The sequence below is a fragment of the Mustela lutreola genome, chromosome 7 (assembly GCF_030435805.1).
Source record: "Mustela lutreola isolate mMusLut2 chromosome 7, mMusLut2.pri, whole genome shotgun sequence".
Lineage (NCBI taxonomy): Eukaryota > Metazoa > Chordata > Mammalia > Carnivora > Mustelidae > Mustela > Mustela lutreola.
Window position 1 is genome coordinate 41,525,255 of NC_081296.1, and position 1,153,433 is coordinate 42,678,687.

General features: G+C 37.3%; 1 protein-coding gene, 2 non-coding genes and 2 pseudogenes across 3 annotated transcripts; 4 read left to right on the top strand and 1 right to left on the bottom strand.

Moving 5' to 3' along the window:
• Window positions 1–63,326: 63,326 nt before the first annotated feature.
• Window positions 63,327–80,224, top strand: LOC131837102 (histo-blood group ABO system transferase 2-like; annotated as a pseudogene).
• A 192,254-nt stretch (window positions 80,225–272,478) lies between these two features.
• On the top strand, window positions 272,479–846,838 carry UNC13C (unc-13 homolog C). The gene is made up of 32 exons (XM_059180554.1): window positions 272,479–275,473; window positions 382,223–382,245; window positions 382,836–382,900; window positions 470,627–470,705; window positions 471,982–471,987; window positions 473,105–473,176; window positions 491,833–492,052; window positions 502,936–503,163; window positions 504,125–504,266; window positions 541,099–541,268; window positions 544,598–544,713; window positions 546,550–546,713; window positions 564,801–564,957; window positions 575,669–575,737; window positions 577,529–577,618; window positions 582,389–582,517; window positions 636,793–636,926; window positions 655,814–655,899; window positions 711,553–711,679; window positions 725,888–725,984; window positions 726,657–726,800; window positions 734,789–734,866; window positions 739,744–739,821; window positions 756,315–756,403; window positions 761,421–761,570; window positions 766,526–766,649; window positions 774,413–774,469; window positions 779,007–779,087; window positions 794,248–794,395; window positions 839,926–840,018; window positions 841,556–841,715; window positions 844,993–846,838. Exons 1-32 carry the CDS (start codon window positions 272,482–272,484, stop codon window positions 845,276–845,278), a joined length of 6,654 nt encoding a protein of 2,217 aa, XP_059036537.1. The 5' UTR covers window positions 272,479–272,481; the 3' UTR covers window positions 845,279–846,838.
• On the bottom strand, window positions 364,975–365,082 carry LOC131837400 (U6 spliceosomal RNA). The gene has a single exon (XR_009356013.1). It is a non-coding gene; the product is annotated as a U6 spliceosomal RNA (small nuclear RNA).
• LOC131837457 (U6 spliceosomal RNA) lies at window positions 532,234–532,338 on the top strand. The gene has a single exon (XR_009356056.1). It is a non-coding gene; the product is annotated as a U6 spliceosomal RNA (small nuclear RNA).
• An 87,303-nt stretch (window positions 846,839–934,141) lies between the features above and the next one.
• LOC131837103 (elongation factor 1-alpha 1-like) lies at window positions 934,142–938,177 on the top strand (annotated as a pseudogene).
• Window positions 938,178–1,153,433: the final 215,256 nt, after the last annotated feature.

The following is a 1,153,433-nucleotide window of genomic DNA, read 5'->3' on the forward strand; positions in this document are numbered from 1 at the left end:
ACATTTATTTTTGTAATTCATGAAGAATTTGGTTGATTTCTGCAGCAGAAAAGTTGTGTAGTACAGGTTCTTTGTAGTACAAAGAACCATTAAAACTATTATTTGTCTACAGAAATCCTAACCTTCCCAATATTTTATGGATACTGTGCATTTTTTGTCATTAAAAATGCTATCATACTGAGCATATCTGATCTTCATAATGTTGTGAGTTAGAACACATTTCTAGACTCAAAATTTTAGAGTCTAGAAAACTTAGAGGTAATTTTCTAGCTCCTAACAAAGATGAGGAAAGACCTAGGTCTTTTGAGAATACAGCTAGTATTTTTAATTACACTAACTTTTTTGAAATGTGTTATGCATTTAGAAAACTTAGAGGTAATTTTCTAGCTCCTAACAAAGATGAGGAAAGACCTAGGTATTTTGAGAATACAGCTAGTATTTTTAATTACACTTTTTTGAAATGTGTTATGCATTAACTGTGTGATTTTACCTGGTTTATACTTATATTAGTCACTTAAATAACAATACAAGAAATGAAAACATTCTTCAAAGAAATACTGTTGTTATTAACTTCTTCATTGGTTTGAGAAGACCATAGATTATTCAGAAACCAGACTATGTGTGGTCATAAAAAGGACATAGATCACCTTGATTTTTAGAAAATATCACTACATCTGGCTTCCTGATCTGTATCATAAGTGACATTTAAGATGCAAAGGAAATACTAGTGTTTATTTCTGCTCTGCACCACACATTCTGACACTTGATTTTATTTTCATTGGTTTTTACCTCCAAGATTTACATATCCTCCAATGTCCTTCTATAAGATTAAAATCTTCTAGAGGACAAAAACTTGTTTTTTCTTTTAACACATTCACCATGACTTTAAGAACAAATGGTTGATGTGTAAAACTTTTAACTCATTAAATAACCAAATAAATGTAACTTTCACTTTTCTTAACAAAATTTGTGTTTAGTTTTGTTAAAAAGGTACTAGTATTGCAGAGGACAAACTTAAATGGTATTTATTTCTATGCATGAGACTTTTGCCTCAGATTAAGGAGTACTAAATGAACCCTTCTTGTGTTCTATATTGACTTTTTTTTTGGAAATTACCTATTACTGTATTATGTATGTATCTATCAGACAAAAATAAAAGCACATTTTTTAAAAATTTTGTTTCATGTTTTAAAAATTTTATTTATTTTTAAATTTCTTTTCAGTGTTCCAGAATTCATTGTTTATGTGCCACACCCAGTGCTCCATGCAATACGTGCCCTCCACAATACCCACTACCAGTCTCACCCAACCTCCCAGCCCCCTCCCCTCCCAAAACCCTCAGTTAGTTCTTCAGAGTCCACTAAATTTTATTTATTTGTTAGAGTGAGAGCAAGCAAACACAATCAGGCAGAGTGGCAGGCAGAGGCAGAAGGAGAAGCAGGCTCCCCATGGAGCAAGGAGCCCAATGAAGTACTCGATCCTGGATACTGAGATCATGACCTGAGCCGAAGGAAGCTGCTCAACTGACTGAGACACCCAGGCATCCCTAAAAACACAGTTTTGACTGCAGAGCTCTTCCATTATAGAATGATATTAGTAAAAAGTGGGTATGTGAATAGTTGGCATTATTAAAAAAAAACTTTAAAGGAAATTGATAAAATTCATTAATTCTCCAAAAAGGAAATAATTTCACTCTGCTTTCAGAGTGGATAACCATAATTTCATGGTTATCCAACAAGTTCAAACCTGTCAGTGAAAAAACATCTGCAGCCTAACTAATGTCAAATTTTGGAGATGTACGCTTTGAATACTGATATTTCTGGTTAAGAATAACAAAAGTAAGACTTGGTAGAATTTAAGAGGCAATGTATTGCCTGTTAGTTTCAAAAATATTGATCTACACTTGGAACTTTTATGTAAGTCTTCAGTGCTGCACCATTGTTACTTAAATCCATTTACAAATTACTATACCATTGCTCCATTCTAAGAGGGGGTTATTTGTTCCTACTCCCTATAATCCAAAATGTAATAGTTCACCTGAAGATTGTTGAGGGACCTCTGAGGGTTTACTCCATGCAATCTCAAAATAATCATGCTTTCAACAGCAGATGGAGACATCTATATAGAGATTCAAGTCAATTTTTTCCCCAAATTTTTCAGAATGCATAATAGATTTATGTGTATATAAATAGTTGTCCCATGAAAGGTTAACATTATGTTTTAACTACTAAAATATTCCATTGTGCTGAACAAATTGTTTTTGTTTTGTTATTTGTTTTCAGTAATTGGTTACTACAAAATTTTTCAGAATTTAAAATTAAAAAAAAAAAAAAAAACTATCATGTCCCAAATCTCCTTGTGTGTTGGCTTAACTGGCCCATGTTTTTACCTTTGATCCTAAGAGTATTGTTTTGCTCTCTCTAGAATTTAGGGATATCTGCTTGATCCTTAAAATCCAATTTAATTAAATTCAAAACTCCTATATTGAGTTAGGAACTGTGTTCAGCTCTGAGACCAAATAAGATAACAGTCCCCTATAAGTTTCCCTTGGAAGTGGACAAGAGAATATGAAAGGAGGCATAGAAACAAGTAATTATGATAAGTTAGAGATGTAACAGATTTAGGAAAATATTTGCCTTATGTGACTAAAGGATGACAGTGCTACTTCTCTACATAAGAAAGGTTTCATGTTTATGTGCTACCAGTAATCATCTGATTGTCTTATATAAAGCCATAATCTACAAACCTATATAATAGCTCCAAACTTAATTTCATTATGAGTTAAATTGTTTCCTTATTTTCTCCAAGTATTACAGCTTGAAATATATAATTTAATTTCTTAACCGATTCCTAAGAGTACAACATACTTTAATAAATGAGTCAAGAACAATTTTTATGGTCCTCTTTGAAGCCAAGACTGAGAAATGACCTCTCTTCAGTAACTCTGAAAGTTCTGAGGAAGCATTACAAATGAATCAGAAACCCCACATATATACCATAGTTTCCTGATAGATCACACTGAAAATGGAGATCAGCTGCTACATTTAATTTTGGAAAACCTCAGATAATATTGAAATTGACAAGAGTTGGAGGGGTGTGTGTGTGTGTGTGTTTATCTATATATATGGAAAACATGAGAATGAGAGCCTTAAATGATTATTCCTTATGTGGTTTATTGTGATGGTTGTTATTTGGTCTTCATAATATCTTATTTTCAAAATACCATTCTGCATCTTATTTTCTTAGCTATTAAAATATTATTTTGAGATATAATATGACTTTAGGACTATTGATTTACTGAACTAGCTATACGGTCTTGGATACATTGTTTAATTTCCCTGGCAAGATTGAAACATGTTGTCTTGTTCCTGATCATGGGGAAGGTGGTCTGTATTTCAGCATTAATTATGGTATCAGCTATAGCTTTTGGTTTCAATTTTGTTTTTGAGATTTAATATATGAGGTTACCATTATTCTTAATTTACTGAGCAATTTTATCATGAATGTATGTTGCCTTTTCTCAAGGTCATTCGCCACATCTTTTGCAGTTAGCATATAATATTTCTCCTTGAATTTTAATGGAATAAATTAAATTTGTAGAAGGTTTTCTTTATCATGTTGACAACTTTGATCGACTCTGGGATTATTTTATTCAACTAGCTTCATTAAGAATTTTTTTAAAAAGATTTTATTTATTTATTTGACAGAGAGAGAGAGAGAGATTACAAGTAGGCAGAGAGGCAGGCAGAGAGAGAGCGGGAAGCCAACCCCCCACTGAGCAGAGAGCCCAATGTCGGGCTCAATCTCAGGACCCCAAGATCATGACCTGAGCCAAAGGCAGAGGCTTAACCCACTGAGCCACCCAGGTGCCCCAAGAGCTTTTTTTTCTTTGTTAAGTAATCTCAATACCCAATATGGGGTTTGAACACAACTCACGAGTCACATGCTCTACCCACTGAGCCAGCTAGGTGTCCCTCAACTAATTTGGAAGTTTATATCCTAGATTGGACTCCCTTTTCCTTTATCTTTATTGCATTTAATGCTATAAAATCTAAGCATTGATTGGCTTATGAGACAACTTTTAAGAAGTTGTGTTTTCCTCAATTATTTTTGAGGTTTTTCATGTTCAGACCTATGATCCATTAGAAATAGATTGTATAATCTTCAAGCATGTGGAGATTTTCTAGATTTATACTACTTAGTGACTTAGAATTGGATACTACTGTAATATAGAACAAATTTTGTACAAATTCTCTTCTAACAAAATGCGATCTGTTTTGTGGCTCAGCATATGGCTTTTATCACGGAGTATTTCCAGTACGTTTGAGAGAAATGTGTATTTTACCAATATTTGGTGTGATGTTATATAAGAGTCTAAATGGTACACTCTTCCAATCTGCCATATATTCACTGACTTCCTTTGCTTAATTAAAGACTGGAAAAAGGATATTAATAAGGCCAAGTACTAATTTATGAAGAGGTTTTTTAGTTTAGATTTTGTTTTTTTGAAATTGTTGTATTTACATGTATTTATTCTTCCAGGCATTGCTATCCATTCAGAATTAGTTTTCTATATGGCACTTTTCTCTTCAGTTTAAAGAAATTCTTTTAACAGACTTTATTTAGCAGGTCTGCTGGAGATAAGTTCTTCCACATTTTGTCTGAAATATATGTATTCATTGATCTTTATCTGCTATTTACAGTTCTCTTGAAAGCCCCCCAAAATAAATCTTAATGCCTAATGTGATTTTTTTTTATTGTAGCATTTCCATTCAGTGCTTTTGAAAATTTCCATCTCTTTATTGAAAAGCATTATTTATTCCTTCATGATGCTTACTTCTCTAAATTATTTAACACATTAATCCTAGTTGCCTTAATCCATTTCTGGTAATTCCGACATCTGGACATTTCTGGGTCTGATAACATTAATACATTAGTAATATGTTTTCACATTTCTTAATATTTCATTAAATGTGAGGGACTTTATATAAAAAAAAACCGATAAAAATTTTTTTCCCATAAAAATGAGACTGTTTCATCTGCCAACTTACTCATCTGAGATCGAAGGTTAGAGGGCCTGATGCCTGTGTAAGGTTCAGCTACTTGTTAACTTTCTCCTGTGCCTCTACATACATCCTTACTCTGCCAGGCCTCTTGCTGTGCCTTGACAAGTGACCCTTACTTCTCCTGCCTCCACTCCAGGGACAGAGCGTCATTTCCCATGTTTAAATTTCAACTGTTTTCCTCATAACGTTTAGGGAGGTTTCTTCCTCCTCTCACTTCTCTGTTGAAGGTTAAGTCCACCATGGGTCTCAACTACCAGGGGACTTGTTAATTTTCTATATTCACAGGGTTCATGTTCCCAAGTCCATTTTCTAATGGTGTAAAATAACTATGATTTTGAGTATTATTTGTCTTGAAATAATTACTGGGTCTCAAGTGGCATTCTTTAGTGATACTTTACTAGCCCAGTACTATTTTAAAATGGCACTTGGAGATCTGGTCTCAAATTAGTTGCACTTGAAACTACTGTGAAAATGTATATCTGTACTTGTGCTAAAATACCCACTATGGGTATTTTAGTCATCCCTAACTGCATTCCCAAAACTTACAGTTTCCTTGAGTAAACTGTTGGGAATGAAAGAAGAAAAAGGAAAAGACCATGTAACATGTATACTGAGGAATACAGGTTTATGTTTTCTAAGGAATCAGGCAATAAGGCTTCACAACTGAGTCTAATAGACACTGCAAAAAACACAGAGTAAATAAGTTTGGGGCCACTCCATATAAACATTAATTGTTGCTATTAGAGTAAAAATGAGAACGAGTCATCTTATAGGAGGTCACTGAGTGGAAAATTCTTTTATCTTGCCAAATAGGTATTAATAGAATTATTCTGATTATATACTATGCAAATCAAAAAAAGGGACAATCACCAAAAAACAACAGCAAACAGATAAAGGACATCGGAGTGTATCTTCTTGACCAATAAAAAGACCTGTCAATCTGAAAAGAGGGAGCCAGGCCATACTTTAGAAAAAATAGTTGATTAATAATTAGAAGACAACTAATTTTGGTGAAGTCCTATTGTTTTATTTTTACTTTTGTTCCCCTTGCCTCAGGAGACATATCTAGAAAGAAGTTGCTATAACCAATGTCAGAGTTTATTTCCTGAGTTCTCCTATAGTACTTCCATATTCTGCTATGGTTTTATGCCTCACATTTACGCCTTCAACCCATTTTGAATTAATTTTTGTGCATGATATAAGAATATGGTCCACTTCCATTCTTTTGCATGTAGTTATCAAGTACTTTGTCAAAATAAAAGCTTCTGCACAGTGAAGGAAATAACAAACTAAAGGCAAATCACAGAATAGGATAAGATATTTGCAAGTGACATATATGATAAAAGGTTAGTATTCAAAATGTATAAAGAACTTAAGAAACCCCCCAAAATGAATGATTGAATTAAAAAATGGGCAAGAGACATGAATAGCTCTTCTTCCAAAGAAGACATACAAATGGCCAATAGGCACATGAAAAGATACTCAGCATCACTGATCACTAGGGATATACAAAACTACAATCAGCTATCAACTCAACCCTTCAGAATGACTGACATCAAGAACAGATGAAATAACAGGTGTTGGCAAGGATGTGGAAAAGGGAAACCCTCTTGCATTGTTGGTGGGAGTGTAAAATGTTGCAACCACTCTGGAAAACAGTATGGAGTTTGGTCAAAAAGTTAAAAATACAGCAATTTTGCTACTAAGTATTTACCCAAAGAATCCAAAAATACCAATTCAAAGGAATCCATGGAGCATTATCTACAATAGCCAAGTTATAGAAACTGTCCATCTGTCTGTCAGCTGATGAAGGGGTGGGGTGTGTGTGTGTGTGTGTGTGCGTGCGCACGCGCAATTTCATTATTTTTATGGCTGAGTAATATACTGTGAAATATTACTCAGTCATATAAAAGAATGAAATCTTGCCATTTGCAGTGACGTGGATGGAGCTAGAATACATAACGCTAAATGAAATAAGCCAGTCAGAATGAAACAAATACCATATGATTTCAGCCATGTGTAGAATTTAAAAGTCAAGTGAGCAAAAGAAAAGGAGAGAGAGAAAGACCAGGAGACAGACCTTTAACTATAGAGAAACATGGTTATGAGTGGGTTTGGGTGAAGTAGGTGATGAGGATTAAGGAAGGCACTTGGCATGACGAGCACAGAGTAGCTTACAGAAATGTTGAATCACTATACTGCACACCTGCAACAAATGTTACACTGTATGTTAACTAGCTGGAATTTAAATTAAAAAATTCACCTTTAATTTACTTTTTTAAGTTCATAGCAGAACACAAATTTATGAAATTCAAGCAAAATTTGTAAGGAAAGAGCAGAGATGAGAAGAAAAGAATGTAAAACAAGGGGTGTCTGGGCGGCTCAGTGGGTTAAGCCTCTGCCTTCAGCTCAGGCCATGATCTCAGGGTCCTGGGATCAAGCCCCAAATCAGGGTCTCTGCTCAGCAGGGAGCCTGCTTCCCTTTCTCTCTGCCTGCCTCTCTGCCTACTTATGATCTCTCTCTCTCTCTGTTAAATAAATAAATAAAATATTTTAAAAAGGAGTCTTTTAAAAATGTAAGATAAAAAGGAGTGAATAAAGAAAAATTTTAAATTATTTAGTAATAAAAGGATGTATTAATGTAGTTATTGATGAGGCTGAAATTGTCTTTTATTTAAAAAATAAAAAAGACACTAACCATTGAAAATAGGAAGAAAAACATGGCTGTCGTGGTGGTAATATTTCCAGAATGAGAGTTTTTTCAATAATTGGAACAGACAAATATAAATCATATTTTGAAATGAATGTAAGGTTTTAAGACAGTTTTTGTCTTTTTTTGTAATAATAGTCTTGCTGTATTTTAAAACATTTTTAACAACCACAGAAAGAATAAACTAAGGATTATTTTTATCATGCAGAAATAATCATGGTTTTCAAGTACAAAATTCTACAAAATTGTCACCATATCAAATTTATATTTTCAAATAGAAATTACCCTAATTTTATAATCAACATAATAAAGATTATTGTATTCACTATTCAGAATCTAAAACAAGAGCTTTGATATAGTAGTTGTTACTAAACATTTATAAACAAATAAAGTTTTTGTTTAAAGGACTATCATTTATAAAAGCAAGAAAGGAAAACACATCTGGAATCACACTGCAGCTATACTCAGTGTTAACTTTTGATCTATATCTTTTGCTTATCATAAATGTGTATGTATATTTAGAATGATACTATACCTACAATAAAATGCATATTTGGTATGATTTGAGTATATTCCTCAATCCTTCTTAACACAGTATTTCAGAGAGTCTCCAAGCTTAATCTGGGTTGAAAGAGGGGATGTTTAGCTCCAAACTGTGGAGTCCAAATACTTGAGGATCTAAACCAAAGGCATTGAATGGGCTTCCCCATCTTCCTCTGATCTTGCGCATGCTTGAAAATGAAATGTGGTGTTTCACTAATATCAAATCTTTCTCCCCCTAAAACATGAATGAGTGTCCTCCAGCATCTCTGAGTTACATATAAAAATGTTTATTTTCTTTCTTTCTGTTATTTACGTTCTTTTATTTGTTTTCTTTCAAAGTTTATCTCTTTGAAAAATGCTCTGCTTTCTATTTAGCCCATTGGTGTCATAAGAAAACTCACTTTTGGGGGTCCTGTGTGGCGCAGTGGGTTAAGCCTCTGTCTTCAGCTCAGGTCCTGATCTCAGGGTCCTGGGACTGAGCCCCGCATCAGGCTCTCTGCTCAGTGGGGAGCCTGCTTCCTCCCACCCACTGCTTCTCTGTCTACTTGTGATCTCTCTGTCAAATAAATAACTAAAATATCTTTAAAAAAACCTCACTTTTTTGGATAACAATATTTACTTTGCCTATTTTAGAAATGTGTAGAAAAATATGGTAAAATGCCCTATTTGAAAATATATTAGAATGTAATTCATTTTAGAATAATGATGATCAGTTCCAAGAAAGAATCTTTCTGAGATTCAATATAAAATATGACATATAGGGCTTCATCGGGCACAGACCTGTTTTACTGCTTTCCCAGTGAAATGACTTGGGTAGCGTTCATAAAATGTCATACTAAATATTCTTTATGCAAAAAAACGATTCTTAAGCTCCCGATCCATGTAATATGTAAAACATCTGATGACAACATAATGCCTGATTTAATCTAGTTTGAATCACGGCGTTATGATCCAACACAGTGTGGATCTCTGACAGGTGCACTACAAACGGCATTGCAATCTGAGGCCAGTAGACATTTTAGATCCTTGATTTACCTATGTACATTTTAGAGTTAGAGGATTCGTATCTTAACTCTGCTTAAATAAGGATAACCATACTGGTAGTAGTAAAAATGTGTTCCTTATTTAAGTGTAAATCAAAGCAGGAGGTAAAATGAAGTGGTAATCATTTCAGCACTTTTCTCATCACATTGTCTCTCAAGGTGATGGAAAAATGTATTGCAGGAAGTACTGGATGGTTTCATATGTAATTTATCTCAGTGTGTATTTGTTTAATCCTAGGCTGCTAAACTGATGAATGTATGCACTAGGATACAGTCCCACACCAACATGTATCTTTCTTTATGCATCTCTCCAGTAAGAGAGTGGATGAAAAGATCGAGTTGGGAAAGTATCTAGTTCCATTAATAAAGATTTGGAGTGTGCACAGAACAATAGATATTTTAATGAAGAAACATGGAAAAGTATAAACCACATGAATGCGAATTATAAACACCAATTTCAATATTGTTTACAACTGAATTTGGAAAGAAGTGTTTAACCTGTATCTATGAAACATAAACATGGGAGATAAGTCTCCTAGGATGCTCATGGAGAAAGAAACAATGTACTGGCGTTTCAAATTTAAACCTAGTTCAATAGTAGGTAATAACTTAAAACTTTTCTCTGTCAACAAAGAATGATTTGGGCTATTTCCTAGTGTCTATTTTTATAGATACCATCTAAAATTTGTTTAAAAATAGTGTAACAGGGCACGCAGTGTTTTCTCTAAATTAATGAAATAATGTGGTACCAGAGAAGTGACCTTCATCTGTTTTATTCATAAAGTATTACTTAGAGCAATTTCATTAAATACTCTCTACTCATCTTTGTAGCATTATATTTTTGGTAGACATATTCCTAGAAACCTACACTTTAATCTATTTGACCCAATAATAGTGATGTTTAAAAAAATTACGATTCTTAGTTTACTTGAAATTATTATCTGCATGTAGCAGCCTTTAGACTTTTACTTTTAAACATGAATCTGGTTGAACTCAAGATCAGTGGGTGAAGCGACTGCCTTCCACTCAGGTCATGATCTCGAAGTCCTGGGATCCAGCCCTGCATCAGGCTCCTTGCTCAGTGAGTAGACTGCTTCTCCTTCTCCCTCTCCCTCTGTGTGCTGGCTCACTTGCTCTCTCTCTCTCAAATACATACATAAATCTTTAAAAAAACAAAAAAACCCACAAGCTAATACCTTCTGTGAGTCAGTCTCATGATCCCTAAAAATGCAAGGATATAAATCTCAGATCAGGAAATCCTGAAAGCTAGTTCTTACATTCTTAGTGCTCTTACTTCATGTGTGTGTAATGTGTGTGTGTGATGCAAATTAAAATCATACAAAAATACCTGCTGTTACATAATATGTATATAAAATTATATGTACATAATATGCATGATACCTAAGTATCATGGTTAACTTTACTGGGAGATAAAAAATGAGAAAGCTCCTATATATAAAATACTTGTTGACAGGCCACATATTTAAAATTTCAGCAGTAAAATATTTTTCATTTGGGTTAAAGTGCATTTTCCAAAACTTTTGCCAAAACCAATTTACTCTGTTACCCAGGTTCCCCCAACATAGTAATATATTTATAAATAATGAAAATTACCACGGATTAATGTATTTTAATCTAGTTTTTTTTTAAAGATTGTATTTATTTATTTGACAGAGAGAGAGAAAGATCACAAGTATGCAGAGAGGCAGGCAGAGAGAGAGGAAGAAACAGGCTCCCCGCTGATGCAGGGCTCCATCCCAAGACCCTGGGATCATGACCTGAACCGAAGGCAGAGACTTTAACCCACTGAACCACCCAGGTGCCCCTTAATCTAGTTTTATTTAGCAAGTGCTTGATGGGTGAATGATATACTGTGGAAGAAAGAGTTTCTGATAAATGTGCCAAGGTCATAGTGACAGAACAAATGCTGTACTGAGAAGAAAAAAAAGGATTTCAAAGAAATGTCTATCAGGAGCTGAGATTTATACCCAAGATTTGTTTTGAGAGACAGGATGAACACACTAGGGTATACCTTCTGTCTGTACAACACACACATGTGCATGCCTATGTTCACACATGTGTTTCTGTGTGTGTACACATACTTTTGATATTTCTTAAAATCATCAAAAATTCTATACAAATGTATAAAATGTAGACCAGTTAAATTCAGGGAATACACTTTGGTATGTATTTATCAATAGATACATCTAGTCTATTAACATCCGAATTCTAATAATTTTATGGTCACAAAATGTTAATATAATAAAAAATTAAACCACTTTCTGGTGGAGGCATAATACTCCTTTTGTATATATGGACCATATCTTCTTTATCCATTCATCTGTTGAAGGGCATTTTGGCTCTTTCCACAGTTTGGCGATTGTGGCCATTGCTACTATGAACATTGGAATTCAGATGGCTTGTCTTTTCACTACATCTGTATCTTTGGGGTAAATGCCCAGTAGTGCAGTTGTCGGGTCATAGGGAAGGTCTATTTTTAATTTCTTAAGGAATCTCCACACTGTTTTCCAAAATGGCTGTACCAACTTGCATACTAACAGTGTAAGAGGGTTCCCCTTTCTCCACATCCTCTCCAACACTTCTTGTTTCCTGTCTTGTTAATTTTGATCATTCTAACTGGTATAATGTGGTATCTCAATGTGGTTTTGATTTGAATCTCCCTGGTGGCTAGTGATGATGAACATTTTTTCATGTGTCTATTAGCCATTTGTATGTCTTCATTGGAGAAGTGTCTGTTCATGTCTTCTGCCCATTTTTTTGGACATGATTATCTGTTTTGTGTGTGTTGAGTTAGAGAAGTTCTTTATAGATCTTGGATATCAGCCCTTTGTCTGTACTATCATTTGCAAATATCTTCTCCCATTCCGTGGGGTGCCTCTTTGTTTTGTTGACTGTTTCCTTTGCTGTGCAGAAGCTTTTGATCTTGATGAAGTCCCAAAAGTTCATTTTCATTTTGGTTTCCTTTGCCTTTGGAGACATATCTTGAAAGAAGTTAGTGTGACTGATGTCAAAGAGATTACTGCCTATGTTCTCTTCTAGGATTCTGATGGATTCCTGCCTCACATTGGGTTTTTATTTTCCATTTTGAATTTATCTTTGTGTATGGTGTAAGAGAATGGTCGAGTTTCATTCTTCTACACATAGTGATCCAATTTTCCCAGCACCATTTATTGAAGGGACTGGTTTTTTTTCCACTGTATATTTTTTCCTGCATTGTTGAAGATTATTTGACCATAGAGTTGAGGGCCCATATATGGGCTCTCTTCTCCATTCCACTGGTCTATGTGTCTGTTTTTGTGCCAGTACCATGTTATCTTGGTAATCACAGTTTTGTAATAAAGCTTGAAATCAGGCAACGTGATGTCCCTAGTTATGTTTTTCTTTTTCAACATTTCCTTAGAAATTCGGGGTCTCTTCTAGTTCCATACAAATTTTAGGATTGTTTGCTCCAGCTCTTTGAAAAGTGCTAGTGGAATTTTGATTGGAATGGCATTGAAACTATAGATTGCTCTAGGCAGTACAGACATTTTAACAATTTCTATTCTTCTGACCCATGAGCATGGAATGGTCTTCTATCTTGTGGCAGAGAAGTAGGAGAAGCTGTTTCAACTGGTCCTCTAAAGTAAGCTGACTATCTACCAGAACACTCTGAACACCCATGAAATCAGCCCGAGATGTAGGAATATACACTTCTGGATCTCTATGGGAGCAGAAGATGCCAGTGGAAAGGGAAAGTGGAGTGGGAACTTTGGACTGATATCAGAAGATAAACAAAAGGGGGAGGGAGCCACCAGAAGCGACCCTTTGAAAAGTAATACCACGATATGAGAGTGCCCTGTGATTGAGGCCCAGCATTAACTTGGAATCTGGTTAAAAGCACTAGAAAAGAGCAAAAGATCTTAAGGGGAAGTTAGTGGAATTAGGCAGTTATGGGCACGGGCTTAAGCCTACGGATCCAGGACAGCCACCACCGTCGTCATGCCAGAGGGAGTGTGGCATAGCATCCAGGCTGTGGTCCCCAAGCTGCCAGCAGGCACATGACAGTCTGGTGTGGATGCCAGCCAGGGCTCTACTATTGCTTGAAGTTTTAGTAACACCTGGGTACAGAGACAAATGGGAGCTCCTGCGAGCCCTGAGACTGTGGCTGGGGATGTGCTCTGCCAGTGGGAGGTGGCAGAAGGGGAGTTTATTTGCCCTGGACCACCCAGAGGGGAAAAGATTGAGGCTTCTCTCTGAGGTGGAGGTCTGGGTGCAGTTTGCTTTCCTCTAAACCTCCGAAGACGGAAGCACAGCCAAAAGCCACAAAGGGGAAAACAAAAAACCCTCCAGAGGACAAAAGCCTGAAAAACCAGTTTCCTCAGAGCCCAGCCCCTTGATAGGGGTCAGGAGGACTCAACTCTAGCAAGACTGCCTGAAAAACCACTCAGCAGGCTCCTCCCGAAGAAAGCCAGTCGAACCCCCCTCTCCCAAAACAACAACAACAATAAAAAGAACCCAAGAGGACACCCACCACAGGGTCCCCATAAAACTGTGAAACCCTAATTTCAGGGGAAAAGAAGATATTAAGCTCCTGGTTTTGTCCTAAAACCTGCATACTTCATAGATACAACTTTTATTTTTATTTTCTTCCTACTATTCTCATTCTTTTTAATTTTTTATAATTTTTAACCTATTTACCATCACAAGAGGTTCAATATAACAAATTCTATAATAACCTTTTAACTTGAACTTTTTGATACATATACCTTTGTTTTTCTTTTGCTTTTCTATTTTTTTTTATTATTCATATAGAGATAAGCTTCAAGGTAATCCTCTTTCCCCAATCAATACTATCCTTATATATAAACCAGTTTTAAAACCCCTTTATCTTGGGAAAGTTGAATCAAAAGTATTTTTGAGCTAAAACATGAGACAAACATTTAAAAAATGTCTCCATTTTTAACATCAGAGGAAACTATTTGTATGTGTATATCTTCTAGACCTCACACCCATATCTGGTCTAAAGAAAATGTTGAATAATGACTTATTTAAATATAAGAGAAAAAATATTTAAAACTCTAGGAAAAAATTCACCCCTATATAAACTTCCCTTTTCTAAACTACATCTTTTAAGTATTAAACACAGTTGTTATTCATATTAATTTTGCTTTTGGTCTCTAGAGACCTAAGAAATTAAAACCTGTAGGAAAAAAATTAAGAGAAAAAGTTAAGACTTTAGGAGAATAAAAATAGAGTGAGTCAGATTTTTCTTCCAAAAAGGTGTACTTGTGTTCTTCCTTTAAGTACACCTTTTGTTGAAGGCCCAACTGCATAGTTTGCAACACCTAACTGAAAATGAAAATGCAGAGCCTTGTGTTAAATGACTACTATTTACAAGACAAGCACAGCAGAGCATGAAACCAAGTGTGAGGTTCTCCTCAGCTTGTGGCTGTGTGTGACTGCGTAAGTTGCACACCCATGAAACCTACTACTTAGGTATTTTCCATGTAATTGCTTCAATGTTTTAAAATTTTTAATTTACATAACAAGTATACAAATTTAAAACTCTCTTCCCCACCCCATCTTACTTTTTTTTGGTAGTTCATTTTGTATAATATTCTGGTGTTATGTAACCAGTACCTTCTTGAGTCATTCTGAAAATAGGAATTTGGAATGTTTAAATTTTCTCTTGAAGCCTGCAATTCTAATTGTTTTCATTCCTTTTATGCTATTAGTTCTTCTTGGTCATTCCTTACTCTGCTGCTGATTTGCCTCATGCGTGTGGCAATAAGAAGATAATTTAGATTCTGGACCAAGCATCTACCATAGGATCTCTAATTCTTTCAGGAATTGTGTTAAATTTCTGTCGAGGTGTGTAGTTCTCCACGGACCTGGGTAAAGTCTGTGCCACTTGATCTCTGTCCTCTGTGTAATCTAAAATGGCCCAGTACAGGATACAGGACCAAGAGTGTGACTGGAGGGGTGTCACCTACTCCACTTGTTCCATATATGGACTTCCTATAAACCATATTCAATCCCTGCCCTCCCCCCCCACCTCCAAGCTTTCTGCCTGTCTTGCTTTTTTCCAGAGCTGGTTCTGGGAGCCTGTCCAGATGACCTGCCTGGCCACTTCTCTGCTTCATCAGTAAAGAAGTGTCCACTATCTCTTATGCTCCCATAAATAGATTTAATTCTGTTACCCACTGTGCTCTGCATCCCCAGCTCATTCATACATCCCCAGATTTCTTGACTGTGACAAGTACATTTAACAACCCTCATTTTTAAAAGGGTCTAAAGATGGATATGGCTTGATATATATGCTCAGACCCCTCTTCAGCAATTATCTTTGTTCTTATTTTATCCATTCTTCCTTGGAATTTTCATTTTCTATTTTTTGATGAACTTTATTATTTTGAAGCTACTGCCTATTTAGAAATGGAGCAGTAGTTTTCAATTAAATAATTTTTTTAAAAAATGTATTACTTGTTCTGTCACCATTTCTTCTTAAATCTCTTGTTTTCATTCTAGGGTTAGTTTTGTCTTGACATAAACCATGTGTAATGCTGTCTACCATATTCTCCAGTAGCAAACTTTCTTGTGCATTCTTTTTAAAAATTATTATTATTATTATTTTAATAGATTATTTATTTATTTATCTGACAGACAGAGATCACAAGTAGGCAGAGAGGCAGGCAGAGAGAGAGGAGGAAGCAGCCTCCCCGTTGAATGGAAAGCCCGATGTAGGGCTCCATCCCAGGACCCTGGGATCATGACCCAAGCCAAAGACAGAGCCTTTAACCCACTGAGCCACCCAGGTGCCGCTCTTGTGCATTCTTCTGTCTGGGAATGCTCTTTTTCCCCTTAGTCTTGAATGATACCTTAGTGGCATATGAACACCTAAATTGTTATCACTGAGCACATGGGAAATGTTCTCTAGGGTCTGGTCAGTATTGTTAACATGAATCCTGACATTGACCTAAATTTTTGTCATGTTATGTTTAGAATTACTACCCTTTCCCTCTGATTTAATAGTCTTTGCTTTAATTTTCTCCTTTCTTTACTATAATGTATAATATAATATAAGGAGTTCTCACCCGTGTGTGTGTGTGTGTGTGTGTGTGTGTATGGAGAAAGAGATACATGTATCTCCCTATCTACACATTTATGGAGAGAATAACTTAAGCTTACTTAATGTGAGGCTTCATATTTTTCAAAAGTTCTAGAAAATTATTAATTATTATTTCCTTTAATACTTCCTCTCGAAAAGTTATTTCATTTTGTTGAATTTATACTATGATTTTCCATTCTATTTTGGTGTCTCATCCCTTTTTTCCCCTATTTTTTAGAAAAGATAGTTATTAGATGTGATGGAACCACCAGCTACTGATACATTGGTGACTGTTTTGCAATATATAAATTGATAAAATATATATATATTCTTTAGTTTTGCCCTTTTTTCTAAGTATTCTGCTGAGTTTTTAACTTACAAGAGCTGTATTTTAACTTGCAGAAATACTAGTGGTTATATTACCCATCTCCTTGCCAATTTCCCTGGTGTCTAACTTTTGAATATATTTTCTTTTTTAGGTTTGTAAGCTAAGTCATGGTAGTCTTCTCAGATTTTCTGTTACTTTTTTTTTCAGTCTTCCAAGATTCATTGTTCATGCGCCACTTATTTTTTTTAAGTTTTTATTTTAATTCCAGCATAGTTAGCACAGAGTGTTAAATCAGTTTCAGGTGTACAAGACAGTGAGCAGTTCAACAATTGTATACATCACTCAATGCTCATAGTGGTAAGTGCACTCTTTAATCCCATCACCTATTTGCCCTTCCTCCACCTCCTGCCCCCCCCAACCTCCAGTCTGGTAACCATCAGTAGGCTCTGTATAGTCAAGAGTTGTTTTTTGGTTTGTCTCTTTTTTCCCCCTTGTTCATTTTGTTTTTTAAATTCTACCTGTGGGACATCTGGGTGGCTCAGTGAATTAAGCACCTGCCTTTGGCTCTGCTCCTTTTGCCTGGGTCCTGGGATTGAGTCTTACATCAGGTTCCTTGCTGAGCAGGGAGACTGCTTTTCCTTCTGCCTGCTGCCCCGACCCATACTCTCTCTCTGACAAATAAACAAAATCTTTTAAAAATAAGAAAAATAATAAAATCTACCCATTGGAAGTTCTATGGTATTGATGTTTCTCCAGCTTCTTTCACTTAGCATTATACTCTCTAGCTCCATTCATGCTGCGCACATGGCAAGATTTCATTCTTTTTATGGCTGAATAATAATCTATTGTGTGTAATATGTGCACACTCACACATATGTACACACACACACACCTTTTTTTATCCATTCATCTATCTATAGATACTGGCTGCTTCCACAACTTGGCTATTGGAAATAATGCTACAACAAACATAGGAGTGCATGTATCCCTTTGAATTAGTGTTTTTGGATTTTGGGGGTAAATACCCAACAGTGTGATTACCGAAGATAGCTCTGTCTTAAACTTAGCAAGGAAATTTCGTACTGTTTTCCACAGTGGCTGCACCACTTTGCATTCCTACCATCAGCGCACCAAGTGTCCTTTCCCTCTATATTGTCAGCAACACATGTTGTTCCTTGATTTTTGTTTTTAGTCCTTGTAACATGAGTGAGGTAGCATCTCATTGTGGTTCTGATACACATTTTCCTGGTCATGAGTGAGGTTGAGCGTATTTTCATGTGTCTGCTGGTCATTTAGATGTCTTCTTTGGAAAAATGTTCATATGTTCTGCACATTTTTTAACTGGATTATTTGGTTTGGGTGTTGAGTTGTAGAACTTTTCTTTAAATATATGTATATTATATACTAACCCTTTATCAGATCTGTCACTTGCCAATATCTTCTCCCATTTAGTAGGTCATCATGCAGTTTTGTTGATTTGTTTCCTTGGCTGTGCAGAAACTTTTTATTTGATGTGGTCCCAATAGTTTATTTTTGCTTTAATTTCTCTTGCCTCAGGAGGCATTTCTAGAAAAATATTGGTACAGCCAATGTCAGAGATCACCACCTGTACTCTCTTCTAGGATTTTAATATTCTCAGGTCTCACACCTGGGTTCTTAATTCATTTTGAGTTTATTTTTGAGTGCATTGAAACAAAGTTGTCCAGGTTCATTCTTGGGCATGCTGCTGGCCAGTTTTCCCAACACATTTGTTGAAGAGACTGTTTTGCTGCTTGTCAGATATTCATTCCTCCTTGAGAAGATTCATTGACCATGTAATTGTGGGTTTATTTCTGGGTTTCTGTTCTGTGTTGAGGTCTGTGCCTGCTTTTGTGCTACTACCAGACTCTTGATTATTATAGCTTTGTAATTGAATGTAAAGTCTGAAATCATGAGACCTCCAGTTTTTACTTTCTCAAGATTATTTTGGCTCTTTGGGGGTCTTTTTTGGTTCCATATAAATTTTAGGGTTGTATGTTCTGGTTTTGTGAGAAATGCTGTTGCTATTTTGATAGGGATTGTGTTAAATCTGTAGATTGATTTTCGTGGTATAGATATTTTAACCATAGTTTTTCTTCTAGAACACCTGCGTGGCTCAGTCTGTAAAGTGTCTGCCTTCCGCTCTGGTTAGGATCCTGGGGTCCTGGGATCCAGATCTGCATCATCGGTCTCCGTGCTCAGTGGGGAGCCTGCTTCTCCCTCTCCCTCTGCCACTACCCCTGCTTGTGTGCACTCTCTCTCTCTGTCATATAAACCCATAACATCTTTAAGAAAATTAAAAAAAAAAATACTTGTTCTTGCAACTGATGAACATAGGCTGTTTTTCCATTTCTTTGTGTTATCTTCAATTTCTTTCATCAGTGTTGTATAATTTTCAGAGTACAGTTCTTTTACCTCTTTGGTTAAATTTATTTCTAGATATGTTCTTTTTCTATTAAGTTTCTGGGTGCTGTTCTTCCTTTATGGACTGTCTTTGATACTATCTAATTGCAAATTCTTTTTTTCTAAATTTGGCTTGTAAACTGATCTTGAATGTAGATTGGTTAATTTATGGCAGTTCTCTGAAGGCTCAATTGTGGAAATACCTCTCTGTAAGCAGGTGGATTTGATCCTATTAATATTTTGGTTTGCCAGTGTAAGTTCAGACTCTGACTTTTTGGTAGTGTAGGCCAGAAGTTTGATTTTTTTCATAAGTGACAATTTATTTTGTTTTTTATTCTCCTTCCCCTCCTAGAGACCCTTGACCCTGAGTGCATATTAGCCTCCCTCATGGCTTCCTGATCAGTGGATGGAGTTCTGTCTCCTGTCTCTTGGGGCAGCTTCAGGAGAATCGGTGCAGAAATCCCTGGTATGTGCAGAGGTAAAACCTTATTTTATAATTTTCTTCCACATCATCTATCATGGTAGGATCTTTTGGCAGAAAATGATCTTACTCAGTTCACCACGCTGTCAGAGCATTCTTAAGAATAGATTACAAATTTGGGGCACCTGGGTGGCTCAGTGGGTTAAAGCCTCTGCTTTTGGCTCTGGTCATGATCCCAGGGTCCTGGGATCCAGCCCCACATCAGGCTTTCTGCTCAGCGGGGAGCCTGCTTCCCTTTCTCTCTGCCTGCCTCTTTGCCTACTTGTGATCTCTGTCTGTCAAATAAATAAAATACTAAAAAAAAAAAAAGAATAGATTACAAATTGAATTTTCTGTTTCCCCATACATTAAGATTTTTGTCTAGATTTGACTTTTTCTTTAAATGGCTAGATTACAAGTACTTTAGGCATTGTGGTTCATACAGTCTTATATTTACTCTCTAATTATAGCATAAAAGCAGCCATAAATAATACACAAGATAACTGAGTTAGGCTGTATTCCAATAAACCTTCATTTATAAAATCAGTCACTGGGCTGGATTTTTCCCATAAGTCATATTTTCTTGACCTCTGGTTAAGTGAAATTTTTATTCTGATTCTCTAAACAGAAATCAGGAATGTATGGTTCTTTATTAAAAACATATGAATTCACAAGTGTTTTTTTCAATGTGTACAAGTCCAAAATATATGCAAATATGCATAATAGTATCTGTGTGTGAGTATATGGATATGGGTGAGAGTGTGTTGGATAAGATTATATGCATGCACCTGTGATTTTTTCCTCTGGGGAAAGTCTACAACTTTTTTCAAATGTTTGAAAATCCAAGGCTCAAAAAATATTAATGATATCATGCAAATATTTCTGAATTCTGAAACTCAAGAATTCCCTGATGAGCTTTTATCTGAACACATTCCCTTTCCAGCATAAAAATAAGTCATTGTATTTTAAATGATTTTCATACTCTGGTCCCCCTTTTCACCTGAATGTAGGCAAGGAAGGGAGAGCAGGTTGGAGAGAAGCGAAAGGCAGTTGGATAGGACAAGATGAGAGCATTTTTGGATAATTTTAAAGCCATGCCATGACATTTAAAGAACTTAAGTTCAACTTATTGAATAAAATACTTTTCCTCTCACTAATTTAAAATCCTAATTTTAACCTCCTATCAGCAAAACCACATACTTGATGTTCAACTTGTGCTGCAGAGTTGAAAGCACCAATCTGGACTATTATTTTCTCCATTAATTGTTGGCTTCAAAAATAATAAAATTGTACAATCAAAGCTTTATCTTTTGAATACAGTACATGCTTCTCTTTCTTTTTTCTTCTTTCCTTCCTTCCTTCCTTCCTTCCTTCCTTTTTCTTTCTTTCTTCTCTTTCTTTTTCACTTGGGCTACAACAGATCTATTAGTAAATGCAGGTGTTTATTTCTGCTTTTATCCAAAGTTTCTCTTTAAGGTGGTTGAATTGGGTAGGTCATCACTGGCAGGTGTTTTTTGCTGAAGTTGTTTCTTATAGATTAAAAGTAAATGAAGAATGTTCTCCTAAGTTCTTTCTGATCCTCCGTTAGGATTTAATTCTCTGTGTATTCTTAGTTAATCGTTAACAATTTATAAGTAGTCTTTTACGATGTGTCTATCTACAAATCTACTTAGAAATATTAAACTAGGGGCACCTGGGAGGCTTAGTGGGTTAAGCCTCTGCCTTCAGCTCAGGTCATGATCTCAGGGTCCTGGGATCGAGCCCCGCATCGGGCTCTCTGCTCAGCAGGGAGCCTGCTTACCCCTACCCCTGCCTGCCTATCTATTTGTGATCTCTCTGTCAAATAAATACATAAAATCTTCAAAAAAGGAAATATTAAACTAATATTTGAATGCAATATATTGTTTTATTGAGTACAATATAATAATAGGTATTTATAAGGTTTAAAAATCCAACTTAAACAGTCTGAGAGTCAAAAGTAAGTTACATGTTATAATGTGAATAGTGAAAAAAAAAGAAATTTATTCTTAGAATAGTAAATTTCAGGAACATATCTTCAAGTTTTATAACAACCAAAAGTATAATATTTATACATAATAGGCCATGTAATATTTCTTCCTACACATTAAAAAAAACTAATTCTAAAATTCTGGTTCCTCTAATTTCACACAGTGGTCCTTCTAGAGTAATTACACAAAGTTGTTTATTTTTTTGTTTTGTTTTGCTCTTATCATCACTGAAAAAAACAGTATGAATATTTTAAACATACATATCTATAGGGGCACTGTGTAACACTGTTGGTTAAGCATCTGACCCTCGGTTTTGGCTCAAGTCATGATCTCGGGGCCATGAGATTGAACTCAGCATTGGGCTCCTCACTCAGCAAGGAGTCAGCTTCAGATTCTCTCTGTCCCTCTCCCTTTGCCCCTCCCCCTTGAACTTCCTCTCCCTCTCCCTAAAACAAGTAAACCTTTAAAAAATACATATTTGTACATGTGTATATGTGTGTGTGTGTGTATGTTTGTATAATCAATTACTAAATGTAACTAGACCATGTGGACCTGCTAATGATGATGTAGTTTTATTTATAGGGGGGAAAAACTCACAATTGACTAATATTAATCCCCCATAAATTTCTTCCATTTCAGACAGCTGTGAAACACATTTTTCTTTCTTTTTTTATTGTGTCATGTTATTCACCATAAAATACATTATTAGTTTTTGATACAGTGTTCCAAGATTCATTGTTTATATTTAACACCCAGTGCTCCATGTAATCCATACCCTCCTTAATACCCACCACCAGGCTTATGCTTTCCCCCACCCCTCTCCCCTCTCGAACCCTCAGTTTGTTTGTTAGAATCCGCAGTCTCTCATGGTTCATTGCCCCCTCTGATTTCCCCCAATTAACTTTTCCTTTCCTTCTCCAAATGTCCTCCATGTTATTCCTTGTGTTCCATAAGTAAGTGAAACCATATGATAATTGACTCTCTCTGCTTGACTTATTTCACTCAGCATAATCTCCTCCAGTCCCCATCCATGCTGATGCAAAAGTTGGGTATTCACCCTTTCTGATGGCCGAGTCCTTTTTTTCTTTCTATGCACCGTCACCCAGCCAAGGTTGTCTGATCACCAGCTTCAGATTTATGCGCCCCAAATAAGTATTTCATATTTATGTTTTCCTTTTAAAGCTGGATGTATTTTTCTATTTAGATAAATTTTAAAAACCTGTCATATTAGCCATTTAAGGGTCCAGATTAAAGCCATGCTTTAAGAAGTGGGTCTGGGAAGAAAGGCTCAAAGAAACAAAAGTTTTGAAAAACAAGGAAATGTTTAACCACAATCCCCCATTCTTGTTCCTGTTCACCTACTAACTAATTCATCCTGATGAATGTTTGTTTATTACTTAGGCAATGTTAGACTCTATTTCAGAAGTAAAGGTTAATAGGGTGAACAGAACAAACAAAAGTCTTTACGGTTTTGGAGCTTATATTCTAATAGAAGAAGTCAAAGAAGTCCTACAAAACATGCACGATATAGTAATATGGTCATGAATGCTGGGGAAAAATAAAAATCAGGAAGGAGGATAAGGACTTTGTGTGGGGAGGGACCGGGGAGACAGGAGAACTCTATGGGTATTAGAACAAAGGCAGTGAAGAATGTTACGGATTTGGGTTTGTGATGACCTACAGAAATAGGACTAAGGGGAAAAACAAAATTAGGCCTGAGAGTCTCAAGGCTAATAATCATGTCCAAGACACAAGGAACCCCTTTTTGTAAACAGCTGCTTGCCTGTTCATTCTATTATCTTTTCTAGTAACTTGTGAGAGTTCATTTTTTTCTTCTGTTCAACCCTGCTTTAGTAGAATTTTCATATCCTTTCTTGGCCAGTAGAGGCCCCACTGCACTACTTATTGGGAGCCATACTTTCCGTTCCTGACCTTTTCTGTATAATACACTGCTGTAAAGATTGTAGAAGGGTGTGAGATTTTGCCCTAGACGCTAACGATTTAGCTTGCCATCTACAAGATGGTGGCAGAACATACAAGGCTCCTGGGCCAGAGACAAAAAATTGCATTCCTCCTGGCCTAGCAGGAAACAACGTGATTAGCATGGGAGCCGGCAAACCTGCTTTACCTTTTCCCCAAAAGGAGACTTTATCTTCAATAACCTAGCAGAGACGTGTATCTGCCTCTACCCTGGAAAGAGACACTGTCTCTTTCTTCTAAGGCTGTTTTCTATATGAAACTTGGAAAAGATCGTTGAGAACAAAAGCTGTCAGCAGCTCTTCACAAGATGCGTGGAATCACAAAGACCTGTGGAGGACTATTTCCCCACCAGCTTCTTAACTGATCAGCAACGCAACATTCCAAGTGCCAAGACTTGCATGCTACCCTTGAGATTTGTCATCCTGACTACTTTTCTCTTAGCCATCGTGTCTTAATCTCTGACCACGTCCCTGATTCTGTGGAGCTTCCAATCCGGGATTCTGTTGTTATTTTATAATAAAATTTAATTAAAATCATATTAAAATACAACTGTCCTGCATCTTATAGAAATTTAATGAAGCAGAAGTTTTATTTAAATAGTTGAAGCTTCCCCTATAAAATTTTGGGGTAGAATATGTTTTATCTATTTTCTTGCCACAAGGAAGGGTTGTGAAAAGTAATTTATTTTAGTGTGTTAATAATTGATAATGGATTGAATTAATTACCCCTGCAAGGACATTTGTGTTTTAACAAGTTTATAGTCATAACCAAAGGAACTGTCATTATTTGTCCTAGCAATAAAGGTTAATGGAAAAGTTGTTATCTTTTCAGAAAGATAGATAAAATGGATGGATAGATGGATCAAAAGAGCTATTTGTGACCCATCTATGGGACTCCATCTAATTTAGAAAAGGACTTCATGTGAGTAGAGTACATGACCTTAGCTACCTAAAGCAGGCCTGGTGACCCGGACCTGCTTTATCCCGAGCAGCTCTGCTTTCTTTGTTATGTGGTGGATCCCTGCGAAAGATTTCTTTGAATTAAGAGCTTTCCAGCTCAAGAAAGGACAATAGCAGCAGCAGCAACAAAAAACATTTGAAGGTCGCTGGTCTAATTTATTGATGATTTGGAGCTGGCCATACCTGAATTCTTGCCTCTTCTCTTTTAAACATCCCTGAGGTGAGGAGACAGTATTTGGAACAGATTATTTCTACCTTTGTTTCCTATTAACCACAGGACTAAGTTTTTAAATCCAAACCTATCTCTTTAATATCTGGAAAAAATACATTAGTTCATGGTGATGCAGTAGCTTTACATTCTAGAGAACAAATGCTTGATGGAATGTGTAAAAACAATTAAAAATATTCAGATCACTTGGGAAAACATGTCTTTCAATTTACTTAAGAGGCTAATTTCTACTATACGTGTTCACAGAAGACACATTTTCTCTCTGTTTTATTTGGGATAAATAAAACAGACAGAATGGGATAGAATTCAGTGTCCATGAGTACTGGAAACTTGCAACAATCTAAGAATGTGACTTTGGAGTTGTAGAGTCAAGCCAAGGAGGATGTGCATAAATGGTGGAAATTTGCATTATGACTTTCCAGAAAAATTGGTTCTTCCCTCTATGATTGTATTCACAGAATACCTAATAATTTCAACTCAACGAGGTATACCAAAGACCTCTGTTCCAGTGACGCAATCATTAAAACTGCATGACGGAAAGAAACTTGATTACAAGATCCAGTAGAGTTACTATTTCTCAGAATAAAAGAAAAAATGCCATTTTTCCCCCTTGGGGTATTATTTTTCTTGTGGGGGTAAGAAAAGCATTAAAAAAAGAATAGGCTTTCCTTTTACTCTTCCTCCCCCAAGTAATCATTTTTAAAGTTTAAAGCTAATTTTAATTTTGCATTGGTTATTATCCTTAAGGAGAAAGGAACTTTTTTTTAAAGACTTTATTTATTTATTTGACAGAGAGAGAGAGAGATCACAAGTAGGCAGAGAGGCAGGCAGAGAGAGAGAGGGGGAAGCAGGCTCCCCACCAAGCAAAGAGCCCCATGAGGGACTGGATCCCAGGACCCTGAGATCATGACCTGAGCTGAAAGTAGAGGTCCAACCCACCGAGCCACCCAGGCTCCTGAGAAAGGAACTTTTAATAATTGTTTAAACAGCATCCATGTTTTTGATGTCCGTAGAAACAAAAGCAAAGTATTCCTAGTCCATAGGAAATTCTTCCTGGTCAGGCTCACCCACTGTCCCTCACCTTCGGGGCATGTTTGCCTTCACTCTGCGTGATCATTTGGAGTGATCATCTGTCTACTTTGGTTGACAGCATTGAGTCCTGTCTAGGGCTAGGCTGCCTCCCTCCAGGAGTTACATAAATTAATTCCTGTCACTTCTTCTACTGCCTACTAAACCTAGGAAATCAGTATGCCTCTCTGGGGGCGGGGGGGCTCCTGGGAAGACTTCTAAAAACCGTCCAATAAATACTGCTTGATAACTGAGCTAGTTCCAGTTTCGGGCACATGAACTTGCTATTCTGGACCACACCGTCAATGCAAAATGTTACTGCAAATTTAATGTGGATATTTAAAAGAAAAGTACATACTCACAGGAATTCTTATAGATGGGCTCAATTTTCCAAAAAAGTAAATAGCATTTTGCTTTTGTCTCATTGAGTCTTCTGACCATTTACTCTGCATAGCTCTATGATTGCTCTTCAAACAGGTGTAGTGAATTCATTTTAATTTTTTATTCCCTTTTATTGTCTGTCTTTCAGCCTTATATAGTATTGAAGTTATCAACTTTGCAACTCTTTAGTCAGTTTTGTTATTTATATCTATCTAAAATTGTCTTTTACATCTCTACTTTCAAATTTACTAGTTTAAACTTTATATATAAAAATAACTTCTTGGGGCACCTGGGTGGCTCAGTGGGTTAAGCCTCTACCTTCGGTTCAGATCATGATCTCAAGGTTCTGGGATAGAGTCCTGCATCAGGGTCTCTGCTCAGCAGGGAACCTGTCCCCCACGCCCCACCTCTCTGCCTATTTATGATCTCTCTCTGTGTCAAATAAATAAAAAATCTTAAAAAAAATTAGAAAGGATGAATACCCAACTTTTGCATCAACAGGGACTGGAGGAGATTCTGCTGAGTGAAATAAGTCAAGCAGAGGTCAATTACCATATAGTTTCACTTACTTATGGAACACAAGGAATAACATGGAGGACATTAGGAGAAGAAAAGGAAAAGAACTGGGGGAAATCAGAGAGGGAGATGAACCATGAGAGACTGTGGATTCTAAGAAAGAAACTGAGGGTTTGAAAGGAGAGAGGGGTGGGAGGAAGCATAAGCCTGGTGGTGGGTATTAAGAGGGCACGTATTGCATGGAGCACTGGGTATGGTACATAAACAATGAATTCTGGAACATTGAAAAGAAATGTAAAAAAAGAGTAAAAAAATAACTTCTCAATTTATAATGTTCTTTGGGTTTCCTATTTTTTTTTATCAGCACTTTGGCAAAGAGTTAACTGTTTTTCTTTTTTTTTTTTTTTAAATAGATACTATGGTTGATTGCTTTTTCCTAATTTACATGTTTCTGTTTTTTATTTTTCTTTAATTTTGCACTAAATAATTAATTTAAAAACTGTAACATAGTCCAGACTTGGAAGAAAACTTGTAGCTTTAAATTCATGTTAGAAAAAGTACTGAACTAAGTTAGACATCTGTTTTATAGAGAAAGCAAGCTGAAAAATTAAAGAAAATTAAAGATAAAGATGTCAATTAATGATATTGAAAACAAAAAAAGAATGGACAAGTCAATTAAAAATTGATTTTTCAAAATGACTAATAAAATTAAGAAAAACAAAACTAAAATCAAAATATTTACAAGATATGTTACTACTTATCACACATTTTTAGTGTTAATTTTTGACTTCATTATAATATTATGTTATAGAATCCACAAAATTACCTGAGATTTGATGCTTAATGACTATTTGTTAATATCTTATTCTCTTTATTTTAAAGCCATTTTAGATGAAAATCCTTCCTCAAAGGAAGTAACACTGAAATAGAAGTCTGTTATATAAATGGATAAAAATTATGCTATTCCGGGGTTCATGTTGGAAGGCATGGGCAAAAGTCAGAATCTAGAGCTTGGCTCCCGGATATGGAACACATTTTGACAATTCCATTCATGTGTTCTGTATGTTAGTAGAAATTCCAGTATTTAAATAAAAATGTATATAATAAAGTCAGTATAGGTAATAATTCACTTGGAAATAAAAATTTACACTTTTTCATGACCCCGTTAGTTTTCTGATCGTGGTAAATGACTTATTTGGCTTCGCCTTTATCAGGTGACCCTCATGGCTTTTCTTTCTTCCTTTCTTTCTTTCTTTTTTTTTTTTTTTTTTTTTTAAGATTTTATTTATTTATTTGACAGAGATTACAAGTAGGCAGAGAGGCAGGCAGAGAGAGGAGGGGAAGCAGGCTCACCCCTGAGGAGAGAGCCCCACGTGGGATCAATCCCAGGACTCTGGGATCATGATCCGAGGGGAAGACAGAGGCTTTAACCCACTGAGCCACCCAGGCGCCCCCCTCATGGCTTTTCAACCGGTTTTTAAGAAGGCCAAGTTAGCAGCTTCATTCAGGAAGAAAAAGTGACTTTTAAAATTGGAAAACCTGAACTTTCTAATATTTAATAACAAGAGGAAAGATCTTCGCTGGAAGGGGAAGTTTAATAGTCAGTTATTTGACTAAGGTGCACCCCAAACTAGCAAAACATACTAATTTGTATTCAGTTCTCAGGTTACCATCAGTAACGTTATCATTAGGAGCATAAGTATCAACCAGCTTCCTTGTTTCTGCCAAATTAGTTTCATTATGCCAGAAGAGACAAGACTGTGATCATCGTATAGAAAGAAGAGGTGAACTATTTTTAAGCATCTCTAAATATGTTGCAAAACACTAGCGTGAAATAATTCTGGCGGAGAGTTTCTAAGATTATAAAAATCGTGCCTTGCATTGAAAACTATTTTTTGTCTAGATTTTTTAAAGCTGGCTTTGCTCTTATTATTTATGTTTTCTTTATGCACTTGAGTGGCACAAGGTGTTCTAGTATAGAACACAAAGTTTGGTCAGCATTCTGGGGGGCTACAGATGATTTCCAGAACCTTTGCTATGTTACTATTTCTGCTCTCCCAACCCTGCTCTCCCACCTTATCTAAAGCAGTACTTTCTCTAGCACCAGTGGGTGTTGAAAGGTCAAGTAAAGCGTGTGAAACATACCTGTAATTTATTTCACGCTATATAAAGATATTATAAAGATATGTATATATGTTTATAATATCTTTATATATAATATATCTTTATAATATAATTTATAAATTATAAAGATATATAATATATAAATATATTATATATAAAGATATTATAAAGATATACAAATATATTATATTGTATTACATATAAAGATATATCTTTATATATAAAGATATAAAGACATATTTATTCGAAAGTAATGGTTTTCTTCTTTTTCCTGATAATTCTATTTCAATATTAGCTATTTTGAAATGCTTATCCTTGAGCTCACATTCTTAAATTTCAGAATTTCATTCTGCATGTGCGGATGGGAATTCCTAACGGGAAGAACCTTTAAAACAAGACATTGGAAATACCAGCAAACAAAAGTCTGCAATTAAATCAGCTAACGCTGCGGGTCTGAGGCATCACGTGCAGATGGGCCACCAAACAAGAGCACCAGGCTTCAGGTGACCTGCCCCCAGCAGATGATCATGCAGGAGATGCAGATATGGGTGCGAATGTATGGCCTTTAAAAATGCAGTTAAATGCATGCCTCACTCTTTTTCTTATATGAGAATTACATGGAGCAACATAAAAGGGAAGCAACCTTTTTTTCACTTATTATTTTGCTCTTTGAAAAGCTTGAAGAAAGTAAAACACCTTTTTAAAATTCCTCCATAGAGGGGCGCCTGGGTGGCTCAGTGGGTTAAAGCCTCTGCCTTCGGCTCAGGTCATGATCCCAGGGTCCTGGGATCGAGCCCCACATCGGGCTCTCTGCTCAGCAGGGAGCCTGCTTCCTCCTCTCTCTCTGCCTCTCTGCCTACTTGTGATCTCTGTCTGTCAGATAAATTTAAAAAAAAAAAAAAGTTGCTGATATAAAATTCCTCCATAGATGGAAATAGTTTTCATCTGTGGAATGATGTTTAAGCTTCACATCACCTATGTAAATTCTTCTTACTTCTCTTTTATCTGTTTCAGTATGCTTCCCTGACATTTACAGGCCAGCAAATAGACTTAGTGTCGGCTAATTTAACATCTGCAGATTGTGTTCCTTAGGGGCATAAAATCTGAATAACTCAGATGTCCTAAAATTCCTTATACTCGTTCAGAAAGCTTGGCCTCACTCTGAGACCTCTCTCCTAACCAGGAACACACAGAGTGAGGGAACTGAATGAGTGAAATAGAGTGACTGTGTGCATGTGACAGTTCCTGGGGATGAGCTCCCTAATACTTTACTGCTCTCCTTCTAGAATTAAAGATGTTTCACATGTAAAGCATTCCTCCCTTCTTCTACTTTAATCTGCCTGACTCAGTGTAGGTTCATTAAGCATTATAAATGAGCACTTAAGAAAGTCTTTTGTGTGTATGGGAGCGAACAAGGTCTTATGAGAAATAAAATGGACAGAATATTCTAGAAAGTTGATAATCCAATAGAAGTCATAAAATGTATATGCTAAACCACCATTAAAAAATTCTATGTAAGCAAGTGTATCCTATCAAGGTATAAGTGCCTGAGTATACTCTGGGTAAATGAACATCCAAAGTGAAATGGAATTACTCAAGTAAGTCTTCTTAGAGAAATCCATTCTTAAGCCAAGCATGAGAAGAAAGGGATCAGCAGATTGGGGAAGGAAATTCGGTAGCTTCTAGTCAGCCCCGATTTTGTAAGGTAAAATACCTCATTAAATGGCCTCATGGCTTCATTTATTTTGCCTTTTAAAAACCACCACATTTGGTTTCTTTTGTTTATTAAGTGATTAAGCTGCCATGGCCACTAAAACTGTAACTTTTTTTAACACAAAATTGTTGTTTTTTTGTATAAGACTGCATTCTCAGAAATTAGCATGGTCTATATCAGGAATGGCCAATTGGTAGGCTTTTGCTGAATCAGTTAATAACAGGTAGAGATGGAAACAAGGAAGTCATAAACATGGTTCACTTTATCAGGAAAAACTGCCCTTCCATTGCAAAAATATCATCTCCAAGATTTGGACTCACGGATGAGTCCTGTTCTCCAATTCATGTATATTAATGCTTCCTCCTCCCTGAGGAGTTTGAGGTAAACAGGCTGAAGTTTCTTTATCTTGATACAAATTGTTTTTGTCGTAGAAGTGAACTCAGAGAAACATCCTTGTGCCCCCAGCTCAAATTTAAAAGAAATCAGAAACCGCATTGCTGGCACCTGTCATTCCCAATGAATCCCCAACAACATAGGAACATCCCAGTTATGACAGATTCACCAGCAGACAGACTGGGTTTAAAGAAAGCAGGTGACCAGCAACAGCAAGCAAGACTGCGGAACAGGGAATCCTCCTTTCTGGTAGAAGAAGAGAGAAAACAATAGTCACAATGTTTCTAAATCAGTAATCACTATCAGATTCAAATACAGCTCTTGAGTAACTGCCAAGTGGTAATAAAACCCATGTTTGCTTTTTAAAGATACGGATGTTACTACACTGAGAGAGAATCCATTCTTTTCTACTTGGGACTTGAAACTTTTACATTTGGTGTGATACAGAGAGATAACCACAGGGTCCTCTCTGGACCTGGACGGTCACTTTGGTATTCACAGAGGTGCTGACGATTGAACCGAGTTTTAGGAAGGAGTAAGACTCAGAGTGAGGTGGAGGTGAGGTTCTGCAGACAAAAGATGAGGATGAGCAACACGTGGGTTTTCAGCAGGGTATTGACTTGATCTGTTTGAGTTATAAAGGGTTTGCTTTGACAGCAGTGGTGAGTGTTAAGAGGTCAGGAAGAGAAATTAGGATGAATTTTTACAAACTGATTATAACTGTATAAATAACACCAAAACGAAGAGAATACTAGAATACTGGCCATATCTCCTAATTACCTCTCATGTTCCCTTTTAGTCACTGATGCATTAAAGGAGAAACACAGTCCTGACTTCAAAGTTACATGTTTGTTTTGTTTTGTTTTGTTTTGCACTATATGTGAAGGAGATAAACTGTGGACTTTTTTGTTTGGGTCCTTTTTCATTCAGTTTCATTAAATTTATGGGTTTCAGCTATGTCGTTATGTGATTTAGATACTTTATCTTATTGCCATGGAATCCGTGTGACTACAGCACCATTTATTTACCTGTTTTATTGCTGAAAGGTTTTTGATTAGTTTCTGAGGGTTTGACTACTTCAAATAGTGCTATTGCTAGGGCGCCTGGATGGCTCAGTTGGTTAAGTGTCCAACTCTTTCAGCTTACGTCATGATCTCGGGGTTCGGCTGTCTCCCCACTCATGGGACATCTGCTTGAGATTTTCTCTCTCTGCTCTTTCTCCCTCTGCCACCCCCCCCAGCCCATGCACTCTTGCTCTCTCGCTCTCTCTCTCAATAAATAAATGTTTAAAAAAAACAAAAACAAATATTGCTATTATAATAACCTTCTAGTACATATTTTTGGATGGAATTTTGTGTGCATTTTTTAGGAATAATTATAGGAGTAGAAATTCAAGAGAATATGAAATGCATTTCTGGTTTTAGAAGAGATTACAAAACATAATTTCAGAGAAGTACCAACTTACACTGTCTTCAGCAATACATGAGAGTCAACATTCTCTATATTTTCTCTAAAACTTAATATTTTTGTCATGATTATTGATCTTCACAAGTCTGGTGGATTTATGGTTAGTACATCATAGTAGTTTTAACTGACATTTATCAAATGATCAAAAAAAAAAACCTCGGCAGTTTTTGTTGCATGTGGCTATACATAGTCTCTTACATGTTCTCTTTATATGTGTTTTCTCAGAAATATTGGGAATGAATATACTTCTCCAATTTATCCATTGACTTTTTCTTCTCTTAATAGTTGATAAATAAAAGTTCTTCCTTCTACTATAACCCCTTAATGGTTAACACATTTTGCATCCAATACAGAAATTTTGATCTTCTCTAGTGTCATCAAAGTGCAACTTTTGTCTCCGAAAGCTGCATTTCATGCATGCATGACATATATTTAAAATACACGGGGTTAGAGCTTGGAGTTCACTATGTTGTGTTAATGTGCCTCGTGCATAGTTTAGGAACTACAGAGAGAGAGTGTATGTGAATGCACGTTTCTTCTGTCTGCTTTAGCCAGTGTTACTTTGAAGGAGTTTGCCAGTAAATCAATTGGTGAATAAAGATATTAATGATTACTTCATATGATCTCCTCTTCAGACCTGTCCTCATAGTCCCTGTTTAATCTTGATAGTTATAGTTTGTTATTTTTCCTTTGCATCTTTTATTTTTCTTGAATAAATGATTAAGGGACTTATTTAATTAGTACATTGTACTATTTAAAAAAGTAAGGTTTGTTTTGTTTAAATTTCATATTGTACCTTTGTTTTTTAATTTTTTAAAAAATTCTCAGGCTTTTATTTTTATTTATTTATTTTTAGTACGTTCAATTAGCCAACATATAGGTCACCATTAGTTTTTTAGTACAGTGTTCAGTGATTCATTAGTTACCTATAACACCCAGTCCTCAATGCTACCTGTGATTTCTAAAATTAGGACAAAAAAATTTAAACTTCTTACTTTTAGGAATCATCAGTGGATTTCGTCGTCTATTCACATTTTATCCAAGTTTTAATTAGGTTGTTTATTTTCTTAATATGGAATTTTAGGAATTCTTTATATATTTTGGATACCATGCTTTCACCATAGGTGTTTGCACATATTTTCTACCAGTCTGTGCCTTTCATTTGCATGACATTGTCTTTTTTTTTTTTTTTTAAGATTTTAATGATTTGACAGAGAGAGAGAGAGATAGCGAGAGTGGAAACACAAGCAAGATGGAGTAGGAGTGGGAGGCAGAGAGACAAGCAGACCACCCCGCCGAGCAGGGAGCCCAATGCAGGCTTGATCCAAGGACACTGGCATCATGACCCCTGCCAAAGGCAACGCTTAACGACTTAGCCACCCAGACACCCCTGCATGACAGTCTTTCACAGAGAATACATTTTTAGTTTTAGTGAATTCCAACATGTTAATTTTTTTCATGGATCACTAATTTCAGGTTGTAACAAAAATGTATCATCAAACTCAAAATCATCTAGGTTTTTTTTTGTTTTTTTCCTGAGTTTTATACTTTAGTGTTATATGGTTTGGTCTATGATCCATTTTGAGGTAATTTTTCTGAAAGGGGCAAGATCTGGGCCTAGATTCATTTTTTGCATGTGGATGTCCAGTTTCAACTATTTGTGTTAGACTAACCTTACTTCATTAACTTGCTTCTTTGTCAAGGGTCAATTACATATATTGGCTTGAATCTATTTCTGGGCTCTCTCTTCTGTTTCGTTGGTATATTTGTTCTTTTACACACACCACACTGTCTTGGTTACTGTAGCTTTACATTAAGTGTCAAGCTGGGTAGCGTCAGTCTTCCAGATGTGTTCTTCCCTTTCCCTGTTGTGTCGGCTGTTCTGGGTCTTTTATCTCTTCATACATATTTAAGAATCATTTTGTCAATAACCATAAAAAGCTTGTTGGAATTAGGATTGTGTTGAGTCTATATATCAAGTTGGGAAGAACTGACATCCTGACAGTGTTGAGCCTTCTCAAATATGAAAATGGAACATCTTCAGATTTCTTTAGTTCTTTGATTTCATTTTTACATTTTTTGATTTGATTTCAATTTTACATTTTTCCTCATGTAGCTTTTGTACATCTTTTTTAGATTTGTATGTGTTTCACCTGGGGTATGTTAATGTAAGTGCTACTATGTTTTTAATTTCAGTACTACTTGTTCATTATTAGTAGTCCTTTTGTTTTAATTGTTATCTTTAGGAAGGATATTTTCTAACAATCTGTCTTTGATTTCATACATGTTTTCTTCTAGTCTGTTGCTAAGCCCATCTACTGAATTTTTGAAAATATATTAAAATTATCAAATTGAGAAGTCCCATTTTTTAAAAAGATTTCCTTTGAAGAGAGTCTTTTTTTAAAGACTTTATTTATTTATTTGACAGAGAGAGGGGGAGAGAGAGAGAGAGATCACAAGCAAGGGGAGTGGCAGGCAGAGGGAGAGGGAGAAGCAGACTTCTCACTGAGCAGAGAGCCCAATGTGGAGCTAGATCCAGGTCCCTGGAATCATGACCTGACCTGAGCCAAAGGCAGATGCTTAACTGACTGAGCCACCCAGGCACCCCAAGAAGTCCTATTTGTTTTTAATTTCTATTTTTTGAGATTATATGTCTGCATTTCATTCCGTATTTTAATGTGTTTATAGTAGTTTGTTTAAATTCCTTTTCTAGTGGGTACAACATCTTGATTACTTCAAGTATTGCTTTTTTTTTTTTGAGTGTAAGTCATTTTCCTGTTTGGTGATATAGTCCTCTGTTTATTTTTAATTTGAAAAATTTTAAAGATTTATTTATTTATTTTAGAAAGAGAAAGAGAGAGAGAGCACAAGCAGGAGGGGCTAAAGAAGAGGGCCAGAGAATCTCCAGTAGGGTCTATGTTGAGCCCAGAGCCTGATACAGTGCTTGATCTCATGACCCTGAGATCACGACTGCCTGTGCCACCAAGGTACCCCTTAATTTCAGATTTGGAACAATAGAGTGTGTGGTGTATATTGCACATTTTGAACAATGTTTTTAGAAGTTTGGGTCTCGGATGTCTCAGAAGAGTGATTTTCTTCTAGCGTATGGGTAATTTGAATGGACTTAAACTCCAGACTGAATTCCCCTGAAGATAATGGTAACTGAAATCTCTGATGAGAATTTTTTGGTTTCTAGATGCTGCTTTTTCTTTGTCAGACCGCACCCCCCCCCACCATCACCACCCCCTTGCCCTTCCTTGTGGCTGTACAATTTAGTGGTCAGCAAAGTATTTGGATACATTTCACATGCAGAGTTTTGGCATTTACCTCACTTGATTTCCCTCCCCCATGTTTTTCACTTAACTCTAGATTTATACTCTGCTGCAAACTCTGTGCTCTGACATACCAAGCCAGGAAGGCTGTAGCTTTCTGCCTTCCTGAGAAGCAAATAGATTCGAGACTATAACTGAACAAAGACTCACAAATTTTTTACTTTGACAATGTGGTTTCTTCTTTGGATTATAGACTCTTCTATAGTTTACTTTTGCTTGCTTTTCATTGCCTTTAACTGGACTTTTCTGAGATTTTTTTTCTTGAAACATTAACTTAAATTAACTATGTTGGGGCACCTGGGTGGCTCAGTCATTAAGTGCCTGCCTTTAGGTCAGGTCCTGGTCCCAGGGTCCTGGGACCAAGTCCCACATCAGGCTCCTTGCTCAGTGGGACCCTGCTTCTCTCTCCCACTCCCTCTGCTTGTGTTCCCTCTCTCGCTGTGTCTCTCTCTGTCAAATAAATAAATAAAATCTTAAAAAAAAATTAACTATGTTGATAGTGAAGGAGTTCACGACATGGCATCCCAGCACATGTCCCTTTGTTATAGAGATTATTTAGAGTTGAAGTCTCTCTCTGAATTCCTTCCTCCAAGGATCTCAATCATGATAAATCTCATCACTGGGTGTTTCATCACCCAGAGTAGGCTGACTGCTGTCACAGGAAGAAAATGAGAAGTTGACACCAGTTTGCACAAACTAACCTGTCTCCCATCCATTCTTCTAAGGGCCCATTCATCATTGCTCAACAGCATTGGCTGTCCCCTAAGGTGCCTACTGTCCTAGGGAACAGGGTAGTGACAGGTTTGGTAGAGAAGGTGGTCAGAGTGACTGGAAGTTTGGTTACATTGCTTCAAGTTTGTTGATTGGGCAAATAAGTCAATACATTGGGAATAGTAGGATTTACACTGAGGTAATGCACTAACAAAGGATTCACAAACATGGCAGGGGCAAAGGCCAGTTTGAACCTTGAGATTTGGGGTTAGAATTTAAAATACTCTTAGAATTTAAAATACTCTTAAGTATGAACTCTTTTCTTTTTAAATATACAACTTAATCACAATTATTCATGGATTACATATTTCAGGATTCATTGGTTGGCAAGAATTTATTTGTAACCCCCAAATCAACCTAGTCTTTTCATAGTGAATTGCAGATATGAATAGAGTCATAGAAAAAAATCAGAGTTGTCTAACTTGCATGTTGCCAACTGAGGGCAAACAAAACAATTGCTCTTCTTTTTGTTTAAATGCCCACAGTGTGAACAAATTTTGTTTTTTTAGTCTCCTTAGGGCCGTGGCTTTCACATTTCTGTACTTGGGGGTAGATTTTGTTGTATAAAATGGCTCCTCAAGCATAGTGCTGAAGGCCTGTCTAGTATTGTTTTTTAAAACAGTTTTAATTAATTAACATTAATTAATTTATTTTTACTTAAGAGAGCGAGAGAAAGGGGTAAGAGAGAGAGAGGGAGAGAGAGAATCTTAAGCAGGCTGCATGCCCAGCACAAAGTCTGAAGCAGGGCTCGATCTCACAACCCTGAGATCATGACTTGAGCCAAACTCAAGAACTGGTCACTCAACCAAATGAGCCATCCAGGTGCCCCTCCGTCTAGCATTCCTAGTACAAAGAAACTAGGATGTGCCTTACAGAAAAATACATGTTTTAGATAAGCGTTGCTCAGGTTCGACTTACCCTGTTACCATGAGTGATATGTTAATGAATTAATAATATATATTAAAAATAGGTTTTCAACCAGAAACACACAGAAAATATGGTCACATATTGTTCAGTTGACAGAAATGTGACCAGAGGCCACTAGGAAATCAACCCTATATTCATAGGGACAATGATTCAGTGTTTCCTAATTTGGAACTTGCAATGACTTCATAGAATAAAGTCTATTTTTATGTTATGAATAATGAGAATCAGAGGTGTGTGTGTGTGTTCACAGATGAGTATAGGCTTACTGATAGCCACTTAACATTATTTTTGGTTTCTAAATATCAGCTGCCCTAACAAGACTTCTTGTCCAGGATTAACTTACATCAGAAAGTGAAGACATGCTCAAATAATGATAAAGACATGTCAAAGTATATAAAAGCCTGCTTGATCGTTCTCTCACTAAGTATTATTTAGGACAATTGGGCATCAAAATAACTAAAACTATCAGATTATATCCCCATCATAAAACAGGAACTCATGAGTCCATACTGACACAAACACATAAGGTAAAAAAGAAAACTCTTTCTTTAATAAAATAACAAAATAAGAAAGTACTGTTAGGCATTAATAACTGGGAAAATAATTCTGGTGGCTGAAGCTTTGTTAAGGAACAGTATGCTGGTTTAATACTGAAATAGCGCTCTTCACAATGACGATTTTACCACAGAGAAATCGGGGTCTGGTTATGAGGAAACATCCTCCAGACCCAGGTGAGGGATCATTTCATAAGGTGAAAACTTGTGAAAGTTCAAGACTGTTAAGGATATAAAAGACAGGACAAATTAAGCAACTCTTTCAGACTGAAGATTTATGAAACATGAAAATCACAAGCAACTATTTCCTGGGCAAGTAGCTGAACCAGAAATGGAAAAGATACATTCATGTAATGACTGGCAAAGTAACAGTGATGTCTCTGAACTGGAACATAGCATTGTAGGAACATTGGTTTCCTAAATTGGAGGGTTGTATGATGGTGATGGTAGAGCAGTGTCCTGATTTTTAGAAGGTACACACTAGAGCACTTGAACAGTAGTAGGGCATTACGATAGAAGAAGACTCCCTTCCTCTCCTTCTCTCTTCCTTCCTTCCTTCCTTCCTTATTTGTATATATGTAATATATCTATATAATCTATAATAGAGAGCAACATTACTTAATCCTTTCACTCAGGGGGAATTTTTGGAGTATTTTTTAGGTTTAGCCACACAAGAAGTTATTATCTTCACATCATTTAGTAACTTAATGAGGTCACTAATTTGTAGGTATAATTTTCCAGTAATAATCTTCACTGCTGTTTTAAGGAGAGAATGCCAATTTCCTGTGGATGTGCTTATTTCAGCCAATTCATTAGCTCACTCTCTCCATGTAGTTTACCATCCCCATAAACTATATCAACATTATATCACAAAAGGTAATTGAAATTATAGTTTTTCCATGCAAAAAAAAAATGTATTCAGTTAGATTTCTTCTATACAAGTTGCTAATGAAGTAGATTAATTGCACATGATTTATTTAGCATCAGTTTCAAGGGTCCCTATTCTTCAAACTAAAGGCAAACTTCCTGGGAAGAAAAAAAAGGCTCTTAGGGAGGGAGTCAAGATGGCGAAGAAGAAGAGAAGAACAGCAACAATTCTAGAAACAGAAAATTGACCACTTTCTGAAAGGTAGGATGGTGGAGAAGTGAATCCAAAGTAACGGGGAGGTAGACCATGGGGGGAGGGGCTGGCTCCTGGCAAGCGGCAGAGCAACGGAGCACAAAGTCAGGAATTTTAAAAGTCTGCCCCACTGAGGGACATCACTCCAGAGTCTAAACCGGGGTGAAACCCACATGGAGTCAGCGTGGCCCCAGGTCCCGCAGGGTCACAGAAGGATTGGGGGTGTCTGAGTGTCGCAGAGCTTGCAGGTGTTAGAGTGGGGAAGCTGGCTACAGAGACAGAGCCAAGGAGTGAGCTCTCAGCTCGGGGTTATCTTGAACTGGTCACAGGCTGGGTGAGCTTGGAGTGCAGCCAGAGACCAGGGAGACAGGAGTGATTGAGTGCTTTTGTCTGAGAGCACACTGAGGAGTGGGGCCCTGAGCTCTCGGCTCCTCCAGGCCAGAAATTGGGAGGCCACCATTTTCATTCCCGGCCTCTGAAACTCTACGGAAAGCGTTCAGGGAACCAAAGCTCCTGAAAGTGAACCTGAGCAGATTCTTTAGCCCGGCCCCTGGTAAGGACGGTGCAATTCCGCCTGGGGCAAAGACACTTGAGAATCACTACAACAGGCCCCTACCCCAAAAGATCTATAAGAAATCCAGCCTGGACCAAGTTCACTTACCAAGGAGAACAGCAGAATTCCAGAGGAGGAGAAAGCAAAGCATGGAATTCATGGCTTTCTCCCCATGATTCCTTAGTCTTGCAGTTAATTTAATTTTTTAAATTTTATTATTTTTTCTTCTTCTAAATATTTTTTAACTTTTGCCCTTTCCTCTTTTAATTTTTCTAGCTAATTTATCTTAACAATACATTTCATAACCAGACAGTCCTCTCAATTGATGCAGAAAAAGCATTTGACAAAATCCGGCATCCATTCCTGATTAAAACGCTTCAAAGTATAGGGATAGAGGGAACATTCCTCAACTTCATAAAATCTATGAAAGACACACAGCAAATTTCATCCTCAATGGGAAAAAGATCACAGACTTCCCATTGAGATTAAGAACACAACAAGAAAACCCACTCTCACCACTCTTGATCAACATAGTATTAGAAGTCCTAACAACAGCAATCAGACAACAAAGAGAAATAAAAAATATCCAAACTGGCAATGGAGAAGTCAAACTCTCTCTCCTCGCAGATGACATGATTCTTTACGTGGAAAACCCAAAAGACTCCACCCCCAAACTACTAGAACTCGTACAGCAATTCAGTGATGTGGCAGAATACAAAGTCAATGTACAGAAATCAGTGGCTTTCTTATACACTAACAATGAAAATACAGAAAGGGAAATTAGAGAATCATTTCACTTACTATAGCACCAAGAACCATAAGACCTGGGAATAAACCTAACCAAAGAATTAAAGGATCTATACTCAAGGAACTACAGAATACTCATGAAAGAAATTGAAGAAGACACAAAAAGGTGGAAGACCATTCCATGCTCTTGGATTGGAAGAATAAACATTGTTAAAATGCCTATACTGGGCACCTGGGTGGCTCAGTGGGTTAAGCCGCTTCCTTCGGCTCAGGTCATGATCTCAGGGTCCTGGGATCGAGTCCCGCATTGGGCTCTCTCCTCAGTGGGGAGCCTGCTTCCCTCTCTCTCTCTGCCTGCCTCTCCGACTACTTGTGATTTCTCTCTGTCAAATAAATAAATAAAATCTTTAAAATAAAATAAAATAAAATAAAATGCCTATACTACCTAGAGCAATCTATACTTTTAATGCCATTCCGATCAAAATTCCACCAGTATTTTTCAAGGAGCTGGAGCAAATAATCCTAAAATTTGTATGGAATCAGAAGAGACCCCGAATTGCTAAGGAAATGTTGAAAAAGAAAAACAAAACTGGGGGCATCATGTTACCTGATTTCAAGCTTTACTACAAAGCTGTGACCACAAAGACAGCATAGTATGGCATAAAAGCAGACACATAGACCAGTGGAACAGAATAGAGATCCCAGATATGGACCCTCAACGCTATGAAAAAATAATCTTCGACAAAACAAGAAAAAAATATACAGTGAAAAAAAGACAGTGTCTTCAATAAATGGTGGTGGGAAAATTGGACAGCTATATGTAGAAGAATGAAACTCGACCATTCTCTTACACTGTACACAAAGACAAACTCAAAATGGATAAAAGACCTCAATGTAAGACAGGAATCCTTCAGTACCCTAGAGGAGAACATAGGCAGTAACCTCTTCGATATCAGCCACAGCAACTTTTTTCAAGATATGTCTCCAAAGGCAAAGGAAACAAAAGCAAAAATGAACTTTGGGACTTCATCAAGATCAAAAGCTTCTGCACAGCAAAGGAAACAGTCAACAAAACAAAGAGGCAACCCACAGAATGGGAGAAGATATTTGCAAATGACAGTACAGACAAAAGACTGATATCCAGGATCTATAAATAACTTCTCAAACTCAACACCCACAAAACAGATAATCATGTCGAAAAATGGGCAGAAGACATGAACAGACACCTCTCCAATGAAGACATAAAAATGGCTGTCAGACACATGAAAAAATGTTCATCATCACTAGCCATCAGGGAGATTCAAATTAAAACCACATTGAGATATCACCTTACACAAGTTAGAATGGCCAAAATTAGCAAGACAGGAAATAACATGTGTTGGAGGGGATGTGGAAAAAGGGGAACCCTCTTACACTATTGGTGGGAATGCAAGTTGGTGCAGCCTCTTTGGAGAACAGTGTGGAGATTCCTCATGAAATTAAAAATAGAGCTTCCCTATGACCCTGCAATTGCACTAGTGGGTATTTACCACAAAGATAGAGATGTAGTGAAAAGAAGGGCCATATGTACCCCAATGTTTATAGCAGCAATGGCCATGGTTGCCAAACTATGGAAAGAACCAAGATGCCCTTCAATGGACAAACGGATAAGGAAGATGTGGTCCATATACACTATGGAGTATTATGCCTCCATCAGAAAGGATGAATACCCAACTTTTGTAGCAACATGGACGGGACTGGAAGAGATTATGCTGAGTGAAATAAGTCAAGCAGAGAGTCAAGTATCAATGGTTTCACTTATTTGTGGAGCATAACAAACAACATGGAGGACATAGGGAGATGGAGAAGAGATGGGAGTTGAGGGAAATTGGAAGGAGAGGTGAACCATGAGAGACTATGGACTTTGAAAACCAATCTGAGGGTTTTGAAGGGGGGGGTAGTTTGGGGAGCCAGGTGGTGGGTATTAAGGAGGGCACATATTGCATGGATCACTGGGTGTGGTGCAAAAACAATGAATTCTGTTATGCGGAAAATAAATTTTAAAAAAATGAATGAATGAATAAATAAAATCTTTTAAAACAAAAAAAATACCTTTCATAAAAAATAATAATGGTCCTTTTTGAACCTTCATTATTATAGTCATATTATATCCTTCATTGTATCTAACTTTATTTTTTGTATACACATAGGGTTTTTTCTTCTAAAAAATTTGGGGTACAACTTCGAATAGATCAAAATATACCCTAAATCTATTCAAATTAAAACCACATTGAGATATCACCTTACACCAGTTAGAATGGCAAAAATTAACAAAACAGGAAACAACGTGTGTTGGAGAGGATGTGGAGAAAGGGGAACCCTCTTCCACTGTTGGTGGGAATGCAAGTTGGTGCAGCCTCTTTGGAGAACAGTGTGGAGATGCCTCAAGAAATTAAATATACAATTTCCCTACGACCCTGCCATTGCACTCCTGGGTATTTACCCCAAAGATACAGATGTCGTGAAAAGAAGGGCCATCTGTACCCCAATGTTTATAGCAGCAATGGCCACGGTCTCCAAACTGTGGAAAGAACCAAGATGCCCTTCAATGGACAAATGGATAAGGAAGATGTGGTCCATATACACTATGGAGTATTATGCCTCCATCAGAAAGGATGAATACCCAACGTTTGTAGCAACATGGACGGGACTGGAAGAGATTATGCTGAGTGAAATAAGTCAAGCAGTGAGAGTCAACTATCATATGGTTTCACTTATTTGTGGAGCATAACAAATATCATGGAGGACAAGGGGTCTTAGAGAGGAGAAGGGAGTTGGGGTAAATTGGAAGGGGTGGTGAATCATGAGACACTATGGACTCTGAAAAACAACTGAGGGGTTTGAAGTGGCAGGGGGGTGGGAGGTTGGGGTAACAGGTGGTGGGTATTATAGAGGGCACAGATTGCAAGGAACACTGGGTGTGGTGAAAAAATAATGAATACTGTTTTTCTGAAAATAAATAAATTAATTTAATTTAAAAAAAATATATATATATATACCCTAAATCTAGCTCCAGGCTTGTTCTAGTCTCCAGCCTGAGCAAAATCTCTCCACTTTATTTTTCTTTATTCTCCCAACCAACTTATTTTATCAACTCCTTTTTTAGAAATTAAAAAAAAAATTATCATCTATATAGACATATTCCATCCCTTCATTGTGCTTACCTTTATATATGTTTTTCATTCTTTAAAATTTTGGGAGGTATTTTCTTCTAAGAGACCAAAATACTCCCAAAAGTAAATGGGTGACCCTGTTCTAGTCACCAGTCTAATATATATATTTTTTCATTTTATATTTTTAAAAATTTGTTTTCTTTTTTTTTTTTTTTTAATTTTTTTCCCTGAACTTCTTTTTATTCCCTTTCTCCCCGCCATGATTTGGGGTCTCTTCTGATTTGGTTAAAGTACATTTTCCTGGGGTAATTTTATTTTATTTGCTTTAGAATTTTATTTGCTCCTTCATATATTCTTAGAATATATTTGCTTTTATTTGCAAATAAAATTTTATTATATTTGCTTTAGAATTTTATTTGCTCCCTCATATATTATACGGACAAAATGACAAGGCAGAGAAACTCACCACAAAAAAAAAGAACAAGAGGCAATAGCAAAGGCTAGAGATCTAATCAATATGGACATTGGTAATATGTCAGATCTAGAGTTCAGAATGACGATTCTCAAGGTTCAAGCTGGGCTCGAGAAAGGTATGGAAGATAAAAAAAATGGAGGCTCTTACTGCTAGGGTAAATGAGGCAGAAGAAAGAATTAGTGATATAGAAGACCAAAAGACAGAGAAGAAAAGAAGCTGAGCAAAAGAGAGACAAACAAATATTGGACCATGAGGGGAGAATTTGAGAGCTAAGTGATACCATAAGATGAAACAACATACAATAATTGGGATTCCAGAAGAAGAAGAAAGAGAGAGGGGAGCAGAAGGTATATTGGAAGGAATTACTGTAGAGAATTTCCCTAATATGGCAAAGGAAACAAGCATCAAAATTCAAGAGGAGCAGAGAACCCCCCTCAAAATCAATAAGAATAGGCCCACACCACATCAACTAATAGTAAAATTTACAAGTCTTAGTGACAAAGAGAAAATCTTGAAAGCAGCCCAGGAAAAGAAGTCTGTAACATACAATGGTAAAAAATATTAGATTGGCAGTGGACTTATCCATAGAGACCTGGCAGGCCAGAAAGAACTGGCATGATATTTTCAGAGCACTAAATGAGAAAAACATGCAGCCAAGAATACTATATCCAGCTAGGCTATCATTGAAAATAGAAGGAGAGATAAAAAGCTTCCAGGACAAACAAAAACTGAAAGAATTTGCAAACACCAAACCAGCTCTACGGGAAATATTGAAAGGGGTCCTCTAAGCAAAGAAAGACCATAAAAGTAGTAAATCAGAAAGGAATAGACAATATATAGTAACAGTCACCTTACAGGCAATACAATGGCACTAAATTCATATCTCTCAATAGTTACCCTGAATGTTAATGGGCTAAATGCCACAATCCCACAAAAAGACACAGGGTATCAGAATGGATAAAAAAACAAAACCCATCAATATGCTGCCTACAAGAAACTCATTTTAGACCCGAAGACACCTCCAGATTTAAAGTGAGGGGGTGGAAAACAATTTACCATGCTAATGGACATCAGAAGAAGGCTGGAGTGGCAATCCTTATATCAGATCAATTAGACTTTAAGCCAAAGACTATAACAAGAGATGAAGAAGGACACTATATCATACTCAAAGGGTCTGTACAACAAGAAGATCTAAAAATTTTAAATATCTATGCCCCTAACATGGGAGTAGCCAACTATATAAACCAATTAATAACAAAATCAAAGAAACACATTGACAATAATACAACAATAGTAGGGGACTTTAATGCTCCCCTCACTGAAATGGACAGATCATCCAAGCAAAAGATCAACAAGGAAATAAAGGCCTTAAACGACACACTGGACCAGATGGACATCACAGATATATTCAAAACATTCCATCCCAAAGCAATAGAATACACATTCTTCTCTAGTGCACATGGAACATTCTCCAGAATAGATCACATCTTGGGTCACAAATCAGGTCTCAACCAGTATCAAAAGATTGGGATCATTCCCTGCATATTTTCAGACCACAATGCTGTGAAGCTAGAAATCAATCACAAGAGGAAATTTGGAAAGAACCCAAATAATGGAGACTACACAGCATCCTTCTAAAGAATGAATGGATCAGCCAAGAAATTAAAGAATAATTGAAAAAAATCATGGAAACAAATGATAATGAAAACACAACTGTTCAAAATCTGTGGGACACAGCAAAGGTGGTCCTGAGAGGAAAATATATAGTGGTACAAGTCTTTCTCAAGAAACAAGAAAGGTCTCAAATACATAACCTAATCCTACACCTAAAGGAGCTAGAGAAAGAACAACAAAGAAAGACTAAACCCAGCAGGAGATGAGAAATAATAAAGATAGAGTAGAAATCAATGAAATACAGACTAAAAAAACAATAGAACAAATTAAAGAAACTAGGAGCTGGTTCTTTGAAAGAATTAATAAGACTGATAACCCACTGGCCAGACATATCAAAAAGAAAAGAGAAAGAACCCAAATAAATAAAATCACGAATTAAAGAGGAAAGATCACAACCAACACCAAAGAAATACAAACAATTATAAGAACATATTATGAACAACTCTATGCCAACAAATTTGACAATCTGGAAGAAATGGATGCATTCCTGGAGACATATAAAATACCACAACTGAACCAGGAAGAAATAGAAAACCTGAACAGACCTATAACCAGTAAGGATATTGAACAGTCATCAAAAATCTTCAAACAAACAAAAGCCCAGGACCAGATGGATTCCCAGGGGAATTCTACCAAACATTTAAAGAAGAACTAATTCGATTCTCCTGAAACTGTTCCAAAAAATAGAAATGGGAGGAAAATTTCCAAACTCATTTTATGAGACCAGTATCACCTTGATCCCAAAACCAGAAAAGGATCCCATCAAAAAAGAGAATTACAGACCAATATCCTTGATGAACACAGATGCGAAAATTCTCACCAATAGGATCCAACAATACATTAAAAAGTTTATTCATCACGACCAAGTGGGATTGATTCTGGGAATGCAAGCTTGGTTCAACATCTGCAAATTAATCAATGTGATACAACACATTAATAAAAGAAAGAACCAGAACCATATGATCCTCTCAATAGATGCTGAAAAAGCATTTGAAAAAGTACAGCATCCTTTGCTGATCAAAACTCTTCAAAGTGTAGGGATAGAGGGCACATACCTCAATATCATCAAAGCCATCTATGAAAAACCCACCGCAAATATCATTCTCAATGGAGAAAAACTGAAAGCTGTTACCCTAAGGTCAGGAACACAGCAGGGATGTCCGTTATCACCACTGCTATTCAACATAGTATTAGAAGTCCTAGCCCCAGCAATCAGGCAACAAAAAGAAATTAAAGGCATCCAAATTGGCAAGGAGGAAGTCAAACTATCACTTTTTGCAGATGATATGATACTATATGTGGAAAACCCAAATGGCTCCACTCCAAAACTGCTAGAACTTGTAATAGGAATTCAGTAAAGTGTCAGCATATAAAATCAATGCACAGAAATCGTTGCATTTCTCTACACCAACAAGACAGAAGAAAGAAAAATTAAGGAGTCAATTCCATTTATAGTTGCACCCCAAACCATAAGATACCTAGGAATAAACCTAACCAAAAAGGCACAGAATCTATACTCAGAAAACTATAAAGTACTCATGAAAGAAATTGAGGAATACACAAGGAAATGGAAAAATGTTCCATGCTCATGGATTGGAAGAATAAATATTGTGAAAATGTCTAATCTACCTAAAGCAATCTACACATTTAATGCAATCCCTATCAAAATCCCATGCATTTTTTTTCAAAGAAATGGAACAAATAATCCTAAAATTTATGTGGAACCAGAAAAGACCTCGAATAGCCAAAGGAATATTGAAAAAGAAATCAAAGTTGGGATCGGAGGAGTCAAGATGGCAGAGAAGTAGCAGGCTGAGACTACATCAGGTAGCAGGAGATCAGCTAGATAGCTTATCTAAAGATTGCAAACACCTGCAAATCCATCGGCAGATCGAAAAGAAGAAGAACAGCAATTCTGGAAACAGAAAAACAACCACTTTCTGAAAGGTAGGACCAGCGGAGAAGTGAATCCAAAGCGACGGGAAGATAGACCGCGGGGGGAGGGGCTGGCTCCCGGCAAGCGGCGGAGCAACGGAGCACAAAATCAGGACTTTTAAAAGTCTGTTCCTCTGAGGGACATCGCTCCAGAGGCTAAACCGGGGCGAAGCCCACGCGGGGTCAGCATGGCCTCAGGTCCCGCAGGGTCACAGAAGGATCAGGGGTTTCTGAGTGTTGCAGAGCTTGCGGGTATTAGAATGAGAAAGCCGGCTACAGAGACAGAGCCGACAGTAAGCTCACAGCTCAGTGTTACCTTGAACCGGTCGCAGGCTCGGTGATTTCGGAGTGCGGCCGGAGGTCAGGCAGACGGTAGTTACTGGGCGCTGGTCTCTGAGGGCGCACTGAGTAGTGGGGCCCCGAGCTCTCGGCTCCACTAGGCCGGAGACCAGGAGGCTGCCATTTGTATTCCTGTCCTCCAGAACTCTACGGAAAGCGCTCAGGGAACAAAAGCTTCTGAAAGCAAACCCGCGCAGATTACTCAGCCTGGGCCCTGGTAAGGGTGGTGCAATTCCGCCTGGAGCAAAGACACTTGAGAATCACTACACCAGGCCCCTCTCCCAGAAGATCAACAAGAAATGCAGCCAAGACCAAGTTCACCTACCAAGGACTGCGGTTTCAATACCAAGGAGAGCAGCAGAATTCCAGAGGAGGAGAAAGCAAAGCACGGAACTCAGGGCTTTCTCCCTGTGGTTTTTTTTTTTTCCCCCTGTGATTTTTTTAGTCTTGCAGTTAATTTAATTTTTTTCTTTTTCATTTTTTTCTCTTCTTCTGCTAAATTTTTTTTTAACTTTTGCCCTTTTTAAAATGTTTTTTAACTAGTTTATCTAGTATATATATTTTTTCCTTTTTATATTTTTCTTTATTCGTTTTCGTTTTTAAAATTCTTTTCTTTTTTTTTCTTTCTTTCTTTTTGAATCTCTTTTTATCCCCTTTCTCCCCCCTCACAATTTGGGATCTCTTCTGATTTGGTTAAAGCATATTTTCCTGGGGTTGTTGCCACCCTTTTAGTATTTTACTTACTCCTTCATATACTCTTATCTGGACAAAATGACAAGGCGGAAAAATTCACCACAAAAAAAAGAACAAGAGGCAGTACCGAAGGCTAGGGACCTAATCAATACAGACATTGGTAATATGTCAGATCTAGAGTTCAGAATGACAATTCTCAAGGTTCTAGCCGGGCTCGAAAAAGGCATGGAAGATATTCGAGAAACCCTCTCGGGAGATATAAAAGCCCTTTCTGGAGAAATAAAAGAACTAAAATCAAACCAAGTTGACAAAAAAAAAGGTATTAATGAGGTGCAATAAAAAATGGAGGCTCTCACTGCTAAAATAAATGAGGCAGAAGAAAGAATTAACGATATAGAAGACCAAATGACAGAGAATAAAGAAGCTGAGCAAAAGAGGGACAAACATCTACTGGACCACGAGGGGAGAATTCGAGAGGTAAGTGACACCATAAGACAAAACAACATTAGTATAATTGGGATTGCAGAATAAGAAGAAAGAGAGAGGTGAGCAGAAGGTATACTGGAAAGAATTATTGGGGAGAATTTCCCCAATATGGCAAAGGGAACGAGCATCAAAATTCAGGAGGTTCAGAGAACGCCCCTCAAAATCAATAAGAATAGGCCCACACCCCATCACCTTATAGTAAAATTTACAAGTCTTAGTGACAAAGAGAAAATCCTGAAAGCAGCCCGGGAAAAGAAGTCTGTGACATACAATGGTAAAAATATTAGATTGGCAGCTGATTTATCCACAGAGACCTGGCAGGCCAGAAAGAGCTGGCATGATATTTTCAGAGCACTAAATGAGAAAAACATGCAGCCAAGAATACTATATCCAGCTAGGCTATCATTGAAAATAGAAGGAGAGATTAAAAGCTTCCAGGACAAACAAAAACTGAAAGAATTTGCAAACACCAAACCAGCTGTACAGGAAATATTGAAAGAGGTCCTCTAAGCAAAGAGAGAGCCTACAAGTGGTAGATCAGAAAGGAACAGAGACAATATACAGTAACAGTCACCTTACAGGCAATACAATGGCACTAAATTCATATATCTCAATAGTTTCCCTGAATGTTAATGGGCTAAATGCCCCTGTCAAAAGACACAGGGTATCAGAGTGGATAAAAAAACAAAACCCATCTACATGTTGCCTCCAAGAAACTCATTTTAAGCCCGAAGACACCTCCAGATTTAAAGTGAGGGAGTGGAAACGAATTTACCATGCTAATGGACATCAGAAGAAAGCAAGAGTGGCAATCCCTATATCAGATCAATTAGATTTTAAGCCAAAGACTACAATAAGAGATGAGGAAGGACACTATATTATACTCCAAAGGGTCTGTCCAACAAGAAGATCTAACAATTTTAAATATCTATGCCCCCAACGTGGGAGCAGCCAACTATATAAACCAATTAATAACAAAATCAAGGAAACGCATCGACAATAATACAATAACAGTAGGTGACTTTAACACCCCCCTCACTGAAATGGACAGATCATCCAAGCAAAAGATCAGCAAGGAAATAAAGGCCTTAAACGACACACTGGACCCGATGGACATCACAGATATGTTCAGAACATTTCATCCCAAAGCAAAAGAATACACATTCTTCTCTACTGCACATGGAAAATTCTCCAGAATAGATCACATCTTGGGTCACAAATCAGGTCTCAACCGGTATCAAAAGATTGCGATCATTCCCTGCATATTTTCAGACCACAATGCTGTGAAGCTAGAACTCAACCACAAGAGGAAGTTTGGAAAGAACCCAAATACATGGAGACTAAACAACATCCTTTTAAAGAATGAATGGGTCAACCGGGAAATTAAAGAATAATTGAAAAAAATCATGGAAACAAATGATAATGAAAATACAACGGTTCAAAATCTGTGGGATACAACAAAGGCAGTCCTGAAAGGAAAATATATAGTGGTACAAGCCTTCCTCAAGAAACAAGAAAGGTCTCAGATACACAACCTAACCCTACACCTAAAGGAGCTGGAGAAAGAACAACAAAGAAACCCTAAGCCCAGCAGGAGAAGAGAAATCATAAAGATCAGAGCAGAAATCAATGAAATAGAAACCAAAAAAACAATAGAGCAAATCAACGAAACTAGGAGCTGGTTCTTTGAAAGAATTAATAAAATTGATAAACCTCTGGCCAGACTTATCAAAAAGAAAAGAGGAAGGACCCAAATAAATAAAATTATGAATGAAAGAGGAGAGATCACAACTAATACCAAAGACATACAAACTATTATAAGAACATACTATGAGCAACTCTATGCCAACAAATTTGACAATCTGGAAGAAATGGATGCATTCCTAGAAACATATAAACTACCAAAACTGAACCAGGAAGAAGTAGAAAGCCTGAACAGACCCATAACCAGTAAGGAGATTGAAACTGTCATTAAAAATCTCCAAACAAACAAAACCCCAGGGCCAGAGGGCTTCCTGGGGGAATTCTACCAAACATTTAAAAAAGAACTAATTCCTATTTCCCTGAAACTGTTCCAAAAAATAGAAATGGAAGGAAAACTTCCAAACTCATTTTATGAGGCCAACATCACCTTGATCCCAAAACCAGACAAGGATCCTATCAAAAAAGAGAGCTATAGACCAATATCCTTGATGAACAGAGATGCAAAAATTCTCACCAAAATACTAGCCAATAGGATTCAACAGTACATTAAAAGGATTATTCACCACGACCAGGTGGGATTTATTCCAGGGCTGCAAGGTTGGTTCAACATCCGCAAATCAGTCACCTTGATCCCAAAACCAGACAAGGATCCTATCAAAAAAGAGAGCTATAGACCAATATCCTTGATGAACAGAGATGCAAAAATTCTCACCAAAATACTAGCCAATAGGATTCAACAGTACATTAAAAGGATTATTCACCACGACCAGGTGGGATTTATTCCAGGGCTGCAAGGTTGGTTCAACATCCGCAAATCAGTCAATGTGATACAACACATCAATAAAAGAAAGAACAAGAACCATATGATACTCTCAATAGATGCCGAAAAAGCATTTGACAAAGTACAGCATCCCTTCCTGATCAAAACTCTTCAAAGTGTAGGGATAGAGGGCACATACCTCAATATCATCAAAGCCATCTATGAAAAACCGACCACAAATATCATTCTCAATGGAGAAAAACTGAAAGCTTTTCCGCTAAGGTCAGGAACACGGCAGGGATGTCCATTATCACCACTGCTATTCAACATAGTACTAGAAGTCCTAGCCTCAGCAATCAGACAACAAAAGGAAATTAAAGGCATCCAAATTGGCAAAGAAGAAGTCAAATTATCACTCTTTGCAGATGATATGATACTATATGTGGAAAACCCAAATGGCTCCACTCCAAAACTGCTAGAACTTGTAATAGGAATTCAGTAAAGTGTCAGCATATAAAATCAATGCACCGAAATCAGTTGCCTTTCTCTACACCAACAACAAGGCAGAAGAAAGAGAAATTAAGGAGTCCATCCCATTTACAATTGCACCCCAAACCATAAAATACCTAGGAATAAACCTAACCAAAGAGGCACAGAATCTATACTCAGAAAACTATAAAGTACTCATGAAAGAAATTGAGGGATACACAAGGAAATGGAAAAATGTTCCATGCTCATGGATTGGAAGAATAAATATTGTGAAAATGTCTAATCTACCTAAAGCAATCTACACATTTAATGCAATTCCTATCAAAGTACCATCCATCTTTTTCAAAGAAATGGAACAATAATTCTAAAATTTATATGGAACCAGAAAAGACCTCGAATAGCCAAAGGCATATTGAAAAAGAAAGCCAAAGTTGGTGGCATCACAATTCCAGACTTCAAGCGCTATTACAAAGCTGTCATCATCAAGACAGCATGGTACTGGCACAAAAACTGACACATAGGTCAATGGAACAGAATAGAGAGCCCAGAAATAGACCCTCAACTCCTTGGCCAACTAATCTTCAACAAAGCAGGGAAGAATGTCCAATGGAAAAAAGGCAGCCTCTTCAATAAATGGTGTTTGGAAAATTGGACAGCCACAAGCAGAAAAATGAAATTGGACCATTTACTTACACCACACACAAAAATAGACTCAAAATGAATGAAGGACCTCAATGTGAGAAAGGAATCCATCAAAATCCTTGAGAAGAACACAGGCAGCAACCTCTTCGACCTCAGTCGCAGCAACATCTTCCTAGGAACATCGCCAAAGGCAAGGGAAGCAAGGGCAAAAATGATCTATTGGGATTTCATCAAGATCAAAAGCTTTTGCACAGCAAAGGAAACAGTTAACAAAATCAAAAGACAACTGACAGAATGGGAGAAGATATTTGCAAACGACATATCAGATAAAGGACTAGTGTCCAAAATCTATAAAGAACTTAGCAAACTCAACACCCAAAGAACAAATAATCCAATCAAGAAATGTGCAGAGGACATGAACAGACATTTCTGCAAAGAAGACATCCAGATGGCCAAAAGACACATGAAAAAGTGCTCCATATCACTCGGCATCAGGGAAATACAAATGAAAACCACAATGAGATATCACCTCACACCAGTCAGAATGGCTAAAATCAACAAGTCAGGAAATGACAGATGCTGGTGAGGATGCGGAGAAAGGGGAACCCTCCTACACTGTTGGTGGGAATGCAAGCTGGTGCAGCCACTCTGGAAAACAGCATGGAGGTTCCTCAAAATGTTGAAAATAGAACTGCCCTATGACACAGCAATTGCACTACTGGGTATTTACCCTAAAGATACAAACATAGCGATCCAAAGGGGCACGTGCACCCGAATGTTTATATCAGCAATGTCCACAATAGCCAAACTATGGAAAGAACCTAGATGTCCATCAACAGATGAATGGATCAAGAAGATGTGGTATATATACACAATGGAATACTATGCAGCCATCAAAAGAAATGAAATCTTGCCATTTGTGACAACATGGATGGAACTAGAGCTTATCATGCCTAGTGAAATAAGTCAAGCAGAGAAAGACAACTATCCTATGATCTCCCTGATATGAGGAAGTGGTGATGCAACATGGGGGCTTAAGTGGGTAGGAGAAGAATCAATGAAACAAGATGGGATTGGGAGGGGGACAAACCATAAGTGACTCTTAATCTTACAAAACAAACTGAGGGTTGCTGGGGAGAGGGGGGTTGGGAGAAGGGGGGGTGGGCTTATGGACATTGGGGAGGGTATGTGCTTTGGTGAGTGCTGTGGAGTGTGTAAACCTGGCGATTCACAGACCTGTACCCCTGGGGATAAAAATACATGTTTATAAAAAATAAAAAATTAAAAAAAAAAAAGAAAAAGAAATCAAAGTTGGTGGCATCACAATTCTGGACTTCCTGCTCTATTACAAAGCTGTCATCATCAAGAAAGTATGGTACTGGCACAAAGACAGACACATAGATCAGCAGAACAGAATAGAGAGCCCAGAAATAGACTCTCAACTCTATGGTCAACTAATCTTTGACAAAGCAGGAAAGAATGTTCAATGCAAAAAAGACAGTCTCTTCAATAAATGGTGTTGGGAAAATTGGACAGCCACATGCAGAAAAATGAAATTGGACCATTTCCTTACACCACACATGAAAATAGACTCAAAATGGATGAGGGACCTCAATGTGAGAAAGGAATCCATCAAAATCCTGGAGGAGAACACAGACAGCACCCTCTTTGACTTCAGCCGCAGCAACGTCTTCCTGGGAACATTGCCAAAGGCAAGGGAAGCAAGGGCAAGAATGAACTATTGGGATTTCATCAATTTAAAAGCTTTTTCACAGCAAAGGAAACAGTTAACAAAACCAAAAGACAACTGACAGAATAGGAGAAGATATTTGCAAGCGACATATCAGATAAAGAGCTAGTATCCACAATCTAGAAAGAGCCTAGCAAACTCAACACCCAAAGAACAAAGAATCCATTTGAGAAATGGGTATACGATATGAGCAGACGGTTCTGCAAAGAAGACATCCAGATGGCCAACAGACACATGAAAAAGTGCTCCACATCACTTGGCCTCAGGGAAATACAAATCAAAACCATCATGTGATACCACCTCACACCAGTTGGAATGGCTAAAATTAACAAGTCAGGAAATGACAGATGCTGGTGAGGATGCAGAGAAAAGGGAACCCTCCTACACTGTGGGTGGGAATGCAGGCTGGTGCAACAACTCTGGAAAACAGCATGGAAAATAGAGCTACCCTATGACCCAGCAATTTCACTACTCGTTATTTACCCTAAAAATACAAATGTAGTGATCCAAAGGGGCACATGCACCCGAATGTTTATAGCAGCAATGTCCACAATAGCCAAACTATGCAAAGAACCTAGATGTCCATCAACAGATGAATGGATAAAGAAGAGTATGTATACACAATGGAATACTATGCAACCATCAAAAGAAATGAAATCTTGCCATTTGCAATGACGTGGATGGAACTAGAAGGTATCATGCTTAGTGAAATAAGTCAATCGGAGAAAGAGAACTTTCATATGATCTCCCTGATATGAGGAAGTGGAGATGCAATGTGGGGGGTTTGGGAGGTAGGAAAAGAATAAATTAAACAAGATGGGATTGGGAGGGAGACAAACCATAAGTGACTCTTAATCTCAAGAAACATAGTGAGGGTTGCTGGGGGGAGTGCGGTCAGGAGAGGTGGGTAGGATTATGGACATTGGGGAGGGTATATGCTATGGTGAGTGCTGTGAAGTGTGTAAACCTGGCAATTCACAGACCTGTATCCCTGGGGATAAAAATACATTATATGTTTATAAAAAAATAAAAAAAAATTAACAAAAGGCTCTTAGCATGAATTGACTTATCTTAAATTTAATTTTGATTCTTTGTATACATTTTTAAAATTCAGAAGATAAGTTTTAGTTTTTGTTTAATTACTGAAATAAAATCAAAGTTGATTTTCATTAATGTTCTTGACGGTGTTCTAAATTTTAACTCAGCCATAATCCAAAAGAATATGAAAGCAAATTAGTGTATGACACAGATTTATATGACTTTGAAAAAAAAAACATTCCTTATGGAGTGGTGTCACAGAAGGGAACTGTTAGGTATAGTAATTACAGAATTACTATATAAAGGCTTTATTTCCTTGAACTCCTTTTACAAGCTCATGTATGTATAAAAAGTATTTTTATGTTGGAAGTAAAGAATTGAAATTTCTTTAATGTGAAACCTGTGCCTAGTTTTTGCTGCACAAAATACTTAGTTTTCAAGCAAAATTGAGTTAAATGCAAAGGAATTTATTTTCAATTGAAATGAAATAAATTCTTGCTCAGGTTGCTTGTTCAACACTGCAGCTTGCTCACACATGAAAGAATGGAAAATAGTAGGAAAATATTCACTGCTTTCTTATGAATGGCAAGATAGTCTTAATAGGAACTGTGACGGAAATACCATGCTGGCTTAGGACAGAGCAGTCATCTCAGTGGGAGCGTCAGCAGACTGCATACCATAGCTCATTGACATTTTCTTCTTTCAACGTCACTATTCTGGCAGAGCCAAGGGTTCAGAAAAAGGGTTACACTCGCTCAGTCCAGAAAGGAAGCTAAATGTTCCTTTTGTCCTGTCGTGCTTCCCATCCTTCAGTAAGACTTGAGACTTGATTTCCTTCCGTACTCTCAAACCTAAGCACAAAACAAAAACAAAAACAAAAACAAATTTTCGAGTGGTTTTAGTTGATGTGATCTTCCATAAGATTTTGTTTCCATTTAAATCAGAGGATTTTGCCATTTGAAACCAAAAAATTTTCTCCAAGGCCTTGCAGACACTTGTTTGATTGGCTTCTGTATTAAAAATGGTCTCCTAAGGCTAATACTGTAAAAGAACTAACGTGAGTTCTTATTGGTGAGTTACAGAGAGTGACTATACCAACAGAGTTGTCAAACAAAGGATGTTTTTTGCAGCAAAGAAGATATTGGGGAAGAAGTTACAGAGCTGTGACTCCCCAGTTGGGGGGAGTGGGTTTTTTTATTTAGGGTTAAGATGAATGTCCACAAAGGGAGTGTTGTCATCGCATGTTCAGGTGGGTGTCCTGTCATGCGTGAGTGCTTAGGCAACGTGCCTGTACATGCATTCTATGTAATCTTCATGATGTTTGCATTGCTTCTTGAGTGGATATTTTATTTTTTTAAAGATTTTATTTATTTATTTGACAGACAGAAATCACAAGTAGGCAGAGAGGCAGGCAGAGAGAGAGGGGGAAGCAGGCTCCCATCTGAGCAGAGAGCCCAATGCGGGGCTCGATCCCAGGACCCTGGGATCATGACCTGAGCTGAAGGCAGAGGCTTAATCCACTGAGCCACCCAGGTGCCCCTTGAGTGGAGATTTTAACATTATAATGAAGCAGAGGTAAGATGAAGGGAAGGGGCTGTGGGCATGTTCCGAGAGACCATGTAAACTAGATGGAGCACTGGCTGAGATGAGCACTGGGTGTCGTATGTAAATGATGAATAACTAAATTTTACACCTGTAAAATATTACAATATAACTATAATATTACACTGTATGTTCGCAAACTGGAATTTAAATGAGAGGTTGACATTAAAAAAATAAGCAAAATAAAAATTAATTAATAAACTAGATGGGGTTTGGGGCTCCTTATCTCCGGTAGGGAACTCAGGGCCTCGCTTACTTATGACCCAGCATTGGGGCTTTTCTACTCATTTAGTGTCTCTGATATGGCTAGTCTCTTTCCTTGTCTGATAGACTGTTTATTTTTTGCAGTCCCTTTTTCCCCTTAAAGTCCTTAATAAGAAGGTTTTTGTTGTTGGTGGTGTTGTTGGTGTCATTGTTGTTGGTGGTGTAATTTTGACACTTTCTAGTAGTTCTGTAACACATGTGCTTGGGCAAGTAGAGTATAGATTGCAGAAAATAGCTGGCATCCTAAAATGACTTTGTGTCACAGATGCTATGTCTCCTGGGGCACCTGGGTGGCTCAGGTCATGATCCCAGGGTCCTGGGACTGAGCCCCCGCATTGGGCTCTCTGCTCAGCAGGGAGTCTGCTTCCTCCTCGTTCTCTCTCTGCCTGCTGCTCTGCCTACTTGTGATCTCTGTTTGTGAAATAAATAAATAAAATCTTTTAAATAAATAAAAATAAAATTTAAATTTAAAAAATTATTCCTCAGCCTTAATTGTATACAACATGCTATAATTATTTCACCCTAAAATTATAAGAAAAATACAAATTATAGGTTCTCCTGAGAAACTGAAGATTTTTGCCAATTCATGGACTTACCACAAATCTGCTCTCCCTTACTGTTAAAATGCCATAAAGTAACATCACTTGCAATGCTTAAACCACACTAAACAGAATATAAAATAGTTCCTTGAGAAAGACATCACTATATTTCCTCTGTTTTAAAAATTTCCATTAAATTGTAGTATATTCTGGGGCACCTGGGTGGCTCAGTGGGTTAAAGCCTCTGCTTTCGGCTCAGGTCATGATCTCAGGGTCCTGGGATTGAGCCCCACATCGGGCTCTCTGCTCAGCGGGGAGCCTGCTTCCTCCTCTCTCTCTGTCTGCCTCTCTGCCTGCTTGTGATCTCTGTCTGTCAAATAAATAAAATCTTTAAAAAAATTGTAATATATTCTATGTACTTCATTGACAAAGAGAAAGATATTTCTTATCTTTCTCTAGAAGACAAGTGGAAAGAAGGCAACAGGGCACAGTGATCTAAGAGCCAAGAGATAAAGATGTTAATTTCCATTCTGGTGCTCACTTCCTTAATAATAGTGAGACACTATATCAGCCTCAGTTTCCTCAACAGCAAAAGAGTGTAATTGGAACAGTACCACCTACTTTGGCACTGTTCAAGGGGTCAAAGGACAGGACTTATTTGACAAACCTTTGAAAATTACAGAGCACTTTGGAGAAGGATCATATCAATAAAATCACATTTCTGATCAATTTCAGCTTCTACTATCCGTGACAAAAAACTAACAAAAGAAACAACAAAGAGAACATTCTCAAACTTGCTTCAAATCTTTAAATTCTTTAGTTGACTCTTGGCTGCCTTACTTGTCATGATCTTTATCCAAGAGAGTTGCCCATTTGGTGTCCTGAGAACGGCGTGTGGGTCAGCTGATCGGACGTGGGTGTAGTGGACTAAAGGAGTAATCCCGTTGACCTTGAGAGCGGTGGGAGTGGTCAGGATCACGATGTAGGGTCCCTTCCAGCGTGGTTGAAGTGTCTGGTGTTGGTATCTCCAGACGTACACCCAGTCATCCAGCTGATATCAATTGTGGGGAGGAGGTCTGGGGGTGGCCCAGTCTCCTAGAGGGCTCTCAGCTTAGGTCATACCTTGGTAAATTGTCTGTAAGAGAGCTCTCATCTCCTGCAAGCATGACTCAGTCCTCAGTGGCTATTTTCATTATACCCATTAACCTAATCAGATTATTCCCTTCAAATCCTTTAATTTTCTGAAGTTTCCTCTTTATATCTGGGGTTGACTGACTGGCGAAAGCAAGATCATCTGAATGAGTTATTGTGCGACTTCTCTGAAGTTTACCTCAAATTGTCTAGCTTAGGTAAACAAACATTTAAAGACAATCAAATCTAGAATTTAACATCCATAAAGGTGTGTTATTAAAATATAATTTTTCTCTCTAGGATAACCCTTATTTCCAGAGATAGTTAAATCAGGACTAATTCATTTGAAAAAAAGTCCAGTTTTAACAAACTTGGCCTAATTATTTACATAAGCTCAGCAAGAACAGTAAGAGACCATATAGATCTTTTAGAATCTGCTTTGCTGGAACTTTTTATAAGGAATCCCTAGGTTGAACTTTTAGTAGCCTCTCCAGGCCAGAAGCCAGGCCATGTAGTTGCCATCAGGCATGCCTGCAATACTTGTTGATTTGGGCGAATTTCTCTTCCTGAGGTTCCCAAAGTATCCTGCCAGGAAGTGGCATTCTTTACTCACCTGGTGAGGCTGCTGGGAACTCTGTAAGCAAGGTATCAGGCCAACAGTTCCTAAGGGCTTTATGGCTCCAGGTTTTATAAAGTCAACCTTAGTTCCTTTAAGCTGTCTGGTCATATCTGAGTCTTTTCAAATATGACATTCAAGTCAAAGCCTTGGTAAAATAACCAGTGTTTCCAATGGTGTCCTGTTACAAGGAGAACAGATTCTTTTTTTTTTTTTTAAAGATTTTATTTATTTATTTGACAGACAGAGATCACAAGTAGGCAGAGAGGCAGGCAGAGAGAGAAGATAAAGCAGGCTCCCCGAGGAGCAGAGAGCCCAATGCGGGACTCGATCTCAGACCTAGAATCATGACCCCAGCCAAAGGCAGAGGCTTTAACCCACTGAGCCACCCAGGTGCCCCACAAGGAGAACAGATTCTTATTGAACTTATGCAAATGCCTGATTGCCATGGAAGAAAGAATACTTACTGAGACCTTAGGAGCTTCAGAGGATTCAGATAGAGAGAAAAGTTGAATGCTTTGATTTGTTTACAAATGAGTACTTTTACATCTCTGTAAATTAGAGATAACTTAAGAAAAAGTTTCCCTAGTCTGGAGGAGTAAACATTACAGAACCAGTAATTGTTTAAAATAAGACAAAACATCAAGAGACATAATATTACAACCTTTCAGTTCATCTAGTCCCATGTCACTAATTCTGGTTTAGTCCGATTGCAGTTTTTACTTCTGTAAATTTTTATCCATTTCAGTTCCAGGATTTTAACATATCAAAGACATGTATTTGTCCTGAAAATCTCCCATATGAATTTTCTTTAAGGCAGAATTCATCTTACAAGAGAATTAAAACAATTACAAATGACAAAAACTCAGAATAGATATGGTTAAATTACCAAGTGATGACCCTATCAAAACATTAAAACTTTAGGAAAAGTATAGAACTCTTAAAATAGTTACAGCACTTACCCAAATGTAACCCAAGGTTTATTATTGGTTTAGCAGTACTCAGTTCAGTACTTACTGAGTACTGCTAAACCAATAGTTTAGTATAACAAGGAAAAGCCTTATGAGTCAAAGAGATCTCATTTATAATTTAAATCTTGTTGACAATTGCTAAACCTTAGAAAGTTTTAAAATACATGCTTAAATATAATTAGGCATGTTAAACATCTGATTTACAACTTAAATCGTGGCAACATTTGCTAAAATCTTAGAAAGTTTTAAAACACATGCCTAAATATAATTAGGGATGTTAAACACCTGATAAAACAAAACATAGAAACTGGGTTTTCTGGGGAGGCAAAGAGAAAACCATAACAGATCAATTAACTTAAGAAAACTTTGTCTTTTTAAACAGAGAGAAAACCAGCTTTTCTATACCAGTGTCTCTCTCTCTCTTTTTTTAATTCTTAAGTATGCAGTCTTAAGATAGTCAGTTTACTAGGTTTCCCTCCCATCATGAAAGATGTCACAGACAAAGGGAGGGGGATCTTTCAGATGCTGTCCTGCCCGCGTCCCTCGTGGGAACTTAGTTAGGAGCGTCTTAGCTAAGGTCTGTCCCTATAAACCCGATCCAGGCTACTTTGTGGAATAAATGACAGTTATGCCATATGACGCCCCGCGAGACTCAGGGTAGAGCCCACTCAGACTCTGTAGCCGAAGCGGTGGAGCCATACAGACACATTCACAAAGTCAGGCACTCTTCAGATTCAAACAGGTGGGACACCCCCTCTGAGTATCCCTGGCTAATGGGAGGTGATCTGTCTCCTCCTCCACTCTATAGGAATGGATCTGGCTCAGACAGTGGCCCTGGGGCTGCTTTTCTTTTCTTTTCTTTTCTTTCCTTTCCTTTTTTTTTTTCTTTCCTTTCTTTCTTTCTTTTCTTTTCTTTTCTTTCTTTTTTTTTTTTTTTAATTCAAACAGGATCAGGCATCTGGTCTTTTTCTCCTTTTTGTTTTTTTTCTTCATCCATCCTGACCATACCCAAAATTCCTTTTCTGAAGATTTCCCTTTATAAACTTTTTACAACTTTTCTTTGCATTCAGGTTTTGTCCCAAGTCATTTTCTTTTAAGCAACTATTTCATTTAGGACAAAATTATTATTATTTTTTTACTTTTAACAAGATATATTCCTGTTTCTTATTTCTTTACTTATCTTCTACTTTTCCATATACAGAGTGGTTTTCCTTATTTTTATCAGTCTTAGTTAGACTTAGCAGAATTTTTCACTCTTAGAAACACCTTAATCTCTAGTGCAGACTAAATATAAACCAATTGTGAACTGTTACAACAGAATTCTTTAGATGGCAAATTTATCAATCAGTTAAGCACAAAACATGTTTACCAACAGATTTAAATATTCTTTTTTTTTTTTTTTTTTGCTGTAAGAAGTCAAAAGCACAAACCTACATTCAGTAATTAATGATCTAGCATTTTATCCTGTTTGGTAAAAACCTAGATGTCCATAATTTAATTCCATTTATCATCCAACCAAAACTTTCAAGTTTCAGGTTACCAAAGACTTTGAAAGCTACTTTAACAATTACCAATTAAAACGTTGAGACAGCCAATTAACCATCAGTTTAGTCATCTCTTTGCTAATAGATTTTAACAGATTTTAACAGAGATTTTAACATAAATAACACAAGCTTATTTGATCTTAAGTAAACTTTGAAGTTTCACATTTACAGTCACACTGTAACTTTAAAGACATGTTTATCTTAATTAAACCAACACACTTAACTTAGTCCAAATACTGACTTATGTTCCATTTGGGCTCACTCCACCTGAGACTTGGGTGGGTGGATCTGGAGTGGGAAATGTTAGGTCCATGGTGTGATTTTCTTGCTCCTTAACAGTGAAGAGGGAAGGAGCCATGGTGCATGATCTAGAGGCTAGACATGCAGACCGCATGCACGTTGGTGCAGAAACACGAGAAGGGGGAGACAGAAGAAACAAAGTGCTGCCAGAAGTCAGAGAAAGGATACTCGATTTTAGAGCTCATCAGCCCCAACAGAGGAGCAGACGCCATGTTTTTCTACCAGCAAGGGGGAAGGGGTTAAGCAGTCCGGTTGGGCCAGAGAAGACAGGGAATTTCTGCAAAACAAAGGGAGTTTCGGCAGCTGCTTGGGAATATTCCTTAAAGTCTCTGTCTTGAGTTAGACCAAGCCCAGTTGGCCCCAGTTATAGCCAGCCATTAACACAAGAAATGACTAAGGGAGAAGCCCCACATCTATTAGGAGGAACAGAGAGATGAAAGTCAGAGTCCCCTTACTCTCTGCTTGCCCCATTTCTTCAAACATAACAAACAACAGACAACAAAAAGAAAAGACAAAGACAACCACAGATCCAGCGGCACCCCCCCGGGCCATCCAACATTAAAGGATGGCCATTCAGACATGCGGAAAGTTCAAAACTCTCCCTTTCATACATCTGTGCTTAGGTTATGAGCTCTTTCCCTAACGTCCGAGAATTGGTCAATCATCAGAGACAGAGGGGTCTTCTGTGTCTGTCCCATCATGTCCTCAGTCCACAACAAGACAAATACACTTACGACACACTCACAAAGAAGAACGATCCAGCGTGGCCACGAAGACAAAGCTGGAAGGAAGTTAAGCCCCGACCGCAAGAGCAGCCGAGCCTCCAGACGGGAGCAAAGGGACATCTCCCAAGACTCCCGGGTTGACGGCCTGCCATGCGTCCGCTTGAGCCAGTGTCAACTTCCATACCCAGGTTTGGAATTCCTACAGGTAATAAAAGTGCAGATTGGCGCTCCCTGAAATTATGAGCGTGAACAGATTAAAAAAAAAGAGTGCACTCAACAGCCGGCATAAAACCCTCCAGGTTGGGGTCCTAAGAGTCTCCCAGATCCCGGTGGAACCTCCAAATGTTGTGCTCGAGTTTTCGCATCTGAGAGACCACCAAGGAGCCAACACTGATGTAGTCACATGAGGGTTTATTTGACAAGCTTAAGTTTGGGCCCAGGTACACCCGACACAGCGGAGTAGGGACTTGGACCCCAAACCAGACTACAGTCAGAGTTTTTAAAGGCAGAGTGGGGGTGGACTTGGTGGTGGGTGAGGACAGAGGGGGTGTTCAGAAGGGCTATCAGGGTAAAGAAGACTGTCGGGATATTGGAGGCCTGGTTACTATCAAGCCGAGGCCATTTTTCCCTCTAATGAGACACTAACATGAAGACAGTTGGGAGTTTCCTGGAGGAATGTCACATTCCTCCTATCAAGCGTCCTTGTTAGTGAGATTTAGGTTTAGAGGAAATCTAACTTTCTTTGTTGTAAATCTCTAAGACATTGTAAACTGAAGGAGACTCCAGTCTTGCAGGATTGTGATTTCTGTAAGTTAACTATTTGTTCACACATATTATCGAGGGGAGGGGAGCGGGTGGAGAGGGGGTACAAGGTGCCAGTTTTTGCTTTGTCAAGATGGCTGTACTTATGTCAGGGCTAGACTCAAGGTGGGTACAGCCTTGTTTTTCTTGGCCTCCACACTTAGATGTGAAAGCCACGGCCAACAATGTACTTCATGTTCTACCCCGTCAGCTTTAGGGACTCACGGATGCATGGGACATGAACTGGTACTGAAAGAAATCTTGTTACCGAACTTTTGCCTTACAGAAGACAGTTTAGTGATACCACCTCTCGCCCGCTTTCTCCTTTCCAGTCTGACCAATGCCCAGCCACACGGACACATGTAGCCACCCAAGGGCACAGCCGTGACATCCTTCTGGAGCACCCATGGACCCCTTCCCCCCCCACCCCGGTCTGGCCAACCCTGCACACCCCCAGTCCTCCTGAGTGTCTCCTCTCATGGCACTTGTCACACATGGCTGTCATTTGCTTTCTCTCAGTCTGTCCCTTGTGCGTGGAGTCGATCTCTCTCACAGATGCCTGGCTGCATGACAAGCAGATGAATGGGTTCAGGATCTTGGGTCCTGGACCGGCAGGCATTCCTCAAAACCCTGATGGACAGAGGGAGTCTCTGTCCCTCTGGAACCTAGTGTCCAGGACAACGGACTTGGGAGTCGTTCCAGATGAAGTTTGTTTTATGAAGGTGGCTTCTGAGATCACTCTGCAAACACATGGCATGGCTGCTCCTATGGGACAGAAAGCACGCTACTGTATTGTGTTCTCCTTGCACTCTGTGGCTACCAAAGAGGAAACACACGCTCACCCTCACACTTTCACACATACACCTCCATTTCTGAGCATCACTACCATGGAAATGATAGTAAATTCAGTGGGCTGCAGACCTGTAGACGTGCCATTCAAGGTGTCTGTAGAGGAGAATGGGGATGGTGTTCTGGCCAAAAGGAGGGAAGTCCTTGCCTCTGAGGGTGAAGACATTAGATTTGACCCAGAAGGTGCTACGTTCTACTCAAAGAAGGAACATGATCCTAGGATCTTTGGGACCAGGGATTGGCACAGACTTTTCTGAAAAGTCTTCTGTAAAGATAATCTGTGAGGCATTGCAGTCCATGTGGTGTCTCTGGCAATGACTCCACTCTTGCACTGTGGCTTGAGAGCAGCCGCAGAACGTCCATAACTAATGTTCCAACCACACTGGATGGTGAGAATCCGGAGGAAGGTCCATTTGGCCCACGGGTGGCAGTTTCCCCCACCCCAGATCTGCAACATGCTGGATAAAGGGGGAGAGGGCTCTTCTTTTCCAGTGGCAGAGTGGGAAGACACTGGGCTCTATTCTGCTTGACCCAGCCTCTGCCCATGAAAGGACAAAAAGATGATAGTGAGATTGGCCAACACTGAAGGCCTCAGAAATTCCCTCCCTACCCTACCGCATTTCCCTGTTGGCCTCAAGCTTCCCACAACACGTTTGTCTGTGGTTGAATCCCATGTAGGTATTGTTTGGCTGAGTCAGTCCCCATTGTCTGGTGGTTATCTTGTGGGTTCTATACCACACAGGTGCTTGTCTTGTTCAGGCCAAGGCCATGAGCACATTTGGGCTTCTCCTGAGTTAATGGAGGATCTGGCATGCGTGGGCTTCAGGATGAGTGTGATTCAGCCCTCAGCAATGTTATGGAGCACCTGGCTTCCTGTGCCCTCTGTGGCACTGGCACGAGCCTGGCTTAGGCCCCTCATGCCGTCGTGATGGAGAAGTCTAGTGTTTTCCATCTTTCTCCGCTGTCTGTCAGCATGTGGGTTTCCCACCAACCATGTCTTTGCAGACAGACTCTGAGATGGCCCATGGCTTGGGACACCTTTGACATCCCAGAGTCTTACTATAACAAGTGTCAGAGGTTTCTGGGGCTCTGACATGACCTTTGTTCCCAGAATATGTCCCAGGAAGAGCCCCAGGAGAGTCTGGGAGTCCAGAAAAGATCGATGGATGGTTGCAGCTCTAGCTAAAGCCACTCTGGGGATAGTACTAGAGGCCATCTCCCATCTCAGTCTGGCTCTTTCGCTGATTGCCAGTATGACCTAGGAGAGTCCCTCCATCGGGTCTTGAGGCTCATGCTTTCTAAAAGGAGGAAATGGTTTTAGATGAATTGATTCATGCAAGATGATGGAGTGAACTCCTAGGAAGTTTTAGACAGTACCCAAGATGGATTCTATCTCAGGAGTCCTGACTCCCATCGTCCCCGCTCCTATGGAGTTCCCCCATTGGGTGCAATGGCTGTTCCATGGAGACTCGCCAAGGCAACACTGTACTAGCACGTGTCTTTGGGGTGTGCCCCCAGGCCATCTGATGTGACTGAGAAGCCATGAGCAATCATTGCACACAAAAAGCAGTGACTGGGTTAGGCCTTCTCTGCAACCGCTGAGCCGGCTTCATGAGGGCCTTGCCCAGGACACTAGCCCCATGACACTGAGGGCACCGCGAAGTCAGACAAGGCGACAAGGGACTCTTCATCAGGGTAGATGATGGAAGGTATTGTTTCCCAGCAGACGGGACCCAAAACATGTAAATGACAGAATAGGAAGTAGTTCAATGTACTCTATCTGACGGCAGGAATGGGAAAAGTGAAGGATGGGGTCAGAAAGGGGAACGGGAGTTCCAAGAAGCAGGCTGGAGACATCAGGGGGTAGGGGGTGTCTCCTCCTGGAGGAAGGGACCAGGAGGCTCGTCTGGAGTTCCAACAGGGCAGCATCAGGGTGTACGCTCTGCCTGACCCACGACCCCTGGGCGCACTGAGGCATTCTAGCTCCAGAGGATCTCCAGTAATGCCAACTGGCCTGGGCAAAACCTTCCTGCTAAGTCTTCTTTGTTCCTGGGGGTGGCTCTTTCTCTGCTTCTGGAGGCTGATGATTCTGCTTTGTTTTCCTCTGAGCTGCACCATTTTGCACTCTTTGATTGGGGTGGACTCAGTGCTGTAAGTTGACACAAATTCTTCCTGAAAAGAAGTGAAATAGAAGCCATCCTTGTTTCCCAAGTAAACCTGAATAGATTCCACAGGGATAGCCCTTTCCCAGGCCCCTGGGCCCTCATATGCTCTCCAAGTCCAAGATTTCAGAAAATATTTTTTATTCTTAACAGGTTGAAAGCATTAATTGGTTTTCAAAAACTTGAGCAAGGTCACACTTTGCATCATCTATACAATGATCTGTAGACTTTGAATGAACAAGGCTTGACAGGATGGAGGAAGAATGGGCTTTGCAGTGGGGTTTGGGGCACTGTCGACTCACTGTTGCCCCCGTGTGGCCACTCTCCAGATAGCACGTGGCCGAATATGTTCCTATTTAAAGGGATTCAAGGGAGAATAAGACCAAAGAAGGTTGGTCCCTGAACTCCATAGCTCCTAAAAGCCATCCTCCAATATACGAGCAATATTCTAAGTTGAGTGTATCTTAACTAGATATTAGGGTTGGGGTCAGGGTCAAGCTACATACATTAACTATGGACAGTGTTGTGTATGTCAGTCTTACCTGCCTAAGGTGTTTTTAAAAGAATACAGTGGGAGAGGATATGGTCACCCAAGTACTGAGCACATGACCTGTCCCCGGAAATAGGTCACTCCACAGAATGATTGTTTCATCTTAGCTGAGGACCAGGAGCTGGTCCTAGAGGTACTTGGCAGGTAGCACCTGTGGCCAGCTGGCCATCTCTCCCCGACAGCCAAACCCAGCTCAGCCCATCCTCTGCTCTGCTCAAGGGCAGCAAACAGCCTGACCAGGTGCAGGTGGGCCTCCATCCTGTCAGGCATGGCTTGCTTCGGACAGGTAAAGAAGTGGGTCAGCTCACTTGCACATGACATGTTCCCTTGGTTTCTTGCTATCGGCCTTCCTTTCTGTCACCTTGATCCTGAACCATGAGCTCCTGTGAGAAGTTGGGTTTGCAGATTTATGTGGACATTTCAAAGTGTAGTTCTTGTTATGCCTGAGTTTTCACATCAGAGAGACCACCAAGGAGCCAAGCACCGATGCAATCGCACAAGGGTTTATTTGACAAGCTTAAGCTTGGGCTCAAGTACACCCAATGCAGTGGAGTAGGAACTTGGACCCTGAACCAGATTACAGTCAGAGTTTTTAAAGGCAGAGTAGGGGTGGACTCAGCAGTGGGTGAGGACAAAGGGGATTATGGATGATGTAAGTCTCCAAGGATTTTTAGAAGCAAGGTCTCCAGAACCTTGAGGGGCTAGCTATTTTTGGGAGAAAGGTTATTTATTACCAATAATAAAAATCTTCTCGTGAGACCCTTTAGATGTATATCAGTGGGCCATATACTTGGGAATGATTCTCGACACCATCTTGGAGGTTTAGATATAAAGGAATTGTTGAAGCAGACTTACAGGATTCTGGTCAGACCTGTCGGGGTAGGGGGTCGGTCAGGCTAGGACTGTCCTTAGCAAAATCTCAAGGTGAGGGGAGTTAAGTCCCCAGGGGAGAGCCACTCTGTCTGTTTCAAGGGCTTGTCAATAGGTGAGGAATTTTAATGATTTTCTTCTGCCTCTGTTTCCCACATCAGCTAAACTTGAAGTGGGATGGCCTTAATTTTCTCGGCCTCCACAGTTCTGTGTTGCCTTTGTTCTTGTCCTGGGGTTGGAGATGAAGGCAGGAAAAGTCATCCTACTCTGAAAGCAGCCAAAAGAAATATCAAGTGTGCTCTGCCTCTGGCTCCTCAGGTGTGAAAGCCACGGCCAACAACGTACTTCATGTTCTACCCCATCAGCTTTAGGGACTCATGGACGCATGGGACATGAAATGGTACTGAAAGAAATCTCATTACCGAACTTTTGCCTCGCAGAAGACAGTTTAGGGATACCACCTCTTGCCCGCGCTGTCCTTTCCAGTCTGACCAATGCCCAGCCACACAGACACGTGTAGCCACCCAAGGCCACAGCTGTGACATACTCCTGAGCTTTCCCTGTCTCCCTACCCCCACGTCTGGCCAACCCTGTACATCTTCAGTCCTCCTGAGTGTTCCTTGCAGTGTCACTTTTCAGACATAGCTGTCATTTGCTGTCTCTCAATCTGTCTTTTCTGCTTGGAGTAGCTCTCTCTCACAGATGCCTGGCTAGATGACAGTTGAATGAATGGTTTCAGGATCTTTTGTCCCGGAATAGCAGGATTCCCTGAAATCCCTGATTGGCAGGGGAAGTCAAGTTCCTCTGTGTGCCCTCAGCCTTGGTGGAACCTAGTGCCCAGAGCAAGGAACTTGGGAGTCCCTCTAGTTCAAGTTTGTTCTATGAAGGTGGCTTCCTTCTGAGATCACTCTGCAACCACATTGTGTGGCCGCTCCTGTGGGACAGAAAGTGTGCTACTCTATTGTATTCTTCTTGCACACTCTGGCTACCAAAGAGGAAACACACGCTCACCCTCATACATTCACACGTACACCTCCGTTTCTGAGCATCACTACAATGGAAATGACAGTGAATTCCTGTTGGGTTGCAGACTTGCAGACTTACCATTCAAGGCATCCATAGAGGTGGATGGAGATGGTGTTCTGGCTATAAGGATGGAAGTCCTTGCCTCTGGGGGTGAAGACATTAGATTTAACCCAGAAGATGTTGTGTTCTACTCAAAGAAGGGGCATGATACTAGGATCTCTGAGACCGGGGATCAGCACAGACTTTTTTGGGAAGTCTTCTGTAAAGATCTTCTGTGAGGCATTGCAGTCCATGTGGTGTCTCTGGCAATGATTCCACTCTTGCCTTGTGGCTTGAGAGCAGCCACAGAACGTCCATAACTAATGTTCCAGATGCACTGGATGGCGAGAATCTGGCGGGGGGTGTGTGTGTCCATTTGGCCCATGGGTGGTAGTTTCACCCACCCCAGATCTACCATACGATAGATGATGGGGGAGAGGGCTCTTCTTGTCCAGTGGCAGAGGGGGAAGACACTGGGCTCTATCTTGCCTGACCCTGGCCCCTGCCTGTGAAAGTTAAAAAAAAAAAAAAGGTGATAGTGAGATTGGCCAACAATGAAGGCCTCAGAAGTTCCCTCCCCTACCCCATTTCTCTGTCTGTCTCAAGCTTTCCACAACACGTTTGTCTGTGGTTGAATCCCATTGTAGGTATTGTTGACTGAGTCAGTTCCCATTGCCTGGTGGGTCTCTCTTGCGGGTTCTATATCACACAGGTGCTAGTCTTGTTCAGGCCAAGGCCAGGAGCACATTTAGTGTTCTCCTGAGTTAGTGGAGGGTCTGGCATGCGTGGACTTCAGGACGAGTGTGATTCAGCCCTCAGCAATGTTAGGGAGCACCTGGCTTCCTGGGCCCTCTGTGGCACTGGCATGGGCTGGTCCTAAGCCACTTGGGCAGTCACAGTGGATAAGCCCCTGGCCTGGGTGGTCCACACTATGCTTGGCTAAAGGCTGAGACTTAAAATTCCTCCCTCCTTATTGGCTGGGAAGAGGTCACATGCCCATTTATGAGCCAATCCCTGGAGCCAGGAAGTGGAGAGGTGGGGATTGCACAGGTTGTTAGGACCTTTGTTGTAATGACATTTCCAATGGCCATGGTAGCAAGATCTTTTATGATGCATCTGTTAATATAACAAATATTAATTTCTGACAGTAAGTGGTTGAAACTGGTGGCTTAGCTCCTAACACCTCAGTCCCTGCTCCTCAGGACTACTGTACTACTCTGCAGAGACAGTGGCTGGGAATGAACAGGGTGGATGGAAACTCATCTGGAGTGCACAAGGGAAGGGTATGTGTGTGTATGTGTATGTGTGTGTGTGTGTGTGTGTGTGTGTGTGTGTGTGTGTGTAGGGAGTTGGGGATAATAGCTCTGGCCAAGCTGTAGCTCCAACTTAGGTTCAAGAAGGTGAGGGGAATCCTGGTGTTTCAGCATCCATCTTTTTGCAGAGGAAGAATATGTCTTTTGCATGGAGTATGGCATGAGTATGGCAAGACTTGTTCCAAGTATTCTTTCTCTAGTTGGTATGGAAGTCAGGGAGGGTAGCACCCTCTATCTGCTAGGATAGGCATGAGAAGCGGAGTGCTCTTAAGGTGTGTGGCTTTCGCAGGGCTCACTGTGAGCCTGCACACAGGACTGACAAGGACAGTCATGGTTTTGTTCTGAGGATGGAGTATTGGAAGAATGCAGTGCCCCGTGTAATCCCTGGCAGGGAACAGACCTGGAGTCCACTGTAGAGTTACTTCGTGGGAGTGGTGGTGATCTGAAGCATCCACATCCTGAGACGTCTGTCCTTTATTGAGTTCTGGGTATGGTTTCTGTGACTGTGTCCTAATGGCTGGGATTTCCAGGGAGTAGGATTTTTTGGCTGCATAGAAAGAGTGGGCAAGTCCCATTCTGCTGCTGAGAAGTGTGTCTCTAGCCATTGGAGTGTGTATTACAAGCCTAGAGGTAAACGGTGAGGTGGTTACAGTGGTCAGCAGGCTATTGTTATTGATGACTTATAAGGCTGAATTCCATAGGATGAGATGTTAGATCTTATGGTTAGGGATCCTCATTAAGTGCCCATCAAGGGTGACTTTTCTGAGTTTCATATTTGATATCTTTTTATTGCTTCTGATAGCCCTTCTGGTACTTGGTATTCCAATGAGCAGTGCATTACAACATTGCCTGCATTTTACTCATGTGTTGATGAGGATTTGAGAAAGGAAAATATTGTCGGTGCTTCCACAAATTATGCACTGGAACAGCCAAATAATAAAATTTTATTTTTGACACAAAGTAGGATGTATCCTGCTGTGACTCTCAGTTTAAAGCAGGGGAGGGGCCCCTCTTTCAGTACTGGTAGTGAGTACCATAGGCTTTCCTAGGAAACATTATCAGATTCTATTGGAGACTTAGTCTTTGTTATTGTGGAAGAATCAGGAGTTGACTAATAACTTGTCACCTGTTTCATTTTCCATGAACAGTTCCACAGTATTTGGGTTCACACCTCTAACATTGTGAAATCACCCCAACTTTGGCAGCCACTTGCCCTTCTCTGCCAAGGGTATGTTTAAGCCAAGACCAAAATGAATTCTCAGTGACTGGGAGACCCTGGGATCAGAGTGCTGTTGGTAGGTAGTTACTGAGATCTTAAATTCTAAACGAGTTCCTAACACCCAAATGAAATGCATTTCAGATTTAGAAAGTTCAGATAGAAATTCTGTGTCCATGATGACAACTGAAGAAAATGTGTCATCTCTAAACCTAACCTTAACCCCTATCTTTAATGGTGAAACCTATCCTGACCTTAAATCCCAAACTGGAATCCTGAATCCCAAACCTGAAATTGAACCTGAAGCCTAAAATCTGAACCTGAGCCATAGATCCAAGCCCTGAACCATGAACCCAAACCCCAAACCAGAACTCTGAGCCATGAACCCTCAACCCAAATCCCAGCATGAACCCAAACCCCAAATTTGACCTTGAACTTTAATCCAGAATCCCTGAGTCTTGAACCCTAACCATAAAGCTAAAGCCTTAAACTCTAACTGCTCCCTTGCTCCTCACTCTCAATCCTCACCCTGACGCTATCCCCAAAGCCTGATCTAGAACTCTGGCTGAGACCTGAACCTGAACCCAAATTGAAACACTTCACCACACTTTGTTTATGCATTCACCACTGATGGATATTTGCAGTTTCTACCTTTTGATTCTTGTGAACACTGTTTGGGTAGGGGGCTAGGGTTAGGGTCACAGTTTAGGGTCAGAGCCAGGATTGAAAGCAAGTTCAGGTCAGAGTGTGGGTCTGCGTCAGGGCCAGGGTCAGGTTTGGTGCCACCGTTTGGGTCAGGGACTGTTGTCATTCCATACTGTTTCCAGTTCATTGTTCCTTAGCAATTTTTGGAGAAGTTGGGGGATATTGGGCTCCATGCAGCTTGAATTTCCAGAATGAAATGGCTCCAGCTGGGCCCTGGGAAGGAGCAGGTGCTTCCATGGAAGGGTGAGCTCCCCTAGTCCTGCACTGCCCTCCACCACTTGCAGAGGATGCAGGACCCCAGCTCCCGCCCCGAGCCTGGCCTGCGCAGCCACAGCTGGGACAGGAGCCAGGCCTCCTCAGGAACCCCTGTGGAGACTTCTGGAGGAGGTGGGGCCACTCCTATGCGAATAGGACAAGCTGGGGAGGATATGGGTCCACATTCACACTGACAGGACCCACTGTGGAGGACGTGGGGCCATGTCCACATTGACAGCAGTCTTATCCCTTCAGGACTGGCCGCTGGAGGAGAAGGTGAGGAGAAGCTGCCCGAGTGCAGACTGGCAAGGGGGTGCGTGGTCTCAGGACCCCATGGAGGAAGGGCATGCTGTGTAGACACTGGGGCTTCTGCAGTTTTGTGTGTGCTGACTGGCTTCCCACGGTGTTTGCGGGCTGTGGGGTCCCCCCTTTCTGGGCTCAGATGCATGCCCTGGGTCCCCCATCTGTGTTTGTGCACATGCAGATTCGGTTCCTGGGGCTCCTGAAATAGTCTGAAGTCAGGGAGCGACTGCCTGCCTCGGTGCTCGTGCTCCCCCCACCTCAGCCCTGCAGGGTTCTTACCGTGTCCATACCCACGTCAGGGTTGGTCCAGAGTCTAGAAGTTTGGGAGCAACAGCGCGGACTGTGTAGATGGCTTAGGGAAGAGAAGGCATTTTATCAGTATTGGTTCTTCCCTGAGCACAGAGTGTCTTCCCATCTCTGTGTGTCTCCCTTCCTGTCTGTCATCAGTGTCCCACGGCTGTCAGAGGACCTTGGTTCAGGGAACTCCTAGGTATCTTGTTCTTTTGGATGCAGTAGTAAATGAGATTGTTCTCCGTAGTCTCTTTCTGATGGTTCCTTCTGAGCACGTAGAAATACAATTGATTTGTGTATATTGATTTTGTTCCTTGCAAGTCTCTTGCAAGTTTCTTGAATTTATTAGTTCTGTTTGCCTTAAACTCAAGCTGCCAGATATTTGCCCAGCAGAACAGGTTTATTTGGGAAGAGCAGAGAACAGCAATCTGGGCTGAACAAGCTACGGGCACATCACAGGCAAGTGCAAGAAACAAAGGAGAGGACTGTTATTTCATGGAGAAGGAGGAAGAAGTTGGGAGGTTTGCTTGGAAGGGAAGTCCACTAGAGAAAGGCAAGGGTTTGGAGGGATGGAGGATTCTCACCAGTCAAGCTGCAGGGTTGGTGGATTTCTTGTAGGAGATGAACCCTCCAGCTTCTCCTGTAGGGCCTGGAACAGATGAATCTCTCTCATGAGGGATTGTAATATGGGGTCTCTTATGGGCACTGAGCACCAGGCGCCCTGTTCCAGCCTCCCGTTTTGGTGTCCCCAGTCCATTTAACTGAGGCTTCCCTTCATGCTTTGTCACAGTTCTAACCAGGTTGTGGTGGAGAGTTGTGGAGAATTGGAATTCCGAATCCCACTGCTTCTACTGCACCCAAGACATGGGAGCACCCGATTTAATCCTCCTATGAGTCTCTTGCTAACATGTGGCTTCCTTCAAGGGCGAGTGGCCTCTCCACCATGGGTGAACTGGATCTGGGAGGGCTTGGCCTCCATCCCCAAGTCTGATGTCCTCTCTGCTTCTGTGACGTGGTGCTAATGTGGGTGTTGGGAAGAGTCATTTACTCTGTGGTGATTTCAAATCTGCAGTAACTTATCACAGCAGCACAAACACGCTTTATCTCCACACTCAGACTCCCCAACTGTCATTTCTTTACCACATTTGCCACTTCACACAGACTACTTTGGTGCATTTTACTCCAAACAGGGAGAGTGTCCCACAGAACCACCATAATCCCAAGTGAGGAAATCATGATGGTTCCCACATTTGAACCCAGACCACAGACCCGCTTCAGCTGTCACCACCTGCCTGAGGGTCTGAAATGCCTTCTCCATTCGGATCCAGTTTTCTTCTTCTGGAACTTCTTCCAGGACTTTCCCTTATTTGGGTGACCTTGATGGACTTCAGGAGCACAGATGGCTCCCATCTGAGTAGTATTTCTGTATGGCTTATGTCGCCGGGGCTGTTTTCAGTGTCCATCCACGTTGTGACATGCATCAGTCCTTCATTCACTTTTTCACAGTGACTGAACATAAGACCATTGACCCCTTAAAACATTTCAGGTACACAATTCTCTGGCCTTAGCTGAGTTCCCACGGTTGTACATCATTCACCAGAATTTTCTCATTCTCCCTGAGGGATCCTGTATGCATCAAACACCAACTCCCCATTGTCTTTTCCCCTTGACCCGCTGTGACCACATCCAGCTTTGTGTCCCAGACACCTCATACAAGTGGGATCATACAGTATCTGTCCTGTGACTGGCTGATTTCACTCAGTGTAATGACTTCACGTTCAACCCATGTCGTAGCCTGTGTCAGAACTCCCTTTATTTATTTTTTTAAAAGATTTCTTTCTTTGTTTATTTGACAGACAGAGATTACCGGTAGGCAGAGAGAGAAGAGGAAGTAGGCTCCCTGTTGAGCAGAGAGCCCAATGCAGCGCTCGATCCCAGGACCCCAGGATCATGACCTGAGCTGAGGGCAGAGGCTTTAACCCACTGAGCCACCCAGGTGCCCCACTCCCTTCATTTTTAAGGCTGAATCATGTTCCATGGTGAATAAACCACATTTTGTTTATCCATTCATCTGTCATTAACACTTGGGTGGCTTCCACCTTTTGGCTGTTGTGAGAAATGCTGCTCTGAATATGGGTCCTTCTACTTTCAATTTTTGGGGGCATATAGGCTGCAGTGGAATTCTGTGTTTAATATTTTAAGGAACCACCATATTTTTTCCCCACAAATGAACCATTTTACTTCATTCCTTCCTAGGGCAGAACAAGATAGCCATTTATGGATCTACCTCATTTTGTTTATCCTTTTACCCATGGATGGACATTTGCATATGTCATTTGCAAAAGACCATCCTTTTCCCCGTGGATGGATATCTCTGTTTTTTGCCTGTTATAAACATGGCTGCTATGAATATTCCTATACTTTTTTGTTTGTCTGAACCAGTGTTTTCAATTTGGGGGGTATATATCTAGGAGTAGAGTTGTTGACCCCTGTGGTAATTCTGCTTGGATCTATTTGAATAAATGTCAAACTATTTTATATGTAGACTGCACCATTTTTCACAAGCAAGTTTTAAGGGTTTCAGATTCTCAACATCCTTTTGTTTTTTGTTTTCTTGATCATAGTGATTCTACTTGTGTAAAAGGACATCTAACTGGTTTAAATCTTCATTTCCATAAAGACTAATGATATTTAACATCTATTCATGTGCTTTTCACCATTTGTATGATTTCTCTGGAGAAGGTCTACCTAAGTCCTTTGTCCATTTTTAAAAATGGGGTTGTCTTTTTGTTGAGTTATAAAAGCTCTTTACATATTCTGGGCAACAGACTCATATAAGATAAATAACGTACAAATATTTCCTTCCATTCTGGGGGCTGTCTTTTCATTTTCTGGGTAGTATCTTCCGATGTACAAATATTTTAAAAATTTTTACATTTCTTTTTTAAGACTGAGTGAGACAGAGTATGCAAGTGGATAGGGGCAGACAGAGAAGGAAAGAGAATCTTAAGCAGACCCCACACTCAGTGTGGAGCCTGACGTGGGGCTCAATCTCATGACCTTGAGATTATGATCTGAACCAAAATTAGGAATCAGACGATTAGCCAACTGAGTCACCAGGCATCTGGGACAGATTTTTAATTTTGAGGATATTATTTTATCTATTTTTTTCTTTCCCTTCTTATGTTTTGGTGTCAGATCTAAAAGCATTGCTAAATCCAAGGTTATGAAGATTTATCCCCATCTGTTTCTTCTAGGGTTTATAATTTTACCTCTTACATTTAAGTCTTTAATTTATTTTGAGTTAATATGTAATGTGGTGTGAGGTAAGGGTCCAGCTCCATTCTTCCATACATGGATATCCAATTTTCTAGCACCCTTTGTTGAAAAGACCATTCTGTCTCCCCAGTATAATGTTGTCCACCCTTGGACCATAGATGAAGAGGTTTATTTCTGGACTCTTAGTTAAATCCCACTGATCTGTATGCATCCTTTTAAAAAAATGTATTTTATTTATTTAAAATATTTTTGTAAATTTAAAATCAATTAATTAACATATAATGCATTATTTGTTCCAGGTTGTATACATACCTTTATGACAGTATCACAATGTTTTATTTACTGTTGCTTTGTATTAAGATTTGAACTTTGGAAGTGTGAACTTTCACCTTTGATTTTCTTTTTCAAAGTGGTTTTGGCTATCTTGTGGTCTCTTTAAATTCCGTATGACTGATACGATTAGCTTGTTCATTTCTTCCCAAAGGTCTCTGTGAAATTTCTTGGGAGCATATTGAATTTCCACATTGCTTTGTTACTGTTGCCCTCTTATCAATAGTATGTCTTTTCATCACTATGAGGTGTCCTCAGATTTATTTAGGTTTCCCTTACTTTCTTTCAGCAATGTTTTGTAATTTTTGGTGTACAAGACATATAACTTGATTACATCTATTCCCAAGTATTTTGCCCATGTTGACATTCCCTAAAATGGAATTGTTTTCTTAAGTTCCTTTTTGGATGTTTCATTGCTAGTGTATACAGATAAGAGAGATTTTTGTGTATTGATATTTTGTCCTGTAACTTTGCGGAATTAGGGAACTGGCTGTTATCATTTTTTGTTGATTCTTTAGGAAGCTCTCTATATAAGATGATGCCATCTCTGTCTCTGAAGAGACCTAGTTCTACTGTTTCCTTTCACATGTGGATTCCTTATTTCTTGCCTTATTGTCCTGGGTAGAACTTTCAGTGCAATACTGAACAAGGACTGAAAGCCAGCATGATGGACTTGTTTGCAATTTCAGAGTAGAGCTGCCAGTCCTCAAAATCGAGGACAGTGTTTGATTAGGGTTAGGGCGGGGTTAGGGTTAGGGTTAGGGTGTCCCTGTGCTCTGCTATATAGAGCCCATTCTTCTCTGGTAACCAGCAGAGTAATCTTTTCAGAACATAACCTTTGAGCCTCTCTGTGATCTGGTCCCCAGCTGCCTGTCCTCTCCAGCCTTTCCTCTCCCACCATATCCCCCCCACCCCCATGGGCCTCCCAGGTGTGTGGTCATCCCACATGTGCCTCAGGTCTGACTCCAGGCCTTTACATTCTCTCTGCCCTCTGCCAGGAGCACTCTTCTCTCTCCTGCTTCTTGTCTGAATTATTCCCCTGTTGGCTGGAGCTGGACTTGCCCCCCAGTGATCTGACTCATGTCTGGGGGCTGTGTGTGGCCTTGTCCCTTATTTAAATGTAGTGCCCATTTTCCCTGTATGAGCGATTTACTAAACTGCCAGGTATGGGGCAGGCACTGAGAAGTAGCCTTAGTGCCTGTGTGAAAAAATCAGTTTCAGGGCACCTGGGTGGCTCAGTCATTAAACATCTGTCTTGGGTTCGGGTCGTGATCCTGGGGTCCTGGGATCAAACCCCACCATGGGCTCCCTGCTCACTGGGGAGCATGATTCTCTTTCTCCCACTCCCCCAGCCTGTGTTCCCTCTCTAGCTGTCTCTCTCTCTGTCAAACGAATAAATAAAACCTTAACAAAAAATCAGTCACAGAGGGGCTCACCACCCTTGCTGACAATGGGGGAGCTGCTGTCCCCACAGGTAGTCCCCTCAAAGAGAGGAGTTGCAACTTCTTGGAGTCCGGGAGATGGAAACCTGGACCTGGAAACTTCCATTCTTGGATTCACGGCTGGCGCCTAAGCAAATGCCCTCTTCTTCCAGCGGTCCTCTTTCCCCTTCCCTGCCCATGGGCTGGGCCTGGGAGAGTTCGAGGGGGACCACTCCCAGGAATAGCATCAGTTGACTGATGGACCTTGTCAGCAACAGACCCAGTAGCCTTCAAGGGAAGACCCTATGGGGATGGAGAGAGCTCTGTGGGGCCTGCGACAGCCCCCTCAAAGAAAAGTGGGGCAGGAGGCCCATCCTGATGATTCTAGCCAGTCTGTAGGCCATAGAAAGGAGGGCTGTGCTTGAAGGTGCTCCACTCCTGGCAGGTGGGGACAGGACCTGCAGGGGGCCGGCCAGGAAAGGGCACCTGCAGAGTTTGCCTAGGAGCTCGGCACAGGCGGAGCATTCCTGCCTCAAGCATGCTGACTGTGGGGTTGGTTTCCTGCCTCTGAAGCCTCAGGCTCCCCTTCGTATGATGGGGTGCTGATGGCCCCCATCTCTGGGAGCAGAAGGTAGGGACACCCCACAAACAGACTTGTTCAGGACAGGCTGGGAGAGTGGCTGTAGCTTAAAGCAGCCCAGGGCCTGCTCCCCCGAAGAAGGTGCACACGTCCATGGAGCCCAGTTCTGGGGTCCTGCTACCAGCTTCTAACAGTGACCCTTCTCTGCCTTGTCCCTCATCCCTATAGATAGGTGGTTGTCCTGGAGCTGTCCCTGCAGAGGGCAGAGAAGCCTACCATGGCGGGACACGGGTTCATCTACTAGGTCATCACCGACCAATGGGCTGCCAGGCCTGTGTGCCCCCCTGGGAAGGCTGGAGAGTGGTGGTCCTCAAGGTCTCCAGTGCCCCCCCCACTGGCAGGATGTGTCCATGCAGCACATGGTGATTATTGGCCACTTCCGTGAGCAACGCTTCCTCCATGAGGTGGACGACCTGCCATGTGCAGATGTGTGGACATGAAGTTCTGCGACCATGTGGGCTTGGAGATCCTCTCCTCCCTCTTTGGCACCCTGAACCCCAGTTTCTACCGGGTCCCATGAAAACTTCAGCTACCAGCACTTGCCATAGTCCCAGGTCCACATTCCCAGGGACCAGGGCGACGTTTACTACATGAGGGCCTTTTTTGGGGGGGTTGGTGGTGGAGGTTCACTGATTGACCTTAGCCTGTTATCTGGTGATGGGGGTCGACCTGGTCAATGGGATCAAGGTTGTGTGGCATGACAAGAGTCACTTGAACAGGTACCTACTGGACCACAAGCCCACCAAGGTGCTATCTCTGGAGGACCTGTGGGACCCATGGCAGCTGGGCTGTCCCCTGGAGGACCTGTGGGACCTATGGTAGCTGGGCTGTCCCCTGGAGGACCTGTGGGACCTATGGTGGCTGGGCTGCCCTCCCTGCCCTTCATGAAGATGCTGAGATTCAGTCCATGCCCAAGAATCTCCAGGACATCTGGGACTCATGAGGGGCTCTCCCCATCTCCATCAGGGGGTGCTGTCCTGAACAGAGCTGTCAGAGCAACTTCCTACTTCTGTCCCCTTGAGGGAGACCGTGGAGCACAGCCCTACCCACATGGGCATTTCTAGTGCCCCAGTGGCACCTGTACACAAGAGGCCTGCCTGGGGACACAAGGTCTTCTCTTTGCGGTCACTACAGTTTGATAACTTCTGGGTCATTTGCAGCTGTGAACAGCTCCAGTTTTATGTCGGATGATTTCTGTGTCCATGCTGAGCAACCATCTTTAAAAAGAACAATCAAGGGAAAAGGTTTTCTTCTTGGTTCTAGACAGACACTGCCTGGTGGGCTGGGAGTGGTCCTGCAGAAGTCATGAAGCCAGGATGGCCTCTGGTCAGGTCTTCCCTCCCAGTCCCTGCACCTTGCCACAGCCATGGGGATTCGGGGCAGGGGAGCACCGAGCCACTTCTCAGACCTTCAGTCCCCTGATGCCAGAGACCTTGGCTGTGGCTGCTAGCTCAGCCTCTAAGAGTATGGAGCCCTCTGAGTTATGTATGGTTTCTGCCTTGGTTTCATTTTTTCATTTTTAATTTAATTTTTACAATTTAAATTCCTTAGCCAACATATAGTACATCATTAGATTTTAATGTAGTGTTCCGTGATTCATTAGTTACCTGTAACACCCTGTGCTTATCTCAACATGTGCCCTCCTTAATACCTGTCACCCAGCTACTCCATCCCCTCACCCCCCTCCCTTCTGTCGGTGGGGCCAAGTCCCCTGGCTAGGGGTTAGGTAGCTTCCTACATGTTCCACCTGTCTCTCCCTGGCTCCCCCAAGCCATGCACAGCTCTGTGCTGCTTCCCAGCAGAGGACGGTCTTAACTAAGGTCAGAAAGATGGGATGGATTTTCCTGACTTCACCTGCCACCCCCCACTTCCCCCACCCCCCAGGGCTGCAAGAGAGGAAAGTTTACTTCAGCTCCTCTTAAGGTCCCTGGCTGGGTCTTGAAATTGACAAAGACAGATGAACAGGAGAAAGCTGATTTTTTTTTTTTTTTAATCAAAGACAGATGAACAGGAGAAAAGCTTTTTTTTTTTTTTTTCTGAGAGCCTCCCAAGAACATGGAGACCAGCATAGGCAACTGAAGCAGACATTTCTTCTACATTTTAGGCAAAGAAGCAATCAATGTGTGAAGAACTGAGAGACACAGGGGTTTGAGCTAGGGTTGATAAATGGTAAAATAGTAACTAGGACAATAAAGGTTAGTTTAACCAGGTTTGTTCATCTAGCCTTCATGGCCCTGAATTCCTTGACTCTGGTGATAAGCATGCCCACCTGCCATCTGGGGAGAAAAAGTACCACATGGGAGTATTCCGACCTGCTTCAGGGAATGGGGGCTGATGACTGGGGATCAGAGGGATCTTCCTACTTCTGCTCTATGGAAAATTCTTTCAGTTTCTATATTTAATTTGCCAAGGTGCCATATTTGGGGCAGTGTGTCCTGACTCTCACTGGCCTAGTGCTGTACTCTGTCTCCTCCTAATAACCAGAACATTCAATGTGCTGCTGTGGAGATGGCCCAGCCCTGGGGCAGCCCATTGTCCAGGGAGGCCCCTGCCTCCAGGGGAGGGTTGCCTACGACTTACCACACACCACACGGGTGCCCTGTTGCTGAGGGTGGCCACCCCTCCTCGGGCAGATTGGGTGAGAGTGTGCAGATCTTACTTTGAGAAACTGATTTCATTTCCTGCAAATGTCTGACTTCATTTCCTACAAATGATCCAGTAGTGGGATCATAGAAGAGCACTATTTTTAGTATTTGGGGGAAACTCCATACTTCTCCCAGCATGGCTGTGCCAACCAAGGCCAATTCTGGATGATTTTACCTGTAAACCAGAGATTTTTCAAGATCCTTTCCAGCAGAGAACAAGAGGAGAACATTTTCAAGGGCTTGCAAAGTATACTAACTGTAGGAATAAACCAGTAACTCAGAAACTATTGAAATGCAGAACTGGTTCTCCTTCTTCCATTTCTGGCTAGCGTGCTGGTCTGTGGCTTGATCCCACCTCAGGCAGTTGGAAGGTTGACCTCCCATATCGGCTGCCACTGAGATGGCTACTGTTTCCAGAAATTCTTTGGCGTGTGGCCGGGTTTCCCCACTTGTGCACAGATCAAGTTGGTGACCTCTGACAGTGGAGCCATGGGTCCTCCAGGCATGGTCCCTCCCCCATCCTCCAGTGGAGCCATCACACTGAGGGTTTAGGGGGACAGGAGCTGCCCCTAGGTAAAACCACCCGAAATTCCCACTGTCCCTACCCGACCTTCAGATGCTCCTCAGTTACTCCTGTGCCTCTGGTGTCTTCCTAGAACCCTGACCTGGCTGTTTTGGGACAGCTCAACCAGCAATACCCTCACTTTCTGGGAGGGGGATTTACTGGAGGCCATAGTGTATCCTGCTGCCCCACTGTTATGCCCAAGTTTTTTGTCTGAGAGACCACCAAGGAGCCAACACCGATGCAATCGCACAAGGGTTTATTTGACAAGCTTAAGCTTGGGCCCAAGTGTACCCGACACAGCAGAGTAGGGACTTGGACCCCGAACCAGATTACAGTTCGAGTTTTTAAAAAGCAGAGTAGGGGTGGACTTGGTGGTGGGTGAGGACAAAGGGGATTATGGATGATGTAAGTCTCTAAGGAATTTTGAAGGCAAGGTCTCCAGGACCTTGAGGGGCTAGCTATTGTTGGGAGAAAGGTTATTACTAGTAATAAAAATCTTCTCGTGAGACCCTTTAGATGTATATCAGTGGGCCATATGCTTGGGAATGATTCTCGACACTATCTTGGAGGTTTAGAGATAAGTTTCACATTTCTCCTATCAAGTGTCCTTGTTGGTGAGATTTAGGTTTAGAAGAAATTTAACTTTATTTCCATTTTCTTCTGCCTCAGCCTCCTTTAGTTTTATGGTGGGGAGGGTGACATTAGGGCCTGGGGAACTGAGTTATTTGCCTCTGGAAATTGGGCTATTGTTAAGATAGCTTCTTTGTTGTAAATCTCTAGGACATTTGTAAACCAAGGGAGACTCCTGTCTTGCAGGATTGTGATCTCAGCAAGTTAACTATTTGTTTTTCTTTTAGGGCAGGGAGGGGTGGCTGAGGAATGTTACAAAGGGGAGGGGAGCCGGTGGAGAGGGGGTGCAAGGTGCCAGCTTTTGCTTTGTCAAGATGGCTGTACTTACGTCAGGACTAGACTCGAGGTGGGTACAGCCTTGGTTTTCTTGGCCTCCGCACCACCTGGATTGCTTTTTGAAGGCACATAGTTTGAGCTGTCTGAGGACCAAAGACCATGGGCCTGTGGCCCGGAGGGGTTCTGAGCAGAGCTGGTGGGATGGGCGGGCTGTAAGGCACAGAGGCAGGTTTCTAGAAAGCTGTCTGGGGTCCCTGGCATTCTACCATTTTTAAAAAAGACTATTTGTTTGACAAAGAAAGATCACAAATAGGCAGAAAAGGAGGTGGGGGGTGGGGTGGTGGGGTGGGAAGCAGGCTCCCTGCTTAGCAAAGAGCCTGACCCGGGGCTCAATCTCAGGAACGTGAGATCATGACCTGAGCAGAAGGCAGAGGCTTAGCCCACTGAACCACCCAGGTGCCCCGCATTCTACCATTTTTGAATCAAAGCTCTGAGATCTTTAAAATGCTAGCAGTGTTACAGCGAGGGCCAGAAAAGCACATGTCTCTGTGCACCCAACACCACCTAAACTATTGGCCATTTCTTGCACTTGAGCTGAGTACAAAGGATTGGGAGTAGGAGCTTGAGGGGAGGTCCTGGGCCAGACTTTGTGTTTGGGGACAAAGGCCATCCAGACAAGCTTGTGCTGAGCCTCAGGAGGGGTCTGTGTGGAGACCCCAGCTGCACACACTGCTGCCCGCTGATGCCCCCTCAGTCCACCCCAATACACCTGCTGCTGGGGGAGCACCTGTCCCCTCCTCTCTACCAGAGGGCGCTCTCCTGCACCAGCCATACCCCTCCTCTGCCAGTCACTGCTATCCTGCAGCCTGGGAGGGTGGATACCCCAAGGACCTCCAGCCCTGGGGACAGATTCAGTGTGGGTGGGACGTGGTCTCCCAGCAGGCCTGAGCGCCAGGCCCCCACCCTGCTCACTCTCCTCATGGGGGCTCACTGTGCCATGTCGTCCCTCAGCTCCCTCGGCCCAAGTCCTCCTCTGCTCAGTCACCACTCTTGGCGCAGGATCCACGTGCTGGGCCTCGTGCTTCCATGCCCGTGACATGGGCACAGGCTGGCCTCACAGACTCATCAGAGGAGACCCAGTGCAGGAAGATGCAGGCCGCTTCAACAGAAAAGCCAGGTGACACCAGAGGGAAGGCACAGGCCTTGCAGAAAACATAGGGCTCATGGAGCCCAGTGTGGGATGTGGGCACCCGGCCAAGGGGCATGAGGAATCCTGGTGAGGGTGGCCCTGGTGGGGGGAGGGGAAACCACAGAAGGGTTGCAGAAAAGGCAGGAGGCGATGAAGACAACAGGACAGAGCTTCCCAAGGAGGTTGATGGAAGAATCAGAGGATCTTAAAGACCCTTGGGAAAACTTGGAGGCCCTGGAGATGTTGACTGAAATGCTGACATTTGGTCAGAAAAGTTGTGTCACAAACCCTCAGTCAACACTGGATGCTTTACTCTTCGTTGCTTCTAGGAATCAGGTCCTATGGGCCATTAGCATTCACGTTGCATGAAGTCTAGGATATATTTACTTTTCATCAATTTTTAGGACTGGATTTTTCTAGAGGAAGTGCTAAGCACGAGTCTCTCCATTCTTTTCTTTGTGCAACTGACCTCTGTTTTCAGGAGTAGATTCCTGGTGCTCATCACCACTGCTAGGTCTGAGGGCTGCCCCCTGTTTCCTCCCACAGTGGACATGACCACGTGAGTTGGGGGAGTGCTCATCGATGAAGCCCCAGTGCTCAGAACAGGGACCCCAGATCTTCAGCTGAATGAAAGAAGGCAGGAGGGAGGGAGGGTTAGGAGGGAAGGAGGGAAAAGAGGAAAGGAGGGGAAGGAGGGAGGGATGGGGGGAGGCAGGGAGGGAGTGAGGTAGGCGGGAGGGAAGGCAGGAGGATGGGAGGGAGAGAGGAGGAGGGAGGAAGGAAGGGAGGGAGGGAGTGAGGGGAAGGAGGGAGGAGGGATGGGAAGGAAGCAGGGTGATGGAGTGGGGGAGGGAGAGGAGGGGTGGGGGAAGGAGAGTGGGGGTAATGAATGAGATGGTGAATAAATGAGGTAGGGAAGGAGGGGTAAAAGAGTAGAAATCTGGTCCATACTGAGTCTGAGGCTGAGTGCTGCTAGGTGATGAGTGCACCTGCGGCCTGGGGTGGTTGCTGCTCACTGTTCTCCCAAATAGGGGTGCCCATCACCCTTCTCTCCAGGGGACCTGCATTGGACCTCTGGTGCTTCACATTCTCCCAGAGCTGCCGGTCCCCAGACCAGACACCTGCTACTCTGAGGGTGACCAGCGCTGCTTTGGTTTCTGCATCTCTGACACATGCCTATCCTCCCCCCTGGACTTGCATATATTTGGTCTCTGTCCCTGTGGAGCTCCGTGACTTGGAGCCTGGTTTGGAGCAGAGTCAGGTGAAACCTTTCTCTGGCCTTGGGTTGTGAGCGATGTCTTTGTCCTCCGTGATGTGTCTTCCAGCTTTCTGCATTTCCCTGGTTTCTGTGTGGGCCAAAGGAGGAACCAGCTCTGTCCTGTCTGGGGTCAGGCTTTGGTGTTTCAGCAGGAACAGGGTCCTGTACCCCGAGATTGTGTTCATAATTCCTAAAGGGGCTCCATGATTACATCTCATCTGCAATCCATCAGCGGTTTCAATATCGAGTAAGGGAAATTCTATGTCACATAATCACAGAAAAAAAAAAAAAAAAAACAAGCCTCCTTTGAAAATAGGTGGACAGACACAAAGGCATATATTGTGTGATTCCACATACAGAAACATCCAGAACAGGTGAATGAACAGAGAGAGAAAGCAGCTTATCAGTTGTAAGAGGCCGGGCTAGCGGAGAAATGGGCAGGGAGGGCTTTGTTTGGATTCAGGGTCTCCTTTGGGGAAGGAGATATCCTGCAGCGATGTTCTGTGGTATGGTGGCACAGCACATTGGCAATATTCTTAACACTTGTGATTACTTGTTTTCAAGTGAAAACAAAGTGATTTTATTTAAAACCAATAACAATGATGCATTAATAAAGGAAAGAACAAGAACCATATGATACTCTCAATAGATGCTGAAAAAGCATTGGACAAAGTACAGCATCCTCTGTTGATCAAAACTCTTCAAAGTGTAGGGATACAGGGCACGTACCTCAATATTATCAAAGACATCTATGAAAAACCCACCGCAAATATCATTCTCAATGGAGAAAAATGCAAAGCTTTTCTGCTAAGGTCAGGAACATGTCAGGGATGTCCATTATCACCACTGCTATTCAGCATAGTACTAGAAGTCCTAGCCTCAGCAATCAGACAACAAAAAGAAATTAAAGCCATCCAAATTTGCAAAGAAGTCAGACTATCACTCTTTGCAGGTGATATGATACTGTATATGGAAAGCCCAAAAGACTCCACCCCAAATCTGCTAGAATTTGTATAGGAATTCAGTAAAGTGTCAGGATATAAAATCAATGCACAGAAATCAGTTGCATTTCTCTACACCAACAACAAGACAGAAGAAAGAGAAATTAAGGAGTCAATCCCATTTACAATTGCACCCAAAACCATAAGATACCTAGGAATAAACCTAACTAAAGAGGCAAAGAAATTATACTCAGAAAACTATAAAATACTCATGAAAGAAACTGAGGAAGACACAAAGAAATGGAAAAAAGTTCCATGCTCCTGGATTGGAAGAATAAGTATTGAAAATGTCTATGCTACCTAAAACTACCTACAGGTTTCATGCAATCCCTATCAAAATCCCATCTTTTATTTTTTTTCCCAAAGAAATGGAATAATCCTAATCCAGACCCCCACATTCTAGAAATAGTCCCCTGTCCAGCTCATTTCATTGGAGGTCCTGGAACAAAGAACATGTTTGCATGCCTTTGCAGGGATAGAGTCCAGCCCAGGGCCTCCTAGAGAAGCTACAGCCAGGGAGGAACCCTCATCGGGATTATCTCCCCAACTACAGTCCACCTGCTGTGTCCTCTGAGCCCAGTCCTTGCTCGTGGCCCTATATCAGCCTCTGGGGTCTCCGGCCTGTGGGGCCTAGCACCGTCCCATCCCCAGACACCCATATACACCCAGTCCCAGCCTTCTCATGCTTGGGCTCAGCCTCCGTGTGCTGGACCACAGTCCAGAGTGGTACCAGCAGGGTACCACTGGGCAGTGTCAGAGGCCTTCCCAGGCAGTCCCCAGTCCCTGCTCCTGGAAAGACCCCTATAGTTACTCCCTGTGTCAGGAAGATGGAGCTGGTGTCCACCAGCCTCCTCCCTGTTTCATCATCCCTGGTGGTCTGCACGGACAGGGACAGATAGCCGGCCTGGATGCATCACAGCCCTGCCCGGCCATCTTCACTGTCCTCCTGGCCAGTCCCCCTGCTGCTCCCAGATCACACACAGACCTGTGCGTGCACAGCCCCACACCTGGGACAGGGGCCCATAGCAGGAGGACACAGGATAAACCCCAGGAAGAAGCTTACAGCCCCCCACACCCCATCCCACCCAGCCAGCTTTGACCCGGGGTGTAAACATGACCTGCCCATCGGGCATCTGACTCCTGCTTTTGAGTGGGGTAGGCGCACCTCACATGAGCCTTCTTTACACACACACACACACACACACACACACACACACACATGGGGAGGGGACCTGGAGCTGCACAGGTCAGATCAGAACATATGGGGCTGGGGGTGGCTCTCTGGGCCTCAGGGTGTCACCTTTCTGTACTTCTGGCCAGATGACCAGGGATGTGGTCTGATATGACAGTCCTCCACGAGGGAAACTGTTTGCAAGGTATGCTTTCCTCCGCCTGCAAGCCTCCAGACTTTGGGACGCAACACACAAACATGTTGTTCTTTCGAGGATCTCCAGTGAAATGAGCTGAGCGGGGGCTGTCTTTGGAATGTGGGTGCCTGGTTACCGGGGTTCCAAATTCTGTTAGGCTCTGTTGCCAGAGAAGTGAGGTCACCACTTCCTAGGGACCCCTTACCCGACTTCCTCCTCACACCAAAGCCCCCTCAGGGTTCCCCTCCCCCAGCTGCTCTATGCTCACCCTCTACCCCATGCCCCGTCCATACAGTGACACCCACACAGACCCCACAAGGCCTGGGTGTGGATGGTGTCCCCACTGTGAGGACACAGAGCTGGGTTCAGACTGGGCTCCTGCTCATGCCCAGGACTGTGCCCCTGGACAGACCCTGTGCCTCAGGTTCCCCATCTGCACAGGCATCTTCTGGCTTCTACTTCTAGGGACACCATTAGGGGTAGAATCTCTACATACATTCCTGCTATCCCAGGAGGCTTGGACACACAGATGGCAATGCAAGGATGAGTTGGGGGCTTGATGGGACATAGGACACAGCTCAGAGGGGCCTGGGACTGCTCTGGGGTCCAGGCAAAGCCACCCTCCTCCTGCCTGTCTCCTAGCCCCTGTAGGAAGGTTGCAGTGAACAGATTCTGACCTTGTCCTCTCGCGACACAGACTTCTGGGGGCTCCCATTAAGTTTAGGCCCAGTCCCGGGGCCGCCTCTGCGCCCATGTGCTGGGTAGTCCCCACAGTGGTTCCTGGCATTCCCAAATCCTGGTCACACATCCTGTGGAATTCTCTCACCTCCAGCGTGGATGGCCCATGTGACTGTGCTTTAAGGAATAGAATGGAGCAAAATGATGGGATGTTGTTTCCAACCCAATTGAAGAAAGTCTGTGACTTCTCCTGGTTCCCTCTCTTATGTTCATTCTCTGTCTTCTGTCTTCTCTGTGTGTCTCCCAGGAGCAGGACCTGGGGATTCAGGGGTGATGTGAGAAACCTCAGAGGCCTACCTTCTGTTTCCCTCTTCTGTCCTGGTGTTTGGCTCCTTCCTAAGGCCTCCTCACCCTGACCAGAGCACTGACTCTGGATCCTCTTCCAAATGGAGAGCTTGAGGCTGCAACAAGGAGGGTCCTGACCTTGGTCCCCAGACCAGTGGTCAAGTGCTCTGTGATGTTCTGCAAACCCAGGACATCAGGCCCCCAAACCCCCAGGCTGTCCTCTGCTCAGAAGGACCTTGAGGGCATACAAAGCATTTCCCCAGGACTGGGAGCATAGTGCATCAGGTATGAAACCAAGACCAAGATTTTCTATAAGCCTGTGGGACCCTAGGGAAATCCCATCTCTACAGCCCAATTGACAGAAGAGTAATCTGAGGCCTTTTGTGCTGTAGTCCCATCTGACTTGGGGGGGGTTATCTCTTCCTACTTCCAGTAGCCCAGGATGGTTATGGACACCAGACCCCAGATCCTGTCCTCTCCCAGTGCCCTGGCAATCCCCCTGGGCCCCTTGGGGACCCCCGACCATCAGCCTGGCCTGTCTCCCGACCCCATGCTAAGGATTTGGGTTCTTTCCAGGGGTCCTGATGCCCCTGCAACCATGGCCCAGCTGTCTCCAACCTCTTTCTTCTTGTCGCACACCTTGCTTCCATGGTGTCTGCCCCTTCTGATCCCGAGATGAACAGTCATAGAGGTCTGCGTGTGTGTGTGTGTAGTGTGTGTGTGGTGTGTGTGTGTGCATGTGTGTGTGCATGCACACAGGCACACATGCCTCTACTTATTTGGGGATGCCCAAGGTCATGTCCCCTCATAGCATGGGGTGCATAGCTATCCCTGAGGATCTGAGAGGCTAGCACCCCCAAGACAAACCTCATGGGAGGGTAGGGACTGGCTTGGGACTGGAAAGCAGCCCCGCTTCTTGGACTCTGTACCCCTCATTTGTCCTGGATGAGTCCCTGCCTTTCTTGACCTTAGGTTCCCAACTGTCCCTGAGGGTTGGACATGGAAATGTTTGAACTTGGCCACTCCTCCAGGGGTATGTGGAGGACAGGTGCACCAGGCACACAGGCCACCCTCCTGAGAGCAACTGGTGTGCACAGGAGACTTGCACGCAGCACCTGCACCATGACACAGTCCCGTGGTGGATGTGCACAACACCCATGGCTCTGCACCTGACCGGTCCCCCGTGTTTCCTCAACGTTGCCAAGGGCTCTGTGTCCCCAAAGTCCGCTTAGCCCCGGAACCATGCTCATCCTGGGCAGCAAGCCTCAGGGGTTGGACATCTGGGGACACAAAGGTCACTCAATACCCCCCACCCAGCTGGCTGAGAATGCAGACTGCCTCCCAGGATCCAGCTAAGTGCAGAGCTGGGCCAGAAGACCTTAAGGCAGCAGTGGAGGCCAACTCAGGGCAAGGGGAAGAGCAGTCCATCCTGTTCCCTTTCTCTTCTCCTCTCCTCTTTCTTCCTCATCTTCCTGGTAGGTCCCTGGGACAGAGGTCCAGTTTGTCCCTGGCTGCAGCCCTGGCTGGGGTCAGAGGTGTGAGAAGGAGGCCGGGGAGGAGGGGCCCACCACCAGGATGCCGGAGGGTGAGGGTGTTATTATTGTAATGAGGGACCCCATGGACATTCAGGGATTTCAGCTCTTTTTAGACATGAACAGTGGCCCCAGGACTCAGCCCTTACCCCATCCTTCACCCTCCATGAGGCCCCGCATCTCCCCCAGCCCAGTCCTTGTCTGCAGCCAGTCCTCCCACCAGCCCCAGGAAATCCAGCTGCTCCAGGGGCAGAAAATTAATTACATGCTGGAACCAAGCTAGTCCTGTGGGGCCTGGTTCTGGGTCCTGGAACAGTGAGGAGAGGTGAGGCAGGGCAGGAGAGGGGAGAGGGCAGAATGGACTCTCCCTGGAGGCCACGGCTCCCTGGTCAGCACAGACCCTGTTGTGTGCTGATCCCTAGGGCACCCAGACTCCAGCTCCCAGGCAGGCTCCGGGATGGAGACCAGAGTGTGGCTCCTGCTAGCTCATCATACATGTCTCTCTGTCCAATAGCTACAGCTTGTCCCACCAGCTGCACTCCCCCTTCTAGTCAGCCAGCAACACCCTCAGGGCCAAGAAAAACAGTCTGGCATCCAGCTCAGGGGCCAGTGTGTGGCTGGGCAGGCAGGGGAGGGCTGGCTCTGGGTTCAGGGATTCTCTGGCTGGGCTAAGGGGGGCTCAGGAGGGTTGGTTTTCCAGCCCCTCTGCTGACCAGTCCTGTGACTGGAGCCATTTGCCTCCCTTCTCTGGGCCTCAGTCTCTGCCTCTGTGCAATGAGAAGTTCTTTATATCTTGGATACCAGCACTTTATATGACATGTCATTTCCAAACATCTCCCATTCCATGGGTTGCCTCTTTGTTTTGTTGACTGTTTCCTTTGATGTGCAGAAGTGTTTTATCTTGACAAAGTCCCAATAGTTCATTTTTGCTTTTATTTCCCTTGCCTTTGGTGATGTGTCTAAGAAGAAGTTGCTGTGGCTGATGTCGAAGAGGTGACTGCCTATAATCTCCTTGAGGATTTTGATGGATTCCTGTCTCACATTGAGGTCTTCCATCCATTTTGAGTTTATCTTCATATGTGATGTAAGAGAATGGTTGAGTTTCAATCTTCTGCATATGGCTGTCCAATTTTCCCAGCACCATTAATTGGAGAGACTGTCTTTTTTCCCATCGGATATTCATTCCTGCTTTGTCAAAGATGAGTTGACCATAGAGCTGAGGGTCAGTTTCTGTGGCCTCTATTCTGTTCTATTGATCTATGTGTCTGTTTTTGTGTGAATACCATGCTGTCACAGCTTTGGAATATAGCTTGAAGTCAGACATTGTGATGCCCCCAGCTTTGGTTTTCTTTTTCAACATTTCTCTGGCTGTGTGGAGTCTTTTCTGGTTCCATACAGGTTTTAGGATTGTTTATTACAGCTCAATGAAAAATGCCAATGATATTTTAATAGGGATGGTGTTGAAAGTGTAAATTGCTCTGGGCAGCACAGATATTTTAGCCATGTTTATTCTTCTGATCCATGAGCATGGAATGATTTTCCATCTTTTTGTGTCTTCCTCCATTTCTTTCATGAGTGTTCTGTAGTTTCTAGAGTATAGATCCTTTGACTCTTTGGCTAGGTGTATTCCAAGTTCTCTTACAGTTTTTGGTGCTATTGTAAGTGGAATTGATCCCCTGATTTCTCTTTCTACAGTTGCATCGTTAGTGTATAGAAAATCAACAGATTTCTGTGCATTGATTTTATATCCTGACACATGACTGAATTGCTGTATGAGTTCTAGTAATTTGGGAGTGGAGTCTTTTGGGTTTTCCACCTAAAGTATCATGTCATCTGGGAAGAGAGAGTTTGACTTCTTTGCCAATTTGAATGCCTTTTATTTCTTTTTGTAGTCTGATTGCTGAGGTTAGGACGTCTGGTACTATGTTGAACAACAGTGGTCAGAGTGGGCATCGTTGTTGTGTTCTTGCTCTTAAGGAAAAGCCCTCAGATTTTCCCCATGGAGAATGGTATTCACTGTGGGATTTTCATAGATGGTTTTTATGAAACTGAGGAATGTCCCCTCTATGCCTACACTCCAAAGAATTTTAATCAGGAAAAGGTGCTGTATTTTGTCAAATGCTTTTTCTGCATGAATTGAGAGGATCCCATGGTTCCTGTCTTTTCTTTTATTAATGTGATCTATCATGTTGATTTGTGAAAGTTGAACCACACTTGCATCCCAGGAATAAATTCCAGCTGGTCATGATGGATAACCCTTTTAATGTACGGTTGGATCCTATTATCTAGGATCTTGTTGAGTGTTCTGGCATCCATGTTCATCAGGGATATTGCTCTGTAATTCTCCTTTTTGGTGGGGTCTTTGCCTGGTTTGGGGATCAAGGTAATACTGGCCTCACAGAACAAGTTTGGAAGTTTTCCTTCTGTTTCTATTTTTTGAACCAGCTTCAGAAGACTAGGCATTACTTCTTCTTTGAATGATAGCCTTGCTGGATAAGGGATTCTTGGCTGCATGTTCTTCTCATTTAGTATCCTGAATATGTCTTGCAAGCCCTTTCTGGCTTCCCAGGTCTCTGTGGACAGGTCTGACATTATTCTGATGTTCCTCCCTCCATACATAAGAAATATCTTCCCCCAGCCTGTTTTCCAGATTGCTTTCTCGGTTCTAAGATTTTTAAGTTTTCCATTTTTATTTCTAATGGTGTATTTATAGACTATTTTATATTTTCTATGTATACCCTCATATTACCTGTGAATAGTCACAATTATCCTCTCAATTCTTATTCTTTTTGTTTCTCTTGCCTTATAACACTTGGTAGATTCTCCAATGCAATGTTTATTAGAGTAGCATTGTCTGAAGATTTTAATACACCTTTCTCAATATCCAATAGAAAAAGCAGATGAAACATTGGTAACAAATGTGACCTAATTGACATATATGGAACATTACACATTAAGTGCAGATTACATTATTTTCAAGTGGTCCTAGGGTATTTACCCAAGTAGACGAAATGTTGGACCATGAAAAAAGTCTACACATTTTAAAGCCTGAAATTAACTAGATTATATTCTTAGAGCACAGGAGAATTGAGCCATAATCACACTGAAAAGAAAACCAGGAAGTCCCTCAATGTTTAAAAATTAAATGTAACTTTGCTACATATTTTAAGGGTCAGAGAGGGAACCACAAGGGAAATTCTCAACTTTTCCTGCATCAGGGCTTGCAGACAATGGCACTCTATCTGGTAAGAGCAGTGTAATTAGCTAGACAGGAGTTGAGCCTTAAGTCGGAGTTCTGCCTGCCCCAGTCACACCTGGCAGCCTTGGCCTTGGTGCCCCCACAGTTGCCCTTTTTGGTAGCCCTGAGCTAAGAGGGACAACATAGCCATATGGAAATGGGAACCTCCACACTCCTAGAGATGATGGTACCCCCTCCCCCAACCCAAGCTGCCCTTTCTGGTGGCCCTGAGCTAATGGGGACAACATGACCATATGGAAATGGGAAGGTCCATACCCCTAGTGATGACGGTGCTGTTGTATTGTCCTCACCAGTACAACAGCATGTTTTCTGGGTGAAATATGACACAATAACATGTTCTTGACCTTCCTTAAGGTTTGAAAATCCTTTCGTGAGTCATCTATTAGAAATACGGATTCAACATTCATTCTTTATTCTGGAAAAGAAATAGACTGCAATAGTAATCATGGTTTCCAAAGCACCTGCTCTTGAGAGCCATCACAGCGGCTCTTTGTGGAATTCTTCCTCTTAAAATTCCAAACTATGATGTAGATATTATTAGTTCCATTTTCTAGATTGTTAGACAGGGGTTCAGAGATGAATCAACTCACAGAGGATTTTAGTGTCAAATACCTAAGTGAAATCCCCAAACTGACTCCAAATTCCTTGTTATTCCATACATGGTACTATTTCCCTCTTATCTCTGGTCTTCTCAATCTGGAAATATCTCCAGTCTCAGGATTTTCTTGTGTGGTCAACTGGAATGAATTCAGCTGGCCTTTTTACCTCTGCCCATCATGATCATTAAGAGTGGAGGATCTCTGAGTATGATACTCAAAGATCCTGGGGTGCCTGGGTGTCTCAGTGGGTTAAAGCCTCTGCCTTCTGCTCAGGTTATAATACCAGGGTTCTGGGATGGAGCCCTGCTTCGGGCTCTCTGCTCAGCATGAAGCCTGCTTTTCTTCCTCTCTCTCTGCCTGCCTTTCTGCCTACTTGTGATCTCTGTCTGTCAAATAAATAAATAAAATATTTTTAAAAAAGTTACTAAAAGATCCCTAGGAATAGAGACATTATAATATTTTTCTGATAATAAAGTTACTGAAAGAACCATCTTTTTAAAATTGATTCAGGTTTTGGTATGTTCAGAGTGTACTATAAGACTGGTCTGAAAGAGTATTTAAAAACTCTTAGCTCAGCCCTTTCTACAAAGTGAGACAATGCTTATAAGGACAGGGGCAGAGCTCTCAGGGTGGTCTGCAGCCAGAGGGGTCCCCAGAAGGGACCAGATGCCTGCAGAAGGGGGGCCCTACCCATGACACACCCGTGCTTATCCTGCAGAGCCAGGTATTGGAGTGAGGAGGAGCCACCTCAGGGGGTTTGTGCCAAAGCCCAGAGGTGTGGGTGTAAGGGTGGGTGGCCGGTACCGGCAGGCACAGCATCCAATGGGCTCAGGGCACCACCCTCCCTGACTGATCAGCATATGGGGGTGGAGCTATGTCCTCTGTGGGTGGACCCAGAGCTGCCTTAGGATGCAGAGGCAGGGCAGGCAAAGGGGCACTGGGAGAGATCCTGGGAAGAGGTCCTGGCTCACTGAGTGCTGGCTGTGTGGTGGCATGGGGCCCCTGGGGGTAGGGTCCTCGAAGGGCACATGAAGTGAGTTCATTGTGGGGACTCAGATGGGTTTTCTTTTTCCCTTGAAAGTCTCTTCTGCCCAGTGTCCATCAACTGGTCCTCTCCCCCCAGAACCCTGAACTCCGGGGCGCCTGCTCACCCAAGCTTTTGTGGGATGGGTTGCGAACATTTCAGGGTTTCCCGTGTTCCCCAGGAAGAGTGCATGTAAAGACAGTACACAGTCCCCAACTTCAGTGGGGTGCCTCCCGTCCCCTGGCACAGTGCACATAATGGACCTTGAGCAGCACCCTGCATTCAGCAGGCTGCCCTCTGTTCCCCAACCCCACCCCCCACAAGTGTGGCACTAACAAGCTCCAGAACAGTTCCCCAGCTTCAGTATTTGGCACTCTGTCCACGGGGTTGGTGGTAATGACTGTCAGCTTTGTGTAGGAGGGTCCTCCAGATTCCCGCCCCCACAAGGCACAGGTGTGCACTAACAAGCCCCAAAGCCATCCCCCAGCTTTAGCACTGTGCCCTGTGTTCCCCCGGGGATGGCAGTAATGGGCTGTCAGAATCCTGCTGGAGGGTCCTCCAGGTTCCTGCCCCCTCCAAGGCACAGGTCTGGTGATAACAGCCCCTGAGCAATCCCCCAATTTTAACATTGTGCCTGTGTCTGAGGAAATGGTGGTAGTGGGCTCTCAGGAACCTTCCGAAGTGTCCTCCAGGTGGGGGCCTGGAAGCTGAAGGAAACCAGACCCCACTCAAGTTACATGAGGAACAGGTGTGTTGAGGTGTTCATCTGGAGGGATAATCTCATTTTTCAAAAAAAAAAAAAAACAAAAAACAGAGTCATTGGTCTACTTTAGAATGTTGATAATTACTGCTTAAGAAACAAGTATGTATTTCCAAAAAGAAGAAGAAGAAGAAGAAAAGGAAAAAGAAGAAGAAGAAGAAGAAGAAGAAGAAGAAGAAGAAAAGAAAAGAGAAGAGAAGAGAAGAGAAGAGAAGAGAAGAGAAGAAAAGAGAAGAAAAGAAAAGAAAAGAAAAGAAAAGAAAAGAGAAAAGAAAAGAAAAGAAAAGAAAAGAAAAGAAAAGAAAAGAAAAAAGAAAAACAAGTCTGTGTTTTCCCTTCTCTTGGGAACAGAAGCAGGTGTGCCGGCCTTAGGTCAGAGGGGCCTTCTCATCCCCACCTGACAACACTTCTCTGATCTAGCTTCATGAGACCCAGCATTTTGAACAACAGCATCTGACTCAGTCACGCAGCTTGTCACAGGACGTCAGTGTTCCGAGAAAGCAGCAGGTACATTGGGCGCAATGTCACTTACGTGTCAGGACTGGAGGTAAGACTTATATTTTTGAACCCAAAACCTCCTGGGCTTTTCTCTTCTCTAGTTGAGCCACAAAGTAAAACTGAGGTAACTGCGTTCTGGCTTTGGTGCAAGAGTTACTTAGTTTCCCTGCAGGTAGGACATCGCAGGGAATACCATTTTCTCTGTTCATTTACTGCTTACAAAATGTAATCTGCACATCACATCTGTTTCCTAGGAAATCAATTGTATTAGAGAAGGAAGATGAGATTTACTCTTTGTTTGGTTTTAACATATAATTGGATCCTTCATCTAACAGCTTTTATTCACTTGGGCCTGGGGTATGGTTGAATGGCCACCATCTGGAGTTTGGTGGCCTTTTCAACCAAATAGAGACATGGATGATGTCTTGTCATTTGTCAAAGATGATGTTTTATAACTGATTAGTGTTTTCATCTAAAGAGTTCCAATTAAGGTAGACGAAAAATTCAAAGTTATTCAAAGTAGACTTTTACCGTTTAAAAGCAAAGCTTTGACTTTCTAGTTTGACTAAACGGATCATATAGATATTTCGACGTGCTGTATTTTCTCTGTAGTTTCCTTCGTGGTGGAGTCAGAAGGAGAATCTTTGGGAATTCTCCTGGACAGAGGTACGCTGGTGGTGTCAAGGGGCTTGGTGGACTCCAGGAGCCCTGGGGTGAGTTCTGGAACTGCTTGCCTGATGCTAGGTGAGTCAGCTTATCCCACAGAGTTTGTTTCTCCTCATGAAATTGCTGGAAGGTAATATCTGTGGAAAGGCTTTTTACACAGACACTTTCAAGCTAATGAAGAGCAACTAACAATGAGGTGATTTGGGCTGTATTATTCTATAAATACTAGTTTTATAACCCCCATCATAGGCCATGGTATATTATCACACAAGGAGTCTACAATGAAAGACTCAGATCTCAGAGCACATTCATATCCCATAGATATGTGACTTACAGTTTGCCCAGGTAGGAAGGTGAGTTAAGAGAAATACGACACATTTATGAAAGGCTTGGGCCAGTGTAATTCTGACAAAAGTGGGGGATCCTGGAGCTTTGCAGCAGACAGGGCAGTTCCAGGTCTGGGGGGAGCTGACGGGGTCCTGGAGGAGAGCAGAGTGCATTCTGCAGGAGGGTGTGGGCAGGGCTGACTCTAGGGGTGGCTGTGTGTCTCCTGTGTGACAGTTGTGACAGGTCAGGGCTGTGAGCAGGTTCCTGGCTGTGGACAGGGGAGGCCCAGGTGGAGAGCTGGTAGAATCGCTTCTTGTGTGCCACTGGCTTCAGTCAACACACACGAGCTCTTCTCTCCCTGTCCCTCCAAGTCAGACTTCTCTGCGGTGCCAGGCCAAGACGTTGGTTTGCGCTGCTTTCTTTGAGTGTGTGTGGAGTTTCACAAGCTAGATGAAGAAATGACAGGTCATCAGAACATCTGTTCCTCTGGTATTTCCTGCTTTCCTCTAAGTCACCGCAGTGTGTCGTAACTGCTCGTGGAAGGGGCGATCTGTGCATTTTTATTTTTATTCCTGTTTTTAATTAAACAATGGGAAACAAATCTGAAATATTAAAAGAAGTTTTTGAGGGTGTTCATATTTTTCTCTTCCATGGGCCACATTCCAATATTAGAAAATGTTTTTTAAAGTAAAGCCCAGGCTTGGGGCTCTAACAGGGGGCAGTGACCTTTGTGAGGAGGATACAGGGAGAAAGAATGTATGTTGTTGAGTAGCTCAGGGAGGGGCTCATTGTGCTCCCAGGGAACATCTACCCTTCCCTTGGAGGAGGGGTGGCTGCTCACCTGGTGGCCCATCCTGGGCTCTGAAACCTGACACAGTGAGTCCCTTGTGACTAGAACTGAGGAATGGATGAAGAAAACATAATGAACCCTGGAGGGGGCCTGCATCCTTTGCACTCGGACAACTCCACAGAGCAAAGGAGCTCATCACCCATGAGACGCTTCGGGATCCCTGAAGGTGTGGGCTTTGCTTCCTGGGAAGAGGTTGTGTCTTCATCCTTATCTGAGCCAGAGCCATGTTGTCTGGTTATGAAGACCCAGAAATTTACGTGATCGCGTCATTATTATTCTTGTTATTTTAAGAAAACAATATAGACATTGACTTCAAGATCCAAATATCAAAAGGAAAGACACAGGCTCAAATATATTCATGAGGACTGAACTTGTGGTGCCTCTCATTAGTATGGGTGATGTCGGGCTGCCCATATGAGAAGGAATATGGAATTCTATTTGGATAGAAGTGTGCTCTGCCCATGCAGTGTTTTATTCTATCCTTTCCCTTACTTCTCTTAAGGGAAAATAGACTGGTGACAGGAGAATGGTTTCTGATTTGAAGGAATGGGAGCCAAGAGATTTGAAAGAGCAGTGTTCATGCTGACGTGGTGCTCTGTGCCCAGTGAGTGAGGGTTTGAAGCTTTGACTTTGAAACGTTGGTGTTCAGGGAGGATGTGGTCCGAGCAGGTCAGCTTGTCTGCCTAAACATACCCATTCCTGCCTTTTGAAGGGCAGCTTGAAGGTGACTTGAAACCCTAGGGCACTGGAAGAATGATCTGGAAGGGGCACCCAGTGGGCCAGTGTAGGCAAACCCAGGGAATTCCAGAGCTAATGATGAGCATGTTTCTGAGCCTGGAGTTTGCTTCTCTGTGAGCAACATTGAGCTGGGGAGGAAAGCAGTCTCTGGGTCTTAGGAGTCACTGTGTCAGTGGATGTGAGCCTGGCAGAGCAGTCAGATCAGATAGCTGGGAGACTGTGAGGCCGTGGCAGTTGGCCTTGGCTATTGATGCACAGGCCACCTTGCTCCAGGGACAGGGCCCTGCTCCCCAGCCAGCCCTCCTGCTGCAGATGTGATAGGAAACTTGCTTTCTGTTTGGTTCTGCAGCTCTCCATTCAGCAGGGGGCTTGGTGGGAAGCAGCCCACAGGCAGCATTATGGATTCTTGCAAAGTGCGCCCCTTCTTCCTCGGATGAGGCACCACAGTTGTCCTCTGCCTGGTGCCTGTGAATTCCATCAACAGAAGCACTTCTTCCAGAGCCACACCCCTAAGAAATCCTCCACTTTCCTGTGCTGTATAGAAGAGGTGAGGGTTCATTGGAACTGCCATACGGTTCCAAGGCCACATGGCACACCAGTCTCCTTGAAGCCTGACATGCGAGACTGAGACTGACCCTGGGCGGCCTGATGCTGCTGCTGCTGCTGCAGATTCCTTCCTGAAAAGTGTGCAGCAAAGCCTGGGTTGTGATGACGTCCCAGGAAAGTGGGACAGGTGCAGCATTCTGCCCCAGCACAGGAGGATGCTGGATGTCAGTCACAGGTGGCTGGTGCAGGGAAAAGAGATGTTTGTTTCACAGGACCTTGGCCAGAGGGAGATTTGGACCCTGGGATGCCTCTCTGCTCAGCTTTCTCAGATGAGCACATCAGGCATGGGGAGGACATGTGTGTGCTCACCTAGAATCGAGGAAGGTGTCTGGTTTCAGGTTTCATTTGCTAGTGGATTCCTCTTAGGGCTCATTTTCCTGATGGTCTTTAGGGTGCTGTAGGGTGACCCATTGTCCTGGGCATCCTGGCTGTGCAAGAGCTCTGGACACCTTTCCCCCCAGGGATCTGGACTAGGAAATCAGAAGGAGTTAGTGGTGAAGCCACCTGAGTAGGGCCCTGTTTCCTCTTTGCTGACATGGCTTTGTGACTGTGATAACTGCTCTGGAAGTAGAAAGCAGGAGATGGGACTGGGTGCTGAAGGGGAGGTGGTGGTGGTGCTTGATATTCACATAGGGGTCAGGTGGGACTTTGCTAGGAAGGTGATGCTTGAGTCAAGTTCTAAAGAAGGTGAGTGATATCACACCAAGAGCCTTATAAATGAAAGGGAATGCATATGCAAAGGCCCTGGGGCAGGAGCATACCATGTACATCCAGGAGCAGCAAGCCTTATGGCAACAGGAGTCAGCTTAAGACCTGACCTCAGGGAGGTGACACTAGGATTACAGAAAGCCATGGCAGGGCTGTGACCCCAAGGGACCCTGTTTCATTGGGCCACCCTGGCTACAGTGTTGAGAACAGATAACACAGTGTTGAGGATAGGGAAGGCAGGTCAATGATGAAGCTATTAAAGGAAGTCAGGCAAGAGATGTGTGGACCAGACAGGTGGCCTTAGAAGGAGGGGTTAGTGCTATTCTGCATACCCATTGAAGATGGAGTTTACAGGATTTGCCTATGGGTTCCATATTGGGAATGGGAGAAAAGAGGAACTGAGGTAACTCCAAGTTCTTGTGGGTTGCCCTAAGCGAGGCGGAGGAGGAGGTTTCTGAGGGTAAGAGTTAGTCCATGTTCCACCTGCTGAGGAAGGTGTCTTTCACAGTGGACCTCCTGATGTTTGTGTCTGGGAGAACTCTGAACTTCTATCCCCTCAGCAACTTTCAAGTACAAGTCTTCCCCACTTTTCTCAAAGTTCATGGTAAGACACTTGGCTTTTTGGAAAGTTCTATATTATTACCCAGCCCCAGTGGCAGGAAGAAGAGGATTTCTCTCCTATGAAAAAAGTCAAAAAGTGGGCATCGCGTTCAGCATCTGTTTTGTGGGAGCCACTACAGAGGCGGTGTGAACCCTAACCAGCTCCTTCCAGGGCACTGCTCTCCATGTCCAATCACCAGGGCTTTGAATTGTGTCTGTGAGCATCTGTTGTGCTTTATCTCCATTTATTTTGGGCATCCATTAGATTATTGTGTCCTGAGGCCTAAGAAGAGCCAAAGAGAAGGAACTTTTGGTGTCTGAGCATGTGCACTCATTTTTCTGTAGAAATCAATGGTCATTCCTTTTTCCATTTACACCATTTCTTTTTTTTTTTTTTTTTTGATGGTGATTTTTTTTTATTATTTTTTCTTTTTTTTTAAAAATTAAGTTCATTTATTTTCAGCATAACAGTATTCATTATTTTTTCACCACACCCAGTGCTCCATGCAATCCGTGCCCTCTATAATACCCACCACCTGGTACCCCAACCTCCCACCCCCCCGCCACTTCAAAACCCTCAGATTGTTTTTCAGAGTCCGTAGTATCCCATGGTTCACCTCCGCTTCCAACTTTCTCTAACTCCCCATGTCCTCCATGCTATTTGTTATGCTCCACAAATAAGTGGAACCAGATGATAATTGACTCTCTCTGCTTGACTTATTTCACTCAGCATAATCTCTTCGAGTCCTGTCCATGTTGCTACAAAAGTTGGGTATTTGTCCTTTCTGATGGAGGCATAATACTCTCCATAGTGTATATGGACCACATCTTCCTTATCCATTCGTCCGTTGAAGGGCTTCTTGGTTCTTTCCATAGTTTGGCGACTGTGGCCATTGCTGCATTTATACCATTTCTGCTGTGAAAGGTTTACTAGGAACACTGTACTTTCAAGTAGTGGGGGAGCCTGTATCCCATCCTGCAGGGTTAGATTTCATCTCCATGCTGCACAGAACATTCCATGACTTGTGGATTTTATCACTCAAATATGGCACCTCTGACCACCTTCACCTGTTTCCCCCCATCATCCCCAAATCTAGCAACCACCAATCTGTTCTCATTATCTATGTGGTCAGTATTTTTTCCCCCCATGTGGAATGTCCATGAGAGCCTCTGGTGTTTGTCTTCCTGTGTCTGAGTTACTTAGCGTAAGTCTCCCAAAGTTGATGTTTCCATGTCTGGTAATTGTGAATAATGCTGCCATGAACATGGGAGTGCCTCTCTCTTTTGGAGGGAGTGTTTTCATGTTCTCCAAAGAAATACTCAGTAGAACAGTTACTAGGTGGTAGTTCTATTAATTTTTTCCTGGAAACTCCACAGAATTTTTCACAGTGGCTCACCAATTTCCATTCCCACCAACAGTCCACAGGGTCCTCCTGTGTACATACCCTTGACCACACCTGGTGTCTGTCTCTGGGACGATTGCATTTCCCACAGTTGTGAGGTGATTGCTAATTGCAGTTTTGACTTCTGTTTCCCTGACAACAATTAGTAATGTTTAACAACTTTTCCAGTCTGTTGGCTACCTGTATGCCATCTTTGGAAATATCTATTTACATTTCTCCCCAGTTTTTATTCAGTTTTTGTTTGGATTTGAAGGAGTGTTTTGTATATTTTCAATATTAACCTCTTCTCACACATAGGATGTGCAGATATTTTTTCTCATTGGGGAGGTTGCCTTTTAAGGTTTCTTTTGTCATGCAGAAATTTCAGTTTGATGTCCTTCCACTTGTTTATTATTGCTTTTGTTGCTTTTGCTTTTGGTGTCTGATGACTCTTCACCAAAACCAATATTGAGAAACTTCGTACCTGGATTATGGATTCATTTCTTATGTTCAAGTCATTCATCCATTCATAATTTGTATGTGTGGTGTAAGAAAGTGATCCAGTCACATTATCCTGCATTTAGTGTCCAGTTTTCCCAGACCATTCTCTGAAGATACTGTCCTTTTCCATTGGATATTTTCTGCTGCTGCATCATAAGTTAAGACCATACATGTGTGGGTTAGTTTCTGAAGTTTCTCCTTTCATTTTTCTTTTCTTTTCTTTTCTTTTCTTTTCCTTTCTTTTTCTTTTCTTCCTTTTCTTTCCTTTTCTTCTTTCTTTCTTTCTCTGCCTTACAGTTAATTTGTTGGAAAAATATTTTTTCCCATTGGAATATATGCAGTGTGGACTTCATTGATGATGTCTTGTATATACTTTGGTAGGACTTTTCTCTGATGTCTGTCTTTTTGTAAAAATGTAGCTGGATCTATAGCTTTCAACAGGTTGAACATTTGGGCAGAACTACTTCAGTGGTATTCTATTCTTCCATCAGACACCAGATTGTGTCTGATTGTCTTCTTTTGTGATGTTCTCAGTTGTGATGATGGATGTCTATATTTCCTTTTCCGTGGTGGGTTTATGAAAGTGAATTTAACTTTTCCTAAAAGTGTGGATTCTAAATTATCCTTATTTTATAATATACATGTATATAAAGCAGCATGTTTAAAAATGCATTTATTGGTAGTAAACATTGGAACAGGACATCAATATTAAAAATTCCCATTCAGAGTTAATTATTCTATCAGATTTAAGTTTAAATATACCTTTAATATCTGAATGAATAATCTGCCAAAAGTACTATGGTTATCAGTTTCCAAGCTTTCTGTTGGGTTCCATTGTCCTGTGTGTCTGTTTTAATGCCAATACCATACTGTTTTGATGACAACAGCTTTGTAATATAGCTTGAAATTGGAGCGTGGTGACTCCAGGTGGCTTAGTCGCTTGCTTGCTTGTATTCTATCAGTGATATTATTTATTTATTTTATTTACTTTTAATAATTTACATTTGTATTCACTTCTTTTTTATTATGATCATATAATGTATTATCTGTTTCGGGGGTACAGGTGAGATCCTTCTGTTTTACACACCACATAGTGCTCTCCATAGCACATACCCTTCTCATGCCCACCACCCAGCCACCCATTCCCTCACCTTCCTCTCCTTCAGAAGCCCTCAGTTTGTTTCCTGATATTAAGTATCTCTTTGCTTTGACTCTCTGGTTTCATCTTGCTTCCTTTCTTTTTTTTTTTTTTTTTTTTTTTTGCCCCTCTTCCCCTATGATCCTCTGTCTTGTTTCTTAAATTCCACATATTAGTGAGATCTATAATAATTGTCCTTCTCTGATTGACTTATTTCACTTAGCATAATACCCTCTAGTTCCATCCATGTCATTGCAAATGGCAAGATTTCATTTTTGGATGGCTGAGTGATACTTAATGATATATATATATATATATATACACACACACACACACACACACACACACACACACTCATATAGATCATTCATCTGTCGATGGATGTCTGGGCTCTTTGCATACTCTGGCTCTTGTGAGCATTGCTGCTATAGACATTGGAGTGCAGGTGACCCTTCAGATCACTACATTTGTATTTTAGGGCAAAATACCCAGCAGTGCAATTGCAGGTTTGCAGGGTAGCTCTATTTTCAACTTCATGAGGAATCTCCACACTGTTTTCCAGTGTGACTTTACCAGCTCGTGTTCCCACCAACCATATAAAAGGGTTCCCCTTTCTCCACATCCTCACCAATACCTGTCTTTTCCTGACTTGTTCATTTTAGCCATTCTGACTGGTGTAAACTGGTGTCTTGTTATGGATTTGATTTGTATTTTCCTAATATCGGGGGATGTTGAGCACTTTTAAAAGTGTCTGTTGGCCATTTGGATGTCTTCTTTGGAGAAATGTCTGTTCATGTCTTTGGCCTTTGATTGGATTAGTTGTACTGTGAGTGTTGAGTTTGGTAAGTTCTTTCTAGATTTTGGATACAAGCCCTTTATCTGACACATCATTTGAAAATATCTTCTCTCATTCTTTTTGTTGTCTTTTGGTTTTGTTGACTGTTTCCTTTGCTGTGTGAAGCTTGTTATCTTGATGAAATCCCAACAGTTTATTTTTGCTTTGGTTTCCCTCGCCTTTGGAGACATGTGTAGCAAGAAGTTGCTGTGGCCTAGGTCAAAGAGACTGTTGCCTTTGCTCTCCTCAAGGATCTGGATGAATTCCTGTCTCACATTGTGGTCTTTCATACACTTGGAGTCTATATTTTGTGTATGATATAAGGAAATGGTCCAGTTTCATTATTCTGCGTATGGCTGTTCCGTGTTCCCAGCACCATTTATTGAAGAAACTTTTACTTTTTTTTTTTTTTTTTTCCCAATTGGATATTCTTTCCTACTTTGAGGAAGATTAGTTGATCCTAGAGTTGAGGGTCCATTTCTGGGTTCTCTATTCTGTTCCATTGATCTGTGTGTCTGATTTTGTGCCAGGACCAGACTGTCTTGATATCACAGCTTTTTAATAGAGCTTGAAGTCTGCAATTGTGTTGCCATCAGGGATGGTTTTCTTTTTCAACATCCCTTTGGCTATTCGGAGTCTCTTTGGCTTCCACACAAATTTGGGGATTATTCATTCTAGTTCTGTGAAAAATGTGAATGGTATTTTGATAGGGATTGCATTGAATCTGTGGATTGTTCTGGGTAGCATAGACATTTTCACAATATTTGTTCTTCCAATCCGTGACCATGGAACATTTTTCCATTTCTTTGTGTCTTCCTCCATTTCGTTCATGACTATAGTATGGTTTTCTGCATACAAATCCTTTGCCATTTTGGTTAGATGGAGTCCCAAGTATCTTATGGTTTGGGGTGCGATGACACATGGGATGGATTCATTAATTTCTGTTTCTTCTGTCTCATTGTTGCTGCAGACAAATGCAAGTGATTTCCATGTATTGATTTCATATCCTGCCACTTTATGGAATTCCTGGATGAGTTCTAGCAATTTTGGGTGGAGTCTTTTGGATTTTCCACAGATATTATCCTATTGTCTACAAAGGGTGAGAGTTTGACTTCTTTGCTCATTTAGATGCCTTTTCTTTTCATTGTCAGATGGCTGAGGCTTAGAATTCTAGTACTATGTTGAACAATAGTGATGAGAATGGGCATCCCTCTCATGTTCCTGACATGAAGTGAAAAGCTCTCAGTTTTTTCCCATTGGGAGTGATATTCTCTGTGGGTTTCCCATAGATGGCCTTTATGATGTGGAGGTACCATCTGTCCCTCCACAGTGAAGAGTTTTGATCAAGAAGAGATGCTTTATTTTGTCAAATGCTTTTTCTGCATCTATTGAGAGGATCCTATGGTTCTTGTTGTTTCTTCTATTAAGGTAGTGGATTCCACTGATTGATTTGCAGTTGTTCAACCACCCTTGCAGCCCAGTAATAAATTCAATTTGGTCATGGTGAATCATTCTTTTAGTGGGCTGTTGGATCCTATTGGCTAGTATGTTGGTGAGAATTTTTGCATCCATATTCATCAGGAATCATCTGTAATTCTCCTTTTGGGTGGAGTCTGTCTGATTTTGGGATCAAGGAAATGCTGGCCTTATCAAAGGGGCTTGGAAGTTACCTTTCCAGTTCTATTTTTAGGAAAAGTTTCAGAACAAGAGGTATTAAATCTTCTTTAAATGTTTGGTAGACTTCCCCTGGGAAGCCATCTAGTGCTGGGCTCTTGTTTCCTGGAGGATTTTTGATGACTGCTTCAAGTTTGCTGCTGATTATGAGTCTCCCCGATTTCCTTTACTTTGCAGTTCAGTTTTGGTTGTTTCTATGTTTCTGGGAATGCATCTATTTTTTCAAGACTGCCTGATTGGTTGACATAAAGTTGGCATCCTATGTTCTTATACTTGTTTGTGTTTCCTTGGTGTTGGGTGTGATCTGTCCTTCTTGATTCATGATTTTATTTATTTGGGTCCTTCCTGTGTTCTTTCTGAGAAATCTGAACAGCGGTGTATCAATCTTATTAATTCTTTCAAAGAAGCAGCTCCTAGATTCATTGATTTGTTCTTCTATTCTTTTGGTTTCTATTTCATTGATTTCTGCTCTGATCTTTGTTATTTCTCTTCTCCTGGATTTAGGCTTTCTATGCTCCTCTTTCTCCAGCTCCTTTTGGTGTAGGGTTAGGTTGTGGATTTGAGACCTTTCTTGGTTTTTGAGGAACAGCTGTTGTGCTATATACTTCCCTTCTAGGACTGTCTTTGCTGCATCCCAAAGAAATTGAATGGCTGTGTTTTGAGTCTCCTGTGTTTCCATGAATTTTTAAAATTAATCTTGAATTGACTAGGTGACCCATACATTCTTTAGTAGAATGCTCTCTAGCCTCCATGTATTTGAGTTCTTTCCACTTTTCCTCTTGTAATTGAGTTTCATTTTCAAAGCATTGTGGTCTGAATATATGCAGGGAATGAGCCCAATCTTTTGGGATGAGAATAAACATGGTGGCCTCCCTATCTCTGGCCCTGGAGCTGAGAGCTTGGGGCCAAACTCCTCAGTGTGCCCTCACAGAAAAGCGGTCCATCCTTCATGTCTCCCTTGTCTCTGTCGGCACTCTGTGCTCACCGGTCCTGTGACCAAGCATTTCTCTATCTGGCACACAACCCAGTTTAGAGTCTCCAAGCCCAGCAGACTCCTGCAGCATGCTCAGGCACCACTCCTCCTGGGGGAGGAAGGAGACTCTGTCCAGTTATGCCACTTCTTGAGCCCCTTCTCAAAGAATAGTGGGCAGACTGCACTATGGATCACAGTTTATGGCAACCTCCAGCTTAGAGCCCTCTCCTGGGATCACTCTTTGTAAATGTCTTCCCTGCTCCAATACATGGGAGCTCTGCTGCCCTCAAGCACCCCCTGTCTTCCTGGGACCCTGAGGATCCTGAGACCACACTGTTCCATCTAGGGTTCCACTCCCTGCCCAACTGCCAGAGTGACATCTCTCACCAGCACAGACTTCTAAAACTTCCTATTTTGTGCTCTGCTGCTCCTAGCACTTGGCAGTAGCCAGCTGACAGAGGCTCCCTCCCCCCAGGGTTTATCTTCCCACCTATCAGCTTAGACTCACTTTTCTCTACTTCCTCCCTTGTGGGAAGTGGTCATTTTTCTGTTTGTAGCATTGCTGCTCTTCTTTTCTTGGATCTGTGCTTGAATTTGCAGGTTTTCTGAATGGTTTGATAGCTAGCTAGTTAAATTCCTTGTGCCAGATGAAATGAAGGGGTCCTACTCTTCTGCCATCTTGGACTCTGTCTCTCTCTTCTTTCTCCAGATTTCTTTGGGTACAGTGGGCATGTTAACATTATTAACTCTTCTCGTTAATGACATGGCATACACTTCCATTTATTTGTGTCATCTTCAAAATCTTTGGCCCATACATTCACCCACCAACATGCACATATTTTTCCTTCCACAATGTGTTCAGTATACCAGGGCTTCCTCATTCTTGGTTACTTCTATTCCTAGATTTTTTTTTAGCTTGATGCAATTGTCAATGGCATTGCTTTCTTAATCTCTTTGTGAAAATTGGTCATCAGTAGATAAAAATACAAGTCAGGGCCCTTGGGTGGCTCTGTCGGTTAAGTATCTGCCTTCAGGTCAGGTCATGATCCTGGGGTTTTGAGAATGAATCTGGCATTGGGCTCCCTGCTCAGCAGGGTGTCTACTTTTCCCTGACTTTCTGCTGCTCCCCCTGCTTATGCTCTCTCTGTCTATGTCTCTCTCTGTGTCAAGTACGTACATTCTTTTAAAAACAAGAAATGCAACATGTCTCTTTATATTGACTTTTTATCCTGCAGCTTTACTGAATTTATTTATTTTAATTTATTCAAATTTGTTTATTTGTTAATAAAACAATTTTTTCTGGACTCCTTAGGGATTTCTACATATAGTATGTCTTCTGCAAATAGTGACCATTTTCTTTTCCTATTCAGATTTCATATCTTTTTTTTTCTCTAAATCATTTGTCAAGGGCTTTCAATGCAATGATGAATGAAAGTGATAAGAGTAGGCATCTTTATCGTGTTCTTGCTGGTAGTGGGAAAGTTTTCAGCATTTCACCTTTGAGTATAATGTCAGCTGTGGGCTTTTCACATAGGGCCTTTGTCTGGTTAAGGTATGTTCCCTCAGTACGCAGATGGTTGAGAGCGTTTATCATGAACGCATATCGAATCTTGTCAAGTGTTCTTTCTGAATCTACTGTAAAAATCCTAGGATCTTTCTTTTAATTTGTTAAGGTGGTGTGTGTTATTGGTGGATGTGCAGATGTAGAATCATCCGTGCATCCCTGGAACAAACCCCATTGGGTCGTGTCGTGTGATTCTCCTGATGGATTGTTGAATTGATGCTGTGGATAATTTGTTGAGGACATTTGCATCTGTGTTCATAAGGGACATTGGCCTTCCCTTTTCTTGTAACATCCTTGTCTTGTTTTGGTAGTAGGTTACTGTTGCCTTCATGAAAAGAGTTTGCATGTATGCCCTTCTCTCCTTTTTTATTTTTATTTTTTAAAAGATTGTATTTATTTATCAGAGAGACAGAGTACACAGAAGCAGGCAGAGGCAGAGAGAGAAGCAGGCTCCCCATTGAACAAAGAGGCCAATGCGGGACTTGATCCCAGGACCCTAGGATCATGACCTGAGCCGAAGGCAGTGACTTAATCCACTGAGCCACTCAGGCATCCCTTTTCTCTCCTTTTTAACAAACAGTTTGGAAAGGGTTGGTATTAATTCTTCTTCTACTGTCTGGTTACAGCTCCTCAGTGGGACTGTCTGGTCTTGGGCATTTGTTTCCTGGGAGGATTTGACTATTGAATCAATCTTTTTATTAGTGATCAGTCTGTTCAGAATTTTTTTCCCCTTCATGGTTCATTCTAGGTTATTGTCAGGAACTTATCCATTTCTTCTAGGTTGTCCAAGGTGTTGGCCTCTACTTGCTCAGAGTACTCTCCAATGATCCTTTGTATTTTTGTGATATTCCTTTTAATAGCTCAAATTTCTTTCTTTTTCTAAAGTTTTTCACATTTTTCATTTAAATTCAGTTAGCTAAGGTATAGTTTTTGATGTAATGGTCAATGATTCATTAGTTGCACGTAACACCCAGGGCTCATCACCACATGTCCTCTCCTTAATACCCATCACCCAAATACCCCGCCCCCCAACCTACCTCTCCTCCAGTTTGTTTCCTATGATTAAGAGTCTGTCATGGTTTGTCTCCCTCTCTGATTTTTTCCCATTCAGTTTTCCCTCCCTTCCCCTGTGGTCCTCCACACTATTCCTTGTGCCCCACATATGAGTGACACCATATGATGATTGTCGTTCTCTGCTTGATGGATTTCATTTAGCATAACCCCCTCCAGTTCCACCCATGTCAATGTAAATGGACATTTGTCCCTTCTTATGGCTGAGTAAAATTCTACAGTATGTATGTACCACATCTTCTTTATCCATTCTTCTGTTGAAGGACATCTCAGCTCCTTCCACAGGTTGGCTCTTGTGGACATTGCTGCTATGAACATTGGTGATCATGTGCCCCTTCATTTCACTGCATCTGTATCTTTGGGGTAAATACCCAGGAATGCAATTGCTGGGTGATAGGTCAGCTCTACTTTGAACCTTGTGAGGAAACTCCATGCTTTTTTCCAGAGTGACTATACCAGCTTGCATTCCCACCAACAGTGTAAGAGGATTCCCCTTTCTCTACATTTTTGCCAACAGTTGTTATTTCCTGTCCTGTTAATTTGAGCCATCCTAACTGCTGGAAAGTGGTATCTCATTGTGGTTTTGAATTCCCTGATGACTGATGTGGAGCACTTTTTCATGAACTGTTGGCCATTTGTGTGTCTTCTTTGGAGAAGTGTCTCTTCCCATCTTCTGCCCATTTCTTGAGTGGTTTCTTTGTTTCTTGGGTGTTGAGTTTGAGCAGATCTTTGTAGATCTTGGATACCAGATCTGTCCTTTATCTGTCATGCCATTTGCAAATATCTTCTCCCATTCTGTAGATTGCCTTTAGTTTTGTTAATTGTTTCCTTTGCTGTGCAGAAGCTTTTTACGTTGATGAAGTCCCAATAGTTCATTTTTGCTTTTTTCCCTGGCCTTAAGAGACATGTCTTACAAGAAGTTGCAGTGCCCAAGGTTGAAGGGATTGTTGTCTGTGTTCTTCTCTAGGACTTTGATGTGAGACAGGAATCAATCGTCTTTCTTTCCTCATTGTATTTCAGCCCTCCATCTTTCTTGGTGAGTCAAGCTAAAAGTTTGTCAGGGTGGTTTATCTTTCCAAAAATGGCATCCCATATTTTCATGGATCCTTTGTTTTTGTTGTTGTTGTTGTTTTTTTTTTAATCGCCATTGGATTTATCTCCACTTTCCTTTTTTTATTTCCTTCTGTCTACGGATTTTGGGCTTTCCCACCTGCCCCCAATTCTATCCCATGTATATTAGTTGGTTATTGGAGAACTTTCAGATGGATTGATGAGAACCTGGATTTCTATAAACTTCCCCCTTAGAGGTACTTTGGTTGCATCCCATAACTTTTCATAGGTTCTCTTTTTCATTTGTCTCAAGGTACTTTTAAATTTTCTTTTGATTTCTTATTTGACTATTGGTTGTTAACTAGCATTTGTTGAATTTCCACATATTTGTGACTGTCCCATTTTCTTCTTGTGACTGATTTCTACTTTCATACTATTATGGTTGGACAAGATTTGAACCAGAGCGTGAAGGGAGCATTCAGTTTAAAGGTTAGTTTCCTGGGGTATTTTCTGAGGGCAGACCATGACTTCCATGGGGACAGAGGAAGGTTTTGTGAAACTGGGGCAGGGGGAGGTGGTCAACCCTTGTTAGAATTATTGATTACTACCATGCCTGCTGTGTACCACTGTTCACACTGTAGCCCTGATGGACATGTATTTTTTTAGAAACATTTTCCAGGAAGTACAGGATGGCGTTCTCTAACAGACAGTTGCCAAATGTGTTCATGGCATGGTCCGAAGTCATAAACCAGGATACATGGTAAATTGGGGCATCAGAATCTGACATTCTGTTGGAAGTGACAGAAAAAGGGCATGGTGAGTTTCATGACAGTAGCCAAGGTCCCAAGTGAGCCACTGCGTGTTGGTGGTAGGTAGGGTAGTAGGACCTGTGGATCTGTCTCATCAGAATCTGTGGAATTTAGGGACCCCCTCCTGTCTGTTGAGTTGTGTGAAGACAAGTAGACAGCAGTCTCTGACCATTCACTAGGGTCACACTGGACCACCACCAGAGAGGGAGTGGGAGTGGTGGGAGTCAGTGGTGGGTGACTGTGATTCCTAGCAGCAGCATGGGGAGAGGAGGGTGGTGGTGGTGCACACTTCCTAGGGTTGTTGTGGTCAGCACTAAACTGGAGTCCACTGAAGTCAACCATGCCTGACACAGAAGGCACCCAGTCACTGTAGCTGTGGGCACTGTCCAGGTGGCGCTTACATGCCAGGGGTTCCCATGCTGCCGCCTCCTATTTTTCATCATCTTCATGTTCATGAGCCTCTGCTTTTGTCCCATGGCTCCCTGGAGTACTGCCCTCCCTCCATCTGGCCCTCATCCTCTGCCTTGTGCAAGCCGATGCCAGGGTAGCCTTCTCAAGAGGCAGCTCTGTCAGTCTCCTGAGGGCACACTTCCATTGGTCCCCTGTGAGGTGAGGATGATGCGCTGCCCTGGAAGGAGGCTGCAGGTCCCCAATCAGGAGGGCCACATCTTCCTTTTCAGCCTGGCTTGCCCTCCCCTCAGTCCTTCTCAGGGAAGCTGTCATACTTCCTCAGGTGACAGCTGTGACCTTAAAAACCAATATTGTTTTCTGTTTCTCTATGCCTTAGTTCATCTGTGGCATGTCTTTCAAACCTCTCAGTGGGTTTTCAGCAGTCCTGCAGTGCTGTCTGCTCAACGAGGGCCAGCATTCCCTGCCACCGCCCTCTGCATGTCCCTGAGCCCTGCAGCCAGCTGTCCCACTGAGTGCTGAGAGACCTGAACCAGCACATCCTGAGCCCAGGCTGTCAGCAGTGTAGACTGATGTGTGCCAGGAGCAGTGGGCAGGTGACATGGGCCAGGGGCAGGCAGTTTCTCTTCCTTATTACTCCCCACTCTTCCTCCCAGAAGAAGCTCCAAGCAGCCTCCACAACCCAAGTCACAAGATCCCTTGACCTGTGCCCCTAGCATTCAGCTGGTGAGCTTGGTGCCTTCCCGTTGCTTCTGTCTCCAATACCTGCACCCATGGCAGTTCCTAAATCAGGGTAGGGATCCTGCCCTTGTCTGTACTTGACTGTACTTCGGAAGTTGGGGGTAACCTCAGGGGGCATGCAGGTTTTTCCTGCTCTGAGGGTTTTGTGCAGCACCAAATGGCATTGCATTGTTTCCTCCTGGGGGGGGGGGTAGTGGGAGTCCTGTAGTATGGCTTCAGAGTCCCCAATTGGCAGGGTTTTGGACCCAGGTCTCTGGGGACAGAAGTCTTAAAAGTGAATCTAGGTTTAGGGTCAGGGCCTAGGGGCATGACAAGTCAGATCTGCCTCTGTTGAGGCAAGGTGCCCGTGGGCGTAGTTGAGATTGGATGTCAGGCTGTGTGTCAGGCTGCGGGCTTGTGTCCAGGGCGGTGGCCAAATGTGAGGGTGGTCTCAGGTGTACATGTAGGTTTCTCCTGCTCTGAGGGTTCTGCATAGCTCCAAATGGCACGGTTTCCTTCTGGGGGCCAGTGGAGTCCTGTGTTGTGGCTCAGGGTCCTCATACTTGAAGGCTGGGGTGCCAGATTTGGGGTTGGAATCCTGAAAACCCAACCTAAGGTTAGTTTCAGGGCCTAGGGGCATGGCAGGCCCGAACTCCTGGCACCGAGGTGGATTCCCTGGGGGCCTGAGTAGAGGGAGCTATTTGCCCACATTCCATGGTGATATGGGCCGTGTGCACGTGCACCTGGCTTTTAGAACACTTTATTGCAGGGTTTGGGCTGCGACCACTTGGGATCATGGAGCACCACAGGCGGCTCCCCTGAAGGCCCACATTACCAGAAGCAAGTTCGCCGGTGGCTTCCCACCAATTCTCACGAGTTTTCTGCCCAAATCAATATTGATCGTGAGAATTGGCCAGCGTTGTGTGTCCTTTTGGGCCGCGTGCCTGTTCTAGTGCTTTGAGGGACTTCTCGCTAGGTTTGTGTTGAGACCATCTGGGATCATAGGCCAGCCCTGGGAGGGGTGCCGAAGTGGGGTGGCCTCAGGGGAGCATGCAGGTTTCTCCCACTCTGAGGGTTCTAGCAGCTCCAAACAGCATGGCTTCCTCCTGGGTGGCAGGCAGAGTTCTGTGGTGCGGCTGAGGGGTCCCCAATCTGGAGTGCTTGAGGGCCAGGCCTCTGGGGATGGAGGCCTGAAAACCCAACCTAGAGTTATGGTTTGGGCCTAGGGGCATGGCAGGTCTGATCTGCTGGTGCTTAGGGGGGCTTGCCAGTGGGCTGAGTTGAGGGCAGGGGTCAGGTGGCACATCAGGCTCCTGGTATGTGTCTAGGGGGGCTGCCAATCATCCTCACGGGGACATGCAGATTTCTCCTGCTCCATGTGTTCTTTTTCATAGGGTAGCTCTATTTTCAACTTTTTGAGGGACCTCCATACTGTTTTCCAGAGTGGCTGCACCAGCTTGCATTCTCACCAACAGTGTAGGAGGGTTTCCATTTTCTGCATCCTTGGTAACGTGTGTTGTTTCCTGACTTGTTAATTTCAACCATTCTGACTGGTGTGAGGTGGTCTCTCACTATGGTTTTGATTTGTATTTCCCTGATGCCTGAGAGATGTTGAGCACTTTTTCATGTATGCTTTAAAAATAATAATAATAATAATAATAATAATTATTATTATTATTTTTTAGAGAGTAGGGGAGAAGGGGCAGGGATAGAAAGAGAGAGAGAGAAAGAATCTTAAGCAGGGTTTGTGATGGGGGCTCCATCTCATGAACCTGACATCATGACCTGAGCTGCAACTTAGAGTTGGCACTTAACTGACTAAACCACACAGGCACCCCTATAATTCTTTTTTAAACACAATTTACTGAGGTCAGATTCACATGATGGTATGTTTTAGGTAATGTATTTCTAAAGATTTTATTTAACATTTATTTGACAGAGAGAACAAGAGAGCACAAGCAGGCAGAGTGGCAGAGGGAGAGGAAGAAGCAGACTTGCTACTGGGTGGGGAACCTGATGCAGGGCTCGATCCCAGGACCCCAGGATCATGACCTGAACTGAAGGCAGACCCTTAACTAGTTGACCCACCCAGGGACTCCTTAAAATATGTTTGTATAATCTGAAATTTTAAAAATTTCAAAGAAGGATGTTTTGATGATCCTCTAGCAGGTAATTAAGGATAAAGGCAACCATAGTAGTCATGTTCTACCATTCCACCCATAATGTACAGTAATGATGTCTGAATTAAATGTCATCCAACCTGTATTTGGACACTTCTACTCAGGAAGACATCATTGCTATCTAAGTTATCTCATCCTGTTGTTGTAGGACCTTGTCATTGGAAATTTTTCTCTGAGAATGACCTGAAATCTGCAACTCTGTATCTTTTCTGATAATAGCCCTCCAGCTATTTGGAGACAGCTGCCAATGACCTTAGAAGGCTTTGCTTCTCTAAGTTTTCTTAGTCCTTTCAACCATTCTCTTTTCATACATGTTTTTTTGGATCTAATCTTTTAGACTGGATTTTCCTAGATAAATTAACCATTTTCAAAGTGTTTTGATTCGTATCAGCTCCTGGAGCTGTTCACCATGTTCTTAAAAAATTCTCACAAAATAGAGCATGGTTGACTATTTCTTTTGAATCAGTTGGATGAAAGTACTCCTATTAATACAGCACAAGACTGGATTAGATCTTCAAAAGTGTTCACATGAATTTTGTGAAAAAGAAAAAAAAATCCTGGGGTGCCTAGGTGGCTCAGTTGGTTGAGCAGCTACCTTTGGCTCAGATCATGATCCCAGAGTCCTGGGATCAAGCCACACATTGGGTTCCTTGCTCAGTGGGGAGCCTGCTTATCCCTCTTTCTCTACCTGCTACTCAGCCTTCTTGTGCTCTCTTTCTGTCTGTCAAATAAATAAATACAAATTCTTTAAAAAAAAAATCCTGAGATTTCATCTTTGCAGCTGAAGTAGGTTCTTTCTATCCAGTTTTTGTTTGAATTTCTGAACCAGAATGTAGGACTTCAGATTTATCTTCGTTAAAATTAACATGGCCAATACATTTTAGCATTCACTGTAAGGTGGAGATAATTTACATTATTTAAAGAAAGATCACATTAAATCTTATTTTATTATTTATAATATATATATTTTTCCATTTCCTCTTATTTGCACATTCAGCTCAGTTTTCTTAGAAAGTAAATCTGTGTCAGTGATAAACAACAAGGTGAATCTTTCAAGGACTCTGTATATTTGAGATTTCTCATCAAGTTTACACTCTGTCATTAACTCACATTAATTGGATATGATTTTCTAAAAGCCAATTAAATATATTTTATTATTTAGCCCATGTTTTATTCAAGGACATAATTGGAAACTAATTAGAAACTTTATTGCTCACTTTCTAAAAGATAATAGTATCTGAACAACCATCTCAGACATAAAATGACTGAGTTCAGGAGTTTTGCACATATTGGTTTTGTTTTCTATTAGTTCATTGGACTTTTATTTTTTTTCCTCTTAAAGTAAAAATATAGGGATGCCTGGCTGTGGTAGTTGGCGAAGCGGCTGACTCTTGGTTTTGGTTCAAGTTGTGGTTTCGTGGTCATGAGCTTGAGCCCCATATAGGGCTCCGTGCTCAGTGGGGAATCTGCTGAAGAGAGTCTCCCTACCCTGTGCACTCGCGCTCTCTCTAGTTTTCTCTGTAAATAAATAAATCTTAAAAAAAATGAAAATACAAAGCCTTTATAAGAAATGTATGTGTGAGCACTGATCTTTTAGAAAGGAGACCCCGAGGCAGCAATTAAAGTGTGGTGCAGGCATAGGTGTGGTAAGATAAGGGATATGAAAGAAGTGAGGCAAGGGAAGATTGGAACGGAGATGGCAGGCTGCTCAGTGGGCGCGTTTGCTTAATATCCAGCACTTCCCCAGAAGACTGTAAGGAGGAGTCCCACCTCAGATCAGTCCATGGAAGAGTTAAAAAGGAGGAAATATATTTGCTCTGTGCTGTCTCTTGCTTTGCATCAGTCAAGATTCGCCCACACGAACTCTCCACCTCCCACCAGCTCAGTACTTTCAGCTTCGTCCTCATCTGGTATATCTGCGCCTGCCCATACATGGTCGGGGGCATCGACTCTCAAACCTGCAATTAAGACAGATGTATTAGTCTGCTCAGGTTGCCATCACAAAATACCATAGACTGGTTGGCCTAGACAACTGATTTCTCATAGTTCTGGAGGCTGGGAAGTCCAAGACCAGAGTGCCAGCATGGTCAGGTTCTGGTGAGAGCTCTCTTGCTGGCATGCAGACAGTTACCTTCTTGCTTTGTCCTCACATGGCAGAGGGAGAGAGACAGCCAGAAAGCTCTTTGGTGTCTCTTTTCTTAGGGGTACTAATCTTGTCGTGATGATCTCACTCTCGGGGTTTCAATATATGGATTTTGATGGGACACAATTCATTCTACAGCATTCACCCCCTAAACCTTATGTCTTTCTCACATGAAAAATACATTCACTCCATCCCAACAGCCCCAATACACTTTTTAATTTTATTTTATTAAGTTTTTTTATTTGTTTATTTGAGAGAGAGTGAGAGCTAGCAAGAGAGAACATGGGGGGGGGGGGTGAATGGAGAGGGAGAAGCAGACTTTCCACTGAGCAGGAAGTTCGACTCGGGGCTTGATCCCAGGACCCCAGGATCATGACCTGAGCCAAAGGTCGAGGCTTAACTGATTGAGCCACCCAGGTACCCTAGCCCCAATACTTGTATTTCATTCTATTATCAAGTCTAAAGTCTGGAGTCCAAAGTCTTATCTAAACATCATTCAAAGCAGATTCACCGTGAGGCAAAAGTCTTTTCTAACTGTGAACCTGTGAAACCAGGCAAGTAGATGTGCTTTCAAAATACAATGGTATTCTCATTCCAAAAGGTAGAAATAGGAAGGAAGAAAGGGGTAACATGTCCCAAGCAAGTCTAAAACCTAGCAAGGTGGGGGTGCCTGGGTGGCTCAGTCAGTTAAGCATCTGCCTTCAGCTCAGGCCATGGTCCCAGGGTCCTGGGATTGAGTCCTGCATCAGGCTCCTTGCTCAGCAGAGAGCCTGCCTCTCCCTCTGCCTGCCACTCCCCCTGCTTGTGCTCTCCTGTGCTTTCTCTGTCAAATAAATAAATTAAAAATGTTAAAAAAAAAATAAGATCCAGCAAGGCAAATTATATTAGATCTTCGGGTAGGAGAAAATCCTCTGGCTTGATGTTTTGCCTTTTGCATCCACTAAGGTGGCAGTATACCCACTGCACCATCACCCCTGTGACCCTTTGGGGCAGCCCTGTCCCTTTCGGTCAATATTGGGCAGGAAACAATAGAAATAAAACACATTGTAATTGTGTAAATTGATATGATCTTTCCAGAGAGCAACTTTGTGATGCAAATCAAAAACCACAAAATTGTGCATATCTTTTGGAGTAGCGATTCCAAGTCTAGCTATTTATAAGAATAATATTTCTATGGTGGCACAAAATATTTCTATACAAGAGTATTTATCGCAATGCATCTATTATTGTTAAAAAAATATTTTATTATTTATTTAGTTGAGAGAGAGCGAGCACACACGTGTGAACAGGGGGATGGGCGGGAGAGGGAGAGAGAATCTCAGGCAGACTCCCCGCCGAGCACGGAGCCCAACACAGGACTCCATCCCATGACCATGAAATCATAACCTGAGTCAAAACCAAGAGTTGGTTGCTCAACTGTCTGGGCCACCTAGATGCCCCCACAATCCGTGCATTATCATGAACACGTGGAAACTCCAAATGTTAAGAGAGATGATGTCATTATTCAATGGCCTAATATGCAGACAAATGACTGTAACCTCAGCTTCAGACCATCTCATGTCATATAAGAAGTCCCAGGTTTGGAGCAGGTCCCCAAACAGCATGTGACTTACAGATGCTGTGTGTGCTGTGGCCATGCACCGTCGCCCTCCCTATTTCCATGTATGCTTGGATGCTGCCAGCTGCCAGCGTCTACTTCTGTTTGCCTGACGCGGGGCTTTTTTTTTTTGTCCATATGCTTAGCAGACCAGACATGGTAAATAATAATGTTCCTGGATGAGTACTCACCCAGTAATTGATGGGGTTCATATATGCATAGCCTGGGTCATTCACTCTTTCGTTGAGATGAGTAGGAGAACAGTGCTGACCCCCCAGAGTTATTGGAATTCCTCATTGGAATCAGGTCAAGGGAGCCACAACAATACTTTCCCAGATAATGTACCCTCAGTTTGGCTGCTTTCTCTTCCCTATCTCAGTTATCTACTCTCCTACCCATGTTTCCTGATGTCATCTCTCAAGTGAACTATCAGCACTTGAATCCTTGTCTCAAAGTCTTCCAGCGACACTCAACTGAAAACACCAATTCAAATAATTTCAATTAAATATATATATATATTTAATTATACATTAAATATATATAAATTTAATATATTTTTAATTTAATATATCTAATTTAATATGTTTAATTTTTAATATACTTAATTTAATAAAATAACTTATTTTATATTTAATAAAATAAAACATTTAATATATTCAATTTAATATAATTCAATAAAATATATTAAATCATATATTAAAATAAAATATATAATATATTAACATAAATATATAATATAAAATAGATAAAATAAAATATATATTATATTTATAAATATATATTATGTATAATATATATTAAAATAAATGTATAATATATACAATATATAAAATAAAAAATATATGTGTATATATGTATTAAATATTATATATATAAAACTGACTGGAAATATGTTCATTGAATTAGCAATATTGGTTATTGTTGGGGATGGTGAGATGATAGATGGACATTTTATTCCTTTTTACCTAGTTATATTATCTTTAACGAACCTGGAAGAAGTAAAAAGTAATGAAAGTTATTTTAACCAGGAAAAAACAACAAATGTTTTTTCTCTTTTTCACTCTTTCTCAATCCCATTCTCATCTCAGTCCCTTCAAAGGAAAACTACTTAATATGAGTTCCATTGATTTATGGTGCAAGGACTTATTGTGTAATTATATAATGGCTTTTAGTCACAGGCATATTAAACTAAAAGGCCTCAAGCAGTTCCTGTAACAAGTGAATTTCAATTTTAAACTTTCAGAATTCTCTCTGCCTCAGCCACATCTTTAAATATTTCAGAGCTAAGAAATTCTGTTTCTCACCAGAAGATTGACCTGTATAAATGAATAGTGTTTCAGAATTGTAAATATAGATCTTCCCGAAAACTACCCTCTTCTTATATTGTGTTATTTTAGAATAATCCCAATTCGTCTTAAATGAAAAGGTAGTGTACCTCAAGACTTCAGAAATGTTCACTTTCAAAAAAGCTTGAAGGACAGTTGTTTGCTTAACATACCATTCCATTTGTAGGGTTGGAGAGAATAGTAAATTCTTTAGACAAACCTTGAAGTCTTTGAAATGAGTAGTGCAGTGAGTGGTAAAGGGCATTCAAGCAGGAGTTGACAGACCGGAATTCATAGCCTGAGACCAGTCTGTAACCTGTTTGTCCAGCTGTGGATTTGATAAACTTCAAGCAGAGAGAAAAGAAAGAGCAAATTGAATGAGTGAGTTAATTTCTATTGGAACAGAACAGTTACTTAAGTAAAGTGATCTAATTTGGACCATTTATTTTCTATGTTTGATAAAGACATGAGTCCTGAGAAATATTTCTCTACCTAAGAAAAGCAACGGTTGCAGGGGTGACCGGTGAATAGTAAATGCACTTGCCCTCTGCTATAAAGGGCATTATGGGAACTGTGGTCCATGGGTAATTGTATTAGTTTGCTAGGGCTACCATAATAAAATATCCTCGAATGGGTGGCTTAAACAACAGAGACCATTTTCTTCCAATAGTGCAGGCTGGAGGTCCAAAATCAAGGCTTCTGCAGGTGTGTTTTTTCCTGAGGCCTCTCTCCTGGTCTGGCAGATGACTATCTTCACACTGTGTCCTCTCATGGCCTTTTCTCGGTGCACGCACTCCTGGCTTCTCTTCTTGTAAGGACACCAGTCCTTTTGGGTTAGGGCCCTACTCTAAGAGGCTCATTTGGACTTAATCATATCTTCAAAGGCCTTATCTCCAAAAAGGGCTACCCTTGGAGGTACTCGTGGTTGGGACTTCAACCCATGGATTTGGGGAGACAGTAAGACCTATAATGGTGAGGTAGGTAGGAAGGTGGATGAATGGTGAAGGCTCAGATTTTGGGACCCCTGAACTGCATAAAACTATTTTGAATCTCATGCTATATTTTTCTTATAGAGCTTTGAAAATCTGTTTCTAAAATTATATTTTTATTTATCTGTTTCTTTTATTTTGATAAATATAGAACATTGGGAAAAATGGGCTCCACTTAGAAGTAAGTTGACTATGAAACATTCACACACACAAAATTGATTACATATTAAGGCCAAAGAAAAATGTCAACAAATCCCCCAAAGTGGAAATCCTGAAACTAGTGCAATAGACCAAGAAATCAATGATCAAAATATGGTAAAAACAAAACCTACACATTAAAGGAAGATAGTAAAATAACTGCAAAGAAATCATTTTAATCAGATTTTATTTATTTATTTGAGAGAGAGGTAAAGGACATTCAGCCAGGAGTTGAGAGACCGGATGATCATCTACTGTTGTCTAACACACTACTAAAACAACACTATGGCATGCTTCAGAAATACAAAGATGGCTTAGCATTTAGAAATCTATTGAAGTGATTTGCAATATCAATAATTAAGGAGAAAGAGTATATGATAGATGCTAGAAAGGCCATTTGATGAAGATTAACATGATTGATTTTAAAAAGTTTTTTTTTTTTTAGATCAATAGTTAACAGCAGAAATCATACTCATTGAGAAACAGAGGGATTTCTGTAGATTTAGCAAAAAAAGGATGCCCACTCATTACTGTTATTTAACATCAGACTAGAGATCAAGGGATGTGAGTGGGCAGTTACAGAAGGACAATTAAATGAACACTAACAATAAACATGAGAAGACATGCTCATCTGTAGTAATAATAGGAATGAAAGCTAAAACTACAATAAAATACATTTACTTATCAGGTAACACATTAACAGTGCTTGATTTTGATACGGCTGCTCTCATTACATAAGCTGTTCTTATGTGCCTTCCTTTCTTATTTTTTTTTTTAAGATTTTTATTTATTTACTTATTTGACAGAGAGAGAGAGAGAGATCACAAGCAGGCAGAGAGGCAGGCAGAAAAAGAGGGGGAAGCAGGCTCCCCGCCGAGCAGAGAGCCCCACACGGGACTCGATCCCAGGACCCTGAGATCATGACCTGAGCTGAAGGCAGAGGCTTAACCCTCTGAGCCACTCAGGCGCCCCTGTGCCTTCCTTTCTTAATGCCCCCACTTCTCTGTGGATTAACGATAATCACTGTACAACTATTCTTTTCTAATTCCAAAACCTTAGGGCATCCACTGAAAGTCAATGACTTTCTCTTCCAACAAAACCCTGCGATCAGGAGAGCTTGTAGCTGAGGGAGGGGTGGGATGGAGTAGTGGGAGACCTTTGTCCTGTGGTTGGTGGTTGTTTTTTCTAAGTTGTCTAAGAATAAATACAGCTTGTCACTGTGAGGATTGATTTTCTTCCTGCCCATTAACATGGCTTGAATCCCTTTTCCTGTACAATTATAACCCTTACATGATTTTGCTAAGGGGCAGTCTTTTCTTCCTTGTTCAAGGTTGTATTATAAATCTTGATCACATTAATCTATGAGTAGAAAATGGCCAACTTGCTGCAATCCCCAGAAATCTCCACTGACCACCTGACTGAATTTGCAGCAGGCAGGGAAGGGTGCAGGACATTTCCATGTACTCTCATCTCACTAGCAATGGAGAAAACATTTGTATTACATGATTGCTCTGATCAACAAAAAAAATGCAGCCAGAGGACACTTGGATTGCTGGCCTACAGTTTTTAATAACAAAAGGACTAGTTTAAATGAAGAGAGGAAGTTTAAATGAAGAGTGGTCAGTTAAGCATTTGCCTTTGGCTCACGTCATGACCCTAGCATCCTGGGATCCAGTCCCGTACCAGACTCCCTGCTCAATGAGGAGTCTGCTTCTCCCTCTGCCTCTGCCTGTAGCTCCTCCTGCTTGTGCTCTCTCTCTCTGACAAATAAATAAAATCTTTAAGAAAAAAAAATGAAGAAAGGAGGTACAGTGATTCATCTAGGCCCCTGAGTTATCTTTCCTGGATCTAGAGGCTGAAGGCTGGGCTTGTCTTGCTAACTAACGGTGCTGCAGGGGTCAGAAGAAGGATGCCCAGGGAGACCTTATATATAGCCTGTGCAGCCTCCCAGCAGGGTCCTTCCCTCCGCCTAATGTACAAGGTGCTCTTGCTTAGGAAAGTGCCCTGTCCACAAAAGTCATATATCTTTTGTTGCTGAAACCACAGGCAGTTAGGATTGTTGATTTTTGCTTTTGGCCAAACCATAAAGAGCTAAAAATGACCCCTATAGTCTGGAGGGATGAAAGTTAGATAAATTCTAAGTTATGGACTCAATTCCATTACTCAGGGATGTAGAAAAAGAGAGGTTTTCTGTAGAGACTTTGCTGAGACCCAGATTTAACAGCAAGAATAATCATAAGGACAGAAAGTTAACTGATAGCCCAACAAATTGGATCAGAGATAGAGATCTTGGCTCAGAGTTTGGGAATTGAAAAGTATAAATCTTTGGGAGCAGTGGATGACCAACGGTTCCTGTAGTTACAGAGAACTATCACTTGGGGGCAGCAAACCTCTGCAATCAAGCGGTCGCCCGCTCTGCTTCTTTCCAGGTATGGGTCTCCCGTGAGTTACCACATAGGTCATGAGTTACCAAGAAGCAGTTGTTCATACACTGGTATAAACATGCATCATTTTGTTTTTGTGTGAAGATATTTCGTGAGTAGAAGAAAATCATTGATATTTCCTTCATAATGCCTTGCACTGCTTTATAAAAAAAAACAAATCCATAAAGACTTGTGAAATTACTCATTTTTATCTCAGTATTAGGATATATTTCTCCTTTCCCTGAAAACAGTTCATTAAGCATATCTGGGGGTTCCTGTAGCGTTGTTCTAAATATGTTAACTAATTCCCTCAACATCCTTGTTCCATGGAGATCAAATCTTTTGGGTTCCTCATTATCCTTACATAATACAATTTTATCCAAATTCTTCTTTCAGTAAAACATTGGAGATATTTTCTGTCTTAAGTTCACCAAGTCTCACCCACTAGGAATTATTTTTTCCTACTTTCTTCCTCACTCAAGCAGTTACTTTCTATCTTTACAACATTGCTATCCATTGAATACTGTTGGCTGCTAACCATCCCCTGAGGAATGTCCTCCCTTTTCTGTAGTGACACGACTCCTGCGTTTTAGCTGTACTGTACTTGCTCTTTCTTTCCACCTTTTTTCGCGTGAGCTGGAATGGAAGTGTCATGGGCCACGTGGTTAAGTGCATCCTCTCACTGATGGCAGAGCAACGAGGTTGAAGAGCCGTTGGCCATCCAGCTTACTTTCCGAGGACTGCTTACACCTGGACCTAAGAAAATGCACTCATCTAATTAAGTCAGTGTGATTTGGGGGTTTCTCTTACAGCAAGTGAGCCTATATCCTAACAAGCGTCTAATAGTGGAGCACATTGTGTGTGCATTATTGTGTTTAATCTTCATAACCACTCTGTAAGGCAGTTCTTACTGTTACCACCATTTTACAAATGAGTGCCTCAAGGGATAGGGACTTAAGAGGTTTGGCCAAAGTCATACAGCTAATAGGTGGGAAAACTGGCCTCTGCTCTGAACCACCACGCCTTACATCTACTCAAGGATGATTCCATCCCTTCCCTCATTTCTCACATATAATTAAGACCCAGGCCTGCAAATCACCCTGGACATTAGTCTTGAAGAAGTCTATTCCTTTCTTCCCAGCTCTACTACCACAAGCCATTCCTGTTCTCGCCAGGTGGTTTCCCAGTTGACAATCATTTTCTCCTTAATTCGTTCCCATTTAGCCTCCAAAGTTATCTGCCCCCAAGACAGATTTGACTGCTTGAATTCCTTGTCAAGGCCTTTTACAAAGGCCTTCATTTATGATAGGACTTCTGGAATGTCCTTTTTTCTTTATTTTCTTTTTTAAAAATGACTATGTCTTTTTAAAAATTTTATTTAAGTTTTACTTAGTTAACGTACAGCACAGTATTGGTTTCAGGGGTAGAACTCAGTGATTCATCACTTGCGTATAACACACAGCGTTCATCGTAACAAGTACCCTTCTTAATACCCATCAGCCATTTAACCCATCCCCCTCCCACCTCCCTCCATCAACCCTCAGTTTGTTCTCTGTTGTTAAGATTCTCTTGTGGTTTGTTTGCCTCTCTCCTCCCCTCTCCTTTCTGATATGTTCGTCTGGTTTTGTTTGTTTGTTTGTTTGTTTGTTTTTCTTAAATTCTTCATATGAGTGAAATCATACAGTATTTGTCTTTCTCTGATTGACTTATTTCACTTAGCAGAGTACATTCTAGCTCCATCCTCATTGTTACAAATGGCAAGATTTCATTCTTTTTGATGGCTGAGTCATAGTCTTAGAATGTCTTTTTGATCTCCTTATTCTTGCCCAACTTCCTGTGCCAACCCTCACTCGCTTTTTTCTCTAGTCCCTACTGATACTAATTGACTTTCCACACTCATGCCGTGTTCAGACATGTTTATTCTCCCCTGGGAGTTTTTGCATGTGCCTGGAATATTAATTCTTGATTACCCCAATTGACTCTTTCTTCTCCCTCAAGTTCAGCTTATGTCTGAATTTTGGAAAGCATTCTCTGACTCTTCCATAACAAATCGCTAATCCCTTCCATAACAACCTCTGATCATTTGTATCGGAGGTAACATTCTGCTTTTTGTCTTTGGTATATTCCTGACAGGCCTATGAGTTCCCTAAGGACCGATTGATTTTGCATATTGCTATATCCAACTGAGATCACAGGGTCTCACACAATTTGGGCCTTTAATACCTATATTCTGAATGACTGAATAAATGGATGAAATTGGGAAGTGGCAGCAGACGTCCATGAGTCTACCTATAGGTCTGAGCCTGTGGCCTTGGTTCAGGTTTGAAATTGTGAATTCTGGAAATTGAAAACGTTGATTTTGTGTGGTTTCCTCTTCACCTAGCATCTTGATTAAAGCAAGCACTTAAAATGACCTATCCCCGACATCAACATTTTAGGAGAGTGATTATTATGAAAGTGAGCGCTTATTCTTTAACTCTTCAACTTGTAATTCTGCATCCCTTTACCCCCTGAAAAAATATGTGAAGGGAAATAATCTTCAACTGCTGGTTTCAGGAGCTGGTAATGTTGGAAATGTCCATACAATGGCCATTTGGATGGTGATGTGTGTGGGTGTGTGAAGTGGATGAAGCCAAAAATATTCCAGGGACCCCACAGAGAGCAACTATTATGATGTGTTAAAATGACCTCTGATCTACGCTTCAGGAAATCTGGCTCACTGTTCATGTTTCTGGACTCACAGTCAACTGTCCTAGAGAGCCATGAATCTTTTGTATTTTTGCATCAGTACGTTCCACCAGACTACACCAGCTTCATTCTCAGAGCAGGGAGAACCAGGGGTGATGATAACAGCATATTTGGATCTTTGGGAGGAAGTTGTAGGGTAGGGAGTAAAGATTTTATGAGTTGGGAAAAAGGACTGTAGACTGCATTGATCTCTTCATATTTTCTTTTAAGATGACACCCATTGATGTTTTGTTTTGTTTTGTTTTGTTTTTCCTTTCTTTCTTTCCAATAGAAGATGGGAGGTATGTGGCAGTAGTGGACAATAGTAATCATGATCTAAGTTCAAGAACCTCAAGTTAGTTACCCTTTATTGTTACTCCCTAGATTTATACGGTTGCCAAGATCTTTAAATTCTGCATGTCAATACCATTGCTGTCTATCCCTCATAGTCCATTTCAGTAGTCACCACATGGGTATAAGTCCCAATGACTACGAGTCATCAAAATGATTGTAACAGCTCTCTCTCTCCAGGCTTCGTGTCTCAAGGCTCTGCATCTGTAATCTACTATACACACTATAGTTCAGTTAATCCTCATGAAGATCTGTACTGACCCGGTCCCAAACCTTGAATGTTCTCCATGACCAATTTATCTTCAGGATAAATTTCAAGTGCTGATAATTTGAGAGTCTTACAATCTGGCCTCAGTTTACCTTTGCAATAAAACATCGTACTGTTCCTCTAGGCTGATTATACCTATAACTGACCTTGTTGGGGGCACACACACCTTCTTGGAGGAAAAATCATATTCTTTTCTCTAGTCACTTTGTTCAGCAAGCTACAGCTCTTTAAATGACAACTTCATCAGGTTTCATGGTTTTTTGGTCCGTCTAGTTCTTTAAAAGCCTCCTCTAGTACAATTTTTAAATTCTAGTTTTATGTCCTCTCTGCCATTTAATAGGCTTCATCTGCGTCCCGAGGATCTTCAGGATGGTAGGATACTGTTTGCTATTGTCCTCCTCTTTTTCTTCCTTTCCTGGTTCTAGATCCTTTGGTGTGTTAAGGAGGAAGAAGAAAGACAGGGGGAAGTCCCTTTAACTTTTGTGGCCATTGTAATCTTGTTTCTGGGGTTGTCCCGGTTTCTCTACTGTCAACTTGTTTTCAGTGCCCTTTGTGTTTTCCTTAACAAATTGTGGCTTTTGGAGACGTTCTACAGCCACAGCCCTTCCTTATCCCCATACCTGCTTTGTCCTTTTTCTCCAGCTCAGAGTTTCAGAAGGCTAATCCTCTGGTATATACCAATATACGTCTAATCATGAGATAAGTGATCAGTTAAGTAAATCTCTTGGAGGCCACCTTACTTGGCTTTTGGGGCAGGACTGAGCACCCTCTCCCCCTTTCATGAAGAGGAGAGGGGACAATAATATAAAACTCTTGCCCTGGCAGATGACTTACATTTTTTTTTTTAAAGATTTTATTTATTTATTGGAAAGAGAGAGAGATCACAAGTAGGCAGAGAGGCAGGCAGAGAGAGTGGAAGGGAAGCAGGCTCCCCGCCGAGCAGAGAGCCTGATGTGGGGCTCGATCCCAGGACCCTGAGTTCATGACCTGAGCCGAAGGCAGAGGCTTAACCCTGTGAGCCACCCAGGCGCTCCAGATGACTTACATTTTTGACATTTCCTCTACTCCCCTCACCCCCACGATTGTACATTCCTCTGCTTGGGTAGATCAGATGGGAGAGTTCTCATGGGGTGATGGGTTTAGGGTAGATAAGGTAGCTTAGTTACCCCTAAAAAACCTTAACGGGGTGTCTGACATTTCAAGGGTTTTCAGAATGTACTTGTTGTCCACTGTTGGTCCTCAGCTTTAAGTTCTGGGAAACTAGGCAAAGTCTGGCTGAGTGTTCTTATAGATTCCTAAAGAGGCGTATTTTTTATAATAAAAATAGTCGTTAACTTTTACTGCGCATTTAAAAGGCTAGGTATTGTACAAAATACTTTGCTGTATTATCTCAATCCTCTGACAGCCTAATGGAAGATGCATTTTTAGTATTGTTCTCATTTTATAGCTGAAGCACTTGAGGTCTAAATAGGTTATATACCTTTTCTAAGGTCATACATGCAGGAAAGGGCAGTACTGGGACAAGTCCAGGTCTGTCTGATTTCTGTGCCCACACTTGTAACCTCTGTGATGTATTGTCTCCAAATACACCAAGCACAGTGCCTTTATCCATATTGTTGAAATTAGACTTTAGAGATTATACAATTAGATATTTCCACCATGCAGAGAAGAACCTTCACCTAGAAAGGATAGGTGAATTTGTTAAGGTCACACATCAGAACTTTCCTGATACTTCCTTTACTTTCCTATATATCCAAACCCTATACAGCCTTCAGTACCTAGCTCTAATCCCACTTCCCCCCACCTCCCAAAGCCTTTCCTGTCCAGCCCTGTCCTCAGGGGTCTCATCTTCCTCTGAAGCTCACACCACGTTTTGCTGGCAGCCCTTACTTCGTGCTTCCACATAGACTGTCTCGGCGTTTCTTTAATTCCATGTGACTAATTCAAAAAATCACTTCATGTGCACATGGCTTTCTCCCTCATACAGATTGTGAGTACTGTGGACAGTACTTTAAAAAATACTCTCTCAGTTTGCAGTTTCATTCCAGTTTGCTGAAAATGTGTTGAGCACCTACCCAGGTTGACACCAGGTACCTGGAGATGTAAGAAATTCTCTAATCTTAAGGAACTTTCTGCTTTTGTCAAGAACATAATTTAAGTACACACATTAGTACTTTTGAAATAACGAGTAACATAAATGCCGAAGCTATGAAACTTGAAAGGACAGGTTACATCTGGTTTGAGAGGATTTGGAAGCCTTCTTAGAAGAAGCAGATTAAAGTGCAGCCTTGAAGGTCAAGATGGGTTTATGAGCATCGAAGGCCAAGGAAAAGCAATGGGAAAGAAATGGTGCTTGGGAAAAAGCTCAATATGGCCGCCCTTGCAGTGTGGAGACCCAGAAGGTTGACTACAGACTACATACTTACTTTGTTTCAATATCTTTAGGTGGGTTATGCCTACTCTTACTCTCTGTGGTTTTCTAAGAGGTCTGCCTAGCCCCTGAAGGCTTTTGAGTGAGGAGGTACCAGGGGGATGCTGGTAAGATGGCTGGAGGGCCAATGTTATGTCAGGGTAGAGATTTTCAAACAAACAAGTCTTTTGGGGAGACTTGAGTTTTGGAGAGAAAAAGTAATGTGACTAAAACTGCACTTTGTGGGGCACCTGGTGGCTCAGTGGGTTAAGCATCTATCTAAGCATCTATCTTCAGCTCAGGTCATGATCTCAGGGTCCTGGGATTGAGCCCCACATCGGGTTCTCTGCTCAGCAGGGGACCTGCTTCCTCCTCTCTCTCTCTTTGCCTGCCTCTCTGCATACTTGCGATCTCTCTCTCTCTCTGTCAAATCAATAAAATCTTTAAAAAAATAAAACTGCACTTTGAGATAGCGAAGTGGTGTGTGAGATTGGGCAGAAAGAAGTAGGGCTCAAGAAATCAACCTTCCCTGTGTTCCCTTGCAGCCTGTGGCACACGGAGTTCTACCCCTCCAACAGTTCTTGTGGCCTGTGTCACAGTTTGGCCCTGTTCTGTGTTCCCTAATGTTTTTGCTTGCAGCATTCTTTATTCAAGCACTGGACATCCAGGGTTGTATCTTTCATCTTCTGTGTGTGACACCATACTGACCCCGGACAGGAGGTCCAGGGACAGTTGTTTGAAGACTCAGTATTACTTCTCTGGAGGTAACTACAGCAGTGAGGGAGTGACATTAACTGATATGTTATATCCATTTAAAGTATTAAAGAAGTTCTCTCAAATACCGGAGCACAGACTGTATGATCTAAAATGCTTTTGTTTTGCTCTAGTCCCCGGTAATGACCTTTTATGCTAAATAAACTTTCCTGTTCAAGATCAAATATCTTTCTTTTTCCAGTCTGACATACATGATAGGATCTGAATTATTCATGATTGTTTTGGCTCATGTTGCATTTTGAAGTCTAATATGCAGAGATATTTTGACATGATGTGGTGCTAAATTCACTCGTTAAGACATTGGCGTCTCCTAATTCAGTGGAAAGTTAAAACCAGACTTCTACTGAGTCTCTGGTAGACACCTTCTCACTTGAGTTCTTTTCAAAATCAAACCTTCCTATTTCAGTCTTGTCATTAAGAATGAAGGCTCGAAGAACTGACTCATTGGTATGTTGATCTTGGTAGGAAGACTCGACAGGACTCACAGTACAGCTGTCCCATGTTAACTACCACACCATGGAACTAGAATGTGACGCTATTAAGAAAATGCTATAGGTATGGGTTGGTTTCTTCCATCAAAAGCCTCTAGTCTCGGGGCGCCTGGGTGGCTCAGTGGGTTAAGCCGCTGCCTTCGGCTCGGGTCATGATCTCAGGGTCCTGGGATCGAGTCCCGCATTGGGCTCTCTGCTCGGCAGGGAGCCTGCTTCCCTCTCTCTCTCTCTGCCTGCCTCTCCATCTACTTGTGATTTCTCTCTGTCAAATAAATAAATAAAATCTTTAAAAAAAAAAAAAAAGCCTCGAGTCTCATAGTGCTCACACAGCACCTGTGTGAAACCAAGTAAGAAGTTCAGAAACTACCGTCAGGGCCAACAGCAGTTGTTCCACATAATCTTTATAACACTATCTGGGATAAGTCTCTACAGGTTTATGTTTTTCACAAAATATGGACAAGAAAGTTACAACTTTGTCTTCCCCTCTGTTTTATCCTAGAAGTATTTTTAGTATATCTATAGATGTTTTTGCAATTATAGAAACAATATGCTAATTGCAAGAACAAAACAACAGAGGTGAGTGGGATAGAGTAGGCTTTCCATGATTCCTGTCCCCAGAGACAACCATTGCCAACTGTTTCATTTTTTTGATGTCAAATAGGATAGGCAGCTGGATAAGTGGGAGCCATGGTGCTTAAAGCAAAAGTGTAAATAATGGTGTTTCTGTAAGTCCAACTATGGCATATTCTTTTTTTTTTTTAAAGATTTTATTTATTTATTTGACAGACAAAGATCACAAGTAGACAGAGAGGCAGGCAGAGAGAGAGGAGGAAGCAGGCTCCCCGTGGAGCAGAGAACCTGATGTGGGGCTCGATCCCAGGACCCTGAGATCATGACCTGAGCTGAAGGCAGAGGCTTTAACCCACTGAGCCACCCAGGTGCCCCCAATTATGGCATATTCTTTAGGAATCATTGAGGCAATTTATTTCATATTTGGATTTTATCTTGCTTGAAGGTCCAACAAATTCCATGGTGGATATTTCTTAACTCCATGACTGTGAAGGGGCTCAGTTGGTGAAGTGTCTGTCTTTGGCTCAGGTCATGATCCCAGCACCCTGAATTGGGCTCCCTGATTAGCAGGAAGTCTACTTCCCCTTCTCTCTCTGCCCCTTCTGCCCCTACTGTGCTCATGTGTGTGCACACTCTTTCATGCAAAAGTAAATAAATAAATTAAAATAAAAAAAAAAAAACCAACAACACTGCATCTGTTAAACTCTTCTATGCTACAATTTAAATCAGTGACTGAGTTAAGCTGGTGGATAACTTACTGGATCCTAGAGATTCTGGAAGTAGTTTTCCTCGGTAATTCAGGAAGTTGTCAAGATAAGGTCCCTATGGGATAACATAGTAATATGCCAAAAGTCCAGCTTAAAAAACTCATTTTAAGATAATTATCGAACTTGATTAGATGAATCACTCAATTATTTCAGTGGTCAATATGTAGACTGTAACAGAGCCAGAAGAGTCTCCTGTTCTCCTTTTACCTTACTCTTTCCAATGTCTCCTGTGCCATCCGTCCGTTCCATCCAGTGTAATTCTGAAATAAGTAAGCAACAACATATGTGTAAATGCCCTGTTGCACTGCTGAAAAACTACAACTATTTTATTCATGGAATCAGACAATAAATGAACCTCTGGAGCAATTAATGTGCTTATGCAAACCATATCTGGAGTAGTGATATCCTTTTGAAAATTTGTAATATTATGTTATGAGCTCTTTGACTTTCATTCTAAAATAATTTTTGCTTTTGAACAATTAAACCAAATCTGAAGATGGTTCTTGTTGAAAAGTGTCACCTCCAAACCCTATAAAGAAGACATACCTTGTACCTTTTGATTACCTTATAAAAGTATGTTGAAAAGTATGTTGAAAAGTAAAAAGAAAAGAAAAATAGTGAGGAAAATATTCCTCCATGATTTTAAATAGATTTCATTTTTCTGATTTTTAAAAATTTTTGTTAAGTTTTTAAGTCTAGTATAATTAGCACACAGGGTTAGTTTCAGGTGTACAGTATAGTGATTTACCAGTTCTGTACAGTACTCAGTGCTCATCATGAGGACTGTGCTCCCAATCCCCTTCACCTATTTCACCCATCCCCTAACCACCTCCTATCTAGTAACCATGCGTGTTCTCAGATTTAAGAATAGGTTTTTTGGGTCTCTTTTCTGTGTGTCTTTTGTTCCTTAAAATCCCATATGTGAGTGAAATCCTATGGAATTTGTCTTTCTGAGTTACTGTCCTTAGCATCAGATCCATCCATACTGTTGCAAATGGCAAGATTTCATTCTCTTTTATGGGTGAGTAATATTCTTTTGTGTATAGCTATACCACATCTTCTTAAAAGATTTTATTTATTTGACAGACAGAGATCACAAGTAGGCAGAGAGGCAGGCAGAGAGAGAGGAGGAAGCAGGCTCCCTGCTGAGCAGAGAGCTCAATGCGGGGCTCGATCTCAGGACCCTGGAATCCCAACCCGAGCCAAAGGCAGAGGCTTTAACCCACTGAGCCACCCAGGTGCCCCTACCACATCTTCTTTATCCATTCACCTATAGATGGACACTTGAGTGGCTTCCATACCTTGGTTCTTGCAATAAATATAAGGGTGCATATATCTTTTTGAATTAGAGTTTTCATTTTCTTTGGGTAAATACCCAGTAATGCAAATACTGGGTTGCAGGTAGCTCTATATTTAACTTTTGAGCAACCTCCATACTGTTTTCCACAGTGGCTGCACCAGTTTGCATTCCCACCAGCAGTGCACCAGGGTTCCTTTTTTTCTACATCCTTGTCAACACTTGTTTCTTATGTTTTTGATCATAGCTTTTCTGACAGGTGTGAGGTGATATCTCACTGTTGATTTGACTTACATTTCCCTGATGTGATCTTGAGCATCTTCTCATGTGTCTGTTGGCCATCTGGATGCCTTCTTTAGAGAAATGTCTGTTCATGTCCTCCCCCCCCCCCATTTTTAATCAGATTAATTTGTTTTAAAAGAATGTGTAGAAATAGCATTTAGGTTAATGGTTATTTATAAACTGTGAGTAAATAAGGAACTTTGTTCTTGTAGCTCTTTTACATATACATGTGGCTTTTTTGAAGCAAATCCTGAGTATTTTTAAATAAAAAAGATATATTTAGGCCATGTAATCTAATGTATAAAGTATGACAAAAATTTAAAAATTTCTTATGCTCTGTGTGTGTGTAATTTTTCTTCTACATTTGCTTTTAGACAGCACATTTTATCAAGGATGACTGGCATTTTTGCTTAAACCATGCAGTTACTCTACAAAACTCTATGTTTACTTCATAGAGTAAGTAAGTGCCCATTTTACAGATAGGAAGGTAACCCTTCAATATTGAATTGCTAGGAAGAGGTGAGGCTGGAACCAAATTTCAGCCTCCTCTGAGAGATTTTCCAGTCCTTTCCCTGCTTTACTTTTTTTTTTTGGCTTGTCTTTTTCAGTTTAGTACAGCCATGCAAGGCCATAACCAGGAGCAAAGCCAAGAACAAAAAGAGTTTGCAAATGTCATAATGAGAGCTCTGGATGAACAGCAATTTTACTCAGATGTGAGAGGTAGAAAGCTGGCTGAAAAACTGTATTAGAAAGATTGAAGAAACTAGATGGCAAATCAATATTCATTCAGAATGAACTGTACTGACCAATTACTTAAATTTCAAAGAGGTTAATTTGTGTTGTAGCAGCACCTTTGCAACTGTTTTCTGAAGAAATGAAGAAATAGCCTAATAAAGTTGGCACTGCGTGTTTGGTTTTCAGAGAGAATTGTAGGCAGTGCACACCTGCCGGTCAGCATTTTGGTGACAGCATGAAAGGGCTTTAGCTTCAGGGGACTTCTCTGAGGTCATCGGGGATCTCTCCTGGGACCAAATCCTGATCTATGATTAGGATAACCCACTCTGCTCCTGAAATGAGATTTTTAATGGGAATTAACCACAGCTGCTGCTTCCTCTCTTTAAAAGCAAGCTGCTTTGTCATCTTTCCTTTACTGAAGTCATCAGAAAAAAGGGTTTTGGGAATTTTCTGCTTATGACATTGTAGCAGACAATAGACAAAATAAGAGGTAGACAATAGCTCCCTGTTCCCCCCACCAACACCAATGCTTCTTAGTCCCCTTAGAGATTACTCAAGTGTGTTTTAGGATAACAATGGCTTAGCTTTAATGTTCATGAATAAAACAAGCAGCCTGTGAGTGAGAGTCTGAATTTGGAAGGTAATAAAGAAATGTATCAAGAGAGAAAAGAAACTTGGGGCTGAATCGGAAGCGGGATATGAAAGAAGCAGTCTTGCTTCTGTATAGCCCTGAGTAATGGTGGCCTTGTCAGATGCATCACAGCTTTTAAGTCACACTTTAGCAGAGTCTGAGGCAAAGGGAAGGAATAAGCCCATTCTTTAAGGGCAGCATTTACTTCTCTAAGCTAGTTGGGAACATTGTGTGTGTGTGTGTGTGTGTGCGTGCGCAAATTTACATCTAATTGGTTTTGTTTTGCTCTGTGAAGGGGGGACATAATACTTATTAAGTGTCTCTGTTCTTTTGAGCCTCAAAATATCCAAGCCAGTTGGAGAAATTGCTGCTTACTCAAGTTTCCATGATTAGGGAATGTTAGAATTGAAAATTGTGTTCAAGTCTGTGCCAGTGTACCCCATACCTACCCTGTTGTCAAAGTGGTTATTTTAAAATACATGAAAATTAAAAAGTTTCCTCTTATACTGGGATCATAACTTCTGACTTGAAGACATTTGAAATGAAATCCATGTAAATTTTGAAGTTTTGCTCAGCGTTCGGTCACTTTGAGCCACTTTCAGGCAGATTAACATCAATGAGAAATAATGTAGCCCCTTCGGAGGATTGACGAGGGCTACCCACTTCTTTGTGCTCTTCCCTGGTCACAGTTTAATTACCCAGTGGTGGGTATCTGACTCAAGCCACCAAATGGAGCTTTTAACCACCTGACCGGGACTTCTGTAATCAGTTTTCTCTTCATGGATATCGTGAGGTTTGATAGTTGATTTTGTCTTTTTTTTTTTTTTTTTTTGTCACTTGCGATCAAAATTCTGATCAGTACATTCCTTTGTTTGAAGAGTATTTAGAAGGCTTATGTTCTCAAAAATCTTTCAGTAGCTCCCAATAAGCAGATTATTATTCCTACATTCATTATATGAAGTCATAAAGGACCCTGTCAAAATACAAATATTATTGAGAAAAACTGCACGTCAAGCTTCTAGCCTCTGTGCTCTCTTTAACACTTATGATCTTTCTGTTACTTACGCAGCAACCTCTTTGACAAGAAGAGTAAGCCCAGGTCAGTTTCGAAGGGAAAAAAAGGCCATAAACAAACATCATAGGAGGTAGGGATAAGACACCTTTGATGAGAAGATGCCCAGAATGTGCATAATGGTAGGAAGTTAACCTCTGTAAAAGGGTATAAATAGTACTTAGCTCTAAAATTGGGATAATCCATTTTAGGATATTGACTATGGTGCCTAGTTCTTATTTTCTGTTCAGCAAATGTCACAAATTATTGCTATTATAATAAAGTACTAAAATATTTAACATAATTGAATGTTTTTAATTTATGATCTACTTCAAAGTCTTCCATTATCTCATAGCAATTTTATTTTTATTATGCAGTTCTGTATAAAAATATGGTATTATATTTCAGACTTGCAAGTCTGGAAGTTATGTTTTTCTATAGTTCTTTTGTTTATAATAGTTTTGTATATACCTAAGGTTGTCCTATTATAATTTGTTATTCCTGTGACCCAGGGTCATTACTTCTGTTTGTGTTCCTGTGTTTGTGTACAATTAAGTTTATAATATGTCAGACATATGTGTCATGACAGGGAGTCAGAATTATTCATATTGACATCCCTTTATAATTTGTAGGCCCTTGAGGAAAGGCATGTCAACACTTTTTCACACTTCTACACTTTTCCACCATTTGATAATATAACAGAGTTAATCGAGATATAATTTATATTTGTTGAAAGTAGATTTGGTGATGGTTGGCCACTCTTCTAAAATTTTGCCCAGCCAATATGTCCAAGAAACACTTTGGATTGAGAAGAGAGTGTAACATTCCTAAGGTCCTGATTTATGTGTTGGTGTCATCTTTTTAAAGTTTATTATTTATTTTTTTACTAACATATCATGTATTATTAGCCCCAGGGGTACAGGTCTGTGAACTGCCAGGTTTACACACTTCACAGAAACTCCATAGCACATACCTTCCCCAATGTCCATAGCCCCACCATCCTCTCCCTACCTCCTCCCCGAGCAAACCTCAGTTCGTTTTGTGAGATTAAGAGTCTCTAAGGTGGGATCTCCCTCCCGATCCCACCTTGTTGCATTTTTTCCTCCCCTACCTCCCAAATCCCCCACTTTGCCTCTCAGATTTCTCATATCAGGGAAATCACGTGATAATTGTCTTTCCTGATTGACTTATTTCACTCAGCCTAATACACTCTAGTTCCATCCATGTTGTTGCAAATGGCAAGATTTCATTTCTTTTGATGGCTGCATAGTATTCCATTGTATGTATATACCACATCTTTATCCATTCATCTTTTGATGGACATCTGGGTTCTGTCCATGGTTTGGCTATTGTGGACATTGCTGCTATAAACATTTGGGTACATGTTCCCCTTAGGATCACAACACTTATATCTTTAGGGTAAATACCCAGTAGTGCGATTCTTGGATCATGGGGTAGCTCTATTTTCAACTTTCTGAGGAACCTCCATGCTATTTTCCAGAATGGCTGAACCAGCTTGCATTCCCATCAGTAGTGTAGGAGAGACTCCCTTACTCTGCATCCTCACCAGCATCTGTCATTTCCTGACTTGTTAATTTTAGCCATTCTGACTGGTGTGAGATGGTATCTCATTGTGGTTTTGATTTGTATTTCCCTGATGCTGAGTGATGTGGAGCACTTTTTCATGCATCTGTTGGCCATCTGGATGTCTTTGCAGAAATGTCTGTTCATGTCCTCTGTCCATTTCTTGATTGGATTATTTGTTCTTCAGGTGTTGAGTTTGCTAAGTTCTTTATAGATTTTGGATACCAACCCTTGATTTGATATGTCGTTTGCAAATATCTTCTCCTATTTTGTCAGCTGTCTTTTGGTTTTGTTGACTGTATCTTTTGCTGTGAAAAAGTTTTGATTTTGATGAAGTCCCAGTAGTTCATTTTTGCCCTTGCTTCCCTTGCCTTTGGTGATGTTTCTAAGAAGAAGTTGCTATGGCTGAGTTTGAAGAGGTTGCTGCCCAAGTTCTCCTCAAGGATTTTGATGGATTCCATTGTCACATTGAAAGCTTTCATCAACTTTGAGTCTATTTTTATGTGTGGTGTAAGGAAATGGTCCAATTTCATTTTTCTGCATGTGGCTGTCCAATTTTCCCAACACCATTTGTTGAAGAGACTCTTTTCTCCATTGGACATTCTTTCCTACTTGTTAAAGATTAGTTGACCATAGAGCTGAGGGTCTATTTCGGGGCTCTCTATTCTGCTCCATTGATCTATGTGTCTGTCTTTGTGCCAGTACCATACTGTCTTGATGATGACAGCTTTGTAATAGAGCTTGAAGTCTGGAATTGTAATGCCACCAGCTTTGGCTTCTTATTCAACATTCCTTTGGCTATTCGAGGTCTTTTCTTTTCTTTCTTTTTTTAAACATTTTATTTATTTACTTGACAGATAGAGATCACAAGTAGGCAGAGAGACAGGCAGAGAGAGAAAGGAAGAAGCAGGCTTCTCGCTAAGCAGAGAGCCCGATGCAGGGCTCAATCCCAGGACCCTGGGATCACGACCAGAGCCGAAGGCAGAGGCTTTAACCCACTGAGCCACCCAGGTGCCCCCTCGAGCTCTTTTCTTGTTCCATATACATTTTAGGATTATTTGTTCCATTTTCCTTGGAAAAAAAAAAAGGTGGTATTTTGATAGGGATTGCATGAAACTGTAGATTGCTTTAGGTAGCATAGCCATTTTCACAATATTTGTTTTTCCAATCCATGAGCATGGAACATTTTTCCATTTGTGTCTTCCTCAATTTCTCTCATGAGTACTTTATAGTTTTCTGAGTACAGATTTTTGCCTCTTTGGTTAGGTTTATTCCTAGGTATCTTATGATTTTGGGTGCAATTGTAAATGGGATTGACTCCTTAATTTGTTTCTTCTGTCTTGTTGGTATATAGAAATGGAACTGGTTTCTGTGCATCAATTTTATATCCTGACACTTTACTGAATTCCTGTATAAGTTCTAGCTCAGTTCTAGTTCTTGTTCAGATTTGGAATGGAGTCTTTTGGGTTTTCCACATATAGTATCATATCATCTGCAAAGAGTGATAGTATGACTTCTTCTTTGCCAGTTTGGATGCCTTTAATTTCTTTTTGTTGTCTGATTGCTGAGGCTAGGACTTCTAGTACTGTGTTGAATAGCAGTGGTGATCATGGACATTCCTGCTGTGCTCCTGACCTTAGCAGAAAAGCTCTCAGTTTTTCTCCATTGAGAATGTTACTCCCTGTGGGTTTTTCATAGCCGGCTTTGATGATATTGAGGTATGTACCCTCTATCCCTATACTTTAAAGAGTTTTGATCAACAATCGATGCTGTACTTTGTCAAATGCTTTTTTAGCATCTATTGAAAGTATCATATGGTTCTTGTTCTTTCTTTTATTAATGTATTGTATCAACGATTGATTTGTGAATCAACGATTGATTTGTGAATGTTGAACCAACCTTGCAGCCCTGGAATGAATCCCACTTGGTTGTGCTGAATAATCTTTTTAATGTATTTTTGGATCCTATTGGTTAAGAATTTTTACATCTGTGTTCATCAAGGATATTGGTCTTGATTTGAGAATTGATAATTCTCAGCAAGAATTATCAAGGATAGTTCTCTTTTTTGATGGAGTCTTTGTCTGGTTTTGGGATCAAAGTAATGCTGGCCTCATAAAATGAGTTTGGAAGTTTTCCTTTTATTTCTATTTTTTGGAACAGTTTCAGAATAGGTATTAATTCTTCTTTAAATGTTTGGTAGAATTCCCCTGGGAAGACATCTGGCCATGGGCTCTTGTTTGTTGGGAGATTTTTGATGACTGCTTCAATGTCCTTACTAGTTATGGGTCTGTTCAGGTTTTCTATTTCTTCCTGGTTCAGTTTTGGTAGTTTATACGTCTCTAGGAATGCATCCATTTCTTCCAGATTGTCAAATTTGCTGGTGTACAGTTGCTCATAATATGGTCTTATAATTGTTTATATTTCTTTGGTGTTGGTTGTGATCTCTCCTCTTTCATTCATGATTTTATTAATTTGGGTTCTTTCTCTTTTCTTTTTGATGAGTCTTCTCAGGGGTTTATCAATCTTATTAATGCTTTCAAAGAACCAGTTCCTAGTTCTGCTGATTTGTTCTACTGTTTTTTTTTTTTTTTGTTTCCATTTCATTGATTTCTGCTCTGATCTTTATTATTTCTCTTCTCCTGCTGGGTTTACGCTTTCTTTGTTTTTCTTTCTCCAACTCCTTTAGATGTAGTGTTAGGTTGTGTATTTGTTTCTTTCTTGTTTCTTGAGAAAGGCTTGTATCACTATGTAACTTCCTCTCAGGACCACCTTTGCTGTGTCCCACAGATTTTGAACAGTTGTGTTTTCGTTATCATTTGTTTCCATGAATTTTTTCAATTCTTCTTTTATTTCCTGGTTGACCCATTCATTTTTCAGTAGGATGCTCTTTAGACTGCATGTATTTGGGTTCTTTCATACTTTCCTCCTGTGATTGAATTCTAGCTTCAGAGCATTATGGTCTGAAAATATGCAGGGAATGATCCCAGTCTTTGATACCAGTTGAGACCTGATTTGTGACCCAGGATGTGATCTATTCTGGAGAATGTTCCATGTGCACTAGAGAAGAATGTGTATTCTGTTGCTTTGGGATGGAATGTTCTGAATATATCTGTGATGTCCATCTGGTCCAATGTGTCATTTAAGGCCTTTATTTCCTTGTTGATCTTTTGCTTGGATGATCTGTCCATTCCAGTGAAGGGGGTGTTAAAGTCCCCTACTATTATTGTATTATTGTAAATGTGTTCTTTTATTTTGTTATTAATTGGTTTATGTAGTTGGCTGCTCCCATGTTAGGGGCACAGATATTTAAAATTGTTGGACAGACCCTTTGGGTATGATATAGTGTCCTTCCTCATCTCTTATTGCAGTCTTTGGTTTAACATCTAATTCTTCTGATATAAGGATTGCCATCCCAGCTTTCTTTGGATGTCCATTAGCATGGTAAATTGTTTTCCACTCCACTCACTTTAAATCTGGTGGTGTCTTTGGGTCTAAAATGAGTTTCTTGTAGATAGGATATTGATTTTTTTTAAGATTTTTTTTTTTAATTTGACAGAGATCACAAGTAGGAAGAGAGGCAGGCAGAGAGAGAGGGAGAAACAGGCCTCCCACTAAGCAGAGAGCCCAACATGGGGCTTGATCCCAGGACCCTGGGATCATGACCCAAGTCAAAGGCAGAGGCTTTATCCCACTAAGCCACCCAGGCACCCCATTTTTTTTTTAAATCTATTCTGATACCCTGTGTCTTTTGATTGGGGACATTTAGCCCATTTACATTCAGGGTAACTATTGAAAAATAGGAATTTGGTCCCGTTGTATTGCCTGTAAGGTGACCATTACACTATATTGTCTCTGTTCCTTTCTGGTCTGCTACTTTTAGTCTCTCTCTTTGCTTAGAAGACCCCTTTCAATATTTCCTGTAGAGCTTGGTGTTTACAAATTTTTTTAGTTTTTGTTTGTCCTGGAAGCTTTTTATCTCTCTTTCTGTTTTCAATGGTAGCCTAGCTGGATATAGTATTCTTGGCTGCATGTTTTTCTGATTTAGTGTTCTGAATACATCTTACCAGTTCTTTCTGTCCTGCCAGGACTCTGTGGATAAGTCTGCTGCCAATCTAGTATTTTTACCATTGTATGTTACAGAATTCTTTTCCTGGGCTGCTTTCAGGATTTTATCTTTGTCAGTAAGATTTGTAAGTTTTACTATTAGATGATGGGGTGTGGATCTATTTTTATCAATTTTGAGGGGGGTTCTCTGCTCCTCCTGGATTTTGATGATTATTCCCTTTGCTGTTTTAGGGAAATTCTCTACAATAATTCACTGCATTCTCAATTGGTTTCCATGAATTGTTTAAGTTCTTCTTTGATTTCCTGGCTGATCCAAATATTCTTAAGCAAGCTGGTCCACCACTGCAATGTACCTTCTGTCCTTTTCTTTCTTTCTTCTTCTTCTGGAATCCCAATTATTCTAATATTGTTTTATCTTATAGTATCACTTATCTCTCAAATTCTCCCCTTGTGGTCCTGTAGTTGTTTGTCTCTCTTTTGCTCAGCTTCTTTATTCTCCATCATTTGGTCTATATCACTAATTCTCTCTTTAACCTCATTTATCTTAGCAGTAGGAGGCTCCATTTTTTATTGTGTCTCATTAATAGCTTTTTTGGTTTCAACTTGGTTAGATTTTAGTTCTTTTATTTCTCCAGAAAGGGCTTTTATTTCTCCAGACAGGGTTTCTCTAATATCTTCCATGTCTTTTTTGAGCCCAGCTAGCACCTTAAAAATTATCATTCTGAACTCTAGATCTGACATATTACCAATGTCTGCATTGATTAGGTCCTTAGTCTTTGGTACTGCCTCTTGTTATTATTTTCATGGTGAATTTTTCTGCATTGTCATTTTATCCAGATAAGAATATATGAATGAGAGAATAAGATACTATAAGGGTAGCAAAGACCCCAGAAAAATGTACACCAACCAAATCAGTGGAGACCCCAAATCAGGGGGAGATGAGAGGGGGTGAGAAGTTTAAAAAAAATTAAAAATATATATCTATATATATTAGACTGGTGAATAGAACAGTGCCTTCTACTTGATTTTGGGTGTATTTTGGTTTCTTACAAGAAACTACCTCCCACAATTTTAAAGAAAGAAAAAAATATATATATATACACACATACATACACAAAAATAAGGGTAAACATGATGAAGGGATGGAATATGACTGTAAGGATAAAAATTTAAAAAAAAATTCTAAAAAAAGAATTGATAAGTTGGTTGGAAAAAGAAAGAAAAATAAAGTGGAGAGAATTTTCTTGGGCTGGAGACTAGACCAAAACCCTGTGCTAGATTTAAGGTATATTTTGATCCATTAGAAGAAATTGTATCCCCCAAATTTTTTAGAATGAAAAACACTATATGTATACAAAAAATAAATTTAGATACAATGAGGGATAAAATATGACTATAATAATGAAGGTTTAAGAAGATTTTTTTAGAAAGGTATTGTTATGATGAACTAGTTAAAAAAACATTAAAAGAGGAAAGAGGAAAAGTTAAAAAAATTAGAATAAGAAAAAAATAAAATTAAAAAAATTTAATTAACTTTGCAAGACTAAAGAATCATGAGGAGAAAGCCATGAATTCCATGCTTTGCTTTCCCCTCCTCTGGAATTCCACTGTTCTCTTTGAGCAGTGAGCTTGGTCTTGGCTGGGTGTTCTTGCTGATATTCTGGGGGAGGGGACCATTGGATGATTCTCAAATTTCTTTGCCTGAGGCAGAATTGAATCACCCTTGCCAGGGGCCAGGCTAAGTAATCTGCTCGGGTTTGCTCTTGGGAGCTTTTGTTCCCTGAACGTTTTCCGTAGAGTTCTGGAGGATGGGAATGAAAATGGCGGCCTCCCAATCTCTGGCCCAGAAGTGCCGAGAGCACAGGGCCCTGCTCCTCAGTGCACCCTGGGAGAAAAGCTCTCAATCACTCCTGTCTCCCTGGTCTCTGGCTGTGCTCAGAGCTCACTGGGCCTGTGACTGAGGATTCCTGTATCTGGCACACAGCCCCATTTGGAGTCTTCAAACCTGGCAGATTCCTGCCACTCTGCTGTTTTTGTGGATGAAGGTAGGTCTCCTGGATCTGCCGCTTGTGGGGTCCGTGCTCAAAGAGCAGCCTGACTGTGCCATGGATCACAGTTTAAGGTAACCCCAAGCTGAGAGCTCACTCCTCAGCTCTGTCTCTGTAGGCAGCTTCCCTGCTCTAATACCTGCGAGCTGTGCTACATTCAGACATCCCCAATTCTTCTGTGACCCTGTGGGACCTTAGATCACATTGTCCCTATGAGGGCTACACCCCCCTCTTAGCCTTTGGAGTGATGTCCCTCAGTGGAGCAGACTTTTAAAAGTTCGAATTTTGTGCTTCATTGCTCCACCACTTGCCAGGAGCCGGCCCCTCCCCCTGAGGTCTACCTTCAATCAAGAGTCAGATGTTTAACCAACTGAGCCACCCACCTTCAGATTCATTTCTCCACACGTCCTACCTTTCAGAAAGTGGTTGATTTTCTGTTTAGAATTGTTGCTACTCTTCTCTTCAATCTTTTGTTGGGTTTGTAGGTGTTCAGAATGGTTTGATAACTCTCTAGCTGAATTCCTGTGACCTGATGTCATCTCTGTCTGCTACTCCTCTGCCATATTGCTGGTATTATATTCACAAAGGTTATTAAGCATTAAATAGTTTAGATAACCTATTCTTTATTGAAGATAATATTACCTCTTTATTTTTTTATTTTTTTTAGTAGACAGCTCTGATTCTCCTTTTCCATTACCCAGAGAATCTGGGAAGAGCTGTGTGTCTTTAGAATCTTAGAAAACCTGTATTGTAGGAAAAGATATAATGGAGAGCCAGCAACTGACATTTTTTTAAACTTAAAATGATGTAAATTTATTATCTTACTATAGGTAAAGGCTGGCCTTAAAAAAGGGCAAGGCAGATGGTGGTAGATCTGGGTTGCAGGCTGTAACTTTGGGAGACTCAAAAATGAGGAATTTCTTTCTTTTCACTTCTGACATCAAATATTGTTGCTTTTTGCTTTGAAATATTTCCCCTTAGTACCAGTCATAGTCTGGTCTGACACAGGGCTGACAAGTAGAGCATATTTTTTAGTTTTTTGGGTGGAGTCAAGCAAAACTCTTAAAAGATAACTGTCTTTTTTCCATGAGACTCAAAAGTTTAATTTTCTTAAACCAAAAAGAGAGAACCAAATGTCAGTTCGATGCTGTCACATGCCTTTTCATAGAGCTGTTGGTAAAGCAATTAAATGCATAAATGACAGAAATGATAGATATTGGTTCTATTATTGCTATTTCATGCAGACAGAGTATCTCTCTCCAAGATTAGATTTCTATGACAAGATTTTTAAAGTCATAATACAGAGCTGTTATTTGTCAGAGAAGTTATATTTGTTTTTGGCTGTTGGTGAAATCCCAGAGAAAAAATTTCTAGCTTCATTTTACTTTTAAGAAGTACATAAACCTGGAGAGTAAGTTTTTTTTTTTTTTTCTTTCAAAATAGGTTTTTTTTTTTTTTTTTTTTTTTTTTTTGACTTTGAAAACCTCAGACTTCCACAGAGCATTATAGTGTTTGGAATAAGCATATAAAATATTTCAGGGTATTGGTATTTATCTTTTTTTTTCATAATTCTGGGAAAAAGTCCCAGGGAATGTCTGAGGATAGGCTTTTTCATTTTCTCTCTACTGTTTTCAGTTTTCCAAGTTGCCTCGATGCCAAGGTCTGGGGGAGATGCTGCAAGTCCTGTGCACCGCCAAGCCTAGGCACGCACAAGACCAGCTGAGATCCTCATTGTTATAGTGGTTAACACAAGAGATGCACAGAGTGCTTCAGACTGGAAGGGACTGTCCATATCAACTATATAGTCCTGTCATTTTTCAAATATGAAACGGAGGCACAGGGAAGTGAAGGGACCTGTCAAGGTCATCTGATCATCTAGTGTTAGCATTTTGATCCAGGGAGACTGACTCTCCATTTAGTAATTTCCCAGGATCTTTTTTTACTTCACTCTTGATTTGCTTCTGTTCTAGTCCATTCCAGCTGGCCCCTGATCTTGACCTGGCTGCTATCTATCTGTCCTGCCCTCTGGCTGTACTGACTGGGTACGATTTTGGCATTCTCTAAGTTGTTGGGACTTAGACTTATTTGTCCAGAGGTTTTAGTTCCTGGGGACCGGGTGAGGGACACCTTGTCCACCTGTTGGCCTTTACTGCCCCTGCTGCTGCTGTTCTGTACTACCCAGCTTATTCAGGTGCTACTTTCTGCCAGGCATTGTGCTTGGCAGTTCACAAAGCAAGTTCATGGACTCCATACAACTCTTTAAGGTGAGTATTTTATCACCTTATATAGTTGAGGGATCAAAGTTCACGAATCAAGTCATATCCCCATCATCTTCCAGCAGTCAGTGCAGCCAGAGATTAAAACCCAGCAATGTCTAAATCCCATTCTCTTTGCTCGACACTCCTCAGTTCCAGTCTGAAAGGCTTAAAGCTCAGATTTTGAGTAACAAATTGTTGTAAGTTGCCCCGCTTGGGGGACTCTAGCTCCCATTAATCTTCTCTGTAAAACATCTTTAATTATGTATAACTCAGGAGCCTTCTCTGTGCAGGCTTGTCTGATGATAGGTCTTCGCAGGTTTCTGATCTTAGAGCTCTGTTTTCCACATTCTGCCTTGTTACATGTTCTGGATGTGGGAATGGGAACAGTGTAATGTCATTTTTTGGACTGAAATGGTAACTTCCTGACTAAAACACCAGCTGTGTTCAATGTAACACTGTTGAACATTTCCACCTGCTTTCCTACCTCATACAAATTCTTTTTTTTTTTTTTTTTGGATCTTTTTTTTTTTTAATTTTTTATTTTTTATAAACATATATTTTTATCCCCAGGGGTACAGGTCTGTGAATCACCAGGTTTACACACTTCACAGCACTCACCAAATCACACAAATTCTTTTTTTAACTGTTACACAGTCACTATCATAAAGGCATCATGGTCAGAAAGGATCTGTAGCAGGATTGACTCCAACAGCTGCCAAAGGACATCAAAAGTTGCCTTAGCAAGTTGTATTTACCTGATTTGCCCTGCCTTGTTGCAGCTATTTGAATTTTTTGAAAAAGATTTTATTTATTTATTTATTTGACAGAGAGAGAGAGAGATCACAAGTAGGGAGAGGGGCAGGCAGAGGGAGAGGGGAAAGCAGGCTCCCCGCTGAGCAGAGAGCCCGATGCGGGGCTCAATCCCAGGACCCTGAGATCATGACCTGAGCCAAAGGCAGAGGCTTTAACCCACTGAGCCACCCAGGCGCTCCATCAGCAGCTACTTGAATTTGAAGATACTTAGAAAGCCCTCATGTGACAGCCTTACATTCAGTATTTCCTGGTGGGATATGTCACTGCAGGAATGGAAAGGAGGGAAAAATATTCATCGAGCGCTTATTATGTGCATAAAGGTATGTTAGAAATTTTCACATGTATTACCTCAGTTGATCCCCACCATAAGTGTATGAAATATGGAATTTGTTCTCATTGTAAAGAGATATTAAATGACTTACTTGAGATAACAATATTAGAAATGGATACTATTGGCATTTGAATCTAGGTGAGTCTGGCTTTATGTATATTATGAAGCTACATCTAATATTCCAGAAGCCTGGGGGCTCAGGTCCCCATCATCCTATCTACCATTATTCTCACCCTGTCAGGGTTAGATAGGGACCCTGGCTTGAGAAATCCTATCAAGAATCTTCACTAATCTTTGAAATTTTTATTTCCATTTATCAAAGAATGATGATTTACATTCTTACACAGAGACTAAATTATCAATCTATAGTTTTCATTTTCCCTACTTCACTCAGTGACTTGACAGTTTTTGATCACAAATAGTACTCCTCGCTGCAGCGTGCCCCTGGTAGGTATGGGAGGGTGACATTTTTTCTGTCTTGAAAAAGACCCAGCACATCTTTCCACCTGGTGGTTTGATGAAAATCAAGGTAATATTTGTTTTATCTATGTGTTGAGTCCCTAATGGAGAAAAATCCAATTGCCTTGAGTAGCTGACTAATTCTTTTTCTGAATTGACAGCTGCAAACCTAAATTGAAAAGAAAGTGAATCCATTCCTAACCATTGTACACTTGTATGCTCTTTCTCACTCCCTCCTAATCTTTCCTGCTTTTACCCCCTCCAGCTAATTCTACCCAATTCAGGGACACCTTAGCCCCACACATGGCCAGTATGCACTGACTCTTCTTTTAAAAAAAATGTTATGTTATGTAAGTTATCATTAGTTTTTGATGTAGTGTTCCATGATTCATGTTTATGTATAATGCCCAGTGCTCGACGTAATCCGTGTCTTCCTTAATACTCATCACCGGGCTAACCATCCCCCCCACCTCCCCTCCCCTCTAAAACCCTCAGTCTGTTTCCTGGAGTCCATAGTCACTCGTGGTTCATCTCTCCCTCTGACCCCCCCCCACTTCATTTTCCCTTTCCTTCCCCTAATATCCTCCATGCAATTCCTTATGTTCCACAAATAGGTGAAACCATATGATAATTGTATTTCTCTGCTTGACCTATTTCATTTAGCACAATCTCCTCCAGTCTCACCCATCTTGATGTAAATGTTGGGTATTCATCCTTTCTGATGGCTGAGTAATATTCCATTGTATATATGGACCACATCTTCTTTATCCATTCAACTGTCAAAGGGTATTTCATCTCCTTCCACAGTTTGGCTATTGTGGACATTGCAGGTATGAACATTGGAATGCATGTGGCCCTTCTTTTCACTATATCTGTATCACATTCTTTCCTGTGAAGCTGAATATAGATTATTTATTTTTATTTTATTTTTATTATTTAGGTTACCTTTCTAAATTTGAATTTCTTTTTTCCTGAAAAACAAGGAGATCAATCCAGAAATATTTTAGAATTCAGTATGTTTGTCAATCTTATTAAAATGAATGAATCTAAATGAGTATTTTTTAATTTATCCTGCATAAGATTTTAGCAATGGACCTCGCCAGCCACAGGTGACTTCCTCTGTCCAACACTGTGAGGCAGAGATATAGTGCCATTTCTCTCAGGTTCTATCAGCAGAGAGCCTCCTTTCCACCTCTCTTCATGAAATCCCATTCTCTCTACAGTACTCTTATTTGTTTCTCAGTCACCCACTAGTTCTCTCTGCCTCTTTGGTAAGCCTTAGAGCCTTAGAGGCTTACCAAAGACAGGGGTTTTGGTCCCTGAATTTCCCCTGACTCCCCAGCTAAGACAGGTCCTATCCATACTTGTTACAGATTTTATCAGACCAAGTTCAATTCAGCAAATATTTGTCTAGTGTCAATCACATGCAAGCCTATGATGGTTGCTGTTTCCATTCTAAGGATACAACCTCACCAAGGAGCAAGTTTTACAGAAAGAAAAACCTGGAGTCCCTTTTGAAAGACTTCTGTATTTTTCTCAATATTCAATTAAAAATGATTAAAAAATAAGCTTTTTTCTATATTTATAAGAATCTTGATAAGAAAAAATACATATGACATGTTACTTAAAAGGCTTCCAAAAGGGAGAAGTAATATATGTATCTACTGGGTTCTGTATCTTATACACTGTTTTCAAGAGTATCCATGTCCTACTCATGAGGATTAAAATCCTTAAAAGTGTCCACTTTGTGTTTAACTTGATAAGTAGTAGAAAAAATGGGATTAGATAATTGAGGTTACTTATGAGTTATGAAAGTATTTATTAATATATTTTTAAGTTGATTTAAATAACTCAAATAAACACAGCCTATTAAATAAAGAGAAAGTCAATAATGGTTTATATATCTTAAATTATTAGTAATGGGTGATATATCATTCCTTGCTCAAAGAAACTCATTTTAGGATTTTATCCTCCAAGTTTTAATTAGATACTTATTAGTTTATTTAGTGTTTTTGTGTATTATGTAGGCTTATCTTCCCAAATTGGTATTTGTTCTGAAAGAAATTGGAGTGGAAATGTTGACTTGTGTCTTTTAGGTCCCCACAGTGATTGCAAAACCATAGCATAATTAATGAATGAGGTGAAACAAATAAATAAAGCATCAGGGATTCTTTAGCACAGCTAAGGAAATTTTTCTCATCCCTGATAGGTTATTCCTCTTAGTTCTTTTTATGATCACTTTAGGATAAAGCACATCCTAGGGTCTCCTCTTTCAGAAGAGCTTTCTTTTTCTACTAAAAGACCCTTAAATACAAGTGTTACTTTCCCTCAGATTTCTTTATGTCTCATTGGAACGATTACAGCTTCTTCGCCCCACCAGCGAGATGTCACTTCTTGCATGAAAGCATTCTTGAACTTGAAAATTTGGAAATTTCCTTTTTGGAATCCCACTCATTCTAACTTCTGGTGCAATTACTTTGGTAGTTATCTTATTCATCTTCATTATACTGTAAGCTTGTCAAGCTCTATATTCTCTCATCTTTATTTACCCAGCAGCATCTATCAGGGATCCTGCTGAGAGTGGCTACTCAACAAACATTAGATGAAATGAATTATTGAGTTACTGTTTTGTAGCATTGTGTGAGCAGTGCAAAGTTAATATTTATTGTTCAGAAAAGAATGACCAAAGCATGCCCTTTGTCTAATGTGTGATTGTTTCTTTTCAACTTCATAATGTGTTAGATTGAACCATATTAAATTGCTGTTTTGTAGTTCAAACTTGACAAAAGTTGAAAATATCGACTATTTCATACACTTCAGTTTATAGTATTAATATTTTTCAAATGTTTCACAGGCATTAGTATAACTTTTGGACACTCAGATAGAAATCATTAATTTTTCAGGTTCCAAGGAGATTTTTACAGTATGGAATCTAATTTGTGAGGGTTCAAACCACTCTTTCTGAATACTCTCCATTTTTTTTTTTCCTTTAGCTTTTTATTTTTTTCAAATAAGCTTGATCTCTTTAAAGTGGTTAAGATAATTCTCAGAAATTCTGAAGCATTTGGAATTTTATGTGAATAGAATGAAATTTTGTTTGAATTATTTTTATTGTTTAGGAAATGATACTTGAGAAGAATGGGTTTGTTGTCATTCAGTTATGGGTTTTTCCCCTGTTTTTTTCTACAGTAGAGATTTACTTGGGAAAAATTATAGGAATATTGAATTTTTGTGTCTATTCAGTTCAATACACAATCTGTGTTAGCAATCTTAAGATTCACATGTCAAAAACTGAACTGGTGATCTCCTCCCCAAAACCTTCCTCATGTCAACTAATGGCAACTTCATCCTTCCAACTGAACAGGTCAAAAGCATAGGATCATTACTAGGTCCCCATTTTTTTCATATGCCACATTCAATTAATTAGAAACTACCTTTTGAGTCTACCTTCACTTCCACTTCTCCCATCATGACTCAGACACCATTATTTCTTACCTGCACTACTACATGGACCTCCAAAAACCACTCCTTGCTTCTGTTCTTTTTCTTCCTTTTTCTATTCTCAAAACTAGTCAAGGTAACACTTTCAAAACATGAGTCAGATCATCTTATTCATCTGCTCAAAACCTTCCTATGGCTCTCCATTTCACTCAGAGAGAAAGCCAGAATCCTTGCGATGATCTACAAGGCTCTACCTGATCTGCCTCCTCCCTCTAATACCACCCCTAGTCCTGTCCCATCACCTCTCTGACTCAGACACCTAACCTTGCTGTCACTTGAACAGGTCAGGCACTCTCGCATTTAGAGCAAAAATCCAAACAAGTGCAACACCCTTAATGCTCAATAAATATTTATTGAGTTAAATTGAACTGAAGTTAACTCACAGTTGGTAGTTATTATGGTAAGATTTAGAACATGGGATTATCATTCTTCTTTTGCTTGAGTTGTATCTCATAGCATTCACCCATACACAATTTCCTTTTCTCTTTCAAGTATCTTTTTTGCTTTTCTTTTTTCCATTTGGTAATGTGGGCTTGGGAGAATTTCCAAGGCATATTTTGGAGATAAATATGATTTGTAACAGTGTGAAGCATCTTAATTATTCAAATTATGGACAAGCATGGTGTTTGGAGACTTGATCATTGTAGGAGGGCTTTTCTAATTCTAAGAAACGATTTGGTATAGTTGTCCATGATCAAATCAGAGATTTATAAGGATGGATTTATTTACAGTTGTCTCCAGGATGTCATCTGCCTAATTTAAATTTAGTGGAGAGCGTATAAGGTATATTGTTACATAAGTACATAGCTACAAGCTTTGATTTTTGTAATTCATTATAAACATGATAGTATTGGCAAATTGAACAGTAAGACCTTTCTTTTGATCATATATTATAATACCACTTACAAAAATTTGTGAAAATTTTTCTAAGTTTTTTGAGATAACTTTTCATAGCAATAAGTAATTTTGTTTTTTAAAAGGAACTATAGAGCAAAACATCATCTTGACTTCTCTGATGGCTAATGTTTATTTTTGCCTATGCTTGCAGTACTTCACCTGGAACATCAGGTTTCTTAATTTATGAAGTTAGTGTTCCACAAGGACAATGTGAGCAATATGCAGAAATGCAATGCTTAAAAAGTTTTTATAATATTGACCAAAAATTTGTTCATAATAACTGTATTTTAGTTATTAGTATATCTTCTAATTAAGGTAAACAAATTCTTTTTTTATTAAAAACCTTCATTTATAGACTAAAAATTTTTTGTTTTTTTTTCCCACAAGATGTAGATCTTTTTTTTTTAACCATTCTTTTTTTAATTTTTAATTTTTTATAAACATGTATTTTTATCCCCAGGGGTACAGGTCTGTGAATCAGCACTCACCAAAGCACATACCCTCCCCAATGTCCATAACCCCACCCCCCCCTTCTCCCAACCCCCCTCCTCCCAGCAGCCCTCAGTTTGTTTGTTTTTTAAAAAATAATCTCTATTAGGCTGTGCAGGATTTTTATGCCTAAGTTAGGAATATCACCAGTGACTGAAATACTTGGTAAACAAATTTTGAACATATAAATAAAATTTGTCAGTAAAGACATCTAATTCTACATTTTTTTATTTTTAGAAAAGTTGGGTTTTGGGGTTTTTTTTTTGTAGGCTTTAAGAAACTGTGAGGGTCTAATCATTTTGGAGAAAAGTGAAAATATAAGCATTAATCTTATTTAAGTGTATGCCATACATGCCAAGATTTTAAAATTATATGAACAACAAAAAGTTGGCATATTAATTTAAATGTATCCCAAATAAGGCTTAAAAACCCCATTTAGGAATTGTGTTGGAAAAAGTAATGAAATTTGATAAAACTCAGAGGGTACAATGCCCTCTATCATAAGTGAATGATCAATTTCTGGTTTTAACTTTGACATATAAGAAGCTTGGAAGTCATCACTCCTTGCTCACAACAAAAAAAAAGTGGAACACAGTGAAAATAAATGACTATTCTTGGCTCCATAAGATAATTTAGTTTACAGGACAAACCACACTCTAAAATCTGTAGGTACAGCTGAAAACCAAAAATCACAGAAGCAACCAGCTTATCTGGAGCTGACGCCACTAGAACCATAAACTTGTATCTTGCCAGTTTCTCCTGGTGAAGATCCAAGAAAAATCCTTTCTTGTTTCTGGCAGAGTGAGGGAAAAAGTAACCATTTTGAAATATGCTCAGAGGTAAGAAACACTTGTAAAGGTCACAGACCAAGGACACAGGACTATTAAAATCTGAGACTGAATCATAAGATTACAGAAAACCTTTCCTCCCCAACACTGCTTCAACAGGGCTCCTATATAATAGCAGTGAATTACAGCTGACAGCTGCAAGATTCAGATGCTTTTGAAGAAGGAGTTCTTAGGGGAAACAAAATTAACAGAAGAGAAAAAAAAAATTCACTGGAGGAAACAGAGACCTCTGGGATCTATAGCAACATTAAACACAAACCAACTCCTATCCAATTTAACATGAACCATCACGGTCTTAGTCTTCTTGGGCTACCAACACAAAATACCTTAGACTGAATAGCTTAAATTTACTCACAGTTTTGGAGGCTGGGAAGTTAACAGAGCCAAGTGCCCGCATGGTCCATGGTTTGTTTCTGGTAAGAGTTCTTTTCTTGACCTGTAGAGGGCCTTATTGGGTACTCTCATATGGCCTTGCCTCTGTGTGTGCACAGAGGTGCGAGTAGGGGGAAGGAAAGAAAGAGAAGGAGGGTAAAAGAGAGAGGGAGAGGAAAAGAGAGAGAAGGAGAGAGAGAAAGATCTCATCTTTCAAGGACACCAATCGTTGTTCCTATCAGATTAAGACCTTACCCTGTGACCTCATTTAACATTAATTACCTTCTGAAAGTCCCTATTCCCAACTACAACCAGATTGAAGATTAGAGTTTCAACATCTAAATTTCAGGGGTCACATTTTTGTACACAGCAGTCATGATAAAGGCACATTTATATTATATTCTATCACCCAATGCGTTTTGTCTGATAGTCAACAACAAACTTCAAGGTATGCTAAAAATCAAGAAACCTCACAGACTGGAGGGACAAAGTAAGTATCAAAACCAAACTTTGATATGATGCAGAATTTGGAATTATTAAATAGGGAATTTGAAATAACTGATTAATATGCCAAAGCTTCTAATGGAAAAAATAAACAATACAGAAGAACAGATAGGTAATATAAGCAGAGAAAGGGGAACTTTAAGAAAGAACTGAAAGGAAATGGTAGAAATTAAAAGCTGTAAAGGAAATTCAGAATGTGTTTGATGAGCTTATCAGTAGACTGGACAAGGTCAAGGAAAAAATCAGTGAGCTTGAAGGTGTGTGAATAGAAAGCTACAGAACTAAAATGTAAAGAGAAAAGAAAAGCCCAGAACAGAATATCCAAGAACTGAGGACAAGAGACCAAATATAACAAATGATATTTCCATTGCTCTTATAGCTTAGGAAACTCCAAAGGTTTTGGAAGCTGTGATCCAGGAAAAGTGAACAAAGACCAAAATATATAAATCATAATGTCATAAAATATACAGATTGAGGAAGAAGAAATAAAACTGTTTTTGTTTACAGAAGACAAGATTGTCTGTGAAGAATGTCACACAGCTAACAAAAAGCATTCTTGAACTAAATAGAAAGTATCACAATATCACAGGAAATAAGGTTGACATACAAAAGCCAATTGCTTTTCCATATGCCAAATGAATAATAGCAAGTTAAAAATATACCATTTATATTAGCACCAAAAAAATGGACATACTTAACTATAAATCTAGTAAAACATGTAAGAGGATCCCTATGTGGAAAAAAACTCAAAATTCTGATGAAAGAAATCAAAGAAGGTCCAAGTAAATGGATAGATTTTTCACTTTCAGGTATTGGAAGACTCAATACTGTCCAGGTGTCAGTTCTTTCCAACTTGATCTATAGATTTAGCACAATCCCAATAAAAATCCCAACAAGCTATTTTGTGGCTATTGACAAACTGATATTAAAGTTTTTATGAAAAGGCAAAAGACCCTAAATACCCAACAGATGATTGAGGAAGAATGAAGTGGGAAGACTGACCAATTAATTACCTGACTTCAAGACTTACTATAGAGCTGCAGTAATCAAGACAGTGTAGTATTGGGAAAATAATAGACACAAAGAGCAATAGAAGAAAATATATGAGAAAATTTAGGTGGCCTTGAGTTTGGTGATGAGTTTTTAGATAAAACACCAGTAGCACAATCCATGAAAGAAAAATATTAATAAGTTAAACATTATTAAAATTTAAAACTTCTGCTTTCTGGAAAACCACTATTAACAAACTGAAATAATACAGACTAGGATAAAATATAGTTAATACATATATCTTATGAAGAAGTTGTATCCAAAATATACAAAAAATTTCTAAAACTCAATAATTTAAAAAACCCACATGCTTAAAGAAAGATCTAAAATAATCTCAATAGGCACATCACCAAGAAGAGACACAGATAGGAAATAAGCATATAGAAAAAAACCTATCAACATCAATTGTCATTTAGGAATATAAATTAAAATAATGAGATATCATGGAGGGCACGTATTGCATGGAGCACTAGGTGTGGTGCATAAACAATGAATTTTGGAACACTGAAAAAAATTTTAAAAATGACAAAAAGTTTCAGTTATGCAAGAAAAAAAAAATAGAGCTACCCAATGACCCTGCACTTGCACTACTTGGTATTTACCCCAAAGATACAGACGTGGTGAAAAGAAGGGCCATCTGTACCCCAATGTTCATAGCAACAATGGCCACAGTCACCAAACTGTGAAAAAGAGCCAAGATGCCCTTGAACAGATGGATGGATAAAGAAGATGTGGTCCATATATGCCATGGAATGTTATGCCTCCATCAGAAAAAATGAATACCCAACTTTTGTATCAACATGGGCAGGACTGGAGGAGATTGTGCCGAGTGAAATAGATCAAGCAGAGAGAGTCAGTTATCATACGGTTTAACTTATTTGTGGAACATAAAGAATAACATGGAGGACATGGGGAGAAGGAGAGGAGAAGTGAGTTGGAGAAAATCAAAGGGGAAGAGGAACCATGAGAGACTGTGGACTCTGAGAAACAAACTGAGGGTTTTGGAGGGGAGAGGGTGAAGGGTTGGGTGAACCTGTTGTTGGATATTAAGGAGGGTATGTATGGCATGGAGTACTGGGTGTGCTCCATAAGCAATGAATCTTGGAACACTAAAGAAACACTAAAGAAAAATAAAATTATTTAAAAAAAGATATTCAGAAAAGGAAAAAAAAAAAAAAAACAAACCTGAGATATCACTAAACACCAATAGAATGGCTAAATTCCCAAAACTTGTGCTAGCAAGGATGGAGACAAATAGGTACTCCCATTCATTGCCAGTAGAAATGCAAAAATGGTATAACTTCTTTAGAAGACAGGCGGTTTCTTACAAAGCTAAACAGTCATGCCACATGACCCAGTAATTAGTACCTAGGTACTTAGCAACTGAGTTGAAAACTTATATCCACACAAAAACCTACAGGCAAATGTTTATAGCAGCTTTATTAATAATCACCCCAAATTGGAAATAATAAGCATATCCTTCAATTAAGTAAATATATAAAGAAATTCTGCTACATCCATACAATAAAATATTATTTAGTAATAAAAATTAGTAACCTATCAAGCTATGGAAAGATGTGTATAAACCTTGAATGCAATTCTAACTGAAATATGCTAATTTTACAAGGCTATATACTATAATATTCCAATTATATGACATTCTGGAAAGGAAAAAGCTATAGAGATAAAGATCGGTGGCTGCCAAGAGTTCAGAAAGAGAGAGAGAGAGGGATGAATAACTGAAGTTAGATTTTTTTTTTTAAAACCATAAAACTATTCACATGTGACGCTGTAATAGTGGAGTCAGGAGATTATGCACCTGTCAAAACCCATAGACCTTTATAACACAAAAAGTGCACCTTAATGTATAAACAAATTATTTTTATTAAAAAATAATTTAGAAGGTGATGAGATTTTAGGAAGCCATGTGGACAGTGAGAAAAGAATAGAAATTTGCCTTAAATGTATGAAACAGTATCTTTGATGGGGATGAGGGAAAAGGTGCTGAGACAAGTAAATTTGGAAATTAGTGAAGTCTAACACCAAAGGCACAAGGAAAAACACAATAACTGTAGTCTCACTGACCGAGGTTTTTCCCATCTAATGCAGGTTAACAAACATGATACTGTTCTACCTGTACACTGGAACTGAATGATAATGTGAATGATGGGTGGGGGGGCAAATTTCTCACTGCTGGGTTTCCAATTTATTGATAATTAAGAAAAGGATCCATATGGTAATGGAGAAGAGTTGGAGGCATTAGTAAGAATTCGTGTTTAGGTGGTTATGTATGGAGATATTTCTAGATCTGTATATATATATATATATATATGTGTGTGTGTGTGTGTGTGTGTGTGTGTGTGTGTGTATTTATCTGCTTGCTCTGTCAGCAGAGTCTAAAAACAGAAAAGATACCCTAGTACTAACTAGTATATCTAACATCCAATCTTGATTTCTAATACCATTCAGGTAGAAATAATTGATATTTTCTAATACTAAAGTTCCATAGGAATTAGCTATTTCTAGGGGAAACACATATTCAAGATGAGCTTGGAGCTCATCTTTGTAGTTCCAGAAAGTTAGGGAGTGCTCAAAACACACAGACAAACAGAAAATAACAAACCCAAACCCCCATTGGTAAGGGCATGGTAAAGGGGCACAGGAGTCAACTGAATGAGCTCCTAATCACCAAAGCTAGAAAACATTGACAACAAAGTATAGTAACATTTGATTATAGTCTGAAGTATAAAGCAAGTATCTATGAGTTTATACTGATATAAGCAAATATTAAATAAGTTAATAAGCGGGAGGAAAAGGCAAGTCTCTCATACAGAAATTTTATAAATAATTTACGAAGATACTCCATTCTAAAGGAGAGACAGTGTAATCCTCTATTTCTTAAGTATGGCTGTGCATAGTAGTCACATTCTCTCCAAGAATACAGTATCTTAAAAAGTGAAGGGGAGTGACCTTACAGTAGAGAAAACTAATAAACACTATTTGAACCTGATGATCAAGGTCAACATCACCAGTGATAAATCAGGTTGATAGTATGTACTGTTGCTATGATGTGATGAAAATGACACTGTACCTCAGATTTTCCTCCCTAAACCCACAACTCTAGTCCAATCATGAGAAAAATGTGAGACAAATTGCAATTTGGGAACTCTGTACTATTCTCAATTGTCTAAATTCTAAAACTGTTCTAAAAAATAAAGTTTATTTAAAACTTAGCTACATAAAAAAATGCTCAATACTATCTACATCCTTATAATTCTTTCCTCTTTAATATGTTTTTCATTCTTTTCTGCATAGCATTATATTAGCAATGATAAAGCATCCAAATTAAATATATATAATTATCCAGTGAAACATTTCATGAATAATTTTTTTTCTCTTCTCTTTCTCTCTCTCTTCTTTAAGAGAGAGAAGGGGGGGGGAAGAAGAGAGAGAATCTTAAGCAGGCTCCACACCCAGCATGGGCTGTCACAGGGTTCATTCTTAGGACCTTGAAATCATGATCTGAGCTAAAACCAAGAGTTGGATGCTTAACCATCTGAGCCACCCAGGCACCCCAAAGCTTTATTCTGTTATTAGGATTATTTCTTTAAGGTATTTTCTTAGAAATTAAATGATCAAATCAAGAGGTAATCATCTTTGTCTTTTGAAATATAAATTGTAGAAGATTTAGGCTTTATTTGACACCATTTAAGTCTTAGATGAAGTAATTGAGTATTCATAAAATGACAAAATAAAAACATTTTCTGCAAAATGTATTTTAGAATGCTTCTGTAAACATAATCAAAATATATCACAGCCTAAGTAAACTGAGTATCTAACTAGTAATACCTATAATCCCTAGTAGATGAGTTTTGAATTCTCCAGCTGCCTGTGAGATTAGAATGTGTACAAACAGCTGAAGAACGAATACTGCTCTTTGTGTTTTTCAGGAGTTTCATAGGAGTTACAGATGAGAAGGATTTACCCATCTCTGGATTCATTATACCATTAATATTCCAACTAGTTTTATAATGTTACTCCAAAATCCTAAGAGATTTGAGAAATCACTGTTCTTTGATGAGCAGTGAAAGCATAAACTAAAACTATGTTAATCCATTGTTTAATCTTAATGTTTAACAAAGATATGCTTCTTATAAGATGCAAAGACAGAATATCTGAGTCTGACGGTGAGATTGAAGCCATTTAGTTGTGTTTTTCAACTTTCAGCATTTCTCAGAGGTTCTTGCAGACATCTTTTGCAAATATTTGATATTTACTTAAAAACACATCTGAAACAAATTAAAATGAGAATAAGTAATAAAATAACCACATGAACCTGTGTTAATTCACATGTCACATGTCAATGTCACATTAGTGACCATCAAGTTAATTTGAGCTGCCAATGTAATATATTTATGTGGAGTTGCAAGAACAATACCCCATTAATCTATAGGAATATAGTGGAGCATCTTATAAAGTTATAGATTGAAGGGCATATTATCATTGTTTCATTTCATGTTTGATTTTTAATTTACTTGTGATAAAAGTGGGAAATATACTGCTAGAACCCATATGTACCAAACCTAATTAAGGGAGTCTAAATCTACCAGGGAATTGTGTTTTAATCTTTCATTGTAGTTTCAACACTTACTCTTAAGTTGCCTGCTACTTTGCTCTTCTGGTTTGGTTTAGTAGGTTTCTCTGACATTTCATGGATTGTTTTTCAAAGGTATCACTTATAAATACTTTTATATGAATCAGCATTTTACTCTTAATGCTGGATGCCAGTATGAATATTATTATTGCAATATTCCTATTATTATTATTATTATTATTATTGGAGTTTGGATGCTGAAGTAGACATACATTTGTCCTCTAAACATTATGGTATCTTAATTGCTTAGTCAATTTCTACTCAGTCCTTCCTTAAATGAACCAGGTCAGAACAACTGAATATTTTTCAGCAGAGACAATCAGCTGAAAAATATTCATGTTTCCCAGCCTTGCTAAAGATGCAAGGGGTTTCTTCTGGGAATTTCTAGGGAAGTCACTTTCTTAATGCAGATACTATTCTGTATTCTGTCTTCTTTCTTTGCTGTGCCTGGAATATGAATGTGAGACAACTCCTTTGCATGAGTGGCCATGAGCATAAAAACTACACCCTAAGGACAGTGAGTAGAAAACTGGAAGTACCCAGAACCCTAGTGGCATCCTTAAACTACTCCACCATTCCTAAATTGCCTACCTCCTGTCTTCTTGTTAAATGAGAAAAAGAAATTTTATTTGGGAGAGCCATATAGTTAATTTGTTTGGGTGTTTTTCACATGTAACTACTTAAAAACTATGAAAATTACTGGTGAAATCTAGCTTCCTCCTTTTGTAGGGAAAGTAACTAAGTCTTACTCTCCTCCATCACTTTGTAATATCTTATCCAAATTTGTTCTTCATGTTATCTAAAATCAGCCAAAATTATGTATTTATTTCTTTACTGCCTGTCTTCTATACTAGAATGTAAGTTCCATGAGGTTAAGGACTACATCTTTCTTGTTCATTGCTATATCCCTAGCACCTAGAACCAGGTTTCATACAGCAGAGATATTCAGTGTTCACTGAATAAATGAGTGAATCAATGAGACCTCAGAGAGGTTCAGTGACTAGATCAAGAAGATGACTAGGGGCACCTGGGTGGCTCAGTGGGTTAAGCCTCTGCCTTAGGCTCAGGTCATGATCTCAGTGTCCTGGGATCAAACCCCACATCAGGCTCTCTGCCACTGGGAAGCCTGCTCCCCCCCCCCACCTGCCTCTCTGCCTACTTATGATCTCTCCCTCTGTCAAATAAATAATTTTTTAAAAAAATGACTAGCGTAGGTATTAAAAGCCAAGCTCCTGATAACCAGGTAAGTAATTCCTCATTATACTACTTAATGCTGTGGGTGCTCTTTTAAGTCCTTGGATAGCAAGGATTATTCAGAATAAAAATTTAAAAAGCAACACATTACAATTCAATTGAATCTACACTTCATGTCATCAAACTCTTGTAACATCATCTCTTCAGACTTGTTTCTCATATAATGCAATTATTGCCACTTTTCTGGAATAGCCTACACTAGAAGCTACCTCTTAAAGGGCTCTATACATAGATCCCTTTCTTGGAAAATCACAAAGAATACTAGCATATTAAAGATTCTGATATTTACTATAATAAAAAAAAGTCCACATAACTTTACCTTAACACTTTCCAAATTTATTTTCTCTCTGAATGCCCTATCTTCACTTTGTGGATAACTCCTACTAAAATTTCAAGGAATTAATGCTACATTTTAAAAAAACTGTGGTCTCGATCACTGTATTTCTAGCTGGGTATTTTATGTCCTTCAGTTGCTTATGGTGAAAACCTTGATGAGCATTGGTATCTAAGGATAAAACCTCCCATTCTATACAAGTGTTTTCTTATTGGGCTAATTCTTTCAACTGTAGGATTCGTGCAAGTCAGTTCAATGTAAGAACTTCTAGATCACTTTCTCCTGCTGCTGGTAAGAGTACTAAAAATATACCTATTTTGCTCTTACACAAAGATGATGACCACCATCACCACCACCATCATCATCATCTAGAATATTTAAGTTGGAGGGCGCCTGGGTGGCTCAGTTGGTTGGGCATCTGCCTTCTGCTTGAGTCATGATCCCAGGGTCCTGGGATCTTGGGCACCAGGGTCCTGGGGTCTTGGGCATCAGGCTTTGGCTCCTGAGCAGGGAACCTGCTTCTCCCTCTCCCTTGGTGCTCTCTCTCTCAAGTAAATGAATTTTGAAAAAGATAAAAAGAGAAAATTAATATTAAAGTTGGGATTACATTGTTATTTTTAAACCAGTCATATTTATCTTTTAAACATGATCCTGATAAAATGATTTAATAACTATAAGGTTATTAAATGAAGTTTTTCTTGACCTAACTGATTCTAAAAGTCTATTTAAATTCTTGTTCATAGACCCAAATACCCATACACACAGACGTATATTTTTTTTCCCCTGACAGTCAAAAAAAATTTTTTTTCCTAACTAGCTTGCTCCATGGCAGCCTAAAAAGGAAAGTCACTGTGGCAGTTGTTTGTAGGCCAATGATGAGTTGTTAGAGAGTATTGTTGATCTTTAGATCAGCGGTCAGGTGAGACTCTCGAAAGAGTTGTTTTCCAGGATATTCTTAAAAGGCTCTGATTTAATCAGACCCATAAGAGTTTTAATCCACCAGTCTCCCAAATGTAAAATGTTGAGTTATCTTGGGGCACCTGGGTGGCTCAGTCGGTTGAACATCCTACGCTTAGTTTCCTCTCAGGTCATGAACTCATGAGATTGAGCCCTCTGTCAGGTTCCACCCTCAGTGGGGAGTCTGCTGTAAGATTCTATTCCTCTGCCCCTCCCCCCACTCATATGCTCTCTGTCTCTCCCTCTCTCTCAAATATATAAATATATCTTTTAAAAAAATTGTTGAATTATCTCAGGACTTAATTTTTGGCTTTTCTTTGTTCTGGTGATCTTGTCCCGAACCATGAATTTAAATACCACCTGATTACTTCTAAGAGCGCATCTCCCGCTGTGCACATCTGCTGAGCTCCAGACTTCTATATCAAAGTGCTTTTGTACATACACCTCTCTTTGGATATATAATGCACATGTCAAGCTCAAGATTTTCTAAATAGAAATCTTAATTTCTATGTGCTGCCCCACCACTGTATTCCTTTGTTTTCATTATTTTAGGAATGGCCAAACTCAGTTGCTCAGGAACCCCAGCCAGTCAAACTTCAAATTCCCCTTTCTTTTTATATTGTACCTCCAATCTATTAATAAGTCCCATGAATACTTCTTCCAAAATATATTGAAACCTGACAACTTGAAACCATCTGGCCTGATAAACCCCGATCTAAGCCACTTTTACTTCTTTTCTGGATGGTTGCCTATTGCCCTTCTTAGGGTCTCCTGGGTCCATTATTGTTCTCTCATGGTCCATTCTTCATATAGCCAAAGTAGTCTTTCCAAAGAGTAATCTTGCTGCTCAGAGCTCTTTGGTGGCTTCATAGGTCAAAGAGAAGAACATTCAGGTCCTTACCATGGCTAGGCAGTCCCTACATAATCTGGTTCCTCTGATCACATCTCCTATCCTAATGTAATTACTGACTACATTTCTGAAAACTTGTTTGTTTGTTTGTTTGTTTTTGTGGGGTTTTTTTTGGTCTCTTAAACACACAATGCTCATTTCCTCTTTGTGCTTCTTATTTCCTCTGACAATTATGTTTGGTCTCATAGTCATCACTGAAGACTCAAGTCCATGCCACTTCTTGGAGAAGTGTCCTCTGATCACATTAACTCTAGTAGGATCCTGTGCTCACAAATCACTCTATTCTGTTGTACTGCTATACTTATTTATACACATGTTCACTATCTGTGTATGTCCACTGGGATATATATTCGAGGTCAAGGAATTTGATTATTGTGTATTCCCCGTGCCTAATGGAGGGCCTCTCACAGTAAGTGTTCTATAAGAACCTGTTGACTATGAATAAATAAGGATTGTTACAAACAGTTGTCATGTTTGTCTCTAATTTCTTCCTTCAAATAAACTTTCTTCCAAATTAAACTTCTTGAAACATTGACTTCTTGTGTTCAAGAGCACGAATAGTTTCCTCAAAAAATAAAGTTCCAAATTCCTCTTCCTGAATTTCAAGATACTAATTTTCTTAGCCCACTTTTCTTATATGAACTTTTTAGTTACTCTTTCCTAAAATAAACCCTGGCCTTAACATTAACTCCTCTGTGCCTGAGAAAGTCTCTTTCCAGTATCTCAACTTTGCTATTCCTCTCCCAATAGGAATTCTCACCCAATTCCACATGGTTCAATTCCCCTTCTTCAGCCAGGCATTACTCCAGCCTATAGAAAGCTCTTTCTTTTCTGCTGTGTTTACCCTATATTTCATCTTGTCATGAGTTTGGTATAATATATCCGTATCCTATTTTATTTATGTGTGGCTAATCCCTTGAAAGTAAAGACTGAATTCTAATATTAAATTGTCCCCTTCATCAACTAGCACAATGTTCCACAGATAGTGCATGTATTTGACTCCAGTTTCACTAGACATGGTGACAGAAAAACATTTATTTGCTGTAAACACTTAACTTGCTATGAAATATATATATATATATATATATATATATATATATATATATATATATATGCAAGGGTGATGAACAAAAGGCAACTGCCACTTAATCTCATTGTCAGGAAAACAAGGGCATATTGTGGTGAGGATAATGGATAACTGCAGTCACATAATTCACCTGAGGAGGGCAGCCATACCACATGTCCAGGGGCCTATTACTGTTTAAAATGGAGTCTGTCTCAGTGTCTGCTGAATTTTTTAACATTGAACATTTTACTCTTTTTCAAGATGAACCAGAAATGCATATCTTTTATGTTAAATCATGTAATTTTTAAATGCTCAACATATCTGAGGCCCAATTCTGCAATCTTTTTTTGTCCTTTTGCAATGCTGACTCAGAAAATGCCCAATGTTGTTAATTAATTGAGTTCCAGGAGTTTGTACTTTATGTTACCCATTTTGCCTTTTTTTATTTTCACGTAGAAACTATTCCTTTTTCCTTCTCTCCAATACTAATCTTAGCAATTTACCAAAGATTTTTTAAAAATATTTGATATGTACTTTCTGATTATGAAAGTAAATATCTTTGTAGAAAACTTGGAAAATACTGAAAAATACTTGCAAAATGTAAGAATAATTCTGTATATTGCTATCATCTTATTCATTTTCTTTTTATATTTAGTTTATGACATTTAATTAACATAATAAAGTCATTGGATTTATTTTTCATGAAAAGAAATTCTCCATGAAATTAAAAATTCTTGGTAAGCACTTTTTTTTTTTTAAAGATTTTATTTATTTATTTGACAGAGAGAGAGATCACAAGTAGGCAGAGAGGCAGGCAGAGAGAGAGGAGGAAGCAGGCTCCCCGCCTAGCAGAGAGCCTGATGCAGGGCTCAATCCCAGGACCCTGGGATCATGACCTGAGCCGAAGGCAGAGGCTTAACCCACTGAGCCACGCAGGCACCCTAATTCTTGATAAGCATCAATTAAATGTCTACATAGATTTGTATTGCTTGGACATGTCAAATTAATTAATTAATGATTAATTTGATTATTTATAATTAGTTAATTATAACTAATTTGTTTTCTTATACAGTCACATCTCTATCACTGGACAATTAGGTTGTTTCCAGTTTTTTCCCCCTAATGAGTAATTTTGCAGTGAACACTTTGGTACATAAACTGTCTATATTTTGAATTATTTTATTATTTTATTAGAAATGCAGTCAATAGATTCAAATATATGAATACTTTTTAGGTCAACTATACTTCATAAACATTTTTCCAGTGCTGCCAGTAATTTGAGAATATATATTTACTGTGTTCAGAACATTTGGATAATCTCATTAAGAAAAAAAATAGGGACACCTGGGTGGCTCAGTGGGTTGAGCTGCGGCCTTTGGCTCAGTTCATAATTCCAGGGTCCTGGGTTTGAGTACTGCATCGGGCTCCTTGTCCAGCAGGGAGCCTGCTTCTCTCTCTGCCTCTGCCTGCCACTCTGCCTACTTGTGCTCTTTCTCTCTGACAAATAAATAAATAAAATTTTTTAAAAAATAGTAAAACACATACACACACTATAACCCCCCCCCAAATTAAGGTAATTGATGATTCTGTCTCTACTCTCTCCTTAGTTTTTCTCTTTTACTACTGACTTATTTCAGCAGATGACCTTTATTCCTATTTAAAAAGAAAACTGGGTGGGGGGGGGGTGCCTGGGTGGCTCAGTGTGTTAAGCCTCTGCCTTCGGCGTGGGTCATAATCTCAGGGTCCTGGGATCAAACTCCACATCAGGGACTTTCTGCACAGCAGGGGGCCTGCTCCCCACCCCCCCACCCCGCCTGCCTCTCTGCCTACTTGTGATGTCTGTCTGTCAAATAAATAAAATCTTAAAAAAAAAAAAAAAAGAAAAAGAAAACTGAGGTTTTTTATCCCTCTATCTACAGTTACCCATACTTAATCTTATTCCTTTCCACTTGCCTCAATGAAAGAAATTCCTTTTCTTTCAGGCTAATACTTCCACTTGTGCCTTAGCACTCATGTCTTCCCATGTCCTGCAAGACCAGACCTTCACAGCCATGCCTCTGCCTTCAGTGTTTTCAATATCTTCCTCTCTTGGATTCTTTCCTCATAATTTATAACAATACTTGACTTTGTTTTATTTAAAAAGCATTTCTTCATCCTGGTTTCTACTTCCAGTTGCACTCTTATTTCTCTTCTTTCTTTTACAGCCAAGTTTCTTTGCTTGATCTTAACTCCCTACCTTTAATTTCTTCACTTCTAAGATTTTCCTGAACAACAGTGTCCTTACTTTTCTGGAACAAGTCTTGCTCAGATCACTGGTGATCTGAGTGATCCACTATATGTAAATCCCAATTAGGTGTACTTTTCTAGAGCGAAGAGACAGACAGATTGAAGGAAGTTGCAGCTGAATTTCGACCTCAACAGGATGGCTATGAGTGTCTAAGATTAGCAGAAATGGGAGAGAAAGAAGACTGTTCTGGTCGGAAAGTGCACTGAAGAAAGTAATAATGTTATCAGCTACTGACTGTGGAACACAAAAACCTAACATGAGTAGTATGGGGCAACAGACATCTAACATAGTAGCAGAAAGTCTAATTAAGGATAGAGGAGACCACTGCAGTGATAGATAGGGGACAAGAAAATAGCTGAGATTAACAAGTCTGATTTAGCTATTCATTCATTTACTTAACTAACTCATATTAAGTACTTCATACATGCTAAGAACAGGGAATACAGTGTCTCAAGGGGGTAGATAATTCATTGTCAATATCAGCAGAAGCAAGAAATTTGATGTTCTAGAAGCCAGTACAGAAACAGTTTGGTCAGGGGTCTTCAGGGGACTTAGTCACAGCATGGTGACTGTGGCATAAATGAATCCCAGTTTTATCAGCAACAGAGAAGGGAACTGAAACTCATTTTGGAATAATATTAGGTATGGAGGAAGGAAATAATGATGTTAAAGGAAATAAGGGATTATAGGAAAGATAGAGGGGAAAACAGAAGCCGTGGATATCTCAAAGATAGTAGTGATAGGTTGGAATGCTGAGCCATTTATTCCAATAAAAGTTCCTTTGGAGGGATTCCTGGGTGGCTCAGTGTGTTAAAGCCTCTGCTTTCAGCTCAGGTCATGATCTCAGGGTCCTGGGATCGAGCCCCGCAACGGGCTATCTGCTTGGCGGGGAGCCTGCTTCCCCCTCTCTCTCTGCCTGCCTCTCTGCCTACTTGTGATCTCTGTCTGTCAAATAAATAAATAAAATCTTAAAAAAAAAAAAAAAAAAGCTCCTTTGGAAAATGCCAGAGGAAATGAACAGTCAATCTGAAGTTTTATTCTGTTAGACATAAAGACAAGATAATGCCAATACAATCATTTGTTTGCTTTAGAAGTATTATTTTAATACAAGGGATAAAATCTTCATAAAGTATTCAAATAAGTTTTGTTGATAGATATTAGTTTTCATTTTGGAGCTGTAAAACTAATGCAGACTGCATGACATGAGATCAACTCAGATTTCAAGATTTCTTTGACCCCAACAGATGTAACACATTAGAATATTCTAAAGTGTAAATAAGAGTCCAGACATATTGTTCTACATCAGAGGATTTCTTGATAGAACCTATCGAAATAAATCAAAAGCATATCCATCAAATGTCACTTGAAATATTTCAGGGTATAATCTCTCAAGAGAAAATAATTTCCATTCTAATTAATTTTCCTGAATTTGAAATCCAGCCAGAGCAAGACAAATCTGATCAGAGTCTTCTCTGTTAATATGCAATTGTAATATTTCCAAGTGGAACTGGATGGCTGCAAGGCTGACCAGATAATTTTGCCTTCTTCAGTTCTATTGCCCCCACCTAAATCAACTGAGGGGCAACTCCCACCAATGTCCAAGCTATCCACAATGATCAGACCAGGTACACTGCTGTCTGATAACTTTGTTCTATAGCCTGAGAGCAGGCTTAGGGAAGCATGTAGGCATGATCTGGTATTGGCAAACTGAAAGTTGAGGGGTTGTGTTGAAGTCTAGGGCAAGCAGGAAGTCATATGAGCAGCCTAATTGTCTGTGAATGAGAAGGGATTTAGTACTGAAGACCTCTCTGAGAGCTGCTTTGGTGGTTGTGGGGTAGTGAAAAAAGGTAATGAGGTTACATTCTGAGCTAGGGAATGCTTAGTATTTAGACCTTGAAAGCACATAAGAAAGGAACGATAATGTGAAGTAGAGATGACCTTGTACAATGACATAGTCAAAAAACCCCTGCAACCCAGTGGGACTTTAACGTGAATATCCACATGCCTAATAATTTTTTTTAAAGATTTTATATATTTATTTATTTGACAGACAGAGATCACAAGTAGACAGAGAGGAAGGCAGAGAGAGGAGGAAGCAGGTTCCCCACTGAGCAGAGAGTCTGACCTGGGGCTGGATCCCAGAACCCTGGGATCATGACCTGAGCCGAAGACAGAGGCTTTAACCCACTGAGCCAGATGCCCCTAATTTTTAATTGATTAGCTAACTGATTGATTGGTTTGCTTGGCCAAATTCAAGCCTTAGAGTTATTTTAAATCTTGAAGGTTGAATAGGAAGACCTTTGTATGGAGCAAACCAAACTTTTCCTGCTAAGCAGGTAGACCATGCTTGGTTCTGTTTTCAGTTTGAAATAGTGCCATAACTATCAGATAACACTTTCAGGTATCATTTAAGGAATTTATGGGATTTTCACTTTTATTTATAAATGATGAAACATTTAATATATCCAAAATAACTTCTACAAATAAGCGCACATTATAAAGCATAGTAATTTGGGATACAGATACAATGAAAAATCTCATTTTAATTTTTATCTGTACCAACTGTCATCTTACAAAGTATAAATGCAAGAATATATCCTCATGTAGTTATTTTCCATAAAAATGAACAAAACCACCTTTTTAGTGTTTGCTGGATTAACTCTAATAACTCTAAATTATTTTATTTGCCTTCAGGTCATTAGAGACATTGCCATATTACTTTCACAAAACAACATTCTGTTTTGCAGACTTGAAAATGTATTTACCCAATAGGTTGCTCTCAGCTTTATAGGAGAATCTTAAAATCTTGAAATCTCGGGTTCTTATTTCTTCTTATTATTTTTTATTTTTTTACTTATTTTATTTAAATTTAATTAGTTAACATATAGTACATCATTAGTTTCAGATGTAGAGTTCAGTACTTTATCAGTTGCTTGTAATTCCCAGTATTTATTATATCATGTGCCCTCTTTAATGCCTATCACCAAGTTACAACACCATCCCCCCACCACCCCTCCAGCAATGCTCAATTGTTTTCTATAGTTAAGAGTCTTGTATGGGTTGTCTCCCTCTCTGATTTCAAATTATTTTATATTTCCCTCCCTTCTCCTATGATCCTCCGTTTTGTTTCTTAAATTCCATATGTAAGTGATCATATGATAGTTGTGCTTCTATGACTGACTTCTTTTGCTCAGCTTAATTCCCTCCAGTTCTATCCATGTCAATGTAAATAGTAAGATCTCATCCTTTTGATGGCTGAGTAATATTCCATTGCATATGTGAACCACATCTCTATCCATTCATCTGTTGATGGACATCTGGGCCCTTTCTGTAGTTTGGCTGCTATAAACATTGGGTTGCAGGTGACCCTTGAGATCACTACATTTGTATCTTTGGGGTAAATAACCAGTAGGGTAATTGGTGGGCCACAGGGTAGCTCTACTTTCAGCTTTTTGAGGAACCTCCGTATTGTTTTACAGAGTGGCTGTACCAGCTTGCTTTCCCACCAACAGTGTAAGAGCATTCCCCTTTCTCACACTCTAGCCAACATTTATTGTTTCCTTACTTGTTTATTTTAGCCGTTCTGACAGGTGTGAGGCAGTGTCTCATTGTGGTTTTGATTTGTATTTCCCTGATGCCAGGTGATGTAGAGCCTTTTTTTCAAATGTCTGTTGCCATTTGTAGGTCTTCTTTGGAGAAATGTATGTTCATGTCTTCTGCCCATTTCTTGACTGGATTTTTTGTTTCTTTGGTGTTTAGTTTGGTAAGTTCTTTATAGATCTTGGATACCAGCCAAGTATCTGACATATCTGATACATCATTTGCAAATATCTTCTCCTATTCCATAGGTTGCCCTTTAATTTTGTTGACTGTTTCCTTTGCTGGTGAAGAAGCTTTTTATCTTGATGAAGTTCCAACAGTTCATTTTTGCTTTAGTTTCTCTTTCTTTTGGAGACATGTCTAGCAAGAAGTTGCTGTGTCTGAGGTGAAAGTGGTTGCTGTCTGCACTCTCCTCTAAGGTTTTGATGGAATGCTATCTCACATTTAGGTCTTTTGTCCATTTTGAGTTTATCTTTGTTTGTGGTGTAAGAGAATGGTCCAGTTTCATTCTGCATGTAGCTGTCCAATTTTCTCAGCACCATTTATTAAAAAGACTGTCTTTTTCCCATGAGATATTCCTTCCTGCTTTGTCGAAGATTAGTTGACCATAGAGTTGAGGGTCTATTTCTGGGTTTCCTATTCTGTTCATTGATTTTTGTGTCTGTTTTTGTCCAGTATCATGTTGCCTTGATGATCACAGCTTTGTAATATAACTTGAAGTCAGGCATTGTAATTCTCCCAGCTTTGGTTTTCCTTCTCAACATTCCCCCAGCTATTTGGGGGTCTTTTCTGGTTCCATACATAATTTGGATTGTTTGTTCCAGCTCTGTGAAAAATGTTGATGGTATTTTGATAGGTATTGCATTGAATGTGTAGACTACTGTGGGCAGCATAGACAATTTAACAATATTTATTCTTCCAATCCATGAGTATGGAATTTTTTCCATCTCTTTATGTCTTCCCCAATTTCTTTCGTGTTACATAGCTTTTAGAGTATAGGTCCTTTACATTTTTGGTTAGGTTTATTCCTGGGTGTCCTATGGTTTTTGGTGCAATGGTAAATGGGACCGATTCCTTGATTTCTCTTTCTTCTGTCTCATTGTTAGTTTATAGAAATGCAACTGATATCTGTGCATTGATTCTGTATCCTGTCACATTGCTGAATTGCTGTGTGAATTCTAACAGGTTCAGGGCTGGAGTCCTTTGGGTTTTCCACATAGAGTATCATGTCATCTGCAAAGAGTGAGAATTTGACTTATTCATTGCCAATTTAAATGCCTTTTATTTCTTTTTGTTGTCTGATTGCTGAGACTAAGAGTTCTAGTACTATGTTGAACAACAGTGGTAAAAGTGGGCATCCCTGTTGTGTTCCTGACTTTGGGGGAAGAGTTCTTGGTTTTTCCCTATTGAGAATGATATTCACTACAGGCTTTTTGTATATGGCTTTTGTGATATTGAGGTATTTTCCCTCTATCCCCACACTATGGAGAGTTTTAATCAAGAAAGGATGCTGTATTTTGTCAAATGCTTTTTCTGCATCAGTTGAGAGGATCATATTTCTTGTCCTTTCTTCTATTAATGTGATCTATCATGTTGATTGATTTATAAATATTGAGCCATTGGTGCGTCCCAGGAATAAATCCCATTTAGTCATGGTGAATAATCCTTTTAATGTACTGTTGGATTCTATTGGCTAGTATCTTGGTGTGTATTTTGACATCCATATTCATCAGGGATATTGGTCTGAAATTCTCCTTTTTGATGAGGTCTTTGCCTGGTTTTGGGATCAAGGTAATGCTGGCTTCATAGAACAAGTTTGGAAGTTTTCCTTCCAGTTCTATTTTTTGAAATAGCATTAGTAGAATAGGAATCGTTTCTTCTTTAAATGTTTGGAAGAATTCCTCTGGGAAGTCATCTTGTCCAGGATTCTTATTTTGTGGGTGGTTTTTTATTACTGCTTTAATTTCCTTGCTGATTATTGGTCTGTTCAGGTTTTATGTTTCTTCCTCTTTCACTTTTGGCAGTTAATACATTTCTAGGAATCCATTCATTTCTTCCAGATTGCCTAATGTGTTGGCATATAGTTGCTCATAATAAGTTCTTAACATTGTTTGTATTTCTTGGGTGTTGGTCATGCTCTCTCCCCTTTCATTGATTATTTTATTAATTTGGGCCCTTTCTCTTTTCTTTTGGATAAGTCTGGCTAGAGCTTTATCTATCTTATTAATTCTTTCAAAGAACAAGCTTCTAGTTTCTTTGATTTGTCCTACTGTTTTTCTGGTTTCAGTTTCACTGATTTCTGCTCTAATCTTTATTATTTCTCTTCTGCTGCTTGCTTAGGCTTTATTTGTGTTCTTTCTCCTCCTCTTTTAGGTGTAAGGTTAGCTTTTTGTATTTGAGATTTTTCTAATTTTTTGAGAGAGGCTTTAATTACAATGTACCTCCCTCTCAGGACTGCCTTTGCTATATCCCAAAGCTTTTGAACAGGCACTTTTCATTCTCATTAGTTCCCATTTTTTTTTTTAAGTCTTCTTTAATTTTCTGGTTGACCCATTCACTCTTTAGTAGGATGCTTTTTAACCTCCAATTGTTTGCATTCTTTCCCAATTTCCTGTCATGATTCAGGTCAAGTTTCAAAGCATTGTGGTCGGAAAATATGTAGGGAATGATCCCAGTCTTTTCGTACTGGTTGAGACCTGATTTGTGACCCAGTATGTGATCTATTCTGTGGAATGTTCTATGTGCACTTGAGAAGACTGTGTATTCTGTTGTGTTAGGATGGAATGCTCTTAACATATCTGTGAAGTCCATCTGTTCAGTGTGTCATTTGAACTCCTTGTTTCCTTGTTGGTCTTCTGCTTAGATTATCTGTCCATTGCTGTGAGTAGGGTATTACAGTCCCTCTACTATTATTGTATTATTGTCAATGTGTTTGCTTAATTTTGTTACTAATTGGCTTATATAACTGCCTGATCCCAAGATAGGGGCATAAACATTTATGTTTATTAGATCTTCTTGTTGGATAGACACTTTAAGCATGATATAGTGTCTCTCTTCATCTCTTGTTACAGTCTTTGGTTTAAAATCTAATCTGTCTGATTTAAGGATTGCCACTTCAGCTTTCTTTTGATGTCCACTCACCACAGCTTATTGAAGGGTGTGCAATCTTTCTGACTTTCTCTCTCTTCCTGATTTTGCTCCCTGAACTGGGCTTTCCCCCTTCCTGGCCTTGTGGCCCCCCAGTCCCCAATTCAGGGTTCTGAACCTTGCTTCTGCCAAATTCACTTGGTTCAAATGTGTGGATTGTTTCTGTACTCCTCTGATCCTTTTTCTGCTTGTTCAAAATAGTTGAAGGTTGATCTAGTTGTACTCAAAGGATGAGGCAAGTTCACGGTCCCCCTACTTTTCTGCCATCTTGGAACTTCCTCAAAGTGTTTTCTCAGGTTCTTATTCTTAAAGCAAATGTTCTTCTCACCTACTTCAAATCAGATCATTGAGATAAGATCCTATGTTTTCATGATTATGAGCACCAACTTGGAGTTAGTTTATAATCTGGTTTATACTCTAGTTCTACTACTCATTTTTATGATATCTTGGGCACATTACTTAACCTTAATGATATCTCATTTTGTTCAGGTGAAGAGTAGTTTTATAATAGTGCTTCCAACTTATAAGTGTTCCTGTGAGGATTAATGACATCAGGAAAACATTAAAACAGTACCTTGCATAGTAAAGATTAGATATTCTAATAAAAATTTCTTTAAGGTAAATAGATATCCCAAAGGCCTTAGAATTGAGGTATGGCCATAGTGGACATCACAAGAGAAATAGTTCTTATTTGTTGGCCAATGAATGTATGGCACATGGAACTCCCTGTTTCAGGGTAGAGGTATTAAAAATAGGGGGCATGTTACTACCCTTGACTCATTAAGCAGATTGAACCTGCTAGTATTCTAATACATGTAACTATTCACTGTCCTAAGCTCTTGCTAGAGTGAAATGTTTAGAGGCTGAGAGAGTCCTGGGGATCACTGAAAGTCTCTATGATGGAGTTATATAAACAGCCCTGTTACTGCTCCAGGTCTGTCAATCTGATACAGACTGTGTACCTTGCTGCATCTGAATTTCCCACAAAACTGTAATGTTTCACATTCACTTTAACAACATCTGTCTAGGGGGCAACTGATGATTCTTCTGGCAAATATTCTCCATTCTTCTAGTAATAACCTCCTCCCTCTTGCTTGGCATGTAGATGGACTAGTTAGTCAAGATGTACCATTCTTCTCTCACCAAGAGATCAACCAGGACCCCCTGGAACAAGATGTATTTCTGATTTAGTTATGGATAAAAACCTAGAGCATAAAGTTAGAGCCCTCTGGAATTTTGCCATGGTTCTCAGACCTGAATGAAAGAAGTTGCTGCCACAATTACTAGCATTGTGCTGGCTAGTACAAAGGAGAGGGATTCCTCCTCCCTCCTCTCTAGACCCACCTCATGGTTGTTCCCCAGTGTGCCAACCTCAGATGGGGTTGGGTCGAAGGGAGTAGCATTAGAGACTACCCAGAGTCCAGACCAACTCTGCTGAAGGCTGTTCAGGTCTGGGCTTGAGTCTTGGGGCCCGGGTCATTAATCAGTATTCCAGCGGCCCTTTTCACAGAAAAAAAATCTATCTACTTAGGCAACATATTTTACAAGCTGAAAAATCTGTGGAGATGTTGCTTTTTCAGACACATTGGGGAGAAAATCAGTGTGTGTGTGTGTGTGTGTGTGTGTGTGTGTGTGTGTGTGTGTGTTTTAACACCTTGGAGGCCAAATCAACTCACCCATGACCTATGTCATAAGTTCTGTCTGAAAGCCCTGTCTATCCACTTCTCACAATATAGGCATCCTTCTTGATGGGGACTTTTCTGAGTATCTTTAGCAAAACACCACTTAAATTTACATATAACTGTGAATTTAGAGTTATGCCATCATTCTGTTAGAACACCATTAGTACTTCAGTTTATCAGATTTAGAATTTAAAACATTGAAAATATTTAATAAAGCCAATAGATCATTACTTTCTATTTATTCTGTAAATATAATTTTGAACACATTCTTGGTATCGGTCTCTGTGCTGAAATTAGGGCAGGCAGAGTAGCTGGGCAGTGTGTGAGCGATTAATATAATAGAGCTTCTACTCCAAGGAGCTCATACTCAAGCAGGGAGTCCAACCCGTGCATGATTAGCTATAATACAGAGGACACCCTTTAATGCTTGCTTAATCCTACTGGGCTTTAAGACAGAAATACAATAACCCTGCTGTAGAGAAGACAGTGTCTTGAGTATTAAAAAGGCCTAAGGAGAAACTGTGAGATGAATGCAAACCGCACTCCAAATTCCAGTAGATTAAATGAAAATTACAGAAAAACAACTGTATATTTATCAAACATCTGTAGAGGAAATAATTTTTTTATGTCAAGTGAAAGAAAAAAGCAGATCATAAATGAAAACATTTACAAATCGAAGTACTTAACATGATTTTAAAAAAATATTTCAAATATATGAAAAATTTTATTTTTATTTTTTTGAGATTTTATTAATTTGAGGGAGAGAGAGAGAGACTGCATGAGCAGTGGGAAGGGGCAGAGGTAAAGGGAGAAGAAGGACTCCCCGCTAAGCAGAGAGCCCCAATGCAGACTCAATCCCAGTACCCCTGGATTATGACCTGAGGCTAAGGCAGACCCTTAACCAACTAAGACACCCAGATGCCCTTTTTTAAGTTTTTTTTTTTTTTTTGAAGATTTTATTTATTTATTTGAGAGAGAACAGATGTGAAAATTTTTAAACCACCAAAATAAAACTATAGACTCCAGACTGAGAAAATAATGTAGCAATTATGATCAACAAAATAATTAACAATTTTAATTTTTTATGATATTTATTTATTTATTTGAGAGAGGAGAATGAATGAGAGAGAGAGAGGAGGAGCAGGAGTAGGGGCAGAGGGAGAGGGAGAAGCAGACTCCCTGCTGAGCAGGAAGCCTGATACAGGGCTCAATCCTGGGACTCCAGGATCCTGGCCTGAGCTGAAGGCAGATGCTTAACTGAAGGAACCACCCAGGGGCCCCAACAATTTTTATATATAAAGTGTTCATAAGCAAAAAGTCACAAAGTCCTCAAAAGACAAATGGACAAAGGATTAAGTGGATATTCAATAAATAATGGAAAATAATGAATAAACAACCATTTGAAAGTTATGTTCAGCTTCACTAGCAATCAAAATAAAAATTAAAATTGTATAAATAAAAAATTAAAAATTAAAAAATCAAAGTTGTATCACATTTTTCTTATATCAGCAAAAGTTTTAAAAGAATATAAACCAGTAGTGTGACACAGTAGTATATTAAATATTTGTTAATGCATAAATAAAGAGATAAATTAGTGAATTGGGGGAAATATAAGATACAAGTTGTTTTATATTGTGATTGACATCTATCCATGTGAATAAAGGTACATATTTGAAATGAAATACGTTTCATTTGAAATGAATGAATATGAAATAAAATGAAATACAAGTGAATAAATAAATAAAATGCTATTCATTGTTCTTTATCCCAGTTTTCTAATTTGTAAGATGGAGAAAAAAAGAGTGTATTTATTTTGATATTCTTTCCTTATTTGATTTAGTTTTCCAACTTTTCTCTTTTCCTCAAATTTCTGTTATGTTATTGCTTATGCTTTTGAAATGCAAATCTATAAAGTAAGACTTCAAAGTAAATAAAACAAAAACCAAGTTATATTAAACAAGATTATTATAGAAGAGGGGACAGTGTAGCAGGGAAGTGAGATCAGGACTAGTCACAGTTCAGGGAATGATAATAGCGGAGCTGGCTGCCCAGGGCAGGGACCTGTAAGTAGTCAATACAACTTAAGGCATTGACTGTGCCTGGGCTTAGGGGGCAGACTAGGGGGAGCTAGCTCTAAGAATGTGACCCAAGTCAGGGCTGGTGGCAAGGCATTCAGGTCGGTTGAAGGTGCTACATCATGATTTATCTGAGAAGGACATCCCGAACAATGAGATTCCTACTTGTGATTTATCTGTATCATAGCCGCATTTTCCATGAAATATTTTGAATCCCCAATGAAGTTTCTTTCTGCATTTGAATCTAAAGCGTAGGCTGTACAAGAATGGGGGTACGGTCCCACTGGGGAAGGCACCACAGACAGCAAAGGAAAGGCCAAGACGTATAGGATAAAACTAGGCCTATCAGTAGTTAAAGAGCTGGGGAGGAGAGCCGGCTGCCTTGCATCATACTCAGAAACTATGCAGTGTCATGAACAGTGTGCTCCTACTTCAGAATTAATTGGAGTTGCTTTCTAAAAATGCAGATTGCTCTGGTCCCAATAGTTTATTTTTGCTTTTGTTTCCTTTGCCTCAGGACACATATGTAGAAAAATGTTGCTATGGCTGCTGTCAAAGAAATTACTGCTTATGTTAACATTTTCATAAATGGAGTTTGTGGTTTTAGGTCTCACATTTAGGTCTAAATCCATTTTGGGTTTATTTCTGTATATGGTTTAAGAAAGTGGTCTAGTTTCATTCTTTTGCATGTTGCTGTCCAGTTTCCCCAGCACCATTTATTGAAGAGACTGTCTTTTCCTCATTGTATATTCTTGTCTCCTTTGTCATAGATTAATTGACCCTATAAGTGTGGAGAATAAGGAACCCTCATGCTCTGTTGGTACAGCCACTGTGGAAAACAGTATGGAGGTTCCTCAAAAAATTAAAATTAAATGCTCTATGATCCAGTCATTCCACTGCTGGGTATTTACCCAAAGAAAACAAAAATGCTATTTAGAAAAGATAATGCACCCCTCTCTTCATTGTAGCATTATTTACAACAGCCAAGACATGGAAGGAAACCAAATGTCCATCTATAGATGAATGGATAAAGAAGAAGTGATAATCTCTGTCTACTATATATTTTTTACTTTGAAGCAATATACATATATATGTATACACAATGTGTATATATATATATATATACATATATGTGTGTGCATATATGCATATATATACATATATATATATACATAATATTACTCAGCCATATAAAAGGATGAGATCTTCCCATTTGTCTCAAAATGGGTAGACCTAGAGAGTGTTATGCTAAGTGAAAGAAGTTAGACAAAAAGAATGCTATAAGATTTTGCTTATATGTGGATTCTAAAAAAACAAAACCAATAAACAGAAAAGCAGAATATGACCTATAAATACACAAAACAAACTGATGATTGCTAGAAGGGATGAGGTTGGGTGGTTGGGCATAGGTGAAGGGGAGTGGGAGATACAGGCTTGCAGATATGGAATGAATAAGTCACGGGAATAAAAGGTACAGCACAGGAACTATAATCAATGGTATTTTAATGGCATTGAATGGTGACAGATGGTAGCTCCATTGTGGTGAGCATAGCAGAAGGTATAGATGTTGAATCACTATGTTAGACACCTGAAACTAATGTAAGATTTGTGTGTCAACTGTACTCAAGAAACAGGAAGAAAAAAAAATGGAAAAAAATCTAAATAAGCTTAAAAAAATATAAAAGCTGATTGGGAACCTTATCCAAAACCACGGACTCCCAGTCCAAAGATTTGCATTTTATGCATATTCTCAACATGATCTCAAACACTTTAAAGTTTGAGAACTTCAAATATCAGCGTGTTTAAGAATCATCAGGAAGCTTATAAAGAAAGTATGCATTGCTGGATCCCATCCTAGCAATTCTGAGGCATTGCGCCTGGGGTACTACCAAGGTGTCTGCATTTTTAGCAAGCATCTTAGGGCTTAGAGACAGGAGGCTCACATATTGGATTTAGGGAAACAATGTTACAGGTTCTTTGAACAAAGTTAAAAACTGGCAGGGGGATAAAAAGGAGCACGTGACCTCAATCTGATAGATACTAAGCTCAGCATCAGAATGGCATCCATTCCCTTCTCATTTGTTTCCTTGGTTGATACTCTAGTCCTGGTGAATTCAGTATTTCAATAAACACGGAAAACTTATGGAAACTTGGTGAGAGAATCTTGCCCTTTCTTATTCCCGCACCGTCATTACTGGTTATCATGTAGGTTGTGAACATGTAAAGAAGTGATTTTTTGCGCTCGCTTCTTGGATGCGAGAAGAGATTTCATCCAACTGAGCCTCCCAGAACTCTTCCACCACTGGCTGCGCTGATGCCTGAGTCAAAATGCCCAGGCCCGTGGTGTCGGACATCCACCTTCCATCTGGCTATGCCTGTAGGACTGGAAATCAGAGCAAAGTGGGAGGGCACTAGTCTCCCAGAGATGTCAATAAATACAAAGAGGAAGGAAAAGAAGAAAGAAGAAACAAAGGTGAGTTCTCTCACGTCTCCGGAGGGAACTTGTACGAGTGAGTAAACCAGTTCTTAGATATAAGTAGACCTCGGCTGTCATTTGTTTGAAGGCAGGCTTGATGTTGCTAGAGATTCAGGGCAACCAGCATCCCGAGACTCTCACAGGGAAAACTGTGGATTTCAAGAAAGGTAACAAAGTGGTAAATCAAACCATGGACAGAAATTTGACCCAGGAGGTCTGCACTTCTCAACACCTATGCAAGTTCATACACATTTTAGTCATTCTGCTTTGCTTTCTCTAGAAGACTGGAAAGCAGGCCAGGCAGGATAGATCCAAAACAGAAACTTTTCTGCATGGGACAATAGAATGTGGGACTATGGAAGCTTTTTGGCTAGTTTCACGGATTTTGTTTGAGAAATTTTATTTTTAAATTATTTGTTAGCTACTTTTATTGATTTTGCTTGTGAAATAGTTTTGTTCTGTTTAGTCTTCAGTTCGATTACCATCTCCTTTTTGGGCGCTTCCTAAATTTTTAGTATCTTAAAACACTTAGAGGGAAGAGAAGAATGGTGGTGTTTTTGTAAAACAGTGTTTAGTTTTACGTGTTCCAGGGGAGTGAGAGCTTCGAGGGGCTTGGGTGTACTGGTAGCCATAGGATCAAAAGAGGAGAAGCCAGAAGGGGAAGTGAGACTAGGAGGAAAAGTTGCAGACGCTTTTTCTAAGAAATGTTCCCTCTGCCTCCAGTAAGAGTTTCCTGCCAGAATTTTATTTGCTGAAACCTTGGATGGCTTCTAAATTCTTTTTAATAAGGTTGATTATTTATATGCTTTCAATCCCAATTCATTGTTTTTACACTGGTTTTTTATTTGTTTTTGCTTAATAAAGCCACTCAATTGCTGCCTAAGCCAATAGGGACTCAAATCCTTGGTGTGTTGAGGCCTGGTTTGTGCTGCCCTCCCTCCCCAGGTTGCAACTGCGGGAGGGAGCAGGTATCTGGCCTCAGGCCCAGCTGCTTTTCTTCTGTTGTCAACAACTGTTTACTTCTCTCCTAAGGTGATTTTCTTTTCTTAGCCTGTTGTCTGGAGTCACACTAATTAACAGTCTTTTTGGTTGAGGCCAAGGTCCAAGTAGTCTCTCCACCTTCAGCCTTTCATAGTTCGTAAATGATCTTCCCTCTCCCTCAGAGGAGCATCCGTCTGTGACATTGGTATTTTTGTCCCTGTCTAGTGAGGCTTTTCTGTGTCTGTTCCCTGCTGTGACAGCCAAGTCAATGCTGAGCACAGGGACCGTCTCAGTCCTCGCAGCTGGTATTACCGGCTGTCTGGGGCTTCTAGAGACAGCACAGTCCCATTGCCTGGTGACGGCTGGACCCACAGGGACTCAAAAACTGGCTGTTTTCCAAACCAAAGACTTGTAGTAAAGTAAGGATCGTCAGCCAGATGCTTCTTCCTGCAAGTGCCTGTCATCGGAGAGCCTCTAGCCCACATACCATGGAATTTATCTGGTAGTATAAATTATGCGCTTGTGAATTGGGGGCATTATGTAATGCTTTAGAGAACTTTTTAGAATGATGGGGACACGAGGGACTTTCCTACAGTCACAGTATATGAGCTTCCCCGAGTCTGTAGGACGGAGAAGTGAACAATGGCACGTCTTTTCTTCTCCAACCTTAGCTTGTTTCTTATCATATGGGGAGGTATAAGCAGTTCTAGAATTCATGGGAATTTAATAATATAGGATTGAAGCAAGCATGTTCTAACTTGACATTTTTTCCCTTAAAATTTTGCAGCTTTCTCATTTTCATGGTAGCATAGTGGAATGGTTAAACGTGTGGGCTCTGGGTTCAGTTCCTGGCTTGGACACTTACTGGCTCTGTGTACTTGAATAGGATATGTAAGCATTATGGTGTCTCAATTCCTTTTGTTAAAAAGTGGGGGTTAGTAATAATGACTGATCTGCAGAGTTGTGAAGATAAAATGGAGTGGAACGGTTGGCATGCTCAGAGATCTGTCTGGCGCATCACAAACAAACATTCTGGCATCCTATTAGAAGAGCCTGTTTTCCTAGGAGACGGTGCATGCCTCAGTGAATCAGTGCTCTTAGGGTACAAGCTCCCAGGTTGGATAATGAATTAACTCCCTGACTGGAATCAAAGAGGGTTTCTCAAGGGATGGATCCTTGTAGCTGCTTGGGTGCTGATTTCTAAACAAAATGTAAATGAGCTTTCATCTACATTCCAGGCCCGCAGGTGCCCATCTCCAATACCATCATGTGATTGGAGGCTCACTGTAATATTCCAAGAAGCTCACATGATCTTCTGTTGAAACCATGTTAATTTCAGATTCTAGCCAAGTATACTCAATAATGATAAATCCCTGAGTTTCCAAGAGTAAGACTACATGTCTGTGGATACTCAGTCTTTATTCAAAGGCATAACCCACTTGTCCTTTATACTGGGAAATATGCCACCTATAACAGGACACAGTGTTCTCAAGTATCTAAAGTTTTGGTGAGAAATAGTCTACAGCCAGCCTCTGAGTATTACTAATGCATAATTTTAAATGATTATCTTGATGTAAGTAATATGCAAAGAATAAAACTATTCATTATACTCTTAAATGCCCGTATCTTATTAATGGTTCTAGGATTATATGACACTCTCATATCACATTGCTTTTCTTCTCTATGTTCTTTTTTAATCTTTATACATATACATAGACTTTGTATATTAGAATATAATGTATAATTTTGTATTTCATTCTTACTCATTTAGCCCTGTTGAGCATTTTCTCCTTTTCTTACAAAATTCTTATAATTATTCATTTTAATGTATAGATAGCATTCTGATGGATAAGTGTATTGTGTTTTACCATTATCTTCTGTGGGTAGACTAAGGTTATTTTTGTATTATTGTTAACATAACTCTAAAGCATATTACTTTGTGCATACCTCCCTCCTTTTTTCTGGGATTTTGTTTCTCTAGCCCTCAATTTACAAAGTAATAATATAGACATGATTATTTGCTAGGTTGTCTTATTCTTATAAACTATTAGCTTCCTCATGTATAAGGTTCTTTCAGAATAGATCCCAGACATTGAGTTGAAGGAGGATATGAAGCATGAAGACTAAGTGTGGATAACGCCTTCTCCAGGAAACCCATTTGTTGTTTATCCAAAAAAGAAAAAAAGAAGTATTTTACATATTCCAGGCAGACACTCTCTTAGGCCTGAGGATATTTTGAGCAAAAAGACATGGTCTTTGTCCTCTTAGAGATTAAATCTAGTGAGGGAATCGTCTTTAATTAAATAATTGCTTAAATAAATAACAGATCACACTGCTAACAATAGTTGCAACAATAAAATGTGTATAAGCTGTGAGGGTTTTATTATGGCAAAGACTAAGGGTAATTTCCGGAAGAAGTGATATTTGAGCTTTGTTGTAAAAGATGAATAGAAATTAAATTGGTGGCCAGGGCGTTTTCTGGGTAGTGGGTAGAGCATTTGAACCAGCGCTGTGGCAGGAGAGAAAAGGATCACTAGATATAGGAAAGGTTATCTGAGGGTAGCTGGAACACAGGTACTGAGGTGTCCTCTCTTTCCTGGGACAAGAAGCTGCATTGCTCTAGAGTATTTACTCTGAGAATGGGGGAAAGGATGGATTGCTCTTATTATTTTTTTATTCTGCAAACTTCCCATTGCTGCTATAAAAACTGGTTCTAATATTGGTAAAAGCCTTCAAAATTGCTTGGTGATTTCTATAAGCTTATTAAATTAATAATATATGTATTTAATTTAATGTTATATTTAATTTAATAATATAATTATATAATAAATGATATCATATGTATAATCTATAAGAAAAAGTTGTCATTTATATAGCTCCTTTTAAGAAAGAAAATTTACATCTGTGACTTCATGTTAATGAAAAGCATTTCATTTCAAGTTGACTTCTGAGCCAAGGAAAGCAAATATAAATATTCCGGTTGACATTAAAGTTAGACAAATCTCTGTAGAGATTATATATTGCATATGAAAGGAAGTTAAATTGCTTAAATATCTATTTATTATTCTCACAGCTTCCCAATCTAATAACTTCTTCAGTGGTGTATCAACTTTCTAAATGTCAGCACAAATTATGGCTATTTATGACTTAATCTTTCTCTGGGCTATAAAAGACTCAAAATGCCTGTACTTTCACTCCGGCATGTAGGCAGTGATGGGTGGAATTTATAGTGCTTTGGGTCTGTTACAGATGGATAGACATGCATAATGGTCTGCTGTGGCCAGCTTCCGTCTTCATAGCACTTTACATCTTTTCTAAAGCATTTTAATATCTCTTCCTCTATTAAAAATCCAGTTTCAGAACTAGAATCGCCTTTAAGATTTGGTCTAAAGGTATTTTTAACAAAAAGCAGTGGGCTTACAGAACTGTGTTCAAACTGAAGCTCTGTAGATCTACCAGATAAGTGCCTTTGGGCAAGTCACATCGACACTGTAACAGTCTCCTCATGTCTGCCCTGGGGTTAACTGGTACCCAATGTGCATGAATGGCTTGAGTGATAATTGAGGTCATAAGTGAGAAATGTTCCCAGGAGATATTTTACCTATATGAATACGTTTAGCAATACAACACGTGGTCACACACAAACTAATATAGGCAAACATCGAAGTATACAGTTCCCAGCCAAGCACTACTGGCTCAGTTTTACAGGTGATGAAATGGAATTAGAGGAGACAAGCTCTTTATTCAAGACAACTTATCAAGAATGAATCACGACCAAATACAGGTCTCCTGACTCTTGTTCTATCATATTTACCTCTCTTCTCCTTCACCTTTGGAGTTTCTTTCCTAGCTCCATATTTTCTTCTTTGGGGATTTATTCCTTTTCATATTAGGCAGAAAATAAATAGCAACATCAATGGATTTTATTAACATGACCCTCTGACCTCAAACTACCACTGTTATGTCCTACAAAAGATGTCTCGGACCATAAAATAATGACTTACAATAATAGAGAATCCAATATTGCAGAAAGAAATTAAGCTGAACATTGCAGTGACTAGCTCTATGATTTTTATTTTTTATTTATTTTATATTATTTATTTATTTATTTAAAGAATTTGTTTATTTACTTGACAGGGATCACAAGTAGGCGCAGAGGCAGGCAGAGAGAGAGGTAGAAGCAGGCTCCCCGCTGAGCAGAGATGCGGGGCTCAATCCCAGGACCCTGGGATCATGACCTGAGCTGAAGGCAGAGGCTTGAACCCACTGAGCTACCCAGGCACCCCTAGCTGTATGATTTTTAGATAAGACACTTAACCTTTCAATGCCTTATCAAAAAAAAAATGATACTGGATTGGGATATAGCTATGAACTTTTCTGCCTTTAATATTTTGAGTGTCTGTGCATAGAAGTAATAATTAAAGTACCCATTACTTACCAGAACAGTTACTACAGTGAAACATTGAGGTGCATTTCTGTAATTAGTATTTCCTAAGCCATTCTTTTTTTTTTTTTTTTAAGATGTAGCAGTTACTACAGTGAAACATTGAGGTGCATTTCTGTAATTAGTATTTCCTAAGCCATTCTTTTTTTTTTTTTTTTAAGATTTTATTTATTTATTCAACAGAGAGAGATCACAAATAAGCAGAGAGGCAGGCTCCCCGACAAGCAGAGAGCCCAATGTGGGACTCAATCCCAGGCCCCCTAGATCATGACCCGAGCCAAAGGCAGAGGCTTAACCCACTGAGTTACCCAGGCTCCCTTCCTAAGCCATTCTATACATTGTTCTAGAGGTTTCTTCTATTAAAATATTTCAACACGAAATTGGTAGGAACTTCCCGTGGGAATTGATGTATTTGTCTTATATGTATACGTTTGTGAACCATAGCAGGAATAAAACTGTACCTTTTCTATTCCTTGTTTACTGAACTACTACTTAGCCTACCAGCATGAGAACAAATGACATAATTTTTGTGAGGCCTGCCCATTTGCCCAAGTGGAAACAATCACACTCAAAGTGCACAGTTATACCATCCATCAGGAAGCAGTGTGATCATTTGTTTATCTGTCTCCTGTGTGAGACTCACATTTATTTATTTATTTATTTATTTATTTAAGATCTTATTAACCCATTTGACAGAGAGAGAGATCACAAGTAGGCAGAGAGGCAGGCAGAGAGAGGGGGGAAGCAGGCTCCCTGCTGAGCAAAGAGCCTGATGCAGGGCTTGATCCCAGGACCCTGAGATCATGACCTGAGCTGTAGGCAGAGGCTTAACTCACTGAGCCTCCCAGGCGCCCCGTGACGTGTATTTTTAGAATCTAGTCTAGAGCCTGGCATATAATAAATGCTCAATAATTATTTACCAGATGGTAGAAGACTGAAAAAATTGAGTAAGTCTCCATGTGTCCATCATTGAGTGTGCTAAACAGAACAAGTTTCAGATTATTCTAGGATCCTCTTCATTGCACATTTGATCCTCTGTGGTATTTATGGTGAAAGCAATAATGAAGAGGGATGTGACAACTCAAGTAACCAACACCCCTCAGGACTGCCCGTGACCCTTGACTGATACTCAAAAGTGACTGTGGGACACTATGTGTCACATCTTTCTTTGGTATCAGCTGTCCTTCTAGAGCTCACATTGTTTGTTTTCTGGTGGACCTGCAGAGAATAGGATGTGGTTAGAAAGAGATGAGCACACAGAATGCCTGGGGCATACCGAAGGAGAGTGTGGTTCTTCCTTCGAGTGGAAATACCACCCTGAAAGTCTTCTCTTGGTTTCTAACGACTCCACAGCCACTTTTCAGGAACACTCCAGCCATGGCTACCAGACCTGTAGAACTAGCAGTAGAGTTAATTTACAGCAGACTGGCAATCCGTTGTAGTTTGGCTGCTGAACAGATTATTCCAGGTAACAGTCAAGTTCATCTAGGAGAGGTAGCATGGCATACTTCAGTGCCAATAGACTGGATTTGTTTCCAAGACTGTCATTGACCAGCTGGATGACCGTGCAGAAGCCATGTCATCTGAGACCCAGCTTCTCATTTGTCAAAGGGATTGATGACCCTTTTCCTACTCTTTCATGGAATTGTTGTAAGACTCAGTTTAGAAAATAAATAAATAAGTGTTTGGGTAATGTAAGATGTTATTATTTACCTCTTCAGTTTATATTTCACTTTCATGAATTAGGAAAATAATGACAGACTGCACTAGATTATTAGCGTGTGGTTAGGGATAAATTTTAGCTTGGGATAATTTGGGCAATCACACTGGTTTATAATCTTGTGCAAATTTAGAAAGCTTGGCGTGCCATGCATATAGGTTTTTAGTCAGAAAAATTAAAAAGCAAAAGATCTTTTTTCCAAATCTCAAAGAAAGGCTTTGTTTTTTTTTACTAAATCATAGGCTTTGAATCCTGAATCATCTTGAATATACCCCAATCTAAATATGATGTCCTTAAGCACAAATAGATTCTGTTGATTTCAAAAATTAATGTTTCCCTTGAAGATGGAATGTTTATAAACTGTGTGATAGTATATGGCTATATGTGTTTGCAAGCCTGCTTATAACTAAGAATCCCAAGGTGAGATGGGAATTAGCTATCAGGAGAAATCTGTACTTTAACAGCTGTTCTAGGCCAAATATTGAATCAGAGTATTATTTCAGTCAGTGGTTTTTATAAAGAGAAAGTAACACTTCGTTTCATGGAGAATGTCCCAAAACAAAGAGAATTTGTTGGCATTATTCTGCTTTTTCAGTGGAAGGGATAAATGTCGCTCAGTGATTTGATTAGGTATTCATAGGCTTTTATAGCAATCACGTCAGATTCTTATTTCGGATAGTTTCTCAAAGGATAGAATTTTTTTTCTGAGAAGATAATATAAGCCACATCATATTACGTCTTTAATTTTTTGTAACATGAAAATATTGTAAATTTATGAAGAGGAGAAAAAAAACAAGATATTTTTGTTTGGGGCCTGTCAAGATTTCAAACCCCAAGGGGTGGGTGTGTGGCAATACAGCATCTCCTCCCCAAGGGAGAGGCGTGCTTTCTCTGTGGCAATTAGCATTTGCCACACACCTGAAACTGGAAGGACTTCTGAGGTGAGGAAAAAGTCCTGTTAGAGCTTTGGTATAAAGCTCCTTAGTCAAGCAGGACAGAAGGGTTTTGCATTTTATTTTTTTTATTTTTTTTTAAATTTTTTTATTTTTTATAAACATATATTTTTATCCCCAGGGGTACAGGTCTGTGAATCACCAGGTTTACACACTTCACAGCACTCACCAAATCACATGCCCTCCCCAATGTCCATAATCCCAACCCCTTCTCCCAAACCCCCTCCCCCCGGCAACCCTCAGTTTGTTTTGTGAGATTAAGAGTCACTTATGGTTTGTCTCCCTCCCAATCCCATCTTGTTTCATTTATTCTTCTTCTACCCACTTAAGCCTCCATGTTGCATCACCACTTCCTCATATCAGGGAGATCATATGATAGTTGTCTTTCTCTGCTTGACTTATTTCGCTAAGCATGATACGCTCTAGTTCCATCCATGTTGTTGCAAATGGCAAGATTTCATTTCTTTTGATGGCTGCATAGTATTCCATTGTGTATATATACCACATCTTCTTGATCCATTCATCTGTTGATGGACATCTAGGTTCTTTCCATAGTTTGGCTATTGTGGACATTGCTGCTATAAACATTCGGGTGCATGTGCCCCTTTGGATCACTACATTTGTATCTTTAGGGTAAATACCCAATAGTGCAATTGCTGGGTCATAGGGCAGTTCTATTTTCAACATTTTGAGGAACCTCCATGCTGTTTTCCAGAGTGGCTGCACCAGCTTGCATTCCCACCAACAGTGTAGGAGGGTTCCCCTTTCTCCGCATCCTCGCCAGCATCTGTCATTTCCTGACTTGTTGATTTTAGCCATTCTGACTGGTGTGAGGTGATATCTCATTGTGGTTTTGATTTGTATTTCCCTGATGCCGAGTGATATGGAGCACTTTTTCATGTGTCTGTTCGCCATCTGGATGTCTTCTTTGCAGAAATGTCTGTTCATGTCCTCTGCCCATTTCTTGATTGGATTATTTGTTCTTTGGGTGTTGAGTTTGCTAAGTTCTTTATAGATTCTGGACACTAGTCCTTTATCTGATATGTCGTTTGCAAATATCTTCTCCCATTCTGTCAGTTGTCTTTTGATTTTGTTAACTGTTTCCTTTGCTGTGCAAAAGCTTTTGATCTTGATGAAATCCCAGTAGTTCATTTTTTCACTTGCTTCCCTTGCCTTTTGCGTTGTTCCTAGGAAGATGTTGCTGCGGCAGAGGTCGAAGAGGTTGCTGCCCGTGTTCTCCTCAAGGATTTTGATGGATTCCTTTCGTACATTGAGGTCCTTCATCCATTTTGAGTCTATTTTTGTGTGTGGTGTAAGGAAATGGTCCAATTTCATTTTTCTGCATGTGGCTGTCCAATTTTCCCAGCACCATTTATTGAAAAGGCTGTCTTTTTTCCATTGGACATTCTTTCCTGCTTTGTCGAAGATTAGTTGACCATAGATTTGAGGGTCTATTTCTGGGCTCTCTATTCTGTTCCACTGATCTATGTGTCTGTTTTTGTGCCAGTACCATGCTGTCTTGATGATGACAGCTTTGTAATAGAGCTTGAAGTCCGGAATTGTGATGCCACCAACGTTGGCTTTCTTTTTCAATATCCCTTTGGCTATTCGAGGTCTTTTCTGGTTCCATATAAATTTTAGCATTATTTGTTCCATTTCTTTGAAAAAGATGGATGGTACTTTGATAGGAATTGCATTAAATGTGTAGATTGCTTTAGGTAGCATAGACATTTTCACAATATTTATTCTTCCAATCCAGGAGCATGGAACATTTTTCCATTTCTTTGTGTCTTCCTCAATTTCTTTCATGAGTACTTTATAGTTTTCTGAGTATAGATTCTGTGTCTCTTTGGTTAGGTTTATTCCTAGGTATCTTATGGTTTTGGATGCAATTTTAAATGCTGGCTTTTCTTAAACTCCTTGGAAAGGTAGACTAGCCCTTTTGTTTAGATTTTAAACATGCAGCTCTCCTGGTAAAATTTCAGGCTCTGGGAGCATGGCTGCCTCATTTAATTTGTAGTGTCAGGAGAAACAATCCCCAGTGAAAATGTAATCACCAGACTATTATTTACCAGTGGCACTGGCTCTGAGCCTAATCTTCAGGTGTCCCCAAAGCTGTTTTTTAAGAAAGATCTTCCTTGTTTAGATCTGATGAAAAATTTCCATGCCTGGCCAGATGCTTTGTTTTGGGGACCGTTCCTGCCTGGGTTTGTAATATATGAAATGACACTGCACAGCGGGGCCTGCTTATCTGGCTTCAAGGACTCAGTGCCCTTGGATAAGAACCATGGATTTTTGTATCCTCCTCTTGTGAACACAATTTATTTTATTTTATTTTATTTTATTTATTTATTTGACAGAGAAAGACACAGAGAGAGAGGGAACACAAGTAGGGGGAGTGGGAGAGAAAGAAGCAGGCTTCCTACTGAGCAGGGAGCCCAATGTCGGCCTCGATTCCAGAACCCTGGGATCATGACCTGAGCAGAAGACAGCCACTTAAAGGCTGAGCCACCCAGGCGCCCCAACACAATGTATTTTAAATGAAACCCATCTAGTAATTTATAAGACATAGTTGTGAAAAATGAATGCAATTGACCAGGAACAATATTATTCTTGTTGATTAAAACAAGAGAGTTTAGGGGCACCTGGGTGGCTCAGTGGGTTAAGCCTCTGCCTTCAGCTCAGGTCATGATCTGAGGGTCCGGGATCGAGCCCTGCATCGGGCTCTCTGCTCAGCAAGGAGCCTGTTTCCCCTTCTCTCTCTGCCTGCTTGTGATCTCTGTCTGTCAAATAAATAAATAAAAATCTTAAAAAAAAAAAAAAGTAAAACAAGATAGTTTAGGTGTCTCTTTTTGATGGGAGGATGTGAATCTCACGTTAAAGCAGAGGTATTTTGTGAAGCAGGTAGAGGGGACACTATCATTAATTTCCCAGTGTAACTAGTACAAAATGATTATCTAGAAGGTAGAGTCCGATTGTAAGTTGTGTGTGGGGGGACACGTGAGATTTGGCATTGTAATTCCTGGATAAATAATGGCTGCAAGATCCCAGGCAACCCACATAACTCCTGAGACCTCAGTTTTATCAGCGGATCAGCAGTCAAGTAGGGATATAGAAATAAATATATTTGCATATATTTTGTATTTTATTCTGTGGATCAAAATGATATAATGTGTTTCAAAGTGTTCCATGACTATTAGAGTGGTAAGATATTATTACTACTAGTATACTGTGACTACTACTACTACTACTATTAATTCTGTTTAAACCCCAAATTCAGTTGAGTAAACTTGAGTATCTAATTGGCTTTATTAAATGATTGGGCAGCATCCCATCTAGCAAGTAGAGGGGAACTCCCAGGAATTGTGCAAAAAGGGAGGTTTTTATAGGAAGAAGGGCGGGGCAAGAACTTTATTAGCAAAAGAAAAAGCTACTTTCCCTTAGGGGGAAGAGAAAGGGTCTTACCATGCAGATTACCTCATTTTTCTTTGGTAGATGGAGAGGGCTCCTGTGGAAGATTACTTTACTTACACTTCTGGGGGAGATTAAAACCCCAGTTAGACTACATGTTAAGCCTCTCTTTGCTAACTCTGCCTCAGTGGTTCTATTTCGGCCTGTGGTTTTCTGCTGCTATTCCCACCCCCCCCCTTTTTTTCCTTGTTTACATCAAACAAACTGACTCCACAGAGTCACTCTTAACATATAGTAGATGCTCACTAAACTCAGTCCCTGTGGATGACATTGTACTGGGAAAGTATTCTCAGAAGCAGTGAATCTATGTCTAGATTATCAACACGTTGTGGGCAGGAGCCGTCTAGTCTTCCTCTATCTTAAACCATACCTATTTTTATGATCCTTGCACAAAGCAGGGATGCCACATCCTTTTGTTTTTTTACACATTTTTTTAGTATTTCATTTTTATTTTTTGTTGACTTGTAATTACCATTCAGTGTTATATTAATTTCAACTATACAATATAATGATTTGTAATTCTATACATTACTCAGTGCTGACCATCATTAAGTATAGTCTTCTGTCACCATTGATTATTAGAATATTATTGATCATATTCCCTATCGTGCACATGTCATCTCTGATTCATTTCTTTCATGACTAGAATTTTGTATCTCTCAATACCATTTATCTGTTTCACCCATGTGCCATCCCCCTCCTTTGGCAACCATCAATTTGTTCTTTGTATTCAAGAGCCTGTTTCTTTGGTTTTGTTGTTTTTTTTTTAGATTCCACATATAAGTGAAGTCACGTGGTATCTGTCTTTCTCTGACTTATTTTACTTTGTATAATACCCTCCAGATCCACCTATGTTGCTGCAAATGGTAGATCTCATTCTTTTTTATGGTTGAGTAATGTTCCATTATATATACATACTGTATTTTCTTTATTCATTCATCTATCAGTGGTCACATAGGTTGTTTCCATATTGTGGCTATTGTAAATAATACCGCAGTAAACATAGGGGTGCATGTAACTTTTCAGATTAGGGTTTTGATTTTATTTGGGTAATACCTAGTAATAGAATTACTGGATTGTATGGTGTTTCTGCTTTTAACTTTTTAAGTAACTTCCATACTGTTTTCCACAGTGGTTGCACCAATTTACATTCCTACCAACAGTGAACCAGAGTTGCCTTTTCTCCACATGCTCAGTAACACTTGTTATTTCTTGTCTTTTTGATTTTAGTCATGCTGACAGGTGTAAGGTGATATCTCATTGTGCTTTTGATTTGCATTTCCCTGATGATTAGTGATGTTGAGCCTCTTTTCCTGTGTCTGTTGGCTATCTGTATGTCTTCTTTGGAAAAATGTCTATTTTGGTCCTTGCCTATTTTTAATCAGATTGTTTTTATTTTATTTTGTTTTGTTTTGTCTGGTGTTAGGTTGTATAAGTTCTTTATATATTTTATGTATGATCCCTTTTTCAGATACATCACTTGCAAATATCTTCTACTGTTTAGTAGGTCCTCTGTTTGTTTTGATGATGGTTTCCTTTACTGTGTAAAAGATTTTCTTTTGGGTGTAGTCCCAATAGTTTATTTTTGCCTTTGTTTCCCTTGCCTGAGGAGACATACCTAAGACATTGCTCAGGGCAATGTCAAGAGATTACCACCTTTGTTTTCTTTGAGGAGTTTTATGGTTTTAGGTGTCACATTTTGGTTTTTAATCCATTTTGAGTTTATTTTTGTGTGTGGTCTAGGAAAGTGGTCCAGTTTAATTCTTTTGCATGTAGCTGTCCAGTTACCCCAGCAGTGTGGTTTTCTTTTTAACAATGCTTAGGTGACAAGGGAGAGAGCCTAAGCAAATGAATACAAACATTCGTTTTATCCTATGTTCTTTAATAGATATTGTGCTATTCATTACAGACATAAGAACACAAGATACAGTCTTTGACCTGAAAGTGCATGACTGGTGGGGGAAGTAAGTTTGTTAAAAATGTAATTGCAAGGCAGTGTAGTAAATGAAATAGTAGAGACAGCTACTGGATCCCAGAATGGAATTAACTGAAGTGAGTGGTTTGGCTTGACTGAGTTTGGAAGATCTTCCGAAGGAAAAGGACATGCAGTCCTTTGATGCCACTAGGATTGCTAGGAGTTTACTCTCCTGCCATGGAGAAGAGGGCACTCCAGAATGAAGGGTATGGAGGAATAAAATAGCCGGGCAAGTTCAGGGATCTGCCAGTAACTTGCTCTGCCTGGCATTCTGCTCTTATGTAGGTTTTCAGTGGATAAGTGGTATCCATTTATTTAATGAATACTTATATTGCACTCTTCTAAAAGCTTTATAAATGTACATTCATTTCATCTTCATAACAATCAGGTGAAGTAGATGTCTTTACTTCCATTTAACTTCCAGGGAAAGAGACGTATAATCAGGTTAAGTAACATTCCCAAGATGATACAGCTAGTACATGATGGAAGCAAGTCCACCCAGCTTCTTGGGTCCACATTTTTGACCACTCCACTCTGCTACCCCTCAGGATTAGTTACATGTTTTAGAAAGATCATTCTGGCTACTGGGCAGGGAATGGATTGGGGAGGAGCTAGGGCTATAGGTATTGAGACCAGTTGGGTATGGATGAAAAGTCCAGGCAAGAAATGGGGTATTCATGAAGTAAAAGGGAGGAAATGGATGGGTTCAAAGGGTGTGTTTGAAAGTAGACTTGGTTGTAATTATTCTGGGCTGACTGTGAGGTATAAAAAAGTTAAGGATCTCAGGCTTGGGGTTAGGTAGTAATTAAGTCTAAAAGACAGGAAGTACTAGATTAAGAATGTATTTTCGTATGCATTTTTCATCAGCTGTGGAATATGCAGGTGGTCATGTATAGAAAGCAGATGGTTATATAGAGCTAGAATTCAAGTGAAAGTTAAGTCTGAAATTTAGATTTAGAAGTCATCATTGGAAACTGTAAGTATACATATGATTTCCCAGGGAAATTATAAACAGATCCTTCTTGATTTGATAAGGCTTGGAGATGTAGATATTTAAGTTTGCCCTTTTTGGCATGAAGTGAGAAGAGCAAAGCATTTGGAACAGAAGTCTAGGTAGAGCCAGCCATCATGAGCTCTTTAAGAATGATTGAATGGGAGATGCCTGGGTGGCTCAGTGGGTTAAAGCCTCTGCCTTCAGCCTGGGTCATGATCTCAGGGTCCTGGGATGGAGCCCCTCATTAGGCTCTCTGCTCAGCAGGGAGCCTGCTTCTCCCCTCTCTCTGCATGTCTCTCTGCCTTCTTGTGATCTCTCTCATTCTGTCAAATAAATAAATAAAATCTTTTAAAAAATTCAAAAAAAATGATTGAATGAGCCAAATCATATTAGTATATTCTGCCAGCTATTAGTTGAAATAGGCATTTATAACTGCTCAAATAGAGTTTAACAACTACAGAAATAATTTATTAAAAAAAAAAAGTAGGAATGAAACATGTCTACATTCTGAACATTTCAGCACAGAGAATATCTGATTATTCAAACGGACTCTGTTTAGATTCCCTTGGGAAGACACTTGATTATATCTGCTTTTATGTTTGTTGGGAGAAAGTGTCACTGTAGGCTTTTGCAGTTGGGATATATAATGTAGGGTGGTTTATGGAGACTAGCTTTCCAGAGGCTGCCTTGGAAACACTCCCGGAGGCACTGCTGCTTTCAGAGTACTGGGAGGTCTGATTTACTATTTTACCCATTGTATAACTAATCTTAATGTACAAAAGATAATTCATGACAGTGGAAGAGCCAATTTCAGGAACGGGCCATGCCTTTTATTTTCTCTTTGGGAAGACTTTTTACTGACCTTCAGCCAAAAGAAAGGGATGAAGATTACATCATGGCAGGAGTCATTGAAGAAAAGGATCATACTTAGTGTTCACTAAGATGTTTTATAGAGAATTTACCTCATTGTGCTGTGTTATTTTGAAATGCCATTAAGTAAAAATGATGTTGCTAGAGACTTAATGAATGTATCCACCCTAAATAGTTTTAAAGCACTTGATATTGAAATTTAGAGTGATTAGAAAAAAATGTGATATTTAGATATGTAGTTAACTATATAAAGGATCAGCTAAGACCTAAAGGATTTTTTTTAGGTGCATGTACTGGGGACAGGCTACATTAAATCTGGGCTTTCTCTTGGGCTGACTACTTAAATATAAGCAGAATTTTAAGAGTAAAACTTATGATCATTTGAATATTTCAAGTTGAGTGAATTTGATTATAAACGCTTCAGGTACAGACTGTCTGCATTATAATAAAAGTCCCATTATCTGGCACTGTACCCACTGGAAAGTTAAAGAAACCAGCATTTTCCAAGTATGGCTTTTTATTCTAGAAAACGGTTTCAACACTGTCATTAAAGGAAACAGAGTAGAATTTCTATGAGAACAGTATCAACAAGAAACAAAAATTGAGATGCTAATGGGGACTGAAAGGGAGGACTGTAATGTCACTGGTTTTAGTTATCTCATACTATGGAACAAGCCGCCCCAAACGGGGAATTAAAACAACAACAGTTTCTTTAAGATTTGGTAAAATTTTTTGTTTTTTTACGATTTTATTTATTTATTTGTCAGAGAGAGCATACACAAGCATTGGGAGCAGCAGGCAGATGGAGCAGCAGGCTCCTCTCTCTGCAGGGAACCCGATGCAGGACTCTATCCCAGGAGCCTGGAATCATGACCTGAACTGAAGGCAGACACCTAACCAACTGAGCCACCCAGGTGTCCCAGGATTTGGTAACATTCTCCAGTGAAACCATATGGGTGGGTCTGGAGTGTTTTTCTAGGAACTGAGATAGTTTGTTAAAGTTGTCAAATTCAGGGGCACCTGGTGGCTCAGTTGGTTAAGGATCTGCCTTCACCTTGGGTCGTGATATCAGGGTCCTGGGATAAGCCCTACATGGGGGGCTCCCTTCTCAGTGGGGGGCCTGCTCCTCCCTCTCCTCTCTTGTGCTCTCTCTCTCTCTCAGATAAATAAAAATAAAATTAAAAAAAATCTTTTAAAATGTTGTCAAATTTGTGGTAAAAAGTTGTTCATAGTATACTCTAATTCCTTTTTTGATGTCTATAGAGTCTAGGATGACATCCCCTGTTTTGATCCTAATGCTAGTAATTTGTGTCTTCTCTTTTTTAGTTTGTAAGTCTTGCTTGAGGTTTGTCAATTTTACTGCGATTTTTAAAGAACAAACACTCATTTCACTGATTTTGTTCTATTCCTGTTTTCAATGTTTTGATTCTACTCTTCTCTCTACTATGTCCATCTTTCTTCTGGCTTTGGGTTTTGTTCTTTTTATTCTTGGTTCATGAAGTGAGAGCTTAAATTATTGATTTGAGCCTTCTTTTTGATTGTATGTGTTTAGTGCTTTAAATTCCTTTCTCAACACTACTCCAGTGTTTTTACTCAGTTCAATATACTTTTTAAATTTCTTTTGAGATCTCTTCTTTGACCCACTAACTATTTAGAAACATGTGGTTTAGTCTCCAAGTGTTTGGGAATTTTCTTGTTATCTTTCTGTTATTGATTTCTACCTTTGATTCATTGTGGTTGGAAAATACATAGAAATGATTTCAAGTCTTTTAAATTTGTTGAGGTTTACTCTACAGCCCATAAGATAGCCAATTTTGGTATATGTTCTGTGGATGCTTGAAAGAAAATGTATTTTCTACTGTTATTGGGAGGATTGTTCTATAAATGTCAACTAAGTTCTGTTGATTGATACTATTTTGAATTCTTCTGTATCTTTGCTAATATTTTACCTAGTTGCTCTATCCATTGTAGATAGAGGGTTGATGAAAGTTTGCAACTATAAATACAAAATTGTCTACTTCTGCTTTTAATTTTATGAGTTGTGTGACATATTATGCAGATCTGTAGCTGGTATAAGCCCATTTAGTATTGGTATATCTTCCCTTGGTAAATTGGCCCTTTTACCTTTATGTAATGTCCCTTTTTGTGTCTGATAATTTTCATTGCTCTAAAGTCAATAGTCTTATCTGATATTAATATAGCCATTCCTACTTTATTTTAGTTAATCTGTATGCATTATCTTTGTTTATCCTTTTTTTCAACATTGCCTATATTGTTGTACTTGAAGCGAATTTCTTATAGACAGCATGTAATAGAATCATGCTTTACAACATTCTGTCAATACCTGTCTTCTAATTGACATGCTTAGATGATTTACATTTAATATTATACAAATAATACAAATAGCTATTTGTATTTATTTGTATTTAAATAAAATAAATATGAAATGGCTTATCCAAAGATGGCTCCAGGCTTCCTAACTGTTGTTGTTTCTTAAAGTTCAAAAATGAAAAATTTATTTTACTATTTTAATAATAATTTATTTGGCTCATTTTGAAAAAGATTTTATTTATTTATTTGACAAAAGGAGACCTAGCGAGAGGGGAAACACAAGCAGGGGGAGTGGGAGAGGGAGAAGCAGACCTCCCGCCAAGCACAAGCAGGGAGCGGGATGCAGAGCTGGATCGCAGCACCCTGGGATCATGACCTGAGCCGAAGGCAGACGCCTAACGACTGAACCACCCAGGTGCCCCTGTTTGGCTCAGTTTTTGAAAAGTCATGAGCACAGAGCTTAGCAGGTTGTAATAAAAGTTCTAACTTGGTATATTCAGATTGTGGGCAAATAAATGGAAGAGCAATCTTCTCCTTTATTCCCTGTATTTGCAAATGTAAATAGAAAAATTGGCCCCAACCCTCCAGTGATAACTTATGTGCAGTCAATCAACAACAGTCTGTATGCCCCGCTGTGGAAACTTTAATTTAGGCTCTGATGAGTTCTGGGACTGTACACTACCTTACACTTGCAAAAAAAAAAAAAAAATAGTAATGGGATAGATAGAGGATTTTAAACTCTTAAGTTCCATTAAGGTAGAGTTGAATCTTTTTTTTTTTTTTCCACTTTTTATTTAAAGCAGAGCATAGGATGTGCCATAGAAAACATTTAGTTAATATTTGTCAAATGAATAAATTGACAAATGAAATAGAGAACTGATTTACAAATCCTCAGCTCAAGAACAGTCCATAGTTGTTAGAATATCCTTTCTTGAGTTTTATTTTTTTAAATTTCATTTTAATTCCTGTAGAGTTACCATACATGTTATATTATTTTCAGGTATACAATGTAGCGATCAACAATTTTATGCATTATTTAGCACTCATCAAGAACAGTGTATTCTTTTTTTTTTTTTTATTCATTGGACAGACAGAGATCACAAGTAGGCAGAGAAGCAGGCAGAGAGAGAAGGAAGCAGGCCTCCCGCTGAGCAGAGAGCCTGATGCGGGGCTCGATCCCAGGACCCTGGGATCATGACCCGAGCCGAAGGCAGAGGCTTAACCCACTGAGCCACCCAGGCGCCCCAAGAACAGTGTATTCTTAATACCCTTTACCTACTTCACTGTGTCTTCACCCTCTATCTTCACCTCCCCACTGGTAACCATCAGCTTATTCCCTATCGTTGAGTGTCTTTTTTGTTTTGGTTTGTCTCATATTTTCTTTGTTCATTTGTTTTGTTTCTTAATTTCACATTTGAATGAGATCATATGGTATTTGTCTTTCTCCGGCTGGCTTATTTGAGTTCACGTAGTACCCTCTAGATTCATCCATGTTGTTGCAAATAAAAAGAATTCATTCTTTCTTATGACTGAATAATATTCTATTATAGATATGTATACTACACCTTCTTTATCCATTTAACTATCAATGACATTTGGGTTGTTTCCATAATTTGACTGTTGTATACAATGCTGCAAGTGAGCATAAGGGTACATATATCTTTTCAAATTAGTGTTTTCCTATTATCCCAGAGTGGAATTACTGGATCATATGGTAATTCTATTTTTTATTTTTTGAGGAAACTCCATATTGTTTTCTACAATGGCTGCACCAACAGTGCACAGGGGTTCATTTTTCTCCATATCCTTACCAACACTTGATTCTTGAATTTTTTATTTTAGCTATTCTGACAAGTGTGATATACCCTTTATTGGGCATATCATTTTCAAAAATCTATCCAGCAGATTGTCTTTTAGTTTTGATGATTGTTTCCCTAACTATGCAGATACTTTTTATTTTGATGTAGTCTCAATAAATTATTTGCCTTTATTTCCATTGCCTCAGGAAACATATCTAGAAAAATGTTGCTATAGCTGATGTCAGAGAAATTATTGCCTATGTTTTCTTATGGGATGTTTATGGTTTTAGGTCCCACATTTAGGTCTTTAATCCATGTTGAGCTTATTTTTGTGTATGGTATAAGAAAGTGGTTTGGTTAAAAAAAAAAAAGTGGTATGGTTTCATTCATTTTGGATGTAGCTTTCCAGCTTTCCTAACACCATTTATTGAAAAGATGCTCTTTTTCCCATTGCATATTCTTGTCTCCTTTGTTGAAGATTAATTGACCATATAATTATGGGTTTATTTCTGGGTTTTCATTCTGTTCTATTGATCGGTGTGTCTATTTTTGTGTCAGACCATACTGTTTTGATTACTATGCTTTTGTAGTATATCTTGATATCTGGGACTGTGATGCCTCCAGTTTTTTAAAAATTTATTTTTATTTAAATTCAATTAATTAACATACAATGTATTATTGGTTTCAGAGGTAGAGGTCAGTGATTTGTTAGTCTTATATAAGACCCAGTGCTCATTTCATCACGTGCCTTCCTTAATGTCCATCAACCAGTTACCCCATCCTCCTGACCCCCACTGGCCTCCCCTCCAGCAACCCTCAGTTTGTCTGCTATGATTAAGAGTCTCTGATGGTTTGTCTCCCTCTCTGGCTTTGTCTTGTTTTATTTTTTCCTTTCTTCCCCAATGTTCCTCTGTTTTGTTTCTTAAATTCCACATATGAGTGGGTAGAATGCCTCCAGTTTTGTTCTTCTTTTTCAAGAATTCTTTGGCTATTTGGAGTCTCTAGTGGTTCCATACAAATTTTAGGATAGTTTGTTCTAGTTCTGTGAAAAACACTGTTGGTATTTTGATAGGGATTGCATTAAAATCTGTATATTGCTTTGGGTAGCATGGGAATTTTAAAAATATTTGTTCTTTCACTCCTTGAGCATGAAATAGCTTTCCATTTGTGTTGTCTTCAATTTCTTTCATCAGTGTTTTATAGTTTTCAGGTATAGGTCTTTCACCTTCTTAGTTAAGTTTATTCCTAGGTATTGTATTATTTTTGGTGCAATTGTAAATGGGACTGTTTCTTAATTTTTATTTCTGGTACTTCATTATTAGTATATACAAATGCAACAGATTGCTGTATATTGGTTTTGCATCCTACAATCTTACTGAATTCATTTATCTGTTCTAGTAGATTTTTTAAAGTTACTTTTAAAATTTATTTTATTTTTTTTTCAAGATTTTATTTATTTATTTGAGAGAGAGAGCATGCACAAGTGGGGGTAGAGGCAGAGGGAGAGAGAGGGAGAAGAAGACTCACATGGGACTCAATGCTAGGACCCTGGGATCATGACCTGAGCCAAAGGAAGACACTTAACTGATTGAGCCACCCAGATGTCCTGTTCTAGTAGTTTTTTTGGTGAAGTTTTAGTGTACTGTCATCTCCAAAAAGTGAAAGTTTTACTTCTTCTGTAATAATTTGGATGCCTGGGTGGCTCAGTTGGTTGGGCAGCTGCCTTCGGCTCAGGTCATGATCCCAGCGTCCTGGGATCGAGTCCCACATCGGGCTCCTTGCTCCGCAGGGAGCCTGCTTCTCCCTCTGACTCTGCCTTCCACTCTGTCTGCCTGTGCTTGCTCTCACTCTCTCTCTCTCTTACAAATAAATAAATAAAATCTTTAAAAAAAAAAAAAAAAAAAAAAAAAAAAAAAAAAATAATTTGGATGCCTTTTATTTCTTTTTATTATCTGTATTGCAATGGCTAGGATTTTTCAAATTTTGTTGAATAAAAATGGTGAGGGTGGACATTTTTTGTCTTATTCCTAATCTTAGGGGAACAGTTCCTATTGAGGATGATGTTAGCTGTGGGTTTTCACATATGAGCTTTATTATGTTATGTTCCCTTTAACCTACTTTGTTGATGGTTTTTATTGTGAAAGATGTTTTACTTTATCAAATGCTTTTTCTGTACCTATTGAAAGATCATATGTTTTTTATCCGTATTGATGTGATGTATCACACTGATTGAATTGCAAATTTTGAACCACATTACATCCCAGAAATAAATCCCATTTGATTGTAGTGATTTTTTTAAAGGGTATTGTTAGATTTAGTTTGCAAATATTTTATTGAGGATTTTTGCATCTATGTTCATCATTCTCTTCTGGTATGCAAAATTTCTTCTGAAAAGTCAGCTGATAGCTTTATGGTGTTTCCCTTGTATGTAACAGTTTTCTTTTCTTTTCTTTTGCTGCTTTTAAACTCTATCTTTATCATTACTTTTCTTTTTTTGCCATTTTAATTACTATATGTCTTTGTGTGGAGTTCCTTGTGTTGATTTTGTTGGGGCTGTCTGTGCCTCCTGGATCTGGATTTCTGTTTCCTTCTCCCGATATGAACATTTTTCAGTTATTATTTCTTCAAATAAATTTTAGGCCCCCCTTTCTTCTTCTTTTTTAATGCAAATTTTATTATACTTAGTGATGTCATAGAGTGCCCTATGTCTATTTTCATTTTTATTACTATTTTTTTCTCTCTCCCTTTTGCTTGTTTGCTTTTCATTACTTCTGGGTCAGTGATCTGTTCTTTTGTTTCCTCTAGCTTATTATTTATTTCATTTAGTATATGTTTAATTTCAGTTTTGAGTTATTGTTTTTTTTTTTTTTTTTTTTTTTTGATCTCTGGTTCTTTTTTGTGTTTTGTTTGTTTGTTTGTTTGTTTTTGTTGAGAATCTCATTGAGTTCTGCCACTCTATTCTCACTATCCAGTGAGTATCTTTATGCCCATTACTTTAAGATCTCTCTCAGGCATATTACTTCTCTACATTTTGTTTAGCTCCCTTACTGTGATTTTCCTGTTCTTCCATTTGGGACATAGTCTTCTGTCTTCTCATTTTATCTAATTCTATGTTTCTATGTGTTAAGAAAGTCAGCTATGTCTCCTGTTCCTGAAAGTAGTGCCTTATGGAGAAAAGATTCTGTAGGGCTCTGCACTGCAGTGTACCATTTCACCAGGCCCTAGTGATTCAGAAGTGTCTTCTATGTGTGTTGTGTGCGCCCTACTGTTATGGCTGAGCCATTTTTGCCTTCGGTCATATGCAATGGCTCTCTTTGTCAGTCATGAGCAGGATTTTGTCCCTGTGTTGCCACTGGGCCAGTCTGGGGCCTCTTGGGCTTGAATTAAGTCAGACCAGGCATTTGCCAGAGATGCAGTAGTTCTAATTACAGGGTGCTTTCCCTTAGTTGTCCCCTGAGACACTTTTGTCGGTGGATGGGGCCTGCAGTCAGACCAGATGTCAGGCCCAGCTCAGTGCTAGAGCTGCAGTTGTGTTGGTGTGTGTGGTTATCTTCCCCTCTCCCCAGGGCAGGAGTCACTTTGGAGTGGTGCTAGTCCCTGCAGGGGCTGCTTGCACACTGACTGTCTTGTAGCACTGCTTTGGATGGGCTCTGGCCAAGAGCATATTGGAGAGTTGGCTGCAGGAGACCCCAGGAATGGATGCACAATGCCAACAAAATCCCTGCTATTCTACTTTGAGAGGAGACCTGTAGCCATCTGAGAAAACTCCTGCAGAGGACTGGCAGAATTGGAGGGGTTGGATTTGCAGAACTGTATGGGGGTGGGGCACATTGTTAGCAAGCTAGTGGAGAGTGTTGGTGTTGATCTGGTTCCCACTCAAGTTTGTATTTCTGTGCTGGGGAACATAGGAGGGAAATGGCACCGGCCAGCGCTTTTGTTTTTAGAGGTGTCTCCTGAAGAATCTTGCTCCTCCAGCATGCACTCTGAGATTACTAAAGAAATCTCCTTCCCATATATCCTAGACATTTTTCAAACTGATGCTTCTATGTTGTATCTCAATAGGGCTGTTTATTGTGCTGTCTTCTTTAAGTATTGGGACTCTACTCTCCCATTTCTCCCAGAGCTGAGTCCACTGATTTTTAAAGTTCCATGTGTCACATCTCAGTGAATTTTAGGACACTTTGGTTTTCAAAGCCAAAGTTGTATGGAGTCATCCTCCTCATGCGGGTTCTCTGTGCGTGAGGTGCCTGGTAGGTTTTGCTGCTCTCCTCTCTCTGCGCTCCTGGGTCCTTTCCTCTCATGGACAGTCTCTTGGGTCTTTTGGGCTCTGGACTGCATCTTTGTCTCTCCTACTCTCTTTGATGTGGTCTCTTCTCTACATTTAGCTGTGGAGAGTCTCTTCTCCCAGTGTTCAGGTCATTTTCTGGGTTATTTGTATTGATATGGGTGTTATCTAGTTGTGTCCAAAGGACAAAGTGAGTTTAGGATCCTTCAATTCTGCCATCTTCCCTGGAAGTCTAGAATATCCCTTCTTGCCTCTTCTGTCCACACCCAATTCCTGTTCTCCAAGACATAGCCTAAAGTCTAAGTCCTTCACATTTTCTGAATCCTCTTTCCAATAGAAGCAGTCTGTCCCTTTCTTTAAATTCTACAGTCCTTTATATTGACACTGATCACTTTCTGCCTCTTTTTCAGAGATATTTACTCACATGACTTAATCTCTTTGTAGCTCTCTTTATTTCCTGAAAGGGGCATCTGTGTCTTCTCAATCTTGTCACTACAGCCCATAATACAATGTTTTGAACGCACCAGAGGCCCTTGTTGAATGTCTCCTGCCGAAGACTGAGTACATGAGGTGGTTGCTACTATTGTATGGGAGGCCTTCCATGATGATGGTAAAGGACTGACAAGGTTGGAAGGTGACCCTTCAGTTTCACTGCAGAGAAACAAATGGGCAAAAAAACCCCATCTAGAATGAAAATTCACACATGGTGTCAAAATGGGTTTTTTAGAACCAAATTTTTACATAAGTTTTGAAAAGTGACCATATTCTGAATAAAAAGTTTAACTTTGTCAGCAGTATTGATTTGCTGTGTAATTCAGTAGTGAAAATAGGTGACTACATTCTAAAGGTTAATGATTAAGAATTGAAAGAAGAAAAAGAGTAGGCTAGGGGGGTCTGGGTGGCTTAGTGGGTTAAGCCTCTGCCTTCAGCTCAGGTCATGATCTCAGTGTCCTGGGATTGAGCCCTGCATTGGGCTCTCTGCTCAGCAGGGAGCCTGCTTCCTCTCCTCTCTCTGTCTGCCTCTCTGCCTACATGTGATCTCTCTCTCTGCCAAATAAATAAAATCTTTAAAAGAAAGAAAGAGCAGGCTAAGGTTATAGCTCAAAATCAAGATCTTGATTTAAAACATTCTCCATCTTAAAAACTGTCCAGATAAGAACTACTTAGAGTTTCTAGCTTAATAATTTTTGTTTAATCTTTTTAATTTTTAAAGTTCCAGTTTACTAAATATTATGTTTTGAAGGTGGTTCTCATGGACACAGAAGGAAACAAAAAAGATAAAAAAGGATAATGAAAAGGAAAAAAAAGATACTACTTTCAGAAGAAAATACTCTATTGAGAAATCTTTACCACAGGAAGAGCTTTCATAAGTGCCAAAGACTAACAGAAATGTATTTATTACATTCTAGCAGCCTAGGACCAGCATCCTTATATTTTTTTGAGACCTTAATTAAAAATAAAGGACGTGGGGCACCTGGGTGGCTCAGTGGGTTAAAGCCTCTGCCTTTGGCTCAGGTCATGATTTCAGGGTCCTGGGATCGAGTCCCACATTGGGCTCTCTGCTCAGCAGGGAGCCTGCTTCCTCCTCTCTCTCTGCCTGCCCCTCTGCCTACTTGTGATCTCTGTCAAATAAATAAATAAAATCTTAAAAAAATGTGAAAAAAATAAAGGAGGCAAACTGGAGAAAACTCTAGGAGGATACATAGGAATTAGCCAGGAGGGAAAAAAAAAAAAAAAGACTTTCAAGTAGAGGAAATGGGGGTAGTGAAGCCACATTGTGGATTCAGAGTATGATGTCGAAGGAGCTTAGAATGAAGTAAATGGCAGGGATATAGTAAGAGATAAGACTAGACATAGTCAGAGCCTTAGATATTATGCTTAAAGAGCTTGGAATTTATTCTTTCTGTGTCATAAACTGCTAAAGGTATTTCCCATTAATCCATTCACAACTATTTATCATACTAGGCACTATTTTAAGCATTAGGGTGATGGCATTGGACAAGACACAGTGCCTTTCCTCAAGGGATTTATAGTTGAGGGGTGAAGAGAAATTGATAGGCAATTATAATGTAATAAATGTTTTATCTTTGTCTGCAGTAGGGAGGCTTGGCACCTTTTAAGGAGTTAAGGATATTTTAGATTGCTTACTCTTGGTGGCATTTGGAGATGGCTTTAGGCTGACAAAAAGTGAGATACTTACCTTATTTAGGTAAAGTACCACTGCTATTAGCAGATACATAGTTAATGTCCTAAATCCTAGGCCACTTCCTACTTATTGGAAGGGAGTTGGCTTATGTTTTTTTAAAAAAATGCACTTGATAGGAATTTTTCATTGAGGTATCAGGAAATTCATACTTTTTTTTTTTAAATGCTGTATTTGTCTATTGTTTTAAGAGAGGAATAAGAAAGAAAGTTGCAGATCATTTAAAGTAATTTGTGAAGAATAATTTCTCAAATGTGTGTCTAATTATGATCTGGAGTACACAGTGGTTTTATTTCTCTTTCCCCATAGTACTTTGTATAGACCTTCATTAGTATTTATTACAGTACAATACTGTGCAGTACTATATTATTCTACAGTACTCTAATACATCTTCTGGATGTATCCCAGGATTGGAAGTTTGTGAGCATTCCATGAGTCCTAAACGGATCACCAGCAATGTCAAAGAGATGCTTTCCTCAAAGCATTGTCCCCAGGATCATTTGAGCAGCATGAAAAGATGCAGATTCCTAGAGTGCTACTCCAGACTTACTTAATCAAATTTTATTAGGAGGGTTTGGGGATTCACATTTTAAATATAGTTCTTAGAAGATTCTTAGGCATGCTGAAGTCTGAGAATCATTTAATAAAGACAATAAAATGTTGATTGTTGAGCTGATATTCAAGCACTTACTCTTTTTGAGAGAAGAAGGTATCTTATAATAAATTTGGGTTTAACTAAGATTATGTTTCATCTTAAAAATCTCCACTATCTGTTTTTGTTCTTTTTCATATTTTTGGAGCTGCTGTCCTCAATGTCAGAAACACATGTAAGAAAAAGATAAATGTTAATACACAGAAATTTTTCTAAAAAAAAAATGTATCTGTGGCACTCTTACATCAGTATATTATATCAGTACCTATTTGGGGGAAAAATCATATTAATCCCATTTAGGCAACTGAAAATCATCTCCATGGCAGCTTCTGAACTTAAAATATAAAGAAGGTCTGATGATCCGGTGTTGAGAGAACACCATGTGCACATACCTTATATTTATGAATTTGTTTTTCACAACAGCCATGTAAAGTAGACAATTTTATTTCCATGTTTTAGCCAGGAAATTGACACTTCAGAGGTCAAGTAATTTTTCTAGATAATATCTTTTTTTTTTAAATTTAATTTTATTAAATAAGTTGTGATTTTTCCATTTAACTTTTTTCCCTTTGCCTGTTTAAAAAGTATCACCAATGACAAAAGTAGAAGCTAACAAATATTTTTGACTCTATAGAATTTGATACTTAAGAACTAATTTTAGGCTAGCTTTTTCTGATAAAAATCTGTAGTATCCTAATTTTGTAGTACTTTCTCATCTTTGACACTAGAAGACAATAGTTGGGAAATCAAAGATTTCAGCTGATACTCTCAGTTTTTATGTTTAAATCTGGATTACAGTCAATAGGTCTGTTTCTAGCATCTGTCCATATTGGTCCAAATGCTTCTGTAAGATAGGAAACTGTTTGGAGAGGGTCACATCTCATTCTCTACTTGGGACCCAACACAGCAACCAAATAGCAGCCAGTGATTATGTAATTTTCTCTTAGGTGAGAGAGCAAGCTCAGGGTTAGCATTAGGCTACAACACTTTTCATGCTTGGTGAGGCATGTTTATGTTTGAAGGGGCTTTTAGGAAAACAGCAAAATCAAAAATATTCCCTTCATAAACATATTCCCACAAGTTTTAGATCTTTATATAACAACATTTTTGATATATTGCAAAGAGAAGTATAATAATCGGATGGAAAGACCCCTGGGATTTACTCCATTTTCTAATACTCATTGTGAGAGGGTTATAGGAAGCTTTTGCTCTGAATCTCTTTGCTCGACTGTAAAATACGGGCAGCGGATTGGAGAATTTCTAAAGTTTCTTTTATGGAACTCTATATATTAATGGTTTACATATGTCTGTAGCAACGTGAAGATTTATTATTTTCTCTTAATCCCAGTTCAACTCAATGTAACTCAATAAACTGACATTAATGGATAGCTTGGAACAAGAAATGCCCTGCTACAGAGTCAACATACAAGCTGAATTGGGAGGACTGTATTCCAACTTGACTCAAGTCGATGTTTTACCCTGATTTCACGTGCCTTATTTATAAAAGCTTTCTATGATATTTAACACAATAATGTGAATAATCAAGCCATTTTTGTGATGCCCACTAATTGGGTTGACCATATATCCAGGTTTGACAGGGACAGACTTTATTTAAATATATTACAAATTCGTTAAAACCTATTAATTATTGCAGTGACCCCTTTTCACTTTTAAAATTATCCTGGTTTGAGCGATAAATTATGTGGTCACTTTTTTCCTCACAACATCTTTTTAAAAGTCTGTATTGGTCTCCTAATCTGACAGATCAGGAACTGGTAGCTGGCTTTGAGAGATTAAGCAATTTGCTTAAAATAGCAAGTAATAAACTCAAGATGAAAATCAGTTCTGTCTGATGCCAAAACCAATGTTCTTTTTTTGCTTTTTAAAGATTTTATTTATTTATTTATTTATTTATTTATTTATTTATTTATTTATTTGACAGAGATCACAAGTAGGCAGAGAGGCAGGCAGAGAGAGAGGGGGAAGCACCAGGCTCCCCTCTGAGCAGAGAGCCCAATGCAGAGTTTGATCCCAGGACCCTGAGATCATGACCTAAACTGAAGGCAGAGGCTTAACCCACTGAGTCACCCAAGTGCCCCCAAAACCAATGTTCTTAACCACTATTGTTCAAGGATTACTTTTCCCACCAAATGCTAGGGGAAATTGCTTAAAATATAATGCCGAAAAGGGTGCTACATCCCTTTTTTTTTAATTTCTTTAAGTGCAAATAACCTTCACTCCTGGGACTTTTTTCCTTATGCTAAATCCATCTTGTTGCAAGTTCAAGTGATCCCTTTGGCTCTGTCCCAGAAGTTCTGTAGAGCAGCTGGACATGAGATTTTGTCTTTGTTCAGGTGTATTTATCCCTCGAGCCTCAACAAATGGAAAACTTTGGCTGCAGAGAATAAAGGATAGAGGTCACACAGGATGATATGCCTCTTTAGGTCTCATATCTGCTGTTGGACCATTTAGGAGCTTGGGCAACGTTGAGGCTTATACTGTTAGGCTAAGGTAATGTTCTGAAGGCAAATGATAAGAGTAAACCATTCTTTGAGTAGTCATTGTCCTGAGAAGAGAAGAATAATCTTTTCTAGAGAGTAGGAATTCTGAAGACCTTGGACACATGGACTGCAAAAGCATGGTCATTGCCCTAAAGTTGTGCAGATTTGAGCCAAAGCAGGAGGTTCATAAGATAGTTAAGAAGTGAATTATTTAATGTTGGTGAAGATGATGAAGATGATGGTGTTACTTGTTAAAACATATTATTATTTTGATTTTATGAAAAAGGAAATAAGTTGTATGAATTTATGACTTACTTGCCCAATGTCGCACAGAAATAAATAAGCTAGAAGTCAGTACTTCTTTTTTTTTTTTTTTTTAAGATTTTATTTATCTATTTGATAGAGAAAGAGATCACAAGTAGACAGAGAGGCAGGCAGAGACAGAGGGGGTGAGCAGTTTCCCTGAAGAGCAGAGAGCCCAATGAGGGGCTTGATCCCAAGACCCTGAGATCATGACCTGAGCTGAAGGCAGAGGCCTAACTCACTGAGGTACCCAGGCACCCCTAGAAGTCAGTACTTCTAATTAAGTCATTCTTCCATTCATTTTCTCTTCCCACATCAATCCACCTTCCCAACCATCAATTTATTTATAGGATCAGTTATTATCAAACACTTGTTGAATACCAACTGTGTGCTAGGCTTGTGGTAGGCTAGTGTTTCTAAATGTTGATGCCTATTTAACATCTTGGGATCTTTCAAAAAATACTGATTTCTGCCTGGCTGCCAACCTAGACATTCTGATTTAATTGGTAGGCTGTACCCTGGGCATCAGGATTGTTAAAAGCTTCTCAGATAATTCTAATGTGCAACCAAATTAGGAATCCATTGTACAAGGCAGTTGGTTAGGAGCTAGGAATAAAAGATGACCTAGGCAAACTGATCCCCTTTAAAAATGTGATGAAATAAGAGATTCAAAGCCTATTCTTACTCCACATTTACAGAGAAGCCAATAAAGCACAGGGATCAATGATGTTCTTAATATTCAAAGCATATATAATAAAATTTGTGAAATTTTTACAATCTCTTAGAAGCTCTGGCTTTGTTTTTGTCTTAAGAGTTTTGGCGAAGAACATAGCAAAGTGAAAATCAGCAGAAGTGCCTCGTATTTATGTGAAGTGCAAAATGTGAAATATGTTACTTCTATGTTTAAAACATTAAGTAAAATAGACATGAATAGAGCAAATTGTTACTGAATTAACACCTCACAGCAGCTTCTCTCAAGGGGTAATTTAGGCTTCTTTTTATATTGTGCTTCAGCCTTTGATGTGATGAGAGAATTTTGAAATGCATTTTGAGAATTCTTCTTTTCCTCAGGTTCACATGGTTAAATGATCAGAGATTACAGTTTATTTCTATGTGGAAAGCCTCTATTAATTTGATGCAAAGCAGGCGCTCTTGAATCCTGAGGGAAATGAGAAATTGATGGCTTTCCTTCTAAGAGCATGACGGGTAGTCAAGAGCTAGCCTGTGCGTGCTCCAAGGGCTTCCCTTAGGAGGACCCCAGAATTCAAGGCACATTAGCAATGAATCTCCAGCTTCTGTCCAGATCAACCCTGAGGAATCTTTAGACCCTGGCAAATTTCTGGAATAGCAGTATGATGGTGTGTCACCCAGGAGTATCACAGAACAAGCAAAATAAAGATTGTCCTTTTTGAACTTAGCTAAAGCTTAAGAAGTTTGCTCTAAAAATGGATGCATTACAAATTGGGGGCAGTTGCTCTGTGGTAGGAACTGGAGGCAAGGACTCAGAGTCAGGACAGACACACAGAGATAACCTATATGTCCCAAAGCATTTGTGATTGCACTTGCTAACACTTTAGATATTGAGTTTGCTTGTGGAATCACAAGAATAAAAGGGATGTGGAATGAACTTAGGGTTTTCTGCTTTCCTGCCAAATTGCCTTGAAGCCATCAAGGAATGATAGATTTCCCCATCACAAATCTCTCTTTGCTCTTCTATCCCCTGGAAGCAGTGTCAGAGCAGAATCCAGAGCTCTTGTTAACTAGCCCACAGCTGCCATATGTAGTTGGGTATGAACAGACACATGCTGTGACCCAAATAGACACACAACAGCCAGGAAGATACTCATGACTCTGAGCTTCAAATAGAAGAGGCAACTTTTCTTTTGCCCACCATTGTCTTCTTTATTTCTCATTCATCATTTCTTTCCAATTTTTTTTTAAAAAGAGCCTAAATTTCTTGTAGTAATGGGTTATAGGAAGAATGACAACTATGTGCCTGTCCTTTTATATATGCCATCTTATTGAACTCAAATAACCTGTTAGAAGCTGTCATCATCATCATCCCCTTCACCAGTCTGGGTAAGGTGCTTCTCTGCTACATTCCCTTACTATACTTTATGTCTAAATCTATTTTGACACAATGTTTTAATTGTATATTTGTCTCAATAGACTATGTGCTTCTTGGAGGTAGAGGCAGTGTTTCTCTTTGAAATATAGCTGCTTAGCATAGTGATTTTGAATAATAGGTCTTTAGATAACTATCAATTTATTTTAAATTAGTGATTGATATTTGCGAAGGAAATATTGATTGAAATGAATAAAGAAAACTGAAGTCCACAAAGGTTCAAAAGTTTGCACAATGTTACACACAGTTGTAAATTGATCAACTTGGGATTAAGACCCCAAAGCTTCAACTTTAGGGAAGGGCTTTTCCTGCTATCATAGGTCTTTTTAGATGAAGATACAAAATCCAAAATCAGGTGTCACCATACATTTTCACAACTTGCTACTCATTGAGGCTTCTGGGTATTGTCTTCTAGCTTCAGTGAAATGAAAGTTTTGCTTCAAATGGAAGTTATGAATTTCATTTGTTACAGAAATATAACCTTATTTTATTTATTTTTTAAATTTATGTTGGGGAGAGAGACAGAGACAGAGACGACAGAGAAAGCATGAGCAGGAGGAGGGACAGAGGGAGAGGGAGAGAAGCAGACTCTCCACTGAGCATAGAGCCCAACATGGGGCTTGATCTCAGGACCCTGAGATCTTGACCTGAGCCAAAATCAAGAGACAGCCACTTAACCTACTGAGCTGCACAGGAGGCCCCAGAAATATAACTTTAAATGGCTCCTGGGACAGGCTTATGAAAGAATAGTTAGATTTCTACTCAATGTTTTGGTTTATGTTTAAGGGATAAGGTATTCTCACTTTTTCAAAACTATGGGAGAAAATTCCTAAAAATTACAGAACGCTATGGCTTACTTTTTATTTCAAAAAATTGTAGTAAGTGACCTCCTCTATCCTTACATGGAGTGTCAGTGTACTATCATTTTGTTACTTGAAGGCTCACATAATTTATGGTGATACCAAAGTCAAGGTGGAAGGTCAGTGCTATGGTCAAACAGATCAAGAAATCAGCATTTTTTCCACACTCCATTTATAGTACTAAGATGAGCTGGCTAGGACATTTTGAAGTTCAGCTTCTTGATTCTACTTTTGATATTTTGGCAAATTTATGCAGAGAATTGGAGCATTTTTGTACAGTCACAGAAGCAACAAAATATGGTACCATTAAATGCAAGATAATTTCAGGTAGATATATATTTTGAGTGTTAATTATCTAGATAATGTCTTCAAGTACCTACAGTATTTCTCCTGTGTAGACAGAGATTTTCAACTGCTCTCTGAAGACTTCTTTTTATACAATGGAACCAAAGTTACATTTTTTTTTTTTTCCTAAGAGTCCTATATATCAAACCTAGGGAAAAAGTCATTATGGAGAAAGAGAACGTTAGAAATAATCTTTAATACTGAACATGCTGAATTAAGGAATACAAAATTATAAGAGACAAGGTTACTAAGATAAATGATTTTTCAGTTGCTGTATTCCTGTTATTTCATTAGAATGAAAGGAACTAGCAAATGAGAAAATTCGAAACTGCTCCAGCTAAAATGATGTAGGTAATTAGAGCAATCTACATTTGGCTGAAATACAATCAAAGTGACAGGGCTGCTGAAATTCCCTCTCCAAAACATTAAAATACAGTTAGAGTATTCACTGCAGAAATTAGGGGGCAGTCATGATGTGGTGGGGTAGAAGTAGGTGGTGGTAGAAACACTCAAAAATACATGGAAAATATAGGGCATGGAGAGAGAGAGAGAGAGAGAAGCAGTTGGTGCTAAAAATCCCAAGGCTTTATACATGCACAGTCAGCTAGGGGGTCTGGCAATATCATAACCATCTATCTACCTGCCTCATCCTGTTATACTTGTGCTGGTCATTTTAACCAGATTTCTTCTATTTAAGAGTATTAAGGGATGGAGTGAATAAGTATTTATTGTCTACAACATGGGCAGTAGGTGAGGTGCTCAGTATGCTCAGTGATCAAAGACAGAATTATACCATCTTGCTCCAGGTTCCCATTCTTAGCTATCATGAGATCCTGTCTCAGATGGGGTTTGGCTACAAGACGAAACAAAATAGAGGGCAAAGAAGTTGAGGGTATTAGTAGGGATGTTATTGAAATGATAGGTCTTGGAGTTTAAGCTGCTTAGGTTGACAATTGATAAAAAAGGGGGGGAAGCTAGTGGATTGGGATAAAATTGGGGGTTCAAAGGGATGGATAGCTCACTGAGTTTGCACCCAGGGCAAAGTTGAACAAGAAAGTTAACCAAAACTTTGAGCTGAGAATGGTTGATGTAGTTAGAGGAGGTATAAGCGATGACAATGTCTAATGTAGAAGTAGAATGGAGGAAAAGGTCATCGGAGCTGAGCAGGTCATGAAACAAGAGGCAACATCGTTGGCTGGGTTATTCATAGGACTGGTTAAGTTACATTGCGTAGCATGCTTGTGTGCATGTGTGTATGTGTGCGTGTGTAAAACATGGACACCCTTCACCTCTATAAAGTTTAGGAGCTGCCATAAGGCTCAAAACACTGCCTTCACAGGAATATTTTATCATTAGGATAAGTGCCAAAGTATATATACTATTAATACATGTATATTAATTATGACAATACTTACTCTGAAATTCTACGATATGCAAGGTGGGAATTTACAAAAATAGGCATGTTCTCAAAGTTGTGTTTTTAAAGTGAGTAGTTCCTGTCTTTGTGAATACTTTGTTTATTAAACTTTAGCTATAATACAGACAAATCTTCACAGCACTGTGAATGTACTAAATGTAGTTAATTGTAATTTTTGTTATGTGTATTGCACCACAATTAAAAAAAAATCCTTTCCACTCCTAGCAAATCATTTTATTTTACAGCCCAGTGATTCTGACTAGCTTGATATAAATACCAATTCCTTTCTGTGGTTATTGTTCAACATTCAATTATAGCATATTAAATGAGTAATGAGAAAAGAGGAATTTGGCCTTATTTTAAATTTGGCTCAAGTCCGCACACATGTATTGAACTTCCTAGTAGATGCCAGAAACAGTGCTACGCCTTGTGCGGAAGGCAGCAGCAAACACCCAGTAGTCCCTGGAGCACATAGTCTAGTGGGAAAGAAAGAAGCGTCAATAAACAGATCTCATAGGAAAAAAAAAAAAAAAACTATGGTCAAAGATTACAACACAGGCTCAGTTTGTTTTGGCGGGTGGAGGAGGAGGAGACTGTGGGTGATCTTGTTTCTTATTTCCAGAGCATTTACAAAGCTGTAGTAGGGCAGTGCTAAGTTAGGTTTCCAAAATAAGTTGGAACATGAAGATTTACAGAGCCGCTGCTTAAAGAGAGCTGATGTGCTGTGTAGAATTTTTGCACAAGGCTTGTCATCCAGTCCTCTTTCATCACCCTAGTAATAACAATGTTTAATGGATTGGGGTTAAATTTCTAGAATCAGAACCCCCTCAAACTTGGACAGTTGTTAGAAACAACATTGCAGTGTCCTTTCTCCCCAAAAGTTCACTCTAAATTTCAAATTCACTCAGCCTCAGGGTTCCACAAGACAGCCTCATTTGGGGAATTTTTTCTTTGTCTCCTTGTTTCCTTTGCTGTCAAGATCAGAGTGAAATGAATGCCCGTGTTCAATGTTCTCATGTGGTCTCGAAGCCTTTGTGCTGTCTTACTTTGAGAGACTGAGTTCTTGATCCAGGAAATCAGAATGCATCTAATGCAGATGCCTCCACTTACTGATGAGAAAACCGAGCTCCTGACTTGCTCCAACTTTCGATGAGTAAGAAGACTGACCTTTTGATCGCGATCACAGTCTCCTCCTGATGCCCCTGCCCTGTGTCTACTTTCTTACCCTGTTGGTTTTCATGCTGGTGGCCATCTTCCTTTCATCCGCCTTACCGACTAGCTTCCCCACAGTTTTGTAAGGCTAAGGGTATACCTTTGGATTTGAGGGCTCAAACAAAGGCTTTCTAACCTAGCGTGATAGATTATCACATGCTATTGTTACTTTGGAGAGATTTCATGGCAAGGCGTTGTGGCTTAAGTCTCACAACAGAAAACAGACCAAGCTGCAATATTGAGGTAGAAACTCAGTATGTTGTCCCTGATCCATGTTGATCAGAATAAATCTGACAACCCAGTTTTTCATAAAGTGACTTTCTATTTACATTTTCTATAGACTTTATTGCAACATCTGAGCTGGATATCACTGTGTAAAATAAGTTGATCTTTACAGATCATGTGTTAGAAGAGAAAGAAGTATGACATTTTAATAAACTTAGTGAAGTGACTAGATGGCAGCGTTTAAAACTCCCTGGAAAAGCACCATCTACCCCACAACCCACCTTTTTAATTTTTTACCTCTCATACTTACAAAGAACATTGAGATCACTCCCTTACCCTAATTAACTGCAGGCACTAAGGAGATGATAAGTAGCTGTGCCATTTGGTACCCTTTTCCTGCAGTTCCAACTCACCATTTGCATTTGAGTAGAATTAGATCTGGGTTGAGATCCCCACTCTGCTATTTGCATCTTAGGCAGATAAACTACCTATGTCTTAGTTTCTTTATCTGTGTAATATGGTAAAAACTTAGAAAGTGACCGTGAAAACTGTGTTAGCTCCTGTAGTATACAACCATGGATGGGGCCCACCACATTATATCTCTTCCTTCTAAATGGTGGCTTGGATTTTATGGGTTTTTCAAGATGCAGGAATGGCACCAGAGTGTCCATATTCTTTCATGTTCAAAGTTTGACCATTTAAGAAAAGATTTTCTACATAAGAGGCCTGAGGGCTATACACTGGATGTAAAAATAAACTGTGACAAAAAAGCAACTCTTATTTGAAATAACCACGACTCTGTATCCATTCAGTGTGAAGGAAGGATGTGGTTTGGAAATAGCTCAATAGTAATTAGCCATGCATACAATTTAGGTCCGGAGTGGATTATTTTTGAACGGTGACACATAATTTGTTCAATTTCACATAATTTGTTCAACAGATTAAAATTTGTTCATTTTAATAGTCAACCCTTTCATAGCTGTTTTAACTAATCCTAATGGCAAATCAAGTTTGTCTAAATTCCATCTGATACCCATTCTCACCCTTTGTCCAGCCAACTATTCATCCCAACTTTGCACAGACTATTTTTCTTCCCCCACATCTCCTGGGTTTCTGTTTGTGTCTTCAGTGTGTTCTTTCCAGTTTTAGTGAGATATTACATATAACACATGTAAGTTTAAGGTTTACAGCATGAGAATTTGATACTATATTTAGTATCTCTATTAGTATTATATATTATACTATATATAGATGTAATGAAAACCTTACTACCACAATAAGGTGGTTAACACTTCTGTCTTCTTACATAATTACCATTTGCATGTATGTGTGTGTGTGTGCACGTGTGTGTGTGTGGTGATGGCATTTAAGATCTACTCTCTTAACAGTCTTCTGTTATGTAATACAGTATTGTTCATTAGAGTCACCAGAACTTAATCATCTTATAGTTGGAAGTTTGTACCCTTTGACCAGTATCTCCCCATTTTCCTGACCTCTAGGCCCCAGCAACCACCATTCTATTTCTGAGGTTAGCTGTTTTGGTTTCCACATCTAAGTGTTATTTCCTAGTTTTACATATTATATAACAGGCAAAGAAAACAATGCAGTTGTTTTCAATTATCCTTAGTGATGGGTAAATTACAATTACAGCAAAAAGTTAAAAAGTGTGTGTGTTTGTGTGTCCTTTACCTAAAGGCAAAGATGATTTCACCATGAATTCACCAGAATTCGCCATGTGAGTGACTGCCTGCTTTCTGGCTGCCCTCTGGTCTTCTGCCCTCCCCTTTTCATTATCCCTGAGGTGGTGTTGTAGCCAACAGTTACTAAACAATTCCCTGGAGCTCTTTGGAACACTCCAGACAAAGGAGCCCGGCTCAGCAGAGGGATACCTGTCTCTGCCAAATCCTGCCCACTCACGCAGCGCCTGGCCCTGAATCTCCTGAGGCTTTGGTGCTATTCCTCCTCCCCCAGAGGAGTCTCCTCCAGCAGGCTGTGCCTCTGAATCATTTGTCCTCAGTGAATTGAACTGTTTGCTAAGAGTCACTACAGTTCTAGCTCTTTTATCTGAGAAACAGGGCCCTAACTTCTTTATAAGGAAGGTTGAATACATAAATGAACATGGGGATGCTTTTATCATTGGGGCCTCAGGGAAATAGCACACAGTTGTTAAGAGCAAGCTTAGAGACTGCATTTGAATCCTGATTTTGATACTGTGTGACATGTCTAAGACTTCATTTCCCTAATAGTGAAACAGAGAAAAAATGAGGTTATTGGAAATCCTAAATTGGTTAATGTATGTAAGTGCCCAACCCAGGGAACCATAATTGGGTAATGTTACTGTTGTAACAAAACAGGTGTCCCTGAAAACCTTGTAACTGGCATCCTATTCACTACAAACATATGAGATAATGTTCCTTATACAAAGAGGAAGCAGAGCAGAATAAACTGTATTTCCAACGATGCATCAGCTAGAGGAACTACAAATCAACCCCAAAGTGTTAAGCGTTTGGGGATAAGCAAGAAGGCATAGAAATTACAAACTCCCCTCCTCTTCTTCATTTTCTCCTCATTGTTATTTTCAATGCCTTACTTATTTCTTCATTTCTGTTTTTATTATCAGACTTGAGGAGAAATCTCTGATTCCTGCTTGTATTTTGTCTGAATTCTGGTATCTAGCTAATACCTCACAATACTAAACATTTTGTTGGATTAAGGAATATTATTCTCCATAGTAACAACTTCAATAAGGAGATCAGACAAATAAATGTGTGGATCATTATAAGAGAAATTAAACAGGGGGCACAGATTAAAAGCTACTAATTTGCTAATGCTTTTTAGATACTGCTCATTAAAAATAGACTTACCATATTTGAGCAAATATTTGGTTATAGTCACCATTTCATTATGAATAGGGTTTATTTCGAGTGTGTGATTTGATTTTTTTTTTTTTTTATTTTATTTGACAGAGAGAGAGATCACAAGTAGGCAGAGAGGCAGGCAGAGACAGAGGGGGAAGCAGGCTCCCTGCTGAGCAGAGAGCCCGATGCGGGGCTCGATCCCAGGACCCTGAGATCATAACCTGAGCCGAAGGCAGCGGCTTAATCCACTGAGCCACCCAGGCGCCCCTGATTTGATATTTTTAATTTTATTTTCTGGTGTAAGTGTGTGTTTGAGTGTGAGTTGATTACCTTCTGAGCCCATTGCAGTTTTTTGTAGAGTACGTGTCTGATGGGTTCTCTTAGCTCCAATGGAGACCTTAGCAGACTCAGTAACCCTTATCTGCCTCAAGAAGCACACAAACCTGTAAGATGCTGACTGCTCTATTTCTGTGCTTCAGCATTCATCAGGTACCTGGCTGCAAAGAAAGAATACTGCATTATTAAAGAGAGAAGAGAGGAATGGATTGGAGCAAGGTTTTTAGTGTCTTTTTTTTTTTTTCCTCCAGACATAAAATGGAATCACAAAGGTGAGCTTCTGCTCTAATTAATTCTTCCCGTAGTTAGAATATCAGCCCTTTTCTTCTCTACCGCCCTCATCGCAACCACCTGAAGAGAATAACTTATAAGAGTTCCTCTGCCATCCTTTGTAAATGACAAAGTTCTGACTGCCTAGAAATCACAGGAAGCAAGTTATCACTATCTGCAAAAAAGTCATCATAAAGCCTTCTGTATAGCTCTTTCTGTCACATGATTGATCACATTGGCCTATGGAGATCAGAAGGCTGATGTTGCCGTCCTAATTCTAAATTGACAGAAGGCAGGTTCTGTTTTAATGACCTCAGGGAAGGGTTCTAGTGCGGCCGAGAATGCTTTTGAAACACAAATTAGATACGCCAGCAGGGGGCAACCATTAGCCATGAGAAAGGCTCAGATTCGCCTCTGTTTTATAGAGACAAACACACACTCCCTTACATGCCCTGGGATGCCTGTACTTAATTATTTGGGGGAATTTAAAAAATTTCAAAATTTAAATTTTATTTCCTCTATTCTATGAAGACCCTCACCTGCTGTCTTTGTAGTTTACCAAAGTTATACGAGACTTTTGTTGTACAAATGCTTCCCGTTTGGGGGAAGATAGCCCAGCCGGGCAGAACAAGATGCACCAAGCTTAGAGTTCAATCAAACCTGTTTATGTTTGAACCTCTGGGAGCTGCGTGACCGGAAGCCAATTCTGTGACTTCCTTGAGCTTCAGTTTCCTCCTTAGAGAAATGGGGATGATAAAGGCATTTACCTCCTTTGTTGCTGAGATACATGTATGAAATAATACCTGTGAAGGATTTAGCTCTATCAGCTTTGGGGTAAAAGCCTGGTCTTGTGTATCGCTAGCAATGAGTGCAGATTCTGGGAAAGAGTAGACACCCCAAAATAGGATTAATACCCATTAAGAAGCCCTGCCTAGAGTAGATTTGGAAAGGCTTAATACAGGATGAGTAGGCAGAACTGAAGGACGGACCAAATGCTCAAGGGAGTCTGATGTATATTTCAGTGAGCAGAGGTGAATCTACAGGAGAGTACAGAGTCAATGACTGAAGTTCACGGTTCACAAACCTAAAATGACTAAGAAATTGTCAGGGGAATGGAGTGCTGCACATGGAAATGGAAATAAAACAGCCTGGATGGTTTTATACCCAGAAGCATAATTTATAGTTAAGCAATTGTGTCAGGACAGAGGGATTTTCTGCATCTATTTTAACACCCTAGCCCTTTCTGGCAGGATTCGGGGAAGAACATATCTTTTGGAGTTTGGCAAATCACAAACAGGCCCATCTGTTGTGGAAGGAAATAGTCTTTACCCATTGCTCTTTTATAGTTTGGAGTCTTGACAGATGAAAGATGTGAGCTTGGGAACCAAAAATGGGTTACAATTGCAAGAAATAAAATCAGAAAGGATCAACATGTTTATGGAGTCCAATGAGCAGCGAGGCATCTCCCGGGAAACCCTGTATCTACCTCTTCTTCCTGAATTACGTATGCAGGGGACCACTACACCAACAGCTTGATAAAAAGAGTTTGGAAACAAATTGACAATTTTGCAGAGACGTTCATCTCCTCCCGGAAAAGAGAGATTGAAAAGGGTTGATCTGTCTTGCTGAATCTTGAACACTCTGTGGAAGTAGTATTTTAAGTCTAAGAATTATATTTAGTGCAAACACTGTATTTTTACAGCTCCTTTACAGAGCTGTCCCAATGGTATCTATGAAAAGTAGATAAAAATGATCTTTCTTCAAATAATTGCTGAGTATCATCCCATATTTTTCTACACCCCGAGACATGTAATGCCTTTCACTCAGGTGAAATAAATTCTGAAGTGATGCTTAGGTATTCTTCTGAGGTTTTGAAATATACATCTAAATATAAAGGCCTGAGGACTTACTGGAGCTAGAAATTACAGATGATATATATATATATGAAATGTCATATTTTTCTAAAACTCTTATGTGACAGAAATAGCACCTCATTTAGGGTCAGCATCTGGTGAAGATTTAACAAGCAACAGACAAATTTACCACCCTTTGGGTCCTCGGGGGCTCTAACCGCAGCCAGTATCACTGATGGGCACTTAAAGACCATGTTGTTGGCCACCATCATACACGTGTGTTACATGCTAAGGTGACTTGTGGATTTCCATACTTTCTATGAAGGTAGCACCTTGGAAAAAGACATTACCCGCCCCCAGTGGTGGAGGAACAATTGTCATTTATGAGTACTGTTGTTATCGAGACTTTTAAAATAATGCTTCAGGATCCTCCAAAGTCATGTTTCACAGTGTTTAGATGTGGTCTGTGACTTTCTTAAGGCAGAAATGATCTTGATTGTGTTCAGCCTCCAGATGCACATCTTTTAAGCCAGAAAATGTGATTGTGCAAAAGAGGAATGCTAATGATTTTATATATTTTCTCTCTAAGTATGCCAATAAACTCCAAGTAATTTTGATTTATAAAGATATAGGGATTTTTGGAACATTATACTCCTACAGGCAAAATGGACCCCAAAGAAACTTGTTCTTTTGCAATCTGATCACTAGGCATAAGATGGCTAATACTATGTTTTATTATATAAAATTTTAAATGTGATAAGTAGGCAGATTATACTGAACTCCCATATGCCTGCCAACTGACTTCAGTGATTATTAACTTAAGACCAATTTCTCATCTATACCCCATCCATTCCTTCTCAGCCTAATTTGAAGCAAACTTCAGATATTATATCATTTCACCCTTAAATATTTCAGGATACATCTTTAAAATATTTAAACCCTTTTTAACACAGCTTTCCATACCATTGCTTTATGAATTAGAAAGAATTCTCTAACATTATTGACTACTCATTTGAATATTTAAATTCTCAAATATCTCAAAGGTTTTGCCTTCCCTCCTCTTTTCCCTTCTTCTCTCTTCCTTCTTCTCCCTATTAATTAGAATCCAACTAAAATCTAAATTTTGAATTTATTTGTTGTCTTTTAAATGGGCTTTAACCTATATATAGGTTCTCTATCTCTTTTTTCTTCTCCCCCTTTTTCTTTTCTTATGAAATTTGTTGGTTGAAGAAACTGTTGAGGGTTACTTGTTTAATAGAGTATTAATCCACATTCTGGATTTTGTTGCTCAGATCCCTGTGGCATAGTTTACACATTCTATGATATATCTTTTCTATAAATCAGTAGTTGAATCTACTGGCTTGATTAGGCTCAAGTTCAACTGCCTTTGCTAGGATTATTTCATAAGTGGTTGTATATGCCTTTCCATAAGAAGACCCATGATATCTGATTATCTCTCTTTTGCGATGGTAACAATTGATGCTCAATACCAACAATTTCTTATGCCATGTCCCCCTTCATTTTGATTGTCTAAAAGTTCTTTTTATAGTGTATTTCTCAAGGTAAGATCACAAGAAAAATATTCCTTGAGTTTTTGCATGTTTAAAGAACTTTGTACTTAAAAAAATATAGTATTATAATAGTTTCAGGTGTATAATATAGTGCTTCAGCAGTTCTATACATTACCCAGGGCTCATCATAATAAATGTATTTACCTCCCTTTTAACCTCTTTCATCCACTCTCCCACCCACCTCCCCGCTGGTAACCACCGGTTTGTTTTCTGTATTCAAGAATCTGTTTTTTTGTCTCTTTTCTTTGTTCATTTGTTTCTTAAATTCCACATATGAGTGAAATCATACAGTATTTGTCTTTCTCTGAATTATTGCACTTATAACATTATATCCTCTAGATCCATCCATGTTGTTGCAAATGGCAAAATTACATTCTTTTTTATGGGTCAGTGATATTCCATTATCTGTGTGTTTAAACACACACATCCTGTGTGGATACATACACCACCTCTTCTGTATCCATTTATCTATCGGTGGACACTTGGATTGCTTCCATAATTTGGCTATAGTAAATAATGCTGTAATAAACATAGGAGTGCACGTGTCTTTTTGAAATAGTATTTTCGTATTCCTTGAGTAAATAGTCAGTGGTGGAATTACTGGACCATATGATGATTATATTCTTAATTTTCTGAGGAACCTCCATCCTGTTTTCCACAGTGGCTGCATCAGCTCTCATTCCCACCAACAATCACAACAGTTCCTTTTGCTCCACATCCTCACCAGTGCTTTTTGTTTCTTGTTTTTGATTTTAGCCACTCTGATAGATGTGAGGTGTTATCTCATTGTGAATTTGATTTGCATTTCCTTGATCATTGGTGATACTGACCATCTTTTCATGAACCTCGGGCCATCTGGATGTTTTCTTTGGAGAAATGTCTATTCATGACTTCTGTTCATTTTTAATTGGATTCTTTGTTTTTGTGTGTTGAGTTGTATAAATTCTTTATATATATTGGATATTAACCCCTTATTTTCTTTCATTTGGTAGGATGTCCTTTTTGTTCATTTTTAAAAATTTTCCTGTGCAAAAGCTTTTTATTGTGGCATAGTCCCAATAGTTAAATTTTGCTTTTGCTTCCTGTGGCAAAGAAGACCTATCTAAAAAAACGATTCTGTGGCTAATGTCAAAAAGATTATTACTGGGATGCCTGGGTGGCTCAGTCAGTTAAGTGTCTGCTTTCAGCTCTGGTCATGATCCTAGGGTCCTAGGATCGAGTCCCACATTGGGCTCCTTGCTTGGCAGGGAGCCTGCTTCTCCATCTGCCTGCTCTGCCTGCTCTTCCTCCTGCTTGTGCACTCTCTGTCTCTCTGTTAAATAAATAAATAAAACCTTAAAAAAAAAAGGATTACTACTTATGTTTTCTTCTAGGAACTTTATGGATTTCAAGTCTCACATTTAGATCTTTAATCAATTTTGAGTTTATTTTCTGTATGGTATAAGAAAATGGTTCTGCTTCATTCTTTTGCATGTAGCTGTTCAGTTTCCCCAGTATCATTTGTTGAAGAGACTGTCTTTTTCCATATGTGTATGCAAATTCCCAAGAATTTGCCTCCTTTGTTGTAGATTAACTGACTATCTAAGTGTGGGTGTATTTCTGGGCTCTCTATTTTGTTCTATTGATCTATGTGTCTATTTTTGTGCCAGTACCCCAGTGTTTTTTATCACTACAGATTTGTGGTATATCTCGAAATCTGGGATTGTGATACCTCCAATTCTGTCTTTTTCAAGATGGCTTTGGCTATTCAGGGACTTATGTGGTTCCATACAAATTTTAGGATTATTAGTTCTAGTTCTGTGAAAAATGCTTTTGGTATTTGGATGGGGAGTGTATTAAATCTATTGATTGCTTTGGGTAGCAGCATGACATTTTAAAGATTTTATTTATTTATTTATTTGACAGAGACAGTGAGAGAGAAATCTAGCTCTCACAAGCAGGGGGAGCAGCAGAGGAGGAGGGAGAAGCAGGCTCTCCACTGAGCAAGCAGCCTGATGTGGGGCTCCATCCCAGGACGCTGGTATCACCATCTGAGCCAAAGGCAGATGCTTAACCAACTGAGCACCAAGGTGCCCCAGTAGATGATACTTTAACAGTATATTTTTTCTCCCAACTGCTGAGCATGGAATATCTCTCCCTTTGTTTATGCTGTCTCCAATTGCTTTTATCTAGAACTTTGTACTCCTTCCCCTTCAAAGTCATTTTATCTGAATATCAAATTCGTGGCTTTTCTTTTCTTACGTATTTTAATTTTGTTAGTCCATTGCTTTCTGACAAATGTATCAAAAAATTTGAAAACAATCTTTTTTTTTTCCTTATGAATAACTTGGTCTTTTTCTCTGGATATGCAAATTATTTGCTAAAATATCTGCTGATTTTGATTTTTATGGATTAATTTTTCCAGGTATGCAATATGCCATCTTAAAACAACATATTTTAATTTTTTTTGTTGTTTTAAATTTTAAGAAAATTTCCTTCATTTACATTTTTGTCTTTTTTTTCTTCAGATCCTCCTATTACATGTATATTAGAGTTTCTTTGCCTAGCTTTTATAGTTTTAATTTTATCTTGCCTTGTTTTTACTGTTTTATATATTTTTTACTTAGAATAAGTAAAACTTATATTTCTCTTAAAGTAATATCAATTGTGTTTATTTCACTTGGTGTCCTTTCATTTCTGAAATAATTTTGCTTTATTCTAACTTTTTCTGACTTCTGTAACCTAATTCGGTTAACTTAATTTCTAATTAAATTTATGTTACTCTTTCACATCTTATTTCATTATCTTAAATTTTTTTAGCTCCTTTGAAATGTTAGCTTACTACTTTTTTATTTTTTAATTTTTATTTATTTGTAGGTTACTTTTAAAAAAGTCTTTTTTGTGGGGTTGTTTTTATGTCTTACTTTCTGGAGGGATGTTATTCTGCTTCATATAAACATTTTTCTTTTAATTATTTTTTGTAACAACGTTTGGAATTATATTCCTTTTCTACTAATTTTTTCAAAAAATTAGTTTTCAGGAACACAGATTTTTATAGTCATTGCGAGCTGAAGTATGCCGTGGCTATTCTCAAATGGCTGACTGCTTTCAAGTGAGTGCCTTTGTTCTTTTTGGTTTCTTCTGTTCTCAAGTCTTTTATATTTCTTGTTGCCTCCTTCTCTTTCCTCTCATACAAAAGTTGATACCAGGAGCGTCTTAGAGCTGTTTAACATTTGGGGATGAATATATTTTGTCAGCTGTTTCTGTTTGTTGGTTATTTGTTGGATTTTGGTCTTGCTATCTAGTTACTCTGTTTTCAGTGCTATTTCCTTGAACTAGTCTTAAAGGGCAGCTCATCATGAAGATTAAGGTGGAGGTAGGAGGGAAAGGAGAAACATAAATTATATTAAATTCATTTACTTTAATGAAATATTTGCCTTTCTTGAAGATAAGTAACTATTTTTGGCACAAGCCAGTCTGTTGAAATTGGTGTTGTGGTTTCATGTAGATAGTAATATATGGAATGGTATCCATTGTGATGAGTTATTTAAAAAGGATCTATCAGTAGCTTAGTAGATTCTATGAAGTCTTTGTTCTTAGATAGCTAGCTTCATTTTCTTTTTCCTGTGACCTCTATACCTCAACATATTTTGCATATTTAACTTGGAGAAACTTCTGGGAACTAATAAACATACGGATTTTGATCTGTACATGCATTCTCTGCACAATGGGAAATGTCTCTGATGGTAAAATAGAATTGTTTTCATGCCTTTGGAAACTTGGCTTTGGATACTAAGAGGAAAAATATCCTTGCATTCTGGGCCAGAGAGGAATGTGGCCAACTCACTGCAAAGCAGAGGGTTATTTAGAGACGAGTTAAGAGACCGTTTTCTACCATGTTATAAAAGCTCATTTCTCTAGGCAGCCCCAGTGGGTTCTGCTTATTCCTGTGTGAACTGGTTCCTCACCTAATTTTAAAATTTAGCTCATAGTTGCCTTTAGTGAATTAGGCAGGGGCCCTTGATACTGGAAGGCTTCTATCAACCTAAGAGTAAAATACCAGTAAGAAGAGGAAACTTAGAAGGTATCAAGCACTTATCAGGATAAGGAAGAACCTAAGGAAAACAGTATGAGGAAGCAGAGACAAGTCAGGACATTGAGTGACAAAGGAAAGAAAGTCAGTATAGTCGCTGAAACTCTCTGGGAGGAGCTTTTGCCTATCAACTAACAATAGCTTGTGGAAGCCATCCATAGCAAGAAGAACCAGAAACCATAGTGGGCTAAGGAAAGATTTTTAAGTCCCGAGGTCTTAGAAGGTCCCATATTTGAATTTCTCTGTAAGAAAAAGAGGAGTCAATCTTGTTTTCTGGCATAATCTGGAATTGAAAGAAGATCTGAATTTTTTATCTCTTTGACCTTTCTAGCAAGAATCAAAAACTGGGGCCAGGTAGGCAAAAACACCCATAGTATTTTTGTTTTATTTTGTTTTACGTTTTGTTTTTACATGAAGGTTATTTTTAAAATTGCAAGAATTTACACAAAGTTCCAGATTTCTGGCCTATTTTGAAAAATAAGCAGATTTCATTGTTCGGTGCTCCTGTCATTAGGCAGCTATCCCTATCCCTTTTATAAAAGCCTTGTACTTTGTGGTGTCCTGTAGTTATAGTCTATAGTTATAGTCCTATAGATATAGTCCCTGTATCTATGAATTTTATCACACTCAACTGACTCAAACATTGACATGACCTTCTTGACTATTAGAAGTATTTGTATTTGTAACCTATGTCTTGCAGGAGAAAGAGAATAATTATATTCCTTGGATTGAATTTGCCATCCAGAAACCCTGGAGTTGTAGAGATCTCACTCAGATCCACATATTACTAGAGTAGAAGGAACAGCCATGGGAAAAATGTCTGCAAGGTGGTAAAGAAGAGTCAGAGCTGAATAACTGATCATTGGAAACTTCCAGAAGGGTCAGAGCAGAGTAGCTGATCATTGGAAACAAGCCTAAATGAGACAACACCAGGGAGGGAAAGCACCTGAGAAATCTAGCCCCCAAGCATGATTACAAGGAGTTTGAGTTAGAGGCAGGTCCAACATTCTGTTCTTTACTTTGGGCAAGAACTTGATAAACTATTTTCTGAATGTTAATATATTGTTTTACATAATACCCCCTTCACATAACAGTATTTTTAAAAATTGCAAAAACCCATAACATAAAGATTATCAGCTTAATCATTTTTAATTACATAGTTCAGTAGTGTTAAATATATTCTTATTGTCATACAACAGATATTTAGAACTTTATTTCGCAAAATTCAAACTCTATACCCATTGTACAACTTCTCACTTCTCTTCCTCCAGCCCTTAACCATCACCATTCTAATATTTTACAATTTTTCAAAGTAATTTGACTACTTTAGGCATCTCATAAAATTGGCATCTTAGTCTTTTTATGTCTTTTTATGACTTGCTTATTTCACTCAGCATAATGTCTGCTAGGTTTATCCATGTTGTACCATGTGTCAGGATTTCCTTACTTTTTAAGGTTGAATGTTAGTCCATTGTATATGTATACTACATTTCCTTTATCTGTTCATCCATTGGTGGGCTTTTGGGTTGCTTCTACCTCTGGGCTATTACGAATAATACTGCAGTGGACACAGGTGTATAAGTATATCTTTGAGATCTTGCTTTCAATAGTTTTGGATTTCTGTCCAAATATTGGGTTGATGGGTTATATGGTGATTCTATTTTCAATTTTTTGAGGAAACTCTCTACTGGTTTTGAGGAAACTGCAGAGTGGCTGCACCATCCTACATTACCATCAATGGTGCAGACAAGTTACAATTTCTCCATATCCTTGTTAACGTTTTTATTTTATTTTATTTATTTATTTTTTGGATAGTGGCCATTCTAGTAAATGTGAGGTGATGTCTCATAGTGATTTTGCTTTGCATTTCTCTAATAATTAGTGACATTGAGAAATATCTATTAACATCCTTTGCCCATTTTTAAATTAAGTTATTTCTTTTTGGTTGCTGAGTTGTAGGAGTTCTTTATATATTCTAATATTAGCCCTTTATCAAATAAAGACATATACCAATGGAATAGAATAGAGCAGTTGGAAGTAAACTTACATATATGGTCAAATGATCTTTGACAACAGTGCCAAGACAACAAGAGAAACAACAGTCTCTTCAGCAAATGGTGTTGAGAAAACTAGATATCCACATGTAAAAGAATGAAATTGGACTTTTACCTTACACCATATACAAACATTAACTTAAAGTGAATTAAAGACCTTAAATATGAAATCTGAAATTACAAAACTTCCAGAAGAAAACATAGGGGAAAAATTCAGGACATTGGATTTGGCAATGCTTTCTTGGATATGACACCTAAAGCACAAGCAACAAAAGCAAAAATAGACTACTGAAATTACATCAGAATTAAAAATATCTGCACATCAAAATAAATAAAGGTAAAAAAGCAATATACAGAATGGGAGACAATATTTGCAAGTAGCTATAGTTTTAATATAGGTTGAAATATTAGTGCAGAGTCTCTACTAGCTTCCAGAATTATAGGTGTTAAGAGGAGAATGTTTTTAAGTGGAATGTCTTTCTGGAATTCTTCAAAAATGCTTATTTTTCTTTCAAGGTATATACTTGGGAACTGGCAAAAATTCATCTGATGAACAAAACTTTTATTATATCCCTTTTAATTTTTTTAAAAGGTTTTATTTATTTATTTGACACAGAGACACAGCAAGAAAGGAACACAAGCAGGGGGAGTGGGAGAGGGAGAAGCAGGCTTCCCTCTGAGCAGGGAGCCTGATGCAGGACTCTATCCCAGGACCCTGGGATCATGACCTGAGCTGAAGGCAGATGCTTAATTCCTGAGCCACCCAGGCATCCCTCCCTTTTAATTCTTATATGATGCTATCAGATACTGTTTCCTTCTACCACTTCCAGAGGTTTAACATTTCCTCCTTCAAACATCCATAAAAAATGAATAGTGATAATGATAACAGTAGCATCTATTATTCTGTCAAGCCCTTTATATTTTTCATGTAATTAATCTTTAAAACAAACAAATGACTGGATAGGTGGTCTTTATTTCACCTCATTTTACAGATGTCCTATAAATCAATATTATCAACTGTACCTAAGTGCTATGATGTCAAAGTTATCCTAAAAAGACTATGGGTTCATTGTTTTCACTTTCTCTTCCTCCAAGTGACATACTTGATTGATTTACAACATAACCTTGGTTTTTTACAGAGTCTTTTCTCAATAGAATAGCCAAAGTAACCAAAAAGTTGCTGAAGAAGAAATTTAAAAAAGGGCAAAGACATGGAAAGTGAGAGACTCTCAAGACAAACTTTATGTAGTTCCTGGCTGACCTAGAATCAACGCTTCTTAGGAGGTTACCAGCGGGTCTTTCTCCCTGGCTACAAACCGTAAAGCAGGGTTTTGTTTTTTCCTTTTCCCTTCCAGGCTCTGCAGAGTGTGTAGATGTGTTCTCCGGAGAAAAACAACTAGGAAACTAAGCAGAATATGAAATGCCATGAAAAAGAAGGATATGATGTCCACTCATATTAAATAAAATGCTCTAAGTCAATTTATTTTTGTTACAAGAATTTTAGACCATTTCAAAGAAATAAGTTGCTGACTTCATGGTTTGTATATACCCTAGACAATTATTAATATAGGTGGAAACGATTATTAATGTGAATCATAAATCATTGCTTATAACCAGAAACTAGGTAATTAAAATCACTTTAATATCAAATATGGTTCTAAGACTATCAGACAAAGGGCCTATCTTCATGAATTTTGAATCTGTGCAGTTTCTGGTCAATGATTCTTATCCAATCATCATGGAGCTTCTATTAAGTTCATTTTAATTGCCTGGGAAACATCAGCACATATTGAATAACCTTAAAGTACTGGCAAGTAATATTATGACTCATTATAATATTAGTTAATATTCACAAATCATTGCTGTTCTTAGAAGGAATTCAAAAATCATTTATCACTGTGTATATAAATATTTTATCTGAGACATTTCTTTTAATATTGGGCAAGATAGTTTAATTTATATATGAACTTTATTGCCAAGCATATAAAATGTCTAGTGAGCATAAAACATTTAGTAAGCAAATATAAACTATTAAAATAATTTTTGGTTTTGTGAAACCAAGTTGAAATACGCATTTCAGAATCTTAGAAAGAGGAAGGAAAAATGGGACATAATGATTGAATACATAGTACATACAGACACAGGAAACTGAGGCCCAGGGAGTTTACATAAATGCTATATGACCACACAGAGAGAAAGCAGCAGAGCTATGAATCAAAGATAGTGTCTTTGGCATTATTTGGTATTGATATCTTTAAAAAAAAAAATCTTATTAAAGGGGCACCTGGGTGGCTCAGTGAGTTAAACTCTCTGCCTTCAGCTCTGGTCATGATTCCAGGGTCCTGGGATCGAGTCCCACATTGGGCTCTCTGCTCAGCAGGGAGCCTGTTTCCTTCCCTCTCTCTCTGCCGGACTTTCTGCCTACTTGTGATCTCTGTCTGTCAAATAAATAAATAAAATCTTAAAAAATATAAATAAAAATTCTTATTAAAAATAAGAATTCCCCTGAAAAGTTACCACAATGAATAGGGGTCAGGTTAGTAATAGCAGAAAATAATGACAATGATATCTGGTGAGAAGTTTGGTAATATATTAATTATTACTAGATAGTGATTATTGAGTACCTACTACATGTCAGATATAGACTAAATTGCTTTACACAGACTTTGTCATTTGTCTCATCAGCAAGAGGATAAATAGGAATTATTTTTATACCATTTTACAGATGAAGTAACTAAGGCTTAGAGCATTAAGAAATTTTACGAAGACAGAAAGATAATTCATGCTGGGACAAAGCTTGGAAACCAGGGGCATCTTGTTTCCTGAGGCTAGGCTTTTCAGTGCTGGATTGTATCATTAAATCATAGTTTCCTGAATGAACAAAAGTTGAAGGAATAAGGGAATGGAATTCATTTTACTTGATATTGTCCAAATGCCATGTCTTTCTAGCAGTTAGAACCCCCTTAAAAAACAAGCAAATAAACAAAGCCTTCATCTGATGGTGTGAGCACAGTATTGACATGAATCTTACAGAAGCAAAGAAGAGGGTAACAGAATGGGGCTTCATAGATGCCCCCTGCAAAGAGCATTCAGCATCGCGGGATGGTTACCCAAAGTCTACCCAGGTAGACATATTCTAAAAGAGCATCTCCTTAAGTAATTCACTCTTTATTAAAATTTTTAAAAGAGTACACATTTTACCATTGGTTATGGTGTTTAAATAAAGACTTGTCAGCTATGTGGTAGAACCAATTTTGAAATAGAAGTTGAATGCCAGATTTCTAGCCTGGTCTCCACCACTTACTACTTCTGTATAGTCAAGTAAGTTGACAGCCATTGGAGTCTCTCTTTCATGATTTTAGTAGGGGGCAATCACAAGACCATTATAATATCTTGCAGGTTTTTAAAGGTAAGTATCAAGTGAGAAAAGATATGTAAGGACCTTTTGTAAGAGCATTAAACTTCAGACGTTATTATTGTGTTCCTGGCTTGCCACTGTTGGAATATGTAGTTAGGTGGGGTGTTCTGGCACACATTTGTGAGACAGGTGGTGAGAACCAAGGGTGCCATTTGGACCAGAAAAGGAACAAAGCTAATTGGCTACACAGGAACTCAACCCATATCCTTAGCCTCCTTAGCTCTGTGCTCTACTAACTAAACACACTGCTGTTCACTTCACCTACCTTCCTTTATTTATTTATTTATTTATTTGAGAGAGAGAGAATAAGCATGAGAAGGGGGAGGGTCAGAGGGAGAAGCAGACTCCCTGCCAAGCAGGGAGCCAGATGCGGGACTTGATCCCGGGACTCCAGGAGCATGACCTGAGCGAAAAGCAGTCACTCGACCAACTGAGCCACCCAAGTGCCCCTCACTCCACCTACCCTTCATGAGTCTGGCTTTCAGCTGGGTTTTGGTAATATAAAGGAGAATGAACCATGGTCTCAGTCCTCAAGGACTATCACAGTCTAGCACAGAAAGGTTTAGGTAAATGAGTAAATTAATAATTAACATATCTTCTATTAAACTAGTACTGCCATAGGGGTTTATAAAAGTGCTCAGATCACACAGAGAGCTGCCGGTGATGACCAGGAAAGTGTGACATTCTCCTCTTGTTCCTGAACTTGTTGAACCTAAAACTTCTACATCTTTTTTTTTTTTTTAAGTTTTATTTTAATTCTGGTTAGTTAACGTATAGTGTGACATTAGTTTCAGGTATACAATATACTGATTTGACAATTCCACACATCACGCAGAGCTTATCAGGACAGGTGTGCTCCTTAATTCCCATCACCTATTTCCTCCCTCCCTCTACGCACCTCCCCTCTGGTCGCTATTATTTTCTCTACAGTTAAGAGTCTGTTTCTTGGTTTGCCTCTCTTTTTTTCTCCCTTTGCTAGTTTGTTTGTTTCTTAAATTCCACGAGTGAAATCAAATGGTGTTTGTCTCTCTCTATTTTTGCTTAGCATTATACTCTCTAGCTCCTTCCATATCATCACAAATGGCAAGATTTTATACTTTTTCTAAGAATGAATAATGTCCCATTTTGTGTATGTGTGTGTATGTGTCTGTGTGTGTGTATGTCAGATCTTCATATATATACGTCAGATCTTCTTTATCTCTTCATCAATCACAAGATACTTGGTGGGGCACGTGGGTGGCTCAGTGGGTTAAAGCCTCTGCCTTCCGCTCGAGTCATGATCCCAGGGTCCTGGAATCGAGCCCCGCATCGGGCTCTCTGCTCCACGGGGAGCCTGCTTCCTCCTCTGTCTGCCTCTCTGCCTACTACTTGTGATCTCTGTCTGTGAAATAATTGGATAAAATCTTAAAAAAAAAAAAAAAAAAAACAACCAAAACCCAAGATACTTGGGCTGCTTCCATAAGCTGGCTACTGTAAATAATGCTGCTATAAACATATGAGTGCATGTACCCCTTTGAATGAGTAAAACATTACATCATAAGACACTTAAGTGCCCCCTAATCCACAAATTGAAGATTAGTCAATCTAATTTCTCATTTGGAAATTTTAATGGCATATTTCTTTCTTTTTTAATTTTTCTTTCTTTTCTTCTCCTTCTCCTCCTTCTCCTTCTTCTTCTTCTTCTAAACAACAAACATGTCTTATTAGCTGGGTGTTTGTGCTCCAGGGTTTCTCAGGTGGTTTCACTCAGCAGGGCTTGTCATCCTTTCAGACCTTGAATGTGGGTAGAAGGTCAGCTTCTAACATGGCTTTTTCACATGACTGTTGGGAGGAAGTCTCAGTTCCTATCTGGCTCTGGGCAGGGGACCTTAGTTGCTTGTTCTGGGGGTTCCTTCTAGATGGCTTGAGTGTCCTTGTGACATGGCAGCTAACTTTTCTCAGAGTGAGCAAACCAAAAGAGAGTGAGCAAAGAGGAAGCTGTAGGCCCTTGCATGACCTGGTCTCCAAAGTTATACATGGTGATTTCCTTTCAAAGGTACATTTTTTACGTAACTCCATTTAATGGAAAACTTCAAAAATAGAGCTTAGTATCTGCTTTGCTATCACAAAATCAACATTTTGTCAAATTTCCAAATTCCATATGATACTTTATTTCCAAATACTTGTTCCCCTATACATTATTCAGTTATACAAAGCTAGAAACAACAACTTGCTCTTTTTGATGTCATTATGTTTTTGTCTTTGATTATCTTGACAATCATCCATTTCATTAATACATTTAAATGGGTACAGGGAGCCCCTGACTGTTCAGTTTTTCTTTTTTCTTTTCTAAATAGTGAGGTCCAGTGACTGGTTACCTGTTGCCTAAAATAAAGAGCAAAGTTTTCTAGAAAGCTGAAAATACAATTCACTACATATAAGGTTAATTTCTGCGTTTTTGAGAATTCTTCTATTGCTGAAAGCCAAATGCACAGACAGTAACAGAATTATACAAGAACAGTCCTTTTACTTGATATTTTTGGTTTAGTTAGACTTTACTACTGAGAAAAAATGACCAGTGACCCAGACACTTGGTCTTCTCCCACCTGAACCAATGAGACAAATGATCTGTCCCACCTTATGTCTTGGGATATGGGAGATGAACGGTACCCTAGAGGTCTATTCCTCCTGAAAGCACTGCTTGAAGATTTAAAGGAGAAGTTATCTTCCTGTCTTAATGAATCTGTGAGTAAGGCTTAGGGCAGGTACATACTTCTAGAGATGAAAGTGTATAAATGGAAATCACTGACTTCTTATCCTGTGTTGTTATATGTTGCTAATTCAAGAATGTGAAAAGTTCTTTGCGAAAATGGAATGTGTCTTATTGATAAGAAGGTGTAGAATGCTAATCTATTGCTGTCTTCGTATGATTATGATCATCCATTATTCAAATCAGGTACTTAGCAGGTGGAAATTCTGTTAGGGATTTTGGTGTCCCTGCAGGTCAATGAAATCATAAAGCTCTGTCACTCTCTCTAGTAGTGACATACTTTATTAGCAGCTGGTGTCCCTCAGATCCATGATTTCTGCCACTTTCGGAGATGCAAATAGTTTCTATTTTAAAATACATAACCAGGGATACCTGGGTGCCTTAGTGGGTTAAGCCTCTGCCTTCGGCTCAGGTCATAATCTCAGGGTCCTGGGATCAAGTCCCGCATCAGGCTCTCTGCTGGGCAGGGAGCCTGCTTCCCCTCTCTCTCTGCCTGCCTCTCTGCCTACTTGTAATCTGTCAAATAAATAAATAAAAATCTAAAAAAATAAAATACATAACCAGAACCCTGATGAATATAGCTAAACAGTGCATTTATCAGAACACACACTGACTTTGGAGCCTTCATGAAACATTTCTTCTTAAAAACAGAGACTGTTGATCACCACCCCTGTTATTTCCTCAATGAGAGTATTTGAATTAGAGCAATACTAACACATCTCTTTTCATCACAATACACACACATTCTGAGAATCACACAGGAATAGAATCATCTTACTTGGATTTCCTTCTATAGATAGACTTTAACATTTAAACCACTGACATTGTATCCTAATTTACTGAGGATGTACCTCCATTGCCCTGGTCTGGGTGCTGGGAGCTCTCAGCTGAGCATAGCTCCAGCACTTTGTTCTGGGCATCGCACACTAAAAAAAGAAGCAGTAGCCTCTGTAAATAGGTGTTCTTCCCTCTGTGTTTTGAAGGCATTCTTCAAAACCATGTACTGGCTAGCCTGAATTTTTCTGTATAAAAACATCCAGTTTTCTTGTGTCATCTACTTTTAGGTCTGTCAGTTTCCCTTGTGCTACTCTTGAGTGCTTACAGCCGGGGGCAGCAGAGCTTTGTCCTGCTCACTGCTCTGGTGCTATTGAAGGCAGGGTTCGCCCTGCCCCACTGTGAGCCCCAGATGCAGCTCATTAGACCTTGAGCAGCTGCTCAAGTCCATTAACAGTCACTTGAGCAGCAGGTTGAGGAAGCTGTGCTGCTGTGAGCTAAAGGTGGGGCTGAGAGCTGGGAATGGATGGTGGTGGTGGTGGGGGGGTGCTCAGCGGTTGGCACCTGGTCCATAGATTGTGTTAAATAGGGGAGAATTATTTTTATTCACAGAGATAACTATTTATTGGTTGTCACAGGATAGTGGGTGGAATGTGTTTCGCTGCAAGTTTTTGCCAAAAATGCTCTATCAGGCTTAGCTGTTCATTTTGCTGTCCGTTATTATATATTAAATATTTAGGTAAGGTAGAGTCAATTCTAAAGTTGGTCACGGCATAGTCATCCTTAAATGTACTGAAAAATGCCACACAAATCCACGTGTATGTTTCTTCTCCTGTTCGATCTCAACTAATAATAGTTGACTCTTTTTCAGTCCTGGAAACATCCATCTATTTTCTTAAAGACAGGGAAAAGGAGACAGAAGAGAGCCAACAGACCAGATGCAGCCTAAAATCTGTAAATTATTCTAGGACCTGAGCTTCTTTAAGCCTCTATTTAAAGATCCAGTACTTTTTTTTGTTTGTTTGTTTCAACAGGAGGGTTAGAGGATAGAAAATGCTTTATTGATGGAAAGTGGGAGCTGTTACTCCCTCCACCTCCTCGACTCAGCAAAACTAAAGAAGAAAGCAAGCCCATCCAACTCCTAGCCAGATCTTTAGAACATTAACATCAAATGGGAAGGCGTTATTTCTAAGTGAGAAGCAAACCCTTTGCATCACAGTAAGTTTTCCATTTCCCACTTTGTGTATGTGTCTTTAATTCACATTTTTTTTTTTTTTCCCAAGAATCACCTTCAAATGGCTTTTGACAGGTTAAAAAGGAGAAAACCATCTGGGATGAGATACCAGTTTCTCCGCTCTCCAAACACAGGGTCCTGCTAGCTGCCTCTCAGTAGCTTTTTGGGAATTATACTGTGTGCAGTGTACTTTTCATGATTCCGAGCACAGCCAGCTACGTCCAAACCGGTAATTATTAAATTATCCATGTTATCAAAGAGGCTGCACACAGGGCTAGCGGAACTGGCCGTACAATTGTCTCCTAGGTCATCACTCCGAGATTAAAAAAAAAAAAAAAAAGGCTGAGGAGTTCAGGCGTCCAGGCGTTTTCCCCAGCGATGAAGCTGCACCCCCCACAGTTAGCTGTCAGTGCGGTGGTGACGCCGCCACACCTGGCAGCGCCAACGATGCATCTCCCGTGAGCAGGGGCTGGTGTGGCTCAGCCGGGAGGAGCTGCTCTGTGCGGCAGCAGGGGCGGCAGCAGAGGGAGTCCAGGCGCTCTGGGCAGAGGAGGCTGGGGGATCGCAGCGTCTGTGCTGCATTCCCCAAAGCAGCCGCCGCCGGGGCTGCGCTGTGCGAAGTTCCCTGCACGCACTTAGCCGTGATGCCTCTTCGTCTCAATTGTTGATGAACCTTGGCGCTCCTCAAGGCACGGGAGACTGCCCGTTTTGCTTTCTTAGAGACAGGGGTGAGGAACGAGCTGCCGAAGGAATTTGGCAATGAGGAGAGTGAAAGGCAGTTCTATGCCAGCAGCTAAGTTGTAAAATTGCTTTGGAGGCTGCCGCCCGGGAGCACGGTAGAATTAACAAGAACAGACACCGTTGCAGACCAAAGGCACGCCTGATTGCACTTGATCGCAGGGATACAGCCTCCTCTCCTGCTCTAAGCATTGGTGGCTGAATAAAGGAAAGCAGACTGGAAACAGGATTCCAAGTGTTCTTCCTGAAAGGAAAACATATACACTCCGAAAGGAGGGGAGAAACAGCCCAGCTGGTGTGGACCATTTTTTTTTTTTTTTTTAAAGGAGAATCCCTCAGGTATGCTCTCTTCTCCCTGTATGCGCTGCCTCATCTGCATGTAAATCTGTGTCTGTATTTTCTTGTTTATTTTTGTTTGCACTTTGAATCACAACCTTGGGGGTTCTCCTAGTGTAGTAGATGCATTTGTACATGTTCAGCTCTTCAATGTTTCTAATATGGGTGGCTCAGTGTGGGATCACGAACTTCTCAATCGCTGCTTTATTTTAAATGCAGAATGATGAATGATTGCTTAGTTTCCACTCAACTTTCAGAGGAATATTGGCTCACGGACAAACAGGGCTGGGGTAAAAGGCTGGGATATTTCCTAATCCCCTGGCTTTGGAGATACAATTAGAGCCAAACAGAAAAGTTGAGGGCTTCTAAGAAGGGGTTAAAAGCCAAAATGCCATGGACTAGCACGATGTCCCTGAAGTGTTTTTCCAGCTCAGCATCAGTCTGGAGCAAATTGAGCTTAACTAGTGGTTCTGCATTTCCAGCTCTTGATCAAGATGAAGATCCTGCAGATTTGCTTTCAAGAGATGAATTGCTTAAATTGTATACTTGGTTCCGTTTCACAATTGTTCTATGGGGCTGAAAGAGGCAGTCTAAAAAAATCCTTGTGCTCCAACACCTCGAGGAAACCCTAACTTCTGCAATTACATCATCGATATACTTGTATAATAAAGAGAAAGACAGATATGGCAACAATAGTAATGTTGGCTGCCTTTAGTACCTTAGGCTGAAATGACAAAGCTTAAAGTCAATTTTCCTTATTAGGCTTTAAAGAGAAACAGGAAAGAGGTGGGTGGATAACACACATAAAAATGAGTTTTTGGAAATATTCTGTATTTCTTTAAAAAGCTAAGAATGTAAGTTTATCTCATTTCTGAATTAATAGTATGCCTTAAAAAATCTTGCTGTCTTTTACACTTCAGTACATTATTTTCATAAAATTGGGTACAACTGGCAATAAATTAAACATACATGTATTTAAATTCAATGAGTTTTACTGGAGGGGAGAAATAAGAGAATGAGAAAGTTTGTTAACGTTTCTGTATATATCAAAATGTAGATTTTTAAGTGTTAATAACAAAGAGTTAATGCCAAAGCTCTAGAACCTGACTTAAAATTATTGTTGGTGTTATTTTCTTAGGACTTGAAAGTCAAAATAAAGTAGAAATAATGAAATTTAAATTGTAATTTATGCATACTGCAAAGTAAATCATATCCTGCTCTTTTAAAACCAAAACCTCATTTTTGCCAAATGTTAGTGATCCAGAGTACTAAATTGGGCCATACAAAAAAAAAAAAAAAAAGAGAGAGAGAGAGAGAAATGGGTAAATCAGGTGTTTCAAAACTCCACACATTATTAAAATAACAATAATACCAAAGTATGGTAAGTAACTATAAGGAATTCCTGGGCAACAAGAGTGATTTGAAAGGTGGGTAAAGGTTGAGTTGGCATTCATTAGTATTTTGACATCATCTATGAAAAGTATTAAAATATCTGTAGATGAAACACTATAGCAATGATGCTACAGTTATTTTACTAAATCCATCAAATGGTCACTTTTCAAACTACTGAATAAACTGAGATGAGATTCTTTAAAAGACTAGTTGGAACTCTCAGAATCAAAGCTGCCCATTGAGACCACAAGAGAATTCTGTAACGAGTGTAACTTCAGTAGAATTGTGAACATGGTTTTGATGGTGAATTAGCAGGTATGGGCTTATTTCCTAGCATGATTGTTTATTGTCAGGTTTCCATTATAGAGATTTGGGAAGCTCTTCTGGAAATTGTGATCACCATGTGCTATGTAAAATGTAGAGAATTTACTCACCATGTGCTTATCGTTAACAAGGTAAACTGTTTCCCTTCCTTGGCCATCTAACATCCCTCTGTGGTTGCCAGTCTTTAAATATGGAGCAGTGAAGTATGTGGTACCCAGACTTACTTAAGAGTCCATGGAAATGACAACTGTGATGATTCCCCTTTGGAAGACAAATTATACAAAGTGTGTGTGTGTGTGTGTGTGTGTGTGTGTGTGTGAGTGTGTGTGTGTGAGAGAGAGAGAGACTTGAGAATAGAATGGCCTTTGTGTCTTTGCTGATACAGGGCAAATCTGTGATTTTGAATATCAGTGAACTTTTGGTACGATAATATCTTTTTCCCAGTGCTCCATGCACTTTCATCTTTTGATCTATTCAGCTAATGCAATGTGACGTCCCTACCATCAGTTTTCTGAGACATTATGCCACCTGTACACTGTCTTCCAGTTTTAATACCATCAGCTTCTGTTCTGTCCTTCAATCTTTCCATCCTGAGCATAGTCTTTATCAGGGAAGGGCTTTCCCCTGGACTTTTGAAACGTGGGAATTATGTTCCCACCTGAGAAAAATGTGCCTGCTTTTCAGCTGGAAATTTTTGGAACTTTAAATACACACCAAAATTGTTTCTAATACACAGTCTTACAGATAAGCCACTTTCTGAATGTCTTATGGCTTATATGCAATACCAGTGTATCTGATAATACCTTTAAGATAATTCCAGTCAAGCAATAATTGCAAAGTCAAGAAATTAAATTTACATCATTTGTTGTGATTTTTTTTTTATCACTGCGAATCCTTTTTGGATCGTAAGTGTTCTGTGCTTGTGTGGCTAAGCTCCAGTTCCCTTCCAGCTCAAAGAAGGGGGGTATTTATTAATAGCCCTCTCAATTTGTGAAGCTTTTGAGTGTGCGGAAGACAGAGGGCTCAGTTCTATGATATCTGTAGAGCCATGATATCTGATGGCTCAGCAGTGGTTTGTTCTACTTGTAGGATTTGAAGGCATAGTTAGGAACTCAGGTGGTCTTCTAATCTCTTGCTCAAAAGTCCTTCAGAGGAGAAGTAGAAATGAAAACACATGGAATCATTTCTCCTTCTCTTGTGAAAATGGTTGTGATCCAAGAAGCATAAATGTTTCCTGTGTCTTGCATATCCTTATTCCATAGTTTAGCCTCAACATATAGAAAATATAATCTCGATGGGGGAAATGTTTTATATTATTTTTCCTGCATACTGAGTTAAAGTATTTTGCAGAGATAAATACTGGTTATCAAGCTATAAACTCAACATTATGAATAATACTCAGGGCTTTCAAAGTAGTTTTAAAAAGTGACCAGAGAAGGTGGGTATTCTGAATTATTTTCCTGTCTTCCTTAGACTTTTACAACTTTCCTTCAGCCTGTCTCTATTCTCAACAGCCAGTCTTCCTTGGTCTAAAACCTATGTTCAAGGTAAAATAGACTCTTCTTTTGAGCATTCTGGCTTTTGAGAATCTAAGTGCAGTACATACATTCTTGTTAGACAGAAAAAATATTTTGAATGAAAATATGTTGCTTCATGTGTTTCATAAATTGAAATAAGGTACTCCAGAAGTAGCTTTTCTAGGCACGTTAGAACTAAAGGGGGGAAAAAAAAAGCAAAAGAGTAGCTTTCAGATAGGGATGATGATTTCTGTCTTATAGACAGAAGAACTGATGACTTGGGCACAATCATTGAGGTGTGATTCTGAGGGGGGTGCTGTTGATCTGCTTCTAGAAACACTGGAGAAAGAATAGCCATGTTTAAAATCATGTCATTATTAAGTGGCTCGTAATTAGAAAAAAAAATTAAAATAAAAAAAACCCTAAATGATTGCTTTATTAGAACCATTTAGTAAAAATTGCCAATCAGATGAAAATAAAGAATTAATGCATGCATTCCAACCAGAGTCCCATGCTTTTGGCTCTCTAGTAGAAAATACTATAGTTAGTCGAATTTTGGTTCATTTTCCAACTGACTGGGTAAACTGGGGCTGTCATTTTCTAAGCACTGATTTTCTCATCTGTAAAAGACTTTGATGCTCATGACGACCCAGTTCTCAGACTCAGAAATTCTATAAAATCTACATAATGCAGATTGCATGGAGTTGACTGTGCTTGACAGGTAACTACAGAATTACTTGATTCTAGTTTGCTTCCTTCAAGGGTAGAGGTTTATAAATCTCAACTCCTGCCTGACAAGCTGAAGAAGCAGTGTTAATCCTGTTAGGATTCTTACAGAATTTATCAACTTGCTTTCCTTCACGTAATGGGGCAATGATAAGTATTGGCTTAATCATATTCCATGAAACTGCATATTTTATATACAGCCTTATAGTTGTGAGTCATAAAATATTGGCTGCAACTTTGATAGATGGGAAGTGCTGTCATTTCGTTACAAGAAACAAATAGTATTCAGGTACTTATCTGCTCACTTTATTAGCGTTATTCATAGTACAATTTTATTGAATGCTTTTAAAATCAGAGGGCATGTGCATGCTCAGTCATTTGAGTGAGTTTGTTGTCTCTTCTTTCAGCTGGCTTCCCCTTTGGATGGGCACACTTGTAAGAGCATGCTAGAAGGGGATTGCAGGGCTCTCTCATTTCCTTTCTGATTACAAAAAAGGTTGATTGACAGGAGGCCAAATATGTGGATTAACTTCCAATATGTAAGAATTTAATTCTGGTTGCTTCTTGGAAAGTAATTGACAGGATTAGAAGATAGTGCTAAATACACAATAAATTATTACAATGTTACTGGACAGTAGGTGTAGAACATCTTTTTTTTTTTTTTTAATAGTAAATAAGAGGGGTACCTGGGTGGCTCAGTGGGTTAAGCCTCTGCCTTCAGCTAAGGTCATGATCCCGGGGTCCTGGGATTGAGCCTTGCATTGGGTTCTCTTCTCAACGGGGAGCCTGTGTCCCCCTCTCTTTCTGTCTGTCTCTCTGCCTACTTGTAATTGCTGTCTCTCAAATAAATAAATAATAAATAGTAAATAAAACATAAATAAAACCTGATAAATAAATACAAAAAGTTATAATAAATGCATACATCAGTTGCTGTTTCCCTCTAGCCTTGAGTAGGGGCATTCTTTTGATCCTCTGTCTGCTCTTTGTTCTGGTGAACTGAATTTTTTTAGTGGCCTATAATACCGCATTAAGGGGATTTGCAGTCTATGTCTCACCAAAGCGAGGAGATTCAAACCCAGTTTTCCCCAAACCACTTCTTTTCCTGCTTGCCTATCTCCCGGACTCAAATCTTCAGTCATTTGCACTGCCTCGTTCTTCCTCATGACCTATATTCAATGACCAATCTTGTTTTCTCTTTGGTACATCATTCCTAGCCATGTCTTCTTTCCTCCTTCCACCTTAATTCAAGTTCTTATGTCTTTATGAGTAAAAAACTATGTCGATCTTACAATTGTTCCATCTTTATGAGCCTCTCCTCTGAGCATCTGTTCTGCAAACTACTGCCAGATTCATTGTCCTAAAAAATGCCTTGATCATGGCATGTGTCACTCTCTGTTCAAGAACTTTCAAGGATACCACATTGTATATAAAATCCTAAAGTACTTAGATTTGAAAAAAAGAAAGAAAGAAACAAAACATAAAACCTCTTTTACAACCAGATACCAGACTGCTTTTCCAGCTTTATTCTCTTTCGGTTCCTTACTGAGTCTCTGACCTGATTAAACAGACCACGCACAGTTCCCAAATACTGAAATTTTATACAATTCTATAGTATCAAGATATTTGCAAAATTCATTTGCTAATGCATCATATACTTTCTTATGAGATTTCTCTTTTGGTCTTAACGTATAATAATTTAGACATTTATTATTCCATGTAATGTTAAAAAATGTTTTAGCAATCCTATAAACCAATCACGTACTTGATCTGAGTAAACTTTGGCAAGTTACTCAAAATTTCTGTTTTAACTCCTCAATCAGAAAATAAGGGCACCATAAAGAGCATTGCTTCAAAGAGTTTTTAAGAGAATTAAATAAAATCATAGAAAGTGCCTAAAGAATACTAGCTATCATTAATTGTAGTTATGTTCATATTCCTCACTACTTTATGTATAGAAAGTGGGCACTCAGTAAATCTCTTTATTTCTATATTTAATGTGAACTCTATAATGATATTAGAGGAGAGACTAGAAAGGGAAGGAGAGAGACTAGTATACAAAGTAAGAAATAGCCAAAAGAAAAAATTTCAGAAGGAAAAATATAAGCCTCTACTGTGACCTAAGATAATAATTACCTTAGCAACTACATTTAGAACAAATGGCAATAGCTTTGAACACCTATTTTTTATGAAATTCAAGGCTCTGAAATTCCAATATTCTTATGTATGGTTTTCATAGAATTACAAAGCAGTTAAGTCTTAATGACTTTCAGTATTACAGCTGATAGAGATTTTGTGAAGAGTCTACCACTTCAAAATGCTTCTGGAAGTAAACAAAGAGATTAGAGTATGACCGGTGACCTCTGATTTATCCTCATTCTTCAGGAGGCCCTCTATAGCTCTACAGCAGATGTCAGGATCAAGTGCCCATGTAGTTCATGAACAGAACCACTAAAAGGCAGTAGTGTACCTTTAAGAGAGGTGGGAGATGAATGATTAATATCAGGGGAGATGCCTGCCAGACTTCACGTAGGTCAGAACCGTGTCACATTATAGATCCATGTCAATTTGATCTGTTGTATGTCTTCCCACTCTTTGATGTCTCTAGTAATAATACTTCCCTTGTTAACTCTGGGTCCCATATCTTTCCTTCTTTTGATCTAAATCTTCCCTGATAATCTAGAATGTGGTCTGTGGCTCCTTGCTTACTACTGTAGCACATCCAACTTGTGTCCACTTTATTGGTTTTTATCGTCCTGGTTCCTGCTTTGTGTTCTAGATTCCAAAAATTCAGCAATAGACACAATTGTGGAATGAAACCCACAGAATTTCCAAAGGTGTTTTTTTAGTTTTTGAAAGGAATTCATAGGACATCTGTTAATTCTGACATTGGAAACAATATGGTTAATTACAGACAGGTACTTTTATTTGCAATATTTCATTTTGGAGGAAAATTTCCCCAAAAAAGAGTGAATGGGGGTCCTGAGCAAAAATCTGCCCTCATTCCTTGGTTGAGCTTGAAATCTTTAAATTCTCAGTAATGATGGTAAGGAAAGAGGCTGCCTATTAGGGGGAAAGTATGGTGAACTCTAGAACCAACTGAAAGAAAACTTGAGCCTAACTTTGTAAGTGTTCTTTGTGAGTTTCAATGTTCCTTGTTAACTTTCTCTTAATGTACTTGACACTTTAAGCCTTGATGAATTTCTTTTAGTTGGTTCCAGTTGCCTACGCTTCAGATACTATTTGCTGAATGTTTGAAAGATACTAAAAGATACTGTTTGCTGATTGCTGTGTTTGGAATACAGAGCTTCCTTCTGTGAGAATGAAGATGTTTCTTAGAATGAGGAAAATTTGAAAAAGTTCACAAGATGTGAAACAAATTTCAAATGTCAAATTAGAATTATAAAACTCTAGATAGGGTTTTAAAGAAATTATAGGAACACCAAGAAGATACATGTCATAGTAGTTATAGTTTCTGGGTGGCTGTTTTTCAACTATTTCTCAGTTAATCCACAAATTGTCTCCATTTTTATCATGAACTGAGCCTTTTAGTTTGGTTATCTGAAACTTGTAGAAGATAATTTACAGTACTACTTAATACCACTTGGAAATGGACCAAAAAGTAAAGCTTGTTTACATTTTTATGCAAAGAAATTTACTATATGTCTGTAAATATTAATGAATGAAAAAACCAAGCAATTTGAAATCTCATGGAGAGATATTGTAAACTCTTATTTATGAAGAATTAAAACATTAGTGAACATAATTAGTTTATGCCAGTAACTTTGGAACAAGAATAAATGGAATAAATAGATATTTGTAGGTGACGATACTACTTAAAGATTAAGATGTCATCTTATGTCTGTAATACTGTACAATGATATATATTCATTATGACAGCTTGGAAGATTTCCAAGGCTTCCCCTTAGCACTTTTCATGTTATAAAATATTAAGTTATGTTTATCATAATTGGTCTTTATTTAATATTTTCTAATTATTTGGTAAGTAGATATTTTAGATAAGTAGGCATTTCATATTTAGTTAAATAACACAATGTTAATGATGAGAGGTGGATGGGTAATTATAATGCTAATTTGTTTTGAGACATAGTAGAAATAACCTTTGGAAAGTAAGTTAACTCTTATATAGATTGATTATTAGTGTTATGGAAAATATTCCATATCAAGATCACAGACTGGTTCTCAGCATGTCATATTGTAAGAGGAAACAGTTGGTCTAAAGAGGAATGGAAAAGGAATTAATGTTATGCAAAATCCATCTTTTTTTCTCAGAAAGCAATTCAAAGCCAGAATTCTACTGGATGGAAACTTGAATATCAGCTCTATGCATGAAAGCAGTACATTTTTAATACTTCTGAATATTAGCAGGTTTATAATAATAATATTTTGTTTAGATCACTATCACTACTGAAATTTGTCTGAGAGTCCTGAAACCTTAGCAAATGGATACAAAAGTTAGGGCCAAAGTGTCACAAACAATAGGAGAAAATTAAGTTTGGATTTGAAACATGTCTGCAAAATTCATGTTTCAGAAATCCCAGCATGCCAGAATGACTGTGTTTATATTTTCTGTTCTTGCTGTATGCCTTAGGCAGCCTGAGGGACAGCTCCTGTACCATTCTGACTGGGAGGTATATATCCTGTTTCTTGAGCTGCTGCCTTTGTCCTAATTAGATGAGCTATAAAACATTTGGAGTCTAGGGGATTCCTTCTGGGTTAGTTACAGAGCTGTAAGCAACTTTTGCAGAGGTGAAGCAAGTTCAGTTTTAGACAAGATGTGTCTGTGTGGCTTTAATGTGTGGTTGCCTGTGCAGAGGCTAAAAGTTTGGCTTTCTTGACTTTTGTCTCCCTCACTGTCTAGTCTGGTCTTAACTGGTAATGTCTGTACCTATCTTCTTTTCTATTCTTCACTGGATTGCGACTTCTGTGAGAGCAAGACATGTGCCATCATTCTTACTGCCAAACTGGTGGAATACTTACATATATTAGTTGAAGAGAAAAAAAAAAAAAAAGACCTGGTGAATGAAAATGATTCTGATGGATACAATGCAACAAATACCTGTGTTGGACATCATTAATAACAAAACATAATGCCTAAAAGAGTTTTTATTGATATTTTAAAGAAGATGGGGTGGTAGAGACTATGATTATTGGTCAGAGAGAATATTCCAGTCAGAGGGAATCCTTGTGGGGCAAAAGGACATAAAGTTGTGAATGGAGATCAGAAAGCTGTTTTTGTTGATATCTAAGAAGCTTTTGGGGACTTGGCTAGGCCCTATAGGAAGAATGAGGAAATGAATAAAAAAGGGCACTTGCCATCCAAAGCTCTTACATCTATTGTGAGAGGTAAAGGTGAACACAAATTGTTATATAAGAAGTGGATTAAGGGGGGCTGCCAAAGTAGTGAATGTGGGCTAAATATGAGCTATAAATGGGAGCAGTGAATTAGAAGGTTCCACACTGAAACAGTGATGGTCTGGGGAAGAGGAAGTGAAAGTACATTCTCTTCAAGCAAAGAGGTAAAGACATGTCTTGAGAGAGCAGAGAATATATAGTGAGAAGGAGGGCTCTTGATAGGTCTGAATTTTACAGGGTATGCAGCAAGGAGCCGCTTTTTGATGGAAATAATTAGAAGGAAAATACTATTACTTATTGAAATTGCTTGCTTAAATAACTTTCTCCATTTCTATTGATCTTACAGAGGGAAGAAACTATAGTATCCCCTAAACCTAGTATAAGTCACCTACCTGGTGTTCAATAAATATTATTGGGTGAATGAAGAAAATACTGATAAATCCATACTGTCAATATTTTTTTAAAGTTTTTTTAATTGAAATTCAAATGTATAGTGAGTTAGATTCCTCATGAATATATTTTTCATTTCAACTTCACCAGTAACCTATTCTGTGTAGATCACTGTGGAGGTAACAGGGTTATGCAGGACTGTCAAAGGTGAGACTTACAGCCTTATTGGGGAGGGGAGACATAGAAACATAACACGCTTGGTGTAAATGAGAACCTTACAGAGTACTTGAGCTGTTTCTCTAATGTAAGCATATGGTTCAATATTCTGGGTGTTAAATAAATACATCCCTTCTAAATTATGATCAGATATTTCCCACCTGAACACTGTGACTCAATTTGCATTTATCAATGAAGGCAAGGTTATGTAACCTCAATTACAATCTTGGAAAATTGTCAACAAATTCTGATTAATAAGTATTGCTTAATTGTTAAAAAAAATATTAAGCCATCTCTCTTGGTTTCTGTCTGAAATAACAGCCTCATAGAGAATTCAGAGATAAAAATAGAAAAAAACAAAAACAAAAACAAAAAACAAAGAAACAAAACATTAGTTCAAACAATTCCTAAAGACATCAAGGCAGGACAAAGGCCTTAAATTAAAACTGTAATTCCTAGGGGTGCCTGGGTGGCTCTGTGGGTTAAGCCTCTGCCTTCAGCTCAGGTCATGACCCCAGGGTCCTGGGATCAAGCCTGGGATCAAGCCTGGGATCAAGCCCCACATCAGGCTCTCTGCTCAGCAGGCAGCTTTCTTCCCCAGTCTCTCTGTCTTCCTCTCTGCCTACTTGTGATCTCTGTCAAATAAACAAAATCTTTAAAAAAAACTGTAATTTCTTATGCCATTAAATCGATAGGTTTCTTCTTTGGCTAATATAGGATCTTATGTTTCACTTACTCTGCCATGTAGAAACTGTTGGTTGGTTTTTTTTTTTTTTTTTCTTTACTATTACAAATACAGCCAAATAAAAACCAAAGGGAAGATTATTTCTGATTATGTGTTCAGGTATTTCTTAATTTATACACCATCTGTGTTTCCAAAATATCTGCAAGGTAATATCAATGTTAAATTCTCTAGAGAACTGGCTTTTTATTTTCTGGAAAAGTTGCTAACTATTTTTGTAAAGTAAGTATCACTCCATTGAGTTACCTATTTTTTGAATGTAAACTTGCTTATACTGATTCATAATTGATTTTTTTTTTAAATGGACAAGGTGGTCATTTTGTCTTCCGTGGTTAAAAAGACCTGTCGTAGGTGCTGAAATGTAACACTGCCATAGCCCTGCATCTCAGTTGAGGCAGAGCTCTTTGGCACTGTCATAATGTCATAATATCAGAGGAAGAATTGGGCTGAAAAGCCTAAGATTATATTACCATTTCTTTCAGTGATCTTGTCTACTATCCCTAAGCAGGATAATGAGGTACAGATTTCGTCAATATGGGAGAACTCATAAAGGGAGAATAGGCCAACTTGCCCAAAAGGTAAATAAGCCAGGACTACTATGAGTATTTGATTCCTTACCTTAACCCAGTTTACCATCCTGAAGTGTGTGTGTGTGTGTGTGTGTGTGTAGATTCTTCTCCCTATTAAAACATACCTGTTTTGTGTCTCATATCCTTACTTATTTGGAACTCTTTAGATTATTCCAAACATGCAAATAATTATCCCACATATCCACAATATCATCTATGAAAGAGAGACCATAAATAAAGAATAAACAACTATAATACTTTTAAGAGAATGCAGCAAATGATTAGGAAGGTTCAGTGTAGAACAGGAGTGTAGGGTACTGTCTTACTCTTCACTGGCCAAAAAACTGGTGACACAATTCAAGCTTCAGCTGCTTTATTCATATCTATTATAAAGGACATAGTAGAAGGGCACCTGGGTGGCTCATTAGGTATCTGCCTTTGGCTTGGGTCATGTTCCCAGGGTCCTGGGATCGAGGCTCATGTTGGGCTCTCTGCTCAGTGGGAAAACTGCATCTCCTTCTCCCACTCCCCCTGCTTGTGTTCCCTCTCTCGCTGTATCTTTTTCTATCAAATAAATAAATAAAACCTTAAAAAAATAAAGTATGCAGTAGAATCATACCTGTGTTATATGATAAAATTTTTCAATCTTTTTTTTTTAAAGATTTTGAGTAACAGTAGATGCAAACATTCTTCCTACCTCATACTCCCTTCTAAAATTATACATTTTCTTTGCAGTTTCATTTATTGTGTAAGTAGATTTAATTTTTACTACTAGTAAAGTTTGAACCGGTAGAGAATGAAAAAAATAAAGAAAAATAAACTTGGTGTGTTAGGAGTAGGAAAGAAGTTTTATTTGGAAATATTTCAGGGCCAAGGAGTTCTCATGTTTGGAAATAAAAACAAAATAACTATTTTTATCCCCCCAGAATATGGATTTAGTTTGCTAATATTTTGTTGAGATTTGTGCATCTATGTTTATCAGGGATATCATCCTATAAATTTTTGTGTGTGATGTCCTTCTCTGCTATTTTAAAAATTTAATTTAATTTTTTTTCAGTACTCCAAAAGTCATGTTTATGCACCACACCCAGTGCTCCATGCAATATGTGCCCTCCGTAATACCCACCACCAGGCTCACCCAACCCCCCTCCCAACTCCTCTCCAAACCCTCAGTTTATCTCTTGGAATCCACAGTCTCTCATGGTTTGTCTCCCCCTCCGATTTCCCCCAAATCCTTTCTCCTCTCCATCTCCCAATGTTTTCCATGTTATTCTTTATGCTCCACAAGTAAGTGAAACCATATGATACTTGACTCTCTCCATTATATATGTGGACCGTATCTTGTCTGCTTTTGATATTAGAGTAATGCTGGCCTTATAAAATGAGTTTGACTGTGTTCCCTCCAATTTTTTGGAATTTTGAGAAGGATAGATATTAAAGTGTTCAGTAGAATTCACTGGTAAAGCCGTTCAGTCTCCTTACTAGTATTGGTCTATTTAAACTTTTTATTTCTTCCTGATTGTCTTAGAATATTATATGATTATAAGAATGTATGTATTTCTTCTAGGATGTCCAATTTTTTGGCATATAATTATTGATTGTCTCTTAAATGATCCTTTGCATTTCTGTGGTATCATTTGTAACTTCTCTTTCATTTCTGCTTTTTTTTTTTTTTTTTGAGCCCTTTCTCTCTTTTTTTTTTCTTGGTGAGACTAAAGGTTTGTCAATTTTATCTTTTTGAAGAACCAATTCTTAGTTTTATGGATCTTTTCTATTTTATTTTATTTATTTCTACCTTGTTCTTCATTAATTATTTCCTTCTACTTTTTTTTTTTGATTCTTTTTTTCTAGTTCCCTAGGTGTAAAGTTAGACTGTTTGAGATCTTTTCTTTCTCTCTTTCTTTCTTTCATTCTTTCAAGTAGGCCTGTATTGTTATGAACTTCCCTCTTAGACCCTTTTTTGTTGCATTCTGTAGATTTTGGTATGTTTTATTTCCATTTTAATTTGTCTCTAGATATTGTTAACAATTTTTCCTTTGATTTCTTTATTGACTCAATGGGTTGTTCAATAGCATGTTGTTTAACATCCACATATTTGTGATATTTCGAGTTTTCTTCCTGTAATTGACTCCAAACTTCATACCTTTATGGCCAGGAAACATGCTTGGTATGATTTCAGTCTTCTTAAAATTTACTGAAACTTGTTTTGTGCTTAATATGTGATCTATCCTAGAGAATATTTCATGGGCATTTGAGAAGAACATGTATTCTGCTGCTTTTGGAGGAAATCTTCTGTACACTATCTATTACATGTACCTTGTCTAATGTGTTAAGGCTGATATTTCTTTATTGATTTTTTGTCTGGATAATCTATCCATTGATGTGAGTGGGGTGTTAAAATCCCTCGCTGTTATTGTATTGCTGTTATTTTCTCTCTTTAGAGATATTTGTTGATATTTGCTTTATATACTTAGGTGTTTTTATGTTGCATGTTTTATGTTAGGTGTTTTTATGCCATATATATTTACAAATGTTGCATCTTCTTGTTGGTTTGACTTTTGTATAATTATGTAATGCCCAATGCCCATCTTTGTCTCTTACTACAATCTTTGTTTTAAATACTATTTTGTCTAATGTGAGTATAGCTACACCACATTTCTTTTAATTTCTATTGGCATGGAATATCTTTTTCTATTCCTTTTCACTTTCAGTCAGTGTGTGAGTCTCTATAGATAGCATCTAAATGAACTTAAAAAAAATCCTTTCAGCTATTCTGTGTCTTTTGATTGGAGACTTCAGTACATTTACATTGAAAGTGATAGTTGATAGGTTGTATTTATTGTCATTGTATTGTTTTCTGGCTTTTTGTAGTTTATTTCTGTTCCTTTTTTCTTCTCTTAAAGTTTGATGATTTTCTTTAGCATTAGTTTAGATTCCTTTCTCATTTTCTGTTGTGAACCTACTATAGGTTTTTGCCTTGTGGTTACCTTGAGGTTCAAATACAACATCCTATATGTATAACAGTTGATTTTAAGTTGATTGCAACTTGAGTTTGAACTTATTCCAAACTCTCCACTTTTAATCCCCTTCCCGCAGCTTATGTTTTTGATGTCACATTCAATGTCTTTTATTTTGTGTATCCCTTAAATAATTATTGTTGCTTTAGTTAATTGTATTACTTTTATCTTTGAATCTTCATGCTAGCTTTATAAATGATTAGTTCACTACCTTTACTATCAGTTTATCTTTACGAGTGAGATTTTTACTTTCCTATGTTTTCTTGTCATTAATTAGTGCCATTTCTTTAGCTTAAAGAAGACACTTCAACACTTCTATTAAGGCCAGCTTCATGTAATAAATTCCTTTAGCTTTTGTTTGTCTGGGAAACTGTTTTCCTTTTAATTTTGAATGAAAGTCTTGCTGATTAGAGTATTCTTAGTTGGCAGGGCTCTTTTTTCTTTCCCCTTACCCCTTTCAGCCCTTTACATTTATTGTGCAAAGTTTCTGCTGGAAATTCTGCTGATGGTCTTTTGGGGTTTTCTTCATATATAACAAAAATTGTTCCCCCTCTTGTTCTTTTAATAATTTCTCCTTGTCTTTAACTCTTGACATGTTAATTATAATGCGTAATGTTGTGTGTCTCTGTTTTCTCTCATTTGCAACTCTCTGGGCTTCCTGGATCTGGATGTCTTATTTTCTTCCCCAGGTTAGGGATGTTTTCAGCCAATTATTTCTTCAAATAAGATTTCTATCCCTTTTGCTCTGTCTTCCTCTGGGAGTCATATATGAGAATATTAGTCTATTTGATGTTTTATGTTTCTTAAGCTATCTTCACTTTTTTAAAATTCTTTTTGTTGTTGTTGTTGTTGTTTTTCTGATCTGATTGTGTGAGTTCCACTGTGCCCTCTTTGAGCTGTCTTATCCTTTCTTCTCCTTCCTCTAATCTACTGTAGAACCCTTCTAGTGTGTTTTCAGTATAGTCATTATTCTTCAGCTCTGGGAATTCTGTTTGGTACTTTCTTGTATTTTGTATGACTTTGTTGAAGTTTTTACTGTGTTTACCCATTCTGTTCCCTAGTTTGGCAAGCATTTTTTTTTTTTTTTTATTACCAGTGTCTTGAATCCTTTATCAAGTAGATTACTTCTCTATATTTTATCAAGATCTTTTTCTGAGCTTTTATCATTTTTGTTTGTTTGATTAGAACATATAGCTGTATTTCTTCAGTTTGCTTGGCTCTGTGTTTCTTTGTATTAGCAAAACAGCTACCTCAAGAACAATTTCTAAGTTCAGTACAATATACCTACATAGGGCCTTTTCAATAGAATGTTTGTTATATTTATATTTAGTATATCCAGTAACATATTTAAGTGGATATTCTGACAGTTTAAATTCAAATTATTTTTCTTCTGATATAAGTATGTACTTTTTATATTTTGCAGATTGTGTGTATGATGTAGAGACATAAGATGAAGGCTTTGATATTTCATATCCTGCATTCAAAATGTAGGCACTTCCTGGAATTACAGTGTTAAGAATGGTACTTAATTGTGCCATAGTTCTCTCCTAACTAGGATGGGATAGTATAATCCATTTTTTTTTGGATGATTAAATTAGATAATTAAAAAAAATATTCAGCATAGTGCTGGGACAAAGAGCTGGCAAATACTAAATGGTAGCTACTATAATTATTCTGTTAGCCATTAGCTATCTCTGCTACTTATGATGCATTGTGAAAATAAAAATAAAATATTTTGTAGATGTTGATTCACTTAAGCTAAAGGTCAAAACTAGAGTATTTTCAGGGACAGTATGGAAAGGCTATGAACTGGTATTTCATAAATATTCCCTGTGGTTGAGGGTCATTCCCAGAAGTTGCCTCAGGAGGCTAAGTAGCTTGGTCCTGAAGGTATCATGTGCTGGTATCCTTTATAGTCTGCTCTGTGTGTCATTCAAGTCCACTCGCTTCATATGGCAAGTTAACACCACCTGGAAGAGTTGGCTTATCTCTTTTCATGGAGAAACTTATGTGAAGGTGATTGGAATAACTAGAGCGCTTTTATTTATAGCTACTCTCAAGACCTCAACACATTATCTCTCTTATGTACCTTCCATTATGGATATCATCTTCCCATACCTAGCACCTCTGTTTATCTAGTCTAGGTGGTTTAACTGGTAGAGTGACTCAGATTATGATCCCTAAAGGGTCTGAGCCCTTTGTCATTTTGCCATGCTTATTCATTTGCCTTCAAATTGGGCAAGGAGTAAAGAAGAATTTCCTTAGTGGCTTATCTGGGTGCCATACATATTCTTCCTTATCCCCATAGTGTAATTTCAGTCCTACACTCTCCTAATGATCAGAGTTAGCTCTTCCTGCCATGAGTTAAAGTGACCAGATGGCAACCATATTTTAAGATTTCATGGCACTTTCACTGTGTCCTCATAGAAGCAGGAAGAAGCAGGTTTCCTCTGGGAACCAGGTGCTCTGTAATCACAGAAAATAAAATTTTAGCAACAGGAAGTACAGATACTCCAAGTGGGAAATTGAGAGTGATAATAAGTAGGGCAACTACACAGTTCCAAGACACATGTATTCTGTCTACTGGGGACAAAATACCATAGGATGATCATGGATCTAAAATGTATACTACTTTCTGAGCTATGGTGTCCCATCATACTCTCTAAGATATCATTTCTAAGATGGCACTTCAAATATTTCTTCAAAGACCATTTTAAAGTTGTATCAGTCTAGGAGCTTCTAGACTTTGATGTCGTCATAGGACCAGTGAGATGCATAGTCATGAGCCCACTGCTGCATATCTTCTTGGTTCATGATGAAATTATGTGGATGGGAAGGGCAAATTAATATCCGGGATTGTGTTGATTTCAGTTAAAATGAAACATTGTCCTTTAAAGAATAGACATTCAATGTAATCAATTATTACCAAGTTGCTAGTTGATCTTGAAAATTGTATCAGGTGCTTGGCACTATTCTCTGTTGTTGGCACGTTGAACATTCAGCAGCAGCAGTACCTAGATCAGCCTTGGTGAATAAGTGAATCACAGCCCATACTGTTGAGTCTGTGCATTATCTCCATCTCAGCCACATTTGGCCAAATCATTCTGTTTACTTGGTTATTTATTGCTTCTTTTATGGCAGAGGCTCTCTGGAGGGCATCAATGTACAAAAGTTTTCACATTTTGTGTTTTTTTCTTTAAATCTATCTGCATGTTTCTTTCCTGGCTCTTTTTTACTTTGATATTCCAATTTTTCTTTTTACAGGCTCCTGAGAAATTATCCAAGTGATATTCACCATTGCTCATGAGTCTGCTTATATTCTTACCATGGGTCACTTCTTTTTCCACACAAAGTGGATGATCAGGTAACCTACCACAAATTCTGCCCATTGGGAGGATTTCCCTTCACTGATATCACTCAGTGCCATGTTAAAGTGGTCTGTGTAGCAGTAGTCCATTTTCATGGACTTCCCACATATTGAATCCCCCACCCCCAACATGCAGAGACTAAGCTCAGATTGTTTTCTTCTTCCCATAGTTGCCCTTATGGGATGTCTTCATTTTTTTTTTAAGATTTTATTTATTTATTTGACAGAGATCACAAGTAGGCAGAGAGTTAGGCAGAGTTAGGCAGAGAGAAAGGTGGAAACAGGCCCCCTGTGAGCAGAGAGCCCGACATGGGGCTTGATCCCAGCACCCTGGGATCATGACCTGAGTTGAAGGCAGAGACTTTAACCCACTGAGCCACCCAGGCACCCATGGGATATCTTCCAATAAGGATATGTCTGTATGTGTCATGTGCTTGTATACATGTGTACATACATACACACACACATACTCTGAGGAAGAGGCATTGGTACAATAATAGTGGATGGCAACCATCTCTATTGCATATTTGTTCAGGTTACTAGTGTCCTGTGGCACTGTTAATGCCTGAGAATGCCAGGTATACCATTTCCATTTTATTGTGAATTGCTATTGGGCCCATCCAATTCTAGGATTTGGTGAGTCAAAGAGAACCAAATTCACAATGAGTAGTTCTGGTAACATGGTCAGTTAATGCAACATATTCAAGGGCTCTGCATGTATTTGAGCCCAATTGAAGATTGGGAAATATCTTTCTGAATAGTACATAGGTCTCCACTGCAGATATCATGAACTTTCTCCAGATTCAGGGAGTCAATATTGTGATTCTTTTATTGAGCCTGACCATAATTCCACAAAGTAAATTTAAAAAATTTTTATTTTATTTTACTTTACTTTACTTATTTTATCTTATTTATTTTAACCACAGATGTCTCTGTCCACAAGGTATGAAACATGGCAGCCTCTTATATTACCAGTATATGGACTACAGGCATATTCCCAAGTATGGTTTATGTTATCTCCAGAATCCACAGAGGCTACTACATTTTTGAGGCAATGATTTATTTATTTTTTTTATTTTGGAGAGGATAACCTGTCATGCTCTAGACCACTTTCTCTGAAAAGCTACACTGTTGTAGAATTCTGAATCATCATGATTAATTTTACTCTGCAGCTCATATGTCTTATTAACATCTTATTCACCTTCTTGCCAGTTTTCACTCACTGATCCAATTAGCAGGATATCAATGTAGTGGTCAAATGTTCTTCTGAATACTCAGATGGTCTAGGTCCCAGTGGGAGAATTAACATAGTTCCAGGACAAGGCTGTATATTCTTGTCTGCCCCTCTTGAATGTGATTTGTTTCTAAGCTAGTTTCCTTTTAAGTATAGAAAAGTGTAAATTTTCCAGTTTGATGATCATATACCATGTATCTAAGGTTACATTAATCTGTTCTAGCAAAGATATCACATCTGTGAACCAACTTCAATTGGGATGACTACCTCATTGAATTTATGGTAGTCCACTTTCATCTTCTAGTATCTATTTGGCTTTTATAGGGGCACATCTGGTAAACTAAAGGAGATGAATTAAATATGAATATGATGGAGACCACGACCCTGCCTCACTTAAATCTTTATGTGTAGTACTGATCTCTGCATTCCCCAGAGTGTGATAATGCTTTTTATTTACTTTCTTGGCCTTCTACACTATGATATCTCCTATCCCACAGGCCAAGGAATCAATGTGGAGGTTCTACCAACTACCACATATATTCATTCCAATTATACGTTTAAAGACTGAAGAAATTATTGGTGGGTGAGTCCACAGACTCACTGGATCATTGAGAGTTGTATCTGAGCTAGGACTACATTTGATATCTGTTCTCATATGCCCCTACCTTAAAAGAATGTTATAATGGTGTTCAAGTCACGAAGTAGTGTCAACTCAGACTTATGTCTCACAAGCCTCAGAATGTTTGGATAGTCTCTTCCCTAGAATCTGGTTATATAAGTAGGTCCCTTGGTGAAGGTCTATAGGAATCATTACCATAGCCATTTGTTATGATGTACTGAGATCCAAACCTTGTTGGGACCTGGCCTCTCCTTTACTCAATAGGTTCTGGATTTGAGTATTGACTCAGGTCCAGAAACAGGGTAGGAGATTATCTTTTTATTGTCAAGGCTGTCTCAATCTCCTGATGATCTAGCCATGGTTTCTTTGGCTTTTATATATTAAACATTATCTGTGGAGGAGTGTGCATCTATTTTGACCTCTAGGAACTGCATTCTAACCATTCTTTAGCTCTAGGTTGCCTCATGGCTGCCATTCCAACATTGCAGCTTATTATGATAATTGTACTGATTATGTTTCTGATAGTTAAATGCTACTCCCTAATTCATTTGTTCTATGATCTTGTCAATGCTATTGTTATAAGAGCCTAGTTCTGTAACATTTCTAGCCTATAGAGGGTAGCCACTGCTGAGATGTTCAATGATTCCACTGAGACACTATTAAATGACATGTCCTCCCATGGAACATTGGGTTGATGGGTTTTTTGGCTCTATGCAGTATAGACATTCTAGAACATCCCTTTCTCTGACACTATGATCCCTCTCTCTACTGTTTGCCATATTATTTCTACTTAGTGCAGACTATAATTTTTTTCCAAGTTTACAAGAACCACTCTACTTCTGTGTTATACTGTCTTCTGTAGTCCCTGCCAGGCGAGGAATTCAGTATCATAGGAGGATGCTTCCATAGCAATACATTCTTCCCTATATAACTTCCTCTACCTCTGCATTGATCCAGGACTGACAGATTCCAGCTAATAAGTACTGTCTCAATTCCTGTGAGTGCATATGAGTGCATATATATTGGCGAGGTCCTAAAGTTTCTTCAACATGTAATCTCTTTCCTCTCTTGGCAGACCTCACATTTACTCAGCTGGATTATGTCATGGCTTTACCCTAGTTATTGATCTGAAAGCTCATGGAAGTGTCTGTGGTAGGTCTTTGGGAAGAATGTACAGATTTCCTGCAAGTTAGAGTCCTCTGCCTTGTGTTCAAGCAAGGATGGAATACTAGCTGCTCATGGGCCACTTTTGCAGTCTCAGAATGTTCAGGGGAATATGAAGATTCAGGAGTTTCTAGTGAATTAACCCAGATGTCCCCATCTCATGACTCATAGTCCCATTTTTTTTATTTTTTCCCCAATTAAGGCCGTGACCTTGAAATAGCCAACCTGCCTTGGTTGAGAATCAAAACTTCTCTGGAGCTCTGCCACTCTTATGATTTATTCCTGAGTCTGGTGCTCAGCTTTTTCTGCATCTGCTGCAAGAGGTAAGAATTTATTTATCTGGTGACATGAACATCCATTGCATTTATACTTAGCCTTAAATTGGTGATTAATCACGTTTAGTCTTTGATTATCTTTCTTCACTGCATCTGGAGGCCCCAACATCTGCTATTCTATTCCATAGTGATAACTGCCTCCTCTTCTCAGCCTCTCAAATACACTGAGATATTGCACACATGAGTTCATTTCCTTCTACTGATATCACACCTCAGTCCACCAATGGTAAATATTTTAACAATTGCATTGCTTCAGTATACCACAGGTGATCAGTTTTGCATACAGCATTAGTAATTAGGTTCTCATTGCCAGTCCCAACAGAGAAAAATCCAAATAAAATATGTCAGTTTAGAATCACTTCCTCAGTGCTTCCTTGGTACCAACTTTCATTCATCAGCTTCCCTGGGAAATAAACTATGAAAGACTAGATAAGTCCTTTTGAATTTGGTAGAGGGAAAAGCTGAACTGTAACAGATTTGTGATGGAAGCGTTAGCTAATCCTGCAGGAAGCTCTGATGCTGGGCTGGCCCATGCAATACAGCATAGGAGGTAGGTATCTGAACACTCATATTGATTAGTCATTGGCTATGGGTTACCCTAGAGGAGAGGCAATAAACCCTTGGCCATGGGCCATTTTCAAAGAGTGACTTAATCACATGCCTTTGGCAATGAACACAACACTCTTGGCAGTTGAAAGAATGAGTGATTTAGTCCTGAAAGGGTATCTCTGTGGTGCCCTCACAATACTGCTGCACTTATCTTTTCATTAGTTCTGAAAGTAGATTCAGACAGGAGGCTGGAGTGCAAATATTATGACTGAGATTACATTGATTTTAATTTCAAAGGTATACAGAGAGTATATGTTCTCTGGGATACCTTTTTAAATGTCTTTCTTTTGCTGAAAGCATAGAAGTTTACTCAGAAGGTTTTTCTCACTGATTATTTTTTGTTGTTTTTCTCATTTATATTTCTAAAATGTTTTTTTAAAAAATAAGACATAGTGATTCCTGGGTATAAAAAATAGTCTAATTTCACAGAGCATTCTTCTAGGTCATTGCTTTCTAGTTGTCATCAAAACCTAAATGAAGGATATGGACTGAGTCAGGGGGAGCAGACAAGCACAGGTACCATCAGAGCCTGAATGTTAAGGTGGTTTTGTGGGAAGGCGGAAGGACTTACTTTCCTTTGTGAGAGGGGGGCTTTGGAACACTTGAATTTGGATAGATAGACATTGTATATTTTAACTCCTGTGGTTATTAGAGATGTATTTTTGTATTGCCTTTTTAATTTCTTTAATTTCTTTCTATTTTCTTATTTCAATTTATACCAGCATCTAGACTTGCCGTAGATCAAGTTACCAACTGCTTTCATTGTGATTATTTATTCCCAGCTGCTGTTTGAGGTAAGACCTGGTTGATGCTAAGTATGTTTTAGTTTTAAACCAAAGAGACTTGACATGCATAATTTAGTAATCCATAATAAAAAGTTTCAGACATTTTTAAAGAACTGCCTTGATATTTTGAGCTCTTTATTGGTGGCATGTATTATCTATTATTATATGGAACATGCTCTATCTTTGCTGAAAAAGCTAAAACATGTGCTTCTCTTTTGAATTTTGAAATAAGTTCTTTACAGCTTTTCTCAAAAGTACCATGTGATACAGAAAAAAGGAAATTGCAGGTCTGTTTAGCAAGAAACTGATTTTAATTTTAGTTATAAGTGCCACACCCATTTTGCTTGCGTGCTTTGAAGCATAAGTAATTGACTTTCACCAGAGAGTTAGAATCAAATGAAGTTCCTTTGTGTGAAGAGAATTGTGCTGCATCTAATACTCTAAAGTGGAAAGAAGCAAGGATACTAATTATGAAAGCATGTAAGTTTTGGTCTATTGCCATGTTGTATAACATTATTAAAATTTAAAATTCTCACTTTAGCTACAGAACAAGGATGCATCTAGAGTTATGCACAACTGGGGAGGTGAGAACAGGTAGGAAGTCCTATCAATAGTCACGTATAATAGTCTCTGGTGAGGAGTAAATGAATTTATGTTTTCTAATGACTGGAATATATTAGGGCCTATAAAAAAATGCTTATGTTTTTGTGAGTTTTCTAAAAGAAGATACTGACCTAAAGTGAACACGGATGAGGGTCTGCCAAGATGCTGGCTCTGGCATGTGGAAAGGAGGTATGGGGAATGACAGAAATTATAAAGTGAAGGACCATAAGATTTAGAACTGGCTAGAAGTTTGGGACAATAAAAGAGAGGAATCAAAGGTTCTGAAGTTCCAGTCTGTATAAGTAGGGGAATGTTGATTTTGTTAATTAGTACTGTATCAGAAATGTAGATAATATAGGTTATGGATGAAGAGGAGTTGAAGAATATTCAGTTTGAGATGTTAATGGTCATTCAGATCAAACTGGCCAACACACGACTAGGAATTAATACAAAAAGGAGAAGCTAAATGCAGATGTATTAATTTTGTAGAAGAAAAAGGGATAAAAATCTGAAAAGAGAGAAAGAAGGCAGTGAAGGAGCTCATGAGGGCTTCTTTGTAAAGGAGAACACTTACTGAAACTGGTATCTCCTCATACCTTAGACAAAACTCATAATGGCCCCAGACCTAGGCCTAGAGAAGAGTCAGAAACAAAGGCATTTCCTCCTTCTGTGGCCATATATTCTCTCATTATTGCATGCTTTTGTTTTCTTGAAAACAAGTCTTCACTGCGCATTTTTTACAAAGTTCAAATGTTGATACCTCAAGTCACAACTCTATGTCAATTCTTTGTTCAAATGACTGAAAAGAGCTGACAAACCCCGTGTTCCAATTCTTGATTCCCGAGAGAGGCCCTGATTGACCTAATTCTTATCACATGATGACTCTGGTGCAAGTAGCTGCGTCCAGAGAGAGACTCTGGTAGACCTTGATGTCATGTAGGTATATAGAATGATTTAAAGAAAGGCCAAGTGGTTAATGGCTTCAGGTGCAGAAGATAGTTGTGGAAGATTTGCGTTTTGTACAAACTTTATTCATGCCCAATAGAAAAGGAATTTTAGTAGCATTCTGGGGCTGGAACCAGATAGCAAGAAGTTGAAGAATGGACTCATGAGGAAGTAGAGACCATAGGTGTCCTCTGTGCTTTGGAAGACTTTGGTGGAATTGCAGTAGCCTGAGGCGATAAAAGCAATTATTCTAGTCTTTTAAAATTTGAGATATTTTTGTCTGTGTAAAATGGTATCTCATTTTGTTTTTTAATTTGGATTTTTCTGATAATTAATGCTGTAGAACAAATTCCATATGCTTATTGGCTAGTTAGAAATCAGTCTGATGTGGTCACTAATTACTAATCCATTATATTACTCTTAAGGATGTATCTTGGCATTGGAATGAATTTTTGGATAGGTCAGAAGTAATAAAACTGAGCAAAATGAGCTAGCATCACCTAATCATCTATGAAAACTACCTTGTGAACAGATTTTTATTGAGACACTAAAGATCTAGAGATCTTTAGATTTCATTAATTAGATATGTGGACATCTAATCAATGTACCAGTTAGCATCAGACATATTTTTGGCTGAAAAACTTAATTGTATAGACAGTTCTTTTAGAAATACAACAATATCTTCCAAATTTGGACCTTATTTTTTCAGAATGTGTGATAATGACTTCATCTAGGAAAGTATTAAATTTAAATTAAGAACAGGATAACTCCTTTCCTTTTCCAACCTACTAACATTTAGGTTGGCTTCTGTTTATGGTTGAACAAGTTAATGATAATAAATTAGTTTATTCATTACTTTTATTTCCAATGAAAATAATTAAACAGCTATTAAATATCAGGTGCTTTGATAAACTTCATTAGGGAAAACATGCAGAAATGGGGGATTATATTACCTTCAGATGCGGGCTTAGTACATGTAATGCAGTTTAGTAAGGGTGTGCATATACTTCAGAGAGCGTATCCATGTTTTCCAAATGAGTTCATGACACAGATGGAAGAATGCATTAACTCTGTCTGGGCCATCAAGGAGACCTCTATCTACAGGGAGGTAATGCCTGGCCTGGACATAGAATTTAACTACCTAAGTAAGAAATTCAAGACACTCTAGCTATGTTCATGAGTTTCAGCTTAAGTAACATTTTGTTGGAGTAAAAGAGGGAGTGATAAGGAATAAAAGGGATATTACTGAAACCAAACAATGTGTCCCACCAAGAAATATGATTGATGTGTTATTATCAGTTTATCTTACACATCTTGCAAACATTCCAGTGAAATAGGTCATATCATTTGTGGTCCATAGATGAGAAACACAAAGTTTCTGTGGCCCCAATCTTTGTTTCAGAAATGTTAAAATGTAAAAATGTATGTCTTAGAATCAATAAAATGCAATAAAACCATTGTGAGTTTCTTATCTCCTCCTTTAGAGTACATAACATTTTAAAAGAATTACCTTTGAGCTAGACAGAATAGTGCAAGTGGAAAAAATGCTCTGATGGAAATCTTATTTTTGCTTATTAATAACACTAACATTTTGAATATATCTGATATTCCAAGAACTGCTCCAATTTTTCTTTAGTCCTTACAGGAACGTGAGGAAGTGGTACCATTATCTCATTTGTCAGACACAGGAAGTGAGGAACAGAGAGGTTAAACTCTGTGCTCACTATGCCCAGCTGGTGTGTGGCAGAGCCATGATTCAAAGCAGGCTGTCCGATTATAAGCCTCCACCCGGTGCTCTTCCTCTAAAGTAATGAATGGTGTGTATTGGAGCTCAGCTGTGCACCAAGTAAAATACACCTCTTGCTCACTAAGGATGGAGGTGTTCTTTGATAGAACTGATGGCATCCTGCTTGAACAATGTGTTGTATGGTTTGGGACCATGCAAAAATTGTTCAGATTCTAGCCCTATTGCTTGAATAAATGTTGAGTAAATTGCTTAGGATCTCTGGGTCTTGGTTTTCTTGTTTTTAAAATGAGAGTAATATTTTACCTGGAGGTTGTTTTGAGGACAAAGTATTTTAACATACTGAAGACCAAGTAGACATGGCCCATTAGGATAGAGATACCGAAAAGTGTTTGGGAAGCACAGGTGTGTGTGTGTGTGTGTGTGTGTGTCTGTGTGTGTGTGTGAGGTGGTTTGCCTTGCAGAAATCTGAGACCCTACGTTGTCATAGGACACTAGACTGGTAATGTGTCCATCCAATGTGGTGGGACAGAGATGTGAAAAACATTAGAAGTAGCAATGGCTTTTTTCCAGAATAGGTGTTCTTACTCAATGGCCTTACTAAAGTACAGCTAAATTTCTAGTAAAAATTCCAACCATGTCAAAATTGCTCACAAGATTTTCTTTTAGAAATCCCTTTTAACATCAAAGGATTTCCAGTTCCAGAAAATTATAGACATTGACTGTAGAAATCAAGGTAAATGTCAAATTATTTAGGATAGAGTTAGATTATCATATCATATTGGAGAACACTGGGCACAGTAGGAAGTGCCAAACCCTTGGGTTAGATTGCTTTAGAGGGAGGCAGCACAGCGAAGGGAGAAAAACAAACAAAAATCCTCAGTGAAGTCAGTGCAGGTGACCTGCATTTTCTTTCTAGTTCTGCCATGTGAACTCGGGCTAGTGTTTTAACCTTTCTGGGTTTTCACTGATGCTGTGTCCAATTTGAGGATTAGTTCTCTCTGGATTCCCCAAACCCTAGGATCCTGTAGAGGCTATATGGGCTGTAGCTCACATGGAAGCAGCAGGTAACATGGGACTCTGGCTGTATTCCCTTAAGTCAGCCCAAGGAGCTCTGGCTTTGTTAATTGTATCATTGAGTTTCCACATCTGACTTTGTTTGGAAAAACAAAAAAAGGATGGATTTTAAGGATAAAACAAACAAAAAACACATAACTTGGCTCTGGGACAATAGCGTTCCAAGTTGCTTATCTGTGCTGTACCCTGTTCTCTGTGTATGTAAGTGGGCAGAAGATGCAAAGTGTGAAATAGACAGTTTTTACCCTTGAGTAGTGTAGCTAGGAATAGGGCAAGGCCATGCTCAAGATAGTGAGTTGCCAAAGCTTATTATAAGTTTCTCAGTCTCTCCTTTCTGACCTACCCTCCTACTTGTCTCCTTTGGTAGTGGATTCTTCCTATCCTCAAGCTTCTTTGTGTTCTCTGTCTTCGTGATCACTCTTCTATGCTTAGGGAACATTCTCATAGGCCCTTTTACCAAGATACAGAATGTCTGATAAGCATTAAAACATAGGGTCCCCTTGGGGTGCCTGGGTGACTCAGTGGGTTAAGCCTCTGCCTTCGGCTCAGGTCATGATCCCAGGGTCCTGGGATCGAGCCCCACATGGGGCTCTCTCCTTAGCGGGGAGCCTGCTTCTCCCTCTCTCTCTGCCTGCCTCTCTGCCTACTTGTGATCTCTCTGTCTCTCTCTGTCAAATAAACAAATAAAATCTTTAAAAACAAAAAACATGAAAAATATAAAAAAATGAAAATGAGATTTTCATTTCAGCAAGGACCAAAATCTTAAATAAAGGGAGTAAAGCTCTAATAGTAGAAACTGGTATAGATTCTTCTTGAAGAGGCAGTTCTTCTTCAACCATAGTACGTAGGAAACCACCTTTTTCTCTAGGGTTGGTCTTTATGGGCTTAATAGTAGAGCATGGTATTGAATAATAAGGATTCCGAAGTCAGTTTGGTTTAAATTCTACCTACATAACTTCCTAGCTGTGTGGCTTTGGGCTAGCTACCTAGGTTCCCAATTTCTCAGTTTCTTGATCTGTAAAATGGGGATTAACAACAATACCTATTGCAGAGCTTACAATAAAACATTAATGTAGTAACAAAGCACTCAAGACAAAGTATGACCTAAAATAAGCATTAAAAATGGAAAATGGGCCCTGGGTGTTATACGCAACTGATGAATTGTTGAGCGCTGACTACATAAGAAACTAAAGATGTACTGTATAGTTGTCTAATTGAACATGATTTAAAAAAAATGGAAAATGTGTAAAAGAGCTATGTGATGAGTAGAAGATAATTAAGGACTAAATATCATGGTCCAGGTTATAAAAGTTATATGAAAAGGAGAAGATAACAGAATAATTAAAGAAACTTTAGTGGAAAAGATTAGTCTTTTTTTTTTTTTTTTGGGATTCAAGCCCCTGTAGTGTGGACCTGTGTTTTATTGTTTTTGTTTTTGTTTGTTTGTTTGTTTTTTAAATTTTTTATAAACATATATTTTTAGCAGCCATCAAAAGAAATGAAATCTTGCCATTTGCGACAAGATTAGTCTTGATCTATCCTTTAAATGATTGAGATCAGTATAGCTGGAGGGTATTCTAGGCAGGGTAAGAGCAAGAATAAAAGAAACAATGAAAGAATAAGTGCATCCATGGAACCAGAAAGCAGCCCAGTGTAGAGGGTACGCAATAGTATTTAGTAGGAGATTAAAAAGAAAAAAAAAAGTATGTAGGGAAATTTAGGTAGAAATCAGTTCTTGGCATGGTTTAGAATGGTGGGGAATATTATTTGAGGTTATTAAGATATTAGAGTATTACTTGTTTAAGGAGAATGTACATTATTACTATAGTGTATGAGTCAAGTTTTGGAGTTAGGATTCCCAGGCAATTACTTTAGCAATTCAGAAACTTACCATCGTTAACCATGAACTGCAAATAATAACTTCACTAGGTTACCCTGCAGAACATAGGAGTTGATAAACACAAAAGTACTTTGTAGATTCCAAAGCTCTTATAGCCATATCAGTACTTGATATGATTATTTACTCCTGAAGTAGCAGCAGGGGGGGGTGAGTAAAAAATGTAGATGGACTATAGTTGGATAAAGAAATTCACATAATATCTACTTACCGAAAATAAAAAGACACAGTTCATTTAACCTTCATTCTTGGGGAAATGAGTCTTTCTGTTTATTTTTTTTAAGAATAATTTATGAGCTTAGGATCAACCTCTTAATCAGTTTCAGGTTTGATCATTTTTGTTAAAAGAATTTTGATACATAAATACCCAGTTCACCTACTTTAGTGCATTTGGTAAGAAACATAAAATTGTTTATTGATCTGACAATACTTTAAATTAATTCTGGTAAGGATTTAGCAATAAGTTACTGTTTAAAGGTTCATTAGCTCTTTTAGCTCAGTAGGGCACCCAGCTTTATAGTCATATTAAATAGCTCTCTTACAAAATGAATTTAACATACCTATGAAATGTATTTTACCTCCCATTCAAGCTTAGTATGTTTTTCAGAGCTAATAAACTTGCAGTCTGAATCTGGGGTTGGAGTCAGGTTGTGTTTCTTGTTAATTACATGACCTAAGTCAAATTTTCTAAAAACTTGAAATTGCAGCTACTTTATCTGGAAAATAATAATACATAGCTTACACAGTTATGGGAATTAAGTGAGATGAAGTAAATTTTAGAAAACTAGACACACATGGTGCTTGGCACATAGTAACAATGAAATACTATTACCAGCCTTTCCGTAAGAACCTCGTCTAATATTTTAATCTCTCTCAAAGGTCTTCTCAAACTCTTTAATCTTACCCCCCAAACTTTATTAACAAAATTTGTGTGAGGCTGTGTTAATAAAGGTAATACAACTGGGGCGGGGGAGTGTAAGATTTTGCATACAGGTAGTTGAGAATCATATGATGATATCCTGGTCTCTCCCCATCTCCTTAACCCCCTTTCCTCATAAAGGGAACTTCTCAACCTAAGTTTCAATACTTATCACATTCTGTTACCATTTTGCCCATCCAGGCATCTCTCCCTGTGGTCCCCATCTTTCTCCAAGGTAGATACTTCTCCCTCTTTGGACAGGACATGATGTTTATGATATATGCATTTTGCTCAGACTACATCTCTTTCTCTGAATTTTTAAAGTCAAGCACAGCTATCTCAGGCTTCTTGGATCTCCATTGTTTATCTATTAACTCATGGACTTACTATTTGTCTATTCATTCACTTATATAGTCACTCATTTGTACAACAAACATCATGAGTTTACTATGTAATTTGCGATATGGATATTTAAAGTTAAAAAGAACATGACCTTAGCTTTCCAAGAGTTGACAGTCCTATTTGAGAGATAGAGACATAGATAGCATATTTTACATAAATAATTACTGTCAGAGTTACCATAAAAAAGGTACACTGAAGACATTGTGGGAGCCCACAGTAAGGAGTGCTGACTCTGAGGAGGTCAAACAGGTTGATGTTGATCCCTGCTGGGTCTAGGATATATAGATATTGTAGAGATGTTCATGAGAGATACATGTGGAGGTAAAGGAAAGGATAAGTTATTGGTTGCAGAAGGAACAGCATGGAAAAAGGCACACTGGTGAGGCAACAGTATGGTAATCAGGAAATGTTACACCTCAGTGTGGCTGGGGCCGATGTGCTAGTGGGAATGACAGAGAATGCATTTGCTGAAACTGGCAAAGTTTTAAGTAGGAAGACTTACATCTTTGATTAAGTTTAGAGAGGAGATTTGAAAGAAGGGCCAGGTTAGAGTTGGGAAGACCACAGAGAGTACAATGATAATAGTTCAGATGAGAAATTGTGGAGTTCAGAACTAAGGCATTACTAGCAGGATGAGGCGACATATTCATATCAGTTTGGACCCAGGATGGATCATATGGAAGCTGGAATGACTCCTGGGTATATGTCCTGAGGAATTAGACAACTATAATAATAATTATCTATAATCATGAGATTAATAATTCACAAAAATGACTAGGTTGGATGGAGTTTAATTTGGGGCAACCAGATGAAGATATTTAGTAAGTGGCTGAAGTGGAGGTCAATTCTTTTTTCTTTAAAATTAGTTTAAAAAAATATACACCTGTGAAACCATCACCACAGTCCATGCCACAAACATATCCATCATCTCCAAAAGTTTCCACCCGCCCTTTTTTAAATTACTATTTTGTGATATGAACGCTTAACGTAAGATCAACCCTCTTGGGGCGCCTGGGTGGCTCAGTGGGTTAAGCCGCTGCCTTCGGCTCAGGTCATGATCCCAGGGTCCTGGGATCGAGCCCCGAATCGGGCTCTCTGCTCAGCAGGGAGCCTGCTTCCTCCTCTCTCTCTGCCTGCCTCTCTGCCTGCTTGTGATCTCTCTCTGTCAAATAAATAAATAAAATCTTTAAAAAAAAAAAGATCAACCCTCTTGGCAAACATTTTATGTATATAATACAACATTATTAACTCTTAGCACTATGCTATACAGCTGATCTCTAGGCTTTATTTCTCTTATATAACCGGAACTTTGTACCCTGAGGCCAATTATTCAGTAAACATTTATTGAGAGCTTATCATGCATGCTGAGACAAGTTATAGTTTTTATCCTTAAAGAGGACATCATGAGTGGAGAAAGAAAGAAGACTGTAACACAGAAAAGTTCTAATTGGGAGAGTGTGGCAGAGAGGACAGCTCAATGTGGGTGGCTGGTGAAGTGTTCACAGGACAAATGATTCTGGAGTTTAAATACAATTTTTATAGACAGGATGGGCAAGATACAAATGATATTCTAGGTAGGGAACAGAAAAGTTACTGAGGCGTGAAGGAGCATAGAGCCCTTAGCGAATAACAAGTCACTTTGTGTGGCTGGAATGCAGAGCAAGTGAGTTTGTAGGTGCAACAGTGGACATGGGCCCTTGGTTTCTTTCTTTCTTTCTTTCTTTCTTTCTTTCTTTCTTCTTTTCTTTCTTTCTGTTTTTTGTTTTGTTTTGTTTTGTTTTGTTTTTGAGGCAGGACTTCAATTCAGTTTGAACTTTCCTGCTCAAAATTTTGCCAACAATTATTGCCTAGAACAATAGTTGTGAGCAAATAATGCAGGTCAGGAAATGCATAGCAATTTCATGAAACATCAGAGGCATTGACAAAATTGTTGCTCTAATTCAAACAAGAAGTACTTTTTTAAAAAGATTTTATTTATTATTTATTTGACATAGATCACAAGTAGGCAGAGAGGCAGGCAGAGAGGAAGGGAAGCAGGCTCCCTGCTGAGCAGAGAGCCTGATGTGGGGCTCCATCCCAGGACCCTGAGATCATGACCTGAGCCAAAGGCAGAGGCTTTAAACCACTGAGCCACCCAGGTGCCCCAAACAAGAAGTATTTGTTTTAAGGTTTGATAGACTCAGAATCTTGGGTTGAATGATTAGTAGAATAGTTTAATGTGTGAAAGTTGGTTTTAAAATAATTTCCTTTCCTTCCTCTCACTTAAATTTCCAAAGTCTTCTCTCCACAAGGAAAGGTTGTCTAGGGGTACAATAAGTATTTTTAAAATTTAATTCAAGAGTCAATTTCTTGACATTTTTATTAGCAGAAAACAGGTCCTGACTTGAAATTATGAATGAATATCAAATTGTTTTAGACAAGAGGAATTAGACTCTTTAACTGTTCATGAAACCCCAAAGACAAGGACTTCTTTAGAATCTCTTTCTCTCCTCCATCTTTATGCTTCCCTTTCTCACTTACGTTGCTCTGTTTCTTGTGAAACTTGGCTCCTGGCCAGAACATGTTTTCCCCCTGAGTCCCTGAAGAATGCAAGTGAAGTAAACATGGCAGATTTTCAAGCAGAGGGAGCTTATAAAGAGTCAGCCAGCTCCTAAAACCATATGCAGTTTATGATGTATTCTTTAAAGAATTACATCAATTCTTTGCCTACCCAAATATGTAGTTCAATGTTAGCAAAGGCTTTTGGCTGTTACCATTACTCTATGGTATCTTTCAACTGTAAAATAGTTAAGTTTAGTCCCACCAAATTTTATTTGAATACTACCACATACAAGGCATGGTACTGGTGAGCCAGGAAATTGAATGTAAACTTTGTTCTCTTCCTTCTCCCTTTGCTTCTTCTTCTACTTCATGTAATTCAAGAAACTAACCATGATAAAGATTAGTTGCTGGTGTGGTCACATGCATTATAAAATACTGAATCATTGGATGAATTATATATGACCAGTTTTTGGTTATCCATGGGCACATCTAATTTGTGGCACAATTTCCTTTTGTAATTTGGTACTTGATCTCCTGTCAGAGTTCTAACCTAGGGTTGGGTTCCCCAGCATCTGCCATAAGGCTGTGCCAGTTGATTGGGATGGCTCAACTCTTCCAAGTCATGTCCTCTCAAAATTTGGATATATTATCTATGTTTTCAAATGTATTTCCTCTTGGTATTTATTTCATCATATGAAATATTTCTCACTTGGGTTACTTTATTATTTAAGAAATTCCCAGTCATTGAATACCTAGAAAAAGAAAATGTTATTTGAATAAGAAAAGGTCTTACATACATAAATAATATTAATTTGATGAATTTTGAATGTCTAGGATAGGGAGAACATTAAATTTTGAATGCTTATGCTTATGTTTGTGTAAGTTAATGTACTTTTAAGAAAGGAAATAAAGTGGAAATGATAATGTCATGTAGTCAATATAGCTTTTAAAATTTGCTTATTTTCTTACATAGTCTTTCCTAAATAGCCATTGTTACCTTTTATTACTATGTCTGCTCATTTATTCAGTTCAGTTGTGTCCACCCATAAGTGTTAGGAAGAAAAATATGACTTAAACATAGTTATTGGTAAGGATTTGCTTTACAATTATTTTAAAAGTAAATGCGTACTGAAATTCAGATATTCCCCTGCTTCCTCACCCCGGCAACTTTTCACACACTGTGTATCATGAATACTTCTGGAAAAATGTTAGAAATGGGCTAAATCTAGAATTGAATTCTGATATTCATTTTAACCTTCCTTTCTTTCAGACACTCTATGAAGTTATGTGGAAATGAGAGAGAGTCATGAAACCCTTTTGCCTGGAGAGAATGTCCTTCATAAATGGAGCTTTGTTTCTGGTTTTCACGGGACTGTGACACGGCGGCGGAGCCATGGCTGCCCTGCCTGCTATTTTCAATAATTCACAGAACATCTGAACAGAGATGCTTGCCTTGAATTTACAGATTTCCATCCCGGTACCTTGTTTACTTCTTTGGGGCAGAAAAGCTTGCACTAATTGCTCTCCATGGTGGCTAATCTTTTCAAGACCCTGATTTTACCTTATATACATAAGCTTTGCAAAGGAATGTTTACAAAGAAATTGGGAAATACAACCAAAAAAAAAGAGAATCATCCGCAGAAAAAGGATCAAGACTTTCCCACTCCTGGCCAGACCAAACCCCCCAAATTTTCTAATACCTTAAAAAGCACTGTAAAGAAGATTGCAAAGTGTTCATCTACTCGCAACTTATCCACCGAAGAGGAGGGGGTTAATAAAGAGTTTTCCCTCTCGCCAACATTCAGTTACCGAGTAGCAATTGCCAATGGCCTCCGAAAGAACATTAATGTAACCAACGGTGATAATGAGGATCAGCTTCAAGAGTTATCTTCAATTGAGAGTTCCTATTCAGAATCACTCAATGAACTAAGGAGTAGTACAGAAAACCAGGCGCAGCCAACACTCACAATGCCAGTTAGACGCAATAGAAAGAGTTCAAGCAGCCTGGCCCCCTCTGAGGGCAGCTCCGATGGAGAACGCACTCTACATAGCTTGAAACTAGGAGCGTTACGCAAACTGAGAAAATGGAAGAAGAGTCAGGAGTGTGTCTCGTCAGATTCAGAGTTGAGCACAATGAAGAAAACCTGGGGAATAAGAAGTAAATCTTTGGACAGAACGGCGCGAAACCCAAAGACAAATCCCCTGGAACCAGGTTTCAGTTCCTCTGGGTGCATTAGCCAGACACACGATGTCATGGAAATGATCTTCAAGGAACTTCAGGGTATAAGTCAGATCGAAACAGAACTTTCTGAACTACGAGGGCATGTCAATGCTCTCAAGCATTCCATTGATGAGATCTCCAGCAGTGTGGAGGTTGTACAAAGTGAAATCGAACAGCTACGTACAGGGTTTGTCCAGTCTCGGAGAGAAACCAGAGACATCCATGATTATATTAAACATTTAGGTCATATGGGTAGCAAGGCAAGCCTGAGATTTCTAAATGTGCCTGAAGAAAGATATGAATACGTTGAAAGTGTGGTATATCAAATTCTAATAGATAAAATGGGTTTCTCAGATGCACCAAATGCTATTAAAATTGAATTTGCTCAAAGGATAGGGCACCAGAGGGACTGCCCAAATGCAAAGCCTCGACCCATACTTGTGTACTTCGAAACCCCGCAGCAAAGGGATTCCGTCTTAAAAAAATCCTACAAACTCAAAGGGACAGGAATTGGAATCTCAACAGATATTCTTACTCATGATATAAGAGAAAGAAAAGAGAGAGGGATACCGTCCTCCCAGACATATGAGAGCATGGATATAAAACTGTCTACTCCAGAGCCCAAAAGCAAGAAGAACAATTGGCAGTCACCTGATGACAGTGATGGAGAGCTGGAACCTGACCTCAATAGAAACAGTTACGCTGTGCTTTCCAAGTCAGAGTTTCCAACAAAAGGAAGTACTTCCAAGTCAAGTTCAAAATCACACAACGCTAGAGCCAAGAATAAAACTGTGAGTAGCAGCAGAATTTCAAATAAATCTGATTATGATAAAATTTCCTCACAATTGCCAGAATCAGATAATTTGGAAAAACAAACTGCAACCCGTTATGCAGATGCTACACCCCTCTGGCACTCACAGAGCGATTTTTTCACTGCTAAACTTAGTCGTTCTGAATCAGATTTTTCCAAACTGTGTCAGTCTTACTCAGAGGATTTTTCAGAAAACCAGTTTTTTACTAGAGCTAATGGAAGCTCCCTCCTGTCATCGTCAGACCGGGAACTTTGGCAGAGGAAACAGGAGGGCACACCTACCTTGTATGACAGTCTGCAGGATCAGCGTTTGAATGGGGCCATGGAAGGAGTCCAAGGGCAGAGTAAAATCGGGAACACAGAAACTGTGGATAGTGGAATGAGTAATGGCATGGTGTGTGCATCTGGAGACCAAAGTCATTACAGTGATTCTCAGTTCTCTTTGCAGGAGGATCTTTCTCCTTGGAAGGAATGGAATCAAGCAGAGCAAGGAGCTGACTTAGGTTTGGATTCATCCACCCAGGAAGCTCTTGACTATGACACAAACAGTCTATCTGATCAACAGCTAGAGGTTTATAATAAAGACCTAGAAGACTTGGGAAAGTGCCACAGTGATGTTCAGGATGACTCTGAGAGCTATGATTTCACCCAAGATGACAACTCATCTCCGTGCCCCGGGTTGGATAATGAACCACGAGGCCAGTGGGTTGGCCAGTATGATTCTTACCAGGAAGCTAATTCTAATGAGCTGTACCAAAATCAAAACCAATTGCCCATGATGTATGGAAGTCAAAGTGAATTGCAAAGTGATGACTCAGAGGATGCCCCACCCAAATCGTGGCACAGTCGATTAAGCATTGACCTTTCTGATAAGGCTTTCAGCTTTCCAAAATTTGGATCTACATTACAGAGGGCTAAATCAGCCTTGGAGGTGGTATGGAACAAAAGCACCCAGAGTCTCAGTGGGTATGAAGACAGTGGCTCTTCCCTAATGGGAAGATTTCGGACATTATCCCAATCAACTGCAAATGAATCAAGTACCACCCTTGACTCTGACATCTACACAGAGCCTTTTTACTACAAAGCAGAGGATGAGGAGGACTATAGTGAACCAGTGGCTGATAACGAGACAGATTATGTTGAAGTGATGGAACAAGTCCTTGCTAAGCTAGAAAATAGGACTAGTATGACTGAAACAGATGAGCAAATGCAGGTATATGATCACCCTTCGTATGAAACACCCTATGAAACTCCACAAGATGAGGGTTATGATGGGCAGGGAGATGATGTGGTTAGTGAAGAGGGATTGGAACCCTTAAATGAAACATCAGCTGAAATGGAAATAAAAGAAGATGAAAACCAAAACATCCCTGAACAGCCAGTGGAAATCACAAAGCCAAAGAGAATCCGCCCCTCTTTCAAAGAAGCAGCTTTAAAAGCTTATAAGAAGCAAATGGCAGAACTGGAAGAGAAGATCCTGGCTGGAGGTACTCATGTTTATGTGCTACGTTTTGAGCTAGTTGTATTTTAACATTGGGTGGTTGGTGCTTCTTTAGAGTATGTTCTATGTTTACTCTTTGGAAAAGAATGTATTTGCAAGAAATTTGCATGTTTATTTTGAAAAGGGTATTATTTTATTCTGCTCCCCCAACAGGCTGGGCTTGATGACTTAAAATCAAAGTGTTTCCAAGTAGTTCATACTAAAATGAGCCCTACTGTCTGTGGATCAAGATTTCTCTGTTAGCATTGGTACAAACCCCATTTCATATTGAATAACCTTGTGGCATCAGTCATGAAAAAGAGTGTGAGTAAAATCAAAGAGCAGCCTGGGATTATTCTTTGGTTCGATAGGTTTATAGGGATGAGGAGAATGATGTAGTTAAAGAATTAGGAAAATAAGAACTTTTTTTTTTTACTTTTAATTTCATTTAAACTTCACCCACACTTACCCAACCCCTTACTATTTATTTTATTTGCATGCTCATCACTTTATATCTTTATAAATTATATATTGGACCTCCAGGATAATCACTCCCTTTCCCATCAAATCTATAGTTTGGGGCCTGCCAGTAGGAAGAGGTGGGTTTGCACAGCCAACCCTGACCAGCCCCATGGAGGACCGCTGTCTCCCTCACTGTTTATTGATGCAGTTGAAGGAGCACAATAGAGGTAAAACCCTAGGCCATGCCTGAATGGTCATGAGTCACTCTTGAGTAGGAGTCAATATTGAGTAGAGTCAAGTTCCCCTCTAAGGAGTGGATTGGAAATCTCTCCACACTTACGGAAATGAAAAGAGTACCTACCTTATTTAACAATTTTACTTGATTTTCTGGGGAAACAATTTTGGATCACACACGTGAAAATTAGCCACTTAGAAATAATAACTTTTTTTTTTACTTTTTACTTTCATTTAAACTTCACCCACACTTACCCAATCCCTTACTATTTATTTTATTTGCATGCTTATCACTTTATATCTCTGGGATAGTTTGATTATCTCAGTTGTAATGAATTATATGTTTTAAAATTTTCATTATTTATGGTATTATAATCTTTAACTGAAATATTTACATAATATTTCACAAAGATATATATTTATGTGATTAACTGGTACTTGCCATTATGAGGTAATATAACAATTTCTGCTGCTAGTAGCTGATTATAGCATCCTTGTCTTGAACAAAATTGTGATCAGACACTCTTCCAAACTGGTCATTTTCTCATTGATATGGGTGGATTCTTGAATAATCAGAAAATTTTATTGTTCAACTGTTTTAGGCCCTAAGGTAATTGAAATAACAATTAAGATTATGTGCTCTAAACAAATATGTTTATATAAAACAACACACCCTATTAATATAAGTACAACATAAGTCAAAGGGATCTTGGGTACATTGGCTGTGACTTTGCTGTTGTTTTCAGGAAGTAATTCTCAACTATATTTAAAAGCACTTTGAAGGTAGGGAATAGTCAAAATTTTGTGCAAATAACAATTCATAACTCTCTTATTTAAGAGTGATATTTAATAGTTAGATATCCTTATGACTGAAACTCAGTTTATAGTTTCTTGGGATAAAGGCCAGCAGTTTGCCATTGTATTTTATTTGCTGTGGGTTCAGAGAAGTCTACTCAAGAGCGTATTAAGACTAACCAGTGTGTGTGCATGTGTGTCATGTTGTGATATAATCAATGTTTTAATGCCAAGTGGTTAAAATATTTGAAATACTAGGCAGTATTATAAAAATTACAAAACTACATGTTTCAGAAAAAAAAGATCTTCATTAATTTTGAAAAACTTCAAATTAGCAAGCATCTATAAAATAGATTGCTATGGGGATTGCCCCTTCAAGTAGTTAACAACCTTAATCATCCAGGTGCACTTAATCTTAGAGAACAAAAATTCACTTAGTTAGCTATACATCACCAATTTAAGAATCTTCAAATAGGTAAGACAACATTGAACCATAGAGCTGACTCACTAATGAGTGAGTAGTGAGGCTACTCACTGGCTACTGGGGACCTAGACCCCCCTCCACCATCTTGGAGCTTGGCTTGTTATCCTTGAGCCAGCTTTAAATGGAATCTGTTGGGAATCATCTGTCCTAGAGGAAATCAGACACACATCCTTAAGATGCTCTTTGGTCGCTTGAAAGGCACCAGATTGACTACCCAGGAGGCTGCAGTAGCCTAGATTTTAAAGGCCATCTTTTCTCCCTTTGGCAGGAGTCAGGCAGTTGTCCCCCTCCTGTGCCACCAATATGCCTCAGGAGAAAAGGCAGCCAAAGAAGGGCATTTTTCAGGCCCCTTCACTGCTCCAAGCATCCCAATGAGGTGCCAATCGTCATGATGGACTTTGTGCCCAAGGCCATCTGCTTACTGGGCTTTGGGCAGATGCCAACAGATTTTTCTCTTCATGACTACCTAGTCATCATTGGGTAGCAGTGCTGTCTTTTTTCCATTACTAATCTGGCAAGATTAGACTGTAGAGCTCTTGCTGTAAAACTCCATGGGATGCTGTTCCCCTGATAGAGCTTTATGGAATTATAAGCTCATAATTGTGAATTATTTCAACTTTTGTCTATAGGGTCCTGGTAAAGGGGAATTCTAAAGACCCCAGTATTTATACATATGGATATTTGGTCATATTGTTTTTGAGAGCCTTCACCTTGAATAGCATGCCAATGGGAAAGAGATTTTGGACTATGTGTAGCCAGAAACTCCATGAGGTCATCTTCTTCCCCTATTGCTGAACCCTGCTGAGTGGTGCCTTTTGTGTAGCTGGCCTAAACCCTATACCATGATAGTGACTCAGATCTCCACTTCCAGCCCTGTATCACCCATCAAGTGGAATTAACTATTGTCTTTTCTGAATTCCCAGATACTTGCCTACTTGTACTGGCTTCTACCTTCCATAATGACAGTTTGTGCCCATTTCTCATTTGCTCTTCTAAAGTAATCTAGAGATGAGAGGTTTGTCTTCTTCTTCTACTTCTTCTTTTTTTTTTTTTTTCATTTGCACTGTGCCTAAATGAGCGCTTTATACAGAGTTGGCACTGAGTTAATATGTGTTGGATTAAAGCCTGAATCAATTGGAACAGAATACTAAATTAAAAAAATACAACAAGCTTCAAAGTCACATCAAAATCTAAAGTGTGGCCTTAATTTCTAAGATTATGACTTTATTTTTTGAGAATTCAGGAGTATGATTAGAAATGGAAGATTATCCTTATTAAATAGTAAATTTTTAAATTTGAGTATACTTGACATACAATCTTATATTAGTTTCAGTGTACAACATAATGGTTTGACAACTTCTACATTATGCTGTGCTCACCACAAGTGTCGCAACCATCTGTCACCATGCAATGCTCTTACAGTACCATTGACTTTGTTCCCTATGCTGTGCCTTTTATTTCCATGATGTATTCATTCCGTAACTGAAAGCTGATATCTCCCCCACTCCCTATCACTGATTTTGTCTATTCCTCTGTCCCTCTCTGGTCTGGTGAACATCAGTTTGTTCTCTGTGTTTGTAGGTCTGGTTCTGCTTTTTGTTTGTTTGTTTGTTTATTTATTTTTTTGTTAGAGTCTCCTGATGAGTGGAATCCTATGTATTTGTCTTACTCAGTCTGACTTATTTCACTTAGTATAATACTCTCTAGGTCTGTCCTCATTGTCACAAATGGCGAGATCTCATCCTTTTTTTTTTTAAATAGCTGCATAATATTTGCGTGTGCATGCACCAACACCCCCCCCCCCACATCTTCCTTGCCCATTAATCAATCGATGGACCCTTAGATTGCTGGCTTTATTGACTATTATAATAATGCTACAATAAACAGAAGGGGTGCATTTATCTTTTTGAACTAGTAAGAGCTAGTTCAAACTAGAACTAATGAGTATTATTGAATACTACTATGTATCAGATATTTTCCAGTCAGTTTCTCTGTTTTTATTTTTACTTCTTACAATACCACAATGAATTCGATTCCATGGTTATTCCATTTTACAAGTGAGGAAACTGAGGTGCTGAAAACGTACATGACTTACCCGATGTCTTACAGATAGTAAGGGGTGGATCTAGAGTTAAAGAGATGGTTATTTTAGTTATTTAAAGAGCCATATCCTTACTTTATTCACTTTTTAAGGTGGAAAAACATGCTGGGAAAGGGACAGCACTAGCTGCAGGTTTGTTGCAACTAAAGGATTTTCTTTAAAAAGCAGTAATAATATGAAAGGCACTGGGGTTTTGATATAAAATAGTTCATTCACAGTTTTTCTGCCTCAAGTCCCTGGTACATCTTATAAATCTTGTAGAGACTTGTAGAGCCCAATAAATACAGTACAATAGCAGCTCAAAGGATGATGTATTTGACGTCTGGGTATACTTGACCTGGAATTAGAGTCTAACATGAGTTGAAGTAAATTTTCTTTAGCAGAACAAAAATCTTGTTTTGTTTTGAAATGCCATTCCCAGGCTGTCTGTAGATTCTGAAAGAGACTGTGACACTTGTAATTAACATAATTGATGATATTTTTACCATGGTGTGCCTTTTGTTTTCTAGTAGTTGTAGAAATATTGTAGAAATATGTAGAAATAAGTAGTTGTGGAAATATTTTGGCTCCAACAAAGATATGAAATTGGATGTAGAATGTTTCCCTGAAGTTCAGACTTCATTATATTAGACTAGTGGTTCCTAATCTAGCTGATTGTTGGAATCATCTGGAGAGCTTTTGTAGTACTTGTTGTTCCCAAGAGTTGTTGTAAAATTATTAATTATATATATTAGGATTATATATAATATTAATTATATATATTAGGATTAATTAATATATATGTATATGTATACATATTAGGATCCTGTCACTAAATGTTTTGATTTTGTGGTTCTGTATTGGGGCCCATGGATCTTTATCCAAAACTGTACGTGTTATTGATGAATTACATGTGTCCTTGTAAATAACACACACATACACACAAAAAAATCCAGAAAATCCCAAAGTAAAAAGTAAAATTAAAAATTTCTATTCTTCAGAGAAAGATAATTTATTTCTGGCACTGTATAAGCACACATACACTTCTCTTCTTTTTGAATTTACCATAAATAGTATATTACATTTCATATATTCATGTTGTTCTGCACCTTGCTTTTTTCACATAATATGTATTTGTAAGATCTTATTATATGATTACTACTGTATTATTTTTAGTGACACAGAGATTTCCACTATAGTTATTCCATAATTTATTGACTCAGTGCCCTACCATGAACAGTGAGGTTTCTTACAAACTCAAAAGCAATGCAGACCTATTCGCTGCATTTGTGCCAATGAAATAAGAGGTATAAATTCCTAGATGTGAAAATTACTCAGTTAATGGATGTCCTCCAGCTTTGGAGAGTTAGGATCTTAGGAAGTCTACATCAATTCATAACACCTATCATAACTGTAAATTTATATTTATGTATATAAGTATTTGGTTATTGTAGATCTCTGCTACTAGACTGGTACTAGCTACTAGCTGGTAGTGTCAATGAGTGAATTTTTCTTTCTGTTACTATTCTAATGCTAGAGCTTAGGTCAGTGGCATAGAGTAAGTACTCAAAATTTTTTTTTAAAGATTTTATTCATTTATTTGACAGAGAGAGGTCACAAGTAGACAGAGAGGCAGGCAGAGAGAGAGAGAGGAGGAAGCAGGCTCCCTGCCCAGCAGAGAGCCCGATGCGGGACTCGATCCCAGGACCCTGAGATCATGACCTGAGCCGAAGGCAGAGGCTTAACCCACTGAGCCACCCAGGTGCCCTTCAATAAGTTTTTGTTGACTAGATAAATACATGCTAGGCTACTTGTTATGTTGCTGGACTACCTCGTTCCACATATGGTGGAGAACTCATAAAATTAAAATACATTCTGGTTGTTTTTCTTTCAATCAAAAGGACATTTGAAAACTATACGTATTTCCACATAATACAATAAGTAAAACATTGAGAATGAGAGCATGACTTTTCCTTCTTTGGCTCAATCACATTTGTGAGAAGGCTAGCTATTCTCTCTATGATGGTGTAACCTGTACGTCTACAAAACCTTAGTTGAATTTACTTAAATTCCAGGCTTAATGTTTAAAATGAATAAAATTTTCAACTTAGTTTTGGGGTTTTACTGGCCCAATTCTATCAACAGGTGCCTCTCAAACTTTAGGGTCCAGGTCAGGAGGGATGGGGTCTGTCTTTTTTCATATGTGCTGTGGGTGTTTCTGATGCCAGTGATCATCAGAACACATTTAAAGAGTGCTACTCAATACTGTGTAGCAAATATTTCACCTGCCTACATAGAGTTGTTTTTAGCTTTTCTTTTCAAACTAGAAGAGATAGAATCATTGTAAAGAAACACAGGAATAATTTTCACCCTTAAAAACAAGTACAGAATGACTTCCTAGTTCTCCAGAATAGAAGGTTATTACATTTATGAAAAGATTTTGATAATATCTGTACATTAAATCATAGAAAGTAATAGATGTATTCCTTGAAAGGTGTGTGTAAACTGAAAATTTTAAAAATTATCTATTTCAAAATTTCTAGGAGATTTTGCTGTAGAAACCTTTCAATGCTTATTTTGTCTACAAATAAATTCCCACCATCCTACATATCCCACATTTTATCTGTTTTTGCAAGTTTGAGGTTTGATTCATTATTATTGTTAGCAGTAATAGTAGTAGTAGTAATAGTAGTAGTACATTTTTACTCAAAGTAAGTGTAATGATACTGGTTACAGTAGAAGACAAGCCATTTGTCAGTGTTCCATTAAAGCACAATGCATGGGGCGCCTGGGTGGCTCAGTGGGTTAAGCCACTGCCTTCGGCTCAGGTCATGATCTCAGGGTCCTGGGATCGAGTCCCGCATCGGGCTCTCTGCTCAGCAGGGAGCCTGCTTCCTCCTCTCTCTCTCTGCCTGCCTTTCTGCCTACTTGTGATCTCGCTCTGTCAAATAAATAAATAAAATCTTTAAAAAAAAAAGCGCAATGCATAGCAATAAACTTTTTGTTTTTAATTCTTTAGAATTACCTTATAATGTAAAGTGATTGTTTCAGTTTTTGAAATAAACTGTGATCTAGAAAGGAGACCTATGAGAATGAAGTGGCCGAGGGCCCCTACAGGCAGTAGACACAGCTGACATCTCTACTTCTTGTTCGACATAAAACCCCAATGCACAGGGAATAATTCTTCTCTGTCCTTCTAGGGTACAAGATTGGAACTCAAAGAACATTTGAGAAGAGAGACAGATAATAATGGTGGTGTATATAAGGAGATTAGTTCCAAGTGGAGCCAAAAGTTTTCTTCTGTTTCTTTTCCTGGCTTACTTGTTTCTCTCTCTCTCTCTCTCTCTCTCTTTCTTTCTTTCTTTCTCCCCTTCTCTTCCCTTCCCTTCCCTTTCTTTCTTTCTTTCTTCTTTCTTTCTTTCCTTCCTTCCTTCCTTCCTTCCTTCTTTTCTCTTTGGTTTTATTTTTATTTTTTTAAAGTGAAACCAAAGGTTTCAAAGTATATTCTGGTGTGAGATAGAGCAAAGAGAAAGAGTAGAAAACCAATACGTATTTAATGCCTTCCTAAAGATTCAGTTCTAGAAATTTTAAGGACATACTTAATTCTCACTATAATCTTGGGAAGATATCACAGATATTCACACACACACACACACACACACACACACACACACACAATCTCCACACTTTAAATATGAGATGACTGAGACTGAGACTCAGAGAAGCAAAAGCAGGTTCAGGTCATACAGCTGTTGATGGAATCTGATATACATCTGACAGAATCCAAAGCTTGATGCTATTTCTGTGACATCTCATTGCAAGTTGTGGGTAAGTCTTATCATGAAAGGGTTTGGCCTATGTGCTTCAAGGTCAGCCAGTATTGTGTTAATTGCTGTAGTCGTGATCTCTGTCAACACAAAATGAGTAATAATGATTTGGGCTAAGAGGTAGTATCACATTTTTAGGCAGTTTAGAAACTTGGAAGGGGGACATTTGTCACATTAAAAGACTATTAGGAGTGAAGAGGTGCTAATAACAGTAGTTTTTGAGGCTTGAAACCATTCTATAGAAGGGAGGGAAGAAATTCACAAGGATACAAAAATGCCATCTATTAACAGTAACAATAAAAATGTAGAGTTCAAAGACTTTATCTATTTATAATTATTAATGGCTCCCAAACTATGTACCTGGAACACTTATCTTTGTAGAAAAGTTAAAAACAAAACCCATTTTTCAAGAAAATATGAACTGATAATGAAATGTGGTGATTTCCAGATAGTATAAGGAGACTGCAGTGCAAATTTCCAAATTCTAGAGTTTCAAGAATATTATGTCAAAATCTCACATAAATAGGTTTCTCTGTGTTTCTGCTATCATTATCCATATTCTTCCTGCAAGTTCAAAAAGAGAGATATATTCTATAGAAACTGTGACTCATTTGTGAACTTTCTGCGTGGAATGAGATAAACTCTGAACCTGATGTAAGATATGGTAAAGGATAGCTTAATCAGTTGTTACTGATTAGATTAAAATGGGAGATGCTAGGACCTGGACTAGTAGATGTACCCATTGGGGTAATTCAGGATCCGAAGTTCAGGAGCGAGAGAGGGGAGGATGTCCGAAGTGGCAAGAAAATCTGCCACCTGGAGATAATATTTTGAATAATGGGTGACTACTAAACCATCTACTAGTCTACCTCTGGATGTCAGTTGAGGAGGTGGGGAACTTCTGGGAGCAGAGAGGATTGAGAACTGAGGTGAGCAGGAAGCTGCTTTTTGCTGATAGGACCTTGGTTACCTGGTGAGGGACTAGGGAGTAGGGAAGCCTCTAAACATCCCAGAATGTTCCCCAGAGGGCGTGGGAGTGGTATACTAGACAAGTTATCAGGAAGTGACCTAGTTACCTGTGCTAGGGTTCAAGATCGGGATTGAGTCCCTAAAACAGGTTAAAAAAAAAAAAAAAAAAAAGCCTGATTGTTCTGCTGGCATCCAAAGCCATTTGCAGGCAGAAGGACTTGAGGCTGAGACCCAGGTTGCTGGGATACCCTGACCCAAATAGAACTACTCATGGTTAAGCTATTAGCTTGGATTACCTTTGTAGACTACAAGACCAGCTAGAACTAAGTACATTAATGGACTTTTCTTTTCTTTTTAAGATTTTATTTATTTATTTAACAGACAGAGATCACAAGTAGGCAGAGAGAGAGAGGAAGAGAAACAGGCTTCCCGCTGAGAAGAGAGAGCCCGATGTAGGGCTCAGTCCCAGGACCCTGAGATCATGACCTGAGCTGAAGACAGAGGCTTTAACCCACTGAGCCACCGAAGTGCTCCTGGACTTTTTTTTTTTTTTTCTCTTATTATATCTTATTTCAACTTATTGTATGCTGTTACTTCTCCTTTTAAAGGAAAGCATGCTATAGAATCTTGTCAACTACTTCATTATCAAACTTGGTTCATGCTGGCTCTTAGCTAATCCCCCAAATAAAAGAAGTCTTCAGAGGATAAAGTGCCTACCATTCAGCAGGTTCAAACTGTGCTATGACTCTGTGGGCAATCCCAAAGGGTCCTAAAAATATATTGAGCAACATGATTTTATTTAGAATAAATGTATCGCTCCCTACTCCTTTTAACAATCCTCACTGTCCTAACTTACCCCTCTCTTTTTCCCCAGTTCAAGAATAGTCACTACTTTAAAAAGGAGAGTGCTTATTTTGAAGTATGAAATTTGATGTTTGTGTGGGCATATTTTTAAAATGTAGTATTGATATATTTTCTTAAGAGCCCTATAAGGTAGGTAGCTTGATAATAGATAATATTTATTGAGTCCTTTGTTGTGTGCCAGACACAATTCTAAATATTTTACACTGTAGTCATATAATCCTCAAAATAACCCTATTACCTGGGTGCTGTTATCTCTATTTTGTAAATGAGAAGCAGAAACAGGGTGACTTAATTAAGGAGAGGAAAAAAAAATTTAAGTGGCAGAACCAGGATGTAGAATTAGGTGTTTTTCTTCCAGATTCTATGTGCTTACCTACTGCCAGCCCAGTTTAGGATTTTGGAAATTAAATGTTGATATTCAACCGTATATGATGGAGACCTGAGGTGGCAAAATGTTGATTTACCTGACAGCACTGAACTGTCAGCAGACCTATAATTACAAACTATTCTCTGAAATCATAGGCTAGCATTCAAGCTATCAGATCATTCTCCTATTTCACATAATATTATTATAGGCAACATGATTATCCAGGTGTCATTTCTGTGTAACTTGTGATAAAATAAATTTTTGACTGCATGTAACAGTGGTGACAATAAATGGCAGATTGAATATGATCTTTTTTCTGAGAGATGTAGGTTAAATTGCCTCTTTTTTTAATGTCTTTTGTGAAGCTTAGTGATGTCTTGGGGAAAGCCCATGGTTTTAGTCATCTCTTTCTATTCTTTAGTGATTGTAGTGAAAGATACATACACTCTCATGGACAGCCACACACATAGAAAATATGAATTCACTGAATGCTTGACATGGTATTTACTTTCTGAGGGAAACCAATAGGATATTCCCGAGTTGGTCAACATTCCTTTTGCATTTTCTAGACACATAAAGCAATTTTAATATTTTAAAAATACAACTATTGCATATATTTAATCTTTATAAAACATCAATGAGATAGACTATGACCAACCTCCTCAAGTCTCTTACCTCAAGTAATTAGCAGTAATTATATAGATGGTAGAATCAGCAAGTGATGGGGACAGGTATCAACCCAGGACTTCTGTATCCTACTTTGGTACTCTGTGCAACAACACTATCTTAGCTACTTGCACACATTTGTGCTTCTTTCTCCTGGACATAGAACATCTAGTCTGCAAAAGCTTCTGGGGGCTATGTCAAGGCATTTCTCCACTGGTTCCTAAAGTTAGTTGTTCTCAGATTTTAGAATACATAAAAATCACCAGGAAGTGCTTGGTTAAAAATATAAGTTTCTAAGTTTCTTGGTCTAATCTCCATTTGGTCCCAATGCAGGATGACCCATGAATCACATAAAGAAATACTTAATGGCTAATAGTTAATAGATCCTCAATGCTCTTCTGCTTTCATTCTTCCTTGAGTGATTTCATTTGCTCCTATGGCTTGAGTTCCCATCTGTGTGTTGATGTTTTTGTTTTTTTTTTTTAAGATTTTATTTATTTATTTGATACAGAGAGAGACATCACAAGTAGGCAGAGAGGCAGACAGAGAGGGGGGGGCAATCAGGCTCCCTGCTGAGCAGAGAGCCCAATGTGGGACTTGATCCTAGGACCCTGAGATGGTGACCTGAGCCAAAGGCAGAGGCTTAACCCACTGAGCCACCCAGGTGCCCCTGTGCTGATGGTTCTAAATCAGTGTCTGTGGACCAACTCTCCCAGCCTATATACATTTATATGCATTTATTCTTTCTATCACTAATCCACCCACTAGTGAACTCATTCTTCAGCAAATATTGAATTTCCTGGCTGGGCACTGGGATAAAGTGGTGACAAATCTTATCTGGTCTTTGTTAAGTGGGTGAGATGAATTTAAATTTAAAAATTACACAAATGTATCATTTTCTTAAGAGAACATATTCTAGTTTGGAAGTTAAAGAAGACTTCCTATTGTCTATGATATTTGAGGGGAGATTCGAAGACTAAAAGTGCTGAACTAAGCTAAGAGGAAGGAAAAAGAGCATTCCAGGCAGGGGAAATGGCATGAACCAGGGTCCTAAGGTCAAAAATGGCTTGCCATATTTGAGGAACCTAAAGAAAGCCAGGTGTGACTGACGTACCTCAAGCAAGGCAGACAGTGGTGTGACACAAATCTAGTATAGTGATCAGAGGCCAGATTTTTCTGAGTCTTGTGCATCATTTAGGGATTTTTTTTTTTCTCTTTAGTAACTGTGGAAATTCATGAAAAGGATTACTATAATGAGTTGTAGGACTTCCGTTAAAGAGTATATCTCTCAAGCCTCATGCCTAGCACTGAACTCTTTTCTTCCTCTGTCTCCTAATCCTGCTTCTCCTCCTGGATTTTGTCTCATGATACCATGGTCCTCCTGTTTGCTCGTGGCTCCTTCCTTGTCACACTATAGTCAGTATTTGCTCCTTTTCTGGGCACCCATAATCTGAAGTCCTTTCTTATTGGTGTTCGTGGGTGTGTGAGCCCTTGGTCAGTAAAGAGTACCCTGTATCTTAATGGAGAAGCTGAAGGGAGCTGGAACTTCCTTCTCCCCATGCCTTGGCTTGAGAACATGACTCAGAACTGGCTGATGGGAAGCTTCTGCCAAGTACTTTGTGAATCCATCATTTCACAAGCCCTGATATTTTGGCCACATAATTATTTCTCAAATACAGTTCTTTTGGTCTCCATTATTTCCACCCTCGTCTAGCAACTGCCATCTCGTCTGTGGACTATATTAGAGGTTCCTAACTAGTCTTCCCATCACTTTGTCCTGTTACCCCTGCCCCTTCTTCTAAAATATCCTCTCTCTGCATCCAGAGAGACATACAAATCTACAAAACTATAAAGAGAAATCATCGTAGTTGCTTTTAGGACAAAGTCCAAACAATCAGTGAACCCATTGTGTTGAAGATGCCTGTTGGCTTACTGTCCCCCTAATACGAGGACATAAGCTTAAAGGAAGCAGGGGCTGTGCCATGTACCCTGGCATGTCCTAGGGCACCCACTGTGACCAGCCGTGAGACAGTGGAACATTGCGGTTAGGACCATGAACTCTAGAGTCAGCCTGCAATTGTGCAGTCTCAAGCATGTTGTTTCATCTCTCCGTGACTCACTTTCATCACTGAGAACATAAAGTGATCATAAGAATATCTCCATGTGATAATAAAACAAAAATAAGACAGACTTTCTGCTGAACCAGTAGGTTATCAGTAGGGAGCCAAGCTACCTAAAGACTTCTTCCTCTGATCTTAAATAATTTCTGAGAAACATGAGCCAGAAGCCAAATGCTACAGTTACCTTCTTACGTACTTTTTAACTGAGCTAAAGTACCATCCAGAATGCATTTTGGGAAGTGATCAATTATGTGATTATTTTTGTGGTTGGAATCCTTGAAAGACTCTGGGCACAAGCTGCTCCACGCAGTATTAATAGTTAGTTATTGATGTTTTCATGAAATACAAAGATATGCAACTGCCTGAACTCCCTGGCTCCTTAACTGCTTTGCCTTGGGGCAGCTTCAACACACAGAAGCGAGTAAGTCCATCAACATTTATTGAGTGCTTAGAAGTGTGATGAGCTCAAGATTAGGGCACCAGGAAGAGAGAAAACACAAGATGCAAAGACATAGAATCTTTCCTTGATGAGGTTACAGTTTCATTCCAGTCAATTCAAAATTATTTCTTAAGCTAGCTGTTGTGAGAAACGTGATGGCTTATGACCAAATATTATGATCCTATAGTTTATTTAGAAAGTACTGATTAGCAGGCACCTGAATGTATACTGTGCCAGGCATCATAGAAGAGTAGACACAGAAAAAGTAATGTATAACGAAATGACTAAGGACAATTACTTCTTAGTAATTATTATTTAATTCATCGCTATTCGTTATCACTACTAAGCTTAGAAGATTAAAAAGGAGTCTTAACATTAAAAATTATAACTGACATTTATTCAACCCAAAGTGTATATTAGAGGTAAGCACTTTGGGTGCACTTCTTCAATTGAAGTCTCCACCCACACATACTTCAGAGGCACAGAAGATGTCTCTGGAACTCTGAGTCTCCCTCCTGATCCTTCCCTTGATTTCAGCCGTGGCTGTGGTGGACCACCCTGTGGAAGCTCAGCCTCCTTTTCCACTGGTAACCTCCCACCTCAGCAGTGAATTCATTCTTTCTGATTTCTGCCTCAAGGTCTCTCTGACGTTCAGGGATTCCCTCAGCAACCCTCCACAAAGGTGTTCAGTTGTTCTTAGGTAAAGGTCTCAGACTTCCACTCTGTAGGAGACCACACCTCTGAAGGTCCTGACTGAGTCAAGCCCCTCTTGTCTGCAGTGGCAGCCTCAGGAATGCACCCTCCTCCTCTGGGTCATTCTCCCTGTTCCTCATTCCCGCTTCCAGAGCACCTCCCAAAGAAACTTCCTATCCTCATGTCTTTGCTTCAGCCTCTGCTGGGGGAGCCCAAGCCAAAACCTGACATCAAGACTATTTATGTCTTCGTTTTATCAATGGGAGGACAGAGCTTTGGCCCCTTGAGCTGAGTGTCCCTTACTTAGCTGACTCACCAGCAGAACCAGGGTTTGAATACCTGCTCTTCATTACTACCCAACCTCTTGTGAACAATATAAAGGTCTTTGTGAAAAAGGCCTAACTAATCACAATAAGAATGCCTAGGTTTGAGGGGCCTTAAAACTGGTCTGGCGGGGGGTGGCACTTGGGTGGCTCAGTGGGTTAAGCTTCTGTCTTCAGCTTGGGTTGTGGTCTCGGGGTCCTGGGACTTGGGGTCCTCTCTGTCTACTTGTGATCTCTGTCTGTCAAATAGATAAATAAAATCTAAAAAACAACAACAACAACAACAAAAAAAAAAACAAACCAAACCAAACCAAAACAACCAAAACTGCTCTCAGGATAGTGAGGGCAATTGGGTTAGAAATTTTCATTAGTGACAATAGTACGTGAGCAAAAACACTTCTGAGTCATTGAAAAACATCAGGGCAAAACCGTGTGGAAATCAGCAGCTTTTCCATCATCTGCTTTTCCCCCTGGCTCCCTGCCTTCCTGCCCCAGTCTCCTGGGCTGGCAGTGCTGTGTCTTCTGATGAGTAAGTGTCCTGTGGCCACCTGCTCTCTGCTTCATCCTCTCCTGCCCTTCTCAACATTCCTTTGTACAGTGACTCTGATATTTATTGTTACTGATTTTCAGTTAATAAGCTACATCTCCTGGGAGTGGTTGCATTTTTAAGCCTTTTCTGTTACCCAGTGGCAGGTTTTTCTGCTGACAAAGGCATTTTAGGCAGTGGCAAACAGTTTTTGGATAGCAGAGCTTGTCCAGATATCCTGAAATCACACCGTTTTAGCAACCGAACACACATAAGGCTGGGCTTGAATGAAATCATCCTTGAACGATTCAAAGGTTCTATCTGCATTTGAGGTGGAAGGACTGATCAGAGGGAAAGAAACAGCATTCTTTCTGGCCACTTCCTCTGGAGGGACACAGGTGTGTGCATTTACCTGTGTGAATGTGCATGAGTGCGTAATGTCCTAACTGTATAGGTCTCTGGGCAAATGGTGTTTATTGATGACTTTTATAGGCAATAAGGGTCAAATACAGTAAAGTTCTGTTCTGGCTGCATAAAATTAACCATGTTCACAGGCAAATGTTCTCTGCCTTCTCTCGTCACATCTTTTTTTTTTTTTTTTTTAAACAAAACTAAATGTATATTATTCATGAACTTTGTCCTAAATTTGCCTGTTACAACACTATTACATGGGTGCTTGATCCTTGTGACCTGCTGTTTGGGTAACTCATTTTCTGCCCATCACCTAAGCAATACTTAATGAAGTATTAATTAGAAGGATTTCCTTTTCTTATGGAAAAGACTCTCTATGTCTTAAAGCCTGAGGAAAAGTTACATCAAATTTACGGTCCAGGGTCAGATGATTGCTTTGTCCTGAGTAGTATTATTGAGTTATGAATGTATTTATTTCTGTAATTTGATTCTCTTGGTGGCTTTGATTTCTCTGGCATTGTTCAAGTGAGTATAAACGATTTAGAAAGAAAAGTAGTTTGTGGGGAAAGGAGTCATTTCCATGTCAGGGTAAATCAAATCACATTGATAAGAGAACAGTTTGATTACAAGACGGAATAAACATGAGGAATGCTTGGACAAGCCTGGAAGAGGACTCTTCGGAGAAACTCTGTCCATCCTGTTGTCCTTCCCCATCGCATTGGGGGACGATGACTCAGGTGTGAAGTGTAAATAACTTTTAGAGAACTATTTGTCATATTCCCTGTGGCACAAGGTATCTGAGATTTTGGCAGCTCAGACTCACTCTTTTAAAGTTCAGCAGCAGAAGATAAATGAAGACATGTGGATTTGATGTGACATTTCTTAGACTCATGGGGTTCTAGGCTATCAGGAAACCTTTAAATCATTTAGGCCTATTGTGTCATTTAACAGTTAAGAGGAATGCAGGTCTAGAGGTCAAGTGAGTTTGGTTTTTTGTTTGTTTGTTTGTCTTTTGGTCTCAGATCATGCAGGTATTGTGCTCAAGATGGTCGGTTATAAAACTACACACTGAATTGCAATAGAAGGATGCCACTAGTCAAACAGCTATCCCTCATTGATAGCATAGATGCTATGAATGACCGATGGCCTCAGATCCCACTACTTTATTTCTAGAAATAAAATGCAAAAATGCTCAATGTACTTCTGTTTGTCGATATTAGAATGAAAATCTGAAGATACAAAAAATAAAAGTTGAAGGAAATGTTAAAACATTTTTGAATGAGATTAGAGAAACATTGTTACTTTTAACATATCTTCATTCCTAATTTTCTCTATTGGGTGAGAAGAATGATTCTTATGATCATCGTTCTAAATTCATGTCATTGTCACTGAATTTTGGGGCTGGAATGGCTAGACTGGGTCTTCCAGATTTTGAGTACAGTTGTTCCCAAGCCCAGGTGTGTGCTAACATGACCTGGGCATATTTTACATACAAAGTTTCCAGGATCTTACTCCTGAGGATTCTGATTTATGGGTCTAGGGAAGGACCTGGGCATTTGTATTGCCACTAGGATTCCCTAAGTTTCTGAAGACCAGCCAGCTTAGAAAACTAATCCAATCCCCTTGTTTCACAGATGAGAAAACTTAAAACCCAGATATTACATGCCTGGGTCTTTGGGGGCAGGAGCGGGGGTGGGGGGGTGGGGAGGGTGGCGGCAAATCAGCACATTGAATGACGGGACGGGAGCCAGCATCTTTAGGAAGTTGATCCAAACTTCAACTTCATGAAAGCTCTCAAACTGCGCTGCTTCAACACATGTAACCGATATGTCCTCTTACTATTTCTTTTTGTGGGCTAGAAAAGCATCTAACAGGAATGAGCTCTCTAGTAAAATCCCCCATTTTATACAGTGCAGTGTTATCATGGGGCCATTGAATTAGTTCCACTCCCTGGGGAGAGTGAGAGCGAGCAGGGAGGGAGGGAGGGAGGGAGGGAGAGAGAGAGATTTCAATAGTGCCAGTAATGCTTTTTGCCAATTCATTCAAAGAGATTTGCCCCTGAGTGGACGTCTCTGGCTTGCTCTCTGCCCCAGGAGGCTGACCTATGTCTACTGCATCCAGTCTCTTTTGCCAACAGACTTCTGGTCAGGTTTGCAGGAGGTCAGATGGAGGAAGGGAAAGGAGGTCAGTGCATCTCTTTGCACTTTCTCCTTTGGAGCCTTGGCTCTGGCTCCTGGTGTCTCTCTGGTTCATGGCTATGTCAGCCACCACACCAGCTCCCCCCCACCCCCAGCACTGAGCACACTGTTTCCTCCCCTTTGTCCTTAATTAAGCCCTAGGCACAGTAACCATTTCCCACAATATCTAGACTCTAGGACCTTACCCTCCCCTTTATGTTCCCACAACCCAGCTCTCATTCTGTAATCGGTCCTTTTCTTCTTCATTTGAACCACTGGCATTAATTTTGTTTCCTGCAGGCACTTAGATTAATACAAGAGGGAAACAGAATTATTTAGTCATTCTAAAGTTCCTGTATACTGCCAGTATCTCCTTGAACCAAAAATGATTTATCTTTAAGAAAACAATGATGTGAAATTCTTCTTTGCACAGTTCCTTGATTTGCATTGTGCATTACATTTTATCATTTTGAATACATATTTTAAAAAAGATTTTATTTATTTGGCAGAGAGAGAGAGAGAGAAAGTGATCACGAGTTGGGGGCAGGAGAGACAAAGGGAGAGGGAGAAGCAGACACCCCACTGAGCAGAGAGGCTGACATGGGGCTTGATCCAAGGACCCTGGGATCAGGACCTAAGTGGAAGGCAGATGCTTCACTGACTGAGCCACACAGGTGCCTCTTGAATACACAAATTTGTTGACACAAAAGTATATATACTGTACTCTGTGAACTGTTTAACATATTTTCAAAGGTGATTTGACTGCAGAGGCTTTCCTCCTTAGACACTGACTTCAGAACCTACTTCCATGAGTGAGTGCAATTTCACTGTACATATCATAACAAAATTTAAAACTGGGAGGGAGATCATAGAGCAAGAGAACAAAGTAGAAAAAAATTCAACTGATCTAACTCCATAATCTACACTTCACTGTGTTCCAGAAGTCTATAACAAACTCTTCAAAGTACCCCGCAGAAGAGTATAAATTCGTACAACCACTTTCAAGGACAATTTGGCAATATCTACCAATGTTTTAAATACATGTATCCTTTCTTTCATTGTTTTTTCCTTTTATGAATGATGCTTCAGATATACACATGGAAGACTTTGTCTCCACATTGTCCTGTGTAACATAGTATACAGCCCAAACATCCACCATCATATGTAACTTAGTGTATAACTTAAACATTCAGTGTCATATGAAACACAGTACACAGTATATAGGTTAAAGATGCATCCGAGAAGACTTGTTTAAAATGTATAATGTATTCAGACAATGGATTGCTCTTCTCACCTTGTAAAGAATGAGAAATATCTAGATGCTTGAGATATATTAAGTTGAAAAACTCCAAGAGGCAGACAGCATGTTATGTCATCGTTTGTGAAATATATCCCTACTTTTCTTTTTTAAAATCATAAACATATTATTTGTATAATAAAATAAACCATATGCCATGGTGATGACAGTGAGAACATAGAGACACTTACTGCTAATTAACTGATTTCATAGGAACTTATTACCTCCAATTAAGAGACACCTCTATGTGGAGCCCCCTTCAAAACCTACCCCCTTAATCCAAACACTTTACATCTATAACCCATTGCTGAGTATGTGCCCTTTGTCACTAGGGAGGGGACTCAAGCTCTGACTTCATTTACAGAGAAATTCCTGTGTGTCCTGTCACTTGGGAATGTGGAAGCTCATTTTTGCAGGTAATGGGAAAGTTTTCATGATCCAAAATGTCAGCAACACAAAGGAGAGCTTAGTACAGTGTTTTGCCAGGAAGTGGGGAGAGTTCAGGAAAACAGGACAAGACTCCAAAAGTTGGAGCAACTCACAGAGAGGTTTCACACAGAGGAAAGGTATTAAAGAGAACAGGGTTTACATTTTTAGATGAAGCCATTGACTGCCAGAAAGAGACTGAAAAGATAAATAGATGGTCATAAATTCCTCTATCTTAAAAGGCAGTTTGGGTAGTAATACTTCAGCGATTTTGTAGGCTGGCCATCTGGGACCTGAGGTTGTGAAGAGTTATTGCCATGCTAGGGGCTTGCAAGCCAAGTTGAGAGGTTTGTCTCCAGACCGCAACCCCTTTCCTTTGCAGGGACACTTGCCTCTACTTACCTTATTCAGTCTCTTATTCATTCCCGAAGAAACTTTAAACCCTAATGATTTGTCTCTAAAAGCTAAGTGAATAGTGTTAGAACATTTACAGGGGAAGTCACAGGAATGTCTTGTATAAATTAGAAGCTATCCTACATCCAAAGACAGTCTAAGTTAATTTCTAATGTTAGAAATCAGGTTAGTGGTTACTCTATCAAATAGATAATCTGCTACTATATTTCAAATGTATATAGATGGTAGCATGATTAATAAATTATAAACACATTTCAATGTATACTTGAATTAAAAGTTGTTATTACTACAATCAATTGATGTTTTAATAGCAAAATAACTGGTGACGATTTCTGATTGTTTACCCATTGGCAAGCATTGTCATTATCCTTTTGGATGTGTGTGTGTGTGTGTATAATATATGTATTATATAAAAATAAATATACGTATTTTTTTTAAAGATTTTATTTATTTATTTGACAGAGAGAGATCACAGTAGACAGAGAGGCAGGCAGAGAGAGAGGAGGAAGCAGGCTCCCCGCTGAGCAGAGAGCTCGATGCAGGACTCGATCCCAGGACCCTGAGATCATGACCTGAGCCGAAGGCAGCGGCTTAACCCACTGAGCCACCCAGGCGCCCAATAAATATACGTATTTTTTTGCACAATGATCAAATGAGGAGAATACCATTGTTACCTTCATTTTTTTTTTTTTTAATTTTAATAAATTTTTTTATTTTTTATAAACATATATTTTTATCCCCAGGGGTACAGGTCTGTGAATCACCAGGTTTACACACTTCACAGCACTCACCAAAACACATACCCTCCCCAATGTCCATAATACCACCCCCTTCTCCCAAACCCCCTCCCCCCAACAACCCTCAGTTTGTTTTGTGAGATTAAGAGTCACTTATGGTTTGTCTCCCTCCCAATCCCATCTTCTTTCATTTATTCTTCTTGTACCCACTTAAGCCCCCATGTTGCATCACCACTTCCTCATATCAGGGAGATCATATGATAGTTGTCTTTCTCCGCCTGACTTATTTCATTTATAGCTGAGGAATGCAGGGAATAAGGAGTTTGAACTACTTGCCTAGAGCGTATTATGAAGACAGAGTAGAACACCTTGATCTTTTTAACTATAAAACATTTTTATCCACTTCACTTCAGTGTCTAAAAGTACAACTACTATTGAAAGGCAAACCTGAAAAATTATGGGAATGCTAAGGAGAGCCACCAGTACTCAAAATAGCTGGAAAAGGTGATGTTAAACTTGAGCCAGCGATTTCTCTTTCAAGAAGCATTCCAGCTTAGGATGCTTTTAAATGGAAAGCACAGAGAGTACTAGGACAGGTCTCTGCTGAATGCTAGCTCCTTCGGTTAGCCCAAGCAATATAAAATACATTACATTCAGTCTTCACTTTGGGCTCAACTTTTTGGCAGTTCTGCCTTTCAAGGAGGTGGAGTGGTCTGCTTCTGGTGACCTAAGCAAAGTAAGGGCAGAAAGTTCATTAGCTTAGTGATTCTCTTTACTGTACCCAGGATCCTGAGTCATTGGAGTGTTTCCAAGTTTGTGTGATTATAGGAATTCAGAGGTAAATGAACTTTGGAAGTTCTTCACTTTGTTCTGGTCTTCTAACACCTCACATCACCACTTGCAAAAGTATTTTGGGGGAGTACATCCAGCAATTTGTTTCACTGGTGGGGTTTTTTGTGTCCTATTAATTTTTTCCCCTAAAAACCTCATATACATTTATTGTATAAAATGTGACAAATGTAAGAGAATCTCTATTTTTTTACCAAAAAAATGGGAGTTATAAAAGTGAGCCTATTGTGTGTGTGTGTGTGTGTGTGTGTGTGTGTGTCTGAGGACAACTTTTGAGCAAGAAAATTCTATTTACATGTATTGTTTTAAAACTAATATTCAATTAGTTAAAATTTTTAAAAAATTTTCTTGTGCTTTTGTGTTCAATCTGCATATCTTATTCTATTTATAGATATACTAAAACTTTAAAAATCACTTGTTAAAATGAAGGAGGTTTTGAATTAATGCTATCTTCCATTTACATATAAGATTATATAATTGTAAATGTTTAAAATTTCATTTATACATTTAAAATATTTAGCTTTCTCTTTGAGCATTTTTTTTCATTTATTTATTTTCAGCATAACAGTATCATTATTTTTTCACCACACCCAGTGCTCCATGCAATCCGTGCCCTCTATAATACCCACCACCTGGTACCCCAACCTCCCCCCTCCGCCACTTCAAACCCTCAGATTGTTTTTCAGAGTCCATAGACTCTCATGATTCACCTCCCCTTCCAATTTACTCCAACCCCCTTCTCTCTAACTCCCCATGTCCTTCATTCTTTTTGTTATGCTCCACAAATAAGTGAAACCATATGATAATTGACTCTCTCTGCTTGACTTATTTCACTCAGCATAATCTCTTCCAGTCCCATCCATGTTGCTACAAAAGTTGGGTATTCATCCTTTCTGGTGGAGGCATAATACTCCATAGTGTATATGGACCACATCTTCCTTATCCATTCATCTGTTGAAGGGCATCTTGGTTCTTTCCACAGTTTGACGACCGTGGCCATTGCTGCTATAAACATTGGGGTACAGATGGCCCTTCTTTTCACTACATCTGTATCTTTGGGGTAAATACCCAGGAGTGCAATGGCTGGGTCATAGGGAAGTTCTATTTTTAATTATTTGAGGAATCTCCACACTGTTCTCCAAAGAGGCTGCATCAACTTGCATTCCCATCAACAGTGTAAGAGGGTTCCCATTTCTCCACATCCTCTCCAACACACATTGTTTCCTGTCTTGCTAATTTTGGCCATTCTAACTGGTGTAAGGTGATATCTCAATGTAGTTTTAATTTGAATCTCCTTGATGGCTAGTGGTGATGAACATTTTTTCATGTGTCTGATAGCCATTTATATGTCTTTATTGGAGAAGTGTCTGTCCATATCTTCTGCCCATTTTTTTATATGATTGTCTGTTTTGTGTGTGTTGAGTTTGAGGAGTTTGTTATAGATACTGGATATCAACCTTTTGTCTGTACTGTCATTTGCAAATATCTTCTCCCATTCCGTGGGTTGCCTCTTTGTTTTCTTGATTGTTTCCTTTGCTGTGCAGAAGCTTTTGACTTGAGCATTTTAATTGACTGATAAACAGAACCTTCCCAAGTGATTAAGTAGTTCTTTAAAAGAATTAAGTTGAACTCATAAATAAGGTGAATATTAAGTTCTTTTATACATCCCAACAATATCTAGAAACTTAACTAATTCTTGGAGCATCCGGATGGCTCAATTGGTTAAGTATCTGATTCTTGGTTTCTGCTGAGATCCTGATCTCGGGGTCCTGGGATGGAGTGCCTGTTCTGGCTCTGAGCTCAGCGGGGAGTTTGCCTGTCCCTCTTCCTACGTTCCTCCCCTGGGTCACACTCTCTTACTCTCTGTGTATCTTTCTGAAGTAAACAAATAAACATCTTTAAAAAAAAAAGGAAACTTAACTAAATTTGCTTTGGATAGCTAAGACCACAATTTCAAAATCAATTAATTTAGGATCCTGAGGCTTATATGTTAGCTTAATAAATGGCTTTAAATATTTCTAATAGTTTACTAAACACAGACAGTTTCCATTTTTACAAAAGCAATGTCCTAAACTTAACACATTTTTTCTAATTATGGATTTGATTTATCATCTCCATGCTAAATTCTAAACATTCCTGTTTAAGGCCAGTTGAGATTGCAAATCAGTGGGCAATCTGAGGTCTGGATGCAGTATTTGATTCTCCCTGTGTCCTTTACCTACACACTGACCTGCTTGTTATAGTTACTATAACAACAGAGACACTGTGTCCTTTAGAGGACATTGTCATTCCTGGGTTCAGACTATCGTTATATAATATTTCTATCTACCCCTGTTGAGCGCCTTTATAATTTTCTTCATGGCTTGCTTCAGTTTCACACTTGCTTGATTCTCTTAATGCATTTTAATGTTTTCCCATCTAGCCCAAAACACTTTTTCTTTGCATGCCATCGACTATTTCACACACATGTGTAATATGTTTGAAATCTCATTTAACTTTATTGCTCTTTTGTATTGTTGAAATTCTGTATTCTCTCCAATATTGTTCCCGACTGGCAAAGCCATAATGAGCTAGAATGGCATGACATTGGATACTGTATGTCCCTCCACAGATATTACACTGAAGTCAAGCTAATGACAGTAAGAAAAAAATAATCACCACCTAAGATCCCAAAGAGCACATTACCTTCCAGGATTCCTATGGTTAAAATGTTTTAGGGCTAAGTTCTTGGACTCTTTTCCTTTCTTCTTCCCCCCCCTCAGCTCCTCCTCCCCCTCCCTCCCCCCCCCCCGCTCCTCCTTCCCCTCCCCCTCCTTCTCCTTCTCCTCCTCCTCCTACTAATCTTCATCATCTTCTTCTTCTTCTTCCTCTTCTTCTTCACTTACACTTGCTTTTTAAGCATCCCATTCAGTTCACTGATTTTAAATGCCACATATATGCTGCTGACAACCTCTTTTATATCTGCAACTACAGACCTCTTTCCCAAACTCTAGACTATTATGATCCTTCTAACTACTAGAATCTAACTAGAATTTAGTCTAGAATCTAACTGCTTCTCACATAGTCATTGCTAGCCATCCTTCTCCCTGTGTGCCTGGGTGCTACCGTGTGCCTCCCTCATCTCTGCCCTGGGTTACTGCAGTGGCCTCCAAGCTGACCTCATTTATTCTGCCTTTGACCTTACTAGTGGCCAGGATGAGGCTTTTAATCTTAGAGAACATCGTACCATCTTCTGCTAAAAACTTTGCATGGTCCCCTGTTTTTACTCTGGGTCAGAGCCAGTATCCCTACAGGGGCCCTGTGCATCTTTCTTCAAACTCTTTCCCTGCTGCTGAGCACCTCCCTCGCTCTGTGTCAGCCACACTGGATTCCTCCTCTAGTTCACCCGTGGTACTCCTGCCTCTGGGTATGGTATGGGCTTGTCTTCCCACACCTGGAGACAAAGTGAATGCAAAGAGTTTATTTTAAAAGTGAGGCCAGGTTAACACCCTGTGGAAGAGAGGAAATGCATCAGAAATGGGAAAGAAGCCGATAAGGGTTGTGCCACTGCTGGGGTCAAATGGATCTGCCCCTCTGAATAACTTTAGAACCTCACTACTTACTGCGTGGGATATGAACCAGCAGCGCTGGCATCACCCAGGAGTTTGTTAAAATGAGGACATCAGACTCTACTCCAGACCTACTGGTTCAGAATCTGCATTTGAGCAAGGACTCCTGACTGATGTCTGAGAAACAAGGCTCTAGAAACAGATGTAGAACATGTGTCAGAATTATCCCACTGAAGGGCAGGGAGTCTGGGGGTGTGTGTACCTCAGCTCCTTGATTGTCAGTGGTTGAGTCATTGTCATTCATTTCCAGATTGTCTCATGTACTGATGGAGCATGGTACAGAGGCTTTGTGCTAGCCGTCTTGTAGCCTGAAAGGCTCTTTCTTCAGGGATTCATGTGGCTAACTCTTCTACATCCTCTAAGTCTTTGCTCAAAGCTTACTCTTCAATGAGGGTTTCCTTTATTAATTTTGTGACTTGCAGGCAGCAACCTGGAATTCTCATTTTTCCATTGTTCTTTTCTTCCCTTTAAAAAAATAATTCCAAAAAATCCAATGGTACTTATCCTTCTAATTCACTGTATCATACATTTCCTTGCTATGTTCAATGTTTGTCTGCTCTAGGAGAAAGTTAGCATCATCACAGCAGGAAATTTTGTCTCTTTTGCTTGATTAATTGAGTAAATACGTTTCTTTCTTTCTTTTTTTTTTTTTTAAAGATTTTTTTGTTTATTTGACAGACAGAGATCACAAGTAGGCAGAGAGGCAGACAGAGAGAGAGGAGGAAGCAGGCTCCTTGCTGAGCAGAGAGCCCGATGCGGGGCTCGATCCCAGGATCCTGGGATCATGACCTGAGCTGAAGGCAGAGGCTTTAACCCACCGAGCCCAACCAGGCACCCCTGAGTAAATAAGTTTCTGTATTTTTAAGTATAAAGAAGAGAGTAGTAGACATAAAATTTTATGTTTTGCATTTTTTTGGGCATTATAAACATTTATCACATCATGAAAACCCTTAGTAAATATCATTTTTATTGGCTGTCAAATACTACATTGCTTCTATTATGCTTTTATTTAAACAGTCTTATAATGTTTGGCATTTAGGTTGTTTCCTATTTTTTGGAGGATGATTATAAATAATGTTGTCATTAGCTTCTCATGCATAAATCTGTTTCATTAGAAATCTTATTTCTTGGGGCATCTGGGTGGCTCAGGCATTAAGCATTCACCTTTGGCTCAGGTGATGATCCTAGGGTTTTGGGATGGAGCCCCGCATTAGCGGGGAGCCTGCTTCTCCCTCACCCACTCCCCCTGCTTGTGCTCCCTCTTTAACTGTCTCTCTCTGTCCAATAAATTAATAAAATCTTGAAAAAAAAAACATTTCTTTGGAACAGATTCTTAGAGGTCAGAATATTGAGACAAAGACAAAAATAATTGTGACGGCTTTTGATAAAATACATACAAAATTTCTTAACCTGTAACCAGCCAGGAACATATACACATGAATCGCCATACCGTTTCCATCAACCTGAGGCAGCCCGGAATAGTGTTAGGAGCCCATTTCTGGAGATAAACTGGCTTGGCTTGAATATCAGCCATAAGTCAGTTGTCTGACTTATGAGTTGTGTGACTTTGGACAACTTACTTATCTGTGCTTCACTTTCTCTGTTTGTAAAGTGGGAATGATGAAAACAAGATTACTTACCAAATAGGATTGCTGTGACGATGAAAGGACTTCGTGAAGCTAACATACTTAGATGAGTAGCTGCGACAGGATAATCACATGTAGCCGCTCTAGCTAGCATAGTATCAACCCCTTTGTAAATTGGGCAAGTGAGTGAAAGGCACCTTGCTTTTCTCTTATTTGTGTTTTGAACTTGCATCCTGAAGAAGGTGACAATTTCTCTTTATACTTGGCGTTTATATTTTCTCTTTTGAGAATTTTATGTTCTACTGTTTTCTTACTGGTTTGCATAGAAAAGATATTATTCTGCTATATTGGGGCAAATATTTCCCTAACTAACTATTTGCTGTTCAGTTGTTTATGTTTGATATCTATAAATTGTATATGTTATACAGTAATATGTTAATATTTTCCATTATCATATCTTCATTTTTAAGTGTAGAAGATTTTCCTTATTCAGAAACCAGAGAGATGATTGCCTACATTTTAGATTTTATTGGTACCGTTATTGGTTTACTTTCTGAATATTTTCCTAAAATGCCTTTCAGTCTTTTTTAGGGACTAAATTCTAACTTGACTTTTATTTCAAAATTAGTCTACTACTTCTTTTGAGTAAAAACGGAGAAGAAATCAGCTAATTCTCTAATGCTGGCACAAGAAGCTATGGTGACTTGAACTTTCATAGGAAGTCTCTTTTCCAACATTTTCATGAGTCCCTCCATGCCTTCCGGAGTTGCTGTGCACAATTTCCCATAACATTGCTAACTGGCAAGGGGGATTAACTTTGACTTTCCCATAGTTGGAAGTTTTAACTTGAGGCCACATTCTGCAAGAGTCTGTGGAACAAGTGTTCTCCAATGCACACAAAATGTCTGGATTCCTATGAGTAATTTGATGCCATCAGTCAAAGGAGGCTGTTGCTGGGCACAATTCTGGGTTTTGGAATGTTTCTAGCATTTCATCCCTAGTGAAGCTTGTCTGTCCAGGGAGTATAGTGCTGTCACTGGTGAAAGTGATTATTTCATAAGATTTGTGGAGACTTTAATGTTTCAAAACCTGGTTCTGTACTTTCCCATTTAGCATGACAGAATTGGGACTTGTCCTCACAAGAAATCACTATACTACAGACTCAGGCTTTTAAACCCTAGATCTAAATAATTGCTAGAAAATTTTTCTCATTTTCTAAAACTTTCACTGTTAATAGTAAAAGTTGAATTAAAAAACACATTGGAATTTATTAATAAATGATGACCTTATCATTGAAAATGCAGGTCTGTAGGTGAAACTTTAACCATGATTTTTCACTGGTGACATATAAGGATACTCATTTTGTTGGAGCCTTGCCATCAGGGTATGCTGTCAAGCTTAGTTTTTGCCAATCCACATAGATGGCTTATTTTATTGTCATTTATTTGCATTTCAATGCCATTTAAATTTTCATTTCTCTTATTGTGAATAAACATATATAAAAGTTATTTGTATGTCTGTTTTTATAAACTGCCTATTCATAATCTTTGTCTTTTTTCTTAAAATTTTAAGAGTATTACTTATGTTGACTTTTAATTCTTTAGTTGTGATATATGTTGTAAATATTTTCTCTCAGTGTTTTACTTTTCTTTATTTTGCTTATTGTGCTTTTTTATGTCAGAATTTCATACTTATTCACATTTATCAGTCTTTTATTGCCTGCGGATTCCAACCATGGTTAGAAAAAACCCAGGTTCTCAAGAAATAGATTCATGTTTTCTTCTGGTAGTTTTAAGATTTCATGCATTTCATTTATATTTTGGATCCATTTAGTGTTTATTTTGGTGTGTGGTATAAGCACATGGTCCAATGTCATCATTTTTCAAATTGCTCGTCAGTGTCCCAATACTAATTATTTAAGAGTGTCTATGTATTTTCTACTTAGTGGCTTGAGTTGACATCTTTATAGTATACAATATGAAAGTTTTATATGTATTGGGAATCCCCACCCCCACTGTTTAGTCTACGTGCTGTTTCACAGTCTGTTAATCATAGAGGCTTTGGTTTATGTTTCAGTATTTGGAAAGGTTTGTTGCGGACCAGGTAGCTGTGTACTCCATGGTCAAATTTTTGCTGGCTTTCTATTCTATTTCTACATGTTCTGTAATGCTTTTCATAAGAACTTTAAAGCCAGCTTGTTGACTGATTGACAACAGATACTGAGAGATGATAAATGATGTGTTAATGGTGGTGTGAGGTACTATCCAAAAAGAAGGGATGCTTTTCTGTTTGTTAACGTCTATCTTAAATTTTGATATTTAACTGTTTACATGCTAAAGTTGACTTTATGGGTCCTTTCCTTTCTTGGATTGTGAAGGTTATCTTCAGCCGCCCGCCCTCCATCCCTCGCTCTCTTCCTTCCTTCCCTCTTTCCTTTCTATTTGCTTTCACTTACCATCCAGGATAATGTCTTCAGCATAATTGCTTATTCAATGTTGTACTTATCCAGTGATAGAAACAGGATCTTCAGTGAAGTGGTTACTGCCTAAAGAAAAGGATACAGAAAATGAAATTTTGGAATCCATTTGATTCTTAATACTCTTCTCATGCTTAGGCTGGACTGTGCTTTAGAAATTTCTGACTGGGGCGCCTGGGTAGCTCAGTGGGTTAAGCCTTTGCCTTCAGCTCAAGTCATGATCTCAGGGTCCTGGGATGGAGCCCCACATCCGGCTCCCTGCTTAGTAGGGAGCCTGCTTCCCCCTCTCCCTCTGCCTGCCTTTCTGCTTCGTTCTGAGATCACAATCTCTCTCTCTCTCTGTGTCAAAATAAATTAAAAAAAAAAAAAAGAAAGAAAGAAATTTCTGACTGATTGGTACAAATATGCAAATATGAACCCCACAGGAACCTTGAACTTGAGTGTCACATTCTTTATTAAGCTTTCAGAAACATGTACATTCTTGTCCACCTATGATTTGATGGCTCCCTTCTCTGCCCCTCCACTTACCTAATTGATACTTCCCTCAGAGTACCCACCCACTCTTTTACTCTTGTCAGTCCCTTCCTCTTAAACTATAAGCTTGTGGATGCCAATGACCATGACAGATTTGTCTCTGTATTTGCCTATCCCAATGCTCATCTCAGGACTGGACCTCTTATGCCTTTAATTGTGTGATTTGGTGTAAAGTTTTGTGAATAGCTTTACACATTATGAATCTAAGACTTTGTATTTTAAAAGTAATTATACTCTTGCAGAATCAAGAAGCTAAGTCATTAAACTGGATATTCAGCATCTACTCACTCTTTATAATTTAAATATGGAGGCATGATCCAAATTGGACCGATTTTCTTTGCTCCTTATTAATGTTCCATTTACTCTGCCAGTTCTACAGTGTTCTAAGTAAACTATCTTCAATCATAAAGGCACATCACAATATCAATTATTTACTTCAAATGTGTATTTTCCTTTTATATGCTGCCAACTAGATGAGAGTCCACATGAGATTTTCATGAAGATATTTATTTTTTGGTTTTTATTTTATCTTGCTGGATCTTGATGAATACTAGCCATAAACTCAATTTACTTTTGCACATTTCCCTTTTATTTTCCTTTAATGCTCATGATATCTGCTGCCCAGTGATTTGGATCAACTATTGCAACATCTGAACCAACTGGCCTATATTGTTTGAGCAAAATCACTGAGTTGTTTTATTTATTTTCTTGCTTTATATTTACAGTCTATAGATAAACAGGAACTATTTTAGAAGCAGAACTTGGTTTTGCTATATGCTACATTACAAGAATCACTCTACTTACAAAGGCAAATTGACTTGGTTGAATTCATTAAAATAGGATATCATCTCATTAATCTATTATAACAAAATATTCATCCCTTGCCTCTAAGTTGCTTAGAACACATCATCGGCCGTGTGTGAACAAAAGACAAGAAGTCACATTTCTGTATATTTGGGTTTCCTCGAACACTAAATTGGCTTCTTAGGAGATGGTCCTTATCAACTTGATTATTATGTGTTGTCCTTTTAAATATATTCTATTTCTTCAGATTTTCTTTTTTGTGTATGCTGCTTTTGATATGTACTGCTACAAAACAAACAAGTAAGTACTATTGTATTGATGATGGATTTATTTGGTGCTTCAAGCTGATCAACTGAGGTATTTTAGTCTGTAACCATGTCTAGACAAAATGCAAATGTGGGCATTTGATTTTTTTTTTTTTTCCTACTGTCAGTAAACATTTGGAAAGTGCTAAGCATACTTCTCTGAGTTAATTGTTTTATAGAATTAATTTTCAAGGCTGTTAAGACATCTTTGTATTAGGCGGTGCTTGATTTTTCAGAATCAACTTATTCCTACAAACATTGTATAGGAAACATTGATAAAGTCAACCTAATAACAGGATGGAACAGAATTAAGGTGACACTAATAAAAACTGAAAGGATACGAAACTGAAATATTTTCTTTGCTTCCAGTAAGTACAATGTATAACGGACACCAAGGAATTTTAGGACAACTAAAGGACAGAAGAGGTGAAATGTGTGGGATAACTGTAGGAGATCTGTGGGTGCTCTCCTTCCCCGACCCTGCACTGGATGCCTTTCATCAGCTTCTGTGAGCCTCTCTGTGATTTCTTTGGTTGAAGGAGCACACACGGTCCATCTGAGAACAAACTAGAAATGTCAGGGAGTTCACATCTTGGGAGTAGCCCTTAACTAATGACTAGAAGGAGTCGGCAAATATATCCCCCTACTTCGGTGCACCATAGTGGGACAACTCTGTGGTGCACTCCATACCAAGGCCTGGAGCTCCCAGCAGGAAGGAAGCCCAGTTCCCTCTGGGGCAAGCTCTTCTGTGCTGGCTTTCTTCCTTTCCCTTTCTCACTGTCCCAACCCTCCGCCACTGCTTTCTAGGACTGCCTCCTGAATAAACTGCTGGCACTTACAGCCTGCTTCACGGTCTGATTTTGAGAGAACTCAATCCAGATTGGTGACTGATGACTGTGTTCCCCCGAATGCAGGTTGCTGGAAGAAAAATAATGCTCTACCAAGTACACTTTGGTTGTATAAATAGAGAAAACACTTTCTTTTGCTTATTTAAGAACATTGCTTACATTTATCCTAGACAAGAGATTTTTTTTTTTTTCCCCACTAATTGGACTACTGCCGAATTTCCCTTAATGGTATATCTCTCTCTGGCAAAGCTGGGTTGAAGTGGAAAGACCAGCCTAAGGCCTCAAGGGAAGTATAGAGTCTTCTAGATCTAAGTCCAGATCTTGCAATCTTACCTCCCTTATTAGCAGAATGATACAGAAAGCCCCTGAGGCATGCATAAATGTGGAAAAAACAAGGGGAGCAAGATAGTGAAGAAAAGAGTGTATGAGTGCCCCCACATGGGGACAAGAAAATGTAGAAGAATTTCATTTCACAAAACTTTTCATGTACAATGGCCTTGCTCAGTATAAATACAGACCAAGTATGATTCTAGAATGTCTTGGAGGCAGGAGGTATCAAGAGGAAAGGAAGAAGGGTGTGGGAAGTGAATGAGGCAGAGACCTTCTCATCCTTTCCTTCTACCACAGGTGTCAGTGAAATCAGAGTCATGAATATAAATTAACACACACATACACACACACACACACACACGTATGTATATTTCAGAATTTAGAGGACATTTATTTTATAGTAACTTGATTTTTAGTTTATGTCAAGATGGGGAATGACTCACAATGACTCTATACACCTTTTCAGCAGTTTCCATTCTTGTGCTACTCTCCTAAGAACTTAGAGGTCCCATGATTCTGAAACAATATGGCTCTTCACTCCCAGCCCTCAACTCCCTTTTCTTTCTACTTTACCTGAAGCCCAATCTCCAGAGAAAGCGAAATGCCACTATTTCAAAGGATTCATGCTTTTTCGCACCTCTATGCTGTTGAATATGTCCTTCCTCCTTTTGGACTATTCTTTCCCTCCCATGTGGAAGGGAAGGTGGTGGTTCTTAACATGCTGTCCTGGGACAATCAGCATCACCAGGGAGCCTGTAAGAAATACAAAATTGTGGCCCTACCCGAACATACTGAATTAGAGATGCTGGCAATCTGTGTTTTCTGTTTTTTGTTTGTTTGTTTGTTTGTTTTCAAATCTGTGTTTTAACAAGCCCTTCAGGTGATTCTGATCTACCATAAAATTTGAGAACTACTTTTATGATTATTGGCAACTACAAATATTGGGAACTGAGGGAGGTCCTGCTGTAGTTTGTTATAAGGTTAGACATCCCAATGGTTTTACCCCAACCTTCTTTAAAAAAGACAAAATTATGATTAGGAAATCTCACTGGTATTGATTCAGGAAGTTGGTGAGAAGGAGAGAAGGAATACACACACACACACATGTGCGCACACACACACACACACACACACACACATATTTATTCCTATCATGGAGATGCATGGGGAATTGTGGTGGGGATGGTTTAAGAGAAAATCTGAAGTTTTTGGTTTTCCCCTTCCTGGAAAAGAGAAGATGGCTTTTTCTCTCAACATATCTCCTCCACAGTGACTGAAATGTCATCAATTAGAGTTAATGAGAAGACATTTCTGAGTAGGTTAAAGAGTATATGGGGAAATGATTAGGCATCAACTTAATGTGAATTAGCTTCATTAGCTTTCATTCTAACCTGGCTGAGAGGCCTAAAGAAAATGAGAGTTTTGATTTCTGGGAAAGGTAATTTCAAAACAAGACATACAGAAGGGTGAGTAGGAAGTGTGAGCCTTCCTAAGGGAGAGTAGAGGGGATGGGGAAAGGTTTTAAGCAGTTGTAGGCCTTGATGATTTTGCACAGGGCAGCCAGGGGGAGGAGGGAAGAACAGAAGGTAAACGGCAGAGCAAATCCTGTCTGACGCTCACTTTTAGTTTAGATTCCTTCTAGAAGCCATCCGCTCCCAGTCAAGGCGAGGTGCTTTATTGTCTGTTCTTTGTTTGGCTTTTTTAAAACACCCCTACTTACTTTGCCATCACTTGTTTTCATGTTCCTGGATTCAGAATCTTGGAGTGTGTGGAAGCAAACTCATATTTTTTTCTGGCAGGAGCATAGATGGAAAAACATCCAAGAGGAATCTCTCACGAATGAATTTTAGGCACCTAGTAAATGCTGTAAGAATCACTTGACCTTTGCAAAATGACCACTCTTTGTATTAAGTATCTGGAAGAAAGTCCATGCTTCTCTTGAGTTCCACACAGATTGTGCATGTGTGTGTGTGTGTGTGTGTGTGTGTGTGTGTGTGTGTGTGTGTTCACGCATGCGCACACACAGAAAAATGCTCATGGAAACCGCCACAGATAACACAAATACCAAGACACAGGGCAGCCTCTCTTTTCTGTGTCACCGAGGAGCCGGGGAAAGGAGCGGCAGAAAAATAACTACTACAACCTGAAAATAAGGGATTTTATGGGGAGCAAAGGTCAGGAGGAGTTTAATTGTTGTCGTCCATAAATTTCTGAGATCCAGTCCAGAGCCAGGTGCAAAAGGACCTGGATTGAGAGGGCCGGATGGCTCTTATGTCTAGCTTCTCGCCATCTCCCTGCCTCAGTTTCCCTCCTTCCTTTCGATTCTTAAGATAAATGACGTTTTGTGTCTAATGTTTGGCGAAATTGTTCTCACAATAGCCTACAAAGATGCAGGACAGAGAATTATTTAGAGATGCTCTCTCAAGGTCACGGGGCTATTTTGTGGTGACAGAGATCCATGGGTCCACAGTGTCACCATAATTTCATTTCTGTTATTTCCATCTATAAGTAGACCTCCTGGCTCTACATAAATGTGGCCAATTTGTTGCTAACAAGATTTTAAAGAAATAGTCACAACCTTGAAGCTTCAATAAAAATGTCTGTAGCTCATTGAAGGAGACCGTGGTGAGTCTTCTCCTCTCTGTAGAGCTTAGTGTAGGGAGTTGGCAAGTCTACACCTCAAATTTCCATTGTGCTCTGCCTGGTTTGGATCAACAGAGAATGGATTAGTATTGAGACTGCACAGTATCATTCAATATGCAGGTAGGAACTGTGAAACAAATTCAGTGTGGCTGATTTCCCACGAGATGATGCTGACATGAACCAGAAGCTCATTCAGAGGCATTAAATGGAAATCTTCCAAATACATATTTACTTACATCCTTCATTCCCCTCTTTTATTTTCTGGGCTTCTCGCTCCTCTGCACTCAGTCTATCAGCAGGACTACAGCCTAAAAATCTTGTTAGGAGTAGTTAAATAGGAACAACCAGAGGTACCTTTTAGTTTACCTTCAGGAAAAAGGCTATCACCGAAGAGTCCCCATCTCTGGATGTGCTCGCCAGAACCCTGACGGGTTTTAATTTGCCATTGTAGACCATCACTGGGCTAAAAAAGCTTTCATTGAAGACAGTCTTGTATTTAGTTCTCAAATTTGGAAAAGGGTGACAATGTTTGAGAAGTGAAATATACAAATAAATAAGTTCATTCTGCAGGGATGTCTAGCTACCTAATACCACTTGTATTATAGAAAACAACCAGGGCTTGTGACTCATTCACTCCAAGTTCATAGTACTTTTGGAATTCTGAGCTAATATTTAGGTCTTTAAGTTAGATGTGAAAGCCACAGTGTCTTTCTCTAAGGTCTGGACTGACTGCAGTATGCACGTCGATTGGCCTGTCTGTACAGGAGCTCACCTTCTAGCCTGAATCAGAGAGCTCAACACCAGGTACAGGCAGGAAATCCATGGGGGGCTCTCCTCCCCATAGGTGGCCTACCTAAGAAGGAAACAAGATGCAAGATATGTTCTCCAGTTCTCCCAAGTCCTCTGCTGTTTCTGCCTTTGATTTTTTCAACAGTCTTGGCTTCCCTAGGTTCCAACATCACTCTCTGTTTTGCTTTTTCTGCATTACATGATTTATGGCGCCAACCCTCACTGTTCACCATTTCTCCACGGCTCCCTTTTAAATCTAAGACTGTTCTTCTGTAAGGAGGAGTCATGCTAGGCTGACTCAGAATATTGGGTTTGAGGGAGCCCCTTCCTCCACGCCCAGGTCATGCTGGTAAGCTGCTATAACAAATGGTGCCAGCATTTCAGTGCCTTTATGTAAAGGTTTTTTTTTCCTTTCTTTTCTTTTCTTTTTTTAAGATTTTATTTATTTATTTGACAGGGAGAGAGAGACCACAAGTAGGCATAGAGGCAGGCAGAGAGAGAGAGGGAAGCAGGCTCCCCGCTGAGCAGAGAACCTGATGTGGGGCTCGATCCCAGGACCCTGACCTGAGCCGAAGGCAGAGGCTTAACCCGTTAAGCCACCCGGACGCCCCTAGAAGTTTTTTTCTTGTTCACATGACAGCCCAGTACAGATCAACTTCTTCCAAGTTGAACACAGGCATCTGGGCATTTTCTTTAGCATTTACCATCTTGGATTCCTTTGCTTCCAATAACTGAGAGAAAGTCAAGAGCTTTTAGGAGGAACTTTTAGGACCCAGTCCGTTCATTGGTCAGAGCTAATCCCAAGGCTCCAATCTAATTGCAAATGAGATTAGGAAATGTGCTCTTCCTCTGGGCCTAGGGAAAAAGAAATCAGTCAACATCAACAATTCTCTTCCACACCTGTCACTGAATGATTTATTGACTTATAAGAGAAGTCATATTAAGTGATTATAATACAAGGGAGGAAAAGCAAACATGGTTTGAAATTAATTATTTTCTCTTGAATGAGTAATTAACCATACCCACAAATTTTACTCTCTATTTGTATGAACACCCATGGTAAAATTCTGAAGATCTGAATTTGCTTATCTCTAATTATAATTTTAATGCTACTTAAATCAGTCTCAAACACATAGGAAAAAAGGCTTAAAAACCGGCCTTCACTCAATCAGCAAAATAGCTTTGGGAATAGTTTTTTACTTTTTTTTTTTTTTAGTTAGTGTCAATAAAAGATACTCACAGGTCATATAATTTAATAAGAAAGTAGTTGTGGATTTATTAAGATTCTGTGTAAGGATTTCCTATCTCCTGTCACCATGGACAACAGCCTAGTACATAGCAGATACTAGATAAAAGCTGATTTCTTTCCCTTCCTCTGACAACTTAATGAATCTGAGTTAGTCTTTTATAATCTTTTCCTAGTAGCATTGGGACTTAATGTTTGTTTAGAACCAGCTCATCTTGTACTAAGTCTTCAAATATTTTTTTCTGGGCTTGGAAGTTCCTGGTCAAAGACAATGTTATCTGCACACTTATTAGATTCAGTAGCCACAGAGAGAAGAGCTGTGAGCCAAGGACCTCATTCAGCCTCTGACTTCAGACCCACCCCAGAGCCCTCAGCAGAAACAGAGGCCCACTGCACTAGATTTGATATATGGAGGGTATGTCGCTGTCTATACCTTCATTTTCAGGAAGTGAATGACCAAATCGACAGGTCCTTTCTTTCCTCTAAGAAGTGGAAACCAGAAATGAGGCCAGTGGCGGTTATTCAAACACTCAAAATTAAGGAATGGAAAAAGAAGCCCTAGACCTGGTAGGGTCAGAACATCCAATACTGTCCAGCACAGTAGTCCAGAAGGCAGAGCCTCTCCCATAGACATCTAAATTTAACCTCTGAAAACTATGCATTAATGTTGAAGAGGAATATAGTACTTTGCATTCAGTTATTTTAAATCCAGAAGAATAGATTTTGCTATGCTAATTCAAAGTGTTACCGTACTCACTCCCTTTAATGCTTGCTCCTGTTGGCAGTCTTTTTTTATTATTACTTTCAGATATAGAATTTAGCGATTTATCAGTTGCATGTAACACCCAGTGCTCATTACTTCGAGTTGCCCCGCTTAATGCCCGTTACCCAGTTATTCCTTAGCCCCAACCACCTCCCCTCTAGCAACCCTTGTTTTGTTTCCTAGAATTCAGCATCTCTTATGGTTTACCTCCCTCTCAGTTTTCATCTTATTTTACTTTGCCTTGCCTTCCCTTATGTTCATCTGTTTTGTTTCTATAATTCCACGTGTGAGTGACATCATTGGTATTTGTCTTTCTCTCCCTGACTTATTTTGCTTGACATAATACCCTCTAGTTCTATCCATGTCATTTTCAAAGGCAAGATTTCATTCTTTTGGTGACTGAGTAATATTTCCATACACACACATACTCACACACACACACACCCAACACACACCTTCTTTATCCATTCATCTGTCAGTGGACATCTGGGCTTTTTCCATAGTTTGGCGATTGTAGATATTGCTGCAATAAGTGCTGGGGTACATGTGAGATTTCAGATCACTATGTTTGGATCCATTGAATAAAAATACCTTGTTGTACAATTGCTAGATTGGAGGGCAGCTCTATTTTTAACTTTTTGAGGAACCTCCATGTTGTTCTCCAGAGCAGCTGTACCAGCTTGCATTCCCACCAACAGTGTAGGAGGGTTCCCCTTTCTCCACATCCTCACCAACATCTGTTGTTTCCCAACTTGTTCATTATAGCCATTCTGACTGCTGTGAGGTGTATCTTACTGTGGTTTTGATTTATATCTGATGTTGAGTGATAGTGAGCATTTTTTCATGTGACTGTTGGCCGTTTGTAGGTATTCTTTGGAGAAATGTCTGTTCATGTCTTCTACTCATTTCTTGACTGGATTTTTTTTTGGGGGGGTGGGTTGAGTTTGATAAGTTCTTTATAGATCTTAGATACTAGCCCTTTATCTGGTAAGACATTTGTAAATATCTTCTCCCATTCTTTTGGCTTTTAGTTTTATTGATTGTTTCCTTTGCTGTGAAAGAGCTTTTAAGCTTGATGAAGTCCTAATAGTTCATTTTTACTTCTGTTTCTCTTGCCTTTGGAGACATATCTTGCAAGAAGTTGCTGCAGCCAACTTCTGCAGCCGAGGTGAAAGAGGTTGCTGTCTGCATTCTCCTCTAGGATGGAATGTTATGTCTTTAGGTCTTTCATCCATTTTGAGTTTATTTCTATGTATGATATAAGAAAGTGGTCCAGTCTCATGCATGTGGCTGTCTAATTTTCCCAACACCATTTGTTGAAGAGACTGTCTTTTTCCCATTTGGACATTCTTTCCTACTTTGTCGAAGATAAGTTGACCATAGAGTTGAAGGTCCATTTCTGCATTCTCTATTCTGTACCACTGATCTCTGTCTATTATTCTACCAGTACCATACGATATTGATGATTAAAACTTTGTAATATGGCTTTAAGTCTGAAATTGTGATGCTTTGGTTTTGTAGCTTTGGTTTTCTTTTTCAACATTGATTTGGCTACTTGAGGTCTTTTCTGTTGCCATACAAATTTTAAGATTTTTTTAATTCCAGCTCTATGAAAAAAAGTTGAAGGTATTTTGATAGGGATTGCATTGAACGTGTAGATTGTTTTGAGTAGTATAGACATTTTCACAATATTTATTCTTTCAATCCATGAGCATGGAACTTTTTCCATTTCTTTGTGTCTTCCTCAATTTCTTACATGAGTACTTTATAGTTTTCTGAGTACAGATTTTCCTCTTTGATTAAATCTTTTCCTAGGTATTTATGGTTTTTGGTGTAATAATAAATAGGACTGATTCCTTGATTTCTTTCTTCCGCCTCATTGTTAGTTTACAGAAATGCAACTGATTTCTGTGGATTGATTTTATATTCTGCCACTTTGCTGAATCCCTGTATCATTTCTAGCAATTTTTTGTTGGAGTCTTTTGGGTTTTCTACATAGAGTATTATGTCATCTGTAAAGATGAAAGTTTGACTTCTTTGCTAATTTGGATTCCTTTTGTTTCTTTATGATGTCTGATTCCTGAGGCTAGGACTTATAGTACTATGTCAAACAACAGTGGTGAAGTGGACATCCTTGTTGTGTTCCTGACGTTAGTGGAATAGCTCTCAGTTTTTCCCAGTTGAGGCTGATATTTGCTATGGGTTTGTCACATATGGGTTTTATGATACTGAGGAATGTTCCGTCTATCCCCACAGTGTGTAGAGTTTTTATCAAGAAAGGATGCTATATTTTGTCAAAGGCTTTTTCTACACCTATTGAGAGCATCTTGTGGTTCTTGTCCTTTATTTTATTAATGTATTGTATCACATTGATTGATTTGTGGATGTTAAACTAGACTTGCATCCCAGGAATAAATTCCACTTGGTCATGGTGAATAATCCTTTTAATGTACCATTTGATCCTATTAGCTAATATCTTGGTGAGAATTTTTACATCCATGTTCATCAGGGATATTGGTTTATAATTTTTATTTTTGGTGGGGTCTTTCATTTTGGGATCAAAGTAATGCAGGCCTCATAGAATGAATTTGGAAGTTTCCTTCCATTTCTATTTTTTGAAACGATTTTGGAGGAACAGGTATTAGTTATTCTTAAAATGTTTGGTAGAATTCCACTGGATGACCATTCAGACCAGGACTCTTGTTTTTTGGGCAATTTTTGATTACTGATTCAATTTCATTTCGGTTGTGTGTCTGTTCAGGTTTTCTACTTCTTCTTGTTTCAGTTTTGGCAGTTTATATATTCTGGGAATTTATCCATTTCTTCCAGATGGTCTAATTTGCTGGCATATATTTGTTAGCTTATAATAGTCTCTTATAATTTTTTCTATTTCTTTGGTGGTATTGTGATCTCTCCTCTTTCATTTGTGATTTTAATTAATTTTATTTATTTATTTATTTTACTTATATGGGTTCTTTCTCTTTTCCTTTTTTAAAATTCTGATTAATGTTTTATCAATCTTACTAATTCTTTCAAAGAGCCAGCTCCTAGTTTTGTTGATCTTTTCCATTTTTTTATTTCTATATCATTTATTTCTGCTCTAATAGTTAACATTTCTCTTCTCCTGATGGATTTAGGCTTTATTTGCTTTTCTTTTTTCTAGCTTCTTTAGGTATAAGGTTAGCTATTTGAGGCTTTTCTTATTTTTTGAGAAATTGCTACTTCCCCCTTAGTTCTCACCTCTGCTGTGTCCCAAAGGTTCTGAACTGTTGTGTTTTCATTTCATTTGCTTCCATGTATTTTTTTTAATTCTTCTGTAATTTCCTGGTTGACCCATTCATTCTTTAGTAGGATACTCTTTAACCTCAATGAATTTATGTTCCTTCCAATTTTTCTCTTGTGATTGAGTTCAAGTTTTAAAACATTGTAGTTTGAAAATGTGCATGGTATAATCTCAGTCTTTTTGTACTGGTTGAGACCTGATTGGTGACCCAGTATTTGATCTATTCTGGAGAACATTCCATATGCTCTTGAGAAGAATGTGTATTCTGTTACTATAAATGCTCTGAATATATCTGTTAAGTCTATCTGGTCCAGTGTGTCATTCAAAGCCCTTGTTTTCTTACTGATCTTCTGCTTAGATGATCAGTCCTTTTCTATGAGAAGGCTGTTAAAGTCACCTACTATTATTGTATTATTACCAATGTTTCTTTAATTTTGTTATTAATTGGTCTATATATTTGGCTGCTCCCCAGGTAGGAGCATAATTATTTGCAGTTGTTAGATCTTGAAGGATAGACCATTTTATTTTGATATAGTGTCCTTCTTCATCTCTTATTACAGTCTTTGGTTTAAAATCTAGTTTGTCTGGTATAAGGATTTCTACTCCAGCTTTCTTTTGATGTCCTTTGGAATGATAAATGATTTTCCACCTACTCATTTTCAATCTGAGTAGGGGTCTAAAATGTGTCTCTTGGAGACAGCCTATCGATGGGTCTTTTTTTTTTTTAATCCAATTTGATACACTGTGTATTTTGATTGGAGCATTTAGTCCATTTACATTAGAGTAATTATCAAAAGATATGAATTTAGTGCTATTGTATCACCTGTAAAGTCACTGTTTTTGTAAATTGTCTCTGTTCCTTTCTAGTCTTTGTTACTTTGGGGCTCCAAAGATCCCCTTTAATATTTCTCTCAGGATTGGCATAGTGTTCACAAATTCTTTTATGTTTTGTTTGTCTTTGAAACTCTATCTCTCCTTCTATTTGAATGACATCCTTGCTTGATAAAGTATTCTGGCTATATATTTTTCCCATTTAGTGCCCTGAATATATCATGCCAGTCCTTTCTGGCCTGTCAGGTCTCTATGGGCAGGTCTGCTGCCAGCCTTATGTTTCTACACTTGTAGATTAAGGACCTCTTGTCCTGAGCATCTCTCAGGGTTTTCTCTTTATCTCTAAAATCTGCAGGCTTTGTTATTATATGTCCAAGCGTTGACCTATTTTTATTGATTTTGTGGGGAGTTTTCTGTGCCTCCTGGACTTGAATGCCTGTTAGGGAAGTAATCAACTATAATTTGTTCAAATAAACCTTCTGCTTAGCCCCCATCTTCTTGGACCCCTATTATTGGATGTTATTTAGCTTTATGGAATTGCTGAGCTCTCAAAGTGTTCCTTTCTGATCTAGCAGTTGTTTTTCCTCTCTTCTTTTCAGCTTCCTTATTTTCCATCATTTTGTCTTCTCTATCACTGACTCTATCTTCTGCCTCATTTATCCTCACTGTTAGAGCTTCCATTTGTGTAACTCAGTTAACAGCATTTTTCAATTTGGTCTGATTAGATTTTATTTTTTTATTTCTACACTAAGAGATTCTCTAGTGTGTTCTATGGTTTTTTCAAACCCAGCTAGTAACTTTATATACTTTGTTTTAAAGTCTAGTTCAGACATCTTACTACATCTGTAGTGATTAAATCCCTGGCAGTGAGTACTACCTCTTGTTCTTTCTTATAGGGTGAAATTCTCTGTCTCATCATTATGTTCAGAAAAGAATAGAAGAGAGAGAAAAGACAATAGTAACAACAGCAACAACAACAGGGGAAAACGAAAAGCAGAAGGAAACAAAAGCAAAACAAAATAATAAAAAGTCAAACAAGAAACAAAATAGAACAAAACAGAAAACTAGATCCTGAGTGTATTTTGGTCTGCTTGTTAAAAGAAACTAAGTCCCAAAAATAGAAAAGAAGGAAAAACTCACATATATACAAAAACAAAAATAAAATAATACTCTATGAAAGAAAACCAAATATGTATACAAAAAGTAATCTATAATTTTAAAAAAAATTGAAAAAATAAGAAAGTAGCTGGAAAAAAAAACCCTGAAAGACTAAAGAATAATTTTTAAAAATCTCACAAATGCTACATAAAGCTTTGCTGTTTTCTCTCATTGGTAAACTTGGTGCTAGACAGTTGTTTCTGCTTGTCTTCTGGGAGAGGGTCCTGATTCTCAGGTGTCTTTGAACTTGTGGAAATATGCCTCCTTTCCCAGGGGTCCCAGTTCAGGGTAAGCTCCCTGAAGTCTTTAAGCACAGAAGGGTGGGATGAAAATTGTGCTGCCCTGCACTTTAGCCTCAGAGCTGAAATTTTGCACCCCCTACTCATCAGTGAGCCCTCAAAAAAGCAGTTGATCACCCTGTCTCCTTTGATTCAGTATGAACTTTATGTTCAGCCAGCCTTTGACCAAGTATTTTTATCTCAGACTTGTGACTGAGTTTCAAGTGTCCAGATTTTACGGACTCCTGCAGTGTGGACCCAAGCTGTTCCTCCTGGGTGGGAAGGAGGTCTCCCAGTGTTTCTGCCTTTTGCTGGACTCCTGCTCAGAGAATGGTTGCCACACAGGGCAGCAGTTTGCAGTTTATAGCAACACTGAGCACAAAGCTGAGCCCTAGACTCACTGTTTTTAGCTGGCTTCCCTGCTTCAATGCCTGGGAACTCTGCTGCACTTAGGCACCCCTCTTCTTGTGACTCTGGGGATCCTGAGACCACATTGTCTCACCTGGGATTCCACCTTGCTTTGCCACTGAGCACCTTTAAGCCAAGGATCCCCCCCACTGTGGCAGAGTTCTTAAAAATTCTGATTTTGCACTCTGCTGCTTATACTTCGAGGTAGATTCCTTTAGCCAGCTCCCTCCCTGCTGCCAAAGCCTCTGATCTATTGCCCCAGATTTAAGTTTCTATACATCCTACCTATCAAGAAGTAGTCACTTTTCTATTTGTAGAACTGCAGCATTTCTTTTCTCAGTTCTCTGGTTGATTTTGCAGGTATTCAGAATGATTTGATAACTAACTGAATTCCAGGGACCAGGCGAACTTAGGGCCCCTACTCCTCCATCTTTTATTTTTTTGAGATTTATTTACTTATTTGAGAGAGAGAAAGGGAGATTGGGGAGGGGCAGAGAGAGAGGGAGAAAATCTCAAGCAGACTCCCCGCTGAGTGTGGAGCCCCACACAAGGCTTGATTCTACAATACGTGAGATTGTGGCCTGAGCTGAAATCACGAGTCAGATACTTCATTGACTGAGCCACCCAGGCACCCCTCTTTTGACAGTCTTTTTAAGTTTCTAACCCAGGCTGATACTGATATTTCTCAAGGTAAATGAGTTTCTAAGATTATTAAGACAGTAATTCTTCCCCATATCCCTATTTAATTCAATTTGATGACTATTCTCTTAATCGTGGCTTAGTATTCCTAAAAGTGATATTGACTCAAGTAATTACTTTTACCTCAAGGAATATTGGATTGTTTTCATATAAACATTATTGAATATTTATATCAATGCCATATTTAAAATGCCTTTCCATCACTTACTTTATCTTCTGAGAGAACAAGTGTATATTAAGTTGTCTTTTAGGGCAACACACTCCACACCTAATTTTGGATTTTCTATTCTCAGATTTAATTAGTGTGTTATAAAAACTGTTAAATATTTGACTTTCTTCATTTGATTAAAAAAATTGTCCTTTCTCCCAGAGAAGGAGAATTCATTATTTCAGTCAATAAGTCATGCTGTGACAAATGAAGTTTGGCCCAATGAGGACTCATTTGAATATTGTATTAGGAAATACCCATAAACCATGTACACAAAATGAGACAAAGGAGAAACTGAAGTTTTTTTACTTTTGACAGGTATGTCTTTATGAAATTGGATACTAATTTTGCAATGAATTCAATGTTTGTGTGTGTGTGTGTGCATCTGAAGTTACTAGGGGAAAGTCAGACTGATCTGTTGTTAACCCTCTGAGCTTGGGTAATTCATAAGTCCTTTTTTTTTTTTTTTTTAAAAAAGATTTCATTTATTTATTTGACAGATGGAGATCACAAGCAAGCAGAGAGAGACGGAGAAGCAGGCTCCCTGCTGAGCAGAGAGCCCAATGCAGACTCGATCCCAGGACCTGGGATCATGACCTGAGCCAAAGGCAGAGGTTTTAACCCACTGAGCCACCCAGGTGTCCCATAAGTCCTTTTACCTCTGCTTTTTCTTGATAAGAATGACGACAGTGCTCCCTGCGCTCAACATGCAGAGTGCTGTGAGACATAATAAAATCAATACATGTAAGAATATATCCGTCCAACTACTATAGTCTATAGTCTGACTCCTTTCTCGAAGGAATTGGAGTGAGGTTGCCATGTGAAATGCAGGATGTTCAGTTAAATTGCACATAAAGAACACACAATCAATGCTTGCTAATTCTGCTCTCCCTAGATTGATGTTCTTGTGAAGCTGCAAGAGGCAGTGTCTGTTATTTTCCAAGGGGAAGAGAAATTTCCTATCACATCCTGTTACCTACATTGGTGACTGATATTCTGAGAGAAGGCCTTCAGGAGCTCATTTAGGCAGTCTTTTTTTTTTTTTTTTTTTTTTTTTTTTTTTTATTTGTCAGAGAGAAAGAGCACAAGTAGGGGGACCAGCAGACAGAGGGAGAAACAGCCTCCCTGCTAAGCAAGGAGCCCAACACAGAACTTGTTCCAAGGACCCTGGATCATGACCTGAGCTGAAGGCAGACACTTAACCAACTGAGCCACCTAGGGGCCCCTCATTTAGTCAATCTTAAGGAAGCCTTGATAAACCACTTTGAATGTAGTTGCTATGCAACCTGAATAATTCAGTAGCCACAACTATTTGAGAGATTTTGATGAATGGCTCATAGATATTTTGAAATTGAAGCTCAACTAAAAATCATCAAATGTGCTCCATTTAGAGATAAAGTCTCAAGCCCAATGTGGTGAAGTGATTGCTCACCTTCGTCTGGTAGCCAGAGGAAGGACCACAGCTAAAACTCTCTTCTCTTGATTCCTGGGCTAGTGTTCTTCCCACTCAGACACGCTGTAGCTAGGGGCTAAATGCAGGCACCTATCTGTTTTTGTGAATAAAGCTTTATTTGGAACACAGATACAACCGGTTATTTCCATATTGTTTGTGGCTTCTTTTGTTCTATGATGACAGAATTGAGTCACTGTGACAGAGACCGTATGGCCCACAAAGCCTGCAATATTTATTATCTGGCTCTTGACAAGAAGTCTATTGAAAGCCGCTGGAGAAAGTGTTGTCTTCATCTCGTGGTTGTAAGGCATAACTGGGTTTACTCTTCCAATTACCGCAGGCTGACCATACCCAATGTATAATTTTCTTTTCAGAAATGATAAAGCATAAGTTGTACATAACCATGAACGAATACCTGAGTTTCTATATTCCAGAATAATCACTGAATTTCAGTAAGGTGCTCTAGAATTACCAGAACTGAATTTTTTCCCCCCTAGACTTTCGATCCCATAATTCATGGACAAATGGTTAGTGAATGATAACATGGAGAGATCATTTGGCACAAGGCATTAGGTCTGTTGTAGGCCTTCTAAAGTAAGGCATACCACATGAGTTTTGCCATCAAGATGGCAGCATGTAAAAAATGGTACTAGACTTTCTCCATACTATCCAGTACATCATAAATAATTCCTGGAACCCATTGAGAGATACAGTGTATATGCAAGCAAAGGTGGATGCTTAGACATTAAATTATCCTGTGTATCTATAAGACCAGACGAGGGGACAACAGGAAGGAGCTCTAAGGAAGCCCTTCTTGTCTCAGCTGTATTCCACTCGATAGGACAAGGGTTATCATGGGAAGAGCAAGTTCCCTGTCAGGTTACAAGCATGTAAGCAGCTCCAGGATGACCCTCAAGATATAAGGGCTGGGAGAGGTGGCTAGTAAAGTCCTTTTCTATGTTGAGAGTCTGTCGTTAACAGCCTATGACATTTTAGAAGTCCTGTTCACAGTCCTTTTTATCAGTTACTAGTAATCTGTTCATGCAACCCACGTGGGTAGAAATTAATAATATCACAAGTGTATCTATGAATACTGAACCACAGCACATATTTTCCTCATGGACTGTTTATTTTACAGATTTATTGCTTACTGCAAAAATAATGCCGGGGACCACATCCTTGATTAAAGTGTCTGATGCATTTATTGAAAATCACATGCAACTTTGTGCTTTGCCAATTTTGCCTCAAAACTTTTTTTTTTGAAACTGTGAATATTGGGGCTCCTGGGTAGCTCAGTCATTAAGTGGCTGCCTTTGGCTCAGGTCATGATCCCAGGGTCCTAGGATCGAGCCCTGCCTCGGGTTCCCTGCTCAGCCAGAAGCCTGCTTCTCCCTTTCTCACTCCTGCTGCTTGTGCTCTCTCTCTTGCAGTCTCTCTCTCTCTCTCTGTTAAATAAATAAAATAAAAAATCTTTAAAAGGAAAAGAAACTGTGAGTATCTTCTTGTCACAGGCTTTGCACTTGCAGAGGTATTTTTATTGTTTTGATAGAAAATAATGATTTTTCAAGGCAACGTAGGAAAGCATTGCTGATTTGAAATCACAGATGATACTGTGAAGCTAGATCACACCTTGAGCTACCGTGAGGTGTACTTAACTCTTGGGGATTCCACAGCAATTGTTGGACTTGATCCTCTATTGATGATGAAGAGCCCTATGAGGAGGGGTCTTCAATCTTCTGGAAGAATCTTTTCTTTCCTTGGCCACATAAGCAAATATGAGAATTAATAGTTACCGACATCTGTTCCACGCTGCGTACTTTATACATTATTTCATTGAACCCACAGAAGTGTCATTAACCTTCCAACTTACAAATGAGGAAATTGATTCTCAGAGAAATGGTGTGATAAGCTCAAGGTCAGATAGCTTGAAGCAAAGATGCTGGCATTCTGGCTTAGGGTGGCTCGGTTCCAAAGCCCCTGTTAGGTGATTTTACTGGTGTCTCCCACCAGCCGCGGGGAATCCAAGTAACTCGGACTTGGGGCCGTTCTGATTTAGCCTTAGCTATTTATAGCCTGTTCTAACATCAATTCAAATGTTTTCATTAAGCCCTTGCTGTGTTCAAGGCACTGTGCCAGTTATTACAGAAATTCAAGATACATTGCCCCCCTCAAGGACCCTCAAGGATCTTATAATCTAGTCAAGGATAAAAGACATGACAGTAGGAAACTATGACTGAAAATGGAAGGCAACCCACGCCAACCACTGACTGAGGGGAATGTGTAAGTTGCTGCAGGGTTAGAGACGGGCGGTCCCTTCAGGCTGCACGTAAAAGCACAAGGGAAAGGACTAGGAGCATCAGTGGAGGAAAAGGCATTATTACAGCTCCTCCATCCCTTGAGGCTTGCAGCATGGACATCACATTTAACTGACAGATCTGTTTTGTTGGCCTGCATATATTTTTCTCATTTGAAGTCAGTTCACTTAGAAATCTGGTTTGGGTGTCTTCTCGAAAGAAATGTTAAGAAGACCTGAGTCACACATATTCTCATAGCAAAGGTCAGAGTCTGTATTTCCCAGTTTTCTGGAGGTTTGCCCTCCCAGGAACAACTGCCACCCTGCTTTGCCCGCAGCTTGTCTTGCCTGGCCTGATAGCACCTGAGCTGGTAACTGCTAGTCAGGGTGAGAAAAATGAGGCCCAGGAAGGGTGATGTAAATTTCCTAAGCTCCCAAGTATGTAGTAGTAACAGGACTGATGAGTCTCAAAGACTCCGAACTATGAATCTAGTTTTCTGTTTACTAGACCACACTACCCTTGAAGAGGATCCGTTCATACTTTCATGGAGAATATGGGCTTAAAACAGGAGGACCATTCAGCATCAGACATCTGTGGGCCACATATATTTGGAAAATCAGAATTGTTTGAACCTCCAGGAGCAACTTCAGCTGGGTCTGAGGCCACAGCCTAAATTAAAGTAGTATTTCTGCTGTGAAATGTGTAAATGTTAACCTCCAGTGGGAGAAATAATGACTTTGCAGAACTACGTGTCAGTTCAGGTCAGGCTTTGCTATCAGATCAGTTCAGGTCATGTTTTACAATACTTTATTTTTTTATTTTTTTTTATTGTTGTCTATTTCTAAACACTTAGGGTTTTAGAATTACAGAAAAAAGCCTATGGATAGCAGTAGTTTTCTTAATACTCTTATGTTTACTGTATCACCTTTCCTATTTATAAAATGAGGATAATAATAATTCCTACTTTATGATGGATTTAACATACGTAAGGAGAAGTGCTTGGAATGTAGTAAGATACATGTAAGTAATGGTTATTACTATTATTTTTATCAGTATTTTTGCTTAAAAAAATTTTTTTTCATTAATCAGACTCTTGATAACTGTGCACTTTTAAGCATATGAAAACACTTAGTGTTGTCAATTCTGAATTATTTACCCTGAATAGGAAGAAGTGACCCATGGGCCGGATGTGGCCTGTTGCCTCTTTGTAGGGCCCATGACTGAAAAATGTTTTTTTACATTTTAAAATGGATGAAAACAGGGGCACCTTGGTGGCTCAGTATTTTTTTTTTGTTTGTTTTTTGTTTTTTTTAGATTTTATTTATTTATTTGACAGAGAGAGATCACAAGTAGGCAGAGAGGCAGACAGAGAGAGAGAGGAGGAAGCAGGCTCCCTGCAGAGCAGAGAGCCCGATGCGGGACTCGATCCCAGGACCCTGAGATCATGACCCGAGCCGAAGGCAACAGCTTAACCCACTGAGCCACCCAGGTGCCCCCCTTTTTTTCCTTTTTTTTTTTTTTTTTTTGACAGGGGAAAAAATGTTTTTTAATTACGTACTCAATCCATTTGGTGTACTTCCAAAGGCACAATACTTTTCTTCATTTATCAGTGAAAGAAGAAATTAACTTCAAAAAAAATCAGCAAATGGCAAACAAATTTCCTTGAAAGTCACAGTCACATATAGAGTGTGCATCCTAGAAGAGAAGAGGGGCAAGACATGTTCCACCAACTTTCGTGAGTTTCATCAAATACTGGACCTACTCAAGGGTAGAGAGAAAAGGCAACTTTCAAAAAGGAGTGGGTTGTGGTTTTTTTTTTTTTAATAGAGATCACAAGTAGGCGCACGCAGAGAGAGAGAGAGAAAGGGAAGCAGGCTCCCCGCCCCCCCAGCAGAGAGCCCACTTCAGGGCTCGATGTGGGGCTTGATCCCAGGACTCTGAGATCATGACCTGAACCGAAGGCAGAGGCTTTAACCCACTGAGCCACCTAGGCAGCTCCTGGTTTGGGCTCAGGTCTGATCTGAAGGTCATGGGATTGAACCACACATTGGGCTCTGCGCTGAGCATGGAGTCTGCTTGTGTTTCTCTCTTCCTCTCCCTTTGCCTCTCCCCACTGCATGTTCTCTCTCTCTCTTTCTAAAATGAATCAATCTTTAAAAAAAAAAAATGTTAAAAACAGGGGCTCTTGGGTGGCTCAGTCAGTTAAGCATCTTCCTCTTGGTTTTAGCTTAGGTCATGAACTCAGAGTCAGGAGATCCAGCCCTGCATCAGGCTCGACACTCAGTGCAGAATCTGCTTGAGATTCTCTCTATCCCTCTCCCTACCCCCACTTTTGTCCTTTCTCTAAAATAAATAAATGAATCTTAAAAAATTAAAATAAGGGGCACCTGGGTGGTTCAGTTGGTTAATCATCGGTCTTCAGTTCAAGTCATGATCTCAGGGTCCTGGGATCGATCCCTGCTTCAGGCTTCCTGCTGAGCGGGGAGCCTGTTTCTCCCTCTTCCACTCCCCCTGCTTGTGTTCCCTCTCTTGCTTTCCCTCTTGCTGTCAAATAAATAAATAAAATCTTTAAAAAATAAAATGGATAAACATAAAAATCGAGAAAGGAGCAATATTTTATAACATGTGAAAATTATATAAAACTCAAATTTCAGTGTACTTGCATAAAATTTAATAGAAACACAGCCAAACTCATTTATTTTCATGTTTTTATAATAGCTGTTTTAATGGCAGAGTTGAGTAGTTGCATCAGAGACCATATGTCCTGCAAAGCCTAAAATATTTATTATATTACAGATTACAGAAAAAGTTTACCAACCTTTGCTCTGACCTATTCCTGGTCACACAGAGAATTCTGTTGCTTGTAGTTTCTCTGGCTCCTGACTCAGTTGCCCGTCTCTGCCCACATCTTGCCTTGCCAAACAAACCCATTTCCCTGTACCTGCTTACATAAAAAGACCGAGGTCTTGCTTTTATTATGATTTGGCATATCTTTCTTCCCTTTTACAGAATTTGACCCTCACCTTTCTTCTGTTATCCCTTCTAACATGGACTGTAGACTCCCCTGCTTTCCCTGTTCTAGGAGTGGAAACCAGGAGCCTGACCTGACCAGGAGCCTGGCTGATTTCTGACTGATCTGTGGAAGTAGAGGGTGAGGTACATTTGCTCTGAGATAATGTGGTCTGCAATCTCAGTTGTTGTTTCAAGCATGTCAAAATCCAAGCCCAGAAAACGCCTGGTGGGTCCCTTTTTGAAGATCTGTACTCCCCACACTTCAGGTAATTTGCCCCCTCATCCATCTGTAGAAAAAAATGTTGATGGTAAACCCAAATCCAGGGCAACCTGAAGTCTCCATCAACATGTCTAGAAAAATCCTTGATAACACTTGAGGTGGCATCTCGCACCCATCTCTTCAGTGGAGTCAGGAGAGCATGAGAAGGGGAACATTGTGCCCGTCACCCAGTTTGGGTGTTTGCCATGTCACTGTTACATGGGTCTTGATTTGCATAGACAACACAAGGTCTTTTTATTCTCCCCGTCTTTCGAGCCAATATATTTTCTTTTTTCATACCGCAGTGATTTTTATTGAAAGTTCAGCTTGGGGTAGGCCCAGGTAAACTGAGAAGGGATTTGAATTATCTAGGAACTCTTAACAAGAGAGTTTTGTCCTCATTTCTCTTGGGTAATGTGCGCTTTCGAGTCTTTCAGGCTGATCTATGTAAAAGGACGTTCTACTACTTGTAGGTGTAATTATATAACTGAATAATGAATTGACTAACCAAACCTTGAGAGCTTGCCAACAATTTAAACTGTGGTCGGTCCACAGCCTCTTCCTATTCACAGTCCTTTAAGAATCGGTCACCTGAAAGGTCTGTCCTGTTGGATGTAAGTTTTTAGCGTCACCAGTATGATGTGGTTGGAGTCGAGCAGACCTCTGCTCCAACATTTATTAGGGGCTGGAGACTCAGTTTCCTCATCTGTCAAAGTCTTCTTAAATTTTTTAAATTTTTATTATGTTCAGTTGGTTACTGTATAGTACATCATTAGTTTTGATGTAGTGTTTGGTGATTCAGTAGTTGTGTTTAACACCCAGTGCTCATCACAACATGTGCCCTCCTTAGTGCCCATCACCCTGTTGCCCCCTCCCCCCACCTTCCTCCCCTTCTAAACCCCCAGTCTATTTCCTAGGGTTCATAGTCTCTCATGGTTCATGAGATTTCCCTCCCTTCCCCTATGGTCCTCTGTGCTATTGCTTATGTTGCACATATGTGTGAAACCATATAATTGTCTTTCCCTGCTTGACTTACTTCACTTAGTATAAGCCCCTCCAGTTCCATCCATGTCAACACAAACGTTGGGTATTCATCCTTTCTGATGGCTGAGGAATATTCCATGTATATGTGAACCACATCTTCTTTATCCATTCATCTGTTGAAGGGCATCTCAGCTCCTTCCACAGTTTGGCTATTTGGATATTGCTGCTATGAACATTGGGGTGCATGTGGCCCTTCTTTTCACCACATCTGTATCTTTGGGATAAATACCTAGTAGTGCAATTGCTGGGTCATAGGGCAGCTCTATGTCAGTGTCTTAATGCCACTCACAGAGTAATGAAAGGGTTGTGAGTAGTCAGCTTTCCATAAATGATGGATAATACTATTGGGAGTGTTGTACAGCCAGACTTGGCCAACTGTACCATAATTTAACTGTACCATAATTTCAACTCAGGTCATGATTTCAGGGTCCTGGAGTTGAGCCCTGCATCAGGCTCTCTGCTCAGTGGGGAGCCTGCTTCCCCCTCTCTCTCTGCCTACTTATGATCTCTCTCTCTGTCAAAAAAAATAAATGAAATCTTAAACAACAACAACAACAACTGAAGAGGCACTTAGAAACCATTTAGTTAAGTCTGCATATTATAGATAAGGATGCCTAGTAATTTTCTCAAAGTCACATGTCTAGTTCATAGCAGAGCCTGGTTGGGAGTATGGTCTTTTCAAGTTCTAAGGCACTTCTTTCCACTTTCTCACTCAGATTCTTGCACTTAATTTCATTTCCTTTTAAATGCTTCCTCTTATTTCATTTATGAATGTAGAATATTTTTTTCAATGTTTACACTTCCCTGGAAAATACCACATTTACTGAGTCATAGAAATAGAAGTAGTTCAGTTTTCTACCAGGTGCCCAGGACGCTGCCAGCAGTGAAGGGAAAGTATCTATTTTTAATTCATAATGAGTTTGCTTCAATATTAGGAAACTAGGAATTAAAATTGTTGTCATTACCTCCCACTTGAACACATACACAAGTGCCTACATAACTATAACTTCACTACCACGTTCTGTTTTAGGTCAAATCTGTGTGAGGATATTTTTTGCTGTGAAGTAGGGATGGAGGGGAAGAAGGTGGTTGCTGCTGAACAAATGTTTCTACTGGCTTTCTTTCTATGAACATTGAACTTATGATCAGACTGATTTAGATGGGTGATTATACAAACTTACTTTGCATCGTGATCTTTACAAATTATTTTAATACATGTTTCTAATGTGTAGAATGGACATTTTATCCATATATGTATGCATAAAACAACATCTGAGAGATGATTTTTCAAGGTCATGTGCCTAGTTGAGGTTAAACTTGGTCTCAGATTTTTGTTTTTAGCCAATAAGTCCAGGGTCATTCTGCAAAAACCACAAGTCTTTTTCTTCCTATATTCACGCATCTTAACCTTGGTGGTAAAGGGAAAGAAAGAAGAGGAAAGATTGCCCAGCATGCAGAGGCTATTTCTTGCTGAATATCTTGCTTAGGAGATGTGAAATATGCATTCTTAAGATACATTATTTAATGTTTTCTTTCTTATGGTGTGTTTTTAATGCATATTCTTACTTGGAAAATATATTTCTTCAGTAAGACTTAATCTCGAAACACCCATTCAGTAATTAGCACAAATGTTACTGCTTTATTGGTTCTAGAGTATCTTATTACAGTTAATAGCAATAATTACAAGTCAAATTACCAAATAAGAAATCATTACCTAAATTAGCCTTGTAATTTTTTTCCCTCATCACCTTTTTTTCTTTGTTTATATAGTCTGTGTATTCCATTATTCTATTCCACTTAGTCAGATGGATCTGAGTTCCTCATATGTAGCAGAATGATTGGGCTTTCCATCTCTCAAAGATCCCCTTAGCCATCACATTTGGTGGGTTCCTGGATTGTCTTTTTAACTCGGAAGCGATAAATGTGGATGGAGGCGCTCCCATTTTCCTTTTTTTCCTAAATTAAATATTTCATTTTAACTCTTGATTTCTGGCTTCACAGATTCCCAGTTTCATGTCTAGATTATTTTCTACCTAATTTTTTACCTTCAGGGGTCCTGGGTCTGAATCTGTCCTCTCTACTGCCATTGTCATCTTTTCGGCATGTGACCTTGGGTGGGTTATTTGACTTCTCTGAACTTTAGTTTTCTCATTAGTTAAAGAGTGGTACTATTTGCCTACGTCAGGGGCACCTGGAAGGCTCAGTCAGTTGAAAATCCAGCTCAGGTCATTATATCAGGGTCATGAGACAGAGCCCTGCCTCTGGCTTCCCTCTTCTTCCCCCCCCCACCCCCCGCCACATGCCCTCTCTCTCAAATAAATAAATAAATCTTTGAAAACATCTACTTCAATATATATAATGTATATTTAATAAGATAGTATTCATAACAATATGTAGCACATTCAGGCCATAGACTAAGGAATCTATTATCTTCTCTTTTGGAAGAAATCTTCTCCCCTTATAAACATGAGACATCAGGTCTTTGGGTTTCAATATCATATTTTCAAGAATTAAGAAAAGATGATGCTTTATTTTATATCTAAAAATAGTGGTATTTTTGAATAACAGCAGACATGATTATTATTTAGAGTTAATTTTGATATGTGGGAGGCATATTCCTTTTATAGATAAATTTATTAAAAATTGATTTATTTCTTATGAAGCTAAACAGTTCAGTTTGCCTAAATTATTGTTATAAGTAGACATTTGGGTATCAGTTATGGAGATTTCTGCTACTCTTATTGGTGGATTAGTAATTTGGATTACTTCTCCCTCTGAGCACAAATAGAAAGTCTGGGAAAAAAGTGTTTAAAGACATTAGAGAACTAAGCAGGTAGTGGAGATTTACAGGGCTAAGATCCCAAGGGAGACAAAAATCCACAGAAATGTGCCCGAAATTTGGAGCCATTTTCTCATGGTACATTTGCTTATTTCAGAAGATCAGCCCAAGGTAAAGTTTAACTCCACTTTTGCCAGGCTTCCAAAGCTAGGGATACATAAATTGGAGTTGAATGTTTTATAAGGAGCAATACCCACATAGGTCCTCAGACTTCTAGGTAGGGATCCTTCAGAATTTGGCTCAGGACAGCCTTCTAAGGGACTATATCTATGCTTTCAATCACCTCAATAACTGAATTTGGATTAAGAAGATTCTGGATTGCCAATGCCCAGATACCTAGCAAAAACAAAAATATTCTCTAAAAGAAGATACACCATCCTTGGTCTCAAATTCTTTCTTTTTTTTCTTTTTTAAAGATTTTATTTATTTATTTGACAGAGAGAGAGATCACAAGTAGGCATAGAGGCAGAGAGTGGGGGAGGGGGCGAGAAGCAGGCTCCCTGCTGAGTGGAGACCCTGATGTGGGGCTCAATTCCAGGACCCTGAGATCATGATTTGAGATGAAGACAGGCACTTAATCATCCGACCTCAAATTATTTTTACATTTTTTTAAAAAAATGTTTAGCACACAATAAAAAATAACCAGGTACATAAGGAAACAAGACAATAAGAACCAATAGGTGAAAAAAAATTCAGCAAAATAAAACCTACTCACTGTAATTTTGGATGTTGGAGTTATTAGAATAGATTATATTTAGATATGTTTTTATGTTCAAGAAAATAAAAGGCAAGATTGAGAACTGGAGACTATAACAAAGTAACATAATATTAGAAAAGGGACCAAATGGAAAATCTAGAATTAAAAAAAAATAATATATGAAATTATTATATAATATATAATATATGAAGTATAATAGGTGAAATTAGGCTTAATCTATCAAAGTTAAAATACTTATACTCTGTGACTTCATCATTCTGCTGTTAGATATGCCTAAGTACACTTAAAGGCATAGACATGAATAAGAATATTCAGAACAATATTATTTGTAATAGCTTCAAACTGGAAACAACCCAATGCTCACCAACAGTAGAATGGATAAATTATGGTACAGTCATACAGTGAAATATTGTACGGCAGTGGTTCTTCAACAGGGTGTAGTTTGGACCCCCAGAGGATATTTAGCAATGTCCAGAGATGTTTTTGGTTGTCACAACCAAGTATGGGGGAATGCCATTGGTACTCAGTGAATAGAGGCCAGGGTTGCTGCTAATTATCCCACAATACACAGAATAGTCCCTCATAAAATGAAACATCTGGCCCAAGATGTCAGTCATGCCAAGGTTAAGAAATCTTGCTCAATAGTAATGAAAATGAATGAAAAACAACTATACAAACTAGGATAAAGTTCATAAACATGGTTTTTAGAGGAAAAAAATCCCAATCTCAAAAGAATACATACTGTTTGATCTCATTTATAGGAGTTCAAAAAAGAGTCTAAATTATAGGATTTAGGATTAACAGCTCTTGTAATAAAGAAAAAAGAAAAGAAAGTGATTAACATAGAAGTCTGGATGCTAATTACCTTTGAGTTAGTGATTTAAAGGAGGCATAAGATGAGTTTCAAGAGTGCTGACAATATTCTATTTCCTGACCAGTGTGAAGGATACGAGGGTATTCAGGTCATGACAATTTGTCAATTGCATATTTTATTTCATGCAGTTCACTTTTCTGTATGCATAATTAAAAATGCTTAAAAAGAAATATTATGAAACTATTGTTGGAGATCTCTGAAGGGTAGTTTAGTGTTTTCTTTCTCTCTCTCTTTTGTTTTTGTTTTTGCATCCCAAACAAAAAGATTTTGCACAGCAGAGGGAACCATTAACAAAACAAGAAGGCAACTGACTGAATGGGAGAAAATATTTGCAAATAATAAACTTGATAAGGAGTTTAATATCCAAAATATTCGAAGAGCTTACATAACTCAGCATCAGCAAGAGCAAGTAATCAAATTTAAAAAATGGGCAGAGGATCTGAATAAACATTTTTCCGTAAAAGACATATAGGTGGCTAAAAGATATGTGAGAAGATGCTCACCATCATTAATCGTCAGGGAAACGCAAATCACAACCACAATGGGATGTCACCTTGCACTTGTCACAATGGCTAGAAACAAAAAGAAAAGAAATAAGTGTTGGTGAAGAGGTGCAGAAAAGGGAACCTTTGTGCACTGTTCGTTCAAATAATATTTGAGATCTGGGGCACCTGGGTGGCTCAGTGGGTTAAAGCCTCTGCCTTGGGCTCAGGTCATGATCCCAGGACCTGGGATCTAGCCCTGCATCGGGCTCTCTGCTCAGCAGGGAGCCTGCTTCCCCCTCTCTCTCTACCTGCCTACTTGTGATCTCTGTCTGTCAAATAAATAAAATCTTTGAAAAAATATTTGAGATCTGCATGAAGGAAGTTTTGTAGATAGAATGGAACATCAAAACCTCACATTTTTGAAAAGATTCATGTTTAAGATTCTCAGAAATAGCACTTGTCTCCTTAAGGGTCACATAGCATAACCAAAAATTTATAAATGATAAATGATAAAATCAACGTTGCTAGACCACTCAAAATAATAACCAAAGGGCCTGGAGATGAGATGGGTTTGCTACGCCTCTATCAAAAGAATATAAATCTCTTTTCAGCTGTTGTGTTTGTTTTGTAACCTCCCTAAAATGAGAGTTTAAAGGAGAGAAAATGAGGTTAAAAAGGCGCAAAAAGGAACCAAATCTGTTTAATGCAGCAGTATGCTGCCGTGGCCATTGTCTTCTTTGTTGTAGATCTGAAACATTACCATTGACTTCACATGTAACATAGGAGCTCTGATTTTCTGTCTCAGCACTTGTCAGTTGCTAGAAGCACTATTTCCTTTTCTCCTAGCAACGTAAATTGAACTTACCTGATTCAGACAAGTGTCATTCACCTCTGATATATTTTTCTTTTCGCTCCCATTTCAAGCACTATTTTTATTAATTCTGCTCCAGACAGTAGAACAGGCTTAACGTCTGGTTGTCTCTGTGCTAAATATTGTAATGTTAATTCTAACTTCTGGAGGTGGATCATTTGTCTTAACATGTGCTCTGCTTTGGGGAAAGAGGAACAAATCATATTTTTTTAATAGAATCAAAGAATCTTACAGTTTAGAGAGCCGATGGAAATCCTCTAGTTCATCAGATATGACAGATAGATTTTTAGCCTGTAGTTGAACACTACTGGTGTCAAGGAGCTCATTATCTTATGATACTCTCCACATTTTTGCAAAACTCTATTTATGAGATAGTTATCTTCTGTATTAAGTTGAAATATGCAACCATGAATTTTCCATGCCATGCTTATTCCCTTTGTTCTATCCTTGTAATATTTGTGATAATTTTTATTTCCATACTTCTTTGACATAAGCATATGCTAAACTGGTGTTTGCAGATTGTCGGAAGGGTCCCTCAAGTCTATAGCTGTGCAGACCACAGACTTAAATTCATTTGATGACTCTTAACACCACAAGTGAATTTCCTGTGCCTATGTGCTTCACTTACCACTGAGAGATGCCTATGGAGCAGTTGCTGTAGGCAAAGCCCTGTCTAGGCACAAGGGAGTATTATTATAGATTAGTGTCTGCACCCAAGAAGCTGAATTAAAAAGAACTTTCTGTATCATATTCTTCAAGTTCATTTTCTCAAGGGCCAAAATCCTTTGTTTGTACCAGGGTCTTCCCTGACTGGGGAAGTTATTAAATAACTTCTGACTAAATTAATTCTGGAACTTGGATATTGAGAAGGAAGGAGCTTAGAGATAATTTCCAATGGTATTTATCACAAAACTAGTCAAAATGTAGATAAAATGGAAAGAATGTAATTTCATTGACTTAAAATTGCATCCAATATTTAAAAATACATCTGTTGTTCTAAAGACCCTACCAAAATGTATACAGATAAACCCCATGTAGCTTTGGAATCCAGAATATTATATCTTTTGATTTTAAAATGGCCCTAGGGGCCCCTGGATGGTTCAGTGGGTTAAAGCCTCTGCCTTCAGCTCAGGTCATGATCCCAGGGTCCTGGGATCGAGACCCACATCGAGCTCACTGCTCGACAGGGAGCCTACTTCCTCTTCTCTCTGCCTGCCTCTCTGCCTACTTGTGATCTGTCTGTCAAATAAATAAATAAAATCTTTTTTAAAAAATAAATAAATAAAATGGCCTTAAATGAGTTTCTACTGAATTGTCTGTAACACGTGCGCGTGCGCGTGCATTATTGTAGAACTAGATGCAAGGTTTTTTCTTGTTTTCTTTATTCAATTGCTAAAACCCTCTTCTCTCCCATCCCGAATTCTTAGGATGTGGGCCCAGGGCTCACCTCCAACCCTTATCATTACCTGTTTCTTATACCTTCAGTTTGAGGGAACTCAGTCTTTCACTTGTTGGAAAAGTTGGGCAGAGAAAAAGTGGGACATGTGGTCCTGACTGTGGAGGGAGGGTAGCATTCTTAGATGGTGCCGGTGAAAATGTGACTGTGACTGTGGATGTGGCTCCAAACAATAAATGCTTTTAAATGGATAGGATGTTGAGCTGATTCATTGGAATTTGATTTTCTTTTCTCAAAAAACCCTATTTTTGTTGTTTTGAGCTGTTTTTGATCTTGTGGTTGTTTAAGTTAGATCTCAACTATAAGAGGTGTAAATACCCCTGGACTTTATCTCATACCAGTGCATGCTACTTCCTTTCTCCAAAATATTCTTTTAAGTTTAAATTTGACAGAAGTGTTAGAATCACAGGTTGAGAGTGAATACATTCCCTCAATTTCTCTTCTACTCTTTTTTAGAAAAGATTTATTTTGGGGAGAGAGAGAGAGCACACATGCATGCACATATGGGGAAGGAGAGAGAGAGGGAGAGAGAGAAACCTTAAACAGACTCTGTGCTGAGTGCGGAGCCTGTCACGGTGCTTGATTCCAGGACCCATGAAACCATGACCTGAACCAGAACCAAGAGTCAGAGGCTTAACCAACTGAGTCACCCAGGCACTCTTCTCTTTTACTCTTTAATTTCTGAGCATATAGAGAGTGGAGACAATGTCATGTACAGTTTGACAACACCCTTATCGAAGGTAATAAATGAGGATTTAAACATTTTCTGCTTTTTTCACGAGTAATGTACTTATCCTTCCTCCAGTGCTGAGGAGAAGGGAAGAAGGAACTTATTTCATACTAACGAAAAAGAGAAAATTCAAGATTGACCCCACCTGTCTTTGGCGCATAGCTAAGGAGAAAAGCATCATGGAAGTTCCAGAAAGCCGATGCTGGGCTTGGCAGTATGGTTGGATCGTGTACCACACCTCAGTGTCCTCGAACATTCTCAGCTGCATTGTTCTACCCTTCTGCTATGCTGCATTAGAATGCCTGCCACTCCTACATCTTTTCTATTCCTGTGGGAGTGAGGTTATCATAGGCAGTAAGACTCCTAAATGCAGTGCTTTAGTCCGGTAGACGCAGGAGAGAGTGCCGTGGAGCACAGCAGAGCTCTGACCCGTATTACTGGGAAGGGCTTTGGCCCAGACGCAAACAGCCTAGGGCTCACATGTGTTTCCTTTGCGGATGTACAGAAGTCTGACATTGGTTAAAGTTCTTTCTCTGAGGATATGTATCTCCTGCAAATGTCAAGTGATAATTCTGTGCTAGCCAAAGCAAAATCAGCTCCCTGAAAATAGAAACAACTCAAGATTGCAGGACAAGAATACATTCTAGATGGGCCTTCTCTTGGGGCCTTGTAGGCCATTCTGAAAGATTTCTTTAGATACTGTTTTGAAAAAAATGATTTGTCATTTATCATTTTTCAGTTAGGATGATGCTGTTTCTGTAGAAAAAGCACTGTTGTCTAAAAGGCTTATGGAGGAAGGTACTAAAAGTTCCATCTACCCAATACTAAGTGCCCTATTTAAAATGAGCAAGTGCTTTTACAGGACTTTATACAATATGCATGCTTCTAAATGCTTTTTTGTGTTTGCTTATGATCCTTATAACATTCTTACAAGATATTAACCCCAGTTTACCCAAGATAGGCTTAGAGAAATGGTGACCTTCTGTGTTTAGAAAATTGTTGAGTTGGGATTCAAACCCATACCCCCTGGCTCATGTCCACGCTCTTAACAAGTTGGTCTATATGTGGCCAGTCATCAGGAAGCTTATTCTGCACACTTCCAAATATCGAAATGCTTGAAAAAAATCAGAAGGGTCGGAGTTACAGCCTCCTTTTTTCCCATCTGGATATTGATAGTCCATAGAGATGGCAGGTCACATAGCTTTTGGTGGCTCCTTGTGGAGAGGGTTTCAGACTGGAAGCCCTCATCATGGGGCCGAGCTGCCTGGGACTTAGGGGGATGCACTAGCTCTGGGAAGCATCAGGATGGTTGTGGCCCTCCATGATGGAGAGTGTGTGATGTAACTGACACATGTGGGGGAGAGGCCTGGTGCATATTGGAGTGTAGACTGGTAGGTCCACAGTACAGGGCTGTGAGAATGCTGCCGATGCCCGCTTAGCCTCAGTTCTGTCAGCTCTAACAGTTATCCCCAGATGCCTGGGAATCATGCAGCTTCCATGAAGGCCAGGAGGCCTTGCCCCAGAAGCCTCCCATAGCCCTTCTCACTCTTCTGACTTCCTCTGACTCACTCTCAACTCCTGCTTTGTGCTTCTGGTTTGAGCCCACCTCTGTATTTCAGTTTAGAATGTGCACTTGTCCCTCGTGCACTTAGAATTGCCCTTTTCCCCTAACTGACCCTCCCATGATGTGTTTTCCAGCTCTTTTTATTTAACTGTCTCAGATAAAATCTCTCCCTAGTTCTGTCCTTGTGCAGCCTTGATACCATTTTTTTTTTCTTCACTGTTTTTTCCCATGTGTTCTTCCAGATGAATTTTAGAATCTTTTTTATAGGTTTTAAATAATCCATTGCAATTTATATTGGAGCTGCTTTAAACTTATGGATTAATTTGGGAAGAGTTGATGTATTTATAATGGTTAATCCTCTCATCTCTACCATTCTGTATTTTTACATTTATTTGAGGTTTATTTTCTATCTCTATATAAATCTTTGTAGATTTTAAATGTAGTTCTCTATTGCTATGTTTATTTCTGTAAGTTTTATATTTTTATCACTCTTTTAAATGGGGATTTTTTTTTTCCAGTATCTTTTCTAGTACCTTCAGTATTTTTTTTTTTTTTTTCTGGATATTGCTAGTATGTAGGGAAACCATCAATGTTTGGATATTTGTAACTTGTCCCCTTTCTGAAGCCCTTATTTATCTTAAACTTTTTTAGTGGATGGACTTTTCAGGAGGCACAATTTTATTGTTTTTTGATGCAAAGAACTTAAGATGTTCCATTTGCCTTGGTTTCATCTACTAGCATTTCCTGTTGAGATTGTTCCTTAATTTCTAGTATTCTCATCATTGGCAAGCCTTGCCATGTTTCTTTCCTTGGCCATCAGAGATTTGGTGTCAATCTTGGCATATCTTGGATGCAAACATACTGTCCCTTTGAGATTCAGGAATTTGGATATGGAGCCTCTCTCTTAGAAGCTGGGGAAGGGGGAAGGTTGCTGTGTCTTTTAAATTTCTTCTTTCCACATTGCCACCCTTTGAAGCCTTGGCTGGGATTTGCTTGCCTCACTGGCAGGACCTGAGATTCCAGAAAGCCCTTCCCTGAGGCTGTCTGGTTTAAGATGCTTCTGAAGAAACGATTGAGGGATGACAGGGTCTGGTAACATGGATTCAAGTATATAGCGTCATTTATGCTGATTGTAAACCTCTATAATTTTTAAAATTAGGAACTATTACTGGGTTGATGGGGGTCACAAAACATTCATTCAAAAAATATTTATAGAGTGCTTCCTGTGGTTAAAAAATGTGATAATCATAGTGATAAACTGTTAACATTTTTAAATAGCTGTATCTGGGATGCCTGGGTGGCTCAGTCTATTAAGCTGCTGCCTTCAGCTCAGGTTGTGATCCAGGGTCCTGGGATCGAGTCCTACATCGGGCTTCTTGCTTAGCCAGGAGCCTGCTTCTCTCTCCACCTCTGCCTGCCACTCTGCCTGCTTGTGTGCACCCATGCCCTGTGATAAATAAATACAATCTTAAAAAAAAAAAGTAAAATAAAATAACTGTATCTGGTACTACCTAAATCCTTACACACATTATTCCATTTATGCTCACACAAACACAGTGAGGAAGTATTATAATCCCTTTTATAAACTGCATCTTGAAGAAGTTTACAAACTTGCTCAAGGAAACACATTTAGTGTTGAGACTAACATCTGAACCTAGAAAAATCCTTCCTCTTATTTACCAAGGGCACTGCTAGTTGCTGATGATGTGAAGAAGTTGACAAGAAGTGCTGAACTCCTTCAATATATTTAGAAGTCTATTGGGAAGGGGTGATTGGGTGGCTCAGACAGTTAAGCGTCCTCTTGGTTTTGGATCAGGTCATGATCTCAGGGTTGTGGGATCGAGCCCTGGGTCAGGCTCCATGCTCAGTAGGGAGTCTGCTTAAGAGTCTCTCTCTCCATTTCCTTCTGCCCCTCCCCCTTGTGCTCTCACTCTCTAAAATAAATAAATCTTTTGAAAAATAAAAGAAGACTATTGGGGATACATATTTAACTAATACATAACATTTAAAATATAAATATACTGCAACAGAAGTATATATAAGATGTAATGTGATCCAATGAACACTGGGTGTTATACGCAACTAATGAATCATCAGAAACTAATGGTGGACTACATGTTAGCTAATTGAATTTAAATGAAAAAGAAAGATATAATGGGATTATGGGGGGGTATTTGCCTATAGTATCATCACAGATTTGTTTATTAATACAGATTTTGATATTACTTCGCTGGAAACTTCAATGACAGCAGTTTTAAAATTTCCAGTTATTGTATGAGAAACACAGGAAAATATTTTCTATGCTTAGAGAATAAGGGCCTGACAATGTCTTCCTCTCTGAGAAAGAGGAAGTGATCTTCTACGATTGAAGTGTCCCAGTTCCTTTTCCCTTCTACTCATTCATGCCGTGTGACACTAGGTTCCTTAGGATTTTGTTCTTATTTGGCATCTAATCTTGATTACCAGTTGTACTCCTACTTATATTTATGCTGCTATTACTCATCCCTAAAGCTATGTTTACAGGATGCTAAAAATTGTGAGTAAAATGTTTTTTCAAAAGATGTCAATCTTGGCTATTTTGACAATACAATCAAAGGCAGTTTCCAAACAAATAGTTGAGTCAGTAAAATGTGTTTAAATTATTTATTTCTTATTGCATGGATAAAAGGAATTAATTTTTCACTTTCCCCAGAGCCTTTTAGTTTTATATCCATTCAACAGATATGGCTAAAGGGTTATACTTTGCTTTGAATCAGTTTTCTTGCTTTTTTGTTTGTTTGTTTGTTTGTTTGTTTTTATGTGAAGGTGTAATTTGGTGATTAGCAACCAATAAAAAGCCTGGGTAGTAACCTTTGTCAAGCTGGATATTAATGATGCTCACTCAAAGTACAGTTTAATGAGAACATTATTTGTTTTTAAATGAGTTTCTATATTGAGATATTGCTCATATCAGTAAATAATTACCAAATGCTACAGCAGTTACTGCACTGACACAACTCAGCACGGTCTGAGAGTCCTTGGAAATCCATATTCAGATTATTCCTGATATAATCTAGATATATTCTGTACTCAATGTGACTTCTTCTTGCTGCTGTTGAATATATGTCCATATTAATAAAACCTTTTCAATTCTGATGAAGAAAAGTGGTCACATTCAGCTTTATAAATACATTGTCCAAGAGTAGTTCAATAACACCTTCTGAAAATATGATATTATGAGCCATGGTTCATTTTCAGGTTGCTGTTTTCTCATTTCAAGTTCTCATGGCAAAAACAAATAAATAAATTAAAAATCTGCATAACTACTTTGGAAGTTATAAGACTACACCTCCAGGATCTCTGACTGTGAGGAGCATAACTGACCTATAGTCCCAGCTTCTGTGCTCTGGAATTCATGACTGCGTTTCTGCTGAGGCCATGCTTCCTGTTGGCTATGCCAACCAATGCCAGGGCAGGGCAGGGAAGCAAAGGCAGACCTTTCGTGACATTGGACTCCTCTGACAGGTGACTTTGACATAAGGACTCTCCAAAGTCTCTGCCAAGTTCTCAGAGCCACAGTGCTGTGTAAGACACTGCCAGTGAAACTTCCTTTCTCTCTCTTTCACCTATGGCCAGGGTCAGTTTGCATCTCCATCTGGCAGCTCTCAACTTCTCCTGTTTCCCTCTTTATTTTCCCCCAACAAATGTTGCTCCTAATAAATCTTTATGTAGCTAATCAATCTCATCATGACATCTGTTTCTTGGGGGACCTGCTTAACACCATCACCTTTCAAGTGAAGGTAGTATCACTGGCTTAATTTTAAGGCCAACGGAACTCATAAGCTTGCATTTTGTATCAAGCTTTGAGGTGGCTATGTAAGTACGTCCTCCAAATCCCACCTGTGACCACGCTAAACTTTCTGGCACCCCAAAGGGACATTTTCTGCTCCATGCTACTAAACTAGTGTCAAACAACCTTCTCTGATTTGCGGGTCCCACCATGGAATGTGCAAATAGTTGGCACCGATTCAGTAGACTGAAGTTCAAAGGGTGGTGTAAATATCATTTGCATCCTCATGTGTGGGCTTGTATGAATGCTGAATCTCGAATCCCAACTCCAGCCGACTGAATCAGAATCTGCATATAAAACTGATCCCCAGGGGATTTATATTTCCAGGAACTTTTGAGAGGCACTAGACTAGACTACTCAGCTGAAACAGTTTTACCGTTCTGTTACAACTGCAGTTATTATGTATTCAACAAATATTTATTGACCTCTGTTAGGTACAGGACATATTAAAAAAGGCTTAATTAGAGTCCTGGAAGGAAGATGGAACATACTTATACATACAATGGAAAGAATAAATTAACATGCTAAGGGGGGATAAGAGGACCGATTACATTTTGTTTAGAGATTCTGAAATGAAATCAGTTGACCTGAGCCTTGAAAGATACAAAGGCCACATGGAGTTGAGACATTGGTCTTTTTATGTGGAGGAATTAGAGTAAATAAAGGCACAGAGGGGCAAATCCTAGGCAAAGGCATGGAGAGTAGCCACATTTGAGTGGAAGAGGGGTATAGGAAAGCAATATTGGGACCACACTAAGGAAGATAGATGGGGGCCTTGAATGCTGATTTGGAGTTTATACTTCATTTAGAAATGAAGTGAAGGGGTTACTCTTGTGGTCTATGAAATGATTTTCCATAGCTGCTACTCTCTTTAGCAGCTACTAGTGATTTGGAGGAATAGCTTACAGCTTTAATTCAGTTCCACACATCAATCAATCCTGTGCAACACTATCTGAGCATCCTATAATTCAATTAAGTTCTCACACAGCAGATCCCACAGGCTAAGTAAGGGCTCAGTCCTACAAGATCGATCCCACTTCAGATACCATTCAAAAGCCGTCACCTACACTTCGGATAGGTCAGCTATAAATTGAGGTGTCCACACCCCTTCCTTGAGTTCAATAACTTGCTAAAATGGCTCACAGAATTAGGGAAACATGTTTACTGGTTTATATAATAAAGGATATGAATGAACACTCTGATGTCCCAAGCAGGGATAATTGGACCTTCTTCTTCTATGTCCTCATACTAGTTTGGTTTTGGCTCTAGCCTAGTATTGCATTTATTCTACAAATGTTTATGAAAGACCCAATAAACATGTAGCTTGCTAAGATAGTTACTGCCCCTTCCCTGAAGATGATCACTTTGCATAATTGATCTTAGTGTCCATTTCTCTTTTAAAATGATCTATTTTACCATGTATACTATTTGTTAGTTTGCTTTTTTTTTAATTTTAACAATATAGTTCAAAGTTATAGGGGATATAGATTTATCTTATTTTTACCAAAATGTAAGAATTTTTTTTGTTTGTTTGTTTTAACGGGGAACTTGGGAAAAATCTTTTTAAGAGATTTTGAGATGCTGACAAAGTACTATGAGTGATGTTTTGTTTAGTTTGTTGACTTTCAGACATTTTTCATTTATTCCTTCTATAACTTGTAAAGGAATCTTGGGCCCAATGTAATGCATTCCTTTCTAGGCAGAAAATCTTGGAGGCCCAGGAATTTAAATAGCTCACTTATTCTTATAGCAAATTCTAGGGGTATGCCCAGTCAGTGCTGTGGCCTCAAGTCTATCTACAGCTTATCCAATAGTTGATCTACTTGTCCATTCTTCTTGGTCTACAAAGGATTTAAAATACTTGTGTCTAGCAATGAGACTGGTAGTTGTAGATTCCTGATAAACCAGCTCTAAGAAGAATTCATCAAAATAACATTGAGATCATTGTTGGAAGAACTTGCTTGCAAAATGAGGGTTAAGGTAAGACCAACATTTATGTTGAGACACAGGAATTTTAAGGAAAAATAAGTCTCTCTCCTATAGAGCCTCTTTTCATATATGCTAAATGGCTAAGAAGGTTTTTCTGCCATATTTCAGATGTAGGTTTAAATTTGAACTGTTATAGAACAATACAGGTGAGTGTGTTTTTACCAGTACAGAGGTCAGTAATGAGTCACAACAAATTCAGTGCTCTAGATGGAGCCAGGTAGAGCAGATTGGGAAGGTCCTTCTAGGGATAATTCTCTATTTTTTTAAACTTATAGAGGGATAACATAAAATGGAAACCCAATTTTCTTTTTTTCATATGTTTAGAGTTATCTCAACATAATTTATTCAATCTTCCATTCTTTCTCCACTGATTCATGGTACTATCTCTGTCTTGTACCATATATGTTTATGCAGGGTCTACTGGATGCTCTGCTGTTCTATTGGGGTATTTATCTCTAAACCAAATTCACAATCTTAATTACTTTAACTATCACATGAAATAATATTTATTATAACTCTGGTTTTTTGTTGGATATTTTTAGCCCTTTGCTCTTTTGTGGAAATGTAAGAATCTGCTCAAATTTAGTGAAAAGCACCATGGATATTTTGATTGTCATATTATTTCCATCGCTCTATATTACCCTTTTGCACAATAAAACTCTTCATTCTCTTTATTCTTTCTATAATTTATGAAAATACGATTTTGATCTCTTTGTGGAGGTCCATTTTGGATCCAGATTTGTATTTGTGTGTATATGTGTGTGTATTTGTTGGGGGGGAGGGTGGTAAGGTACCCAATAAGTGATAAGGCTACTGATATTTGCTTTGGAGCAGGGTGTGAGTGTCAGAATTTAGGTAACTAAAAATGACAATTCCCATCAGCATTTTAGAATTAACTAAAAAGCCAAAGACATAATTACACTTCAGTGGGTAAATGTCAGAAGGTTAAGTTACATCCTAAGACTGATTATCCTTTTAGCATCGTTCAACTCTTTGCTACTGTAGCACACAGCAGGATGCTGTTGAAAGAACACTGACTTTATAATTACTTGCACCTTCTCAGACACAGACTTTACAGCTTATGGGGTTGATGCGGAATCACTTACTTGAGCTTGTGTTTCCCATCTGTAAATGAAGGTAATGATACGCAGCTTACAAGGTCTGGGTAAAAATAAATGAGATAGTAAATGTGAAATGCTGTCTTCTATGTCGTAGGTGTATAATAAAACATTAATTTCCTTCTCCTTTAGAAGAACTAAATTCAGGATATTGTACCCAAATTTTTGCTGAGAAGCAAGAAGAAACATTTGCAGGTGATTTGACTACTTGAACTAATGACAGAAGTGGTTCAATTAATTTTCAGTGGCTAGAACGATGATTTCTTTTACAGTATGTAAAAATGTTCAGTGAAATAAGAAAGGCTTTGGAATAAGACATTCCTTTCTTAGAATCCGGACATCACTCTTTACTGCTTATGTGATCTCAGGAGAAGTCAGGTTTCTTATTAAGGCTATTGAGATAATTCCTTTAAGGTCTTTATAAAAATTAAAGACATTTAAAAAAGTAGATTCAACCTTGCACTGCACTTCTAGAGAGAACGTGCTTAATAATTAGTAGCTGCTATTTTTACTATTTTATAAGACCAAGCTTTCAAATGCATTGGCATAGAGGAGGAACTTCTAAATCGTCTTACCTGCTTGAGAACAATTTCACTGATATATGTACCAGTAAATAATTACTCATTTTTTGCTCTGTAATAAATTGAGCCCTAACATCTGAAATTTTTCATGGTACCTTTCACAGTCATCATTCAATAAGTACACATAGAATAAATGGGATAATGGAAAATTGATATTTGTTCATTTTAATTACTGGTGTCAGAGGTATGGTTTACAAACTACAATCTTATCAGGACACCTGAAAAAACTTGCAAATAAATCATTAATAAAACACTTTCAACTAAGTGATTCTAACGGCACAGAACAAAGGAAAAGGGATCCTGGGCTTCCTCAGGGTTAAGCTGGAGGAAAATTCTGATGAACAAAGAGCCATCAAAAGAAATTCAAGAAAGGAGATGGGCACATTTCATAATCTCTTCTACAAAGAAGCAGCAAATTGCTCCACACAAATGAGAACGTTTTGTAAGTTAATTTTATTATATTTTGTATTTAATAGAGTACTTGGTGATTGGGGAAGACTATAAACATTATAACTGGTAGTGGTTTTCTAGCCCAAACCCAGCTTTTAGATCCTTCTTCCTTCTCTGTTAGGTATTGCAGGACCCGTAAATATTGCCAACAGCTTTCTCCCCTGGGGGCTGATGCGCGCCCGATCCCCTCCCGCGCGCACAAGCGTGCACACCTGCAGCCGGTTGTTTGTCCGATGACTGGGGCTCCCACTCCCAGTTATCCCTGGGCCAGGCCAGATCTCAGTTCGCTGGCTCCGCCCTGAGACCCTTCCGGTGCCTCCCCTTGCCAGGTCGCCCGCACGGTAGCATCCAGGTGCTGGCGGGCTAGAGCTGCGGCCCTCCAGCCCGGCCCCTGCGGATTAACTGCGCCACTGAGGAAAACCCTAGAAATGCACGAGGAAGCGTGAGTGGGTGGAGAAACTTAAACAGGCCGTAGGTCGGGCCCTGAGGAGGGAGGTGAGAACAGGTTCCGAGAACTTGGGGGAAGTTTTGGGGGAGAGGAAGTGGAGGCTGAGCCAAGGAGCCTCGCAGAGCACAGGGAGGGTGAAGGGGGCAGGCGGCCCAACCGGGAGAGCAGCGGAGCCCAGAGCCCGCGTTGTCGCAAGAGCTACTTGGACGAAGCCTTGGCCACTCCGGGAGGGGAAGCGGGTAAGGCAGCAAGCTCTAGAGGGAAGCATGAAAGCTCCCCCTACCCACGGACCCCAGATGACCCTCAAGTAGGTGAGCGGCTACATCGGGTTTCCTCTGGGGACCTGCCTCCCCCGCAGGCGTGGTGAGGCTCGAGGGCCATCAGACATGTCCCCCCACACCCATTTGCTGATGTCTGAAATGATCTTAATACCAAGTAAGACCTTCCACTTCCCTACTTAGAAGACTGAAACGACAACCCAAAGGACGAACGATTCCTGACCCCAAATGAATGCGTAGTAGCACATAAGTGACTGAAACCAGACCTGTCCCAACGCTGACAGAGGTGGGGAAAAGGGACACCTCCCCTAGTTTGGAAAAGCGTCCTGAAATGAGACCTTGTGGTCCTAAAAGACCCTTATCCCCAGTCTCATCCATTTCTCCGGGGCAGTTTACCTGAAATCAATCTCAGACCCAGAGAAAAGGAGGGGGCAGAGCTCCTAGGCCCTGGTGGTGGTGTTAGCCCAGTGTGGGCCACTCAGTTATTTCACCTGCCTGAGATTTCACTTGAGACTTTGGTGTAGACTTATTTCCCAGATCTCTGTGCTGCAAAACACTTCCAAGTACTGAGTTCCTCATAAGATCGTGTTCGTGGGCATGAACTCAAATAGGTCCAAAAAGGGATAAACATAAGCATGAAGTCTTTCATTATATTGGTTCTGTAGTTAAATATAAGACACTGTTTTTCTGTGTCTTCAGAATCTTTTCCAGAATGACACTTTTTCCTTTTGACATACCCTCTTCATCTTCTTGGCCTTCCCTGCCAGCATCGTGGGGATGACCTCATTCCAAAGTCTGCCCAGTTTTATGGGGGCTTGGAAGTCTCTTCAGCTAGTGGAACACAGATGTTTTTTCCAGCCCTTTAAAATGGTCTAACATACATACAACTGTGGTCAGAGTGGTGACTCAGCCATTGAAAATATTTCTGATGTGTGACAAATGTGGTTGAAAGCTATGTAATTGTTCCCTCTCTTTCTAATTAGGAGGCACTGGCAAGTGCTGGGAAACAGTGTACCAACCCACTCTGGGTTCCCTTATCTTTTCAGTGCTTTTTATTCTCTTTAATGTATTTTCATGTTAATAATCTCTCTTTATGCAATGCTGGTAGAGTAGGTAGCACAGGTGTCCTTTTCATCCTTTTCATTTGACAGATCAAAAAGATAAACCAAGGCACAGCAAAGGTTTGTCTTTGGTCACAGCCTAAGTTAGGCACAGACTTGGATCCAGAAGGGAGGTCAGCCTCTTCTGGTGGTCCCCTTATCCAAAATACATACAATTTCAGAACTTTGCTTGAATCTCACTATGCCTGACCTACAGGTGAGGTTTGAAGGCTCTCCTTGGCCCATTAGGGGTATCAGGCAGAACCAGTAGAATGGAGGTAGATGGACATGCTGGTCTGTCCCAGAACCAGGGGCTAATGGGCAGTAGGAACCAACCAGATTTGCATTTTTTTCATATAACCATTTTAGGTTCTCAATCTGGTACTTGTAGTACACAATATTTTTGAAATAACTGAAGTATCAGCAATGGAGAAAATTTTTTAAATATTACAATTAATTGGAAATCTAATGTATCGAGATGCTTTGGCTTCACTTACCCAGGGAGCTTGCTGAAGATCTTGCAGCAAGGGTGGCTGTGCTGTCTTCCTTCTGTCCCTCAGATCGACCTTGTTCTGTGTCTTGATCAATTTTTCTTGTCATCCTCTGTACTCTCTGTATGTGTGTGAGAGCAAAGAGTGGGCGTATATGTGTAAATTTTTTTCAGTACATCTATGTGTCTTGTTATTCCATTACAATGGCTACAAAACTTACTTTTTTTCTTCTCCACTCTGTCCTGAAGGGTTTTTATTTCAGACCATTTACTTCACTGCTTGTATCAGCCTCCCACTCCCCTCTTCAAGAAGAGAGAAGCTATTTCTCTTTCAAGAAATTCTATAGTTTATGTGGGAAAGATCTGGCTCCCTACAGAGCCCTGAAAGGAAGGTCCAAGAAAGAAATGATTCTGTGTTTCTGGCATTTTCTCACTGCCCAAAGCATTGCTCTATAGCTGACATTGATAAAATTTCATCAGAGGCCTTGGTTAATTAGGCTATAGGGTTTTTTAAAAGTATAGAAGTTATATTAGCATTTAAGATACTGGTCTTTTTTTCCACGTAGAATGTGGTGTGTTATCTCTGTTTTGCATTTATATTACTAAAAACTCTTATAGTCCCTAAGATGATTGAAAATAAATTTTAGAATGTAGTTTGATGCAGACACAGAAGCATTTTTCAACAAAAAAGCATTTTGAATAAAAAGACACCTCCCATTCTTGCATAGGGTGACTCAAAATTATAAAGATTTCACTTTCCTTGTTAATACATTGAATTTTTATTTTCAAAAAAATTTGAGATCTTATTGATATACAGCACTGTATAAGTGGGATAGCATAATAACTTGGCTTTTATATAGTGTGAAATGATTACCATAATTAGTTGATATCCAGTATTTCATATATGTACAAAAAAAGAACTCAGGATTTCCTCTTGAAGACTTTCATATATACCATACAGTGGTGATAACTGTAGCCCTCATACTATATGTTACATCCCTTATGTGTGTTAAAACTGAGTTTGTACCTTTTGACCACCTTCATCCCATGTCCTTTCTGATAACCACAAATCTGATCTCTTTTTCTGTGAGTTTGGGTTTGTTTTTTTAGGTTCCACATATAAGTGACATCACAGAGTATTTGTTTTCTTCTGACTTCAATGACTTTTAGTACAGGGTCCATCTGTGTTGTCACAAGTGACAGGATTTCCTTTTATATGGCTAAATGGTACTCTATTGTGTGTATATAAGCACCACAACTTATCTGTTAATCTTTCAGTGGGCACTTGGGTTGTTTCCATATCTTGACTATTGGTAGTAATGCTGCTGTGAACGTGGGGGTGTGGATACCTTTCAACATGGTCTTCCTATTTCCTTTGGATATATTCCCAGCAGTGGAATTGCTGGGTCATATGGTAGTTGTATTTTTATTTTTTGAGTAACCTAGATCTTTTTTCCATAGTGGCTGCACCAATTTACGTTCCTACCAACAGTGCATAAGGTCTCTTTTTCCTCCCTGTCCTCACCAGGATTAGCTATCTTCTATCTCTTTGATAACCATTCTAACAGATGTGAGGTTATATCAATATTTCTTTATGATTTGGATTTGCATTTCCGTGATGGTTAGCAATGTTGAACACCTCTTCAATGTACTTGTTAGACATTTGTATATCTTGTTTGGAACAGTATCTGTTCAGATCCTTTACTCTTTATTTATTTTTTGAAGTGTAGTTGACATACAATACTTTATTTCAGGTGTGCAACACAGAGATTCAACATTTATATACATTATGAAGTGATCACCAGTGTAAACATAACACCCATCTGTCAACATACAAAATTGTTACAATTAACTAAATTCCTTATGTTGCATCTTGTATCCCCATGTCTTATTTATTTTACAATTGGGAGTTTGTACCTTGTAATTCCTTTATCCTATTTGCTCATACCTCCACCACCATCCCCCTTGGCAACCATGAGATTACTCTTTGTATTTATAAGTACATTTCTCTTTTGTTTTATTTTGTAGGTTCCACGTACAAGTCAAATCATAAGACTTTTGTCTGGATCTGACTTATTTTACTAAACACAATACCATGTTGTTAATAGCAAGAGTTTATTCTTTTTAATGGCTGAGTAATATTCCACATATGTGTGTATACAATGTCACTTTCCTGGATCATATAGTAGTTGTACTTTTTTTTAAAAGATTTTATTTATTATTTGACAGAGAGACACAGCAAGAGAGGGAACACAAGCAGAGGGAGTGAGAAAGGGAGAAGCAGGTTTCCTGCTGAGCAGGAAGCCAGATGCAGGGCTCAATCCCAGGACCCTGAGATCATGACCTGAGCCACCCAGGTGCCCCAGTAGTTGAACTTTTTAATTTTTTGAGGAACATCCATACTGTTTTCCACAGTGGCTGCACCATTTTTCAGTCCTGCCAACAGTGCTTGAGGGTTCCCTTTCCTCCACAGCACTTCCCTTTTCTCTCACCAATGTAGTAATTTACTGTCATTTTGATAATAGTCATCGTGACAGGTGTGTGGTCATACCTCACTGCGGTTTTGACTTGCATTTCCCTGGTGATTAGTGATGGTGAGGATCTTTTCATGTGTCTTTGGCTATCTGTTGCTTTTTAAAGAAATGATTATTCAAATCTTCTGCCCAATTTTAACTAGGTAGTTTGTGGGGGTGAGGGTGGGTTGCTATTATGGTGTGTGAGTTCTTCGTATCCCTTTATGGTCTCCCTTTGTCAAAGATTAATAGACCATATAAGCATGGGTTTCTTTCTGGGCTTTATGTTTTGTTCTGTTGGTCTATACATCTATTTTTGTGCCACTACCATACTATTTTGATTACTGTATTTTATTGTTTGAAATCAGGGAGTGACACTCTCAGCTCTGTTCTTTGTCAAGAATGCTTTGCCCTTTAGGGCTTGTTGCGGTTTTATACAAATCTTAGGATTATTCTAGTTCTGTGAAAAATGCCATTGGTATTTTGATAGGGAATGTATGAATCTGTAAATTGCTTTAGATAGTACAGACATCTTAATGATATTCCAATTCATGAACCTGGTATATCCTATTATTTGTTGGTGTTATTTTCAGTGTCTTTCATCAATGTTTCATAATTTTCAGACCGCAGGTCTTTTGTCTCCTTAATTTCTTTCTGGGTATTTTGATGCAATGTAAATAAGATTTTTCTCTTAATTTCTCTTCCACTTCATTGTTGATGAAATTGTCACAAATCTCTATGTGTTGATTTTGTATCCTAAAATTCCACTGAGTTCATTTATTCTAAATTTTTTTTAATGGAATCTTTAGGTTTTCTATATCTAGTAACATGCCATCTACAAATAGTGATAGTTTTACTTTTTTCGCTCAATTTGGATGCCTTTTCTTTTTGTTGTCTGATTGCTGTGACTAGGACTTCTATTACTATGTTGAACAACAGTGGTAAGAGTGGACATCCCTGTCTTGTTCTTGGTCTCAGAGAAAAAGCTTTCAGCTTTTTGCTGTTGGTTATGATATTAGCAATAGCATTGTAATATATAGCCTCTATTGTGTTGAAGTGTGTTCCCTCTATGCAATTTTGTTGAGAGCTTTTATCATAAATGGATGTTAAATTTTATCAAGTTCATATTTTTTTTTTTGCATCTGTCGACCTGGTTGATAATTTTACTCTTCTTTGTTAATGTAGTATATTATGTTGATTAATTTGCAGTAGTGAACTATCCTTGTATCCCTGGGATAAATCTCACTTGATTGTGGTATATGATCTTTTTAATGTATCTTTCAATTTGGTTTGCTAATATCTTGGTGAGGATTTTTACCTCTGTGTTCATCAGGGATATTGGCCTATAATTTTCTTCCTTTTCTTCCTTTTTCCTCCCTCCCTCCCTTCCTTATTTCCTGGTGTCTTTGTCTGGTTTTGGTATCAGGGTCATGCTGATCTCACAGAATGAGTTTGGAAGCGTTACTTCCTCTTGAGTTTTTTGAAATAGTTTAAGAAGTACATGTATTAACTTTTTCAATGTTTAAAATTTATCTATGAAGCCATCTGGTCTTGGGACTTCTGGGAATTTTTGGATTACTGATTTAATTTCATTACTAATCATTCTGTTCAGATTTTCTATTCTTGATTAAGTCTTGGAAGACTGTATGTTTCTAGGAATTCATTTCTAAGTCGTGTCATTGGTTGACATAGTTGTAGTAGTATCTTACTACCCCTTGTATTTCTCTGGTATCATTGTTTTTTTCTTTTTTTGATTCTGTTTATGTGGGCCCTGTCTTACTTTGAGTCTGGCTAAAAGTTTGTCACTTTTGTTTGTTTTCAGAAAAAAAGAACTGCTTTTAGTTTCACTGATCATTTTTAAGTTATTCATTTTTGCTCTAATCTTTATTATCTTCTAACTTTGGAACTTGTTTATTCTTTTGTTCCTTTAGGTGTACTGATAAATGGAGATTTTTCTTATTTCTTTAGGTAGTCCTGTATAACCCTGTAACCATTAGAGCTACTTTTGCTGTGTTCCACAGTTTTTGAACTGTTTTTGTTTTCATTTGTCCCAAAGTATTTTTGATCTCATGTTTGATTTCTTTAACTTACTAGTTGTGTAATAGTATGTTTATCCTTCATGGTTTTGTTGTCGTAGTTTTGTTTCCTAGTTTATTTTTTTCCTCTTGTAATAGACTCCTAGTTTCATACCATTGTAGTCAGAAAAGATGCTTGATGTGATTTCAGCCTTCTCCAATTTATTGAGAACTGTTATGTGGCTTAACATGTGATTTGTCCTGGAGAATTCCCCATGCGCACTTGAAAGAATGTGTTCTGTTTTCAGATGGAATGTTATGTATATATTAAGTCCATCTAGTCTGTGTCATTTAAGTCCACTGTTTTCTTACTGATTTTCTGCCTGGGTGAATTATCCACTGATGGAAGTGGGGTGTTAACATCCCCTGGTATTTTATATTGTCTGTTTATCTTTATGCCAATATTTTCTTTATATATTTAGATGCCTCTATGTTGTGTATATAGATAATTATAAGTGTTAAATCTTCTTGATTTATCATTAGGTAATGCCCTTCTTTTTTTTCTTGTTAGTCTTTATTTTAAAGTCTATTCTGTCATGTGTATAACCCTCAGCTAGCTTTCGGTTTCTATGTTTTTCCTATTCCTTTATTTTCTTTCTTTAGATCTGAAGTGAGTCTCTTGTTAACAGCATATAAGTGGGTTTTTAAAAAATTCAACCACCCTGTGTTTCTTGATGGGAGCATTTAGTCCATTTCCATTTTAAGTAGTTATTGACAGATACATACTTCCCACCATTTTGTCGTGTTCTGATTGTTTTTGTAGTTCTGTTTCTTTCTTGCTCTCTTCCCTGATGATTTGGTGTCTTAGTGTTATTCCTTTCTGTTTATTTTTTGTGTATCTATTTCCAGTATTTGGTTTGTGGTCATCATGAGGTTTACAAATAGTACCTTACATATAGCAGCATATTTTAAATTGGTGGTTGCTTGAGTCCAAGTGCATTCTAAAAGCACCAAGATTTTACTCCCCCATCATCTTTATATTTTTGATGTCATATTTTAGACATTTATTTGACATATATATTATTTATTATTATTAATTATTAGACATATTTAGACAGTTATTTGGTGTATTCCTTAAGTAATTATTATGTGTCTAGATAATTTTTGCTACTTTTGTCTTCTAACCTTCATAGTTGCTATGTAGCAGATTGGTCTACTACATTTACTATATGTTTATATTTAGTAGTGAGAATTCTTTTTCTAATAATTTTTAAATATCTAATTTTGGCATTTTCATTCCCATTTACAGGAGTACATTTAACATTTATTAAGGCTGATTTGATGTTGATGAACCTGTAGCTTTTGTTTGAGAAGCTTTCATCACTCTTTTAATTCTGAGTGATAATCTTGCCAGATTTAGTACTTTCGGTTGAAAATTTCCTTTCTTGTGCTTGTGCTATTGCTCTCTAGCATTTTTCACTTTAAAAAAATATATTTTATTATTTGAGAGAGCAAGAGAGTGAGCAGTAGGAGTGACGGAAGGATAAGCAGGCTCCCCACTGAGTAATGAGCCTGCTGCTGGGCTCAGTCCCAGGACCCTGAGGTCATAACCTGGGCTACAGTCAGATACTTAACTGACTGAGCTACCCAGGTGACCCAGAACTTTGTACTTTTAATATATCTTGCCACTCCCTTCTGGCCTATGAAGTTTCTACTAAAATATCACCTGATAATCTTGTGGGAGATGGCTTGTATAAGTAGTTTGGTTTGTTTTTGTTTTGTTTTCTAGTTGCTTTTAATATTTTTCTTTAATTCTTGGCACACTGATTATAATGTGTCTTGCTACAGGTCCCTTTGGATTCGTCTTATTCTGGACTCGGTGCTCCCTAGGCTTGGGTATCTCATTCCTTCATCAGGTTAGGGAATTTGTCGGCTCTTTTTTCAGATAGGTTTTTGACCTCTTTCTCTTTATCATCCCTTTTTGAAAGCTCTATAATGTTAATGCTCCTATATTTGATGTTATCCAGAGTTCCCTTAAAGTATCCTCATAAAATTTTTAGCTGTTCTGTGTGATTAATTTCTACTATGTTGTCTTGTAGATAGCTAATCAAATCTGCTATTGATTCCCTCTAGGGTATTTTTCAGTTACTGTCTTTCACAGCTTTTATTGATTCTTTTTAGAATTTTTCCATCTTCGTTGAAGTTCTTACTATGTTCATACATTCTTGAGTTCATTGAACTTCTTTATGACCGTTACTTTGAACGGTTTGTCTGGTATTGTTCATCTCCATTTCACTTAGTTCTTTTCCTGAGATTTTTGTCTTATTCTTTTATTTGGGCATATTCCTCATTTTGCTAAGTCTGTTTCTGTGATTTAGGTAGATTGATTAGCTCTCCCAGTCTTAAAGGATTAGCTTTGTGCAGAAGGTGTCCTGCGGGGCCCAGTAGCACAAATCCACCTGGTTACCTGAGCTAGGTACCCCAAGATTATCCCCTGTGTGGCTTGTGTACACTATTCTATTGTGGCTGGTTCACAACTGGTGTGGAATCTGGTGTGCAGAGCTCTTCCCTGGCATGGCTTTCTGCAAGGTCTAGCCACAACTGTTATGGCCAGGCTGGTGAGTAGAACTGATCACTGGCCCATCTAGCTGAGAGCCTGGCTGCAGCTGTTTTAGGCATTGTGCATGGCTTGCCATGAGGTCTGGCTGTGGCTAGTTACAGGTGTTCTAGAGCGTGGTGCTGGCCCCCCACGACAATCGTGCTTGGAATGGGTTCTGGTGGCAGACAAGGCTATCTACCAGGAGCACTAGGGTGGGAGCCTCCCAATAGCCCTGGGGTAGGGAGCTGTTTGGGAGGGGCTCTGGTGCTGAGTAAGCAGTACTAGCACAGTAGATTGAGAGTGTCAGAAATGGTGCTCAATGGTGCTGGGCCAGCTAGGTAAAAGACATGTGGGATGGGGGAAGGTGGTACATGCCAGTGCTTTTGTCCTCGAAGACTCTTCCAAAAGATACCTCTTCGTCTGGCACATACCCTAAAATTAGTCAATGAATCTCCTTTAGATAGAGCCTGGGTACTTTTCAAAATGGTGCCTGTGCCCTGGGACTTAGAGCAAGTGAGATTGTAGGCACACTTCTAAGAATAGAATCTCCATTTCCTACTGCTCTCTAGCTCTCCTGACCAAACCTTATAGGTGTCTTCCCCATGCCTGTCCCCAGGGACTTGAAGACCAGTTTTGAGCTTGGGACTCCTCTTTCTTAACCCTCCTGCATGTGTGTTGTCACACCACAGGTGTGGGTATTGACAAAACTGTCTCTGCCCCTTCTACCAGCCAGCTTTTTCTTTATACCATTAATTGGTTTTAATCTGTTCCTCTGTAGTTTGTTCTCAGAGATAGCTCTATATGTAACTGTAGGTTTTCTTATGTCCCTGTGAGCTCAGGACCTTCCCACTCAACCATCTTGATTCCATTTACCCAGTTTTAAATTGGATTGGATTTTGCTGTTGAGTTGCAGGAGTTCTTTATGTGTTTTGGATATTAACGCCTTATGAGATAAATTGTTTGCAAATATTTTTCACATCCCTTTGGTTGTCTTTTCATTTTGTTGATAGGTTTTTCCTAAACACAAGCTTTTTAGTTTGATATACTTGCCCTTGTTTGTTACATTTTGTTACTTGTGCTTTGGGTGTTATATCCAAAAAAAGTCTTTCCAAGCCCCATGTCAAGGAGTGTTTTTTTTTTTTTTTTTCAGTTTTTTTCTAGAAGTTTTATGGTTTCTTGTCTTGTATTTAAGTCTCTAATCCATTTTGAGTTAATTTTTGTGGGTGGTATAAGGGTCTAGTTTAATTATTTTAGATGTGAATATCCTATTTTCCCAGCACTATTTATGAAGAGACTATCTTTTCTGCATTAAATATGCTTGGCTTTCTTCTCATATATGGAAAACTAATATTAACCATATATGCATGGGTTTATTTCTGGGCTTTTCATTCTGTTCTGTTCATCTATTTGTCTGTTTTTATGCTAGTACCATACAATTTTGATTACTTGAGATTTATAATAATAGCTTGAAGTCTTCTTCCCCAGGATTCTGCTGGTTATTTGGGATCTTTTATGGTTATATACAAATTTGATTTTTTTTTGCCAAAATATAAAAAAGAAACAAACTTAAAAGCAGCTAGAGCATAAAAGACATTAGCTGATCTCAATCCAAGAAATGTTAAAAGAAATCTTTGAGGAAGCAGCAAAGTCATATTAGAGAGAAATAGAAATCCACACAAATGACTGAGGAATGCTGGAATTAACAACTAAACATGTAAGATGTTGTCTGTACTTATAAAGGGTTTAAGTAAAAATTTTGGTTGAAGGACTTATAATTCAACAAAATTGACCTAATTCATCATTAAAATTTACATATTCAGAGAACTTACTGTTTTATTTATTTATTTATTTATTTTCTGCAGTGTCAGTTTTGTTCCTCTGGCTGAGAGAACCAGAGGTAACTTGAGGTTTACTTTTTCTTTCTTTCTTTCTTTCTTTTCTTTCTTTTTTTTTTTTAGTTCTTCCATCAGGAGCTTTTATAATGCCATTATAAATGCCTTTGCCATTATAAAATGGCTGCAAATTATTTGACTCTTACTTATAAAATTTTAGTTTTATAGTAGCAGTTAGGCAAAGCACTCTCTTTGCTTTTTTTTTTTTTTTTTTCTCTCTCTTGCATATGGTCCTATACTGTATAATGAAAGATGATGTTGCAGTCCTGGAAAAATAAATTCTTCATGTGTATGTGACACATGCTCATGAAAAAATACATGTAAGCAAAAAGAACTCATATCACACAGAAATAAGCACCTAAGTGTCTGATATATGTATGTATGTATACATACACCATTTGGGATTTAATCCTACATATGTGAACTGACACCAAATATACTGCTTTGCAACCTGTTACATTTTACTTTACAATATAGAATGAATATATTTTCATACATATGTGCATGAAACTTTCCAACTGAAAAACAAAGCTGGAAAATGGGTCAAAATACAAAATCTGCTGAGATTCTAGTACCAAGGAAACTAAAGGAAATTTAGCAAAACAGAATCTCACCGGATGAGTAAAAGTCAAATAAAGGTCAAAGATACAGCAGAAAATGTTAACAGAAAGAAACCAAGAGCCAGATATTAATATCAAACTCCCCCCTCAAAAAAAAAAAAAAAAAAGAAAGAAAAAGAAAGAAAAGAGCCTGAAGGACACAAGATAAGGATGACAGCATGAATGTCTTTGCTTCCAGTGAATCATCACTAACTTGTTTATTCTTCTTTCTCCCCTAAGCCTTTCCAACACCTCTGCACCTCTTATTTTAAGGTCCAGATGCCTCATGGGAATGTCCTTATTAAATCCCCAGTCAGGTCAAGTCAGCTGTCCTCTAAGATTTCCTTTGTTTCCTGGCTTCTTTAGAAGGTTGAGGATTTCTTTCTGCCTCCTGTGGTACATCTTCCAAAGGGTAGTCGGCCTCGGCTCTTAGCACATTTGGCGGTTTTCCTCAATTTTCTTCAAAGGACTTTTACATGTTGAGTAGTTTTATGTTGTTGTTGTTTTCTAATAAATTAATCCTATTGGGATCCAGGGGAATTTCCTCCTCCATCCCTCGCTTTTCTTTTTCCAGCAATAAGGAGCTCAAGAATGTATTGTATTAATCCTTGAAATAAAAGATATTTAATGGAATTAGAGTAGGCCTTTCTTCTATGTCTCTCTCTCTCTCTCTCTTTTTTAAAGAACTTTATTTCACAATAGCCTCTCAAAAGTATCTTGGCTTCCATATATCAAAATAATGGCTTATATTGCTGGCCCTTGATTCTCAATAACTAGTAGATTTAATAGTAGATATGCATTAAACTCAACATATTTCTCCTCTCCTCACCCTCCCATTGCTCTCTATTTCACATTTCTCATTTATGTTTACCATGATACGAATATAGCTTTTACTTTAAACTGAAGAGAATTCTTCTGTTAAATTTACTTGAACATCTTTCATTTTACCTAGAATTATCAATTTACTTGTTCATTCATTTGCTTAATTTCCATGACCCAATCATTTTTTCCATATATGGACCATCATACCCTATCAGACAACTAGCAATATTATTGGCTCATTGATCTGGATCCCTCCTTCATCACTCTTCCTGGGATGTCCATTGAGAACCATCCTGGGAATTGCTTTTATTGTTCTCATATGCTTCCTTGACTCTATTTCTTTTTGTAGTTAGCTCTTTGTAATTGTGGAGGTCAATAACTTTCTGAGAAGGAATCCATAGGACTTCAAAAAAAAATTGGGGGGTATTGGAGGTATCATATTCATATTTGGAGATGGTTTTGTCCATAGTAGATTTTTTCCCCCTTAAGTCCTTGAGTTGATTTGTTTTCCACAAATTTCTTTGTTCTCTGTGGAATTGTTTTAACTTGAGAGTGGATATCCATGATTTGTCTCTAAATTTATTTTTCATTGCTTATTTCTTCTTGTTCTGACTTTTTTTTAAAAAAAGATTTTATTTATTTATTTGAGAGGCAGAGATCACAAGCAGGCAGAGAGGCAGGCAGAGAGAGAGGAGGAAGCAGGTTCTCTACTGAGCAGAGCCCGATGGGGGACTTGATCCCAGGACCCTGAGGTTATGACCTGAGCCGAAGGCAGAGGCTTTAACCCACTGAGCCACCCAGGTGCCCCTTCTTGTTCTGACTTTTGAGAAATTTTTCTCACCTATATTTCTCAACACTTTATTTTTTTTTAAATTTATTTCTTTTCAGTGTAACAGTATTCATTGTTTTTGCACCACTCCCAGTGCTCCATGCAATCCGTGCCCTCCCTAAAATCCACCAGCTGGTTCCCCCAACCTCCCACCCCCGGCCCTTCAAAACTTTAATTGAACAGTTTTGAAAAAGCATTTCCCTGCTTTTGTGGCTCTGGAAGTAGATTGAGCAAGGAGTCTGATAGTTCAGTAGTTCATATAAAGGATTTTATTTAATTTTGCTGTTTTTATCTCATTCTCATCATTTACCTGCAGTTTTGGGGTCCATACTTCTCAGTTTTTCTATGAGAATAAACCTGGAGTTCCCTTCCTGGGGCAGGGACAGCTTGACTGTACCTGGTGGAGAACAGGACCTGAGGCTCCGAATACTGTATTCAGATAGTAAATCATTCTCTTGCTTTCAGCTCCTTTCTCTTGATCTATATTCTTTACTGCCCCCCCCCCCCAATCCCAACACTTTATAGTCTGGAATCTGTGAAGCGTTCTTTGGAATAAGTTTACACTTCAGGTTCTTTAATGTTGCTTCTTTGATTCTAAAGTTTTTATATGTTTAATCTTACTATCACTTAAGTGACAAAAGGGAGAAGATATACATGTTTTTGGCCAATTCACTGTTAAACAAAAGTTTAGTGTCCTATCATAAAGCAGTCATATGGGAAAGGGATAGAACGCTTGAAATCAAACAACACCCTCTACTACAATGACAAAAAGACATTTCTGGTTTGTGACAGAAGTACAGGAGCAGGAAAATCATACTGTTTCAGAAATCAAGAAAATATGAACTATGGTAGTGATAGGATTGGGTGGAAGAGTGTGAGTAACTGAGAGGTTTAGGAGATGGTACAACCAAATTTAATGACTAGCTGAATTTGGGGGTGAATGGAATGAATGGAATAGAAAATTGAAGGTGATTTCAAGGCTTTGACTTCATGACAAGATGGAAGCCTTGCCATCCTTTACACAAAGAGAATATGGGAGTAAGATTAGCAGAACAGTACAGGAGTTCAGTTTTTAAACTTAACTGCATTTGAGATGCCTGGGTTTCACCCAAGTAGGGATGGTCACCAGCTAGATATTTTGTTCTTAAATCCAATGACTGCAACATGTACTAGAGTCATCCTTCATGGTGTCGGTGTAATGAGCTACAATAATTCTATTTGTTGGTATAGCAGTATTTTCAGATCCCTTGACTCAGTAGATATAAGTAATGTAATGAATCTATTCCAGAAGCATTTGCCTTCATTTGGAATGAGAAAGAATTATAAGACCTCTGAGATTCACATTTATAGCATTAAGAGATGATGCATAGAGAGCAGGATCTGAAGCCTAGAATTTGGGTTATCAGGGTGGATAATTTCCTTTCTTATAAAAATGAATTATTTGTCCTCCAGTCATCTGGAAGTGAATAAATATTAAAACAAGAACTCAAAATACCCTAAGGACCACCTAAAGTCTTCTAACCCTTAAAAAATAAATCAAGTAAAACTATTTTCAGGTTTGCTGCTGAAGTGTTTAAGTTTTGAAAGCTTAACAGCTTGTGATGGGCTTGCTTAGAATAAAAGTAGCTTGGAAGCATCATGTCACACACATTTTTTTTCTCTTATTTTCTTTAGTTGCAACAGGAAAGTCATCCTTTCAATAAAGTGAATCCTTTCTGTTTCATAGGTCTTATTTTTTTTTTTAACCAACAAGTTTCTTTTTCCAGTCATTCTTTTCTTCCATTCATCCTCTGAGAAGATATCTAATAGATAACTACCATATGACTCAGGGTTAGACTGGCCAGAATGTCAAATCGGTGGTTGTGTTGTTGGTTTGCAACCCTCTTAGATGCTTTCCAGATCTGAAATTTGCTCCTATACTCAGGACTGGGAGAGGCTAAAGAAAGAGTCTGACCGTTCCACTTTGGCGGGTGGGAGCTTGAATAAGGCTCCACATGAGCCTTGTCTTGTGTGGCAGCAAAGCAAATGGATCCCCATGCCACCCTCCAATTCTTAAAAGTTCATAAAGAGGCCCTAAAGTTTTGTTCAGTCATGTATACTGCGCAGGTATTTTCAACACCACATCACCATCTCAAGACTATGACCCTGAAATAGCCTCTGGGAACAGGAAGGTAAATGGAACCCACATTCTAAGGATAGGGAAGAGGGTGAGGAGGCTCCAAATGCCCTGGTCCAGCTCACAAATCGAGTAGCCTTTGTCTTTTTGATGATCTTCCCCAACACGTGTTTAATGGCCATTAGATAGCAGTGAAAGTTGCATCAAGGGTGGTACTGATAGTAGCAGTTAGGCAAAATGGAGAAGACAGAAAAAGCACACTCCTTGCTTCCCCCCTTCCTATATGGTCCTATACTGTATAATGAAAGATACTTTTAGAATGATGTTGCAGTCCTAGAAAAATAAATTCTCCAAAGTAGCTCACAGTTTAGTAAACAGTAGACATCAACTGATGATGTTGAAATGAAATATATTTTTGGAAAAACAATATCAGAAAGTTAGCCAATATATCACTTAAGTACTTGTTTTCATTGATACAAACAAAACAAAACAAAACAAAAAAACTTGTGACTGGTATTTTTGATGGTTTTCTTTATTTGAAATATTTCCCATGTAAAAATTAAATACCTAAGTCACGGCCTGGCTTTCTGATTTTTTTTTTCCAAATATTTATTTGTTTTGGAGAGAGAGAAAAAATGAGTCAGGGTAGGGGCAGAATCTCAAGGAGACACCCGGCTTAAGCATGGAGCTTAACACAGGTCACCACCCTACAATCCTGAGATCATGACCTGAGCCAAAATCAAGAGTTGAAAGCTTAACCTACTGAGCCACCCAGGTGCCCCTGACTTTTTTGTTTTTTTAATATACCAATAATTGAACAGAATAAGGCTGAAAATAAAGACTACTTGGTACAAGGGTATGGGAAAGGTTATAACAAAAGAAAACTTGTATTGTAAATGATAATCATTCAAAAATCAATACAGACATTTCCAAGCCTGTCTAACGTAGTGTCTGACACACTTGTATTGCTTGATGTATACAAGTATGTGCTAGGCATGGAATTAAAATATAGAACTTGTTATAAAGATGATCACCTGGCTCCCGTTTTTAGAAGGAGCTCACAATCTGCAGAGAGGCAGTAAAATAAGGCAGTCTTTAAAATTTGTGGTATTAACCCAACTTTGGAACCCAACTGAGTACTGGAGGAGAATTGGCTTTCAATGACACTGCTTTCCTACAGAATGAAAACTCAGCTATTAGTTTAAAAGGTATTAGAGTGATAGACAACACGTACAGGAAATAGTTTTCTCTCAAACTTTTATATTAAATAGCATTATTCCCTTTACTTCCACATGGTTTTGCTGTCTACATTTAAGGAAACGTGAGATTAGATTAGACCATCTCTTAAGCCCTCTTTATTTTCATTCTAGGATTATATAAAAAGAGCAAAACATCGTTTGAAATGAAAGTTCTCATTAGAGGATTTGAGTTGAATCTTGAGGGAATTGAAATTTTAATCCTTTATACTGAGTTACTGAGAACTGTTATGAGCAAAAGAGAGAATGATGGTTTCTGTGACTGTGTGCTACCACACCTTGCAAAACAGTAAAACGTGCTTCAGATAGATTTTTTCAAGCCTCTTTTGTTTTTGATTCTGTAGCAGATTTTTGAAGATAATGGCTCGACAATAGTTTTTCTGCTACTTCCACAAAAATGTATTTTAGCAAACCCTTTAAATTAAAATCACAATGTAGGTGAAGAAAAAATTATCAAGTATGTAGTAGTCTCCAAGTGTACCAGATTTCCTCTCCACCCTGCCATAGAATGTAGATTTACCTCCAAACCTAGGTAAGAATTATTGGTGATCAAAGGAGAGGGGCTTGTCTTTCATTTAGTTGTGACTTTATGTTTTCTCTCCATTTCTATTATTTTGATGGAAAACTTGGCAGTAGATTAAAGAGGTAAAAATGTACAGTCAGCTGGATTTTTCTTCATGGTTCGACTCCGTGATTACGGGAGAATGAGTCTGCTATGGGGAATACTACAGATTCCAACAAGGCTATACACAGAGGCACTCCTCAGCAAATTCAAAAGAGGGAGCATTCCATGTGGCTGTTCGATCTTGGGGTTGTTTTCTTTTATACATTCATCTGGGAGGAAATCTGGTTTATGGAATGAGAGTCAGAACCTGGAATGTGGGTGCAGACTTCCAATTCATCTACCTAGAGTGTGATTCCTGTCCTCTCCACCTTTTATGAGGATAACCCACTACCTTTTTTATTTTCTGCACCCCTGCATTGATGGATGTTTCCTCGGATCTTTTCCATGTGTGGCTGTGTTAGCCTCCAACTAAAGGTTTACAAAACCCAGAGCTAAAGATCTGAGGTTCTTTGCCAGCAGAGGAAAAATTTGGACAAACTATATTTTCCGACTGATAGAAATACTTTTGCTTTTAATCTTCAGAATAATTTGTGCAGGCATTCCTTGATAAGAGGTAGAATCCTGAAATAGTGCGGATTATAAATTGCAGGGGTGGGGCCGGAGATACTATGAGTGAATAATCCCTTGCTTTCTGCCAAATCTGTTCAGACGGATTATGAAAAACATTCCCTATCAAAGTCCCTCTGTTTTGTGGCGACACCATCTTCCTTAGGCATTAGCCGTCAAGAAGAGGTCTGTTCTAAACATCCTAAGTATGGTTGCAGGCCTTCTGTTAAAAGTAGAAATATTAATAGATAGATTTGAATCTGGGAAATTCTTCAAGAGACAAATAATACTTGACAAAAATCTGTGCCAGGAGGGGTAGAAAAAAGTGTCATTATTTTGTTTGTTAGGTCGAATGAGATCTGAATGCAAAACCAACTTTTGTGTTTTCAGTGTATATCCTTGGAAGTGAAATTCCTGTCTATGTTTTGAAGACTTGTAGTGAAGAGATTACAAGAATAAAATAATGAGTTTCGTGGTAACTGGTTTCAAAATGATTAAAAGAGGCTTTCACTCATCAGAAGAAAAATGTAATTGAATATTATTTGAACATTATAGCTCTAGCCATATGACATCTTTTGTGAAAATTAATGATTATTAGTTTTATGGACCATTAAGCAGAGCCTGGAGCAAAGATCAGAGTTGTTTTGTTGTGAATTTTCTTCCTCATGAACTTTGGCGTCTAATATAATTACTTACCCCCCCCCTTTTCTTTAAAGTGATTTCCTTGCAGAGAACTTATTAGCTTCATGAATGACTTCCATTAGAGATTACATAGCTAACAGGCAAGGATGGAAAGCTTGATGACTTAGTTCTTCTTCAGGCAACTTCATATTAAACAGTTGCCTTCCAAAAGCTCACACCCCATTGCACTTTCTTTAACACATAATGCTTATTTACAGGGTTATCGCTAGGATAAATGAATCAAAGAGTTCTGCCTGTATGAGTTGATGATGACTTTTACTCTTCCTGGTGAGAGAGCAGAGAGTGATGCACACTAAAATTTGATGGAGCGAGCACGACCTTCTCCTTTCTCCCTGAATTTATACCAGAATTGCTGCATTGGTAAATGGAGCATAATTATCATTTCATTTTGACCTGTTTCTATGATATGATGAGGTAGATGTTAGGAACCTAGGGCTCCTACATACCTTCCTTAACAGTTCCCTGTTGCACCGGAAGTTCCGTAAACGTCAAATCAGTTAAACATAGAAGAGTTACGTGATCTTGCAAGAAAAGGACTTTATTATGTTCTTATAAGAAAGTAGAGTCGATGCCTAAACTCCAGGGGTTTTTGTTCTCCTTTTTAAGAGCACTGACCCAGTTATAAAGCAGATAGTCAGAACTGCTCTGCTTCAATTCGGGGTCGTGGGTGCGAGTCCTAGGTGCCAAGCCTTTCCTCGCCCAGTGAAGCTCTTCAGGAGCTCAGGGCTTCTCAGAACACAATTTGAAGCCCACTAGGCAACATGACGTCTAAAACAAACAAAGAAACAAAACAAAAACAAAGAAAACCACAAAGCAAAAAAACCTTTTTGGTTCTGAGATAACAAAGATTCCAGCAAGCAATTTTTGTTCGCATGTTATTTTCTCTGTACTCTGCTTTGCCCCATGTGTCAGTGATCGGGTATCTTGGTAAATGGAAAAGCCAAAGAATACTTGAGGGCACCAGGAGCCAGTCATGGGAGGCCGGGAAGAATGGAATGGGTTGTTGGTAGTAAATAGGGAGATAGGAAAGGAGCTGCAGCTCGACTTTAAAGGCTAGTTCACTTTCTAGTCTTTCCTTCCTTTCCTAGGGACAGTCGCCATAAAAAAATCACAAGTATATTCTTCCAGAATGTATTATAATTTTACTGTCCATAAATATAGAAATGATGCCTTGCTAGATAATTCTGTCATCCTTGCGCAAGGTCCATGCTAATCTTCTCTATATCATTCCAATTTTAGTATATGTGCTGCCGAAATGAGCATTCCAGACTCGATAATTCCGGAACTTGCTTTTTAAACTCAGTGTTATGTTAGAAACCACTTGTTGTGGATCCTGGGAAACAAACTGAGGGTTGTGGAGGAGGGGGAGGGGAGGGGAATGGGTGAGCCTGGTGGTGGGTATTAAGGAGGGCATGTGTTGGATGGAACACTGGGTGTGGTATATAAACAATGAATGTTGGAACATGAAAATAATTAAGATGTTAAAATGTTTTAAAAAACTACATTCATGCCGATGGGTCTCATTAATTCATTCAAATGTATTTTACCACATAAGTGCTTCAAAATTATTCCTTGTTAATAGGAAAAATCTGGTATTCCATATTCCATATTCCAATGAGAAATAATGTTGTAGTAAAGGTCTTTTTATTTGTAATCTGTTAAGTAAGTATAAGATTATCTTCATGTTACATACCTAACAAAGTTGTTGGGCAATTGGGTGAGCAAATTTCAACCTTCCTAAAAACTGTGATTTCAATTTCAGAAGTGTTCAGATGCATTTTTAACAGTACTTCATGGACGTTTCCATCCATAACAACTTGACAGCCTGAGATATTTTCATTTTCTTTTCTGTCCGGTGGTAGTGAAATAAGATATGAGTACTTAATGTTAACTTACACAGTCCTCATAACTGAACAGTTTGAGTACCTTTTCCTATGTTAATTTCCTCTTGGGAAATGCATTTCAACATGAAATTTATTTTTCTACCTGTTTTTCAAATTCTTTTACAGAGGCAAAGCTAATCCTCTGTTGTATGTTGCAAATACATTTTCTTGCTCTGTTGTTTCTTCTCTTGTGACACATTTTTCATTATTATTTGTGATCATTTATGCTTTCTGTGTCTTATGGCAATTTACACAGAACATATACCTATATATAAATGCATATAGCTACAACATATATTCTATATATAAAATTTGTCCATATTTAGGTTTTAATGTACCACGTATAAATAACTAATAAATAAAATTTGTCCACATTTAGGTTTTAATGTACTGTGTTTAAATTATTTTCAGGGTGAATTTTTAAATTTTTTATTTAAATTCAATTTAATTAACATATATTATTTTCAGAGGTAGAATTTAGTGATTTATCAGTTGCATGCAACACCTATGCTCATTACTTCAAGTGCTCTCCTTAATGCCCATAACCCAATTACCCCTTCTCCCCATGCACCTCCCCTCAAGCCTCTATTTGTTTCCTATAGTTACAAGTTTCCTGTGATTTGCCTCCTTTGTCTTATTTTACCTTGCTCTCTCCTATGTTCACCTGTTTTGTTTTTAAATTCTGCATATGAATGAAATCATAGGATATTTATCTTTCTCTGACTTATTTTGCTTGGCATAATACCCTCTAATTCCCGCAAATGGCAAGATTTCAGGTTTTTGATGGCTAAATAATATTCCTCTGTGTGTGTATGTGTGTGTGTGTGTGTGTGTGTGTGTGTGTGTTTATAAAATCACATCTGCTTTATCCATTCATCTGTCAATGAACATTTGGGCTCTTTCCATATTTTGGTACTATGTTTAAATTTTTTTTAAAGATTTTATTTATCTGACAGACAGAGATCACAAGTAGGCAGAGAGGCAGGCAAAGAGAGAAGAGGAAGCAGGTTCCTTGCTGAGCAGAGAGCCCGATGCGGGCTTGATCCCAGGACCCTGAGATCATGACCTGAACTGAAGGCAGAGGTTTTAACCCACTGAGCCACCCAGGTGCCCCCATGTTTAAATTTTTAAGAAATAACTACCTGTTTTCCCGTGTGATTATAGGGTAAACAAGTTTGAGTTGCTTCACATACTTACCAACATTGTTATTGTTATTCTTTAATTTTAGCCATTCTACAGGATATGTCATGGTATCTAATTGTGGTTTTAAATTTTATTTCCCCAGTGACTAATGATGACAGTAATAATTTTCGTGCTTTATGGCCACTCATGCATTTTCTTTTGTGAGGTGTCTGTTCAAATTTTTTGTCCAACTGCTAAATTAAAAAATAATAGGTTAATGGACTATTGAAAAGATAGTATAGAGATCACATATAACTTTTACTCTGTTTCCCTCAATATTTACATGTTGTGTAATTGGAGTACAATATAAAGATCAGGAATTTGACATTAGTATAATGTATGTAAATATGTCATTTTATCATATATGTAGATCATAAAACTATAACAATCTAAATACAGAACTACTCCATCATGCTGGTGATATTGCTGTGTAGTCTCTCTCATCCACCCCTCCCCATGTTTAACCTTGCATAACCCCTGGCAGCTAATCTGTTTTCCATCTGTAGAATTATATATAAATAGACTCATGTAGTATCTGTCATCTGGATTTTTCTTCAACATAATGCCCTTGAGATCTAAGTTGCTATGTGTATCAGTTTATTTTTATTGGTAAGTGGTATTTAAGGAATACTAATGTAACCCTGGGATGTATCACAGTTTAACTTTCACTTGTTGAGGGATATTTTGGTTGTTTCCAGTTTGAAGCTATTAAAATAAAGCTGTTATGGTCATTTGTAAGATTTGTGTGAATGTTTAATTTTTCCAGGATAAAGGCCAAAGAGTTCAGTTGCTGCCTGTACTGTGAACGTATAGTTAATTTTATAAGAAATGGTCAAATTATTTGAGAGTTATTTTATCTTACATTGTCAATGTATAAAAGACCCAGTTTCACTGCATCCTTTCTAGAATTTGGCATTGTCAATGTTTTTGTTATTTAACTGTACTAATACATAGAAGCATTTCATCATGGCTCCAATTTGAAGTTCCTGAATATCTAGTGATACTGATCATCTTTTCATATGCTTGTTTGTCATTCATATGTCCTCTTCAGTGAAATGTTCTACGTCTTTTGTCCATTTTCTAATTGTGTGTGTATGGTTGGTGTTTGCTGTTGAGTTTTGAGAGTTTTTTATGTATTGTAGGTACTAGTTCTTTGTTTAGTATATGGTTTGCAAATGTTTTCTTCCAATGTATAGCTTTTCTTTAAATCCTTTTTACATGGTATTTCCAAGAGTAAAATTTTTAAGACCAACTTATTGACTTCTCTATTTTTGTATCGTATTTTTGATGTCATGGTTAAGAACTTTTCCAGTTTTATGTCTTGAAGACTTTTTCCTGATTTAAGGTTTTTAAAAATTTTTATATTAAACTTAAATATGATTCATTTCAAGATAATTTTCACATTAAGATAGGAGGTTTAGGTTGAGGGTGGTGTTTTTGCTTATAAATATCCAGTTGCTTGAGCACCAGTTATTTAAAAGTCTATCTTCACTGAGTTGCTTTTGCATCCTTATAAAAAATGATCTGTGGAGTGCCTGGGTGGTTTAGTCATTAAACGTCTTTCTTCGGCTCAGATCATGATCCCAGGATCCTGGAACTGAGCGCTGCATCGGGCTCCCTGCTCAGCAGGAAGCCTACTTCTCCCTCTGCCATTCCTCTGGCTTGTCTTCCCTCTTTCTCTGTCTCTTTCTGTCAAATAAAAATCATAAAAAGATTTGTATGGGTCTCTGTCGAGGTTCTCTGCTCTGTTACATTGATCAATGTTTAATTCATTCTACTGGTATCACACAGTCTTGGTTACTATGATTTTAAGTCATGAAAAAATAATTTATATATTATATACACACATACATATAGTATGTATATTTTTACATATGTATATGTATTATAGTGTGTGTTTGTGTGTGTGTGTATGAATAAAATCTGGAGACAGTTTGCAACTTGTATCTTAGGGGTTTCAATTCATGAATATGGTATACCTTTTCATGTATTAATATTTTCATTGATTATTCTCATCAGAGTAGGGTGGGGATTTAAGTGACTGACAGTTGTGGATTTGTCTACGTTTAAGTTATATCAGCTTTTGTTTCACATGCTTTGCAGCTCTGCATTTGGTTCATATTCATTTTGGATTGTTGTCTTCCTGGTGGATTTACCTTTATCTCATTATACATATGAGTCTCTCTCAGTTTTCTTTTGCTTTAAAGTCTACATTATCAGATATTAGGTTAGCTACTATATCCTTTTGATTGTACAGTGTAACTTTTTCTATTTGTTTACTTTTAGCCTGTCTATATCATTATATTTGAGTTCCTGAGCATATAGTTAGGTAATAATGTTTTTTAATCTATCCCATTAAGCTTTTTTCTATTTGATATATTTATTGTGTTTTTAAATTTTTTTATTCTTTTCAGTGTAGCAGAATTAATTGTTTATGCACCACACCCAGCTCCATGCCATATGTGCCCTCCATAATACCCACCACCAGGCTCCCCCAACCTCTCACCTCCCACCCTTCACAACCCTCAGATTGTTTTTCAGAGTCCATAGTCTTTCATGGTTCATCTCCCCTTCCAATTTCCCTCAACTCCCTTCTCCTCTCCATCTTCCTATGTCCTCCATGTTATTTGTTATGCTCCACAAATAAGTGAAACCATATGATAATTGACTCTCTCTGCTTGACTTTTTTCACTCAGCATAATCTCTTCCAGTCCCATCCATGTTGCTACAAAAGTTGGGTATTCATCCTTTCTGATGGAGCCATAATACTCCATAGTATATATGAACCACATCTTCCTTATCCATTCGTCCATTGAAGGGCATCTTGGTTCTTTCCATAGTTTGGCGACTGTGGCCATTGTTGCTATAAACATTGGGGTACAGATGGCCCTTCTTTTCATGACAACTGTATCTTTGGGGTAAATACCCAGTAGTGCAATTGCAGGGTCATAAGGAAGCTCTATTTTTAATTTCCTGAGGAATCTCCACACTGTTCTCCAAAATGGATGCACCAACTTGCATTCCCACCAACAGTGTAAGAGGGTTCCCCTTTCTCCACATCCTCTCCAACACACGTTGTTTCCTGTCTTGCTAATTTTGGCCATTCTAACTGGTATAAGGTGGTATCTCAATGTTTTAATTTGAATCTCCCTGATGGCTAGTGATGATGAACATTTTTTCATGTGTTTGATAGCCATTTGTATGTCTTCATTGGAGAAGTGTCTGTTCATATCTTCTGCCCATTTTTTAATATGATTGTCTGTTTTGTGTGTGTTGAGTTTGATATATTTAGACCATTTATATTTAGTGCAATTATTGATAAGGCTTAAATCTGCTACTTTATTCTTTGTCTTCTGTTTTCTCTGGTTTTCATTGTCTGCATTTTCTACATTTCTATAGATTGCTTGTACACTTTGAGTTTTTCAGTGTATCTCTTTGTATAACATTTTGAGTAACAATTCTAGGTATAGTATTATGAATAAGTTTTTTATTGCTTCCTTGAAATTTGCCACAAACTACAACACAAATTTTTATCTTAGAATCCTGAAGGTGGCAGGTCTGTTATAGCTACACTGGACTAAAATCAAAGTGTCAGCACTGCTGTATTCCTTTCTAAAGCCTTAGGGAAGAATCTGTTTCAATGATTTTTCCAGCTTTTAGATGGTACTTATATTTTTTGGCTCATAAACATTTTCCTCTATCTTCAAAACCAGCAACTGTATGTTGAGCAGTTTTTGAAAGGTTTATTTATTATTTGAGGAGGGGAGGGACAGAGGAAAATGGAAAGAATTCCCACTAGACTCCCTGATGAGCACAGAGTCAGACACATAACTCAATTCCATGACCCTGAAATCATGACCTGAACTGAAACCCAGAGTTGGACAATCAACCAACTCTGTGTGTTGAGCTTTTTAATATTGCATCACTCTGAATTCATTAATCTACCTTCCTCTTCCACTTCTAGTGTCATTCTGATTACATTGGATCCACTAGATAACCCTGGATAATATTCCAATATTAAGATTGGGTGATTATGAAACTTAGTTCTGTCTGCAACTTTAATTTCCCTTTTAAATGTAAATAAATTATTCAGGTTCCAAGAATTATTAACACAGCTGTCTCTGGGGGCCATTAATTTGCCTACTACACATTATGTATACATAATTTGTCAAAGTTGGCTGGTGAATACATTTTACCAGTTGTAGGGAAGTGAAAAAACCTTATCTACCGCCATATTACTTTATTCTTTCACATTTAAAGTAAAATTTCTTAAATATTTCCTCTGTATACATTAAGAACCACATTAGATAGTGTTAAACTTTTTGTTTCAACCATTAAACATAATCAAGAACACTCAAGAGGAAAAGGAAAGCATACTAGATATACCTATAGTTTTGTTTTTATTCTTCACTCTCCTTTCTGGATGTTTCAAGACTCCTTCCTTTCTGTTCGGAAAATTTTCTTCAGCCATTCATTTAAAGTAAGTTGGCTGGTTATAAAGTCTCAGTTTTATTTCATCTGAGAATGTCTTGATTGCCTCTTCATTCCTGAGGATATGTTTTCACTGAATATGTAATCTTAGGTTGATCATTTTCTTCAGCACTTGAAAAGTGTTATGCCATTCCTTTCTGCCTCTATGGTTTCTGATAGAAAATCCATTCTCATTCAAATTTTTTCTCCCCTATAGATAGTGTGCCATTTCTTTTCCTACTGTCAACATTTTTTCTTTGCTTTTAGTTTTCAGACGTTTGTGATCTGTCTTGACAGGAATTTTTCAGTTTTCCCGTGTGTGGTTTATTAGCTTGTTCTGCGGACTTGTGTTTTGTTTAGCATTTGCAAAACTTGAATTTTTCGGGCATTTTTTATTGAACACACTTCCAGCTCTGTTATGAACGCGTCCTCCCAAAATGCAGATGAGGAAGCCCGAATTCCTACTTAATTGTATTTGAAAATAGGGCCTGAGGTTTAGATGAGGTTATATGAGGGTAGGGCTCAATGGTTGGATCAGTGTTATCAGAATAGAGAGATCAAAGCTCACTCTTTCACAGGAGCATACAATGAGAAGATGGACCTCTGTAAGCAAGGAAGAGAGACCTTACCAAGAATCAAATCTGATAGCACCTTGATCTTGGACTTTGCAGTCTCCAGGACTATGCAAAGTAAATGTTGCTTAAGCTACTCAGTCTGATATATTGTTAAAGCAAAAGTTGAGTAGACTCAGAATTCTATTCTTCTTTTTCCTGTCTTTCTCGGACTTTGGTGAGATGAATATTTTAACATTTTTTAATCATAATCCCAAGTGTCCCTAACACTTGTTTTCAGGCTCTGTAGTTCAGACTGTGTAATTTCTACTGTTTTATATTCAAGTTCACTGATTTTTCTTTCATGTAGCTGTTGAGTCCATCCACTTAGTAATATTTCAGTTGCTGTATTTTTTATTTCTAAAATTTCCATTTGTTTTTCATATCTTCAATTTCTTTGAGACTGTCTATTCCTTCAATAAAACTTTCTATTCACTGGTTCCAGACATATTTATAACTATTATTGAAACATTTTTAATTGGCTGTGTTAAAAGCCTAATTCAGATCCTTTTAACATCTGGATTATCACATGGTAACTGTTGTCTTTTCTCATTCAGTTTGAGGTCCCTGGTATGGCAAATGATTTTAATATGGACATTTGGAGGATTCTGTCATAAGACTTTGGGTTTTACTTAAGTCATGCATTTTATCTTGTCTGACAGTGCTCCAGTACTTGAATGAGAACTGACTCCTTTCTTCCAGGTGGAGATGGAAATTTAGGTCTGTTTGTTTTGTTTGTTTGTTTGTTTGTTTTTTCTAGGTGTTCATAGACACCCAGCAGGAGGAACTTTTTATTACTGTGGTGGGCATGACTGGGAGTTGAGCCTTCCCACTGTTACACTGGGTCTCTGTTTATACTACCCTAGCTTAAAAGGGAACAGGTGCCTAATTGCTGCTTCCTGTGTAGACACCACTGATACTGAGGGGGTGATTTTTGTTATGGCTGAGCTTTTTGTTATGAAAGTTCTTACCTTCTAGTAGGCCTCTTTAAATAAAACTCGAGTGAGGAGGGAAAGGATTTCTCATTACTACTTTTGTATAGGAGAAGTTCAGGCTGTCTGTGATTTCCAACTCCCTGTGTGGTCTTCTCTGACAGCACTCAAGTCAGTATGGAGGCTTGGAGTACTCATTACAGTCCAACAAAGGTAGAAGTCTAGGTACTCCTTTTGACTTTCACTGACACGAGTGGAAATGGGGGCCACAGGATTTTTTGTGTGTGATGTTTGCCTGGAGTGGGTTAATTATCATCTGAATGTTTCTGAGTGTCCTGTTCCTCTTGGTTCCTCTGCTAAAGAGAGTAAGTTTTCCCTGGAGCCTTTCTTGTCTGCGCCATTGATATCTCTGGGTTGTAATGTTCAGTTTGGGATATTGGAGGCAAACAGAAAAGCCATAAAACTCATCAGTGTATTATACTTTGAGTCAAAAGTCACAGTCACTGGTCACTGTACCATCTCCAACTTTCAGAGCTTTGTATGTGTTTATTTTGTATATTATGTCCAAAGTTTTTAGTTTTATTTAGTGGGAGTAAGAGGGACGGTAAGTCTATCTGTTTTCTTTTCTTTCTTTTTTTTTTTTTTTTTTTTTCTGGAAGCAAAAGTCTGATAGATTTTTATATTTTTAAAGTACTATTTTATTTTGGGGATAAATCCAATTTGGGTAAATATGTACACTCATGTTGGATCAAATACAAAAGTTTTATTTAGAATTTTGCTTATGAGTTCTCCTATATGATACTGTTATAGAATATTAGTTTGTACCATTTTTTCCTGATTTTAATAGCAAGCTATACTAGTCTCAGGAAATACACTTTTCTTTCTGTTTCCATTCTATGTGTTCACTTTACTTCTATAGTCAAATTTGTATTACAGTGGTATTATCTGTTTAATATAGACTTCATAAAACTTTTAAAAAACCATCTCGTGTTCTGTCTTGGGGAGATTTTCCTACTGAATAAAAATTCCTTATTAATAGTTTTAGTTTCCTGTGTTTTTGAATAAATGTTAGTAATTCTTTTTATTTTTATTTTATTTTTTCAGTGCTCCAAGATTCATTGTTTATGTATTACACCCAGTGCTTTTGCAATACATGCCCTCTTATATTTTTGTTAGTGTTTAGAAAATTACCTTAAGTCTTTGTATTGACATAAAGATGTTCGTAGCACACTTTGAACTTTTAAAAAAATTTCCACTGCATCTTCAGTTATATCCTTTTTACATAATGATATCATTCATACATGTTCTCTTTGTAACCCGTCTTGATAAAAAAATGTAATTTTATTTAATGCTTTAAAGAAGCAATTTTTCTTTCATAACTTTTGGAGTATGGTTCACAACTTTACATCGGTTTCAAGTATACAACATAGTGATCGAACAACTCTTATACTATGCTCACCACAAGGATAAGGATAGCTGCCATTTGTCACCATACAACATTATTACAATATGATAGAATATATTCCCTATGCCATAGCTTTTATTCCTGTAACTTATTCTTTCCATAACTGGAACCCTGTATCTCCTCCCCCTCAGCCATTTTGCCCATGCCCTCACCCTCCTACCTTCTGGAGTAAAGTTCACCTTCCTCAGTTCTCTGTATTTATAGATTTGATTCTGCTTTTCATTTGTTCTGCTTTATGGATTCTACATATGAGTGAAATTGTACCTACATTTTCTTATAGATTTGAGGTTTTCTTTATCCTGGGTAGATTTTTTTTCCATTGATGTTTCCAGGTAGATGGAAAGGTTCCTTATTGTTTCTCCACACTGTTTTTATCTCATGCATGTGTGTGTGGGTGCGTGTGTGTATGCATATTTATAATAAATATTTATTATTTTAGAGCAAGCTAAAGTGCATGAGTGAGCATGGGGGTGGGGGGGTTGGAGCCCAGAGGAGGAGAATCTTAAGCAGACTTCCTGCTAAGTGCAGAGCCCATCCTATCTCAGAGCTTGATCTCAGCAAAATAGAGCTGGGATTATGACCGGAGTGAAATCAATCAAGAGTCAGTCACTTAACTGACTGAGCCACCCAGGCACCCCTAAGCTTGGATAGGTTTTAAAGTTTTATAATAATTTGAGTATAGGTGACACAAAATGTTAGATTATTTTCGGGTATACAACATATTAAAAGTTGTTACTTACTTGGGGAGCCTGGCTGGTTCAGTTGATGGAACATGGGACTCTTGATCTCAGGTTCATGATTTCATGGCCCATGCTGAGCCTGAGCTTACAAATAAATGAATAAATGAATAAATAAATAAATAATCTAGCAGTTAGTTGTGCATGGGTGTAGAGTAGTGATTTAAGTGGGGCAGAGAGCAGAATCTTTGTATGTCATCTTATTCTGCCTCATTGTCCAGAGGACTGGCCTTGATTTTTTAAAAACAAAATAAAACTCTGATCATGTGACGCATCATGGTCTTGCTTGAAAACAGTCTGTGGTTCTACATTACAATTAGAGTATAATTTAAATTCCTTAATAGAATCTATCAAGATTTTTATGCAATAAACCCTGTTCATCAACCTTTCATTTCTTAAAGTTCTTTACTATCACACTCTCGTGTTTCAGTTCCTAATACTCTATACTCTTTCAAGCTTCAGTGCCTTTGCAAATTCTTTCCCTCTAAGAATGGTTTCATTGAACTGATAAACGCCCATTCAAAAATCATTGCCCCCATGAATCGTTTACAAACCCAGTGTCCTTTCTGGCAGCAGAGTTAGGAGATACTTCCTCTGTGTTCCCCCACCAACTTACTCATATCTTTCATATATCTTTACCATATTGTATTGTTATTGTCTCTCATTTTTCAGATTAACCCCCCCAAGTCCATAACTGAACAAAAAAGTGTATGAGATATGAGCATTAATATCTCACTCAGTACCCACCCCATTATATCCAGAATTATAACAGAAATGTGAGCCAGGCCAAAGGGTTTCCTCTGCCTTGGCAAGATCTAATGAATATTGATGGCCTCACAGAACAATTGATGCGATTCAATAAAAGAGCAGATAAGGTGCTGTGCAAAATGTCTAACACATAGGAGGTACTCTGTAAAGGTCAATGGAAATTGAATAATTTTCTGGTTACAATATAGGCTCTTCTCTGGATGGTTTTCAGCTCCCATCTTGTGATTTTCAGGGATAATATACAGGTCTTAAAAGTCCTATGTATTTTGATATGCTTGGAAAGAAAGCAAACCTGTTTCCAAAGTGGGTAGTGAACAGTGTCACTAGTGAGAGCTTTGCATTATCCTTGAAGGATTGGAGAGCAAGGAAGGGCATTAGAGGAAAAAAGTTTAAGGAAATTCCTAAGCTAGAATGGCATCCAGAACTCAGATTCTTTATAAGCTTTCAGATCTCTTCCACCTAATTTTCTTCAAAATACCAAGAAAGGAAACACAACACAATTTTTACCTTTATCTTAAATTGTGAAATAATTGTATCTCAAATTTAGGTAGTAGATATTAATATTTTGAGGGGTAACTGGTGAGTAAATAGTTGTTACACTGAAAATTATATCTAGAGAAACAAAAATCATAGAATCTAGAGCTAGAAGTTTTAGATACACGCTGGCCAAATCCTCTTATTTCACTGACATGTGAGGGAAAACTGAGTGCTCAGGAGGTCACATGTTGCCTTAAATCACATTCATAGTTCTTTCTTGAGGATGTTCACACGAGAAACATTGAGTTCAGTACTCAGGAGACACACTTAGATCACATATATTCTTAAAAGTTTAATAGCTTTAAAGTTCTTACACAGTGTGATTAAACAATGATATTCACTTAGTAAATATTTTGTAAGCTTAAAAAAAATAAATACCCAGCTTATGGAATTCCAAGACATTATGAAAATGTATGGTCCCTGGAACTTCACTTTAATCCTGTTTATAGAGGAGGTTTCGCTATAAAGTAGAGGGACGCATTGTGGTCTGACATTAACAACATAAAGTCACTGAACTGCAAGACGACCTTGTGCAATGATAGGAGTTTTGAGACAAGGAGCATCCAGACTAACATCCATACTAACTAGTGTATATCCATACTAACCGAGGGTTGGTTGGTGGGTTGGTCTTTTGGTAATTACAGGGGTTTAGTCAGAATTTGACTAGGCAAAACAACTGCCTGTAGAACAAAAGGCAGTTTGTCAGGGAACAAAGCCATTGTGAATGAGTGTGTGTGTGTGTGTGTATTGATTATATATATGTGTGTGTGTATGTGTATAAAATGTAATAGATACATGTATAATGTATATTAAACCTTTATTACATATGTTAATATGTATATATACATAAACATTTTTTTACATTTTTAGATGGTATTTTAAATGTTTATTTTAATGGTCACAAATGGGGCATCTGAGTGGCTCCTTGGGTTAAATCCTCTGCCTTTGGCTCAGGTCATGGTCCTAGGGTCCTGGGATTGAGCCCTGCATCGGGCTCTTTGCTCAGTGGGCAGCCTGCTTCCTCCTCTCTCTCTCTCTGCCTGCCTCTCTGCCTACTTGAGATCTCTGTCAAGTAAATAAATAAAATCTTAAAAAAAAAATTGTTAATGGTCACAAATTGTTGAATCAAGATCATAGAACAGATTTTATTTATCTTTTAGAGAAAGAACATGAGCTAGGGGAGCAGCAGGCAGAGGGAGAAGCACTCCACACTAAGCAGGGAGCCTGATGTGGGACTCAATCCCAGGACCCTGGGGTCATGACCTCAGCTGAAGACGGGAACTTAATCAGCTGAACCACCCGGACATCCCTAGAACATAACTTTCAACCCATATTTCTATAGTTGATTATGCATCCATCTCCAGGTTTCTTTTTGTAAATAATGAAAGTGCAAATATTTACACATTACTTTTTTTTTCATGACTTAAAATTGTGATAGTTTGCCATGGATGATAAAACGAAGTACCATAAACTGAGTGACTTAGAGAACAGAAACTTCTTGTCTCACAGTTCTGGAAGCTAAGTGTCTGAGATGAAGGTATGCTGAAAGGGCGGTGCTCCCTCCAAAAATGTTAGGGAAGGATCTGTCCAGGCCTCTCTTCTACTATCTGGTAGATATCTTTGGCCTGTGGCTGCAGAGCTGCAATCTTCAGATGGTGTTTTTCTTGTCTGTGCATCTGTCTCCCCAGAGACACCAGTCATATTGGATTGGGAATCACCATATGCAAGAATGACCTTATCTTAATTAACTATACCTGCAACAGCTCTATTTCCAACTAAGTCTACAGTCTGAGGTGCTGTGGGTTAGAACCTCAACATGTGAATTTTGGGGGACATAATTCAATCTGTAACAAAAATAACTTCCTTAGCATCAAGTTCAAAAAATTTTTCTCATTAAAACAGTCTACTACTAGACAACACTGAAAATTTTCTAAAAATTTTATTACTGTTTTCAGTGTCATTAATGATGCATCAGTGTCAGATTAATGACCTCTTTAACAGCCTTAAATATTACTTTTAATACCATTAACATATCATTACTCTGATTTTTACTGATTTTATGATCTGATGAGGCATAGTTTTAATTAATTATATCATTTTTCATGATGATTTACCATTGTTGCATTCTAATTTGTGAATTATCTGGTAATCTTCTTGACCAATTTTGGAGGGTAGTGTCATTTTTTTTTTTTTTTCAGAGACCTGTAAGAGTTCTTTATATACTGAGCATACCAACATACGTGTTTTTAGCAAGTGTGTTTCATTTTCTTTTTTATATACTAAAGTGCTAAATGGGCATAACAGACTTAATGAATTTTACCTCTAACAGTAAATGTATCTCCTTATTCCAAAGAGTTCACAAGTATTTCTTTCTATTTTTACTTATTTTCTCTTATTTGATATTTAATTAATGCATCCGTAACTTCATGGACATTGTTTAAGATGATATAAATAAGCATTATGGATACTTGACCTATGTGTTAGGCAGTCTTTTTTTTTTTTTTTTCTTTAAAGACTTTATTTGACACACAGAGAGGGAGATCACAAGTAGGCAGAGAGGCAGGCAGAGAGAGGGGGAGAAGCAGGCTCCCTGCTGAGCAGAGAGCCCGATGTGGGGCTTGATCCCAGGACCCTGGGATCATGACCTGAGCCGAAGGAAGAGGCTTTAACCCACTGAGTCACCCAGGCGCCCCAAGCAGCCTTTTTTGGCCAGTTACTTGTCTTCGATAACAATCCACCCTTCCTTATTTGTCAAATTCTTAAGTACAAGGGTTTATTATTTAGCTAATTTTGTTGAATTTATCTCTAAATCTATTTTGCCGGGACAGTAATATTTGGTTAGTACAGATTTTTAAAATCCTTACAGACTTTCCTCATAATTCTCCTTTTAAAAGGTTATCGATGTTTTTGACTTACTAATCCAGTTACACTTGAACTGTTCTTAACCCTACAACAACTTGCCATTATGATTTTAACAACTAAATCTATAAATGTGTTATAAAACAATTTATCTTCCTACACGGGAAGATGAAATAAGTTTTATTTGCATTTTTTAGATACTTCCATAAAGTGTGGTAGCTTATTTAAGGTTGTTCACTCAGTGTTTAGCAAACATTTGTTGGTCATCTATTATATTTCAGAAATGTACTAGAAATTAGAAGGAGGAGGCAAAACGCACTTTTATCTAGGAGGACTGCAGGTGGAGAAACTGACAAAAGATGAGGAAGGCAACGCGCAGTGCTCCTGCACAAAAGCTGTGAATCCCTGATACGTTACTAGTTTCCAGGACAGAAGGTTATGCTTGAACTGAGTTTTGGAGGCTGACAGCTAGATGAGGAAGGGGAGTGCTTGTTTCAAAAGAAGGAAACTGGAAATGCAAAGGCATGCAGATTTCAAAGAGCGTGGCATGAAGATGAAATGGCAAGAACTTAATAGCGGCCAAAGTGTGGGATGTGATGAGGGCTCATGAGCCTGCCTTAGATACATGTCTGTTCTCTCTGCTCTAGGTACCGGGTGGCCGGGAAGTGGTGTCATTTTAACTGTTTAGAAAGCTTTCAAGGAAGACAGGATAGCAGGTAGATGAGAAAGGAGTAGGAGTGAACAAAATATATTTGTTGGCAATTAATAAAAATACATATTCAGTGAAGGAATGAGGGAAACATTGAATAATGAATAAAAAAGTTGAAATGTTTTAGATATAGCAGTTGAAAGATAATTGACTTTAGGATTACCTTTACTCGTTGGAATGGTTGATATAGAATCCAGTTATTAATAGGAGACCATGTCAAAGTAATGGATATTTGAAATCAGATCTCATGTCATTGTTTTTCAAGCTAGTTATTGTGGGTTTGTAGGAAATAACTGTTCTTATTTATGTTCATGTTGCTACCTATTTTATGAACCCTAACAGTTTTCCAGGTGACTTGTCTTATGGGCTTGAAATGAAAATAACAATTTTGTGTTTGTTCTGCTGTTCTGCCTTCTAACATCTGTATTGTTTGTTTTTGCTTTAATTGGTCTGCTTTAATATATTATCAGAATTTCAAGAAATACATTAAAATGATGGTTGTGGACATTTTCATTTTGCTTGGAATTATGGGAATACCCTAATACTTTACACTTAGATTTATTTCTCTGGAAGTAACTTTCTTTTTTTTTTCATATTAAGCTCAAGATTCATTCAAATCAACTTTCAATATGTTTAAAAATTATTTAGATGGTTTTGTTTTGAAATTTTATCAAATAGCTTTTTGGTACCTGTTGAAAAGCAGGTGCATATTTACTGACCAGTTACCTCATATTAAATTATTTTATGATTTTATATTATGTTTGTGACAGTTTTCATGGAGGTATTGTTATTTAATGCTTAACTTTCTATATTGAATACAGTATCTTAATTATTTTATGGCCAGAAATAAGATCTGTTTTTATTACTTGTGCTTTTATCCTATTTTATATTCAAAGACCTAATTCTGAGATACTGTGAAATATCTAAACTACAGCCAAAAATCTTGCCAAGTAATTAATCAAGCCATACTTAATGAGTTAAGAAAACAAATACATCTCATATTTTTTATCAATAAAAGTTGTCAGAGAGCTACATGGCCTCGATAAATCTTTATATTCCTGGGGCTCATCCATAAAAATGAAAGGTTTTGACTCCATGAACTCCAAAGTCATTTTAGCTCTAGCTTTCTGCCAACTTGAATTCATAGAGATGTTCCTCCAGCTTTATACTAATAAGCAAAACTGAATTAATAAATTTAAGAGCAATGCTACTATGTAAAGTAAAAAATGGACCATGCTAGGAGGACCTTGGTAGATTCAGATTTGAGTTAAAAAAAAAATTATTTCGGGCAACTTCTTTGGGTCTACTCCCTCTTTGGGAGCTTCATACTATCACTTTGTTCTTGCTCAATAAACCTTGCTTTGCTACCCACAAAAAAAAAAAAAAAAAAAAAAAAAAAAAAAAGGCCCATCATTTACCATTGTTCATTGGGCCCAAGGGAAGTTGCAACTGAGAAACGTTTACCCTGTGATGTATCTTAAACTGGGCTGGAAAACTGTGCACCAGCACCCCTGTCTCTCTGCTTTGTTCAACTTACCTGAAAAATGGGATCTATAGGGCAGCAGCTAGGGCATCAGGAGCCCTGGGTTTGTGTCCCATTTCTGCCATTCACTAGCTTTTTGATCTTAAGTCACTGAAGTGCTTTCAGACATCAGTTGTTTTTTGTTTGTTTGTTTGTTTGTTTTGCAGAGTGGAGTATATTTGATTAATTTCTTAGTACTTGAGTCTCTATGACAAGCCATAAATAAATAATCCCTTAATAAAATGTGCTTGATTTGTGTAGTCACCTGGGGTTTACTTTGACATATATTCATCTCAGTTGATTCTCTGAACAATGTTTGGATGCCAATAAGCACAATATTCGTATCTTTTTTGCAGAGTTGGGTCTAGATTCCAGACTCCAGAGAATTTGGTAGTTTGCCCCATGTGCTTAATAAGTAGCAGAACCCCATATGGGGCTTAGGACTTCTGATTCTTCAACTGTGTTCTTTTCCTTTACATGACACATTGTCTTCCATTAAACCCTTTAATCACCTTTTGATATTTTGCAAGTATTTGGACACATTTTCCAGCTCTTTAAATGATGAAGGCCAAATATCTCTCTCCCCTTGGGGGTTCAGCCTTGAAATTCTGTTTATTTATGATTTTAAGCAATGTAAACTAGTAACATTTTATTCATGTATATGTTTAAATGACTTCTTAAAGCACTCCATCTAACATTTATTCCTTCTTTTCCTGATTCTCTTTCAGATAGCAGTTCTTTGGATGAAAAGGTTTTAAATCATACTTTTTTCTTCTCTCCTGAGGGACCTTGTCTTTTGTACATGTTTGTTTGTGACATATTAGACCTGTTTTGGTTCCTCTGTTTTAGTTGTGAGATATGCATGATATCCCAGCTTTCTATTCTTTGGTTGTCCTTTCAGTGTGCCCCCCGATATGTTGCATTTATGAAGAGGTTACACCTTGCCAGCTGCGCTTACTTTAGCTTACACTTGCCAGCCTCGGGGTCTGCTACGGTCAAACTCAGCATCTGTTCTTAAGTCTGGCTAATCATGATCTCCTTGACTGATTCATGATGTTCACTGCACCAAGCAAGTTTTAAGGGCAAGTGTTACTGGGAATATGATATATTTTCCTGGACTGTGCCAGTGCTTTTGTTTAAATGCTGACAGCTAATTGTGAAACCTCCACTCACAAAAACATAGTAGCTTTGACTTGGAGCTGACCCTGCTTAGCATCTGTCATACTAGGTGTTACATGTCTAGTGCAGTTTGACTAGTGTCCCAAATTCATGAATTTGCAGCTTTGGTATGCTAAAAGCCTGTTTGTTTTTCTTTTGTTTTTTTCTTGTTTTTGATTTAAGGCTCGAATAGTAAGTGGCAGTGATTTGGATGCTTGCAAATTCTCTGGACTCCAGGTGATTGGTGGGTGAGTACATTCATAATTTTTTTAATCCATTGCGTTCACCAGTGGTAACTGGCTGTGCTCTCACCATATGCATTTTGAATGCAGAATACTGCATGATGGTATAATCAACTAGACTTACGGTTGCTTTCTTTTTTCACAAAGTGGCTTTTAGAGTTTTGTTTTTTTTTTAATAATGTACAGTTTGTGTGTGTGTGTAAGTGTATATATATATGTATATATATATATATATAATCTTACATGTGTTTTATACAAAGAAGAAAGTCAAAATCACGTAAATGGATTAGTTGTTAAGGTAATCATTGTATACACAAATACATATAATTTTACATAAATGAGTTCATATTGATACAATTAATACTCTTTTGATCTGCTTATTAGCAATTAATGAAATGTGCAGGAATGTCTTTCTATGTCAATAAGTCAATGAATGTAAACTTCACTGTTATTTAATGGTTGAATGAAAGTGTTTAAAATTTAACACAAAGTGACATATGAAGTATATTTTGCATGTATAATACTCAAAAAGCAAAGAATCTCATTTAATACCCACAGTTACACTTTGGTATCAAATTGATACCTCAATTTAGTAGCCTTTTTTCTGTCGCTTGACTACGTCTATGTTCCTGTAGAATAAGTAATTCTGCCATAAACTAGGCCATTCTAGAAACAAATTAGCACTGATTTAGTAATGACATTGTAGCAAGTACTGTTTTAATTGTTTCTTACATAATGTCTGATCTGATCCTTAAAATGGCCCTGTGAGGTAAGTACTCATTTGACCTTCATTTTACAAATTAGGAAACTGTTGTATGAAAAAGTTTTAAAAAAACAAAAACAAAAACAAAACTTTTCCTCCATATAGCTAATAAGTGGCCAAATCAGTATTTAAACCCATCCAGTCTGATTCTAGGGTCTGTGACCTAGACGCAGGTAGGCTATCCTGCGTCTCCAGCTTTGGGATTTTTCCTGTTCTCTTTGTCATTTAACAACATGCCTTGGAAAACTTTCTACTTCATTATTTCAAAGTGATGCAAATATTTCAAGACATTTATTTCTTGGATTTTCAAGAATACTTCTAGGTGCCAGTATTGCAAATGATACTAGAGCAAAATGTAATAAATTTTTAAAGTGAAATTATCAACCAAACCTTATGTACAGTATAGACATATAGAAAGGTTAGTTTTATACATGTTGACATTTAAATACATGTGTGTATAATATATAGAGAAGCAACACTTAAGTTTGTGTATTGTGTTTTTTAGGCAAAGACATAGCTTTACATTTATGCTTATAATACTCTCACCCTTTGAAAATCTTCTGTTAGATACGTCCACATGTTACTTTAAGTGAAATACATAGAATTTCAAATTTTAAATATGGAGCTCCTGGAAAATAACATAGACCATTGTTAGCTTGATATACGTCAAATAGAAGTTTGATTTTTGTCAAATAGCAAGTCATCTTCATTACTTTTATGTCTATAAACTCTTCAATGTTTCTAAATATGTAAAGAACTACTCACATTCCCATTACAAAGTCACAATGCTTTAAATGTATTAGGAAACTAGCTGTGATAAAAAAGCATTATGTAATTCATAGAAAATTTAATCAGCAGATTACTCACTTTCCTACCTCCTACAGACTGTGTCTTTAAGTTTACTAGAAAATGAACGTTTCTTAGAAAATAATTAGGTTGAATTCCAGTTTGATTATGAAAACATGTTTGTCCTGATCTTGGAGACTTACCTGAGTCTATGGCCTCAGGTTTCCTGCAACACCTCCCTTTGGCATCCAGTACTTCATAACATCTTGCTTTCCTAACTCTTGTCTGAATATGAAGTTTATCAGTGTTAAAGCAGCAGAGTTAATCTACACCCTTGTTTTAAGTGCAAGATGTGTAAGTGGTTAGCTAAAATGATTATCTTTGCATATTGAACAGACCCCTTCCACTTTTACAGAAACTTCTTTTCAAAGACGTGCCAAGAGATTTTAGAGTTGTGATGGTATTGGAAAGGGGTGATAATTTTCAGTCATCAAGAGAGTTTGCCCTTATCTTGAAGAACCTGAAGAGTTCCTTTAACCTAACCTTCAATCACAACCTCTTTCAGCAAGATTTAATTGTTTTGCTTTTTCTATAAATACTTTAAAATATATTTTTTGTAGGATGAATCACTATTGAGAAGATTCACTTTATATCTTCCAAATATTATTACTTCTGTTGCCCTGGAAAAGAACCTGTAGCCTACTTTCAGAGTGGAGTCCCCACTTCTTCATGACAATTCTCCGTCCCTCGCTCCTCTACCTTCAACATTCCTAAGCAGTTTAGAACCAGACCACATTGATCCTTCCCTCAACCCCTTCTCAAGTGTCAGTGAAGGAATAATCTATAGACACTGGAGCCAGATAATAGAGTTAATAGTGCTGCTCTGATTTCTGCTCATCTCTTTATACATCTCTTGTAAGTGTTGCTAGAAAAGATGTAGCAAACTTTTCTTTTTCCCATTTGTCAAAAAAGAAAAAAAAAATCAGGCAGGCTCTGGAAGAGGAATCGGGAGAAAGAAGAATCAAAAGATAGGAAAAGAAAAACCTGGAAAAATGCATGTTTCAGTGATAACATTAGTATTTAACATCATACTTCTCCCAGTTGTTTTAGGGGAATTTGGTAATTTTTCTCATATTCATAAGCTAAGAGTCCTACCAGAAGCACACAGCAAGATATTAGAAGTATAAGAGCTTTGGGGGAGGGAAACATCTGAGATAAGTGGAGAGGCACCTAGAGTAGATGAGAGAAACCTTTGGACCATAATATGGGTCTGACATCTATGAGAGGAGAGGGGAAAGGAAGGAGAAAAACTTGACCAGTGAGGCTAGAGAAAAGTGTCAGACCAATGAGGAGTCCTAGATAAGATTATGGTTGAGAGTCCCACGTTGTGCATATGTGGCCAGCTCTATGACCTCCGTCCATCATGTTCAGTCATTGGTTTGAATCAGCTTAATGAGTATGGCCTTTGGATGAATGCTATAGCGGATTCTGGAAGCGTGGTGGCTGAAGGCTGTCATCCAACTACACTTTTCTCAGAAGATTTATTCTGAGGGATTTTGAATGACACATGCCCATAGCTACCCAGCCTCAAATAAGTCAATTGATGAAACTACTTTAATAAATGATAGTGAATGAAGTCACACAAGTACATTCTCCAAATATGAATCACTTTTTATTTTTTATTTTTTTTAAATTTTTTATTAACATATAATGTATCATTATCCCTAGGGGTACAAGTCTGTGAATCACCAGGTTTACACACTTCACAGCACTCACCATAGCACATACTTTCCCCGATGTCCATAACCCCACCACCCTCTCCCTACCCACCTCTTCCCCCCGCAGCAAACCTTAGTTTGTTCTGCAAGATTAAGAGTCTCTTAGGGTTTGTCTCCCTCCTGATCCTATCTTGTTTCATTTTTTCCTTCTCTCCCCCCCAAAGCCCCCCCTTGCCTCTCAACTTCTTCATATCAGGGAGAGCATATGAAAATTGTCTTTCTCTGTTTGACTTATTTTGCTCTGCATAATACCCTCTAGTTCCAATCATGTCGTTGCAAATGGCAAGATTTCATTTCTTTTGATGACTGCATAGTATTCCATTGTATATATGTATTGTTTCTGTGTGTGTGTGTGTGTGTGTGTGTGTATCACATCTTCTTTATCCATTCATCTGTTGATGGGCATCAAGGTTCTTTCCATAGTTTGACTACTGTAGACATTGCTATAAACATCCAGGTGCACGTGCCCCTTTGGATCACTACATTTGTATCATTAGGGTAAATACCCACTAGTGTGGTTGCTGGGTCGTAGGGTAGCTTTATTTTAAACTTTTTAAGGAACCTCCATGCTATTTTCCAGAGTGGCTGCACCAGCTTGCATTCCCACCAACAGTGTAAGAGGGTTCCCCTTTCTCTGCATCCTCTCCAGCATCTGTCATTTCCTGACTTGTTAATTTTAGCCATTCTGATTGGAGTGAGGTGGTATCTCATTGTGGTTTTGATTTGTATTTCCCTGATGCTGAGTGATGTGGAGCACTTTTTCACATGTCTGTTGGCTACCTGGATGTCTTCTTTGCAGAAATGTCTGTTCATGCCTTCTGCCCATTTCTTGATTGGATTCTTTGTTCTTTGGGTGTTGAGTATGGTAAGTTCTTTATAGATTTTGGATACTAGCCCTTTATCTGATATGTCATTTGCAAATATCTTCTCCCATTCTGTCAGTTGTCTTGTGGTTTTGTAGACTCTTTCCTTTGTAGACTCTTTCCTTTTTTTTTTTTTAATATTTTATTTATTTATTTGGCAGAGATCACAAGTAGGCAGAGAGGCAGGCAGAGAGAGAGGAGGAAGCATTCTCCCTGCTGAGCAGAGAGCTGATGCGGGGCTTATTCCCAGGACCTTGGGATCGACCTGATCCGAAGACAGAGGCTTTAACCCACTGAGCTACCAAGGTGCCCCTGTGCAAAAGCTTTTGATCTTGATGAAGTCCCAATAGTTCATTTTTGCTCTTGCCTCCCTTGCCTTTCGCGATGCTTCTAGGAAGAAGTTGCTGTGGCTGAGGTCGAAGAGGTTGCTGCCTTAAGGATTTTTATGGATTCCATTCTCACATTGAGGTCCTTCATCCATTTGAAGTCTAGTTTTGTTTGTGGTATAAGGAAATTTTCCGGTTTCAATTTTCTTCATGTGGCTGTCCAATTTTCCCAACACCATTTGTTGAAGAGACTTCCTTTTTTCCGTTGACATTCTTTCCTGCTTTGTTGAAGATTCGTTGACTGTAGAGTTGAGGGTCTATTTCTGGGCTCTTTATTCTGTTCCACTGATCTTTGTGTCTGTTTTTGGGCCAGTACCATACTGTCTTGATGATGACAGCTTTGTAATAATACTTGAAGTCTGGAATTGTGATGCCACCAACTTTGGCTTTCTTTTTTAACATTTCTCTGGCTATTCGAGGTCTTCTGGTTCCATATACATTTTAGGATTATTTGGTCCATTTCTTTGGAACAAATAGATGGTATTTTGATAGGGATTGCATGAAACGTGTAGATTGCTTTCAGTAGCATAGCCATTTTCACAATATTTGTTCTAATCCATGAGCATGGAACATTTTTCCATTTCTTTGTGTCTTCCTCAGTTTCTTTCATGAGTATTTTGCCTCTTTGGTTAGGTTTATTCTTAGGTATCTTATGGTTTGGGGTGCAATTGTAAATGGGACTGACTCCTTAATTTCTCTTTCTTCTGTCTTGTTATTGGTGTATAGAAATAGAACTGATTTCTGTGCATTGATTTTATATCCTGACACTTCACTGAATTCCTGTATGACTTCTAGCAGATTTGGAGTGGAGTCTTTTGGGTTTTCCACATGAAGTATTATATCATCTGCAAAGAGTGATAGCATGACTTCTTTGCTGATTTGGATGCCTTTAATCTCTTTTTGTTGTCTGATTGCTGAGGCTAGGACTTCTAGTACTATGTTGAATAGAAGTGGTGATTATGGACATCCCTGCTGTGTTCCTGACCTTAGCAGAAAAGCTCTCATTTTTTTCTCCATTGAGAATGATATTCTCTGTGGGTTTTTCATAGATGGCTTTGATGATATTGAGGTATATACCCTTTATTCCTACACTTTGAAGAGTTTTGATCCAGAAAGGATGCTATGTTTTCAGTATCTTTTGTTTCCATGATTTTTTTCACTTCTTAATTTCTTGGTTGACCCTTCCTTCTTTAGAAGGATGCTCTTTAGTCTCCATGTATTTGGTCTTTTCCAAATTCCCTCTTGTGATTGAGTTCTAGCTTCAGAGCATTGTGGTCTAAAAATATGCAGGGAATGATCCTAATCTTTTGATACTGGTTGAGACCTGATTTATGACCCAGGATGTGATCTATTCTGGAGAATGTTTCATGTGCACCAGAGAGGAATGTGTATTCTGTTGCTTTGGGATGGAATGTTCTGAATATATTTGTGATGTCCATCTGGTCCAGTGTATCATTTAAGGCCTTTATTTCCTTGTTGATCTTTTGCTTGGATGATCTGTCCATTTCAGTGAGTGGGGTGTTAAAGTCCCCTACTATTATTGTATTATTGTCGATGTATTTCTTTGATTTTGTTATTAATTGGTTTATGTAGTTGGCTGCTCCCATGTTAGGGGCATAGATATTTAAAATGGTTAGATCTTCTTGTTGGACAGACCCTTTGAGTATGATATAGTGTCCTTCCTCATCTCTTATTATAGTCTTTGGCTTAAAATAGAATTGATCTGATATAGGGATTGCCACCCCAGCTTTCTTCTGATGTCCATTAGCATGGTAAATTGTTTTCCATCCCCTCACTTTCAATCTGATGGTGTCTTTGAGTCTAAAATGGGTTTCTTGTAGACAGCATATTGATGGTGTTGTTGTTGTTGTTGTTTTATCCATTTTGATACCTTGTGTCTTTTGATTGGGGCATTTAGCCCATTTACGTTCTGGGAAACTATCGAAAGATATGAATTTAGTGCCATTGTATTGCCTGTAAGGTGACTGTTACTGTGTATTATCTCTGTTCCTTTCTGGTCTGCTACTTTTAGGCTCTTTCTTTGCTTAGAGGACCCCTTTCAGTATTTCTTGTCTAGTTTGTTTGGTGTTTACAAACTCTTTTAGTTTTTGTTTGTCCTGGAAGCTTTTTATCTCTACTTCTATTTTCAATGATAACCTAGCTGGATATAGTATTCTTGGCTGCATGTTTTTCTCATTTAGTGCTCTGAATATATCATGCCAGTTCTATCTGGCTTGCCAGGTCTCTGTGGATAAGTCTGCTGTCAGTCTAATAGTTTTACCATTGTATGTTACAGACTTCTTGTCCTGTGCTGCTTTCAGGATTTTCTCTTTGTCAGTAAGACTTGAAAGTTTTACTATGATGATGGACCTATTCTTATTAATTTTGAGGGGGGTTCTCTGTTCCTCCTGGATTTTGATGCTTATTCCCTTTGCCATATTAGGGAAATTCTCTACAGTAATTTGCTCCAATATACCTTCTGGCCCCCTCTCTCTTTCTTCTTCTGGAATCCAATTATTCTAATATTGTTTTGTCTTATGGTATCACTTATCTCTCAAATTCTCCCCTCATGGTCCAGTAATTATATGTCCCTCTTTTGCTCAGCTTCTTTATTCTCCATCATTTGGTCTTCTGTATCACTAATTCTCTCTTCTGCCTCATTTATCCTAGCAGTAAGAGACTCCATTTTTTATTGCACCTCCTTAATAGTTTTTTTTTTTTTATTTCAGCTTGGTTAAATTTAGTTCTTTTATTTCTCCAGAAAGGGCTTTTATTTCTCCAGACAGGGTTTCTCTAATATCTTCCATGCCTTTTTTGAGCCCAGCTAGCACCTTCAGGATCATCATTCTGAACTGTAGATCTGACATATTACTAATGTCTGTATTGATTAGCTCCCTAGTCTTCCACATTGCCTCTTGTTTTTTGATTTTTTGGGGGGTTTTTTAAAGATTTTATTTATTTGTCAGAGAGAGAGAGAAGGAGAGCGAGCGAGCACAGGCAGACGGAATGTCAGGCAGAGGCAGAGGGAGAAGCAGGCTTCCTGCCGAGCAAGGAGCCCGATGTGGGACTTGATCCCAGGACGCTGGGATCATGACCTGAGCCGAAGGCAGCTGCTTAACCAACTGAGCCACTCAGGCGTCCCTGGTTTTTTTTTTTTTTTTTTTGTGGTGAGTTTTTCTGCCTTGTCATTTATCATTTTATTCAGATAAGAATATATGAACGAGAGAATAAAACACTATAAGGGTGGCAAAGACCCCAGAAAAATGTGCATTAACCAAATCAGAATAGACCCCAAATCATGAAGAGTAGAAAGAGGGTAAAAAGAAGTTTAAGAAAAATAAATTTAAAAAAAAAAGAAAAAAGAAAATATATATATTAGACTGGTGAATAGAACAGAGCCACCCACTTTATTCTGGGAGTATTTTGGACTCTTAGAAGAAACTACCTTCCAAAATTTTAAAGAAAGAAACATATATGTATGTATGTGTACACACACACACACACACACTCAAATAAGGATAAACATGATGAAGGGATGAAATATGACTGTAAGGATGAAAATTTAAAAAAATATTCTAAAAAAAGAGTTGACAAGTTGGTTGGGAAAAGAAAGAAAAAGAAAGTGGAGAGAATTTGCTCAGGCTGGAAACTAGAACAAACCCTGTGCTAGATTTAGGGTATATTTTGATATATTAGAATAAGTTGAATCCCAAAATTTTTTAGAAGAAAAAAACCCTATGTGTATACAGAAGATAAAATTAGATACAATGAAGGGTAAAATATGACTATAATAATAAAGGTTCAAAAAGATTATTTTTAAGAAAGGTATTGTTAAGATAAATGAGTTAAAAAACTTTAAAAGGGGAAAGAGTAAAAGTTAAAAAAATTAGAATAAGAAAAAAAATGTTTTTTAATTAATTAACCTTGCAAGACTAGAGAATCATGGGAGGAAGCCATGAATTCTATGCATTGCTTTGGAATTCCACTGTTCTTGATCAGTGAGCTTGGTCTTGGATGGATTTCTTGCTGATCTTCTGGTGGTGGGGCTTATTGTTGTGATTCTCAAGTTTCTTTGCCTGAGGCGGAATTGCACTGTCCTTGCCAGGGGCCAGGCTAAGTAATCTGTTCCAGTTCTCTTGGGAGCTTTTGTTGCCTGAATGCTTTCCACAGAACTGTGGAGGACAGGAATGAAAATGGCGGCCTCCCAATCTCCAGCCCGGAGATACTGAGAGCTTGGGGCCCCACTCCTCAGTGTGCCTTCAGAGAAAAATGCTCAATCACTCTTATCTCCCTGGTCTCAGGCTGCACTCTAACTAAGCTCGCGCAGCCTGTGACTAAGTATTTCTGTCTCTGGCACACAGCCCCGCCTGGAGTCTCTAAACCCCACAGATCCCTGCCGCTCTTCCAGGGGGGTCTCCCTGGATCTATCACTTGTGGAAACCCTGCTCTAAAGAGCAGTGGTCTGACTGTGCCACGGATCACAGTTTAAGGTAACCCCGAGCTGAGTGCTCACTCCTCAGCTCTCTCTGTAGCCAGCTTCCCTGCTCTAATACCTGCAAGCTCTGTGACACTCAGACACCCCTGATCCTTCTGTGACCCTGTGGGACCTGAGACAATGCTGTCCCTGCCTCTGAGCAATGTCTATCAGTGGAGCAGACTTTTAAAAGTTCTGGTTTTGTGCTCCATTGCTCCGCCGCTTGCTAGGAGCCGGCTCCTCCCCACTGCCGTCTATCTTCCCATCGCTTTGGATTCACTTCTCCATAGGTCCTACCTTTCAGAAAGTGGTCAATTTTCTGCTTCTAGAACTGCTGCTGTTCTTATCTTTGATATCCTGTTGGATTTGTAGGTGTTTGGAATGGTTTGATAACTATCTAGCTGAACTCCTGCAACCTGATGTCATCCCACCCTGCTACTCCCCCTCCATCTTGACTTCTCCTCTGAATCACTTTTTAAAATTAGAATGGCAATTCTTTGGTTCTTTTTTTTATTATCTATTTTTTATTTATTTTCTGCATAACAGTATTCATTATTTTTGCACCACACCCAGTGCTCCATGCAATCCGTGCCTTCTCTAATACCCACCACCTGGTTCCCCCAACCTCCCCACCTCCGCTACTTCAAACCCTCAGATTTTGGAAAGGGAGGTGAACCATGAGAGACTATGGACTCTGAAAAACAATCTTTGGTTCTTTATATATAAATTAAGTTCCCCCTTCACTGTAGTCAGGGTTTCATTGGTTGCATAATGAGGAAAATTACAAGGCATCTATATAATGTCTTTCTAGTCTTATGGTCCTAGCATTGTCTGTACTAGAATCCAAAGAAGTCCACAGAACAATGGTGAGAACAAGTAGAAGATAGTTGGGGAGAAGAAATTCTGACCTTCTTTGTTCTTTTTCTCTAGTTTTCCAAATTCTCTTCAAGATAGCTCTCTCGGTGCTAAGTTCCTCAATCATATGTGAAAGGAAGGTTTGTTTCCTCTCATGGTTCTGACCTGGGCTATAGATCTGCTTTCCTGATCCCAGGAACCTGGTGGTGACTTTTCAACCACTACTAGGAATATTGAACCTTGGTAGAAAAGAGGTGTATGTTGAGAGAGGTGAGGAAAAGGGATTGTTGAAGAGCAGGACATTAAGAGATTGCCAAATAGAAAAAGAGAAGCTTCCATTTTTATTTCACTCTCAAATAGATACAATTGCAAGAAAAAAAAAAAGTGTGTGTATTTGTATGCATGTGTTTATACATATGTACATATGTAAAAATATTGCCCAAATTACACAAATTTTCAAGATTGTTTGATTATTGCCATGAATGAGTAATGTGATAAACGTGAGCAAGCAATTATCAGCCAAATTTCTGAATAATTCCTTTGCTTTTAAATTTACCTTGATTAAAATAGTGATTTTTTTGGTTATTGTTACTGTTATAACACCTCAAATGAGTTAGGTTGCACAGTATGTGGATGTAAGTGGTTTAATATATTCCTGATACTTGCCATGGTTCTGACATGGCTTTTGTATTTCTCTCTAGAGTTGAAAAGCTTACATAATGTCCTCATGCCCTATTTCCCCACTCCTGGTCTTGACATTCACATTTGGCCAGTGCCTAAAATCATTTAAGATGTCAGCTAAGGTGGTTCTTATTCTCCAGAGGCTCTTAACTCATCTTTTCTCATAGTAGTCTCCTCTTAGGTAGCTGAGAATAATCCATTTCATTTTTTTCCTACCTAGTCTATAAATGAAGTTCTCCCTCATCCCTTCATTTAACTTTCTTATTTTGGAGGAAAAGCCCAGAAATTCTCCTGTCTAGACAATGGCTGTTTCCACTTCTATAATCCTTTCCTTGGGTCACTGGTTCATACTACACAAATACCCCTGCATGCTCTGAACAAAATGAGCCAACTATTAAGAAAATGACAGCCCACATGTAAGTTTGCTTCAGTCACAGTGGCAGGTTACTCTTTGGAGAGAAAGGGAAACCTTTGTCTTTCTTTTACTTCTCAGTTATCTGTTCAGGTATATAAGTAGGTAATAGCTTCAGTATGTAAGTTTTCTTTTTTTAAAGATTTTATTTATTTATTTGACAGAGAAAGATCACAAGTAGGCAGAGAGGCAGACAGAGAGAGAGGGGGAAGCAGGCTCCCTGCTGAGCAGAGAGCCCAATGTGGGGCTTGATCCCATGACCCTGGGATCATGACCTGAGCCGAAGGCAGAGGCTTTAACCCACTGAGATACCCAGGGGCCCCAGTATGTAAGTTTTTATGTAAGAGTTCCTTTCCCTTCAGGGTGTTAGGTATAGAAGGAGGTCACTATAGATTTAGGTAAAAATGAATTCAAATTAGAGCTTATTAACTATTATAAGAGCTAGCAGACACAGATAGCTCTGCATTCCTAATTCATTATTGGATAGCAATTCAGATCACCATGCCCATAATTTTCAACTTATTTTTATTTGTATTTCCATTAATCTAATTTTAATCTTCAATACCTTTTACCTAGGTGAATGCAAACTGATATTCCTTCATTAATTCCTCCACATTAAATTCAGTCTATACACTATTAAAGATTAATCTCCTTAAAGTACAGTCATTTTTACTTAAATGTATTTAATGGTTCCTCATTTCTGCAGTGTAAAGTATAGATCTTTCTATATGGTTTTGAATATCTTGATTTCTATTTCCCTTTACAAAATAAGGAATCATCTCCATTTTATGTTCCTCTTTGTGTCATTCCGATAGCATGTGTGAATTCAAGTTGCATGAATTAACACATATTTGTATCTTCCAACCTGATTTTAAATTCTTTAAAGGACTAAAGTTGATCTTTTTCACTTATATTGTCCTCCATAAAGCTTATGAGAATGTCTTGCCCCTATGAGGACCTCACTTACATATTAACCTTGTTTTGGATTTGGCAGTCTCTTAGATGAGTTAGTTAGTTAGAATTATTTCATAAAAGATTCAGGCCTACTGCATTTTAGGAAGAAAATAATCCTGAAGCAATCATGCATTCATGATAAGACCTAAATGAGAAGTACTGGGAGCATTAAAAACATCTGGCTCTGGGGCGCCTGAGTGGCTTAGTGGGTTAAGCCTCTGCCTTCGGCTCAGGTCATGATCTCAGGGTCCTGGGATCGAGCCCCACATTGGGCTCTCAGTTCAGCGGGGAGCCTGCTTCCCCCTCTCTCTGTCTGCTGCTCTGCCTACTTGTGATCTCTCTCTCTCTGTCATAAATAAAATCTTAAAAAAAAAAAAATCTGGCTCCTCCTCTCCCCCTAAATTCAGTGTCACTAAATCCCTACAAGGAAAAAAGAAATCAAGGGACTTTTCTCACACTAGATTTAACCTCAGTTGATCAGAAGGCTTTTGAGCTTGAATCCCCGTTTCTCTACTTAGGCGAAACTTGTGAAGTTTGGGTGGAACAAATCCATGAAAATATTACTCTAATTATGCCTAGATATAAATTTTGCCCTTTTCTTCTCCCATCTGAAAACCTTCACACTTTAGAACATCTTAGATATAAATTCATACCATATTAAAATTTTCTTTAATCAGTTCCATTATTACTCCAAGGAGGAGAGCTTTTATAGTTAATAATTGAATGACTCTTGTCACCTTGCTCTTTGCAAAAGTAATAAAGGAAGTTTTCTTGCTTAATCCATTAAAGGTTGAATAAGACCTGGCATCTCTTGGCTAATGTCAGATATAGTCATGCCACAGGGTAGTTAGATCAGCCAGAAAAGAATCTCATGCAAAGCTAGGGGAAATCCCAACCTTACCATAAACTCTCCATACTTCCTAGTCCCTAGAATTCTGCCTACAGTCCTCCTACTGGGCAGATACATTATATCCTATAGACCAAGGTTTGACCTAGACAAAGAATCTCTTAATTTGGAAAGCCAACAGCAATAAGGCCACCAACACTCTAAAACCCATATATTAAGAGCTGGTTGCTAAGCTGCCGTTCTCTTCCTATGCTCTCCTCTCCCTTCACTACCCACCAAAAAACCTGCTTATCTAATTTTGGCTTACTACTGCCAATCAGTTCTCTAATTCAAGATCAGCTGAATGCTTCCCAAGGCTCTCTTGGAAACTAATCAGGAAGCACTTGATACTTTCTTTATTTAGAAAATCATGGGGTCATTAGAGTATATCTTGATACTAGCCACAGAAGCCAGCCACACCTTCGATGTATGGACCTACAAGACCCCAAGACTACAACCATGACCCCTTTGGGAACCATGGAAAGTACATTTTGACATGGAATCTAGATCACAGTCACTACCATCTAAATCAGCCTTATAAGCTTCATAGTGTTTGTGGAGTGGATTATAAACCATTTCCTTTAGGCATATTGTTTTCCTACACAGCCAATGGCAAAGAACTTACTGAGTAAGTACTCAGTCAAAGGGCTAAGAAAATGAAGCTATTAAGCTCAAGCAACTAATAGCCTATAGTTGACAATATTAGAGACTGACATCTTTTTATCCTCTCATGTTCAGGTCTGAGTTTATAGCTTAACATTCTGTCTTAGTAATAGACAACAGACACAGAAGAGACATGTGAATATTATCCACAGTCAACCCAGGGATACTGTATAAGATCATCCCCCGCCAGCTCCAATCCTCAGTGATACTGTTGAACAGGTTCTTCCAGGTTTACATATCCACAAGAAATCTGATTTCTACCATCATAGAAGCCTTTTTCTGTGCTGAGATGGCTGGCCATAGAAAATTCTTCCAAATCCATTTTTTACTATTACTACTTAATACTTAGGATAAAAAAATCTTCAGGATCATCCTGGGTTGCAGGCAAAGGGCAACCCTCAATTTTATTCATTGTACAAAGGCCACTCTTTTATTCTTAGAGATAGGTTAATATTTTAGATTCAAAGAATGCACACAACCCCTCTTCTGTATCAGCCCAAGATACAGATAATGTCTTCATTTCAGGGAAGGAAACCATGGCCACCATCAACTCTGACAACTTTCCTTTAGCTAGTTCCTTGCACTGGAGCCTTCCATAATTGTGCACCATGCTGGTTGGCTCCCCAAAAAGGGCTTGTGTTTCCTTTCATCCTTAGGTGACTGCCCGTTGAAACTCCACCCAGCCAGGGGTCTGCCTTCCTTAGTTTCTCAAATCACTACCTCCACTTCATAGTACTTGAGGCATAATTTAAAGGAATCTCAAATCATATATTTTCCAAAGATCAGTATTTATTAAGGTCAGCTCAGTTTTGATGGTGGAAGTTGTATCATACGCCCAGACCCCGAGACCACATGTTTTCTCAATTGGAAAAGTAAGGAAACCAATGTAAGCTTAAGGGTGGTGCTACTTCTACCTTCTCAACTTTGCAACTCTTACTCAAGTTTTCTTCCACTGCTCTTGCTCCGTCTCAAAAGAAAAAAACAAAACAAAACAATAAAAAACATCTCTCAAGCTATCACCTGTTATAATTTCTTTGGATTCTGAACATCATGGAAGGACACATGTAATTAATCCAGCAGCTACTAGGGACAATCCAGTCTCATAAAAATAAGCTTGCTAGTTAAGAAACTTAAGAGCAAATCTGTTGGGTGGGGGCTTTGTAGAAGCACATTTTACTAAAGCCTTCTCTGTGTTCAGTTTGCTTATTGACTATATGCATGTTATTCATTTCCTGTTTTTTTAAAACCTCTTTAATTATGACATGTAAGTCTAACTTGGCTTAAATTTATTAGGAAATCTATCAATCTTTTGAGATATATAATATAGAATCAAGTTTAATTCTCTAAGGCCTTCCAGATAGGACTGGCAAATTAAAATCATTGATAGATCCTTTATAAAGATAATATTCAAGTAGTCAGTCTTTTAAATTAGTGTCAGTTCAGTATAACTGTGGAAAATATATGTTTTACTGAGCAGAATAATCACTTATGTTGGAAAAGTTAGATGACTTGTGTCATCACCAGTTTTAGTCAAAAAATATTTAAAATAACTCTAGTAAATAAGTTGGCAATTATAATGAGTATCATGGTTCTTAAGCCTGCTGGTTCTTTCCAAAATGTAATTGATATGTCTGTTGAGTGTACCTAACATACATGAAACATCTTAGGAAAAGAGGAGCACTGAACTTGATTATTCTTTTTCCTAATACACCATATATCAAATGTGTTTTAAGTATCTTTTGATAAATGAATACCATATACCATAAAGATAAATGGTGTTTTCTCTTATAGGCAAACTATAGTGCAATAGAACCATAAAATAATCACTGCCAGCAAATTAGTATTTTTCCATAACCCTGTAACTACTTTTACTGAAAGTAACAGTTTTTTTTTTTTTTCATTTCATTTCTTTTCAGTGTTCCAGGATTCATTGTTTATGTACCACACCCAGTGCTCTATGCAATATGTGCCCTCCTTAACATCCACCACCAGGTTTACCCTTCCCCCACCACCCTCCCCTCCAAAACCCTCAGTTTGATTCTCAGAGTCTCCAGTCTCTCATGGTTTGTCTCCCCCTCCAATTTTCTCCAACTCACTTCTCTTCATCTCCCAATGTTCTCCGTGTTATTCCTTATGAAGGTTTTAAGGGCATCTGGGTGGCTCCAGCATTTAAGCATCTGACTCTTGATTTCAACTCAGTCATGAGATCCAGCCCTGCCTCAGGCTCCTGCTGGGTGTGAAGCCTACTTAAGATTCTCTCTCCCCTTGTCCCTCTGCCCCTCCCTGCCCTCCAATCCCCCCTTTTGTTATTTTATTTTATTTATTTTTTTTTAGATACGTGGTTCTTAATTAAATGCGCAGTGTCTTGCTGTTAGAACTCTGCCTCAATTCTGTTACTTTTAGTCTTCCTTAGCATTTAGAAACAGTATGAAGTAGAAAAAAAAGAAACATTTTCAATGTCATTTTAAAATGGGATACTACCAAATCTTTATATATTAAGTAAAGGTTTATTTGTCACTCATGCTAAAATTTTAGTGCATATAGATACAGGGGAAGAAGATGCACTTTCCTCTTCATTATTGCTTGGGGTATCAGGCTGGCAGAGGTTTTCTCCAACCTATGCTTTCATGATTGCACTGCAGAGAAATTAGAATGCAGCAACCAGGGCTCAGACCCTTAAAACTTAACACACAGGTGTGACATACCTCCCTTCCGCTGATATGGCAGTGAGCAAAGCAGATAACAAGGCAGTGACTATGTTTAAAGGGAAGGTTGAAGTGCAATTCCATCATGTGTCTGAGAGGAGAAAAACACTGGAATGTTCTTAGGTTCTATAGAAGAGAGGAGAATACTTAATGTCAACACATGAAAAGATTAAAACAGTCATCACATCTGGTGATGGATCAAGTAAGATTGTGGTGACAGCGGATGGGCTGGCAAGGCAAGCAGCCTTAGGGTGCACCAAGGACCAGGTCCACAGAGGAGGCGAGTAGCTCTGCGGCCAGTGGATCCCTGCTGCTTCCCGGGACGTCTGTACTTGGTTCAGGGCACAACAGTTAAACAGATGTAGAAAGAGGAGACAGCTTGCAGATCAAACATGCAAGCTGGAAAGGGATCTCAAATCAGACCATACGAAAAACCACCTGAGAACCGGGCAAGCTGAATCTGGAAAAGAGAGGAGGTTAGAGGTCTTCAAATATTGACAAGAGGAGGTGTGGAAGAGCAGTTAAATTGTCCCGAGCTTCCCACAGGGCAAAATATAGTCTGCAGACTTCTGCTCAATATGAGGAGAAATTTCCAAAGTAGAGCTGTCTTTGTGAAAACTAGGTTCCCCATTTCTAGAGTTATTTAAATAGCTTATGTGTGATGTGTTAGAAGTGTTGCGAAGGGAAATTTAAATATCAGATGCTTGAGTGTTTAAAGCTTCTTCCCATCTGAAGATTCTGTTACATCTTATACTAATAGTATATCCTGATATGATCACACTAACCACCCTAGAACTCAGTGGTTTAAAATAATGACTCCAGGGATTTGTCTGCATTCCCTTACACATGTATGGTCAGTATGGTCTGCGGGTATCTGGCTATTGTTTGGGCAACAGAGGGGATTGGACTATGTGGTACTTGTTGTCTAGCTGGTCAGACCAAGTTTGTTTGTATTGGCAGTGACAGAATTCTAAGGAAACAAATAGAAGCATGCAAGGTCATTTGAAGCCAAGAGTGGAACTGACAACCATCATTTTAGCTACTTTTTTTTTTTTTTTTTTTTTGTCCAAAGCAAGTCATAAATCCATATTCAAGGGACATGGACATAGACCCTGACTCCATGGGAAGAGTAAAGAACCAAGGCCATTTTTATGATCCAACTATAAGCATGCATACCTACAATTAAATGTTCTTCGGAATTACCTGTGTCTCATAAGTTGAAGAATATAGAATGTTAGTTCATCATATATTTACCTCCACTTATAATATGACATCCTCTGTAAGTAGAATAATAAGATAGCAATTGCTATAGAAACATCAGAATCTCATTTGGGGTATTTACCCAATTAGCTATGGTTCAGGGAGATTTGCTTGATAATGGGTAATAGCTCTGAAAATTTAAGGAAGATATTCCTGATTTGGAGTTACCAAGGCACACTTCATGGAGAAGAGGACATTGTATTTAATTTTAAAGTTTGGATAGAATTTTGATTTTTTAAAGATATTGTTTGTTTATTTGACAGAGATAGAGAACAGAAGTAGACAGAGTGGCAGGGAGAGGGAGAAGCAGGCTCCCTGCAGAGCAGGGAACCCAATACAGGACGAAATCCCAGGACCTCAGGATCATGACCCAAGCTGAAGGCAGTTGCTTAACCAACTGAGCCACCCAGCCACCCCAAGAATTTTGATATTTGCATATGGAAAAGAAAAGACAGAGCAGGAAGCAGTATAAAAACTTGAATAGTTTCACAGGCAAGAAAATATATCCGAGAATAACATGTCAGAGTATATTAAGGAGAGCAGTGGAAGGTGTATTTGGACAAGCTGAAACTTTGATTTCCTGACTGAAGATATTAAATATATTAATCTTTTGAATCCTATATCTATAATTTTGAATACCTGTGTCTTGTGAAAATGATTCAGGTGTTCTGGGAACATAGTGGTTGAGCCAATACCGCTAAATAATGACAATGAGAAGAAAGAATCTGTGAATTTCTCTTCAAAAGATAGTATACTTTTCATTAACTAGAGCAGAGTCATCTGCCAAAAGTACAAGAAACTTAATTTTTAGATAGAAATTAGTCTCCATAAGCAAGTGCATTCAAGCAGAGCAGACATGGCTTTTGCTCTGAGTATTTCTCCGATAACTCTGTCAACCATGACAAACATCACTATATCTTGTGCTCATTATCTTGATGTTCAAACTCTAAGGTCAGAGGTAGGAAAGGCCAAAGCAGGAGTCTGGGGGAAGCCATCACCGCTAAAAACAATTTGAATAAAATTTTTTTCAAATAAGAGGACACCATCTGCCACATAATATTTACATATAAAGATGTGCTCAGGAAACAATACTTGAAGTAGTTATTCCAGAGTCAGAGTGACAACTACAGAAAGTCATGTTTTTGAAGATTTCTTAATTTTTGCAACAAGATACATTTATTTTTTTATCAAGTATGGGAAGTACCCAAGCTATAGATTAAATGAAACCATGGATTGGCATACTACAGAGTACCCTATCTGGGTTGGAGTTGAGGCTCAGATTTGTCCAATGTGATGAGATCTGTGAAAACTTTTCTCAGCGTGTATATTTATTTGTTTCCAGTTTATGCAGAATCTGAAGAGAGTACTTGGACAATATCACAATTAAGGTTTGGATTAAGACCTATTTTATGGAAGACTGGGTTAGCAGTCAGGAAATTGATGGGTCACAGAATTCAGGAAGGACAGCGGGGTTCCTGTCTTATAAGGGAACAAAGAACCTGATAGGGCAATTCAGATTCGTCAGTAAGACCTTGAACATCAGGGGAAAGGAGTTATTCTGGGGGGTGTGTGTGTGTGTGTGTGTGTATTTATATTGTATTGTATAAGTAACTTCTAAGGAGAAACAAAAAGCTATGTGACATTGAGCTGTTTCTTTGGAAAACAGTTCTGAAATCCCCTCTTGCCAATGGGGTGCAAACAATTCAAAGGATACAAATTACAAATAAAACAGTAAGTGAGAGCAGATAATAACTTTATTTCTTCCATTCGGTCAGTGGGACCTAAAGAGGGGACTGTTCTGTATCATCTCTGAGGAAAAGACAGACAGACAATATGTTATAATGGCAAATATACAGAATTTGGAATAGAAGGCCTAGTTTTAAGTCGATTCCGTCATTTATTAGCTGGGTGAGGTTGGACAAGTCATTTAATCTGTGAATCATAATGCCTCATTTGAACTATGGATTATAATTGTAATGAGCTCACAGGATTATTTAGTGCATCTCATCTTTTGTAGTTAGCACATAAAAAAAAATCTTATGATACATTATAGAAAAAGTAAAAGCTTTGCTCATGGTGGTCAACATTAGGCTTTCCTGTGATTGAGTTTTTCAGGACACAGGACCTTCCATGCTAAACCTGGGAAAATCCTGAGCAAACCAGGATTAGCTGGCCACCTGAGGGAATCTAGGGGACTCTAGCTGCCCCAGGTGACCACTGAGAAGGTTTTTCTCTGGGATGATTCCCACACTTATAACATAGGTAGGTCATATATTCTCTTGTAGAGATTTTAAATTAGGCAATGTGCAATCTGCCTATGAAGCTCTACTTCTTAGGGCTTCTGCCTGAGAAAATGCATCGATTCAAGCTTGAAAATGTAATCATTTATACCAGCTTCCTGCTTGGCAAATTTCACTGGACTTTATTATTTGCCTCTAGAAAACCTATCTCAAGAAAGATAGAACCCATCTCCAGAAAGACAAAGGAACCTGAAAGAGAGAGGCCTTGGGGCACCTGGGTGGTTCAGTGGGTTAAGCTTCTGCCTTCAGCTCAGGTCTTGATCCCAGGTTCCTGGGATGGGAGCCCCCCATCGGGCTCTCTGCTCAGCAGGGAGCCTGCTTCCCCCCTCTCTCTCTGCCTGCCTCTATGCCTACTTGTGATCTCTGTCTGTCGAATAAATAAATAAAATTTTAAAAAGAGAGAGAGAGAGAGAGACCTTAAGAGATAGAATGAAGAGTCCATTTCTGAATTGAACAGTGAGGAGAAACTTGAGCAGAAATCTATTCTATTGACTCTTGGAGGAAACCTAAGTAAATAAAACTCAGTAGGACTGTCTCCTTTAAAAAAAAAAAAAAAAAAAAAAAAAAAGATTGACATTTGAGTGAAGACATAACAGATATTGACAAACTTCTTCCATTTCATTGTGTCTCAAAGTGCAGTTTTCTGCTTTTGTTAGCTAGATATTCATCTCAATGAGGTAAGACTTTTCCTTGTTATTGTCCAGGCTGGGGCATAAGCAGGGTTTATTCCACTATGTTGGCAGGAAAGGCCAACTTCTTGGAGTCAAAGTTGAAAACTGATCTTACCATTGCTTAGAAGCTTGTCATTTCCTGCATCACACCATTAATCATCTCCCTAATGACAATGCATCTTACTTCTACTTCAGCCATTTCATGTTCACTGTTGAACAGGCTGCAGTACAGCAGTCTTGTAGACATGCAGGTAAAATAATGGCCAAGTTTCTCTAGCATCCCAATTCTATGGAGACTACTGGACCAGGTAGAATGAACACAGTAAAAATCTGACACACACACACCATATACGTATACATATGTATATACATACATACATACATATATACATACATATGTATATACATATATATGTATATACATATATATGCATACATACGTATATACATATATGTATATGCATATACATATATATATATATATATATATATATATATATATATATATATTAGTGTCAATGTACTTGAATAGAGAGGGAAAACGAAAGGAACGGAACTGCAAAATTATTTCAAAATCAGGTCAGCACATTTACTGAGGGCACACCGAGTACAAAGGCACTGTTTATTCCATGACTCTTTCCAATGGGAGGATGCAGAAGCATGAGGCCATCTCTCTCCTCATGCATGTTGTATTGTGATGAGAAGATCTTTGAGCGGATAAGACAGGCATGTGAATTAAGAGATCATAGGAAACCAGAAAAACCAGGTGGTCTTGAGGCAAAATGTATATTAATGATTTCTTGTTACTTAAGGCTCTACTGGCACAGACAATGATTTGGAGATGGGGATTAGGATCTAGTATGGTAGATGAACAAGGTTCACAAGGGGTTTTGTTGGGATCTAAAAAGTTTTGAAGATAGGCTAGTGCCAGATTGGAGAGGGACTTAAATATTGGCTAAGAAGTATGGATTTTGTTTTGTTTTGTTTCCTAATCTACTTTTATAACTCCAAATGCCTGAAGAATATATTGGCTTACCATTGTGGCAGTGGCATACTGGAGAAAGCATCTGAATCTTGTGAATGAAGAAGAGCCATATGTACCTTCCTCTTCCTTGGGATATTATATCATTTATGTAATTTATCCTTTCTTGAGTTCTTGAGTAAAACACCAGTTTTAAGGAAATCAGGAGCCAGGGGAGACATCTGAATAGGAAATTAAAAATAAATATATTTTTTACATAATGAAGTTATATATCCTATATAGGTAAAAGTTATTTGTAATATATACCAGAAGCCAGACCATTGAAAGACTTTTGGAGTATTATTGACAAGAAGAGAGCAGAGGGACTACTTCAGAATAATTAATGTCTTTAGCTTTAAGCATCTTCAACTTGGAGAAAATATAAAATGGATGGTCAAACAGAAATGTTGGGTGGCCCACTAGGAGTGAGGGGCTAGACCCTGTGGGACAGTTTCACACTGGCATAGAGTTTGGATAGTGTCTTCCATCAGAGTGCTAGCTAGGTGGAAATGACACAGAAAGAGAGACTGTAGAAACCTGGGTTAAATTCCAAGAAGATAGAATGTTGCTAAACCCTCATAACAATGCATACAACTTCTTTCTTCCTTTTATCAAGGAACAAAAGCTTATGGCATGTGTTTGTGTCTCAAAAACTATGGTAAGCTATTGATCACTCCAGGATATCCTTAACTTGTTTATACATACTTGTGTTCCAAGACTAACTTAAAAAGATCTAGAGTCACCCATCCTCTTTTTTTACTCAGAAATGGAATTCCTGAGCTTTAAATCTGGCATAAGATTCTGCAGTCTAGAATTAAAGTTCAAGCTAAATAACTATTCAGCAGTATACCCACAGGCAAGTTACCCAATTTCTGTAAAACCATTCTTCACCAGTACCAGAGTATAAGCCCAATTTTTACCTCATTCTGTTGTATTAAATGAATCAACATAGGGAGACATTTCACACAACGTATGGCTCATAAACAATGTTCATTACAAGCTGGTCACAGATAATACCATGTTTTCAAATATGCGTCTCGAACTATATCTGACAGTTTTTTAATAGTTTAGATTTTAAATACCAAGCATGTAATTTAATGAGAATTTAAATAGTCACATAGGGAAAATCCTTTGTAATGTGAAAAGTACGCACATCTGCACATTCAGATTGGACTAGGATATATGAGTCTAAGGTGGGCTAGGAAAAGCCAATGGGGGTAACAGGACAACCCCACAATTAAAAGGCTCAGCTGGTCCAGACTCTGTGGGTTGTTATAAATAGTTCTTTGGTCTATGTTTAATCTCCATGTCATTCCATAAATCGAATAATAAACAAGAATAAATAAGCTGGCCAGTTTGGGCCCAGGATGGAGGTCTCGACTAGTATCACTCATAAAGCCTTAATTTGCTACCTGGCCGTTGTGCCTAGTTGGGCAGTGGTACAAGGCTTTCTGGGGTCAATGGTTTTGTCTAGGGAAACTGCAAGTGGCTGATTTAATTACTTATGACTATTTTGGTGAACTGGGAGAATAAATAACAGTGCCACAATTTCTCTTAAAATGGTACTGAACCTCTCAATATTTTTGTAAGTTCAGAGTTTTCTTTTGTTTCGGTATTTTTATGTTTTGTTTTATATTAGATAGAGCAGGCATTTTGTGAATTAGCAAGCAAATTGCTTTTTCTAAGCAGCTCCATGTCCCTGCTGTAGATGGATTTGTGATTTTGCTAAAGCACAGATTTTATGTTGGCCATCTGAAATCCCCATTTCCCTTCTGCCTTGCCCTCTAGTTATTAGGAAATGACCTATGATAGTCATTTTACTATATGTAAATCTCTATGTGTGAGCGTATGTGTGAGAGAGAAATACAAGTGTCTGTTGCTCAAGGGGTGGTTGTTTTGTTGTTTTATTTTTTTCTTTGTTTTTTTTTCTTTGTTGTTGTTGTTTTGTTTTTTTACTCCTATATAGCAGATTACAGCCTATGACTCCAAAAGGGCTGAGGTGACCCCAGACAAGTGGCTTGAATATAATCCCTATTAATTTCATTAGAAAGGTAAAGACACAACCATTTCCCTATTTGGCTCAATAGAGGCGTCATCCCCTGTAATGACATAATTCAGGGAACCAACTCCTTTGGCTTGTGCCATTATGAAATAATAGATGAAAGACCCAAAAGACATCTGGAGACGTTACCTGGGCCCGCCTTTGCGATCAGAGATACATGAACTGTTTGAACTGTTGTCCTCCATTAGATCATATTCTGATATTTGATCAGCTTTGCTCTCTGATTAAGGGTCTTTTTGTTAAAACCAGAGTCCTGCTTTTAAATCAATTTATCTCATTATGTTCTCTACCTTTTATTATTTTTTCAATTTTACTTAAAGAATGTATTTATTTATTAGAGAGAGAGTATGAATGAGCCTGGATGGGGAAGGGAAGAAGGGAGAGGCTAAGGGGAGAAGCAGGCTCCCCAATAAGCAAGGAGCCCAATCCCAGGACCCTGGGATCATGGCCTGAGCTGAAGGCAGACATTTAACTGACTGAGCCACCAGATGCCCCCTCCCGCCCCGACCTTTTAGACAAGTTCCAGAAAACTCACCTTTCCCTGACTATTAGTGAGAAATTTCTCTTGGGGTCTCTGGACTCAAGGACCTCCCCCCATGCCTTTCCTTTGTATTTAAAACAAACCAGTTTACATTCTGTTTAACATGGGGGTTTTTTTGTTTTGTTTTGTTTTTAGTTTCCACTTAATTTATCAGCTCTCTAATCTTCTATAGAGCTGTGTTTTAAAAAAAATTCTGAGTTTAAAATAATCCCCTAAATAATCCCTTTTTAAATTCTACCAGATAAAGCATGAGGGAGAAATCTAAAAAAAACACATGTTGAGCAATCCTAATCACTGAGTTTAGTTTTAACTTTCCACACTGCGTTCCCCAAGCAGGTGACAGAAGAGACTTCTAGATAAAGTAAAATTATGCCATCTTGTCTTTCTCTGTCTCCCTGTGCAAATATTATAGCATATATATTTATATATATGATACTACATTATATATGTAATCATTATAATGTATTCATACATATAATCATTATATATGATTTATATCATAACTATATATAATGTTATATATAATATAACATATGCTATATATTATATGTGTGCTATATATTATATATAATATATTATTATAGTTATATATATATATCATAGATATAACATATAGTTATAATGTAATTTATATATAATGACAGCCCTGCAAATATCTCCACATCTTAATTCCTGAAACCTGTGAATATATTACTTGGGCAGAAGGAATACTGTGAATATGATTAAATTCAGGGTCTTGAAATGGGGACATTATTCTGGGTTATCTATAACTCTGTCATTATAAGGGTTTTTATAAGAGAAGCAGAAGGGTTAGAGAAAGATGTGATGACACAGGAGGCAGAGGTCTGAGTGATGGAGCTAAGGGGGCCACAAGCCAAGGGACATGGGCAGTTTCAGCTCCTAGAAGCTGGAAAAGGTAAGGAAATGGATTTTCCCCCAAAGCCACAGTAGGAACACAGCCCTGCTGACACCTTGATTTTAGGACTTCTTACCAGAATAGTAAGATAATAAACTACTGTTATTTTAAGCCACTCAATTTGTGGTACTTAGTTATAGCAGCCAATAGGAAACGAACACCCTCTATATATACTTCAATGGGTCTAAATCATCTTTAAACCTTGCCACCAGAGCATTTTGCATCTTCTGAAATACCTACTGTTCTTTTCAGTCTGTCATTTCCTTACTCTATGACCTTGGACTCAATGCTATCCCCTCAATTTCCTCATCTGTAAGGTAGTAATACCTGATACAGTGAAAATTAAGTGAGACAGTGGGATTAAAAAATAGCAATATCTGGCACATAGTGCTTATTTTAGTTTAGTTTTTAATAGCCTTCCAGAAATATTCTAAATATATGCAAAGAATTGTTGCTACACATTTAAGTGCAGATAATTTTTAAATATTACACTAAACATGATTGCATTCTTGTTAAAAATCTTATTAATACAGATGCTTCCCTATTTAAGTGTTTTCAACTTCTAACTTTCATGTCCTCTATAACACAAGTGTACCACTGCCCATATTAACATCAGATGGAGGGAATTTTTGCCCACAGTCCTTTTGTTCTTAGACAGCTCAGGCTATGGCTTGCTTTCAGCATTTGATCATTTTTGAGATAGCTTATGAATACTGTAACCCCAACATGTTTATTAAATTCAACAGCAATGAGAGTACCAAAACATGAAGAACTTCAGAAAGTAGAGTTCTAGGAAGAAATTGAAAATGAAAGTAATATTTAAAAAAAAAAGAAAAGAAAATTAAAATATTATACATGCACATGAAATAAATTGGCAAGCCAAACATTTAAAGGATGTGAATAAATCTTAAAACACACAGCAAGTGCCCATATGCAATCAGCATTGATCGAGAATAAATAAAAGTGACTCGTGAAATGGAAAATTATTAAAGACATGGCTAGAACATTTATATCAATTTGGTCACCCATTAACTGAGTATTAATTCAGAAGGTGAAGCATAGTGGAGTCCTTCTTGAAGCAAATGTTGGCCACAGGTTGGAGAGGCTAAGGGCCCATTCAGAGAGGCACAACATCAAAATGAAAGGTGACAAGGAAGGTGTTGCAGGTAACTTCGCCATTGAACCTGGCAGAGACCATCAAAGGGAGTGGGCAGTTGCTTAAAACTTTTTGACGTAAATGAAAATTGTACCTTTAAAAAAGCCTGAGAAAATATTTAGAAGCGTGTGTCTGGTTAAATACATTTATTTTTCATTTATTTTCCAGTCTAGTTCGCATACAGTGTCCTCTTAGTTAGTTTCAGGTGCACAAAATAGTGATTCAGCAGTTGTGTACTTTGCTCAGTGCACATGGTGGTAAATGTACTCTTAATCCCCAGCACCTATTTCACCCATCCCCCACCCACCTCCTTTCTGGCAACTATCAGCTTGTTCTCTAGAGCTGATTCTTTTTTTTTTTTTTTTTTTTTTTTTTGGTCTTTGTTGTTGTTTGTATGTTTTCTCCTTAAATTCCACATATGCATGAAATCATATGATATTGGTCTTTCTCTGATTGACTTACTGCACTTAGCATTAAACAGCTTTGATGGATTAATTCACAAGCCCATTTGGTGAAAATACACGGCATGGACACAAGCTTAAATTTCTCTCAGTCATTTTGCATTCATGCTAATGGAATTATGAACAGCTTTTCAGAACCCAGCCTCTTCCTAAGTAAGGGATTTTTCTCTGTGTAGAAAAGCTCTTGTTTTTTTTTTTTTTTTTTTTTTTTTTTTTTTAGCATTTTACATATTACTGGCCACCTTACTAAACTTTCCTATCAATTTTGATAGTTGGTGCAACTGACTACTGGTGTTTCCAGGGTCCTTCTCTGTAAATAACGGAATTCCATTCCACTTAAAGTTTAAATGCTGAATGTGAGCTAGACAGCCCAGGCTAACCCCTCTTCTCTCCCTTTACTCTACTGCCCAGCATTCTGGCTGGTTTTGTTTCCTTGAGTGTGATGATTCTACTTTCCAGCGTTGGAGCTTTAAGCTTGCTGTTCTCATTACCTGGAGTGCTCTTGGGCACATATCTATACCTCTCCTCACAACTCCTGTCCATGCCTTATATCTCTGCTTTGGGAACCATTCTTCCAAGAAGCATTCCCCTGCCCTACAGTTTATATAGATCACCCTGTTCTCTTTCGTAGTGGCATTGCTTTTCCTTCAAGGAACATTTCACTGTTTATGAATCTCTCTTTTATGAGATGTGTTTGATGTCTGTCTCCATTCCCACAAGGTTGTAAGCTTCATATCAGCAAAGATGGTATCTTTTTTTTTTTTTTTTTTTTTTGGCCATTCAGTATACTCCTTTGCCTAGAAGAGTGCTTGTTAGATAATGGGAGCTCTATAAATACCGTTAAAAATTGAATGCTATCAGAATAAGTTCCTGTTTCTTTTAGATAAGACCTTGCTCTCACCTATCATTTAGAAAGAAAGAAGAGCTTGTCGCTAACATAATACACGTGTCTGATAGTGACTTAATAGATTTGCACTTGAGAAGCATTTGTATTTGAGAAGTATACAACGTGTTAATGGAGAGTTTTTCTAATGATAGAATTCTCAGACATAAAGCTACATCCTGCCAAAAGAAGAAAAATGGGGAAAAACAATCATTTTAGCTCATAGCCACACAGGTGACTGTTAATTCCAAGTTCATAACTGGCAAAAGGTAAGATCTCCTAATATATAAATGGTATAGAGGGAGTACATAAATATATGAGAGAATATGATGTATATACTTTGGGGGATTTCAGAATAATTATATTATCATATATGGTACTGAGAGACTGTATTTAAGATTAAATACAATATTTAAGATTAAAGGCAATCTTTAATTGCCTTTTTCCTTACAATGTCATATTTTTCTGAGGAAGATGGAGCCATTTCATTTGAAGAAGTTATAGAATTTTATGTGTTGTAATATACATCCAGTACATTAAGTTCTTTGGACTTTAGAGGTGATGCATGGAAGGTTCAGTACTCCGTTAGAGCTCTGCAAACAGTACTCCACAGGTGAGCCCTTTTCCCTAGGCTTTATTTTTTCCCCCCACAAGAAGACACTTCAACAATCCCCCATCTTTCACAAATACCTAGTGACTAAATTGGCCTAAAGGTATAAGCCACTATTTCAGTCAGGGACTGGGCAGGAAACAGATAGGATTACAAAACAGGAGAATCCAAGAGGTTTGTTTGCAAAAGGGACTGCATACAAAGTGTGGATATAGGGGCACCTGGGTGGCTCAGTGGGTTAAGCCTCTGCCTCCGGCTCAGGTCATGATCTCAGGGTCCTGGGATCAAACTCCACATCAGGGACTTTCTGCACAGCAGGGAGCCTGCTTCCCTCCCCACCTGCCTCTCTGCCTACTTGTGATCTTTCTCTGTCGAATAAATGAATAAAATCTTAAAAAAATAAAATAAAAAAAAACCAAAGTGTGGATATAGGAAAACCGCAAGGATGGGCTTATACATTATACACAGTGGGACGAACCCATTTTAAGTGTGTAGTTCAGTGAGTTTTGTCAAATGGGCACACACTTATTTAACCAACTCAATAAAAATGTAGAATATTTCCATCATTGCAAAACACTCTCACTTGTCCCTTCACAATCAATCCCTAACCCTAGGCTGTGGGCAATCAACAACTTTCAATCACTATGGATGAATTGCACCTGTTATTGGCTTTTTGTATGGAATAATCCAGTAAGTACTCTTGGAATCTAACTTCTTTGGCTCTGCATAATGTTGCTGACTCTATCAGTGGTCATTTCTTTTTGTTGCTGAGTAGTATTTTTTTATTCTAGGTCCTTTGAATTTCCATATAAATTTCTACAAGTTCTGCTACAAAATGTCTGCTGTAATTATGCTGGTTAAAACATTAAATCTCTTGATCAACTTCTGGTTGGCTGTCATCTTAAAAATAATGAGCATTCTCATCAAAGAACATGAAATATCTCTCCATTTGGGTTTTCTTTGATTTCTCCTTGCATTTATTTATTTTTTGTAGTTTGTAATGTATGATTTTTGCAAGTATTTGTTAAATTCATTTCTGAGTGTTTCATGGTTTTGAATGCTGTTGTAAATTGTACTTTAGAAAATTTTTCTTGCCAGGTTTTTGTTTCTCAGAATTAGAGTTGGAATTTATTTTTGAAATATTAACCTTATATTCTGCAGCCTTGCCCAAATCATTAGTTTTTCTACCTACAGCTTGCTTAGCATTTTCTATATTTACAATCCTGGTGTTTAATAGATAGTTTTTATTCTTCCTTTCCATATATGGCTGTTGCATAGAGGGTGAGGAAATACTGTTTCTACTTCTGTGAATTTATTTTAGATATTTGGGCTATTACACTTAAAAATAATAAGAAAGTAAATGATTGCAGCACAGAATAGAATTTTCTTTTATACAAATTCCATCTTCTCCAGGAATATAGGAGTTTCTACTACTAGTGAGCTGGCTTATTTACATAATCAACTCATTAATTTTGTATAGATAATTCATGGAAATGCCTTGTTTTTAATTTTTAATCATACTCTTGCTATCTTAATTCTTATCAAAATTGAGCAAGTGCTTTGGTTCAGGTGCACTATAATCGTATTCTCTAATATGTAACACCAAGAAATAAAACTAAAACACAAGGATTAAAACCAACTTGCGTTTACAACAAACCAGTTTCTTAGATAAACTATGATTCTACCTTAGTCTCAAATTCTTAAAGCAGAGTGAGGCCCAAAGCACACATTAATTCCATAATTATTTTTGGACCTTGGCCTCCAAGAGCTAATAGGCTATTAGGGACGATGGACTCAAAAACAACTAATGAAAATAAGAGCTTTAATAAAAGAGTGCGCCTAAGCAGAGGGGCAGGGGAGAGAGCTCCATTCAGAAAGTGGTAATAGATATGTGTTCTTGTGAGTCGGGTCTAGAGAAATGAATAGAGATCTCCACACAGACTAGAAGGGAAAATGTTCAATGCCAGGAACATAGGATTTTTAAGAGATGAGGTATAGGCTGAGACTGTGAATTTCAGCTAGTGGAATTTCAGCATGGACATAGTAAAGGGAAACTGATGGAAATCAGTGGAATTTCAGCATGGAGATAATAAAGCTAATGTGTACCTGCACAAAGCCAGGGAGAGGGTGTAGCCAAGGTCTCCATCGTGAAGGGTATGCTATGCTGAGGCGCGTGGGTTTTATACAGAAAGCTTTTTAAAAACTCGTGTGGGATTTTAAACAATAGAACTGACCCAGTATATTGAACTCAGCTTATAAGCATGAAGAGAGAGAAACCAGTTAGAATACTATTGTAAAAAAAAACAAAAAAAAAAACAAAAAAAACTAAACTGGGTGAAAGGAAACCCAAAATGAGGATCTAAAAAAAAAAAAAAAAAGAAAGAAATAGCAGTAAAAATAGGATAAATTCTCTAACTTATTTAGGTGGTAAAATTCAAAAGACTTGTGATGAACTAGATGTGTTGGAGGGACGTGGCATTGAGAGAGGGACAAAAAGTTAGGTTTAGATTCCATGTGGCAGTGGATGAAGAATAGAAGAGAACAATTACCATACATTTGGAAGGTATCAGCCACTAATGTCAAAGTCGTATACCCTGGAACTCCATGCTTACTCAAGGCCAGTGGATCAGAATCAAGATTTAAATATAGAGATCAATACAACAGCAGAAAAGAGAGCTAGGCAGGAGTCCATGCATACTACCTGCCACAGTGCCTGTAACGCATCAGTCCTGTGAGACCAGTATCATTACTAAAAAGGAGTTTAAAAGGAGTTTCTAGAAGAGATTAGTTATCTACCCAAAGTCACTCAGCTAGTAGATAGCAGAACCCAAATGAGAACCCAAGTTTGCTGAAATCCATGTAATTCACAGGATTCAAAAAGAGATAAAAGTGATATGAGAATTGAGTGCAGGGAGGAAATAGCAACTGTGCTGGGCTTATGATGTTCAAGATAAAATGATGCCTTGGGATCATCTGATTTGGGGTTCTGTCCTCTGATATTTCTCATAAGTATAATATGTCACCTCAAATTAGATCTAGAATCTTGTTATGAAGTCAGTAGTATAAACTTTTATTCCTAAAGGTTATCTCTAAAAGGAACAACTTGTGCATTGCATGATATATATGAAGGTTTATAAGGAGGCCATATGTAAGACTGATGAGGGAAATTATTTTTTTTTAAAGATTTTATTTATTTATTTGACAGAGAGAAATCACAAGTAGGCAGAGAGGCAGGCAGAGAGAGAGAGGAGGAAGCAGGCTCCCTGCTGAGCAGAGAGCCCGATGCGGGACTCGATCCAAGGACCCTGAGATCATGACCTGAGCCGAAGGCAGTGGCTTAACCACTGAGCCACCCAGGCGCCCTGATGAGGGAAATTATTAACTAGTATGATTTGTACATAGTGATAGTATATTCCATTCACTCTCAGAAGAATTTCCAATTTAGGTGCTATATTTTATAGTTATCTTAAAAGATTTATTTCTAAGACTTAGAAATTCAATTGTCCATCATTGTTCGATAATGTGACTTGCGGTAAGAGGTTTAACATAGATTTCCTTGAGGTGGTCTGATTTTTAAGGGAAGTCAGGCTGTTTCCCCAAATTTAAGAATTAGTATAATTTTCCATAAGCATATACCTTACAGCTAATCAACTTACTCCTGTGGTACAACTAAATTATTGAATGAAAGCAAAATTGATAAATCTCCTTAGACTTCAGGGTACAGTTTAAGATACATTTACTTTTAATAACATAGTTCCAACAAGTATTCATTGAGGAGTTTGGCTGTATCGGGCTAAGACATCACATACTGGTAATATTTTGAGGGATTTCAATTGTGCAGAATTGTTCTTGCCACTTTGTAAGTTTGTAAAGGTAAAGTGAGCTTATTCAGGGAAGCTTAGTTCCTATGATAACTGGACCATGGTATATAAATTTATTTGAAACTGATTTATCCTAGAAAATTGGAGTATATACTTTTAATTAAACTACTTAGGTCATCTACTTTCTCACATCGTAGGATACGGAATACTGAGTCAATAGATTATAAAATAGATTATAATCAACGGATTATGGAACATGGAATGAGTACAATGAGGTGGATGATTTGGATCCTGTTGTCAAATACAATAGTCACGAGCCATGAATGAGTATTAAGCACTTGAAATGTTGCTAGTCCAGATAGCGATGTACTGTAAGCATAAATACACATTGAATTTCAAATAATTGTTATGATAAGATATAAACTATCTTAATTCTAGATTGATTATGTGTTAAATATTTTAAATACATTGGATTAACTAAAATACACTTTACTTTATTAATACAGCTACATTGTATTTCTGTTGGACAACACTGAGATCTCATTAGCTTTTGTTAAAGCCTGATTAAGGATCTCTGCGAAGTGAGGGGTAGAGGTGAAATTTTAATGATTTCTGAGGATGAAGGAATGGTGTAATCCTTCCTTGCCAACCACCCCTCCTCTATTTACAAGATTAAAACAATAAATAAGAATTAGATGTTAGTGTAGAAAGAACTTCCGGGTACCCAGAAAACCCCAATGCAGACCTTTTAGTGAAAAGCTCAATTAGGGAACATTGCTTAGGCCCTGATCCAAAAGTGAAACTATATAACAACAATGATGATTAACATTTGTAGGAGGATTGTCCTAGAAACTTGAAATGTATCAGATCATTTTTTTCAGCCTCACAATAACCTTACAAGAGAAGTACTATGAGTATCCCCATATTGTAGCTGTATAAAATAAGGCACAGGAAGGTTAAGTAAATTGCCCAGACTTACTAAGTAGGGTCAGAGTTAGGGATAGGAATCCAGACAGCCTGACTCCAGAATCTAGTCTCTTAACCTGTATACTGCATTTCTCCTGAAGGCCAAGTATGAAATTTTCAGGCTACAGCCAGACTTCAAGGAATCCAATGAAAAGAACAGGAGGAATCCTACTATTTGTTCTAGGAGGCTGGAAATAGCTGAATTAATTCAGCAAGTTGCATGTCAGAGCATTGGAAAGTTATTAGAATATGGATTCTCAGCCTTTTAGTACACATCAGATATGGCCATTGGTATATATGGGCAAATAAATGTCTTAAACTTTACCAGTTTAATGAGATTAGTAATAGCTCCTCCCAAAGTGAAATGGTGGATGTGGCCTTGGGGAAGTATGTAACAAGAAATACCCTGATGTCCTCAAGGGGGAAAACAGTCTCCTTTCCCTACACACTTCCACTTTTTTTTTTCTCTTAATCCTATGGGATGAAGTCTAAATTTATAGTTAGGGTATCTAGCTCTCACATTAATAAGGCTATTTCCCCAAAATATATCCTGGTTCTGCTACATCCTAATAAACCAGTGTGATTGGTTATCCTGAGTTAACTTCATAGCCATTCTGTAGTATAGACCTTCAATTCATTCATATTAATAATTCCCAACTGTGTTATCTGACTATGTCTTTAGCAGACAGGTTGGGCATTCAAGTGAAGAGAGGAGGGTAGCACCACTTGGGCAGGACTTGAGTTTATCAAGTGACCAACTTTCATGAAGTAGAAATTTGGGGGAGAGCAGGGGAGCCAGAGGCAGGATGAGAAGGGAAGGGAGAATAAGATCATTGCCTAAGTATGTGACCACTACATGGAAGCCATATTTGAGTATGGAATGATCCTATGCTCTTATGCAGAGTGCCAACCTGACATCTGGAACTTGACCAATCAGAATAAAATTACTTGCTCTTGTGAGGAAATAGGATAGCATTGAATAGAGAGGAGGTCAGAGGAAAATAGGCAAACCCTGTTGTGGTCCAAGCACACTTACCATTCCACAAGATGTACGGAGGCTGAGAGTAAGGGTTTAGAAAGTGCTGTAGTAATTTGACATAACTGCAGCAGCCAAATCCATCATCAGTGGACTCGTGTGATTAAATAGGAGTAGGAATCGTGTGGTGTGAGCTGCATACTAGTTATGAGAAGTAAGACCACATAGGGGTCGACCATAGACAGGAACTTTTTCAAGTGAAGTCTTGAAATCTCATAATCTAAAGCAAATCAAAAAACAAATCGTAATTTGTTTGAGAAGCACTACTACAGACCATACCTTTAGTGCCTAAAACAATGTCTGTCATGTGGAGGGTTTCTCTTCCCCCACCTCTGAGACAAACATCTGCCCAAACAACCTACAGTCAGCATAGATGTCTAATCTGCACTTAAATTTGTATAATATCTTTTTTCATTTCAACCTCATAGAATCATAGATCAGTCCTGTCATAAATCAATCCTAGATCATCGTGAAGAGAATCTGAAAGGACAGGCAGGCCAGAATTCTTTTTCAGCCACAATCTTCAAAGCTGTAGATTATTTTCCTCTTTTAAATTTTATGATGGTGTTTCCAATGATGTATAAAAAAGTGCTCCCCACTTTTTAGTAGATTTCTAAATCTTTCAGTGGAACAGTGTCTTCTGGAAGATATGAGCCAATTCCAGAGAAGGTATTGGAGTTATTACCTTTCATTAAAGAAACTATACACTATTTCACTTGGATTGTCTGTTCTGGATTTCTGCCTCCATCTAAGTTTTGAGATCTGACTTACTTTGGTCTATAACCTATAATTACCTTTTTATAGTATCTCCTTAACACCTATTTAGCTTTTATGATAATATTTCTATAAATACTATATATCAAAAATGCTGTTGGATCAGTTGTTTGAAAAGCTTAAGCCCTTCAAAAAGTTCTTGGGGATAAAATTAAAATTATAATAATTCACATCCGTGATAAGACCAGAGAGAATTAAAAAAAAGTTAAGCCTATAGAGCTATCTTTCATAAGAGTTTAACATTGAATGATAGATTTAATTTAAATAGATTTAATTTTTAATACTCAAATAGTACTTTAGAAGCACAAATATGGGTTTAATATTTGAGGACTTTGATATCAAATCTAAAATTAAATTTTTGATTCACCATGCAGTCATGATTTCTACCTTGCTCTATGGAGCAAGAAGATGGAAGGTTTGTAGGAGATGTCTTACAGTGCTATAAAAGAATAAATGCTATTGATAACAAAATCTTCAAGCTAAGGTGAAGAGAGGTTAAATATTCTTTATCAAGTGAATACCAGTAGCATTGAGACGGATAATACCAAACTATCTTTAAGCTGGCAGGTTGGATATGTGATTGAGTTGCCTCTCACCTCCCAAATGAATGCTCTTCTCTGGTTGTAGCCTAGAAATCGGAAAACCTAAAATACCTCAAAGGCATTCTGAAGGATGAGCTTAAAAATCATCTAGATCTAGTAATATGGACATATATTTTAGGATCAAGCTACTCGCATGTCTAAGGATTAACACAGAGAATTGATTCTATAAAGTCACTATTCTAGAACATGCTGCCACTACTAGCCCAATCACCAACAGTAATAAAAAATGATAGTGATATTAATAGTTACCGGAGGTAACTACAGTATGTGTAGACTGGGATAATGACTTACATCAATCTATTGGGTTCTCCTTTAAAACACAAAGAGGCTCTTTACAATTCAGGGTTTCATAAGTGTGTGTCCCCTGCCATATACCCACACGAATGGGCTAAGGCAACTTCTTGTACTTTGGGAAAGGACTGCAAGCTGCTACTTGTATTAATATAAGAAGATATGTAGTAATGAAGTAAATACAGATAAAACTAGATTTTAGTTATGGCATAGGCCAACAGTCTGTCCTCACAAAGAGGTCAAAGAAAGATCATACACAAATTCAGAGGAAAAGCAGAACAAGTACTGATTAACAGACAACCAGACTCTTACTTTCCCACTTTTGTTCCAGTACATACTATTTTCTATGGATTTGTTTCCTGGCAAATTAACTTAGAAGTTTTTATTTAAGCATTGTGTATAAACTCTGACAAGGTAAATTATTAAGCAAGTCTTGGAAATAGAGCGGTGGACAGCCCTACACCACACAGTTGCCTGGAGTCATGGGTTATTTTCTTGGCCAGAGATCCTGGGTAGAGTTCACTTAGGGGTTCTTATACTTCCGTTTTGTTTGTTTAATTTTCAGCATAACAGTATTCATTATTTTTTCACCACACCCAGTGCTTCATGCAATCTGTGCCCTCTATAATACCCACCATCTGGTACCCCAACCTCCCCCCACCCCGCCACTTCAAATCCCTCAGATTGTTTTTCAGAGTCCATAGTCTCTCATGATTCACCTCCCCTTCCAATTTCCCTCAACTCCCTTCTCGTATTTTAGGACTCTTGACATAAAGGTAGCAAAAGTGGACGTTTCTCCTTTAGGAAGGCTTAAAGACCATTTACATATCTCAGGAACCTGTGAAGGTACAAATGCCCTGTTCCTCTGAAAACACTTCCCTTTTATCTTGCATAGTTCAGATTTGCGGAAGCATTTTTATAGTCAGGATAAATTCATATTTTATTTATTTATTTAAAAGTTTATTTATTTATTTATTTGACAGAGAGATCACAAGTAGACAAAGGCAGGCAGAGAGAGAGGGGGAAGCAGGGTCCCTGCTGAGCAGAGAGCCCGATGCGGTGCTCGATCCCAGGACCCTGAGGTCATGACCTGAGCCAAAGGCAGAGGCTTTAACCCACTGAGCCACCCAGGTGCCCCATAAATTTATATTTTAAACTTGCACATTATAGAGTTGATTATATGACAAAAATTATGCAAACAATATCCATTTTTTATTAGAATCTCTCAAAGAAAATTCAAGTGCTATATATTCATCCTCTTCTTGAGTTAGTAAAGTACAATAGCTGCTATTTCATTCCCAAGAAAATAATTTATTATAACAGATAAAATCCTGTTTCACTCATTATTTGTAGGTAGCATTATTAAACATACTTTCTCTCTCTTTTTGTCCTTTTTTTTTTTTTTTAATAGTTGATGGTCTGTGATCCTACAGAAATTTATTCTGAAATTTATTCTGAAAATTTTGCCATTTTTCTTTTTTGCAGTATGTTTTGGCAAAATACATATACTTTTCTCCTCTGCTAACTTCTACCATATTTTTAAAAAAGATTTATTTATTTTAGAGAGAGGGAGGGAGAAAGCAGGTTGGCGGGAGGAGGGGCTGGTAGAGAGGGAAAGAGAATCCCAAGGAGACTTATGCTGAGCATGGAGCCCTATGTAGGTCTTGATATCACAACCCTGAGATCATGATCTGAGCTGAAATCAAGAGTTGGACACTCAACCAACTAAGCCACCCAAGTGCTGCACTGTATTTTTTTTTTTAAGCAGAAAAAATTGTATTGATTTTCAGCCATGGCAAACCACTTATTTGGTCATTGGGCATGGTTTTCAAGCTATAGAATTCTGTATTAAATGACTCATTGGATATAAATTGAATTAGCAAATCCATGTAAAATAGGTCTATTTTGTTTGATATAGGATTTAGAAACTCCCTTTAGGGAGTTTAGGGACTTCTTTCTCACCATGGTTTTTTCCTGCCCAAGTCAGGATAACCTGGACAAGCATATAAAGCAACTCAGGAATAGATTAGAAGTTGCTGGATTTGAGGAATCCCCAAGTTTCAAAACAGAAGGTATCTGCAAATACAGAGGAGAATAATAGAGACTTAAATCCCCCATGTTTAATAAGTAGTTCCTAAAAAGAGAGATTTGTGGAAAGAAAGAGGATTAAAGGAACAAAAAATCCAAGAGAGATGGACAAGCCTGGTGGTTCAAGGTGGAAGATTGAGCACCTGTTATTTTCTTCCTGGGTGTAATTACCAGTTCTCAGTATGAGTTAAAGATGAGGCTATGCTCACACAGAGAGAGCAAATGAGCAAATTCTATGTTGAATTTGAACAACATGTTAAAAACTATAAAGACCCTAAAATTCTACCTGTTTTTCCTATGGCCTATTGACTGAATTTAGGGTCACGTTGAAGGGTAGGAAGCTTTATAGGGGTGTCTGATATTTTCCCATAGTTTGACAAAATTGAGGAAACAATGTCCCACTTGAGGAATAGGTCTGCCTCAAACATACTTTGTCTTCTTAAGATGTTTACCAAATTTGAAAGTAGCATGGACTGGAAGGCCAAACAGTCAAACTCAAAACCTACATAGGCTGACTGAATCTTCCTTAGTCATTGAGAGATTAGGTTGTAGAAACCTGTTTCTAGCCTGGGCTGGACCTGAAGAAAAAGAATTAGAAATGAACCATTTTAAAACCGCAACCTAGCCCATAACCCATCTCAGTGCATGATTGAGTGGAAGTGATTAACCATCCCCCCAACCCTATCTCCCTTACAAAAGAAAAGGGGAACTCTGTCCAGGGCAAAACACACACACAGCAACAACCACCATGACCAGCAAAGACTTTATGCTTTCTTTTTGTGTAATATAGACATATAATAAAAATTTAATAGAAATGTGAATGGGCAGGAAGCTGTGACCCATAACAAGAACAAAAAATAAGTAGACCAAAAAATAATTCAATATCAGATTGAGTAAATACAGATTTAAAATAACTACTTTTAATATATTAAAGAACAGAAGAAAAGGTACAGTAAATATGGGACTAGATGGCAGATTTCATTAGAGAACTGAAATATCTAAAAATGAAACAAGTTGACATTTTAGAGATATATAGCGTAATATATTAAGAAATCATTGGCTGGATCTAACAAATGGAGAGGCATGGAGAAGATGCTATTATAAATGTAGTCAAGACAAACCAATTGGAAAGGTCTAAATGAAACTCTGAGGGGAAAAAAAATAAAACTGTAAGAAAAATACAAGCTACAATGAGAAGTTCAAGTATATTTGCAATTGGAATCCCAGAAAGAGAGAGATGTTCAACCAGTGGAAAATCAATACTGAAAAAATAAATAACCACAGTATTTCCAAAAAATGATAAATGACATCAAATCACAAAATCCAAAAGCACCAAGGTAGGTTAGATAAAAAAAATTTCACCAAGGTACATTTTAGTCCACTTGTTCAATACCAAAGAAAAGGATAATTTTTTAAAGCAATTATATATATTATTTTAAAAAAGCAAAAGATTTACAGTTGATTTTACAACAGAAACCCTGGACACTAGAGGAAATTAAAATGACATTTTTAAGTGCTACAGTTGTTTTAAATGTCAACTTAGAATTCTATATAACTTTATAACCAAGGAAAATACCCTCAAAAATAAAAACTGAAAGAATTCGGCAGCATAACTTTATTTTAACAAATACGAAGTCTAAAGAAGAACTTTAGAAGGAAGGAAGGTAATTCCAAATCAAAGCATGGAACCTTAGGAAAGACAAGAAAGTGCCAGAAAGAGAAAATATGTACATAGATATAAAAGGTAAATAAAATAGTGTTTGGTCTACAACATATGTAATAATAAATAACTACATATACTATGTAAGTAGGGTCAAAATATTATCTTTCTCTTATTCAAGATATAAAATTACTTATCTGAGGTTGACCTTAAAAAAGATACAATTTTAAGATCTAGAATAACTACTAAAATAAGATACAACAAAGGAGGTAATGGGAAGAACAATGGAATAAAAAAGAAAAAATGTTTTATCCAAGAGAAGGTAAAGAAGGTAGAATAAAGGAACAAAAGAGATAGGACAATGAGTATCACATATTAATACATATTATAAAATATTTATATCAATATAAAGTTTATTTTACAAATACATTTAAATAAAAAGTAAGTTTGATTTAAAGCAAAATATTAAAAAGTGGTACAGCGGTGCCTAGGGACCTCAGTCAATTAAGTATCTGACTTAATCATGACTCAGGTCATGATCCAGGGGAGTCCTGGGATCAAGCTGGAGTCAGGCTCCCTGCTGAGCAGGGAACTTGCTTGGCCCTCTCCCCTCCCCCATTCATTTTTTCTGTTTTTTCTCCTATCTCTCAAATAAATAAAATCTTTTTTAAAAGCGGTACTAATTGTATGTAGAGGATAGAAATCTGGAAAACACTAACATTAAGTATTATAGAGAACTAGGGAGAATACTTTCTGAATTTAGTCAAACTGGGCCCAGTAATATGTTATTAACTATTTGTATAGCCAGGGGATAGAAAGTTGTCTCTACAAAGCAAAACATAATTTTTAAAAACTTTTTTTAATACCTGTGATTCTTTTTTTTTTTTTTTATTTTTTATTTTTTATAAACATATATTTTTTATATACATATATTTTTATCCCCAGGTCTGTGAATCACCAGGTTTACACACTTCACAGCACTCACCAAATCACATACCCTCCCCAATGTCCATAATCCCACCCCCTTCTCCCCAACATGGAGGCTTAAGTGGGTAGAAGAATAAATGAAACAAGATGGGATTGGGAGGGAGACAAACCATAAGTGACTCTTAATCTCACAAAATACCTGTGATTCTTAAATCATCTTTTTCCTGAGGAAATAAGTAGTACTATGCATACCTATGTATTACTTGCATACCTGTGTACATATGAAATGACAAGGTTATTGAGGGACAATATATGTGCTAAAAATCAGAAAGAAATTTATCAACAGAGAGGATTTATGAAGTTGAGGGAATGAATTATTGAAAAGACAATCTAGAAAATACAAGAAATGGACCATGACTTGAAATTCAGTCATTTGTGCGATGAGTATTTACTGAGCACATAATATATGCTAGTTTTTATCATAGGCACAAGACATAGTGAGGTAGAAAAGCATTTCAGTCTTTCTGGTGGAGACCCATCACTGCAGACAGTGATAAGTATGGGAGAACAAGTGTCCCACTCTGAGCAGGGACACGAAGAGAAGAACTTATTTTGTTGGAGCAAGATATGGAAGTCACAAAGGACCAGGCACATTAGCTGTTTCTTAAATTAATTGAGGTCAGTGGAGGAAGGGGTATTTTTAACTAGTTTTGGCAAAAAGTTGCAGGTAGGCTCATAACTTATAAAAAAGTATAAAAATAATCTTAAAAAGTATGACAGTTTTTCAGCATCATAGTCTATGAAATAGTGTGTTTTTCCATCACAAAGTGTGACATCTGACTTAGTTGGTTTCTTTTGTCTAGTTTCTTAAGTAAAAATGCTAATAAGAACATTAACAAGAAAACAAGTCAAGGTGTTTTCCTATGGTGGATTTGAAAACAATTTCTGTATTTTATTCAGTATGCATTTGCTTTGTGTTTTAAATTTCTTTCACTGAAAGTAGATGGAGAAAATAAAATAAATTCTGGTATATACTTGACACTTGAAAAATGATGTCTTAAGCCGCAGAATAATTGTGTGGGAACAGTCGAGTAGAGTAGTACTAAAATATTCTCTGCTCAATTATACCCTGTATTTTAGGATTCTAAAAAAATATATCTTTTAATTTTGTGTTATAGAATATAATTTTCTCAAGGTAAATAACTTACATTATGATTTTTACATTATAACAGAACAAATTCACACCCACTGTGGGGAAAACATTTTCATTATGAATTGATAGTAAGGATGAATCAATACCATCACAATATAAGAACCACTTACTATCTTTGGGCTTTCAGAGACGGTCTCTTATTATGTAGTTGAGAAAAGAGTTTGTGTCTTTGACTTAATTACTTAATGTACAATACCCTTAATCACTAAAGTATTATAACCTATAGCACACACAAAAAACCATAGCTGGTATGATATTTATGAATTTAAAGTATGTATGTAAGAGGATACATATCTTTTTTTTTTAATTTCTGCTTTGTGATTTTTTTTAAATTAATTTTTTATTTTTTATAAACATATATTTTTATCCCCAGGGGTACAGGTCTGTGAATCACCAGGTTTACACACTTCACAGCACTCACCAAAGCACATACCCTCCCCAATGTCCATAATCCCACCCCCTTCTCCCAAACCCCCCTCCCCCCAGCAACCCTCAGTTTGTTTTGTGAGATTGATAGTGTTCAAATTAAAGAAAACTTCTAATTATCTTCTAAATCTGTTTTTCTCCATCACCGCTCCCCTGCTCTCACCTAGACTTCTGTCAGGGTCCTCTGTGGGGCACTCCTGCACCCATTCCGGCCCCGTGCTCAGATCTTTCCCTTACCATGGCTTGAGTGGACTATTTCAAAACGCCATTGTAAACAGGCCATCCTACTCTTTAAAATTCCTTACAGACTCGCCATTGCTCTTGAAGATCAAAACCATCTATGAAATGGTTTTACACTTCACCATAAGCCTATAGTCCTGCTCTGCATTCTAGTCACACCAAATTTTCAGTTTCTAAAATGTGTCTAGCTCCCTCTACTTCTGGTCCTTTGTATCGAATGCCCCCTCTGGTTACAGTAGTTGACCTGTTTTTTCTCTTTGCACAGTTAATTCCTATTCACCCCTCAAATCTCAGTCAGCATGTCCTCTAGGAGAGCCTTTGTGACCTCTGGCATAAGATTTTCTTCAATAATAATTTCCAAAAGCACCATGTATGTCTCTACTATATCATTCAGCCAGCTGTATTTGTCCCTGTATCAGTGCAGTGGTTTTCTCTCCACGACACAGTGATGGCCCTGGAGATGCAAACTGTGTGTTTTTATCTTCCACTGATTCTCCAGGTCCTGGTCAGAGTGCTTGGCACATAGTAGGACTCAGTAAACAAGTGTTTAATGTTTTTACATTATTTAAACCAAGTGGAAACTCATTGAAACTTAAGTCAATTCCAATACCATAAAAAGGCATAATGACTTTGGTTTTTGGATAAAATCCAAATTTAAGTAAATTTCCAGTCGTGGTGTATATTAAAATAAAATACTTAACAAAGATTTTATCTCACTTATGTACTAGAAAAGGGAAAATAGGAGTTATAGAAGAAGGGATTTTTCTCATTGTCAAAAACTATGTAATTTTAATAGAATTTAATAAAATGATTTTATGATGACAGAGTACAGTAAACCACATTTATTTTGAGTTTATTATGTGGGTGGAATCTGCTGAACAGTTTTTAAGCATTTGTTCACTTCTCACAAGTCAAACTGAATGAATCAGATTGCCTGACTCCATGGCCTATGCTCTTAATTATACTTCTGCTTTGCTGTGGCAATTTTATATGTACTCTATTATCCACCTTTTGTTATGCATCTGTTTTTCTTTTTTTTTTTTAACTTTTAAAAAGTTTTATTTTTTAAAATTTACTTTTATGTCTTTTTATATTATGTTATTCCCCATACAGCATCTGTTATGTGTCAGGCACTCTGCTAAGGGCTTTATGTGATGCCACTTGAGCCTCATTGCTAGATAAGTATGAATTATTATCTCTATTTATTAGATGCCCTCTTTGTGTAGTTACATCTATTGGAAATTTAAAATTGACTACACCCAATAGGGGAAATCACTAAAGCTTAAGTATTACTGGCTTTTCCAAATAGGAGTTTTTATCGGGAAGCAATGGAAGTTCACTCTTCCATTGTTACAGTTTACATATTTTTTAGCAGCAAAGCATATGCTTGCATAATATTACTTTGATAAAAAACTGTCTTAAAGATCAGGAGTGCTGTTGATTGGGAAGTTGGTGTTGGCCAAGTGATATTCCAAAAAAGTCAGTCATTGCTAGAAAAGTTTATATGATACACACACATATATAATATATATATATAATACACTGTGGGAAATAAATTTCTGTTGCTTACATATATCAGGGACATCCCATTGGCTTGTATGAGTACTCGTCATCTGTTCTTTATATATGAACCTCCCCCCCTTTTTTTTTGGCCTATAGGCCAGTGTGTGGAATCAGGGTAGAATGTATAAAAGTGACTCAGGAAAATTTCTTTTCTCCTCACCCAGAAAATAAACATTCCCTCAGCACACAAGGGAGAAAAGAGCTGGAAGACGTGGGTGTTCAGCTTGGCTGTTCATATTCTATTTAGGATTTCTTTTTTTATAAAGTAAGTTCTTTGATGTTACTGTTTTTAAAAATTCAATTTATTTTAATAGCAATTTCAAGAAAAACAGTGCTTTTATAGCACCAGTTGCCTACTGAATCTTTTATAACTATTAGGAAAATGAGCTCCATAAGGAGTGACTGCTTCAAGAGAAGTTATTAGCAGATTTTAAGTATCTTAGGGTATGGAGCTAAGTCAACGGAGGCAGAATGAAGAAGGCAGTTGAAGCAATTTTCTAGATATTTTGAGCAAATAGCAAGATAATTAAGAGAACATTGAATTATTGAACTCAAGGGGCTTCTTGGTCATGAGTCAATATTAGTTGCAGCAGAGTTTATGAGCACACGTGCAGTTGGCCACCCACAGCCCCTGTTATGTCCTCTTTATTCTCTGGAGCCGCTAGATACACATTTCAGTTAAGAAAAATCCTATTTAGGAAAGAAAATGCTGCTATAAAGAAAGAAGTGATTAGTTTGGAAAAAAAAATAAATGTGATGTAACACTTCAGACAAATGCTATTTGTTATCATTGTTAATGTTTTTGCATTTCTAAGAAGGCTTTAGGGGACATGACTGATTCTACAGAATTCTCTAAAAATGTCCTGTGTGGCATCCACCTTTCCTCCTTAAGGTTGTAGCAGATTTTGTAAGGTCAATAAGATTAAAGTTGCTAGTATTCTGGTCCCTGCAGTTGGCTAAAACAACTACATTTATGAATATATATTTATATAAATAGAGATACATTAACCGACCATATGCATTAATACTATGATGTTCTGCTATAGAATGAAGGTTTGTGTCTCCCTATTCCTCCAAATTCATATGCTGAAACCTAATCTCCCTAATCCCTACTTTGGAAGTAGGGATTTCGGGAGGGGATTAGATCAGCCCTCATGAATGCCATTAGTGCCCTTAAAGAAGATACCCCAAAGAGAGCCCCCACCTTGTGGGTTTGCAGCAACAACATAGCTGCCTATGAACTCAAAATCTTCCGGTTTGACGTTTGCTTGATCCTGGACTTAGCAAGCTACAGAACAGGGAGAAATAAGTTTCTGTTGTTCAGAAACTACCCAGTGTGTGTTACATTGGCATAGCCACCCAAGCTCACTAAGACACCTCCACTGCAACGATGAACTATGGCACAGCATGTTGAGTGCCCGAGCCAAGACTCCAGCTCAAAACTTACCAACCTGAAAGATTTTTCTTCAAAAAGAAAACAAAAGTCTTAAAAAATAGCCAGTGCACATACACAAAAATTCAAAAGGCACCAAAAGCACATAGCAGTAAAGTCTCTCTCTCTTTTTTTTTTTTTAACATTTCTTTATTTGAGAGAGAGAGATAGATCACAAGTCGGCAGAGAGGCAGGCAGAGAGAGAGGGGGGAAGCAGGCTCCCCACTGAGCAGAGAAACCCATGCAGGGCTCAATCCCAGGACCCTGAGATCATGACCCGAGCCGAAGGCAGAGGCTTTAACCCACTGAGCCACCCAGGCGCCCCAGTAATAAAGTCTCTTAAAGCCCTACTTCTGGCCACTTGTTCCTTTTCCTTAGAGACAAAGACATTACTAATTTATTTATCTATCCTTCTGGTGATCTTTGTACTGTAAGCAATTTTATGTATGCTATTATGTGTGTAAAAATTATGGCAGAATACCACATAAGTTATCCTCTATATTTTTTAACTTCACATATCCTACTAGAGATTCTTTCATACTAATAGATAAAGAGCTGCCTTATATTATCTAGAAGCTATACAGTCTTCCATTCTATAATGTATTATATCCATGAGGAATGTTTAGCTTTGTTTTATTACAAATGCTAAAAATGCTAAAAAGACTTATTTTTATATATTCCATTTAGTAACTTTGTTTTAGGTATATCTTTATGCGCGCAGTAGAGTTGAATTCTACTTTCTTGACTAAGTGCTACAATATTGAAACCATTTACATTTAATGATATGTGACTTAGTTTTATGTTTATCATTTTATGGATTCTCTGTTACCTATGATTTCGTTCTGTTGGCAGTCTGTTTATATATTTCTTTAGTAATCTGTTAAGTTTATCTTTTTTTTTAGTATAGTTGACACATAATGTTACATTAGTTTCAGGTGTATAGCTTAGTGATTTGACAGGTTTATACGTGATGCTAAAAGCTGCCATCTGTCTCATTACATCATTATTACAATGTCATTGACTGTATTCCTTATTCTGTTTTTATTCCTGTGACTTACTTATTGTATAAGTAGAGGCCTGGATCTACCAGTCCTCTTCATCTATTGGTTTGTTCTCTATTTTAATAGCTCTGATTCTACTTTTCCTTATACATTTTTTTAGATTCCATTTATGAGTGGAATCCTTTCATATTTGTCTTTCTCTGTCTGACTTACTTTATGTGGTGTAATAGCCTCTAGATTCATCCCTGTTGTCTCAAATGACACAATATCATCTTTTCTATGTGTATAGATAGATACATAGATAGAATATGTATATATATAAAATATATACACACACACACACACACACACACACACACACTACATTATGTATTCCATTATGGCACAATATCAAATGGCACATCATCTTTTCTATGTGTGTGTGTATATAGATAAATAAATATAGATAGATAGAATATATATATATATAATGTGGTATATACCACATTATATATTCCATTGTGTGTGTGTATATATACATACACATTATGTATATTCTATCTGTCTATATCTATCTATCTATCTATATAAATATATATACACACAATGGAATATATAATGTGGTATATATATACCCATATGTATGGTGTATATATATATATATATATATATATATATATATATATGCACACACACCACATTTTCCCTATCCATTTGTCTATCAGTGGACACTTAGTTTGGTTCCAAGTCTCGGCTACTATAAATAATGCTGCAGTAAACATAGAGGTACATCTCTCTTTTCAAGTTAGTGTTTTCATTTTCTCTGGATAAAGACCTAGGAGTGGAATTATTGGCTCATACGGTGTTGCTATTTTTAATTTTTTGAGGAACCTCTACATGACTTTCCACAGTGGCTGCACCAATCACATTCCTACCAGCAGTGCCTGAAGATTCCTTTTTCTCCACAACCTTGCTGATATTTGTTATTTCTTATAAGGTTATCCTTTTAATCTGGAATTGGTCTTTCAGTTTTTGAGACATCATTATCTATTTTCTTATGATAAACAATGATAGAATAGTTTAGACTCCATTAATTTAAACCTTCAGTTTTCTCTTCACTACCACCCAAATGTAATTTATTATTTATTTCTCTTAAATATAACTTCTGAACTTGTACTTTAAATGTTAGCCTTGCCCATGGTTAATGGATAATGAGTTCAGCTCATGGATAATGAGTTCAGCTAATTTAAACCACTTCTCTCCTTCTAGTTCCCTTCCCCTTGCAACTTCTGTCAGTTATATCCATTTTGCATCATCAGGGCTTATATTTACATTCTTTTTTGCAAGTTCAATGTTTATGCCTATTATTGTTGACCTTGTATAACAGTTAAAATGACTCAACGTTCCTTCTAACTCCTTTTGCCATAGTTTTTCCATTTACCTTTTGGTTAGTTAAGATTCATCTTCTGCTGTTTCCATGAAGAGCTCATGGTTAACTGTGTATTCTGAATTCTCAACATTTAACAAAAGTTAGGTTATTGTCTTTATAATTGAGCCATAATTTATTATGGTTTATTAATCTGGTTTATTAATCTGGTTTATTAATCAGAACTCAGTGCATGAAACAAAAGCCATCATGAGTATTGTAAATGTCCTTCAGAAATGACTTTTTAAATTTTTTAAAAATTTATTTGAGAGAGAGAGAGAGGAAAAGCACAAGCAGAGGGAGAGGCAGAGGGAAAAGTGGGCTCCCTGCTTGGGACCCTGAGATCATGACCTGAGCTGAAGGCAGATGCTTAACAACTGAACCACCCAGGTGCCCTCCACCTTCATAAATGTCCTGCAAACAATTCAGAATTCATTCAACAGCGCAGTTATCACCTCTGAGGCAACCACAGCAAACACTGAATTCAATCCGTAAGCCTGTAGCTGTCACTGAGGGTTGAGGAAGCCATAATTAAGAAGTTGCCACTGTTGGGGCATCTGATGGCTCAGTCAGTTAAGCACCCAACTCTTGGTTTCAGCTCAGGTCATGATTTCAGGGTTTTGAGATCCAGTTCTGGTTTAGACTTCACGTTCCATGGGGAGTCTGCTTGAGGATTCTCCTCCTCTCCCTCTGCCCTTCCCCCCATTCATGTACTTCTCTATCTCTAAAATAAATAAATCTTAAAAAAAAAAAGAGAAGTTGCTACTGCTGCTGATATCATCCCACCTCCCACTGAACCTGGAAACCTGGAGAATGAAAAGTGTAATGTTACGCAGAAAAACCTGTTACCATGCTTGTTTCAAAGAAGCCCGGAATGAACCTTGCAGCACTTCTGCCTTCCAAATCTTACTTGACTGCATAGAATTGATGGATGCTAATTTAATGGTCATCTCTGCTTGTGAATCTGGGAAAGGAGTTTTTATCCCCCTCATTAATAATCCTGGAATATATACTAAACAAAAGATAATATGGAGATCAAATTAACCAACAATCTCAAACAGTTCCCAATATCTGGGTAATAAAATACATTGGGGTCATATTTTCTTTTCTTAAGGAACTTATAAACACTTCTCTGTTCTGCATGTTGCTGTGAAGGAATCTAAGGATAACTCCTTTTCCCCCTTTATTGGTAACGTAGTATCTTTGCCTATTTACTTGAAGTATTCTTTAAAGTTTGGTAATTTAAATAAGATATATCTTAACATTTATCATTCTGAGGTTTTTTTTTTTTTTCAGAGATTTTACTTAATTGTCAGAGAGAGAAACAGAACACAAACAGAGGGAGCAGCAGGCAGAGGGAGAAACAGGGTCCCTGCTGAGCAAGGAGCCCAATGTGGGGCTCAATCCCAGGACCCTGAGATCATGACTTGAGCTGAAGGCAGATGCTTAACTGACTGAGCCACCCAGGTGTCCCTATTCTGAGGTTTTTAAAAATGGTAACATAATGTACTTTCAATATATTTTGAACCTTCACTTATTTTTGAAATATTTTATCTTAAAATGTATAATTAGTGTTATTATTTAATCCTTTACATTTGGAGAATTGAGTATGCATGGATGGGATCTCCTCTTTTGTTCCTCTTTCTATTTATAATTTTTTTTAAAGATTTTATTTATTTATTTGAGAAAAAGGGAAGAATGAGCAGAAGGGAGAGAGAATCGAAAGCAGACTTTGCACTGAACACAGAACCCAGCACAGGATTTGATCCCATGATCCCAAGATCATGACCTGAGCTGAAACCAAGAAACACTTAACTGATTGAGCCACCTATATGCCCCTCTTTTTATAATTTTTTATGCTGAATTTATTTCCACCATAATTTGGTCACATCTTACCCTCCATGTCTCTGTCTTTGCAGTGGTGTCTATTCTGTTTTTGCTCTAGTTCTTCGTTTCTGTAATGTTTTTTCTTTACTTCCATTTTTAGTTCTCTCTTCCAATGATTTGTCTGTAGATGCTATCTAAGTGTATACTCTCTGAGCTTGTATGTTTCCTGTGACCTTTCATTTTACAGAGCCAATTGTTTCATTTCATTCCTCAAATTAATTCTTATATGCCAGATTGTGTGTTTATCTCCAATTTTCATTTCTTCAAGGGAAATCTTGTATACTTGGTAGTATTCTTTCCTAGCATTTTATTTTCCTGTTCTTTTTCACCTTCATTTTTATAGTATCTGTGTGTCAATCATTTGTTTTCTGTTATTGTTCTTATTCAGTTATTTTTATATTTTAATTTAAACTCAATTAACTAACATGTAGTACATCATTATTTTTTCATATACTGTTTAACAATTCATTAGTTGTGTATAACACCCAGTTATTTTCAAAAAGAGCTGAGTTCAAGGGCTCCTGGGTGGCTCAGTCTGCCTTCGGCTCAGATCATGATCCTGGGGTCCTAGGATGGATCCCTGAATCAGGCTTTGTGCTTAGAGGAAGCCCACTTCTTTTCCCACTCCCCCTGCTTGTGTTCCCTCTCTCTGTGTCTCTCTCCATCAAATAAATAAATAAAAAAATCTTAAAGGAAAAAAAAAAAAAAGCTGAGCTGTTCTTGAATCCTCTGCCAGTAGACGAGTGTCCTAGGGGGAATAAAATGGATTGTGTATGACTGAGAGGAGTATCTGGTGACACAGAACTGTGTATACATGAGTTCTTTAAGCTCTGACCTCTTTCCCAACAATTGAGACTGAGGGCGTCCAGGCTATTCACAAAGCAGCCGTCTTCTCCAACACTTTATTTCTCATTACTACATCTGGATAATTCTTCTTTTTATTGGTTCTTCCTTGATTTACTTTACCACCACACAGCATCTAGGGCATATTTTTTTTTTTCACCATTACAGTGGATTATTTGCTTTGTTATTTGGAGTGGGATATCTGTTTTTGCTCATTGTAATCTGTTAGCTCTCTCTGAGAGCTGTAACCTTAGGACAACTCTCGCAGCGCCTTCCTGGACCTTGTTTGACCTTTGTTGCATTTGGCAGCCCTTTCTCGGATCTTGTGGTCTGGATTACAGATATCTTCTGATTTTATCTAAGGTCAAATTTGCTTCTCCTTCGTCCTCTCATTAATTCCAGAGGAAAGGGGTGAAGAGGCAGTGCTATTTATTTTTTATCCATTTTCAAAACAGAAACCTGTGTAACTCAAAGCTCATCCTCTCAATTACTTTGCTACACTACATGCCCCACAACTATTTCCCAAAGTACTCGACCACCTTACGTTTATGATCATTAAAGTTGGGGTTCCAGGTACTTACACATTTTTTTTCTACTTTTAATTTTTTTTTTATGATTTTATTTATTTATTCAACAAACAGAGATCACAAATAAGCAGAGAGCAGGCAGGTGGGGGCGGGAAGCAGGCTCCCTGCTGAGCGGAGAGCCCGATGCAGGGCTCAGTCCCAGGACCCTGAGATCACGACCTGAGCCAAAGGCAGAGGCCTAACCCACTGAGCCACCCAGATGGCCCTCTTCTTTTTAAAGTATTAAATGAGGTACTAGTTAATATGCAGCAAATGAGAAACACGTTAAGGTTTGAGGCTTGTAGGAAAAAAATTCTTTCTAGAAAAGTTCTTATCAGAGTCTTCACATAACTCCTTGGGAATCAAAAATTTAGTTTGAAACTCCCAGATCACTAATGACCATATGATATGTTTGTCATGATCACCTACCCTTCATGCCTCCATTCTTGAAGAAGCCCAAGTATTTAAGGCACACATTTCCTACCATTACTCAGTACAAGTTGACAACTCCTCATTGAGGTAATCACTGCTTTCTTTCAAAAGCTTACCCTTTTTATTTTTTCCTGCAGCCCATCACTTCTCACTACTTTCTTATCCCCTCTCCCCTTTCCCCATCTACTTCTATCCTAGAAGCTTCCATCTATGTTGAGGTGACTTTTTAATGCTTCCTTCTGTTCCAACTACCAAAAATCCCTGTACTCACATCCTGGGGCCTTTAGATCTACACTGCCATTTCCGTTTTACCCTTTACAAATAAAAAGTTGAAAAGCTAGGCAGTCTAGTGGTGTCTACCTTTATCTCCATTTTAGTGATAAGGGAACTAAAGCAGGAAGTGGTAAAGTGGAGGGGCAGAGGGAAAGGCAGAGACTCTGTGCTGAACACAGCACAGTATGGGGCTCAGTCTCATGACCCTGAGATCATGACCTGAACAGAAACCAGGAGTTGGACACTTAACTGACTCAGCCACCCAGGCACCCCTCAATAGAGCTTTATCTTAAGAAAAATTCATCTTCCCAGGAGGATTTCTCTATTACCTGTATAATATCAATTCCTAAATGTACATATGTAGATTTGATTTTTCCTTTCCACTTAGGTTGCCTTTATTTTTAGTGAATTAAAGAGGTGTTTTGTTTTGTTAAGATTTTATTTATTTATTTAGAGAGAGCACATGAGCAGGGGAGGGGCAAAAGGGAGAGGGGAAGAGAGAGGGAGAGATAATCTCAAGCAGACTCAGCACTGAGCACAGAGCTGGACACGGGGCTCAGTCTCATGACCCTAAGATCATGACCTGAGCCAAAATCAAGAGTTAGATGCTTAACTGACTGAGCCACCCAGGTGCTCCAAAAGCGACTCTTTTATACAAATGAAAATTAAATATTTAAAAATACATTAATTTTTCTTCTTTATTTCCATATAGGAAATATTTTTTACAGTTTTCTCTAGCAGTTATAATCCTGCTTATCTGTTTTCTAAGGGTTAAAACCCTGATAATACTGTTAAACACTTCCACCTTTCTCTGTGTGGTCTGTCTTCATTTAAATCCAGTTTAATAATGTAATTCACCACAGGTTTCTACTAGCCATCATAATTTGAATCTCTGCTAAGTCTAAACATATTTTTACACGAGTGCTCTGTATGTGTGAATAATGTATCTGTTCCTTGCTCAGAAGTTGCTCTTGTTCTCTACAAAACATTGGAGAATATTCTTTAATTCATTCAACAAATAATTATTTACCTCCTACAATGTTTCACACGTGGTTTTAGGCTCTAGTGTAGCTGTCAGAAGACAAGATCTCGTGTTGATGGAACTAAAATTCTAATGTACAGGGAGAATTAAGTAGATAAACCACGAATTATCCGATAATGTTAAATGCCATGGAGAAAATAAAGCAAGATAATGTGGTAGGGAGTGCCAATGTAACCTACTGCATGGCTTTTCAAAATAATATATGCATTAATACCTGGATAATGAAATCTAGAGCCAAAAAGGCCCTTGCAACGGGAACAGAGGTGAGAAGAGCCTAGGCAAATAGGGAAACAGAACAAAGACTAATGTGGGCCAAATATAGTAAACCAAGCAGAAGAATGGTTGAAGAGGAGTATGGAAAGGCAGACTAGAATACTGAGAGCTAGACTAGAACATATAGGGTGTGGGATTTATTCTAGGTTTAGTGTGAAGCATTAAGGGGATTTTAATTAGTGATTCTGATACGGGTAGTAATCGCTCTGGAAGCTCTGTTAGAACAGTCAAGAGACTGTGCAATAATCCACACTAGAGGGAATGATGATTTGGGCTAGAGCCGTGATAGATGTAAATTATCATATTCTGAAGGTTCTTTAAGATTTTTAGTCAAACCCTGCTTTATGAAGCTTCATGTTTTCTCTGACATGCTCTTAATTTTCATCTTTATGCAGAGGGATGGTTTCATTCTTATGATAGTGACATCATCTTTCATTAGTTGAGTATTTTATTTTTTTATTTTTCAAAGTTCTTTGGCATCTTTTGTGGCAAGAATAATTTTGACCCGTGATTTAGTCATAACATTTTTAATTTTAAGAGATAGAAGCTTTAAAATTAAAGCTTTTAGATTATCATTTGTAATGAAGAGTGCAGCTGTAATGTACATTTCTACATTAAGTGTCATGTAAGAATTCTATAATTTTGTTTAGTTCTATGGATTAAAGCAAAATGATGAAAAACTCCTTTGAATTCAAATAGTTTGAAAGCTCATTTGTGAAATTACAATGTGAAGCCTGGGTAAAATGTTATGAGGTGCCTTCACCCTCTTGGGAGAGAGTCAAATATAGGGTGTGGGGTTGGATACTGCCTGGGAACAGAAGGCATCTATACACTCCCATATTTTGGAGAAAGGCCATTCCTGTTTAGTAAACCCCAAATCAGCCCCATAGACATGCTTGTGTGCACAGATACAGGTAAGGGCCTCTGAGTTGGTTTTCTGTTCTTGAGATTAGATAAAAAATAAAATTAAATTAAACAAAATTAAATTAAATTAAATTAAAATATACTTGTAAAGTAACTTCAGACACTGAACACATTTATGAAGAAAAAAGATGAAAAAAGAAACCATCAAATAAGAATCATCAATGAAAGACAAACAGGAAATGATGATAGAGTTCATAATTTAAAGCTGCTCTGCATGTAATCTGTTATCCTTAATCCAAAAATTACAATTTACTACTGGCATTCCATGTATATGATATTCGGTTCAGTTAGCCTATCAGGACAAGAAAGAGTTTTATATATGTGTTTATGATTTTTTGATTCTTCCCTCAAGATCTCTGATACTGAACATATAAAGAAAGTAGAATTTCCATTTTGAGTGTTCTCCAGTTGTTAAACAACCCTGCTGGATAAGGAAAAAGTCTGTGCCCCCAGAAGGAGGCAAGTTTATATTCTACATTATTCTTTCAGTAGAAGCCTGGCTGGCAGAAAAAAAAAATGTAGGTGGAGAGAATAATCATTCGATAATTTCAACAATGCAAACACCACCATTCCAGGCTGTAGCTTTGGTATTGAACCAGCATATAATAGAAGACAATGATTTTGAAGAGGGCCATGGGTGTAGTAATTCATTTGATGAATATTACTGAGTAGCCAACTTTGCACTTCTTGATCGAAGAATATTGGGAGGAAGACAGACATAGTCCTTGGGTACTACAGATAGATTAGCAGATAGAGCATTAATATCATGAAGATTCACAGGTACAAAGTGAGTCAAACTTTACATAACCGAGACTCCTCTGATTACTCAAAATCCTCTACTACTTGCTCTTCAGTCTCCCTACTCATAGCAAATCAATTTCATCATCAGTCTATTTGTACTTTCTTCCCAGGGATGTTTATCAGTGTTGTTTTATGAAGGTTTCAGGAAAGTAAAGCCAGAGGATATAATGCTGATGATCACAGAGAGAAACTTGTTGCATTTGTTAAAATTGCTCAAAGAGGCCTCTTGCTCTATAATAAACTGAAGTTGATTTTTTTTCTTTTAAAGAAGATATCACTTAGCTATATTAAAGTATAGTCAATGACGTCCTCTAGGATCCATTTCATATCACATTCTGAAATTTCTCCCCTACTCTTTACTCCCCAAAACATTATAAAGGACTGTCCAGAATTCCCAGCCCATAAAAACTTTGATTTGAATATATAGGCATTTTTGCCTCAAAGAGTGAAAGGAAATAAAATGGGGGAAATGGGGTCTCTTCAATAAATAGTGCTGGGGACACCTGGGTGGCTCAGTGGGTTAAAGCCCTGGTCATAATCCCAGGGTCCTGGGATCAAACCCCACATTGGGCTCTCTGCTCAGCAGGGAGCCTGCTTCCCCCTCTCTCTCTGCCTGCCTCTCTTCCTACTTGTGATCTCTGTCTGTCAAATAAATAAATAAAATCTTAAATAAATAAATGAATAAAGAGTGCTGGAAAAACTGGACGGCCACCTGCAAAAGAGTGAAACTGGACCACCACCTTTTACCATACACACAAATAAGCTCAGTGGATTCAGGGCCTAAATGTGAGACCTGAAACCATAAAACTCCTGAAGACACCATAGGCAGTAATATCTTGGAACATCAGCCTTAACAATGTTTTTCTAGCTATGTCTCCTAAGGCTAGAGAAACAAAAGCAAAAATAAACTATTGGGACTATATCAAAATAAAAGGCTTCTGCAGAGCAAAGGAAACCAATAACAAAACACAAAGGCAACCTACTGAATAGAAGATATTTGCAAATGACATATCTGATAAAGGCTTAATATCCAAAATACATGAACGCCTGCAATTCAACACCAAAAGATTATCAATCAAAAAATAGGTAGACCTTTAAAAGGGGGGGGGGGGCACCTGGGTGGCTCAGTGTGTTGGGCTCTTTGCCTTCAGCTTGGGTCGTGATCCCAGGGTCCTGGGATCAAGCCTTACACTGGGCTCTCTGCTCAGCAAGCCTGCTTCCCTTCCCCTCTCTCTCTCTGCCTGCCTCTCTGCCTACTTGTGATCTCTGTCTGTCAAATAAATAACAAAATATTTTTTAAAAATAGGCAGAGGACATGAATAAATATTTTTCCAAAGAGGTCATATAAATGGTCAATCAGATACATTAAAAAATGCTCAACACAACTAAGTGAAACCATATGATAACTGACTCTCTCTGCTTGACTTATTTCACTCAGCATAATCTCTTCCAGTCCCATCCATGTTAATACAAAAGTTGGGTATTCATCCTTTCTGATGGAGGCATAATACTACCATCGTATATTAGACCATATCTTCTTTATCTTTTCATCTGTTGAAGGGCATCTTGGTTCTTTCCACAGTTTGGCGACTGTGGCCATTACTGCTATGAACATTGGGATACAGATGGCCCTTCTTTTCACTACATCTGTATCTTTGGGGTAAATACCTCATAGTGCAATGGCAGGATCATAGGGTAGCTCTGTTTTTAATTTTTTAAGAGATCTCCACACTGTTTTCCAAAGTGGCTGCACCAACTTGCATTCCCACCAACAGTGTAAGATTTCCCTTTCTCCATATCCTCTCCAACACTTGTTGTTTACTCTCTTGTTAATTTTGGCCATTCTAACTGGTCTAAGGTGGTATCTCAATGTGGTTTTGATTTGAATCTCCCCAATGGCTAATGATGATGAACATTTTTTCATGTATCTGTTAGTCATTTGTATGTCTTCTTTGGAGAAGTGTCTCTTCATGTGGGCTCTGAGAAACAAACTGAGGGTTTTGGATGGGAGGGAGGTGGGGGGTTGGGTGAGCCTGATGGTGGGTATTAAGAAGGGCACATATTGCATGGAGCACTGGGTGTGCTGCATAAACAGTGAATTTTGGAACACTGAAAAAATTTAATTAAATAAAAATAAAAATACTGTACGAGTACAACAAAACAAAACAACAGCAACAGAAAAGATCTCAACATCACTCATCATCAAGGAAGTGCAAATCAAAACCACAAGATATCATCACCTCACCCTGTCAGAATAGCTAGAATCAAAAGACGAGAAATAACAAGGCTTAGTGAGAATGTGGAGAAAAAGGAACCTTCAAGCACTGTTGGTGGGAATGCAAATCGGCACAGCCTCTGTGGAAAACAGTGTGGATGTTCTTCAAAATATTACAAATAGAAGTGCCATATGATCCAGTAATTCCACAACTTGGTATTTACTCAAGGAAAACAAAAACAGTCACTCAAAGAGAGATATACAGTCCTGTGTTTTTTGCAGCATTATTTACATTAGCCAAGTCCATTGATAGATAGATTTAAAAGATGTGATATATATACACACAATACAATATTATTTAGCCATAATAATGAAATTTTGCCATTTACAACAATGTGGGTGGCCCTAGAGAATATTATGCCAAATAAAATAAGTCAGAAGCTGAATTAATTTTAAATAAGCTCTAGAGCCTGCTGTACCACAGCTGTGTCTTATTTTACCTAATTACTGCCACCTTGCAAATATACACACGTTCTCCCTCTCTCACACAGTACTGTATGGGCATGGCCGTCTTTGTTTTATCCCACATTCTCCAATTCTATGATTATGTCCCTATAGTCATTCAAGCAAATTAAGTTTTAAGGTTAGAAGGGTCTCCTATAAATGGGGCAAGGTTTATATTTCTCTCCACTAAAATTATGATACGCACTTACTTCCTAAATAAAACATTAAAGTCCACCTCTTAAATGTATGGCTGAGTTTACAAGGAAGTAAGGGAAATCCTCATAATGACCTGGGAGTGCAAATCCGGGGAAGCAAAGTATCACCTGTCCTGGAGGCACCTGCTAATCTCAGACTAGATTTTTAACTTTAGCAGTATGCAGGCCACAAGAGAAAGGGGCCAGGGACCTCCAAAAATGAGTTTTTCTCGTGGAGTTTCCTACATAAAGCAGACCCAAGGAAGGCCCTTCCTGTAGTCATTTTTAAAAGAGGATAGAAAAACAGTCTCCAGTTTATTGAGGGAACAAGAATAATCTTGATAGCCGATTCAGACCAAATAGGAAGCAAGAAAGTTACAGGTCATGCTCACACTTATGTATGTTGATTGAAATCACTAAAGACAATATTAAATAGCATCCAGGAGTGTATAGAAGGATGATATATCATGACCGACTTAGGTTTATCCCAGGAATGCAAGTCTGATTTAACAGCAGGTAATCTATTTTATCTGAGTTGATTAAAAGAGAAAAATTATATGACCATTTCATCAGATGGTAAAAAATCACTCAGTAAGATTGAAAACCCGTTAGTGGTTTTTGAAAAAAAAAAAAAAAATCCTAGTGAAGTAGGGGGAAAAAAGTCTTAACCTGAGGAATTTATATAACAAAAGCCTATAGGAAATGTCATTCCTAATAGTAAAAATAAAATTCACTTTAAGACTGGGAATAGAAAACATCTGTTCTCACTACCTCTATGCAGCATTGTTTTGGAGATTCTAAACAGCCTCATGAGAAAAGCAGAAGAAATAAGAGTGAAAACATTTGGACAGGGAAAACCAAACCTTCATTATTTGCAGATTATATAGTGCTCTAAATAGAAAACAAAAATTTCAAACAAATTACTAGTTTTAATAAACCCGCTAGAATACTGGGTAGGCTTACTATAAAAAATTGCATTTCTCTATATTGGCAACAAAAAGTTAGAAATACAACTTTGGAAGAATTGACCATGTTAATAAGAGTGTAAGAACTATAGGACCCCTCCAGTGGATATTTGTGCTGCTTTTAGAAAAATACAAAACTTGAGATAGACCACCTTTATGGATAGGTTGACCCAAAGTAAAGATAATGAACTCTTAGTAAATGAATCTATAGATTCAACATAGTTAAAATCTCAGTAGGTTTTTAAATTTAATTGAAAAGTTGATCTAAAACATTTATGGAAGACAAAGGGAATAATAGCTAATGCAGTTTTTTAAGAAAATAAACAAGGCAGAGGCACTTACCATACCAGATAACTAACTTATTTTTAATCTCTAGTAATTAAAATAATAGTGTTGAGGAAAGCAAGGGAATTAACTTCTAAAAATTCAAGATAATGTCCTCTGGAGAAGGAGAGTAAAACTGAGGAGAGCTGAATAATATCAGAAATATTTTTTGAACTGAGTAATAAATATAAGTGTTATATATTTGTCCCTTACATTATTATGTAGATAAGTAATTTCATCCTAAAACAGCTTAAGTGACATATTAAAATAACTTTAATTCTAAAATAGACCTTATTTTACTGTTTTCTTTGAAACTTCTTAAATCTTAGACCCAGGAGATATTAAAGTGATTCCTAATTCTGATTCATCAGAGTACTGAAGGATTATTTTTTAAGACCCAGCTGTCATTGTTCTCTGTAGATTGATCTCTCTCTCTCTCTCTCTCTCTCTCTCTCTCGTTACAAAGGCATTCAGTTTATTCTCATCAGTATTCATAGATCTCTTTAATCAGAACCTTGCTAAAGCAGATCTTGGGTCAGGAGAATACGGTAATAGAAGTGTTGGTTGGTAATGTGATACTCTTTAAAAAAACAAACACCTACTTCTATTTTTTTTTTTTTTAACTCTGTAGATTATGGTGATGACCAGCCAATTAAGAGAACTATTAGTTTTCTCATTCCTCCTTCCCCGCCAAAGTAAGATTTATTTTCTACACTGTCATACTAGATAGTCAGAAAGTCTCAGTTTGTATATTTCCATTGGCAAGGAACTCATTAAAGTAATTCTTCCAAGAACATTAGGTCCTCATTTTTCAAAAGCATTAATGAGAAACCAGTGAGATAACTTTTGCATAGCTCTTAGCATCGTGCTTCATACCTAACATACAGTGAAGACTTTATAAATATTGGTTGTTTCCAAGTTTATTGTAGTTATAGTTATCGGTGATGATTCACTTTCTGATTGCCTGTTATTTCCCCCAATTTGTCCTAGTTCTGATTTCTATAGTAATTGAAGGCAGGTCCTCTTTTGTCTGCCATAGTACTTGTTCTTGAAACATTTAAAATGTCTTGTCATGTCCTCTTTGATTTTCTCTATGTTTTGCAAATTATCTGTAGTTCTTACTGTCAGAAACTTAGCTGAGCTGGGAGAGAGAGCCGAGCTGCCAGGTGCTCAGAACATCCGATTAAAATAGCAAGCCAAAAATGAAAGAGTTAAGCCTTTAATCACCTACTGTTAGGGTATAAACAAGAGTCTAAAACCAGAGGAAGTGCCAGCTCCTAATCAATTTTCCCCCATGGATCAGGGATAGAGGGCCAGAGGAATCAGTGCAGACTTATGAGTCCTTCTCACTGTTTAGTAAGCCCAGAACAAAGGGCTCCAGAAGTTTTAGTGATCCTCGGGTGGGTGTTTTAGGTGGGAAGAGGGAAGGATTAGGAGTAGAAAAGCACTGAGTACTGGGTCAGTGTGGGGAGAAATGTCTTCCAGGTTTGCCTCTCCAGGCCCTCTAGGGAGACCTAAAGAGCCACCTATAGACCTCAGATAAAGAGGCCTAGGAGTGAAGGCACCAGATCCAGGAATGAAAATACGTGAAAGAACATGTCCAGCCAGGTGGGTCTGAGCCTGTGACTGTACCTCCCTCCAGAGCTATGCACCAAATTGGGTTAAGGAAGGCAGGTGAATTACTTCCATGAAGCCTGCCATGTAGATCCTTCATAATTGCTTATGGTCCAGCCTAAGAATTCACACATAGGATTCTAACCAGTAGCCAGGCTCCTAACTTGCAACCATGATCTGGCATAGATACCCTTCACCTTTCTGTGCCCACTCCTCTGAGTATGCTGTGGGGTACAGCAACACAGGGAGACAGTGTAATGCAGAATCCCCAAAATGGGGTCACTGGTGAGGAGACAGGGAAGTAATTAAGTTAGTTGAAATTACAACTGTGATTCTGAGAATTTATGACTGATATAGGATTAAACTATGCATATCTAAGGATACACTTTTCTAGCAGAACTATTAAGTTCTTCGTTTGATGAATTCTGGGAGAATTAAATTTTAAATCAAGCAATGCTATCATGTAAGATAACAAAATATAAAACCAAGGATACTAAAGTATTAATGTGTAGCAAATTGGATTTGTATTAAATAATCAATTTTAAGAGTACTATTATTCCTGATGTCCTCTCTACAAATTTTTTTTTTAAATATCACCTTTCTAAAACTATTTATAGATGGTGATTTTCCTATTTGTTGTTGTTGTTTGTTTTGTTTTGTTTGGGTCCTGTAATAGTCTCTGTCCTCTTGGCACTGTTCATTTGCCAACCACTTGCCCTGCGGAATCAATTTTCATAAGGTTCCTACTCCTCCTCCTCTAATCAACTTAAATACTCATTTACATGAATAGAAATTAGTTTCATAATAGCAAAAAAGGATTTTTTTTTCTGTGGAAAAATTATTCTGAACTCCGCTCTGCCTTCTTCAAACAGTTCAGTGCCGTGTAGCATTCCTTTTTTGCCTCCACGTTTTTATTTAAATCCCAGTTAATTAACATAGATGGCAAAATTGGTCTCAGGTGTAGAATTTAGTGATTCATCACTTCCGTGTACCACCCAATGCTCATCACATGAGGAGCCCTCCTTAATGTCCATGATACTTTCAGCCCATCCCCTGCCCACCTCCCTTCATCACCGTCCTAACAGAAAATGGTTAACAAATGAGAAGACTGCCTCTGCTTAGACATTTAAATGCTTGACAGCTAGTGAAGGATGGGCCATGAATCAATGCCCACAGGATTTAAGGACTCTATTACTTTGCTTCTACTTCCTAGGGTAAAGAGGATCATCCTCACAGTTGGGCACCAAATGTGGAGCAGGTGAAGGAAATGCCTGTCAGATACGATTCTGTCTAGATCAGACAGTAAATTGTGTTAAAGGTACTTGTGGCACTTTTTAGCAAGTGTAATGTAAAAATGGGAACCACGTGGTGCTTCTCCTAGATGAAGTAAATGGATCTAAGCCATCACCTCTTAGTGTGGGCAGACGATCACAATCTGGAAAATTACGACAATGTGAAACTGCAGGGGAAGGGCTCTTGGCTTATGAAATTGCTCTGGCAAGAACACAATTCATGAATTTCAGAAGTCTATAATGCGGAGACCTCCAGTTACGTTTATAAGTCCCAATACGAAAGCATTGTGCTGGGGTTGTTAAAATACAACCCACTTCCAGTGGGAAATAAAACTTAAGGCCTCTGAAGTAGGGAGAATAATGGGGGCTTTCATTGGAAGTTTTTTGGTTTTTGTTATTGATTGATTGATTGATTTGATAGAGATCATAGGTAGAGAGGCAGGCAGAGAAAAAGGAGGGAGCAGGCTCTCTGCTCGATGCGGGGCTCGATCCCAGAACCCTGAGATCATGATCTGAGCCAAAGGCAGAGTCTTAACCCACTGAGCCACCCACGTGCCCCTCAATGGAAGTTTTGCATGAAATTCTGCATTGCACCATATCAGAGGAAGCATTCTCATGCAATGCAATGAGTCAATTTATGAGAGCAGTGACACTTTGGTAGTGATGATGATGGCGATGATAATGATCAAGTATGAGAGAAGATGAAGGACAGGAGTGGAAGAAGAAAGAAAAGGATTAGGGGAAGGAGAGAGGGGAAGAAACTATGGAAACAGAAAAACATCCCATTGGAAAATTCTACTATTAACCAAATATTTGAGGGAATGGGGTAACACATATAAAATATTTAGATAACCTAAATAATATTTTAAAATTTAAATTTAAAATAATATTTTATTACAGCAATTTTGATTAAGTTTCTTTCTAAAAAGTATTACATACCATTTCTACCTTCTTAAAACATTGAGAACATATTTGTCTTTTCTTGAAATGGCTCAGGTCATTATAATGAATATTAATTGCTCTTGAGGTGGTTAGGAAGTTTGGCTTTGAAACTAGACTTCCTGAGTTTAACTCAGTTCTACGATTTTTGGTAGTATGCTTTGGAAGCAAGATTCTTAACATCCCTGTATTTCAGTTTGTTAACTTCTAAAATAAGAATAATAGTAGTTGCATCTTACAGATTTATTGTACAGATTAAATGAGTTAATGTGTGAAAAGCAGCTGTAACAACAGTGTCTGGCACATAGCAAGAGCTCAGAAGGTAACCTTGAACAGTTAATGGTTGTTTACTAATTTATTCCCATAATATATATTGAGCAATTATGTTCTAAGCATCTTTAAAACTATATGGAAACAAAAGAAAGATTTGTTTTCTTTGTAGAGTTGGAATTCTAGTAGGGATGACAGATAATACTAAATACAACTAAACTATATAATGTGTAAGATGGTCATAAGAACTATGACAGTAGAAAAAAAGTAGAGCAGCATGAAGGAGATGGGGAATTCTGAAGTGGGGGTGAGGTTTGGGGAGAGAGTAGGGGAAGTAGGCAGATTGCCATCTCCATTAGTGTGGTAGAGTGGTAAGGTTAAATAAGTCTCATTGGAAGATGAGATTTAAACACAAAAATTATATGTAATAGTTCTAAACTAGTATTTTTGAGTTCTGGTATATTTTTTTCAAGGAAAAGGTAAAATCACTTTTTGATTCTTGTATATTATTTTGATCCTTATATATTAATGGTTACCAGTGTTTCTCTACATGGTCAACCCAAAATGGAGGGACAACTCTTCTTTGTGTTATTCAAGGTTCTCCAAGAGAGAAGGAGATTCTTTATTCAAGGGGGATCCACAGTTAACTAGGCAAGTCACCGGACCTTGAACAACTTGACCTTGTGTTCCTTATGGCTCAGGGTTCCTGTGCTGAAAGCAAGTGTCCATTGGTCTTCAGCCTTTGTCTTCAACCCCTCTGCCTTGCCCCATTCTGTTCTGAATGTTAAATGTATGGAGAAATAAGTGCCTGAGAAGGAATGGCTTCAGGGTTGAATTAGAGATATAGTGGGGCAAATGTTTCAGAAACAACTGGGACCCTCAATTCTATCCTTCAATTATAAATATGCTAAATGCTCCAGAGGGAGAATATAGGATCTGGCATACGTTAATATGTTTGTTTTATTAGAAGTATATATATGACATTGTGTTTCCTAACTACCTGACTAATATTTGGATACAATCTCTTGCTATTTAGTAGCTGTATTTATTTTGAATAAATTAACATCTCTGAACCACAATTTCCTCTTCTACAAAATAGAAATAGCAATTTCTATTTGACAAGTTACTGTTTTATAAAGAATATTTATAAAGAGCCTAATGGGAGTGCCTGGGTGGCTCAGATGGTTAAGCATCTGCCTTCAGCTCAGGTCATGATCCCAGGGTCCTGGGATCGAACCCCACATAGGGCTTCCTGCTGGGCAGGGAGCCTGCTTCTCCTTTTTTTTCTACTGCTCCCCCTGCTTGTGCTCTCTCACTCACTCTCTGTCAAATGAATAAATAAAATCTTAAAGAAAAAATAAAAACATAAAGAGCTAGTATACTACCTAACTTACAGTTGATACTCAAAACACTGATGAAATATTTGATATTGTTTATTTTATTAAGCAATAAAAACTAAACTTTTTTTTAATCTAGCAGAATAAAAGTTAATTTTTCTAATCAGTGATTTGTTGAAAGTCATTTAGATCTTGGTTCTTCAAATTAGTTGTTTTGTCACTAATTAAATGATTAATGCTCTTATCTAACATCATGAGTAAGGGTTGTGTGGCATAAAATGCTTATTTTTTTTATGATGAAATGCAATGCTGTATCATAAATTTCATGATGAGAAGTTCAAACATGTATGGTACAAATATTTTCCTTTTTAATAACAATAGGTAAGCATTATATATTTTGGCTATATGCAGTTCAGTGCTTTATAATTACATGTATTCATACATTGTCACATAGCTCAGTAAGCTTATATGTATCTTTAAGAGCAAGAATAAACTTATTATTTCCTCCATGTTGGAAACTGTGAGGTATCTAATATTTTACCCTCCTTACTAACTGATATGATAGCCTCGCTCAATTTCATAGATGCTGGCAGAAGACGTGAATTCTTGTCTGGATTATGCTGTGTGACTGTGTTGTTAGGCTTGTTCAGAGGTCCTGGATAATTGCAAGTGCTGTGAGCTCATCTATTTGCCTTTATTTCTGAAGTGTTTCAGATTGTCCACTTCTCTTTTTTAGAGTACTGAACTGATATGTGTGTTTATTTAGTCCACTAGATCAGACACTGAACACTATTACTCAAGACAGAGTGCATAGTATGAGCTTTATGTCTGCATCCATTTCCATTGTCTTTTTTAAGATTTTATTTATTTAGTTGACAGACAGAGATCACAAGTAGGCAGAGAGGCAGGCAAAGAGAGAGAGAGGAGGAAGCAGGCTCCCTGATCAGCGGGGCTCAATTCCAAGACCCTGGGACCATGACCTGAGCCAAAGGCAGCGAGGCTTTAACCCACTGAGCCACCCAGGTGACTCTGCATTGTCTTTTAGACCCCAGGTAGACAATGTGGACGTGGGTATAGGAAGACGCAAGATGCACAGTGGGTTTGCATCAGTTTTTGAGCACAGGAAACCCCAATCTTTTAAAAGCAAACCAATTCAAATTTTGCCCTAGAGGGAGACATTATATTTACTTTACTAGCTAGTGCATGGATCTGCTCTTTACTCCAGAGGAGGACACTATTTCTGTGTGCACTCTATGTACCTCTGTGAAGAGTTAGTCTAGAACCAAAGTTAGTGCCTCCACTCACAAGGTGTGCAGAAAAGCAAGAGACCCATGAACAATTGTCCCTCAATACTGCATGGTGGTTAGTAGTCCAGATATGTAGTAGGAACTCAATAAATGTTAGGGTGAATGAATTTGACCAGAGAATCCTAAAGCCATTTTTGTAAATTCCGTGACTCTTTTTTATATGCATTCTATACTGACTTCCTGTCAGTTGAGTTTCTGAGGAAGATATTAAGAACTTAAGCATTTGTACAGAGATGATAGAGGAAGATACTAAGGGTCTATGTCAACCAAAACTAGAGATGAATGGGAACAAGGAGTTCAGGTAGAGAAGTGACAAATTTTAGGAGTTTCTTACTGGGAATATTAGCAAGAGTTGTGATTAGTGATATGTTGGTAAATGTTTTACAACTGGCTCTCCATTAAAAATAACAAGAACAACAACAACAACAAAAAAACCCACAATACTAATTTATAGGGTCTGCCTCTTATCCTGGTCTAAGTTACTCTACTATGGCCAGTTACAAGCTATTCACATGACATCTCTAAATGTGGAATTCAGGAAAGATGTGCACAGTCTGCTTTCCAGAATCATGAGACTATCTCTAGGGCACCACTAGTTACATTGGACAAAATGGAAGTAATTGTACCAAATGCCCATTCCTCCAACTTCCAGTCTTTGTCTTAGTTTCCTCTCTCAATTTACAAAGGGTAATAAGTACAATTATAGTGAGAATTCTTGGGATATGCATGTTTGACCTAACTAGTCTTAGATGATTTTATTAGAGAAAATGAAAGGCAATGAGTTTGCACGACAGCTGCCCAGCCTATAAGCAAGCAAGACTCGGTTCGGGATGCAGACTTAGCCCCAGCCCCTACAACACTATTACGAACTGTGGCAAAATTCTGTTCTTCCCTCATATATTACCACCAAGTTATAAGTTAAGAAGCAGTCGATTACTACCCATTTATTTTATATGGGGTCCTAACTGTCATTGGCTCAAGTGCTTTATGTTGCCTAGGGTGCCAAAATGATCAACTTAAGATAACAGGAACTAATACAGTCTATGACTAGCACTTGGTAACTGGTAGAAGGTTGCTACCTTGGTTACGTTATCAAATTGCTTGCATTTTATAAACAAACTTGCCATGTACTCTCTTTTCCTCATTTTCCATGATGAAACAATCACAATAAGGTAAGTAGCTCAACTCCCACGGTACCAAATAGCAGAAGAGAGCTCCACATGATGGACAGATGCCAGGCAGGTGTGCACCCAAAGGAAAAATTCAGGTAGATCTTTGTATAATTTTTGTATTAGTGACCATATCAGAAACATACCTGTTTTCAAGTAATTATACTTCTGAGCCACTGGCCAGGTGATTCTTGCCCCAATCCAGAGAATCATACAGTCACTGAAATCCAGTTCTAATATCACCATGTATTGAGAGACTGCTGATTATCCAGGAAAGGGTCCTCCTAGCTGTCAGGCAGAATATAAACGGACTTTTCCTCCTCCCTCCTCCCGTTCAGTATAGTCAGATCCCCCAAATCTGCCTAGTTTGGTTCTTACCCCCTCCCCTCCATTTTAATTAGATTTATGTTTGTTTGTTTTAAATACTGTGTTTGAGAAGAGTTTCTAGAAAACTGGTTTGACAGTCTGCTCGCAGAATGGCTTGCACATTAAGCTAATCATAGATGGATTTGTCTTTGTCTCAACAGCTGTGATTACCTTTTGGTTGGGTGTGTGTGTTTTAAAGCTCCATTTCAATGCCAATAACTGTACCTGAAATGGCAAGACATGTTCCCCAGGAACAAACAATACTTATTCTCTGTTTAACCCCTGATTGCATTGAGTTGACAAAAAGTCCCTATGCTAAGAACCATAAGAACATTTTGGATTACACAAATGATGAATTGATTTGTTCTTCAGTTTTCAGAGAAGCATACTTGTTAGAAGAATCATCTTCGTTCCAAATCCTGGAGCAGATGAAAAACCTAGAACAGTTTTAAAATTCCTAATGACTCAATTCTAATTGTGTATGTTTAATTGCCTTCGCAAGGAGTGCCTAGAAATTAACTGAAAGGAGTTCTTCCAATCATTAATTTTCCTTTTATGTACTAAGCAATATGTTAACCAATACTAGTAAGTGTTAAGTCCTACACTAAATACTGGAGATTAAAATAAATTGTATATATGTCCTCCTTTGAGAATTCCATAATCTAGGTGAAAATCAGATAGATGGGCAAGTAATCATAATGTGCATCATAAATAAAATAGAGTATGATGATAGCATGGTCAAATTGGTTGTCGGCTGTTCAATTGTTATTTAAGACCAAGGAGTTGAGTTAAAAACTTTGTAAGCTTCTGATTACTTGCACAACCCTGGGCAGTCACTTGTTTGAGCATCCTCATAGGTTGCAGAGCAATGATTTGCAGCAGATGGACAGATGAGGGAAGCCACTTCTTAACTTGCCCAGCATAGCTGGTAGTTGTCCTTAAAATTTTCAGAGGTATGACAATGTTCTCTAGTTCAGTGGTACCAGAAGTCCGCCTGCCATAAGACTTGAGTTCATATATCCAGGAAATCAGAGCACAGGTGGAATTACAGAGAGAAGGAAGTAATGGACTGGAAATTGGTGAGAAAAACATTTCCTTAAAAATTATAATTGCTTGGGGAGCCTGGGTAGCTCAGTAGGTTAAAGCCTCTGCCTTTAGCTCAGGTTATGATCTCAGGGTCCTGGGATCGAACCCTACATCGGGCTCTCTGCTCAGCAGGGAGCCTGTTTCACCACCACCCCCCACCTCTCTCTCTGCCTGCTTATGATCTCTCTCTGTCAAATAAATAAAATCTTTAAAAAATATATAATTGCTATTACAGTATTATTCTATTCTATACCTACATGTTTGAAGCAGTCGGAATCCCTTTAACAATTACCCCCTTGTTTGGCGATTCATCAAAAACAGTACCTGGTGTATATTTATTGTTTTTCTGAAATTAGGTTTTAATTCTACTTTAAAAATTCCATAAATTCCTGAAAATAACAGGACAACCATGGGATAACATACAACCAGGGCTTTGACTCAGTTGTTCTGTCAGTGACTGGAGTATTTCCCGAGATGCATAGTTTTCTTCTCCCTCTGTCATTCTTTATCATTTGAGGTGAGCAGTGTTTCAGGGCGTTTCTTGGTATCAAATCTGGACCACTGGGTTGAATGTGTGTTTATTCTCAGTTAAAGTCTGGGTCATGCTTTGTGTTTCTGTTAGCATTGTGCAGGGAAATAGTAAAAAAAGGACACAGACTAGATTGTCAATGATAAGAGGGGCCTGGGCCAATGAAAGGCAAACAGCAAATGACATTAGTCTCTGACAGTAGGAACTACCAGTTTTCATTAGTGATAGGAGAAGGATTGAGAAAAATTTCAGGGGATTAACTATGTAGCCTATGTATAAAGAACAGTATAATTAAAAGGAATCTAGGATTTCAACTTTGATAAATGTAGCTTCTTTGCTATTGGATGTTTGATTCTATGTAATGGCATTTAAGGAAAGCATATTAAGAAATTGGTCTTTCATTAGTTTATGAATAACTAGCTTAGAAACTATGTATAAATGGATGCAGAGATTTTCCACAGAGAGATTACTAAGAAAATAAGTTTCAAAACAAGGAGCATTAATACACACAATGTAATACTTGTAGCAGCTTTGAGCCACAGAAGCATGGTTTAGGAGTTTAAAAACTACCACTTTAAATGGAGACCCTTCATAGCCTGAATTCTAATTAAATGGAAATTTTTCCCAACAATAATGGGTGCTGAACTATGAGAAAGTTTAGGCTGAATTTTGTATTTTCTGTTCTATAGCCTGTCATAATGTCTGAGGTTAATTTAGCTATAGACAGTGTTATGGAAGAAGAAAGGTTTTTGTTACAGGGAATTGCAAGCCCCGGGAAAGGCTATATTGTCCACTTGATAAACAATTTGTTAAGAAAATGAGCCCTACTATTGGGATTTTATCAAGATCAAAAGCTTTTGCACGGCAAAGGAAACAGTTAACAAAACTAAAAGACAACTGACAGAATGGGAGAAGATATTTGCAAATGACATATCAGATAAAGGACTAGTGTCCAAAATCTATAAAGAACTTAGCAAACTCAACACCCAAAGAACAAATAATCCAATCAAGAAATGGGCAGAGGACATGAACAGACATTTCTGCAAAGAAGACATCCAGATGGCCAACAGACACATGAAAAAGTGCTCCATATAACTTGGCATCAGGGAAATACAAATCAAAACCACAATGCGATATCACCTCACACCAGTCAGAATGGCTAATATTAACAAGTCAGGAAATGACAGATGCTGGCGAGGATGCGGAGAAAGGGGAACCCTCCTACACTGTTGGTGGAAATGCAAGCTCGTGCAACCACTCTGGAAAACAGCATGGAGGTTCCTCAAAATGTTGAAAATAGAGCTGCCCTATGACCCAGCAATTGCACTATTGGGTATTTACCCTAAAGATACAAACGTAGTGATCTGAAGGGGCACGTGCACCCGAATGTTTATAGCAGCAATGTCCACAATAGCCAAACTATGGAAAGAACCTAGATGCCCATCGACAGATGAATAGATAAAGAAGATGTGGTATATATACACAATGGAATACTATGCAGCCATCAAAAGAAATGAAATCTTGCCATTTGCGACAATGTGGATGGAACTAGAGCGTATCATGCTTAGCGAAATAAGTCTAGCGGAGAAAGACAACTATCATATGATCTCCCTGATATGAGGAAGTGGTGATGCAACATGGGGGTTTAAGGGGGTAGGAGAATAATAAATAAAACAAGATGGGATTGAGAGGGAGACAAACCATAAGTGACTCTTAATCTCACAAAACAAACTGAGGGTTGATGGGGGGAGGGAGGTTGGGAGAAGGGGGTGGGATTATGGACATTGGGGAGGGTTTGTGCTTTGGGTGAGTGCTGTGAAGTGTGTAAACCTGGCGATTCACAGACCTGTACCCCTGGGGATAAAAATATATGTTTATAAAAAATAAAAAATTTAAAAAAAAAGAAAATGAGCCCTAAAAGGTACATACTGTAATTGAGTTGTTAGAAGTTAGTCCCCAACACCTGACATTGTTCCCTCAAGCCTAACATTGAGAAAACCTTCAGGGGAATGTTTTAAGAGCTGTATTTTACATTTTCACTTCTGCAACTCGTCGTAATAAACCTAGGACCATTTGGTTGTTTCCGCTATAAAAAAAATATTTTTAATCACTGGAAGTACAAAATGTTACACCAGCATAGTAAATCCTTCACATTCCCTTTATTTCTTTAAAAAATTAAAAATGACATTAGTTTAAAAAAATAATATAAATAATGAGGTAGTCAGCACTTCTGAAACCTTGTTTCAAAGGAACAAGGGTTTGAAAGAAAGAGCCTGCTTAAAGTGTTAAAGAGCATTATGGAGCATTAAGAGGTCAAATGCCCAGGAAAGGAGAAAGTAATTTAGTGGATACAAAGACTCTCCTTGACAATGAGGCCATTTGTACTTTAAAATATTATAGTGGTTTGAATTGGGAATTCTACCAGAGTTCATAAAGCAGAATGAAGGGGTTGGAAAAGAAAATGGTGAAACCACTTAAGTCAAGACCCTCATTAAGGAATCCATTAAAGAGCCTAGGGTTAATTCAACCATCTTTTTAGACCATCTGTCTCCTTTACCCTCCTCTAATCCCCCATGAGCCGCACTGCCAGACTGGTCTTCTTCGAACATCCTTTGGTCATGTTAGTCTTGTGGGCATGAACTACAGGAAGGTGGAAGCAGCAGTTTTGTTCAAGATGAATGGAAGATGGGAGAGAATGCAGATGGGGAGACTGATCATTACAAGGTCCACGAAAAGAATTCTCGGCCTCGGGGCATCTGGGTGGCTGAGAGGGTTAAAGCCCCTGCCTTTGGCTCAGGTCATCATCCAGGGGTCCTGGGATCGAGTCCCACATCAGGCTCTCTGCTCCACGGGGAGCCTGCTTCCTCCTCCTCTCTCTCTCTGCTTGTCTCTCTGCCTACTTGTGGTCTCTGTCTGTCAAATAAATAATAAAATCTTAAAAAAAAAAAAAATTCTCGGCCTAACAATAAGACTTATGACCAAATTGGGGTGATCCAAATATAAAGGAAGGTGTAATTGAGGAGAGGATCTGAGGATGACAGAAGAGAGACTGGGCTGAGAAAGAAAATGGACAAATACTAACAAAGATCGATGCCTCTTGTATATTAGAAGCAGAGAAGGAAGGATCGCAGTGATGATCTGGAGCCCTAAGTATTTCTAGCTTTCTGCCAGTCAGCTGCAGCTCAGTTTCAATAGCCCTAAAATACAAGAATGTGGGAACATTCCATTTCTTACGTCGCTTGAGGCTTACAACTCAGATTAGCTGTTATTTAGGATTTTAAACCTCTGGGACCAGCCAAATGGTGATAGTATTAAAAATCGTGAAATAAAAATGAGACATCCAAAAGAATTTGCAGAGAAAATAATTGATCCTAAAATGGATGTCTTGGCTTAAAACTGCTGACAGGTTTGTGGAAATATTCAAGAACATTTAATTGATACCCACTGTGTTCCAGGCACTCAGCAGAATAAACATGCCTCTTGCCTACTTCAGTAAAATAACTTTGTATACAAATTTACTGCCTGAATTCGAGAAAGAGCAAAGGAGGGAAAGCAAGCCAGTGGAAGAAAAACCGCTTAAAAATGATGGGCACTTCAACATGTCAGTTCACTGTTTTATTTTTATTTATTTATTTATTTTTTATACTTTTTTTATTTTTTATAAACATATATTTTTATCCCCAGGGGTACAGGTCTGTGAATCACCAGGTTTACACACTTCACAGCACTCACCAAATCACATGCCCTCCCCAATGTCCATAATCCCAACCCCTTCTCCCAAATCCCCTCCCCTCGGCAACCCTCAGTTTGTTTTGTGAGATTAAGAGTCACTTATGGTTTGTCTCCCTCCCAATCCCATCTTGTTTCATTTATTCTTCTTCTACCCACTTAAGCCTCCATGTTGCATCACCACTTCCTCATATCAGGGAGATCATATGATAGTTGTCTTTCTCTGCTTGACTTATTTCGCTAAGCATGATACGCTCTAGTTCCATCCATGTTGTTGCAAATGGCAAGATTTCATTTCTTTTGATGGCTGCATAGTATTCCATTGTGTATATATACCACATCTTCTTGATCCATTCATCTGTTGATGGACATCTAGGTTCTTTCCATAGTTTGGCTATTGTGGACATTGCTGCTATAAACATTCGGGTGCATGTGCTCCTTTGGATCACTACATTTGTATCTTTAGGGTAAATACCCAATAGTGCAATTGCTGGGTCATAGGGCAGTTCTATTTTCAACATTTTGAGGAACCTCCATGCTGTTTTCCAGAGTGGCTGCACCAGCTTGCATTCCCACCAACAGTGTAGGAGGGTTCCCCTTTCTCCGCATCCTCGCCAGCATCTGTCATTTCCTGACTTGTTGATTTTAGCCATTCTGACTGGTGTGAGGTGATATCTCATTGTGGTTTTGATTTGTATTTCCCTGATGCCGAGTGATATGGAGCACTTTTTCATGTGTCTGTTCGCCATCTGGATGTCTTCTTTGCAGAAATGTCTGTTCATGTCTTCTGCCCATTTCTTGATTGGATTATTTGTTCTTTGGGTGTTGAGTTTGCTAAGTTCTTTATAGATTCTGGACACTAGTCCTTTATCTGATATGTCGTTTGCAAATATCTTCTCCCATTCTGTCAGTTGTCTTTTGATTTTGTTAACTGTTTCCTTTGCTGTGCAAAAGCTTTTGATCTTGATGAAATCCCAGTAGTTCATTTTTTCTCTTGCTTCCCTTGCCTTTTGCGTTGTTCCTAGGAAGATGTTGCTGTGGCAGAGGTCGAAGAGGTTGCTGCCCGTGTTCTCCTCAAGGATTTTGATGGATTCCTTTCGTACATTGAGGTCCTTCATCCATTTTGAGTCTATTTTTGTGTGTGGTGTAAGGAAATGGTCCAATTTCATTTTTCTGCATGTGGCTGTCCAATTTTCCAGCACCATTTATTGAAAAGGCTGTCTTTTTTCCATTGGACATTCTTTCCTGCTTTGTCGAAGATTAGTTGACCATAGATTTGAGGGTCTATTTCTGGGCTCTCTATTCTGTTCCATTGATCTATGTGTCTGTTTTTGTGCCAGTACCATGCTGTCTTGATGATGACAGCTTTGTAATAGAGCCTGAAGTCCGGAATTGTGATGCCACCAACGTTGGCTTTCTTTTTCAATATCCCTTTGGCTATTCGAGGTCTTTTCTGGTTCCATATAAATTTTAGCATTATTTGTTCCATTTCTTTGAAAAAGATGGATGGTACTTTGATAGGAATTGCATTAAATGTGTAAATTGCTTTAGGTAGCATAGACATTTTCACAATATTTATTCTTCCAATCCAGGAGCATGGCACATTTTTCCATTTCTTTGTGTCTTCCTCAATTTCTTTCATGAGTACTTTATAGTTTTCTGAGTATAGATTCTGTGCCTCTTTGGTTAGGTTTATTCCTAGGTATCTTATGGTTTTGGATGCAATTGTAAATGGGATTGACTCCTTAATATCTCTTTCTTCTGTCTTGCTGTTGGTGTAGAGAAATGCAACTGATTTCTGTGCATTGATTTTATATCCTGACACTTTACTGAATTCCTGTATAAGTTCTAGCAGTTTTGGAGTGGAGTCTTTTGGGTTTTCCACATATAGTATCATATCATCTGCGAAGAGTGATAATTTGACTTCTTCTTTGCCGATTTGGATGCCTTTAATTTCCTTTTGTTGTCTGATTGCTGAGGCTAGGACCTCTAGTATGATGTTGAATAGCAGTGGTGATAATGGACATCCCTGGCGTGTTCCTGACCTTAGCGGAAAAGCTTTCAGTTTTTCTCCATTGAGAATGATATTTGCGGTGGGTTTTTCATAGATGGCTTTGATGATATTGAGGTATGCGCCCTCTATCCCTACACTTTGAAGAGTTTTGATCAGGAAGGGATGTTGTACTTTGTCAAATGCTTTTTCAGCATCTATTGAGAGTATCATATGGTTCTTGTTCTTTCTTTTATTGATGTGTTGTATCACATTGACTGATTTGCGGATGTTGAACCAACCTTGCAGCCCTGGAATAAATCCCACTTGGTCGTGGTGAATAATCTTTTTAATGTACTGTTGAATCCTATTGGCTAGTATTTTGTTGAGTATTTTCGCATCTGTGTTCATCAAGGATATCGGTCTATAGCTCTCTTTTTTGGTGGGATCCTTGTCTGGTTTTGGGATCAAGGTGATGCTGGCCTCATAAAATGAGTTTGGAAGTTTTCCTTCCATTTCTATTTTTTGGAACAGTTTCAGGAGAATAGGAATTAGTTCTTCTTTAAATGTTTGGTAGAATTCCCCTGGGAAGCCGTCTGGCCCTGGGCTTTTGTTTGTTTGGAGATTTTTAATGACTGTTTCAATCTCCTTATTAGTTATGGGTCTGTTCAGGCTTTCTATTTCTTCCTGGTTCAGTTGTGGTAGTTTATATGTTTCTAGGAATGCATCCATTTCTTCCAGATTGTCAAATTTATTGCCGTAGAGTTACTCATAGTATGTTCTTATAATAGTTTGTATTTCTTTGGTGTTAGTTGTGATCTCTCCTCTTTCATTCATGATTTTATTTATTTGGGTCCTTTCTCTTTTCTTTTTGATAAGTCGGGCCAGGGGTTTATCAATTTTATTAATTCTTTCAAAGAACCAGCTCCTAGTTTCGTTGATTTGTTCTATTGTTTTTTTTGGTTTCTATTTCATTGATTTCTGCTCTGATCTTTATGATTTCTCTTCTCCTGCTGGGCTTAGGGTTTCTTTCTTGTTCTTTCTCCAGCTCCTTTAGGTGTAGGGTTAGGTTGTGTACCTGAGACCTTTCTTGTTTCTTGAGAAAGGCTTGTACTGCTATATATTTTCCTCTCAGGACTGCCTTTGTTGTGTCCCACAGATTTTGAACCGTTGTATTTTCATTATCATTTGTTTCCATGATTTTTTTCAATTCTTCTTTAATTTCCCGGTTGACCCATTCATTCTTTAGAAGGATACTGTTTAGTCTCCATGTATTTGGGTTCTTTCCAAACTTCCTTTTGTGGTTGAGTTCTAGCTTTAGAGCATTGTGGTCTGAAAATATGCAGGGAATGATCCCAATCTTTTGATACCGGTTGAGTCCTGATTTAGGACCGAGGATGTGATCTATTCTGGAGAATGTTCCATGTGCACTAGAGAAGAATGTGTATTCTGTTGCTTTGGGATGAAATGTTCTGAATATATCTGTGATGTCCATCTGGTCCAGTGTGTCGTTTAAGGCCTTTATTTCCTTGCTGATCTTTTGCTTGGATGACCTGTCCATTTCAGTGAGGGGAGTGTTAAAGTCCCCTACTATTATTGTATTATTGTTGATGTGTTTCTTTGATTTTGTTATTAATTGGTTTATATAGTTGGCTGCTCCCACATTGGGGGCATAGATATTTAAAATTGTTAAATCTTCTTGTTGGACAGACCCTTTGAGTATGATATAGTGTCCTTCCTCATCTCTTATTATAGTCTTTGGCTTAAAATCTAATTGATCTGATATAAGGATTGCCACTCCTGCTTTCTTCTGATGTCCATTAGCATGGTAAATTCTTTTCCACCCCCTCACTTTAAATCTGGAGGTGTCTTCGGGCTTAAAATGTGTTTCTTGGAGGCAACATATAGATGGGCTTTGTTTTTTTATCCATTCTGATACCCTGTGTCTTTTGACAGGGGCATTTAGCCCATTCACATTCAGGGTAACTATTGAGAGATATGAATTTAGTGCCATTGTATTGCCTGTAAGGTGACTGTTACTGTATATGGTCTCTGTTCCTTTCTGATCTACCACTTGTAGGCTCTCTCTTTGCTTAGAGGACCCCTTTCAAGATTTCCTGTAGAGCTGGTTTGGTATTTGCAAATTCTTTCAGTTGTTGTTTGTCCTGGAAGCTTTTAATCTCTCCTTCTATTTTCAATGATAGCCTAGCTGGATATAGTATTCTTGGCTGCATGTTTTTCTCGTTTAGTGCTCTGAAAATATCATGCCAGCTCTTTCTGGCCTGCCAGGTCTCTGTGGATAAGTCAGCTGCCAATCTAATATTTTTTCCATTGTATGTTACAGACTTCTTTTCCCGGGCTGCTTTCAGGATTTTCTCTTTGTCATTGAGACTTGTAAATTTTACTATTAGGTGACGGGGTGTGGGCCTATTCTTATTGATTTTGAGGGGCGTTCTCTGAACCTCCTGAATTTTGATGCTCGTTCCCTTTGCCATATTGGGGAAATTCTCCCCAATAATTCTCTCCAGTATACCTTCTGCTCCCCTCTCACTTTCTTCTTCTTCTGGAATCCCAATTATTCTAATGTTGTTTCGTCTTATGGTGTCACTTATCTCTCGAATTCTCCCCTCGTGGTCCAGTAGCTGTTTGTCCCTCTTTTGCTCAGCTTCTTTATTCTCTGTCATTTGGTCTTCTATATCACTAATTCTTTCTTCTGCCTCATTTATCCTAGCAGTTAGAGCCTCCATTTTTGATTGCACCTCATTAATAGCTTTTTTGATTTCACCTTGGTTAGATTTTAGTTCTTTTATTTCTCCAGAAAGGGCTTTTATATCTCTCGAGAGGGTTTCTCTAATATCTTCCATGCCTTTTTCGAGCCCGGCTAGAACCTTGAGAATTGTCATTCTGAACTCTAGATCTGACATATTACCGATGTCTGTATTGATTAGGTCCCTAGCCTTCGGTACTGCCTCTTGTTCTTTTTTTTGTGTTGAATTTTTATGTCTTGTCATTTTGTCCAGATAAGAGTAAATGAAGGGGCAAGTAAAATACTAAAAGGGTGGCAACAACCCCAGGAAAATATGCTTTAACCAAATTAGAAGAGATCCAAAATCGTGAGTGGGGAGAAAGGGGATAAAAAGAGGTTCAAAAAGGAAGAAAGAAAAAAAAAAAACAAAAATAAAAGAAAAAAAAAAGAAAAGAAAAGAAAAGAATTTTTAAAAAAAGAAAACACCTAAGAAAAATGTAAAAAAGAAAAAATATATATATTAGATAAACTAGTAAAAAATCGTTAAAAAAGAAAAAGGTAGCAGTTAAAAAAAAAATTTTACCCGAAGGCGAGAAAAAAAAAAAAAAATGAAAAAGAAAAAATCAAATTAACTGCAAGACTAAAAAAAATCCCAGGAAAAAAGCCATGAGTTCCGTGTTTGGCTTTCTCCTCCTCTGGAATTCTGCTGCTCTCCTTGGTATTGAAACCGCACTCCTTGGTAGGTGAACTTGGTCTCGGCTGGATTTCTTGTTGATCTTCTGGGGGAGGGGCCTGGTGTAGTGATTCTCAAGTGTCTTTGCCCCAGGCGGAATTACACCGCCCTTACCCGGGGCCGGGGTGAGTAATCCGCTCGGGTTTGCTTTCAGGAGCTTTTGTTACCTGAGCGCTTTCCGTAGAGTTCCGGAGGACGGGAATACAAATGGCGGCCTCCTGGTCTCCGGCCCGGAGGAGCCGAGAGCCTAGGGCCCCACTCCTCAGTGCGCCCTCAGAGAACAGCGCCCAGTTACTCCCGTCTGTCTGACCTCCGGCCGCGCTCCGAGCTCACCGAGCCTGCGACCGGTTCAAGGTAACACCGAGCTGCGAGCTTACTGTCGGCTCTGTCTCTGTAGCCGGCTTTCCCGTTCCAATACCCGCAAGCTCTGCGACACTCAGACACCCCCGATCCTTCTGTGACCCTGTGGGACCTGAGGCCACGCTGACCCCCCGTGGGTTTCGCCCCGGTTTAGCCTCTGGAGCGATGTCCCTCAGCGGAACAGACTTTTAAAAGTCCTGATTTTGTGCACGGTTGCTCCGCTGCTTGCCGGGAGCCGGCCCCTCCCCCCGGGGTCTATCTTCCCGTCGCTTTGGATTCACTTCTCTGCCGGTCCTACCTTTCAGAAAGTGGTTGTTTTTCTGTTTCCAGAATTGCTGTTCTTCTTCTCTTCGATCTGCCGATGGATTTTCAGGTGTTTGCAATCTTTAGATAAGCTATCTAGCTGATCTCCGGCTAGCTGAAGCAGTCTCAGCTTGCTACTTCTCCGCCATCTTGACTCCTCCCAGTTCACTGTTTTATTAATGCATGCCAGGGAGAGGGAGAGAAAGAAGATATGAATATTCTGTACTCTGTTTACATCTCATTTTCCTCTTCTCAGATGTTAACAGGATTGTCCCACTGTACAAAACTTTATATATTTGTCATACAGCCATATCCTCTGAACTCAAGCCAATTATTTCATCTCTTGCTCAACAAGAGAGTTAGTGATCACTGCAAGGCAAAAGGAACTATGGCTGTAGTGGTTTTATGGAGATAGAGCATGTTGGTGTCTAACAGAGTTTCCGCCAAAGGATCCATCAAGGGTAGTGTAGAGGACTCTCTGTGATTCCCATAAAGACAAACATTCTACATTACGGCCACAGTTAAGAGAATCCAGGAGGTAATGAAGAGAAGATGGAGGAGACTGGAATGATTAGTACTGAGGAGGAGCTTTGTGCTTTGAGTTTTATTTCCATTTTGAGATAAGGCTTAGAAAATTGAGAAGATAAAAGTAGTGTTTTTCAAAGATTAGAATTAATAGGGAAAAAAGCGACTTGGTTGGGGCATCTGTGAGACCCTTGTCTGATAGGAAGTTGACTAGCTGGGACCAGGATTGTAGATGAGTGTGGGACAAGGAATGATCTCTGCCAACAACCATCATCACCAGAGCTGAGGTGCTACACAAAAGGGATTGGCAGAGGAAAGAAGTCTAGACCAAAACTGAGTCCAAAGAGAATGTTAATAGAGCTCAGAGCAGAATGTAGAGTATAATCACAGCTTTCATTTTTGCCCTTCTTTTTCTTTAATTCTTCAAGTAGATAGCTACCTATAATGTCCTGAGTGCCAGAAACTCTGCTACAAATTTATTCCTTAGTTTGGAGGAATATAGACAGACCCAGGGGAGCAGTGAGGCAGGATATGTTTGGTCAATTTCAATAATGTCCCTGCCGACACTAGTCTATAATAATTACTACCAATAATAGATAACCTACTTTAATATAATATCTCAGTGCTCCCCAGAATGCTACAGATGCCGTCATTATTCCATTTTCCATATAAGATAACTGGGATTCATAAAAGTTAAAACAATATTTACTGGTCTAGTAACAAGACTCCTTGTCTTCTTTTTTTTTTTTTTTTAAGATTTTATTTATTTATTTGACAGACAGAGATCACAAGTAGGCAGAGAGGCAGGCAGAGAGAGAGGAGGAAGCAGGCTCCCCGCTGAGCAGAGAGCCTGATCCGGGGCTCGACCCCAGGACCCTGGGATCATGACCTGAGCTGAGGGCAGAGGCTTTAACCCACTGAGCCCCCCACGGGCCCAGACTCCTATCTTCTTCCAATGAGAAAACTCTTGCCAGCTAACTCACTTCAGTGTGAGGTCACTGACTTTCTCTTTGGTCCTCAGGCTTTGGTCTTGCTTTTTTCAGGTACTCTTTCAAAGATAGGAATCTTAGTTTTTAAGTCAAGATGATGGTTTATTTAATAGCCAATCTCTCTGGTGTCAAGGCCTGTTCGCTTGAACCTCTACCTTTTATTCTTCCTGCTCCATGTCGGAGTTAGCCCCAGGGCAGTAAAGATGACTAAGATTTGTCATTTTTTTGAAACATATGTTCTAGTGGGGACATCCATGCAAACAAACAGAAAGTAGTTTTACAGAGGTTATAACAGAAGACTTAGAACAATTATTCTCAAAGGTTTTTCTGTTTCACCCCTACAATGGCTGAATTACGGAAGCAGCCAAAGTGTCCATTGATAGATGAATGGATAAAGAAGATGCAGTGTGTACACACACACACACACACACACACACGAATATCATCTAGGCCTAAAGAATGGAATCTCGCCATTTGCAACAACAGGGATGGAGCTAGAGAGTACAGCCAGCGAAATCGGCCAGTTAGAGAAAGACAAATACAATATGATCTCACTAATATTGGAATTCAAGAAACTAAAGAAATAAAGGGGAGGAAAGGTGGGTGGGAGACAAGCCAAAAACAACCTGAGTCCTAACCGTAGAGAACAAACTCGTGGTTACCAGAGAGGAGTGGGGTGTGTGAAGGGGACGAAGAGTGCATTTATCATAATAAGCGCTGAGTCATGGATGGGACTAGATTACTGTGTTGTACACCCGAAGCTAATGTAACACTGTACCTTAACTATACTGGAATTAAAAATTAAAAAGCATTTCTGCTCCAGTTCACCTAAAAAGTATGCCTTCCTCTATTAGCAATAAATATTTGTCTTTGAATCCACACAGCTGCTGAGAAGCCCATGTAGAGGCCAGCAGTTATGGTTTGCCCCTCGCCTCGTCCACCCATGACCCAGTCCCTCCCACTGAGAATTCCCGATGTTGTGCTTATAGAGAGGCACAGTTAATTGAGATGGGGAGGAGGTACCTTAAAATTACATTCAAATTTTATTTAAGAGAGGTAAGTGTGAGCCTGTGCCACTCACAAGGAGGCCAGTAGCAGCAGAGGAAATTGTGGAGTGAAAACAGGCAAGGGGAAAGAGTATGCGGAATCTGGGGATCTACAAAGGCATTCAGGATGAGTGGAACAAGAAAGTAGAGGGAGAACTCAGAGGAGAGGACACTGGAGGGGCAGTCCTACCTTGCTGAAGTGAAAAGGAATTTGTTCTCTATCTTGGAAGCAGTAAGGGATGTTGAATATGAAAAAGATATCTTTAGATTTGTATTCTGGAAAAGAGCTGTTGGCAATTAAAAAAAATGAGCTGACAAAAAAAAAAAAATCTAAGAGATGAGCTAAAATAGTAAGGCCCGAAATAGAGCTCTATCAGTGTGGGGGTTCAGGAGGGAGATATTTTATCAATCCTACAACATACATTTTTATACCTTGTAAAATATCAAGATGCACCTAATCGATGGTATCTTAAAAGCATTGGTAATGCTTACAATTACAAGAGTTTCATTGTCTGTACGTTTATAAGTGTAGTTAAAAGTGTCCTGGGAGAGCATTGTGATTTTGTTCTTGCAGATGGTATGGGCTGGATAATTGCATTTTCTTAATGTTTTAGTCCAGAGAAAACTCAGGATGATTTGAGGAAGACTGGGAGAACTCTTGATCTCCTTCGAAGATCTAGGTGAGATTGAGAGCCTACCAAAATCAGTATCTGCAACAGAGCTGCCCACTTCTTGGAATAAAAGAAATAATAACGAAGGGCCATTTTATAAAATGCTACATTGCCATTGCTCTTGATGGCTTACAAGACCATAATTTGGACACAGACCAAGACATTGACAATTCTGTGTTGAAGAGTCATTTTAAGCAGCTGGACTCTGACTGAGAAACTTAAGGAATAATCATTTATTTTGTTTATATTTTTATTTTCATGTATAGAGAAATGATAATATGACACATCTGTGCCATGGATGAAGTCAATTTAAGAGGGTCCTTTGAATAAATACACAATTTAAATTCTACTCACTAAGAAAACACAGTGTCAAAGATTAATTTGATTTTCCTCAACATATAAATATATAATGCTGCATCTTATGACAGATGGTGTGTTAATTGTGATGAAATATAGTATCAAAAAATCTTTAGAAACTGGTGATTAATTGGATGTGGGGAGTGAAACATCCAATTACACAGACACAAATACTCACTCAGTGTTGACAATAATAAAAATAAAAAGGTGAAAAAAGGAGAACAGAGAATATCCTGAATAATGGATTCTAATACGGAGAGGTAAATACAGTTCATAATGATCATGAGGCTAATTGTTAAAATGTATGTAACATATATGACTGTAATAAAAAAAGTTACTGTATGTCTACCATTAAGTAACTAAATAAATCCAAAGATTTGTTTACTAAAAGTCTGAAAGAGGAGAGCTGTATTACAGGAGAGGGATTTAGAGTGATTCATTATTAATCTTTTACATTGCCTTAGTGTTCCATAATGCTAAAAAAGATTAATTACATAGCCCTGCTCAATAATTGTCTTGGAAACACAGAAATAAACAGAAGCACTGTGATCTGTTTGTATTTTACTTCTTTCTTAGGCTTATGGTCTTCAATTAATTTAATAACTCCTTTGCATATAAAGAGAGTCTACTAATTTTCTGATTTCTAATGGCTATTAGATAGTCTATGAATATTGCCAATTAACCAACTAAACCATCAGCTACACACTTATGGAAACAGCACACTTCTCAGAGTTCTTTTCCAATCAATGTATAGTCAGTGTATTATCACTAATTTTGGATTAATTATTAATATATTAAAATAAACCTTACGTCTTCTACCTTAGATATCAGATTGTTTAACAGTTATAGATTATATATCTTTTAGGTAATTTGTGTTGTGTTTGTTCTATAACAAGATAGTTAGCTGAAGAGTCAAAGTAAATCTTCAATTTTATTAAACTCAGCAAACTTAATTATCCAAAGAACTAAGAAATAAAAGTATGAAAAATATGAACTATGTAATATAAGACATAATGAACTAGAATATATCACAATTTATGAAATTGTATCCATTTTTCATTCTTTAAATTTTACCCTGTTTGTTTATTTATTTATTTATTTAAAGTGCACTTCCCTTAAAATAGGCATAGAGCCTAACATAGGACGTGAACTCACAGCCTGGAGATCAAGACCTGAGTCAGATGCTTAACTAACTTAGCCTCCGAGGCATCCATTTTCTCGGTTTGATTTGATGATTGACTTTCCAAATATTTCTGTAGATCTGATGTTTTCATCTGATTTGTAATGCCTATGGTCTAGGGAGAACTCTTTTTCCCTAGGGAGAACTCTTAAATAGTTGAAGAGGAACTGCTTGGGGAGGATTGGGACTATTTTATTCAATGATACAGTGTTTCTGATATGAAGATAATAGTGTCTTGGAATACAGTGAAAGCATTTCAAATAATGGTAACAGCTCTAGAGTAACTGGGATAAACATTTTATATCTTCCTAAAAAAGGAAAAATGTATGTATGTGTGCCTGTTACATGTGTGTTTAGACATGCATATATGTTACACACATGCATATGAACATACATACATATACACACATCTGTACACATATACACACACATAATAGGCACACATACATACATTTTTCCTTTTTTAGGAGGAATGCACGAAACATGAGGTTTCAGGTAACACTGTCTTTCAGTGCAAATCAAGCCCTGCCATAGTTGCTTTTGTTTCATTAAAAGTAAAATAGGAAGGATTAGTTTTAATCCTCGGTTCATATTATTGTTCTAAATATGAAATGATCTAAGTGTATAAGCAGTAGGATATGATAAGCCCTAGAGTTTGGGTTCAAATCCAGACACTGCTATCTGTGATTTAGACTAATTATAAGAATGATTCTAAACAATTCATTCATCCATTTCCTCCTTGAATAATTATGCCTCTACTTTACTGATTTTTTTTTTTTTTGAGAATAAAATGAGGACTATATGTAAAGTTTGATTCTATTTGTTAGCATTACATCTGGCTCCTGGTAAGTACCAAATAAATATTGATTGTTAGCTAGTTTGCTGCGGGTGGTTAGCAATGGCTTTTAATCAAATCACTTATACCAAAAAGGACTGAAATCAGACCACTTCTTCCCTAGAATCAGATCTCACCCCTGGAGTTTTTTGTCTGGTGTTGCCTGTCTTGATGACTCTCCCTGAGCTCTTCATCCCTGAGCCTAGCTAGTTTCTTCTAGATTTTAACTGATTTCCTTGAACTTGACTTTTTGCTTAGAAGGTCAAAGACTTATTTATCTATTGATACTTCCGGTCTTCACTATTTTTTAATTTAATTTCTCCCAGATGTCTCTTGGTTAGGAACACTTTCAATAATATTTACAAAATGTTTTGCAGTTGTATGGACCTCTATAGTATTAACCAAGCACTTCTCCACTCTTGAGGTAAGGCCATTAGGGAAACCATTTCTAAAGCTCAGATCTGCAATGAAAGTTTTACTATTACTTGAGGAATAAACAAATGAAAGTATATGTTTATACAGATGCCTTATAGTAATAATGAAAAGGAAAAGTATAAGGAAACACAACATGATTTTGAGTATTTTTAAGGCTGTGAAGACTAAGAGAATAATTTTATTGCATAGCAATTTTACAATTACAAAATATGGGTTTGATGAAATTAATGACAGACTCAGGACAGAGATAAATTTTAGATACAGGTCTTCTAACTTGGGGTCATTATTCTATAATGCTCAGGTTTTGCCTGGGTCCATGGCTATCTCTGTTCTGATGAAGCAAGCTAAGGAGTAAGTGTAAGACCCAAGAAAATACATGTGTGTAATGGATTCCTGAATTAGTGAGTGTGTAAGTTTGCTCAAAATTCTAGGTGCTCTTAGGAATTTGAATTAAGTTTGTGAGAGGGAAAACAAATCATTAAAGAAAGTGACCCATCTATATATTACATTTTGTAGTTTATAAATCACCTTGTTAACCATTACCACAATTGACTATTGTTTTTTTTTTACATAGTTATTAAAGTCACATTATTTAGCAGTCAAAACATTTCAGAAAATTCAAAGGCAGCTAGTTAGTATGATTGCCATGTAGTGGCGGAAAGACATTTATTAATTACACTTTATGTCATTATTAATTTTCTTCATAAGAAACCACTTGGAATCAGAGCCTTATATTGGAGCAAATGAAACTCAAAAGGTCCTTCTAGAAACCCACTAGCATAGCCCTTTTCCCATGAATGTGATGTTTGGGATGCAGCAGAATCAAGCATGAACTGGCAGGGAGAGGGAAAAACTATGGAAAGAGAATAAGAGGAAAGCAAGAAGTTACACTGTTGGAGTAGCTGGCTCACATTCTTAAAATGGGTGTTGAAAAAAAAGAGTTTCCCTTTTCCCCTACTTGATGGTGGTATTTCTTATAGTTCCTAAGGGCATACTGCTAATGATTGTTTTTGTGATCTCAGTCTTGATATTTGACTGTCATGACTACCACTGTCACTGGCCCAGAGAGTGTCAGTTGGCTTTATTCGGGATAATGATGGAAGCTGTGTGAACTTTTGTAGAGTCCGTGGTAGACGGGATCTCAAGTGCCGTCTGTACCACACATATTTGCACCCATGCTATCTCCCCTCCCGGTTTCTTCTGTTGCTCTTCTCTCATCTGTCTTGATCTCTGCCCCACTGTTTTTGGGTTTTGTTTGTTTGTTTGTTTGTTTGTTTTTAAGATTTTATTTATTTGTTTGACACAGAGAGAGAGAGAGAGAAAGAGATATCACAAGGAGGCAGAGAGGCAGGCAGAAAGGGGGAAGCAGGCTTCCTGCTGAGCAGACAGTCTGATGTGGGGCTTGATCCTAGGACCCTGGGACCACGACCTGCCAAAGGCAGAGGCTTAACCCACTGAGCAACCCAGGCACCCCTCTCTGCCCCACTGTTACCCTTTTCCTGTGTTCTATGAGCCAACCTAAAGATAACTTCTTGTTAAAATTCATGAACTGAAGTATAATTTGTTCACCATTGACATCCTTCTTACACATGTGCGGTGGTTTTCCTTGCTCACATGTATTACTGGATTTGATCTTCCCTTTGAGTCATGCATGTTATAACATTACTATTTATTATCATTCTATCCTTATTAATACTTCTATTATTTCACATGAGTTGTATTATAATTTAGTGAATTATCCAATATCATCAAGCTAGTGACCGATGCAACTAGAAGTATTAGAGTTAAGACCATGGCTGCTAAGAAAAATCCAATAAGGCAAAACTTCTCCTGAATTAAGCTAAGCAGCAGGAGCAAAGGGACCATCTCTGTGTCACAGAAAAACTGGACTGTGAGATGCTGTTGTGGCCTGTTACAGTAGCAGAGCTGTCTACCTAATACCCCAGACTTTCAGTTGTGTGTTCCTAGTGAAAACAGTTGACCCTAAGCCAGAGTTAAGCAGGAGTTTTGTAGGTCAGATAAGCATAGGAGAAGCTGTTCATAAGTGACTTGAGCTCCTTTTTGGTGATAGGAAATGACTAGCTCAGATCCAGCAAAAATCAAATTCAATGTATTGAACTCATTTTAATAAACAAAGATAAATATATTTTAAGATTATTTTAAATTGCAGAAATGGCAATGCTTAGTAGAAAAACGTTGGCTATTACTGAATTTATAACGTAATGAGACTCCTCCCCCCTTTTTTTTTCCCACCAAGTATCAGTCCACAAAGGTAATTCTGGTTATATTCGATTTAATGAATATCATTCTATATATTTTCTGTACATATGTAAATGCACACAGTATTCTATTAAATTTACTAATAGGCAAACTTGGTTTGTTGGTATTTTTTTTTCATTTAACATACTGTGAATATTTTTCATTTATACACATATATATTTAACTCATTTACTTTGATTATTACGTTCCTTCCATTGGATAATATAATTCATTCAAGAAATATTTAGGTTACCCAACTTTTATTGCTATTACAAAAATAAATGTCACAGTGGATATCCTTATACAATAAATCAATCTCTTATTGGCATTTTTCCGTGGGATAAATTCAAGTAAGTGAAAATTCTGGTAACCACCACATATATTTTACATGCAGCTATGGTTCTTTGAGGTACCACTTTGGGGTTTAATCTGTGAAGATGTAAAATATCAAAAAAGAATGATACTTTTACAAATACAGGTAACTATTTTACTATTGAGGACCAAACTTACGCCTTACACTGACCATGGTTTTGTTCTATCTCTTCTTGGAGATACAAAGTTTCATATAAGAAACCATTTTTTAAAATGTTCTCTGTGATATTGACAGAATGTCTTGGTTTTTATATCAATCCAAGCCAAGGATATTTTAAAGTTTTAATGTACAGAACTATCCAAGAATACAAGTGAGCACTTTGGTAGCTGGAGTCTTTCTCCTTTTCCCTGGGTGAAGTCTTAGAGGCTGAATCGTTCTTATTTTGTGAACCAATTGAAAAGCATGGTATACATTTCATCTTTTTCACAGCCTTTTTACCATGAATGGGGGATTTTTTTTTTTTTTTCCTTAAATGAAGTATGTTTCCCATTGGAATCATTCCTGTTTTTCCTTTCAGGGCTGGCCGAGGACTTTATGGCATTGACAGTATGCCAGATCTCCGCAGGAAAAAAACTTTGCCTATTGTGCGAGATGTGGTAAGTCACTCCTGTTTCATTCTCTGATTGCATGTGTCCCCATTTTCTTCATTAGCTGTCATTTTGGCCTTCTCATTAAGTGCCTTGCCTGTATTTCATAGAATAAAATATATAAGATGCTGGATTCTACCAAGTATTGCATTTATCATTTCTTTAAAATCTTTTAGATGAATGAGATAACTCCAACCTTCTGACAGCTTTTTTTTTTTTTTAAGCTTTCCTTCCCACCCATCCACACCCCCAGTGTGGGACTTGAACTTATGACCCCAAAATCAAGAGTTGCATGCTCTACCTACAGAGCCAGACAGATGTGCCTTGACAGTTTTTTATATTGGTTGAAATTACAAACTGAGTTAAAATGACACTGTAATTGAGCAGAAAGTCACACAGCATGCCAAGTGAGCTGCTGCAGCTGGGCTTTGATATGTACAATGTTGCAGCAGATAACATTAACCAATTCTTTATTTTCTTAAAATCTAGTCACATTAATAAGTGATTCCACTGTCTAAGGAAATCTATGGCTCCCAAGTTATTTAAAACTTTATAAAGCCAGAACATAACTTTCAATGACTCAAACTCTCCTATAACAAAATACACAGGGACCACATGAAGATGCAAAGAATATAATGGTGTGCATTAGATTCTAAAAACAAATCACCTACCAGCATGTTTTTTATTATCTCAGTTGTCTTCACATTTTTTTCTGGAAGCATATTCTTAGTAGTTTATGACATAAAAATTTGTTTTATCCAAGAGAAATAGAAATTTCCCTTTTGCAACATTGTATACAATTTCTTTTTTTTTTTTTTTTTTTTTTTAAAGATTTTATTTATTTATTTGACAGAGAGAGATTACAAGTAGTCAGAGAGGCAGGCAGAGAGAGAGAGGAGGAAGCAGGCTCCCTGCCGAGCAGAGAGCCCGATGCGGGACTCGATCCCAGGACCCTGAGATCATGACCTGAGCCAAAGGCAGCGGCTTAACCCACTGAGCCACCCAGGCACCCCCATGTATACAATTTCTTATATCAGCAATTTTTAATTTTGCTATGAAAACCATCATGTGAAAACCATCACTTTGGCTTTAAATTAGGAAAGGTAAAATCTTGATTGGAAAGATACTGAAAAGCATGATGTGTCTGTATAGCTCATATTTCTGTCACTATAGTGCAAACATTATTTTAAAGTGTTAAGTTTATTTTAACATCATTATGCTCTTCTCACATTTCTTATTTCTAATTTTTTTATGCTTTGTTTCTTCTGACACTTGGAATATTCAGGCTATGGTAAGTGATTTTCAATTTAATATTTTTCATACTTAATATACACTGCACTTATTCTTGGGATAAAAGAGGACAAGATGGGGAAATAAAAAAAAAAAGAGAGAGATAGGAATAAGAAATTTAGTTTCTCCAAGTATTTAACCTCTAGTTCAATTCTGAAAGATACACCAAATTATATATCCAACAGGTGTCAAAACAGACTAAAATAGAATACAGACATAATTTTAAAGATAATAGTTGTCAGAGTTGGAAGATCATCTTGGGTAAGTCATTGGAGAGGTAATCCCTATATAGGTTTACATAGTCAGGGTGGAGATGAGTGGACAGTGACTTTCTCACTCAGCACTGTACTGAAGTTTTATCTAAGTTTATGGCTTTGTCCTCCATGGAGATAGATTTAAGACTGGGTACAGAATACCATTATGACTTCCATTTGCTCCAGTGGAATAACATACTGAACATTCCCATGTAAAACTTCTGACTCTAAAGTTCTTGACAGCACTGCTGAGTGCATTATATCACACACATTTCAGGTAAGAGCAACATAATGGTTCTATTTTATGGTGGGGGAACTAAAGGGACTTTTAATTAAAATCACTGTATTTAGCAGCATTGCATTAAGAAAACCAATCTGGGTATAATGCTTTTCAGTTGATAAAGTGAACACTTAGAAAAAATATCCTGGTTAGAGATGAAAGAATGTTCTGGGGGATTGTGAACAATTCAAGAATCATCTAACCTCAGTGTTGTGCTTCATGGCCATGACACAGAGCCTGCGGCCATGTTTTATGAAGGAATGTGATCATGATCACCTTGGGAAAACCAAAGTTACAGAAGCCTCCTGTTAGCCTGGAAACTTGGAGCTGCCTTTCTGGGCCTCAGTTTTGTCATCTGCAAAGTGTAGAGGTTGGGTTCAACAATAGAAAGGGACCTTTTCAGCTTTGATGTTCCACGATTCCATATTCTGGATGAACTTGCCGACTCTTCAAAATGGCAGGTCCCTATTGGCTAAAACATGAGCAATGATCATCTGTATTCTTAACTTTTTCACATGCTGCTGAGCTGTGTGTTCATGGCAGCCACATCGTGTGCCAATAACTCCTAATTCTGTTTATTTTAGACTCTGGCTGCCCGGAAATCTGGACTCTCCCTGGCTATGGTGATTAGGACATCACTAAACAATGAGGAACTGGTAGGTGCAGAGTCAATTACTATGTATTGATCATAGTCCAGTGGAGAGTGATTCTAATCAAGCCACTCAGTCGTGATGTTGATCCCCAAATTCCAGAAATAACTGGGAACATGGGGAAAGTCTGACCTTAAACAAATTTCCTCAGGACCTCAGCTTCACTATTGTACAGATGATCCTCTGCTGATGCAATATCCGTGTGCCTATCCATCTTTACAAATGCTAGTCCATCCTCACACATTTTATCTGTAATTCTCCCCCTGAGAAAAGTCCTACTATGTGTTCATAAGGTTCAAGTTTTGCCTCCTTTCCGGGGCTGACCCCAGATGTCTTCCTCCTCTTCTGACTGAATTTTAAGTTTCTTCCTCTGTGCTCTTCTAGCCTTTTATCATGACCTCCATCGTGTAGTATGACATGAATGAAGGTTGCTTGGGGCGAGTCCCATCTGTACAGTTAAAACTAGCATTGTTCTACTTGACAAATTTTCTAATTTCTCTGAATCTGATTTCTCTCATCTGTCTAGTGAGGTCATAGACAAATTATGAAGGGAGGGGAAATGTGTTTAACACCGGCATAGCTTAGAGTATAGTAGAAAAGAATAAATGCAAGGTGCTGGTTTTATTATTTTTGTAAGCAGTCAATTTTGTTATTTTGCATAAACCTTTCCTTTAGAGGCTGATATTCTTAAGTGTAACACCATATCTTGTTTGTTTTTCTTCGTAAATACTTTGATCCCTCTGCTTAGTCTGATGTGAGGTAGATACTTTGAAAGAACCAACATGATTAGAAAATACAAGTAGGCTGCAGATATCTAGGTCAGGGATTCTTAAATTTGGTTCATTACAATCACCTGTGAGAGCTCTAAACCATGCAGATGCCTGGGTCTCACTCCTAGTGATTATGATTTAATTGGCTTCAGATGTAGTCTGGGTACAAGGGTTTAAAAAAAAAAAGTTATCAGGCAATTCTAATATGCAGTGGATATTGTGCCCTGGTAACTCCTTCCTTCCCAGCCACTCTACTGGGCTACAAATAGAGACAAGTTATGTGTCCTCCCTTAGGAGAACTCATATATACTCTACCTCTCCCAATTTTAGTGGCTTTATCTTTCCTGTAGAATAAAAATTTGCCAGTAATAATACTTGCATTAAATTTCCATACATTTGGCATTTAACACCATTATTTATATGTATGTTTCATATTTTCTTCTTCGTGTCATTGTCTTCTTCCACCCAAAACCAAACCTTTCCTAGGTCTCTGTTAGCAAATTCCCCCAACTCCTCATGCACATCCATGCTACAGTATATGCCCATCTGAATGTCTAGGTGCTACAGCAAGTTAAAACTTTTCCTGTTGTACCCAAGGATTAAAAAATGTGGCTTCTTTCCCAAGGGTCTTATCCTTATCTAGTAGCTTTACGATGCTATGTACTATTTGAGTAAAGCTTGGATACAAGAGAAATTAAACATCCTCTGGCGTGTGAGAAACCCCCATAATGCTTGCCTATTCTTGAAGTATTTCGTCTTTTCTTTTGAGGGAGTAATCAAGGTTGAGGGTTTTTATGATTAAACTCCTCTACTACTCCTTTTGAAAAAAAAAAAATTAAAATCGGTGTTTGGTCTGAGCCACAAATACTCATTCCACTGAAAAGTTAATAGGAACAAGATGGAAAGAAGAATGCTACTCCATTTTCTGAGGCCCTGAACAGGGAGCATACTCTTTCTTTATGGTTAAATTAGTTATCGATCTACTTTTCATCCACTTAAAAATACATAGTATTTCTTTAGTTTCAGAAGACCTGTGTAAGACTTTTCTGTGTGGGTGTTGGGTGGATAAATGGAGTTTCAATTCCCTCTAAAACTCATAAAGCCCATTTCTCCAGGGCCCATGTTCAAAAAGTAAACGAAAGATGACTTCTGCACAACGGGCATATTAAATGTCACTGTTGACAAGCGGTCACATTAAGTCATTACATGGACAACTACGCAAATGCTGAAGCAAATAATGTCCACTTTTCCATGCTGGAAGTCTTCCCAGGCACCCTCAATGTGAAAGCATGAAATGTGTGTCTTTATATGAAGGAAAACGGCTTGGTCATGTGGAAAATATCAAATGGTAGCAGATCTATTTTAATTAAAGAGATATATGGTAAAATGTCCAGTCAGCTCTTGCACAGCAGGGCAGGGCTCTAAAGTCTGATGTAAGGTGACCGTGGGCTAGCAGACACCGCCTCCAATGATGCTCTGTGAGCAGTGGGGGAAGCATGCCAGGTAGCCCAGACATCACCACTTTCACCTCACCCACCGGGAGCTACTGGGGCTGATTGGAAATCTCAGTCTAAAGAGCCCCTAAGGACCATAGTTTCTGAACATTTCTATCTGGCCTAATAGCTCAGGAAGGGGTAATGATCTAGTCCCCATATAATAGTAGTCTTCCTGACACTGTACTACCCAGCTTTGGGCTTGTTGTCACAGAGTGATAGTTTCCTACGTGTAGCCCCCAACAGAGGGGGCAATCCAAGTAGAACTGTTTAGTAAGTCAGATATAAACTAAGTGTGTACTGTGTCAGGCATTGTTTCAGATTCTGGAAATGAGACCTTGAACAACCCTGCTATAAATCCCTGCCATCATGAAGCTTGTAATATGGTCATAGGGGAGCTGAGCTAATGTTTTGCATGCCGTATTGTTACAGGTCGTAATGGAAGCTTCTAATGTGGGAGTATTTAAACTGACAGTGTCAGATGAAGGTTATGGGAAACTCCAGTAGAGTGAGGAATGCAAATCACCAAGACTGAAAGGGATTCTAGAACCCCATTTATTCTATATAGTTAATTTATATGTAACTACCACGAGGGGCTGGTCTAAGGGCTTGCTTCCAGGAAGTGTCAATTCTCAATCAAGTTTAGTTTGTCAAGCAGAGTAGAGGTCCTCCTTCCAGTAACGAGATCAGGATCAGGCCTGATGAAAGGGACTTACAAGAACTATGTAGGGGAATCATTAGATCAGACCTGGGCCCTGTTCCTAGCATAATCCTAGAAAGGTGATCTGGAAATAGGAAGCAGGTCAGCACACCTGTCTTGTGCCTGGGGTTCGGTCAGGAAGCTGCAGGCTCACAATATGCAGGTAGTCTGGACGTCTCATCAGGAGCGAGAACTATGTCAAACCACATAACTGAAAGTTAAAGTGATAAGGGCCTGAATCTGAATTTTGGCTCTACCTCTTACTACCTTTGAGAAGTCATTTCCTTTCAATACTTTTTGCATCCCCGAGACTTGTCCATCTCATCTGTAAAATGAAAGTAATAATGCTTATCTCAGTCTGTGAGAATCAAAAAGGAATGTGTCTCCCCAAACAGAGCAGGTAGTAGTCGAGAGAAGTTGGGGGAGGGAGTCGCAATGGGGTATCCAGAGTGGGGACTGAGTCCAGGGCCTCCCTGCCCTCTTCACCGCTGAGGGTCAGCTTCCAGTGTGTACTGGTGGGGGATCCTTCTATCCACACATTTAAATACTGTTGTCTTGCTTGCGAGTATTGTTCTTGGTCCTGTTTCTATCCTCCTTCAAGAGCACAGTCTGTCTCTTGAGATAGATGTAGGCCCAGCTTCACTGTTGACTAGTTATGGGAACTTGGGCAAGTTACTGAAACTCTTGGCCTTGTAATTATGTAAGATTTTGAACCCCTGGCCTATGGTTTCCTGTGTCTTTGAGCAATTTTGGCATCAGTTAACTAGTTAAAATAAGTTGGGAAACTTTACTTTTTATCACTTCACTGGAACAATTTGTGTAAAATAAATTGTTGCTATGCCTTGAAAGATGAGTAAACTTACCTCGAAAACCATCTTGTAATTTTTTTGAGGGTGTTTATTTGGCTACCCTCAAATAATTCAATGATCCCATACATGTTCTTTAAACATTTGTTTTTGAGTCAATTTTGATCATTTGTATTTTTTCCAGAACATTGTTTTCTTTTCCTAAAATTTCAAATTCCAACAAATTGTTCATGATTTAAGAGTTTGTGCTGTTTTCATCTTATTTGTCTGTTGGTCTTTCTTTCTTTCTCTCTTCTGGTCAGTACTCCAAGAGATGTCTCTGGTGTTTGTTGACTCCATATTGTTTTCTATTTTATTTCTTTTCTTATTTATATTCATCTTCTGTTCTCTTTGTATTTACCCTGAAGATACTTTTCTAATATACTGAGTTGAATATATAGTTCACTAATGTTTATTAATTATTGCATATACACAAAAGAATATTTTACAACATAAGAAACAATGCATATACCTGTGTATCTGTAACAGCTTTTCCTCTTTGAAAGAGGAAAATAATGATTTAATAAATTTTGCAATTATTATTTTGACTCCTCAATTTAGAGTGTTTATTCTCCCAAAGACAAACCATGTGACCTTTATTGTTGTTCCTACCTTGTATTCAAAGCACATAGACTGTATATTCAGTGATTAGCATTTAATTGACCATTTTATGGCTTCCATAATCAGTTTTGTAGATATACTATAGGAGCATTTTTTGTTGGGTACATAAGTTTTGGGACTTCTATATTCCCAATAAATTTTTTCTTTCAACTTTGCTAATAATTTCATTAATTTCTTAAATGGCTTTTTTTTAAACTTTTTTTTTTTTAAGATTTTATCTATTTATTTGACAGAGATCACAAGTAGGCAGAGAGGCAGGCAGAGAGAGAGGAAGGGAAGCAGGCTCCCTGCTGAGCAGAGAGCGGGACTCTATCCCAGGACCCTGGGATCATGACCTGAGTTGAAGGCAGAGCCTTTAACCCACTGAGCCACGCAGGTGCCCTTAAATGGTTTTTCTTTAAAATATTTTCTCTATGTTACTAATACTGCTCTACCAAATTAATAAGGTCAATGTTTCCTTGATAGAACTTTCTCTGGCCCCTTCTTTAATTCTTAATGTGTTTTATGTGTATCTTACATAGCTTTTTTTTTTTTTTCTTCTCCCCAGAGAGGGAGAGGAGGTGAAAATGGGAGAGGGAGAGAAAAATCCCAAGCAGGCTCCATGCCCAGTACAGAGCCCAACCTGGACCTAGATCTCACAGCCCTGAGATCTTGACCTGAGCCAAAATCAAGAGTCACCCACTTCACAAACCAAACCACCCTGACACCCTGTGTATCTCACATAGTTTAACTTTATTTATTTTTTAATATTTTACTTATTTATTTGAGAGAGATGTGAGAGCAACCAAGCACGAGCAGGGGGAGGTGCAGAGGCAGAGGGAGAAACAGACTTGGAGCAGGACCTGGGGATAATGACCTGAGCCCAAGGCAGACGCTCAACCCACTGAACCACCCAGGCATCCCTCTCATATAGCTTAATTTCACATTCAGTCTGAGAATTTGCCTTTTTACATGTGAATTCAATCAATTTATACTTCCCAAAATGCATTTGAGCTTAGTTCTCTTACTTTTTAAAAGTCCTTCTTCCTTTCTTTTACAAGGTTCATTCATGCAGATTGAGTTTTATGTTCCCTCTTCTTCAACAAATGGATTAAACTGATCCATACTGTTGATTTTAATGTGGATGTTCCCTAAATGTTTACTGAAAATACACCTTCTTTTACCGAAGTATAATTAACATCGTTATATTAGTTTCAGGTGTCTAGCACGGATTTGATAATTCTATGCATTATTCAGTACTTACCATGCTAAGTGCAGTCTCCATCTGTTCCCAAACATGTTATTGCAATTTATTGAATATATTCCCTATGCTATATTTTTTTAAATCTCTGATATATTTATTGTAAACTGGAAGTTTGTATTTCTTAATACCCTTAATCTGTTTCACCCATCCCTCCACTCACTTCCACTCTAGCAGTCACCATTTTATTCTCTTTAAGGGTCTTGTTTGTTTGAATGTTTATTTGTTTTTCATTATTGTTTTTTTTTTTTTAAGTTTCTGTTTAAATTCCAGTTAACTTGCAGTATGACTTTGGTTTCAGGTGTACAATACAACGATTTAACACGTCCATGCAACACCCACTGCTCATTGCAGCAGCTGCCCTCCTTAATCCCTGTCACCTGTTTCCTCCTTCCCCTGCACCCCCCACCCCCACCCTCTGGTAACTATCAGTTTGTTCTCTATGGTCAATATTCTGTCTCTTGGTTTGTCTCTCTTTGTTTGTTCCTCTGCTTGCTTATTCTACATATGAGTGAAATTGTATGCTATTTGTCTTTCTTCAACTTATTTCACTTAGCATAATGATGTTTAAGTCCTTTCTTTTGTCACAGTTGGCTAGATCTCATTCTTTTTTATGGACAAGTAATATTCCATTGTGTGTGTGTGTGTGTGTGTACCACTCCTTCTTTGTCCAGTCATCTATGGACGGACACATGGGTTGCTTTCATATCTTGACTATTTAAATAATGCTACAATAAGTATAAGGATGCATATATCTTTTCCCAATTAGCGTTCTCACTTTCTTTGTGTAAGCACTCAATAGTGGAATGACTGGATTGTATGGTACTCTTATTTTTAATTTTTTGAGGAAATTCCATACTGTGTGCACAGTAGCTGCACCAACTTACATTTCTACTAATAGCGAATGAATAATGGTTCCCTTTCCCCAGATCCTTACCAGCACTTGTTATTTCTTGTTTTTGATACTAGCCATTTTGACTGGTGGAAGTGATATCTCAATGTAGTTTAGATTAGTATTCCCTGATGGCTTGCGATGTTGGACATCTTTTCATGTGTCTCTTGGCCATCTATCTATATGTCTTTGGGAAAAAAATGTCTATTTAGATTCTTGGCTTATTAAATTTTATTTTATTAAAATTTTTATTTTATTTATTAAATTTTGTTTTATTATTTTTTAAAGATTTTATTTATTTATTTGACAGAGATCACAAATAGGGAAAGAGGCAGGCAGAGAGAGAGGTGGAAACAGGTTCCCTGCTGAGCAGAGAGCCCAATACAGGACTCGATTCCAGACCCCAGGATCATGACCTGAGCTGAAGGCAGAGGCTTTAACCTACTGAGCCACCCAGGTGTCCCTAGTGTTGACATTTTAACAATATTCTTCTAACAGAGCATGATATACCTTTCCATACCTTGCATCACCTTCAATTTCTTTCAACAACATCTTAACAGTTTTCAGAATATAGGCTTTTCACCTTCTTGGTTAAATTTATTCTTAGGTATTTTATTATTTCTGGTACAGTTGTTTTCTTAGTTGTTTTCTTGGTATTGTTTTCTTAGTTTCTCTTTTTGCTACTTCATTATTAGTGTATAGAAACATAGCAAAGTTCTGTTTATTAATTTTGTATCCTGTAACTTTTGCCAAATGATCAGTGCTAATAGTTTTGTGGTGGAGATGTTAGGGTTTTCTATATGCAGTATCATGGTATCTATAAACAGTGACAGTCTTATTTCTTCCTTACCAATCTGGATGCTTTTTATTTCTTTCTTTTCTTTTGTCTGATTGCTGCAGCTAAACCTTCCCGTACTATGTTGAATAAATGTGGCAAGAGTGGACCTCCTTGTTTTGTTCCTGATTTTAGAGGAAATGCTTTCAGTTTTCCACCATGGAGTATTATGTTAGCTGTGGGTTTTTCATATATGGCCTTTATTATATTGAGGTATGTTAAACCCACTTTGTTGAGAGTTTTTATCGTGAATGGATTTTATATTTTGTCAAATGCTTTTTATGCATCTGTTAAAATGATTACATGTATTTTTATTATTCCTCTTGTTAATGGGATGTATCACATTGATTTGTGAATATTAAACAACCCTTGCATCCCTGGAGTAAATCATACTTGACCACTTGACCATGGGGCATGATTTTTAAAGACTGTATGTTGAATTCAGTTCACTAAGATTTTGTTGAGGCCTTTATGTTCATGGGAGATACTGACCTGCAATGCCCTTTTTTTAAAACTTTAGAGTTAATAATTCTGTCCTGAAGGAGAAAAACATGATCTAAAAATGCCCACATCAAGTAAAAGGCAAATCTAAATATCATGTCTGAAAATGGTTTCAAAACGTCAAGTTTGTAGCCCATGGAGTCTAACTGGATCCCAAACACAACCTTTGGGTGTCCACAGAATCAGCTTTCACAATTCGGGCAGTAAGTTCCTTTTCATCCCACAGGCACCTGGAGAATCTGTTCCTTTTGGGCTCTTTTACCTATTAAAATTTTTTTCAATACTTCTGTAGTAGACTATATCAACTTAGTCTGCTGTGTTGCCAGATCAGATTTCCAACATGTAAAATAAATATATTAGTACTGCAAGAGTACTCTTGGTGGGATCAGTGAGATAAGAAATGGAAAGCAATTCAACCATTTTTGACACATAATTATGTAATAAATATTATTGTTTTTATTATTAACTACATCTACTACAACTTTCCATGTCTCCATGACTGGCTTTGCTTTGTTACACAAGAGGACAGTGAAGAGGACAGTGAGGGATAGTCACCCCCTTCCCTCTCTTACTTTTACAGAATCCTAACCCTTCTTTCTAATCTTTCATGACCTTTCTCAGATTTGTAAAAACTCTAACTTGACCCTAAGTGGTAAAATAAACAAACAAACTTTTCACATGAAAATGACAGAAGTTTCCTTTCAGTGAAAGAATTCATATTATTTTTGGTCTCTTATATTTAATAAATTATTCAAATCCTACCTCCATTATTTACATATACTTTTTTACTGAAGTATAATTGATATATAACATCTAAGTTTCAGGTGTTCAATATAAAGATTCAATATTTGTATATATGATGAGATAATCATCACAGGAAGTCTAGTTAATGTCCATCACCATACATGGTTATGTGTTTTTTCTTTCTTGTGATGAGAACTTTTAGGATCGCCACATTTCAAATGTGTAATACAGTGTTATTAACTATAGTCACCATAAGTATATTATAATCCCATAGCTTACTTATTTTACAACTGAAAGTTTGTACCTTTTGACCTCCTTCACGAATTTTCCTCACCCACCATCCCCTACCTCTGGCTACCACCAGTCCGTTCTCTGGATCGATGAGCTTCATGTTTTGTTTTTGTTTTTGTTTTTGCTTTTGTTTTTGTTTTTTGTTTTTTGTTTTTTGTTTTTCCCAGATTCTCCATGTAAATAAGATCATACATTATTTGTCTTCCTCTGACTTAGTTCACTTAGCATTATGCTCTCAAGATCCATCCATATTATTGCATCTGGAAAGATTGTATTCTTTTACAGCCAAATAATGTTGTATTACACACACACACACACACACACACAAACACACACACACCACATTTTTTTGTATCCATTGAACAACATTGAGGTTGTTTCTATGTCTTGACTATTATAAATAATGGTACTGTGAACATGGAAGTATAAGTCATTTTCCAAATTAATGTTTTTGTTTTCTTTGGATAAATACTCAGAAGTGGAATTTCTGGGTGATTTGGTAGTGAGGTTTTTAATTTTTTGAAGTGACTCCATATTGTTTTCCATTTACATTCCCACCAACATTGTAGAAGTTTTCCCTTTTCTCCACATCCTTGCCAACACTTATTATTGTTATGGTTTTGATGATAGCCCTTCTGACAGTTGTGAGGAGTGATCACTTGGTTTTGATTTGCATTTCTCTGATGATGGATTATGGTGAACAGCTTTTCATGTGCCTTGTAGCCACACCTATAACTTTTTTTCGGACAATGTCTACACAGATCCTCTGCCCATTTTTAAATCATGTTGTTTGTTTTCTAGCTATAGAGTTCTAAGAATTCTTGATATATTTTAGGTAGTAGTCTCTTGCCAGATATATGGTTGGCAAATATATTCTTTCACTCAGCACGCTAGCTTTTCATTTTGTTGGTTCATTTTACTGTGCAGAAGTTTTGTTTGGTTTGGTTTGGTTTTTTAAGGATTTTATTTGTTTATTTGACAGAGATCACAAGTAGGCAGAGAGGCAGGCAGAGAGAGAGGTGGAAGCAGGCTCTCCACTGAGCAGAGAGCCTGATGCGAGGCTCGATCCCAGGACCCTGAGACCATGACCTGAGCTGAAGACAGAGGTTTAACCCACTGAGTCACCCAGGCACCCAACTGTGCAGAAGTTTTTTAGTTGGATGTAGTCCCACTTATTTATTTTTTGTTTTCATTTCTTTTGCTTTTTGTGACAAATCTAAAAAAAATCATCACCAAGACCCATCTCAAGGACCTTACCACCTAGGTTTTCTTCTAGGAGTCTATGGTTTCAGTTCTTATATTCAAGCCTTTAGTTAATTTCTTATTAATTTTTTTTTGTGTGGTAAAAGATCATGGTCTAGTGTGATTCCTTTGCATGTAGCTGTTCATTTTCCCCTAACACAAGAAGAGAGACTCTTTTCCCCCATTGTATCTTGTTGGCTCCTTTATCATAAATCAATATGTGTGATTTTGTTTCTGGACTCTGTTTTGTTCTGATGCTCTAGTGTCTTTTTTTATGCCATACAATACTGTTGAGATTCTTATATCTTTGTAATATCGTTTGAAATCAGGGAATGTGATGCCTGCAGTTTTCGTCCACAAGATTGCTTTGTCTATTTGGAATTTTGTGGTTCCACATGAATTTTAAGGTTGCTCCTTCTATTTCTGTGAAAATTGATATTGGAATTTTCATAAGGAATGAACTGAATCTAGATACCGCTTTGGAGAGTATGAATATTTTAATGATACTCCTCTGAACCATGAGCATGGCATAACTTTCATTTATTTGTGTCTTCTCCAATTTCTTTCATTAATATCTTAAACTTTTCAGAGTATGGATCCTCATCTAATTGACTAAATTTATTCCTAGATATTTTATTCTTTTTTAAAGATTTTATTTATTCATTAGAAAGAGAGAGAGAGAGCAAGAGCAGGGAAAAGGCAGAGGCAGAGGGGGAGCGAGAAGCAGGCTCCCCTGAGCCAGGAGCCTGACATGGGACTCTATCCCAGGACCCTGGGATCATGACCTGAGCTGAAGGCAGACCCTTAACCATCTAAGCCACCCAGGCACACCCCCCTATTTTATCCTTTTTGATACAAGTTTAAATTAAATTTCTTAATTTCTCCGATAATTTGTTATTTATGTATTGAAATGTACCACATCTTTGTGTATTGATTTTGTATCCCACAAATTTACTGAGTTAATTTTTTTATTGTTTTTTTTTTTTTGGTGGAGTCTTTAGAAATTTATATACACATTTTCTTTTTTTTTAAATATTTTATTTATTTGTTTGACAGAGAGACAGAGGTCACAAGTAGGCAGAGAGGCAGGCAGAGAGAGGGGGGGGGAAGCAGGCTCCCTGCTGAGCAGAGAGCCAGATCTGGGCCTCAGTCCCAGGACCCTGAGATCATGACCTGGGCCAAAGGCAGAGGCTTTAACCCACTGAGCCACCCAGGCGCCCTATATACACATTTTCATTTAAAGTTTGAATTGGAGAACAAGTGTCACATACAGTACATGATAAATCTATCCTAATTTGTTTCCAGAACATGTTTTCTATCCTAACAAGCATACTCTATATTGCACTCTTCTTGAATTACTGAATCATCTTCTTTACCATTATTCACTCTCTCTATTTGGACTTACTGAGCAAGTTACTTAGGTCAGTAATAATTTGTGCTTGTTAACAAACTGTATAAGTAAAAACAAAGTACTCAGGCTCTTCCAAAGATAGGCAAATAATTTTTGGTCTCTGTTTACGTTTTCAGATACAATATTTTACCTGAATAACTTTAGCTTTTACAGTCTTATGTGATGATTACTCTCATGAGCAAATTGGACCTGAAATTAAGCTCTTTTTTTTTTAAGATTTATATATTTATTTTAGAGAGCACTCAAGTGGGGGCAGGGGGAGGAGGAGAGGAAGACAGGTAAAGGTTGGGGAGAGAGATGCAGACTCACTGCTGAGTGGGTAGCCTGATGTGGCGCTTGATCTCACAAGATCGTGACCTGACCTGAAATCAGGAGTTGGGTGTTCATCTCACTGAGCCACTCCGGTGCCCCAAACTCAAACTGTTTTATACTCAAGGACTTATTATACCATTGCTCTGTCTTGGTGTTTGTAACAAATTTCAAAGGTCACATTCTACCCAATCTTTGTTCTGCAGATCTTTCTGATGCTTTTGTCCAGAAATAATGCAAAATGATACCTACAGGATGGTAAAGAGATTTTTTTAAACAGATATTATTTATTTATTTATCTATCTGTTGAGTGTGTGAGCATGGGAAGAGGCACAGGGAGAGGGAGAGAGAATCTCAAGCAAGCTCCCTGCTGAGCTCAGAGCCTGACACAGGCCTTGATCTCATGGCCCTGAGATCATGACCTGATGCTGAACCAGCTGAGCCCCCCAGATACTCCTAGGTTCTTTGTTTGTTTTTTCTAAAAAGTGCATGTCAAGGTACATGAAAAATGCTTCAAAACAAGAAGCATGTTTTTTTCTTGTTATCAAAATATGTGTGTGTGTGTGTGTGTGTGTGTGTGTGTTTTTTTTAGTATGGGAAAGTCATAGTTCACATAATCCCACCAGGAAAAATCAGAGGATGATGAGAAAAATGCAGCTTCATTAGTTGTGCACTGGTTAACATAGTAGAGGAAAAATAGAAAAGATATATGGCAAATGGAGGTAAACATGCTTTGTTCCTGTTGTATTAAGAGTTAGTTGATTAGGGGCACCTGGGTGGCTCAGAGTTAAGACTCTGCCCTCAGCTCCAGTCATGATCTCAGGGTCCTGGGATTGAGCCGTGCATCAGGCTCTCTGCTCCTCGGGGAGCCTGCTTCCTCCTCTATCTCTGCCTGCCTCTCTGCCTACTTGTGATCTCTCTGTCAAATAAATAAATAAATAAATAAAATATTTAAAAAAAAAAGAGTTGATTGGAATATTGATGGTCTAAAAATACTAGTCATCACCTTTGGCAAGAAGCCTTGTTGTTTTATTTTGGGGACTCATTTTAATTTTCTTATATAGTTATGAACAGAAAAGGCATTCACTTTTTTTCCTGTGTCCTTATTGTTCAAAAAGTAACATATTAGAACTTTTCAGCTTAGATTCCAGTTTCTTAGAAGAGAAATTATTAACAAAATGTTCAGAATATGAGCATCTTACCTTTTGTAATCTATAAGCTGTACTTTGCTAAAGAGGCTTATCAGAGTCAAAGCATTCCTTAACCTCATTTCTACAGATAAAAGTGTCTCCACAAAATAAAATTTGACTTCTTTTTTCTGCAATCACTTCAGTAATGTAAAACTGATGTTTTATCAGTTTTATTCCTAATTGTGTTGTCTTATATTCTGTTCATAAATAAACAAAAATCACAAAAGAACCATGGCTAACTTTGAGAAATTAAATTGAGTAATTTTATAAAAATTTTAGTGCAATTTTTGTTGTATAAATTAATTTTACAGTGAGCATGCATTTTATTATAATTAGAAAATACATAATAGAGAGGAAAATGACATATGAAATTTTTGTTTGCTTTGTTTTGTTCTCATTTTGAGTGGGAAAAAGACAAGATTATTTTTTGCCAATAAGAATTATTTCATTTTGCAAGTCACTTCCGTGAAGTGTTGAGCATGATTTACAAAATCTTTGTGATTCTTAAAAGAGGGGGGGGGAGATAGAATGTATATACACTAAAATACCAATATCATTTAGAAACAAGAGACTCCTATATGATGTAAAATGCAGCTTGATCTATAATTATTGAAAGGATAATAAAAGAAATGAAAATTATTTTAGAAAGTATAAATGTTTATTGTGAAGATTGGAGAATTTTAGAAACCTTTAAAGTAGATTATAGTAATTCTCCCATATTGCTGAATTCATTATGTTCTTGAGTCCAAATCCCAGTAGCTGAAGGCTCTGCTTGTTCTTGGGACCACCATCTCTACACACCTGTCTTCTGTTTTACCTAGGCCAGAGACATTCTCTAGATTACATACCCAGTCCCATCCTTTCGTGTCAGCTAGGATCCTACTAACTGCAACTAGTATTCTTTCTAGTAAAAAGCACTACATTAAAAAAAAAAATCTCTTTGCTTTCAATCCAACTCCTAATGGTGTTAGATTCTCATTTTCTATGGTCTGTGGCTAATTTTGGAGTTTCCCCTTGATTTCTTCCCCTTTGTTTTATTCAGTGCTCCTTACCCTATCTTTTTTGATTTATTCCACAAAACTCTCTCACTCTTGGTCCTTGCTTATAATCTGGTTTGATCTAGCCTTATTTTAATTCTGGGAAAGTACCTCATTACCTCAGGATGCAGTATTTTCCTGAGAGTAAGAATCCCTTCTTATGAGATAGATTTGTACATGCTTTCGTAACTACTCACTTCCTGAGTTTCTAAAGTGCCATCTTTGCATCTTATACTTCGCTTCAGTAGGAAATGTTACCATATGTTGTTTTTTAAAAAAAGGTTTACTTGTTTGAGAGATAGCGTGCACAAATGCGATGGGAGCCAGAGGGGAGAATCCTCAAGCACACTCTCCCCACTGAGTGCAGAGCCCAGTGCTGGGCTGGATGGATCTCATGAGCCATGAGATCACAGCCTGAACCAAAACTAAGAGTCAGACACTTAACTGACTGAGCCAACCCGACGTCCCTCCATGTGTCATTTATTTTAGAGTAATTTTCAGCTTTGATAGACAACACTAATATCCCAAAAATCACAAATAAAAAAGATGCATATTTTCATTTCTTTAAGACTGGGGATATATACCCTCTAGTGAGCTATCCAGTATTTTCTCTGGTGTCTGTAGCTTTTAAATGTTAGATTTATTTTAATGTCCCATTCAATTGATTTTCATTATGCTGTCTAGTAAATTTTCCCTATTTCCTTTTTTTTTTTTTTTAATTAGCTTCTCTCTCTTTATGAAGTAGATCATGGTTCTTAAATCCAAAAACAACAAAACATTTCAATGAAAACTTCTCAGCTGTCTATTCAGAACTCCCTTGTTTTTTCTCTATCATGCTTAATTTTTTAGGAACTATTTCTTATATTTATTACACCTAAGGAGGCCAACTACATATTCCTTGAATTCAATAAAAAGAAAATACACACATAGGGACCTGGAGAAAATGTATGAATCATTTACTTATTCTGAAATATATGGATAAGTTCACGTTCAGAACAACCTGTTAGCTAACCCTAACCCTGCTTTCTAAATTCGTATATATTTTACTTTTCTTGGGTTCATTAGCAGACTATTCCCCCCGGTGTTCTATTGGGTTAAAATTATTTCTCCCTACTAAGACAAATGACAAATTACCTGATGTGATTGCAAATATAACTAAGTTTCCTACTTATTTTTTTAACCTAAACTAAAAATGCTACATTACACATACATACCCCCTCAGCTCAGTTAGAACAGGAAGCTGTCTGTGGATTGAAAATCTATTATGGCGAGAATTGTTCAATTCACTTTAATGATATTGAAGATACCCACTCCGCTAAGCGTTACAATGGAAGCAACCATGAATAATACATAGTTTCAGTTCTGAAAGAACTCTGAACAATTTTTTTGCAAGATAAGACGTCTTCCTTATGAAAGAAAGCTGAAAGATTTACTTGGCTTAGGCTGTATTTATTGAAAAGAATAGATCCAGTTGTATTATAAACCTTAATATGGGGGTCTCCCACTCCCATATTAGGTCATACTGTTGCTCTGTAGATTCTCGGGAAATATTGCAAGTCTTGACCTGAAACTCATGTAATAGCAAGGCTGGATCTTGCTGTTTAAAAGTTAGAAAAAGTTTCAGTGAAGCTTAACTCCCTGCAGGGAGTCTCCCAGTACCATGACCAAACATATTCTGGGAAAACATACAGTGAGGGGAATGTACTAAGAAAGGGGAATATGCTTTTACTATACTGCGGAATTGAAAAATTGTGGAAAATTGGTCATTTCCACACTGTGAAGATACTCTGAAATGAGGTTTAAGATATTTTGAAATTAGATTTAAGGATTATTAAAGCAAAATTTATTATTTTTTTGCATTAATTTATTAATGCAAAATTGTTTCTTGTAAATGCTAGGGTCCTGCAGGATTTATATAAATATTCATTCATTATGCATGAGGCAGTTGTGTGAAATTACCTGTAAATCTAACTTCAGAGAGTGATAGTCTTTCTTTCAGGAAGTCATCTGTAGGCATTCCTGGGTGGCTCAGTAGGTTAAGCATCTGACTTCAGGTCACTTCATGATCTCAGAGTCCTTGGATTGAGCCCCATGAGGACTCAGCTCAACAGTGAGTCTGCCCTTTGCACTCTACCTCTACCTCTCCCCCCAGCTCATTCTTTCTTTCTCTGTCAAATAAATAAACCCTTTTTTATTTATTTTTATTTTAATGTCCTTTATTTTTTTTTTAAGTCATCTACATGGTTAGAAATGAAAAGCACAGAAAAGGACTCATCCAGACAAGTCTCTTTCCTTTCAACCTATGGTGGTTTCTGGAAAATCCACTATGAGTACTAACAGTTGGTATTTATTTAGTATTTTGAAATCTGTATAATATGTAGCTTACCATCATACAATTTGATCTTCAAAATAATACTGCAGGTAGGTAGATATGTAGGGAAAGAAAGTAAGCCTTAGAGACCTAAGTCTATCTGTGAATTATAAGATTCCTAAGTGGCAGAACATTCACTCCACAAAATATGTGTTGTCTCCCAAGTATGTGGCAGGGACAATGATAACCACTGTTAGACACTAAGAAAAGAAATTTGGAAGACTGGTCGTAAATATGGCCTGAAAAAACCCATGTGAAATGTCATGTGATTGGCCCTATGCCAGGGAACCCAGGTCGCCTGGCTACTCATGCAGTGAGTTTTTCTACTGCACGAGTGGCTTATCATTGAAAGTCCTTCGATATGCTATAAAAAGTTATGACCCTACCCTTCGGTACTGCCTCTTGTGTTTTTATTTATTTATTTATTTATTTTTGTGGTGAGTTTTTCTGCCTTGTCACTTTATCCAGAAAGGAATATATGAACGAGAGAATAAAGTACTAAAAGGGTGACAAAGACTCCAGAAAACTGTCTGCTAGCCAAATCAGAAGAGACCCTAAATTGGGGGGAGAAGAAAGGGGGTAAAAAGAAATTTTAAAAATCTTTAAAAAAACAAAAAATATATATTAGACTGGTGAATAGAACAGAGCCACACACTTGATTTTGGGTGTACTTTGGTCTCTTAGAAGATACTATCTCCCAAAAATTTTCAAGATATATATATACACACATACACACACACATACATACATACATACATATATATGTAAACTTATAAAATATAAAACTTATAAAGTACTTATAGATAATATATATATATGGATGGGTACCCTTATAAAATAAGGGTAAACACAAGGGATGGAATATGACTGTAAAGATGAAAAATTTTTTTAAAAAGTCTTAAAAAGGAATTGATAAGATAAGTTGGCTGGAAAAAAGAAAGAAAAATAAGGTGGAGAGAATTTGCTCAGGCTGGAGACTAGAATAATGCCCTGTGCTAGATTTAGGGCATATTTTGATCTATTAGAAGAAATTGTAGCTCAAAATTTTTTAGAAGAAAAAACCCTATATGTATACAACAAATAAAGTTGGAATACTATGCAGCCATCAAAAGAAATGAAATTTTGCCATTTGCAATGACATGGATGGAACGAGAGTGTGTTACGCTGAGTGAAATAAGTTAATCAGAGAAAGACAAATATATGATATCACTGATATGAGGAATTTGAGAGGCAAAGTGGGGGTTTGGGGGGTAGGGAAGGAAAAAAATGAAACAAGATGGGATCAGAAGGGGGACAGACCATAAGAGACTCTTAATCTCACAAAACAAACTGAAGGTTGCTGGGGGGTGGAGGGTATGGAGGGGGTGGTTGGGTTATGGACATTGGGGAGGGTATGTGCTATGGTGAGTGCTGTGAAGTATGTAAGCCTGAAGATTCACAGACCTGTACCCCTGGGACAAATCATACATTTCATGTTAACTAAAAAAATTTTAATTAAAAAAAGGTTACCTCCCTTTAAAATATTACCATTGCCATGGGAGAGTGCCACTTTTAGCCTTTACCTACTGCTAATGGTCTCCTATGAATTAGTTGATGAGTTCCTTCCAAAAGGATAGGCAATGAAAGCAGTCCCCTACAAAAGGAATTATAGAATGAGCATACTTCGGGGCTGGGAAGGGTAGAAGTGTTGGGGAGAATACAGAGTCAGGAATGAGAGGCCGTAGTAGAATATGAAAGAGGGGTGGTATGTTTCTGGAGGGTTAGTGTCAGCATTGAGAATCTACTTCCCATCTACTTCACAATTTTGTCAACAACCAGTTTAGCCCAAGGAGATCTATATCATCCTTGGACTCATGGAGTTCACAATGTAGCAGGACTTGGACATTATCAAGTAATTAGAGCTTCTTGCTGCTATGAAAGAAGTTGCACAACAGTGGAACCCAGTCCAACCTGGGAGATTAGGGAGTTCTTTGTGTTCAAATGACTATCTTGGGCCCTAGAATGCTGAGAGAAGAATAAGTGAGGAGAATTACTATGCTTACTATCATGACTTGTCAATAACTAAGAGGCTCTTTCAAAATAGTATTTTCAGGGAGAAGTGATAAAATAATTTTATGCTGAAATTCTCCAAATCCACTGACTTGGCTGGCATTATAACTTATCTTTACAGAAAATACATGTCTTCAAGAAGACTTTGCAGGCACTGATCTACCCCATGTCCTCCACTACCCCCCACAACTTCGAAGTCTGGACGGCAACTACACCCACCTACTGTTACGAGTGTGAAGGGCTCCTGTGGGGCATTGCTCGTCAAGGCATGAAGTGTTTGGAGTGTGGAGTGAAGTGCCACGAAAAGTGTCAGGACCTCCTAAATGCTGACTGTTTGCAGAGTGAGTACCTGGTTAGGGGTGAGATATATATGCAGAGCCTGCCTCATCCTCCATGTTTTCAGATTAGACCTCTTCAGCTCTTGCTGCTTTTCAGTAATTCCAACCCCCACCGCTCCTATCACACAAAGATTCACAAACCACCCATCAAGTCATATCCTTGACGATCTGTTCCCATAGTGCTGAGCGCTAACTTAGATACCTTAAAACAATGGCACACCTGCCCAGTAGAAAACTTGAAAGCAACTTCTGATCTGTTTGGTCACTTCCATCTCCTAATAGCCCTGTGTGGAAAGTGGGACCCTGTGAAGTCATTTTCCTCAGACAAGGGCTAAGGCACACCCTTGTGATTACAGCAATCTAAACTCCTTCCCAAGCCTCTTTGGAGTTAGCCTGAAGCAGTCATATTCTTGGAATTGGGAGGTTTTGTGTTTGAATATCGAAGACACATCTAACCATATATATGACCTTGGGCAAGTTTTTTAGCTTCTCATGGCTACATTTTTCTCCACCAAATGAACAAGAATAATAAAATTTACCTCAGAGGGTTACGGGGATGACTAAATGAAGTGGTCTCTGCTAAGAGTCTGGCACATAGTAGATACTCAATGAATATTAATGGCTTCCCCCATCCTTTTACACTTCTGAATAGGTACATGTCACTTCAACCTTTATGACAAGTTATCTTAAATTTTCCATTTCCAGAAAAAATTCTTTGTACTGCTGCTTTAGATTAGGTCCAGAAATGACAAAACATCACTATCTAAAATACATATTACTGTCTTTTCAGTGCTGCATTGATTTGGTTGTGGCTACAACCCTTAAATTACTACAGAAAACAAAACCAAAAAACAAAACAAAACAAAAATACTGCCAATGAAATCTACTTAAACAGGGACTTTAATTTGTAAACCTTTCTTCATGTGTAAACATTGTCCCCTCTGTTTATTGTTCATATGAATACAGTGAATGTGTATCATATCACATGTTACAGTGAATGTGTAACATCCATGGGTTGCCTAAAATTGAGGAGGATCAGAGGAAAATGCCAAAATAAAGATTGAATCATAAATGCTGTCACAGCTGGTTTTGTAGTAAGTCATGCACATTCTACAGTTTTCTCTACTTTATTAGTATTCTCCCTACATTGTCAGATCACATGGAGGCTACTAATGGTAATGAGCGTTTTGTTTTGTTTTTCCAAAATGGGTAGTGTCTCTTTGAAAAATTAAAAAGTATATTTAGGAATAACTGCTTAAAAGGAAAGGGGATTGATTCAATACTACAGAGCTAACTTGCAAAATCTCATAATCCGATTAGAATTCTACGTATTTAAAAAATGAATTGTAAACAGGCATTTTAAGAAATTAGTGTATTAGGGCAGTGACATTTAAAAAAACAGAAAAATATTGCCATCTAGAAACAAATGGCTTGAATCCATTAAGGAAAAAAATGATGTAGATTATACTTCAGAAATGAGCTGATTCTTCTTTGAGTGTTTTAGAGAATAAAGATGTCACACATTCATCAGACTTTGGAAACATTTTTATATTCTGTTTCTTAAGATACATTGATGGATCTTAGCTAAATTAGGCAACATTTTCTTTGAGGTTATTCATTAAAATGCACATATAAATTGAAAGAATCAAAAATAGTTGAGAAAAATGAGGGTAGGTGTGAGTGCCCCAGGAAGAGAGTATTTTCTTTAGTAATGCCTTTCTACTGTTCTCCTAAAATCCACCCTTGCATTGAACAGAAAGAGGCTTTGCAAGTATATGAATTCAACTACACCATTTTGTACAGTAACTATCAGTAAAATTTGAAATTGACTCAGAATCAATAATACTTTAAGAAATTTCTCTTTTCATTGCTTTAAGTGAGAAATTTTTAATCTTGACACCCCTTGTGTAAAAGACTTCCACATATGTCTACAATGGAAGAAAAGGAGAGAATAAGCAAGTGGGAAATCAGTGTGGGAAGTCTAGCTAATGTAGCCAGCCTCCTGCAAAAATGAGGAGGTTCTATGATTTCTTTCTCAATATGGTCAGTCTGTTTGAACACTTCTAAGAAAAATGTAGACCTTGTCAGGGGCTTAATTCATCATTAGAAAATTGCAATGTGTAAATTAACAGCTTGAACAAAGCTCCACTTCCTAGTAACTTCTATTCTTTAAACTTCTATCCTTTAATCTTATCACTAGAAAAAATATTTAATACATGAACTTCCTATGACAATTTTTTCAAATACTTGTCTTTTTCAAATCAGTCTTCAGGTTTTAAGAACGTTTATTATTTTGCTAATCTTTTCCTGAAGACCTTGCAGTCTGTAAACACAGACATACACAAACACACACACTCAGAATAAAAACAAGAATTGTTCTCTTTATTTCTCCAGAATTTAGCACATGTTGTAGCATAATTGGATGCTTAATAAATGTTGGTTAAGCAACAAATGAGGGCATGAGAACTGCAGTTTAAAATAACATGTAGTGGTTTAAATGCCATTCTTTTGTAAAATCACAGATTTTTTTAAAATTTTTTAAAGATCTTATTTATTTATTTATTTGACAGAGAGAGACCAAGCAGGCAGAGAGGCAGGCAGAGAGAGAGAGGGGAGGAAGCAGGCTCCCCACCAAGCAGAGAGCCCAATGTGGGACTCCATCCCAGGACCCTGAGATCATGACCTGAGCCAAAGGCAAAGGCTTAACCCACTGAGCCGCCCAGGTACCCATAAAATAACAGATTTTTACGGGAGCCTTTGAGTTCAGTGGATTGGAGAACCCAATCTACTGATTTTACTGAGTTCACATAATCCAGTTTCTTGTCAAAAGGAATCAGATATCTTACATAAAGTTAGATCCCATATCTCTGAACACCCAGCCTAGTGTTCTGTCCTATTTGTAAAGAAATATGCAAAGCTTATATTAGGGGAAAAAAAAGCAATTTCAGGAATTTTATTTATGGTGCTTTCCCACTCTCCCATGCAGTACCCCTGACTTTTAGGCAAATTATGCTGCCCAGATGTTGGCCTCACATGATGATGATGACTCAAGTCCCGTCCTCTGTGGCCAACCCACCGAGCAAAAGTATATCTCTATCACAATATACCTACTACATTGACTTTTCAACAACATTAAGGAGAAGATCATCTAATAAGTTAATTTGGGTAAAAATGGAATCAATAGTTGAGTTATTGTAATACAATGGTCATTTTCTTAATCTTAAGGAATAAACAAACAAACTAATAATAAATCTTCAGGTTTAGGGTAGGCTGCTGTAGAGGGACAAAAATGATGATTATGTCATACATGACATCATTCAGGTACTCAACATCAGTAAGCAATGGGTACCTTTATATCCATATCTAGATTTCATAGTCCTCAGTTACTTGAGAAAGATCTGGTTGCTAATCCTGCTGCTACTGGAATTTTTCAAAACCTTTCTTTTCTTTTAATATTTTAATGCCCCTTAGCTAAAGACCACTGAAAACACGTTTGTAGTATTTTATTTTATTATTTCATTTAATTTGAATTTAATTAATTAACATTAGTATATTACTAGTTTCAGACGTAGAGTTCCATGATTCGTCAGTTGTCTGTAACCCCCAGGGCTCATCACATCATGTGCCCTTCTTAATGCCCATCACCCCATTACCCCATCCCCTATCTACCTCCCCTCCACCAACCTCATTTGTTCCCTGTGATTAAGAGTCTGTTAGGGTTTTTCTCCCTCTCTGATTTTGTCTTATTTTATTTTCCCTCCCTTCACTATGATCCTTTGTTTTGTTTCTTAAATTCCACATATGGGTGAAACCATATAATAATTGGCTTTCTCTGATTGACTTATCTCCCTTAGCATTATACCCTCTAGTCCTTGCAAATCCTTGCAAATGGCAAGATTTAATTTTTTTAATGGCTGAATAATAGTCCATTGTATATATAAACCACATCTTCTTTATTCATTCATCTGTCGATGGACATCTGGACTCTTTCCATAGTTTGGCTATTGTGGACATTTGCTGCTATAAGCATTGGGGTACAGGTGCCCCTTCGATCACTATATTTGTATCTTTTGGATAAATAACCAGTAGTGCAATTACTGGGTCATAATTTAGCTCTATTTTTAACTTTTTGAGGAACCTCCATACTGTTTTCCAGAGTGGCTGCACCAGCTTGCATTCCCACCAGCAGTAAAAGAGGATTCCCCTTTCTCCACATCTTCACCAACACTTGTTATTTCCTGTGTTGTTAACTTTAGCCATTCTGACCAGAGTGAGGTAACGCATCTGTAGTTTTATAAGTTCAGTTTATTATCTATTGCTACAAAGGAGAATATACAGCAGTATAAACCATGGGGCATCTCAGTAAGATGGTGTTAGAAAGCAGAGGTTGGTCTGAAAGTGAGGAAAATTTATGATTGTGTAGGTTAAAGAAATTCTTATCCACCAGGAGGAAGGACAAGAGTGAGGCAAGTAGCTGTACTTAGCAAAGAAACAATGGTCACTCATTAGTTAGGAAAGGGGTTGTTTGGTATTTTATGGTTTGTCTTCATTTGTGGTTAAACAAACTTGTAAGATGACCTTGTTTGTCTCATATCAACATGGTCATGGTCACACCGATCATGTGAAGCTGGTGTCCTTTGAGTTTGCTCACGTCCAGTAGGAGAACAGTGTTGCCTGTTGCCAGGCTAGCTTTCAATAACACTGTGAACTAGTCGTGTCAGACAACTTCCATTCAGAAGCTGGTTAAGAAAAGAGAAATAGAAAAAAATCTTGTGCTTAAAATTTTATTTTCTTTTATCTTGTTAAAAAAAAAAAAACTTGTTGTGAAAAGTGATAAGAACCAAAAAGATCTTTCTTCTTTCCATCTCTCTTTTGATTTATTTCCTTACATAGTAAAAATACTTTTGAAATCAAGCACTCTTTTTTCTTTTGTTAAAATTAGTTTTCCCCTCATCTATACAATTTTTGACTCTGAAATAATTGAGACATTTCAAGGAAGTTAGTATCTAATTTTAGTATATCTGCTGCTGAAGGGAGCACGGAAGTTAGTTTCTAAAGAATGCTGTAACTTTGACAAACAATTTTGAGAATACATTCCTGGTTTCATCATCTTTTAATATGCAAATATTTCTGAACTTGTTCTCAAAGTTTGCATTTACCAATAATGGGATGATTGAATATGGTAGAGGTGGGCAGTGAAGAAAGGTTGACTTTTGGTTTTGGACCCAAGCTCAACAAAAGTAAAATTACTTTAGAGAAGGTGGCAGTTCCTTGTAAGGGGGTTCCCTGCGCACATTCTCCTACTGTCAGTGATGGGGACACCTACGAGAATAGGAGGTGATGCTATGCTAGGACGGTGACCCTCCAATTATCCTTCTTTTAAATGTCAGTTCTTTGTTGTGTTCCAGAAATTGTGTGGAATGTGTACCTTGATTGTATAAGACAAAGGAGACAGGTGATTTGAAGATGGGAGCTGTAGCTCTGCTCCTGGGAAAGACTGAAGGCATGTTAGAAGGGGAGGGTTAAGATGATCTTGGCTGTAAAGCAACTAAAGGGAAAAGGTAAAAAATGCCAGCTACATACCCACCTACATGATGTCATGAGAAAGAAAAACAGAGGCACCAGGAGCAGGACCACCTATAGGATTTTATGTGGAAAGGAAAGAAAAGCAATAAAGTTTCTTAGGCTAGAGACTCCTACAGGGAGAAAGCCTTAATATCATACCTTTCCATGCATATCCACTACTTACCTCCTCTGGCTTCACCAGCCTCAAATGCATTTATGGATATGAAAAATTAAAATACTGTAATAACAATTTCTTCTGGTTTCTTTGAACTAGTTTTTTAAAGATTTTATTTATTTATTTGATAGAGGGGAGAGAGAGTGAGAGAGAAATAAAGAGGACAAGCAGGAAGCCCGATGGGGCTTGATCTCAGAACCATGGGATCAAGACTTGGGCTAAAGGCAAATCCTTAACCAACTGAGCCACCCTGCCACCCTTGGATTTTATTTTCTTAAATCTTCAAATACTTCATTGGCTCCCATTGCAAGTAGTTCTAGAACATTAAGCACGTGGCAGATATCGGGTGTGGTATTTTCCATGGGGAGGGCTTTTAAGGAGTTGCTTTAAAAAAAAAAAAGATTTTATTTATTTATTTGACAGAGAGATCACAAGCAGGCAAAGAGGCAGGCAGAGAGATGGGGGAAGCAGGCTCGCTGCTGATTAGAGAGCCCAAATGTCGGGCTCAATTCCAGGATCCTGAGATCATGACCTGAGCCAAAGGCAGAGGCTTAATCCATTGAGCCAACCAGGGTCCCAAGGAGTTGCTTTACAGGTCAAGTAAAGTAATCCTTTTTTTTTTTTTTTTTTTTTTTTTAACATATAATGTATTATTAGCTCCAGGGGTACAGGTCTGTGAATCACCAGGTTTACACACTTCACAGCACTCAACAGGTCAAGTAATCTTAAAGCTAAAATCCCTAAATTCCATACGAATGTAAAATTCTTTAGTAAACGCTTGTTTCTTCACCTTGTGACATCTAGACCTTATACTTGCTCAATTACTAATATTGAAACTTTTACACGTTATCTCATTTAATCCTTAAAATGACTCTGTTAAGAAAAAGCTGCTATTATTTCCTTTGGTTTTTCATATGAGAAAACTAAGGTTTATAGAGATAAAGTAGCCCAATTTCAGATGGTTAGTAAGTGGCAAAGTTAAGAGTCACAGAGGACTGTCACCTTCTAGTATTTGCAAAGCATCATGAACCACTATGCTCCTTTGCCTTATTGAAAAGTTATTTTCTTGATGTATTTCTTGCATTTCATATTTGGTCTTACGTTCTTGTTTTATGCTGACTCTAAGTACATGATGTATGTAAACCAACCAGCTTCTGCTTTCTAATGATGGGCATAGCCTTTGTTTTCTGAAAATTCCAAACCTGTGCCCAGTATATATTATCTTTTTTTTTTCTTTTTTCCTTTGAGAGTTTCATTTATTTGGCACAGAGAGAAACAGTGTGAGAGGTAACACAGCAGGGGAAGTGGAGGTGGGAGAGGGAAAAGCAGGCTTTCCAAAAAGCAGGGAGCCCCACACAGGGCTCGAACCCTGGACCCTGGGATCATGACCTGAGCCGAAGGCAGACGCTTAATGACTGAGTCACACAGGTGCCCCTATTTTGTCTTTTCATAAGACTCCACAATGTGTGTATCATTTTACACTGAATTTATTTTCATTTTTTTCCTGGATTGTGGCCTTAGGGTGAGAGCATACACAAAGTTCCTAAGACATAAAATTGAACCCAGAGCCAAATTAAATATTCAAATACGGCAATAATCTTGTTTTAGGTTTCCCAGGAAAAATTTTATCTTCTCTTTTTGTTGAATGTATCCTGTTTCTAAAGAGCATGCTTGAGACTTGGAATACACATTTAGTTGAGGTTGGCCTTACAGGCTCGTGGTTAAGGTACATGGATTTACAGGTGTCTGAGCCAGTGGTGATTGATAAATGTTTAAGAATTTGCAAGGCAGTTGCTTGAAATAAGCCATATTAGGAATATTTTATACCATGGAAATCTGCTAATATTTCAGGTAAGGTTTGGTTTTGTTGTTGTTACTATTTGGTCTTGCTTGTTTGTCTTCTTCCATAAGGGAGGGGAGAAAATGTGCCAGTGAGTTAGGGAACCTCTATCCTTATTAAGGAAGAGATACGATCATACGCTGAGAATGGAGGTTAATGAGGTGAGGCAAGTGACTTGAAAAAAATAGAAATTTTTGGAATTGCTTTTGAGAAAAACAATTTCAGATAATAATCTGAAACACTAGAATCATAAATTGCCATGCAAAGGTGGTGAAATTGTGAATTTCACATGAAATTTATGTTTTGGGTAAAAAAAATAAAAATTATAAAGAAAGTGAGGGTTCCAATTTAGTGGTCTTCCCATTAAATTATGTAGAAAGGGACCATGTTAGCTGTTTGCCTCTGTTTACAGATGAATTCTCTTGTATCTCTTAGAAGGATGAATTTTGTTGTGCATAAATGTATCCTCTGATCTGTCAATTAAGCGTTTTTAAAAGTAACAGTGATACATTCCATTTGGATAATGTATTACATTTTACAAAGTGCTTTCAGGGTACATTATCTCTTTTGATCCCTTTATTGCTGATCCTTGATTGACATATTACTCACTGTATTTCAGTGAAGCTACTAGACCTTCTGCCGTACACTTTGAAGGAAGAGTCATATAAATCCAAAGTTAAGTTTATCTCTGGTGACTTTGAGATAAACAGACCAAACCTGAAGGAAAATAACAAACCCAAAGGGTTGGAAATTCATGGCAAATTGCAGCCATCTCAGAAATAGTTTCATTAGGAAAATCAGGTTCGATAAACAATAGGCAGTGGAAAGTGCTTGTAGATCAGTGACAAAAATTAATTACAGATTTTTCTTTATCTCCAAACTAAACAGATTTAAGTGAAATCATTTCCCTCAGATCAAAACATGTAAAAGTAGAACTTTTAAAATGCCACATCTCTTTTTCTAGAAATAACAGACGAGAGGTTTAAATATGAGCCTCTGTTAACCTGCTTTCCCCAGAATAGTGGTTTTGCAGGGGGTTTTCCTGTTGTCCACAAATTAAGAGTTTTCTACTCCAACATCAAGGGCATTGGTGAATGATTTCACAGCTAATAGTCACGCTTTCTTAATTAACTCATTCAAAAAATTCAGGATGCTGTTGTTAAGTACAGAGATTGGATTCCTTTAGGTAAAAAAATTGTTAGTGTATTCTACCTTTAGTATATTCTACCTGAATTTGATAGTGATTACTTGAATGAGACTTATTATGTGGGTGGACATCTGCTAGCTCTTCCTGAATTTAGAAAAATAATCCAAAGGACTTTAACTCTCAAGGCCTTTTTTTTTTTCCCTGTAGCCTTTGAGAGCACTAAGAGCTCAAACAGTAGTAGTTACTTAGAAATTTGGGGGAGAGTTACATCTTATGGCACTTCTCACCTTTTGAACATTCATTCTTAGAATGGCTGTCACATACTCAAGTTTTGGGGCACTTTGAATCTTGCAATAATTTTTTCAAGGCGACACTGCTCTATTTAATGACTATTTCAGTACTTTAAGTAAAATATGCCTATTGGCTAGCTGGGGATTATTCAATGTAGCCTAAGCTAGTTTTACTGTATAAGAATTAAGGATGTGCAGTCAAACCGTTGACGCTAAATTATAAACATGCTGAATTGTTTAAGGATATGTAATTTACAAATGCGTAGCTTTTCTATGGCCTATTTTAACAGAAGACTAGGGCATTTGGAATGTACTTTCAAGTTATCTTAAATGTAATGCATTCATTCTTTGTATTCTTTTCTTTTTTTTTTTTTAATGTGGTTTAAGTTCTGAAAGTTTTTTTTTTCTTGCTTTTGTTTTGTTGTTGTTTTAAGATAAAGACAGGGAATCTGCTCTTTATACCATTAGAATATTCATACCTTTAACTTTCTTTAATTACACCTTGGTTATTATGGATGTGTTTTTTCCACTTCAGGAAACAAATGTCATACTTTCAAATATATCAAGATTTTCACTTAAGTATTGCTGTTAAATATGAATTTATTACAAGGAAAGCCAACAGCTGACCTTTTCCTCTTTGTCTTAGCTTCCGTGCTTCCATTAGGCTTAACATTCAAAGACTTAGACTCAAAGAACATTAATAAGGCTATCCTTTGTGGTAGAAATCATGCAGACAAATTCTCTCATTTAACCTCTAAACATTCTACCAGACATTAATGTGGTTATTTCAGAGATATATTTCAAAAAATTATAAGTTGGGTGATACAGTCATGTAGATGAACATTGGATCTGTTACTGAGTGTCGTTTTTTATTCTTTTCATTACATCACCTTTGTTTGGCACCCAAAAATATTGGGTATCAGCAGTGGCTGCTCCTGCAACGCTGGTCCTTGGGGTTTTGCTTTCTCATCTCAAGCTCACTAAGGAACTATGAGAGTTGGAATCATGGTTCATTGTTAACTTGTCATGGATTGTTGCACAACCCAGAGGCCACACACAGCCTTGAAAATACCTGGCAGGTGGCTGGGAAAAGTGAGGGATCCAAGAATGGACTTTTGGAAATCTTTCATTGCCAAAAAGATTAGTGTTAAAAACAAAAATACCTGGAAAGTTGAGACCAATCATGAACAAACAAACAAACAAAACATCCTGGACATCAAAAAGGGTTTTGAGTAGAAAGAATTTAGCCTATTGAAAAACAATGGCCATATCACAAAATGAGAGTTTGGGCCTGTGATCTGTCATGTACTTACATGGTTTCCAAATCCTTTTTAAACAGCACAATCTCTGTAATTCCAAGTAAAATCTTAACAATGGTACTATTTATTTTACAAGAAGAATTTAACCACTTAATCATGATGAATTCCATCATTAGAAATAATTAAACACTTTGAACACAAGGATTTGAAATACTGAATTTGGGGAAACATTTGCCCTCTGTATCCTGTTTTTCAGTTTTGTCTGGCATGTCGTATATACCGTATTTGACTTGTGCCTTCTTTTTGCTCTTTGCAAATTCAAACCACACATTTGTTCAAGCCCTGATTTAAGCAAATAATACAACTGAAAAAGCTGGGAATGATGGAAGTCCATTTACTTGCCACTAACGCAAAGGCTGGTTCTGAATCTCAGCCTAGATATTTTCTCCAGCAGCATTTATCTTGTTCTGCTGTTCCATGAAGTAGGTACCCTGACTCCTCAGAATGAAACCATTTATTCATTCTCCTGTTTCTTCTTTCTGTCCCTCTCTCGGGCCATCCAGAAGTAACTTTATGTGCATTTATGTCACAATTGATTTTTCCATTATAGGAGCAGCAGAAAAGAGTTCTAAGCATGGTGCTGAAGACAAGACTCAGACCATTATTATGGCTATGAAAGAAAGAATGAAGATTAGGGAGAAAAACAGGCCAGAGGTGTTTGAAGTCATTCAGGAAATGTTTCAGATTTCTAAAGAAGATTTTGTGCAGTATACAAAAGCGGCCAAGCAGAGTGTACTAGATGGGACATCTAAGTGGTCAGCTAAAATTACCATTACAGGTAAAAAGTTTCCTTTAAAATTTTTATTCCGCATTGAGATTTTCATATGTTTTAGAAATCACTGCTAATGAAAATTATAGGTAAAATAAGTAGAATTTTCCAGTCTTGTCAATATTGATAAGAAGTATAGTCTATATTTGAAATTTCTAAAGTATGTCCTAGATAATTGAAGTAATTGCAGTCTGTTGTTTTAATCAAAAGCTCTTCTAGAGGAAGAAGTTTCTCTTTTACAATATACTCATCAATAACCTGCAATTTACAAGAGATTAGCTTTGTAGCTGCCTGCCACTGATAAATTACAAGAGTAGCTAAAAATCTCTTTAGCCAGTTTTTCTTAATGAGAAAACACAGATCATTTCACTTAATTCTTGATCAGTAGCCCTCAAACATTTGATCCTCGAGTCAAGGCAATTTGAGCTTAGTGATGTCTGGTAATATGAACTTCTGAAGTTGCCTATAACTAGATAAACATTAACCAAGCCTCTTAACTTACTCATATGGTACTTGCAAGATAAAATAAAGATGCCATTTTTTTTTTTTTAACTAGGTTGAGTTCAGTAGTGACAGCAAACTCGCAATTAGAAATACATTTTAAATCACAGACCTTTGAATTATGTTGGATAACTTTGGGCATATTGTATGTGCATCTTTATTTCTCTATACATACATATAGTAATGTGTAGGTAATTATATAGCTGGTGTGAATAGGGCAGTATATATGTATAGCTGCTACTCATTACAGGCAAAAGAAAATATTTATTCAAGGAAGGATTTAATACTCAGTGTTTTCATTCTTTCATTAAATATTTTTAAAGTCCTAATGTTCATGACAATAAAAGCAGTGGGAATGTATCCACAAACCCAGCGTGCAAAGTGTTAGAAGAGCTGCCCTTCGTTACCATTTTTGTTTGTTTGTTTGAGGAAATCTTTATATTAAAATGTTTATTTTTATTTATTTCAGTGGTTTCGGCACAAGGCTTACAGGCAAAAGACAAAACAGGGTCGAGTGACCCATATGTTACTGTTCAAGTGGGAAAGAACAAAAGAAGAACCAAAACCATTTTTGGAAATTTGAATCCAGTATGGGATGAGAAGTTTTATTTGTAAGTATATCATGTGAAACTATTACAAGTATTGATATATTTGGGAATAAATTTAATACAGGCATGCAAAATATAGAAGCAATAATTATCTCATATTTAATACTAAGCAGAAATTATCAAAAGTGAAATTAATATCATGAAGTCACTTAATACTCACATTTATTAATCTTTATCTTTGGAAGAAAGTGAATAAAAAGAATTTTTCAAACAAAGGTGGCATGGTTGGGATGACTGTATAGGAGAAAAAAAGATTAAGATATGATCTATAACTTGGGTTGACCTAACATAACTTCGAATTTACTGGCTTGATTCAGCAATATCCTGACATCCGATGATTTAGGACTTAAGGGCAGGAGAAGGATTTGGGGCATCACCTGACCCATCATACCTACACCATGATGAAATGGTTGATGATAACTTTTATAGCCTCTCATTTTCTAAGAGGTCATTTATTTTTAAAGCCTCTTATATTTGTACCAAAAGGTAAGAAATTATTTTTCTGGCATAAGTTCTTTTCTTTCTAAAGACAAAAGATGACTTTCCAATTGTCATTTGATAGAAATGAAAATTCCAAACCCTGAGTCCTTTCTTTTTCTTCCCTCCTTTCTATGCTGATGGCATAAACAAGGGTGTTATTAACATACCAAGTGAGCAAACCCAAAACATAGAGCTTGTTTGGAGATGTAGGCAATAGTGAATAAGAAATAGAGCGCTTTGGTTTGTATGGGCTGATGAAGAGTGTGTTCAGAAATAGGTTTGGAAAATCAGTTGGGACCAAATAACGGGATACCATAAAATGAGTTTGGATAGTTCCTCCCTTTTCACTGATGGAAGAAACTATTTTAGCCTCCATTTGTTTGTTAACCGAAGACAAGAAATCCATTGGTAGTCATAAATCCAAATCTCTAAACCAGTGAAATAAATGAATCAAGCAGGGTAAGGACAACAAAGAAAGGACCAGACTATGGCAAACATCAAGCAAGCAACTTGGAAAAATACAGCTTCAATGGCCGCGTATTCATGCAGATGTAATGAAGCTAGAGCCCACAGATTCTCAGGAGAAGCTGTAAGTTTGAAAACTTAAAATCAGGTGTATGGAAGTAAAATTGGCAAAATGTAAGTCTACATATTTAAAGTGTACTGTTTGTTAAGTTTTGACTTGCATATACCTCAATGAAGCCATCACCACAGACAATATAATGAACATATATCTCGTCCCATATTCATGCCCCAGGAAAACTGTCTCTCCTTAACTCCCTCCATGGCAAGGCAATCCCTGATCTCCTTTATGAGGCTATAGAATGCTCTGCATTTTGCATTTTGTGACTTTTATATAGAGCATACATTATGCATTCTTCTTTTGTAGGGTTTGATTGACTCAGTGTAATTATTTTGAAACCCATCAATGTTGTAGGATTCAGCAAGAGATCATTTCTTTTTCTTGCTGCATAGCATTTCATTGTTATAAAATATCAAAGTTTATTTATGCATTCACCTTTTGAGGGGCATTTGGTTTGTTTCTAGTTTTTAGCTATTAAAAACAAAGCCCTTTGGGAAAAAAATAAAGCTGTTTGGAAACTTGTAAACTATGTCTATACAAATATTTATATGCATTTCTCTTGAATAAATACCTAGAATTGAATAGATGAGACATCTATTATGAATATAGGTAATTTTTAAGATAATTTTTCCAAGTGGTTATACCATTTTAAATTTCCATCACCAATGTATGGGAGCTCCAGGCGTTACACCCTTCTAATACTTTGTAAGGTCAGTCTTTTAGATTTTTGCAATCCTTCTATATGTGTAGTGTAGTGGTATCTTATGGTGGTTGTATTTTGCACTTCTCTGATGACTAGTGGTTTCAAGTATCTTTCATGTGCTATCCATGTATCATTTTTAGTTAAGTTTTTAGTTTGCTCATTTTTACTGTTTTTCTATTTTGTATTTGTGCAAGTTTTTTTTTAAATAGTTTTATATTTTACATTTAGGTCCATCATACATTTTTTAGGTAATTTTCTAATGTGGTAGAAGTTATAGACCTAAATTCATTATTTTGCATATGGATATCCAGTGGTTCCTGGACCATTTTTTGAAAGTACCATCATTTCTTTACTAAATGGCTTTTGCACCTTTAATAAAATTCACCCATCCCTGGATGTGCTGATCTGTTTCTAGATTGTTCTGTACTATTTACCTGCTTATCCATCTGTATGCCAGTACCATACAGTCTAGATTACTGCAGTTTTACTTTAAAATCAGTCTTAAAATCAGTGTTAGTCCTCCATTTTTAATTTTTTTAGTTATCTATCTTAGAGCCTTTGAATTATTTCCAAATGAGTTTTAGAATCTGCTAGCCTTCTTCACACAAAAAGAAACCTGATACAATTTTGATTGCCTTATTGCTCTGGCTAAGATTTTAGATATCATACCAAGGAGAAGTGACACAAGTGCATCTCCGGGCCTTGATCTCAGTCTCCAGCAGAACACGTTGTTTTTTTTTTTTTTTTTTTTTTTTTGATTAACAATGAGCTTAGCTTTAGGCTCTTTGTAGATGCCCTTTATGCAATTGAGGCAGTCATCTTCTGTTTCTGATATGCGGAGAGTTTTGATCAGAAACAGATGTTGTAGTTTGTCTAATGCTTTTACTGCATTTTTGGGTTGCTCATAGGATTCTGAATGCCATTTAAAAAAAAAAAAAAACTTAGAAGATATTTTTCCATCATCTTCGTGTTTACATGCTTTTCTTTTTCTTGGTGAGAAAGCCATTGTTGCCCTCATCTTTGCTCCTCTGTGCATGTCTTTTTCCTCCTGAGTTGCTATTAAAAGACCACGTTTTCTTTACTCAGTTGCACAATATGGTAGTGTTGTACCATGGTGTGGTTTTCTTTATATTTCTGGTGCATGGGGTTTATTAAATCAATTGGGACTGTGAGTCTGCAGTTTTCTTCAACTTGCAAACATTTTGGTTATTTCTGTAAACATTTTTTCTCCCTCTACCTTTTGGAGATTCCCCTTATAAAATATATTAGGCCTTTTGAAGTTGTCCTACAACTACTGATGGAAAGTTTATCTTTTTCTCTCTCTCTTTCCTTTTATTCTGCGTTTCACTTTGGATTATTTTTATTGCTATGTGTTTACATTGCTCACCTTTTCTTTGGACATATCCTATTTATTATTAATCCAAGCCACTTTCTTTTTCTTTTTTTTAATTTTTATTTATTTTTTTAATGTCTTTTCAGTGTTCCAGAATTCATTGTTTATGTACCACACCCAGTGTCCCATGCAATACGTGCCCTCCATAATACCCACCACCAGGCTTCACCCAACCCCCCGTCCCCCTCCCCTCCAAAACCCTCAGACTGTTTTTCAGAGTCCATAGTCTTTCATGGTTTGTCTCCCCCTCCGATTTCCCACAACTCCCTTCTCCTATCCATCTCCCCAAGTCCTCCATATTATTTCTTATACTCCACAAATAAGTGAAACCATATGATAATTGACTCTCTGCTTGACTTATTTCACTCAGCATAATCTCTTCCAGTCCCATCCATGTTGATACAGATTTGGCTATTCATCCTTTCTGATGGAGGCATAAAACTCCATTATGTATATGGACCGCATCTTCTTTATGCATTCGTCTGTTGAAGAGGATCTTGGTTCTTTCCACAGTTTGGCGACTGTGGCCATTGCTGCTATGAACATTGGGGGTACAGATGGCCCTTCTTTTCACTACATTTGTATCTTTGGGGTAAATACCCAGTGCCACGGTATTTTTCATCTCAGATATTTCGGTTTTTTTCTCAGGAAATTTAAGTTGGGGTTTTTATATCTTCCATGGCTCTACTTAACTTTTTTAGGTAAGACTTTATTTTCTCAGAGAAGTTTTAAGTTCACAGAGAAATTGAGGGGAGGATACAGTGATTTTCCACGTATCTTCTGCCCCCACGTATCCATTGCCTCCCCTTATTACTAACACTCCCCCATCCACCAAAGTGGTATATTTTTTTACAATTGGCAAACCAACATTGACACATCATTATCACCCAAAGACCACATTTACATTATGGTTCACTGCTGGTGGTTTATATTTTATGGGTTTGGACAAATACATCATGATGTGTGTCCATCATCATGGTATCATACAGAGTGCTTTGCCTTAAAAATCCCATGTTCCACCTTTCATCCCTGCCTCCTGAATTTCTTTTTACTCTCTGTATAGTTTTTTGGTTTTTTTTGTTTTTTTTTTTTGAAGAAGGTCCTAGGGTTGGAATCATACAGTGTATGACCTTTACATGTTGGCTTTTTTCACTTAGTAATATGCAGTTAAGCTTACTCTGTGTCTTTTATGTGGCTGGATAGTTCATTTATTTTTTGCACTGAATAATAATCCATTGCCCAGATGTGTCACAGTTTGTTTATCCATTGACCTACCAAAGAATATCTTGGTTGCTTCCAAGTTTTGGCATTTATGAATAAAGCTGTTATAAACATCCATATGCAAGTTTTTGTGTGAACATAAGTTATCAATTTCTTTGGGTCAATGCCAAGAGATGTTATTGCTGAATTGTATGGTAAGAGTGTATTTTGTTTTGTAGGAAACAGTCAAGCTGTCTTTTAAAGTGACTGTACCAGTTTGCATTCCCACCAGCAATGAATGAAAGTTCCCGTGGCTCTGAATCCTCCGTAGCATTTGGTGTTGTCTGTGTTCAAGAGTTTGGCCATTCCAGAATGTGGATAGTGGGATATTGTTGTTTTAATTGATAGTTCCCTGATGACATCTAAGTAGCATCTTTTCAAATGCTTACTCACCATCTGTCTATCTTCTTTGGCAAGATTTTAAGAAGGATTTTTTAAAGTTTTTTTTTTTTTTTAATTTTGAATTTTAAAAGTCTTTTAACTGTTTTGCATACTAGTTCTTGATCACCTGTGCCTTTTGAAAATATTTTCTCCCCATCTGTGACTTGTCTTCTTATTCCCTTGACACTTTCTCTACTTTCCTTTTTGAACACATGCAAAACATACCACTCTTTTGATGTCCTTGACTTCCAATTCTCCATCAGTGTCAGGTTTGACTGATTAGTTTTTTCTTTGTTATGTGTCATATTTTTCTGCTACTTCAGATGCCTGGTAATTTATACTGAGTGTGAGACACTAAATATTATCTCGCTGGGTGATGGATATTATTGGCATCCTATAAATACTACTGAACTTTACTTTGAGACATAGTTAAGTCACACAGAAACAGTTTGGTTTTTTGGATGTTGCTTTTAGAATCTGTTAAGTGGAAATGAAATACTGCTCAGCTTTCGGCTAATTATTCCTCAATTCTGAAGCAAGACTCTGCCAAGAACTCTGCCTACAGACTCATGAAATGATCAATTTTTTCAAGGCTCCCAGGTAGAAACAAGCGCTATTCTGGTGTGGGTGAGTGCAGCACACTGTTTGAGCTCATCCCTTTGATGCACCTTTTTTTTTTTTTTTTTTAAAGATTTTATTTATTTATTTATTTGAGAGAGAATGTGAGAGAGAAAGAGAGCACACAAGACATGGGAGGGTTAGAGAGAGAAGCAGGCTCCCCACTGAGTAGGGAGACAGATGCAGGACTTGATCCTGGGAGCCCGGGATCATGACCTGAGCTGAAGACAGTTGCTTAACCAACTGAGCCACCCAGGCACCCCCTTTCATGCGTCGTAACCAGGCCTTGGGTAGTTTCAGTGTGTGCAGTTACCATGACTCACTGGATTACTCAAAGGGAACCTTCTGCAGATTGTCAAAGTTTTCCTTCTGTTCAGTTCTCTTCTTTTTCGCATGCCTGTGGCCTTTAGCTGCCTTGGTGTTCCCAGACTGTTGGCTCAGAGAATCTAGTAGACTCCACTTGAGTTCTTTCTCCTTGTACAGTGACCGGAAAACGATCTCCACGCAGTCAGCTGAAGTCATCATAAGACTCACCTTGTTTGTTTTTTGTTTCCTTGGGATCACTGTCCTTCTTTGACAGATCTCCAATATATTGAAAAGCTTAAACTTTGTTCACTTTTTGATTTTTCATGTGGGAAAGTATCTCTAGTCTGTTATTCCCTCTTGACTATAATTAGAAAGTCTGAAAATCTCAATTTAATTGATAAGCAAAGTGAAATAGTATAAAAACCAACACAAAGCATGTCACACAGCATCTGAATTCTAGACATATTTGATCCACAGGTTGTCAGTTACATGTGTGAAATAAAGCATTCATCCAAAGGAACACAGTAGCGGAAATACTTATTCTAATATTTTAATCCTGAAGAAGGTTCCCTTGAGAAATCAGCTGAATAATGATAAATACAGGGATGTGGGGAAACTACCCAAGAATAAGGTAATCGTCACCAAAAGACAGAGGTATAACCGTGTCCGGTGCTCATCAAGGTCAGGAATGGTGTTTGTTCCCACTAAACAAAGTAGAAGGCCTCATAACTGATGGGGCAAGTACACAGAAGAGGATACTGGAATGGGTGCTTAAGATAGGAATTATCTATGTTTGGGGGCAGTTTTCCTATAATGTACTGTATGCCTTATTTTTGAGAGGAAGCATTATCTACAATGGCTATACCAATATATCTATGCTTAAAGCAACACTCTTTTCAAGGAAGAAGAAATTCAAATTCAAACCAATTCCACCCTGCTGTTCATGTAATATGTATATAATGTGCACAGTTTTTTTTCACAATTTTTTTTAGTTTACTGACAAAATATGTGTGAGTGTTAAGTTACACTCACACATATTTTCTATTTGTCCCCTCTAGAATACCAAAAACAAATGCCTAAATTTTCAACAGTGGCTCTTTTTGTTGCCAGTTTCTAGAACTCTACAATTCCGTTCTTAATACTGAGGTTCTACATCACGGTTTCCAAAAACGCTGTTTTGGATCTGCCTGTGCAAACTTCCATTTTACCATGAAATGGCATGAGAATTGCACATTTATCTTCTTGTGTAAGGTTTTTTGTTGTTGTTGCTGTTTTGGGGGTAGCAGGTGAAAATGAGGTCATAGTGAATTTATGTGCAGATTTTGAAAAATGCATACATATCATAGATGAGCTCCTCCATGCCTCCCACCACACTGCCCTGTGAGCTGGAGTATAAAATGGTATCCTGGCATTCTGAAAATAAGGTATCTTATTAATAGTATGACTAATGTTTGCATTGGGGGGAATTAAATTCTGAAGGTTTGGTTTTTCCAATATGAAAAATTGAGATTGTTAAATTGAGATAATGTATATAGGTATACATTAGATATCTATACATATAATGTATATAATATAATGTAATATAACAGGATTGCTATATTGAGATAGTGTATATAGATTTCATGGCATTGGTAAGCATTAAAAATGGCAGTGTTTTTGGGCACCTGGATGGCTCTGTCTTCGGCTCGGGTCATGATCCCAGGATCCTGGGGTCGAGCCCCACATTGGGCTCTCTGCTCAGCAGGGAGCTTGCTTCCTCCTCTCCTGCCTCCCTCTCTGCCTACTTGTGATCTCTGTCAAATAAATAAAATCTTTTTAAAAATGGCAGTATTAGCGACAATTATTATTATTAGCATTTGTAACATGATGACATTGTTTGTGGTAAGATTCAGGACTTCACAGCAAAGATGACAGAAGTGTTTGCTTTTAAAAAAAAAAAGTTCTAATCTGACTAGTGAGGCTGAGAAAAGACTAATAAACAGGGTGCTGTAAAAGGAAAGTATTGCCGAAATAAGAATTACAGAACTGAAATTGGTGCAGGATCTGAGAGACTATTTTATTCAATTCCCTCATTTTACTGGTGACACTTGAATCTCACAGGCAGGTTATAGTAGAGCCACGACTACAAAGCAGTTCCCTGTTCTGAAGCCACCAAGAAGATGCAAGTAAAAATAAGGATTTTTTTCCAGCACCTAAACTATTGTCTTAGCAAAACGGCTTTGACCTGAAAAAAACAAAAAAACAAAAACAAATACAAAAAAACAAACCAGACAGTTCCAAAGATGGTAAAATGAAAATGCAAATGAAGAAATTTTTGTAAAGTTTTTTGAAAGCTTAATAATTCCCCCATTAATGGCAATTTGATACCCTCCAGAGATTAATGCTGAGTCATTTCACTTTTAGTTTTACCTCTCTTACCATGAGTTGAAAAAAGAAGTTTGAAATTTTTATCTTAAAAAGACCAAGATGTTGTATGATTTTAAGAATGAGACACTGTAGAGAGTGTTAGCCCAGAACGGAGGCATGACTATTTGCTTTCTGGCAGAAATATGGGTTAGGAGGAGTTGTAAACACACATAATTTTTAAAGCATCATATGGGTATGTATTAAGGTATATGAAAGTGCTTTGAAGTGATAAAGTATGACATAAATCAAAGGCACTGGTTATCTTTGTTCTTTGTTCCTGGTAAGTTGTATATTTGATCATTTCATAATTATGACATTTGATTTTATTTGCCTATACAATAGTTAATGAAATGTTTTATGCTTGTCATAAATCATTGCCTCAGGAAGAAAAGGAGTAAGTTTTTTCCAGTGGGTTTTAGAGAGAAAATGCCAGTATGGTTTATTTGAATAAGAAATTTTGGAGTTAGGAGGCTTGCATTTATGTTACATAGATACTGTCCTTTCCAGAAGACTCTATAGTTGATGGTTGGTGCTTTGTTTTTGCTAACTTATGAAATAAAACTTCATGCTGATTCCCTCTTTGAGGGAAGCTGGCAGGCATGCATTTTTTTTTAATATCTATTATTTATTTTTTTGAGTTTTTACTTAAATTCCAATTAATGTACAATATAATATTAGTTTCAAAATAGTGTGCAGTATAGTGATTCAACACTTCCATAAAACACCTAGTGCTCACGATAGCAAGTGTCCTCCCTAATCCCCATCACCCATTCCGCCCATCCCTCCATCCACTTCCCCTCTGGTCACCATCACTGTGTTCCCTGTCGTTAAAAGTCTGTTTCTTAGATTGTCTGTCTGTCTGTCTCTCTCTCTTCATTTGTTCATTTGTTTCTTAAATTCTACCTATGTGTAGAATCATATGGTATTCATCTTTTTCTGACTGACTTATTTTGCTTACCATATTACTTATGAGCTCTATCCATGTCTTTGCAAATGGCAAGAGTTCATTCTTTTTTATGGCTGAATAATATTCTTCTTTGTGTATATGTGTGTGTGTGTGTGTGTGTGTGTGTGTGTGTACATGTTTATCCATTCACCAATTGGGGAACACTTGGGCTATTTCCATAATTGGAGATTGTAGACAATGCTCCTGTAAACATCAGGGTCCATGACCCTTTTGAATTAGTATTTTTGTAGTCTTTTGGTAAATACCTAGAAGTACAGTTGCCGGATCATAGGGTAGCTCTATTTTTAACTTCTTGAGGAAACTCTGTACTATTTTTGAGAGTGGCTGTACCAGGGTGCATTCCCACCAACACTGCAAGACAGTTCCCCTTGTTAGTTATATTTTTAATTTGTATTAAAGAATTATTTTAAAAACAAGGTCTAGTCAACACAATGCCTGTGGTAGGAATAGGCACAGCAGTGGTGTTTAGACACCTTACCTAAATGACTGCACAATCCCCTCCACTTGTTCAGTGGGTATCAGTTAAATTCTATCCACATTTCCTGAGTCCCCATTTCATACAAATCGCTGTACTTACAAGGTCCATAGAAATACTGACTTGAAAAGTGACTCCACGTTATTACCAAAGAGCTGTTGACCTACTAGTTTATAGACTTAAGTTCCAAAAATTTTCTGGATTAACATGCTCCTTGACCTCAAGAAAACCCTTTAGCCCCTGTAAATCTGTCTCACAGTGGGCAGTGTGGGGAAAAAAAAAAAATTACTTCCCACCTTGACACAATAATATTTTTGACAAGAGGCAATGAACACGCAAACTCTTAAGATGTGAGCATTAGAAACTCCTAAAGCTGTTGTTTATAGAAGCATCATTGCCTTGGCTATCTACAAGAATGTCAGCCGTGTTTAATTCACAATCAACCACATGTGTGGCACACAGAGTGCCTTAGGCTCGTGGCTCTCCACTGTGCCCTGTGCCGCTCCGCTGAGGACCGAGCAGGAATTAAGCATAAAGTAAGCTCTATAGGAGATAGCTTATTTAAATACTGCAGTTAAATACAAATAGCTCCATAGCACAGCCGATTAATAGTTTAAAATGACAGCCTGAATATAATCAGTGATTTGATTTATTGCCTAGATTACTAGCATGGGCCATTTCAGGGCTACACGGGAAGGGAGCATTTCTTCAGTTGTCTGAGCTAGCTTACAACGATGGTATTAACATCAGGAAGTCATTTGTCAGGAAGATTGTTCCACAGTTGTCTCAAGGAAGGAGTTTAGTCACACTTTATGGGCTTGGAAATTTGTTTACTAATCATTGTCTACATTGCGAATATGCCTGGCAATGGGGAGACATGACAACCAGAACTGCCTTTCACGTAGTAAATGAGATTGAGCCATTACCCATCCACACACAACAGAGTCAATAGAATACATTTATGCTATCACTGCTTCACTGCAGAAACAAAGGGATTTGTAGTAAGGAGAGGAAAGGTATGTGGAAAGAGATCTGAGCTGAATTCACTCAACTTAGAGTCCCCAAAGAGAACTTCTTGCCAGGCAACAAACCGTAAGCTTTCAGATCAGGACAGATCCTTGGAGATGGCTTGTGATGTTCCACTGACCAAGAAACAGAAGGCCTTGTACTTCGTTTCAAATGGAGGATTAAATAGAATCCAAACACAATCCCCCAAATCTTGAGGAAGCAGTTGGGTTACGAACAACAAACCATTGGGGGCAATGAGGACTATTCTGTAAGGATGCTTCGTGGTGGGAAGAAAAAAAAAAAACCCTCACACTTAAATTGGACCATGGAAAAGGGATTTTTACTTGGACACAGAATGCCCTTGCAGGAAAACAGGAAAAAGCAAGTTGGAACTACAAAATGGCAGAAATTATATGTCCGTTGATTCCTCTCTATTTTTCTCTGACAGTTTGTTCATCTGTATCTGTTTTTCTCTATCTCTACTTCCTTTTTTTTTTTTTAAGAGTTTACTTATTTATTTGACAGGCAGAGATCACAAGTAGGCAGAGAGGCAGGCAGAGAGAGGGGGAAGCAGGCTCCCTGCTGAGCAGAGAGCCCCATGTGGGGCTCAATCCCAGGACCCTGAGATCATGACCTGAGCCGAAGGCAGAGGCTTTAACCCACTGAGCCACTCAGGTGCCCCTCTCTATCTCTACTTCTTACTTCTCCTCCCTCTCTTTCTTCTATCACTTGGTCCCTCCTGCCCTCAACCCATGGCTCTTTCTTCTTCCCACTTTCCTCTGTACTCTGGTTTGATTGCTGGTCACTACTCAGTAGCTGTTCATATCACCAGCATCCGTTTGTTCCATAATAACCTCGGTCCTGTGACCATATGTCTTTCAACTCTAGCATTCACAGATTTCTGCCAGGAAGGTTCTTTGCATTTTAACCAGTTAATCCAATTCATTTTTATGAAATACCAGGCTGTGGTAAGAGCACCTTACATCCATCAGTTGTGCTTTATATGAGGAACAGAGAGGAGGAAAATCCTAGTGGTGTGTTGGTAACTGATTTGGCCCCGTAGGTCCAAGCAGTTACCCCTGAGTGGAATATATCTAGTTAAGGCACTGTAACGATCTGGATCTGTCAAGGGTTTTCAAGACCCAAATACAATTCTAATCAACCTCTGTTTAGCTCATCCTTCTACCTCTAGGTCATACCCCATGTGTGGACCAACCATTTTGAAGGCAGGAAAAGGAGAGCAACATGCTAGTCCTATATATAGCCAGACTGAAAGTTGGCAGATCTCCCTTGGCCCAGAAAAATGAAGTGTAAAATCTAATTTTCTGGGTGTTTTTTTTTTCCCCCTGTACCAACGCTGATAATCTTTAGAGAAATAATTCATTCATGAGGCACTCTTGTAGGTTCTCCAGACACTGAGGTAAATATGAAAGATGATAGCTCCCCATTACACAATTTGTTTGGTTTTCTTGTTTCCTAATTGGGGTGGAGATGGTGCTAAGGCTTCTATCATCAGCTGGGGGGGAGGAGCCAATCCCCAGATGTTAGGGGAAATGGGCAATTCTGCCTGGTGCTTTCATTGTGGCTGGGCTCGACAATAGGATAGTTAGTTATTTCTAAGTAAAGTTTTGTTTGTTTTTTTTTTAATTTATCTATTTGAAAGAGCACAAGCAGAGGGAGCAGCAGGCAGAAGAAGCAGGCTGTCCAATGAGCATGGAGCCCGATGGGGGACTCAATCCCAGGACCCTGGGATCATGACCAGAACTGAAGGCAGATGCTTAATACAGTGACCACCGGGGCACCCCACAAATAAAGGGTGTTTAAAGCATGTTAATATTTGATGGCTGAGTGAAAGAAATTCTAGCTAGGGAAGTGCCTTGTTGAAGAAATATAAATGTCTAGGAAGGAAAGTCTAAAACTCAAATCATTGCAAATCTCATAGGCACTGAAATTTGTGTAGCTATTTACAGTAACTGAATTTCCCATCACAGGTATAATACTCCATAGTGCTTTACAAAGCATTGTTGTTGTCATTTACAGATGAGAAAGCTAAAGCTCAGGGAGGTCGATAGAATGTTTCTGAAGAATTCTTCCAATAAGTGAAATAAAAGAAGCAGGATTCATTTTCTTCTTTTACCACAGTGAAGTCCTTTCCACACTATTTCATGCACCCACTATTGCCATGTGTTAAACCAGCCACCCAAAGAGAACCATGGAGAAGTCCGTACAAAAACCCCACACGAGTAAAAGGTTAAATGAAGAGATATGGAAGCTATTGGGGGAAAAAGAAAAAAGCTGAAACTGAACTTCTAGAAGTGAAACATACAATATGTAAAATGAAAAGCACATTGATTATGAATGACAGATTGGATATCACAGAAGAAAAGATTAATAAAGATATAATAATAGAAAAATATGGAACACAGACAATTTTTTAAAAATAGATCAATGAGACCACTTCAGGCACCCCAAACCAAGTAATTGAAGTCTTCTAAAGGACAAAAGGGAAGAATGGGTACAGAAAAAAATATAAAATATTTGAGTAGATAATAGCCAATTTTTTTCAAGTTCAATCAAAATTGGCAGCACATAGACTCAAGAAGCTTAACCTCAGGCATAAGAAAATGAAAAAAAAATTACACCCAGGTACATCATCACATTGTTCAAAACCAGGGAAGAAGAGAAAATCTTGAAAGCTTCCAGAGAAAAAAGACACACACTAATACAGAGTAAGAAAAATAAAGATGGCCGCCAGCTTTTCATAAGAAATGATACTAGCGATAAGAAAGAGGACAACATCTTTAAATTATTGAAACAAAAACTGTCAAACTCGAATTCTATACCCAGGGAAAATGCTTTTCAAAATTAAAGGCTACAAAATAATTTTTTCAAAAGATTTTATTTATTTGACAGAGATCACAAGTAGGCAGAGAGGCAGGCAGAGAGAGGAAGGAAAGCAGGCTCCCTGCTGAGCAGAGAGCCCCATGTGGGGCTTGATCCCAGGACCTTGGAATCATGACCTGAGCCAAAGGCAAAGGCCTTAACCCACTGAGCCACCCAGGTGCCCCTACAAAATAATTTTTTAACAAAATAATTTTAAGCCAAAATAAAGGGTATTTAAGAAAGACATAAGCTAAAAGAATTCCTTTCCTTCCAACCTGTACTATAAGAAATGCTAATGAAAGTCCTTTACACAGAGGAAAAGTAATACCAGATTAAAAATGTAGTTTATATAAATGCATAAAAAGAAATGAAGAACATTGGCAGTACTAACTGCGTTGACAAATATAATGAACAATTAAGTTATTTTGATTTATTTGAAAGATTACCCAATATTTAAACACAATAACAAATAGTCCTTGCTAATGTAATAATCAAAACAAAATGATTGCAGAAAGGTCTGGAGGACACAACTAGAAACATGCTATTGTAAGATTCTTATACTGTACATAAAAGTATATCATATTGTTTGTAGATTATGGTAATTTAAAGATGTTTACTATAAAAGATATGTACTATAAACTCTAACCAGTAAAAAGAAAACAAAAATATTATAGCTAATACTTCACCAAAATAGATCAATTTCAATTAAAAAATAATAATAAATCCAAAATAGAAAAAAATAAAAAGGGAAAGGAGTGTTTAAAAAAAATGGGGAAATTAAAAAAAATAGTAAAGATGTTAGACAGAAACCTCAATATGTCAGTGATCACATTCATTGTAAAAAATCTAAACACCAGGTTTAAAAGACAGAGATTATAATACTGAACCAAAAAACCCCCAAAGACCAACAATATCTAACCTGTGAGAAATACATTTTATTTTATTCTATTTATTTATTTTTTACTTTTATTTATTTATTTGACAGACAGAGCTCACCAGCAGGCAGAGAGACAGGCCAAGAGAGAGGAGGAAGCAGGCTCCCTGCTGAGCAGAGAGCTTGATGTGGGGCTCGATCCCAGGACCCTGAGATCATGACCTGAGCTGAAGGCAGAGGCTTTAACCCCCTGAGCCACCCAGGCACTCCAAGAAATACATTTTAAATATAAGAAGATACAAATACGTTTATTGCTTGTAGGTCTGCTACTTAGAACACTTCACCCCGAAACAACAGAGTATATATTAATTTGAAATTCACAGAACATTTACATGGATAGCTAAGTAACATATGAAAATATGTTCAATATCATTAATCATTCAGGAAGGCAAAACTACAATGAAACACCATTCCATAATTAGTAGAAGGATGAGTTGTCTCTTTTTTGTTCTCTGCATTTATTTCTTGGACCAATCAACTATTACAATTACATCTGATTTACTTTGAGTTGTATCTCATTTTGTTATTTTAGTAGTAGCTTTAGGGTGTATAGTATATATCTTTAAATTACCACGGTGAACTTAGCATGATATTGTACTTCACACACAGTATAAAAACTTTATAATAGTATACTTTCAGTTGTCTCCCTTAGACCTTTATGCTTTTGTTGCTAGTTCTTGGCAGGGAACTCTATGGCAGGTGAGAATATAAGACGGTACAACCGCTTGAGTAAACCACTGGTTTCTTAAAAAGAAAATGTACTTGTATGAAGATTTATACACACAGGTATTTATAGCAGTTTGCTTTGTAATAGGTAAAGACTAAACACCCAAATGCTGTGACATTTGATAGGCAAATTGTGACACATGCAGAATACTAAAAGCAAATGGTGTACACAACATGAATAGATCTCAAGCTAACTAAGTGAAGGGTTTAAAGTGTACAATTTGATTCCATTTATATAAAATTATAGAAAAACCAATAGTGAACTAAAATGTAAGACGTCGGATCTGCGGCTGCCTGGGGAGTAGGACAGGGAAAGGATTAAGAGAAAGTGATTACAAGAAGTCCAAGAAAACATCTGGAGGTGATGGATATGTTAATTATACAGATTGTGGTGGTGGTTACATGGGTGAATATGTGTGCTCAGACCTGGTAAATTGCACAGTTTAAATATATACAGATAATTGTATGCTGGTTATACTTCAATTAACTAAGTAAAAAGTCACTGACAAACATTAATCTCATCACTCTACTAACAGTACTACATTAATGATGCATTTACACACTACAAATTCATGATACAAAACTGTTCTTCTAGGAGGAGGAGTTTGGTGGTGGTGATGAGGACCACAAGGGTGATGTCCATGACCTCTGTCACTGTCACCCTCGCGATCTGGCAGTTTATCATTCAAGTGTTCTACACATCTCACAGCATTTAAGTTCTAGAAGAAATTCAGTGTCATCTGCAGTTGTATCTTTCCATTTACAGCTAAAAAAAAAGGAGTCTCAGACTTTCCTGAAGTTTCAGGTTCTGCAGCCAAAACCCCAGGGTCTGCCACCTTCTCTAAGTACTTGACACTCTCACTAGAGGTTTCTGGAGGGGCCAATTAGTACATGATACCATTGTAAATGTTTCAGAGCTTATTGATTGCTATATAGTAAGTCATTACTCAAAAGAATGTGACATCTTAGGCACATCTACTTCCACCGATTTTTTTCCCCCAGTAGTTATACAGCGTTTTAGATCACTTTTGTTTTGGTCCATAATGATTTTCATGTCTTTAATGTACATTAGGGTTGTCTTCCCACCTAAGTTTTGAGCTATTTGAGGGAGAGACCCTCCTAAAATAATGTCAGGTACAAAATAAGCCTAAAAATATACAGAATTATTTTCAAATGATAATTTCCAAGGTTAATTGCTTACCTATGAAAGTGTCTTTTACAAACGTTATTTTTCATTTCCAGTATTGATTAACACTGATTTCTCCCTTCTTGCTATTCTTTCAATGCCATTTTTTTCCCCATAAGAATTCCAAAGAACTTTCTTCTCTGTGTATGCCGCTTGAGCATCATTTGGTGAACTCGAACATTTAGTGCTTTATTAGCTTCTGTGGTGTCTGTTTTCCTGCCTAATTAAAATTCTACAAATGACTTTAATCTTCATGATAGGCTTTTTTTTTTTTTTTCGGTTATGTCTCCACCTGACCAACTTTGCTACTTTTGATTAGAGTCGGACTTGAAGGAAGGAAAAGGACAAAAGGTGTTTTGATTTGGTTAAAGCACTGAAATAAGCAGTGAAAGTAACCCTTGAGCTTTTACTATGACTAGATCGTGTCATCCTTTTTCATTCTGTCCACACAGAACGAAAGATAAAACACAGGTCAGATCAGTCAAATTTAGTAAATCTTGAAGATCTCCATGGGTTTCTCAACTTCACTGTTAAACTACTTGGTACTTAATCTCTTTTTAAGGTTTTATTTATTTATTTATTTATTTATTATTTATTTTGAGAGGGAGAGAGATAGCATGGGAGAAATAGAACAATGGAGAGGAGAGGGAAAAGCAGGGTCCCCAATGAGCAGGGAGCTGATGTGGAGCTTGAATCCAGGACCCTGAGATCATGACCTGAGCCGAAAGCAGATGCTTAATGGACTGAGCCACCCAGGCATCCCCCAAATGGAATTTCTTGTTCATGCCAGTATAAACTAGGATACAAACAAAACTTTATTATGAAAAGCTGGTTATTACTAGGTTGAGTCATATGAAATTGTTGATATTCAACTCTGATGACCTAGAGAAATGACAACTTCATATGATTCAATTTAAAGTAATATCCTCTATTAAAATTTCATCTGAATAAACAGTCTTAACTTTTTATCTGGTTGGTAGTGGGGTTTTTTGCACTTTTTCTGTTAACTTAAACTGTGTGTGTACAGTTTTATATTTATTACTCAAATTTTTGGAAGTTTGGCTAAATTTTTCTTCTAGCTGTTCCTAATTACATAGATTCAACTTAAAGTTTCAAGACACTTGGTTTTCATTTTAGTGATAAGGGTTAGCTCATGTAGATGCCAAAATATTCATAGATGCTGTCAAGTGTTTTGTTTGTGCAGTGGCTTTTTTTTTCCCCTTTTTAGATTCTGTCTCTTTCTCCCTCTCTCTCTTTTTAATATATATTATATATATTTATATACACTAATATATAAATATATATATATATATATATTTTTAAGATTTTATTTATTTATTTGTCAGAGAGAGAGAGAGAGAGAGAGAATGCACAAGCAGGCAGAGGCAGGGAGAGAAGCAGGCTTCCTGCTGAGCAGGGAGCCAGATGTGGGACTCAATTCCAGGACACTGGGATCATGACCTGAGCCGAAGGCAGCAGCTTAACCAACTGAGCCATCCAAGCATCCCTGGATTCCGTCTCTTGGCATTTTCTGTATTAGCCAGCTCTGAAGGGTTCCAGAGAGGACTAAAGTATAACCCATGTTACTATATATGGGTCCTTAAATGAAGTTATTCCTTTCCGATAATTGATTAAAGCTTAGGTTTAAGTGGAAAAGCTAGTTAGTGTAAGATTTCTTAACATTTCTTCTCTTCTTTAGCAATTCATTGGTGATGACTGCAGAAGTCTTCTATAAGCTGTCCTGTGTTGCTCATATTTGGAATGAGAAGGCTGTTCGTTAATAGCTTTTACCTTTGTGGTTGTTGCTTCTGCCAAGTGTGGTGTTCAGATAAAGTCTGATCAGGCAGTTGTTGAAACTGTAGCTTGTTACTGACATTTCCATCATTGCTTTAAAGTTTCTTGGGAGTTTAGCAGCTCTTCTTTTCTAACAAAGAGTGGGGGCAAATTAGGTGCCATAGAAACTAATGGTGACTAATTCTGTTCTCTTCCCAGAGATAAATTCTGGCTATTTAGTTGAACCATTTTTCTGTGGCCAGAAGTAGTCAGAAGCTCTTGAAAGATCTCTTTGACATGCGGGGGCGGGGGGGGGGGCAGGCGGGCAGGAGAAGGGGAAAGTGGGGTGGAAAAAGGTACTATTTTTAGTTTTTGTTTTCTTTCTTTTTTTTCCTCCTTTTCAGGTGGACTAGTATGGGAAGGAGGAATATATTGCACATATATTATATATACACATTTCATTTAATGTATAACAAGTATGTCCCCTAAACTTAACATAATATGAAAAGTAGATTTCACCTATCTGATTAGCAAAGATTTAAATGTGCTAATACTCAGTATTTGTGAGAGGATAGAGAGTTACAGGGGTAAGCACGTGCATGCTTTCTGGAGGATATTTCAGTAATGCAGATGTGATTTATGTTTGCTATATGCAGATGTGTATGTGATTAATACAGATGCCTTCCAAACTAGAAAATCCACTTTTAATAATTTGTCAAACTGAAGTAGTTTGTACATACAAGGTGTTCTGTGTAGTGCTGTAACAATAAATGGAAACTACCCAATGCCCATCTACTGTCTCCGGTAGGGGGAGCATAAACTGAATAATTTAGGGCACATCCGTATAATACAGTATGTCATGTCATTTACAAGAATGTAATCGTGTGTATGTCTGCCTGTACATGATATATTAAATTTAAAAGTCCAAGTTTTATGTATAGTATAATCCTGCATTTGTAACATTTCAAATTAGATACACTTATATGGAGAAAATAATGTGTCAAATCTTTCAGAAGTAAATACTAATAGTAAACAATGTTTGCATTATAATATTGACAATGACATTGAATAAGGAATGCACTGAATACAAATATATAATAACATGAATTGCATTCATTGCAGTGAAAATTGATAAAGGGGTGCTCAATCTTAAAGTCTGTAAAACATCTGTCTACTTGTGAAGAAGACTGTAGAACATTAGTGATAATGAAATGGTTACATTTATAAAGCTCTATTATTTTTTTCTAAAGCATTTTTGTACCATAATTTTCTTTGCAAACCACTCACGCTACCTCGTACAAAAATGTTTATTATTTATCAGTTCTTTTCTTGAAGTAAAATTAGAAAAAATGCTTTTAGCCCAGGAGTTTTATCTCTCAAGATGCAAATGCTAAGTCCTCTCAGGGAATGTCAAAGAAATGCTGAAAGGAATAAGAATGAGAACCACTGAAGTACTTCTAGCTAAGTATATAGTTTTACATATCTCTCTAGGGCACTTTGGCTTAAGTGCCAGCCTGTTTGCTCTTCCATTTAGTCCCTGAAGTTTCTGCAGTGTGCTCTGCATCTCAAGGAACTAAATTCCGAAAGTTACATTTCCCAAATTTTCTTGCTCAGTAGGTTTAGTTGTGAGGAGACCCTTGGATATAAGGTCAGAGGTGGTAGGCCAGGGAAACCATAGTGTTTCTTTACTTCTCTCTCGGCTTGCACAGCACCACCCTTGTCTGAGTCTCCTCCACAATTCAAGCTCCAGTTGGATGGGATTCCCTCTCTGTGGTCCAAGTTCCTATCTATCTTGTCTCATCGTTAGACTTGGCACTCTTGTCTGTGAATCTTTGAACACAGTTGGTGGGAATGTAAAACAGGGCAGCCATTATGGAAAACAGTATGGAATTTTCATAACAAATTGAGAATAAAACTATCATATGATCTCAAAAATCCCACTTCTGGGTGTTTCCCTTAAAAAAAAATTGAAATCAGACTCTCAAAGACCTATTAGTATTCCCATGTTCATTGCAGCATTATTGGTAGTAGCCAAGATGTGGAAACTACAGATATGTCCATCAATAGATGAATGAATAAAGATGTGCTATATAGATACGATGGAATATTATCCAGTCTTACAAAAGAAGGAAATTCTGCAGTATGCACCGACATGGATGAACTTTGAAGGCATATATACAAAGTGAAATAAGTCAGTCACAGAAAGACAAACTTTGCATGATTCCACTTAAATGAAGTATCGAAAAGAGTCCTATCTGTAGAATCACACCCTGGAATGGTGGTTTCCAGGTGCTGGGGAGAGGTTGAATTGGCAAGATACTAATCAGCAGGCACAAAGTTTCAATTAAGCAAGAGAAGTAAGTTCTACACATCTGCTCCACAACATCATACCTCTAGTCAACAGCAATATACCATATGCTCAGACATTTGTAAAACAAGACCAAAAAAAACTACAAAGCTACAGTAAGGAAAATGGTATGACATTTTCATAAAGGCAGTCATATGGATTAATGGAACAGAATAGAGAACCCCCAAATAAACCCTCACCTCAAATGGTATTTTTAATAACTGATTGAGATTTTATCGCATTAGTATTCATCAATTATTTAATCTATTTCCTGTTTTGATAACTAGAATAATTAAAATTTTTCCTATTTCTTATATCTTCAGTAACTTATTCTTTACTGTTAAGGGCAAATGATATGTGTATGTTTGAGTGATAGAATTAACTACATTAGTTAGCTATAATTAAAAACCTACTAAGTACCCAGTACCCTTCTAAGTGTTACATATGTAAATATCTTTAAATGATAATTATTGGGGCACCTGAGTGGCTCAGTGGGATAAGCGGCTGCCTTCACCTCAGGTCATGATTCCAGGGTCCTGGGAATCCTGCTTAGAAGAGAGCCTGTTTCTCTCTTACCCTCTGCCTGCCGCTCTGCTTACTTGTGCTCTCTCTCTATCTCTCTGTCAAATAAATAAAATCTTTTAAAAAATGATAATTATTGATATTCTAATTTTATAGAATAGACATGGAGACTCAATGTAACTGCATAATTTGCCCAAAGTCATGCTGCTAGTAAGTGGCTCAAATGAAATTTGAATCAGTCAGATGTTTTTCCAAGCCTGTTGTATTACTCCATCAGACCTCATACAACTTGCTTTTGAAAGTAAAATGAAAATGGCATAACTTCGGGGCTCCTCGGTGGCTCAGTGCATTAAATATCCGCCTGATTGAGCCCAGCATCTGGCTCCCTGCTTAGCAGGCAGTCATCTTCTCCCTCTTTCTCTGCCCCCTCACCCCATTTGTGTTCTCTCTCTCTCAAATAAATGAAATATTTTTTTTTTTTTAAAGAAAATGGGGCAGGGCACCTGGGTGGTTCAGTGGGTTAAAGCCTCTGCCTTTGGCTCAGGTCATGATCTCAGGGTCCTGGGATTGAGTCCCCATCCAGCTCCTTGCTCAGCGGGGAGTCTGCTTCCCTTCCTCTCTCTCTGCTTGCCTCTCTGCCTACTTGTGATCTCTGTCTTTCAAACAAATAAATAAAATCTTTTTTTAAAAAATGGCATAACTTCAGTAAATCACATCTAGGAATATCGTCCTACAATAGGACCACTGTAAACCTTGGCAACATGCAGTGTTCCAGGCTCTTTATAGTTAAATTTTACTTTAGAGGTCATTGGCATACAGCTTCTTTATTTCATGGATCAACAAGTAAGTTTAAGAAAAAAAAAAAAAAAAAAAAAAAAACGCATGTTACCACTGAGAGTCAGACTTAGGAAGATAATGTCTTTATTCAAATGTCAAATAACTGCCAAACACATATCCAAAGTAGAGTTTATTTCTGATTTCAAACAAATGGTTTAATTTCAGGTACCTCATTATGTCACTAATTAGAACATGTGTAATTGTAATATTTAATGAGCAACAAAAAAAGAAGAGTATGATTATTCTTACTGTAATATTTATTTTTATTTTGTTTATTTAAGGATAGTTGACATACAATGTTACATTAATTTCAGGTATACATCATAGTGATTCAACAACTGTATATATTACGCTATGCTCACCAGAAGTATGGCTACCATGTGTCACTGTACAATGCTATTATAATATTATTAACTCTATTTCCTGTCCTGTACCTTTTATTCCTATGGCTTAGGCTTATTCATTCTGTAACTCCTCCTCATCATTTGCCTATCTTTCCACACTCCTTTCCTTTAGCAGCCATCATATAAATCATCTGTATTTATATGCCTGATTCTTACTGTTTATTCTTTGTTTTTTAGATTCTACATATGCTAAAAACACAAGGTATTTGTCTTCCTTAGTCTGATTTATTTCACTTAGCATAATAACCTCTACATCCATCCATGTTGCCTCCAATGGCATGATCTCATCCTTCTATAGGACTATGTAATATTCTGTGTATGTACATGTATGTCTTCTTTATCCATTCATCTATCAGTGGACACTTAGGCTGCTTCCATATCTTGGCTATTACAAATAATACTTAAGTAAACACAGTGGGGGCATATATCTTTTTGAATTTGCATTTGTTTTCTTTGTGTACATACCCAGTAGGAGAATTATTGGATCATATGGTATTTCTGTTTTTGATTTTCTGAGGAACCTCCGTATTGTTTTCCACAGAGCTGTACTGATTTACATTCCCACCAACAGTACACAAGGGTTCCTTTTTCCTCCACATCCTTGCCAACACAAAATAGAAAGCTTTTGCATAGCAAAGGAAATAATCGACAAAAGCAACCTACTTAATGGGAGAAGATATTTGCAAATGATGTATCTGATAATGGGTTAATATGCAAAATAAAGAATTTATAAAACTCAATACCAAAATATCCCCACTAATAGTTATGTTAAAAAAAATAGGCAGAGTACATGAATGGGCATTTTTTTCCCAAAGAAGTTATACAAATGGCCAACAGACACACAAAAAAGGTGCTTAGCAACACTAATCACCAGGAAATGTAAATCAAAACTACAATACGCAACTGATAGATTACTAAATACTATATCTGAAACTAATGATATACTATATGTTGGCTAATTGAACTTAAAAATTTATATTTATATATATATACACATACACACACACACACACACACACACATATATATGTATATGCCTTCAAAAGGAAAAAAAACCCACAATGAACAATGAGATATATCTTGCACCTGTCAAAATGACAAATAAAAAGATAAGAAATAAATGTTGTTGAGAAGGTGGAACAAAAGGAACCCTGTGATTTTTTTTTTTTTTTTTTTTTTTAGTAAGCAATTTTGAATATCTATTTGCTCTACAGGGATAGGGATTGAAACATGAGAAACAATAAAAACAAAAACAAAGCAGGGGAGTTTTATTCAGACTTGATATTTTCTCTGGGTCTTGAAACATAGGGAAGTGTTCATCAAATAGAGAAAGAGAGAAAAGAAATCCGTATCCTAAGAAAGACAATGAACAACGTGTCTGCATTGGAAAAATACATGGTGACCAAAGAAATGGTGATTAGAAACCACGCCCATCGCGTCTAATACATGCTCTTACACAGCTCATGCTCTTACACATGAGAGAGCCATTTGGTCCTCCAGTTTTCTACCTGCTATTTTTACTCGAAATCTATTTGAGGTATAGCATTATAGGAATTAGGCGTTAATGCGATACATTTATATATTGTAATATTATAGCAATAGTGCCTCTTATGTGTCACATAATTATTTCTTTGTTTGTGGTGGGAATAATTAAGATCCAGTCTCTCAGCGTATTAGATGATTATTATAATGTTATCTGTTTCTGAAGTGCTGTGCGTTTAGCACTCCAGGGTTTCTATATCTACTAACAGCAGGTGTGTACCCTTAAATAGAATCTCTCTCATTCTCCCAATCCCAGCTCCAGATAGTCACCATTTTACTTTCTTTTTACTAGTTTGTTCTTTCAGACTCCATATATAAGTGATAGCATATAGATCTTCTAATCTCTGTCTTCATAAGTGGCCTCTCTCTTCACAGCAAGATGGACACCAAAGTATTTGTCTAAAGGTTTTTTACCTCTGTTATCTTAACATTAATCAATTCTGATTAATGCTAATATTTTAATAGCATTTAAAAAATTCTTAAGACAGGGGCGCCTGGGTGGCTCAGTGGGTTAAGCCGCTGCCTTCGGCTCAGGTCATGATCTCAGGATCCTGGGATCGAGTCCCGCATTGGGCTCTCTGCTCAGCAGGGAGCCTGCTTCCTCCTCTCTCTCTCTCTGCCTGCCTCTCTGCCTACTTGTAATCTCTCTCTGTCAAATAAATAAATAAAATCTTAAAAAAAAAATTTAAAAAAAATTAAAAAAATTTAAAAAAAAATAAAAATTCTTAAGACAGCTATTAAAATCATTTTATTCTGCAACATTAGCATCTGTGAAGATAATACTAGATAACAAAGATAGAATATAAATCTTTGAGGTATTCATGATCTCACGGTGGGGCTCAAAGTTGGGGCAAACAATTGGGTCTATCTTATAAGGTATTACTTTGCCCTTTGGTTCTGTGATCTGTTACACTACAAGGGCTTCTTTCAGCCAGGGCATGAATGACTCTCCGCCTCCTGCCCTTCTTCTAAAGTGCTACTAATAACGAGTGAACCTGGTGGTAGGTATTAAGGAGCACACATATTGCATGGAGCACTGGGTATGGTGCATAAACAATGAATCTTGGAACACTGAAAAAAATAAAACTAAAAAAAAAAAAAAGGAGGGGCACCTGGGTGGCTCAGTGGGTTAAGCCGCTGCCTTCGGCTCAGGTCATGATCTCAGGGTCCTGGGATCGAGTCCCACATCGGGCTCTCTGCTCAGCAGGGCGCCTGCTTCTCTCTCTCTGACTGCCTCTCCATCTACTTGTGATCTCTCTCTGTCAAATAAATAAATAAAATCTTAAAAAAAAAAAAAAAAGGAAAGAAAGAAATTAGAATAAGAAAAAAAAGGGCTGCTAATAATATAATTGATTTCTTGTTCTTTTTTGTATCATCTTCTTTGTGATCGGCTTACAGGATGCATCTACAATGCCCAATTACTAAAAAAGAAAAACCTCAGGAAAACTTAAAAGTGAAATATTGGCGACTGTTTTTTGATCCTGATACCCATAACTAAATTGTCCTTGATAATGCAGGTGGGAATAGTTGCTGTGCACTGTCCCTGGGTTTTGAACTTAGAGTCTGTTCATCTACTGTAATAGAATTCAAAGGTAATAGGGTTGGGATCTTAATTCAGGAACAAATGAGACATCAATATGGCAATGGAAGTGGGTTATGTAATTCATAATAAATCACTAAAAGGAAATGTGAACACTGAGTGTCTCACAGTATTTCCATTTGGTGGGTCAGAGATTAAAGAATTAAGCTGTAACTAGAGAATTTAATTACTGTTTAAAAGCTGCTGCTGCTTTGCCTCAGGATGGCTCTTACTGGTTTCTGGTTGCTGATTTTCTCCATATTTTTCCTTGAAGCCCGAGTTGAAGTGGAATTATTTATAATTACTAGATATTTTAAAATACACTTTTGTTGATTGTACCAGATAAATATGAAGAATAAATTACAAATGTTTACTAATTCTGCCACCTACATTTCGATACATACCCTTACAGCTTGTTTCAATGGAAACACACACACACACACACACACATTTATTCATATGTAATCTCCCTTATTAATGTTTCTGTTAACCAAACCTGGTATAATACCATTTAAAATATAGAATTCTCATTTGCTGCACTTAAAATGTGTGGCTGTAATTTTATATAATTTTAATATACGTGATTTTTAATGTGACATCACTTCCCATTGGCTTTTTTCCTGACAGAGTTGCCAGGCAGAGAATATTTTACTCACTTCGTTAGATCTAGCGCCACTCCAGGTGCAGTTTTCATTCTTCAGACCACTGTTTGTTAATGCCCTGCATTAGTGAGGACTTCTCATCACAGTGTGATTGCTTGGTCAAGGGCTTCCTTCTTCCCATCAAATTCAGGCTTTATGGTCTCTATGAAATTCATGGACATCTCTCAATGTAAAGCAACTTTTCTCAGAATGGGTTAAATTCTGATAACTTGGGGAAGGGCTGGGTTTTATTTTTGTTTTGTTGTGTTGGTTTTGGCTTTAATCATTGGAGATAGGTATTGTTGAGCCTTCTCCAGGAAACTCTAAATCTAAAAATACTTGCATTGAGACAATTTGCAAAGTTGAAATAAATAATTACAAAGAAATTAGTCATTTGGATGGCTGCCAATAAAGAAAATTTGGCCAAATAGTGATGGCTCGATAGAGATACAGTACCTGCAAATTAAAACCAAAACACAGACACACACAAAAATCCTGAGTCTAGAGGGGGAAATGTGTTCCTTTAATTTGGGAAGAAATAAAATATCTTATTCCTGTGGAAACAAAACCAGTCTTCAATAATTATAAAAATGTAAAAGTAGACATATGAATCATTCCTTAAGAAGGGAATTATTTTTAGTTAAAGGAAAACTACAAAGCAAATGGCTCTAACAATATTTATTTTATTTATCAAGTGTTTATGTAGTAAAATATTTATTCTCTACTGATTTAGAAAAAAAAAAAAAGCCAAATTCACAAACTGGTAAACTAAACCAGAAATCTTCGCTAGCTAATAAACCTGGTTGGATATGGTCTAGTAGAGGAGGATTTAATGGGACTATGTTTTTTGCTTTTCTATTAAATGTGACAGATTATTTTTTTCTTACATGAAAGGATATTTCTCTTGCTGCCAGATTCTGTTTCCTATGTGAGCCTATCTTTTCCCACCTGAAATGAAACACTTGGTATTTTCATAAAAGTCAGAGTTTATGAGTCACATATTAAATAGTTGAGAAGTATATTTGCTTGTATAAGATCAAGAAAAATGAACTTTGTAGTTTATTATTTTCCTACTTGATTTTATTAGAATTTCATTCCCTGTCACATTATGCCACAGTTCTAGATTAATAAAAAGCTGTTTCATTCAATAAGAATTACAGATATAGGCATTTGAGGTCTAGCAGAGTAACTAAATTATTCCACCAAATTATTCCATTTTCCTATTTTAACATCTATAATGAAAGCTGTTCTATATGCACATATTCAGTAAAAGAAGAAAACATAAGAGAGAAGACCAGAAGACTTTAGCATATATCTGATTGTCAGAACTATGTTAAGTGGTCATCTCTGGTTAAAAGGAAGGGTGAGATACTGCATAAAAGTGGAAAAGGAAAAGGAGAGGTTGAAAGGTTGTTGAGTAAATATATTTATAATGTCAGCTGCCTCCCACCTCACTGATTACTCAATGTTTATATACAATCATTCTATCTCTAATATAAATAAAAAGAATTCATCCTCTCTCTTGCAAGGTAGACAGTCCCAAAATTTTATCCAGTTACTGCATTTAACCTGAAGTCTGTGATCTTTGGGTAGTCTCTGCCTCAGCTCCATGTTTGGTTCCTTGTGACCCTGGGACTTATGTCATTTTCCTCCAAAATGCCCAGTGTGTTATTGTAATGAGAGAAGAAGATAGGGTAACGGCAATTTTAAAGTCTCATTCAGTAATTAGGAAAGTGGGAAAGACATGACCACTTTTGGTACATTAGCAAAGACAGACTCCTTCTAGACAGGTACACTGAGGACTTTCTGACCCTGGTAGCAGGAGTAGTTACTTGGCTAACCAATCTGGCAGGCCCTTGTGCTTTCCAGATGAATTTCTTTTATCCATTTTTCCTCCAGGTCCTTGGTTCTCCATCTGGGGAGACCTTCCTTGCCCAATTTGTCAGTGCCTACGCTATAAGCAGGTACTCTGGAAAGCAAAAGCAGATGTAAGAGGGCTATAAAAATAATCAAAAGGGACTCACTTTGCAGGACCTCTATTCATTTCAGAAAAATGCAGAGGAGATTAGCATGGCCCCAGTATGAGGTAACAAACAAATTAGTGAAGCATTCCTTATTTGATGAGAAGGATAAGCAGCAGCATAAGACTAAGGCATTTGCAGGGGACCTGCACTAACTAACTAACCACACTAACCTGTGTCGTTAGTTAAGCACCTGACTTGATTTTGGCTCATGATCTCAGTGTTGTCGGATCAAGGCCCACATGGGTTTCACACATTGGACCTGGAACCTGCTTGGGATTCTCTCTCTCCCTTTCTCTCTCAATTAAAAAAAAAAAAAGAAAGAAAGAAAGAAAAAAAGCATTTATTTTAAGTATTTTAAGTACAACTGTAGCCAGCCTGAGGCATATTGGACAATACTGTTCCCTGGAAAATTTACCAAGATTCCAGGAGATGGGTTTTAAGACAATTTTACGAGTAACCACATAAACCTTTAACTCTTTAGCCACCAAACTTTAACTCTTCACTGGCTGCTCCTCTGCTCTTCTTTCTTTCTTTTGACCTGATGGTTGCTGTCTCAACTTCTGCAAAATAGTAAGCATGCCAAGGTGAGAATGAATGCAACACCACCGATTTTATCTTTGGCGCAGAATTCCCTTCATTGTCACTCAGATTTCCTGAAAGAAACCATTTGAAAAGCCCAACGGCTACAATTTTCTTTTTGAAGTGGCACTTAGAAACCCTTGCTTGTTACATGTAAATTACACTTTTCTTTTTTTTTTTTTTAATATACAGAAGCAGCTGGTTCTTCTTGAACTTGTAGGGTTCCAAATTATTATATTCTCAGTCAATTTATATTGCAGGACATAAGCAGGGTGAGCCTCTTTGGGCATAGCTGTGCTCCCTTGCATCTCTGCTTACAGACTGTCTGGATTTAGTCTGAGTACATCTCCCCTGTAGTGCATTTTTGAAAGTAGCCAAACTTAATAAACATGTGGCAACATTCTAAATTTTATTCAAACCATTCACATCATAGAAAAGCTTTGCTTGGCATGTGCTCAGAGTTGCAAGGTATAACAAGCAACAGTTTGACCAGCTGTTCTGCTATTGTACTTGGCAATGAATTGGCTTTGCAGACAAAGGTTGTGAAATCTTTACTGGCTGCTCCCATCTTGTCTTCCAGTCAGTTCCAAGTATAACAATATCCTGTTATTAAAGCCCCCTTCATTGTTTCAAAGTTGCTACATTCATCAGTATTCTTAGTTGCAAATGAACTAGGGTTTGTTCTAATTAGTCTCAGATAGAAAAAGATTATTTACTGTTAGGTTGCTCAAGACTTTTTGGAGAGGTCAGAGTACCTGCCTTTGAAGCTGCTGTAGAGAAACAATATCCAATTATATCACAGGGTTGTTGTTTCTCCTCCTCCTCCTCTTCCTCCTCCTCCTCCTTCTTCTTCTTCAGATTTTGTTTATTTATTTATTAGGCAGAGAGCACAAGCAGGAAGAGCAACAGGCAGAGTGAGAGGGACAGGCAGGCTTCCTCCTAAGCAGGGAATCCGATGCGGAACTCGATCCCAGGACCCTGGGATCATGACCTGAGCTGAAGGCAGGCCCTTAACTGACTGAGACCCCCCAGGCCCCCATCATAGGGTTTCTTTGGAGAAAACCACATTTCCTTCATTAATATTTTTGATCCTCAAGACTAAATACCAGAAACTTTCATCAAAATACTAAAGGCTCCACCACCACTATGGTCAAATGAGCAAATTCTCAGAATAAAACCACTGCTTCACTTGGTTTAATTTTGGGTTCAGATCTTGCTTGAATGTAGGTCAGATATCTGAGCCGTCACTACAAAGGAATCTAGGAATGAGAGTTATCTAGCTTCAGTCTTGGGAAGTTGAGGAATATAAGGAGGCCTATAGCCAAAATGGAAGGGGAGTGTTCAGAGAGGCTGAGCGTCTATATGTGATGATTCTCTACTGCACTACCATGAACTAAATTTCCTGTGCATTTCTGTTTTTGTTTTTTTAAGATTTTATGTATTTATTTGACAGAGATCACAAGTAGGCCGAGAGGCAGGTGGGGGAGCGGGGAGCAGGTTTCCTGCTGAGCAGAGAGCCTGATGCGGGGCTCTATCCCAGGACCCTGAGATCATGACCGGAGCTGAAGGTAGAGGCTTAATCCAATGAGTTACCCAGGCGCCCTAAATCTCCTGTTTTATATGCATTGCAAAATCCTCATGTCATTTTCAGTATTCACAAGAGCAGTCCCACAATTGTCCTTACAGAGATGAAAAAATGTAAGTTTCTGACAGCTTAAACTTGAAACATAATAGCAAACATTGTTTATTTTTAAGTATTATTTACAAAAAGCTCTTTGGGAAAGATAAAGTAGGAACTGGCATGTCCTTATGAGAAAAAAACAAAAAACAAAAAAACAAAACCCAGAACCCATGTTAGTAATAGAAGATGTTAATAATAGAGAAATCTAGCTGGGGGACATATGGGGACTCTCTGTATTCTCTTTACAGCTTTTCTCTAAATATGTAATTATTCTAAATTTAAAATTTTAATTAAGAAATGAAAAAGAATCAATGAGAAATAGAGATATTCAAATTTCTTTCAGCAAAATCACAAGAACTAGGGCATGTCATTGATTATGTTTGTTCTGAATCCATTAATATCACATGCAGTTTATTTTGACATTAAAGAAGGAAGACTATGGTCGGTTGAATTATCTAACCAAAGACTCGACCGTGTCTGCACATTAATAGGTGCCCCCAAAGTAACTATGTGAGTGGATGAGCAGAAGGGTTTATGGGTGAGGGAATGGTGAACTCTTGATGGTACAATAACAAAAAGTACAAACCAAATTAATGAAGAAAATAATGGAAATGTGAACAGGTATTTGGAAGGTGTGCTTCCATCTGGTACAGAGAAATTATTTCTAATAGGAATTTGAAAAGAGATATTGCAGTATTACCTCTCTATTTGATATATGCACATACAGAAACACACAATGTGTATATATGCATATACAGTTATGAATTATGTACAAGAAAAAGTTAGAATACATGTATGTATATCTTATATATAGTAATAATGTTTTATATGGATTATTATTTACTGTTTGTGGGTGTATATGCACATGTGTGTGTGTGTGTGTGTGTGTGTCTTTGTGTAAAGCTAGAAATCTTTACCTTAAATTCATGACAAAAACTTGGGCCTCAAATACTTATTCTTAAAAATGAAACAGGATATTTTGAATTTGGTAAATAATAGATGCTAGAAATATTTACCAATCTTTGTTATCTAGAGTTTGCTATTTATTGCACCTGTTATTGTCAGGTAAAATTTTTTTACATGTCTGTCTCCCAGGATGTACATGAACTCTGATGATTTATTTTATCAAAAGGTGACAAAAAGGATTTATTTCTGCTTTTGTAATATTTTGCATTTTGAGTTTATGGCAATGATAACAATTTTGATTGATATTCTAGGTTTTCTTTCACTTTTCTAAGAATGGCACAAATGAGCTGAGAGCTAGGTTTTTGTTTCTATGTTGATTTTTAAATTTTTGATAGCAAAGAAATTAAAATCAGAGCTATTTTTAATATAAATTTTGGGTTAATGCCAAAAATTTCTCTATCTCAATATTCTCACCACTATAACTTCAGGTATGTTATCTTTGGAATTCTGAATTAAATAGGAGACAGCTGTGCTGTCATCTATTCTAACCATGGTCCTTGGCAGGAAATGGTTTCTTTTGCTGTAATGGATACAGTATCATTGACTAGTCATTTTTCCTTCCCTACTATTTCCACCACATTTTAATAGTAAACTAGCTATCAAGATTGGAGAATTTCTCTAATATACATGGTATTTCTAGAATGACATTATTTTTCCTTCAAATATAATAAAGGGAATTTTTGAGGTAAAACTTTGCAGATTTCTTAATGAACACTTTGTGAATGTGAAATGCATGACAGAAACTATGTTAAGAATAGAGATATTAGGGGCGCCTGGGTGGCTCAGTGGGTTAAGCCGCTGCCTTCGGCTCAGGTCATGATCTCAGGGTCCTGGGATCAAGTCCCGCATCGGGCTCTCTGCTCAGCGGGGAGCCTGCTTCCTCCTCTCTCTCTGCCAGCCTCTCTGCCTACTTGTGATCTCTGTCAAATAAATAAATAAAATATTAAAAAAAAAGAATAGAGATATTAATAAACCTAGATCCTACCTTCAAAAATAACTTATGAAATGAGGACATTATATTAATGACTACTATAGATCAAATACTTAAGTGTCTGTCACTGTACTAGCTGCTGTAAGATATTATTTCAGTTAATTTCTATAAATATCTTTTAAGACTGGTATCATTAACCCCATTTTATAAACAGATTCATAGAGATGAAGTCAGGTAGAAGTAGTTAGTAGTTCTCAAACCCTATTAGACCTAATGACCCCTTTTATATAAAGTAATTCATGATGACTTTTTTATGCTGAAACAAAATAAAATGAAAACAAAACAAAAGAAAAAAATGTTTAATATAATCTATTCTAATATGTATTTTAGCATATAAGAGTAAAATACAACTACCCTGGAATACATAATTTAGTAGTTACGTGCTTTCATATGTTGGCATATTTGTGACTATCTCAAGTACAGACTGATACAAATACTTTGATCCAGATACTTCGAGCGATTTGGACATTGGTAATATAATTCCTCAAAGTGGAAAATGGCTCTTGGTATAGTTCTGAGCAGCAACAACAAAATTTTTCTTTGATTAGTGCTTTAGACTCTAGCTGTTTTCTAAGAAATCTCTATGTCTTAAAATAAGCAAAAGAGTCAGTGTTTATATGTAAAAAAAAGTAAGTCCCAAACTGAGGTGATTTTCAATTCATTTAGCATCTTTATTAATGTCTTTGCATCATTTCAAATCATGCAAGCTGTCTAGTAGATGGTAAGGTATCCAAATCCTGGGCCTTCCCCAACCTAAGGCCACTAGTGCGCCTAAATGTTTATAGCAAAAAAACCCAAAAAACAAAAAACAAAAACCCAGCATTTGCCAAAATGTTCTATGTAGAAAGCTCTAGAAATAGTGGGGCTTATTTTTCACATCGCCATGTCATACGGCAAGTTTTATTCTTAAATGTGCTGTATGATCTTGCCTATAGGTTAATGGGAGAGAGAGAACTCTGTCAATAGTTCTTAAGTACTTTTTTAAAAGATTTATTTATTTATTTGACAGAGAGCACAAGTAGGCAGAGAGGCAGGCAGAGAGAGAGGAGGAAGCAGGCTCTCTGCTGAGCAGAGAGCCCAATGTGGGGCTCTATCCCAGGACCCTGGGATCATGACCCGAGCTGAAGGCAGAGGCTTTAACCCACTGAGCCACCCAGGCACCCCAGTTCTTAAGTATTTTTTATGCCATGAATCCATTTGGCAATCTGGTGAGAATGATGGATGCTTTTCAAAATCATTTATTTGTAAATTTCTAACATAAATTACATAGAATTGGGGAGAAAATAAGTTACTTTGAAGAATACTTTCGGTACAGTAAATGATAGTTACAAATAATATTACAAATTTCTTAACAATGATAATGTTACATGTAAATATCTTGGTTTTATTGGTGACAAAATTTTTCAGGTGCTCATAGTATAGCTGTGGTTTATTGTTTATGTTCATAATTGAAGGAAAATAAAGGTGAAATTACTTTATTATTTTTTCTTCTTTCAAGTTGTATAAATTCCAGTTAGTTAATATATCGTGTAATATTAGTTTCAGCAGTCGAGGTTGTGATTCATCACTTATACAATGTTCAGTGCTCCTGGCAAGTGCTCTCCTAAATACGCTCCCCCATAGCCCATTTAGCCCATTCCGGACTCTCCTCTCCTCCCCTCCAGCAAACCTTAGTTGTTCTCTATAGTTAAGAGTTTATTTTCTGATTTGCCTCTTTCCCCCCTATATTTATCTATTTTGTTCCTTAAATTCCACATATGAGTGAAATCATATAGTATTTGTCTTTCTCTGTCTGACTTATTTTGCTTAGCATGATAACTCCAGCTCAATCCCCATTGTTGAAAATTTCAGTCTTTTTAAATGGCTGAGAAATATTCCATTATATATATGTGTCACATCATCTTTATCCATTCATCAGCCGATGGACATGTGGGCTCTTTCCATAATTTGGCTATTGTTGATAATGCTGCTGTATGCATTGGAGTGCTGTGCTCCTTTGAATCAGCATTTTTGTATCCTTTGGGTAAATACCTAGTAGTGTAGCTGCTGGATCATCTGGTAGTCCACTGTTTTTTGTTTTTGTTTTAATTTTTTAATTCAAATTCAATTTAATTTACATATAGTGTAGTATTAGTTTCAGGGACAGAATTTAGTGAGTCATCAGTACATATAACACTCAGTGCTCATTATATCAAGTGCCCTCCTTAATGCCCATCATCTGATTACACCATCCGCCTACCTACCTCCCCTCTAGCAACCCTCAGTTTCTTCTCTATAGTTAAAAGGGTCTTATGGTTTGCCTCCCTCCCTATTTTTTTAATCTTACTTCATTATTCATTCCCTTCCCCTATGTTCTTCTGTTTTGCTTCTTAAATTTCACGTACGAGTGAAATCACATGATATTTGTCTTTCTCTGACTTATGTTGTTTATCATAATACCCTCTAGTTCCAGCCACATCATTGCAAATGGTAAGATTTCATTCTTATTGATGGCTAAGTAATATTCCATTATCATATCTTCTTTATCCATTATCTGATGATGAATATCTAGGCTTTTTCCATCTTTTGGTTATTGTAGACCTTGCTGCTATAAACACTGGGGGGCGTGTGCCCCTTTGAATCACTGTTTGTATCCTTTAGCTAAATACCTAGTAGTGTAATCATTGGGTCATAGGCTATTTCTGTTTTCCAGAGTGGGTGCAATTTAATTTCCCACCAACACTGTAAAAGGGTTCCCATTTCTCTACATCCTCATCAACATCTATTGTTTCCTGATTTGTTAATTTGAGCCTTTTGACTGGTGAGAGGTGGTATCTCATTGTGGTTTTGATTCATATTTCCCTGATGTAAGTGACACTGAGGATTTTTTCATGTGTCTTTTGGCCATTTGGATATTGTCTTTGGAGAAATTTCTATTTATGTTTTCTGCCCATCTCTTAACTGTATTTATTTTGGGGAGTGGTGTTGAGTTTGAGAAGTTCTTTATAAATTTTGGATACTAGCCCTTTATCTGATATTTCATTTGTGAATATCTTCTCCCATTCTGTGTAGGTTGCCTTTTACTTTTGTTGATTATTTCCTTTACTGTGCAACAAGCTTTTTAGCCTAATGAAGTCCCAGTAGTTCATTTTTGCTTTTGTTTCCCTTGCCTCTGGAGACACTGTCTAACAAGAAGTTGCTATGGCTGAGGTCAAAGTAGTTGCTATCTCTGTTCTTCTCTAATTGGATGGATGGATTCCTGTCTCACATTCAGGTCTTTCATCCATTTCAAATTTATTTTTCTGTATGGTGTAAGAGAGTGGTCCAATTTAGTTCCATTCTTCTGCAAGTGCAGTTGCTGGATCGAAGATAGTTCTACTTTTAACTTCCTGAGGAACCTTCGTACTCTTTTCCAGAGTGACTGCACCAGCTTGCATTCCCACCAACAGTGTAAGAGGATTCCCCTTTTACCACATCCTCACCAACATCTGTTGTTTCCTGGGGTGTTAATTTTAGCCATTCTGACTGGTGTGAGGTGACAACTATATGATCATAGTTTTTATTTGTATTTCCTTGATGATGAGTGATGTTGAACATCTTTTCATGTGTCTGTTAGCCTTTTATAGGTCTTCTTTGGAAAAATGTCCATTCGTGTCTTCTGCCTATTGTTTAGCTAGATTATTTGGGTTTTCTTGGGGGTATTCAGTTTTATAAGTTCTTTATATGGTTTCGATGTTCCTTATCATTATCTGATGATGAACATCTAGGCTGACCCTATTTCATCCACTTTCTCCACTGACCCCATGTTGGAGATCCTTATGCTAGAATAAATGCATGTGCAGAGCAAATTGGAACTCATCATTGATCATCCTAACTACTACAAAAAAAGAACTAGCTACTATCCTAACTAGCTACAAAAAAAGAAAGAAAGAAAGAAAGAAAGAAAGAAAGAAAGAAAGAAAAGGCGATGACCCAATGCTTAAAGAATGATTGGTTGGCAGGTAGAGAAGCATAGGAAGAGTGTATACAGTGTATAGGGTCAGGAAACACCATAATATGTGTGGGCAATAATAACATCATACATGTGGGTTCAACAAGAGTAGGTGGAAGAAACCTTGAAATGAAAAATGGATTCAAGTGTGCAGTTTATTCTTAAAAACAGAAGGGTTTTTCTCTAACTCTAATTGATTTAACAGTCTTATACTTACTGGGATTTATAGTTTACTAAGTATAAGCACATAACTGTATTGTCATTTATAATCTGTTACATCCATAGAAGTAACATTAACTTTACATGGATGGTACAGGGTTTTCTGAGAATGGCTGTGTTTTTCTAGAAAACCATTGCAAATAAGAAATATATCAAAGAGAAAATACACTAAATATTTTTGACCCATATTTGATTGCATTTGGTTCAGTTAAAGGAGATATGTTTGAATAGGGTATTACCCCTTAGGAACATTGCTTAACTAATGCAACATTTTTTGATGTCCCTGACACCTGTAACATCCTCTAGATGGAAATGGGTCAGTGGGAAATCTCATTTCTTAGATAATCTACTACACCTTTCTGGATTAGACAGATTTAAAAGGAGTTGCTAACATCAAATGCCACTTAGAGCAGTTACCAATGGTTGTTAACGTATCCACATTTATTTTCAGTGAGTGCCATAACTCCACAGATCGAATCAAAGTCAGAGTGTGGGATGAAGATGATGACATTAAATCCAGAGTCAAGCAACATTTCAAAAAGGAGTCAGATGATTTTTTGGGACAAACAATTGTAGAAGTGAGGACCCTGAGTGGAGAGATGGATGTCTGGTACAACTTAGGTGACTATTTTTAAATTTACTTAAAAAACAGTTAAATAAAATTTGAGTCTCTGTGGCCTATGTTATATTCCCATATAAGTCAAAATAAGCAGCGTCTTTCTACAACATTCTGCTGAAATATTTATTCAAATTCAGTATTATTGTAAGATGTTGGTAAATTTGAGATGAAATGAGAGAGCCTTTCAAAAAATCAACTGGTTGTCTTTTAGTAGAAAAATATCCCATTCCTAATTTTAAATTCATAAATATAGCTTCAAAAACTTTGCTAAATGGATAGGAAACAACATATGACTTTATGCTGTTTGACTTATTTCCTTTTGGTCCCTTAATGACATTTTAGCAATAAAGGAAAAGTGTATTTTGGATATCTTTGAATGATCATATAAAAGTAGGGTTTAGTTAGCCAACCCATATAAATGTGGACTTACGTTTACCCTGTTGATAAAAATATTGAGAATATATTTAGTTGGCATGACTTTTTAAATGAAATTTTATTACAGAACTGAGAATTAAATAAAGCTTTATTTTGACTTTTACAGTAATTGAATAATAACCTAGAATCTTCAGTGCTTATTTAATAATAGTAAAAAATATATGGATCAGCTCAGTTTCTATAGAGGACATGATCCAAAATATCTTTTCTTTTTTTAATGTATTTGCTCATAGTTGATACAAAATGTTCCATTAGCTTCAGGTGTACAACACAGTGATTCAACTCTATATGTTACGCTATGCTCACACAAGGGTAGTACTGGCCATCACCATTCAACACTGTTACAGTATTATTGATTGTATTCCCTGTGCTGTAACTTTTATTCCCATGATTTACTCATTCCATGACTGGAAGCTTGTTTCTCCCACGCCCCTTCACCTATTTTGCCCGTTCTCCCAACCCCAGTTCACTTATATGTAGAATCTAAAAGACAAAACAAATGAATAACCAAAAACCAGAATCAGATCTATCAATATGGAGAACAAACTGATGATTGCCAGATCCACATTTTTTTAGTCATATCATTTGAAATGTCTTAATTAAATTTTTAAGGGCTGGTTAAATCAAGGAAGTGTTTATACAGTCCCAGGATTACAAAGAGTTTCCATTTAGGATATCAATATATTGTAGTAAATTTAAGAGTACTTTTGGCTTTTTGAAAAACACACATACTTCAAATAATGTAATATTTGACAAGGCATAGCGGTAAAGTCATAGAATTGATGAAACTCTAACACAATAATTTTAAAGAAGGAAAGATATATATCTTATCTGGATACAAATGATTCAAGCTAGAATAAGAACCCAATATGAAAATATATTTTAAAGAAATCTTAAAGAAAATTGGTGCTTTGACATTACTGTTAAAATTTTTAGTTCGGTTATAGTGATCATCCTCCTGTATCTAGTTTCTATGTAAGACAACTTTCTATATGAAAACGGAGATGTTAGGTAAGAGTAAACTTCAGGCCATTAACTCGGTGTAACCAGTACTCACAAATTGTGTTACAAAATGGTTTACCCATACACAGACTGTTTTTTCTTTTTCTTTTTTCTTTTTTTTTAAATATTTTTTATTTATTTATTTGAGAGACAGTGAGAGAGAGCATGAGAGGCGAGAAGGTCAGAAAGAGAAGCAGACTCCCCATGGAGCTGGGAGCCCGATGCAGGACTCGATCCCGGGACCCCGGGACTATGACCTGAGCCAAAGGTGGTTGCTTAACCAACTGAGCCACCCAGGTGCCCACACAGACTGTTTTTTCTGTAGTAAGTTAGCATGTCCTTGAATTGAGGCATTTAGAATTCCAAACAGAAATTCCTTAAATCATTCTTTTGACAAAAGAACAATTCTTTTGATGTTCTTTGCCTCCTGTCCCATGTTTTTTGATGTGGATAAATTCACTTTGCCAAGGAGCTTGAATGAGATCTTAGTAAAATCAGTAAATTAGTAAAAATTGGCTATTCAGCTCTTACGCTGAAATGGTCCTTCCATGAACAGGGAGGAAAATAGGATGCGGCAGGATAGGGAAATCTTGGCCTGCTCACCATCAGTTTTTGTGTTTGTGCCCTCTTTTGCTGATTTTGGGAGTTTTAGAGGGGGAGAGAAGGAGGCTGTGAAGGACAGGTTTTAGATTTGTATATAATCCCTCGGTAGGTTCAATCCCCAAAAGTATCATATGTCTACTCTTTGTATCATGTTCATCACATAGAATTCATTCCGCCCTGCAGAGGAGGACTTGGCCAAAGCCCTGAGCATCTAAGCAGAACCTGTGTCCCATAGGTCTCTGGGGCTGACGGTAGTTAAACTCAAAGAACCAGTAATGTTCCCTGAGACTTTGGACAAAGGTCTGTGACAAAAAGATTCTAGCACAGGCATTTCTTTCGGCTCCAGCAGAAAATTTTAATATTTGTTGAGAATCAACTATTTCCCTGCCATTAGGAGAAACTCTCATGATCCTGGCCCTCCTCAGGGAAGAATATTCATAACACAATGATTATCAAATATTAGCAATGAAGAGTCAGCAGACATTCCACAAGACAAAGGCAGACTTCATGATTTAACCATATCTTTTATGACTCTAAATACAGTTATGCTTAGAAAGAAGGTCAGTGAGTCTTTGCCACTTTTTCTGTCACTCTGCCTCCTTGTGTTTTATTTGTAAAATGGGTCAGCTTGCCTCTTTTATTTCATCTGTGAAGTACATATCAAATGTTGGTCCCCTATGTACGAACTCTAGGAATTCTGTGATTATGCTCTTCTTTTTTTCTCTTAAAGCTACAGATCAGGTCATATTCATACACATTATTTGACTGAATTGACTAAATATTGATTGCATCTAAATAAACAGTTAATCCAACACATTAATAAGCAAAGGCCATAGACTGTAGGTCTTTATGAATCACTAATAAAGAAAACTGTGAACAGATGTTTTTGTTAGAGCTTTGACTTACCTTTTCAAGCATAGAAAGAGAGGCAAACGCTTTTACGTGAAATAGTTTTCTGATTAATTATATTTTTAAGTTATCTTGCTTTTAATTGTCCAAACAATTAATTTCATTGTAGAAACTAATCAAATACACAGAAATTTGTATCAGAATGTCAGGATCTTCTGATTAAGCTTTTTGTTTGAATTACCTGTAATGTGGTTTGACAATTAGTCACACAATAGGCACATTACTTTAAATTATGTTTACCAGAATCATAATGGCTAATTAATAATCAAACCTAATCTAGAAAATTCCCTCTTAGCCATGTAAGCCTTTTAAAAGCTTTTGAAAAATTCTATGAGAAATACAGTATTTTTAAAAATGACCAGTTACTGTTTTCTTTTATCAGAGAAACGGACAGATAAATCAGCTGTGTCTGGGGCCATTCGATTGAAAATCAATGTGGAAATAAAAGGAGAGGAGAAGGTTGCCCCATATCATATACAATATACGTGTTTACATGAGGTAAGTGAATTGAATTGCATTAATGATAAAACCTAGAAAATAGGTCTTTATGGATTATACAACAAGATATTTGTCTCTAAAGTATAATTGAATTAGGTTTGTGCAGTTGTTCCTAGAGTCCTTACCCTGTACTATGTACTATAGCATGTAATGTGCTAGGGAATCACATAGCCTATGTCTTGCTCTCTGAAGAGTGGGCACATGTCCTCCACTGAGAGTCATAACAAACGCATGAGGCAGGTATTAACAAACAAGACAGTAAGATGATGTTGACCAAGGAGGAAGAAAAATATCAAACACATTTGTTAAAATAAGTCATGACAAATATTTTGGAAGCTTTAAACATGTGATACTTTAGTAAAGCAGGAGAAGTTCCAAATATAATTATTTTTGAAAACTCTGAGTTAGTGTTCAGATTTTACTAAAGGTTTAGTTGGGAGTATTAGAAATAGAAAAATGTTGATATTGCTCAGTGGTTTTTGGTAGCCAGTGTAATAAGCAGTGATTTTCTTTTTCTAGAATGACAAAGAACTTCATACATGTTGAACCAACCTCCATCTTAATTACTGATTCCACAAACATGTTGGGAATGAGAAGGACCAAAATGTCCTTACCATCCAAGGATAGCAGAGAATATACCCATCCTAAAAGTAGGCCTTGGTTGTCTTAGACGTTAGACTATCGAATTTGAATCCAAAGGGCAGATTTCCCTCAGTGTAGATATACAAACACATAATCTGTGCTTCTACTGAATGCTTTGCATCTGAGAGCTTAGAGTTGTGCCCAGTGCCTTTCTCTGATACAAATGACTCTTGATTCATGTATCAGAAAATAAGAGGTGAAGCTGAAGAATGAACCTTTCCCCATGTTCAGAGAGGTGGAGGAAAAAAATACCTTCCTAAGGTAGAAAAAGGTAACAGAGAATCCTTGCCTTTTGCTTACAATTTTCTTAAATATATCTATGAAAACGTATATGTAGAATTATTTGCACTTCCATTTTACTAAAGAAGGAGTGGGAAACAGTATTTAAATCAATTACACCTTACACATAATGAGATGTAGGACCCAAGCTTAATTTCCAGACCCCAATCTGGCCAGTATTATTATTCCTTTAAGAAAGGTGGTTTAGTTTTTCAAATCAATAAAGAGAAATTCCTGAGCTGACAGGATGGAGAGCCAACTCTGGCCTTATAGTTTGGACAGAGAACATTTGGGTCAGAGGAACAGCATTATTCTTTGCTTTTCAGAGTCCTTTTCTGCTAATCCAGGAACCAAAAAGAATTAAATCCAAGAAAGGAAGGATCTTTTAGTGACCCAGGTGCATCCATGTAGCAGTTGCCAAACTTATCAGAAACATAAAGAAATTGTTCATCGTGATTTTTCTTTCATTACAAATTTCTAAAACATTCATTTTTAACCTCAGCTCGTAGCTCTGACTCTTATCATTTCACAAAGCTCTTTACATACTAAAAGTCTGTATTAACATAGCCCCAATTACAGTATTCTTCAGGGCCCTATAATTTACTCAGAGCCCATGAGCACAAAATATGTTCTAGCATGTAGAAATGTTTCCATGCAAAAATGTTTACTTCCTTTACAATGAATCGGTAGGGATGAAACATTGAAATGGTTGATTCTTTGTAGACCTAGGCAGAAATAAAACCAATTTGTGTAAGTAGGAGGTGAGTTAGCATAAAAATCCAATGTATTCCTATTGCTTCTATATGCTAATGAAACATTAGATGCCTTCAAAATGCAAATATAAATTACTGAGAGTTACATAGTTGTGGCCTATTCTGAGCAATTACTCAACGACTGAAAACCACTTGCTTTTAGAATCTGTTCCATTACTTGACTGAAGTGAAGTCTAATGGTGGAGTGAAAATCCCAGAGGTCAAAGGGGAGGAAGCCTGGAAGGTTTTCTTTGATGATGCTTCCCAAGAAATAGTCGATGAATTTGCCATGCGTTATGGGATTGAGTCCATTTATCAAGCTATGACGTAAGTACTCTAGAACACAGGCAATGTTCAAAAGTCTCTGCTGAAATCTAAAGAAAAAGAAAGAAAAGCATTTATCGCCTTCTAATTCAAACGAAATTTGATTGCAAGGTCATTTGCACCTTTTACACATTTGAATGTGCACTTTGGATGCCAGATCATCCCTCTCCCAGCTATAAAGCGTTAAGGATCTGCTAATTCACTACCACCATCTTCCCAAACCTTATTTTGTTCTCAGAGGGTTCTCCATGGAGACACGGAGCCTTTACAATGCCTGGGAACTTGTACCTTCTCCACCCTACCCCAAACCTACTGAATCAGAAACTCACAAAGTGGGGCCCAGTGATCTGTGTTTTATTTCATTTTTTAAAAGATTTTATTTATTTGACAGAGATCACAAGTAGGAAGAAACGCAGGTGAGGGGGGTGAAGCAGGCTCCCTGCTGAGCAGAGAGCCCAATGCAGGGCTCAATCCCAGGACCCTGAGATCATGACCTGAGCTGCAGGCAGAGGCTTAACCCACTGAGCCACCCAGGTGCCTGATCTGTGTTTTCATAAGCCCTCTGGATGCTTCTCATAAACACCAAAATTTGAGAACCAATGCCTTATTTGTTATCTGAGGATACTAAAGCCTGATGATTGAAGTGCATTGTCAAACTTTACAGAGTCTGTTAATGTCAGAGAGATACACATCTGGAGCCATAACAGTGTCTTGACCCAAACAATAAGCTGCATATTCTTCCTTCCTGTATTTATACCAGTGTCCCTAATTCAGCAAACCCAAAATTTACTGAAAATGCACATACTGCAGTAAATGTGGTTCCATGAGAGTGACCCATATAGACCTTTACTGAGGAGTTTCCATAAGGGTTTAGAACTGGGTTATCCCTTGCCTACAGTTTACCTTTTGAAACCTGGTCTAAAAGTATAAATGCATCTTGTTCAGATATATATGATATATAATGCTTAAACTCTTTATGTGCATATATTAGAAAACTGTACTTTCATTTTAAGGATGAAAATTTTCATGTCAACCAAATAGATGCCAGCACGATAATGGGTCCTTTTGAACCATCTGAGTGATTGATGTGGATTGGACAAAGATCAATGCGCTACTTCAAAGGTTTACTGTTCTTAGCATTTAATTACCAGACATAATTCCAGAAGAGCATATGCAAGACTACACTTAAAATTTTCTTGACCAATTGTATGGTTTTTTTAGTTGACAGAATGTTCTAAGTCTAAATAGTAAGACTTACAGATTATGGAGATGAAAAGGCACTTAGGGGCCATAGAGTTGAACATCTCTCCGGATGAGAAGCCCTGTTGCTGCGTCCATTACTGATGGCCTTCATCCCTCTGCCTGTTCACACACGGCAATAGCGCGTTCCTTTTAAGGCAACCTATTTTGTGACTGGGCAGCCATAATGGAGTCCCTTGAGCTTGTCATCCACTCTGTCCCACGTCATTGGTTATAACTCAGGATACCTCCTATCAAATTAAGCACAAATAAAAATGCAACTATGATTAAGAGTCTAAAATACTGTTCTGTTGAAAAGGAGCTATGTTAAAAAAGACAACAGTAAAACAACAGCAATGAGAAGGAAAAATTATCAGTAAAAGAAATGATCAAGGTAAATTCATTCCAAAATATCTCTGTGAGCTGATATCCTGTTACTTCTTTGCTATATTTCCGATGTTCTAAGAAGCATAATCACGTTAACGTAGAAAAAGGTTAAAAGCTGAAAAGAGGAAGATCATCCTTTATTCATTTTATCACTTGTATTTTTTTTCCTTATCTTTAACCTCAGTAAAGAGTAACAAGAAAATACTTGTGGCTACTTTTGTACTGAGTGACCTGCATGTGAGCCCATAATGATGAAGGGCTGTTGTCACAACTGCATCACCTCTGTTGTCACAACTGCATCACTGCACTCTAAGTGCAAAGGCAGCCATAGATATTAAATAAACAAAATTGGCATGGCCATGTACTGTTTTTAAAACTTTATTTTAAAAACAAAAACTATGGGCTGGGTTTGGCTGTGGCCTAAAGATTGCCAACTGCTGGTCTAAGAGTGAAAGCAGGGTAGATAGGCATAAGGGGAAAAAATGTCTTCTTTTTTTGGTAATAATTTGAGCAATACTCTTTGATGATAATAAAATACAGTAGTTAACCCTTGAACACCAAGGGTTTGGACTGTTGTGGGTCAACTTACAGATTGTAGATTTTTTACAGTAGTGCAAATGTATTTTTCTCTTCCTTATGATTTTCTTAATGCTTTCTCTTCTCTATCTTATTCTAAGAATACATACCGGCAAAATACATGTTTATGACTATTTATGTGACTGGTAAATAATATATATGTCACAATCAATATATTGTTAAGATTTGGGGGAGCCCAAAGTTATATGTGGATTTTTGACTGTGTAGGGGTCAGTGACTTTAACCCCTGTATTATTCAAGGATCAACTCTATCTACTTCTGGTTATGCATTTGATTTGACATTGATATTTCCATGTATTTATCTTTTACTCCTTTGACTGGGAGATAGAGACAGAGCAGAGCATGGAGAGAGACAGAAGGAGGAGAAGCAGATTTCCTGCTGAGCAGGGAACCCAGTGTGGGGCTCGATCTCAGCACCTGGAGATCATGACCTGAGGCAAAGGCAGATGCTTAACCATCTGAGACACCTAGGTGCCCCTCATAATGATATTTTTATTTATTATATGTAACTTTAAGCTTTGAGCACGGACCATTAACATTTCCCTTAACTTGATAAAACTTTAGACAGATTTGTAACTTGCCCCTAGGCTCCTGTCCTCCCTCTCACACTAGGCCCTTACAAAATCCAGAAGGCTTAAACCCAGAGGTCCCTGACTTCCCTTTTTTTTTTTTTTTTAACACCATTTACTTTAGAAAACTTATAATGGTAAATTCTTTGAATTGTAATTTTTTGAAAGCCTCCTGCCAGTTTTAACCAAGGAGTAGCTTTCTCAAGGACCCGGCAGGTATCCCTCTCAAATGCAGTCATCAAGCGGTATAGAAACGTGTCTCCCAGTCTCTGTTGGAGGGTAGGAGCCTAATTTGGATGGGTGCCTTGATCCAAGTTGTAAATACTGTCTTGGATCATGAGTATAAGAGAAAGTTTATCTTTTTGGGGGGGGATAATGCCAACTAGCAAACACAGGTGACTGTGATTCCCCCAACTCCAGGTCGTAAAACCTTCCATCCATTCCCCTTCCAATTCAAAAATGTCCCCATCGGTTATTTCAGCAGAGCTGAGTTCGGACTGAGTTCTGATTTATCTTCCCTACTGCACACCCTTGAATAAAATTTTACTGGCCTATTTCATTATGTCCGTGCAATTTTGCTTTGGCAGTACAAATTTTATATTCTCACCAGAATAAAAAATATTCCTGTTGTTTGACAGTCTAACTCCTAAAAAGTTTGGCTACCAGTATGAATATGATCTCTTCATTTACTCTTCATGGATGATCATTAGTTGTTGAAATAGTTTTTATAGAAAAATACACCTGTAACCATTTTATATCAATATGTTAATATTATAATTACTTGTGTAATCTAGTTTGAGAGATGGCAGAATGGTGTCACGGGCATGTGAGCTTTGTTCAAAGATTTACAAACTCATATCTTGAATCCATCGGCCATAAGTTTTATTACTGCCTTCTAAAAAATTCTGGGTGCATGATAGAAACTCAGTACATATTTTTAATTGAATGCATCAGAAGCAGAAACTATTTATTCTCAACTTCCCATGGCATATTTCATCATGACAGAAGTTCACAGTTGCCAGGGCTCCTGGGTGGCTCCGTCACTTAAGTGTCCTACTCTTGGTTTTGGCTCAGGTCAGGGTCTCTGGGTCTTGAGATCCAGCCCAGCATAGGACTCCACGCTCCGTGGGGAGTCTGCTTGGGATTCTCTCTCTCCCTCTCCCCCAACTCATGTATATTCTCTCTCAGTCTCTCTCTTTCAGATAAATAAATCTTTAAAAAAAAAAAGTTCTCACTTGTCAAAAGCATGCAAAATGAAACTTGAAAGATTGAGCTAGTATTGGTATCTATTTTACCTTATAAGTGTTTTAGAGCATATCATATTGATTGATAATTTATGATAACTTGGAGAAATATCAGAGTACTGACATTCTTCTGTTAGCCGTTGAAATGTAGTTTCAGGGATTTTTCCCCCCTCCCCATAGCACATACCCTCCCCAATATCCATCACTCAGTTATCCCATCTCTCCACCCCTCTCCCCCAGCAACCCTGTTTGTTTCCTGAGATTAAGAGTCTCTTATGGTTTGTCTCCTTCTCTGGTTTCCTCTTGTTTCATTTTTCCCTCCCTTCCCCTATGATCCTCTGTCTTGTTTCCCAGATTCCTCATATCAGTGAGATCATCTAGGGATATATATATTTTTTACCATATTTTCCAAGTGATACTCCTTGGAGTATCACTCCAGCTAAATTATAAATTGATTCCTAACCAATTGTTGGCCAATGAATAACAACACATTTTTTAAAAAGGAATTTATAAGTAACCAACTATATCTTCAAATTTAAATTGGTTGCCTGTTGGATCAGTAGTATTTTCCTGTTGTCATGAAACTTGGCTTTCGGGGATCCAGAAAACCAATCAACTAACAACAGCAAAACCTCGAATGAAGTATGTCAAACTTACCTCAGAAGTATTTCCCTTAATTTTAAAAACACAAAGTTGGGGAACTCAGCTTCAAGGAAGAAACAGACGTCCTGTCTACATAGGAAGGGCATTTACAAAATTAGGAAAGGACAAAACGGCTTAATTTTTGTGGGCTTTCCTAGATATGATTTGATCAGAAAAAAAAGTCAAAACTCAGTTTCTTTTGATATTTAAAGCCTACTTATGCTTAGCCAAATCCCCAAGTAACCTCATACTCTTCCTGTTTTTAGTAGAGATTGCCTGGTTCCTTTTTTTTTTTTTTTTTTTTTTGCCTGGTTCCTTTTAAGCATACTCCCATTTCTTTGAAGATGGATTTGGAGCAGAAATAAAGGGGAAGTGAGTATTAAGCCAGAGAGTCTGGTTGTACATTATTACGTTTTCCTCTTGTGTATTTCTCCTCATAAGAAGGAGGCTGAATCTATTTTGCTGATAAATAATTTGAACATTAATACTGAACTTCCCAGTCCTCTAAGGTACCTCTTGCTTACTGTAAATCTCTCTCCTTTTACCACAAAACATTTTCTATAAGGGCACAATTTATTGGCCCAATTTGTTGCATAAAAATGACTCTTTGTTTTGGGACATTCATGAGGGAGGAGAAAAAGGATTACAATTTTCCTGTTTGGACAGCTGATTGATCAAGGACCAGGAGGATTTGTTCCCACATAGTAAATCCATCTTAAAAAAAAAAAAAAAGCAATCTTCCAATATATGATAGCAAGAATGAAAGTCTGTTTCCTTTCCAAAGAAGCACACCATTATACATATTTTGCACCATGATGCTGGGCATGGTTTTCTTCATGAGAATTTTGGGAGTCCTTCATGCTTTTCATCTATCAATGCAAACATAAATGCTCTTGCAAACATTCTGACAGACTTGCGATTCACCCCTGAATACATGCAGGGATTCCATGTCAGCATCAGAGATGAAATTGTCCTCTAGAGGTGATTTCTGTCTAACAAACACATTTTAACTGAGTATTTAATGAGTCTTAAATTTATTGTAAAATGAAGCCTCGGGCATCTCACAGAATCTGAGATTTCCTTAGACTATGGACATGCAACTCTACTACCAAGTGAGAAAGAAATTTTGTCAGTGTTTTTCACCTTGATGTCCTTAAAAAATAACCTTGACTTTGGTACTGGCCCTCTTAATTGAATTTACATTTGAACTGGAACTATTGGGATATAGTTTATTTTAAAGGCACTGGTCTATTTTAGCTGCTTGAGCCATCAGCCTGCTTTCTAAAAAAGTGCTGCTTCATTGATGAGTGAATCACTCATTCCTGTAAGAAATATTTATTGAGGGCATACCATGTGCCAAGAAGTTTTTTAGGCACTAAGAATACACCAGCAAACAAGAAGTCAAGATCCAGTCTCTGGTGGAGTCCCCATTCCAGAAAATACGATTCCTTTATTTGATAGACATTCTGAGCATTTAAGTATGAGGACTGACACAGGACATGGGGATACAGCAGTAAAAGATCTCTCTTGCTTCAGTGAGCGCCTAATCTAGAGCAAAGAGGAAGAAGAAATTTAATAGCAAGACCGTGTAATAGAGGTATACATGGGTCCTGTAAGAACCTAGGCATGAAGGGACCAAATCCAGGCACAGATGTGGAGAGGTGTCAGAGAAAGCTGATGGTAAACTGGGGGTCCTAGCCTTACTGACTCTTTAGCTACCCCCACGCCGCCAAACCCTACGCATTTCATTGCCTTCCTGTCTCCCACCACTGCCCTCATACTCCCAACCTCTGTAGTTGAGTTCCAGCAATCCATAGGATGTGTGAAAAGTTATGATGCTTTTCACCAGAAGAGAAGTGGATCCTGAAGTGTTTGACCCCCTCTTTAGTGTCAAGTGTAAGGGCCTCTTTAGCCAGAGCGATTCCATTCAGTTAAACAATGACTTTGTTTATGCAGTAAAACTTAAACTGTCCCCGCACCCCCCCACACCCTCCCCCCACCCGCCCAGGGGACTTACTTAAAAACAAGTCCCAGGTAAAGCCCAAATACAAGGGCAGGTCAGGTCCGGTGGAGATAATGGCTCGAATGCAGGGATGAGTCGGGTCAGGTGGAGACATCCAATCAGTAAAGCGCTCATATGGTCTCCCTAGTTACCAAGGAGTGTGGGCCCCACCTTTTGGGCGCCAGTTCTGACCAAGGTGATACGCTAGTTCGAATAGCTACTCTAGGGTAAATTGTAATTCAATTGGCCACCCGTGTGTGACTTAGCATGACTGTGCAGCTTTCTCTGTGTGTTACAATCTCATTGGCCACCTGTGTGTGGCCAGGCCCAACCACAGGGCCTTTGCTCTATAAAAGTCTGTAAGGCAGAGAGAGGTCGCCTCTTTGCAAGAGGCGGCCTGGCCCATCAGTTTGATTCTCAATGCTTGGAGAGAAATAAAGCTTTGCTTGACTTTTGTTTTGTATCAGTCTCGCTCCTTTGATCACAGACCCATTATTGGGGGACCTTTCACAAGCATGTATGCAATCGCTGAAATGCATGCAAATTTGACTTTTAGGGAGCAAATGTGATAAATAATGTTTTAGTATATTTCTGACGTTAGAATACAGATAGTCTTTCCCTTCACCTTATATTGTTTCTCTGAAATCCCCGAAGGATCTAGAAATTACTGTTGTCTTTATAGTGCTCCCTTCCAATCATCCTGCTTGTATTTATATTAAAAAAAAAAAAAAAGAAAGAAAGAAAGAACGAAAGAAAGAAAGAAAAACAAAAAAGCAACAACTGTTCTTTAAATCTTTTGAATTAAAGGCATTTGGACCCCTTGAAAACCACAAAAGGATGTGACTAGGGACAATTGTCCCTGAAAAGGCATGAGTTAGATGATTATCCTTCCCTGTCCCCAGCCCCATTGTGATACCTACAAAACAATAACAAGTGACCTGAATCTGGATGTATAATTTGAAATACACATGACTTCTCAACATTTTGCCAATAATATTTGAGAATTAATGCTTGATTATGTTATAGCAATTGCGTTAGCTAAAAACATGCCAGTAACTATCTTCCCACTGCCAGTTTAAGCATCATCATTTTGAATTTGTTACTCTAACTTTTGGCATGAAGCTGAAATTCCATTTGTTAAATTGGTTTGACACTAACGCCATTTTCTTCAAAAAGGCAAAGTCAGGGGATTCAAACATTATTGATCCATTGTTTTCAGTTGTACCCTTGTTGGGAAATGTTAGCATTTTCCAAGATCACAATAGTACTTGAGGGCTTCTTTTGTTTGAAGGTGTTCTTTTGGAAGGGGTGGTTTGCTGTAAGGTACTCTTTAGTCCTTTTAAATTGCTAATTGTACTTTAAATCCCGTTTTCCCTCTGGGTCCTACAACAATGTAAGTAGCAGTGAAACTATTGAAACTACAGCCTTTAAAAGGAATTGATTTGCAAGGAGATGCTTAGAAGCAAGAAACTTCACATTGGCAATAACCACACATAAAGAAGAGACACACATAAAGTCAGAAGAATGTGCTTTGCAAATTGAAGACTATGTAGAAGTCTGTTAGCTGGTGACTACCAAGGAGCGAAGGATGCCTGCCAATGGCTCCCTTGTCCCCTGCTTTCTGGCTATCCTTATTAACCAGGGGCTCGGATAGAATCAGATGTTGATGGTGGGAGGAAGTAATGTTTATGGCTGGACACAACCAATTATCTGTGTTCAGAGATGCATAGCATGCTAAAGCTTGGAAGGATTAGATCTTTTCACTTCAAAGATGGAGAAACTGAATCTAAGAGTGAAAGAGTTACTTTTCTAAGAGCTAGGATTAGAGGGAATCATGCCTATGCCATAGTACCTAGAGCACTAAATTAACCACCCAGAATCCCTCTTTCTGCCCCACACACCAAAAAAGCAAATTGCTGACTGTTTTTTCAAGGTTTTCAAGAAGTGTTGGGGTGCCTGGGTGGCTCAGTGGGTTAAAGCCTCTGTATTCAGCTCAGGTCATGATCCCAGGGGCCTGGGATTGAGCCCTGCATTGGGCTCTCTGCTCAACAGGGAACCTGCTTCCTCCTTTCTCTCTGCCTGTCTCTCTGCCTGCTTGTGATCTCTTTCTGTCAAATAAATAAATAAAATCTTAAAAAAAAAAAAAAAAAAAAAGAAGTGTCTTCACTAACCCTGATTAATACTTAGCCTTCTTCAAAATTTAAGTCTCTTTTTCTCTTTTTTTTTCTTTCCATCATCTGAGAAATGTGTACTTTGATGCATACTATTTTCTTGATTATATTGACTGCCTCATCATTTACCATTTATGTTAAAAGGGAATGTGAAATGGCAAGTTCAATGTAGACTACTACTTGGTACCAAGATATACCAGCTGTGATTTACTATTATCCTCATCACAGTTTCTAGAAAAGGACAGGCTTGCCTAGATGGCTCAGTCGGTTAAGGGCCAGACTCTTGATTTCAGTTCAGGTCATGATGTCAGGGTTGTGAGATTGAGCCCCTCATCTGGCTCTGTGCCAGGTGTGGAGCTTGCTTAAGATTCTCTCTCTCCCTGTCTCTCCCCACTCTCAAAAAAAAAAAAAAAAAAAAAAAAAGAGAGAGAGAGAGAGAGAAATAAAAAAAGACAGGTATTTTTTACTAGCCAGGGAAAAGGTTATATTCATAAGAGTGACTTGGAAATTCTGAATTTTAATGTTTTATTTGAAAAGTTACTATCAAATGCTTAAACTGTTTTTTTTTTTTTTTTTCAAATGCTTTAACTTTTAATATTAGTATTTCAACTCCCAGTTAACTCTGGAGTCACTAGTTTTAGGAAGAACATTTTAATGTAAGTGCTAAAGAGTGACAACTTTATCTTTAATTTTTAGATATATTGAGACATGTTCAATTTAATTCCAACCAAATTAAGGAGGACCATATTTATGACTTTAATCTATTTACCTTCTTCCTTTTACCAGACAATGAAAATTTTATTGCTTATAATTTTAATTAGCTCACAAGAAAAACACCATTGTGAGGCTAATTTGATGTTTACACTGATGTAAAGTTCTAATGGAATGAAAAGTAGCATTAAATGAAATAGTGAGTTTTTCTCATTGTTCTCCTTTGACTTTCACATCGCTATTCTCGTTCCTGTATTTTGCTTTAGGAAGTTATGAGTGAAAAATAATTCCATTAATATCTTCAAAATTAAGTCTCAATATATTTTACTTAGTGAAATCAGAGTGGTATCTATTTTATAGTAATTTTATAGTAATTTTTTTGCATCTACACAATAACCAGAAACTGGTAAGGTCTATGATAAACTTTGAAAGAAAAAACATTTTACGTGTGCTATGTTATTGACTTCTTCTGTAAAAATCTTGTTTAATAGTATTTTAAAGAATAATATGGATTATATACTTTTTTTTACACTTTTATATGTTAAAATAATATGTAAAGATGTTTATCTTTCTTATATGGCAACTTACAGGTTCCTTTGAATCCGTATTTTTTTGACCACCTAGGTATGGTCAGCATTCACCTAAAGACCTTAAACTGGAAGCCAAGTCTCTAAAAATATTCCACCATTACCCATGACTTTATTTAAATGCAGCTCTCATTTAGACTGGGAAAAGATACTTACCTGTTCTTTTTGGTGGATTCTCCATCTGTAAAAACTGGATTTTCTCCCCACCCCCGGATAAATCTAAACAAGCTGTGAACTCTTTCTTACTGGAAGTAAAACATTAAAGATTATGTATAATCCCCAGGATATACCATTCCCAGTGTTCTTCTGGGCCTTTTTTCTAACAAGCTTCAAATCCTATTGCCTAGCTCCTATTACACAAGCTGTACTGCAATCTTGGGATTTGTATATTCTTTAACGGATATAGAGTGAGTAGGTGTGAGAAACAAGAGATAGTTCTTTACAGACTTGAGAAGCCATTAGCATGGAATAGGGAGTGATTGCCAGGCTGCTGGCCAGCAGTCTCAGCCCCAGTCTTAGATACGGGGTTGACAGTGTATGATTGCTAGAAATATCCTCCCATTTCCTCTCTAGTCAGGTTAATATTTTAGGAGTTTAGACATACCAGTCAGCCACTGAACATCTCTCAACCTAGCCAGCTGCCGTAAACTTAGGCAAAGTCTACTTAGGAAAGGTATCTTTTCCTAATCTAAAGATACCAGGCAATCTTTGATTGGTACCCTAATGTCTAGTGCTTTTATGACTTGGCATTCTTTTTTTGTTTTCCTTTGTTTTTCATGGGAAGTTTCAAGGGGTGAATCACATATAGCTAGCTACTTCCAATCATACCCCAGAAATTATCTCCGTTAAATTAAAATCAGAAAGCAAAGTATTTCTGTCTATCCTCTAAGATGAATATATGCCTAATGCTCTGGAAAATTTAAAATATATAGCAGTTATAAGCAGAATGCTATTAACCTTCAAAGTTATTGTCATCATTACTAATAACTGTTATGTACTTCAACAAATATTTATAAAGCAATTATCTGTTTTGATAAACTGTTGTACTCAAGGTAACAAACCACATGTCCTCTACACTCTAATTCTACAAAAATACATTTGGCTCACATTGTTTTTGTTTTCATTAATAAACATCGGTCATCTCCCTTGTACAAGAAAACACTATGCTAGAGGCAGGCTGAATAAGATGAGATAACAAAGCATGTACTAGACACATGCTGAAAGGACCAGATACATGTGCAAGTAATATACAACATTGAAGAGATGAGGAGGAGGATAAATTAAGAGAAAGATACCTAGTAGCTAAGAGAGATGGTTTTAAACTTATATTGCCTGAGCTCCAATCCTGAATCACGTTACTTGTTCTGTGACCTTAGGAAGGAAAAAAAAAATTAGAGGGGCGCCTGGGCGGACAAGTTGGTTAAACATCTGACACTTGGTTTCAACTCATGCCGTGATCTTGGGTTCATGAGACTGAGCCCCACATGGGGCTCTGCACTCAAAGGGGAGCCTGCTTGGGATTCTCCCTCTCTTTCTGCCACTGTCCCTGTCCCCCATGCACACTCTCTCTCAATCAAAGAAATGAATCTTCAAAAAAGAAGAAAATTAGAAAAGGAAAATAAATATTTAATTACCCCAAAGACAGGGAGAGAGTCAGACTTCATAAACACTGGCAAAACAGAGCAAAAACATAGCCTACCCAAAGTTATGTATTTTGCATGGAATTCCTGTGCTATTCTTGGTGGGGCACCAAGCTGGGGTCCATATTTTCAGAGGTCATTATAAATTTTCAGATATAACGAGTAAAAGCAAGTTCAAAATTGTTTTGTTAGAAACTTTAGGTTTCAGAGAAATATTCACGGTTTTATATCTTGGAGGTCAGAAACCATGTGATTCTGTGAGTTCTAGATTACCTCAAGATTATTTTGTTCCAAAATGATCATTTTGGACAGAAGTATCATTTTTACTCTATATCTTCCTAAATTCTTCTTATTCTGCTTCCAGTACCTTCTCATTTCAATCTATCTTTACAACACTCTGGAGTCATCTTTCCAAATTTGTCTGATAATGTCAGTTGCCTCTGCAAAAATCTCCACCAACTCCAAATAATCCACATGAGATGTGAAAAACCCTTAGCAGGAAACCAGCAGAATGTGGCCTTGACCTTGGTCACCCCCAGCACTTACCCACTTTTCATCCTATTTACTCTTACTGCAAACTCCTGTCATTCCACTAGCATTGATCTTGTTAAATCACAATAAAGTATATTTGTCAAGTCCAATAGTCTATTTTCTGTCCTTAAAAGACTTTCTCACTGTACCTAACAGCATCATTTATTCTTTACCTGAGAATCTCCCATTATCATGGTTTCCCTGGTCCCATCTGTTCCCGCCCCCCCCCCCCCGGCTTTGGCCCCAATCATGGAATCCTCCCCCCCCTTTTATTTCCTTTCAATAGTCTCTTATATATTGGTGTTTTCCAGGCTCTAAATCCTGGTATTTCTCTCATCATGCTACATAATCTTCCAGGATGATCTTATTGTTTCTCATGGTTTTGACTGATGCTGACATTTTGGTGACCCCCTCCACCCCGATCCAAGTGTCCAGTTCAGGTGTCCAGTAACCTGGTAGACATTCCTATGTGAAAGCCCTTTAAGTTCCTTAAGCTTAAACTCAACTGAACATCTAATCCCCACCTTACAATTTCTTTCTCCTTTTTAATTCCTAGTTCACTTGGCAGAGGTACCAGTAACCCAAACTGAAACCTTGGAACCAAACCATCTCTCTCTCTCTCTCTCTCTTTTTTTAAAAGATTTTATTTATTCACTTGAGAGAGAGAGAAAGAAAGAGAGAGAGAGCACACATAAGCAGGGGAAGAGAGAGAAGCAGACTCTCTGCTGAGCTGGGAGTCCAGCATGGGGCTCTATCTCAGGCCTGGAAATCATGACCTGAGCCAAAAGCAGATGATTAACTATCTGAGCCACCCAGAAGCCCCAAGCAGCTTAACCATTTCTCTTCCCTACTTCTCTACTTCTCAGTCCCCATCAGTCACCAAGTCCTGACAGTTTTTCTTCCCTCAGTGTTTTCACATTCATTCCTCCTTCATATTTCATAGCTATTACCAGAGTTCAGATACCCTCCGTCTCTTTCCTATATATCCTCTTGACTGGACTCTTCAGTATCACCTTCTTTATTTTTTATTTTTTTTAAATACTTTATTTGTTAAGAGAGAGAGTAGGAGAGAGAGAGCAAGAGCAAGGGGGAGGGTCCTAGGGAGAGGGAGAAACAGACTCCCCACTGAGCAAGGAACTCGATGTAGGACTCCATCCCAGGACCTTGGGATCATGACCTGAGCCGAAGGCAGTTGCCTAACTGACTGAGCCACCCAGGTGCCCCTGTCTCACCTTCTTTAAACCCATTCTCCTAAAGTCTCCTTCCTACCATTACTCTGTTTAAATTCAACTCTCATGATGGTACTTTCTATCCATGTAAAAAGCTAGAGTTCCTTGGAGATACTGTTTTTACTTAAACTCACTCTAAGACTCTGAATTTTGTGTGAAAAAGTCCTTTGGTCTAGAAAATAGGTCCAACTTCCCTAACTTATTTCACGAGACTCTCCTACATACCCCCAACATTATCTCTGGTAAGACCAAGGGTAGGGTATTCTCTGGGAAATTTGGGCTCTACCAACCTAAAATTGCTAGGGTTCATTGCACACAATATCTTCTCTCCATTGTGCCTTGGTTTTTACTCCTGTATTCCTCTGAAATACATCTTTTACGTACCAGTGACAGCAAGCACTATGCTGGGTTTGGCTGTCTCTGAGTCATGCATTAACTCTTAGCCCAGTCTCAGTTTGAGACCCACCAGGGCACAATATGCACACTCCAGTTTACTCTTCTAGCACTCTGTTTGGCTTTTCTTTTTCATAACATTTGCATAATTGTTTTACATTTCCTGTGTGACTAATTCTCCCATTTGTCTGTAAGTGGATTCCTTAATATATATCCAATGTCTAACACAGTATCTCACACTTAGAATAAATATTTATTAGACCAAAGTGACTGCACCAGCTTGCATTCCCACTAACAGTATAAGGGGGATCCCCTTTCTCCACATTCTCTATAACACTTGTTTACTGTCTTGTTGATTTTGGCCATTCTCACTGGTCTAAGGTGGTATCTCAATGTGGTTTTGATTTGAATCTCCCTGATGGCTAATGATGATGAACATTTTTTCATGTGTCTGTTAGCCATTTGTATGTCTTCTTTGGAGAAGTGTCTGTTCATGTCTTCTCCCCATTTTTTGACGTAATTTTCTTTTTTTTGAGTGTTGAGTTTGAGGAGTTCTTTATAGATCTTGGATATCAGCCCTTTGTCTGTAGTGTCATTTGCGAATATCTTCTCCCATTCCGTAGGTTGCCTCTTTGTTTTCTTGACTGTTTCCTCTGCTGTTCAGAAGCTTATGATCTTGATGAACTCCCAAAAGTTCATTTTTGCTTTTGTTTCCTTTGCCTTTGGAGACATGTCTTGAAAGAAGTTGCTGTGGCTGATGTCGAAGAGATTACTGCCTATGTTCTCCTCTAGGATTTTGATAGATTCCTGCCTCGCATTGAGGTCTTTCATCCATTTGAGTTTATTTTTGTGTATGGTGTGAGAGAATGGTCTAGTTTCATTCTTCTATACATAGCTATCCAATTTTCCCAGATGCAGCCATCAGAAAGGATGAATACCCAACTTTTGTATCAACGTGGAAGGGACTGGAAGAGATTATGCTGAGTGAAATAAATCAAGCAGAGAAAGTCGATTATCATATGGTTTCACTTATTTGTGGAGCATAAGGAATAACATGGAGGGCATTGGGAAAAGGAAAGAAAAAGTGAATTTGGGGAAATGGGAGGGGGAGATGAAACATGAGAGACTGTGGACTCTGAGAAACAAACTGAGGGTTTTGGCAGGGAGGGAGATGGGAGGTTGGGTGAGCCTGGTGGTGGGTATTAAGGAGGGCACGTATTGCATGGAGCACTGGGTGTGGTGCGTAAGCAATTAATCTTGGAACACTGAAAAAAATAAAATTAAATTAAAATATTAAAAATATATATTTATTAGACCAAATTCTAGGGACACTAAACTCTTTACTCTTCTGTAAAGCCATTACATGAATTTTAATCCTCAAGACCTTGACTCAGACATTTCCCTCTGATGTCTCCACTGCTTACCACCAGTGGGCTCCAATCAGCCGTTGAACCTGCGTCCTCCATCTCTGGGCCTCCAGACTTCCTCTATCCAATGGATACTTCTGTAATAGCATGAAAACTTTTACATAATTCTGTAATAGCACTTTCTCTTGCATGGGAAAACTAGTCTTTCATGTGTGTCCTCTTGATTAGGGTATACATATTTTACTCCAGGAGCATGTTTTAAACAACTTTAGATTCCTGTCATGAAAAATAGTTCCAGAAAGATAGTAAATGTGTAGCTATTGAAGGGAGAGGACTCTGGCCAGATGCCTTTGATTAAAAAAATGAACAAACAAAAAAATGAAAAGTTAAAGAATAGAAAAATACTAAGGTCAATTCTAATTCTATTTCTAATCAGTTCTAATAGGAGAAAGTATTATAATCCTACCATTTAGCTATAAATTGAATTATTTTTTTGAAGAAATCTTTAAAGTATGAAAACCAGTGTATTTTTTACTGCTTTTCTGATTTTATATGTATTAACATAATGATAAGTACATAGCAAAGATTGTGTTACACTAGGTAAGTCAAAATTACATCTCTCAAAGCCCCCAAAGCCACAATTTTGTAGGGCATTTTCATCATTTAAACGTTAAAACATTCATCATTAAAACACTAAGCTTACCAACTCAAAGTATAAAAGAGACAAAGCTTGCTTGTTTATATCCCTGGTCTCCCCATATTATGCTCATTTTCCCTCTCAGATGCCTTATAAGCAATGAACGTTGTTCAATAATTGTGTCATCTTCCTTATAAGATTTTCAATTTCACCTATAGAATTCAGGCTAGAAGCGCCTTCAGAATATTTATTATGTTTGTCCATTATTTCTGCTTAAAGTCCCTGCTACACTGTTATTGATTGCATGGGCACCAAAAATCAGAAGGTGGCAGCTACCAGATTTAAATACTTTGTAACACTTGGCTGCATCAAGGAGACATGGATACCTTTTTTTATAAACCAAAAGCAAGATTGTTCATCCTGGTGACCTCCAGTATCCCTTTAAATATATCAAGGATGTTCAGGATAATAAACTTCTTGTGTTTGAGTTTCTTACCAATTTATTTTGACAACCGATGTTTCTATAACTCTTGTTCCCCCTAGGGATGCTTATTTTCCTTGTGCCATCCCCCATACCATTACATTTAGATCTTGCATATTCCATGACTCTTAACCTCTAACTTGGGTTTAACAAATTTTATTACTGTGAATTGCTCAAAAAAAAAGATACATAGTGTTAAGAGATTTTGCTTTCTATTTTTTAATATCTTTATATTACTTGTGATATTCTTAACAGATATAATTAATTTAGTATATAGTAAAGTCAAAGTAGGTATCATTTACCTAAAGGAAGCAATCAGTGATAATGTATTTCTAGGGTTAAATAGCAAAACATCATGCAACTCCCACGTCAGGCTTTGTTATTCATAATGCTCAAAGATCCGTGTTTAAACTTTAACCTATTTTTATCAGCTAGTATTGCAACAAGCTGCATGAGTGACATAGCTAAAACCTAAGAGAAGCCACCATTTCCAGGACCATCATCCATTTTTTCTGAGGTGTTATTCAGGGCATTTACTTATGTTTGTTCATTCTGTGATTGAGTTCAGTAATACGGAATTCAGAGATGCCTAAGTGAAGGAAAAATTACTGACATAGGAGAACAAAATAGCATCAGATCGCATAGTGAAAATTTCTTTCCTCCGTATTTTATCTTCTCACTTTTATCATAAGCTGTGCTTTCAATTTTCAACTCTTTTGTTATAGTTCAAATGAAACAGGTTTTCTTGAGAGAAGTAACAGAACTGAGCACTGGATGCTTCTGATGTCTGTGAATGATACTATTATTCAGGGTTTAAAAGAAATGGTCTTTAAGCATTGAGCTGGCATAATTCAATCTGTCTTCACTATTCATCCGTTTGCCTTATTAAATCCTGGTTGCAGCAAAATGCCAGGAAAGCCGAACTGCTTCTGGAAGGTATTCTGATGACAAAATTCCAGAAACTGTACTCAAGTCAGATTTTTAAGTTCACTTGTTCAGTAGACTTGCAAAGAAAGGAGAGCCTTGGGGTGCCTGGGTGGCTCAGTGGGTTAAAGCCTCTGCTTTCAGCTCAGGTCATGATCCCAGGGTCCTGAGATTGAGCCCCACATCAGGCTCTCTGTTCAACGGGGAGACTGCTTCCCCCTATCTCTCTGCCTGCGTCTCTGCCTACTTGTGATCTCTGTCTGTCATATAAATAATTAAAATCTTAAAAAAAAAAAGAAAAGAGAGAGAGCCTTTTGGTTCATCAAGGTGATAGGAATACAAGAATGAAAGGGCATTCTGGTTGAAATAGAGCATGTCGGGACCTGAAGTAAGTGACGGCATAGTTGCTGGAGAACGGGAGACTCCCGTGGAATTGCTTTCGGTTGGTGCTGGATTCCATCGGAAATTGCACTTTGGATGTGTACACACAACATTCCCACAGTTGAATTATGCAGTCATCCCTGGGACAAATCACATTCTAATTAAGCCTCCTCCCCTTTATGAATAAGACATTTTTAAAAGCTGAAATTGCTTTCTCTTTCAGGTAGTGGAGATGGTGGGAGTTTCTGCTCTTCTTCGTAGATGTAGTTAAGGAAGTAATCACTGGCATTAGAGGGTGCGCTGTTACATGAATTAATTGGTTTGTGTTTTAAGAGTGCTTAATGTTTCTGTCTTGTAGGCACTTCTCATGTCTGTCTTCTAAATACATGTGCCCTGGCGTCCCTGCTGTCATGAGTACCTTGTTGGCAAATATAAACGCTTTCTACGCTCACACGACAGTTTCAACGAACGTGCAAGTTTCCGCCTCAGATCGATTTGCTGCTACCAACTTTGGTGTAAGTATTTTTGGATTTTCAGATTCCTACTCGCTTATGGGAGTTACATTTCCAACAGACGTTGGATTCCAGATATTCTTGGACTCTCACGGCAGGAGGCACTTCTTAGGGAATGTCTTACAGTATAATGGGCGAAGGCTAAAAGTTCATGGGAAACATACCCTGTAAAAGAACTTGGGTCTTCAGTAGGCATCTTCATGGAATGAAGTGACCCTATCTGGAATGATCTTTTCCCCAATGAGGACACATCATTTTTCTAAAAGAGTACTGGGACTTTATAGGACTTTCTCCATATATGCAAAGTTAGGATTCACCCTTTCAGATGCTCCCTGGTAAAAGTGAGTTTGGTTGACTTCTCTCAAGATTGTTAGCCTCCATTTTTACCTCTGATTGGTTTTTACTATTATTGGTAGATATTGGCACATCGAAGTAAAATGTAGTAGGTGTTTAAAGGGTCTTAAGAACTCTCTATACCCAATGAAGACTATCGACCTGAAGTAGTCACATGCATCAAAGATGCATTGAAAAGTAGGAATGCAGGTATCTCAAGGAAACTCAAGTATTTAGTGGTTGTAACTGTCACTGGAACTCATTCTCTATAAACCTCATTAAACTGAAATTGGTAAGACTGGAAACAGGATATAATTTATAGTAAGGGCAGGAGCATGGTACAGATCTAAACTAAGACAAACTTAGTGAAGTTGGAGGAGAAAAGGCAAATTACAGAGCTACTCGTGGCATAGAGTCAACAGGACGTGGTGTCTTTGGGGATGAAGACAGGGAAGGAAAGGAAAGCTGTCTGGAGAGAACGCTATCTTCACTTACATAATTTGACTAGGCACGTACGTGTTCAGCACTAGCTCGGTTCAATAACCATATGAAACAAGTATTTTTACTTTCGTGTGTGTGTATACATGAAACTGAGATCCATTGTAGAAAAATGATTTTCATGACAACATAGTTACTTTTTACACTGTACTTCAGAATTGGTTCACTGAATAGATTTTTGTTATTATGTTGGTAGAAACTAAATTTTGAGGTATGTGTCATAGAGTAGAAACAAATGAGTCTCGGCAAATAAAAGTGTGTGAAGTCAGTAGGGGGAAAATGTGCTGCTGTGTGTACAGTTTTTCTGTCCTTTTTATCTGAAAGAAAATACGTATGAGGCATGTGAGATGAGTTGGAATGAATCAAAGGAAAAAGTAATTGTTATTTAATGACAAATCAAATTAAGTACTAGTAGATGAAAATACTATCTGGGTTAGGAGTCATGGGATTTGAGTTTGTGTTCAAATTTAGCAAGCCAAGCCAGTCGTTCTAGCCTGAATTTCTCAATCTGCTCAATGAAAATAACAACTACATTTCTTTTTTTTTCTAAAGATTTATTTATTTATTTGACAGAGATCACAAGCAGGCAGAGAGGCAAGCAGAGAGAAAGAAAGGGAAGCAGGCTCCCTGCTGAGCAGAGAGCCCAATGTGGGGCTCGATCCCAGGACCCTGAGATCATGACCTGGGCCGAAGGCAGAGGTTTTAACCCACTGAGCCACCCAGGTGCCCCATAACAACTACATTTCTAATGTGTTTCTCAAATTGAAGATGAAAGCAAATGAGGTACAATATGATAATCCAGTTTGTAAAAGTTGAAAATGCTCTATAGATATCAGGTGTGAGGATTTCATCTCTCCTGCTCTACCTACAGTATAAACAGCATACCATCAGTTACTTCTGTTAGAAGTAAGTCTTGTAAGAGCTAGGACCAAAGAACCTTCCCTGACCAACTCAACAAAATACTATTATAACCGCTAACAGATCATCAGAATAGTTTTGCTATAAAAACCTCATCTTGATAATAAGATCGTCTTGAGATTTTACTTGTAACATCAAGCACACAGTGTTATGAAATTGTTTTGCTTTTAATATTCTGCCTGGGTGCCTTGTAGAGAATAAGCCAGTGTTGTGGAACACTGAGCCTTTGTAGTTCTGAAAAAGAAGACATGTCTATATGATTAATATCTGTCATAAAAGCTACCTGGAGGAAAATGAGATAGAACTTCCTGCTGACCCAAAGAAGAAAAACCAAATTGATTTCACTACTTTTCAGTGACAACATGATTATAAAAAACTGTATTTTACAAATCAAATAACTTATTGTAGAAGAGGGCCAAAAAACTTTTTTCCTCAAGCTACAGTTTGATAAATTGATGATTTGGTATATAAATGTGAGTGTATTTTTCTCTGCCTACTGAAAATAATGCTACTTGCTCAGTCAGAGATATCTAAGTATAACGTTTCCCACATTGGCCAATTTATGGCCAAAGGTTCTTTTTTACCTGAATTCTGAATCTGATCTGTTTCTTCTGATTCAAGAACACCATTATAATGGTCCTTTTTCATCCTTCTCAAAGGTATAACCCAGACATTTTGAGTATCTAAATAATAAGCCAGTAGAAAAAGCTTTTCTTACATTTTTTTCTTACCTTTTTTTTTTTTTTAAGATTTTATTTATTTATTTGACAGAGACCACAAGTAGGCAGAAAGGAAGGGAAGCAGGCTCCCTGCTGAACAGAGAGCCCTATGTGGGGCTCGATCCTAGGACCCTGAGATCATGACTTGAGCCAAAGGCAGAGACTTTAACCCACTGAGCCACCCAGGCACCTAGATGACCCCTTCTAACCTGAGACCCACTGAGCCACCTAGGCACGCTAGATGACCCCTTCTAACCTGAGACCCACTGAGCCACCTAGGCACCCTAGATGACCCCTTCTAACCTGAGACGCCTACTCTTCTTTGCCCTCTGTCGGTAAGGGTTAGTAGCTTATCTCATAGGCAAGGACCAAATCCCGTCAGTCTGATTTACGCATACATACACACTCTGATAAAAGTAGAAATACAGTAGGACTGAAAGATGAAAAACTGCTCTCCTAGCATAATTAATATTCATTGGTGCCTATATATAATGTAAATATTTCTTTGTTTAAAATGAGATGGGCAGAGACTCTTTTGTTAACGAACTGGAATGAAAAGGGAAAGATTGGTCAAGGGAAGATTTTGTCATGAAAAAGATTTTATTTTTACTGGCTGGGTTGGGTAAGGATTATTTTTTTAATTTAATAAGGTAAATTGAAACATGTTTATAGGTTATCAGGAAAGGAACAAGTTATGACAATGAAGTTGCAGATTTATCAGATGGAGAACATGTGATGCAGCGACATTGCAGAAGAGAAAGAAAAATAGGTAGTTGAGGGTACAAAAGGAGGTACATTATTTGGAATGAGAAAGGACAAGTTCCTTTCTGAAATTTCAGGAATAATGTAAGTATCCTTGTAGACAACTGTGACCTTTTGATACTGGAGTGAAAAGTTGGGTTTTCATACCCCATTAACGTTAATTTTCTCTGTGGTTGTCTGCAGGAACAGAAAATGCTCACCTATAAGACAGGAGCTATGATAGGTTTAGATAAATTATCAGAAGGAATAGAAAGGGGAATGCTTCAGGGCCATGTCAGAGGAATTCCTAGAAAAGTTGAAGGTCTCATTTGATGTTGAGAAGCATAAGTCACATTGTCACAACAATGCATATGGCTGTCAGATTTTCTCAGGATTTTGCAGCATTCTGTTGTTCATGTAATGTACACAGCAGAAGATTGGATTGACTCCAGATAGAAATTTTGTAGAAAAGAGACAATGGAAGGGTGAGTGAATTAGTACATAGATTTCACCATGGGGTTTAGGTTTGAGAAGTTGCACCATGAGAGACAGAGACAAAAGATTTATGTAGGAACATAATACATTTCAATTAAAATTCCAAAGGGAAAGTCTTGGGTCCAAGATGTAGCTCTGGAAGTAGATTGTTGAAAATTGAATATAAGACCGTTATAATTTAGTTAAACCTGCTCACAGGCCATGACCGCTGAATTTTCAGGAATACTGCAAGATAATTGCTGAACATAGCAGTCCTTGAAACCAGAAGTACTGAGAATACTAACATCATGAAAATTGGCAAATGCTAAAAATCAAGGCATTTTTCTTTTGAAGAGATGATTTAATAGCACACCATCGATTGTAAAGCTTGGAGTCAGGAAAATTAAAGAAATTCTTTTGGATAAAACATCCCTGTGGTTTTGGAAAACACCATGGGTAGATCAAGGGTTGGAAAGGAAGAAAACCCCGTGACTTGGGGTTTAATATCTCAACTATAAAGAAAAGTCTTTAGAAAATTTATTTAGTGAGTTATCTTAAAATACAATGAATTATTAGTAAAATTGATGTTTATCTAGTTCATTTTTTTTTCTAACATATATATTCTCTTTGACCCAGCCAGTGTTGGGCAAAAATAAATAAGCAAATGCTAATAAATATTTCTTTGCCATTACATATGTTCTTCTATTTGTCCACTTTTTCATTTATATGTATTCATGTGATACCTCATGTAAGGCACTACAGCAGGTAATGAAGGGACTGAAAGATAAAAGGTGACTTCTAATTTCTTAAATTAATGGGGTAGTCATATAACCATATGTAGTGATAATCGTAAGTCATTTCCAAAATATGTTTAGTGTCAAAGGAGGTTATATTAACAAATTTGCTTTGAGATTTAAGAGGAAAAAATGACTGATTCTTTTCAGGAGCTCATAAAAGTTTGATAAAATGAACAGGGCTTTTAGGGATGAGTAGTACTTCCCAAGTTCCAGGTAGTAGAAGAAGAAGCTGTACAACTGGGTTGATAATAGATTGTTGAGGGCCTCTTAAGCCTACTGAGATATTTGGACATTATTCTCAAAGCTTAGGGTGTAATCTAATAGAACCTTTGATTTAGAAAGTTAACTGTGTAGAAGAGATGTTGTAGAAGGGAGAGAGAGAGTGTGTATCAGACACAGTTCAGGTGCAGTAATAGAAACCATCCTAGAAATTTTAAATAGAAAGGGATTTGGCACAGGGGATTGGGTGCTTATAATATCATAGGAAGTCCTGGCAGAAGATTCTTCTAGAATAATCCTCAAAATATCACAGTGAAACTGATTTGCAAGAGAAGTTGTGAGCTTACTTATAGTCAGGAAGGTGACGAATCAGAAGGTGGCTTCTGCTAATGCAGCTATCTTTTGGAAATCACAATCCTAGTGACCAGAGACTGGGAAATGCATGTCTCTAGGACTTGACTTAGCAGCAGAAGTAAACCAAGAAGCAGGAGGTGGACCTCCATCTGCTCCTGTCGACTTTACAAATGTAGAGTCCACATGCTTCTAGAAGGCAGAAACTAACACAATTGCATACACTTGCAAAGGAGTTTGGCAAATATGGTGCTGAGTTTTCTAGTCTCAGAACTCCAGAAAGCCACACTGAGGAAGGAGGAATGATTAAACCAGCTCCGGTATTGAATACAGGAGGACAAGATGGCAATTAGTGATAGGGCTGATGTGCGCACAGGTGGATCTAAGTTTTGTGCTGCTTAAACCTTATGTCATTTGATGAGACTCTTTTTCAGAAGAATACACATTGTCAATAAAAGTGGCTCAGTGGGTTAAGCCGCTGCCTTTGGCTCAGGTCATGATCTCAGGGTCCTGGGATCGAGTCCCGCGTCGGGCTCTCTGCTCAGCGGGGAGCCTGCTTCCCTCTCTCTCTCTCTGCCTGCTTCTCTGTCTACTTGTGATTTCTCTCTGTCAAATAAATAAATAAAATCTTTAAAAAAAAAAAAATGAATCCTGATGAATTTTAAATCACTGTAGTGGGATACCACAAACATTACAAATTCCAGAAAAACAACATGATATTTTCATTAGCTTCCTGATACATCTCTTTAAAAGTTTTTCTAGAGTTCTTGAGGGCAAATTCTTTGATCACTTCTTCATATAATGAAAATCCTGCAATATAATTTTTTATTAAAAAAAGATAATGCAGTCTTTACAAGAGTTGATCAAAGTTTTTTTTTTTTTTTTGAGCTGATCAAACGTTTTTATTTGATGTTTTTAGGAAAGTTTCTCTTAACTTCAAAATTCATTGATAATCTGACACACATGTTATTGACTTACATCAAGTTTGGGAAAACATTTATTAGGTTTCTTTCATATGTGATATCAAAGCAAAAAATGTGCCTGAGAGAGTTAAATAGACAATGAAAACAATGTGAGGCTATTTATTGCCCTAGCGGGAGAGGCTAGGGCTCCCTCTGAACTTAGCTATACTAAAACAAAAGATAGAGTTTTTAAGAGCTAGAATAAGCTGGAGAAAAAAATACCTGAAGGTATTGAGGGGAAATTTGATCAGTGGCATGTGTCCAGCTCATTAACTTATTCTTGGGTGTGCAAGTGTCTTTTTCTGTGATGAGGCTGTTTGTGTTTGCTACTTGGTACCTACCAAAATTAGTCTCTTACCCTCCCCACAGAGGCTGAGAGTTGCAGATACTATCCCTTAGCTAGAGGCTTTTAAAAAGATTTACATTTCTAAGGAGCAGAGAAAAAAATTACAATTGTAAGTTTTTTAAAGAGAATGCTCTAAAAGAAAGAGAGAGAGAGAGAGAGAGAGAGAGAGAGATAAGGGTCTAGAGTCAGGAAGAAACCTGTCTAAAGTTTAGTCAGACTGAGGGAGATGTTGGGGCTCTCTAGGTCCATGAGGAGCACCGTCTCAGGACTTTCCCAGTGCCTATGAAGTGACTCCTTAAATACTCTTTGAATTGATCACATTTATTAGTCTGTCACTGATGCCATCATTTTATAATTTTATGGTATCTGTTGATAGCAGTATTAACCTCAAATCAGTAAGAAATGTAAGCCTATTTTCCATATGTTCCCGTGATTAACTAAATTATCAAAAAATATCAAAATAGGCTATGTATAATTTCTACTTGAAATGTTCTGTTCTTCTTAACGAATTACTGCTTTTGATATGATCTGGTAAAAAAAGTTCTTCCAATTAGCTGGTCCACATCAGAATACTTCTTATCCTACTTTTTCCAAAGTTTACGGAAAGCTGAGGTCATGTGAACACCTAGCTAGGGATCTTCTCAGGGAAGCTGAAGTCAGTGAGGGCTCCCAACACTGAAGCAGCATCAGTTTCAAGTGAAATCCACCTCTGCTTCTGGATTGAGATACTGAGAAACAAAGAAATGGAACAGAGAAGCTGAGGTTGATGCAGAGGTGTTTACACACCTTCCTTATAAAGACTTTCCTTTCTCCAGTTCCCAGGATCCGAGGGCAACTTGTTGACATTTCGTGTTGATTTGAATGCACTTGTGGGGTAACAATGCCTTCCCCCCTACTCAAAATTCCTCCAGTCCTCTGGGGCCAAAATCAGCCCACCAGCTGGTTTCATATGGAGATAAGAATAAATTCCACATTTTAAAGGGTTAAAAAAATATCAAGAGGACTACCATTTTACAACACTTGAGAATTACATGAAGTTCAGATTTCACTGTCCAAGAAACAACACTTCAGTGGCAGAGTTTAATAGTTGCGACTGGCAACAAAGCTGAAAACATTTACTACCTGGCTCTTTCCAGACAGTTTTTTGACCCTTGGCCTAGAGTTCTTTCTTTTTTTTTTTTTTTTTTTTAATTTTAATTTTAATTTTTTTATTTTTTTTTTAAGATTTTTAAATTCATTTTATTTATTTGAAAGCAAGAGATAGAGATAGAGAGCATAGGCAGGGAGAAGCAGACTCCCCCGAGCAGGTAGCCTGATGTGGTACTCAATCTCAGGATCCCAGGATCATGACCTGGGCCAAAGGCACATGCTTAACCGAGGAAGCCGCCCAGGCATCCCTAAAGTTATTCTTATCAACTAATGAAACATATGTTTTTGATAACTGATAGCAGTGTTTTGATTAATGTGGTCACTACCAAATCCCAGGCCTGTATAGACCTTCCCTGGCAGAAAAATCAGGACGACAGGATGGTGTTAGATGTTGTGGGCATGCCCCTCGGGAGAATCTTTTTTTGTTTTTTTAAGATTTTATTTATTTATTTGACAGAGATCACAAGTAAGGAAAGAGGCAGGCAGAGAGAGAGGAGGAAGCAGACTCCCCCCTGAGCAGAGAGCCAATGTGGGGCTCAGTCCCAGGGTCTGAGATCATGACCTGAGCCGAAGGCAGCGGCTTAACCCACTGAGAATCACTTCTTAATCACCCAGCCTTTTGTTATTCCTCCAGTCACACCATGCAAGAAATAGGCCTCCTTAGTTCTTGCAAAGGCAATCTCTACTTAAATCGAAAAGTGATAAATTAAATTTCAAGCTGTCCTGCTGTTTAAAGAATCTCTATGAAAATTCAATCAGTAGCATACTTTTAATTTCCCATCATCTGATATTGTCTGGGATTTAGAGACAACAAGCTAGGCAGTTTTCTTCACATTTCTGTGTTCCTTGAATGTAAAATTTCCAGCTGGGCACAGAAGACTTGGGTAAGAAGACCACATGTGTGATCTATATCAGTCACCGTTCTGTTCGACTGCATGAAACAAACTCAACTAAACAGACTTAATAAGATTTTTTCCCCCATGGAACCCAAGTCCAAAGGTAGTAAGGAATTCAGGGCTAGTGTAGCTGCTCAGGATTGTCATTTTTTGGAAGGGTAGGCAGACAGGGCTAAGAGGCAGAATGAGGGCTCTCAGCTTCCTGCTCCACCAGGCCTAATCTCTTGTTTAGCTTTTCATCTGGTGGTCCCACATCTGTTATGCCTTCTTGTGTCTAGTCTGAGTTTCATATGGGGGAAGGAAAGAAACCCACGGCAGATGGAGAATAGCCCGATAAAGAATTATATAGCAGACACCAATATGATAGTGTTTGCCAAACTCTTCTAGAATCCTTTAAAATAATAATTCAACTGGCAATATACTAGCTGAGTCCATCCTGTTTAATAAACTATATGTATCTCATTAGCCAAAATCCTACTGCATGGCCATTGCTAGAGGAAAAGAGGTCTGGGAAGGTAGGTATTTCATAATGGACACATATGACTCACAATGTCATGAGGTTCTCTTAGTAAGGAAGAATGAAAAAATGGATATCAAGCAGACAACCAGAACAGTCAGTCCCAGTGGAAGTAAGAGGCCCAATGATTTGGGCATTAGCACGGATGACTGGAGTGTCCTGATGATTTGTACCACCCACAGAGGTCAGATCAAGCATCTTAAGGCATGACATGAATGATTGAATGATTAACTTTGCTGTGGCCTAAACTGGTGATGGCCATGGTTCTTCCATTTTTCTATTTTGATTGAGAGCTACTGATCTAGGTGGTTGTGGATGGGGGTTAATAAAAGGGCAGTATGGTTCACCTCTTCCCTTGGAAAGGTATGATGAAGAGTAGGAAAGAAATACCCAAGACCTTCGACTCATCTGTGTATTTCATGGAGAGTTTTGCTGGAGAGTCTTCTCTGCCTAACAAGATGGCAAGCAAGTTGAAGGCAAGGTTCATTTCTTGGACTCCTTCATTGACTCCACAGGGGGTTAACACAGAGGAGATATCAAGCTTTATTGCCTGATAGATAAACCTGATTAAGGCAGTTATTCAGAAAATAGAGGAGTTTCAACTTAAGAATGATTCATCAACTCCTGTTAATATTCAGCTCACTTCATCAAAATCGGTGACTTCAAGGGAAGAGTTATAACCCCATAAATCCACCTCATACGTGAAAGTATTAGGAAAGTTTCTACTTCTTCCAAAGTGCAATTTGTTATTTACAGAATAGTAATGTAGGCTGAGGCATTTAATGTTACTTACTTACACTCCCATATCTTTTTTTCATTTTTGATTAGATGTCTAAGACTCAGAATGGGAGATTGCCTATCCTATAAAGTTTGTGTGATTTTGATGTTTTTACCTTATCTAACTTATTTACTTTATTTAATCAACACAACTTCATCCTTATAAGCAGATTCCCTATTCTTATCTTCACATTCTATGATGAGGTCAGTTCAACTGCCTCAGAGGGAGGCATCAATAATTTTTTTGGTTTGATATTTTGTGCTTTTTTAAAAAAAAACACTAAATCATAAACATACTTTAAAAGGTGATCGATAGGGACGCCTGGGTGGCTCAGTTGGTTGGACGACTGCCTTCGGCTCAGGTCATGATCCTGGATTCCTGGGATCGAGTCCCGCATCAGGCTCCCAGCTCCATGGGGAGTCTGCTTCTCTCTCTGACCTTCTCCTCACTCATGTTCTCTCTCACTGTCTCTCTCTCAAATAAATAAATAAAATATTTAAAAAAAAAAAAAAAAAAAAAAGTGATCGATACTTTCAGATTATGAAGTTTGTACTTGTCACCAAAAGGAAAATGCTTTTTGAAATTGTTCTTGATGAGAACAATAGCTATCTCACTTCAATAGTTAGGAGAAATTTTAAAAAACAATCATTTCTTTCTGGAGTGGTGTGTGGGGATGGGATGTGTGTTCTTCTTGCTGACTCAAAGTGTTGTGAATTAGTACAGGGGCAATTCAGTTGTCTGGACTCTTTCTGAAGTACACAACTTTCTGGATACTTCCTTATTCATCACAGAGAGGCCCTGTGGCTAATTGGCAAGAGCCTGGATTTGGTGTGAAAGAGGTGTGCATCTGAAGCATTGTTATGTCATATAGCCGAGCTATCAACTCAGATAATCGTTGACATCTTTGAACCTTCCTTTCTGTAGAAGGAGGACAATAACTAAAAGAGTTGTTGTGAGGACTGCATTTAGAATGACCCTTTATTTCCATTCTCCTCTTTTGTGTTTGCTTTGTACAGAGGGAAAAATTCATAAAACTACTGGACCAATTGCATAACTCTTTAAGGATTGACCTGTCAAAGTATAGGGTACGTACAAAAGTATCTGCCTGAAGGTAAAATATCATGTTTGGCTGAGATGCTTTCTTGTCGTACTGTGAAAAATCATGCACTGTGTAGTGGGAAAGTAAAAATACTGGTGTTGGGATCTGAGGTTCTGTCACACTGGACAGCTAAGTTCCTAAGTAAGCAAGCTGGTGTCTCTTGTTCAGGGACCTTGCCCCACATAAGCCTACAATAGTAACGTGTGTATGTAATTTTACTTTTATAATTATAATAGCTGTCCGATTGAGGGGCAGCTAATCCATGAGGTAGACACGTGGCAGAGTCCTCATCCTAAAAGCGCACCCCTTGTTAATGAAGATATCCTGCTACTATTTCCCCAGCTTTTAAGATGCCTCTTAGACTCATTGCTTAATTTACTCTTCCTAAATCAGTACAATGTGCTCTTTTGAAGCTGTCCAGAGTTCTTGTCAGCTCTTCTGCATTTCACCTCCCGGTGAAACACACACAAATATACACACAAAAAATATATTCATGTATGTGTGTGCAAATGTACATATGATGTTATTTAAAAAAAAACTTAGTTACAAAACATTTGGTTATCAGTTTTATTTATAGAAAAAAGCTGTAGTAATAACTGTTGTATTCTTTATTTAATAATGTATTTCAAACATAATTCCATCATCTACACAATGTAGACCCTCTGCATTCATATTTTAGTTCATGATGGATGGGTATCTTAATTGCATATTTCTGGAAATTATAAAACTACATTTTGTCAAATTTACCCTTCCTGTTGGAAATGGGGCCAATACTAGTAGGAGACAAGTGCTATACAGGCAATTAAAAAAGTATTTGGGGGCCCAAAGGGTCTGAAGCCCACCTCATTTCTCATCATTTGGACACTGTAACTCTGTATGAGTTCATGAATATCTAAAAATTACCTGTGGTTTTTCTGATTGCTATTTATTATTTATTTATTTTTGATTTTTATTTATTTATTTTTTTTAATTTGAGAGAGAAAGAGCATGAGAGTGGGGGAGAAGGTCGCAGGAAGTCTGATGAGGGGCTTGATCCCGGGACTCCAGGATCATGACCTGAGCCAAAGGCAGTCGCTTAACCAACTGAGTCACCCAGGCACCCTCTGATTGCTCTTTAAAAAGCCAATCTGAAAGCATGTTAAAATGAGAAATTTCTCAATGCAAAAATTGTTCTTTAGATCAAACATTTTCATAATTATACCTTCCCTCTACATCAAAGCTCTGAACATTTTTATTTTTTATATCACATCTCCACCAAATCGCATTAATCAACTTGTTGAAACCCATAGTACTTCCAGGAAAGACACTGCCATGTGGTCTGATTTTTCTTTTAGCTTTTAAAAGTTTCTTTGTAACTCATGGTAAATGCAGCACATGTAAAATTCCCAAGGTATTTTTGGAGAAAAATTGCCTGTCTTCAGAAAATTATTAAAAAAGTTTCCAACTACATGCTGTCCCCTCCACTTCTAGTAGCAAAACTATTATATGAATATAAAACTATGATATGAACAAGATTAATGATAACACAGCATGAATGATACTATTTTGAAAATAAATAGAAGGTTGTGATTTTCTAAGACTAAGAAGAGAATATTTCCAAATTGTTTACTCTTTATGTTTTATGATACAATATTTTCAGAATAATATAGGTATATTTTTATAATTTTTACATAACTCCCTTCCCATTTCTTCCCCAGAAAGTTGATTTTAGTTTGTTTTCCCATCACAAGCTCTTAAGGCTGATAATTTACCCATTTTCTATTTCTTAATGAACCAGGAAAACTTTCCTGCCAGCAATGCTGAACGGCTGCAAGACCTGAAATCAACTGTTGACCTGCTGACAAGTATCACCTTTTTTAGGATGAAGGTACCTTATTTTATTTGTGGCTATCTGGTGTGGCATACCACATTCATTGCCCATTGAAGTCTGGTTTTTCTGCATCTCTTGATCACTACTGTTCAACCCCAGCGATTATGCTGTGATGACTTTCCAGTGCTAAGTGAATCCTCCAGTCTAAGGTGTGTTGAAAAGGGATTTTCCTAAACACCTAAATATTCCGATACCTTTGGCTCAAATATAGTTTTAAGTTAAATCCATCTTAAATAAAGATGGCACCTACTAAAGAAAAAAAATTCCCTGAGAATGCTAAATGGAAATGAGTCGACTTTTTCAAGTTGACTTCTTCTTTTACTTTTAACTCAGAAGTCTTGCTGACTTTTTCATCCCAAGAGAGTAGCTGATTCTTTTAAGTTTGCCCCAGTTGTGGCAACTCTTGTTTTCAGCCCTGGAAATGTCTACATAGGAATAGATTTGATTGCTTAAATCATTAGTATAACTCTCATCTACCAAACTATGCAGGCATTTCTTTTTAGATCCGTCCCCTCTGCTTTAACAGCAAATTCTTTGCAATCATAATTTGGCTAACAGGACAATTCATGGAAAGTGTTTCCTAAAACTACTTGTCAGGCTATGCGCTAAAAAAGTTTTGCTCTTCTATGATGTTTATTCAGAAAACTCCTGTACAGGAAAAAAAAGAAAGAAAGAAAAAAAACAAAACAAAACAGTTTTCAGCGGCCCATGCTTGTTTTCACTAGAAGCACTAAAAATGGTACTGTATAATAGGAGATACAGAAAACCAAACCATACTCTATCAGCAGTCTCTTAGATTGTTTAAAGTTCAGATAAAATTCATTTGGCTTAAAATCACAGTTAAACTGGGTGACTGGGATAACTAGAATTTATATCCATCTGACCTCCTGGCAGCAGCTGCCAGAACAGTGAGTAGAGAAGGATGGTAAGCCTCCAGCCAGGCTCAGAGGGAAGTGTTACTTTATTGACAGGTGATGCCCGCCATCAACATTGTGGCCTTGGGGAAATAGGAGTGAGGGTAGGGGGTGCCTAACCTGTGCTATGTATCTGCCATTCCTCAGTCACTAGCCTTGTGTTTGGAAACAAAGTCTCAAACGGACAGCACCCTCCTCTACCATCTTCACTACCAGTTGAGGACCTTGCTTCCTATTTCCCTGCAGAAAAACAGGAGCAAAGTCTGGAGAGCTTCCTCAAGCTCAGACCACATGCTCCACCCACCCACCCCATCTCTCTACACACCTGCATCCGTATCCATCTACTCTTCCTTCTTTTTTTATTACTATTGATTAGCTGTCTGTTCTCCTAGAAAAGGCCATCTCTTCCACCTGTGCAATCGATTTCATCCCCTCTGGAGCACTAAAGCCTTGGTGCAGCTGTCCCCCCCACTCTCTTCAGTGCTTGACTCCACTTCCTTCTCCAGCGGCTCTACCCTAATTCCTCTTTTCCTGTAATACCCAAACTCCTCAGAATCATCCTCTTTGTTGGCTTCCCAGTTTCTAATATCCCAGTATCTTTTGAGCAAATTTCAACCTCCCATTTTCTTCCCTCACTACAGACAGTAAAATTCCTTCCTTCGTTGTATGGATCTATGAGTTTTGGTGGGGTTGTATAACCTCCGCTTCAGTCAACGTATAAAACAGTCCCATAGTCCTCCGAAATTCCCTCAGGCTGCTCCTTTAGACTCAACCCCTCTCCCAGCCCTTGGTGACCACCGATCTGTTGTCTCCCTACAGTTCTTTTCCAAAACATTGTGTAAATAAAATTCTCCGCTACATAACATGACACACTGGCTTTTCATCGGTCTTGAGTGTAGAAGCTGTTTATTCCTTTTGATTGCTGAGTAGAATCCTTGTTTAGGTATACACTACAGGCATTTGAGTTGTTCCTAGTTTGGGTTATTAATAAGACTGTTAAAAATATTTATGTACATATTACTAGTGTAAACCGAAGCTTTCACTTGCATTGAAGCAAGGTTCCTGGGTCATCTCATACATGTATGATTAACTTTACGAAAAATGACAAGTTGTTTTTTCAAAGCATTTGTACAGTTTTGCATTCCCAGCAGCAATGTTTGGGAATTCCAGTTGCTCTGCATCTTCTGGTGAAGCTCTTGGTATTTTCCGTGGTTGTAATTTTTATTACTATTTTTTAGCCATTCTGATAGTGAAGTTGTATCTTACTGTCTTAATTTTATTTCTCTATTAATAATGTTGATCATCATTTCTTGGGCTGGTTTGTCATCTGAATTTCATTTATGAACAATCTGTTGAAATAGTTTGCTCATTTCTCTTAGTGTTTTGTTTGGGTTTCTTTGGTTTGTTTCTGTTTGTTTTGGTTTTGAGTATTAAGAGTTCTTTGGGGTCCCCAGCGGGCTCAGTTGGAAGAGCATGCCCCTCTTGATCTCTGGTGTCATGAGTTCAATCCCCACGTTTTAGAGATTATGAAAAATAATTTTTAAAAAACTTCAAAAAAAGAGTCCTTTATATAGTCTGGATACAAGACTTTTTTAGGTATTTTATTTGTTAGAATTGTCTTCCTGCCTGCTTTGTCTTTTCATTCTCTAACAGTACCTTTTGTACAGCAAAAAGTATTTAATTTTAATGAAGTTTACTTCATCAGTTTTTCGATTTACAGGTAGTGTAAAGAGTAAATAGTGGCTAAATTAAAGTCTTCAAGAGATTTTACTGTGTGTCTTCTAAAAGTTTTATTTTACCCTATATGTTTAGTCTTGTGTTTTGAGAGGTTTCTTTTTCTTAAATATGATACAAGGTATCATGTCCTTTTTTTGCATACCACATGTTCAATCATTCTACCACCATTTATTTGAAGTATTATCCTTTATGCATTAGATTGCCTTTGCATCATTATAAAAAATCAATTGTCCATTTTGCTTGAGTCTGTTCCTGGGCTCTATACCGTTCAGTTGTCTATATTTTCACCTTTACCATATTGTCATGATTACTATAGCCTAATAGCAAGTCTTAAAGTCAGATATTGTGAGTCCTATATCTTTTTTCTTCTTTTTCAGAATTGCTTAGTTGGTATTAGTTCTTGTCGGGATATTGTTTGGGATTGGATTAAATCTACAGATTAATCTGGAGAGAACTGAAATTTTAACAATAATAAATCTTCAAAATCACCCTTATTTTTGAACTCACTCCAATCAGACTTCTACTCCATCATTTCACCAAAAATGATCTAGTCAAAATTACTAAGGACCACTGTCAAATCTAGTGGTCAGTTATTGATCCTTATCCTACAATGTTCAGTATTATTATATGTCATCAATCTTTCCTCCAGGAAACCCTTTCTTCCCAAGATTTTTCTTCTTGCTTAGTTTTCCTCCTATCTCATTGGCTGCTTTTTCCCCAGTTTCCACTGCTTTCTTCTTTGTCATTTGCCTGATGGCTAGAATTATCTAGGGTTTTTGTTGTTGTTGTTTCTTAGACTTCTCTTTTATATACATACTCATCTGGTCCTGTTTCTTTAAATTCTTCTTTAAGCTAATAATTTCTAAATTCGTATCTCTAGCCCCAGACATTTTCATGAGTCTAGACTAATATGCCCAAATGTCTACTTGAAATCTACTTCTGTGCATAACAACCTGTTCATTCTTTCTTTTCTTTTTTTTTTTTTTTAAGATTTTATTTATTTATTTGACAGAGATTACAAGTAGGAGAGATGCAGGCAGAGAGAGAGAGGAGGAAGCAGGCTCCCTGCCGAAGCAGAGAGCCCAATGAGGAAATCCATCCCAGGACCCTGAGATCATGACCTGAGCTGAAAGCAGAGGCTTTAACCCAGTGAGCCACCCAGGCGCCCCCAACCTGTTCATTCTTAACTTGTCTGAAACCAAGTCCCTGATTTCCTGTGCATAGCTTTGCCCATCTAAGTTGAGCCGCCTCCATTGTCAGTTTCTTAGACTGAAACTATGGGGTCCCGACTGCTCTCTCTCTCACACCGATCATCCGGTCTGTCAACAGATCCTGTTAGTTCTTCTTTCCCAAATTAACCAGAAAATGATTTATTCTAAACGTGATTTCCCCTACCTTAACACCAGAGTGCAAGCACATATTGACTGAATTATTGTGCTTTCCTCATTACTGGTATCTCTACTTTTTCCATAGCCCACCTTAGGCAGCCTAAGGGAACCTTTTAAAAGATGGTTCAGTTAGGTCATTTTGCTCTTCTGCTGAAATGTCAAATTGCTTCCCACCTTACTCAAAGCTAAGGTTTGTAAAAATGATCTAGATACAGATGTTCCTCCTAGTCTCATCCTTTTACTTCTCTGAACTCACCTAATATTGTATCCTCTGTTTTTATTCTGTTTCACTAAAACACTTTCCATTCCCTCTTCTCTGCTTTATTTTTCTTTTCAGTGTGCATCATCTATTTTATTGATTAATTTTGCTATCTACTAGAATTTAGCTCCATGAGGAAAGGGATTTTTATTTCTTTTGTTCATTGCAATATAACCATTGTCACGCATACAGTAGATGATAAATAATTATTGAATTATTGCAAATTATAGGTGGATGAGTAATGTGATTAGTCAATCTAAGAGTTTCTAGCTGAATATTTACAACTGTGATCATTTTCACTGAATTGTATCAGGAAGTTAAAGTAAGTATTTACACATTCAAAACATTGTTAAGACCACATTTTTCCTGAACATAGAAAAATCAACTAAAAACAGTTATTGAGGTTAAGTTGTTTATATTGGATTGCGATCTTCTATTTTTGAATTTAAGGAAAAAATTTGTCTGTCAGGTTCTGGAGCTGCAAAGCCCCCCAAAGGCCAGCATGGTGGTGAAGGACTGTGTTAGAGCGTGCCTGGATTCTACGTACAAATATATTTTTGACAATTGCCATGAACTCTATTCTCAGCTAATAGACCCGGTAAGAAAAGACACCTGTCTCCTTTCTGTTTCTAATGTCTGATTTCACATTAACTGTGGGCTTTGAGAAGTCCCAATATCTTTTCTTTACATATGAACATCATTTTCATTTACATGAAATAATTCACCCCTTAACATAACTTTATGTAGTAGAGATAGATATTGGTTTTCTTTTTGTTTTGTTTTTAAGTTTTTCAGATGAGGAATCAGTTTCAGAACAATTAAGTGATTTGCTTAGGATCACATAGTGGTCAAGTGGCAGATCTGGAACTAGAATTTAGGACTCCAGCTCAACTCTTATGTTCTTCCCCTAAGTCATAACTGCCTTCCTTATCATGTTACCTCATAAAACTGATAGATGTGGAAATATTTATATAATGGATGGTAAAATCATCATACATGTAAATTTATTAAAGAATATTTCAAAAATACACAAGAAAATAGAGAAAGAAAGCCAAACATATATATGATTGCCACCAATATCACCAAATGTCAGCATTTAGTAATATTTGCTCTGTTCTTTGTTATCTGAAGGCAGTAAATGTTACACACAAAGCAGCCTTCCCCTTTGTGCCTTTTCCAAATGGAATCTTCCTCCCTCCTCTTTCTTCAGAGATAAATACTCATATTAGTCCGTTTGAACATATTTTCACATATGCACAATAAACACTTTAGTTTTATTTTCTGTGAATTGCCTATTAATCCTCTGCTGATTTTTCTGTGGGTTTGTCTTTTATTTATTAAGTTGTAAGCAAATTCTAAAATAGATTCTGAATACGAATCCTTTGTTGGTTATGTGATTTCATAAACATTACTTCCCTCTTTATATGTGATACATTGTTTATGACATTTAAGTTCTCTAATGCACTCTATGATTTATGCATTGCTATCACTTCACACACTTCTAGTGTTTGGGGATGGCTTCTTAATATGTATTTATTGCCTATCCACTTTCCTGAAGAAAGCCGTCACTCCATTTGATATTGAAAACCTCACAATTGCCTCTGGAACTTCTTGGTTACTTGAGTGGGGCCGGAACTAGATAGCATACAGTGGATGAAAGCAAGTGAGTGTCTTTTAAGCTAGGTTTCAAGCCGGGTATTAAAACTTTCTGACTTCCTAAGCTTAGTAGGAGAAAAAACTTAAATGGAGTTTATTATTTTATATGAAAGCAATGTATAACCACATAATTATTCATAGCTTTAGCTTATTTTTCCTGCTAGATGTGCTATAGTTTAGAAACTTAGTTCTCTTGGATTTCTAATGATCAAATTGTCTCTCAACTGTGCTTTTCCATTGGGTGGCTTTCTAATGGCTTACTTTATCCATTTTCTACAAACTTCCTCCCATAAGGCTCTTTTAGTTCTTTTACATTTTCAACCTCATTGTCTTTATTTTTTATTATTTTTTTTATTTTTTAAAGATTTTATTTATTTGAGAGAGAGGCTGAGAGAAAGAGCATGAGAGGAGGGAGGATAAGAGGAAGAAACACACGCCCCACTGAATGGGGCATCCTGTGTGGGGTGTCCTGTGTGGGACTCAGTCCTGGGATTCCAGGATCCTGACCTGAGCCAGAGGCAGTTGCTTAACCAACTGAGCCACCCAGGCGTCCTCACTGTCTTTATTTTAACTAAAAGCTAAAATTGAAACTTAACTGTTATACCAGGTATGTTATTGATACGTAACATCGTAATCATCTTACCAAACCTTGTTGGCCTCAATTTCTTACTCCTTATAACTCCAAATCCACTGTCCCCTCTCATGAGCTCTGAAGTCTGTTATTTTCATGAGTTGGCCATCCTGTTTTATATCCATGCATTTATTTGTCATGTACATCTCAATGTTCCCCCATTCTCTGCCTTCATCAAATTCAACTTAAATATGATCTGCTGTTCTACTAATTCCCATCCAGTGGATGAACTGAATCACTAACATGGCATACCTTATTTATTGTCTTTCTACTCTCCTACTACTATTAATAAATAGCATGAAGAGTTTTATTTTTATAAAATATATAGAAATATGGACAGGTCCCAGAAAGGAAACATGTCCCTAACAGAAAGTAAATGAGGTGTCACATCAAAATGAATCAAGCTTAGCTTAATATTTGCCGACTTGGCTTTAAAAACAAAGACATTTATGTAGTTCGCCAACCAGTTAGTTTTCTTTTTAGGTAGAGAGATCTATACAGATTGTATAAGAAATCCTGTGAGTATGGGAAAATGGAGTATTTGGAGCTAAACTTTCCATCTAAGAAAAAGACCTTTCCATAAATAACATTATCATTTGAAATTCTAAAGGAAGCATCTATTGGATCTGAATAATTTAGGAAACTAATTCTCTCTAGAGCCCTTCTGAAGCCATCTCAGCAAAGTTTTAATGATAAAGGTTCATCTCCCCTCAGTGGACTGCAATGTTCTTCTCTTGGGAGTGCAAGATCTTTTTTCCTCACACCACATATCTAAATTGTCCTGTAATTCTGATGACTTTATTTTCAAACGAAATACCTTATCTTCACAATACATCCAAAATCTGACCGCTTTTCACCAGCTCCATGCTTCCATCCTGTTCTGAGCCACCACCATTGCTCACTTGGATTACTCCACAGTTTATTAATAGAGATCACTACTTGCACCCTACCATTCTATGTCTATTCTCAGTAGAGCAGCAAGAATGATCCTTTATTTTTTTTTCATTGTTGTCATTTTTAAAAATTTATTTTTAAATTATTTTTTATAAACATAATGTATTTTTATCCCCAGGGGTACAAGTCTGTGAATCGCCAGGTTTACACACTGCACAGCACTCACCATAGCACATACCCTCCCCAATGTCCATAACCCCACCCCCTTCCTCACAACCCTCCTCCCCCAGCAACCCTCAGTTGGTTTTGTGAGATTAAGAGTCACTTATGGTTTGTCTCCCTCCCAATACCATCTTGTTTCATTTATTCTTCTCCCACCCCCTTAACCCCCAATGTTGCATCACCACTTCCTCATATCAGGGAGATCATATGATAGTTGTCTTTCTCCGATTGACTTATTAAGAATGATCCTTTAAAAAGTAAGTTGGATCATATTCCTCTGTTGCACAGAATGTTCTAAAGTCTCTTCTTTTCAATCAAATTCAGAGTCCTCATGATTGCCTATAAGATGCAGGATCTGGCCCATATCACACCTTTCACTCCATTAACTCTGTTACTCTGTCCTTTGCGCATATTGTCGTGGAAATGGAGAGTTAAGTAAGAGTTTACCCACAGGAATAGTGTTGGACCCCTTGATTTTTATGTGAATGCCTGGATCATAGTAAGTACTCTAGAAAGCCTTTGTTGAATGAATTGAATAAATGAACAAACAATGATTCTTCTCACACAATACAATAACAAGTTATAGGTATATTTGGTTTATCATAAGAGATGGTCTGTCATAAGAGAAAGGAGTGTTCTATTCTATAGTAGACACTCAAGTGCTTGCCTAAAGCTTCTTGAGCTGTGCTGCGTCATGCTGCCGGTTCCTAGAAGATGAGATACGGGAGAAGTCAATGAACACCACATCCTGTTTCAGTGCTTGAAAACATCCCACAATATCCTGCAGCCCTCTCTCCTCTGCTGCAGTAACCTCGAAGTACACACACTCTAGATGGTATAGCTACCAGGTGGAAGAGTGCTCTCTAGCCTTGGATATTTAAGAAGTAATCCATTATCGCATTATCTCATTGAGATTTGTAGATTTATTTGTTACCACAGCACAGCTTAGCTTATTTTGACTAACAGACCTTCAAATCAGTTTCTAACCTGCTACCCAAACTCTATTTAAAATATATCCAGGTATTTGTGACTTGCCTATCTTTAACTCTATAATCACTATAGGATTAAATTCACTTATAGGATTAAATTCAGTTTGCCATTATCCTTTCCTTATTTCAACCTCATTTCCACCTTGCGTTCTATGAGTCAAAGCACTAAACTCCTGATGCCTTCGTCTGCGTTGTCTTTACTTGCCTGGATTTGTTTCACTTTCCCCCTTCATGGCTAACTCTAGCTCATCTGGCTGTTTCTTCAGAAAATTTTTAGGGCCTTTCCTAGCTTAATTAGGTGCTCCTGCTCTCTGGTCTCATAATACCCTGACATGTTCTCACTAGGGCACTTATCGTGCTGAACTGAGGAGGCACAAAATAGTATAATAACTGCTTAGCCTGTCTTCTCCACTAAGCTGTGAGTTTCATCTTTGTAGCCCCAGTGTTCAGTGCTGTGCCTGACAAAGAGTAGGGTTGATAAAATAATAAATTAATAAACAAAATTTGTAAAAGCACACTATATTAGCAATTTAGAGTCCCTTTCAGTGACTCCACTTCATAATCTGTGGTCAAGAACATGGTCTCTGATGTCAGAACACTTGAGTTCAAATCCTGGCTTTCCTGATTATTATTTTTGTAGCCTTGGATGCACTACTGAGTCTCTTCATGTCCTAGTTTCTTCATCAAGATGTATTTTTAATATTCATGCTACTTCTCTTTTATCTGAGTTCTCTTCAGATGAAGTAATGCCAGAAACTAAAAAACCAAGAATTTCAGGGTTGTTAGACACAGTATAATTCTGATTATTTAAATGTGGAAGCATACTTTCTCCAAAGGGGTTTTTGAAGAATCATGTAAAAGCAGTGCTTGGAAATAAAAATGGAAAATAGGTTTAAGGGAAAAGTCAAAGTAGCTGCACACTCAAGGAACAGCCTTCACCTTGGCTGAGTCATCTAGCTCTGTTTGTCCTTGAGTTTAGCAGAACTAAGAACTCCAGTGTGGCCATGTGGACATAGGTGATTGATCTCCTGCATAAAGACACATGAGATAATCTGTAAACTCGTCCAGCATTCTAATTATATTTCTTTAATTAATAATGAGTTTAAGAATCCTCTCATAACTATATTAGTTTTTTGAGTGACCATTTTTATAAATTATCTGTTTATATCTTGTGCCTATTTTTAAAAATAGAATTTTTGTCTTTTCTTGGTTAATATCTTGAGTTTCTTAGTCCTTTGTCAGCTTTTGACATTGCAAAGATTTTTCACAAACTGTGGTCTTTATCTTTGTCACAGTGTACACTTAAAAAAATTCTCAATTTTAATATACTCAGGTGGGTTTTATTCTGTTTAAATTTGAGGTTTGGAGTTTTAAAGAGTCTGTTCTACCCATCCCACAAATAGAGTGCCTCCTTCTGTGGATGTTAATAAAATGGATGTTTTCTTGGTTGATGATAGTATTATTAAGATCATTAAGTTATTTTTCCCTTTCTATTCCATGCTCCTAAGGCAAACTTCAGATTACAAATTGTCTTTTTATTTTTCCATTTTATTTTATTTCTTTTCAGTGCCCCAAATTCATTGTTTATGCACCACACCCAGTGCTCCATGCAATGCATGCCCTCCACAGATTGTCTTTTTATAAAGATGTTCTTCTAGGAACAAGCCAAAAATTCTCAAGTCTGAAAAAAATACTTGTCAAGTTTGATTGAACTGTTTATATTTTATTTTAGAAAGCTATCATTTGTTCCCTGCAGTGAGTTTACACTTACATTAATGCCTGATATATAATAGTGCTGAATGAACAGCCACCTGCTTGCCTGCCTGCCGGTCTACCTACCACCTAATACGTACCTACTTATTTATGGAAAAATCACATACAGATGGTCTCCAACTTAGGATGGTTCACCTTACAATTTCTTGATTTTACAATGATGTGAAAGTGATAGACATTCAGGAGAAACCATATTTGAAATTTTGAATTTTGATCTTTTTGTGAACTACTGATATGTGGTATCATCCTTTCCCATGATGCTGGGCAGCAAGAGTAAGCCATAGCAATTTCACCCCCAGGATCAAAAGGGTAAACATCTGATTCAGCTGCTCTGTACCCACACAACCATTCTGTTTTTCACTTCCAGGACATTATTTGATAAATTTCTTGAGACCTTCAATTCTTTATTATAAAATAGTCTTTGTGTTAGATGCTTTAGCCTCACTGGAGGCTAATGTAAGTATTTTGAGCGTATTTAAGATAGGCTACACTAAGATGAGATGTATGGCTGGTTGGGTTTATCAAGTGCATTTTTGACTTACAGCATTTTCAATTTATGATGGGTTCATTGGGACATAATCCTATTATAAATTGATGAGAAAAAATATATATATTTATATATGCCTAGAGTTTCTTTGTTTCCCTCCCAAATCAAATTACCCTGCCTCTTGCTTCTCAGGCAATCTCTGTTACAAATTTGATATTAGCTTTCTGATTCACTTTGTGTACAATTAATATACATGTCTATTATCTATTTCTGGTACTATCTATATCTCAACCAGTCTAGGAACAGTTTCTTGGTTTTTTTTTGCTTGTTCATTTTGTTTTTGTTTTCGTTTTTGTTTTTACAGCTACCTATCTTATAAATGTACCACGACGTATGTATCAATTTTAACATTGCACTTTTACAAGTAATACACAATGAATAATTCTGTGGTAGAAACTATGTTTGCAACTTCCAGTCTGTGGTCTTAAAGAACAGCAGCAGGCCCTTCTTTCCTCTTCTTTCCCAGTTTTACTAGAAATAATGTAAACTTCATTGTAACCCATTTAGTACCATGTGATCAAAAGCATGCCCTTTTTTTTCCCCCACATGTGTTAAAATGTCCTTTTACTTGTCTAACTCCCATAGTACATGCTGAGTTTAATGAGAATAAAACTCTCTTATTTAGTATTGAATTTACATCACATAACACTATGTATCATATGGAGTAGCAGAAATCAGCAAATACTTATTTAATGGAAATTCCATACAAAAACATCTGTTTGTATGTATGTAGCATGTGATAGGTATCCTGATGTTTATTTAAAACTTGACCAAGTTATATTTTGAAAAGTTCTTGGGACAGAAAATACCCTCCAAGAATATATATATATATATATATATATATATATTAAAGATTTTATTTATTTATTTGACAGAGATCCCAAGTAGGCAGAGGCAGGCAGGGCGTGGGAGAAGCAGGCTCCCTGCTGAGCAGAGATTTCCCCATGCCAGGCTCAATCCTAGAACCCTGGGATCATGACCTGAGCCGAAGGCAGAGGCTTTAACCCACTGAGCCACCCACGTGCCCCCCTCCAAGAATATTTTAAATGGGCAACTTACATGAATTCTAGGGTATCAAATTTTGAAAAGTCTAACCTTGAGCCACAGGTGTGTACTTCTATTAGTTTAGCCAAAGCAGTATCTAGTTTTGTTCTTTTGCTTTTGTTTTTGCTCTAGCTAATTCTACATAACTCAGTAATAAAAGGAAAGTTAAAAATAAGATATGATTTTGAAATTACAAATTCTTTACAAATTTAATTCTTTAACTTTTGAGATATTATTTAAATAGTGATTATTAAGGTACTGGCTAGAAAGTATCCCTGACTTAAGTTTTTTGATGATGATGATGATGATGGTGATTATTATTATTAATTTTTAAATCAGTGGGCTTTCTTTTGCAATCAGTAGCATTAGTTTAGGGAATGGTGTTCATTCTGCACATAAAGTACTTTTTCACTATCTCACGAGATTATTGTATTAGCACTGAATCTAAGTAAATACAGACATATTTAAAATTTAATTCTCCTTTAAAGTTTGTTGTAAAATGTGTAGGAGAAAGCTTATGAATATGAAATTTCTTCTTAAAATACCAGCTTCATAAGTGATACATAAATTCTTATAAAAAGAAATTGCTCAAAATGAGACGTGTATTGACTAATGTACTGATGAAGAAAAAACATGAAAATTCAAAGCCTAAAACATTATTAGACCTTTGTTTTCATCAATGTGTATTTGAGTTTTTCTAACAAAGTAAAATTAAAAGTCACAAATGAAAGCTTTTGAAAACAAAAATAAAAATTCTAAAGTAACAAAAGAGTATATTGTATCAGTGAAACTAGGAAACTCTTGCTTCTAAAAATGGATTATGACAATGAATGCAAAGAAAGTAAGAAATCCATAGTGTTTCATAAACACTGATGAAACATTTTCAAAATAGACTATCAAATGACATATTTAAAATATAAGTGGACCAAGAATTTTTACACCAGAAATGCAAGGATGGTTCAACATTAGAAAAATCTATCGATAGTTATATTGAGAGATATTATAATTCACTTTAGTACTTAACTAAAAGAAAATATATATTTATTCAACATAAGTATAAAAAAATATGTTGAAATTTGATGCCTCCTTATGATTAAAAAAGAAACTCAGAAAACTAGGATGGAACATAATTTTTTTTTTAATTTAGTTAAAGTTACATTAAAAAGTATCTATGGGTAGCATTTAAAGTTAAACTGATGAAGTTTAAGAAATATAATTCAGAAATATTTCAGAAATATAATTATCCTATTAATACTGTTATATAATGTAATATTTGAAGAAATAGAATAAGTATTAGGAAAAGAAAAATCTTTTATAACTTATATGATGATATGACTATATACATACAAAACTCAGAATCTACCTGAGCTAATGTTTCACATAAGAACAAATCTCATTAAACAAGTACAAAACCAGGAATTTTTTACACCAGAAATTGTGCACATATTATTAGGGAAGGGAACAGTAGTTTAGAGTGTTAAGAAAATTATATGGAATCTCATCATATGGAGATAAGGGAAAAACAGAACTGGATTCTTGCCTAACACTATATACAGTGTAAACTCAAAAGAATGAAAGAGCTGAGTATAAGTAGTAAAAATAATGGTAGTATAGGAGAATACCTTTCTTGTGCAGGATAAGAAATACTTCATAAAACTCCAAAGCACAAATTGTAGGTATGTATGTATGTACATATATATGTGTGTATAACTAACATACAGTCTTATATTAGTTTCAGGTATACAACATTTAATTCAACAATTCAGTATATTATTTGGTACTCAGAATAATAAGTGTACTCATCATCTACCACCGTAAAATGTTATTACAATATTATTGACTATATTCCCCATGCTATGCTTTCGTTTCTTTGACTTATTTTATAACTGGAAATTTGTACTTTTTAATAAGCTGAATTTTGCTTATCCCCCCACCCACCTCCCCTCTGGAAACCACCATTTTGTTTTGTGCATTTGAGTCTTTCTGTTGGCTTTGTTTTGTTTAGATATGACGTATAAATAAAATCATACGGTCTTTGTCTTTCTCTGTCTGACTTACCATACTTAGCCTAATGTCCTCTAGGAACATCCATGTCAAAAATGACAAGACATCCTTCATTTTTCATGATTATTCCACCAAATATATGTACCGCATCATCTTTATCTATTCTTTTATCAGTGGATGTTTGTATTGCTTTCATATCTTACCTATTGTAAGTAAATCTATAATAAACACAGGAGTACATATATCTTTTCAAAGTAGTGTTTCTAATTTGCAGGGCATAAATATGCAATAGTGGAATTACTGATCATTTTGATTTTTTGAGGAACCCCCATACTGTTTTCCACAGTGGTTGCCCCAATTTATATTCCTACAAAGACAAACCAAGTTCACAGGGGTTTCCTTTTCTCCACATCTTGTCATCCCCTGTTATTTCTTGTCTTTTTGATGCTAACCATTGTCACTGTGTAAGGTGGTATCTCATTGTGCTTTTGATTTGCATTTCTCTGATGATCAGTGATGTCATGTGTCTGTTAGCATCTGCATATCCTCTTTGGAAAAATGACTCCTTAAGTCCTTGCCCATTTTTTAATTGGATTTTTATGTTCTTTAGGTGTTGGGTTTATAAGCTCCTCATATATTTTGGATATTAACCCCTTATCAGATATGTCATTTGCAAATATCTTCTCCCATTCAGTTTGTTAACTTTTTGTTTTGTAGATGGTTTCCTTCATTGTAAAAAAGCTTTTTATTTTGGTGTAGTCTCAATAGTTTATTTTTTGCTTTTGTTTCCCTTACCTCAGGAGACATATCCATAAATATGTTGCTGAGGCTGATGTTCACGAGATTACTGCCAATGTTTTATTTGAGGACTTTTATGTTTTCAAGTCTCATATTTAGGTCTTTAATTCATTTTGATTTTATTTTCTTAACAGTCTAAGAAGTGGTGCAATTTCTTTCTTTTGCATGTAATTGTCTAGTTTTTCCATCACCATTTACTGAAGAGACTGTCTTTTCCTCGTTATGTATTCTTTCCTCCTTTTTCATAAATTGACCATAAATGTGTGTTTATTTTGGGGCTCTCTGTCCAGTTCCATTGATCTATGTGTCTGTGTGCCAAGACTATATTATGTTGATTACTATAGCTTTTGTGTATATCCTGATCTCTGGAATTGTGATACTTCCAGCTTTATTCTTCTTTCTTAAGATCCTTTACTATTTCAGGTCCCTTGTGATTCTATACCAATTTTAGTATTATTTGTTCTAGTTCTGTGAAAAATGCTTTTGGTATTTAGATAGAGATTGCATTAAATTTAAAGATTGCTTTGAGTATGGACATTTTAACAATATGAACATGGAATATCTTTAAATATGTGTCATCTTCAATTTCTCTCACTGTCTTTTACTTTATAGTGTATAGGTCTTTCACCTCCATGGTTAAATTTGTCCCTAGTATTTTATTTTTGGGGGACAATTATAAATGAGATCGTTCTCTTAATTTCTATTTTTGCTACTTTATTATTAGTGTATAGAAATGCATCCAATTTCTGTATATTGATTTTATATCCTGAAACTTTACTGAATTCATTTACCATTTCTTATAGTTTTTTTGGTGGAGTCTCTAGGGCTTTCTATATATAGTATTATGTCATCTGAAAATAATGAAAATTTTTTCTTCGCTACCAATTTTGATGCATTTTATTTCTTTTTCTTGTCTGATTGCTGCAGCTAGGACTTCCAGTACTGTGTTGAATAAAAGTGGTAAGAGTGGACATGATTGTCTTATTCCTGATATTTAGAGGAAAAGCTTTCATTTTTTTACTATAGAATATGATATTGGCTCTGGGTTTTTCATATATGGCCTTTATTGACTTAATATATGTACTCCTAAATCTACTTTGTCGAGAGTATTTTCATGAGTGAATGTTGTATCTTGTCAAATGTTTTTGTGCATCTCTTGAGATGATTATACCTTTTTAAATTATTCATCTTATAAATGTGTTATATTACATTGATATGCAAATATTAAACTACTTCTGCATCCTAGGAATAAATTCCACTTGATTTTGGTGAATGATTTTTTAAATATATTGTTGGATTTTGTTTGCTAATGTTTTTGAGGATTTTTGCTTCTATATTCATCAGAGAAATTGGATTGTAGTTTTCTTTCTTTTTTTCTTCTTTTGTAGTGTCTTTGTTTGGTTTTGGTATCAGGGTAATGCTGGCCTCATATGAATTTGGATGTTTGTCTTCCTCTTCTATTTTTTCGAATAGTTTGAGACTAATAATTTGAGAAGAAATAATATTAAGTCTTCATCAAATGTTTAATATAAATCATTGGAGCCCTGTAATCCTGAACTTTGGTTTGGGGGGGTTTTTTGATTACTAATTGAATTTTTGATTACTACTAATTTTTGATTACTAATTAATTGTATGATTCTAGGAATTTACCTTTTCATGTGTCTGTTGACTCTCTGTATGTCTTCATTGGAGAAACATCTGTTCATGTCTTCCGTCCTTTTTTAATTGGATTATTTGGGGGGTTTTGGTGTGGATTATATTCATTATATATTTCGGATAATACTGCTTTATCAGGTATGTCATCTGTAAATATCTTCTTCCATTCAGTGGGTTGTTTTTTAGCTTTATTGATGGTTTCCTTTGCTGTGCAGAAACCTTTTGTTTTGATACACTCTCAATAGTTTATTTTTCTGATTTATTTCCTTTTCCTCAGAAGACATATCTAGAAAAATGTTGTTACTGCTAATGTCAGAGAAATTATTGCTTGTCCTCCCTTCTAGGATTTTCAGTTTCAGGTCTCATATTTTGGTCTTTAATTCATTTAGGATTGTAGTGGGGGCACATAAGAAAGTGGTCCAGTTTCCTTCTTTTGCATGTAGCTGTCTAATTTTCCCACTACCATCTGTTGAAGAAACAGTCCTTTTCCCATTGGATATTCTTTCCTGCTTTGTCAAAGATTCATTGACCATATAACCATGTGTTTGTTTCTGGGCTTTTTATCATGTTCTATTGATCTTCTTATTTGTTTCTGCATCAGTACCATGCTGTTCTGATTACACAGCTTTGCAATATAACTTGAAATGTGGAATTATGGTTTTTTTCTATTGGCTTTTTTAATTTTTCTTTCTTTGTTACTTGTTTTTTCTATACCAATATTTTTTTAACTATTCAGTGTCTTTCGTAGTTGCATACGAATTTGAGGATTATTTGTTCTAGTTCTGTGAAAAATGCTTTTGGTATTTTGATAAGATTGCATTAAATCTGTAGTTTGCTATAAGTAGTATGGACATTTTAACAATATTTGTTCTTCCAATACATGAACATAGAATATCTTTTCATTTATTTGTATCATCTTCACTTTCTTTCACTAATGTTTTAGAGTGTTCAGAGTACAGATCTTTCACCTCCTTGGTTAAGTATGTTCCTTGGCATTTTATATTTTTGGTGTAATTTTAAATGATATTGCTTTCTTAATTTCTCTTTCTGTTGTTTCATCATTAGTGTATAGAAATGCAATGGACTTCTGTATATTGATTTTGTATTCTGTGACCTTAGTTAATTCATTTATCAGTTCTAGTGCTTTTTGGTAGAATCTTTAGGGTTTTTTTTTTTTATATATAGTATCTTATCATCTGTTATTGGTGAAAGTTTCACTTCTTCCCTACCAATCTGGATGTATTTTATTCCTTTTTGTTTTCTGATTGCTGTGGCTAGGACTTCCAATACTATGTTGAATAAAAGTTGTAAGGGTGGACACCTTATTTTGTTCTTCTCTTATGGGGAAAGCTGTCAACTTTTTACCTTTAAATATGATGTTAACTGTGGATTTCTTTATATATGGTCTTTATTATGTTGAGGTATAGTCCCTCTAAACCTACTTTGTTAAGGTTTTTTTTGTTTTTGTTTTTTTTGTTTTTTTTTTTTTAAATCAGGAATGGATGTTGTATGTTGTCACATACTTTTTCTTTATCTATTGAAATGATCATAAGGTTTTTATCCTTTCTTTGATTGATGTGATGTATCAGATTGATTGATTTACAAATATTAAACCACTTTTGCATCCTAGGTATGAATTCCATTTGATCATGGTGAATGATTTTTTAATATATTGCTGGATTCAGTTTGCCAATATTTTGTTGAAGATTTTTACATCTATGTTCATCAGAGATATTGGCTTGTAGTTCTCTCTCTCTCTTTTTTTTTTTTTTTTTTTTTTTTTTTTTTTTTTTTTGTAGTTTCTTTATCTGGTTTTGACATTGGGGTAATATAGGCCTCAGAGAATGAATTCAGAAGCTTTCCTTCCTTCTGTTTTTGAATAATTTGAGAAGAATTAGTATTAACCGTTCTTTAAATATTTGGTAGAATTCTCCTGGTGAAGCCATCTGGTCCTGAACTTTTATTTGTTGGGAGTTTTTGATGACTAACTCAATTTCATTGCTGGTAATTTGTCTGTTCAAATTTTCTGTTTCTCCCTGATTCAGTTTTAGTAGATTATATGTTCCTGGGAATTTTTCCATTCATTATAGTTTGTCTAATTTATTGGGATGTCATTTTTCACAATATTATTTTGTAATCCTGTGTATTTCTATGGTTTTGGTTGTTATTTCTCCTCTTTCATTTCTGAGTTTATTTGAGCTCTTTCTTTCTCTTTCTTTTTAAGTATGGCTAAAGATTTTCCAATTTTGTTGATCTTTTATAAGAAGCTGCTCCTGGTTTCACTGGTCTCTCCTACTGTTTTTTAGTGTCTATTTCATTTATTTCTGATCTAATCTTTATTATTTCCATCCTTTTCATGTGTTTGAAAAGGATGTTTCAGGTTTTTTGAGGTTTTTCTGGCTTCTTGAGGCAGGCCTATATTGTGCTTTCTTAGAACCATTTTTGCATCATCTCAAAGATTTGGACCAACGTGTTTCCATTTTCCTTTGTCTCCACGTAGTTTTTTATTTTTTCTTTGGTGTCTTGGTTTACTCATTGGTTGTTTAGTGTTAAGACTCCATGTGTCAGTGTTTTTCCTAGCTTTTTCTTAAAATTGATTTCTAGTTCCATACTGTTGTAATCAGAAAAAATTCTTGATATCATATCAATCATACTAACTTTATTGAGACTTTTTTGGCAGCTTTAAGTGATCTGTGATGGAGAATGTTCCATATGTACTTGAAAAGATTGTATATTTTATTTTTGAATGGAATGTTCAACATATATCTCTTAGTTCTGTCTTGTCTAATATTTCACTCAAAGCCACTGTTTCCTTGTTGATTTTCTGTCTGGATAATCTATCTATTGATATAAATGGGGTATTAAAGTACCCTATTATTATTGTATTTATTTCACTTTCTCCCTTCAGTATTGCCTTGCTTAGGTGCTCTAATATTGAGTGCACATATATTTACAATTGTTATATCCTCTTGTTGGACTGATCCCTTTATCATTATGTTATGCACACCTTTGTCTCTTGTTATAGTCTTTGTTTTAAAGTCTATTTTGTTTAATGTAAGTTTACAGCCTTAGGCTTTTTCCTTCTCTTTTCTTTTTTCTTTTTTTTCCCCCAAGTCCATGTTCAGGGTATATCTTTTTCAAAATCCCTTCATTTTCAGTCCATATGTGCCTTGAGTCTAAGGTGAGTGTTGTAGGCAGAATATAAATAGGTCTTTTTTTTTTTTTAATTCATTCAGTCATCCTTTGTTTTTTGATTGAAGCGTGTAGTCCATTTATATTTAAAGCAGTTATTGATAGAAATGTACTTATTGCCATTTTGTCATTTGTTTTTTTTTTTAATAGTTCTTCCTTATTCTTTCCTTCTTTTCTTGCTTTCTTTCCTTATGACTTGATGCCTTTTTTTAATTTTTATTTTTTAAGATTTTATTTATTTATTTGACAGATAGAGAGATAACACAAGTAGGCAGAGAGGCAGGCAGAGAGAGAGGGGGAAGCAGGCTCCCTGCCTAGCAGAGAGCCTGACATGGGCGATCCCAGGACCCTGGGATCATGACCTGAGCTGAAGGCAGAGGCTTTAACCTACTGAGCCACCCAGGTGTCCCTGATGCCTTTTTTTAGTAATATACTTGGATTACTTTCTCTCTCTCTCTCTTTTTTTTTGTTTTTCTTTGTATCTTTCATAGGTTTTTCATTTGTGGTTACATTAGGTTCATATATAGCTTCTTATGTGTATAGCAGTCTCAATTAAGTTGATGGTTACTTAAATTTGAACACATTCTGAAAGCACTATATTTTTACTCCCTGCTCTGTGTTTTATGTACATGTCATATTTTATATATTTTTATTTTGTTTATCCTTCGCTAATTTTTGTTGAAATTGATTTTACTAGTTTTGTGTTTTAACCCCCATACTGGCTTTATTTTATTTTATTTTTAAGATTTATTCATTTATTAGAAAGAGGGTACACAGATAGGAAGAAGGGCCAAGGGAGGGCAAGAGGGATTCTCAAGAAGACCTCCTGTTAAACACAGAGCCTGATGCCAGGTTCAATCTCACAACTCTGAGATCATGACCTGGGCCAAAATCAAAAGTTGTATGCTTAACTGTCCAAGCCACCCAGGTGCCACCATATCGGCTTTGTAAGTGATTAATCTACTACTTTTGTTATAGGTTTGCTTTTACCTGTGTAATTTTTTTTCATAATTTTATTTCTAGTAATTATTCCCCCCTCTTAAGTAATTTAACATTTCTTGTAAGGCTAGTTTAGCAGTGATGAACTCCTTTAGCTTTTATTTTTTTGAGAAACTCATCTCTAATGTTCTGAGTAATAACTTTGCTAGGTATTTAAGGTTGTAGATTTTTTCCATTCAGCACTTTGAAAATATCTTGTCACTCCCTTTGGGCCTCTAGAATTTATTTTGAAAAATGAGCTGATTACCTTATGGGCTTTACCTTATATGTTAATGTTTTTTTTGTTGTTGTTTTGTTTTGTTTTTGCTTTTAACTTGCTGCCTTTTAAAATTCTCTCTTTATCATTGCATTTTTCTACTTTAATTCTTATGTGTCTTGGCATGGATCTCCTCGGGTAAATCTTACTAGAATCTCTCTGTGCTTTCAGAACCTAGGTGTCTGTTTCCTTTCCCTGATTAGGAAAGTTTTCAGCTATTATTTCTTCAAATAAATTTTCTGCCCCCCTTCTCTCTCTCCCCTCCTTTTGGATCCTTATAATGCAAAACTGTTGCACTTGATGATGTCACTGAGTGTCCTTAATCTATTCTCCTTTATTCTTTTATCTTAATTCTTTATTCTATTCTTATATTTCTTATATATTCTTATATTTATTCTATTCTTATTATTCTACTCTTCATTGTTCAGCTTGGTTGCTTTTCATTGCTTGTCTTCCAGATCACTATTTCTTCTGTATCTTCAAATCTCTTCATTTTCTTGAAATTATTTCTTATCTTAGCTGTTGAATTCTTCAGCTCTCATTGGTTCTTTTTCTGTTTTCAGTCTCTTCCTTGAAGTTCCCAAAGAGTTCATTTATTGTTTTCTCAAGTTCAGTGAGTATCTTTATGACAATTACTTTGAATTCGTATCAGGGATATTGCTTATTTTTATTTGATTTAGCTCATTTACTATGATTTTGTCTTGTTTCATTCAGGACACATTTCTCTGTCTTCTTTTGTCTAACTGTCTGTGTTTCCATGCATTAGATATGACAGCTACATCGCATGGTCTTGAAAATAGTGGCTTTGTATAGAAAAGTTTCTGTGGGGACGCCTGGGTGGCTCAGTTGGTTAAGCAGCTGCCTTCGGCTCAGGTCATGATCCCGGTGTCCTGGGATCGAGTCCCACATCGGGCTCCTTGCTCCATGGGGAGCCTGCTTCTCCCTCTGACTCTGCCTGCCACTCTGTCTGCCTGTGCTCGCTCTCGCTCTCTCTCTCTGACTAAATAAATTAAAAAAAAAAAAAATTAAAAAGAAAAGAAAAGAAAAGAAAAGTTTCTGTGATGCCCTCTATCACAATCTCCCAAATTTTAGTTCCTTTAGTTTACTTCCCACTGGTTTCAAAGGTAGCTGTAACAGGGATTCATCTTCCCAGTGTGGGTCCCCAGTGCCAGGTGTGCCTATTTGTGGTCTGATCCCCTTACTTCCACTTGCTTGTGGTGTTTCTCCCATTTGTGATTAGTCATTCTGAGGGTTTATTGTTTTGTTTTGTTTTGTTTTTTTCCCAACTGAGTCTCTGGCCCTCTTTTATCAGTGTGGTTCTTTTGCTATTACAAGGTGTAGAACATCCATTCTCCCTGTCTTTAGGTCATTTTTAGAGTTAGTAACATCAATGTAGCTGTTACCTTGGTGTGTTTGGGTCAGAGTGAGCTTAGGATGCTCCTACTCTGCCATCTTCCCTGAGTCCCTCCTGTTTTTCTAATCTTTTTTGTTTGTTTTTTTTTGTTTTTCCTTTTTGGGAAATATCAAGGTAAAATATGAGAGAGCAATAAGGTATGTAAGAAATCTGCTTAAGGGCCATACTTGCCTTATAGTCTATATTTTATTTCATGGCTTAGCTTCCTCTTTCCCAGCTTCCCAGAATTTATAGAAGTCTTAATATTCATATTTTAGAGAAAATTAAGTATGTATTAGTGATATTACTGAATCACTAGTAAAATAATAAAAACAAGATCGTAGAGGAGACAATATAGTGGAACAAATTGTAAGCCCATTAGAGTAGAAATTTTGTCTCTCTTGCTCACCAATGAGTTCTTCATATGTGGTATAACATTCAAACACAATAGGCAATCCACTGGTAATTACTGTGTAATTATCTCAGCAAAAGAGGTAAAATAAATATACCTCAGTTGTGCTTCAGTTACCCACCTTTATGTAACTATCTTAACTAGATCATGAGTTACTTAGATTTTGCCTAAACAAATTATCTGTTCTCTTGCCTCATTTTACTCTACCTCTCAGTAGCTTATGTAACTGTTGACCACTTTGTCTTTACTGAAACAATTTTATTCTACAAGTATTTGCCATCTTTATTTGGTGTTCTCCAACTTTGCTGGCTGCTCCCTTTTGGACTTCTTTGTCAACACTTCTCCCCTACCAGACCTTTCAATGTTGGAGTTTCTAGGGCTCTGTCCTCTGTTCTTATTATTATTCTCCATTTTCTTATTTCTTGTTCTTATTCTCCAGTGCTTCAACCACAAGGCAGTCTCCTAAAACTCCTGGGGGGACATCAACCTATTGGAAAACAGGTGGAATCTGGGCCAGGTGAAGGAGCTAGATCCTTTTTTTTCTTTTTTCATTTTGGGAAACTGCCCTCACAAGTTCTAAAGAAGAATAAGTAGTCCTGCCTGCTTCATACCAACAAAAAATATGTTCCATTTTGGTAAGCAGTTGACATGTCTTAAGAAAAGATTAAGTTTTGAAGTCAGACACACTTGGATTTAAATAGACCAGCCCCAGTCCAACCCATCAGCACCACCAGTCAACTAGAAAGATGTTGAGTCTTGGGTAAATTGTTTTCCTAAGCTTCAATTTGGTAAAAGGGAATAAGAAGAATTACCTAATAGAATTGCTGTGCAAATTAAATTAGTTCATATTTGTGAATCAACTTACTTATATTCAGAACATCCTTTTCTTTAACATTTGGCTTGTCTTGTGCTAAATTCACTGATGGATAGGAGTTTGTGCTATAGGACCATGCACTAAAACATATTATTTTCATTTAGTGCTTCTTAAAGTAAGTGTGACCATTAGCCCAATAAGGTAAGAAGAGATTGTAATACACAAATATACAGTTTTTTTAAACCATTAGGCTAACTCTGATATGTCTATACTGTTTCTCTTCTACTGTTCACAGAGCACCTTCCAGGTATTTGGAAACACTGGAATATGCTCTGTAGTTAAATTTAGCATTGAAACCCCATCAAAATTTCTACTGCTGGAAATGTATTTCACTATCCTTTCCTTCTTTTGGTGTCAAAGCTGCTGATACAGGTTTCTCTCAGAGCTGGTTATAGGATCAAAGTTATACAAGTCAAAGAAGCATTCTCAACTCAAGGAAAATCCCAGCTCTGCTGTTGTTCAGGGAGAACAACTAAAAGATCAGTAACCAAATTTTCTGTATAAGTTGTAACTCAGAATAAAAAAAAAATATGAGAATTGTTATTCAGCTATCAAAGGGAGGCAACAATTGAAATTATTTTAGGGGCACCTGGGTGGCTCAGTTGGTTAAGCAACATACTCTTGGTTTTGGCTCAGTTGATGATCTCAGGTTCCTGGGATAGAGACTTGGGTGGGGCTCTGCCCTCAACATGGAGGCTGATTGAGATTCTCTCTCTCCCCCTTCCTCTGCCTCTCCTCCCCACCTTTCTCTCTCTAAAAATAAATACATCTTTACAAAATTATTTTCATCATCATGCAATCAAAGAATCATGTTTGATTATCTCTGAATTGATGTTGATTTCTGATTTCTTTTTGCTTTTCATCTAAATTGTATTTATTTTTATTTAGCAATAATAAATTCATTGGCTACATAATTGAAAAGGTATTTTTTAAAAAGTATATAGAAAAACACTCTTTCTCACCCTGTCCCAAGTACTCAGTTCCCCATTTCACCTCCCTAGAAGTAAACGATATCATCACTTTGTTATTTATCCTTTCAAGGATACTATATTCATATACAAACATATATACTTGACAGACATATCATTATCCATGTATATATACAGGTACACACATACACATATATATGCATCATCCACTTTTTTACACATATACTAGCATGCTGTACTATTCTGTACTTTTACTGAACAGTGTTATCTTTGAGATGGCTTTATAGCAATGCATAGAATACATTTTTTTATGTTTTCCCAGAGTTCCGTTGAATGGGTATTTCATAATTTATTTAATCTGCCCCAGTGATGAAAGTTTTGGGTTTTTTCTAATGTTATATTATTACAAACAATCCTAGAAAAGAAGCTTATACATATCATTTTGTAATTTGTGAAAGTATATCTGTTGGATAAAAGTTCAAGAGGTGTAATTGACAGAACAAGAGACATACAGATTTATAATTTTAGTAGATACTGGAAGATTATCCTCCAAAGAGGTTTTATTAACTTCTACTTTCTCTAGCAATATATAAAAGTACCTTTCCCCCACATCTCAATAATACACTGTCCTAATAAAGTTGTTTTTTTCCTTTTATTTCCTGATTTGATAAATAACAAAAAATTATTACTAAAGGGTTTCCATTTAAATTTCTCTTATTAATGATGAGTTTAAACACTTTTCATATGTTAAAAAAATGAATTCACTTCCTGATCAAAGCTTTACTCGTTTCTTTTATTGGGTTGTGGAATTTTGATCTATAAGATATCTATTCTATCTTAGGGAAATTGGATCTTTGTCCTCATAAAGGTTGCAAACATAATTTTTGTCCTATTATTTTGTTTTTGGTTTTGTTTATAGCTGTTTTCTTCTGGGTGAATTTTTTAAAAAATTACATTGTCAATTGTTTCTGTTTGTATCATATTTATAACATATTGAGAAATACCTTCTCAGGTTACTTTAAAAATCTAAGCCTGTGTTTTTATCTAGCACTTTTATAATTTCTTCATGCTTAAACTTGTGTCTCACTGGAATTTGTTTTGATGTTAGGTGTTATGAAAGCATTTTTTTAAGATTTTATTTATTTGACAGAGATCACAAGTAGGCAAAGAGGCAGGCAGAGAGAGAGAGAGTGGGAAGCAGGCTTCCTGCTGAGCAGGGAGCCTGATACAGGGCTCAATCCCAGGACCTTGGATCTTGACCTGAGCCAAAGGCAGAGGCTTTAACCCACTGAGCCACCCAGGCACCCCAAAAGCATTGTTTTAAAGTAATGTTTTTACCCCAACTTGGAAATAAAAGTTAAGTATAAATTATAACAAGAATCAAATCAATAATGTTTTGCTGTGTATTCCATTTCTTTCTAAAATACAGCCTGGAGTACTATTAAAAAAAAACCAAAAAACAAAAAACTTGTTTTCTCTTAGTATCTAACAGGTCTCTCTGTAAATTGTTTTTGTGAATAGTGTTATGCCCCACTAATGGGTCCATGATTAAAGAAGTAAGACTGATATAAAGCGAAAAATCAAGCAAAGCTTTATTTCGCGCCAAGCATCAAGAATCTAACCGAACATTCGGGGACGCACCTCTTACAAGAGAGGATGACCCTTCTCTGTTTCGACTAACTTTTAAGGGCAAAGGCCATGCGGTTGGGCCTGGCCATGCACAGGTGGCCTATGAGATTGTAACACACACAGGAAACTCCACAGTGATGCCAGGTGACCAATTGAGTTACAATTTACCCTAGTAGACATTTGAACCAGCCTATTACACCTTGATTGGGATTGACGCCCAAAGGGCAGGGCCCATACTCCTTGGTAACCAGGGAGACAGTAGGCATCCCCCCCCCCCCCACTGATGGGATATCTTCACCTGGCCTGACCCACCTTTGTATCTGGGCTTTGTTACCGGAAGCTGGTTTCCGGGACTTGTCTCCAAGTAAATCCCCTGGGGGAAGGGGAGCAGGGACAGTTTCTAAATAGGTCCTTACATTCCCCCCTTTTCTTTGGAGACTAGTCAAATCTTTGACATTTGAGCCAGTTCTATACCCTCCTTTTAACGGCTGCTAGACTGTTTTAATGACTCCAGTGTGATTTACCCAGCAACAGTATTTCTCTCCTAAGGTTATGCAGAGCCCCCCTCCTCCTTTTATCAGAAGCAGTAAGTTAAGGCCCCCCTTTTTTATTCGCAATTGCTTATACCTCCCGCCTATATCTTAACAACAGGGCAAACAATGAATTTAATGAACTCATTGTTTTTTGAGTCTTAGTTTTAGTCCAGGATTGGCAGGGTCTATTGGCAGCGGCATCCACCTCTGGGGGGCGTTCTTGTCCTCGGCTGGTTTGATGTGACCTGCATGAATCCAGGCCCTGATGCATTCTACTTTTATTGCCATGGGGTGGTCAGGATGACAGTAAACAGTCCCTTCCAGTGAGGCTCCAAGCCTCCCACTAGGCAGCAGCGCATCCAAACTAAGTCCCTGGGTTGGCGAGGATGTGGCTCCACCTCCGATTCTGTTCCAGTGTGGGCAGTCCGGATACCTTATGGGCTCTTTTAAGACAGACTGTAATGCCTGCAGTGACTGGAGTACAGACTGAGCAGTCATTTCTGCTATAGCAACCTCTTTCTCGTTTCCCTCTTCCCATTCTAGTTCTTTCCTAATTACTGCCTGACATTGAACACATCTATCAACCATATTTTGAGCCATATGCCATAATTTAGAAACCTGAAACTGCTTGCCTGTAAGCTCTTAAACTTGCGTATCCCCAAATGATTGCCCTGATGTATTTGGTTTACTAATTTTCTTCTCATCTTAGCCCAATCTCCTTTATAGTCTAATTTAGTCCACTTCTGTAAATATACTTGCATCCTTGACCAGGAAGGCTGTGGCAGCAATTATGCGGAGGCAAGGGGGAACCCAGCCACTACTGGATCTAGTTTCTTGCTAAGATAGGCTGTTGGCCTTTGCCAAGGCCCCAGAGTCTGAGTCAAAACTCCTTCAGTCACCCCTGCCTTTCCATCCACATACAAGTGGAAGGGCTTGGTAACATCTGGGATGGCCAGTGCTGGGGCACTCAGTAAGGCTGTGTGTAATTCCCGAAATGCTCCTTCTGCCTCAGCTGTCCACTCTGTCATAGTGAGTCCTCCCTTAGTTTGTAGAGGGGTCGCGCCATCTCTGTGAACCGCGGTATCCACAGCCTGCAGTAGCCCAATGTCCCAAGAAACTCCCTCATGGAGACCAAAGCCTAAGTAAGTGGCGTGGCTCTTACAAAGTTGTGTTTTCATTGCTGACACCTGATACCTTTTTCCCTGCAGAGTCTGTAAGAGAGCTCTCTTCCCCTGCAAGCAAGACCCATAGTCCTCAGAGGCTATTTCTACTATTCCCACTAACTCAGTCAGATTGTTCCTTTCAAATTCCTCAATTTTCTGAAGGTTCCTCCTCATGTCTGGGGCTGACTGACTGGCAAAAGCAAGATCGTTTACACGAGTTATCGTGCAACTTCTCTGAAGTTTACCTTATGTTGTCTAGCTTAGGTAAACAAACATTTAATAACAATCTAATCTAGAATTTAACACCCATAAAGCCATGTCATTAAAACATAATTTTTCTCTCTAAAATAACCCTCATTTCCAGAGATAGCCAAATTGGGACTAACTCGTTTGAAAAACAAGTCCAGTTTTAACAAACTTGGCCTAATTATTTACATAAGCTCAGCAAGAACAGTGAGTGATCATATAGATCTTTTAGAATCTGCTTTGCTGGAACTTTTTATAAGGAGTCTCTAGGTTGAACTTTTAGTAGCCTCTCCGGGCCAGAAGCTAAGCCACTTACTTGCCATCAGACATGCCTGCAATACCTGTTGACTTGGGCAAATTCCTCCCCCTGAGGTACTGAAAGTATCTTGAGGCCCCTGCTCCTACCAGGGAGTGACATTCTTTACTCACCTGGTGAGACTGCTGGGAACTCTGTAAGCAAGGTATCAGGCCAACAGTTCCAAAGGGCTTTACGGCTCCAGATTTTGTAAAGTCAACCTTAGTTCCTTTAAGCTTTCTGGTCGTATCTGAGTCTTTTCAAATATGATATTCCAGTCAAAGCCTTGGTAAAATAACCAGTGTCCAATGCTGTCCTGTTACAAGGAGAACAGATTCTTATTGAACTTATGCAAATGACTGATTGCCAAGGAAGAACTTATTGAGCCCTTTTGGTTTCAGAGGGTTCAGAAAGAGAGAAAAGTTGAATGCCTTGATTTATTTACAAATGAACACCTTTACATCTCTATAAGTTACAGGTAACTTAAGAAAAAGTTTCCCTAGTCTAGGGGAGCAAACATTACAGAACCAGTAATGCTTAAAACATTTAAGAGACACAACATTATAATCTTTCAGTTCATCTAGTCCCATGTTACTCATTCTGGTTTAGTCTGAATGTAGCCCTTACTTCTGTAAATCTTTACCCATTTCAGTTCCCAGGATTTTAACATATCAAAATCTTCCCATATGAATTTCCTTTAAAGCAGAATTCATTTTACAAGAGAATTAAAACAATTACAAATGACAAAAATTCAGAATAGATATGGTTAAAAATCAAGTGATGACTCGTATCAAAACATTAACTCTAGGAACTGTATAGAACTTCTAGAGTAGCTACAAAATGTAACCCAAGGTTTATCATTGGTTTACCAGTACTCCGTGGGTAACTTAGCATATCAAGGAAGCCTTATGAGCCAAAGAGATCTCATTTACAACTCTGGGCAGGCAAAGAGAAAATCATTTACATTTCAATTAACCAAAGAAAACTTTGCCCTTTTAAACAGAGAGAAAACCAGCTTTTCTATACCAGTGTCTTTCCTTTTTTTTTTTTTTTTAATTTTTAAGCGTGCAGTCTTAAGATATGAGTTTTCTGGGTTTCCCTCCCATCATGAACGATGTCGCAGACAAAAGGAGGGGGATCTTTCAGATGCTGTCCTGCTCGCATCCCTCGTGGGGAACTTAGAAGCATCTTAGCTAAGGTCTGTCTGTCTCAACCCCGGATCAGGCTACTCCGTGGAGTAGATGACCGTTATGCCATATGACGCCCCGTGAGACTCAGGGTGCAGCCCACTCAGACTCCATAGCCGAAGCCGTGAAACCATACAGACACATTCACACGGTCAGGCACTCTTCAGATTTAAACAGGTTGGACACTTCCTCCCATGGGGTCTCCCCTTCCGTTCTTTAGGAATGGATCTAGCTCAGACAGTGGCCCCAGGCCTGTTTTTCTTTCTTATTCAAACAGGATCAGGTATCCGGTATTTTTCTCTCCTTTTTACATATTTCCTACTTTTCTACAGAGTTATTTCCCTTATTTCCATCAGTCTTAATTACACTTAGCAGAATTTTGTACTCTTAGAAATACTTTAACCTCTACTGAAGATTAAATATAAACCAATTGTGCACTGTTATGACAGAATTCTTTAGATGGCAAATTTATCAATCAGTTAAGTGCAAAACATGTTTACCAGCAGATTTCAAAAGCACAAACCCAGTTCCAGCAACCAGTGCTCTAGCATTTTATCCCATTTGGTTTAAAGTTTCAGGTTACCAAAGACTTTGGTACCCAATTACCCAATAGAACTTTGAGATGGACAATTAACCATCAGTTTAGTCATCTCTTTGCTAACAGATTTCAACAGCTTTTCATAAATAACACGAGCTTACTTGACTTTAAGTAAAAACTCTGAAGTTTCACATTTACTACTGTTAACTCAAAAGACATGTTCATCCTAATTAACCCAACAAACTTAACTTAGTTCAAATACTGATTTACGTTCCACCTGGGCCCATTCCACTTCAAATGTTTACCAGTGGGAAGATCGGGAGTGGGGGGGTGTTAGGTCCAGGGGGTGCTCTTCTTGTTTCCCAACAGTGAAGAACAGAACAAAGTGCCACCAGAAGGCAGAGAAAGGGTTCCCATTTCTAGGGCTCATCAACTCCAAGAGAGGAGCACACACCATGCTTTCCCTCCAGCAAGGGGGAGGGGCTAGGCAGTCTCCGTTGGGCCAGAGAGGGCAAGGAATGTCCCCGAAACAAAAGTTGTTTTGGCAGCTGCTTGAGAATATTCCCTAAAGTCTCTGTCTCGAGTTAGACTACCCACAGTTGGCTCCAGTTATAGCCATTAAGAGTCAGAGTACCCTTACTCGCTGTTTGCCCCATTCCTTCAAACACAACAAACAGCACAGCAGACTACAAAAAGACAAGACCAAGACAGCCGCAGGCCCAGCAGTTCTTACCCGGAACCTGCCACTGGCAGGGACTTTTTGATCTTCTGGACATCCAGGGGGACTCGAACCCCCTGACTGCCTTGGGGGACTCAAACCCCCTAACTGCCTAGGTAACTGCCTATGGGGACTCGAACCCCCTGGCGATTTACCAGTGAAGGGAAGGGGCATCCCCGCATCCTCTCCAGCCCTGGGGAGCATGGCCACGTCCGGCTTCACCCTGGTGGGCTATACCCGGAACTCCACCCAGACAGACTGATCAATCTCACAGAGCACCTGGAGATCGGCAGATCCCACAGAGTAAAATCTGTGAGATCTTACCTCAAGACTTTTCCCAGAAATTCTGATGCTGGCTCAGTTCTCGTCATTTAATCCCAGACGAGCCCCCATGTTATGCCCCAATAATGGGTCCATGGTTAAAGGAGTGAGACTGGTATAAAGCGAAGGCCAAGCAAAGCCTTATATCATGCCAAGCATCAAGAATCTAACCGAACGTTTGGGGCCGCACCTCTTACAAGAGAGGGCGACACTTCTCTGTTTCATAGACTAGCTTTTAAGGGCAAAGGCCATGCCGTTGGGCCTGGCCACGCATAGGTGGCCTATGAGATTGTAACATACACAGGAAACTCCACAGTGATGCTAGGTGACCAATTGAGTTATAATTTACCCTAGTAGACATTTGAACCAGCCTATTACACCTTGATTGGGATTGGCACCCAAAAGGCTCCCAAAGGGTGGGGCCCTTACTCCTTGGTAACCAGGGAGATAGTATGCAACCCCCCCACTGATCGGATGTCTCCACCTGGCCTGACCCACCTTTGTATCTGGGCTTTGTTACCTGAAGCTGGTTTCCAGGACTTGATTCCAAGTAAATCCCCTGGGGAAAAGGTAGCAGGGACAGTTTCTAAATAGGTCCTTACAAATAGTAAATGTGAAAAAAGTTTTAAAATTCAGCTGTAGGAATAAAATTATTTTCAATTCCATGCTAACCTCATTATGATGTTCTAAAAGAAAAAAAAAACCTAATATTTACTAATTTTTAATTATTACATAATTCTTCATAGCTTTTTTAACATTACTAAATATTTCAAAAGACAAAGCAGAAATTAAAAGAGGATTCCTCAAGTTCCTATGGTTTTAAAAAATTTGAAGCCTCCAAAGTTATGTTAAAAATAGATAAGTTATGGGGCACCTGGGTGGCTCAGTGGGTTAAAGCCTCTGCCTTTGGCTCAGGTCATGGTCTCAGGGTCCTGGGATCAAGCCCTCTCTGCTCAGAAGGGAGCCTGCTTCCTCCTCTCTCTCTGCCTGCCTCTCTGCCTGCTTGTGATCTCTGTCTGTCAAATGAATAAGTAAAATCTTAAAAAAAATAGATAAGTTAGCAGATGTAACTTTTTTTTAAAGGTCTTATTTATTTATCTAGAGAGAGCAGGAGAGAGCATGAGCCAGGGGAGGGGCAGGGAGAGGCACTGAGAGAGGAGGAGGGGGGAGTGGCAGAAGCAGACTCCTTCCTGAGCAGGGAACCCCAGAAGGCTCAACCCCAGGACCCTGGGATTATGACCTGAGCCAAGGGCAGATGCTTAATGGACTGAGCCACCCAGACGTCCCTGCAGAGTAAACTTTTTGGAAGAAAATGACTTAGGGAGTAACAGAAATCTGGGTAGGAGGCCTTAGGGGGAGGAATACAAACAAACACAAACAAATCCTTTAATCTCTTCAGTAAACTATTCTGTGGTTTTCCATATAAAATACACTTGTTCTTAGAATAGCCCTTGCTTAAACACACAGACACACACACACACACACACACACACATTCTGTCTTTTTAAAAATAATTTGAGTTTTTTCTCAGCTATTATCAAAAGCAATGTAGGATTGGCTGTGCTAATTATGGTTTTGCTCAAAGATACCTCTTTTAATTAAAAAATCGAGGGATTCTGTGTTTAATCAATATGCATTCTAGGTTATTCTCATAATTAATTTAGATGTTGAAAATTTGACCATGTGAAAACATAGCGGCAAATGTTGAAATACTAGGAAATCTGGTGAATGTTGAGCTGGGGAAGCCCCAAAGGTAAATATTTTACCATTATCTCTATATGTAAGGTGATTTGAACCCTCTAAAGTTTCCAATCCATGCAATAAAAACTTGGGTATAAGGCATTAGAACAGACACTAGGTATGCCAAGATAAAGAACTCAAAGCCTTGCTTTCAAAGTTTCTTTCTTTCTTTCTTTCTTGATTTGAGAGAGTAGAGAAAGTGAGCCTCAAGTAGGGTTAGAGATATAGAGGGAAAGAAAGAGAGAATCTTAAGACATGGGGCTTGATCTCACAACCCTGAGATTATGACCTGAGCTGAAATCAAGTCACTTAACCTATGGAGCCACCCAGGCGCCCCTCAAAGTTTATTTTCTACAGTATAGTTAACAAAGTATAGTCATATTCCTGTAACATCAACATTACCCTGGCATGTAGAAATGCACATTGGAGCCCTCCCCCACCCACCCACACAAAGGAGCTACTGAACCAAAAAAACTCAAGGGGTGAGGTATAGCAATCTGCAGTTTAATCTGCAGGTGATTCTGTTAGATACCCGGGTTTGAGAATCACTGCTCTACTTCAAAACTTGAAGTAAAGTGTAATTAAGATACAGTGTGGGGGCGCCTGGGTGACTCATTGGGTTAAAGCCTCTGCCTTCTACTCAGGTCATGATCCCAGGATGCCGGCATTGGGCTCTCTGCTCAGCAGGGAGCCTGCTTCCCCCTCTCTCTCTGCCTGCCTCTCTGCTTACTTGTGATCTCTGTCTGTCAAGTGAATAAATAAAATCTTAAAAAAAAAAAAAAGAGAGATGGTGTGGAAAGTACTCAGAGGAAGAAAAAGATGGGGCATTTTGTGAACACAAAGGAGGCTCAATAGTACTCTGCGGGGAGTAAGAAGGGATCAAGGGAGGCTTTTATGAAGAAGTGACTTCAAAGAATATGCATAAAGAGTAAGAAAGACTATAAAGATTAAGTAAAAGTCAAACAGAGTGTATTAGAAAAAGAAGGCTGGGGTATGGTGAGGGACAAAGGCAAGAGAGATCATTATAAAATGAAGGAGGGCCCCACCTATGCAAAACCTCAGAGGCTTATGAGGGTTCGATCCCTCCCAGAACTGAAGGCTGGAGCAACTGCTACCAGCCGCAGTGCCAAGCTGGTCATGAGGCTTCATCATAAATCTTTTAGTACTAATAATAGTGAAAGCAGGACTGGTGAAATCAGCTAAGACTGAAGAGAAAAGCAGATGCTTTGTAAGCTAAGTTAAGGAATTTGGAAATGTAGTGCTTCTGTGAATATTAAGTAGAAACGTGGCACAATCAGACTTGTGTTTTCTAAAGATGGATCTGGCTGCAGAATAGGGAATTAATTAGAGGGGTGGGCCTGGAAGCAAGTAGAGCTGCTAATAGGCTATTTGGGTGATCTAGCTGAGTTAATTTCCCAATAGAACCTGACTTGTTGTTGCTAATATAATTTATTTTCAAAAATGCACCCTAAGTCTTCAGTGTATATCGATTAAGAATACCTATGGGAAGATTAAAGTCTTATCTTCTAGATAAGGACTTCCGATTTGAAGATTCCAGATAATTGTAGGGGGTTATAAAAGGTAAAGGGAAGTTATGCTGATGAAGTCCTAGAACCTAAGTCAGGTTCAGTAGGGTGAGGAGGTTCGGAGCCGACGACTAAAGAAAGAATTCTTAAGACGTCGTTGGTGCAAAATGGTGGTTTATTAAAGCATGGAGACAGGACCCGTGGGCAGGAAGAGCTTCTGCCCCGGGTTGTGAGGGTGGGCATGTTATATACCCCACGGTTGGGGGGGAGGTGGTAAAGGAATGGGAGGTTTCAACAGAGTTCTCACATGTTAGGGAGGGCCTACAAGGTGCTGGGGGGAGGCCTTGCCCTTATGGCCTGATCAATGTCCTCTTTAGGTCAGGCACTACATCAAGATAGTTGGGAGATTCTTGGTGGGGTGTTATGATCCTGCTATCATTTACATTCCTTTCTACTCCAGTCTCCTCCAGTTTATGGTGGGAGGGGGACATTAGGGCTTCAGGAACCAAGAGTTATTTGCCTCTGGAAATTTGTGCTATTGATAAGGTAACCTCCCTGTTTAGGTCTCTAGGACATCTGTAGAGCAAGGGAGATTCCTGTTCTGCAGGATTGCGATCCCTGCAAGTTAACTATTTATCATTTTATGGCAGTCAGGGGTGCCTGAGGAATACTACACATATGGAGGGGAGCGGGTGAAGAGGGGGTGCAAGGCGCCAGCTTTTGCTTTGTCCTCAGCCAGCCTCCTGCTCCCTCATCAATGCACATTTTCAGTGTGTGAAGAAGCCTGGCAGGAATCATATATTTGTGTAAAGGCAAATTAAAAATTTATGCTTCTTCCATTTTGGCTGTAGTGAGGTCAACTTGGTGTAGGTGCTCTGGTCCCTAAATGTTAATTAGAAACTCCAGCTTGATCTTTGCATATCACTGGAGAGAACAAAAACAAGAGAAAACCTTTTTGCTTAACTGATGTAGTGTGAAAGAAGAAGTGATAGGATCCATGGGAGAAAATGAAATACATGTATCTTGATATTTAAAGATTATAAACCCTGACATTACCCATTTGATACAGCTGGACCCAAGTGAATTAGGTGGCTTCTCGAGTGTTAAGACAGAAAATAGACCTGAAATAACAAGAAAATAAAAATTAAGTTGCATGAAAACAGTTCAGTTTTTGAGATAAAAATCATCTTTTGTTTGTAAGTAATTATACTCAGAGACTCTGTGAGAGGGAAAGGCATCAGCTTCCATGAGAGCCCTGTGCTCCTGGTATTTGAGTGGGTCCAACTCAGTGTTGGTGTCACTCAAGCACAGGGAGCCTGCTGTGGTTCAATGCCATTGGGTTCCCCTTCAGATTCAGTTCCTCTCATCTCCTGAGTGGCAGGTGCCTTTGTAATCCGATGGAGCTGATGACAGTTTGTACCTTTCGTGAGGGACAGTATCAATTGCATTTAGTAACTTCTTTTATGGGAACAAACTGACACGAATCTAAATTAAAAAGTCAAAATTTTTATGGAAACCAGAAGTCCCAGATCCAACTCACCTCAAGGCATTAGAAATGTAATGCGGTACTGATTGTACTTTGTGTGTTCCTCATTAAATGACTTAATGGACCTTATTTAATGTAATTTGTGTCTAGAAAGTGCTGGTAACACACTTATCTAGTGATTGAATCTCACTGGTCAGTAGTTGTGTGCACTAAGAAGCCATAAATGATTGTAAGAGTAGCGTACTAGAACCGCTTTGGGCTGGACTTAAGAACCATCAGATGAGGTCCTAACCGCTGTGCAGACTAGGACCTTTCCACCTGCTCTTGCTTATTGCTGACATGAGCGCCACGTCTGGAGCAGTAGCTGTGATTGAATTGCCAAGAATCTAGCTACTGACATGGGGCAGCCCCTTCCTCAGAAATTCCACAGGCATTTCTTTGTCGTCCAGCAGAGGAAATCCCATCCAGAGAGTTAAACAGTTTGCTGTTGGAGCTGCAGAACCAGCCAGCAGCCCTGGGCTGTTTTCAGGACCCTCCCAGTCCTTCCCTGCCCCCGCTCTGTTCCTGACCTCACTGAATGCAGCAACCTCACGGAACTCCTTCCCTCTGCACCCTTCTTCCCCTTCTGGGTGGTTCACCTCCAGAGGTTAAGCTCACTGTGACCACCAGAAGTCTCTGCATCGGTTTCATAATAACCTTGGGGGAAGGGCACTTCTCTGGGCACTGCTCATGGGCCCTGCATGGAAGTAGTTTTTTCATTTCTATCTTCCCAAAATTTGTTTCTTACATTTGTAAGATTCCCTTTGCATTACGTAGGTCTTTGGGATAACATAGGGGTCCACAGTGATTTACAGTTCTACATGTATCAGCTATGAGTGCTGGGAGACTCAGGCTTTAGGACTGAAGAGAGTCTCTGTGGTCAGTCCTCCTGTGATTTCTTAGGCTCCCATCTGTCCCATTGCTCACGTTTGACTCCAGAAGCTGCCCCATCATTGCGAACACTCTGAAATAGTCTCCAGAACTTCTGTTACAGCATGTTTTCTGAATGCTTAGGACTTGGACTACTCCTCTTATTCAGGTGTAAAAATATCATAGATTATTATTTTAAAAATGTACCAGTTTTAGTTCTGCATTTTGAAGACATCTAGGATTATGTGAACTTTTCTGATCTTTGAAACCTAGGTAAAAGTGTCCTAGGAGGATTTGATTAGTTGTGCCATAGAAGAAAAGCAGTTAAGACATTGCCTGTGTACATTATTTTATTTCCTATTTTTATCAATGGCTTCCTCTAACATCAAACATTTCTCCCTCAGACACAAATGCCTTATTTTTATTTTGTTTATTTTTATTGTGTTCAGTTAGCCACTGTATAGGACATCATTAGTGTTTGGTATAGCTTTCAGTGATTCTTTAGTTGCATATAACACCCAGTACTCAACACAACATGTGCCTTCCTTAGTACCCATCACCCTGTTACCCCCTCCCCCCACTCCCTTCTCCCTCAATTTGTTTCCCAGGGTCCATAGTGTCTCATGGTTCATCTTCCTCTCTGATTTCTCCCCTTTCAGATTTCCCTCCCTTCCCCTATGGTCCTCTGTGCTACTGCTTGTGTTCCACATATGAGTGAAACTCTATGATAATTGTCTTTCTCTGCTTGATGTAATTCACTTACCATAATCCCCTCCGGTTCCGTCCATGTTGATGCAAATAGCAGGTATTCATCCTTTCTGATAGCTGAGTGATATTCCATTGTATATATGTACCACATTTTGTCTATCCATTCATCTGTTGAAGGATATATCAGCTCCTTCCACGGTTTGGCTATTGAGGACATTGCTGCTATGAACACCGGGCTGCATGTGCCCCTTCTTTTCACTACAACTGTATCTTTGAGGTAGAATCCTAGAAGTGCAATTGCTGGGTCATGAGGTAGCTCTGTTTTTAACATCTTGAGAAACCTCCATGCCATTTTCCAGACTGGCTGTACCGGCTTGCATTCCCACCAACAGTGTAAGAGGGTTCCCCTTTCTCTACATCCTTGCCAACATTTGTTGTTTCCTGTTTTGTTAATTTTTGCCATTCTAACTGTTGCAAGGTGGTATCTCATTGTGGTTTTGATTTGTATTTCCCTGATGGCTAGTAATGTTGAACATTTTTTTCATGCGAAAGACCCTGTTTTTATTTTAAAGCATCTTTTAAGTATGATTTACCCTATTAATGAGAATGAATTACTAATGTTTCATCTACATATAACTGTGTTGATGCATTTTCTACCTACTATTCAACAGATTTATTCTGTAACATGGCAAAATGTTATAAAGAAGCTGGAAGCTTAGGGTACTTATGTTTAGCCCTTCCAGATTTCCCTTATGGCTTTACAGATGTGGATTTTAATCCAGCTTTGTATTTTCCCTGAGATTTATTCCCCAGTCCAAAGTTAGATCCCTAGAATATAAAGCACTCTTGTCTGAAAACATTTCATTATAATTTACTTATGTGCACGTGCGCGCGCGCGCACACACACACACACACAGAGCTCTACCTGGTACCTGTAGTATTTTATTATTCTTTTTGATATCTTGGTTTCACATGGTTTGTATTGGCTAGAATGATAAATATTATCTGGTAATTGGTTTGAAAATGATGAACTGTTTGATCCAGGATACTGGCAGTAATTCTATTCCCAGTTAGCTGGAAGAAAGAAGTTAGACACATTGATAAGAAGAGGAAGTCTCTCTGTGATATCTCTGTTAAACATCGTCCTGAAAACAGATGGTGTTTTATTGTGACTTTGTGCCTGAGCACTCACAAGTATTTTACAGAAAATCCATAGAAGATATTTATCTTCATTTTTCTGAAAAATGGCTACCCTGTCTTTAAGGCATGTTTGGACAGCCCTCTATTGTATGTGTATAATACACTCAGTTATCCAAGGTCTATAAGGCACTGAAGTCACCATAAAACAGAGCAGGATGCTATTCTGTAGGACCCACATAGATCAAGAATCACTTCATTCCAGCACTGCTATTTTTTCATGGGAATGAAACTCAGGAGCTAAAAATGACCTTACAGTTCATGAAATTTAATGATGCATGAGATCAGCTATTAATAACATAAAAATTACTCATTCGTTTAAACCTATTGATAGTGACTATTTAAGTTATTTTTTAGAGTTACCAGTAAACACAGAGAATACCAACTCTGTAACACCTTACATTCAAAACAAACCAAACAGATCCTGGTATATATGGTCACATTTTCTTTTCTCAGCTTTTGAAGATAGAGCTTTCCTGCTGTGCCATATATGTATACATGTATACACACACACACACACACACATACACATATTCACACTAGTTTTACCTATCCCTATATTCTGATTTTAAATGCTACCTTTTCTATAAAGATTTCTGATAGGTCCCACAGTAAGTAATTTCACCTCAGTCTAAATTCCTATTTGAGAATTTGTTCCACTTCCTATGATTGTTTTATTTTCTTTTGTTTTTTTTTTTTTTTTGTTTTTTTTTTTGCAAATTTTAGCTCACCTATTATACCATAGGCCATTTGAAGGAAGGATTTGCATCTGATTCATCTCTGAGAATTCCTTTCTTCCCCTTCCCCTGCCTATACACAGTGCCTCATAGTTGTTATGGGCTCAATAAATATTGGTAGAATGAATGAATTCAAAATAAATATTTAAAAGTTTGCAGAGAGAAAATGCGAATGATTCAACAAATTATAGCTATTTTGGCTAGAGCAATTGAGGAACCAAATTTTAATTTTATTTAAATTGAAATAGCCTCATTTGGTGTGGCTTTCACGTTGCAAAACACAGCTCTGGAACTTAGAGCAACCATTGATATTCACACTGTTCACAACACTTCATTTGGGTCAAGACTGGGGTTCACTAGGCTAAGATTCCCTGGATTGTGCAAATGTAGGGCCAACTTTTAAGTTTACACTTAAGGCTTGTCTCACCTTAGTACTAAACATGCATTTCAATGACTATTAACAAGAGTTTCTTACCATGGACATATTGCCTTATATTGTCAAAACCCCATTAAGTCACAGATGGCACTGGGGCACCATTAACTTGAAACTTTGATTACTTGAAACTCATTATTCAAGAATGGTATCATCTGTAAAATAGATTATTCACAGGTCTGAGAAATGCCCTTCCTGCTGTTGTGGGAATCAAGATATGTTGGCTTTTACCCTGCCCCTGTCCCTTGGTAGCTTCTTCACTCTCAGATCTTCTTTATATAATCACATCAAATGTAATCTCTTCTGTAAACTGATACTTTGTGCTTTGTGTATTTACATCTCCCGATAAAATTAGATCTGAACAATGGGTAAGCAGTGTTACCTAAACAAGTTATTTAACTTTCCCAAGCCTCAATTCCTCTCCCAGCACCTGCCCTCAAAATATGATCATGCTAATAACTGATTCATATTATTTTCTTAAAAATTCTTTAATGACTGCTTGCTGTGTCCTTGGTATTTGCATTCAATATAGCTAATTCTTGTGGCAAGATGGTCTGGATTTTCCTTATGCAAAATAGATCTAGGTCAATAATTACATAAGCAATTGCAATAAATGCCTATCATGACTGCACAACTCCTGTTTTAGAATCTGAAACAGAGCAGGCAAACAGGGGCATTTGTTAAACAGTACTTTTTAATATTATTCTATTAGTATCAAGACTGAGAGTCCAGAGAACAAATGAGTTACCATAGCATCACAGTGCTTAACAGCTGCAGATTTATTTCACGATAGTTTGTTGATTAAAAAGCAAAAACATGGGGCGCCTGGGTGGCTCAGTGGGTTAAACCGCTGCCTTCGGCTCAGGTCAGGATCTCAGGGTCCTGGGATCGAGTCCCGCATCGGGCTCTCTGCTCAACAGGGAGCCTGCTTCCCTCTCTCTCTTACTCTGCCTGTCTCTCCATCTGCTTGTGGTCTCTGTCTGTCAAATAAATAAATAAAATCTTAAAAAAAATAAAAAATAAAAACAAGCAAAAACATAACTCGAATCCTCTCCTCCATTTGCCATTAGAATCATCTCCTTCATGAAATAATGATTTGCTCAGATAGGCCTTGTAAGGCCCCACCAGAGCTACAAATGAAGAATAAATGAGTTTTGTCTAATCACAAGTGATAAAGTTATAAACCATTGTGTTTTTACATCCGCAAGTAAATAGCATAAATAGACTGTGTGGGTTAAAGGATTGTTAACCAAAGAAAAGTTGAATTGTGAATATTGGTGTCTACCAGCTGAATAGTAGGATATCACCTTTTTATTTCATTTTAATGTTGGTAGTTTTGAACTGCAATAATTTGGGGCAAGGTTAATATGGCGATTTTTCCGCCCTTGACAGAAATAATGACTTTTCTGAACCCCTGTCCTTTCTTTACTTGCTTATTGCAATCCAGCGTAACAGCCACTTTTACAATTAAATTGGTAATTGACTATTTGGATCACTGTTCCCTATGCAACAGTAAATTCATAAGTAATGATTCAGGAATTAATAAGAAGCCACATAATTTTAAAAACGCACCACCAATTTTATGTTTACCCAATGAATTGATAAATCCAGAAGGAAATACTAGATGGGTGCCATCAGCTGTAAAATTAAAGATAGGATATGAAGAAAGTTTAGCATCCTTTTGGTTATTTGCAGACGAGTTACCTAGTTTGAAAGATACTTAAATTTCCCTTTTCTATTTTTTGTTTATGAACATTTCACTGATTGATTTATCCACTACTGGGTGGACCCTCAGATCCATCAACTTGCATGCCTAAAAGGAGAGATAAAGAGGAGTACCAAAAGGATGTTAGGACATCTATTCTCTTCTAGTTATGTAACTTAACATTTTCTGCTATTTTTAAGAAAAATGGGCTTTGGCTCTATTGGAATCTCTGATTAGTCAGAGATCCTCAGCATTGACTATATACTCTCCTTGTGTTTTTAAGGGTGATAAGAAATAATAAACAACATTTGTTTTCTTAAAAACTCATTGCTTGTACCGAATATCATGGTTGAGTTTTTCTATGCCATTATTACTGGTGTATTCTGGCGCTGTTATAAAGCTAACACTTGACATTTCTATAAACTTAGTATTTATTTAGTGCTTTCATTAACTTTGCTTATCTCCTTCCATGCACAGATGGGAAAAAAAAAAAAACCAGTAGGAGATGGAAGTCAACTGATATCCTATCTTTTTACTGACCCCATTTAGCATGGCTATTAAACATTGAGAAATAATCAACTTTAGAGAAGCAACACCCCAGCGACTGTCTGTTTTTGCTAAGTCTGACATAAATTTTGGAAATTTGAATTACCCTCAAGCAATTTAGTTCATGACATATAATCAATAAATTCCTTTTAAGGAAATAGGGGCATTTAGGCCTATAGATAAAGCTGGCTTACTAAAAAAGAGAAAAAAATAGCTCAGAGCAAAAAATAGCACTTGAAATCTTTAAGACTCCTTGCAACTCTGTAACTCTGGGAGCAGTCTGACAGTTTACATTATATCCTGACAACATCTGCAGTTACCTGCGTGCTAATTCTCCTCGAATTACCCCTGCCTGCATCTTGACTTTCTGCCTACGTTTCACAAAACAGGAATTGGGTATTTTCTAGTTGATCATTCTGATCTCTAAACTGACATCTTGTCATCTTTTTATTTATAGATTTCAGTTTACAAGCCAAGACTTCAAAGACTATTTACAGCTTCCTGGCTTTCGGTCTATAGTCAGTCTTTTACCTTCATCGCTGGCTAAGGTAGAAGAATCTAAATTTCTCCTGAGAAGCATAAGAAATCTAAAAAAAAAATTAAACCCCACTGATAGTAGCTTTAAAAAGCAAAATATCAATCCTTGTTAAAATGTAAATTTTCACTAATCATTAGCATTTTTTTAAATTTGGAGTGATGATCAAGCATTTGCAGGAAGTATATGGAATAGATGTTCTTCTTAGGTCCCGTGAGACCCACACACTGCTCACTCTCCATTCTTGTCATCAACAAGGCATCCTGTTAAGTTCCCAAGTTGCAGAAACATATCCAATTCATTTCAAAACTTTTTGGATGGTCTGAGGCTTATCAGTAGTTCTTAGCTAATCTGTTATGGATAAGACTACCTTATAGAAAGTTTTAATATGACATTTTTAAATTGTAGGTTTGCTTGATGTCTCTAATCTTATTTCCATGGTCAATTATTGGATGCTCAGGGTTTACCTATGATTTTTACTACAGCTTTATTCAAAATAAAAGACTCCTGAATAATGATAATATGTCATATTAGTGGAGTTTATCTTACTTATACTGGTTGTCTATTAATATTAGCCTCCTTTTTTTAGGGCCCAGATTACTTTTTTTTTTTTTTTAACTGTTAAGAATTTTTTAATTCCATTTGAGAGAAAGAGAGAGAGAGAGTGAACACAATTTGGGGGGCTTGGGAAAGGTGGGCAGAGGAACAATAGACTCCCAGTTGAGCAGGGACCCCTAGGCAGCACTGGATTCCAGGACCAGAGATCATGACCTGAGCCAAAGGCAGACATGTAACTCACTGAGCCACCCAGGCACCCCTCCCCAGATTACTTTTTAAGTTCTTAGTTTGAAAAATGTCCTAAGTAAAAAATAGTAAATGCTTATATTTTAAAAATAATAATACTAAAATGAACACCTGAGTATTTGTAACCCAGATTTAAAAGGCAGCATCTGTTTCCTCAGAAATAACCACTCTAATGAAGCTTATTCTAATGATCCTTTTGCTTTTCATTATAGTTTTACTACATAAAATATTTACTTCAATCAGTTACTATTTAATTTAATTCATTTTTTAATTGATATAAGTGGAACCATGCTGGATATACTCTTTTGTGTCTTGATTTTTTTCCCTCAGCATTATGTTTTTGAAATTGGTATGTGCTGCTGTAGGTCACAGTTTGTTTTAGGCTGGGTCCTCTGGAAACAGATCCTGAAGTGGAGAATTGCATGCAGAAGTGTCCCCAGGGGCACCTGGGTGGCTCAGTGGGTTAAAGCCTCTGCCTTCGGATCAGGTCATGATCCCAGGGTCCTAGGATCGAGCCCCGCATCCAGCTCTCTGCTCAGCGGAGAGCCAACTTCCCTTCCTCTCTCTCTGCCTGCCTCCCTGCCTACTTGTGATCTCTCTCTGTCAAATAAGTAAATAAAATCTTAAAAAAAAAAATGTCTCCATAAGAGTTCTCTGAACAGTGGACTGTGTAATAGAACTTTGTGTAATAGTGAATGTGTTCTGTCTATACTATCTTATATAGTGGCCATTGCCACTAGCCACATACAGCTATTGGATACTTGAATTAATTTAAATATAAATTTAAATTAAATTTAAATTTTTAATTTTAAAATTAAATTTAATTTAAATTAAAAATATAAAATTAAATAAAATATAAAATTAAAAATTATAAAAATATAAATTTAAATCCAGTAGCCAGTGGGCTAGTGTTTTTGACATCTCAGCTCTGGAGAGACCTATCTGTAAGGAAGTGGGAAAGGGAAGATCAGGCAGAGAGGCTGACTTGGGATATATCAGAGCATGCAGCTGATCCTACAGGCAACAGGGGAAAGACTACTCTTTAGAGATGTCCCCCGTTGACGCAAAGCAACTGAGCTTTGTAACACAGCATAAGCTGTGCTTTTATGTCATTAGTATTTTCTCTTAGAAGAGGGAATAATTTAGGTGAATCAGTTCCTTGCCTCGGATTGCCACTCCCAGCGAAGAACACAACTCCGATCCTTTCGCAACCTCTATTACCAGTGGCGAGGGGGCTGTGCTTGGCCCTGAAGAGGGAACTGGAGCAGAGCTCTGCAGTATCTACTACACAGCTGGCCATTCGCTTTCAGTACACTGTGGAAATTCCATCACATAAATAAATCACAATTTATATATTCTACAGATGATAGAGTTGGGTTACTTCCACTTTGGGGAACTGTGCTATGGTGAAAATGTTTCTCTAAGCATTTCTGTATATGTCTCTTGGTGAATGAATGGGAAAGTGTCTCTAGGATATATATGTCTAAGTGACATTATAGAGAGTTAGAATATGTGTATAATTGCCTTCATGTAATAATGTCAATCTGTGTTCTAAAATGGTTGTATATTTTGTAAATTACAACTCTTCATTCAATATCTCAGCTGTGTCAACTGTGAGAGGCTTACTGAGAATATGTGCTCAACCACTCAGCAAGACAAACTTGGGTTTTTAACATTTTCTTCCACCCCACCCCTTGGGTAAGTGTTAAAAATAACTTCTCCTTGGGCGCCTGGGTGGCTCAGTGGGTTAAGCCGCTGCCTTCGGCTCAGGTCATGATCTCAGGGTCCTGGGATCGAGTCCCACATCGGGCTCTCTGCTCAGCAGGGAGCCTGCTTCCCTTCCTCTCTCTCTGCCTGCCTCTCTGCCTACTTGTGATCTCTGTCAAATAAATAAATAAAATCTTAAAAAAAAAAAAAAAAAACTTCTCCTACCCTGCAGTGGTTAGCAGAATTCTGAGACCACTCTCAGTGAATCATGCTCCTATATAATGCTTTCCCTAAAGTGTGGGGGGAAACTTAGACTTGCTTCTAGCCAACAGAAAATGGCAAAAAAAAAAAAAAAAAGAGAGAGAGAGAGAGAGAGAAAAGAAAAAAAGAAAACATAAACCTAAAGCAAAGTTTAAACCTGCAATTAGATTATGCTATACAGTAAAGGCAAAGGACTTTTCCTGATTAAGGTCTCTAATCAGTTTGGCTATGATTTAATGAAAAGAGAGATTAAACTAGGTGGGCCTGACTTAATCAGATGACCCCTAAAAAGGACACTTGAACCTTTTCTGAGGTCAGAGAGATGTCCTGACCTTGAAACTTGAAAAATCAAGTTTCTCTCTGTTCTCTAGATACAAGGAAATTAATTCTGCCAGCAACCACATAGACTTGCCTTAGATAAGATCCCATTTCTGGCTAATATCTTGATTACAGCCTGGTGGAGCACTGAGCAAAGTACCCAGTTATGCCAAGCCTGGATGCCTGACCCATAGTAGCTGTGAGACAGTACATGTCTGCAATTTAAAACTGCTAAAGTTGTGGTAATTTGTCACAAAGCAACAGAAAGTAAATACACCCGCTTCACAGCAAAGTTTGTTGATTTCGATGACAACATCTTATTTTCTCTATCAATTTCATTTTCATCTCATTGGGTTTTTCATATTTGGAGCAAAAGACTTTATTGTTTTTTTCTTTAAGAGAATTTCTAATCCATTGAAAAGAGACACTGAGTGTACTTCAAATTGTTGCACTATAGTATCCAAGAGTAACTGCTTCCTTTAAAAAACTACATTCCTTTTTTTGAGAGAAATTATTTATTAATTTTAAGGATAAAATATCTAATAACTACTTTCCTGAAACATCTAAGAATAGCTAAGCTTAAGAAGATAAAATGTACAGATTTTCACAGTGCTTCAAGATTCCATTAAGGACAAAAATGGTTTTAGAAGCTAATGACAGAAACAAAAGGAAAATGTGGATGACACTGAAAACATAGCCAGAAAAAGCCTACAGAGAGTTCACATTTTATAAAGAACAATGGCGTTTATATTATTTCAGATCAAACCATCTGCTTAGACAAGCTCAAATATGAGTCATGTTTTATTCTTACTCGTGTAATGTCTATAAAAATGGATGCTCCTGGTACACAAGTGGTTCTTCCTGTCATACTTGGGGTTCTTTGAAAGCAGAGACTAAAAAAAGGAACTTGTCAGTAGTTTGAGACATGACCCCAGAAAGAGAAGTATAATAGGTAGAGAAAATGAGATATGGAAGTCAGAAAAGCAAGGAAGAATACTAGAATGAGCTTCTTGTTTCTGTTGTCACCTAAGCTCTGTTCCTTTGGGAGCCCGCTGGGAAAACCCATAGAGCACACACCTCAGAATTGTTCCAATGAAGGATGGGGAATGTAATGGGTTGAATGGTCTATCCAGATAGTACACCCAGAACCTCAGAATATGACCTTATATTGAGTAAGACTTTTGCAGATCTAGAGATTAGGTAATGTCCTAAATCCAAATACAGATATTTTTACAAGAGACTAGAAAAGAAGACACAGATGCACAGAGAAAAAAAATGAACACAAGAAATGTAAAGGCAGAGATTGGAGTTCTCCATTCATAGACCAAAGACTCTCAAGGGTTGCCCAGTCATCAAAAGTGAGGAAAAAGACATGGGAGGAATTCAGAGTCTCTAAAAAGAAACCACCTGGCCAGCACTTTGATTTTGGACTTCTCACCTCCAGAACTGTGAAGGAATGCATTTTTGTTTTTAGCTACCAAATTTTTGGTAATTTGTTATGGTAGGACTAGGAAGCTAATACAGGGAAGCTGAGCTGTTGAGCCTTTCACTCTTCTGGGACATACTTGAAGGCAGTCAGAATGGCTGCCTCTGACTTTTTAAGAAACCCCAAGCAGCAAAGCAGAGAGAGGCTGCAGCAAGTGCTTGATGTGGGTGGGACTCAGCCAACATACACGGAATTATTCACCAGAGATGCACTGATGTCAGGTGAGCTGAAGGGATGCGACAGTGTATCCACAAGCAACTACTTCACATCTCCAGCCATGATTTGGAGAACCAAGTCCCTTCCTTGTGAGTCTGCCATCTTAGACTTGGTACTAAAGGCTGTGCTTTTGCATAGCAAATAGTAGAGTAGAAAAGAGCATAGTAGATTAGATACAGACAGTTAGTAGGCTGTAGTACTTCTGCTCCCATTCTACTGGCTAGAACTCAGATTTCCACAACTAACTGCAAAGGAAGCTAGGAAATAGAATTGTTTTGCTTATCTACTGCTATTTAACAAAAGATACCAAATCTCAGTGACTAAAAAAATTGCTCATTAATCCATCCTGCAATTTGGACAGAGCTGATTGGGATGACTTGTCTCTGTTCCAGACAGCATTAACCAAAGTGGCTCAACTAGGGCTGAGGGAGTCCACTTTCAAGAGTACTTACACACATGGCTAGAAAGTTGGTAATGACTTTCATGTGCTGAAAGGTTTCCTGGAACTTGACTTTATTTCCAGGTGGACCTCTCCAAAGATTCGTAACATTTGTTGCAAGTGCATATTGCACTCACTCCCAACACCTTACAAAATTCTTATGCTGTTATAGTTTCGAGCTCATGCTTCAGGCTCAGAATCCCTCTACATCATGTCCAGATGGAGATGAAGCTCCTTGGGTCCCATTTCTGAAGGATGGTTCCTCTTCACCTAAATGTTTGGAAACTACAGAGCCTGGTTGTTGGCTTCTCACATGCCCAAGGTATAGTGGTGAGATAGAAATAATATAATTGATACAGATATTTCTGTTCAAAAAAAGGAGACACGTGACGCTCACTTGTCCATAAAAATTCAGATATCTAGCTGGGAACATGCTGTCAGTTCTTAATTGCAGCTCAGTCCCGCTGTCTGGGAATTATTCTCCGTGACTCTTGGCTCCATTTGCTGGGTTTGTAGCCTTGCCCTTGGGTCATTTATCCTGCTCCATAAGGAACAGCTCATGGTTACGACTGAGTAGCCTTCTTCAGCTTCCTGCCCATAGATGATTCAAAATCATCTTTTCATTTTGTGCTGACTTAATTTTTTTCTGTCCAAACTGATATAACTTATTTTAAGTATCTGTGGACATTGCATTAGACAAAAATGGCTCTCGTGTTTCTTTTGAGACAGACCTTCTTAATGTGAATGGAAAATCTTGGGCTAAGATTGAACAATGCACTTAAGAATCTTGGAAGTCTTCTGTCTAGTTGAAAGGAACTACAAAGCACAAGAAACTATGAGATTCTTACAAGTCATTTTCTTCTAGTGGAAAAATTCCAAGAAGAAATTCCTTAAGATTCTTAGAAACTGTACTAGATATATCTTAAATATTCATAAAGCTCTCAGAACACTTCTTTGGACCTAGACATTTTGACTGTAAAGTCATTCACGTAAGGTGCCTTGGATTTGATGTGTTCCCTGAAGATATTTCGCACATTGAAAGCCATAGCTTCTGGAAAGATTAAGGATGAGAAAGTTTTACTTTGAACCCAGGAAGTACACTTCTGTTTTTGTTTTTGTTCTGTTTTGCTTTGTCTAGTTTAGCTCCCCTCTCTCTAGCTATATCGTATTCTACATGGCTATAAGAAACCACTTGGCATGTTCATTATTCTGCTAAATCCATCAGCTCACATTCTATTTTCTATTTTCTATATTTATTGTAGATGACAATGTTGACAAATTTTCCCCACTAGATAGTAGGAGTCCTCTTTTACCTGACTTGAAATAATTTTTTCACTGTCTTTCTATTTCTCCCTGACAAGTCCTCTGATATCATTAATTACCTTCTTGAAACCCTTCTAGCTTCTGCCTGCCACCACTCAGTCCCAAATCATTGCCACATGTTTTAATTTTGTGCTACGTTAAGGGCCCACTTTCAGTGTCAAATTCTGTTCTGCTTATCTGTTAAATAAAGAACTACCCTAAAACATAATGGTTTAAGATAGTAATAGTAGCTTACTTTGCTTACATAAATGCAATTTAAGCAGGGCTGAGTGATAACATCTCCACTCTGTTCTTTGTGGTTTCAGCTGATATGGTTTGACCAGAGAGGAAGTTCCACTTTGGACATGCTTATTCATATGGCTAACAATGTGGTGCTGTCAGTAGGAACTGTGTACCAAATGTGTTGGTTGGTTCTTTTCTTTTTTTAAGATTTTATTTATTTATTTGACAGAGATCACAGTAGGTAGAAAGGCAGGCAGAGAGAGAGGGGAAGCAGGTTCCCTGCTGAGCAAAGAGCCCAATGTGGGGCTCGATCCCAGGACCCTGAGATGATGACCTGAGCTGAAGGCAGAGGCTTAACCCACTGAGCAACCCAGGTGCCCCTGGTTGGTTCTTTTCCACATGGACCTCTCCACAGGACTACTTGGGCAATTTCAGTTTAGTGGCTGGATTTTAAGAGAGATGGTCCAAGGTCCAAGAGACAGGACTTGGGAATAGCCAGTTTCTTAAAACCTCAGCCTGAAAACTGACATAGGTCACGTCTGTCATATTCTGTTGGTGAAAGTCACCCATATTCAAGGAAAGGAAATAGAAACATACATTTTAATGGAAAGATTATCAAAGAATTTAATCTTATTTAATCTTCCACAGTAATGTAGATGTGCACTCAAGGAAAAGGGAAAACTGATTTGGGGAACAGCTATCCACTTTCTGCCACAATTAATTCCAGCCATTTAAAATAGTATCTATGTAACATCTGAGAGGCTCAGTTGGTTAAGCATTGGGCTCTTGATTTCGGCTCAGGTCATGATCTCAGGCTCCTGATATCAAGCCCTGCATCAGGCCTCATGCTCAGCAGGGAGTCTGCTTGAAGATTTCTCTCCCCCTGCCCCTCTCCCCAACTCAGGTATGCGTATTCACCTTTTCTCTCTCAAATAAATCATTTAAAAAATTAAAGCTTAAAATAAAAAATGATTAAAATCAAACAGTACCCATATGTTCAGGGGTATGAAGTTATAGTTAGGGAAGACAAATTAAGTTCTAAATATCTGCTGTACACTGTAGTACCAACAATTAACAACACAGTGTACATTTAAAAATTCATTGAGAGTAGATCTCATGTTAAGCATCTTGTCATAAGTGGGGCAAGGGAAAAAAGCAAAGAGATATAAGGGCATTGGGGGGGAGGTGACAGATAGGTTTATTACCTTGTTTTGGTGATGGTATCATGGATGTATGCATATGTCCAAACTTATCAAACAGTATACATCAAACATATGCAGTTTTTGTCTATTAATTATACCTCAATAAAACTGTTAAAAATAGTAACCATATACTTTTAAATCAACATATCAAGGGCATAAAACTTAGGGGTTATGTTTTCTTCTCTGTAAATTTAATTACAGGTATAATCGTAGAAAATATATTAAAAAGAGACTCAGCATGTGGTCAGTTTTTAGGTACAATGTAGACAAGGGACTTCCTATATGCCTCATAATACTTAACATCTGGGAGTTAAAATATTTGGAGAGATCTGATATTTAGGAAGTTTTTCTTTACACTATACTAAAATCTTCTGTATTGAAAATTTTATTCATAGATAACTAGTTTTCTTCTTGACCACACAAGACAGATCTAATTTATCTTTTATTCTCTTCCTATATGACAGTCTATCATGTATTTGAAGTCCACTATCATGCTACTCCTGAGTTTGGTCTAAGCGCTGCTAGTTCTTTTAAAGGTGTAGTATCTTCAATGGAAAATAAATGCCAGCTACCTGTGACCGGTTGCGTTTTTCCTTTTGGATGTAAGTTTAATTTATATAAAGAGAAAAGGACAAAAACTATTAGTTTACCCACTGGAATCATTTTATATTTAAGGTCTGCTCTTTTGCATCTCTCTTGGGATTCAGATAAGAGAATTATCCGTTAGGTAGACCATATATCATATGCCATTAAATTAATTAAAGGCAAGTATTCACCTGTTACATTAATAAATGTCCTCTTATTGAAGATTTTCTGTTGTGCCCGAGTTTTCGCGTCTGAGAGACCACCAAGGAGCCAAGCACGACGCAATCACACAAGGGTTTATTTGGCAAGCTTAAGCTTGGGCCCAAGTATACCCGACACAGTGGAGTAGGAACTTGGACCTTGAGCCAGATTACAGTCAGAGTTTTTAAAAGCAGAGTAGGGGTGGACTCAGTGGTGGGTGAGGACAAAGGGGGTGTTCAGAAGGGCTATCAGGGTCAAGAAGACTGTCAGGATATTGAAGGCCTGGTTACTATCAAGCCAAGGCCGTTTTCCCCTTTAATGAGGCACTAGGATAAAGACAATTGGGAGTTTCCTGGTGGAATGTCACATTCTTGTATCAAGCGTCCTTGTTAGTGAGATTTGGGTTTAGATGAAATTTAACTTTATTTACTTTTCCTTCTACCTCAGCCTCCTTCAGTTTTGTTTATGGAAAGGATGGTGACATTAGGGCTTAAGGAACTGTTATTTGTCTCTGGAAATTGGGCTAGACTCAAGGTGGGTACAGCCTTGTTTTTCTTGGCCTCCACATTTCTACCAATATACTTGCTCAAATTATCAGAAACAGGATTGGCTATATAATAATCCTATTTTAATAGAAGAAATTTGAAGTTGAAAAATGAAATCCTGTTCCAAATTGTACACATTCTTGTTAAGCTGAGAACAAAATACAAGTTTCTGATTTTATGTTCAATTATTACTTTTTCAATTATACCATGCTGTTAAGTAATTTGTATATTTAAATCTAAATTCAGAGTTATGACACTTTATGGTTGTGTATAGATAGCTTACCCAGGTACAGTCCATTCAAAATCAAGGAACCATTAAATGCTGTTAAAAGCCACTGAGAGTAAATACCCAGTAGTGAAAAAAAAAAAGCCACTGAGAATGTCCAAACACTTTGAAATGCAGTTTTGGCAATTTAAATGTCAAGATACATTGGATTTACTGAAGCTGAAAGGACCTAGTAAATATTTTGCTAGAGTAAAAGTGAATTATTCTAATATATGCATTTTTTTCTAACTCGATTTGCATAGTTTTAATTTTCAGTAATTAGTCCTATTTAAGGCCACTAGTTGCTCAATTTTTATTCTCAGTTAGCAACATCTATTAAGTTATTTGAGTAGAACAGTAATTTCCCAATGACTATTAATTTAAAAAAGTAATGTTTTACAGAGGGATCTAGCATAGGAGTTTATCAGTGCTTGGCCATATAAATATCCAGAAAGCTATTCCATTTCCTCTTAAAATTAGGGAACTGCATGTAGTTGGAAATTTCTCAGATGTAAAGTGAAACAAGCCTTTTGTTATACTGACAAAATGCAAATTCCAGCAAATTTATGACAGATACTAGTTTTTAGGAGGAACAATAGCACTCTTCTTCCTTAAAAAACAAACAAAAACCTTCTTTTACCTGATTTAATTATAGTCTGACTCTTCTTGTGAACATGAGGATTTCAGAAGAGCAGAGCTGTATGTGTTAAGTCCAGATTCCCAAGCCATACCTCCATCTAAGCTGATTTTGTGTCTGCAACAGAGGCTTTAAAGTCAAATGTATTTCTCATAAGCAACCGGGTGATTCTGATGTACACCTATGGACCCAGACTTAGAAAAACACTGCTCAGTGGCTGCTTTGAATATAGTCTCAAATTTCACTCCTTAGTATATGTTCCTTTGAGATTCTCATTGTTGCAATACACATTGCCATAGGCACTTTTGCTATGAATTTTAAAACCCAGTTAAAGAACAGTACTTGCATTAAAGAACAATAGTGGAAAAAAAAACTTTTTTTAAAGATTTTATTTATTTATTTGACAGAGAGAAATCACAAGTAGGCAGAGAGGCAGGCAGAGAGAGAGAGGAGGAAGCAGGCTCCCCGCTGAGCAGAGAGCCTGATGCGGGACTCGATCCTAGGACCCTGAGATCATGACCTGAGCCGAAGGCAGCGGCTTAACCCACTGAGCCACCCAGGCGCCCCGGAAAAAAAACTTTTGAAGCAGGTAGATGAAAGGTCATGAACTTGTAAATGGTCTAAGTAAGTGGTGAGTGGAACTTTGCCAGAAGCAAAAAAGAAAAAAAAACAGTAGTAGGAAATGTTGATACCACCTTCAAAAGGATGTTCCATTTATTTATATATATATGGAGATTTAGGTCATCAATTAAATTTATTAATGTTCCCATTTACAGTGGCTCTCAAACTTTTTAATTAAGGGAGTTGTCATAAACTCTGTTAATCAGCCTTAATTTGTTCCTTTATGAGTTAGCAAACAAAATCCAACTCTGTTTTCTATTTAACCTGAATAATTTTTAACTTGAGGAGAATGGAAGGTAGAACAAAGGACATTCCCTTGAGAACATGAAATTTTCAAGGTCTGGGTGTTCTGACTTTTAGGACGTTATGTGACCTTAGATGGACCACTTTAAACTAGGTCAGCCTTTGTTTTCTCTTCTGTAGAACACAGGAATTACCATAATTATTTGTAGCCTTTTCAGCACTATAAGGTGATTACAGAACAAAGAAAAGAGGTATAGTGATGTGAGGGGCAGGGTGTCTATGAGCTCTTGGCCAAAGTTGAAAAGATGTGAGATAAAAAAAGATTTGCATTTCCTTGTGCCTTTGTGTTTCTCTTCTTCCTTCCTCTGGACCAAAATAAATATTTGTTCCAGCACTTCAACCACTCAAGTCAAACATTTAAATCTCTTTCTCTTTTCCTATTTTTACTATACCTCAGTAGCAAATCCAATGCCCTTGACTTCTAAATCCAGAAGAGCCATGATTATCCTGAGTAGTGACACTGTAAGTTCAGGGCCCCACTCTCAACAAAGCTCCCAACCTAACCGGCGGTGCCACCATGGGTTCCAGGGACACCGTGGGTCCAGTTCAGGGTCTCTGCCATTCCTTGTGGAGACTGTTTCAAATCTTTACTATTTATTCCTCCTCTTCTCTCAGGATAGAAATTCTTAGCTATTCTTTCTCACCATGAATAAGACTTACCTGCAAGACTATCTTCTGACTGGAAGAAGTCATGTTTTTCAGTTGTTTGAGGCTAGTTCTTCCACATACACTCTGGATCCTGTCTTTCCCATTTCAGCTCACTCCCCCACCTATATCTCTCATTCATAATATTGTATTATTTTCCTTATTCGTATTTTTCTCCAAGGTCTTTCCTCTGGTCATATATTCTCCCTCTCTCGGAGTAATCTTATTTACTCCATAATTTCAGCTACCACATACACCCTGGAATTCTTCTAGCTATGTCAGCAGTCTAGGATGTTACTTGAAAATCCAGACGTATCTACCCAGGGGCCTTCTGGGTAGTCCCACTTGATTTTCCCTCTCTCTCTTCCTTTTCACCACTTAGGCAATGAATTTGATCAGCGTCACTTAATAACCATTTCATAAATATTTTCATGAGTCTATCAGTTTTCCTCATTAACTATTTCATTAGTTTAATTTCAATTAAACTTCCTGCTACTGACAACTCATTTAAAACAAAATGTAATTAAACAAAATGTAACAAAATGTAATTAAACAGTTCCATGTTTGACATCTTCTACTGGTCTTCCTCAAGTAGGGTTTAAATGTTAATTCCTTGGGGCGCCTGGGTGGCTCAGTGGGTTAAGCCCCTGCCTTCGGCTCAGGTCATGGTCTCAGGGTCCTGAGAGTGAGCCCTGCATGGGGCTCCCTGATGCGCAGGGAGCCTTCTTCTCCACCCCCTACCCCTGCTCCGCCCACCTGCCTCTCTGCCTGCTTGTGATCTCTGTCAAATAAATAAAATCTTTAAAATATAAAATATAAAATAAATAAAATAAAATAATAAATAAATAAATAAATGGATAAATAAATGTTAATTCCTTGACCTGACACACAGGTCCTAAAGGATTTGACCATTGTAACTATCTTTGTAGTCTTTTGTTTCCCCAAGTAAGTTCAGGGGAAGGTCATTCTGAGAGAAGTTGTGCAAGAATGAGATATGGGGAAGAGGAGGGGGTGGAGGGTTTTGTCAAGTTCAAATACACTTGAGGAACTAATGCTCCATTTTTAGCTCTCAGAGTAGTAGTTTTCAAACTAGTCTGAGTTAGTAATACAAGCAATTCTAGGAACTTTATTATATATGCAAATTTTCAGGCCTCACCTTGGATCTGCTGAGTCAACAACTCTGGGGTGAGGACAGCCCGTCTGTGATTGAGCAAGCTTTTCTAACAGTGCTGCTGAATGCTAAAGTTGGAGAACCACCATCTTAGAGAATCACAGGGCACAGTAGCATGTTACTCCAAAAATCCAGAAAACATTGATTTAACTTTGTTTTAAGCAAGCATTTTCTCACTTGCTTTGAGCATGGTCTATGTGTGTGTGTGTATAAATAATGCTGATATCCACTAGAACCAATGATAGAGAAAGACAGTCTGTCAAAAGGCTAATATCCTTGTATCCTAACATTGCTAGTAATTCTGCAATTATGTATCTGTCATGTACTTGTGCATTTCAGTATCACCTTACTTTACTAAATATCTTCCCCCAACCCTTGTGTAGCCAACTCCTTAGAGGAGGGGTTTCAAAATTATATATTTATTAAGCAAATACATGGAATGCCCCATATTTTATAACCAATTTGATATGTTGTGTAAGTCCCACATTAACATGAAGATGGTATCTATTATTTTGATACTTTTTTCCTCACATGTAATAGTTCTTTCTATATGGAAATCTATCTTCATATTTTCTCATTTGACATATTATAGTGTATATCTTTTCAGCCTGTCTGGTAAAGCTTTTCTGTATTGAAATATCCTTTATAAACATGACCATTAGAAACTTTCTTTAACTGATTCTATACTCTGGCAACTTTTCCACATCATGAATTTTCTTCTCTTATACTCTCACAGCTTTTCTCATCCCTTTTACTTAATAGTCTATTAAGAAAATAAGGTTTAGTCACTGTAATTCTAATAGTCATAATCAAAATCAATCTACTAAGTTATAGTTTTACGAACTAACTATATTTCCCATTTTTTCCCTTGGCATTAATGGGTTTATCATTATTTATTATATGGAGTATATATAAGATACATTTTTCTTATGATAAATATTAATTTTCAAGGGTTTCAGTAAATATTAATGCACTTATTACTAGCTTCCTAAATTTCTGTTACCATTGTCTTATTTTTTCTGACCATAAGATCAAATGCCATGATAGACCTCTAGGATATTAATAAAGTATTGCTTAGGAAAAAATTAATCTTTAAGAAATCTGGTAAATATTTCAACATACAGGATTGCATCCCATCCTTTTAAACATGCAGGCTGTTAAAGTACACTATTAAATTAGGGATAGCTTGATTTATTTTAATGTTATGGGATATGTAAAAACTTAATGATTCAACATCCAGATTGGTTTATTCTGGGGCAACATACAGAATTTGATGAAAAAATGGTACCATCTATAATACTCTAAAGTCATAAAAAGTATAATGAGAGTAGGATTTGTGACAGCTAAGTCATTTTGAAATTAATACATATTCAACTACTTTATTGTCTCCTTCTTTCTTTATTACTCTTTGAAGAATTACAATAAGTAATTGTGATGTTAGACATGTCATCTAGAGTCATTTGCTTTCATTTAATCATATTACTTGAAATAACCTAGACATATAGTTTGGCTGTATACATATCAGGACGATTAATGACAGTATTAATCAAGGTCAGATGCCTTTGTGAAACAAATGCTATGGCCATCAGAACTAATTTTATTTACAACCTTTATAATCTACCAGGTTCCCTTGATTTTTAAATTCATAGAGGAGGAACTCTATTGAACTTAATCTAATGAGTAAATAATTACATTATTGTGATAATAATAAAATCTTATTCATCAAAGAAAGATAAATTTAAAAAGAAACTATAACTTGGAAGTAGGCAAAGCTGAATATTTGCAAGCCTGTATTGCTGCCTAATTTTCTTCTTGAAGATCTTCCAATGTGCCTTGATGTACCTTAGGAATTGAAAGAGGAAGCCTGCCAAGAAGTTTCAAGTGGTTCTCCAGGACCACAGATACAAGGTTCATAAAAACCTTTTGAGAGTACTTATAGTTCATTCTGGCAATCTGAAGTAATTTGTGCCAGTCACTGATTTTTGGACTAATGTAGCTCTCCAACATTTAATATCTGTTGCATTTTGAGCATAAAGGTAAGTCAGCAGCACTTAGAAGCACCTTAGGAAAATACATGTCCCTAAAGATAAATTGTATTTTCCTAAAGGTACATTATAGTGTATGGAGGTCTTTACTAGTAAGTGGATTCAACATATCTTAGCTTAAGTGAGAAGAGTAATGTGGTGCTGACTCACTCAGGTCGGGTTACGTGTCTTAGGCAGCCATTCAGCAGAGAACAGCTGATCTTTGGATGAAACATAATTGGAAATGGCAATAATTTGGGCCCCAAAAATCTAATCCACCTTTTCTACCAGAGAACCCATGAATTTCCTGAGCCACAAATTGAAGTTTTCAGATATCCTGGACCTATAAGCTTGTAAATCATTTGGCAAAAATAATTACAGAGGGGGGAGCCACATGCTTCCTACTTATTTGTATACTTGAGTGAAAATTGGCTCTGCCTTTATCTTTTTTGCCTCATTATTTAAGTAAGTAGATGTAAATGTAAATGTAAGTAATGTAATTTTTTTAAAGATTTTATTTATTTATTTGACAGACACAGAGAGAGAGAGATCACAAGTAGGCAGAGAGGCAGGCAGAGAGAGAGAGGAGGAAACAGAGAGCCCAATGCAGGACTCGATCCCAGGACCCTGGGATCAGGACCTGAGCCGAAGGCAGAGGCTTTAACCCACTGAGCCACCCGGGCGCCCCAAGTAATGTAATTTTAAGTAAGTTGTAAGTAATGTAAGTAAATGTAAAAGAAGTTCTCTAAGAAGATTACCCACCAAAGAAAACAATTGTATGTGTTGAGTATGATGTTGATATGTGAAACATACAAGATTGTTACTGTACTCTGTTCATCTCATTATAAACTTAGATCATCCAGCGTAACACTCTGAGAGGTGAGAGCTGGAGAATTCAGTAAGCATGATAAATCAAGGATTCAAATATGATTTAAATATGCACACACACACAAGAAAGATACATAACTTTTAGTTGACGAGGCACATTTGTGGGTGGAAGTAGAGTGGTCCATGCCATTCAGAGAACACTTATATACTGTAGAATTTAATGGTACTGGCTTTGTAACCAGGCAGCCCTGAGTTATGCACACTTACCACCAATGTGACTGTGGACAAAATATTTAGAAAGGATATATTATACACACACACACACACACACACACACACCCCTTTGTACACACAAAATTCAAACTCTCTCCTTGGAAGAAGCCACTTTAAAGGGATGATTTTTACAATAATAATGAACTGCAATTTAGAAAGTACAACCTCCAATTCAAAACTAAAGATGTAGAAATGCAAGCCTGGCCTGGCTGTTGTGACTGTATCCTATGGGAAACCTGAATTTAATAGTTTTGGCTCACATAACCTAAGAATTTGTCCAGAGCCACTTTTTCTCTAATCCTTCCATTTGACAGTGACAAACTAAAGTCATATCATTTACTCTTTTCTTTTACATGTTGTGTGACCTTGTGAGCAGAGTAAGAAACAGGACATTCCTCGGGAAGATCAAGGACCGACCACCAAGAATTTGGATTTTTGGCCCCAGCTGATTACACTGATGGTCACTATTATTGATGAGGATAAAACTGCGTACACACCTGTCCTAAATCAGTAAGTACCTTGTCTTGGAAATGAATGGATTTAATTTCTCTGAAGTTATGAAAACATAAAATATGGGAAGATGGTTTGTATTCATGATTTATACTCTCATTGGAAAATTTTGTTTTCCAAAATTGTTTTCCAAAATTAAGCTATATAAAGCAGGATATTTGTATGTTTAGCAGTAAATATCAATTTGGTGATATGATGAGTTTTTAGTTCAAGCCCCATCGAGTGAGATTCTTTGGATATAGAGACAAAGAGTTCCCAAAATTTATTTTTATTTGATGTAGAAAAGTTTCTTCATTTGTTCCCTTCTTAATTACCTCCTTGTCTCAAAAAGAACAGCAACAACAACAAAACCCACAAAACTATCCCATCGCACTTCCCCTAAAGCTAAAATGTTGAAAAGTTGGTAGTAAACATATTTCATTGTGACTTTGTAATAATAAAGATTTGTCAAAAGAACACCTGCTTTCAAAGTCGTTCTGTCCCATGGATGTATTACAGTGTGTAACAGAATAAGTCCATTTTCTCAAGTAACAGTGTTAAGCCTATGCCTCCCTGCATAGAATTTGCAAATTATGAGCAGAGAGACAAGCAGATGACTTGAAATTCATGGTCATTGTAGAATAACAGATTCTAGAAGAGTCTAAAATTATTAATTTATCAAAATGTCACTTGCTATGAGAACTTGGACAAATTATCTAATTACCGTGAGTCTCAGTTTCCTCATATATTATTAGATAATATCGAAGTTCCAGTCCTAAACAGGCAACCTCAGTATTGCCTGTTTAGGATTTATCGTATTGCCTACATGTCGATGGCTATATAGCAAAAGCAAAATAACAGCTCAGTCTACAAAACTAGGCACTTGCAATGTGATTAATGGAGAGGATGTCCTGACTTACTGGTAAGACCTGAAATGCTCTGGGCAGCAAGGATAGCAATAGACAAACCATGAAGTAGAACATGAAATAGATTCAGACTTATTATAGAGAACTTGTTTTATTGTTTCTCTATAATGGTCAAGGCAGTGTCAAAAAGCTTGTGTTGAATTCAACTGAAATTTCAGGTACAGAAGGAATAAATTTAAGTGTCCCAATTTTCCTCCTTTGCTTGTTCCATAACTGTCGATTTTCACCTGCCCCCAGTTCCTAACTGTGAAGAAACTGATCCTTTTTGATATGCAACCATGATAACGTCATTAGTTTGCCTTTATATGTTCTTCTCCCTTGCCCTGTTAAACTCACCTTTTCTGCCTAAAGACCAGAGTACCTACCTCTCTGACCCTCTATAGAGACTGTGGTTTTACTTTCTTCTGATAGGTTAGGACTGTATCTTCTCTTTTCTTTTTTATTTTTTTAAAGTATTTAATGTATGTATGTATGTATGTAGAGGGGGAGAGAAGGAGCATGAATATGGGGAGGGGCAGTAGGAGAGGGAGAGAAAATCTCAAGCAGACTCTGTGCTGAGTGTGCAGAGCCGCACGGGCGGGCACAATCCTATGACCCTGAGATCACAAACGGAGCTGAAGTTAAGACTTGGATGCTTAACTGACTGAGCCACCCAGGTGCCTTTCTCTTTTAATATATGACATGTCATCCACTCATCTTGGGCAGCTTTATGGAACAGATATGTTTTCTCCTTCATCCTTTGGACCTTCTTTGAGACAGGGTAGATTTCCTGAAGATAGGGAGATCAATACATGTTTTATGCCCTTGATCTGGTATAGGCCATTTGGTAAAATCACTCTTGAATGAAAATAGCGATCTTCTCAGAAATGCTAATTAAAAGTTACGTGAAAAAGATTTTCCTTCTAATCAGGGAAATTCTTTACATTTACCAAATACTAGAAATCCAGGTATGACTAGTAAAAGATATATCATAAAATCATGGAATCAAAGTTTCCCAGAATTATTTTTAATCATATACTATGAAATATATACAAAGATTTTATTTGACTTTTTGGAACTATATAAAAAGAAGTGGAGGAAATACATTCAGTTATGGCAAAAATTCAAATTATGACCTAAGTTAAGTCTACTAAGTATAAAAAGAGGTAATGAGACAAGAAAGAGATATCTTTGTTTTGCTTTTTATTTTTGTTTTTAATTTAATGTCAGTGTTTAGAGTCACTTTTTTTTCCTGTGAGCACCTAGCCCTAAAAAAACTTGAATGCCTTCCTGGTATTTGGAATCTATGTTTCATGATCTTATTTGCTCAGATTCTGAGGCTATTTTAAAGACTTATTCAAATTTTATGACAATTTATAATAATTATAGAATGGACACTTGAGAAAAGAGTTTTGTTTTGCTTTTTTAATATTAGTATATATCCAGGCATTTATATTGGTTGAATGAATAAAGAAATTAAAGTAAAGCTTATATGTAGTTAACATCTCTTCTTTCTGTTCCTACTTCATTATTAATAGGTATATAAACAATGAATCTTAGAACACTGAAAAAAAGTTACCAAAAAAAGAAAAAAATAGGTACAATAGAGTATTTGAGCAATATTTATTCACATTTTCAAAATTTATTAAGGAGCTTTCTAGATGCTCATAAAAATTTCACTATTTTATTAAAATTGAAAACCATTAATCATTTTCAGATAGTAAGGTGTGGTTCTCCCTCTCCCTTGTTAACATTTATTGAAGTATAATTCAATACAGTAAAATAGCACATTTGAATTATATAATTTGACTAGTTTTGGCATATATATCTAGTCACAAAACTCTCACCACAATCAAGATAATTAATATATTTGTCTCCCTAATAAGTTTCCATGTGCCTTTTGTACTCACTCCAAGCAACCACTAGACTGACTTCTGATACTATAAATTAGTTTAGAAATTTTACCCTTTTATGTAAAAGAATCATATGTACATTTTTTGGGTCTACTTCTTTCCCTCGTCACAACTATTTTGAGATTCAAACAGGTTGTTTTGTGTAGCAATACTTTGTATTATTTAATTTTTTATACTTTTTATTTCTGAGTAATATTCCACTATAAGATATACCCCCAAATGTTCCTCCATTCCTCTTTTAGGATTAGGGTAAAAAATTGTTGTTTTTTTGCCCCCAGGTTAGGTTGCTATGAATATTTGTTTACAAGTTTCTGCATAGACATATTCTTTCTTTTCTTTTGGGTCACATGGTAGGTACATGATTTGTATTCTTAAAATAGCTGAACTTCTTTCCAAAGTGGTTGTACATTGCCAAAACTCAATATGGTTAGGATTTTTTTTAGTCATTCAGATAGGTGTATAGTGGCATCTTACTTTTTATTTATTTAAAAAAAATTTTTTTAAAAGATTTTATTTATTTATTTGACAGAGAGAGATTACAAGTAGGCAGAGAGGCAGGCAGAGAGAGAGGAAGGGAAGCAGGCTCCCTGCTGAGCAGAGAGCCCGATGTGGGACTCGATCCTGGGACCCTGAGATCATGACCTGAGCCAAAGGCAGTGGCTTAACCCACTGAGCCACCCAGGCGCCCCTTACTCTGGTTTTAATTTGCATTTTCCTAAATACTGATATTGACCATCATTTCATAGTTTATTGCAATCTATATATCTTTGATGAAGTATCTGTTCAAAAGCTTTTTACCATTTCCAAATTGGGTGTTTATCATTTTATTATTGAGTTATAATTGTTCTTTATATACACCAAATAAGAGTCTGTTGTCAGATAAAATGTTGCATTGTTTTCTCCTAATTTGTGACTTTTTTCCGTTGTCTTACTAGTATCTTTTGAAGAACTTTTTAAAATTTTTGATGGAGTAGTCCAATTTATTAATTTATAATTTGAGCTTTTTGTGTCCTATTTAAGAAATCTTTGCAACACCCACAAAACAACTTTTAATATCACAGTTTTCTTCTAGATGTCTTACATTGAGATCTATGATTCATTTCAAGTTATATTTTTGTACGTGGTATAATATAGATTTTAAGATTCTTCGGGATTTTCTTTTTCATGCTTATCTTTTTAATTCCACTTGTTAGAAGAATTATCCTTTCTCCATTGAATTAATTTGGCAACTTTGTCAAAAATCAGTTGGCTATACTTGTGAGAGTAACTCTGTATTCTTTGTTCCATTGATTTATTGATCCATATGTCTATCAGTTTAGTGATGAGGAAATTCTTCGGCTTTTGTTTACCTGGAAAAATTCTTTACCTCTTTTAATTCTGAAGGACAATTTTGCCAGCTAGAGTATTCTTGGTTGGCAGTTATTGTTTTTCCTTTCAGCCTTTTGAATATATCATCTCATTCTCTCCTGGTCTGCAGTTTCCTCTGAAAGTCCACTGATCACCTATGGAAATCTCCTGTGAATAGCAAGTCGTTTTCCTCTTCCTGCTTTTAAGATTCTCTCTTTGCCTTCTATTTTTTCTCTTTGTTGAAGTTCTCACTTTGTTCATGCATTGATCTCATGACCTCAGTGAGCATCTTTACAACCATTATTTTGAGATCTCAATTGGGTAAATCACTTACCTCCGTTTCACTAAAATCAGTTTCTGGTGATGTAACTTGGTTTTTGTTTGTTTGTTACATAGTCCCCTGTTTCTTCATTTTCCTTGACTGTTTTGGTTTCTGCACTTTAGAAAAAACAGCCACCTCTCCCAGTCTTGACAGTGGGTCTCATCAGTCACCCCAGCCTGAGTTCCAGGTTGTCTCTCAAGCATTTATGATTATCCAGGCCACAGGGTTTTTTGTTTTGTTTTGTTTTGTTTTGTTTTGTTTTGTTTTAGTCTCCCATAGTTGAGCATTTGTCAAGACTTGTCAGTGCCCCCAAAGGGGGATGGGGATAGCAGTCAGCATGTAGATGCAGGCTAATTCGAAGCCAGACCCTGAGGCAACCACTGGAAAAATATGTAGTTAAGCCCCTTCCAGGGAGAAACTTGGAAAATGGACATTTTTGCGTATTCCTTCTGCACTGGGCCCTGGGGGGGGGGGGGGGATTCTCCTATATGTGTTGAAAAGCTGCTGCTTTGTTTGCTATAGTCCTGTGGGACTCGTGAATGCAAGACCCACTGACTTTCAGATGTAGGTGATGTGGGGTCCCATCCCTTAGAAGCCATAAGTTGGGGCACCAAATGTGCAGACAACCTCCTTTCAGGGAGGTACTTGTAATTTGGTTTTGTTGTTGGAGCAATCCAGAGGGATACTGTCTGTAATTTCTTTTAGCTTCCTTCAAAAGATACATATAGTAAAGTTTCAGTTTTTCTCTCTGAATTATATAGATCAGGACCAATGCGTTGAGTAGGAAACGGACCAGTTTTCAAAGATCTATTTGATATGCAATGATAAAGTATGCTGCTTTTATGTTCTCAAGGTGTGGGATGAACCAGAGCATTATGTCCAAATCATTAAAAAACAAAACAAAACAAAAACAAACAAACAAAAAACCAGAATATTTTATTTGTTGCTTGAGGAGATTGGATTTAAGATACTTTAAACAGGGACCTCTATCTTGTTCTTTCTATTTTGGAGCTAATGCTGTTCAAAGTATTAAAAGCTGTTGATTTGTTTAAACTGTGGCTTCCATTTGCAACAATGTGAATGAACCTTGTGGGTATTATGCTAAGTGAAGTAAGGCAGACTAAGGAAAACAAATAACATTCAATTCCAAGCATAAGAAGAATCTAAAAAAAAAAAAGAAGAAGAAACAAAAAGCAGAGTCAGATATAAATACAGAGAATAAACTGGTGTTTGCTGGATAGGAGGGTGATGGAAATGGGCAAAATTGCTGAAGAGAGCAGGAAGCATAAGCTTCTAGTTTCAGATGAAAAAGTCATGGGAATAAAAGACACAGCAAAGAGAATATAGTCAACAATATTTTAATAGCATTGTATGGTGACAGGTGGTAGCTACACTTGTAAACATAGTATAACATATAGAGATGTTGAATCACTGTGTTGTATGCCTAAAATTACTGTAACATTGTGTGTTACATATAGTAATTATGTGTGTGTAACGTGTGTAAGTACAGTAAAAAATTAATTTTTTAAATTGTCTTTTTAGTGAAGTGACTTCTTTTTGTTTTAAGATGTTATTTATTTATTTATTGGTCCAACAGAGAGAGGGAGCATAAGCAGGGGAAATGGCAGGCAGAGGGAGAGGCAGGCTCGCTGCTGATCAAGGAGCCCGATGCCAGACTCAGTCCTGGGACCCTAGCATCATGACCTGAGCCAAAGGCAGCTGCTTAACTGACTGAGCCACCCAGGCATCCCTCAAAAACAAAACAAAACCAAAAAAAACCTGTAAACACTAAAATTTAAAATGTCTTACAAAACTGTTTATCATTCTAAAAAATAGAGCATCTGTATAATGCATCCTTATATCCATCACTCACATTCAACAATTACCAAGATTTTGTCATATTTTCCTCATATATACTTTGAGCTTTTTTTTCTTTGCTGAGTTTTCTTGAGCAAAACTCAGACATCGTATCATTTCATCCCTACATGCTTCATTATTCATGTCAAAAACTGATGACTATTTTGTTGCCTATCACAATTAATAACATCGCCGGTAATGCCATGGTATTGTGTTTTCTGTTCCACAGTTAAATACTGCTGTTTTTCCTTAAAAATGCCTTTTTATGTTTGTTTGTTTTTAAAGATTCTGTTCATTTACTTGACAGAGATCACAAGCAGGCAGAGAAGCAGGCAGAGAGGGGAGGAAGCAGGCTCCCTGCTGAGTCAGATGCAGGGCTCCACCCCAGGACCACGAGATCATGACTTGAGCCAAAGGCAGAGGCTTTAACCCACTGGGCCACCCAGGCGCCCCTTACATTTGTTTTAATCAGGATCCAAATAAGGCTCACATCCTACATTTGGCAACTATGTAGCCCAACTCTCTTATTCTATCTCCGGTCCCTTCCCTTTTCTTTTCTCCATGCCATGGACTTCTTATGGAGGCCATATTCATTGCCCTTTAGAATGTTGTGCTTTCTGGATCACTAATTTTTTGGACCTCTTTTTTATATTTAACTTGTTCCTCCATTTATGATACTCCCCAGATTTGAATATTAACGTTAGAAGCTCTTTCAGGTTCCTTTAGCGATCTTTTTCAAGATACTGAACAGATAATCCTGTGTACTTCCTACTCCTTCATGTCAAGGGTCACATTAAGTCTGACTGTTTCCCCTGTGGTGATGCTAAGATGAGTCTGTGCTTGCAGCCTGATCCCTGCACTCTAGAATTCTCTGTTGACTTCTCCTCTGATGCTTTTGATTATTTATAATCAGTTCAAAAACCATTTATTCCAATAGGGACTGCAAAATTGTGGTTCTGTAATATTTTTCCTTCAATATTTGTTAGTTAGAATTTTTTCTGTAATGAAGAGCTTCCCTTTATTGACTAGGCTTACTTACTTGATTACCCTGAAATAGAATAAGGACAGGAAAGATAGGGCAAATGCTTAATTTTTTTCTCTTAGCTGAAAGACTTTTATTCCATTTTTTATTTCCTGCTCTATTTACTTTTATCATTTTTCATTAACATTCTCATTTAAATTGAACAAATACATATTGAATACTCAATATATGTCAGGCACTAAGCAAAGTCGGAGACCCAAAGATTTAGTTGGAAAAGAGATATGTACAAAATTAAATATTGGTCTTCAATTGCTCAATCACTGTGTCTGCCACATCACAAGTCATTCTGGAATTCAATTCTTTCCCTCATAGTCCCTTGTTGAGGTAACCTAATGGGGAAAAACTTGGTTTGCTCTCTGGTTTAGACTGAGAAATCCAGAGAATGAGACAGTGGACAAGGAGAATAGACACTGAAAGGTTATAGGTTTGGAGATACGTATAGTAAGTGATCTCACATTAAGAATACATCAGGGATGCCTGGGGGGCTCACTTGGTTAAGTGTCTGCCTTTGGCTCAGGTCATATCCCAGGGTCCTGGGGTTAAGTCCGTCATCTGACTCCTTGCTCAATGAGGAGCCCGCTTCCCCCTCTGCCTGCCATTCCCCCTGCTTGTGCTTGCTCTCTCTGACAAATAAATAAGTAAAATCTTTTTAAAAAATTAAGAATACAGGAATATAAGAATTAAGAATAAAAGAATAAATGAATTATAAGCAGAAGATGGGAAATAAACAGCATGGAAGGGGAATGAGGCAGTTGTCAGTCAAAGAAGAAAAAGGCTACCTGGAAGGGAAAGCAGAAATGGTGAGAGTATCAGAGTCATGGTATTGCTGGAGTTCTTGAGTGAGGATTCCATCTATATGGCTGTGTGCTGCACTCCCCTGACTGCTGTCAACTGTGAAAGCTTCTTGTCCATGGTTCTGTGAAGCCTGACTCTACTGGTCATTGCTCCATCTGTTAAATGGAATTCAGCTTTCCTTGGGTTTTCATATAATATGCAAAGCAGTTTAGTCTTATTTCTCCATTATGCAAATTATGCTTACAGAAATTACCTGTTAATTATTTGTAGTTAAAACTTGAGTCTATGATTCTTATAACCAAAGTAGCATGACTAACCCAGTGTGCTATTTCATGGAACAACTCATGTCTTCCACTGGAAGCACAGTTAGGCTAATGTTAAAGTGTAAAGGAATCTTTCAGTTTGAATTGTTGGAATATGAGCAAACAATTTGCTTCCTACATGTGATCGGTTGTACAGAGCTGGGGTTTACAGTAGGGAGAATGGATATCAGAAAACCAAAAAATCTGAGATAAAACTATCTGTCTAGAGGTACAAAAGAAAAGATGCTGTTTTGAAAGTTTTTACTCATGTTAATTACAGCGTTTGAATTCTTAAAAACAGATAAGGTGTTTCTCTGAAAATTCCCAGAACAGTACATTATCTGAAAAGATTAAGGATACTTTTCTAAAAGCACTCTTATAAAAATGCATACTAAGAGTTGAACTAACTCAATCATTTGTGAAGATTGCAGTTTTCTACCTCTCTGTGTACATATCATAAAGGAAGGAAAAGCTTCATCTTGAATTTTCAAGGGTTCTTTCTTGCCAGATAATTTAGGCACAACTAGATACCTAGATGTTCTAAATATTGATCATTATCGTGGAGGGAACTATAGTGAATTAACTGGAGCCAGGTGTTGTGCTAAGCACTTACACAGTTTAATGATTGAATTAATGCTAAACTTAATTCTAATGACATCAGTACTATTATCATCCCCAAATTGCAGATGATGAAACTGAAGCCCGCAGAGGCTAAGTAACTATCTAGATCATACACCCAGCAAGTGGCAGAACCAGAACCTCAGCATCTCTCTGAAGATAACAGGATTAATCGTAAATTAAACAAAAGGATTAATTGTAAATTAAAAATCCCATGAGTAAAACAATGAGTGTTAATCCTTCAGTCCAACCCAAACATTTTTGATGTTTTCCTGATTAGTCTGGATCTGGTCACGATAAACCTATAACAGTAATGACTCACAAAAAAATTTAAAGTGCACAAGATATGCCAAATGGTACCAATTGCAGTTTTATATAAGCCAATCAAAAAATACATGCAATTTGTTATTTGTCAGAAGAAAAATATTAATAAACAGTATATACTTACTGGCATCCTCAGGAGAAACCATGAATTTTTTTTCCCCCTCAATTTACTGCTTAAAAGAACTTTGCTTCCTAAATAATTGAGATAGATAAAAATGATCAATTTTTCACTGTGGGTTAGGTGCCAGGAATGTCAGGACGGAGGTCCACATTTAATAACTCTATGGAATCTAACAGCACACATTTCTATGTCTAATCTCATTTTATTTTTATAGCCTCATTTTTCCTTTAGTTTCTCTACTTTCAAGGCAAATCTCATTTTATTATAGTAATTTTGTAAATAACCTTAATATTTTTGAATAAGATGAATGCATAAGTAATAAGTAAAAATAAAGAAAAATGACTGTGTTTTAAGTATTTAGAGGGAAAGGTGACTTGAGTGGTTTAGTGATCTAATATTTCTAAGTGAGACAGACGGGCCAGGAGAACTTAGAAAAGTTTTGCAATGTCTTTCAGGGTGACTTCCACATTTAAAAATTTGGAAGGTACCACTTAAGACATAGGACCATTATCAGGATTCCAGAAGATAATGCATGGAAAGTAGTTAGCACAGAGCCTGGCATTGCCTAGACCCTCTATAGGTGTGAATTCCCATCTCTTTTCTGCTGCCTCAAGCTTCCTGCCCCACATGGTGGATATGAGGACTTGCTTCCTTCCAGGTCTCTGACCTGGAGGTACTTGGTGAGCTTGAGAAACAATGATCTGAATTCAATAAATTCCATTTATTATTTCCCCCATGCACATAGCGCAAGGTTGTAGGCCATTTCTGCCCATCTTCTCCTCTCTGCTGCTGGGTGGCATTTACACGGCCTTATAAAATATTAAGTATAATGGTTAACCTAGATCCATCTCCAATTTTACCTTTCATGTTTAAGTTAAATATCTATTTAAACATTTGAGTTCATTAAAATAATGCCTTAGGTTGTAAATAAAGAGAAAACAAAAAGATAAAAGGGTAATTGGGTTTAAATGGTGTTGGCGATCTACTTGGTTTAGGAGCAGGAGAATTTCAGTACAAAAAGAAAAATTATCACCAAAGGAAATGTTCCATTAGATGAATTAGCACTCTGAATATTTAAGCTAACTTTGATACTCAACTGCAATGTTCTAGTATGTCTTAGTTTCCCTTTAATACAGCTTTAACTTGTAAGGCTAGTGTATAATTTACTAGCAGAGTCTTGCTCAATTAAGTTCATTCTTCTTAGCTGTTCCTTCTCCTCATGATGATGGCAGTTAATTGCACTAATGTGTGTCAAATGTTCTTAAATGGAGAACATATTAACAAAAGGTGATTTTTTTTAAGAATGTGAGAAGAGCACAGATAACTAAATGTCTCCTGGATTCTGACCAATGAAGTTCTTGTTGCCTGCGAGACATGTGGTAACAGAACCATTGCTTACTCATTTGTAACAAAGAATACTTTCTTCAAAGACAGACTTTGCATATCAAAATAATACTTCACATTTAATGGATTCTAATCTTATCTGTTGTGACTAATGAATCAGTATTATCAAATTTGGCAGTAGTTAGATTGTTTTTCTTATTTCACAAAGATTTGCAGATAATGGGGTTATTAAATTATTGTGTCTCATGGGATTCAAGATTTAAAACATTTATGCTTTGTATTAATTGCTACAAATTAAAAACAGGAGACATTCTAACAGTGTTGGAATAGATGGGTTATTTCATTAAACCTCCTTTTATAAATGATAGACTAAGTTAAGCACCAATACAATTACAAACTCCTGATATTAAGTGAGCTGTGATGCAGTTTATAGTCTTGGTATCCTTTTCTTTGCCCTTATCCTTCACAGCTAAGAAATCATGGCTAATTCTGCCTTGAGTGCAACAGAGGACTTTGGAGAGAGGTCATACGAGCTGTGCTTTGAAGGAAGAGGCAGTTAGGGTCAAATGGAAAATCAGGAGGAAAGAGAATAGATGGGGAAAATAATGAGAAGATATGGGACATCAGATATGTTGAGACATTATAAGTAAGCTCGGTAGGTAGAGCATCAAAGTTTTAGAGAGTAGAGATACAAGTTAAAGTCAGGATGAGATCTTCATTGGCCAAGAAAGTAACATTAATGATTTGATACTTTTCTATGCTAATGAATATGTTATAAGCAGTTGATGGTTTTGAAGCTGTAGTGTAAAATACTGTGGCCTAAAAAACTAAAAAAATTAAAAAAATAAATAAAAATTTTTAAAAATTAAAAATAAATGTGTTGAAATAGTATGTCCTGTGTTTTTAAAAGGTAATTTCCATGGTAATATGGAAGTGTACTGGAGGAGAGAGAAATGGAGGCAAATAGATAACGGAGTGCAAGTCTTGAGGCAAACGAAGGTTAAGGCTTGGATAAGGGAAGCGGTGGGTGGAAGAGGGGAGGGACACAGGTTTCATAGTCTTGATAATGGAAGGATCCACAAAATTGTGGAAAGGAGAAGATGCTGTGCATTGTGGCAGAGGTTGATGACTCCATTTACTCTCTAGTTCAGGGTTAAATAGTGATGTTTTTTATTTAACTAGATTATTTGTAAGAAAGAGCCCAAGAAATATTTTTAAATGCACCAAAAATACCATAGAGAAGTAGCAAAGTAAAAGTATAGATTTCAGAAGACCCTCTGTAACTATTATATAACTAAACGTGCTTTGAGTTCTTTTTTTTCTAGCAGGGGTTGTCCATTATCTCCATCGGTAATGATAAGTGCAACCAAATTTGGAATAAGCATATCATAATACACTATCAGCAAAACTTCTATGACAGATCACAAAAACATCTCAAGCTCCAAAGATGTCTCCTGCATAGTAGTAGAGCTTAGCAAGTAGTAGACTGAGAGTTTTTTTTTTTTAATTTTTTATTTTTTATAAACATATATTTTTATCCCCAGGAGTACAGGTCTGTGAATCACCAGGTTTACACACCTAAGTGACTCAGTCAGTTAAGTGTCCACCTTCAGCTTAAATCATGATCCCAGGGTCCTGGGATGGAGCCCCCCATTGGGCTCTCTGCTCAGTGGGGAGCCTGCTTCTATTTCTGCCTACTGCTCCTCCTGCTTGTGTCCTCTCTCTTTCTCTCACACACAAATAAATAAGTAAATAAATCTTTTTAAAAAATAAATAATTAAAAAATGACCATTCCATTAACCATTTTTTTCTAATACTCATCTTTTTTCCTATAGATTTATGACAGTTCCTTTTATATTAATATTATTCCTTTGGTTTTTATATATAGTGTGTGTTTTTCTATGTGTTGTTTTTATTTTAAATGGTGGCTTGGTTTGGTGTAGGTTTGCCATGTTGAGGATTTAATACTAGTGATGAGACCTTTTAACCCACAGTTTCTCAATGATGAAAATCACACTTGACATTGATTGATTATGTAATTGAGAAAATCCTGAGATAAACGGCTAATTTTTAGGTTCCTTGTTTTGAAATTATCTCACTAAGGCTTCCATATTATAGGAAAAAAAGTATTTTAGAAGTCACTTTTAGAGTCTTTTCTTATGGTAATTACAACTATTAATTGGGGTGCACAGTTTACCTCTTCCATCAATTGTTATTTTCTTTTAAAGATTTAATTTATTTGCCAGAGAGAAAGAGAGCACAGGCAGGGGCAGCTACAGACAGAGAGAGAAGCTGGCTCACTGACAAGCAAGAGCCCAATGCAGAACATGATCCCCAGGTCCTGGGATCATGACCACAGTCAAAGGTAAACACTAGATGCTTAACTGACTGAGCCACCCAAGCGTCCCAGTCAATATAAATTTATTTATTTATCTCCTTGAATTTCTTATGATTTACACATGCATTTACCAGAAAACTGTGTTGGGTATGTGATGGCTCTCTTCCCTAGAAGCCTTAACTGATTTAGCTAGAGACAAAGACTGAGAGCCTGAGAAGCTCGACAGAAAGTAGCAGCTGAAAAACTGAGAAAGCTGAACACAGCAATAGGAGCATAAGTGAAATTCAGGCCCTGTGAAGTAGTGGGTCCACGTGAACATCCCAAGCGTACAACCTGGGTTACGAAGGGATACCTGCTAGGAGTATGAGTAAAATACAGACCTACTTTGAATAAACTCGGTCCCTAAATGGATAAAGGTCATCTGTCTCAAACCCTAAAACACTTTGCCAGAATAAAAATAAATTCTTTCTGAAGAATACTAACGTCCTACAGATACCTAAATTGAATATACATTTTCCACAAAAAGTCTTTCATTCAATAAAAAACAGTAGACATTATAAGAGATTAGTACAACAGAATTTAGACACTCAGATGTTATCATTGTAATTAATATATATTTAAGAAATTAACAACAAGGAAATATTTAGTTATGCACTTGAAAGTAAATTCTAGAACTGAGAACTACAACAAATGAAAATAATACTGGATTTACCAGCACGTTAGACACAAATGAAGAGAAAATTAATGTGAAGATAGTACAGAAAAAATAACCAAAACTATGTTCAAGAAAAGAAAAAATGTAAAATAAAGATTATTTATCAAAGTTAACTACATGGTGGCGTGTAAAGGAAATCTCAACAAATTTCAAAAGATCAAAATCCTTCAAAATATGTTCTTTGACTATAAGCTAAGGAGAAAACAGCAACAAAAAGAGCCGAAGTTAAGAAATCAATCTAAGATTAGACAAATAACATACGATTTCACTTATGTATGGGATCTAAAAAACAAAGTGAATGAATAAGCAAACAAAAAGCAGAAACCTATAAATAAAGAGAACAACAAACTGATGGTTCCCAGAAGGAAGGGGTTTGGGCATGGACAAAATGGGTGAGGGAGATTGGGAGATACAGGCTTCAAGTTATGGAATAAGTAATCATGGGAATGAAAGATACAGCATAGGGAATATAATCAATGTTATGTAATAGCCTTGTCTTGTGAAAGATGGTGTAGTGAGCAAAGCACAGTATAATAGAGATACTGAATCACTATGTGGTACACCTGAAATTAATGTAACATTATGTGTCAATTATACTTCAGTTAAAAAAAAATTAGGACAGTAAAATTGGAGACTTCTCAAAGTAGAAAAATACCAAAATTAAAATTTTAAAATAGTCTGACTGGATTAATATGTATATCCAACAAAATATTTTTTAAGATACAGCTAAATGTAGTTCCTATAAGAAATTTATGCCTTACATACACATAACAATAGAAGAAAGTTCCCAAATTAATTACCTAAAAAACTTTCTTAAGAATTCAGAAAAGAAACATCATATTAAACTCAAAGAAAATGAGGAGATAATGAAGAGCAGAAACTGATGAAATAAAAAACAAACACATAGTCTTGTAATTACCAACATTAAGATATCAAATATATTTATCATCCCAAAAGTTTCTCCACATTCTTTTATAGTCAACCCTTCTTCACCAAGCCACTGGCAACCACTGATACATTTTCTCTTTCTATCTTTCTGATACTGTATTGGAATCATGGTATATAAGCTTTTTTTTTTTTTTTTTTAAGATTTTATTTATTTATTTGACAGAGAGAAATCACAAGTAGATGGAGAGGCAGGCAGAGAGAGAGAGAGAGGGAAGCAGGCTCCCTGCCGAGCAGAGAGCCTGATGCGGGACTCGATCCCACGACCCTGAGATCATGACCTCAGCCGAAGGCAGTGGCTTAACCCACTGAGCCATCCAGGTGCCCCGTATATAAGCTTTTGAACCCAGCTTCTCTCATTCAGCATAATTCATTTGGTACTCATCTGCATTATTACATGTATTGGTATTTTATTCCTTTTTATTATTTAGTAAATTCCATCCTGTGAATCTATCACTGCTGATTTATCCATTCATCAGTTGAAGGACACTAATGTTTGCAGTTTTTGGTGATTAAGAATTAAGCAACATGTACAGTGTTTGCTATAAATATAGTTTCATTTCTCTCCTACCTGGAGAGGGACTGCTGGTTAAATGTATATTTAGCTTTATAAGAAATTACCAAATTGCTTCCCAATCTGAATCTAACATTCTTTTTTTTTTTGTCAGCTAAAATAGATCAGCGTTCTAGCTCCTCTGCAACCTTGCTAGCCATGGTATTGGCAGATTTTGTTTTACTTTGTTTCATTTTGTTTTTAAGCTGTTCTAGCAGACATATAATGGTACCACCTTATAGTTTTATTTTGAAAGTACCTAATGGAACTGTTGAACATATTTTCATGAGCTTAATTTTCATTAATTATCTTCCTTGCTGAAGTGTCATTCAAATCCTTTGCCCATTTTTTTGATTGGGTAACTTTTTTATTATTGAGATTGGAGAGTAATCTATGTATTTTGGATAAAATTCCTTTATCAATTACATGTTTTACAAACTGTTTTCTCCTATACTGTTGCTGTGTTTTCATTTTCTCAGTAGTACTTTTTGAAGAACAACTTTAATTTTCATAGTATAATTCATCAATATTTTATTTTATGATTTGAACTTTTTGCATCACATCTAAGTAACCATTGCCTAGTGCAAAGTCAGAAAGATTTTCTATGTTTTGTTTTAGAAGTTTTATAGTTTAAGGTTTTATATTTAGGTATGTGATCCATTTTGAGTTAATTTTTTATATGTTATAAAGTATGGGTAAAGGTCTTTCTTTTTTTGCATATGGATATCCAGTTACTCTAGGACCACTTACTGAAGACTCATTTCCCCACTGAATCACTAGAACATTTATTGGAAAATAATTAACCTTGTATTTGAAAATGCAGTGTCTTAATTACTGTATTTCATAGTAAACTATGAAGACAGGTGTAACTGCTTCAGCTTTTTTTAACATTACTTTTTGTTCTTTCTGGTCTTTTGCCTTAGCATGTAAATTTTAGAATCACTTTGTCAGTTTCCAAAAAAAAATATCCTGCTGGAATTCTCATTGAGATTGATTGAATCTATAAATTAATTTGGGAAAATTTGACATCCTAACAATATTAGATATATCTATCCACAAGTACAATATATTTCTCCATTTAGGTTTTATTTGGTGTCTCTCCTCAACACTCTGTAGTCTTCTTCATTTAAATTTTGTACATATTTTCATAGATTTATACCTAAGTATTTCATAACTTTTGGTGACATTATGATTGATACTGTTATTTAAATTTCAATCTCCAATGGTTGAATGCTAATGTATAAAAATACAATGATTTGGATATTGACTTTATATTCCATGAGGCTGCTGGACCATTAGTGACTTTTTCTCTAGTGGTTGTTTTTTTGTTTGTTTGTTTTGTTTTTAATTCTCTGCATAGATAATCATGTCTGAAAATAGAATTTTATTTCTTCCTTTGCTATCGATATGCCCCTTTTCTTTCTTTTTTTTTTTAAGCTTTTATTTATTTGAGAGAGAGAGCAGGCATGCACAAGCAGCAGGGAGGGGCAGAGGGAATGGGAGAAACAGACTCCCTGCTAAGCAGGGAACCAGACATGGGGCTCAATCCTAGGACCCTGAGATCATGACCTGAGCTGAAGGTGGATGCTCAATCAACTGAGCCACCCAGGGACTCTATATATCCCTTTTCTTATTTCTTTTCCTTGTTTTTTTTTTTTTTTAAACTTTAGGAATGCCAGTATACTGTTTAATATGAGTAGAGATGTAAATATCACTGCTTTGATTTCAGTATTAGTATGAAACCATTAAGTATAATGTTTGTTGTAGGTTTTTGTACATTCTTTTTATAATGTTGTATTCCCTCTAATTCCTAGTTTTCAGAATTTTATTTGTTCGTTGAATAAATATTAAGCTTTGTCAGATAAGTTTTTCTACTTAGTCAATTAATACAATAAATTATATTGATTCATTTTTTAATGTTGAACAACATTGCATTTTGGGTATAAACCTCTCTTGATCATGATGTATTATCCTTTTTATTTATGGCAGGATCAAATATGCCATGTTTTACTGAAGAATTTTGCAACTGTTCTTATGAGAGATGGTGTTTTATGGTTTTCTTTTTGTACATTTTTTTAATATCAGAGCATTATAAAGTGAATTAATATGTTCTTCATTCTTGATTCAAAAAGTTAAAATAATTTCCTCCTTTTATGAGCTTAAAGTACTCTCATTATGTTATCACTTACAATTTTGTTGCTACATAATTATTACATAAAAAATAATACACTAAAAATTATGTGATGTTAGTGGCTATCCATAAATGAAAACTTTTGAAATAAATTACATGCCTAAGTTTATTTTATATCCATAGGATAAAATTTAATGTTGAAACTAATTTGCGTATATTCAAGTTCTGTAAATTTTTTTGATCATAGCAAGTGTCCTAAGTTTGAATAGTTGATAAATGTATAGATTCTGCACATAATTGTTAAAATATCAATTGACATTATTAGACAAATTGATAGATGGCAGTTGGTAAGGGATATGTGATGAAATGAAACACAGCTTCTTTTGGTGCAAAGTTGGGCTAGAATAGTTTTATGTAGTGTCAGTTTTTTTATTTTTTTTATTTGAGGTCATATTGAGGTCATGTTAACTTAGGTAACACTTTCTTTGCCATTCAGCATTGATAATACTCCTTTTTATTTAAACTCAAAAATATAAATGAATGTGAGAGTTATTTTTATTCCTTACCGTATTTTTTCTTTCTTAGTATATGTTATTTTTTGTATTTATGTATATATTAAATATTTATTAGAACAGAAAATACTTTCAGTCTTAATATATTGGCATGTCATGTTTTCAATATAATGAAAAGAGTCATTCTATTCATTGGGCTTATATTACTGGGAGCCTTATCATAAGATTGAAAGGACGTACAAAGGAATGCATATTCTGCAACACTAGAAATGTTAATCCTGAAGTTTATTTGATCTAAAACACAGACACACTTGGGAATTCTGGAGTCTTGAGGAATGGGTCCCCTGTGGGCCATTTTACTAGAGAAGTAGGGAGTCTTTCTGAAATAATTTATTTTAAGCAAATAAAGAATGGAAGGACTCAAGCGTGCTTTAAGGAACATGACTAACAGATGAATGTAAGGTGTTGTTTTGGCTATTACATACTCAGAGTCTTTTGCTCTCGGTTCAAAATTGAGATACAATGAAAAGGGCTCTTTAGAACAAACACACACGTAGCCTAAGACATCCCTCAGGAGCTCCAGGCACCATAACCTTGGACTAACGTTACGGAGTCTATTTTTCCAGCACCAAATAACTGTGTTTATTTCTACACTCTGGTATGTAGTTTTGCCCCTGCCTATGAAAGTTTTTAACGAAAAATCTCATAAATAAAAGTATTTATGAACCAGACATCAGTTACTGTGGCATATATGTCAAGTGAGGTGTTTCATTTTTTAGACAGATTTCTCTTTCTGATGTACTCATATATGTGTTTGGTTTTAGGTTTCCTCAAGAACTGAACATGGGAAAAATAAGTGCTGAAATTATGTGGACCCTTTTCGCTCAAGATATGAAATACGCACTAGAAGGTAATTACAAATATTTATACTTCTTATAATACATGTTTTAGGTAAATTGTGATTTTGTGTTCTTGATTTTAAATGTAAAGAATTGAAGCATTAAAATGTTGTGATTAGTTCTAAAACTTATTTCCACATTGTAGGAAAATAAAGGTCTCCAAGTCTTTCAAAGCCCTCAAAAACATATATTTTTTAATCAAATCATCGAAGCCTCAGGATCATACTAAGTATCTCACTCATAGGCTCATGCTCAGATACAGGGTTACCTTACAGAGGTTCATTTACCAGGGCAGACCATATTGAAGGCGTGAGTAGGTACAAATATTTGTCAAGATGGATTTGGAAATTGCGTCCATGGTTATGAAAGTTAAAATCTGACCAAAGTCTTCAAAAAGACAGTGGCAGGGCTCTTTCCCTGATATACTGTTCTCAATAAGTCCAAATCTTACAAGGGAAATAGAGCTCTTTAAAATAGAACTTTAAGGGCACCCGGGTGGCTTAGTAGGTTGAACTTCTGACTTTTGGTTTCGGCTCTGGCCATAGGATCCAGCCCCTGATCTTAGTTCTGCACTCAGCATGGGTCAGCTTGGGATTTTTCCCCCTCCCTCTCCCTGCCTCTCTGTTCTTCTCCCTGTCTCTCTCTCTTTCCTTGTCTATATATATATGTGTGTATATATAGATATATATACATATGTATGTGTGTATGTATATATGTGTGTGTATATATACCTATATACACACATATGTATATATAATATATATGATGTATAGATAATATATATCTTTCTGAAATATATATTGTATGTATTATATAATATCTATCTATCTATATATATCTTAAAAAAAACAAACAAACCGAACTCTTAAGTCAAAAAATTCTATCAATATCCTCACACAATGCTTAGTTAAAAAACCAGAAACCAGTCCAGGTTTCCTGTCCTCTAGTAACTTATAGTCTAGAAGAAAATTTTCTTTGTATTTGTTCAATGGTATATTTTGAGCCCCTAGAAGCTAAGTGCCCACAAATATACTCAGTGTGGGGGTTAGAGCAGTGGACACGACCACCATGGTCCCTGCCCTCAACAAAATTATGGAGGGTAGTCACAAGTAATATGAGGTGATTAAGGTTAATGATGATAGAATGTCTGGAGGTAAAGCATCTAAATCAGATTTGGGACAAGGGAACAAGGCAGCCTTTCTAGAAGAACTTCCTCTGTGCAAGTGTTATATGACAAAGACCTGAAGAATAAGTAGGAGTTAGTTCTGGGAAGAGATGAGCAGGAATCCTCTGTCTTGTCCTGGTAGAGGACACAGCATTGGCAATGAGAGTGAGCACAAGGCACATTTGAGGAAAGCACACTCAGCAGGTCCTATGAGCAAGAGGTAGCAAGAAGAAAGGCTGGAGACATTGACAGGGACTGGCATATAGGAGCTGGTGGACCATGGAGACGAGTTTAACACAAGATGGTGAAGGGATTTCAGAGGATCATGTGTTTAGATTTGCAACTTCAAAAAAGCATTTTGACTGTAACATGAAAAATAGATTAATAGGGTAAGAGTGGTTCAGAGTTCATTCTCATTGTATCACTGTTTTTGTTTTTGTTTTCATTAGTTTTTTTTTTTTTTTTTTTTGGCATTGCTAAAACGTAAACATGATGCTGGGGGACACGGTGGAAACATACAGACATTTTCATTCCTTGAAAGAGGCACACACAGTAGATTTTAATATCTGATTTTCTGGTAAAGTCTGGGTCTCCCACCCACAAATACAGAGGTTTTCTATCTTTAATGTTCAACCAGACTCTTTGGAGGCAGAAATTCCTTATTTTGCAGTTAGATATTTGTTCTCCATTGTATCAGCCGGGCGCGTTCTCTCTGCCTCTGCCTCTGCCTCCCGCCAACCACATCCTTCCATGCCACTCTGCTGCAAATCTAGGATCTCCTTAGGTCAAATGGGAAGCACCAATACATTCGGCTGGTAAGTTTCTCCAGTTAGCATGTGCTCCCTTAGTCCCATCCCTCATATTTCCCCATCCTCCTCAAATGTCTTTCAGGCATCTCAGCTTTCTAACATCAACAAAGAATTCCTGATCTCCCCTGTCAAAACCTGCTTCTTCCTCCTGCACATCCTGCAATACTGGCAGGACCACTCATCCAGTTACTCAAGTCAAACACATAGGGGTTTCGTGGATTCCTTTCTTTTCCTTAGCACATTCTAAGTTCAAGTTTTTCCAACCTGCTACTATTTCCTTGACTTCTCTTCCCACCAGTCTTCGTAAGCAGTGATGTGGGCCTCATTTTAATGTCATCCTTTCGGGATCCAAAGTCACTGCCAGGGATAACCTTATTTTAATCAGCTATCTAGCAACTAATCAGTATCTTTGATTTGTGTATTTATGTGTATGCATTTGATTGCTTCTTAACCAGCTGTAGTAATGTAAGGGTCTTGTCTGGAGTGATGCCTACAAAATAGAAGCTACGCAGTAACTACTTGCTGAATAAACAAAGACTTCACTGGATAATCCCAATTTAGTGGAGGAGTGAGCAGAGGAAGAGACTTCCACTGGTGATCTTCTTGGGACATTCCAAGAGGTCAACACCTTTGTGCATTATCATTCTCACCTGTAACGTGAAAGGTTTACACTGGATCAGAGGGTTGGGCCATGGGCAAGGGGGCTTCTGCCCACATTTTGGAAGAATGTGATTAATTAAAACAATCCCATGGTGGCACTGTTTGCCAGTACACATTTTCTTTAGGCCAGGCCTCTCTTTTCTTATGTAATAACATTTGTGTAACTGTTGGTGTTTTACATTACATTTACTTTTAAAATAAGTAGTTATTTTAGAGGATTAAGCATGCTATTTCTGTTAAGGAATTTAATCTCAAAAATTTAATATTCGTTGGAAACTGCAATGAAGATAGAAATGCTACAAGCAAAGTGTATGTAACTTTGCTTAGATGGGTACTGCTTATAGATTAATAACTGTTATTAATAACAGAGTTATTAATCTATAAGCAGTACCCAAAATGCTGAGACTGCAGCATCAAAAATCAGGTCTAAGATCAAGAGTAAATAATTTTGTAGTTATCTTAGCTTTTTTGAGGTAAAAATCTCCTTTTTAAAAAGAATTTTTATCTGACTTTTTAAAATAGTTTTAGTGAGAGGTAATTCACATACCATACAGTTCAATCAACTTAAAGTGTACAATTCGGTACTTATTCTGTTTGCACATTCACACACATTTTCAAGAAGTCATGGTAACTATATTAAGGGAGCAATTTGGATTACAGTTTATGATTTATGCATCTTCTTTTCCACCAGAAGAGAAGACTTTTTGGAGCAAAGATTGTTTTTTTCATCTTTGTATTTATTGAACTGTAATAAAAACGCTCCATGTGTTTGTTTACTTGAAATGAATTGCAAATGGGATAATCCTATAAAAACAATCTTAGAGACAAGAACAGGTTACCTGCATGGTCAAACTAAACATTTGTGGTATTGCAAGCCAGGAGGCAGCAGGGGATCTGAGTCCAGGAAACCCAACTTCAGAAAGCTTTATCACTCATGGGCTATGGAACCTTGGGCAATCAAACCTTGATTTTTTTTTTCTTTCTTAAAAGCCATAACTGAACTGAGGAACCATTGGATATTATATCAAAAACCATACTATACCTTAGCTAAATGAATTTACATTAAAAAAAAAAAGCCATAGGGAGTCTCCAGGTTGGTGTGAGGATTGCATGATATTGTTAAATGCACTTTGCAAACTGGAAAGCACTATGCTAATGGGATGGGACTATGATGATGATGATGATTTTTAAATAATAGCACTCACTCTTTTTTTTTTTTTTTAAGATTTTACTTATTTGTTTGACAGACAGAGATCACAAGTAGGCAGAGAGGCAGGCAGAGAGAAAGAAGCAGACTCCCTGCTGAGCAGAGAGCCCAATGCAGGGCTCAATCCTAGGACCCTGAGATCATGACCTAAGCTGAAGGCAGAGGCTTACACCACTGAGCCACCCAGGCATCCCATGATTACTTTTATATAAACGGGGAAAGTTCTGTCAAAGTCTCAAAGCAGTCTCCTTCAAGGGCCATTCAAGGTTTAATCCCCTGGAAGAGTGTTCACAAATGCATGTGAATCTGATCACTTTCTCTCTCTTCTTCCTTTTCACTATTTCAGTCTAATAGGTTGCTTCAAGAAGTGTACTACACCTTTTTTTAAAATGTGACATGCATAATAATTACTAGAGAAAATGAGGACTTAGAGTACCTCACAGAGTAGAGGGCATACAATTAAAAACATTCATCTGGCAGGCTCTTGTGCATACTGATAGTGATTTTTCTGACTCTTCCTACTTGCCTTCTAAAATGTTGTTAAAATTAATTGATTATGGAGTAGTGTTTTGGATTGTTGACCTGGAAAGACTCTGTGTTGTTACGTAGTTTGGGCTCCATAGTTCGTCTTGTGACTAAAGCAGCAGACCCCAACTTGTGAGCAAGCTGTGCTAGAGTCCGGTCAATAGAGAGAAAGGAACCAGCTAGAACTTCCAGACTTGTAGCTGTTGGCAGCTATTTGCTTTACTTCATGAACTCATCAACTGCTGTAAAATAAATAATCTAATTTAAAATCAAAGAACTTTTTCCCAACTTTACTCAGTGTGTATGAGCCAACTTATTTTGTTTTTTAACATCTGACATTGCCCACCTTGCTAGTGTAAAAGACAGTAATTCATCTGATCACTATGGTGATAACTTACTGAATAAAGCCAGGATAAATTATTTTGTTGATTAAAAAAAAAAAGATGTACTTTCTGTGAAAAAGAAAGCATAGGAAGGGAGAAAATTGTGAAACAAACTTGGTTTTGTGGAATTTTTTCTAAATAATTTATTCTAAAAACTCTTGTAGTCTTTACCCTGGCAGGTGCAAATGTAGGTTTAACAATAATTTGGACATAGGTCTGAATTCAGGCTCTGCTACTTTCCATAAACTTCTTAGCTCTTATTCTGTATAGTTTATTAAACTCAGCAAGCATTACTTCCCACATTGTAAACAAGGGACAGAAATACCTAGCCTATAAATTATTATAAGGAGAAATAAGAAAACCAGGAGAGACAAGAATGAGGGAGAGTGGTTTCCTAGCACATAATAAATATTCAATAATTGCTAGCCATTATGACAAACTTGAGGACTATAATTTAGTAAGCAACAAGTTGGAAATGATTTATACCACCACCAAAATATCTAGATGCCTGTAAGTGACTGAAATGTTTAATTGGTAATTCCGGTTGACTGCAGACATTGTGTTGTCATCTTGATATCCACATAATTTGGTTCCCTGCCAATTGTTAAATCAGAACAGTCCTGTTCAGGGCATTGATTGTGTAACATATGTCTGTGTCTTCAAAGTCTTTATTAAGAACAAACCCTGCCAGGCCCCAAGATAACAGCCAGATGGTAGATGGGGTCCACAAGGATTCAGGTGGTTTCTAATTAATAGTTCTGTAAAAAGAGTATTTGGGATGCTTTTAAACACTGATTCTTAAATGGGGACTTGTGGCTGGTCTTCAGATCATATCCTGAAATTGTATCGACATTTAGGAAGTGGTGGGATGGGAGAGAGGTGTTTCAGGCCTTTGTCCCATTTTCAGATGAATCTTTGAATAGAAAAACAAAGTCACTGAAAATAAATTGGTTAAAATAATATCTTAGGCTAAGATAAAGATAAAATTACAATTTGGGACACCCAATTGTCTTTCACCTGGCATTAGTAAAGTCGCCCATATCAGTGCTCCTCAAACTTTAGTTTTCCACTTGTCTCCTAGGAATCTTGTGAAGCACAGGTTTTGAGTGGGTTGACCTTTGAAGGAGGTGGGATTCTCTTGATTTCTAACAAAATCTGAGATGATGCCAGCCAGCTGGTTGGTGTACCACACGCTGAGTATGACAAGGCTTCAGTGCTGTTAATGTAAGTGATAGTTCTGGACCGCCTGCCTTCTTATTGCTGAGCTTTGTTGACTGCTATTGAGTTACCACGTTGGACTTCAATAGAAGAAGATTCTCAGACTGCTTTTGTAGTTTTTGAGCACATCATCATCCTAGTAAGCACAGCGAGTACCATTAATTTTTCTTCACACTGCTCCTGCACTCTCTTAACTTACAAATTCAAATATTTGCCTACTGAACACCTTCTGAGAGTTCTTTACTCTCTACATATTTATTGTGAATGCCTTCTCTCAAAAAAGTATGATCTTCTAAAAAATGCTCTTTGCCCAAATACACATGTCAGGCCACCCTGACATTTAAGAACATTGACCTTGACATCTTTACTGGTCTTTTGGCTACCTTTAGTATATCAGAACTAACTTGTTGCCCCATAAATGTCGTTAGCCTCACTTAAAGTATTCTTATATTTAATATCTTTTTGGTCTACCTCCTACTTGGTCTACCTCAAACTATTATTTCATACTTGTCATCTTTCTGGTCTACTTCTCATCCATTTTCTGCTGATTTTCAAGTGTACCCTCACAAATCACTGGTTGTCAATTTATGTCGGTCCTCAGTTTTTAGTAGACAAGAATGGTTTCTTACTAGTTTCTACAGTGAATAAAATCTCCCTAGAAACAACTGATTTCTTTCTTCTCCTATTTCCCACTTTTAGTCTTTCTTGATGTTACTTGAATGAGGAGATTAAACCTATACCTATGTACATTTCAGAGACTCTGGATGGAACAGAGATTGAAAGCACTTTGTAAAGAGGATCTCTCTGGCCTCCTTTTCTTAAGGCAATAATAATCAACCTATTTTTTTTCCTCCCATTTTCCAGCATTACTCAGAGGTGCAGGAACTCCCACGAGTAACAGGAATGTGGGCGTTTCTTAACACAGAGAGATGGCAGGTGGCTTTCCTTCATCCCATTGAGTCCTATTGAGAATTATCGTTATTACTGTTGTCCAGAAATGGACAACTTTTCAGTTATTCAAAGCAATAGCACAGCACGTATTTGTAACGGTATCAGTTTTTAATGGGTAATGTTTTGTACCTGAAAATAAAAATTCTGTTTTCATATAACTGATAAGTCATTTTCTTATTCTAAAAGCCATTTGTTAAGATTTCAGGACTTTGGCAACACCTACCAAGATACCACAGAGACATTTAAACATGACTTGAGGATACTTCCACTTTCCTGTTGTTATAAAATAGCTTAATAATCATTCCAGGTGCCTAAGCTAGAAATTGAGAAGTCATGGTTGACTTCTTTCTTTCTTCAGCATCTAATTAGCAAATATATATTATAAGCTCTATATCTAAATTCTCCTCCATGATTTTCTTTTCTACGCTTCTTACCATTGTCCTTGTTTAGACACATGTTTCCTGCTTCCACGTTCATGGGTCAGGTTCTTCCTTTGTAGCTGCCTGCCTGACCACTGGATAAAGTTGAAACTCCTTAGCAGAGCCTAGACCAGTACCTGACTCTCTGTACCTGACTGTAGCCCTAGTGGTTTTTTTTTTTTTTTAATTTTTTATTTTTTATAAACATATATTTTTATCCCCAAGGGTACAGGTCTGTGAATCACCAGGTTTACACACTTCACAGCACTCACCAAAGCACATACCCTCCCCAATGTCCATAATCCCACCCCCTTCTCCCAAGCCCCCTCCCCCCAGCAACCCTAGTGTTTAATGCCTCCCCCATACATAGACTATATGTTCTAGCTGCATCCAGATATTTGACATTTTCTGAAAACTTCTTTTAAGTTTCCCTCACCCTGCCCAAGCTTTTTCCTACTTGGCATCTCAAAGACTCACGTATTCTTCAAAGTTAATTCAGAAGTTACTTCTTACATAGTCTTCCCTGAGATTCTCAGAGAGAATTCTCCTATAATACTTCCTACTATAACGTTTGTTCTTGTGTTGTGCTTCACAAACACATGACTTGCTATACTCTGAGCTCCTACTCTTCTTTGTTCAAATCTCCCTACTCTCTCCTTTCTCTGACACTTAATAGAAATGCTCTGAACCAATGAATGCACACATGAATAGACACCTATGTTTAAAAACAGGCAAAAACATAGCTTGTTTTATTCCTAAATGATCATTTCCAGCCACAACTCAGTACAATCACTCAGGCCTGATGTAATCTACACATACTCATTCAAAGGAGAACATTTCCCAACAATTATTTTCACCATGTGTTATGGTTGTAGTAATTCTAGGAGGTGTTTAATAATCACAGATGTGTGGGAATGCAAGCTGGTGCAACCACTCTGGAAAACAGCATGGAGATTCCTCAAAAAATTGAAAATAGAGGTACCCAATGACCCAGCAATTGCACCACTGGGTATTTATCCCAAAGACAGAAACATAGTGATCCACAGAGGCACATGCACCCGAATGTTTATACCAACAATGTCCACAATAGCCAAACTATGGAAAGAACAAGATGTCCAGCAACAGATGAACGGATAAAGAAGATGTAGTGTATATCTATACAATGGAATACTATTCAGCCACCAAAAGAAATGAAATATTGCCATTTGCGATGATGTGGATGGAACCTAGAGAATATTATGCTTAGCAAAATAAGTCAATCAGAGAAACACAACTATCATATGATCTCCCTGATATGAGGAAGTGGAAGTAGGAAAATAATAAATGAAACAAGATGGGATCAGGAGGGAGACAAACCATAAGAGATTCTTAATCTCGCAGAACAAACAGAGGTTTGCTGGGGGTGGGAGGTCAGGCGAGGGTGGTGGGGTTATGGACGTTGTGGGGGGTGTGTGTGCTGTGGTGAGTGTTGTGAAGTGTGTAAGCCTGGCGATTCATAGACCTGTACCCCTGGGACTAAAAATACATTATATGTTTATAAAAAAAATTTAAATAAGATGGGAAAAAAATATTCATAGATGTGAAAAAAAAAATCCTAAATACTTTTCATTTACCCACGAAGTGTGCATGCGTGTGTGTGTGTGGTAAGAGAAGATGGTATGTTTACAGTGATGTTCAAGCTGTATTTCCTTGGTAAATTATAAACTATTCTTTCCAGTCATACCCTGATTATCAGCCCCACCTTCATTTTTGTGACATCTTGCTAATTTGTATTAACCTATCTTCACATGGAATTTCATATCTAGATTAATGGACAATAAATGAAAACAAAATTACAACAAATGATCCCTAATTCTTGATGCTCATTACTACAAAAAGACAGCTCTATTCATCTAAATTTTCAGTGATTGTTCACAAGAATCACCCAAAAACTGAAATAGGATTTCTGGACTAATTTATCAGTTTAGATGGGATAAGTTTATTTGAGAGATCATATATTATACTTGCCCCTCAGTCCCTCCAAATAATGATAACAAAATATATTATGTGCTACATTTGTCCCCACCACCCTAAAATAAAGGCAAGAGCAAAGTATATTTATTGATATTTAAGTTTTCTGGATTCACTGGGCCAATGGTTCTCAAAATATGGGGTGTAGCAGTCTGTTTTTTAAATAAGACCTCTAGGTGATTCTGATGCATGCTACAGTTTGAGACTATCATATATTTTTTTTAAATTTATAAGAGATAGAAGAATAGAAGAAAAATCACAATTAAAAGGAGAAAAGAACTAAAAAATAAGTCTCAAGGAAATGAAAGGAGAAAGGCTGAGTTAAGTCCATTAGCATGAAACTCATCTGGAGGAAAATGACAAGGAAGATATTAATAACTCAGCCAAGAAGGCTTACACTCTTATGTCAAAAAAAGTCTGTAGAGTATTCAGTAATGTAAAGGAAAATGAACCTCTGTTAAAAATGAATGAAAAACCTGCTTATTTTGTTAAGTCTTCTATTCAAAAGAAAAATAGAAATACATATTGGATTCATGTTAAGCCATTTTTCATTTTTTTTCCTTGGAGTCATATTCCAATGGAAGCAAATAAATTTCCTCTAGTATTTACATCTTTTTGTTAAACTTTATTTATCATTTTTTGTAGAACAAAATGCAATCTATTTTGAAACAGTTGGTGCTTTTTTGTACCATAATGCTACAAAGCGAAATGTCATAGAAGGTGGATGACTAGCTTTACCATTTGCATATGTTTTATTGATCTTATGGTGGGACTTTAACTGGTGATTTTGGTAAAAATTTGCCTGTATTTTATTTAACTGTTCAGTGTGTTTCAATATATGTTTTACAGAGTAAACCTTTTCATGGTTTTTAAGTAGAATGCATGGTCTTACTAATGACATTCTCAATTATATGACATTATGAACTCTGGGGTAAAGGACTATATGGACCGTATTTAATCTTTTACATAAGCCTGGCAGTTATAGGTGCTTAATAAATAATCATTGAATGAAAATCCAAGGCGGATGAAAACTGTGTATATATATGCATGCGGTGTAGGTTAACTACATAGTTCAGAAAGATTTTTGTCCTGATTAGAACCAGGGATTGTACTTGCTAAAACTTTCTGTATGGTTTCAGGAACATTCTATTGAAATATATTCCTCATCAGTTTAATTGTCCTTATTGATGTTTGGAAAATAGCATAGTAGAGCTTCAGTCCATAAGGATGGCTTTCATTAGATAAGCCTTTGAGATTCAAGTGTCAACTAAATAACACAGACAGTGATCTAATACATAATGATCTGTTTTACATTAGCAAGCACAGCTCACAAAACATATGGTAAAACTGAGAGGGAGCCAGATTTTAGCCATCAAATAGATTTTCACAGGCCAGTTAATAAAAACCAACTGTCAAGCTCTATAATCTGAAGTCTAAAAACATTCCATTAGATCCCCCCCCCATGGCATTTAATGAGGAACTAGAGATCATTGAGAGTAAGTGCTGAAAACCAGGGAGAGACCAAGGTAGAGGAACGTTTTTCATCCCCACCTCCCTCTGCTTGCTCTTCTCCCTCTGCTCTTTCCTTCCTCCTCCTACCGGCCCCTGCCCCTTCTTTATCATCTTCTTGAAGATATTGATACATTCGGGGTACACTTAGGACTTTCCAGCAGATTGACTTGACTAAGGTGTTTGGGACATCTTCGATGACCCTTCCAAAAGATCTGAAATCAAAATAAGAAAGGAAATATATTAAAATTAAAAATTGGGAGGGATGGGGATAGGAAATAAATCCTGCTTACAAGGTGAGCTGGGAATGGCCATCAAATGAGAACTAGAAATGAAGCTTGTGAACACTTTGCTTTTTACTTTCTTAACATAGTATTTCTCAGACATTTCGGGGAACTCGCTCATCAGTGTTAGTTCACATGACCTCAACTGGGAGGCAAGGAGCCTCTTTCACACTTACAGTAAACGAATTTCACAGTTTCCTCCTCTCTGGTAGCACCCCTCTCCCCCTACACCAACAATTAAGTTAAAACTACATGTTTTGTATTTCCAGTAAAGATTGAGAGTATAAATTGTGTCTGCAATTAATCTAGAACATGCTGACTTAAACACTTAGCTTCAAAATAACAAGGAAAGAAAAATAGGCATTCAGGAGTGGTTGGAATACCATTATTCATTTTAACCTTTAACTGTCTACTAACTCACCCTGTAATCTATTTCAGTAGAAGATAATTAAAATATGTTCACCTGAGTAATATACTGCGTTCCTTTGATAGAAATGAGTGTATTAGAGTAAAACCTAATTAAATGGTCTGCCGTTTTCTCTGGGCTCCCCAATCTCCAACTCACAACGTAATCACACAGCAAAAACAGGGCTAAACTGACTTAGACTGTGGATGTGGCCTCACTAGCCACACAAGGAGATCCGTTTGTCAGACACACCCCGTGTGTGTCCTAAAATTAAGTTCAGTGATTTTTTTTTTGAGGTTGAAAAAGTTTAATTTTAATATTCATAATTTAGAATCTATACTTTATTTTCTGTATATTATTTTTAATTTTTAATTTTTATAAACATATATTTTTATCCCCAGGGGTACAGGTCTGTAAATCGCCAGGTTCACACACTTCACAGCACCAGTGATTTTTAATTCTATCTTTTAACTTTAGCAAAATCCCAGAGAAATAGAAATGAGTCCCCCCAAAGCTCAGGGACTGGTTTTTTTTTTAGAACAAAGAGATGGAGCATCACCAGTTCAGGTATTTTAAATTCTTACATAGCCATATGTAAGTAGCAATAAAACTCTTTCTGTCTACCCAGACTTGGGCTCTTGTAAGAAAATTCTTGTAGTATTTCACGTAATCTGGTAATTTATTTGATGTTTAAATAAAGAACACTCATGTACACCAGCAATCCAAGGAGTCAGATAAGCAACCAGGCCGTCTGAGCTCCTAAAAAACACCGAGCTTTGTCACATTTTTCTTTTACCACTGTATTTGAATTTAAATATTTTGTTGACTCAATTCAGTGTCTCTGTTTTCATGAGCACAACTGGCCTCTAACTCTTGAGATTGGTACAGGTCAAGAGTCTTGTGATTTTTTTTTTTTTTTTCCCCTGTCTGAATGTGAGTCCTCAGGAAAATATAAGGCAAGAGACTGGGTTCTCCTTCTCTCCTTCATATGATGTGCCCACTTCACTAGCTAATAATTTCTTTATATCCTAAGTGGGAGTAAAGAATAAAATGTTCTCATCACCTGCAGTAGCACCAAAATAACAAAAGAGAAACTCGGGCAATTGTCTAAAAAATATAAAGTTTGGGATTAGTACATCAGTTATCTATTGCTGTGTAACAAATTGTCCAAAACCCTTGTGTATTAAGCCAAAAATGAATACAGAGTATCTCTCATGGTTTCTGTGGGAGAGGAGGCTCTAGGGTGGGTTTCCTGTGAGGTTACAGTTAGGATGCTGACTGGGGCAGAGTGGCTGAAGGCTTGCTGGACTGAAGAATGTTTAGCCAGTGGTTCACTCACATGACTACCAAGTCCTTGTAGGCTCTTGGTGGAAGGCCTCAGTTATTCTCAGTGTGGAGCTCTTCACAAACTGCTTGACTGCCCTCACTGGCAGCAGCTCACTTCTTCCAGAGTGAGTGCCGTAAGTGAAGAGGTAGGAACTGCAGTGTCTTTTCTGACTGAGCCTGGGAAGTTAGGCTCCCGTCCCTCGCACCACAATTTCTTGGTCACACAGTTCAGCTTAGTGTGGGAGGAAGTGGACAAGGGCATAAACTCCAAGAAGCAAGGATGACTGGTATCCTCTTGAAGCCTGGCAGGCACATTTAGTGTGTACTTCTTTGATCACTTCTTTATATTAGTATGGTCTTCTATTAGGATACTTTTTTTTTTTAATTTTTTTTTTTATAAACATGTATTTTTATCCCCGGGGGTACAGGTCTGTGAATCGCCAGGTTTACACACTTCACAGCACTCACCAAAGCACATACCCTCCCCAATGTCCATAACCCCACCCCCTTCTCCCAACCCCCCTCCCCCCAGCAACCCTCAGTTTGTTTTGTGAGATTAAGAGTCACTTATGGTTTGTCTCCCTCCCAATCCCATCTTGTTTCATTGATTCTTCTAGGACACTTTTATATTATAACTATTTTTGTTTAATGAATTTTGGCAACTTTTTGCACATTACAGAAAACAAATTTTTAATTAACATGTAATGTATTATTTGTTTCAGGGATGTAGGTCTGCGATTCATCAGTCTTACACAATTCTCAGCCTTACCAAAGCACATACCCTCCCCAATGTCCATAACCCAACCATCCCTCCCACCCCACTCCCTTTCAGCAACCCTCAGTTTGTTTCCTGAGAATCTCTTAAGGTTTGTCTCCCGCTCTGGTTTCGTCCTGTTTCATTTTTCCCTCCCTTCCCTTGTGATCTTCTGTCTTATTTCTGAAATTCAGCGAAATCTTATGATAATTGTCCCTCTCTGATTGACTAATTTCCTTTGGCATAATACCCTCTAGTTCCATCCATGTTGTGGCAAATGGCAAGATTTCAGGTTTTTTGATGGCTGCATGATATTCTGTTTTATATACACATATACCACATCTTCTTTATCCATTCATCTGTTGATGGACATGTAGGCTCTTTTCTTGGTTTGGCTACTGTGGACATTGCTGCTATAAACATTAAGGTGCGCATTCCCCCTTCAGATCAGTACATGTGTATCTTTGGGGTAAATACCCAGTAGTGCTGGGTTGTAGGGTAGGACACGCTTTTATGATTTGTTTGCTCTTAAACAAAACTGACAATCAACATAGATAAAACCAATGTTCTTCCTTCTCCTTCCCTTCAGCCCCGTTCACTACCACAAGAAAGAAAGACAGCATGCTGTCTTTTTACAGTAAGCAAATTTTACGAAGCTAAATTCATTTCCAAGATGCTAGGGCTCTTGTTCGCCCTCTCTCATTTCTTAGCTAAGCAGCTCCTTTGGGAAGGGGAGCTAAATTCACGGAGAGGAAATTAACCCCACACTCTGAAGAAAGACAGTTGTTTATCTCCCTGTTTGCTTTCTCCTCATTCCACAGCAGTGGTTTTCAACTCTTCATGAGCATTAGAACCACTGGAGTTGGAACCTAACTTTTGAAAAACAATTCCAGGATTTTAATCTTATGTAGCAACCACTTATTTAGTACTTTTTAGGTACATCTCTGAATGATGGGCACTATTAATTTACTTGAATTTCAATAACAGTACCTATGTGATAGGTACTATTATTGTCCCCATTTTATGAATGGAGAAATTGAGACACAAAGAGGTTAAATATTTTGCCTAAAGTCAAACATCAATGGACTGGAAGAGCTAGGACTCCAGAAAGTTTTAATATATATCCATGATTGAGTCCCACTGCTCTTAATGTAAATTAAATTTTGAAGCCCTTTGAGAATCTGACGAAATAGGCAGGCACTATTACCAAAAAAATGCACGTAGCATATACCTCAAAAATGTGCATACTTCCTTCCAGGAAAGTGTATATGGTGTATATGAGTACTTTACAGTCCATTTGTAGACTTCTTTCAGAAACCCGTGAACATTTGTTTTGCTAGAGCACTGGTTTTCCTTGTATCAGCATCACTGCCTTCACCAGGAAGTTGTTAAAAATGGAAACTCTCAGGCCCCACCCTAGATCTACTAAATCAGAAACTCTAAGAATAGGGTTCAGCAATCCCATTTTTAACAAGATCTCTCACAATGAAACCAATATGTGCTAAAGTGTGAGACCCACTACTCTAGAAGGCTGTTGCATAGAAGCATGTGACAAACTAGAGACTGATGCTAGTGTCATAGTTCTGAGTAGATATCTCATTGTTCTTGCCTTACCATTATGTTAGTAGAAATTCTCTTCTGTTAAAACTTAATTTCTGTGAAGAAAAATAATCACTAAAAGAAACTTGATCACTAATATTCATTCGGGGGTTCATTAATACCAAAGCATCTGTAGTTTATGCAGTGGATATTCCCTGAATGCTTGTTTGTGTCAGGCATGCATGGCTTGATGCAACACACAAAATAAGCAGGAGTTGTGAGCACTGCCTCAAGGAACTTTTACAGTAAGAAAATGATTATCCAAATAAATATATAATTAGAAAATATGATCAATGCTATGAATGAAAAATGTGTCTATGAGGCATCTTGAACATACATGTTAAAAATAAACATCTAGAACTAAAACCTTCCTACCCAAATCCTATTCCCACCCTGGCCTTTCTTGTTTCAGTAGAAGATGCCACCACTGGGTAATGTTTGGACATCATCTTGGATACCTTTATTTCTCTTACTCTCCCACTATCTCCAGACAAACAGCACACACAAATCCATAAATAAATGATAGCTGTACTACCTCTAAAACCTATCCACCTCTGCACCGTTTTCTTCATCTCTACTACCTCCAACTAATTGCAGCCACACACACCTCCTTTGCTTTGATAGCCATAATAGCCCCCTCCATGATTTGTAGTCTTTTCATTATGCTCATAGCTTCAAGATTGACCTGCACAAACTAAAATTAGATCAAGGCATTCTCTGGCATATAAAGCTTCCAAAATCTGCCCCTTTCAATAGAACAAAGTCCTTTTTAAAAATTTTTTTTTTAATTTTTAAATTTTTTTATTTTTACTATGGCTTCTAATGTGCTATGAGGTCTACCCTTCCCTTCAACTTCCTTTATTCACATTCCTCTCACTTATCTCTAGCCCTGCTCTTCTCAGGCCTGTACTTCAACGGGGCCCAAATCTGTTCCCACACCAGGACATTCAGACTTCTTCTTCCACCTATAAAGCTCTTCTTTACTCTCTAGATGGCAGGCACTTTCCTATCCTACAGATCTCATTTTCTGTAACATCTCTTTCCATAACCTGTCCTGACCATCCCATCTCTCACTGTTCTTCCACAAACCACCCCATTTCCCCTCCAACACGTACTGTATCCGACTCATTTAGCCTATTATTTATTCACATGTTTACTAATTTTTGTTTTACAGCACTGTTTGTAAGAGTTTGGGTCACAATCCAAAGTAAAAACTATTTTTGCAATGACACAGTACACACACACACACACACACACAGTACACACAGATACACACAAAACCAAAACAAAAATTTCGTGAAACACAGATTCTTGACAAGGATAGAGGTGATAAACTCTGAAAATTTCTCATTCTATTTTATCAATTCCATGTATATATCTCATATATATTTTATATATTTCAATCATATATTTATTTTATATAATATATATAATATATAATATATTATATAAAATATTAAAAATATAAAACTATAAAATAAATATAGGCTATATTTTATATAATATATAAAATAAATATATAATATATAAATATATCTATGTTTATATGTATATTATATAAAATATATTACTATATTAATAAAGATATGAAATGTTTTATTAATATACTAATAAATATTTATATATATATATTTGAATTCTAGATATAAATCTCTAAACTGATTTTATGACCCACTGAGGAGTTGGGGACAACAGTTTAACAACACTGTATTTAAATTTAAAAATAAGCTTCAAGGAGTCACTTTTTAATCCCATTTGCATGTGTACCCTCATTCCTAGGCCATGGTAGATAGTCAAATAATAATAATATTTCAATCATTTAATAATACCCTGTACAGTAAACCTTAAGTCTCATAAAAGAACATTAGACAGATTTCCTAATTCATGAATTTTCAATTACCAATAAAGTATATATGTTATCTCCCCTGTACCATTTGGGACTATGACACAACCTGGGTCTGATTTTTGTGTACTGAGTTCTCATAAATATCTATAATGAGAATGATATATTTAGGCATAAACTCTTTTTCCCCCTTAAGGCTAATTAAAATAGGGATGCCTGGGTGGCTCAGTTGGTTAAGCAGCTGCCTTCAGCTCAGGTCATGATCCCAGTGTCCTGGGATCAAGTCCCACATTGGGCTCCTTGCTCGGCGGGAAACCTGTTTCTCCCTCTGCCTCTGCTTGCCATTCTGTCTGCCTGTGCTCGCTCTCTCTCCCTCTCTCTCTCTGAAAAATAAATTTTAAAAAAATCTTTTAAAAAAAAAAGACTGATTAAAATATTCCTAACCAATTATCACATCTTTTGGGCAAACTATTTGAATGGAATATTTGAATGTGGAACTCTGTGGTAGGTTATAATTATCAGGAGGAAAAGGTAGTAAGGGTACAATCAGGAAAATAAAGCTGGCATTTGCTGAAAACAAAGGAATGCGTTTGTATATGTCAATATCATAACATAATAAATTACCTACTTTTATGAAAAATCCATGTTTAGTCTTAATTTTTGTCTTCCTAGTATAAATCTTTCAGCTCTATCTCATCTGGGGGAGGGGGAAAAAAGAAAAGCAAAGAAGTGATAAAATCTTGATTAAATTTTTCTTCCTTATTAGTAGCATTTGATAAAAAAGGTTTAGAGAAATAAAAGAAATAATTAAAATTTAGAAAAATCCAATTCAAACAGGAAATATAAATATTTAAACAGCATGGCCTTAGATACCGATTTCTGCCTTGCTGCTCCTGGTAGCTATTAAAGAAGACAAAATGATTTAAGAGTGAATGAACATTATCTAAACTGCTTGACTTCAACTGTATACATTGTAAATTTAATCTTCTAATTAAATCAAATCAAATCAATCACAAGTGCAGCCATGCATGCACATATACAGATGGAACCAAAGAATGCAAGTATCCGTGACTTTTTTGGTAATATTTTGGCCAGGAATCTGTCTTGTTTGGAGACTGCCAATACTCAGTAAGTGAAAATGTTTGGCAACGAAGAAAATCTGGAAAGTAGATGATAATTGGTATAAAAGCAGAAACTTTCCTAATAAGGAGTCCTGAAAACCCTGCTTTTGCCATGTTTTTATTCAGAGAACTTCCAGAGAAATCTCTGAAGACATGACCTCCCATGGGCATTTTGGGGGTGATTGCCAATCATGTAGACTATAAATGATATGTAGAGATGTGACCTGGTTATAACTCCAGGAGAAGAGGAAAGGCTCTGGCTAAAATCCTTTTATTCTTTTTTTTTTTTCTAAGGTTTTTAAAATTTATTTTGAGAGAGTGTGTGGATGTGCATGCATGTGTGAGTGAGGGGAGGGGCAGAGAGAGAGGGAGAGGGATCCTCAAGTGACTCACTGAGCACAGAGCCCCCCTGGGACTCCGTCCTACGACCCATGAGATCATGACCTAAGCGGGAAGCAAGAGTTGGATCTTCAACTGACTGAGCCACTCAGGCAGCCCACACCCTTTTGTTCTTTAAACCAGAGCTTTGCAAGCATGTCAGACAACATGTAAAATATTTTACCCTATTAAGATTCTATCAGTGGGTGGCTTGATGGTGGTATAAACTCAGACGCATTTCAGTCCCATAACAATATTCAAGATGGCAAAAGAGATGAATTAGGGGGCAAAAAGAGGGCATTTTTAGAAGCTTAGTTTAGTAGCAGAGGAAGACAGAGGTTATACCTGATGGCAGTCTGATGCTGGAGAAACAGAGCAGGTTGGAGCTTGTGGGCAGTTTGGAGAGGATCCCTGATGGGGAACGTGTGCATTCTGTTGCGTTGTATGGTAATTCTCCCGAGAGACTAAAGCGTGCTGTAAACTGCTTGTCATTGGAAGGGTTCTTGAGGAATTCTCCAAAATGCTAATCCTCACTTCAGAATAGGTTTGACTAGAGCTGAGTCTAATGAGCTACACATAAATGCCGTGTGCTACAGGAAACCGCAGCCTTTTCTATCCCAGTGTTGACCACTTTAGCATACAACAGAGTGTGAGTTTTATTATACATGAACATATACATTATTTCAGTATGATAATAATATAATATTTAAAATCAGATTTTTAAAATAAAAAGTACAGAAGCTTCAGTACCATCTACCACCACTGCAATGAACAAAAGCTCCATTGTGGCGTCTTGACTACTCATTGTGTAGACAGTGGGACGCCATAGCACCGTGGCCAAAATCCACTGCTCTGGCTTAGAAGAATACGAAGGCAGAAAGTTAAAAGAAAGAAAAGGAAAAAGAAAAGAAAAGAAAGCTGAGCACAAGGGGATAGGGAGGAGGTATGTGTGAAGGCTCTGCAGACACAAAGACGACAACCAGTGGTGAACAGTTTGCAAGCAGGAGAACTCCCAGCACAGGAGGATGGTGATTCGAGTATGACCCTCACGAACCATCCCATGCTCCACAGAGGAAAAACTTGCAGGTACAACCAGGCATGAGAGATTGGCATTGATAGACCCAAAGGCAAACAAGGCCTGGAATACTTGTTTATTCTTTATTCAGTGACTGTAATCCCTCTTACTGATACTGTTGAAAGGAGTTTCTCCGTCTCTTGGGAAGTTAGTGTAGATCGGTTGCCTTCACATTTGCTCTATAGGACACTAGGTTGAAACATCAGGGACTACTTTAGCGGTATGTGAAATGTTTATAAAGACTCCAAAGCAGCTACTTTTTTCCTCTATGTGACAAAATATGTTTATTATTTATCTGTTTCTATATCAAATCATCCCCTGAGTTAGTGCTTAAAGCAATGCAGTTTATTGTATTAGGCCGTTCTGTAGGTCAGAAGTCTGATGTAAGTCTCTGGGCAAAATCAAGGTATTGGCAGAACTGCCTTTCTTTCTGGAGGCTCTAGGGAAGAATCCATTTCCTTGCCTTTTAGAAGCTTCCCACATTTTTGGGCTAATGGCCACCTTCCATCTTGCAAGCCAGCCATATTTTTTTTAATAATTTTTTAATTTTTTTATTAACATATAATGTATTTTTAGCCCCAGGGATACAGGTCTGTGAATCGCCAGGTTTACACACTTCACAGCACTCGCCACAGCATACCTCCCCCGCAGAATGTCCATAATCCCACCACCCTCTCCCTATCCCCTCCCTCTGGCAACACTCAGTTTGTTTTGTGAGATTAAGTCTCTTGTGATTTGTCTCCCTCCCGATCCCGTCTTGTTTCATTTATTCTTTTCCTATCCCCTAAACCCCTCACGTTGCCTCTCAACTTCCTCTTATCAGGGAGATTGTATGATAATTATCTTTCTCTGATTGACTTATTTTGCTAAGCATAATACCCTCTAGTTCCATCCACATCATCACAAATGGCAAGATTTAATTTCTTTTGATGGCTGCATAGTATTCCATTGTATATATATGTGTGTGTGTGTGTGTGTGTGTATACACACACATCTTCTTTATCTATTCATCTGTTGATTGGTGTCTAGGTTCTTTCCATGGTTTGACATATTGTGGACATTGCTGCTATAAATATTCGGGTGCATGTGCCCCTTCGGGTCACTACATTTGTATCTTTAGGGTAAATACCCAGTAGTACGATTGCTGGGTCATAGGGTGGCTCTATTTTCAACTTTTTGGGGAATCTCTATGCTGTTTTCCAGAGTGGTTGCACCAGCTTACATTCCCACTAACAGTGTAGGAGGGTTCCCCTTTCTCTGCATCCTCACCAGCATCTGTCATTTCCTGACTTGTTAATTTTAGCCATTCTGACTGGTGGAAGGTGATATCTCATTGTGGTTTTGATTTATATTTCCCTGATGCTGAGTCAGCCATATTTATTCAAGTTTGTCTCACACTGAATCACTGACACTGACTCTTCTGCTTCTCTTTTCCACATTTAAGTACCTGGCAATTACATTAGGCCCATCTTAAATCCAAGATAACTTCTCTACCTTAAGGTCAGCTTATTAACAAACCGAATTCTAACTACAGACTTAATTTTTGTTTGCCATGTAACAGAAAATACAGGCCTTGAGGATTAGAATATGAACATTTTCCCCCTTGGGGAGCACGTGGCATTATTTTGACGAACACAGTGATCGGGGCATTGCTCAACTGGGTCCTCTAGCTTAGGGTCTCTTAGGAGGCTGATATCAAGGTATCATCCATGACTGTGGTCTTATTGGAAGCCTCAACTCTGCTTCCATGCTCTCTCTTGTGGCAGTTGACAGAATTTAGTTTTTCAAAAGTTGTTGTGCTGATGGCCTAACTTCTTTCTTGGCAGTTGGCCAGTGACCATTCTTCATTCCTGGGCAGGTGGGCCTCTCCAACATGACCTTTTTTCTTCATCAAAGTGTGGAAAGCAATAGAGAGAGTCTGTTAGCAGTTGGAATTTATAATCTCTTTTAACCCAATCACAAAAGTGATATCTCCTAACTTTCATTGTATTCTACTTACTGAGGAAGTCACTAAGTCCAGCCTAGAGTGAGGGGAAGTGATTACCCAATGGTATGAAGACCAGAAAGTGCGGATAATTTTGGGATTGTTTTAGAAGATGTCTTCCACAGAGTGCTTAATAACAAAGAATACTGGCTTTCCTTGGCCAGTATTTTTACTTTTATTTTATATTTACTTGGACAGGCTGAATACAAAAACTGTCACCACTACTTACTGTCCATATGACATTGAATAATTGTCATGTCAACTCTATACTTCAGCTTCTTTATCTGAGAAATTATATTGTGTGAAGTTTAAATGAAATAAGCAAACTGGATAGATAGTTGCTTTGCATCTATAAATAAGTTCTTGGTGAATATTAGCTTTAGTGATGATTATTTAAGTCTTCATTTAATAAAGGGTTCAGTGTGAAAAGATGAGTTGTTTAGATATATTTTAAAGCCTTAGGTAAATTAAGAATCTTTGTATTTCATCAATGATATAAAAACTCATTTTTTCTCCTATTAAAATATATAGAAAATATGGAACATAACACTTTATTTAACACCAGAGGGTATTGCAAAATGATTTATTCTTTCTCTGTTGAAAAATTATACAATTATTTTTGCCTGAAAAAAGCAATTATGGGAAATGTGGAAGATATAAAAAAACACAGAAAAGAGCATTAAAATCACCCAGTCTTATTATTCAGAAATTATGTATATAAACACATATATAAAATACATATTTTGTATATATTTTCACAAATTTGTCATACACTTTTATACCTTTAATTTTTACAACTAACCAAAATACTTTTTTTTTAAAGGTTTTATTTATTATTTGACAGAGAGAGAGAGATCACAAGTAGACAGAGAGGCAGGCAGATAGAGAGGGGAAGCAGGCTCCCTGCTGAGCACAGAGCCTGATGTGGGTCTCGATCCAGGACCCTGAGATCATGACCTGAGCCAAAGGTAGAGACTTAACCCACTGAGCCACCCAGGTGCCCCCCAAAATACTTTTTATGTGAAAATATCCTACTATTGCTTTATTTAAAAAATTTTTTTACATATCATCCTTGATCTTAATTTAGTTATTTGTCCAGCATATATCTGCAAGTCTTAGTAGAAAGTGTACATGATTATATTTTATAAGCCCCTACATGTCTGAAAATATCTCTATGTTGAGCTTGAATGATAACTTCACTGAAGTGTGAATTATTGGGTCATACTTGTTTTCTTTCAGAATTCTGTAGACATTTCTCTATTAATTCATGGTGTTCAGGGTTATAGTAAAGGAATATGAGACCAGAATTTTCTTTTTTTCCTTGCAAATGATCTGTTTCGTTGTAGCCTAGGATTTTTTTTTTTTCTAAGATTTATTTATTTATTTGACAGACAGAGATCACAAGTAAGCAGAGAGGCAGGCAGAGAGAGAGAGGGGAGGAAGCAGGCTCCCCACTGAGCAGAGAACCCGATGTGGGATTCGATCCCAGGACCCTGAGATCAGGATCTGAGCCAAAAGCAGAGGCTTTAACCCACTGAGGCACCCAGGCACCCCACTTATTGGATTTTAAACATTTATTTCAAAGTTTGAAAAAATATTAAAGGATTGCTTTCCTTATTAATTTTGCCTGGTAGTCAATGGGATCTGAAGATTTCTTTACTTGGTTATTTCTTCAATTCTGAAAATATCTTTTTGTTGTTTCTTTGCTTTGAACTGACAAAAACACATCACTCTTTGACTCATAACCCTCATCGCACTCAGAATGAAATCCCAAGTCTTTACTCTGGACCATAAGGCTCTGCTCACTTGCTGGTGTCTTCCCTTGAATTCATCTCCTTCCCCATTCAGCTCGTCTCTTCTCTTCAGCTACTCGGACTACCTTGCTCTTCCCCATCATATGAAGTACATCTCTCCCGCAGGTTCTCCACACATCTGTTCCCCCTGCCTTACAGTGCTTTTGTCCTAGGTATCCACTTCAGGTATCTGATAAGAAAGTCCTTGCCACCTTATAAAACAGGAGAACAGAACTGCCTCCAGTCTATCACGGCTTCCTCTGTGGAATATAAGCTCCATGAGAGCAAGGGCTTTTCTGTTTTGTTTGCTTCTGTACATCCAGCATCTACAAAACACCTTGACACCTGGGTGCTAGGTGCTTAACAAATGAATGTTCTTGAACGACTTCCTCAATTTAGGTTCCTGGCATTCTGTCTATGCCAGCTCTACAGTGGCCATGAGCAAGCAAAGCTGCAGCTTCCCAGGCAGCGTACTATTTAACTCTTTCTGTGGTTCCCAGAAGGTTGATGGATTCCAAGTACACTCCATGGGGCTCTTGCCTCCTGCCCCAGCTCTTCTGGGATGTGTGGTTCATCAAAAACTAATGGATTGTTGCCTCTTTGTTAACATTTTTTTCCTCATATGCCTCCTTTCTTTCTCTTGGTTCCATATTCCTCAAGTCTTGTATAATTTCTTAAGATTTCTGGCACACGAGTACCATCCTTTGCTGGGTCTTGGCCCTTAGAGGCTTTCCAAGGCATGGAATGAAATAATGCTCAAAATGTTTCAGTATTTATTTACCGTGGTGTGCAAACATCCTCATAACCTAAATTTAGAACATTTTCATCATTGCAAAAACAAAGCTTATGCTGTTAGCAGTGATTTACTTTCCCCCCACCCACTTTGAAATGTACACATTAAATAGATGAACTTTGTGCTATGGGAATTATATCTCAATAAAGTTGCATTAAAAATTGATTTACATTTTTCCATTTCTTTGTGTCTTCCTCAATTTCTTTCATGAGTACTTTATAGTTTTCTGAGTATAGATTCTGTGCCTCTTTGGTTAGGTTTATTCCTAGGTATCTTATGGTTTTGGGTGCAACTGTAAATGGGATTGACTCCTTAATTTCTCTTTCTTCTGTCTTGCTGTTGGTGTAGAGAAATGCAACTGATTTCTGTGCATTGATTTTATATCCTGACACTTTACTCAATTCCTGTATAAGTTCTAGCAGTTTTGGAGTGGAGTTTTTTGGGTTTTCCACATACAGTATCATATCATCTGCGAAGAGTGATAATTTGACTTCTTCTTTGCCGATTTGGATGCCTTTAATTTCCTTTTGTTGTCTGATTGCTGAGGCTAGGACCTCTAGTACTATGTTGAATAGCAGTGTTCCATGCTCCTGGATTGGAAGAATAAATATTGTGAAAATGTCTATGTTACCTAAAGCAATCTACACATTTAATGCAATTCCTATCAAAGTACCATCCATCTTTTTCAAAGAAATGGAACAAATAATTCTAAAATTTATATGGAACCAGAAAAGACCTCGAATAGCCAAAGGGATATTGAAAAAGAAAGCCAACGTTGGTGGCATCACAATCCCGGACTTCAAGCTCTATTACAAAGCTGTCATCATCAAGACTGCATGGTACTGGCACAAAAACAGACACATAGATCAATGGAACAGAATAGAGAGCCCAGAAATAGACCCTCAACTCTATGGTCAACTAATCTTCGACAAAGCAGGAAAGAATGTCCAATGGAAAAAAGACAGCCTCTTCAATAAGTGGTGCTGGGAAAATTGGACAGCCACATGCAGAAAAATGAAATTGGATCATTTCCTTACACCACACACAAAAATAGACTCAAAATGGATGAAGGACCTCAATGTGCAAAAGAATCCATCAAAATCCTTGAGGAGAACACAGGCAGCAACCTCTTCGACCTCGGCCGCAGCAACATCTTCCTAGGAACATCGCCAAAGGCAAGGGAAGCAAGGGCAAAAATGAACTATTGGGATTTCATCAAGATCAAAAGCTTTTGCACAGCAAAGGAAACAGTTAACAAAATCAAAAGACAACTGACAGAATGGGAGAAGATATTTGCAAACGACATATCAGATAAAGGACTAGTGTCCAGAATCTATAAAGAACTTAGCAAACTCAGCACCCAAAGAACAAATAATCCAATCAAGAAATGGGCAGAGGACATGAACAGACATTTCTGCAAAGAAGACATCCAGATGGCCAACAGACACATGAAAAAGTGCTCCATATCACTCGGCATCAGGGAAATACAAATCAAAACCACAATGAGATATCACCTCACACCAGTCAGAATGGCTAAAATCAACAAGTCAGGAAATGACAGATGCTGGCGAGGATGCGGAGAAAGGGGAACCCTCCTACACTGTTGGTGGGAATGCAAGCTGGTGCAACCTCTCTGGAAAACAGCATGGAGGTTCCTCAAAATGTTGAAAATAGAACTGCCCTATGACCCAGCAATTGCACTATTGGGTATTTACCCTAAAGATACAAACGTAGTGATCCAAAGAGGCACATGCACCCGAATGTTTATAGCAGCAATGTCCACAATAGCCAAACTATGGAAAGAACCTAGATGTCCATCAACAGATGAATGGATCAAGAAGATGTGGTATATATACACAATGGAATACTATGCAGCCATGAGAAGAAATGAAATCTTGCCATTTGCGACAACATGGATGGAACTAGAGCGTATCATGCTTAGCGAAATAAGTCAAGCAGAGAAAGACAACTATCATATGATCTTCCTGAGATGAGGAAGTGGTGATGCAACATGGGGGCTTAAGTGGGTAAGAGAAGAATAAATGAAACAAGATGGGATTGGGAGGGAGACAAACCATAAGTGACTCTTAATCTCACAAAACAAACTGAGGGTTGCTGGGGGAAGGGGGTTTGGGAGAAGGGGGTGGGATTATGTACATTGGGGAGGGTATGTGTTTTGGTGAGTGCTGTGAAGTGTGTAAACCTGGTGATTCACAGACCTGTACCCCTGGGGATAAAAATATATGTTTATAAAAAATAAAAAATTAAAAATAAATAAATAAATAAAATTTTTTTAAAAAGTGATTTATAAACAAGAGTGTTAGGTAAACATTTTCAATTCTGATGATGAAAACAGGCACAGGGAAGCCTCTGAGGGTAACTTGCTAAAGCATTATTCTTTTACAAACTTCCTATGTATTCCAACCTTTCCCCTTAAAAAAAAAAAAAAAATCAGTGGTGTATAATTTTAACACATTTTCCATTATTTGTCTCAAATGATAACACTTATTTCTTATTCACCTTAATCAGTGGTTCTATGTAAGTAAGTTTGGAAACATACAGTAATTATTAGACTTAGTAACTCTCACTAGTAATTTTTCCATTATTTTTTCTTAAATTCATTCACATAGAGGTATAAATTCCTTTGCTAATAGTTATTAGTATTATTTATGAATATTTATTCACTTGTAATTCATTAGTTTTTTTCCCGAGTTGGATTTTACCCAAGCTCATTAATTTCAGATTTTATCATCTACCAAGTATTATACTTTATGGAAAACTGATATTGAAACTTTGAAGTCAGTGTACTGACAGTGTTGACTTTTTGCTATTCCTTTAATTTATTTCTATTTGCCTGAGGAGAAATATGTCATGTGACTTTAAAAGTAAGGATCAGAAAATGGAGACTAATTAAGTTCTAAATAAAATTTATGAGATTTGATTTAGATAGTAAAAATTGAATTTTAATGGCATTTTATCTTTTATAGTTAAAACCAAAAGATATACTGAGATGTATACTTGTCACTAAAATACTTTATTATAATAAGGCAATTTGAGAGTATGAACTTATGAACAAACATATAATTGACTACCACTTTACTTTTCAGAGTGTAGTTCATTTTCAGGCATATCTTTAACCATAAAACAGTCTCTCATGGTATTTTGAAATACTTGATAAGTGGAAGTCTCAGATTCCATACTCACATGTCTTGTGAGCAAGGAAAAATAAACTACCTATTTACCCTCTTAAGTTACAATTTCTCAATTCTTATTCCACTTAACTTACGGTGAGAAAACATTATTCCATTTAATTTTAGACTCTTCAAATTATGGTAATTTATATGTTTTGGTTGCTACTTGATAACCAAATCCAACTGGCATCAGCTACCATTTGTGGTAAAGTATGAAGTGATATTAAAATTATATTATTATTAGTCTTTGCATGCTTCTTTCCTATTGAATTCTGCATTTCATTTATAAGTTTCAACACTTTTAAAATGTACTCTTAAGAGTGTTATCTTTTTAACCTTTGTACTAACTGAGTAAGATTGTTTGCATGGGAATTTGGATCCCATTTTTTCTCCACTACATGGAAGAGGGATCTCGAGAGATACTGATAACTGCACTGCATACTATCTCGGGAAATTTCAAGAAGCAGAATGAGCCTGCTGGGTAATGGAGTTCTTTCATTCATGTATTCCTCTGAGAGGTCTGGAATTTGGCAACTATGTTCAAAAACTGATGTAACCAAGGGAACAGTTGGTATGTGGGCTTGGGCAGATTCTGCCTATTTTGTGAACTGTCTTCCTCTGGGAAATTTCAGAGATCATGAACCATGTTGCAGATTCTCTTAGAAAAAAACCTGGACAGGAGATAATAACACCCAAAGCAGTGACATTAACATTTTATTTTTTCCCACTGCTCTTGCAAACAAAATAATTTGTTAACTCACTGCTAGGGGGAACATTCAGAATAATTATTGCTATCAGAGTACTGGATTTGAGGATTTATGTTGGTGAATGTTTGGTTTTGCTAAATTACATATTCAAGAAAAGTAATGTATAAAGCTGATTACAATATGAGAATTTTCTGGGATAATTAAAATTTTAAAATCTGAAATCTCAGATGTTATGTCTTCATACTGAGAAATCACCTCTGCCAGTCGAACTTCTCTGAATCACAAGACTGTGTCCTACCTAGGGATTGAATATTTTTCCTCTGTCTTTATCGTGGTCTCAGAACTTATCCCCTCTTTCCATCATGTCTGTTTCAAATGTGTAATAGAGCATCGAATATGCAATGTCACATCTCATAGGCACATGCCATGATATTAAAATGCACATCCATCTGGCTTTGTTTATTTTAAACTTGAAAGTTTGAGGAAATGAATTTTGATTGTTTCACCATTCTTGTAAGATTCACATTCTGTAAAACACATCTACTTAAAACATGTGCTGTAATCTTCTGTAATATGAATTGATTGCAACTGAGCAAGTATTTGCTGAAGACTGTTGGCTTTATGCAAATTTCTTTCTTAGCATTTTGTGGAATTCAGAAAAATACCCTATAGTTATGTTGATTATTTCCTCTAGCCAAAATAACAAGATGCATGGTCTGACAAGTAAGAGAGTATTTTCATACAATGTAGAACAACATATTTGAACTGGAACAATCTCATAGGACCCAGACTATTTGATCTCCATAGCTATAATACAGAGAGTATCAAGTAGTCATTCTGTAAGGTCATTTAAAAAAAATCTACTGAAAAATATTCTTAAGGTGTGAGTTGATCTATCATTTGTATTTAAATCCATTCCATGATCCACAAAAAAAAGTTACTTGACCACTTTATAAGCTAATATTTAAATATCTCTTCTATGTCAGGCACTGTGTTAGGTATTTGGGATGGAAAAGACAGAGTCTCTGCCCTTCTGGAGCTCATAATCTTGTCAAGAAGATAGGTATTTGTCAAATGTTCATGCTTCTTTAACTAAAAGTAACTGTGATATCTTCTCTAAAGGAGAAGTATATTGTGCTATAAGAACATCTGAGAAGGGCACTTTATTTTATGAGGTGATTCAGAACCGTGGTCCCTAAGGAAGTGATTTTCACACCGAATTCTCAAAAACAAGTAGGAGTTAACAGGCTGAAAAGGGATGGGAAGATCTGTTGTAATGTAAAACTTTTAAGCCAGTAAATGTATGGCAAAATATTTTCCTCCAAAATACTGTTTATAAATCCCATCACTGACCCTGTAAGTGGATGATAGCTTCTGAAATTTAAAATTTACATTTCTCTGTTGACTGCCTGAAGCAGGAGTACTTGCTTTATGCGCATATACATTCACCAATTTGTCATGTCTGGTAACAAATCTGCTTCTTCCCATTGTAAAATTAGCCCCCCCTTGGGTAATTGCTCTCATTGGTTACCACTTAGCCTCAGCTACTTTTTTTTTTTTTTTTTTTTTTTTTTTTTGTGCTGGCAAGTCCCCAGAAAGCTCCCAAGGAGGAAATGTATGTCCATCTTTAGCTATTTGATTATGTGTATGGTATTTTAGTCACGAAATAATTTCCAGCTGGCAAGCCCGGCTTACATATTCAACAGCAAGCATCTAAATATTGTTGTTACATCTATTACATAAGCTGCAAAGAAACTCAACAGATGGTCCAAAATTTATAAAAACTTGTAATTTTCAAAACATTTGGTGTTTCTATCATAAAGTCTGAGTCTTATCTATGATTGATCTGATTGTTCACATTACAATCCTTCCCTTTCCTGAATCTAGACAGTTTGTTTCTTTTCTGGGCTCTCATGTGTTCTCTTTCTTCAGAATTAGGCCATCGTCCCAGAAGTCAGGCCAAGAGGGAAGTTGAGTGATAGGGAAGCTTTTATGAAGAGAATCATACCAGTTGGAATTTAAGACACCACAGAGGGACGTCAGTCAGTGCAACTCTGCTCTCTTACAAACAGGAACACTAGTCACAAGGAACATCAAGTGATTGCTCAAGGTCACACAGGTGGCTAGAACACAGCTGAGGGCTCCGAGTTCCATTCTCCAGCATCTGTCTAGTACAGTTTGTATGACACATTCTGTAGGCTAATGTTTAAAATGAACTTTTGAAATGCATGAAATTAAAAATAGTTTTTGACTAAGCTACTTATAGGCAGCTCAAAGCACTGCTACATTTTTGGCTATATATGATGCAAGTAAGTACTCCTGTGTCCTTACATTTCTTATATTTGTTGACTATCTAAAATTATGTAAATTGATCTAGTTAGCAGAGGTGTGTCCATAAGTTGAAATACCATATACTAAATTTTAAGCAATCACAAACAAAATACTTCATGGGGTTTAGTCTTAAGGAAGGCCTATAGACATTTCTGGTGGGGGGTGGGGGCGGCGGGAAGCCCACATTACAGGCTCAGCCCAGGTCAGTTTTTCAGGTCACATCACCCAGTCAGCAGCTCGGTGAATTCAAAGTTGAATTCTAAGCTATATAGAGTTTGTGACTAAATCCTTACAAATGCAAATGATTTCCCAAAGTGTGTCTTTTAATGCTTATGGTTCTTCAAACTGAAAGATGAATGGAAGGGGACGACAGTAAAAAGATACTCATTCCTTTGCTTCTCTTCTAGTAGAAAATGTCCTATCTACAAAGCAGTTGTATTTTGAAATTTCAGTTCCTTGGTTTCCACGGGTTTGTGTTCAGTTATAAGCATAAACATTGTTAAAATGTTAAGTTTAACGTGATTGACCTCTCTAGTCAGCATAAGGAGTCGTATTTCTAAGTTCCTGGTTTCATATAATCAGAATCTTCTCAACTCTAAAGTGATCAAGAAAATGTATGTAAATGTTTATGCCCTTGCCATAAAGGCACACAATCTCAGATTTGATATCTAGGTACAATCTCTGTCTTTTCAGCTGTCTTGATCTATATATCTCTGAGTTACAATTAGACTCTTTAGGGGGCTGCTGGTAAGGAATATCTTTAAAATCCCCAAAGCACAATAAGAATTTATCCTTTTTCCACTATTGTTCTTCCTGCATTCCCTATTGTACTTGACAAGATCCTTCTGAGCCCAATACCACAAGTCATAGCCTCAGGTCAGACTAGGTTCTCCATCTCTCTTACTCTACCCTTGGATAGTCAAAGCTTTGTCACCTCTCTCTGTAAATATCTTCTTTCCCTCTTTCATCAAACACCCACCAATAGCTGCACTAGTCCAGGACAACATCATTTTCCCCATAGAGTTCTTTCTAGGTACTTGGGTCTCAAACCGCCTCTCTCTTGCTACATGAGATCTTTCTCATTTTATACATGTTTATGTATATATGTATATATATATGTATATATTTTTTGCCTGAGTATAGTTAACACAGAATGTTATATTAGTTTCTGGTGTACAACATAGTGATTCAATAAGTTTATACATTATGTTCTGCTCACCACAAATATAGCTATCATCTGTCTCATTACATTACTATTAAAATATCTTTGACTATATTCCTTATGTTGTATCTTTTATTACCTTGACTTATTCATTCTATAACTAGAAGCCTGGATCTCTCTCTCTCCTTTACCCATTTTTGCCCAAATTCCTAACCCTCTTCCCTCTGGCAGCCATTAGTTTGTTCTCGATATTTATAGGTCTGATTCTACTTTTGTTGTTGTTGTTTATTGATTTGTTGTTGCTGCTTAGATTCCACTTAGAAATGAAATCATATGACATTTGTCTTTCTCTGACTTATTTCACTTAGCACAGTACCCTTTATATTCATGAATGCTGTCTCAAATGATATGGTCATATCCTTTTTTATGGCTGTCTGATGGTCCTCTGTGTGTGTGTGTGTGGGTGGGTGTGGGTGTGTGTGCATATATATGTATGCACACACCACATTTTCCTTGTCCATCTATTGATGGACACTTGGGTTGCTTCCATAATGTGGCTAGTGTAAATAATACTGCAATCAATATAAGGATACATATATTTTTTCAAATTAGTGCTTTCATTTACTTTTTAAAAATGTTTATTAAAATTCTAGTTAGTTAATATATAGTGTGATACTGGTTTTACAAGTAGAATTTAGTGATTCATCACTTACATATAGTATCCAGTGCTTAACACAGTAAGTGCTCTTCTTAATACACATCACACATTTAGCCCATCCCCCTTCCATCTTCCATCCAGCAACGCTCAGTTTGTTCTCTATAATTAAGAGTTCCTTATGGTTAGCTCCCCTCTTTCTCCCCCCCCTCCCCTGTGTCCATCAGTTTTTTTCCTTAAATTCCACATATGAGTGAAGTCATATGGTATTTATCTTTCTCTGACTTATTTCACTTAGCATAATACTTTCTAGCTCTATCCACATCATTGCAAATGGCAAGATTTCATTCTTTTTTATGGTTAAGTGATATTCCATTGTATGTGTATGTGTATCTCACATCTTTATCCATTCATTAGTTGTTGGACATTTGTGCTCTTTCCATAATTTGGCTATTGTTGATAATCTGCTATAAAGCTAGGGTGCACATATCCTTTCAAAATCAATATTTGATATCCTTTGAGCAAATACCTAGTAGTGCAATTGCTGGGTCATAGAGTAGTCCTATTTTTAACTTTTTTTTTTTTTTTAAAGATTTTATTTATTTGACAGAGAGAGAGAAATCACAAGTAGGCAGAGAGGCAGGCAGAGAGAGGGGAAGAAGCAGGCACCCTGCGGAGCAGAGAGCCCCACATGGGGCTCAATCCCAGGACCCTGGGATCACGACCTGAGCCACCCAGGCTCCCCCTATTTTTAACTTTTTGAGAAACCTCCATACTTTTCCCAGAGTGGCTGCCCAGTTTGCATTCCCACCAACAGTAAAATAGGGTTACCCTTTCTCCACATCCTCACCAACATCTCTTGTTTTATACGTTGTTAATTTAGCCATTCTGTCAGGTGTGAGGTGGTATCTCATTGTGGTTTTAAGGGTGTTCAGTTGATAAGGTTTTTTATAGAGTTAGGATAGTAACCCTTTATCAAATATGTCATTTGCAAATATCTTCTATTTCATAGGCTGCCTTTTAGTTTTGTTGTTTCCTTACTTTAATACCCAATAGTAGAATTATTGGATCATATGGTATTTCCATTTTTAAGTTTTAAGGAACCTCCATACTGTTTTCCGCAGTGACTGTTCCAATTTACATTTTCACCAACATTGCATGAGGGTTCCCTTTTCTCTGCATCCTTACCAGCAGTTACTACTACTTATCTTTTTGCTACTAGTCATCTCTGACTGCTGTAGGTGATATGTCATTATGGTTTCGATTTGTATTTCCATGATGATTAGTAACGTTGAGCATATTTTCATATGTCTGTCAGCCATCTGACATAGCAAAAATGTCTACGTAGGTTCTCTGTCCACTTTTTAATGAGATTGTGTGTGTGTGTGTGTGTTATTTAAGTTCTTTATATATTTTGGATAGTAACCCCTTACCAGGTATATCATTTGCAAATACGTTCTCCCATTAAGTAGGTTGCCTTTTTGTTTTGTTGATCATTACCTTTGCTATGCAAAACCTTTTTATTTTGGTATGGTTCTAATAGTTTATTTTTCATTTACGTTTAGGTCTTTACTTTGATTTATTTTTGTGTATGGTATGAGAAAGAGGTCTAGTTTCATTATTTTGTCCCAACACATTTACTGAAGAGATTATCTTTTTCTGATTGTATATTCCTTCTTCCTTTGCCATAGATTAATTGACCATCTAAGAACAGGTTTATTTCCAAACTCTCTACTCTGTTACATTTATCTTTGTGTCTGTTTTTGTGCCGGTATCATGCTGTTTTGATTAATCCAGCTTTGTGCAGTATATCTTAAAATCTGGGATTGTGATACCTTCAGCTTTGCTATTCTTTTTCTTTTTAAAGATTTTATTTATTTATCAGAGAGAGAGAGAGGGGGACAGAGCGAGCACAGGCAGACAGAATGGCAGGCAGAGGCAGAGGGAGAAGCAGGCTCCCTGCTGAGCAAAGAGCCCATGTGGGACTCGACCCCAGGACGCTGGGATCATGACCTGAGCCGAAGGCAGCCATTTAACCAACTGAGCCACCCAGGCGTCCCAGCTTTGCTATTCTTGATTCTCAAGACTGTTTTTGCTATTTGGGTTTTTTTGTTCCTTAAAAATTTTAGTATTATTTGTTGTAGTTCTGTGAAAAATGCTATTGGTGTTTTAATAGGAATTGCACTGAAGGTGTGAATTGCTTTGGGGAATATAGACATTTTAATAATATTAATTATTCCAGTCTATGCACACAGTATATCTTTCCATTTGTTTGTGTTGTCTTCAAATTTGTTCATCAGCGTTTTGTATTTTTGAGAGTATAGGTCTTTCACCTCCTTGGTTAAATGTATTCTTAGGTATTTTCTTCTTTTTTGGTGCAACTGTAAATGGTATTGTTTTCTTAAATTCTCTTTCTGCTACTTTGTTATTAGTGTATAGAAATTTCTGATAAAGGTACAACATAGGTAAGTAGTTGTGTCTATGCCAGTTAGGCCTTTGCCAGTGGAGTATGACAAAGACAAGGAGAGGCAAGTAGTTGAGAATGTGTGTAAAAGAGAAATTATAATCATGAACCATCAATTCTCAATTAGATAAGGAGAAAGTAAAGTTATGAAGGAGGTCATCTGTAGAGGAAATGTGGAGCTCAATGGATTTAAGATGGAGTAAGATGAGGTAGTAGTCAGAGTAGGATGCTTTTGTAAGAGAAAAGTGCTTGAAGTTGAGATTTTGGAGGGAATGTCCTTGTTGGTAATGACATGACCTAGGGGAAGGCCATGGAAAGGGATGGCTGTGGTATAGGGAGGACAAGCCCAGTAGAGAAGTGGAGCTCAGAGGCTGAGATCCAGGGCACTCAATAGTTTATCTAAATCATTATTAAGATCATGAAAAATGATGGCAGGAGTGACAGTGAGGGGGAAAGAAGCGGTGGGCTAAGGGATGTAAGTCCAATGTTGATAGTAATTTTCAATAACTTTATATTGTTAAAGGTTCCCGTTAATGGTATTTAATAGTGCTTGTAAACACCATCTCTTGTCAACACCAGTATGAGAAATATCCTTAATCTTTATCAATCAGTCTTGAAATTGGATTGTCCTTGTCTAATGATGAATAAAATTGATCATCTTTTTCCATATAGTCATTTGTATTTCCTTTTCCATCCGTGACCTTTGCCCATTCTTCTAAGCTATTATTATTATTTTTTTTAGCTATTTGAAAGAGATCTTTCTGTACCAGAGGAACTCTCTGAGTTATCAACTGCCTTACAAGTGTTTTCCAATTATTTTTAAATTGATATTTTAGTATTAATAATTTTTTCATTCTCAAAAATAAATATTATAATTAATGTATTTACTAATTAACTTCTGGTAGATAAAGCATCAGGTTGAGATATTTATTTGGATTTCATTTTTTTTCCTTCTAAAGGATGAAAACTCATTGTAAATGAGTAAAACATAGTTTTGAAAACTCTATAGGGTGTATTCATCACAAGGGAATGGACATGTCATAAGTTGAAAGGCCTTTTAATCAAAATTTGATTTTACTAGCTTAGGTTCTCAATAGCAAACATAAACACATTATTAAGTTAGTACTGCTTCAGATAAACTTGTTGGATTTTTCAGTATAAAATAAAAGTAAATCAGTGTATCGCTAAGAGTAATACAACTTTATTGACTATTTTCCTGAGTGATGAAAAGATATTAAGGATTCACAGATAGAGCTCTTTTTATAAATAAATAATTTCAGAGGTATTCACACATTGATTTTCTCTTATTTTGGAACATCTGCAATAACATGCTTTACAAAATTTTTATTTATTGTCTGGCTCCAAGAATAATGGAAGCTGACTTGCCATACAGAAGTTTTCTGTGTATTAAATTGATAATATATTCTGGTGGCAGCATTCAGTATCATGTAATTTCAATATGCATTGATGCTGTTGTTATCTGCTTTTGTGATTTGTTTGTGAAGTACTTCAACTTGAAAGGAGCAATACATGAACCAAAAGGAGACAATTAATGAGATAATAAAGATAATAAGGTAAATTCTCACATTTCAAAGGAATTCTACTATTTTATGACTCCGTTCATCTTTGAATTATCCCATATATTCTGTCACCAAGATTACATCAGAAGATAATTCAGTCTCTGTTGTGATTTACATATCCTTTGGTCCTTGAATGATGAATTCTGATTCATTTATTCAAAGTTGTTTGAACTCCTACTCTTTCTTTTTTGTTTTTTTTTTTTTAACTCCTACTCTTTCAAACACTGTTGTACACATTGTTGACATGATCAAAAGAGGGTTCTTAGCATTATAGCTTGTTTATGGTAAGAGTTAATGAGAAAATACAAGAAGCCATTAGTATGATTCCCCAGATGAGTAAGAGGTCATTACGAAATAGTACTAGCAAGCAATAACCTCTAATATGTATAATTGACATCCCTGAAAAAGAGACAATAAAACAAAGAAATAGAACTTACATTTAAAACTTTAATTAAAAAAAAAAAAAAACTTTACGGAAACAAAAAAAGACTTCCGGATATGTATTGACAAGGCCTACTTGATAACTAGAAAAATCAACCTGCAGTGGTCAACTCTGAAACAGCTCCTGGTAAAATTATTTTAAGAATAAAGAAAATATCCAGAGGGGGTCTATGCACAAAGAATAAATGAAAGGAAAAAAAAAATCTGATGTCTCTAGAAATATATAAGTATGGCAACATTAATAAGGCAGTGTGTTGAAGAATCTCAAGGGAAAAAACTATAAAACCAAGGATTTTATATCCAGGAGCCCTTTCTGAGTAATCTGTTAGTAAAAGAGCTTTATCCCTCAAGAGATGATAGGAGAAACTCCAACTAAAGAATTTATGGGGAGCACTTAATTGATTTAATTGTAGAGCTAAGACTGAAACTAAGATGAGCAAAGTAACACCAAGGGGAAAAACAATATACCAGTATTATATATTCTGACAGAGAAAAATATACAACTGATATATATGTGATCACAGATCACAAAAAAAGCAATTAGAAAGTTCATATGGTAGAAATATGATAAAATACTCTGATCAAAATGCAGGAACTAGAAATTAATAACAAAGAAAGGTCCTAACTGAAAATTAAACAAAAATTCTCTATCCTTGGATGAAAGAAGAAATAAAAACTCAAATTACAGAATTTAGAAAAAAATAATGATAAAAAATACTACATGGATTTATAGGCTATATTTTCAGCATGGATCATAAGAAAATACCTTGTTCTAACCACTTAGAGCAATAAAAACATAAAATTGAAAATAAGAGTTATATTCTCAACTTGAAAATTTAGAAGGAAAAGTAACAAAGTAAACCAAAAGAATTAATAAGGAGGAAGATAATGAAGATAAAAATAGGAATATATGAGGTAGAGAATAAAAAGGTAATAAATAAAAATCCTAGTTTTTGAAAAATTAAATTAGAATAGCTTTTAGCTAAAAAAGCACAAATATATAAAATAAGAAATTATAAGTGAAAAATAGCCACTGAAAATTTCTGTATAAAGAGATTTTAAAAATTTAGAAAAGACTATTGTACAAAATTATACACAAAGAAATTTGAAAAAATTAATGAAATTGATAATTTTCTGGAATAGTGAATCAGATTCGATATATTGATGCAAAAACATTAAATACTAGTAAACAAAATCCAAAGTCATATTGCAAAAATGACTTCAGTCCAAAGATGAAAGATGCTATGGTCTGAATGTTTGTGTCCCTCAAATTTCATATGTTTAAACCTCATGCCTAGTGTGATGGCATTTGGAGGTGGGGCTTTGATGTGATAATTAGGTCATGAGGGTGGAGTCCTAGTGAATGTGATCATTACCCTTATTAAACACAACAACAATAACGACAACATTTAGGATACCCACCTCCTCCTTCAAAACTTCAAGAATACAAAAAATCAGCAGTTTGCAAACTGCAAACTTCATCAGAACATCACCATGTTGGTGCCTTAATCTTGGGTTTCTAGCCTCCAGAACTGTGAGAAATGTTTGTTGTTCATCAGCCACCTAATCTATGATATTTTGTTCTAGAAGCCGGAGTAGACCAAAACAAAGGGCTAGTTTAATATTGGGAAACCTATTAATATCATATAACATATTAATAGGCATAGGAAGTAAAAGCATAAGATAATCTCCACAGATGCTAAAACAGAATATGACAAAATTCATTATACATTGTTGAAAAAACTTTCACAAAAATTGAAATTAATGGATATTTTCTGAGCATATTTCATAAAATTATATATGTTTGTATATCTATGTATGTGTGCATATATGAAATATATGCAATATATGATATAAATGAGAAATAGAGACAATGCAAATTTGGCAAAGTATTAATCACTGTTGGGTCTGAGTAAAAAATATATGAGAGTCTATTGTACTATTTATAAACTTTCTGTAATTTTTATATTATATCAAAGTAATATATTATAAATTTCATTATTTCTGAATAATGGAGATAAAGAATGGACTAAACAATGTCATTTCCTGCCACCATTATATCTAGTTCATGCTTTTGATCTCTTTTAACCAAGTTAATGTAATACCCTTCTCACATGGCAGTGGTTTTTACAACTAGTACTGCCATTTATAAAGTGTATTTCAATTTTGGCATTTATATAATGTTATATAACTGGATTTCCTCTTTCCCCTTCCCCGTAAAAAACAAGCAAGGAAACAAAAAACTTCAAAACTGAAAGGAAGCTATAGTTATGGTCCTGTTTTATGTAAAAGGGAACTGAGACTTTTAGGAGCAAAATGGCTTGCCCAAACTGACAAAGCCAATAATTGATACAGGCAAGACTGACATTCATGTCTTCCGGCTCCCTTGCTCTCGGTAGTCTGTCCTGTAATGTATCCATTCAACCCAAAGGACAGAGTAGTCGTTCTACACCCTTTTGTTTAAATGTGGGGACTCTGCTCAAGGCTTCCTTTGTATCCACACAGCATGTAGAACAGTAGTTATCACATAAGAATCAGTAGTACTTGAATCAGTAGTACTTGCTGAATTGAATTAAATTACAATGTAGTATGAATAAATAGAAGGAAAAAGAAGAAAGAAGAAAAGCCTGTGCTTCATTATTTCTCTTGATATATTAATTCTATTTACTCGAACTTTCACCTAAGGAGTAAAATTTGTTGGCTGACACAATGACAAAGTTAGATAAATGAATACAGGTGGAAGAGTAATTATAAAAGTAGTGTTTAAAATGTTGGGCGCCTGGGTGGCTCAGTGGGTTAAGCCGCTGCCTTCGGCTCAGGTCATGATCTCAGAGTCCTGAGATCGAGTCCCACATCGGGCTCCCTGCTCAGCGGGGAGCCTGCTTCCCTCTCTCTCTCTCTCTCTGCCTGCCTCTCCATCTACTTGTGATTTCTCTCTGTCAAATAAATAAATAAAATCTTTTAAAAAAAATGTAATTAAAAGAAACAGAATATACCTTTCTACAAAAAAAAAAAATTTAAAAAACGATACAAAATATTTTACCAGTATTTTTTTCCCCTTATTGGTCATCCTTTATTGGATGTTAATTCTCAATAAGGATTTGAAAGGATTCAAGGGTGCCAGGCAAAGGTCATGGTCAAGAATGCAGAATGTGCCTCCACACTGGGCCCTCCTCAGTGGTACTTGCATAGAAGCTCCTGTTTGAGTTCCTTGTAACTGTGACAGTAGTTGAGGGGTGCCTGAGCAGCTCAGTTGGTTAAGCCTCAGACTCTTGGTTTTGGCTCAGGTCATGATCTTGCAATCTGGAGATGGAGTCCCGTCTCTGCTTTGAGCTAAGTGCTAAGCATGGAGCCTGGATATTCTCTCTCTCTCCCTCTGCCCATCCCTCCCTCATTGCTCCCCCCCCCCAAAAAAAACACAATGAAAGTAGTTGAAAAGCACATAAAAATCCAAGCACCGTACAGATCCCAGGACATCCCCTTCCTCCACACTGAAACTTGTAATACCAGTAGTACCTCTTTGAAATGCTCCAGGCATGCCTTCAGGAGTGAAATCCTACATCACCATCCAACTTGGCAGCTTTCTTAGTTTGACGCCATAAGCTTCTCCTTGTCCAATCCGGAGGACGCCATCCTGGAGTCCTGAGTGTCCATTATGCTGGGTCATGCGAGCACTCTATATTAGAATTTTTAACTTTCAGGTGGTAATTCTGTTGATGTTAAGTTCTAAATAGGGGAACTATGCCAAGGCATTTATGTCTTTCACACTGTCCAGTTTGACTGTCTAGACAGTGCAGTTGACATCATGCAAACTCAATGTTCATAAAGCTTCAACTACATGAAGTACTTTGAATTACTGACCATTGCCTAAAGGGTGGAGTATATTTTTATTAAGTAAACATTTTATTGAACTATAAGATACATAAAGTACACAAAATATAGGTGTTCTGCTAGATAAATTTTCACACACCGAATTTACTTGTCACAAGAACCAAAGAAGCCTTATCATTTCTTTTCTAGTCAAAACCTAATTCTTTGAATACAGTTACTCACTACGTCAACTTCTAACACCATATAATAGGTTGGCATGCTCTGAAACTTCATTAGGTCAAATCATAGGGCACATTCTGTTTTGTGCATTAAGCATTATTTTGGGGGGAGATTTTACACATAAAATGATGCATATAATTTCATCCAATTATAGGTCATTATTGTTATTCTATTCCAATGAACAAATATGCAGTGATTTATGTATTTTACTTCTAAGGTATATTTGTATAGCTTCTTATTTTAGGCTATTAATAATTGTGCTACTGTGAATGTTTCTTTCAGCACATATCTGTCATGGCTCTAACCAAGGAGTAAACTTACTAGGTCATAGGTATGCATATGTTCAGTTTATTAGATATTGCAAAATAGTTTTCCAAAGTGATTATGCTAACTACTAATTATATTAATTAGTGTATTAAAGTTCTAATTATTCCACATCTTTACCAACTTGGTATTGTCTTTTTCTTTCCAAACATTTTAGTAGGTCTATAATGGTAGTTAATTAAAATTAAGTAACCAAAGTAAACCACAATTAATTAAAATTGTGGTTTAATTTCTACTTTCCTGAGAAGTAATAAAGTGAATCATCTTTTTATAGGCTTATTGACCATTTGGATATTTTTTATGAACTAAGTTTTCAGTATTTTGCCCCATGTTTTCACTAAGTTGTCTGACATTTTCTTAATACTTAATTTTTTTTAATGTATTGTAGGATTTAGCCTTTTGTTAGGTATTTGGATTGCAAATATTTTCTCTCAGTCTGTGGCTTTTTTACTTTTTTTTTTTTAAGATTTTATTTATTTATTTGACAGACAGATATCATAAGCAGGCAGAGGCAGGCAGAGAGAGGAGGAAGCAGGCTCCCTGCTGAGCAGAGAGCCCGATGTGGGGCTTGATCCCAGGACTCTGGGATCATGACCTGAGCCAAAGGCAGAGGCTTTAACCCACTGAGCCACCCAGGTGCCCCCTTTTTTATTCTTTTAATGTCTTTAGATAAATAGAAATTCTCAATTGTAACCACAATTTATTGATAACTCCCTTTCTTGCTAGTGCTATTTTTGTCTTATTAACATCTTTTCTACCTAAAATTGTGAAAAATAATCTCCCATGTTTTCTTCTAAAAGCTTATTGCTTTATCATAAAATTTTAGATTTACAGTCCATCTGAAACTCATTGTGTGTGTGTGTGTGTGTGTGTGTGTGTGTGTGTGTGTTTGTGTACAAAACCACCCTTGACATAATGGTAAGAGCTTAGACCCTAAAGTCAGATAGATCTAAAAAATAATAGCAGTTATATGTAAAGTGCATGCCCAAGAATAGACAAAGCGTAGTTTCTTAGAAATAATTTTAAATGATGATGCAAGTCTAGTTTTATTGGCATGGAAAATGTTGAGTGAAAGGCATGGGTTATATAACAAAGTATTTATACAAATTGTATGTGTGTATATGTATATTTATGTAGATCTATTATATTTTATGTATTTATACTTATGTATGTATAATGTATAAATATATATTTAAAAATATATATTTATAGTTACACAAATGTATAAATATATATTTAAAAATATATATTTATAGCTACATAATTCATAGAGCATTATCTGGAAGGGTATTCAATCATAGTTAAATGGCCAATCTGAGAATCATGGTATTTCCGCTACTCTTTATATCTTCTGTGAACTTCCCTATATTGTTTGATTTTTTTTTTTTAAAGATTATTTATTTATTTATTTGACAGAGAGAGATCACAAGCAGGTAGAGAGGCAGGCAGAGAGAGAGAGAGGAGGAAGCAGGCTCCCTGCTGAGCAGAGAGCCCGATGCAGGACTCAATCCCAGGACCCTGAGATCATGACCTAAGCCGAAGGCAGCGGCTTTAACACACTGAGCCAACCAGGCGCCCTTGTTTGAATTTTTTTCAATGAACATGTATCTTTATTTCCAAAATAAACATGAAAATTGTTCTTATTAAAATACAAAAAAAAAATACAAACAAGTATTTACAGGAAGAGAATCATCCAGAGATAACCACAATAACCTTTTGGATCTGTCCATTCTACATTTTCCTTGGCAAAGAGAGGTGGTAGCTTTTTCATCCTTTAATAAAAATTGTAATTCCTATTTAATTAGACTTCTGAATCTGGTATAAGTCTAAGCTGAGAGAGAGGCTTTAAATAGGAACTCCTTGCGTTCAATAAAGAGATTTAATTTCTATAACGGAAGATAATGATTCATGATAAAATGTATTTATCCTCATGTTGTTGGGAAAGAAGGAACCAGTCCCTCCACATCTATGTATGTTTATTGATGGAACCAGGCAATTTAGCTGTATGTGCTTTGCCTCCCTGTCAGAAATAAGATTGAATATTTAGTCCTAACAGGTTTTCTTCTCATGACTCTATAGATGTTGTTATCACATAGCTTCTACTGAATGGAAGAGACAGCCTGTTTAATTGTATATGTTTGTTTTTCTGTTTAGAAGCCTGTAAGGTTTTTTCAAATTTACTTTGTCCTTCTTACATTTTGGCAAAGGTGTCTATTCACTAATATTCACTAATCTTAGATGTGAGTATCTTTTCACTAGTGGAAAATTCCTTAACTTTTACTCGCTTTCCTTTCTCCCTTTCCCACTGCAAGATAGTTTTCTTTAACTGTGACTTTTATTATTCTGTTCCATTTGTTTGACTTTTTTTCTATTATGTTGGGTCTCTAGTATTAGCAGTGGTCTAGATTTCCATGTCAATCATTCATTCCCTAATTTTCTACTTGAAGAATTATCCCTGAATTCTGGAAGATTTTGTTAAATTATTCTTCAAAGTACTGATTTGTTTTCCTAAATTTTCTATTCTGCTCTTTACTATCTCTACTTGTATATTTTAAACCATACATTTACATGGTTGAAACAATCAGTATAAAAGAATATTCAGAGAAGAGGTCCTTATCGTCAAGGATAAGAACCTATGTGAGCTGGCCTTGGTTTTTCTCTAAAATCAGCTCTCACCATTCTCACTCAATCACTCTGCTGTAGTCACACTAGCTTCCTTGCCTCTCATTGAACCTGCCAACCACACTCTTTGTTGCGTGTTTCTGCCTGAAATGTTCTTTCAGGAAATAGATTCCTGGTTTGCTCTCTGACTTCATTCAGGTCTGTTGGCATGTCACCTCATTAGCTGTCTTCCCTGAACACCTTATTGAAAGAGGCACTCTCAGCTCATGTGCTCCCTTGCCTTGCATTATTTTTTTACAGACCATGATACTTCAAATTATATGGAATATTTTTTATTGTCTGCCTTTCCTCACTATATTATAAATTTCAAGATGGCAGAAACACTGTTTTCATTGCTATACTCTCAGTATGTGGAATAGTAGCTGCTTCATAGTAGATAATTAATAAATACATGTTGCATAAATAAATGAAAACTACATTTCAGATCTCAGCTCTAACTCTCATGGAAACACGCTATACTAAATTTCTTGCTGGGACTAGGTAAAAATATGATATAAATAAAGCTTGTTTTTGTTCCTTTTTTTATGCCCTTGCTCCACGACTTTTCAACTCCAATAGCTTTTTGGGGTCCCCAAAATTTTATCATTATGTTCCAGCCTTTTGGCCATCTCTGATTTTGAATACTTTTTCTCATCTCATTCCATTTTTTTTTTTCTTACAACTACCCATCTCTAGTTCACTACCATCAGATTATGTGGTCTTGCCTTCATACTGCTTCCTGATTTTCCAAGGTCATGAAATGGTATGTTCATCCTTCTAGGTGTTATGGAAGAGTAGCTCCACATTCTGAGTTGGTTACAAAACACTTCACAGATGTAGAAATTGGTGTCATGGATGGAGACTATAGAGGAAGTGTTAAGGTTGTGCTATTTAAATTTGGCAAAGAAATTTTAAAGTAAAAGAAGGCGATCGAATTGCACAGCTCATTTGTGAATGAATGTTTTATCCTGAAATAGAGGAATTTCAAATTTGGATGACATTGATACAAGTTCAGGAGATTTGGGTCCCATTAGAAAGAACGTGTCCTATTCTAGGTACGTGGGTTGATCTATGTCTAAACTCTAACCAGATGTGGCAAAGAGTGTGTTTATGAAGTATGTCTGAGTCTACATCATTCCTGGTTTAATGAACCCAGAGGGCCTAGATTCATTCTGGGATTCTGCCAAGAGATTGGTTGCGTTTATGGGTAGGACTGTTAGCTTCTGCTCCCAACGGTAAGATTGCTCCTAGTATTGATTGCAGTTCATGGAGTAAGGCAACATTTTACTAGTTTTATTGGCTTTTTGTTTTCCTAGTGTTTTCTAAGGCTGGGTTATCAGAAATGTGTCATGAAAAAAACCAGTATTTTCTCTTACCCTGCAAAAATTTATATTTGTTCCGATATAGTCACTGAATCTAAGAAAGTCGATTACAAGAATTTACTGTTGTGCATAATCTCTCTTCTTTTGTTAGCTGATTTTCCTCCCTGGAAGCTTCACATTGGTCCAAATTACTTTTTTGCTAACATGTTATATATATTTTTTTCATTTTTATTTTATTAGTCCAAGCTTTATAGCTTCATAATACCATAGCTTATTTTGGTAGCCAGAATTTTAGATGATTTCTTAACCCAAAGATGCGCTGATACTAAAAGACCTTTACAGAGCTGCTTTAAAGTAGAAAACTATAACTTGTATTTTCTTTTTCTTTTTTTAAATTTCTAATTACATGGCTTGGCATTCTCATGCATAAAAAGGAGCACATTATCCTTATCCATTGGTTATTAATGTGAACTTATGGTGATCTTTGATTTTTTTTAAAAAAGATTTTATTTATTTATCAGAGAGAGAGGGAGAGAGAGCAAGCACAGGTAAACAGAATGGCAGGAAGAGACAGAGGGAGAAGCGATGTGGGACTCGATCTCAGCATGCTGGGATCATGACCTGAGCTGAAGGCAGCTGCTTAACCAACTGAGCCACCCAGGTGTCCTGATCTTTGATGTTTATATGTATCTATGATACATAGAAGTTTGATACATATTTATTTTTAGAACGTGTGGTGTTAGATTTCTGAGCACAGTATATCACAAAACATCATGTCATTGGGCCCCTAACACTGGTTTATTATTTGAAATTACTTCCATAGTTTCCATATCATCACCTCTTTTTTGTTTTTAAAGATTTTATTTGTTTATTTGACACAGAGAAAGCAAGCATAAGGAGGGGAAGTAGCAGGCAGAGGGAGAGGGAGAAGTAGGCTGCTCACTGAGCAAGGAACCTGATTCAGGGCTCAACGCCAGGACACTTGGATCCTAACCTGAGCCAAAGGCAGATGCTTAATGACTAAGCGCCCCTGATATCATCCCCTCTTAAAGCAGAGTGTCACACATTCAGAGAGATGTTTAGGATGGTTCTAAAAAAATGCACACTACCAACTACAGGACAACACAGCTTTTATTCAATAAAATTTTGTCTCAAATTAAGAACTAGAAAATAACACTGTGATGGTTGATGGCAGCACATTTGCTTTTGGCATTAGAATAGGTTGAGCATATACTGCCCCATCCTATGAACTAATACAAATTGTACATTTCTGTCTTATACATAAAATCTCATGCATAAACAATAACTTTCAGAAAAAAAATACGTTCTTTTCAAGTAAGGGCTAGTAAATACCATCTAAAGGAGAAGAGTCATATACTTCCAAATTTCCAAGTTTTTTTTTTTTTTTTTTTTTTTAAAGTAGGCTCCATGCCCCAGTGTGGGGCCCAGTGTGGAGCCCAGTATGGAGCCCAGTGTGGGGCTTGAACTCATGACTCTGAGATCAAGAGTCGGATGCTTCACTGACTGAGCTGCCCAGGCACTCTGCCAAGCTTTTTCTTTGTACAATTTTAGCAAAGCATTTTTATACTGGTAGTAAAATATTCATATTTATCATTGAAATTCAAAGATTAAATTTTGTACAAAATTATTGCACTGCAGTTTGGAAAACTAATTAAATGTTTACTTTGTAAATGTAATGAGCTGGTTAAATCTTTGTTGCCAAAATTAAAAATGTAGGAGGACGATGGCTAAATAAATTCTAAGAGTCATTTATATTGTATGAGATAAATGCACCTTTGTCAATGTGGTCTACCACTAAGTCGAGGATAATTTGAGTAGAATTAAAGATAATTTGAAGAATAGTTTTTGAATTTGATATAATCTCTTAACATTGATATTTGGTAGGTGGTAGTTAAGATGTAATTGTAGTTTATTTGAAATGTCTCATATATAATTACACATTATGGGAGGAATATATAAATACACAGGAAAAACAGGCATAGATTTTGGAACAGTAACAGTTCACTTTTTATAGAATCATTTAAGTGGTAATAATAACTATTCAAAATATAGCTGAGAGCCCACAAGTATGAAGTAAAGCTGACAGAAAAATAAAAAGTGGTATTAGTCTATCCACAAAGTCTATGTATTTTACTTCTATGATTTTTCCTCTCCCAGAACCTATTTATCATTTTCTTAACATAAACTTTACAAGTATGATTATATGATTTGCTGTGTCATGGTGGGTCAACTCATAGTGGGGTCTGTGAGAGGTAGTTTTGCTGACATGGTTCCACAAAGCAAGGGGATAACCTGAATACACATATTCATATACATATATATATATATATATATATATATGTATATGAATGAAACAGGAATTTAGAAAGCAGAGTAATTTGGAGGTTAATTAGCAAGTGGGTCTCAATCTTTGAATACCTTTTAGTGATGCTACTGAATATAATCCATGTAGCTTAACTCTATTTCACAAAGTATCAGTTTTTTATTTCTTACTTGCATAAATCAAAGCAGGTGTTTCTGATTGGGCAATTTTCTCCTGAGAATTGGCTCAGGAACCCAGACTTCTACCCTTTAGTGGCTCCATGATTCCCCTAGAGCCTTAAAATCCTTGACTGGATCTTCTGCATCTGACCAGCAAATGAAAGAAAAGAGAATTATTTCACAGTAGGTATTTTAGGGCTAGACTAGAAATGACATACATTGCTTTAGTACAAAATTTAGTCATAAGGTGAGGCTATTGCAATAAAGGTTGGGACATGTGGCACCTGGTTGTGTGCCTGGGATGAAAAGGGCATGGCTTGGTAACCAATTAGCTAAATCCACCACAAATAGTGAGGTTTATGATCATTACAAATCACTGCTAAAAAAAGTTTAGATTATAATTAATATTTGTAACTTAAAAACAAACATCACAGGTGGGCTTTATTATATAGTTGCATAGCCTTTTGTTTGGATTTTCCTCAAGATCAAACCTACATCACCAACCAACTCAATAAACTGGAAACCTCTTCCTGTATCAGCTGAAGTGCATAATGTATGTAAAGATGTCAATTATTCTTGTTGAATTGGCAGAATATGAAAACAGATGGGACTGGTCTCCTGTTTTTGTCCACACATAGCAGTAAATATCAGTTGATAGTGCATGAGAAATATGTAACTTCAGGGGATGGAAACACATTCAAATGGGTGTGAAAGCAATTCTATCACAATGAAACGAATAGTGATCTTCTAAGTTTATTTTCTGCAAAGAAGCTGGTAACACCCTGATAGTTTGAGCTTTCCTATCAGGAGTATTCTTAGGAACTAGAATCAGAGGTCTCTGGATTAGAGCAATACCAGATTTCATTTTGCCAAAGGATAATGGGCATCTTTCCTGTCTCCTCTCCCATACTGATCCACAATGGAAAGACTTGGGCATCAGGGAAGAAGGAAAAGGAGGAGTCTGGCTACTGTGTGGCTACAGAAAATTAGACATAGAGGTGATTCTTTTCTGCACTGTGGGAACACCAGGAATGAGGGGGTGTAGGCATGCAGGAAGCTTGCAGAGTCAAAGAGAATGAGTTTAAGGTGATCCGTGTGTCTGAGCAGAGTATCTAACTTGGGAGAAAACACTTTTGTAATCATGGGGAAGTGACGTGCACATGGATTTTGCAAATAAAATGAAAGGTTTACCTGAAACACTGACTGGGACACTGCCCACAGCTGGCTTTTACCTGCTTTCTGAAGTAGAGAGATGACTTCATTGTAAGGAGCAAAGATTGGTAAACTTTTTCCCTTTGTGGTACGACATAAACTTAAGGTTCACTCAAACTCACTACCAAAACATGAGAAAACAGGAGTAGAGGGGAAAAAAAAAAAAAAAGCTAAAAGTCTTTTTTTTTTAAATTCAATTAGCCAACACTTAGTACATCATCAGTTTCAGATATAGTGTTCAGCAACTCATCAGTTGCATATAACTCCCAGAGCTCATCACATCCTATGCAGTCCTTAATACACATCATGCAGTTATCCCTCCCCCCCACTCACATCCAGTAGCCCTGGGTTGTTTTAGATAATTAAGAGTCATGGTTGGTCTCCATCTCTGATTTCTTCCCATTCAGTTTGCCCATTTCTTCCCATTCAGTTTTTATTCTCTTCCCTTATGATTCTCTACACTGTTTCTTATATTCCACATATGAGTGAAACCATGTGATAATTGTCTTTCTCCCATTTATTTATTTTGCTTATCATAGTACCCTCCAGTTCCATCCATGTTGATGTAATTGGTAAGTATTCATCATTTTGGATGGCTAATATTCCACTTATACACACACACAAAACACATCTTCTTTAGCCATTCAGCTGTCAAAGGACATTCCAGCTCCTTCCACAGTTTAGCTATTGTGGACATCGCTTCCATGAACATTGGGGTGCAGGTGCTCCTTCATTTCACTATATCTGTATCTTTGTGGTAAATACCTAATAGTACAATTGCTGAGTCATAGAATATCTCTATTTTTAACATCTTGAGGAACCTCCATATTGTTTTCCAGAGTGGCTGTACAAGCTTGGATTCCCACCAACAGTGTAAGAGGGTTCCTCTTTCTCCACATCCTTGCCAGCATTCGTTGTTTCCTGCTTTGTTAATTTTTGCTATTCTGACTGGTGTAAGGTGGTATCTCATTGTGGTTTTGATTTGTATTTCCCTGATGCTGAGTGATGTGGAGCCCTTTTTCATGTGTCTGTTGGCCATCTGTATGTCTTCTTTGGAGAAATGTCTGTTCATGTCTTCTGCCCCTTTCTTGACTGGATTATTTATGTTTGGGTGTTGAGTTTGATAAGTTCTTTATAGATCTTGGATACTAGCCTTTTGTCTATTATGTCATTAGCAAATATCATCTCTCATTCTGTAGGTTGCTTTCTTAGTTTTTTTGACTCTTTCCTTTGCACAGAAGCTTGTATCTTGATGGAGTTCCAGTAGTTCATTTTTTTTTAAGATTTTATTCATTTATTTGACAGAGAGAGAGATCACAAGTAGGCAGAGAGGCAGGCAGAGACAGAGAGGAGGAAGGAGGCTCCCCACTGAGCAGAGAGCCCGATGCTGGGCTCGATCCCAGGACCCTGAGATCATGACCTGAGCTGAAGGCAGAGGCCTTAACCCACTGAGCCACCCAGGCGCCCCCCCTGAGTAGTTCATTTTTGCTTTTGTTTCCCTTGCCTTTGGAAACATGTCTTGAAAGAAGTTATTGCAGCTGAGGTCAAAGAGTCTGCTGCCTATGTTCTCCTCTGGGATTTTGATGGATTCTCACATTTAGGTCTTTCATCTATTTTGAGTTTATCTTTGTGTGTGATGTAAGAGAATGGTTGAGTTTCAATCTTCTGCATGTGGCTATCCAATTTTCCCAGCACCATTAATTGGAGAGACTACCTTTTTTCCATTGGGTATTCATTCCTGCTTTGTGAAAGATGAGTTGAGCATAGAGTTGAGGGTCCATTTCTAGGATCTCTATCCTATTCATTGATCTGTGTGTCTGCTTATATGTTCGTACCATGCTGTCTTGATGATCACAGCTTTGTAATATAGTTTGAAGTCAGGCATTGTGATACCATGTGCATTGGCTTTCTTTTTCAACATCCCTCTGGCTATTTGGGGTCTTTTGTGATTCCATATGAATTTTAGAATTATTTGTTACAGCTCTTTGAAAAATGTTGATGGCATTTTGATAGGGATTGCATTGAATGTGTAGATTGCTCTCGGTAGCATAAACATTTTAAAAATATTCTTCCATCCATGAGCATTGAATGTTATTCCATCTCTTTGTGTCTTCCTCAGTTTTTTTTCATAAGTGCTCTGTAGTTTTTAGAGTACAGATCCTTTACACCTTTGGTTAGGTTTATTCCTAGGTATCTTGTGTTTTTTGGTGCAATTATAAATGGGATCAATTCCTTAATTTCTCTTTCTTCTGTCTCCTTGTTAGTATATAGAAATGCAGAAAGCATCATATCATCTGTGAAGGATGAGAGTTTGGTTTCTTCTTTGCTAATTTGAATGCCATTTATTTCTTTTCATTGTCTGATTGCTGAGGCTAGGACTTCTAGTATAGTACTATGTTGAGCAACAGCGGTGAGAGTGGACATCCCTGTCATGTTCCTGGCCTTAGGGGAAAGCTCTTAGATTTTCCCCCATTGAGAATGATATTCACTGTAGGCTTTTAATATATGGCTTTTATGATATTGAGGTATGTTCTCTCTACCCCTGCTCTTTGGAGAGTTTTAATCAAGAACTGATGCTGTATTTTGTCATATGATTTTTCTGCATCAATTGAGAGGATCATATGGATGTTGTTCTTTTCTTTTATTAATTTCCCCTCTCATGTTTGATTTGTAATGTCAAACCACTCTTGTATCCCAGGAATAAATCCCACTTGATCATGATGAATCATTCTTTTAATGTACTGTTGGATCCTATTGGCTGGTATCTTGGTGAGTATTTTGACATCCATGTTCACCAAGGATATTGGTCTGTAATTCTCCTTTTTGCTGGGTTCTCTGTCTGGTTTTGGGATCAAGGTAATGCTGGCCTCATAGAAAGAGTTTGAAAGTTTTCTTCCCATTTCTATTTTTTGAAACAGTTTCATTAGAATAGGTATTATTTCTTCTTCAAATGTTTGGTAGAATCTCCCTGGGAAGCCATCTGGCACTGAGCTCTTGTTTTTTGGCAGGTTTTTGATAATTGCTTCACTTTCCTTGCTGGTTATGGGTCTATTCAGATTTACTATTTCTTCCTGTTTCAGTTTTGGGAGTTTATAAGTTTCTAGGAATGCATTCATTCCTTCTAGATTGCCTTATTTTTTGGCATATTGTTATAATATACTCTTAAAATTGTTTTTATTTCCTTGGTGCTGGTCATGATCTTTTTTCTTTCATTCATGATTTTATTAATTTGGATCCCTTCTCTCTCTCTCTCTCTCTCTCTCTCCTTTTTATTATTTTATTGACAGAGGGAGACACAGTGAGAGAGAGAACACAAGCAGGGGGAAATGGGAAAGGGAGAAGCAGACTTACTGCTGAGCAGGGAGCCCAATGTGGGGCTCGATCCCAGGACCCTGGGATCATAAACTGAGCCGAAGGCAGGTGCTTAATGATGGAATCACCCAGGTGCCCCAAGGGTCCTTTCTTTTTTCTTTTTGATAAGTCTGGCCAGGGGATTAATCAATCTTATTAATTCTTTCAAAGAACCAGCTCTTAGTTTCATTGATTTGTTCTACTGTTCTCTTGGTTTCTATTTCATTGATTTCTGCTCTGATGTTTATTGTTTCTCTTCTGCTGGATTTAGGCTTTATTTGCTGTTCTTTCTCTAGCTCCTTTACGGGTAAGGTTAGCTGGTGTATTTGAGATTTTTTTTCATTTTTTGAGAGAGGCTTGTATTGCAATTTATTTCCTTCAGGACTGACTTTGCTGTGTTCCAAAGATTTTGAACAGTTGCATTTTCATTAGTTTCCGTGAATTTTTTAAATTCTTTAATTTCCTGATTAACCCATTCATTCATTAGTAGGATGCTCTTTAACAAACTCCATGTGTTTGAGTTCCTTCCAAATTTCCTCTTGTGATTGAGTTCAAGTTTCAAAGCATTGTGGTCTGAATATATGTAGGGAATAATCCCAGTCTTTGGGTTTTGGTTGAGAATTGATTTGTGACCTAGTATGTGATTTAGTCTGGAGGAAGTTCCATGTGCACTGGAGAAGAATGTGTATTCTGTTGAAAAGCCCAGAGTCTTCACTGGAGACATAGTTTTACATTGTCATGAATGCGACACATATTTTAAATAGTATTTCTTAAAGTAAAAAGTCTTATTTTATATAATATGTGTCCTTTGACTAAAATTCATCTTTGTGCAGTGAACCACTGCTCACAAATAATTTCTGTCTTGTTCATCTAACACACAAAATTTGGGCTAAATTCATTTCCTCCAAGAAACAGCATCCTCCTGTGCAAATCATGACACTAGCCATGTTGTATTAAATGTACTGTTTTATGTCAACCTCCCTGAGCTTTGCATACTCAATCTTTATATCTGCAGTGCCTCCCACATAACTTAGTGCAAGATAAATGCTCAATAAACATTTTTGGTATTAGCTGGAACTGGGTTACCCTTACCTCCAGGTTTCTGTTAATGTACAAACACTCTTGGAACAGGTAGCACATTACATCAGACTCACCCTAACACTTGCAGAATCAGGTCACACGATGTCTGCCGTCTTTAATTTTTACCTGACTTAAAAAATTTAAATATACCTTGCCATTGAACTCTTTTCTATTTCTTTTCAGCCAGTTTTTTTCTTTTCTGAGGTCCACTTATAGTTTATGCACATTCTTAATAGTTAAAGGATTAAAAAAATGTATTCAAAATTCACATTATTTGAATACAGATGTAATTTAAACTATAAATACAAAATTTTAAAATTATTTCCATGTGTGTTTTCTAATATGGTTCACATATGGTTGGCAGAAAGTTACTTTCTTCTAAGATATTTAAAAATATTTATTAAGATGAGGACAAAATGCAATTATCATCTCATATACATTTTTAGGTAAATCATTTGAATAAACAAAAATCATTGCATTAGAACTCATAAATCTAAATTTCAAAAATAAAACTATTAATAAGTCTGGAATTCAGTAGATAACTGGTTGGCAAGGAGTTTGAGGCTTCATGTATATTACATCTAGAACTACACATAACTTTGAGAGTAATATGAATCATTTAGTATTCAAAATATTCCCCAGCCAGCAAGTGCACCTGTTTTGCCTGTTGCATTGATTCATGAGTGCCCTCCAATGCATAAATTGAAACCAATGAAAATGGGTGCTTATTAAAACTTTAAAATAATATTTTGTTGTGAAATGACCTATTACATTTATGCCATCCAGGGAAAGAATCTGGTGAGTTAGTTCACCCTTTCTCTTACTTGAATGCATCCATAGCTTGAATTCCTCCCTGTACTCCAAAGCAGTATCTATTTCTGTCATCAGCAATGGCAGTCTGTAAACTGGACATAGTCAGTCACCTTTTTTTTTTTTTTTTCAGGATATAAAACAAAAGATGGTCCAAAGGTGTTTCTGTGGGGTTTACAAGGTGTTAATTATAAGAACAGGTGGTGTTAGTCACAAGAGCAGATGTTTTGGGTTCTGGCTTACTCTGCCCACACCAAGTGTGAGATCCCAAGTGACAGAGGAATCCACAATCTATTTAATTTTTGAGTTTCTATTTGTGATGAGTAGAGCCCTTTTGGTGTATGAGTCTTAGGGCAAGGTTCTTCTCCTGTCTAGGTTTCAAGGTAGTATTGAATTAAATCCTTACCAACGAGTATATCAAATAAATGTCTTACCCTTAAGATGTAGAGGGATACTATTCATGTGAGGAGAGGGATAGGAGAGAACTCACGTTAAAAGAAAGAATGAAGGGAATAAATTTGGAGGGAGCTGAAGCAAAGTATCACCTCGCTTATAATTTTGTTCCTGAGTTTAGTCTACAAGTATTATTTATTCTTGTTTCTGTGTATATATGTGTGTTTCTCTCTTTTCTACAAGTTGTCTTAAGTTAATCATTGTTTAGATATTTTGAAAATGTTTGATTTGGGGCTGTGTTCCCTCTTGTGTTTATCATTGGGATTGAAGTCCCTCTATAGTGAGGTTTTGGAAAGCAAGGATGTCCTCAATTTGTTTGTAACAATTCAATTGCTTCAATTGGTATTTTCAGTCTGGAATGTAAAGTAAAGGATGTTTCTACCATAAATCAAAGCCCTTGGCTTAAAAAAAGATCCATAGACCTCAACCAGAACTTCTTAGAGGACACTTAAATGTCAATATAGTCTGGGATATTTGGGCTTTGCTTATGTCTATACTTATGGCTGGAATTGGCAAAGATATTAATATTGGGGGTAGGCGAGGAGCAGAGATAAACATGTTCAGTAGTATTATTACTTGTCTCTGTTTCCCAGTACTATATATCCAGATTAGATTAAAACAAAACAAAACAAAACAAAACAAAAAACAAACAAAAAAACGGTTTTAAGCTACACTTTCTAAGCTAGAGAGAAGAAAATGTCACATTTTAGGAAATCCTGCTAAAGAAATGTCAAAAAAAGCCACAGGGTACAAAATAATCTTAGTTTGATTCATGTTTTATCCATGCTTAGAGTTTTAATTCTTTCTGGAATTTTGTTTGCAATAAGCTTAAAGTAGTCAAAATATGAAAGCTTGCAAACAAACAGAAAATTTTTGGTGTGTTACCACTCTAGACATCAGAATTCTTACCTTTTTCATGAAGGCGCATTAGAACATTCAAGTTACTACTCATTACTAGTTGATCTATTCTACATGGCATCTGTGGTACTTTTGGATTTTGTAAAATTTCAAGTCTGTCTTTGACAGTTCCCTTTGCTTTTACCTCAAATATACGATTCTCTTCCTTTTTAAAATACTACTATTAACAGTAGATTGGAATACAGCAGCATTGTTGGCAAACCAAACTTCATTAAATGTTCGATTTTATCTATTACAGAACATGAGAAGCAGCGGTTATGCAAGAGCACCGATTATATGAATTTGCATTTCAAAGTGAAATGGTTTTATAATGAGTATGTGCGGGAGCTTCCTGCCTTCAAGGATGCCGTTCCTGAATACTCTTTGTAAGTGGTGATTTTCACCCTCAAGTTCTCAATTCATAGTCCTGTAAAAATTATACCTGAATTATGCTGTCTTAAAAATCTCTTTTCATAGTCTTTGCTTGAATGCAGACATTTCTATTATAAAATTAATATTAAATGATTTGTGTTTCTTTGGGACCATATTTAATTGAATTGTTTTCATTTTTCAACTACGCCTTCCTCAGATATTCAACTCAAAGAAAAAGAAATGCAAAACAGGATATGGCTTCCACGATAAGGTTATCTTCTGTGAAAGTGTTCAAACTCAGATTTTATTGGGAAAATGAGGGTATTTGTATACTGAGCTTTAGAATCAGATTTTGTCTTTAATTCAAAGAAATACCTTAGGTATTAGTATTTCTAAAATAGAAGTTCTAAATAAACAGGTAACATTTTTCATAAACATACCTGTATCAGATACATTTCTAAGTATACAGACTTGTAATACTCTGCATCTGATACTTTCCAGAATTCTATTTAACTCTGTTGAGGAGGGTCTTCTGCACACCAGGCACTGAGCCAAGTGCTGTAGGACAGTAGTGAATAAGATAAAGACCTCGCCCTGAAAGAAGCTTATACTTGATGAGAGACTGATAAGTATAAAAATCATGATAAACCAAGGCACAATTAAATAAGTACTAATTCAAAGAGGACAAGCAAAGTGCAATGGGTTCTCAAAGAAGAGAGATATTACCCCTATTTGGAGGAATCTACATAATCTTTATGGATGGGGTAACATTGATGTAGGTTTTGAAAAGTAGGTCAGTTGATGGCAAGAAAAGCATTTAGATTGAAAGGAAAATTAAGGGCATTATTAAGTGAGTAGGAATATATGGGCTATTGTCCATGGGAAATGTCATTATATATGTTTACAAAATGAGTAGGTAGAAAAAGTAGTTTTGAACTAGATTATTGTAAGTAAATGCTTTGAAGCTTGTGCCGTAATCACGAGGCCTTGTGGGCATCGGGAGAGGCAATGACTGGGCAACAGGAAAGAGATTTGGAAGATAGTGAATAATGTAACGATGAGATTAGAACTTCCCTTTATGACTTTCCCGTAGAAGTTTATAAGATACTGTGGGTTACTGGGAAAAGTTAAAATCTATATACATTGGAGTGATTGTAGTAAGAACATATAGGATGAGTATGTGTGGGAGAGAGATTTCAAAGATAGAGTTTACATCATTTGTCAGCTAAGACATATGAAGATGAAAGAAATAGGGAAGAATTGCAGATGAATTATATGTGCCTAAGCAGCTGGTGATACTGACTTGGAATAGGGAAGTAAAAAGACGATGCCATTAGCCAGAGACCTCTGCTTTGACTCTGTCTAAACTAACTACACTACTAAAATCAGACTGACATGACCACTGAACACCGGCATAAAAGCTGAATAAAATTAAACAGCATCAGAGAGCAATCAAGGCAACCAGGAAGTGAGAAACTACTGTCCCTGAGAAAAGAGAAATGCATTGAAGTGAATCCTGTATTTGCTGCCGGTTTTTTTTCCCCCTCTGTCCTGTCCTCCCTGCTCCTATGAATTTGCTAATTTGCAATGACATTTTTACAATGTCATTGTGACCGAACAGAGAATAGTAACCCAGCTTATAGCAATGTCCATGGGGTAGAGAATTAAACGTTGGTGTTTAGGACTAGGAAGGTTGTTTGGACCTGTAGGACCAAACTCCCAGAGAAATGCAAACCACAGAAAAGTAAGCATTGTTCCTTGCACACAGTTTTCTCCCTGAGGTATTTTCTCATTCTTTATCTGCTCAGGTATTGGGACTGAGGCAGAAATCAGCAGGTATAGAAAGAAGGCACTGAGAAATTAAAATTTAAGTAGAGACTTGAGCATCCTCACAATGCTAGGGAGATAAAAGTTAGTGAAGATTTCCTAAGAAACAAGACTTCCCAGACTTTCAGGTGAGATCCCCGAGCGCTCTGCCCTAGAAATAAGAGCTAGAAATAGCCCAGCCTAAAACTCAGCCTTGTCTACTTTATGACTCTCTCCCTGCAAATATAAGGAAAAATTTAGATTTTTCTCTGGAGGAAATGACCAAAGTTTCCATATTTTTTCCATAGACCATGTATAATATTCAACAAAAAAAATTAAAGACTGCTAGGCAACAGGACCAAATGAATAAGATTCAAGAGAAAATAGATATTAACTTACCAGATATAGACTTTGATCTAAACTTCAAAATGTGAGAAAACTTCCACAGAAAAATAGGATCTATAAGAAGAATAAAATAAAAACTACAGAAATGAAAAGGGATGAAATTAAGAATAAATTAGTATTAAATGGTCTATATAAATTATTACTATACAAATTAGTAATAAATGGGCTTAATAGCAGATTATACATAGCAGAAGAGTGGATAAAAGAAATGGAAGAAAGAAATATAGAAGAGAGAAACACACAAGGGACATATGGGATAAATTGTAAAGGTCTAATATGCAAAGAATTGAGTCCCAGAGAAGGAAAAGAGAGAAGGAGTAGTACAAGAGCAATGTTTAATAAGATAGTAGATGTGTATTTTGCAAAATGGTTGGAAAACATGGAGCTATAGCTGAGGAATTTCTATAAATCCTAGGCAGGATATTCAAATGCAAGGAAAACTACTGGTCATTACATCATACAAAGTTGCTTAAAACCAGAAAAGCATAAAAAAATCTTCCCATTTATTGGAGTCAAGGAAGGTAAGATACTTTACCTTCAAAGGAGCTGTAATAATACTCATGGATGATTGTTCAGTTGGAGGGACTGAAACCAGAGTACACTACAATATGTTTTAAGCGCTGAAAGAAAACAGCTAACAACTTCGAATTCTATAAGCATCAAAAATATCCTTCTAAAACAAGGTGCAATAAGTATATTTATATAACTGAGAAGCTAAAAGAACCCATTTCCAATAGACCTTCACCAAAATATATAAACCAGGCTTAAGGTAGAAGGAAAATGACTGAAGATAAAAATGCAGGAATGCATTAGATCATAAAAAGCATTAGAATAGATAAGCAAAAAAGGACACTTAAAAATACATCAACTATTTAAAATAAAAAATCTGGCAAGATTTCATTTCTTTTGATGGCTGCATAGTATTCCATTGTGTATATATACCACATCTTCTTGATCCATTCATCTGTTGATGGACATCTAGGTTCTTTCCATAGTTTGGCTATTGTGGACATTGCTGCTATAAACATTCGGGTGCATGTGCCCCTTTGGATCACTACATTTGTATCTTTAGGGTAAATACCCAATAGTGCAATTGCTGGGTCATAGGGCAGTTCTATTTTCAACATTTTGAGGAACCTCCATGCTGTTTTCCAGAGTGGCTGCACCAGCTTGCATTCCCACCAACAGTGTAGGAGGGTTCCCCTTTCTCCGCATCCTCGCCAGCATCTGTCATTTCCTGACTTGTTGATTTTAGCCATTCTGACTGGTGTGAGGTGATATCTCATTGTGGTTTTGATTTGTATTTCCCTGATGCCGAGTGATATGGAGCACTTTTTCATGTGTCTGTTGGCCATCTGGATGTCTTCTTTGCAGAAATGTCTGTTCATGTCCTCTGCCCATTTCTTGATTGGATTATTTGTTCTTTGGGTGTTGAGTTTGCTAAGTTCTTTATAGATTCTGGACACTAGTCCTTTATCTGATATGTCGTTTGCAAATATCTTCTCCCATTCTGTCAGTTGTCTTTTGATTTTGTTAACTGTTTCCTTTGCTGTGCAAAAGCTTTTGATCTTGATGAAATCCCAGTAATTCATTTTTTCCCTTGCCATTTGCAACAACATGGATGGAACTAGAGCGTATCATGCTTAGCGAAATAAGTCAAGCAGAGAAAGACAACTATCATATGATCTCCCTGATATGAGGAAGTGGTGATGCAACATGGAGGCTTAAGTGGGTAGAAGAAGAATCAATGAAACAAGATGGGATTGGGAGGGAGACAAACCATAAGTGACTCTTAATCTCACAAAACAAACTGAGGGTTGCCGGGGGGAGGGGGTTTGGGAGAAGGGGTTGGGATTATGGACATTGGGGAGGGCATGTGATTTGGTGAGTGCTGTGAAGTGTGTAAACCTGGTGATTCACAGACCTGTACCCCTGGGGATAAAAATATATGTTTATAAAAAATTAAAAAAAAAAAAGAAATTAAGATCAAAAAAAAAAAATAAAAAATCTGTAGAAGAAAATATACATAGAATTAAAATACAAGACAACAGTAGCATAAAAAGGTAGAAGAGCAGTAAATGGAGTTAATATGGTATAAGATCCTTGAATTGTTTAGAAAGTGTAAAATACTCAATTTAAAAATCCTCTAATATGTAATGGGTGGGTGTTATAATTTACAGTGTAACCCCGTAAGTACTATGCACCCATAAAACAATAGGGTTAAGGGAGAGTACAACGAACATATCTAAGGAAAGGAGAAAGGAAAGGAGATTGCAAAAAATAAAGAGAGGGCAGGAAATTTAGGAGGGATGGGGAAGCAAGATGACATTTTAAAAATTGTTATTTATCAGAAAATTAAGTGTAATCATTAAACATAAACAGATTAAGGTTCTAGTCGACAAATATCATCCTACAGATAAAATAGTAAATCCCAAACTATCACTTATAATTGATTCACCTAAAACGTAAGCATCTAGACAGGTTAAGTAAAAGAATGAAAACAATAATTGAGATCAAATTTTCATGGCTATACTAATATTAAAAAAATAGAATTCAAAATAAGAAATAAAACAAAACAATTTTGAGAGAGAAATATTTCATGATTGAAGGAGCAATTCAAAAAACATCAGTTATAAATGTATGTCATAACATGTAAACAAAATATATAAAGCAAAAATTGTCAGAAAAGGAAAAATCATCAACTCAGCAATTCTACTTGGAGATTACAGCAACTCAAGAAACAGACAAAGTCAGTTAAAATATAGAAGTTTCAGGGCACCTGGATGGCTCAGTGGGTTAGGCCTCTGCCTTTGGCTCTGCCTATCAGCTCAGGTCATGGTCTCAGGGTGCTGGGATCGAGCCCTGCATCGGGAGTCTCTGCACTGCGAGGAGCCTGCTTCCCCCCGTCTCTCAGTCAGCTGCTCTGCCTACTTGTGATCTCTCTCTCTGTGTTAAATAAATACATAAAATCTTTAAAAAAAATAGAAGTTTTAAAACATGAATAATACACTTAAAGATATTTATCTATCTGTATCTGGTCACATACAGGTTTCACAGTTTTCCATGGGAATTATTTACACACACACACACATCTCTATCTACAACTGATGACCACCAGTGACAAAACACAGGTTATTATCACATGCACATGGTGCATTTACCAAAACAGACTCTTCACAGGTCTAATGTATTTTAAAAGAATGAAATATATACTGTATAGTGTTGGACCACTGTGGAATTAAGCCAGATATCAACTCCAAGAAGGTAACTAGAAAATGACCAGATACCCAAATTAAGCAGAACTCTCTAAAACCTGAGTACAAAAGAAATTAGTGTAAATTACGAAATATTTTGAACTAGGTGATAGTGAAATATGGCATGTTGAAACTTGTGGATTGCAGCCAAAATAGGAAATAGAAGAAAGTGTGTATCTTCTAATTCTATAGAGACAAAAAGGGAGAAAGGTATAAAATCAATAGTGTAAGACTAATTTAAAAAACAAATTCAGTCAAAAGAAAGTAAAAGGAAAAAATGATCAATAAGACCTGGAACAAAATAAATTTTAAAATAGAAAAAATTACACAGCCAAAAGTTTGTTTTTGAAAAACATGATAAAAATAAAAAATGGAGGAAAAAAGGAAAAGCAGATATCACAAATTACCATTGCCAGAAAAGGACATCACTAAAGATCCAAAAATATAAAACATAGCAAGACATTATTTTTGTCAGTACATTTAAAAGTTAGGCAAAAATGTACCAATTATCCTCAACTACTCAAACCTATTGAGAATATGACATACAATTAAAGAACAATTTCTCTCTGAAAATATATTTTAAAAGTAAAATAAAATAAAATATTAGCCAATAGAATCCAGCCGTTTATAAGAAGAATAATATAACATGACCAAAGGGTATTTATTTCTGAAATATAAAACTAGTTTAACATTTTAAAAGCAATGAATACAATTCACCACATTCAAGGAATGGAAGAGAAAATCCCTACAGTCATTACACTAGGCACAGAACAATAATTTAATAAAATACAATATCAATTTATTATAACAATCTCTTAGAAGTTAAGAATAGAATGAAACTATCTTAATCTAATAAAAGACAATTCTTTCTTTTTTTCTTTTTTTAAGATTTTATTTATTTATTTGACAGACAGAGATCACAAGTAGGCAGAGAGGCAGGCAGAGAGAGAGGAGGGGAAGCAGGCTCCCCGCTGAGCAGAGAACCTGATGCAGGGTTTGATCCCAGGAGCCTGGGATCATGACCTGAGCTGAAGGCAGAGGCTTTAACCCAGTGAACCACCCAGGTGCCCCAAAGACACACTCTTTCAAAAAAGAAACAACAATAAAACCAGTATGCCTCTTTTTAAATTGAAATGTAGTTAGCATAAAATATTATTTTAGTTTCAGGAGTACAACATAATCATTCAGCATTTACAAACATTATAAACTGATCACCACCTTACATCTAGCTACTATCTGTCACCATACAAAATTATTATAATATCAATTTCCTATACTATCCATTGTATCTCCATGCCTTATTTATTTCATAACTGAAAGTTTGTATCTTTAATTCCCCTTACTCTATTTTACCCATCCCTTTGCTCTCCTAGCCCCTAGCAACCACCTGTTTTCTCTCTGTATCAGTGAATCTGTTTATGTTTTGCATGGGTTTTTGTTTTGTTTTGTTTTGTTTTTTTTGTTTGTTTGTTTTAGATTCCATACGTAAGTGAAATCATATGCATCTTTCACTGACTTATTTCACTTAGTGTAATATCCTCTAGCTCTACTCAGGTTGTCACAAATGGCAAGAATGCATTTTTTTTATGGTTGAGTAATATTCCATTGTATATCTGTACCACAGCTTTATCCTTTCATCTATTGTAAGATGGACACTTAGATTGTTTCCATATCTTGGCTACTATAACCAATGGTGTAATGAATATATAATGCTATATATGTCTTTTTGAATTACTGTTTTCATTTTCTTAGGTGAATTCCCAGAAGTGGAATTACTGGATCATATGATATTTCTGTTTTTAATTTTTTGAGGAACCACCATAAATTTTTCCATAATGGCTGCACAATTTTGAATTTCCACCAACAGTTCATGAGGATTCCCTTCTTCACATCCTCAACAATACTTGTTATTTCTTGTTTTGTTTTTTATATAGTCATTCTTTCAACTGTGAAGCAATATCTTGTGCTTTTGGTTTGCATATCACTGATGATAAGTGAACTTGAGCATCTTTTGGTGTGTCTGTTGGCCATTTGTATGTCTTCTTTACAGCAGTATCTATTAAGGTCTTCTGCCTAATTTTTAAATGGATATGTTTACATAGAGTTTGCTGAATTTTTTTATGTTTCAGGCATTGACTGCTTATGGGTCATATCATTTGTAAATATTTTTTCCATTCAGTATGTTACCTTTTGTTTTGTTGATGGTTTTCTTTGTTGTGCAAAATGTTTTTAGTATGGTGTAGTCCCAGGTGTTTATTTTTGCTTTTGTTGCCCTTGCTTGAGGAGATGAATCCACACACACAAAAATACATATATATATATATATATAATATATATAATATATATATAATATATATTATATAATATATATATAATATATATAATATAATATATATATAAAATATATATATAAATATATATACACACATACATATAAATATATATAACATATATATATTTATATATAACATATATAACATATATACACACACATATGTATATATGTATACACACACACGTATAGCTAAGATGCCCAAGAGCTCATGTATATGATTTCTTCTAGGAATTTTATGGTTTCAAGTCTTACATTTAAGTCTAATATATTTTCAGTTTATTTTTGTGTGTGTCTATAATGTTTTTTTCTAGAGAAAGTACATCATCTGCAAATAATGACAGTTTTACTTCTTTTCCAATTTGGATATCTTTGATTTCTTTTTCTCATCTGATTGCTGTGGCTAGGATTTCCAATAGTGAATAGAAAACAAGTGCCAAGACTGGGCATCCTTGTGTAGTTCCTAGTCTGAAAGGAAAAAACCCTCAATTTTTCACCATTAAGTATGATATTAGCCATGGGTTTGTTATATATGGCCTTTATTACGTTGACACATATTCTCTGTATACTTATTTTTTGAGAGTTGTTATCATAAGTAGATGTGGAATTTTATCAAATGTTTTTTATGCATCTATTGATATGATTATTTGATTTTTTTCTTTCTTTTTTGGCTGTTGCTAATGTGGTACTACATTGATTTATTTGTAGATAATGAACCATCCTTTCATCCCTGGAATAAATCCTACTTGATCACAACATATGATCCTTTAAATATATTTTTAAATTCAGTTTGCTAATACTCTGTTGAGGATTTTTGCCTCTATGTTCATTTGGGATATTGACCTGTAACTGTATTATTTTATCTTTGTCTAATTTTGGCATCAGAGTAACACTGAGAATATAGAATGAGTTTGGAGCATTCCTTCTTTAATTTTTGGTATAGTTTGAGAATAGGTATTAACTCCTCTTTAAATATTTGTACAGGGACGCCTGGGTGGCTCAGTCCTTTAGCATCTGCCTTTGGCTCAGGTACTGGGATTGATCCCCACATCGGGCTTCCTGCTCGGCAGGAAGCCTGCTTCTCCCTCTCCCATTCCCCCTGCTTGTGTTCCCTCTCTCGGGGTCTCTTTCTTTGTTAAATAAATAAGATCTTTAAAAAAAAAATTTTTTTTTTTTTTTGGTAGAATTTGGCAGTGAAGCCATCTGGTCCTGGGCTTTTCTTCTTTGGGGAGTTTTTTAAATTTATTATTATTATTGATTGAATTTTATTGCTAATAATTGGTCTACTCATATTTCCAATTTTCTCTTGAGTCAGTCTTAGAAGATCATGTATTTCTGGGAATTTATCCATTTCTTCCCATTTGTTGGTACATAATTAGTTTTTAAATGATCCTTTGTACTTCTGTGGCATAAGTTGTAACTTTTTTTTTTCATTTCTGATTTTATTTATTTGGGCCTCTTTTTTTTTTTTTCTTCATAGCTAAAGATTTACCAATTTCGTTTATGTTTGCAAAGAACTACTCTTAGTTTCATTATTTCTATTGTTTTTGTGGTCTCTATCTTATTTATTTTTGCTCTTTATTATTCCCTTTCTTCTACTAACCCTGATCTTTGTTCTTTTTTCTTTTCTTTTAGTATAAGATTAGATTTTTTTTTTCTTGTTTCTTGAGGTAGGCCTGTATCACTATTCACCTCTCTTCTAAAACTGTGTTTTCTGCATCCCATAGATTTTGGACTCTTTGTTTCCATTTTCATTTATCTCAAGGATTTTTCTTTGTTTCTTTGATTACTTCACTGACTTACTGGTTTATAATGGTGTCGTTCAGTTTTCACATGTTTGTGTTTTGTCCACTTTTCTTTTTGTAATTGGTTTCTAGTTTCATGCCATTGTGGTCAGAAAAGATGCTTGATGTGATTTTAGTCTTTTTTAACTTACCGAGACTTGTTTTGTAGCCCAACATGTGGTGTATACTGAAAAATGTTCTATGTGTTCTTAAAAAGAATGGGTATTCTTCTGCTTTCGGATGGAGTGTTGTGTACACATTAAGTCCATTTGGTCTACTGTGTTGTTCAAGGCCAATGTTTCCTTACTGATTTTCTCCCTATATGATCATTCTATTGTTTGGAGTGTTAAAGTCCCCTACTATTGCTGTATTACCATGAATTTCTCCCTTGTCTAGTAACATTTCTTTTATGTATTTAGGAGTTCCTATGTTGGGCACATAGATATTTACAAGTGTTATATCCCTTTGTTGGATTGAACCCTTTATCATAATGTAATGCCCCATTCTGTCTCTTGTTACATCCTTTCTTTTAAAGTCTATTTTGTCTGATATAAGTATTGCTACGACAGCCTTCTTTTTGTTTCTATTTGCAAGGAATAGATTTTTCCATCCCTTCACTTTTAGTTTGTCTGTCTTTAGATCTGAAGTGAATCTATCATAGCATATATAGAAGTCTTGTTTTTGTTTTTGTTTTTTATCTGCTTAGCCACCCTATATCTTTTGATTTAATCTATTTACATTTAAGGTAACCCTTGATAGATATGTACTTCTTACCATTTTATGATTATTTTCTTTTTCAACCATTTTATGGTTGCTTTTGTAGTTTTTTTGTTGTTGTTGTTTGTTTTTCTGTTTCTTTCTCTCTTACTCTCTTCTCATGGGATTTGGTGACATTCCTTAGTGTTATGTTTGTATTTCTTTCTCTTTAATTTTTGTGTATCTGTTATAAGTATTTGGGGCTGTGGTTATCACAAAGTTCATATGTATTATCCTGAATGTCCATTCTACCTTAAGTTGTTTTGGTTCGGCATGTTCCAAAAGCACTACATTTTTACTCTTCCCCTATTTTTTTGTTTTTGATGTCATATTTTACATGTAAGTATTTTGTGTGTCCTTTGACCAATTATTGTAGTTCTAGATGATTTTACTGTTGTCTTTCAACCTTCATACTAGCTGTGTTGATGGTTGAAGCACTACCTTTACTATGTATTCACCTCTACCACTGAGATTTTTTTATTATTATTTTTTGTTTTGTTTTTTAGCTATGGCCTTTTCTTTTATGTTTAAAGAAGTTCTTTTCACATTTCTTGGAAGGCCAGTTTGTTGTTGATGAACTCCTTTCACTCTTGCTTTCCTGGAAAATTCTTTATGCTTCCTTCAATTCTGAGTGATAATTTTGCCAGGGAGATTATTATTGGTTGTCCTTGTTTTTCTTTCAGCATTTTGAATATATTGTGCCACTATTTCTGGCCTGTAAATCTTCTGCTGAAAAATCAGCTAATAGTCTTATTGAGGTTTACTTGTACATAAATAATTGTTTTCTCTTGCTCCTTTAAGAATCTCTCTTTATCTTTAACTGTGGACACTTGGATTATAATGTGTCTTGGTGTGGGTCTCTTTAGATTCATCTTTTTGGAGATTCTGTGTGATTCCTGGACTTGGATGTCTGCTTCCTTCACCAGTTTAGAGATATTTTTAGCCATTATTTCTGCAAATTGGTTTTCTGTCCCATTTTCTATCTTCTATTTCTGGGACCACTACACAATGAATGTTAGTATGCTTGAGGTCCTAGAGGGCCCTTAAATTATCCTTATTTTTTACTTATTTTTAAAGATAGATTTATTTATTTATTTAAGAGAGAGAAAGAGAGAGCATGAGCAGGGGGAGGAGTAGAGAGAGAGGGTGAGAGAGAACCTCAAGTAGACTACAAACTGAGCACAGAGCCTGATATGGGGCTTGATCTCACAACCCTGAGATCATGATCTGAGTCGAAACCAAGTATCAGATGCTTACTCAACTGAGCCACCCAAGTGCCCCAACTATCCTCATTTTTTAATTCCTTTTTATTTTTGCTGTCCAGTTTGGGTGATTTCCACTAGCTTGTCTTCCAGATTGCTGATCCATTCTGCTGCATTATCTAATGTTCTATTGATTTTCTGTAGTACAGTTTTCATTTCAGTTATTGTAGTCTTCAGTTATGATTGGTTCTTTTTAATATTTTCTGTCCTTGTTGAACTTCTCATGGCATTTATTCATTCTTCTCCTGGGTTTAGTAGACATCTTTACAACCATTACTTTGAACTATTTATCTGGTAAGTCACTTCATTTCACTTAGTTCTTTTGTGGGGGGGGGGGGTGTCTTGTTCTTTCTGTCATATTTTTTGACATATTGTTCTGTCTTCTCATTATGCTTCTTTGTGTTTAGATCAGCTAATTCTCCTGGTCTTCAAGGAGGAGCTTTAATGTGGAAGGTGTGCTATGGGACCCAGTATCATAAATTTCCCTGGTCTCCTGCCAGCTGTCCCAGGGGTGTCTTCTGTGTGGTTCATATGTACCCTCCTGTTATGGCTGGAGGTTGTTGTTGTTGGGTTTTTAGTGCATAATTGCTTGTGTGGGGGCCTGGCCCCTGGCACAAATGTCTGCTAGGCCCCACTAAAACTGCTGTGGGCATGCTGGTGAGTGGAGCTTGACCCTGACCTGTATGGCTGAGGGACCAGACTATAACTGCTTTAGGGGTGCAAGTGTGCAGTGTTGGCCCTGGTGTGACTAGTTGCAAAGGTCAACTAGTGGATGACTGTGATTGAGTGGAGTTTCTGTTTTCTGCTGCTTTCTGGCTCTCCTGAATATGGGTGTTCATCTTCCCGGTGCAGGTTCTCTGAGCTTTGGAGCCTTAGACTTCCTTATTCTTCAGGAAAGGCCTCTATACCAGTGGATCTCACTGTAGGTACTGGTCCTGACTGGACCACCTCTCCTTGTCTTAACTGTCTCCATGGGACATTTTATTTATATCTTTAGTTGTAAAAAATCTGTTCTATTAATCTTTACTTCATTCTCTGAGATGGTTCTATATGCAATTGTAGATTTTGGTGTGTTGGTGTGAGGATAGAAGCTCAGGATCTTCCTACTCTGCCATCTTATCTCCTCTCTAAACATTATGCTTATGAATAAAATTTTGAAAGCTTCTGCCTGAAATCAGGAATGAGACTGACATCTGATAACATCACCTTTATTTAACAATTTACTAGAAGGCCTATGCAATACAATAAGGGGTAGAAAAGTATAATGATTATAAAAGTATATGTTGATGTTGTTAATATTTGTCTATGACATAATAGTACATCTAGAAAACCCAAAAGAAACTATAGGATAACTAATAGAATATAAAACGTGGCTCCTGGGTGGGTTTGTAGGTTAAGTGTCTGACTCTTGATTTTGGCTCAGGTCATGATCTCAGGGTAGTGACATCAAGCCCTGGGTAGAGCTCCATGATGAGCGTGAAGCCTGCTTAAGATTCTCTCTTTGCCCCTCCCCTCATGCTCATACACTCTTTCTCTCTCAAAAAAAAAGTGATTATAATAAGTCTATATAAAAGCTAATTAAATTTCTATATAGTAGCCACAACCTGTTAGAAAATTACATATTAAACAATACCATTTAAATAGCATTAAAACCATGAGAAACAAATGGTGATGAAAGATGTGCAAGCCCTCTACTCTAACAACTATAAAATGTTACTAAGAGAAATTTAAGATGAACTGAAATAAAAGTGTTCCTAAAAAGATGCATTATTGTAATGAGAGCAATGCTACTCCATCGACTTAGAGATTTAATGCAATCCCGTAAAAATTTCAGCAGGTATTTTTGTGCAAATTGACAGATTCACTCAAAAAATGTATAAAGAAATACAGAAGACTAAGAATCATGAAGGCAGTGTCGAAGAGGAAGGAAAAAAACCCTAGAGAGCTGTTATCAGTTATCAAGACTTATTAAAAGGGTGTGGTGTTAGTTCATGACAAAGAGACCGATAGGACAAACTCGTCTGGAGACAAACCCATATATGCCATTGCCTAATTTATACCCAAGATGGCAATTCAAGGCAATGGGGGAAAGAATGGTTTTCTGAATAAGAGGTGTTATGCAATTATACCTCCACATGAAAAAAAAAAAGAACTCTGAACCTTTGACTGTTCACAAAACACAACTGCAGGTGGATTGTACATCATAACAAGCCAGAGATGGGCACCCAGGATCAGTTACAGGAAACAAGTAGGTATGGATGAAAGGAAGCCCATCAGTAAAGTACTAAAAGGTGAGAGAATGGCACGATAGGGGACAGCACACAAGATGTACATTGTATACGACTTTGAATTGTGAAGGACACTGTGTGTAGGAATTAGGAACTAAGCATATTTAAAGTACCACGGGAGGAGCCAAGAAAGAGATAGACATTGAAAGTAAATAAACAGGGATGTGTTTGATGAAGTAAAAGCTAACAGTCTCTGAGAAAACAGAAGTGCAAAACAGGGAATAAAAAGAAATTTTTGGTCCTGAATTACTCTCATTTAAGAAAAGAGCAATATTCAGTGTTAATTATGTGCAAGTGATATCTTTTATGGTATGTGACATTATTAATTTCTCTAGGTGGTTTGAGCCTTTTGTCATGCAGTGGCTGGATGAAAATGAAGATGTGTCAATGGAGTTTCTTCATGGAGCACTAGGAAGAGACAAAAAAGACGGAGTGAGTTTAAATTACTTTAAGACTGCTTATTGTCAAGATTCATTCACGTGACTCATTTTTAAGATAATGGGAATTGTTAGGCTCGTTGTTATTATTTAAGGTTTATTTTAATCCTCTAATGATCAAAATAAGTGTAAAACACAACTATAAAGGGCTGGTAGGAACCTTAGGGAATTGTTTAAATTAAAAAAAGAAAATCAATCCCCCTTTTGCTCCACGATTCTTTTACCTCCTGAATTGCAGTTTAAAACTTCAGTAGGGTTATACAAACTTCCTTGTCCTGAAACCTTTCCAGGATTTTAAGATTGGGAGCAGACACCCTCCAAACCCCTCTGGAACAACTTAAGTGTTGAGCCACAATATCTTTCTAAACCATTCTCATATCTATGGGGAACAAGAAATAAAAAGAACCAGTCCCTCAGTATCGCAATGGAGAAACCAATTAATAGCAGCCTGCCCCGTGATACGAGTTCTAATACATTTTCCAGAAAAGGACATGAATGATTTTGAAATGGGTAAGTATCTTATTAAATAGGAAAAGAAGGCGCGTGAAATGAAGGCACATGATACAGGAGACCAAGTTATTTATGTAAAGTGATTCGCCTCTGGCCACACTCCCTCTAATGTGCTTATTGGGATGGTCTCATCTGGTTTCTTCTTCTCTCCCCTCAGTTCCAGCAGACATCGGATCATGCCCTCTTCTCTTGTTCTGTGGTTGATGTCTTCGCCCAGCTTAATCAGAGCTTCGAGATTATTAAGAAACTGGAATGCCCTAATCCTGAAGCATTATCTCACTTAATGAGAAGATTTGCGAAGGTTGGTTAAAGAGAACGAATGCTTTCTTTTCTGAGACTGCGGGATGTTATTTTCTTGCACAGAACCTGAAGGATGTTGCAGTTTGTAGTCTTCTCTGACTCTAGTACCCCAATTTCATTTCTAATTCTAGTACCTATTGGTTTGGTTTCCAGGTTTGTCATCTGACTTTCTTTCTGTCCCTTCTTGTTTCTTTTTTTTTTTTTCTTTTCTCTCTCTCTCTCTCTTTTTAAGATTTGATTTGTTTATTTGACAAAGAGAGAGAGCACAGGCAAGCAGAGTGGCAGGGTGAGACAGAGGGAGAAGCAGGCTCCCTGCTGAGCAGAGAGCCCGATGTGGGACTGGATCCCAGGACCCTGGGATCACGACCTGAGCTGAAGGCAGCTGCTTAACCGACTGAGCCACACAGGCGTTCCTGTCCTTCTTGTTTCTTAAAATGGATTTATTATTCTTTAAAAATCTATTTGTCATTCACATTAGTGACTCAGTCATTTGTAACTGAAGAGACTGTGAGGAATGGCAAAATTATTTATTTTAGTTATAGTGCTTCTTAGCTGAAAGTACGCCTTGGCATTCCATATTTAAGTTGCAAGTATTCTTAACACACAGTGTACTACAGTGAAAAGTATATTAGACTTGGAATCATGAAAATGATTTCAAATCAGCCATTAACTACAGTATGAGTCTGAATAGTTTATTTCATTTTTTTAAAGATTTTTATTATTATTTATTTGTCAGAGAAAGGCAGAAAATACAAGCAAGGGAAGTGGCAGACAGAGGGAGAAGCAGGCTCCCCAGTGAGCAGGGAGCCCAATGTGGGATTAAGTCCCAGGACCCCGGGATCATGACCTGAGCTGAAGGCAGAGCCCAACCTACTGAGCCATCCTGGTGCCCCCCAGTTCATTTCATTTTTTATTATTTTTTTATTTTTTATAAACATATAATGTATTTTTATCCCCAGGGGTACAGGTCTATGAATCGCCAGGTTTACACACTTCACAGCACTCACCAAAGCACATACCCTCCCCAATGTCCATAACCCCACCCCTCTCTCCTAACCCCCCTCCCCCCAGCAACCCTCAGTTTGTTTTGTGAGATTAAGAGTCACTTATGGTTTGTCTCCCTCCCGATCCCATCTTGTTTCATTTATTCTTCTCCTACCCCCTTAACCCCCCATGTTGCATCTCCACTTCCTCATATCAGGGAGATAGTATGATAGTTGTCTTTCTCCGATTGACTTATTTCGCTAAGCATGATACCCTCTAGTTCCACACTTCATTTTTATAAAATGTAGTTTTCTTAGATGACAGACTAAGTGGGAAAGTGAAGATGGGTCTAAATCTTGCAGAATGTTGCTGTCCAGATTATGAAGTTTAAAGTTAATCTTAACTGAACAACCCAAGTAACACTGCCATGTGGGGAATTTTAAGCAGGGTAGTGACATGACGGAGAGTGATGTAGGGGAATGACCTACGTGGTGCTATGTCTGACTGCCCTTCAGTTTGGATGATAGACAGAGGTCTCCACTGTTCATCCAACTAGCGTTTACTTGTTACCTCACTTGAGCACTTTACGAGTCACTTTGAGAGACGAAGCCATGAATAAGCAATATCTCTGGCCACAAAAAAATCTTATAATGTGAGTGCCGAATCTATGGTAAAGTCAAATGCTATAGTCAGGGCATCTCAGAGGTTAAAAGACCATATGTGTGTGTGTGTGTATGTATGCTTTCTTATATATACGTATATATGTGTATATGTATATATATTTTATGTATTTATATATAAATATATATGTATTTTATATATAAATACATAAAATATATATGTATATATGTTTTCTTTTATATATATTTTATTTATAATAAAATATTCATAAATAATAAATATAATATGTATTAAATATATATAAATATAATAAAAATATATTTATAAATATAAAATAAATATTTATTTATATTTATAAAACATGTTTTCTTTTATATATATTTTATTTTAATATATTTATATATAATATATAAATATTATAATACATTTAAAATTATATATTATATATAAATACTATAACTATAGATAAATATAAATTTTATATATAAATATTATAAAAGATATATAAATATATAAATATTTATATATAAATATATAAAATAAAATATATATGTATATACATTTATATTTAAATATTTATAAATATATACCTTTGACATGTTAAAAAATAAGAAAATACCAAAACTCAGTTAACTTGTAAAATATTTAAAGTGTATTACTCTTCTTGGAAAAGTACTTTTTGACAGCTTGGGAGAGGTTTGAGACCCAGGTTTTAGCAGATTTGGTTTCTCCTCAGGCTTCCCACCTTGGCTTAGGGATGGCAACCTTCCTACTGGATTTTCACATGGTTCTTCCTCTTGTGTGTATGCTCCCCTGGTATTTCTATGCATGCCCAAATTTACTTTTCTTATAAAGACACTAGTTAGTTTCCTCAGGTAGGCACTTCAAGGGGATCTGGGATCATTCCGGGGAGGAAGCCCTGAACTGTTAGAAGATGTTAACTGTTTTGATCAAGTCTTTCTGTGAGAGAGAGAGAGAGCACAAGCAGGGGAGAGGGAGAAGCAGACCACGGGCTGAGCAGGGAGCCCAATGCAGGGTTCTGTTCCCAGGACTCTCGGATCATGATCTGAGCTTAAGCCACAGGCTTAACCAACTGAGCCACCCAGGTGGCCCAGTTTTGTTCAAGTCTTGATAGGCTAAGGTTGAGGCCTGATTGAGAGACACCTGGAGGTAGCCTGGCCAGAGTTTGGTCAAGGAGAGAGTCTTTGTCACCCTCCTCCATTCTGTGACTCAGGTTCTTCCCTGACAAGTATGAGAGATCTCAAAGAAAAGAAAGTGTAGGATTAGTACAGAGCTGATGGAATTGTACCATTGGACATTTAGGTCCTCTTTATAAGGAGTCTGGAAGAACAGGCAAAGTGGAAACATCTTTAGTAGAAAACTGGGATCCTTGTATCAGAATATTGAAATCACATAATTTAAAAAAATCAAAAGGCTGAAAAGAAAATGAGAAGCCTATGAAGGCCTTTAGGTAAGTAAGCTATCAGCCTAAACCATATTATATTATTTATTTACCATCAAGTAACCATCAAGTATTGTTAACATTTGAACTCTAGTCTTTATAAGTTAATTAGATAGACAAAAGTAACCTCCTGCTTTTAAAGATAACAGGTAAAAATCCTTTACTTTGATCCTTTCCAGAGGGGCCTTTCTTGGTAGCCACTGATTTCAGTTTCCCAGTGTGGTAAAACCTGCAGGTAAGCTCTGCAGGAGAATTATTCTGGGGAAAAAAAAAAAAAAATCACTGTCTTTTCTTGACAAGCAGCCGCATTTTGGGTGACTGCCAAGAGAAGAATGAAATGGGGTCATTAGGGATACTGTTGAAAAAAGTATGTCACATACTATTCTTGGAACTCCGTGGGACTCATGGAAGCAGAGTCGTATGGAGCATTTAATAATCTCAGAGTTAATATATTTAGTGACATACTATTAAGTGGTGCACAATATTAGAAAAGTAACTAGAATTCACCCTCAGAGTAGTCAGGAAGCAGGTTATGTAAGGTGGAGGTGTGGAAGCAGGGAGAGAGAGCAGGAGGAAGAGGGCTCGCGGGCTCACGCTGCTGGGCTCCAGACCACCCTCCCCTCCTTCGTACCTTTGGCCTTTCTGTAGCTGTGAGGTTGCTCGCAGCCACGTGTAAACAAGTGGGCTACACGAAAGTGTAAAGCAGTGGGAGGTCACAAAGAGGGTTATGTTAGAATCCACACGGGAAAATGCCTTCTTTGAAGCGAGGAGAAAAGAACTAGGCTCCTTGTGTCACTGACTAAATGTGAATTTTTATTGGCACAATAAAAATTTTTTTTAGGGGCGCCTGGGTGGCTTAGTGGGTTAAAGCCTCCGCCTTCGGCTCAGGTCATGATCCCAGGGTCCTGGGATCGAGTCCAGCATCGGGCTCTCTGCTCAGCAAGGAGCCTGCTTCCTCCTCTCTCTCTCTCTGCCTGCCTCTCTGCCTACTTGTGATCTCTCTGTCAAATAAATAAATAAAATCTTTAAAAAAATTTTTTTAAACACTTAAAATATTCTTAATCCATGTAAATTCAATACTACCAATTATCATTCCATGGAAATCATGTAAGGAAAAAAGCCCCATTTACTGGGAAAGCAGAAATTGGTAATTTTCATTGAAAGATAAATTCTATTGGAATGATTTTAAAAAATCATAAAAATGAAGATAGGACTTTGTGGTTAATATAATTAGCTATTTCACAGTAACTTCAGACTGTTAGAATTCGTTTTGTTTCATCATTTGGGACCTTTGGTCTTGAAAACCCTATCCTTTTTGGAATTGGGATCCTTGTATCAGAATATTGAAATCACATTCTCTTCCTAGGACTTATATTGATTTAAACTATCTCTCAGAGAAAAGACATAATTAATGATATCTACAAACAGTTAGGAAGATTTGGCATTGTAAAATGGGGCTTGAAAGGATAATTTGTCCTTACTAAAGCATATATAAGACTCAATAAACCAATCAAGTGCTTCACATTTCATAACTGTGACGAGAGGCGAAGAATGTACACAGGCCATGGATATTTCTATGGCTTTACTGCTTCTCTCTCTCTCTCTCTCTTATTTATTTATTTATTTATTTATTCATTTATTTATTTTTTGAGTGCTCAGGGACACTGGAGATACAATGCTGAATGAGATGCATGTATTTCTTGTTCTTTGGGAACACAATCCTAATTTTCTAAAGTAATGATGATAATTAATTGAACATTGCTATGTGCTAATAATCTCTTAATTATTCTTCACTACAACCCCGTGACCATAGTACTGTGATTTTTCCTAATTATTCAAATGATGAAATAAGTTTAGAAATTTAAGTAACTCAAACAAGCACCCAACCAGAAATGGCAGGGTTCGTGAAATGCTTTTAACCACTAAGCCATACTACCTTCCCAGTCTGGTGTCATCACGAATCAACTGGTGAGTTGGAGAGCAGAATCTCAACATTTCTTTTTATGCTCTGGGCCAAGCCTAGGCAGTCGGGGGGGCGGATTCTGCGTTATGCTGCGTGTGTTAAAATGCAGTGCTAGAAAGCACCGATGTGACTTTCTAATGTCACTGAACAGATACTACATCTCTTGTCTTCCCTGCGTTGCTCTAATACTAAACGCCCCCTGAAAAGATGGATTTTGAACGAGGGTTCTTAATTGCAAGAGTCATACCCTAGAGGGACCGACTGGTGGTGTTGACAAGATATTTAGCCCACTTCTAACACATGTCATTAGTTCAGGAGATCCTACTAACTGACTGACAGCTACCCCCTCAGTGACAGAACTAGCTGCCATCTAATGGGAGCAGAGTGAGGATGGAGATATTTTAGTCCTCCTGCTTGATCTGTAAAAGCAGAGCATCCCTGGCTTCACCACCGTAATCCTGTTAGAATGTCACTATTTAATCTGGAGTTCTTTGAATGATAGTTCCTTTGTGCACCCATAAAAGAATCATCCATACTTTTGACTCTCTCTCCATTGTAAACTCTACTTTCTTTCAGAACATGATGCAAACAGCTTCTGTTAGGCTCTTGCCTCTCGCTCTATGCTGCCCTATTTCTGAAGCCCAAGAGTCCCACAGAGAGAAGTCATTATTAGCCAAGTCCACGTACTCTGGAAGAAGTTCTGTCTTCCAGGCTTTGCTAGGTACCCCTTCCATCAACAGATTCTTTCTGAAGAGTTATCCTCCACCTTGCTATGCATTCAGTAGGACTGAGATTTTCAAACTTTAGCTTGCATCAGAATCGTCTTGGGGGCTTCTTAACGCACACTAGAATTGCTGACTCAGTAACCCAGGAGAGGACCAGAGACCTGGAACTTCCACAAGTTCCTAAGTGATGCTTATGAGGCAGCAGGAGATGTCTTAGGTCAGTATGTCTCAAGTAACTTCTTACGGACATTAAAGAAATAACGTCTGAAATGGTTTTACTTCGTTGAATAAATTAGAGTGAAATTGGAGTTGCCCCTAAAATGTGTGTGAGCACTTTTATCAAGTGTACTTTGTACATTAGTAAAGAAATGGATGTTCTCGTTGCCAGTGTATCCACAACTCCCACAGGCACAAGGCTTTACACCATATCCTACATGGCTGAGCTCTCCTCCTCAGCCCACAACTCATCCCGGATTGCTAACAACCATCGGTGTTTGTAGGCTAGTGGATGTGAGATCCTAGGATCATTTCCTTGTCCCCACGAGGGAACTGAGCAGACCAGGATTTTCTTGCAGAGTCAGGTGCTGGGCTGTGGGAGATACCTTGACAATAATCAGAAATGAGTGTCTGGATTCTGCTCTCCACACTTTCTCTGGAGCTAGTTAGAATTTCTGAGTCACAACAAGCTCCTCGAGTCTGATTTGTCTTCCTTTTTGTTTCTACCACATAATGAAATGTTTCTAAAGAGTTTACACTGTCATTAGAACCTGTACGTTGAAAGCAGTACTTCTATGTATGAGTGAATTGGTACTTCACAGGTAAGTTCCAAAGTGAATTTCAGTATTGTATCTGAAGGGATTTGAACAGCTGCATTTGGACGATACTTCAGTCTGATCAGCCATCTGTTTTTCTAGACGTACTGCTTGATAAGATTTTATATTTTCCAAGGCCACTTTCTATTTAAACTGATGCATATTACCATGATACTTTGTACTTCCACAAAATATCAATTTTCTTTCTCCATTTTATCCCTATTTCCAGGTGTTCACCATGATCTTAAATGCCCATAAAACAAGTTCATAGTTCTGTTTGGTGAATTCAGGCTTGTCGAGTAAGAGATTAAGCTAAAGGAGAGATGTTTAGAGTGTCTCCTGAATTGACCTGAGCCACAAAGAAAATTCAGATGAATACGTCATACAAAAAAGGAAACAAGGTTTTTTGTCCTTGGTTTTCTGTGAAAAGAGATAATCTTTATCTATAGTTAGTGTTGCTTTCTCTCTTCTAAGAAAACCATGTCCGCATTTGGTTTGTGATCATTCAAGCTATATAAGTAAAACTGGTAGGATACAAATTCATCAATGTATCTTGAAGTAATTGAAATAGAATTTAACTAACATATGTATTTGTTTTTTCCTTATTTTGCATAACTAGTGGAACAGAGGGCATCCTTCAGCTCACAAATAGTTATTAAATGGAGAAGGTAAATGCAAAATTAGGATGAAGAGGATAGAACAAAGGCAAAAATTAGGCAACATTTTTAGGAAATAATGCACCAATAACTAATTGAGTAAATTAAAGGTAAATGTATTGAAATAGTGTGATACAACAAAAGTCTTCAGAGGTGGTCTTTGATATTAATAAGGTTCCTTATCATAGGAAATTACTGAAAATATTCATTACTAAGGGGCATGTACAGGAATGCTCTGACAACACTTATAATTGTATAAGGTATTTAGGAACATTGTAGAAAGTTGAGAAAATTACCACAACAGTTTTGGCATGCTAAATGTATGTGTGGTAGGGATGAGAGAGGGGTGTAGGAACTGGAAACCAAGAGGAAGGAGTCAAAGAAAAGTTCAGTTATTAAGGAGGGGACAAAAAGAGCATTCGGGTCACTAGGTAGTAAGCATCCAAGCATAAAATCATGTCTCTTCTGCGTACTTAGTAAAGTTAGAAATAAAGAATTTCAGGATGGAGCAGATTATGTTAAAATGGAATGAATTAATGAGCTCATGTAGAATACCTTTCACATGTACTCAGAAATATTACAAATTGTTATCTAAGCATGGTAGTTTGAGATCCTTTTTTGGGCAAGGGTATACATTTAATCACTGCATCTGTCCCTCTCTCTTAGCTGAAAAAGACGTGAAAAGTTTGCGTGGATAGCATTAAGCTGGCTAGTGCGTGTATAACTGGATACATTTAACCAGGTACATTTCCTGCTTTTCCTCTAGACTATCAATAAAGTACTGCTTCAGTATGCTGCGATCCTATCAAATGACTTCAGTTCATATTGTGATAAGGAAAATGTGGTAAGTAAACCTGTGTCTACTTTCACGTATTCCTCAGTTGAGATCCATTTTTTTAAAAAACAAATGAGTAAGCAAGAGATTTTTTTTTCTTTCTTTCTGTTTTCAAGGGTGATAGGGAATAGGGATCTCAAGAAATTGTTTGAATACTTCTCTCGGAGTCCTGCCTGATCTGGCTACAGTATAGCAATCAGGGGAAGGTTGAGAGCATCTCAATGCCAAGCCAACTTGTGGTTTTCCATGGCAATAGGGAGAAGACTCACATAAACAATTAAAAACCCACATAATCATGAAACAATGAAGCAGAGAACTAGGAATTAAAAACTTGTTTATGTTGATACCAGTCACATAGTTTGGACACTGGTACAATTTAATTGAGTACAATTTTTCTTTCAGCTTTCAAATAAATTGAGAAAGATAGTTCGTGTAAGAAGTAATGCTGGTTTCTCCTCTAAATCATTAACTTAGCCTTTTCTTTTCTAGATGATTAAGAAAATCTTGGAACACTGGAAAAAAATTAAATTAACAAAATGAAAGAAAATCTTTATAAAATTGAAACCAGCACTGCAACTTAATAAAAGGCACCAAGAGATAAACTAAAGCAAGATAAACTTAAGTGATATAGAGTATAATCAGTGGTAGTCTGTGGTAGAAAGTGAAATCTTTCCTATTCACCAAATGTCATTTTAGGAGAATTATATTGGTAACATAATAGAAATGTTTTTAAAACACAAAAAAAAATTTTAAAGAGGATTTTTAAAGAGGAAAATCAGTTTTGTTTTGTTTTGTTTTTTAAAACAGGATTTTAAGGGAGGAATATCAGTTTTTTGCTCCTCAAAAAATTAGTTCCTACTATCAGGCAAGTTTAAAAGAGAATTCTCAGTGAAACTTCATTGACCTCTGGCTGACAGCTCATTAATATAAGTCAGTCTTAATGGTTCTCGAGGGTCCCAGAAGATGCTTCTTTCTCTAAAATTAATATGCTGCCCAGAAATTTTATTAAAACTCACAGATATCTCAGCAGTGATTTCTAACTTCTATAGGTTTATACTCTAATAGACAAGACAGGATATTTATTTACTGAACCTATATATTTGCAATTAAATTCATAATAACATTTGAAAAGTAATATGTTGAAAATCAAAAGAGTGCCAGATAATTTCAGGAAAAATTCTGATTATATCAGGATAGCCAACTTGAAATTTTTAAAAGGTAGCTATGAATTACCAGGGATAGTTCTTGTCATTCAGAAAAGAAAAACAACCTTAAAGACAGCAGACTTTTCGCTGTATTATGAGTTAACATTCTGTAGTTTATTTTTTAAAACATGGGAGAAAAATCATATATCAATGTTTATTATTCTTTGTATTTTTCTGTATGTTTTATACTTTTATTTTTTTTATTTTTTTATTTTTTTAAAAAGATTTTATTTATTTATTTGACAGAGAAATCACAAGTAGATGGAGAGGCAGACAGAGAGAGAGAGAGAGGGAAGCAGGCTCCCCGCTGAGCAGAGAGCCCGATGCGGGACTCAATCCCAGGACTCTGAGATCATGACCTGAGCCGAAGGCAGCGGCTTAACCCACTGAGCCACCCAGGCGCCCCTGATTTATACTTTTAAAATCAAGTATTTATAAAGAAAGAAAACACCCTTGCAAATATTACAACACAGGAACTTTTCCTCAGTGCTTTTCTTTCCTAGTTCCTGATACGTTAATGAGTCCTAGACTCTCATTCAAATACCAAGCATCATTTCAGTATCTCCATGAAAGAATAGCAATAGCTTAGTGTATGCTTTCAGCTGAGATAAATTGAAGAAATTCTCTTGTAGATTCGTGCATGTACATATAACTATTTCTTTCAGTATCAAGAACATTAAAATTATTTTTTTCTCAGTATATTTATGGGCATATGCCTATAACATCTGCAAATTGATCTAGAAACTTTTTTTTTTAAAGATTTTTTTTTTTATTTACTTGAGAGAGAGACAGTGAGAGAGAGCATGAACGAGGAGAAGGTCAGAGAGAGAAGCAGACTCCCCATGGAGCTGGGAGCCCAATGCGGGACTTGATCCCGGAACTCCAGGATCATGACCTGAGCCGAAGGCAGTCGTCCAACCAACTGAGCCACCCAGGCATCCCTTGACCTAGAAACTTTTAAAGAGAGATATCCCCCTTAACATTTGCTTTCCCAGGGTTCAGAATTAAAGATGACAGTTAGAATCTCTGTAATAGAATATATATTTTCTCTAGCTATGATGTTTCACCTTGAAAATGGATCACAAGTTTTTTAATCCATTTTCTCATACTCCAAAAGTAGTGCTGCAACACATATAAATCAGAATTATTTGATTTTGAATATTTTAAAAAAACCTTTTTCAACTCACAAACATACTTTGGTCATAGAGAAATGGCCCTAGTCCCAACACAAATTTCATATTCATTATAGTTTAGGTTCCTAACTTTGTTACAGATTTAGATCAGATGAAATGCATTATGATATTTTTATGGGAAAAGCCAAACTGTATACAAATAAAAAGATGATAACTTCAACATAGGTTATTTTATCTAATTAAACTCATCAACAAATGATACTTCTGAATTAAGTTACTATTCTCTTTACTGTGTATGTTTTCTGTTTTGTTTTCAGTACCTACAGAGGTGCTTAAAATAAAAGCGGTTTCTAGATTAGTTTTAAGGCAGATTTGTGTAATTCAGTCCTCAGTAGTGATTTGATAAATTGATTCCATAAAATTGATATTTCAACATTTCAAAGTCAGAGAAATCTTAATGAAAGAGAAGAGTCTCATATTTATTTTTCTCTCTCTCTAGATGACTGCATCTTTTTTCTATATGTAGCCTTACCTGGGGTCAGTAGCAATCCATGCATATTATTTATTATGTTTCTTGGTTGCTCTTTTCCATTGGAAATTGTCATATTAAGTGAGCCTATAGTTCATTTTGCTTCTTGGTTGTTCTTGTCCATTGGAAATAGTCATATTAAAAAGACTTGGAGGTTGGTTTTTATTTATACAACCAGGGCACTAAAGTACTAAAGTACTGTTTTGGGTACTAACGTACTATTACATGTGCCAAAAAAAGATAAACTTAATATCTAATAATCATAGAAGAGTCTTCCTAGCTAACTTAGATCCATGGGGAGCAGAGTGATACAACATTTACCCATGCACTCTTCCTGGTTCTCATTAAGAGTCCTGGTCTTTCTTTGAGCTTCATTTCCTCCTCGTCAAATTCAAGCCAAACCTTCCTCTTCTGCAATGAAAGGGAAGAGAGAGAGAGAGAGAGAGAGAGAGAGAGAGAGAGAGAGAAAGAAAGAAAGAAAATAAATCTTAATGACTCCATCCCCTAGTGGGGGTTCACTTTGCCTTTGGGTCAGGATGCTGAATCCCTGAAAGTTCTGGCCATGCATACTGCAGAAAGTTTAAGCCTAGAGCAAGTGGCTCTCAGTCACAGCTGGGGACCAGAGTCATTTGTGGAATATTGTGGTTCAGCTTACTGAACAGAATCTATGGCAGATAAATCTTAGATATTTGTGTTAGAGAAATAAAATATTTATATGACCGGAATCAAAGGAACAGAATCAAAGTTTAAAATTGTTTTCATAAATCGAAGTTAGGATGTGGTCACTTTAAGAATCAAGTAGAAAGTTTTTCAAAGGTCAGTAATGTGGTTGAAGCAATAATAAAATCTTTCCACTGATGTGTGCTAACACCTCCCTGTTGTCCTTTAAGTCCTTTCTATGCCTCTCTAATTCCTTATTGGCTCATTTCCCAGAAACTCTGAAGATATATCCATTTTCTTTTCTTTCATTCTTTTCCTCCCCCAAATCAACTGGCTTTTTGAATCAGAATGCAAGAAATAGAAATTATTCTGTAACTATTCTCAATTCCATTTTCCGGTGATAAATTAATTCCCATTATTCTAAGTCCGTATGTAGTCCTGTCCCAAAGCTTTCCACCTGCATGTTATTGTTCTATTTCCACCTTTTTGGAAACACAGCATCAAACAACATTTTTAAACATGTATTCTGTGGAAAGCTCTGTGAGGACTCTGGGATCAAGAAAAAGCAGAAGACATAGCAGCATGCATGGTGCATTTAAGGTCAGTAGGTGAGACAGTGAAAAGCAATATAAATGTAAAGTCAAATAAAACAAATGTCAAGTGAGTGACAAAGGGATATAGTCTGGGAAAGAGAAAGCTCAAACCTGGAATGATGGATGTGATTCAGATAGGCAGTGAGGTTCAGGTGAAGAGGCCACTGCCAAGCCAGGTCAGAGTCTAGAAAGCACAGGTGTTTTGGGGGGAATAAGCTGCTTAAAGGTGAAAGTTATTCATATTTCAGTATACAGAGTTGGGAAGGAAAAACTAGTTTGGAGCCAGATAATTAAGGGCCTTGAGTACTAATGTGCAGGCTTTATCTATAGCCAAAGAGAGTCTATTAAATGTGTCTTTTTTTTCCCCCTCCGCTGGATTTTTAAAATTCAGATGGTGTTTTGGTTTTTTAAATGTGAAATACTGGCAAAATTAAACTATTACCTTTTTCTTAAAGTAAGTAAATTTCTAAAAACAGAATTCGGCTCAATGTTAATAATAAAAGAAATAGTAGTAGTAAGTCCCCTATGGTTTATTGTCTGGGGTGTATTATTGAATTGCATTCCCCAAAATGGTAACATTTCCCCCTTCCATTCTTAACTTTTAAAAAGTAAAATGAAAATAGAAGGATTATTGCCAAATATAATAGGACATCAGTGATAGTTGTATACTTAAATCACATTTAAGGTAAACTTATTCAATAATTCAATTCAATAATTGTATGAAGGATTCTCACACCACTTTTTTTTTTTTTTGCTTTATTTATAGCCCTGTATATTGATGAACAATATTCAGCAACTGCGGGTCCAGCTGGAAAAAATGTTTGAATCCATGGGAGGGAAAGAGGTGGGTATATTTTTATGCCTGTATTTGCCAGATATCTACTTAGAGATCATCAGCAGTGTATCTCTTTGCTATGGAAAGTGTCAGTCAAGTTTTTTACATGAGTTAACTAAAGACAGGATATGATAATACTCTAAAACACCATTAACAACTGAAGTGATCATTAACCACAACAGAATACGGAACGTAAATGCTTTAGAAGTGTGAATTGCAGGAGGGAGATGGCCTGTAGCCTTCTGTAGTGTCTATGTGTAGATGTAGTTGTATGTACACAAATATGGACATATATGCTAATGATGGGTACAGTTCTACAAACTACAGATTTTTTTTTCACCGTATTGCGCAATATCAAGTTGGTATCAGACTTTATGTTCTGAGATGCGTTTTGTGGTGCTAGCAATTTTTGATGTATCAGTGGTTTATTGTTCACATCTAAAAGTCTCTGTCAAAATCTGCTGTGTGCTGTGTCTGTAATGTGTCATGTCTTTGTCCAACATCTTTGACTTGCCATTCCCTGAGCAGAAGAAGGAAGGAGAAAGATTCTTTTATAAGGTTTGTGATAGTAAGCATCTTATCCTTTACCTGGCTGTTTCCCCTAAACCTAAAGACCATTGCACTTCTGATTTGTTCTCATTTGCTTGTTTGGATCAGGCAGACAGTGAAATGTTAGCTGTGCACCTGCCACCTCCTGCTGTTGCCACAGTTTTTCACAAACCACCACGAGCGTCCAGGGACTTGGGGACTGGAGTTGGTGCCAAGAGGGAAGGTCATGGGGTTGGCATTGTCCCACCCCAACCCCTCCCTAAAACAACCCCAAGGGCAGCTAGAATGTAGAAATATTTCTGTTTCAGATTTCAATTACCGTGTTCCTTATTGTGGTAAGTGTACAACACGTATGTGAAGCGAGGTTGGATTTCGAAGCAAAGATCCCTTTTCCTTCTAAATTTACAAGGCTGAAAATGCTTCTTTTAAGAGCGGGCTTCTTCACGTGTGATGTTGCCGTTAATCCCAAGGACCCATTTGTCCATTTCCCTCTCTTAAAGCCTCAGTCTTTTGAAACTGAACTTGCCATTTAGGGTGCTACAAACGAGAAGTGCTAGGATCTGTGTGTGAAGAAGGTACAGAACTTCAAAAATGAACTTTCATGGGTTATGCTTCTGCTTCAGTGTCTGTTTATTACAGCTCCATTTCCTCACAGTGTGTTAGTGGTTTCTGCAGTGTGAGGGCATGAGCCTCATTTTTAAATTCTTTTGCTGACTTAGGTGAGCACAAACAACTGGGGATCATAGTTGGAGAGCCCCTTTTTAATTGGAGTGATGTTTTATATTCAGACTTTAAGTCCACTTTCTGTTTGAAGAGCCATGAAGAGATCAGTGATTTCTTGTGGGAAATTCTGCCTCTTACTGAATTTTAAAGACCATAAACTGTGGAAGGATAAAGTTATATTTAAAATGCCACACTTCCAGAAATTTCTCCTAATGCTACTTCTGCTTCCTTACTCTCTTCCATTGTTGGACTCTAATGTGACTAATACCCAGCTGAGCTGAGTATTAATAAGACAAAGCAAACCTGTCCTTACAGGAAGCTGTGTGGGCCACGCTGCTCACTAACCAAAAATGTTGTGGGGCAGTTTAGCTTATTCACCAAACACGAATGGCTACTTTACCTAGCATAAAATGGCCAGTTGGCAGTTATGTGGGTTTCACATGAAAAATTTAGATACAACTCTATAGCTAAATCATAGGACTCTTCTTATTGGAGAAAATAATGAAGAAAGAAATCCTGGGGTTCATGCCTTCTACCCTCATGACTCTTGCAAGGTCAGTTGCTAAATTCCTCATACATAATTTAAAGGGAAAATGCAATTCAGTGAATGAAATAATTGTCCAGTTTCTAACACTGTAATTTGTTAGGAGGCAGCAAGGACCCTAGCTCCTTTCTTTTCCTGCATTTAAATCTTATACATTCCTTCCCTTCCTCTCTCCATCATCTTTTGATGTTCTGTCTCCTTTCTACACACAGTTTCTTTTATCTTATGTTTTCTACTTTCACCTCATCATCTGTTACTGGAAAAAGCTTTCAGCACTCCCAGTCAGCACTGGCATGGGGACTGATGGAATGTCAGGAGGAAGAAAGACCTGAACTCAAGTCTGGGTGTCACATTGAACCTCCCATGAGAAAGAACTGTGATTGACACAGATTTATGTTAGAGTTGCTCTTTGCTACACTCGACCTCCTCAGGGCACCAGAATCTCAAAATAACAATCAGTTACCTGTAGATGGCAGGATGGACTTGGGTTGCTTAACTGGGGGCTTTTATAAGGATGGAAAAGGATTTTATGGAGAATGACACAACTGACCCTTTGATATGAGAGGTTTATATGGAACTTATTGCGGACATGCTCTGCTCGGTGGCCTTGAGAGGGAGCGCAGCGTGTCCTGACGCCGGTTCTCCTCTCACCCTGGAACTCCTTATAAAACCTTGACTGGTGGTGTTGGGGGAAGCTTCCCTGCCTCCTCCTTTTCCTTTTAGGAGTTTCTTAGCTTTTGTCCCCTACCACTTGTGCTAGGATGTGCACTTCTTGCTGCAGAAGTCTAATTAACAAATGATGAATTGCTTACGTACTTGCTCAGTATCGTTTTGGATGCCACGTGTGTCTCCGCTGGCCCCTAACAGCAGCATGGCTCGCCTGTCCCACCCCTGCCAAGTGCTCACCCCTCGCAGGCCCAGTTGCTTGATGCCATCGCTCTCTGCTGCTTGAACCTCCACTGTTGGGGTAGCTCTTCTCTCCTAATAGGATCAGCCTCTCTTCCCTCTGGAAACAAATATGTTGAAAACTTTTTTTTTTTTTTTTTTCCCTTAAGGCGGGGAAAAAACCAAACAAACAAAACAAAACCCTCTTTTTCTGGGTGAGGCTGTTTCCTGTCGGAGGCTTCCAGGCAATCCTAACCAGATTCTATTACCACCTGCATGCATGATATCCTGGACGTCATGTGGGCACACTTTTTTCTTTTCTTTTTTTTTTTTTTTATCTAGCGCCCTACTTAAAAGAGTAAAACAAACCGCTAAATTTCTTTTCCTCTATTTTGACTTTCCCACACGCTTTCTTGTGTAAAAACGAGGAGCATGTTTTGACATGACAACTCTGATCATTGTAAAGAATAAAAAAAACATAATAAGTCACATGGGCCATGAAGCGAGTATAATCTTAGAAATGAGGCCTGGAGTCGTGTGTGTGTGTGTGTGTGTGTGTGTGTGTGTGCACGCGCGTTTCTTTAATAAAGCATCTCATGTGATTTTTCATGTGTATATTGTTTTGGGACACATTAACTAAACCAGATGAAGTAGCCAAGCCCCGGTATTGTGCTGGAAGTTAAATTATGTGCCCCACAATCGCCCTGCTTCATTATCAGTCTTTTTAAGACATAGTAATGGCAAAAATATTGTTGGGATGCCAGGTAGTAATTTTCATTACTAGTGAATGATCGTTTTATCATTCTCACATAGCTCAAATACCTCAAAAGTAAAATGGATGTACTTTGGTTTACATTATTTTAATAGCTTATTAAACTCAGTATAACTTAGTATAATTGAGTGTAGAGCAACTGCAAATAAATATACAACTTGTATTCATTTTTTCTTAAAAATAATATAGCTACAGCCTATGAAAAGGACTTTTTTGCATTTCCTTGATCTGCAATCTAATTTGTATAAGTACATGAGAAAGAAAATCAGATAATCCAAAATTTAATTTCATTTCAGGAAGTCGTAGGTATTTGTTATGGAGCTCTGGAGAACTCGTAGTAATTGACTTAGAAGAATTATGACCACGCTCTGTAAGCGGAAGAGGCATTACTCCTTCACAATATTGTATTGGCACAATCATCTGAACGATAGAATTCATAATTGTCCATAACCCTGCTAACTTCCTGACAGTATTTCAAATGCTAGAAGTTAGTCATCATTAAGACATTTAGGGGTAATAAGGGCATTTGTTCACTTACCTAAATTCTCTTAATTCTGTTGGCCACAAAGCAAACTAATTAGGCACAGTGGCAATATTATTTTCATTGCTGTGTCTCAAAAACATAATGAATTTCTTGATGCATTTCACCATGGTAGACTTTGCTGAACAGTGCTATGGAATCTGGAACATAACACCACCTATCCTAAACATGTGTATATTTTCATGAGCAATTTAACTACACTTTTGTTTCAAAAAAGCATTGTCTATATGCTTTTTCATTTTTTTAATGTTGAATTTGAAGAGTTAGAAACTGCATCTGACGGAAAAGTGTATGCATGTAGCTGATTGAAATTCACTGTAAAACCTGTTAGCTGTAAGGACTTCGTCTTCAGCTAAGCAAATCCCCACTGGAGAGGACAGAAATGAACACCCATCATATTTTTCTGAGCATTATCCTTTTAACTTTATACTTGCTGGCAACAGGGGGGTTGAAAGAGCACTGTTTTAAAGGAAATAATACTTTACGCTGATAGTTCTTGAACTTCAGTATACATCAGAACTGCCTGGGTTACTGATTAAAACACACATTGCTGAGTTCCATCCCTGGACTTTTTGATTCTGTAGGTTGGGCGGGGCCTGATTATGTACTTTCCTAACAAATTCCCAGCTGATGCTGTTCTACTGCTCAGAGAATTACTTCTCTTTGTTTTCAGAACAGCTATCCAATAATTAGGAAATGGCTCTGAGTGCCCCTTTGCCTAATATGGGCAACATATTTGACTGATCTACTTAATGCTTTGAATCTTGAGGACACAAATGATACCATATGTTTGAATTGGCCTTGAGACAGCATGCAGTCATACAGGCAAATATCCTGTTGTATTAGGGCATGCAGTAATCCATAAGTATAGGTGACCAATTAGTAGTGATAAATTAATATTCAGAATTTTTCTTTAACATTTTAGACTTTATGCTTACATTTCACACATAATCTTATCAAAAGGTGGTGACATTGTATGGAGGCTAAGCTTTATGTTCAAGTTTCTGATCTGTCTCACCTTTTCTTCTTAATGTAAATAGTGATATGACTCACTAGTTAATACATTAATGAGAATCTACTATTTTCATCTTTTCCAGCAATTACAAAGCAAATTACAACATATGCATCAGATGTCTTAGATAAGAAAATAGACAATGTAAACTAGTTGTAGCTCCCTTTTAGATCTCAAATTGTTTCCTAAAACAGTTTGCAAAGTTTTTTTTTTTTCCTATTTTATAGAAGAATCTGTTGTTGCCAGTTATATTTACCGAATCTATAGGGCAGCAGGAGTTGAGATGGGAGTTTATTAATGGAGTCAGAACAATTAAAGTAATAAAGTTTGGGAGTTGGAGACCCCCTCACCTCCCCCCACCGCCCCCCAGCCCAACACTTTCTAAATTTAAAAATACCTTTTAAATGAAAGTTGTAACTGTTATATCTCGCCCTGCAACAATTCGAAAACTAAACTGAAACCTCTAACCTCTTAATGTGTACACAGAGTGCAAAGGTGGGCTGTCCTCTGGCTGAATTCAGTAAAAGCGAGCAGCTATTTTTAGATTTATGATGGCAGATAACAAGGAGAAGTGAGCGTTTGAGGCTGTGGCCTTTCATTCCAGCAGCATTCAGCTCTTGCGGGGTTTCTCTCTCCTCAGAGTCATCTCTACAATTATGGTTAACAAATCGGACTTAATAGAAAATTAAAAGAATAATGAGGGCCAGAAGGGCAAATCACATAGAGGTGATTAATAAATATGATTAAGAATGTAGTGCCTCTACCATGGAAAGTTCAGCTAGGTGCTACGCTTGTGAAATTAAGGCAAGGCGCTATCTAGGACGTTTCTGGAAGAGTTTCTGGGCGAGTGACCCAGGTCACGATGAAGTACAGATTGAAGCAGGTGCTTCTGGTCACCCTCATTCCCCAGAGCATTCCCGGGAGAGCACAGGGTCACTCTTGTGCCATCGGGCCTCTTTTGAAACTCGCCTGTCTCTGAACCTTAATAAAATTTGAAAGAGAATTCAAGCCACAGCCAGGAGGGAAGGAAAAAAAAAATTTTAACTGCCATTTTCTATAATAGGCCTATTTTATTGTCTTGTGATGCTCTTCTACTGTGATTGTCTGCCTTCACAAACCATTGATCCATGCAAACGAGACAAGCTCACCTCCCTAACCCAGCCAGTTCCCGTTCTCTTCTCGTGGTTGCTTGGGGGACCCTCCGGCACCTCATGCAAATGGCTGAGGGAATTGTGCCCCTACTGATTAATGCTCAACAGGTACTCAGTCCAGTTCACTGAACAGACCACATTCACATCACCTAACAGCAGATGGACACAGTAATCCGGACAGCAGAACAGGGAAGCCAGAGCGAGACAGGGTATAAAGGCGGCTTTTAACAGAATAATTCCTGAACATCAGTTCTGTGTCTTGTTTCTTCTACCCCTGACTGAATCCTACTCTGTCTGGTTTCATGGTTAGTCAGCCAATAGATGGAGCTAAAAAGCCCAAAGTTCCTTCTCCGTCCAGTTATTATACTTATTTTTTTTTAATGAGGGTTTTCAGGAGAGACTGCCTTTAAAAAAAAAAAAAAATGGCTTCTTAGTCTTCTGCTTCTCAATCCTCATGTGTCCCCAGATACGTCAGAGAGCATGGCACGTTGCCTCAGTTTTCCCGCTTGTAAAAACGAGCTGGGGTGGTACTGTATGGTTTCTGAAATTCATTCTAATTCTAAAATTCTGCGTTTGTAAGGACAATCTTGTTAGCAATCCAAAGAGTTGAGGCATAGTCTATAGGTAAGACAGAAAAAAAAAAAAAAAAAACTTCCAGTTAAGAGAAACTAATGTCATGTTACTCACACAAGGTTTGAAGGTATCATTTTTTCCCAAGTACAGAGAAAAAGGAAAGGCATTTTTTCCCCCTTCAATTGTCTAGGCTGAAGAACCTACCTTAACATATCTCAAAGGCATTTAGTTGATTTGAAGCTCTGTGACAGTTGGATTTACCGCATACTCGCTTTAATTAGGATGAGAGACAGCTACTGACATTCAACTTTTGAAACCAGAAGTTAGAAGCATTAATTTATATAACTGATACTCTACCACAACAGTTCGTGCAAACCTGAATGGCATAAAGAAAATGTCAGAGTCTGTTTCTTAAAATGGTCTTATTTTGTAAGTTGTTGGGGGAGAGTCTCTTCTAGGAGGAATCAAAAAGGAAAAAAAAAAAAAAAAGAAAAAAAGACCCCAGGGTAGCATGGGTGGAGCTAGGACACATATTTTTTTTTTTTTTTTTTTAATACAGAAGACCACGTACGTTTTTAAATTTCAGACAACGTACCATAGGCCCCATGCTGAATGCCATACCTCTACAAAGTGATTTAGGACATTCCAAGGAGAGCAATTTCCTGCTGGATTCACTAGGGAATGTTCAGTGATTCCTCAATCATATATTGTAAGTTGAGCTGACCATTTTAGGATGGATAAAGTCTGATCACATAGAAGTGTTGGAGAGAAGTTATATTAAAAAAAAAAAAAAAAAGCACACCCCAGATAAGATTATAATAAATTGTTTGAAGCACTTCCTTTGTTGAAAGCCAACTGGTGAGGTAGCAGGGTTACCCTTCATTAAAACAACTCTAGGTATAGTTAGGAGGATAGAATAAAAAAGGAAACAAGAACACAATTTTGAGATAATTGCATTATAATCTAGATGAGAAAAAATTCTGCATCAGAAATTGAAGAGGAGAGGACAGATAAAGTATTTCATAGATATCATCATATTTGGTATCCAAATGAATGTGGAAGGTAGAAGGCAAAGAGGAATCAAAGATGATTTTCAGATTTCTGCCTTAAATAACTGTATGCTATCGATCAAGTCAGAGACATAAGTTAAGGATGGACAGGTAATAAGTTCACTTTTTGATATGTTGACATTTAGGTCATCCATGTAGAAAAGGTGGATAGGCATGGGAGAATATAGACATGATGCTCAGACCCCTGTTAAAGCTGTAGATATAGATTCAGGGGTGCTAACACAGGGGTGGGAGTTAAAAGACATAGGCATGGGTATGATTGCTCAAGAAGAGAGCATAGAGTAAAAAAAAAGAGTAAGTGAGGAAGGGAAAATATTGATATCTAAGGAGTACAGAGAAGAATGAAAGTCAGAGACAAATGATAGGCAGAAAATAGAGCTAGGAGAAGGTAGTCTCTACAGAAACAAGGAATAAAAAGCTTGAGAAAGCAAAAGTGAATGCAGCATGAATGGGCTGAATAAAGTCACTGGAAATCACAATTAAGAGATCACTGGTGATCTATATGTGAAAATTTCAGTGTTGTACTCAGTAGAAACTATACTAGCATAGTTAAATATTTAAGAAATAAGGAAACTGAACAATTTGGTCAAGAGAAGAAAAAAATTACTAATAAGATGTTGATGAGAAGAGAGTACAAAATAAGTTGGGGTTTTATTTTTTAAATTGTTCTTTTTTTTTTTTTTTACTTTAACAAAATACTGTTTGAGCACACTTAACAGGTTGTGGTCATAGAGGTAAAGATAGAGGGATGGAAAATAGAAGGGGATATTTGATGGGATAAAATCCAACAGGAAGAACCAAGAGCTCAAGTTGAACAGTGTTTTCCTTGGAAATGAGACTTTCTTTTTCATAGAAAGAGTTATGAAATTTGCATTTATTAAAGGATTTTTCTGCAAAAATCTTCAGAGTGGAAAATCCATCAGTCTGATGATCCAATTTTAGACCCTGTGTAGATGAGGCTCAGGGAGTAATTAGTCTCCCTGCTCTGTACTGGTTTCGGGAAGCAAATAAGGTAACTCGAACACTGATGAGCTGAACAGGAGGGAAAATAACCTAGTAAACTGTAAACAACAGAAAGGAAATGAGATAGCAATGAAAAATGGAGAAAAGGAATCAAATTCACACAAAATATCTTCCTTCCCACAAAGATTTTATTTTTCAAGAGTTTGTGTTGAGCTTTCAAAAGAGTTTAAATGCCTCTTTCCAACTGACTAGTTACATCTCTAGCAAGAGTTTGATGGTTGGATATACAGTTGCTATTTTAAGAGGGTGAAACATTTACTCCCTTTACGTCCCTTAGGGAGAGACTTCATGCTGGTAAAAAATGAACAAACAAAACATGCAGAGTGGATATGGTAATAATATTTTTAGAACCAGCTGAGTATCAAGACATAATCTGACTTGGTCTGACAATGAGACAAAAATTTGATATCAGGACTGAGTTTGTAACTCCAGAATATATGGTTGCTAAGGAATGAAACATTTCAAACACAAAAGTATTCTATTAATAGTCAATGCAAATTATGACTCCAAGAAGGAGCACTCTGGATATCAGGATTTCCGTTGAGGGAAAATTTTCATGCTTCTTTCGGCCCTCACCTACTTCCTCAAATATTTGGTGAATGCCTGGGCATCCTGGGACGGACACCCAGGATGGACAGTTAAGGAAGATAGATTTCAGTGGAAGAGATTAATCAGAGAACAATTAAAAGAGAGTCGTATAAAACATTGTAGTCGACAGCACAGTTGGTGCAGAAGTTAGAGCTCCTAACTGCGTGGGGCCAGAAACACGGGGAGGAGGGAGAATTGAGGTGATAGGTAAATTGTCTTTTAAAGGAAAAAAAGTAGGTCTTAAGGAAAAAGAACTTAAAAGATAACTTGCATGCTGGCTATCTCTTCCAGACAAGTAATTTTTATTATCACAGCTCAGTGGTGTTACCTGCATGTTACCAGCCTTGATTTTGCGATTCTAAAACCCTTCATGGAAAGTGGTTAAGATCTGTTTTGAAAGCTTTACTGTAAATTCACATTTTAACTTCGTATTCTTAAATTTTCAATGTGGAGCCATTTATTGTTTATTTTTTGCCAGGGAAGTTGTTTAGGTACACATGGTAATTCAGTTTCTCATTAGAATAAATTTAATAACTGTTACTTTTGTTTTGTTTTTACTTTTTAAAAATTGTTTATGCACCACACCCAGTGCTCCATGCAATATGTGCCCTCCTTAATACCCACCACCAGGCTCACCCAACCCCCACCCCCCCTTCCAAAACCCTCAGTTTTTCTCAGAGTTCACAGTCTCTCATGTTTCATCTCCCCCTCCGATTTCCCCTGACTCACTTCTCCTCTCCATCTCCCCATGCCCTCCGTGTTATTCTTTATACTCCACAAGTAAGTGAAACCATATGATAATTGACTCTCTCTGCTTATTTCACTCAGCATAATCTCCTCCAGTCCCATCCAGGTTGATAAAAAATTTGGGTATTCATCCTTTCTGATCTCTATCACCACACTCTGATATATATACATATATAATACATACTACTCCATTGTAAACATGGACCATATCTTCTTTATCCATTTGTCTGTTGAAGACCATTTTGGCTCTTTCCATAGTTTGGTGACTGTGGCCTTTGCTGCCATGAACATTGGGGTACAAATGGCCTTTATTTTCACTACATCTGTATCTTTGGGGTAAATACCCTGTAGTCAATGGCAGGGTCATATGGTAGCTCTATTTTTAATTTCTTAAGGAATCTCCACACTATTTTCCAAAGTAGCTGCACCAACTTGCATTCCCACCAACAGTGTAAGAGGGTTCCCCTTTCTTCACATCCTCTCCAACACTTGTTGTTTACTGTCTTTTGATTTTGGCAATTCTGACTGGTGTAATGTGGTACCTCAATGTGGTTTTAATTTGAATCTCCCTGATGGCTAATGATGATGAACATTTTTTCATGTGTCTGTTAGCCACTTGTATGTCTTCTTTGCAGAAGTGTCTGTTCATGTCTTCTGCCCATTTTTTGATGTGATAATCTGTGGAGTGTTATCAGCCCTTTTTCTGTACTGTCATTTGCAAATATCATCTCCCATTCCATGGGTTGCCTCTTTGTTTCCTTTGCTGTGCAAAAGCTTTTGATCTTGATGAAGTTCCAAAAGTTCATTTTCACTTTTGTTTCCTTTGCCTTTGGAGAGATGTGTCTTGAAAGAAGTTGCTGCAGCCAAAGTCAAAGAGATTACTGCCTATGTTCTCCTCTAAGATTTTGATAGATTCCTGCCTCATGTTGAGATCTTTTATCCATTTTGAGCTTATCTTTACGTATGGTGTAAGAGAATGGTCGAGTTTTGTTCTTCTATATGTAGCTGTCCAATTTTCTCTTTATTGAAGAGACTCTCTTTTTTCCCACTGTATATTTTTTCCTGCTTTGTCGAGGATTAGTTGACCATAAAGTTGTCAGTCCATATCTGGGCTCTCTACTCTGTTCCACTGGTCTACGTGTCTGTTTTTGTGTCAGTACCATGCTGTCTTGGTGATCACAGCTTTGTAGTAAAGCTTGAAATCAGGCAACATCGTGCCTCCAGTTTTGTTTTTCTTTCTCAACATTTCCTTAGCAATTGGGGGGTCTCTTTTAGTTCCATACAGATTTTAGGATTGTTTGTTCCAGCTCTTTGAAAAATATTGGTGAAATTTTAATCGGGATGGCATTGAAAGTATAGATTGTTCTAGGCAGTGTAGACATTTTAACAATGTTTATTCTTCCAATTCATAAGCATGGAATGCTCTTCCATCTTTTTTGGGTCTTCTTCAATTTCTTTCATGAGTGTTCTGTAGTTCCTTGAGTACAGATCTTTTACCTCTTTGGTTAGGTTTTTTCCCGGGTATCTTATGGTTCTTGGTGCTATATTAAATGGAATTGATTCTCTAATTTCCCTTTCTGGGAAGCATTAATCATGTTTAATGCATGCTTTTGATGACTACTTCAATCTCATTACTAGATATTTGTCCATTCAGATTGTCAGTTTCTTCCTGATTCAATTTTGGAAGTTTATAGGTTTCCAGAAATGCATCCATTTTTTTTTTGAGGTTGCTTAACTTATTGACATATAACTGTTGATAATAATTTCTGATGATTGTTTCTATTTCCTTAGCATTAGTCATAATCTCTCCCTTTTCATTCATAATTTTATTAATTTGGATCCTCTCTCTTTTCTTTTGGATTAGTTTGGCCAGTGGTTTATCAATCTGATTGATTCTTTCAAAAACCAACTTCTAGTTTCATTGATGTGTTCTACTATATCTCTAGTTTCTAACTCATGGATCTCTGCTCTAATCTTGAGTATTCCCCTTCTTGTGTGTGGGGTTGGCTTAATTTGTTATTGACTTTCTAGTTCTTTAAGGTGTAAAGAGAGCTGGTGTATTTTGGACTTTTCAATTTTTTTGAGGGAGGCTTGGATGGCTATGTATTTTCCCCTTAGGACTGCCTTTGCCATATCCCATAGGTTTTGGACTGATGAGTCTTCATTCTCATTGGTTTCCATGAATTGTTTAAGTTCTTCTTTGATTTCTTGGTTGACCCAAACATTCTTAAGCGGGGTGTTCTTTAGCTTCCAAGTGTTTGAATTACTTCCAAACTTTTTATTGTGGCTGAGTTCCAGTTTCAAAGCATTCTGGTCTGAGAATATGCAGGGAATAATCTCAATCTTTTGGTATTGGAGCTGTGGTTTGTGACCCAGTATGTGGTCTATTCAGGAGAAAGTTCCATGTATGCTCAAGAAGAATGAGTATTCTGCTGTTTTAGGATGGAATGTTCTGTATATATCTATAAGGTCCATCTGGTCCAATGTGTCATTCAATGTTCCATTTTAATTATTGATTTTCTGCTTGGATGATCTATTACTGATAGTGGTGTGTTAAAATCCCCTACTATTAATGTATTCATATCAATCGGACTCCTTATCTTGATTAACAGTTGGCTTATGCAGTTGGCTGCTCCCATATTGGGAGCATAAATATTTATAATTGTTAGATCTTCTTGGTGGATAGACTCTTTAAGAATGATGTAGTGTCCTTCCTTATTTCTGACTATAGTCTTTAGTTTGAAATTTAATTTATCTGATATGAGAATCACTACCCCAGCTTTCTTTTGAGGCCTGTTGGCATGAAAGATACTTCATTCTTTACTTTCAGTCTGGATGTATCTTTAGGTTCCAAATAGTTCTTTTGTAGACAGCATATGGATGGGTCCTATCTTTTCATTCAGTATGCAATCCTGTATCATTTTATGGGAGCATTTAGGCCATTCACATTGAGAGTGACTATTGGAAAATATGTTTTTATTGACATCATGTTGCCTGTGAAGCCCTTGTTTCTATAGTTTGTCTCCATAGATTACTGTTCTATGTCACTCTTGCCTTCTTTCTTCTTTTATAAACCAACTCCCCCCCCTTAATATTTCTTGTAGTGACAGTTTGGTGGTCACATTCTCTTTTAAGCCTGGCTGGTCTTGGAGATCTTTATTTCTCCATCCATTTTGAATGTCAGCCTTGCAGGATAAAGTATTCTTTGCTGCATGTTCTTCTCATTTAGTGTCCTGAATATGTTTTGCCGCCCTTTCTGTCTTGCCAGGTTTCTGTGGACAGTAAATAACTGTTACTTTGAATGCTTGGTTTCTTTGTTGTTGTTGTTGTTTTTTTCATGTTTGTGTGTGTGTGTGTGTGTGTGTGTGTGTGTGCTTTTAATAACTAAACAACACTACAAAAATGCAAGTTAATTTTGTTATTTGATACCATATTACAGTTAGAACCTAGCTAAGTTTTAAATCTTGGAGGAAATAAAAATCAGGTAGTCTTTTACCTTTTCAAAGTAGCCAATAATTTCTAAAACAAGCTGTGTGTAATTTAGGTAATAAAGCCTGACAGCCCAAGTTATTATTCTTCACAAACTTTAGGAAGTTTGTAGTAGCAAGGAAAATTTTTCCAATACAGGTACATAAAGAAATGCAGAATTCAAAAATTGGTTACTTTTCTGCCTAAAGAGATTATTTTATAACTAGATGAGTATGTTATTTATAACAGTTATTATTACAAAAGACCTTCAATTTAGCTTCATAATACTGAATACTGTTTCAGTGGTTTAATGGTATGATTTGGATCAGATAAACATCAAGTACTTAACTAAAACTTTCCTTTTTTTTTTTAGACTGGGTTACATGACAGAGGTGTTTGTCTCCACCCACTTAGAAACTTAAGCTTCTCTTAGGAAATGGAAACTGTCATCCAATATTGAAATTGCTATAGATTTGACAGTTTCAGATTTTCAAGCAACGGCCAATTATTTGATAAGAAATTTCCATTCACAAAATACCAAAGTGGACTAAAATAATTTATGGGAAAATAGCATAATCTCATCCAACTGACCTACCTCTTTTTTGTGTTTATGACTTTAAAGTCATTATCTTAACAAGTGAAAAAACCATCAATATATATCAAACTAATAGGAAAACTAAGCGCACATTTTTAAATAAGAAGTAACCCCATTTCCTAAAGAAAACTCTACTCTCATAGCCATTTCCTTGGAGACGGCAGATGTGTTAGTGGGGAACTACCATCTGTCACCCCAAGTGGCTTACCAAAGAGTGGGGAGCCTGAAGAAAATGATGGAAGGACTTCTCTCTCATTCTTATTCCCTCACAATCTTACCCAAATGAAATCAGGTTAAAATTGCTATTAGGTCAATGGCAAGACAATAAAATAAAATAAAAATAAAAACCCAGGCTGCATGGTTCCCTAGGATTAGGAGAGGAAATCCACAAATGTCTTCCTGGTTGAAGTTCGAGGAGTTAAGTTTTATTAGGCTATTTGTGTTTTAAATGCCTGTAAATGTCTTTTTAAAGTACATACCTTCTAATTGTCTTCCTGAATCACTGCCTTACAACCAGTTATAGCTTAATGGAACTCTCAGAAAGTATGAGACTCAAGGATATTCCAATTTTCCAACTCCTAGAGAAATTAATATTTGTTATACTGGCTTGTGTGCTGTGGGTAAGTGCTGAGACCCTGTCTATTGACAGGGACAGAAAAAGATAAAGTCCAGAAGAATCACATCAGCTCTATAAGGGCAGAGAAACTAACCAATGTGGAAACCACCTGATTTTGAGTCAAAGCTGACATCAAGGATTGGTCTGATATAATCAACAGTTAGATGCCAAATGGAGTTTTTTATTTCCATTCAAGTGTTTTTACTTGTGTTAATACAAGCTTGTTGAGATATATAAATATTACTTCTTCCTAACATTTTCTTAGTACTAGAAAACACTCCTGGAGGATTACAGTACTTAATGACCAGTGTATACTGGGACATTAATTGGTCCTAGGCTTGCTCCCAGGAGTTTAAATTGCTATTGGGTCCTGCATTTTTACTGTCCTTCTTAGGTTCTCCTGTTTATACTAAGTCCTCCTTTAATTTGTTCTACTCCCAAAAATTGGCTTTATCCTATCCCTACTTTTCAATAGTAGATCAGCTTATATAAGAATTATATATATTTTCCTTAGCAGGAAAATAATTTCTAAAGATTCAAAGGAAGGATGACTTAAATTTCAAAGAATATTCTAGATTGCTTTACATAAATTCCTATCAACTTGAGACAATGCGTCTCTTACAAGTCATTCTTTTTTTTTGACAACTAGTTTGCAAAAACACACTTAATGAATGGAATAAGTTTCTAAAGTGCTAGTAGAGTTTTGGTTGATCCTGAACTTTAATTACAAAAAAAATTCTGTCAGTTAATAGACTGATGTATTTGTTTATGTTTATGCATAGTACAGGTTTTTTTTGTAATCATTAACATTATTTTAAGAACTAAAACCAAGTAAAAAGAATAGGTGCCTTTTAAAAATTTGCATTGGAAAAATAAGCTTCAGATATGTTATCTTGATTTCATTATTTTTTTCTTTTGACCCTAAATTTGCTCAAAAGTTTAACTTCAAACTATAAATATTTGAATTCTTAAAGAAAAATGAAAACAAAATGAGAAACACTGGATCTTGAATTCTGAACTGCAAATTGGCATTGAGGAAGAAAAGTCAGGCCTATCACCTCAGAGAAACATTAGAGGACTTGGATCATTTATTTTTCCTATTCTTTTAATTTCATAGTTACACAGGATAATTAGACAACTATGAAGTTGTCTTCATAGTTGAAGGCATATATAAAAATGCCTTAAAATAAGCTACAATGGAATACTCAAAAATTATTTTTTCTTACTGTTTTTTAAATTTGTAATGGGCCTGTGTATTTACAGGGATATTAAGGATTGAAATACATTTTGAAGCAACATGTGTATTTGACTAATGTATTATATGATATATTTTCAAAGTTATGAAATCACTGTGTTCCAGAGATTATCTTGCCATGCCTTGCATCCCATTGCTGTAACCAACAAAGGCTTTGTTATGTAGTTCTTATTTCTAAGCATGCCATGCATTTCGATCAATTTTTTTTCATATATATCAAGAATTTCCTAATTTTTTCACTTGAATTCAAAGATCGAAAAAGGAACGGAAAGAAGGTATATATGTTCTGTTGTTTGAAGTTTGCCTTGTAACAAGCAAAACACTTGTAGGAGAAACAAAAGCATGCTTTCTCAGAACTCCAGATTAATACTGTTTATGGTCTCTCTGCAGCTAGATCCTGAAGCTAGTACTATTCTGAAAGAACTTCAGGTTAAACTCAGTGGGGTTCTGGATGAGCTAAGCATCACTTATGGTGAAAGGTAAGTTGACCTGAGTAGTTACTAACCAACTGTGTTCGGTTTCAGCTAATAGTAATCATGCTTTCAATGCTGTTTCTCTCCTTTGGCGGGTAAATCCATTTAACTTCAAGAATCTATCCAGGCATTAGCTCATCTGACCAATCTTTCACAACTGCACAATAACCTGATGTCTTGCTACATGTTCCCCAGAACTCGGTGTAATCCTTCAGTTGGGTAGCACATACAACACTATGCTTCAAATTCTGGTTTACTTGCCTGTCTCCCTGACTTTACTGGTATACTTCTTAAGGGCAAAAACCATGAGCCTCATTCCTACATGAAATTCTAGTATTTAGAGCTTAGCAATTGGCTGTTGAAAGAAAGGGAGGGAGGGAAAAAGGCACGGAGAAAACCTTTACATACAAAAGAAGACTGACCTGCCTTTAAGCCATTTATATCAATGTAGTTGAACTTCCAAATAACTGAATCCAACCCCATAACCTAATTAAGTCAGGGTTCTAGGTTTTAGGGCTTAGGAATCTTAATGTAATTACCTCATGGGAGAGTACTGGCAAATTCTTTTTTCATTTTTTTAAAAAATTAACTTTGTTTGTCTATAGTGTGGCTCTAAGGAAGGAACAATTCATCATCTGAGATAAACTTCACTTTGGTCCTATATGAAAAGGTCATTATATCATCATCAAATGTTAGAATAGACAGAAAAGCAAATACATCTTTGGAGAGGTTTATTTCATATAGAATTTGCTTTAAATATTAGTTCAATAAATGTTGACTTACTGTGTTCAGTTCTCAAGTGACACTAGAAAAATTGCTCTAATGGTGAAGGCTAGCTATCTCTTTGAACACCACTCATCATTTATTAATGAATTTTGGAAAGATACATGCGTAATAAACATTTATTGATTAGATACGCTACATTTATATCAGAAAGACTGAAAAGAAAAAGACACTAAAAGCCTCATGTAGATTTTTTCAAATATAGCAATGATGCAAAGTAAAAAAAAAAAATCCCATACTGGCCTTTTCTTTATTATCAGGGGGATGTTCATTGTCTTTATACAGCCCACCTTCATAGGTGACGAGCCAGAGATAGCCTTATGCATTGAGTTCAGGGTGACTGCTCTGCCTTCTGTTTCATGTTTTTAGCTGAACTGGATGAGTCTGCTTACTTGGCCTAGATGTTAATAAGCAATTTGAAGGTTCTGTTTACCTGGAGGTGGAAATGTAGACATTGTCCCAGAGACATGGGAGCTCTTTGGCTCTGACTCAAGTGACACTTAGTTGATGAGGCGTTTGGTCAGCCAGTTCAGCCTTACCTCTCTTTATTGTAGTTGTGAATTAATATGTGGTTAGCAAAAGACTGTTGCCTTCAGCTGGAAAGGCAAAAATAGAGGTTATTTAGCAAAGTCAGGGAAAATAAAAAGGTGTCGGGGAGAGCAAGGGGTGTTCAGAACCTCCTGGGAAATAAGATGACTAAACAGAATAGTAATCAGAATAGAAATAGAAAAAGCATATTCAAATTACTTTCTGTAAATAGTCAAGTCATCCTTAGGAAAAAATCGTTTTTTTAAAAAGATTTTGTTTTGTTCTGTTTTGTTTAATGAAAGGGAGTTCAGGTTATAAAGGCTGAAATAGGAATTATGATTTTAAAAATTTACGCAAACTTCAGTTATGAAATAAGGAATGGTGCTCTTAGAAGGGCACTGGAGGTATTTTGCTCCTGTGAAGCCAGCCGTTTTAAACTAGATATGAAACTCCTCATTACCCTGTACTATGGCTTCATTATTTTTTAAAATATAGGAACAAATTTAATATTTTGTGAAATTAGGGCTAGGATTATTGGAATAAACAACTGACATGTCCTGCTTTTCTTATAAAAAGAATGATTATTATATATCTGTTGGTATCAATTTATTTCTCCCACAACTACCCAGATCTACATCACACACACACACAGGGTGGGGAGCAAGTCTGTAATGCTCAGGGTGACCATGCTGTGAAATCAAACCGGATCATTTTAGTCTGAATCTACCCTCTTTAGAGTCTTAATTAGCAGCTTAGAGCTTTAAAATTAAGTGCATAATTAATTGTCCCAAACCTATTTTATCTGGTGTTCTTAAAACCCACAATTAAATAATCCTAGCGTGTGTTGCTGGGAGGATAATTGCACATCACAGGACAGCCAGCGCAGACCCAAACCACACATCTGAAACCTGGGTTTCTGGGTTCTTGACACACCACGGAGTACCCACTTGTGACTGAAACTAAGTGATGTCATTTCAGTGATATCTTAAAGATGTTCGTACATTTTTCAAAACTGGTGCCACTTCAGTTTTTGCTTACACTTTGGACTTTGGCTTTTGGTTTACTACATTTCTTTTAATGATGCCTTTGGTACCAGGGGCTAGCTGGGTTATATAATTCAGGAACATTTCCTAGGAATATTCCCTTTAGTATTTGGTTTCATGAGTGCTCACAAAATCCATCAATATTTACTGGTACCACTTTTATTCAAGCTGATTACTAAAGACCTCTCCAACTAAGAAGTGGATAGAAAAAAAGTATTTTGGACAAATTTACCAAAAATTGATTCACCCTGAATTAATGCTAAGATAAAATGTCATTATCTCTGATACACTGATAACCCTTCCTCTACATACATGATCTCACACACACAGAGCTGGCTTCCAGTGGGAGTTCACCTGTTGGAGGAGAACTCATTTAAACATCCTTGTAACATGACTGTCATACCTTCTGTTCAGTCTATCCTCCACCCTAATACACTGATTTGACAATCAGTGCAAAAGAAAGTAGCTATTTCAAAGGTTATTATTACTATAGTCAGCAGGATCATTGATGACCCAGTGGGAATCAAACTAGTATAGATTTTCCAACATTATGTACCTTTCTTTTCTATTGTCCCAAGTAGTTACCACCTCAGTCCTCAATAAATACACACACTACCGCTTAAATTTCTCACCTTCTCCACCATGCCCAACACTACCTTCCTCCATAACCACTGCCTGACAAAAATCCAAAGGCAGGCCTAGCCAGATCAAAGCCAAATGTTCACACATTTGGATTCCTTTGGACCTGAATCTGAAAGAGACACATAGTATTTTTAAATATTTGTAGAAGGCATGCATGCATTGATAAATATTTATATTCTTTCTATTTAATAATGGAAACACTATATAGTGAAAATTCCTAAACTTCTATATAAAATTTTAGAAATTTGTACAGTTGGATACTTGTCAAATAATATGAACCCTATAACCTTTGTGTGTGGAGAAAGGACAGACTTGATTGCAGTACTTCATAAGATGGACTCTTCCCTTCTAATTATCAACATTCTAGTGACAGAACTGTTTCCCAGGCTTTCATTTATCCCCATTCTCCTAAATGTTTTTTTTTTTTTTTCCTGCCTGCCTGTATATCTGTTATAATTACTCCTCTTGTTGGAAATATGAAGGTGACCGACAAAATAGAGGAATGGTGGCAATGATGAGTCTCCATTACTTAACCCACTGAATCAACCAGGCACCCCAAGTCTCCATTATTTAAATTGCTTACTTTGTGCCAGTTACTTTTGCAAGGGATATAAAGGCTGAAAAAGAACACTAAAGATTACTCTTCACAGAATTATTTAGATTCTCAGAGTGGTGAGGTAATAAAAGTGGGTGGAAGGAGGAGAGTCCTTCATACATTCAGCCATTTTTTTCTTGAGCAACCTCTTTGTTCATCTTGTTCCATGGTGTGGCTATACAGCACTAAAAGAAGTTAAAAAAAAAAAAAAAGTCCCTGCCCTCATGAAGTTTACATTCTATTTGGGCAACAGGCAATGAACAAATAAAGAATAAAGAATATGCAATGTGTCAAATAATTACTATACACACACACACACACACACATACACACACACATATGTATGTATGCAATTAAGAAAAAAAAAAAGAACTGCAAGGGAATGGTGAATGATAGAAATGTCATTTCAGACTGAGTTCAAAAAGACCTCTCTAAGGACCTCACATTGGGCATATGCCTGAAATAATTGAGGTCAAGAGACCCATAAGAAATTTCATGGAGGAGGGGACATAATAGTGGCCATGAAGTAAGAATGTCCTCAGAGATTTCTAAGAACACTAAGATTTAGGATACTTTATAATGATTTGCTAGTGGATACTGGGTATGAGAGAAATTCATTAAACTTCTAAGTGGAAAGCTTTTGTAGGCATGGAGCTCACATTAGAAGTCAGGTCTGCTGATGTATTTTGGAATTACCAGTATATTGATGGTGTGAAAGCCATGAAACTAGATACAATTGCAAAAAAAAAAAAAAAAAAAAACCTCTATTTGATGGAGAAATGGAGTAATCCAATTATCCAGCATAGAGGGTTATAGTGTAGGGTTGCCAGATGAAATACAGGATATACACAATTAAATCTGAATATCAGATAAACGGTGGACATATTTAGTATACATATGTCTGAAACATTGCTTGGGAAATACCTGTACTAAAGAATAATTCATTATCTGAAATTCAAATTACCTGGGTATCCTGACTTTTCATTTGCTAAGTCAGGCCACCAAGTCCAGTTGTTAGAGGTCAAGTAATAGAGAAAGAAGCATAGCCAATGAAGTTAGAGGAAAGCCAAGAGGGTATGGAGTCCCAGATACCAAGTGAAGAATGTGTACCTACATGCCGAGAATCTTTCAAGACCAGTCATTTTCCCAAACAGTGCTCAGAGGAACATCTCAACTATTACTGTGAGAGATGGGGGCCGCATGAACCCCCACTCAAATTAATTCAACCCAAAGAGCATTCCTTTTATCTGCTTTATATATATGGATCCCAAGTAAGATTTCCTCCTTCAGACCAGAAGTCTGAAGACTAAGCAGCAAGGGAATTCACACCATTTGGAGCCAATCAGACTCCTCAGAGTTGAATTAAACTGACACAGACAAAGAAGTAATAAATGCTTGCCTTGATTTCAGAATTTATATTCCTTATTTTTAGTTTCCAGCTTATCATTGAAGAGTGTATAAAACAGATGAGTTTTGAACTAAACCAAATGAGAACAAATGGAAATGCTGCCTCAAATAAGAACAGTGCAGCAATGAATGCAGAAATTGTATTAAGACCCCTCATGGACTTCTTGGACAAAACGTAAGTCTTCCACCTGGTTTTCTCTTTAACCACTACCCTCAATTTGATTGATATGGAGTTAAGGAAAAAGTTGTTTTCCTCTACATAAGATAGTTTTAAAAAGTTTTCTACAGAAATATAATAATTCATTAAAAAGGAAAAGACTTCTAGTTCATTACCTGATGGGAAAAAAGTAGGAATGACTTCGTGCAGGAAAGGAAAAAAATGGAGAGGAAATAAATACTGGTGACCAACGAGTATGGTGTTCTGAGGGGAAGGAGCGTTAGGATTTGATGCTTCTCAGATAAGACATTGTTTTGCATCCTCTTGGACATCAAAAAAGACTGGGGTAAGTCCAGAATGTCGGATTTCATGTCGCAAACCTGAAGAAGAGAATAGCACAAATACGAGTAGAATTAATTCAGCTCAGAGACAAGTTGAGTGCCTGACTCAACCTTCAGTAATTTATTAAGTACTTGTCTTTATCAAATTTTATTCTAGGCCCTAGGTAGTGATGAAAAAGAGAGTCAAAGTCCCTGAGTGATGGAAATGATGGTCTCATAGCAGTGGAAAAGCAGACCTTTGTGACCAACTAAGACAGTGTTCTTAACCAAAAATTCTTGTTTTTTAATGCTTCCACTAAGTCCCTACTCTTAGTAGCTCTAATTTTATAAGTTTGGAATAGGGTCTAGGCACATATATTTTAAAATGTGTCCACAATTGGGAACCAATGATGTAAAACAACCAGAGACATGTTTTCTTTCTTTTTTTTTTTAAGATTTTTTAAAATTTAATTTTTTCAGAGTTCCAAAACTCATTGTTTATGCACCACACCCCGTGCTCCATGCAATCCGTGCCCTCCTTAATACCCGCCACCAGACTCACCCAACTTCCCATCCCCTCCCCTCCAAAATCCTCAGTTTGTTTCTCAGAGTCCACAGGAGACACGTTTTCTTAAAGTGATACTTAGCACCAAACTGAGGTAGAAAAGTAAAAAAAAAAAATTCAAAAACCTACCAAGGGACCAGTGTGACACATGGTAGTTTGCACATGTTAGTTACCTCATTTAATATTGTTGCAGCAAATTAATTCATACCAAAGGGACCACGATAAATAAGGATACAGTACCTTTCTTTAAAGAAAAAGACAACAAAGAATTATTAAGGAGGACATATTCTATAACTTACATTTTAATTCCATTTCCCTTTCCTTATAGTGTTTACTGCATAAGCAAGACTAATGTTCTTATGACTTTAATTTTAATATTTGGTAGACAAATTAAGTTTTCTGTTCTTTATGAGAAAATATCTCGGAGGTAGCTTAGCAGAAGGGAGGTAGGCAAGTGATGTAGAAGGAAGGACAGAAACTCAGAAAACCTTCCTCACTTCCTTAGTTTCTTGATGTATACTTTTACCGTCTGATTTCCTACACAATCCGGTCATGTTTTTATTGTATTAGATGGCTCTTTTCTCTGGCCAATATGGAATCAAATCATATACCACCATTTTGTCAGGAGTGTGATAGTGAATGAAGAGCAGGACAAAATAGTGCCAATTCTCTTAAAACTCCTACTGGAAAGGGGCGCCTGGATGGCTCAGTGGGTGAAGCCACTGCCTTCAGCTCAGGTCATGATCTCAGGGTCCTGGGATTGAGCCCCGCATTGGGCTCTCTGCTCAGTGGGGAGCCTGCTTCCCCCACTCTCTCTGCCTGCCTCTGCCTACTTGTGATCTCTCTCTCTCTCTCTGTCAAATAAATAAATAAATAAAATCTTTAAAAACAAAACAAAACACATAAAAACCCAAAAAACTCCTACTGGAAGAATGCCTTCTGGTTTTTTGACCTCCAGCCAGCAGTTTGGAGACATGTCATTTATCATTAGCAAAACTACATATGTTTGTATATATTGTAGCCAAACATTATAGAACATACAGGAAGTTCTGACTTATCCTAATTCTGTCAACTCCTAGCTGAGAGACCTTGAATTCATTATACCATCTGTAAAATGGGGCTAATACATAAAGTCAGTGGATCTTTTTTTTTCAGTGTATTTAAATTATTTTAATTTCTGTTTCTATTTTATTTCTATTTCTATTTTTATTTTTCTACTTAGAATTATACATCATTACATCATCTTCTATATAACTTTTTCTAATTCATAGGAGAAAGGGACAGTATATAAAGATACAAAAAAACCTTTGAGCTTTAAAAATTTGTGAAAGATTAAAATTTTTGGAAAGAGGAGGCATAAAGAGTTGCAGAAATTCTTAGAGCTAATAAAAAATGTGTAAACTTAAAGCCATTTGTTAGGGGAGATTTTTAAAAGTCAGATATTAGTTCTGTTCTCAGGGAACCAACAAGTTAGACAGGAAAAGTAAACACAATGAGGTGTAAGTTTTAATTCCTTGTTCAGATCATTGACAGGTATTCCATTTGGTTGGATCTTTCCAGGTGGATAGGACTTAGAGGCATGGACATGAGGGACAGGGATTGATATGGTTTTCATAAAAATCTGATCAACTATATGACAACAAATTCCTATTGCCAGCTGGTATACACAGCATTTGAAAATTGTCTGGTTGATTGGTCTGTGGTCAACCAACCTAGATAACTCTGTTTCCAAAATATAGGCTTTTCAGCTTGCCTTATGCTGTTGGTTAACTCTGACTAAATTAAGGAAGCAGTTCTCCTTAAGGAAGCTAGATCTCCTGTTCGTTCATTTAAAATGAATAATAAAGGGCTGGGTGTCTTCAGGGTAGCTTTGAGAAAAATCTTCTTAGAAATCATGCTATGTTACAAATGTACAGGTTCTCTAAATATAACATCTTATTTCTTTATGTTTCCATTTCTTCACCAAGACCTCCCCACTCTATAAAGCAAGCTGTAAACTCTTTGACCAGCTGGCAGAAATCCCATGCAGAGCTGCAAACAGGTCAAGGATTTTATACCTGTTCGTTCAATTCCAGTCTCAGCCGAGTTAGCTGGCATGCCAAGTATATGAGCGGACCATAAAAACAAGGTCAATTCTTAAACTCAGACCTTTTGAAAATGGAAATGACATGTCTGCTACAAAACTGGCAGATTCGTTTTGTCTCAAATTACCATAGGGATGTCTCCGAGATTAGGTCCTGTCGTTGGGCTATGATCCATCTGCTGGTTTCTATCCTACGTCCGTATCGTGGCTGCTGCCCTCCAACAGTTTTATGCAAAAGAGTGGGGCTACATGTTCCATAGCTGTGCACAGGGGCCTCGTCTTCCCTCTTCATCCAAAGGGGGCTCTTCTGCCTTTTCATATACTAGGGAATCTGCATATAGAGGTGTCAAGTAATTCTACATAAATGTGTATTTGGGAAATCTTTCCCTTTGCCTCTCACATGTCACATGCCTTTATATATTAATCACATGCACTTAAAATAATAAATTCTGTCTCTATCAGAAACCAGAATTCAAGTTATAATTTCTGAGTCCAAAAGCCTACAGAGTACTCGGCAGCACTATAGGGAGTTTATGAGGCTATCCTGACGCTCTCTGCGAAACAGGTTTGATTAGCTTTTATTAAAGGCGCCTCAAAGAGTTCCGTGTCCTATTACAGCACATTCAGTAAATGTCTGTGCAGCTCTGGGACTTTACAGACCACTGGTTCATCATACAGTAACGTATTTGTCCAGGGCAGCAGGGGGGCATTGGACAACATCCTGGATTTGGAGGATGTTTCAGCCCTCACTTACTAGCTTCACTTCCTTGGACAAGTACCCTAACTTCTCAGAACCTGTTTTTGGATTATAAAATGGGTATAGTAATAAACAACAAAAAAAGATCTGCCAGAAGAGGTTTTTAAACTAAGGCGTTACATCAAAATAGGTGATGTTATCGTCATTCTCATGCTGAGAAGAATTTGTAAGAAACATAAATTTAAACTGATTAAAGCTGGTAAATGTGGAATCTTCAAAACTGAACTTAGAGAAACAGAACAGATTAGTAGTTGCCAGAGGTGGGGGTGGGGGGGTGGGGAGAATGGCTAAAAGTAGTCAAATTTAGGAACTTCTAGTTAGAAGATACGTAAGTCATAGGAATGTAATGTAGAGCACCATTACTATATTAACAACTTTTTATAGTATATTTAACAATTGCCGAAGGTAGGAAGATCTTCCAAGAACTGATAACTGTCTGAGGTCATGGATGTTAACTACATTTACTGTGGTAATCATTTTACACTATATATGCATGTCAAATCATTACGTTACACACCTAAACTTACAAAATGTTCTATGTTCATTGTCTATCCATAAAACTGCAACATCAGTAAAGCTGGTAAGTTTTGCCTCTTGAGTAAAATTACATGCATCTTTTTTATGTTGGAGCAGTGTCAGGTAGTGAAGAAAACATGTTTCTTTGGTGTTTGGCCTGTATCATGAATATGGGGTATCTAGTAAATAGAAGTTAGAAATGTGGATGAAAATCATATACGTTGGGGGCCTTGATGTCAATTTAGGAAACAATTTAAGCGGAGAGAGACCCTGAATTCATTTTCTACCAAATAGCAAATTGTCAAATATATGTGTTGAAACATATCTTTAATATTATGTATTTTGTTCAATAAATGAAATTTACCATTTGAAAATTATAAAGGCCTATTCATATATTTAAATCTCAGTATTGAGGGGCACCTGGGTGGCTTGGGTGGTCAGCGAAGTGACTGCCCTCTGCTCAGGTCATGATCCCAGGGTATCCTGGGGTCAAGCACGCACTGGGTTCCCTGCTCAGCGGGGAGCCTGCTTCTCCCCCTCCCTGTTCCTGCTGCTCGGCCTACTTGTGCTCTCTCTCTGTCAAATAAATAAAATCTAAGTCAAACAATCAATCAATCTCAGTATTGAAAAACTTGAATTTCTGATCAATAAAATAAGTTGATACTCTCCTAGGAGGCTTTTAAATGATTAAAAGTTTTATTTTAAGTGATTATATGTTTTGCTTTATTTCAGATTAAGTCTCTCAGCAAAAATCTGTGAGAAAACAGTCCTGAAGCGAGTTCTGAAGGAGTTATGGAAGCTAGTTCTTAACAAAATAGAAAAACAGATTGTTCTCCCTCCTCTGACAGATCAAACAGTAAGTATTTAAAATCAAGATTCAATTAAGCTTATTGTTCTAATTTTTATTTTTTATTATTGAAGCATAGTTGACATACAATGTTACATTAGTTTCAAGTGAACAACAGTGATCTGATAATTCTATATTCAAAGCTCACACAATAAATGTAGTCCTCATCTATCAATATATAAACAGGTTATTAAAATATTATTGACTGTTCCCTATACTGTACTTTTCATCTCGATTATTTATTTATGTTATAATGACGTTTGTACCTCTTAATCCCCTTCACATATTTTGCCCATTTTCCCACACACCTCCTCTCTGGCAGATACCACTCTGTGTTCTGTATTTATGAGTCTGTTTCTGTTTTTTTTGTTCATGTATTTGGTCTTGTTTTTAGATTGCAGGTATAAGTGAAATCATATGGTATTTGTCCCTCTCTGTCTGACTTAGTTCACTTGGCATAACACCCAGTGGGTCCATCCATGTTGTCACAAATAGCAAGATCTCTTTCTTTTTATGACTGAATAATATTCCATTATGTGTGTATATGTACACACAAACACACACACCATATCTTCTTTATCCATTCACCTGTTGGATGGACATTTAGGCTTGCTTCCATATCTTGGCTCTTGGAAATAATGCTGCAATAAATATAGAGGTGCATATATCTTTTTGAATTAGTGCTTTCATATTCTTTGGGTAAATAGCAGTAAAATTACTGAATCATATGTTATATCTACTTTTAATTTTTTGAAAAACCTCCATACTGTTTTCCATAGTGGTTCCCCCAAATTACATTCCTATCAAGCCAAATCAAGTGCATGTGGATTCCCTTTTCTCCCCCTCCTCACCAATAGTTCTTATTTCTTGTCTTTTAGATTCTAGTCGTTGTGACTAGGGTGAGGTGATATTTCGTTCTGGTTTTAATTTGCCTTTCCCTGATGATTAGTGATGTAGTTCATGTGTCTCTTGGTTATGTGTGTGTCCTCTTTGGAAAAATGTCTATTCAGGTCCTCTGACCATTTATAATCAAATTACTTAGGGTTATTTTGTGGTTGTTTTGAGGTTTTTCAGTGTTAAGCTTTGTAAGTTCTTCACATGTTTTGGGTATTACCCCCTTAACAGATAATATCATTTTCAAATATATCTTTGGATTCATTAGGCTGCCTTTGCATTTTGTTGATTCACATTGCTTTTCAAGATCTTTTTATTATAGTAATATAGACCTAGTAGTTTTTTGTTGTTGTTATTTCCCTTCCCTAAAGAGAAAGACCCATAAATATGTTGCTAAGGCCACTTCTCAAGAGATCACTGCCTGTTATCTTTTAGGGGTTTTATGGATTTAGGTCTTACATTTAATGTTTAATCCATTTTGAGTTTATCTTTGTTTATGGCATAAGAGAGCAGCCCGATTTCATTCTTTTGCATGTGGCTGTCCAGTTTGTCCAACACCATTTATTGAAGAGACTGTCTTTTCCCCAGTGTACACTGTTGTCTTTCTTGTTGTAAATTAATTGACCGTATAAGCATGGACTTATTTCTGGATAAATAGCATGGATTTATTTCATGGATTGCCATTCTGTTCTATTTATCTATGTGTCTGTTTTTGTGCCAGTGCCATACTGTTTTGATTACTATGACTTGGTAGTATATCTTAAAATCTGGGATTGTGATACCTCAAACTTTGTTCTTTCTCAAGATTCCTTTGACTGTTCAAGTTTTCCATACAAGTTTTGGGATTATGTGTTCTAGTTTCGTGAAAGATGTCATTAGTATTTTGATACGGATTTCATATAGACTTCCTTGGGTAGTACGGACATTATAATGATATTATTTCTTCACATCCATGAGCATGGTGTATTTTTTCATTTGTTATACCATCTTCAGAATATAAGCATTTCCCCTCTTTGGTTAAATTTATTCCTAGGTATTCTATTCATTCCTCTGGTGCAATTGTAAATGGAATTATTTTCTTGATTTTTCTTGTTGCTACTTCATTATTAGTGTATAGAACTATAACAGATTTCTGTATATTAATTTTTTTATCCTATAAGTTTACTGCATTCTAATAGTTGGTGGTGTGTGTGTGTGCGTGCTTTTTGTGTGTGTATGTGGAGTCCTTAGGTTTTTCTATATATATAGTATCACGTTATCCTCAAAAAGTAAGTTTTACTTCTTCCTCACCAATTTGGATGTCTTTTCTTTCTTTTTCTTATCCAGTAGTGAAGCCAGTCCTCCAGTGCTGTATTGAACAAAAATGGTGAGAATAGACATTCTCATCTTATTCCTGATCGTAAAGGAAAAGCTTTTTTTTTCATCTACTGAGGATATTAGCTGTGGTTTTTTCATATATGCCCTTTATTATGTTGTATTTTGTCAAATGCTTTTTCTCTATCTATTGAGATGATTCTCTTTTTATTTTTTGGAGTGTCTTTATCTGGTTTTGGTATCAGGGTAATACTACTTTGGTATGAAAAGATGCTTAATAATGATACCAATCTTCTTAAATTTATTGATATTTGTTTTGTGGCCTACCATGTCATCTATCAGTCCTGGAGAATATTCCATGTGCACTTGAAAAAAAATGTGTATTCTGCTGTTTTGAGATGGAATATTCAGTATATATCTGTTAAATTCATCTGGTCTAATGGATTCTTCAAAGCCACTGTGTCCTTTGATTTGCTGTCTGGATGATTTATTTATTGATGTAAGTGAGCTGTTGCTGTCCCCTACTATTATTGCATTACTGTTAGTTTCTTTCTTTATGACTATTAGTGTTTGCTTTATGCATTTCCATGCTCCTGTGTTAGTGCATGGATATTTACCAGTGTTATATCCCCTTGTTGGACTGATCCTTTTGTCTTTATGGGATGCCCTCCTTTGACTCTTGCTGTGTAGACTTTGTTTAAAAGTCCACTCTGATATAAGTCCTGCTACTCTAGCTCCCTTTTTGCTTCCAGTTGCATGGAATATCTTTTTCCATCCCTTCTCTTTCAGTCTTTACATGTCCTTAGGTCTGAAGTGAGTTTCTTGTAGGCAGCATATACATGGGTCTTTTTTATTTTTTATTCCATTGAGTTGTCTTGGAGCATTTAGTCAACTTACTTTTTAAAGTACTTACTGATAGGTATGTACTTACTGCCAATTTGTTGTTTTCTGGTTGTTTTTGTAGTTTTGTCCTTTTCTTCTTTTGTTCTCTGTGATTCAATGGCTTTCTTTAGTGTTACCCTTGAATTTCTTTTTATTTACTGTATATCTTAGAGGTTTTGATTTGTGGTTACCATTGAGTGTATATAAATACCAAATGTTAAGTTGGTGGTCACTCAAGTTTGAACACATTCTAAAAACACTAAATTTTTGTTCCCCTCTACATTTTGTTATTAATGTTATATTTTAAGTATTTTTATTTTGTATATCCCTTGACCTATTTTGGGTAAATAGAATTGATTTTGCTATTTTTATGTTTTAATCTCCATACTGGTTTTATAGGTGATTAATGTACTACCTTTACTACAGTTTTACTTTTATCTGTGAATTTTTTTTCCTTTCATAGTTTTCCTATACTTAAGCCTTTTATGTCTACTTAAATAATTTAACATTTCTTCAACACTTCAACATTTCTTATGAGACTGGTTATGTGGTGATAAACTCCTTTTTTGCTGGGAAACTATCTTTTTTTCATTCTGAATGATAACCTTATCTGGTAGAATATTTTTCACTGTAGATTTTTTCCTCTCAGCACTCTGGCCTGCCGTTTCTGTTGAAAATTCAGCTGGTAGCCTTACAGTGTTTCCCTTGATGTGACTATTTTCTTTTCTCATGATGCCTTATCTCTCCTTAGCATTACATTTTGCCATTTTAATTATCATGCGTCTTGTTGTGTACTTCCTTGGTTTCATCTTGTTAGGTAAGGGCTTTCTGTTCTTCCTGGGCCTGGATGTCTGTTGCCTTCCCCGGATTAGGAAATTTTTGAACCCCCTTCCCTCTCTCTTCTCCTTCTGGGATGCCTAAAATTCAAATGTTATTACTCTTGATGGTGTTATTCTTGGGTTTCACTTGATGCTGTTCAGCTTGATGCTTTCCGTGACCCTGTCTTCCAGATTGCTAATCCATTCTTCTAGTGTATGTTTCACCTCAGTTATTGTATTCTTCAGCTCTGACTCTTTTTTATATCTTTTATCTCCTTTTTGAAATCCTCATTACATTCATTGACTCTTCTCTTAAATCTGTTGAGAATCTTTATGACCATTACTTTGAAACCTTTATTAGGCACACTGAATAGTTCTGTTTAGATCTTTTCTGTGACTTTTGTCTTATTCTTTCATTTGGGACATATTTTTCTGTCTCCGCAGGTGTTTGTTTTTATGTATTAAGTAGGTCACTGCCATTTCCTGGTTGTGACAGTTGTGGCCTTGTAGAGATGTCCCATGGTCCCTTGTAGCACAGTCTCTTCTGGTCACTCGAACCAGCTGTAGGGTTGTTGCCCTGCGTGGGCTGTGTGTACCCTTCTGTTGTGGCGGAGCTGTGACTGCTGTGAGCTCACTGTTGGGTGGGTGGGGCCAGCACGCATCCTAGATATATCTATATTGGACTCTGACAGCTTCTTGCACAGCAAAGGGCAGTGCTTGCTCCCTGTGCAGCCATTTAGAGGTCCAGCTGCAGGAACTATGGACATGCTCATGTGTGGTGGTTATCTCCCATTCCAAGAGCAAGAGCCAATCTAGAGGGGCACTGGGCCAGGGCATGTTTGCTGGCAAGGTAGATAGAGTTTTAATACTGACTCCCACAAGTGTCTGGCTATTCTGGCTGGGGAGGACAAGAAAATTTGCACCTGCCACTTTTATTTCCAGAGAAATCTGCAGATGGCTGACCCTCTGCCACATACCCTAAAATTAGTCAATCAGCCCTCCTGTATACCCTGGGCACTTTTTCAAGCTACTGCTTCTGTGGTCCTGACCAAGTTATTTAGCTTGCTCTCTCTGTAGGAGCAGGACTTGGTTACCTATCACCTTCCAGGGCTTCCAGAGTTAAGCCTTGTTAATTTTCAAAGCCAGATGTTATGTGGACTTCTCTGCCCTCTCTGGGTCCCCAGGGCTAGGGGTGCCCAGTGTGGGGTCTGATCTCCTCACTTCTCTGACCTGTGACATCTCTCCAATTTGTAGTGAATCACCCCAGTTGTTTGATTCCTGATTGTGTCTCTGCCCCTCCTACCCTTTCCGATAGGGACTTTTCTCTATGACCAGCTTTGGAAGATCTGTTCTGCCAGTCTTCCGGCTTTTACAGAGTTAGTTATATAGAGGTACTCGTTTCCTTGGTGTGTCCGGGAGGAAGCGATCCTTCTGTTCCATCTTGTTCCTCTCTCCCTTGGTTACACTTTTAGTAACCCATCTAATTGTACTTTAGTGAATGATTTTCATCCAGCTAAAATAACGATTAAATCCATTTTGGGAAAAAGTCTTCAGCAAACAGTAGCTAAACAACGATCATTCAGATGACATTTTCCTATACAAATCAATTTTAAATAGTAGCAGTCAAATTTCACAATTCCTTGACATTCAGAACTTCATTTTGGGGGGATAAAAAAGTATGAAAGTTTAACTTACAGCCTTATCTGGTCTATACACATAATTTTTAAACTTAATTTTACTGTGAAACCCCAGGGAAATAAATTTAGGATAGAATACCCCCACTGTGCTTTTTTCTAAAACATTATAGTTTAAGAAGATAAATCCAACACTGCTCTAGGGAATATTTTTCTCCTTTCCATTTTACTTTCATCTATTACCTTTCCAGTTGGAGGTTAATAGAGGAGACACCTTTTTCTGGGTTCAAAGAACATGATTGTATCATACATAGTGAAATAAGAAGGAACCAGAAAGCTCATTTGGCGGCAAAGTTAGACAGTGGTCAAATGGATGCACGCAGTACCAGGTATCTCTCAGTTCACATATCCTGAATCAAACAACAAAAAAGAAATAACCCTAGCATGCACATGTTAAGTATTTTATTTCTGTGACTGAGAAATATAAGTTGATGCAAATACTGAGTAATTATACGCTAAACTCAAATGTTCTGACACCATTAGTCGTGTAGACTAAGTCCATATTTCATGAAATTCTATAGGAATTGTTTTCTTATAAAGTGTTCAAAGATGCAAAGATTCATGTTTTTGTTGATTTCCTGCCAGCAAGTGATAAAATCTGTTATAGCCTACCACATATGGAAAGCCAAATTACATATATACGCATACATGCACCCTTGATTCTGCTACATTTCTGTAATACCAGTTAGCTCTAATGGAATTGGGAACAGCAGGAATGGTGTCAGTACAATCTGGAAGTTGAGTTGGTTTATGTATAAATTTTCCTAGGTGGGAGGCTCTGCAATATAATAGAAGACCTATAAATTCAGCAGAAAAGGAAAGGACACTCAGCTAAGCTACTACATGGCGGTGGAAGGCACAGTTAGACATGGTTCTTCTACCCAAACAGATGAAGCTTGTATGGCTCTCACACAGGGAAGGCGACCCCCTCCCTGCTGAGAGTTCCAGTTGTATGAGTATTGCTCCAGCCCACATTTGTACTCCTTTGTGTGGATTATTTACTATTTTGCATTTCTACTACCCCGCTGTGGCAGCCATCAGCTCCCTGTGTGCCATACAAGATCTCTCCCAAAGTAGCACTTCCTGTTTTTGATCACTCATTGGTAATAAAATTGCATAAGTTTTGACTATGCTGCCCATTGCTATTTTGCCCATGAGCCCTATTATTTCTAGAGCACAGTTTTGTAGAACGAGATTTTTCAAAAATACATACATCATGCTATAGTAGAAAGTATATGACATATGACATACCATTTTTTCTATAAGGCCTTCCCTAGGATAGCTTACCATCACCTCAATTTTCTCTAGCATTGAGTTCTCAAAGCATGAAGCAATATCTGTCACTCATTCATTCACTATGTGTTCTCAGAGCTCTGGTGTGTGCTGGGCACCGTGGTGGGGATGAAAATAGGAGCAAAATTAGATGCGGTTGCTGTTCTCGTAAACTTTGTAGTCCTTCATTTCCTAATCAATTCACAGGATCCACTAAAAAATGAAGAGTGTTATTCCAGAATAGCTGATTTTCCCTTCTGAGAAAATATCCTAGGGACTTAGAATGAACTTAGTACCAAATTTACTTTTTTCCTGCCACTTTTGCCAACGGACATACCTCTAGTTTTTCATTCTAGTAATGTTGTGGATGGTTTAGTCCTCTGTTCTTCAAGCTTTTCCTAGGATGTTGGCATTCTAGGAAGAGCCTCTGGCTGAGGGGAGAGTTAAGAGGGCAGGTCTCTGATAGACTGGACAGCATTGGAGGAGCAGCAGCTTCACCTGCCTCAACTCTGTATCTTGAAAGTTTGCATAGATCTATTTGGGGCCAAGTGGAGTGAGGGAGCTACCTCTACTAAAAATAAATAAACATTAAAGATCATGGATTAAATCCATGTGCTACCTTAAACCAGCTATGTTAGTCGTAATCTGTTTGTTAACTCAGACTTAAAATTCTCGGAAATGGGATGCCTGTGAGGACAATTATATTGCTAGCAGTACTAGATATCTTTGACCCAATCTGTAAAACCAGTTAAGTGTATATGGCATAAAAGTCACAAGTATAAGAAGGGACACAAGTATAAGAAGGGAAATTTAATTTTCCATTGACTACATTTCTATTGTTACTGAAGATCTTAAGACTGACTGAGTCTTCTCTCTCCTTTTCTATGTGTGTCTCTAGGGACCACAGATGATTTTCATCGCAGCTAAAGATCTTGGACAATTATCCAAACTGAAGGTAATAAGAATAAAGGGATTATCAGTTGTCTGTGAAAGATAATAAGCTAATTACAGCTGTACAAGAAACTATCCTCCTACTAGTAATGGTATCCAGCACTGCAGGACTAAGATGCATGTCTGTGAAATCACAGTCAAAGCCAGAGTCTGGATCAAGTCACAAGCTAGAGTCTGAACTTTATGGTTTTCCTTTTTTCCCCAAAGATTTCTGATACTTTCCAATTGGTAGGGCAACTGGGAGATTTTGGCTTTAAGTTAGATCATGTTTTCTTTCATATATGAAACAGGCTCTGTATGAATAAAGGCAAAATGGAGCACTTCGTAGAAATCTAGTAAAGTCTAGAAAAATCTTAAAGGCAAGAAAGCTAGGGTGGAAAAATGAAACTCCTCAAAGCACACCTTGAACTTGTCAGTATATTCAAGCACATTGTAAATGAGGATTTGCTGACTTAATAACTCTGCCCTTTCTTATTGCTGAGATTCACAGGACTGTGCAGTTATGCAGGGAACATCAGCTTCTGTCCTTCTAGAATAGGAACTCGAGTGATTAAAATATATATTGTGCTTCTTTAACTGGCTTTTTCACTTCGAATAATGTCTTCTAGGTTCTTCCATTTTGTTGCATTTGGGTAGATTTCCTCCTTCTTAAGGGCCAAATAAGATTACCACATTTTCTTCATCCGTTCATTCATCAATGGATGACATACAGGCCAACACTGTGCCTATCGTAGAAGTATGTGTTGCTTTAGATCCATTTTTTTCTCTTAGAATATAGTTCCAGACGCAGACCACCTTAGTTCAAATTCTACCTCAGCTGTTTCCAACACATTGACAAATGACATTGTCATCGCCATGTGTCCATGACACATGGACATTTGACATTGGCCAAAGTATTTAAACTTTTTAATCTTCAGATTTGACATTTATAAACTGCAGAACATTTTCATACTTGCTTTATAGGATTTTTGTGAGGATAAATGAGATAATGCATACATTATCTTTGCATGGTAATTGCCAAGATTCTGCCACCACCCACTCACAGAGGCTGGCAGCTCAGAGTCAGGTCTCACTGGGATTGTTTTATGTGTATGACACAGGGGAAGAATAATCCATTTAATTGCATGATTACTTACTGAGATGAAATAGGTGTCCTATAGTTTTAGTACCCTATATTACTCCCTTGCTCAATAAAAAAAAATGAAAGTCAATAATCCATTTAAAAGACATCACCTAAAATTTCTTACAGGTGCTCAGTTAGATGGTTTAGAGGAAAGGTCAAAGGTAGATGTTACTCCCACACTATTGCTTTGGATCTTAGATCTTGATCCCTTCCTTTATCCCTCTTATTATCTTCCTGGGATTTATATTCCCTACTTTGAGAAATGGATTTATACAGGGTTGAAATTCCTCATATAAAACCATGAAGGTGAGGGCGCCTGGGTGGCTCAGTGGGTTAAGCCGCTGCCTTCAGCTCAGGTCATGATCTCAGGGTCCTGAGATCGAGTCCCACATTGGGCTCTCTGCTCAGCAGGGAGCCTGCCCTCTCTTTCTCTCTCTCTGGCTGCCTCTCTGCCTACTTGTGATCTCTCTCTGTCAAATAAATAAATAAAATCTTTTAAAAAACAAAACAAAAACAAACAAACAAACAAAACCATGAAGGTGAAACAGCATAGTATCTCATTGCAAAAGAAATGGCCCTAGACATGCTTCTAGCATCTGTGTGATGTTAGAAAACATACTCCATCTCCCACAGCTTCAGTTTCCTTAGTTGGAAGTCTTATCAGCCAGAACTTATCAGTTCTGTCTTATCAGAACTATCAGTCAGTCTTATCAGCTCCAAGTGCTAGAAAGCAAGACTAACATAAACAAGGAAGGATTTATTGCTACATGAAATTTTATAGTCCTAGATAATTTTACTTTCCATCACTGCTTGATTAGGAACTCAAAGAATGTTATGGAACCTGGTTAGTATCTCTCGACTCTGTTCTTTCCTTGTATGATGTATGGCTGTAACAAACCTACCTTCTTATTTGTAAGATGGTTGCCTCTGCTCTAAATCTAACATCCTTTGAACTTGAAATGTTGTAGAAAAGAACACCAAGCTTGATGTGAGGAATTCCAACAAATCCCACCAGAACATCCTGGTCTCCGATAGTGTTATCACCACTCCAAAGCCAACCATTGTGACACAGGCTTAACTGACATACCAGCTATGAGCTGGAGGTGTGGTCAGCTCTGTCTGCATCTGATGAACTCTGAGTGGGGTGGAGATAGCTCCCCAGAGTGCATAAATATGCTAGGTGGGGAAAAGAACACATTAGGTCCCTTTGCAACTTCCAAACTTCTTCAAGACTGTAACAAACTAAAAACAATAAAATGTCCTAAAAGGGTAACTATTATTCAAATTACAGAATAAGGCATCTACAGTATTTTGCAAAATTAAAACTCTGACCATAATAAAGAATTTCAAATTTTCCAAACCATTTTCCCTTATTTTACCAAAGTGTCACCAAAGTGTCATTTCCATTTTAAATACTTGGTCTTCGCAATATTTGTATGTTAGTTTGAAAGCAGGTTAAGATAAATCCAGAAATCCTATATGGAAATATTAACAATTATCTAACTTACTTGAAGAAATACAGAGTCAAGGAAAATAGAACAATGAAGGAAATTGTTTTTCTGCATTTGACTACCATTTAGGATTAATCCATTAAAGAAGTATTTATTCAGCCATTTGACACATTACTTTATGCTCTGGAACTTCATAATGTAGATATATTATGTATGCCTAACTTATTACTATTTAATGAGATTAGATTTATTTGGCATAAATTTTGAAAAAATAACTATTTTTAGATAGGTGATATAATATTAAAACCAATTACTACATCAGAGACTGTAAATTTACTGCAAGCATGCAGTAACTCATTGCCAGCCTCTTTCAGAGACTCCCTTATTTTAATGAGCTATTTTTAGATCTCTGAAATTATTTCTTGCTAAAATTATATTTTTCTATAACAAAGATTTGAAGCCAGACTGGTTGTACTTACTTGCCCTTAAACATTTCCACCTACAATTTAGTAAACATTTCCCATTACTGTTTGAGTCTCAATGGGTAGTTAATATTCCTATTTTTAAAATATTAAAAGGATACATATGTTTGTGTTGAAAATCCTGTATCAGACAAACATGTAGTGAGATGTCATGGACTCAAGGGGCATTGTATACTTTTTTTTTTTTTTTTTTTTTCAAAAATCTTCAAAGGAGTATGATTTCATTTAAGGGTATTGAACCCTACAACACTATACTTGAAAGAAGTACAATTCATTTACCAAAAATATATTGAATTCCTAGCAGGTTATAATTGCCAAGATAGGTACTGAAAGACTGCAGACTTGAGTAAGATGTAGATCAAGATTATCTTGAGAAAGTCATGTCATCTACCAAATAACAATAAAAAAGGGGCTGGGATAGGGTGAGGCACTGGGGATTGGAAAATCTGAGCTTTGCATACAAGTGCCTGACCACTTTTGTGCAATGACCACTGAAAGAGAGCCCTTGCTCCACCTGCCAAGCCATACATGTTGATGTAGAGCTGTGCCCTGCAGAAGAGGCACGGTTCTTAAGAAGGAAAGGCAGTGATTGAACCATTAGTCAAGCCATGCATTCTCAGAGCTGTGTCTGTTCATGTGGGCTTTCCTCTAATTCACATAAGACACCTATACTAGTTTGCAGTTAAGCTTCGGGAGGACAAAAGCCTTTCTTTGAATGAACAACATATCACAATTACCTGGGATGGCAGAGGCATATAATAAGCACTCAATAAATATCTGCTGAATATTGTTGACTAGAATAGTGGCACCTCTGGGTAGACTCAGTTTTGGTGGGCGGGTGGGGAGTGTCAGGAATTTTAAAAATTTTCTCTTAGGTTTCTTTTTCCTTTGTGGTTGTCTTCAACTTTCTACCATCATTTCCCTATGGAAGTTTGAATGATGGGTTGAGAGTGTCCATAATGAACAATGAGGAAAACCCACCAGAAATGTGAAAACCAGCTCTAAAATTTTGGAAAAAAAAGATTTTAATGAAAATATGCAGAGCCAAAAATTCAGTTAATTCTTGGGGGCTTTTCTTAGTAATGACTAAGCATTAAGGGGAATCAAGAAAGAGAAGGAATTGGGGCCATTATATTTAAAGAAGACTTTATCATAGTAATTGAAAGAAGCTAAAATTCACCTCCTAACACTCTGTCATGATCGATTTTCCTCAAAGTAACAGATAAGGTGAAAAAGCTTTGACACATATTTCCACATTGCTGCTCTCTTTTTTTTCCCCAAACATTAACGTGCAAGTGAAAAGTAAAACCACATACAAATCAAAGTTCAGCATTTCTTCTTTTGGAAAAGGGGATATTTATTGAATATATGACAAAATCATCCTCTCAGGTGTGTCCGCGTGGGGATTATGCAGAGTCTGTTTGAAAACAGTTGTTGAATGGATTAATTGGTTAATGCATAAGTAATTGCTAACTTGTTCTTTAGGAGCACATGATTCGGGAGGATGCCAAGGGTCTGACACCAAGACAGTGTGCTATAATGGAGGTAGTCTTGGCTACCATCAAGGTAAGCTTACAGTACTCCTGAATTGTACATCCCCAGTCCTCTATTAGCCCTCAGAGAAAAGTATCCCACATGCATATGTAGAGCTGTGCCACCCATAGACACAGAAGATGGTTGTCTGAGTATGTCAGATTGAGCCTGTACTCTCGCCACATTATCCGTGTTCCTCTGCCCTTATCCTTGTTCCTTTGTCTCTGGAAGAAAATGTGCGTGAAACTTATGTTATAACATGTGTTTTCAAAGAAAGGCATGTACGTACAGCTCCGCCCCCCAAGTTCAATTAAATAGATGCTTCAGGAGGTGTGGGGTTAACAGAATTTCTTTTCATGTTTTCTACGCTTGTTGAAATGAGTTTTAAAAGATCAATATTCTCCTCTCTCTTAGTAAGTGCAATAATTTAATTTTCTGCTGGAAACCCAAAGGTATTGTGCTGTGTGCATCAATTTTTTCACAGCCCGAGGTTGACCAGAAGTTATTGTGGTAGGGGCTAAAAATGGACAGACCTCCAAATGTAACTTAGAAGTTGTTTCCATATAATTCTTTTTATATTTTTATACATGTTTCATATTTACATATATGCATTTTATATTCTTATGTGAAAGCTTATTTAAGAGTGAATTAACTAATTTATTGTCTGAATTTAAACCATGTCCATTGTCTCCACGTGTCACTGGGGGAAGCATCTCCTATCCAGCATGCGTGAACAGCATAGCAAAATCTGCTAGCTACCATGAGCCATTTTCCAAGCACAGAATTGTACAGGATACAAACAGACCTTATGATGCTGTTCATTAAAATAGACGTGCAACAGTTGGGCACCTCCAGAAAATTCTTACCTCCCAGCTTTGGTTTTATCGTTTCAGCATTTAATAAGAGACCATCTTTTCCTGCTTCTGTGTAAAATGAAAAAATGAAATATAAATTGAAAGTCGTGAGGTGGGAATTTTGTGACACCTGGTGAAAAGTGGAGAGGGATTTAGGCAGTGAGACTATAGCAATGGATTTTCTAAAGCTGCAGCTAGAGTGTTATCTGGAGTCTGGAAATTTTGCACAATCATTTTGAGGGGAAAAATGGAAAACTTGAAAAAGAAGCAGAAAAAAATGCAAAACAAGCTCTTTCTAAAAAATTGTTTTCAGAAAAGTGAATAAGAAATGACTGACCTTTGGAGTTATAGTAGAACTAATGGCCACAAATCAGGAAGTGCTAGTAGAAAAAATAAGAACTTTGAAGTATACCATGAAGAGAAGAAAAGTAAAATTTTTAGATTCTGAATTTAGTCCTTTTTGAATTTTATTAAGTCAATGCATGACTTCAAGAGAGGAAGAAAAATGTGTCCCATGAAAAGAAATGGCATTCAGACCTGGCTTCTGTCCCCACCACCAGCATTTCTTCTGTTCCTCTTGGTTGGGGCACATGATCGCCATCTAGTTATACCCAAAGTCTGGGACATTCCTGATCTTCAAACAGGTTCCCCCTTCTACATTTTGACAGCTCAACTATCCCATCTTCCTCTCTAGGTCATCTGGGATGATCTTTTAATTCAGTCTTAAATACTTCCACTAGCTGGTGTCTAAGATCCAGTAAATGGATTTATGCCATTATCTTGTTCCTCTAGGGCCTGACTCTGGTCCTCCTGAACGTCAGATCCTGAGGTCAGGTCTCTACCTCCTATCCCTATTATGAGACTTTCATCCCTCTGGTTTGCCCATCTGCCAAGGCATACACCTGGGCATTCATTTCTATGGCTCTGTCATCAGTTTGCCACAACTGGAACTCCCTTTATCTTGTCCGATTCTGAGATTTGCCCCAACTGAATGTCCTACCAAGCCCTAATTCTGATGTTACTACAAAGGAATTCAGGTAAAAGAGGAATAACTACTTAAAGGAATTATAGCCTACCAGCTAGTGATGGAAGGTCTTCTCAGAGCCCAGCAGAGGGAACCCTATAAGGTAAGTGGAAACTTCATGAGAAAGATGTTCATATGCAAAAGCAGCAGTTGCTACCCAAGCTACCTCACAAAGGCTGCCAAAGGCCTAATCCTACTTCCTCTGGAACTCAGTTTAGGCAAACGGGGTGGAAATAAAAAGTGAACAAGGAGAATGGTATGGAGTTTGTTGACTATGGACTGAAATAGCGTTTTACATTTTTCCAGATATCTTCCATGTATGTACATTGTCTTGCCTGATCTTTAAAACATCTGGCTGTTAGGTGTGTCGAGAGTGATCATTCACATTTTATAGATTAAACAACGGAGGCTGAGCAGGTTTAAATTACTGACAAAGGTCAGAGAGCTGCTAGGAATTGGCAGCGCTGAGAAAGGACCCCAAACCTGAAGATCACTGTCCTTGCTTCTACATCATTATTTCACCAACAACCAACAACCAACAAAGGGGTGGTGAAATACAGTAGACCAAAATGAATAACATTTCTTCAGAGAGATTAGTTATTTCTAGATTAAAATGCCAGATTTCAATATTTAGATGGTTTTCTAAAGACGCTTTAAAATCTTTCAACTCCTCAAAGGTATTGATGAAAATACTCTCTTAAAGACTAAAATTTTAGCTGGACTAGAGTATTTTGTCATAGTGGTCTCATGTAGTTTCAATTGTAAGTCACAAGTGGGGGGACTGTGGCACAAGTATCAGAAATTACAGTGATCTGTTACAGCTCGTGCGAGTGGGCTGTGACACATTTTATTTATTCACCTGCCAACGAGCAACCAAATCAGTAGTATTTGAAAGTGAAAGGATAACCGCTGTTATAGTGGTGATATAGATATAGCCATATAGCCAACAATTTAATCAGTATGTATGAGCTAAAAAGCCAATAGGAAGACTTGGGACTGCTGTGGGGTTCCCTGAAATGTGGATTTCTTTCAAAGAAAAGCAGGAGACCTTTTTCCAACAATAGATACTCTTGACCTGAGCATGAATCCCAAGAGCCTAAGGAAATTCTTAAGTCTTGAACAATCCTCAGGTTACTTTCTGATGAAGTTTGAAAATGGAAAAACCTGGGAAAAAAGCTGGCTGGTTTCATTTTTTGCCCGGCCTTCCAAATTACCCTGGAACACTTGTTCTTGGACCCAAACAGGACACTCCACCATGTGTGTTGCAGATGTCTGACATCATGTAGGGACTACACAGAGATTTCCCTAAAAACAAGAACCATGTGAATGAGGGCCTTCTAGAAATCTGAATTGCTTGGTATAAAGGAGAAAATTTGGAGTAGGTATGAGTATCTATTCAAATATAGCTTTGGAATTTACTTCTTATTTAATCCTGTACAGCACCATTTCTGATCATTTAGATTCCAGACAAATGGCAGAATACGTGATGTTGTGCTTCTGAGGCTCTTACTCCTGACTGAGGCCCATCCCCATCCTGCCATCCATTATTCATGAGGCAATTTTGGTGGCTGCTTCTTAGCATCTTTTTTATCATTATAAGTATAGTTTTTGCATTATTTAAATTTCAGCTGCTCATGAGAAGAGCAAAATACCTCGTTTGGATTATTGCATTTCAAAAATCATTACTTGCAGGCTTACGTGTGCAGAGAAAATATGGTGGGCAATGAGGAGATGGCTGAAGAGGGGCCTTGCTCTATCTAGACTTGGGAACCTAGACCTCTACAATAAAATAAGAGGTGTGGACAAAGTGCTGCAGAGTGCAGAGAGGGTAATATAGTGTCTGTGAGTGTCTGGGGGGAGCTTCATGGAGAGGGAAGTTTGGGGATTTATAAAGGGGATGGAATGGGGAAAAGCAAGGGAGAAAGTCATTGTAGGCTTAGAGAAAACCTTGAGTGAATTGCAAGAAGGAGTAGGTCAGTCTGAAAACTTCAAGTAGTCTAGTGCAGAGGAACAGATCAGGACAGCTTGAGTATTGTAGGAAATAAAAGAGGAACATTGAATTAGAGCCAAATGTTGACACTTGCACCAAGGTCAAAGAGACACAGTAGCATATTCAGATCTGATATATGTAAAAAGAGGACTCCAGCTGTGGTAGAAATAGTTTCTAAAATATTTTTCAAGTAATTCCTAAAAAAAAGAAAAAGAAAAAGAAAAAAGAAGTAAACCTTAGTTGTTAAGGGCAAATGATAATTTTTTCTAAGTTTGCAAAATCAACTGTCTGCATGGATTTTCCAAAAATACGATATAGATATTGGAAGGAAAAAAAATATGTGATGATGGGAAATTGCTACCAAAATAGTGTATGAAACCAAAAAGAAAATTCTTCTTGCAAACTTGTAAAGAAACATTAGCATGTTCCCATCAGTTAGTAAAAATAGATTATAAAAGTTCTTCAAATATATGACAAATTTAAAGAATTAAAGGAATTTGGAATTTTTATTGGGATTATAAAAAGAATGGCTTGCTAAGCATGCAGACAGTATTTATCCTGATTTTTACTTTAACAAAACTCTTTCTCTTTCACAGATCACAACCAGGTCTGAAGTGCTTTAATTTTTGTAGTTTTATGAAGAATATAATAAACAGAACAAAATCTGATGCTTTTTTAAAGAAAGAAAATGATACTTATACAAGGTCTTTCAATCTCTGTTCAGATGTAATAACAACATTCCTCATCACCCACGCTTACGTTACTAAATCCAGTGTATCACTGTATTAGGGTGGAAGCCTTTGCAAATATCAGAATATGAATGTTAATGCAAATATAAATAAAATATTGGGAACCACATGGGGAATTATATCACTGACAATGACCAGAGTATCAGGGTGTAAGTGATTAAGAAGAAGGAAACTAGAGTGTGTAAATCGCTGTCCACTCCTATGGGAATAACAGGGCTTCAGGAATTATTGTCAGAAAATTAAATGAGTTATCACATGTTAAACAATTAAAACAGTTCCTATCTTACAGAAAGCTCTCTACACATGTAACTATTCAATCACCTGAAAACTAGTTTATTTTGGATGAGCCCCTTTCTACTGTTAAACCCAAGATCCTACCTATTCAACTGCAATTAGGTTTTAGTTTGGTTTAGTTTAGTTTAGTTTGGTTTACCACCTTCCCTAATCCCTTCATTTTCTCTCAGTAAGGTTAATTAGTAAATCTGAGTCTGCTCCAAGAAATAGTGTAAATCCTTCTGGCCTTGCCCTCTGGGCTTTTGGTTTTCTGTGCTCAATATCCTTTCTCTATAAGGACATAGACTCCATAGGATTCTTGAGTGTTTCCTGAGACTCTCTTCTGGGAAGCAGAGCTGTTTTGCTTTGTTTTTGTTTTTCCAAGGAGTTTCTAATCCATATAGAAAAATGAAAAAGGCACATTAAAAATTAAATGATCCATGTTAACTTATAAGACACCAATGTGAGATATGTAACAGGTGATACAGACGCCAATTAAGTGGGACAGATAAAAAGTGGTCAGGATTCAGAAGAGGGAGCGACCAGTGGGAGCTCAGGGAATCAGGGTAAGCTAGAGTAGTGATCTTCAAGGGCAGATGGAAGTTCACAGGCTGGATAGGAAAGACCCTAGTTTCTCTTGGAGAAAGATTCACGACTTGGTTAATAAACCAGGGGGAAAAGGATTTCGTCATAGAAAGGCGCAAGGCCAGAGGGCTGGGAGTCAGTGACAAAACTACTCAATGGGCTGGTCTGGATTTGACTAGAGGTTTGGGTAGTGAAGCCATGTAAAATGACATTTCAGGAAATCTTCGGGGTGAAAGTACAGAGATCCTTTTACATCCTCAGTGTTTTCTATAAAAGAAGACCCGTTGATGATCTTATAAACCCGTGGCATACTCAATGTGCCATTTTAGCGATGGAAATCCTACAGAAATGTACAAAATGCATGGGGTAGTTGAAGATTTAGTCAAGAGATTAGTTACAGTTATTTAATGCACGAGGTGATGAGGGCAGTCATGAGGAGGGTGGCTAGAGGAATAGAAGTGGAAGACAGATGTGGACGACAGGAAGGAGAGAGTCACTGGAACTTGGCAACCCAAACTGGAGCAAGGGTGAGGTGACTCGGAGGTTTTAACCGAAAGGATGGAAAAGCATGGTTCCCCCGAGAAAAATGACGAATCCGGCAGGAGGCTGTTTTTCTACTGGCTGAAGTTAGATACGGTGGCAGGACCATCGAAATAAATAGCTGGTACATGGCTGGAGACAGCGGCCACTGCTGAGGGAACAAAGCAGGACTGAAGTTTGGGCAGTCTTTCTGCCAATTAAGCATATTTTCTCACAAGTAGAAAGAACGTCACAGTTCACAGAGCTCTTCCAGAAGGAATAATTCATCTCATCACTACAGTACCAGAGTCAGGCAGGGGGGACGTCTCTGCCCCCACCCTTCCAATGAAGGGACTGATCCTCTCTCAGGTGACATAACCCAAGCACACATCGCATTGCATAGAGGAAGGAGGGTGAATTTACATTTCCTCCCACATTTTAAAGTAGAAAAACAAAGAGTCAAAGAGGCAAAAAAGATTCTAAAATCTCAGAATTGGAAACAACCCAATAGCTTCCCTTTCCTGTTCAGACGGGCATGTCATCTATAGCATTGTTGGCCTATAGACAAATGGCCACCATTTAATAATGGCCAGTGACGGGACCTCACTGACTCTCAGGGAGCAGCTTCAATTTTTAAGTTGCTCTTTATTACCAGAAAGTTCATCTTTTTTTTTTTAAGATTTTATTTATTTATTTGACAGAGATCACTAGCAGGCAGAGAGGTAGGCAGAGAGAGGGAGAAGCAGACTCCCTGCTGAGTAGAGAGCCTGATGCAGTGCTTGATCCCAGGAGACGGGGGCTCCAACCCACTGAGCCATCCAGGCGCCCCCTGAAAGGTCATCTTTATTCAAACCAGTATCTGTTTCCCTGGTACTTTCAGTGCTATCTTTGTCCTTCTGTCCTTTGAAAAATAATTCTACTTCCTTTTCCACATGATAGCCTTTCATACATTGAAGAAAGCTATCATGCCTCCCCAATTTATCTGCAGCCATTTATTGAATGAATAAGGTCCCTTCTAGACCTTACAATATCCTGGCCCCCTACCTTTGGATGCCCTCCACTTTTTCATATTTCTTATAAATCATGAAGCCTGGGAATAAATTTATAATGACCCTAATATTTCAGATGTGTTCTAATCAGCAGAGAATGTATTTGCTCCATCAAACCCTTCATCTTGACCCGTCTATGTATATTAATGCATGATCAGAATTCATTATCTTTGATAGCTTCCCCATCACTTTATTAAATCATGTGAAACATGAGAAAAAAAATGCAGCTTTATGGCTTTTGAGATTTTACTGACATTAATCGAGGTCACCCCCATTCCATACTCTGAAATAAACTTTTTATCATGAATATAGTCTTTTTCCTTCTTTTTTTTTTTTTTTTTTTTGTCATGCTGTCCTGTAATGTTGACCCATGATTCCAGGCTGCCAAGACCTTTTCTGAAGCCACATTCTGTCATTCAAAGTAATAACGTCAAGCCTTGGCTCAACCCTACATTTTAAAAACATGCTTTCTGCCTTTGTCCAAATCCATTATGAAAATATCAGCCAGGACAGCGCCAAGGATGGAGAGAATGACATCCAGCTGACATCCTTATCCTTCACAGCTGTGAACAGCCAACTTGCTCACAGTTCCCTGATTAAAAATCCCTTTCTTGGAAGAAAATGGCTAGTGCTAACTTATTTTGCCAATTGTTTTCTGCTATTTTGTATTAATCTAAGTAAACAGAATAGATTAAATGGGAGGTTCTTGGTTTACACAGCTGGTTGCAGAGAAACAACATGAAACTGAGTCCCATTTTTGTTTGTTTAGAACCAATGGGGAAAAATCCACTTTTACATGCATAAGGGAAACATCTAGAAGGCTTCAAAATCCCATGTACACAAATTATTCTCTAGGATATAATCTCCCTCCCAATGCTTACTATAATGGAGAGCAACTAAGCTGTACTGAACTATGGAGAGTGGGGTCTGTTTAATAGCTAAGACATTCACTCCCACACATCAGCCTCCAGTTTATATCCTTCAGACATAAGCCTCAGCAAAAGACAAATTCCACCCTCCTGCTTGTCTCTTACAAAATCAAAACAATGTGAAATCTCCGAATGCCAAGGTATATGTGTCTTTGCAGCCCTCTTTCGTATTATCTGTGCCAGTGAGAGAAACAGACCCATGTTCTCAGGAGCGGTCACCCAGGTTCTGAACGCTGTGTGAAAGGTTTCCATTAAAGTAATGTTTTCATCCAGTTTGCATTTGCATAATCATAGAAGTCCTCTCTTCCTCTCTCTGAGTTACTTATCTCTGGGTTACTTACCTGTGCTCACTCACTGAATGGAAGCTTTTGCTCTTAGGATCTTGCAACCTGTTTTTTTCCTCCGGAAATTGCTACCTTCTGTCCAGGGTTTGTCTTACAACATTTCCTATTATACAATGCACTTAAGAGACAAAAGTATCATTTCTGTCCTTGCACAGCATCTTCTACTGTTCACTTAGGATCCTGCTAGTGCCTTTAGAAGAATGACTCATGATACCCTCCGGCTACAAAGTCAGTTTAGTATCATAACCAAAAACTCTAGGGGGACCCTTAGGTTTTACCCAGGAACAAACTCATTCCCTGTTTATGTTTTCACTTCATAGTTGTTCCCCGTCTCTCAGAGGTCTATAAACTAGTGTCTTGGTAGTAAAAACATGTTCTCCTATTACAATTAAGAGGTTCAAAAACAAATACACAGTCTAGGTCTTCAGAGCCCGACTCGAGTTCTCTTCTTCTATGAAGCCTTCTCCACCCTTAGAAATATCTCCATTCTATAAAGTCTAGTCTTCTTATTTCTTCTAGGGTTTCCTAAATCTAGCCCATGGAACACTTCTGTGCCCCATAGTGTCAATAGATATTGTATGGGATATGTGTCCTGAAGCCAAATAATTATAAGAAGCAGGTATGTTACTGAAAGGTTAAGCAGATTTCTTAACCACAGTGGGTCTCAGAGCCTTTCACATGTCAACAAGTCTTGTGAATCTTTAGGGGTACAAAGCCATCTCAACTTCTTTAGGCCCTCTACTGCCTAGAGGCAACTGGTGTCTCCCTGGCCACCACTCCCAGGTTTAGTGATGAGAACAGAATAACAGTAGCAAACAGTATATTTTAAGCTATACCTAAGAACTATATTATGAGAACTACCACTTCAATTCTTCTTAAGTAGAGCTGGACTGCTAGTTTCCCTTGATTACCTAAGTGGGATTGTCCTGTTTCTCTTTTCCACTGCAGCAAATGATCTAGTGGCTGCTGAATTTAAAAATGGCAGTGCTATAGATCCTGGATATCAACCTTTTGTCTTTACTGTCATTTGCAAATATCTTCTCCATCCCGTGGGTTGCCTCTTTGTTTTGTTGACTGTTTCCTTTGCTGTGCAGAAGCTTTTGATCTTGATGAAGTCCCAAAAGTTCACTTTCACTTTTGTTTCCTTTGCCTTTGGAGACATATCTTAAAAGAAGTTGCTGTGGCTGATGTCGAAGAGGTTACTGCCTATGTTCTCCTCCAGGATTCTGATGGATTCCTGTCTCACGTTGAGGTCTTTTATCCATTTTGAGTTTATCTTTGTGTACGGTGTAAGAGAATGATCGAGTTTCATTTTTCTACATATAGCTGTCCAATTTTCCAAGCACAATTTATTGAAGAGACTGTCTTTTTTCCACTGTATATTTTTTCCTGTTTTGTCGAAGATTATTTGACCGTAGAGTTGAGGGTCCATATCTGGACTCTGTACTCTGTTCCACTGGTCTATGTGTCTGTTTTTTTGCCAGTGCCACGCTGTCTTGGTGATCACAGCTTTGTAGTAAAGCTTGAAATCAGGTAACGTGATGCCTCCAGTTTTGTTTTTGTTTTTCAACATTTCCTTAGCGATTCAGGGTCTCTTCTGGTTCCATACAAATTTTAGGATTATTTGCTCCAGCTCTTTGAAAAACACCGGTGGAATTTTGATCGGAATGGCATTAAAAGTATAGATTGCTCTAGGCAGTATAGACATTTTAACAATGTTTATTCTTCTGATCCAAGAGCATGGAATGGTCTTCCATCTTTTTCTGTCTTCTTCAATTTCTTTCATAAGAGTTCTGTAGTTCCTCAAGTACAGATCCTTTACCTCTTTGGTTAGGTTTAGTCCCAGGTATCTTATGGTTCTTGGTGCTATAGTAAATGGAATCGATTCTCTAATTTCCCTTTCTATATTTTCATTGTTAGTGTATAAGAAAACCACTGATTTCTGTACATTGACTTTGTATCCTGCCACATTACTGAGTTGCTGTATGAGTTCTAGTAGTTTGGGGTGGAGTCTTTTGGGTTTTCCATATAAAGAATCATGTCATCTGCGAAGAGAGAGAGTTTGACTTCTTCATTGCCAATTTGGATACCTTTTATTTCTCTTTGTTGTCTGATTGCTGTTGCTAGGACTTCTAATACTATGCTGAACAAGAGTGGTGAGAAAGCAGAGAGACGCAGTTATCATATGGTTTCACTTATTTGTGGAGCATAACAAATAACATGGAGGACATGGGCAGATGGAGAGGAGAAGGGAGTTGAGGGAAATTGGAAGGGAGATGAACCATGAGATACTATGGACTCTGAAAAACAACCTGAGGGTTTTGAAGGGGTGGGGGGTGGGAGGTTAGGGGAAACAGGTAGTGGGTATTAGGGAGGGCACGGATTGCATGGAATACTGGGTGTGGTGCAAAAACAGTGAACACTGTTATGCTGAAAAGAAATTTAAAAAAATACATATTTCACACACACACACACACACACACACACACACAAAATGGCAGTGCTAAAAAAAAAATGATAAATACCAAAGATGACACCTCTTTGGAAGGCTTTACGGACCCTTCCCTAATAGAAATGTTCGCCAACCCCATGATCTGTATTTTCCAATTGTTTCTCTTACACCTGCAACATTATTGGAGTCATTCATTGATATCTTGGTGACATTTCCTACTAGATTGTAATCCCTTTGAGAAGAGCCTGTACACCTCTTAGGCTTCATATCCTTGGCATTCAGCACAAGGTCTTCTTTACAATACAAGTTTAATAAACATTTGTTAAGGGACAGAGGCAGAGAGAACAGGCAGGAAGACAGACCCCACCATTCACAGTGTCAGTGTGAGCCCATAGTTCTAGCCTCACAAACCACAGTGAAAACTGTGCCCATCCTTGTGAATGCTGTCACCATGCTGCCTTATGCATACCATGAAAGAACAGTTTTTGAAGCGGAGTAGAATTGTGACATGCATGCAGTTGTAAAACGTGTCAAAAATGTTATTTAACTCATCAGTTAATGAGGGCACCAGTAAGATCTTAGAACTAGCTTATAGGAGAATTCCAAGAATAACACAAAAGAATATGCAAAAAGGAAAGCTGAAATCAGTTTACAAATAGAAGCAAAAAGGATCTATTCACAGAACAATAATCAGTTGCATCCCACCAGAAATAATTAATTTACATTTCTATGAACAAGAATCATTTACATGATTATCCATTTTCTATCATTTACAGAGTTTTAAATAGCTCAGAGACAATGAAAAGAAAGATAACCCAGCCAGGCAGGCTAAGCAGAATGCCACTAATCTTTTTTGGTCCATTTCAAAATCTTTGGGAGTTTTTCCTGACAATCTCTATCGTCCCAAGAAAGGGCAAAACATCCTCTTAGGTGCTGCTCCTGGTTTCTCTTGCATTGTTTTTTATCCTAATTTTCTAGCAATTTTGCTCAGTTTGGTAAGAATGGAGCTTGTCTGAAAAAATTTGAGAAGCAGAACATGTTCCCAAACGTGCCCAGAGATCATGCCTATTCCTGTTGGGTGTATGCCACACTATATAATGAGCGTGAGCTATTTCATCTGATGGTTCCTTGGTTCATTATATAAATAGATCTCCAGAGGGGGGACACCCCTCCATTCCTCTAGGGAAAGAGTCAAGTCCCACGTGAACCTATCCCCCTCAATATATCCATTTAATGTTTTCTACCTTAATTATCATATCATGTTTCCTGAACTGAGGAGGTATCATACTTTTTGAATCATTAAGGCTCCTGAAACAATTCTGGACTCATACTCCTCAATATGTACTTTCTGCCTGTGAAAGTATTTTAACTTTCTTTTTTCTTTCTTTCTTTCTTTCTTTTTTTTTTTTTTTTGGAAGATCAAGGTGTAGGGAAAATTTTAAGTGTTTTATCTCATCATCTCTCAAAAGGAACAGGCTTTTGCCATTTTTCTGTGCCTCCTTTCCATAAACATATATTGCTTTTGGCACAGCTTGTGTTTTCACAATGCACCCAGCTAGAATCAGTACAGGCATTTTTAAGTGCTAGAGGTTTTTCTCCTTGGGGAGGGTGTCTGGAGTGGTAGCAGTTCTTCTGCAGATTCTATCTCCATTGTCTATTTGCTCTGGCTTATGCCCTGAATCTTCTCTACTTTACACTCTTTGAAAGTGCACTCAACTGCCTACAAATGCCCAGAATATTTTTCTGCATCTCCTCTTGACTAGGGGAAAAAATTAAGATATTATGAGTTTTCAATTCATGGAATTCTTTTACTCAGAAATTTTAATGAGTGGGATAAGGGATGGTACATACCTCGTTAGGAGCCATCTATACATTCATTGTTATTCTGATCAAAATTCCACCAGCATTTTTCAAAGAGCTGGAGCAAATAATCCTAAAACTTGTATGGAACTAGAAGAGACCCCAAATTGCTAAGGAAATGTTGAAAAAGATAAAACTGGAGGCATCACATTGCCTGATTTCAAGCTTTACCTCAAAGCTGTGATCACCAAGATAGCATGGCACTGGCAGAAAAACAGACCCATAGACCAGTGGAACAGAGTAGAGAGCCCAGATATGGACCCTCAACTTTATGATCAACTAATCTTCAACAAAGCAGGAAAAAAATATAGTCTCTTCAATAAATGGTTATGGGAAAACTGGACAGCTAGGTATAGGAGAATCAAACTTGACCATTCTCTTACATACATAAAGATAAACTTGAAATGGATAAAGGACCTCAACATGAGACAAGAATCTATCAAAATCCTAGAGGAGAACATAGGCAGTAACCTCTTCGACATCAGCCATAGCAACTTCTTTCAAGACACATCACGAAAGGCAAAGGAAACAAAAGCGAAAGTGAACTTTTGGGACTTCATCAAGATCAAAAGCTTCTGCACAGCAAAGGAAACAGTCAACAAAACAAAGAGGCAACCCACCACCGAATGGGAGAAGATATTTCCAAATCACACTACAAAGGGCTGATATCCAAGATCTATAAAGAACTCCTCAAACTCAACACTCTAAAAACAGATAATGACATCAACAATGAGCAGAAGTCATGAACAGACACTTCTCCAAAGACGACATAGAAATGGCTAACAGACAAATGAAAAAATGTTCATCATCATTAGCCATCAGAGAGTTTCAAATCAAAACCACATTAAGGTACCACCTTAAACCAGTTAGAATAACCAAAATCAAAAGACAGTAAACAACAAGTGTTGGAGAGGATGTTCAGAAAGAAGAACCCTCTTACACTGTTGTTAGGAGTACAAGCTGGTGCAGTCACTTTGGAAAACAGTATGGAGATTCCTTAAGAAATTAAAAATAGAGCTACCCTATGACACTGCAATTGCACTACTGGGTATTTACCCCCAAAATACAGATGTAGTGAAAAGAAGGGTCATCTATATCCAATGTTCATAGCGACAATGGACATAGTTGACAAACTGGAAAGAGCCAAGATGCCCTTCAACAGATGAATGGATAAAGAAGATATGGTCCATATATACTATGGAATATTATGCCTCCATCAGAAAGGATGAATACCCAACTTTGGATGGGACTGGAAGAGTGAAATAAGTGAAGCAGAGAGAGTCAATTATCATATGGTTTTGCTTATTTGTGGAGCATAAGGAATAACATGGAGGACATGGGGAGATGCAGAGGAGAAGTAGTTGGGGGAAATCAGAGGAGGAAGACAAACCATGGGAGACTATGGACTCTGAGAAACAAACTCAGGGTTTTGGAAGGGGGAGTGGGGGGGGTTCAGTGAGCCTGGTGATAGGTGTTTGGGAGGGCATGTATTGCATGGAGCACTGGGTGTCATGCATAAACAGTGAATTTTGGAACACTGAAAAAAATTAAATTAGAAAAAAATACATCATTCTGTGAGAATCAGATCAAAGCAAGTCAGGTTGCAGTGAGTGTATAGTACTGTATATTACATATATTACATATATATTACAGGGAGAGAGTGAGAACTATTTATCTAACTCTAACAGTACACTATAAAGATGTTACCATCTATAAATGGTTGGGAAAAAATATCCGTAGTCTGTCACAATTTGTATATAATTGCTTTCTAGGTGACATCTGCACATAATACTTTCAGCATGAAAAATGCTAATGTCCCTCAATGACTATATTTATTATTAAAGAGCATATATCTTCTCTAGTATCTTAGCCGCAGATATTTTAATGTTTTGAGTATTGGGTAATAATATAAAAAAAAATCCCTATGTTTCATTACATTCATCAGACATGAGGTGCAGGAGATGTTGGATTTCCAACAACTACTCTGCCTTCTCAGGTTGGTCTATATCTGCCCTACTGTGTGCTTAGAGCAAGGGAAAATGGAGCAGCAGCCACCTGGCCTAGAATCACAAACTGGACAATATGTGATGCAGGTACTACAATCTTTGTGAAATATTGACAACCCTGGAAAGAAAAGAAAAGAAAAAAAGAAAGAAAGAAATATATATATACATATATATGTATATATATATATTCATGTTCTAGAAACAAGCCAATAACCAAGTCAACAATTGTCATCTAAACCTGTCATTCTATAAATAGACTTTTTACCGCTGCATCTTCACGATCCCATATACTTAAGTTTTGAATGAAAGGAAAAACCTTAAGCTTCAAGGATCTGGGGTCTGTGATGTAAAGCATCAGTTCAGAGATAGTGAGGGGACCTGAATGACAGGCTTATCACCTAGTAATGGGAAAGCGTCAGGACTGTCCTTTTGTCACAATTTCACATTGATTATATTGTATTATTCCATTTGAGCATCACTATTATGGCAATAAAATCCTTCCTACTATACTTCCTTCTAAATCCTTCTGCTTACATTATTATTTTATTTTTCTCTTCAGCAATACTTTCATGCGGGAGGAAATGGCCTGAAAAAGAATTTCTTGGAGAAAAGCCCAGATCTTCAGTCTCTGAGATATGCTCTCAGTCTTTATACCCAAACTACTGATGCCTTGATAAAGAAATTCATAGACACTCAGACCTCACAGAGTAAGTAACACATTGGATGTGAGAATAGAGTAAACTGAATACAACTAAAATTCAACAGAAGAATTATTATAAATACTATTAATAATTTTTACTATAATAACTTAAACCATCAATTAGAATTGAAGATTATGTTTAATAGAAAATGATCAATAATTCTCAGCCCTCCTCAATTACAGTTTTGGAAATAATTTCAGTAACATGAGGATCAGCTTAATACTAAAACTATATGGAGTGGTTGACTCTTGGTGATTCTAACGTCATTAAATTTAGTAAAACCTACTTTTGAATATCCACAGCCATGGCAGTCTCTTCAATTCAGTGTAAGGGTGGAGTGTTTGCTCTTCTTGGTAATTTCCAAAATATTATAATTCCCCAGATCTTAACTTAAATTGTAAAATCTCTGCAATTTCCAGAAGAGAAATCTCATTTTACTCTAATTTTACATGAAAGAAATTTTAAATTTTACTTTGAAATGGATCAAGAAGCAAGCACACTATTGGACAGTTGGATTTGTTTCATGTGGCAAACTTTCCACCTCATAAGCTTATAGGATATTACTAGTAAGAAGCCTCTCTTTCAAGTTCCTTTGTGATTTATCATATTTTGGTAATTGTATGCATTTAAGATTTGGCATTTCTGAGAGATTATTAAAAGTGTCAATATGAGTCACAAAGAGCCAAATGCAGGATCAAACTTAGAACATAATAAATCATGCCATAGAAATAATAAAAATGAATATGAGGACACTATCTTCATCCATGAGGAATCCTCGGGAAAGAAAGTATACAGATTTTTTTGTTCCCATGATGAAAATTCTCCAAACTTGTGTTTCTTCATGGATATTTGAACTTTTCTAACTACATCACAGGTAGGTGCTTTGCCTGTAATATCAAGGCATGTGCTAGGTACGACCTTCACCTGTCTTTAACAGTGTAGTTTCTGAGAGTGCCCAATAAAATGCTACAAATATTACTTTCCATGTGCTACACAAACCCAAGTTACATCTTGGGATAATTTGAGAAAGGGAAAAATAGTTGAGCTCAAGAGGGGTTGTCTAGAGTCACAGAAATATTCAAAACATTGCTCCCTTCAATCCATCATCCCTCAAGATGTTCCAAACTTTATAAATATACACTAGAATGTAATTCCAATGTATCATATAGAGTTGCAGTTTTATTTCCAGAAAATTTGTGTATGAAACCTTTGCTTTGCTTTTATAGGTATACATATGTACATATGTATATGTGTGTATAAATATGTACACACATGTATATACATACATATACATATGTACATAGGTATACACATGTATACCTATGTACACATATGTGTACACACTCATGCACCCACATGCACATAGCCCATTTTCTAGCATAGATGTCACAGCACACAAAACTACATTATGTGTCTCAGTTTTGGTATAAGGATAAATAGGAAAAGAGTTTGGTATTATTTATTAAAGTTGAAGATTTGCCTTCCCTATAACCTAGGAATTCAACTCCTAAGTGCGAATCCAAAAGAAATGTGTGTGTATGTGCACCAGAAGACGTGCGTAAGAAAGTTTACTAGGAAAACAAATGTCCATTAACAGTTGAACAAATATTGTAGCATATTCGTACAATAAGATCCTATAGAACTATAAACCTTTGTGATAGGTAACTAACAACATTTAGCTCTGTGTATGCTTAAAAACTGTTACAGAAATAGAAGGGGCTAAAAAAAAAAAGAAAATGGTGTCAAAATCAAAACCAAAATTGCTTATTTTAATTCAGCTTTGTCATAAATGGATCTTATAAGTATAGAAGAACCTATTATATCTTGTTCACTTCTTTTCCTCCTCCTCCTCTCTCTCTCTTTCTTTCCCTTTTGCTCCTTTCTCTCCCATTTTCACCTTGATTTCCTTCTTCTTTGTTTTGGAATAAATGTCGACATCCTCTTTCTCTAGTGATAAAAAAAGAAAAAACTGCTAAGGATCGAGTCCCATTAGAAATTTATGAACCACAGAGTTCAAGTGAGAACTATCAGTTTGGAAAAACACTGTCTTCTCTTTCTATTCCAAATATTGGGAAATAAGCCAATCCAAAATGGATATAGAAGTATTAAGTCCTCAAGTGAAACTGATAGTTCATTTGATAAGAATGTTTATTATTCTAGCAATGAACTGCAGTAAGAAAGCACCGTCTTATTCTGCATTCACTTTATAAATATTTACTGAGTATCACCTCTGAATGCAGTTTCATACATTGAGGGATATATTCAAAACTGAACATGACATTATATATACCAGTGTCTCTAATATGGCAGTTCTCCAGCTGGGGTGATTTGGTTCACTAAGGATATTTGACAATATCTGGAGAGTTTTGGTGGTTGTATCTGGGAGTGGTGGTCATGTTACTGGTATCTAATGAGTGGAGACCAGGGACATTGCTAATTATCTGTGGTGCAAAAAAAGCTTCCCACAACAAAAATTTATCTGGCTCAAAATGTCAGCAATGCCGAGATCAGGCCACCCTGCTCTTATTACTAGAGTGAAGTGAGAAGTGTTGTAACATAGGTCACGTCAGAAGAGGAAAAATTTTAACTTGAGAAGACAGGAAAGGCAGAAAGTCCAGTGGGTAAACTGAGTCATGAGGTGGTAGAAAGAGGAAGGCATTCTGGATACAGAAACTGTCCAGGAAACTGTATCTACTACTCTTAATTTTAGAATCCCACTATGTGAAGACCATCCATGGTTAATTTTTGTTATGAAAAATTATTTTGCTTTTAAAACAAAATTCTCCTCACCACCAATTTTTGATCAGTAGATATATTTTAAAGTACCTTAGATTTCTCTGCACCATTAAAATATACAGAAATACTGTTTTAGGTTTTGTGTAATAATATTAGCAATTACTTTAATATTTGTAAAATTATCACCTATTCTTCCTCTTATAGTTGATCCAATGGCTCAGATTGGGTAGTTAGCTTAAAAAATTATACTTTTGTTTTTGTTGTTTTTCAGGGATCTATTACTTACAGTTTTAGAAACTGCTACAAAATTATTTTCTTGCATCTTGATTACAATATTCATTATAAAAAACTTTTCAAAGAGCTATTTCATTATATCAAGGGCTCTTTGAATATTTCATGCAGTAGCAGACAGTGAAAAATGTATAAAAGTTTAACATATTAAGTAGAATTTTTTTCAATGTATAACACAATTTGGAATGAGGCAGAGAATGATTAATTGCTGAGCTACTCTCTGTCATATTGTTTCCTTATCTAAGCTTTTATAAGAGCTTGAGGAACCTGAATCTTAAAAGCTTTACAGACAAAGGGATATTTATGGCTATATTACAACTGGCTCATAAAAAAATTAAATTTAATGACTATGTGATTTAAAATACATGAGATAAGAGCAAATGTTTTATTCCATGATCTGTCCTCCTGTTAACTTTATATCATCTTTGAGTCCCTGCTTATTTAAAAAATCAGATCCTTTTGGTCATTTTAATGACCTGTTTCCTGCTAAAGTAGAGTATAAACTATTTAAATTTGAAACAAATCAGATAGCTACTGATTCACATTTGGAATCTGTGAATATGTTCCAATGTATACATTATGTATAAGGCATTAATTATCTCTAATTAGCTTCCTCCAGCTATGGGAGTCATGTCCATAAGCAGAAAAGAAACCCTTCTGAAATGGCTCACTGAAGAAAGGATCTGTTCTTATCAGAAATGTAGGAGAATTTAACATTGATAATATTTACTTCACTAAAGAACTGGTTTCAGAATAAAGAAATGACCTACGGGATGTCACCTATGGGCAAAAACACCAAGAAATATCCTCAGCTAACATAGGGGAAGTAATATTAAAATCCACTTGGCCATCTTCAGTTTACTACTGATTGGACAGCACAGTCAGAAATGGTTTCTCATTTTAGCTGATAAGCCTTACACAGGTAACCAGAGATCTGGAATCCCATCCAAAGGATTTCATGTCACAGTTTTATCCCTGGGCCAGTGGAATTCAACTAGCTAGCACTGCCTTCTAAGAGGAGATGTTAGTAGGTTTCAGTAGCACAGGGGGAAAATTGAGAATTTATGACATTTGGTTCTTCAAAAGTTGCAGTTGGTCTGAAAACAAAGCTGGATGAGGCTCTTCAGTCCAGACAAAAAGGGATATACAAACAACTTTACTAGGAGTGGCGATGTGATATGCTTCAGAATATGCTGAATCCTTTTCCAAAGTAGAAATGGTAAGTGTCGATAAGGTTACTGTACTGCTGAGCATTACTATATAGCAAGTCAGTTGTCTACCTCTATGCGGTGCATTCCAATAATCCTCGGAGGCTGGTATCTTTATCCATACTTCTCAGATTAAGAAATGGCATCAGAAATAGATTAAGATACATGCTGAAGTCATGTAGAGAAGTGGCAGAAACAATGTACTTCCCACCAGTTCATACTTATTTTAACCAGAAATCAGAATATATATTACTTTGTATAGCTCATGATTTCTTCTTTTTTTTTTTTCACTTTTTTAAAAGATTTTTTTTTTATTTGACAAGGAGAGAAAGATCACAAGCAGGCAGAGAGGCAGACAGAGGGAGTGGGGGAAGCAGGCTTTCCGCTGGGCAGGGACCCCAATGCAGGGCTTGATCCCAGGACCCTGACTGAGATCATGACCTGAGCTGAAGGGAGAGGCTTAACCCACTGAGCTGGGTACCCTACTTCTTTCTTGTTTTGAATAACCGAGTTTGCTTCAGGCTCCTTACTTTTCATTTTAGTATGACTTAATCTCCCTTCTCTGCAGGAAATAATCTTTTAATTTTCTTTTCATGTCAGCAACAAACTGTATCCCCAAACTTCTTCCTTTGCTTTCCCGTTTCTCCTCATTCTAGTTGCTGTTACGGGGCATGCTTAGTGTCCAGGACACTAAATATTAATTAGAAGTAATTGCATTGGAAAAATTCCAGTTGAAGAAAAGAAAATCCATACTGCTTTCAGAAAGCCCTTTCTAACATAGCCTGATTTCATTCCTCTAGAATCTACTGTATAGGATATTGTGGCTTTAGACTACCTTGCCTATCCTAATCTTCACTGCTCTTGTCCCCCACCAGCAGAAACATAATTTTGTAACACCTCCGAGCACATTGACTCATTTTATGATTGCTAGTTTATATTTCTCTCCTATCTCAATGTAAGCCGTAGGAGGAAAGAGACCTTGCTTACTCATCCCTGAAATCTATGTGCTTAGAACAATGCTAGATACGAAAAACGTGCTCATTGATTTTTAGAACTAATGAGTGGTAGAAAATTAAATATAGGAAATTAAAAATTATGTAATATGACATAGTTCTCATATTTGAATTCATAAAATTACAAACCTTTCAACAAACCTTTACTGAAAGTATGCCCATAGCCCTATGCTAGACATTGTACAACACCTGAAGTGTGTGTGTGTGTTTGTGTATGTGTCCCCACTGAGGAAAAAAGCTTACAGTTTGATGGTGATACTGTTCAGTAGTTCTCAGACAAGGTAGAAGGCACTAAGTGCCTAAGAGAGATAATTTTTATTAAACTATTGAAATCATGTTTTATTTAATCTGTTACATAAAACTCAAAAGCAACCAGAAAAAAAAAATGAAATACATGACTGTTTTCAGTTTTGGCCACGGGCAGATTCATATAAACTTTCAACAGACTCACATTTAGGAGGATTCACCATGTGTCAGCCTTTGTGCCAGATATGCTGCAACCAAAAGGTTAGGCAAAATGTTTTCAATGCACCCGTCCAAATACACCCTTCTTCTCTCCAGAAAGCTGAGTTCTATGGATGACGGCTACGGACTCGCTCACTCCTCGTTTCCCATTGGGTCAGCCCCTAGGGGGCTCCTCTGAAACTCCATGGGAGGAAAGAGTAAGTCAAGTATTCATTCTCCAGGCCCTCTCTGGGCATGGTCCATTCAGGCTGACTGTGTCCTTTCAAAGTACCTTTCCCTATAGTACTCTTTCCTTCTAGAGCCCAGAAGCTACTTCTGTCCTTCGTATTTTATTGACCATGGGTGTTAACAGTTCCACTATTCCTTCTGTTTTCCCTAGATCCCTACCTAAACTTTCATAAACAGTCACTTTCTTAAACCATCCAAAATTAATTGTTTGCTATTGATATCCTGGCTGATACAAAGGCAGGTCTTCATGGCTTTGCTAAGTTTTTCTTTCATGCTGACTCTCCTTTGCATCATCAAAAATTAATACATAAAAATAAGAGAGTCAGGTGTTAGAATAATTCTCTTTGGAGTGAGATAAAACATCACATTTTTATGACTGAGCTGTCCAGAATGAAAAAACAAAAAGAAGTATATTAGTTTTCCATTCTCAGGAATATTTCCATTACACTCTGGCCAGGGCATCAAAATCTCAGATCTCCATTTCTCATAATATAATTTATCTTACCCAGCATCTCATCTTCTCTGGAAACCTGATGGCAACTTGAGACAACTGAGAGTCATTGGTAAAATCATTTGCAAAATAAGACAGTCCTTTTGGCACAGATTAAGCAGGTGTTACTTGTGGACCCCGCAATGGGGAAATTATTATTTCTAGAGCACTAAGCTAAGTATATGTATTTGTAGGTCAGAACTGATATACTTTCATTGCTTTTTTGTTTTTCTAAGATGAATAGTTGAAAGACTTTATCCTAATACTACCCATATAAAATCAACGTGTGTGTGTGTGTGTGTGTGTGTGTGTGTGTTGTCCATCTTTTCATTTCTCAGTTGAGTGAGGACCAGATCTCATTCCAAGGTCATGAAGAAGATCAGTGCAATTAGAACCTTGTTTTCTAAGATTAAGTTGTTCTGTTACTTGCCTCTCAAAGGCTAATCTTATGAAAATAAATCTGAATGTAATGTATATTTGTCTAAAATTAAAATTTTTGTTTTGTTATTAGAAACAAAACACTTGGCATTTAGCATTACAATTCAAAGATCTAAATAATAAGTACCCACACTTGGAGTTGACTTTTTAGGCATCCTCAAATATCTTTTTCTCACTTAATTCTCAGAACAGCCCTGTAAATTCAGACAGAGGTCTTCAAGTTATACGTCTGATATTCCACACTGCCTCTGGGTGTTCTTGTGAGATAATCATTTCACCCAAGAGCAAGAGATGACATGGAAGTGATTTCAGCAAGGGGGCAATGTGAAAAAGTAGAATGTTTCTCTGACATCTCAAAAAAAGAGTGCAAAGTAGATAAGAAGGAAGCAGGCAGACAATTTGGAAGCTAGGCTTCCATATCTCTCCAGAGATGGAGAAATATGGGGAAATTCACAGTTTAGTTCAGCAGTACAATAGGCATGGGCTAGTGAAATAAATCTTGTTAAATTAGTAAAGATCTAGGATAATAAATTTCTTTCACAAGATTCTAAAATAAAGCAACATTTACTTCTGTGTGGTAAAATTATGGTGGATTTTCTTTTCTACGTGCTTATAATTTTCTGCACTTTCAAATTATCTGAAAATTTGTCCCAGCATTTCTTTTTCAATAATATAAAGAACTTATAAAACTCAACACCAAAAAACAAGCCAATTTAAAAATGGGCAGAAAACATGAATAGACATTTTCCTAAAGAAGACCTACAGACAGCTCTCAGATATATGAAAAGATGCTCAATATTACACATCATCAGGAAATGCAAATCAAAACTGCAGTGAGATACCAACTCACACCTATCAGAATGGCTAAAATCAATAACACAAGGAACAATGTTGTCGGCAAACAAGATGTTGGCAAGGATGTGGATAAAGGGGAACTCACTTGCACTATTGGTGGGAATGCAACCTGGGGCAGCCACTCTGAAAAACAGTATGGAGTTTCCTCGAAAAGTTAAAAATAGAACTACCCTTTGACCCAGCAATCACACTACTAGGTATTTGCTCAAAGAAAATAAAAAATACTAATTCAAAGAGATACATGCATCCTGATGTTTATCACAGTATTATCTACAATAGCCAATTATGGAAATAGCCCAAGTGCCCATCAATTGATGAATGGATAAAGAAGATGTGGTATATATGTGTGTGTACACACACACACACTGGAATGTTACTCAGCCACAAAAAAGGAATGAAATCTTTCTATTTGCAGTGACATGAATGGAGCTAAAGAGCTTTATGCTATGGGAAATGTCAGTCAGAGAAAGGAAAATACCATATGATTTCATTCATAAGTGGAATTTAAGAAACAAAACAAACAAGCAAAGGGAAAAAACACAGAGGGAGGCAAACCAAGAAACAGACTCTTAACTCTAAAGAACAAACCGATGGTTACCCCAGGCAAGGTGGGTGGGGGATGGGTGAAATAGGTGATGAGGATTAAGGAATGCACTTGGGATGAGCACCAGGTGTTGTATGGAAGTGTCGAATTACTATATTGTACACCCAAAACTAAGATTACACTGTATGTTAACTGGAATTTAAATAAAAAATAAAGAAATATGAAGAACATTTCTGTCAAAAGTAAATTAGTTTAATTGGATTCCAAAATATAATCAACCCAAAGTGGTAGATTTTGAAGTCTTTTCAGGGCCTTAGATTTAAATCTGTAGGCTCGAATAAATAGTCCAATTCAGCTTCCTCCTTAGGTTGAAAAGATCTAAAAATTGCTCTGGGGGTAGGAGAATTATCTGGGAAATATACACACACACACAGTCACCTTATATTTACATACATATGTACATTATATGTGTATATGTAATTGATAACTTATAAATCTTATTTAATGAGAAAATTTACCAGAGTAATTATGTATTGCATTGGTTAAAATTAAGCATTTGCTAAGTCAATGATAAAACAGGTATTTTCAAAATCATATAATACTTTCTTATTGTAAGTAACTATGATTTTTTTAAATGTTTTTGTTATTGTTATTTTTGTTTTAGATCTGATTGGAAAGTAAAACCAAGGTCAGAATCAGTTGTTTGGTAAATTTATGGAAATGCTGACAAACTGAGATGTCAGAAAAAACATTTTACAAATCACTGAGTCAAGAAAGCAAAATGCAATATAATATCTCTGTACCTACCGAACCATCACATCTGTTTTTTATTCACTGAGAACAGGTTTTGTGACCAATGGGGTCAGTGGTATTAATTGAAAAACCACAGACTATTGCCTTACAAGTTCCATATGCCCTTTATAACTAACCTCTGAGAAAAGACAGGGGACATTTTCTTCTTCAATCACCTCTTAGCACTAGAAATTAAGCCTGTTATTAGGTATTTGATTTTGCTTAGAAAAAGATACATGAACTGTGTTATGTGGCATGGAAATATTGACTAAATCTATAAAGGTTAAAAGGCAAGATTGTAATCTCTGACATAAAGTGCTCTCAGTTATGGAGAAAAGGGACAAGGAACTAATAGGTTGGTTAAGACAGGGGAATGGGTAACCATTAAGTCATGACCCAAGCATCTCCTCTCCCTCTGCCTGGCTATATGACCTTGAGATCAATCACCTAACCTCTCTAAGCCTCAGTTTTCCCACCTGGCAAATGGCTAGCATAGTAAATCCTAAGTTAATTAGGTTGCTGGGGGGGATCACACATGTTAATTTATGTGAAACACTTAGTGCACAGCAAACTCTCAATAAATGTCAATTCATATTGCATCATCATCATTACCATTAGATGTACTTTCGAGAAAATACCCCTTTCAGGGCACCTGGGTGGCTCAGTGGGTTAAGCTGCTGCCTTCGGCTCAGGTCATGATCTCGTGTCCCGGGATCGAGTCCCGCATCGGGCTCTCTGCTCAGCAGGGAGCCTGCTTCCTCCTCTCTCTCTCTCTGCCTGCCTCTCTGCCTACTTATGATCTCTCTCTGTCAAATAAATAAATAAAATCTTTAAAAAAAAAAAAGAAAATACCCCTTTCTTCTATAAACATGAACAAAAAACTTTTCAAATGCAGCCAAGCAAGAAAATCAACAAGCACATTTCCCTGTGAATGTAACTTTGCATTGCCAAGAGGCTGGCAGAGTGGTAGAGAAACCTAGGAAATGGACACCTGAAGGAATCACACCAACAGTTCCTGTGAACTTCTCCATACATGCCATGCTCATCAAAGATTAACATGCCACACTCCGCGCCATCACAAAGCACTGTGCTCGGTATGAGACATGGGAAAAAGTTTCTACTCTGAGGAGCTTACAGTGAAGCTAGAACAACTACACAGAGGAAAAAATAACCATACAAGGTAATTTATGCTAAATATCAGATGGATCTAAAGATAGAATATTAGGGATTTTCAGAGGAAAGAAGTTACTGTGGGGCAGAAGAGCTGGGAGGCTTCGTAGAAGAAGTGTGGCCTGAGGTGGGCTTTGAAGGATGCATGAGGTTTGGGTAAGGGGAGAAAAGAGAAGCATATCAGCAAGACACAGAAACCAGGTTGACAAGGAGACCATCAGGAGGACGGGAGAAGCGCTTCTCAGAATCTAGTCCCTGGGACAGCAGCATCAGGATCTCCTGGTGTGTCAGTAAGCTCAGACCCAGACCGCTAGAACAGACGACAGTAGACTAGGTAGCATAAACAACAGAAATTTACTTTTTTTACAGTTCTGGAAGCTGGAGGTACTGACTGATTTCAGTTTCTGGTGAGAACCTTCTTCCTACCTTACAGATGGCTGCCATCTCATGGTGTCCTCACATGACAGAGAGAAAGAGAAGTCTCTGGTGGCTGTTCTTATAAGGACACATCCTATTGGGTCAGGACCCCACTCTTATGACCTCATTTGACTTTATTTCCTCAGAGGCCCTGTCTCCAAATAGGGTCACATTGGAGGTTAAGGTTTCAATAATGAAAATCGGAGGAGGGAAAGGCATATGCAATTTGTCCATTAATACTTGAGAACTTATTGATAATGCAAAGTCTTGGGTCTTACCCCAATACCTACTGGGTTAGAAACTCCAAGAGTATGGTCTAAAAATCTGTGTTTTAACCAGTTCTCTAGGTGATGTTAAGAACCATCAGAGTTAAGAGTCTGTAGGGAGGAATGAATGAAAGAGAGATGAAAGAAGTTGGTTGTGGTTAGAACTTGGAGAGCTTTGAATGTCAGGCCAAGGAGTGTGGAGATTGATCTGCAGTCAGTGGGAGGTACAAAAGGAGGGGAGGTCAGACAGGTTAATTTAAAATACTCATGCTGTGCTATCTGTTTTACATAGAAAAGAAGGAACAGGAAAAGAAAGGAAGGGAGGGAGGGAAGAAATCTTTAGAAAAACAGTTTTGCATTTTAAATACTTGGAATCTAAATATAGCAGTAGCAGAAATAGATGAAGAGTGGGAATGAGAAACATCATGAAGGAAGAATCTGTAAGTCATTATAAGATAAAGCAAACAAAGGACAGAGTGGTATCTTAGGTAATGCAGATCTGTGCCACCTACCACAGACCAAAGTGTGGAAGTGTAGATGTTTTGAGGCATATGATAAATTCAGCTGTATTTATTTCTATAGGTATTAATAATAGGACATAAGGTGACTATATTCACTGGAAAGATGGAAGATATGGTCAAGAGAGCAGTCAGTTCTAACTACATTCAGGAGGTAATTATTGAATCCTGGGGAGCGGGTGTAAGCTCTGAGAAAAGATAGACCTCAAGGGAGAATGAGTAAACTCATGGTGTAAGCCATCGTTCAAAAGAAAGGAAGGGCCTGGAAATACAGGGTGAATATCAGAGCAGGGTAAATAGCAATACCATCTAAACACTTTGGCTACTAGCTCCCCAAAAGTTCTTTTGAGTCTGAGTACTTCCGAAGGGATATGTTTGTAACTCAGTGTGAGTCCTCTCAGTCAGCATGCTTGCGAATGCAGCCAGCTAGGAAAAATGTCAATTATAGGTGTCACTGGTATTAGTCTGACACATTGTTAAACAGGATAATGGCCAATGGCACCATCTGAAAGACCTAAGGGTGTTAGCCATTTATATGTACTTAAGAAAATGTCCCATCATAAAAGGTTTTCACTGTGAAAACTTAAGACACTGATGAAGGAAATTGAAGATGACATTCATAAATGGAAGGGTATCTCATGTTCATGCATTGGAAGAATATTGTTAAAGTACCAATACTACCGGGGCACCTGGGTAGCTCAGTGGGCTAAGGCCTCTGCCTTCAGCTCAAGTCATGATCCCAGGGTCCTGGGATCAAGCCCTACATTGGGCTCTCTGCTCAGCAGGGAGCCTGTTTCCCCAGCTTTCTCTCTGCCTGCCTTTCTGCCTACTTGTGATCTCTGTCTGTCAAATAAATAATAAAATCTTAAAAAAAAAAAAATACCAAACTACCAAAAGCCATCTTAAGACTCAATCCAATCTCAATCAAGATTCCAGTAGCATTTTTTATAGAAGTATAAAAAACACTCCTAAAATTTATGTGGAACCACAAAAGATTCTGAATAGCCAGAGGAATCCTGAGCAAGAACTAAACAGAAGACATCGCGCTTCCTGATTTCAATCTTATACTATAAAGCTATATTAATCAAAACAGTAGGCACTGGCATAAAAATAGACATGCAGACCAATGCAACAGAATTAAGAGCCCAGAAATGAATCCAAGCATATAGAGTCAATTAATATTGGACAAGACAGCCAAAAATACTCAATAGAGAAAAGACAGTCTTTTCAATAAATGATGATAGGATAACTGGATATTCACATATAAGAAAGTGAAAATGGATCCCTTTCTCACAAAAAATAAAAAATTAACTCAAAATGTATTAAAGACTTAAATGTAAAACCTGAAACCATGAAACACCTAGAAGAAAACATAGGGATAAAACTTGATATGATACCCAAAGCACAAGCAACAAAATAAAAAATAAGTGGGACTATATCAAACTAGACAGCTTCTGTTCAGCAAAAGAAACCATCAACCAAATGAAAAGACAACCTATGGCATGGGCAAAAAGTATTTGCAAACCATTTAAGAGGTTAATATCTGAAATACATAAAGAACTCATACAATTCAAAACCACACTGAAATAGAAGCTCACACCAGTCAGAATGGCTAAAATTAACAAGTTAGGAAATGACAGATGTTGGCAAGGATTCAGAGAAAGGGGAACCTTCCTACCCATTGGTGGGAATACAAGTGGTGCAGCCACTCTGGAAAACAGTATGGAGGTTCCTCAGAAAGTTGAAAATAGAGCTACCCTATGACCCAGCAATTGCATACTAGAGATTTGCCCCAAAGATACAAATGTAGTGATATGAAGGGGCACGTGCACCCAAATGTTTATAGCAGCAATGTCCACAATAGCCAAACTATGGAAAAACCTCAGATGTCCAAGGACAGATAATGAATAAAGAAGATTTGGTATATATACAATGGAATACTACTCAATCATCATAAAAAGAAATCTTGTCATTTGCAACAACGTGGATGGAACTAGTGGGTATTATGCTAAGTGAAATAAGTCAGAGAAAGACAATTATCATATGATCTCACTTATATGTGGAATTCAAGAAAAAAAAAACAGGATCATAAGGGAAGGAAGGGGAAAGTAAGATGAAATCAGAGAGGGAGACAAACCATTAGAGACTCTTAAGCATAGGAAACAAACTGAGGGTTGCTGGAGGGGAGTGGTGCAGGGCAGTGGGGTAACTGGGTGATGGACATTAAGGAGGGCATGTGATATAATGAGCACAGGGTGCTATATAGGACTGATGAATCACTGAACTCTACCTCTGAAGCTAATAATGTGTTAATTAATTGAATTTAAATAAAAAAAATAATTTAAAAAATGATTACAGATGCTTAGGTAGGAGATAATGGCCTAGTTTGTTGCCAGTAAGTATGGAAAACACAGAAAGTTTTGAGAAGTATTTAGAAAGTAACATTGGCAGTCATGGTTAACTATACATGGACTGCCTGGCAGTAATTTCAGAAAAGAAGGATATCATTCTCATCATGCCTGAGAGACAGTAGGTTAAAATGGCAAAAGCCTGGGTTATGGATGGAAAAATATATTTAGTTTTTAGCTCTGCTGCTTATTAGCTGTGTGGGCTTGGACTTGCTACAAAACTCTCAAGCTTGAGTTTGTTTGCAAGTAACCCATGTTAATGTCACTCTATAATCTGAGGTGTGTGAGGAAGAAAAAAAAACTCATACAATTAAATAACAAAATGAAAACTAGGGAAATTAAATAAAAAAAAAAAAAAATTAAAACTAGGACCTGAATAAACATTTTTTTCCAAAGACATTAAGGCCAACAGATACATGAAAAAGATACTCAATATCACTAGGGAAATTCAAATTCAAAGCACAATGAATATTAGAATGGCCATCATCAGAAATACAAAAGGCAACAAATGCCAACGTAGATGTGGAGAAAAGAGAAACTTTGTGTACTCTTGGTGGGAAGGTAAGGTGCTACAGTCACTATAGAAAGCAGTGGGGAGGATCCTCAAAAAAAATTAAAAATAGAAATACCATGCGATCCAATGATCCCACTTCTGGGAATATATCCAAAGAAAACAAAACCATTTAGCTGAAAAGATATAACCCCCCACCATGTTCATAGCCCCCTTATTTATAATAGGCAAGGCATGGAAACAGCCTATGTGTCTATCCATGGGTGGATGGGTAAAGAACTTGTGAACACAATGGGATGGATGTTATTCAGCCACAAAAAACAAAACAAAACAAAACAAAACCACGAAATACTACCATTCACAACAATATGGATGGACCTTGAAGGTATTATGCTAAGTGAAAGAAGTCAGAGAAAGACAAATACTATATGATCTACTTACATGCAGAATTTAAAACAAATAAAACTTAGAAAAAGAGCTCAGGCTTCTGGTTACCAGAGGCTGGTGGGGGAAACTGAAGAAGGGAGTCAAAGGCACAAAATTCCTGTTATAAGATAAATACTAGGGAGGCAATGAGCAGTATGATGACTGTGGCTAACACTGCTATAGGATATATAGGTAAGGTGTTAAGAGAGTAGATCCTAAGAGTTCTCATCACAAAGAAAAACTTCCATTTTTTTCTTCTGTACATTGTATCTGTATGAGATGATGAACATTAGCTGAACCAATTATAGTATCATTTCACAAGATATATAAATCAAGCCATCATGCTGTACACCTTAAACTTACACATATTATGTGTTAAGTATCTCTCAATTAAAGCGGGAAATGTGTCACCTCACTTAGGGTTTCCACAACCACAAACCTGTGGTTCTTAAACTTTAATGCACATCAGAATTATCTGCAGACCCTGCTCAGAGTTGCTCATTCGTTAGGCCTGGGGGGTATGGAGTCTCAGAATTTACTCGGCAAGTTCTTAGGAGCTGCCAGTGCGGCTGGTCCAGGAGCCACACTTTGAGAACCACAGTTAAATCTTAACCAGGGACATTCCCTACAGTGAGAGCTACCAGTAGCTAATTCACAGTGTTGACTATAACTAATAATTTCAGGCGTGTGTGTGTGTGTGTGTGTGTGTGTATAATTATATATGTGTGTGTGTGTGTGTGTGTGTGTGTGTGTGTGTGTGTGTGTGTGTTTATTTATTTATTTATTTATTTTGGTACTATGTTTCCAGGCTGAAACCTCTAGATAAAAGGAATACTTGAAAAGCATTAGAGCAAAGTGCGGAGTCAATAAAACTGTTCCTTTCCAAATGAAAGCATGTGCTTTACAGCCTTATAGGAAGATCTTCGTGTAGACGGCAAACCAAACAAAACTGAAAGCTAAAATAGAGGAAGCCCTTTAAGAGAGAAAAACAAGAGCTTCATTGTTTGCCAAAGGTGATATTTGTGTCTATGTATTTCTCTCAGGTTTTTCCCATATTTTAGCTTTCAGTTAAAATGACATTTTACATATAAAAGAAAGACCTAAAGGGGTGCCTGGGTGGCTCAGTGGGTTAAAACCTCTGCCTTGTCCTCAGGTCATGATCCCAGGGTCCTGGTGGGATCGAGCCCCACATTTGGCTCTCTGCTCAGCAGGGAGCTTGCTTCTCCCTCTCTCTCTTTCTGCCTGCTTCTCTGCCTACTTGTAATCTTTGTTTGTCAAATAAATAAATTTAAAAAATCTTTTTTTAAAAAAAGACCTAAAAATTTGATTCCTGCCTGCTATTCCACACAAAAGGGGTTATTTTCAATTCCTTTCAGTTTAGCTTTTGTTCACCAATAGTATTCTGTAAGTGATTTAAAGCCAGTTTCTGTAGGAAGGCTTAGGTGTTTACATGTATGTTTACAATGTACAATTTTACAATTCTGAACACATAGGGTCCATTTTAGCTCTAAACTGCATTGCTAACTTGTAGTATATGCAGTTACGCCTCGTTTCGTTTTATTTTCCGCTTGAAGTCACTTCATTCCCTTGGTTTACAAACACCTTAAAATCTCTTTAACGGAAAAGGCAAGGTAACTTGATAGAGTATCCTCCCCAGCAATAAAGCCCCCAAGGTAGAACCAAATTAAACAGAGCAAAACTATAAGCAACATGTCCTACATCATTAAAGAAAGGAAAGAAAATGCTTTTGTGGAAAGGCTGCGAAGAAATTCAGGAGAAGGGAAGAATAGCCAGCTGTACCGGGTTTGAGAAAGGAAGTCAGTTTTTGTTTTTGTTTTTTTTTTCTTTTGGAGTAAGTCAATTTGGAAATGAGCAGGTTAATTTTACAGCTATTTAGATGAAAAGGGTAGTGAATTCTAGGCAAACATGGTCTACATGTGCATTATACAAAGCACACTTGTGTATCCTACTTGATCTATCAATAGGAGGATACAACAATACACCCATTTTCCAATGAGGAGAGAGGTTTCCAGATGATATTGGTGACTTACAAGAGTCACATTGATGAGGTTGGAACTGGGTTCAAATCTAAATTCTTCCAAGTATAAACAGAGGACATTGTCCACTAACCAACGCTTAGAGAAAACTAATTTTGTAAATACTTAGAGCGATTCTGTGGACATGTGAGTTAAGTCAGTGTTGGTCTACAGTCAGTATTCTTTCTCCTCAGCCTTGCCACTGGCTATCCCGTAGGAGTAGTCGAATTAAGATAGAATAAATTCTAATAGAACCTCTTATTCTCTGTGTGAACACAATAGTAACAGAGATAGGAAACTAAGGATATTAATTCATCAGTTGTTTATGTATTGATTAGTGTTTGCTCTCACATTGAGAGATGTTTGGAAAAATATAGCTGAAAATAGCATTTCCTCCAATCTTTGGGAAGAGAGAAGCTACAAAAGTGAATGTATAAAAGTAGAATTACAGAGATGACTCAAAAGATATAACTAGGTTGTTCAAACTATTCAGGACATGGATAATAGTTTACCTGCAGCCATTTATTCCTTAATCTCGCTCAACACTTAGTGATTCTAGATGCGTTTCACACACCAGCACGGCTAGAAACTGCCCAGATAATATATTTCCTTCCAGAAATCATTTACTACCAGTATAGATTTTATAAAATTACTGATTGAGACCCACATTTGGACTTCAATTTCAGACTGCTGTGTCGTATTGATTTAGCACAAATATCTAGGAAGTGACATGACAGAATATCAGGTGGCAGACTTCAACCAATACAATTCAGAATCCCATGAAACATTTGTATGGCCTGAAGCTTCCTCCATGCTCAGAGTCTACTATGGGAAACAGGGTTTTCTATAGCCCTTCCTAATTCCTAAAAACAACCCCCAAGCAATTAATACAACTCGCTCAAAATGGTATAAAAGGCAATCCGGACAGAGTATGAATTTCCAACACTTTTAAAGATTATGTCGTTTTACAACTTCCACATTTAAATAGTAACCTGACAACTAAGGCGTTGGGCATCAGTCTTCTAGGCCTCTGTGCCACCCCTTTTCTCAGTTTATAGGCATCTCTGGTATGGTGGGGTTCATCCTACCCTGCCTCTGCCCTCAGACAATCAAGCTGAGTGGGATGGTAAGTAAAGGCAAGATGATACTAAGCCTCCTCCATAAAACTTCCTGTTTTCTACTTCTCTATTTCATACAACCCCCGTACATATAATGGAAAGCATCTTTTTTTTTTTTTTTTTTTGGTCAGGTAAAAAAGTAAACCACATCATGTATAATCTTGGAGGAGAGTCCAATTGGATGCATTTTCATGATTGAGTTACCATTTTTTTAAGGAAAAGAAGATAATTCATTGTGCATTTGTTATTCTAAGTTTCAGAAGATAATAAAATTGGTCCTGGCACCAACTAGGGAGTGACACACTTTAGTCTCAGAAGGATGGATTTTATACCAATTCCTGGATCAGGCAGAATCAAAGGGTAGAAAGTAGAGTTCCCTAGGTGTGACAGTTTATCAAGCACCCCCCGGATCCAAAAAGTTATCTGCTCAAATACAAAGGAAATTCTAATATAGTTTAAATTTGTTTATTTTCTCAAACAAATTGAACTTTCATTTGTAAATAAGCTCATATTATTGATTTCCTCAAATCTTGATTCAGCCACTTATTAACTATGTAATATTGGGTAAGTTATTTATATCTCTATGCATTAACTCCCTCATCTATAAAATAAAGATAATAGTATTCCCAAGTATGTATGGGGAAAAGATTAATTAAATATATATAAAGCTCTTAAAACATTGCCTGGTGCCTAGTAAGTACTTTATAACCAGACTCTTAATTATGAAACTAATGATATTTTATTGTTTTTACTTACATTAACTAAGGTAACTACTTTACACCTCTTATTTTGCTATGAAAACTATATGGAAATGTATTTTCAATCCTTAAATCTAAGAGTGGTTTTAGTGAGTAAACATGTAACATTTTTCTCCAGAAATAATTTAAAATTCTTGGACAGCTTCAATTTGATTCATTCTTTGGCTGATTTGAATAGCATCACTTTTGAATGATTTACTTTGTATTGTACAGAAATGTAGCCAAATAATTAAGAAATAATCTCTTACTCATTTTATTAATCACCCAACCTCTTAAAAAATAAAGCTAAATGAAGTACCTGATTTCCTAATAGTGTAATAAATGCGAAATATGAAAATGACTAAAAACCTTCAATGAAAAGAATTCCTTCACTAGCAGTTAGAACTTTGTTTAGGATTTGGTTTGAATGTTTTGACTGAACAAGTAATCTTAGTCAAACATCCAACAGGACTAAGTCTAACTGAATTGGACAGGATTTAAGCTGCTCATTCTAAAAGTTAAAATTTAAAAAATACATGTCAGTTCTATTTCACAGACTCTATTTACCAAAAAGCTGTGTTTTTTAATGGCATATGATATACTGGCTGGAGGACAAACCCTCCCCTACCTTAGGCCCCCCAGGTTCCTCTGGTAGAAAGATAACTCCACAGTACCTCCAGGCCACAGCTGCTGCTTAGTAAGGCTGTCTACACTAATAGGGTTTGTGTTAGCCCAGGGTTTGGGGTCCTCTGTTTATGAATCCCACAGATGAATCTGGGGGAAGACATATGGAAGGGGAGGGAGAGTTGATCATCTCATCCCTGGGGCATTGTACAAGAGGGCAAGAGAGCCCCACCTGTATGAAATGTAATAATTACAACAAGAAATTGACTTTGATCTTCTCAGCACTGAAACCTATTACCTAACACAATACTCAAAATATTATTTGATTAAATAAATTAGTATATAAAGTATTAAGACAATGTATCACAGATTTCACAAGGAGATACTAGCATTAATAACATTAATGATGATTTCAGGCCTTTTGGCTAAAATCAAGTGAAGTGTTAGAAAAGCAAATATATATTTTTTATTCTGACTATATAAAAACACTGTTAAGTTCAGCTAATAATATAAGTCATTTTCCACTAGATCTAATTTTCATGGAGCACAATGATGTAAAAAGAAAAAAAAATTGATTTATCATCTGTATTCCAGAGAGAGAGAGGTTGGATTAAGGGCAGAAAAGGTACTAATAGTTGGAGCTATCCCATAAAGGAATGAGATGCCTTTTAGATAGTGATGTCTACCTTGTAGAAAGTAGTTAAGCTAAGATTGGTCTAGACTTTCCAGGCTTGTTGGAGAAAGGATTCCTACAATGAGTGGAAAATTTTAACTTAAGGTCCTTTTTAATTCTAAGAGCCTATGACATTGTGTTGGGATTTTAGAAATTCAGAGTAAAAAAAAAAAAAAATAATAACCATGCAGGTCCTGAGTATAGTCCTATAGTTTTATTCTATCTGGAGATACGTCCATGCACAATATGGATGATTTGAGTGGATTCAAGTTCCACTGAATCAAGAGGAAGAAAGCAGCATTAGGAAAGTTTTACTAAGGTTTTCTTAAAAGACTTTATGCTGATTAGGCCAAGAACTGTAAAGTTCAAATACTAAAGATTGAGTCCATTTCTGTTGACATAATTTTTACTAAATGTCCTAAAATTTCCCCTCCATTTTTAGAAAGATTTGGCTGCTTCCATATCAGACACTACTTTAATCATCAAGATTCAGCTCCTAAAGTTTATGTCAGAACATTCATACATATAGCATTTGTCATGAAGCAGGCACTCAGTAAAGGTTTTCTTTTTGGTAGTGAGGCCAACCTTTGACAGGATGCACATATGTGCTTAGGTTAGTAGGCTGTTAGGCTAAATAGAACAGTGGAGTCATTCTACTTAAGCATTACCAAGTAAACTGTTTCCCAGTTGTTCTTGTGGGTGATAGAAAGATATAAGGGAAAAAATACAGAACCAAAATATAGACTATGGTCAAATTCATTTAGGGAACTTGGGCTTAAATTTGGAAGGAAAACACAGTTTCCTCTAATTTTTAATTTTCTTATGTGGCTTGGGAGGGGAGCATTAGGTACGATATTTCTGCATATATTTGTTTATGGAAATCTCTTATTTATAAAGCCCTTTTGGTATAGGTGATTCATAATGTCATTTATAAGTATTGGTTTGTCTAAAACATATGAATGTACACATGAATTTGAAGTAAGAGTTTGTTTTTCTTCAAAAATGGCAGTAAGGGCATTTGCCTGTTTTGTTAATTTCTATACTCTTGGTTCCTGGTGCTCAATCAATAATTAATGAATCCGTAATTGTGGTATTACAAAAACAAAACACAAAATACTCTCTTCTATGGCTGTCACCTTCCCACTTCTTCCTGATCAACCCCTTCGTAATGATCATCAGACCTTACAGTAATAGCAAATTTAGAGTTTATCAAATCTATCTTCTTCATCTTACTTTATCCTCACAGAAACACAGGTAGAGAAATATTATCATTCCTATCTAATCAGAAAGGTTAAAGGCTCACTCAAAGTCACATGTAACTAACCAGGACACAAATCCCTGTTTCAAGATTCCACGTACAGGACTTTCTCTACTAAACATGAGCATTTACGCCAGCTTCAGAGGCGCAATCAAGAAAAGATAAAGCTTGAGCAGTTTCTACTGCATTTGACTTCTTTTGCTTTGAATTTGCATCTTGTATAAATCTGTGAAGTAATTTATATTTTCTCAGTATCTCCTTAAAAGTATTGTTACTATTTTTATCTATAATAGTATAAAAGATAAGAATCTTTTCTCCAATTCTGATAACTGTCCAAGTTTTGACCACTGTGGATCCAGGATCCTGGAAAAACTTCATAAAAGCAATTTTCCTATGGTAGTCAAATGTTTAAACCACCCAAAACACATGATTGTCTCCTTTTTGAAACATCCTTCAGGTGGTCAGTATTTAATCACTGGTATGTTAAGGACTTCTTCCCACATCTAGTGAAAATATGGTCTTCCTCTGATTCTTCTTTCTTTATTTCTCTTTCTTTTCTTTTCTTTCTTTCATTCCTTCCTTCCTTTTCTTTCTTTCCTGCCTCTCCCCAACCATTGCACGTAAACCTGGAGAGAACAATAATTATCTATACTATTTAAGTTGAAAAGATTAACTTTCTCTTCTGCCTTTAACATGATTATTTTTGTTTTTAGAAAGGGATTTCATAGATGTAACTTAGGAAGCATATCATCATTTACTAAGCCCTTATTCTATGAAGTGCTTTAGCCAAAAAGAATAATGGGTACCAGTCCTACTCCAAAGTAGTATTGATCTAATTCACCAGAGCATAATAGGTAAGCATGGGACTATAAGAATGTAATTTCAAAGCAGCACATATTAGTGTGGGAACATAGCATGCCCTGGACTGTTCCTTGATCTCCTTAAGGTGAGACCTCTATGAATTCCAAAAGAATAGAGCTGTTTTCCATGGAATACTGTATAAAGCAAAATCTAGAAAGGGATATTCATGGAGGCCTATGATTCACAGAAGTAAAAGGGATCTTCTATGAAAACAAAATGGTACCACCAAAGGTAAAGAGGTAGAAACAAGCAGGCTATGTTCAGGGCAAGAGGCAGTACACCAGACAGACTGGAACAAAAGGTCTACTTTGAGAACAAGATGAGCTCAGGTAGAAGAGATTAGATTTCAGGAGGCCTTTTATGTTTCTCTTTCCATACAGTACTTTCATATTGCTAAAGGCATAGTAAATGTAACATCTGAATACTCACTACAGTTCACTTTTTTGGTGCCTTACCTTTCAGGTGCTTATTGATAAACAACATTTCTGAGTTATGAAACATACTACTCACCTAATGGGGCCTTTATTTCTTCTTATTATACAAAAGCAGTATTTGTTTCTCTTAAAAAATTATCTGTTCTATACCTTAAGAGTTTCCATAGTTTGATCATTTATTCATTCTTGGGACTAATGTAAGCTAAGTGTTTATTATGAACCATGCACTGCACTAGAGATACTGGTGACACACAATTAAATTAAAGACTTCAGCCCCTCCTCTCAGGTAGTCCATGGGCTAATGGCTTAGGTTAGATTAGAAAGAACTACTGCTCTCTTCCTAGCAAGTAATTCTTCAATTCCAAAGAACATTTGGCATGTCATGCAATGGATAGGAGTAACAAAATCTATCAAATAAATGATTTCTATGTGAGGAACCCTGCTAAATGCTACAGGGAATCTAAAGCACAATGTAACAGGGTTTCTAACACCAAGGAGAAGAAAACTTCCTGGGGAATTGGCCACAAACAATATTGCTAGACAGTCCACAGGAGGCCTATCAAAGCCTCACAGGACAGGAAGGAAAGAAAAACAAAAAGCAGGCAAAGTAGTGTAGCAACTGTGTGATTTACATCAGTGTCTTCTGCAGGCAGCTCATAAAAAGTAACTCTGACTTCCATTGGCTAGGTCAACAGGAAAAGGTATTGAAGTTTTGGAGATCACAGAGAGAATGAGATCCCCCCGGATCATTACCAGTATGCTCCTTCATTCTAGGGGCATGGTTGAACAATCCAGACATTCAGCTCATTTCCCTCCAACTCCACACCCTAAAGGAGTGTTGTGGGTTCTGTTGAATTTAACAATAGACAAGAGGAAATAAAAGCAGCCAGATATCAACTTTCGGCCTCCAGTATTCATCGAAGGCCCTGATTCCCCTTAACATGGAGAAGTGGAAGTAGAAAAAGGCAAGCAAAGAGTGAGGTGAGAATGGCCTGGTCCTTACAGTCTACTGCAGTGACTTCTAGCCCTCCCCTCCCACGGCCCCGTGTGAGAACACGAGGACTGACTTGCACACTCCTCCCACCTCACTCCTGGGGTTCCATAGCCGGCCCCTCAGTCTGTTCTTTCTGCCCTCCTCACTAGCACCTTCCTTCACTGGTTCACCCTGGCTTATCGTCAACAGGAAACCCTTTTTCCATCAGTTAACAGCTATGGAGAAGAGATCGGCTTCTTACTGCCCTCAGAGGACCAAGAAAGCCTCCAAAGGAAGCAAAGCTATAAATGGTTTCCATGGAGATTTGCAATCTGATGGTAGGGGCGATAACTTTACTTCTGAAACACCTTAATTATCACAGTAGCCCTTTAACACCCTATTCAGAGTAATAAACGCAATTGTTTCTAGCTTTTGAGGAAGAGATTAATTTCACTGGGCCAAAAGGGAGGTTAAAAAGCAAGTTAAGAGTAGGAAGAAAGGGGGCGCCTGGGTGGCTCAGTGGGTTAAACCTCTGCTTTCAGCTCAGGCCATGATCCCAGGGTCCTAGGATCGAGACCCACATCGGGCTCTCTGCTTAGCGGGAAGCCTGCTCCCTCCTCTCTCTCCCCGCCTGCCTCTTTGCCTACGTGTGATCTCTGTCTGTCAAATAAATAAATAAAATACTTTTAAAAAAAGAAAAAAGAGGAGGACAAGAGTAGGACACCCCTAGCCAACCTCACAGAAATGAGACAGCACCATTCTAACTCAAATAGGTATTTTAATATTTTATTTTTAGATTTATTATCAATAGATATTAATGTTTTTTCAGTATTTTTTACCTTCTTACTGTAAAATAGCTACAGAAAACAGCATTAAAAAATGTAAGGACAAAATGAAGGTCAACAAAGAGAATTTGCCGGCCACTGCAGATGCTTCTCCATGTGCCCTGTCTGTTACACCCCCATGCTCCTTCCAGAGGTAACCACTCCCCTCACTTTTAAAATCCCTCCTTGTAATGCTTTATAGTTGTATACCCAAGAGTATCTTTAGACACCAGAGTTTCATCTTGTCATTCTTTTTAAGTTGATGGCTTTTAAGTCCCTTTAATTTATAAGTTCCTCCTCCATCTCTTTGTTGTCTACAGTTTATCTTGAAGAACATGGATTGCAAGACTATAGAATATCCCAGTCTGGATTTTCTTAATGGAGGATATAGACTGGGATTCAGCATATCCTTCTATGTTCCTGCAAATTGGCCACTGGCTCCAGAGGCTTGACTGAGCTTGAGTTCCATTCCTTAGGCCAAAGGATGGGTAGAATCTGGGTGCATAGGGAGAGTGCATGGGGACTAGGTTGCTCCTGCCCTTTGGTCCCTACTCTGTTCCTCATGCACTCACCTGTTCTTGGATTTGGCATATCCCCTCCCAATTCCAGCTCCTATCTCAAGCTGGCTCTCAGGACCCTCCCATAAGAATCTGTTGACTGTGTTGGGGTTCTCTGGTTCTTATATCTGTCATATGTTCCCATGCTTCTCCAGTTACACAATGGCCTCACGGCTGTTGGTGATGTCTCCTGCATCCATCTTTATGTTTAGGGGTTCATAGGGCTACCTTGGCACCTGTTACATGGTAGATGTTTTACTTAGGTGTTTGGTTTCAGCCCTTTGGTCTTCTGTGGATTTAGGAAGACCCCAAAACTAGGATGCCACTTTCTCAACAACCTTCCCAGAATTCTGTTACTGATTTTTTTTCATCATATATTTTTGAATGAATAGATTCTTGAATTTTAATATTTTATTTATGTATTTTACACAGAGAGGGAGATCACAAGTAGGCAGAGAGGCAGGCCGAGACAGAGGGGGAAGCAGGCTCCCTGCCAAGCAGAAAGCCCAATGTGGGGCTCAATCCCAGGACCCTGAGACCATGACCTAAGCTGAAGGCAGTGGCTTAACCCACTGAGCCACCCAGGTGTCCCAGATTCTTGAATTTTAATAAGAAAAATATCTCATGTTTAGAAAGTCACTTTACTGGCAACTTGGAAAGAACATGCCTGTTCTATATATCGAAAGATGCTTATCTGGCTGTTTATCATTCCACAGTCAAATTGATAACCAGAAGCTTTTGTAGCCTTGCACTCTCTCTTAGCCATACACAGAATATCAAATACCTTCCTACATGGATGGTAAAGATACAAAGAACCTTTCTGTTTAAATAGACCTTTTTGAAAGTTCACACCTAAGCATGACTTTTCTCTACCTGACTTCCTGAACATAACATTTCCAATGTCTTTACTACCAAATCTAAGTGCTCAAACATACTTATTCTAAACTTTGATGTCCTCTCATTCCAGAGCTTCATACCCAAGTTTTCAGACCTTTGATCTACTTTCAATGCTTTAACCTTTAGCTTATTGATCAGAGACATGGAACCCTGCCCATCTCTTTATGGAGTTGGCTTTTTCTAATCTTACACTGGACAGGCTGGCCCCCATTATGGTCAGTGTCCTGGCATTGTGTACACCATATTGTACATTATAGTGTTGTCTGATTTATTCCTAATAACCTTATATAGCACCTTTAAGCATCATTAAACATCTCTAAAAGTCTAAGTCTTAAAGAAATGCAATTTCCCACCATACAGATAGGCTACACTGTATTTAACCATGGATCTACTACTTGTAGTAGGATATTTTCAGTTATTTTTCAAGAAAAGCAACCACAAGTTTGAAATTGCATTAATTATTGAAAAAATTAATGTAGTCATGGTGACAGTACCTCCAAGTTTAGGTGCAGATTTGCTCATACACACTTTATTTTGACTAGAACAGTATAAGTCTTTGGTATCACTACTATCTCTTATCCTTAAGGTGTTCCCCTGACTCTCCAATTCTGTAGAAGCAGCTTTTGTTCTAAATCTTGATTCCAGAAAATAAGAAGTCACTCCTGTCAGAGCAGACTTCTCTCTGATCTTTCATCTCTAAGGTCCTTCTTAGACCATGTTATTTCTGGTGAGATAATATTCTCATCCAACACCTCCTTCATTGCCAATACAAGGCAGTCCTATGGCAGCAGTGTCCTGGAGGACACGGAGTTGCTGCATATGGATGCTGTTATTTTGAGAGGTCATTGAAGAGAAAGGTCATAATAGCACGAGAAATATCCAACAAAATGGGCCCTTCTTAGACCTTAAGAAAAAGTAGAGGCTAAAGCCTAATAAATGATCCAAACCTAAGGCCTACCTAAATCTGAAAAATCTTTGTTCTCTGAGTTGATGGGTAATCTCCTCATCTCCTAAAGGGGCTGCATCAGGAGGGAAACTTGTCAGGGGTTTGTTCCCAGCTGTGGTTAGGACTCACTGCCTGAGACGCAGGCCACAGCACCTGCTGGGTAGCAAACCTGGAGGGCGAGGCCATCAGTGGGAAACTCAGAGACACAAGTCAACATTCGTTCCCGAGGAAGGGTCAAACAGTTTGCATTCAGTCCTGTCAGCAAGGCAGCATCTTCCACCCCCACTCTGGATCAGATGACTGAAATCTAACAAGGTCCACTCTTATGAAAATGTCAGCTAAATGGTGCAGAATAAGAGCACTAAAGTTGGGCTTTGATATTCAACTTCTGAGCCAGGTACTAGATGAAGGTTTCCCTCTTTGAGCCGGTTCACCCTTAGTCGCAGTTAAGTGTCCTCTTATGTGCTCCCCAAGTCCCCTATCTTTCCTAACATCACAAAAATCCCACTAGTTTGTGAGAGCCCATCTACTTTGCTACCTCTCCTTGAGCCTATGAGCTCTTACAAAAGTTTGTGTTTCTTACTTGGGAGCTGCTTTATCTGTAGTTCCCAAACTTGGCAGAACCAAAACCACCTACAGAACTTTTAAAAAATGTAAATGCTGGAGCTCCACCAGAGATTCTACTGGCTTGGAATGGAGTCCACATGTATGGTTTTAAAAGATCCCAGATGTTTCTAATATAGAACACCTATGTGTGGGAATCATGGACTTCAACTACTTTTAGTGCCTGAGATATATATTTGATGGATGCCTAAATGAATGAATAAATGAGTGACTCAGTGCTAGTTTCAATCAATTAAGATGGAGCTAGAGTAGGAACTGGTCAGACCCATGTAAACTCCAAGGCTTAAATACTTTCCAAGCAACATGTTCCTTCTCTTTTTCCTTTGATGAAGAGGCAAAATTCAGGAACATTTCTGCTGAGTGTAAACATTATTCCTGGACACTAGGTCAATGTTGCCTGAAACTCCTGATAATAAGTTTTTTGCAGATAGGGAGAATAAGCCAGAGCCGGGTGCTGGACCCTGAGCAGAGTGTGTTCTCTTTCATCTTTGGGAAGCATAGGTTATCTGTCTGCAAGACCCCTGAATGTCATGGCTGGGCTACCTCTCTCCCCTGTTGTGAATTTTTTTTTAAATTTTACTATAGAACCTAAGTATGACTGATTAATCAAATATATTCCATTGTTATTTAGTATTATAACAGAAATTGTGGACTCCCTAGACCACAGATTACATTTCTCTGATTGACCACATGTTGAATCACCTTATTTTTCAGTACAAATCTGAGCAAGAACCTAAGGCTTAAGAGTTTTATTCAGAATGAGAATATTATACAATGAACCTTATAAAGTTTTGCAAGTGTTCACAAGAGACATTATGATTTGAAAGTTTGTTGACAAATTTAGGAATGCATGTGTCCCATATTTGGTCAGTAGATCGTATCAAAGGTTGTTTGTCACTCAAATACTACCATAGGAATTACCATAGTGTATACTGTAAGAATCATATGAACCATTTGTGGGCTCCTCGGGGGAACCTAGGGGGTCAAACTTTGTCATTTTGTCAGCTTTGAGTTAAAAAAAAAAAAAAAGGTAAACTTTAGCTACTCAAATGCCTTACCTAGCCCCAGAGTTCTGAATGCAAATGCTTTTGAGGAGACTGTACTTTAGAGAAAATGTTAGCCACTAGCGTTTACTGAGCATTTATTATGAGCTAGGCACTCCACAAAGTATTTAATACTGTTCAGTCTTCATAATGACACTATTAAGTAACTACTGTTATTATCCCATTTTTTTCGGATGAAGAACTAAGGATAGAGAGATTGAGAAGCTTCTCAAAATCATACCCTAAGTTAGAAGTTGGATTATTCTGGCATCTGACCTCAGAGCCTGCATTCTTGTACTTTCTCTGTATTCCATTACTGAGCCCTTACCAAGTTTGTGGCACTGGGGAAGGCATAACAGTTATACACAGGAATGTATTAAAATCCCTTGTCCTTAGGAAGTTTATAGTTTACTGAATTGGAAATATGAGCAGTCTGTATTCCAATAACTATAATAAAAGTAAAAACTATTAAGAGCTTTGAAAGAATGATAAATGAAATTGTATCAGAGGAGAAACTTTCCTGGTAGAGTGGTCAAGGAGGGCTTCATGAAGACGACATTTGACTTTAGCTTCAGATGATGGATGGATGGATGGATGGACGGATGGATGGATGGATTTTTAGGGCAGTGGTGTCCAGTTTTATGCCAAATTTTGCATTAAGAAGGCAACCAGTGGTTGGCTCTGAAAAACGCATAATCCTAAATAGTTTAAACAAAAATGGGAGTGAATCATAAGAATGCTAGCAAGTCTCAGTTTAGAACCAAGCCACAGGACACAGAGAGGCACTGGGCCATGGAAATTACTAGAAGCCAGTATTTAAATTCCTTCAGAACACAGTCTCTTATCTGTGTTTCTCCATTTATTAGAGTCAAACTTAATGTTTTCTTTATAAAGAAAAATAATTTTTAGTGTTGTACCCAACCTGAGAGTTCCTCAACATTGTTTGAACTTACAGAGTCTTTACAGTGATACAGTTGTAAAGAATACAGTTTGGGGGAATCATTTCTGAGGCTCTTTCCTTTGTTCCTGTTGGCTTCAACAAACAGTTGATTTTATATTTTTATGTGTGTTTACTTCAAAACTTAAAGTCCCCTTAAAAATAGATATTCTCTCTTCATTCTTTAGGAAAAAAAAATCTCTTTACTTGTCAGATGACGTTCAGAGTTTTTGGAAGAAATATGCACTATCAAAGAGTAGATGTTTAAATAATTCTGCTTAAATCTAAAGCTAAAATCATATTGATGTAATCCAAATATTTGTCTTTAAAACAACTTTTTTTGCTCTAAATATGAGTTTTTAAAACAAAAAGTAAATAGATCATTTTACCCAATTTAAAGAACATAAAGGAATTAACACTTATAAGCACCTAATATGTGTTAAACAGCGAGTTCAGTCAGTGTTATCTCATTTTTAATTTATTTATAAACAAATATTAGTTTATTTCAGTTCCAGATGTAAAGAAAATGAGTCTCAGCGATGGTAAAATAATTGCCAAGGCCACAGCTAGTAAATGCCAGGAGTAGGATTCAAACCCAAATCTTTCAGATTACAAAAATAGTATCTTCAAATACAGTTTATTTTTTTTAATATTTTATTTGTTTATTTGAGAGAGAGAAAGAGAGAGCACAAGCAGCAAGGAGTGGCAGGCAGAGGAAGAGAGAGAAGCAAAATCCTCACTGAGCAGGGATCCTGATGTGGGACTCGATCATAAGACCCTGGGGAATAATGACCTGAGCAGAAGGCAGATGCTTAACTGACTGAGCTACCCAGGCTCCCCTCAAATACAGTTATTTAAGTATATATTTTATTTTGTTTATCTGAAGGTAGGGAATGTAATGCATTCATTTCATGGACTGTTCCCCCCACAGCACCTCCAGAGTGGGAGATTTTATAAATTAATTACCAAATGAAGAAATTGTTTATTTTTTAAAATCTGTAAGGTGACTCGGTTTTTACACATTCCAGATTTTGAAGTTCAAAGTCTTATTCAGTACTGTAGAATGATTAATAAGCCAAAAAAAAAAAAAGCAAGAAGGCGAAGAAAAAGAATTGCAGCAGTGGGGGTAGGGGTCGGGTTCTTTCATTAAGTTCCTTGTGTTCCCTCTGTTGGGAAGTAGAACCGTAACTATTCTCTTTTTTCTATTCTGACAAATACTACTTAGTCTGTCTGTTACAGTTTCTTCCATCTTGTTGTCCACACTGCTTACATTAGATTAGACCAGTTCCTGATGAAAAGGTCAGAGCCTTGCATTACTAAGTCTGTTGCCTTCTCTGCAAAGGAGTTAATATGTGTATACCCGCCTCCTGCAGGGTAGCTGCTCCAAACTGATGGGGAAGTTCCATTTTACTGTTTCAACAAGAGTCTCTATTTCTTCATGGTTTTGGCCTGCAATAAAGTCTTTTTTATTAAATGAATACTCAGACCTACTATTGGTAACTATGGTTATCTCTGGGATCTTTCTATTATCCCTAGCAAAACTGATTTTTAATGATTTTTACTGCTGCTTGAGAATATTCTGCCTGCCGAGCATTCCTTACTGATTACCCTAAGGAAGTGAGCTCTGTCTTCTGCTGTCATCCAGGTATCTATTACTGGATCACTGCGGACATGGGTCCATCAACCCATCAATGCATATTACTAATTTTCCTCTCAACACTGTTCAATTACTTGCTCACATGCTGCATTCAGCAATTTGTTCATGATATCTGCTCGGCAGGGTGGATAACATCCTGGTCAAAATGACAGCCACATCAGTAAAGCGTGTACTCTCATTGTTAGGTAAAGCAGAGGATTCTAAGTCAATGAACTGAACTCATCACCTTCATTTTCCTACCCTAAATTTCTTTTTGTATATGGAAACATTTTAATTAACAAGTGATAGATGCTCACTAAAATCAAATCAGGTGATATGAAAGTGTTTCATATGTAAGAGCTAATACACTTTGCTGATTCTATCTATTTATTCTCCCAGACTTTTGGTCATACACAATATAAAACTTAAATTCATCTTTCTTTACCCACCTTAGTTGGATAATGTGCATACTTTTAGGCTATTTGATTTTTCATACTTATCTTTTCATAATTTATATACAGATTTTTCAATTTTTAAATGCACATTCATATTTCATAATGAAATATGGTTATATTTCCTAATGTTACTACTTATAAACTATATAGGTTGTATCTAATTTTTTGGTTGTATCTAATTTTTTGACCATTGTAAAAATGTTTCCATTAATATCTTTAGTCAGTCATGTCTTTGTATATTTATGCAAGTATTTCTGTATAACAGATTCATGGAAGATGATAAATTGAAGATTTCCTCAATAGAAAAAAGGAAATTTCTATGTCAAAGGAGAGGACTGGTGTAATATTTTAAGAAACAACCACAATTATAAGAAAGACTTCCTATAAGCCACATATATTTGTTAAGTCCCTTACAGGTTACGTCTTTAATCTTTGTAACATATTAATGGGGCAAGTACTACTATTATTTCTGTTTTTAAAAATGAGGTAATTAAGCCACAGAGAGACTACACAACTTGTCCAAGGTCACCCAGCTAATATAAGGTGGAGCCTGCATTCAAATCCAGGTAATACGGTCCAGAACTGACCTCTTACCTTCTCTGCACTGTGTCATAGCAACTTTGTATCTCCAGAACTTACTTCCCAACTGACACTTTTTAACATTAAAAATCCAACCTGCTTTGTCAATAGCAGATATTGTCAAACATTTTAGACAGTATAGTTTTTTTTTTAATTTAACATTGAAACTATTTTAATATTGTTGTAATTTCTAATGCAATAATGTTTGGTAGGAGAGAAAATAGGAATACATGATAAGGTAGAATATTTTCAATTGCCAAAATGAGTGGTATTGAATAAGAATGTAGAAGTGGCTCCAAATGACAGTAAATAACATAGACTGGAGTGACTGGGAAAGCCAAAGAAGGGTGGCAAAGCTTAGAGAGGAGCAGGATATGAATGTGGAATAAAGGTTTGTGAAAAGGGACACTGCTGAGTGTAGTGAGAGAGAAATTTGATTCTAATTAATGGAGGGAGAATTTCGAAAGCCATGAGTTACTTAGGGGAATTTGGAATTTTCCATCAAAGCAACAGGCGCCCTTGGGAAGCTTAGTCCTGCTAAGTTCTATAAAATACAACAGAAATACATGAAAGCAAGGTGATTTCTTGGAAGGTGATGTAGCCATCTAGATGTGGTGAAAAGGTCCTAAACTAAAAGAGTAGCATGGTGAAGCAGAGATTGAATTAAATACACTATGTAAAGAGTAACAGACAAAATTTGGTTGTTAGGATCAGTAAACAAAGCAGAGGGAAAGTCCCATGGGGTTTTCAATGATTTGAGCTTGGATGGCAGGAAGAATGGTGTTATCAAGGTTGGAAAAGGGGAAGGTGCCAACTGGAGGAGGTGTGAGAACATCGTTACGTTAACTCTGGGGGAACTTGTAGGGATCCTGATTCAGCTATTTATAATCTCTATCAAACTCTTCTATAAAAATAGATGGATGTATTATTTCAAACCTCTATAACTGGGAGTTTAAAATTCCTATTTATTGACAAACTTTGTGTTTTAAACAATATTAAATCAAACTCCCTTGATAAGAGTTTTTAGACTTGTTTTAACTACCTTTATTTTATTTTGATTATAAAGGTAACATATGCTGGGCTGCCTGGGTGGCTCAGTGGGTAAGCCTCTGCCTTCGGCTCAGGTCATGGTCTCAGGGTCCTGGAATCGAGCCCCACATCATACTCTCTGCTCAGCAGGGATCCTACTTCTCCCCCTTTCTCTGCCTGCTTCTGCCTAATTGTGATCTCTCTGTCAAATAAATAAATAAAATCTTAAAGAAACTATTCAACTTTTGATATTCATATTTGTTAGAAATACTTCAGGAGCTTTATATGCAACCGTGTATTTTCCATATAGTATTTCAAGCTAAGTATTTTACGTGGTATTATCTGCTCTTTATCAATATGTTATACTTATATCCAATCACATAGATGATATTTCATAATTAGCTTATTCCCAAAATACTTAAATTTTTCAATTTTCAATTAATATTATAAACATTTCCATGTAAATTCTTTTATGTATTTAGAATTATATTTTGAATAGACTTCCACTATGAAAATCCTAAACTCAAAGTTGTGAATATCTAGAAAACATGTAATACTCAAGTATTTTTCCAACAAAAGCTTGTTCCAACTTTCATTACCATCAAAAACAGATTAGAATTTTAGATTTTCCACTAAATCCCTAGCATTTTTAATATTAAGTAGTTGAATTTCTCTTTGTGAATTGTCTGGTTATGACCTATATTCAGTTATTTATTGGCATCCTAGAGTTTATCAATTTGTATGATTGTTTTATAAATTAAGGAGAGTAACTCTCTGTAATGTGTAAACATATTCTTGGTTGATTACTTGCCTATGATATCTTTTTTTTTTTTTTTTTTAAGATTTTACTTATTTATTTGTCAGGCAGAGAGGCAGGGAAGCAGGCTCCCCGCTGCGCAGGGAGCCCATGTGGGGCTCAATCCCAGGACCCTGGGATCACGACCCGAGCTTAAGGCAGAGGCTCCAACCCACTGAGCCACCCAGGCGCCCAGCCTATGATATCTTTTGACCTACAAATGTTTTCAATGTGCTTTCATCTGTGATTTATTTCTGTAAGTCCAAGGAGTCTTTCCACATACAAATATCGAATAAAAATTTGTCTATATTATATTCTTCTTTTAGTTTGATTTTTCAATTTTAACTTTTTTAAAAAGTATATCAGAATTTATCTTTGGTATATGATGTATGGTGAGGATGTAAATTAAACATTTTTCCCCCCGGTATTACCCAATTCTTCCACCAATATGAAGTCATCTTCCCCTTTCCCACCAATGGTCCCTTTGTCACTGATATCTTAATTATACTGGAATTCTGTTTCTGGAACTCTTACCCTATTCTGTCTACTTACAGTCCAGAATTAGACCAATTTAATTACTGTGGCTTAATAAGATGCTTTAATATTTTATAAGAATAAGTCTTAATTTTTCCTTTTAAATATGTTTTTAGGTACTTTCTTGAAGAAGTTGTGATAAGATCTTAGTTCCCTTTAGTTCTGTTTTTAATAAGTTCTTAGTTTCTATTAGAAATGCATTTCCAAATGGGCTTTGGAGTCTGTAAGAAAATATATATTTTAAAAGCCTTTGGGAATCTGATTAGAATTACAGTAAATCTATAACTAAATATGAAAATAAGTGACCATCCTTAATGTATTTTATCTTTATGTTAGAGATATATTTTTCTTTTATTAATAATTATCCTTTTATGTCTGAGTCAAATTTCATGGTTTTATCACATTTTTAATTAGGTTAATTTCAGGGTATACACACACACACACACACAAATTTCTCTTTGTGAGAAATTCATATACACACACACATACAAACACACATTTATTTTGCTGCTTTGAGAATGATATATATTGTGATTCAAAATCATATAACTATTCGTTTCTTATGGTTTTTATCTCATCGAGTTAATTCAAGAGACTCTCTTAAAGAAAAAACATTAGGGTTTTGTTTTTTTTTTTAAACAAACATAGGGTTGCAAAAAATTGTTGCCATTTCTAGGACCCAAACAATACTTTCTATTTTTTAAATCATTGGTTTCATATAAATTTTCAGAACATTGTATTTATTCTCTTTTTGCTCTGAATTTTAAAAGAAGATTTCTAATAATTAACATGTGGGTATGATATTGGTTATTGTTTTAAAAGGAATATTCTTTATCACATTTAGAAACCATGCCTAAAATCTGAATTATGTCAGTTTTTGTTATGAATGGGCACTAAAATTTATCAAATTTTTTTCAGAATTTGGGAATTTTTTAGTTATACTTATTATGATTATAGTTTAAACAAACCTTTTCTAGTTAAAATAAGCTGTATTTGGTGAATGGATTGTATTCTATCTGTATTTCATTTAGCTTTTATAGTTATATGTACAAACTAGTTTCATGAGTTTCCCTTTACATACTGTCCATGTTAAGTTTTTATCTCAAGGTTACAGACACATTAAATTCTCTACTCAAAAACAGAATTGAAAAAGAGAAAAAAACTTAAAAACAGATGTTATTTACATAGAAGTCATAAGAAAATCTGTAAACTATTAGAATAAAAAGTTTTAACAAGATCCTTCCTTACAAAATCAACATAAAACCTCAACAGCATTCCTTTGCTCATGAGTGGCCAATTAGAATATGAAATTTAAAAATCATTTAAAACAATAAAACAATTAAAATACCTACAAGTAAATTTGGCAAAATATGTATAAGACCTCTAGGAAAAAACCTGAAATTTTATTCAAGGTAAGATGTAAGAATATAAGTAAATGAACAGAGTGAAGTACTGTGCTCATGTCCTATACAACAATATCATCAAGGTCCCCAACAATCTACAAGTTCAGTGCAATGCTGATCAAAATCTTAATAGGAGACATAATAAAAAATGGCTATTGAAACTGTGTTGCTATTTTGTTGCTTCATTTGCTATATAGCAAAATACTGGAAACAACTTGAATAATCATTAATAGGGGAATATGTGAACAAATAATGATCTATTCATAAAATAATAGAGGTTGTAAATGAATGAACTATAGCAACATTTAATAAACCTCTAAAACCAATAAATAAATAAATGAAATCATACCCACAACCATTTATAAATATTTTTAAATGTATTGAATAATATAATTATAAATGCATAATATTTATAATCAATAAAAGTATAAAACATTTAAGGCATAAGCTCTGAATCCACTAATGGAGAATGGGGACAGGAAGAAGTATTCTTGGAATCTCAACTGTTTCTCTAATATATTATCTCTTTTTTAAAATCTGCAAATCAAAATAGAAAGGTAGATCACAATAAAACTCCCAAGTCATAAAACCAGTTTATCATTTATAATTATTCTTTAGAACTTCAAACTTGAACTTTAAGCATTATTCTTAACCTTTCTTTAAAATTTTATAACTATGTGTATTCAGCAAAAATTTATTGAGTGCGTCCTGTGTATTGGGCATTGTGTTACTCACTAAAGATCTGTGACCAAGGCAAAGATAATTTGCTCACAGAGCTTATATTTTGGTAAGCAAGACAGACTGAAAGCACATAAATAATGTAATGCAACATTAAAGAAATGCTGTTAAAGTTAAAAAAAAAAGTGAAAACAACATCACAATTTCCTAGTGTTCCAGTTATTTTAACAATGAAAGCAGCTCCCCAGGGAGACTTGGTGGGGAGTGGTTATTGACTAATTATCAATTAGTAACGTGGTGCATATATACAATGGATTCTTACTCGGCCATTAAAAATGAAAAGAAATCTTGCCATTCACAACACTGTGGAGAGAATTAGAGTTTAGGGGCACCTGGGTGGCTCAGTGGGTTAAAGCCTCTGCCTTTGGCTCAGGTCATGATCCCAGGGTTCTGGGATAGAGCCCCACATCAGGCTCTCTGCCCGGCAGGGAGCCTACTTCCTCCTCTTTCTCTCTGCCTACTTGTGATCTGTCTGTCAAATAAATAAATAAAATCTTTTTTTTTTAATATTTTATTTATTTATTTGACAGAGAGAGAGAGATAACAAATAGGCAGAGAGACAGACAGAGAGAGAGATGAGGAGAAGCAGGCTCCCTGCTGAGCAGAGAGCCCAATGCGGGACTTGATCCCAGGCCCCTGGGATCATGACCTGAGCCGAAGGCAGAGGCTTAACCCACTGAGCCACCCAGGCGTCCCATAAATAAATAAAATCTTAAAAAAAAAACAAAAAGAATTAGAGTGTATTTTGCTAAGCCAAATAAGTCAGGGAAAGAGAAATATCATATGATTTCATTCATATGTGGAATTTAAAATAAGATAAAAACAGAGGGAGGCAAACCATAAGAGACTCTTAATTTATAGAGAACAAACTGAAGGTTGCTGGAGGGAAGGTGGGGAGTGGCGAATATGCTAAATGTGAGATGGATATTAAGGAAGACACTTGTTGAGATGAGCACTAGGTATTATATGTAAATGATGAATCACTATAGTTTATTCCTGTAACCAATACTACACTCTACATTAAATAAGTAGAACTCAGAAAATTTCAAGAAAAGAAAAAAAAAACATTTCAATTAGTAGTAACTTTAAGGATAAAGCACAGAAATCTAAGAAACCATATTGTTCCAAGAAGCAAAATTAATTTAAATGCATATTTGAATGATAACTGGAATTTGATAGGTAAAATACTGTGGAATTTAATATAAAAAGTTGCAAATGCAAGCTTAATGTTATCACATAAAAACACATAATCATAAGATATCCAGATGCTATCTGTCTATATAGTGTGACGTTTATCTTTGATTTCACATCTTTTCTACATTTTAGTTCAGCAAGACTTTAAATGCCATAAAACAAAACACCAAGACAGAGTTTGCTTTTTCCTCTTTGATGTATAAAAGGGTAAGTGCTGGAAGAAAAGTAGTGTTTAATGAACATCACAGCACCATATACACCGGGCCCTTTAAACCAGAGATCTGAGACCAAACCCCAGATTGCCCATTTAGTGACTTGGACAGGTAACATCTAGGACCCAGTTTCACCATCTGTAAAATGTACCTATCATCTTTAATATCAAAGCAAGATCTTATAACTAAAGCACTTAACACAATGCCTGCCACACATAAGTGGTCAAAAATTATAGCCATGCATGATTACCATGAATTCCTTCAAATATATTTAAATACTGTGGAGGTAATGAGAAAAGAACAGGAAAGAAACAGAGGAAGGCAAAAGAAGGGTTGACAGAAGAAAAGGAGTTCAAGTTAATAAAGCACTTCTGTGGTTTATTTGACCTTACCGTCTTCAAGGTTGTCTAACAACTTAAGAGAACTTAATGGAGGTAGGTTACTCCCACCTTGAATTGTAGACCTGTCAGCTCTGATACTCAACGGTGACATTGCCAGAATGGTTGTTCCTCATGAACTCCCCATGCCTTCCCTTTGAGCGTCCCAGCAAAGAGCTCTGAGAATAGATTCAAGCCCCCTTTCAGAGGCTTAGCTAGTTTGGATAAAATGGAGTGGTCACTTGAGCAGTTGTAGTATTTTTCATCTGACATTTTACAGAATGCTTATTGAGGACCTGGAGTTAATTATCACATGAATAATCATTACTAAATGTTTATAATATTTAGTCCCTCACAGTGTGTGCTAAAATTATGAAAGATGGGAGACTAACTCTATTAGCATGCTTATATATTAGTGTATCATAATCTGATAGTACTCAGTATCTTTTATCCTCAAAAGCTGTTCTTAAAAGGACTTCAGATAAAGCAGTCCTACACCATTTGCCAATGTTTATTCACATAAGCAGTTTTCATTCCTGAAGGGGAAGTCTGAGCTACTAACATCAGTGACAAAGGACACATTCCAGAGGCCCAGGTGTTGATCTGAGACACAAGTGTTTAATTCCTATGGATTTTGTATAGACAAGATTATGTAACAGGCATAGCCTCAGATTAAGTTTTCATTCAATTCTCATAAAAACTGTTAATAAAAAGCAGAATATTAGGTGATTTTCATATTCCATTCCATGGGAAATGGAATCTCTTATATGTTATCTTTCTCTTTGGGGGAAATCTCTTATATGTTATCTTTCTCTTTGGAGGAAATAACTACCTGATCAATGTATATTTTCTTCAAATGCTTTTGCCCAATTTTTTTTTTAATCCTGGGATAGAAAATCAACAGATTTCACCATGTACATGGATAATCAGATTCAAGTCTATAGCACACCTACCAGATAGGAGGAACAGTACCTTGCCCGTATAACACACCTGTAACTCACATCTGACTTAAGTAAGCAGCTTCCATAGTTTAAGCACCTGCAAAAGTAGTTAATAAGTCAACTCAGATATATGTACACAGTGATGACTTTGCACACTGATGCAGGACTGTAAAAATAATTGTGTAAACTGTATCTGTGCAAACTGTATCTGTGCAAAGCACTTTTGCTAATTAACATGAAAAATTAGGATTCTAATCCTAATCTTGCAAACATTGTCAGAAGAAACAAGATTTTTTACTGTCAGTTATAAATGTACAGGCAAATGAAAAAATAGTACAACACTCAATACATTGTAATTGGAAATACTGGTAACATTGAGAATTAAAGTGTTTCATTTCTTGTTAAAATCTTTATCAAAAGTAGTTTTAAAAATATATGTTTATGAAAAATAAAAAATTAAAAATTTAAAAAAAAAAGTAGTTTGCCTAGTACTTGCATTTTCTCATCATGTTACTATAAAGAGCAAACATCTTTTGTATACCTTGATGGAATGTCATATTCCTTCTGAAGTTTGGGTCAATTACTGACAATATATCTTTTCTACTTCAAAATCGTAACATCTCTCAGAGTTCCTTAAATGTAAAGATTTTCCCCCAGTGTGTCTTCCACTAGTACATCTTCATCTTCTGCCTCATCTACTGCCAGTAAATTCACTTTCACTGAGTTCCCTCTCTGTTTCTCTAGTGTCTCTGTTAGTGGTAGTATCAACATTCCCAAGTTCAATAACCTTGTCCATTAGTTCATTTACATTCTATGCCACTTTCACTCCAGCCTCATCACTCTTTAGTTCTTTTCTGTCCTTTCATCTTTGCTGGTCAGTCCCTTCTTCTGATTGTCCATGTTTGTAAAACGTCACATGGGTTCCTCACTGGGAAGGCAGCATCACAACTACATCCTTGCTGTATGTGTAAACTGAACAGGTAAATACTAGCAGACTGTGAAAGAAACAATGTAATTGATCACTGATGACATCTCTGTTATTTATGTAGTGATCTGTGAACTAAAATCTAGAAGCAAAGTTTATACTTTGTGCAATGATACACATTTACTATACCATGATAAGTGAAATCTGAACCTGTTTGTAGGGACAGGGTGTTATTTTACTAAACTATGGGAGCAGGAATCTAGGCCTATCACACCATGTAAAGTGAGGACTGCTGGTAGGTTTAATCAATGAATTGGCTCTTTAGTATCTATCAAAATAACATCATAAGTTTATTATATAATTGGAGATAAAATGTGTGAATTATTAATATTAATAGAATCTCCCTGCCATTATGGAATATAGTTAGGAAGAAAAAACCACTGCATAATTTACTACAATACCAAGCATTAGCATGGCTTCTAGGGGGTGGTATAAGCAGCTGGCCACGAAAGCAGGACCTGGAGTCCTAAAGTGACAGTCGTGCACAGCATGGCCATTAAAGCAATAACGGCAATCAATGATAAACGCTTTTAAACTACTTCTTAACTCCACTTGTTTAGGGTTGTGACACATTAAGAAGTCAGTTCTCAAGCCTACGTTTGACTTGATTGAGCAGTAAATTTCACATTTTGTGTTAGAAAGGAAAATGTGCATTTTTAGAGTCTGGTATAAATGACTCTACCCAGGCAGTTTCACAGAAGTGTTCATTCACTGCTGAGTACATACGTATGACTTTTAATGTTTTTCTCTTCCCAATGCAACTGTCTGTATCTCTTTAGGGAACACACACACACAAACACACACACACACACACACACACACAGCAGTTACATGTAGAAGATGGAAGAAAAGCAATTGTAAAAAGGTAAAACTTGTATCTGTGCATTTAAACAGCACATTTTAAAAGGTTTTGAGCAAGTCTCATAAGCTGCTCCTTGTTTTAAAACAGTATAAAATTTCTCCTCCAAAATAAAGGCCGCAAACAGAAACCCAAGTTCCCTAATTAGAACTTTAATATTCCCTGCTATAAAAATCTCTCAAATTCTGTAACACAATTAAAGACTTTAAATTACACTCAAATGAAGAAATGACGCCTCCTGGCAAGTGTCCCGATGGAAGGCTTTCCTCAGTTATAAACACATTCAATCAATAACTTGCCTAACGACCATTTCATGATGTTTACTCTGGGCAGAATCCAGCCACTGCTGTATCATCGCTCAAAGAATACATACAAGACAAGCCATACCTATTTTAACCACAAACCCAAGCACTGAGCAAGCTCAGATCTTTAGTAAAACAATGAAAATATGCAAACTAGATGCATGCATTTTCACTGTCGCTTAGAGACATTTTACCATCACCTGTGATTTCAGCAATAGCTACAAAAATCAATCAAAAGAAAACTCATCTCACCAGATTCTTGGTTAATAAGTGGTCTTACATTTTAAGGAAGTCTTCCTTATTAGACATTTGAGGGCTCTAAAAATCTGCCATCTCTATTCTACTCAACCCAGGAAGTCTGAGGGAAGGAAGTAGAATTCCAAGGTTGCTAGGCAGACTGTCCATCATTCTGGAGTTATCTTCTTACAGTCTTTGATCTAGATAACCATAATGTCTATATTTTTTTCATAATTTCTATATGTGGACATTATGCCTGAATCTTAAAAGATTTAATAATTTTGAAATATTCCCTTATTAAGAATTGAATTATTGTCATAATAAACTTGGAAGCATTTCCTAGCAGCTGTTAAATGCAAGGCTCAAAATATTCTATGTATTCTTTAATTATCTCTTTTTAGCCTCACCACAGTGTTGCCAGGTAGGTGGTTTTATACCCACTTTAAAAACAAGAAAATGAAAGTTCATGGAGTTTTAATTATCCATTAGTGAGTGAGTGAGACCATCTGCATAATCAAAGCAGTATGATTCCACGGCCCAGGATTTTTAGCATTTGAAGGAATCAAGAACAAAATTGCAGATTGTTTGTGGGATAAAGAAATGAACATATTTTTATAGTAGAGCTGTTTGGATAGGGTTTCATAGGATAACAGAGAAAGGATGTCCACAACATGTGGTTTGTCTTGGTGAAAACATGAAGAAAGTTTTCAAGAATTGACTAATGTGAACAGCACAGACCTACGACATGGATCAAGTAGAAGGTCATCAAGAGCATCCTAGGAAAGAGTTAGGTTTTAGGACTGGATTCATGGTACAGTGAGACGCAATGGTCTTTCCAGAAGAGAATGGAGTGATCCATCTCTTACGCACATGAGAGGAATTATTTCTAGAAATAAATCGGACTACGCCTCTTAGAGCCAAAAACTTCAGAGACTTCTCAGCAGCTCTGAGATAATATCTCCACACTTCTAAACGGCATTCAGGGTACCACCGTGTTGTTAAAGCTTTCCTCTGGCTACTACTCCCTCATCTGTGCTCCATCCATACTAAGCTGCTCGCAGTTTCCAGGAGGCGCCATTCTGACTGATGCATGTGCTCTCATGCTATTTCCTTGACTTTGTCTAAGAGATGAACTCCAACTCAGCCTTGAGGAGCCTCCTTAAGGATTTTCTCCTCTGGGAGTAATATTTCCTAAGAAATTAGTGTCTATTTTTAGCCTGTTCCTCCCTTCAAAAACTGTCTCATTGTTCCACGAAGGAGTATTGGGAAAATACTCGAAAATACTCGAAGTATTTTCATTAAAGTTATGAGCAAATCAAAAACATTAACTCTGTTAACCAAAGTCCCAACAGTTGGCACACCCCAATTAAGATTATTTGGAAAGGATTTAATAAACTACATAGAAAGGTATGGGCAGGGGATATAAAGAAACCAGAAGGAATAGTGAACTATTAAACTACTCTTTGCGTTAACAGTAACAAGGGAGGAGGAAGCAACACTTGCAAAAATATTGTCACCTAGTGAGGGCTGCTTGAAGGAAATTATGATGTTTGGTTACAGGATTCAGCCAGCACAAGGTAAGCCCACAGGAAGGTGACCAAAGAAATAAATATCTGATGTGACTCTCTTTCCTGCTTCTAATCTCTTGCCAGGGCTTCCCTTTGGCCAGACCCAAATAGACACTAGAGTAGAGAAGACATCACTAAAATTGTCAGACAGCCTCTGAGGACAGAAGGCAGAGTGGAAAAGTATGGGAAATGAATTTGGAGAGCCAAATGGAGGATAACAGCATATCTACTTTAAATACTATCATGTAATATAATAGAAGTACACGCCAATAAAATTAGCATAAGAGGCATAAAAACTAGAAAGGAAAAGTGAAATGTTTCACTGATTAAAGATACTTGATTATATATGTGTAACACTCAAAAGAATTAAGGGCACATTTTTCATTAAAAAGTTCAGATGGGGGGGCACCTGGATGGCTCCATCGGTTAAGCATCAGGCTCTTGATTTCGGCTTGGGTCATGATCAGGGTTGTGGGATCGAGCCCCTCTTTGGGCTCTGCCCTGCGCATGGAGTCTGCTTCAGATTCTCTCTCTCCTTTTCCCTCTGCCCCCTCCTTTCTCTCACTCATTCTCTTTCAAATAAATATTTTTTTTAAAAAAGCCTTTAAAAATATGTACCATTCACACAAAGAAAAATGTAAAACTATAAAACATAATTGAAGTACACAGAAGAAGACTTGAATAATAGGAAGTCATATTCTATTCTTGAAGAGGAGGACCTCATTTCATAAGGTTATCACCAACTTAGGGATAACGTAAAACTATCCTATATATCACCAACCTGGTGGTGGATCACGAACATGGATGGATCTAGAGGGTATAATATTAAGCGAAATAAGTCAGTCAGAGAAAGGCAAACACCATATGATTTTACTCATATGTGGAATTTAGAAAACAAAATGAATGACAAAAAAAAAAAAAAAAACAAACTGAAAAACCAACTTTTATCTACAGAGAACAAAATGATGGATAGTGGGGAGGGGCGGGCGAAACAGGTGAAAGAGATAAAGAGTCCACTTATGATGAGCACTGAGTAGTGTCATAGTATTGTTGAAGCACTGTAGTATATACCTGAAACTAATATAATTTCTATGTTAATTACATTGGAATTTTTAAAATTTTAAATAAATAAGAATTTGCTTTAAAAAATCTCTATGGGACAAAATTAGAGTTCACCTACTCTGACAAGTAAATTTCACTTATAGAAATTACACTATATAATTTAAAAAAAAAAAAAAAAGTTCAAAGAAATTACACTATAAACTTGTAAATATGAATAATACTTATTATAGTTTGTTCCTGACAGCAAAAGATCGGAGAACAAGATATGGTTAAATAAATTGTAGTATATTCACATAATGGAGTAAAGGCCAAACATTATTTTAAATGTTTTAAATGTTTCCATGTTTTAATTATTTGTAAACATTTCAGTGATTCATTTTCACGCAACTACTCATTGAACATTTACTTTGTAGTTAGCGCTGTGCTATTCCAGGCTCTCGAGGGATAACTTTATACATATTGAAATGGAATAATCTATGAAGTTTTAGGTGGAAAGATAAAGGTAAGGTAAAGGATAGTTAGAACATATGCTCCTATTTGTGGAAAAATATGTATGTTCATAGATGTTAATACATGTGTGTATATTAAGAGGTTGGTGTTATTATTTTTATTTTACAAATAAGAAAACCAAATTGAGAATATGGCAAAATCTGATCAGGGAGCCAGTAGTGGTATAACTATAATTCGAATTTAAATTTATCTGACCCCAAATCACAGGGACTTTCCAATATAGCATGTTAACTCTTGAGTAAACTTTATGAGGGGAGAATGAACTACTCCTTTTTATACCATCAGCAGACCTTGCAAATATACATTATAAAACTTGTACTGTACTGCAGCAATGTATTCATAGGTTGGTCTCTCCTGGTCTACTGTGGGCTTCATGAAAGTAGAAGCTCTACAGAGCCATCTTTGTGGCCCTACTGCTTTGGTAGCGCACATTGTAGAAAAGGTCTTTCAGGCATGAAAGTCAATAACACACCTTTGCACATAAACAATGAAGAGAGCTTAATTGGGCCTAGTGAGGCAAGTGCGAGTTCTTTTAACCATACGAGTACTAACACAGTGTCTTATAATATCTGAGGATCATATGAAATCTTAGCTCAGTGGGCTACATATGTTTATACCAAAGCTTCAACCCCAAAGAGCAAATTTAACTGTGAACATTTGTGGATACCTATTGTGTGCTATTAATCAAAAGAACCATTCATTTCCATGAACTCACTTTAAAGTCCCTTATGCAGAAAATGTACCTATCTATTATTAAAGTAGCCTGAAAGTTTGAGGCAGTAAATGTCTGCTCATTTGCAGGTCGCCCCTCCAAAGATTCAGTGGGTCAGATATCTGTGCATGTGGACATCACCGCAACCCCAGGAACTGGAGAGCATAAAGTCACTGTAAAAGGTATGTATCATGTCCAGATGGACCAAATAGCCTAGTAGACTTTAACCTTTACAATAATATGAAAAATGTAATTTTTTCTTAGATCTATTTTTAAAAACATGTAATGATTTCAGGGCATGCTCATAGCCTTTTCATGAAACCAGAACTTTTGATCTAAAAATCAACGGCACAGATATTTAGCCTATATTATCTGAAGTATCTAAATGGTTTAAATACATTGGAGATTACATTTCAAACTGGCATACATTGAACATTTTCTCTTGTTGATGCTAGGATGTACATTCAACATTAGGGCTATGGTCAGCTCCATAACCTGTCAAACCTTTATGTTGGGTCACTATGTTCTTACCATTCACATTATCTACCTATATACTTGTTTTTCTATGTGATTTTCAATAACAGACTTGATTTTTTTCTTTTTAATGACTAGTTCAATCTATTGGTTTTAGATTGCAAAAATATAATCTGAATGCGGCAGATATTTCAAAGGTGAAATTTAAATGTTAATTTTGCTCAATAAAGCCATATTCTGTTTTATACTATTATAGAGTTAGTCACCATATCTACCTTATTAAAAACCATGGCCTTCTGACACATTTTAAATTTGCATCGCCTGATGTATAGCTTGCATTATAAAAGTAACAGTTATAGTCTATAATGGATTATGTACTGTGTTGGTAAATGGACATGCTTACACTTGCCAGTGTCTTTAAATATTTTACAAAAATATTTTGACACTACATATCAAATACTCAAAGTTGTGAACTTTTACAATAAGTATTTTAATTATAATATATTTTTAAACGTTTTTCAAAGGATGACAAAAGTATACACAGAAGAATGCACATTTAAGAATTATTTATGATGCCTAAAATTAGGAAAGAGCCATAACAGTAACTTATTCATTAAACATAGGATGGAATATCCATATAGTTGACTATTTGCAATTTGAAAATATATAATGAATTAGAAAGATATCCACAATAGACTTTAAAAATATAGCTGACTCATAAGACTACAAGTGCTCCCATTCTACATATAAATATTGAAAGCATACATACCAAAATATTACATCATTGCCCCTTACTGATAAAATTACAGACTTTATTTTCATCTATTCCTTATTTTCTGTATATTTTTTAGGTGTTTTATGATGAACATATCTTCACTTTTGATATGAAAAAATCACATTTTTAGTTAAACAAGAATGATAACTTTTCATTAGTAAAAAAAATGTCATTTCAATTTTAGCTAAATTTTCACTACACCAATACCACACAGTTTAGAACTGAAAGCTCAGTCAAGTGTGCATTCAGAAGAGTAAATTGCTTTATGTGTGTGTGTGGGGGGGGGGTGTGGGTGTGCGTGCATGTTTATCAGTAGGGTTACCACACTATCAAGGGCAAGTTATGGCTTCATACATCATTAAAAAGAAATTAATTCTAAAAAAAAATTAACTCTAAGGACCGAAGAGGAGGCTAAGATTCCACACATTTGTTTGCTAACACTTTGCATTCCTTTCCTTTATGGTTTTCAGTGATTGCTATTAATGACCTAAACTGGCAGACCACTGCAATGTTCCGGCCCTTTGTGGAAGTCTGTATACTGGGACCTAACCTTGGGGACAAGAAGAGAAAACAAGGCACGAAGACAAAAAGCAACACATGGTCACCAAAGTACAATGAAACATTTCAATTGTAAGTTGGGACCCCACTCACCTACTCAGCCAGGCAATAGCCATTATACAGCTTAAACTTACTGAGGGGATTAGGGTGGGAACGACACTGGGCTTTGCTAAGGAAAGGGAAACCTATAGGTTTAGTCCAGGCAAGAGAGAATACTGACTCACAGTTGGTAGAACCTATAGGTTCATGTATTCCTGCTCTTCCCTGATCCCAGCAAATTCAGACAGCTGAATTAAGTTTTTAGTTCCCTTCCATTGCTCAGTAGCTGTCCAGTGCCTACCATGCTTTAAGCACTATTGGAGGAATTTGGTATATATAACAAAAGGTCTCTGCTCTCACTGAAGTTACTTTCTGGAAATGAGGAACATCATGGATGAGAAACATCAAAATCACAAATAAGCAAAAATCTATCATAGGATAATACTATACAGAGAATTAAAACAGGCTGATATCATAGGTTGGTTGATTGGCTGCTTAGAGTGGGTGTTCAGAGAAGCCCCAATCTGAAGACTTTTCAGATATGAATGTGAATGATCTGATTTATATATTTAAGTGATTATTCTGTTTGCTGTAGAAAAAAAAAATGATAGGAAAACAAGAGCAAACATGGAGAGATGAGTTAGAAGGCTGTTGCAGTCGTCCAGGCAAGAGAGGATACTGACTCACAGTTGGTAGAGCTGGTAGGAGGGAAATGGAAGTGGGTAGTAGAGAGAGAGAAGGAAGTGGAAACTGGTGGTTATGTATTAGAATGGAACTTGCAGTCGACTGGAAGTAGCCCATGAAGGAAGGGGTATATAAGCTAGGCTTCTGCAAACACTTAATTTAGGATATTCCATCAAAACAGCCTTATTTACAAAGGAATCTACCAGGCTGTGAGAATTGAAGGACTGTAAGCCATAGTGATATAAACTGGGTCAAGCAGGGGTCAGGCTACTTTCCCTACTGTGCATGTAGGAGATAAAGATTGGTTACTAAAACTGGGGTGTCGGGGGGGGGGGGGACTTCATGTGTCATCAACCACCTCAAAAGGAGCAGTGGCCTTCCTTGGAGTACCCTAGAGGCAGCATCACACATGAGGGGCCAGGGAAATAGACTCTGACCTCCCCCTATTACTTCTGATATCCTGAAGGAGCTTCCTGTTGGTTTTAACCAAAAGGAAGCCACAGTATGAAGAAACTATTGATACAGTCCTTACAGGTCAGCATTCTTTTGTAAAGTACATGAAGGATGGAAAGTGTATCTGGCTGAGGCAAATAGAAGTTATCTGGCTCTGAGTGAAATCAAAGATGACCTCTAGGTTTGGGGCATAAGCAGTTGCATAGATAATGATTTCCTGAGGTGGGAGAATCGGGACAAGAGGTGAGATCAAAGGTTGTTTTAAATGGATTGATTTGGAGATGCCTAAGGGACATTCCAGATGGGCTATCAAATAGATAGTTGGATCTAACTTGAGAATTAACTGTGTATAGATATAATTTCATAAATCGAGATGAACCTATCAGGGATAGAGAAGAGAAGAGGACCAAGCCCTTGGGGTTTACACGTGCACACATGCTTAGCTTACCTAAATACTTTATCACTGGTTTGATTCTTTGTTTGTTTTGCATCCCTAGTTTCCCAGAGATTTTTCAGCACAGTAAATTCTGAATATTAAACTCTGTTACCACTCATCAGAACTTAACCATCCCACCACATCTCTTAAAATGGCTGTAATAGATTAACCATATTCAAAATCCCTGCTAATAAACCAGCTCACATCCATGTATGTACTCCTCTAAATCACACACACACACACACACACACAAATTGATTCAGTTAAAATGTCTTCTACAAGTTTCTAGGAATTACTTGAACCATGCAAAATTCGGATATAACACTGTGAGGTTGTAAAACCATGCATAATTCTGGGGAAAGGCAGCCTTTTGGAGCATTTTAATTCATAAGAAGATCTAGCTCCCATCAGATTTTGCTCTTCTGTTCTTACCCATCAGGCCTCCATTTTCTTTCACATTATTTCAGGTTGTCTCTAAAAGAGGTACACACTTCAGTTATCAGCGTTGCCCAGAAACAAAAGTTGGTCTCTGCAAAATGTTTGATCTAAGAAAGTCACTTAGAAAAGGAAGGGATTTGGAAGCTCCTACTGCTGAGGAACAGATGTGCCTTCATTAGAAAGTGAAGGAGATCTGAGGATGCAGTAAAATAAGGGGCAGGGGAGGATTACTCTCAGCGTATTACCTCACAGCCTTCTTCATTATGCTCAGTTCTGCGCTGCCAAGTTGTTATTAGTCCAGACCATCCTCAGCCCCACACTTGACAGGTGTCTAACTGTTGCCATCCGAAAGAACCAGCACGGAAGCACCACGCTCTGCTGGAATTGATTTACTCTGGAGATTTGGATCTAATTTGGCATCTTGTGAATAGTCTTGTTGTCTGTGGTAGCTTGATAGTCTAGGTTGTATATTCCCCTGAGAAAAGCCTCCTAGATATAATAGCATGGCCAGGAGTCTGAGGTAAAGAAAAGAGAACAGAACTTCTATTCTGAAAAGTTCTATGAAAAGGATAGAGCTTCTGGCAAGAGCTACCGCTTTCCTTGGTCTACCCTCCACGACCCTTCCCCACCCCGTCCTACTCCTGTGTCAGTGAGAACACCACACTTCCAAGAATTAAGTATAGCGTATTTTAGTATTAAATTATCTATTAATCTTTATCTATTATCTAATATTTATCTGTTAAATATCTAATAAATACCTCATCTATCTAATCTAATAAATATCTAATATTTATTATTATCTATTAATATGTTTAATATCAAGACAGAAAAGCATATTCAGATTGATTTCCTATTTCTATATAGGCAAAAAAGTACTTAATTTAGATTGCTAAGTAATATCTATGTAAAGACAATCTAAAATGGAAATGATATTTGCATCAGAGTTAAAGTACATGATAATCAGGGGAGGGAGAGAAACCCTAAGAGACTCTGAATCTCAGGAAACAAATGAGGGTTACTTGGGAGGGGAGGGATAGGAGGTCTGGGTGATGGACACTGGGGAGGGTATGTGCTATGGTGAGTGCTATGAATCGTGTAAGACTGATGATTCACAGACCTCTACCCTGAAACAAATAATACATTATATGTTAACAAAAAAATAAATACATGATACTGCATTTTGCCAAATAAATGGCTGAGGAATGGAGAAAACTTAATTTTAACAGTATTTTAGAACCACATGGAGCCCTAGGTGAAGTCAAGCTTTTGCTCAAAATTCTTATTTTTAATTCACAACAGCATTCTGGGTAATGAAAACCGGCCAGGAGCCTATGAACTTCATCTGTCAGTCAAAGATTACTGCTTTGCCAGAGAAGATCGAATTATCGGAATGACGGTAATTCAACTACAGAACATAGCAGAAAAGGGAAGCTATGGGGCATGGTATCCCCTTCTGAAAAATGTCTCTATGGATGAAACTGGTTTGACTATCCTTAGAATACTCTCTCAGAGGACCAGCGATGATGTGGCTAAAGAATTTGTAAGACTGAAATCCGAAACCAGATCAGCTGAAGAGAGTGCTTGAAACAAATACTGCAAGATATCATCTTTGAGAATCCACAAACTCTGACTACTGCATGCATGTGCAAATACATGGGAATGTTTAGTTCACTACGTTTCAGTGTTTGCCAGTACTCAAGTACAATGTCTACAAAGTATGTGGAAAACCTACTGAACTTTTATATTATAACAGTTCTGGTCTTTGGAAAATAAATGTTCCATGAAGTGCCAAAATTACAATGTTAAGTGAAAATCCAGAATATCTTTTAAAATGTTTCATTTCATTACCAATTTCTCATCCTTTAAACATACTAAAAACAAACAAACAAACAAAAAAACCTCATTTTTTCAGTTTGTCCACTGTCTTTTGTTAAATTCGCTTATATTTCTCATAGATCAGAAAGCATTTGTTACCAAATTTTGTTTTATTTAGACTTACCTCATTGTAGATGTCATACAAGTTAACTTTTTCTATCATAACTAGAAATACAGTCACTTCTAGAAAGTGTTTGTAATTTTATAGTTGCAGATCTATTGTGATGATTTTTGCATACAAATTAAAATAGAAAAGGTGGGAAATATTTTATGCCGACAAGTTTCCAACCTTTCTGAAATATCACTGTGAAGAAAAGCTATTAAAGCAAACTTATACAAAGCAATGCTAAATAGTTTGTTAACAATGTTTGATATATTGACAAAACTTTGTTCTTTTAAACTGCCAAGGTCACATCACATTTGTTTAAAAAAAAAAAAAAGGTAAGTTGATACATTTACCATTTAGCATTATGTCTTGGTTTCACCAAATGTCATTCCTTACAAAGTCATAGGATTAAGGGTTTAGAGATGCAGTGGAAGGTTTGTTTCTTCAAATTATCTATAATAATTAACTATACTGTTAGTGTTTTGCCTCTGACAGTTATGACTATCTCCTTATTTACATAGCATTCTAATCAAGTTACATGTTTTCTTTAAAAAAAATATTCAACAATTTATACTGAATGCAGCATTCCTATATATTGCACTGGAGCAAAAAGACACGTCTTCATCTATTTAGTGAAAAATGTAAAATAAGATCTGAAGAAACTGCTTATAATTTTATAATTTATGTTATTTACAAGCCCAGAATGCATCAGATACAATAGGAAAACAACTCAATACAGCTTGGTACATTAAAATATAACTAGGTTGGATTTTGAATATGAAATAGTTTATGAATATTTGCATTTTCTGTCTTTTTATGGTTTGACTTTTTAGAGTCTGTATCTAAATACTTGGCCGTAGAACAGTTCCTGTAATTGTAACTTCGGGTCATAACTGTTAGTGGACAACATACACATGCAGAAACAAGAACCTGTTACAATGATTATGTTTTGTGAACAAGCTGGTCTGCTATGTTAAGGACAGAAATGACTGGTATCATGACTCTCAGAACATTTTGCTACTGGGTGTGTAAACAACAGACCAGTGAGATCCACTAATTCATGTTAAATTGTTAGGCAATTGCTTTGTTGATGACTTCTCCAAATGCATAGTACAGTGCTGTCCTCTGGCATATGCATTAATAAATGGATGTATATGGAACACATGCAACGCTATTGTATTTTCTGCCTTTTTATTTCATTTATGCAGCATAATTCTTAAGAATAAAAACCCCAGACTCTCTTTACTGGCTAGAACACTTTTCACATTTTTTGGTTCTAATGTCCCATTAAAATTTGAGAAAATTGGGGTGCCTGGGTGGCTCAGTGGGTTAAGCCTCTGCCTTCGGCTCAGGTCATGATCTCAGGGTCCAGGGATCCAGCCCTGCATCAGGCTCTCTGCTCAGCGGGGAGCCTGCTTTGCCCCCTCTCTCTGCCTGCCTCTGCCTACTTGTGATCTCTCTGTCAAATAAATAAATAAAATCTTTAAAAAATTTTTTGAGGAAATTCTTCCAGGTGTTATGTTCATGGAAACAGCTCCCCATTATAGATAATGACACTGAACATAAGGAAGAACAAAGATATCCACCTGTAGGTCTCTGAATACTGTTAAGCCCCAAGAGGAAAATTCAACATTTAACATATGAATAAGCAACATTCTTAAATAAAAACTTATGTTACAGAAGATTTTGTTATTTGATTGCATGATTAATTCTAGGCTCATCTTACAATGATTTTACAGAACACGAACTTGAGCTCTTTAAGGAGCATGTTGTCATAAAGCATGACACACTCAAAGAAATGGCAGTTTGGGTTCTCATGGATCACTTAAAAATTTTTTGAGCTAAGTATTTTTTTCCCAGTATTTAATTGAATGTAGACATTGTCTTTTTTATATACAGTTGTATACAATATATATAAAATGCTAATGGTTGCATTGTGAATTGAGTCTATTTATTAATATCACAAAACACAGGTAATCATTTAGAAATGGTTCTAAATTCTGTAGGCTTTGTTGTTTTCTCCCTAAGTAGTAATCACTTGAGGTTCACAGTGATCACTGTCAAATGTAAAGATCTATTACAGTGTGTGGTAATTTATCTTATCTAGATAAGATACGCCAAGATAAAGCTCTGTTATTCATCTACAGATAAACCTCACATTAGAAGTTCTTAAAGAAGCCCATGAAAATAAAATTCCACCAAAATGAAGTACTGAAAACCATAGTGGAACACTTACTATTTAAAGGAACTCTGAAGAATGATCATTTAAGTAATCAGATCTCCCTCTATTTCTAGGATAATTTATATATTGAATTTCCCTTAAACGAGGCACATTTACAAATGACAATTTTAGCCTCATGTTTTTCACTTGGCTTTAAAAATAAAATGTTTGGAGTGAGCTTTATGGTCTCCTTTTAATTTCTCTAATTTATATAAAGGTATGCTACATGACCTTTTTCATGAAGCAATAGTTTCAAATCTTTATACTTAAATAATCATTTATACAGGAGTCAGAAACTCTCTGTGGATGGATGTCTGATTCCCACATTACCATATGCAGAATTCTTGGACACACAGGGAGGAGGAGACTGCCTTTCCTGGCAGTACCTTGTGTGTATATTCTCTCCAGTCCTTTGAAACAGCTTGCTCTTGCTCCTGAACTTTAGCCCTTCACAGGCTGCTGATCTCTCTACTTGACACTTCTGGTGTTTTGTTGTTGTTGTTGTTATTTGTTTTGTTTTGTTTAAATCCAAAATGAGAATATATCTCTTAAGGGAGGATAAATTCCAATTTATGCATATCACATTAGATATATTCTTAATTATTTTTTCACATTATGACAGCTTTGAAATCAGGATGTATTTTATAAACATTGGCACATCATAGTTTGATGTTTCCTTAATAATATATAAAAATAGGTCATATTTCAATGAATAACTTCTTGGAAATAGTAAGTATATTTATGAAGGTTTATATACATAGGAAAAGAAAGTGATGGTTAGTTATCAATTTAACACATCATATATATTTTAAATTGCATATACTCTTTGGCTATACATTCGTGTTTTGACAGATTCATAGAATCACGTTTGGTGAATATTTTTGCACCTATATTCAGGAGCTATATTGACCCCTAGTTATCTTCTCTTGTTATGTTTATGTCTTATTTTGTCACCACGATATCCTCCTAAAATGAACTGGGAATTGTTTCCCCATTTCTACTTTCTGGAAGAGATTATATGGAAATGATTTAAGTGTTCCCTTAATATTTGGTAAAATTCAACACTGAAAATATGTGGACCTAGATTTCTTCTTTATTGAGAGGTTTGAAACATCAAATTCAACTACCTTAATGAATATAAAACTATTAAAGCTATCTATTTCTCCTTGAGTTTAAATTTATTTGTGTCTCTTCTAAGGAACTGCTCCCTTTCACTTACTTGATCAAATTTATGAATATCAAGTTTCTGTAGTACTCTTTAATTATTTTTTTTTACCTATAGGATCTACACTGATTTTCCCTCTTAATTTTTATATTGATATGTTAGTATCTTGAGTCTTTATTTCTTGTTCAATATAAGGACTTAACTTATTTTATTCATCTTTTAAAAGAACCAGCTTTGATTCCACTGATTTTCCTATTTTTTTCTGCTTTGAATTTCAACATTTTCTGTTCATTATTTTCTTACATCTGTTCATTATTTTCTTACATTCTGCTTCTAATTCATTAAAGTGGGACCTTCAATTATTGATTTGATATCTTTTGTCTTTTAAAATCTAAGTACCAATGACACAAATTTTCTTTTTTTAAGAAACTTATTTTATCATTTTTTTTTATTATGTTATGTTAGTCACCATACAGTACATCATTAGCTTTTGGTGTGGTGTTCCATGATTCATTGCTTGTTTATATTTTTCATATATTTATGAAATATATGCCCTCCCTAATATCTATTACCAGGCTCACCAATCCCTCCAACCTCTCCCACTCTAAAACCCTCAGTTGGTTTCTCAGTGTCCATAGTCTCTCCTGGTTTGTGTCCCTCTCCAACTTCCCCCCCTTGATTTTTACCTTCCTTCTCCTAATGTCCTCCATGCTTTTCCATGTGTTCCACATACAAGTGAAACCATATGATAAGTGGTTCTCTCTGCTTGGACTTATTTCACTTAGCATAATCTCTTCCAGTCCCATCCATGTTGATACAAAAGTTGGGTATTCCTCCTTTCTGATGGAGGCATAATACTCCATTGTATGTATGGACCATATCTTCTTTATCCATTCATCTGTTGAAGGGCATCTTGGCTCTTTCCACAGTTTGGCAACTGTGTCCATTGCTGCTATGAACATTGGGGTACAGATGACCCTTCTTTTCACCACATCTGTATCTTTGGATCTGTATCTGTAAATACCCAGTAGTGCAATTGCTGGGTCATAGGGTAGCTCTATTTTTAATTTTTTGAGGAACCTCACACTGTTTTCAGAAGTGGCCGTACTAATTTGCATTCCCACTAACAGTGTAAGAGGGTACCTCTTTCTTCACAGCCTCCTCAACATTTGTTGTTTCTTGCCTTGTCAATTTGTTTTGCCATTCTAACTGGTGTAAGGTCTCAATGTGGTTTTGATTTGACTTTCCCTGATGGCTAAAAAAAATGATGAACATTTTTTCATGCATCTATCAGCTATTTGTGTATCTTCTTTGGAGAAGTGCCTGTTCATGTCTTCTGCCCATTTTTGGACTTAATTATTTGTTTTGTGGGTGTTGAGTTTGATAAGTTCTTTATAGATCTTGGCTATCAGTTCTTTGTAGTGCATTTGCAAATATCTTCTCCCATTCCATGGGTTGCCTTTGTTTTGTTGACTGTTTCCTTTGCTGTATAGAAGCTTTTTATCTTGATGAAGTCCCAAAAGTTCATTTTCATTTTTGTTTCCTTTTGGAGACGTGTCTTGAAAGAAGTTGCTGTGGCCGATGTCAAAGAGGTTACCGCCTATGTTCTCCTAGTGGATTTTAGTGGATTCCTGTCTCACGTTGAGGTCTTTAATCCATTTTGAATTTTTCTTTGTGTATAGTGTAAGAGAATGGTCCAGTTTCACTCTTCTGTACATAGCTGTCCAATTTTCCCAGCACCATTTATTGAAGAGACTCTCTTTTTCCATTGGATATTTTCCCCTGCTTTGTCAAAGATTAGTTGACCATAGAGTTGAGGGTTCATATCTGGTCTCTCTATTCTGTTCCCTGATCTATGTGTCTGTTTTTGTGCCAGTACCATGTTGTCTTGCTGATCACAGTTTTGTAATATAGCTTGAAATCAGGCAATGTGATGGCCCCAGCTTTGTTTCTCTTTCTCAACATTTCCTTGGTGATTCAGGATCTTTTCTAGCTCCATACAAATTTTAAGAGCATTTGTTCCAGCACTTTTTAAAATGCCCTTAATATTTTGATCAGTATGGAATTGAAAGTATGGAATGTCCTGGCAGCATAGACATTTTAACAATGTTTATTCTTCTGATCCATGCAATGTTTTTCCATCTTTTTGTGTCTTCTTTGATATTTTTTCATGAATTTTCTGAAGTTCCCAGAGTATATATCCTTTACCTCTTTGATTAGGTTTATTCCAAGGCATCTTGTGGTTTTTGGTGTTACAAGAAATTAGAGAATCAATTCCATTTGTAAATGTTCTACTGTTACATTGTTAGTATATAAGAAAGCAACTAATTTCTGTGCATTGATTTTTTATCCTGCCACATTACTGAATTGCTGTATGGGTTCTAGTAATTTGGGGGTGGAGTCTTTTGGGTTTTCCACATAACATATTATGTCATCTGTGAAAAGAGAGTTAGTTTGACTTCTTCTTTGCCAATTTGAATACCTTTTCTTTCTGTTGTCTGATTGCTGTTGCTAGGACTTCTAGTACTATGTTGAACAACAGTAGAGAGTTGGTATCCTTGATACTACTAGAGAGTAGGTATCCTTGTTGCGTTCCTGATCTCAATGTCAGCTTTTCCCCATTGAGAATGGTATTTGCAGTGCGTTTTTCAGAGACAGATTTTATGAAATTAAGGGATGTTCCCTCTATCCCTATATTCTGAAGAGTTTTAATATGGAAAGGATGTTATATTTTGTCAAATGCTTTTTCTGCATCAATTGAAAGGCCCATGTGGCTCTTCTCTCTTATTGATTTGTTCTAACACATTGATTGATTTGTGAATGTTGAATCACCCTTGCATCCCAGGGATAAATCCCACCTGGTCATGGTGGATAATCCTCTTAATATTGTTGGATCCTATTAGCTAGGATTTTGTTGAGAATTTTGGCATCTGTATTCATCAGGGATATTAGTCTGAAATTCTTCTTTTTGAAAGGGTCTTTGCCCAGTTTTGGGATGAAGGTAATGCAGGTCTCACAGAAAAGATTCTGGATGTTTTCCTTCTGTTTCTACTTTTTGAAACAGCTTCAGGAGAACAGGTACTATTTCTTCTTTGAATGTTTGGTAGAATTCCCCCAGGGAATCCATCAGGTTCTATACTCTTGTTTTTTCAGAAGTTTTTGATCATTGGTTCAATCCTGTTACTGGTTATTGGTCTATTCATGTTGTCAGTTTCTTCCTGTTTCAGTCTTGGTAGTTTATAGGTTTCTAGGGATGCCTCTATTTCTTCTCGGTTGCTTAACTTATTGTGTATAGCTGTTGATAATAATTTCTGATGATTTTTTTCTATTTCCTTGTTGTTAGTCATGATCTCCCCCCTTCATTCATGATTTTATTAATTTGGGTAATTTCCCTTTTCTTTTGGATAAATCTAGCCAGTTGTTTACTGATCTTATTTCTTTCAAAGAACCAGCTTCTAGTTTCATTGATGTGTTCTACTATATATCTGGTTTCTAATTCATTGATCTCTACTCTAATTTTAATTATTTCCCTTCTTATGCGTGGGTTAGGTTTAATTTGTTGTTGATTCTCCAGTTCTTTGAGGTATAGCGATAATTTATGTATTCATAATTTTTCTATTTTTTTGAGTGAGCCTTGGATGCTATGTACTTCTCCATTAGGACCCATAGGTTTTGGAGCAACGTGTTTTCATTCTCATCGGTTTCCATGAAATGTTTAAGTTATTCTTTGTTTTTTGATTTTCTGGTTGACCCAAACATTCTTGAGCAGGATGATCTTTAGTTTCCAAGTGTTCAAATTTCTTCTAAATTTTTCCTCTGATTAAATTCCAGTTTCAAAGCATTGTGGTCTGAGACTATGCAGGGAATAATCTCAATCTTTTGGAATCAGTTGAGACCTGATCTGTGACCCAATGTGTGGTCTATTCTGGAGAAAGTTCCATGTATGCTTGAAAGGAATGACTTTCTGGTTGTTTTAGGGTGGAATGTTCTATATATATATCTATGAGGTCCATCTGGATCAGTGTGTCATTCAAAGCTCTTGTTTCTTTGTTCTTTTTCGGCTTAGATGATCCATTGAGAGAGTGGAGTGTTGAAGTCTACTACTATTAATGTATTATTATTAATATGTCTCTTTATTTTGGTTAACAGTTGGCTTATGTAGTTGGCTGCTCGTGGGGGAATAGATATATATAATTGTTAGACCCTTAAAATTGTTGGATAGACCCTTTAAGCATGATATAGTATCCTTCTGTATTTCCAACTACAGTCTTTAGCTTAAAATCTAATTTGTCTGATATGAGAATTGCTATCCCAGCTTTATTTTGAGGTCCGTTGGCAAGACAGACTGTTCTCCATCCTTCACTTTCAGTCTGGATGTATCTTTAGGTTAAAAATCGGTCTCTTGTAGGCAGCATATGGATGGGTCTTGTCTCTTTATCCAACATGGAGCCCTGTGCCATTTTATGGGAACATTTAGGCCATTCACGTTGAGAGTGATTATTGAAAGACACAATTTCTTTGTCATCATGTTGCCTATGAAGTCCTTGTTTCTATAAATTTTCTTTGTAAATCTCTGTTCTATATCATTCTTGGTCTTTCTCCTTTTATAGAATCCCCTGTTAGTATTTCTTGCAGGGCCAGTTAGGTGATCACACATTCTTTCAGTTTTTGCTGGTCTTGGAAGCTTTTTATCTCTCCACCCCTTCTAATGACAGTCTTGCTGGATAAAGTGTTTTTGGCTGCATGTTCTTCTCATTTAGTACTCTTAATATGTCTTGCCAGCCCTTTCTGGTTTTCCAGTCTTTGTAGACAGATCTGATGTTTTCTGATGTTCCTCCCTCTGTACATAAGAAATCTTTTGCCCCTAACTGCCCATAAGATTGTGTCCTTTGTTCTAAGATCTGCAAATTTTACTATTACATGCCTAGAAGTTGGTCTATTCCCCTTAATCTTGGGAGGGGTCCTCTCTGCCTCTAGGATACACATGTTTGTTCCATTCCCCAGATTATGGAAGTTCTCAGCTATGATTTGCTCAAATATACCTTCTAGCTCTCTCTCTCCACCCCCTCAGGAATCTCAATAATTTTGACATTGAATTGTTTCATAGTGTCATTTATCTCTCTGTTCTCAGATTTTAAGCTTTTTGTTCCAGGGCTCTTCCTGTACCTTCTTTTCTATCAATTTGTCTTCTTGATCACTAATTTGTTCTTTTGCCTCATTTTCCCTAGTTTCTGAATTTTGCTTTTATTCATATCCATTAGTTCTGTGGCAAAGGTCAGAGTCTCTGAAATTTTCCTGGGTTGTGTGTCATTCTGTTGGGAGGTGGTTGAGGGAATGTGCAGAGTCCAAATTATTGACAACAACCCAAGCAAGATGCACCATTTTATAGGGTCCTTAGGATTGTCAGTTGCTTGTTCTTCTAGCCTGTCTTCCAGGGGAAGGGCCTGCCGTGCTATTACTCAGGCAACCCTGTTTGTGCAGAGTTACCCTGCCCCTTGTGGGGAGGATGGCCTCAGTGAAAACCATTTTTGGGGGGGGGGGGGGCTTTTGTTCTCTGACAGATTTCTGTGTCTCTTCTGAGAGTGAGAGCAGAGTGACTATATGCAAACTTCTGACTCAGAACAGAGAGATAGCAGTCTGCTCTCCAGTGAACTCTCCAGGCCACACAGTCTCTGTTTCAATCTGTTCTGCTAAAAACTGCAGCATCCTGGGATGTGCACCCCACAGCAGCACTCTCAGCACTTGCTTCCTGGTCTAGGCACATCTCTTCCTTTTGTACTTCTAAAACCACTAGCTGCCCTCAGTTTGTACATGTGCGCCCACAGCTCCAGGTTTCAGTCTGGGGGACTGTCCTAAAGTCCTGTCCCTTCCCCTACTGGTCTGTAAGTCTGTGCCTGGTCCCCAGCATGGGAGGCTTTTGCACTCCAGTGGTGCAGGATCTCAGATACTCCTTCCCCCTCTGTTTATCTTTTTTGCTTTTGTTTCCCTTATCTCAGAAGCCATATCTGAAAAACGTTGCTATGGCTAATGTCAGAGGAATTACTACCTACATTCTAAGAGTTTTATTGTTTCAAGTCTCACAGGTCTTTAATTCATTTTGGGTTTTTTTTTTTTTTTTTTTTTTTTGTGTGTGTGTGTGTATGGTATAAGAAAGCTGTCTAGTTTCATTCTTTTTGTATGCAGCTATACAGTTTTTCCAGCACCATTTGAAAATACTGTCTTTCCCTAATGCATATCCTTGCCTGCTTTGTCATAGATTAATTGACATGCATGGGTTTTCTCTGGACCCTCTATTTTTTCCATTGATATCTGAGTCTATTTTTGTCCCAGTGCCATATTGTTTTGATTACTACAGCTTTGTAATATATCTTAAAATCTGGAATTTGGAAACCTCTGTCTTTATTCTTCTGTCAAAGAAAATGAAAACACTAATTTGAAAAGATACATTCACCCCTATGTTTATTGCAACATTACTTACAATAGCCAAGATATCGAAGCAGCCCAGTGTCCATTGATAGAAAAATGGATAAAGAAGATGTGGTGTACACACACACACACCATAAAAAAGAACGATACCTTGCTATTTGTGACAACACAGATAGATCTAGATTATATTATGGTAAATGAAATATGTCAGATAGATGAAATTGTATGGTCTTGTCTACCTCAATGTATGGAATCTAAAATACAAAACAAATGAATAAACAAAAAGTAGATTCAGACCTATAAATGGAGAGAACAAACAGAGGGTTGTCAGAGAGAAGAGGGATGAGGGAATGGGGAAAATGGGTGAAGCGGAGCCAGAGACACAGGTTTCCAGTTATGGAATGAATAAGTCATGGGAATAAAAGGTACAGCACAGGGAATATAGTCAATGGTACTGGAATAGCTTTGGTGACAAATAGCAGCTATACTTGTGGTCAGTGTAGCATAACATACAAAGTTACTGAATCATTATGTTATATACCTGAAACTAATATAACATTTTGTATCATCTATACTAAAAAAAAAAAAAAAAAATAGCATTGTATGAAGAAAAGTTTAAAAATATTAATAGATAAATTCTAAAGACTCATTCTGTAAAACATGTTTAATCTCAGCTTTATATATGAGGAAACTGAGCTTTGAAGAATTTAAATGATTTGGCCAGATTCATACACATTCTTATTTGCTTACACTCACATAAAGATGGATGGACATGTTCATAACCAGTTAGATAATCTATTAAAGGAAAAAATATCTTATTCTTATTATGAAAAACATCTTATTCATATCAGAAGAAAATTTTAAGAAACCACGAAAGAAATCTAACAAGGCATATAAATTTTTAGGCAAATAAAAGATAACACAAAAAAGAAAAACCAAGTTTTCTTTATAGATGACAAAGCTTGATATAATGATGGCAATTTTCTCCAGATTAATCTAAAAGTTTCATTACCATCCAATAAGAAACTCAACGTATTTTCTTGATAATATACTATAAGCTCATATAAAAATTAATAAATGTGCAATAGCCAAAGCAAATTTGAAAAATGATCAAGCATTCCACCAGTTGCACATCTCTTCTAATTATCAAGGTTTGTCATAAGGCTGTAAGAAATACAATAGTGTAGAGTTTACATGGAAAAAGATAGAAAGTGAAATAAAATAGGTTCTTTAGAAATATATCTATGGATATGTGAGAACTTGGTACCATGTGAGACTTTTAATAACTGCAGATATTTTAATATACATTTTTATACTATACATTTAGTAAAAATATATATTCTATGTCATATAGAAATAGATACAATCAAATCTCAATGCACAATACAACAAAAACAAAATAAAATTGAGATGGATTTCACATCTAATAATTAAAGTCAAATAGTGATATTTTAGAAGAAAAGAGGATCTTCACAAAATGAGACTTAGAAACAATTTCTTCAGGAGGAATTAGCCTAAAAGAAGAATGCTTAATGAATTTGAACATATTAAATGTTAAAACTTTCTTATGATGGAAGGAAAAAAGTTCAATGAATAGTCATACAGAAAATATCTATTTTCATATGATTAATCAATAAGGAATTCAACTACATTTTGGCTCAAATTTATACAAATCATTTAAAATTCCAATAGAAAAATGGTGGAGATTATCAATGAGCAATCAATAGAAGAAAAACCACCAATGATGAGAAATAGATTTAGAAATGCTTGCTCTCAGTACAAATAATAGGAATGCAAAATATTTCTCACTCATCAAACTGACAAAAAAGTCAAAAATTTGATTCAAGAATCAACATAATATTTTGCACAATGCTTCATCAATGTCATTAAACAAGACCCAAGAGGACAGTGTATATATGAATTTTATGAGCCAAAACCAAAATAAATATTCATGAGATACAATAAATAGCACACATTTTAATTATGATGCCAAGAAAGTGAGAGAAAATATTACATTAGGAGCAGGATAATCCTTACTTGCAAAGAGTTGTCCTGTGCATTGTGGGACATTTAGCTGCTTCAGTGGCTTCTACCCTAGGTCAATGTAATTATGATCTTCACCTTAGAAACTGGTAAGGACCACCCAGTGCCATGAAAGCACTGTTAAACCAGGTGGAAGCAGGTTGGCTGCATGACCGACCTGTCACGACTAAGTCTCTCTGTCCTCCACCCTTCTAAACTCCCAGGGCCTAAAAATTGCAACTTAAGCAAACTGTGTCCCTCCAGTGTTACTTCTTTTGAGAGTTCAGAGATAAACCTCTGACAGCCAGATATTTTCTAGTGGGGCAGTGCCCATGGTGACAGTGTCTCTTTAATGCCAAAGACTCTGTCCTGTGGCTCATTTCTCCCTTCTTTAACATTCAGGGAGGCCTTGACTATGTTTTTCTAGAGTTTATCTTCTACAATAATTTGCAAGAAAAATACGCCATTTAAAGTTCTACTAGTGATTAATTTATAGTTTTCTTCACAAATATTCATTTATATTCATTATTTTTATATACACAAAAATATTTTTATCTTATACCTACTATTCAAAAAATTTAACACATTTATTTCTTGGAGATTTTTTTTTTTTTCTCCTTGGTTGGTTTGATTTTTTTTTTTTTTTTTCAGTTTACTGACCTTTCTTAGACTGCTTTTTTTCCCCTGGGGTAATTCATCCTATTATTTAAAACATGAATATTTTCAAGATCAAAATATTTTTATACCTATCATTACAATCCTATTTAATCAAATACTTATATTTGCTGTGTCAACATTTCTCCCACAAGTGGTTCACTATTTCATTCAATTTTCTTTTGGGCTTTATGGTCTCAATACTTAATAACTAATCATTGCTATTAGTTGTGTTAGAATATGCCAGCTACTATTCTAAATGCTTTAAGTGCATCAGTTTATTTAATCTTCACAATGTCATTATGAGGTTGTTATTATAATAATCATTGTAAAGATAAGAAAATTGTGGCTTAGATAGATTAAATGAATTGTCCTATGTCATGAAGCTATTCAGGAAATCAAGATTTAAACTCAGTCCATTTCCAATTTTAAATTAAAGGCAAAAGAAAATACCTAAGAACAAAAAGAGACAATGATATAACTATCATGAACAGTCAATATATCAAAATATATTTAATCAACAACATATAAATCAAGAAAAAAAGAGAAAACAGACAGTACAGCTTGAGAACTTAGTATGATAACACCTCGGAAATTCATAAGGCCCTCCAAGAGTCTTAGACATCAATGATCTCAACAATTAATGAGTCTTTGCTATTAAATATATAGGGAGAATTCTATATTTACAAGTGGGAAATATCAATTGCCCTTCAGCAGGAGCAGAACATATGGTAAAATAGCTAATAGGTTACAAAAGCAAACTCAATACCTTCCAAAGGATCAATAACACACTGACTATGTTCATTAACCATAAAAACAAAGGTATAAATTAGTAACAAAAGGAGAGCTAAAAACTGTATGTTTGAAAACTAGTGTATCATCAAATAACCTCTGGATTATGAAAGAAATAAGAAATATTTGAAGCTGAATTATATTAAAAATGTGTCAAAGTGTGTGTGAAAGCAATATAGAGCAATTCTATCACCTTATATGCATTTATTTTAAAAATAAGAAATGATTGAAAATATAAATATCCAACTCAAGATGTTGGTATACAAATAGGAGAATATTCCAAAGATACAACAAAAAATTAAATACTAAAATTAAGGTTAAAATAAATGAGACCTTGGAGGTATCCCACAAAAGAAAATCCATATAGTTTAACAAAATCAAAATCTATTTTTCTGAGAAGTTTTGTAAGATAGATAAATCTTTGACAAGACTAACCAAGGAAAACAAGAGAGAAAATGTTACTGTGTGGAACACAGAATGAGAAGGGCAAATAGGATACACAGGAAATATAGTAATAATAAAGGGAATAACAATAATCTAATGGATAGATGAAATGAATAAATTCCTAGAAAAAAATATAAAATGCCCAAACTGACTGAAACCTATATAAAACTTCAAACTCTTAAGCATTTAAAAATTTTGAAAATGTATTGATAAATTCATCTCCCCAAAATGCTAGTGGTGTGTGAACTGGTACAGCCACTTGGAAAGCAATATGGCAGCACTCAGTGGTCCCACTCCATAGGCTTTATATTCCAAAGAAGTGCTCACACAGGCCTAAATATTTGAGACTAATTATATGAACATGCAGCACAGGGATAGAGCTTAAAACACATCATGGTTTTTTGAAAGTATGAAATGACAAAATCAAGAGCTTGTTATTTAATCAAAAAATACAGTTCATGAAAAATACATATTTTAAAAACAAATATCATGAGATGGTTGCAATCCATGGGACTGAGGTCCATAATGGGAATGGGGACAAGGGATTAAGAAAACATTTTAAAATCTTTTAGAAAGTAAACACATTTGGGAAAAATTTTTATAAGATCTTTCTAACCATCTATTTCTACTTGAATCAAAATAAATACCCTAGATATGACATCTCCACTAAAAGAAAAATCAAATTATACTAGTGTTTCAATTTTAGGATTAATGTTCTTGAAAAATGCTTGAATTTTGGTAAAATGCTTTTACTCTTATATCTGCAAATAGTTTTGTTCTCAGTCATTAATCAATTCTAAGCAACATAAATGTTAATGGCTTCCTTAAACACACTTTCATTATTTTGGAAAATCTTCAAATGTCAGGAAAGTTTATTATTGGAGTTCATAATTTCCTCAAGTATTTCCACTGTTCCTCTTCTGTGGACCCCTCCTTTGCAATGTAGAAAAGCCTAGGCACATAATTAGATCATTGCTATTACTGCAGTTCTTATTGTAAGCTTAGCCAGCATGAGTCAAATGTCACTAAAGAAACTGGGTATTGTTATTGTTGTTTGTTCATGTAAGAACAATACACTCAATTTGAATAAAATATTTTTCTTCTAGTCTCTATTTCATTTATTTCCACTGTGATCTTTGGTTCTTTCCTTCCACTAACTTTGGATTTAGCCAAAGCAATTATGAGAAAGAATAAAGCTAAAAGCATGATACTTCATGATTTCAAACTGTACTACCAGAGGATAGCAATTAAAACAGTATGGTAGTACAAAAATCATCACATCAATCAATGGAATAGAATAGAGAGTTAGAGTTGTACATGTATGGTCAACTAATAATTGACAAGAAAGCCAAGAACATCCAATATAGAAAAAAACTGTCTCTTAAACATGGTTGTTGAAAAATTGAAGAAACCCATACAGAAAAATGACATAAGACCCATATATTACACCACTTAGAAAAATAAACTTGCAATGGATCAAAGACCAAAGCATAAACCTGATACCATAAAATTCCTAGAAGAAAACATAGGAAGAAGTTCCTTGAAACTGGTCTCAAGACTGATTTTTTGGGTATGATCCCAAAACGCAAATCAACAAAAGTAAAAATCAACAAATAGGACTGTATCAACTGTAAAAGATTCTTCACTGCAAATCATCATCACCATCATCATCATCATCATCATCATGAACAAAAACAAAATAAAAAAGCCCACCTACTGAATGGGAGAAAGTATTTGCAAATCATATATCAGATAAGGGGTTAACATCTAAAATATATAAAGTATTTGTACAACTAAATAAAAAAGAAAAAAATCCAATTAAAAAATATGTGGAAAATTAAACATTTTTCCAATGAGAGGTCCAAACAGCCAAGAGATATATAAAAAATGTGTTCGGTATTACTAATTATCAGGGAAGTATAAATCAAAACCACAATGAGGTAACAACCACACACTGCTTAGAATGGCTATCCTCAATAAGACAAGCAATAGTGTTGGCAAGGATGTGGAGAAAAGGGAATCCTTGTGAATTATTAATGTAATTAGTACAGCCACTACGACACCCCCCAACACACATGCAATGGTGTATGATTCAACCATGAGTGAGAAGGAATTCCTGCCATTTGCAACAACATGGAGGACATTATTCTAAGTGAGATAAGTCCGAAAAAAACATACTGTATGATACCAATTATACTTGATGCAGAATCTAATACAAGCTAAACTCATAAAAATATAGAGCAAAATGCTCAACAGGAGCTGGAGAAAAGGGGAATAGGAGAAACGTTGTTTAAGGGTACAAACTTAAAACTAATAGGTAAATAAACCCTGCAAATTTAATGCACGTATAATGATTGTAGACAGTACTATATTATAAACATCACACTTCTTGAGAGACTAGATCTTAATTATTCCCACGACAAGAAGAATTGATAATTATATGGTAGAGGTACTAATGTTACAATGACAATCATGCTGCAATATATGGATGTTTCAAAGCAATATGTTGTACACCTTAAACTTATATGATGTTATCTCACATATCTATCTCATTAAAATTTTTTTTGAATAAATATTAGAGCCAAGAGTAAGGACTAAAAGCAAACACTAGTTGAAATTTAAAAAGATACTGACACACCAAGTAAAATGGAAAATATATAACCAGTTGAATGCTATCCTTAACTAGCAAGAATTGCTAAGTCACTCTTAAAAATCTGCAAATATTATAAACAGTACACATATTTTCTTAAGCTTTTATAGAATGTTTAAAAATATTAGCCAAATATTCTGCTACAAAGGAAATATAATTAAACAGGTAGGAAGGGAGGGAGGGAGGAGAAAGAGTATAGGTCATACTAGACTCACACTAAAAGGTAGTAAAACAAATAATAAAGTTAACTCAACTTTATCAAAGTAAAAGATAAAAATACAGGCAAAATAGGGACTGAAAGAGGTACTTAAAAAAAATAAAATACCATAAAGACAAAATTTTAAGAAATGTATAAGCCCATGCTATTAAAATTAAAGTATGAATAAAATGCCCACTTCTCCAGCAAACTCATTTACTAAATGTATTAGTCAGTAATTAATGGTAGCTTCTGCAGCAAGAAATGTCAGTGCTTCAAAACAATAAAGGTTTATTTCTTACTCACTGCAAACACATATGTGTTGCTTGACTCCTGGGCAGTTTTTCTTTAAGCAGTAACTTTGACATTATTCCTCTACTTCAACCATCTAGATGAAAGAGAAGATAACCATGGAAGTCATATGGACCATTTTAAGGCAGCCATGGAGGTTGCATACATCGTTTCCATAGACACATTACACTGATCTCAGTGCAAGGCTACCTAACTGCAAAGGAGGATGAGAAAGGGAGACTAAGGCATCCTGTGTTGCCTGAAAAAAACCCAATATTACTAGGCATGAAGCCAATTCTTGCCATATCAATACTGATTCATAATAAAACAGCAAGTATGGTTGAACTGTAACTATGAATCACATTGAAATTATTGTAAGAGAATCTTCTCCCCTTAAGCTCTGGAGCAATTTGGTTTTATTTGTGAGTTCACTGAAATATTTAAGAAGCAGTCCATCTCTGTACCTTACACAATTTATGAAGTATTCAAAAAGGAAACTACTTGAAAAAAGTTTTTTGGAAACCAATTTAATTTATGAAGCCAATTTAACACTGATTTCCACTGTGAGAGAAATACTGTCTCATCTATCTCGTCTGTGAAGTAGGGATAACAATACTCCCAATGTTGAAGTTATTGAGAGTATTAAATGAATTATGTAAAATGGCCCAGAGTACAAAAAAATAATGTATGCTATTATTATGCTACAAGTAAATAATATATCAATCTCCATTTTAAATAAAATCTCATTTGTAAATAAAATTATTTCAAACTGCATTCAATAGCATTGCAAGAAAATTATCAGAGTAAGTTTATTCTAGGAGTACAATATCTAACATCAGGAAATCCATGAATAAGTTGTTTCATCAATACATAAAATCATCTCATTTAACACTATAAACTGTGAAATTTAACAAATATGCTAGATAAAAGTTTAGAGACAATATGGAGTACATCAATAGCTCTCATCACAAGAAACTACCCTTTTAAAATGAGGGAAAGGACAAGTTTTCTTTGTAGCATTACTCAATATTTTTCTAGAATTTTAGAATAATTCAATAATGCATGAATCAAAGAAAAAGCAAGCTCTCTGCTTCACTCGTAAAAATTATTAAAAGGAAGGGCAAAAATGAACTATTGGGATTTCATCAAGATCAAAAGCTTTTGCACAGCAAAGGAAACAGTTAACAAAACCAAAAGACAACTGACAGAATGGGAGAAGATATTTGCAAATGACATATTAGATAAAGGGCTAGTGTCCAAAATCTATAAAGAACTTAACAAACTCAACACCCAAAGAACAAATAATCCAATCAAGAAATGGGCAGAAAACATGAACAGACATTTCTGCAAAGACGATATCCAGATGGCCAACAGACACATGAAAAAGTGCTCCACATCACTCAGCATCAGGGAAATACAAATCAAAACCACAATGAGATATCACTTAACACCAGTAAGAATGGCTAAAATTAACAAGTCAGGAAGTGACAGATGCTGGCGAGGATGAGGAAAAAGGGAAACCCTCCTACACTGTTGGTGGGAATACAAGCTGGTGCAACCACTATGGAAAACAGCATGGAGGTTCCTCAAAATGTTGAAAATAGAACTGCCCTATGACCTAGAAATTGCACTACTGGATATTTACCCTAAAGACACAAACATAGTGATCCAAAGGGGCACGTGCACCCGAATGTTTATAGCAGCAATGTCTACAATAGTCAAACTATGGTAAGAACCTAGATGTCCATCCACAGATGAATGGATCAAGAAGATGTGGTATATATACACAATGGAATACTATGCAGCCATCAAAAGAAATGAAATCTTGCCATTTGCAACAACATGGATGGAACTAGAGGATATCATGCTTAGCGAAATAAGTCAAGCAGAGAAAGACAACTATCATATGATCTCCCTGATATGAGAAAGTGGAGATGCAACATGGAGGGTTTAAGAGGGTAAGAAAAGAATAAATGAAACAAGATGGGATTGGGAGGGAGACAAACCATAAGTGACTCTTAATCTCACAAAACAAATTGAGGGTTGCTGGGGGGAGGGGCTTTGGGAGAATAGGGGTGGGGATATGGACATTGGGGAGGGTATGTGCTATGGTGAGTGCTGTGAAGTGTATAAACCTGGTGATTCACAGACCTGTACCCTTGGGGATAAAAATATATTATATGTTTACAAAAACAAAAAATTTAAAAAAATAATTAAAAGGGCAGATATACAAAATAATATTTTTGTTGTTTTATACAGCCACTAAAATTGATGGCTAGGAGTATTATATGAAAACATGGGACAATTTCTAGAATCTAATATTAATAGGAAAACAAGATACAAAATTATATTTCAGTAGAACAATAGAAAAGGAATACTCATACATTTAAAAGAATAACTTTTATTTCTAGAGCCATAATTTTGAAACCCAGGTAGTTTTTCAATATTTATAACAAAAGCTGAACTACTTTTCAAGTACCCACACAGCTAATCACTTTGGAATTAATAACAATAGCTAACACTGCATAACATTTCCGAAACACCTTTTTCACTTACAGTATACCATTTATTCTTCAGAGAGGATTTTTTTTAAGTTTTCATTTAAAATCCTATTAGTTAACATACATTGTAATATTGGTTTCAGTTATAGAATTTAGTGACTCATTACTCATTCCTCACAGAGGGGTTTTTAAAGGTAACAAAGCCCATTAACTGTGAGGCTTGCAGTCAGACTCCATCTCCACATGTTCTATGGCAGAGAGCTCTAGTTAACTGCCCATATTCTGTTTCCGTTTCTTCCTCACTAACAGAGAGACAAGACATTATTTCAGGTGGTAAAGTGCCCTGTTAAAACAGGAGATTTCGGGCGCCTGGGTGGCTCAGTGGGTTAAGCCGCTGCCTTTGGCTCAGGTCATGATCTCAGGGTCCTGGGATCGAGTCCCACATCGGGCTCTCTGCTCAGCAGGGAGCCTGCTTCCTCCTCTCTCTCTGCCTGCCTCTCTGCCTACTTGTGATCTCTGTCTGTCAAATAAATAAATAAAATCTTAAAAAAAAAAATTAAAAAAAAAAAAAACAGTAGATTTCTTAGTTTCTCTTGTAGCTGTAGGTAAACAATGCCTTTCTATTCTGCTTTGTATTTGCTTCTGGAAGAGAGGTTTAATGATTAGAGATGTAGCAGCCATCTTGGATCATGAGGCAACCTTTGGGTCCTAACACATGTTCTAAGCCTGGAATCCTGATGACAGTGTAACCAATACACTGGTTCCCAGACAGCAATCTTTGACTCCTTTGACATGAAGAAAAATAGTTTCTTGGGTGTTTAAGTTACTGTTCATATAGAGTAGAACCTAATTCTAATGGATACATGCTATTTTCTCTATACCACAGGAGAGGTAATGAAATTTTAGCATAGGACATAAGTATTTTAAAACCTTTAAAGTGACCTTAATCAACTTAGTCCTTTACCCAACCTTCAGTGTTTGAAGAGTTTTATCTCTTCAAAACACCTATGGGAAAAATTTAAACTGCATCTAATCATAAGCTGATGAGACATTCTTCTTTTGGCACATCACTTTAAGTGAGGAATTAACTTTATAAAATAATGAAGAAAATCCCAGTGGTGCACATTCAACCATACACATAACTTCAATTACCATTTGGCCCTAAATTACCAAATACATTTTATCAGTATAGACCCTGTAGATCCTGAACATCCTACCCAACTGCCTGCTGATATTTCAATATAAAAGTCTGAAGCACTAAATTAAACATTACCAAAGCTGATTTCAGAAGCATCCCTTCAAACCTGGCTACCTTAACTCTTTCCTATCACAGTGATTATCTTCTGCTGAGTTAAGCCAGCCATAACTTAGGGGTCAACTTAAGGGGATCTCCCTAACTTCCCTCACCAAACTTATGAGCAAGTATTATCTGTTTAAGTTCCCAGGTATCTCTCAAGTTTGCCAATTTTTCTTGTTCTCACTGCACCCAGGTCTATGCCTCTGTCATATCTCTTATTTTCTATCACCAAAACCTCCAAACCGTTCTACCTTAACCCATTTTGGCCTCTCCTTGAGGAGAGACCTTGAATCTCTTTGGAACCAGTGTGACTTTTTTAAAAGTTGATCTCATCATGCTAGTCCTTTGCTTAAAACAATATAATGGTTTCCCATTGTCTTCATGATCAAGATCAAAATTAATTATAATCTAAAAGAAACTATTGTCTGGCCTCTGGTACTTCTTCAACATCAGATACTATACTCAAGGTTCTCTGAACTTCTTTTATTTCATTTATAATTTAAATATAGTTAACATGTATTAGTTTCAGATGTGTAGAATACTGATTTGACAATTCTATACATTATTCAATGCTCACCACAATAAGTGTAAACACCATCTGTCAGCATATATTATTATAATACTATTGACTAAATTCCCTATGCTGTACTTTTCATCGCTATAACTTATTTTATAACTGTAAGATTGTCCCTCTTAAGTCCCTTCACCCATTCTCCTGCCCACCTCCTCTCTGGCAACCAGTGTGTTCTCTGTGTTTATGAATCTGTTTCTGTTTTTTGTTAGTTCATTTGCTTTTAAGATTCCACAGACAGGTGATAGTAAATGGTCTTTCTCTACATTCCCACCAACAATGCACAAGGGTTCCTTTTCTCTACATCCTCACTAACACCTGGTATTTCTTGTTTCTTGATACTAGCAGTTGTGGCTAGTCTGAAATGATAGCTCATTGTGATTTTGATTAGTGATTAGTGATGTTGAGCATCTTTTCATGTGTCTGTTGGCCATCTGTAAGTCTTCAGAAAAATGTCTACTCAGGTCGTCTCCCCTTTTTAAAATCAGACTGTGGCTTTTTGGTATTGAGTTGTATGTATGTATTCTTTACAGATTTGGGACATTAACCCTTATCAGATTTATTACTTGGAAGTATGTTCTCTCATTCAGTAGGTTTATTTTTCATTTACCAATGAGATAAAAGACCTACACTCTGAAAACTATAACACAATGATGTAAGACATTGAAGATGACACCAACAAATGGAAAGACATACCATACTTATGGATTGGAAGAATATTGTTAGAATGTTCATACTATCCAAAGCAGTCTCCATATTCAGTAAAATCCCTATTAAAGTACTAATAGTATTTTTCACACAACAAAAAAATTCTAAAGTTTGTGTTGAACAACAAAAGACTCCAAATAACCAATGTCAACTTTAGAAAAAGGAACAAAACTGGAGATATGACAATTGCAGATTTCACCATACAGTATAGTACTCAAAACAATATGGTATTGGCACAAAAATATACATATAGATCAAGAGAATAGAATTGAGAACCCAGGAATAAACTCCTGGTTATATGGCCCATTAGTCTATGACAAAATTGGCAAAAATATACAATAGGGAAAAGACAGTCTCTCCAATAAATGATGTTGGGGAAAGTGCACAGCTAGATGCAAAAGAATAAAACTGGGCTACTTTCTTACGCCATACAAACACAAAAAAATCTCAAAATGGATTAAAGACCTAAATGTAATACCTGAAACTATACAACTTCTAAAATAAAACAAAGGCAGTAATCTCTTGAACATTAATCTTAGCAATATATTTTTGGATATTTGTCCCTGAGCAAAGACAACACAAACAAAAACAATTAGGGGCACCCGGGTGGCTCAGTGGTTTAAGCCTCTGCCTTCAGTTCGGGTCATGGTCTCAGGGTCCTGGGATCGAGCCCCACATCGGGCTCTCTGTTCTGCAGGGAGCCTGCCTCCCCCCACCTCTCTACCTGCCTCTCTGCCTACTTGTGATCTCTGTCTGATAAATAAATAAAATCTTTTAAAAAAAATTGGATTGCACCAAACTAAAAAGCTTTCACACAGCAAAAGAAACTCTCAAAAAAACAGAAAGGGAATCTACTGAATGGGACAAGATATTTGAAAATGACATATCCAATAAGAGATTAATACTTGATCTTCTTTATGTTCACCAAATATACCCTGTGTTCCCCCTCAGAGTCTTGGCTCTTTCCTTTGCCTGGAATTTCTTTCCCTGCTTCTCTCTTACTCCACATTTCTTCCCTATTTCTTATTTCCTACTCAGCCTTAAGATCTTTTCTAAAATTTTCTTTACTGAAGAACTTAATCCAATAAGGTAGTTTCTTTATATTTCATTGTGTCATTTATTTTTTTTTATTTCTGATTATCTGATAATTTTATCTATGGTGTCTCAGGTCATATACTTTTCTCCACACCACTAAATCAGTGGCAATTATATATTTGTGTGATTATTTGGTTATTATTTATCCCCTCTCTCAAAACTGTGAAAGCATAGGTTATCTTTGTTTTACTAATTATTGCATTCCTATGCAGTACCTGACACTGCGTAGGTACTGATATAGATGTATATATGGAGGGATATAGAGTTTGATAAAATGGATACAATAAATTAATATGTAAATATTCAAAATATTAGTAAATATTCAAAAATATTAGTAATGGGAAATAGGGTTACAATATTTTCCTCTTATGTCTCTCCTTTCCTACAACTAGTATTAATAATTTTTAAGGATACTTTATTTTCCCTTTAATCTTAAAAAATAGCTAATTCAGTTCTGTGAGGTAGGTAAGAGTTCTTAATTAAACCAAGGACACATTTTTCCTTGATAGTAGTGGGTTTTGCAAAGGCTAAAGCTTTCACAGAGTAGTTGACCAGAAAATTCCATAAAAACGTATATTTCCAGAATAATAAACATCTACTAGCCTAGTCCTGAGCTAGAAATAGAGAACTCCAATATTTCTTAAGCAAAACATCCAGTATCTACACATCCCATAAATTCATCTTCATCCAACAACACTGTAAAAAAAAAAAAAAATGAAGAAGTGGGGTGCCTGGGTGGCTCAGTGGGTGAAAGCCTCTGCCTTTGGCTCATCATGGTCCCAGGGTCCTGGGATAGAGTCCCACATGGGGAATCTCTGCTCAGCGGGGAGCCTGCCACCCCCACCACCCCCACTGCTTGCCTCTCTACCTACTTGTAATCTCTATCAAATAAATAAATAAAATCTTTTTAAAAAATGAAGAAAAGAAAAAGACTCTCAGAAATAAGAGAACCACACAATGCTTTACCACTGGTACTTTACCACAGTACTAGTGAGATTTCAACACCCTTTCTGAATATAAAGTTTAATGCTCCCTTATTTAACCCTTTCTCAGGCAACTTGTTTTACATGAAACTTTTGCTTTTTTTTTTTTTTTTGGTTTAAATTAAATTAGCCAACATATAGTACATCATTAGTTTTTTGATGTAGTGTTCAATAATTCATTAGTTGCATATAACACCCAGTGCTCATCACTTAAAGTCAAATAACCTGTCTTTTTTCATATATGGGGCTCCTGTGCTAAGATTTTGTTGCTGATTTTTTCTTTGCTTTTCTATTCTGATCCTTCATCTTACTAACTGCAGTGTGTTCTTGCCATAAAAAATATCTATCTTAGATACTCAGTAAATGCTTTTTAAACACTTATTAACACAATGTTTACTCATTCCTTTAAAGGGGGGGGCATCAAGCAAGAATGGTTAGTTTTCCTATGTGTTCAGAACCACTTTGAGGATTTTCACCATTTGTGATTCTTATTAAACATGATGTGAGTTAGAAGAAATGTCAAAATGTCTAGTAATACATAAATCCTGGTGAAGAAAACTAATTGATTCAAATACCCTCTCCCTTTTTTTATTTTGTGTGGGGTTGTGGTTTAATAATTTTTTTTTTGTTTCTAAAATTAGATAAAGTCCTATCATTTGTTGGTATTTTAAAAACTGGACAAAACATCTCAAATCCCATACCTTGTCAGAAGGGATGAGGATTTATGTTAGGCTGGGTTTTTGTTGTCATTTTGTGTTTCATTTTAACTATTTTGAGGTGTTAGATACTAAGCTGTTTCTTGAAACATCAATACATATTAGCACTTCTCTTTGCTTTTAGAGAGTCTGTGACACCTTAATGTTTTGGGATTCCCTCCTATTGACAGAATTTAAGAGAATGGGCAAGAACTTGGCAACATGCAGGTTCACCGGGTGATTGAAGAGATCTACAGGAAGCACTCTGTAAGCCCTTCCTCCCACTTCAGGAAAAGTCCTCCATCACTATTAATGAACCTAATGATTTTTCAGATTCACCAATTCCTCCAATTTCCTGGAGGGTATAGTCATACTAAGTGTTTCAAGGAGCTCTTCTCCTTCAGGCAGTTTCTGGCACTGCCAGCTGTCACCTAAAGCCACAACTCCCATATATATATATATATTTTAAGATTTTATTTATTTGAAAGAGATCAAAGTAGGCAGAGAGGCAGGCAGAGAGAGAGGGTGAAGGGAAGCAGGCTCCCTGCTGAGCGGAGAGCCCGATGTGGGGCTTCATCCCAGGACCCTGAGATCATGACCTGAGCCAAAGGCACAGGCTTTAATCCACTGAGCCACCCAGGTGCCCCTCCCATATTTTTGAATGAAAACAAAAGAGAGCTTTCAGGGAACAAATGCCTTTCAAATACTGATGATAATGTAAACATCTCTCTGAACTGATAAAACAAAATGTCCTCTGCCTAGAATGTCCTTGCCTTCATTCTTTCTCTCCGGGCTAGATCCTTCAAGCCTTTCTTTCACGAAAGTCCAGAAGTCACATTTTAATGATGATGTATCCCTCTTTATGTCCATCTTCCCACCTAACACACAGGTACCCCCTCCTATCCTATGCACCTGTTTACTTACCTCTTTCCACAAGAAAACCTTTATTTGTGCATCCTGAAAGCTTGAAAGTCTGAAGCTTTAAATGTATGAGGAAACAAATTATCAAATGAACAAACCAGAAACTCTGTTCACCTACATCTGCACAGAGGACAGGACTCAGAAAGCCCCAGAGATTCACACTCGCCTTTGTCTGAGGAGAGTATCCAGAGGTGACCCAACAAATGTTCTCTCCCTAAAAAACGTCTTAAGGTTATTTGGCAGTCAGCTACACAAAACTCTAATATGAGTCATATGTTTCAACTATTATCTCTTTATTACATCTGTGGTTCTTTAGCCAAGTCTAGTTCATTCAAATCCCCCACTGCCAATTTAGTAACATTTTGATTCCAAGTGTGTGACCTATAGTCCTTGAAGATGATTTGTCTCCTCAGAGTGACAAGTCTGAGAGGTAAGGAGACCTTTGGAATCTGAAGTCCAGCTGAAGTGAGGGAATAAGTCGTGCGATAAAGAAAAACTTGCTTACCTTCCTTCCTTCTTGAATGTAGCCTGCCTGTCCGTGGTCTCTGTCAGGTATAACCACGCATCCGCCATGGACTAGCCACTTTCCCAATAACAGCTTATCATATTGGTATTTAATCTTCAAATCACTATAAGAAATATCTTATTGATAGGCAAATCTAACCAATAAATACAGTGGGGGAACCATTCATATTATGACTTTGGTAATATATGAACTATTGTTTCTTCTTTTTATTAATGGCTTTGGTGTGTGCTTTTCTTCTCAAGTCACATTCTCATTACTTCTAGCTTAGAATATGATAAAGGTACTACAGTGGTCTCCATATATGATTTCCATTTCATCTTGAGACACCACCTACAACTCCATATTGAAACTCTTCGTTTACAGTTCAATGATGGCAGAAATCTGACACTACCATGGTTGTAAGTCCATTTTTTTTTTTCTATTTATTGTTCGCTTTAACCAGGCTGATCTCATTGTTCTCCCCACTATCTATAAGTCATGACACAGAAGCCTACCTCTAAGCCTATATTCAAAGTGCTGCCTTCGCTGGTAGCATCATCTGTTTATCTGGATCAAGTGCCCACATACCTGGCTTACCCTGAACCAGCCATGTTCAAGCTATGTGTACGAATTCCATAGTGGTGATAACTAGGATAAAGTTAGAACATTAGGAGAAGCTGTAACAGAGCCCAGAAGACTCTGTGTCACAAAGGACTGTGCACAAAGGACTTTGGTAGGCTTGCCTGTCTGTTTGGAAACTCATTTTGGCATTCAAAGGAAGAAGTCAAACTTATTCTGTCACACAACACTTTCAATCTATACTCTGCATTCTCAGTCAAAGGGCACAATTCCTACAGAGGGAAAATACTCAATGTCTAAAACAAAGGCAGAACAGATACTACAAATCCAGATAGCCTGAAAGAAATGGGTATGAGAGGACTAGACACAATGTCATTAGGACAGGTGGGTACCACAAATGTATGAGGTGCTCTTGCTTTTGTGAACCAGCAACTGCCATCCATGTAGTCAGATTCAAGCCAAGGGAGCCCACCTTTCCCAGGGAAAAATGTCCAGAAAACCCCATTCGGTTGATTAATGTAATGTTCTCTACCCAAGAAATGATATATTATTTGGCACCTAATTTCATTTATAAATCTAGTAAGAGTCAGAAATCTCGAGGATCTTACTTCTTTATTATGTCAGTGACATTTTTGTAGCAGCTGTGCTTCTTAGAAGCTATATACCTTGGACAAAGAAAGTAAATACTTTCTCTCTGCATCAATTTCACTTCTACCTCTGAATTGAAACATGTGGTAATATACAGTTCCCTCAGGGGATAGAGTCAGTTATTGTCACCTCAGGGGCAAAAATGTTATTCCTTCGCTCTTAGGTTGTTACATTAACCAACATCAACTCTATGAAATCTCATACAGTCACAAATCATGGTTGAAGCTCCCTACATGTCATACCTTTCCAGAAGCTCTCTCAATCACCTGGAAAGACTGACAAAGTTAACTAGTCCACCTCGTAAAGATCTTCCATAATATTTCACTTTAACTCACTATAAAGACATGATCTTAACATTATGTTCATATATAAAATACAATACATCACCTTAGTCTTATTTTTTTAGGAGAAATAGCTAACATTTTAAAAGTATTATCTTTTTTTGTGGTAAACCATCCTAACTACCTTAACCTCCTCACAAAGACAAACAAACAAACAAACAAACAAAAAAGAAAGAAAAGAAAAGAAAAAAATTGCCTGATGAGATTTTTTACTCTTTCCAATACAATAGTTGTTGTTCTGAAATTCAATGTTTATGTTGTCTCTAAAGCTCTTAAGCCTACATCTTAATTTTCTATTTTGGAAAATCACCATTCCAGTAATTTTCAAAATTAAAGGTGGAAAGTACTGAGTTCATTTCTGAATTATGAGAGGTGGGTAAATCCTAGCAATTTGCATTTTTTTTTTCAAAAGAACCTTTATTTCCTTATCCACAGAGACTTTTCAAAGCCATGAACAAACAATGGTAGGTATCTAAGGTCATGCTCAGGTCTGTCTAGATTTCTACCTTCTATCTCAAAAAACAAAAGCATAAGTATATAAAATATATGTAGAAAGAGGTTTGGCACAGCATAGTTTGTGATAGAAAAGACCAAAACAAATCAAATGCTCATTAATGGGCAAATATTTAAATTGTGGTTCATGCATACTGTAAAATATTCTGTATCCATGAGAAACAATTATACATAACCATGTACACACACATACACTTTAGGAAGATGTTCACTTCATACTGTTAAATAAAAAAAGTTGCAGAATACTACACAAAGCATGATTACCTATTAACCTACTATAAGGACAACTTATGTATATGTTTGTTTCTATAACAGAGGAAAGAATACATAGTAAACCATTAATGGTGTTTACTTTATTAAGGGAAAGAAGAAGGGGAAAACTATCATTTTTAAAATTTACATACTTATTTCTTTTTTTTAAATTTGATTTGTTTTTTTTTCAGTGTTCCAAAATTCATTGTTTTTGCACCACACCCAGTGCTCCATGCAATACGTGCCATCCTTAATACCCACCACCAACTCCCCCAACCGCCCTGCCACCTCCCAAACCCCCAGTTTGTCTCTCAGAGTCCACAGTTAATTATAAAAGCACACATCATTCTTGTAGTAAAAACAGATAATGAATGATTCTGCAAAAAAAAAAAAATGTTTAAAATATGGATGTGAAAACAACTGCATCACAGGAAAATGCTTTTAGTAGGGTGATTTTGAGTGGCATAGATAGATACAGAAAGAGTCTTAAATCATGGGCGAGAGGCACAAATGCTAACTAAAAGATTTCAGACATCAGGAACATAAGAGCAAAGAAGACAAGATAACTAGTCTGTAATGCCCATAGATATCTTATGGAGGAGCTCCACCTTGTTATTTAAAGTTATTTGCATCTCTTCCCATCACAAAAATATGCCTAGCTTTTTTACTGTTCAGTAGCCCCTTAAAAAAAAATAAAAGCTATACTACAACTAAATTTTAAGGTAAATTTAGTTAATTAGCAAAATCCATCATGGCTACAAAAAGTGTATTTTCTTGGAAGTGTAAAGCGTTTTTTAGTTTAAAAGAAAAATGTGTGTTTCAGCATAGTGTGACTTGTTCCATAGACATTTTCAGGGTACAGTATGATGAGTTTTAACAAATGTACACAATCACGTAACCAAGACCACAATAAAAATATCAAATACATCCATCCACCCCAAAAGTTACCTTTTACCCCCTACCCCTTGTGAATCCTGCCATTCCTGCCTCTTGTCCCAAGTCCATTTATATGCTCTATTGTCTTATCAATTAGATGTGTTTGCTAGAATTTTTAAAAAGTGGAATATAGAGTATGTAATTTTTGTGTTGACTGTTTTCATTCAACTCAGTATTTCTTACATTATTCCACATTTCTTAATGTATCAGTGTTTTGCTCATTTTCATGACTGAGTAGTAATTCCACCAAATGGAACTTATTTGTCCTTATACTTGCTGATACACTAAAATTACCTCTAGTTTTTGGCTACTGTAAGTCACGCTGCCACGAATAAGAAGGCCCACATTTTGCAGAGTTACATATTTTCCTCTCTCTTGAATAAATTCTCTGAAAGTGGAATTACTAGAATTTATTATAAATGTACATTCATTTAATTGTACTAAAATATCCAGAATCTTTTCTAAAACGAGTGCTTCCTTTGGAATTTTTAAACATAGTGCATGAGCACGCCAGTTGTCCCGTATCTCTTCCAACTTTTATTAGTATCAGCATTTCTAATTTTAATCATTCTAAAGGGATACCATATGAAGTCATATGGTATTGAAGATTTGATTTGCCTTTCCCTAATGATAAGTGATAGTGAGCAAACTCACATGTGTATATTAGCCATTTGGATACCCCAATCTGTGAAAGATCTATTCAAATATGTTTCTCATTTTTTACTGGGTTGTCTTATACATGGGTGGCGTGTACATACACATACAGGTATACACATATACCTAATTTCATTCTAGTCTTCTGTGCCATGCCTATTCATTTTCTCAAGGTTACCTTTTCACGAGAAGTTTTAAATTTCAAACTAGTTCAATTATCACCTTTTTCTTTCATAATTCATGCTCTTTGCATCCTGACAGCTCTTCTATGCCAAGGTTAAAAGGATTTTATTGTTTTTTATCTTATGCTTTCTTTGAGAAGTTTTAGAATTTTAACTTTTATGCTTAAGACTTCGATACATTTTGGGTTAATCTTTATATATAGTTTAAGGTAAGAATTGAAGTTCTTTTTAAATGAGTCTATCTGTTTCTGGACTTTGTATTCTGTTTCTGATAAAATAGGCTGTTAGCCAGATATGAGCAGGGAGCAGGTAATTTTCCGACAGCTAAGAAGGGCAGAAACCACGTTTCAAACAGCCAGGAAAAACTCTGGAGAACAAGTCTGTGTTCTGCTCTGTATATTCTGCCCTACTGTAAAGTATAGCTTCATAACAGTACAATTACATTGTGGTTTTGACTCTCCTTTCAGGGGACGGCTGCCCTGCCAGTTCTGATGAGGATCATGCAAACCCCAAATCTCCCCTTCTCACCCTGTAGGAGGAGACCTTTAGATGATGGGAGGCACCCCCATTCAGAAACCACTCTGGTTATGACTCACACTCCTTGCACACAGAAAATGCAAAGATGACCCTGACCCTCTGTGCAGTTGGCACCTCTGGGCCTGTCCCCTCTCCCACATTAAGAGTGTACTTTCACTTTAACTGCTTTTAAAGTCTTGCTTACTTATGAGTTTGCTCTGACATCTTCCTCCACTGAACTCAAAAAACGGAGACTGTGGTGAGGGGGAGGGAGAGGAGGGACATGCTGACATTTCTATTTTGTTTTGTTTCTTTTCATCCTAACTCTACAGTGTCTTGATGACCATATAACTAAATAAATCCCTAAAATCAGGTCTATGTCTTCCAACTTTCCTTTTATTTTTAGAAATGATTTAGAATATTCTAATTCCCTTATATTATCTCCTTATATTTTCATGTAAGTTTCAGAGGCGGCTCCATTTCTACCAAAACAAAACAAAAGTTTACAAGTGCTCTAATGGGCATTTTGAATCTGTATCTTAAGGAGGAGAACTAACATTTTAATAGTACTGAATCATCTGATTTATGAACATTTATGTAAGTCTTTAAATTTCTCTCCACAATGTTTTGAAGCTTTCAAGATATAGGTCACACAAATGTTGTATTAAATGTATCCCTAATTATTTCTTGGTTTTGTTGATACTTTAAATGGTAATATTTAAGTTTTATTTTCCAATTGTTCTTTGCTAAAATATAGGCATATGATGGATTTTTATATATTAAACTTGCATCCTGCATTAAGCTTGCATCATAAGTTTTATGTTCTGTTTTCATTTTAATTCAGTTCAAAATATTTCCAATTTCCATCATGTTTTCTTTCTTATCCCCACGGGTTATTCAGAAATGTAGTAATTTCCAAATATGTATTATCTTTCTCCAGTCTACACTTTGGACACTGCCAGATACTTGAGGGCTCAATCCCCTCAGGCTGTGAGCCAATAGTTAAGGATATATAGAGGCTGAGGTTACTAAATTCCAATTTCTGACAGCATTTACTAAAAGCTGCTAGAAATCCAGGGTTTCACTGAACCACCCTTTCTTCCATCTTTAGCTCCTTGAGAAACTATGTCACAGCAGGCAACAGCCCACTCAAAAGGGATGACTTCAGGAAATTGAATAAAGGGACTGTTCACATAGGTAGACACAGGTAAGGGAAACCACAAAGGACAGGGAGGCATCTTGGGGCAAGCAACAGTGGAAAGCACACAAAGGGAATGGTTACTGGAAACCACAGAAAGTTCTAAGAAAGGGACATCCAACAGGAATTGCAGGGTCAAGTAGAAAGATACAGGCAGGGACCAAAGAAAAACACTCCAACCTCTTTTTCTCCCCATACTCCAATCTCCTTTTGATTCCTCCCATGAGCCATTCCAACCAAAAGCAGAAAGGCAAGAGAGCCCGGTTTAGACAAAACTTGGAGGTCGGAGTCCTGGTTCACAAAGCAAGATACAGCTAGAGAATGAAACCTGAGGCAAAGTGAGAATTTTCAGGAAAGAAAGCACACTACGATTTCCCATACACCAAGTTCCAATTTTTATCAGTGAAGTCACCAGCAAAGTAAGTTCACTTCCACAGATAGGTCATTTTCACTATAACAGGACCCGCTAACAAAAGATACTGTTTCCCCCAGGACTAAAAATACATCTATTTCTGCTGTCCAGCTTTGTTCTTGGGGCCCTACTGAACCTGAGTGATTGATGTGCAGATTTGAAATGTAATCCTAAATGACATTTACTTTTCTTCTCAAAGCTGCCTAGCTCTGGTCTGTAGGGCTATGAGCTCACTCCAGGTTCACCACAGAAACAAATGCCAGATGAAAGCTAGAATTCTGAAAACAGTTGCATGACTATATCCAGGTGTTTTTCAGGACATCAGGAAGCTACAATTAAGTATATTCATGGATTCAGCCTTTAGTATAGCTTTCTAGATGTGCCAAATAGAGAATTTTCAGGAAGTTGCGAGTACATACTCAGCAAGTACTGGTCTGCGGTCACAGCAACTCCTTTAAGATCATCTGACCATCAACTAGTCTAGTGTTATGTCTAATCCATTTGACTATTGACAATTAAATACCTTTCTGGGAGCCACTGAGCAATTGTGCAGTGAGAAGTGTATTTACTGTAAATCAAGCTTTTTTCCCAGTAATGGGTGATGATCAACCCTAACTTTTCTTTAAGATGTGTGAGTATTAATTGACTACCAGGAGTCAATCTTGCTATACCCTGGGACACCCCTTTTAAAATATTTTACTTCCCTTATTGACTTTAGCAATTTTTGAAAAAATAAGCATTTGGGATTTGGGAGGTATTTTCTTTCTAGCCATCAACATCATTCGATGGAAATGATGGGATGGAAAACTGTGTGTGATTATTTTACAAGCTACTGTAAACACAGAGCCTGGGGATCTTTTAGAAGACTGAGATATTTTCTTGTCCTAACAATAATTGCTCCTTTTTAAAAAATTTTTATTTATTTATTTGACTGAGAGAGAGAGAGAGATCACAAGTAGGCAGAAAGGCAGGCTGAGGGAGAGGTGGAGGCAGGCTCCCTGATGAGCAGAGAGCCCAATGTGGGGCTCCATCCCAGGACCCTGAGATCATAACCTGAGCTGAAGGCAGATCTTAACCCACTGAGCCACCGAGGTGCCCCAATAATTGCTCCTGTTTAAGGAACACCTACTATATGCCAGAAAATGTGCTTAGTTTTTAAGTGCTTTACATTACGAACTCTCTTAACAGATGCAAGAAACAAATAGCGTTATCATCTTTCATTAGATGAGACTCAGAGATTTGTAACTTGTCCATGGCCACACGTCCAATAAGTGGGAGAACTGGATGGGGTTAAGATGTAGGTCATCATGGTTCTGACACCCATATTCCTTCCTGCCCTGATATTTGTTTACCTAACAACACATCTGAGAGAGCACCAATGTCTTAGCCTCACAGGCCGGCTTAGCTGTGCATATGGAATGTAACTGTGTATTTCGGTGGTAACCTACCAGCCATATATGAGGTGTGATTATTCTCTCTTTATGGAAAAGCCTTAATTAGCTTTTTGTATGTCCCAAACAGCTGTCAGCCCCTTAGCTGGGGGAGATAGGAGGGGGGTTTGCTCATGGTGCAGAGAGATGACACTACAGCATGTTTCTCTCAGTACATTTCCTTTTAGTAAGAAATACTAAAGGACAAGGAAAGTCAGTTTTTAAGTGGCTGATTAAACGTTTGCTTTAAAAGCATGGAGTTCAGAATAAAGTTAAATTGTAATGATAATTTTAGAGCAGAGCTATTTACAATGAGAGTAAGAAACTAGTGGTATCAGACACTGTTAATTAGTACTGAGATCCTCAGAGATCTCAGGACCTAATATGAGCAAACTAACAAAGCATCATTGAAACAATGGTCATGTAAATTTAGACACTATGTGTTGTTATAATTCTATATGCCTCAAAGAATGTAGTATTAATTTCTGAATATCATTTCAAAATTAATTTAAAAATCACTCTGTATTTCATGTGACATTTCAATGTTAAAGAATCATCCTAGAAGCCAGTAGCTTTCCAGAAATATCTGGGTGAGAATACTCCAGAGTTCACATCGGAGAGCACTGATTGGATAACAAGATCAAGAGGTGGCAGGGAGAAGAGAATGATGGCCAATCCATCATCTCAGTTCAAAGACATAAAAAGCATACTCAAAAAGATGGACAGATTTCCACTCTTTCAGAAATTCTGTAGGAAAGCATCCTTCATGTCAGAGCTAGCTTCCCTGCCACTGACAAACTTGAATAAGTTGGAATCCCCCCAAAGAATGTTCTCTGGCTATCTCGCAGATGCCAGTAAAGGTGCCAGTAGAAGTCTCCTTTAAGACAAACATTAAGGAAATACACTTCATAAGGGCTAAGACCCGCAGTGCTGTCTGAGAAACAGAGATGAGAAGCAGCCCAGGACACAGGGTAGAGATCAACAGGGCCAGGTTACCAGAACGGGACTAATACAATGCTTCAAATGTCTCCACGATATTCTGTCATTAACATCTAATATAACACAAGGGTAAATACATTACTTTTTAAAGTCTGGACTTGGGGAGTTACAGACTACTCAGTGCCTTCCCCAGACTATCAATAACAGCAAAGAGAGCTTGACCTTTTTCAGTCTGTTTCACACATATTAGATTTTGTCCCTCATCCTAAACAAAAAAGTAAACCTTCAAATGGTAGAGCTAGAATTCACACACTGTTTGATTCCAAAATCTAAGCTATTAAGTATCACGCTCGGTTGCTTCCAGTAAGTCTTAACATACCGTTATTGAGTTTATTGGAAATGCATGGGCTTGGTATAACTTTGAGTTGTCTTATTTCCAAGTCTGTTCTAGAATTCTTTTTTTTTTTTTTTTTAAGATTTTATTTATTTATTTGACAGACAGAGATCACAAGTAGGCAGAGAGAGAGGAAGGGAAGCAGGCTCCCTGCCAAGCAGAGAGCCTGATGCAGGCCTTGATCCCAGGACCCTGGGATCATGATCCAAGCCAAAGGCAGAGGCTTTAACCCACTGAGCCACCCAGGCGCCCCTGTTCTATAATTCTTAATATGACTTTAATTTGACTTGTTTCCAGTTTAGCCGACATGTCAGTAAATAAATACAAATTAATGTTTAAAGCCTCATTTATATTCTAAAGAATTATAAAAACTTAATTTTATCTTAAATGGGTACGTATATTTCATAGCAGAATAAAGGAATTTTAGGTCTAGAAGTCACATCTCTAGAAGACAGAGATGTATCAACGATTCAAGGGCCCGTGACTGCAATGTCCAAATATTAATTATGAATTCAAGTGTTATAATAAAATCAGAATACACTCAAACAGAAAAACTTTGAGTTTGACCCTTAGCCTATTCAATACTTGGTATCTGATTTTATATTCTCTAAGCATGATAGATTTGACAGGGCAAATATTTGCTGACAGCTTTTCAATAGTGCCTGTTAATTGATATAGAACACCATGGCAACCCAACCTTTCCTGAGCCTATGACAGCCCTTTGTGCACAGAAGTGCAGCTAGAACAAGGTCCTATATGACTTGTAAAACTTAAGTTGGGACTTAAAAAAAAAATGGTATTTATCCACTTGAGAGAGATAGAAAGCATGACCTGGGGGTTGGGGGGATGGGAAGGGGGAGAGGCAGAGGGAGAAACATACTTCATGCTGCACAGGGACCCTGAAGCGGGACTCTATCCCAGAACTCCCAGACCATGATTTGAGCCAAAGGCAGACTCCACCAAATGAGGCACCCAGGCACCCCCTAAATTGGGATTTTTGATGCTTGACATAAATGCATAGTAGTCTAAGATCTATTTAGTTAAGTCATAAGTCATGCAGTATCAAAGAAGATATAGCTCTGAAGAAAAATAGGCATCAGGATTTTTTTTACCCTTTGCAGAATGGTTAAAATGGAAATGTGAAAGGGATCCACTTGAGAAACAAGAAATATTATATTATTGCACTTTTAAGATTATCATTCAATTTCTCCTTTCTCAGATAAGCTTGTATAGTCTGATTCCCACTGCATGGTAAGAGTTATATATGAGAAAGCAAACAATCAATATACTTTAACTATTCTTCTTCTAAGATGCTGTCCCCAAACCCAAAGGTCAACTGGTTAAAGGAAGAATGGGTTCTCCTAATACATACAACCCAAGCCTGTTATTTACAAATGAAGCTGGGAATCAGAGATGAATTGTTATACTGTTAATGACAGGAACAGAATAGAAATCCTAAACTTTGAATTCTGAATCACATTTACAAGCTGTATCTTTCCAAAGAGAGCTCTTTTGGCATTTAATTTATTTCATAGATGAAACTATTAATTTAAGAAATAATTATTGGGTGGCTCAGTGGGTTAAGCCTCTGCCTTCGGCTCAGGTCATTGTCCCAGGGTCTTGAGATCAAGCCCCGCATCTGGCTCTCTGCTCAGTGGGGAGCCTGCTTCCCCTACTCTCTCTGGCTGCCTCTCTGATTACTTGTGATCTCTCTCTCTCTCTCTCTCAAATAAATAAAACCTTAAAAAAGAAAGAAAAGAAAGAAAGAATTATTAAGCATTTACTGTGTGTGAGGCACCATCCTAAATACTGGGAATACAAGAGAACAAAACACACCATCCCTGCCCTTATGGTTCCATGACACTAATGAGAGAACAATTTAAAATAATTTTTTAAGGGGCACCAGCATGGCTCAGTTGGTTAAATATCTGCCTTTGGCTCAGGTCATCATCTCAGGATCAAGACCCAAACCAGGCTTTCTACCCAGGGGGCAGTCTGCTTCTGCCGCTCCCCTCTGCTTGTGCAAACTTGCTCTCTCTCTTTCTGTCAAATAAATAAATTAAAAACCTTTAAAAAATATTAAAAAAAAAACCTTCCAAAAATATACATAACCATATGAGAAGTGCTATAAAGAAAGATAAGACTTAATACAAATGAGTAGCAAGGCCAGAGGGAGAATTCTAGTTACAATTTAGATAAAGTGGTCAGAGAAAAAAAATTTCTGTAATTATGCCATCTAAACAGAAATACAAATAATACATAGTCTTCTTAGCACATCTGCTTTAAGTATTTTTCTCTAATGCAAAGCGTTGGCAGTAAAGCCCTCCAAATTGCATAGGGGAAAAGTCCATTTTTCCAGAGTTTGTGGGAAAATACAGGAGACTGATAACATATGGCTATGTAGGATATTAGAGAGAAATTGGATTTTGGAGCAAAAGGGTGGTTTAGTCAGTTAAGCCTCTGCCTTCAGCTCAGGTCATGACCTCAGGGTCATGGAATCAAGCCCAGTGTCCAGCTCCCTGATTAGTGGGGAGTCTGCTTCTCTCTTTCTCCCTCTCCTCTCTCAAATGAACAAATAAATAAATCTTTTTTCTTAAAGTTTATTTGAAATATAGAAATTAGATTTTATTCTAAGTACAATGATAATCTCTTCCAGTCCTGTCCATGTTGCTACAAAAGTTGGGTATTCATCCTTTCTCATGGAGACATAATATTCCATAGTGTATATGGACCACATCTTCCTAAGTATGATGATAAATCATCAAAGAGGAATAACATGAATAAGAAAATTATATATTTTTTAAAGATTTTATTTATTTATTTGACAGACAGAGATCACAAGTAGGCAGAGAGGCAGGCAGAGAGAGTGGAGGAAGCAGGCTCCTGCTGAGCAGAGAGTCTGATGTGGGGCTCGATCCCAGGACCCTGGGACCATGACCTGAGCTGAAGGCAGAGGCTTTAACCCACTGAGCCACCCAGGTGCCCCATGAATAGGAAAATTATTTAAGATATATTAATACATTTGCTAAGCTTTTTTATAAGATCAATATGGAAAACATTTCTAGACAGTAACAAAGAGTAATTAGGAAAAAAAAAGATGATTTTTTAGGGGAAGATACTGAGTTTCAAGTCTGTAAGTGGCAATCTCAGTTAGTAGATGAAACGTCTTGCTGAGAACAATTAGAAACCTGGGGCGATGTGTTATAAGAATGATGTTTAACGGCATTAGAAAGCTCCAAGTTAGTGAGGAATCATAAGACCTGGGAGAGTAGGTAATCAGGGAGGTGAGGCAGCATTTGCAGCAGTTTTTCTTCTCAAGGTCATTGTTGATTGATGAAGCATCAGCTTCCATGCTAGGGACAGAGCTTACAGATTTCCTGGACTGTGTGGATAAAGACTGAATATCCCATAAGGGTAAGCTCCAAAAGTTCCCCAAGAGTATACTTTAGTGTAATGAGGGTGAATTCCCCTCATATCAGAATCATTTTATCCCCTGATTGGATTGTGATACTTAATCTCTAGCTGCCTCCAAGAAACCAAAGTGACTCCATATTACAAGAAGATTAACCAGGGCTTCAAATTAGTTTGATAATTTTTCCTAAACAATGTTCAGCACACAATAAAAAGTAAATAAGCCTATGAAAAATGAGGCAATCTAAAAAAAGCAAAACCAATAGAAGACTAAAGGGGAATTAAGGCAATGATATTATTAAGATTCAAATTTTTTTAATTTAATTTTTTCAGTGTTCCAAGATTCATTGTTTATGCACCACACCCAGTACTCTGTGCAATACGTGCATGCCCTCCTTAAGAACCACCACCAGGCTCAACCAACCCCCCAGCCCCCTCCCCTTCAAAACCTTCAGTTGGTTTCTAAGAGTCCACAGTCTCTCATGGTCGTCTCCCCCTCCGATTTCCCCCAATTCATTTTTCCTTTCCTTCTTCTGATGTCCTCCAATATTCAAATTTTAAATAACAAGGACTATTATTTTCAAGGAATTATATGACCAAATTGAGATTTTCTTACAGAAATGCAAACTACAAAAAAATCAAATAAAAATTCTAGAAATGAAAGATACAACTAATGAAAGAAAAATAACTGAATGAATGAGATATTGTTAGAAGATAAATATTGAATGGAACGTAAAATTGAAGATGTTAAGACTAAAGAGGCAACAGAATGAGAAAAATAGAAAATAAGATATACATTCAATGATTTTAAAAACCCAGTTTTATCATTTTAAGTTGGAATCTCAGAAGGAAAGAAAAAAGACTGAAGAAAGTAATATTTGGAGAAATATTGCCTAAGAATTTTCTGAAACTAATGAATGGCACCAAGCCACAGATTCAAGAAGTACTATGACCCTCAATAAGGATAAAGAGAAAGAAATCCACATCTTAGTAAACCTGCAAAAAATAATGAACAAGTTTTGGGGTTTTGTTTATTTGTTTTTTAATTTTAAATAAGCTTCATACCCAACATGGAGTTTGAACTCACACCCCTAAGATAAAAAGTTACATGCTCTACCAGGTGAGCCATGATTTCTTAAAGACAGTAAGATAAAAGGGAGATAATCTTAAAAAAACAAACAAAACATAAACAGAAAGACAGAAAAAAATAGAAGAGACTTACTGACTTCCAATAGAAAAAATGGAAGCCAGAAAGCAATCTGTTGATTTAAAAAGAAAATGTTGAAAAAAATTACTATCAAACTATACATCTTATTCAGCAAAAATTCCATTCAACAATGAAGATAAAATTAAAGATGTTTTCCAAAAAATAAAAGAATATCTCAACTGTAGATTTGAATTAAAAGGAGTGACACTGAGTATAAAGAAAATCAACTAAATGAAAGGCCAGATACTCAGGATAGAAAAATAATGAAGAGAATAAGTACTGATTATGAGAAAACAAAAACAATGATGTTAATGTCCAGTGTGGATATTTAATAAAAATTAAAATGTCCACACAAAAATTTTTCATGTTACATTTTAATAAAATAATGATGCCAGGTAACTACTGAAAAAATAGAAAACAATCATCTGGCTAATAGATAAGGGGAAATGCATTTTTGTAAAGGAATAAAAAAAAACCAAGAAGGTAATGAGAACTTTATGTGGCCATTATGATATTAAATATAAATGAAGTAAATGTGTTCCAATGAAATTTTTTCTAAAACTTATTTCCAGGTTTCTAATTGTTGCCTGAGGCAGAGGATGAAGGAAAGGAACACAGGGGTACATTTGGGTGTTATGGAACTTGTTCTATATCTTGATGGCTATACAGATGTATACATTCGTCAGAATTTTTGAATATGTACTTAAAATGCATACCACTGTTACAGTAATCTGTTTATATATTTTTTTAAGATTTTATTTATTTATTTGACAGACAGAGATCACAAATAGGCAAAGAGACAGGGAGAGAGAGAGGAAGGGAAGCAGACTCCCTGCTGAGCAGAGAGCCGGATGTGAGGCTCCATCCCAGGACCCTGGAATCATGACCTCAGCCAAAGGCAAAGGCTTTAATTTACTGAGCCACCCAAGCACCCCTATATTTTTTTAAAAAAGTAAAAAGGATAGTGAAGTCAACTTGAATGGATTCCCATTGGACAAATATGTAACGGTTTGAGCACCAAAGAAATAATGATGATAATTATAATAATAAATAATAGTAATAATAATGGATTACAGCATACTGTTAAAATGGAAATCTCTAAGTTCATATTATATAAATAAATGAATAAATAAACAGAATAAAGGAGATCTCTTCCTTAGGCCAAAATATTAAATAAAGTTAAGAAGGAATAATACAAATAGAAAATCACTCTTCACAGCCAATACAGTGGTTGCTAATTCAGTTAAGAATCATCTATAAACACTATGGTTAATGGGTGGATATTTGATAGGAACCAGATACTGATGCAGTCCCAGAGCATTTACCCACAAATTACTGGTCAATTACAAAGCTAAAATAGTGGCATCATTGTGAAGATTCCTGGCAGACACAAATATGGCCCCGTGATCAAGGTTAACACTGTAGTGTTGAGACACATGTCTCTGGACCTGATATACTTGAAAGGAGCCCAGCATAGTTTCTTATTATAGTTCTGCTAATAACATATGACCTGAGAATGCTCATGAAGAAAACTGCCTTCCTTCTTTGACTGACATCTTACAGACTAAGAGACCAGTGTTCTCTAAAATTCTCAAGTCATGACAAACAAATAGCAAGGAACCATTCAAAAGAAATTTAAGTAACATGAGAACTAAAATCTATGCAGGATACTGGATTGGATCAAGGATCAGACAGAAAAAAAGAAACACTGTTGGGGCAGTTGGTGTGATTTTAGTGCGGTTTGCGAGTTGGATGCTAGTCATGTATTAATGTTGATTTCCTATTTGGAAAATTGTATAGTGCTTATAAGAAAGCATAGGGGAAATAGAAAATGGAATTTTCTGGGGTGATGGGGCACACCTGCAATTTGCTTTTGAGTGGGTCAGAAAATAACTGATTATGAGCATAAAACATTATATGCATGTACACTGTATGGAGAGAGGGAGAAAGGGATTATGGCTGATGAAGTATAAGTGGTCAAGTAACAGGGAGGGCATCTGTGTGAAGGGAATATAAGAGCATGAGAGTTTGCTTTTGGTTTTGGGTTTGTTGGTGTTGTTGTGGTTTTGTTTTTGTTTTTGTTTTACCATTATTGCAACTATAATCTAGGTTTGAAGATATTTCAAGATAAATTGTGAAAAATGTAGTGAGGATTATCTCTATACACTGATAAAGAGTTGTCTTCAGGATACAGTTAAGTGAAAAACAATGTGCATTATTATTAGGACAAATAATATTGTTATTTTGTAATTATTATATGTACAATACAGAATAAGGGAAATCATAATGCTAATGTTATTAGGAACTAAGATTATCAATTTAAAAGAAAAGCAGATAAACTTATTTTTTTTTAAGATTTTATTTATTTGACAGAGATCACAATAGGCAGAGAGACAGGCAGAGAGAGGAGGAAGCAGGGTCCCCACTAAGCAGAGAGCCCGATGCAGGGCTTGATCCCAGGACCCTGGGATCATTACCTGAGCTAAAGGCAGAGACTTTAACCCACAGAGCCACCCAGGTGCCCCAATAAACTTATTTTTTAAATTAAGTTAAAAATAAAACCCTTGCATTTTTACTCCTGAAGTATTATATCAACATTAACTCATAATTTATCTCTTAAAAAATGTATTTTCTAGTACTGTCCACTGAAATAGCCTAGAAATAATGACAACCCAGTAGCAATAAACAGCAGAATTGCCCAGATTATAGTCTCTAAAAAACAACCCACTAGAACCAAGGATCCTTGGAAAAACTGCTAAGTCCAGATCTTTGGCCAGGAAATATACAAAAATAAATGTGGTCCATATTTTTATGAAAGAAAGAAAGAAAAATCCCTAAGAGTACTTACTAGGCTAGTGTCAAAAGGACACCAAAACCATCTTGAAAAAACACAGTGGCTAAAAGAAAAATTAAACATCAGAAAGAATAAGGACTACAATTGATTGAAACAGCACATATATTTGTTAAAATCCAGGATTTTATAATGATACTTAAAAAAAATAAAACTATTAGTCCTCCTTAGAGGTTTCCAGGATACAGAAAATTCTAAAAGCTGGAAAGTTCAAGGGCAAAATTAAACACTGATTCTGCCTTTCCGTATGAACTGTATTTAAGGTTAAAAAATTCTTGATTTTCAACAAGTCAGGAAATGACAGATGCTGGCGAGGATGCGGAGAAAGGGGAACCCTCCTACACTGTTGGTGGGAATGCAAGCTGGTGCAACCTCTCTGGAAAACAGCATGGAGGTTCCTCAAAATGTTGAAAATAGAACTACCCTATGACCCAGCCATTGCACTATTGGGTATTTACCCTAAAGATAGAAATGTAGTGATCCAAAGGGGCACGTGCACCCAAATGTTTATAGCAGCAATGTCCACAATAGCCAAACTATGGAAAGAACCTAGATGTCCATCCACAGATGAATGGATCAAGAAGATGTGGTATATATACACAATGGAATACTATGCAGCCATCAAAAGAAATGAAATCTTGCCATTTGCAACAACATGGATGGAACTAGAGCGTATCATGCTTAGCGAAATAAGTCAAGCAGAGAAAGACAACTATCATATGATCTCCCTGATATGAGGAAGTGGTGATGCAACATGGGGGCTTAAGTTGGTACGAGAAGAATAAATGAAACAAGATGGGATTGGGAGGGAGACAAACCATAAGTGACTCTTAATCTCACAAAACAAACTGAGGGTTGCTGGGGGGAGGGGGTTTGGGAGAAGGGGGTGGGATTATGGACATTGGGGAGGGTATGTGCTTTGGTGAGTGCTGTGAAGTGTGTAAACCTGGTGATTCACAGACCTGTACCCCTGGGGATAAAAATATATGTTTATAAAAAATAAAAAAGTAAAAAAAAAAAAATTCTTCCATTACTACCCTGTGTAACCTGCATTAAGTTTCCTTCTCTCTGAGCCTTGTTATCTATCAATGACGACAATAATGCCCACCTCAGTGTTATTAAGAGCATTAATTAATAGTTAATATATGCAAAGCATTAGTCCAGAGGATAATCTTCTCTGTAAAGAGATTTTTAAAATAATTAACCTTTTATAAACTTCTTCTGTATTTGATAGTTCATTAGTTTATCATTAAACTTTATCTGCTCAAGGGCCCACTACAAATCAAGGACTGTGACAGAGTTGAAATATGAAGATCAAGACATGCTCCCTGACCTCAGAGGACTTTTAATCTAGTAAAACAATGACCAAAAAGATAGTCAAGCCTCAACAGAAATGTTCAGACTGGTTTAGATTTTAGGAGCCTGTAGGTGGTTCCTTACCACCCATGCTTACTGTACTATAAAAATAAAAGAGGGGAACAGCAGAAATCTCAGTGCTAAATTACCAAAAAGATAGTAACAGAAGAGCTATAGTATTAACAAAGCTATAAAAATAAGAGGTTTAGTATTACTTAGATGTATAGGTAACCGTGCTTAGAGGGTATATCTGTATTTCTGTTTTAGCTGGCTGGACAACACACAGGCACCAGTAAGCTATTCAGGTCACGTTAACTGTACAGGACAAATTGGGGCAAGAGTGAAGACTAATGAAGACAAATAGCATTTGAAATGGCAGGATCTGATTCTAGGTAAGCTGTCCTAGAGATGACAGCTGAAATTCGCTCATACCCCGAAAGTACACCCAAAAACAATTCATTATTTGCATGAAATGAGTTGAGAATCAATGACCCAGAGTGTATGCATGCCTACTGGGAATCTTCTAGAAGCAGGTGAGAAGATGCATGCAAAATCTATTCCACCCCGGGTAGAAAGATTTCTGTTGTTTAAAAAAAAGAAAGAAAGAAAACACACACACACAAACTATGGTAGCACCCACTGAGGAATCCTGTGTAATGGCAATAGGAAATTATTCCTTGGTTTAGTGTTACCTGTTATAACCAGTTGTGGATTAATTTTGAAATAATACCTTTTCTGCAAGTATTACCAATAAACATTGGAAAGAAAGCAAAACAGAAGAAAGAAATAAGAGTGAACGTATGAACTTGCAGTAAAAAAAAAACACAAAAAACAAATGTGAAATGTGTTCATTAAATTATTAATTGTTGTAGTGTTTGTGCAGCAAAATCTGAGGCCACGTCTATAGTGACAAAATTAATTTAAAAACAATTTCTTAGACCAGGGCTTCCTTATATTAGGGAAAGACACATCACAAGACGCCCAGGAAATGGGAATGTGTGTACAGAATTAGACTACTGGAGGCAGTTAACCAGATTGTTAACTGCATGTTGTCTGCATCCTGCCCAGCTGACCAAGAACTAGGGTGATAAATGTCCAGGGGCCTCTTTTTTTAAGATTTTATTTATTTGAAAGAGAGAGAGAGAGATCCACAAATAAGCAGAGGGGTAGGCAGGGAAAGGGGCAAGCAGATTCCCTGTTGAGCAGAGAGCCCGACATGGAGCTCCATCCCAGGATGCAGGGATCATGACCCGAGATGAAGGTAGAGGCTTAACCCACTGAGCCACCCAGGTGCCCTAGGAGTCTTCTTAATGTATTCATGATACACCTTGTGCCTAGGCTAAGGGTTCTCAAACATTACAGCAGGCAGCCATCTGGGTTCTGAGATGAGGACTGAGGGATCCTGTAGGTAGATCCCCACATTCTAACCCCACAGCTGCTCCCCTTTTTCCTGCTAGGTTAAAGAAAAAATTCCATGAGGGAAAAAATAAGTCATTTGGAAAATTACTCCTTTGGTTCTAGAGCCACTGAAACTGAATTGAAAAATACAAGTGAGCTTGGAAGCTAGATAGCTCATCATAGCAAAGCTTTTTTTTAACCCTGTATGTACATTAGAATCACCAGAAGAGGTTTTAAAAAAGACAGAGGCTTGACCCCTACCCTCAGTGATTCTAAATCATTCATGATATGGGCATTGGGCATTTAGAATTGTTTAAAACCTCCCCCAGGGCTTCTCACGTTTAGCCAAATTTGAGAAACATTGAATTACAACTAGTGGCCAGTCAGAAAAGGTCTCGTAATAAGATTCAGTTGAAACCCAGATATGCTTGTCAGATGTAAGAACCTTGTGTGAGTCCTAATTTTCTTATTTAGAAGACAATAGCGGTCACACTTGCAAGTTGTTGTGAGTTTTCCAAACTGAGTTTTACCTGGGAAAAAGCCAAAGTAGGCAGTGATGAGAAGTGTCTGGAGGCAAAAGTGGGGGAAAAGAGCCTTGACTTTTCTTTCTTAAGGAGATAGAAAAACTGAGTGCAACAAGAAAAAAAAATATGTTGAGAATTGGATGTTCTGAGACTCATTACCTGTTCCTTCTTCCCATTCTCTCAGACACCCATTAGTGAAAGTCAAGGAATCAGGGTCAGTCAAAAATGGAAACTGAGAGAAAAGAGTAAAAAGCTGGAGACCTTAAAAAGAAAAAGAGAAAATGGAAGTCAAAGAGAGCCATGGAAGAGAAAATCTGCAACCAAGATGTGGTTTTTCATTGTTTCCTAGAAACCTAAAATTTATGAGAAACACACACACACACACACACACACATAATCAAAGTGACAAAGAGAAAGAAAATCTGTAAAACTTCTGAAAGAGGAAAAAAACTAGCTCTGACACTAGGTACAAAAGATACATGGTCACGGCAGTTTTGCACTTGGAAAGCATCTGAATCATGCACTGGCTGAAATCATAATACCAACCATTTAATGAATACTTTTTATGGACCAAGATGTTGTATTAGATGTATCACATACATTATATGCACTATGTGTATGTGTTTATCATCCTTTACATATACAATCTTAGAGTTTTATTATTTCGGTATCCTGAAAAGTATATTTTGCATTATACAAAGGAAGAAATTGATGGATGAGGAAACTAGATATCAAGGCCACATAATCAGAACACAGAATGGAAGTTATTTGAAGTACATTCTGTCTGCTTTCAAGATCTGATGTCTTTCCACAACACCCAAGGATGTTTGGGAATTAAAGCTTTTGGGTCAGTGTTAAACACACCTATCATTTTGGAAACTGTGGCAATAAGAAGAAAAGACCCCCAAAATTTCTTTTTTTAAAAATTCTCTTTGAAACAGAGTTTATCGTAAAAGCAACAACAACAACAACAACAAAAATGATGTAAGAAAAATCTGAGTAAAGTCTGTCAGGCTTGAATCTAGGAAAACAAAGATGGAATAAAATTGTGGCAATCACAGAAAGGATAGGCCCTACCAGATAGCTTTCACTTAGGGTGAGATAAAAAGTCACATTTTATGAATCCAGAAATTAACTGAATATAATATACAGTAAATAAAAACATCATAAAAACAAAAAAAAAAATCACAGATCTTTTTAGGGGAGAAAAACAGGGATAATTTTGTGTAATTCATGTTTTAGAAAAGTACTAATCTGTTCAAGTTGCCAAAAACTATGCAACAAAAACTACTGGGAGCAAGGTATGCATGTTCAGAGCCAAGAACACAGGATGGGAAAGAACAAACAGAGCAGGTGAAATTTGCCCCAATAAATTCAGGATCGTCTTCTGTGAGAAAGGAAAATCTCAAGAGGAGAATTTGGAAAGAGCTGGGAGAAATTAAAAAATGGTGGTTGGTTTATGATATTGAACTGAGGAAAAGGAAGAGGAAGGTAGGTCATTTTAGCAGGAAAATGAAAGTTGTCTGGTGCAGAAAGAGAGATTAGTTTCAGAGGAAAAGAGGAACCAATACTTCCTTTAGAAAAAAAAAAAAAAACAAGCAAACTGACCCTCCAATAGGCAGTACAAGGGAACTTTCTGAGAGCAATGGAAATGTTTTTTTCTCACAAATGTTGTGGTGGCTATAAGACTGTATATATGCCAAACTTATAATTAGAGAATTTTAATTTATGAAATTTTAATATAGAGAATTTTGATATATGGAAACTCTAGAAAGCAGACAGTAAAATCAAGTAAGAGTGAAAGTAGATGGAAAATATTCAGCAGAAAATCCTGAAGCATGAGAAAAACAGACCATTGCCTCTCTGTGGCAAGATACATAAGAACAATATTCAGGATAAAATCAAGAAACAGAAGATGAGGCCGTACAGGTGGAATGAGAAGAGAAGATTTACAGAAAACCTCGTAGGACTAAAATCATCACAAAGGGGGATGATACGGATGCCTGGGTGGCTCAGATGGTGAAGCACCTGCCTTGATCTCAGGGTCATGAAATGGAACCCCATGTCAGGCTCCCAGCTCAGCCAAAAGTCTGCTTCTCCCTCTCCCTCTGCCTCTGCCTCTTCCCCTGCTTGTTCTGTCTTGTCCTCTCCCTCTTTCAAATGAATTTTAAAAGGGGAGGGGTAGATAGGCAGAGTGATTTTTCTCTTTTCCACCAAGAAGTCCTGTTATCCTAATACATGGGCTGTGCTACATATCAGCTGGCAAACACAGCAAGCCATCGGGAGCATTCACACTGGGGCCCGCAGAAAGACGATGGTAAAGCATAATTTTTCACACTGTTGATTTTCAGTGAAGAAACACCAAATAAAGGATACCTAGGTTAGAAGGTTATTATTTAATTCTTACAAAAAAGAAAAAAACTTGATTTAAAGATATAATATCTTCCTACCTAGTACAAGAAATATTGTAGTTGGAGCAGGGGGAGGGTTCAAAAAAGAAGAAAAGATAGCAGTAACCATGTGGGAATCCAAATCTTACAAATATTTATATCAATTCAAAGAAATGGAACATATTTACTCAAAAACAAAGTGACCCAATAATTCTGAGGATATGAGAATAAGCATGGGCTAAGGAAAAAAAATAGATGAGAAAAATACTATTTTTCTTTTTTTTCAGTTTTTAAAATACTACTTTTCTCAACATGCAATGGAAATGGCTTTTTTTTTCTCCCCCAAAGTTGAGAAATTATACAAAGAGGTATACAATACACACTAAACAAATTTCCATGCCTGGAGAAAAATTTAAACCATGAAGAATAAAAAGCTAAGAAAAAAATAAATTAAAGGAGAAAACCCAGAGGCTTTACGGAACCAGACAGATATTAAAAAACCCCACTCATTTAACAGAATACACACACAGAATTTAAAAAGTGGAAAATTAGAGAAGATGAACATTATTAATAAATAGAGTCACGGCAAGTAAAGGAATGCAAGGGGACAAAACTACAGTGACAATGGGTGAAGGTGCTATGAAGGGATAGAAAATAGTTGATTGTTTGAGCTTTAGGAAAAAGTATCATAGAACACAAAGGAGGAAAGTATAAAGAACATATTTAAAAGTAATCAATCTAGACGACTTCCTTTTGAAGATTTTGCAAAATAACCTTCACCTAAAAAAGGGCTGTGGATGTTGTGATATGACAGCTTCCCTATGTATCCCTAAGTTGGATATGGGAAGAAGGAAAAAAATCCCAACATGAGAATAAATAGGTTGCTCCATTAGTCCCTTGAAGTCCATTGAAATTCATAGAATTTCAAGCTCATTTCTTAGGAAACACTTAGGAAAATCGAGAACAATATAAATATGCATAATAAATGGGGACATCCAAGTGCTTCCAATCCATTCATGGCGTGTACAGTGGATGTTTCTCTAGAAATAACCAAAAGATATAAGAAGTCTGTTAGAGAGATCAGCCAAGAAATTTAAGGGTAAGACTCAAAACTATAAAAACTATAAAAGTGGGCAAAAAGTAAATACAACTAAATTGAAGAAATAAAATCAGTGGAGGAGGCCAAAAACATTATTGATTGTCCCATGTAACAGGAAAGAATTGGAAATAAGAGGTATTAAGTGAAGTACTTCAGCTAGTAAATGAGTAATTTACTAGCTGACAGAAAATGACAATATGGTCTTGGTAAATATTTATTCTTCTCTACCGATTGTTGAAAGTGCCTGCCAATAGGGTCCCTGATAACCCTATGAAAATACAAGATGTGCCTGACTAGAGGTGTTTGTGTATCTGTAAGTACAGAAAGGCAAGTTAAGCAAAATATCAGTGCAGAGGTGTTCAATGTTTCTGCATGGGGAAAAAAAGAAAAAAAGCAGAGGATGTTACCAGTTGTAGATCTTGCTCCAAATCCAGATTCTACTTAGCAAGACTGAAAGACTAGTAGAATGATCTTTCCCACAAGAGGAACCATCTTAACATAAAAACAATGTAACACACAAAAGTGAAAAAGGTGACATGGTTGAGGATACAGCCTGAGGAATTAGACAGCAAAGATCATACAAAGAAATCTCGAGGAGTGACATTACTAAGATGGTAACACCCGTCATTCCTGTTTCCATTTCTCCTCATAACAGGAGCAACTAACCAGTACTCATGAGGAAGACCCCATTGATAGAATCCCAGAATATGGAGGTGATGGGAAAGCACCTCTGTGCTTCAAAGACCAAAACAGACTGCATTAGAAGAGTAATTGCAGCAGTCACACACTGACTGATTGTCCCTCATCCACACCAAGGCACAGAGCTCTTTCCTGAGCCTCTGGTTCCTCCAGTGAGAAAGGACAACCTAAAAGAAACAGCCTTCTCCTCCCCCCAGCACTGTGGGTCACTTTGAAGTAATCTCCACTTGGATTGCACCCCACAGGGACTTCAGAGGAGTCTGCAGGGCCCAGCCACTCAGAATCTGTGACAGAGTAGGGAGGAGGGGCTTGTTTGCAACAAAGAGCACATGGGTCTTGGCAGACTGAGTTCACACCAGCAGTGCTCAAGGAGAAATCCCAACCAGCATGTTTGCTCATCAGCACAACCAAGCTGGGCATGTACTTGGACCACAGAACTTGGCAGATGGCATATCTACCTGATTTGGATCCCCAAATGAAGAATTTTGTGGCTCTAGAGCCTGGCTAGCCCACACCCAGCTGAGGAGCTAAGCCAGAGCCCCAATGGCTGTGGAGAGTGTCTCCTGGTCACGCCTGACTAGTGGGCTGGCAAGAACACCTGGAAACAGTGCTTCCCAGCAGTATTCAGAGGAGCATGGGAGTGGAGCTGATCACTCCCAGAACAAAACCAGGACAAAGCATGGAGAACCTGTATGCTAAGCACACACTAGGGGATTAATCCTCAGCCAAGGATAAGGGTAGCTCCCAAACCCTCCCAACTGGAAAGCCTGTTTGGGAAGTTGAGAGTTACCTGTAATAGCACCTCTCATTGCCACCTAGGCAAGGGACTGAGACATAGCCCTATGCACTGTGGTTCCTGCACCCATCTGACCAGAAGGGCTGGCAAGAACACCCGGAAGCTGGGCAGCCCACTGGCGTGTGGGCCAAGACAGGTGCAGGCAGAGATGAGAGTTGGCAGAACAGACAGAGACTTGTTTGGCCAGAGAACTTGAGGTGTGGGTCACCTTGAAAAAAGACAACAAAGCTTTACTGGCTTTAGAGCTGCTTCTCCCACTCTACCCAGGCAAAGAAACCAATTCATAGCTCTACTTATCGCTGAAGATAGCCTCCTGTTTGCCCAACCAGCAGACCCAACCAGATCACATGGAAAGATACAGAGCTCATCTAACAAGCCTGCTAACAGTGACAACTAAACAGAAAACACAACCTGTGATTTTCCCTATCTGCAGAGCAAAACTGATGGCCTCCCCTGACCAAGGAATTCAGGGCACAGATTTGCCTTATTTGGGTTCCCAAACAGCAATCTGTATAGGTTCTCTCCTGTTGTCCTACCAGGGCAGGTAAGCTAATTCAGAGGCACATCTACTACCTAGTCCTGATTGTCTAGAGAATCCAGGCCGTTGTGATGACATCCTATAGCCTCACTTAGGCAGGGGAATCAAGCCAGCAATTATATTCAGCTCTTCTCAGCCAGTGGAAAAACCACCTACCCCCAACCTCAGGGCTTGAACAGTTACCTCACCCCAAGATAGACCACAGCAGCAGGCAACACCTGCTTAAGACAATTATCAGAAGACAGAGCCAGAAACCCAAACGGAGCTGATCGGTGAAGATCTTATTCTATCAAAGGAAACCTGTGAAGTCTGGGGGAGAAATTATATTACCTAAATATGTAGATACCAATGTAAGGAATCAAGAACCACAGGAAAACAAGAAAACATGACACCAAAGAAAACTAATAAACCTCCAATAACTGATCCTAAGGACATGTCGATCCATGTGCTGTCAGACAAAGAATTCAGAGTAATTGTCTTAAGTTTAGTGAAATAAAGAAAACACAGAGAGTTCAACAAAATTAGGAGAAGTTCAGCAGGGAAATAGCAACTACCAAAAAAAAAATACATAAATACATAAAAGAGTAAAGTCTTGAGGTGAATAGTATAATAACTAAACTGAAGAATTCAACAGAGCTTCAAAACTAGACAAGAAAAATCTCAAGTAAACAATGTAACTTTATATCTAAAGGAACTAGAATAAGAAACAAAGCCTAAAACAAGTAGAAGGAAGAAATAATAAAAATTAGAACAGAAATAAATGAAATAGAGACTAAATAGATAATAGAACAGATCCATGATGCCAGGAGTAGCTGTTTATTTGAAAAAATTGACAAAATTGATAAACTTTTTTTTATTTTTTATTTTTTATAAGCATATATTTTATCCCCATGGGTACAGGTCTGTGAATTGCCAGGTTTACACACTTCACAGCACTCACCATAGCACATAACCTCCCCAATATTCATAACCCCACCCCCCTTCTCCCAACCCCCCTCCCCCCAGCAACCCTCAGTTTGTTTTGTGAGATTAAGAGTCACTTATGGTTTATCTCCCTCCCAATCCCATCTTGTTTCATTTATTCTTCTCCTACCCCCTTAACCCCCCATGTTGCATCTCCACTGCCTCATATCAGGGAGATCATATGATAGTTGTCCTTCTCCAATTGACTTATTTTGCTAAGCATGATACCTTCTAGACCTGGATGGAACTGGAGGATAAACTTTTTTTTAATGTTGAGTTAGCCACTGTATCGTACATCATTAGTTCTTGAGGTAGTGTTCAGTGATTCATTAGTTGCGTGTAACACACAGTGCTCATCACAACACCTGCCCTCCTCAATACCTATCACCCGGGTACACAATCCCCCCATTCCTCTCCCCTCTGAAGCCCCCAGTTTATCTCCCAGACAGACCATGGACTCTGGGAAACAAGACTGATAAAATTCTAAGACAGCTTCATCAAAATGAGAAAGTAAGGGAACTGAAATAAAATGGAAATGAAATAGGATAGGTAACAACTGACACCACAGAAACACAAAGGATTATAAGAGAATGCTATGAAAAATTATATACCAACAAACTGGACAGCCTAGAAGGAATGGATAGCTCCTAGAAACATATAACCTCCCAAGACTGAATCAGAAAAAAATATAGAACATTTATACAGACCATTTATTAGCAATACAGTGAAATCAATAATTAAAAATTTCCAACACACAAAAGTCCAAAACAAGAAAGCTTCAGGTCAATGCTGCCAATTATTTAAAGAATAGTTAAGACCTATTCTTCCCAAACTACAAAAAAAATAAAAAATAAAAAAGAAGAAGAAGAAGAGAAAGGAAAGCTTCCAAATTCATTCTCTGAGGACAGCATTACCCTGATATGAAAACCGGGGAAAGACACGACATAAAAAGAAAACCACAGGCCAATATCTGATGAACATAGATGTAAAAATCCTCAACAAAAGAGCAAACCAAATCCAACAGTACATTAAAAAAAAATAATTCACCATGATCAAGTAGGATTTGTTCCTAAGATGTAAGAGTAGTTCAGTATTTGCCAATCAATCATTGTGATACATCACATCAACTAGAGAAAAAACAAAAACCATATGATTTTTTAATTGATGTAGAAAAAGCATTTGGCAAAGTACAACACCTATTCATGATAAAAATCCTCAACAAATATATTTAAAGGGAACATGCCTTAACTGAATAAAGGATTTATGTGAAAAACCCACATCCTAAATGCAGAAATACAGACATTTTCTCTACAGTCAGGAAAGACCAGGATGTCCACTCTCACAACTTCTACTTTATGTAGTACTGGAGTTCTTAGCCATAGAAATCAGAAAACAAAAAGATTAAAAGGTATCCAGATCAGCAAGGAAGAAGTTAAACTTTCATTAATTGCAAATGACATGATACTATATGTAGAAAGCCCTAAAGACTTCACCAAAAAATGTACTAGACAAATAGACTAGTTACATAGCATTGCAATGTCTACAGTTACAACGTCTAATTACATAGACAAATTCAGTAATACCACAGCACACAAAATCAATGTACAGAAATCAGTTGCATTTCTATAGACTAATAATGAAAGACCAGAGAAATTAAGAAAACAATTCCATTTTCACCAAAAATAATAAGATATCTAGTAATAAATCTAACCAAAGAGGTAAAAGTTGTCCTCTGTGAAAACTGTAAAACACTAATAAAAGAAATTAAAGATGACACAAAGATATGGAAAAACATTTCATGCTCATGTATTAGAAGAACAAATATTGTTAAAATGTCTATACTAACTAAAGCTATCCACACATTTAATGCAATCTCTATCCAAATACCAACAGCATTTTTCACAGAACTAGAACAGACAATCTTAATATTTATATAGAACTACAGAAGACCCCAAATAGCCAAAGCAAACCTTGAAAAAGAAAAGCAAAGCAGGAGACATCACAATTCCACACTTCAAGTTATATTGAAAAGCTGTAGTCATCAAAGCAGTATGGTATTGGCACAAAAATAGACACACAGATTAATGGAACAGAATAAAAAAACTCAGAAATGAACCCAAAACTATATGGTCAATTCAACTTCAACAAAGCAGGAAAGAATATCCAATGAGAAAAAGACTGTCTCTTCAACAAATGGTGTCGGAAAAACTGACAGCAACATGCAAAAGAATGAAACTGGACAGCTTTCTTATTCCATCTATAAATATAAACTCAGATAAAGACTTAAATGGATAAAGATCTAAATGGTGACTTGAAACCATAAAAATCCTAGAAGAGAACACAGGCAGTAACTTCTTTGACCTTAGCCATAGCAACATTTTTCTAGATATGTCTCCTGAGGCAAGGAAACCAAAAACAAAAATAAACTATTGGGAGTACATCCAAATAAAAAAGCTTCCACACAATGAAGGAAACAATCAATAAAGCCCAAAGGCAACCTATGGAATGAGAAAAGGTTTGCAAATGACCTGTCTGATAAAGAGTTAGTATCCAAAAAAATATAAAGAACTTACAAAACTCAACACCATCAAAACAAATAATCCAAATAAAAAATTGTTGGAGGACATAAATAGACATTTTCCCTAAGAAGACATACAGATGGCTAAGAGACATGTGAAAAGATCCTCAATATTACTGATCATCCGGGAAATGCAAATTAATATTATGAAATATCACCTCACACCTGTCAGAATAGGTATAATCAACACTACAAGGAACAAGAGATGTTGGCAAGGATGCGGAGAAAGGGGAACCCTCTTGCACTTTGGTGGGAGAGCAAACTAGTGCAGCCAGTATGGAAAACAGCATGGAGTTTTCTCAAAAAGTTAAAAATAGAACTACCTTACAGTCCAGCAATCACACTACTGGTATTTACCCAAAGAATACAAGAATACTAATTGCATCCTGATGTTTATAGAGCATTATCTACAATAGTCAAATATCGAAAAAGCCCAAGTGTCCATTGACTGATGAATGGATAAAGAAGATGTGGTATATATATTCAATGAACTACTATTCAGCCATAAAAATGAATGAAACCTTGCTATTTACAACAACATGGTTGGAGCCAGACAGTATTATGGTAAGGGAATTAAGTCAGTAGGAAAAAGACAGATACCAGATGATTTCACTCACATAGAGAATTTAGGAAACGAAACAAATGAGAAAAGGGACAAAAAGAGAGAGAGAGAGGCAAACGAAGAACCAGATTCTTAATTATAGAGAAGAAGTTGATGGTTCCCAGAAGGAAAGTGGGTAGGGGAGTGGATTAAATAGCAATGGGGATGAAGGAGTGCACCTGTGATGATGCTAGGTGTTGTATGCAAATGTTGAATCACTATATTGTACACCAGAAAATAATATCACAGTGTATGTTAACTGGAATTTAAATCTAAAAAAAGAGTAGCTAGGAACACACTACACCAAAGAGCTGAAAATTCTTTACTCTGTAAACTGCAAGACACTGATGAAAGAAATCAAAGAAGATATACATAAATGGAAAGGTATCTGTCTGCATTTCATTGGAAGAATATTGTTAAAATGTCAATACTACCAAAAACCATCTCTACATTCAAGGTGATCTCTATAAAGGTTTCAATGGCATTTTTTATAGTAGAAAAAAAACACTCATAAAATTTATATGGAAAAACAAAAGACCCCAAATAGCCAAAGAATTCCTCAGAAAAAAGTAAAAAAGTAGGCGGCATCACACTTCCTGATTTTGAGCTACTATACATCTGTAATGATCAAAACAATCTGGTACTGGCAAAAACGAAACAAAACAAAACAACAAAACAAAACAAAAAACACAGATGGACAATTGAAACAGAATCAAGAACCCAGAAATAAATATCAGCAGATAGGGTCAACTAATATTTAACAAGGGAGTCAAAAATACTCAATGGAGAAAAGACAGTTTTAAAAAATGGTGCTAGCATCATTGGATATTTCATGTAGAAGCAGGTTGGACTCCTATCCTACACTGCTCACAGAAATTAACTTAAAATATATCAAAAACTTAAATGTATGACCTGAAACCATAGAAGTTCTAGAAGAAAACATAAGAATAAAATACTTAACATGGGTCTTAGTAATGATTTTTTTTTTCTATATGACCCTAAAGCACCAAAAAATATCAGAAATAAACAAATGGGACTACATCAAACTGAAAAGCTTCTGTACAACAAAAGAAACAATCAACAAAGTAAAAAGACAACCTATAGAAGGGGAAAAATATTTGCAAATGATATATCTGATAAAGGGCTAATATCCAAAATATATAAAGAACTCACACAATTTAAGAGCAAAAGAACAAGGAGTTCACCTAAGAACTGGGCAGACAGACATTTTTTCAAAGGCCTTTTCTTTTCCATAAAAGGGCAATAGGTCCATGAAAAGTTGTTCAATATCACTCGTCATTAGGTAAATGTAAATTAAAACTGCAATGAGGTGTTAATTCCCATCTTTGGAATGTCAATTATCAAAAAGATAAAAGATAACAAATGATGGAATGAATGTAGAGAAAAGGGAACTCTCGTGCACTATTGATGGGATTGTAAATCAGTACAGCCACTATGAAAAACAGTATACGAACAGCATATGATCAGCAATTCTACTTCTGGGAATATACTCAAAGCAAGCAGAAATACTAAAAGCAAACAAAATTCTGACAAAAAGATCTGTACCATCACGTTCATCGCAGCATTATTTCCAACAGCCAAGGCATGGAAACAACTTAAGTGTCCATTAATGGATAAAGAAATTGTGATACACATGCTCACGAATATAATCCAGACATTAAAAACGAGGAAATTTACCATTTGTAACAACATAGTCAGACCCTGGAGGCCTTATACTAAGTGAATCAAGTCAGACTGAAAAAGACACCACATGATATAATTTATATGTGGAATGAAAAACAAAAACAAAACCAACTCATAGAAAAAGAGATCAGACTTGCGATTACCAGAGGCTGAAGGAAAATTGGGGAAGGTGGTCAAAGGTACAAACTTCCAGTTATTAGATAAGTAAGTCTTAGGGATATCATGTACAACATGATAACTATAGTTAATACTTCTGACAAGAAAAAAATTTGGCAAGAAAAGATGTCCTTCTAAGATTTATATGAATAATGCCTAGGATAGATGATTTTTTTAGGATAGATTATTTTTATACAAAGATAAATCTGTTTTTTAAAATGCACTTTTCTCTACCCAATTCTTCAAATAGTGAAAAATGAATATACCATGCTTTCCTAAAAAATATTATTCTTCTTAGACTGAAATATGCATTGTTGTTCAAGGAAAGCTACTATCTAACATATTAGAAAGATAATATCTAAAATTATGAAAAATTAAAAGTACATTTCTGCGATATTATATTTTCTTTATGTCTATTATTACTTTAGTATTGTTAAGATATAGAAATTAATAATAAAATTGATGCCCTTTAAAAAAAAACTCCAAATTGGAGTTATATGGAAAAGAGAGTAAATCCTAAGAGTTCTCATCACAAGGAGAAAAGCTTTTTTTCTTTTATTTTTATTTGATTTATATGATAATGGATGTCAGCTGAACATATTGTCATAATCATTTGACAAGATATGTAAATCAAGCCATCGTGCTGTAGATCTTAAATTTATATGGTAATATACTGTTTCTCAATAAAACTGGAAAAAACAATCTTATAAGAGGTTTTCACCACTCCTAAAATAGATATTGATTTCTATGACACTGACCATGAAAACATTTTTCTACTTACATCTTCTCTGGCAAAGGAGACAGAAGCAAAATTAAACTATTGGGACTACACCAAAATAAAAAGGTCTGCACAGTGAAGAAAACTGTCAACAAAACTAAACAACAACCAACTGGATAGAAGATATTGCAAAAACAAAGGGCTAATATCCAAAATACATGAAGTACTTCTACAATTCACAGAAACAAATAATCAAATTACAAAATGGGCAGAGGACCTGAATAGAAATTTTCCCAAAGAAGACATACAGATGGCCAATAGACCCATGAAAGATGCTCAACATCACCAATTACCAGAAAAATACATTTCAAAACCACAATCAAGTTGTCACCTCACACTGATCAGAAAGGCTAAAATCTAAAACACAAGAGGTAACAAGCTTTGGTGAGGATGTGGAGAAAAAGTGCACTGTTAGTAAGAATGCAGCTGGTTCAGCCACTGTGGAAAACAGTATGGAAGCTCCTCAAAAAACTGAAAAATAGAATTACCATATGATCCAGTAATTCCTCTATGGAGTTTACTCCATGAATTTGAAAACTCCTATTCAAAAGGATGTATGCATTCCTGTGTTTTTTGCAGCATTATTTACAATAGCCAAGCTATGGAAGCAACCAAAGCATCCATCCACAGCTGAATGGATAAAGAAGATGTGGTATATGTATGCCTTATGTATATATGCATATATATGTGTGTGTATATGTGTGTCTGTATATATGTGTGCATATGTCTGTAGGTATACACACACACACACACAAACACACACACACACACACGGTAGAATATTACTCAGCCACAAGAATAAAGTGTTGCCATTTGCAACAACATAGATGGACCTCGATGGTATAATGCCAGTGAAATAAGTGAGAGAAAGACAAATGCCTTATGATTTCACTAAACAAAACAAATGAATGAACAAAGAAAAAAAAGCAACAAATTAGAAAACAGACTCTTAAAAACAGAGAACAAACTGGTGGTTGCCAGAGGGGAGGTGGGGGGGGGGATGGGTGGAACATGTGAAGCATTAAAAGCACACTTATCTTGATGAGCACTGAGAAATTTATACAACTGTTTCATTATTATAAAAATAGGTATTATATAAAATTAGATATGCATTACAGTGTTCTTAGGAACTAAAGAAAATTTGATAGTTCAGAGCGGATACATCAAATGGAGTACATTGCTTTGAAAATTCTAGTTAAACCAAGAACAAAGTTCTGATTTTCTAAGATGAGGAGAGCACCTAGAAGAGAACAAGTAGGAGAGATGGAGCACCAAAGCACTAAGACTCTGAAGACATCAGACTTTCAGGTGAATCTGCTGATACTCCAGGAAGGAAAAAAGGTACCCAATTCTTAACAATGATAAAAAGCATATGGGAGGTTCTAACTTTAGTGTAGTTGATATTTATGATATAACAATAATTAAAATCCCATCAAATTTTCAAATTTCAAATTTTAAAATCTTCAAAATTTCAAAAATATTCAAAAATCAAATTTTCAGAATTTCTCACTCTTAACCTTCAAGAAAATTGAATAGGACCTGTATAAAGTTTGAGGTCATCAACAAGTCAACAGATGAACACGTGTGGTCAGGTGTCAGAACATCTGGTTTATGAAACTTTATTTTGTTCACTGTTCCACCTTTAGAGTCTAGGTAAACACCTCACTCTGAATAAGTATTTATTAAATGAATGAATAAATGAAGTTGCCTTTTCTGGGAGTGTGTTAGTAACAAAAGATGTTATGTTCTTTAACAACAAAAAATCACTGTGTTGACAGGTTAGCAATAGAAATGAGAAAGAATAGAAATACGAAAAATTTATCAGAGAAGAAACCATGAGGGTTCAAAACATTACCCAAAAGATGATAAAGTAACTGAAGGAAAACATCAGCATTTTGAGAGCAGTGAATTGATTAGAATCCAATAGTTGGCAATGTTTATGAATACTTTGAGACAGGAAATTAAAAGGAATGTGTGCATGTGTAGAACTGTAAAATAATCAATCCAAGGTTCAGTGGATTCTCTGGAATGACCAGAGAAGTTTATCCAGCAAATGATGAGCTGGTGAGATGTGGCTAGACAAGAGAGGAGAAGCAGTTTTGGAATTTAACAGGTTGTTAGGTGACTCTTTGTGCCTTCCAGGCTTGATTCTACGTTTCTCTTCTGAAATGTAAATATACTCTTTTTTATTAAAACAGAAAACAAAAAGGTTATAGAGAAAATGAATTTGAGACCTCTCTGTGATGTGCTAAGTCGATTTCTATCAAAAAGAAAGTTGATGTTTACTTGTTTTAAGGCTAAGGCTTTCTAAAGAGAATGAAAGAAGAGTGGGTAGGGTGACTACATGTGAATAAACAATGCTGAATGTATCATGTTTAGTCACAATACAGACTGAGGACAGAAAATTTGAAAATTCAAGGTACCTTTGCTCAAAGGTAGCTTTACTCATTGTGCATCAGCTTTAAGTATGAGTTATACCAAAATGTTTTGGTTAGCTGATTTTGTCCCAAAGGCAGATACCCCTGTAGGAATGTGTTCATATGGACTACAGCATAGCAGTTAAAAAGCCTATTAGCTCTTCATCTCTTATTTTTATTTCAATTCCTAATTAACATTATCTTTGATGGGGATGATATGAAAGATATCTGGTATCTGCAAAGATATTGGTATCTGCAAAGTATAGCCAAAGAGCACTTGAAGGAAAGCAGTAATTAAAGGAGTTCGGACATCAGAACACAAACTTTACCACTGAGATTTTGCCTAGAATTTCAGTTGCAACCAGCATATAGGTGAGTACGGACATTAGGACCAGTTTGGAGGACAAAATTCTTAGATTCCTAAATTTCACATAGTGTCTTTGCAATTTAGACTTACCCACATTCACAATTCCAGAGGAGTGTATCACCACCTCCCCCTTCTTTTTTTTCTGGTCCTTCATGTATTTAGGGTAGGACAGACTCCTCTATGGAGATGAGTAATAATAATTTAGAACTAACATTTCTTAAATAACCACTCTTTGTCAGTTTGGGGGATAGAGTCATGCATAGGCACAACTTTTTTTAACCTGGCCTGACAAACCCTACATAATCTGGCTCCTCCTCCTGTTGCTAACTATTCCATTCCACTTGCTTTCCTCCCACTTCACTGCAGCCTGTGGCTTTCCTACTGCTCAAAATCTAAGCCCATTCCACTTCAGCACCTCCCACTTGCTGCTACCTGTGCCTAGAATGCTCTTCTCCCCTCTTGACCTTCTTAAGGACTAATCTATTTTTTTCTTTACTGTCATTCAGTTTCCAGTGAAAAGTTACCTACTCTTACATGCTGACTGCCCAATGCAATACAGATCCCCCTTGACCCATTAGTCTCTGTTCTTGTCCTGCTTTATTTTTCTTCAAGACAATTATAACTACCTGAACTTATTTTTTTTTCTTACATGTTTAGAGCATGTCTAATAAAATGCAAGCCTTATAAGGACAAGGGATTGCCTCTCTAATGTCATCCCTGTGTCCCAACCATCTTCAATGTAAGTATGAGTTATAAAATGACATCTTCAATGACATCTGATGACCTGGAGATGCCAAAAGAAATGTTTAATAAACAATATAGTCTAGTCTTCATAATAGTACAAAGATATGCCATTTTTCTTATGCTACAAAGTAATTACTGCTCAAAGTGATTAAGTTTTCTAATGCCACCTGATAGTGGCAAAACTAGTACTTGGTTTCCACCTAGTATTGTCTGGCTACAAGTGCAAGCTTTTAAATTCACTGTAACACCCAGTCACATTACAGCTTCTGGCTCATGTTTCTTTTTTAAGTAAATGAGAATATGCTTAAGGGCTAAAAGTACCCAAATCGAGACTATTCATTCCACTATTACTTCATAAATACATAGAACCAGGAATAAGGAAAATTAAATAGCGATGCTTTCTTCTTTTCAATTATGAATAGACCAGAGGTTTCTACTACCACTAATAGAAAACTGCAAGAAACATAACTATTACCTAATAACAACAAAGACCTGAAAACTCTCCAGAATCAATTTTCTTGAGCCTATCGCAGAACTGAGGTTTCAGAACAATTTGTTGGAATGAGTTCCAGAGGAGAGATAAGACACTATTTCACCTTTGAACTATTTCACCTATGATAAAACACAGTCAAGAAAGAGGCAACTGCCATCAAAGATCATAAGAAACGAGCAAGGTAACTTCAGTTGATTTCTGATCAAAACAAATTTGAAATCCAACAGGTCCACTTATACATGGATATTTTTCAAGGAATATGCTGGAAAATTTTTTGGAGATTTTCAAGAATTTGAAAAACTTTCAGATAAACAACATAACCTCTAAACACTAAAAAATTAAGAAAAATGTATTACTATAAGAACACAGTATATAATACATAAAACAAAGATAAGTATTAATCAGCTTTATGTTATTGGTAAGGCCTTAAGGCAACAGTAGGCTACTAGTAGTTAAGTTTTGGGGAAGTCCAAAGTTACACATGGAGTTTTAACTATGGGGAGGTCAGTGCCCTTTACCCCCATGTTATTCAAGGGTCAACTGTAATTAATTCTTCAAGGCTATGTATTAGTGTGATGGTTTGTGATCCTGGGTATGTAGACACAACAGAAGCCTGAATTCACTCACAAGCTCTTTTCCTAAGTCTCCACCAAGTGCTCACAAAAAAAAAAAAAAAAAAAAAAAAAGGGATCAGAGCAGGAGATCCAAATGAGTCCCTTCAGTGCTACACAGAGATAATCGTGTCCATTCTCTGAACCATTCTTCTGTGAAACAAAAGCCTTAAGCCACAGGAGATGATTAGGAAATCTTACTGTCCTTAGCAGAGAGAGAGGAGGGTAGTGGCAAAAGTTCTTTGCGGCTGAGGGAGAAGCAGAGTGTAGGGAAAGATACCCAAAACAGCCCAGGTATGCAAAGTGGAGCAGGAACATTGAGAAAAACTTTCTGCCCTGCCCCCCAACACCTAGGCCATATGCAGATAGCAGTAGCCCCTGCTAGAAGACCGTGGTTCATTAAATCCAAGTACAACAACAACAAAAGCTAAACCCAGCTCATCAATGGACTAGATATACTCAACTCCCTACATTAATGATCTGATGAAGAAGAGGTGGGCCCATTTTCAGGCATAAATACTATTTACCTCAGTCTCTACCATTGTTTTACACCATGTTTGGCATTCAAGTGAAAAGTAGAAGACCCCGAAGAAGGCTAAGATAAAAGCAACCCAATGACCTGTGAAAAAGTAGTCAATGGAACTAGATCTAGAGTGAGCTGATGCTGGAACTTTCAGATAAAAAACTGAAAATATCTATGATAAATATGCTAAACTAATTCAAAAGGGCAGGCAGTACTCATGAACAAGTGGGAAATCTCATCAAAGAAACAAAACAGTCAAATGAAATGCTAAAATGTGAACAGACTTTAATTTTACTAACCTGTTTCTCATTCTTTTAATGAAGCAGGGATCTGTTGATATTTTGTCAAATTTATGTATCTTAAGAATATTCTACTTAATTTCCAAAACAACAGGAGTTAGAGGAGTGGTTTGGTTGACTTTTACTAACCTGTTTCTCATTTTTTAATTTTTTAAAAGATTTTATTTATTTGACAGAGAAAGAGAGAGATCACAGTAGGCAGGCAGAGAGAGCCGGAAGCAGTCTCCCCGCTGAGCAGAGACCCCAATGTGGGGCTCAATCCCAGGAGCCTGAGATCATGACCTGAGCCAAAGCAGAAGCTTAACCCACTGAACCACCCAGGCACCCCTGTCATTTTTTTTATTAACATATAATGTATTATCTGTTTTAGGGGTACAGGTCTATGAATCAGCAGTCTTACATCATTCCTTTCATGAAATGTAAACAGAGTCTACAGCTATAGTATGTGTTACTTTTCAATTTTCTTTGGCAAACGAAATTATAATGTTATATATGTATATTTCAGTTTTTACATATCTTTAAATATACAGAATAAATATCATGTCCTAAATTTAGACTTAATGAACTTTTTAAAAACCAATGCATTCCTATCTGATATTGCTGTTTATCTCAGCCACTACCAGAAATCCGAGCCCTTCCAACTCTCCCATTATGTGGATTCTAACCCTGTCAATATTTTACGCATCATGGGAAGACTCGTATCTCCTCCATACTCCTTCTCTTGAGACTGAAACAGAACAGGCCTTGGCTCAGCTATTTACTGTTTGTGGATTTGAACAAGGTCATGTGCCTTTATGGGCTTAAATTTGTAAAATGAAAAACTTCATTACCAGTTCACAAGTTGAAAGGATTATAAATACTACATGATATCCAGGTAGTGTATAGAAGACACCCAATGAATGGTGGCTATCATTACTCTAATTGAGTGTTTGTGTTTGTATTTCTCATATACATGGAGGTGAGGGCTTACTTGCCCAAGTGTCTGTAGAGGGCTTGGTCACCTGTCAGTGAAACAAAACAGTTTTTCATGAAAATCAGAACCAGATTCTTCTTTATCCATGTCAACATAATCAGAAAAGTCATATCAGGTCCAAGTTTCCTCAAGTATAAAATGGCCAAGCCAGATCATCTCCAAGGTCTCTTGACATCCTAAAATTCTATGATTCCAAGACAAGGTGAGATCTGAAATTGTGATTTTTGGATGAGGTTAAGGAGGTTTATTTTTCTTTACAAATCAAACAAAATGTTATCTTCACCATGACTTAATATATAGTATGATCAGGAGATAGGCTAAAATTTGCCATCAATCTGTAGAATAAATGAATAAGTGATACAAATTTGTAAACATGTAGGATTCAGGTACACCCACTTTATCTAATAGCAGACAACTATATTTTCTTCTGTCTTTTCTGCTCAAATACATATTTCTGTGTATTTGATTTTTTTTTGTCATGTGAATTTGTATTTTGTACTTTATAAAAGCATATAAAGAACTGTGGTCATTGTCCAATATAATCATTACCTAATACATCCCTGAATCCCCACTAAAGATTTTCAGCCATAAAACTATTTTTCTAGACTAAACAAAATAATTCTGTAGCATCTGGCTTTATTCTTGGAATTACATGTGGCAAGATTAATGAAACCGAAGTAAATCACACATTGGATTAGCATGAAACATTTGGTGTTGCCATCAAGAAGTTTTGATGATTATTATAAATCTACAAATTACTGTAAGCAAAATATTCCAAAGAGGGTTGGTGTCAGAACATTCAGGTTTTTTTGTTTTTTGTTTTTTATAAAGCTGCAGCATTATGGCTTCCCCAAATCCTAACATCCCTCTGGATTTCATGATAATTGTAGAAAAAGGTAACATAGAAAAGGTTAAAAATTAATTTGCCATGAAGACTTTCTTTTCAGTTAAAAAACAATCAATATATTTGGAAATAATTGGATTTCAGGCTAAAATTTTTTAATTTTATTCAAATGTCACATAAACGCAGTTTTACCAAGGAAAACAATCTGATATTAAAATAAGACAATAAACATTCGGGTGCACGTGCCCCTTCGGATCACTACCTTTGTATCTTTAGGGTAAATACCCAGTAGTGCAATTGCTGGGTCATAGGGCAGTTATAGCAGCAATGTCCACAATAGCCAAACTATGGAAAGAACCTAGATGTCCATCAACAGATGAATGGATAAAGAAGATGTGGTATATATACACAATGGAATACTATGCAGCCATCAAAAGAAATGAAATCTTGCCATTTGCGACAACATGGATGGAACTAGAACGTATCATGCTTAGCGAAATAAGTCAAGCGGAGAAAGGCAACTATCATATGATCTCCCTGATATGAGGAAGTGGTGATGCAACATAGGGGCTTAAGTAGGTAGGAAAAGAATCAATGAAACAAGATGGGATTGGGAGGGAGATAAACCATAAGTGACTCTTAATCTCACAAAACAAACTGAGGGTTGCTGGGGGGAGGGGGGTTGGGAGAAGGGGGTGGGGTTATGGACATTGGGGAGGGTATGTGCTTTGGTGAGTGCTGTGAAGTGTGTAAACCTGGCAATTCACAGACCTGTACCCCTGGGGATAAAAATATATGTTTATATAAAAAAATAAAAAAATATATTAAAAAAAATAAGACAATAAAACTGCCTCCTACTCAAAAAAGTTCTAAGCCCCAGTGATTTTTAAAATACAGCAAACTATTTTGTAAAGTGGAAAAGAAGGTCAAGGAACATTTATTTGAAAGTCGAATAACTTGAAAGTGAGGGGAGGGTTTGGGGTTTTTCAAAAGAAAGTATTTCAGGCCATTTTCCTCTCGGTTTAGGGGAACTAATATACAATGTAATGACATCCAATTTATACCTCACAGGACATTATGATCAAGATGCTAAATAATTCCAGACATGTAATGAGAGATCACATAAATTAAAAGACATTATGTTTTTCACAGGCTACAAAATTTTAGAATGTAGTTTTAAGAGCCAAAGACCCATTTTCCTCTCATGGTTTACCAAAAATAATTCCTTAAAAATAATAGAATAATATGCTGAGCTATTTTTTTAAATAGTGATTCCTACTTACATAAGTAGAGAACAGACAGGCTCTTAGGGAATCAAAGGGAAACAAGAAGGACTGCAGTCACACATGTCCCTGTAGAAGGGGACCAGAAGTGTCCTGACACAAGACGAATCAGTAGATGGACAGGAGCAACAACTGAGGTGACATCCAAGGTCAATAGTAAGTTCTAGAAGATCCAGAGGCCTCTTGAACAGTCCTATAGTCCACATTGTGGTTCTAGAGTTAACAGAATTAACTTCCCTAAATTAACAGAGGAGTTATGGCGTAACGGTCCACAATCTAAAATTTCTGAGAATACAAATGATTGTCACTAATCTTTCAAAATGGAGTTCAGTATTTCAAAAAAGCCTAACAGAAATAGTGTCAGACAAATTATGATGTATGCTTGGTAGACAAAAAAAAAAAAACATTCATGGATTCCTGTTGTGAGAAACACTAAAATCTGCCATTGATAGTAAGATATTAATATTCTGAGAAATGGAGAAAATATCTGGACAAGGAAATGAGGGTCAAAAAAATACAGGATTTTTTTTTACCTTCCTTTTTCTCTTTCCTTTAATTTTTTTTATCCTTTATTATCTCTTTCCTTTAATTTTCATGTTTTCTGTCATCTTTTCTTTCCCTCCTTTCTTTTTTCCTTACTTCTTCTATTCTCCTTGCATTACCCCTTCCTCTCTAGCTTTCCTCGCTAGAAATCAACCACCCATTTTGGATCACTGGTGGACCCTGAAGGAAAACTGTTCCTTGAATCTCTTACTACTAGCAACACCAATAGCCAGTTGCTCTGCTTCTTATCGGCCACAGGGACACACAGCAGACCCAAAGCAAAGAATGGTGTTTTCACTTGCAGGCTCATTTTCTGTTATAGATTTTTATGGCTTAAACAAACAAACGAGTCTTCCAAAAAAAAAAAAAAAAAAATGCCTCTAGTGGCTTGATCCATTTCTATACAGCCTCATAACCTGCATGAAAGTCCTTCAGTTAGACTTTGCAAGAATGCAGCCCTACATTTAACTAAAACCAACTAGAGTCACCCAATAGGCTAATGGGAAACAAAGGAGCAACCACGAACAACAACAAAGCTCAGAGCTCCTCAATTATTGTATTCTTTTATGACCAGCTTGCCCATGGTTAAGTTCAGCTCCTGGGTGTCACCACATGGTCCTACTATGTGTCCATCTTTCACTGCCCTTACAGCTTATTAAAATGCACCAGTCATGGCACGATGTTACGGCATCCCCCAAAGAACTACATAGTATTTACCTATCAGAGGAGTTCCCTTCTAGATCTAGGAAGGGATTAGTGTGGCAAAATGCAGCTCTTACGATAAGAGTTTTGCTCAATTTCTTCAGATTATTCTTAAATAGGCTTAGGTCTGCTCAGAAAAGGACTCAGACCTTTCCTCCTGGGCCTGAAAAAGATACCCTGGTACTTTGCTAGGAGATTGGCCGTCCCTCCCAAATAGTTCAAAGTTTCACCATCTGTTGAATATGTATTAAAAGCATACATGAAAACTGATACACTGAAAGACAGTGGTCTTACTTTGGGTAATTCTGAGGCATTCTGGAAATTCACTGTTTTAAATTACCCAGTCTCATTAAGTGAGGCTACCTTAATTTTTAGATAGTAAGGGACAGCCATTTTTTGCAAGCTAGTTGTTCATCTTATCTCAATTTCCAATTTCTTTTGACCATGTTTTTCTGTGCAGCTTCTTGGCTAAGGTTTTGCTCACCCAATCCAAGTAGAATGTATCACAGCACATTTTTTTTTTTTTGAAATAAGGTTTCATTGTTCAAATTCAATTTATGTGACTTCAGCAGATAGTTCTAATAGGCCAATACGAGTCAGTAATCGATATAAATTAGAAAGCTTTCCCACGCAATTCTAATTTCAGAGAACAAAATTATCAGCATGAATCCTGAGTACTCTGTATTTTTCCCTCTTATTAACTTTGCCCTTGGCTCTCCCATATATTCTCATTTTGACCACTAATGTTTTGTCACTTTGTTGCTCACAAAGCACATTTGTCTTACCCTGTTCTTCTTACAAAACTGCCCGTGTTTACTCAAAGCAATAAATGTGAAAATGCAAAGGGTAACAAAAAGTACATCATCTTTGTTAGTAATAATTTATGGAAACATTTAAACCCATGATTTTTCAAACTTTCCAACTCTAATGTGTCATCCAGCACTTAGCATCGAGACTTGCTCATCTCGCTCTTCTGTTTTCACATGTTACAAGATAAATTGTCTGTCTCCTTTCATGGCCTCATTCCTCATCACTGAAGTCTGTGCTTGTACATGTGGAGTCTTAGCACATACCCAGCCCCTGGCTGTAGGATGCCTAAGCAAGTATGGAATAATTGGGAACAAGCACTTCTAGAATTCAGATGCATCAAGGACAAAGGAGTCTCATGGGGGGGGGGGGAATCAATGCTAAGAAAGGAAAGCTGATGTATAGACATTTAATCAAATACAGTGAACCAAATGGAGGAAATTCTGATTACCCTACTATTTCAATCACGATCTTTCAAAAACCAAATACAATGATGCAATTAAACACGCTTTGGTCTCTAGACTCCTGAAGCTTATGTGGTAGGTAGTTATAGAGCTAGAGGGTAAACAATTAATTATAATTTTAATTATAACAATTAATTATGATTATAATTAATTATAACAATTAATTATAATTTTGCCAAGTTTTGCGAATAGAGTCATGAGCTCCTTAAAACCTGTAATTTCATTTCATAAGGTTCATTTATTTCCTCAAGAATTATTTTGTGAGCACCTACTTATGTTCCGATGTTGTGTTGCTATAGTCCTCAAGCAAATTGCTTGATGCCAAAACATGACCACTTTCTCTTCGTTTATCTTTTGCGGTCTCTGTGATAATACCAGCAAGTAGAAACAGCTGCAATGGCAATGCTCTTTGCAGTGAGAATATGCTCTCTGTGTCCTCATTTTACACACCAGCTCTCTGGAAGCTGGGGACAGACAACCTTGGCTCACAGATAACAGAACTAACTACTTTAGGCTTTGATAACAGTGCTTTGGAAGGGCATCAGTGTCATGGAGGAAGTGTCACTGTGAAAGCGAAGAAACCAGGAAATAAGGAAAATGGCTATGATTAGGAAGTAGCCATGAAGCTTCACTTTCTAGAGGCTATCCAATTTTTTTTTTTTTTTTTTAAGGAAGAGCCAGTCTTGGGGTTGCCCGGGTGGCTCTCAGTCATTAAGTGGCTGCCTTCAGCTCAGGTTGTGATCCCAGGGTCCTGGGACTGAGCCCCGCATCAGGCTCGCTGCCTGGCCAGAAGCCTGCTTCTCCCTCTCCCACTTCCCCTGCTTGTGTTCCCTCTCTCACTGTGTCTCTCTGTCAAAGAAATAAATAAAATCTTAAAAAGAGAGAGAAGAGCCAATCTTATGCTAATTATGTGGGCCCAAGTAGAAAATATACAGTTTTTATAAATGGCTTCATTTTTATACCCTGCCTGGCCTGACAGAGGCAATAGAAGACATAGAAAATATCCACACATGGATATAAAAATAGAGTCAGTAATATAAATTTGATTTTGTTTAGGGGTTGATTCCTATGCACTGAAAGAAACATGCCTCCTGCAGATGGAAAGAAAGATCTACCAAATCCTCACAGCCAAAATGACAGATCTTGGGATAATGGATTCCCTACAAATTACACACTCTCCTCTTCTTAAAGAATACTCTTAACTGGCAACAAATACATTGTTATTTGTCTTGTATGGGGTCTATGCCTTGAAGAGTATGTAGGTTCATTATCAAACTGTATGATCTATATGGAATAATAAAAAATGAACTCCTAGAAAAACAGAAATCAGATAGGCAGTAACTTTAGGCAGGAGGTGGGGTTGAACGAATGGTTGAAGGGGGTCCAAAGAGATCAACTGCTAGTTATTACAAACAGAAATTTGGGGGATTGAACATGGAGCATGGTGACTACAGTTAACAATTTTGTATATTTGAAAGTTGCTAAGAAAATAGATTCTGAAAGTTCTCATCTCAAGAAAAAAAATTTAACCACACAAGTTGATGGTATTTAACATTGTGATAATCATTTCACATATATGTACCCATATATCATTACATTGTACAACTTATAAAACATTATGTCAATTTTACCTCAGTAAAACGGGGGAAAAGAGGAGTTTATTACGAAAAGTAAGGGGAGAGTAGAGAGAGGGTGGCTGAGTTATGGACTTTGGGGAGGGTATGGGCTGTGGTGAGTGCTGTGAAATGTGTAAGCCTGACGATTCACAGACCTGTACCCCTGGGGCATGTATTATATATTAATTATATGTTAATTTTTAAAAAGTAAACAAACAAAATGATGACCAAACCAAACAGCCTTAGGAACTTCAAGATTCAGAAGCAGACTCACTGGAGTTCAATGCATTTGCTGCTGGTCTTTCCCAAAACAAACTGTCCAGACCAGGCATATACAAAACTGGGTTATCTCATACGCTACAGGATAGAAAAGAATCCACTGGAGCATAAGAAATATTGGAATTTTAATTTTTTACAGTTATAGTTTTATTTGTATAAAAATAACACAAATTTTGTTTGACATATGAACCAATACCACATCTGTGTGTCAGACAGTATATTCCCAGCATCGTGCCACCCTGAAGCAGAAGGGGAACTTCCTCCACAGAGTAGATGAGAGTGTACCTTTACTCACGCACTAGCTTATAACGTATTACATTACATGAAAGTTGGTTAAATGGATTTTCAGTTTATATTGTCATTATTTGTCCAACTAACCCTGACCAAAAAAAAAAAAAAAAAAAAAAAAAGCAACTTTAAAAAATTTCTGGAAAAAAAAATCATTTGAGCAACAAACAAAAGCAGAACCAATGTTTTTGAGATCTTTGTCAGCTTTGAGATTAAAAATATGAAATCACATCCTCCCAGAAGTAGGCCCCAGAAACTTGGATTAATCAAGATTTTAAATACATATCTACATATACATCCACCATTGATACTGGAGAACCTCATCTTAAGTATTTATTGTGTCTTGAGATAGGACCTCATGATGGATGAAGCCAACATTACACCAAAAAGTAAATCATCTTGACTCTGGATACAAATATATGCAATATTATAGCAAGTCATTGGTTCTTAATCCATGACATGACAAATTTTATAAAATATAACAATAAGATTTTAAAAGCATCTTTTGAAATTTCTTATTTCACATTACAAGCCAAAAAAAAACAAAAAACAAAAAAAAAGGAAGGAAGGGGGCATGGCTTTGGGGCAGCATTTGATCTATCTGAAGCAGTAAAAGTAGCCAAAATAACACACTGAGTATAATATATTAACTGAAATACATTTCTAGCCAATAATGTTTTCAGAGAAAACTGAAATTTTGAAGAAATAAGCATTAGAGGAAATTACCTATTATGGGAGGTTTGTTACACAGTTGGATGAAGGAATAGATGTTTCTAACATCTCAGCATATGATATTTGCTGGGTTCCATCTCAGGAGTTCATCAAGAACTATTTTTCTTTCCATGAAACACTAAATGAAAGAATGCACACACATTCTCTCAATAGTGTGTGTGTGTGTGTGTATATATATATATATATATATATATATATATATTCTTTAATTTAATAAATACAAGTTTCTAAGAAGAAAACACACAAGTAGAATTTCTGATGGAGTTGTACTTTGACCAAAATCTTTAAATGATATAGAAAATTCAGATTCATTCCATTATTCATCTATTGATTTATTCCAAGGCAATATGATATTCTTTTACTGCATACACAAGTAAATACACCAACAAGGTACGGGCTTAAAAGATGGACAGATGGAGTATTATGCCTCCATCAGAAAGGACGAATACCCAACTTTTGTAGCAACATGGGCAGGACTGGAAGAGATTATGCTGAGTGAAATAAGTCAAGCAGAGAGAGTCAATTATCATATGGTTTCACTTATTTGTGGAGCATAACAAATAGCATGGAGGACATAGGAAGATAGAGAGGAGAAGGGAGTTGAGGGAAATTGGAAGGGGAGATGAACCATAAGGGACTATGGACTCTGAAAAACAATCTGAGGAGTTTGAAGGGGTGGGGGGTGGGAGGTTGGGGTACCAGGTGGTGGGTATTATGGAGGGCATGGATTGCATGGAGCAATGGGTGTGGTGCATAAACAATGAATTCTGTTACACTGAAAAGAAATTTTAAAAAATGGACAGAGTACTAAAGGATGAAATGATGTTGCTAGAATTTTAGAATACAGTTGGATCTTTAAAATACCTGGTGAGATGAAGAGAAAACATTTCAGTTTTATATACACAAAGTTTTGCCCATGACAAAGCACTTAGAAGATCTGCAAAACTTAGAAATGAGTCACACATTCTTCTTTCAGAGAGAATTTGTAGTCCTTAAACCTTTTTATGATCAGTTGCTCCCAAGCAGATTTTTAAAAGTACAGATACATTTAATTTAGTCCTTCAAGATAATATTTTAATCAGTGAGAAAAGAAGTACCTTTTATTTTTGTTGTTTAAAGAAGATCATATTTCAGCAAGAATATTTTAGGAACCGATGTTTGGAAAATGTTCTAGGATCATGTCATTTTGATGCAAAACCTAATCTAACTGTGATAACTTTTTTTGAAATTTGTCATATCTACTCACTTTAAAAATTCAGAAACAAAATACTCTAAACTGATTTAAAAATTTTTCAGAAAGCTTCAGTGGATTCTAGGCTACCTTGTTAAAAAAAATAAAAAGGAAGCACTTTCTGATTACTTGGTTATAGTAACTGATTGTCAGAGGACAAGATAGAAACTTTATACCTAAGTTGGGAAAAAATTGCACAATTATAATCCAAAGTTGAAATATGGAGGTTCATGGTTAAAAGATCTTTTCTATCACTGTGCAGTGAAAATTCTGAAGACTGCTGACCTGTAGAAATAAATGGTTACTTATTTTTTCTTACTTCTGTCTTTCTCGGGAATGATCACCATCATTGCATTTAGTTTGCTTTCCTGTTCTGACCTTCCATTTCATTAAATGTTATTACTATTTATTTTATCTAAGTGGTACTACTGATATAATAACCTTTGTACCTCATTCTCCCATACAAAAAAGAAAAATGATTTCCACCATAGTTAAATCACAGAATTCTTCTAAGAATCAAGTAATATTATGGATATGAAATGCCTGTGTACATGGTAAAGTTTGATACACATATTTCATAGGCTGCCCTTGTCTATTTATCTTAAATTGGTTTAACTGTGTCTCCCAATACCATGAGGCATGGAGATTTCTTATCTATTCCTTGTTTTTTGTTTGTGTGTTTTTGTTTTGTTTTGTTTCGTTCTCCTTAAAACAAGTATCTACTCCTAGAAAGTAGGCTCTTACTGATCTCCCTTGATCACAGAAGTTAGTATAAGAAGTAGGTAAGGATCCTGGAAGTTTTTAGGTCCTTGAAAAATCACACTCACTTACTAAAAATCTTACTCACTTACTCAAAATCTTCACCAGTGTAATACAAATAATGTTGCTTCTCCAGTAATATTTAACAAGACAAGATACTCAATTTATACTCAACTACAAACCTGAAAGTGCTTGGATAAATTACCTAACAAATAATCAAATGTAATGGGTATAAATCCCAACTCCACAATGGCACAGTGGAAAACAAGATTTGTCCCGTAGTATCGTGTTACACATCCAGTCATCACAACCACATGACTGCATGATTGTTGGCAAATCATCTAACTCTACTACAATGCCCAGCACTTGATACACTTTAAAAAGAGGTTACCTATTAGTGTTTCTGCTACAACAGTGATAAAAACCTCTCAACTTCAGTTTCACCATATTGGAAAAAAAGGGGGGTGGGATAATTCCTGCTACATCCAGCTCCCAGAACATTTCCAAGAGCCAAATAAAATTGTGCATATGAAATTTCCTTGAGACATTAATAGACTACATAAAACTAAATACTCCTGGCTGATTGTTTTTACATTGTAAACTAAAACAGAACAATTATAACTTTATCAACTTGGCTACAAGGAACTTTATGCAAGTTAATGTACTTACACATCCACTAAATATATACAGTCTCAAAATACTGGATGAGATAGGTAGGACAATTTTAAAAGAGTTTTTACCCCCAAATGTATTGATGGATAAATTGAAGCCATGAGCAGATAGCAGGTACACAAAGAGAAACCAGTTCTCTGATCCTAGTGCAAAGTGTCCCCTCCTCTATCACACTAACTTCCACAAAGGTTTTATAACTACTTACCTGCAGATTTATAACAACCCATTAAGACTATGTAAGTGTGCATAATTCAGAAGATACATTTGCTTAATTCTCTACCCATAATTACAGTAGATGAAACTTCTTCCCCTAGCTCATTTAAGTTATGATTCATGAGGCCTGTTGTAAGGCTGACCATTTAGGTATAAAATGTTTTAAAACACATCATTAGCAATAAGAAATTCCCATTAATAGTGAAGCCATAGGAAAATTTCAAGTGACTGGGGAATATGTGCATTTTATATGCCATATTTTTACATAATGTGATGAATTCATGGATATTTTTTATTCACTTTGAAACGTAAAATATATGGCTATGTTTCCTTATATCTGCTCATCATTTTTCTCTCATTTTTAAGTTGTATGGATCAAGTAAAATTATGTCTAGTATCATTTTTTCCCAATAATCATCCATGAATAAAATTGAAAATATATTTACATGTAGTGAAATTGTCTGAATAAATTTAAAAATCCAAATGTTTTTCTTCTGATACTATGTGATTCTTATCAATAAATTTAGACAATATTGAAAAAAACAAATCCTATTATAGTCCTATACACAAACAAAAAATCCATAAAGTTTGTTCTAACATAGGGGAAGGGAAGGAAAAATAAAATAAGATAAAAATCAGGGCGCCTGGGTGGCTCAGTGGCTTAAAGCCTCTGCCTTTGGCTCAGGTCGTGATCCCAGCATCCTGGGATCGAGCCCCACATTGGGGTCTCTGGGGGAGCCTACTTCCCTCCCTCTCTCTCTGCCTGCCTCTCTGCCTACCTGTGATCTCTGTCTGTCAAATAAATAAATAAAATCTTAAAAAAAATAAGATGACAATCGAAAGGGAGGCAAATTATAAGAGACACTAAACTCTAGGGAACAAACTGAAGGTTGCTGAAGGCAATGTGAGGGTGGGGGAAGTGATAATGGGGTGATGGGCACTTGATGTAATAATCACCATTACATGCTACTGATAAATCATTAAATTCTACCCATGCAACTAATAAAAAGTAAGTTATTATATATCCTCTCATTACTTTACATAATTTTACTTTTTTATTCAAAATCAAATTATTAATAGAAGAATGCTGAAAATTATATTAACATAGTTTTTACAAGTTTGGAATACAAAGCCCAAATTCAAGCACAAAACAAAATTTGTACCAGTAAAAATAACACTATTTTGAGCGGTCCTTAGAAAATAAAGGCACGGGGGTGGGGGAGGCGGAGGTTATTTGTGGCACTAATACTCTTATTTGACACAAGTGCAGTAGATACAGCTGGCCTTCAGGAAGATTGAATCATCACTTAGAAAGTATTGAGAGGGGCTCCTGGGAGGTTCAGTGGGTTAAGCCTCTGCCTTCGGCTCAGATCATGATCTCAGGGTCCCAGGATCAAGCCCTGCATCCTGCTCTCTGCTCGGCAGAGAGCCTGTTTCTGCCTCTCTCTCTCTCTCTCTGCCTGCCTCTGCCTACTTGTGATCTCTTTCTGTCATATAAGTAAATAAAATCTTTAGAAAAAAAAGAAAGAAAGAAAGTATGGAGAGCCCAGGTGACCTTCACCTTCCATCTTTTGTCTCTGTATATCTGATTCATTATTCTCTTACAATACCAACTTTCTCTCTTTATAGGTTCATTTATATAGTGTAAGGTGATTCCATAACAACTGAATTTTCACATAAACTATATTTAAGACATCAAATCTGGGATCGAGGACTGAAACTTAGTCCTAATTCCAAATGAACAGAGAAACACTCTGTATCAGTCAGTGTCCCAACAGAAAACAGAAGGCTTACTCAGCTGTTATTTTTTAGCAGAATTTAATTAAAGGCATATTCACAGTGGTGAGGGGAAAAAAGAACTGATAAAGGAGCAGAAGACACCCAAGATCTGACAAAAGGAGGAGGTATTTATCATACTGAGACTTGAGGGAACAAGGAAAGGGAGATTAAGGGGGTTGGCATTTCCCCAAAAGAGCCATAGTTAAAGACAGATGCACGCACTTTAAGAACCATAGTGAATAAGGGAAGAAATATTCAGACTTTCCTCCATACTCCAAATCCAACTGGAAGCCAGAAAGCAAAGGATCCCTAATAATACAGTCTGCAGGGGCTAGCCACATGGGCACAGAACAGGGCAGATGATAAAGAAGAAAGGAATTATGGGGTGGGGGGAATAAGAGATGCGGGAAAGGCAAAAGAAAAAAGGCTAACATACACTCTAATCCACCTGACTTGGATTGCTTACTTTCTCATTAAATTAACTATGACCAAGGGGTTTAATCATTGAAGAGTGACTTAAGAATATCCTTCTAACATCCTGTACTCATTCTTTGTATGTATACATTTCTGTTAATACTTTTTAGTGTCTGCATCTCATTATGTAATTCCTGTAGGGCAGTTACCATATTCTTTCTTTTCATTACAGTATCTCCCCTAAGTTTAGTCAGCCAACCTTTAGCGAGCTGTCAACAAATATTTGGAAACGGATGCATGAATACATGAAAATGTGTGACAAAATTGTTCCTTTTTTGTAACACACTCAATTCAATTCATTCAATTATTTTTTTGTAAGTTTTTAACTTTCTATTTGGAAGTAATTTCGAAATATAGAGAAGTTACAAGAATAAGGCATAAATAATTCCTGTATACCCATTTTTTTTTGGTATTTTTAAAAAATCTTTTTTTTTCATTTATTTATTTTCAGCATAACAGTATCATTATTTTTGCACCACACCCAGTGCTCCATGCAATCCGTGCCCTCTATAATACCCACCACCTGGTACCCCAACCTTCCACCCCTCCGCCACTTCAAACCCCTCAGATTGTTTTTCAGAGTTCATAGTCTCTCATCATTCACCTCCCCTTCCAATTTACCCCAACCCCCTTCTCTCTAACTCCCCATGTCCTCCATGCTTTTTGTTATGCTCCACAAATAAGTGAAGCCATATGATAATTGACTCTCTCTGCTTGACTTATTTCACTCAGCATAATCTCTTCCAGTCCTGTCCATGTTGCTACAAAAGTTGGGTATTCGTCCTTTCTGATGGAGGCATAATACTCCATAGTGTATATGGACAACATCTTCCTTATTCATTCATCCTGTATACCCTTTACACAGATTTACCTAATGATAACATTTTGTTGCATTTGTTTCACTCTTTGTGCATTTGTGCTCTGGGTATATCTATATTTTTTTTACTGAACCATGTGACATTAAGTTACATGTACTGGAGCCACTTACCTGTAAATAATTACGCATACATTTCCTAAGAATAGGGATTTTACATAGCCACATCACAGTTAATGTTCTTAGGATAATTTATAGTCCAGATTCCAGTTTTGACTTTTGACACATCCCGCCCCCAGTAGAGGATGTAGTCTAGGGTCAGGCATCGCCTTCAGTTTTCATGCTGCAGCCTTCACTAGTCTGAAACGATTCCATAGCCACTATTTTTTCTTCCTGTCTTTTACGATGATGACATTTTAATGGGCTGCCTTTTAATGGGAAGTTCCTAATTACAAGTTTGGCAGATGTTCTCCCATGAATATATTCAGATTAGGAATTCTAAATCAGAACACTATATAGGTGATATTTTGTCCTTTTCAAGGTACTACAAACTTGAGGTTCAGAATGTCCATTTGCTCTTTATTAATGAGATTTTTTTTATTATCAGTTTTGTATATAAGCTTCCAGAGAAGCTTACTACTGCCCTTACTACTGCCCTAGTCTTTTCTCTGAGACTTTAATTTCACATATATTGTAACTTTATATTATTTATGTCTCTCTTTTTTTTTGTATTTTGCATGGCTGGATAAAAACATTTATAGTTTTTCTTTTGATTTAACTTTTTTATTATGTTAATTAGCCAACATGTAGTATATATTTTTTTATGTAGTGTTCAGTGATTCATTAGTCGCATATAACACACAGTGCTGATCACCACACATGCCCCCGTTAATACTCATCACCAGGTTATCCCATTCCCCCCAGCCCCCTCCCTTCTATAACCCTCAGTTCTGTTCCTGGAGTCCAGAGTCTCTCATGGTTTGTCTCCCTCTCTGATTTCTTCCCATTCAGGTTTCCTTCCCTTCCCTGTGGTCTTCCATGCTATTCCTTATGTTCCAAATATGAGTGAAACCATATGATAAATGTCTTTCTCAGCTTGATTTATTTCAGTTGCATCTGATCTATATTTAAATCCATTAAATTATTACTTTCAGTGATATTTTCAGTTCTAAAATTTTTATTTGTTCATCTTCTTTGATTTTATACAAACTGTTCACCTAAATTCTTCATTTTTTAGTTTCTTGAACATATTAAAATAATTTTCAAGTTTGTGTCTGAAGACATTATCTAGAGTCTGTTTTAATTACCAATTTTGACTCATAGATTTCAATAATTTCTTGTCTGATTTTTGAAAAGATTTTATTTGAGAGAGAGAATTAGCAAGAGAGAGTGAGCGAGCTTGGAGGTGGGAGACGGGCAGAGGGAGAGGAAGAATCTGAGCAGGAATCCCAGTGTGGGGCTTGATCCCAGGACCCCAGGGATCACGACCAGAGCCAAAGGCAGATGCTTAACTGACTGAGCCACCCAGGTGCCCTGGAAATAGAATAACTCTTAATATTTACTTTGCATGCTGAGGAAAAAAAGTCAATTATGAATCTACTGTTCATAACATAAGAGGTGTCAGAGGTAGTATTTAGAAACTTTTTTACTACGATGTAAGAATAAGGACCAGTTAGCTATATATAAAATTCTTTTCAATATCTTAACTGACAATGTGCAATTTCATAACTGAAAAGTTGGTTGTTGTTTTTTTTTTTATTTAAATCTTTTACTTGAACAATCATCAGGGACAGAAGATAATCATCAGGGACACAGAAAAGTTTTGCTTATTTTTCTCTTGCTATTGTTTTTTCTGTACTTAATTGAACTAAAAATCATTAAAACTGGGAAAGGAATTGTTGTTATTATTGCCTTAATTATTATAATTACATTCTTCATCATCATCAATCCAGAGAATTTTAAATACACAGCACTATCTGGCCATTAGATTATGTAAGCAAAATATATTTTTTTAAAAAATCAGACACAGTATAAAAACTAATTGCAGCTTACATGATTCATTTAACATAGCACCCAAATCACTGTCTTAAGTGCTAATATGAAGTTAATTCATGGCATTCAATTCGTTCAACAAATAGTTATTAGGCACTTACTATGTGCCAAGAATAGTTCTATGCACCAAGTATATTTTCAACATTTTGAGGAACCTCCATGCTGTTTTCCAGAGTGGCTGCAGCAGCTTGCATTCCCACCAACAGTGTAGGAGGGTTCCCCTTTCTCCGCATCCTCGCCAGCATCTGTCATTTCCTGACTTGTTGATTTTAGCCATTCTGACTGGTGTGAGGTGATATCTCATTGTGGTTTTGATTTGTATTTCCCTGATGCCGAGTGATATGGAGCACTTTTTCATGTGTCTGTTCGCCATCTGGATGTCTTCTTTGCAGAAATGTCTGTTCATGTCCTCTGCCCATTTCTTGATTGGATTATTTGTTCTTTGGGTGTTGAGTTTGCTAAGTTCTTTATAGATTCTGGACACTAGTCCTTTATCTGATATGTCGTTTGCAAATATCTTCTCCCATTCTGTCAGTTGTCTTTTGATTTTGTTAACTGTTTCCTTTGCTGTGCAAAAGCTTTTGATCTTGATGAAATCCCAGTAGTTCATTTTTTCCCTTGCTTCCCTTGCCTTTTGCGTTGTTCCTAGGAAGATGTTGCTGCGGCAGAGGTCGAAGAGGTTGCTGCCCGTGTTCTCCTCAAGGATTTTGATGGATTCTTTTCGTACATTGAGGTCCTTCATCCATTTTGAGTCTATTTTTGTGTGTGGTGTAAGGGAATGGTCCAATTTCATTTTTCTGCATGTGGCTGTCCAATTTTCCCAGCACCATTTATTGAAAAGGCTGTCTTTTTTCCATTGGACATTCTTTCCTGCTTTGTCGAAGATTAGTTGACCATAGATTTGAGGGTCTATTTCTGGGCTCTCTATTCTGTTCCATTGATCTAGGTGTCTGTTTTTGTGCCAGTACCATGCTGTCTTGATGATGACAGCTTTGTAATAGAGCCTGAAGTCCGGAATTGTGATGCCACCAACGTTGGCTTTCTTTTTCAATATCCCTTTGGCTATTCGAGGTCTTTTCTGGTTCCATATAAATTTTAGCATTATACTCAGAAAACTATAAAGTACTCATGAAAGAAATTGAGGAAGACACAAAGAAATGGAAAAATGTTCCATGCTCCTGGATTGGAAGAATAAATATTGTGAAAATGTCTATGCTACCTAAAGCAATCTACACATTTAATGCAATTCCTATCAAAGTACCATCCATCTTTTTCAAAGATATGCACCGAGTATAAAGCGAGGAACCCAAATTTGTAGGCCTTACAGAATCTACATTCTAGGTAGGAGAGGCATACAATAATAAATACAAAGGTAGATATAAAATACATTTTATCAGATGCTAAAATGACGAGAAAATAAAATGACAATGGAGAAAAATAAGGTAAAGGGAATTCAGAAGAATGGGCAAGGAGAGATTCTGTCTCATTGTCAGGATGATAAAATGACATTTGAAAAGGACCTGAAAGGATTAAGAGAGCTAGGCAGATATCTCAAAGAAGAACATTCAAAGCAGAGAAAAGGCAAGTGCAAAGGTCCTGAGGTAGAAGCATACCTGGCATAATAAGGGAACAGATTGGAAGCCAGAATACATATGATCTAAATAAGATTAGAGTGGAAATAGAGTACAGCCATAATGTTTAGGGTCTTAGGGGCTATTATAAAGTCATGGAGTTTTACTCTGAAGTATGGAAGTCACCAAGGAATTTCAAGCCGAGAAGTGACATGATCTAACTTATGTTGCTAAAGGACCACTCAGATTTACATGTCAAAAATAAATAGCAGGGTGAGGAGAAGGAAGCCAGGAAACCTGTTATGAGGCTACTGCAACAGTCCAGCTAATAAATGATGGTTCTTGAATTGGGGTTTTGACCTAATAATGGTAAGATGTGGACAGATTCAAAATATTTTCCAAAGATAGAGTAACAGCTTTTGTTGACAAATGGAACATGGGGATGATGGATAACTTCACAGGTTTTGCCTTCGGCAGGTGGAAGGATGAAAATGTTATCAACTGAGATGTGAGAAACGGGGCAGAATAAAGCTAGATATGGTGTGGCTGAGTTTGTATTTAGACATGATAAATTCTAATAGCTATTACACATCTGCAGAGAGATGTTGAGGATATCATAAAATATATGAATCTGTATTTGGGGAAAAAGGAGAGATATAAATCTAGAACTTGTCAGCTCAATGATAGTAATTAAAGTCTTAATAGAAAAGTGCACCAAGTTAGTGAGTATGAAAACAACAAGAGCAGCAGTTTGAAAACTGAACCCTGGAATATCCCAATATCCAGAGGTCTTATAAGTGAGAAAAGTGAACTGAAAATTAACTGCCAATGACATAAGAAAACCAGAGATTGGTATCCAGAAAACCAAGTGATAGAAGAGTTTTAAAAGAGAATGAAGTGATCAGTGATCAAATCATGCTGATAAATTAGTTAAGACAAGGACTAGAAAATGATCATTGGGTTTAACAGCATAGTAATAACTTAAGACTTTTTATAGAGTGGTAGAGATAAGTCCTGATTAAAGTGAATTCAAGCAAGAATGGAAACAAGACTATACATATTGAAACATCAAGTACAAGCAATGCTATTGAGGAAATTTGCTGAAAAGAAGCTCAGAGAAATAGAATAGGAACTGGGGAGGAATTTGAGGTTGAGCAAATTTTATGTTTAATTGAGAATATGACTCCTTACCTGAATAAAGCAGTGAAGGGGGGAAAACTGATAATGCAAGACAGAGGGGCAGGACAATTACAGCAGCCATGTCCTTGAAAGGAAATGGAACCAGTGTAAAAAAGGTGTTGGCCTTCAACAGAGGCACAGACATTTCGCTAGTAACGAGAACGAAAGTAGTGTATGTGGAAATAGTAGTCAACATTGTTTCAGTTATGTGGAGGAGAAATAATTGAACACAGCCAAGCTTGAGAATATTCTAGAAACATACAATGTAGGAAGAAAGAGGCCATGAAAATATGTACTAGGGTTGATTAGAGTGACAGGCCATAAACTCTATGTGAAAGTCAAAGACATGAGGACATGCAGCATGTGGAAATACCATAGAAGTAGTAAAATGAGTGTCTTATAGATCCTAGTAGGGTTCAAGATTTGACCTCAGGACACTAGAAGGAGTGAACAGGAAAAGAGGAATGGTAGTTGACAAGTATAATATTTAACATTAAGATTATGGGGGAGTGAACTAGGTTATGACCATAGATATGAGTACCTGACTGAGGAGGGAGACAAACCATGAGAGACTCTTAATCTCAGGAAACAAACTGAGGGTTACTGGAGGGGGGAAAGAGGGATAGGGTGGCTGGGTTATGGGCATTGGGGAGGGTATGTGCTATGGTGAGTGCTGTGCATTGTGAAAGACCAATGATTCACAGACCTGTACCTCTGAAACAAATAATGTATTATATGTTAATTTTTAAAAAAGAAAGAAAAGAGTCAGAGTAAAGGATAAAATCAGTGGAGGACAGGAGGTCAAGGAACTGAGATGGCAGAGAAGTATATTATAAAAGTGTTGAAATTATATTTATATATAAAATTCATTCTATCTCTCTTATACAAATTACATAATTATATATACCTAGAAAATTCATTCATATATATTCATTCATATAAAACATTGACATATTTTATATATAACTTATATATGTGTGTGTGTATATATATATATATATAGAGAGAGAGAGAGAGAGAGAGAAGGGGAGAAAAAGAAGGAAGGAGAAAGAAAGAATGAATTTGCCAGATAATGAGAGTTTGAAGAAATGTGTGTGAGAAAAAGACCTGGGGTCAACAGATGCTTGCACCAGCATGGAGTAATGAATGGAATAATCTAGTTATTTGAACTTCAGACTAGGTACTTTTTTTTTTTTTTAAAGATTTTATTTATTTATTTGACAGAGAGAGATGACAAGCAGGCAGAGAGGCAGGCAGAGAGAGAGGAGGAAGCAGGCTCCCTGCTGAGCAGAGAGCCCGATTTGGGGCTCCATCCCAGGACCCTGGGATCATGACCCAAGCCAAAGACAGTGGCTTAACCCACTGAGCCACACAGACTAGGTACTTTTAAGGAGAGTAATGGGAACGGACTGAAATGTACCAAGGGAATCTACCTATCTCTAGGTCCAGTGGCAGAAAAGCGCAGAAGGAAAAACATCTCCCTCTTCACAGGAGTCACAGGAAGCTGATTCTTTAGGAAGAATTGAGCATCAGAGAGTAAGGAGGTTAAAAAAAAAAAAAAAATGTTTGCAAAGAGTTTAAGAATTCAGAGATTTTTTGCTCATAACAGACACTGGGTCCCAGAGTCCTCAATGGAGGATTTGGGGAATTAAGAAAGGAGAAAGATCACAGACCTGTACCCCTGGGGATAAAAATATATGTTTATAAAAAATAAAAAATTAATCATAAAAAAAAAAAAGAAAGGAGAAAGATTTTTACAAGTAAAGAGACTTAATGAGATGATAGATGAATGCAGATGATGGACGAGGACATGGAAATGTGGCTCACAGGGTAAGTGACAGAGACAAGAGTGAGGGGCACAATGTGGTTAGTCCTGGGTCCTTAAGCAGGATATGGTGGGGAGGAAGTGAGTGTTGTTGAGAAGGGAACAGAAGATCTTAGCAAGAATATGTAAAGCCCAAGATCCACTCTTCACTCCCACTGATGACAATGTGAAGGCCTGAAGAGACTCTACATCTGGTGGAATCATCGAGAACATACACAGAAAAAAAAACTTGATTTATCTTGTAACTGCTAAGGGACTTACACAATTGGTCTTGAGACGAAATACTGTAGGGTCAGTGGAAAAGCTAGTATTAAAATTTTAGTAAACAGACCTGTACCCCTGGGGATAAAAATATATGTTTATAAAAAATAAAAAATTAATAAAAAAAAAATTTAGTTAAAAAATAAGAAAGATACAATAGGTAGTTTGCTGTCTCTGGCATGTAAAAAATAAATCAGCTTCAATTTTCATTGCATTGCCAGATTCTCCACCTGTTGGTTGGGTGCCGAAATCTTAGACTTATTTTCTTTTTTTTTTCTTTTTTAAAGATTGTTATTTATTTATTTATTTGACAGAGAGATCACAGGAGACAGAGAGGCAGGCAGAGAGAGAGAGAGGGAAGCAGGCTCTCTGCCAAGCAGAGAGCCTGATGCAGGACTCCATCCCAGGACCCTGAGATCATGACCTGAGCCAAAGGCAGCGGCTTAACCCACTGAGCCACCCAGGCGCCCTTAGACTTATTTTCAATCACTGACATAAAATATCCACACTGCAGATACACACACACCAACTTTAAATTGAAGAGAATTATTAAAAACATTTACAGTTATAGATCACTCACCAGTACAGGTACCATGTTTAAACCCCTTGCTTAAACCCTTTCTCTCAAGTAATAATTGCAATAGCCTTGTGATGGGTTATCCCCATGTTTTCAGAGGTAGAAACTGAGACATAGAGAAATAAATTTGTCCTAGGTCATACAGTGAGTAAATGTTTGATACATGGTATATCTGAGTTGAGATCACTATCTGAAAACACAGTATCAGGATTCTATAGTAAGTACTACTCAGAGTACAATCCCTGGACCTGTGAATTTGTAGGAAATACTAATTTTAGTACCCTATCCCAAACCTATTTAATCAGAAACTCTGGGGTTAGTGTCCAGAAATCTGTCTTTTAACAAGTCCTCCATGTGATTCCATTGTAAGCTCAAGTCTGAGAACCCCTGTTCTAAAATAAGTAGGGATGGAGTATCAGAGTATTGAGAACATGATAAAAGACAGATAACTACCTATCCCTCCAGAGTCTTTAAATCCTGACTCCTATGACATTGTGAGTGCGTATATGTGTTTCCATGTGTATTTAGGTACATGAGTAGCTGGTGAGTATGAGTATGTCAATGCAGGAATGTAGTACTAGCTAATCTCCCTCCCTCATTCTAAATACTTTGAGAATTATTAAATTCAGGATTTACTGAAGACAGCTAGGATTTAGATATTAGCACAACTGTCATCCTTATGTTATAGCCTATTAAATATATGAAGAAACAACTCTTACTGTCTGAAACATTAAAGTTTTCATTTTCATGATAAAATATATAACTTATAGGTGTTTTGCACATTTTGAGCCTCTCAATTTTATTAGAAGCCAGACTTTGCTGAACATGACAGTAACAATGTGGGGCTTTAAGACAAGAAAACTGTCATGACATTAATCTCTGACTCTATTTAGGGAACACCTTGTTATAAAAGACGTTCTTACTGCCACAGAGCTGTTGCTAGGGGCAGTTAAATCGCTGACAAAACCGGTTAATCTCTTCTTCTTCAGTGAATAGAGAATATGAAAAAGACTGCAACTGATTTTTTTTTTGTATTATATAAATAACTGAATTTCATTAAAAGATTTTCCAAAAATTGTAGCAGAATTTCTCTCAGCTATCTTCACACTTTGCAATAAAAATAGGGACCATTACAAAGCCATTTATCAGGACAATACTTTCCCTCTAGTCCTAAGGGCATGACAAAAAACTAAATTTACTAGGAAAGAGGATGTTTGAAGGGAAAATTTTGCATCCATTACTCAATTTGTGAAGTAGGTATGGTGAAAGGCAATGGTGGTCAGAAGCAGTTCAAGTCTTGTATTTCTCTGCTTCTGCTTTTTTTCCCCAGCCACTTTACAACTGTGATATCATATGCATTATCATCAGAGAAAAATTTGGAAAGGTATAACATCTCTACTTTATAGAGGAAAAAACCCATGAAAGTTTAATAAATAGGCATGGATAATGCTATATGTTGGTTTAAAACTTATAACTCAGTCGATTGATTGTTACCTCTCTGACACTGCTCCAGTTCTCACCTAAACTTCTGTGTGTGTCTAGATATAGTACATGACACTTCCACTCAATAGGTGACTCTTAATCTCACAAAACAAACTGAGGGTTGCTGGGGGGAGGGGGGTTGGGAGAAGGGGGTGGGATTATGGACATTGGGGAGGGTATGTGCTTTGGTGAGTGCTGTGAAGTGTGTAAACCTGGTGATTCACAGACCTGTACCCCTGGGGATAAAAATATATGTTATAAAAAATAAAAAATTAAAAAAAAAAAGGTGATGATCTAGACCAGAGTTTTCAAACAATTCAAGGACAACACTAAGATGCTATTAGTCTCTCTTACTTGCATTCATTCATTTGTGCACAGTGAGGTTCTCCAGAGTTCCATGATATATGACGCGGCAACCGACTGAATATAGAAGCAGATAGGAAAATCTGGCTTTTTTCTATTAAGTTGTCATTAAAGAGATCTGTAAATTGTATAAGTTAGTAAGTAAATAATAAATAAATAAAATAGCCTCTCTTTTGACCTAAATAGTTTCTGAAATTTTCAAGAAACTGTTTTAACATATAATAGTGTCATCACTGTTTCAAAATGAATAAACTAAACATCTCAGTATAGTTTCTAATACAATAAATATAATCTACATTTTAAAAAGTTCTTTGTGAAGAAGGATGGTCCAAGAAAGGTCCAGAGAGACCCTGAACTCAATTCCTGCCACAGATATATTAAACTTACACCTATATATAGAGCAATTCCTTCTGAAGAGCTGAGGGCTGACTGAACAGCTTCTACACAACTGATGCTAGAGGTACCACAAAGAGAAGGGAAGGAGAGATGGAGATTTGGTGATATTAGGAAGCTCACCCTCAAATTTGTGGCTTGAAGTAGGGAGGGCTATCACTATAGGGCCCATTGCACAGGCTCACCCACCATGGATTATAGTTAAAAACAAAACAGCAGTTTCAAGGGCAATTAGATTGTATATGAAGGAAATCTGTATATGTATATATACATATATATGTATATGTATATATGTATAGTTCCTTCAATATATGAAGGAACTAAACCTAGCAAGCCCACCAAACAAGCAGGGAACTACTAGAATGCTCTTCAGGGTTGGAGACACTAGTGACTACCTTTTTTTTATGTTCACTCTACACCCTGATGTATGGACAGAAGCATGGTCTAGGCACTCTAGCTGACATCCTAGGACTATCCAGTGGACCCTGGCCCCCATCCCATGCCAGCTCTGGTTGTTTCTGCAAGGTACCCCTAGCAAAATGTGCTCCAGGATTCCCTGGGCTATGCCTACACCAATTCCAGCCCTACCATCAAGGTAGCCCCAGTGCACCATGACCCAGGATATTCCTGCCGGAATACACTCCCATTTCAGCCAAGATGGGCCCAACACAGCACAGCCAGGGACCACCTGGCCTATGGCTGCTGCAGCCAGCCTGCCAAAGCTGCCAGGCAGATACATTTTATGTAAAAGATTCTCCTACACAAGGTCAGTCCTTGAGACCAGATGAGGTAGCTGTTCTGCTTGCTTCATAGAAGCAAACACAGAAAAGTCAAACAAAATTAGAAGACAAAGGAATAGGATCCAAAGGAAGGAACATAAAACCCAAGGGCAAAGAAACCCTAATGTAACAGAAATAAGTAACTTACCAGATAAAAAGGCCAAAGTAATACTCATGAAAAAGATTCATTAAAAAATAATATTCATTAATGTGGGAGAAGAATGAAGGAACACAGGGAGAACTTCAAAAAAGTCTTAGAAAATATAAGCAAAAAAATGCAATAATTGAAACGAAAAAACATACTACAGGAAAGAAGCAGTGAATTAAATGATACAGAAGAGCAAATCAGCTACCTGGAAGGTAGAACAGTAGAAAACACCCAATCCAAACAATAAAAAGAAAAAAGAATAAAAAAGAACTTTAAAACAATGAAGACAGTTTAGGAGACTTCTGGAACAATATCAAGCATACTAACTTTCTAATAAATGGATCCCAAAATAGATGTACACAAAATGATCCATGCTGATGCATATTAATTAAAATGGCAAAATTTAAAGATAAAGAGTGATACTGAAGGCAGCAAGAGAAAAACAGTCATATACAAGAAAAACTCCGTATGATTGTCAGCTAATTTTTCAGCAGAAGATTTACAGGTTAGGAGCAAGTGAATATATATTTAAAGTGTTGGAAAGAAAAAATTATAACCAAGAATATACCACTGTAGGGTGGGATTCAGAATTGAAGGAGAGAGATTTTCCTAGACATGCAAAAACATAATGACTAAAATAGGCTTACAGGAAATATTAAATGGTCACTTTTAAGTGATGAAAGGAATATAAATAAAAGAAAACATATGGAAGAAAAATCTCATTACTAAAGGTAAATATATAATGCAGGCAGTGAACTGGACACTTAAAAAGTGATCAAAAAGGCTGAAAAGCAAAAATAGTGAATCAAATAATTATGATACGTAGCTTACACAAAATAAAAGAATGTAAAATATGACATCAAAAACTTAAAACATTGGTGGGGGATAAAAATGTAGTACATTTAGACGTCATTGGAACTAAAGTAACTATCAGCTTAAAATGGACTATTATATGTAGAGATTGATAAATATAATCTACATGGTAATAAAAAACCCCAAAACCTATAATAGATACACGGAAAAGAAAGGGAAATGAATACAAATATAACACTAAAGAAAATCCTAAGACCATGAGGAAAGAAACCAAAAGAAAAGAATAGAGAATAACAACAACAACAACAACAACAACAACAACAAAGAAAGCAATTAACAAAACTGTAATAAGTATGTATTTATTGATAATTATTATAAATATAAATGGATGAAATGCTCCATCAAAAAATACAGGATGGCTGAATGGATGAGACAAACAAGACCCACCTATATCCTTCCCAGAAAATACCACATTCAGATCTAGAGACACATTCACACTAAAAGTGAAGAGAGAGAAAAACTTTTTAAGGAAATGGAAACAAAAAGAAAGTTGGAGTAGAAATAATCCTATCAGACCAAATAGACACTAAAATACTAACAGAAAACAAGGAAGAGCACTACATAATGTTCAAGGAGGAGTCAACAAAGAAGATGGTTTAATATTTGTAAATATTTATGCATCCAAAGTAAAAAAAGCTAAATATATAAAGCAAACACTAACAGACATAAATGGAGAAATTGATACCAATACAAGAATACTAGGAAACTTTAATACCCTACTTTTATCAATGGACAGATCATTCAATCAAAATCAAAAAGGAAATATTGCCCCTAAATGACACATCAGACAAGTTGGACTCTAAAGATATCTACCTACCCTTTTAACATTCCATCCCAAAACAGAAGACAAACTTTTTTCAAGTGCACATGGAACATTCTCTAAAATAGATCACATGTTATACCCCAAAACAAGTCTCAATAAATTAAAGAAGAATGAAATCATATCAAGTATCTTTTCCAACTACAATGCTATGAAACTAGAAATCAATTACAAGAAAACTGGAAAAAACACAAAGACATGGAGACTAGACTCTGTGTTACTAAACAACCAATGGTTCAACAAGAAGTTGAAGAGAAAACCAAAGACAAAAATGAAAACAAATGAAATGGAAATACAAAAGCTAAAGTCCATGGGACACAGCAAAAGCAGTTCTGAGAGGGAAGTTCATGGATAAAGACCTACCTCAAGAAACAAGAAAAATTTCAAATAAATAAGTGAACTGTACACATAAAGGAACTCAAAAACATAGCCCAAAGTTAGTAAGCAGAAAAAAAAAAATAGCTAAGAGCAGAAATCAGAGAAATAGTGATTTAAAAAGTAGAAAAGATTAGAGATGGATGTATGAAAAGATAAAATCAACAAATCAACAAACTCAACAAGACCTAAGGAGAAAAAGCCAAGTTAAAAAAAAATAATACACACACACACACACACACGCACACACACACACATACACACATAGGAGAGAAATTACAATTGACAGCACAGAAAGACAAAAGATTATAAGAGATTACTATAATTTTATGCCAATAAATTGGAAAACCTAGAAAATTTAAATTCCTAGAAACACACAACATTCTAAGACACAGTCAAGCAATAGAAAATGTTCTCTTTCACGATGGGTTTGTCACCAGAACACAGGTCTAATGAAAACCACTGCCAAACCTAAACCAAAGTGGGAAAGGAAAAGACTCATATCAACATCATCACTGGACACATAGATTTAGACTAGTCTCCACTACTGGTCCTCTGATCTGCAAATGTAGTGACAAAAGGAACTATCAAAAAATTTGGGAAGAAGACTGCTGAGATGGGAAAAAATTCCTTCAAGTATGCCTGGGTCTTGAATAAACTGAAAGCTGAATGTGAACATAGTATCACCATTGATATCTCGCTGTGGAAATTTGAGATCAACAAGTTATGTGACCATCACTGATGCTTCATCAATGATGGGATTTCATCAAAACATGATTACAGGTGCATATCAGGCTGACTGTGCTATCTTGATTGTTGCTGCTGTGTTAGTGAACTGGAAGCGGGTATCTGCAAGAATGGGCAGACGCATGAGCATGCACTCTAGCTTACATACTGGGTGTGAAACAACAAAGTTTTGGTGTTAACAAAATGGATTCCACTGAGCCATGGCCAGAAAAGATACGAGGAAATCATTAAGAAAGACAGTACCTACATTTAGAAAATTGGTTATAACCCTGACACAGTAGCATTTGTGCCAATTTCTGGTTGGAATGGTGACAACATGCTGGAGCCAAGTGCTAACAAGCCTTGGTTCAAAGGATGGAAAGTCACCCATAAAGATGACAATGGAAGTGGAACCACATTGCTTGAAGCCTTGGACTGAATTCTACCACCAACTCATCAGACTGATGATTCTTGTGTCTGCCCCTCCAGGACATCTAAAAATTAGTGGCACTGGTACTGTCCCTGTGGGTCGAGTGGAGACGGACATTCTTTAAACCTGGCATGGTGGTCACATTTGCTCTGGCCAATGTTACAACTGAAGTAAAGTCTATTGAAATGCACCATCAAGTTTTAATTGAGGATCTGTCAAAATGTTCGCTGTGGCAATGTGTGGTGACAGCAAAAATGGCCCACCAATGGAAGCAGCTAGCTTCATGGCTCATTACCCTGAACCATCCAGGCCAAATCAGTGCTGGATGTGAACCTGTGCTGAAATGTCACACAGCTCACAATGCTTACAGCTTTGCTAAGCTGAAGGAGAAGATTGATTGCTCTCCTGGGAAATGGCTAGAAGATGGCCCTAAGATCTTGAAATCTCATGAGACCACCATCATTGATATGGTTCTTGACAAGCCTATGTCTGTCGAGAACTTCTCTACCCTCTTCTGTTCTATTTCACTGTTCATGACATGAGACAGATAGTTGCAGTGGATGTCATCAAAGCACTGGCCAAGAAGACAGTTGAAGCTGGCAATGTCACTGAGTTTGACCAGAAAGCTCAAAAGTCTAAATGATTGCAATCCCTAACACTTGCCACCCCAGTCTTAATCAGTTGTGGAAGAAGAGTCTCTGAAATATTTTTGTCCATTGGCCATTTGAATTTAATAATAAAATATTCGTTAATTATAATGATACATTGCCAAAACCTTCAAGGAAAAGAGAGGATTTTGTGGACCATTTGGTGTGTGTGAGTGTATGCATGTGTGTGTGTAGCAGTTCTAAGTTATTAGTTTTAAACTCAGTACTCTTTAATGGAACCAACTTGACAAAAATCTTTCACAGAATTTTGGGATTAAGGAAAACAAAAGTTTTGGGTGCCTCGGTGGCTCAATCAATTAAGCGTCTGCCTTTGGCTCATGTCATGATCCCAGATTTCTGGAATCAAGCCCCAAGTCAGGCTTGTTCATCGGGAGTCTTCTTCTTCCTTTGCCCTTCCTTTACCCAACTCATGCTCTCTCTCTGTTTCCCTCTCTCTCGGCCTCAAATAAATAAAATCATTTAATTTTTTTAATTAAAAAATAAAAACAAAATTTTAATGAGAAAAAAAGAAATATAAAATGTGAATAAATTACAAATAATGAAATAAGTAATTTTAAAACTCCCCCCAAAAAGATCCAGGACCAGACAGCTTCACAGGTGAATTCTACCAAACATTCAAAACTTTAGTACCTATCTTTCTCAAATTAGTACAAAAAATTGAAGAGGAAGAAATGATTCTAAACTTTTTACAAGGCCAATATACCCTAATCCTAAAACCACACAAAGACATCACAAAAAAAGAAAATTACAGGTCAATATCCCTGATGAACATGGATGCAAGAATTTTCAACAAAACATTAGCAAACTGAATTCAACAATATATTTTAAAGATTATATACTATGATCAAGTGGGATTTACTCCAGGGATGTAAGGATGGTTCAATATCTCCATATCAAATAACATGCTATACCATATTAACAAAATAAAAGATAAAAATCATAAAATCACCTCAAGAGATACAGATAAAGCATTTGACAAAATTCAACATCCATTTATGATAAAAATTCTCAAGAAAGTAGGTATACAGGAAACATACCTCAACATAATAGAAACTATTTATGACAAACCCACAGCTAACATACTCAATAATGATAAGTTGTAAGCTTTTCCTCTCAGATCCGGAATAAGAAAAGGATACCCGCTCTTGCCACTTTTACTTAAGATAGTATTCGAAGTACTAGCCACAACAACTGGGCAAGGAAAAGAAAAGGCATCCAAACTGTAAAGCAAGAATTAAAACTCTAACTATTTGCAGATGGTAATACTATACATTAGTATAGTACAAAGAACTCTCAAAATGCCCCCCCACACACACCCCAGAGCTACAGGATACAGAAGATACAGAAATTAGTTACATTTTTATATACTAATAATGAGCTATCATAAAGAAATTAAGAAAATAATTGCACCAAAAAGAATAAGATACCCAGGAATAAATTAAACTTAAGGAGGTAAAACACTTTTACTCTGAAAGCTATAAGACACTGATCAAAGAAGTTGAAAATGACAAGAAAAATAAAAATACACCATACTGGGGTGCCTGGGTGGCTCAGTCGGTTAAAGCCTCTGCCTTCGGCTCGGGTCAGATCCCAGGGTCCTGGGATCGAGCCCCACGTCGGGCTCGGGGAGCCTGCTTCCTCCTCTGTCTCTCTCTGCCTGCCACTTGTGATTTCTCTCTCTCTCTGTCAAATAAATAAAATCTTTAAAAAAAAATACACCATACTTATAGAAGAACCAATATCCTTAAAATAGCCACACTTCTTAAAGCAATCTATAAATCTAACACAATCCCCATCAAAAAAGCAATGGCATCTTAACTGCTGTAATTGACAAGACAAGAAATAACAATTGTTGGAGATGCTGTGGAGAAAGAAGAACCCTCTTACACTCTCGGTGGAAATGCAAGATGGTATAGTAACTCTGGAAAACACTGTGGAGGTTCTTCAAGAAGTAAAAATTGAGCTACCCTATGACCCAACAATTGCACTACTAGGTATTTACCCCAAAGATACAGATGTAGTGAGAAGAAGGGCCATACGTACCCCAATGTTCACAGCAGCAAGATCCCCAATAGCCAAATTATGGAAAGAGCCAAGATGCCTTTCAACAAACAAATGGATAAAGAGGATGGTGTCCATATATATAATGGAATACGTAGCCATAGGAAAGGATGAATATTCACCATTTGCACCAATATGGATGGGACTGGAGGGGATATGTTAAGTGAAATAAGTCAAACGGAGAAAGACAATCATTATATGGTTTAACCTATTTGTGGAACATAATTAATAACATGGAGGACATAAGGAGAAGGAAGGAAAAATGAAGGAGGAAAATCGAGGGGGAGACGAACCCTGGGAGAATAGGGACTCTGGAAATCAAACGGAGGGTTTTAGAGGGGAGGGGGGTAAGGGTATGGTCTACCCAGTGATGGGATTAAGGAGGGCACATATGGCAATGAACACTGGGTGTTAAACACAAACAATGAATCATGGAATACTACATCTAAAACTAATGATGCACTGCATGGTGACAAACATCATAAAAAAATGACAACATGGGGGGTTAAGGGGGTAGGAGAAGAATAAATAAAACAAGATGGGATTGGGAGGGAGACAAACCATAAACCACTCTTAATCTCACAAAACAAACTGAGGGTTGCTGGGGGGAGGGGGTTTGGAAGAAGTGGGGTGGGGTTATGGACATTGGGGAGGGTATGTGCTATGGTGAGTGCTGTGAAGTGTGTAAACCTGGCGATTCACAGACCTGTACCCCTGGGGATAAAAATATATTATATGTTCATAAAAAATTAAAAAAAAATCAAGAGAAAATGTAAATTAAAAAAATGATAATAAAAAATGCAATGGCATCTTTCATAGAACTAGAATAAATAATCCTAAAATTTATATTGAACCACAAAAGCTACTAAATAGCCAAAGCAATTTTAAGAAAGTACAAAGCTAGAGGTTTTATGCTCTGCCTTCAAACTATACTACAAAGCCAAAGTAATTAAAACTGTATTGTATTGGCAAAGAAACAGATACATAAACCAATTGAATAGAATAGGGAGCCCAGATATAAACATGCACGTATATGGTCAAATAACCTATGGCAAAGGAGGTAAGAATATACAATGGGGTAAAAGAAAGTTTTTTCAATAGTAGGACTGGGAAAACTGGACAGTGACATGCAAAAGAATGAAACTAGACTACTATTTTACACCATACACAAAAATAAACATTAAGACCTGAAATCATCAAACTTCTTAAAGAAAACATGGGTATAAGCTCTTTGACATCGATCTTAGCAATCTGTCTTTCCTCCAGTCACCTCAGGCAAGGAGAAAAAAGGCTAAAACAAACAAATGGGATTAGATCAAAGTAAAATGCTTTCTTTTGCATAGCAAAAGAGAAAATTACATAACAAAAGGTAACCTACTGGATAAGAGAAAATATTTGCAAATCATATACCCAATAATAGGATAATATCCAAAGTATATGACAAAACTTTCACATCTTAGTAAAAATAAAACAAATGTTTCAATTAAAAAAAGTGTAGACGATACAAACAGACTTTTTTTTTCCCCAAAGAAGATGCACAGCTGTACATTAAAAGATCCTGAGCATAACTGGTCATCAGAGAAATGGAAAATCACAATGAGGTATCACTTTACACATACCAGGTTGGGTATCATCAAAATGACAAACAAAATGTACTGATGAGGATATGAAGAAAAGAGAACCCTTGTACAGCAGTAAATTGCTGCAGGCACCATGAAAAGCCAGATGGAGTTTCCCCAAAAAAAATTTAAAAAAAAAAGAAAGAAAGAAAGAAATACTATACCATTCAACAATTTTGCTTCTGAGTCTACATCTACAGAAAATGAAAAACCAATTTGAAAGGATATATGCACCACTATGTTCACTGCAGCATTTATTACAATATCCAAAATACAGAAGCAAATTAAGTGTTCATCAATAGGTGAATGGGTAAAGATGTGGTATATAAATACAATGAAATATTACTCAGCCATAAAAAATAAAATTTTGGCATTTATGACAACATGGATGGACCTAGAGGACATTATTGCTAATTGAAATAAGTCAGAGAAAGACAAATACTGTATTGTTTCAATTACATATGGAGTCTAAAAAACAAAATAAATGAACAATCAAGACAAAGCAGAAACAGACTCCTAAGTACAGGAAACCAACTGTTGGCTCCCGAAGTGAAGAGGGATTGGGAGGTGGGAGAAATAGGTAAAGGAGTTTAGGAGGTACAAACATACAATTATAGGATAAGTAAGTCATGTGTATATAATGTACAGCATGGGAAATAGAGTCAATATTGTAGTAATTTTGACAGGTGGTAACTGGACTTATTATCAGCATTATTTCATAATGTATAAAATATCAAATCACTAGGATATTCACCTGAAACTAAGAGGATACTGTATGTCCATTTTGCTTCAATAAAAATTCATAAAATAAACATTTATTTGGGGTCCTCAATTATTTTTAAGAATGCAAAGGAGGTCTAAGAACAAAAAATTTGAGAACTGTGGGGCTAGGCTAAAGAAAACCTGACCCACAAATAAATCCCAATGTTTCAATCATGTTCTTTATTCACTCTAATTTTCATTCTGTCTTCATTCTTCATTCATTCATCTTCTAAATCCAATAATTATTTCTTGAGCTCTGTTTTGTGCAAAACCAGTTACATAATGATGAACAAAGTAACTTTCATTATTCCTAGTAGATGTAGAAACCTAGTAGATGTAGAAAATGACAAACATAGTGCATGTTTATTGCAAACTTTGATACATTGTTTTAAAGAAAAAGAATAAGATGCTAGGAGGTAGAATAAAGGATGAAGGAACAGATTAGAGAGGTTGTATAGAAGGATAAAGAAAAATCACCATAAAATAAATGAGAGAAAAGAGATCTGACAGAGGAAACATGTTTTTAAGATCCTAAGGTAGTCAAAAGAATGTACGCCAGGAACTTAAGTATGAGCAGGTAGCTAGAGTGTAACAAGCCAAGGAGAGGCTGGAAAGGAAGACATTGGAAACAGGCGGGGGGCATAATTTACAGACCACTGTATACCATGACAAAAACTTTAGGTATTGGGACACCTGGGTGGCTCGGTGGGTTGGGGCCTCTGCCTTGGGCTCGGGTCATGATCTCAGGGTCCTGGGATCAAGCCCCGCATCGGGCTCTCTGCTCAGCGGGGAGCCTGCCTCCCCCTCTCTCTCTGCCTGCCTCTCTGCCTACTTGTGATTTCTGTCAGATAAATAAATTAAAAAAAAAAAACTTAAAAAAAAAAACTTTAGGTATTATTCTATGTGCAGTAGGAAGTTTTTTAAATGTCAGACAGTGGAGTGACACAACCTACGTTCAAAAGGCAATACTAATTAAAATGTAAACCTATTAGATTGGAAAAGGACATTTATCTAAGTTAACCAACAGAAATAGAATGAGAAAAACTAGTAAACCCAGGGGAAAAGCTATACAGTAGTCCTACTCTTATCTATAAGGAATATGTTTCTAGACCCTCAGTGGATGCCTGAATTCATGGGTAGCACCAAACAATATATATCCCATGTTGTTTATATATATGATAAAGTTTAATTTAGAAGTTAGGCACATTAAGAGATTAACAATAATAATGGCATAAACCAATTATAATATACTATAATAAAAGTTACGTGAACATTCGCTCTCCCCCCCCCCACTTTAAAATATCCTATTGTACTGTATTCACCCTTCTGATGTGAGATGTTAAAATGCCTACATGATGAGATGAAGTGAGGTAAAAGACACAGACACTGCGACATAGCACTGGGCTGTCAGCTTCTGAGGATACATCAGAACAACAGTCATTTGTTTCCAGACAATAGTTGACCATGTACAACTGAAACCATACTAATCACAACTGCAGACAAGGGGATACTACCGTGTAACACTAAAACCTTACAGAGAAACAGGCAAACTATCTGTGGCCTTGTATGAGAATAAATTTAACACTTATTGCTTAGTCTATTCTCTCTGCCCTTACTCTCACCCAGGAAAATTGTACCTGCTTATACATTTATACTTAAATACTATATTTAAAAGTTCACTTCAAACTGTTACATGAGAACAGAATGGGGCTAAGGGAGCAAAGCTGGAGAGATTCATTCAGAGGATATTATAGTTGTCAAAGATAAAGATGATGGTAAGCTGGATAAAATGGTGATGGCGAAAATGGAGGGTATGTAACTGTGAGAAAGGAAATAGATTTTAAAAATTAATGATTTTTTTTGGTGCAACCTATTGTGAAGGTTGAAGAAAGGTAGAGATAAAATAGAACTTGCAGATTACTGGTTTGTGCAGCTGAGAAAAGGTTGATTTGATTTACTGAGTTAAGAAAAACAACAAAAATGTGCTGAATAGGAGAGAAAGAAATTAAGTCTTTGGGACACATTAGGTTTAACTTGTTTATGAGACATCTCTGGCAAATGTCATGGAGGCAGTTGGGTAAAAAAGTATGGAATATATAGGTAAGTTTTAGAATGAAATACATGGTTAGGAATAATTGGTATGTATATGATAACACATTATTTATTTATAAAAGATTTTATTTACTTATTTGACAGACAGAGATCACAAGTAGGCAGAGAGGCAGGCAGAGAGGAGGAAGTAGGCTCCTCATGGAGCAGAGAACCCATGCGGGGCTCGATCCCAGGACCCTGGGATCATGACCTGAGCCAAAGGCAGAGGCTTTAACCCACTGAGCCACCCAGGCACCCCTGATGACACATTTTTTAAAATGAGGTTCCACACCCAGCATGAAGCCCAACATATGGCTTGAACTCATGATCCTGAGAGTAAGACATGAACTGAGATCAAGAGTCAGATGCTTAAATGACTGAGCCACTTAGGCACCCCTGTAACACTTACAATTTTATGTACTCCCTTAATATCTTTGAGCCTTATAGCCTCCAAAGGCCTAAGCATGAATTTTCCTGCTCTCACCAGATAGGGTCCCCACCCAGAAGTAGGCTTCTCAACCAGCTAATTCCCCCATCCCCTGCACGAGCTGCACCTCACCTGATATTCCACCCCAATTTTTTGCTTCTCTGACAGCATGTAGAATTATTCAAACAAGTCAATCACACCCACTTATGGGAAGCCTGGAGTACCCAACTTTCCTCTTATCACAGAGTCTGCCTCCCACAACCCCTGCTGGTTCACTCCATTCCTTTGTGCAACACCCATGTGGCCCTTCATGACCTCCAGGATCTTTGTTCACCGAAGTGTAAATATACTTGACTAATAAACAGTTGCCAATCTCATCTGTCCAGTGATGGGTGTCACATGTTCAACCACCATAGCACTTAGGGCAAGGGATCCCTTCTTCAGTACAGAGTGAATAGAGGGTAATGAGAACAAGACATAAAAGTCATTTAAAACTACTGAGATTAGATTAAGTCATGCAGGCAGAAAGTTTCAAGACAATGGTGCCTAGCAATAAGATACAGTGATGATCCACCAAGAGTAGCAGATAAGTAGGTTGAGAGATGAGAAGAAAACCAGTAAAACACGGAGTCCTGAAAACCAAAGACAGAATATTTCTAGAAGAGGACAAAAAATTACTTTTAACCCTAGTATAAAAGTTAGAGGATAAAAATACATTAATGGATATACAATATTAAAAATAAGCAAACACTACAAGAACACAAAATGTTAGTGTACTAAGTGGAATAAAAGTGGAGAGGTTCTATGTGTGGTTAAAGTTAAGTTGATATCTACTTAAAATAGATGGTTATAACTCCAAGATATTTCATGCAAACCTCAAGCTAACTACAAAGAAAAAACCTTTATAGGCACAGAAAAGAACAATAGAAAAGAATCAAAGCAAGTAACTAAGAAACTCTAAAATAATGAAAGAAGACAGCAATAGAGGAAGGGAAAAAAATAAGGACATCACAACAGATCATGTATATATATAGTTTTGAGAAAAGATAAACAAGACTAACAAGACTGACAAAACTTTAGCTTGCCTAAGTAAAAAAAAAAGTCTCAAATAAGATCATAAATGAAATAGAAGACACCACAACAGCTGTCTAATAAATAAAGGTGAGACTATTATGAACAATTATGGGCCACTAAATTTAATAACCTAGAAAAAATGAACAAATTACTAAAAAGATACAACCTACCAAAACTGAATTAAGGGGAAATAGAAAACCTGAACAGACTAATAATAAGTAAGGAGATTGACTCAGTAATCAAAAACTTCTCAAGAAGGACAAGCTCAGAGCCAAATGGCTTCATGGGTAAATTCTACCAAACATTCAAAGAAGAATATTTATTTTTTTGTAAACACTTCCAAAAAATCATTCTACTCATTGTATAAGGCCCAAATTAACTTGATATGAAAGCCAGAAAAAGACATCAAAAGAAAACAAAGGGGCACCTGGGTAGCTCAGTGGGTTGAGCCGCTGCCTTCGGCTCAGGTCATGATCTCAGGGTCCTGGGGTTGAGCCCCACATCGGGCTCTCTGCTCAGTGGGGAGCCTGCTTCCCTCTCTCTCTCTCTGCCTGCCTCTCTGCCTACTTGTGATCTCTACCTGTCAAAATGAATAAATAAAATCTTAAAAAAAAAAAAGAAAACTACAGGATATTAACTCTGATAAATATAGGTGTCAAAATGCTCATTTAAATACTAACAAAATTCACCACCAAATTAAAAGGATCAACTATCACAACCAAGTGGGATTTATTCTAGGAATGGAAGGATCATTCAGCATATACAAATCAATGTGATACACCATGTGAACAAAATTAAAGAAATCACAGAATTCTCAATAGATGCTAAAAACAGCATTTGACAAATTTCACCATCCATTCATAATAAAAAGTATAAAAAAACAGGCATAAAGGAATTTAACACAATGAAGCATTTATGAAAAGCCCACAGCCAACATCACAATCAATAGGAAACAACTGCCAGCTTTCCCTCTGGTACAACTCTTGCTACTGTATTCTACTAGTATTAGAAGGATTACCCAGAACAATTAGAAAAAAATATAAAACATCCAGATCAGAATAAAAAAAGTAAAATTATATTTCTGCAAATGATCTAACCATATCTGTAGAAAACACTAAACTGAATTAGAATAGACTAATTGAGTAAAATTGAAGGATGCAAAATCAACATCCAAAATTTAATAACATTTCTATACACAAACAGTAAATTAAGAAAATTAAGAAAATAATTCCATTCATAATAGCAACAAAAACAATGAATACTAGGAATAAACTTAGCCAAATAAAAAAAAGACTTGTACCTCAACAGTTAAAAAGTTTGATGAAGGAAATTAAAGAACACACAGATACATGGAATGACATTCCATACTCAAAAACTGGAAGATTTTTTTTAAAAGATTTTATTTATTTATCTGACAGACAGAGATTACAAGTAGACAGAGAGGCAGGCAGAGAGCAAGGAAGGGAAGCAGGCTCCCAGCTGAGCAGAGAGCCTGATGTGGAGCTCGATCCCAGGACCCTGGGATCATGACCTGAGCCGAAGGCAGAGGCTTTAACCCACTGAGCCACTCAGGTGCCCCACATAAACTGGAAGAATATTTAAATGCCCATTCTCTCCAAAGTTATCAACAGACTCAATGCAATTCACATCAAAACTCCAATGGTATTACTTACATAAATAGTAAAAGTAATCCTAAATTCATATGTAACTACATGGACCTCCAAAAGCCAAAGCCATATTAATAATGAACAAACCTAGGGGCCTCATACTTTCTGATTACCAAAGATGCTGCAACCAAAACAGTATAATACTAGCATAAGACAGATACATAGACAAAGAACAGAATAAAGAGCCCAGAAATAAATCCAGGCATATATAAGCAACTTGTCTTTGACAAGGTGTCAATATAAAATACAGAAAGGATATTTTCCTCAATAAACGGTGCTAGGCAATCTGGATATTCCCATGAAGAATGAAACTAGGCCCTTATCTCATTCCATATTCAAAAACTCATGCACAATAGATCCAAGACTTAAATATAAGACCTAAAATTGTAAAATTACAAGAGACAAAAACAGGAAGGAAGCTTCTTGACATTGTTCTGGGCAACATTTTTTTTTTCGGCAAATCACTTTTAATGTGTATTATTTTTTAATTTAAGTGTAAGTAGCATACATTATTAGTGTCAGGTGTACAACATACTGATCCAAAGATTCTAAACATTACCCAGTACTTATTGTATGCATTAAGTCATCATCTGTCACCATACAATATTTTTACAATATTTTTACTATATTCCCTCTGCTGTACTTTTCTTCTCCATAACTTATTTATTTTACAACCAAAATCTGTAGTTCTTAATCCCATTCACCTATTTTACCCATCTCCCAATTCACCCCCTCTCTGGCAACCACTAGTTTCTGCTCTGCATTTAGAGTCAGGTTTGTTTATTTGCTTTGTCTTTCAGATTCTTCATATAAGTGAAGTTATATGCTATTTGTCTTTCTCTGACTTCCTTCACTTAGCATAATATCCTCTGTCCACCTATGTTGTCACAAATGGCAAAACCTCAGTCTTTCTCATGGCTGAATATTATTCCACATTGTGTATGTGTGTGCGTGTGCATGCGCGCACGTGTGTGTGTATACACATCTTCTTGATATGGAGATAGCACCTCACACCAGTCAGAATGGCTAGTATCAAAAAGACAAGAAACAACAAGTGCTGGTGAGGATATGGAGGAGATAAAAAAACAAAGCAAAACACTTATGCACCGTTGGTGTGAGTGTACATTAGTGTAAACACTTTGGAAAATAGTACAGAGGTTCCTCAAAAAAAAAATTAAAAATTAAAGTACCATATGGTCCAGCAGTTCCACTACTGAGGATTTACCTCCCCAAGTCCACAAAAACAGTAATTCAAAAAAATTTATGCAACCCCTATGTTAATTGCATCATCATTGACAATAGTCAAGATATGAAAGCAACTCAAGTGTCTATCATTAGATGAGCAATAATTTTTTTTAACACAACACCGAGAACACAAACAGTAAAAGCAAAAACAGGCCAGTGGGATTGTATCAAACTAAGAACCTTCTACACAACAACAATAACAAAACAATCAACAAAATGAAAAGGAAACCTATGTGGGGCACCTGGATGGCTCAGTTAATTAAGCATTCAACTTTTCATTTCAACTCAGGTCATGATCTCGGGGTTGTGAGATGCAGCGCTTTGCTGGAAATCTGCTTCTCTCCTTCTCCCTTTCCTTATATTCCATATATATATATCTTTCAAATAAATAAATAAATCTTTTTTTAAAAAAAGGTAATGTATGCAAGAGAAAAGCCTATTTACAAATCTTTTATCTGTTAAGTGGTTAATATCCAAATACATAAGAAAATCATAGAACTCAATAGCAAAACAGAAAAAAAAGTTCATTTTAAAAGTGGGTAAAGGACCTGCATAGACATTTCTTAGAGAAAGACATACAAATGGCCAAAAGTATATGAAAAGGTGTTCAACATCATAAATCGTTAGGGAAATGCAAATGATATCAAAGAATTTATCACTTTGTTTCTATTAGTATGGCTATTATCAAAAAGTAAAAAGTAGGTATTGGCAAGGATGTAGAGAAAAGGAACCCTGTGTACAGTACTGATGGCCTATAATTTTTTACAGCCATTGTGAAAAACAATATAGAGGTTGCTCTGTAAATTAAAAACAGAACTACCTTATAATTCAGAAATAGCATTCCTGGGTATATATTCAAAGGAAATGAAATCACCGTCTCAGAGAAATATCTTCACTTCTTTGTTCATTGCAACATTGCTCACAAAATCCAAGACACTGAAACAACTTCAATGTCCATCAGTGAATAAATGGATAAAGACAACGTGATACACACACACACACACACACACAGATGGAGGAATATTTTTCAACCTTCACAAAGAAATAAACCCAGCCACAAATGAACCTGGAGGACATTATGCTAAGGGAAGTAAGCTAGATATAGAAAGAAAATGCAGGATGATCTCACATATAGAATCTAAAATAGTCAAATAGTAATAGAAGAAGGGAGTAGAACAGTGATTGCTAGGGGCTAAGGTAAAGATAATTGGGAGATATTGGGAAAGGCATACAAAGTTTTAGCTATCCAAAAAGAATAAATTCCAAAGCTCTAATGTACAGTAAAGTGACTATAATTAGCAATATCATACTATATACTTGAAATTTGCTAAGAGGGTAGATGTTAAAAGTTCTCACCAGAAACTAAAAAAGTAACTATGTGAGGTGACGTATGTTAATTAGCATGACTGTGGAGATGATTTCAGTGTATACATGCATCAAAACATAGTTATCTACCTTAGGTAGATATAGTTTTTTTAAACAAAAAAACCATTGACTCAGCTATGTTTGGTAATATGGAAGTCATTGCTGAATAAGAAATCTGGAATACATGAAAAGAGCTTGTTTGAATTCTAGTAGGAATAACCCAATAAGGAAAAATTTTGATGATTCTAGAGAAAACAAGGACAGTAAAGAGAGTTCCTTAAAAGGCAGGGTGGGGTAGAGCACAACTTCCTTCTTTGGAAGGAGTAAGAACTCATCATCCTCATGACTGTAATAAATAAAAAACTGAATGTAGATACTGATATTTTCAAAACTTGGTATTAGAAGAAAGAGTTCTTTTCTAGTGCTTCTGTTTTCTCACTGAAGTATGGGCCAAGCATCATTGCAAATAAGGATAGGAATTTGAGGAGATAAACAGTATAAAGTAGTTAATGTGGAGAGCAGAGACAGTCTACTTGAAAATCATGGTAGAATTCTGATAGTTTGTAATTCCCAATTAAATCAGTTCTCAATTGTATGTAAATCATAAACATGACAATAATTGCTACAATTTTATAAACACCTATCATTTCATATGCACCATCTTTTTAATTTAAACCTTAGGACAATCTTATGATGCTGAAATCATTTTCCCACTTTATATTGAAGGAATTGCAGCTCATAAAGCTGCTGTAATTCATCAGTCTAGTAAGTGACCGGGTGCTAAAATGAATTAAATTTTTTTCCCATCTAAGTTATATCCAATGTACTGCATCAGTTTTTCTCAAACTTGGGTAGTGCAGACATACTTTACAAGGAAACAATTCTCATAGACTCCTAGCATTAATTGCAATTAGTTTTCATTTTTTAAAAATATAACAAACATAAAGAAACAAGAAAACAATTCTCATGAACTCCTAGCATTAACTGCAATTTGTTTTCATTTTTTTAAATATTATAAACATAAAAATTAGAATAAACCCTATACTTACAGCTCTTATACAACTAGAAAATCATACAAAATCTACATATTGGCAACAAAACTATAAGGCCAGTAAAATTCCAAATACCATTATTTTAAAATGGTATTTGTTAAAACAGATTATTTTTAATAGATTAAAAAGTGGTATTTTTGTGTAATATGTTTCACTTTGGTTTATATCTTTATTTTAAACATATAATAAGGTATCATTTGAATTGCCATCATTATTTTTTTCTTACAATGGACACATTTCTAACCACCAATCATTTTTATAGTGCACTTAAAATACAACACTGAAAAATATTAAGGAAAATATCTTCATTGTGTGTTTACTATGCTTACAGCTAACACACATTTTAAGATGACACTTATAAAGGTTGTATGTCTTTACAGTTTTTAGGCATGTTTCTGACACTTGAGTGGAGCCATACCTGAGGTATAACTTCATGAACTAATTATCCAGTTCAAATAGCACAGTAATTACAGTTACTGTGCTATGAAGTCACTTGTCTACCCTTCACACCAGAATATTTACAAACTGAAATACAAATAAATGCAGGAATTAAAATTCTGTGACAATATCATTTATAAGGTAGTTATTCAAAAGATCTAAAATTTGAGATATTAATCCATTTCTCTCAACCCTGCTCAACTCTGTAATCCTACCCCTACCAACACAATCACCACACCTCTTTTAAGTAGGTGGTCAGCTCCGTGCTTGTTACTGTTTAAAAAAAAAAAAAAAAAAAAAAAAGCAATGAACATTCTCAATTGGAAGAATACAGGGTTCCTATGGAATAATAACAACGTCTTACATCTAATTGCCTTATCCATCATCCCACCACAATGGAAAGAAAGAACAAACTAAGTAACCCATAAACCATGTCGAATATATGCTGGGAGAGATCAAGAATACAACACAATTCAATATACACATAAGTAAGGCAAATATATGAAAGTAGATGACACAGCTTTGATCCCCATACAGGAGTAGACAGTCAGGTAGAGACTGCACAGAATGGAGGATAGAGTAATAGGGCCTAACTGTGGGGAGATTCTGATAAAACCAGCAACTGAGGAGTCAAACGTTGAATGGGGAAAATCACTGAAAGCAAGTCTGTGGCTGTGGATCAGAGCACTAGCTCCTAAGGAAACCAAAAGGACAGGAATTCAACCTGTGGGGCTGATAGTAGAAATCTTAGGGAGGAGTGTTTAAGGCTTGTGAGGAGGAAATAACCAGTAGAAATATGGGACATAAAGGAATAAAGAGAATCACAGTATCAGAAGATATATCACTCCCTTTTTTCCTCGCTTCACCCCAAAAACCTACTAAAAGTTGTTCAGCCTGAACAGATGCCTCTTAACCAAGGCATCTTGGCTAAGAATCACCCAAATTTCAGAGTAATAGAATCATCTGTTACTGCTAATCCAAGAAAATACAAACATTTAAAATAAATGACAAATGAAAAACAATCTGAGGGTTGTTTTGGGGGGAGGTTGGGTGAGCCTGGTGGGTGGGTATTATGGAGAGCATGTATTGCATGGAGCACAGGCTGTGGTGCATAAACAATGAAATCTGGAACACTGAAAAGAAATTTAAAAAATAAAATAAAAACAACAAACAAACAAACAATTAGCCTGGATAAATGAGCTCAGTGAGTTTGCAGGACTAGCAACAAACAATCCAAAAATGAAAATGGATCCAAACAATGGACCAAACAATCCAAAAATGAAAATGGATCCAAACAATCCAAAAATGAAAATGTAGAAAACAATTCCATATACAATATCATCAGCATATCACTTAGGAATACATGTACCAAAGGAAGTGCAAAACCATAAACCATTGTTGAAAGAAATGAAAGAACTAAATAAGCAGAAAGATATCCCAGGTTCCTGGATTGAAAGACCTAATATTGTTCCAATGGCAACACATTCCAAATTGATCTACTTATGTAATCAGTTCAATCCTTACCGGACAGAGTGGAACACCAAAAAGTAGCTAAGTGGAGATAAAGGGAGAGAAGGAAAGTCCCAGCTGGACTGAAAAAGAAGCAACTTCATAATCACACAGAGCAAAAGACAATAAGCAATTTAAGAACTGGAAATTAAAATTCATAACCATTACATATAATCTATTGCAACCTGAACAATAAACAATAAACAATATGTACAATTCTCATTCAAAAAAATAAAATAAAATAAATGACAAATGGTAGATGCCATCCTACAAAACTATTATAAGAAAAAAAAAATTACAACAAAAACATTTTAGCTGATGAATAAATAAATAAATAAATAAGTAAATACAAAGCAGAGAAAGGTTGAAATGCAGTGTCTTAAGCTCAATTAAGTAACTTTAGATAAGAATTTACAGATATTAAAAAAAATATTCTTATCAAGTATTTAAATCTCTCAATGTAAACGGACAAAAAAGAAAGCTATGGAATAAGAACCAGAAAAGAAACTGAAAACAAAAAACATCTCAAAAATGAAGACTAAATTTAAATAACGTGCTCAAGAGAGTGAGTATAACTTAAAATAAGGAGAATTGTGAAGAGAAAAATATCCCAAAAAGTGCAAGAAAAAAAAAAAAGAGTATTGCAATACTGATATGGTATATCAGCAAAGCTCCAACAAATTATTGAGGTTCTTGAAAGAAAAAAATAAAAAAGAATACTTAAAAATCCAAGAACTTTGCTCATATAAAGAAAATCCAAATGTATATATTACATGCATCTTTAAAATTGAATTTTTCCCAACTCTATTAAGACATAATTGACAAATAACATTGTATAAGTTTAAGGTGCACAAGGTGTTGATTTGATACCTTTCTATCTTACAATATGATTACCACCACAATATTAACTAATACTTCCATCAATGTCACATAATTACCATTTTTTTGTGGTGAAAATATTTAAGATCTTGTATCTTAGCAACTTCTAACTATATAATACAATATTGTTATCTATAATCACAATGATGTGCATTAGATCCCCAGAATATCCCTCATTTTCTAGTTGCTAAGAGTGTATGTTTTGAGCTACATCTTCCCGTTTCCCTCACCCATCAGTCTACCCAACCATTCTTTGTTTCTATTTTGTACCTACGAGTTCCCCTTTTTTAGATGCCATGCCTAATTGTTCTCATACATTGTCTTTCTGTATCTGACTTACTTCACTTATTTTCTAGTACCAGCCATATTGTTGCAAATGGAAGGATTTCCTTGTTTCTTATGGCTGAACAATATTACATTGTATGTATATAAAGTGCATCATCTATATCCATTTATTTATCTGTCCATTGCAAGACAAGACTGTTTCCATACCTTGACTATTATGAAGGAGTACAGATATCTCTTTTAGATTCTATTTTAACTTCATCAGATATATATACCTGGAAGTGAGATGGATTACAAAATCATATGATATTCCTCTTTTTAATTTTTTGAGGAACCTCCATACTATCTTCCATAGTGGTTGCAGCAATTTACACTCCCACCAACAGTGCACAATGGTTCCCTTTTCTCCATATCCTTGCCAACACTTGTTCTGTCTTGTCATTTTGATGACAGCCATTCTATCAGTTGTGATATCTCATTGTGGTTTTGATTTGCGTATCTCAGAAGACTAATGATGTCAAACACTTTTTAACATACCTGTTGGCCACTTGGGTATCTTCCTTGGAAAAACATCTGTGCAGGTCCTCTGTCCCTTGCCCAAATTGTTTAAGACTAATTTGTATGAGGCCTTAATATATTTTGGATATTAATCCCTTATCCAATAAATGGTTTGCAAATATTTTCTCTCATTTGGTAGGCTGTCCTTTTACATTGTTGGTTTCTTTTGCTGTGCAGAATCTTTTAAGTTTGATGTTGTCCCACTTATTTTTGTCTTTATTGCTTGTGTTTTGGGGGGCCTATCCAAAAAATTGTTGCCAAGACTTATATCAAGGAGCTTTTTCCCTATGTTTTCTTCTAGGAGTGTTACAGTATCAGGGCTTATGTTTAAGTCTTCAATTCATTTCTAATTAATTTTTGTAAGCGGTATATGATAAGGGGCCCAATTTAATTCAGCATGTGGATATCCAGTTTTCCAATTAAAGAAACTATCTTTACCCCATTATGAGTATTTGTTGATCCCATGTCAAATATGGTGTTTTTTTCTGGGCTCTCAGTTCTGTTCCATTGGCCAAGGTATGTATTTTTATCCCAGTGTCATACTTTTTTTAAAAATTTTTATTTAAATTCAATTTAATTAACATACAATGTATTATTAGTTTCAGAGGTAAAACTCAATGATTCATCAGTTGCATATAACACCCAGTGCTTATTACATCCTGTGTCCTCCTTAATGCCCATCACCCAATTACCCCATCCCCCAATCCACCTCCCCTCTAGCAACCCCCAGTTTGTTTCCTGTAGTTATGGCTGTTTTGACTACTAAAGCTTTGTAATAGGTCTGAAATCAAGTATCATGTCTCCTGCTCTGTCCTTCTTTTTCAGGATTGTTTTAGATATCTTGGGTCTTTTATAATTCCATATCAATTTTAGGCTTAATTTTTCTATTTCTCTGAAAAATAACATAGGAATTTTAATGGTGACTGTACTGAATCTGTATTTGTTTTGAGTAGTATGAACATTTTAGTATTTGTTCTCCCAAACCATAAGCATGAGATTTTTTTTTTTCATTTGCTTGTGTCTCCTTCTATTTTTTAAAACCAGAGTTTTAGTTTTTAGTATAAATTTTTTACCTCACTGGTTAAATATATTTCTAAGTATTTTATTATTTTTAATGCTATTGTAAATAGGGTTGTTTTGTCTTTTTACAAATTTTTTGTCAGTATATAAAAATTAAAATGATTTTGAATTTATATCCTGCAACTTTACTGGATTCATTGATTAGGTTCAAGAGTTTTTTTGTGGGGCACTTGAGTGGCTCAGTGGGGTAAGCCTCTGTCTTCGGCTCAGGTCATGATCTCAGGGTCCTGGGATTGAGCCCCGCATCAGGCTCTCTGCTCAGCGGGGAGCCTGCTTCCTCCTCTCTCTCTCTGTCTGCCTCTCTGCCTACTTGTGATCTCTGTCAAATAAATAAATATAATCTTAAAAGAATTTAAGAAAAAGAAATAAAAAAAGAAATACATTTAAAAAAAGTTTTTTTGCTTTAGTCTTTAGGGTTTTCTATATAAAATATGACATAATCTACAAATAAATATAATTTTACTTTTCCCTTCAGATTTGGATACCTTTTATTGCTTGTTTCTTACATGATTACTCTAGCTAGAATTTGCTGTATTATGCTGAATAAGAGTGGTGAGAGTGAGCATCCTGTCTTTTTCCTGGTCATAGAGGAAAAGCTTTCCAAATTTTACCATTGAATAAAAAAAATTAGCCTAGGCCAGTCATATATGGCCTGTATTATGTTGAGATACTTTCCCTCTATACAAAGTTTGTTGAGAGTTCTAATTATGAAAATATGGTGTACTTGGTCAAATGTTTTTATGCATTTTTAATATAATCATATGGATTTTTAGCTTTTGTTCTTTTAATGTGATGTATCACATTGGTTGATTTTTATATATTGAAACATAATTATATCCCGGGGATAAATCCCACTTGATCATGGTATATGATCTTTCTAATACGCTATTGAATTTGGTTTGTTGCATTTTGTCAAGAACCAAATTTTTATATAAAGTTTATATAAAGCTTCATTTAAATAAGTATAACCTGATACCTACCTTAAAAGACAGTACCAAAAAAGAAGTACAGACGAATCACAAGAATATCATTTCAAAATCCTGTATGAAGCAATAGCATATGGAATCCAGTAGCAAATTTTATAAGGATGAACATTCTAGTAATGTCAGAGTGGTTTTTTAATAAAAAATAATGCATTATTATAATTCATCATATCAAGTTCTAAAGAGAAAAATCTTATTTTGTAACAGATGCTGAAAAGACCTTTAACAAAATCAACACCTATTGTGAATTTAAAATAAAAATTGTTTTTCTATATTAATTATAGAGGGGTTTTGTTTGTTTAATATCTTGTATGATCAGTCTCCCCAATTGGGAGGGAGGGAAGGAGAAGAGGGAGGGATGAAGGAAGGGAGACATAAGGCGGGGGTGAGTTATATTTTAATAATTTCATTTATTTTTTTAAAATTTATTTGACAGACAGAGATCACAAGTAGGCAGAGAGGCAGGCAGAGAGAGAGGAGGAAGCAGGCTCCCTGCTGAGCAGAAAGCCCAATGCGGGAGGGAGGAGTCAAGATGGCGGAGAAGTAGCAGGCTGAGACTACTTCAGCTAGCCGGAGATCAGCTAGATAGCTTATCTAAAGATTGCAAACACCTGAAAATCCATCGGCAGATTGAAGAGAAGAAGAACAGCAATTCTGGAAACAGAAAAACAACCACTTTCTGAAAGGTGTTTTCTTTTTTTTTAATTCTTTTTTTTTTCTTTTTTCTTTTTTTTTCTTTCTTCCTTTTTGAACCTCTTTTTATCCCCTTTCTCCCCCTTCAAGATTTTGAATCTCTTCTAATTTGGTTAGAGCATATTTTCCTGGGGTTGTTGCCACCTTTTTAGTATCTTACTTGCCCCTTCATATACTCTTATCTGGACAAAATGACAAGACGGAAAAATTCAACACAAAAAAAAGAACAAGAGGCAGTACCGAAGGCTAGGGACCTAATCAATACAGACATTGGTAATATGTCAGACCTAGAGTTCAGAATGACAATTCTCAAGGTTCTAGCCGGGCTCGAAAAAGGCATGGAAGATATTAGAGAAACCCTCTCGAGAGATATAAGAAAGCCCAATGCGGGACTCGATCCCAGGACCCTGGGATCATGACCTGAGCCAAAGGCAGAGGCTTAACCCACTGAGCCACCCAGGCACCAGAGCTATATTTTAAGGGGTTTAGAAACATAGTAAGAAAATCCAATATAGGATATCTTGCATAAAGAATATTTGGGAACAACTGGAATTATTTAGACTGTTCTGTTATAAAATATTAATTATCAATGGAAAATGTCTTTCCTGTGATTATTGTTGTGATATATACTATGTCCTTGAAAACAGTGTTTTCAAGAGAAACAGCTCAAGTACTTTGGGGCATAGTGTCCTAATGTTCACAACTTACTTTCAAATAGCGCAGCCCACTGAAGAGTGTGTGTGTTGTGTGTCTGTATGTATGTGTGTAGGGAAAGAGAGAAAAAGACAGAAATCAAATACCAGAAGATGTTAGCCATTAGTGAACATAGGTAAGGGGATCTATGTATCCTTATCATACTGCCTCTTGAACTTTTCTGTTAGTTCAAATTTACATTAAAAATTGGGCAATCTGAAAAGGCATTTGTTTCTTTAAATTAAACATGTCTTCAAATATATCTGCTGCAATTTGTTTTTCTGTAGTTTTTCAATTCTTTCATACCATCTGATTGTCTTTTGACTAAACTAAGCTCACACACACGTGCTATCCATGTAAACACAAAAGCTGAACAGTTTTTCCATTCAACGGAAGAAGACCCGCCATCACCAGACTTAGTGATTTTCTTTTAAATTGTTACTCTTATTGCAATTCAACAGAAGAAGCCCCACCATCACTAAACTTACAGTGATTTTCTTTCAAATTGTTACTCTCTTAATGCAATTAACGAATTATTGCCTTGTGTCAGCATCTACTCACAGGAAGAGAAACAAAGAACTTATGGCCAATTACACTATGGAAAATTTTTGTACTCTAAGAATACATCAAACATTAATAAGATATAGGATGTCCATCTGGTCCAGTGTGTCGTTTAAGGCCTTTATTTCCTTGCTGATCTTTTGCTTGGATGACCTGTCCATTTCAGTGAGGGGAGTGTTAAAGTCCCCTACTATTATTGTATTATTGTTGATGTGTTTCTTTGATTTTGTTATTAATTGTTGTAGTGATCCAAAGGGGCACATGCACCCGAATGTTTATAGCAGCAATGTCCACAATAGCCAAACTATGGAAAGAACCTAGATGCCCATCAACAGATGAATGGATCAAGAAGATGTGGTATATATACACAATGGAATACTATGCAGCCATCAAAAGAAATGAAATCTTGCCATTTGCAACAACATGGATGGAACTAGAGCGTATCATGCTTAGCGAAATAAGTCAAGCAGAGAAAGACAACTATCATATGATCTCCCTGATATGAGGAAGTGGTGATACAACATGGAGGCTTAAGTGGGTAGAAGAAGAATAAATGAAACAAGATGGGATTGGGAGGGAGACAAACCATAAGTGACTCTTAATCTCACAAAACAAACTGAGGGTTGCCGGGGGGAGGGGGTTTGGGAGAAGGGGGTGGGATTATGGACATTGGGGAGGGTATGTGATTTGGTGAGTGCTGTGAAGTGTGTAAACCTGGTGATTCACAGACCTGTACCCCTGGGGATAAAAATATATGTTTATAAAAAATAAAAAATTTAAAAAAAAAATAAATAAAAAAATAAGATATAGGAGGTATTTTTTCATGATTTGCAGGACAGGAAATCACAGTATCTCCTTCTATTACATGATTAAATATCACAGGAAACATACATTCAGGTTTATAGTTCTAAAAGACAAGTATAAAAGGTATATAAACAGTCTCATCATTATAGCCAACCCAAGCTGAAAGGAGCAAAAAAATGACATACAGAAAGGGATGCTGGCCTTACAGACAAAAGATCAATGTTATAGTGTTAGCTCTGCTTCTAAATTGCTCTATAATTTTTGGTAAATTACTTCTGAGTTTCTGTTTTATCCATAAAATGAGGCACCTGAACGGAATAAGTTTGTTGTAACTGTATAACCAAGAGCTGTTTATTCTTTAAGGACCAGGGAAAGAGGAGGCAACATAAAATAATCATTTTATAGGAAGTAAAAACTCAAGCTGATATAGATATTTTTCATTAGAACCCAAAGGGACAGAGAAGGGAGGAGGCCAGTATATATATAAAACTGATTAGCCTGAAGAGTCAGTCACTCCCTTCTAAGACTATGTGACTGTTCTGCATGAAGAAGTTCCTTTGGCCAGAAGCCCAGCCTATAGAAGTGTTGAATGGGCGATGACCCCAGAAGAAGTATGATAATTAGATTGGGACAGCAAGCCAGCCACTGACTGCTTATTATCTGATGTAACCTTTCTACTCAAAGCCACAACAATCCTTATATATTTAGTGTGATTAGATTTTTTTTTTTTATTCTGAATTCTAGAAAAAAACATCATCTGGTACAACAAGGTAGCAACAGTAATTGTCAAGTCATGGGGTGCCTGGGTGGCTCAGTGGGTTGAGCCTATACCTTCAGCTCAGGTCATGATTTCAGGATCCTGGGATCAAGCCCCTCACTGGGCTCTCTGCTCAGTGGGGAGCATGCTTCCCTCTTTGTCTCTGCCTGTCTCTCTGCCTGCTTGTGACCTCTCTGTCAAATAAATAAATAAAATCTTTAAAAAAAAAAAAAAAAGAAAAAAAAAGAAATTGTCAAGTCCTACACAAAGGGAAGATGAGTAAGCTCTGAGGAAGTCAAGTCAGAAATGCCTAATACTGTGAAATTGGAGTTTTAAGGAAAATTTTCCTGAACTTCTAAGGACATGGATGCTCCCAGCTGAAGTATGGATTAATTCTAACACAGTAAGACCATGGGTGGGTAGACTGCTCGAAAATTTGATTATCTGATTAACTGCAAGTTAATTTGGAAAACTGTCAGTCTCAACCTCTGCACTACTCAAAGTGTTGTGTTTTTTTTAAGCACTTTCCTAAATAGAAACAATCTCTGAACATTACTGAATCTTCCTTGGATGAATATAGGCCCTGTGGTACCTCCAAGTCATTATTTTAAACATCATTATTACCACTGCCTAGGATTGAGAATATGGATGTGCCCCCATTGGACTGAAACAGTGTAGGATTCATGCACCCTGAAAGATGATTTTTTTAGAGGGACATGAACCTTAAATAGGACCATTTCTTATTGTTTGCCTCTTCTACATGAAATTCATGGTGGGGGTGGGGGGCAAAAGTTAACTGAGGGTTCTGATTAGTTTAGGTTCATGGGTTTATTTAATCATACTCTTACTGGATTTTCCCCTAAATCAAAGTGAATCAAATTAAGATTCACATCCCATGTACTAAGACTTCATTCTTTCAGCAAGTGAATATAGCAACATATCTTTGCCCATACATTTTTCAAGGAAGTTCCTGAAGCTTGTAACTGACAGGTCATTCTTTAAAGTAAAAGAATTTGGAAACAAATTCAACTCACAACTTAACTTCTTGAGTTGGCACACAGAGTGTTTTAAATTCTAATTCTACCACAAGGCAAACCTAGATTGAAAAGTTTAAGACTGATAAAGTGCATTATTTGCACCAGGAAATTACATCCATCAACTGAGTTTTTGATACACAAAGGCAGGTTTTGATTAAGATATTTATGCTTCCAGGAGCTATTTCTAGCTTCCCTCCATTGGATTATTTGTACACTGAGCAGTGTCCACAAACTCTGAACATCGGTATCAATTCAAGTAATGAAAAAAATATCTAAACATAAAAACATTAACAGGGTGAGGATAAATTATTTTTATATTAGTATGAGACTTTGAGTCTTTGACTGAAAGATGTCTAATTACTCAAATTCTTTGTTTAAAAAAAATGGAAATAGCATAATAATGGGTGACTGCAAAGAACAGAACCTATGTCCCTGAGATGGCTTATAGAAACCCTACCCATGGGGATTCTGGACCAGCATTCTTTTTTTTTTTTTTTTAAGATTTTTATTTATTTATTTGAAATAGAGAGAGAGATCACAAGTAGGCAGAGAGGCAGGCAGAGAGAGGGAAAAGCAGACTCCCCGCTGAGCAGAGAGACCTATGTGGGCCTTGATCCCAGGACCCTAAGATCATGACCTGAGTCCTGAGCCGAAGGCAGAGGCTTAACCCACTGAGCCACCCAGGTGCCCTGGACCAGCATTCTTAAAGCAGGAAAGTGTTTCAGATTTCTTAAGATTATGCTTTGATGCAATTAACAAAAGAAATTTAAACCTTTGACTTTCTTTAAAAAAAAAAAAAAATCCTGTGTACTCAAGATAGGCCTGTTGGGGAGAAAAACAAACAAACAAACAAACAAACAAAAGCAAAAACAAAAAACCAGACAGACCTGTTGGTATTATGGAAGGAATGAAGGTAGGCATGAATCAAATTGCATGTAATTTCATCAACAAGGAATATCTGGAAACGCTACTGCCAAATGACATGTCAAACAGCAATAATGAGCCCTCTCATAGTGCTACCCCACAGATAACAGTTGGCCACTTGGTGGTCAGCTAGCTGAACAGGACTCAGTCTGCCCCAGAAGCCATTCTAATTAATTTTAACAAGAGTTACTACACATTCCAGATAAAGCTTTGTAAGTACCACTATCAAAGGGCTTACAGAACATTTGATCCGCTGGCAGGCACCCCCTACACACTCAACTCAGACCAAGAAACTCACTTTAAACCAAAGGAAATAAGGCAGTGGGTACATGACCACAGGTCCTTCCTTCACTACCCAGAAGGTCTTGGCCTAATAGTGCAGCAAAACTTTGCAGCAAAGCCGTAGGTGGTGTTGAGGCCTCAGATTAGAGACAGTGTCCTGCCAGCATGGGACACCAACATGCAGGACACTACATCAGTGTGTGTAAGACACACTGTCTCCCAGAGCAAGAATATATGTGTTTCAGAATAAAGGCACAGAAACAACCCCTTTTACCATCCCCACCAGGGACCCACCCAGAAAATGTATGCCTCCCATTCCCAAAACTCTGGGTTTTGCAGATTTAGAGAGAACCCTTCCACCAACAGATATAGCAAAAGACCCATTGGACATTTGATATGGCTGTCACTTGGGCACCTGGTGTCCAGGGCTAGCAAAACAACAACAACAACAACAAAACACAAAAAATATAACAAAACAAAAAAACAGAAGGATCACCATCCTGACCAGGGTAGGTGACCTCATAATGAGGAGGAGGTAGAGCTGCTGTTATACGCTGGAGAAGAGAGGAACATGTTGGCACTTGGGTAACTGACCTAACTGACTACTCCTTCCAACCCACAATTTGGATAAGAAACCCATTATTGGCACAGCCACAGTCTAAGCAGGGTATGGTAAACAGAGACTGGACCCCTTAAGAATAAAGGTCTGGATCACCCACAAAAAAGCCTCCTCTACCAACAGAAGAAACAACCCAGGGTAAGTGATATAGAATGGACCATAAAGGAATCTTGTCTCAAGCCTTTAGCAGTAGTGGCTACATTTCCCCTAGTAGCCTTTCTCTTTCAAGATTTCCCTCTGGACAAGGCCCACCAGAGTCCTGAAGGAGATGCTCCCCAGACTTACATGACAAGTAGACCTGAGGACAAGAGACACACGGCCCAAATCTTCTTTCCCCTGTGCTCCCTTCAGGACTAAAGAACTTATTTTCCCAGCAGAGTAGGGCCTCAGCGGAGAGTCCCCCTCCCTTCCCAGAGAGCCTCTACCCAATGACGGACTGACACCAGGGCACAAAACCCAGCCCCACTCCTCAAAAGAAGGAACTCTGAAGGGGTTAAACCAGCTTCATAGCTGAGTCCTTGCCTTGAAAGCATTAACAGCCCAATTTCTTTCTATGCCCTAATCCTGCTTCCTTTCCTTCTCTCTACAGCTGTAGTTCTGAGACTACTCCCCAACCAACTTGTGCACACTTACTTCCATCTGAGAGTCTTGGGTAAACAGTCTGCAACAGTAACTTTTCCTGGGAAAACTCATGTCTCCCTGTCAGACTAAAATAAGAAAGTTAATCTATTTTACACAGACTACCTTTTACATAGACTTTCGGTATCCTTGCAGTATGGCTTTCTTTTTCTTCTTAAGGGCTTTCAAAAAGCAAAGCAAAATTTCCCCTCAAATATATTTATTTTCCAACAAAAGCTGCGTTATCTGAGATTACTTTTAAAATAATTCTTGATTCCACCAAGAGAGAAACATACTTAAGATAGCTAAAGAAAGATGATGACTAGGACAAAAGAATCTAATTATGACATAGAACATTTGAGTCTTTGTGGCAAAGAAATTCCTGGCATATTTGTTGTGCATAATTGGCAGGTAACCTTAAATTGATCCAAAATATCAGAAACGAAGTGGCTTTTTATACTAGTAGCAGATTGTGATGTCATTTGCAAGCCCTACTCTCATTTTTTCCTGTCTTTTCTCATCTCTCCATCTCTGAAATGTGTTTCAAGCCCGGAATCCCAGTAATGTGTTCTTCCCCTTGTCATTGTTTATCACTGAAACCTGTTTATCACCCAGGACCTGACAGACTCCTCCTATTATCTACTGACAGGAAGCACCCACTGCCTAGAGCTGCACCATTCAGTAGTGCCTAGTGTCTACCTTAGCACCTTGTCCTGGCCAAATAGATCTCTTAATTATAACACAGAGGGGTCACAGCTTACTCCTGGCTTAGGTTCTAAATCAATCTATAAGACAAGAATGTACCATCAACATTACCCTTGAAAATCAAATAACAATTTAAAAAACTCAATAAATTCATCACTACTATTTTTAATTCTAGCACTTGAGCCAATCACACTGAAGTGTTTGGTTTTCATTTAAAAGGAGACATTGTCCCTTTAAAATAATAATGTGTTTAAATACTAAAGTTCCACTCAGCTTAGAAAGGTGTTAACACTTTCTTAAAAAAATTTTATTTATTTATTTGACAGAGAGAGAGCATGCAGTGGGGAGCTGTAGCAGAAGGAGAAAGAGGCTCTCCACTGAGCAAGGTGACGACCCAGGACCCTGGGATCATGACCTGAGCAGCAGGGGGATGCTTAACCAATGGAGCCACCCAGGCATCCTGAAAGATGCTAACACTTTAACAGGCATAGACACTTGAGACCCACTGAAGGAAAAGCCATTCCTGTTCCTGGAGAGAAATCACATTCATCTACAAAATGTAGATACTTACTTTTCCTCACTCTATTTTTCTTTGCTGGTTCATTTGTTTCTATCATTATGTATATACTTCTATTCTTGTAAATTAAATGCATGCATACAATATGACTCAATGGATTTGACAAGGATAGAAATATAATGAAATCAACTCACCCTAGCAGTTGTCACCTATGCAAATGCACTCTGCTGCTGAAACTCTGTCTCTGACCTTGTTTCACACGACTTTCATATTTTCCAGATTGTTTCAATTTACATATGTTCAACCACTAATTTCTACCCATGTAATTTCAGTCTAACTTCAATCCATAGTGGGTGTCTAGTTTTGCTATTGTGCATGAACTTTTGAACCTCAAAGGAGCATCAAACCTATTTAGCTACTGGATTATTACACAGAAGAGAAAAATGAACACTGAATTCATAAACCCATTAGCTTTTTTACAAATCAGAGCAACCCTGGTGGTAAAGCCTCACCATCCACCTCTTGGTTCATTCATGTTATAAGCAAGTCTGTCCCTTGGGCAGACTCTAAACATGAGAATCAGTAACTTATAACATGAGGAAAAGGATTGGCAAACCACCTTTTAATTTACTGGGTTCCTCTAACACTACTTATGTGATATTTTAAATTTTTTTCACTAATTAATCTGGGTAAGATGGTTTTAATAAATTCTAATCAAAAATACTATGGTACCATCTGGGGCACCTGGGTGGCTCAGTGGGTTAAGCCTCTGCCTTCGGCTCAGGTCATGATCCCAGGGTCCTGGGATCGAGCCCCACATCAGGCTCTCTGCGCTGCAGGGAGCCTGCTTCCTCCTCTCTCTCTGCCTGCCTCTCTGCCTACTTGTGATCTCTGTCAGATAAATAAAGAAAAAATCTTTAAAAAAAAAAAATACTATGGTACCATCTTTTTCTCTCAGCAGTAGTTTTTTCCTATCCTATTTGACAATTGTAAAAACATCTCCTGAGGTCAAGTATTTTCATGCCCTCCAAATCTACCAAGCTATGTCAGGGTCTTTAAGTCATAATTGTTCAGTATGTTACCAAATGAAACAACGAGTTACACAATAAACAACAGGGTTTCTGAAAACTACTGTGTTCGTGAATTTCATGTATGCTTCGAAGTTGCAATAAATGGAGAGTAAAGAGAAGTTACCTCAAAGCAGATTAAATTCTGGAGCTCTGTTGAATAATTTCAGGAGCTATACAGTACTAACAATGCAAAATCATTTTACATTTGTAGAAAATTAAAAGTAAAGGCCCTAATAGGATTAAAGATTCAAAAGGAAGGAGTTTTTTGTCTTTTGTTTTCCTCTGTCATTTGTTTTATGGCAGGTCTCAGTTCAGTTTTTGTCTGGCTATTTTTAAACAACAGTTCTAATGAGAAATCTAGCTTTAGAAGACATTCGATCCTTTGACATTCTTAAGACTTGGTTCTAACAAATTGGAGGTTTAAGGAGGAAGGCATGTAAGTCTTATAAACCACCAGGCTGCTTGTTTAAAAAAAAGAAATCTTACACTGTTTTTGCTCATTATAAAGTACTCCCACGTGGGACAACCTATCTGATCACTTAAAGTTAATCAGGATGACATTATCCTAATTTTATAGTTGAGAAAATAAATACTAGATAGGTTTGGACTTGATGTTACTGGAAAGCTTCCAATGTTCTCTTCAGTTTTTGTAACATCACACTTTTGCAACAATTGGAAATGAAGAGAGCATATTCTGTTTATGTTTTCATCAGTGGGGCACAGAGCGGATAGCCAGCAGTTTAATGTATTTTTGATAAATGAATGATGGGTGACATGGCCCGCTGCTGAGTTATCCTCAGGCTGTATGTGTAAAGGATGACATGGCTACTCTTTGACAGGGAACGGATGCTTTCAGCTCACTACAGTGGCACTCAAGCTCCCAAGGTCTGATCAACTTTAAGTGAGTACCAAGACATGAACACCTAAAGATCCAGTTGTAAGCCACTTAAAAAATATCTGTCCGATTCTACTGAGAAATCTATAGGGAATGTATCCTAGAGGTCCAGGTAAAATTAAGAGAAAAACAACTCCTGTCATTTGGGTGGACATGACGTCCAAGTCAAAAAATTATCTGCTATGGGGCGCCTGGGTGGCTCAGTGGGTTAAAGCCTCTGCCTTTGGCTCAGGTCATGCTTCCAGGGTCGAGCCCCTCATTGGGCTCTCTGCTCAGTGAAGAGCCTGATTCCTCCTCTCTCTCTCTCTCTCTGCCTACCTCTCTGCCTACTTGTGATCTCTGTCTGTCAAATAAGTAAATTCATTAAAAGAAAATTATCTGCCTATGAATCAACCACTTCAGTGTCTAGCATTCCCATAAATAAGCCACTGGGTATCAATTGTACTCAAAACCAATTTTTGGAGAATAAAACAAAAATAAGCCACTAAACAACCCAAACCTGGAACTGAATTGAAATTTGATCCATTCGGATGTATTGTTTTTGTTCATTAGTAACTGCAGAAATGTTCTCCTACAGTGCATTCAATAGTATGGATCGCATTAAAATTTTTCCAAATTTTTCTACACATGTATTCACTAAAATATAATATGCAAACACTCAGTAATTCAGTAGAAACACTTTTCTCTAGTTACTGTGAATTTGAGTGAGATTTTAAATGCTGTCTAAGAAGGCAGAGCGGGGCTGCCTGCCAGCCGCCTGCTTCAGGACATGCATCACAACTCATGTGCTTATAGATCAGAGAGACATCTCTTCCTTCCTGCGAACTTCTGTAGCATGCACTTTAGTTTACTACTGCGAACCAGGAATGAGTAGAGAGAAGGTGTAATGGACTAAAAACTCAAAAAACAAAGCACAGCTAAGGTAGATGGCCAGAAGAGTTGAGGTTATGAAATTGCATGTTTTCTGTCAGAGCCTAGGTACCTTTTCTTTCTCATCAATTTCAGCCTGTTTTCCTCACAGGTGGAGGAGGGCCTTTGGGGGTAAAATCACACATGGGTTAGTATAGGAAAAATAAGATAGCATTCGAGAGAATAAAATGGAAGGAAGATCCATCATGGCAAAGACCACATATGCAATAATGAATACCTATCAATGTCCTCATCACTACCTAGTCAGCTTGTTACCCTGTACCAACAATAGGTTTAAGTACTTTGGACTCACCCTCAGAAGATCTCTATGAGCCGGGTATTCTTATGACCTTGATTTCACAAATGAGAAAATCAGGACCTGAAGAAGTTTTAAGTAAGTGGCCCAAGATTACTTTACTGGTAACATCAGAGGTTCCTCTTGTTCCCCAGCCCAGTCTTCTCAAATGGACAGAGTAGAAAAGTGAGTACCCTTGAAATGAGGACTTGAGTAGAATTTGGATAAGGGGATAGAATGGTAGGGGAGTAAAGAAAAAGAACAGAGGAACAAAAAGAGAAAAAATAAGCCAGATCTGTAGTATAATTAGAAGACCAACAGGTCAGTGGAGCATTTGTATTGAGTAATGCTGAGAGGCAAGCTGAACATAGATTGGGGACAAATTAGTCAAAAGTACTTATTTATTTATTAAATATTTTATTTATTTATTTGACAGACAAAGATCAAAAGTAGGCAGAGAGAGAGGAGGAAGCAGGCTCCCCACTGAACAGAGAGACCAATGTGGGGCTTGATCCCAGGACCCTGAGATCATGACCCGAGCCGAAGGCAGAGGCTTTAACCCACTGAGCCACCCAGGCACCCCATCAAAGGTATTTAAATACAAAGCTAAACCTGGGGCAGTTAAAAGCCATTGACCATTTTTGATAAGAGAGTCCAATGCTTGGTTAAATAATCCTGTGTTTTAGGGAAAGAAATCATGCAGGCTCACTAAAATTTAGACCCAAAATGAATCTTAGAGATCATTTGCTTAAACACCTTTAATTTAGGAATTAGACACTGAGAAGTGATCTGAGAATCCCTGCTATCTGCTTCCAGAATTAATTTAAAAATCAAGATAAGTGAACTCTTTGTATGTAGCTGAGTAAAGAAATAACCAATAGCTACATTTTGAACATTATCTTCTTAATCACTATTAAAACATTTTGTTCCCTGTGGATCTGTAATTCTAAAATATGTCCCTAACCTTTTGGTGGGAAATTTATAAATAACTACATTCAATGAGAAGCAATTACTTTAAGTGATATCAACCAGAAAAAATATGAAAGGGAAAGGAAAAGGGATAGTCATGCCCGCCCCCATACACACACCATGACCCTCCTGTGCCCCCAAGACACCCAGAAGGCTACTTTTCCACCTCTTCTTGTTGACATTCTGTGGCTTTCAGGCTAATACCACAAAGCTTTTTGGACAAGGAGCACAGAGAATACAGACAAGAACATAACAAGTCACTTTCCACAGGGAACTAGTTCCCTTCATGGACTTTCTCTGACTATGTGTTTTCTCAGTAATCAGTTACAACCTATCACCCTACCCCTTCTAGTTTCTGACCACTGACTTCTAGAATTTCCAGGGAAATGATACTGCAATAGGCACTTACTAGTGGAGGCTGCCCAAAACATTGCCCACAGGGCTGTGCTCCACATCTGAGAACTGAATTTTGGCCTCATGTACTGTTTGATACTTACACTGGGGAAGTAAATGCATCCTTGAAAAATCCACTAAGTCTTCCCATCTTCCAGGAAGACTTCTCCTGCACACTCCTTCAAACATAGAAATTTTATTTTTAAAAAAGGCCAAAAATGGGAAAACCATGATTGACAAGTTTTCCTACACAGTAGTTCAGAAAAGAGTAAACGATAAAAATGGCATTGAATGCATGCATCACACATGCAAGACTAGTAGATAATAGATACATAAATAAGAATTCTGAAGGCTATCCAATTTTAAAACAAAATAGACTGATTTTACTTTCTCTTTGCTGTATTCCTCTTCCCAAATTACCTTCAGACCTTTATGTGCAGGAGACATGAACAGACACGTCTCCAAAGAAGACATACAAATGGCTAATAGACACATGAAAAAATGTTCATCATCATTACCATCAAGGAGATTCAAATCAAAACCACATTGAGGTACCACCTTATACCAGTTAGAATGGCCAAGATTAACAAGACAGTAAACAACAAGTGTTGGAGAGGATGTGGAGAAAGGGGAACCCTCTTGCACTGTTGGTGGGAATGCAAGTTGGTGCAGCCACTTTGGAAAAATGTGGAGATTCCTCAAGAAATTAAAAAAATAGAGCTAGTCTATGACCCTGCAATTGCGCTACTGGGTATTTACCCCAAAGATACAGATGTAGTGAAAAGAAGGGCCATCTGTACCCCAATGTTCATAGCAGCAATGGCCACAGTCGCCAAACTGTGGAAAAATTAAGATGCCCTGCAACAGACAAATGGATAAAGAAGATATCATCCACATATATTATGGAGTATTATGCCTCCATCAGAAAGGATGAATACCCAACTTTTGTAACAACATGGATGGGACTGGAAGAGATTATGCTGAGTGAAATAAGTCAAGCAGAGAGAGTCAAGTATCATATGGTTTTACTTGCTTGTGGAGCATAAGGAGTAACACAGAGGACATTGGGAAATGGAGTGGAGAAGTGAGTTGGGGGATACTGGAGTGGGTGGTGAACCATGAGAGACTGTTACATGTTGTGCTCACACACACTCTGAGAAACAAACTGAGGGTTTTAGAGGGGAGGGGACAGGGGGTTGGGTGAGCCAGGTGGTGGGTATTATAGAGGGCATGTATTGCAAGGAACATTGGGTGTGATGCATAAAAAATGAATGCTGGAACACTAAAAAGAAATAAAATATAATAAAATGGAAAAAACTCAAAAGAAAAAAGGAAAAAAAAAAGAAATACTGCAAAAAAGAAAAAAAATTTTAGAACATATCTCCTAAGATATGTTCTCCAGACTAACTTTGGTTCTTTTTGCAAGACATTTGAACCAATTGCTTAGTGGCTTTTAGTTAAAACTGCTGTATTGTATATTTGCAAGTTCCTAGGAGTATATCCTCAAAGTTCTCATCACAAGAAAAAGAATGCAATTATGTGGTGATGAATGTTTAAGACTAGACTTAGTCTGCTGATCATCTCATGATATATACAAATGTCAAGTCATTATTGGGTACACTTGCAACTAGTGCTATATACCCATTATCTTTCAAATAAATATTCTTTTGCATGAGCATTTTCTCTTCTTTCGAGTCACATATAGTCACCAAAAAAATGCTGCTGTTGTCATCACTATTTGATTTCTTCATGAGTTAACTTGGTGCCTCAGGTTATGTTCTGCTGCTTTGCATCCATACATGGAATGGGGAGACATTTCTCTGTGGGCCACTCCACAGAACGAGTGTGCAGGGCTAAAGGATGGCTGTTACATGTTGTGCTCACACACACTCGGATAAACAAAGCTTATGTAAAACAGAGCACAGATGTTTTGTTTATTTAAAAAAAAACAAGATTAGAGAAGAATTATTATAGCCAACTCCACCCTCATCTCTCTGGTCATTTACCCCCTACCTTCCTTCTAGTACATCAGTGTTGAACACCTGTGTCTCATGGTTTATCATTTCTTTTCAGTTCCTCATATAAACTAATTTCTTCTTTTCTAAGATTTTATTTATTTGAGAGTGCATGAGAGGGAGAGAGAAAGCAAGCATGAGGTGGGGAGGGGCATAACAGGGAGAAGCAAACTCCCTGGTTGAACAGGGAGCCTGATGTGAGACTCGATCCCAGAACTCTAGGATCATGATCTGCACTTATGGCAGGCACTTAAAAGACAGAGCCAACCAGGTACCCTACTAATTTCTTCTTTTTTTAAGTGTTTATCTTAGAATCACTCTCTCCCCACAAATGAAATTTCTCACAGCCTTACATAAGGGCTACCTTGACTTAGTGACTTTTTGCACTTTAATTTTCTTGGTTTCTTATTTAATTCTTAAAAAAACGTCTATTTTTTAAAGGTTTTTTTTTTTTTTTAAGATTTTATTTATTTATTTGACAGACCAAGATCACAAGTAGGCAAAGAGGCAGGCAGAGAGAGCGGGGGAAGCAGGCTCCCTGCTGTGCAGAAAGCCCAATGCCAGGCTCAATCCCTGGGAACATGACCTGAGCTGAAGGCAGAGGCTCAACCCACTGAGCCACCCAGGCACCCCTTAAAAAACTTTTAAAAAGAACTTGAAGCCAAATAATTTAATCTGGGAACATACAACAATATGTTCACAATCTTTGATCAAATCCAATCTTAGAAATTTATCCCAAGAATCAAAAGATATGTGTTATTTTTAGGCATTAAGTATTAATAACACCAACTTTTGGAAGGACCACAATGTCCAGTAATTGGTTAAATAAGTTCTAAAATATCTGTATGAGGTAGTACTGCATACAATGCTCATGACAAAGGAAAGGCATAAAGCTATGTTCAAGATAATGTAAACTTGAATATATTTATATGTGGGTATGTATACCAAATGGCTAAATGTTTATCACTAAATGATGGGCATATACATTCCTTTTATTTTTATCTTTATCCTTCTCCTTTTAAGTGAGAGATACATGCCTGTATACACATATATACACATACTTATGTGGATACATATACATGTGCATATGTGTATACAGACATAATTTGTACCAGAGTACTCACTAAAATTTTACTTATAAAGCAAGAAAAATAGAACTTATATGGCTATTTACATAAGTCCCAGCAATTCCACTCCTAGATGTGTGTCTGAGAAATAAAAACACATCTACAGAAAAACTTATACACAAATAGTTGTAGCAGTATTATTCAAATGACCAAAAGGGGGGAAATAACCCACACGTCGATCTGATAAATGAATCAGCAAAATGGGGTATCCATACAATGGAATGTTTTCTGGCCAAAGGAGGAATGCAGTGCTGATATATGCCACTGTGGAGGTCAAGAAAAACAGGGCTGTACCCACCTCGAGTCTAGCCCTGACATAAGTACAGCCATCTTAGCAAAGCAAAAGCTGGCACCTTGTACCCCCTCTCCACCTGCTCCTCTCCCCTCAGCAGTATGTGTGACATTCCTCAGCCACCTCTAACTGCCCTAAAAGGAAAACAAATAGTTAACTTGCAGAGATCACAATCCTGCAAAACAGGAGTCTCCCTTGGTTTAGGCAAATAACTCAGTTCCTCAAGCCCTAAATAAAGTTAAATTTCTTCTAAACCCAAATCTCACTAACAAGGACACTTGATAGCAAGAATGTGACATTCCACCAGGAAACTCCCAATTGTCTTCATGCTAGTGCCTCATTAAAGGGAAAAACGGCCTTGGCTTGATAGTAACCAGGCCTTCAATATCCTGACAGTCTTTTTTACCCTGATAACCCTTCTGAACACCCTCTTTGTCCTCACCCACCACTGAGTCCACCCCTACTCTGCCTTTAAAAACTCTGACTATAATCTGGCTCGGGGTCCAAGCCCCTACTCCGCTGTGTCGGGTATACTTGGGCCCAAGCTTAAGCTTGTCAAATAAACCCTCATGTGATTGCATAGGTGCTTGGCTCCTTGGTGGTCTCTCGGATGCAAAAACTCGGGCACAACACCACAACATGGATGGACCATGAGAGAGGAGCCACTAGTCACAAACACCATGATTTATTCTACCTATATTAAATATCAAGAACATGCTCATTTATAGAGACAGAAAGTATATTAGTGGCTGCTTGGGGTTAGGAGGGACAGAGACTGAGGGACAGCGAGAGATATGGGTTCTTTCTGAGGTGACAAAAACTAAAATTGATGGTAGTGACAGATGCCTATACCCATAATTACACTAAAAATTATTGTATTATACATTTTAAATGAGTGGGTTATATGGTATGTAAATTAGCTCTTCAAATGGTTTTAGAAAAGAAAAATAGTACTTGCACAATTAACAGCTCTGTTTCCTTTGCTCATTTCTGTCTATCTTCAGAGGAGCATTTTAGAAAAAAAATATGATCACAAAACTAAGCACTTAATTGATACAAAACAAGTACACAACCCCTTGATTTATGGAAACTTTGGAATCCCAACAAATCTCAAAACAGATGCTGCAGGCTGATATATTATGTATTCTGTATGTGAATATAAAAGGAATATGTTTATGTTAGCAGCATTTGCCTGTCGAAATTTGGATCCCCTTTTCCCCTAACAAATATGTTTATAGTTTGAGCTGTTGGTATTCCACACTAAGCCATTTCCAGCTACATAGTCCAACCTTTGAGCACTAGATTGGCAACAGGGTGAGTGTTTCCTGGGCCCAGAAGGATAATCACACCATTATAGGTAGGGTGTGAGTTTCTTGTCAAACATCCAATACCATGAAATTAGTAAGTCTTCCTTAGACAAAAGGAGAGGGCACCTACTTCACTCTCTAGCGTCCAGGAATTATGCTTCTGAGTATCCATGGTATAAGACGGTAGATGGCTGGCCACAGAGCAGCCCTCCAGGAGCTAGGCAAGAACCCTGGAGTTGGGTTTGTGTCCGAGTGCTAAGAGAAACTAGTGCTAACAGCAGCGAAACACACTCCCCCTACTTTGCTCTAGGTACCAACAATCATTCACTAAAATTTTATGACATACGATAGACTCAGCAAACAGAATTTGGAGAAATTAATGGATTCCTGTTCATCCTGTGAGTGCATTGATTAAGAGTAATATAGGCCAGAAAAGCCATTGGAGACAGTAAAAGGTGACCAGGTAATTCTAGAGATTTGGATTAAAAATAGGACACAAAACAGTAAAATAATTTCCAAATATAACAAGAGTAGATTTGCAGTACATATTCTGTACATGTTTTGGGAATTTCCAGAGATTTCTTGGATAGAGGAATGGACTCCTCCTGTGACCCAAAGGAAAAGGTCTGACATCACTGTAACATAGGCATTTAAAAAGAAGTGATCAAATATTAAATTTATAACACAGAAACAAATTTCCTTTACTTAGGAAAAAACCTACACAGAAATAACAAAATATTAATTATGACTATATGTGAATTGTAAAGTAAGATTTTTTTCTTATGCTCTCCAAGTTTTTCAGTATGAATTTCTATAAAAGCATACATTGTCCTTATGAGACAGGTATATTTTAAAACAATTTATATCTTTATACAACATGATTACATATACATGGTAAAATGATTACTACAATAAGGCTAATAAACATTTTCATCACTTCATACAGTTACCATTCTTGGAGAACTAGTGTGATAAGGGACCCCCGAGATCTACTTTCTCATCAAACTTCCAATAGGCAATCCATTGTTTTTAACTATATTCAACGTGCCATACATTAGATTTCTAGACTTACTAATTCTACCTAACGGCAGCTTCATACCCCTTGAACATCTTCCCATTTCACCTACGTCCTTGCCCCTGGTAACCACCATTGTACTCTTTGCCTTTATGTATTTAACTGTTCTAAACTTCACCAGTCAGTGAGATTATGCAATATTTTTCTTTCAATGCCAGGATTATTTCACTTAACACAACGTCTCCAGTTTCATTCACATTGTTGCAAATGGAAGGAACTTTTTTATTTTTATTTCTTTTTTAAAGATTTATTTATTTATTTGACAGAAATCACAAGTAGGCAGACAGAGAGAGAGGTGGAAGCAGGCTCCCTGCTGAGCAGAGAGCCCGATGTGGGGCTCGATCCCAGGACCCTGGGATCATGACCCAAGCTGAAGGCAGAGGCTTTAACTCACTGAGCCACCCAGGCGCCCCTGAAGGAACTTTTTTAAAGGCTGAATAATATTCCAGAGAGGGAGAAAGAGAGAGAGTGTCTGTACAAACCCATGTATTTTTTCATCCATTCATCCATCAACAGACACCTAGATTGCTTTCCTATCTTGGCTATTGTGAATAATACAGTAAGTACAGAATGCAAATATCTATTGGAGGCACTGATTTTATTTCCTGTCAGCATATACCTAGAAGAGAGACTCCGAGATCATATGGTAGCTCTGTTTTTAATTTTTTGAGAAACCTCCATACTGTTTTTCCCAACAGCTGCACCAGTTTGCATTCCTACCAACAGGGCACAGGATTGGTTCCCTTAACTCCACACCCTGACCAACACTTCTCTTTCTGATAGTAATAATCTCAACAAGTATGATGTTATACTTAAAAGTCATATACTTCTGTTATATATAACATGTTATAGATATTAAATTTTAATATATAATTATCCCTCAGGTTAGAGAATAAAGTACCTCACTTAAATTTTGGTAAGGTTTGGGGTACCTGGATGGCTCAGTGGGTTAAAGCCTCTGCCTTCAGTTCAGGTCATGATCTCCAGGTCCTGGGATCGAGTCCCACACCAGGCTCTCTGCTCAGTGGGGAGCCTGCTTCCTCCTCTCTCTCTGCCTCCCTCTCTGCCTACTTGTGATCTCTGTCTGTCAAATAAATAAATAAAATCTTTTAAATAAATAAATAAATAGATTTTGGTAAGGTTTAACATTTGGAAGATTCATGTTTATATTAAGAATAAATCTGTCCAGGGCGCCTGGGTGGCTCAGTCGTTAAGTGTCTGCCTTTGGCTCACGTCATGATTCCAGCGTCCTGGGATTAAGCCCCGCATCGGGCTCCCTGCTCAACAGGAGGCCTGCTTCTCTCTCTGCCTGCTGCTCCCCCTACTTGTGTGTGTGCTCTCTCTCTTTCTCACTATGAAACAAATAAAAAAAAAAAAAAAAAAAGAATAAATCTGTCCTAGGTCTATATCTGTAATCTACAGTTTATCTCGAACTAGTCAATAAGCCCTATTGCATCTGACAACAAAACATCCTTCTTAAACCTGGTCTACTTTGAAGTAATACTTCATTTCTTTCAGATACTCCTCAGATGATACAGGTTAGAGTTCCTTTATTCCAAAGTGATAGTGAAATTATTTAACATAGTACATCATGGATACTGACCAATCAAAACTGAAAGCCAGTTAATCAGAAAATATGCAGCTCAATCAGAACACATGCCAAGCAATCAGAATGGACAGAGGTGAGGCTGTTAACAGGGTCCTGGAAGTCTCCCTCCTCTACCAAGCATAACCTCATCAATTGTCATATCCAGAAGGGGCAGGATGCCTGCGGTAGCAACTAATAACCAATGTGTGGGAAAGGACTGGAGTATTTGAACTTGGATAACCATAACAATGCACATGGCTGATTATCAGTCCTGCCTTCACTAGACTTCCTTCTGATGTCTTCTAGGGGTTGTAGGTCCTTTTTTAAACATTGTAACAAATAAGCAAACAATAAATAAACACTGTAACAACAGAGTTATGATTAAAGTGATAGCTAACTCTGCAGAAAGAAGTGGCTGTTAAAGAAGATTCAGTGAGAAATATGCTGAGTACCTTTTACAACCCTGGAAAGTATCAGACTTTGGAGACATCCAGTGTCTCTGAAGGTGGGAAGTGGGGGAGGCACAACTGTGAAAACGAGGAATTATTTGGCAGTCTGTCCAAGAGCTGTTGGGTTCTGTCTCTCCCTCCCTGCTCCCATGCAACCAAATGATTTAATTTTTGGTTCAGACCCACCCTGAAGAGGACTTATTTGTTCTCTGGGGAAAGAGAGTCTGAGAATCTTAGAATCTAGTGAGGCACAGTAAATATTAGGGTGAGGTACTGTACTAGAAACAGGAAGATTTAAAAGGAAATTTAATCTAATACTTCCACACATAATCACATTCTAAAATAGAGATCGGCCTTTAGAAGGTGAGGCTCTAGAGAAAATGTTGGCAGGAATATAGAATGTTACTACTATTTTATAAAATTACTTGGTAATCTCTTAAGAAAATCAATATTTATCGGGGCACCTGGTGGCTCAGTGGGTTAAGCCTCTGCCTTCGGCCTCTGCCTTCGGTCATGATCTCAGGGTCCTGGGATCGAGCCCCACATCGGGCTCTCTGCTCATCTGGGATCCTGCTTCCCTCTCTCTCTCTCTGCCTGCCTCTCTGCCTACTTGTGATCTCTGTCAAATAAATAAAAAGACAAAAACAAAAACAAAAACAAAAAAACTTAATTAAAAAAAGAAAGAAAATCAATATTTATTTATATACATTTATTTATATGCTAACATTTATATATTTATTTATGTATGACACATATATTTAATATTTAAATATATTTATACATTATATATTATATTATATAGTATTATATGTTATTGTAATAAATACATTAATATAATAGATGAAATATGATCATACATAATAATTATTATTATAGTAAATGTAATACATTATAAATATATATATATACTTTATACATTTATCTATATATTAATAAATATTTATTTGATCCAGCCATTCTATTCCTGGGTGCCCAAAGAAAAGCAGCATGTGTTCATACAGTCTCCTATGTGAACGTTCATAGCAACTTTATTTGTATTAGCCAAAAACTAGTAACACCGTGGATGTCCATCAAGAAGGGAACAGAGTAACTGTAGCATATCTATACAATGGACGTGGCAACAGTAAGAAATGAACTACTGGTATGTGCAACACAGCTGAATATCAATAATTATGCTGGGTGGAAAAATAAGCTACACAAAAAAAGGAGTACATTCTATGCCCGCTTTGGCAGCACAGAATACTAAAACGGGAACAAAAAAGGAATACATTCTGTACATATGTGGTATGTGGGCGGGGACCAAGGGAGAGCAGAAGCCTAGGGATTGCAGAAGGGCATGAATAAACTTTGGAAGGTGACAGGTATGTTCACTATCTTTGTTATGCCAATATCATAAGTGTGTATATATCTAAAAGATTAAACTGTGCATTTTAAATAGACACATATATCTTCTATTTTAAGTACACACAGTATTGTGTATCAGTTGGAACTCAAATAACAGAGCTCAAATAAGTAAGTGTGAAAAGATAGGAGTCCCCCTAGACCTTTACATCTTTAAAATTTAGATGATTCTTTTTAATCATCATAGACCTAATTGCTAGTGAATAAGATGATGATCTTGAGGTCATTGACATTGTTATTTTTCAATTTAATTATTACAGAAGTAATTTTTGTAGTTACGTTATTATGTATGCTTTGGCTAAAGTAAAACTTTCTCCACAATGGACACCGGTAGGCAACAACAAACTACAAGTTTTTAATGTAATTTTTAAAAAATAAACATTGAGACATCAAAATATAAAATTTGCAAGTGCAAAAATGATAGTTCTGCCTTTATTATGTAGATAACTGCAAAGCATGCTAATGATTATGTCTAAAAGTGTTTACCTTCATTTAAATGTTTTGATTCCTTTTATGAAAAGGGTATCTAAATTTGATGTATTTGTTTTGTGTCTGATTTAAAGTAAACACAGGTGTTTAGTATTTGATATACTAGTTAATCATTTCTGCTGGAGGATGTGAAGATAATTTTTATATATTCATTTGGAGAAGGTTGAAAACATCCCTGTGGATGCAGCATAATTCAGTTCCTTTACCACTTTATCAATTTCCTTTTGAATAATTTATCATTGTTTGAATTTGTATATCATTTTTACCATATGCCTGGTATGCCTCTATTTTTACATTACCCCAGGCTTCTTTTTCATACGCTCTCTAGAGTCATTATTTAACCGGGAGTTTAGTGCTAGTTGCATATTACAATCACCTATTAAAACAGCAATACCCAGACTTATTTGCAGACATTCTTATTTAATTGTCTCCAGCAAGGCCCTGGTATAGCTAATTTTTTTTATAAAACACCACAGGTAACTCTAACGTGCAGCCAGTGCCAAGACCAACTGACTTAACTTTCTTACACCAGTGTTCCTTAAACTTGTTTGAATACAACAACATTCAAATGAGGTATTTTTTTTTCTTTAAATTAACATATTATGTGTTGTTGGTTTCAGAGGTAGAGGTTAGTGATTGATCAGTCTTATATAATACCCAGTGCTGATTACATCATATGCTCTCCTTAATGCTCTTTGTCCAGTTACCACTCCCTCCCCTCTAACAACCCTCAATTTGTTTCCTATACTTGAGAGTCTCCATACAAAGTTCATCTTATTCTATTTTGATCTCTCTTCCCCTATGATCCTCTCGTTTCTTAAATTCCACATATCAGTGAGATAATACAATTGTCTTTCTCTGATTAACTTACTTCCCTTAACATAACGCCTTCTAGCTCCTTCCACATCACTGTCAATGTCAAGATTTTTTTTTTTTTTTTGATGGCTGAAGAGTATTCGTGTGTGTGTGTGTGTGTGTGTGTGTGTACACATACACCACATCTTCTTTATCCATTCTTCTGTTGATGGACATCTGGGCCTTTCCCATAGTTTGGCTATTGTGGACATTGCTGCTATAAACATTGGGGTAAAAGTGCCCCTTCAGATCACTACATTTGCATCTTTGGGGTAAATACCCAGTAGTGCAATTGCTGGATCATAAGGTAGCTCTATTTTCAACTTTTGAAGAACCTCCATACTGTTTTCCAGAGGGGCTGCACCAGCTTGTGTTCCCACCAACCACGTAGGAGGGTTCCCCTTTCTCTGTATCCTCACCAATATTTGTCATTTCCTGACTTGTTAATTTTAACTTTCTGACTGACGTGAGGTGGTATCTCCTTGTGGTTTTGATTTCTATTTCCCTGATGCCGAGTGATATGGAGCACTTTTTCATGTGCCTGTTGGCCACCTGGATGTCTTCTTTGCAGAAATGTCTGTTCATGTCTTCTGCCCATTTCTTGTTTGGATTCTTTGTTCTTTGGGTGTTGAGTTTGGTAAGTTCTTTATAGATTTTGGACACTAGCCCTTTATCTGATATGTCATTTTCAAATATCTTCTCCCATTCTGTCCGTTGTCTTTTGGTTTTGTTGATTGTTTCCTTTGCTATGCAAAAATTTTCATCCTGATAAAGTCCCAATAGTTCATTTTTGCCTTTGATTCCCTTGCCTTTGGAGATGTGTCTAGCAAGAAGTTGCTGTGGCTGAGGTCGAAGAGGTTGCGGTCTGTGTTCTCCTCTAGGATTTTGATGGATTCCTGTCTCATATGTCTTTCATCCATTTTGAGTTTATCTTTGAGTATGGTATAAGAGAATGGTCCAGTTTCATTCTTTTGCATGTGGCTGTCCAGTTTTCCCAGCACCATTTACTGAAGAGATGTTCTTTTTCTTTTGAATATCCTTTACTGCTTTGTCAAAAATTAGTTGACCATAGAGTGGTGGATCCATTTCTTGGCTTTCTATTCTATTCCATTGATCTATGTGTCTGTTTTTGTACCAGTACCATGCTGCCTTGATGATCGCAGTTTATAGTATAGCTTGAAGTCAGGATCGTGATGCCACCAGCATCACCAGCATTGGCTTTCTTTTTCAACATTTCTCTGGTTATTTAGGGTCTTTTCTTATATCACAGACATTTTAGGATTATTTTTCCAGCTCTGTGAAAAATGTAGATGGCATTTTGATAGAAATTACACTGAATGTGTAGATTGCTCTGGGAAGCACAGATTTTTTTTTTTTTTTAGCATAGACATTTTTAACAATATTTATTCTAATCCATGAACATGGAATGTTTTCCCATCCCTTTATGTCTTCCTCAATTTCTTTCATAAGTGTAGTGTTCTGTAGCTTTTAGAGTCAGATACTTTATCCCTTTGCTTAGATTTATTCCTAGGTATCTTATGGTTTTGGGTGCAATTGTAAATGGGATTAACTCCTTAATTTCTCTTTCTTCTGTCTCATTATTAGTGCATAGAAATGCAACTGTTACCTGTGCATCAATTTTATATCCTGCCACTTTTATGAATTCTTGTATGAGTTCTAGCAATTTTTTGGTGGAGTCTTTTGTGTTTTCTACATAAAGCGTCATGTCATCTGCAAAGAGTGACAGTTTGACTTCTTAGTCCATTTGGATGCCTTTTAGGTATTATTGATTACTGCTTCAATTTCCTTGCTGGTTGTGAGTCTGTTCAGGTTTTGTATTCCTTCCTGGTTCAGTTTTGGCAGTTAAAACATCTCTAGGAATGCATTCATTTCTTCCAGATTCCCTAATTTGTTGGCATATAGTTGCTTATAATATGTCCTTATAATTGTTTATATTTCTTTAGTGTTATGATCTCTCTTCTTCCATTTATGATTTCATTTCCTTGGGTCCTTCCTCTTTTCTTTTTGATAAGTCTGGTCAAATCAATCCTGTTAATTCTTTCAAGGAAACAGGTCCTACTTTTGTTGATCCATTCTGCTGTTCTTTTGGTTTCTATTTCATTGATTTCTGTTCTAATTTTTATTATTCTCTTCTCCTGCTTGGTTTAGGCTTTATTTGCTGTTCTTTCTCCAGCTCCTATAGGTATCAGGTTAGCTTTTGTATTCAAGACCTTTCTTGTTTCTTGAGAAAGGGTTGTATTGCTATATACTTCCCTCGTAGGACCATCGTTGCTCCATCCCAAAGGCTTCGAATGGTTGTGTTTTCATTTTTTATTTGTTTCCATGAATTTTTAAAATTCTTTAATTTCCTTGTTGACCCATTCATTCTTTAGTAGGATGCTCTTTAGCCTCCATGTATTTGAGTTCATTCCAAATTTCCTTTTGTGACTGAATTCATGTTTCAAAACACTGTGGTCCAAAAATATGCAGGGAATGATCCCAGTCTTTTGGTACTGGTTGAGACCTGATTTGTGAGCCAGGATATGATCTATTCTGGAGGATGTTCCATGTACACTCAAGAAGAATGTGGATTCTGTTGTTATATGATGGAATACTCGTAATATATCTATGAAATCCATCTTATCCAGTGTGTCATTCAAAGCCCCTCTTGCTTTGTTGATCTGCTTAGATGATCTGTCCATTGCAGTGAATGGGGTGTTAAAAATCCCCTATTACTATATTATTTATGTGTTTAATTTTGTGATTAATTGGTTTCTATAACTGGCTGCTCTCATGTTAGGAGCATAAATATTTACAATTATTAAATCTTCTTGTTGGATAGACCCTTTAATTATAATATAGTGTCCTTCCTCATTGTTTACTACAGTCTTTGGCTTCAAATCTAATCTGCCTGATGTATGAATTGCTACCTCAGCTTTATTTTGATGTCCATTAGCATGATACATGGCTTTCCACCCCTCACTTTCTATCTGGAAGTGTCTTTGCATGTAAAATGAGTCTCTTACAGACAGTTTATTGATAGGTCTTGATACTCCATGTCTTTTGATTGGAGCATTTAGCTAATTTACATTCAGAGTAACTATTGAAAATATGAATTTAGTGCCATTGTATTATCTGTAAAGTCTCTGTTTCTGTAGATTGTCTCATCTCAGTTCTTTCTGGTCTATGCTACTTTTGGGCTCTCTCTTCTCTTAAAGGATCTCTTTTTAATATTTATTGTAGGGCTGGTTTGGTGATCATAAATTCTTTTAGTTTGTCCAAGAAGATTTGTATCTCTCCTTTTATTTTCAATGACATCCTAGCTGGATAAAATATTCTTGACTGCATATTTTTCTCATTTAGCACCCTGAATGTATCATACCAGTCCCTTCTGACCTACTAGGTCTCTGCAGATAGGTCTGCTGCTGATCTAATGTTTCTACCCTTGTAGGTGACAGACCTCTTGTCCTGAGCTGCTTTCAAGATTTTCTCTTTGTCTCTGAAATTTGCAAGCTTCACTATTATATGTAGCAGTGTTAACCTATTTTTACTGATTTTGATGGGGGATTCTCTGTGCCTCCTGGACTTGGATGCCTATTTCCTCCACCAGATTAGGGAAGATCTCAGCTATAATTTGCTCTGATATACCTTCTGCCCCTATCTTTCTTTCTTCTTTTTCTGGGATATCAATTATTCTAATTGTTTCCCTTTATGGTATCACTTCTCTCTCAAATTCTCCTCTCATGGTCCAGTAGTTGTTTATCTCTCTTTTTCTCAGCTTCTTAATTTTCCATCATTTTGTCTTCTGTATCACTTATTCTCTCTTCTGCCTTATTTATTCTAGCAGTTAGAGCCTCCATGTTTTATCATCTCATTAATAGCCTTTATTTCAACTTGATTCAATTTTTGAGCTTTTATTTCTCCAAAAAGGGATTCTCTTCTGTCTTCTATTCTTTTTTCAAGCCCAGATAGTATCTTTATAATCATTTATTGTTTCCTGGTTAGTAACCCCAAGCTGAGAGCCAACTCCTGGGATCACTGATTGCAGCTGGCTTCTCCACTCCAGTGCCTGGGAGCTCTGCCACACTGTTACCCCCAGTCTTCTTATGACTCTGAGGATTCTGAGACCACACTGTCCCACATATGATTCTACCCTCATTTAGCTGTCTGAGTGCCTTTCAGGCCGTGATGTCCCCCACAAAGCAGACTTCTGAAAGTTCCTCTTTTGTGCTCCACTGCTCTATCACTCTCTGGTGGCCAGCTCAGGGAGGCTCCCTCCACACTTAGTTTGTCTTTCCATATATTGCCTCATATTCACTCCTCTGCACCTCCTACCTTGCAGAAAGTGGTCACTTTTCTATTTGTAGAGTTGCAGCTATTCTTTTCTTAGATCTCTGGTTGAGTTCACAGGTGTTCAGAATGTTTTGATAGGTATCTAGTTAAATTTCCTGGGAACAGACAAAACTAAGTTCTACCCCTCTGCCATTTTGGACAGGAACCTATGGAAAGAACTCAAATTTCAATAAGAAAAACAACCCAGTTAAAAATAGGCCAAGGATTTTAAGGATCTTAACAGATGCCTCACCAAAGGTATACAGATGGTAAGTAAGCATATGAAAAGATGTTCCACATCAGTATCTTCAGGGAAGCCCACATTAAAACAACGAGATAGGGGTGCTGGGTGGCTCAGTGGGTTAAAGCCTCTGCCTTTGGCTCAGGTCATAATCCCAGGATCCTGGGATTGAGTCCCACATTAGGCTCTCTGCTCAGTGGGAAGCCTACTTTCTCCTCTCTCTGCCTGCCTCTCTGCCTACTTGTGATCTCTGTCAAAAAAAAAAAAAAAAAAAAAAAAAAAAAAAAAAAAAACACCTTAAAAAAATAAATAAATAAAACAATGAGATACAATTACAAACCTATTAGAATGGCCAGCATCTAGAACTCTGTCAACATCAAATATTTGTGAGGATGTGGAGCAATAGGACCTCTTATTGCTGGTGAATGCAAAATTGGCACAACTACTTACTAAGACATTTTGGTGGTTTCTTATAAAACTTAACATATATTTAGCATAGGATCCAACCATTACAAGTCAAAAACTTACATCCACACAAAAATCTGCACACAATATGACATTCCAGAGAAAGCAAAACTATGGAAAGAGTTAAAAGTGCTGTGGTTGCCAAGAGGGATGGAGGAGAGAGAGATGAATAAGAAGAGCACAGAGGATTTTTAGGGCACTGAAGTTATGGTGCTATTAAAACAATAGATAAGTGTCATCATACATTTTTTTTTCAAACCCCTAGAATGCACAAGAGTGAACTGTAATGTCAACTACAGGTTTTGAGTAATAAATAAATAAAATCTTAAAAAATATTTCACTATTTGGCAGAGAGATCTCAAGTAGGCAGAAAGAGGGGGGAAGCAAGCTCCCCACTGAGCAAAGAGCCTGATTCGGGGCTTGATCCCAGGACCCTGGGATCATGACCTGAGCCAAAGGCAGAGGCTTTAACCCACTGAGCCACCCAGGTACCCCATAGTAGTACAATATTAATGTAGGTTTCTTAGCTGTAATAAATGTACTACAGTGGGGACTGCTGATAATAAGGAAGGCTGTGTGTGTTCTGGGGCAGGGGGCATAAAGGAAATGCCTGTACCTTCCACTCAGTTTGCTGTGTATCTAAAACTGATCCAATAATGATAATTATAATAATAATAGTTTATTTTTTTTAAAACAACACAATTTCTAAGTTTCAAAGTCTCAAGCCCATCCTCCAGAATCAATTTTTCAGGGAAGAAAAAAGGATGAAGAGGCCCAGAATGAGAAACACTATTTCACAAGATTCAAATCTTAAAATTTTTGAGTCATTGAAAAAAAAGTAAATAAATGTGCATTGGGGTCATTGAATCTCCTAACTCCTCTTCCTCAATTCCAACATATCACTCAGTTTGTAATTCTATTTCCTAAGTATCTTTTGAAATATCTATACTTACTTCTATCACTCCTCATTGCCACTTCAGTCCAACCTCCTAACATCAAGAGTCACTGCTACTATGACAGCCTCTCATGGGGATTTTGGCTTCCACTCTTGCCTTCCTCCAACTTTAGAGCCAAAGTTATTGCTTGGAACAACATGATCATGTCACTCAGGTCTTACAATATTTCCCACAGCTTCTGGGATAAACACAAACCTTTAAAACAGCCTCAAACCTTTTGTGGTCTGACTTCCACCTTCTTTTTCAGACTCACTCTAGACTTACTCTCCCATTTACTTCTTTACCTCTAACCAGAAGTAGCATTCTTTCAAGTCTTTCCATACTGGGTAAGTCCCCTTTTGTCACAGGCCACTCACAGAGGCTGAACCCTCTGTCTGAAGTGCTTTTCTACTCTGACTTTATCTAATTAATTCCTATGCATTTGTCAGATTCCTGGTAATAGCCAAGTCCTAGCATTCTCTAAACTGAGGCTAATTTCTCAACTTCATTAGCATCATACAGAGCTCCTTCCTAGCTCTTACCATAATTGTAACATCATATCTATATGCTCACTTCATTTTTTCCCCCACCTCTCTAACACTCATTTGACAATGAACTCAACAGGGATGAGACATTAGTTTTGCTCTCGGAGACCAGACTACCTGGGTTCAAACTTTGGCTCACTAACTTTTTTTTAAGATTTTATTTATTTATTTGAGAGAGATAAGGAGAGCACAAACAGGAGGAGTGGCAGAGGAAGAGGGAGAAGCAGGCTCCCCAGAACAGGGAGCCTGACATAGGACTCAATCCCAGGACCATGGGACCATGACCTCAGTTGAGGGCAGATGCCTAATTGAGCTGAGTCACCCAGATGCCCATTAACTCACTTCACTGATTTGGTGACTTTAGGCAAGTTATTTGTCCTTTCATATCTCAGTTTATTCGTCTGCAAAATAAGACCCATACTAGTACCTTTCTCAATGGGTTGGTTTAATTGTTAAATTTACACTCAGAATACTTAGGAACAGGGCTTATTTTTTTTCCACCTTATTTCACACATCTCTTAGCACAATACCTGGTTGTGGTAGACAGAACAGTGGGCCCTCATCTTAGGCACCTGTGAATATATTACTTTACAGAAGGTAGAGCAGGTAGAGGGGACTTCTGATGTGATTCATTTCAAGACTTTCAGAGGGGAAGATTATTTTGGATTATCCAGGTGGGCCCAGTCTAATTGCATGACTCATTAAAAGCAGAGGAGTAAATCAGTGAAGTCACATGAGGGAAGGAGGAGAGATTCAATGTTTGAGAGGGACATTGCTGCCTTTGAAGATGGAAGAAAGGGGTCATAAACCAAGGATTACAGGTGTACAGGTGGCTTTTAGAAGCTGGGGTCAGCCTCCAGATGATACCCAGCAAAGAAATAAAAACTCAGTCCAATAACTGCAAATAAATGAATTCTGAAAACAACCTAAATGAACAGAGAATGGAGTCTTCCCTAGAACTTGCAGAAAGGAACACAGCCTGCTGTTATCTTGATTTTAGCCCATGAGACCATCAGACTTCTCACCTACAAAACTAAGATAATGTTTCTGTTTGAAGGCACTAAGTTTGCAATAATTTGTAATGGTATCAATAGAAAACTAACAGGCACACAGTAGATAGTAAGAATAAGATTTTAAAAAAATCCTACCTATACTGAAATACTGGAAATGTAAAATGTTTTACATTTTATTTCATTTAATTCTCAGATAGTTTGTGAATTTGATGTTAATTTCTCCATCTTAAAAAAAAATTGATTTATTTAAGAGAGAACACGTGCAAGCAGGGGAGAGGGGCAAAAGGAGAAGAAGACTCTAACAAACTCCTCGCTGAGCGAGGAGCCCCAAGTGGAACTTAATCCCAGGACCCTGAGATCATGACCTGAGGCAAAACTGAAAGTCGGATGTCCAACCAAATGAGCCACCAGATGCCCCAATTTCTCCATTTTTGAGAAGATAGGACTAAGGCTAAATGTATTTTTATCAAAAGTCACCCAGTTTTTATCCTGATTTGTCTGAGTCCAAAGCTAAAATTTTCCTCTATCACACTGTATCTCTACTACTAAAAATATCAACTTATATACTGCTTGTGAATTTGCAAATCATTTTGTATTTAAATTATCTCCTTAGTCCATCTCCTTGTTAATCTAAAATCACCTAGCCTTGTAGAATGAAGGAAAATATATTTTATAAAATATGTGTTACAAAGCTAAAAGTAGCTTGCATAACAACAAAAGGTAAAATTCATTAAACACTTACTATGTTCCTGGTACCATTCTAAATACCCTATGCATGTTAATGCATTTAGCCCCTATATCAGTTTAACAGTAATTACTCTGATTTATTCCCCACTGTCATTTTGTTGCTTAAGGGCAGTTTGTTTCTTCATAATTTTAGAATCATGTTAAGCTAAACCTTTGAGATCATTATGGAAAAATTGGTCAAATATTTGTATTGTTATTAAGCTTTTCAGATCAGCAATATAACATACATAACAAAAAGTTAGCAGGCTGTTTCATATCTGATATCTTTTCCATTCTGAGAATTGTGTTTTTTAAAAATCCAAGTTATATTTGAATAATAAAGTGAGATATGTTTAAATGGCAACAGATGTCTATAGAAGAGATATGTTGTCCAGATGCATGGCTCCTTGGAAAGACATTAAACCTGTTAATGTTTAATCACAACTTAAGGTGTTAATTGGTACAGCAAAGAATTCTTTCAAGCAAAAGTTTTTTTATTGCTTTGCACTTGTATATTAAAATAGCAATTAGATAGCATAGAAAATGAACACATGATTTTATTGGTATGAATTTAAACTATACCAAATTGTAAAAGTTCTTTTAATATTTTCATACTGCTGACCTTTGACTTTGTTATTTTTAACATACTATCTATAAACTTACAAGCATTTTTATCATTAAATTTGAAATTCATTATTTCCACATGTGTGCATATAGATAATCACTCTAAAAATTTGCCCATGTAGAGTGGAGACCAGAGTTATCAACATTGACTATCAAAAAAAAAAAAAAGTGCTTTACCTCAAGTATTTTCTGTCAATATTCTTTCTTGCAATTATTCTACATTCAGTAGCACTCATTTCCTCCTCTTTTTCACACAACTTTTTTTGCTCCCAGCTTCCTTTACCTAACTTGACTGTTCTTTTCTCTACTTGACAAACCAAGATCTCAGTATTCTTGATCCAGCTTGAATACTACACTGTAGGGGAAAATGTCCAGACATTTACCACATTTATCTGCTTATATGTCTCCACCAAGTGAGCATCTGGAAGTCAGCGACCAAGAGTCAGTCATTTCTGAATCCTTAGAATCTGTAGTTTCTTGTGCATATTCAGTATATACTTAACACAAATATTGGTCAAGTAAGTGCTTTGTGGAAGAATTACAGTATAAATGCATTTATTCATTCATACTTTTATTGGTTCAACAGAAATGTACCAAGGGCTTCTCAGATGCCAACCAATTCATGGTTTACTCAAAATACCACAAAGAGAATGGCACAGCCTTGACCTTAGGAGGTGATCAGTCTTAGGAAATCCTAAGAAGTCATCACACAGTGTGACAGGTTTCTTAATGAAGGCTTACTAGTGTTTCTTGGGAAAAAGAATTTATTTAAATCAAATTGACTCTTTCCTATTAGAAATCCTGGGGTAGGTGCTTGTCTCTCCATCTCAGGTTTTTACCTATGTCAAAAAGAAGTAAGACCATATATATATATATATATCAGGTTTTATGTACTTCTCATTTAATCATCTATATATGTGACTCATTTAATCACATACACACACACGCGCACACACACACACACAACTTAACTAAAACTGGAAACTTAAAATGCTTTACTTTAAAGATTCAATGAAACACAAAAAGGGGCATTGTAGGATGAACAAGAGTGACCACCTCTACCTTTTTTCACATGTGCAGGATATGAAGACCTACTCCAACCACCTGCAACATTTTTCCACCAGGCTTGCAAGTTAGTAGGGCTTGGGAGTTATTCTTAATAGCAGGCAGGGCTGTGAATTAACTCCTCTGCCTGGGCATAGCAGGGGAACATTTATGCCTGAACTAGCTTTGCCCTATGGGCAATCATCTCTGTCTGCTTGATGATCTTATTGAGGATTATTGGGCTACACAGTTTCCAAGTGCTCTCACCATCCTTTTTTTGGCCATACATACTAGTTTTAGCAAATTCCAAAAGACTGAAATTTTATGAAGTATCTTCTGACCACAATGATATGAAACTAGAAATTACTAACAAGAGGAAAACTAGAAAATTTATGAATACATAGAAACCAAACATTCTCCTGAAGAACCAATGGATCAAAAAAGAAATTAAAGAAGAAATAAAGTTTAAGACAAATATGGATATACATATACAAGAACTTATCAGATACAGTTCTAAAAGGGACGTTTATAGTCATAAATACCTACCTTAAGAATAAAGAAAGATCCCAAATGTTTAACTCCATAACTTAAGAGACTAGAAAAAGAATGAATCAACTGAAAGTCAGCACAAGAAAGGAAATCATATAGAGAAGAAACAAATGAAAATACCAGAAAAACAAAAAACATTAACCCACCTGAAAGTTGCTCTTTTGAAAAGCTAAAATTGACAAACCTTTGCTAGACTAACCAAAGGAAAAAAGGAATAGACTCAAATCAATAAAATTTTAAAAGAAAAAAGAGACATTACAACTGAAACTACAGAAATACAAAGGATAAGAGGCTACTGTGAACAACTATACAGCAACAAACTGGATAATATAAAAGAAATGGAAAAATTCTTAGAGACATGCAAACTACTAAGACAATCACGAAGAAATAGAAAATCTGAACAGACCAATCACTAGTGATGAATTAGTAATCAGTAATCTCTCGACAAAGACAAGCCCAGGAACAGATGGTTTCATGGCTGAATTTTATCACACATTTTAAGAAGAATTAATGTCAATCCTTTTCAAAGCCTTCCAAAAGATCAAAGAGAAAGAAAATACCTCAAAATGGTTTTAACCCTGATATCAAAGTCAGAAAAGGACACTACCAGAGAAGAAAATCTATAGGTTAATAACCCTGATGAACACAAATGCTAAAGTTTTTTTTTTTTTTTTTAAATACTGGCAAATCAAATTCAATAGCACATTAAAGGGATTATTTATCACAACCAAATGGGATTTCTTCCTGGAATGAAATAAAGACAGTCTAATAGTCACAAATCAATCACTGTGATGCATGACATTAAGAGAATGAAAGAAAAAATCATGATCTAAATAGATGCAGAAAGGCATGTGACATATTTCAACATTTTTTATTTTTATTTTTTATACTCTGATTTTATTAAATATTTTTTATTAAAAATTTTTAATATTTTATTATTTAAAACTCTTGGGGCACCTGGGTGGCTCAGTGGGTTAAGCCTCTGCCTTCAGTTCAGGCTATGGTCTCAGGGTCCTGGGATTGATCCCCACATCGGGCTCTCTGCTCAGTAGGGAGCCTGATTCCCTCTTTCTCTCTTCCTGACTCTCTGCCTACTTGTGATCTATCTCTGTGTCAAACAAATAAATAAAATCTTGTAAAAATAAATAAATAAATAAATAAACCTCTTAACAAATTAGATATAGAAGGAATGTACGTTAACATAATAAAGGCCATCTATAACAAACCCACAGATAACATCAAACTCAAATAAGACAAATATGCAAGGTTAAGAGATCTTTCTTCCAAGATCAAGAATAAAATAAAGGTGCCCCTTCTCACTATTCCTTTTCAACATAAAAAAGAATACCTCACTTTATCAGGCTTACTGTACTGCACTTTGCAGATGTTGCTTTTTTACAAATTGAAGGTTTGTGGTAACCCTGTGTCAAGCATATCAATGTCCTTTTGCCAATAGCATTTGCTCACATTAGACATAATGCTATTGTGCACCTAATAGGCTACAGTATTCTGCAAACTTTTCTGTGTACTGGGAAACAAAACTCACTTTGACTCACTTTATTACAATACTCCCTTTATTGTAGTAGACGAACTAAACGCACAGTATCTGATATATGCCTGTAGTGGAAGTCCTTGACAGGGCAATCAGTAAAGAAAAAGAAATAAAAGTTATCAGTATTGGAAAGGAAGAAATAAAACTGTCTCTAGTTGATGATGACATGATTTTATATAGAGACAATCCTGAAGATGTCACCAAAATATGTTAAATCTAATCAAAGAATTCAGTAAAGTTATACAATTGAAAATTGACATACAAAAATCAGTCATATTTCCATTCACTAATGACTAGTTATCTGAAAAAAGATATAAGAAAAACAATCTCATTTACAATTCAATCAAAAACAATACTTAGGAGGGCCTGGGTGGTTCAGTGAGTTAAAGCCTCTGCCTTCTGCTCAGGTCATGATCTCAGGATCCGGGTATTGAGCCCCGCATCGCATCGGGCTCTCTGCTCAGTGGAGAGCCTGCTAACCTTCCTCTCTCTCTGCCTGTCTCTCTGCCTACTTGTGATCTGTCTGTTGAATAAATAAATAAAATCTTTTTAAAAAATTAAAAAAAAAAATGCCAAAAGCATGAGAAGCCAACCACAGATACAATGAAATTCCTACCAAATTTCCAAAAACATCTACAGAAACAAAAAAAAATCCTAAAATGGATATGGAACCACCTAAAACCCCAATAGCCAAAGCAATCTGGAAGAGCAGGAGGCATCACAATTCCTGATGTCAATGTGTACTATGAAATTATAGTAATCAAAATTGTATGGTTTTGGTATAAAATAAACCAGTGGAAAAGGATTAAAAGCCCAGAGATAAACCCAAGCATATATGTCGAACTAATGTTTGATAAGAGAACCAAGAATACTCAATAGAGAAAAAACTAATCTCTTCAATAAATGGTACTGGACAAATTAGATATTCACATGCTGCAGAATAAAAATAGACCCCTATCTTAAACCACTCAAAAATTGACTTAACATGGATTAAGGTCTTAAATGTAATGACTGAAGCCATAAAACTCCTAGGAAAAAAAATGGGAAAAATTTCTTTGATATGGGTCTCAGTAATGATTTTGTGGGTATGACACCAATGGCACAAACGACAAAATGAAAAATAAAACAGTGGAACTACAACTAAAAGCTTTCTGCACAGCAAAAGATACAATCAACAAAATTAAGAAAAGAAACCTAAAGAATGAGAAAATATTTTGCAAGCTATATAGCTGATAAAGGGTTGATATAAAAAATATACAGGGAACTCACACAACTTAATAGCAAAAATTTTAAAAAGTGACATTTTTCCAAAGAAGATGTATGAATGGCCAAAAGTACCTAAAAATATCATCGACATCACCAATAATTAGGTAAATGCAAATCAAAAATACTTTATCTCCTCACACCTGTAAGAATCAAAAATACAAGAGATAACAAAAGATGTGGACAAGAGGGAAATCTTGTGCACTCTTGGTGGAATTGTTAATTGGTACAGCCACTGGGGAAAACATTATGGAGGATCCTCAAAAAATTAAAAATGGAACTACAACCTGAACCAGTAATTCTGTTTCTGGCAATCTATCTGAAGATAACAAAAACATTATGTCAAAGAGATATCTGCACCCCCGTGTTCATAACAGCATTATTCACAATAGCCAGGATGTGGACTAAGTGTCCATCGATGGGTAAACAGAGAATATGTGTTTTATATATACAATGGAATATTATTCAGACATACAACTTGATGAAATACTATTTGCAACAACACGGAGGGAATTTGAGGGTACTATTCTAAGGGAAATAAGCCAGACAAAGACAAACACCGATCTCACTTAAATATGCATAACAAAACAAAAAACTCATTGAAAAAGAGATGAGATTGTGCTTACCAAAGGGGAGGATAAGGGGGAGGGGGAATTGGATGAAAGTGGTCAAAGGTACAAACTCCCAGTTTTAAGATAAATGAGTACTAGGGATATAATGTACAACATAATCACTATGGCTAACACTGATGTATGATATACAGGAAAGTCATAGACAATAGACCTAGAGTTCTTTTCACAAAGAAAAAGACATATATATATGTATGTGTATATATATGTATGTATATATATGTATGTATGTATATATGTATGTGTATATATGTATGTATACATCATATATGTATACATATACACACATACATACATATATAAAAATATATATATGCCATGCAATGATGGATGTTAACTAATGATTATCATTTCTCAACCTATGTAAGACAAATATTATACTCTACAACACAGTTATACGATGTTGTACATCAATTATACCTCAGTAAAACTGGTGGTGAAGGGTGCCTGGGTGGCTCAGTGGGTTAAAGCCTCTGCTCAGGGTCCTGGGATCAAGCCCAGCATCAGGCTCCCTGCTTCCCGTCCCCCCCCCCCCCCCCGCCACCGCCCCGACCCCCTGCCTGCCTCTCTGCCTACTTGTGATCTCTGTCTGTCAAATAAATAAATAAAATCTTAAAAAAAAAAAAAAAGAACAACTGGTGGTGAAAAGAATGTCTTTTTATCCTTAGCAACTGAAATTTCACAAATAAGAACAGTGATTGGACTGGGAATTTGCTGGACTTTTGCAATGTGAAAACTCTTGTCCTTTTGTTCTGGAAAATATCTACCATTATTTCTTTGATATCTTCATTCCCAACACTTCCTTTGATCTTCCTTTCTGAAACTCATTAGGTAGCTATCCAGCTGCCTCATAAACAAATTTCCTATTTTTTACCTATTAATCACACCGTTTTACATCCACCTAGCCAGAAGACACACCAAGTATTCTCTCACATGTCCCACTGAATTTTTATATTTTAGAGCTTATATTTTTGAATTTTCAAAAGCCCTTTCTGGTTCTCTTACTATTCCTTTTAATTAGGATAGTGCTCATATCATCGAAGAAAAGACACTCTTTCAGTGTAATTATATGATTTAATGTTTTTTGCCTGAGCTTTTTTCCTTTTTTTTTTCTATATTGTTTTTTGCCCCTCTACTATTTACTTAATGTGATTTCTTTCTTTCAGATTAAAGGCTTGTCTAATATGCCAAGGGTTAAAAAGTTGATTGGAATTCTACATTGGGGTGGGCAGAACTTTTTGACGACTTTTTACATATGGGACAATGGCGATTCTTACTGGATATATATATACAAATATCAATTTAAGTGTTTTCTCTAGGAAAGGATTGCTGGAGAAGAATCCATCCAGTCCCCTGTAAGAGGAAGGGATGAGGAGGGGAGGCAGTCAGTTAAAATAATTAAAAGCCCCTATATCTCAGGAACCAATGAAAACAGCCACCAGCCAGGAGGGCTGGAGCAGCTTCTGCAGCTGTGCCAGCTGTTATCCCTTTAGCTGCCCCAGAAGAGGAAAGGAGTGACATCACTAAGATTGGGGAAGTAAGATCATACCAGTGTCGCCGCTGAATAACTAAGGAAGAGACAGGAAACAAATATGACTGCTGGAATTCTGGAGATGGGTAGAAGAAATGGTCTCAGGGTTTCCCAATCAGTATGCAGTCCCAAACCTCCTATTTATAGCATGTCATCTAGTTGCCTCTCCTCTGTCGCCAGTATTTCAAGGCTTTGTGACTCCATGTCTTAGAAAATCAATCTCCAATCTCCCATGGGAGTTGAAGGATGGATAGGTAACTATGTGGGTTGGAGGGTAGGGTTATGTAACCTTCTGTGTCCTCACACAGATTTTCTTGTGATGCCCATAGCTCATCTTCACATTCCTGAGAGTAAACCGTCTTGCTTCTGGTCAGCATGTTCACGATATCAACCCTACAGGAATTTATAATTGACTTTCCTCATCTCTGTCTTCATTTACTATGGTGCAAGCTTATAGGTATCAGTCTATTTCCATCAGAGTCAGTATTTTTTCTTCTGTTTATTATTCTGTTTGGAATGATTTTTAAGCAAATAAGAGAGGAAGACACTACTTTACTCCACTCTTAAAACAAGTATGCCCCCATCTGAGCATCCTAAATCAACCCTGTCATAGCACTTTGCTTTCTTTACCTGGCTTAGTTTAGGCATATGTCTTCTTTCTATTACTAGATCTCATGTTTCCGAGAGGAGGCTATCTGCCTTTCCTTCCACACCTAACACAGTGACTTACGTACCAGGCTCTCACTGTTTGTGGACTACTTGAGCATAATTAGGGAATCAGAAGAGGGTTTTTTTTTTTTTTTTAATTTCCCTTAATTTCCTTTTTTCTGTAAATTCTGTAAGGTATACAGGCTTAACTCTTTCAAACTTTTCAAACTCTTTCAAACTAATTTCACTCGTTTGATTGTATCATGAGAATCCAGGGGGGGGGGGGAAAGAGAAAGAGAGAGAGAGAGAGAACTGAGTGAAAGCACTATCAGTTCCCTCAAGGAAATAATGATCCTAAAGGAGTTATAAGGTTCACAATTATATAACTAGAGAAGACTAGAAAACAGTATTTAGTGAAGCATTACATATTTTACAATAACATAAATGCAAAGATAGAGGGGCCAGACTTAGGATTCAGTAAGAGATTCATAGTTTCATTTGTCTGCCTCTTTATCATAGACCCACTACCTCTGCAAAGTAATTCAAACATTTTCCAGTACTGGCTGCCCATGTACAATTTTCCAATAAAGATATTTAGGAGTTAATTCTTCTGAGCAAAACAAGATACCTTTTCACTCTTTACTCTTCAGAACAAACACCATCATCTGGTTGACATCTTCGTTAGTTGGCATTATTTATGACTTTATAAATGCTTCCCCCTATTCCAAATGTTTCTAAATTACCATCATTAATACATCAATAAATCATGTCTATAACTCAGAAAGTCTCCACAGGTATTCATTAATGGCAAGTAATTTGTGAAAGAACCAAAAATTCAGAAATTCAGATAGTCTTGGAAGATTTGTTTTCCTAAGGCTTTGAGAAAGTTACTAGGTTGGTATCTTCCAGATTCAAGTTCCTGTGATTAGATAGATATGTACACACACACACACACACTCATTACATATTTGTTTTATGTATATTACATGTATGTATTACATGTGACATGAGTATTGTGTTACATATGTATATGTATTACATAGATGAATGATGGTTATTATACTTTTGATATATTTATATTCTTTGTAATAATTTCAGTGTCAGTAGCACTATCAATGTTCAAAATGTCTGATATTCAAATAAATGATCTCCTTTTATTGAAATGAGTGATAATTTATAGAGAAACTACAGATGGACATCAATAGACAAATTGATTAAATCCTAATGCATAAGCTCTTGGCCTCTGGAAACAGACCTGAAGTAGAATCTCAGCCCTATTGCTAAGTATATAACATTAGAAAAATTACTTCCTGTTCCTAAGCTTTAATATTCCCATCTGTAAAGTGGCATGGTAACATTTGCCATCAAAAGGTGCCATATTATATTAGATAATGCGTATTAAGTACAATTCTGGTACAGTAAGTACTCAGTAAATGTTATCTCCTTACTTTAATCAAAACTGTCAAATGTTCTAAAATCTAAATCTTTATGCAAGTATATGATACCTGGGGCATGGAGAGCCTTTTATCCTCTGTGGATCACTGATGTAAAGGTCTAAGAATATGTCAAATATTTTTATCAGATAGAAAATGGTCTGAACTATCTGTAAGATAATCTCCTATTTCTCTCCCACTAACTCTAAATTCTGCCAGTCTTCCCCAAATATGTCACTCTGTGCGGTGCTTTGAGATCTTTGTAAGTGTCCTTTTTTTTTTTTTTAAGATTTTTATTTATTTATTTGAGAGACAGAGAGCGAGCTAGAGAGCACACATAGGGCAGAAGGAGAAACAGGCTCTCCCCAGACAGGGAGCCTGATGAGGTGCTCCATCCCAGGACCCAAGGATCATGACCTGAGCCAAAGGCAGAAACTTAACTGAGCTACCCAAGCACCCCTTTATAAATGTTCTGACAAAAATGTACCTTCCTCCTTTCTACCTGTAGAACTGAAATCTTTCAAGAGATGGCTCAGGCACTTCTATCTCTGTTAACCCTTCTTCTCATCTAAAAAGCAGAACAGATCACTTTCTCTCTGCTTCCACCAAAGCACTTGTAAATCACTTCAATTACTCTGTTTCAGAGTTCTTTGTTCACATGTTAGTCTCCCTGGCTGGTCCTTGAGCTTGCCAAAGGTAGGTACTTGGTCTAGTTTTCTCTGCATTACTGGTACAGAGCATAGAATCTGACATCAAATGTGAAATGAGGAATTACTGAATTAATGACTGAACAGAATATAGTATATTCTAAAATAATTCAACTTCATAGATCAAAATGGTGTCAGGGAAGCCATATGATAATGTCATATCACTAGACAGATATGCCAATTAAGAATAGATTCAATGTCATGTGACAGAAAACCCAAAATAACAGTGGTTCAAAAAATTTGGAAGTGCTTAAGATACAAGTCCAGAGTTAGGCACTCTAGTGCCAATGTGGCAATCATTGTCATCAAAACAGATTCCTTTAAACTCTCAGCTGTACTACCCCTAGAATGTGACTCTTGTGTTCTTGATTTAGAATGGAAGCTAGTGTTCTAGTCATCACTTTGATGTTCTATCATATTCCAGCAGTGGAATGAAAACAAAGAGGAAGGCCATCCTGTTCTTAAGACAACATTTCAGAAATACTACACAGCACTTTGGCTTATTTGTTAGAATTTAGTCACATGACCACATTTCCTAAGGTGTTTGTCAATAGTGAAAAGGTAGTCAGTCATTTCCCATCTGGCTTTTGTCACCAAAGAATATTCAGTGAATGCATATTAGGGGCATTCAACAGTCTCTATCCTCAGTAATCAGAGAACATCTCAACCACTTCTCTGCATGTTAGTTTATTATAGCATGAAGAGGTTGCAGCAGCAGATCTCTAAGATGCCTTATAAGTCTCTCCTATTTGTCTATTTTTGTGCAAAAAATTTTTAGATCTACATATGGAAAATATCAAGTGTAATACAATTAGCCTATGACTTTGTAATTATTCCCTAAATCTGTGTCTAAAAGGGTTCCAGCACCAAAAGAACAAGAAAACATTAACAGTGGAGGTAAATCTGGGTTTCAGATGAAGAAAATATATTTCAAGCAAAACCTTCAAGGACAGTCTTGTAAAATTAAAGATATGTCTAAGTCTGTATCAGCAATGGGTATTTTGGGGAGCCCCCTCATTATCTCCAATCACCTCAAGACTACCAAATTAGGGTGGGGGGTCGGGGTACCAGGTGGTAGGTGTTATAGAGGGCACAGATTGCATGGAGCACTGGGTGTGGTGCAAAAATAATGAATACTGTTATGCTGAAAATTTTAAAAAAAATTTAAAAAAAGAGAATACCTAATTAAATACATTACTGATATAGACCACTGGGATTTCCTCAATCCTATACTAAGCATGAATAAAAATTAGGTATTTATTTTTATTTATCTGTAGCATAAAAACAGTCTGCTTGGAGGCACCTGGGTGACTCAGTGGGTTAAGCAGCTGCTTTTGGTTCAGGTCATGATCCCAAGGTCCTTGGATCAAGCCCAGCCTTCTCAGAAGGGATCCTGCTGCCTGCTTCTGCCCCAACCCTGCTGGTCTTAAATAAATCAAATCTTTTTTTTTTTTTAAATAAATAAAAGCAGTTTGCTTATGAAACACAGGTTCAGAAAAAGCCCCCCCACCTTCCTGCAACTCCATCACTGTCATTGCCACCCTTCTTAAGAGCTAAAACCCTCCCCCCATAGAAATTCTGAGGAGCAGGAAACTTATAGCCATTGCCAAAAATCAAGTTATTACATAAGAAAGGATTTTTATAACTGTCATGTACTAAAATCTTTATTAATTCTTTAATTATAGTCATCTTCAGCCTCTTAAAAGATGTTGCCAATCCAACAATGAATGGACTCTTCCCATCTCCAAACTTAAACACTGGTCAAAACATCAATCTGAAGTGTTTCCCTAAAACCATGCACCCATGCCAGTATACTCTTTGAGCTAATATCTCCTATTTCCTAATGTCAACTTTACTGTCCCCCAAAAAAGTGAACCCCTGTGAGACCATTATTTTTGTCTTATCTACTTACATGTTATCCATTTCAGAGCAATCCTATTTAATTTCAAGTTTTGTCACATGACCACATATCAGAAAATACTGAGCTGCTTTCATAATTAATATGCTTTCCATACTGCTGTCCTTATAACTATTGAGTGATGAAAATTTTTCTGGGTCAGCATTTAGATTGAAGACAACACACTACTTTAGTACAACTAATTCAGTCTCATGCCATGTCCCTGGGAACTGAAAAACTATTCCTATTCCTATGTCCCTAAGGGAAAGAGAGGTCATAAAGTGGCCTATTCCACACCTCAGAAAGGATTTCAGCCTAAAATGGGGTAAAATAGCCCAAAATCCTGTTGTTTTGAAAGTAGGTAAACCATCAAAAAGATTGGGACTGTTTTGAGTGTTGGTCTAATGCTAACATAATGAAAAATAAATAGATCATACTTATGTAGCAAGTGCCAAATCATAATGGAACGAACTGCCTCTATTGTCCCTTGGAGGTTGCCATCAGTGCATTTTCCTGCCATTCTGGAAACCAGTAGCTCACTCTACCTTCAACTAGCATGCTTTCTTTTATAGTGAGGAAACTTTAATCACTACAACTTCTGTTACCCCCAGATTCTCATAAACCTCCTTTCAGACTACAATCTTGTCTAAAATACTACATTTTTCATAGAAAATTATTCACAACATTCCAATAATCTATTGAATCAAATACAAAATTTTCATTCATTATGCCCGTTTTTTGTACTTTGTGTTTAGCACCTACATAAAAGATTAAATACCATTTAAATGCATTGCTGAGCCCTTCAAAAAGAAAAATTTCCAAAGGACAAAAATACAAAGAAAAACAGGGCTCTAAAATGAGAATGCTAAGTAACCTCAGACATGAGGCCTGTCTTGGAACAGTGCTGATGCTGAAAAACTAGAGCTCTAGGAATCATCTCACACATGTCAGAATGGCTAAAATTAACAAGACAGGAAACAACAGGTGTTGGTGAGGATGCAGAGTAAGGGAAATCCTCTTACACTGTTGGTGGGAATGCAATGGGCGCACTCACTCTGGAAAACAGTGTGGAGTTTTCTCAGAAGGTGAAAAATAGAGCTACCCTACAATCCAGTAGTTTACACAAAGGATACAAAAATACTGTTTACACAAAGGATACAAAAATACTGATTCAAAAGTATACATGCACCCTGATGTTTATAACAGCATTATTAACAATAGCCAAATTATGAAAAGAGCCTGAATGCCCAACGACTGATAAATGGATAAAGAAGATGTGGTATTTTTATGCAATGGAATATTGCTTAGGCATAAAAAAAGAATGAAATCCTGCCATTTACAATGATGTGGATGGAGCTACAGAGTATAATGCTAAGAGAATTGAATGAGAGAAAGACAAATACCATATGATTTCACTTATATGGAATTTAAGAAACAAAACACATTAACAAAGGGAGGGAAAAAAGACCAAACCATAAAACAGACCCTTAACTATCAAGAACAAACTGAAGGTTGCTAGAGGGGAGATGGACAAGTGATGTAAGGGAAGAATAACTAAATTCTACACCTGAAACTAATTACACTGTATGTTAACTAACTGCAGTTTAAATAAAACTTGAAAAATAAGAGAGAGAGAACAGGAAATTAGGCACGGGTTTGTCAAAGTATATGTATACATGGGGGAAAGGTACTGAAATCTGAGACCCACACCAAGAGTCAAGACTCTAAAAAGGGCATCACCATCAAGGAGGGATAGAAAAAAATCCACCTGCCTGCAGTAATGGGAAACATATTTTTCTCTCCTAACATTTTGTGTGTAAAGTAACAGCAATAAAGTGGTATCTCCTGGGTCTCCTGGGTGGCTCAGCCATTAAGCAGCCAACACTTGGCTTCAGCTCAAGTCGTGATCTCAGGGTCTTGAGATCAAGCCCTGCATAGGGCTCCCCACTCAGTGGGGAGTCTGCTTCTGCTCTCCTTTTTTCTCTGTACCTCTCTGCCCCACAACATTCTCGCTCTAAAATAAATAAATCTTTTTTTTTTTTTTCTTTAAAGTGGTACCCCTGACAATTTGTAAATAGAAACTTCCCTTCACATTGATATGCAATCCAAATATACAATATCTACACAGGAGGGAGAGGATTTATTTTAAAAATTAAAGTGATCCCAAGAATGTCTTTGAAGGTGTCAGAGAAAAAAAAAAATCAGATAACCTACAAGGAACTATAATTAGATTGACTGCAAACTTCACAAAATTGAGCAAAAATTGTCCTGTGCAAAATAAAGGAAGACTTTACCCCAAGACAACTGAAATGGAGAAAAACACAGATCATCATTAGAATGCACTCCATACTCAACTCTGTTGAAGCAAAGATGTGGGAGAATTTTTGGAACTGTGCAGGAGATTTATAGGCCATCTGTCAAGGGAAATAAACTTTATATGTTATCTTTAATATAGGAGGCAGTTCTGTAGCTTGGAGGAAAGTACCCTTGAAATCAGGTTCCTACCCTTGCAGAGGGCAGCTTTATAGCCTTTTTTTTTTTTTAAATTTATTGTTGACACATGATGTTACATTATTTTCAGGTATACACCATAGGGATTCAACTTCTCTATACATTATGCTATGCTGACAAGTGTAGCTACATCTGTCACCATATGATACTATTACAATATCATTCACTATATTCCCTATGCTGTGCTTTTTATTCTCATAACTTATTCATTCCATAAGTGGAAGCCTGTATCTCACACTTCTCTACACCCCTTCCTTCTGGCAACCATCAGTTTGCTCTCTGTATTTATAGGTCTGTTTTTTTTTTTTTTAATTTGTTTACTCTTTTTTTTTTCTTTTTGATTACACATAGGAGTGAAATCCAATGGTATTTATCTCAGTCTGACTTATTTCACTCAGCATTATACTCTCTAGGTCCATCCATGTTGTCATGAATAGTAAGAGCTCATCCTTTTTTGGGACTGTATAATATTCTACTACATCTTTCTTAGTCATTCATCTATCGAGGATTAAATTGTTTCCAAATCTTGGTGATTGTATTTTAAAGGAATGGTTCCCAGGTACTTGAGAAAGATACCCTCCTTTGTAAAACTAGCAAAAGGCTTTTAAAAGATTTCTATCTGAAAAAGGAAGAGAAAGAATTGACATTTACAATTGACCCTTGAACAGCATGGGTCCTCTTCTATGCAGATTTTTTCAATCAATATATAGGAAGCCTTTTTGGAGATTTCAGACAATTAAAAAAAAACTTGCATACAAACAGCATAGCCCTGAAATATCCAAAACTTTTAGAGAAGTTAGATATGTCATTAATGCAAAAAATATATATAGTCTATTTAATCATTAACTATCATAAATATATAAATCTATTACACAAAGTTAAAATTTATCAAAACTTATATAAATACAAACCATGCATGCCATTATTTGAAGCCAAAAGAAATGTTAATAAATGTAAAGATGCAGTATTAAATTAAAACTGCATAAAACTGTACCATTGATCATTGAACAACAAGGTTTGAACTACATGTGTCCACTTATATGCAGATTTCTTGCAGTACTATAAATGTATTTTGTTATAATTTTAATAATCTCTTCTCTAGGTTACTTTAAGAATAAGGTATGTAGTACATATTACATACAAAATATGAGTTAATTGGCTGTTTATGTTAGCAGTAATGCTTCTAGTCAACAGTAAGCTATTAGTGATTAAGTTTGGGGTGGGGAGATTCAAAAGTTATACATAGATTTCAAGTGCATGGGAATTGGTGTCTCAACCCCCATGTTGTTCATGTTATCAACTGCACAAGTTTTCTAAAATAAATGTTCTAAGGAAAAACTGGTCAGGGATCTAGAGTTACAAAAAATCCTGCGTGAAGTTTGGTGAAACTGAAGCCCTCTTAGCCAAGGATTATAGATAAAACCGGTAAATCTACTTTCATTGTGTGAGATTTTACATCTCTGATAGATCAAAGAGGCAAATATGAAATGTAACTAATCTAAGCAAGACAGTCAGTATTTTGATTTATTGACACAATAATTAGAGAAGGCACATTTTTTATAAAGACACATAGTTCATACAGATTACATAGTAGACTGTAAAGCAAGAAATTTCAAAGCCCATATTATCCAAATTGCTTTCATAAAGCAATTATATTAGAAAACTAAATTTTTATTGTTTGGGATAACAATACTTTTGAGAATCTATTATTTTTCAATCTCTTCTTATTTGTCAAGCCTCTTCTTGGGAAGAGGAGACGGGAGATTTGGTAATGATGCTGCTATTTCTATTAAATAACTGAATGAATAGGGACCAATTAACCCAGACTCCTTTATTCATTTAAGAATTTGTATTTTAGGGGCGCCTGGGTGACTCAGTTAAGCGTCTGCCTTCGGCTCAGGTCATGATCTCAGGGTCCTGGGTCGAGCCCCACGTGCAGCCCCCTGCTCAGCAGGTTATCTGTTTTTCTCTGTCCTTCCACCAGCTTCTGCTCCCTCTCTCTCCCTCAAACAAATAAAATCTTAAAAAAAAAAAAAAAAGTTTTATTGTAGTCCTCTACTGTTCCTAGTGGATGACATTCAGAGACTTTCTAAACTGTTATGTTAGCCTTATCTTTCCAACCAAACCCTTGAAATAAAACCAATCCCTATTTTACACTACACAAGTAATTGGTTCTTAATGAAGGTACCCACCTCTTAACTTCCAACCTCAGCTCACCATCAGAGATAGGTAGAATTATTTTCCTTCACCAAGGTATGCCAATTGGGTTCCTCAATTTTCACAAAAATACTTGAAATTAAAATGATCTGGATCTTGCTTCAATTACTAGCACACCATGTCCACACTAAATTACTGTCAAATGCAAAAATCCGTTCCCTTATTGTCCTGGGTCCCAGCTAGACTGCATTTCTGAACCTCCCTTCAAGTTACCAGTAGCCAGATGACTAAGTGTGACACAATGAAATGCATTCAGATGTGATGAAAACTTGATATGGTCCACAACTCAGCTACAAATTCTCCTTCCCTTTCCACCCACCCCCAGGTAAATTTGAAAGGATCAGGAGAAAGAAATTTAAGGATCAGGAGAAAGCCGAGCCACATTTCGTCCTAGTATTACTACCAAATACATTGTGCACTATGTTCCATGATGGCTATAACATGCCAGTTTAGAATTAAAGAGCAGACATCATTTCTCATCTAAAGAATTAGTATACGCCATCCATCAGACCAACTCTCATATTTACCTTTCCTTCTTTTATTACCAGGAAATTCAGAGACAAATGTAAGGTGGATTTTTTAATGTTACCTAACCTTTTAACATTATTTTAAGCTGTACTAATAGTTTTTTTTTTTTTTAAATGTGCCTTAATTCCTTTTGGAATCAGAATAAGATAGAATATTATGAATGGTAAGAATACTATTCAGAAATGAAACAAGATGGGATCGGGAGGGAGACAACCACAAGAGATTCTTAATGTCACAAAACAAACTGAGGGTTGCTGGGGGGAGCGAGGTAGGGAGAGGGTAGTGGGGTTATGGACATTGGGGAGGGTATGTGCTATGGTGAGTACTGTGAAGTGTGTAAACCTGGCGATTCACAGACCTGTACCCCTGGGGCGAATAATACTTTATATGTTAATAGAAAGAAAGAAAGACAGAGTTACATAAAAAAATTTTTATTGGAGCATAGAAGAAATGCTTAAGTCGTAAGAGTAATACTGAATTTTATTTTATTTTTTTTAATTTTATTTTTTTTTAAGATTTTATTTATTTATTTGTGGGGCAGAGATTATAGGCTGAGAGGCAGGCAGAGAGAAAGGAGGAAGCAGGCTCCCTGCTGAGCAAAGAGCCCGATGCGATGCGGGGCTCAATCCCAGGACCCTGGGATCATGACCTGAGCCGAAGGCAGAGGCTTTAACCCACTGAGCCACCCAGGTGCTCCAGTAATACTGAATTTTAAATAAAGTTTAAGCAAAGAAAAAAAAGAATACTATTCAGTTTATGCCTTTGTTTATGTAGTTCCCCACAATTGAAATGTCTTTTTCCCTCTCTATTTGTTGAGTCCTACTCAATCTTATGGACTTAAATACCACTGCTTTTATAAAGCTCTCCCCCATGGCAACAGTTTGCTTTGTCCTCCTTCCTTTCTGATCTCTTAATGCATTTTCTGTCTGTAAAATGTGTTACTGGCTATACTAATGTTTCCCTACAGCCCCATTTAAGGTAAATAATCACAATCTCACCTTCCATAGTAGCAGTTGTGCTTCCAGAATTCCATAAAAAATAAACAATCCTATGAGTATGTATATTGCACCATTTTCTCTACCAGGCATCCATAAACCACAAGAGGAACCACAAGTTTGCCACACAGTTTAGTCAGCTGACAGACCATTTTCCTCCTCTCTGCCTGTTACATTCTAATTCTCAGATTCAAAAGAAAAAAACTAGAGATCTAGTGCCAAGTGCTATGCAATTGTTATGTCTTTCCAAGCTCCTAGGTAAAATGCTGGGCATAATAAGTTCTCCAACAGCTGACAGTAATTCATAGACTGAGACATAAACTGGCCTAGGCAGAGTACCTCAGGAGTGGGTAAAACCAAAGCCCCAGAAATTTAATTCCTATCCAGGAATCACTGTGCCCCAAGCCCTAAAACTGTAAAATCTGGCTCAACTTCCTTCCCTTTCATCTCAGAAGCTCTTCATCGCAGAAAGCAAGGCACAGTAAAAGAGAATGAGCTCTGGAGCCTTGTCAGAAAAACTTCTGCATTTTGGCTTATTTGGCTCTCTGATACTGGTTATGCTCCCTAATCTCTTGTAACCTTAGCTTCTCTAAGTTAGGAACGATAGTCCTTAACCTAAAAAAATTTTATGAGAAGCAAGTAAGATATTACCTGCAAAACACATTGCACAATGCCTTGCACTGAATCATTCAATAATATTCTCCCTTGTCCCTTCTAGAGAAATCTACTTCCCTTTATCTTCATCGTCTGCTCTACTCTTTTACTCCCGTGTCTATACACACTTAAATGTAGTTACAACACTTTGGGGCTAAATGTCCTATCATTATCCACTTGAAATTAGACTCTCATAGACCAAGAACCCTTACAATTTGAAAACTTACAACATATCAAATCAGATTTTTATCATCCTTCAAGATTTTTAATTGTTATGAAAATGAGGAAATGACAAGAAATATTTCCTTGAATGTAACCAAGATAGGTCTGTATCTGTTCCTGTCTCAGACACAACTAACTGGAGAACAGGCAAAAATCAAGATCCTTTGTGAGACCTCAAAGCTCTCCAGTTTAGTGGGAATTTCTTACCTTCATTCCAAAACCTACAGCAAAATCAAAAGGAGAGGATATATAGCCATGGAAATAAATCTAATAAAACAATTATTAGGGGTGCTATGATTTATCAGTTGTCATTTGTTGATCAAGCCATCTATGACATGGGATCACTAATTCCTTGCACTCTCTCTCAGAATGATGGTTTGAAGTTTCTTGCCTCTAATAACAATTTAATATACACCTTGAACATTAATATTTAAAAATACTGATGTTCACTATGATTTCTGACTATTGTTTTTTGTTCTCAAATTCAACATTTTACACATACATTTCCAAATATATAATTATTTTATTTCCTAAATTATTTTAAGGGCTATCAACCTGTATGAAATATTTCTGTGTTAAGTGGGCTGGATACAGACTCCAAAGGAGCTGATATAAGTTAAAATCCAATGTTTATTTGTGTTTTTAAAATTAGAAGTACATTTTAAAAATCTATAGATACATACTTCTTGAAAGTATTACTGATAAATGATGAAAGGTTTATACAAATACTACATTTAAGGTATCTTTTTGTGATGCATGTTTCCCATGTTTCAAATCCATTTTTAATGAACTACACTGAGCCTTCACACATGTAATTTTACTGAGTCAAAAGAAATATGCACAGTGTAAGGACATCCAGGCCCAAACAGGACTTGACAGTTGAGACAGTATTAACCACTATTAATGAAATGGAAGATCAGAGTGGGCTACTTAAGTACACAAAATATCAAATGACAAAAATCAGCCTTTGTATATCCATTTAATCAGGAGACATTTTGGCTTCCAAGAAGAAAAAGCAAAAAGGTAAGAATTTGAGTCATGAAAAGGATAAGAGCAATGAGTAAGACAAATATGATAACTGGAGAACAGAAGGTTATGCACTTGAGTGCTTAAAAATCTCTAGTCTGTTCTAGACTTAAGGCTGGTCCCCAGGCCACTCCCACATCCTTATCTCTTTAAACTTACTGTCAAGGTGTGTCCATTTCTCTAAGGCTCTGCTTAGTAGTTTCCTCTCTCTCTGTCTCTCTCCTATGCATGCTAGCCTTTCTGACTATTGCTTGTCTTCCTTCACAAGCAGGCAATGTTTGTCAGCAAAACCCTACTTGCGTTTCTCCTGTTAAGATGTGGGCAGCTGGGGCACCTGGGTGGCTCAGCCTCTGCCTTCGGCTCAGGTCATGATCCCAGGTCCTGGGATCGAGTCCCGCACCGGGCTCTCTGCTCAGCAGGGAGCCTGCTTCCTCCTCTCACTCTGCCTGCCTCCTCTCTGCCTGTCAAATAAATAAAAATAAAAATCTTTAAAAAAAAACAAAAACAAAACAAAACAAACAAACAAACAAACAAAAAACGATGTGGGCAGCTGGCTCAAGACCCAAACCTGCTCCCAAGGATGAACAGGCTCACTAAATAGGTATGAAGACTCTCAAGAGTAAAAATTAGTAGCCTGGGAATAGAATATATGGGAACTCTCAGTACTTTGCTCAATTTTACCATGAACCCAAAACTGCTCTAAAAAAATGTCTATCAAAAAATTAATAGGATTCCAAGTAACTTTCCAGAGCAACTCTAAAAGTTCTAACCTGTAAAGAGAATCTCACTTGTTCAGATTTGAGCAAAGAAACAATATTTCGGTGGCTGTAGTCATGAGTAGTGCCTCACAGCTTATAGCAGCATAGTCCTATGTATCTTGTACGCTCTAAAACCAAGTGTAACATGATAGACTATATTTTCTCCTGTCGCTAGTGACTCATCATTTGCAGTATTTCTACCTATGCCTTAGTTTCCATGTAACATATGGAGGCAAGGATATGTGGTGATTCTGAATAACTAATGGTCAAAAAAGAATTTAAAAAGGAAATAAAAAATATCTGGATACAAATTAAAATGGAAACAACATACTTAAATTTTATGAGATAAAGCAAAAGTAGTTCTATAGTTAAGTATATAACATCTATATCAAGAAAAGAGAAATATATCAAATAAATAAATTTAACTTTCTACCTCCAAGAACTATAAAAAAACAACAAACTAAACCCAAATTAAGAAATAAAGAAGGAAATGAATATCAGAACAGAAATAAAGAGAGATTAGAAATATAATGGAAAAGATCAATGAAACTAAAAGGTGTTTTTTAAAGATACACAAAATTGACCAATCTTTAGCTGAACAAGTAAATATTCAACATCAGAAATAAAAAAGAAACATTACAAACAATAACAAAATTATACTAGGGATCATAAGAAACTAATGTAAGCTATTATATGCCAATAAATGGGACAACCTGGAAGAAATGAATAAATTGCTAGAAATATACGGCCTACCAAGACTATATCATGAAGAGAAAATATGAACATACAAATTACAAGTAAAGAAGCCAAGTAATCAAAAATTTCCCCACAAATTATAGGACCAGATGGCTTCATTAGTGAATTTTACCAAATATTTAAATATGAATGAACACCAATCCTTAAACTTAAAAAACTGTGAAGTACTGAGAATACTTTCCAACTCATTTAACAAGGCCAGCATTACGCTGATACCAAAGCCAGAAAAGAACACTAGAAGAAAAGAAAATTATATGCCAATATCCTTGATGAACACACATGCAAAAGTCTCAACAAAACATTAGCAAACGGTATTCAACAACACATTAAAAGGATTATACACTATCACCAAAATACACAAAATCAATGTGACACACCAGTTTCAACATACAACTATCAGGGTGATACAGCACATTAACAAAGCAAAGGATAAAACCCTTTAATAAATCATTTCAGTAGGTGCAGAAAAAGCACTTGGCAAAATTCAGCATCCTTTCATGCTAAAAACTCTCAATAAGTTAGATATAGATGGAATGTACCTCAGCATACTGAAATCCATATATGACAAGTCTATAGCTAACATGACCCTCAACAATGAAAAGTTGAAAGCTTTTACATTAAGAACAGGAACAAAACAAGGATGCCCACTCTTACCATTTTTATTCAATTATAAATCCTAGCCAGAGTAATCAGGCAAATGTAAAATTCATCCACACTGGAAAGAAATAAGTAAAATTCTCTAATTGCAGATCGCATGATTTTATAAATGTCTATCAATAGATAAATGGAAAAAGATGTGGCATACAAACACAACAGACTATTACACAGACATAAAAAAGGATGAGAGCTTACCTTTTGTGACATCATAGATGGATGTCATCACTCAATATGTGGAATCTAAAAAATAAAACAAAATGAATAAATGAATAAACAAGTAAGCAGCATCAGCCTATAAATACAGAGAATAAACTGACAATTGCCAGAAGGAATGGGCTTAAGAGATAGTGAAATGGGTGAAAGGGAGTGGGAGATACAGCTTTCATTTATGGAATAAATTAGTCATGGGAATAATAGATATCATAGCAAATATAGTCAATGATACTGTATAGCATTGTATAATGACAGGTGTTAGCTAGTGGAATCATTGTTATACACCTGAAACTAATGTAACATTGTGAATCAACTATACTCAACTAAAAAATTTTTTAAAACTCTCAAGATTCTACCAAGTAAATAATAAATGAAATTTAGTAAAGTTACAGAGTACAAAACTAAAATACAAAAATAAATTATTTCTGTACACCAGTAACAAATTATTAGAAAGAAATTAAGAAAAAAAGAACCACTTACAATAGCATCAGAAAAAATAAATTACCTTGGAATAAATTTCATCAAAGAATAAAAAGACCTGTATACTGAAAACTGTAAGACATTAATGAGAGAATTTGAAGATAAAAATAAATGGAAAAATATTCCATGGTGGAAGAATCAAGATTGTTAAGAAGTCCATACTATCCAACGCAACCTATAGATTTAGTGCAATTTCTATCAAAACTCCAATGGCATTTTTTAAAGAAATAAAAGAAATAATCCTAAATTTTGTATAGAATCACAAAAGGCCCCAAATATCCAAAGCAATCTTAAGAAAGATCTAAAGAAGAATTATACTGCCTAATTTCAAACTATATTGCAAAACTATATGGTTTTGGTATTGGCATGGTATTGGCATAAAAATAGACACATAACTCAATGGAGAAGAGAGAACCCAGAAACAAACCCAAGCATATATAGTCAATTACTTTTCAACCAAGTCACCAAAAATATACAATGGGAATAAAATAATCTCTTCAATAAATGGTACTGGTAAAATAAGGATATACACATGCAGAAGAATAAAACTGGACCCCTATGTTACACCATACACAAAAATCAACATGAAATGGATTAAAGACTTTAAGACCTGAAACCATAAAAGTTCTACAAGAAAACAGGAGATAAGCTCCTTGACATCAGTCTCAGTGATGATTTTTTGTGTTGGTCACTAAAAGTAAAAACAGCAAAAGCCAAAATAAACAGGTGGTGCTATATTAAACTAAAAAGCTTCCACACAGCAAAGAAAACCAACACTAAAAAAAAAAAAGATGTACCAAATGACAGAAGGTATTTGCAAATGACCTATCTGAAAAAGGGTTAGTATCCAAAATGTATAAAGAACTTACACTACTCCACACCAAATAATAGTAATAATAATCCAATTTAAAAAATGAGAAGACATAAAGAGACATTTATTTCTCCAAAAAGGATATAAAATCACCACCAGACGCGAAAAGATGCTTAACATCACTCATCAGCAGGGAAATGCAAATCAAAACTACAAAGAGGTATCACTTCACATCTGTCAGAATGACTAAGAAGAAACAACAGGTGTTGGTAATGATGTGATTTAAAAAAAAAAAAAAAAAGGAACCTTGGTGGGAATGTAACCGGGTCAGCCACTGTGGAAGACAGTATGGAGGGGCCTCAAAAAATTTAAACGTAAAATTACCACATGACCCACTACCGGATATTTTACCCAAAGAATATGAAAACACTAATTCAAAAAGATATATGCACCCCTATGTTTACTGCAGCACTATTTACAATAGCTAAATTATGGAAGCAGCCCAAGTGTCCATCTATAGATGAGTGGATAAAAAAAGCAATGGGGTGTGTGTGTGTGTGTGTGTGTGTGTGTGTGCCATAAAGAATGAAATCCTGTCATTTGTAACAATCTGAATCAATCTAGAGGGTATAATGCTAAGTGAAGTAAGTCAGAGGAAGACAAATACCATATTATTTCACTCATATGTGGAATTTAAGAAATAAAGAAAAAAGAGAAACAAACAAAAGACTCCTCTATAGAGGACAAATTGATTGTTACGGGGAGTGGGGGAGGTTAGAACAGGTGAAATAGGAGAAGAGGATTAAGTGTACACTTATCATGATGCTTTGAATACTTCCCCTTGGAAGTCTGAATACTTCCCTTTGGAATTTTCTTTGATTTCTCTACGTGCTTGGGATACTACACACGTCCAAATGGAGTCTACTGTGCCAACCATTCCATTTTAGAATGATGCCCACTGAGGCCGCTCTTTTCCCCCACAGGCTATTATTCCCTAAGCCATAAAAGAGAGAATTTCCCAAGGCCACAGAAAGCAGGTTCCCCCCTCATTTTCACTGCCCTTACTAACAGCCCATGTTTGCTAACCTCACTTTGCCAAAATTTTCTTCCTGTCAGGACGGAGCTTGCCAAGTGCAGTCCTTATGCAGACCCTAAACCCAACCTGCAGCTGAGGGGGCTTCCTGCTCACTGAATAAGAACAATGTAGCACCAGGGGAGAAATAACTTTTCTTGACATAAACTACTGAGATTTGGAGACTATTGATGACTACAACATAATTTATTCTGTTCTAGCTGATGCAGCAGGATTTGAATATGTGGCAGCAGAGAGAGACTGCAGATAAAGAGGGGAGAATTCTGAAACTCTGCAAATATTTATGAAAAAGAGCAATAGCTCAAAACTTATCACTTAAGGTGTATAAAAATAAAGTGAAGCCTTCTGTGTTTGAACCTACATTTCAACAAAATTTGCAAGTTCTTATGCCCAGCGATATCTATTCCAAGCTCAAGTAATTTTTTTTCCTCAAATTTTCTTTGATTTCTCTACCTGCTTTTATTTAATCTAGCACAAAAAATTGACTCAATATTATTCCCTCATCTCCAGGTGACATTTAAAGATTGAATTAAATCTAGCAAACTGTGATTTATGTGGCTCTGATAAACCATGACATTTCCCAAATGAGTCTATAAAAAATGCATAGGTGATAGATTCTACTAATGCTCTAGGGGTATGATGACAATTTCTGCATTAAAGAAATACATAAATTCTGCCTTTTAAATTGTCATTATATACTTATGTCTTCTTGATTTAGAGAATGAAATGAATTTATTATAAGAGAAGTGCTGCTCTTTGAAATGTATAAACTTTTCTCTGATCTGGTAAGACAACTTTGGACAAGTAACCAGCCGCTCATAGCCATTTTCTCATCTTGTAATGGAAATACATGAAACTTACAATTATTTTATGATAGTTTTATTGGAATGGAATGGCCACATATAGCCTAAAGCTTACATTCACCTTTGCTTTATAATAAATAAAATATATCTTTCATCTACATAGACTGTTACTAGCCACAAAGGGCTTTCACATACATAAGTTCATTTAATTCTATTAACAACTCAGAATAGCATCATCATACTTAGTTTACAAATGAGGATATTGAGTTTCAGAGAAGTTGAGATTTTCCTATGAATTGTATTTACGACAAATATAAGTTACAGAATTATACATAGTAGAGCTAGAACTTCAACCTCATAATTCTGGCTCCAAGTTTTCTTGTCGGCTTAGTACCTTTCCTATTTCACCTTGAGCCCTCTTCCACCATGGATAAACTCACAGGCATCATATTAAGTGCTCCCTTCCTCTCTCCAGCTGTGTTTTCTGCTAGCGTCTGTCTGTACCTCCACCTTTGGTCTTGCTCCCAGTTGCAGAACCTTCACTGTGCATTGTAAGATCTGGGCTTTAACATCTCATAACTTCTCCTTGGCTCCTGAGCTCCTGTTTTTCATCCTTCTCAGGCAACATCAAGCCTGGCTTCTTCTCTCCTCACTCCTAGCCTTGGTTTCTCAGGTGACCTAAATCCCCAAATGCTACTCTTTGCAAAGAATTCAGCATCTTTGTGCTTTTACCATTTTATGTATTCTTTTCATGCATGTATGTGTATTGTGGGCTCTTACACAAAACTATTCTATCATACATTTCTAATACTTTATCACGTTCTATGAAACTAATTCACACTTTAAATTCCAGCCAAGACTCCTAAGATGTTTTTGATATATATTCTTCCCATCTAAATGCACTGAGATTTCTATCGTTTCTAAGCCACACGTACTTGGTCACAGCAACACCCTGCAGTCAACAACCACCTGTACTTACAGAAAAGTCCCAGCTCAACAGCAAGTGTCAACAGACGTCAACAACTGTAAACATCCCCTACAGTCAAAAAATAAATCACAATTCAGGAACAACTTGCATGAGGGCACATCAATATAGTTTCCCTAACAAATGTAATTCTTGACTAGATATATATCCCAGGCAGTACAAAGGTCAAAAGATTTGCTACAATTTATGTGGTAAACTGAGAAAACCACATGGCAATGTAGCAATTCACTTTTTCCTACTTAAGTTTAGTCACTATCCCTGGCCCTAATCTAGGGATTAATAAGAAAATTATTTTTAAGTGGTTACAATGCTCTGTAAATCTGGTGGGAAAATTCAGACTGAGATGATCTGGCAAAAATGAACCTGAAGCTTTCCCAACTTGTGAAATATTACAAGGGCCAGTGCCTTCTGCTGTATTAGAGAACTTTTTGTTGTTGCTGCTCAAATATATAATTCTAAGATGACCAAGATCATGACTGCGACTGCACTTCTCTCATTCTCACAGGATCATCCACAAAGCCAAATGCTTAGATCATGGTATGCTGAAAGACTCCCGGATTGGAAATCGAACCATATACTTTCTGTTCCTGTCCCTGCCTTCCCCAGAAACTGTTTCATTTTTGTTTTTCTTAATTTCTCCCAGTCTCTGCTTGCTCATCTGTGGCATGAGGAGAATTGGTCCAGGTGACCTTTGCCCACTTTAACGTGTTGGGCTCTCCTGATTTCTTTCAACCCATGCCTGTTGATAGTAATACATTTATGCAAATAATGTTCTCTCATCTTGAAACTATAGGGCTGATAGAGTTCTGTTGGACAAATTTGGTACTAGAATTCTCAGCTGGACAGAAATAACTTACAAAAGTAAAATAACTGAAGACTTGAAAATGAGAATTATATCTCTGTTGGAGCCAGCAGGTTAAGCTGGGGAATTGCTCCTTGCAACAACAACAACAACAAAAAAAAAAAAAAAAAAAAAAAAAAAAAAAAAAAAAAAAAAAGGGAAAAATGAAGATGAAACAAATTGAAAAGAAAATTAGAACTGTTATTACTAGGGGCTACTAGTTTGTTTTTTTAATCAAATCATAACAAGCCTCTTGACTCTGATTCTCCCAATCTCAGAAACATTTACTGTGAGAGGTTCAGCAGCCTACCTAACAGTGAAAACCTGGTTGGTTTTGTGAATGTCCATTAGACAGTATACACCACCTTTGAGCCAAGAAATCGTGACTGCAGATCATGTGGTTCTCTTGCTAATTTCTATTGCATTCCTCATCTCTAGAAAGGAAAAAAAATCTGCCTGACACTATCATCCATATGCAAAGCTGTACTCTCCTCACAGAATTCCCATGAAGTTATTAACCCCGGCTCTCAATTATCTTTATAAGCTATTAAAGAAATGTTAAATTAAGAAGCCAGAACAGGGGGCACCTGAGTGGCTCAGGTCATGATCCCTGGGTCCTGGGATCAAGCTCCACATCAGGCTCCCTGCTCCATGGGGAGCCTGCTTCTCCTTCTGCCTGCTCCGCTTGTGTTCATTCTCTCTTCAAATGAATAAATATATCTTTAAAAAAAAAGAAGTTAGAACATTTTTCTACCAATCAGGTAGAAGGTCCCACCAGTCCCGACAAAGTCTGCTATTCCTTTCAATGCCACTGCCATTGTTCAGTTACTAAGGTGTAAAGGCTTTGCATTATTACGGAATTTTCACTTCCCTAGCCCCCAAAATATACTCAGTTGACCCAATCTCTTAGCTGCATTCCAACATGTTTTTCAAATTCTCCCTTTCCCACTTTTGTTATCATTCTTCTACTTATCCCATAATTCATCTTGCTGAGATCACTGAAATAAAGTCCTATTTTTTCTCCCAACTTAATCTCTCCTTCCTTCAATCCATCTTTATTTGGAATAATCTTCTCCAAGTACAAGTCACAGCTCTGCTCAAAGCTTAGAATTCTTCTTTACTTAGAATAAATGAACTACTGGGATTTCATCAAGATCAAAAGCTTTTGCACAGCAAAGGAAACAGTTAACAAAATCAAAAGACAACTGACAGAATGGGAGAAGATATTTGCAAACAACATATCAGATAAAGGACTAGTGTCCAGAATCTATAAAGAACTTAGCAAACTCAACACCCAAAGAACAAATAATCCAATCAAGAAATGGGCAGAGGACATGAACAGACATTTCTGCAAAGAAGACATCCAGATGGCGAACAGACACATGAAAAAGTGCTCCATATCACTCGGCATCAGGGAAATACAAATCAAAACCACAATGAGATATCACCTCACACCAGTCAGAATGGCTAAAATCAACAAGTCAGGAAATGACAGATGCTGGCGAGGATGCGGAGAAAGGGGAACCCTCCTACACTGTTGGTGGGAATGCAAGCTGGTGCAGCCACTCTGGAAAACAGCATGGAGGTTCCTCAAAATGTTGAAAATAGAACTGCCCTATGACCCAGCAATTGCACTATTGGGTATTTACCCTAAAGATACAAATGTAGTGATCCAAAGGGGCACATGCACCCGAATGTTTATAGCAGCAATGTCCACAATAGCCAAACTATGGAAAGAACCTAGATGTCCATCAACAGATGAATGGATCAAGAAGATGTGGTATATATACACAATGGAATACTATGCAGCCATCAAAAGAAATGAAATCTTGCCATTTGCAACAACATGGATGGAACTAGAGCGTATCATGCTTAGCGAAATAAGTCAAGCAGAGAAAGACAACTATCATATGATCTCCCTGATATGAGGAAGTGGTGATGCAACATGGAGGCTTAAGTGGGTAGAAGAAGAATAAATGAAACAAGATGGGATTGGGAGGGAGACAAACCATAAGTGACTCTTAATCTCACAAAACAAACTGAGGGTTGCCGGGGGGAGGGGGTTTGGGAGAAGGGGTTGGGATTATGGACATTGGGGAGGGCATGTGATTTGGTGAGTGCTGTGAAGTGTGTAAACCTGGTGATTCACAGACCTGTACCCCTGGGGATAAAAATATATGTTTATAAAAAATAAAAAAAAAAAATAAAATAAAATAAAATAAAATAAAAAAAAGAATAAATTCCCTCAGCCTAACATTAGAGTGCCACTGGCATATATTTCTAAATTATGCATCCCATAAAATACTATTTTGTAAGGTTAATTAACTATAGTGGTTAATTTTGTTACCTTGGCTAGCCACTGTTCCCAGATATTTGGTCAAACATTATTCTAGAGGTTTCAGTGAAGATATATTTTTAGAGGACATTAACATTTAAATTAGTAGACTTGCAGTCAGATACATTATCTTATTTTTTTGAGTTATTTACTTCAGAGAGAGAGAGAGATCAAGTGGGAGGGGCAAGACGAACGAGAGAGAATGTCAAGTAACTGCCACTTAGTACAGACTCCCACTGAGGTTGATCTCACAACCTCAAGATCATGATCCATGCCAAAACCAAGAATTGGTGCTTAACTAACTGGGCCACCCAGGAACCCCAAGTACATCATTTTTTATAATGTGAGTGGGTCTTATTCAATCAGTTAAAGGCCTTAAGAGAGTAAAGGCTGACCTCCCTAGAAGAAATTCTGTGAGCAGACTGCTTTTGGACCTCAACTGCAATAGCAGCTCCTGCCTGAGTCCCCAGCCTGCCAGCATACCCTATATATTTTGAACTTGGCAGCCTCCACAGTTGTGTGAGGCAATTCCTTAAAATCTCTCTCTGCATCCCCCACTACCACCCCCTAACACAGTGGTTCTGTTTCTCCAAGGAACCCTAATCGATATATCAGTTTAATGTAGAAACCAAAAACAGAATAAAACAAAGTTTCAGTGGACAAATACTTTCAGAAATGCCAGTTGAAATAAGATACATGTTTTTTTTCATAGTTTTCTAAAATCTAATATTTTATATGCATTCCAAAATACCAAGTCATCTTAGTTTGTGACCCCAAAATGTGTATGAAGAAAAAAGTTGTCAACAATAAGATGGCTGTAATTTAAGCCAGCTGGGAAATAAGGATAGCAGAACACCCTAAGGGAGAGAAACTCTACTTTATTTATGTAATTGTTTGGTTATAAATGGTGAGGCCACCACTTATAAGCATAGTTCAGATGTGGGAAATTTAGACAATGAGTTACATTTTTCTACATATTAATTGCAAATGTGGAATTGTGTTTTGTTATCTAAATGAGAGGTCTGAGAACCTTCATACCTGTTTGCCTAAATGAACACAGCAATGGCAGACCTATGATTAGAATAAGACTCAGGGGGTGCCGGGGTGGTTCAGTGGGTTAAGCCTCTGCCTTTGGCTCAGGTCATGATCTCAGGGTCCTGGGATCAAGCCCCACATCAGGCTCTCTGCTTGGCGGGGAGCCTGCTTCCTCCTCTCTCTGCCTACTTGCCTACCTGTGATCTCTGTCAAATAAATAAAATCTTTAAAAAAAAAAAAAGAATAAGACTCAGAAAGCATGAATACCCAACTTTTGTATCAACATGGATGGGACTGGAAGAGATTATGCTGAGTGAAATAAGTCAAGCAGAGAGAGTCAATTATCATATGGTTTTACTTAATTGTGGAGCATAACAAATAACATGGAGGACATAGGGAGACAGAGAGAAGAAGGGAGTTGAGGGAAACTGGAGGGGAGATGAACTATGAGAGACTATGGACTCTGAAAAACATTTTGAGGGTTTTAAAGGGGTGGGGGGTAGGAGGCTGGGGGAGCCAGGTGGTGGGTATTATGGAGGGCATGTATTCCATGGAACACTGGGTATGGTGCATAAACAATGAATTCTGTTATGCTGAAAAGAATTTAAAAAAAAAAAAAAAAGAATCCTATGCCACACTGAACTCAAAGTTGAGGATCAGACTAAACATGGAAGAAGAGGTGAAGTCTCAAGTGAAAATAAAGAGTGGAGGTGAAAAACAAAGCTGGACAAAGCAGAGTCTTGGAAAAGGGAATTAACTGCAACGTGCAAAAATTCACTCTGGAATAGAAGGGGAAGTCAATCCCTCTGAGATGGAGAAGGAAGTCAGAGGTGGAAAGGAAAACAGCATGCTGAAACATTTTGAGGTAGAGAGAAAGGAAGTTAAAGCAGCCATGTTAAATTGCTTCATCTTCTCAGGAAAGTGGAAGTCTTTGAGTGTGGAAGAAGTAGTCTTCAGATTCAGAATCTTGATGTAAAACCCAGCTCTACCATTTGTCATTTGTACAACTGAGACAACTTTCTTCACTGTAGTGAACCAAAATCCAGCATGTAGAAATAAATCAATGAAATTTTATTACCATTGGTGGTGTTGCAATGAAGCTCTAGTCTGACTCATTTATTTAATAGACCATTTACATAATGCGTTCTATGCACCACACACAATTCAACAAGCTTTACAAATATGATCCTACTGAACCACCATAGCAACTCTGTCAAGTAGGTACGATTATTATATCCCATTTTACTAATGAGTTCACTAGGGCCAGAAAGGTCAAGAATCCTTCTGAAGGTAATAGGTGGTATATGAATTAAATAAAGAGGTTTTTCACTAGACATGCTGGAGGCCACCTATATTTATCCTCAACTGACACTTATAAGAGTTAGGCAGTTAAATGTTCATTCCTTGGTAAGTAAATTGAGGTTGTAGAGATCAAATATCTTTGTTAGCAAAAAGGAACAAAATTAAAGATATTAAATAAAATTATTATAATATTGTTTCTAACATGCTCTCCAGAAGTCCAAACATATGGAGGGATGTTATTTTTTCAGCATTCTGTGAAGAAAAATAGACTTATACTAGTAATTCTATTGTTTAATCTTTAACAGTAATTTCCATTTCTAGAAATTTACAATAAGTAAAAATAGAGGTCCTATGTTGTGTTGACACATAAAAGAATGAAATATTTTAGGACAAAGTATCTGTTCAAAATATCTGCCAAGTGTGATACCAATGTATAATTTACATATACATAAATTGACATATGCAGGGATATGAAAAGTTTTAGTTTGGTATTTACATCTGTAGTGATTATAGAGCCTGATTTTTTTTTTATTCCACTTTAAATGATACAAGTACTTTCACATACACACCTTCTCTCTCAGTCATCCCACGATTAGAGCAGCCATGAGACATAGTAGGAAGGGAACAACTTTGTGATCAGGGAAATTGGGTTTTAGGTTTCCTCTCCCTGGTGCTGGTTTGCTTGTAATGTTGAGAAAATTTGGTACTTCATGGCTAAATTTTCTGAACTCTAACAATGAGGAAAAACAACTACACCAGATTCTGTACAATTATAATAATGTGTAAAAATCTCCAGCATCATGCCTGGCTTGTTTTAGGGAAAGGGGTAAACCACAATCTACTGGGAGCTGAATTCTCCTGGTCAACTTTACTTTGTGTCTAGAATTTTAAAGCATTAACTGACTCAATAAAAATATGCCCAACAGAACACCCAGTGATAATAAACCATTCATATTGTTTTGTTGTGATAGAAATATTGTGATCTGATAGTTTTACTACTCATGAAAAAGTGTCCATTTCACACTGACTTTCTTGTGTATCATGTCTTGACATCTCTAAACATCTCTACTTCAGAATGGGACTAAAATTCAGTTTTATTCAGAAAAAGAGCTGGGGGAGATAGTGGAATAGAAGGATCCTGAGCTCACGTCATCCCACAGACACACTGATGCAATAACTACTACATCTATTCAACCAGCTCTGAAAACAACCTGAAGACTGGCAGAACAGATCTTCTATAGTTGTAGAAAGAAAGCACAATTAAAAAGTGTAGGAGAGGCAGAGATGCAGCTGCAAAACAACCCTCCCAGTATGACTCACCACAAATAAGAAGGTCATCACAAGTACAGAGGAATGAGGGAATCAGATCCCACACTGAGCAACCTCAACCCTGGGAACCCATACAGGGAAGATGAGTGCCCACAATGTCTAGTTTTGAAAATTAGTGGGACTTTTCTCTGGGAGGTTTCATCTCTAGGAGAGTTTGAGTGGGTATAGGAAACCAAGTTTCCATCTTTAAAGCTCCATCAAGCTCAATAATTCAGTCCAAAGCATAGCATAGAAGCAGCAGTTTGAAAAGTACCTGGGGCATAAATTAAGGAGATATATTGACTAATATTAGAACATATGCTGGCAGACCAAGGATCTCCAAGAGATTTCTCCAGGGACAAAAGGACTGAAGGGTGTCATTCTGTCTGCCCCTCCCCAGCTTAGATAAAGGGATACTTGCAGGAGCCCTCCATCAACCTTGCTAGCACCACACACCCAAACCCAATATTCTCTTGCATACTCAATGGCACTCAAACTGTCTTCCTTAATAGGAATCCTTCCAGAATGGCTTCCACCTTGCCTAACACAGCCCCGGCTGGTGCTGGCAGTACTCCAAAGTTACTCCTGTCCTGGGGAGGTGGAGGGAGTTAACACCACACACCAGCACACTCACACTTCCTACAGCTAGACTTCTTAGGGAGACAGGCCTACTGAAAGAAACAAGAAAAATCTTAAACAATTTAACCTTATACCTAAAAACACTCGAAAAGGAGCAACTACAACTCAAGGTTAGAAGAAAGGAAATAAAGGTTAGAGAACAAATAAAATAGATACTAAAAGAACAGTAGAAAAGATCAATGAGATGAAGAGCTAATTCTTTGAAAAGATCAACAAAACTGATCAACCTTTAGCCAGGCTCATAAAGAAAAAAGAGAATTCAAATAAATAATATCAGAAATGAAGGAGAAGAAATAACAACCAACCGCACAGAAAGACAAAGGATCATAAAAGAATACTATAGAAAATATAATGCCATATTGGACAACCTAGGAGAAATAGATAAATCCTAGAAGCATAAAATCTTCCAAAAATAAATTAGGAAGAAATAAAATTCTGAACAGAATAATCACTCATAACAAAACTAAACAATTTAAAAAAAAACAAAAAACAAACAAATGAACAAACAAACAAACAAAAAAAAACCCTTCCAATAAACAAAAAGTCCAGACCAGATGTCTTCTCAGATGAATTCTAACAATGCTTTAACTATCAATATCTATTATTCTCAAACTATTACCTACACCTAAAACAAAACAAAACAAAAACAAAATCAAAAACAAAAAAACAGAAAAAAAAAAAGGTTCCAAATTCATTCTATTAGGCCAGCATTACCCTGATGACAAAACCAGTTAAAGACACTGCAAGAAAATTACAGGCCAGTATCTCTAATGAACATAGACACAAAAGTCCTCCACAAAATATAAGGAAATTAAATCCAACAACACTAAAAAGATTATTCACCGTGATCAAGGGTGATTTATTCCAGGTATCTAGAGTGGTTCACTATCTGAAAATCAATATGACATATCACATTAGCAAGACAAAGGATAAAAATTATATGATCATCTCAATATGTACAGAAAAGACATTTGGCAAAGTACAGCCACCACTCATAATAAAAACTCTCATGATAAAGTGGTGAAGCAAAATGGGGGCTTAAGTGGGTAGGAGAAGAATCAATTAAACAAGATGGGATTGGGAGGGAGACAAGCCATAAGTGACTCTTAATCTCACAAAACAAACTGAGGGTTGCTGGGGTGAGGGGGGTTGTGAGAAGGGGGGTGGGGTTATGGACATTGGGGAGGGTATGTGCTTTGGTGAGTGCTGTGAAGTGTGTAAACCTGGTGATTCACAGACCTGTACCCCTGGGGATAAAAATATATGTTTATGAAAAATAAAAAATTTAAAGAAAAAAGAAAAATAACAAAAACTCTCAACAGAATAGGTTTCAAGAAAACATACCTCAACATAAGAAGGGCCATATAGGAAAAACCCACAGCTAACAACATAATCAATGATGACAAAATTGAGAACTTTCCCCTAAAATCAGGAACAAAACAAGGATGTCCACTCTTACCGTTTTTATTCAACATATTACTGGAAGTCCTAGCCACAGCAATCAGACAACAAAAATAAAAGCATCTGAATTGGCAAGGAAGATCTAAAATTTTCACTATTTGTAGATGACATGATACTATATGAAAGAATTCATAAAGACATCACCAGAAAACTACCAGAACTGATGAATAAATCCAGTAATATTGCAGGATATTTGCAGGTCCAAAAACCTGTTGCATTTCTACCCACTAATCATAAAGTAGCAGAAAGAAAAATTAAGAAAACAATCCCATTTATACTTGTACCAAAAGTAAAATATCTAGTAATGAACTTAACCAAGGAGGTAAAAGACTTAAACTCTGAAAACTGTAAAACATTGGTTAAAAAAAAATGGAAACTGAAGATAACACAAACAGAAATATTCTATGCTTATGGATTGGGAGAATCAATACTGTTAAAAAGTCCATACTACCTAAAGCAATCTACATGTTTAAGGTGATCCCTATCAATACACCAACATGTTTTTTCACAGAACTAGAACAAATAATCACCAAATTCATATAGAACCATCAGAGACTCCAAATACCCAAAGCAATCTTGAAAAAGAAAAATAACCCTAGAAGCATCACAATTCCTGATTTTATTTTTTTAATTATTTATTTTTTAAATTTCTTTTCAGAGTTCCACAATTCATTGTTTACGCACTACACCCAGTGCTCCATGCAATACATGCCCTCCATAATACCCACCACCAGACTCATCCAACCTCACACTCCCCGTACCTCCAAAACCCTCAGATTGTTTTTCAGCATCCACAGTCTCTCATGGTTCATCTCGCCCTCCAATTTCCTCCAACTCCCTTCTCTCCATCTCCCCATGTCCTCCATGTTATTCCTTATGCTCCACAAATAATCAAAACCATATGATAATTGACTCTCTCTGCTTGACTTTTTTCACTCAGCATCATCTCTTCCAGTCTCGTCCATATTGCTACAAAAGTTGGGTTTTCATCCTTTCTGATGGAGGCATAATACTCCATAGTGTATATGGACCACATCTTCTTTATCCATTCATCTGTTGAAGGGCACCTTGGTTCTTTCCATAGTTTGGTGACTGTAGCCATTGCTGCTATGAACATTGGGGTACAGATGGCCCTTCTTTTCACTACATCTCTATCTTTGGGGTAAATAGCAAGTACTGCAATTGCAGGGTCATAGGGAAGTTCTGTTTTTAATTTCTTAAGGAATCTCCACACTGTTTTCCAAAGTGGCTGCACAAACTTGCATTCCATTTTGAATTTAAGGATTCATCCAGACTAAAAGCAAAGGGATAGAGAAGCATTTTTCATGCCAATGAGCCTCAAAAGAAGGCTAGGGTAGCAATTCTCATATCAGATAAATATATTTTAAACTAAACACTGAAGTCAGAGATACAGAAGGACACTACATCATTCTTAAAGGGTCTATCCACCAAGAAGATCTAACAATTATAAATATTTATGCCCCCAATATGGGAGCAGCCAACTACATAAGACAACTGTTAATTAAAATAAAGGGTCATATTGATATGAATACATTAACAGTAGGGGATCTTAACATGCCACTATCAGTAATAGATCATCCAAGCAGAAAATCAATAAAGAAACAAGAGCTTTGAATGACACATCAGATCAGATGGCCCTCATAGATATATACAGAACATTCCACCCTAAAACAATAGAATACTCATTCTTCTCAAGTGCACATGGAACCTTCTTCAGAATAGACCACATACTGGGTCACAAATCAGGGCTCAACCAGTACCAAAAGACTGAGATTATACCCTGGATATTCTCAGATCATAATGCTTTGACACTGGAGCTCAACCACAAGAAAAAGCTCGGAAGCAATTCAAACATCTGGATGCTAAAGACCATCTTGCTTAAGAATGCTTGGATCAACCAGGAGATCAAAGAAGAACTTAAACAATTCATGGAAACCAATGAGAATGAAGATGTATCCATCTAAAACCTATGGGATACAGCAAAGGCAGTTGTAAGGGGGAAATACATAGCTACCGAAGCCTCCCTCAAAAAAATTGAAAAATCCAGAATACACCAGCTGTCCTTACACCTCAAAGAACTGGAGAATCAATAACAAATTAAGCCAATTCCACACACAAGAAGGGAAATAATCAAGATTAGAGCAGAGATCAATGAGATAGTCCTAGAGATACAGTAGAATGCATCAATGAAACTAGAAGCTGTTTTTTTGAAAGACTCAATAAGATCAATAAACCATTTTCCAAGCTAATCCAAATAAAAAAGAGAAGACCCAAATAATAAAATTATGGATGATAAGGGAGAGATCTCAACTAACACCAAGGAAATAGATACAATCATCAGAAATTATCATCAACAGTTATATGCCAATAAGTTAAGCAACCTCAAAGAAATGGATGCATTCCTAAAAACCCATAAACTTCCAAGACTGAATCAGGAAGAAATAGACAACCTGAATAAACCAATATCTAGTAATGAGATTGAAGCAGTGATCAAAAACCTCCCAAAAAGCAAGAGCCCAGGACCTGATGGATTCCCTGAGGAATTCTACCAAACTTTCAAAGAAGAAATAATACCTATTATTCTGAAGCTATTTCAAAAAATTGAAGCAGAAGGAAAACTTCAAGACTCTTTTTATGAAGCCAGCATTATTCTGATCTCCAAACCAGGCAAAGACCCCACCGAAAAGGAGAATTTCAGACCAATATCTCTGAAGAATATGGATGCTAAGATTCTCAACAAGATCATAGCTAAGATTATCCACGATGACCAGGTGGGCTTTATCCCTGGGTTGCAAGAGTGGTTCAACGTGATAGAACAAATCAATAAGAGAAGAGAAAAGAACCATATGGCTTCACATTGAGAGCTTTTATCCATTTTGAGTTTATCTTTGTGTACGGTGTAAGAGAATGGTTGAGTTTCATTCTTCTACACATAGCTGTCCAATTTTCCTAGCACCATTTATTGAAGAGACTGTCTTTTTTCCCACTGTATGTTTTTTCCTGCTTGTCGAAGTTTATTTGATGCAACATGGGGGCTTAAGTGGGTAGAAGAAGAATCAATGAAACAAGATGGGATTGGGAGGGAGACAAACCATAAGTGACTCTAAATCTCACAAAACAAACTGAGGGTTGCTGGGGAGAGGGGGGTTGTGAGAAGGGGGGTGGGGTTATGGACATTGGGGAGGGTATGTGCTTTGGTGAATGCTGTGAAGTGTGTAAACCTGGCGATTCACAGACCTGTACCCCTGGGGATAAAAATATATGTTTATAAAAAATTAAAAATTAAAAAAAAAGATATGTCTCTAAAGGCAAAGGAAAGAAAAGTGAAAATGCATTTTTGGGACTTCATCAAGATCAAAAGCTTCTGCACAGCAAGGGAAACAGTCAACAAAACAAAGAGGCAATCCAGGGAATGGGAGAAGATATTCACAAATGACAATACAGACAAAAGGCTGATATCCAGGATCTATAAAGAACTCCTCAAACTCAACACTCACAAAACAGATAATCATGTCAAAAAATGAGAAGACATGAACAGACACTTCTCTAATTAATATGTATAAATGGCTGACAGACACATGAAAAAATGTTCATCATCACTAGCCATCAGGGAGATTCGAATCAAAACTATGTTGAGATACCACCTTACACCAGTTAGAATGGCCAAAATTAACAAGACAGTAAACAGCGTGTGTTGCAGAGGATGTAGACAATTCCCGATTTTAAGATAAACTACAAAGCTGTAATAATCATAACAGTATGGTAGTGGCACAAAAAAAGCATGGATCAATGGAACAGAACAGAAAGCCCAGAAATAAACCTATGTTTATATGGTCAATTAATGCTCACCAAAGGAAGTAAGAATATGCAAGGAAGAAAAGATAGTCTCTTCAACAAACAGTTCTGGGAAAACAGGATATCTATATGCAAAGGAATGAATCAGTACCACTTTCCTACACCATACACAAAAATAAACTATTAAAATCCTAAATTTGAGACCTAAAACCATAAAAATCCTAGAAAAGAACACAAGCAGTAATTTCTCTGACGTCAGCCATAGCAACATTTTTCTTGTTATGTCTCCTAAACAAGGGATACAGAAGCAAAAATAAAGTATTAGGACTACATCAAAATAAAAAGCACAGCAAAGGAAACAATCACCAAACAAAAAGATAGCCTAAGGAATAGGAGAAGATATTTTCAATTGACATCTGGTAAAAGGTTAGTATCCAAAATGCATAAAGACCTTATACAACTCAACACCCCCCCAAAAAAGAAAAGAAAAACCCTCATTCAATTAAAAAATTATAAAATGAGCCAACAATGTGAACAGAGATTTCTCTGAAGAAGAAATACACATGACCAAAAGAAACCTGAAAAGATGCTCAACCTTACACATCAGGGAAATAAAAATCAAAACCACAGTGAGATACCACATCACACTTGTCAGAATGGCTAAAATTAAAAAAAAACACACACACACACACACACACAAGAAGCAAAAAGTGTTGGCAAGGATGCACAGAAGAAAGAATCCTGGTGTACTGCTGGTGGAAATGCAAACTGGTGTAGCCACTCTGGAAAACAAGATGGAGGTTTCCCAAAAATTAAAGATAGGGGGCACCTGGGTGGCTCAATTGGTTAAGCTTTGGATGAGGTTATGACCTCATGGTTGTGGGATCATGCCCCAAGCTGGGCCCTGCACTCAGCATGGAGTCTACTTTAGCTTTTCTGTCCCTCTCCTTCTGCCCCTCCCACTCATGCTGTCATTTTCTCATGCTCTCTCTCTCTCTGAAATACATAATAAATAAATAAATAAATAAATAAATAAATAAATAAATAAAATTAATGATAGAATTACCTTATGATCCAGTAATTCCACTACTGAGTATTTACCCAGAGAATACAAAAACACTAATTACTAATTTATAAAGATATATGCACCCCCATGTTTATCACAGTATTACTTAAAATAGCCAGATTATGGAAGCAACCCGTGTCTACTGATAGATGAATGGATAAAGACATACACATAGAAGACATATACACATAGAAGAATATGACTGAGCCATGAAAAAGAATTAAATCTTGCCATTTGCAACAACATTGCTGGATCTGGTGGGTATAATGCTAAGTGAAATAAATGAAAGAAAGACAAATACTCTATGATTTCATTCATATGTAGAATTTAGTAGAACAAATATACAATGGAAAAAAAGAGAAACAAAAAATAGACTCTAAGTACAAAGAACAAACGTAGTTGCCAGAAGGAAGGCAGGTAGGGGAATGGGTGTGACAAAGGGGATTAAGGGTATACTTATCTTGATGAGTACTAAGAAATGGATAGAATTGTTGAACCACAACCTTGTACACCTGAAACTAATACAACATTCTATGTTAATTATACTGGAATTAAAATAAAACTTTTAGATTTTTAAAGATTAAAAAAATAATGCATTGGAATATTATTAAAATGCCCATTCCACCAAAAACAATGTACAGAGTCAATGTAATCCCTACCAAAATGTCAACAGTATTTTTCACAGAAAAGTATAAATCAGGCCAAAATTCGTATGGAACCACAGAAGATGTCAAATAATCAAAGCAATCCTGAGTAAGAAGAATAATGCTAGAGGTATCACAATCCCAGATTGCATGATATACTATAAAGCTAAAGTAATCAAGAATTATGGTACTGGAACAAAAACAGACACACAGATCAATGGCACAGAATAGAGAGTTCACAAATAAGTCCACACTTATATGGTCAATTAATCTACAACAAAGGAGGCCAGAATTAACAATGAAGGAAAGACAACCTTTTCAATAAATGATTTTTGGTAAAACTGGATTGGTACCTGCAAAAGAATGAAAATAAACCAGTTTCCTATATTAAACTCCTGAAAGAAAACATAGGCAGTAATCTACCCCACTGATCTTAGTGATGTTTTTGTGGATGTGACTCCAAAGGCATGGGAAGCAAAAACAAAAATAAACATGATTACAACAAACTAAAAAACTTCTGCATAAAAAAGAAAAACTCACCAAAACCAGAAGGGATTCTACCAAAGAAGATATTTGCAAATCATACATCCATAAGGGTTAATACTCCAAATACATAAAGAATTCATACAACTTAACAACAACAACAAAACCACAAATAATCCAATTAAAAACGGGCAGAGGATCTGAATAGACATTTCTCCAAAGAAGACAGAAGGAAACAGGCACATAAAAAGATGATCATCAACACTAATTATTAGGGAAATGCACATCAGAACCACAATGAGATATCATCTAATGCCTGTTAGAATGGCTATTATAAAAAAGACAAGAAATAATAAGCACTGGAAAAGATGGAGAAAATAGAACACTCATACACCATTGGTGAGATTATTAATTGGTACAGCCACTATGGAAAACAATATGGAGATTCCTTAAAAAACTAAAAATAGAACTACATTAAGACCCAGCATACTTCTGGGTGTTTATCTGAAGAATATGAAAGCACTAATTTAAAATATATATGTACTCTTTGTTTCTTGAAGCATTATTTACAATAGCCAAGATATGGAAATAAACTAACCATCCATCAATAGATAAAGAAAATGTGGTATAATTTATATAATGGAATACCTGTCATTCATTAAAAAAAAAAGTCTTGCCTTTTGTGAGAACATGGATGGAGCTTAAGGGTATTATGCTAAGTGAAATATATCAGATAGAGAAAGACAAATACTGTATGATATCAGTGATGTGTGGAATCTAAGAGAGAACAAAACAAAAATGAAACAAACTATAAATACAGAGAACAGACTTGTGGTTACCAGAGAGAAAAAGGGTTGGGAGATGGGAGAAATGGGGTTAACTTTACAGCGACGGATGATGGCTAGACTAGTGGTGGTGATAGCTTTCTAATGTATATAGATGTCAAATTACAAATGTGTGCACCTGAAACTTAACATAATTTTAAAAAGAAGCCTCTAAATCTTGTTTTTATCTCAAACATCAAAAATGCTTTTGTTCCTGTGGTCACGGTGGGACTTGTATCAACAACTGCCGCAAAATAAATTCTTTGAATAATTAAAACAGACCGTTTTAAAAACACCTGAGTTGCATATTATTTACAGCAATACTAACTGAGCTTATAAGCACCTTAATGAATTCCAAAAAAATTTTAGCAAGCAAGGAAGAGCAAACAGAATTTGACCGCACATTAGCCATTATCACTAAATTGAGACATGTAAAGAAACATCATTTCTTTTTGCTATTTTAATTGTTTTAATTTAGTAAACTCGTAAGACCAGATTGATAGGGGTTTTCATAAGGTTGTTCATCACTTGGACCTGACCTTATTTTTCCCTAATTCCTGCAGTCTTTCTAACCAGCTCTTCTCTGACCAAAACAGCAGTTTTCAATAGAACCCACAGGGGTAGGGCCATGGTTGCACTTAAACAGATTCCTGAATTTTAACTAATGCAATGCCGTTTTTAATCTTAAAATTTTTCTAAATTCTTTTTAATTCTGTAGACAAAGAACCTTTACCAGGGTCCCCTAGGTACATTATACATCCCACTCTTCTTGAAGAATAAAGTTTAAAAAACTATACTAGAATTCCTTCCAATTTTTGGTTGCCCACAATTTCAAATCCAGGGTTCTTTCACCAACAAAGTGGTTCTGGCTTGATAAATGGAAGACAGGACATGTAGTCTTATGATCTAGGCTCAAAACTTTTTTTTTTTTTTTTTTTTTTTTTTTTTTTAAATTTTTTATTTTTTATAAACATATATTTTTTATAAACATATATTTTTATCCCCAGGTCTGTGAATCACCAGGTTTACACACTTCACAGCACTCACCAAATCACATACCCTCCCCAATGTCCATAATCCCACCCCCTTCTCCCCAACCCCCTCCCCCCGGCAACCCTCAGTTTGTTTTGTGAGATTAAGAGTCACTTATGGTTTGTCTCCATCAAAACTTTTTTTTAGCTGTGTGAATTCAGGCACATTCAAGATTTCTTCAACTGTTTTGTTTTTTTTTTTTTTAAGTAGTTTTCTTCGAATCAAATATAGAATATTAAAACCTAGTACATGTGACAATTATATGAATTGTCATATACATATATGACTGGAGATGTTAGATAAATGAAATGTGGGTCCCCTCCAATCTCTACTCCCAAAATCTGAACAGGCTGAAGAATGAAAAAAAGCAGTGAATCTAGGAGAATTCAAGAGGAAATAAAGTGGAAACATAGATAAAGGAGGCTACTCTCTTTTCCTTCCTTCCACTTATATTTAAATCACAAGCTTGAAGGCAGGAGGTGTTTAAGGGGTTAAGGAATGTGGAGAGCTTAGAGTAGGTGGGTGGCTTTTATTCACTCCCCTTCTCACTCATGAGTCTCCACACCTATCTCCCACAACCCTCTGCCCACTACCTAGGCTTCCTCTCATCTCTTCCTTTCCTTCCGTTCCCTTCTCTTTGGACAGAGGCGGTCTTCTCTTTTAGCTATTTATCTTTGGAGAAGATTCAGGGCTGGGGTCAGATGAAGGAAAGGAAGGAGCTTGCTGACCGGAGCCTACCCCAGGCTGCAGGGAGAGGTAAAGATGACCTCTGAATCAGTGAAGGCTCAGCTGGACTTCTAACATGACCAGGATTTAACACAGTGAAATCAGTCACTGATAAATTTTTCCAAGTCCTGCAGAAACATAAGTTAGGGAAGTAAGGTCACTTTGCCCAGAAATCAGGAAATTGCAAGAAACTTCAGCTAAAACACAGTTGTCCAAAGCCCCCAAACCAGAGGCACACAGCAAGTCACGGAGCCTAAGGAAGCCATTGCCACCATGATGGCAGGTACCCTCTCTGGTCTGCATCCACCACAGCCAGAGGAGAAATATCTACCTCCTTTGTGTCTTCCAAACATCATACCAGTCTCTTTCCTTACAAAGTTGCAAATGAAGTTTTCAGGCTTGCCACGCTGTGACAGAGGAGAAACCACAGAAGGAACAGCATGATACTAAGGGCCAAGAAACAGTGGACATGACCCCACATTTCACTATCATTCTAGTATAGTGTTAGTATAGTATAGTGTTAGTCTAGTCTAGTGTAGTACAGTGTTGATATAGTGTTGATATATACTAGTATAGTATATACTAGTCTAGTATAGTATAGTGTTGATTTTTTTTTCATTTTTTTACCTTACCCAATAAGGTAATGAAGAAGTCAGAAAATCAATGCAAGAAAAAAAAAAATCTATAGCTTAGCTGGAGTGTCCCTCTATCATGTATCTCAGGAACCTGCACATAGTGGACAGAGTACAGGAAGACCTAAGCCTTGCTATACACCATTGTCAAGGATTCAACATCACGTAACAGTTTAGTTCCATTCCTGTGTGGCTAATAAGAAAGCTCGTTGTCAATGGCATTGCTCTTGAGGAAAACAAAAGGGTATACTCCACTTTGTCTTAATTAGCTTTGAATCCCTAATGCCTATCATAGTTCTTGCAACCTAGTAACTGTACAATGCTTCCTGATTAAGCTTCAGGAATATGGTCCACTGGAGCTTTGAAGTAACAACTTATCACTGAATACAGTGCCTAACATTTAATGAAGTAGCCCATCATCATATAGCCTCTAAGTTAAAATATCGTACTCACCTGTCTCTTCCACTATTCAGTGCCAGAGTGATCCTTTTACAGTATTAGTCATATTCTCCCTCCTAACAGCTCTCCAGTGACTCCCCATCTCTCTCAGAGTAAGGTTCTAAGTCTTTAAAATGGTTCCCCTGTTACCTCTGGCGCATCTATTTTTTCCAGGTGCTCACAACCCTCTAACCATATTGGCTTCTTACTGTTTTGTTTTTGTTTTTCTTTAGGATTTTATTTATTTGACAGAGAGAGAGGGCATGAGCATGGGGGAGGGCCCGGGAGAGAGGGAGAAGCAGGCTCCCCACCGAGCAGGAAGTGTGAAGCAGGACTGGATCCCAGGAACCTGGAATAATGACCTGAGCCAAAAGCAGACACCCAATGACCGAGCCACCCAGGCACCCCTCTAGCCATTCTTTGAACATGTGTTAGCTTTCTAGATGTACCAACTTGATAAGACTATAGTCCCCAGTTATTCAGTCAGATGCCAATCTAGGTGCTGTTGTGAAAGGACTTTGCAGGCACAGTTAAAAATTCCAATTCCTGGACCTTAAAAAAGAACAATTATCTTGGGTAATCTGGTTAGCCTGATTTAATCAGAAGGATTTACAAAAAATCAGATGGCTTTCCTGAATGAAAAGAAATTCTACCTGTGTACAAAAGCACAGCACCCTGTGTACAAAAGCCCAATGTCCCTAGTCTTCCGTTATGTTCATAGTCTTCCCTTCCTCACTGCTTGCTCTACACTTTCGTTCTTGCTTAGATTCCTTGTAATAAATCTCTCTCTCTGCGTGTGTGTGTGTGTGTATGTGTGTGTGTGTGTGTGTATTTGCTTGCCTCTTATTAGTTCTGCTTCTCTAGTTGAACCCTCACTGATACCGACAGCAACCACTCTCTCAACTCAAAATCCTTTACTGCTTCCCTCTGAAACCCTCTTACTCTATATGGACCCATGACTCACTCCCTCTCTTCCTTCCAATCTTTCCTCAAGTGCTACTTTCTCAGAAAGATTCTTTCAGTCTACTATTTAAAATTTTAACACCTGTACCTTGATATACCTTATCCCCATTCCTTTCTTTTTTTTTTTTTTTTTAGATTATTTATTTACTTGAAGAAGACAGGAAGAGAGAGAGCATGTGTGCCTACAAGCAAGGGGGGAGGGGCAGAGGCAGAGGGAGAAACAGACTCCCAGCTGAGCAAGGAGCTCCATGTGGGACTCAAACCCTGGGATCATCTACCTTCATGAGCTGAAGGTAGATGCTTAACTGACTGAGCCACCCAGGTACTTCCTATCCCCAATTCCTAGCTCTATTTTCTCCATAGAAGTATGTGACATAGTCTTTATTTTACTATTTATCTTCCCCTAGTAGAATCTAAGCTCCACAGAGACAGATTTCTATTTTTACTGCTATTCCCGATACCTGAGATAAAGTAGATACTCAGCAAATATTTATTAAATGAACAGTGAATGAGCTTACAACTGTTGATTATTCCAGTTAATAGAAATGATCCTTTGCCTTCACTTTCCAATTAGCTCTATAATTCCTTCGATAGAAGTGAAGTCCAGCCCTGAACCCCAGCCTAGTTTTTTGGGACCTCTCCACTCTGCCATTTGTGAATGCCCTACCCAAGGGATGTCTCCTACTTCTCATATGCCAAATACGGTTTTGGATCCTTTCACCAGTGGGTAGATTCTCCACAACAATGTCGCCACACATTTCCACCACTTCTGAGTTCATTTACCTACTGGACTTTCCTCATGACAATGTTTGGCCAAACAATTCCTAAATTTTCTGATCACTGGGTTGTTGTGGGCCACAGATCTATCTCTTCTAGAGACAGATAATTTTATCTTCCCCATGTTATGCTAGTTATTACTTCTCACTGATCTCTGAGAAATAAACATGCTTTAGTTTTAAGTCCACTCCCCAAATGACTGCTATTTTTAGGATTTTTTCAATTGTCATATATATATGTATGTATATATATACATACATAAATATATTAGTATTTTAATTATTACAATATACAATATACATATCATTATACAATTAATATATAATATTAGTATTTTAAATATACATTTATTTTGACCCAGAAATTCTACTCTTTATTATCTATATATTTGGATATTTTCACTTAGAGTCCTCATATATATATACATATATATGTATATATATAGAGAGAGAGACAGAGAGAGAGAAGGAGGGAGGAATGGAGACCTTTCCTGTATCACAGTTTTTAATTCACTTTTTAAAAACTAACTATAGTCTAGTTAGTTTTGTTCCCATCCATACTGACAGAGGATGGAAAATATTATTTGCCTTTTATCCTATGGTTATGTAGCTTTCAACAGGGAGACAATTCAGCATTGGTACCTTATGTTTAGGTCAAACTTCTTCTAGAACATCTGGAAATGATTTATCCCCTTTACTGATTAATATACAAACAGAAAACCAACCAGTTGAAGATACCTAAAAGAAAGAAGCTCACAGCCACTAATATTTAAAGAAATATCAAATTCTTATGCATCTCTCTAGAATTCTCTTACTCAATAGTTGTTTAAAAGTAGGTCAAATCATCATTGAGATTCATCAATTCAACTCACTAATACAAAGACATTTAATTATTTCTTAGAGACAGATGGATAATATTGTTGATAACTCTATGTCTTCTTCCCTCACATTCTATTTTATTTTTATATGTGCTAATAGAAATTCACAGGAATTCTACTTATTTAAAACTGGGTTGAACTATTCAGATTTGTTTCCAATTCCCTGTAAAAATGGTGAATATGGTCATATTAATAAATACATATAAGGGAAGACAGAGGTTTCTTAAACATATCCCAGAATAAAAGAACCATAATGGAAGATATCAATGAATTTTATTATATCAAAATAGAAAGTTTCAGAATCCACTATAAATTTTTCAAAATGAGAAATTTCTCAAAATAAGAAATTTTTTTAAATTCCTCATTTTCAAAGTAAGAAATTGGAAGAAGTTTTATATAACATGGATAATATACAAACTACTTCAATCATGAGTTTTAAAAACACTGCAAGTTAAAAAACACAGATAACTAAATATTAAAAATGGGCAAAAGACAAAATCAAGAAATTTACATAAGAGCTCAAATGACTAACGAACATGTGAAAATATGCTCCACATCACTAATATGTAGAAAAATGAAACGTAAATAAGGCGATTCTAAATTTGTCCTTCAGTTTAGCAGAAATTACCGAGATTGGTAATATTGAGGCCTGGCAAAAATTCAAAGGCATTTTATCTTTTTTTTTTTTTTAAGGGAGAGTTAATGGGAACATTTTAGAAAGCATCTGCCCGTATATATTAGTATTTTAAATATACATTTATTTCGACCCAGAAATTCTACTCTTTATTATCGATATATTTGGATATTTTCACTTAGAGTCTTCATGTAAGTATTCTTTGTAATTACTAAGAAAAAAATATCTATCATTAGGGGAATGGTTAAATAAACAACCATACCCATGTCCTATGCACTTACAGTATGTAGCATTAAAAAGATTTAGATTACATTTTTAAAAAAAGCAAATTGCAGAGCAATCTATATGTGACAATTCCATTTTTATTTAAATACACAAAATGGTATTTGTTTTTATATGCTTTAAAATAAATGTAAAAAAGACACAGAAATTGAGGATGGAGATGATAAAAGGGATATTCATATTACCTATTCTAGTTTAAATGTGCACCATGACTTAATAGTCATTCACCACTTTTCTACTTAAAAACTTTCTACAAGTCATTAAGGAAATAATAAAAACACACAAAAACTATTTTTACACTAACCAGTTAGAAAAATTCTTCTGATTCTCTTAGTCTACTCCCTCAGTACCCAACTATCTTGTAATTAATAGCTCAGCTTATGGGTAATTTCATTTACAAAGCCTTTTCTGACTGATCCCTAAGCAGTGGTATTTTGTTCTCAAAGCCATTTTCATCCCTGTCATATAACTTTTAACCCATTAAATTACAGAAAAATTGACTTACTCCTTCATTTTCCCCCAAAACAATGAGCCTTCCAAGGGAAGAATTTTTTTCTTTTTAAGATTTATTTATTTGTTCTGAGAGAGTACATGTGCAAGCTGTGGGAGGAGCAGAAGAAGAGGTAGAGAGAGAATACCAAGCTGAGCAAGAAGACTGATGGGGTTCAATCCCACAACCCTATGACCACAACCCTAAGCTGAAATCAAGAGTCAGATTTTTAACTGATTAAGTCATCCAGGTACCCCTCCAAAGGCAAGAAATCTTAACCCACCATCTCTAACATGAGATCTGATCCATAAATAAAATACAGTATTAGGTCTCGTCTTCATGAAATTTAAATAGAAGTTGCCCTCCTCATGATCCTTCTAGACTCCTAACAAGACTTTTAACTCAAGTCTTACTTCTCTTCTGGTTTGTCAAACTCACTCACCCTTTCAGCTTTTATACTCCCAATCCTGAGTAGGTCTTATTTTCTTTTCTTTCCTTTCTACTTCATTGCATCTTATCTTCTCTCCTCTACCTAATCTTGCTGAGCCAGAGGATTATTTGATAGAGTAGAGAGAGAGTGAAGAGGTATTTAAATACAACTAACTTACATGAATATGAGTCCCCCCAAATCTATTACAGTGTCTATCACGTGGTAAGTGCTTAGTGAACAATTGAATGACAAACAATACTGAACTTGAAATAATTACAGACCTGAAGTCACTACAGTAACCACACTCTCAAGAAAGTCCTCCCTGACCCTAAGCTCACATCAATACCCCAACACTTGACTTTCTATAAATGAGGTAAAAATTCTTCTTCATGGATAATATAAATGTCAGAAATTACTAAAATTAATGTATGCTATAGGGAAACCACCCAGACTCTCCCTGAAAAGCCTACTTTCACTTTACAATTTAAGCAGTACACTGTAGTAGTTAAAACTGAGTCCGAGTCAGACCTATGCCTGAATCTTGGCTTCTCCACTTACTAATCATGTCATCTTGCTTGAGGGGAGCTAATTGCTCACTCTGCCTTCTTTTTATCATTTGAGGGAAAAAATGAGAATAAGAGCATTTATCTCAAGGGTTGTTGTGCAATAGTGCAGACAAAAGGTCTACTACAGAACCTGACACCCGTTTGATTGAGACACTTATTACTTATCTAATTCTTTCTGGATTTTATGGCTCACAGCATAACAAAAGCAGAACATAAGAAGAAAAGGAGACTAAATATGTTAGATAAATCAAAGACTAAGAGTAGAAGTTTCTAGGATTTATAAAAACCTATTTATCTGTGGTCCTTTTCTGTAGATTGACATACATCAATAGCCCCAGAAGTTTTGAGAGAATTACAGCTGGGTCAAATATTACTGATCACATTAATGTCCAGGATAGAACAGCTACGGTTTTGCTTATACTAAAAAAGCAAGAAAATATGTGTGACATATTTTTAAATATATATTTGAATAACTTTTATATTAATCCCTCTTAGGAAGAGATTTCTGTTGTTGAGGAAATGTTTAAATCATTCTAATACGGGTAGGTTGGTTAGTATGGGTCATGGGTTTCACCTGGACCCTGGGCTACAGAGTAATAGTATAATAAAAACAAAACCTACTTTCTGTGACAGGAAGAGAAAGTTGATCCTGATTAGAAGACATGAGTGGGATGACGGAGTGACAGGAGAGAAAAAAACAGACAAGTGAGTAAGAAGGTGAGCCAAAAAGGAACTCCTCCTGAGATTCTCCTAGTATTCAGTGAAGTCTACAAAAATCAAATATTTTACAGCGGGGGTATTCCATCAACTGGAAAAAGCTTTAGGTTCTGAAACTAGAAGAGGTAAAAGGTACAATTTGTAGAAATTGTGGCAGGGCTAGAGCCTTGCCGGCTATATAAATTAGGAAAGGACAGAAATTTCAACTGGAACACAGGGAACAGTAAATCACACAATTGGAGATACTCCATGTAATATAATGATCAGTTATCTCTATCTAAAACAGGGTCAAGTATTCAAAAAATGTTAGTACTTGGGGCACCTGGGTAGCTCAGTCAGTTAAGCCTATGGCTCTTGGTTTCCTCTCAGGTCATGATCCCGGGGTCCTGAGACCCAACCCAGTAGCACACAGTAGGGAGTCTGTGCCTCAGCGGGGAGTCTGCTTCCCCTCTGACTCTGCCCCTTTCCCTGCTCACTCACTGAAATAAATCTTTAAAAGTTGGTACTTAAGAACTAGGTTACATTCATTAGAATAATTCCTGGGGTGTCAGTACGAAGTAACTCATATTTTCTTTGGGGCAAGATCCCCACTTCATAAAAGCAGCGGTCACTGGATGTGATGTGCTTTTCAATTTTCACAACACCTGACTTCATTCCACATCCTAACTCACACTGGGCCCAGAGCTGTGTAAATGGAAAGGATTTCTTAATTCCTGAGTTGGGTTAAAGTCAAACACTCTGCATTCCCTTCCATATTAACTGCTAAGCTCGGTGATATGTATGGCCTAAAGGTCAACAGTATTTAGATTAATGTATTCTAGTAAGGACAGGGTGTCTTTGCCTCTCCAGGCTTTTTAATAGTTTCTCTCCAGAAAAGAACTTTAAGCCATTCCAGACCACTTTTTTTCAGCTCTTCTAAGGGCTCACACAGCAGGAAAATAAAAGTCAAAGGCCAGTTCTCTGAATCACCATGCCCTGATGATTTCTGCTTCTGTCCCCAAGGGTCAGGTTGCCATCATCCACCAATGATAATGAGACTCCAGCAGCCAAGCTACTTCCCTGGGCCTGAAGTAAACTGAAGATTTTAGGCAGGGGACGTCTGCAAGGACCATGAGCCGTTGCTGTTCAAATTGCACATCCAACAGCCACTTTGTCCCAAGGCAGAAGTTCCTCTCCAGCCCAGGCTCTAGAGCAGGGTGAGCCATGTGCTCTGAGTAAGAGGATATTGAGAGTTTCTCCTGTCTGCCTAACTTCACTTGCTCCCTGGATGGAAGGCAAATTGAGTATTTATTAAACACTTACTGCATATCAGGCATTTTGCCAGGCATTTCTCCAATCACCTCATTAAATCCTCACAGCAAATCTGAACAGTGCTCTTGCTCTCATATTAGAGAGGAGGGTGCCCATTAGGATGCCTCCAGCCCTGCATAAAAATTTCCAACTGATAATGGTTTAAGATATTTCTGGAGTGGTGAGTAAGAGCAGATGCTTTGAAGACAGAATGTCTGTTTTCCCAATCCGTGTTCTACTGGTAAGTGTGTGTAAAGCTTTGGACCACTTCACTTAAAACACTTCATGCTTCAGCATCCTCAGTTTTAAAATGGGGGAAAATGGTATCTTCACCCTAGAACTGATACAACAGTAAAAGTGTTTGCATGCAAAGCACTCAGAACAGAGCCTGGGGAAAAAAAACAACCACCAAACAAAACAAAACAAAACAAAACAAAAAACCAGAGCCTGGCAAATCCAAGAAGTCTGCGGCAAGCCAAGTCTAGGGTAGGTTCATGTTTTCTGTGATGTCACCAAGAACTTTCACTCCTTCTGTCCCTTCATTTTCAGTATGTCGACTGTTAGTCTCACGTGACAAGATGATAGTCACAGGTTCAGGCTTTACATGTAGAAATAACATCTGACAAAAAATAAACTGTTTCCACTTCTGCTTCTCATTCTAAAAAAAAAAGAAAACTTTCCCCTGCAAAGCTTTCCCAATGTCTCTCAGACCCTAAGAGAGGCTGGGAAAACAATTAGCAGGAGTCTCAGACTCTAATATAATTTCTGCCAGCAAAGGGGGTATGAAGAAGACTGTTGAAGAGGCCACTAACAATAAAGGGAAACTGATTTTCAAAGCTTAAGTCTCTTGAGAACTAGTGTATAACAAAGCTGAAAGATAAAAACAAGTCTGGACCTTCTGCTAAAGAGGATACCTCTCAGATCACTTTTCAGCATTTACATTCATTTGCTAGGGCTACTGTAACAAAGTCCTGCATACTAGCTGGAGGTTAAGCCACAGAACCTATAGTTTGGGAGGCTACAAGTCCAAGGCAAAGCATCAGAAGAGTTGGTCTCTTCTGAAGATTGTGAGGAAAAACGTGTTCCCTGACTCTTAGCTTCTGATGGTTTGCTGGAAATCCTTGAGAAGTATCACTCCTATTTCTGGCTTCATTTCACATTTCACATTCTCCCTGTGTGTGTTGCTACATTTTCCCTATACATAAGGACAGTAGTATTATTGGATGACAGTCTACCCTAAGGATATTTTAACCCCACAGTCCTTCATATTAACTGAGCTGAAGATTTTATTGTAATTCTTGTAGGATACATAAATTTACATCCTGCCCTGTTCTGTTTTGATTTTCCATTTATACTGATGTTTCACAGCTTTGAGATATAATTGACATACAATAAAACCCACATATTTAATATATATATATATATTTGATATGGTATATAATTTATATATAATTTGATATATAATTTGGTATATAATTTGATGAGTTTAACATACGCATATACTTCTGATACCACAACCACAATCTAATGAACAAAACAAAAACAGAACAAAAACAAAACAAAACAAAACAAAAACTATCTCCAAATAAGGTAACATTGTTATGTACTAGGTGTTAGGACCCCAGCATATAAATTGGTTGGGGGGAAAGGAGACACAATTCAACCCATAATACAGACAAAAACCTAGGGGTTTAATATATATATACTTAGAAAAAAAGGCTGAGGGTGACATCTTTCTATTCATTTAAGTCACTGAGAATTAGTGCAAAAGGGCTGGTTCAGACAAAAACATTCATGAGCATATACAGAAAAACACAGATTAATTGAGCTCAAGAATAGATATTCCTTCAACATAACTAGTAACTATCTTGAGGGCGAAAATATGTTTTGGTTCTTTGCATCTTACTTGTCTCTGAAAAGGCATAATGCATTATTCATAACGTAATAATGCTTTGCATGATGGAAGTACTTTTAATTGAAACCTTTAGGGAAAGAAAACATAGAATAGACTCTTACCTTCCTTCTCATTTTTAAAGAGGTACTTCATAAGTATTGATTCTAAAATGTAATCTATTAAGGACAAGAGCTTTGTTCTTTTTTTTTTTTTTTTTTTTTTTTTTTTTTTTTTAAATTTTTTATTTTTTATAAACATATATTTTTATCCCCAGGGGTACAGGTCTGTGAATCACCAGGTTTACACACTTCACAGCACTCACTAAAGAGCTTTGTTCTTAATCGAACTATTATTGTGGGTCACTCTTATTCACTTGCTATTGGTCACTAACAGACTAGGCAAGATCTCAAAGATCACACTTGAAAAAAAAAAAACAATTCTCATGATTCTCAATATTATGATCACTGTTTCTAACAGCTAATATTAAGAAAGCATGTGCATTAACCAATTTATGTGTGCTAAGCATTCTATAAGGAAAGCAACATACTTTGCAGCCCCTTTGACCTAAAGCCAATCTTCTGCCTATGCTTTAGGTTCAATTTCTTTTTGTTTCTGAGGGTATGTTCACTATTGATTCTTCTTTGTTAAACTTCCAGGTTTAGAGATAGTATCCATGATTCCCAATTTACGGCATACTTGCATCACTGACCTATGCATAGTCTCCATTTCTTTGTCTCCTCTCATCACATTGCTTTTTCACAGGTTTTGACCCATAAGCAACCATTGCCTTTATTTTCATGTAACCTGTTAGTCAAGGTTCTTCAGGAAAACAAAATAAAGATTTTAGAGGACTGGCTTATGCAATCGTGGAGGTTAGCCAGACTGAGATCAGTAGGCAAGCCAGCAGCCTGGAAATTCAGGTAAGAATGATGTAGTCTGAGTCCAAAATCTACAGACTGGAAACTTAGGATTCTATGTTTCAATATGGACGAAGAATTGCTTTTTCTTTAGGAAATATGTCTTTGCTCTCAAGTCCTTCAACTAACTAGATGAGGCCCACCCAGCATTATGGAGGATAACCTGTTTTACTTCCCATTAACAGATTTTAAGTATTTGTTGCTTCCACAAATACCTTTACAAAAACATCTAGACTTGTGTTTGATCTAACAACTGGATACCATAGACAAGTTAACACAAAGTTAACCATGACACATGGGATCCAAAAAAAACAAAAAACAAAAACACCCCTATCATTGTTGTCCTGTTTTTATTTTTCGTGAATGTTAACCCTTTTTACTCCAAGTCTAGTCCACTGACAGGCAGCATCAGCATCACCTTGATTTTTATGCAAGAATACCATCTCACATCCAACCCAGACCTACTGATGCATAAGTAGTAACAGTAAATTAACAATAAAACTGCATTTTAACAGTAGATATTTCCCTATTTCCCACTCACACACAGAACTACTGAGAACACTATAAAAAAGACTATATGCAAAAGAATATGTATTGTATGATTCCATTTATATGAAGTTCAACAAGAATCAAAATTAATATTTAGTATGTAAGGTGGTACCAGTCTGGCATGATGATGTAATTAGAAAGTTATCAGAAACAATTTCATTGAAGATTTGGAGCAGGTGAAGCAGATACTCTAGACCCAAGCAGTGATAATATCATTATTATTATTATTATTATTATTATTATTATTATTTCCTTAGCCTGTGCATTTAAGTTTTGTGCACTTTTCTGTATATGTTTTATTTCAGAATGAGAATTAAAAAGATTGAATGGAATACCCACAAATATCCCAAATATACTCTGTCTGGTTTAGAGTAGCTAAGCTTTAAGAATTTTTTTGTATGATTCAAATTTTAACATTCGAGTTTTATATTAATAAGGGCACAAAACTTCATTTGGTAAACAGAGAAACTTAAATAATTTTTGAATATAAAAAAGCAAGCCTGGGGCATGGTTTAGAGAGAAAGAGGTAAAGAATTAAATTTCTCTCAACAAGAGCACAATTCAGAGGGGTGAGCTGGCAGCTTAGGAAGCCAGAAAGAAGGCTGCAAGGAAAAAAATGAAACATCTACAAGATGATTGATATCACCAGGACCTAGGATGGGCAAAGTCTCCTTTCCTGATAGAGGAGTAATGAGGGTTTCATACAGGGTCTAATATTCAATTTTAATTTGTTGTCTATTAACCAGACAAGCTTATTATCTGATTATGCATTAATCAGTGTTGTGCATTAATCAGTGATCCCATTACCCAACATTTCATTAAAATTGAGCCAAAATTCAGCCATCATAGCTTATGATAATTGGTGCTATAAGGAAATGAAGGGATAAACACAATGTTCAACATGACCAAGACAACAGAAAAAGGACAGCAGTTATGGAAAAAGAAACAGAGATCAAGAATTCCCTGGATGCAGACACCTGGGTGGCTCAGTGGGTTGGGCCTCTGCCTTTGGCTCGGGTCGTGGTCTCGAGGTCCTGGGATCGAGCCCCACATCTGGCTCTCTGCTCAGCAGGGAGCCTGCTTCCTCCTCTCTCTCTGCCTGCCTCTCTGCCTACTTGTGATCTCTCTCTGTCAGATAAATAAATAAAATCTTTAAAAAAAAAAAAAGAAAGAAAAGAATTCCCTGATTCCCTGGATGGAGGAGACCAGAGATAAAGATTGCTGAGTGGGAAAACAACAACAACAGGGAAAAAAAAAAAAAAACACTCTGAAGCTACTTGAGGCTCTTAAGCAAGAATCTGGATTTCCTACAACATGAAGGAATGAGGACCAGGGTCACTCTATTCAAATATTTTAAGAAATAGTAATCCTAGCAGTGTGATATTTGAAGGTACCAGAAAACGGGCACTCTGTCATCTCTGCTTTATTGGCATTTGGCATGAGAATTCAAAGATTTTACCAAAAGCCTTATATGGGCTTCAATTAAGTATTATAAATGAAGATCATTTCAAAGAAAGACTGGGATTCTGAAACCAGGAGCTCTTAAGGCAGTGACTCAAAATTCAAAAGCTCCATAGTGGGCTATAGTCACCCAAAACTTCTATATATTTCCATGGAAATATATAGAAATTCCCACTCTATCTTGACCGTTCACTCATAAATAATCCATATTTGGTATTGTGAGAAAGTAATTAACTGAAAATTTAAGAAAGAAAAAATATAGGTGACCCTGGTCCCAAAGGAAAATATCTGAAAAGCAGTTTAGTGGTCTTAAAACTCCCAGGTTAAGGGCTTTCTGTTTAAGAAAGAAAACGAAACTGTCTCATTAAAAACAAAAACTGAGGGGCACCTGGGTGGTTCAGTGGGTTAAAGCCCCTGCTTTTGGCTCAGGTCATGGTCTCAGGGTCCTGGGATCAAGCCCCGCATTGGGCTCTCTGCTCAGCAGGGAGCCTGCTTCCCTTCCTCTCTCTCTGCCTGCCTCTCTGCCTAGTTGTGATCTCTGTCTGTCAAATAAATAAATAAAATCTTTTTTTTAAAGATTTTTATTTATTTATTTGACAGACAGAGATCACAAGAAGGAAGCAGGCTCCCTGCTAAGCAGAGAGCCCAATGTGGGGCTTGATCCCAGAACCCTGAGACCATGACCTGAGCCAAAGGCAGGGGCTTTAACCCACTGAGCCACCCAGGCACCCAATAAATAAAATCTTAAAAAAAAAAAAAATGAGAAATGTCTCTGTGATGCCCAGGCATGATAATCATGGGTGTAATTTAAGAAACCAAACAAAGGAAAAAGACAAATAATCCCCAAAACAAAACAAAACACAAAAAATACTCTTAAATATAGAGAACAAACTGTTCATTGCGAGAAGGAAGATGGGTGGGGGGGTTGGGTGAAAAGGTCAAGAAGATCAAAAGTACACTTATAACGAGCATTCAGTAATGCGTAGAACTGTTGAATCATTGTATTTTATACTGAAATGAATTAAACACTATATGTTAATTTACCTGAATTTAAAAACTAATTGGAAAGTATTGCCCGGAAAAAATAAAAGCCAACAAAAATAGCATCCGAATTAAAAGTATTGAAATAAATATCTCCTTCAAATAGTTCAATATTTGTCTAAAGGCTGTGGAATAAGTGATAAGATAACAGTAAGAGAAAAATCACATGCTCAGGTCAAAAATAAGGTGGGAAAGAAAACCAAAAACCATTATAAAGAGATCAATTTCACATCAGAAAAAAAACATAAGGAAGAAATGACATTGACAACAGGATAAGAGAAATGCAAAAAATAAATAAAATGAAATGACAATTAAAAATAAATTAACATACATCACTTCTCAGCCTTTTGGCTAAGATCAAGTGTAAAAATAAAGTAACATACAAATTCAAAGTAGTTTCATACCTAAATCTTTTCCCTAAGATAATTGCATTGACAGCTCAGAAAAAATGCACACGTAAGTATTTGTAGATGTATAAGCAATTGTGCATTTCAAATTGTAATAAGCAGCAGTTTTTACAATTGCAAACTATTTTAGACTGAAACATTAATTTAAAATAAAAACAATAATGCCATTACCATGTCCAATGAGTATAAAAATATCCAGTTGCTTACTCTAGTTCTCTGAATCTGATGAACAAACAATTCATGAACCAGCACTAGTCCACAGACCATACTTTGATTATCTGGCTTATAGATAGCTGAAGAAATTGCTCTGAATGGAGTACAGAGAAAAACTAAAAACATGAAGAACAAAAAAGCTTAAGAAATAATGGTGGACAATAACTGGCTTTTTTCTTCCCATGTTCTCTTTGGAAAATAACAATAAAAATAATTTTTAAAACACCAAAAAAAGAAAAAGAAAGAAAGAAAGAATGGTGCACAGAAGTAGAAAGACTACTATTATCGTTTGTGAAAGAGAATTCAGTGTACATGGGGAATATTTGAAGAAATATTCCCTGAAAAAATTTTCAGTATTTGGAGGCACACGAAAATCTTCTGACAGAAAGCACAAATTCAAAGCAAAATGAAAAACAAGAAATCTATTCCTAGATACATCACAGTAAAAAGTCGAACACCACAGACAAACAGAGTATCATGAAAGCAAGCAGAGATAAAGACAGCTGACCTACGGAAGATCCATAATTATACTGATAAAATATAGAATACTGGAGAGTAACTTTAAAATGAGAAAGTGGCATCTTCAAGACATTGAGAGAAAATCACTATTAACCACAAAATCTAGAACTACCTTAAACAGTAATTATAGCAAAATTAAGATTTTTTTCAGACAAATGCTAAGAGTTTAAAAATAGATTCTTAGAGTAATTACTAAATATGAATTTTAGAAAACACAGAATTGTTCAATATCGAGGAAGAACTGAAATGAGAAAAGAAATGGTGACCAAATGTGTTATAAATTTGTCAGTAAATACAAACAGGGATTATATTCAACAACAGTAAAAATTTGGAAAGGAAAACAAGCTACAACTTAAATATTAGCCAAAAATTAACACACACCAATCTTCTATCATTTGACAGTATAAAGTTTGGAGTTATATTTTTGCACTGAATAGCAGATGTGCAAAAAAATGAAATGTTTTATTTAGACTTTTTCTAAAACCGTTAGAAAATGATCAATAAGTATTGCAGGGGGTAGAAAGCAACACAGATTATTCAAATAATATCTGTGTTTCTCATGGACATGTTCTAGACTTTTGAGATATATATATATATATATATATATATATATATATATATATATATATATTGCTAGAAAACAACATCAACTTAAATTATTTAAGGCAATTACAACTGAACAGTAAACACATACTATAATTTATAAGCATGTATTTTGAGATATATGCATTCAATATCTTGCTTTAGGGTGTTAAATTTTTTAATTTTTAACTTTCTATTTTGAAATAATTTCAAACTTGAAAACCTTCAAAAATTCACAGAATTTCCACTTAACTTTCACCAACATCTCCAGTGTTAATATTTTACTACCTTTATGTCTCACCCTCTGCACACTTTTTTCTGAACTGAGAGTAAAATCACATACACGAAGCCCTTTGTTCATAAATGTCGCAGTGTGCATTTCCTAAGAAGGAAGATATTATCTTACATAATTGCAATGTAATTACCAAAATCAAAAATCTACATCGATAGTATTACATGATCTTGCCGGCCTTATTCGAATTTGTTAATATTCACAATAACATTCTTTATAAATCACTTAATGGAAAAGAGACAACCTGGTGCAAAATTACACATAGCATTTAGTTGATAAGTCTCCTTATTGTCTTTGATCTTGAAGAGTTAATGTTTTTGATTTTATAATCTTGATGTCCTCAAAAATACATTTTGAAAACAAGTGACATTGATATTTATAGTCCAGTTAGTTTAGAGAATGTCCTTCAATTTAGGTTTGATCATTTGCTCATGATATTCAGGTTACATGTGTTTTGTAAATTTTAGAACTAAAGTTACATAGTGTTCCTCTCAATGCCCATCAAGAGCTACATAATGTCAGTTTGTCCCATTCTTGATCATAATATTTTTGATTACTTGGTTACAGTGTTATCTGCCAGGTTTCAACTTTGCAAAGTTATCATTTTTCCCTTTGTCATTAATAAATATTTTAGAGGTATAGTTTGTGAATATCATTTTTAACATCACTGATTTTTCCTTGAATCAAGTACTATCATGGTTATTTTTACCTGTATTATTACCTGTAATACTTTGCTAATAGTATTTAAAAAAATACAAAGAGTTTCTCCATTTCCCTTCTTTTTAAAGGTTTCATCAATATGGACTCACATATTTTCATTTTACTTAATAGGATATGATCCATTACAATCATGAATTATTTTTATGCTCAAGTTAATTCTCCTTAATTCATTTATCAACTCCTTGCTTTTGCTACAGCAAGACGTTTTAGGCTTATATTGTACTTTCCATGCCTCAGCTCTGAAATCAGCTATGTCTGTAAGGATAAATGGTTCTTTTTTTTTTTTAAGATTTTATTTATTTGACAGCCAGAGATCACAAGTAGGCAGAGAGGCAGGCAGAGAGAGAGGGAGGAAGCAGGCTCCCCGCTGAGCAGAGAGCCCGATGTGGGGCTCAATCCCAGGACCCTGAGATCATGACCCGAGCCGAAGGCAGAGGCTTTAACCCACTGAGCCACCCTGGCACCCCCAAATGGTTCTTTTTACTGGAGAATGATATTTAGAAACAAAAGACCTGGTGATTATATATGTTCACTGCTGCTCAAGTGTCCTTGCTTCTAGGACATCTCAACAGGAAGGGTTAGAAAATAAATCTATGCATACATATACATATATGAACAAATACAAAAACCCAACACTATGAATTCATACTGAAAGCTCAACCTCAATACATCACTGTTTATCCAAATCCTCCTTTCTGAATTTATAACTTCCTTCCTCCAAAATGAGAAATCTGGTGCACAGTAACTGAAATGTATTTATTTGTCCATTCCTAAAATGCATAGTGAATAATTTTAGAATTTAACCTGTATGATGGCAAAAATAAAATTACTACACAGAGTCTAGTATGTGGTCATCATTTATTTTGTCATTAGCCTAAGAATGTACAGTCAAAAGACTGTTTAAAATTAGCCTTTCAGTTATTCTTTTGGACTATAGTTAGGGGTGGATCATTTCTACTTATATCCATTAAGGAGAATCCTCCTTATATCCTTATAAATGTTTTACTTCATTTTGTTTTGCTTTGATATGTAAGATATTAACATGTTCCAATCTTCTGTTTATACATCATTGTATCTTGAAAATTCTGTTCCATTGTTCCTGAATTTTTTTGCTTCTGGAAGTCTAACTCAAATATAATTCTCTTAGCCTTGTTAAGTTACTTGAGTACCATGATTTCAAAGTTAAAAACTATACAAAAAGTTATTCTAAAAGAAGTAATGTTCCCTTTTCCCTCTTTCTACCCCATCCCATTCACCTGGTACAGGCAACCAATTTCATTAATTTTTTTTGTTTTTCCTTCCTTTGACTATTTTTTGCAAAAATAAGTAGGGAAGACAGTGGAGTAGGAGGACCCTAGATTCACCTCAACTCACAGATATAACTAGATAACACTCACAGTATAAATAACCCAGAAGATGATCCAAATACTGGCAGAATAAACTCCATAAGTACACGTGGAGAAGAGGCCACATCCACATGTGGATGGAAACAAAAGAAAATCATGAGATTGTCCCTGGGAGGGAGGGACACCACAGGCATGCAGAGGAGAGAGAAACAGAACCCCATACCAGAGAGCCTGCAACAGGGAAGACAAATTGCCCTAACATTTTGTCTTGAACACCAGAGGGGCCAAATTGTGAGTTCTTATAAACTATAGGACTTAAAACCTGTAATTAAAAAATCAGTGAGCTCTTCTCTGGGAGAGCCAGAAGGGTGAGAGGAAATGGAGTCCCCACTCTTAAAGAGTGCAAAACCAAGAGCCCCTGGAAATACAGTGTAGAAGCAGCAGTTTAAAAAATGCCTGGGGAATACAGGAGGGAGGGTTATTTACTGATATCATAGTATGCACCAGAAGGGACAGAAATCAATGGGGAATGCCTCCAAGAACAAAGAAGCTGGCAGATGACATCTCCCTCCTCCAGCCCCCAACATAAATACATGACCACCTACAGGACTTACTACCTAACTTACTAACACCATTACCCAGCAGCACCATACCCTGCATGAGGTTCCACAGATCCATTCCTCTGGATACCACCTCAGTCTAGGTACTGCAGGGCCTGGTGGGGGCAGGGAGGAGGTACAAAGCTCGCTAGCACCACTACCCTGCTGTGCACCACCCCCCCAACACACACACAATGAGGATCACCTCAGCCCTGGTGCCACAAGGCCCCTCTCACAGAGGACCAGGAGTATACAAAGCTTGCTAACACTGTCCTACTGCCCTTACCCACTGCTGTGCTTCTGTGGAGACAGGGGGATGCTTCAGTCCTAATGCTGCAGGACCCCTCCCGAAGAGGACTAGCTGCTTGTAAAGTATGTTAGCACTGCCACCATACTGCCCCCTCCTGCCACTCTGTTTCAGTAGATCCACACACTCCAATAAGCCCTTGGCCAGTGCCCATACAGGGTGTACTCCAGGCCTGGCAGTGTGCAGAGCCCCTACAGTGGTCAGCACTGCTCCAAAGTAACTCCTGCCCTAGGGAGAGGGAAAGACAACCATACACACCAGTTGGAAGGAAACCCAGCAGTGAGCTGTAGGCAGACAACTGGTCTGAATACATGCCCTACCATCCACAAGTTTCTTAGGGTAAACTCAGGGAATGTACCCTGTAGTTTGGCATTCCTGAAAAATACAGGGATGATTCAGCTAAAGCCCAAGGTATCCCCAGACTAGCCCACTAAAAGCACAGGGATCAAACACTGCCCATAACATGCAAAAGCCATTGCAGATGACTCAAGGAAAAAAGCAACCTAGCCAGAACAGGAGGACACTTGAATCACATATAGGAGAAACCCCAAAGAGCACCAGATTCTGGTGAACAGGGAACACTGCACTACAGGGCATTATAAAACTACTTCTTCCTAAGGCCTCTACTTTTGTGTTCAGGAAACACAGCTGTCTTTTCTAACACATAGAAGTAGAAACAGAAAGGTAGACAAAATGAGAAAACAAAGGAATACTTTCCAAATGAAAAGACAAGAGAAAAACTACAAGAGGTCTCAGTGAAATGGAAGTAACATGCCAGATATAGAATGATCATAAAGATACTCCATTGGACTAGAGAAAACAGTGGAATACATCACTGAGACCCTTATACTGAAATATTTTTTAAAAATCCATCAAAGCTAAAGAGCATAATAAGTAAAATTTAAAAATACACTAGATAGAATAAATAGAAGACTAGATAAAACAAAAGAATGAATCAGTGACCTGGAGTACAGAGTGATAAAAAGTAAAAAAGCTGAGTAGGTGAGAAAAAATAGTTATGGAAAATGAGAATAGACTTAGGGAACTCAGTGATACCATCAAGCAAAATAACATTCAGATGATAGGGATCCTGGACAGAGAGTGAAAACAGAGCGGAAAATTTATTTTTTTAAAAATGGCTGAAAACTTCCATAAATGGGCAAGGATACAAAAATTCAGATACAGGAGTCATATAGATCCCACAAAAAAATCAACACAAGGAGGTCCACCCCAAGACACAAAGTAATAAAGATGGCAAAAAGTACTGACAAAGAGAATTTTATTTTTTTTAATATTTTTATTTATTTAGTTGACAGAGAGTGATATCATAAGTAGGCAGAGAGACAGGCAGAGAGAGAGGGGAAAGCAGGCTCCCTGCTGAGCAGAGAGCCTGATGTGGGCCTCAATTCCAGGACCCCAAGACCATGACCCAAGCCAAAGGCAGAGGCTTAACCCACTGAGCCACCCAGGCTCCCCTGATAAAAAAAATTTTTAAAGTAGCAAGAGAAAAAGTAGTTTGACAGAATGGAAACCCCGTAAGGCTAACAGTGGATTTTTCAGCAGAAATTTCAAAGGCCAGAAGAGAGTGGTGTGATATAGTCAAAGCACTGAAAGACAAAAATCTGCAGCCAAAAATATTCTACTTAGCAAGGCCATCAATCATAATAGAAGAGAATGAGTTTCCCAGAAAAACAAAAGCTAAATATATTCATGACCACTAAACCAGCCCTCCAAAAAATGTTAAAGAGTACTCTTTCAGTGGAAAGGAAAGACCATAAGTAAACAAGAATAAGAAAAGTAGGAAGCAAAAGCAGTAGAAATAAGTGTATTTGTAAAACTCAATCAAGAGATTCATAAAGTAAAATGATGAAAGTATGGCACCATAAACACAAAAGAGACCAGGGGAGAAGAAGAGTAGAGAATGGGTTGACTCAAGTGACCATCAACTTAATATAGACTGCCGTATATAAAAGATGTTATACGCAAACTGAATAGTAGCCACAAATCTAAAACCAGTAACAAATATGCAACCAAAAGAGAAAGGAATCCAAGTATATCACAAAGAAAGCCAAATAATTGTGAAAGAAAAAAAGCAAGAAAGAAATGGAGAAAAACTACCAAAAAAAAAAAAAAAACCAAAGAGTCACAAAATGGCAATAAATACTTACCTATCAATAATTACTTTGAATGTAAGTAGACTAAATGCTCCAATCAAAAGGCACTGGGTCACAGAATGGCTAAAAAACAAGACCCTTGTATACATGCTGTCTATAAAAGATTCACTTCAGAGATAAAGACACTTACATATTGAAAAGGATGGAGAAGCATTTAAGATACAAATTGATGTAGAAAGTAAAGAGACAGCAATGCTTGTATCAGACAAAATAAACACTGAAACAAAAGCCTTAACAGAAGACAAAGAAGGACACTATATAATCATTCAGGGACAAATACAGTAAGAAGATATAGCAATGGTAAATATTTATGCACCCAACATGGAAGCACCCAAACACCTAAAGCAGCTATTAACAACATAAAGGAAACAACTCAAAGTAATACAATAATAGGAGACTTTAACACTACACTGAGATCAATGGACAGATCATCCAAGCAGAAAATTAACAAGGAAAACAGTGACTTTGAAAGACACATTAGACCACATGGCCACATCAGAACATGCCAACCTAAAATAGCAGAAAACGCATTCTTTTTAAGTGCGCATGGAACATTCTCCAGAATAGATCATATATGAAGTCACCAAAAAAGTCTCAACAACTTCAAAATATCATGCATCTTTTTTGACTGCATTGCTATGAAATTAGAAACTAAGCACAAGAAAAAATCTGCAGAGAGTGCAAATCCATGGAGGTTAAATAACATACTATTCAATAATGAATGGGTAAACCAACAAACCAAAGAGGAAATGAATGGCAAATGAAAAAAGAAAATACAATGGTCTAGAATCCCTGGGATTCAGTAAAAGCAGTTCTAAGAGGGACATTTATAACAAATACAGATCTGCTCAAGAAACATGAAAAACCTCAACCAACCAACCAAACCTTATACCAAAAGGAGCTAGCAAAAAAAAAAAAAAAAAAAAAAAACAAACCCAAACCAGGAGAAGCAAATCATAGAGAATAGAGAAGAAATTAAGAAAATAAACAAAGTGGAATAGAACAGATCAAAGAAACCAGGAATTGGTTCTTTGAAAAGATCAACAAAGTTGATAAACATATAGCCAGGCTCATCAAGAAAGAGAGAGAACTCAAATACTATCAGAAATGAAAGAGGAGAAATAACCACCAACAGCACAGAAATACAAAGAATTATGAGAATATTATGAGAAATTATATGCCAACATATTAACCTCCCAAAACTGAATAGGGAATAAAATATTTGAACAGATTACCAACAATGAAATTAAATAGTTAAATCAGCGATTTAAAAAAACTCCTAACAAACAAAATTCCAGGACCAGATGGCTTTACAGGTGAATTCTACCAAAAATTTAAATGAGTTAATACTGATTTTTCTCAAGCTATTCCAAAAAGTAGAAAGGAAGGAAAAGTTCTAATTCATTGTCTGAGGCATACCAAAACCAGATAAAGACACTACGAAAAAGAAAGAAAAAAGAAAGGAAGAAAAAAGAAAAGAAAGAGGGTGCCTGTGTGGCTCAGTGGGTTAAGCCTCTACTTCGGCTCAGATCATGATCTCAGGATCCTGGGATCATGTCCCGCATCGGGCTCTCTGCTTGGCAGGGAGCCTGCTTCCCCCTTTCTCTCTCTCTGCCTGCCTCTCTGCCTACTTGTGATCTTTCTCTGTCAAATAAATAAAATCTTAGAAAGAAAGAAAGAAACAAACAAACAAACAAACAAACCTATCTAAACTTCTGTGATATTTCTGTTTGTTAACATACTAGTGATTATTAAATCATTCTATGTGTAGGTATTTATGTCATTCCTAGTATCTTTTCAGTTACACATAATGCTGTAATTAACACATATGTGCATATGTGTCATGCTCTTATTGCTGTAGGAATATCTTCAGAAAAGTTTCATACAAGGAGGATTGCTAAATCAAATGACACATACACAGCTTCCTTAAATATCACCAAATTGTGCCTCATAAGAGTATAAATGTTTATCTCCATCAACAATGTATCAGCATGCTTGCTTTTTGAGCTTATTTCTACAGTCTTGATACTTGAAATATTGGCTAACTATAAAACCTATTGTTAACACTTCTCTTTCTTGTCTCTTGAAAAGGCTGTTCCATTATCTCCTTGCTTTATTTATTGCTTTTGGGAAGTCAAATGCACGTATAATTCTCTTGGTTGTGTAAGTTACTTTATCATTTTTTCCTGGAGACTTTAAGAATTCAAATTCTAATGTTTTAGATTTGATTTTTCATGAGTTTTCCAAGGTTACCCTGTAGACCCTTTCAGTACATAGACTCAGTTCTTTTATTTTGGAAACTGTTTATTTGATTTATACTTTTGTCCCAATGATTTGTTTTTCTGCTTCATGGATTCCAATTATACATATGTTTGGGACTCTTTTGCCTGGCTACTATTTCCAGCACTTTCTTTCTGATACATTTTACTTCTTTACCTTATTTATATTCTGGTGTCTTTATTAACTGTCCCTCATTAAATTTTCACTTATATCAGTTCTTAGGCACTTATAATTTAGTCATTTATGATTTTTTTTTCATTATGTCCTTTTACTGAGTATAACTCCTTTCTTTTTACTATTCATTTCTGATCTTAATCTTTGAATTTCTGACTTGATGTTTTATATTATTTGAGGATATTTAACTCACTTTAAAATATTATACTTCTGATTCATGGTTGTGAGAAATTACCATCAGCCCACAAGTTTTGATTCTCATTTTCTTTTTTCCTTATATAGTTCTGTGTATTAAGACTGCTTGCACTTCTGCATTACATGGACAAAGCTAGCATTGGGGATGATATACAATGGGCCTAGTTCAAGAATGCCCTCTTCTACTTTCTTCAATGTGTGGCTACTCTTGAGGGATCAGGGACAAGAAATTTTTTTTTTGTCCTTTCATTTTTTAGTTTCTTTAATATTCTAAAATTTCCCTCTATTCTAAAGATTGACTTCTCCATTTTTAATTTCCTAAAGGATTTGTCTTTAATTTTTCCTAAAACTTTCCCTAAAACTTCTTCATAAGCCCCGAATACACTTCTAAATCCCTTCCTATGTTAATGATCTAAAACCCCTGGACTCTTTTTCATTATTGTCACCTCTAAGTGTAAAAATCGAAGACTTTATCTTTTAGAAGTTACTCATAGCAATATCCTCTCTTCTTCTTTCCCCACAGAGGTTTTCTAGACACCTTAGCTTTACACAAATTCTTGAGGCTAGAAACTTAGGACTCAGATCTACTAAAAATTAGTGGGTTTTTTCTTTTTTCCTACTTACAGATAACTTGAAGTTTTCATGCCCTCTATATTCCAGGAATTCTGAAGGTATAATACTTGCATGATTTTACTTTATCTTTGTGTTGATCCATATAACTGTGGAAACTTCAGAAGAGGTATATGTGATGAGATTCAGATTTCAACAGCTGCCATTACCTCAACTACCCCTACAATGACTTTTGAAAACTGTGGCCATAAATTTTTATTAAAATTACATTATTTATACTACTTGCTTTTATAAGATTTTATGGTACATACAAACTTAGATATTGAAGGAAAGCTTTATTTAAACAACAATAGGCTTAAAAGAAAAAAATCACCTCTGGTATTAGCCTACAGTTGTCAACATTTTTCAAGTTAGGGTTTTAAAATATGCACCATCTGCTGACACATCTATAATCCCCATAGAGCAAGAAGTATCAAATTGAAGAACAGTCCTTAGAAGGACTTTTTTTTTTAATGCCCTTAATTTTTTTTTTTTTAATCTTCTATCCAATAAAGTTTTCATCATCAAGTAGCCCTTATCTGTGGATTGCATTCTGGAACTACTCAATTAGTTCAGCCTTTTCTTCAGTGAGGTAACTCAGACCAGAAAGTTTAGATGACTTATCTGATCATATGATAGTTGTCTTTCTCTGCTTGACTTATTTCGCTAAGCATGATACGCTCTAGTTCCATCCATGTTGTCCCAAATGGCAAGATTTCATTTCTTTTGATGGCTGCATAGTATTCCATAAGTCAAGCAGAGAAAGACAACTATCATATGATCTCCCTGATATGAGGAAGTGGTGATGCAACATGGGGGCTTAAGTGGGTAGAAGAAGAATCAATGAAACAAGATGGAATTGGGAGCTCCCTCCCCACAAACCATAAGTGACTCTTAATCTCACAAAACAAACTGAGGGTTGCTGGGGGGGGGGGTTGGGAGAAGGGGGTGGGATTATGGACATTGGGGAGGGTATGTGCTTTGGTGAGTGCTGTGAAGTGTGTAAACCTGGTGATTCACAGACCTGTACCCCTGGGGATAAAAATATATGTTTATAAAAAAATAAAAAAATTAAAAAAAAAAAAGATGACTTATCTGAATTCATGTTAAGGTTATGACCAGTGCAGTTTTTTCCTACTATATCATACAAACATTTATATATTATAGTAATAACAATAAAGACTTTCATAAGCCTGTATTTTTTATTCTTTGATTTGTTCCTGCTTATTTTTTTTTCATTTTTCATCTCAAAAGTACAGCTATATTGCCAAATTCTTGTTTGCTTGACCATGCACATTGTTTCACTGACAATCTTACTGTAAGATTCTATCAGAAAAAAAAAATTTTACTCACTTTATTTAATTGTGGCTAATGAGCTGGAACCATAGATCTTCAAACGTCCCATGGGGAAAAAAGGACAACCTGCCATTTTACCTTTTACAACACATTATAAAACTGTATTTGGGGGACGCCTGGGTGGCTCAGTTGGTTAAGCAGCTGCCTTCGGCTCAGGTCATGATCCAAGCGTCCTGGGATCGAGTCCCACATCGGGCTCCTTGCTCGGCATGGAGCCTGCTTCTCCCTCTGCCTCTGCCTGCCATTCTGTCTGCCTGTGCTCGCTCGCTCTCCCTTTCTCTCTCTGACAAATAAATAAAATCTTTTAAAAAAAAAGATTAAAAAAAATAATAAAATAAAACTGAAAAAAAAATAAAAAAAAATAAAACTGTATTTGGTATAAAATACTTGAAGGCTTCTTATAGCAAAGAGTTAGAACTCTTTATTTATTTTTATTACTATTTATTTTCATTACTATTGACACCTTACTTTGTTGATGAAGAGTAAAATAGTTCCTTTTGCTTCACATTTATTTTATGAAACATTCTATTATCTTTATTTACACAGAGGGATAGAATTAATCATCCCTCAAGCCATTTAATCTTTCACCATCACTCAAACTGTTTCCAAGTAATTCAGAAATTTGTGCTCTATAGACTGGGCATCCAATGTATTAATTTAAATCTCTTAATGCCTTATATTTTTTTATTCTTTTCAGTGAAAGAACTGCACACAGAGCTTTAAACAATAGATAATAGTTTTTCTGGAATATGATCTAAAGATTTAAGTCTCAGTCTCCAGCAACACTACTTTCTTAGATAATTTGTATAGAAAGGCTTATATTTATTTTATTTTGCATGAGTAATTCAATTCTTTTGAGTCATAATTATTGCCATCACATGGAATCCATTGGATGTATTCTGATTATATACATCCTGTCAAAATGATAGAGGTCTCCAAAAGATTGAGGATAATCTTTTTCTTTTTCATGTAATTAAAACTTGATGTTTGTAATAGACTATGATAGTGGTAGTTTACAAACTGAGATGACCATACATGCACACACACTGAGGCATCTTCAAGCAAAGAAGACATTAGAGAACAAAGTAAATCTATTGCAGTTGTGCCAATTGTTACACAAAGTTAAGAATTTTAGACAAAGTCACTCTCTATTAAAGCAGGAGCATTTAATAATAAGAACAGGAATGGTTAGGAGGGGAATGTCACTTCAGTAAATTCACACTACAGTGAATATTTTGTAGGGAGAAGGTTAATTGAAAAAAAATTCATTCCTCACATAAACTGGACCTTGGAAAAAACATTAATGCTTATTGTAGCAAGTGTTGCAAGGTGTATTAACCTTAGTTTGTTTATGGGGGGAAAAAAAGGAAACACTTAAATAAAACCAAAGGTACTAGAAGTGATAGAAAGCCATATTCAAATATGAAGAAAAGTTTACAAAATGAAAAAAAGGGGAAATTAAGTCAGAAAGTTAAGAATATGAATATGTTGTGGAAAAGTTAGAACAGAATAACAAAGTTAGAGAATACTGTAATGTAGAAAGAATTAGAGGTACTATTGGAAATTAAACATCCACATGAGACACCTAAAAGCCTCAGCAATGTGTGAGCTAAGAAACAGAGAGAACCATAGTTCAGTAACAACTCTATACCCTGAGAAATTATTATGGATTTTCTACATCTCTCACTCCACTAGACATCAAGGCATGAGAGTAGATGGGATTTTACAGTTTCATCATATGAGCTATCTCAGGAGCTGATGCTATTTTGAAAGTAGAAATGGTGCCTATACCTTCCCCTCTGAAACTCTAACATTCCACCTACAACTCCCAACATGAATAAAAGAAGAGATAGAGACACAGCCAGATGTAAGAAAGGGGGTTCAGGGACGCCTGGGTGGCTCAGTTGGTTAAGCAGCTGCCTTCGGCACAGGTCATGATCCCAGCATCCTGGGATAGAGTCCCATATCGGGCTCCTTGCTCAGCGGGGAGCGTGCCTCTCCCTCTGCCTCTGCTGCCACTCTGCCTGCCTGTGCACTCGCTCTCTCTCTCTCTCTCTCTCTCTGGCAAATAGAGAAATAAAATCTTTGGAAAAAAAAAAAGAAAGGGAGTTCAATGAAAAATTAAGGGGACTGAATGATGGTGACAGATTAGTTCAATGTTTCTGTCATCCAGGAAACGTAGGCTGCTTCAAAACCATGGACACAGCTAGGAAGTGGCCGGGCTAGAGGCAAGGAGCACAATTTCTAGAGCTAGAACACGAAGGTTGGAAGGACGACACACCCGCCCTGAAATCATCTCTCATCTCCATCCTACCTTCCTCAAGTTAGACATAAAACAAATAGAGGAGAGAATGTTAAGGGCTTTTTTCTATACTTTCTTCCTTGTACTGTGTTTTTTACAGGTATGTTTTATGTTTCATATTGATTCTTAGGGTATAAACTACAGGTAATGCTTTTTTATATTTATGCCAACCGCTTGTACAGAGCCTGACATTTAATAGCCGCCCTTGTAAGAACCAATAAATTGTTAACAAATTATTGCAAATGAAATAATGCTGACATGAGAGTGAACACTCTAAGAAAAGCCAGTGTAGCTATAGGTATTAAAGCAAAGCTACAAGTGCACAGACATTCAGCTGAGGGCAAAGTGGACTCTAGGGGATAAGAAACTGGCACCTGCCATCTTAAAACTGCCACCAAGGCACATGGCAAGTGGAAGATTCATTAAGGAAAGAGTGGTCCTTCCACAGAGATGGATGAAGGCCACAGGCAGAGATCTGGCAGGACTGCTGAAATGAAGGTAGAGTCTGACTCTAAGTTAAGGGCTCAAGAGTCATGAAAGAATGCAACCCCAGACCAGATGGGAACATAGCTCTGGATGCTGAAGCCCAAAGAGGACAGACAAGGGGCATACCCTTCTCCCTCCATACTTTCTACCTCTTCCTTATCAATCTCACTTAAGCATTTTTTTCTCCTGTTCTGAACTTTATTTTCAGACTCCTAATTTTCTGCAAGTAAGAATTTTCCTATATCTCTTCAGTGTCTTTTGTTCTCTGGGTCCCAAACTGAATTCTATTTATATTTTACTCTGTCTAAATAAAGAAAAGGAGGGGGCGCCTGGGTGGCTCAGTGGGTTAAAGCCTCTGCCTTCAGCTCAGGTCATGATCCCAGGGTCCTGGGATCGAGCCCCACATCGGGCTCTCTGCTCGGCAGGGAGCCTGCTTCCCCCCACCTCTCAGCCTACTTGTAATCTCTGTCAAATAAATAAATAAAATATTTTTTAAAAAATAAAGAAAAGGAAATAAGGAAGGATAGACTTAGAAAAACTACAAATATAAATTACAATAAATCACAATCTTTCTAAACCTGAGGCTCAATACTGTCTTCCATAATGGCTATACCAATTTGTATTCCCACCAACAGTGCAAGAGGGTTCCATTTTCTACACACATCCATGCCAACACTTATTTCTTGTGCTTTTGATATTAGTTATTCTGACAAGTACAAGATGCTATCTCATTGTAGTTTAGATTTGCATTTCCTGATGATTAATGATGTTGAGCAACTTTTCATGTGTTTGTCAGCCATCTGTATGTCCTCATTAGAGAAAGGTCTATTCATGTCTTCTGTCCATTTTTTTTCTGCCATTTTTAATTGGCTTATTTGTTTTGGAGGCATTGAATTATATCAGTTTTTTATGTATTTTGGATACTGTTTATCAGAAATGTTATTTACAAGTATCTTCTCCCATTCATTAGGTTGCCTTTTAGTTTTGTTGATCATTTCCTTCTCTGTGCAGAAGCTTTTTAATTTTGATGTAATCCAGATAGTTTATTTTTATTTTTATTTTCCTTGTTTCAGGAGACCTATCGAGGAATATGTTGCTATGGCTGATGTCAGAGATATTCCTACATGTGCACTTCAAGAATTTTTATGGTCTCACAGTTAGGTCTTTAATCTATTTTGAATTTATTTTAGGGTATAGAAGAAAGTGGTAAGGTTGCATTTTTTTTTTTTTAATATTGCTATCCGGTTTTCCCAACACCATTTGTTTAAGAGACCATCTTTTTCCCATCATATATTCATTCCTCCTTTGCTGAGAATTAATTGACTACATAATTGTAGGTTGATTTCTTGATTTTCTTTCCTATTCCATTCTTTGATCTGTATGTCTATTTTTATGCCACTACTATACTGTACAACTTTGTAGTATGACTTGAAATTTGGAATTGTGATACCTCCAGTTTTGTCTGTCTTTTTCAAGGTTGCTTTGGCTATTTGGGGTCTTTTGTGGTTCCATACAAATTTTAGATTTATTTATTCTAGTTCTTTGAAAAATACTGTTGATAACAAAACTTTTTAACAATCAAAATTTTGACCTAGGAGTTTCACATAGCTAAAGATAATGACATTCACCTAGCTACCTATTTTCTCAGTATTTCCTTTAAAAATACAAGAAAAAGTGGGGGAAAGATATATATTAAAGGCCACACACAGCTTAAAGACAGACAAAAATGATGTGTCAAAGTGACAGAAAAAAAGAAAAATCACTAAAGCCAATATGTGATTTCTAATGTCCCTGTCCAATTATTGCCTTACCCTGAGACTTTATAGCAAGCAAGCGTAGGTTGAAAAAAAACTGCTGGAAATGCAGAAGAAGCTAGGAAAGGGACCTATGGGCAATCTAAAATCACTTCCAGAATAACAAGGACATCTTAGCCTCATATATACAGATGATAAAGCTAGAAGACATACATGTAGAGAAAACTGTTTACAGTAACAACACAGATTATGTGTTTAGTAAATATACAAAATCTATGTAACAGTAATTGTTAAATACCTACACACCAAAAAAGTTGAACAAGTGGAAAGAAATTAATCTGTTACTAGAAATGATGACATTTAAAAATATTGGGGTTTTTCCCAATTTATAAATGTCATACTATCCCCCCAAAAATATCAATGTGTTTTATGGGAAATACCAATGTGTGTGTGTATGTCACTGTTCACATATATTTTATGTGTTGTGCTGAAATGGACTAAAAAAATGATACTGCAAGAGCAATGAGTAAATCTGTAGCCAAGATCTTGGGTTCTAAGTACCATTTTCCAATAAAAATAATCAGGAATCCTTTGGAAAATGGTTGATTCCATATCTGAGGCTGAGAAAATACAAAATCAGCCTGAATTATCATGTAGTGCCAGAAAAAAAGGAAGTGCTCAAAAATTGATGAGCTACATAAATAGAAAATAAAAGCCAACATGAAGAGGCTTAAGATGTGGTCTATATATACAACAGAATATTACTCAGATGAATACCTAACTTTTATATCAGCATGGATGTGACTGGAGGAGATTATGCTGAGTGGAAAAAGTCAATTATCATATGGTTTCACTTATCTGTGGAACATAAGGAATAGCGTGGAGGACATTAGGAGAAGGAAGGGGAAAAATGAAGGGGAGGGGTATCGTAGGAGGAGACAAACCATGAGAGACTATGGACTCCAGGAAACAAAGTGAGGGTTTTAGAAGGGAAGAAGGTAGGGATGGGTGAGCCTGGTGATGGGTATTAAGGAGGGCATGGACTGCATGGAGCACTGGGTGATATATGCAAACAAAGAATCATAGAACACTACACCAAAAACATACGGTGCACTATATGGTGACTAACATAATACAATTAAAATAAAATATTGCCAAAAGATGTCAAATATTTTTGAGTATCTACTATCTTCCAGGCATCATCAGATGACAAGAATACAGCAGGAAGAAATAGAGTAAAAATCCAACTCCACTTTTATGACACTAATATTCTTATGAGGATCAGGAAGAAGAAAAACAAACAAATGATCATACAAATAAGAAAATATGAGATAGGAACAACAAATTGCAATGCAGGCAAGGGTGTAAGGCAATGCAATGTCTCTGAGGATATATGGGGACAGACCAAGTATGTCTTTGCTTACTTTATCATTTTCCCAAGGGAAAATAGGTGCACACCAACCCCAAATAACTTACCTTCTTACCAGGTAAGTATTCTAGAATTTACTAGCTTTATAAATCTTTGTCAAGCAATCCCTTGTCAGCAGTTACCATATCTACCCTAACTACAAAATTCTGGATTAACCCCACAGCATCATGTGATATGAAGATTGGGCTAACATGACACTATCAAATGTTCACAGCCCAAAGACAATTTCCCAAGTGATTCTGGAAAACATACTGAAATCTCATCTAAGAATGCATCATCTTAGTGCTTCTGTGCAATTCAGGTAACCTGATTTTCTACATAATGAGTCAAGACAGCCTCTCTCAACAGTATAGAATAGGGAGTATCTGCTCTCTGCAACTAGAATGAGAAAAGTATACCATCCAGGAATTATGCAGTCTTTTATTATAAATGTAAAAACTTCATGTTTTGATATAGCAGTACTTCAAGCAAAAAGCAAGTATACTTAGAAATTTAACTTAATCTATATATTCCTAGGGCACATTTAATTTAATAGTACAAATGAAGTGATATTAACAACCACAGGAGGCTGTTCAAGATGACAACACAGGAAGATCCTCAACTCTCCTCCCAGTCACAACAAATCTATTGCTACATATGGAGCAATTCCCCCTGAGAATGACCTGGACACTAGATGCAAAGCTCCTCCACAATAAAGGATAAGTCATTCACATAAACATAGGTAAAAGAGGCAGTAGACCTAGACTCATCAGAAATAGCTCTGTCACAGCAACTCACAATCAGAAAGGATCTCATGAATATGGAACTTCTCCCTGAGGAGCAAGGAGTTCATACACTACATCAGGTATCCCAACCCTTGGAACTTGCACAGGAGAGACAACTCCCAGAATGACTGGCTTTGAAATCCAGCAGACCCAAAGGGCTATACAGAACTGAGACCCCACCCTTAGAAGGCTCACACACAGACTCATACTAGGACACAGTGCAAAAGCAGCAGTTTGAAAATGGCAAGACCATATGGGAAGATTCATCAGCTAATCTTAGAGCATTGGCTGGAGGAGCAAAGAACTGTTGGGACTCTCTCCAGGGACAGAGGCAGTGGTGGGCACTGCCTTCCACTTCTATGCTCTTCCACTATCTTGCTATGACAGTGGCTATATCCCAGCCCTGCTCTCTTCTGTGGCCCACTCAAGCCAGTAGGCATATGCAGGCCACACAGGGGATGCCCCTTGAGAACCTGGCTCTGATGGTCAGTGGGGTTTGCATTTCTGGGCCCCACAGGATTGAAACAACCAGAGAAACAGTTCTTGGAGACAAACTCCCATCCTCCAGATGTGCTACAGACAGCCAATGGAGCATATCTATGTCTACCTGTGAAAAAGACCAATTTACTCATCCTAGAGCTTCATCCTGAGAGGTAGGCTTCAGGTTAACTACATGTCTAGAGGCCACAGAGTTGCTGCAAGTGAACATGGATGCCACTTTTGCACTCACCTTCATACCATCTTACTTATACCTCCCAAGCAAGATGTTATACACTTTTCTGGAGCCCTAAGTTTTTCAACTATTGCCAAGGTAACATCTCCTGATTACCTGGCCTAGAGGCCAGAAGGGTTTACAGTTGCAGCCCTACAACTTAATATACAATATTTGTATATATTAAAAGCTACTGCTTGAGAGTCTGGCTTCCCATCAGTCTGAAACTAGGTGCTGAATAAGACCCTTCCCTTTGAAAATCTGACACCTCAATAACAAGAACTTATCAATAAATAAATCAAGGGGCTCCTGGGTGGCTCAATGGGTTAAGGCCTCCGCCTTTGGCTCAGGTCATGATTCCAGGGTCCTAGGATTGGCCCCGCCTTGGACCCTGTGCTCAGCAGGGAAACTGCTTCCCCCTCTGTTTGCCTCTCTGCCTACTTGTGATCTCTGTCAAATAAATAAATAAAATCTTTAAAAAAAAAAAAAAAAGAAAGAAATCAGGCTGCTTAGACAATCACAGAGTTTCAAGAGATACACACAAACTAAGGCAAGGTTCACTGTACATAAGGCCATTCCTTTAATACTAGAAAGGAAAGGGGTGACTGGGTGGCTCAGTTGGTTAAGTGTTGGCCTTCAGCTGAGGCCATGATCCTGGGATCCTGGGATTAAGCCCTGCATTGGGCTCTCTGCTCAGCGGGATTTCTGCTTCTCCCTCTCCCCGTCCCCACCCCAACTCCCTGGCTTGTACTCTCTCATTTCCTCTCTCTCTCTCTAATAAATAAAATCTTTATAAAAAGACTAGAAAGCGAAGTGTTTCATCTAATACATAGAAAAAGATAGTCCAGCAAAATGAGGCAACAAAAATAGTTCCAAATGAAAGACTAAAATAAAACCCCAGAAAATAAAATGAAGGTAAGTTCTACCAAATAAAGAGTTCAAAGTAATGGTTAAAAATGCTCACTAAACACTGGGTAAAAATGGAGGAACACAGTGAAAACTTCAACAAAGAGACCAAAAACAAAAGGAAGTACCAAATAAAAGTCACATACAATAAATAAAGATGGACACAGTAAATAAACTGAAACACACACACACACACACAAACAAAAAACAAAAAACAAACAAAAAAAAAAACACTAAAGGGGTTCAATCAGACTGAATGAAGCAGAAGAAAAGATCAGTGATCTGGAAGACAGGTCAGTGGAACTCACCCAACCAGAGCCGAGAAAAGAAGGTGGGGCAGGGGGACCTTTTCAAGATAGTTAAGGCACCTTTGTGTTAAAAACAAATACAACAGGGTGCCTGGGTGGTTCAGTGGATTAAGCCTTTGCCTTTGGCACAGGTCATGATCCCAGGGTCCTGGAAACGAGCCCTGCATTGGGCTCTCCACTCAGCAAGGAGCCTGCTTCCCCCCCACCTTCTCTCTGTCTGCCTCTCTGCTTACTTGTGATCTGTCAAATAAATAAATAAAATCTTAAAAAAAAAAAAGCAAATTCAACAAAATTCACATTATAGGGATCCCAGAAGAAAGAGAGAATGGGTCCCCAGAAGGATGAGAGAGAGAAGAGGCAGAAATATTTCCTGAAGAAAGTATGGCTGAAAACTTCCCTATCCTGGGAAGGAAATCAATAACCAGATACAGGTAGCCCAGAGCTCTAAATAAGATGATCCCAAAGAGAGCCACATCAAGGCACATTATAATTAAAGTATGAAAAGTTAAAGAAACCATCTCAAATGCAAGAGAAAAATAACTTGTGACATACAAGAGAAAGCCATAAGGCTTTCAGCAGATTCATTTTGGAGGTCAAAGGGAGCAGCATGATAAAGTCCAAGTGCTACAAGGAAAAAACTTCTAACCAAGAATATTCTACCCATTGAGTTTATCATTCAAAATCGGAGAGAACAGAGTTTACAGACAAGCAAAGCTAAAGAAGCACATTGCTACTAAAAGAAAAGTCACTAATTAGTAATAAGAAAACATATGTAAGTAAAAAACATTTTCACCAGTAAAAACCTTTAGCAAACACACAAGATAATAAGAATGGAGTTTAAGCATAACAATAAAGTAAACCACAAGGGAAGAGAGCAAGAAAACTAAAGGACTACAAAACAGCCAGAAAACAATTAACATGGCAATGAGTACATAATATCAGTAACTACTTTAAGTGTACATGGACTAAATTCTCCAAAAGGCAGACCAGGTGAATGGATTAAACAAACAAACAAACAACAGAAGACCCGTTATATATGTTATATTCAAGAGGATCTATAAAGATAGACACAGACAAGAAGTAAAGGGATAGAAAAGAGGTTTTGTGCAAATGGAAACTAAAAGCTGAATAAAGTTACTAAATAAAGTAAATTTGTTTACTTTATTATTTATTATAAATAAAGATACTAAATAAAGTTACATTTATATCAAGCAAAATAGACTTTAAGTGCTCTTTTGAAAGACAAAGACAGGTATTACATAATGGTAAAAGCATTGATCCAACAAAAAGATAAAACATTTGCAAATATTTATGTACCCAAAATAGAAGCACATAAATACATTAAGCAAATATTGATAGACCTCCAGTGAGAAAGTGACAATAGTACAATAATCGAAGACCTTAACACTCTACTTACTCAATGGATAGATTATCCAGACAGAAAATAAGGATTTTTATCTGTCTTAACACAGTAGACTAGATGGACTTAATAGATATATACAGAACATTCCATCTAAAAGCAGAATACACATGTTTCTCAAGTGCCCATGGAACATTTCTCCAGAATAAATTATGTTAGACCACAAAACAAAACTCAAATTTACTAAGATTGAAACCATTTCAAGTAGTAGGTTGAGGGTTGGGAAAAATGGGTGAAGGGATTCAAGAGGTATAGACTCTCAGTTATAAATTAAGTCATGATAATGTTATGTGCAATATGCTGACTGTAGTCAACAATATTAGTCAACAATAACATATTGCATATTTGAAAGTTGCTATGAGTACATTTTTAAAGTGCTCATCCTGAGTAAAACAATTTTTAATTTCATATGATGACCTACAGTAACTAGATTTATTGTGGTAGTCATTTTGCAGTGTATGCAAATACCACATCATTATGTTACATACCTCAAGCTAATTTGTCAATTATTCCTCAATAAAAAAATCTTTAAAAAGAAAAAAATAGAAAATAGAAATAGAAAAAAATAGGAAAAAAATCTTTTTTTTTTTTAAGAAAAAATTTCAGAAGTTTTCCTTCTGTTTCTATTTTTTGAAACAGCTTCAGGAGAATAGGTATTATTTCTTCTTTGAATGTTTGGTAGAATTCTCCAGGGAATCCGTCAGGTCCTGAGCTCTTATTTTCTGGGAAGTTTTTGATCACTTCTTCAATCTCATTATTAGATATTGGTCTATTCAGGTTGCCAATTTCTTCCAGATTTAGTTTTGGAAGTTTATAGGTTTCCAGGAATGCATCCAGTTCTTCTAAGTTGCTTAACTTATTGGCATGTAACTGTTGATAATAATTTCCAAAGAGCTGAAACAAATAATCCTAAAACTTGTGTGGAATGAGAAGAGACCCAGAATTGCTAAGGAAATGTTGAAAAAGAAAAACAAAATGTTGCCTGATTTCAAGCTTTACTACAAAGCTTTGATCACCAAGATAATGTAGTACTGGCACAAAAACAGATACACAGACCAGTGGAACAGAGTAGAGAGCCCAGATATGGACCGGCAACTCTATAGTCAACTAACCTTCAACAAAGCAGGAAAAAATATACAGTGAAAAAAGATAGTCTCTTCAATAAATGGTGCTGGGGAAATTGAACAGCTATGTATAGAAGAATGAAACTGAGGAAAGAGCCAAGATGCCCTTCAACAGGTGAATGAATAAAGAAGATATGCTCCATATATACAATGGATCATCCATTAGAAAGGATGAATAACCAAATTTTGTATCAACACAGACGGGACTGAAAGAGATTATGCTGAGTGAAATAAATCAAGCGAAGAGAGTCAGTTATCATATGGTTTTGCTTACTTATGGAGCATAAGGAATAACACGGAGGACATGGGGAGAAGGAAAGAAGTGAGTTGGGGAAAATCGGAGGGGGAGATGAACATGAGAGATTGTGAACATTGAGAAACAAACGGAGGGTTGGGGCAGAAGCGGGGGTTGCTGGGTAAGCCTGGTGGTGGTATTAAGGAGGGCATGTATTGCATGAAGCACTGGGTGTGGTGTATAAAACAATGAATCTTGGAACACTGAAAAAAAAATTTTAAAAAGAAAAAAATAACCCACAAGCCCAATTTCCTACCCTTGACCTCATTTGTTTATGAAGAGTATTTGTGATCTAAAAATTTCTCCTTTGATGGCTCCTAGTATCTCTGGAAGTGCCTCAGGGTGTTTGACATATATAGGCTGGTCTAACAACTAGTTACCCTAAGGCAACTGCCATATCTTTTCTTTCCTCCTTTTCCACAGATGTCTTCATTCAAAAAGCTTTGTGACAGTACCTCAAGCTTCTGCTACCTGAAGATCCCCATTCCCAGAGAATGCCAGTGTTTGCAAGGCTGCTTTCTACTCCTTGTCCCCAATATCATCATTCCTTAAGTTGCAAATTCTTGGAAGAAACTAGTAAAATGTTCCCTGCTTTACTCTGTGTTACATTGTTTCTTGGTTGACAATCTTCCCAACCCCCACAAGCCAATGTCAATTCAAGAAAATAACTTGAAGTTCTAATGTACAGTACAGGCATTACACAAAATATTGTAATCAAACTTGCTAAGAGACTAGACCTTAATTATTTCAACCACTAAAAAGAGTTATGTGAAAAGATAGTGGTACTATTATTGTTACACATCAATCATACAATATATAAATGTATCAAATCAACGTATTGTATACCTTGAATTTATACAGCATTCTAGGTCAAGTTTCTTTCAATTAAAGAAGAAAAGAAGAAAATAACCTGACTCCATCTGGCTTTTTTTAGAATAACCTTCCATCATGGATCAAAGCAATAAAGAATAAAAAGCCTATGAGGTAGAGCATTGTTGTCCCTCTGGTCTCATTCTTCCCTCAAAAGTTGAGAAGCAGTTTCCCCCTCTCTCATTCAGTTAAGAAAGGAAAAAAAATCCCTTTTATATCCTTTGAGGCAATATCAGACACATTTATTCCTGTGTAGCTCAACTGGGACAACCCACTATCTCAGCTACTAGCATTTCCAGATGTTTTCCAGTTATGAGTAGCTACAAACTATATGTCACTACTGTTATTTTTTAAAATGCTTTTTAAATTGTAAAGCATTTTATAAGTATTAGCTATTGTGATTTGATTAAGTCTTTACCAGAGTTTGTAAAAACTGGTACTCCAGAGTTATTTTCCTATATTACTTTTCAATAGATAAAACCTTCCCTGTCCCAGCAGGAAAAATAAAAAAAAGTTATTTTTCATTTACAACTAATTATGTCTGATGAAACTTAGGAATGCCTCTAAAGTAGACTTGTCACAATTTTGCATCACTGGCTTAGATAGCAGCAAAGGTACACTGAAAACTCTGGTGAGAAAGGGGGGATGTGGCTAGGTCAATGGTAGAGCATGCAACCCTTGATCACAGGGTCATGAGTTCAAGCCTCATGCTTGGCACAGAGCTTTCTTAAAATAGTATTAACAATAAAAACAAACTGGTAAGAAAATACACAATGCCTAATACAATGGATTATACCCATGTGTCTTCTCTTACTTTGCCTTAAACACACATCTCTTATAGTAGCCCCCATATTACATGATTACACTCACTTGTATGACTAACTCCCCCAGAACTGGGCTCTACTCCACTTTGTATCACTAGAGCTAGGAAAGTTTCTAAACCCATAATACTCAATATTTATTTGATGGTAACAGAATGAAAAAGTTTTTTTAAGTGCTAGGGCTTGGTCTAGATCAGACACCTCAAATCAGTAATCCATATATTAGGTCTTGCCCATAACTGAAGAATAATATACCATTTTCAGAAAAGTTTACTCTAAAAAAAATTCTTATTTTCAGCTTTTCTTCAACTTATCAACACCGGTCCCACATTTACAAGAAGGTGTCAATAAGCTGGAGGTGAGTTGCAGCTGTCCCCATTAGTACAACACTGTCTCTCACTGTCTAATTTCACTCGCTGACATAACCCATTCAACACCAAAAACATTTAATTTTATGGTTCTTTTATCAGATGATGGCTATGGTTCCTTCTACTATAGGTTTTATTAACCTTTGTCTTCTCACATTTACCCTGGCCTCTCCCTGCATAATTGTTTCTTTGTTTTTTGGGGAGCCCAGAATATACTTGTTTTAATGTGACTACAGTTCTGCCAGCAGAGTCCTGCCTTACAGAATGCACTGATCTCATGGGTATAATATGGGATTTAAGATTTTATTTGTTTGAGAGGGAGAGCAAGAATAAGCAGGAGGAGCAGCAGAAGGAGAAACAGGCACCCCACTGAGATGGGAGTCCGATGTGGGGCTTGATCCTGGGAACTGAGCAGAAGGCAGATGTTCAACTCACTGAGCCACCCAGGCCTCCCAATATGGGATTCTATACATACATTCTGTACATTCTATAATCTGAATTATTTTGTAAAATAACAATGCATAGTCTCATAAACTTTATGTATAACATAATCCTCTAATCCTTTTCTTTCCAAAACAGGGGGGAAAAATCACATCTCATATAAAGTCTTCTTAGAAATGTGTTATTTAAGCAGTAAGCTACTACTTGGGAAAAAAATGAATAGTCTGAATACTTACATGATAATCATGCCTATCATTTGTTTCATGAGTTTTAGTTTGCAAGGAACAGTCATATCAATTATGTTATTCTTTTATTGAAGTATAGTTAACAGTGGTATATTAGTTTCAGGTATATAATATGATTCAAAAACTCTGTATGTTACTCAATGGTCATGATGTTAAGTGTAATCATCTGTCACCAAACATTTTTAGTTTATTGACTATATTCCCTGTGCTGTATTTTATATCTGTGATTTATTTTATAATTGGAAGATTGTACCTCTTAATCCCCTCTATCTATTTTACCTATCCCTTTCCCTACCCCTGTACCCTCTGGCAAACACCTGTTATTTTCTGTACTTAGGAGTCCAAGGGGTTGTCTATTTTTTCATTGTGTTGTGTCTTAAATTCTGCAAATGAATGAAATCATATAGTATTTTTCTTTCTGACTTATTTCACTTAGCATTATACCCTCTAGATACAACCATGTAGTTTCAAATATCAAGACCTCATTTTTTATGGCTGATATATATGTATATGTGTGTGTGTGCATATATGTATATATGTATACATACACATATATATATATGTGTGTGTATATATATATATATGAGACACATCCTATATCTTTATGAATTTATCCATTGATGGACAGTTGGGTTACTTTCACATCTTGGCTATTCTAAATAATGCTGATATGAATAGAGGGGTACCTGAATCTTTTCAAATTAGTACTTTCTTTTTTTGGTAGGGTAAATACCCAGTAGTGACTGGATTACCTGGTAGTTTTTTGTTTGTTTTGCTTTCGAAGAACCTCCATAGTGTTTTCTGCAGTGGTCGGACCAATTTGCATTTCCACCAATGGTGTGCAATGTTTCTTTTTCTCTACAGCCTTATCAACATGTTGTCTTTTTTAGTCTAGCCATTCTGACAGGTGTAAGATGCTATTCTCATTGTGATTTTGGTTTTCATTTCCCTTACTATCACGATGAACATCTTCACATGTGTCTGTTGGCCACATGTTTGTCTTCCTCAGATAATTGTCTGTTTAGGTCCTCTGCCCCTTTTCAAAATCAGGTTGTTCTTGTGGTGTTGAGTTGTGTAAGTTCTTTATATACTTTGGATATTAATCCCTTATCAGATATAGCATTTAGAAATACATTCATTCAGTAGCTTGCATTTTCATTTATTGGTTTCCTTCACTGTACAAAAGATTTTTATTTTTGTGTAGTCCCAACAGTTGGATTTTTGCCTTTTTTCCTATTGTCTTATTTATTCTTTATAGCAACCATGAAGTCCTTAACTAGACAAGACAGATCTTCTATTCTCAGTTTACAGTCAGGTAATATCACAGAAAAGCAAGAGACTAATAAGGGACCTCAGAGATTACCTAGTTTTTGAAAATAGCAATCAAAGGTTCTGAGAGCCTCAAGTCTGCCCAAGGTTATATACCTAGATATAGGTGTATATCTAGGCATAGGAAAGAGGTCACTTCCATTATAGCACAGTGTTTATATAAATTCAAAGATTCTCCTTCCCAGCTGAGAGGATTAAATTAGCAGGATATGTTTACTGGTTGGATTTTCTAACTACATGGGGGTTTTATGGATATATTCACACATTCCCATACCATGAGGAACAGATCTAATTTTTCTCAAAAATAAAAAACTATAAAAATTCTTATTTATAAGTAGGCATGTCAATCAGCCTGTCATAGAAGATATAGCCAGACCTATTCAGAGAAAACTCCTCAGCTTTGGCAAGAAAATTGAGATGATAAACTAAATATTCACACTGTCTCTAGCCTCAAAGTTCTTCAGCACAGATAGGTGAGCTCTCAGAAATAAAATGTCTTCCTGCCAAGTTGATGGATTTTCATTAAGGTTTTTCTCCAATGGTATTTTTTTTGAGGCTTGAGGATAAATTAACAGTTCATTTTTCTTTCAATGAATTCATAGGAACAGCTCCAGATTTCAGGAAATTCACTACCCTCCACTCCCACTGCAAAAAAAAAAATTATATATATAATATATATATGTATATATATAATTATATATATAATATATATATGTATATATATAATTATATATATAATATATAATATATATACATATATATATATATATTATATATTTTTTGCATATCTTTCGTGTATCTGTCTCAACATGTTTGGGTAGTGTGGACTTCAGGATATTCACGTCACTGTTTCTCAAATTTTCATTAAGTCAGAGGGAACTTCTGTGAATAAAATCCAAAATGGCTCCACTGCTAACTGGCTATATAAACTTAGAAAAGTCTCAGTTTGCTTTTTCCTTTGTGTAATAAATTTCAAGTACCTTACTGTACTTCATATGAATCCAACTTTATTAACCTCACCTGATTCTCATACATTGGAAATACACTGTGTGGAGGCCAGGAGTCCCATACTAGTCCTGGTTCTGAGCCACAAAGAACCTTCTGGACTCTGTCAAGTATCAACTGAGAGAGGATACAAGGGATGGTGTATAGAGTGCTTTCTCTAGAGTTCATTACACTATGAATTATATAACAAATGGGTTGGATATTCTGAACAAAATAAAGCAACACTATGAAGGATAAAGAAACAAATAATCCAATCAAGAAATGGGCAGAAGACATGAACAGACATTTCTGCAAAGAAGACATCCAGATGGCGAACAGACACATGAAAAAGTGCTCCATATCACTCGGCATCAGGGAAATACAAATCAAAACCACAATGAGATATCACCTCACACCAGTCAGAATGGCTAAAATCAACAAATCAGGAAATGACAGATGCTGGCGAGGATGCGGAGAAAGGGGAACCCTCCTACACTGTTGGTGGGAATGCAAGCTGGTGCAGCCACTCTGGAAAACAGCATGGAGGTTCCTCAAAATGTTGAAAATAGAACTGCCCTATGACCCAGCAATTGCACTATTGGGTATTTACCCTAAAGATACAAATGTAGTGATCCAAAGGGGCACATGCACCCGAATGTTTATAGCAGCAATGTCCACAATAGCCAAACTATGGAAAGAACCTAGATGTCCATCAACAGATGAATGGATCAAGAAGATGTGGTATATATACACAATGGAATACTATGCAGCCATCAAAAGAAATGAAATCTTGCCATTTGCAACAACATGGATGGAACTAGAGCGTATCATGCTTAGCGAAATAAGTCAAGCAGAGAAAGACAACTATCATATGATCTCCCTGATATGAGGAAGTGGTGATACAACATGGAGGCTTAAGTGGGTAGAAGAAGAATAAATGAAACAAGATGGGATTGGGAGGGAGACAAACCATAAGTGACTCTTAATCTCACGAAACAAACTGAGGGTTGCCGGGGGGAGGGGGTTTGGGAGAAGGGGGTGGGATTATGGACATTGGGGAGGGTATGTGATTTGGTGAGTGCTGTGAAGTGTGTAAACCTGGTGATTCACAGACCTGTACCCCTGGGGATAAAAATATATGTTTATAAAAAATAATAATAATAATAAAAAAAAAAAAGAAAAAAAGAAACAGGGACATACTACAGAACCAGCCACATCTTCTTAGCAGCTTTTACCAAGGGACAAAAGATACCAAGAACATCTTTATGGGTTACTTCCAAGAAATTTGGAAGAGACTACTACAAACACTCCTCCTCTCCCCGGGAATCTACAGGGGAGAAGATATGTCCCCTCAGGGAATAACAGTTCTCGGTATGAAAGTGTATTCTACAGAATAAGACAGGAAGTGGAAGAATGTGAATGGGTGGAAACATGTAGGGATAGTGGTGGAGATGAACAAGGAAAATAAACTCCATCAGGCTGTCTCAGTGGAGCCAAACGCAATCTTAATTGGTATAAAATGAAAAGAGACTTAGAGGGATCTCCTTCCATGCAATGATATGCTTAAAGGCTCTTAATTTGGGGCTATTATCTAATTTTGAAAATTAGGGTGGATGAGAAAAGGGAAATAATATCCCTTTCAAGTATCTTGAAATATCAAGGAGAAGAGAGCTTAGGATTCGAGGCTGAGGGACTATCAAAGTTCCTGGCATTAGCTGGGTTACTGCTCTGGGACCAGATTACAAAGTAAGACAGAGCAGAGAACAGAACTATCTTCGTTGAGACCCCACCTCCCTCTACCTACAAAATACAGTGGCTCTGAGGACACCAGGAGAAGGCACCTCAGGCATAAACAGTGACATCCTTATGTTCCAAATCAGACAATACTGAAACCCCTTTCAATGGATTTGAGAGTAAGAGACACAAAAATGCTAAAGCGGGAAGACAAGGTCTCTGAGGTATTATAGCCAAGAGGCTGTTTTAAAGGGAGTTCCTTTAAGTCCCAATATAACTTTCTAAGACTGAAGGTACTGAATGATCAGATGGGTTAATAACAATAATAGGTCTTCATTTGATAATAGCAGTCTTGACAAAAATTGATCATTTCCTCCATTTTTACTAATGCCAGTTTAACTTCTTTCAGGATGAACCACACTGTGAGGATTCTTCTATTTTATCAAGTGTGGTATCATGGAGAGAACATAAAAATAATTATTAATTCCCAAATTCTTTTCCATCCGGTCTCCTCTTGCACTATGCCCTCAAAATACACAGAACTTCTATGGTTCCCGGAATGCATCCTTTGCTCTTACAAGTACATACCTTTATACCTATAGCCACCTCTAACAGAATCCCTTTTCTCCACCCCTTCTTTTTTTCAAATTTATTATCTTTATTAACATATAATGTATTATTTACTCCGGGGGTACCAGTCTGTGAATAGTCAGGCTTACATATTTCACAGCACTCACCATTTCACATACCCTCCCCAACGTCCATAACCCAACTACCCTCTCCATACCCTCCTTCCCCCAACAACCCTCAGTTTGTTTTGTGAGATTACGAGTCTATTATGGTTTGTCTCCTTCCTGATCCCATCTTGCTTCATTTTTTCCTTCCCTTCCCCCAACCCCCCAACTCTGCCTCTCAAATTCCTCATAACAGGGAGATCATATGATAATTGTCTTTTTCTGATTGACTTATTGCACTCAGCATAACACCCTCTACTTCCATCCACATTGTTGCAAATGGCAAGATTTCATTTCTGTCCATCAACAAATGAATGGATAAAGAAGATATGGTATATATATACAATGGAATACTATGCAGGCATCAAAAGAAATGAAATCTCTACCCCTTCTTTTATATAGCTAATGCACACTCTTCATTGAAATTTCACTCATACATTACCCTCCCCAAAATTCACTAACTTCTCTAACTCCATAGTCTGGGTAATGGAGTCTTCTTTAGACTTCCATAAATCTAGTTATGGCTTATTCTGTACTGAATTGTGTGTGTGTGTGTGTGTGTGTGCACACACATGTATGTGTTAAACCACATTGTCTATATTACCAGATAAGAGTTACAGCTTTTAGGGCAGGTTCTATATCCTGTACTTCTTTTCTTTTCTTTTTTAAATATTTGAGATAGAGAGAATGTGAGCAGGGGAGGGGCAGAGAGAGAACCTCAAGCAGACTCCCCACTGAGTGGGGAGCTCCATCAGCGGCTCGATCTCTTGACCCTGGCCCTGAGATCATAACCTGAGCCAAAATCAATAGTCAAATGCTTAACTGACTGAGCTACCCAGGCACCACTCTACTCTGCATTTCTGATTTTTTAGTAACTAAAGCCTTATCTTCATACACCTAACATGTCTTAAGGAGTTTAAAAAAATGAGTAAGATGAATGAATGAATGAATTTTATCTGCAAGTCCTCATCAGTAAACTAGGATTAATAACCCGCCTCACAATATCATTCTATCAAATCAGATTCTACTTTTCAAAACTTTGTTGAACGTTAAAATACTGAAGAATGTCCATTATTTAAAAAGGAAATATAAGGATTTCCCTATTTTTGGAATTTTCAATTCTCTTTGGTCCTAGTCCTTGAACTGCACCTGCTTTTTCAATCCCCAATTTGGAGTACCCCCACTGGAATTTTACTCTCCTTCTACTTCTGTTTCTTACTTATAAAGCTCTACTGGACAGAGCTTCATAAACAAACTGATTATCCCCATTATAAATTTATGATCTCCATCCTCAGCTGGGCCCTCAGTGCTTCTCAGTACTTATCTTTAATCAATTCCTTTTCTATCCCAAATAGAAGCTGTTAAACCATTTACCATCCTTCTACAATCCTCTGAACCCCATCCCTCATTTTTAGTGAATAACCAAATCTCAAAATTTACCAAGTAAATAATTTGATTGTCATCTCCTCAGCATCCAGTCTTGATTCCAAGCATACATTTTCTTTAATAGTTCCATCTCCTCTCTTTAACCTGTTCCAAGCTCAACTCCTCTATTAAATTAATAGAAATATTTTAGGTTTTGTTTCTATACCTATGTCTATGTTTAGACTACAAGCCAACTGATACCTAAATGGCAAAAAGAAAATTGGAGAATTGGGGCCAGATTTTGTTTTCCTGATCAGGATGCCTTTAGCTGAAATAAAAACCAACAGCAGTTTACAAAATATATTTTTTTCCACTACAGTAGTAGAATAGGTTCAGTACTGGTTGATCAACCATTTTGACATTATCCAAGACCTGTATGCTTTCTATTTCTTCACTATCATGTACAGCTTCATCTTAATTCTGGTTCTCCTAGTAGTTGTAAATCAGTAAAAGTTTTCTTATTTACTCATGGAGGAAAGAAAGACTAATTTCTCATGAGGCCCTCTAAACAAGAAAACTTTCCCCGAACTCTTAGTTTAGGTTTCTTGTATCTCATCAAGTTATGTGTCACTTTCTGAACGAATCATTGACAAAAGGAATTAAAATACTTTCATGTTAATCATGCCTTCCTCAAGAGCTGAGGACAGTTCTCCAAATCTCATTAGCAAGGGTAGAAATGCTATTAGGGAATCAACCACAACAGCAATAACATCAGCCTAGCTACCCTCTCACACACGTAGTTATTCTGCCTGGAGCTGGCTGCTGGCAGCCTGGCAAACAAGATTTCTTCCAATCTCACTAGTTTCCTGCCCTTCCCCCCTTGAAGCTCATGGTCCACAAACTTGTGAAGTGTAATATGGCACCAATGCTGCCAACATCCTCCAGATAAATGATACTCTGTTCAATTAGGCATAAAGCATATATTCTCTTTTCATCTAAATTTTTCTGTATTCCCTACATAGGTATAAAAGTAGGTCCACCTTCTTAATCCTAGGTAGTACTTTGTCACTTGGGAACTCAAGTACCTTCATTCTCACAGATGATCAGTCCCTGGGGATCCAAACAGTGCTCGACTTTAGAACATTTTCCTTTCTAATAATGTCTCCGAAGGAATCCTGTCTGACTCCATCTTCCTTCAGACACAAAGCCTTTGTGTAGAATGTCTCATGCAAATAGACCTCCTTTCCAGCCGTCCATTAATCTTACATGGGTGCTCAAGTTATAGCCTAATGAAACCAACAGATAATAGATAGGAAAAGTTTTGGAGTTTGAGAACTTCTGGAACAAATGTACATTCAAGACATCTTTGTTTCTTCTTTGCCGATTTGGATGCCTTTAATTTCCTTTTGTTGTCTGATTGCTGAGGCTAGGACCTCTAGTACGATGTTGAATAGCAGTGGTGATAATGGACATCCCTGCCGTGTTCCTGACCTTAGCGGAAAAGCTTTCAGTTTTTCTCCATTGAGAATGATATTTGCGGTGGGTTTTTCATAGATGGCTTTGATGATATTGAGGTATGTGCCCTCTATCCCTACACTTTGAAGAGTTTTGATCAGGAAGGGATGTTGTACTTTGTCAAATGCTTTTTCAGCATCTATTGAGAGTATCATATGGTTCTTGTTCTTACTTTTATTGATGTGTTGTATCACATTGACTGATCACTCTTCGCAGATGATATGATACTATATGTGGAAAACCCAAAAGACTGCACTCCAAAACTGCTAGAACTTATACAGGAATTCAGTAAAGTGTCAGGATATAAAATCAATGCACAGAAATCAGTTGCATTTCTCTACACCAACAGCAAGACAGAAGAAAGAGATATTAAGGAGTCAATCCCATTTACAATTGCATCCAAAACCATAAGATACCTAGGAATAAACCTAACCAAGAGACACAGAATCTATACTCAGAAAACTATAAAGTACTCATGAAAGAAATTGAGGAAGACACAAAGAAATGGATAAATGTTCCATGCTCCTGGATTGGAAGAATAAATATTGTGAAAATGTCTATGCTACCTAAAGCAATCTACACATTTAATGCAATTCCTATCAAAGTACCATCCATCTTTTTCAAAGAAATGGAACAAATAATTCTAAAATTTATATGGAACCAGAAAAGACCTCGAATAGCCAAAGGGATATTGAAAAAGAAAGCCAACGTTGGTGGCATCACAATTCCGGACTTCAAGCTCTATTACAAAGCTGTCATCATCAAGACAGCATGGTACTGGCACAAAAACAGACACATAGATCAATGGAACAGAATAGAGAGCCCAGAAATAGACCCTCATCTCTATGGTCAACTAATCTTCGACAAAGCAGGAAAGAATGTCCAATGGAAAAAAGACAGCCTTTTCAATAAATGGTGCTGGGAAAATTGGACAGCCACATGCAGAAAAATGAAATTGGACCATTTCCTTACACCACACACAAAAATAGACTCAAAATGGATGAAGGACCTCAATGTACGAAAGGAATCCATCAAAATCCTTGAGGAGAACACGGGCAGCAACCTCTTCGACCTCTGCCGCAGCAACATCTTCCTAGGAACAACGCAAAAGGCAAGGGAAGCAAGGGAAAAAATGAACTACTGGGATTTCATCAAGATCAAAAGCTTTTGCACAGCAAAGGACACAGTTAACAAAATCAAAAGACAACTGACAGAATGGGAGAAGATATTTGCAAACGACATATCAGATAAAGGACTAGTGTCCAGAATCTATAAAGAACTTAGCAAACTCAACACCCAAAGAACAAATAATCCAATCAAGAAATGGGCAGAAGACATGAACAGACATTTCTGCAAAGAAGACATCCAGATGGGGAACAGACACATGAAAAAGTGCTCCATATCACTCGGCATCAGGGAAATACAAATCAAAACCACAATGAGATATCACCTCACACCAGTCAGAATGGCTAAAATCAACAAATCAGGAAATGACAGATGCTGGCGAGGATGCGGAGAAAGGGGAACCCTCCTACACTGTTGGTGGGAATGCAAGCTGGTGCAGCCACTCTGGAAAACAGCATGGAGGTTCCTCAAAATGTTGAAAATAGAACTGCCCTATGACCCAGCAATTGCACTATTGGGTATTTACCCTAAAGATACAAATGTAGTGATCCAAAGGGGCACATGCACCCGAATGTTTATAGCAGCAATGTCCACAATAGCCAAACTATGGAAAGAACCTAGATGTCCATCAACAGATGAATGGATCAAGAAGATGTGGTATATATACACAATGGAATACTATGCAGCCATCAAAAGAAATGAAATCTTGCCATTTGCAACAACGTGGATGGAACTAGAGCGTATCATGCTTAGCGAAATAAGTCAAGCAGAGAAAGACAACTATCATATGATCTCCCTGATATGAGGAAGTGGTGATGCAACATGGAGGCTTAAGTGGGTAGAAGAAGAATAAATGAAACAAGATGGGATTGGGAGGGAGACAAACCATAAGTGACTCTTAATCTCACAAAACAAACTGAGGGTTGCCGGGGGGAGGGGGTTTGGGAGAAGGGGGTGGGATTATGGACATTGGGGAGGGTATGTGCTTTGGTGAGTGCTGTGAAGTGTGTAAACCTGGTGATTCACAGACCTGTACCCCTGGGGATAAAAATATATGTTTATAGAATTCTAGATTGTTATTACTATAAAAATTAGCAAATTTAATAGAAAAAAAAAAAAAAGAAAGAAATGGGCAGAAGACATGAACAGACATTTCTGCAAAGAAGACATCCAGATGGCCAGCAGACACATGAAAAAGTGCTCCATATCACTCGGCATCAGGGAAATACAAATCAAAACCACAATGAGATATCACCTCACACCAGTCAGAATGGCTAAAATCAACAAATCAGGAAATGACAGATGCTGGCGAGGATGCGGAGAAAGGGGAACCCTCCTACACTGTTGGTGGGAATGCAAGCTGGTGCAGCCACTCTGGAAAACAGCATGGAGGTTCCTCAAAATGTTGAAAATAGAACTGCCCTATGACCCAGCAATTGCACTATTGGGTATTTACCCTAAAGATACAAATGTAGTGATCCAAAGGGACACATGCACCCGAATGTTTATAGCAGCAATGTCCACAATAGCCAAACTATGGAAAGAACCTAGATGTCCATCAACAGATGAATGGATCAAGAAGATGTGGTATATATACACAATGGAATACTATGCAGCCATCAAAAGAAATGAAATCTTGCCATTTGCAACAACATGGATGGAACTAGAGCGTATCATGCTTAGCGAAATAAGTCAAGCAGAGAAAGACAACTATCATATGATCTCCCTGATATGAGGAAGTGGTGATGCAACATGGAGGCTTAAGTGGGTAGAAGAAGAATAAATGAAACAAGATGGGATTGGGAGGGAGACAAACCATAAGTGACTCTTAATCTCACAAAACAAACTGAGGGTTGCCGGGGGGAGGGGGTTTGGGAGAAGGGGGTGGGATTATGGACATTGGGGAGGGTATGTGCTTTGGTGAGTGCTGTGAAGTGTGTAAACCTGGTGATTCACAGACCTGTACCCCTGGGGATAAAAATATATGTTTATAAAAAATAAAAAATTAAAAAAAAAAAAAAAGACATCTTTGTTGAAAGAGTATACAAATTCACGAATGTGTTTCACTTCTCTCAGCCTTAGTTTTCTCATCTGAAATTTGGGTTAATAGCTAATGTCACAGAAATGTCAGTTTGGTTAAGTTACTTTACCTCATTAGCCTCAAATTCTCTCTGCTGCAAAATGTGGTTTATGGGAAATATATCACAGGACTTCTGGTATCAAGTAAGGAATAAAAAATGTCTAAAAGGATGCCTGGCTCACTCTAGGTCTGGAATTAGTGTTGCTCTCTACTCAATCTTCCTTAATCCATCACTCAGGTAAGAATGTAGCAAGAGAGATATAACAAGTATAAATTGAGAGCTGACTATGTGCTGGGCACAGTATCAAGCTCTTTATATTCAACATCTTGTTTAATCTTGACAAGAACAGACAAAGTTAGTATTAACGTCCTCCATTTTGCAGATGAGGAAACAGGCTCAGAATTTGAATGGCTGAGACAAGATTGTACATCCCTAAGTGACAGAGCCAAGATTTACATCTAGGACTCTCTGGCTCTAGTGCCTGTACTCTCAGCCACCATACCATCAGCCTGACTAAGGTGGTTGCATCTGGGGCAAGGCAGGTGCAAATGCAATAATGGCAATCTTAGGAATTTTATGTGTACGCATTTTAGAAGTAGAAAAATTAGCTTGTCAGATTATCCCCTTCAGTGGACCTTGCCTGAGAAAAAACTGTAATTTTTCATTGTGCTGTATTTTTTCTACTGTTTCAACCACCTGTCCTTCATCCACATGACCGGATACCTTCTACTAGCATCCTCTTATCAAATTGTGTGACCTTACATAAGTGACAATCTCCCTTAACACTCTCTCTCTTCATTACTAACATTGAATTTTTTAAATAATTTTTAAAATATTTTAATAAACATATAATGTATTATTAGCCCCAGCGGTACAGGTCTGTGAGTCACCAGGTTTATACACTTCATAGCACTCACCATAGCACATACCCTTCCCAATGTCCATTACCCCACCATCCTCTCCCTCCCCCCAACAACCCTCAGTTTGTTTTTGAGATTAAGAGTCTCTCATAAGAGACTCCCTCCTGATCCCATCTTCTTTCATTTATTCTTTTCTTACCTCCCGAACCGCCCATGTTGCATCTCCGCTTCCTCACATCAGGGAGATCACATGACAGTTGTCTTTCTCCAATTGACTTATTTCACTAAGCATAATACCCTCTAGTTCCAGCCATGTCATCACAAATGGCAAGATTTCATTTCTTTTGATGGCTGCATAGTATTCTAGTGTGTGTGTGTGTGTGTGTGTGTGTGTGTGTACACATACATACCACATCTTCTTTATCCATTCATCTGTTGATGGACATCTAGGTTCTTTCCATAGTTTGGCTATTGTGAACATTGCTGCTATAAACATTCGGGTGCACGTGTCCCTTCAGATCACTACGTTTGTATCTTTAGGGTAAATACCCAATAGTGCAATTGCTGGGTCATAGGGCAGTTCTATTTTCAACATTTTGAGGAACCTCCATGCTGTTTTCCAGAGTGGTTGCACCAGCTTGCATTCCCACCAACAGTGCAGGAGGGTTCCCCTTTCTCCACATCCTCACCAGCATCTGTCATTTCCTGACTTGCTAATTTTAGCCTTTCTTACTGGTGTAAATTGGCATCTGATTGTGGTTTTGATTTTTATTTCCCTGATGCTGAGTGATGTGGAGCACTTTTTCATGTGTCTGTTGGCCATCTGGATGTCTTCTTTGCAGAAATGTCTGTTCGTGTCTTCTGCCCATTTCTTGATTGGATTATTTGTTCTTTGGGTGTTGAGTTTGATAAGCTCTTTATAGATTTTGGATACTAACCCTTTATTTGATTTATCATTTGCAAGTATCTTCTCCCATTCCTAACATTGAATTTTTAATAGCATTTCTCCTGTATTTGTTTTTAAAGGATTACATACCATATTTTAAAGTAAATCACCTGACGTGCAATACATTCCCAATTAATACTGACTTATTATTTTTTTTAAAGATTTTATTTATTTATTTGACAGAGATTACAAATAGGCAGAGAGGCAGTCAGAGAGAGGAGGAAGCAGGCTCCCTGCTGAGCAGAGAGCCCGATGTGGGGCTCAATCCCAGGACCCTGGGATCATGACCTGAGCTGAAGGCAGAGGCTTTAACCCACTGAGCCACCCAGGCGCTCCATTACTTACTTATTATTTTTGACTCAAATGTTGCCTGAATTTACCAGGTCTCTTAAAATCTAGTTAGGATTGTAGCAACAGAAAAGTGGGAGTAATAAGAAAGTGAGAAAAAGATTATAATAATAGAAAAATAAATAGAAAATAGAATAATAGAAAAGGGAGAAATGTAATAGAAAGGTATGCAAATCTAATGATGTCCCAATATTTCTGCAAATTCTTAGGCAAGGAGGAAGGGCTTATATTCTTATTACTTCTGTTCTAAACCCTCATTGAGCTAGCTTAGTTTATGGATTATTTTCCTGCCCCATGTACACTATTCTTATTCCCAGTTACACTTTCTATACCTGGAACTTTGTTCCTTTAATTGGTTACCATTAATTTTTCAAATTCTCTTTTTCACACACACACAGCCTGTGCACATATCACTTAGACAAGTCTCTTCTGTGTTAAAAGATGGGATATATGTTGAACTTTTAAAAATCCCTATTAGCCATCTTTGTTCTTTAAAAATCTCTTGGCTTGTTTTTCAGTCAGACGTCAACCTGTTACTTCTTTGTCTTCTCTCTCTTCCATTTCTGTATACTCTGTAACACTGGATTCATTAATTTCTAAAAAGAAAAACTTCTCTCTCCTTTGTAGCTCTATTCTCCTGCTAACTTGTCCCCCAAGAGTAACAATTTTTTCCCCAACTGTTCAGAAAATTTCTCATTCTAATCTTGATTTATATATTCATTATTGAATTTTGTTCCTTAGAACTTCTGGCAGCTTTCCACCATAGTGAAAGTTTCCATGTGACCATGGGATTAGGATTTGAGGAACAGAAATTGTCCTTAAAGTCATCCATTCACTAATTCTTTCAATAAGTATTTACTGAATTTAATCTGTGCTTGACACTTTAAATTCTGAAAGTACCTGAATGAACAAAACAGACTTGGTCACTGTCCTCATGACCCTAACAATCCTACAATAAAGATCAGGTTTTTAAACAGAGTAATTTAAATAGTGATGGACATTATAGAAAGGGAAGTATAAAGTACCAGCAGAATATATGACATAAAAATTATCTTGGATTTAGAAGGAAAAAAATATGGTAAGAAAAGAAATGGAAGATATGCAAAATACCCAAAATGAACTAGAGATGAAACTTACAATTCTTGAAACAAACACTTTATTAGATTTGGATCAGATTGAAGATTAAAGAAGAAAATATAAGGGAACTTGAAAATATAGTGATAGAAATTATCCAAAAGGAGCCACAGAGAAAAATAAGTCCAGAAAAATGGAGCTTCAGTGACCTATAATATAATATCAAACCAAGTAATATGTATGTAATTGGAGCCCCAAAAGGAAAGGAGGGGAAACAATTTTTCAGCCCTCAAAGTTTTCTAAATTCAATGAGAACTATAAACTCACAGATGCAAGAAGCTCCATAAAACTCAGGTAAGATTCAAAAGAAATGACACTGAAGCATATCTTAATTAAATTGATAAAAAAACAATGATAAAGAAAAAAACTATAAAAGCACATAGGGTTGAATACATAATGAATAATAAAGAATATCACATTTCAACACAAAAGCCATGCCAGCAAGAAAATAATCAAATATTGTTAAGGTGCTAAAGAAAAAAAGAGCAACCATTACACTTAAATTTCCATATTCAACAAAAAAATATTCTTTTTAAAAGAAAGCAAAAAAAAAAAAAAAATCAAGACATTCAGACAAGTAGGACCTGAGAAAACCTTTCACCAGCATGCATTCAATACAAAATATAGTAAAGGACTTTCTCCAGGAAAAACAAAAAGGAAAGAGAAAAGGAAGGCAGGCAGGCAGGTAGCCAGAAGTGATAAATAAGGGTCATGGTGGTTAACTATAAGCTATGTTACCACACCTTTATTTCTTTAAGAGAGAATTGAGCACTTAAAGAAAAAAATATAATGTATTGTGGAGTTTATAAAACATATATTAGTAAAATTTATGACAATAGCAAAAGAGATAGGATGGAGAAAAGAAAAATATTTTTTCAAGGTTGTGACACATGAAGTGATAGGATATTATTTTAGCTTTTATGAGGGTGTACTATGAAAAGGTTACAGTGGACTATTCTAAACCTATGACAACAACTAAAATTATATATAAAACAAAGAGACATTGTTAATCATCCAACAGTGGAGATAGAGTAGAATTCTGAAAACTACTCAGTTAAATACAGAAGACAACAGCAAAGAAGGAAAGGAAGACAAAGAACAAATCAGACAAGCAGAAAACAAAATACATGTACAGTAGATTTAAGCCTAACCATATAAATAAACATTTATTAACTATAAATATTCTGAACACTTCATTTAAAAGGCAGAAAATGTCAGACTTGATTGAAAAAAAAAAAAAGACCCAACTGTAAATGGTCTACAATAAACTCTTCAATATGACATAGAAATTTTTAATGTAAAAGAATGAAAAAAATGTCTCATGCAAAGATTAATCATATGAAAGCCAGAGTAGCTATAGCAGAAAAAGACTTTCAGAGACATGATGATAGATAAAGCAGGACATTCCATCAAAAAGACCTAATAATCCTAAAACATCATCCAGTCACTACAAAATTTCCAAATAAATGAATCAAAACTGACAACTTCAAGTATAAGGAGACCATCTATAATTAGAGTTGTAGATTCAACAATCCTCTTAGTAATCAGTAGAACAATTGGACAGAAAGTCAGCACAGAATAAAATATGAACATTATGAACCATGGCCTAAATCATTATTACTAGACACTTTATCAAAAAAAAAAAAAAAAAAAGAATGGAATATACAAAAAACATACACAAGAATATAAATTATTCTGGAACATGAAACAAGTTTCAAGAAATTTAAAGGGATTAAAATTGTGTTTATATTCTGTTCATATTAGCACTGAATGAGAAATTATTATAATGATTATCTGGGAAATTCAAAGATATTTTAAAAACAACTTTTAACTAACTTTCAAGTTAGGGCATAATTCAAAAAAGAAATGGAAAATAGTTTGAACTGAGTCAAAACAAAAATATAACATTGCAAGTTTATGGGATAGAGCTAAAGCAGTATTTATAAGGAAATTATGGCTTTAAATACATTAGGAAAGGTAAAAAAATCTAAACCACAAGCTCCCATCTTAATAAGCTAGAGAAACAAGAGCAAATCATATTCCAAGTAAATAGAGTAAGTGAAATAGTGCACAGAAAACAATAAACTAGAAAACAGAAAAAAATATATAAATTAAATCAAAGCTGGACTTCAGGGAAGACTGAACAAAGCACTAAATCTTTACCCCCTGGAAAAAAAAATGAGAGAAAAAATTACTGGTATCACTAATTAAAGAGAGATCATTACAGATCATCCAGATATTAAAAAGATGTTAAGAGAATATCATTTAAAATATGTTGCCAATAAATTCAGCAATTTAGAGAAAATGAAAATTTTTAGATATAAATTAGTAAAACTTACCCAGACATACAAAACTTGAATTCCATTTATAAAGCTTCCTTCCAGAGTGCCTGGGTGGCTCAGTTGGTTAAAGCCTCTGCCTATAGCTCAGCTTATGATCCCAGGGTCCTGGGATTGAGCCCCATATCAGACTGCTCAGCAGGAAGCCAGCTTCCCCCTTTCTCTCTCTGCCTGCCTCTCTGCCTCCTTGTGACCTCTGTCTGTCAAATAAATAAATAAAATCCAAAATAAATAAATAAAAAACTTCCTTCCTTCCATTAAAAAAAGAAAAGAAAAGCTTAACCCAGATCAGGTATCTTCATTGGTAAATTCTACTAAAAATAATCTTACAAAATACAGAAAATGAAGGAACACTACTCTCCCCCCATTCATTTTATGTGACCAGCATTGCTCTAATACTAATCAAAGACATCACAAAGAAAAAAAAAAAGTTTACTTACCTCATGAATATAGACGAAAAATTACTTAACAAATTAGTAAATAGAATTAACAGTATGTTAAGTGGTAAAAATCATGACCAAGTCGGGGTTGATATGTGAGGTTGACTTAACATTTAAAAATCTATTAATGTTGGGGTGCCTTGGTGGCTCAATGGATTAAAGGCTCTGCCTTCTGCTCAGGTCATGATCCAAGGTCCTGGGATCGAGCCCCACATTGGACTCTCTACTCAGCCAGCAGCCTGCTTCCTCTTCTCTCTCTGGCTGCTTGTGATCTCTGTTTGTCAAATAAATAAATAAAATCTTGAAAAAATAAAAAATAAAAATCTACTAATGTAGTTTACCATCTTAACTTCAGTGGAGGGAAAGAAACAATCTCAATCACTGTAAAAAAAAAAAAACTCACTAAAATTTCATACTCACTCATGATAGAAAGAAACCTTTCAACAAACTAATAGATAAAAACTTTTTTTTAAAAAAATCACCTACAAAATAAAAGAAAAAGAAACTACAGCTAACATCATACTTAATATCCAAAGACTGTTAAAATGTCTATACTACCCAATCTACAGATTCAATTACACTCCCTATCAAAATATCAACACTATTTTTCACAAAACTAGCATATTAAAATTTGTATGGAATCACAAAATACCTCCAATAGCCAAAGCTATCTTGAGGAAGAAAAGCAAAGCTAGAAGCATCACAATTCTAGATTTCAAGATATACTACAAAGCTGTAGTAACCACAACAGTGTGGTACTGGGACAAAAATATACATGTAGACCAAAAGAATGGAACAGAGTCCAGAAATAAACCAACAATTATATAGGCAATCTTTAACAAAGGAGGCAAGACTATACAATGAGGAAAAGACAGTCTCTTCAATAAATGTTGCTGGGAAAATGGGGCAGCTATGTGCCAAAGAATGAAACTGGACCTTTTCTGACATTATATACAAAAATAAATTCAAAATGGTTTAAGGACCTACATGTGAGATCTGAAGCCATAAAAATCCTTGAAGAGGACACAGGAAACAATTTTTCAGACATTGGCCATATTAACATTTTTCTAGATTTGTCTCTGGAAGTGAGGGAAACAAAAGAAAAAATAAACTACTGGGACTGCTTCAAAATACAGAGATTTTGTACAGCAAAGGAAACCATCAACAAAAGAAAAAGTCAACCTACTTAATAGAGAAGTGATTTGCAAATGATACATCTGATAAGGGTATAATACCCAAAATATATAAAGAAGACCCCCCCCCAAAAAAAGACTTTTACAATTGAATCAAGAATGCCCATTATCACTATTTCTATTTAACATTGTACTGGAAGTCTAGCCAGTGTACTAAAGCATTAAGTAAATAAGTAAAAATAAGCAAATGAGCAAGTCAGAATAAAAAGGAAAAAAAATATGTTTTTCTGTCAGATGACATGGTCATATATAAAGAAAAACCTAAAAAAAAAAAACTGTACAAAAATATCAGTAGTGGGTTTCTGGGTGGCTCAGTGGGTTAAGCCACTGCCTTCGGCTCAGGTCATGATCTCAGGGTCCTGGGATCGAGTCCCACATCAGGATCTCTGCTCAGCAGGGAGCCTGCTTCCCTCTCTCTCACCCTGCCTGCCTCTGCCTACTTGTGATCTCTCTCTGTCAAATAAATAAATAAAATCTTTAAAAATATATATATATCAGTAGAATTGAGGAGTTTAGTAAGAATGAATTAAAGGTCAATAATCAAAAGTTTATTGTGTTTCTATATAGTAGCAATAAACAGGAACAATTTTCTTAAATGCATTTTATAAACAATCAATTCTGGAACACTGAACAGAAAATTTAAAAAATTAAAAAGCAAAAAGAAAAAAAATTTTTAAATGTCTTTTATAGTTCTATCAACAAGGAGTGAAACAATTAGAGACACATTAACAAAATATGTGCAAGATCTCTACAGTGAAAACTACAAAATATTGTTGAAAGTTAATGAGGACCTAAATAAGTCAGGAGATTTACTCTAGTTATTGATTAGATAGCTCAGTGTTACCAAGATACTGATTTTTTAAAAATCTTTATAAAAAAACAAACAAAAAAAAAAAAAAAAACAGAAAGTGATCCCAGAAGGAGGAAGCAAGATGGCAGAGGAGAAGCAGATTGAAATTTGATTAATTCCCAGGAGTCCAGCTGGATAGTTACCATACCATTTTGAACACCTACAAATTCAATAGGAGATAGAAAAGGAGAAGAGCAGCAATTCTAGGAACAGAAAATCGACCACTTTCTGGACGGTAGGATGTGTGAAGACGTGATTCCAAAGAGAAAGGACCCAAATAAATAAAATCATGAATGAAAGAGGAGAGCACAACTAACACCAAAGAAATACAAACTATTATAAGAACATACTATGAGCAACTCTACACCAATAAATTTGACAATCTGGGAGAAATGGATGCATTCCTAGAAACATATAAACTACCACAACTGAACCAGGAAGAAATAGAAAGCTATAGAACAATATCCTTGATGAACACAGATGCGAAAATTCTCACCAAAATACTAGCCAATGGGATTCAACAGTACATTAAAAGGATTATTCAACACGACCAAGTGGGATTTATTCCAGGGCTGCAAGGTTGGTTCAACATCCACAAATCAGTCAATGTGATACAACACATAGATACTCTCAATAGATGCTGAAAAAGCATTTGACAAAGTACAGCATCCCTTCCTGATCAAAACTCTTCAAAGTGTAGGGATAGAGGGCACATACCTCAATATCATCAAAGCCATCTATAAAAAACACAAAGCAAATATCATTCTCAATGGAGAAAAACTGAAAGCTTTTCCGCTAAGGTCAGGAACACGGCAGGGATGTCCATTATCACCACTGCTATTCAACATAGTACTAGAAGTCCTAGCCTCAGCAATCAGACAACAAAAGGAAATTAAAGGCATCCAAATCGGCAAAGAAGAAGTAAAATTATCACTCTTCACAGATGATATGATACTATATGTGGAAAACCAAAAAGACTCCACTCCAAAACTGCTAGAACGTGTATAGGAATTCAGTAAAGTGTCAGGATATAAAATCAATGCACAGAAATCAGTTGCATTTCTCTACACCAACAACAAGACAGAAGAAAGAGAAATTAAGGAGTCAATCCCATTTACAATTGCACCCCAAACCATACGATACCTAGGAATAAACCTAACCAAAGAGGCTAAGGATCTATACTCAGAAAACTAAAAAGTACTCATGAAAGAAATTGAGGAAGACAAAAAGAAATGGAAAAATGTTCCCTGCTCCTGGATTGGAAGAATAAATATTGTGAAAATGTCTATGCTACCTAAAGCAATCTACACATTTAATGCAATTCCTATCAAAGTACCATCCATCTTTTTCAAAGAAATGGAACAAATAATTCTAAAATTTATATGGAACCAGAAAAGACCTCGAATAGCCAAAGGGATATTGAAAAACAAAGCCAAAGTTGGTGGCATCACAATTCCGGACTTCAAGCTCTATTACAAAGCTGTCATCATCAAGACAGCATGGTACTGGCACAAAAACAGACACATAGATCAATGGAACAGAATAGGGAGCCCAGAAATAGACCCTCAACTCTATGGTCAACTAATCTTTGACAAAGCAGGAAAGAATGTCCAATGGAAAAAAGACAGCCTCTTCAATCAATGGTGCTGGGAAAATTGGACAGCCACATGCAGAAAAATGAAATTGGACCATTTCCTTACACCACACACAAAAATAGACTCAAAATGGATGAAGGACCTCAATGTGCGAAAGGAATCCATCAAAATCCTTGAGGAGAACACAGGCAGCAGCCTCTCAGACCTCAGCCTCAGCAACATCTTCCTAGGAACATCACCAAAGGCAAGGGAAGCAAGGGCAAAAATAAACTATTGGGATTTCATCAAGATCAAAAGCTTTTGCACAGCAAAGGAAACAGTTAACAAAATCAAAAGACAACTGACAGAATGGGAGAAGATATTTGCAAACGACATATCAAATAAAGGACTAGTGTCCAAAATCTATAAAGAACTTAGCAAACTCAATACCCAAAGAACAAATAATCCAATCAAGAAATGGGCAGAGGACATGAACAGACATTTCTGCAAAGAAGACATCCAGATGGCCAACAGACACATGAAAAAGTGCTCCATATCACTCAGCATCAGGGAAATACAAATCAAAACCACAATGAGATATCACCTCATACCAGTCAGAATGGCTAAAATCAACAAGTCAGGAAATCACAGATGCTGGCAAGGATGTGGAAGAAGGGGAAACTTCTTAACTGTTGGTGGGAATGCAAGCTGGTGCAACCACTCTGGAAAACAGCATGGAGGTTCCTCAAAATGTTGAAAATAGAACTACGCTATGACCCCACAATTGCACTACTGGGTATTGACCCTAAAGATACAAACGTAGTGATCTGAAGAGGCACGTGCACCCGAATGTTTATAGCATCAATGTCTATGATAGACAAACTATGGAAAGAACCTAGATGTCCAACAACAAATGAATGGATAAAAAATATGTGGTATATATACACAATGAAATACTATTCAGCCATTAAAAGAAATGAAATCTTGCCATTTGCGATGACATGGATGGAACTAGAGGGTATCATGCTTAGCAAAATAAGTCAATCAGAGAAGGACAACTATCATATGATCTCCCTGATATGAGGAAGTGGAGATGCAACATGGGGGGGTTAAGCGGGTAGGAGAAGAATAAATGAAACAAGATGGGATTGGGAGGGAGACAAACCATAAGTGACTCTTAATCCCATAAAACAAATTGAAGGTTGCTGGGGGGAGGGGTTTGGGAGAGGGGGGTGGGGTTATGGACACTGGGGAGGGTATGTGCTATGGTGAGTGCTGTGAAGTGTGTAAACCTGGCGATTCACAGACCTGTCCCCCTGGGGATAAAAATACATAATATGTTTATTAAAATAAATTTTTAAAAAGGAATTAAAAGGTAGAAAAAAAGAACCAAAAAAGAACGTATTATGAGCACCAGCAAATTTGACAATCTGGAAAAAATGGATGCATTCCTTGAGATGTGTAAACCACCAAAACTGAACCAGGAAAAATAGAAAACCTGAAGAGACCCATAACCTGTAAGGAGATTGAAGCAGTCATCAAAAATCTTCCACAAACAAGAGCCCAGGGGCAGACAGCTTCCCAGGGGAATTCTACCAAACATTTAAAGAAGAATTAATACCTATTCTCCTGAAACTGTTCCAAAAAATAGAAATGGAAGGAAAATTTTCAAACTATTATTATGAGGACAACATTACCTTGATCCCAAAACCAGACAAAGACCTCATCAAAAAGAATTATAGACCAATATTCTCGATGAACACCAATGTGAAAATTCCCCCCAACTACTAGCCAATAGGATCCAATGGTATATTAAAAGGATTATTTACTATGACCAGGCTGCAAGGTTAGTTCAACACCTGCAAATCAATCAATCTGATACAATAGATTAATAAAAGAAAGAACAAGAACTATATGATACTCTCCATAGATGCTGAAAAAGCATTTGACAAAGTACAGCATCCTTCCTTGATCAAAACTCTTTATAGTATAGGCATAGAGGGTACATACCTCAGTATCATCAAAGCCATCTATGGAAAACCCACTGCAAATATCATTCTCAATGGGGAAAAACAGAGCTTTTCCACTAAGGTCAGGATCATGGCAGGGATGTCCACTACCACCACTGCTATTCAACATAGTACTAGAAGTCCTAGCCTCATCAATCAGACAACAAAAGAAATAAAAGGCAACCAAATCAGCAAAGAAGAAGTCAAACTCTCACTCTTTGCAGATGATATTATACTTTATGTGGAAAACCCAAAAGACTCCACTCCAAAACAGCTAGAACTCATACAGGAATTCGTTGAAGTGTCAGGATAAAAAGTCAATGCACAGAAATAAGTTGCATTTCTATACATCAACAGCGAGACAGAAGAAAGAGAAATTTAGGAGTCGATCCCATTTACAACTGCACCCAAAACCATACAACACCTAGTAATAAACCTACCAAAGAGCCAAAGAATATGTACTCAGAAAAGTATAAAGTACTCATGAAAGAAATTGAGGAAGACACAAAGAAATGGAAAAACATTCCATGCTCATGGACTGGAATAACAAATATTGTGAAAATGTCTATGCTAGCTAAAGCAATCTACACATTTCATGAAATCCCTATCAAAATCCCATCCATTTTTTTCAAAGAAATGGAACAAATAATCCTAACATTTATATGCAAACAGAAAAGACCCCCAAATAGCCAGAGGAATGTTGCAAAAGAAAGCCAAAGTTGGTGGCATCACAATTCCAGAATTCAAGCTCTATTACAAAGCTGTAATCAGTAAGACAGTATGGTACTGACACAAAAACAGACATAGATCAGTGGAACAGAATAGAGAGCCCAGAAATAGACCCTCAACTCTATGGTCAACTAATCCTTGCCAAAGTAGGAAAGAATGTCCAATGGAGAAAAAGACAGTGTCTTCAACAAATGGTGTTGGGAAAATTGGACAGCCACATGCATAAAAATGAAATTGGACCATTTCCTTATACCACAAATGAAAATGGACTCAAAATGGATGAAGGACCTCAATGTGAGAAAGGAGTCCATCAAAATCCTTGAGAACACAAGCAGAAACCTCTTTGACCTCAGCCACAGCAACTTCTTTGAAACATCGCCAAAGGAAAGAGAAGCAAGGGCAAAAATAAACTATTGGGACTTCATCAAAATAAAATGCTTTTGCACAGCAAAGGAAACAGTCAACAAAACCAAAAGATAACTGACAGAATGAGAGAAGATATTTGTAAATGACATATCAGATAAAAGGCTAGTATCCAAAATCTATAAATTCAAATTCAACATCCTAAGAACAAATAATCCTATAAGAAATGGGCAGAAGAGATGAACAGACATTTCTGCAAAGAAGGCATCCAGATGGCCATCTGACACAAGAAAAAGTGCTCCATATCACTTGGCATCAGGGAAATACAAATCAAAACCACAGTGAGGTACCACCTTACATCAGTCAGAGTGGCTAAAATTAACATGCCAGGAAACAACAGATGTTGGAGAGGATGTGGAAAAAGGGGAACCCTTCTATGCTGTTGGTGGGAATGCAAGCTGGTGCAGTCACTCAGGGAAACAGCATGGAGGTTCCTCAAAAAGTTGAAAATAGAGTTACCCTATGATCCAGCAGTCACACTACTGGGTATTTACCACAAAGACAAAAACGTAGTGATCTGAAGGGGCACAAGCACCTGAATGTTTATAGCACCAATGTCCACAATAGCCAAACTATGGAGAAAACCTAGATGTCCTTTAAGACATGAATGGATAAAGAAGATGTGATACATACACACACACACAGGAATACTATTCAGCCATCAAAAGAAATGAAACCTTGCCATTTACAATGATGTGGATGGAACTAGAAGGTATTATGTTGAGCAAAATAAGTCAATCAGAGAAAGACAATTATCATATGATCTCTCTTGATGTGAGAAATTTAAGAGGCTGGGCAGGGGTGTTAGGGGGTTTAGCGGTTTAGGGGGTTTAGTTGGGAAGGAAAAAAATGAAAGAAGATGGAACTAGGAGGGAGACAAACCATAAGAGACTCTTAATCTTGGGAAACAAACTGAGGGTTATGTGGGGTGGGGGGTTAGATAAAGGGTGGTTAGGACACTGGGGAGGGTATGTGCTATGATGAGTGCTGTGAAATGTGTAAGCCTGATGATTCACAGACATGTAGCCCTGGGGCAAATAATACATTATATGTTAATAAAAATAATTTTAAAAAACAGAATTTGAAGTTTTAAACTAACTGACTTCAAAATTTACTACAAAGCCATAGCAATTGAGTCAATATTGGATTGTTAAAATAAACACTTAGGTCAATGAAATAAAATAGAGTCCAGGAGAATCACCCATGTATGGTCAGTTGGTTTTTGACAAAGGTATACACAGTACTTTGGGAAAGGTATAGTTTTTCAATGTGCCGTAACAACTAGAAAAGCGTGGGAGGCAGTGGGAAGGGGAGAGGGAAAAAAATCTCAAATCCAGCTTGTACTATTTTAAAAATAGAATCAACTGTCTCATCATGGATCACAACCTAAACATAGACATGAAACTATAAAACTTGTAGAAGAAAATATAGAAGGAAATTTTGTGGTGGAAAGAAACATATAAGACACAAAGTCACGAAACCATAAATTGATAAATTTGACTTATTCAAAATTAAAATCTTCTGTCCTTTGAAAGACATAACTAGGAAAATGGAAAGACAAACCAGGAACTGGGTGAAAATATTTGCCATAAATATATTTCTGATATAGAGCTCATTTCCAGAATAAAGAACCCTCACCTTTCATCAGATGAGTTGTAGTAATAACCAATAAACATATGAAAGATGCTTCAGTACCATTGGTGACAGGGAAATCTAAGTTGGAATCATGATGAGATATTACTACTTATCCTCTAGAATGGCTAAAATTAATACAACTGAATACCAAATTGTTGGAATTCTCATATATTGTTGATGAATATGTACCACAGTACAACCAGTTTGTAAAATGCCCTGACAATTTCTTAGAAAGTGAAACATACACTTAACATAGGACCCAGTAATTCACTGCTAGGTACTTACTCAAGAGAAATGTCCAAAGATTTGTACATGTATGTTCACGGCTGTTTTATTCTTAATAGCCCAACACTTTGAACAATCAAGGTACTTTCCAAATGAGAACAGGATGAAGGCAAAGAAAATAGATAAAACAGCAGTCAGTTAATTTCTATTGATAGGCAAGCAGAGTATATGGAGATGGATGGTGGTTGTGGCTATACAACAACCTGACTGCATCTAATGCCACTGAGCTAACCACCTCCAAGTGGTTAAAATGGTCAATTTTATGTTATGCTTATTTTTACCACAATTGGTTTGCTCTTACCATAGACCATGAATGAGCCGGAAGCATCAAGAAAAGGTAAAAGCAATGTTGTTGAGGAAACAACAGTTACAGAAATTCAAAAAAAAAATTTATAGACCTAACCAAAACTATCTTAAACATGAAAATTTTCTGGAGTGAAATGTTCCTTTTTCCTCTTCTATGTTAACCTGTTCATTAAGTAGTAAAGTAATTATTTATCATTTCAATCAAGGAAACCTCAGAATAGCAACCCCTTAATGCATGAAAGAGATGCCCTATAATCCTCTTAATATCAATAGGTTCTGCAGTAATTGCTATTCAGAGAAGATCCTCTCCTGATTCTTAAATATTCCTTCCCTGGGTTTAGCCCATTCCTCACTGACTGGAATTCTCTCATTGCTTCTCTTGGGGTTTCTGTGGCTTCCATATCCTTAGAGCCCTCCTCTATCCCATGATATATGCTTCTCTCTTTCAGGAGTGTATCTGAAACATTCACCAGCCAATTTCTCAATATCTCATTCTTAGATGACATTCTGAGGATTTTTTGGTTCCAATTATTTTCAGAATAATTGAGCTTAATTTCACCAGCAGCCAAGTGTCTTCATTAGTGGAACCCCCTGGAGTCCTTCTCTGTACTAATCATGGTTTTGCAAATAAATAGATAAAAACTCTCCCTGATGCAGTGTTTTTGTTTTTTCTGTAAAATTGGGTTAATAACATTGTCTACCTCAGAGCTGCTATGAGGTTTAAGTTAGGTAATTTGGACAAGGCACTTAGAACACTATCTGGCATATGTTTGGCACTAAGTATGTGTTGATCATTGTTACTACTTGGGCTCCCCCTAACATGATGGGAAAGAGCAACATTTCGTGTTCGGTATATGTCTACTCAATTATTTTCACTGATCTTCACAGTTACTTTCTATACTAGGGGTATCTATGGTCCAGTTGACTATCCAAGCTTACCACCACCATGAAAAGTAACCTGAACCACAAGTTTGTTTTCTTAGAGCAGCAGCATTGGCTTTTCGAAAAATATCTTTTTTTTTTTTTCAAAGAATATCTTTAAGTTCTTTGCCTTAGCAATGTCTATCTGCATGACCTTAAGCAAATTACTCAGTTACTCAAAAAGCTTCAGATTTCTTCTCTAACAAGTGGAGATGAACATGATAAGCTTTGGATTAGGATTTTTTGTTAGGTCAAAAATAGGGGACACAATGAGCAACGGGGAAGGAAAAAAATGACATAGATGAGGTGTCACAGCTGAATAAGGATACCACACTATCTGTTTAAGAGCTATACTTTGCATCTATTGGATTTTCTGCTATATTCTACACATTTTTTTTTACAACAATCTCCAACCATGAGCTAGACTTCTCAGTAACATGAAAAATAACTCAGAGGAGGGGTGCCTGGGTGGCTCAGTGTGTTAAGCCTCTGCCTTCAGCTCAGATCATGATCTCAGGTCCTGGCATCGAGCCGCGCATCAGGTTCTCTGCCCAGTGGAGGCCTGCTTTCCCTCTCTCTCTCTTTGCCTGGCTCTCTGCCTACTTGTGAGCTCTGTCAAATAAATAAATAAAATATTAAAAAAAAATAACTCAGGAACAGCACAACAGAGGTATTCCAACAGAGAATGAATGCTTACATAACTGAGATAGGGGAGGGACTCAGTAGCTCTCTCCTAATTCCATGCGATGAGAATTTATTCTAACTCATTCATGGAAGACTGGAATTAGCCAAATCAAAAAATGTTTCAAGACCCCTATTATAAGAGGTTTGGTTTAAAATTTGATGAATCTTTGATTTATCAGACAATTTAAGGAACTCTAGAGTTTAGTTTAGAATGTGGCATAACCCAATAGACCTATATCTGGCTCCCTCTGAATGTTCTACTTGAGCTGGTGAGAATGCAGAGAACACGACCCTGGCCCATATCTCCCTATACTTCATGAGAAGAGGAATAAATTAAGAAAACTTCAGATAATCCATTTCAAGTTCCACATTAATGAAATAAATCAAGAGTTTCAGGCTTAGAGGCAGACCAGTGTACAACCTGTTCTAACTATGGATTTCTCATAGCAAGATTCAACATAACTGGATTCTTTTCCAAAATTGCACTTGTGAAAGAATTTCACTGAGATCTTTTTATTATGACCCACTTCCTTACCTTTTCCTCAGGCTAGTAGTGATATACACAGTCAAATTTATATGGGCACACAACCATGTTTTAGAAATTGGAGACATTTTATGGAAGTTGAATTATTTTTTTAATAAAAGAATTCCATTTAATCACTCTATGAACTATATTTAAGGTTGTCCTTATGGACTTCTATGTGAGAGATATTTAGCATGCACTGTTTCTAAGTTCTCTGGAACTATAAAGGTAGATAAAGGACATCCTCCTTCCCCACAAAGTATTCTTTTTAAGGTGAGAAACCATGCTATATTATCTTATGTGAGAAATAGAACAAGATATCTATCACTTCTTTCATTGGTAAGAGCTTACTCCAACACACCTCTCATTCAGTAACATACTGGGAAAAATATCCTTTAATTAGCATCTTTACTCAAGTTGAGCAAAGCCCATTGTTTAAACCAAAGCAGATGAAGTTTGCTGACTTCATCTGCTTTGCAGTGAAGAGTTGTTGGGTTAGCTCTTCTTAGAGGAAGACATCCTAGGACCTGACCCATAAATTGAGCATGGACATTAGGCTTTTAGGGAAAACTAGTACTCTGATTTGTTTTCTTTGGGAGCCAAAACTTTCTACCCTAGATCAGATGTTTATACATGTCTACAAAGGAGATCATCTGTAATCAGGCCAAGCAAGCCTCAGCTGATCTAATAGGTCCATCTAAAACAAACCCAGATCATGTCCCACACAGGTGGCTCCTGCTATTCTGGGCAGGGATTTTCCTTTAGGTTTAATATATAAATATTGAAAATCATGCATATTTATAAATTAAGGAAAAGTACTATAAACAAGCATGACTCAGAACACTTATTAAAGAGCCACTGAGAGGTTTTACAAGTCAACAGTTCTGTGGGTTATGAAGTAAAGGCTCATAAAAGATGCGGGAGCTACCTTTTTCCTAGGATACCTTAAGAAAGAAGAAGAGCATCTTTTAATAAAAGAAGAAGGAGATTAAAAGAGTCAATGAATGTCCTTTCTGTATGGCATGGACTTAATACAATAAAAATTTGGAGCTAAGATTAGCCCATCTATGTAAATGAACTAATTTCAACAGAAAATACACACCTACCTTCAGGGACTGACCCTATCCCCATGTCCCTACCCACCATTTGAGTTTGTGTTAAGGCAATGTTTTTGGAAACTACATACCCCAAATGCAAACACTCATGATATCACAAACTCGATCAAAAATACTCAAAAGCTCAAGAATTAACCAATAGGGGAAATGGGTTCAGCTAGCTTTATGTTATCAACCTCAGAATTACAGATTCAAGCTCATTAGAATTCTAATAAAATTCTATGCCTAGAAATCTTGAGATAGGTGATGCATTGGGAAGAACAACTTTGTAAGTTATTGCAAATTTACACACTCCAAAGTTAGACAACTATACCTTTCTTATTCTAAGTTTTCACAGCAGGAAGAATCAACATGAATGGTAACATGTATTATTTTAATAAAGAATTCATTTCATTAAGAATGCATTTATTTTCCAGATGGAAGATTCTCAAACTACACAGTTTGAGAATTCTAAGATTTAGCTGTAGAAATTAAGAAAAATTCCCATCTCCAGATATGACCACCTCTTAACTGAAGCCCAGAAACATGTTTTAGAAATATACAGGTGATTCTAATGTAGGCAGTTGAAGACCCATACTTTGAGAAACACTGTTCTATGTATTCTCTGTGCCACATCAGTGATTCCCTAACCAGAGTAGGTCTACCAGCTTCTCTACACAGAACCATTAAAGTTTTTATGGTTTTCTTAAAGTTTTCACAGCTCCTAGAAAGCAGTTTCTTGCTAATATATTTTGGCCAGAAAATGTCACAAGTTATGCCAGACAAGTGAACATTATTTAACACCAGGGCTAAAAACAATTTAAAAATTAAAAGATTTAAGAGATTTGCTTAATACTAGGGAAGCTGTGAAAGTCAACATTCACAAATAATGCTTTGGGCCAAAAATATACTTTTAACTCCGTGTAAAGAACTTTAGATGACCTGAAAATATCCTGGCACTAATCAAGTCAGCCTACTAAGGAACAATGCGTCACTAACGGTCATCTAGTTGTAACTACTGACTTTTTCTCCAAACTTCTTTTGTTATCTTTCCCTCATGTTGTACAGTTTTAATAAATCATACCTTTATTATATATTAGCCTTGGGACCTTTGAAATACTGAAAATATCTCAAGTATTAATTACTACTGTTGAAAATTCCGTATTTTCTACCATGGAGCTCGTCTACTCACTTCCTTTAGTCAAAATTTTATCTGAACATCAGTCATAGAAAGAATTTTTTTTTAACAGAAAGATGACAATGTGAGGGGTACCAGGTGGCCTAGTCAGTTAAGCCTCAGACTCAGACTCAGACTCAATTTCAGCTCAGGGCACGGTCTCATGGGTTCTGAGATTGAGCCTCAAGTTGGATTCCATGCTCAGCAGGAAATCTGCTTGAAGATGGTCTCCCTCTTTCCCTCCCCTCCACTGCCCCACTCATGTGCTTTCTCTCTCTCTCTCTCAAATATTGAAGAAAAAAAAAATGAGGTGCAATCAAGAAGGAGGTCCAACCTATTGTTAAAACCATTGACTAATAAAACAAATATTAGACCAAGTGGTTGAAAATAACTGATCTAATTCCTTAAACAGTTCTAATACACTTGAAAGCACATATATCAGTCATTGCCCTTACGACTCTTTGGTTACACCAGCTACTCATTTAAAATAGAATTCATTAATTGCATGAATATAAATGCCCATTTGTCAAATCACATTTCCCAAATACTGTCTATGTAGAACAGAGTCCACTGAGTTAGCCTGAAACAAACACCCGTTCCCACTTCTGACACTGAAAGTTTCCATGTAAAATTTATTATACTTTTTCCTCAAACTTTGCCATCAACTTTTTCTTATTTAAAATTGCTACTTCTCAATATGTAAACTGAGTAAGTGATCACTGGGTACCAATCAGAATGCTCTTTGCAGAGGACGTAAAGATTCAAACTAGCTTAAGCATGGTGGTGGTTTAATGTATTTAAGTCCCAAGGACACAGGTAATGTTGGCTTCAAGATCAGTTGGATCCAAAGACAAAGACTATTAGAGCTCCCTATCTCCCTCTAGATTGTCTGTGTCCTAGTCTCCTTTCCTCAGAGAGCATACTGGCTGACAACTCTAAGGTTGCATTCTAAGAGTTCATGGTCTAAGAGGAAGGAAAGTACAAGTTTAGAATTCGAACAACTGGAACAGAGTTGACCAGTTCTTTAAAGGGAGGAAGGAGGCACTACCAGAAGGGTAGGATGTGGAGGATATACAAGCTGGGCAGAGTCAATGTCCTCGTTACAATAACCTAAGATATGGCCTTGTATCTTACATTAGGTTTGATTAACTGAATAAATTTCCCTACAATCTTGACAAAGTTGATAGACATGTAGAGAACATTAAAATATGAAATTCTGAATGTATTTTATACCTTTCTTGCTTTTAATGAGCACAATCATTTCATACTTAAAAAATATTTCTTTCTCCAAATGTAACTTCTTACATTCTGGGAATTTCTTTCCAGTACTTTTTTAATGGATACCTTGCATTCAGACTCCTTTATGGAAAAATGCAGAGCATTAAGCCTTGGTTGTATTTAAAGAATAAACATTCTCCTGAACAATTTGCTCCTAATTCTAAATTTTTGTTTTTTCTTAGATGTTAGAAAACCCAGGGTTTGACATTCTAAACATTTTGAAGTTTTGTTTGTTTTATTTCCTTATTTCCTAAGTTCAAAGAAGCCCCCACATTTTTTTCATTTATGGACTAGCAAGCAGGGAAAAAAACAAAGGTGGTGTCCAGGTACAGAATGCAGATGTTTTTAAATATTGCCTATCAGCAGACTCACTTAAAGAACTTGAAAAGACAACATCCACCTCTCTCAGCATTCAAATATGGCTACCAATAGCCTTCCACTGCCTATTGAGAGCCAATAGGCTCTCAAATTGTTTCCTTCAACTGATTGCTTTCTCTATAATTAATGATCAGTTATCATAGATTTTCATTAACCATCATTTTTAATTATCAATTTTACATACAATGTATTGAAGTTCTTATAGTCCCTTTTCACACTGCATAACTTTTTTTTAAAAAGCTGTACAATGAACAGTGATAATTTTTTAAAAGATATTATTTATTTGACAGACAGAGATTACAAGTAGGCAGAGAAGCAGGCAGGGAGAGAGGAGGAAGCAGGCTCCCTGCCAAGCAAAGAGCCTGATGTGGGGCTTGATCCCAGGACCCTGGGATCATTTTCTGAGCCGAAGGCAGAGGCTTTAACCCACTGAGCCACCCAGGTGCCCCAGTGATAATTTTTTAAAACCACAGTTATAGAGAATAAAATATTCTTATGTGCCTCTGAAGAATTCAACTCCCTTCTGCACAAAAATTGTGTATCAGGAAAACAAATACTAGAGTAGATTGATGTACCTATAATTATTTGATAAAAGGTCCAACTTTTCTGTGAAAGTACTTCTCATAAATTGATCCATGATTTTCTCTCTGCTAGGCCTAGATTTACAAGGTAGGGGGAATCAATTTCTAGCTTCTGTCACAGAAATTCCATTTGTTTCAGAGGAACCCTTTGGGACATTAGTGTCTAGTTTCTAAAATCTGCTACAAGTATTTGAGGATCTAGATTGACTTGTCTTAGTGAGGGGTGTCTTTTTAAACCTTTCTCTAAATAACTTTACTTAACGTATACATATTTAAAACTATAGATTATTTTCAAACACATGTCACTTTGATGCTCTATACTGTATTTCCATTACTGAACAATTGCAGAACAAATACTCAAAGTTTTAAATGCCCAAAACTAAGCTTGTTAATGACAGCCCAAAGATAATTAGTGGAAAAACAACATTTCAACTTCATCATGCAAATACTAAAAGTGCTTCACAGAGAATTCATCAGAGTCAAACAAATCTGTGACATGTGTTCTATGCAATAGAAAAAAAACTGATCTTGTATGTGAAAATTCTCCAAGGAAGAGGTCTTGGTTGTCACATCTATAAAACAAGAATCTTTGGGTCATTCATATGGCCTCTCAAATATTCTTTGGTTCATCATTTGTTTATTCACTATTCTTTATCCCTGAGTTTTCTAAGTTGATAAAAACTAGAAATAAATTCAATTATGTAGAGTCAAAAAAATAAAGAACAAGTTTCAGTTTTTGCTTCTAATTTCATTAGAAAAGTCCTTGAAGTGTATTTTTTAAGAAAATTAACAGTAATACCAGTTTTGTTTTCTTTGATTTGTATTAAATATACCTAAAATCATGATTTTCTTGGGGCCACAGTGTGGAGGTATGATTGAAAGATGGTGAGAAAGAGAAGAAAATGAAAGCTGTCCTCCAAAATCATTTGGGTCTCTGTGTTTGGGAATAGTTTTGATTTTGATAAATTTACAAAACATAGCAGTTTCTTAGTGGATCACTTGTTAAAATGCTGAATTAATAGCTTATGCCTATATTTGCACACAATCAGGTAAGTATCCTAAATTAACAGAATTAATCTTGTGACTCGGAAAATTTAAGGAATTGTGCCTATAAGTTTATATTTTAAAAGATACACACATACACACTTTTAAAAAGTTCTTTATATCAAACATTGCAATTATAAGGTAAACTTTGCTGGCAAATCAGCATGCACCAGTAGCCTGCCAAAACAGTGACCTATAAATAAAAAATCTTCTAAAAAAATAATGCAGAAAAACACATTATATCAAATGTGCCAAACAAGATTCTCATGGATTTCTGCTAACTGCTCAGTATTCTACCAAGTTTTATGCTTACTTAGGCATTTGCACCAAATAAATATAACATAGAAGTGACACCAATTACCAATACTTGAATACACAGAGGAGCAAGTTATGAAATTTCACTTTCAAAAGCATCAAAATCAAGGTGGATGTGACAAATGCATAACCCAAGTTTCACACCTAAAAGCTACCATCAAGGAGACTCAGAAAATCACATGTACTATCAGCTCTGAGCCCTCTTGAGTCCACTGGCTAATTCTGCTATTTCGAGTGTGAGTTCTCCTTTCCTGCCTTCCTAAAGGCTCAGCACGCCTCAAGGAGTATGAAGATGTTGATCTGAAGCCCCCTGAAAACTAGAGCAGCTACCAATGGGAACCTGGCCTCAGCCACACTTGAGGAAGAGTGCAGGGACACTGATGCTGATACAAACCCTGAGGTCTGGCCACAGTGAGCAGCTTTAGGAATCCACAGGCAGTGTGTCCCTAAGCCCACAGCCTCCAAAAATCATTTGGGTCTCAGCAGGGGACATTCTACAAAGATGAGGCGGACATTTATGTTTCCTCCCAAGGGCTGAAGCCACATCAGGGAGAAAAGGAACAATGAACTCATCAAGTTCCTCTCTGTCTTCTTGCTCAAAATTCTTTCAACACTCATCTCATAGTCCTACAGCCAGGTTATAAAAACATTAGTATCAGCAAAGTAAGCTTTTCCATACACTGCTGTTGAGAGTGTAATTTGGCCCAACCTTTTAAGAGGATGAAAGAGATACATGCATTTTGACATAGTAATTTCACATGAAGGCATTTATCCTAAGGCAAACAAAGGTTTGATCAAAGTCCTTTGTAAGAGTGTTAATTGGAGTATCATTTATGAAAGATTTATAAGCAAAATAGGGAATTTATTAAATTATACTAGATCAACAAAATTAAATATTATTCACCACAAAAATATACTTCTGAACAATAGTTAATATCCTGGTGAAATTTTCATTGTAATTCAAATTTTCATTGCAATTCAAGTGAAAAAAAAACAGCATGCAGAAATTCAACATACTGTAATTAAGAAATACATATATAAAGTGTGTGCATAAGGAAAAGACTAGAATGGGGCACCTGGGTGGTTCAGTTAGTTAAGTGGCTGCCTTTAATTCAGGTCAAGTTCCAGGATCCTGGGATCGAGCCCCATGTCGGGCTCCCTGCTCAGTGGAGAGCCTGCTTCTCCCCCACCCTGCCTGCCACTCTGTCTACTTGTACTCTTCATATCTCTAATAAATAAATAAAATCTTTTTAAAAAAAGGAAAAGACTAGAGTAGAACAATATTTTTGCTGGCTACTTCTGTATAATGGGATTAATCACCGATTTTAATTTTTTCAGTATCTTCCAGAGTATTTTAAATAAACATGAGTAATGGCTAGCACATTTTATATTTAAAAATTTTTCAAAGAAAAAAAAAGGATTCTCAGAAAAAAATCAGAGTCCAAAATTTTATGTTTTTAAATTTTATAGCTTTCGCTATAAGATTTTATACCAAGATCCTAATGTCCTCAATTTGAAGGGGAAACCCAGAAGTGGGGGCAAAGGGAAGGTAGTTCTTCAAGCACTACCCAAATCAAGGCTTCAGCAACTCTGTGCAGGTGCTAGGTCCATGTCCAGGTCTCCTACACAGGGGCTCAATGCATCAGCTCTCTGATGTTGGCACCTCAAGATTAATGAAATCCACTAATTCTCCAGTAGAATTCTGCTAAGGTCCAGCATAAATCACTGCTATGCATTTATCTTTTGTAAGGATAACTGACATTCGTATACAGCAGAAGGGTTCAATGGTGATGATACACAGACCTCCATGCACATAAACAATAAAGTGTAGAAAACAGTATTTATCACAAGATACATTACTTGTTCCAAATAATTTCTATTGGTAAATGAAAACTACTTTATAGCTATTCAGTTAGATTTCTGTGTTCTTGGTCCACTTCAGGACTGTAGAAAGAGAAAAATGAGAAATCTTTTGGGGTACAATTTGTTTTGAGCCAGGAAGTCTGCAGGAGGTCTAGACTGGTACTAAAGACTCATAGCATGACCATGAAATCAGAGCCTACAGAAGCCTGTTTAGGTGCTCCTAAGAATAGCACTCCATGAGCTGATGTCCCTTGAGCCCTAGCTTCCAGCATAACCCCAGCATTTCTATGCAAAATGTAACTGAAGATGCATGATGGACCTGATAAACCTGGACACCATCCAGATACTCAAGAAACTGGGAGAAGGCAACTCTTCCTTTCCACCAACTACACTGTAGGAGAAGTGCTGTGGTGTGAAAACTCAACTTACAATGGTCACTTCACAAAATAGAGTCACTTAGGCTAAGAGACATATCAGCCTCTGTAACAGATGTTTGAATAGTTATGTCCTAAGACCACCTGTCAAAGAAGAGATGTTTTACATGCCACACCCAATGTACTTGGAATTACCCCAAAATAATATATGTTCCACCTGATCCTGCTTAACTTTAAACATAAGGCTGGAGAGGGAAATAAGAGCTGGCCTCTACTTTCCTAATGGACAATAAAACATACTGTGATGAATTTCTGAGAATCATCTTATTGTGTTTCCCACCTTGTTGCAGTGTTTCACTGTGACTGGCATCTGCTGCTGGAGGATCTGCCTAGTTGCAGAGCTAATTCCAGCTGTACCACTGCTTAACATCCGGCCTCCAAATGATGCAGGTAAATGACCACAGCTGGTCTCCTGGACTGCTGGACCATGACACACTGCCATACACGTTATTATCTCCTCTTCTTTTTCTAATAACTATTTTCTCTGTGTGTGAGCCTGTGTGTTTGTAATAAACTGCTAGAGTTTGGTAAAACAAGTTATCACAATTGGCTTATTTGCTGTGCATAGAGAATTCTCCTTTAAATCATCACTTCTGTAAATAAATTAAAGATAGCACCATTAGAGGGTGGCCATGGCACAAGGTGGTAATTGAGAAGACTGGACAGGTTTACCCAAGAGTTAGACCCCAGATAATCATACTCCCTTCACTCTCTCTCCTGCCCTTAAAATGTGAATTGTGCCCACCTTCTCCAAAGTAGGAGCTCTTTCAAGACATAGTCTTGAGAGAGTAATGTATTGTTGAAACCATCTGGACTATAATTAACTGAACCCAGTTAAGGCCTCTGTATCAACTTTTAAGGTTCTGGTAGGCCTGTGACAACTTGCAACTGCCCAAGACAAATGTCTCAAGGAGGTTCCCTGGCTGATTGAATATGCTACTTACCAATCTGGGGTAGTCTGCCTCTTTCTTTGATCTCTCTCTGTCCTCTGGGAAAGGGCCAGCTTGTAAACCAAGACACACCAGACTTCCTCGCACTTCCAAATACCCATTACCTGCCCTAACCCATTGGTTGTAAACTTTAGAAAGGTCTGTCCTAAATCAGTGTAATCTTTGGGCATGGCAGTGTCCCTGGAAGCTCAAGCAAAAGTCATCCTGAGACTGAGCATGGTTATACTCCCTGTACTGCAATATATACTAAAGGGCACACACCTTTCTCTGATCACAGAATTGTCAAAGAGCTGGGCACATCATTGTCACCGATCAAGGCTAATCCTACACAAAACTCCACAAACGTAATATTTATATTAGCTCTTCTTCATATTTACTTCCTCTTTCGTACTTTCTCCACCTTCCCCCACTAGAGTGAAGCTGGTTTCAACACTCCCACAGCAATTCTCCTTGAAGTGGGATTTCTCAAAAGTCCCTTTCCCAGAGTATTTCTTAGCCAAGTGATTTGGCAAAACAAAACAAAACAAAAATTTCATCATCCAGACATTGGCCTTAACAATATATTTATGTATATGTCTCCACAGGCATGGGAAAACAAAGCAAAAAAAAATTGGAACTACACCAAAATGAAAGGCTCTTGCCTGGCAAAGGAAATCATCAATAAAAAGGCAATCTACTGAATGAGAGAAGATAATTGCAAGTAATTTATCCAATAAGAGGTTAGTATCATATATATATATATATATGCATATATATACACACACATAAATATATATACATACATACATATAGATATATATAATTTATAGAGCTCAACACCAAAAAAGTCAATAATCCAATTAAAAATGAGCAGAGGACATAAGTAGACATTTTTCTAAAGGACACATACAGATGGCCAACTGACACATGAAAAAATACTCGACATCACTCATCATCAGGGACATGGAAATCAGAACCACACGGAGATACCACTCACACCTGTCAGAATGGCTAAAATCTAAAACTCCAGAAACAACTAGTGTCGGTGAGAATGTGGAGAAAATAGAATCCCCCTGCACAGTTGGTGGGAATGCAAATTGGTATAGCCACTGTAGAAAGCCATATAGAGGTTCTTCAAAAAGTAAGAATAGAACTACTTATGATCTAGTAATCCTCTACTAGGTATTTACCCAAAGAATACAAAACCACTAAATTCAAGAGATACATGCACCCTTATGTTTATTGAAGCATTATTTACAATAGCCAAATTATGAAAGCAGCCCAAGTGTTCATTGGTAGATGAATACATAAAGAAGATATATTTTATACACATATACACACACAAGCACATACACACACACAATGGAATATGTATGTATATATGTATATTTGTGTATGTATATGTATTTATGCATATACGATGGAATATGTGTGTGTATACACATATATATGTGTGTGTATTTATATATATATAACAGAATATTATTCAGCTATAAAAAAGAATGGACTCCTGCCATTAGCAACAACATGGATGAACCTAGAGAGTATAATGGTAAGCAAAATAAGTCAGTCCAAGAAATACAGATACCATATGATTCCACTTATAGGTGGAATTTAAGGAAAAAAGGGGAAAAAAGACTCTTAACTATAAAGAACAAACTGATGGTTACCAGGTGAATGGGGGGGGGCAGGTGTGGGATAGATGGGTGAAATTTGTGAGGGGATTTAGAGCACACTTACCTTGATGAGCATGAGTAATATATGGAAATGTTGAACCACTATATTGTACAACCTAAACTAATGTATCGCTATGTTGACTACACTTAAAATTAAGAAGTGTATCATAGATTTTTAATTTAATGAGGGAGCTGGTAAGATGTTGTAACAAATTCAAAGGGAACTCCAAAGAGCAAACACATCTAGATAAGAAGGACTCTGAAATAAATTTGCAAATAATACAAAATGGGCTATCCACAAGGGAATAAGTAACTGCACTTCACTGGACACAGTCTTCCATTCTATGGACAAACATTATTTGCATTATTAGGACCGTCTGCTACAATTTGAGTTGTAAAATAACTCAAAACAACAAAAGACAATAACCCAGATGAATGAGCTAGGCCAGACACCCACTGATCTTTCTTTGCATATTTCAACATCTTTCACTGTTTTCCCTGACAGGTTTTTTTCCTCTCAATCCAGAACTTCTAGCGACCAAAAAGGAAACAAACAGGCAGTGGGAAAGATTTAAATCAGGACTCTAGTGATTTTCAAATCCTACTATCTGAGCAGCTAGCTTCCATACTTTCTGAATGTCTTACTTAAACGAAGCAGATGGGATTCCCATTCTGCCTTCTTAAATATACCACACAGAACCAACTTGCACTCAAATCTCTTTTCTCTGGGCTATAGTTTTGCTTATTTTCCCAAATGACTATTTTCTCAAGTCCTCTGAGATAGTAGGGTAACTTCAGATATTTGAGATTAACATCACCCCACGTTCCAAATCTGCATGTTGTACCAGATTTCCCTCAAGTGTTCCTAGTAATTTGGAGATTACTATTATGTGAGGCCACAGGGACTTTTAATAGAAGCATAGAATGCGGGAAAAATTTATTTTAGGACTACAGACATCTGCTAAAGCAGAAGAAGTTCTAACATGGTGCTGGAAGAAGTTCTTGCTATGCAATACATTTGAAAACAAGGGGGAGATTTTGTAAAGGAACTGGGACTTCCTTTGCAAGATCTAAGAGTCCCAAAGAGACCACATATGCTGTATTGCCTACCGCTCAGCTGAAGCAGAAACCCCATATGCGTAGTTCATGATGTTTCAAGCTGCTATTAAGGGCTGAAGTTGACTAATGATGGTTACCATTTACTGCAAATGATAGAATGCCTCATTCTCGCCAAATTAAACCCAAGCACTAAACTCCATGGTAGGACTGAGAAAGGGGCTTCTGCTTCATTATCAGTTAATAGGAGAAAAGTTCTGAGGTCTGGACATATTGTTCTTTCTTAACATAAAGGCCTCTGCCAAATAATGGATTTTGCTTTATTTTCAGAACTTCAAAGTTGTTAGCCCATGTTCTCTTTTAGACAGTAACTTGAATGTCTCTGCTTGAAACTACTCCTGTCCCTTCTGGGTACATCCATCAGAATGTAACCTCCATAAAGGCAGGAAGTGAGTATAGCTTATTACCCTATTGTACTTCCAGGCTTAGTATAGTTTCTAGGATATAGTAGTCACCCAACTATTTATAGAATGGATTCTTGAAATGAAAATATATGCATACATACCATAAGCAAAAACTAAACCTCAAATTTCAGACTGGAACTGTTTAAGAACCCTAATCCCCATGCAACCAAGAGCTACCAAAGTTTGTTGAACCCTGGTAGAGAATGAAAAGATACAAAGAAGGAGCCATAAATATCAAAAAACAAATAATAGAGAATGAAGGCAAACAATCTATGAAGCACAATGCCAATAGCTTTATATCCATTATATCATTTGACGTTTGGGAGGTTTTTTACTTTATAATTCTCAGCAAATCAGTATTAAATCCAGTGAAACATCAGAAGGACAAAATAAAATCCTATTCTCCCCTGACTCGAACCCACATTCTGAGGTAACCAACAGTAACAATCTAATATGTGTCCTTTCATACTTTCTCCTTGCTCGAATATTTACACACTGTTAAGATTAGATGTTTTTAGCTTTAAAAAAAAAAAAAAAAAAAACACCTGAAACAATCACAATTCCCATACTTTTCACTACCTTGTGTTTTTTTCTTAATAGTTTTTCCTAAGTGTTTCTGGTCACAGCAGACTCATTTTTCTAACTTATTTGTACTTAAACCCATACAAATAAAAAGAAGAAAATTTTTTCAGGAATTTAGCATAGTGTGCTTTACAACATTAACTGCTAAGTGAGATAAGCCAGTTATAGAAGAACAAATATTACATGATCTCACTGCATTATCTAAACTACTCAAACTCATCCAAAGAGTAGAATAGTGGTTACCAGGGACAGAAAGGTGGGGAAAATGGGGAGCTACTGAACAATGAATATGAAGTTTCAGTTATGCAAGATGAACAAGTTCTATAGGCTATAGATTAGAGGTTCCTATAACCCCCTCTTTATACTACAAACACCAGTCCCAAATCCAGGTTATTCCCTGTTTCCCTGACTGACTTCTATAAATCAGAGATTACCACCATCCCCCCTTTCAGTTCATTTTCTAGAGAGGCTCACAGAATTCAATATTTTGCTCACTAGATCACTACTTTATTATTAAAGAATATAACTCAACAACAGCTAGATGAAAGAGGTACATAGGGAAAGGTATGTGGGAAAGGGTGCCGAGCTTCCATGCCTTCCAGAAGCACACCACCCTCAAACCAATCTGGAGGTTCTCCAAACTCTCTCCTTTTGGGCTTTTATGGTGGTTTCATCACATTGTCAAAGTTACTTAAATCATTGGCTATTGGTGATTAATTCAACCTCCAGCTGCCCCCCCACTACCCACCCACCAAAACTTCTAAGAGGACAGGAGATAAGAAAGATAGTTCCGGGGCGCCTGGGTGGCTCAGTGGGTTAAGCCGCTGCCTTCGGCTCAGGTCATGATCTCAGGGTCCTGGGATCGCGTCCCACATCGGGCTCTCTGCTCAGCAGGGAGTCTGCTTCCTCCTCTCTCTCTCTCTGCCTGCCTCTCTGCCTACTTGTGACTCTGTCAAATAAATAAATAAAATCTTTAAAAAAAAAATGTAGTTGTATCATGTTAAAAAAAAAAAAAAAAAGAAAAGAAAGATAGTTCCAACTTCCTAATCACATGATTGGATCCCAAAGAATCTGCCCCAGTCCTTAGGTTTTGATATAAAGTCACTACATTGACATCAGAAAACACCTTTACTGCTCTTAGAAAGTTCCAAAGATTTGGGGAGCTCTGTGTCAGAAACTGGGCCAAGACCAAATACAGTTGACACTTGAACAACACAGGTTTGAAGTGTGTAGGCCCACTTACACGCAGATTTTTGATACAATAAATTTCTTTTATGATCTCCATAACATTTTCTTTCATTAAGCTTACTTTTTTTTTTTTTTTCAAAGATTTTGTCAGAGAGGGATTGAGAGAGAGAGTGCACAAGCCCTCACAAGGAGGCTCTTCACTGAGCAAGGAGCCCTATGCAGGACTTGATCCCAAGACCCTGGGATCATGACTCGAGCCAAAGGCCAATGCTTAACCAACTGAGCCACCAAGGTGTCCCTCCAGCTTACTTTATTGTAAGAAAATAGCATATATTACACATAGCAAACAACATATATGCTCATCAACTGTTTACATTAGGCTTTTGGACAATAACAAACTATTAAGTTTTGATCAGTCCAAAGCTATATGCAGAGTTGCGGCTGCATGGGGGGTCCCCCTAATCTCTGTCTTTTTTCAAGGTCAGCTGTATATATTATTGTAAGTCACAGTATCACATTACCATAATTTTAAGAAATTTAATAGTGGGACACCTGAATTGCTCAGTCATTAACTGTCTGCCTTCAACTCAGGTCATGCCCCCAAGGTCCTGGGATCCAGCCCCACTTCGGGCTCCCTGCTCAGTGGGAAACCTGCTTCTCCCTCTCCTGTTTCCCTGCTTGTGTTACCTCTCTCACTGTCTATCAAATAAAATCCTAAAAAAAAAAAAAAAAAAAAAAAAAAAAAAAAAAAAAAGGAAATTTAATAGTAAAATTTATTATCCCTATGTTTGGCTTTTTTCCTTTAGCATAATTCCTTCAGTGTTCATCTATGTTGTGGCATGAATTCATACTCCTTTATGCTGAATAGTATATTTCATTGTATGAATTACAGTAATGTGATACTCACTAACTGGTCATTTTTATCCTTTGCAGTTTGGGTTAATAGCCCCAGCAGAGCCACCATTAGTATTTCCTTACATGTATTAGCATGTGTATACATTTTCAGATCTCTTGGATAAATACTTAAGGGTGGAATAGTAATTTTGATTGAAACAGTGGAAAACATTCTCCTGCAATTCTGTTTATGCACATCTATTTTCAAACACTTTGGAAGTGGAATCACTGGGCCACTAAAGTGTGTTTAACTTTAGAAACACCTACCAAATTTTTCTAAAGTAACTGTACCACCTTGTCTTCCCACCAGCAATCTGAGAGTTTCAGTTCTTCTGCATGCTAGCCAACACTAAGAACTGTCACATTTTTAGTGAGCCAGAGGATGGCTTCCTGGAGGACACACCTTAACTTGCTCAGATGATCTTTGAAAATAAACCTGCCTCTGTCACTACTCCTGTGAAAATCATCCCAGGAACCAAGCAACAAGACCAACTATCACCCAACCATCAGTGTTCTACCATGGGACCACCCGTCCAGCTACAGAAGGGGATTTGGTACCACTTCTACATTTGCCTACTACATCCACAAATCTCCGTAAGAAGTTGCTTGTCTCTTTTAAATATAGTGCTTACTGGTTTGCTCAATCAAGTTGAAAGTTGTGAGTGGACTTGGAAAAGCCAGTCTTTCTCTTGCTAATCCAAAGCCATTTTGTAATACAGTTTTAAAGGAACAAAGATAAGTAACATCAACTACAGAACACTCAGAAGATGTTGCTTCTTTTCCCTTGAAACTTACATGGCTGTCCTGAAGTAAGGATCCTTTCATTAGCGTCTTCTTACATATCTGAAGGCATTTTCTGTTAGACTTACCAACTGGGTCATGGTCTCATGCCTCACTCTTCATCCCAAATCCCTCTGCTTGCTTTGCCTGCATTTTGTAGCAGTGAATAGAAAATAACAGTGACCTATCCCGCCACCACCACTCCCAGCCTTCACTCAGGGGCTTTTCCTCAAGTGTCCCTTGTGGCCACAGACTTCAATACAGGTCCTGTCAAAGGCCCCCCATGTTGCAAAAACTTTCCAACTTGTAAGAAAAGTAGTTCCTCACCATGAAAACTGACCAGCATGAACAGAAATAAGGCAGAGTGGAAATTTTACAACACTCACTATCTCCAGCCCCAGACCCTTGTATATCTTCTTATCTCCATCATAGTTCCTTGGGACCTACAGTGTGATGGTCTCTGACCAACCTGCCTTTGAGCTAAAAGAGGCCTAATGGGCTCCTAGTACCCAGTGTTATTCCCAAGATTTGTGTGCCAAATACTGCCATTTCTCCCCTCTCCCTGAAGGAAGCTTGTGTGTTTGGAAAGTACTTTGATGACTCAGAAATCACACCATGTTCCAGAAGCTGGGGTGGGACTGGAGATACATCCAATCACCAGCTCAAACTTGGCTGAATTGCATTGACAGGTCAAAGAGTTCTCTACCTCAAGGACACAGTAAAAAGTTCAAGTGATACCTAGATGTTGACACAAAGTACTAGCACCAAACTCTTCCCCAAAAGGACTTCTTTTTATTCTAAAACTTTAGACACGAAATGTATATCTCATCTCCTTTGTTTCTATCATTCAGCTCCAGGGCAGGGGGACCACTGTCAACTCATGAGGACTTGCTCATGTTCTTTCTGGATCAATCACCCTCCCCCCTTCCAATCCCTGTTTTTAGAGGTAACCACTCTTTCAGAATTGCAAGTTTATCATGTATCCAAACAAACAAACAAACAAAATGCATTAAGTTATTTCTTCATCCCTAGGCAATTTAAAATGTGTTTTTAATTTCATGTTCATGTGATTCTGTATGTATTCTCCAATTTCATTTCTCTGTTCAACTGTATATGTACTTTTATGCACTACTCTGTAGTATTCTATTTTATGTTTATACATAACTTTGTATTCATTCTCCTACTGAAAATTAGGTTATCTCCAGGGTTTTTTTTTTTATTATTATTATAAATGTAGCTGCTTTAAGTATAATCCTATATATCTCCTTCTCCCCTAAAGCAGATTTTTTCTCAGGTATACATGTAACAATGGGGTTGCTACAGAAGAGAGACACGGTCCACTCTTCTTAAGACTGCCAAACTCTACCTGAAGAGGACTATGCTAATTTATATTTATACCAAGTTTGCCCAAGAGTTCCTATTGCTCTCTGTTCTCATTAACAGACATTCTGGTGGCTGTGAAATAGTTTGTGTATGTAGTTTTAATTTTGTATTTTCCTGATTGGACTTATGAAAGCAAAAGTTACAAACATAGAAAGCTAAGGAGACTTCATTCAAGGCCATTGCAATGACAGAGAGCAAAGTACAGTCAAAATTTCATCTGCTGAGGGACGCCTGGGTGGCTCAGTTGGTTAAGCGGCTGCCTTCAGCTCAGGTCATGATCCCAGCATCCTGGGATCAAGTCCCACGTCGGGCTCCTTGCTCAGCAGGAATCCTGCTTCTCCCTCTGCCTCTGCCTAGGCGCCTCTCTGTCTGCCTGTGCTCGCTCCCTCTGACAAAAAAAAAAAAAAAAAAAAAAAAAAATTCATCTGCTGAAATAAAGCACAGGAGGATTTTTCAAAGCCGGCATGAGCTAGTGGAAGAGTACTGGAGGACCTGAAGAGGTCAATCAATGGGATCTGTCCAGCACATCCTGTTATTTCTCAGGTTGCAAATATTTCTCTGGCTAGGCCACCTGGGCTTCCCCTTCTATAGAGAGAGGTATGTGCTCTCACCCTTGAGGATTACATTTCCAAGGGAGGGTGCCCAAGTCTTAGGATACTCTTGGTATATAAAACTGATACAAAAGGTTTTTAAAAATATTTACATCTGAAAGGCACAAAGGAAGAATTTACAATTAAAAAGTTTTCTTAGGTAAATGTTCCAAGAAAAGGGACGTCAGGGGTCTAGAGTTAGGAAGAAGACTGTCTAAGTTCAGTCAAGCTGAGGAGCATAACAGAGCTGGCTTGGTCAGAGGTTATCAGCCATTCACCTTCTGATGGAGGGTTATCTATTATCTTTTGCCCACTTTTCCATTGAGTTGTTAGTCTTTATGATTTCTAAGAGAACTTTATATACCCTGGATACAAATTTTTTTTATAAATTATATACCTCACCTACCTCTCAATTTGTGGTTTATCTTTCAATTTTCCTCACAGTATCTTCTGATAAACAGCAGATTTCAGTTTTAATGTAAGGTGATCCAATATTTCCCCCTCTGAACTACACTTTTTAATTTAAGAAACCCTTCCCTATGGTCATCAAGTGGTTTATTTTAATCTAAATTCTGCTTTCCCAATTTAGATTGTGAAAGGTGAGATAAAATGGAGTCACCCATGTCAAGGAGTTTTAAGAGTCAAGTAGCCATGAAGGAGAAAGAACTTACCCACACTTTCACAAGGTGGAACCATGAGCTTATGAACTGAGCCAAACGACACAATACTCTTAAGAAATCTGCATGAATACCTGCAACTTGCTACAGTAGCTACTTTTCACACACAGTCATAGCCTTAGCAGCCAATTGAGTTCAGTGTAGTTTTCTTCCACCAGCCCCATAAAAATTATTTGCAAACAAGTGACTCCTTTTGTCTTAAAAAAAAGCCCTGACTCTTGCTCCCAAGCAGAACACTATTGCGGATGTTACCCAAATCGATGTACCCCAAATTCTTTTTTGATCCCAAATAAATTATTTCACTTAATTATTGCCCCCTGACAATTTTTAGATTGACATGATCATCTGTTTATTCTTATGTCTAGTATGTAGACTTTGGAATATCAGTTGTTATATATCGGACTTTCATATGCATGCCAGTCAAGTGCCTGATTTACTCAATCCCTGATCTGTTTTTCTGTACCTACGCTAATACCACATGGTCTTATAAAGCTACAGTAGACAAATCTTTATATCTAGTAGGCCAAGTCTCCTAACTTTTTTCCTCAAAGTGTTTTTACCTTCAACTGCTTAAAATACTTTGTTCCCTGTGTTTAAAATATCCCAAGAACATACTGAAGTTTATGTCACTGCTTTAAGGGATTGTGATTCTATCAGAAATTTTAGTAGACAATAGTATACTATGTGTACGAATGCTAATGGAGGTGGAGTTGTTCACTAAAAGGGAAAATAAAATTACTTAGAATGCCCATGGTCCCTTGCCTGTGCATCATTACTTTGCTAAGTCTGGCTCTGCAAGATATAGTTCATCTCCTTTCCAATTACCAGGAACACCTAATTCTTCTTTATATTCTTATGCACATACCTGGAAAGATTCTCTCAGAAGACAAAAACGTTGCTCAATACATTAATGCAATTCAGCAACCAAGAAAAACATTAGGGCCGGTGATGGTATTTTAGGTCATGACTACTTCCATGGAAAGGCACTTTCCTAGGTATCTTAACTTTCTCAATTTTTGAACACCAACCCTTTCAGATGGCTATTTTGTTGCCCAATATATAGTGACTACTCTTACATCTTTCAGCCTTACTGATCTTCTGCTGCTACCAATTGGCCGATAACAAAGAGATACAGCATTTCTTATAATTGCCACATTCTACGTCCCATCAGCTTCTGAAAGTTTAATCTTTTGGCATGCAACAATCTGGAAGCAGAAACTAATGAATAAGTGATAGTTATTTTAAAATGTTCTTCATTCCTTTAAAATAAAAAAGCAAATTCAGCTTCTGTTCAGTTATAAACTTTGACCATATAATCTCTGGATAAATATCAGATCACTGAGATTGTTTTGACAACCCTATAGCTTTTATAGGTTAATATCCCCTCCCCTGCCTTTGGTTCTACTTCCCTAAACACATGAGCTTTTTTAAAAAATAAAACCATATAAACTATGAATTACATTTCTAAAGCAGCATGTACAAGCATGAGCTCCAATGAGGTCGTCCAAATACCACTTTCAGTCTAGTGCAATTTCAAGGCCATAACTTACCTCTTTTTCTATTCTGACTTTTTCCCTCCTCTTTCTGGGGAATAGACTGGACAACATAAAACTCCCTACAAGGAAGAGATAATAAAATCCCTTTTGCTAATGCAGAATGTCATTTTCCACTACAGCATTGTAAATGGATAGGATTCCTTCAGTTCTCAGAGGTGGGGCCTTTAGCACTAAGTATCTCTAGGCCACTCTTGAGCCTGTCTTTGGAATTTTCATTACGAATCTCAAAACCTCAGATTCACCTTTAATGTTCTGCTTGTTTGCCTGTAATTCCCAGGATTGATTTCCTCCTCGATAAAAATAGATGCCTTTTCTGTGACCCCTCAATTCCAATTCCAGGGATTTATGATAAAGAAATAATAGCAGTAGGGTTAAAGGCAGGGACCTGAGCCAGATATTTGAGCTCATATCTTTATTCTGCCATTTTCAAGCTGCTTGAATTTGTGTAAATCACTTAACCTCTGTGTGTCTGTTTCCTCATCTGTAAATGGGGATAACAACTGTAACAAACTCGTTGGATTATTGTAGGAATAATTGAGGGCATGTGAAATACTTAGATACTGGTATAAAGGAACCATTATGTAACAATTTAAAGAATAATAAAGAAGAAGAAATATGTTCTTTATAGCATTGTTTCTGATAGAAAAAGCTTTTGAAGGAAGAGTTTAGATGTCTATTACTTATCACTTCAATAGTGGACTGCTAAAAAGCTATCAAAAATAATGGTACATGGGCCCCAGGGTGGCTCAGTGGGTTAAGCCACTACCCCTGCCTCAGGTCATGATCTCAGGGTTCTGGGGTCAAGCCCTGCATCTGCCTCTCTGCTCAGCAGGGAGCCTGCTTCCCCCCTCTCTCTGCCTGCCTCTCTGCCTGTTTCTGATTTCTCTGTCAAATAAATAAATAAAATCTTTTAAAAAAATAATGGTGTAGAGCTTATAGTAAGGTTGGTTAGCATGATGTGCATACCTAGGCAAAAAAAAGATAGTCTCTTTCAAAGAAAGTATACTGACCAACTCAGCAAAATTATACTTTCAGCATGGGGAATCACACTCCCAAGTATACTTTTCCTTATTTTTGGCATGAGAGTAGAAGTGTTAGAAATTCAGACATTTAGAGACTCTAAGTCCTCTTCCACACACATTTCCTAACCAAGTTACTTGAAGATGTATTCCAGCAAACACAGTAAAAATTTTAGAATAAAAAAATAATAATTAAAAAAGCTGTGGACATAACCAATGGGAGGTAAAAGTTTGGAAACACCACAAATCCTAGGAAAAACTCAACTGCCAACCTAGGAATTTAGACCTAGTTGGTCGAAGTTAGTTTAAGAAGTCAGCACATTCTTAGAAGGAAGTCTGGGAAAAAAGTTTTAAGAGCTCAGTTAAAATTTAGTCATAAGCTTTCAACAACCACAGAAACCAAAATTAAGAAGTCCAAGGGTAAAAAGTAGAATAAAAAGATTATGGTATACACACTTCACAGCACTCACCAAATCAAAATATATGTATATAAAAAATATATGTTTATAAAAAATAAAAAAATTAATAATAAAAAGATTATGGTAAAATAGGAAAGCAAACTGAAAGGTCACGTGATTTTGGACCAAGTGAAGGCATATCAGACAAGTCAGTTTTTCCGCCTTCATGATTAGGACATTCTGCCACAGTCAGGGTGTCAGCCATATAGGCCTCTACATTTCCAGAAAGATCACGTCACTTTAGTTCTGGCGTAAAGATACAAAATTATCCTATTTATTGGCTTTCAGGTTTTATAATAGACCTATGGATAAAAAAATTCACTGTAGTTTGGAGAAAATACTGCACAAAATTCATCAGTCTTATCTATCTTAGCCAAACAGTATATTTGTGTGCATTACAAAATAGTACCCCCTCAGCAAAACCTTTTACTTCTATGTAACTATACAAATGTATCATGACGATGAATGATTGGTACCCCCTGGAGTTGTCTGCAAAACCATCAACTATGGCCTTAGATAAATTAACACTTGAAGAGAAAAGTGAAAAAGAAGACAGCTAGAGTTAGCTCCCTATCAGGGAGTCAAGATATAGATTTAAGGTTATTGGAACCATAAGTTGTATTTGTTTATTATTTAAAATTAGAGTTATCTAAAATATGAAAATAGGAAGAAAACTATAGTTATTAAAATTATTAACCAAATAGGAGCTTACATATATTTATTTATAGGTATACAATTTTATACAATTTGCAAATTAGAGTATAGGTGGGTCTTTGTATATTTAAACTAAGTTTCACTCATAGTGTAGGAATCTATTAATAAATCAATTATGGCATAGGATTATTTGGTGTTCTAAAATTAGCTGTCAAATTAAATGATCAAAAAGTATATACAGAAAGAAGAATGAGGGGATAACATTGGACAGAAAACTTTGATGCCATTCTGTATCATTCAGCATTCATTTTTATTATTTTTATAATCATTTTAAATGGTGATACATATTTATTAACAAATGTACAGTGAATATACAATGTTACAGAAGCTACACTGAACACTCATTTTGTTCATACCTGGGCTGAAGCTTCTATTTTGTCTCTTGTCTATTTCTAACTTTTCCAAACAGTCTTGTATAATTGGTCCCTGTTTCCTTTTAAAATAAACATTAAGTTTCCATTATCAAAAGTTGAGATGTTAAAACTTCTCTTTTAATAAAAATTTTAATAAATAAACTCTCCCATGCCTTCCTTTGGCCTCTTTATCGCCCTGCATTTGTGGCCAGTGGAACTTTATCAACTATGTGAATTAAACCAATGCCCTGTGACCATTTTAAATAGTACATTCCCCAGCCCACGTACCTACTAAATGATGGCAGGGGAAGGCCAAAGGAGGACGCTGTTAAAGTATCTATATACACGGAGCATATCACTTCTTAGCGGGGTAAGCATATTGTAAGCTTATTCCTTTTATGTGCAAACAGACTCTGAAGAAAATGTCTAAGTTGTGTTAGTTTTTGTAACTAAAAACATCACATGTACACACTTGACATCTATAACTGGTGTTTTCTAAAGGGCTCACAATGGGATTTCCCACATTTAAAGCAGAAGGTAGTTAACTAGAATAAAAAGTTAACAAATTATGAAATTTCTATTTCTATTTCTATTTCTATTTCTATTCTATGAAAGAATGAAAAAAAACAGTTAAGTATTTCTCATGTCTGGTCCATGTGGTTTCACACTCTGACCATGGAAACTGATTCAGCAGCAAACATCTTTTCAACAAAGAAAAAAAATTGACAGAAAGTTGGCAAGGATGGAGCTTTTCTTTTACCCCATTGTCTCATTTTGCAAACGTGAAAAGCCAAGTCTTGGGAGCACAAATAATTTGCCCAATGTCCCACCATTATAAAGCAGTAGCTCTAGGTCTCAAAACCAAGTCTCACTGAAACATGAACTTCCTTATGCTGATGCCTAAAAATTAGAATAATGGAGAGCCATAGGACTTAATGTTAAATGATTTTTTATTTCTTATATTTTTAAAAGAGAAAACCTGCTTAGAAAACAACAGAATGGAAAGACATACTAATGGGTACAGTGCTGAGATATGAAGTGATTTTCTTTTCCATATTCCCAAGTTTTTGTGTTTTGAGTGTATGACTCTTAAGAGGGAAATACCTATGAAGAGAGAATGCCTGACTCCTCAGACTCTCTTAAGTTACAGTTGGATTCAACCCTGCTGAGTGACAGCAGAGAGGAAAGTAAACAAATCAGTCAGTTTCATGTGTGTGTGCACATGTGTGTACACCCTCTTAGCAAATTTCAATCATGCAGTAGTGTTATGTATAGTCATCATGCTATACGGGGAGTCCCCAAATTTACTTTGCTTACCTCAAACTTATCTCTTGACCAACATCTCCATTTCCCCTTTGTCCAACCCCTAAAAACCACCATTTTACTCACTATTTCTAGGAGTTTGACTATTTGATTCCATATATGATATCATCCAGTATTTGCCTGTGTTTGGCTTATTTAGCAATAAGGTACTCCAAGTCCATCCATCGTGTTACAAATGGCAGGATTTGTATGTTAACTACACTGTTGTAGTGATTATTTCACAGCGTATACATATATCAAATCAACAAGTTGTATACCTTGGGTATATATACTTAAAATCCATTGTGTTTTTGTACAGCTGCTCTTAAAATCTAAAATGAAAGTGAGGGAGGGGAGATAATAAAGTGAGGCAGGAAGAAACAAAGGTTTCTTTTGCTGGTTTCCCAAGAAAATCTACACAAGACTCAAAGTCTTTCCCTTCCCCAGCCCTTCCTTCCAAGCAGTGATGTGAACAAAGAATAGCAGGTGAGGTGATACAGAGTCTTTACCACACAGCCTACAGCCACCACAGCTGGTGAGGTCTGCAGAATCCAAGAAATGTTTGTGTTTGCTGACTTGGAGTACCTCCTTTATCTTCAACTCTGATCCTATTCTTGTCCATTGCAAATAACTTCCCCAGTAAGGAGCCAGTGTTCTGTAATAGTGTTTATTTCATAAGCATATGGTTTATCACATCATAAAATCACCAATAGAAGGAAAGAGCATCATAACTGAGGACATTGGAAGTACTGCCCAACTAGTTCAGCCAGGAGAAGCCTCTGCTCCACTTGATTAGATCTAACTGTTTTCAAAGTTTGCCTCTATGGACTACTCCTTGCCTTACCTAAGTCTTGACATATTTTTCTGGGAAAAACAACTTCCTGAATTCTTTGACTCCTGAGCCAAATTTAAAGCCCTTCTCACTATCTCCCATCCCATTTAAAACATCCCTGTACTGGGCTAGCTGTATTTGGGCTTCTGCCAGATTGCTTTCCAGAATGGCTTCTCCAGGCAACATTACCACATCACCACTACACTTGGCATCACACACACTAACGTTTGCCTATTTAATGGGTAAAAAGTAGGACTTCATTGTTTTCTGTTGTAAATCCTGCTTGTGACTGAGTCTTCAGTTTGATCATTTATAAATCCAGATCTACATTTCTATCCTACTAGACGTTTTTTCATCTGATCAGCACGACCCAGCACTCATAAACCAGACTTTCCACCTCCATGCTGATGTTGTTCTAGAATGATAGAGTAACTGAACAGGTAATCTTCCTTACACAAATCCTCCTCCATATACACAGAAACCTATGTGTCTGTGTTGGTGTGTTCTCACAGCCATGTGAACTCCACCTAAAATCCACCTTAAAAACAGCCCCTAATCCGCATTGCTTTGACCTCTTTGGAACATACATCAGGGACTGTGAAGATCTGGACTCCATTAAAAACAGGCAGCCTTGATATCCTTGGTTCATGAGACATTTTCTGTCTTAACTTAATATGCCAGAGATGTTCCTGTAAGTCCTAAAAACCAAGGTTCATCTCCTTTTAGAACCATTTCTTAGATTATTTCTGAAAAGATCATTTCAGTTGAGTCAATGTCTAATCCTTTGTTCTCTTTATGCTTTCTCTCAATCAACTAAGTAAATAAGGTCAATCCTTATTTACCTCTTGATACTTCAATAGTCCCCTGGTATCATATTTGTCTTCCTCATCAGACCCTCTTTAAATATTTTTGTAAAAGCAAGGTCTTATAGGTCAGTTTGACCTAGTCCATGGGAAAAGTTAGGATGTACCTTCAGCAACTTGCTCAAGGATCACTTTTTCTGAAATTCAAGGAACAGAAGCTTCTAATTCTGATGGTTCCATATGCTTGCCCAAAGACATGCTGGTCTCAATCACAGCTGGGTACCATAAGATCTACTCCATTTAAAAAACAAAAAACAAACAAACAAACAAACAAACAAACAAAAACAGAAGCAGAAGCCCCAGCACAAGATGTTGAGGCCCAGAGAAGTTACACAACTTATTCAATCTCTCAGAACATATAACATTAAACAGGAACCATAGCATCCCAACTACATCCAGCCTGATATTCTTTATTAATGGGAAGAAGAAACGTTTCTTATAAAAAGTTGCTACTTAAGGTCTGCTCATCTTCAAGCCAGTTGTCCCCTGGGCAGCCTGAACTTCTACAGGAGCTGCTGCCAAACCCTAATTTGTGTTGAATCCTTTCGAAGTCCTACAGTTCTAGGGTCTTTACCTTATTGTCAGGCTGACCTAGAGACCTTCAACAGCATAGAGAGGTTGCTGCAATATCACACCAATTTTCAAATTAGATGGTATCTTAAGACAGAAACATTAATGAAACATCCCCAAAGAAATCCGAAATCTGGTATGGGAGCTCGACTTTGCTTTGTTTATGAGACAGTCACCCTGAAATATGAGTTTTATGAGAAAAGACAAGTGTTTTAATTTTTAAATTAAGATTGCCATAGATAGGCAAAAATTTAACACCAAAACTCACAAGAGCCAGTGCTGAGCTCAAAGCCAAAGAAAGCCTTCTGTAGGAAGTAACCTAAGGCTGTGCATTTAGTGTCAGATCTGTACTTAAGGAAAATTTTGCCTTTGTATCATCCAAAAATAATATTTAAAGCAGTGTCTCCAAACAGGTCCCTATTGTTTCAAAAGCTTTAGTGAATATTGACTTGAAATATTAAAAATTTCTTTTAAACACCACCACCCCTCAGAGTGCCACAAGATACAAATTGGATGAAGATTAATCAAATCTTAGGATAAACCCCTGACTATTAGCCTCTTAGAAAAACCCAATAAACCTGCCACTCTGAAAAGCTGTTTGAACAAGGCAGACCTGAACTGCAGTGCTCTGACTACAACTAGCAGGGCAGAAACCATCCTACTTGATGAAAAGGAGGTTGAGCACATGACAACTTACATCAGGAGGGTAACTACAACATCTATATATTTCCCATGGACTAGAAAATAACCACAATGCTTCCACATAATGGAAAAGTACCAGTCTATTTGTAAGTCTAATGCTATGACTAAAATCTGAGTTTCAGAAAGATTTCTATTGATGCTTGGGTGGTGTGGGGTGGAATATCATGATTAATCTTCTGTAGCCCCTCAACAAGATTGAAAGCCAAATGAATAGGAGAAGTTGGATTCTACAAAGAAACTCCTGGAGCCATTTTTGGGTGTTGCTCTGGATCCATCATTGGTGAACCTTTAAAATATGTATAATGAAGTTTCAGAACTTCATAGCGCTGTTTCAGCAACACAAGGAGAAAATCCTGAACAAAGTAGGGAGACTGGGCAAAACCTTGGCCTTCACCTTCTCTCATTGTAGGTGTGGTGGTCATCATGATAACACCTAGTGACTCTGGAAAACAGATTGTGATTGCTCCAACTAGGAGCAGGAACTCCAAATAGCAGATAGTTACCCAACAGCAGCAATGGAGAAAAGATTAAAGAACTCTTGAGAAATCTTTCTTGCTTTATCTTCAGGAACCCCAGGGAGGAGAGAGAATGTTTATCTTAGAAGCCTGGCACTTTGCTTTAAGTCTTCCTCAGACAGCAGTTTGTGTTGGGAGGGGAAATAGACCTACCCTGTGACCCTGCAATTGCACTACTGGGTGCTTACCCCAAAGATACAGATGTAGTGGGAAGAAGGGCCATATGCACCCCAATGTTCATAAGAGCAATGTCCACAATCACCAAACTGTGGAAAGAGCCAAGATGCCCTTCAACAGACAAATGGTTAAAGAGGATATAGTCCATATATACAATGGAATATTACTCAGCCATCAGAAAGGATGAATACCCAACTTTTGTATCAACACGGATGGGACTAGAAAAGATTATGCTGAGTAAAATAAGTCAAGCAGAGAAAGTCAATTATCATATGGTTTCAATTATTTGTGGAACATAAGGAATAGCATGGAGTACATTATGAGAAGGAAAGGAAAAATGAAAGGAGAGAAATAAGAGGGGGAGATGAATCATGAGAGACTTTGGACTCTGAAAAACAAACAGGGTTTTAGAAGAGAAGGGTGTGGAAGGAGAGGTGAGCCAGGTGGTGGGTATTATGGAGGGCATGTATTGCATGGAGCACTGGGTGTGGTGCATAAACAGTAAATCAGACACATGAAAAATGTTCATCATCACTAGCCATCAGGGAGATTCAAATTAAAACCACTTTGAGATATCACCTTACACCAGTTATAATGGCCAGAATTAGCAAGACAGGAAACAACATGTGTTGGAGGGGATGTGGAGAAAGGGAAGCCCTCTTACACTGTTGGTGGGAATGCAAGTTGGTGCAGCCACTTTGGAGAACAGTGTGGAGATTCCTCAAGAAATTAAAAATAGAGCTTCCCTAACACCCTGCAATTGCACTCCTGGGTATTTACCCCAAAGATACAGATGTAGTGAAAAGAAGGGCCATCTGTACCCCAATGTTTATAGCAGCAATGGCCACAGTCGCCAAACTGTGGAAAGAACCAAGATGCCCTTCAATGGACAAATGGATAAGGAAGATGTGGTCCATATACACTATGGAGTATTATGCCTCCATCAGAAAGGACGAATACCCAACTTTTGTGGCAACACGGATGGGACTGGAAGAGATTATGCTGAGTAAAATAAGTCAAGCAGAAAGAGTCAATTATCATATGGTTTCACTTAGTTGTGGAGCATAACAAATAGCATGGAGGACATGGCAGTTGGGGGAAATTGGAAGGGGAGGTGAACCATGAGAGACTATGGACTCTGAAAAACAATCTGAGGGGCTTGAAGCGGCAGGGGGTGGGAGGCTGGGGTACCAGGTGGTGGGTATTATAGAGGGCACAGATTGCATGGAGCACTGGGTGTAGTACAAAAATAATGAATACTGTTATGCTGAAAATAAATAAAAAATAACTTTTTTTAAAAAACAGTGAATCTTGGAACACTGAAAAAATAAAATTAAATAAAAAAAAAAAAAGTTTTTGAAGTTCTACCACCAGGCACATGGTGATTTTAAAAAATTAAAAAATTTAAAATTTACCCAAAGAAAATAATTGGAATAAAATGATAATAGATTTGAAAGAAAATAGACACTTCTCACACTAGCTTGGAGTTGCCAGAGTTCATGCATCATTAAAATGCTCAGGAATCACAGACCTATATGAAAGCTATAGATGAGGTGGAAGAGCTTAGTTCCACAGGTTGGTCCAGCTCCTCTACCCAAATCCTACAAGATCCAGAGATAAGTTTCAAAGTGTTTTACTTAAAAAGGCATGCAAATAAACATTTAGAGAGGGTACATCATGGACAGAGATGATGAAAGTTACTTTTGGAGATCATGAGTAAAAATGCAGTTTTAATGTGAAAGCTTACCCACTGATACATTCCACAAAACCTATGAGTGGGGTTGTGGGGACATTTGTTCTCAACTGCTCCCAGTAATGAAGACCCATTTTCTGTGATCTATTTGCTTTTCAAACCAAACATCATGAAGTGGTGATGGTGGCTGGTCTGGTGGCCAGTTTTATGCCACTTCTATTGTCTGGTATCCGCAGGCCCCTTCCTGTTTGATATTTAAGTGACATGCAACGTTGTATTTAGGTACAAAAATGTAATGGTTTGAAATTATTAAGATATCATTACCACAATATGTTAACTTCTATAAGCTCAGTTACATTTTTGTTATGAGAACTTTCAGTATCTACTCCCACCGACTTTAAAATACACAACACTGTATATTACATCCGAAGGACTTTTTCGTAACTGGAAATTCTTTTCGACCACCTTCACCTATTTTCCCACCCCACCAAACTCTGCCTTTGGCAACCATCAATTTGTTCTGTGTATCTATGAGGTTGCATTTTTTTGTATTTGTTTTTTCTTAAGTTTCTATATAGGAGATAGAGTATTTGTCTTTGACTTTTTCTCTCAGCAAAATGCCCTCAAGGTCTGCCCATGTTATCACAAATGGCAAGATTTTCTTCTCTGTGGCTGAATATTATTCCTTTGTATATATACTACATTTTCTTTTTCATTCATCCATCAATGGACAGATTGTTTCCATATCTTGGCTACTCTAAATGTGCCCAAGAACCTAAGGGTACAGACATCTCTTTGTTTTGTTCAAATACACAGCTGGAGGTAGGATTGCTGGATTACAGGGTAGTGCTATTTTTTAATGTTTGAGAACTTCCATCCTGTTTTCTAGAACAGCTGCACCACCAATTCACATTCCTACCACCAGTGCAAAAGGGTTCCCTTTTCTCACCATCCTTGCCAAGTTTTCTTGTCATCAAGAATCATCCCAACAGGTTTAAAGTGCTCTCTTTGGTTTTCACTTTTTTTGTTTTCATTTTCATGTTTCATGTTTCCCAGAATCCATAGTCTCCATGGCTCATCTCCCACTCCAATTTCTTCCTTTCACTTTTCCCTTCCTTAATGTTCTCCATGCTATTCCTTATATTCCACAAATAAGTGAAACCGTATGATAATTGACTTTCTCTGATTTATTTCACTTAGCATAATCCCCTCCAATCCCATCCAAGTTGATGCAAAAGTTGGGTATTCACCCTTTCTGATGGCAGAGTAATAGTCCATTGTGTGTATATGGACCACATCTTCTTTACCTATTCATCTATTGAAGGGCATCTCAGCTTTTTCCACAGTTTGACTATTGTGGACATTGCTGCTATGAACATTGGAGTGTATATGACCCTTCTTTTCACTACACCTTTTCACTAGGTAAATACCTAGTAGTGCAATTGCTGGGTCATAAGGTAGCTCTATTTTTAATTTTTTGAGGAACATAATCAGTTGTTTTCCATTGAGTTATAGGAATTATTTATATAGTTTGCATACTACTAACTCCTTATCAGCTTCATGATTTCCAAGTATTTTCTTCCATCTGTGGGTTGCCTTTGCTGTGAAAAAGCTTTGCTATTTGATGTAGTACCACTTGTTATATTCTCTTTTCCTTTTGGTGTCAAATCAGAAAAGTCATTACCAAAACCAGTGTCAAAGTGCTTGGTTCCCTATGTTTTCTTCTAGCAGTTTCTGGTTTTAGGCCTTATGTTCAAATTGTAAATCCACTTTCAGTTGATTTTTATGCTTAGTATGATTTAAGGGTACAGTTTTTCCTTTAAGTTTTTTTACGTTTTTTTTCCCTCCCACCCCCTTTTCTCCCCATCTTGCTGTCCAGTTTTCCCAACAGGATTTACTGGAGAGAATATCCTTTTCTGACTGGGTGTTCTTGTCTCTTGTCTCTTTGATCATTAATTGACAGTATATGCATTGGTTTATTTCAGGGCTTTTGAAAGTGTTCCACTGATCTAAATGTTTTTATACCAATACCATACTGTTTTGATTGCAAACTATATTACAAAACTAAAGTAATCAGGAAGTATGATGCAGCCAGCTTAGTCTTTCTAAGGATTGCCTTGGCTATTTGAATTGGTGTGTGTGTGTGTGTGTGTGTGTGTGTGTGGTTCCACATGAGTTTTACAATTATTTCTGTGCTGCCATTTGAGTTTTAATAGGGATTGCATTGAATCTGTAGATCACATAGGGTCATATGGACATTTTAACCGTATTAGTTCTTTCAATTCATGAGCACAGAGTTTCTTTGCTTTTATTTCTTTCCTTTTCAATTTCCCTCATCAGTGCCTTATAGCTTTCCACGTAAAAGTCTCTTGTGCCTGATTCATGTAAATTTGTCCGATGGAAATACAGGACTAAATGCAGAACTAGAAATGGTATGGACTTGTTTTAGAAAAGGCATTCTATGATGCCCATTTAAAAAATGGAAAAAGAGAATGGGCAGGCCAGCAGATTTTGTAGATATTAAGGGAAAATATAAAATATTTCATGTGAAAATATTTAACTGGTTAGTTAGCCTTAAGTCACATAAGATAGCTAATAAAAGCCAGCTTTACCACATATTATGACTGCCAATTGTGGGTTTGAACTGGACTGTAGGCATGCAAGTGTTGAAACAATCATGTAATTTAACCAGTGAAAAAGTATAACTGCTAGTAATCCTAAATGGTAGCAGCAACCTTGTAAAATAGTTAAAGTATGATTCCGCATCATTTTAACCCATTTTAGTGACTAAAATTCTAATGTATCAGGGAAAGCTGTTAAATTTATTTAATATGTACACAAAATTGGGGCACCTGGGTGGCTCAGTCACTTAAGCATCCAACTCTTGATTTCAACTCAGGTCATCACAGAGTTTTGAGATCAAGTCCTGTGTTGGAATCTGTACCAACTGTAGAGCCTGCTTAGGATTCTCTCTCCCTTTCCATTTATTTCTGTCCCTCCCCCTTCCCAAATAAAGTACAAAAAATGATAAAAACACACTATCTGATAACTTAAAGACATGAAATTATAAAGATTTCTCTTGTTTTTTTAAGTTATAAAGATTTCTGATAAAGGTAAATACATGGGCAAATGTAACAGCCAGTACTTTTATTATTTTAGTTTGTAACTTCCTTTTAAAAATAGTTTATGAAATTTTAAAAGAAAAATACAAAAATGTATGTATAAACTTGTATAATTTAATTTAAAAAGATACAATTACATACTGATTATTAGAATCCTTTTTCTCTGGCCAAAATATACCTGAATTCTAATTCGGAAATGACATTTAGAAGAACCAGATCATTTTGAGTTTGAGTGTATTTAATATTTATCTCAAGAGAAGGGATTCATCTTCCTTGTCCTTTTTTTTCTTAAATATCACAACAGTTATAGTCTTCCCATGGTTTTAGTGTATAGATTATATAAGAAGAATCCAGTAGTTATTCTGTGCTAAATTTTGAAACCCTTCTTCTGTAGAGCTTACAGTTGAGAGGAAAGTAGTGATGTCAACTAGTCAAAATAAAAGAATCCAGCACTGAAATCTAACCATGTAGCAATTTATCATATATATTAGTTATAGTTACATAATTATAGGTGATTATGTGAACAAATTTCTTCCCAGAATTTCTCTGGGTCCCATCTTATTGTAATAAATAATGCTTAAGTCTAAGAACCCAGTGGGGGGAGTGCCTGGGGGGTTCCATCATTAAGCATCTGCCTTGGGTTCAGTACATGATCCCAGGGCCCTGGGATTGAGCCTGACATGAGGCTCCCTGCTCAGCGGCAAGTCTGTTTCTCCCTCTCCCTCTCTGCTCCCCCTCCTTGTGCTTGCTCTGTCAAATAAATAAAATCTCAAAAAAAAAAAAAAAAAAAGGCTAAGAACCTGGGCTTGATTCTCTTTATCACTGCTTGTTAATTGCATTATTTTTTTCATCACACCTAGGAAGTCCTGGTTTGCTAATGTCTGATGCTTTCTGAAGTAATTTCCATCGTGCCAGATTACCAATGCCCTTATAAAACTTCAGTTTAAAATATCCAGATACGAATTAGGCAGACTATAACTAACTCTAACAATCTATGTTTTAATTATGTTAACTTCCAGAAGCAGGGATAGGATTTGGGAGGGGTCTTCTTATTCCTATCTTCTTAATGCTGCATACATTCCTTGATACACAGTAATATATACATAATATATACAATTGCATATACAATTAAAACTTTCACACCACCCAAGAGAATATAACTGGGAAAGACTCCTCAAGTCTAGAGTCTTCTCACAAGTCTATGACTCTAATCTTGATCACCTTCTCTTGGTATCATCAGACCCTACAAACGGACTCTTAAAATTCAAGTTCATATAAAAATTATCAGCTTTCAGTGTTTCAAGGCACCTTTATTATTACAATCCTTCCAGACACTGGCTATATTCATATACCAGATATATGAAAAGACGAACATCATTCATCAAGCAAATGCAAATCAAAATGAGACATTACTTTACATGTATTAGGATATTAACCAAAAAAACACAAGATAAGTGTGGAGAAGTATGTCAAGAAATTGGAATCTTTATATATTGTTGGTATGACTTTTTTTTTTTTTTTAGAGATTGATTTGGATTCATCATTTTTTTTTTTGAAGATCTATTTATTTACTTATTTGACAGACAGATATCACAAGTAGGCAGAGAGGCAGGCAGAGGGCGGCGGGGAGGCAGGGTCCCTGCTGAGCAGAGACCCTATGTGGGGCTCAATCCCAGGACCCTGGGATCATGACCTGAGCCAAAGGCAGAGCTTTAACCCACTGAGCCACCCAGGCGCCCCTGGTATGACATTTTAAAAACTATGATGTGGCTGCTATGGAAGGCAGAGTGAGGTTTCCTCAGAAAGTTAAAAATACAATGACCATACCATCTGACAATCCCACTTCTGGATATATATCCAAATGAACAGACATCAAGATCTCTAAGAGGTATTAGCACTCCCTGTTCACTGCAGTACTAGTAGCAGTAAATATGTGGACACAACTTACATGTCCACTAAGGGATGAATGGGTAGAGAAGAGGTGATATATGCATACAATGGAATATTATTCAGCCTTTAAAGAGGGAAATTCTGTCATATGTGACAAGGATGAACCTGGAAGACATTCTAAGTCAAAATAGTCACAGGATAAATAGATAAATACACTTCATTACTTCACTTATATGTTCTATCTCGAATAGCTTAACTTTGAGAAACAGTAGAATGGTGACTGCCAGGGGTTGTGGGCTTGCAGAAATGAAGAGTTACTACTCAATGGGTATCAAGTCTGTTATATAAGAGGAACATGTTCTGGGGATCTGATGTACAACACTGTGCCTCTAGTTAATGCTGTATGTGCATTTAAAAATTGTGAAGAAGGTAGATCTCATGTTAAGCCTTCCTACATTTTTTTAAGGGTTTTGTGTGGGCTATAACTACAATTAACAGGCTTTGATCATTAGGCAGGACATAATCTTCCTGTGTTTGAAATATATCAACAAACAAGTAATTTAGTATTTGCTTGGAAAAGATACCAATAGAGCAAAGGTCATTACATAGGATTAAAATGTGCTTCCTTCCATCAAGCAGTGGTAGCCTGATACGTCACTCTTCCTCTCTGTAGAGATACTTGCCAAAGACTATTTACATACTCTGATGAAGGACTTTGGCTTTTAGATACTGTGGAAGAGACAATGACAAGTCCTTTTTCCATGCTGTTCTGGGTTAGACCATGTTGCCTAAAAGGATATGACAAAACCCTAGTCCCAAGTACCTCAGAATGTGACCTTACATAGCAACAGGGTCCTTAAAGAAATACTGAGTTAAAATGCTGTGATTAGGTTGGAACCTCTTCCAATATAACTGGTGTTCTTATAAGTGGAAATTTGGGCACAGCCCAGATACACAGAGGAAAAGAGCTACAAAGGTACCTGGACAAGATGAACTCAGGATAGGAGGGATGTACCTGCAATCCCAAGAGTAGTAAGGACTGCTGACATCCACTGGAAGCCGGACCACACAAGGAACAATCCACCACTGGAACCTTCAAAGGCAACATGGACCTGCCGACAGCTGGATTTCAAACTTACAGCTTTCAGATTCATAAAAAAGTGAACTTCTGTTGTGTTCATCCCATTTTCATTTGTAGTGTTAAGCAACACCCCGTATACCCCCAGTGTTTAATACTTTAAGGCAGCCCTAAGAATCGGATACATCTGCAATTAAAACCTCAGAGCTTGTTTTGCTTTACTATACTTTCATTACAGAGTAGGATCATTTAATGGCTTATTGATTATACACATATAAGCTTGTTCCTGTCTAATGACAGGAAGGTATATAGTCATCTGATCTTCATTACACCTCCCTCTTAACAGATTTTCTGATAGCCATCTCTCTCATTCTTATTCTTTCAATTAGTCTTTCCTATGCTTTGAAGGATCTCTGCATGAGCACAGAACTTTTTGAGGCTTATTTATTATTGTTTGGTACAAAATTGAGATGAGATATATATTTAACTATATGAGATAGATCAGTGAAAAGGATTTTTCTAAAGCCCCTTTTAATCTCTATATTACCAGAACATTTCCTCAGCCCTCTATAAGGATATTGCTTTTCTTTCCCTTTTTATTTTATTATTTTTTTAAGTCCAAACAAATTTGGATACCTAATAATAAAGTTCAGAACAAGGATTTTCCCAAGGTCAACATTAGAAGGCTCACCTTAGAGACTTCTTCAAGGATGATAGAAATTAAGAGATCAGAGTAACTACTCTCGGATAAGTCATCTATTGAAGGGACATCGAGTTTTAAGATTTGTTTTCTCATGCAAGGCACGAAGAGGCAATTCCCATTTTCTACTAGAAAGCAGTACTATATCAAGTTTGCATCATTGCTAAACAGAAAATCATTTAAACCTACAGCAGAATACATCTTTTGTTTGTTTATAGGAACACAGAAACATTTTCTTTTGTTCTGGAGTGTTTAAAGCATGGTCATCCACACTTCAGTAACAGTACTTCCAAATTTCCAAAGAAAAGAATTATCAATGGCTAATTCTCAAAGACTCTCCACCCAACTGTAAGAATATACAAGGGTCTTCTGGAACACCTGAACCAATTTCATGTCCTATATACTTTCAATATTTCACTGAACACTCGACACTGTTCATACCTATTTATTTATGGCACATTTATATTGAGAGAGATGTATGTTTTATTCCTTAATAGCTCCAGTACCTGACACTCAGGGATCATTTATTAGTTGGATGACTGTACAAATTTTCTAATAAACCCATCTTTAAATCATTAAGAAAGAGTCCTAAGCAGGTTTCCTAAGCCTTTACTCATGGCTCATGGATGGTTTTTGTTTGTTTGCCTGGGAGGGGGTTGTTGTTGTTGTTGTTTTGGCAACAGAGGGAGGTTGAAGTCTTTTTTTTTCCCTACTGCTTTTTGTCTTTTGTTTTTTAATTTCAGGTATACAATTGAGGGATTCAACACTTCCATACAACACCCAAGGCTCATCTCAAGGAGTGTGCTCCTTCATCTCCATCATCTATTTAACCCAGATTCCACCACCTCTCTCTGGTCACCATCACTTCTCAGCCTCATCTTCCTAATCTGTGAAATTCGAAGAATAATCCTTACTATACGAAGTTATGAGACAAAAACATTTTCATGTAACCAGCACAAAGGTTTTTATAACTATTCATTTTCCCTTAACCTGTGATGTGTTTACTCATGTCACCAATCTTCATCTTAATAATTTAGGTATTACATGTTTTGGTCCTCTTCTCCACTAGGTGCTACAATCTCTAAGAAGGAAACAAAGTCTTAACCTCTAAAGTGCATATGGCCAACTCCATCCACACACCCATCTCCCTCATAAAAGTTAGAAAAGATGAAAGATTTCTTCTAGTATTGCTAGTGATAAACCTGTAACTTCAGAGAACAAAGTTCATATACATCACAGTAGATGAAGCTGGGAGAAAAAAAAAAAAAAAAAATCAGCCCCCATTGTGTCTTCACTTCTAGTAAACAACTTTTTCTCTGCTGAAGAACTATTTTCATCCCATTTTCATTTGTATTGCTAAGCAACACCCTGTATACCCCCAGTTTTATTTCTGGTTCTGCATTTATTGTCACAGACACCTACCAAGTTACAGCCCACATGCTGGAGTATTTTTAGGTTTCATTTGTGAAGAGTCATATGTGCTATCAAATACCTTAAGTCACAATAATGATGCTTTGTACTTGTACAGAAGTTTTATTAACTAGCAAACATATCATGAACTTGCTCACCAATTTTATGACTCCTGAACTACTCCAGGAGGCATCTTCTGGTGATCTCATTATGAAAGGAATTGATTCACCTAGGACCATGCATTGTAGAAGGCAAGGTCTCATAGACCTATTCCATGTTTTCTAGCCCTCATACAACTTTGACCGACTTGACATGTGATAGGCTTCAGTTTACTTATCTGTAAAATGCAGAGATTTGGCATTTTGCATCTACAATTTACATGGTGTCTATTATCTCATATCACACAGAAATTTTCTTGCCTCCTTGTGACTCATGGCTTTATTCTACCAACTAATTTTAAAATGGAAACAGAATTTTGATGTATCTTTTGTCAAGATCTATGAATATGAAAGCTAGGAAGCTGAGAGTATTTAGAACAATCATTGCAAAAGAAGTAGAGAATTAAAAGGTATTCGTGACTCAAGGTTTTTATTTTAGCTTTCATCCCCATCTTCCTTGGTGTCCTCAGACTCATCAATACCCGAGTATTTAGAAGACGCTCCTACCAAGAATCAATTCTTATAATCCTAGAAGTTCAGAACATTTCATAGGATTTTAAAATCAAAAAGACCTTAGAGACCAAGAAGTCATGACTAATAACCAAAGGAATATTTAACAGGACAGCAAGTAGTGTTTCAGGATATGCCAGAGAGTGAGGAATATGGCCTAGGGCCACACCAGAAGACTACTTCTGAAGTAGCCAGAAAATCTATGACAGAGTTCTGATGAGAGCCAAAGGAACTAGAAATAATAGCATGAGGCTGAGATATCCATGCAACTATAGCTTCCCTAGTTTGTATGTGGGTGGGTTTTTTTTTTTTTTTTTAACTTCAAGCAGTTTACCATGAGTCTTACAATATAGCAAGTTTAAATAAGTTTTTAAAAGGAAAATAAAGGCAAAGGAAATGTAAAGGAAGGAGGCCTTGTTTTAACTCCGTCTCTAGCACTGCACAGGAACACGTATTAATACATTCTAAACAACTACACTTTACTGTGACAGGAAGTGCAGAACATAGAACAATGCCTAGCACATAAATACTCATAAGTTAGTCATTTTTCATGTCATTGATCTTACTTATTGTTAGCCAATGTTAGTTTTCTGTCTTAATTGATTCCCCAAGTAAGAGGTCAAACCTGTACTGATGTTAAACTCTTTCCTGTTCTACCCATACCCTCCCTTCCTGTTTCCTTTTTGTCCCCAAATTCTTTAACTTCATGACATAAGTGAAAATGTAATGAGGCTTCAGAGGCTTGAAGTCAGAATCTACACTGTCAGCAGTATAACCACTTCTTACCAAAGCTGTGAAATTAGCACATTTCTTATCCTTTTCGCTGGCTTCCCTCTTCTTTCCTCTTTTCTCCAGCATTGAGGAGCCCCACCTAGGTTTCTCTGAAACTTCATTCTACACCACCAGTATAAAATGTGTCCTGTACCTTGAGGTTTAAGTACATCTGAACAATGAGGTACTAAAGCCCCAGAAGGACTATATTTTGAGAAAAAAACAAGGCTTTACAATAAAGACATTAAGCTCTTGAAGTGGAAATCCAGTTGCCCATGTGTGAAGGGATACGGGAAGTTTTGTTTTTGTTTTCTCAGAGGAAGTTAAGAAATTATACATCATTTGTATATTTATCAATAAAGGCAAAGTACCAATTGAAAGTATATCCCAAATGTAACTGGGACCCCCAGACTGATGGCATATTGTTATGAATATCTCTCATTTTCAAAAAAAAAAAAAAAGGTCTATGTCTGTAGTAGAAGGGTGAACTAGTTACTTAATATAGGGCAAAAGTCTTTAAAATGCTTTAGTCCATCTCAGCCATTCACTCTCCCCCAAAAGTCTCTAACCCACCAATAAGGATCTTCATTAATTCAACACCAAAAATGCCTGGTGTAGAAAACCTACAGGGCTGATGTCCACAAGACCCTAAGTACTACAGGAAATAGATTCCAATTTTTAAATTTTATTAAAGATTTATTTTTGTGAGAGATAGAGAGCAAGAGAACAGGAAAGGGCAGAAGCAGAGAATTCCAGGCAACATCACCCTACAAAGTGTGGAGCTTGACACTTGATCACATGACCCATAAGATCATGACCTAAGAGCCAGCCACCCAACTGACTGAGCCCCTCAGGTGCCCCTGAGATTTCCCCTTTAAAGGGCTTGCAGTCTCTGTCACCCTTAGACCCTGAAAAAGAAAAAGCCACACCGTGGTTTGACTCTTCAAAGAGGGAAGTGCTGGCACATGACAATTTCCCCCACACACTCATACACTCTCCACCTACCCTGCTAGCCCAGGCGGTTGAGCTCACATGTTGTACCCTGTCCACTGCGTTGCCAAAACAGGTGGAGGAGTATAGCCATAACACTATTTCAGCACCTTGTTGAAGTCAGAGTGAGAACAACTGTAGCACTTTCCTGCTCCTTGGCTGGGATGAGCTAGTACACATGGCCATAACATACTCCCAACTCCCAATCTATAGTCAGTGTGCACACACAGATAAGGCACTCTCCCACTGCATTCCAGAAGCCCAGAAGTATGTACTGTTAAGACATTCTTCACTATGTTTCTGAAGACAGTGAGCATATCCCAAACCCTACACTCACCAACTGCCTAGTTAAAGCCATCAGGCACACATAATGCACACAAGGAATGCCCCTTGATCATCCATCTGGCCCTGGTAGGGGGTAGGGGGTGGGAGCCTGGCATTCCTAAGATCAATGGAAAGGCAGCAATCAGTTCTTAGCAGGCCACCACTCCAACTAGCTGCACAGATGACAGTCTTAGACACAAGCCCAGTCTTCCTGTGAAAAAGGTGTATTTACTTGGCCTGGAACATCAGCCTGAAGAATAGTCTTCAGGTTTCTCAATATCTGAAGGTTAAGCTAACACTCCCAGGGAATATAAGCAGGGAGATGCCATCCTTGCATACCTCTATGGCCTCAACACAGCTTGACAATACCTCCCAGAAAGGAAGTCTTAAACATTCATCTGGAGCCCCAATATTATATTTATATACATATATGCATATATATGTATGCTCCTACGTATATGTGTATGTGTGTGTGTATAAATATATTTGTCTTTTGTTTATTGTACAACTGTTGCCTAGGGGATACCTCTAGATCTCCTGGTCTGAAGGCCAGCAAGGATTATAGTTGTGGACATACAAACAAATACAATTATACAGATACATGTATTTGTATACTTTAAATAATGCTGCCTGAGTATTTGGCCTCCTATTAGCTCAAAACTAATGCTCAGTGAGATTCCTCTCCCTGGAAGCCAAATGGATAGGTCTTGGTACACCCTCAGTAATGGGGACATAGAGAATAAATCAATCTTGCATTCAGACAATCACGGCAGTTTTAGAGACAACCCAGACTGAGGACAATGCTGAACAAGTTTATCACCTACAGAAGGTTGTTCATTCAAGGCAGAGACATCACTGCTTCATCTAATACATACACAGACTCAACTGAAAATCAAGCAACAGAAATATGTTCCAATTAGGACAAAGCTCAGAAAAAGACTTTAGTGGGAGAAAGATAAGTAACTTACCCAATAAAAGAATTAAACTCATGTTCACAAAGATAAACAAAGAAATCAGGAGAAGAATGCATGAATACATCTGAGAACTTGAAAAAGGGCAGGAAATTTAGGTACTGAGCAGAAGTCAGAGTTGAAAAATAAGCTGGGGATAAATAACACACACACACACACACACACACACACACACACACACACACACACACTAAAGGGGCTTAACAGCAAATTTTATCAAGCAAAAAGACTGATCAGTGACCTGGAAAGCAATGCAATGAAACTCAGAGCAGCAAAAGGTAATAAATTTTAAAAAGAAGGTAATTTAAGGGACCTATGAGACATCAAGCAGACTAATATTCACGTTAGAGGGATTCCAAAGGAGAGAGAGAGAAAAGGACAAAAAAATTGTTTGAAGAAAGACTGATTAAAAAATTCCCTAATGTGGAGAAGGAAATGGACATTCAGGTCCAAAAAGCCCAACAGTTCCAAAAAGATGAACCACAAGAGACCCACACCAAAACACATCATAAGTCAAATGTGATAAGTTAAAATGCCAAAAGTTAAAGATAAGGAGAATCTTAAAAGCACCAAAAGCAAAACGATTTGTTTTCCATTAAACTATTGGATTTCCTAGCAGAAATAGCAATCCAGAAGAGAGTGTCATGATATACTCCAAGTGCTGAAAGAAAAAAAAAATTCTAATCCAGAATACTTTACCCATCGAGGTTCTTATTCAGAATTGGAGAAAGGGTTTCCCAAGAAGCAAAAGCTATAGGAGCTCATCACTGTTAAACAAGTCTTACCAGAAAAGTTAAAGGGACTACTTTATATGGGGTAGGTGGTACAAATTCATGACAAGAAAATACACAAAAGTAAAAATCTCAGTGAAAAAGTTAGATATATACTAGAAATAGTGGACTAATCACTTAAATTTACTATGAAAATTAAAAGACCAAAGTAGTTAAATTAAAACTACACTAGTTTAAAAAATACTTAAGATCAAGATGCAAAATGTGACAAAAACAAAATGTATTTTAATAGCATTGTCTGTCTGGTAACAAATGATAGCCAAACTTGTGATAAGCATAGCCTAATATATAGATGTGTTCAATAACTATGTTGTACACCTGAAACTAGTATAATATTGTGGGTCACATGAAAAAATGTTCCTCGTCATTAGCCATCAAGGAGATTCAAATCAAAACCACATTTAGATACCACCTTACACCAGTTAGAATGGCCAAAATTAACAAGACAGTAGTGCAGCCACTTTGGAAAACAGTGTGGAGATTCCTTAAGAAATTAAAAATGGAGCTTCCCCATGACCCCACAATTGCACTGCTGGGTACCTACCCCAAAGATACAGACGTAGTGAACAGAAGGGCTATCTGTACTCCAATGTTCATAGCAGCAATGGCCACAGTCGCCAAACTGTGGGAAGAACCATGATACCCTTCAACAGACAAATGGATAAAGAAGATATGGTCCTTATATACAATGGAGTATTATGCCTCCATCAGAAAGGATGAATACCCAACTTTTGTATCAGCATGGATGGGACTGGAAGAGATTATGCTGAGTGAAATAAGTCAAGCAGAGAAGGTCAATTATCACATGGTTTCACTTAATTGTGGAGCATAAGGAATAACACCGAGGACATTGGGTGAAGGAGAGAAGTGAGTTGGGGGCAATCAGACAGGGAAATGAACCATGACAGACTGAACTCTGAGAAACAAACTGAAGGTTTTGGAGGTGAGGAGGGTTGGGGGTTGGGAGGGCCTGCTGGTGGGTGTTAAGGAGGGCACATATTTCATGGAGCACTGGGTGTGGTGCATAAAAAATGAATCTTGGAATACTGAAAAAATAAAATTAAAAAAAAAAAACACTATTGTGTGTCTCCTATACTTCAAAAAAAGGGGGGGGGGGGGAATAGAAGTGTGGAATTTGCTAATGTACTCAAATTTCAGTTGCTATCAACTTGAACTTACATAGGATGATAAATGTGAATGAACCTCACAGTAACCTTAAAGCGAAAACTTATGTTTAGATCTCTTATTTCTTTGTGGATGTATCATAACACTAAAGAAAAACTACTGGTTAAGAGGAAAAAGGTACAGAGGAAATAAAAACTAGCCAGAAAATAAAATTAACAAATGGTAAGGAAATACAATGACTTCAAGTACAAATGGACTGTATCCTCCAAAAGACAGCTGAATGGATTAAAATAAAGGCATATTTATATGCTGCCTACAGAGCCTTACTTCAGAAGCACACACAATCTGCAAGTCAAGGGATAGAGTATTATATTGCATGCATTTTGAAATCAAAAGAATTCTGGGGTAGCTACACTCTATCAGACAAAGCAGACTTAAAGACTATTAAAAGACGAAGGGGACACTATATAATGATGAAAGGCAATAGTAAAATATAACATTCATCAATAAATAGGCATCCAACATAAGAGTACTAAGATATATAAAGCAAATTTAATCAACCTAAAGGGCGACATTAGTGTAATAGTGGGGGAATTGAACACACTCCACTGGAACACCTTACTCAAATACAACATAAAGAAATCTATGTGATGCCACAGAGGTGATTCTATGAGGGAAGTTCCTAGCAATGCAGGCCTACTTCCCAAAACAAGAGGAATTGCAAACAATGTAACTTTACACCTGAAGGAAATATAAAAAGCATCAAGCCCAAAGTTAGTAGAAAGAAGTTCAGAGCAAAAGTTAATGAAATAGATAATAAAAGACAGTAGAAAACTGACAAACCTTTACCAAGATTTTCTAAGAAAGATAAAATCAAGTGAAAGGGGAAATTATATTTGTTTTTCAACATTTCCTTAACGATTCAGGGTCTCTTCTGGTTCCATACAAATTTTACAATTATTTGCTCCAGCTCTTTAAAAATACCGGCAAAATTTTGATCAGAATGGCATTAAGTATAGATTGCTCTAGGCAGTACAGACATTTTAACAATGTTTATTCTTCTGATCCAAGAACATGGAATGGTCTTCCATCTTTTTGTGTCTTCTTCAATTTCTTTCATGAGTGTTCTGTAGTTCCTTGAGTACAGATCCTTTACCACTTTGGTTAGGTTTATTCCCAGGTATCTTCTGGTTCTTGGTGCTATAGTAAATGGAATCAATTCTCTAATTTCCCTTTCTGTATTTTCATTGTTAGTGTATAAGAAAGCCACTGATTTCTGAACATTGACTTTCTATACATCCTGCCACATTACTGAATTGTTGTATGAGTTCTAGTAGTTTGGGAGTGGAGTCTTTGGGGTTTTCCATATAAGAATCATGTCATCCGTGAAGAGAGTTTGACTTCTTCATTGCCAATTTGGATACCTTTTATTTCTCTTTGTTGTCTGATTGCTATTGCTAGGATTTCTAATACTACGTTGAACAAGAGTGGTGAAGAGTGGGCATCCTTGTCGTATTCCTGATCTCAGCGGGAAGGCTGCAAGCTTTTTCCCATTGAGGGTAATATTTGCTGTGGGTCTTTCATAGATAGATTTTATAAAGTTCAGGAATGTTCCCTCTATCCCTATACTTTGAAGTGTTTTAATCAGGAACGGATGCTGGATTTTGTCAAATGTTTTTTCTGCATCAATTGAGAGGACCATGTGGTTCTTCTCTCTTCTCTTACTAATTTGTTCTATCACATTGATTGATTTGCGAATGTTGAACCATCCTTGTAGCTCAGGAATGAATCCCACCTGGTGAGATCCACTGGGGGCATCACATTACCTGATTTCAAGCTTTACTACAAAGTTGTGATCACCAAGACAGCATGGTACTGGCATACAAACAGACACATAGACCACTGGAACAGAGTAGAGAGCCCAGACATGGACCCTCAACTCTATGGTCAATTAATCTTCGACAAAACAGGAAAAAATATACAGTGGAAAAAATACAGTCTCCTCAATAAATGGTGCTGGGAAAACTGGACAGCTATATGCAGAAGAATGAAACTCGACCATTCTCTTACACTGTACACAAAGATAAACTCAAAATGGATAAAAGACCTCAATGTGAGACAGGAATCCATCAGAATCCTAGAGGAGAACATAGGCAGTAACCTCTTCAATATCAGCCACAGCAACTTCTTTCAAGATATGTCTCCAAAGGCTTTGGTGTTAGTTGTAAACCTGGTGATTCACAGACCTGTACCCCTGGGGATAAAAATATATGTTTATAAAAAATAAAAAAATTAAAAAACAAAAAAACAAACAAACAAAAAAAGATATGTCTCCAAAGGCAAAGGAAACAAAAACGAAAATAAACTTTTGGGACTTCATCAAAATCAAAAGCTTCTGCACAGCAAAGGAAATAGTCAACAAAACAAAGAGGCAACCCAGGGAATGGGAGAAGATATTTGCAAATGACAGTACAGACAAAAGGTTGATATCTAGGATCTATAAAGAACTTCTCAAACTCAACACACACAAAACAGACAATCATATCAAAAAAATGGGCAGAAGATATGAACAGACACTTCTCCAATGAAGACCTACAAATGGCTATCAGACACATGAAAAAATGTTCATCATCACTAGCCATCAGGGAGATTCAAATGAAAACCACATTGAGATATCACCTTACACCAGTTAGAATAGCCAAAATTAGCAAGACAGTAAACAACATGTGTTGGAGGGGATGTGGAGAAAGGGGAACCCTCTTCCACTGTTGGTGGGAATGCAAGTTGGTGCAGCCTCTTTGGAGAACAGTGTGGAGATTCCTCAAGAAATTAAAAATAGAGCTTCCCTATGACCCTGCCATTGTACTACTGGGTATTTACCCCAAAGATACAGATGTAGTGAAAAGAAGGGCCATCTGTACCCTAATGTTTATAGCAGCAATGGCCACAGTTGCCAAACTGTGAAAAGAACAAAGATGCCCTGCAACGGACTAATGGTTAAGGAAGATGTGGTCCATATACACTATGGAGTATTCTGCCTCCATCAGAAAGGATGAATACCCAACTTTTGTAGCAACATGGATGGGACTGGAAGAGATTATGCTGAGTGAAATAAGTCAAGCAGAGAGAGTCAATTATATGGTTTCACTTATTTGAGGAGCATAACAAATAGCATGGAGGACAAGGGGATTAGAGAGAAGGGAGTTGGGGGAAATTGGAAGTGGAGTTGAACTACGAGAGACTATGGACTCTGAAAAACAATCTGAGGGGTTTGAAGCGGCGGGAGGGGGGCAGGTGGGAGGTTGGGGGAACCAGGTAGTGGGTATTAGAGAGGGCACGGATTGTATGGAACACTGGGTGTGGTGCAAAAGCAAGGAATACTGTTATGCTGAAAATAAATTTTAAAAAAATAAAATAATAAATGATTGAAAAAATAATAAAATAAAATCATTTTTTACAGTGAAAAAAAAAGAAAGGGAAAAAAAAGCAAAATGATCACAGTAAAGCATATGATCACAAGAGACTTCTATGAGTAGTTAGGCTAACAAATTAGACCACTTAGAATAAATGGATCAATTCTTACAAACTAAGAATCTAACATTGAATCATGAAAAAATAGGAAGTCTGAATAATCTGATTACTATTAAGGAGATAGAAGCTATCATTAAAACAGCCCCAAAACAAAAATCCAGGACCAGACAGATCATTGGTAACTTCTTTCTAAGATTCAAGGATTTAATACTTATCCTTATCAAACTCTTCTAAGTAATTCAAAAGGAGGAATACTTCAAAACTCATGAGGCCAGTATTACCCTGATACCAAAACCATACAAAAACACCAAAAGACAATTATAGGCCAACACCTCTGATGAACATAGATGTAAAAATTCTCAAAATATTGGAAATAAAATTCAATGATACATTAAAAGGATTGTAAACCAACATCAAGTGGATCTTGGATTTATTCCAAGGATGCAAGAATAGTTCAACATCTGCAAAAGTAAATATGACATACCACATTAACAAAATGAAAATGTTATCTTAACAGATGCAGGAAAAGCATTTGACAAAAGTTAACAACCACTTATGATCTTTTAAAAAGTGAGTATATAAAGGGAGCATACCTCAACCTCATCAATGTCAAATTTGATAAACCCACAGTGAATACTAGACTCAAGTTGAAAGCTTTTCCCCTAAAGTTAACAAGACAAGGATGTCCATTCTCACCACTTTTATTCAACATAGTATTGGAACCCCAAGCCATATCAGTTAAAAAAATAAAATAAAATAAAAGTCACCCAACTGTAAGGAAATCAAATTCACTTTTTGCAAATAACCTGATACTGTACATATAGAAAACCCTGAAGACTCCACTCAAAAACTGTTAAATGAATTTAGTACTGTTGCAGGAGACAAAAATATGCAGAAGTCCATTGCATTTCTATAGACTAGTAAACTTTCAGAAGTCTTTAAAAAATCCCATTTACCATCAGAAGAATGTCTAGAAGTGATTTAACCAAGGAAGTTAAAGACCTGTACACTGAAAACTCTAAAACATTGCTGAAATAACCTAAATAAAATCCAAGTAAAAGATATTCCAAACTCATGGACTGAAAGAAAACTACTGAATAGCCACACTACGTAAAGCAGTCTATACATTCAATGTAATCCCTATCAAAATTCCATTGATATATTTCACAAACTACAGCAAGCAATTCTAAAATTTGTGTGGAACCACAAAGGACCCTACCCAAGTAGACAAAACAATATGAAGAATGAAGCCAAAGATATCATATCCCTGATTTCAAACTATACAACAAAGCTATAATTAGAGTATGGTATTGGCACAAAGACATAGATCAACAGAATGCAATACAGAGTCCAGAAATAAACCCACACTCACACGTTCAGTTAATCTAGGACAAAGGAGGCAGGAATATGCAATGGGGGAAAGAGTCCCTTCAATAAATAGTGTTGGAAAATGGGATAGTTAATGCAAAAAAAAAAAAAAAAAGTAAACAAATAACAAATAAAAAACCTTGACCCCTATCTTACACTACAAATAAGAAAACAAAAAACAAAACAAAAATAAAAACCTCAACTTAAGACTTAAAGACCTGAAACTATAGAAATTCTAAAAGAAAACATATGCTATGTAGTCCTTGATCAGTCTTAATGAATTCATTTTTTTATTTTTTGTATTTCACTCCAAAGGCAAGGAAAACCAAAGCAAAAAAAAAAAAAGGTGGTACTGCATTAAACTAAAAAGCTTCCACACAGTGAAGAAAACCACCACCAAAAATAAGAGGCAACCTACTGAATGGGAGAGGTACTCACAAATCATACATTTGGTAAGAAGCTAGTATCTATAATATAGGAAGAACTCCTACGACTCAGTAACAAAACAAAACAAAAAATCCAATTATAAAATGAGCAGGGGAACTCAGACATTTTTTTCTGAAGATGCATATAGATGACCAACAAGTACATGAAAAAATGAACATCATTAACCATCAATGGAAAATGGAAATCAAAATTGCAAGGAGATACAACATGCACCTGTTAGAATGGCTATTGCCAAACAGAAGAAACTAGTGAGATATGGAGAAAATGGAACTTTTTTGAACTGTTGCCAGGAATATTATTTGGTGCCACTCTGGAAAACAATATGGGAGTCTCTCGGAAAGTGAAAAAAAAAAAAAACTTTAACCATAAGTCCCAGAAATTCCAATTCTGGGACATCAATCCAAAGAAAGTAAAAATATATATTTGAAAATGTATGTACCCCTATGTTCATTGCAACATTATTTAAAATAAGCAAGGCATAGAAACATCCAAAGTGTCTGTTGATGGATGAATGAATCAAGATGTGGTATTTGTACAATGGATTAATAATCAGCCATAACAAAAGAAAGGGAGATCTTGTCATGTGGGACAACATGGACAGACCTTAATTGTATTATGGTGAATGAAATAAGTCAAGAAGTACTGCATGATTTCACTTACATGTGGAATCTGAACAACTACACAAAATAAAATCCAGACTTTATATGGAGAACAGAGTGTGGTGACCACTTCACAGTTTACACAAATGTTCAATCACTGCTATACACTAGAATTCAATTAAACCTCAATTAAAAACAAATTTTAAAGGGTGGCAAGGAAAAAAAAAAAAAGAGTATCTGTCCCCGCTCTAAAGGTAATATTGCCACTGAAGAGAATATGAGGTAAAAGGGACCTACAACAGGAATTTTCAGTATCAGATCCATTTAAGATATTCAACACACACACACACACACAGTGTCAATATTTCCATGACCTCAGTTTCATTAACAAATATAAAGTAATGGCAAACAGTTGGAAGGTAAAAGCAGGCATGCTCTTCTGATGAAAGCATATATAGCCATACCTGAATGTATTTTTCCAGTAAAATATAGCTCAAAACTCTCTACCTTTTGTCAGCTTAAAGGTCAGCACTGAGCTCTTATGTAACCTAAGACTGTGTCTGCACATTCTGAGAACATTTATTCCAGGCTGTGTTTCCAAAGACAATTTTGACAGCAACACTGTCACCTTGCCCTACAGATTTTGTCTAGTGTCTTCCTCTTCCAATGCATTCTATGTTTTTCATGTGCACTTTACTCCCACTGTCATCATGGATAATAATGAGATCCTTGAGCCTGGTTCTTGTGTTAGGTGTGGAAATAAAGATCTCACCTTTAATTCTTAGACACGAGTCTCTTTCAGAGTTACTTCCCAAAGTTAAGGGCAAGAACTTTGATCTCTGAGTATATTACGGACCATTGTACATTATTGTAATATACAGCTATAGCTCAATTTGTTTATACATACACGCCTGAAAATTTTACCCCCCAAAGTAGTATTTAGTTGTTATGCCATTTAACCATAGGTATTTTATATATATTTTTTCTTTTTCTGTATTTCTTTTAGTTTCTCACAGTATCTTTTTGGTGCCCATATGCCACACAAAAAAAAATAATAATCTTTATTGGAGGAAAAAAAAAACCTTATTTTTAACTTAAACCAAATGTGCTACAGCAAACAACTACATGAATTAAGAAAAATTCAATAACCACTAACATTGAAACTAGAGAACCTCTAGGATACGGATCAATACCTGTTTAGTTCAGTAGCTATTTGTACTCAATGTCAAAATCATCCAGGATTACTTTTCATTTCTAGGATTAGTTATGATAGAGAGGATAAGAAAGAACCTCACTCCTGGGTAATAAGATAAACACAGATTTAATTAAATTTTATTTTTCTGTAGGGCTACAATGAGCAGTAGAATCAAGAAAAAAAAAAAAAAAAAAGACTGATAAATTTTTACTCTGGAATTCAGTTTATCTTTGTAAGCAAGAGCTGTGGCAGCTTCCATACATTCAGGAAGGCATTTGGTCTGGATAGGAGTAATCAGAAAGCAGACTGCTGTAGCCTGGCAGACTCCATAGAGATCAATACAACATTGGATGGCAGTAATTTGAATCTCAAGGAGCCCAAAATGTAATAACAGATCACTTGACCTGGTAACTCTCCACCCCAAAAGCAGCAGTGGACAAAGAGCTATGAAGCAGAGAGTAACAATTTTATACATTCTCATAGGGCTTCCATCCTAGGACCCTGCCAAATTGAAATAGAAGGTAGGGCAACAAGAGCAGATATTAGAGCAAAATCCCTTCCCAGATGAACCACTGGGCAGATCAAAGAGGCAGTGGTGGTACAGGAGGTTGGGGTTGGACCGAACAGACACAAGTTCAATCTAGTTCAAGCTGCTATCCTTCCAGTTCAATTGGATCATACCAAGAATATGAATGATTAGCCCCATATTCTAACAATTTCATGGAATAAAGGCTATCATTCTAGAAATAAAACCGATAACTCTAATTCAGTCCCCTTTTAGTACACCTAGTATCTAGGATATAAGAAGTCGGGACATGGAAAGAAGGAGGCAAATGTGACCCATAACCAAAGAAAAACAGAGCCAGTAAAAAAACAGGCGACCTAAGTCATTGGCATTAGCAGCCAATGACTAAAAATCAACTATACAAGTGTTAAAGAATTTATAGGGAAAAACAGATAGTATATGTGAAAAGATATTTCAGAAGGGAAAAGTAAACTAAAAATAGAAATTCTGGCGCTAAAAAAAAAAAAAAACCAGTGTCTGAAATAAGTCATTGGAGTGTTTAGCAGATTGAATACTGCATGTAAAAAATTGTTTAATGGCCAGAAATTACTCCCAATATAGTAGACACACACCCCTTTGTGATAAGGCTTTACCATTCTTCTCATACAGAGATAGCCAAAATTTCTATACCCTACAAATAGTTGTCTTAGCAATTTGCTTTGACTAAGAAAATGCAGCAGCAGTTATGTTAATCCTTCTTTTAAGGTGGGCCTTAATCTGAGACTAAACCTAAAGGGACTTCAAGCCTTCACATATCTTAAGAGTGCCATATCTTAAAGAAGCCTGAAATGGGGGCACCTGGTGGCTCAGTGGGTTAAAGCCTCTGCCTTTAGCTCAGGTCATGATCCCAGGGTCCTGGGATCGAGCCCCGCATAGGGCTCTCTGCGAAGCAGGGAGCCTGCTTCCCTTTCTCTGCCTGCCTCTCTACCTATTTGTGTCTCTGTCAAATAAATAAATAAAATCTTTATTTTAAAAAAAAAAAAGGAGCCTGAAATGATGTATCTTCTTGACAGAGAGGTACAACCATTTCAGCTTTCCCAGCTGACTTTAGCCTCTAGCAACACACCTGCTGAATTTAGCTCCATGTGTGGACTTAGATGTCTCTTGCAGAAGAATGCACCATCAACTCATACTTGTGATATAACTTGCTATTGTTTTAAGCAACTTACTTTTGTGGTGATTGATGGATAATTTATACACTGAAGGAGAAAGAATCACTCTATTTGACTACATGTTAATTCAAGTTAGCAAAAATGAAGCAAAATGATAAAAACTGGTAGGGAATAAACCCAAGTGATAAATTGGTAGAGAACCCCAAGCTGGGTAAGTGAAATAAAACCACACCTGGGAACATTATAGTTAAATTGGTGGGGGGGAGAACAAGAAAGAAAAAAATAAAATCTCCCAAGTAACCATGGTGGAGGGGGGGACACATTGCATAGAGGAATGTTATAATGAGAACAAAAGTTAACTTTTCATCAGATACAATGCAGGCCAGAAAGCAATGGAAATATTCCAAATGGGAAAATATTCCAGGAATTAAAAATATCTATATCAATATGCACAGACACATACAAATATATGCTTATGTATGTGGTATAAACCCACAAAAAGTCT

Coding starts and splice junctions, on each gene's coding strand:
- UNC13C (XM_059180554.1), top strand. CDS start 272,482: ATGGTGGCTAATCTTTTCAAGACCCTGATTTTACCTTATATACATAAG. Junction 655,900..711,552: donor TATGAAATACGCACTAGAAG/GTAATTACAAAT, acceptor TATCTATTACAG/AACATGAGAAGCAGCGGTTA. Junction 779,088..794,247: donor TAGTCTTGGCTACCATCAAG/GTAAGCTTACAG, acceptor TTTTCTCTTCAG/CAATACTTTCATGCGGGAGG.